At 39.4% G+C, this 1,105,463-nt stretch overlaps 4 protein-coding genes across 23 annotated transcripts; all 4 read right to left on the reverse strand.

Annotated features, from left to right (window-relative positions):
* Positions 1-896: 896 nt before the first annotated feature.
* DYNLT5 (dynein light chain Tctex-type family member 5) lies at positions 897-27,201 on the reverse strand. The gene is made up of 4 exons (XM_026497461.3): positions 27,083-27,201; positions 10,465-10,556; positions 3,934-4,058; positions 897-3,078 (listed from the first exon to the last, which is right to left on the reverse strand). Exons 1-4 carry the CDS (start codon positions 27,199-27,201, stop codon positions 2,875-2,877), a joined length of 540 nt encoding a protein of 179 aa, XP_026353246.1. The 3' UTR covers positions 897-2,874.
* A 3,249-nt stretch (positions 27,202-30,450) lies between these two features.
* On the reverse strand, positions 30,451-233,795 carry SGIP1 (SH3GL interacting endocytic adaptor 1). Of its 5 annotated transcripts, none has more exons than XM_057310591.1 (23): positions 233,458-233,795; positions 151,639-151,702; positions 146,674-146,698; positions 139,957-140,013; positions 136,385-136,439; positions 135,490-135,665; positions 109,556-109,580; positions 108,569-108,620; positions 106,956-107,041; positions 103,837-103,929; positions 101,159-101,233; positions 98,514-99,005; positions 91,901-92,028; positions 90,832-90,958; positions 85,606-85,671; positions 84,623-84,682; positions 57,541-57,652; positions 49,119-49,274; positions 44,139-44,271; positions 41,297-41,499; positions 40,099-40,163; positions 39,366-39,530; positions 30,451-38,375 (listed from the first exon to the last, which is right to left on the reverse strand). In XM_057310591.1, the coding sequence occupies exons 1-23, from the start codon at positions 233,465-233,467 to the stop codon at positions 38,353-38,355; spliced, it is 2,448 nt and encodes an 815-aa protein (XP_057166574.1). In that variant the 5' UTR covers positions 233,468-233,795; the 3' UTR covers positions 30,451-38,352. The 5 variants fall into 5 exon arrangements, with proteins under 5 accessions (XP_057166574.1, XP_057166571.1, XP_057166572.1 ...); XM_057310588.1 differs by lacking the exon at positions 85,606-85,671 and adding an exon at positions 143,633-143,701; XM_057310589.1 differs by lacking the exons at positions 84,623-84,682; positions 85,606-85,671 and adding an exon at positions 143,633-143,704.
* Positions 233,796-358,922: 125,127 nt separating this feature from the next.
* Positions 358,923-880,437, reverse strand: PDE4B (phosphodiesterase 4B). Of its 4 annotated transcripts, none has more exons than XM_044383764.3 (17): positions 880,304-880,437; positions 782,019-782,126; positions 774,715-774,953; positions 479,137-479,331; positions 470,515-470,551; positions 470,320-470,390; positions 460,804-460,856; positions 398,658-398,770; positions 377,476-377,569; positions 371,199-371,377; positions 369,852-369,950; positions 369,542-369,706; positions 367,380-367,479; positions 365,326-365,480; positions 365,096-365,218; positions 364,202-364,384; positions 358,923-361,222 (listed from the first exon to the last, which is right to left on the reverse strand). In XM_044383764.3, the coding sequence occupies exons 2-17, from the start codon at positions 782,058-782,060 to the stop codon at positions 360,857-360,859; spliced, it is 2,214 nt and encodes a 737-aa protein (XP_044239699.1). In that variant the 5' UTR covers positions 782,061-782,126; positions 880,304-880,437; the 3' UTR covers positions 358,923-360,856. The 4 variants fall into 4 exon arrangements, with proteins under 4 accessions (XP_044239699.1, XP_057166575.1, XP_026353670.2 ...); XM_057310592.1 differs by lacking the exon at positions 880,304-880,437 and adding an exon at positions 879,715-879,829; XM_026497885.4 differs by lacking the exons at positions 460,804-460,856; positions 470,320-470,390; positions 470,515-470,551; ... (2 more) ...; positions 782,019-782,126; positions 880,304-880,437 and adding an exon at positions 400,411-400,710.
* Positions 880,438-962,490: 82,053 nt separating this feature from the next.
* Positions 962,491-1,044,796, reverse strand: LEPR (leptin receptor). 13 transcript variants are annotated; one of them, XM_026497892.4, is made up of 21 exons: positions 1,044,621-1,044,709; positions 1,044,220-1,044,279; positions 1,037,678-1,044,100; positions 1,026,765-1,026,824; positions 1,021,841-1,022,170; positions 1,019,582-1,019,705; positions 1,004,764-1,004,972; positions 1,000,713-1,000,858; positions 998,705-998,849; positions 992,915-993,205; positions 992,639-992,756; positions 990,195-990,394; positions 987,920-988,068; positions 986,714-986,873; positions 986,514-986,596; positions 984,749-984,965; positions 982,905-983,087; positions 981,387-981,482; positions 979,505-979,610; positions 978,333-978,408; positions 962,491-964,521 (listed from the first exon to the last, which is right to left on the reverse strand). In XM_026497892.4, the coding sequence occupies exons 4-21, from the start codon at positions 1,026,802-1,026,804 to the stop codon at positions 963,694-963,696; spliced, it is 3,501 nt and encodes a 1,166-aa protein (XP_026353677.2). In that variant the 5' UTR covers positions 1,026,805-1,026,824; positions 1,037,678-1,044,100; positions 1,044,220-1,044,279; positions 1,044,621-1,044,709; the 3' UTR covers positions 962,491-963,693. The 13 variants fall into 13 exon arrangements, with proteins under 13 accessions (XP_026353677.2, XP_026353673.2, XP_057166577.1 ...); XM_057310596.1 differs by lacking the exon at positions 962,491-964,521 and adding an exon at positions 965,513-967,753 and having other exon boundaries at positions 1,044,035-1,044,100; XM_048220245.2 differs by lacking the exon at positions 962,491-964,521 and adding an exon at positions 965,513-967,753 and having other exon boundaries at positions 1,043,992-1,044,100.
* Between the last annotated feature and the right edge of the window lie 60,667 nt (positions 1,044,797-1,105,463).

Here is a 1,105,463-nt window from a genome sequence, read left to right on the forward strand (position 1 = left end):
CATTCAGGTTACTATCCATGGATCCTTCCAGTCTTAGTTCTAACCACTTATCTTCATGAACACCGTGTTTTATCCAGTCTAGACTTCTTCCTGTACTCTGAACTCCTCTGTCTGTTGAAATTCCACTTAGCAACTTCATAGTCTAGGTATGTGCTACTTCCTTCATTCAGCCTTCCCTGATTCCTTTAAGCCAATAAAGATATTCTGGACTTTTCTTATGAAAACATATTCTAGCCTGTACTGTGGTCACTTGTGTACTTATCATCTCTACAGGATCCCAGTTCCTCTAGAGTTAAACTGTGTGTTACTATTATCTTTGCTGTTAGTAGTTAGGTAACAGTGCAACCAGTGCCTGTGATCTTGCTTAAAAAGTTAAAATGTGTTCAATTTTATTGTTAGGTGCTGTCAGGATATGTGGTCCATGTACTCAAGATGTTTTCAGTCTAGTAAGGAAAACAAAACTATTATTCACAAAGTACCTAGAGAACAATCAGGAGCCCGACTCTGAGAGTTGAAAGCAGAGAGAGAACAGAAGGGAAGGAATGGATGAAGGATTTAGAGAAAAGGCAAAACCAGAGTTTAATGCTGAAAAGTGAAGAAAGTTGCTTTAAGTGGAAGGGGATGTTCTGAGTAGGGAAAAGCATGAGTGAAGGCTCCACGGTGGGTGTGGGCACGGCAGGTCTGGGAAGAAGGATGTCACTTTAAGAAGACCTTATTGGGAAGGCAAAATGCTAGGAAAGTTCAGGGTGTCTCAAAGTAAAACAATTCCCTCAAATTTACAGTGTCATTTCTTTTTTTAAAAAAAAAAGTTTTATTTTTAAAACTGAGATAAAATTGACAACATGGTGTAAGTTTAAGGTAAGCAACATGTTGACCTGATACATTTGTATTTTACAATACGATTACCTCCGTGGCGTTAGCTAAAGCATCCATCAAAGCTTCCTGTCAGAAGGCTTTCTGTGATGACCAGCATTCCGAGTTAGTCGCCGTTACTGGGTTTTTACTGTATATTCTTATGCTGCTCTATCATGGCTAGAATTCATCATTGACAGTCTGAATTACAGTACATGGCAATCTGCTGTTTAACTGCTTCCTTTTTTGCTTTTTAACTATCATGTTTTAAGGTTCTGATTCCTAACACAGCCTAGAACAGATGGTAAGAAATTATCTCATAGATGAGACTTTAGGACTCTAAAAAAATAAAGCCGTTTTTGTAATGGACTTTGCATGTACTAAGGAATTTTCTTCATTCTGATTTACTCATGCAAAATTGCAATATGACTGCCCCTGCTGTTGTGCCGAGAGGGGACATGTTCGCAAATGTGTAATGAAAATACGCAGCTCATTTACTGACTGCACTTAAGACCTAATCCAGAAACAAAACTGGCCTACGGAGATAGACAAATATTGGTCGTGATGACTTATTACACAGACATATTCCCACTAAGGCACTCCAGAAAAAAAATGAAAATTGACTAATTCATTTTGAAAAGTTACCTTAAAAGCCAGAACAAGCAGAAGGAAAGGAATTTTAAAAGTATACATTTTTTTTTTTTAAGCACAGGCTCTTGTGGGGGAAAAATAAGACATCAGTACATTTTAAAACTATAAAGCATTGACTGTTTTCCCATTTGCTAAATTCTTTTTGATATGAATGACACATCATTTTTTTCCCCCTTAAGACTATAGCATTGCTAATTTTCTCCACATGTGTACAATTTGTCTTTGACCTTTAACAAATGTCCTCCGGGCAGTTCACTTAGCATCCAGGAACAACGCCTCAGCATCATTTCATATGCACACAAAGGGCTGAAAGCCCCGTGAAAATAAATGACCCATGGTACAAGCTACATTAACCAGCAGAATAATAAAGACATTTCAGCCCTGTAAATTTTAGTGCCATCCATTCAAAACCGCACTGGGTCACTTTAGCACTAAATTCATAGGAACAAAATAGTAAATACACATGTTTTATTTGTTAAGCTGTCAGCTATATATTTTGTGTAAAAAGTTTGTTAGCCAAGGAAAACCTACTTACAAGCACATCAGGCAGAGTGTATATTTAAAAGCAGTGTCTCTTTGCAATACGTGATTTTAAGTGTTACAGATACATTTACTATTAAACATCATGTATATTTAATGCGACCGTGTCTACTGCAGTGCCCTAAAAGGCTTTGTTCACTTTATAGTTTCCATTACTGGAGAGCCAACATCCAGTTCTCCCACAATTTTGTAAAATGCAGCCAACCCACAAGAGCTTCTAGTTTTCGCTATAGCAGCCCCGTGGGACTACAATAATTGTTATGAAATCATTAATTCTACCTCAGCAGTTTCAACTGTCAGGTACATGTAACAATAATTGCAGTTAATGAATGCTGCTCAATTTATTAAGTACGAAATGAAACTCAGCATTCTTTTACATGCAGTACTGAGACACATTCACGTTTCTCATTGGTGTGTACCAGGTTGAATATGCTTCTGCCCTTTATTGGTCAGAGTAGATAGTCATGTTTGTTTGTTTGTTTGTTTAACTTCTCTTCATTAAAGAAAACAATACAGGAAATTTTAACTCTCTCTATAAAGAGCAATTAAAATAATTAGTACCAAAAGTAATATTAAATAAGAATCCATGTCTGTGAAAAACAATCCAGCAGAACCAAGACTTCGTTCTTCCTTTGGATAAACAAGAGCTTTTCTTGTGCCTCTCTTCCCCCCCCCAGTTCTTCAAAGAGTATGAAAAAGTCCAAAAATTCCAGTTGTTTGAAATATGAGTGTTGTTTCGTTCTCAAACTTTTGGGCAGTAAAGCTTTCGTGTACATAGATACGGCCTATTTCTTGACTTAAAAAAGTAAGCACTAGATTTCTAACTTTCAGTCACTCGAAGTAAACTGCATAGACGCTTGCAAGAGCGGAGAGAGAAGAATTTCTGAAAACGTAAGACGAAAAGGTATCACTTTTAGGATCCCAGAGGCATCTACTTCCAATAAGAATGCTCTGACTCTTCAGTTGTCCAATGTGAACAACCACAATTAGCTTGTACCGTGGGATCATCAGGTCCTTGACCTGGGTTTTAATAACCTAGAAATGAAAAGAACAACAACAACAGAAAGATCCTCACTTAGCCACACTGAAACTTAGGGGTCTTTATCTTTGTTATAAATATGGTGGATTTAAGAAAATCACATGATGCGTTGTAGATATTTTCAGTAACTGTTGTAGAAACTTAACTATGTTTTCCTTTAAGCCCTGTTCTCCTGAGATAGAACATTTGGAGACAAAATTATAGCACCAGCAGTAAATCTACATTTTCTAAGACACATGGAAAAACTGTAATCCAGAGAACAGGATTTAAAGGATTTATTACGTTCTTTGAAAATCTGTGTTAAGATGGCTTCCCTTCAAAGAACGTTGGCGTGAGAGTTAGACCACCTTGTTTATGCCTAATTAAGGGAGCACACGTCTGGAGTCTCCTGTAATACGACTAACCATGAATGTTTATAAAGAGTTTGTTATAAGGAGTAAAGAAAACCTAATGGAGTGCCAGCACTTTAGTTGATAAAAATAGAAATGTATTTAAAGACCGCAATATCTGTATTTGATGGCACTCAAGGAAACTAACTTGAACAAGAGAAAATGATCATTAAAATATATCTTTGGCAATACATTTTTAAATAAATGGGGGCAGTTGTAAACATTTTTTAAACAAAATACATGCAAAATGATACACGTAATGGTTGTTCTAGGCAAAGGCTTTTTACACACACACACACACACACACACACACACACACACGGAATATGACCTAATAAATATTTCCATAAAATAGAAATAAGCATTTTTACTGCTACTACAAATTAATTGCCTTCATCAAAATGTAGGGGGGTTGTCCTTTCAGCAATATTCTAGTTAACACTTTGTAAATCACATATATACCTCAGAAATCGTTTTGGCCATCTGTCTACAGAGCTCTGGTTCATACTGTTCTTCTTGTAGATAGTTAGTTAACACATCTTTCAGGATCTGATTGACAATGACCACAGGAAAATGTTTGGTAGGACCTGAAAATACAGATGAAATTTCTAAGTAATTTCAAATGCTATCCACCCGCCCATAGTCTAATCAAAAGAGTACTGAATCATGGAGAGACATTTCATCTTCTGGGCGGCCTCTATTTAAGGAGAAAATGGCCCTAATTAGGTTTCCAGACAGGTTCTCTGGCAGAGGACCAGAAGACAACACACTCGTCCATTTACTAGGCTACCTAAAGAGTGCATTCAATACCATTGAGGTTTGATACTGAAAGTATCCTCCTTTCCAGTTCCCACCATTAATGACTTACTTTAAAGTCTCAACATCTTTCTAACTAACCTCCAGCTCTTTTATCTGCAGCTTTTTATTTCCAACCTCTGGATACCACACTACGCCTGGATGGGTGGCTCTAAAACCCAGATCTGGCTGTGATATTTCCCTTAGCAAAGTCTAAGGCCCAGCACGTCCAGCCCCTCACCCCCCACCTCAGCTCTCTATGTGGGTGCTGCTCCAGCCCACGGACCTCGTCTGCCTTGTAAGGGATGCTTGTGGACATTTGTTTTGCTCCTGCTTTGAAGTGGAACCGCCTTCCCTATCTTGTTCATCAGAGAAATGTCCACTCACGGTTCAAGGCCAGCTCAAATGTCTGCTTCTCCAGGCAGTCTTCCTCCTCTCCTCAGGTAAAAAATCATCCTTTCTTTTCAGTACTCACAATACTCTGGGTCTCCACGGCTCCGAATCCCCCTGACAACAGCTAAAGCATTTCTGCCTTTCTCCCCAGTGAAATGGTAAGCTCGGTCAGATTTTATCCTCCTCAGAGTCGAATACAATGCTAAACGCAGAGGAAATATTTAATGTGTGGTTTCTGAATTTAAATAGCAGTAATCATTTTATAGGTAATAATCATAGTACAGATAAAAACTGCTTTTATTGAGCATTTTCTACATGTCATACACTGTGATAAGTATTTAGTACCTTACATAATCTTCCAATAAATCACTGGGGTGAGTTTTACTGTTACCTCCACTTCACACATGGGAAAGCGGAGGTTTGAATACATTCAGTAACTTGCTCAGAATCACAGGGTGGCAGAGCTGGGAGGTACTTCTTGTTTTATCTGACTCGAGAGCTTATGTTCTTGACCACATTTAGTCCATGTTCAGAGCAGAGGCTTCGGGTGGGTCTTCTTTATCCTGCATCCCAGGCATCTTCCCTGTCCCTCCTGGGAGTATTAACCTCAACTGTCTGTCATTGAACGGCGAGGGCATGTGCCTGGAGCCTGGCGTACAGGCTCCATCATTCTTTGCTGAATTGATGTGGATAAGGGAACGAGATCAAGAATTATATTCAATTCTATTTCACTAGTCATCAGTATCATTTAAGTGTTTATTTTTAATGACTGTACCAGGGTCTAAAGACATGTATGGCATGTGAAAAGTACGACAATTCCTGGAGCATTTAATAGACTCCTTTGGACGTTCTGAGCAGGATGCAGGACCAAAGGATAGTGCAGTATCCCCTGGCTAGTGAAATTGAGGGTGTTACCCCATCCCACCCCAGGCTTGAGGGCTCTGACAAGGGGACCCTTACTAGCTCCCGGAGAGGCACTCGGAGAGGGCTCCCTTGAGGGCAGCTATGCCCTTCCATCGGTGGAGGCAAACAGCATGAGGTGAACCCAGAGTCAGGGTGTGGGGGGAGATAGACACCCCAGCTCACACTCCTCCCCCACTCTGACTTCCCACTGAAGTTTTCCATCGGCCAGACTCAACTGGAAGGCTGCAGCCTGTGCCTGTAGTTGAGTTAGGTCAGCCTCCTGGGGCTCCATACACAGTATTTGCATTTTGATGATTATATAGGAATTGTTCAATTAAATCATCCTGGGGAATGAGTCTGGATAGGTAAAAGGGACAGACACCTGACGCAGTGAGTATGATGATTAACCACAATATTTAGTTAGCAGGAATCTATGTTAGAGGACAGACAAGCTGTTATAACACTGTAGGCTGGTAGGTTTATAACTCCAGGTTGCTCCTGACTGCTCCCGTCTCATGGGGTAGAGATAGGGCACCAGCCCGCGTGGGCAAGTTCCTAGGTACCTACAAGCCCCTGGGTCATCCTCCAGTGGATCTTGTACATTTCCATGTGCACTCTCGAGTGAAATGAGGTTAAATTTGAGGGTGGTTTCCCCTCTAGTCAAGAAATTTAAAGATGATACTACTGGCTTGGACTAAATTAAATAGATTATGTATGTTCTAATTATACTTTCTGTTGTTCACTCCCTCCTACCAGGCATGCATATTGCATGTACCTTGACCTACATCACTCTCATGGAACTTAATTTGGCCGCTTATTATAGTAACTTGTATGCATCGTTCCCTTCAGCAAGTAGTAAATTCCCTCAATGCACACATTTGTCTGTCTAGGACCCGTCCCTGTCATCTGGGGACAGCCTCTCACCTCCTAGGAAGATGAGCGTTTTCCAACTCTAACCAGATGGTTCTTTAGGATCTCCCATCACCTCCTTGAGCCCAAGTCCAGGTTATGGTAGATGGGCCCAGGAGTGGCACTTGCCCCAAGCCAGGCCAATTAGAATCCTTTCTCAGAATTTTGATTTTAAACTGAAACTAGGGGAAAAAATAAATCAGCTTCTTTCTGGTGATAAAAGTTATGACATGTGATCCTGAGGACCTGCGGAAGGCCACGACTGTCACCAAGGAGAGGAAGGCAGACCACAGTGAGAGAAGGAGGCCCACACCCAGTTTAGTGCTGAAAAGACTGGTTACACCTGAGTCCCTGTTTCCAGCAGTGCCTATTGTCCAGCTGTACCTATGTCCTTTCTGCACTTGGCTTTGTGTTTTTTTAAAACAAATCTCATTAACTAAATCCTATTTTGAAGATATTTTGAAATGTCATCATGGACTTTTTTTTCTCACTTGTTTGTGATCTTCCCCATGCACCCAGAACCATCCCTTGCCTTGCTCAGTCTGGGATGCTGAGATGCAAAGTCAGAGAAAGAGTGAATGTTCGCTTTTCGACTTTCCAAATGAGCTCCCCAGTCTACTTTCAGAGTCAACTAATGGGAATGGCAAAACTTTTTTCTTTTCTTTCTTTCTTTCTTTCTTTCTTTCTTTCTTTCTTTTTCTTCTTTCTTTCTTTCTTTCTTTCTTTCTTTTTGAGTGGATTTTTTTTAAGAGGGAAAATATTTTTAGAAATCAAAAAGCAAAGATCTGAAGAAAGGTTGGGATGAAAAAAGAAAGGAAAGGAAAAGAAAAGAAAGGAAAAGAAAGAAAAAGAAGAAAGAGTTGTCACAAAAATAGATTTAAGGTAGAGCAGCTAAAAATTTAGTTATTTAATATGTCTGTGTGTCAGCTTCCCCAAATTGGGGTAATAATAAGAATTATCACATATTGTTTTTTATTAGGATTAAACGAGGTAAAATATTTAAAACCTTTAGAATAGTGCTGCCATGCACGGACACCCCCCCCATTAGGTATTTATTATTATGAGTGTTGTTGTTATGATTGCTACCCATTTTGAGGGAGGAGAAAGGGATTGTTTTTGCTGAGAAGGCAGCAAAATCGGGCAAGGGTGTAAGTAGAGAGGCAGTGAGACCTCCACTGTCAGGAAGGACCCTAGGGGGGTCAGTGAAGTCAGAGTGGAGAGCCTGACAGTTTCTGTTCGTGAGAGCATCTGATGACAGGGCCTATCATGCCATGGAAGCTGAGCTCAAACGATGTCTCTCTCTCCATCTTCACGCTCTCCTTTTTGTTATGTTGTCTACATTCTCAGGCAGTTTGTCTCTTTGTGGCAACAAAAGTAGCCACCACTATAGGTCTTGTCTGACCTCCTGCTTACAGGCAGTGTTTTTAAAGAATCGGATACTTCTTTAACCATTGCTCCGGAAAAACTCCTGTGGAGAACTCATTCTGTAATTAATAGGAAATTATATTGGATGTCAGAGAAGGCCTGTCGTCTTAGTGATTTAAGGTGAAGTCCTAGAGTCAGTCACTTTGAGAAACAATAACATAATGAATGAAGAAGTAATTTACATGCATTCCTTCATTTAATTCTCACAACATCCTATGATGTGTGGACTATTATCCCTTTTTTACAGATAAACTGAGAGTCAAGGATGCTGATACCTTGCTCAACCATTATTGATTTAGGAATCGGCAAGACTAGTATTCAAATTCAGACGTATTGAGTACTACATCTTGTATGTTTTTCGATGCTCATGTTTTAGTAATTAATTAATGAGAAAATGTAAATGGTGTTTTATTACAATGAGTATACTTTGATTTTTCCATTCCCTTTTTTCTTTCATTAATTATACTTATGTTTTACCTCATTCTGGCTGTAATTACTCAGATAAAGGGAGGACAAACATACTAAACATTTAAAATGTGGTTAGGTAATGAAAATATTATTGGATAGAATGTGAAAAATTAAACACAATAATGCTGATGATTGACAGGTCCCCTCCCCCCAACATAAACACACTCTTTTGGGAAGTATTGCGTTGTGTAGATATGAGAGAAAATCTTTACCAAAGGTCCACAGAGTACCTTTCAGATGCAAAATAAACTCAGAAACAAGTAGAAGTGGAAATATATTTTTGTTTGAGTATTAACAAGATGGCTAGTTGAATGCTTAAGAAATGGATTGTTAAGCACAAAAGACTTAAATCATAAAGGAATAATTCACATGACTTTTGTAAGAAAATATGGGAAATACTTTATACTAAGCTATTTCTAACATTACTTTTCTAACTTGGTTCAACACTCAGTACTTCTAAAATTGATCAGATCATTTAGTTTTTTATTTAAGGAAATAAATTATGAAAATATATCCTTATGAAGAAGAAACACAGGACTTCACAGTTCAACTCCTTTATCTTGTCAAAATCTGATTCAGACCCTTTCAGCATACAGAGTCCAATGTCATAGACATCAAATGGTTAAGATCTTTCAGTTATAAGTGGAGGAAAACCTGACCCAAACCTAGCTTGCCTAATGAAAAGTCTAAGAGCAGATAGCTGAATTTAGGATTTGAATAATCAATTTGGTTCTCTCTCTGTCTCAGGCTTCGTATGTTGGGGCGAGATGGCAAAACCTCACGCAGCCTTACTTCTTTCAGGTTTCAGAGCCTAATGGGCTTCTCCAACAGACCAAACAACATTGTCTAAGTTGAATCTCAACACAAAGGGTCATATGCTATCCCAGAATTAGTCACTGTTCTATCTCTGGAGCTAATGTCAGCTTCAGCAGAATGTTACGGACCAAAAGTGATAATGTTGGCAGTGGTGGGCTTCCCCAAAGGAAATTGGGTAAGATTACCAGAAGGAATAGAAAATTATACTGGCTGGCAGCAATATTAGTTGTCTACCCCAGGCACTGTGAAAATACCAGTAGACTGGCTAATTATGGAATGTTGTAATTCATGTAGTCTTGGGGATTATTGTAGAAAACTGGCTACAAGGCCTAATGGGATGCTCTGATGGTCTGTAATTTTCTTGAAGTTAACTGGCTACAGATGGAACCACTCTGGCCCATAGAGCCCTCCCTTTGGTCATTGGTAAGTCTCTTTGGAATTTCTATGTAGCAGTAATTATATACCGTGGGCAGATAATAGTGGGCAGGTACACACTTAGAGAAAACAGGTTGGTCTATGAGAAAACATGAATGGGAAAAAGTATTCACAGTGGACTCCATCTGGGAGTATTGAGGCAGGTGCAAAGATCTTTGTTTTCAAAGACCCAAAGCCTCAGTGGAAAGGGAATAAACACCTCTGTCAACAAGGGACTAGAAATCATTTGCTTTTGCTTTGAAGGCTTTTTTTTCTCCACCTATCAACAACATTGGTTGGCTTTGCTGGATAAAACTTCAATGCATATCTCTTTCCTTTAATTTGAGCATATACAAAATAATTATACAGGATAACCCAGAAATACCCAGAAATGAACTTCTTAGTCCCATAATACACAAGACACATCAGTGCTTCCCAGTGAATTGCGTGGTATTTAGAAAACATTGATAAAGAAAACTAAGCAATGGGTATTGGTCCCATCTTGCAGAGGAAGAAATTAAAACAGCATCAAATCACTTAATTAAGACCCCTTATAATGTGCTAGTATTGAAGATAATGCCATGTTATCAGATATTATTTTAAGTAAATAATGAGATTAGAAGTTTAAAATAAGGGGGTGCCTGGGTGACTCAGCCGGTTGAGTGGCCACCTGTGGATTTTGTTCAGGTCATGATCTTGGGGTCATGGGACTGAGCCCCGCGATGAGCTCCGTGTGCTCAGGGCAGTCTGCTTGAGATTCTCTCTCCCTTTTCTTCTGCCCTTCCCCCACACCTGCTCTCAATAAATAAATAAATAAAATCTTTTTTAAAAAAGAAGTTTAAAATAGGAATGAGTGATGAAATAACAGACCCAGCTGATAGGTGTTTTCCATCTGAACTGTAAGGCGAGAGGCATCGTCACGCTGGCTAGGTTCATCCATATAAGACACGGTACTCCTGGAGCTAAAAGCAAGAGAGAAAACAAATTTCAATAGTTACAACAGCAATAATAACAACAAGATACTTTGTTGGTTTTAGCAAAAATGTTACAAAGGTAAAGTTTCTCTAAGAATATTTCAAACAGATCTCCATATCAAATTTGCAGATGTCTAAAGTCTACAACATTTTAGAGAGGGAACCATGAAGACCTAGAGAAGTTACTTGGAGCGGGTCTCCGTACAGTGGTGGAAGCCCCGTGCAGCCCAGTAAAGCCCAAGGCATCTGACTATTCAGCAAGTGTTCATGGGTCGGTCTGTCTGTCCGTGTGGTACGTTTCAAAGCCATTGCCAATGGCATCTCTACCACGGTGCAGTCTCTCCCCTCAAAGTGGACAAAACGAACAAAAGGACTGGGGAATATAGGAGGAAGCTTAAAATGTTGGGAAACAACTCTATGTATGTACATGGGATATTGTACTTTATAAAAGTTCACTCTCATACATACCACACAAAATTGCTTTAGCAGAAAAAAGAAAAGCAAGAAACTCACCTACATGGTGAGAGAAACCACAATTCATCCAAACTATTGTAAATCTTAAGCATTTTCAACATTTCAACATAAAGAAAGGGTTTTGTCTTGTTTAGCAAGGCAATTTAAGCTTATCCAGGTGCCGAACAGGAGACCCAAGCAAAGAGGAGCCCCTAATGTCCCTCCAGCACCACTCAATTCTGCTTAGTTCAGAGGAAATTCAACTGTCACTAATGGCAGTCTCAGCTCTACCCTCAATTCTCCCCACCTGTGAAAACGGAAGTTAAGACAGATGTCATTTCAAAGGAGACACTACAATAGTGTGTGTGCATGTGTGTGTGTGTGGTTACGTGTGTGTGTTCAGAGTGACCACTTTTCTAAGCAGGCTGTATTTTTGCCTTAATTAAATGACAGATATTTGTTCTTAATCTTTTGGGATTTTTTTTTTTCTCTGCAAGGAGATTAAAATACTTAGTTTTCAGCTGTTTGGAATGAGTAAACTTTTTGCAAATGAAATTTTAAGAAAATCACAGATAATCTGTTTTAAAAGTCCTTAATACAATTTGTGTAATAAATTAAGGTTTACCCACCCATTCCAAGAAATTGATGCAAGTAATTATGGGTGCATTTTCACGATAGACTTCTGGATTAGTGATTTAGTCCTCATTCTTGTAACACCTGCTTTCCCCAGTTTTCCGCTGCCCTTTGAAGGAGCAACCAACCTGTCTGGCCACATTGGCTGCAGGTGTTGTGGGCAGTACCCACAGAAGAGGATCGCTTCTGCTCAGAAAACCCCAGGTGCAAAAGCTCCTTGATTCGAAGATAAACCAGCCTGCCCTGATATTATATGTGCTACTTTTCACCTTGCAAAACATTTTCCATCAAATATCTCATTTTACCTTCGCAAGACTCTCTTAAGTTAGTAAACGAGTTATTATTCTACCCATTTCAGAGATAAAAGAAATGAAGCAAAGGGCTTAATGCCATACATGTAGGAAAGGCAGACCTGGATTTCAAACATCCTATTTACATCCCAGTAACAAGGTCTCACACGTGATCATTTTCTGACAGAATGAAAATAGGGACGACGACCACCTGAAATCATTAATGACTGCATTTGAAACTTGCTTGCACAAATATACAGGTATTAATAAAAACCCAATTTCTTTTCTACTGAGCACCACCTTAAAAACTCATAGAAAGAGAAGTAGTGTTGGTACCAAACTCTAAGTAGCATAAGTTGGAAGTCTCAGGCAAAAAAGCAAATAAGGATTTTTACAAACAGTCCTCACTATTGCTTTGTTCTATGTTACTGAAAAGTTAATAGTCAGTGCAGTAATGTGTATCAGTATGAAACTGGAAAGTGTCATAAGGGCAGTTTGAAAAACCCACCGGTTGAAGATAGGTGTGGAAACGGAAGGTGTTGCACACTGACTTTTTAAAACTTAACCAAAGGTGATTTCATTCAGAGCCTTTTTGTTTCCACAGTAATCGTGTAAATGGTGCGTGCTCATTGTAAAAAGTTCAAAACATAGAAAAGTATAAAGATTAAAGTAAAATTACACAAAAAATTACTAACCCCAGTGGTTACCTAGACACTGTTAACATTACAGAAATCTTTTTAGACATGACTTTGCATATGGGAACATACGATAGATGCTTGGCTTTTTTTTTTTTCCTTCACTGGAAAATGTATCATGGATAACTTTCTATGTTGATAGATAGTGATCTTCATCAATATTTTAAATATCAAGACAGTATTAACATACGAACATACCATGCTTGATTTACTCATTTGTTCTGGCCATCTAGGCTGTTTCCAAAACACCATTCTTGTGAAGAAAGCTGTGATAAACATCATGGCGGGGACTGCCTGCCCTTTGCTCTCCAGTGTTCCTTCCTTCTTCCTTGGTAACAGAACTCTAAATCTGTGGGGGCGTTTCTCTCTACACTAAAGACAAATTTTTGGATTTCTTTGGTGCTATTGTAGCCATGTGGCTTGTAAGCTGATGAGACATTAGTGGAAATTTTGGTTGAAATCCTGAGAGAGTTTCCTCAAACGAATGAATTCAATCAAGAGGAGTCTGTTTATATCCTTGATGACTGGACTATGGATATGATGGCAAGAAGTCAGCAGCTATCTTGGGTTTTTGAGATGACCTTATACATTACACATCAGAAAGAGAGAAGAAGGCTAGGTCCCTGAATTGCTTCCCTCCAGATTTTTTACGTAAGAGAAAAATACATTTCTATTTTGTTTAAGTCACTAATTAAAAAAAATAATTAGTATAAGAAACGTTGTGTAATATTGATACAAATTCTAACTGATACAGAATTTGCTACTTGGAAATGCGATGTTGCAAGTACTCTAGGACAAAACCTGGAGTTAGTTTTGGGGAGGAGACAGGGCTTCGGGGAGTGAAGTTTCAGATAGTTTGCTGTAACCTGGCATCCTTTCTCAGGCAGAAAGAAAATATTTGGTTCGTCTATTTCTTTCTGTACCATGTATCCACTAAAATGATAACTTCATGGAAAACTACAGAAAATTTTTACTTGTTACCTTAAAAAGACTAGAGATCTGCTTAAAATGAGATGGGTTGGAAAAAGGAAGAGAGAAAACAATGAGCTGAACAGAAAAAATAAAATATTTATTCCTTGAAAAAGAGACAGAAGGAAGAGATAAAGTATTAAAAGTGCTTGCAATCTGGGTAGCTAACATTAGACCAGAATATGGTTTTGGTAAATTTTTAGAAATAAAAGAGATTCCGTATTTGAAAATGGGGAATGACCAACAGCAGTTTAGAACACTGATTTGGAAAATAAGCAGCACGTATTTTCTCTTTGACAAACAGCTTTACTCAAGCCCTTTGAAATTTTAACAGATAAAAATGTGAGATGCTCAAAAAGGAATTTTATAATTTTAATTACCAGTGCTGTACACACAGCAGAAAACATTTATCGGGTATATGTCACAACATTACAAGTGGCTAAGTTTCAGTTGTCTATGACCAGACTTTCCATAGTTTATGATAATAATCCTTCTAGATAGATACATGATCTCATCACAAAAGGAATGTTGATCTTATTTTTTAAATGTGAAAAATGCTCTTGCTGTCTATGTGTTTCATCAGCTTATTGGCATTTAGGGAGCAACAAGATTCAATTGGCAAAACGTGTCCTAGAGAGTTGTCAAGTTTTAGGAAGGAAGGTAGATGAAAAGTAAACACAGGGAAACTGAAAGTCTGGCAGAAACTACTGGTGAAAATAAGGAACAAATCAACCAATGTTATTCTAGGGAGAAGAGTAACAATTTGTAACCCAATGCAAGTTTCAGTAACACTTGGAATCGTATGCACTGCTGTTGACGACAGATGTGGCTTGAACCTGGATGCAGAATTAGCTGCATGAAATTGGTCCACAATAACAAAAGGAACCCTTCTGTATCGTACCTGATACACACTGGAAACATCCACGCCAACCCAACAGCCCATGTTCTGATTATGCGGGAAAGAGGCAAAAAGAAAATTAGCCAAGGAGTTGGAATACGTTTACTCTTTCATGAAATTCAGTTCTGAAAACATCTTACAAAAGTACTTGCTGATCATTCCTTGAATCACACTGAATAAATACCAGGCTTGTCTTATTGTTATGACTGTTAGAGACAGAAATAGTTTCAATTAAATCTCACCAGCCTCAATACTATCTAGTCATTATTGAGAATTCATGTCCATTTTCACTGCCGTTATTACTGAGATGTTTTGAAGCTGCAGTAAGAAATAATATTTGAATGCATAACTGGCCTTGGAACCATTAATTTAGTAGATTAAGAAAGTCAGAATGTCATCTCTTTCTTCCATTTGTAACCACAAAACGCCTGGAACGACCATATTTTGAATGGTATCACTTAAGCAGTTCCCCCCTAAATCTGTTACTAAAGTTACGTGCTGCCTCCCAGTGGAGATATTTTAGAGCACGCAAAGTAAAAAGAAGGCTTCAAGATGTACAGATTTGGGCTTTTGTTCTTTTTCCCCTCATCCTTTCAACAAATATTTATTGCTCACAATGGGCAGGCTGGTAATACAAAGAAAAATTAGATTCCCCATGCTCAAGAAACAAGATATTGAAAATAACATGAAATATGCATAAAGGCTCACTTAGTTGAACTTTCTGCCTCAAAAAGACCAAAGGATGTTTTTATGAATGTTGTGTTTAAGAGCAAAAACATACCAACTCTTCCCCAGTCACTAGAAGGTGGAAGCTGTCGAATAAGGTGATTTAGTTTTGTGGCCATTTAGTTTATAGCAAGTTTGCTGGGTTTTTATGTAGCTTTGAGATATTTAATTCACATTATTGGCCCAGTCATGCCAGTAAGAGAAAAGTTATAGTAGAAAGAAAGGTCAAGATACATTTTCCTAAATAAGAGAGAGAACAGAAAATGATATAGCATGTGTTCTTGTAGGATACATTTCTCCAGAGTAGGAATGCTTCTGAAGGACTAAAGAATAAGCCACACAACCTGTAAAAAATCTAGTTCTGATGTGACTGAGGATAATCCAGGACAGGTGACTGATAAAATAGAATAATTTAGAGTGTGTGGATAGAAAATCAGAGCATCTGAAGCCCACTGAACTAATATTCACTCATGACAAGGTGAGGTTAAAGCCAAAGGCAGCTAATGAAAATTCTGTTGCAGGTCCTGGATGAATGGATAGATTCAAAGTTGCATTACCCTTGGCAATCATCACTCAGGTGAGGCTGAGTACGGGTGCCACGGTTACAGCCACAACACTATGGAGATCATGAAGGAATAAATGGTGCTGGGAAAATTGGACAGCTATATGCAAAAGAATGAAACCTGACCACTCTCTCACACCATACACAAAGATAAACTCCAAATGGATGAAAGACCTCGATGTGAAACAGGAATCCATCAAAATCCTAGAGGAGAACATAGGCAGCAACCTCTACGACATCGGCCACAGCAACCTTTTTCATGACACATCTCCAAAGGCAAGAGAAACAAAAGATAAAATGAACTTGTGGGACTTCATCAAGATAAAAAGCTTCTGCACAGCCAAGGAAACAGTCAAAAAAACTAAGAGGCAGCCCACGGAATGGGAGAAGATATTTGCAAATGACACTGCAGATGAAAGACTGGTATCCAATATCTACAAAGAACTTCTCAAACTCAATACATGAGAAACAAATAATCAAATCAAAAAATGGGCAGAAGATATAAGCAGACACTTTTCCAATGAAGACATACAAATGGCTAACAGACACATGAAAAAATGTTCAAAATCATTAGCCATCAGGGAAATTCAAATCAAAACCACATTGAGATACCACCTTACGCCAGTCAGAATGGCAAAAATTGACAAGGCAAGAAACAACAATTGCTGGAGAGGATGTGGAGAAAGGGGATCCCTCTTACACTGTTGGTGGAAATGCAAGTTGGTACAGCCACTTTGGAAAACAGTGTGGAGGTCCCTCAAAAAGTTAAAAATAGAGCTATCCTATGACCCAGCAATTGCACTACTGGGTATTTACCCCAAAGATGTAGACGTAGTGAAGAGAATGGCCATATGCACCCCAATGTTCATAGCAGCATTGTCCACAATAGCTAAACTGTGGAAGGAGCAGAGATGCCCTTCAACAGACAAATGGATAAAGAAGATGTGGTCCATATATACAATGGAATATTACTCAGCCATCAGAAAGAACGATTACCCAACATTTGCAGCAATATGGACGGGACTGGAGGAGATTATGCTAAGTGAAATAAGTCAAGCAGAGAAAGACAATAATCATATGGTTTCACTCATTTATGGAACATAAGAAATAGGAAGATCGGTAGAAGGAAGGGAAGAATGAAGGGGGGGGTAAACAGAAGGGGGAATGAACCATGAAAGACTGTGGACTCTGGGAAACAAACTGAGGGCTTCAGAGGGGAGGGGGGTGGGGGATTGGGATAGGCTGGTGATGGGTAGTAAGGAGGGCATGTATTGCATGGAGCACTGGGTGTTATATGCAAGTAATGAAACATGGAACATTGCATCAAAAACTGGGGATGTACTGTATGGTGACTAACATAATATAATAAAAAATTATTATAAAAAAAATGAAGGAGGAGCGTGGTCTCAACAGATTTTCAACACAAATGAAACTTGCTCTCTTTTCTTTCTTTCTTTCTTTTTTCTTTCTTTCTTTCTTTCTTTCTTTCTTTCTTTCTTTCTTTCTTTCTTTCTTTCTAGATTTTATTTATTTGACAGAAAGAGAGAGAGAGAACAAGCAGGGGGAGCAGCAGGCAGAGGGAGAGGTAGAAGCAGGCCCCCTATGTGGGACTCGGTTCCAAGATCCTGAGATCATGACCCGGGCCGAAGGCAGACACTCAACTGACTGAGGCACCCCGGCGCCCCTCTTTTTTTAAGTAGATGCACAATGGAATGCTTCAGCAAGGAGGTGAAAGTATACCTTGTTTCAAAAATTCGAAAGTTTAACAATTTCTATTGCTGTAAATGCATCTTATGTTTTCAAGATGAAAGTCCTTAGTCACCTGGACTTAACACCTACATGGACCTGCAAACCTAACCTGTTTGTGAGCAACAGAACTTGTTTGTTCAGGAATTAATATACTGCAATAATTAGTCATTCAAAAAATATTTACTGAGTTGCTGTTATGTTCCAGGCTCTTCTAGGTTCTTAGGATACAAAAAGGAAACAAACAAACAAAGACCTTTGCCCTCATGGAACTTAGTGAGAAGGGACAGATCATAGACAATAAAATACTAAAGTAGTAAATTATACATTATGTTAGAAAGTGATAAATGCTGCAGGGGAAAGAACTGCTTCGTTAAGGGGCCTTGAAAGTAGATGGAGGAGAGGGTTCTCTTTGCAGTTTGAAATAGACTGGTCAAGATAGGCTTCCATGAACAAAGATTTGAAGGAGGTAAGGAAAGGAGCCAAGTGGATAGCTGAGGGACGAGGGTGTCAGGGAGAGAGAAAGCATATGCACAGGGTTTGAGCCAGGAGGCCGCCTGGTATTTCTGAGGAAGTGCATGAAGGCCAGACACACTAGCTGGAGTGGAGGGAGCCAGCAGGAGGCTGAAAGAAGGCGAGGTTACAAAGGTGTGAGCAGCTGGATCGCTGGGGCTTTGGGCAGCACTGTAAAACCGTGGCTTTGGCTCTGATCAAGAGGGAGCTATAGAGAGTTTTGAGCAGAGGAACAGCAAGATCCACTGCATCATTGACAAGGATCACTCTAGCTGCTATTTCGAGAATAGACTCTAGGCTGGCAGGTGTAAAAACAGGGAGAGCAGTCAGGAAGTTTTTATAGTAATCCAGGTGAGAGAGGACACTAACTGCTATGGGCTAAATTTTGTCTCCCCCAAATTTATACATGGAAGACTTACTGCCCTACCACGTGACTATATTGGAGCTACTGCCTTTAAGGAGGTAATTAAGGCTAAGTTAGGTCATAAGGGTGAAGCCCTGAACCAAAACTACTGGAGTCCTTCTATAAGAGGAAGAGACACCAGAATTATCTTTCCACCATGTAAAGACGCAGTGAGGAGGTTCCCCTCTACGAGCCGGGAAGAGGGCGGTCCCAAGAACCTGACCATGCTGCCATCCTGATTCCAGACTTCCGGGCTCCAGGACTGTGAGAAAAATGGATTCCTATTATTAAGCTGCCCGATCTACGGAATTTTGTTATGGCAGCTTGAGCCGGCTAACACAGCGACTGAGACTGAGATGGGAGCGGCGGGGGTAGCGGTCAGGAGTTGGGTTCTGGATATATTTTCAAAGTTGATTCAACAGAATTTCCTGAGGCATGGGAAGGGGGGCAGTTAGATAGAGTTAAGTTGTGAGCATGCTGAGTTTGAGATGGTTACTAGATACTGAAGTGAAAGGTCAATAGGCAGTTAGATCCATGAGCCTGGGTTTTGGGAGAGATGTGGAGGCCGGAGATATAAATTTGGGGGCATAATACCATGTCTCAGTTACTAGACTGGAGGAGATTCCCGAGGGGATAAGTGCAGGACAAGAGGCGAATAGGACAAAGGACTGCTCTCTGAGGTACTCTAATATTAAGAAATTGGGGAGAAGAGAAGGGAGCAGGAAGAAGACGGATAAGGGGGAACCCATCAGGCAGAAGGAAAACAGGAGAGCATGTGTCCTGAAGTCTGGTGAAGAAATTGTTTCCAGGGAAAGGAGTGGTCAGTGGACAGTGCCAAATGTTGAGAGGCCAAATACGATGAGGACTGACCATTGGATCAGGAACGTGAGAGTCACAGTCTTGATGAGAGCAGTACCACAAGTTCAGGGACAGTCCACTTTGTTCACCATGGTATCTCTAGCACTTAGCACAACGCTGTGACCCAGGCAACAAGAAAGTGTTTAATGAATAAAAGGAATGTTATGATTCTCATTTTATAGATGACGTATTAAGACTCAAAGAATATTTAATAGTAGCTGGTTAAGCAGATCTGGGATTCGAACACAGGTCTAATTTGGCTCCAAAGTTCTATGTGATAATAATACTGAATACTTGCTCTGCTTTTAGATGTGCCAAGAACCCTTCTAGGTGTTTCCATATATTCTTTTAATAAATTCTCACCACACCCCGGAGCAACAATGACCATTTTTAGCCCATTTTTTAGAAGCAGCAGCTGGGGAAAAGAGGGCTCAATAACTTAGGCAATTTCAACAGCTTAAGTGCTCAAGCTGGAACTTGACTCCAGCCAGTGTATGCAGAACAGATCTCCGAGCCACTCCATTCGGCTCCATGGCTATGCTGCTGCTATTCCATTTCCTCCTTTAGAAATACTGCACTAGTTAGTCAGGGTTGCCATGACAGAGTACCATAGATTAGGTGGCTTGAACCCCAGAAATGTATTATCTCAGGCCTGGAGGCTGGATGTTTGAGAACAAGGCGTTGGCTCACTTGGTTCCTTCTGAAGGCCGTGGAAGAAAGTGTCTGCTCCAGGCTTGTAGGTGGCGGTCTCCCCTCTGTGTCTTCACATCCTTTCCCTCTCTGTGTATCTGTGTCCAAATTTCCTTTTCTTAGAATAATACCAGTCATGTTGGATGAGAACCTACCCTAATGAGGTCATTTAAACTTGAGTAGCTCTTTAAAGACCCTGTTACCAGGTACGGTCACGTTCTGAAGTATGAGGACTTCAACATATGAATTTGGCAAAGCATGGCGCAGTTTGGCATTGGGGTGTGGGGTGCGCACCATTCAGCCCAAATGACAAATACAAACACCTTCACGATGTCTCTAAACTCTAGGGTCAGAGAGCTACAGATTATTCGCTCTGTCACCTGGGAATCGTGACCATCTTGGAAGTCACTCCTCCACACCAAGTGTCAGCTTCCTCAGCGTACGGGGAGAATAGGGCATGCGCATACTTATTTTTCTAAATACTGTTGGATTTATTTGCTGAATGGATATTTGTTCTTATTCTCACTTGTCTAGCAAATACCAACATTTGGTACTATTCTCCCTTCTTATATTTTACCATTCAGTGGATGTTTTAATTTGCATTTTTCTCCTTTTCCAAGTGAGTTCGAGGATCCCTCTATATTCCTCTTTTTGAGCGTCTCTTCATATTCTGCTTAGCCATTGGGCTTTGCCTCTGCAAACTGCTATTTATCTCCTTTGACTATTTTTCAAATGGTCAATGTGCATGATTTTAAAAAATATGTATCTTCTGCTGGCCTATTAACTGTGTCTGTTGTATTTTTTATTGAACAGAAATACTAACTTTTATTGTAGTTATATTTATCACGTTTTTTTATGGTTTTGTTTTTTCATTTTGGGATCTTATTTAAGAAATCTTTCCCTAGCCATAGAACACAAAGATATTCTGCTATACTTTCTTCTATTAGCTTTATAGCTTTCCACATTTCAGTCTTCCATGTGGAATCTACTATGAAAATGATATAAGGTAAAAATCGTGCTTCATTTTCCTTCGCCTAGTGAGCCATTTTTCTCCCAACACAATCTACCAAAAAATCCATACTTTTCCCAATGCTCACACATGATGTTTCCATAAAATCGTGGGTCTATTTCTGAGGTTTCTATGCATTCCAATGGTCTGTTTCTCTATTCATGCTCTTGTCTATTCCTAAATTTATCATTTTTACTTACTACAATTTTGTGGTATATCTTAATACTTGATCGCATTCCCAGGGCAGTTTTTACAAAGATGCCAATGAGGTATTATGTACGAAGATGTTCCACATGGCATGTGAAAGCCAGTCTGGATGTTCATCCCTAGGGGAATGGATACAAACATACGTGATGGGTGGATATTAAGAACCACTACGCCGCAGTAAGAAGCAAAGAGCCAGGATCCATAGTTACATGAGTAAATAAAAAAACATTAAGATGTTGGGGCACCTGGGTGGCACAGCGGTTAAGCGTCTGCCTTCGGCTCAGGGCGTGATCCCGGCGTTCTGGGATCAAGCCCCACATCAGGCTCCTCTGCTATGAGCCTGCTTCTTTCTCTCCCACTCCCCTGCTGTGTTCCCTCTCTCGCTGGCTGTCTCTATCTCTGTCGAATAAATAAATAAAAAATCTTTAAAAAAAAAATTAAGATGTTGAATGAGATATATGAAAGTGAGAAAACAAACTGAGATTTATAGCACAACACCACTTACGTAAGTGAAAATCTCTGGTAAGTACTTGCTCTGTATTCTTTTGTAAGATGGTCAGTCAGGTGTGGCACAGAAGGAGAGGGCGGAGGAGCTCAGGAGAACACAGCGCACTATACTCACAGGTCCCAGAGATAAGAGGCATGCCACGCCATGCAGGGTTACATGGAAAAGCACCAGAGTGTCAAGATGCAGAGGACAGGAGCAAGGGAGAGTCAGGGCCAGAGCCTTTATTGGGGGTATCTGAGGGAAAAGCAAAACTGGGTGCAGGAAACGGTTCAAGACTGGCTAGTCTGAATAACTTCGGTGGGCTCTAAGCTAGAGGAGGGTCCTTAGTTGCCTGGTGCTTGACTCTGGGCAATTAAGGCAGAGGATTATTGCATGCTGGGTGTTGGGGGGCATGTAGAGGGGGGCTGGCTCTGGGTTGGATAGTTTGCATATTGATGGTATAGTCCCTGCTGAGACCTTGGCTAGCTTCAGGAATTGGCTAGACCTGGGAGGGGCAGCCGCTCCCCAGCCAGTAAGGTTTTTTTAATATAATATATATTATATAATTTAATATAATATATATTATATAATTTAATATAATACACAGAAAATTAAAAATATATATTATAAGTATATATATATTATATACACACTATACTATACTATACAATACATACACACACACACACACACACACTTAAATATGTGTGTTCCTGTAGCATGTAGAGTGCTGTGTGTATTACAGTGGGTGCCTTTTGAGAGTGAAGAGTGAAGTGTGAAAGGGGAAGAAGAAGGACAATCAGAAAGACACTAGGGGTCTTGCCCATATTGATAATGGCAACGTGCTATGAAATGAAGAATATTTTCGACTCTGCTCCTGAGAGAAATAAGATAATAAATGAGATAACTGGAGATCATAAAAGTATCTTCTCTACTTACCCACAGGATTTTTACGAGAATCATATGGGTATTGTACGTGAAACAGTTTCATAATCTATCACAACTACAACATAATATTAGTATTTACTGGGCTTTAATTTGGGATCATGGCCATTTCCGTTTTCTCAAGCTTCTCTCTCTTTGAAGGGGGAAAGCTGTAGCTCATCCAGGTCTTTCGGGGGCTTTACTTTTATTTAGACGGCAAGAGAACTTACCAAATCCAGGAAAGAGGTCGGACAGCATCATTTTTTAACTGCCCGTGAGCAGCTCAGTAGTCTAGGTTGAAATCATAGGATAAATTCATCAGGTTTAAAATTACTTGCTCACCATCTATCCCATCAGATTACAAACTCCCCAGGAGCAGGGATTATTTCTTTGTGGTTCCCCACCCAGCACAATGGAATGTACTCATTGGTTAATAAATAATTATCTCAAATGAAGTAATGAACGCAGTATTTTCCATTTTTGCAGAAAAAAAATACCAGGCGGCTTTCAGTTTACTTGAAAAATGACCTTCTCCACAGTAGAACTTTATAATTAGTTACTTTAACCCCAACGTGTGGCACAATAATTGGCACAGAGGGGCAGCTCAGGAAACCCTGAATAAATAAATAAGTGAAAGAACATTGTGTGGCCTAACTAGGGTGTTAGATGCCCCCCATGGGCTTCAATAGAGAGCGGTGGGATCCATACTCAAAGTTCTTGTAACATGACATCACTGTAATTTTGGTTTGAGACAAAAGAGAGACTTTTTAGTCCCCAACCTTGGGCCTGACCTACTGGTTGAACTACCGGCCTCAGAGAAAATAAACCTGGCTATCACGTCACATTATCCTGGGAGAGTCACTTAACCTCAGGCTTCTGTTTGCATTTTAAGAACATGTGAGCAGCACATCTGTTCAAATACTGTTTGAAGGCTGCCAAAGGCTGGGCTTCCAACAAGAAAGATGTATTGTCAATACCTGCTCTTACTCATGGGTGGGAAACAGAAGGTTCAGGTGAATGAATAAAAGAGTTTCATTAATGTAAGTTACACATCAATAGCCAATTTTCAGAGAATGAGAATACTTGCCCATACACAGAAGCCCACTTTGCCACTTGCTAGTTCTATAGCCTTGGAACCTCAACCTTTCTAGGCTTCTGCTTATTCCTTTGTAAAATGAGGATGATAATAGCATCTATCTTAGAGAGCAGGGTCAACAAGCATTTCTGTAAAATGCCATCTAGCCAATATTTTGGCTTTGTGGGTCCTACAGTTTTTACTGCAACCACTCTACTCTATAGTGTGAAAGCAGCCAGAGATGATACATACATGAATAGGCATGCCTACATTCCAATAAAGGTTTATTGATGGATACTGAAATTTGCATTTTTATTAATACTCATAGGACAAAAATATTATTAAATTTTTTTTCAACCACATAAAAACCATACTTAGCTAGGGGACCATACAAAAACAGGAAGTGGGTTGGACCTGGCCCTTGGGCCATAATTTGTTACCCGCTGCCACAAAGCTTCTGTGAGACTTAAATAAGGTCATAGTGAGGGCTCAATAAATGTTAGCTATTTTTAGCCTTATTACTATCTATTATTTAACTGAAAAAGCAAACAAAATTCAAAATTACAGATGCAGTATGATGACAACTAGAAAGGTGTAGAAAGAAATATGCCAAATGCTCACAGTTATGATTCTGGGAGATAAGATCCAGCTTTAGATGTTTTAGGAGTAAAACATAAAAATTACATTAAAATGAAAACATATTTTAAATTAAAAAAATCCAGCCCTAAAAACAGTTAACAGTAATTACACTGAATATAAATTCAATCTTCCTTTCATAATTCGGAAGGCACTTGGGATATCCATTATGCCCAGGGATCAATGTTGAGAGCTAGTTACTATTGTAAAACAATGTGGACATAGAAACCAAGACTAGAGGACTGAATCTATGCCAATCTTACACCCAAGAAGTGGCTTTCCAAGTAGGTTTACCTCCTACACTTCTTTGCCTTCCTTATCAGTGTGTTTACTGCTATAGAGGAAAATAAGTCCACAATCTAACAAGAGAGACAGACAAGAAAACAGCCAAATACAGTAGCATGTAGAAGAGAAAAGCAGCAGGAGCAGGAAGGAAGAACATCCAACCCAGCCCAGCAGTGGAAATTGTTGTAGTCGAGTAGTTTAGAGAATGCCTCTCGAAAGGTGAAGCTGGAGCCAAATCCAGGAGGAGGAGGAGAAGGAAGCCAGAGTGTAAGAATATTCCAGACAAGGGTACCCCATGGGAAAGCTACGTGGGGCAGTGGCTGGAGGCAAGACAGAGCATGGAAGGATTATAAATGTGGAAGTTGAGTATGGCCAGAGAATAGAATGCAAGTAGGATAGCGGAGAACACAGCACTAGAGATGTAGGCTAAGATCTCTGACCCTATAGGACTTACTAATAATTTAGGACCCTATTGTTGTCACTAAATCGTCCCTTGACCTGTACACCTGTTATTTCATGGTAAAATGGTGAGAATGAAGTCTACCTAGTAGGATTAATGCTGGGGCTATTAAATAAGATGATGTATTTGGTCTTCTGTATATTTCAGGATAGGTTTTATACTATTGAAATTGATCTGGTCAAAAAATTGTTTTAAATAACTTTAAAAGAAAGGTACATGTTTTTCCATAAAACTCTGCAATTTCAACACTATGCCTCCGTTTGATAGCCACTGAACTTTCAGAATTTTTCTGCTAGTCAAAGACTCATTTCGTGAAGGAGTGTCACTTGAAAAGTCTGGTCCCCGACAGTGCTGAAGACCTTGAAAGTCAGTCGGAGTTAGAGGTGAGGAGGCGGCCTCCCGAATGGCCTCTGTACTGCCAGGGTACTTGGAAGCTGGTCATTTGCTTTCTAAGTAAAAAAATATTCAAGTAGAGGATCCATTCTGAATGTTCTGAGAGTCTGAATTTCTAACTCTGAAATACATCAGTGAAATGGTCACTTAAATGTATTTGTTAGTAAAAAATCTATCTCATGTGCTGGTAACACGATTTCTGTATCTTTGTAACTTTTAATTTGTATTTATATTTCATCAATTAAAAAAGAGCGCTCTCTAATTATTCACATTTGGCCATGTTCTGATTCTATGCGACTTTCTAATTTGCTTTGAAAGGGAAGATGTAAATGAAAATGATGCAAATAGGAATGACCGTTTAGTCTTCAGATGAGAGCCGTTTTTTTTTTTAAATCACAGAAACATGATTTATGTCAGACTATTATTATGAATATTTTCCTGGAAAAAGTTGAATTTAAGCTAACAATTATTTTAAAATAATTGATAAAAGAACCTTTACCCTTAAATATTGGGAAATTGAGGCCAAAATGGCTTAGGATCAGAAGCAAAAGTTGCAGAGGTTAATTTTTCTCCTAGCTTTCATTCTGACATTGGCTGGGATTGCAACTCCTTTACATTTTCTATCTGTAAAAGAGAGAGCTTGTATTTGTAATCCACAAACATCAGGTTTGGAAAGTCAAATTTTAAGTAAGCACATTAATACGCTCTGAGAGTAGAAAGTAGAAAGATTTGGTTTCAAGATTATAATATAAATCTATTCCAGTTTTTCTGGTCTCTGCTCCGTAGGACTCACCAGCTCCTGCTGCCCATCCTTCCACACCCTTCAATGCTGTGGAAACTACTAGAAGGAAAGCCTATAATATAAGTTTATTAACCTCTGCATCGGATAATTTGTTTTGTTTTCTTCCCAATGGCAGTCAAAAAGAAATGCCATGCAAGTATTAAAAATTAATTAATCTTTTTAAGAGAGCAAATGCAGTATGTAGCAAAAGCCAAAAAATGTACTTACTACCTTTTGACCCACTAATTGTATTTCTGGGAAGAAAACAAGCAGAAACTTATTATATAGTGAAAAAGAAAAAAAACTGGGGCGTGATTAACTAACCCAGAATTATAAACTGATAAAATATTATGCAGCCATTTAAAAGGATATGGGGAAAACTATTGAAAATACATTACAAAATTTGTATAAAACAATGCTAAATGCAATATATATATATATATATATATATTCTCAATATAGAGAGAGATAATAAAATGCAGAATCTATGCATTTATGTGACACTGAGTAGAAGACTTCAGGAGACATGTAAGAAGTTAACTGGTCTATACTGCATATGGCATTTCTTTTGGGGAGATGATTTTGGGGGGGTGCTCTTTGAAATAGTACAAAATGCTGCTGGATTCAACATACCACTTAGATTTCGTCACTCTCTTTTTCTTTCTTTTTAAAAATATAGCCCCAAAAGATAACTCAAAATGTTTTACTTGCCCATTTTCTCCCTTGCATGTCCCAAGAACTATTTTTTTTTCTTTTGATAAGCACTACGCACTGGTTTATTCAATAACTGAATTTAGGTTATTAGACATTCAGTCACTCACTTTTTGGTGTACCCGTGAAGTTCCTTCTGCCGGAACTCATGACCACTTAGAGAAGACACACTACTCCTTTCCTTTACTGAAGGAGCCGTTCTGTCTTTAGCAATGCCTGCCATCATCATAACCTATGGAAAACAACTTCTGTAAAATAGCAGACGAAAGATCCGAAAGCATTTTAGTTAATATAACACAGAGACTCATTCCAGATTAAAAAACACAGATAATTCTACCATTTTTTTTTGAAAGGGGAAGTGCGGTTTCCTTAACAGTGATTTTTAGTAGATGTTGCTATTCTGGTCAGTGTAACTGGAAACATGGTAACTCTGCTGACTTTTATCTATGCAATAGTCAAATCCACAGAAGCAGATATTAAGCTGCAGCAAAATGCTTAATAGCACAGGAGGTCACATCACTGAGAAAAGATAGCCTTGTGTACAAGAAAGACGTGTATTCCACCCCTGAAAGCAATATTTTTTATTGCCCTCCCCCCATTTAATCTCGATAAAAGTTTGCTAATTAATATTTGTTGTTGTTGCTTTACCTTAAAAATTAAAATTGTCTTCCCCCAGGGGTATTTTTTTCAAGCAGCAGTGACTTACTTTGTAAAGAGCACACAGAACTTAACCTGTAACAAAGTATTTTATTAGAAAACCTACTTCCTTCTCCCGAATCAGTCAAAAAGCTGGTAGTAGGAATGCACTTCTAAGAATTTTGACCATAAGTCCACTGCCCTGTTGTCTACATACAAGTTTAGATACTCATTTAAATTACTTTATAATCTGTGAATCTGAGAGCACAGGGAAAAACACATTGCTAGACACTAAGACAGAGTCTCTGCCTTCAAAGAGCCGGCGCGGAGTGGGTAGGACAGGCGAGGACGTAACGTAAAACCCCCGTGTGAGCAGTGTCAGGTACCCAGAAGCAAAGGCTTCCGGGCAGAGGTACTGTGTGTTGGAAGGGAGGCAGGGAGGTGTGTGTGTGATTGTGGGCCTATGTGAGTGTGTGCACATCCCTGTGTGTGCCTGTGTGTGTGTCTGCGGGTGAGTGCCTGTGTGGGTTACGAGTGCGTGAGGCTGTGTGCAGGAGTTTCTGTGTACATGGATGTAAGGGTGTGCCTCTGTGCCCGTGTGTGCACCTGTGTGTAGGCATGACTGATTATCTGTGCCCCCAAATGGATGTATGCCTGTGCGTGTGTGCCTGTGTGTGAGCCTTTGTGTGTGATGTGTCTGTGTCCTGAATGTATGTGTGTGTCTTGGCGTGTGTGCTTTGAGAATATTAGGGTCTATGAATGTGAGTGTGTGCTTGTGTGTGTGTCTGAGTGTGTGAGTGTGTGTGCGAGTGTCTCTGTGTGTGTCTATGTATGAGTGTGAGTGTCTACGTGAGTGTGTCTATGTGTGTGGTAGGACACACTGAGCCTGATTAAGTGGCCCATTCAGGTTCTGATTCTGATAGACCTTGGCTCTGCAGGCCAGAGCTGGAACCTGGAGGTCCCAGGGGTGCGGTCGCCCAGTGTTGTCTGACCTCAGAAGACCGCTCAGGGCTCACGCAGCTGCTCCAGGAGCAGACCAAGCTGGCCAGCTCTGCCCTGGGCACCATCCTAAAGCTCAGACGTGCAGGAAGTCGGTGGTGGTGGGACTGGTGCTGGGGTGGTGAGAGCGGGTCGCGACCAAAGGCCAGGACTCACTTGCTGTTCTCAGATTTGGGGCGACTGTTTCTTATTTGCCGGGGGGAGGACAGGTGTGGGTCAGAGAGCTCATGACCCAGGCAGACGGGACATTTCTTACCACAGGGGCCTCCCTCCTCAGCCCCCTGCAATCCTGGATCTTGAGGCGTCTTTCTCGTCTGGGGTCCCACCCCGCGGCGCTGCGGAGAGGGCGCACTTACCTACGGCAGCGCTGGAACTGCCCTGGGGCTCCGCCGGGGGCCTCCTGGACCTCCCGCTCGATCACTGCGGGAACCGGCCGCGCAGGGCGAGGCTCCCTCCTCCCGGGTCTCCCTCTGCCTGCGGCCGCCCGCGCACTCCCTGCTCTGCGCCTGGTCTCCAGGGTGACCTCCTCAAACAGTCCGCCGCCCCTCCCCCGGGCGTACAAAATAGCTGCGTGGTCCTCTGAGCCACCCTAACGATGTGAGGATCTTACCGTCACTGCCCAGAGGGCGCCGCCCTGAGCCCGATTGTGCCCTGGAGTGGCCCGGAGTTGGGGGGAACCGGTTCATCCTGCGGCGAGGAGGCCATCTGGGACTCAAGGTGCAGCCCCGTGAGCCCTCATCCAGTTCCCTTTCCCCAAATGTCAAGTGTGGGAGTGGGAAGTACTGCGGTTTCCCGGGACAGGAAATCCGAGGCACAAAGAGAAAGTCGGGCCCCCCTTCCCTTTCCCAGACCCCAGACCCTGCGGGTGAGTGCCTGTGTGGGTTAGGAGTGTGTCCCACCACGCTGCTCCAAGGTACGGAAGCTTGATCATAGGGGCAGTTATTGAGAGCTTATATGCACCAGATACTGGCAAACGGTTTTCGTTTTATTTCGTTGTCCCAGCAACTCTGTCAGGGAAGGGTTCTCCCTTTACGGACGGAGAAAATCGAGATTCTGAGATGCTAAATAATACGCCCAGGGCCCGGTGCAGGGCACAGGCTTATCTCCTGAGCATTACAAACAGGGCTCCTCCACCTTCCTTAAGAGCTCTCTTCCCAGCCTCTTCAAGTTTAAGAGGCTTCGAAATGGAGGCTGTTTGGCCTTGAGGACCTTCCTGACATATCTAATAGGCCCTTGCTCCTTCATAATTAACCCCAGGGCCCCTTTCCCAACTCAAAGCAAACAAATCCAAACCTTTGAGAGGACCCTTATGTGGGGGGCAATCCCTGGAGTTAGAAGTAAAACAGTGCCTCTAAGTGCCTAGCTTGGCACATGTGCCTTGATGGGCGCTCAGTGCAGTTAGCGGTAGCTGAGAAGAGCGATACACTGAGATAACAGTAGAGCCACTAAGGGTTAGGACAGAGTTGGAGAAAGAGCTTAAAAGTGTTCTGGCCCCATCCCAATCCCTAGTCACAGAAAAATAAGAACAGGAAAGCACCGTTCATTGAAAATCTATTAGTAGTAGGTAGGAACGATCAGGTGACTGGTAAAGATGATCTCATTTAATCTGTTCATTGACCCTATGATAAGGGGATAGTAACTCCATTTTCTTATAAAGATGAAGAATCATAAAGTAACATGCTCAAGTCTATAGTTAAATCACGGAGCTGGGATCTGTCTGACTCTAAAATCCTTGCACTGTGCCAAACTTTTTGTGTGCTTTGCTCACCCTAAACGTGCTAAATTTTTCAGAAATATGGGTAAAATTTCAAGAGACTGGTGATAAAAGAGGTTCACAACTCAGTTTATTTTTACATTTTTCATTTATTTTCCAGAAAAAAAATCACATTTAAATAACAACTTACTTTAGATATTTTGTCTTGATCTCATGTATAATTAAAATTTGTTCTGAAACGGGAACCCTATTTGCAGTAATGTGTCATGATAAATAATTGCATATTCAGGATTTTGTGAAATGGGTTATTGGGAAAATTATGAAGAAAAAAATTTGTAAAAATCATTATTTACAAAAAAATGATATCCACACCTTTTCTAACTCATAAGGCAAGAAAATCTTCTCATGATTCTCTTTAATAAATCAATGCTACACATTCATGTCACCATTGCTCAACAGCAAGCTTTGCTGCAGTGAACCCTTGCTTCTTTGCTGTTTTTTTTTCTTGAGAACAGCACAGAAGCAGTAAAGCTTTCATCATAGACAAAGCAGTAACGGCTATGAGAATAAAAGTACTCTCTGTTGAATTACACATGTAGGAAAAAGAGCCAGGCATCAACATTTTAACTAGATTTAAAAAATATACTTGAGTATTTTAACCCACAATTTCTTTTACAGATAGGTTATGCTCAAGGAATTCCGTGAAATTATATAGTCCGTACAAGGTCGTGAAGAAATTCAGTTAACTGTTGCTATAAAGATCCTGGGGAGTTCTAAAGAAAGACTACCACCAACTCAAATTAAAGTATACACCAACGGCGTTTCTCTTCAGAAAGACAATTGACAGAATTTTTATTACCTCTACAAACACAGCAGAATTTCTCTGAGATTCTTTTCCTAGTTTCTCTGATTGTTAACGTAAGAAAAAAAAAATGAACGCCCCGCAGTAGGCATGAAAATTAAAATTTGATCATTTCATTCATAGTTTTTTTTTTCTACATGAAGCGAAAAATTTAAAAAAAGTATTTGTAGATTGAAAGATTTATAGATTGAATAATATTCAAACAGTTAAAAAAGGTCAGCTCTCTAAAGGACTGCTTGGCCTGTAGTGAAGATTTGCTCAGAGATAAGATTAACATATCATCATACATATACCAACACTTGGCTTTTTCAAGAAAAAATATTCAGGAGCAATTTTCCAACTCTCTTACACTGACAGAGAAACAGGGAGATCAGACAGAAGCCAGTCTCTTTCATGCATATCCATTTAACAAAGCAAGAGTTCAATACTGAACTGCAGAGTCAACACAGCTATAAGAATTATCGTCCTAGCATCTCTCACAAGGAAAAGAAAAAAATCTGGCTTTGGACCTTAGGACAGTGATCCCAGCGGTAGTCATTTGGCGTATTATTTAAGATAGTTTTAAGTAACGATGCATGTACGAATAACACTAAGCATGTTTTGTCAAAAAAAGAAAAGGAGAGAAAATGTCCATGAAGTAATACACCACTGAGCAAATGAGATGGAGTTAACATTTGCATGATATACTCATTCAATGCACTATTTAAAAATGATAAATGGCTTATCATTTCTCAAGCCGATTCGCGAACTCTGAATGAATTAAAACTTGAGCTATGTTTAGAGAAATCTAAAGTGATTCAGCTTTATTCTGAATCGGTTTGTCCAGGAATTTTTTTAAAGGAACTTTGCTGATGTTGTGTAAAAACAATTGATGTGCAAAATAAGGCACAGCAAAAAAGAACTACGAAATGTTCATTAATAGAGTGTAGGGTTCTGCAAAATCTTTGCTAACTAATATATCCCTCTCGTTAAAGAAATGTTTTTCATATAGTTTCTAACAAGATTATGTAAATATGGTCAGAATTATCTATCATGATTCAATTTCTTAAAGCCGTTTAATAAAATATTACTGAAGATTGTTCGCTAGCATTAATTTCATTCTGTAAAGAATTTGGATTGTTTTCAACAGATGGTGGCCTGATGTGCTGGCCATAGATACAGACCTTAAAAAAAAATGCCTAAAAAATTAAAATATTAAAAAAAATTGTTGTTTTATTTTGAATATTTTGGTGATAAAGTTAAATTCACTAAGATAAACTAATGAAAGTTAAAATGATACTAATTCATTTGAAATGGCAGGAATTTTTCTTAAACGAAAACCCAGAAGCATCCTTTCAAAACATTCCTGGTTGCATTATTTATGGTTCTTGAAGGATATGTAAGCTGGTGTTACAAGAAAACTTTTCTAAAATTTCTTCAAGGTGTGTTTAGAAAAAAAAAGTGTTTTTGTGATTTAATAACTTTCTTAAGCTTCATTAAAACACTAACTTTTATTATCAAATGTCCGAGGAGTGGGGACTATATATTCTCAGGCCAGAGTGAACATTTGTCAGAAACAGTAGCCCTGGACACGATTTGGAAAATACTGGAATACAGGTGAATGCAGAAGTATCCTTTACTTATTTTCTTTTAGGGATTAAGGGACACATAAAAATATATTTGCTTCTCATTGAAACATCTTTTCTTATAAGGTTAAAGGTGTATTTAGAATAAGCAACCTACTACCCTAGGGATAGAAGGAGGCAATCAAAAATACTGTAAGTCAAAGGAAAAATAACTTTAGAAGTTAGACCTAGAGAATAAATTATTATACTTATGGTGAATATCAATAAGGAGGTGCCTTTCTCTCACAAGAATACCATTTAGGATAGAGATCAGATATTAAACATGAGGGGAAATCAAGAGATCTGACCACGGTCAACTCAATAGACCCTAAAATGTGACTTTCCGTGAAGAAGAATATTTCAATTTGAATTAGATATTAAAATTGCAATTCTAGCCTACAGGAGATGACAGAACAGCAAGGCAATGACACAGAGAAAAGCTAGTGGGTGTTCTTTTGTTGTTGTTTGTTTTTAATGTTCGGAGATTTAAATATTGGATTTCTATCTCATTTTCCCTCCGTACATCCCATGCACAAAAAGTAATGTAATGGCAGACATGTTTAATTCATGAGCAAGGGAATCGCATTTAGATGTTTGCCAAATAGGAAAAAAAAAAAAAAACAACAACACAAAAGAAGCAGGAAAATCCAATAAAGCCTCGTAACAGAAGTGCACACGGTAGAAGGCGGTGGGGTGGATCATCAGAGCACTTTCTTCAATCAGTGTAACATAGATTGATTTGTTCATTCATATCAGCAACCTGATTTGACTTATTTCAAGGAAACATCATCTTTACTTATATTAAGTTTGAAAGCCATATGTAGAGATCCTCCTTTTAATATCATAATAAATTCTGCTTCCCTTAAAAAAAAATTGCTGGTCAGAAAGCCACGTAGCAAAATGAGTACCTTTAGACTGAATGGGATTTTGCCGAATGCATAATCTGTAAGGAGAGAGAAAGCTTAAAAAAAAAAAAAAAGCAAAACTCCACAAACTCATCCTTAGTAGATATCTACATATTTTCCTGTGTCATTCAAATTTGATTGACAGTTGTGATTATTTTGAAAAAAAATAAAGGAAAAATAAAAATGATTGGTCAACTCTTTTAGAATGACACTGGTCCATGCTAATAAACCATCCAATTCAAAGGCCTACAAGATAAATAGGGTCAGCTCAAAGCTCCATGTCCACCTGAATGTCTCTTGCAAGGAGGGAGACATTTCTTAGGACTTTTATTTGCAGTGAGTGACAGCTTGCAATCTGCTTACTGCTTCTTTGGTCTTTTAAGACATTGATGAAAAGGACAGAAATACGAAAATGAGAAAATGCATTTCAGGCCACTTTGAGACTGGACAGCATGACCGGAGAACTCTAAGGAAAAGACAGGGATTTTTCTAGAAAAAGCCCTGAACCTTATTTATTTATTTATTTATTTATTTATTTATTTATTAAGATTGGAGAAAGTTAAATGGACTGAGTGAAAAAATAAACTCACTAGAAAAATGATAGTCAACTTACAATTTAAAGTTTAAAATTTGATATAATGCCCTAACTAAGAAGGACCTCGGAGATCTATTAGAGCAGTGATTTTCAGATTTTGGATGCTTGTCAAAATACCTATTCCTAAACTCCATCCCTAGAGATTTAGTCATTCTATATAAACTTGTTGATGCCTGCTATCTTCTAGGCTCTGGGATAGTGGTGACCGAGCCAAAATCACTGCCCTTTTAAATGAATGTTAATACAAGTGGTCCACAAGTCATATTCTGAGAAACATACCCTTTTCCAACAATTTTGTTATTGGAATGATCCTTACTTTGATACTAATTTTTCATAGCACCTTTAATCTTGGGATTCAAATGATAAATGCATACTAAAATAAAACAGAAGAGTTTATTTCCCAGAATGAACAAGCAAAACTGGTCAGGGGCCCCCTCTGCAGTCAAGATAACTGGGTTACTTCCTGCTGCTGTGTCACTTTGGGCAAATCAATTCATCTAAGACTCAAAATCATCGTTTGTAAAATAGGAATTACGAAGAGTACTTACACCTTTTGGGTTGCGATAAGGATTAAATGAGCTAATATCTGTAGAGACTGGTATATGGTAAGCACTCAAGTAAATGTACAATTTTAGTATCTATCAGTCAATTACTGTGATTGTACAAGTTTTCTTATCAAGCCGCCACAGTGGGTCTATCTGATCTAGTAGAATCATGGAACTTCAGAGGTGGAAGAAATTTTACAGATCGTTGGTGTGTTATTACGATGTTTAAATAGCTCTGGGGTGGGTGTGGGGGGCCCAGATCTAAACTGCTGAAGGAACTCCATCATTGCTTTGAGCTGTTTGCCTAACACGATTCCACATGCAATTTTAGTAGAAAAAAGTCCTGCTGTTAAGAAAAACGTGAGAACCACTGGCAATCCCAATCCCTCATTCTAAGATGAGAACCTGAGAAAGGCAGTGATTTGTCCAACGTCACACAGAGACAGTTAGCCATGGAGTTAATGTAGTCACCAGGCTTCTTTGAAAAGAATTAGAAATGAAAACATGTGTCATGATTGCCTCAAACACTTTGCAGATTGAGTAAAAATACATAAAAACAAAAATAAAACATCTCTATTCACTCAAAACCATTTGAAATATGGACATTCTTTCTTTATAGTGAAACAGAGTCCCAAATACCATACAGTGAATTTTCATTTTGTCTGTAGGTGTAGAGAAGAACGGAGCTTTAAAAATACTTAAAAAATTTAATTCTTAGGAATTATAAATTCCAACTATGGTAAAATTCAGACTAATTCTTAACAAGAATTTATTTTTTAAAATATCAAGAAAATATGGAATTTATTTAAAAAGAAAAACATACTTTCCATGTTGCCAAAATAAAACAATATCATTCATACTTTCTATCTTGTTAGAACAGAAACTTTTAAAATCATAAATCTCAGGAAATGGTGTTCTGGTTAATGAGAACTCTTTCTTTTTATTTTAACCCCTGGTATTGAAAACATTAATATGTACTTCCCCATTTTGTTCTGTTTTAGGAATTGATAATGAACCTGACTTAATGTTGTTGCTGTTGTTTGATAGTAGAGATTCTTGCATTGTCTGGGATCTTTTTTCCTAACATGGATTCTTATTGTACAGTACTATGGATACAGGCATAAGAGGAGATTGTAAACTACGAGATTAAAAAAAAATACCAAAATCTAAAGCCCTGATATGAATTTATTGTGTAATTATTTGACCTATTTTTCTGAAAGGAGAAGGGATATCTTCTCTATTGAGGTTCTGGTTATTGAAAGTTTAATAATTATGAAGACAATGACCTCCATTCTGTTGCACAAAGACCAATCAAGGGATCATAAGAGATCTTCATAGTTTCAAATTTAGTTCCTGGAAACGTTTGAATAACGTTAGAGATTATTGTAATCTACGTTTTAAATTATTTTTACAATATCAACAAAATTATTCTTTGAAAAAAACCCTTGTGTTTAATTACTAATTCACTCTAGCACTATATAAAATAAAATAAAATATAAAGAGGGAGACATAAGAACCAGTAATATGTACACATTTTTAATATGCTTTGTTTTAATATTCAATATGTTTTCCTTATGAATTGATTACTTAAAAATGTATTTGTATATTCGTAAGCTGGATAATTCTCAATTTTCTGCTGCTTACTCTCCATTGGTTTCAGTATTTGATGTTTCCCCCATGTTTTGTGGGATTTAAAAAGTTTGCATTTTCTATTTTGGTTTCAAAATCAAATTGAATATCTTTACTTAAAATGAGTATATTAATCACTTGTCCAAAAAACTTCCACACCAGACTGTCTGGGGAGCCAACTGAGAGGGTTTGAACAGTAGGAATTCTTCTGAGGTAAAACAGATCATTTTGAACATTCTCTTGGTAGCAAGCACTGATTGAGAAGTACAAATGCTAATTTAAAAAGTTCCACTATAAACAATTGCCAGTCACAATCTCATTTTAAAAGTAAGACTTACAAAATTTAATTTGATTCTAAAATTGAAAGGGTCTAATGATTGTTTGTCAAATACAAGTGAACGTAAAATAAAATTTAGCAACTAATGATGAATACAACAGCTTAATAATTCCAGTTATTTAATAGTATAACTTAGAATAAGAATTGGTTCATGTTTAAAATAAGGTCTATGACTTAGAGGAAGTTTCATGTTTTCAGATAGTAGAGGAGGAAGGTTTTACAATGAGACGCGCCCCTGAAGAAGGGCTTCTCCGTTTGGAATCCTCACAACGTGAGGCCACACTGAGTAATTAGAGTTTTAATCATACCTCGTGACAATGAAATTGTGACATAAATTTTTGATAACTCTCTTTCTGATTCCCCGAGAATGGCAAAGATTTATAGTTACATATGATGAATCTTATCCAAAAGAAAATTTATTGCACAATAATGTGGATAGAATTTCATTTATAAAGTTTTTTTTTTTCCCTTCTCAAATGATATAAATGATGATGATTAAAATTTTCTTTCTGGACTTAAACGGGGTGACTAAATTTTTTTTTCTAAGTTTTAGTCTTAATATTTTGATTTCTGCAGGTAAAGAGAAAGATACGTGGTACTATTCTCCATACAAGATGGGAGAGACTCTGTTTAGAGTAATTGTGCAAAAGTTGTTCACCAGTTTAACTATGGAAAGTCTTGAAATTTTAAAATCACAATTTCGGCTTTAGTCTGATATTAGTCAGCAATCTCCACATTTGTTAAACTGTAGAGAGAGGGGGAAGTAGTTAAGACTTCAACATCTTCTTTACTCTTGATTATAATTTCATATACTTAAACTTTAAATATGAATTGCTTTCCCTTTTTACACAAGTTATAAAAATAAGAGGCCCTGTTTACACAGTTTGCATTTTTATGAAATTTGCAGTTTGAAAAAAAAGCTTTTTAAAAAGTGGTAATTAATGCTCTTCTTGAATATGCTGTAACTTTAGCATTTTTTTTTCTGAAATAGTTTCTGAATTTAACCCACTAAATATTTGAAGATAGAATTTTTATTTAGCACTAGAGTAAAACATACTAAGGATTGAAGAAAAGGAAGTTTTTTTTTCTGGTTCCACTTAATTTTCTTCGTATGTGGCACCCCCTTTATGACAGCTATCCATATTATATTTAAATTTTATATATTGACAAAATGCAATCTACCTCTGTAAGCATTGTGCCATTCAACAGTACTACTATTAAATTTACATACCACAGTTTAAATTACATCCATTTCAGGAATGGTAAAATGCTAAAACTCAAGTGTCTAACTGCCTTACTGGAATGAGTACAATTTACAAATACAATAATTACATTTTAAAACCATTAACAATATTACACCTAGAAGTAAATACTGTAAGACTGGTCATCATGGTATTGTCTGAGGGAAATCATTGCTGAAAGTCATCGACATTTCCAGCAGATATATCCCAAGTGCAGATTTTGGTTTGTTTCCCTCAAACCAAAATTAAAACCTGTTTCTCATACAATAGTTCTCCATTATATGAATCTTCCAAATCCTTGCATAAGATTTTATTAGTTATCTGCCAAGTATTTTCCTGCAAAACAAAACAACATATCAAGAGGTTAGCTGCTAGTTCCATAATGATACGGGCAACATGGGCAACATCTTTACTCTTCCTGCCCCACCCCTAGAAGCCGAATACTGCATCTTGAGGGGTGCAATGCTAGTATAAAATACATACAATTTCTTAAGTTTTCAACTTCCCAGACAAGCTAGTGGCCTTTTCAGATTTCCATGTACGAACACTTTGCAGAGGTTTGGGTTTTAGGATAGGTTGGGAGATTTGTTTCTGGATGTGGGAATCCAACTTGTTATGAGAAGAGTAATCATATAACCCGGATCATTTTTGAGAGTGGAAGGGTTATAATTAATAATTACATGAGTACAGCAGGCATTAGAACCAGGAGTTATCCTGACAAGTCACTGACACCCTAGTATCGGGGACTCCTTCGCCAACAAGGAGGAGTGCCATCTGGCATGTGTGCCAAAATTATCATGTGAGCCAAAAACCTCCCATATTCAGCTCCTGGGCAACCATTTCTGATACCTGGCCTAGATTCTTTAAGGTTGCTCATATTAAAGTGAAGGATGGATCTTCTCAGATTTCAGCTATGCCTGACAAATCTAAAATCTATGAAGTCTTGTTGGAGAAGAAAAGTCTTCAGATAAGAGGTAAATTCTGAGGCACATAGTATGTATTTTGTTTGTCAATATAAAAACAGTAGGATTTACTCCATTGACCTCAGTGTATATAATGTATATAATTGGAAAGACTGGTCATTCCCACATAAGAAACAGAGCCGGATAAGTAGCCAGGGCCTTCTTAATTCTGATTTCCAGTTTATTATCCCATTTTTACTTCATTCTACAATTGGTTTGTTTTCTAACTAGGAATGGAAATGGGGATTGGGAGTGGGGAAGAGGAAAAGAAAAAAGATGAGCAAATCAGACCCTGTTCCTACTTGAGAGAGTAGCTAAGACAACACTATTTTTGCAAATGAAAACTCAGTGGATGCCCACCTACCTGCAGCAAACCTTTTCTTGATGAGTGAAAACCGATACCCTGCTCCAACAAGTTCAATGTCACAACCAGAAAGGGTGCTTCCTTCACTTGTGAACTGCACGACCAATGGGGAGGGTTTGCTTGGGCCTTCAGATAACTGAAATCTTGCCAGTAAAGAACCCACCCCTATAAAAAGAGTATCATTACAAGAAAACAGTCATCACCACATGCTGGATAATAGTTTTGGGAAATTGTATTCAAAAGTTAACATAGAAAATCTAATTTACTAGAAAATAGTATATGTTTCAGTGACAAAACGGCGATGAATAAAATTTATCATGAAATATCCTGAGGAACTTTTTTTGCACACTGATTGAAAGTGTAATTCAACCAAATCGTACTTCAAAATTTGGGAGCATATTACTTGGAAGGCAACGTATTTTCCCAGTCAGAGGAAAGTGAGAAATACCTCAACTACCAGGGAGTGGAGATCCGACACAAAATGAAAACATGCCTCATTAAAAGCTCTTCTCTGTTTGAAGTATGGCCTGTTTGATGTGGGGTTGGGCAGAAAAGGGGAAGCAGAGGATTCACTGAGGAATTATTTGCTTGGTATATACTTGAAATAAGTATATACCAAAGTAAAGTGAAATACTTTGCTTGCTTCTAACGCTGTGTATTTTAACAGTTTTCTAATACCTGAAAGTTATTTCAGCTTTATATATTAAATAAAGTAAGCTTGTGATTGCATTACCTCCATTTTCTGACTTCTGAGAAATATCAGGAATCTTCCACAATATTCTTTGTTGTTCAGCATTCCTAAAAATAAAATAGGTAAAAGGCTTTTGCATATGCAAAGGTTTTTGTTTAATGGATGCCATATATTTTCTAGATAGTGTTAGTTTAAAAAAATGGATCTTGACAATGTTAACTACAATTTAAGCATTATCCATCTATTCATCCATCCACCCATCCATCCATCCACACATAAATTCTCTCTTTTTTCTGTTTCTTATTGTAACCAGCCACAACACTGTCAGGTAGGAAAACATATAGAGGACAATGCAGTTACATTTTTTGACACATCTACTTATCATAGAAGATAAGTCTTAATCAATTAATTCAGGTAACTTAAGTTGGAGCGGTCATATGGCTGACTTTTTTTTAATGTACTAGTTTTTGCTTCTGACAATCACATGGGAAAACTAGAATACTTTTCACAAGAGAACAAGTTCTTTATAACAGCTACCATCAGTCCTCAGTGTCTCTTCAGTGGCTGTTCTCGTACCTTCTCTAGTGGTGCCTTCTTATAGTCCAGAGGCTACAAAACAAAACCCTACATTTCTCAGACGTCCCTGCAGTTGGGGTCCTAGTGACAGATTAGGGTCCACCGATTACATGCACTCCTTGAGATTTGGAGGATAGAAGGGAGGCAGAGGTCATTCGTCTGCCATGTTTTCGGTTCTTTCTTTCCTGCTGGCCAGCAGCCTGAGACGTGGGGATCATCTTCCAATGTGCTGCGTGCAGTCCAGCCTCCTGTTGTGAGTGTTGAGAAGCAGTTAAGGCAGTGCCCATAGGAACTTTCTTATCCTTGGATCAATGTGGCAGTGGTGAGTTCTTGAATTCAGTGGCTCCATGGGCAGCTTTCTGATTTCTCTACGTCTTGGTTGTGACAGAAGGAGCAGTTCTGCGGTGTTCTGGGAAACGTTCTTGGAGATCCAGCCTAAAACGTATTCCTCTCGCACTTCCACTGTTCTGTGAGCATCTAAATCCCTGCGTTAAATCCTTCTCTGCTTAAAATAACAGAATGGATTCTGTTTCCTGCCCTGAACCCTGACACACAGGTCTGCTGTGATGTCCTCCTGTAGGAAACACAAACGCTAAGAAGTCTGTGAGCCCTTTCCCCAGAAAGAGCTGTGGGGGAAGGAGGAAGGGGACTGGTGGCTCCTTACCAGACTGCGGGTGGGAGCACGGCCTGCAGCTTGGTTACTCCTCCATCGATGGGGACCAGGAACTGCACATTGTTGAGGGCTACGGCAGTCGTCATGGCGTCCGTGTTGTATTTGTAATCTATGCGTAGGTCAGTGCTGGCCGGCTCACACCGCCAGTTCACTGCCAGGTTCAGAGGTGTGGACTGGATGCCCTGGGCAGACACCTTGCCAAATGACAGGAAAGAGAATACTTAAGGTTCGACCGTTAATCTGAAACAAAGCCAGAAGTTATGATTATCTCCCATAGGAACATTCTTTGCCGTCAAACGTCATCCCGTGGTTGGTGCTGCTCACAGACGGCCCCTCGGTAAGCAGCACCGTGAAGGGGGCCCTGGGAGAGAGAGGTGCGTGCTGCACGGAAGTTGTTACAGATTAAAAACACAATCACTTGCTAAACTCTCTACGGCACTTTCGAGTTTACAAATCACTTGTGTCAGGTAGGGACGTGGTAGCACACGGGTTAGGAGCCGAGGCCAAGGAGAAAGACAGTCTTGGAGGTGAGTTCTGACGGTCACTTACAAGCTCAGTGATCTTGGGCCAGTCACCAAACCTCTCTGAGTCTCAGTAACTTCTTCAGCTGCCTAATGGGAATTGTAACAATAATATCTACCCGTAGGCTTGTCTGGAAGATCGAAGCTATTTTATGTGAAAGTCAGCATAGTGCCTAGCACTTAGTAAACCATTAACGTTTTCATACATATTACCTATTAATACTCTTATCATACTATCGCTTCACAACGCACCAGTGAGTTAGATGAAGCGGGTTATCATTACTCCTTTGGGATTTGCCAAGTGAGCACTTGAACCCATATCCTCTAACTGGAAGGGGTACATTCTACTGTCTCCTGTCAATTCTAGTTGCAATCCACTGTGCGTTTGACCAAGGAAAAGCCATGTTTGCAGAACCAACAGTATTGTCTTACTAAAGACAATAATACCAACTTATTTCTGGATCCACAGTGCAAACGCCATCATGTTATTATTTCTCGACTGTTCACGGTGACGATGAATAGCTCCAGGACACTCTTCTGTTACCAGCACACGTACACGGCAGGGGCCGCGTGGGTGATGTCTACACCCTTGTGGTTTTATTCACGGAGTACGAGTTTGCTGATTTTAAAGACTATAAACAGCTGCCTCTAGGCCTAGCGATGCCTGCAATATGGACACCACGGGGAAGGGGCCTGAGGGCAGGCCGAGCTCATAAGGCAGCAGCGGTTGCTGCAGAAACAAGCCCAGATATGAGTTCTTTGACAAAGTGATAGACATGGCTTTTGATGACAATTTTAGGGAGATAACCATTATACGTTTTAAAACTTTCGATATTTTTTTGCAGCACAATCCTCTGCAAATGAGCTTTGCTTGGAAATACGTTATTTAAGGTGACTCGAAAGCAGAGCAGACTGACCCCTCCCTGCCCGATTCTGTGCTCTGTCTCAGTGGTGATTCTTGACTTCACAGAGGCTCCTGTACCCAGTGACGGGGCTTTTGGGATCCGTGCGGGTGTGTTTGTGATTGTCCCAGGCCCTGGAGGATGCTCCTGGTGGCCAGAAACGAACCATGCTGAGATTGGAGGGCAATCCCACAAAATGCTTGTTGTGCCTCCCACCCCACTCCTTGCATCATTGGACCACACCGCCACCACAACTAAATAACAGCCAAAGGGGTTCCTCCGAGCTCACTTCAAAACAGAACGGCAGGCCTAGGGCTACTCACATTTTATAAATACTCTGAAATATATTAGGCTATTAGCTTCTCACAGCAACCTATAAAATATCTAGGAAGGAATCGTTATTATCCTTATTTGCAGATGAGGAAACAGAGGTTCAGGAAGATTAAGTGCCTAAAGTCAGTGGCCAGTAGGAAGCTGACTTAATTCCAGAATTCAGTTTCTTGCCTACAATTTAATACTTTACACCAGCCTCATTTTGCAATAGGTGAATTCTGTCTACTCCCTAGATTTACTTAATGACAAATGTGGAGACTAAAAAAAAAAAATCCCAGAGCATTTAAGAGTTTAAAAAATGTTTTTAATCTGAAGTGACAATGTAGATGTGGTGTTTGTAATGAACGTTTATGAAAGAAAACAAGCAGTTTTACTTTTACCCTTTGAGCATAAAGAACCATGCATGTGCCTCTAAATTTAATTTCTCATTCAGGGAAACATTTTATTGGAGTTTGCTTTTCTTGCTCCTTTCCATTTCTCTCAGAAGCTTAAAGCAGTCACTAAATGTGTTTAAATGTTTTGGGGAAAAAAGGTTAAATAAAAATGTACTTTTTATTATATTTTAACTTTATGGGTGATGAATTACTGTGGTGTCATGTTTGTCCAGTATTATTGATAATGTCCAAATATACTGTAGGGTATATTACCACCACAGTGAATACTCGACCAATATTTATAATCTCAACTATTGAAAGTTTCTGCAACTTCATTTTTGTTGTGTCCAAGTAGGCTTTTAGGTTTCTTTTCTTAAAAATTATAGCTTTTAGGGGTGCCTGGGTGGCACAGCGGTTAGGCGTCTGCCTTCGGCTCAGGGCGTGATCCCGGCGTTATGGGATCGAGCCCCACATCAGGCTCCTCCGCTATGAGCCTGCTTCTTCTTCTCCCACTCCCCCTGCTTGTGTTCCCTCTCTCGCTGGCTGTCTCTATCTCTGTCAAATAAATAAATAAAAAATCTTTAAAAAAAATTATAGCCTTTAAGTTATATTAAAAGAAATGCTATTTTATTTGCTTTTATTTAATGTTAGAATATACATTTACAATGTGAAAGAGACACCTCGACTATATGAATAGGCTTACCTGATATTTGAGCATGTCCACATTATAATATGTAGCCTGGGGTTTTTGTTCCGACACTTTCTTTAGGTGAGTCATCAAATTTGGCATATTTACCCAGAATTCCTTGGTATTGGCATCATTTTGAGTATTATCGCTATTCAGTTGGGAAGAAAAAGTTATTGAGTAGCATCTTGTGAAAAATATCCACCCAAACAAAGAAGCATCTTAGCAAATTGTCACCTGATTTCTCTATCCACCTTCGACAGTCTGTAGAGATCATATTATTAGAAGTAGCGTAGTTTTAGTACAATTGCAGTTCTGAATGGCATTATGTTAATAGATTAATACCCATAGGGAGGCATGATTGTATTGCTATGAATCTCAGTGAGTACCTAGTAATATCAACCAATCCTGATAATAACTGGTTGCTTTAAAGAGTGAATTATTTATTAACCCAAACTTAATAGCCCTTTCTACATCACCAGTTTCCTCTGAATTAGTCAGTTAATGCAATCAAGGAGCTGAGGACATTGATTTTTTTTCTTTTCTTTTTTTTTTTTTTTTGTATTGACTTGAACAGTGGTTTCTCAGAAATTACTGAGTTAAATATTTGGCCGAATGCAAGCACAGTCTTTATCTCCAACGGAGGGGAACAGGACCATACTAAAACTACCAAGGTATTTCATCGAAGAGCATCTAAATCATAAAACAGTCACCGTGCTTACAAGATGATCCTGGAATGTGGATGATAATAATCATGGTAGTTATAATCGAGCAGTGCAGTCTTGATGAATTCAGGAGTTTGGTATTCCTATGAATTTTTAGTTTTGCTCAGATGTCTGTCCACACGTCATTCACCCAACGTATCTTGAAAGTGCTTGTCTCAAGGACAAAAGGAATCAGGCAAGAGTGTGAGAAGCCTCCGCTCACTTTCCACATAATGAGGAAACTGAGGGCCCAACGAATTCAGTAACCTGACCTATGACTTACTTACTGAATGAAAATTAGAGGTTAAGAAGACAGAAGGGTGATAATAATAACGTGATGATGGCAGGGGTGCCTGAGTGGCTCAGTCGGTTAAGCTACCGACTCCTGATTTTGGCTCCGGTCATGATCTCAGGGTTGTGAGACTGAGTCCCACACTGAGCTCCATGCTGAGTGTGGAGCATGCTTACGATTCTCTGTCTCAGGGCACCTGGGTGGCTCAGTTGGTTAAGCCTCCAACTCTTGATTTTGGCTCGGGTCATGATCCCAGGGTCATGAGAGCCAGCCCTGTCTGCTCCAGGCTCAGTGAGGAGTGTGCTTGAGATTCTCTCCCTCTGCCCCTCCCCTGCTCATGCTCTCTCTTTAATATAAATAAATCTTTTTTTTTTTAAAGGATTCTCTCTCTCCCTCTTCCCCTATCCATCTCCTCCCCCACATAAGTAAATAAAATGATGAAGACAGGTCAAAAGTAAGTTGCTATGATTCAACCTCCAAAGTCAAACAAATCAAGAAAGTGAGTCAAAAAACATCAGGGCTTTCTTTAAAACTGCTACTGATCTGTTAGGAGGGACTGGTTTTGTGGCCCCGGTCTCAGCGTGACCCATGTGGTTCTGCTGTGCGCTGGTATAGGTTGTTGAGGACAAAGCAAAGCTCTCTAACTCTGGGCGTGTAGGAAGTAGATGGAAAAGACTCCTGGCTCCTGAGATTTTGCTCCTGGTCAAGCTGAGCTAAGGATGCTGATGAGGGCTATCTAAACTTTTATTACCTAAATGCATCCAGGTTACCCAGAGGCAGGAGATAAGAGTAATAGAAAGTCAGTGAAATTAAGTAATTTGCTTAAGGTGAACAGCAAATAAGTAACAGAGTCAGGATTCCAGCCCACGTCAGCAGACTACAGGTCATATTTCCCACTGTACCAAAAAGAGGTGTAGAATTAATATCCAGCAACCAGTCATTAATTTGTACTAAGTAGGTCTGAATAGCTGGGAAAATGTCAATGACACTATTTTTTAAGGAAATGTATTTTCTAAGCTTAATAACAAATTAAACTTAGTCATATACCTACAGTAATTCCTCAGAGAACTTGCTTTAATAAATATTCAAGAAAGCTTTGCCAGTATCAAACAGAGATCCCAATCAGATGGAGATACAATTCTTGAATGCTCAAGAAGTCTTGAAAATTCTTTAGTCTCATGATTGGTTTAGCAATTGTTCCTGCGTTCTTTACCAAGCAAACCCTTTTTGTTAGGGAAAAGTAAGAAGTAAACTTCAATTTGGTCCCTCACAAGGGACTGCAAACCCAAATGTCTTTAGGAGCAAGCTGTTAACCTAAGAGAAGTCTTTCCGAACACAAAAATGAGAGAATTGGCTGGGCCAAAGGCGACAGAGGTTAAAAGCTGTGCTGCAATGGAGAATCATACTTGATAATGTTGCCTTTTAAAAACTAGGGAGAGTAGCAGGGATGGTGGAACCGTCCTGCTTAACAAACCCACATAGGCTCTATGACTATGGTTACCAGTCACAGCCCTGACACAATAATCAAATATTTAGGGTTCATAAGGTCCAAATTAATGAGGAGTCTTTGTTTTTTTGTCTTACAATAATGTAAGAGTCTATATAATATTTTGTCAGACAAAAACATACTCAGAGTGTGACTTAATTCAATACATAGGACTAATATATTAATATAAATATAAAACTCTCGCAAATATGCCTAAAATCTTGGCCACATAACTACCTAAAAATGCAACAGCAACCGTGACATTAGTCTTACTAACAAACAAACCAGTGAGATGGTGGCACAGAATCCCTAATTTCAGACGGAGGAACCTTGAAAAATAAAACTGGCTCAACTGGGTGTTGTATGTTAAGTGATGAATCACCGAATTCTACACCTGAAGTTAATATTACACTCCATGGTAACTCACTGGAATTTAAATAAATTGAAAAAAATTAACTGGCTCAATGTGCACATCAAAAGCAGGGAGGGAAAAGTGAAATAAGAAGCTGCTGATTTCTAATCTTGATTGTTTTACGTTTATTTTTCATTTAATGGGTAACCATTTCTTTCCATACTTTTAAACCTGGAATCAAGTTTTCTAGTTAAACGATGGCAATGACCAAAGAGGGGGCGGTGATCTTGGTAATCACCTGAAAGACCTGTGACGGTTTTGTCACCACTGGAATGAAGAAGTCTCACTCAGTGAAGAAAGTGACTATGTTGGTCCTTCAGTTCTAAATGCCAAAAGCCTTTAGTCATTTCTTTTTTCTTTTCTTTCTTTCTTTTTTTTTGAGAGAGAGAGAGAAAGAGAGAGCATGCATGCATGCATGTGCACGCTCGGGGGCGGGGTGCAGCTCGGGGGGTGGGGGAAGAGGCAGAGGGAGAGAGAGAATCTTAAGCTCCACACAGGGAGCCTGCCCCATCTCACAACCCTGACATCATGACCTGACTAGAAATCAAGAGTCAGTGGCTTAACCACTGAGCCACCCAGCCCCCCACCCCCTGCCTTTAGTTATTTCTACATAAATATCCAGCTTGACTAAATTCTTTAAATCATTGAGTTGTTCCTTCACTCAACAAATGTTAGTTAAGTCTTTACTGGATGCCAGGCACAGTGGAAGATATCGAGGATGTGATGGTCAACTAAGAGATGTGTCCATTCCCTCATGGATTTTACAGACTAGTGGGGGAGACGGATGAATGTATATATGTCTTAATTCTAGTAAGGGACAAAAGGGGAAGAATAGGGTATCTTGAGAGAGAACAACAAGAGGACATATTTAGTTTGGGGATGGGGGTTGGGGGTGAAGAGGGGAGTGGAATGGTCAGGGGAGGCCAAGCAGAGCTGAGGTCTGAAGGCTGAGTCACGGTCAGGTGCAGAGGGGCAGGAATAGTACTGGAGGCAGAGGAAGCAAGCACACAAATTCCTGACGTGGGAAAGGACTCCGCCTGTTCTAAGACTGGCAGGTCTGGCTGGAGCTACAAGGTTCTGAGGCAGGATGGCGGGAGCTGATAACAGAGAAGCAGGCGAGGGTAGATGACTCAGGGCTTCAAAGGCAATGGTAACAAGTTCACATTCTGGTACAGACGCAATGTGAAGCCACCTGGGGATTATGCATGGCGATGACCTGATTCACCTCAGGAAAAGTCATTCAGCTGTTGTGTAAATATGTAGGCATGGGGCAAGAGTGGGCGCAGGAGAGGAAGGACGAAAGCAATTTCAGTGGTCCGGGAAAATGACAGTGGTCACTTGGACAGGGGAGGTCACAGTAAAGAGAAAAACATGGCCACTTTAGAGAAAGACTTTTAAGTAAAATATCAGGACTTAATGATGGAGAGGAAGCTGTCAGGCATGACAGCTTCTGTCTCGTTCGTTGGCAATAATTAACTTGTATAGCTGATCGTTTTTAATCGCTTCATACATGTGTATGTTTGGGTGAATCTGCACGTATGTAAGTATGATAAAGACATCATGTTCAGATTTAATAGTTAGATGTGAAAAAGTGTATTTATACAAATTCGCATAAGCTTCTTTGAATACATGTAAAGTTCCATAAAAAAATTTACCATTACCAGGAAATTATATATTTCACAAAAAAGACTTTCAAGCTCATGTGAAGAATAGCTCAGAGTTCAAATATCATAAAAGATGCTAATACAACAAATGGATTTTATTCCTTTTATTGGGCTGATTTCCCACCATCCTTATCCACTGTTTACTGATGGTCAGTAAAACAGACCACGAACAAACAGTCACTAATACAGATTTGATTACTCTAAACGTCTCTTTAGCCACTTGAGATAGTCGGCCAGGAGAATACATATAAGCACACACACACGAGCGCCTGCTAAAGACTTTGACAGGTGGCAACCATGGTCTGGGTGGAATCTTCAAACATATCTGAGTAGAGGTAATTTCTCTACCGTGCAACATTCCTGTTAAGGTATCTCCCTCATGTAAGTACCCAGCGCTAAGCCACACACATCTCTAAAAAATTTGTGCAAAATATATTTACCAGCAGAGAAGTTGGGGATTTGGCAGGACGTGTTCTAACCTGCTGAAATTTATCACCCGAAAAGTCAGAGCAGCTGGCGATGGGTTGTTGGCAAAGTGTCTGGTGATGCCGGCAGGAAAGGACAGCACCATTTCTCCAGTAATCTTCACGATACATCTGGCATATCAAAACACACGAGAGGAAAGAGAGAGGAAACTCCAGTCAATACACTGTGAATCAAAACAGTTGTGAAAAAGAAATGATTTATGTAACAATATTACACAACAGAAGAGACCAAAGTTAAGCTCTTACGATTCCACTGTCAACTACTAAATCATTTCTAAGACCCGAGGATGCAAGGTTTGTGTTAACACTTAACCAAAAAAGTGCCCATTTGTTGAATGTGTTTTTGAACTCTCAGAAGAAAAATACGGCTTCTGTGTTTCTGTAGGTAAGTCTATATGTTCACCTCACAAATCGAATCATCTATGCTGCTGGTTGTCTGTCTCTGATTTCTGAATCTTTGGCAGCGTATGTGAAGATATTAAATCAATCACACAGTGTCATCACACCACTCACTGGGACTTATTTTAGTGCTCAGTAACATGATCGATGCCTTGAGCGTGTTCCCTTCTGTACTCGAGAGGTAAGCTTCTTGCTTCCATTGAGCTATATCTTTATTCCTTGTCTGTTTGGTTGAAACTGTCAAAATCGGTCATATAAGTTAGCAGGATAGGATGATAATTTGGAAGGAAGAAGAATCCTTTTTTTTTTTTAAAAGAAAAGGGCTTTATTGAGGCATAATTGACATACAACAAATGGCACTCATTTATAGTGTAAAATTCCATAATTTTCGGTATCTTACACACCTGTGAAGTCATCATGCAATCAAGTTACTGAACATACTCAGCATCCCTAAAAGTTGCCGCAAGCATTTCTGTGATCTCTCTCTGCTGCTGTTCTCCACCCTTCCACTCCCTACCCCTAAGCGATTGCTAATATGCCTTCTGACACTACATATTAATTTGCACGTTCTAGAATTTCATGTAAACAGAATCATAAAGTATGTGATTCTTTTGATCTGGCTTCTTCTACTCCGTAATTATTCTGAGCTCATCTGTGTAGGGTGAGTACCAAGAGTTCATGACTTTATTGTTGTGTAGCATGTGGTCATGCCACTGTCTTTTTTTCTTTTTGATCCATTCATTGGTTGAAGAACATTTGGATTTTTTCCAGTTTTTGAGTATTACAAATAAAGCTGTGATGAATATGTTTCTACAAGTCTTTGTATGGACATCTGCTCTCACTTCTTTTGGTAAATTATATAGGAGTGGAATCCCTGGATCACACAGAAATCAAGTAGTATTAATCCACCAACTTTGTTCTTTTTCAAAATTGTTTTGGCTATTGTAGGTCCTTTGAGTTTACATATCAAATTTATAATCATTGTGTCAGTTTCTACATAAAAGCAATGTAGTTCCAATTCACCCTTTATTGCCTGCACTAAGCAAATTATTATTGGGCCCTTTATGGATACTTTTTCTTTGCCAACAGGCACTGTGTTAGATTTTGTCAGTAGAGGGCGCTGAAAAGACATTGCAGGAGAAGAGATTGTTCCTGCTTCCAGGGTGTTTGCCAGGCAGGCTCCTGCTGTTCTTTGGGTGTATCTAGCGTCAGGCTCTTGCAGGCTCTTGTGACCTCCGTGGTGCAAGCGGCATCCCTAGAGTGTGGACAGCAGCCCGCATGGCTTGGATAGTGCCCCATGGCACAGCCTCCTGGAGCACAGGTGTCTGGGCTGCCCCAGTGCCCGGAGCCTGCAGTGCGAGCGGGTTCTCCAACTCCAGCCTCCTGTTGTGTGTACAACAGCCAGAAACAAAACTCCTACAACTTTAAGTTCAGGAGTGTACGTTCTAGGGAAATTGGGGTTCATAGATGGAAACTCTGCTCACATCTGAGTACAGGGAACTCTATTTGCCGTACGGTCACCTCGTCTGGCTGTTTAACTGTGATTAATGAGACACATGGGGCTCAAGGGAGATGGCCCTTGGAACACGTTTAAAACGGTTTATGTGAAGAATTGCTACAGCCTTGTGTGTGCCAGGCTGGGTTTGAGGTAGAGGTGGGGTGCAGGTGAGCTTCCCGAAGTTGCTATGTCCCCCTTTCCCTCGTCCGCACACCCTTCTTTCGGATATTATCATCCGTAACTCTGCACTGCTCTGGACGAAATTCTGGTTTCCGGAAGTTCGCGCTTCCCTCTCTTCCGGAGAACACTGCTGATTTCCCAGCTGGGGAGCCAACTCTGCTGTCTTCCTTCTCTTTTAGAAACAGAAGCCTTGCTTTATTCACTGGAGCTGAGCCCGGACTCCCCCTTAAGTCTACTCTCGATGTTTTTTCAGCATGTGGACGTGCAGAGTGATTTCCCAACTCTAGAAGACGACAGTAATTAGAGCGCTTGCTACACCCGACTTCAGTGTCTAATCTCAGTATGTTGCTGTGGGCAGCGGCGGCTCCAGCGTTTTTAACGGGTGAAGAATCCGCTCAGTTGCTTTTCCAGGTTGCTCAAAAGGAGATCTAAGTGGTGTCTTGGTGGGGGACGAGGTTTCTTTTTTGAAAACTAGTCAGTGGGGGAGGGAGTGGCATTTATTAAGTCAGTAAATGTTTATTGACTCCTAATTGTGTAATTTTTGCTTGTTTGTTTTGAGTGGGGAGGCCCTTTAAAAATGAGCATAACAGCCCCTTTCTTCAAAGGGCTGGTAGCGTTGGGCAGCTGCTGAAAGAAGTCCTCAATATCAACCACTCTAAGAAGCACTCAGCTTCTTCATTTAGCTTACATTTCTGGACTGCGTCTCAGCGGTCACAGGCAGAACGTTACTGATTTAGTAAATCACCCAGTATCTATTCCCAGAGCTGAAATTTTCTATACAAACATGAATATTTTCAACCCATACTCACTAAAGGAAAATACGTGTTTAATGATTGTTCCTAGCAGTATGCAACGTGGCTACCTTTCATGTGAGTTTGAGTTACAGAAATCTAAAAAACAGCAATGTGGAGATCTTAGCAAACTCATGGTACGAATAAAATTTGAAATCATGTGAATCCCAACAAATGAAACACTTGTCAAGAATGGCAAAATTTCCCAGAGTCTATAGTCTCTCATGGTTCATTCCCCCTTCTGTTTAGCCCCCCCCCCTTATATGCAAGTAATGAATCATGGAACTTTACATCAAAAACTAGGGATGTACTGTATGGTGGCTAACATAATATAATTTAAAAAATATTATAAAAAAAAGAATGGCAAAATTTCAAAGTCCCTTGGCTAACTGACTTATAAACTGGGTTCTCCCCATGGCCGCAGGCAGCACCACTTCAGCCAATCAGCACAAATGCTGGTCAATTTTGGTCAGGAAAGGTGTGAATTCGATATACGTGAGGTCAGCAGAAGTGCATCCCTGACATAAATGTGACCTCTATGCACTGCTGGGATCGCTAAGCCCACGGTCTTCTTTCCAAGGGTACAGCCCTTTGTGCAGAGCCAGCCTCCCTCCCTTTACTAAATCCCCTTTCATGGGCTCGGGGCCTAGGCAAACTCCTTGCCAGGTTTCAAGACTCAGTTCAAGAAAGGCAGGGCTTTCTGAAACCTTCCTTAATATTCTCCTTATTCAGCTTTCCTTCCTTTTTCCTTTCTCTAGGTTCCTTGGACAGAGGTACAGACTTTTTTTTAAAAACGGTTTCATCACTTCTTCTTTATTCTTTTTTTTAAGATTTTATTTATTTGACAGAGAGAGAGAGTGAGTGAGAGAGAGAGCACTAGTAGGGGAATTGGCAGGCAGAAAGAGAGGGAGAAGCAGGCTCCCTGGGATCATGACCTGAGCCGAAGGCAGCAGCTTAACTATTTGGGGCACCGAGACGCCCCGTTTCATTGCTTCTTACACATCTCACCCACTATTGTGAAGGCAGGTGCTGCGTCTTGGGTCCTAGAAAGGCAAATGTGCATGACACAGAACCTAGCGCAGAGTAGGAACTCAATAAAATGTTAAAAGAAATTGGCACATTGAACAACTCTATATAGGGTGACTATACAGTGTACCAGGTATTATGTAATGCCCTGGACTGGGCAAGGAGAAACAGGACAATTGTGGTCTTTGCCCAAACTTCCAGTTTAATTGTGGACACAGACACTTGAATAAATAATTGAAATGTGACGATAAGGGAAAGATAGAATATAGCTGAGAGACATAATTTTTCCGGGGGAATAAAGAATTAATCCCCAGCACCAGGGCTGTTCAAATAGGAGCAAATAACAGGAGATGTATTCGCCAGTCAACAGCAAAAGTCAAGGAGTTCTCTGCCAATGAGCAACCGAGAAAGACTCGGGTGTCGAAATGCCTACTACGGGTGTTGTCAATACTCAGAGAAAGAGTGTAACTATACTTGAATGGATTATATATCATAGTTTGTAATAATTAAAGTAGTAGATTTCTGTTTCCAATGTATGGTCTGAAAGCAAATGGGGAAGGCTTTGAGTGAAGGATGAGAAGGAACCATGGGCAAAAGCAAATCCTTATGGTTTTCTGTATCATTTCTCTATGTGCTGCTGTGTTTGACTTTATCCTCCCCCTCCCCCGCTCACACTATGATAGAATTTTTGAACTTGAGATGTTTCCTTGAAAGTGAACAACAAAGGAACAGCAATTAAAATGATTCACTGCCTGGAGCTGAAATTAAATTTAGAAGACCGTCACCTCACGATTTGTTCATAAATTTCAGATCTCATAATTTCAATGAAATTTACTGAATCTCCCATCTACCAATATGCAATATATACTGCAACTACTTAGGGCAATATAATTGAAAACAGACACAGTCTATGCAGTCACCTCAAGTCAAAGACTCAGTTCATTTGGAAGGGCATAAGAAAACACCAATATTAGTTTGGCTCAAGCGCCACATCACTGGAATGCCAAGGTCACGGATACCAGGCTCACAGGTGCACACCGGCCCACACACCTGCTATAATGTGCTGGGGAGACTCAAACAGGATGAAGAACCCAGCTGGTATAGGCAGAAACCCACAAAGTTACTGGTAGGCTGCTATACCACTCCTTGGGATTTAAAGAAGATTATTATTAAAAACTTCTTAACTCAGGGGCGCCTGGGTGGCTCAGTCATTAAGCATCTGCCTTGGGCTCAGGGCCTGATCCCACGGTCCTGGGATCGAGCCCCGCATCGGGCTCCCTGCTCCGCTGGGAGCCTGCTTCTTCCTCTCCCACTCCCCCTGCTTGTGTTCCCTCTCTCACTGGCTGTCTCTCTGTCTGTCAAATAAATAAAATCTTAAAAAAAAAAAAAAACAACTTCTTAACTCCCCTTGCATCATAACTATGCTTCTCTTACAGTGGACTTGGTATTATATTTATGCACAGGTCCTATTTTCACCGATATAACCCCATCTAGCACAATGGCAGGCACATAGCCGTCATTCTGTAAATGTTAGAAGGGTAATTCAACTCAACTCTTTCAGCAATTTTGCCAGGTCCTGCTTTAGATGCTGAGGATGTAGGAATGAAGAAAATGCTCAAAGTCCCAGTTCTCATGGAGTTTACATTCTAGTGGGGGAAGAGACAGACAGTGGACACTGAAAACATGCAACGTGTTAATTAGAGAGGAGGGCGATGGGGCAAGGAGAAAGTGCTGACAGTGGGTGGGGAGCAGTGTTGCTATTTGCACAGCTTGGACAGGGAAGGTCTCTGATACATCTCCTGAAGAATCCAGAAAGAGGTGAGGGGGCAAGTAAGTCAGCTGGAGCAGATTTCACCCAGGCTGAAAGGGCAACAAATGCTAAGACCCTGAGATGCAGATAAGGTTGGCCTAATGGCACAGGAACAGCCATGAAGCCAGTGTGACGAGAGTGGAGTCAGTAAGGACACTGGTGATGGAGACCAGATCAGAGAGGTGGGAGCTGAAAGGGGAGAAGTGTCTTAAGGACAGATAATGGAGAGCCTCATAGACCACGGTAAAGCATTAGGGTTTTACTCTGAACAAGAGAGGACGATATTGAGCAGAAGAGTGATACACTGAGAATAGATTTTAGGGGTCGACCAAACCAGACCTACTACCAATTAGGTCTCTCTGAATAAATGAATGAATGAAAGCCAGTTAGTAAGCAGACAAAAAAGAACTCATTCTTGTGTGATTCCCAGTGTTTTGCATGCTGGTATAGACAACTTTCCACACTCCTGAGTATTCTTATTCTTTTTTTTGAGAGAGAGAGTTTGTGGGAGAGGGGCAGAGAGAGAGGGAGAGAGAGAATCTTAAGCAGCCTCCATCCTCAGTGCAGAGCCCAACAGGGGGTTCAATCTCATGACCCTGAGATGACCTGAGCTGAAATCAAGAGTCGGATGCTTAACCAACTGAGCCACCCAGGTGTCCCCTGACTACTCTTTAAAGGTGTGTTTCTACCTGCCTTTCTCAATTCCAGTCAGCCTGAGCTTTCTAAGGTATAGGTAGGTCAGTCAATAATAAGCAATCCTAGAACTGCTATTATAGAAAGTTATGCAAATTCTTTGTTCGAAGAAGAGCCTACAGAACAAACGTGTGTATGTATGTGAAGTATATATGCAGCTTATGCACGTGGCACTTACTTGCTCTAACAGTTCAAATGCACACTCTGTGCGAGGCAACTTTTAATTCCTGTCGGTATGTGGACGTGGCAAATGACCTTCCTGCTTTGAAGATGAGAGAGAAAAGACATGGGAGAAACCGGAGTGCTACAGACCGAATGTCTGCGTCCTTTCAAGATGTATATGCTGCAATCTAGTTTCCTCTATGATGGTGTTTGGAGGTGGGCTGTTGGGAGGTGATTTGGTCGCAAGGGTAATAAATGAGATCAGTGCCTTTATAAAAGCGACCCTGAAGACCTCCCTACTACCCTCCCCCTCCTGCCCACACACCCCCTCCCATTTAAGGTTACTGTGAACCAGGAGCCTGCCTCTGGTCAGATACTGAATCTGCCAGAGCCTTGATCTTGGACTTCCAGCCTCAAGAACTACGAGAAATAAATTTCTGTGGCTTAGAAGCGACTCAGGCTACAGCATTCTGTTATAGCATCTCAAGTGGACTAGAACACCAGAGTCCATAGTGTTGGCTTGTCCACAATAGTCTGGGCTTAGAATAAAATCTAAATGCTGTAAAAAAGGACATGACATTTAGGGAGGTTGATAGATCCCACTGTCTCAATAGGGCGCTCAAAGGTGGAGTTACTAAGCATATTTCCCAGCATAATATTGCTAGATTTAGGCTTACAGAAACTAGTGTTGCTGAAGTGTAAAGAAGATTCACAATTAGTCACATAAATTCTCACTTAAATATATGTGGAATCCAAGTTCTAATTATACTTAATTATCAAAGTTTTTTCATAAAATAGTCTAGTGTTCTATGTGAACATTTTCTTTTTCTAATTCTTATTTCCATGGATACTAAGGTCTTCTAAGCCCTCATCCTCGTAAGTAAAAAATAAAAAGCAATTCTTTCCTCACTTAGGTTTGTCTTCTGTTTATCCATCACTTCAGGTCTGGAATTGTATTAATGACACACTTGAAAGCCAGTTTGAATTTGGTGTTTTGTTTTCAATGTAGACTAATAGTCAGTCTTAATTTTTTTTTTTTGATCATAAACCTCTTTGTGAAATTGATGGATACTATAGACCCTCTCTCTGTACATACGCACACACACATAAGCTATTCAGTATAATTTCAGGGAATCCATAAACTTCCTGAACTCTATCCAGAGAAATCCTTATAGAACGTCAAAATATTTAGTCATATTACATATGCATTCAGGTCAAGTTCACTCTCAATATGTACTGAAATAAGTGCAATCTGACTCATGTAAATAGGGAGTGGTGCATTTTTATCTAGAGTTTTTACTTTTCTGTGATTGTAATTTTTTTGGTCAGTTTTTCCTTAGTAAGGGTAACATATAGCTTGTCTTCTCACTAATCTCTGTGTTATGCAATGTGTCTTTTTCCAGGTTCTCATTCCCATGCACCATTTCTCAGTTCATATGGGAGTGATCCCCATCCAGCAAAGACTAAGACAATAAAGACATGAGCTAGACATTTACTTTTGTGAGATAATAAATTTTTTCATTGTTGATGGGGTTCGCTAGGATTTTCTGTAAACTCGCAACCACAACAGAACCAGAGATTTCTGGGGAGTAAGATGTTAGATTATTGGTCCTTTGGGCACACTTTTAAAAAAGCAGTAAACTAGTATTTCTAATTTAAATTTTCTCCTCCATTCTATGTATGCCACCTATTAATGTTAACTGAGTTTTGTTTGTTTGGTTGGTTTTAGGACAAGGCATGAAATAGTTATGTCTAGGGTGTTCCCCCACTGAATAGGATAGAGTTTGGAGAATACAGTGGACCAAGCCCCAGGCTTACTTGCTTGGATCTGCTCCTTTAAAGTAGGCATTGACCGTTTCTGTAAATGCTGCCGCAACAGGGAGGGTGTCTTGGGCTCCCATGGTTAGGGGGCTGGGTCCCCTGGAAGAACCTGCACAAAATGAAAAATTTTCACTTATTATGGATGTAAGAGACATATTAGTATCTGTGGAACTAAAAGCCCAGTAAAAAGGGATTAAAGGATGAAATCTATTACAGAAAAAGTAATGCACTAAGAACCATATGTATATATTCAACATGGAGCTCAAGTATTTAAAAGGAAATATTTGGCTGGTTTACGAACACACACACTTGAAATTAAATCAATTGCATATTTTTCTACAGAAAAAAATCCAAGCAGAAGAATAAAGTCATCGGGGGTTTTCAATGTTTTACATAAAGCATAAGGCAGTATTTGAATGACAGTTTGTACAGCAGGTAGTTAATAAGGAAAATTATTCGTTTCCTATTTGAGCATTCACCCTACACTCAAAACTTTCTTTGTTTTAAAGAGACAAATGGCCATGGGGTACCATGTTACACATTGTCCTTTTCTGGGTTATTTCTGTTTCAAAAAGCCCAATTCTCTTCAGATCAAGTAGGCTCAAGTTTACATGTCCAAAAACATACACAACATAACGTACACCATGACTTGGCAAAGACACAAGTACATCAGTTCATACTCTAAACAGTGACAGCAGCACTCAGGTTTATTGAACACCTGCTACATGCCAGGCTCTGTGCTAGATGCCTTCCAAGAATTATCTCACTCAAACCCCACATCAGCCCTTTAGGATAACCATAACGATTTCTATTCTACAGAAGAGAAAACTAAAGTTCAAAGAGATAAGGGGTAAGTGGCAAAGCTAAAATTCAAAGCTAGAGTTTCTGCCCTGAAAAGCTCTTGTTTCCCCCATGATGCCATACAGTTTGTCTAAATGAAACATTTTCTTTTATCGTTTTGATATAACTTGAGGTTCCTGAAAGGAGCAAAATTTAGGATTGTTGTCTTTGCCATTCATTTCTAGGCATGGTACTAGACAGTAAAGTTTTAGTAATGACAAAATATTTAATTATGTCGTCGCTCACTGCTTCCCCTTCCTATCAAACAAATCACATTTACTCTTCCCCACCCTGGAGCAGACTACGTGTTATGCTTTTTTTTTCTTTTACCTTTGGTAACTTCTGTACTCTTCTCTGACCATTAAAAAAATCTACCCTTTGTGTATCTCCCTCTTCAATAAAGTTTTCTTTGGTAATTCTCATTCCTGGTAGTTCCTTCTTTTACTGTCTTCCCTTGGCTTTCAATATTTTAAACTTGGTAATTGATTATTAACAAACATGTGCTTACTATCTACTATGTATAAGGCACTGTGGTAGTTTCCAAGTTAGGTTAAACATAATCAAAAAGTTTGAAGTTGAACATAACCCCTGTCCTCAAGGAGTTACAGTTCAGTGTGCTAATATTATAGTCAATATTCACCAGCATCACCTCCATCACTGTTATTCATTGCATACTTAGTATGTGTTTTACATATATCATCTATGTAACGTATGAAGGAAGTGGAGAGGTCAGAGAAGTGATGTTGGAACTGAGGTCTGAGAATGAATAGGATCTCACAAGGGGGAGAAGGAAGAAAGCCCAGCATGTACATATGTGTGGAACTGAGCAAACATATAGCATTTTGAGGAACCACAGGAAGTATGGCACTATTTGCATGTGAGTGTGTACAAATGTGGTGGGTATTGAAAGGTGAGACATGGAAGGAGACGAGGTTGGTTAGAAATAAGGTTATGAGAAGTTTTGTGTAAATACTTAGGAAAATTTGAGGTCCTAAACCTGAGGTTAAGAACACCATCTGTAGAAGATGGGAAGCCTCTGGAGTATTTGAAATAGGGGAGTTACGATGGGGTTTGAGTTTAGATTGCTGTAGCAATAGTGTGACAGATAATTTAGGGACAAGGACAATCATGTAGGTGAAAAGGAAAATGATGACATTGGCAAGAAATGCGATGTTAACAGATAAAGGGAATGCCATAGACATAATATTTTTCAGTTTTTCAAGGCATTTAATGGCTTTCCATGCTTTTCCTGTGAATAAAATTGTGAAAGTCGGGTGGATAATAGTCTCGCCAAGTGAACTGACTAATATCCAATGAGCATGAATCAGTGGTTTTACGTCTATTGCGAAGGAAGCCTCTAGGGGAATACCCTAGAGTTCTAGCCTTAGTCTGGGCTCTCTGGTGCCTTGGATAAAACTGGGAAAGACACTCAGAAATGACACACTGTAGTGACTAAGAGCATGGGATTTGTCATTAGACACACTTGGGATTGAGTCTTCTTTCTGACACTTGTTATTTACATGACCTTTGGCAGGGATGGTATAATAACACCCCTCTGTAGGCCCATTCTGAGCATTAAATGAGGTAGAATATTCAACACAGTGCTTGGTCCATAGTAAGCACTCATTAGTGATTAGCTGTTTTTATGACTCGTATCACAATTTAAGATAATACAGGTTATCTTAAATAATGACAGACTCAATGACGGTGCTAAATAATGATCTTTTGGAATACTGGGCTGGAACTAAGAAGAAAAATACCAGCAAAAATAAATGTGGAATTCTTATACATCAAGATTAAAAATTAATCAAACAATTGTTTTGGGAAAAACTGGCTTGGTGAAAGAACATGTGAAAAATATTTGGGGGATGGAGTTGATCATCAGCTGTCATTGCTGGGCTTCACACATGTCACTAGTTGGGCTACATCAGATGAGTAACAGATGGTTCCCCAGAAATGATGGCTTTACTGCTTTTTGTTTGCGTGCTGTGTTTTCAAGCTCCTCAGATGGTAATCAGGCCACTTATCCACAAGCCAGAGATGAAACTCTTCAGTGTAATGATGGGCAAGACCATCTGCAGTGCTGTGGTCTGAACGTTTGTGTCCTCCCAAGTACATATGTTGCAGATCTGAGGCCCTAGGTGATGGTATTAGGAGGTGGGGCCTTCGGCAGGGGATACAGTCATGAGGGTGGAGCACTGAAGACTGGGATTAGTGCCCTTTTAAAAGAGGCCCCAGGGAGCCAGCTTGTCCCTTCTACCACATGAAGACAGCAAGACCAGCAATCTGCAACCTGGAGGAGGGGTTTCTCCAGGACCCAGCCACTGGCACCCTGATCTTGAACTTACAAACTTCCAGAACTATGAGAAATAAATTTATCTTGTTTATAAGCCACCTGGTCTGTGATAATTTGTGACAGCAGCCAGGATGGACTAAGACATGCAGTCTGACCCATGGCTATTCTTTGTGACCCACCTACCCCCATTCCCTCCAGAAACCCTATATTCAAGCTATGTTTACCTATGGGCACTATTGTCCTTATTCAGAGCTAATCTATAATGCCAGGAGAGGAGAAAACATCACAACTTTACAAAGAACCCTCTTACCTTAAAGGATACACAGTTTACAATTTTAAATTCTTCACATCCTGATACACTGCAATTATATGCCATTTTTTTTTTACTTTACTTTTTTCATTTGTTGCATAATTTTCTTTACTGCTATCTGGTCTCCATACCATTTTTGATAAGTATGTATTATTCTACAATCTCCACATTTTGGGCTATTTCTAGGGAGCAGTTATTCTAAATCCATCTTTGTGTAAATGGGTCTTCTTTTCCTTTCCAATTATTTCCTTAAGATATAGTTTTATTACTACAAGCTGGGATGATCGAAACACAAGGCAGATAAATTTTTTATTCCTAAGAATGCCAGATTATTGCACATAAAGTATAATTATACTCCATGAAAATGCTATTAGGAATGAACAAAAGCTTTCGTTCCCCTGCAGTACCTGTGGAAGTACCTGTTAATAGGATTATTGGAAAACTGGACTAATACCAGGGGAGTCTAAGATGGTGAGAAATTTAAGCCTCATGGCCTAAGAAGGCTAAGAGGGGCCTAGAAACTATTTCCGAACATCTGAAAGAACATTACCGGACAGTGACCCGAGGGACCACGGTTCATGGCCATGGATCTGGAAGTTAATAGCTTTGTGACCTTGGGCAAGTCAATTTACTTTTGGTTTTCTCTATCATAAAATGAAGGCAATAGACATAAAATCTCTGTTTTAGGATTCTATGATTTTAAGTTGTTTATAGGCATTTAAATTTTTTTGAACTGTAGAAACAATTTCTAACACCGAAGTAAGCTGCTTTGAAAACAGTATCCCTTCACTGAAGATTTGAGTGGACTTATCAAACATTTACTGAGCCTCTACTACGTGCAAGATAGTGGTGGAGACACCAATATGTAAACTTCCAGAAAATTAGACATAAACATATTGGAAAATCTAATAGCAGTAACATACGCAAGCAAGAACTTAATGGTTCAAGAGACAGCACGATGAGATTATTTCACTGGAAAATTAATTGCCAAGTGAGCAGCATAGGGGAGGCTATGCCACGATTTAACAAAAGGAAATTCCAGCTCTGGAGTCATGTAGACCTGGGTGTGAATCCTGACTGCTCCACTTACAATCTGCACGACTAAGGGCAAGCTATTTAATCGTCTGTGACTCAGTTTTGAAGTCGAATAGGTATTTAGGTAGAAAACAAAGGGAGATGACACACAGGCGGTATTCTTCACTGAGCATGGAGCTACACCAGCAGTGCTAGGGTCCTTCCATCACTAACATTCTGTTTTCAGAAGAACAATCAATTCTGTGCATGCATGCTTAGCTTTTTGCAGATCACATAGGTGGCCATTGTATCTGTTAAGTTGCTTGATAAAATGCTTGCAGCAGTAGGACATAAAAGTTGGTTGAAGGTATGTTTTCTTTTGATTCATTCAAATATGAGTTCCTGTAATAATTAAGCATTGTGCTAAGTGCTGACAGATATGCCCCTCTCTTCAGGGAGCTTACGGTATGGAATGGGACTACAATATTAAGCAGAAATGAAAGATAAAGCACTATATGAAGTTAGAGAACAGCTTAATATTATAATTATTAGATTCCTGTTAATGATTATTTTTAAAGAATTCAAAGTAGAAACGGTATCTATTATGTGTATCCTTCAACATAATAAAGTATCAAACATTAAGATGGCTTTATGTTCTTCAAACACTGAAGGGATGAACGGGTTCAGTGTAATTATCTCTATTTCAGTCGCCCAAGGTCACTCTGCTAGAAAGCAGTACAGCAAAAATTCAATTCCAGGTCCTGACTCTAACAAAAACAGCAGTAGGAACAATGAAAACATCGGTACTTCTTCCTGCATGCCAAGAACTATTCAAGGAGCTCTACTGATACTAACTCTTAATCCTGATACGATCCCTATAAAGCTACCACCATTATTGTCCTTGTTTCACAGATGAGAAAGCTGAGGTCCTGAGTCATTCAGCAGCCTTGCCCACAGCCACGCAGTTATAAGCGGTATGAACAGCACTGGGGTGCAGACCTAGGATTGCCTGACCCTGGATCCCACACTCTTACCTACTCTGCTCTAAGAGCACGGAAGTCAGAGCAAATTAGGTTAGGCATCTGCTGGCACATTTGCGGTATCCCCAGGACATGCTTCTGCCCCTAGCGTGTGGCATTCTGACAACATCGCAGTTCCAGGGGCCTGGCAAGCAACTGACATGCGTACTTAAGGAGTTCTGAGAAATGGAAAAGGCACGCAAGTTACCAGCATGTGTTGATATTTTCTCAAAGGCAGTTTTCTAGGACTCTCATTACCAAGCAACATCACACACACCCCCCCTAAGGCTAAAAAGGAATTAAATCCTCATAACAATATGGCATCTTGAAAAGATAAGGTCATTAACTTGGGGAAGCATTCCCTGAACAGTTCATCGGAATGTGCGTATGAGTGTGGAATATAAACTGTGGATGTAAACATGGGAAGGGAGAAAGGGGGAGGGAAGGGAGAGAGAGAGATTTTAAAAGAGAAAGATACAAAGCAAAAAAAGGAGATGAAGGGGAAGCAAAACACTCAGGTCCAGAAATTGAGGGAGAGTACAAGAAGGCTAACGTCACGGTAAGTTCAGGTCTGCGCGCCGGGTTCGCAGAGCCGCCCGGTCTCACACCACCGCCGGTCGGTCACTGGCGTGGAGATGTGCCCGAAGCAAACCTGGGTGGTTTGCTCACCTCTCCTCACCTCCCCTCTGTACCCTCTTCTGCATTTTATGTATCACGTTTTCCACTTGGCCGTCCTGAAAGTCAGAACTGTTTTCACCTGAAGACCAGCTCACGGAGAGGACTTATTGTCAGTTGTTTTAAATTTAATATGAATTTATGTCAAAGTAGAGCCTCCCCGAGGGGTGTTGGTAGCATTTGTGTCTATATGCTCAATAAATGGTAATAACTCTTGCTTACTGTGCCCTCACTTTGTGCCAAACTCTTGTGATGCCTCACGTGTACCATCTCCTTGGAGACACAACCGTCTCACCAAGTGGGTGCTCTTTTCAACATCTCTTTCTTACAAATGAGGAAGAGCTGAGAGCTTAAGAAACTAGCTCATAGTCAGAGAGCAAGCGACCTATATACTTAGTTACTATTTTTTTAAAGATTTTATTTATTTATCTGAGAGAGTGTGCATGCATGGGAGAGAGCACCAACAGAGGGGAGGGGGGAGAAGCAGACTCCCTGCTGAGCAGGGACCCACACCCGGGGCTCATCCCAGGACCCAAGGATCAGGATCTGAGCCGAAGGCAGACACTTAACTGACTGAGCCACCCAGGCGCCCCATCTTTTAGTTATGATGCTTTGCTCTCTCAATAAAGAGTCCAGGGCTGTGTCACAGGGTGTGGACTTCAGTCTTGACTGTGCTGCTTAGTTCACATCTGGCCTTGGGCAGGTCAGTTACTCCAGCTGCATGCCCATTCAACTGGGACGCTGGTATCAAGGCCAGCAACTCGTCCGACCGTAGAGAGGTTTGCCCTTGTAAAAGCCCAGGCTCCATGAGAGCAGCAAGTTTTACCTTCTGTTCACCTGGGGTTGGAAGCAGTCACTCTGAAAGCACAACTGGAGGCATGAACAGCAGGAGGGGGTGGTCTTGTTTGTTGGAAGACCGTTCCCACCCTCGCTGTTTACCAATCCAAAGAACTGTCCACTCCACCAGGCCTGCTGTAGGAGGGAGGCGAATGACCCTTATGTCCAGGAGTAAGAATGCTGGAGATGGAACCAACACATGGAAGCAACAGAAAGCCTCAGACTGCATAAATGAAGAAAGAAGAAATTCCAAGAGTAGTATGAAGTAGAGGACAGTGGGAGTTGGGTTAGCTTTTTCTAAAAAAGAGTGGATTGTATTAGTTAAAATGAATAAAAAGATAATCGTATTTAATCCTATGATAATTTATAGATGATATTTGGTATAATGCAGTGAGAGAGACACATAATGTTGGAATCAGATTGAATTGCATTTGAATCCTGACTTTATCACTTACTGTGTGACCTTGAGCAGGTTACTTGACCCGAGGTGAAGCTTCATCATTTTATGAAATGGAGATGATACCCCCCCACAGATGTTATGAGAATTAGATATGATGACCGAGCATGTCCTTATCTGAGGATAGTCAGTATCAGAAAAAAAATCACTTAAAAATGAATGTCTTTAAGCAGTTCCTAAAATTTCATAGTATGTAGTGGCAAAAGGCTTGATTGGGACTTGAAACTGTCATAGACTGAATTTGTGAGAAAATCTTTTAACACACTACAATTAAATAATTAGTGAGTTCTTAGAGTGAGCAAAAATGACTTGTTTTGGTATTTTGAGAAAGGGCTCAGTTTTCTGATAAAATTGTATTAGAGCTTTACACACCAATCTAGGTTCAGATTTGGCTTTGATTCGTAATCATAAAGTGAGCCATTACTGCAGAGCTAATTGAGAGTTTTACAAATTTCTTAAGGGCCCCTCAATTTCCTGATTTTCTTTTGAAGTGTGTATGATGTAAGCTTCCTTTTCTTCTTTAGTTAATAATAATTTTATTTTTGCTAAACTGTCAGCTGAGAATGACTTTAAGTGTAATATAAAGATCTTTACACCATGGCTTTCACTGACTTCACACAATATTGTTTCCATTCTATGATTGGCAATTTCACTTTTCAACAAATGCGCACTGTATTTGCATTGTAAGTGCATTGTTTGAAAGATCACACATTTATGGAGAAACTGACTGACTGCATTTATGTAATGACTAGGGACACATGCTACAGACGCTAGTGTTAACTTGTGAAAAGTAATATTCGAATGGGGACTAATGTTACAAGTAAATACCTTCATGTCATATTGGTCTTTACTTTCCTACAAAATCCAGTAACTGCAAAGATGCCAGTAATGACACTTGGGTGAAGAGTTTCACTGGGTGCCCTCCTGCACATAGTAAACGCTCAATAAATGACAGCCATCACCATGAACAACAAAGAAAAATCTGCCTAGCAGTCACAAACGTAACATATTGCTTCAGGCTCCCCTCAAGGCTATAGGCACTTAGCACACCAGAGAAGATAAAGAGAAGATTAGAACTTCTTACATCAGTAGAAAGAATTGTATCCAAAGAGCTTCCTTGAGAAGGTGAGTTGTGCTTTTGAGATCTTGTGAATCTTAGCTGAAGTGATGATTAATACAGCAATGTGACTTCTTAAAAATCACAGCAGCTTCATTTTCAAAACATATTTAGGACAGGTTTGTAAGAAAAGGAGTCAAAAGAAAGTTACTACATAAAAATTTTCTAGTTTTTTCTTTTTCTCTACATCTTTGAATGTTACAATTTTACATAAACTAGTTGGTTTAAATGATATGAAATATATGTGTATATGTTACATATACGTGTTCGCGTGTATGCTGCATATAAAATACTGCATAAACTGTTTTGTGTCTTTTGGTATATTTGTATATTTTTGTCTATTTGAGAATTTTCTGTAGCCTAATAGATGTTATAGTCTAATCTAATAAATAATAATGCTGTGATGAGAGCTAAATTGACCATATTACTTTTTGTACTCTAGGGGCTTTGCTAAATGTTTCACATGTATTACCTTACTGAATCCTCATAATTTTAAGAAAAAATATATTACCATCACTGTTTTATAGATGACAAAACCAGAGACTTATAAAAGTTTAGAAGTATCCCCAATTGCTACTTTGGCTTCTCACATCACCAGATAAGGAGCATCAACTAACTTGCTGGGTGCCAGTAAAAAAAAATTCTCTTCCTAAATCCCTGCTTACCTATCTGGAGATATACATACATACATACAAATACAGTATATATTTGATGAGCATATATTTCTTTCTTGCTTTGTTTTTTAATTTTTAAGACCTTTTCAATTTTCTCAACAAAATTTTGAGGTATGTATTACCATTATCTTTTCCTTTTACAGAAGAGAAACTGAGGCTTATGATGATTAAGTAGCTTGGCTAATGTCATATAACTAGAAGGTGATAAATAAAAGAGGAATAAAATGAGACTTCAGGGAAAGGGCAAATGCCTAAAATCTTTCATTCTTCCCATAAATGTTTTCTAGAAAATATTTAAGAAGTGGGATATGGGTTGAGCTTTCCAAAATGGTAGCAAGAGAAACTGCTTTTTTTCCCCATAAAGTCTAAAGAGAAGAAGGATTTGTAAGCTGAATATCAAAACCACTTTTTATTTTTTGGTAATTGTTTGTTATTTCAGAGGAAAGGAAAGTCTGTGTTGACATACAGAGAGAGGACTCTTAATTTGGGGAAAACACTTCTGTTTTCCTGATTGATCAATTTGAAGTAAATTTTCATATACACACATATGAAATTCCATATGTGTATATATGGTGCATAGGGTTACACAAACACCACACTGGGCAAATAATGCGAAGATATTTAATGATGGTTTTGTAGTTATGGTAACGGGCTTAAATTTAACTATACTGTAACAATATTCGTGTGAGCTTATTACCAATCATGTTGTCCTAGTACTGTTTTTTTAAAAATTTTTAATTATGTTATGTTAGTCACCATACAGTACATCATAAGTTTTTGATGTAGTGTTCCATGATTCATTGTTTGTGTATAACACCCAGTGCTGCCTGCAATATGTGCCCTCCTTAATACACGGGAAACAAATAATCCAATAAAAAAATGGGCAGAAGATATGAGCAGACACTTTTCCAATGAAGACATACAAATGGCTAACAGACACATGAAAAAATGTTCAAAATCATTAGCCATCAGCGAAATTCAAATCAAAACCACATTGAGATACCACCTTACACCAGTTAGAATGGCAAAAATTGACAAGGCAAGAAACAACAATTGCTGGAGAGGATGTGGAGAAAGGGGATCCCTCTTACACTGTTGGTGGGAATGCAAGTTGGTACAGCCACTTTGGAAAACAGTGTGGAGGTCCCTCAAAAAGTTAAAAATAGAGCTACCCTATGACCCAGCAATTGCACTACTGGGTATTTACCCCAAAGATACAGACATAGTGAAAAGAAGGGCCATATGCACCCCAATGTTCATAGCAGCATTGTCCACAATAGCTAAACTGTGGAAGGAGCCGAGATGCCCTTCAACAGACAAATGGATAAAGAAGATGTGGTCCATATATACAATGGAATATTACTCAGCCATCAGAAAGAACGATTACCCAACATTTGCAGCAACATGGAAGGGACTGGAGGAGAATATGCTAAGTGAAATAAGTCAAGCAGAGAAAGACAATTATCATATGGTTTCATTCATTTATGGAACATAAGGAATAGCAGGGATGGGGCGCCTGGGTGGCACAGCAGTTAAGCGTCTGCCTTCGGCTCAGGGCATGATCCCAGCGTTATGGGATCGAGCCCCACATCAAGCTCCTCTGCTATGAGCCTGCTTCTTCCTCTCCTACTCCCCCTGCTTGTGTTCCCTCTCTCCCTGGCTGTCTCTATCTCTGTCGAATAAATAAATAAAATCTTAAAAAAAAAAAAAAAGGAATAGCAGGGAGATTGGTAGGAGAAGGAAGGGAAGAATGAAGGGGGGGGGTAAAGAGAAAGGGGAATGAACCACGAGAGACTATGGACTCTGGAAAACAAACTGAGGGTTTCAGAGGGGAGCAGGTGGGGGATTGGGATCGGCCGGTGATGGGTATTAAGGAGGGCACATATTGCATGATGAGCATATATTTCTTGCTTTTCAGATTTCACTCAGTCCAGAAACATGACCAGTTGACATTTTTTTGTCATGTTTTATAGAGAATTTTCTTCTGAACTGGGTCTTTGCTTACAGTTCCCAAACCATCACCCAATATTAATGCCAGATTTAATTAACTGCCTTAAATAATAGATTTTACTCAGAAAATAAACTATACTTGCTTTCGTCATCAAAATCACATCAAATATTCAACACAAGGACTATTGTTAAAAATGGACACAAGGTGAGAGACAAAGCCACAATGAAAATGTTTTTGGTATGAGGACTTGCATGACCAAATGGTAGACAATTTTGTATAGATAGTACTTGTTTGTTCCGGCATCTAAGGCTGAGCCAGGAAGAGCATGGTATACAAAGAATACGAATAATGATATCAAGGGCTAATTTACTTAGAGCACTTGTGTGTGATGGCCACTGTGCTGAATACTTTATGTGCATTTTGTCTTCTACTCTCACAACCTCTCTTTGAGGTACATATCATTATTATGTATGTTTTACCATTGAAGGAATTGAATCTTAGTAAAATTACATGGTTTGCCCAAGGTAACTCGCACTTCAGTAAGCAGAGGTGCTGGGACTGAAAACCAGGTCTAAACTCAATGGCATTCTTTTTTTTTTTAAATTTTTTTTATTATATTATATTAGTCACCATACAGTACATCCCTGGTTTTTGATGTAAAGTTCGATGATTCATTAGTTGCGTATAACACCCAGTGCACCATGCAATACGTGCCCTCCCCACCACCCATCACCAGCTTATGGGGGAATGGGATAAACTCAATGGCATTCTTAAGCCCTACCCTGTGCTATCAATGTTTGCCCATTCATGTTAGTGAGCTTTGCTCCAAGATTCAGCTGGGTGCACAGTGTGCATCCTTCGTGGGGGAGTATCACCCCAAAGGGGGTGAAAATTGGTTCTTGGGGGAAAGCGAAAGGAATCTTAACTTTTTATGTATAAAGCACACGGATGGACATACAGTACACAACCAGATGTATAGTACATTTGTGATATTAAAATTCTACTGGGGCATGATTAGGGGAAAACAAAGGTCTAAAAAGACTCCCTGGGTAAGAGGAGGGGATAATGAAGAAAGGTTGGGTTGCCCTGGTGTCTAGGTCTAAAAGAGTCATGGACGTGAACGTCCTTGTACATCTCAGCAACTCTCTTGGGGAAAACTGCAAACACTGGTTTTGCTGGAGGATAATAGTCTCTTTCTTCAAACTTACGCTAAGTGACTAATATCTGCGGTGTCATAGTTATGGGTGAGCTAATCAAGAGACTCGGGAAAATATCTGGTAAGGACCATACGAAGAAACAGAGTACAGGAAAGAAAGGCTGGAGGGCTTGGTCAAGCCAGGAGAGGTGTTCTCCCGTGAGAACCATGAGCAATCCCTGAGCTGGGGCGGGGAGGAAGTGAATAGAGTCGGGGTTTTGATGTCCTCAGGGACGCTAGAGAGATCCTGGGTCCGGTTTCAAACCAGACAGGAGCAGGGCCAGAATACAATGGTAGGGATAGTGACACAGATCCAAGAGCACCAAGAGAACAAGCAACGAGTCTGTTAAGGAATCGGGAGAATTAGAGGTTCCAAAAAAGACACCCAAGCATGTTTGGGTGGGGGAAATCTATTTTCCTGTGGAAAGTCTGGTACGTATTTTTAGAGAAGCGGTGGCTGCTTGAAGGCATGGCCTAGGAGTTGACAACACTAATGCATTAGCTTGTTAGAGTCTTCCTCAAGTACGAGCGAGCAACATGAAGGCTTTTAAAAAGGAACAAGGTATTCACTGAAAAATCATAAATGCCTTAAAAAGTATGAAAAGTTCAGCCTCACTAGTTACTAAAGAAATGCAACAGGATGAGAGAAATTTTTACCCTTTAAGATTAGAAAAGATCTAAGAAATCAGTACTTCATGAAATAGGTACTGTAAGATAATGTTAGTGGAACTAAAAATTGGTATAACCTTTCTAGAAAATTGCTTGGCAAAGTGTACCATGAACTTCTAAAAGCCGCATGCTTTTAGCCCATAATTCCAATTTTAAGTATCTATTCTAAGAAAATACCTTCAGGCCAAAGAATTCTATGCAAAGATGTTCACTGCATGTGGGAAAACTTGAAGCAATTTAAATGCCTAATAATTGAAGTGAAATAAATCATGATTCATGACAATGAAATGCTAGGTAGATGTTAAAAAGTTTTCAGTAATTAAAAATGGAGCTAAAAACAATCACATATCACATTTTCCCAATTAGATTGGAAAAAGTGAAGAATATTGGTATAATTATGTTAATAAGGGTGTGGAAAAATTGTTAATCATAATGGTGGTGTGAACTTTTTGGAGAGATATTTGGCAATAATGTAGTAATGTTTAAAATGTGCATACCCTTTAACATAGCAATTGCATTTTTAGTAATTTTCTTTAGGACAAATTAAGACAAGTACATAAGGGTATAGGTTTAATTATAATTATTTTTTGCATAATTAATTATTATGCACCATTTTACATAATAGCAATAAAAAGGGTAAAAACCTAAACATCCCCTAATAGAAGAAAGGTACATGCATATAATACTATGGAACCATTAATATGGTTATACAGATGTATGTGTATATATGCATATACATGTACACACACACACACACACACACACACACACACACACACACTGCATGTGGTAAGTTGCAATGGCTCTATTGGGGCACCTGGGTGGCTCAGTCTGTTGAGCGTCTGACTCTTGGTTTTGGCTCCGGTTGTGATCTTAGAATTGTGATATTGAGCCGGCTTCAGGCTCTGAGCTCAGCGCAGAGTCTGCTGGAGATTCTCTCTCCTTCTCCCTCTGCCCCTCCTCCCACTGGCATGCGTGTTCTCTCTCTCTCTCAAAAAAAAAAAAATCTTAAAAAAAAGAGAGAAATGATTACTATTGACTGAAGATTACAGGGCAGATTATATATTCTATTTGCATAAAATTCTGGGTAACATATTTCTTTGATCTTAAGAAACATACTTTTGAAAACATTTTGACAGTTCTCATGTTGAGATACATCTCGTGAACAACGTTAAAACAAAACTGGCCGCTGCTGACAGAGCAAGTGCCGCCACTGTCTTTGTCTGTACTTGTGGGAATGTCACCACGAGTAGAAGGTACTGGCTCCCCTCACAGTCTCCTCAGTTGAGCTGAGTTACTTGGATCGGTAGCCTCTCATGACTACATTTTAACTTACAGTTGGACCCTCTTTCCCCTTAAAATGCTTTTTAAAAAAGATTCCATCTGATGCAGTAATCAAGTGAAAAGTTATTTGTACACGAAAGATAAACTGTCACATACCAGGCCACGCAACTGCAGGCAGGAGAAACCGCCACAGCTTTTGTAAAGAGTTCTGGAAGACGGGGCAAGTAGGTTCTGACTGAATTATGCATCATGAAAGAATATAGAACCCAGGTGCTAAAACTGTATCTGTCAAAAACTTCTGGATGACTTTCGAAAAAGCTGTTTACCTTTGGCAATGTATGAATGAGCTCAGGAATATTAAAGCAGATAAAAGCCTGGAATTTTTGATGCGCCCCAACTGAAACTATCAACGTCAAAGAGAAGAAAGGTCAAGGTTATGAACACGCGGCATAAAAACCTAACTGCGGACGGTCAGAATTGATTCAGATCCATCTTCTCTTCTGAATATGAAATAGCTTTAGACTCACTTTCCAGTTGTTACACTGTAGATGGTGGCTTGCATTTGGTCTATTGCTGTTGGTTAGAAAAAATGCTTTTCTACATTTAATGAAGTTTAGTTTGCACCCCAAAAATTGTTATTAAACCAGTGGAACATATCCCAAAAGATAGCCTTTTGGAATCAAGTGAATGTGACACACACGTGTGTGTATACATATATATAGAGAGAGGCCTTTCTTTAAGATTTTTCATCAAATGTTTAAAATGTCATATCTACTAATCTCTCAAAAGTGCGATCAGGGAGGTAGTTACATTTTTCTTTCTTTCTTTCTTTCTTTCTTTCTTTCTTTCTTTCTTTCTTTCTTTCTTTCTTTTTTTTTTTTTGGAAGTTGTAGGATCTTTTTCCCCCTTCAGCTTTATTGAAGTATAATTGAGAAACAAAATTGTAAGAAATTTAAAGTGCACATCATGATTTGATATGCATAAATATTGTGAAAGGATTCCTCCCATCTAGTTAATTGACACATTCATCACCTTACGTATATACACAGACATATATATGTCTGTCTGTCTATCTATCTGGTGAGAACATTTACGTTCTACTCTTAGCAAACTCCAACTGTACAGTCCAGCACTGTCAACCATCCTCACCATCTTAGGCAGTAGATCCTCAGACCTTATTCATTGTATAGTTGAAAGTTTGTGCCCTTTAATCAACTTCTCCCTGTTTCCCCCACCTACCAGCCCCTGACAACCACTTTTCTATTCTCTGTCTCTAGAAGTTTGACTTGCTTTTGTTTTTGTTTTAGATTCCACATGTAAGTGATATCATGCAGTGTTTGTCTTTCTCTGTCTGGATTATTTCACCTAGCAAATGCCCTCAAGATCCATCCGTGTGGCTGCAAACAGCAGGATTTCCTTCTTTCTCTTATTATTTACTTCTTTATATATACTTTCCACATTGTGTGAATTTTAAAAAATAATGTGCTCAAATCAATTTCATGATCAGAATAAAGCAAACTATGAGCTATTAAAGCAAACTATGAACTATTTTAAAATACATTTGAATGGCACGGTGGAAATTATCATATGTTAAAAGGATGCATAATTACAAAAATATACACTACACATGCTTACACATGCACAGCCACGTCACATGAAAAATGTTAGAAATGAAATACGCCAAAGTGAAAACAGTGGTTTTCTATGGTTATCAGACTATACGTTATTTCGTTTTCTTTATATTTTTCTGTTTTTCTAAATTTTCTGTAATGAGCACACATTACTTTGATATTGTGGCAAAAAATATAAATAGAAATTGGGATTTAGATCTTAAATACCACTGAGGTTTCTACATTTCTCCTCTGTTTTTTTGAATGGTTCTTTGTTCTTACAGTTAAAAAATGGATGCTGGTGATTTTGAACACTACTAAAAGTTACTCCCTTGGGGGCCGATATTTATGAATGGAAAGGCATGAAGAATGCTATTGTAGTCTGACCTGTCTGAAAGCCTGTGATCTGAGCTGCCGGTTTCATGGGGAATGGGCCGCAAGCAGAGTCCAAAAAGAGGCAAAATCTAAGGAAAGGAGTAATCACCATTAAATAACTCATGCTTCCTCTTCCCGGCCTCAAGCTTAACAATGACGACTGCAACTCTCAAAAGTCACCAAAACATCCTCGAAAAATTAACATCACCCTTGCTCCTTTGGGACATTTCTCCAGAATAACCTTTTGTGCTTTCTCAGAGGCATATTTCAAGCCTCTAAATCAGATCTTAGGGGAAGGCAGCCTGTAATTATTCTGAATATAAGATCAAGAAACACAATGGTAAATAGCACACGCTGTCTGTGTGAAGGTGTGCCAGCAGGAAGAGAAATCCCAAGGCCATATTTACTCACATCCTGGTGACTTAGTCCATGAGGACTCCTGTCTGCTGAAAGTCCGTGCTCTGGTAGAAATTATTGCCAGGTGCATGTTGCAAAATAGCTGAAGAACAAAATCTTAAGGGCAACCGCTCCTCCTGGTGCTCTGTCTTAAATTATCTTGATGGGCCCAAATCAATCTTGGACTTAATAAATGAAGCAATGAAGGCAAAATTCTTAGCGTGTTTTAAATATTCATTAATGCCAACTATTGTTTTAGGAAACGATTATATGCATATAGTACTTTATAGTTTACAAAGGCCTTTCACAAAGGACTGACTAAAATCTCTTCAGGGTATTTATGGTGTTGATTAAATACATTCATTCCACATCCATGAAGTGGCTTAGAAATGGGAGATTCTCTTGAGTCTTGACACCACCTCTTTGAATCACTTCTTCATTCATTATGTCAGCTTTCCTCTCTGAAGGGGGTGGCCAGGGGTTCTCTCTGTCTGGGGTGGCCGGAGTCCAGAGTACAATGGATGGGCAGCCTTAATTTATGGATAGCTCTTCTTAGACGACACATAATAATAATAATGAAAAAAAAAAAAACTATCGCATGATGAAGGCTCGCAACTACGCAAAGGTAAAGCGGCTCCCCCCTGGTGATTCTCAGCTTCTCCATTCTTTTTCTCGGGAAGTTTGAAATTACTTGTCAAATCTGCTGAAATGCCATGATTTACAAACCCTTTAATAAAAGAGACGGTAACAGATTTTCTTCCAGCATCTCCCATCACCATGAACACAGCACCCCGAGGAGTGTATCCCCAGCCAGATCATTAGTCTCCACGAGTCAGCTCTAATGACAGGCTCTGGTGGAGGCGGGGGGTGTACAGCAGGGAGGATGCATTCTGCTTCCAAATCATTCTCTTACTCCACAAGCAGTGGGGAGACGATTGCTCCTTGTCCCTGTTGACAAGGAGGGAGGCCACATGGCAGCTCACAGCAGATCAAGTTGCCACATGTGTGGAAGAAGGCTTGAGCGCTACACCCAAACCTTCTCCAAAGCGGGCAAAACCCATACAAAACACAGCCATGTTTACAAGCAAGGGAAGTGTGAAGTTGGAGAACAGTGCTAATAGCGAATGCTTACTGAGCTCCTCGCATGCACTGACCTCAGTACTTGACCACGTGATTGTGACTTCAACAATACGCACTAGGTGCCACGGCTATTCCAATTTCCAGAGAAGGAAACTGAGACTTAGAAAAGTTAGATAACTTACCTAAAGTCGAAAAGGTCCTGAGGCTATAATTCAGACCCGGAGGGTTAATTCCAGAGCCAATGCGTGCACACGCGCATGCGCACACAAATGATTTTCCTCTCCATATATACATGTATATACATTCTCTTTCATTCTCTATGAATGAAACATATGCTTTTCTCTATTTATATGTGTGTGTGTGTGTGTGTGTGTGTGTGTGTGTGTGTGCTGAGAATAAACTGATATAAATTAATTGGGGACTTTATTTTTAATATCTAGGATAATACCCAATATACCTGTAGGTTAACATTTTTACATTACATAAGTTTTTATATGAGAACTCTAACTCAGCGACATTTTGTATTTCTTCAAAGCAGACTCTATGTAGACTTAAATATCACTCTCATCTTTTCCTTTGGAAGCTCTCCCTAACTTCTAGGCCAGGGTAGACCTCCCTGCTGGGTACTTCCAAAATTCCTATCTCCTGAATATAACGATCTCTGCACGTTATTGTAACTACTTGTTTCATGTCTGACTTCTATGCTCCACGAAGGGAGAAACATGACTTTCTTGTTCACTACTGTAAACCTAAGACCTTTCATAGTACCGTGCACATAGTAAGGACTCAATAAACACTTGCGGACTGAATGAATACATCCATAGCAGTATCTGTCCCTATAGCCTATTATCAAGGCCTTATTCCACAGATTTGTTCATTGTTTTCCCGATCAGATACCTACCTATTGCAGAATTAGTAAACACAGAAAACCATAGCATTTTGCTATGTACCCATCATAGTCAATTTCGCGTGTGTGTGTGTGTGTGTGTGTGTGTGTGTGTACATATATACAAACATAAGAAGACAGTCCTGACTCTGGCTAAAGCACAGCGACTATGAGCACGTCGAGGCATATACATACTGGAGCTGCCATGAGGAGCATTCAAGTCAAACTCTATAATAGCTTAAAAGACAACAAATACCTTCTTTTGAACATGACGGATATGGCTATAAGTTTATTATGGGGAGAGGTAGGGAACATTACAATATTTTGCAAGAACTCCTGCTTCATGGAAAAAAAATGAAGTATCCTATAAAAAACAACTTTCTCTCTATTCATAAGCAAGGAAATACAAAATTTATTATTCAATTACTTTTAAGATTTATACAAGTCATTACATTTTTATTTGATGTACACAAGAAATACTAAAAATATCCTTAGTCTCGTATTATGTTCAGATTTCAGTGTTCATAACTGGGTGTCAGAAGGAAGAAAAAGGAGGTAGAGATTAAAGATGGTAAGACACTCAAGAAGGACACACAGCCTAAGAGGACAGACGCTTTGATGGGAAGCAGTTAGGGAAAGGAGGCAGTGCGTCATCACTATGTTGACTTGTATTTGCCATAACAGCCAACTAAAAGCTGGTATTTTCCTTCTAGGCTTGATGTCTGCAATTTTCCTATCTGGTACTTAGGTCAACAGTCATAACGAGTGCAACTGGGTCACCCAATTAGGCAATCCCTAGAGCAAAAACAACTGAGAGACGAAAGATCAGCAAAAGATCTAGGCATGTAATACATTCCACAAAAGCACAGCCACTCAATATCATGCATTAAAAATTAATCACTAATATTGTGTAGCTATTTAAAGAAAGGATAGAATAGAGAAAATGTCAAGTCACAATGTGTTCTTTTTCCAATCCGGTTCTTGAATGTAGGCATGTCCCAAAGTTAAACCCTTACCTCCATGGATTCAGTCCTTATCTCTAAGCAAATGACTCCCAAATTTGCACAATCTGTTTACTCCTAGACTCATCTACATGGAAGGTGCAGGACCTTAAAGTTGAGAGGTCCCAAAAGTAACTCAATTTTTTCTAACCAGATCTAGTTCTCTCAAAGACCCCTTTCCCCTGGTTTACAACAGCACCTTTCTCCCTGTGTTACCGGATGGAAGCTTTCACTCCCTTCCACGTCCTAGTAGATTTCAAATGTTGCTACCACGATGGTGTTTTTTATATCTCAAGATGAAGACAGTACTGTCAGTCCCTTACTGCTTCTCTCTAACTGCTTCAGTAAATCCCCAAATTTCGTCAGTCAACGCAAGTGCCTGTGCCTCCAGAAGTTATCCCAGATTCTTCCGGGTTAACGTCTATCCACTATTCATGCATTTCCAGCACTTTTTTACATTCTTTTATAACTGTTGCTATAGTATGCCTTTAGTAGGAAGAGCCCGTCTCCTCCATTTCTTGGGAATTCCTAGAAGGCAGAAACATCATTTTCCCTCCATCACTCCTGCACAGGGGCTTAGAGCTCTGAGGACGTCATGGAAGTAACCACTGAATGAAGGAACCCATGCGTGGGTATTCTTTACGTTTTCTCTTCTATTCATCATTGACCATAGTTCCCTTTTCCTGCTCCGGGAAACAATTTAACCTATGCTTCAGGTTTTAAAATTGTCTACACATAGCAACTCCTCTTTCTGGGGGTTTGTGCTGATCTCATCAGTTCTCTATTTGGTAACTCCAGTCAGATGGGAAATGCTATTATATAATCTACTTCTGTACCCAGGCATGTGTAATTCAAACTCAGGGTTCATCTCCTGGGCTGGGGAGTAAAAGTCTTCAATCCTGAACAGAGCAAGGCCATCTAACATTATATATAAATTTTAAAGAGAGAGAGAAAGGGGTGGGGGAAGCTCAGAGGGAAAGGGAGAGAATCTTAAGCAGGTTCCATACCCCACACGGTACCCGACGTGAAGCTTGATCTCACAACCCTGAGATTGTGACCTGAGCCAAAATCAACAGTTAGTTGCTTAACTGAATGAGCCAGCCAGGTGCCCCTAACATTTATATATTTTAAAGGTATTGAATGACTCATTTTCTTTTGAGTGAGGGACACATTCAGAAACAACTGTGCATTTAGGACTGTTACAGTCCTAGGTGAGTCTGATGGGGATACAAGAGAAAACTCCCAGGCTTAGTCACTACCAGAGATCCGAGAGATTACTTTGGAGACCAGGAAAATAGCAGACATAATAAACAAATGCATCTTGGGTACAGAACCCAAGCTGGGCTTCTGGAGATCTTCCAGTTCAGTGAACACATCAAGGCACTAGAAGGGCAGCATACTTAGGGTGTGGAAACTCCGTGTCCCTTCTCCCAAACCTTGCCCTAGGTATGTCTTTCATTTGGCTGTTCCTGAGGCGTAACCTTTATAATAAACAGGTAATAGAATGTAAAGTTCAGTTCTGTGAGCTGTTTGCAAATTACTAAACCCAAGACGGGGGTTTGTAAGAACCCTCAATTTATAACTGGTTAATCAGAAGGACAGGTGACAGCCTGGGATGTGTAATTGGCATCTGAAGTGGGGAGGGGGCAGTCTTGTAGGACTGAGGCCTTAGCCTGTGGGGTCTGCACTAACTCCAGGTTGTTAGTGTCAGCACTGTTGGGGTAAGGGGGAAACCGCATACACGTGGTGTAAGAAGTGCTGTGAGTAGTGGAGAGAAAGAGGTTTCTCCTTCACTGACTTCCTGGCTCATTTCCAGCACACCAGCCATACAGTAAACATGAGTGAGACAGGGCAACTGCCTTAAAGAGCAAGAACCCAAGTGAAATATCAGCAGATTGGTCAATCTAGAGATTTTCAGAACCGGGTAACTCGTGTCTTAGGAAGCAGCAACGTGAATTCTGAAACCCTTGGTAGATGTGCTTGGCAGAACACTTTGCTGGTTCAGTCTCACTTGGATCTTAACAAGCTTAGGCTATTCATAAAAACTCTGTGGCCTTAGTTATTACTAGAAAGGATTTTACATTTTATATTTACCATACAGTTTACATATAAATATTCAGAATGCCTAGGGAGTGTGATTTTCATATTTTTAATGAAGATGGACTGCTTTTTATGTTTCTATAGATTTTTTTCTTAACCTGGTCGTATGTAACACTGTGATTTGCAGTGGTAGGGACTCAATAACTTTATTAAATTGTTGACTGAAAAGGGTCTCCTTATGGTGGGGTGGGGACAATTAGTAGAAACTTCCCATTGGAAGAATATTGTGAATCTAGCAAAATAGTTGCTCCCCAGAAAACAGGTCACGCCTTCCAATTTTCCTCTTCCCAGTGACTCTCAGATGAAGAAATTAATATCCTCCAGTCATATGTGAAAAATTCGACCTGTTGGCTTCTTACAGGATGTGATTACTATGTCAGGGTAAGGAAAGTTGAGTGGTCCATGCCTATGATTATGTCTTACCGATGATCAAGTAGGGATATTTAAAACCCTGCTGAAGGAGGTCAGAAGTTTAAAATGTCCAAGAGTGAATTCTTTTCACATAGACAACATAATTCCAAGGAGGAAATGTAGCTGCTGTTGTAGAGACAATTAAAGTCATTATAGAAACATGTTTTTCCTCCAGGGGGTCTAGAAAAGAACTTGAATGTCAGCTAGTGCCAGTGCACTGAGCATGGGGTGGGCAGAAGACCAGAGGTCTCAGTGAGGTCAAAGACAAGGTACAGTCAGGGGAATGGAGAGCTGGAAGGTCAGGAGATTCAGGGAAACCCACCAGAACCCCCGACCTCAAAGGGCTGTTGCGAAGACTGAATGAGGTCATGTGTGCAGAGCAGAGCATCATCCTAGGTCTCCAGCTAGGCCACCAGGATTCAAATTCCCACTGTGCCCCTTCCTGGCTGAGGGATCCTGCAAAGGTTACTTATTTTCTCTGAGTCTTAATTTCTTCATCAGTGAGTGGTGCAGATGAAATGACATAATAGTGGAGTGTACTTTGCACATATTAAAGCACTCAGATAATTTTTATTATGACCCATTACTTTTATACCCTCAGGTTCCCCTATTTAAAATTGCAATCTCCATTATACTCCACTGGGAGTATATCTCCCTATTTTATTTTTCTCTGGAGAACTTACTAACATCTCCATGTGATATATTTTACTTATTTATCTTCTTATTTTTGACTTTCCACATTAGAATGTAAGCTCCATGGCGACAGGAATATCTTTCGGTTTTGCTTCCTACTGGGGAGTGCTTACAGAGTACTAGCACACAGTACTCCTCAATACATATTTGTTAAATGAAAAAAAAAATCATTGCCTAATCTAGTCCTTGGTGTACAGAAAGGATGAAAAATTGTTGGTTATGAAATAGCCAAAATGACCCTTGCCAGTGGGGACCACTTCCAAGATGTGGCCAGAGGTGTGGATTACCGAGTAGCATGGAGAGAAAGTGTGTTGGAGCTGAAGAAGTCAAAGAGGCCCCAGAACCAGGGTGTTGGATGGGCCATCCGCATCAATCTATGTCACAGGATAAGTCGAGGAAGCAAGGTGAAGAAGAGGGTGAAAGGGGGCTTCCCGCATGTCTAAGCCTGTAGTTACACGCAGAGGAATGCTCTGCAGGTCAGCGGTGGCCAGCAAGAAGGAGCGGTAGGAGGTGGAATGATCAGGTGGGCGGCACAGCAGGAGGGGGTCTGGAAGTGGCAACAGGGAATTGGGAGAACTCAAACAGTGCCTAGTAGTCCCATGACATATGGCCCACAGAAGACTGGAGAACTTTCCAGGGAGAGTGCTACAGAAGTGATGGTCTCTGAAGAGAGCTGGGATTCAGTTAAGGAAACAGATGGGCGAGGTTGGCAGAGAGCCTGCGAATGTAGAGGAGGGTGTTGCTAAGGATGTGACATTCCTGAAGGCGTGAGAGGGTAAGAGCAATAGCAGGAGCGCAGAACAGTCTAGAGATGAGTGTGCCAGAGCCTGTAGGCACATAGGATGGAGATGATATTCAGACACAAGGACACTTAAGAATGGTTGCAGGGGTTTTTGTTTGTTTGTTTTTCGTTACCAGGTACAAGATGATTTTGTTGTGAAATAAGCTAATCAAGGACAGGGACAGCATGTTTCTGGAAATATCTTCATGTTAAAATGCTCTAGGGAACTGTTCAAATGTCTAATAATCACATCTTCTACTTGTCATGGAAATATCTATCCCTTCCTTCCATTTCAGAAGAATACTTGATAGCTCCAATAGGATATACTCTTGGATGAATTAATTGAAGTTATTACCTCTTGCAACTTTAGTATTTTTAAAACCCAACTTAAATAGGTTAAGATATTACTGAAATTGTTTATCACAGTGAAATACTAAGAAAAGCTTTAAAACTCTTGTGGGTTAGAACTGTTGTTTAACACTTTTCTATCTTTCAAATTTGGAAGTATGAAGCATATCACATTTATCTCCAAATAAATTCATAAGCCAATGTTCATTAGTTAGTTGGTTGGTTAGTGGCTCAAACACTTACTGAGTAACTATAATGCCTAGAGCACTATAAGAACGAAGCAATGAGTGAGACCAGCTAAGGTGTTGAACACTATAAAAACACTATTTAGATGACAATAAATAATGATTTAAAAGCTGTTTAGAACAGGTGAATAATTTGACCTGGGAATCTTCTGTATTCCCTGAATGAAGAATTGAAGAAAATGATAGTATGAATAATAACAGATGTGGGTAAAACCAGACTGCCCTAGAAGAATATGCTAGAAGTGCTATTCAATAGAACATGTTGAATGACAGCCCTTTGGAGTTCCAAATTTGGGTAGGGCACTATTCTCAAGGCAATTTCGATGTCACTTATCGTCACAGCAGAAAAAAAAAAAAATCCTTCCAGCTTGCACTAGCTAAAAATACCTGAGGCTAATGTACACAAATGGTGAAAATAAACCTTCTCCATTCTTTTTTTTTTTAAAGGTTTTATTTATTTATTTATTTATTTATGGTGTGCAGAGTAAAGGGGGAGAGGCAGAGCGGGAGGGAGAAGGACAAGCAGACTCTGCACCGAGCACAGAGCCAATGTGGGGCTCAATCTCATGAGCCTGAGATCATGACCTAAGCTGAAAGGAAGACGCTTAACCGACTGAGCCATCCAGGCACCCCACCCTTCTCCATTCTTAAAACAGAGCCATTCTTGCTCAGGTGGCAATGTTTAGTTTCTCCTAAGTCCTGAAGTTCATTTTAATGTACTTTTATCTGCATAAGCATTTCTTAATGAGATAAGTAGGGGCATATATTTGTGATATGGCTGCTCCCATAGCCCCTCGGGAAGCCCTTTCTATACTCCCCTGACTTGCACAAAGTGAAGGTAACACGGTACTAGAGATTCTGATTTATTTCTATTAAAACACCTCCTCGCATGACTTTCTTGGGTTAAATCAAGATGCTTATGAAATTCAGATCTTACTAATTAGAATGGCTATGTCACCAACTTTAGACACCTAATATTACATTTTATATTTTATATTTTCCTAAAATGAAAAATTGTAGTTCACAGTGTTATTCCACACAGTTATTAATACTTATATTTGATTGATAATATATATTTAAAAAAGAACCCAACAACCTAACATTGTCTTTAGATAGGTATCTTCAAAAAAAGTCTCTCTCTCTCTATTTAAAGAAACCCAAACTCCAACACAAGCAAATGAGGGAATAGATACTCTAAGACCGAAACAAACAGAAACGACAAAAACCATCGAAGTTGTTTTTTTGTGGAGTCCCAATTACTTGAGGCAGGGTTGGCAGTAGAGTGCTGTTCACTTTCCTGGATAACACAGGGTAAACTAGTCTGCTGTGGCCAGCCTGAACCAGAGAGAGGGCCTTTACAGATGCAGGTGTTTGCTGTACTTTGGGATTACCAACCTATTCAACTGTAGCTTCTCCTTTTGAGATGTGATCAGTAAAAAAACACCTGGGCAGTTTTTAATTCCATCTGATTCAAAGAGAAAGTTTAGAAGGTCATAAGTTGTGGATTTTGCATCTCGGTTTTTACAAAAGTAATGACCCGAGGTGATGAAGGCTTCTGACATCATGTGGGAAACATGCATCCTTCCCTGAAGATTACCTCTCCACCTGTCCTCCACCTGAGCCAGGACAGGACATCAGGTATTTGGAAAGCTTTAAATCAGATCATTCTTTTCTGCTGCTACCCAAGCTATTCCAAGCTAAGGACTTCCACCTCTAGGACCATCTTGCCAGGAAAATTCACCCCTGAGAGAAAAAAGCCACACCTCACAAGCTACTTAAATATCACTATCAGTCATTCCGATTTTTAAAATTGCGATAAAACACACACTCAAGTTAGGAAAGTGCTTTTCGTTGTCATGAAACACAAGACAAGTTCAATGTTTAGATTCAACTCTAGAGTAGAATATATTTTGGCCAACTTCTGATCCTAGGAGAAATTTAGCTATTTAAAATGGTAGAAAGTAGAGGCTTACATGATCAATATTTATGGGTGAGGCGGCCCACAATTATATTAAATTACTTAAATTTTCCCCACAATTAGCTTAAATAGGACTTTTTATCAAATGCCTGACCTGTTAAAATGATTTAGAATTTAAATATAAAACAGAAGAATGCTAATCCTTAATTCAGAATATAACAAATTATCCAACATTGAGGTTAAATATCTGACATTATATTTATGTAAATTCACCTTAATCTTCTAAAATGGCAAGTCCAGCGATAGTTGTCCATTTTTCTACAGCCATGTCAGTTGCAATTTCAGTAGATGCAAATAGAATTTACTACAATACTCCTTTTTGCTCTTTTCCTCATTTTTCTGATCTCCTATGCAGCATTCCTTGTCATAAGAATATGTAAATATATTTATGTTTTACAGTAATGGATGTCGTATCTGAAATATTAGTTATCCAAAACAAAATTAAATGCCGATTCCAACCAAAAAGTCCTTACATTTGTCGTATTGCATTTGCAAAAGAGTCAGGAAAGAGCCCTGGTTGACAGAGTTAAGTTCCTTGGTCAAAAAAGGTGTTTGTTTGCTTTTTTTTTTTTTTTTCAATTTAACACAGTTAGTTAAGTAACCAATATTGACTGCAAATTGGCTTGATTTTTTTTTAAATATGAAAAATTGAAGATCCCATACAAACCAAATTCATGTCATATTTTCTTTAGTATTTCATATTTTCTAAGTAGCCATAGCATTTGTATATAGAAGGTGAGACCAGGTCTTTTGAAGAGAACTGGGATTTGGAAATGCAGATGGGAAAAAAAGCATGAGGGGTATCAATTAGTATCTGGTATGCTATGTACTACTTACCTTCAAAAGTCAAATAAAACTTTCCTCTGTCAAACCAAACGAGGGAAGGCTGTTCATTCTCTGTATGGCCAGGAGTTGAAGCGGGATGGGAAAGGTTAAGGAGAGGGAGAGAGAAGGACACAGTATGAGTTACAGGTCATTAATCTCACTATGGGGGAGGGAGGAGGCACTGCATGCCATTAGCGTGCAGGAAAAAGGGAAGGCTGGCAATCTATGTTTTGGTTTTTGTTTTTAGTTCGGGAAACAGAAAGCAAAAGCAAAGCTATGGAGGCCTAAAGGGATGGGCACGTGTTGTTGGTAGCTTGATACTCGGTGCTTGCGCGCATGGAGCGGAAGTCTTCCTGGCCATGCAGGGGCGTCAGCATATTTTAACTGCACTAGTTAGGGCAAACGGTCATTCAGCAATTGCTGTATCCATATCATCTTCAATGTCATCCCCTTCTATATTTTCAAAAAGATAAACTCGGAGTTATGGGTTACATCAAACTTAGCTTAGGTTTTAAATGACAACAGCATTGCATATCAATTTAAAGTTCATGGAAGATTCACACATCTTCCGTCCCCTCCCCTGGAATCACCTTAGGCATCCAGACACAAACACCCTTTACCTATGTACCAAAGAGAAAACAAGATTACTGACGGTGTTCTATTATATTTTAAATCAAAAAGCAGTCACCGGACATGTAATTCTGAGCAGTTAAATTATTCCTTCCTTTGGAAATTCACAAAGCAATGGCATCTCACCTTTTTCAAACCTTTTGAGAAACTGTCATGCAACCTGCTGCTTTTTAATATGTTCACTTCAAAAGAAAAATTGGTGGCATGAGTTCCATGATGAACAATAAATAGACAGGGTGCTTCTGAGAGGCACCAGACACTCATGAGGTGACTAGCATGTCCATGAGGTTTATAGCGTTCAGACGGCATAATGGCTTGGATTTTTAACGGCTAGATATCTAGAGATCACTCGGCTAGCACCATACCTGCCAGCGTTTCACAGCGCCTTTCAAACGAGGGCAGTTTGTCATAAAAAACATCATCTTCTGACACTACGAACCAAAGAAATATAAAGGAATGGAGAACAAAAGCACAAATACAAATCCCAAATGAAATCAAGTACACTTCGCTGATTGAAACACAGGAATGATATTAATGGAAAAAGGAAACAAAACGTAAGACACTGGGATAACGATGATAGGGTACAAAAAAAGTGATGTGCTCATTTTATGATGGTTCTATGAGAAAAAATTTAAAATTTTAAAATGCCAGGTTTTAACATCTGTGAATTTGGCTGAAGTCAGCTCCATGGAAGAAATCACGCCACAACTCCTGTTCAGGGAGTTGTTAAAGGCACTATCATTAGTAATTGACTTGTGTGAGTGCATTTCACTCAGACACAGTTCTCGAGTGTCCAGACATATGCCCATCAATAGAACCTCTTGGGACACAGGATCACTCAGAATATACCTTCTCCCTGCCCCAGTGGGCAGGAGTAAGCTTTCAACAAGACCGTAAAAAAGCAACAGTGTAAATCTGAGGTCGCTGAATGAAGTATCCCATTTCAAACTCATCAGTACCCAAATTCAATTTGCCTTGCACCCGTCTTTAGTAGTTATGGTCTGTTAATTTTGGGCAACATTACTGTAATTCCATCTTTGGCTACGGTATCCAGCTATGGCCAAACGTCTTTGTAAATTGATCACAACAGTTGCTCTGGACCCCAACAGTTTCAGATCTTTTGCACATGATCTTCCTCCTCACCAACTAACAAATACAGGTAATTGGAGTTCTATTCTATGTGATCAAAAAAAAAAAAAAATGCTCGATTCCACAGGTCATAAGAGTGTTATTACAACTTAAATAAAAAACTGAATAAAATCTGTACAAAGACCCATAAGGGAGAATCCTCCCTACAATGTAGAGAAGATAAGGAAGTTGATGAGGGTAGTAAAATTATTCTGTAAATAATGTTTCTTGGAAAAAACATTCTACTGGCTTGCTTCCTAGACTTAGGAAGTAAAGCAGGAAAAGTACATCTTTGTCAATTTTTAAGGTTCTAGGATAACACCTGTCAATCAGTTTTTGTTATATAAGTGGCTTCCTTGGTGGCTAGAACAAGTTATGCAATGCCTAAAATATCTATAGGAGAGGAACAGGACATGGCACTAAGAAGGACACTCCATAATCTGTCCAGAAAATAGGAAGCAAAACAGTTACATTGGCAGTAACTGAATGTTACAATACCCTTTCATACCTGTTAGTGGGAAATGATGGAGGATATTTCTTTCCTTTGAAGAACTAACTTCGTATTTACAATTTCCTTAAAATGAGGAGCCTCCATCATGATGAGCACTGAGTAATGTATAGAATTGTTGATCACTATAGTGTACACCTGAAACTAATATAACACTGTATGTTAACTATAGTGGGGTTAAAAGTTAAAAAAAAAAAAAACTTAAAAAAAAAAAAGAATAGAAGGCAAGTATTCACATACAAAAAAAAAAAAAAAAAAACCAAACACAAAAAAACCCCATGAGCTTCCAATACTGCCAATTTGTTTTTTGAACTGAAGTTACAAAAGAATAATTCATAGGCTGAATAACACGCTCATAATTTTTTTATGGTGGTTGTGGACATTGAGGGCTTTGAAGAAAACATCCTAACTAAATTGGGGAACTTAAAGATGAATTATTGGATAGCTCTGCGCTTGCTTTAAATAAGGACAACACTCAAATTAAGTACAGAAGAAAAAATTTCCTTAGGAACTAACCATGGAAATTGCCTCAAATTGATCTGGGATGGGGAAGCCAGAACTAGAGACAGGTCTTTCCAAAAAAAAAAAAAAAAAAAAAAAAAAAAAAATAGTAGAAAGAAAAAAAAAAGACTAAAATTAAATTTGGGAATTTTTAGTTGAGATCAGGAATATCCATCTCCAAAGGTTTTTCTGTGCAGAGTAATTGGCAGCAATAAAAGTATTTTTAAAAGAATGTTTATCCAATTTGGAATTGCCACCCAGCCTGAAGAGACAAAGACTTGGATAAAATGTTGTAAGATTTAGATGCGACAGCTAATATTCCAGTACTGAATATAAATCACTTTTGCTTGGAGTTCTACACCAAAGGAAACATCAAAATCCACCTAGTGCTCCCTTTGGTGCCTACAAATGGTTACTTTTCATTCATTCAGATTTCTGAGAGGATGTTAAAGATGCAGTTGATATTGCATAATTAACAGTGAAGGAATATAAATAACAATATATTTAATAATATATATTTTTTCATTTAACAATGAAAAATTGTCTTTATGGTATTCTTACTGCATTGAGGTACCAAAGAAAGATTTTGCAAACATCTAAAAAAAAACCCTTGACTCTTACCCATAGAGATAAGAAAAAAGTAAGAAAAATGGATATTTAAATTAGAGGTATCTCTGTTTATCTCTAAATGTCTAAGAGTTTGTTTCTTAGAATAATTTTAAACATTTTCTCTATTCCCATAATATTAATAGGCTTTTCCCCCCAAAATCAAATAGTGAAGGTCTTACTAGTGCAAAAGGAGCGTGCTGTATTTCATTGATTCTGATATGTGCACTTTTTCACATTTTAACATCTCTAGATTTGGAATGGGTCTTAAAATTAATGTGATAAGAAAGCACTGCATCTCAGCTTACTTGGCAGTTTTCCCCTCCCTTTCTTAGTCATATATAAAATAATACTGTATCTTCTGACGGAAGGCGTCCTAAATTCCGTGACATACAGTTGCAGAGGGGTTCTTCATTATTTGAGCGTGGTGATGCACACGGAATGTACTATTTTCAGGTGTGGCATCAGATTTGTGATTTTATAATCATAGCGTTCATGCAAGATTTTATGTCCACTAAGTGTTTTGGGGGCATATTCTTACAGGAATTGTTGCATAGGAAGATTAGACTTGCTCTTAAAAGTTTAGTCCTTGAATCACGTTAAACTTTGCAGTAAGCAAGTACAAATAAAAATATGTACAAAGTTTCCACCGCACTTGCCCCAGTTTGGGCTCGGATGTCATAGGAAATGTCAAAAAATATTGTGTGGGAGGAGGGAAATGTTGAGCCACCGATCTCAAAAATTTGCTGCTGAAATTCTCTATCCCCCGCAAGCCATTTGACGGCATAAAGTTGACATTCCAAGTCAGGCATGAATAGTCAGCCCCTTGGCGCTGAACAGCCAAAGCGCATCCTCTCCAAAAAGAGATAAACAGCAACACACAGGAGCTGCTGGGCAGCCATCTGACAAGGCGTCTACTTCAGAGAGAAGTGGCTGTCAAGTGACTCCCAGCAGCGGGAAGTAAAGAACAAGAGAGTGAGGAAGAGGAAAACCAAAAAAACAAACAAAAAACAAAAAACAAAAAAAACCAGAACCAAACAAATTAAATCAGAATGCTCCTCAGCAATGAAGCAATGTGAGTATCCCCTCAGGTGGCTGTATTTTTTTTTTTAACCCCCTCTGGCATTCCTCTTGAAAGAATGCATACTGGTTGTGCTAAGAATCAAAGTCACTGGGCAGGATTTGAGATTTCAGTGGTAAGGAGTATAAAAACGCATTGTATAAAACATGGACACGGTTCCAAATCTCTGTGTGTGTCATTTTCTCTATGAATCTCAATGAGTTTAAAGACTATGTGAGACAGTCATCTGAGGTCACTTGAGCTCCGCTCTGTGAGTGAGAGTTTATACTTCTTACTTTCGTCTCTGACCAATCAGGAAAATCACATGGAGTAGGTGGAACAAATAATCTTGAGAAAAAACCAAACCAAAAACAAACACCCCCCAAATAAAACAAAACAATGTTTTTGTTTTGTTTTTGTTTAAAATAAAAAAGGGAGCAAGAGTGGGGGAAATGGCTGTAGCAATCAGGAGTATTAAAGAGTGTCCAAAAAAAAGGTTGGGACATTACAGAAAAAAACTCCAGAGAGAACTGACATAATAGGCATCTTAAAATAGGAAGCCCCAAATTACCTCAATGGATGATGCAGAGAAAGGACAGACTTGGCTATATAAGTAATGTTAAATTTCTGTCTGTTAATGAATCCTACAAAATTGGCTATATTTTCACCAAATTTGAAGGATTGCTTGGGCTGGTCCGATTAAAAAAAAAAGAACATGTGATATAGTTGAAATTTTCTTTGGGGCCCCTATGAGGCACACGTTCATTTATATCCCTGGGAAAATAGGGAGTTCTCCAGAAGAGCTTCAGGCTTTGATCAAAGTACTTCTCACATGGGCAACCCTGTAGCGTGCTCTTCTTTGGTAAATAACAGCAGGGATTTATTTAGCTTTGAGTTAATGATTCTCCCAAGCAATGCAGGATGGGCCAGCTAGTTTACAATATGGAAGACTTGGAGGGGAGTTCGGACAATAAAGGAAGACAATGGGAAAAAATGGAAGGGCTGAGCCTCAGGTCCCAGATACCATGCAAATATGAGAGAGGCAGCAGCTTATGGAAGACGGGTAAAGAGGTGTAGAGAGAGATCAGCCTTGGGAAGAGGAAAGATGCTCCAGGCAAAATGAGGCATTTAAACCTGGGAAAACCATCCGGCTGAGCAGCCATTCTCAACTCTTGACTTTCCTCACACCATAAGGAAAGAGGCACAAAGGCATTTACTGCAAATGCCAGCAATGACTTATTTCTCAGGGAAAACTGACCACACATCACCGAAAAGCACTAGAAAAGAATGTCAAAAAGTTTGCTCAAGTCCCACAATGCCAACAATTATACCATCTGTCAACATAAGGACAACCAAAAGTGATGAAGAAATGAAAGCTGTAAGAAAATAAAAGATCTGAATTTTGTGATTTCTGATGTGGTACACACCTGGAACTTACATAAACATTCCTCCTCAAAGGAGACTATTTTTATTACAGAAATAATATGTAAATTACAGGACCTTATTTGGTGATTTCTTCTTTACTTTTATGAGTAGCTCTGTATGGAATAGCGTAAGAGAATTCCTGCAAAATACAGGTGTTAATGTTCTTTTATTTGTTTATTTGCTTAGTTGAAGCATTCTGCCTCCTTTGCTGAGAAGGTGCTTTTAAAAGAAGAGTCAGCTGATAGAAGCAGAACACAGAGCAAAACAATTTCAACCAGAAGTAGAGGGCCTCGAGGTTTTCAGATCATAAAAAATAGCCAGTCACAACAACAAACAGATTAAAAGACAGGAGATAATTTTTACCAACTGTGGGAGTGGTGGCTGCGCTCAAGGAATTGGTGGACGATATTGAAGAAGTACTTTCAGCTCGGGCAAGGGGTGCTATCGGAGGAGGGCTGGAAGAATGTATAGGAGGGCTAAAAGGTCTGGGCTGCAGGAAGAAGAAAAGAGAAGAAAATTAGACACGCAGGTTGGAGTACTCTTGTTCCATGTTTTTAACATCTTCCAGCCCCGGATAGGACAACTCAGGTTCTTAGAAGAGTATAGGTGACACCATTTTTATCTTGAAATCGATTCAATCTCTAACAGGAGCTTGTGGATGGAAACATGAACCGTGTTGTGCTACACTCGGCAGTTACATCAGGCTTAGAGAAGCTGAGATCTGTGATGTTCTAGGACTGTGAACCTACGTGCCCTCAGGGACTAAGCAGGTAACCTCCTGTGAGAGCTTATACCCATTGAAACATATTTAAATACAGCATACAAAACTGCGCTAGTTAAACCAATTATTATGGACATCACCAGTTTGTGACTCTTGTGTGTGGATAGCAAAGAAACGGTCCGCTTCCAGAAGTCTCTTAATTGTTCACACAGAATGTTTGCCACCTCTTCAGCCTTTAAACACGATACAAGAAACTTCTGGAACAAATTTATCAGGCTACCACCCTCCTCTGTATTCACACGGTGTGCTTAACACCAGTAAGTTCTCTTCATCAGGGGATGGAAACCAGGACTTCCCCTCTCTTGGAGCCTTCCTCAACCAGATAGAGTGAAAGGAAACACCCCTCTTTCTAAAGGACTTAGTGCAATTGAGCATTATTATCTTAATTTGCCTCAAACCCACGGTGGCAGAACTGAGCACCCCAGCCTCCTATTCCTATCATTTTAGACCTCAACTTGAAAGATGGTGGCGATTGAGGGAGGGTTGAAATGTACCCTCCTGCTGCAGGGACTGCCTTTCAGACGCCACCTGTCAGGGCCATTTGCACAAGTGATCTGAGGCCACCGAGGCAGCCTATGTTGCGGCATTTTGGCTTCTGTTTGTCATTCTCACCAGGAGTCTCTGAGCAAGCCGTAGCAGAAGGGAACATACCACATCTCCGACTCCAGGTTTTCCTGGAGGTAGCTTTGGCCGAGATGGAGGCCGGGGAGGAGGCGGTGGAGGGGTGGTGCTGCTGCAGGGAACCAAGGGAGTGGCGGGTCGCGCAGGGGATGACGCACCTGAAAAACAAGCTGATATTAACAATGGCCGACACCACACGTGGCCAAGAGCCGTCATCACGGAATCTGCCTACCCCATCCCCCCAGTACAGTGCTGGGCCCGGATGCTTTTCTCCACCCCAGCAATTAGTACACTCAACACTCTAGCATCTAGTGTGTATGTGTGTTTTTTTTTTTTAATAAAGAAAAAAAATCACTCAGTTGAACTAGAGTTGATGGCAGAAGCTGAAGCTTGTTGCCTTTTGTTGTCATGTGACACCCAGTGAAAGGTAAATCCTTTTATTATTCTCTGTGGTGGAAGACGTTTTTAGTCTGGTGGTAAGGACCTTTCATTTTGACCACATACACACCAAACTTATAATAAATGCTCTTGTTTTTGCATATTCAGAATTTATGTCCGAGATGAAAATAGAGGTTAGACCTTGAAGGAAGGTGCATGATCTTTCCACATGATATATATACATATACATATATATATATTTTAAAACATGTGTAAGAGAATTATCCTTTTTCCTGTGCTTCACAATATGAGCGCTAACTTTAATAAAGGTAAGCAAACACTCGATGGTAAGCAAAGGACAGAATATAAGAAAGTGAACTGGACGTTGCACAGGCGATTTGCATTTAGAATCTTAATAATTAGAATCACGCTGAATTTAGAGGATTGTGTGTTTTGAAGGAGGCTGCTCCGGAATCTGTTTTATGTAGAGTTGGCCCATGATGGCTTTTGTGGTGATTTTGAAAAGAGCCTCTTGGATTTACTTTTCCGGCTGTCAATGACAAACATGGGAAACACAGAAGACACACAGAGGCCGGCATGCACACTAATCAGCACACCAGTAGGGTCTCCAGACTCAGGGGTCGGTCTAGCCTTAGCCAGATGTCTGGGGTGCATGAATAAACTCCTTGACTCCGAACCTGAAGAAATTCAGACTGACGTTCCAAACAGCGCTTGCTCAGAAAAGCTCCAGCTACTCCACAGGTTTCGTCACTTTAGTTAGAAGCACAGCTATCAGATCATTCCAAGAGAATTCTAAGAAATCCCACCTCAGGAAAATAACTGCCCACTCCTCTCCTCCCAACTGACATGCCACAAAACTGTGCTCTCTGGAGAAACCTAGGTCAGCAAGATGCTGGGCTCCATCTCCAGATCTTCAGATTCCCAAAGAGCTTTGAAGTTGAACAGCAGAACCCTGCCTCTTGGAATCTGCTCTCCTCTGATGACAGTCCCTGGGGGTAAACCTTGCTCCCCTTATTTAAATACGACCCGAAATACTGAGGGTGTTGTGTTTCTCTGTGCTGTTTATTCTAAGTGTAATTTCGTTAGTGTGAAACCCTATTAAAATTACTACCACCTCCATCCCTATCTCTACTGTCTCTCCACCTCTACCACTTTTCTTTTTTTACTTGTATTTTTACTTTTTATTTCATTGGGCCAAGATCGATGCCAGGCACTTGACATGCATTATTTTAGTCTATCCCCACACTAGGTTTTGTAGGAATTCACAGAGATATTGAGTAACTTGCTCAAGGTCCCATAGCTCAGATGGTTGATTTAACTGCAAAGTCCAAGCTCTTACATGCAGCGTCTTGTAGCATTAAGTGGACTGTGAAGTCCCACATTTTACCTAAAGTCTGCTCTTACTTTTGTTAACAGCAGCTCCTGCACATCTCTCTCAACATAAATATTTTTAGTCTCTGGCTAATCTTTTCTTGAATAAAAAGAGAAGATATGTTTTGACAGGTCCCACTGCAAAGTTCCCTTTTCACTTAATAGATTGACACCCAGGATGTTTTCAGGAAACAGAAGTGACAGCAGAGAGATGGAAAATAAACCTTGAAACCACAAAGTCTTTGTCAGGAAGTTTCATGGGACTTTGTCTAGGTTCTGATTCACTGGAAAACCACGCCACAGGAATGGTTCAAAATACCTATCCGTGCGTCTACTTCCAAGAGATCATCTTCTGAACCAAGCTCAGGAAAAAGTCAGCTGCTTACCTGTTTTTTACATGTTCGAAGAGGGAAAGTTTTGAAAACCACTGTCAGTAATGCTTGGGAAAGTTAATATGTGGCTTGTCATCAAGGCAGTGTGGAACGATGAAAAAAGCTGAATGAAAAAGCAGATGATCTGACTTCTGGCCCTGCCTGCCTCTTATCAGCTGTGGGATCTTAACGTCTTTGAACCTCAGCTTTTTATTTTAAAAAATGAGAGATTTCTACCTTACAAGGTAGTTGTGACAATCGAAATGGAAAATGCTTATCAAGTGTTTAGTAGACTATAAAATGCTACACAAATAAAAGGAATAGATGTTGATGATGATGGTAAAGACTGTGTCTTTTTCATACAGACACAACTAAAAGCAAAGAAAAAAGTGGCAAGTTAACTGTTTCCCTTTTCCTTTCACTTTTTCCTAACTGGATGGATTTGATTTGTTGTGCAGTTAGAAAGGCACTGAGGCAGTGTTTAAGAAGCAAAAGCCTCTTGACAGAACCCTGAGGTTTTGCAGAGGGTAGTCAGGGCCTGAGGGGTATTTTTTAACTGAACTGAGGCTTCCCCTGATTTTGTGAGATTGCACAATTGTTTCGTGTTCTAAGAGTGTAGAAGACTATTTGTACGTCTCTGTCCTCATTCTTTGATCTGGAATTACACTTTCATTTCTTCTACAAGCAATTTATTCCCAAGAGCAGGGCTGGAAAAAAACTGGACATCACTGTTTCAGGTTTAACTTTAAAAATCACCTGTATGTTATTTTAGTTTTGTGAGTTCAATAAAGTTGACAACCATTGACATGCTTTCAATCCATTTGCTGCTTCAACTTGAAGTTCTAGCCTAGTCTTTTTGGTAGCCCCTTGAAAGCTACACAGCAACTGCTTCAGCTTTCATCTCTCTTTGTTGGCTGGTGGCTTCCCTATTTGGACTCTGCCACTCTAAAAGACTTGTAGTTAGGAAATATATTTGTTTAGGTCAATCCCAGTTAGCTCACACTTATTTGTTTATAAATGTGTGTGCGTGTAACATCTTCTAATATTGCCTTAGTTTCTCAAGTTGGAAAGTGTTGCACTGAACATTCTATCTTTATTGACATCTCTCTTTCCCTGGTCTCTGCAGGCCAATAAAACTCTTTCTCCCTCCCATTCCCTGGCTCAGCACCCACAAGAAAGAAGAAATGGCCTTTGCCAAGAGAATTATCATCTGCATTCCAATAAAGCGAAGTTCTGGCCAAACTAGGTATTTATAACTTTGCCAGAAGTAAATCAAAGTTCTTGGAGCAAATTCTTAACTTCTAACTGTTTTTCAACATCGGGTAACTCAACTGATTCACAAGGCTGTGTGTACTGTCTACACTTGGTCAGTGACCAAATGAATGAAATTTTAAAATTGAGCATAATGGTACCCAGTTAAATATAGTTTGAGATGTTCAGGAAAAGCTAGTCTCATCAGGCAAAGTGTTATAAAAAGGAGGTCTTGAGAAGCATTGTTAATCTTTAAAACATGAGGCCATCTCTCATTGTTTTAATCGTAAATTTACATTTCTGCTAGTCGGTTTATATTCCATCAATAAAACATTAAATGACAAACTGGGACTTAATTAAGGAGATAATTGTGCAAAGTTTTATTTATTCATAAGCTTCATTGACCCACTTCAATCTTCCACTTAGAAATTCAATCTTTTACCAGCAGAGTATCATTTTTTTCCAGCTTAATTATTAAGTATCAATAGTCTTTACTGGTAACACCTAAAAAAAAAATCTCAAATAATTTATGAAGCTGAACAGAGAGATGACAACAAAATTCTCAAAGATCTCAGAAAGAAAGCCAAGGCTCCCTTCTTCACTCATTAGATCAGTGGTCAATTCAACGAAACGCCTTCCCGAGTCTCATGGAAGGTGATGGAAGAAACAGATAAGTGACATATCTGCCCTGTCTTCCCTTTCCCCAATTAAGAATGTTCATTTTGAGGAAAGCACAGAAGGCTGCCACTGGAACAAGGGAGTTATTTCTCTAGAAGTCTTATCAGAAGATGAGAACCTCAGCCTGGGAAGAGAACACCATGCAAGACCCTGGAAACAGTCCCCTCTTTGATAATAGAGAGCCAACTTCTTTGGGTTTGAAATCTGAACTGAAGGCTTTAAGTGGGGTCCTTTTATTACCTTTACAGATAAGTAAGGAGGCTTATATTCCAAAAATGATCTAAAAATGCAACAGAGAATGAAGACAGGTGCTCTAACCCTCTAGAATTATCAAGAGCAGCACAGAGAAGTGGGTTTTGAGAGAAAACTGTTGGTGATCTTGTTGATGACACAGGGCATGATAGGTGGGTGTCAGTGGTCAATTAAGTTTGTGATATTTTGTAACTAAACCTTAAAAGAGTGCCTGAAGAGCACAGGGGTTAAGAACACGGGCTCAAAATCAGATAGACCTGAGTATGACTGAGTATCCCAAGTCCATCACCTGTAGCTGTGTAAACTTGGGGAAATTACTTGACATCTCTGAGCCACAGTTTCCCCAAGTTTATGCAGCTGTAAAATAGGAGAAATAAGAGAGCATTTATTACATGGGGTTGTTGTAAGAAGGAAATGATGTGCACAACGGATTAAGATGATACCCCGGAAAAGAAACTTATAGCTATTATTATTGGCAAATTAAAGTCTCTCAGAGGTCCTATGGTAAAGAAACCTGCTGATTTTGTCTTAACATAACGTTCCCCAAACTTATTTCTATATTGAGTAGTTTTCCTTTTTTGGTGGACGAAGCACCTGGGACACATGCAGTGATATAAAACATCGATTTTGTGTGGGGTACAGGTGAATCTCCAGCCCTCTCCTTTTTTTTTTTTTTTAATATTTTATTTATTTATTTGAGAGAGAGAGAGAAAGCACAAGCGGGGAGGAGAGGGAGAAGCGGGCTCCCAATAAACAGGGAGCCCAATAGGGAGCCCAACATGGGGCTCGACCCCAGGACCCCAGGATCATGACCCGAGCTGAAGGCAGACAGTTAACAGACTGAGCCACCCAGGCGCCCCTCCAGTCCTCTCCTTGATCAGATTGGATGCTTAAAGCACAGGAATTTTCAAACACAGAGCAAGCACTGAAATATTCCATTGAAAGAGGCAGCAATGATAAATATTAGAATGGAGACAAATGCCTTTCCTTCCTGTCTCTCACTAGATCTAAATAGCATAAACTTGGTCACCTCTTCCAAAGCAAATTAAAAACAAAAACACATGGCACTTAGAAGGTGCCTAACCTGGACCCACAGGCACAAGAGGGAAGGCAATGCGGGGTCTTGCCAGATAAATGTGAGCACCAGTAGAAGAAAAAGTATGGAAGAGGATACATTAGGAAATCTTGATCTTTCTTCGGTGTGCATGGCAGGGGTTGCCATCCTTTTATAGGATGGGAACATAAGATGAAGCTTCAAAGAAGGCAAACCAAAATATCAGATTCAATATCAACATTTGCACAGAGAGTCTCAAATGTCCATTTCTGATAGACTTCTCCATCACCTGTCATCATGCTAAGAGCTGACATCGTAGGCTGGTGAGCTTATCAAAATAAAATCAGAGAATAATTTGTGTTCAGTGGCAGCTTGATACGTTGCGGGTGCGGTAAGGTACACTGTTTTTGCTGTCCCCTAAAAATCTCCTTTCCAAACCCTACTTCTTTTTTCCTAAAGTAATTAGAGGGGTTAACATGGTTCTCCCCCTACAAAAAAAAAGAAAGGAAAAAGAAAAAGAGTAGAAGAAGAAAGAACACATTGACCTACCTACCAAAATTAGGACTCTTGGGGAAAAAACTATATAAACGTTCAGTTATAAGATGAATACAGTCTGAGGATCTAATGCATAACATGGCGACTATAACACTATATTGTATAATTACCATATTGTATAATTGCAATTTGTTGAGAGAGTAGAGCTTAAATGTTCTCACCCTTCCTCCTACCTAACCGCCCCCCAAAGGTAAATACGTGATGTGTTCATTAACTCGATGGGAGGAATCCTTTCACTATAAATGTATATCTCAAATCACCACATTGTGCACTTTAAATATCTTATAATTTTGCCAATAATATCTCAACAGAGCTGAAAACAAAACAAACTAAAAAACGTTCTTGTACAGGCATCTGACAGGGAAATTAGACACTTAACATGAAACTCACTGGCTATGAAATCTGCCTTTCTAGACCTTTCCTGAATTGCAAACAGCTTCCTTTAAAAAATATGCACTTCCTAAGTGCGGGGTGGAAGGCAGGGCACTCCAAGAAGCGCTAGGAGTGCAGGGCAGAACACATCACAGACTCGCACTATGACGGTTAGCATTCGATGCACTAGGACATGCCATGGGCCACGGAACACCCAGACCGAAGGAGGGACGGCGGAAGCTCTAAAGCCAACTGCCAGGCAGGGGGAGGGCGTTGCTCACACTGCAGCAGCCACGGCCATTCCCAGCCACAGGAAGCACACTCAAACAGTAAGACATACCGCTGGTGGTCCCCGTACCACTGCCTGAGCCAGGTCCGGGGGATGAAACCACAGTCCTGTAGGTGGGTGGTGGTGGGGGAGGTGGGGTCGCTCTCTGTCCCAACCCAAAATCTTTGGGAGATGAGATTGTTTCTAAGTAATCATCTTTAATGAAGGTCTGCTCAGCGATTTTCTTCTGGACTTCTTCTAAATCGAGCGGCGACGGTACATTGCGAGGAGGACCAGAGGGTCCTGGGGGGCCTGGAGGGCCCGGGGGGCACGGAGCTGGGGAGTCAGATGGGTTGTCTGATGCAGCTGGTGGGGACACCACCTTTTCCCTTGGAGTCAACTCTGGAGTAACATGTTCCGGGGACGTATCAGAAAAATGGACCCACTTTTCTTCAGCGTTAACAGCAACAGACTTGGGGGATAACACTGGGCCAAAAATGCTGTCCAAGTCATTGATTGATGGTAGTTTTTCAATTTTGACCTCTGTGGCTGACTGGCCATTTCCTGTGGTTAAAGTAGTTGATTTTTAACTTTAATTGACTCGGTGAATATTATTTGTATGGGGTGGGGGGCGGGAGGGGTGAGGCAAAGAATAGTACACAGATTGCCCTGTGAGGTGTAAAAATAACTGGGTCCGAGCTCAAGGGGAAGGGAGCGTTCCCTGCCGCCGTAAGGTGAGCATCGTCTTTTTATGCTGTTACTTTACCCTTTCTGCTGGGTGACCCCAGGTAGCTATTTTTACCACCATTGAAAGTGCCGAGCATGCTACTGCTCTCAAAGGCGGCTCACAAGAGTGCAAAGGGTGATCACTTTGAAAAGGCTGCACTTTGAAAAGGTTCACAGAGTTCAGGCTCTGGAATTGCAATTCCAAAAGGGAGGTCCCTTCTGCAAGTCTAGCCCACACACAGCACAGTAGAAAAATAACTGCTAGCTGAAAATCACCCGCATATTCGATAAAGACTGCTCTAGCATATTAAAATGTTTGGTGAAACTAATAATATCTGTTCGTTTAAAAAAATTATTGTATCATAATTAAGCCGTACATCCTTCACCTTAAATACACCAGAAACACAGTACAAAGGTTATTTAAAGGAATACCCCACACGTGTGTTTACACACACACACACACACACACATATACATCCACGTACAACACACACAGGTTATTGAGGAGACCTCTACTACTTGTCAGAACTGGTACACATGTACTCGTTTAACGGGGAGGAAACTGTCAGAACATCTTTATAATGTCTTTTCCCATCCCGTCTAACCTGTTAACATCGTAGGTATCGCTGTGATACACGTCTATCTAGAGTCACGAAACAGAAAGTTCTCGGTTTTGCTTCAACATGAACATCAGCTCTTCTCTTTAATTCTTATCAGTCATGAGAAAAAAATTTAAAACTATCTTCTACGGCTTGGCAGGAAATGCTTGAAAACAACTGTAATGTGAGCAAGTGCACTTTTTAAACACTGAGGTTTTCGAAATTAGAAGCTATTGGGATTAGACCCATTCCCTGAATGATGGCAAGGCATGAGAAGAAGCAACTTTACCTTGAAATAACTCATCGGCTCTAAGAACTGGCCCAGTCCTTCCGTATTTCACATTAGAAAAGAATTAACCTTCAAGGCTCTAAGGCTACAAATAAATGGGGTAGCAGTTTGCATGTCCTACACTATTTGTAATTATGTCACTGGTAGATTTATTTATATCTAATATATTTATGAGAATACAAGGAGCCAAAATGATCTGAACTTGCAAACACCTCCACGTATGACGCTCTGGATGACTCTTCATTGGGTTTTAATCAATATAAATTTCAAAAATGACTATGCCTTGCACTTGGTCTTGTTGATAAATACCTACTCTGTAGCTATCAAACTCCAGGCTGCAAAAATAGCAAAGGACAAAGCAGCAATGGAGTTCCAAAGGGGATAAAGAACCATATCCTAAGGGCCCAGACACATAATATAGCAATTACTGCTTTTGACTTGCTAGCACAGTAGGACAAGTAGATTACAAACTGCATGAATATGTAATATTGATTTTAATACAGGGTAAAGATGTGCCTTAGAAAAGATCAATCTAAAGGCATGTGGCAATTCCTTGCCATATTTCATTATCCTTACACAGCTTTTTGCCACGGGATGAAAATGATTCCTGGGAAAAAAAAATCCACCCCCTCCCCCCCAAGCTTACCCAGAGGTTGCACATCCTGAGAACCATTCTATGTCTTTGTAAACTAGGCAGTTTTAATTCTAGAAAAAAGATGATCGGTTCTTGGGAAAATACAAATTGTGTCTTGAGATTTTTAATTCGTAAATCATTAACATGAGATCCAATGAAGTGAAATGCCAATTAGACAAAGACTTTTGATATTGAGATTTTTTTTTCTTTCATCTCACAAATAAATGTGGCCCTCATTCAACAAAATGATACAGAGGAAAAATGAGCTGAGAAAGAGAACCTTTTTGTGAAACCTGAGAGTGATACTGGAAAATAAGTCTGCATAGTAAATTGTCATGGAAGGAAAACTGAATGCAAACATTTTCATGCTTGAGTCTCTACAGCTCCTGACATGTCCAGGGCAGGTTGAGGTCCAGGGCCACTGCTGACTGCTGTTATCATCCCAGCACCAAAAAAACCTGAAGCTTACCTGGTGCAACTGTGAGCGGGGAGCCTGTTCGGGGTGGGGTGGCTGGTACGTTTTTGGGAGGCAGTGGTGGAGGTGCTGCAAAGACAAGAGAAACCAAGCATCATGGATCGCTTTCTCCCTAAGTTACACAATATTCTGTAGATAAGCAGGACTTTGGGCTTTCATTCATATTGCTGTTATTGGAAATGTTATAACCATGAATGGTCTAAATTTTTCTCAGTTCAGGGCTAAGGAATGGAAGCAGGACCCATTCAGATTCTTCCATTTTAGGATAATAAGAATCTGTCAAAAGGATGTCAGATAACAATAATAATGTCATCATTTTATTCATTCATCCCTTTATTTGACAAACTTCAAGCACTGGCAAAGTTCCACATCGTACTAGGAACTGGGGGCATGGGGCTGAGTAAAAGGAGCCTCTGTCCTCAAGGAACTTATGATCAAATGAATGAATATCATGCTAACAGAGGATCACAATCCAAAGTGTGGTGAAGGGAATGGGAATGTCTTGGTGGAGGCTCGGGTGACGAGTTTTTAATATAGTCAGGATAACATTGTCTGGATTGAGTCTGGAAAGATGTCTCAAAGTTATACATCTTAACTTTTAGTATATTTTTGAAAGCCTGAAGCAATATGATTGGGGGCAAGAAAGAATACACAGATTCCCTTGGTAAAAATTATGGTGAACCAAATCCCCTGAGATAGAAAAAGTATTGTATCACGGCCCCACCAGAGATTCAGCCTTCTGAACTGGACTTGTCATTTTGTGGGCAAAGTTAGGGATTACTGTTTCAACAGGTACATTTTTTTACGTATTCTTTCTTTAAATATATGTTTTTCTGTCACTGGTTACACTTGGTAGATTCAAAGAGTTCACACTAATCTCATAAACCAGACTAAGTTCATTTGTGAATCTTGAATGTTGTCCAATTTTTCATGACCTAAAAGCAGAGTGGGTCAGCTGGGCACTGGCTGGAGAGAGCTTGGCAGTACCCTCTGCTTGCCTGCACTACAAAGAGCCCCTTTCTGTCACTCCACCCCCACCTGACTTCATTTAATTTTAGAGATCATCCTGTCTTTCTACACAACAGGCATGACTAACAGCTATCATCCTAAAGCCCAGAAATACGTGTCTCCTAATCTTAGTTATGAGCTTCTGAAAACGACACCTCAAATGGATCATGTTTTTCCATAGAACTTAAGAGTTAATCAAGGGCTCTGTTTTTGACTGAGGTTCTCTGCAAAAATTGAAGTCATAATCAACAAAAACAGAAAATATCATAAGAGCCTAATAATTTAAAATAGCAAACTTGTGCTGCAATCATGAAATGAGCAAAATTATACAATACACATCGATTGTACAACGGTCTCTGCTGTGCTAAGTGTAACCACACCACATAAAACTCAGAAAACTCGAAAATGTCGATAATTGGTCTTAAAATCAATACATCATCTACATAAACATTTCATTTATGTACTTTCTTGGCATCTAGGAAAGGTTTTCTAGGAATAATCTGGATGGCTCAGGTTTCTAAAGAAAGCTTTTCAAGGAAGTTAGAGCTTTTTCACTGGCTTTGTTTCCCAGTAGCAGAGAGAAACATTCAAAATCACACCACTGGGGTTCAAATTCTTTCAAAGCACATCCTTGAAAGTTTAGATGTTTAAAATAGTTATTGGTGATGCGGTTTTTCCTATCCTGTTTTATGAGGGAAATATCTTTGAAAAGACTGGATCCCATGGTTTTATAGCAATATCTCCAGCAAACAACCTCGTGGGCCTTTGATCAGGAATCCGTTGGTTAATTCCAATGATTATTTTTAGGCCTCATAAAGCAGGACCCTGGGAATTCTGAACTGGAAAAGTATTAATTGGTGTGTATGTGAGCTTCACAAAATGAAAATACCCCATGCATTCCACCACACCCCCAAACTCCTTTATCTGAGACCCGGTCTTCCTCCCACAGGCATTTTAAGGACCGATTTCTGTAAGCACATATGCTTTGGGAAGTCCACTGAAATGAGAACTCAAGAAATCTATCAAACAGGTGGCTTGACAAAAGGAGCAATCCATTCAGGCCAAATAACCCAACCTGCTACAGGTGCAGGGCTATCAACATCTTCAGGAGGAAGTGCGGGTATGCTGGAATAGCACTGCTCACAGCCCCTGGTTTTAGACAGGTTTTCCCTGAGTTCCTGTCTCAGCTTCCCACCAAATAGCATCATTTCTCTTGCTGTCCAATTATCCCTCTTTTGTCTCAATGTGTCCTTTCTGTCCCATGCATCCTCCTTGTCCCATAGGACTCGCAGAGACTATCTGATTTGTTCACTTCTTTGTTGTGTGATAGCCCGGTACCTGGAGCATGGTAGGTTTCTTTACCTTCTTTGCTTCTCCCTCTTTTATAGCCATATTGAATGAACGAATGATTGAATGAGCCTATAGGATATCAGAAGAGACGCTATGATTCAAAGTTAATAATTCTACTTTATTATATTATTCTTGCCTTGACAAACTGCCCTAGGCCCCTTTAACTCTAAAGCCTATTAGAATCACATCTTTTCTTGATATTATATAGTCCAAATGTTGCTTACGTACTTTCTACAAGTTGCCTAATTTCACTATGCAGACAGACAGTAAAATGAGTCACTTATTTTTCCAGACAGAGCAGACACATAACTTACTTCCAGTGGGAAAAGGCCTTGTTAACTTTGGCGACTCGATGCTTGGATTAATTGGTTGGCCTGAACCCCATATCTCAGGCTGATCTAAAAGAACTGGAAACATAAGAAGAAAATTTCCCAGGGTGAGTTCAAAAAAGAAACATTTCTGGATTATAGAACTTACAATTTTAATTTAAAGTTGAGCTTTGCAAAATTATCTCCCTCTTGCCTCAGTCCTAACAAAGTAATTTACAAGTGTGTTGCTTTTCATGCTCTTCAAGCAAAGAATGCAAATGGAAGTGGGATGTGTGCGTGTGTGTGCGTGTGCGTGTGCGTGTGGTGATGGTGGGCGTTTGTGTGTGCACACATAGCTAAATAGACACACTCGAACTACAGCATCTGTATTGTCTTCCTGGTTGGTCACTTAAGGACATTCTGAATGTCAGGACCTGTATTAGCTCTATTTCTGGCGCCCATTTGAAGATCCAGGCATTAATCCCATGGACAGTCATTTCAAGCTGGTTTATGGAAAGTTTGCTGTGACTATGCCTCAAAAATGAAAATTCCTAGGTTCTGTAGAGTGGTTCATATCCTTTAAAGGATCATATAGGGTCTTTAAATAATCCTTTTACAGTATAATGAAGAGAGATGAAATTATGCTAAAAATGTTTGGTAAATAACTTAAGAGAACCAGGAAAATAAATAAGAGGTTTGACACCTAAAGTAAATCAGAGAAATTAGGTATTGGGCCTAATGACACTGAACCTAATTTGTTTCTATTTCTTCTGTCTCCTTGTTTTGATTTTTTTTATTGCTGTGGTAACCATGTAAACAACTAGGTCTTCTCTGTGCATACCATGTGCCAGGATCTATGTAAGTACTGCTTGTAATTCATTATGTTGTAAAATACAGGCTGGGAAGTTAGCAGGATGTGAATTGGAATCCAGTCTCTACAGTTAAACTGTAGGACCTTGGGCCAGTAATTTCATCTCTGAGCTTCCCTTCCTGCAGTGTAGCGATAATAAGAGCAATCTGCGAGTTACTGAAAGGATCACAGGAGATAATACACATACATACAATGTATACAAACTGTATGTAATACACTTATCACAAGGCCAGTAGCTACTATTAGATATTCTAATCCTCGCAACGCCGCCCAGTGGTTGATATTAGTGCCATTTTCAGCAGAGGAAGCAAAGATTGAAGTGATGAACATGTCCGAGAGCTCCCTGGTGAAGTACAGGAGCCAAGATCTGATGCTGGGCATACACACCTGACTCCAAAATGCATATTTCCCCCCCAGGCCTTTTAAATTAACAAAAAGAAGTAAGAGTGAGTAGGTCTGAAAGGCAAGTGTGGATATTGGAATAGCTGGTATGCCTGGTGCAAATCTGGAACTTTATAGAACTTTGGGGGATGAAACCACCTCAAGACAAAGCAAGCCAGGCTCATAGACAAGTTCAGGTGTGTGTCTGCTCCCCCATCACAAACCCAAAGATGATCTTAGTTCTGTTTTGTTTTAACATGAAAGCAAACATTCTCCAAAGACGTGAAGCAGCATTTTTTCCCCCATGGATTTGATGTGGGACACCACCTTGATTTTTTAAGAACTGTTTTCTATTTTGTGAATCAGGTTTCCATACAGTCAACGAATTCTTTTAATAGGTAGATTCAGATGCAATAAATCAAATCCCACCTGTAATCACTGCATAATTGTCATTAGCAGCAAAATTGATCATAGTTGGGTTAATAAGACAACTGAGAGCCTCGTTGCAAGGCCATCTTTCCTTAGGGATTTTAAGCTGTAGACGTTTAAATCCCTGAAGGAGTAATTTAGGGATGTTCATTATACATTTTCCGAACAAAATCATTAAAAAATATTTTGATGTTGACTGCTTGCTCTCTTCCAGTGTCCATTCTCCATTTTGCCACAGTTAAAAAGTCCTAGCTGGCCATATGGCACTAAATTCTCTCTGATTGGCTCTGGCTAAAGTGATGTACATTTCTTCCAGATTTTGCTCTCACAGGACTTGACAGTGAGTATACTGGTCCTCCCTTTCCCCCCACCCCCTCCCCACTTTGTTCTGACTGGAAGATGATGAGAGCTGGACTAGCTCCTTTGGACCCAGAGACAAAGGCCACATGTTAAGAAGAGCCGATCCACCCTACCCGTCCTATGTTGTTTACTTGGAGATTGTTGACATAAAGCAGAAATAAAATTCTATATTGTTTAAGTCCCTGTACTTTGGAGTCTCTTTGCTATTGTAGCTTAGTCTACTCATTATGCTTTCCAGTCCTGTTGTCCTTACCAGTTAAATTTGATTCCTGGGCCCAACAGTACAAAAAAATACCATTTTATTATACATATACCATAGAGTTTTTAGATCAAATGGTTTTCCAGAAGAACGTTCCATATTACCAAGCACAACTACCGGACATACATGCACGGGACATCAGTACATTTCAGGAATAGATTCGATCCCTTTTATAAAGAGCTTCATTTATGGCAGCAAGGTACACATTATTAATAGCCGTCCAAAAAAGAGGGATCATTTAAAAAAGTTAAATATTTAATTCCAGGAGTAAATATTTAGTAGGTAAACCCAATCATAATGGCTGAATTGATATTTTTCCACAACATTTTGTTTGTAAGTTGCTCAATGATTCAAGGTCATTCCTGGGTCGTGAGCCTGCAAACAAGTCTGTTGTGAGCAATCTAATTGCACCTCCACTGACGAGATAGAGAAGAGAGTAAATGTGGTCAGAGAGGCTAGATCACGGTGACAGTGACTCTGCCAGGAAGTGCAAAGGTCTGGCTCCACCATGATGACCGTTTGGCTCATAGAGCATTTATCCCCTCCCTGACTTATTCCCTGTGATTTGTGTCCATTTGCAATAAATCTTACTGACTGCTTTTGAGGAGTGAACTTGTTAGCTGCCTGATCTTTCCAGAAGTAAAATTTCAAATCCTAAAATACTGGAGGTTTGCAAATGAAACTCTAGTTCCAACAGCACACTAGATCAGAACTTTTCTTTCCCATGAGGATCTGATGGTACATGGCTCAAAACAGATACCTTTACTCTAGGCAAGTTATCCTTTAATGAAAAGAAAAAATCTAAGGGGTACATGTTTTTCCTACCTTCTGTCTTCTGTTCATCAAAAGCTGATTCTAATGGTGGACCAAAGAGGGGGGCAAGGGCCATCGTGTCATCTGCAGGCTTTTTGCTAAATCACCCAGATTAAAACAAAACAGAGGGAAAGGGAATATTAATGCTAAAAAGATACACAAGCTTTCGCATACTTTTCATGGGAAGGCAGATGGATGTGTGTACTTGTGTACATACACGGACATGTCCGCAAGCTCCCATGGGGCTAGAAAGTACACCTAAGAATGTCAATGTATTATGGACCAAGAGAATCAGCAGGAGATAAGAAACCTGGTTCTCAATGGGAGACCAAGGTGATGGTACAATAGAAATGAGTCGAAAAAGAGAAACTCTTTCAAATCATCATGATTCTCTGTACCTAGAAGAGATAATACTAGAGATAACAATTTATTGCAAAGCACCCTAGTCTCCTGAGATCTTAAAAACCATTTATATTGGGGCACCTGGGTGGCTCAGTCGGTTAAGCATCTGCCTTTGGCTCAGGTCATGATCCCAGGGTCCTGGGATCGCGCCCCGCATTGGGCTCCTGCTCAGCAAGAGCCTGCTTCTCCCTCTGCCTCTGCTTGTCACTCTCCCTGCTTGTCCTCTCTCTGTGTGTCAAATAAATAAATAAAATCTTAAAAAAACACAACCATTTATATTTGTCTTCACCACAACTCTGTATTATAGTTAATGCAGTTGGTGATTAGTGAAAGTCAGGTATAGGGAGGTTAAATGACAAGCCACCCAGGAAGTCTGTGTTCGAATCAGACACTAGGTCTACTAGTTTCTAATTTCCATCCTATCTCCCCAACCAATACATACAATAGTCTAGCTAATACCTTAAACACAGCATATCTCAGAAAAAAAAACCATTGAGAAATTAAGGGGAAAGGAGGGAATAAGTTAAAATTTTACCCTTTCTCATAATTATTAAACTGATTATTAACAAAAGGCTGCATAATCTTCATTTCTTCCCAGACCTGTTCCCCCTCATCGATCCTGATGAGTTCTGTGTGTGTGTGTGTGTGTGTGTGTGTGTAGTGGGAGTAAGAGGTGAAGGGGGGAATGGGGCTGGAGAGGGAGGGAAAAATGATAGGATCCAGCTTTTAAACAGAAAGAGTAGTCTTTTTGGAAAACAATGTCCATTTGTACAATACTTAACGCCAAGAATGTAACCCCAACAGTGTAAAATACAATGTTTTGCCAAAAACAAAAAAACAAAATAGAAGATTCTTTTGGTGTATGACAGGTACAATGTATCACGAAATTGAATCCAACTGAACAGGTTATTCTTCATAGGGGAATATAATCATGCATCAGATCGGCATTGCAAACACCAAAAGACCTCTTCATACAGACTTCAACCCTCCCATTACTGAGGGGCCTGCACATTCTGATAGACAGTCACTTTAGATGTCTATACAGTCCTTCCCCCTAAGGATCTCCCTCAGGCTGCACTTGTGAGAAACGATAACATCCTTGAACCACACTATGGACTTCCGTATGAGCAGAGCCTTGGAAGTTCAGCCTACAGGAGATTTGCTGAATTACGAACAATGCATGATGCCTTACATAAAAAATAACTAATGCCTTCCACGCTCACCTTATAAGTTCTGGAGTTGGCGTGGAACGCCTGGGTCTTGCCACTTCTTCACCTGACGTACAGGACAAAGAAAACGTTTAGGCATACTTCTACTATTCCTTTCTTATATGTCTTATGAGCTATGTTTGGAAACACTTAGAGATTTAAGTCCCATCAATAAGCAACTCAATATGAAAATTTGCAAAACAAACCCTCTACCCGGGCAATGTAAGAGCCACATATCAGACATATGTAGTAGCATTTTATCTGGCATTTGTAAAGCCTAATTAGCCAAGGAATTACCATGATAAGCTGTCAAACAGAAGAGTTGTATATTGCTGAGCTTAGCCGAGTAGCCTACCATTCTTTGAATGTCTGCCGCCTCGAGCAGTTCTGCTTTGCAATTACCATAAGAGAATACTAAGCCAGGCCATATGTACATAGTACAGGAATCCAGCATTCTTTGCCTGTTCTTTTCTTGAAATGCCAAGAAAATGTTATATGAATTTAGAATTTGCTAGAATGTGCCATATGCAGCAGAGGAAAATCATGCCCTACATTAATTATAACCTGTATCATATCACTTCGGTGGACTAAAATGTTTATATCAGATAGCATTATGAGAGGGTTAGTTGCATCTATCTTCAGTTCCTTCTGCCCTTCTCCTGTCCCCACCCCCTCAACAAACACACACTTGATTAAATTCATTAAATTCATTTCTAAACTCAAATGATACAGCAAGAGTTGACAAATATAGGAAGAAGATAGCAATGTTTTTCCAAAAACATATTCATTTTCAGAATTTAAATATTAATCATTCAGAATCCCCGAGACCCCTTTATTGTTACAAGATTTCTTTGCTGTAAAAGTAAAACATTCATGAGCCTTAAAAATCAAGCCCAAGAGTGTATAATGCAAATATATATATATATATATATACTCCAAGATCCAAGGAACTATTTCTTCTTTTAGATTTTACTCTATTTCTGGTAGCTAGGATATACTTACTGGATAAGTTCCTTTTAATTGCACCCTAGAATTAGAAATAGACACTATAAGGCTCGAGACCACATATACGTTATGTACAATATGTATATTTCTGTCATTGCAATTCAACTGAACTCAGAAATGCAGATGGGGAAAAATGAAATTTTTCTCAGAATTGCATTTAAGTTGGAAACTGTAGACACACACATATAAATCAGTTTTTCATTTTACTCAAGGATTACAGAGAGAAAGGGAGGGTAAATCATAAGTCTCCTAAACCAGAAAAACCCCTTACCTGGGTAGATTTGGTAAATTAAGCATATACTGAATAGTCTATTAAAAAAAAACCAACCTTGAAGTCTATCAGAGAAATAAATCCAAGCTTAACATATGTTTGATGTGTGAAAATTAGAACGTAATAGGAGTATCGTCTGTTTTTATTAGGGTAGGGGCGGTCCATGAATTGTTAGTAAAGACAACCATTATTTTACTAATGTAATTTGTAAAGATCTAAGGGGCAAATGTTAAAGGGAAGGAAAACTTGGAGGCATTGCCCCTGGATGGGCTGTTATAATCAGTGGGCCAGGGAATTCCGTTCTCCCCAGCTGCCCTCTCCACCCCAATTTCTTCCACTTGCCTGCCACAGGGCCCACCTCTCTGCCAACTGCAAGTCATTCATTTAGCTCAAGGCATTGTGATACCCTAGGAATGCCAACAACCCTGACAGGAATTATTTGAGAAGGCCATGCCTCGCTTTATAATACCTTAGCAGAAATTTATTTCTATCACAGAAAGATTGATTAGATAAAAATTCTGATTCGAAACTGCTCTGAAAGGTTCTTAGCATGGGGCACTAACAGAAAAAGAGAGCACTGGGCGGGTGGCGTCATGGGGTGGGACATGACTGGGGAGGGCGCGCCTTAGGAGAATGGGGGGGGGGTGGCGCTGAGGGTAGGGAAGGGCAAGTATAGGAAAGTATTCCAGAGGGTGTGACCATGAGCTTGGTGGTGGGTCACAGGTACGTTCTCTCACATGATAACATTAACAACTCAGGACAAGATGTAGTGCCTCTGTAACAGATCCAGAAGAAACTTCTTACCTTCTTTCCCAGGACCTATCAGAATTTTCTGTCTCATTTTGAACTCATTTAACAATAGAGGGGCAGTTTCATTCTGAGCAGGAATTCACTAGGTGTTTTCTAGTGAATGGCTCTATCTTTCAAACTGTATTTTCTGGCATGTCTTGCCTAATAACACAATCTGTGTGTCTGTGCCATTATAGAGAATCATTCCATTATTAGTGAAGATTTTTTAAATAGATATTTATTTTATTTACTTTAATGAATAAACATTTTAAATTCATATGTTTAAGCTAACTTGTTTATTTAAATTAATAAGCATTTAAATTAAATATGGTCATTTAATCAGCTACAGTCCTTAGTATGGGAGTTTGGATACAGGTTGGCCCTTGGAAAATAAGGCTCTGTAGACAAATAAGGCTCTGTAGACAAAAATAGGAGAACAAATCATCTAAATGGAATTAAAATGTTTTTCTAGGGTTTGGAGCCTCAGATGGTCAGATTTTTATGGATGTGTAATAAAGATACCGGGGCCTCTGCTCCCAAGTAGTTAATCACAAGGTTGGCAATGAGGGAATGGGATCCATTTAGAATTATGAGACCCGAAACCCAAGAGATAGGGGACCCCAGAAGCTGCATTGAAGATCTTTGGCTCTCTATCTCACTCCTTTTATTAAAAATGTAATGCTTAAGAAACCAAAGAAGGTACAAGGCCTCTTTTGTATTCACCGGTTCTGGGTGTGTCCATGCATTCAACAGGTGTTCATTGCAGGGAGGCACTCAGCAAGAAGGCCCAGTAGCAGTCTTATTAAATAGTCCCCACAAATGAACAATCACTGGTTAAGTGCAAGCAAGGTATGGCAAGAAAACTCTGTGGTTGAGAAATTAGGAAGAATAAAATAATATCAATTTAGAAAGGAACAGACAATGCGAATGATCAGCAGCAAGTCAGTAGCAACAGACAAGAAAATCGCCACTGTCAGCGGGATCCGGCTCACAGCTCTCTGATGGCCTGGAGTTGCAGCATGGCCATTCTAGAACAAGGTTAAGGTTACGTCGACCACACAAACCACAGGAAAAAACCCATTGAATGAAAAAGTCGTCTCCTTTCCAAAGGACCACATTTTCCTCTTTTCAATGATTGTCCTTACATGTATGTTGTGAATAAATCACCTTCATTTTGAATTAATTTCCTCTTTTTCCTTTAAAAAAAAAAAAAGGAGTAACTTGTCATACTCTGAAATGCCGCCCAACTGCTGGGTAGGAACCATCCGCACCTGAAGAGCAGCCCCTGGAGGTGTTATCTTTGATCACTGGCTATGTGGTGTAAACAGAGAACCCCCAGCTTGTCAGCTGGGGCAGAGCAGTGGCCTCAGATAATGATTAATCAAATTGGCATATGCCCATGCAGGACATTTCAGAGGGCATTGTTTTCAGTTCCATTTCCTCTCTCAAGGCAGAGGGGAGTCATTTCAAACGTAGCAAAGACCCTTCTTTTTGTTGCTTCAAATTCATCGGACTCTTCACCCTGAGAAAAATGACTGAGATTTCACTTTGAGCAATGCAAACTAACACTGAATCGTCTTCGGTGGTGAAATAATAGATTTATGGGACAGCGTAGGAGTATTGACCTGAAAACATGTCTCTTCCTCCCAAGATGGAAATTATGATTATATAATATTATGTAATATCAGTAAATAAGTATACTGACCAATGTTAATTATGGTCCAGGAACTTATTTTAAATTCAGGCTTAAAAACAATGCAGCTTAAAAATTGTTTCCTTATAGTTTTCTTAGTCTTTATTATCATTTTTCTATAAACTTCTGTGTGCTTTCTGGCCAATCTCCAGGCCTTGCATACACACACATACACACCCACACACACACATTTTTCAAATTTAGCACTAGGGTTGGGATATCTATGTATTAATTTAGTTTGTTATGGAAAAGTGTTCTGATAATTCTAAAATATGCTCTTGATGCTTATAGGACCAGAGGCTTCCAACCAATAAACCTAATTCATCTGCTTCATTCACACTGAGTTATCATAAATTTAATGGGAAGCCAAACCTGGCTACCTTGCCTTGGCAACAATTTTCTCTATACATGTTTAAGGTAAAAATGTTGAGAGTTCTTACCGGGCTGCGCCTCTGTGATCAGCAAAAAGGAAGAGAGAACAGATACCTAGTCAGAGAATGATGGATCAGTCAACAGGCTTGGGTAATAGAGGACTTCATAAACAGCCAACCAAACATACACTCCAAGTAACCAGGACAAAGGAAGACAGGCAGCCATCGTGCCTCTGGCTTACTTAAACCATAAGGAGGTTTGGAGAACCTTAACAAGAAGCTATCTGTGGTATAATACAGCTTTGCTGTTAGGGTGTACTATTTCAGTGATACGAGCACACAAGGACAAGAAAGAAACGTCCGAGACAACCTCACTGACAGCTTTTAATGTTTTATCATAAGGAGTTTCTCTCCAGATCATTTGGCAAGGAGGTTTTAGACACTAGGTACAACAGAGAAAAGTATTTCCACACACAACGGGGTTAGCAAATGTCATGGACATAATTCATTTCCCACATAATTTGGACTAAATTGGAGCCTCCCCAAATCAGAGAGCAGGAGAGGAAGACCTCTTCTTTGGCTGGCTCTTCTCTTTGGGGTACTATGGCATGAATGCTGATGAGGACTCTTTTTTGTATCTGTTCTTGGCCTGGTGACTTGGGCAGCCTCTACCAATGGGTCGGGATGTGATGGGGAAGACTAGGAGAATCTGACAAGGACAGATGGCAATAACGCAAACTGTCCAGCACCAGTAGAACAATGGTGGACCACAGGATGTCTGAAATAACACAAGGAGCAGACATTTGACTTCTCTCTTTCACTTCTCACACCCGGATTATGGCTGCTCTCAATTTCCCCCAACAATCTCTGATTACTCTCCCTCTTCAGGATTTTTCTGCAGTAACAAGTGTGACTACCATGTGAGTGGGGAAGAGATTTTGCTTAGAGTCTTGCTTTCAAAATTTGGGCTACCTCATGAAGTTACTAAAGGCTACCTGGGACCCAGTATTGCCCAAATCCCCAAATCTAGGCCAGGAGCACAAACACGTAAGTATCTAGAAGGTTGCTCAAATGAAAAGAACTGTTCTACTCTAGAACATAGACAGGAAACAAGCCTCTAGTATTTTATAGCTGGGAGGCCTCCATGCATATCTGGTCCAATGGCCTATATGATAAAGAGGCAGAAGTGAGTCTCTGAGACCCACAGTTAATGAATGGGTAGATCCAGAGACAGAATTTAGATCTCCGGTCTCATTCTTACATTATATTGTTGGAGGACCCCTAAAGCAGAGAACCATGAAAGGTTACTTCCTGTTTTGAATGTTTTATAACAGAACTCATTATTTTAGACATATTTACTCTAGTCAATTTTATTTCTAATATTTTAGACTTTCTAATTTGCCTGATTTTCCAGGTTCTACTCTATATTGTTCCTACCTTTCTTATACATTTGTCTGTATCTGTGGATGTAATTTATATAAAATCAGAGGAAAAAACCATTTATGAATATGTATTTCTGGGCTTAACTTCTTTTACTAATTCATACTGTGTTTTGGGAGGAATTTAGTATTTTATATGAAAATTTAGACTTTATAATTCTTTTAATGCCCAGACTAAAATTCTTCTCTAAGAAGAAAATGTGCGTTTTGATTTTAGCCTCAATCTCATGGCAAACAATTCACTTTTAAAAGTGGCATAAACTACAGCAAAGAGGGGATTAAAAGTGACACAAATTTCCCTGAGATGAAATTATGAAAAGTAATGCAAAATAAAATGCAGATCGTACCTGCAGAGGCAGAACCTTACATTCAAAGAAACTTTATTAATTTAAGGTTATAGAGAACACTTTTCAAAAGAACTGAAGTCATATTAATCTACCCAAATTAAGCCATATTTTAATCTCCAATGAGTTAAAAACCTATATTTTTAATCAACAGTTCCTGTTTGTATTTTTTTTTTCCCTAGAGAAAGACAGCATCGTGATAGCATTTGGCCTGCTCGAGGGAGGTGGGGGGGGGGGGGGCTAAATAGGTGATGGGCATTAAGAAGGGCATTTATTGGGATGAAACTGGGTGTTACATGTAAGTGTTGAATCACTAAATTCTACTCCTGAAACCAATACTACAGTGTATGTTAGCTAACTTGAATTAAAAAAAAAGAAAAAAAGATAGCATTTTGGAAACTCTACTTGCAAAATGCCTTTATCTGGGAAAAGCTATTCAAATTCATGCAGTCACAAGCATGAATCCAGAAAGCCCAGCTAGAAGCTGTGGAGAGGTCAGACCCAGAAAGCCTCAAAGTCCATAATGAAGAGCTATTCGAAACCTTCAAAAGAAGAAGAATTCTCCACGTCAGATTGAAGGGCTCCATATATGTTATTTATCCCCATTAAGGTGCAAAAAGCAGCTACAGGTTCTGCTGAGAACAATTTTGACGGCAAAATCTGTATGAGCCAGGAGAGGAGGGCCTTTGCCTATTTTTTATTTTACTCCTTCTCCTCTCATTTTCCAAGAGCTCTGAAGTCGTTAGCGTTTTATCTTTGTTCTGCCAATATATAGAATTTGCTTCAAAGGTGGAAGGAAAGTCATTTGTATCCGGTCTTGGTATATTCTAGTTTAGATTCTTTTTTGAGAGAGAGAGAGAGAGAGAAAGAGCGTGAGAGAGCATGAGGTTGGGGAGGGGGGCAGGAGGGGCAGAGGGAGAGGGAGAAAGAAAATCTCAAGCAGGCTCTACACCCAGCATGGAGCCCAAGGCGGGGCTCGATCTCACAACCCTGACATCAGGACCTGAGCCCAAATCAAGAGTCAGACACTTTAATGACTGAGCCACCCAAGGCGGGCGCCCCCCCCCCCCTTGATATATTCTGTAAGCTGAACACTAGGCGTTGAGTGGCAAACTCAGACGAGTCCAGGGCAAGAAGAGGGGTGCTGTCGGTAAGGGCATGTGTCTTTCACAAAGCTCTGGGGAGCTCGCTACTACTCAGGTGCACCCATGCCTGCCCTGCAAAAATTTGGGCCTAGGGTTGCCAGATCCTCAAAGTTGTCGAGAGAAGCACATCCTGATTTTTTTTTTTTTTAATTTCAAACATTCTGGTTTTTAATGGGGCTAAAGTTGTTTTTAACTGCACAAGCAAACAAAACACTTATTCCGTTGTTCTGAATCTGCAGGTGGCCAATTTGTCTCTGATTGCAGGCACCTGTATCACATGTAATAAGCTCCCAGTAAATTTTATCTACTGTTCTTATGACTTCACCTGATTACTCAAACAGGGACTTTGGAATTGGTCTTTTCCTTTTCTGAACAAATCTTCTGTGTTCCTATTTAAATATTAATCGCTAATTCCTAGATTTCTCTTGATCTTCTGATATATTCTGGAAAAGGTTTTGGAAAGATTTATTATTCCCTCTACTTCTATTTTGGTGTTTGAATAAGAGATAACTCTTACTTTGTATCTTGAGGCTGTTTTCAAACCGGGTGTACAGAAATCGTTTATAATTTGGTCACTAGAATGAAGATCTTTGGTTAGAACATGTTGTATTTCTAGAATGTATATAATTTGCAATATGAATATGCCTCCCTAAAATAATATTTCAGCCTATGTTCTCATGGTTTCCGCAGTGTCCTTATTCCACACCAGCTTTGCTTTGTTATTTTTTGCATAAAAAGGATTAATTTTAAGTCAGCCTCCTAGGATACTTTAGTCTTAGCCAATGCGGGTAAGTGTTTTAAGATATTTATAAAAAGAAGTAACCAAACACAATCTGTCTTGCTCATCAAAATCACTAAGTCAGCCTCAGGTTTTGAAGCTTTAAGACATGCTAAATTCAGTGCGATGGGGAACCAGAGGAAAACGCGTGAAAAGCTACCAAGCACCAAACAAATATTTTTATATAGGCTAGTCATAGCAAATTCGGTGATTCATGTTAGAGAATTTTCTAGGAAAGCATTAGAATATGAGATCACTGGGGCGCCTGGGTGGTGCAGTCGTTAAGCGTCTGCCTTCGGCTCCGGGCATGATCCCAGCGTTCTGGGGTCGAGCCCCACATCAGGATCCTCCACTAGGAGCCTGCTTCTTCCTCTCCCACTCCCCCTGCTTGTGTTCCCTCTCTCGCTGGCTGTCTCTATCAAATAAATAAATAAAAAATCTTAAAAAAAAAGTATGCGATCATTATGCATATTATTTTGATTCCAGCCCATTTTCTCACTTGCTTTTAAATGCTGATGGGGAAGGCCAGCTATCTGGCAAGCCCTTCTCCCTTACCCCCATCCCTTGTAGGTGTTTGTCTATATTTAAATTTGCTCCTGTATCCATTACAAGTCAGATTACAGTGAATACCTATCATGTCCAATAGGACTTGGTTGAGATGATCTTCTGAAACTCCATTTGGGAAGAGAAACAAAGAGCCCGCTACTAACCAAGACATCATTAAGACTCAACCAGATTGAGCAATCAATAAGATGGACATTTCCAAAGGAAAAATGAGGCCAGGGAGTAGGAGGACTCACCCTTAAAAACACACAGCTCAAAATGACAAGGATTACTTGTCGTTAAAATTGGGGGAAGGACAACAGCGGAAAACCAATGAGGAACAGAGCCTTTTTGAGGCGCTGCAGGTAAACTTCAGACCACCCAATTGAGTCAATTTTTGAAGTGGTCAAATTTGGATAATTCAGAGAAAGATTCAGAATCAAGAATAAGCGCAATTGGCAACATATAAAGAGAGGCTATTAAAGCACCCCGACAGAATTGTATGCCCCGTGGCACGTGATCTGCACCTGACTCAGTTACTCGCAAGCGGCCGTTCAGTTTAGTAGTAGCCGTAGTGACGATAATAATAATGTGTTTGTTTTTAGAAACCAAAAGACTTTGCGTTTCTATTTTGATGTATTTTAGTATTTTTGTTCTTCTATGTCTCCCACTTCTCCTCCCTTCTATCACAGGGACTTGCCACAGCTGGGGTATCCTGCCGGTGGTACGGAGACCGCCAGGCTGGGGCCCATGGATGGGATGACGCGTTTTAGCCCTTGCTGCAGTATCCACTTAGGTGAGTTCAATACAACAAGCATTTCTTGGTGCTCATTCACGTGGAAACACAGTATTTCCATACTTTTTGGTGGAGAGGTTGCCTGCGTCAGCCGAGCATCGGCATCCTGGGAACATTTTCCCAATATACCAAGCACCTGAGAAGAGAACATTGAATTTCTCTCTCTCTCTCTTTTTTTTAGTAGATCTATTTCATTGTTGTCCTAAAGTAAAAAAAGATGTAGGTACATCATACCAGATTTGTGCTGCCACTAAAAATCACCCACTGGTACTAAAAAGGAGTGTGGACGAGTTGCTTTGCACTTTATAAAATCCCCTTTTTCTTCTGTTTCTTTGACAGCTCCAGAAGGGAATATTTTTCTGATTAGCTGAAAAATAAAAGAAGAAAGACACCTTCCCTCTTCTAGGCCAGCTTCACAAGCCTTCATTCATGAATGCTATCACGTTGAGCATTAAACAAGAAATTAACTTAAAAGAACGTTTGCCTAGCTCATGGTAGGTATATGCAGCTGGACTAATCCAAGTGGAAGCTGTGTTAAATAAAACTCCATACTTTTAATATTTAATCATATGCCTGTGATTGAGGAAGAGGTGAATCTTCACAAAATTACACTGTGACCCTTCATAACAGACTTGTGAAGTCACTTAGCAACCAACTTCCTTTTCTCCCCATGGGGCATAATTAGACCTTGTCCTGGTTCACAAAGGTTTGTTTTTAAAATTCAAAATCTCGTTTAGGTGTTAAACACAGTCAGTCATTATGGAGATGATGAAAATGAACAGAAGTCATGTTTGGCCAAAATGTAGAAAGGACTTATTTCTTACCGGACTTTTCCTCTAAAAAGTGTAGGCATGAGGAAGAAGAAGAGAGAAAATGAGAGAGGTGAAATGTATTTTCAGAGAAACAGATAAGGCTCAGAATAACCTTCTTTAAAGCAGCTCTCAAGGCATTGCTCTTCCAATGGCTCTTTCTGGGCATCTGACATAGTCATTCCCCGGCCACCGGCTTTAGCTTGAAGGGTGGCAGAACACCCCCCCCAAAATCTGCTACTTGCTATATTGATGATTTTTGAACTGCAAGCATTTGGAAAACGGTAAATGCAAGAAGACACTTTCTCTGAACAACCCTAATCCGTCTGAAGATAAATCTTGCATAAGAATTGTCATAAATCCCCTTCGCAAGAGTGTTGTTGATCAGGGAGGACTGACTCTTAGTGCCAGAGAGGAAGTCGATACGGCACTCTGACGAACCTGATCACACAAAATTCATCCCACCTATTTTTCCTAAAGATCAGATGCTCTCCCTTCAGAGGCCTACGTCCCCTCCCCTTCCCCTACTCAGTGGTATTTAATTCAGGATTCTAAAGCCACCTCTTTGAGTTACTTTATTTTTCCTGGGTGTCTCCCGTGTATACATGAAATGTACATGCTACTATACGTCTGTTTTTCTCCTTAACATGTCCTTTCGTTAGAGCCCCAGTTGAACACCCAAATGGGAAGAGATCAAGTTTTGCTTCTCCTATAAGTTCAAGCTATAGAGGGCATTGGCGTGGCCTCCTCTGGGCACATTCTAAGCTGTCTTTTAAATGGTTTGCTTCCAGCAAATAGATTTGTGCCTTGAAAATAGGAAACTATGCTCTGTAAGATGGCGAGGATTTTGGAAGATGCCACTATTGCAGTGCAGCCGAGCATGGTCATAAACCTGAAACACGAGATTTTCCAGTAGCTCCAACTTCGTCAGGGAACCCTGCACCTGCCATCTCCTCACAAGACACCCTGGCTGCACTCACCAATTCTTTCATCCCATCTTTCGTTTCTCCCCACTCCCCATGAACAATAGCAAATTATTGTCCATGGTGAGTGGTCTCTGGCTCCCTCGGAAAGCTTTTTTATTTCCTGGGCAACCGTCACCGTGAGGGCCTCATTCCTGCCTGACAGCAGCGCTCCACGAGCCTTCTGCACGCACTTCCTAGCTGATGGTCCTATTTCTAGGTTCACCCCCTAAATTCATCCTCTGCATTACCTCCAGAATTATTTTTCAAACCAGCGAAGTGAATATGTTACTCTGCCCTTCAAGAACCTCCCAATTATTCAGATAATAGAACACACGCTCCATTCTACGTCAGTTATGTCTTCACGATGGGCTCCAACTTCCCCTCACCCTTCACCTTCCACCGCTGCCTGTAGGAAGCCACGCTTAACAGCAGAGGCTCCTGGCCGTCGGAATGTTCAGTCACCTCAGCGGCTTCCCTGCCTCGGTAGCCCTCGATTACAATTTTACTTATTCTTCAAGGCCAGGAACGTTTCTTCCATGAGGCCTTCCCCAAGCTTCCCCATCAGAATAAGTGGTTCCCTTTTCTTGTTTGATCACAGCACATTCCTTTGGTTCAAAATAACCACCTCATATTGAAGGTCTTTCTCATATTGAAGGATGTTTATTAGCTTCGGGGAAAACAAAGGTCCACTTTGCCAGCACATTCTTTGCAGTTCCTATTTTGTCCTGTGTTATTAAGGTGTCTCCACTCGATTATTAGCTCACAGTAATGGTCATGCATGGACCCTCTCAGATCCAAAACAGTGCTAGGCACACACCAGGCATTCAAAGCAGGTTTAGGAATTCCCTTTCGGAGGGGCCATTAAAACACCATAAAATGTTTGAAGCATAATGTCTTTTAAAATACAGAAAGATGAATTGCACTCTGAAATAAAGCTGAATTGTATATGCCCCAAGGGATGTGGCCCCAGTTGTAATGTTCCTTCACCAGCTCGTATAAATGTTTCACTTAACTCCCACTTAACTGCTGCTCTCTCTGCCTTTAGTGACCCCAGGGGCGAATATATGTTACAAGGGCTCCCAGGGACTAGCACAGCTTTGTACAAACAGTAGTATAGAGCTATGTGATCAGATCTCCAGGGTAGAATATTCTCTTATAGCAAAAAACAAATGCTTCAGAATAACTGAGGGTCAAGATAGGGGCTGACTTTCAGCCCCAGATCCTTGGTAAGTAACACAAAGAAATGGAAATTATTAAGATCCATGTTTTCAACCTACAGACAAAAAGAAATTCTTAGGTTCAAATCAAATAGCTTCAAAGGAATTGTCCTGAAGAAGGAGCAGGAACTTTTCTATATTTGAATTAGCTTAACCCCTTATTTTCTGGATGCCTTTGAGCAAGTTGTCCTGTGCCTAGATCTGATGATTTCTAAGGCAGGGATGTAGATTTGTTGTGGAATTGGAGAACTGTTGTAGGAATGTTGTGAGGATTAAAGGATGTGGATGATACTGACAGCTAACGTTTACTGAGAACTATTACTGATTGACCCTATGCAGTTGGTGTCCTTGTTATTTCTCATTTACCAGCGAGGAAAAGGAGGCACTGATGAATTCCAAGGTCACACAGTTACAAAGGACCAGAGCTGGGACTGGTTCCCAGCTTATCTACCTCCCCAGAGCCTGGTTGGGGTGGGCCCATGGAACAGACCAAGTCCCCTAAACTGATTAACCCAATTTCAGGGCCTTATCAGCATTGGGATCTAGAAACAACACAGCTGAAAGCTCACAGATCACAGAACCTGGAAAATAACCTTGGATCTTTCCAAAGGAAAGAGTTAAATAGATCATGTCTAGCTATCATAGCAGCTCTCAAGGGATGAACTTTTTAGAATGTGAGCTTGTGTTTCTAAGCATGGTTTCAACCTTGGAATTAAACTCTGATTAGAAGGTAAATTTCTCAGCCTTCTCCTAGAATTAAATGCATTATATTGAATTAGAATCAGAAGAATAAACATGAACATACAAATGATAAGGGCCTTTTCTCCTCCCCACACCTTCCCATTCCAGGCTTCATGGTGGTTACAACTTTTTTTTTTTTTAAGATTTTATTTATTTATTTGAGAGAGAGAGAGAGAGAGAGAGCAGGAGCAGAGGGAAGAGACAGAGGGAGAGGGAGAAGCAGGCTCCTCGATGAGCAGGGAGCCCAATGTGGGGCCAGATCCCAGGACCTGGGATCATGACCGGAGCCAAAGGCCCAACAGACTGAGCCACCCAGGAGCCCCAGGCTTCATGGTGATTAAACCATTTTTATTCAATATATTGTTTGCTTTAATTGTTAGCAGCTGCTGACACCTAGGCTATGGCTTCTTGGCTTAAGGATTTCTTCGGAATGTTAAACAAATAAATAACGAAAAGAAAAACCCTATAAGACAATTCTCCTTTGGCGAAAACAAAGATATTTCTTGATTTAAAATGAGCTCATAGCATCGGAGTTGATTTTTAATTGTGGAAAAGATACTAAGAAAATTGGAAAAGAGATGTATACCCCCAGGTCCACTTGTCCGTAGAAACAGAATGAGTGAATTTGTGGACTAGACAAAACATACACTTAAAATATAATCAATGAATCATGTCTAGTGCAGGGCTTTTCCTGCGCTATAGCCTGAGAAATTATAGTTCTTTAATTTGCAAGCCTTGTTGAGAGGCAGCTCATATTTATCCCAAATCATTTTCTAGTGCCAGGAGTCATGCAAGTTAGGTCTTGTTGCCACCTACACTTTTGCATAAGGGGCTTGAAAGCAGCAACACTTATGGTAGAATTTAGCTTAAGACCCAGAGCCAAAGCCAACAGAGGTGAATGAAGAAAAGCACACACCAGAGTTTAGTGATCCTTACACAGAGGTTTTGTGTTCCAAATACATCCCTGCACTCTTAACAAAGAATCAGCTACCGTGGAAATTTTTGGCAACAAGCTTCATAAGAGTGGAACCAAGACTCAAAAAACCAAGTCTAATCCATAAGCTTCTTAAGTATCTGCTGCAACTGTTTAACCTTAAAAATAAGATGGCCATATTTTGGATCTTGATATTTAATGAATGAGATTTTATTATAAATATAACCACTTCTTATCAGTTGTCAGACAAAAGAAGCAAAAGGATAATTTATTCATTTATTAAACCATTAACAGCTATTTACTGGGTGCCTAATAAAACCTAGACACTACTCTAGACATATTGGTGAACAAAACAACAGGAACAATAGACAAAGAAAGCTCCAATGAGCTTATTTTGGGGACCAGAGGAAGGAGATAGATAAAAAAAATAATAAACATAAGAAACAAAGCAAAGTAATTGGTATTTTAGAAGATGATAAACGCAATTTTTAAAAGCAGAGCAGATAAAGAGGCTTGAGAATGCCAGGGTAGAGAGCTCCGTGATTTTCAGTAAGGTAGTCAGTGCAAGCCACTGAGAACGTGATTTGCCCAAGCAGCTGAGGTGGGGAGGGATGTCACACTGTAGCTCTTTGGTGGAGAGGAGGCACAGCCAGGGAGCCAGGGGAGAGTGGAATGAGAAGGGAGAGTGGCAGGTGTTAGCCTGCAGGCTGGGGGTGTCCCCACCGTGAAGGTCTTGAAGGCTAATGTGAAGACTCTGGCTTTGCTCTGTTCCAATGCAGCTTACAACCCTCACTTCTCAGGAGTTCTCCAGGGTGGGGTTTAGTCAGGGTTGGTTGCTGAAAGAAGGCATAGATGACACAGAAGAAACAATCTCAGAGAATGCCTGCTTGTGACATATGCCGCCATTTTTCATTACTCTTGGGAAGCTGACTTTGATTCCCCAAATATCAAGTTAAAACAGAAGACAGAGATGGGCTTCAAAAATAGGTTAGGAAGTGGAAAGGGAGTTTGTACTGGGCAAAACAGAGTGAGGCCAGTCCATCTTGCCTTCCCTGTCTGTTGGCCACTTTAGGACAAGGGATTTGGACAGGCTCATCGGCCCTGTACCCCCGCTGTGCTGGTAGCCGATTCAAAAGATGGCTCCTTAGGTCCATGACAGTTAGTGGCTGTGTTTTAGACAGAAAGAAATCTCGCTTCATTCTGTTCATTCTGAAATTTCCCCTAGTCTCCAAAGAGACATTTTCTGACATAATGAATGTGAATGACTCACACTCAAAGAGTTTGGGTTTATTTTTTCTAAAATAATTAAAAAGTACATCCATTGCTGTAGATTATTTCTGGCCCTAAAAAAAAAAATATTCTCCATCATAGGACAAAGGGATAGATACTTTTTTCTTATACTGTTATACTTATTTTTAAACTATTATTCATACACTTATAGAAACTTCTTAGTACAAAAATAAATATATTATAAAAAAAGAGAATACAGTGTGTACCACTAAGTGACTGAAACCTGAGGCCTTACAAAGGAGAACAGGCATCTCACTGGAGATGTGGGATCAGGGGAAGAGTGCTAGCACTCCCAGAAAAGAAGGGCACATTAATAAACTTTAAAAAAAGAACTTGCCAACTGTACGAAAGTTATTGTTCATATTATTCATCCATCTAATAATGCAGAAAAACAGGTGAATCGGAAGGGGAAAGATCAAAGAAATGGAGAGCCAGAAATCTCCTCTCTTTCTAAAGTAACGTGAGGGATGTAAGTCGCACTTTGCCGCATGAAACACCAAGTTCCATATAATTTCCCACAGTGAAGAGCATCCATCCATCCGACCAATCGACAAGTATTTTCTAAGTTCCTGCTCTGAGTCATTCAACGTTGTAGGTTCTTGAGGGAAGGCCCCCTTCATGGGGTAACAACCTACAGCGTCTGGGTGCAGGATCACTTGTCATAAATCCAACACTGACTGAATCATTCACAAATTATGCTTCTGTTACAAACTTATTTTCCAAATTGATTGCTTCATTATAGAGCCCATTCAACCCTGATTATGGCCATTAGCTAATAAAAATAGTTTTAAATTCTAAACTCTACACAAGTAGGACTAACACAACCAAGGCAGAAGAACTTGATGATATAAAAATTAGTTTTTTTTAATTATGATTAGCATTGTAATTAAAAGCATGTAATTTTTTTTAAAAAAGCATGTAATTCAAGATTTCCTGCCTCTGGTCGAGGACAGCTTCACGTTTTTATGTGTCAAAATTTTGGTTATATTGTTTCAATTAGATTTTAAGCTGGTAACAGAAATTGAGCATTTCTTCTGACCAGCACAGGATGGGCATGGAAAGTATGGAAAAATGGTATTTTTATTTTATTTAATTATTTATTTATTTAAAGATTTTATTTTTATTATTTATTTGACAGAGATAGAGACAGCCAGTGAGAGAGGGAACAGAAGCAGGGGGAGTGGGAGAGGAAGAAGCAGGCTCCCAGTGGAGGAGCCTGATGTGGGGCTCGATCCCAGAACGCCCGGGATCACGCCAAGCTGAAGGCAGATGCTTAACGACTGAGCCACCCAGGCGCCCTGGTATTTTTATTTTAAAAGTCAGGAAATGGAAGCAACAGAGAATTCCCTAGGAAAAAAATAATTGGTAAAGAAGGAAAGAACAAACACTTCTCAGATATGAAGCTAATTCTTCTGCAGACAGTCCATAGCTTATCAGAATGTAGAAAAGGTAACAATATATTTTTAAAAAGGAAGGTCCTACCCATTCCTCCATCTATCCTTCTCTGAAAGGCCTGGAACAAAAAAGAGTTACATCTTATGTACCAACTGGATGATTTCGGTCAGGCTTCCTACAGCTCTGTCTGGCGGGGGCGTCTCAGACTACATCAGGGATATGGGATCTGGTCATTGTGTTGGCTGAGTATTTGGGAGGTGGAAGTGGAAGCTCATGTGCCCCTGTCTTTGATATCCCTGGTCTAAACCCAACCCAAACCATGTTCACCCTATGAAGCTCTCCTTGAAGAGTAGAACCCAAGCTGAGCCTCTTGCCTCCAACTTGCTGTGCTTGAGGTCTGCACCGAGCACTTCGCATCGGAAGGCATACAATCATTAGCCTGCCTTTGCACCACGCAGCAATCCTACCAGGAGCGAATGCCAGTGTGTAGGAGCCCGCAGCTCTCCTCCCCCACAGATGACTCTTTGTTTTTACTGAACTCAATGGGGTGCTGAACCTTCTGCCAAAGTGAGGACAGGAAAGGGGGTGGTGTTACCAAGCAGCAGCAAATTCATGGATTTTACTCATTGGCAGGCTAATTTGGGGGTGGCAGGGTGGGTGGGCCACCTGGAATAGGCAAACAGCATCAGACTGTCTCCAGTTCAAAGCTATCTCCCTCTCCCCATATTTTTTGATTAAATAACTCTGTTATGGATTGCAAATCACCAGAACGAACTTAAACTAATAGCTCCTTCAGAAGGTCATGCCATAGGGGAGGGGGAGGAGGCCCCAGCATACATGCCACTTATTCCCACATCGCTTCTTCTTTTCTTTCTTTCTTTCTTCCTTCCTTCCTTCCTTCCTTCCTTCCTTCCTTCCTTCCTTCCTTCCTTTCTTTCTTTCTTTCTTTCTTTCTTTCTTTCTTTCTTTCTTTCTTTCTTTTTCTTTCTTTCAAGTAGGCTCCATGCCCACCGTGGAGCCCAGTGCGGCCTCAAACTTACAACCATGAGATCAAGACATGAGCCGAGATCAAGAGTTGGACACCTAACCAACTGAGCCACCCAGGTGCCCCTCCCACATCTTTTCTATCAGCCCTCTTCTCCTTAACTTTACTCAAGTCCTCCCTCGCTATTTTTATTTTCTTTCTCACTCCCACAAGTCTCTTTACTTAAAGAGAAGCGGACATGGAAAGGGAGGCCAAGGAGATACACACCTAATGAGTAGGCATTCATTTTGCAACATAATCTCATGTCCTCTTTACATCAGTCCTGGCAGGATGGAGATTCCTGTTCCCATTTTACAGACTTGGGATATGAGGCTCCATATTAAGGAACTTGCCCATGGACACAGATCGTAAGATACAGACGCAAAAGCCTGTGTTCCCCCTACTTCACCAATATGCTTCAAGAAAATGTTCTCTTTCTTGGGCTCCTTATTATATCCCCAACGTGCCCCTAAAACAGAGCTTCTGCCCACAGAGGCTCTAAAGTCGGAATACACAGCAGAGTACTCACACTGCGAGGGACTTAAAGACAACAGAATCACTAGACCCTTACTCTGTAGATGAAAAAACCTATTGTGTTTTTAACTTGGCAGAAAGGAGGTAGATGCTGGAGTTCAAGTCCTGGTCCTCAAAATGTCAGCAGCCTCTCGATCTTTCTGAGTTGATTCCTTCTGTAAAATGGGGTGACCGCCACCTCTCTTCCTGCCTAGTAGTCTGGCTGCTCACTCCATCTTTCTGACCATGACAGTGCATATAAAATGGAAACCATAATTATAATGAAGCTTCAACATAAAAAATACTTGTTTGCTAGATTAGGGGAACTGAAATATGACTCATATAAAATGAGGTCTCATTCCTTAACATTTAAAACAAAGGTGTATGAGGTCTTAATATAAAATGAGAGACTTTTAATAAAGTAGAAATCACACAGGACATGGCAGCAATTAAGGCTGACTGCCCTGTCAGCTCAGCCTCGCTCTCCTGTCACACAGAATGGCACAGGAGGGACCACAGAAGGTTATGTCTGTGGATTGAGGGGGAAGAAAGCCTGGGAGGTGGGCTTCTGAGCTGGGATCAAGAGCCCTTTAGGGACCATCAAAGGGATAGCCTTAAAAGGGTTTGTGAGAACTCAGAAGTTGTATGCAAAATGTTTTAGAGGAGCTAATGAACATTTAATTTTTCCCCTGGAAAGAGAGCCAATGGCTTTTATCAAAAGTAGGATAATGTTGTGGGTAGGTGTTCTGAATTAGAAATTAGAACTTCTGGGTTCAAATCCCAGGAACTTTGCTTCTTAATTGTGACATCTTGGGTAAGTTTAATCCTTCCTTGCCTCAAATTTCTCACCTGTAAAACGGGGGTAATAATAGCACCCATCTCCTATGGTTGCTATGAGGATCAACGAGTTAATACGTGTAAAGCATCCAACACACAGTCACACTCAGATTTTCACAGCTGCCACCACCGACACTATCACCATCACCATCGTGAGCTCTCAAAGGGTTCATGACCTTAAAGGATGTTGACAAGTATTCACCATGAATACTCTGTGTTCTGCTTTGTAATAGCTGGCATTTACGAAACATCTCCATTGGGCCTTCTATATATAAAGGTACTTAAGAAAAACTAAGCACTTTACACTTCCTTAATCCTTACACGGACCTCTATATATAAAGGTACTTAAGAAAAACTAAGCACTTTACACTTCCTTAATCCTTACACGGACCCTAGGAGGTGAGCAGTAGTGTTAACCTCATTTTACACTGAAGCTTAAAGGTCTAAATAACTTGCCCAGGGTCACGTGAGTAATGAGCACAGAGCCAGGACGCACACGTCGTTCTGCCTTCCTCCAGAGCAAAAATTCGCAGTCAGTACAGGACTAAACATTTCCGGTTCAAGACGACCTCTCAAGGTCAGCCCGCAGTGATTCGTGGCTTACCAAAACACAAAAGTAAAGGCATCAAGGGCAGCACACGAGAAAAGGAAAAGATGCTGGTGCAGCAAGAATGAAACTACAGCGTTTGTCTTCTCAGGTCCGTGAAAGCTGCGGGAGCCACAAGCTTCAGAAGGATGTGGTGAGCGAAAGGCGGGGTGAAGCTCTGTGAGAGCGAGCGCCGCTTGGGGTTCTGGGAGCAGCGGACATGGCCACAGCTGAGACCCGGGGAGCGGTGAGGAAGCCAGGAGGCTCTGCAGTGGAGGCCAGAGGGAAGCTGGCTGCAGAAGACCCTAACTTCAGTCAGGAAACTGAAGTGAACAGAGGCAGGGGTTTGGCCCAACAAGGGGAAGTTCAGCTTCTGTGCGCTGCTGTCGACGTTGGTTAGACATTGCTTTCTGATAGACTGGTAGGCGGACTGTGAGCTAGAAGGTTGGATAAAGTTTGCCCGTTATTTGTGATTATTAGACCTCCGTGCCTGATACAAGGAAGGTGTTTACCAAATATCTGGTGAATTGATTCGAAGGGGAAGTTGGGAATGATGTCAATTATCTGTGAAATAATTTAGTGGGGAATACACAGTACAGGATCCCATTGTGAACTGAGCCTTCGACACAGTCTTCTGAAGAAGCACCATACTTGTTCAGGGGATTTTGATGGTACTCAAAACAATTTAGGAATGCTTCAGGAATTTCCTCCAAAACCAGTTCATAGGCATCACACAAAAAACAGTTATTTTATTTACTTGCCAAGTGTTATGCACCAGGTTATTACTAGTCTTGGCTCTAAATGACTTTGGGCTATTTCGGTTTCCTGATTTATCACTATTAATGATATTGTTTCAGCTGTGCCCCAGGCTTTGCAGATCATTCTGACAACGAGGGAATAATCTCTAAATGTAGTATGTGTAATGATACTTTTCACATGTATTAACTCATTCAACCTTCACAGTAGCCTTAAGAAGTTGGTACGGGAATTTTCTTCATTTATGGATGAAGAAATGAAGGCATAGGTTTTATAACTTGCCCAAGGCAACCCATTTAAGAGGTAGAGACCAGTCGTCTGAGTCATTGTAACATTACTGAAGTAAGTGACCATTTCCATCTCCCTCAGATGATCTAAAATGGAATTGTATTCAGTTGTATGTTGAATTCTCATTTTGTTGCTTTTGTAAAGGCATATTTTCTTAGAGTTCAATCTCCTACCCATTATTTTCTTCAGCCACTTTCAGAAGATAATTTTACTTTTTAGGAACAAAGCCATTCAGTTGTATGTTGAATTCTCATTTTGTTGCTTTTGTAAAGGCATATTTTCTTAGAGCTCAATCTTCTACCCATTATTTTCTTTAGCCACTTTCAGAAGATAATTTTACTTTTTAGGAACAAAGTCATTTTTGAAAGATGTCATGAAGGTGTGCGCCTACCCTGAACGGAGGGAGTGGGGTACAGAGGGACACAAACAGCAGACCCACTCATCTCATGTCCCTGCTTCTATCTCCTCCATTGGGAGGACTGATCTGTATGTTGTACTCACAGAAAGGGACGGACATCCCCAAAACCACCTTGTAAGGTAGGTGTATGTTATTCCCATCGTAGACATGAAGCAACTGAGAACCTGCCTCAGCAGTGTTGTCAGCGAGGGGTCGGGTCTTGCAGATTCCAGCGTCTTTCCCATGATACACCAGTTCCTTCAGGACATATAGGTACAAAGTTTCTATTCGTGTTTAATGAAATATCAATCACAAATGTCCAGTATGAAAATAAAACCTGTCTTAAAAGTACTTCCTTTAAAAGGTGGATCAGGTTTGATTTGGAATTAAAGTCTAAGATATGCAAGAAATTCCTGAACCCCTTTAACTGAATTCAAGCCTTGAGATGTAGATATATTATAATCCAAAACATGAAAACACTGAAAATGGGAAAGCAAAGCCATGACTCTCAATTAAGGGAGAAAAAGATTTTAAAAAATTCATGTATGTACATGGAGACTAGTGTGCTGATTAATTCTGTGTGTCAACTTGCCTGGCCATGGGGTCCCCAGTATAAATATTATTTCTGGGTATGTCTGTAAGGCTGTTTCTGGATGAAATTAGCATTTGAATTGGTGGATTCAGGAAAGTAAACCCCTTCTCCTATGTGGGTGGGCATTATGCAAATCTATTGAGGCCTGATTAGAACAAAAGGCAGAGGAAGGAGGAATTCACCCCCTTTTTTCTGCCTCACTGTTTGAGCTGGAACATGTCATCTCCTTCTGCCCTGAAATCGGGAATTACACTGTCAGCTCCCCTGTTCTCAGGCCCTTGGAACTGGAGTGAATTACACCATCAGCTTTCCAGGGTCTCCACTTGGCGGATGACATCTAGTGAGAATTCTTAGCGTCCATAATCACGCGAACCACTTTCTCATAACAAATGTCTTTACACACACACACACACACACACACACACACAGCCTGTTGGTTCTGTTTCTCTAGAGAACCCCGACTAACACAACTAGTGTTGAAGAACCAAGAATTGCCAAGTACTAATTGTGCATCAGGTACTGTGACCAGGCTCTTCTGAATGCTTTGCTTTGTTCATTTAGTCATTTATTAAATAACTCTGAGTGCCTAATGTGTGCCATGCACTATGCTAAGCACGGGGTACAAAAAGCCAAAGATCTGACTTACTAGAGACCAGCAGTAATCCGCACAAAATGTCTGTGAGGACTATTACTAACCTCACTTTACAGAAAAGGAAATAGAGGCTCAGAACAATGATGGGGCTTTTCTAAGGTCACACAGGTAGAACACTGTAGACCCCACAGCTGCCTCCTATTAACCTAAAATTCTGTAAACAGACACAAAGCACTTGGAAATAAAGTGATAACTCTGGGCGCCAGCACAAAGAAATAGTTATGACAAATTAAACCCGTCATCATCTCGGATAGGTTTTCTGGTCAAAGCTGTAGACATCCCATGTCTCTCGAATTCAGCATTATGTTTAATGCGTTTCCATCACTGGTTTGAACGAAATGGAAATACGTGACCAGGATGAGAGCACAGCGAGGTAAACTATTGTAAGGGGACCAGGGAGACCGCAGTGTGTTCTCAATGGATAAAAAATCAGAGGGTGGGGACAGGCCACAGTGTTCTGTCCTCGGCCTGGTCCAGCTCACACATTTGTTTACTCACTCACACACACAAGTATTCATTGAATGGCAAAGTTACATAAAAGGCCCTATGTCAGGTAGAGAAAATTTAGGGTGGACACCAAAGGTATCATACAGGTTTCTCTTCAAAAGAGCTTCTTGTACCGGCCGCTAGGAGCGCTGTCGGCACGACGCTGTAGGGTCCGCCCCAGCTGCAGCACGCTGCCTCGCCCAAGGTCACACCCCTTCTTAGCTTGCCCATATCAGAGTGGCTGTATAAAGGTTCTTCATCTCAGTCAAGCTCAGGACAGCTCTGAAGGGTCCTTCTAGCTCTAGAGTTCCATGTATGGTCAGCTCTGGCTGTTGCTGGACATGCAACACCACTTAACTTCTCCTTCTGCCCACCCTACCCTGCAGGAGTTGAGCCCAAGGTCACTCCTTAATAAATACCCTGTACAGTAAACTTGGAGATGGAAAAGGAGGTGTTTTGTCCTTTGTTAATCTTCTAAACAGCACAGCTACAAGCAAGGACAAAAATTACACAGAGATAGCATTTGGGTTTAATAATTTCTTCCAACAATGAAACAGCCTGACTCAAAAAGCAGTGCACTTTGCAAGATAGAGGAAGTGCCAGAACGACTGGAAGGGTCATTATCAACGAAACAAGTTCCTATTTTAATGAAATTTGTTTCTGTTCATCCGCTGCTGGCTAGCATGCAGCACTGCATCACTCATATTTAGAATTAAGTGATTAGAAATTTTTAAAAGGAAACATCCTGGGTTCAATAGGCTCTACGAATAAATTGCAGGTAAATGGGGGAAAAGTCCATTTCCTAAAGAACTTCCAGAAGTAATCTGAAATTACTTCAGACACAGTGGCAGAAACTGTCAATGCCCACCACTATTCATTCACTCCTTTGTCTTTTTATAACCGAACCCTGGATTTTAGCTGGTTACATGTCTATCCAGGCAAAGACTATGTTTCCCGGACTCCCTTTCAGCTAATGTAGCCATGTGATTAAATTATGGCTTTGGTAGTGATGTTTGCAAACTCCCAGTAAAACCTTTAAAGGAAACCACTTGCCTTTTATTTTCTCTTTCTTCCATCCCAAGGCTGGAACGTGGAGGTGACTGATGGTGGTAAGGCAGGCGCAGCCTCAGAAAGGCGGAGCAATCATACAGAAAGTTTCTGGGTTCTTGAATAATGCCTTAAGTAGGACTCTACCACCCAGCTGAAGTGCCTACCAGTTTTGACTTTTACATGGGAGAAAAGGAAACCACTTATTTTATATAAGCCATTTCTATTTTGGTCTCTGTTAAAGCGGCTTTACCAATATTCTAATTTGTACAGATACCAACTGAACAACTCAAACCTGAGTGCTATTCATTCTTTGCCCAATCAGCACAGTATCTTAGCAGGAGATCACAACATGCAAGGGATAGAAATTAACATCCTCTCCTGTGAGTTAACCCTTGCATTATCCCCTCTTCTTTTTTAGTGCTCTGCCTTGTCCCAGCCCACATTATACTTTATTTCTGTATAAAAGTCAAGGGCCAAGGCAAGATCTGGACTGAAATTACATTTATTTGTCTATACAATGGGATTTTTGCCAACAGTTAAAACCCTGACTTTCTATACTGCTGATGCTTTGTTTTGGGAAGGGGTAATTTTCAGATAGATTTATATTATATATACACATAGCTATATGTTTCATCCATCCATCCATCCATCCATTCATCCATCCATTCATGTATTGAGTAATTTGACCATATAGTGTGTACAGGGAACTATTCAAAAAAAAATAAGAACCAATTCATGATAAGAGATATCAAATGGGTTACAATTCATTGATACATATTCACAGATGGATGAACAGAACAAGTGAAACACAACTTAATCTTAAAATTCCTTGAAAGAAATAGAAATTAGAAATCCAACATAAGCCATTGTTATGAATGGCTTACCATTTGGAACTTCCTCCATTTCTATTAGTGTAACGATTGATGCTTTCGTAGCACAAGAACAATAGCCTATGCGAAATATATTGATATATTATTAACTAGCATAGCCTCTATTTCTCTTTTTGCACCTGAATTCAGTGTAGACATATAAACATCTGATTATCTGGCTGGAAACATTTAAAGTTGCACAAAGGATTTGCCATTTTTATCATGGCACTAACTGGATTTCAGAAGGTTTTCTTCTACTTATCTCGTTCTGGAGATAACATACTGCATATGCCGTTTGTGAACTACAGGTACACGCGGGTTATCTAGAAGAATATGTTCTCAGTTACATTCTCTCTTTTTACTTACATACATCCAGAAACACGCATACCTTTCCCTAAAGTAGCAATAACAGTTCACTCCCCTATACTAAATATCAAAAATCACAAATGTTTGGGAATCATACTCAGAGCAGAGCCAGGTTCTCACATTAGAGGGAGCAAGCTCGGAGCGCAGCGGTGGTGGTGATGGTAAGAGGATCCGAAAATCCTTTGGTTTGTGGTGTTGCTGGTGTGCAAAAACAGCCTAACGCTGTCATTATTTTCCCTGGGGTCCCCATCTACTCTTCATGCTGCTTTCCCAAAAATCTTTTCATCAGAGTCTTAACCACATCATGTCAAGACATTACCTCGAAAATAGGTGTTCAGAAAAGCTCAGAGTAAACCACCACTCTTCCTACCGCACCGCCAGCAACATATGTGTTTGGGGGAATATCTGCCAGATGACTTAGGCACACGTATTCTTTTCGCTAGAGGGGACTTCTTTCTTAGATGCAACTAGCTTTCAGCAACTACATACTGCATGTCTGCAACTGTTCTAGTAAGTTTTCTTTCACGTACATTTGTTCATTTAATCCCGTGATCTTATCTCCTGACGCTTACCCTCAGATAGCTTCCAAATGCCCACTAACTGTATGAGACCCTATAGAAAAGTGGACATAAACTGGTTTCAGGCATTTAGATAAATTTTTACAATTAATTTAAAAAAACAATTCAGTAAGTGAAAAATGATTTGAAAAATGTCAACTGAAAAGCGAAAGTGCATGCATTTAAAATGCCCCTCTTACTAGAAATCACTGGTATTACAGACCAACATATGAGTTTAAAATCTGTACTTTCCATTGCAGAACAGAAAGAAAACTAATATATTTCATGCCTCTTTGTTCAGAGAGACATCTTGAAATGCCAAGTGAGTATATGATTAAAAATTACCTGAAATATCATTTCTGGTGGTTGATTACTAATAGCAATTATTGTATTCATCATTAACAGTAGTGATAAAGGCCATTATAAGCCCTAAATTCTAAAGAAGGCATCATTATAGATTTTATTCATCCCAGGCAGGTGAATAGTTATTCTCAAAGGATAGATGATTACAACTTCTCTAGAAAGTTTAGCTGAGATATTTTTAAAAGCATCTCAGAAATGGTTCAGCATTTATTAACTACCTCTTTCAGGGAGGATGCTGTAGGAAGATCGCATCTTTCTGAAGAAGATGCCAAGAACATATTAGCTGCTAGTTTGAGAACCTTCATCTACTCTTCACAGCTACTTTTAGAAAACAGTTGTAGCATTTATCAAACACCACCAAGAAAATAGCGTACATGTTGGAACTCAGAATTCAGCAGCTACAGAAATCTAGCAGATGGGAACTGGGGGAATGAAGAACAAATTGTAGAAATACACCAATTTGAATGATGTAAGTAAGGCCTACCTATATTTTAGGTGCCTAAAAGATGAGAATATTTAAAATAATTTGATTACAAAATATAATGAAGATTATGAGTCTTAATATCTTTTTAGACTATGATCTGTGATATTAGATTAATACTTCTTTTGGGGAGCATAGCAATGAAAAAGCTGTTTTTTTGTCTTTCTTTTTTTTAAGAAAAACAATTTCCTTGGCTTTCCTCCCATGAGTTTCTAGGTGTTATATCATAAAAAAGGACACTAAGATATGTTTTTAAAAATCACTGTTAGTAAATATGTGAACTTCATGTTGTTTTTAATGGCCTCAGAAGTAACTCCGGATAATCTTTTTGTTATCTTTTTCCTTCTTTTTCAAATGCTTGCAGGAGGGTAAGTCAAAAAGAAATGTGGTCCCATACATGTGTACCATTTTGAAAAGCACAAGTACTGCAATATAAAATCAGCATAACTTTCTAAAACAGAATGAGGTTTACAAAGTTCATAAAAGGATGACCATATGCAGCCTCCAGCTTAGAGTTTCTGATCTACTTAACACGTATGGGCGGAAGACAGCTGTCTGTCCAGACTCATCAAAGCTTGACATAAAACCACTCACCACCGGTGATGGAGAAAGTGCAATGTTGCCTATGGACGCCTTCAGCTCATCTACGGTTGCGGTATTCTTAAGAATGTCTTTAGATTGCAGTGGCTTAATCTTGATATTAAATTTCTTGTGGGATTCTTCTTCTTCTTCCGATTCGCTCGAAGAATAAAAGTGCTTTCCTTTGGTAGGTAGAACACAGTTAAAGATACATAACTCTTCTTCCTACTGGGAAGCAGTGATGAGTGTTAAGACGGGAGTGCTCGCACATACAGGCAGCAAAGGTATCTTGAGATGGCAGAAAATCAAAGCAAAACACACAGACAAAATAAAGAGCAAATCGGGAAAGGATTCGAATTTATTCGCCTTTCCTTGGAACATGATGAGGGATGGTGAATTTCCAGGAGCAATAGTTTAATGTCCTACCTTTTTGCTGCGGGTGGCCATTTGTGATGTCCCACTCAGCACAAACACTGACAGCTCATGTGAGCTTCCCTGTCTACTGAGAAAGGAAAGCCACTCTCGGGACGATTCGTGAGGAATTTCAGCGCTTCGGAGATGCTCTGCCCAGAGCTGTTTTGTGGGGAGGGCACAGGTGAGAGTGATTTTCTAGTCACGGTAAGTGACAGGGTCGGATCAGTTTTTAGCAGACACCCCAGTACCCGCGGTTTACACAATTGTTTCTCAGCACATTTTTCTCTTTCTCCTCTCTCTTTTCTATGAATAGATCAAGGCAAAATGCCTACTTGTTAGCAATCAGGCTGTTCTGTGCTGTTTATTCATTTCTAATATTAGGGACGACAGGACTTGGGAAGCTTGGGTTATTTCAGCACCTTTTCAAAATCTGAACTTATCATACAGTTTTCTTAGGGAAAATAAAGATTAAAATAAAAAAATAAAGAAAGGATATAGCCGGGTTCCTCGGGTCTGATGCTGTAGCCTTCTTCATCCAGCTCAGGGGAGTTCTACAAAATACAAGCACAGATTAAGCATTTATTATTCTGACAATAATCAAGGAACTGTTCATTTTCTTTCTAGAGACTTCTATTTGAAGATACAGCTATGTCTCTTATTTTAGAAGGTGAGGATTTTAACCTTTGGAAGTGAATGCTGAGCAGCATACGTGTAGATATTTACTGAAGGATACTTGGAGAGTCTTCCTATCAGACAAACAGACTAGGAATCCACTGTCAATGAACAAAAACATTCAAAGAGAATTTATCATGCATTTCTTATAAGCCGAGGACTGTGCTAAGCAACACGGGAGAATACAAAAGGCAAATTATTTTTCCTCCGGAAAATGGAAAGGTATTTTGTTAGGCAAAACATTTCGAAAGGTGAAATATAAAACACAAATCATCAGTGATAGGAATTTGGAGGAAGAGGAAGTTAATGAAGCTTAAAGGAATCCGAGGGGTCTGCCTGTGCCTCTCAGGACAGACGGAGAGAGCAGAGGGGAGTTGGTGGTAAGGAAGAGGCTGCGCTGAGACACTGAAGCAGGAATGGACAGCACGGTCCAGGTGGGGGAAGGAAGAGGCAACAATGACGATGACTGGCTGGAAAGGAAGCTGCAAAGTGGGAGAACATAGGAAGTTAAGACCACGGATGGCCAACGTGCTGGAGGAAGAATTCAAACTAGATGTAGCTGCTGCAGCTTCCCAGTCAGGGTAGAAAGCAGCTTCCGAGGGTATTTTGGAAGTACGCTTCAGAATGGACTGTGGGGCAGAAGAAACCGGAGAAAGGAACTCTCGTTAAAAAACTTGTATCAATTCAGGCAAGGTGTGCTGCGAATACGGACCATGGTGGTGGTGGTGGTGGGAAGTGATGAATCAAGGACTTTCATAAGGATAAGCTTAGTTCTTTGTAACATCTGTCATGGGAGAAAAAGGAGAAGGAAGCTCAAGAAGACCCCAAGATTTCTACTTTTAACTTGTGGGACACTGCTGGTATACCCGACTGAACTAATTATAACAGCAGACAACTGAAGTTTTTAAAGGGAGGAAAGATTAAAGAGAGTTTGCATGATCGGAATTAGTATCATCATCTTTGAGTTCCTATTCTATGGTAAGTACTGTGACCCCCACTTTACTTCATAACAATCCCACATGGAAAGAACTATTCCATTCACCAAGGAGGAAAGTAAGAGATGCCATTTCTCAAGGACACACACCCAACAAATGGCAGACCTGTGTGCCCTGACTCCAGGTATTTGAGACTACACCCCATGCCCTAGAAAGGATGAAGGTGAAGTCATTCAAGGGTGGTCCTTTTAAAGGTGAGGTTATAGGCCTGGAAGTGAGAAAGGACAGAGCCAGAGAGAGAGATTTTGGAGTCATCAAAGTGATAAAAGTGCCATGACCACGGAGAGAAAGAAGGACTGAATGCTATGGAAAAGCCACCATTTCCCAAGCATTTAATGTCTCCTTCTTGTCGTTCTTTAGTACTCAAGGTTACTTTTTAAAAAATGCAAGTGTTTTGAGGTTACTTCCCTGCTAAAAACGTGTCCCTAGCTTCTCAGTGCAGTTAGAATAAATGCCCAGTGCCTCCGTGCGGCCCACCGCCCTGTATGACCTGGCTCAGGTCTGATAGTCCCGTCCCTGATGGCCCTCAGCTGCAGTCTTCCTTCCACTGTTAACTTTTATGGTCTGAGTACGCAAGCTCTTTCCCACTTCAGGGTCCTCATAAATGCCATTTTCTCTGCCTGGAATTCTCTTCCCTCGAATGTTCAGCCAGTGAACCCCTCCTATACTTAAGAGCTCTGCTTAAAGGTCACATCCTCCCTCTCTCGCCTCTCTCTGCCGAAAGCAAGATGACACCATCTCTTAAGAAGAAAACCTTTCTTACGACTTAGAGAAAGTGGTGTCTCATATAGAATTACCGCAATAATTCCTACGTGACCAAATTAGTTTTTAGGACTGAACAAATACGAAGGAAGTTATGCTTCATTTAAGGATTCACATGTTGACCTGGGATAGCACTAGAGTGTAAGGTTTAGATGGGGTAATATGTGATTTGATGAGATAATTTGGTATTTTTATTGTCATACTTCTTGCTTGCTTAGGGTATCCTATTTTTGTATATTAAAGAACCTACAAAATACAACAGAAGTCTTTCTAAGTAAAGAAGGATTAACTCTGGGAAAATAAATCACATTTTCTTAATATCTAGTAGTTTCCCTTGAAACAAGAATTTAACCTCTCTGAGCTGCAGCTCTCTTTTCTATGAAATGCAAATAATGTATTTGATTTTTAAGGTGGTAAGGCTTCCATAGCATTTAATATTATGACTAATAGTGAATATTCAATAAGTGGTGGTATTATTTATTGTAGAAATAAAATTATTACTAAGAAATATGCAAAAGCTTGAACATCAAGATTAACTTTTATGATAGAGGAGGTTGGGTCAAGACACTCATCTAATGGATACATGTGCAAAAGCATTTTGTAGGGATTGTGAATTTGGGCACATGAATATGACCTACATATTTTATATGATTAAAAATCCAAGAACGATTGTGGCTGTCCTGTTGTGGTTGGTGAAGTGGGTCCTGATGATGTAAATCAGTTTCCGGGGGAATCAGGTAGAGAGTTTAGGTCTCAGCTGAGGGTCACCCTCACTCCCTGGAAGCAACAAGTGACTGTCACTTGACCTGGGAAAAATTTGTACCAGGAGGCTCTAGTACTTGTGCTATGGTCTGCATGTTTGTGTTCCCCCCAAATTCATATGTTGAAGTTTCAACCTCAAAGTGATGGTGTTAAGAAGTGGGGCCTTAGGGAGGTGATAAGGGCATTAGGGAGGAGCCATCATAGCTGGGGTTAGTGCCCTTACAAAAGAGATCCCGGTGACGTCACAGCTAGGAGGTGCCATCCTTGAACCAGAAAGTGGGCCCTCAACCAGACACACCAGACACCAAATCTGCTGGCACCATGACCACGGACTTCTCAGGCTACACAACTGTCAGAAATAAATTTTTGTTGTTTATAAGCCAGTAAGTTATGGTATTTTTGTTATAGCAGCCTGAATGGACTAAGACACTATGGAACCAAATCCCGGAGGTTAACTGACTTGACTTGATTCTCAAAGCTGCTTAGAAAAAGAACCAGGATGGCAAAATCTGGAGTTAATATTTTACAAAGCATTTAAAAAAAACACATATCACAGGCTAGGCAGGTACTGAAATAATCTGCAAATAATTAGCTCATTGAATCCTTTCAACAATATTATAAAGTAACTACTGCCTTCATTGCTGTTGGTCAGCAAACAACTATCCCAAAGCCATACACAGCTGATACATGGAAGGGCTAGGTTTCGAACCCAGTGTAACAGACTCTAGTGCTCTTAACCTCTATACCACCTTAAATGTTCCAGGTACTGCCTAATGAGATGGAGAATGTTCACTTATTTCTATGTTCTATTATGCGAATGCCTCAACTCATTTTCAAATTGTGAAATAATGAAGAAAAACAATCTTCTGATACTCACGTATCTTTCCCAATCAATTTCCGCATAAAATCCATTTGGTGCCCCATTGCTTTTCTTCTGCAATGAAATTTGAAAATAAATTTAGAAGAGAAACATTTGAATTAAAAAAAAAAAGGAACAAAGAACACTTAACTCTTATCTGTATTTAGCAAGAGCTATCAAAATCCAGCACTGGAAAGACAAATTAGAGCAGCCTATTAAGCAACCACATTGGTGTAACTGAATGGTAAATTGAGCTGCCGTGACACTGCATAAAAGAGCTTACGTACTTATTTCACAAAAGACTGTAGGATTCCTAAGCGTAGGGATGGTAACAGCTAGATGTTCAAATTTTATTCAGTTACTGGAAAATTAGTAGTACCTACATTATAATTTAATCTTCTATACCTTCAGGGCATATAATCAGATATATATATCTCTAACATTTTGACTTCCATGTTGCTCTCACATACAATTAGTTACAACATGTCTAAAGAGTATTCAAGTCATTAACTAATCTTTCTTTAGCTTTTCTAACACTGACTCAACTTTTCCCTAACCACCCCCTTGGTAGAATGTAAAGGAAATCAACTCCAAATTAATTCAGCTCCTAGGTATTAAAAATAGTGTTGATCTTCTTTTCAAGTGGCTTTTCTTATCAAGTTATTAAAATAGGATTCAAGGATTGATTATGGATTTCTGTCATCTATGTGTTCTACGCCTCCATGAGGATACATCATTGAAAGATGACTAGATATCAGCATTACTCTCTCTGGATTCTATTCAAGTTCTATTTTAGCATCTAGAACAATCATGATAAAGGCCACAAGCACTTGAGCAAGGATGTGGCATCATACAAATAGAAATTGCTAGGATTCCCTACTTGTTGTGAGCAAAGGACAAAAACACAAATCAGGGTGGTAACGGAGAGTCCATTCAACAACATTCCTGTACTTAGCACATGGAGCAACGGTATGTCCCCAAGCACTAGCAGATCTCAGAACAGCACATATCAAATGGTGAAGCATGAGGTGTGAGGACAGGACTTCTAATTCTACAATCACAGATAAAGTCCACTGGAACTACAAAGGGAATAGCTAACACCTAATTTGACAAATAGGTAGGAGAAGTAAGCCTTTCATGTATGCGCAGCACTAGAAAAGCCAATTAGAGGCAACCTAGTAACCATTGTCATTAGTTAGTACTTACTGGATGTTGGACTGGGCATTCTAAGAACCAGCAGTTTCGTCAGGGTGAAGAGTCGTTAAGGCATAGATATTGTGTCCATGCCCCTCTCTTCCTGTACACTAGCGGGTACAAATACAAGAACTCTGCCATGCCACCAGCACCCAGGAACATAGGTTCTATGACCCTCTTCTCTGCTTTGCTCTTGACAAAGATTATATACTTTGTCAGACTACATCATTTTAGCCTTCTCACAGAATTGCCTTTATTGAATTAGGTTTTGGTGATATTCTCCCTACTTTGAACAAAGAGCATTTTTAAAACCTGCCACATCAACCTTGTACCTCTATGAGCTATGGAGTTAAGGGTATGGTCCATTACATAATGTGCTGTCTAATAATAAAAAATCTCTCCCATGGAGAATGGGCATGGTTCCTATTTTCTTTTTGTCATATTTGCTTTCTTTTTTGATTCCTACTTAACCAATCTGTTTCCATATGACTTCTTTGCAAAATTCTTTAAATCTTTCTTAACAAGTTTTTAATAAATTCAGTTACAAATTTAATTTATAATAATGGGAAATCAAATGAACTAAGTTGATTCCAAAGAACTAATCTCATGAATTTTGTGATCACTATAGCACTACTATTAATATACCTTTTGGTTCTTAAACAATTCTTCAATACAAAGGATTGTTATCTAAAAACCAAACAGATTGGGTAAATTACTGAGTTCAAAATTCCAGTTTGCTCTCATAATAGTCTTATCTCCATAACCAAAGCCCTTTACAACCCAGATAGTTTATATGTTTAGCTAAATAAATAAACGTGTGTGTGTGTGTGTGTGTGTGTGTGTGTATCTTTCCTGAGAACATATATTCAACATTATGAATAAAAGTTCCTGAATTTTCTAGATCTGGGCTGAGTGAAAATTCCCGTTTCCATGGAAACTGATACAGAAGATTGAGATGAAGAGAAAGTAAAACCTATATAAAAAATTTTTCTTTTAAACTAGGAACATTTTTAACACAAATACCAAACACAAACAGCAAATCATAAACAATACAGTTTTGGGCAGACAGTCAGCACTCAAGCACGCGCACACGTGGCTCTATCAGAGGAACTGACAATTTGGCCTCATTCATGCTAGCAGATTATTACAGATATATTTGGTTTCACAAGTGGAAATCATCAAGTTAAAGCTTGGCTAGAGCCTGGCTGAAATTCTTCTGGTCAAACCCCAAGAAAAAAAGCAATTCTCCTGGTTAAACCACTGAAGCAAGGAACCGCTCATAGTAGTAATAGGGAAGGTGATGGCTCCTTTGACTTTCAGTTGGAAAACACTGAGGAAGCAAGAAAGAATATAAATAGGAAAATATCATTTAAAAACTAGGCTTCATAGTAAAAGCAATATTAGCTATTCACTAACACACAACAGGTGATTTTTCTCTTGGAGTTGAAGTTGTGTATTCTTTTACTTCTTTCTTTTCTGTATTTTCTAAAATTCTACATTAGCATAAGTAACTTTTCTAAGTTGAATATATGGCTGTTATTTAAAGATAATTGAGGCTCATATCAATGTTAGTCATGCCTTAATAGGTATTTTACTTTAGCCAGGCTTATTATCTGCTCTCGGATAATATCATGGGCTAAATCAATAACTGTAGTAACAATTGTGTTCAATTATACATTCATCAAAGTTCTCAATTTCCACTGTGAACGCTCCTCTTCTCCAAGGTCAGCTCACGGCCACATAGTGTTCCTTGGACATGAAGTATTAAAGATATGTGATAGATTACCTAAATATTATCTTTTTGCCACTGAGGCAAGACTTGACTCACTTTGTATATAACCCTATAGAACAGCACAGTTCAATAGAACTGTCTGTGAAGATGAAAATATTCTAGATGTGTGCTTTCCAATATGGTAGCCACCAGTCATGAGTAGCCATAGAGCACTTGAAATGTGGCAGGTGCAACTGAGGAACTGAATTTTGAACAGGCGTATGTGGCTACCATATTGGACAACACAGCAATGGCTGCTATATAATCTGGGCCTGGATCAGCATCCCTGACTCACCATCCTTTGGTCAAGTGCATAGGTTCCCACAAGCCAAGGTCCTGCCAAATTCCTGGTGTTACTGAGATGGTGCTTATCCTCACAAATGACTACTCATTTTGTATGGTGATGTTTCTATTATAGCCAAAGCTTTCTTACAGATAGCATATTATTTTAAAAATTTGAATCCCTGTCCTTTGTCTAAGACAAAGGAAACACATGTCTTTTTATACCCGATCACTCTTTAAAAGTGTTTTCAGACGTCAATACATAAGGTCTATATGGCTGATTTAAAAATTGGTCCTGGATATTCAAGAGTAATTTGGAAATACCTAAGAGAGTCTTCTTAAATCGATTAAATAAATGCTACTGCTCTCTTTCAAATTTCAAATTGGGATTTTACTCACTGTTTCTATAACCCCTTGGAAATTTTAAACTAAAATCTGTTTCCTTACCGAAACTTTTTTTCCTCCTTCACGCGCACACTCTGCTTTGTTATTGTAGGGTGGTTCATGTGGGCTGGGCTGCTGGAATTGATTGTTTTCATGTAGAAAAAAGTTGTTAAAGGATCTGTTTGTTCTTCAAGACACATATAAAGAATCACATGGAGTCAGCAAACATACCATAGAAGAAACAATTTCTAGGCCAAATCGTAGGGTCTACCAATCTTGGCAGGGTTCCGTAAGCAAAGAGTGGACTTTGGGGCCCATAATGAGGCTCTATTCAGCAGGCCAGTGTGGCTAGACCAGGAGAAGAAGGGAGAAGAAGGAAGATGCGTTCCAGGCACTAGGTTTTCCGTGGATCTAGTCCTCATTCGGCCAGCACTTAATTTACGGGTAAAGAACAGACACGAGGACACACCGAAGAGACCCAATAAAAATGCTTATATTTCCAATAGAAAGAAGTCTGACAAGTCTAGCTCTACCATATCTTCCTCTTTATCAAAGCCTTGCTGAGGGTTGGCAATACGCACAGCATGAACAGCTGACCGCTCCAAATCTGGGCCCTTTCCTGCACACGTGTTCGGATGAGCAGAGATCTCCTCCCAGCCATGGCTGTGCCTCCCTGTGCCCCCCAGTCTGTGTGGATGGAAATCTGAACTGCTTAGGAAAAAGTCTGAGTGCATCCTGCACAAATCAGAGTTTGTCTCTGGGTTAGAACACATTGTCACACGCAGCTGCCTGCGGTCTCAGACATCGTGACGGGCAGCTCTGCTGGGGATCATTCACCAGTGGTGAGCAAGGCGAGCCCACCTCATACATGCAGCCCTGCCACGAAGCCTCTGTAGACTAACCCTCAAAAGCACTGTCACCAGCGATGGGCTTCGTTAAGTTTTGAGAAGCAAATTCAGTAAGCGTCAGTACATTGAACTTCCTGCGGAGCCATTTCTAAGCCTTAAGCGTCACCTGTAGTTTGCAGAACCACATTAGTGAAACCACACCTTTCAACTTCAGATACTTTTCAAAAGACAGCAATTTGGAAGCTACATCAGCCGGGTAAAAGGTAAAAGAAAGCGTGTCTGGGTTCACAGACACAAGGTACTAAAGACATCAGTGTGAGTTTGAAAGAAAGTCAGCTTGAGATCTCCAAGGACTGAATGCAAACGGAAACTTGGCCTCCTGTAACACTGATATGATAAGCAGGTCTCAAAATTTGGTGACGCCAGTAAACGAGGAATATTTGGGGAGTATTTCCAAATGGTAAAACTAGCAGCTGGCTAATGGTTTCCAGTTACCGAGGAAGCTGTACACCCTGCTTCTGAGAACATTGCATTTATTTCGAATGGAGCCTTTTTTTTCAAACAGGTATGCTCTATTTCCTGAGAAACCCAAATTAAGCAATTCCTCTTTCCTAAAATCATGACCAGTGATATTTATGGCATTTCCAATTAGGGAACAAGGCGGGCACAACGGTTGATAAACAGCTTTATATGACTTGGAATGGTGGGGGAGAAAGAGAACTCAGGGAACTCGGGTATGAAGCCCTGATGTTGTCCCTGCGTCTGCAGAATCACGGCTGGGCTCTTTGGTGCAGCGCATTCTCATAATTGCCAGCTGCATGCCGGGGCTGTACCTACATGCCAGGGCTGCGTGTTCTACCAGAGAATGAAACTGGTGGTCCCTAGAAGAGCAAAGAACACTGAGGAAGCAATGGGGCCTCAGAGACAATGAAAGGCTAGGGGATGAGGAGGTGAGGGAGGGCAGGAGGGGATGGGCTTCAGAGAGAAAAGGATAAGCCTGAGGGTGGCAGAGCGAGAGAAGCAGGAGACAGCAGTCCAGCCTGGGAGCAGCAGGGACAGAACGCAGAGAATAGCTAACGGAGGCTTGCTGAGGTCAGGATGATGGGGACGAGAGAACCTGGGGAGGGGACCAAGACAGAAGCCGAGAGAAGACACAGAAGCAGAGAGTACCTGAGACAGAGTTAACGAGAGGGCTCTGAGCCAGAAGCAAGAGGTGAGGAGAAGCTGAGTCTTCTGGGTCTTTTTTTTCCCCTGCTGAATAGAGCCTTGATTATAGTGTTACCCAATGTCTGATCAATTTCAGTCTATTTTCTTAACATTTCATGGCGAGAACTACATGAATGCAAAAGGGACCCCAAAGCTCAGAACCTTAAGTCAAGTGTGGAAGAAAATCTTCTGCGATAGCTGCAATTAACACCTCAATTTGGGTATAATAATATAAGGGGCGATTTTTCAAAAAATATATATTTTTAACCACCAGATTTATTTTAGTTCCCACTCCAGCCCAATGAGCCTAATGTGAGTCCATTTTTTTTTTCAGTAACAGCTGTTCTTTTGAACCTTCTGAATAGGCATCTGATTTAGATTCAAAGGAAGTCATTTTAGAAGTTGGTACAGACTCCCATAAGCTCGACTCAGATCAATCCAAGCCCATGTGCCACAGACTTCTTAAAAAAGCAAGAAATCTGGTGGCCAGCAAGGAGTCAGAGTTCCTGTTAAACCTACACCCAGTGGAGACATTTTCCTCCTTCAGGCTGTAAATTCAGGCATAAGCGGTTTCGAGACCATTCCCTACTTAGGAATTTAATACAGAAAATGTATCTACAACTCAACTAAAGGGGAAAAGCTTCTTCCAATTTTATTGGATCTCAGCTCCATTATGACTTTGTGGCCTCTGTTGCAGAAAAACATTCTCACATAATGAGCTTTTATATCATTAAATTGGAAATGAAATAACAGTTAATGGTAGCAGCCCCTGCAGGAACTGTCTGGCTTTTGACCCACGATATTGATCAAGTTAGCTCGCCTACTCTGGGATAGGGTTTTAGGTGAATGCGATAAATAAGTTTAACTTGACCAAGACTGCATTTATATGTCCCATGCAATTACTACAGAAAATTACAACAGGGAGAGGTCTGAAAAGTCATTTAGGCTATTTTTTCCCTACAGAAAAAAAAGGGGGGGGGGCTTTAAGAAATTTCAACATAGTATATATTGAAGCACAAACCTACTGAAAATGGTCATTTAAATACTTACAATTCCATCTCTATCTGGTGAACCTCTGTAACAAAAAGAAATTGGTAGCTATTAGGAAAAGGAATCATTCTTGCTACATAGACTAACGTACAATGGTAAGAGTCACAAACCACCTCTCTCCCCCTTCCCTGCATTCCCACCCTAGTGAACCCGGCTGATGAAAACTAAATCAAAACAAATTGGTTGAATGATATTTGAGCTGGGATGTGTGTCTGTGTGCATGGCGGGGGGGCAGATTCTCATTAAAAGTTGGTGTCCAAAAGGCACAATTTGCTGGTGTGGTGTCTTGGTCCACTTTTGAGAGGGGAATTTATTAAGAATCTGTCCCACTCAGCTGGCTCCATTTAAATTACCACAAGGAATGTAAACTGACTTGTCCTCTCTGGTCTTCTCCCCTGGGGCGGGGGGAGGGGTGTCTTGAATTTCCCCCTATAGAAAGGAACGCCTATGGTGCCTTTCTAGTCACTTTGTGAATCTGTATTTTTTCCCTATTTCGACACTTTCTGTTCCTTTGATTACAGGAGCACAGGAAATGGAGGACAATGTTTGCTAAACAGCTCGCTCTGGAGACCGAAGTCCAGGATAGTCACTTCATGGTGACACTGGGTAGCTTCTAGGAGTAAGGGTTCTAGAGTAGGATGGATCTGCGTGTCCAGACTCCATCACTTACTAGTTCTGTGACCTTGAATACATTTCCTCATCTCTCTAAGCCTGTTTAAATAAGATAGATTATATAAGGAACTTATAATTAGTTCCTGACACATACTATTTACAAACGTTCATTTGTTATCATTTTCTTCCTCTTTCACGATGTCTCCTCGCTGAGAACACAAACTGACCACTTGCAGTCACATTAGACTTCCTAGCAAGGAATATGACTGTTACTCTGGGAAACTGAGCTGGAGGAGTGGGAGGGAGGGAGAAGGAGAGGGTAGTCACTGCAATTTTATAACTTCCTATTTTAGTTCACTGTGTAAGGAGCTAGCAAATGTCGTTGTATTAACATGGAGATCAGAGTTATGCTTGGATGAGGACTTGCATTGTTTGGAAGAAAAACTGAATGAGTGTTTGCGGTGGACTCTGAACTTTTGTGGAGTCTGGTGTGGTTGAAACTGTTCTGTAGGAGGTAGGACCAGGTAACAACATTCCTTATTGATTCACAGGGTGGGGTGGAGGAGAGAGAAGAGGGAGGACAAGGGAGAGAGAGAGAGAGAGATGCAGAGAGTCAGTGGCACATCTTCCAGGCTCCAAGATGCGATTCCCCTTTCCCACTCACACCCCCTTCAAATTTAGCACGGTATTCCATTTGGATAACAAAACACTTGGTGGGGGTACATCACTTTTCATAACCAGTTCTGTGTCCATGTGGATGCAGAAGTGAATCAGTGATACACGGGCTAGAAGCAGAGAGGACCTAGATATTAAAAGACCCATGGGAGTTGATGGAAATCTTAGGGTCTTTGAACCTGGCTATGGGAATTAGTTGGTTCAAAGAAATTTCACCTAAAATAGAAGGGTAGAAAGATAAAAGTTGATAAAAGTTATAATTCACTGAACAAATATTGAGTGCTTATAATGGGCCAGGCACTAGACTAGAATCAGGTGATAGAAATAATGAAGACATGCTCATCATAAAACGAATGAGACAGGGGAGTAAATCCAGTGGGTTACCATGGCCACAATAAGCCAGTGCTTGGATAGAAAGCACAGAGAAAAGGTACTGACCCACACTCATCAAAACCAGCTTTCCCTTTTCAGATCTATACACTGAAAAAAAAAAAAGAGCACTTCTTACTACGATAGTAAACCTGTGCTAAAGGAATTGGGAGAGAGGTGATTGTATCAGCTTTGAGGTAGGATATATCCAAAGGCACTGATCCTTGTGGGGATGTCTTTGTGGGCAGTAAGTTATAGATGTGGAGAAGACAAGGCTCTGGAGAAAGGCCTGGCTGCGGGATTGCCCACTATTGGTCCAGGTACAAGGGTGTACCAATAGGGGATCTAAATGAGAGGCCACTTGACCTCATGCATGTTGCAGCTATAAGGATGGCATTTCAAAAATTTTAATCAGAAACACTATAATTGTACATTGGGTCCTGTTCTGCCTTTGTCTTAATCATTGAAGGAATGGGGCTGCTGCTTGCTAGCCTGGAGGCGGTGAGCGTGGCAGTGAAGATCACTGGCCAGACTGCCTGGATTCCATCAACCTAGCTGCCTAACTGCATCACCTCGGGCAAGTCATTTTATCCCTTTGTGTCTCAGTTTCCTCATCTACTAAATAGCCATGAAATTGACATATACCCCATGAGCCCATTAGAGAATTCAATGAGTTAATAGGAGTGAAGAGCTTGGAAGAGTGCCTAGAATATAGTAAATACTCATGAAATGTTATCTAGAATAAAATTATTATACGATCTGACCTAGGATGGGGAGTAGAGTGATGTTGGCAGTCTCAGACTCTTGAACGTGCTTTTAATTCATTTCCTAACCCCCTCTTATGAAGTTTTAGATACATATTTAAATTTTTTTTTCTTTTTTAACAGCAGACCCCTCCTATTTACTGATTTATCTTTTAAAACTAATCATCTACCATGGGCCTTTTGTCTCTATTTTAAGAAGTGTCAGTTACCCCTTGCAACCACTGCCCCTTCTCTTTACTCTGGTACTGGTCTCATTATAATTTTGCCCATCTAGTCTTTTTCTTCTGGGTGATAAAGAACGGGCACTTGATTCTGGACTAGAATAGGGGCTCTGAGTCTTATTTTCCAGATAGTCTTCAGAGAGTTACTTAATCCCTTTTGGCACTGATTTCTCATCTCTAAAATTGAGATATTACTTCTGACCTTATTGAATCACTATGAGGATTAAAAAGGATATCAGTGCATAGAAAATACCCTGCACAGGGCCTGCCACTTAGCACTGGCTCTCTCCTTTCCTCTATCGGCCACTGTAACGCTGATCAAATCAGGAAGCTCTGGTCCTAAGCCCACTGTCTGTCTAAGGAGGTTCAATCAACTATAGCTGGAGCTGGCCACTAACTGTAGCACGTTGCTCGGCAACCCTCACGGAGTTGCGACAGTCTTGAAAACAGTTTGCATCAACAAGCGTTCGATGATTGCAGGCGAACAGAAGCATTGCCTAAAGCTGAAGGGACAGCAAATTGCCAGATGTATGAAGAATGATGTATGACCCAATTAGAGAGCAGGGGTTGGTGAAAAGCAAAGGTTTACACCAAACGGCCTGTCCTTTGGCCATGATTGCTGGTAGAACTAGCTGATGGCTAATTTGCTATCATGTAAGTAATCGGGGGCGCTCAAATGATAAGAAGTTAAGAAGAGATGGTTAGGATTCTACAGCACACATCTCGATAGAGTGCTTCAGAGAGATATGGGCTGTCTATCCAAAGCCATGAGGAATAAGTTCCTTATTGTCACACCTTTAGAAACGATGATGAAGAGGAATGCTTCAGCCCCTTGCAAATTAGCTCAGCCTGCCCCGGGAAGGGTGTTTGACTCCTTTTCCCTTCTGAGGTAGGTTCTTTTTTTTCCCCTTTTGAACTTTCTCCACACAGCAGAGACTATGTGTAGTCCGTTACAGACACGGTCTTCAAAGAAAAATGGTTTGGTGTTTGCTAATGACGTTCTCTTGAGCTGTGTCCAGTAGTGGCCCACATAAGACGTGGCACCTGGTAGGTGATGACAGATGTCACTGACAGATGAACTGGTACAGTGTAGGGCCCTTTAGGGGACTCAGATTCCATCTAGTGTAAATTGAGGCCCAGGGAAGGAAAATCAATCCCTAAGGCCGAGGAGCTATGGGCCGCCCTGGAACTAGAGTCCCACGCCTCTGCTTCTGGTGAAAGTACCATCACCGATTCTGGCTGGTTAATTTTCAGACAATGGCAATTTCTTAAGAACTACCGGAGATTATAAAATTCTCAGGACTACATTCCTAATTCAATCATTTGAAACATTTGCAAGACTAGGGCAAATGTAATTTCCATGAAATAATTATTTGTCAAAAGAAAAGCATAAAGTAAAGGCAAGATCAGGAGATTTTAACATGTGAGATCAGACAAAAAATATAGCTTCCTCCCCTTACAAAATTCTTTACACTGTCTGGTTTCAAAGCCTTCAAGGCTTCCAGGTTGCCCACTGCCTAAGGAAGGAAGCCCAGACACCTCAGCCTGGCCCTTAAAGCCCTTTCTACCTGGCCCTGATGTCCTTTCTAGCCTTGCCTCCCATTGCCACCCTTCCCCTAGCCATCAGGTAGACAAACTGTCCTAGAGATCTGGTCCTGAATACCTACTTGACGTTGCCACCTCTCTGCTTTGGCTGTTGCTCCCTTTGCGTGAGATGCCATGTCTTCATCTTCTCAAGTCCAAGCTCAAGGCTCCTCCCGCTCTGAGAGTTCACTGATCATCTGTCCAAACATGAGTTTACCCACCCTCAAATTTCCATGAAATTTCATTTTTAGTTGCTCATAAGGAACTGACCACATATTAATTCGTGTTAGTAAGAATCAGACCAGCATCCACTGCCATTTACTAAGCATTTCTAAGTACTAGGTACCAAACGAGGCATGTCAACTATGTGATCTCATTTTGTTATATGAAAGATATTTCTTTGGTAGGGTAGATGCTTTATCCCATGATTTATGAGTTCTTGGAGGACAAGGACACAGAGCTGTGTTAGAATCTTGTGCTAAAATTTATGCATGATAAAAATGTACAGAATGAAAAGCTAAAGGTGAGAAGTAAAGGTAGCCCTCTTCAGTTTCACCTGAGTCCACAGAACTGTTGATTTCCCCATTTTCTAACTTTCTTTCAGGGATTCTAGGCAAATAAGGGGTTTAATGGGCTCTTTATTCTGATGTGCTGCTGACCACACCAGATCTGCATTTCCACATGGCCTCATGCGGTCCCTCAGCTGCAGCTGAGCAGTTGGGCTCTCCCAAAGTACATACGTCGAATCAGTGTCCTTTTCTTTCTTCCGTATTCCAAAGGCCTTCCTTGTACGTTTTTTCAATCCTGTGGGAAAACAACACAGGGTCAAGGAAATCTATTTTCTATTTGAACGTTCCTAGCAACATTCAAGGGAACGATATTTTTAAAGTTGCAACACACCAGTTAAATTTGAACATTCAAAAAGCTACGAAAATTTCTTCATTTGTATGCATGTGTCTGTGTGGGTGCACGTGCATATGACTCATTATTATTTTCGACAGATGTTTATCGAAGACTCGGCACTGTAAGTTCTTAGCACTCTGAGCAACCTAAGGATATAAAGAATGGAAAGGAGATCGGGGCCAGATATAGAAAAGTTTCCCTCACAGGCTGTGAGCTTTTCTAGGACAAAGGCCAGGATCCCTTCTATATGTTCCCTACACCTATTACAGGTACCAGATAATATTTGTGGATTTAAAATGCCTCCCAGGAAGCATCATTCAAGCAGTATTGGGGTAACAAGGCTCCTTTCTTCCATCTTGGACAAACCAAACCCATTCTTGGTTCTTCCATTCCTATCCTACCGAGGCTCTATCTGGGATTCCTATCTCCTGCATGTTCCATAGGTACATATATGGCTCATGTTTCTTAGTATTATTCAGATATACTAAATGCCTATATATTTTAAAACCTTAGACTTATTGGGGCATGTGGGTGGCTCAGTTGGTTAAGTGTCTAACTCCTGATTTCAGCTCAGGTTATGATCTCAGGGCTGTGAGACGAGCCCTCCATCGAGCCCCACACTGAGTCCTGCACTGGGCTCCACGCTCAGCAGAGAGTCTGCTTGAGATTCTCTCTGTCCCTCTGTCCCTCCCCCTGCTTGTGCAAGAGCACTCTCTCTCTTAAATAAATAAATTAATTAATTTTTTTAAAAAACCCTTAGACTTGTTACTGGTGGTTTAGAAAGTCTTTTTTAGCACATTGGAGCTGGAAAAGTCCCTGAATTTCAGGATTTGTTTGGCACTAACAGGTGGAACAAAGGGAAAAACATTGACACAATCAGAGACTTGATGACACCTTCTTCCAAACATGTGAGTCAGCCCCAAACCGCTCAGATTATCTGAGTCATTCATTATCTCGCTCTTAGGATTCTACTCATATATAATCCCCAAAATGCCTCTGTTCAGTCTAATTTTGCATTTTAATAGTCATTCCGTTTAAGATGCCTAGGTCTTTAAAATGTCAATATTTGTTTAAAAAAATCTCTTCCCACATTAAGCTAAGCTCTTCTTCATTATTCTTCACACGACTTTATAGGAAAAGTTATTGACATTTAAAACTACCCACCCATAATATCTAAAAACACCTTCCTCTCATTCATTTTCAATTTGAATTGTTAAAAACTTTCTTCCTTCTTACCTCTAATTGTCTTATCCCTTTATAGAAACAAAATATCTTAGTGACAATTATCATTTTCTTCTCATAATTTGCTTTGGGTTCAGGTTTCTTAATTGACTTCTCCATGCTTCTAATTCAGGTTTGGGGTTACAAGGAATGCTATATTTCACCAATCACTGATTTTTATGGGACTATAAAACAAATGCTCTTATTATCTTATGTTTTCAAGTCATTTAATTTTCTGTAATTTGACCATGAGATAAGAGACAGCATGCTCTACCAAACAGATCAGAAAATACACATAAATTCCAGTAATTCTTATATTAAATTAGTAGCAGAACAGGCAACAGTAGTTTTCCATAAGCTCTGTCCTGTTTTTGACCACCAAATTTGGACAACAGCCAATATTAACTAGGTCATGAACATCAATGAACTGTCCATTTTCCAGTGAAAAGTGCACTGGATCAGGATTCAGGAGACTGAGTCCACTTCCAGCATCATTTTTAAAAAAGATGTTATTTATTTATTTTAGAGACGGGGTGGGAGAAGGGCAGAGGGGAGGGGACAAGCAGACTCCACACTGAATGTGGAGCCCAACATGGGGTTTGACCTCACAACCCTGAGATCATAACCTGAGCTGAAACCAAGAGTCAGAAGCTTACCCGACTGAGCCACCCAGGTACCCCCAGCATCATTTTTAAGTGCACAGCTTAATACAAGTTTTATCTCTTTCTGTTTCAATCTCTCAATCTATAACAAAAGAGTCAATAATAAGGGATGAAAGACTTTGCACACATTCACAAAATGCTATGCCAATCTGTAATTTTAGTTTCACAGGAAGTTCTATTTTCTGTACCTAGAATACATTCCTATATATGGAAGATACATAGGAATAAACAAAAGACGTGACTTTCCAGAAAAACAGAACTAATCAAGTGTCAAAAGAAAATGTTGGAAACACTTTTCCCCCTCGAGAAGTGGAGAGATTTGAGAAACTTAGAAAATTACGAAGATAACTCTGAAGGACTAAAGCAAACAAAGTGATGAGATGTAGAAGTTATTCATATCTTAACATCTCCCTAAGAAGATCCAGGAAGAAACAATCATACCAACTGCGTTAAAAGTGAATGTACAGGTGTGGTCATGACTTTTGAGGGTTCATTAAAAAATATTCGAAGACATTTTTTGAAAGAGAGTAATAATAGTTAAAGATCTTGTAAGAATAACAAGTTTAAGACATTATGTCTGGTAATCTAATAAGCTTCAAAAATACTATAGCCAATGATTTTCCACTTCTGATTCCAGAACTTCATAAAAATTTTAAAGTCAATTCCTACAGTAGAACTGTTTTCAGGCTGGGTCCTGAATATTTGTCAACTATTCTTTACCAAAAATAGGAGGGAAAAATCACTTGGTTTTGAGAAATGAAGTAACTATTCCCTTGTCAATATCAAAGCACAGAGATAGTAAGAGAAAGAATCTTGTCGTCTTGATGACCTTGGGCTAGAACGGTGCTCTTCCACGTTGTAGAAATGAGAACACCCTCCTGTGTGCATCCAGAGCTGCAGTCCTGGGTCAGCCACAGATGAAGTCTGGCCTGGGCCTCCAGCTCCTCTCCACCTAATTGAGATTTCTTTTAGTTTCCTTTGGTATTATGAGAGGGGCTAGTCATGTCTGGGAACAACAACAAAATTAAAGAGACTGATTTTTTTAAGAGGGTGGGGAGCTCATTTCGAAATAGGCAGTCCTGGATAGGATGTTACCACATAATAGAATGAAGCAACGGGCACAGAAATTGACACCAGGGGTAGAACAGACACAAAATGCAGACTAAGGAGAGTTTCATCACCGCCATATTATTAGCGCCCATGACTGAGGTCCTAGCTATGGGCCAAGCACCAGTTGCTTCGCACCTGTTGTCTCATTTTTGTGAAAAAGTAGGAGGTGTTTTCTTCTCAAATGATGATGAGCCTGAGGGTTGCGTAGGTTAGGTGTTCTTATCGCCATCTCCAGGGAGGAAATTGGAGGCTCCTTTACCTCTACTGATCCCCAAATTTTGAAATTCCATAGGACTTTGTCCTAGGTTCCTCTACACCCTCTCCCTGGGCTAATTTCATGCACTCACATGGTTGCACTTGCCATCTGTATATAAATGAACCCTGAACCTATAGGTCAGGCCCAGGACTATCTCATGAGTTTCTGAATATATAGTATTTCTGCACATACTCAGGCTTCTGTAAATAGATGTCAGATTTCTTCGAAAGCCTTTAGGCTCCACTTATATATATGCAATTAAACCTGTAATGGAATGCCTGATCATTTAGTTTACAATCATTTTCTGAATAAGATTCCCCTTAAGATGAGATGGTTCTCATGGTGACAGATGGTAACTGCACTTACTGTGGTAAACACTGCATAATATATGGAATTGTCAAATCACTATGTTGACATACATAACATAGTATGTCAACTGCACTTGAATTAAAAAAAATTTTTTTAATGAAATCATTCTCCAGCAACAGATAAATGGACAGATAAAATGTGGTTTACCCATATGTAAAATATATTTCTTATGACAGGTCCAGAAAGTTTGAAAGTCTTTTTTTTTAACTTAAAAAAAATCCTTTAAATTTAAAACACAAATTGTGTTTACTAGCGCTTTTCTCTGAAACTTCCCTGAGATAACTTAAAAAAAAAAAATCAAGATACCTTCGAACTTCCTGGTTTTATGAGTATACAACTCTGCAGATAAAAAAGAAATAGTACAGAAGAAAAAAATTATCTTTATCCATTTTCTTTTCTCCTGAGTACAACTGTTCTATAGGAATTCATTAAACAAGTACTCAATTCTGAATTTGAGCCTTAAATGCTACAAAAACAAAACGACTCTATATTAATTTTATACTTTAATTTTAGGTCAAACATCAAAATCTGATACTCAAAAGAACCTACAGGGTTTTGACTTGGTTGATTTTATGTCTTCTGTTTTTTTTTTTTTTTTAAATTCCACTTGAAATATTTTTCTCCCTAAAAATGAAGACTGGTCCTATAGATGGACACGTTGAGGTAACAGTCCAGGAACTGAGTCCAGAAAAGGAGACATCAAGGTGTGAAAGTCCTCTAGGCAGGAGCTGAGGACCAGCCACACGGAACACACTGCTGGCCTTAACCAGAGATGCTGTCCTGGCACATGGGAGTGTAAGTGGAGGGTCCTGCCACTGACCCCCTCCTTTCTGTCCTTGTGCAGAACTCCTGCCATTCCACTGCCAGCTGGTAGGACAACACCGAGGAGAGGCCGAACGTAGAATGGTCACTGTCCTATCATCAGCACACTGACAGCTACTGGTTTATCACTGAGCTAACGTAAATGCGCTGAGATGGGCAGACATCTGGGGTGGGTGCAGTAGGGAGGAGAGGAGCCAAGGACAAAGCCGGGTTCTAATGCTGGGGGAGAGTGGGCCTGCTGGGGTGAGGGGTGCAAAGTCTGTGTATTTGATTGTTGGGAGAGAGCGCTCCTTTGAAGGCATTACTTTCCTGATTACCTTCTTTACTCATCTCACATCCTTGCTTACCCTGCTTTCACTGATAAATCTTCATTGCATTAAAACACTCATATAAACATATTGTCTATGAAATTATTGAAAAGGTGCTATTTTTGGAGATCATCTTCCTGGGGTGTACTTGGTTCCTCCACTTCCTGCCTCTCCCAAGACAGTGCTTCGGAGCAGAGCTTGGACAAGGCAAGGCCGGGGCGCAAAACTGGCTCTAGAGTGACCTATCGATCCGGAAGAAGAAGGAGCATGAAGAGGAGTGGTGGCAATGACAGCTATTTCGGGCCAGTATGTAAAACACAGCTCAGAATCATTCCCTCAAGTATCTCCCCAGGAGCCTGAAGATGCCGCCTCCCAGACACACCAGGAGGAGACACAGTGGAAAGGATCAGAATGCATGGAATCTGGAATCCAAAGATATGGGATCAAATCCCACTTTCACTTATTGGTGGCTGACATTTGCAGCAAAACTTACAGAGAATCTAATACACACTGTGTTACTTTTAGTGCAAGACTTACGTCGTCACAGGGCAGGAGGCTTGGAGGGATACTCCCAGTTTCCCCCTCTGTAATCACTAACAGTGAGGGGAAGCTAGCCCTTGTTCATGGCGTACCTCGTGTGTGCTTAGCACTTTACACAGACTAACCCTTTCAACAAGCCCTGAAGTTATTACCAACCCCCTATTTTATGGATGAAGAAACAGACTCGATGCGATTAAGTTCCTCTTCCAGCATCACTAAACAAACAAGTGATAAGACCAAGATTTGAGCCAGGCGTGTGTGACTCCAAAGCCAAGCGACTTCTCACAGGGTGGTCATGATGATTCTTTTTTTTTTTTTTTTTTTAAGACTTTATTTATTTATTTGACAGAGAGAGAGACAGCCAGCGAGAGAGGGAACACAAGCAGGGGGAGTGGGAGAGGAAGAAGCAGGCTCATAGCGGAGGAGCCTGATGTGGGGCTCGATCCCAGAACGCCGGGATCACGCCCTGAGCCGAAGGCAGACGCTTAACCACTGTGCCACCCAGGCGCCCCCGGTCATGATGATTCTTGTAGTCAGTACCCACAGCAATGCCTGGGACGTGCTGAACACACCTCCAGTACGCGTTCAACAATTTGAAAAGCCACTCAAAGTTTGTATAATAATGAAAACAAAAACTAAGGACTTTTCCTGAGGTTTGCAATACACATTCCACTGATGTTCAGTTTTCTGACATTCACTTGTGTATACAGAAGTATTAGGGAAGGAGAAGGAGCTCCAGACGACACAGGATGGACCTATCTGAATAGAGACTCGGGGTGAGGGGTATGCTGCGATCTCACCCCATTTTTAGGTGAAGAATGTGTATAATGGCACATCAAGAGGCTCAATTTAGCTCAAAATGAGTATCATAAATAAAAATGAATAGATGTAATTTATTAAGTACTTAATGGTTTAGGAAATATGTCCGGAAGTTCTTTATCTGAGCGCAATACAACCTTATGAGGTGGGAGCTATTATTGTATTGATTCTCTACCCGGGGGCAGGAGGAGTACCTGGTATTACTGACAGACCACATTTCAGAGTTCCTTCTGCCTGACTCCAGAATCCACGCTCTTCCTGTCTTGGGAATATCTTTTGTGCCATTTGTCACAATTCATTTTGTTCTCTTATTAAAAAACCAACAAAAAAAAAGCAACTCGATTTTTTAAAATTGAGAGACATTTTTAGGAAATTGGGATGTACATTTCTTAAACATAAAGACTGTATTTTACATGTTTAAATCTTTGTATGTTGCCCAGTGAACATAAGGAGACCCAATAGAAGTTTGCTAAATGGATTATTTCTGAAATAAATGTGAATTTTCAGCTCGAGCCTTCATCAGCTTGGAGGGTTACTCAAAGGTGACTCATATGTAATGGAATTATTTATTTTCTGCAGAAACCCAGGCCAAGCATTTGGTCTCAGTAATAAAAAACAGGCAAATTTAATTGCCCTGGGCATAATGCCCCATACTGACAGCAACTCTAGACTGGCAATATCTATTCATTACGATGCCACTGTATTGCTGTCAGGAAAGATTAAGATGCTTTGCACATCAGCTCTTCCTCTAAGTTTTAAATATAGGTACTAAAATCCAATTCAGATTCTTTGTCATAGGGTCTTACAGAGCAATGTTAAGACCAGTTAAGATGGAGGTCAGCCCTTCCCGTGTTTATGATTTTCAGTACCTAGACTACTGCCTAAGATATGGGAACTCCTTAACAAAAGTGAGTACCAGGAAATATGAAAAGTCAAGTTCAGTGTCTAACAGTACCTGGTACGTGGTAGTCACTCAGCAAATGTTTGCTGGTTGCTCTACGTATTTGCAGTTCTAACCAAAATTGTCCCAAATTGATGGGCATGTGCCTTTTGGTCTGAATGCTCTACCTTCGTTCTAGTGAGACCCAGGTGTTCTTTGTACTTAAAAAGCACAAAGATGGTACCCCACCCTTGTGAGCTGAGCCTACTGGCAGAAATGTGCATCCTGATAATACACTCCGTTAGTACTGGATTGCAAAAGGTCTGAGATGGACGGCGCCTTGAAATTCAGGTTGGATAAGTGAGAGTTCAGGTCAATGGCACTAAAATGGAGATTGCTAGAAGGCAATTAAGAATTTCAAAGGAGCTAAAAACAGTGATGACTTTTTTTTTTTAAAGAAACATTTGACCTTTTGGTGACATGGAAGAAAATGTTAAAGAGCAGATGGTCATGGAAAAGATTTGCCACAAAAGGACGTAGTGTTTGCTATGCTATTATTAATGGAATGAAGGAGCTGACCAGAATTAGAAAGAATTTCATGCAGGTGAACAGCCTCCATTAAGATTTAAGTAGCAAGATCCATGGGAAGCAGATGTAGTTACAGTGAAAAGTAGGAGGTTTGAGCTCTGAAAGACTTGGGTTCAAACATCTTCTCTACCTCCTGGGGCAAGTAACTTCACCTCTCTGAGTTTCACTTTTCTCATCTATGTATCATAAAAGCTTTTTATAAAGTTTAAATGGGAGTAAAAGTTTTGTATAACACCTAAAATATATTGTGCACCACTTCATACAGATTTCTCTTGCCTTTCTTAGTTTTGATTGTTACAAACAACTAGAAATCAGCCATTTTAACTGATTACATAAGAGCAACTAAATGCCTGCTTTGTAGATCTATTCCTTTAGAAATAAAAATACATAAAAAATAATCAAATTTTCAAAATCTTGAGCTTGCTTTGGTTACGGTTTTTTATTTTTTTAGATTTGTTTATTTATTTTTAGAGAGAGACAGAGCCCGCGGGCACGTGTGGGTGCCAGCAGGGGGTGGGGCAGAGGAAGAGGGAGAGAACCCTTGAGCAGACTCCCCAATAAGCTCCCAGAGCCCCGACTTCACAGGGCTCAATCCTAGGACCCTGAAATCATGACCTGAACCAAAATTGAGTCAGACGCCCTTAACTGACTGAGCCACCCAGGAGCCCTTGGTTACAGTTTTAATAACAAAACCAAACTTGGGCTCAAGAAATGTAATTTACTAACATCTGTCACAAAAAATGAGTGGGGATGAAAAGATTCACAGTCTTTTAAAGAAACACAACTATCTCCTGTAGCAGAAAAATACAGTATTGGTGAAGCCTCTACTAAATGGAAGTCTATTACAAACTTAATCAGCTGGTCTCGGTGTGATTTGCAAATAAGCCAATGTTACTTCTACTCGGATTAGTAGTATATCGAATTTGGAGTTTCCTGCTCTCACGCTGAGGAGGAGAAACACACGCTCTGCTTGGAAAATAACACTGCAAACACTAGTGAAATTAATTTGACCTGTTCCTTGAGAACCTGGTTCTGTAAAATGGTTTCCCTCTTACTCACTGTTTCTCTCTCTCACTCTCTCTCCCCACATTCACCGATTCTCTTCTCTATCCTCCATCTCCAGTTCCTCCCCTGCCTGACATCGACATGTAGACTAAATTGAAACTAATGATCCGCTCAGATGGACTCTGTTTTTCAGGCATAAGCAGAAAAATTCAATTGAATCATAATTCACCAAATTTCATTTCCAAAACATTCCATTTTCAACAAGAAAATAATCCCAAAGAAAGCAAACTGGACAATGACAGAAATCCTTTTCATATGCCCTGCCTTGTTATATTTCATCCAGAGACTAAGGAGCAAGTACTTTGGTAAAACCTTTAAGTTGTTACTACATGTATCATTTAGTGTTCTGAACGAAATTCTTCAAAGGTGAATTAAGAAAGGAAGCTGGAACACAGCCTACATAGAATTCTTGTGCTTTAATTCTAACCTGCTGGGTGGAGGCACAGAGACGGGCCAAGGGGAAAGGAGATTTACATGGCGCTGCCAATTCAACACTTCATAGGGTATTAGCCAACTTCATGTTGTAAGAATCCACAAAGCCTACTTCCAAAATGGAATAGAAATGGTTTAAAAAGTTAAAAACATATAAACATGGAGCTATTTTTAAAAATGATCAGTTATCTGATAAACAAGCACACACACAAAAAAAAGGTTCAAAAGGGAACTAAATACAGAATTTTGCCCTAAGTTCTTTTGAGAGGTGTTAGAGGCCGCTGGGATGCATGTGGATTGACCCCATTTACAAGATTTATAATGATAATGATTATCCATGTATTTATTCACCTGTCCTCCACCCCTCCATTCATCCATCCTCCCACCTATCCATTCTTTGGCTATAAATCCCAATAGATAACGAAGTTCATTGTCATGAAATTATTCCTGTGGGATAACATTTATCTATCAAGTTGCAATGAAAACCTGGTGCCATTTTTTCTATTCTCATTGGAGGCAGAAAATATCAATCAAGTTAACCTTCTTGGGAAATTAACCCCTGGTAGGCTTACAGATTTATCAAGCAATCCCCTCAGCATGGCTAAATGGTCATATGATTACTCCCTTTCTTTCTTTATAAACCTTACATTCCAACATTTATACTGATGTTTGTTACTCTACTAATGATTCTCTGGTTCTAGGTGCTCATACTTACCTAGCAAGCTCCAAATGGCAATTTCTCCATATTGGTCAGTATTCTCCTCAACAATATCCCAGTATTGGCCAGGGATCTAACGCTAGCCTTTTCTTCAGTGCCTAGCGTCAGGCAAGCTCTAGTGTATTTGTGACCACTGTCAGAGCTCCTCATCTTCTCAGTCAGGGGTTGATAGACTAGGAACCTGTCAAACATCTGTCATGTGGCAGGGACTCTTCCGGGCTAGGGATACAGTATCTAATATTACCCTTGAATTATATGAGATCACAGATCAGATACTAAAACTCTGTAACACCCACCCTCAATGAAGTAGCTGCTGCCCACGTTAGCTCTTTCTTATCTGTCCATCAGTGTGACATAAATGCGTAACTGTGCAGTGTTTGAGGTGAAGAGTGACATGAGGAAGTCAGGGGCCAGGTCATGCAAGTTCTTGAAGGTCAAGTTAAGGACTTTAGATTGTAAGAGGAATGGGCAGTCATTGAAAGCCTTTGAGCAGAAAAGTAACATCATCTACCTAGTTCCAGAAAGCTCCAAAGGTATTTAATTTGTTTAATGTCATTATGATATGCTAAACCAATGAATGTTTTCTAGATCTTCAAAAGACAAAATTACATCGAGCATTCTTTGGTGTTAAAAGTACTACGCTAGACTAGTTACTTGAAAACTAACATTTGAGTGTACTTTTGGTAAGGAAACTCAAACAAAAGGACTTAATTTGCCAGAACAGCTGAATTCTTTTTTTTTTTTTAAGATTTTATTTATTTATTTGAGAGAGAGCGCGCACACAAGAACGGGGGCAGGGGGCAGAGGTAGAGGGAGAAGCAGACTCGCGGCTGAGCAGGGAGCCCGATGTGGAGCTCGATCCCAGGATCCTGAGATCACGACCTGAGCCGAAGGCAGACACTTAACTGACTGAGCCACCCAGGCACCCCCAAAACAGCTGAATTCTTGAACATTTTTTACTTCTTAAGAGTTTACCATTTGTGACAGTGTGTAAATATATCACTTTTGATAATCCTAATTCAGATTCAAAGTAATTAAGAGGCTTCTGTTTAAATCTCCATAACTCCCGAACTCAAACCTCCCACAGAATTTTGTTACATTTGCAATCAGTCTCAAAATCAGATTCTAGCTTTACCACTAACTGGCTGTGTGATGCTGGAAAAAAAAAAATCAGTTAATCTCTCCAGACTTTGGCTTCCTGAACTATAAAATACCTGCTTCCCACGGCTATTGTATTAGATGAGAAAATGGAGTCAGATATGTACATTAAATGTTACCCAAGCAGAAAGTAGTATCATTATTTATTCGTGTGATTATTTTTATCATTTTAATTGAAGGTTGAAAAATAGTAAACTTGTGGTAGTATATACCATCTAAAAGTCAAGTACCCAATCCAGTGAAAAGAGTAAGGTCCATCTCTTTCCTTGTTAACACGAAAAGGGAAGGAAGATCCATTTCTCCTCACAAACGATCTAGTATTTTCCAGTTTCTTCTGTTGGATATATTCACCTAGATGTAAGGGATATTGCCAGAGTCCCTGCCTGCGAAGCCACTCCCCAGCAACAGCTTTGCACTGCGGCAAGGGAACCCGGCTCCTTGGAAGTCAGCTGGCTTCTCTTTCGATCCCTGCATGGATGAAAGATACTATCACTTCTCCGCAGCCATGAGCTCTGGTCCCATATAATTAACTGGTTCTGCCACTTGCTACTTGTATTACTTTGAATAAATTTATACCTCTCTCAGCCTCAGTATTCTCATCCATGAAATGGATCATATGTCATAGGATTGCTATGAAACTAAATAAATCATGCCTATAATGTGCTTAGCAAAATCAATGGCTTGTCACCATCATTATTGTCTAAAAGTTGAGTCGGAATATAAAACTGATCCTAGGATAAATTCTTAAAATTTTTGGATTAATAAAAATCTATGCTATGGTTTATTGAATTACCTTCCCCCCCCCAAAAGGTAATGGTGGAAGAAGGCTTTGAGGTTTTTAACCATCCCCCCAAATCATAATTTAAGCCAAAGGTTTTTTGTTCTTGGAAGAGGGTTTTAATCGGCTTCCGTTAAAGGACAAAGAGGAAATAACAAAGCACAACGGACAGGTAATTAAGTCACAGAATAGCAGGGTGGAGATCAACATCTGGTTCCATACTAGATCAGCAAAATGGAAGCCTTGAGAGGTTAAAGCTGTAGGCCCCCAGCCACACAGAGAATTACAGAGGGTGCTGGACTAAACCCTTCATGCTTCACTTCGGTCCAATATACTTTACCTGTTGATCTGTTCAATATGGGCGGGCATATGTGTATGTGTGGATGGTCAATACGTAGCAATACAAAATATAAACATGTGTATGTGTGTGTGTAGACACAGAGAGAGAGCACAAACTATCTATTTTCTCTAGCACTCTAAAATACCATGTCGTTTTAGGTTTGAGCATACTTTTTGTTTCTACTTCGATGCTAAATATATCTCATTACTTTCTAAATGTCTAGACTAGTGTCACGAACCCCTATTTGGCTGAATAGCATTGCCCTGGCAATTTGAATCACATTTCCAGTGGCACTCATACCTTTTTAGCTGAAATTCGGCTTAGCATTTTGATTAATTTTTCTGTTAAGTACTCTAAAAAGACTTTTCAGTTTATGAGACTATAACCTCAAAGGTAGAAGGAAAGTAAAAGGTGACTTAAATAATAGAAAACAAAACAAAACAGAAAAAAGTCATCAGAGATGGTATCTGTAGAAATGCCAAGATCCAAATGCTGAATCTGAATTAAGCTAATTAGGTGGTACTTTTCACAAGTGGATTTTGTTCTTTCTGGAATAGTCACATTTATAAGAGAAATTCAAGCTTAATTCAAAAATGTGCCAACATGCTAGTCAGGCTGCCCCCAGATATTTCTCCTTTGAAACTCCCTTGAAAACTGAGGCTAGCTCTAGTTTTGTTTTTTTGATTTTGTTTTTTTTATGACCACCTAAACACAAGCACATGCCGTGCTCATCTCTGCCACGTGGTTTAACTACAGCCTACCTCAGTGATTTCAGTGGAATTCATTCTGCTCTGAAGTTACCAGAAGGTAGAACTCCTTACCTAGCGTGGCATTTAGGACCCGGTCTATCATATTTCTCCAGTTTTATCTGTCATCATTATTCTTTGAACACTCCGCTCTGCAACCAAAGGTAAATTCTCCTCATTCCTCAAACAAGCACATTCATGACCCGTGTGTTAGCTTCTATTTGGAGGACTATCTCTTTGGACAACCTTCTCTTCAAACTAGAAACCCACCCATCCTCACGCTAGCTCAGAAATGCCTGACTATGCCTGCGGGAAGTTTTCCTTCAGAACTGAATTTTTTTTCTCATTGGGTTCTTCCAAACTTCACTTAAGATTTCTTTATAGAACTTATCAAATTTTTGCCTCATATTACAGTTTACATTATCTTTGTTCTTTTAGATTTTTAGTTGCTTGAGAATAGGGCCCACTTGTCATTCATCTTGTGCCCCATCAGTGAACCTAATTCAGTGCCACGTCCACAGCAGAGAGTCGGTGAACATTCATTGATTGAGAAAAAGGTTTCAAGCCAGGCAAAGAATCAGTGTCAAAAATCACCTTCTCCATCATTATTTGGTAGAAGCTACCAAATGAGAAGTTCTCAAGTTAAGACTTTTTCCATCACTGAGAAAAAAACTTCCAAAAAATACTTTCAAATCTTTACTTCTCTAAGAGCGTGTATCATAAATACAGCCAAAATCCTAAAACAAAACAAAACAAAACAAAACAAAACAAAACAAAACATAAAACCAGCAAAGTAAATGACGTAGAAAGAAAGGTGAAAGAAGGTGTCACACTTGGCTATGTAATGAGGTTAGTACAAATGAGGTTTACTAACACTTGTATACATAACATGGAAGGGACCCTCAGACTCTCCCGCGGTGCCTGTTCCCTCTTGTTTTAAGGACGGAGCTAATAACCTTAGTGATCTCCTTTTCTGGACCAGAAGGGTAGCAGCCAAACAGAAGGAGTCAAAGAGGCAACAGAGGTCATTATGGCAGCTGCCAGAGAGGAAAGGACCCATCACACTCTTCAGATGACCAAAGGGCTTTTATCTTGGGGCTCCTAGCTCAATGCATAACAACAGTGCCTGATAGCTTTGTTGAATTAGATCATAGGGCGTTAAGTGGAATTCTAAACACGGATACATATAAAAAGCGCTTTTAAAGTTGTCTCAAGTAGTTAGGAAAACGTTCCTTTCACCCTCAAAAAATAGATTAAATTATGTTTGATGGTCTTTGCGTAAGAAACATAAGCAATATAAGACTATTGATATTTAAGAATGTACATTACAGATATATTAAAGACATATTAAATATATATTAATATATATCCATAATATATATTAACATAATTCATTAAAACCTAATTTTTGATATTTCTAAAATGTAATATCTAAAATGTAATATATATTGCATTTTACATATACTATATGTAAAAATATTATGTTCTTCCTTTAGAAAATTAAATTCTGTGGAATAAGACTAGCTAGCATTTATTAAACGCAATCATGTAATTGTGCATTATCTCATTAAAACAGCCGCACACTGTGACGTAGGCATAGTCATCCCCGCTTTGCAGATGACGAGCACCTCTCAGAGAAGGGCCACGAGTTTCCAACACAGCATGGTTAGTAAACGATGGGTCAGGGGCCCCATGCAGGCTTGCGTGTTCTCGATGCATATATGCATGTCTGCTGGGTGGCCGAGCAGACGGGGCGGGGTGCACACAGCGCCCTGACCATGCGCTCCCTCAACTAGCGCCTGAGATCCAGGGTCTCCTCATGCTTCCCTAGTCTCCTCTCGCAGCACTCCTGGGAGGATCTGCTCTATCTGGTCTGCTCCATCCTGTGGCTATCATTATGCTGGAGAAATGTTTGTAGTCAGGACAGTGGAAAACAATAGCAAGAATTAAGTCAGCGGTTTGCAGGTGGGAACGAAATACTTTCTTTTCCACCAGGTCTTAACCTTTTGAATTGGTCTGACCTCTGAAGCAACTGAAGAGGCATGTCCACAGGGCGTCCCCTGGGGGGGGCGGGTAGGGAGATGAGAGAGGGGGAGCTTCACTCTAAGCCCTTCAGGACTCCCCTATGATAGAAAAGAGTCAGTCACACAATCAGAAGGCAAGGGGGAAAGAATGTACCGTTTCTCTCTCTGAATTACTGGTTTTTATTTTAGGGCCAGAGACAGTGACTTCAGCTTCTTTGCTTCACATACTCTCAGCCCTCAATCAGCAGCGAACTCCTCCCCTCCCCACCCCCACTGTCACTCAGCTATGCCCAAAGGCCGGCCAGGCCTGAAACAGCTTGACGCTTCACGTCCGCGGAAGGCTGCTCTCCAGTATGGAGCAGGTTTTACTTCTAAGTCATGCATTGAGGTTGCTGGGCTACCTGGCCACTGTGTGTAATAAAACTCCAAGCCTTGCTTTTTTATCCTCAAGGAACTCCTTGTTTGGGGTAACCAGTCGATATTTTGTTTTTTGAAATATGAGAGAATGATGAGGACAGTTTGTGGTTAGAAGAAGAGTGTTATAAACTCAAGCACGTTTCAATAGAAATTAAAATGGACCTTGGAATGTGCTTGAATTCTGTTGAGAAACCAATGTAGCAAAACCCCATTACAAGATAGTATAGTTCATAGAAACAATGCATGACTCCAAACTTGTTTTGGGGAATGTTTTAGGATTCCAGGAAAAACATACTCATGAAAATGCCTCTCTATAACAAATAATGTCTGTAAGTACGTAACAGTAGCTCTTAACTTCTGTTTCATCACAGACTTCATTGAGAATCTAATAAAAGCTATGGGTCCCCTCCCCATAAAATATTGGCATGCACATATATCTACCAACCTGTATATACTATTTCTGGGAATTTATAGCCTGCCTAAATGTATCACAGACCTAAGTTAAGTCCCTTTCTCTGTAGGAATTCAATTATCTTTTTGCATTAATGGTTAACAATAGTGTATAATAAATGGTCTTGGCGGAGACAACCCAGCTATGCCAGGCATTATGGTGAAGCTTCGTCAGATATTAAATGAGTTATTTAACACTTTAGAAAGAATCAGTCTGAGTCAGTCTTAGAATTCACAGTATTTGTCCTTGGACCCATGATGATGGATGTCCTAAATTATAGTCAATCAGCCGAACCCTCTGTTATGTCTCCCTGATGGAGCCTCCCTATTTTTCTTATGGCTGGTCTAGTCATCCATCTGTTTCTGTTACAAACAGCCCAGTGCTTTTGCTAGACCCACAGCTTTTAAAACTGAGTAGAGGAGGGGGGGAAAAAGCACATATATTTCAGAAGCAGAAATAGAAACTGAAGAGCTCAGTCATTAGCAATGATAATAAAAGAAAAAACAGAGTTCCTATTAGGTGCTAACTACAATGGTAGGCCCTCTCACACATCTTATCTCACAGAATCCATAAATCCGTCCCACTGGGGAGGTGTCATCCATCCACTATTTTACGTGTGGGTAGCCAGAGGCTCTCAGAGATTATGTGACTTGTGTAAGACACCCTGGTTAATAAATTGCACCAATATTTAAATATATTTGTGTCTGACTCCAAGTCTAGTATTTTTTCCTACTATATAATGTGTTTTAAAAGTACTTATTTTAGGGGCGCCTGGGTAGCGCAGTTGTTAAGCGTCTGCCTTCGGCTCAGGGCGTGATCCCGGCATTCCGGGATCGAGTCCCACATCGGGCTCCTCGACTGGGAGCCTGCTTCTTCCTCTCCCACTCCCCTGCTGTGTTCCCTCTCTCGCTGGCTGTCTCTCTATCACATAAATAAATAAAATCTTTAAAAAAAAAAAGTACTTATTTTAAAAATGAGCTCTAACTCCATGCTTCCAGTATCTTAAAATTCCCTATGTCTTCCTAGACTGCAAAGCTTCCCCAGATGAAAAGATACGCATGGAGGAGAAAAGGTGACCTACACCTCCCAGAATACTCAGGTGGATTCCAACACTAAGGTCATGTGGTCTTGGCTGAGCCACGAAGCAATTGCAACCTTACCTGGGGTACTGGGCTTCCATCCAGGAGCATTCAAACTCATGCTGCCTTTTCTTTCAAGATGTGGCTAATTGAACCACAGAGACAATCAGTGGTATCAGGCAGTAATGAGGAAACTTCATATCCTGTTTCCATTCACCCTCCGACACCAAATTAGCTTTCACCTTTATTTCCTTCTAGATCGAAAGTAAAAGCCCTTATGAACTGCCATGGCAAGAATATCAGCTTCTGTTGGCCTCTAAAGGGTCATGAGTAATTGTTTGGTCATTGTTTGGCTGTATTTGTTAAGAGCTCTGGGACTCACCAGGTAACACAGTAGTTTTGTGGTATCTAGACTGATCGCCTCCCCCCACATCCCCTTAAGACACAGTCTATTATGATGACCATGGTACCAGTCTCCTTAAATTAATTTCAAGTGTCCAGGTGGAAAACAAAGCCTCATTACAATTCTTTAGGAAAGTGTTTTAGAAGTATCATATCTCTTCAGCCTTCTTTGACTTCCCATTTCCCTTCTTTGACTTTCCAGCTTCCCGTTTCCAGCTTCTTTCATTTCTCTACCTCTTGGGCATGGTAACTAAGATGAGATAAGCAGCCAGTCTAAGGACTTGGTATCCAGAGCACCCCAACCAGGGATCTCCACTAAGAAAGCCTTTAATGCCTGCCCACATGATGTCTTCCCAAGTCATGCTCAGAACTGACCCTGGCTTCTCCCTCGGTAACTGCCTCCAGCAACACACCTAAAAACTTTTGGCAAATGCTTATTGATCACGTGTTATATGCTGGAAATTATTCTATGTATTGGGATACAGAATTAATACCATAGAGCTTCTGCCTTTGAGGAGCTCTGTAAATTGGTAAGAAAGATTCATGAAAATATGATTTCATGATATCAGGGTACACTTAAGTGCAGTAGTTAGAGTCCATGAGAGCAGAGAGCAAAGAGCAAAGGCACCCACCCCAACCTGGGGACTCAGAGAAGAGTCCCATCTGACATGCATTATCTGAATCTGAAAGGTGAGTAAGAGTTTGGTGGAGACAAAAAAGTGAGAGGAACATTCCAGACAAGGAAGCCACACAAACACGGTCACAGAAGGATGAAATGGATGATATGTATGGAGAAATAAAAGCAATTTGCTATTCGTTAGGAACACTAAGTAAGGAGACAGTGACAGGAGGTGGGGCTAAAAAGGTAGGTAATGATCAGGTCACAGGGCGCCCTGCATGCCACACTAGGTGACTTGGACTTCATTCTGTAGGTTATTAGGAAGCAAATGTAGGCTTTTAGCAAACCATTTACATGGGTAGATTTGTACACAGTGGGGAAGATGGATTAAGTGGTGAAGACTAGAAGCAGACCAGTTTGGAGACCATCATAACAATCTAGGCAAGAGATGTAATGGGGGCCTAAAAGTGATAATGGAGACAGAAAAAGTGGATGAAAAAATCAGTTAGACAGAGTAGGGAAAACTTAGTGAATGATGGATGTTGGATTGAGGAGCGGGAAGAACCCAAGATGACTCATAGTTAGAATGTAGTTTTTATATTCTCCCCTCAAGAAGCTGGAACAGCAACAGAGGGACAGGCCTAATCCACGCACGAGGAAGCAGTTGAGCAAGATTAGAGCAGAAATCAATGAATTAGAAACCAGAAGTACAGTAGAGCAGATCAACAGAACTAGAAGCTGGTTCTTTGAGAGAAACAATAAAATTGACAAACTGCTGGCAAGACTTCTCCAAAAAAATAGAGAAAGGACCCAAATTAATAAAATTATGAATGAAAAAGGAGAGGTCACGACCAACACCAATGAAATTGGAAGGATTATTAGAAACTTTTATCAACAGCTATATGCCAATAAATTAAGCAATCTGGAAGAGATGGAGGCCTTCCTGGAAATCTATAAACTACCAAGACTGAAACAGGAAGAAATTGATTTTTTAAACAGGCCAATCAATTATGAAGAGATTGAATCAGTGATAAACAACCTTCCAAATAACAAAACTCCAGGCCTGGATGGTTTTCCTGGGGAATTCTACCAAACATTCAAAGAAGAAATAATACCTATTCTCCTAAAGCTATTTCAAAAAAAAAAAGAAACAGAAGGAAAGCTACCAAACTCATTCTATGAGGCCAATATTACCTTGATCCCCAAACCAGGCAAAGACCCCGTCAAAAAGGAGAATCACAGACCGATTTCCCTAATGAATATGGATGCCAAAATCCTCAACAAGATCCTGGCTAATAGAATCCAACAGTACATTAAAAGGATTATCCATCATGACCAAGTGGGATTCATACCTGGGATGCAAGCGTGGTTCAACATTCACAAATCGATCGGCGTGATACATCATATCAACAAGAAAAGACTCAGGAACCATATGATCCTCTCAATTGATGCAGAAAAAGCATCTGACAAAATACAGCATCCTTTCCTGATTAAAACCCTTCAGAGTGTAGGAATAGAGGGTACATTTCTCAATCTCATAAAAGCCATCTATGAAAAGCTACATCAAATATTATTCTCAATGGGGAAAAGCTGGAAGCCTTTCCCTTAAGATCAGGAACATGACAAGGATGCCCACTCTCACCACTATTATTCAACATAGTACTAGAAGTCCTTCCAACAGCAATCAGACAACAAAAAGGGATAAAAGGTATCCAAATTGGCAAAGAAGAAGTCAAAATGTCTCTCTTCGCAGATGACATGATACTCTATATGGAAAACCCAAAATAATCCACTCCCAAACTATTAGAAGTTATAGAGCAATTCAGTAATATGGCGGGATACAAAATCAATGCTCAGAAATCAGTTGCATTTCTATACACGAATAATGAGACTGAAGAAAGAGAAATTAGGGAATCCATCCCATTTACAATAGCACCAAAAATCATACGTTACCTTGGAATTAACTTAACCAGAGATGTAAAGGACCTATATTCTAGAAACTATAAATCACTCTTGAAAGACATTGAGGAAGACACAAAAAGATGGAAAAATATTCCATGCTCATGGATCGGAAGAATTAACATAGTTAAAATGTCCATGCTACCCAGAGCAATCTACACTTTCAATGCTATCCCAATCAAAATACCGAAAACGTTTTTCAAAGAACTGGAACAAATAGTCCTTAAATTTGTGTGGAACCAGAAAAGGCCCCGAATCTCCAAGGAACTGTTGAAAAGGAAAAACAAAGCTGGGGGCATCACAATGCCGGATTTCGAGCTGTACTACAAAGCTGTGATCACAAAGACAGCATGGTACTGGCACAAAAACAGACACATAGACCAATGGAACAGAATAGAGAGCCCAGAAATGGACCCTCACCTCTTTGGGCAACTAATTTTTGATAAAGCAGGAAAAAACATCCGGTGGAAAAAAGACAGACTCTTCAATAAATGGTGCTGGGAAAATTGGATAGCTACATGCAAAAGAATGAAACTTGACCACTCTCTCACACCATACACAAAAATAAACTCCAAATGGATAAAAGACCTTGATGTGAGACAGGAATCCATCAAAATTCTAGAGGAGAACATAGGCTGCAACCTCAATGACATCAGCCAAAGCAACCTTTTTCATGACACATCTCCAAAGGCAAGAGAAACAAAAGATAAAATGAACCTGTGGGACTTCATCAAGATAAAAAGCTTCTGCACAGCCAAGGAAACGGTCAAAAAACCTAAGAGGCAGCCCATGGAATGGGAGAAGATATTTGCAAATGATACTATAATAAGACTGGTATCCAGGATCTACAAAGAACTTCTCAAACTCAATACATGAGAAACAAATAAACAAATCATAAAATGGGCAGAAGACATGAACAGACACTTTTCCAATGATGCCATACAAATGGCTAACAGACACATGAAAAAAATGTTCAAAATCATTAGCCATCAGGGAAATTCAAATCAAAACCACACTAAGATACCACCTTATGCCAGTTAGAATGGCAAAAATTGACAAGGCAAGAAACAACAATTGCTGGAGAGGATGTGGAGAAAGGGGATCCCTCCTACATTGTTGGTGGGAATGCAAGTTGGTACAGCCACTCTGGAAAACAGTGTGGAGGTCCCTTAAAAAGTTAAAAATTGAGCTACTCTATGACCCAGCAACTGCACTACTGGGTATTTACCCCAAAGATACAGACGTAGTGAAGAGAAGGGCCATATGTACCCCAATGTTCATAGCAGCATTGTCCACAATAGCCAAATCGTGGAAGGAACCGAGATGCCCTTCAACAGATGACTGGATTAAGAAGTTGTGGTCCATATATACAATGGAATATTACTCAGCTATCAGAAAGAACGAGTTCTCAACATTTGCTGCAACATGGACGGCACTGGAGGAGATAATGCTAAGTGAAATAAGTCAAGCAGAGAAAGACAAATATCATATGATTTCTCTCATCTATGGAACATAAGAACTAGGAAGATCGGTAGGGGAAGAAAGGGATAAAGAAAGGGGGGGTAATCAGAAGGGGGAATGAAACATGAGAGACTATGGACTATGAGAAACAAACTGAGGGCCTCAGAGGGGAGGGGGGTGGGGGAATGGGATAGACTGGTGATGGGTAATAAGGAGGGCACGTATTGCATGGTGCACTGGGTGTTATACGCAACTAATGAATCATCGAATTTTACATCGGAAACCGGGGATGTACTGTATGGTGACTAACATAATATAATAAGAAAACATTAAAATTAAAAAAAAAAAAGAAGAAGTCAGGGGCTACAGTTTGAGCAGGGAAGACTTGACTGTCTCAGATTACGCAAACCAGTTAACCCTTTGCTAATCCAGTGCAATAACTCACATTTATAGCTGCATAGTAGCGATAGTTTCATGAATTAGATATTCATCACTATACTCATTTTGCCAACTGTCCTATGAGGAAAATATTTTGTCACAGTTGAGGAGATGGGTTCAAGGAAAGTTAAATGGACTTGGTCAAGGTCGCATAAAAAAGCAGTGGTAGAGCAAGGCCTCAGACTCAGGTTTACACCAAAAATCTAGAAAATGATCTTTCTTTTTAAATTATACTGTATAACAATGGAATACCATCCCAAAAAAATGAAATCTTGCCATTTGCAATGACATGGATGAAACTAGAGGGTATTATGCTAAGTGAAATAAGCCAGACAGAGAAAGACAATTATCATATGATCTCACTGATAGGTAATTTAAGAAATAAAACAGAGGACCATAGGGGAAGAGAGGAAAAAAATAAAACAAGATGAAATCAGAGAGGGAGACAAACCATAAGAGACTCTTAATCATAGGAAACAAACTGAGGGTTGTTGGAGGGGAGAGTGGTGAGGGGATGGGGTGATGGACATTAAGGAGGGCATGTGATGTAATGAGCACTGGGTGTTATATAAGCCTGATGAATCACTGACCTCTACCTCTGAAACCAATAATACATTATGTTAATTAATTGCATTTAAATTAAAAAATTAAAATAAGTTATACTGTATAAGATAGTCCATATTTCACAATTGTGACTATTTTGGAAATTTCACATGGTTCTGCAGTGGAGGAATCTCATTGTGTGAGACCCCCGTGACAGAAATGCAGGCTGCTTCTTCATTCATCATGTCAGAATCTTTCTGTTTCTGTATCCTAGTGGTTTTCTTTCAAAGACCGTTCTGCCATATTATGGGATAAAATCTAGATCCCAGTAATAAATTCAAGGAGTAAGTTTTACATTCTTGGTAACTTTGATGTGTGGAAAAGTGGCTTCCTTTTTTCTAGAAATTTTTCTTCTCAGATGTTTCATTGTACTTAGCTAACCTTGGAGATGTTTTTCCAGGAACAGAAGCTAGCCCTCTCTCTAGGTTCCTATGAAGGTCCAATAAGATAATGCATGCAAAGAGGACTCAAACTATAAAGTGCTGTCCGACACCTATCACTGTGTTGTTATTTTCTGGTCAGTAATGTAGTAAAAGGGAGGAGGATGAAAAACTGTAGTCAATTTCCTTTCAGACTCCTTTCTGATTCTTGGTATATTCCCCACGTCAGCACATTCCAATGTTCATCTGCAGTTCAAGCAGCTAGGTGTTGATCTAGCTACAGAAATTAAAAAAATATATACTCCAGAACCACTTATCTTACTAGGTATCGGGGCACAGTTGAGAAGCAATTGTTCAGATATAGGTCTATCAGAGACAATCTAAGCCATCCTTAGTATTGTTCTTTCTATTTCATTTTCCCTTCTTTCCTAGATCTTAACCTTAAATATTTTGCCTAAAAATAGGTTTTCTTACCCTGAAAATTTATATCAAGCTTTTTTTTTTTTTCATTTGACAGAGAGAGCACAAGCAGGGAGAAGCGCAATGGGAGAGGGAGAAGCAGGCTCCCTGCTGAGCAAGGAGCCCAATGCGGGACCCGATCCCAGGACCCTGAGATCATGACCTGAGCTGAAGGCAGACGCTTAACCAACTGAGCCACCCAGCCGCCCCATATATCAAGCTTTTAATAAGGGGTCTCTTGATGTATTTTACAGCTCCAGTCCTGTGGTCCGTGTGATTGGTTCTTCTTATTCTTTTCCAAGCATAGCTTTACACTTCAGATGCTCTGTCAGAAGCCCTACAAGCGAATATTCTAATTCCAGTCCTTTAGTTTTAGTTCTAAAATTTTCATTATTATATCTTAAACCACTGAGAAACCATTTATTACTCATTTTTAAAGTGGAAATATAACTCTTCTGGGCTTCTAACCAAGACAGCCTCTGAATTCACTCACCCATAAAGTATAGATTTGATATATGTAAATCCTACACAGAATGTGATTTTATGTGTAAATACTATTATATATCCTAAATGAGTAAATAAAAGTCTACTTGAGAAATGCCATGAAAGAACTGAAATAAAGTGGGCTTTTTTCATAAATAGACTAAAAAACCTTTAATACCTTCTTCTCAAAGACTGAACACTTCTAGTCCCTTCGATTTTCTCAAGACTAACCATTGCCAAATAGCATTAGCCTGACATTTATCATGTATTTTAGGACTGACTCATTTAAGCTTCACCTACTGGTAAAATATAAGGTGAACTTTCTCCTGTCTTTCTTCTGACACACATTTGTAAAAGCGGAGAAAACAAGTACACACACAAACAAATCCTACCATTTTCCACATGTAATTACTATAGCTCATCACGTCATTTTACTTCAGAAAGGCCGGTTTTAGAGGACTTCAGTTTGTAACATTCAAATTTATGTGGAACTTTTTTTTGTAAGTTCTAGGAAATTTCTGGTGTTCGCCCAAGCAAAATCAACTTATTTAAAAAAAAACAAAAACAAACCCACAACTCTCTTTTCACATCCTCAGTTGTAATGAATAATTTTCAAGGTCAGCAAAGGCAGTGCATGCACATTGGGGATAATCTTAACCTACTTTCTGTTCTACGCTTGGCAATTTGGGTGTATCCGTTGTTCTCAGCCTAAACATTGCAACTGACTGGAATTTCTAAATTCAGAAAAACATTGTTAATTTGTCCAGATTAGTTGAAGAGCTTCATATTGGTGCCTTGCACCTGTAAGGCTTCAACTGTTTTGAGGGCTTTTACACACACTATTTCATTTGTTCCCCATAACAGCCATTGCAGAAAGGCAGACCACGTGACTGTTCTCTGGATGAAGAACCCAGCGTTCACAAAGCCCAAATTAGAGGTTTCCTGTCATGGTCACATATGTGAATCATGCAGGGAGCTTTCAAAATGTTCACATTCCCAGGCCTCACTCACTGCACTGCTCATAACTCTGGGGTTGAGGTCCAGGAACTTGTACATAAAAACATTTCTCAGGTGATTCTGACGCAGCCAGTCTATGACTCGGTCACTGAGAAGCTCGGCTCACATGAACAAATCTAGGGGTGCTCAAATCCTATGGCAAGTTTCTTTCTACTACCCCAATTTTAAACCCTTCTGATCTATTTGGACTCTTATTACTATGATCGCCTTATGAATAAAGCCTTATCATTACACCGCTTCATGAGTATGACTTTGCATTTTCAGGACTCCATTGACAGGAGCAGGGCTCTGTGCTTTTTCCCCCTTTGCATCTCCAGTTTCTAGCAGAATGACTGGCAAACAATATATGTGCAAGAACTATCTGAACAAATGAAAGCTATTCAAATCAAAGGAAGATTAAATCTTAGATACAAATTTTTGTTTAGATGTGAGTCATAATTTTTTGACGAGGACTCTTTTTTAAAAAATTAAATTTCTATAGGTTTATTGAAATGAACCCAAAGGTACAAAGACTGTTTAACATGCTGTTCATAAGGCTGCATGGTAAATGCCACTGAACAAAAGCAAAGCCAAAGCTCACCAAAGCTCAGGAAGCTGTGTTTTAAAATACCCATTACAATAGTGGCCAACGTGTGAAATCTCGTCAAGGTTCTATCACCATTCATTGGACCTTGGGTTTTAGTTTTGGCTGCCCCTCTGCGCTCACAAGATGGTATCAGGGATTGTTTCTGTGAAGGCTGATGGGAAAATTCAGACTCTCTTCAGTGTTAAATTGGAGTTCCCCAGGTTGAAAATAGATCCCGAGTGTCCAATTCCCTGAAACACAGGATCAGCCATTTAGCTACAGGAAACCCGAGGAGACGACCATGTCCTCCAAAAGGCCTCAAGGTCTCCTTGATTACAGGAATGGAAAGTTGTTTTACTATTTACTCAAACGGAACAAAAATCCTCACGCCATAATATCTTCTACATATTCCTCACATACTCAAAAATCAAGAGGGGTAGCAATTAAATCAGCACAAAAGTTCTTGTGGTTAAAGAAGATACGGAGAATGGGAGCCCACCTCTTTCTATTGTAAATTCAAACTCAGAAGGAAGAAGATAAATGAGGATTTGGAGAGAAAGCACGGCTTTGTAAAAAGCGTCCTGGGAGGAGAATCAGGACACCAGGATTTTGTTTCACTTTTGCCTCTGATTTGCTCTGAATTTTCAGGCAGGTCACTAAGACCCCGCAGCCTCAGTCACTTACCGTTTAGACTGGGACAGGTCACCAAAACTGTATGTCTCTATTTCTTCCGGCATAAAATTGGACCGATCATACCCACCTGATGGGATTTCATGAGGAATATATGAGGAGTAATAATGATGAAACATGGTCCTCAGTGCCCTAAAGCAGAGGTTCCCAAATGCACTTGGTGTCTAAGTAATATTTGCACAGAATACAAATACCTAACCGCCATTTATTAAGTAGTTAGGTACAAATAGCTTAATGAGTATTTCTGTCTCCTTAACAATTTAGCAATTGTATGAAAAAAACACACATAAATTGAAAGAAAAACAAGAACAATTTCATTGTATTTGTGAATACCTACAATTACTCACTAATGAGATGTGTATGCTTGTCGGGTCCTGCACCGCACATTGCCTCCTTCTTTTCCTGTTCCACATTGATCATCATGCTATACTTGCTTTTTATCATGGTTGCCACCTAGCATCCAGGTTTGCAAACATAGAGAGTCATCTGAAGGAACATAGCATGGTCTAAGGTTGAAAGTATGAGGTACGTTAAGCTCGTTCAGAGTCTGACATATATTACTGCCTTTCCCTTAAAAATTTAAAGGATCTCTGCTTTACTGGGGCATCCTGGCACACTGCTGGGAAACTATGGCCCTAGCACATAGTAGGAATTCAAGAAGCATGTGAATTAGATAGCTTATCTCTTTCAGATAAATAGTTCTACACTTTGTTAGATTTTGTTGCTTTTCTTTTATTAGTCTGGACATAGTTTAGCTAAAGAAAAGAAATTTAAGTCACTTATTTTCCCCTTCTGGATAAAAAGGCACCTTTATTATCAAAAGTCACTGGGTCCGCATCTAGATACTGATAATCTTTGACACTGAAGGTTGCCAGTATGTATTAATTACTGCAAAAAAGGGGTAAATATCTTTAAAAATACGCACATACCCAAGAGAACTTACTTTGCCCTTCACTGGCCAGTTGTTATTTTTTTTTTTTCTGCTTGAACTATAAAGGAATTAAAATCTGTTCACAATTTACCAGCTGCATATGGCACTACTTTTTAAGGAATGTTGTATTTAAATACAAAAACACTCAATTTAGGGAATTTTTACTTATAAAAGATAAAAGGCATTTCAGCAAGTATCTGAAACATATTTAGAGGAGGGGAAGCTGGAGGAGGAAACAAAATGTCAATGGGTAAATATTATTTACTTATATGTTTGTTTGTTTATTTTTGGCATGGACAGGAATACAGTACGCTAGAAAAATCCCATATTCTGGGAAGGAGAATTTGGACATAAATGCTGACTCTGGGGCTCCATCTTGTGTCGATGGCAACTTACTGTTAATGGTTCTCTGAAGTGTTATGTTAAGAAGGATTCTGAGGAAAAATTCAACCCCTTCAAAAAAGGAGGTGCCGCGATCCACTCATGACGTCTGTTGTAGACTTAGGAGCAGAGACTGCCTGTGTACATGGTGCATATTTCCACTTCTGGCTAAAATACATACAACTCCAGAACACTCTCCCTCTCCCATTTTTAAGGGAAAAACCCAGATCACATTTTTGCTTGTTTTACTGTTTTATACTAAAAATAGAAAATAAAATAAACAAATATAAACTAATACCCTCTCAAGTTTTAAATAAAGTTCCCAGGCTGATCGACAGCTTTCTGCTCGAGTATCAGTGACTCAGGTCAAATAAGGGAGGAAATACATCTTTGAGAACAGGCCCCAAACCAGCAATATTAGGAAATAGTATGAACTCAGCCACTTAGGTGGCTGAAACACCTGGGCACCATTCTTTCCTACTATTGGAAAGAAACAGTTCTCTACATTTGATACTTAATTCCTACAAGGTGCAGCTGCAATTCCCAAAATCTCACTGCAGGTTTCTACAAAAAAAACCTTTTGGGATAAGTTAAGATTCACATGCAGTTGCAAGAAATAATAAAGAAAGAACCAAGTACCCTTCCTCCCATTTCCCATTCCAATGGCAAATCTTGTATGACTCTAGTACAATATCACAACCAGGAAATCGGCATCGATTCAGTTCACCCAACTACTCAGATTCCACCAGGCTTACTGGCATTTGTGTGTGCGCGTGTGTGTGTATGTGTATGTGTGTGTGTTGTGTGTCTGCATTTTCAAATACAGTTTCATAACATGTGTACCTTCTTGTGACTGCCACACCAATTAAACTACAGAACAGTTCTGTTACAAGGACTGCTTGTACTATTTTTTTTTTCGGCTTAAACAACAGAAAATTATTTTCTCACAGTTCTGGAAGCTAGACATCCAAGACTAAGGGATAGGCAGGTTTGGTTTCTTCCGAAACCTCTCTCCTTGTACTACTCTAGCAGACACAGCCACCTCCCTCTCTTTCTTATCCCTAACTTCTGGTAACCACTGATGTCTTTTCTATCGCTATAAATTTGTCATTTCAAGCATGTTATAGAAATGCAATCGTACAGTATGTAACCTTTTGAGACTGGCTTTTTCAAGACAACATAATTCCCCCGAGGCCCATCCAGTTTGCTGTGTGTATCACGAGTTCATTCTTTTTGTCCCGGAGTCGTATTCTGTAATACAGATTCCATGGGGTGGTTTAACCATTCGCCCTTATCGTAAATTTCATGAATAGGTTAAGAAATCCAGTGACTGGAAATGCCAAAGTACAAAGTCTCACATGCATAATACCTGACAGTGGAACTCAGGAGGTCACCCATATGACTTTTATCTTTATCCTGTCATTTTTTGTGAGGTTATGGAAGGTAATGGGGGGGGTGTCCTAGGTTGCCTGCGCAAGGTGAAAATCTGTTTAACGGAAACAGCACATGGTGATGAGAGAGAAGGTGTTTTAAGCTAAAAGTTGGGACAGGTGACTTCACTGTGGCCTATTGCCAGGATGGCACATACATTTCACTTCCAGTAAAAATGACGAGCTGTTGGAAGGGGCTGCCTGGAGGGCCGTGATGAGAATTCGGAGGGTGAGTCCGGACTCAGCAGGAGTAGAATCCAGCTGGTTCCTGAGGTCTGCCCCAGGCATTGGTGGCGATATTGTCACAAATGTGCCCGTTGCTTGTCAACAGTGGTGTTAGAGCTTAAAGAAAGCTGCCATCAACTGAAAGGTCGACAACCCACACAAGTATACAAACACGAGGTTTAGAAAATCAAACCTGGTAAGTATGTCTCTGGCATTGTTCAGGGAAGGCGCTCCCAGAGGGCATCACTGGAAACAGGATCTCTGTAGTAGGAAAGGATGGCTCCAGCCAGGAATGCCTTTATTACAATCTCCCGACTCTTTTTTATTCCAACTCTACCCACATCAAGAAAATAGTTCATTCTGAGAGAGAAAGCGGTGGCCAAAGGAGCTGAAAAATTTTCCCTTCCCCTGTTATTTGAGTGTTTAGTAAGTAACAAGCAGGGTGCCAATACATTCTATATACATTATCTCATTAATTCTCACAGAATCTTGTGGAGTTGGGTCCTATTATTATCCCCATTCACAGATAAGAACTGAGGCTTAAAGTTTGGTAACTCACTCAGGCTGGGAAAAAGAAGCCCTTGGTCTGTCTCCACCGCCTTTCATTTCTCATTATAAGTTCATAGACTGCAGTTATGCTTAATATACACATTTCTGGTGACTCTGGGCTGCATGATCATTCCCACAGTCCTGGAGCCTGCTCACTTGTGGGCAGTGGCAAAATCAAGTGCCGAATCCCCAAAGGTTAAAAGGGAAATGGAGACTCAACTGAGTTTTTTGAAGCCACTTTGCTTAGTCTTGAGCCAGCCTAACTATGCCACACCCTTCCTTATCACATTAACAAACCACAACACGGATCTCATCATAAATGATAGAAGTATTGAAAAAAAATTGCTGTGATTATATTTTAGCACCTACAGGGTGAGAAATTATGCTAATAAGAACAGGTCTAATAGACTGGGACAGATTTCCCAAAGAGACCTCCAAGGAAGTAGAAAGAAATAATTTTGAGGACTAAGTAAGTATTAGGAATTTACATTTAAACAAACAAAAAAAAGTTTCTATTTTTTTCTTCCACATATGTTGTTTATTCCCATTAGATCATCCCCCGAATACTCTTCATTCTCACTTCTACATTTAGTAGATATAGCAGTATTTTTAAATTTCTAAATTTATACTCACATTGCACTTCATAACATTGTGAAGAAGAAAAACACATTCTTGTTATTAGGTAATAGTGGATAAAATTCTTTTATTTCACCTCTCATGATATTATTATTAGAAACTCGTAGAGCTTATCAGAACATTTGTTCTATTCTCTAATTTAAGGATATTATTAGTTAAATATTCTTTCAAATATGTGGGTATTGGGGCACCTGGGTGGCACAGTCAGTTAGGCATCCAACTCGGATTTGGCTCAGGTCACGATCTCAGGGTCCTGGGATGGAGCCCCACACTGGACTCCACGGTCCATGCAGAGTCTGCCTGAGATTCTCTCTCCCTTTCTTTCTGCCCCTCCCTCTCTTGCTCTCTCTCTCTCTCAAATAAATAAATACATAGATCTTTAAAAATCAATCAAATATGTGGGATTCACTTTTTAAAAGAAAAGGAAACAAAAGCATATAAGAGATTTAAAAAATAATTGGCAAGTTGTATGGCAAATGAGGAAGAGAACTACGTCTCAGCTGGGTCTGTTCTTGATCTCAAGTGAATTCATTGTGCCTTACGGCTCACACTAGTATTCTATTTCCTAAATGACTAGAAGACACTCTTATAAAGGAACCATGGGCCTAATCAGTCACACGTAGTAGTTAGTGTTATGAGCCAAGTGACCCCTCCAATCCATGTGAAAAGTGAACAGAACTGTGGAACAAGAGCAACTCTCATTCACGGCTGGTGGGAATGCAAAATAGTACAGCCAGTTCAGCAGTTTCCTACAAACATACTTGTACCTAGCAGTTGAGCTCCTTGGTATTTGCCCAAAGGAGCTGGAAACCTATGTCCCCACAAAAATGTGTACATAGATGTTTGTAGAAGCTTTATTCATAATTGCTAAATTCATAAAATCTGGAAGCAACCGAGATGTTTCAGTAGGTGAATGGATGAATGAACTGGGGCATGTCCAGATGACAGAATATTATTCACTGCTAAAAAGAAATGAGCAATTCAGTTATGAAGACAGGCAGGAAACATAAATGCATATTACTGAGTGAAAGAAGTCCAAAGTCCGTATACTGTATGATTCTAAATATATGACATTCTGGAAAGAGCAGGACTATGGAGACAGTAAAAAGATTAGTGGTTGCCCGGGTTTAGTGGGGAGGGAGGGATGAAAAGGTGGAACACAAAAGATTTTTAGGGCAGTGGAACTATTCTGTATGATTCCACAATGGTGGAGACATGTCATTGTCCAATTGTCCGAATCCACAGAATGTACAACACAAAGAGTGAACCATAGTGTAAACTATGGAATTCAGCTGATAATGATGTGTCAATGTAGGCTCATCAATTGTAACAGATATTCCATGATAATGGGAGATGTTCTTGGTGGGGGAGACTATCTGTGTGTGGGGGCAGGGAGGATATGAAATTGTCTGTGCTTTCCACTCAATTTGGGGGCAAACCTAAAACTTCTCTAAAATATGGTCTATTAAAAGAAAATAAAAAGTGAACAGCACTGGCAAAAGGAGGGCCTTTATCAAAATGGAGGTCAAGGACAATGTGTCCATTACCTAGACATGATCATTCTCACAGGCTTATGTTGAGCCTAAGAATCATATTGTTGGTCTAAATGAGGTACAATTCTGAGAAAACTGTATTGTTTAGCAATTGGATGAAGATTCCTGGTAAGGAGGAATCTGGCATTATTTGGAAATGGCTTGATAAGATGCATCAGGACTTTGGTACCAAATCGAGAATGTAGAGAGAGACTGTAGGATAGATGGCAGTGTCAGAGACCTCTTTCCCCTAGCCCTTAAGTGCTCAACTTTGGAGAAAAATCAATGAACGCAGAAGATTTCAAGTTTATTGTGAGTGCATGATATTAAAATATCTCCATCACCCCTAAAAAATGTTTAGCAAATTTCACATCACTCACTAATGCAGAAGCATTGATGAGAGTGGAGCTTTCGTTAGGGCAGACCAAAAGGGGGGACAAATGGGCCACTAACAGAAATAGAATGTCTTTCTTATTTTAAAAAAATCAGATATACAGAAAACACACTTAAAACTAATAATTCAGATGAAAATTATTTTCTAATGCATCTTCTGATTTTACAGAGATTTATTATAGGACTCTGTTAATCAAACTAACAGGTATTGACAGAATCCAATTACTCCTGGGGACACACAAGGAGGAAAATATTTGTTTTTATCTTCAGACAGATCAGTATTACCCATAAGGCCATCTATGTATTTGCTTAGGAGACCAAAATGAGGGAAAAAACCTTAAAGAATGACATTTCCCAAAACAAGTACAGAAAATTTTGAAATTTGCTAGACTTTCTTATCCTTATTTGACTGAATAATGTCATTTTTATTTTGAATTAGATATGGTGGTGGAGGGGATGACAAAATCTTTTAGTACCTAGGGTCTCTTGAAGTCTTAGTCTAATTTCTGTTCTCAAGGAATTAAATAACTTGATGGAGAGGTAAAAACACAGATAATAAAAGAGAATACATAGCATTCTATCATCATGTGGCAAACTGTGTGTTTCTGTCTATAAACAGAACACAAATTTTATGAGACAGTAGATAATAATTTTATAGAAGAGATAAGACTTCAGTGAGGCCATAGTACTGGGTAGGACCTCGCTATTCAGAAGGAGGTGTGGAGTTATAAAGCCATGGAAAGTTTAAACAGCCACCCATTCCCATGATTTCTGAAGATAATTCCTTTAAAAAGTCTTTACTTTAAGATAATGTTTTAGGAATATGTTGTCAAACACCTCACTGGTTGAGTCTTCAGGGCTTAGGGTCATTAGAAACAAAGGAATGGAGCACAGGAGAGTATGTTTGGGTTTTCACCACAGGTACTCGTTGGAAGCTAGATGGTGGGGAGGCGTAAGTTCCCATTACAAGCTCTGAGGTCCTGGGAAATCTCGTCCTTGTGGAATTCATGGACTAGAAAAGCTGACAGTTTGAATTTGCTTTAAGGACTCTTGACCTTCTAGTCCAGTGTTTAGGGAATTTGTTTTGTTTTGTTTGAAAAAAAAGAAGAGAAATCGGCGTTGATGACAGAGGAAATTTTTGTGCCCAGAGGATTTAAAGAAACAAAGTCTAAAATAGGCAGGTCTTAGCCCCTTCAGCAAACATTAAATTAAGTTGTTCTATTTCCTTCCAGTCATGAGAAACCCCTGAGCCCTTCACCTTCTCTTTACCCTCACTCCCATCAAAAAAAAAAAGAAGTTAGCATGTACATATTAGGAATCTACGTGAAGAAAATTAACGATGACGTATTTAGATGCTAAACAGAACATACATGTGATTCCATACTGATTAAAGCAGGCCTATGTTTAATTGTTGGGGAAAAAATTAAGAAGGTAAGGGTTCTGCTGCTGTTTCTTGTGTTAGATAGAAGGATTTTTCTTTTCTTATCACATTTCTACCAAATTTTATTCTTTTAAGTGCCAGAACCAAGGAGGTAATATATTCCTCTTATTTTAAAAATTTAAAGGACATTTAATAATAATGGTGTTTTGGTTACTTCTAAGAAGATGTTCAACAGAGAATCTATTGCTAATGGTCTGCAAAGACTAAAGCACAAATTAAATGTGAAATCAAAAGGGAGGTAAGAATGAAGAATGAGAATGGGACATTGTGAATGTTAACTGCACCGTTAACTGCCCGCAGAGCTTTCTAGATCGCAGACTTCAAATGAAATGCAAAATGCAGGAAGGAAGATCCATTAGAAACCGTGAAAAATTAACTCTCCTCAATGAATTATTTCTTTTCTTTTACGGTAAAAACCAAATTACCACATATTATTAGACTGACTGTATCTCTGCCTTGCATCACTTGGCCTCAGATATCGAGAACGCCTGCATATTAATAAATCTGTCCTTCACAGTACATTGAAACACCATTGCCCCACTTCCTCTTCAACAGTTCAGTGACGTAGGAGAGGTTCTAATATTTTCACACTTTGCAGTTGAAGACATTGAGGGAGAGAGAGGGCAAGTACCTTCCAAGAGACTGACAATGAGTCAGGGCAACTTGGAGCATAAGGGACAGTCCTTGCCTATTATTTTAATATTGCAGTCCAATGCTTCAAGGGGACAAATATAGGCACAGTGATTCCATTTTCTTTAGTTAGTGATAACTAACTAACTAATAAAAGATGACCTTCTAGCAATAATTTTCCTTCTTTCATGGGGGTTCAGAGTGGGACAGACAGAAGCTAGCCATGCAAACAAATGTCATACCGTGTGACAAAGGAAGATGCAGAAGAAAGACACCGCTGACCTCTGCTTGGTGGGAAACAGGAGGCCTTAGCCAAGGGTGTAAACAAAACACAGCTGAGACAGCAGAAGACTGCACCAGATGAATGGGTATTTGGCCTCAGAGAATGATGCTTATATGTATTTAATCACAAATTCAGGAACTTGGATTTTTATTTATGAAAATAAAAGTTAGCATCATCAATTTTGTTGAAGATTTTTTATTTATTCATTTGAGAGAGAAAACGAGAGCTTGAGTGGGAGCAGGAGCAGGGGGGAGGGCAGAAGGAGGAGAGGGAGAAGCAGACTCCCCACTGAGCAGGGAGCCAGAAGCTGGTGATCCCAGGACCTAAGGACCATGACCTGAGCTGAAGGCAGATACTTGACCAACTGAGCCACACAGGAGTCCCTAGCATCATCAGTTTTTGCAAAGGTGAAACCCAACCTCTAGGTGAATAGTCAGTCCTAATGACTGATAAGCTTTAAGATGCATAAGAACAAACTAGAAACTCATTCAATGCAGTTACTGGGGCCCACTCCCTGCCATGCGGTAGAATGGGGTTACTCAGAATTTATAATATTCACTTCAGGGGATTCCAGTGCAAGTAATTCAAGGACCGCACTTTGATAATACTCCCAACTCTCCTGCTGCTTTCTGGAGCTGATGGCTCATGCCCTGCGCAAATCCAGCTACAGCGAAAGGCTTAGAATTTTCTGGCATACCAGTATAGCTGAGTGTCATATTTGAGAAATCATATACAATTTGAGATGCCTATAGGCATATCTGTATCACCTCCTTGATACATAATTTTTAGGCAAGGTGTAAAAAGCCATGTGCAATTCCGGTAGTTACGAACCAATTGATGTGAAACATCCTACAAGAGACTTGATATATTAAAGAATTTTATAAATATTTATCAGATAAAATCATTCCCTAATCTAATTTTTTTCACAAATCTGAACTTAAATGTCATTTGTTTTAAAGTAACACGTACCTGTAGGGCAATACTCTTCCCTTCTAGCATAGTACCACCGTTGTCGCTCTGTTAAACCAAGTCTTGAGGATTTAAGAGTGAAATGTGGGGTTAGCCTATTTTAACATAATCTTAGATTACTCGAGGTGGGTCATCTTTTTAGCTTATTTTATGCACTGAAAACTCTACTGCTCCTAGGTCTTTGGCTGGAAAGAGTGAACTCGTTTTCCACTGACATAAATTGGCAAAGCCCTTTACAAGAAAGAAAAAATTATGTTCAGTCTGTGAAGTGTGTTTTCCCCTCATTTAATCAAAAACAGAGGTAAATGCCTTTCCCCAGATCTCCCAGAGAACAATGACTCTCCATTCATATTTGTAGTCATGGGACCTGACCCGTTTTCACACAGAGTATCCCTGGAAGGGATGCTGAACAGTAAAGTCCTTCTATCTTCACTTGCCAGTTCATTTGGCCACTTCCCCTGAGAAAAAAATACCTCCGAGCAAAGCCATTCATTGTCAAAGGCAACATTACACAATAGTGATGTTTTATATTATCCGTCCTGTTATGATTCTAGTCCATTTATTCTCATTCAGAATTTATGAGCCCTTTTAAAATCAAGATGACTTTTCCCCAGATTTCTAGATGACCCACAACCTCCTTTAACGGCCCCAAGAGCAAGGAGTGGAAGGAGCACTGAGCAGACTTGGGGAGACACAGAATCCAATCCTGTCACCACTCCTAACAAGGCAGGCCCTCTCCTTTCTGGGAGGTGAGAGTCAGAAGTCATCATTTTTCTCCTCTCTGAGCTATCGTTCAATGTTTCTCCTTTTGTGTGTGTGTAATTCTGATGCTAAAATAATTGGTGACCCAGCCTTGAAATTAGTGGAAATGCTATGGCTTTCCAAGGTACACACTGGTCGCCTGGTCCCATGTCATCTGTTACAAGCACGCCACATACAGGATGGGAGGTCATCTCTCATGAGTGCATGTGGACCCTCAGGTGGTGTGTGGGGAGCTGATACTTCATGAGGAAAATTAGATTACAATACAGAAGGATTAGCTGAATTATAATCTACTTGCTTATCTCTAATTAATGTCCTGTCTTTCTCTTCATTTGTTGAAGTAAGATTTGATAAAAGTCTCCAGTCTTCTTTTTTTAATAGTAAAGTTTAATTATGTCAGGACCAAACTTACATTTGATGACATGTATTATTTTTTTTTAAAGATTTTATTTATTTATTTGACAGAGATAGAGACAGCCAGCGAGAGAGGGAACACAAGCAGGGGGAGTGGGAGAGGAAGAAGCAGGCTCATTGCAGAGGAGCCTGATGTGGGGTTCGATCCCAGAACACTGGGATCACGCCCTGAGCCGAAGGCAGACGCTTAACCGCTGTGCCACCCAGGTGCCCCTGATGACATGTATTATTAAGGCAATAATTTTTATTTTCAGCAGGGAGCACAAAACTCCACTAATCTGGAGCTTCCTAATGAAGAATGTATAATGACTTGGCTTCAGCTGAGCTGAGGTTATGCCAGGCAAAGCATTTTAAACTGAAAAGAATGCATGGACAGTAATACATGAATTATTTTTACAGAAACGGATGGTAATCGTAGTTTTAGCTGTTCTTTGCGTTAAGAATGGCAGGGTCTACTAGAAAATACCTTGTTGAAAGTTATTACGTGCAAAAAAAGTATTAAAAGCTATATTTTATAATAATAATAACAATAGCTAAGATTAAGCTTTTACTCTTTATAAGGCACTATTTTAAGTATTTCATGGATATATATAATTAAACCCTCTCGTTGACAGGAGGAGGTAATATATCATCGTCTTCATTTATATCCAAGAAACAGAGATGTTAAGAACTTTTCCAAGGACACACAACTAGTAACTATTCAAGCTAGAACTGGAAAATACACAGCCTGACTCTGGAGCCTTGACCACTATACCACACTGCCTTTAATGAATGAATTGGTGATTTAAACAGAATGGGCTTTATTAGTCTAAAGTAATGAGGTTTCATCATTTGCTCTCATATCTCAGAGTATTTCAGTACGGCGTGAGAAGATGTCAAGTTTTGCCACTGATAAAACAAGTAACTATTGCAAGAAAGAATGTACAGAAAAAAATCCCTCCGTTTTTTCATACGTATTTTAAACTTTTGGTATTTATGATAGTTTTTCTACAGGCCAGAGCTGGCAGATCACAAAAAATGTACCAAGCACTATACTGAACATTGAAGACACAGTAATAAAATTCTTGCTGTACATGGAGAGATCGATAATGAAAAAATAAATGACGTATCTTGTGTCTAGTGGAGAGAAGTACTATGGATAGGAAAACACAGATTCAGGTGCTAGGTATTGGAGGTAGTGTTTGCTATTTCATGTGGTATACTCAAGACAGGCCTCTCTGGTTAGGTGATTTCTGAGCAGATACCTGAAGGAAGTAAGGGAATGTACCGTGGGGTTATTAGGAAAGAGGGTTCCAGATAGGAGGAAGAGCAAGTGCAAAGATCCAGGGGCAGCAAAAGGCTTGAGGGTATAGGAAACAGTAAGGATTCTAATGTGGTAGAGAAGGGCAGGAGAGGACTCACAGAGACAGTGGGGCTCTAGGTTACATAGGGGCTCCTGAGCAGTTGTTCAAGTTTGGCTGTTTTGTTGAGTGAGATGGAAAGCCATTCAAGTATACTGAAGAACTATGACATGATCTGCTTTACATTTTAAAGGATTACCCTCACTGTCTACATGTAGAGAATAGATAGAAGTGGGGCTTAGATGAAAACAGAGAAGATAATTAGGAGGTTATTAAAACAAGCCATCTGAGAGTAGACTGGGGCTTACACCAGGGTGAAAGCTTTGGAGATTCTGAGAAGGGATTGTATTGGGAAGATAGAAACAATAGAATAGTTGGTTGGCTGGTTGTAATGGGTAAGAAACAGAGAAGAATCAGGATGACTCAAAAATTTTGATCAGAGCAACTGCAAAAACAAGGTTGGCATTTATTTACTAAGATGGGGAAGGGGAGACAATGGTGGGTTGTATTTTGGTGGGGCTGCTGCCCCCCAAAAAAGGCTTTGAAGAAAATCATAACATTTGAACAGAGTCTTGAGTAGATATCAAGTTAGGGAAGGTCCTCCAGGGAGCATGAACAAGGAGGACTCTTATTTTCATCAGAATGGATACCATGAGCCAAGGCAAGGACAGATAAGAGAGTAAGAATGTTTTGAGAACTACAAATGGTCTGTTCAGACTGAAACAGAGAGCATAAGATTGGGGAGGCCAGCAGGGCCCAAATAATGAATAGCCTTCCACGTGTGCACTTTGTTCTAAAGGTACTTTGCCACACGTGCAGAACTGAGAACCACGGTCTAAAAGCATATCTTGAAGGTTCTTCTCATATGAAGTCAGCCTTCCTCCATAATCCCATATAGAACTCGCTTTCTAATCCTATATAGCTGGCCTTAATCCCATATAGACCTCTTTCTCTATGCTATGAAATGTCTCTCTCTGTCTGTCCCTATCATTTTGTAAAACCTTACAAAAACTCCTGATATTGGGCACCCCCACGTCCACCATCTCTTGCCTGTTATCTTAGAGCACCCTGGGTGTCCTCGGAGACACTGACACAAAGGGCCGGGCTAGTGAAAAGTGGGTAAAGCCGAGCACATATAGCCTTGGGAAAGAACACGCTGGGTACTGTATGGTGGGAAGATGGGGTAGAAATGGCTTCTCCTCACTTGAGCTTCTTGAAAGAGAATAAAAACAAATGACAACAATGATACTTGTTAATCCTGATGGTAAACATGTACGCGGCTTAAGAACCCCCAAGATGGACAAAAGTGAAGCCATGCTCTGGCACACTTAAAGACAAAGAGGAAAAAAATTTCTGCTCTTTTTCTTTCATCAGATTTTCCTCCAGATAACCTGGAAAACACATGGTTACCGATGTGTCTTTGGATCAACAGTGTCAGTTTACTTGTAGATGACCTTCAAGTTCTCTCTGCTTGCTGTTCTAGATATTTGTTTCACCATGATCAAATTCCTTGGACCACTGCATACCTTTGTTGAGTAAAGGGCATGGAGTATTTGCATCTGGGCCTGGTCAGGATTTCAGGTTTCTAGGCAATTCGGTTAATGTCTTTGTCTCAATACCCATTAAAAAATAGATTAAAAGTAACTGCTTTACTTACTTTATAGAAAGAATGGGGTCTATGAGAGCATTATAAAATGCTTCATCAGTGGTAAAGTACTTTACACATGTAAATTATATATTTCATAACATAATTAAAATTTGTGAGTTATTTTTTCCTGAGCAGCTTATAAACTCATAAGGTCAGGACCCAAGCTTTTCACCCCAGTGTTTCCCATGTCAGTTGCTCCTTAGCCCCCTTTGGGAAGCTTTTTAAAGATATACATTCCCAGCACCTGACCCATCCCAGATATCCCGACTCAGAATCGCCAGAGATGGGCTCAGACATAAGAGCTCCCATGTGACTCAGGCAAGGCGCCAGATTGGGAAACTCTTCTTACATGGAACTGGATATTCTCCACCCCCAGTAATGCCCAGTATCTGGACATGGTAGGAACTTATATTTGGTAATGGAGAAAGATTAAAATACAGTGTCTCTGCAAGAGGTAAGGTTTTGAAAAAGTCACACTAATTTATAAATGACCATGTGATATTTTGATTAAACAGGTGTTAATAGAAGAATGATTCCAAGAAACCAATCTTGAAGCTAAAATTAATAATCTGGTCTTGAATCCTGATTTCGCATGAGAAGGAAAAGTGCAAAAGAATAATGAATATCAAAATGTAACCTAGGGAGCCTGCTGCCATGGTGTTCTTCCTATTCCTCTTTTTCTCTCTGGGTATACACCACACACACGTGCACACACACACACACACACACAGAGGACTGGATTAGTATCACTTTTCTAAATTGCTAAGTAAATTAGCTCATCAGACACAAATGATGAATCATTTGAGTACTTGCTATGCTCAAAGCCTCATTTTATATAGATAAACAAGTCTCTGGGATCTTGCTTAGCGGACAGAAATAAGACAAGTACACCTGTCACTGTGATACAAATAAATGAACGTAACAACACCAGTTAGGGTAGCCCCATGACCTCTCTCTGTGTACTTCACTTGTGACCATCCTCCCGTGTGGTGGGAATCAGAAGCCACGTGGGATAAAGCTAATTAGTTAATTTAAGCATCAGAGTTAGAATGGATTAAAAGTAGAGAATGGTTATCAAACCAAAATACGAGTGCATTAAAAGCAATCGTGCAGGATCAGTCTATGAATGACAAATGTCCTTCAAGGGGTTCCTTTGCATGAAGAGGCCCTTCAATACTTCACCCGATTAATCAAGAAGACTTAGAGGTGTGAGTCTCTGCTGTGAACACAGGCTATGAGCTGAGAGGAGAAGGAAGTCCAGAAGACAGACCAAGAAAGGCCTTCATGGAGGAATTCATATTCGGAATGGATTTCGAAAAATGGGGAAAACATTTACTAAGCCGAGACGGGAGGACGGCGGTGCCAGCGGCAGCTTGCGCTTTACGTGGGAGGAGAGCTGCCCTGTCGCGGTGCGGCAGTTCCGCAGTGACCCAAGACCCCAGTGTGACCCACCCAACGGGCAGTTGCCCTTCTCAAGAACTGAAATGGAGCTTTCTCAGCTCGACCGCAGCTGCACTCCGAGCGCCAGGCGCAAGCCCAATGAGGCGGCAGGCCGAGCCGGCAGGAGCTCCCCAAGGGAGGAGGTGGGAGAGAAAATAAGACAATCACTCTTTTTGTCTAGTTTGTAGTCTCTGAAGAATAATTCCCAGATCCCGAACTTCAGATGACACATGGCTAATGTGAAGGCACATTCTTCCAAGAACACTTTGGCATACGGCCACTCTCCATCCCTACCTACTCTGAGAAGATGGGCGAGAAAAAAGGAAAGGACAGGAAGAGAAGAGAATCACAGATAGTTTCAAAAAATTTAAACGGATGGATTTTTCGAGCAAAACTGGTGGAGATCGAAGAGGCTGGTCTTAGGGTGTGTATGAAATGTTGGTGGAGTGATAGAAATAGCGGTCATTTCCTTGAGTGCTGACCATGGGCACTGGGGTCACTGTCTCCTTAAATCCTTACCATGACCTATACTCTCATCTCCGGCTTGTAGGTGAGGACACAGACTTGCCACAGTAAATAACTTGCACAGATTCATAAAGCTTTTAAGTGGCTGAACCTATAAAAGGACGGCACCTGGGTTACTAACACCAGACATCCAGGCTCCTACCCCACATTGGTTTTGTTCGTTTGTTTTAACATTTAAAAAAAAAAAAGATTTTTTTTATTCATTTGAGAAAGAGACAGAGCACAAGCAGGGGGAGTGGCAGAAGCAGACTCCCCTCTGAGCTGGGAGCCCGACGTGGGACTTGATGCCAGGACCTGGAGATCATGACCTGAGCTGGGCCATCTGGTCCACCCAGGCGCCTCTCCCAGCCTTGCACTGTAATGGGATTAACCGCCTAGGTTCAGCAATGGGAAGCTACTTGGTTACAATTATTTCAACTGGCTTACCATAGACAGGTTTTCTCATTCTTCCTCATCACTGGTGATTCCAAAGTGAATTAGCACCTCTGATTCAAGAGAAAAAATTCTAACGCTAATCCAGTATCTCTTTCCTTTTAACCACAACTTAAAAACATATTTATCTTGATGACTCCAGAAGGACGCAGTCCCAAGTCCTATCTCCATCTCGTGACTACCAAGTCTCCTATTGTTTATTTATTTAATTCCAGTATAAGTAATGTACAGTGTTATATTAGTTTCAAGTGTACTGCCATTTCTCATTTTTTTTGACCTCTTGCTGCAATACATAAATAAATATTGGTCCACTTTGGATCTCTGCACCTTCATTTCTGGCTCCAGTGCCCGCATGTTCCTAAGAAGAAAAGTCCTGCAAACAAAATAAGTTGCACATTGCTCCTGGTGTGATGCTAAAACTGTCACTGGCAAGGGAAGCCTGGATCTGTTGGGAGCATGAGTAACTGGTAACAAAGGCAAACTCTGTCTCTAGTTGTCTTTCCAAGATGCCCAGATGATGGATGGTTTCTATTTAAGCTTTAAATATACAATACGTATTTTATTCACTTTGAAGTTTATCCGAATCTAACCATGGATAGAAAATAAAGCCCTTGATGTGATTTTACCATGAATAATTTTTACAGTGTTAGAGATGAAGAGACGCTGGCCTGCTCTTCTCTTTTTAATGGTTGAAAACTGAGGCCCAAAGAGCTGGCATGACGTGAATAATGAGCCACACTGAGCCATGTGCAGGATATCAACATACGTGGGTTTGAGAGAATAGACATTTACTAAATTTGTGCTCTGGCTACTTGGGTTCAGCTCTGAGGCTTTTGACTATTACTTTAAAGTGGCTCTATTCTAAAGCAACAGCAAGTAGAGGAAAATTTGGGGTGTGTCTACAAATAAAAGTAAGGCCAACTTGATCATAAGAATGCGAAAGTTGGCCAAATGAAATAGGATGTTTTATTTTTTTATTGTTTTTAAAATAGAATGTATGTTCTTTATTTTATTTATTTTTTTAAGTACACTTTACTCCCAACGTGGGGCTTAAACTCATGACCCTGAGATCAAGAGCCATTTTCTACTGACTGAGCCAGCCAGACACCTGAAATAGGATGTTTTAAACGCACATTTTGAACTCAAAGGGGTTCAGAACATGCCACGCCAAAATATTTTGCTTTGGCATATTGATTATTTTGAGCTGAAAGCACTTGAGAAAGAGCAGATGCCTGAAGGAGTCTCTGAACTCTTCCTTTCTACCTAAAAGCAAGTCATAAAATTTCCCATGAGAAAGGCACCCTCCCCGTACTAGGAAAAGAAGAATGTTCTTATCACCAGAGAATGAGAGTCAATGCCAAAATGGACCTGTGCAAAGAAACCTACTCACATAACTGTGATCTTCCATCAGTTTCCCCCATATGTTTCCTAGTCACTGTCCCACAATTTACTGCCCCAGCTCAAGCTGCTTTGTCTTGTCCCATACCCACAACTTATTCAACTTTTTATGTAAAAAGATATAAGCTTTTGGGCCTAACAGCTTCTTCAGGTCTTCATTTTCCTTCTGAAGACTCCTGTGTACTTGTAAAATATTAAATAAATTTGCTTGCTGTTTTCTTATTAATCTGTCTGATGCCAGTTTAGTTCTCAGGCCTGCCACAGAACCTAGGGGGTGGAGAGAAGTTTTTTCTCCTCCCCAGACTATAGTTAGGACCGTAGAGTATTGTAACGTGATCAATCTTATGGCAAATTCACACATGACCTAGTAGAAGCCCTCTCATCCTCTTCACAAGATGCCCTAAATTCCTGGAAGGTCCTTCACTCTTATCCCCATGAGCCCCATACAGACACAAGCCTTCTAAGCAGGTCAAAAATCACACATCATGTGATCAGGACTACGACGTACCTTCCAAGTATTCTGTAAGTGGCAATTCTATACATGTTTCTCTCAAAATCATCTTTTTGGAAATGTCTATGGCTTCATGGAAGAAAATAATTTTTTAATACCCCAAAGATCAGAAGGACATAATATCCAGCTAAAGTTACTGAACAAGGGTAGTTGGCAACCTTAAATAAAACACACACACAACACTGTCTTAATTTTGATCACTTCATTATGGACCAGGAGCAGTCTACAGACTGGAATTAGAAAACGAGAGCTATATGCAATGGGGAGCCACTGAATGTTCTAGGAAAGGAAGTAACAAGAATAGATTTGTTAAAGAAAAATATGTCTGATGACAAAGACTATGGATTAGGGAGCAAATGGACAGACTGATAACTCCCCATGTGCTGCATAGAAAGAAAACCATACTCTCCTTCCCTTTAAAGGATTAAAAACAATCCAATTATTTTCATGGATTTATATTACTTGTGCCTAGTTAAGGATTGGGAATGTATATGGTACCAAATTATATCAGGTGATGAGTAAAACGTGGCAAACAAGTGGGGACGAGCACAAATAAGTTAGGGAGGAAGGGGAAAGGAGAGAGGATGGATTGGACAGGAAAGTGCTGGGAGATGGCAGCAGAGACTGGATAGCCATTTGCCCAACCAGTTTCCTCTTCTTCCTGGACACATAACTAGGGCACATTTCCAAGAGTCCCTTGCAATTAGGTGTGCCATTCAACACAATGAAACTTGAGCGGAAGTTATACTGGGCACTCACAAGCAGAGAGAGCAAAAAAATGGATGTGCCTCTTTCCATTCACTTTCCCCATTGCCCAGCAATGGGCAGAGACAGAAGGTGGAAAGAACCTGCGTCTCTTAGCGAATGCATGGGAGGCTCCTCCTCTACCAGGAATACCTGCCCTGGACTGTTATGTAAATGAGGAGACAGACAAACTTGCCGGTGTGAAACCACCACAACTCTTGAGTTTGTTTATTACATCAGCCAACATTACCCTAAAAACATGGCGTCCAATTCTCATGCCTAAACTTTGAAGAAAAATAATAGCTTTATTGAGATACAATTTATATACCCTACATTTGCAATTCAGTGGTTGTCAGTATGTTCACTGAGTTGCAGCCATCACTGGCATTGAATTCTGGAACATTTTGATCACTCCGCAAAGAAACTCATTAGCAATCTCTCCCCATTTCTCCCAACTCCCCCAGCCATAGACCACCACTAATCCCTTTTTTGGTCTTTATATATTTGCCTATTCTGGATCTTTCCTATAAACAGAATAATACAATATATGGTCTTCTGTGACTAGCTGCTTTCACTTGGCACAACACTTTCAAGGTTCATTCCCGTAGTATGTACTTCATTCCTTTCTATTGACAATAGCATTCCATTGTATGGATATGACATATTGTACTGTGGATGACTCCTGCCCACTCTTCTCTTATCTCCGCTGTAGACTCTTTAAAATACTCTATCACCATAATAAGGAGGAGATTCATTTAGCTACAAAATACACAAACACTTTGAAATTCTTGTAGGTAGGTTAACAACTACCAACATTTTACAAAAACAATGGTTATTTGGTTTAAAATCACTCAGAAAATTTGAAACTCCCTTCAGAGTAATAATATACAAAGTCCCCAAGAGTGGGGGAAAAAAAAACCCACAAGAGGAAAGCATGGTTTCATACCTTTTAAATTAAGAATTTTAAGGAAAAAACTAATGCATTGTAACCAAACAGTCTGGCAGCAGCCTCCATAAGGATGTATCTTGAGGAGGAACCCAAGGAACTAAATCTAATGTCAACACAAAGCAATTAAGTAGAAATTAGGTATTGCTGGGTCAGGGAAAAAAGTTCATTAAAGGAATCAAGTCTCAGTGTTTTTCTAAAGATAAATCCCAGCTAGTCTAAAAATCATTAAATCTTAATGACAGAGTCAATTTGTTGGTGGTGTTTACAAATGAAATATTAACATATTTCTGTAGCCTGGAAATTTAGAACCCTGATTACCTTGACATATTAGAGAAGTTAAATTTCTGAGGAGATTTACAAGACAAGAGTAAAACACTGCAAGAAAGGAGAGGGCTCTTTCTGTATTTGCTCTCGTTGGGTCACCAGGAGGACAATCACAAAGAAAGAACAGACTGCACGCATCGCATTGGATTTGTTTGATAGACACTCAAGCACCCTTTGTTTCCCGGGCAGTGGTGGAGCCAAGAATATAAAGATATAGAGCCATTGGTTTGGTAATTATAACAGAATATAGTAAGACCTATAAGAAAGTCATGAGTAAAAGGGAAGCTTGGAAAGAATGGCTAATTCTAACTGAGCTCCTTGTCTCGATGGGAAATGTATCGTGTCAAGTCCTTAAGGATGAGCACATTTGCTATGTGAGAAGGAAAGCACGCGAATTCTGGACAGTGGTAATGGGATGCACAGAGATTTGGAGTCATGCAAGGGCGTGGCAGGTTTAGGAACAAGGGAGACATGCAAGAAAGAAATACAGAGAATGGAAAAGTAGGTTGAAAAGTAGTTTGGGATCAGTCTATAAAGGGACATGTATGGCTAGCTTATGTGTTTAGATTTTGTTCTTTAGCCAGCAGAGAATTAGCAGATTTTTTTCAAGGAGAAAGAGATACAAGGTTGGACTATTTAAAAAATTTTACTGTAAAAACAAATACAAATGAATAGTATAAAATTACCATACCTATATCAACCACTCAACAATTATCGAGATTTTACCACTTTTCCTCATTTTATTTAAATGAAGGATTTTAAAGCAAACCTCTCACCTGATCTCCTTCCACCCTGAAACTCTACATATGGATATGTTTTTATCTAGGCATGATACATTTTCACATCTAACTAAATTAATATTGTATTGACATCATTTAACCATTTGTGGACTGAAATGTCCTCAATTATCTCATAAATACCTTTTTTATAGTAGGTTTGCTCAAATGAGGATCCTAATTAATTTCCCATGTTGCATTAAGTTGTAATGATTCTTTGTTATTATTATTATTATTATACATTAACATATAATGTATTATTTGTTTAGGGATACAGGTCTGTGATTCATCAGTCTTACACAATACACAGCGCTCCGCACAACACATACCCTCCCCAATGTCCATCACCCAGCTACCCCATCCCACCCACCCCTCTCCACTGCAGCAACCCTCAGTTTGTTTCCTGAGATTAAGAGTCTCTTATGTTTGTCTCCCTCTCTAGTTTCGTCTTTTTTCATTTTTTCCTCTTTTCCCCAAGATCCTCTGCTTTGTTTCTCAAATTACACATATCAGTTGTAATGATTCTTAAAAATCTTAACTTAGAGCTCTTCCTATTCATCTCTCCCCCTTTTAATCCCACACTATTGATTTACTAAAGAAACTTGGTATCATGTCCTGGCGTCTGTCCCACATATTGCATTTATTATTTGCTTCTTTGTTGATATAATTTAACTTTTCTTATATTTTTCCTGTTTCCTACAATGGGTAGTTTACTCTAAAAGGCCTAAAGATTCAGCTTCAATTTTTTAAAGACAAGAATACTTCATAGGTTGTATTCTATACTTTAGATTGTATCCCTTTGAAAGGCACTTGATATCTGGTTGCTGCACTCACAGGGATGCTAAGATCGATGATCAGATTTGCTTCCAAGAAGACCTTACCAGTACTGTGTGAAGCATGGACTATGGTGAGACCACTTCGGTAGCAGGCAAATCAGACATTATAGCACTACAGTAGCAAGAAGTGGATGTGACCTCAGTCAAGAACAACAGGTAAACAAAGGGAATGTTATATTCAAGAAATAATTCTGGAGTAGAATGATTGGAAGATTGGAAATATATTCCAATCTATATAAATGGGGGATAAGAGTAGGAGCAAGTGAGCAAGTGGTGAGAACATAAGAATATAAGCTCCATGACAGCAGACAACTGTATGTATGTTGCCCAATACTGAACCCCTAATGCTTAGCACAGTGCTTGGCATGCAGTAGGTAATAGATAAATATTTGTTAAATGCATGTATGAATGGATGGGTGGATAGACAGGTGGAGAGATGGTGCATAAGCTTCGAAAATAGAAGACTAATTAGATGTACACACCATTACGAACAGCTGGGGAGAGAATTTGAAACACCCATCAAATTTGACTTTCCTTCAGGATATTTCTCTGTTGATCACTAGTACCTCAGGAAAATGCTTGATGTTGTAAAGTATATTTCAAATTATATAACCCAGGGATGTAAAGAAATACCTAAATAAATCTAAATGTATTCCTTGGAATATATATCTGGATTACAGGAATGTAGGGATGAACTTTTGATTTTTTTTTTTAGCCTCAAATCAAACAGAAGTTTCAGAAAGTTCCTAGGATGGTAATAATGTGAGAACCCGGGCATGTCCACTGGGTGGCATTTCACATGGTAAAGTCAGGAGCATTAAAACTAATTACAAATTTTCAAAGCCAAATCTTTTTTTGAAAAGATTAGTAAAATCAATAGGCCTTTAGCCAAGTTAACTAAGAAAAACAGAGAGATGATACAAAATTACAAATATAAAAAATGAAAGAGGGGCCATTATCACAGATCCCATTGACATTAAAAGGGTAATAAAGGAATATTGGGCCCATAAATTGATAATCTATATGAAACTTACCAATTCTTTGAAAGGCATAATCTATCAAAACTTGCACAAAAATAAATAGAAAATCTGAAAAGGCCTGTATCTGTTAAAGAACTTGAATACATGATTAGCAGCCTTTCAAAGCAGTGTCGAGCTCATATATGTTCACTGGTGAATTCTCCTAAACCTTTAAGGAAGAAATTATACTAATCCTGTACAATTTCTTCCAGCAGAAAGAAGCAGGGGGGGATAATGCCTAACTCAGTCTACAAGGCCAGCATTAACGTACTGCCCAAACTAGACAAAGACATAACATGAAAAGGAAACTAAAGACCAATCTCTCTCATGAACACAGATGCAACAATCCTTAACAACATATTAACACGTTGGATCCCACAATATATATACAAAGAATTAAACACCACAACTAAGTCTGATTTATCCCAGGCATGCAAGGTTGGTTCAACATTAAAAAAATCAATTAATGTAATCACATCGACAGGTAAAAAGGAGATATCACATGATCATATAAGTAGATGAAGACAGATCTTGGACAAAAGCCAACAGCCATTGATGATAAAACTCTCAGCAAACTAAGATCAGAGTGGAGATTCAGCTTGATGAAGAACATCCACACAAAACCCCCAGAGCTGACATCAGACTTACTGATGAGAAACTCAAAGCTTTCCCACTAAGATCAGGAGCAAGACAAGTGTGTCCTCTGTCATTACTGTTTTTGCATTCTGATTCAACCAGTTTGGATAATTTGTCTATCCTTCACCCAATCACTATAGTTGCCTTATTTTCTGATTGGCTAGGTCTGTGCCGTATGCACTCTGCCATATAGAGGAATGGCTAGATCCCAAAGGAAATTTTGGATACTGCTACTATAAAAAGGGCAAATGCATTCTAGGAAGGGAAAAACAATAAAGCATGCTCTGGTTTGTACTATGCTTTCGCAGTTATCCTATTGTTGTTACCATCTCCGCTTCATAGATAAAACCTAAAGCCTGCTGAGTGGTGTGGTTAGTACTAAAACTCTGTTCCTCTGTTCTCCTCTTTCTCAGCCTGGCGTTCTTCCCCTGGCCTAGATTGTTCTGCATACTAGGAAATCTGTTATTCCAAAAATGAGTAAAAGGACTCTTCCCCCAGGGGCACCTGGGTGGTGCAGTCGTTAAGCGTCTGCCTCCGGCTCGGGGTGTGATCCCGGCGTTCTGGGATCAAGCCCCACATCAGGCTCCTCTGCTAGGAGCCTGCTTCTTCCTCTCCCACTCCCCCTGCTTGTATTCCCTCTCTCTCTGGCTGTCTCTGTCAAATTAAATAATAAAATCTTAAAAAAAAAAAAAAAAACTCTTCCCCCAGAAAAAGTGTACTTTTTTTTTCTGGCTAAAATAAAAGATCTTGGAGTAAAATATAAAAGTTCCTCTTTCCAAATAATCACTTGATATTCCAAATGTTTCTAAATCAAAATGATGAACAGAGTAAGAATCAGCTCCTAGGAAAGTTGATGGCCCTTAGGGACAGCACTTGCTCATTATTCACATCGACCTTAAAAAGATTCCATGATTCAAATAGCAAAGTAGCCAGCAGGGGTGTGTTGCTTACCATCAGAGAAATCACCCGAGTGCCCTTCTAATAATAAGATTTACATAGTTACTGGTTTAAATTTCAATATATTCTAGCTGAATGGTTAATTTCCCCCAATAAAAGGAAGACATTAAATGAATGCATCTTTCACTCAGTGTAATGAGTGGTCTGTGTTGAACCTAACTGAAACCATAACAACCTAGAATAGTTTACTTGAATAAAATCTGCTTTTTAATAAAATGAGCTGGCAAATGGGAAGGAGACGAATATTTAAAATTCAGACTAGACTATTCTATTTTGGCACCTCTTGCTCTTTGCTTCCTCCTAGAAACACAACATGGTAGAACTAATAAAGTTTTTCTTGACAAACTAGATTTTAAATTTCACAGGAGCAAAGACCATTCCTACTGTACTCACTGGCTGGCATCCACACAGAGACTAGCATGGGGAGGTAAATAAAGAGTGTTGAATAAATGAGTAAGCAAATGATTAATGTAACTTTCTTAGAGGGATGAGAGCCTTCCAGCTTTTGCATTCCACTCTGACACACTTTCTTTTCTAGAACTCTAAGCCCAAATTTCAGAAAGTCCTTCCTAGTATAACCCCAATTTTAGAAATCTCTCCCTCTCTTCAGAACTGTCTTGTGTTTTCTGCTCATACCCCCCACTTAGAATTTGTTTACTGCTTGTCATTTAATTTTTTATTTTATTTTATATTTATTTTATATTTTATTTTCCTCAATTAAATTGCAAGTTTCTTGATGTCAGAAACCTAGGTTTATCCTCTCTATACTCCCCACAACCTCATTCAGCCCTCAAATTCATGTTTGAATACCCACTTGTTTCTGATAACCTAGACAGTTTTTGGAAAGACACTCCAAGGAAATATGCTACGATGTTTAAACATAAAATAAATAAAATCCAGGCCACAGAAAATAAGAGTCCATGTAAATAGAAGGATAAATTCTTTTATAGTTAATGAGATAATTACACTTGGGCCAGAAATTTTGTTCTGAGAAAAAGGGAGACACCCTAATTACATGTCAAGAGCTATGCAATGGCAGAAACCTTTCCCCCCTGAAATTAAACCCATAGAGAAATTTATCAGGGGCTGTTGTGGAAGAAAACAAATGTGCACTGGAGTCAGGTGGTCCTGGTTTCCTATCTCATTTTCTGCCCTTTCTTAATTGTGTGACTTGGGGGCAAGGCATTTAACCTCTTCAGATCTCAGTTTCTTCATTTTGGAAAATGAGGACTTTGGTAACTATAAACCCCATAGAATTGTTATAAGGAGTACTGCTGTTAAGCCAGTTTCTTTTCCTCCTCCTCCCCCACCTCCTCTTCTTCCTCCTCTTCTTCCTCTCCTTCTCTCCCTCCCTTCCTCCTCTCCTTCTTCTCTTTCTTCTTCTCCTCCTTCCTCTTCTCCTTCTCTCTTTCTTCTTCTCCTCCTTCTCCTCCTCCTTCCTCTTCTCCTTCTTCTTCATCATAATTATGGTAGTAGTAGTAGTAGTACTAGTAGTAGTACTAGTAGTAATCAATACTATTGCATGCTTGGCCCTATGCCAAGGGCCCTATGCCCTATGCCAAGGGCTCCACGTGTCATGTCTCATTTCCCTCTCATACTCTCCTTGTGAGGGAGGTGACTAAAGTAGCAGGGGACAAGGTAACTGGCTTAAGGTCCCACAGCTAGCAGACTGTGTGATTCTCCACGGGCACTCAATCAAAGTTAATTCCCTTCTCCTTGCATGTCCTGGTGAGTATCTCCCACCACATTTTGATAAAAGAATAACCGGTGGCCTGATTTCCTACATGTGTCATTTCCTCAGGACTATAGGGCATCTTTGACCATATTTGGACCAATGTAAAGAGGAAATGGCATATGACACAGAACTCTTAAGTCTCTCAAGATTTCCACAAAATAATCTTCTGTATGCCTTCTTTCCATGTCTGTATGCTTTAGTTCAGATCGATCAGGTCAAACCACAGCTTCCTTTGACTCCGCCTCACTGAATTTTCCCGGGTTGCTGGACACAGAGACATATTGCCCATCCAGCCTCATCCCTTCTCCGACAGAAGTCAAGAGTAAGTGAGATACAGGGAGTCGAAGAACTGAGATTGAAGAGGCCCGAGTTCAAGTTCAGACATGCCACTCATTAGCCACAGGACCTTGGGAGAGTCACTCTGAAACTTGACTGTCACTACTGATAGAGTGAATAAACTGGACAAGCTTAGTAGTTGTCTAATTGCTTCTTTAGGGACCTGTCTCAGGGACTGAGATTCCAGGGGAAGAAGGAGATTAAGATGTTCTACGTCCCTAACTTAAATCTGGGTGACTCCAGTTTTACTGACTTTTATTTACTGGGTGTTGGCTTTAATTTGGGTTAAAAAAGAGCTTCTGACTCACTGAAGTAGATGATTTTTTTTTTTTTTGAAGTAGATGATTGTTAATGGTCCTGGTTTAACAACGTCTGAATGCACAGCCATCCCAGGCTGTACTGACTGCCCCTCGTGGGAGCTTGATGTTACAAATTGCTACTAGCCATAGGCTAGTTAAGAGAAGTTAGGGGAGAGACTTTCTTCCTTCTCTTGGCTAACTTTTGAAAAGAAGTAAAATATTTCGAATGATAGTCCTTCTCTGAAACTAGCAAATAGATGGCCACGGGAAGACATTGGTTGCAAGTGAGACCAGATGAACTGGGAAATTACTTACTGTTTCCAGCAAATTAGCTGGAGGAAAAAAAGAATCCTTTCTCCCCTTTCGCACTGTGGGGAGGAAGTAAACAAAACATTCCATCTGATGTGATTCAGAATTTCCCAGATGCTAAGCCAGTCGGCCCACTGGAGAGCTCTAAATCACTAGGATTTTCCCAAAGCATCCTCAAAGCACAGAATCGTCTCGTGTGAAAGAGACAGGGACAGAGTGAACTGCCCTCCGGGCTTGCAGTCAGAGGATCTGGTTGTGGTCTTTTCTATGCCTCTCCTTGTTTGGAATTGAGCAAGTCACTTTCCTCGCTGGTCTTGGTTTCCAAATCTGTTAAAGGAAGATTCTGGACTAGACATGTGTGTCTTAAAGCCCCTTCTTGATACAACATCTGTGTTCCTCCAAATAACCTCGGAGTCAGCCAAACGCACAGCCCTGATTCTTCGGGCCTGTGGAACACCTCTCAGGATCGACGAGAAATGCCTCAAACCCCAACCCTGTAGACCATAATACACCCACTGACCCTCCCCTTGGTACCTCCAAAGACTACTGGGAAGGTTACATTCTTCTTAGGCATATCTTATTCAGATGGTCTATTTACACTGAATTCTTGATGCTGTGTTTTTCCGTTCATTGCTGATTTTTATATCTCTCTGTACTTAACGGTGATGTTTCAGGACAATGCCCCCCCTTTTTTCAATTGCCCCTAAATATCACATATTAAAGAGGACTGGGTAATAGACTTTAACCACAACAACGAACAGGGAATAACAAAGAAAGGGTTACATTACAGTAAAGTAGGTCACTTAAAACTAAATTTCAAGTGTTTCTATTCTTAAAAGTCACATGTCACGACAGTCACAGAGAACCTTCCACCTGCCAAATCTCTTTATCTCCGCAGCCCCTCACTCCTTGCTCACTCCCCTCCTTTCCACGCCCCCTCCAGGGAAATTCCTAGACACTTCAGATCTGTTCAAGGTCATTTCGTAGAGCAATTCAGCTCTCTCTCTTTTATACTGGTGGGTTTTGCCATGCCCGCAGCTAGGTGGTCCACATCTAAAAAGGGCCAACATATTCCTTTCTAATTGATCTCTGTTCTTCCATCTCCTCATCTGGAAAATGAGAAATATCATAGTTCTGTGGGTTACTGTGAGGCTTCAATGAGATGATGCCTACTTGATACCCCATATAGTGCCTGGTACATGGTAGGTCCTCAATTAAGGTTAGCTATTATTAGCTATTGGTATTTGCAATACTACATAACCTTGTTTTGAGGGTTAGAGACGAAGTGTGTAATACAGGGCCTGTCTCATGGAAGGCATATAAAAACATGTAAACGTGTTAATACTTACAGAAGGCCTACTCCATGCCAAGCACTCTTCTATTTATGCACATTTAATATTCACGACAACCGAAAGAGGGCTGCTTTTCTTATCCTCATTTCCCAGATGAGGACCTGAAGCATAAAAAGACTAAGTAACTTGCCTCAGGTCACACAGCTACTTAGTGACATAACTAAAGGCTTAAGCTCAAGCAACTGGGTTCAGAGGCTGTGTTTTTACCCACTATGTTGCTCTGCCTTTTTTTTTTTTTAGTAGTAGCATTCATTAATAAATGAGGACAGAAGGTTCACTCAATGCATTTTCTGACTATAGCAATTTATAAGAAGAAGCAAATTCTCCTAACATACTTCTAAAAATTTTTTAATTTAAATTCGCGGTAGTTAACATACAGTTCAAGACTGGTTCTCAGGAGTAGCTCAGGGATTCATCACTTACCTACAACACCCAGTGCTCATCACAAGGGCTCTTCTTAATGCCCATCCCCCATCTAGCCCATCCCTCACCCCCCACCGGCCTCCATCAACCCTCAGTTTGTTCTCCATTGTTAGGGGTCTCTTCCAGCTCGTCTCCTTCTCTCCTTTTTTCCTCTCTCCCCTTCCCTTATGTTCATGTTTTCTGTCTTAATTCCACATATGAGTGAGATCACATAGTATTTGTCGTTCTCTGACTGACTTATTTCATTTAGGGTAATACACTCTAGCCCCATCCACGTCACTGCAAATGGCAAGATTTCATTGTTTTTGATGGCTGAGTAATATTCCATGGTATATATATACCACCTCTTTATCATTCATCCATCAGTGGACACTTGGGCTCTCTCATAGTTTGGCTATTGTTGGTAATGCTGCGATAAACAGCAGGGTGCACGTGCCCCTTCGAATCTGTATTTTTGTATTCTTTGGAGAAACACCTAGTAGTGTCATTGCTGAATCACAGAGTAGTTCTATCTTTAACTTTCGAGGAACCGCCAAACTGTCCTCCAGCATGGCTGCTCTGGCTTGCAGTCACACCAACAGTGCACGAGGGTTCCCCTTGCTCTGCATCCTCGCCAACTCCTGCTGCTTCTTTTGTTGTTAATTTTATCCATTCTGACATTCTGACCGTCCTAGCATACTTGTAAAAGTAGTTTTTGGTAGTTCACTAGGTCTTCCGGGAATGTTTTCAAGAAGTGTGGTTGCTTTTCAATTGCTTTCTGTAACATTCCTCTCAAGTCTAAACTATGAGAGAAGAAGCTATGCCGGACAGTGCTGCTAACACCGTGAGATCGCAACACCTGGATCAAGAAAGTATTGGACTTCGGGGTCCCTCTATTTGTTTAGCTGTATGAGACACAGAGATGACCTTATTAATGGAACTAATGGAACTAACGAACTCATGAATATGAGGGTGGGCCCGAAAAACGTTTAGTATTTCAACCAAGTAAAGCCAACAACAAAACCAATCTGGTACTTCTTTCATAGTCACGCAGTTGTTCCTGTCCTGCTTTATCATTAAGTACTGGGGATCAGCTACCCACTAAAATGCAGCAGTCAAAATTATTTTTCTAAAATCAAACCAAACTTTTTCTGTGGCAGCTTTGGGGACAAGTACTCCAGTGAAGGAAAAGAAGGGGTCTGGGGACTCCAGATGGGGGTTGCAGATCTGTGGGGAGATTGTCTATTGCCCTCCTTGAAATGAAGGCCTTTTATCGGGGCGTGTATATGAGTAGATGCTAGATTGGTTGCAAACCCAGTACCCATTCCTTCTCTCCCCCATTATAATGCCTTTCCGCTTTCTAACATATCCTGGGCTTTTTGCAGCTACCCACTGCTCCATATATCTATGTGTTTCAAAGGGCACTAACCCCCTCCTCCCTGGCTCCAGCGAGTGGACCCTGATCATCCTGATTAAGTTAAGCCGATCATTGTCACCTCAATCCCTTGGCTAAATCACTGAACCCAATATAGACCCATATAGGTATAGACCTTTGACCCCAAATGGGAGACACTTGCTTGGGGCTTCTGGGAAATCCAGGTTCTAAGAAGAAACACCCCAGAGACAGCCCCTTTCTGTCTCTGGACATTATTTTATCTCAAGGCAATGCCTGTAACAGAGAAAGGCATTTTGTGTGCTAAGGACCGCACAACAGAGAGAGGAAAGTCTGCATCTCTGATGCTGCTCTAGAGGCAGGGACTCTGCTGCTCGTAGTGCCTGATTCGGGTTCCGGCAGCTCTTTCAGTTGTGTGAGATAATAAGTCTCTTCATTGTTGAAGGCAGTTGGAGTTAGGCTTTGCTCTTGTTTGACGCTCTCTGCGGTCTCCGTCATAAGGTGCGCGTGCCCTTGTGCGGCCAGTGTCAGCACATACATGGGGGGTGTAAGGTAAGCCCGACTGCTTTTAGCGGAAGGTGGTAGCTCCCCTAAGCTAAGATAAAACAGAAGTTCGGGTCTTCCCAACACCTGCAAAATGGCAAACCTGTCAGCTTGCTACCCAGTGTGGTTCAGGGACCAGCAGCACGGCCCTACCTCCGAGGTCCCTTGGAATGCAGAATCTCAAGCCCCGACCCTGACTGCTTCATCAGGACATGCTTTTCAACAAGATCCGTAGGTGTTTCCTGTACACATTCAGTTGGAGAAGCATTATCTGAGGATGCTTGAGTCCTGGAAGAGAAGCAGGAGAAAAGGGCCCAGAAACAGGGTACCCCAGGTATTTCTTGAGGAGCTTTCAAGGCTTCAAGGCTCAGCTTCTTGCTCCTTTCCCTTGTTTCTAGCTGGAGGGAAGGGTCCGAAAGTCATTCACATGTTCTAGCCCTTCTCCTGGTCCCCTTCTCTAAAGATTTTTCTCTTTGACTCTGGAATCAAAATCACAACACCTGCATGGAGGATTCTAGGACTATTCCTCTGATGCCCAGGTGACAAGGGATGATTCTCCCTGGTACTGATGCCTGCTGTAGACGGCTTCCTATTAAACAGCTGGAGCCACACTTCACAAACACAGCCATTACTTGTGAATTCAACGTGGGGCAAGAAAAGCTGAGTTGGAAGGACAGCCAACCCACAGCGGCCAGAATAGCACACTGTGTATATCAGGCACTCAGGCAGAACCTGGTACATAATTTGTAGGGCGCGGTGCAAAATGAAAATGCAGGGCCCCTAATTCAAGAATTATTACGAATTTTAAGAAGGTAATAGTCAAGCACTACACTAAGGGCAGGACCCTTCTAAGCTTTATGCAACTGTACCCATGAAGCCAGCCCTGCTCTCAGGATAAAAATGAGCAGAAGAGAAATGGACGCAGCTGTCTCTACTTCCAGAAAACTTTGTACAACGATGAGAAATTGTCATTGGAACAGGTCCAAGATTGGTTCATGTGGGATAAGATTGTGAAAAATCATTTGTACTAAATATCATGTATTCATTTCTTAATTCAAACCCACCATATGCAAAGTACACTGTTAAGAGTCTTGGATACAAATTTAAAAAAGAGGAGACATCCCGCTTCCTAATGGGGCTCACACTTCAGTGGGCAGACTAACATGACAATAGACCTATGATTCGAGGCCGCAGATCATTATAATAGAATAATACAAAAAATATTAAGTCTTTGAAACCGAATCACAAACCCATAAAATCTAAGTGTCTTCTATAGGTTAGTGAAGTTCCCCTCCTAACAAAAATTATTGGTGTGTGTGGCAAGCTTTTTAAATGAGCCAAGAAGCAGGTTGTTTTAGGGTACCACAAGTTGAGTTTCTGGTTGAGGGACAAAGCACATCATTTTGTCTACATGGAAATTTTGTCAGTTGTGTACCCGCCTAGTTTCCTCATGCATGAAATCTGGCCCCTATTCCTTTTTTTCTTCGCTACATGCTCCCAAAACACTTATCCCAATTCCATTGCCAAAGGTGGGCAGATCAAATGAAGTGAGCCATTTTCCTGATGTGTTTGGAGAACGTTTGGCAATGTCTAAGAGAACCAAACTTGTGCACATAAGAGAATGGAGAAATCTGTATTTCAAGTCAGGCTCAAATTAAAAAGAGGTAAAAAAGGGGCAGCTCATTTTAGACTTTCAAATCCCAAGAAGTGAGCAATTTTCACATCTTTGAATACCAAATCCAATTAACCTTTTGTAGAGGATTTTGAAGCAAGCTGCATTTGGCCAGGGCAGTTGATTGATTAACAATGTTGGCCATGAGTTTGGAGTGGGAAAATTCCAAAAGCCTTATGTCGCAACCATTTTTACAAAAATCTAAAGCTATCCCACTGATTCAGATGTCAAGTCTACCCTTGACACTTGGAAGAGAATCCCCAAATTACAATCCCTATCCAAGAGAATAAAAAGCACATTAGATGTGGATGTTGGACCCACAACTGGGTCTACTCTCTAACTGCCCCCACCTGAGCCCCTGCATCCTGAAGTGGGTGATTCGTAGTCATACCTTAGGAAACCTATTCCTTATTGTCAACCTAAGATGCTTTATATGAATAACAGAAACCTGACTGTTAAACTTGTAAATATCAAGATACTACTATAATATTTCGTCAAGCATGGACTCAGAAAACATAATTTAACCAGGCTGACATTCTCTTAAATAACTGGAATTCACATGATCAAGATTAGTCTCTTCTGAGAAAAGGCTTTCAAGTACCACACCAATATTAAGCTTGGAAAACCAATGGGGAACAGTTTGAGACATCTTGTGTTACATATCATTTTATCCATCATGGATGCCCTCACCCTTTAAAAACACTTTCTGATCTGCACGTTTATTTGAACTGGGTCCAGTTGGCATCAGAAGTAGGGCATCTTGTACAAATCATCCCATGACTTCTGGGTGGGTGCGGGGGAGTCCTGGAGCCTTGGTTTTAAAGGGTACCAGTGACACATATCCAAAGCCATGCTTTGCAAGGAAGCCGGGCACACAGCCTGCCTCCCTCCATCTCCACTGCAAGCCTGGAAGCAAGCCTGTCTGTGCTTTTGTGAATCTGAACCTACATCAGGTTGAGCCAACTCAATCAGTGGGGAAATACAAATGCCCCCTTCATTTTCATTCAGCTGATTAGAGGCTTGCGGTGCAGTTCCCTGGGACAGCGTGCCAGAGAAGCTCCAGGAAGTAGAGTTTCCTTACAGAAGGCACATCCTGTCGTTAGCCATGGGGCATTTCAGAGGACCAGAGAAGACCCTTTAAAGGAAAAAGAGAAGCTCCAGCTAGGGCAACTTTGTTATCACTGAAGGCCAAAACACAAGAGTATATCTATTTATAAACAGCGAAGAGAATCTTACTGGGGCTTATAAATAAATGAGATCGAAATCTAAAGGGCTACCCATTCCTAGTAAGATAATATTGTGTTCCATTGACTGTAAAGTCTGACTGAAGAGGTTCTGTTCTGTTTTGTTTTTCATTATTGGAGTTACTCTAATAATATATTCAATATTTTCTTATGACATGCAGTGGTATGAGAGGTAGCATAGAAGAGTGCTGACAACTGTATACTCTGTAGCCAGAATCCCTGAATTTGAATTCTGATTTAACCATGTTCTAGCTTTATCTTGCTTGAGTAAGTTACTTAACCTCTCTGGACCTCAGTTTTCACATCAGTAAAATGGAGATAGGGTACCACCTACCTTACAATGTCGTTGGAACCGTTCAATAAGTAAAGCATTGATAGAACACTCAGAACAGGGCCTGACACATAGGAAGAACTTTCTTCTCCTCCAGTCTATAAGAGAAATGGCTAGGGCCAGGATTTGGCCAATTCAAAAATCTTCTTTGACTTCATTCATTTTATTTTTCCTTTAGTATGAAAACAAAGTAACTCTTTGACACCGGAAGACTACAGAGATGCTAAATTGGTATCACTGCATTTTAAAAAATCCTGCCATAAATGTAGGATGAAGCAATCAAGGATACCTTTATGAGAGGGAGTCATATATTAATTCAACAAATATTTGCTAATTGCTCACTATGTGCCTGGCTTATGCTCAGATTTAAGACTTATTTACGTGTTTTAGAGAGAAAGAGAGAGAGAGAGAGAGCTCACACGAGCGGGAAGAGGGGCAGAGGGAGAGGGAGAGAGAGAATCTCAAGCAGACTCCCTGCTGAGCAGGGAGCCCAATGCAGGCTCGATCCCAGGACCCTGAGATCATGACCTGAGCCAAAATCAACAGTCAGATGCCCAACCGACTGAGCCACCCAGGCGCTCCTCAGAATTCTTGATGAACAAGAGGAATAAGGCTCTTTTTTTGTACTCAGGCTGGACCTTGAAGGACTTGGAAGAATTCAATGAAGAGAGTTTCAGAAAACATCGTTGGCAAAGGTTCAGAGATAAGATAAGATGGTGGACATGGAAAAAGAGAAAGTTTATTTTGAGCAGATTGTGCCAATGGGAGCCTGGAGAACTTGATACTGCAAGCAATAGAGGAGGAACAATTGAGGTTTTAGACAAGAGCAAGAAGCGAGCAAGTGAATAGACATAAGGAGGACATACATGAAGGACTGGGAGGGAAATTAGGTAGAACCTGGGAGTATGGACAACGTGAAATCTATTTCAGGATTCCAGCAGTGAAATAAGGTCCAGATTTACTATAGTGGGTGACAGAGAAAAGAAGAACACAGAGAGTCATTTTAAAATCAGAACTGATAGTGCTTGGTGACTGAACCCAGGAGATAAAGCACAAAAAAGAATAAAAGGTGATTCTATGTCCTCCCAAGCAGTTAAGATGATTAAAGCATTAACATGGCTCAAGATATAGAGTCCCACAGATTACTCAGTTTAAAGATAATCAATTTTATAGACTGATTTGATCAATGAAGAGCATCTTAATCAAAACAGCACATTAAAAATTAGTAGCAAACCTGGAATGAAATGTCTAGTCTCGTGCTTGTTTCTACTGTACACAAGGGAAAGGTCACAACGTCCTGTAAAAACATAGGCGGCCTCAGATTTGAATGCTTTGCACAAGCTATAGGGTCTTATTCTGTCTGAGCCTTGGAGAAAGTATCAAATCTCACAAGACTGTAACAAAGCAAAGCAAAACACATTCAACTCAGCGGAGCTCATGGCTGTTGGGCTCCCTCTCTTCTACACTCAACTGCAACCTGTTTCCATTCTACACAGCACCTGTTCTCCTGAAATTGTATAAACTTGTGAATCAAGGAAATGCACGTTCAACAACTACTGGAAGAGAATTCTTGAAGCTCTCTTGGATTCTGTAAAGGATTTGCTCAGGAGTAACGGAACAAAGTGCGTTTGGTCAGCACAGGAGACACGGTAATGGGAGCTGGAATGTGATTAAGAGACAGTCACAGACAGTTGCAGCCTAAACCAACCAGCAGTGAGCAAACGAGGCCAGTTCATACACGTCTGGACAGACGCTAAGAGTGACGACGGGCAACAACGCTTGTAGGCTCAGAGGGTGACCCCGAGCGCCAGAATGTCAGAGCGGGAAGGGCACTCCAAATCCTTGTGCCGAGTCCTATCATTTTATAGATGAGGACACTGAGGTCAGGAGGCAGTGAGGGAAGGAAGCTGTACAGCAAAGCGAAGGGAGCAGGACGGTGGGTAGTGACGAGCTCCTGTGTTGGAATCAGGTAGAACTCAGTGAAATTACTCAACTTCTCTTAGCCTCTATGTTGATGACCTTCTTTTTAAAATGGGACAAAAAGAATACCATCTGTAAGAGGAGCTTGTGATTATCAAATGAAATGCTCTATGAAAACTACTGGGCACAGCTGGCTCTGAGGGTCATTTTGAATTCATCTTTATATGCACTCCTCCCTGTCCACACAGGGTGTTGCCACACGGGCTCTGGTGCATGTCTGCTGTGGGACAAGTGATCAGAAAGCTATTCTTCCCCCAGCTTTCTGTCCAGCCCCCAAGACCACTAGGCCCAGGTCAACTGCCACCCAAATGTGGAGCTATTGCCAACACACCCCTGCATTGTAGATGCGGGTAGTAGGGAGCTGGAAAGACAGGAGTTGCAAGAGTTAAGAGTAAAACAAAACTTGGCTGATGTTTTGGTCTCTGAGGCCCCAGTGGCAGGCTGCCAACTTGTGTTGTGGCCAAAGGGAACTTGACAACGAAGGAATGGGAAGCATCTTAAAGGGAGAACTCATTTTGTTTTCTTCCTGGGGGAAGGGTTTTCCTTGTGTGGTTGAAGTCATTTCTCTCTCCAACAAATGATGGGGTTTCCTGACATAAATTACCTGCCATCATGCAAATGTAAAAAGCAAACCGAGCCGGGGTGGGGGGGTGGTTAGATGAGCAATTACTATGCACCAGGCACTAGACTAAGCACTCTATACGTGTCAGCTCATTCACTCCTCATCGTAACTCTCTGAAATAGGTATTAGTATTGTAATACTGATTTTTTTTAAACTGATACACACAGAGAAGTAAATGAGCCAAGACTGCGGAGCTAATAAGTGAGAGGGGTCCGGGGGTGACCCAAGTGGCCCAGCTCCAAGGTTCCCCGATGTCTACGGCTACCCATCTGATCGAGTGAGCGTGAAGAGCAGGCAGCACAGAAAGGAAACACAGAAAGCAGTGGCCCGGTGCAAACCGCACTAGGAGCAGGAGGAAAGGAGAGAGAAGAGGGAGCAGTGGAACGGAGCAAAATTGCACACTGCAGAAACGGCACCCAGCAGAGGAACCCAGACCAGCACGGCCTTGGAAGCTGTGCTGCAAAATGAGTTCGCCGACATCAGTAAAGTCTCTTAGCAATGCATAGCCCGTACAAAAGGCACACTCGAGAGCTCAGACGGGGCGATGAGGGGTGAGAGAGGGCCCATGTGAAGTCTTCGGCCACTCTTGACCATGGACAAGAGCCTCACCAACCCAGCTGCCCCAGACTGGTCCAGGCTGATGGGCAGCAGTCATTAGACACGGTGGCTCAGAGATGATGGGATCGGGGTCTCGGGGGTTCCATCCTACCCTGCCACTTCCTCGTTGCGCACGTAACCTTGGGCCTCATTTTCCTTATTTATCAAATAAGAGTAAGAATAACCTTCGTAGGGTTACGGTGAGAGACAGGTGACGCGCTGTTTGCACAGCCCTCACTCGGAGCCCGGCACACTCATACGTTACACACGGTAGCGATAATGACTGGCATCACTACCCCCTCAGATGACCAGCCCACTTCTTTGTGGACCAGTTTTGCCCGCAGAGAATCTACAGAGTCTTCGACTTTTGCACACTTTGGGTGCGTGTGCCTCATATATGGAATTCACCTCTCCTACTGCTTTTCCTGTTTCGACTGAAGCACTTGTGAGGAGAAGAAGAAACACAGAGCACAGGAAAATGGTGATACCAAGGGCTGTGCTTGTACTTACTGCAAAGTAAACAGCATAAATGCTCCATTTCGAGTTCATAAATAAACTTGGAGAAGATCTGCATATTTTCACACATTCTTAAAATATGCATTTTGTTATGGTTATTGAGGACTGAGCATCTGTTAGAAATATTACAATAAAAGGCAGTGTTAAATCTTAGCTACAATGGAGCTATTAATACGGAATTGGGAACTATCACCTTTTCCCAACCATGTAGCCAAAATGACTTTATTTCTCATGTTAAACAAAGGTCAACTGATGATTGAATTGCCTCTGAAATGCTATAAAATAAAAAATCTATGATAAATGAAACTGGGAGATGTGCTCAATAGATTGTTAAGCAAGAAGAGGAAATAGATTTCTCACCCTAGTACAGGAGAAGTGCATTAAATACTGAAGAAAGCGTTGCAAATTTCTCTGAAATATTCAGTGTAGTTTATTACAGTTTGCTTTAACATGCAGTGCCACAGAAACCTATAAAGTAAAATGTGAGAAACTGTAAGCCAACTGGATTAAAAATAATCAGAACAAAGATATTCTGGATAATAGTCTTGTTACTTCTGTATTCATCTACTCGTCAAGTACATCAACTACTTTTTTTCATTAGCCAGAAATGTATATGTGAAGTATTACAGATGCTTAATAGCAGTATAGGAACTGGACAGGAATATCCTCAAATTTAATTTTCGTATGGTGAGAAGAAAGAGGCAAGCACTCTGTACCAATACTACTTATCATAGACTTTCAACTATTGTGGTGTATGATGTCACTGCTTTGCCCTTACCTGGGAATATATTAAATATAACTTCTCAAAGGTAAAGTTTGAAAGACAATATTATTCAGTGGTTCACAACATAAGTTGGGGAGTCAGAGAGATCAGTGCACAAACTCTAAATATTTGGGCAAGTCCTAAACTCCTGGATTCTCAGTTTCCTCATTTATACAACGGAGGTAATTATTATAGAAGTAACCCCACAGAATTGTTGTGAAGATTAAAGGAGACAAATGCCTATAGAAAATTTAAGAACAGTTTCGGGCACATAGCAGGACCTCAAGAAATGGTCGATTTTTATTAATACTATTTTTACATTAATATTTTCATATAAATAAATCTGAGCTCTACTTGAACATTTCCTCCTCCCAGGGAGGGCAGTGGTTATAGCTATACCTACTTGCTAAGAGAAATTGTGGAGCATTTCAGGGATAATGTTATTCTTAGTATTTTTATTATGCAATATCCAGAAATCAAGGGGTGTCCTGGGGCAGCCATCTTTTGGTAAGTTACAGGCTAGCTACCTATTAGGTCCAACTCGAGAATAGAAAGAAAAGGAAGAACTAAAATCCATGATGAGCAAGTCCAGTAGAACAAGTGATTCAGAGATAATGGCCATAAAGAGCGACTCCTCTCACCACCCAGCTAGAAGAATCAAGAGCTGACCATGCACAGACGTAGGTATCATAAATGAACTGACAACATCAAAATTAAAAAAGAAACATATTTTCATAGGCTTTGGTACGGAGGAACGGAAAAGTCTGCAGGCTATTATGGCCTCGCCTCTAGGTCAGTGGTGAATAAATAACACAAGACTGTCTGGAAAACTAACAGGAAGAAACACCCTTCAGGCTCATAACTCAGCCCCCAAAGGTGCTTAGAGTACAGAGTAGCAACGGGCTCTTTAAAGGGCTTCAAGAGAGAGGGAGGCACTTTCTTTTCTTTCAGGAAATTTTCTGAAAGTTTCCCTCGTTCAGGAGCCTACCCAGCACAGCAACACAGCAGTTGTCACGTTGGGATTTGGTTGGCATTCATTTAGGAGATAGAGCAGTAAGATCGGGAGCTTTCTAAGGAATCTGGGAGAGCCAAGGCATGGATGGTACCCAAGCTATGAGTGGCTAGCCCCAGAAACTACTCAGCCACCAGGGCAGAAACGAAGTAAGCTGGCAGGAGTTAGGGAGCACAGATGCAGAGCCGTTCCAGGCAAGTCACCAAGAGCTCAGTCGATCGACATTTTTGGAGCACCATGTAACAAGTTCTGGGAAAGCTCGCTGAATCCCATATACACAGGCACAGGGTGTGTGCAGTATTAGCAGTGACAACAGTCATGCTAATAATAATGATAACCATAGCTATGATCTATTGAATGCAAAGGTCATACAGGAGCCGCCCTTCTCCATGGAGGATACCTTCCAAGACGCCCAGCGGATGCCTGAAACTATGACTAGTACCAAACCCTGTAGATACTGTTGTTTCATATACATGCATGCCTATGATAAACTCTGATTTATAAAGTAGGCACAGTAAGAGATTAGCAACAATAATACAAGAGAACAATTATAAGAATATATTGTAATCAAAGTTATGTGAATGCAGTCTCTCTCTCCCACAACATCTTACTGTATAACACTCTTCTTGTGAGGATGTGAGTTGATAAAATGCCTACGTGATGAGATGAAGGGAGATGAATGACACAGGCAGTGCGACGTAGTGTTAGGCTACTATTGACCTTCTGAAAGTCAGAAGGAGGATCCTCTGTTGACTGGTTGACCATGGGTAACTGAAACCCCCAAAAGCGAACCCATAGATAAGGTGGAACTACTGTTATGGCAAAAGCAAAAAGTCATGGGATGCTTGCAACAACTCTGACTCACCCTCATCTGACCAGGTTCGGTCCCATGTTTAAAAGCTCTTTGAGAATTCAGTGCTTCCTTTATAGCACTTTGCTCACTTATAATCACTTAGATATCTTTATTAATTTAATGTCTTTGTCCCTACACCATAAGCTCCAAAGGCCTGTGTTCATGCTATTTACCATATGCACCTAGCACCTAGCATACTGTTTGGAGCTGCAATAAATACTTCCTGAAAATCTTGTAAATTGTGATAGATTAAAAAGCTAAGAAAGAAAGAAAGGAGAGAGGGAGGGAGGGAAGAAGGGAGGGAAGAAGGAAGGAAGGCTGGAAGGAGGGAGGGAAGGAAGGAAAGAAGAAAGAAAAAGAGAGAAAGAAAGAAAGAAAGAAAGAAAGAAAGAAAGAAAGAAAGAGAAAGAAAGAAAGAGAGAGAAAAAGAAAGAAAGGGGAAGGGAAGGGAAGGGAAGGGAAGGGAAGGGAAGGGAAGGGAAGGGAAGGAAAGGAAAGGAAAGGAAAGGAAAGGAAAGGAAAGGAAAGGAAAGGAAAGGAAAGGGAAGGGAAGGGAAGGAAAGAAGGAGGAAGGGAGAGAGCAAGGGAGAGAAGGAAGAAAGGAAGGCAGGAAGGAAGGGAGCGAGGGAAGAAAGAAGGAAGGAAAGAGGGAAGGAAGGCACTTGGCCAGTAAAGCGTGGGATACAAGGGGGCAAAACACATAGAGTCCTTGCTCTGCTGGACCTTATCCCACGCAAAGGCAGGATTTGAACCAAGGTCTGTTTTGATTTCTAAGCCTGTATACTTACCTGCTATATTGTATAATTTATTAGAAAAGAAAAACTGAGCCCTTAGTATAAAGAAGACTGGAACAGGAACAAGTCCCAGCTATAGAAAGCTTCATATATTTTCCTCTGGGTTACAAATACATTTCAGAGCGAAGACCGTTTCAGCCCCCTGAAGGTAGGAGGAGAGGAGCAAGAGAGTCGGAGGCGTGCACAGGTGAGTCTTGTTACGGGAGACAGTAGGCATCTCCATCATTGACATTTGGCGAGGACTCAAGAGGTTTTAATGGAAACATTGGTGGAGAAAAATGGAACACGGAGAGGTCAACCTCTGTCAACAGTAAGATCTCTTAAGCACGTCTATCTTTCCAATCTGGCTTAGAGGGAAAGAGCTTCAGTGATGAAAGCCAGCCTAATAAACTAACCGACTCAGTATCAAAATGTCTATCAAATAATTGAAGTGCTTCAAAGCCATTTAAAAACAAGTACACGGAAAAAAAAGCACATGATACACTCTAAGATCTTCGTCTTTTTTCGTGTCAACATGACTCTGAAAAAATCTAATATCAGAACCATTTGGGTTAGAGAAAGAGTTTATTCAATAGCTGAATTAAATCATCACCTGAGCCCTCAGGCCTCAGCAGGGACAGTGCTGAATGGTTTTGGGGAAGGGCACCATAATCCCTTCCAATCTCTCTTAGCTTTCCTGAAAATAAACATAATAGTTAAATAAAGTCAGAGTATTTATTACTCAAACACAGATTCAAGACAATCTCCTCTCAAAACAATAACAACAGAAAAAAAAAAAAAACACACACAAAAACCAGAAGGCCATCTATAGTTACTCCAGTCCATTCAACATCCAAAGTAATTGTTTAAAGATGCAGATGGAAATGTGACCTCCTTAAACCCCTCCAGTGGCTTTCTACTACGTTCCAATCAATTCCAGATCCATCTCCATTGCTCACATAGCCCTGGCTGATCTGAACTTGCCTTCCTTCTCTGCTGTTTCCATCCCCGCCCTTCACTGGTCTCCAGCGACACTGGCTTTTCTTTTGTTCCTTGAGCTTCCCAAGTCCCTGCAGTGCTCACTCCTGAAATACTCTGCTCCCAGATCTTGACACGTCACATTGTGAAGAAGTCTCAGCTGCAATGCCTTTCCTGACCACTTAAAGCAGCTTTGATGCCCCACTCCCCACTCTTTTCCAAGGGATTCTTTGTTTTTCATTGACTTTACCACCATCTGAAGTTATCTTGTTTATTGATTTAGTTTGTGAGTCTTGTCTCCTCATAGTCGGACGCAAGGTCCAGCAGAGCAAGGACTCTGTGTGTTTTGCCCCCTTGTATCCCACGGTTAGAACCATGGCTAGCTCCCAGGATCCCACGGCCACTAGAAAACGTCCTCGGTATCTTAGTCAAAATTCATCGAGAGAGCAACAAACTCTGTTCTTCAATCTGTCCATGCGAGGTGGGTTGCCACAAAGATAAAAGATAGTGAAAAGCTGAAGAGAAGAAATCCAGGTTAAATAATCTGATCTGGCGATTACGTTGCTTGGATTAGACCTTGCTGAGATCACACACAGAACAATATTTGTGTTTGTAACTGGGCCAAGATAGATCTCATTCGAACACACTTTAAAACGCATTTTAAATTGTCCCACTATATATTCATTATTAGAAACAATATTTTACCCAGTTTCACAAAACTATATGTAGCATTTCCTGTTCAAATAAATATTTCATCAAATGAGGGAAGGTGTTCTTCGCCCAGTATCCAGGAATGAAGAAAATCACTTGTATGCGTGAAGGGTGGAAGGTATGGGGAGAGAAGTTAACTGTAGTAGGGTTACATCCTGAAACCCTTGTAGGAGAGCACAGAATTTCGTTTTATATTTTTTAAGATTTTAGTTATTTATTTGAGTGAGAGAGAGAGAGCACCAGCCGGGGTATGGGCAGAGGGAGAGGCAGAAGCAGGCTCCCTTCTGAGCAGGGAGCCTGACATGGGGACTCAATCCCAGGACCCCAGGCACCTGAGGTGAAGGCAGATGCTTAGCCAACTGCACCACCAGGCACCCAGAGCACAGAATTTTAAAATGAGTTAGCACCTTCAAAGTTACTTAACCTAACCTTTCCTTGAAAACAGTTTCCAAGATACTAAATGTAACAACAGCCCTAATGCTACATTATGTTTATATACAAATTTACTGCTTTTAAAGATATTTGCACATATATTTTGTGCTTTGATATTTACCACCACGGGAGAAAGGCAGGAAAGCTCATTTGCCATTCCACAGATGGGAAAACAGAAGAGATGGTGACTTGCCCAAAATACACAGCCAGGACCTTCAAAGAGGACATAAAAAGTCAATTCCCACCCACCTGGCAAATTCTTGGCCTCATCCTCATAGCTAATAAAGAATGGTGCCAGGAGATGTGAGAATTTTTTGAATTAAAATCAATTTCTCTTTCTACTACTTTGCTTTCTCTTCCCAATGTTAAATAGCTTGTCCAAACTCACTCGGCTGGCTGGAGCGGTGGCAGGACTAGAACCCAAAGCAGAACTCACCCAGCTATCTTATTCAATGAAAACGAAGACTTCATGACACACCATGTGACTCACCAACATGAGCCTTTCTAGATCAATATACAAACCAAGCTCCAGCTAATGGTCCCAATGTCTGACCACAGGGGGATAATGACATAATGCAATCATGGAATATTCTACAACCAGTAAAAATAGGAGGATGGTAATGATAGCTAAAGTTTCTTGATTGAGCATTTACTCTGTGCCAAATACTGTTGTTTATGTATATTATATGTCACATATATAATTATAATATATATTATAAAAATAATACTAACTCCATATAATATGTTGAACTCATTGAATCCTTATAATAACCTTTTCCGACAGGGATTACCCCATACAGAAGAAAAAAACAAAAGTACAAAGGGGTTAAATAATTTGCCTAGACTTACACAGCTGGCAAGTGTAGAGGGGTCAAGGATTGCATCTGGGAAGTGTGTCTCTAGATCTATACTCTTAACAAATATACACACTGCCTAGGACAGTGGTTCCAACCTCATGTCAAGTGAAAAAGCCATGAGGGTCTGTGTGTGGATATGCACACATGCGTGCATACATACGTACAGATCAGACTGGGTTCTTGCACATAAACATTAGTTTGCCTGTAAAGCTATTAAGAGCTAGCATTCACTGAGCGCTTACCTACTATGCCGGGTAAGTGCCAACTGAAGTCCGTACATTATCTTATTTAATTTCCCCACAATGTGGAGGCTGTTATTTCACCCTCTTTACTGCTAATAGCGCTGAGGCTTGAAGGGCTTCAGATCGTCCCCAAAGTCCATGTTCTGCACTCAACAAATTGTAGCAGCGGTTAGTTATTTCATAATAATGAGATAATTGGTGATTTCAATTTGTCCTTTGTATCTTCCTATTTTCTGAGTTTTCTACACTGAAACCCAGTCTCTCTTAAAATGAGAGCAAAACAATCGAAGCAGTCAGGCAGACTGTGGGAGATACTAGATTAGCTGCGTGCTCCTGAACCGGCGCGTGGCTCTCAGCCAGGGGGAGCCTACGCAGCACGTGGGTGCTCTGGGGCGAGGAGAGGGCGCACCATGCTGGGTACTGCCTGGCATCCAGGAACCATACTGGAGCCCTCAGTGTTCCCAGCAGAGTAACCTTTAAGACACCTTTGCTAGGAACCAAATACTCTTAATGTTTGGCATATGTTAACTCATACAATTCTCATGATAACCACACACCAAAAGGCTTGCATATTTCCCCAAAAGTTGTGTTCCCTCAACAGTATTCATTCATTCACTGGCTTTTTATTGAGTACTTACACATGCCACACATAGGGAATACAAAATTGAGTCAGACACGGTCCCTGCTCTGGCGGAGTCCTTGGTTCTTGGCGGAGGAGCAAACAAAGTAGGTATATAAATGAAAAATGGCAGCTAAGATGTATTGCGAGCTTAACACTTTACCTCAAGACTGCATCATCAGCCCCTACCTGCCGGCCTGCCCTATGGATTCTAGACTTGCCTGCAGTCTCCACCATCAAGTGAACCAGTTCCCTAAAAATATCTCTTCTTCTCCCTCTCTCTCTCTTTCCCTCTCCCTTACCCTCTTCGTACCCCTTTCCATCTCCCTGGCCCTCACCCTCTACCTCTCTTCTCTCTATCTCTTTCTCTCCGTCTCCTTCTTAACCTACTGGTTCTGCGTCTCTGGAGAATGCACTGCTCCAAGTGCCCTTTCTGATTTAATCCTTGCAACCTCACATGATTAAATTACCCATGAGAAAGTTACTGCTATTATCACTTTCATCTCCTAGATGAGGAAGCAGGTGCACTAACTTCCCAAGGTCACATACACGAGATTTAACCTAGATCAGTCTGATTCCAAAGCCAGTGCTCTTAACCCTTCCAATATGTGGCCTTAGGAGGGCGAGGACTGAGAGCTAAGTGAGCTCGGGGAGCACCTCACTTTCAACGTGGAGAATGTGGGGAGGCTTCACTGAAGAGGGGCACTTCTGTTTGACCTTGAATGATGATCAGAACAGACTGTGACCACACCGATAAGGGAAGGAATAGCATATACAAAGGAAAGAGAAGGGCAAGGAGCTCCTGTCTGGCTGGCACAGTGGGATCTGAGCAGATAAGACAGCCTGTGTGTGAAAGTGTTACACCGCACACTGAGGCATTTGCACTCCATCTTTATATATATATATTCCATATATATATATATGGAACAATCAAAGGCGTGTGTGTGAAAGTGTTGTCTTTGATGGCTGTGAGGAGCATGGATGGGAAGCAGCAAAGTCTAATCAGGTGTGGTAGCAGAGGATGAAAGGGAGAGAACAGAGCCAAGATCTTTTTTTTCCGGAAGGATAACCCATAGCTCTAAAGGACCGAGAAATGAGGGATGAATCCAAGCACAGCCTGGGGCTTGGCTACCTGGAAGACACAGTTCTTTGAACTGGAGGCACAACGAGGCTAAGAAAAACTTGGTGGTTGAAGTCTATAGCACAGGAGAAGAGTCCTACCTGTTACACGGCTTACAGACCATTTTCTACCACCGCTACCAACCCTAGTGCTGTGAGCCATTTTCACATGCCATTTTTCCATGATACACTAAGGGCATTTGTAAAGGTTGGATGCACAGCGAGACCACCTACCTCCCAGGTTTACTCATTGTTTTTCAACTTTGGGAAGCTGTGCATGGTAGGGAGAGCAACGTGATATCATCCCATGTGCCAATTCCAAACAACTAGCAGAGGTGGCCTGGAATATGATGTTGAGGGAGACGCCGAGGCCAGAGAGAATGATGGTTGAGATTGATTAGTGATGCCTTCCGAGGTCAGGAAAGGGGTAGTTGTAGCCCTTGAGAATCCAGGATGATAGAATATGCTAGTACTTGACAGTATGGTGAAGGTAGGAGAGAAATCTGTAGGCCTTGCTGCAGAAGAGTTGCAGCAATTATCTTCTTGCCAAGTCAATAGCGAGCAGTAATGCCTAGCCGCCGGATGCCGAGAAAGCACATGTCCCGAGAGACAGCGATCTGACAAAATCACTGGCATGTGCGCCTCACTTCTTCAGATGGTTCCATATTTATTATCTCATTCGATCTTCACAACTCTGTGGGGTAGACAGCCAGCATCATTCCTACCTTAGAAATGGGGATGCTGAGGCCAAAGCCGTTCCAGAACTCACTCAAGGTCATAGAGCTAGTCAGGAGATCCAGCCCCTTCAAGTCCTAGTCATTGCCTCCACACAGCGCTGACTCACTGAGAGCAGACGCATGAGCCATGGAAGCACAGGCGAGAGCTATAAATGGCCACATTGTGTGTGCACTGAGTGGAACGGTGGACCCTGGGGACCCATTCATTTGTGTGTCTTTGGGCAGTCACCCAACCAGTCTCAGCACCTTTGAACGTGAAAGACACCACGGGTTCCAAGTCTTTGTCTAGTCACATTTTTGGAATCATTACTAAAATAAACTTTGACTTGTCCCCATACAGGCAGAATAAAAATCCTTGGGTAAGTTATTTCATTTGGCTTTGGTTTGCTCAACTGCAAAATGAGGTCGGACCAGATTGGTTAATCTTCAATGGTAGCACACACCATCATGTTTTCCTGACAATGACCAAGGCTTTCATAGAATGTCAGTGAACACCGAGCTGTCCTTCTTAGGGAGAAAGGGCTTTTGTTCATAGTGGGAGCCAGGCTTTTTGATAAAACATTGTGTAGAGGGTAAGCTGTGAAAGTTTAGAGTCCACTGGGTGATTGATATCACATGCCCCTCTGCATCATAAAATTCTGGGAAACCAGTGAGTGCCACTGAAAGGAGGCTAGTTCTGTGTTAGGTGGCCTTCCTCGAGCTGATGGTTGATCTGAAGGATCAGAATCTGTTAATAAAATCACTTTGCTTAGTACTGAACAAAGCTTTTGAAATACCATGTCCAGTCTAGTCAATCTGTTGTTTGCTTGTCAACCAGAGACCCAGGCCAAACAATTTCAGAAATGAGCAGGACTGTCTGGTTACACCATTATACAAATAAAGAGCACCTGACTGGGAGTCAAATGTGGTAAATAAATGCTAGTTCTGCCACTTGGTAAGATGGTCACCTTAAGTGAGTCACTTCACCTCACTGGGCCCTACTTTTTCTCCTGTTTGAAAGAAAGATAGTAATACTTATTCTTTCCACCCCACAGAGATGATGTGAGAATAAAATGCATATGCATATAGTGTGTGATAACATGTGCTAGACTCTAAGCTTCTGAGGACAGAGACCACAGCTGCCTTTTTTCCCCTGTTATATTCACAGTGCCTAGAATACCTGAGACTGAGGAAAAACCTCTGACGTACCTGTTGAATAAATGAAGCATTTTGGAAAGTTTGAAGTGTGTGCAAATGTCACACAATCTTAGGACAATGTCCTAAGTAAGCACACTATTTTACTCATTATGCTGCCTGTTAAGGACAGGTAACATGAGTCACTCTGCATGGTCTTTTTAAAAAAATCTAAAATACCAGTCCTGATACACAAGAGAAGAAGTTGATATGAACAAAAAATAAAAATGAAGGTAGTCAAAACATTCGTGAATTGCTGTGTAATTCTGATTCCGGAGTCATCCTTATCACGGCGCCGTTTCTCTTGTGTGGAAATGTTCAAGCCTCAAGTTGTAGCTGAACACTCAGCTCTAACTCTGGGCTCGGACCACAAGCTAAGGCAAGAGCATGCTATTCATCCGGTTACTTAAATATGTGGAAAGAATGAGTCCAAGAGGCACCACAGAACCAGCTTCAGAGCGCCAGCCTTCCGAATGCCCACCTGTCACTAGACACGTGGATAACACAGGATTGCGCTGACAAATGCAAAAGGAAGCTGGCTTTCCTACCATTGAGGAGTCACAGGTGTCTGCTTCCGTTACCTCAGACTCCCTCTCTTGAACATCCCCCTAACCTTTTGTCCAGAAGCACTGACATCTTTGCTGCTCTGCCCATGTTCCGAGCCTCTGCACATGCTCTTTCTCCCACCTTTTTGGACTCTTCCTCCAAATAATTACGTGGCCGCTCACTCCCTCCCCTCCTTCAAGTCTTTGCTCACACGTCTTCCCAGTGAGGCCATCCATTACCGCCTTCTTTACAATGAAATCCCATCTACCCCACTTCTTCTTCTCTTCCACAATTTCCTCTATCCCTTTTCTCAACTGGATTCTTCTCCAAAGTTCTTATCCCCATTGAATGTACTCTGTGTTCTGTTTTATTTTCCCATCTCTCCTGCACCAAACAGGAAGCTCCCCATGGGCAGGAGATTGTATCTGTTGTTCACTATTGAACCTATAGCATGTAGAACATCCTAGAACACCTAGTATGCATTCATACAATTCACGCAATTTCTGATGAAGACATGGACAGTTCTATGCGATAGGGACAATGGATGAGGGTGGCGTAATGGCACTTCTGTCTTCCAATACTGAAAAGGAGCAAAACTAACAGAGCATCCTTGCAAAAGAACAGCAGAGAAGGAGCAGGCAATGAAAGGCAAAGAGTAACACATATGAATTATTTTGTGTTAGGGACAAGTACATTTTGAGATGGGAGGAAAAGGACTCAATCATTCAATTTAAACCTTGGAGGGAGTAAGTCTGGGGAATCCAAACCATTCAGTGAATGCCAGAGACTCTTAAAGCTAGAAGCTCTGGAGGTAGGCAGATCAATTCTCTCATTTTGTTTGCAAGGAAACAGAACCCCAGGAAGGTAAAGTAACCTTCTCAAGGCACACAGCCAAGCAGTCACAACACGTAGACTCAAACCTAAGTCTGACTTCTGGGTCCATGCTCTTCCTCCAAAAAAATCCAAACTACACAAATTCAGCAAATATACTGAGCTTCTAAGACTGCTGAGTTCTCCTGTCAGGAATAATTTGGCATTAGAAAAACCATCATCGACCAGCACATTACACAAATACGTTGTACAACATTACTGTCATCTGTATTCATTTATTTATTTAAACATACTTTGCCAGATTCCAAGTCAAACTCTACCTCTAGAAGCCAGTGTTTCCAGATCTGGTCATAGTCCAGAGAAAAGGACAGAGAGCCCCGGGAGAGAAACATGGGGTGGAAGAGTGAGGGAAGTAGAGACAGGAAAGGCAGAAATAAAGGAAAGCAGAAGGGAGAGAGAAAAGGAAAAATATGTCCAGAGTATTGACAGCACTGCTCCTGGGATATTCTGGGAATTTCTTTGAAAGGCTGTGCTATCACTCGTCTCCTCCCATTATAAAATCATTTCTTTGGAGCTAATCACCAAAATGTTTCAAGCCCAAGCACATATTTTCAAATGGACCATTTCTTTTCTTATGCTTCTCAAAATGTATTATCTATATCTCACAATATCCCACGCCACAATACATCGTTTTTTCTTAACTATTTCATGTTTATTCTCCAGCGAGAACACAAATTTGAGCATTTCTTTTTCCTACGACTATAATGCCCCCAAATAATACCTTACAATGTACCACATGAAGTCATTTATATCTGGTTTTCCTCACTTCTCCAGCGAATAAACACACTAAGCATCCACTGTGTGTCAAGAACTAAGGATGAGGAGGTGAATAAGATAGACCAGATTCTTGTCCTTGTGGCGCTGAGCTCTGAGTGAGAAATTCAGCCCAGGCACCATTAAACGACCATGAATCATAAATACATGTCTGAGGAGAGAGGGTGGACTGGGACATTCTTGGGGCCCAGGGTGTGTGTATTTGGGAACTTGGGATGAGAAGAGGCTGGGGAAGTCCTCCTGAGGAGATGGCGGTTTTGCTGGGACTGCAAGAAAATCAGTCACTGCGTGAATTGGCAAAATCATGTTGTAGGCAGAGCAAAAAGCCTAAGGCTGTTAAGTATTTGTTCTAAACACTCCGAGACTGGCAGAAAGGTGTTCGATACGCGTGGAGAGGCACGGCAGGCCGGAGTGTGCAGCCTCCTGTGTGCGATGGATTTTGACAGAAAGGAGAAGATACAGAAGCTTTTTAAACAAGGAAGTGATATGACATGAGGTATTTCAATAGAGATTCTAAATCTCTCCCTGACATTCTGTGGATACAGTTAAATGGCGTACACGTTCCAAGAACGGAGACTGACCCCTCTCCCATGGAGTCCAACCTCCATCCCCAATAGCTCTCTCCCTGGTAAGCAAACCAGCCTGTGCCCACAAAAATATTTGGTAGCCAACACAGAAACCGGTTAGACCCAACACCTCTGCCACGCACCCCACTTTCTCCTCAAGGACATCCTGCCCTTCTCATGCCCCTCAGTAACCTTCTATCTCTGATCCCCTTACTCAGTTCATTACTCCTCAGGGACTTTTTCAGACACGTAAGCTCAAATCCATTATAATCCCTTAAACATTTTCTCCCTTCCAACTCCTGTACCATCATCTCAGTAAATTCTCTCTTCCTTTATTAATTCCATTTGTGAGTTTACATAATGAAAGGAATCACAGTTTACAGTAGGACATATGATAAAATTGAATTGAGAAAGGGTACACCATGAGTATGGAAGTAAAAGTGAACATAATTGAAAATCCAGTGTCTTAAGTCTCTAAAACTTCTGGAAATATACCTAAAAACTCTCTTCAAATTGTCTCTCCATATCCTCGTGGTCCTTTAATTAAACCTTCCTTTTCACAAATAGCAACATTTAAAATTGAAAACACATTTAATTCCATTGTTCTCTTCTGGCTACTTACTGTTGTAACTGTACTGTTCTTCACACATTTCATTGCAAATATTTAGTATTTCAACTATATAATGGGTGAAAAGCCTTTGAATGACTAGTGTGAGACTCTAATCATCATATATATCATTATTCCTATGGGAAAACTTATTTCAAGTGAGCAATTCATAAACTAACTTTCAGGAACATAAAAACTGTGATTTGGTGACTTCCTGCAATTTGTTTAATTGAAACAGGGATAATGCATGTGCCAAATCCAACAGAAAGAATTATCCAGAGTCTTCTAGAATGGTTTATCTAAGACAATTTTTTTTGAGACTGCATATTCTTTTTAGAGATTTAAAATGTTGACCCATGGAACTGTATGGGAACTTACATATATAAGAAGGCTCTTTCTGACACAGAGCCTTGAGGAAGGATAAAAATTACATAAATGATGACCCATGTATTAGAATTTCATATGCATGCTTAAGATTTTCCAAAATAACTTCACTCTTTCTGGGAAGTTAGAAGGATTCCCTTTAAAACTTCTTAGCTAACTAGAAAATGAACAGTTCCAGCTTCAAAACATTTTGTTCTTTTTTGATCGGATCAGAGAATTTTCCAAATAAATAAAACTCTATTTCTAGATAGGAAAAAAAAAACTTTACTATAATAAGATTCATTGCAACAACAAAAGCTCAGTTAAGCTAGAATTGTTTGAAATTGTCTAAATAATAATTTTGGAGATAAAAGGCATTAACAAGGAATTAAAAGGTATGGTTCCATGGGTATTCATATTTGAAAGAGAGAGAGAATATGCCACCCAAGAAACCAAGTCCTAGTTTTCAATTAGGTTAAGATGCCCATCTTGATACAAATTTTAAAAAGTTCCTATTATAAAATGTTATGAGGGGTCAAAAATACAAGTTTGTTGTTAAATGAACTTGAGTCCAGAAAATTCTCATCTTCATTCATCAGAATTCAGGAAAAACATGTAATTATGTCTTCTGAGGTAAATATGCTAGTGCAAAACACCCAGGTGACTATGCTGGTTTGCTGCTTTTCCTCTAAAATTGAAGGAAGCAATAGATACGCGACATAATAAAGGTCTCCAATTCAGTTTATACTATTTGTAAGAACTTGAATTGACTACAAAACAAAACAAAAAAAAACCATGAACTTGGTTTCAAATTCCTTTCTGCTATTTTTTCTGCCCCAAAACATTATTTTTTATTTTTGCAATTTCAAAAACATACTGCAAAAGGACTGCATGCAGAATACACTTAGTTATAGGTCATCATGAATATTAAATATGATAAAATTTATTCAATCACCCTGTACATTGCAATTATATCCAGCAAACCCTTAACAATGTGCTCGTTGAGTTTAAACATTGTTTATATAGGATGAAACCATTGGGATCCAAAGATTTTTCCTTCCAAGACAGTACCTAAGAGCCTGACTATGGAACTGAAAGCACAGTTGCGTGCAGTATAGTTCTGGGAGACAAGGGAAAACTTTCCAGGCTGCCCTACAAATACACAGATGTCCTAAGAAACCCTGACTTTGCTTCACTTATCTTGGAAGGCGTAGCTAAAACGGCATTTTCAAACTCTAATAATAATGTGTGAAAACAGCAGAACCCTTGAAGAGTTGCCCTCATCACATAGACTGCAACGTAAGCTTAACCAGTACATGGGCCTTTTAGCAAATAACTCCCTTTGCTCACCTTTCGCTTCACATTCATACCCCAGAAGGCTCCATATCATGTGACATTCCTTAGGAAAGACACAACTCTATACCAACCACTGCTAAAAAATAAAGACGGCAGGAATTGGTGAATCCAATATCAAATTAAAATATGTGTTTTTAAATAAAAAATATTCGAAAAGGATCATGGAGCCACAAACTGCTGGTAACATGTTTGAGGGCGCTGCAGAATTATTGCACTACCTTATGATGTTAGCCTCACTGGGCAAGTGGTAACATTCCTCATCTATGACCAGAATTTCTAATAGGTATTGAATGAATGGAGCCCATATCTCATTCCATCAAAACAGGATCACAAAACTAAACTGTGAGCCATTCTGAAGAATATTTGTTTACTCGTGTTTTACACTGAGTAGAGAAGTAGCTTTGAAAAGTTACCATGGCCGTGCTATTCCTGAGCAGCAGACTAAAACACTTGGTGAATATCGAAATATATACAATGTATATGTAGGCTCTCTCCCTTCTGTAATAATGTGTATGTGTTGACGACTGTGTATAACTGTGTGTATGTGTGTGGGCGGGTGTATGAAATGTACTAGCTGAGGAGAGACATCATTTAACTATCTTAATGGGAGACACATTCTCAGAGCCTGCTGATATTTCAGCAGAGGGCTTCCATGACAGAATTTTAGGGTGACTTTTAGGGGGTTCCTTATCTTTCCAAGGTTATTGTGATAGATGGAATAGTCTAGCTTCCTCTAGGGGTGAGTTAAGTGGAAATAATAACTGCCCTGCCACATATTCAGAATTCGAGCAATTCAGAGGTGAAATTCTGGGAGGCGATATCAGAAACATACATACATTGCTGAAAAGACTGGCAACTAAGTTACAAGGCTATTGATAGGCAAATTGATTTCTAGTTAAGTTTCCTACCTGCCTTTCTAAGGTCACTGAACCATTAAGATAATAAGTCTTGAAAAGCATTTAAGTAGGAACTGTGGGTAGATAAAAATGATTAGTTTCATTTAAATTTTGAAGCCAATGGGAACACCTGTCCATTTTTTTTTGCAGGGATCTGATGGAAGGCAACTGCATCCATAGTGTCACCTCTAATTCAAAACTGCTAAAATAACATCCTTCATTAGATGAATTTGGCAGACCCAGAGCAATAGTGCTAATTCAGCTCCAACCCACGTCTTTGTTACAGTTCTCATTTCAGTTTAGGCAGCTCAGAGAAGCTTATCATAGGGCTTTGAACCGACTGACATTCTGGGAGGGCACAATAGATGATATTACCAAGAGAGTCGTTAATGAGCGTCAATAAATATTACTTCAAAAAAGACACTTTAACTCCGTAGTTTGCAAGGCATGAAGTAAAAATGAAAGATCTTTCACTTCCCTGTGTAAGATTCCGACCTAATCAGAATGTATGCAGATTTCTTTTTAGGAAATGCTACAAATGAAATTTAGCTGGAGAAATACAGTACCTCTATAGACAAGACTGTTTGTTTTGTTTTTTCTGAAGAGGGTAATCCACATGAGTTTAAATTGAAAAGTGTATCAGTGATACTTTTTTTGTTTGTCTTGCCTTGTTATTCAAAGATTAAATTCATTTTGAATTAATGAAAATGATTTACTCTCAGGGTGTTAGTAAGCTCAGTTTATTTAGACCTGGATTTTAAAGAACTAGCTTGAGAGCCCTTTGCAAACAAGATCAGGCTCCACAACAAGATGATACCCAATGTCTCTTTTAAGGCTATTTTCTAAAATCCGTGGGCCATGACTGTAGAATTCTTCACTCCCCCAAATTACATTAACAATGTGGGACATGATGACAGAGAGAGAAAAATAATTCATTTCTGCCAAATAAGTGCAGGCTACACCACTGCTTTTTGAAACCATCCTCCTCTTATTCCATTTTGGTAAATTTCTAAGGAATGTTTAAAATCTATAGGGCAGACCTTGGCTTAAGAGGTGGCCTCTCTGCCATTTTCATGGCTGATTTGAGACCCATTATGCACTCGATTCTGCATTGTGAAATCCAGGCTGGGGACAAATTTCTGCCTGTCATCTTAGGAAAGGCCAGGAGTTTTGCACCATCCTGTAGTGTGAAAACAAAATCAAAGCCAGGGTAGGGCGGCCTGCTTCTTTCTTAATCAGCTTGCTGCTTTTTGGGGGCAATCTTGGCTGTCACTACCTCAGGCTTGGAAGGATAATTTAGTAGAATAAAATATAGTTTAAACAACATCTCCCCAGGGAAAGTTCCTTCTTACACTTAATATCAAATGCAAAAAGGTAATCAGTAAGTAATCATTAGTGCTTGGCTAAGAATCATTGCACGGGAATGCATTAGAAAGCACAAAATCCTTTTTTTAACCTGATAAGACCCTGAATCCGTGGCTAAGAGGCCCAGATATTTTCCTCATATTGCTCATTCTGTTGCAATGACATCCCCATATAACTATAGCTTATGGACCAAATTTGCAGCACCTCTCACCTCAACAATAAGATGTAAATTGCAGAGACAAAAATATCTTACAAGAATTAAAAAAAAAAAAATTTAAACAGTTCCCTGAAAATGACAGCATGGATAACTCTGTCAATGACCTCTCCTATCTAATGTCAATTTCAGAAAACAAGTTTCCATTGTAAATGTTTAATCAGTGTAGTCCCAGGAACCCAGAGCAGAAAACCTTATCTTCTCTCCCAACTTATTTGCTCTGCAAGCTCTTTCTTAGCTCTATCTCAGCTCCCTGGAAGCACTTTAGGTCCCCCCCCCCCCCCCAAAGAGCTGGGAGCTCTGTAGGTTCTGAGCTAAACAGAAGCCTTGTGGTTTGATTCCATTAGTCTGAGCCCTGGTCCGCTGCAAGCAAACTGCAGCATTTCTGCTTGCAAATCCTGGCAACCAGGTTCTAGACCAGCCACAAACACAGGCTGCACACATTCTTCAACGCTGTTCTGCCCAAACCTTGCCTGAAGCCAGTCAACCACAGCAGAAAGCATCCTACCTTCCATCATGGTGGCAGAATTGCATTCCTTAATTTCCAAGGAGTCTGAAAAAATACAGGAGGATAGGATTCCAGGTCCCAGCTAAGTCCTCACAACGCCGCTGCCGAGAGGTCTGCTCTGTCCACTGCTGAAGCCAAATGAGACAAGAGTTAACCCCAAAGATAGCCCATGGATGCTGCTGGTGCCGCTTCACCTACGGGCTCCCAGGAAGATGCTGCGAGAGAAAGGGAGAGGAACAGCAAGCCGGCCGAGCTGCACCGCCTGCGCTGCCTCGGCCAATCCCTTCAGCTCTGGACCGCGTCACATGGTAGCCAGCCTGCATCTCCTGACACAATACCCCGGGAGAGCACACAGAACCTATTTTCCGTCCCTCTTCCTCTCCACCCCCACCCCTCCCGCTTGTCACCGAACGCACAGCCCCTTCCCCACCTGGTGACGCACTTCCCCGCCCCTCCTCTTCGTCTTCTCAAGCCTATTGCAGCGGCTGGGTACCCGAGATTAATTATCGGACGCTGCCACCTTAACGGGGGACTCGGGCATGAAAGGAGCACCTAAGTGGCTCGCTGCGGAGGGGACTGTGGTTTTTTTTTTTTTTTCTTTTTTTAAAGAAAAACGTGGTAATAATTCCGTGCAGTCTGATGTCAGCCGCACACTTTTAAGCTCCCATTCCCGTCTCCTTTTGCCCTCAAGGAATTCCAAACGTTAATGTCTTTGGCCTCCGCACACGTCCGTGAGTCTCTCTCTCTCCCTCTCTCTTTCAAGAGAGAAAAATCAATCCGGCTGACGTCACATCATAAGCAATTATCCCCAAAAGGATGATGCAGAAGAAATTTCATCCCAGCTGCCTTCAACAGAGCCAGGGAATTAATCGCGCATGACATGCTCAAGGGCTGGGAACTGTCATTAAAACAAAGAAACAAAAGAACCCACCCGAGTGGGGCTCTGGAATCAAACTGGCGACGCTTGAGATAATTTCTGGGGCGGGAGGCGGGAGAGAGGGCAGCCGGCAGGGCGGCCAGGCCTTCGCCCGACGGAGGACAGCTGTGCACGCCGCCTGCTCCCGCTGCAACCTGGACGCGCCGCCGGCCCAGACCCGACCCCGCGGCACCGTGGCGCTCGGCGTTCCAGTCCCCGCTCCCGGCCCGCCACGCGCCTCCCCGCGGCCGCGCACGCGGAACCGCCTCCTTCCCCAGGTGGAGCGAGGCTGTGCCGCCAACTGCAGGCCCTGGAGGAAACCAACTTTCTTCTAGAGGATACCACGGTTTTGCGGCAGGCGCCTCAGGCATCTATAACCGCCTTCCAGCCCATTCGTTCGCCCCAGTGGAAATCCGGAGGGAGGCGATTGTGCCGGTTCTGGCCGGAGGGGTGGGTGGAGCCCAGGGTTTTTTGTTTTTTTGGTTTTTGGGGTTTTTTTGCAGCTTCCAGGGATGGGATCTGGGTGCCGGGCTGCTGCTTAAGTGGAAAGGGTTATGGCACCCCCGCTGCTGGGGCTGAGAATCTGTCACCGGATGGTCCCCAGGGACCCCGGGAGCCTTTCGAAGGGCCTCAGGCGCGGGGGTCCGGCGATCTTCTGTTCCTTTCAAGCAGGCTCTGACAGCTAAGGAAGAAGCAGGCAGCGGCACATGGGAGGGAGAAGAGGGAGGGGAGATCAGAAGAAAGGGAGAGTCCTCCTTAGAACTCGGGGACAACAGCAGAAGTGGGCATTGCTCCCTCTACAATCTAGGAAGAGGATTGGGAGAAAAGAGCAACTGTGAGCATCAAATGAAATAACTTTAAGAAGTTAAGATGCATTACATGATCGGTGTTGAGTCTCTAATGCTATTATTAATCTTTTATGTTATAAATATATCCACAAACTTTTAATATTGCTTAGCCTTTGACATTGCTAGCCTAGTCTAGTTCTTTCTACCAGAGCAAATATGAAGTATTGCTTGCTGGCTAAGAACTAGGAAAGAAAATATAATTCAAAAGGCTGACTGAAGAGCATACTAACAGTTAAACGAACAAACAAACAAACAAAACACCCAAAACTCAGTTCCTTAGCAACTTAGAAGTTTTTAAAAACTCCTTATTCTCCCTGAGGACACATATTTCAGTAGCTTCGAAATTTCACAATGGCACTCTCCAGGAGGTACAAATACTTCTGCCTTTTTCCTTATATCTATGAGGCAGTTGAATTTTAAATGAGAAAAGAGTTTCAAAGTAAAACATGAGTACAACTTAGACTGTTCTGAAAACTGCAGAAACAAGATTCATTAGTGTGTGTGTGTGTGTGTGTGTGTGTGTGTATTTAGCCCAATTTTCTGTAGTGGTTAGGAACATGGATAACTATTGGCATCAACCAGACTGGGTTAAATTCTGTCCCCACCGCTTAATGAGCTCTGTGATCCTGTACAAGTTATGTAATTCTCCGTGCCTCACAATTTCCTTATCTGTAAAGTGGAGATAAAAATAGTACCAAGTTTGTAGGGCTATAAATACTAGCAATAACAAAGCTTTATTAATGACTTACTATGTGCCAAGCAGTATTCTAAATACTCGGCCAGTAAATTACTTAGCATTGTGTCTGGAGTGTCATAAACCCCCCCTGTTAGCGTTTTAATATCAGTGTTATTACCACCAAAGGGCAGCCAGAGGCGTGAGAGGAGTTTGTAGCTAACTGAGAGTTATCCTACAGGTGCAGAGAACCACTTAATGGAAGACCAAGGGGTGCATTCAGAGGTAGAACAAGTGGGAGCCTTCTGAGGCTCCAGGGGACAGAGGAGTAGAAGAAAGATTTGAAACGAAGAAGGTGAAGGAAGGTCCGCTTTCAGAGATGGAATTTTAGAGTTCAGGAAAAACTGGAATGGACTTGGAGTGGCCATTGTATATCAAATAGGGAGTTCGAAACAAGAAAAATGGCTCAGATAAAATCTGGAGGTAAGTGCAAGCACTGAGATGTGGTGGTAAGAATTATTGTCAGAGATGTAAGGGGGCAAGAGTACCAGAGAAATCCAGGCTGCCTGCCTTTCCTCACCCAGTGTACATTTTACAGCGTATTAGGGCAAACTTCTCAGAGAGATTTAGTAACAAACATCAGTTTTGTTTTAGACATGCAGCAAGACAGCTAGTTAGAGGGGTGATTATAGGAAAAAGAAGTGTCTGGATATGATTGTCAGAGAAGGACCAAGAAAGGATGTGTCGTTAAAGGTGGTAAGGCTAGTCCAAGGACTGGTTAAACTTTGTGCGACTTTATTACCAACTGTAATTACCAATTGCTAATTACCAACTATAAGAACACCTGAGGAGCAAAGTTGTGCTTCAAATAAAAAATTGCTCAAGTATGTTATCAGAACAGCTTAAGCATCTTAATTTTGTCTTCTCATAGGTTTTCTCAAGAACAATGACAACACATCATACTGTGGCTCAAATTTCATTATTTCCTAGTACAGTTTTTGTTTACCAACGAGTACAAAGGGGAATTTCTAGCCGCTGAAATAATGGACTATTTTTTGCAAATTTTAAGTGGAAGTCAAAGGAAAAGATTATTTAAATTACTAACTTGCATCAAAGTGCAAGGACTGCCTAGGGATCTAGTCCTGGATGGTGTGCGTGCACCCAGATCATAACAGGCTCTCGGGGCCTGCAACTAGTCCAAGACCAAAACTTAATTGCTGAAGTCACTAGACGTTGAATTATTTTTTCTGAAATAACACTTGTATGGTGGTGACGCCCGTTACACATGTTTTTTGGAATCAAATCCTATTATATTCTTACTATAAAAGTTGAACTTCTTCACGATTTCCCAATTTTAGTGTTTGAGGAAAAATCTGTTCATAGTTCACAAAGAGAAAGAAAATCATGAGAACTGAGTCACAAAGGAAGGAGGAAAGAAAATTAACATAGAAACAATGTTTAATAAAGGGATATATATGGATGTAAATAGACATATAGATATACGGATATAGATGTATTTCCAAGATAGTGATCTTAGCATGGCATTTGATTCTGTCCCTCTTGCTGTCCCCACTGAGGCAATTCAATGAATGTAGAAGAGAAAATATTGTCCAAGCCCTGGAAATCAGCAAGGTCCCACTGGAAGAGTTAGATTTCTACAGGATGAAATAGGCAAAATTATATATATATATATTGGCCAAGTCATTAGCATGAAGAATGCCAGTTGGAACCAACATGGCCAAAGGGGGCTTTATTTGGGGAGCTCACAGAGTTATATGAAGGACTACATAGAAAGCAAGAACTGGGATACTCCAGGAAACTTTGTTACCAAAACCAAGTACTTACAACTCTGTTTCTCTCAGCATGTCTGGTGATTTTCCCTTACTAATTATCCCCCCTGTGATCGGAGAGCTGGCCATTTTAATCTTTTATGCCTACATCTTCAGAGCCTGACTTTTCAAGATCTACTTCAAAAAACTTCTGGAGAAGGGCTCTGATTGAACCGACTTGGCTCATTGTTCACCCTTTGGACCAATCAATGGGACCAGGTTGATGAGGTATCATATTGTAATTATTTAACCCAAAACTCACATTGAACTTAGTCACATGCCTACCACTGTGACTAAATATGGGAAGGAGATACAGAAGTTTCTGGGACAAACAACCCTTAATAGTATAAATCCCCTATATAACTGGAGAAGTAGAAAAGGCATTGTCAAAGAAAGAAGGAGCATATTACCAGAATCAGTGTGGGGAGAGAAACTATGAAACAAAGGCTGTTTGCCTTGGACATTATTCAGTTCACCTAAGATGAAACTTATAAAAGGATTCATGATGCAAAGGGACTGAAAATGCTACTCTAATCCATCCAGCATACTTGAGAGGTTATTCATATATTCTCACTCACTACAGCCTGAGAAAAACTGCAGACCCCAGAGTCATCCTCCCCCTCACTGAGGGAGGGGGAAGCAGACTATACTTCTTCTTGGCTCACTTGTCCCCAATACAAGACATGCCCTGGTCTGCTCACCACCCATTGTTCTATCCCTGCCCAGAACCAGCTTGAGTACTGGAGGAAAGTGTATCAGCTAGGACTACTGCTTAGTCTAGATGTACATGGCTAAAGCTAAGCAACAAAGACTGACTACATGAGAAGAGTCAGCAGCCTCAAAAGAGGACGAAAATAAACAATTACAGCTCACGAAAGCAGAGGAAATACTCTCATTGAAAGCAGAGGAAATGTAGAAAACTGGAAAGGCATTTAAAAATCTATTTTTTTACTTTCGATATAATTTTAGGGATACAGCCACAATAAAGAAGATCAGAGTGCTATGACAGAAGAGTAGGGGGCAGCTGTGTGGCTCAGACAGTTAAGTGTCTGACTCTTAATTCAGGCTCAGGTCATGAACTCAGGGTTGTGAGATCGAGCCCCATTTGGGGCTCTGTGCTGAGCATGGAGTCTGCTTAAGATTCTCTCCTTCTCTCTCTGCATCTCCCCACCTCCGCCCCTCCCCTCCCCCAGCAAACTCTCTCTCGCTCTCTCTCTGTCTCTAAAACAAATAATAATAAAAAAAAATAAAGAGCAGACTGAGGGCCAGAAAGAGTGCATGAAAGTGGTAAAAAGATTCTCATTAAAAAAGTTTAAATATAGGGGCACCTGGGTGGCTAAGTCAGTTAAGCATCAGATTCTTGATTTTGGCTCAGGTTATGATCTCATGGGTAGTGGGACTAAGTCCTGCTTTGGGCTCTGAGCTCAGTAGAGAGTCTGCTTGAAAGATTCTCTCCTCTGCCTCTCCCCCCACTTTCTCTCTCTCTCTCTCTCTCAAATAAATAAATCTTAAAAACCTGTTTACATGATTATATATATAATCAATGATACAGTGAATACTGCCAAGCAGAAAAACTGATAGGCCCAGAGCAAGATGCTGGAAGCACAGACCCACAGCACCAATGACAGGTCCAAGCACAGTGGAATTCTTTTTCTCTTGGAGGAATCAGTTAACACAGATGCAACTTTAATAGTTCAAGAAACTAGAGAAAGAGAAAAAGCTCCCCAATTCCCTTTGCAAATTATAAAACCTGGTACAAATAATTTTGAAAAAAAAGAGACTATGGTTAAATCTTATTCCTTAATATCATGCAAAAATTTTAAATAAAATAACAGCAAACAAAATCCAGCTTTTCAAAAATATTATACATATACATGTATATGCATATCGTAAGTTAGACTATTCTAGGAGTAAGAAAAAATAGTTCAACATTTAAAAAAATCTATAAATATAATTCACAATGTTAAGCTACTAAAAAGAAAATTATATCATCTCCACAGTTGCCGAAAAGATATCTGATAAATTTCAACTTATATCACTCATTAAATAAAACCCTTATAACAAAAAAAAGAATAAAAACCTCCTTAGGATGATAAAATACACATGTCTCTTCCCCAAATCTATCCTTTTGTTAAATGGAGACACAATGAAAAAAAAAACTTAATTAAAATTAGGAGTAAGACTTAAGTGTTTTTTATCATCATTGTTACATAGCATTTAATTCTGTTCTTTGGATGCTGGCCAAAAAATTAGGAAGAAAAAAGATATAAAATTGTGTCAGAAATATTGATATGTGTTTCTCACACCATTTTCTCTGTATGGATACACAGGAAGACTGTATTTGTTGGCCTTTCTTGCATCTTGGTGAAGTTATATGACTAAATTAAGGCAATGGAATTTTCCAACCCTGGCCTTTGCAAACATCCTACACATGCCCTTTACCTCTTTATCCCTCCCAAATGGCAGACAGCTACCTGAGCTATGTTAGACTTGGAATGTGCAAGAACTAAACCTTCATTGTATTAATCTCTATACAATTTATATATAGTGTGTATATACTGTGTAATATTTACATATGTTTACATCCTATATGTATACATAGTCTTTTATGGATGATATAATACAAAATACAAATTTTTTAGAAGAGTTAGAGGAAGAGTATTCTAAACAGATGGCCCTTTGTAGAGGCCATCAAAACAGAAAGAAGAGGTATGTTCTAGAACCTAGAACTGCACTATCCAGTTACTAGCTACAAGTGGTAATTTAGCACTTAAAATATGCCTAGTCTGATTTGAGATGTGATGTAAGCATTGAAATGCACACCAGCCTTTGACAAGAGTACAAAACAAAGAGAATCTAAAATATCTCATTAATAATTTTTATATTGATCAATTGTTGAAATGATAATATTTTATATATTTGATTAAAATGTGTACTTGACAAGTTTAAATTATATATGTGGTTCACATTTGTGGCTCACATATTCTATTGGACAGTGCTGTTCTAGAGACTGACAGAAAACCAACCCAATGAACATGGTGAACAAGGGGGATGGATTGTTTCGGGATTATATGCCAATGGTGTATATCACTACCATATTTACATCCATTCATTTCTTCATCCAATAAAGATATGTGAAGAATTATCTATGCCCGGAAACTTTCAGGCTTTGGGACACCAAGATGAAAAAGTCATAAACCTTTCAAGAAGCTTATGTACAGTGGGGGAAGCAGATGAGCAAACCAAGAATTAAACACAGATTTATAAATGTTCTGAGCTAAGGTAACACGGAGGACGAACAGCTGGGGTAGAGAGGAGGCCAAGGAAGCTTGGGTATTTACACTGAACTGGAGGCCATCTCCCTTTCCCATGTCCCACCCTCATCCCCAACTCACTAGATGAAGAGTGGAGATTGGATTTTCATAGTTCTCCATTTCAGCCTCTGCGTCAATCATTTGCTGCCATCACCAAAATATCTTCTAGGATCCATCTTGCTTACTTTCTCCCATTTTAGTTGTTTCTCTTTTTACCAACCCCAGACCAACTCCAGGTTACACTGTTCTCTATGACTTCAGCAACTGGATCATAGTCCTCTTTATCTCACCACCTGTCCTCATTATTCAGGACTTCAGCATCCCTTCCATGATCCGACATACCTATTTCACAGTTGCTTGACTTCCTCAATTCTAGTGACCTTCAATTCCATTGAGTCTTAGGCACTAAAGGTATAGCCACATTTTGGACCTCATCTTTGTTTATCTCCAATATTTCACACTGTAGATTTCCTTATACCCCCAACTATTTATCTGCCCTTCACCACCCTCCACAGACCATACATATGCCTTAACACAGCCTGAATCTACATTTGCTTCTTACTGTGATTCCTAGGGCTGATGATCTTCCTTATTCACTTCTCAGAGCCTTGGGAGTAAAATCTGTGTTTATGTGTGGGAAGTGGGAGGGTGGAGTCCTTGAGAGGAATCTCTCCTTCAAAACAAACTAATACTTGCTCCATTCTGCTCTAGCCATTGTCTCCTTGCACTCACCTAACCTGAAATGCCTACTTTTTTCTCTATAAATGCCGTGTTTTTTTCAAGGTCAAACTCAAATCCTCTCAAGGAAATGAGCACATGGAGCTTTCATTATCTTAACTCCTACTGCATGTGCCACATCTGCTTCTCATTATATGGCTTGTCATCTCCTAATTATTTTGTGTCTATTAGATATTACCCCAACAGAAGTCTAGAAGAAAGGGACCATACCTTCTATTTCTTTGACATTTCCTACAAAGATAACACAATGCTGGATGCATATTTGGTGCTCAAAAATTATTTGATAAACAAACACATCATTTTTTATGAGAGATATCTAAGAAGATCCCAGTAGGAATATAAGCCCAAAAAATTACCTCTCGGATTGGAACCAAAAGCCAAACCTGGTTAGTGAGGTTGTTATTAGAGCAACCAAAAACAAAAACCACAGGGAACTGTGATACTAGCTGAGTTTAATAGGCACTTCATAGCATTCTATATTTTATTATGCTTTCTATAGGTAGTCTGCTAAGTAACTCATGACCATTATTTCTAGTAATTCCCCCAAACCTATGATTTAGGTATTCTAGTACAGATGAGAAAATAGAGGCTCAGAAGTAGTAAATAACCTGTCCAAGAAAACAGAAAGTATCAGAGCTGGGATTTGAACTCACATCTGTCTGACTCTAAAGCCCATGACTTAACCTTGCAATTACATGATTATAAATTTGTCTTTAAACATTAATTGTTATTTTGGGGGTTCAGTATTCCTCCTTTGCTCTGGCAACACCATTCCCCTTTTGGGGAATAAATTCCCTTCTTCTTCACACTACACTCCATCATGAAGAAAAATGGTTTCTGTCATCGCCCAACATGGCTACACCTCCTTATCTACAATGTTGGGTCAAGGGAGAGCTACTGGCCCAAGATGAACCAATAATACCTTATTTCCCTGTTGTAACTCAAGCTAGCCCTATTAGAATTCTTCCCTGAGGTTCAAGAAACTAAACCTATGAGTGAGGAACCTTTTCCTATTAGGTACTCAAGCTGTAAGAACGTAAACTTGAAGCCATGGCAACATGTCAGCCATGTCCTTCCCCTGGGCCAAACCTGTGTGTGGGGAATACACCTGACAAGGAGAGAGAGAGAGAGAGAGAGAGAGTGAGTGTCAGCCCTATTGGCTTGTGAGCACCTCCATCTTTTTTTCTCTTATTGCTTCTGATCTTCCTGCAGTTAGAAGAAGGAATAACTTGCCCATTTTGCTCAAGCAAATTCAGATTGGTTATTTGTCACTTGCAAAGGAGTTCTAAATGAAGCTCTTTTCTTTTTAAAGGTCATTAGTCAAAATAAGAATCAGTAGGTCAACTTAGTTCAAAGACATGGATGGAGTAAGACCAATAAATTTCTTAAGAATCAAGCCCAAATGAAGCCATCTCCATCTTAAAATAGTGTTTTTTACTGGTGTTCACCACCTCCGTTTTAATGACCACTGCAAACTAAATGAAATCATGCGCTAGACCAAAGGAAGCAATCAAAGGGAATAAAGACATTTGAAATAATGTTATATTAACCAAGAAACTAAAGTGATAGAGAATTTATTCACAGAAAAAAAAAAAGAGCTTTGGCTCTTGGTAGAGTTAATTTCACCAGGACGACGTGTTGACGTTTAGGTTAGGCGGGAATCAATCTTTGGCGGTAAATCAGAGAGGCACACTCACCACTAATTATTTGACTATAAAAAAGAAGCTTTCTCACTCTGTATTTTCCTTTTGAAAATATAATTGCATGAGCTTGATTTCCTAACTGGGTTTCACTGGGAATCCGTGTCAAGCAGAGAGCTCTAAAATGTAAATAATTCATTGGTTCACCTTGCGATTTCCATAGCTACCAAGGACTTTAGCACCCTGACCTCTGGGAGAGAGAGGTGAAGGCTTGAACTGAAGCTTTATTTAGCAAATCCTTTTCACTCAAAACCCATAAGCTCCTTGTCCCTGTCAGCAAGTGTCCAGAAGGTGCCTTGTCAACAGACGCCATCCGAGGGGAGCATGGCTGGGAACTGACGGAAGTGGGAGGAGCCTTGGGAGCTTCTGCTGCAATTAGGCCTGTCACTTGCTGTAAATTGAAAACTGCTCTGATTTTCCAGCTGGAAGTAAATAACACGTGTATGACTCGCTCTCTGTTTTGTGGTGTGCACTTACGGGTGTGTGGTGTGTGTGGTGTATACGTGTGCGTATACACATGCAAGTGTGTTTTTCTTTTTTTTTTTTAAGAAATTTATTTTTTTTTTTAAGATTTTTATTTATTTGACAGAGACAGCCAGCGAGAGAGGGAACACAAGCAGGGGGAGTGGGAGAGGAAGAAACAGGCTCATAGCGGAGGAGCCTGATGTGGGGCTCGATCCCAGAACGCCGGGATCATGCCCTGAGCCGAAGGCAGACGCTTTACCGCTGTGCCACCCAGGCGCCCCGCAAGTGTGTTTTTCAATTGAAATCGGGCAGTGTTTCCACACAGTCCATAGTCCAAGAAAAATGTTGCATCTCCAGTTGCTTCTTGTGGGTTCCGTGATTACGGTCCAACCCAGCTCATTGCAGAATCTACCATCAGTACAGGTAAGGAGTATGACCAAAAATGTTTGAAGGCTGCTCTTTTACATGGATCAATGAGTGCCCAAGCTGTAATATTAATCATTCGTTTTTCCCTGAAGGCTTTAAAGTTTGGGAGTAGTTTAGGATTTACACACAAAAAATCAGAGTTGCTTATGCAATTGCTTTTTTTTTTTTTTTTTCATTTGAGAAAACAGTTTTTCCCCTCTTTAGTCACTTCACTGGAAATAGGCCATGGTGTAATGTTTCTACCATAAAAAGAACAAATTAACTAAGTTCTCTAAATCTTATCACTTTTACAGGTGAAAATTTAACCAAATTATTATACCCATGAAAGGGAATTAGAAAAGGGTCTTGCCAAATAAATCATTTCAGTTTTGGGGTTGCTTGATAAATAGTAATAGGAATATAAATTCTATTAAATGAGAAGTGCTGCACTTTAATTTAGATACATGGGTGGACCTGAGAAATGGATTTGAGATGAGAGATGAGAAATATATTTGCTTTGTGAAAAACAAGTAATGTAGTGGTTATTCATTTCATTAAGGTATTAGCTGGTAATAATTCAGTATGTTAATTAATATTGTGGATGATAAGCTTTGCCTAGTTTTAGTTCTGATCTATAATAAGCCTGGGTGTATTTGTATCCCCATTTTCAGACCATGCCTTTTTCAGTCCTGTTGAAACAGCATCTTTGATATCTTTCAGCTGTGGCTTCAACTGCACTTCTTGTGAATCGTCCCTGACAAAGGCTAGAAAGAATGTTAGTAATTGCACTCATTCCTACCAGCAGGTGAAGCTTACAATTATTTATGTTTTCAGTGTGGTATCAGTGTGCTTTGGCTGAACTCTGAATGCCTGAATGCGCTCTACCATTTTATCCTGTCCATATACGTGATCTTCCCTTAGGTTTCCTGCTTGTTTTCCTTAGGACCTGCTTGTTGGGGATTCTGGCACTTTTTCTAGTCTTATCAAACAGAACTGGTATCCATTTTCCACTTGCAGTCTTACATCACTGAACATCACTGTCGCAGAGGCCACAGCTGAGTATAAAACAGCAACAGATGATCACTCCCTGCCTCAGTATGAGTTTGTTCAAGATAGTTGAGATTCTGCAAGGATTAATGGGTATAATTGGGTTTGATAATGAAGACAGGGCTTATGACACAAATGTGGAAAGAGCTGGGGGAGTATCAGTCTTGATGACCAAGGCTGGACAATCAAGAAACAATAACAGGTGTCTGACCGAAGCAAAGGAGTAGGGAAGGGAAGTTTTCAACCCTCTGTCATCGCTAGCTGAGGGAGATGCCTGGAAGCCCGCCACGTGGGATTGCAGTGACTTTCCAAAAATTCATTTGCTTCACGTCTACCTTCTAAATCTCAAGAAAGATGTTCTCATTGGAAAATTCTAATCCAGAACCATACAGGGAAGGCAATTTGGGGAAACATATTTTCCAGGTTCAAAAGGCAAGACTGTCAAGATGCCACTACATTGACAACAATCTAGCAGCGTTGACTCTTTTGCAATTTGACATCTCTGCCCATTTCTTTTTACCACGTTTAACCCCCCAATATGGAATAAAACAACATCATCCTTTTAATTAGCACAATGCAACCATCTTTTAACAACCAAAGACCAACAAGCAATCTTCCCGAAGAGAAGACTTAAGTCCCATATGTCATGTTGAGTATCCCTAGATTATATCTAACCTTCTTAAGCTGAGTTACATTTACCTCTTTGAAATCCTATAATTTAATATTGAAATAGGTAACCATTATTAAAATAACTAATATTAGATAATATGACAATGAAGAAAGGAAAAAGAAACAAATAATTCATTAGTTTATATAAATATAAATAAATCAAGGCAATAAAGAAAATGAGTATATTTACTACAATTATTGTTTCTACAAGTAATAATTTGGCCATAATTGGTATTTATATGTTTCTTATCATACTGAACTTCCCTCAGTCTCTTTGTCTTCAGGAAGTAGCTCAGTTGGTTGTGGTTCTCTGTGTACTAGAGTTACCAAAATCATCTTGGAAGGTGTCTGCCATTAACAGTCCTGTCTGTATTGGGTTCTTATAGATTCCATTATCTTTTGCCACAGAACACAGGAGTACTAAGAAACCCTCTGTAGAATATTCTGGGTTCTAGTCACACTCAATTTACTCCCATTTTGTACTGGCAACCTACTTGCCCCTTTATAACTGGAATGAATTACCCCAACCATTATAGGAACAGCTTAATTCGTTGTTGGTTCAGTCACATGAAGTGCTCATAATAGCCAGATGGTGGTTACGGTTTCTAGTTCATAATAATTATTGTGTGTCCCCTGATTCTAGGAATTCAGATCTTAAAAGCAGCAAGCCCAAGTGGTAATAATGGAAATGGAAAATTTTGCTAGTGGATCATTAGAGGTAATAATGAGGAAAGCCAGTTCCTCTGTGTGGTTCCTAAATCCCTGCATTCTGGCTATGGATGAAATAACATTATACACTGGTTGCTGATTCAGAGCATATAAGTATCCTGAGGACTTTGCCCGAGCCTTGTAAAGTTTGTCAAGCACTTACAGACCTACATCTTAAAACGGCAATGCCACTGTTATATTAGGCCGGCTGCTTCAGGATGATGGGGGACATGACAAGGCAGTGAATTCTGAATTCTGAGGGCATGAACCTGTAGCTATTGCATTCACTGTAAAATCACTTCCTTGGCTAAGAGCAATGCCTGCATAGAAGAACCCCAATAGTGAATAAGGCATTCCAGAAGTCTACAGGTAGTGAGTTTAGTAGAAGCAATGCAGGCAGGGAAGGCAAATCTATATCCAGAATAAATGGTGTTTCAGTAAGAACAAATCACTGCCACTAGGCAGCTGGCTGGCCCTCCCAGGCAATGGCCCCATACGGAGGGCATCAGGATTGATCTTCGCTTTGGCGGCTTGGCCACTCAGTAGAGGCTACAGCCAACAGCCTTGATGAGTGTGCAGTCTTCATCCCATTTTGGTCATAAGCACATAGGGCAACAAAAGATGTGGCTGGAGAGAGACCAACTGACATCCACACGTGGGATGATATCGTCCCTCTGGCTATTGAAAGTCCCCTCTACTGTGGTAGCCCTCTGGTGAGCATTTATATGGGACCCATGTATCCTTATGTACCATGCCAATTTGGAGAATTCCATCCACTTACCTCTTCTCCAGACCTCCTTGTAAACAAGTTTGCAATTTCGTGTCTTTCGATTCTATGACATCTAACTAAACTCTTAGCCACTGCCCATAAAACAGTAAAGATGCATATCTCTGCCCATAGTTCTGTCCAAGAAAAAGGAATAATAAAGTACATTGCTCGACATTCTTTGTACTGGGAAGATTTCCGTTCACCAGCATTCTTCAGGGTCACTCCCGAGTGACGCCGCAGTGTTGCAGATGCCCGCTTATAGCCACTAGAGTCTAATGCAGATCACCTGTGAACAGGCTTTGGTTTTTGTCAATGAACTGCTAAGAGGGGACTCACCATGCAGCTAGAGGTGCTGCCTGAGGAGAAGTGGTGCGGCAATAGGAGGAAGAACTGTAGGAGGCTCAGTAATGACCTAGGCAGATGGCTTGTGCTTTCGAGACCTGCTTCAGCCTTATCTTGTATATACTGCTTCCACTTGATGCTGAAGCGATGTTGAACGTACCCAAATTTATAACTTGGTGAGCCAGACAGCACACATTTTGTGAGAAAAGCTTCTCCCTTTATGAGAAGGTGTATTTTGTTTGCGGCACATCTCTCCCTCCATCTCCAGTAACTGGATGAAATGTACAAATATCTGAATAAAGCAACAGGATGTATCTTATTAAGAAAGGACCTGCAATTGTCCAATATGCAGATGCTGTTGATCATTGCCTTGTGTGAGTTCCCCACCTGGCCTGCACAGGTCCGCCTGGAGGAGGCAGGTGTGAGTGCCGGATACACCTCCCTCACTCAGCACTATCCCCAGGGCCCGGTCCTACCATCAGACTTTTCAGACAGCCGCTTCTGGAAGGTGGGGCTCTATAGGACTGGGAATCTGCGGACCCCGAATCTAGAGCCGGTGGGTCCGATCTAGTTTCCTAGGTGGGGTGGGGGGAGTCTCTTGCAGGACCTAGGAGTGAGCCAAAAGCTGTTTCTCAAAAGGAAAATAGTGATCTTCAGAAGACAACATAAATGTACTGCAAAATTCAAAAGGTCTGCCCTGTTCTTTATCTTCAAGGACCTGCCAAGGACTCTGTATAGCGTTCGTATCTGTTCCAGACACTTCGCCACCATTGAATATGCAGGGTTATACGGCTTAAGCCACAGAGACTCTTGAACAGGAAGCACCGTGGACCTGTCCCATAGCTTTTCCTTGCTCTGTTTCCTACTGAAGGCTGTCGGTATTAAGAGGTTATTACTCAGTAAATGGATGGATCAAAGCAGAATTCCTAAGTGACGTATAGATTGCCTCAAAATCCGAAGAGGCATGCTAGGTGTTATACCTTTTTCTTAGTGCTTGGAGCCTCTTGTTCTTTGCTTGGTAGAGACAATCTCAATATATCCCAGACAACAGAATTCCTAGGAATTGCACTGAGTCTGCAATCTCTGGTTTTTGTGGACTACCTCCTGGCATGTATATGTTTTATGAAGGTATTCAAGCATATTAGCTACTTCCTGCTTTCAGTTCCCGTGAGCCTGATATCATCAAGGCAATAGACCAGAATAGTGTTCTGTGGAGTAGCTAGACAATCGAGGTCCTTGGGGACTGACGTATTACAGAGGTGTGAGGTAAGGTAACTTAGTAAAGGTGGATTGCTACTCCCTCTACATGAAAGAAAACTTTGTCTGGTTGTGTTTACTAACAAGTGTAGAAAAAAAAAAAATCCATTAGAGCAATAGCTGTATACCAGATTAGCAAGAGCTGTGTTGATTCGTTCCTGTAAAAATCCACACGTGGTCAATAGCTTCAACTAAAATTGCCATCTGATTAAGTTTATGGTAATCCACTGTCATTTCCAAGATTTCTCTTTTTCTCTGCACTGGTCAAGTAGATAGGTCGAACGGATAAAGTGGTAGGAACCAATGTCCCTCCATATTTCAAGTTTTTGATGGAGCATGATTTTTGGTTTACTATTTTAGAAGAGAATACCACCATCTGTCACTCCACAGATCAAGGAATTAATAATGAGAAGTCTGAATAGGCCTATTTGAGCTATGCACTAGGTAAGCAGTGAGAGGCCTGGAGACCTAATGGCCTTATAGACAGTCATGAACTGAAACTTCATTAACCAACCACCTGACCTGAAATCCGTACTTGGACTATTGGACCACAGTGGCATATGGGTCTAGAGGAATGACCATTAGTTCAAAGTTAGTTTATATTAATCCCTGGAAAGTATGACTATTTCCATTTCTTCAGTATGCAGTCATCCTGGTAAACGGACACAAGTCCCTTTGGGAAAGGTTGGGAGGCAAACTTACAATTTTAGAAGTATAGCGGATCCTTTACTTAAAGTGACCTAGTGCATATTCGTTTCCTATGGCTGCTATAGAAAGTTACCACAAATATAGCGGCTTAAAACAATACAAACATAAATTTATTAACTTGCAGTTTTGGAGGTTAGAAGTCCAAAAGTGGGTCTCACTGGCCTAAAATTAAGTTTTTCTGGAGGGCTATATTCCTTTCTAGAGGCTCTAGGGGACAATCTACTTTCTAGCCTTTTCCTGCATTAGTTCACTACCCCCTTGTGTCTTCAAAACCAGCAGTGATCAGTAGACTTTCTCCCAATGCTGTCTCTTCAGTTCTGACTCTTCTGCTTCCATCTGCCATCTTTGAAGGACCTTGTGATTACACTGGGTTCAGTCAGATAATCCAGGATAATCTCTTTATTTTAAGGTCAGCTGATTAGAAACCTTAAGTCTGTCTGCAACCTTGGTTTCTCTTTTGCTGTGTAATATGACATATCCACAGGTTCTGGATATTAGGATGTGGAGATCTTTGGGGAAACTTTACTCTCCTTACCATATCTAATCTCTCCCTTTAAAAGGGGCTCTCGGTCTGTGATTTGGCTCAAGTTTAGGAACTTGTTGAAGAAACATGTCCAGCTATTGTGCTGATTCATGTCAGGTCTCTGTCATCTAATGAAGTTTTGTTTTTGTTTCTTTTGCTTGTATGAATGAAGTAGGTGGTTCATTGTGGTCCTAGGGTTCCCATGATAAATTAGCCACTACCAAGGATTTCTATAGGCCGAATCATTCTGATTACTTCTTGGATCCTATAACTCAGGGACTTTATCACCCATTGAATTCAGAGCCTATGTCCATGGCAGCATCTCTTACTTTATTTGCAGACAACTGCCACTACAGTGTCTTTCGAGGATACCGGTACTGCCTTAACCAATTTATTTCTCAAAGCCTAGATGACCCTCCCAGATGACATAACTAGCAGGTTGTTAAGCAGGTCATTCATAATAAATATACTCCAGCATTCATATCTCCATAAGCCTTTGGATACTTTCCTCTGTAACAATGGTTCTCAACTGGAGCCGATTTTGCTCCGTCAGGGTACATTTGACAATATCTAGAGACATTTTTCATTGACTTAAACTGGAGGAGATGCTACTGGCATCTAGTTGGTAATGGCTAGAGATACTGCTAAGCATTCTACAATCTGCCCCCAAACCCCAACAAAGAATTATTTAACTCCAAATGTCAATATTGCCCAAATTGAAAAACCCTGCTCTATAGTATACCGAGGAAGGTTTGATATCTTAACTTCATTACTTATGGACCATTACTGGGCCTCGATTTAGGTCAACCCTTCTAGAAACTCTTAGAATCATTCTCACCTGGCTGAGCTTACATTGAATTCAAAATCTCTAGTTGATGCATCCATTTTAATAAATTCAGTCTGATTCAATATTATATTTCTTCCACCACGGTCTAATGCCTTTAAAATCCCTTCTTTAAAAAATAATTATTTGTATCCTATTACCAACTTCTATTTCTCCCACATCCTAGTCCCTAGAAACCACTCTCTATTCTGTGTTTCTATGGGTTTGACATTTTAAAAAAAGATGCCACATATAAGTGATACAATTTGGGTATCTGTCTTTCTCTGTCTGGCTTATTTCACTTAGCATAATGCCCTCAAGATCCATCTATGGTGTAGTGAGTAGCAGGATTTTTTATTTCCTCGTGGCTTACTAATATGCCATTGTATATATACACCATACTTTCTTTATCCATTCACCTGTTGGTGGATACTTAAGTTGTACCCATATCTTGGCTATTGTGAATAATGTTGCAATGACATGGGTGTACAGATAACTTTTGGTATCTTATTTTCATTTCCTTTGAATATATACCCAGAAGTCAGAATCCTGGATCATATGGTAGTTCTATTTTTAATTTTTTGAGGAAACTCCATACTATTTTCCATAGCTGCTGCACCAATTTACATTCCCACCAACAGTGCACACGGGTTTTCTTTCTTCCACATCCTCAACAGCACTTGCTATTTCTCGTCTTTTTGAATAACAGCTATTCTAACAGGTGTGAGGTGATAGCTCATTGTGACTTTGCATTTCCCTGGAGATTAGTGATACTGAACACCTTTTCACGTACCTATTGGCCATCATTTGTATGTCTTTTATGAAAAAGTGTCTATTGATCTCCTTTGTTTATTTTTATTTTTATTTATTTATTTTTTTAAAGATTTTATTTATTTATGTGACAGAGAGACAGCCAGCGAGAGAGGGAACACAGCAGGGGGAGTAGGAGAGGAAGAAGCAGGCTCACAGCGGAGGAGCCCGATGTGGGACTCGATCCCGGCACACCGGGATCACGCCCTGGGCCGAAGGCAGACGCTTTAACGACTGTGCTACCCAGGCGCCCCTCCTTTGTTTATTTTTAAATTGGATTTACATTTGGTTTTGTTTTTTTGTCCTTGTGTTATAAAGGACAATATATAAAATATATAAAAAAGAGTTTATATTTCTGGATATTAACCCTTTATCATATATATGATTTGAAAATACTTTCTCCCATTCCATAGGTTACATTTTCATTTTGTTGATAATTTCCTTTGCTGTGTAGAAAATTTGTTTAGTCTGATGTGGTCCCACTTGTTTATTTTTGCTTTTGTTGCCTTTCTTAAGATCTCTTCTCCTCTCTATATTTCTCAAGTTTCTGCTGATACAGTTGGTAAGACCTTAGGCTCGGTGTCTGTTCATCTGGATTATACTGGTGCTGAGTTATATTACAGGTCTAGAACCGATAGAGGTGCTGAAGGTTGGTCTTAAGGATCAGCATTTACCTAAAAGGAAACTGTCTCTGGAGTGGTCATTACTGGTTCTACGGGCAAGAAGAGCCTAACCCTTTTACACAGGGCAGGAAAGGCTGTTTCTACTGGCAAGACAGGCTCAGGGGAACTTGGAACTTCCAAGTTCTTAGCTTAATTAAAATCTGCCAGATAATCTCAGCCCAATTTTTAGGGTCCTGCTCTTTCTCAATCAGTGCCCTAAATTTAACATGAGGGAAAAAAACTTTGGATTTGGTTGTCAGAAACTTCAATTCTGAGACTATAGAAGATAGGGTTTCTTTCAGGGTAATCATAGAAGTTTTCTGATTATCTAGTGTTAAGCAGGAATTTTAGAGCCCTAAGTATAGCTCCCCCTTCCTAAATTCTCCATTACGTTTGGAAGCAACTAACCTATTCAACAGTTACTATGCGCTTATTTCCATTATAATGTTCTATTGCAGAAGCTTCCAGCCTTGATTTCTATAGGTACTTGACTCCAGGTAACTACAGTTATAATTTAAATAACTTCTTTTCCTACCGCCTGCCATAAACTACCATTGACTCATCACCACTAAAAATGAAAGTTATTAATTCTTTTAAGTCTAATCAGGTCAGAGAACCAATGCAACACTCCTATCCACAAGTTTCTGTCCCCCTGAGACTACTTTTAGCCCAAAAGTTGCATTAGTTTTGTTTTGGTCAGAAAAACAGTTATATGACAGATATAATGAAAATAATTACTTTAATATAGAAATTAGAGCTTACAAATTAGAAGGATCTGGGGGATCTGGGATATCTGCTATTTTGAGGCTGGATGATAGGAGAAAGTTTCACTGTGGCATCAACAAAAGCCATAGAACAGAGGACAAAAACTGCCACTTTTGGAGAAATCTGTAACTATTGCAACTTAAAAGTAGGAACTTCGGAAGAAGTTTGGAAGCCTGCCACATTATGACTGCCACGATATTGCAAGCATAATAGCTTCTGATCCATTTCTGCTTTTCAAATCTCATGCAAGTTCTTCCATTGGCAAATTTGAACCCAGAAACTTATAGATGAGGAATTCTGGGTAATGGAGTTCTTAGCCTCAAAAGGGACTGGTGGTAATACTATCAAGTCCAACACAAATGCAGCATTCTTGCCAATTTTACAACTACTCATGAATTTCCATTGTCCAACTTTGCCACCTCTAATAACCCTGGCGTTTCAGTTCTTGTTTGTTTGACCTCAATCTGCCTTTGAATACCCTCCCTAGCATTAATGAATCAGCTTCCAAAAGTAACTGCTCAGTGTTTGATTTTAACTTTGCTTTTCAGAACATTACACTGGCTTGGGGGAACCATGTTTCTGGACTGAACCGGATGGTTTATATGTTTGAACTTGATACTGGCTTTGTTAATCCTTCGGGCTTTTGGAAACCAAGTCTCTGTAGCAGCTGTAGGTAGAAGCCCTTCTGAGTTTCTTAAGGTCTATGACCCATCACCCTAATTTTAGTTCAAACACCACATCCTTAGAGAAACTTAGCCTGACTTCCCATATCTAACCTACCCCGTCAGTTCAGATTGGCTACATTCTCATAGCAGCACTTTGTACTTTTTTATAGCACTTATCACAGAGTGTACTTACACATTTGTGCAATTATTTAATAAATAATTCTAACTGCCCTACACTCTAAGTCCCAGGAGGACAGAGACTATGACCGTTTCCTTTACCACTACATCCTTTTGTTTAACATAATATCACAGTGCCTGATACGTAATAGGTCCTCAGTAAATATTTGATGAATGTATCATTTGATAGCACCATGCCATCCCTTGCAAAGGTGACAACATGATATAAAGAAAGGAGTGCTAATAGACCATCAAGAGAGCTCTGTTCTAGTTTTTCCTCACTTGGTACCTTGTCAGATGACCTTGGGCAGGTGACTTAAACTTCCTGAATTTCAGTTTATTCCTCTGAACAGTGAAGCAGTTGAACTGGAGGGGAGGTCCGCTTCACTTCGGAGTCTATGACTTATTTGTATGACTGAACCTTGTACATAGACTTTTCTTAAAATAGGATGTACTGTTAAACAGCTACATTGAATATGGGGGGTGTGGAAGATGGGGGATACTGACATGACTCCCAAATTTTTAGTTTGGGTGATCGGTGTTATTTACATAAACAATGGGAATCAAAGTCCATAACATGGGACAGGAAACTTTCTTTGCATTCAGGATTAGCAATATCTTCCTTATTTTTACTCATTTTCATTAATTTTGGTCATTCTTATTGGACTGCACTCACACTACTATTTTTTTTTTAAGATTCTATTTATTTATTTGACAGAGAGAGAGAGACAGCCAGGGAGAGAGGGAACACAAGCAGGGGGAGTGGGAGAGGGAGAAGCAGGCTCCCAGCAGAGCAGGGAGCCCGATGTGGGGCTCGATCCCAGGACTCCAGGATCACGCCCTGAGCCGAAGGCAGGTGCTTAACGACTGAGCCACCCAGGCGCCCCTCACACTACCATTTTTACTGGAAGGTAGCAGTATGTTTTAGTGGCAAATGGATGGGCTTGGGAAACATATAGACCTAGTTTTTAATCCTCATTCGCTTGCTAGTCATCTGATTTTGATGAAATAACTTCATCTCCGTGAGCCCGATTTCTCTTTTATAAGATGAATATAAGAACTACCGTATAGAATTCTTATGAGGATGAAATCAGACAATCTCTGTGAATATCCAAGCCCGGTAACTGGAATCTAGGAGGCACTCAAAAATTGAACTGAACTTACAAATGAGGAAATGAAGGCAACAGGGAAATTTTGTGTGCATGTTTTGTTGCTAAGCTCATGCGACTGGATCACTGTTTCTCAAATACGCCTGGACCGCGGATATGTCACAATCCTGTGAAAAAGTAAGATAACAAAGGATGAAAGAGGTTAATTCAGAAAGGAAGCCACGTGAGTAAACAGAGTAGGCACATGTTTGGCATAAACAGTTCTCAGTGTCTAAGAGGACATTGAGCACTTTGGTTTTTATTCCTTTAATCCTTATTGTAATTTTGGAACTGCGCTGAGCACGATGAACAGCATGTTTCCGCCATCAGACTTCCAAACGTTAATTCAAAATACAATACAATTTTTTAATTAACTAAAATGCTAAGAGACGAGCAGAATTTTAGTTAACTGTGAAAGAATGCAAAAACACAATTTTTTCCACCCTTGTACTTGCACACCTTTCAAGGACAAGGTTTTATAAGTTTCTAGCCATAGTCTACAAAATATGTACATTCTTGGGAATTTTTCGTTGTGTCAGAATCTAATGCTACCTGTGCAATCATTGATTATCAATGATTCATTTAACTGACATACATTTTTTTAAGTGTTCGCTTTAATAGATGCTAGGAATACAAGGACCAAAAGAGATCATTTCTTTCCCCAAAATTCTTAGTCTAATGTTATGAGAAGACTTGTAAGAAATGACAAAACATAACTCAAAGGTGAATGTTTTTGTCATCATTGAAGTTATTAAATTATAAAATATTTCCTTTTAAAAATATAAAGCAGGTTAGATTTCAAAGGCTATTTCTGAATCCATTTGTTTATAACTTTAAAGTGTTGGAAGGGCTTTTTGTGTTATTTCCTTGATGCCGTTCTAACCAAATTGAAGTGTGATTTGTTCCTTCACAGATTTAAAGCCAAGTTCGAATTTTCCCAGGTTTGAATTGGTAAATGTTGTCTTAGAAAACTTTTTCCAAAAAAGATCAGTTTCATTAACATAAAAAATTAGCACAGGCATTTGAGCACCAGCCCCCCCCACCCCCACCCCCACCCCCCCCCCCCCGCACACGCAAGCCTGGACACACACACACACACACACACACACACACACACACACATTGATGCTCTCCAGGGCTGCCACAGAACATCCCAGCACCTCTATGTCTTCTCATCACTGCTTTGATGTTCACAGAATCCAATAAGCATTGAACCACGGCATGTTCAAGAGCTGCGCTAGAACTTTCAACAGCATTTTCGCCTTGCTTAGTCTTTAGTCATTTAACAAATCTTGAAACTCTCCCTGAATGAATATTAGACAAGTGCGCTCCCAGCATGGATGCTAATTCCCCAGCCATGCACTTAGAAGGTTATCCATTTTGCCCGTAACCTTTCTTCATATCTTTCTACACATTGCCCGCGACAAGTAGAGAAAGATAGGACAATGGTCTGGCAGCATTAAGGACCTACTTGAGGTCCTTGGTCAGCAATTTCAGGTGACTTCTGTCAGCAGGATTGAATGTTTTCCCCTAGGCACCTCCAGCTAAGATGCAGATGTGAAATAGTGGAGAAATGCTGGATTGCCAGCATTGTGGTTTTGCCTGCAGGTAAGATGAAGTGAGTGCTGGGCAAGGGATTTGATATGTTCAACAAGTCTATAAATACTGACCTTGTAGAAAGCAAAAGATGAAGAATTGTGAAATATGAAGAATTGTGAAAAGGTGGAATGATCAATTGATTAGCAGTGCCTTGAAGACTCAAAAGATCATTGGAGCAAACGGACAGGTAGAGAGAATAAGGTGGAAAGATGAAAGGTGATGATCAGAGTGGATTATGGCTTGGTTGCAGATAACAATCTTGATGAGGTCTACAGTTTGACTTGGGAAGTGAGGAGGCTGAGGCAGAGTGGACGCAAGATCACTGGGAGAGAGACATTAAGCAGATGAGCAGCCAGGCTGTGAAAGCATCGTATATGCATATATGGAAATCACCGAGTCAAGATTTAAGTGCGTACAGAGCATGCGAGCCAGGAGCTGACATCACCAAAAAATGTAAAGGTGGGGTCATAACCTGGGAGCCAGTAGATAATGGCCACAATTTTCCTAACACAAAATTACTATTACTAAAAACCTCAAAACTGAGCATAAAAACCAATAAACACAATTTAGCCCGGAAGTCAGGCAGCAAAGCACTAGAACCATGAATTAAATCAAGCCCTTTGATATTTTTTACCTGATACACAATAAACTTAAAAAAAAAAAAAGATTTGGGTTAGTTGCCAACAAATAAAAACCAGAATTTATCTCATAAAATCCCAGGTTTCCATTTTCTTCTAATAAATGGAAAGTTTTGTCAATATTGGGCTCACTGGCACACAGGAACAATAAACTGTAGGGGACTGGTGATGCCCAGTTAGACACGACACTCTCTCTTCTTTCCCACAGTTCCCACTGCTCCCTTGTGTCACATCTAACATCTTTTGTACGATTTTTTGTATGTCTCACCTACAGGCATTTGAGTTTTCAATTCTGTGTTAAATTAATAGGCAATATTTTGACTAAATGACTGCACAAATTGCTTAAACGATTTTTAAAAGTGAAGATCAGAGAAGGAAAAATATCTATGTATCTCAGAGATCTTTCCAGTTGGACATTAAGATTTTTTTATCACATTGCCCCAACAGTTCACAATCAATTATGCTAACTGAATCAACATTCCCAAATTATAATTCATTTCAAATTATAGTCTGCATATATTCTCTGCTTCACAGAAGCAAAAATTATTAGCCCCAAAATTACCTTAAAGATTACACATTCAACCTTCTTAATTCATAAGAAGAGAATGGAAGCACAGGGAGTTAAAGTAACACGTTCAAGGTTATGCAACCATACTGCATGACATAACTGGAATTTAAATTATTGTCTTAATTGCCCAGAATTAAATTTAAAGATTATAATTCCTTTGTTTGGGTTCTTTGAAAATACTTTTTTTTTTTTTTAAGATTTTATTTATTTATTTGACAGAGATAGAGACAGCCAGCGAGAGAGGGAACACAAGCAGGGGGAGTGGGAGAGGAAGAAGCAGGCTCATAGTAGAGGAGCCTGATGTGGGGCTCAATCCCATAACGCCGGGATCACGCCCTGAGCCGAAGGCAGACGTTTAACCGCTGTGCCACCCAGGCGCCCCGGGTTCTTTGGAAATACTTTTATTGTAAAATGTGGCAAACAGAGAAGCTCACAGAGTTTAATATATTAGTATATGTGTACTTATTCCCTGGCTTTATTGAAATTTAAGTGTCTTTATATTTGGCAATGAAATATAAAGTTGAAGCTCTTCTCCACATTGTCTGAAATTCTCATCACTTCCCTTCTTCCTCAGAGATAACCATTATGGCACACTTGGTATTTTTCATTTAGGACCTCCTTCAAATGTAATTACATTTATGGAGAGTTTTTATTCCTATTAAGATGTGTGAACCTACAATGCTAAAAGGAGAATGCAAATAGAGTTGATTTATACACCAAAATCACCCTATGAAAGGAAACAGAGCTGTCCCAAGTACGCCTCCCAGGGAAGTCCCAAATTGAAACTCAAGGTCATACATAAGAAATTCCTTGGTTTCAGTAATAAGAAACAAATCCTGTTTCTCCAAGAGTAAAAACACAGAGATGCTTCTGGGCAGGGCCATCTTCCTGGACAGAAAACTTATGCCATCACACAGAGCCGCATAGCTCAAAGAGTCCCAGTCTTGGTTTAATGCTCTACTTTGAAATTCTGGTTAATTTTAAACAATGGGCCCCATCTTTCCATTCTTCACTAAGCCCTGATGATTAAGTAGCTGGTTCTAGTCCCAAGGCAAGTGGCCCCTGAACTGAATCTTCCATCCCCAGCGCTGTCTCAGAATGAATGCCTTGTCTTCAAGGGACTGGAGCTGACCAGGACTACCAAATTCACTTTGACCTCAGGGGGGCGCTGTTCCACCTTTAATACTCAGTCCTAGTGTTAGCTGTCAACTTCTTGCCTCCGTTGCCCATTGCACAGCTAAATGTAAAACCAGGAATGTTCAAGTAGGGTTTTAAATGAGTTACTTCAAAAGGGGTATGGACATGGAAATACAAAGATAAGAATTACAGCCATTTGTTGGGCTTAACTTGTGCCAAAGGCTATGCTAAGCACAGGAAATGCAGTATTTCTTTTATCTCTACACTATGATGTAGATGGTATTAGCTCCACTTCACAGGTAACAAAATTGAAGACCAGAGAGTTTAAACGCTTTCCCAAGGGCAAATAGCTAGGAAGAAGAAGAATTAGAATCCGAACCTCATTCTGTCTGCCTCCAGAGACCATGAATGGAAGGCTTTTGTTCACTTTAGGAGTAAAAATTCCAGGAAAAAACCACTAGTAACACCGTTGTTTTTCAGGGATTTTTTAAAGGGCCGTCTACGCTCTTAGATCATGCCACTCTAATAACCCAAGAAGGATTTGCCATAAAGCGTCATGTACTCTCTGAGCTTATCCCACTAATCAGAAGCAAAGCTCCGCATTACTGTCCAGTTCCAAAAATTCCGCGTTTCAAATTTTACAGAATGCTGTCATGATCGGAACATTTGTGCCTCCCCCGATTCATATGTTAAAATATAAGCCCCAAATTGATGGTATTAGGAGGTGGGATCTTTGGGAGACTCTACCCTCGTGAATGAGGTCAGTGAGTGCCTTTATCAAGCGGTGCTGGAAAGCTGTCTTGCCTCTTCCGTTCGGGGAGGACGCTGGGAGAAGATGGCTTCAATGAGGAAGCAGGCTCTCACCAGACGTGGGGTCAACCAGTGCTTTGATCATGCGCGTCCCAGCCTTCAGAACTGTGAGAAATAAGTCTGCTGTCTATAAGGCATCCAGTTTCAGGTGTTTTAGAACAGCCTGAAAAGCCTAAGACACAGAAGAGCCTGGATTTCAAATATGCTGTCCCATTTTCTTCTGAAGTTTTCTTCTGTTTCCCAGGCAAGGAGTTTTGATTTGGGGCTCTGAAAACATAGTCATGAAATTGACACATAACTTAAACTGGTACTTTTTAACCAAAGCCATTACCCACTCACTTTATAAACAGGACTTTGGGGTAGTCAAGCCATCTACTCCTCTAGGCTACCTATAAATACCTGACTGCAGGGTGAGAAAGTTAACTATTTATGGTAATTTAAAGATGTAGCTGAATAAACCCAACACCTGTACAGAAGACCCGTACGCATTTCCTAGTAGGGGTTTGTATTTTTACAGTATAAGCTGGCCCTTACTATAAAATGAAGCAATTATAGGTGCCACATTAAAATGATATTTTCCCATAAAGTTTAAAGACATAATGTATATGAGATGGAAGAAATTTCCTTTTGTTTCCTAGTTTACAAAGCATTATTATGAATGGGTGTTGAATTTTATTGAATGTACTTCCCATGTCTATTGAGATTTTCATACCTTTTTTCCCTCTTTTATAAAGAGTATAATATGTCCAATTATATTAATTGGTTTTCTAACATTTTAAACTCTGAATAGCTGGGATAAATTCAACATAGATATTACATATTCATTTGGTTAGTTTTTCTTGGATGTAGTTTGTTGAATCTCTCTATTGTATCCCTGTTGTTTGTTTAATCCATTTCTGCTCTTATTGTATAAGCTCTTTCATTCTACTTTCCCTGGGCTTATTCTCTTCAACTAATTCCAATTTCTCAGGTTCAATGCTTGGTTGGCATATTTTAAGGCTTCCTTCTTTTTCTTTTCTTTTTCTTTTTCTTTTTTTTTTTTGAGAGAAAGAGAGAGAGTGCACGAGTGCGACCAGGGAGGGTGGTTGGGGTTGCAGAAGAAGAGGGAGAGAGAGAAAGAATCCTAAGCAGGTTCCATGCCCAGTGCCTGAGCCCAATGCGGGGCTTTATCTCATGACCATGAGAGCATGACCTGAGCTGAAATCAAGAGTCCAATGCTTAACTGACTGAGCCACCCAGGTGCCCCTTTATTTTCTAAGATTACCATTAATGGTATAAAACTCCTCCAAATACTGCTTTAGTTGAATGTTGCATGTTTCAATGTGTTTTACTTTTTACATTCAGCTTTAAATATTTCCCATTTTCCATAAGTTTTCCTTTGATCCATGAGTTATTTATGAGTGAATGTTCAAAATCAATAACAAAAAGATGACTAAAAATGAAATAATCTTCTATAATGCAATCTATGAAATTTCATTAGCTTCTAAATCCCCAACTATCTTTAGCTCTGTCTTAATCTTCTTTTTGGCCTATCCATTGAATTCTCTTTCAATTATTATATTTTTCACCTCTAGAAGTTTTGTTTTCTTGGGGCTCCTGGGTGGCTCAGTTGGTTCAAAGTCTGCCTTCAGCTCAGGTCATGATCCCAGTGTCCTGGGATGGAGCCCTGCATCAGGTTCCCTGCTCAGTGGGGTGTCTGCTTCTCCCTCCCCCTGCTCTTGTGCTCTCCCTCTCTCTCTCTCTCTCCCTCGCAAATAAATTTTTAAAAAAATCTTTGGAAAAAAAGAAGAAACCTCAATTTAATAACTGGTGAAGGAAAAAAAGAGCATTGGTCAGTGAAATGAGAATACATTGTCCAGGACAGTCCCTCTTTATACTTCATGTTTTAGGTTTATTATTTCTCCATTTATTTTAATTTAATATTTCTCCATGTCACTGTCAAAAGTGTCCCCATTTGGATGATGAATTGTGGTCATCCTTACTAAGGAAAAGTTTCTTTGGTCTCTCATGTGAGAGATTTATCTGTTGCATTTTCTTGTCATTCAGTGTAAAGAGATAAGGACACTCTTTAGGTCCAATTTTTCTACAACGCAGTCAACCTTTCCCCATTTGAAACGTAAGCATTTATATTTTTATGGAAGTCATCCTTCTGAGACAGAATAAGAGTAATTATAGGGAATGATAAATTATAGCTAGAGAAGATAATTATTGTTAATATAGTTATCAATAATTTGTAACAGAACTTACAACGAAATCACTGTTTTTATTTAATGTGTTATAAGGTATTTAAGGTATATAGGAAGTATAAATTTAAGATATATAGAAGGTATAAATCTAGCACAATAAGCTTAATTTATTTCTTTATTATTTATTATTGCCCAAAGTGAAGGTACTTCTGTGTTCTCTCTCCTCCAAGCCATACCACTACCCACTCAGAAATACTGTTCCAAATTTCATCTTGATAATTCTGATTTCTTTTTTAAAAATATATTTTTACTTCACGTGTATGTTCCCATTACCAATAGTTTTCATTTTAATTTGATATTAGTGGCATCTCATTATATATATATTTTTTGCAACCTAATTTTTTAACCCAATTATTATGGTGTGAGAAGTATCATTTTTACTTGTGTTGCTCTTAAACATTTATTTTCATTGGTAAATAGAATCCATTGTGGTTATCTAATCATTTTTCTGGAGGTGGATATTTAGGCTTTATTCAATTATCAATTATTACAAGAAGTGTTTCTCAGAGCATTCTTCTGCATGTGTCTGTGTGCCCATTAAAATGTGTTCAAGGATCCCGCAGCTGCCAGAATGGCTTGGGACACCTGGGTGGCTCAGTCAGTTAAGTGTCTGCCTTCAGCTCAGGTCATGATCCCAGGGTTCTGGGATGGACCCCGCCACATGGAGCCCCCTACATGGATCCCCTCTGCATTGAGCTCCCCACCCCCACTGCATCCAGCCCCACATCCAGACCCACATCCAGCCCTGCGATGGGCTCCCTGCTGAGCAGGGAGGTGAGCCTGCTTCTCCCTCTGCCCCACCCCCTGTTCCAGCTTTCTCTCTCTCTCAAATAAACAAAATCTTTTTCAAAAAAATGTGTTCAAGGTATACATGTCAAAGAATTAGAATACTGGATTATAGGGTATGCTTATTTTCAATTTTACCCTAATAACCTCAATTTTAACTTAATTACTCCTTTAAAAGCCCTGCATCCAAACACGGTCACAATCTGAGGTACTCAGGTTTAGGACTTCGATATACGAAATTTGGAGCAATATGAGCCCCTATCATCAAATTACATGGAAAACCTTTTAGGATTTTATACTTTATTTCTTCAAATTTATAGAACAATTCAGGGGAGTATTGGACTCCTATAAGTTTTCCAACTCATGAGCATTTATTTTGGTCTTTAGAGTCTTCTAGTAAAATTTTATAATTCTCCCCATGAAAATCTTACACATATTTGTTAGATTTGCTTCTGGCATTCTCATATTTTTAGTGGCTATTACTAAAATATACTTTCAAAACATATATTTCCTGTGTTTTCTGGTCTTAAAATTTTGTGTGTGTGCGTGTGTTTTTAAATTCTTTGCTCACCTAGATCTAAACTCCCTTCTTCTGTGAAATTGTAAAAACCTCACCGTGATTTTTGGTATTTGGGAAAGCAGCTCAGCTGGTTATCTCCCCTCTGCTGTGGTTTTTTGTTTTTTTGTTTTTTTGTTTTTAAAGATTTTATTTATTTATTTATTTGACAGAGAGAAGGACAGCCAGCGAGAGAGGGAACACAAGCAGGGGGAGTGGGAGAGGAAGAAGCAGGCTCCCAGCGGAGGAGTCTGATGTGGGGCTCGATCCCAGAACGCCGGATCACGCTCTGAGCAAAAGGCAGTCACTGAACGACTGAGCCACCCAGGTGCGCCTCTGCTGTGGTTTAATGTGCAGTACCTCTGCCTGTTGGTGAACCCAAAGCATGACCTTCTGGACTCACTGTGCGGGGCAGCCTTTTCAGTGCACAAGCTATCTAACCAAAGATCCCTGAAGAAAACACTTCCTGTCCGTACTTCAAAAGTATTTGAAGTAAAAACAGCATCAGATTATGAGGCACATGATGTGGGGTCGGGTAGCCTCAACTCCATCAACGGCTTTCTGTGCTTCGCAAATCATTCCTCAGGCCTTCATTCCAAGGAATGTTCCAGGATAATTCCTCAGTTCGCCATGAAGAGGCCTTGAGGCTGCTCGCAAATGATCTAAATCATGAATAATCTGTGAGTGCTAAGACACTATTTTGATAGTAAATGCTGACATTCGATGAGTGTTTAACATACTCTAGATAATGTTTTATGTATTTGAACACATCATTTTTTTAAAAATCTGTTTATTTTAGGGAGAAAGAGAGAGAGAGAGCATGAGTAGGAAGAGCTGAGGGGGAGGGAGAGAATCCCAAGTAGACTCTGTGCTGAATGCGGAGCTGACACAGGGCTCGATCTCATGACCCTGAGATCACGATCTGAGCCGAAACCAAAAGTCAGAGGCTGAACCAACTTCACCACCCAAGCGCCCATGCACACATTCTTTCTAATCCCCACAAACAGTCCTATGCAGAGATATGATTATCCCCATTTTGCAGATGAAGAAATTGAGGCCTATAAAGATTTTTATGTAGGTATCTCAGGAAAAAGAGTGAAGGTTGCATTAATAAACTAATTTGCCCTGACATGCCTAATATTTCCTCTGCTCTCACTATACCCCATATATAATGGGTGTGGTTTTATAAGAAGGAACTGAAATTTGAAGATTGTATTATTGTGTTCTGTGAATAGGATGAACTATAAGACCTGGTTAAAAGAATATTCTTCTTAAATAGGCTCGGGCTGCTGCATTGCCAGTCTCTTGTTTGTTCTTCGGTGATCAGTCAGATTAGTCTTCTGCTTATTTTAAGTCAATCTCGGATCTTAGCATGTTATAAACCCTGAAAGAGGAAGGGGCTTATGAATGCTGATGACAGACCACGCAGAGAGCAATGTGTGTTTGCTCCTGGTAGAGCTCATAGGCACAAACCTGAATTCAGGCTCTCTTTTCAGGTTTCATCCTTGCTCAGCTCCAGGCCTGCTTCCTTTTGGCAGGACACACTTTCCTCTGCAAACTTCATTGCTCATGGGAATACCCTGATTATCCTCAACATTTACATGGCTCAGAGTACACACCGTTACCAGCCAAACAGGGATAAGATCTCCATCAATAAGAGAAAGTTTTTCAAACTATTCAAAAGGCCACAATTTGAACCCTCCTGGACCTGACACTTTCTAAGAAGGTTAACCCAGGGGATAATTATTCCATTTGTGTGGAACTCTATTCTTATATAGAACAAACTTAAACTCTATTCTTATTCTTTTGTGGTTCTATTCAGAATTTTATCTGAATAACTTTTACTCATGGAAACATTTCACTGATCACTTCATAGTTCCCTAAAGAAAAATATTTTAACACTTAAAAATTTCCTGGAATCACAAATCTTTGTTACATTTTTTTCCTGATTGAGTTATCATTATCAGTATAATTATATTATATAACTATAATAATTAATTATAATTATATCTTAATCCCTTACACCAAATCCTGAAATTCAAAAATTAATTTGAAACTTTACAAAATGAAAGCATTTTTCTAAATTAGCAGCAAATATATTTGGCTAGTAAAACTGTCCAAAATTGAGTTAGTACATGTATAGTCAGTCTGTCAAATATCAAAAATGTATTATATATTTTGATAAATATTAAGAAAACATTAGGACTCCATTGGCAATGAATTTCTTAGTAAAAAGGATAGTGCTGTTTTAAAAAGTTACTTTAAAAATCCATGAATAAATAATAATTTTTGCTAGAATGAGTCAAGGGAAGCATCAACTCTATTGATTTTGTTGTTGTTTTTAAACATTTAGGTTCTGAGAAGTCTTTCATATAAATAAGTAGATGGAAGTAGAAGAAGTTTTGTTATAGAAATGTTACTAAGTTCTTGGAATTTTTATGTGCCTAAATATTATACAATGATTTATTATGAAACTATGTTTAATTGTCAGCTTACAATTTAAGGTCTCTTTCAATTTCTTCTTTTACCTTTGCAAACAGGGAATATGGAACCCACCAAACTTACCATAGAGTTTTTCTACCCACTCATGAGAGAGAGTCACATTCTCCATAGCTACACTAATATTTCACATTGTTCCCTTTTGTGGTACCTTGAAGTTATTTACAGCCTAAGGAATTTCCTGTAGCAATTTAGAGTAAGTGTGAATTTCGGCTGTTTTTTTGGAAAGTAAAGGGATTCTCTAGCCACAGGTGCCTTTTCAGGCACGTCAACTTTAGGAAATGCTATGAATGGAAGTTAGGTATCTGGAAATCAATTCTTTAAGAACTATGCTTGGCTTGTTGTGATTATCCACAAGAATACATAAACCCTGCAGAACATTGCTACAAGCACTGAGGAACCACTGATTACAATAATCAAGGTAGTGTTATGTTCAGATTTGAGTTTTAGAAAGATCACTCTGGCTTTGGAGAAGAGAGATCAATAGGCAGAGGGTGACATGCCGAGATTGGCACCAGCGGCCAAAGGGGTAAAACTGAGGCCACTCAGACCATGCAGACCACAGAGGGAAACGGGACTTAAGGAAGGGACTCTAAAATTCTGCAAGTAGTGGCTCAGAACTACTGACTGGTACTATTGACTCATGATTTCCTTGATGTGTTATATTTACCCACACCCTGGGAACTATGTAGGAAGAACCCCAGGGAACAATGGAACAAATTTCATGTATATATGAAATTACCTTGAGAGTTTGGTCTTTTTAGAGTAGAGTTCTCAGTAACCTCAATTCAAAAATGAAATACCAAGAAATGATGAATCATTTCCTGGAGTTGTGTATGTTTTAGAAACTAATAAAGTAAATCAACTTCTACTGTCATAAAGAAATTATTTTGGGTGAATGGACCTGGGCACTATGCGGCGAACTCATTATACCTGAATACTATGCATCCTTTAAAGATTATCTCATATCTGATCAGATTTCTGAAAACTTCTCAAATGGAACCAAGGACTGGCAAAAGTCAAAGATGGCTTTGGCACCGTTTTGTACTAAATTGTTTACAATTATTTTCCATTATCCTGTATTTGTCCATTATTTTCCATATTGTCTTAAGACTTCTCTTCGGGGGTTGTAATAGATTGCCATTGATTACAGACACTTGGTATTCAGTTTTACTGAGTATGTATTTTGTACAACCCATGAGTTTTTAAGTCAGAAGTATCATGAGCTTCTGGAGATGGGACCTGAGTCTAAAGCTTTTCTGAGGCTTGCAGAGTGCCAGCATAGTGTCACACAGAGCAGATTCAATAAAGATTTGTCAACGGATGAAATCACACCTCTTAGTTGGCATCCTTGTCTTTGTGAATATTTAGAGAGGCTTTCCTCTTTCTCCAAGTTTCAAAAAAAATCATTAGTTTCCATGTTTCAATAAAATAGTTGAGTGATCAAATAAACAAGAAGAGAAATGAAGTGACAGCCAGGTCTTCTTTACAATAAGGTTCATTTTTTTAGGCACTTTCCTTCCATGCCATTAAAAACAGAGTTTCTGTACCACCCCAAACTTTACTCTTTGGTTGCAAGACTGATCTGGAACTTAAATGTCCAGGAATGAAAAGAGATACAGGAAGAGAACATGTACTGAACTCCTACAATGCAAGAGATGAATTATATGTGCTGTCCTGTCACATCACTAATCTCTTGGGGAAGGTCGGAGTGACGATATGCTAAGAATTAAGTATCTGCTCTCAGCAATCCTTGAAGGTTCCTCCTAATCCTCAGAAACTTTCAAATTCCAGATATCATCAAGAAACCCAGGCCATGGACATCATCTAGGCTTTCATATGGAGGTGTTTTATAAAAATGTCCAGAATCAGATCAAGGTCATGAACAACTTGCCCCACTTCCCCATAGATCACTCAAACTACGAAATTCTTTCCAGCAGTAGAGAGAAAGAAACAAGAACAGGAGTTCTGAAAACATCCAGCTGAAGTCTTCAGTGTAGTTGAGATTTCAGGCCTGCTTCACAGAACAAAACTACAGTAGCTTCCCAGTCTCCGGGCCCGGGAAAATGGCTTCCCAACTGGGTAGACTCCGATAACGAATTGCAAAGTGTGGGCCTGTATCTAGAGAAAGGTTGTACAAGGTTGAGGCAACCTAGCTTTGGGAACTGATGATCTCTGTGTGTCAACTTGAGTCTTGGCTTCTTGAAACCTGGCTGAAGGTACTCTTAGACCAAGATCTATACTGATAGGGAAGCATGGAGAACACGCGGAGCGAGTAAGAATACTACTAAACATTTTTAGAAAGGTCGAATTCGAATTTTGATTTTGTGACATTGACTTTGAGTTAGGCACTTAAGCCCTCTGAACCTAAACATCCTTTTCTGCAAAAAAAGGAATAATGATACCCACCCTGACTACACCACAGAACCATCAAGAGGATCAAATTTATTCCATCAATTTTAACCAAATATTTACTAAATAATTCCCATGCATCAGGCACTCGGCTACATGCTGGGGATAAACTGGTGAGCACAGATGTGTTTCTTGGCCTTATGTAGCTTTAATCTAACACAAGGTTCGTCAGCCTCAATGCTATCGAGCTTTTGTATTGACTAATGCTTTGCTGTGGGAGACTATCCTGCGCATATCCTGCGGCAGCATCTTTAAACCCACTAGATGCTGGTAATGTCTCTGCTTCCTGTCATGACAACCAAAAATGTCTCCACACGTTCCCAAATTTCCCTGGGGAGGCATAATTATCCTCAGTTGAGAACCACTGGTCTGAAGGAAAACAGGTGACTTCCGAGAAAGGGAAAGCAGTTTGTTTTTTGTGTTTTGTGTTTTTCTTTCTCCTACTGGATATTAATTGGGAAGCATCTCCTGACGGCAGCCATCTTATGACCACAAAGATGCTACAGGTGGCAGAATGGAAAGATGGAAATAACTTGGCATCCTGGTAACATAGTGAGACTTAATCCCTGGAGTTGGCCCTATCTCTGGCCCTCTGGATTTGCTGTTAAGTGAGACAGTGCGATTCCAGATCATTTAAGCAAGAGTTTCTGTTGCTTGCAGCTGAAAGAATCGCAGCTCCAATGTCCTAACTTCATCTCTTTTTGTTTATCATCTAGAAAAGGAGTATCATAATCCATTCTTTGTTTTGCAGTAAGGATAAAATGTTTGTAGAACATCTTGCTTACTGTTGGGCATATTAAGTGTATTGAGTGTAATCAAGTAACCGGTATTACAATAATGCTTATTACTGGCCTTTGAAGACACTCACCATCTTTTGTGTATGTTTCTGTTTCACGCTCATCCTAACTATGTGCTTTAAATACTTATTTTTTACCAGAGATTTCCTTGGAGAATGTTCCTTTAAACAGACTTTGCAACTTGCCACTCACTACTATTTATTAACCTAGTAACCATATGTCATATATTTAAACCTATAGCATTCTTGGTGACCTCAGTGTTCTCACCTCTCTCCACGTCTCACCTCCTCTTCAAATTGCTTATCTTCCTTATAGTGGAAGCGTGTATTATTTCACTCCTCTCCCTTTGATGCAAAGACTTACTTCCTAAGAGAGGCATGAGATTAATGCTGGCTCTCCAGTGAGGAAGGACCATGAGTGTTATGACCCTCTCAGTGAGGCAACATTAAGCGTCCTTATCTACACGCAGTAGCCAGACTGGAGGTTTGTGGTATCTACACAAGCTAACTGATGCTCTCCTCATGCAGCTTTCCTTTCCTTCCTGAGCACAAAGGAACGTGGCCTGGGCCCTTACAGTCAGATGGAGCCATGTGCCCAATTCTGGACAGTAGTCTGAGCAAAAGTGAGGCAGGTTATTCCTGAACAGCAATATTTGAGAGTGGACGTGAGCCCTGCACTTCCTCTCTTTTATAACGTTGGAAGCCATTTTTTCCACATGATGTAGCCACAAAATGGAAGGAGTCTGGATCCCTGTTTGGAAGGGAACAGCCTTGGAGAGCTGTCTGGCCTAAGGAGACTCTGTGAGTGAGAAATAAACTGGTATTGTAAGACCACAAATGTTTCTGGGCTTGTTACCAAAACATGGCCAATCGTATTTGAATAAGGGGTATTCCTAACTGTCTGTTTCATGTCACATATCCTGTGTCTATACTAAGTCATTTAGGAAGGAGGTGTTTCACATTAGTGAATTTTCCAAATACTCAAGTGGAACCAGCTTGTTGAACAAATACTACTTGTGATCATCTTTCTCCCATGCCCGAATGAAAACTGGGCAGGTCTCATAAATTTTCTGTTCAATCTTAGAAAATGCACAGTCTTACAGTTATTTTAAGTTGTAAGCAGTTTTCAATTCAGTATTTGGAATGCTTTATGTAAGATTTTAATTAAAACTCTGAACCCACATTTTGTTTCCTCCTCAAGTTGGGTCTGCTTTAGACTAGAGGCCACAGCAGGAAGGGGACATTTGGATTTCTCCTTCTCCTGTCCCTGCTCATCTGGTCTTCACATGCTACCTTTGCATATGGCAAAGTGTGGGGAGGCGAGATAAGCGGATGGGAAAGTTTTTACTTGGCTGTGTAGCTTTATGTCCTATAGCCCTGGACGATGATTAAATTGGCAGCTCTAGACAGGCCTGATGGATAATTCCGGCTGACCTCCTCTTGAAGCGCTTTTGTGAGCTCTAGGAAGGTGCTAATGCTAATTCTACTTGCTTCCATTTCTTTTGCCCTAGGCAGATGCATCTCTATTCTCAATGGCAAGACCTATGATTACTTTCTCAGCTCCCAGGTATCTTCTTGCTCCTCTGGGTCACTCTATTGAATAAGACCCAAGAAGACTCCATACTGATATGGTCTGTGTGGCCCACACACAGTCCACAGGAAACATGTCTGTATTGTTTGTCTTATCAGACTCTGGAATAAAGGCTGAGCTCTCTGTGACAGCAACCCTTGTTCTGGGGCCCCACAGGAATCAGTCCACCTCTTCCTCACTCTATGTCGCTCAGAGTCTACTTCTGTTTTCTTAGACACCAGTCTTCTCCAACTGCAGAGGACACATGGGAATCGCTCCCAGTGGTCTTTTTGAAGATCACTTCACTAGGACTGGAGTTGAGAAGACTGTAACGCCACATCTCAAAGTGGCCAAGGCCAAGTAGAGACTTACAGCAAGGTACATGTACTCCTCAAAGACATCTCCTTTCCCCCTTTTTAAAAAAACAGTTCCCACTTTTATTTTTGATCTGACTGAAGAGTTTAAGAGACCTGGATTATTTTCTCAGGATCATTTTCTTTATAAATCTGCATTTGGGAGAATATGGGCAAGGGGACGAATTGTGTCTCAGGCTCATTTTGGTATCCTGATATATGTAGTATGAGTATCTTAATTGGTACTAAGATAGGGCAAACAAGTCCCATCATAGCATCTTGGTACATGAAACCTAACTTTTTAAAACAGCAAGTTCCTTTTTATTTTAATAATTTTTCAGTGACATATATTTTAACTGTGTTACATGCTTTGCCTGTAAGCTTAAATTATTTCTAGATAATTGAAGAGTTTTATTATGCATATTAGTTATTATTTTCATGCCTAAAAAATTAATGCCTTTGGGGAATACCGATATATGTAAATGAGCTTATTTCTATATCAAATGGCCCCAGATGACTATGCTTTAATAGTAATGTCACATGAAGAAATTAAAGAAATTGGGGTTATTTAGATTGAAGAAAAAAGACATATGAGACACATAAAATCATTCTTTAAACATTTGAAGGGTTATCTTGTGGAAGAAGGATTAGAATTATTTTACATTTTCTTGGGGGCAGAATTAGAACCAAACTATGTGGAATTTTGGCTCAACATGAGAATGAACTTTCTGATGAATAAAACTGTGGCATCGAGTGGCTAGTCATTTATAAGAACCTGTTTTGCCTTGTCCTGGGCACAAAATTAGACACATTTCCCAGCCTTGTTTGCAGTTAGGTATGTCCGTGTGATCGAGTTCTGACCAATGGAATGTGACATTTGCTGCTTTCAGGCCTGCTCCAGAACTAACTCCTTTACACAATCCTCCATGCTCTTTCTCCTTCCACTGGCCTCAAGTGGATGATACTGGAAGCCTTGGAAGCTACATGCCAGAGATGAAAGGAGACCGTGCCCTGAATCAGTGCCTGGAGGGGAGACTGCTACCCATTAGGTAAGCTATTTTGGACTTGACTAGATTTATTTGACTAGATTATCTGTTACAGATAGGAGCCTTGCCCTAACTAGCATAAAAACCATTCTGGAAATGGAAAGGGCTCCATTGAGAAGTACTACATTCTTTGTCACTAAGGTATTCGTTCCACAAAGATGCCTTAGAAGGAGTTAAACATTTGCACAATGGTTGAATTGCATGTTCTCCGAGTTCCTCTCTAATCCTGAGCTTTTTATTATTTTATTCACTCAACGACTTTTCTAACTTACTACACTCTCAGATGTTCATTTGTGAGTTGAGGGCATATTTTCCTTTAACAGTCCCTAAATCTCTCTTCTAATTTGCTGCTTCTAAAATGCTATGAATATTTTAGACAACCAAACTTGTTAGCTCTGGGCTTAAAATAACAATCAGTATGAAAAAGGCAGGGTATAAATTATATAGAGAGAATGATTTTCATTTTTCAACCTATTTATATTCATATGCAAAGAAAAACAAGATTAGAATGAAATATACGAAATAGCAAAAGTGGTTATTTTTGTGCACTAGCATTACTGTGGGTGTTTAATTTTTTTCTTTAAACTTTTCTGTATTCTTTTTTAAGCCAAAAAAATGGAGAAAAGAAAAAGAAAGGGAAAAAATGATTTTCCCTTGAATAACCTAAAAAAAAAAAAAACCACAACCCAAATAACTAGTAAGTTTACTTTAAAAATTAAAAATAGGGGCGCCTGGGTGGCACAGCGGTTAAGCATCTGCCTTCGGCTCAGGGCATGATCCCGGTGCTGTGGGATTGAGCCCCACATCAGGCTCTTTCGCTATGAGCCTGCTTCTTCCTCTCCCACTCCCCCTGTTTGTGTTCCCTCTCTCGCTGGCTGTCTCTATCTCTGTCGAATAAATAAATAAAATCTTAAAAAAATAAAATAAAAATAAATACATCGTAAGCTAGGACATGTAAGGTTGATGTATGACATAGGAATGTGACTTTGATTTGTAGATTTTATCATATTCATTGTCTTCAGACACTCCGACTCTACCATCGGCAGCTCAGGTGACCGACCACATGCTCTTCAGCTAAGTGATACTACTTTACTGTGCACACATTTCAATTTTATTTATACCCATCACCCAGCCTCCACTTCTCGTTGCTCTATGCAAAGGAAAAGCAAGAGAGAAGTTAATATTAGAGGTGCTTATCTCATTCTTTATGGCTCATTCCATTAACCGATTATTTATATAGTTTATATACCACCATTGTGACTCCATGGAAATCTTTGATTGAAATAATTCTTCAAAACTGCAGGCCTTAAATGAATGCCTTTTGTGATAGAGAACTTGATGGGTATTATTTCATATTCCCCAGAGAATTATGATTGGATAACTCTCATTATAGCCGTCCTTTATTTTATTACTCCTCGAGTTCCAGTTTACCTTTCAATTACTTGTGGATTTGTTTTCCCCCTAAAATCTGAGCTATCATTTCTCATAGTTGGTAAGAGAAGCAGCTTTCCCCGATGTATTTTATTTCTGTCTTTAAAATGACTCCCAAACTACTTGTTTTCTTATAACTGGAATTGACCGCTGTGAGATAATAGAAAATATATTTATTGGTCTCTGCCCCCAGTTCCTGCACAGGGCTCCTGAAACCCTTATAAATTCATAAGTGATAAGAGCACTGGAAGCATCTTTCGTTCTAATGAGGCAGTTCTGGTTGGGCTCCTGGATGGGCCCTGGGTGGGCACTGATCACCAGAAAGACCAAGCCTGGGTTAGAAGCTTAGAATTTTCAGCCTCATATCACATCTTCCAGAGAGGGGAGAGGGGCTGCAAGTGGAATTTATAATTGATCATGCCTTTGAAATGAAGCCTCCATAAAATCCCCATAGTATGGGGTTCGGAGATCTTCTAGGCTGGCAAACATATCCACACTGGGAGGGTGATGCCCCCCAATTCCATGGGGACAGAAGCTCCTGTGCTCAAGACCCTCCCAGGCCTCATGCTATGTATGTCTTCATCTGGCTGTTCATGGGTGTCCTTTATCATGTCCTTTAATCAATTGGTTAAAGGTAAGTAAGTGGTTCCCTGAGTTCTGTGAGCCACTCTAGCAAATTAATCAAAATCGAGGAGGGGATTCATAGCCAATGGGTGATAATGTGGGCTTGGGACTGGCATCCGACGTATATGTGGGGAGAGGGGCAATCTTAGCCTCATGGGACTGAACGCTTAACCTGTGTGATCTGACATTTTCTCCAAAAGATAGTGTCAGAATTAAGTTAAATTGTAGGACACCCAGTTGGTGTCACAGAGAGTTGCTTGGTGTGGGAAAAAGCCTCTCTCTATGAATTTCATGTCAGAAGGGAAGTGTTCTGGGTGAAAAGTAAAGGAGATGTAGGGGTACAGACCCATACAAGGGAAGAACTGGGTGTTTTCCCTGTACGGAAGGAGGAGAACTGAGGGTTTTTTTCCCTTTAAACCTCTATTTGATCTAACTGGAGATTATAAGTGACTTGATTGTATGACTCAGATCTCCAAGCTGCTTTGAGAAATAGTTTTGAAAAATGGATCTTATGTGAGAGGAGAGGCAGAGTGGTACAGTCAGAATCTGGAGGGGTAGGCTAGAAGGGGATGGAGTCAAACTGAGAAACTGGTTTTGAAGGGTTCATGTTAAGAATAAAGGGATAGAGAAGCATGGTAGAAGGAAAGGGTTTAAAAATGCATTCTGCTCTTGAAATATGAACTTGCATTTTGTGTCTTTTACTAGAAATTATTTTATTACCATTTGGGTTTCAATGTCAATATTCAAACAGTAATGCCAATTTTACATTTTGTCATAGGATTGATTAATGTTTGGAAAAATCTTCAAACTTTCATTTCAGACATTATTAATATTAGCCACTTCTCTTTACCTCTTATCAGAGGCCACTTATGAAATGCTCTCATTCTCTTTGCCTCCTTTAACTTGTTTATTGTTTTCTGTCTGTCTTCCTACTCTACCCTCTGAGTAAATAACCTTAAAAAAACATAGTTATTTCCACTTTAAAATATTTAATTTTTACGTAATTTTTAATTTCTCTTATTTATATTTTAAAAAATCATAAATATTTTCTTATTTGGTCCTCATAGTTTCTACCAAATGTAATCATTATTACTATCCTCATCACAAAATGTAAGGACTGAGGCTCAGAGAAGTTGAGTAGCTTGATCATGGTCACAAAGCTAACAGGTGGCAGACTAGGGCTATGACAAGGTCTGCGGGACCCCAGAACCTGCTTTCCATTCTACCGCTGCTCTCGTTGAAAGGGGGATCCCAGAAGAGAGAAGGTTCAGGAAAAATTATTCATGTAAGAAAGATATTTTTTCTCCTTCTTTCTAAAAATTTTATAAAGGCCAAACTTGGAGTGGAGAGAGACAGGGAGGTGGAATATAATCATGAATCAGCCCTAGCTTCTGCCTTCAAGGCCCTGCCCCTAGTCCAGTTGCAAGCCCATCTCTTTTAATGGTTGTGTTTCGTGAGAAGGGAGAAAGTAAGAATCTTCTCCAAGGAAGTGATGTCTGGTCTCTGTCATGAAAAATGAGTAGAAGTTGTAAAGGGGCAGCTGGGGAGAGGGACCCACCAGCCCCAGAGGCGCAGAGTCCTGGGAAGTCTGGATCCAGCAGAGGAAGCAGCATCCATGGAGAGAAACCGGGCTTGTGAAGGCAGTGAATCCGAGCCAGTTTATGAAGGGTCCTGGGTAGAAGGGGCAGGGAGTTTGGGTTTTACCCTGCAGACAATTAGAAGTCCTTGGAAGTTCTAAAGCTGCTGCCTTTGAGTGACTAGCCGAGCTTGTGCGGATCTAGGAAAGACACAGCCCGACCGTACTGACACACTTCGGTAAGAAACAGTTACAATTGTGGGGTCTCTACTCACACATTTTTTTTGGATTATTCTCTTCTGGGGTTAGTCATCTCGTTCGTATAGTTACCAGTCCTGGCAGGGGCTTTCATGTTGACGCATCCATCTTAGAGCTGCAGTTGCCCCCAGAGTAGCTCTAACTTTTCTGAGTTCTGGGTCCTTCTCAGATTTTGGCCACTTAGAAATTTGGGCATTTTTATCTCTTACCTTGAGCCCTTCTGCGTCTGCTAGCTTCTAAACATGGCAGGGGAATTGGAGACAGAGGCTGGGCAGCAAGGTCCGCAAACGTCACCTGAACCAAAGTAGGCCAGTGAGTGAATCCTGGCCTCAGCTCCCTTCATGTGGTCATCTGGGTGACCGTGTGGGGAAATCAGAAAGGACTTGGAAAGTGATTTTTTTTTTTTTAATTGCAAACATTACTTCATTTAGTCTTCATATTGATGTAGTTTTTTGGAATGTTGGTTAGGTCCGGAGCCAACTGCCAAGAAAGAATTCTTCTGACGTCTTTGGTGCAAGATGATTTTATTAAAGCACAGCAACAGGACCCATGGGCAGAAAGTGCGGGCACTGGGATTGTGAGGAGTGGCAGATTATATACTTGGGAGCTGAGGATGGGAGGTTAAGGGAAAAGGGAGGTGTCCAAAAGGACTTTGATATGCTAAAGAAGACTCTCAGGATACCGCAGGCTGTGGCTATTGTCAAGCTAAGGTTGTTTTTCCCTCTAGTAAAGCATTAACCTTAAGAGAGTTGGGAGTTTGCTGGAGGGATGTTCACTCTTCCTATTACAAATCCTTGTCAATAGGCTGCAGGTCATAAAGAAATTTAATTTTGTTTACATTCTCTTCTGCCTCTGTTTCCCACATCACTCATGGAGGGGAGGGTGATATTAGGGCTCCAGGAAATTGAGTTATGGGCCTCTGGAAGTTAGGCTATTGATAAGAATGCTTTTTCCTTGTAAATCACTAAGACATTGGTAAACTGGCGGAGACTCCTGTCCTGCAGGACTGTGATCTCTATCCGTTCACCATTTGTTTTTCCCTCCCCTTAGTTTTAGGGCAGCCAGGAGTCCCTGAGGAATGTCACACGGATCTCATGGGGGTTGGGGGGGAAGGGTTGGGGGGTGTCAGCTTGTGCTTTGTCCTCACCTTGCCTTCTGCTCCCTCATCAATATTATCTGTGAAAAAAATTGTTATTATTCTCACAACAAAAATGAAAAAAACCGAGATGCAGAGAAAGCACCTGGTCACCAGCTCACACACGGCAAAGTAGGCTGTGTTAGCTTGTTTTCTTGTTGTGCTTACTCCAAATTCCTGAGAATCCCAAAGAACAAACAATCTGAATTACGTTTCACTGATTTGGTCTATCTCTTCCTCTTCTCATTATGGTGCAGTAGTTAATGGGATTCAGGCCAAAAGGAAGTGGAAGGGAAGGAAGGCGTCACAATGGGATCCATGCCTAGGCGGTAACTACAGTATTCTGAGCGCAGGAGAGAGGCTACGTTGAAAACCTTAGACTACAAGTCTGATTCTTGTAGGAATTTTGATGTCTCCAAAAATATTACTGATCCATCATTGAAATATTACAAAAGAGAACAGAAATACCCCTTGTGACTACCAAGTTTGAGATGCACTCTTCTCTACTTGCCCAAGGTCAAGTATCTCATAAGCCTAATCTTAGTCAAACAGCACAATTTTATTCACTCCACTTCGAAGAGGAAAAAAAAATTGGAAACTCAAAAAGGCTGCAGATTTGGGTCAAGTTCATATTAGAGCAAGACTAAGGTGGAGGCAGACATTTTAGTTAAGTTTCAGTTCACCTGGGCAAACGCCTAAGGATCTAGCCTTCCTGTTCTACTTCTTCCTCCCACCCATTCTTCCTAACTCCCTGTAGCATAAAACACTGTAAACCTCTATGTCTAAGAATAAATAACATTCTGTTTAGCCAGGCATTCCTTTTTGCCCCTAATTTAACTTTTCAACTCTTACTAAAGACTCACTTTTATTCTCCTCTGTTCCAGTCAAATTGATTACTTTCTGAGCCCTGTACATCATGTGTGTTTTTAGGTCTCCACATCTTTCCAAATGATGTTTCTTCCCCCTTGAAGCCCTTGCCAGGCCCCTCCAGTTTTCATAGCCCTTTGCTTCACAACTCACCTCAATGGCCAGCCATTTGAGAAGTTTCCCCAATGTCTGCTTTTCCCACCCCATAGTTGTTTTTTTGTTTTGTTTTGTGTTTCTTGCTGTTTTAGGTCCTTTGCTACCATGGTGGGGGCTATCTTTTGTTTTGTCTCTCCAGGATCCCTATCCTGAGGCTTGGCTGTACCCACTTCTTGGTTCCTTCTCCAGCACCTACTCTATCTTTTTCAGAGGCAATTCCTCTGTTCCTGGTCTTAGTTGGCTGGTCTAGATAGAACTTCTATTTCCAACTGGAAGTTTAATTAGAGTCTTCTTAAGATTTTTAAAACTAGGCTTGAGAAAAAGGAGAACTAAGCTCTCTCCCTAAGTGGCCAAAGTTATAAGGTGTCAATGTTGGTGGCCCAGGGCTTATGTTCCTGAGGAACAGGACTGCCTAGTCAATGAGCAGTGACAAGCACAAGGTAGAGAAGAGAGAGGAAGTCCAGGCAACACCCAGGTCCTGTTTCCTCTGCTTTCTGAGTCGAACTTTCCTTGCATTCCACGGCAAATTTGCCAGTTATTTACCTGTTGTCTCTCAGCTCCCTCCTGCCTTTCTATATTCTGCAAACCGCATTTCCCAGAAATGGGAAGAGCTGGCTTCTTGTTGGCTTATAGGAGGCACTGGAGGGAGAGAAGGAGGCCCAGAGAGAAGAGCAGGGACTTCCTATCTGTTTTTTGGCTGTTGTCATCAGTGTTTTCCCAGCAGTGGCAGCTGGCTTTCAGTTGCTATCTCATCACAGCCCCTCAGAGGAACCAACAGTAGCTGGGGTAGACACTGCCCTTTCCTCAAAAGTCTGAGCATTAGGTCCACAGAGCCACTTCTCTGAGATCCATGGTTCTGGAAGCTTCCCTTCTGTTTTGTGCCCCAGCTGGTGGAGGGAGCTTCTTTCTGCAGCTACAGTCTCTGTGTTAGCTCAGGGTTCCCTTTTTGTCCTCTTAGCCTCCAACATCCGTGGAACTATTTCCTATATGTGATCCTCTCTGATTTTTTTATTTCTGTTTTTTCTGATACATAAAAAACTTCCCTTTTGTTTAGGGTAGTTTATTTTTTTAAGATATTTTATTTACTTATTTGAGAGAGAGAGAATGAGCACAAGCAGGGGGAGCAGGAGAGGGAGAAACAGGTTCCCCTCTGAGCAGGGACCTCGACGCAGGGCTCATTCCCAGGACCCTGGGATCATGACCCGAGCTGAAAGCAGATGCTTAAATGACTGAGCCACCCAGGTGCCCCTTGTTTAAGGTAGTTGAAAGTGGGGTTCTGTTTCTTGTGATCAGATGACTCCTGACCAGTGCAGGCATGCTTCGTGGTTATCAATTAGAAGAGAGTCACCATGTACTGAATGTTTACTATATGCAAGGCACTGTGTTGCTACTTTATATGCATACTTTTATTTAATATGCTCATCATTATAAAATAAGCATATTGACAAAAGAGACCCATTTCAGCATTCATCTCTTACCCCTGGCTACTCCCTGCCCACAGGCACACATGCTCACGCACTGTGTCCCCACAGGCCTCCACAGTCCTGAAAGCCTTTTCCCTTCCTCTCTCAGCACCAGGTGGGCAGACTTCATGCTGGTTATCAAGGAACTAGTTTATTCCTGATATCAAAGGGAAAAGGGCCTCTACATGCCACCAGAATGAAATGCATCTGATACGTGAGTCATGTTGCCCCAAATGCAGGACCAACCATGCAAGTACTCTCTGTGGTCCCTCCGCCAGCCTGGAACTGTGGGAGGCAGACTTGGCACAAGGGGCATTGGGCTTTGGATAGATCGAGATTTTTGCTTTCCAGAAACTTATTTTTAAAACCAAGCCTTGCAATGGAACTGAAGTCAGGGACAGCAGCCTTGATCTCATCTAACATGTGAAAGGCCCAACTCTTCCATCTGGATAACTTCTTAAGACAGAAAGTAACTGGAGTCCAGGAATGACAACAGAATAGGTCCAGTATGGGGTCATCATCTGGGCACCAGAATACTCTGTCTTGGTTCCTCATTCTCATAAAGGGAACTCACTGTTATTTCCTTATTGTTCAATCCAGTGAAGCTTAGTTGGAGGAGGAGTGTGGTTTAACCATAATGTTTGGAGATGATCTCCTGGCAGGGACCAATGTACGAAGGACCAAATCAATAGGTTTCATTGCACATGTGAAGAAACTGAAGCATAGTAAGGTTGGTAGCTTAAGACCACACAGCTAAGAACTGAGCTTTGAGATTATTTGGCTCAAACCTCATACTTTTAACCATTATATCTCACCATCTTATCTCCTTCAGAATATAATCAATACATCATTTCTTTTTATCTCTTTTCTACTCTTCACTCTTGCCCTCAATTTATTAAAATTATTAAAAATAAATTTATTAAAAATTTATTATCAACTTAAAGAATGAATTTGAATATCCTTAAAAAGACACAAACAAACAAAAAACCCCTACCATCTGTGAACTTCATCTTCTTTCTACTTGTTCCAAGGAGACTTTGCCCCTAGGGCTTTGAGGAAGGCTTAAGAATTTGTGGGGAGTCCCACCTTTGAGACCTCCAGCTCACCTCATTCAAAACAGTTCTTCTGTTTTATACTACATAATCTATTTTACATAAGAGCTTGTCTGAGAAAAGGATTTCTGCTATCAAACGACTTTGAAAAATTCCTGATACAGAAGACTTTTCAAGCTACCTACACTAGTTCTTGCATATGTTTTTACTTCCTTTTACCCAGATTCATAAGAAACAGACACTTAACTATCTAAGGTATTTAAAAAGCTGAGCTGCTAAGTCCATAGGGACAGGCCATTAGTATTGAAATAGTGTTGGCAGTAGAAAGTGATGACAATTAGTGGTGACAAAGGTGGTAGAGTACATGGCAGATAGGAGTTGTGTTCTTGCTGCGTCTTTGGAGGAAACAGGGGACATGTCCCCAAGTCTCAAAGTGGCATTGCTGTCAAGGAGGAAGCTTCTGTGACTGGGGGGACAAGGGTTGATGGGATGTCACAGAGGACCCTGCCAGGCCTGGCTTTTGCTAATTCACTTCCTCATTTCATTCTGGTCTCTGTTCACCTGTCTCCTCCGTAGAGAGCCCACCCCTGGTCTGCTGTCTATAAAAACATCTTCTGCCATTCATCTCCCAGCCCTTATTCTGCCACATTTTTTCCCTAATTCCTTTTATCTCTACCTGAATTATAGTATATGTGTGTGTTCATTTATGTATTTATTATCTGTCTCCCTGCCCTAGAATGTAAGCTCCATGAGAGCAGGCACTTTATCTTCTGTACTCACTTCAGTCTCCCCCGTGCTGTAGACACACAATTCAATGTTTTTGGTTGAAGAGATGGATAAATAAATTCCATTCTTGGATTTCTCTTGGGCAGAGGTAAAGGTCTACAACTGTATGCATTTCAGAAAGGGTTTGGAACAGACCCCTGGCCTCTGGGTTTTTTTCTTTCCTTAATTAAGCTAAAAATGACTTTTCTTATCAGGATTATTACATTTACACTGTACTTCCATGTTCACAACTGATGGGGAGATAGGAATCCTTAGTAACTATAAAGTTAACTTTGACTTATATTTGTAAATCTCTTCAGGAAACCCCCTGATATTCTCGGACACAGAAAAGTCTCATTTATTCAGATCCCACAGATTTGTGATGGTATGGGCAGAAATTGGACTGAACTGTATTTTTTCCATTACCTGGAGTAAGGTTTTGCCATGCCAGCTGATAGTCTGAACAGGATTATAGGGGAACTGCTTAACTACTTAACAAAACAAATTCTTATCCAAGTCTTTTTTAGAGTATTCTGCAGCACGAATATACTCGTATGTTCCAATGGTTTAAATGGCTCATCTATATGGAGGAAGGCATATCCAGTAGAGCCTTGATTTGAAATGTTAATTTTGGGCTTTGTTTGATTCTTAAAACAATAAACCTTTGCAGAGACTAGGACATGAAATTTCTGTACTCTTATTTTTGGCAACAAACTTTAGGAATTAACTAAATAGATTCCCATCAAAGGTGGCCCCCTTGATGGTTGAGACCCAGCTTGCAACTCTAAGTTCCTCAGTTTCCTTGGCTTGCTCATCTAGAGCTCACCTGGTTCCTGTCAGTCCTGGCTAGGGCCACAGGCGTATTAGCAACTTTTGCTCTCATCAGTAAAAAATAATTAAAATAATAATATCGACCATTTGCTGAACACTGACATGAACATACTGAACTATGAACTAAAATAGTATTTCCTTTAATCTTCTTGATAAGGCCCATGAGTTAGGCATTATCTCATTATATAAATGGGGGAAGTGAGGTTCAAATAGTTTACTTAATTTATGCCCCAAGGCCCCATAGCTGATAAACTGCAAAGCCAGGATTTAGAATCAATGCTTTTAATCTCCAAATCACTGTTCTTATCTAGAGCACCAAAGGTAGATGGCCTTTGGTGCCACAGACTCAGCCTTGGTACACAGAATAAACCCTGCATGTTCTGGTATGTCCCAAGTATTTCCCTTCAACACTCCTGTGGCTGTCCCAGTCCATAAAATTTCAAGGTGCTCTGCCTTGGTTCTCTGTCTAGCAACAACCTACTGGCTAGGTCCAATATGTAACTCAGATTTGGGGTCTTCCCCTTGCCTATGATAACTTCCAGGGACATACTCTACCCCACTGATAAGCACTCTTTGATTCTCATGCTTGTCAAAATCAGATCCAAACTTGCTCAGTCCTTTAACATTGCGTATTATAGCCTTCTCCAGGCTCTGTAGATGACTTAGTTTTCCTTTGTCCTGTCCTAATGATCATGCCTTCCCCCTTTTCTGTGAAGGTTTCATCATATGGTGTGGTCTAATCCCCTTGAGAAATGATAACATCTTCCCATAGTTTGGCCCAAAGGCTGCTTTGGCAGAAGTTTTCTGCACACATCATTATTTTCACTTCTCTCTTCTACTGTTATGATTGAGCTTGCTAATTAGCAATCACTCATCCAAGAACTTAGCAAAGCAATCATTGCTGATTGCAGGAGACCTGGAGATAGAGACTGATGGTGCAATTTCCAATTCCACGTGGACAATCTAATAGAGGTCAACTGGCTACCTGAAAGAATTGGAAAGCTTCTAGGCAGACGTTCTAGGTAAATTAACTACCTCACTTTCTTTATCTCCATCTCTTCTGCCCATTCTCCTTGCTCCTCCCAGGCAAATTTACTCAACATTCCCTTTGTGTCATCATCTTAATCCATCCCTGAATACCTCTTCCATCACACCATTGGCCCAGAAATTTTAGTCCATTCATTTCTTATATAATCATCTCCTGAATGTGATTGTCTCCTGAATTATCCACAAAACTCCATCTGACAAATTGAAAGAGAAGTTGCAATGATCTCTGAACTCTATCTTTTTCTAAACAAGCAGCCCTTTCTCCTCCTGTCTTACTACCTTACAAACAATTTGTCAGTTAACAGCAGCTATCAAGATTTCTTTAATGCACTGGGTTGTATCTCCAGTTACAAAATAATAGGAAGTTAAAAAGGTAAAGTATATTTTAACAAAAATACCACAAGTGGAATTAATTTGCTTTTTAATCTATTTTAGATTTCAGTGATTAGGGCCCATGGAGACCTTAAGAGTCTGGCAGTTGGTAATTAACATTAAGTTGGGTGACCAAAGAACTGGACTGGATATCAAGAGGACTGAATTTCAGAACTGAAATTCAGTCCTCTCTTCCTCTAGTCCTGCATTATGGTGGACAATTCTTTTCATATTTTTGGATTCCCTGAAAATACAGAAAACTGGACCTCATGGTATTCTAGGTTCTGGAAATTTCACGGTTATAGCATTTACAAGCCCAATTTAATATTTTATTAAGAAACAGATATTAACTTCTTTAGGTTTCTTTTATCTCATTGTTATCTACCAGATAATTTATTTCTACACTACTCAAAATTAAAAAAAAAAAAGCTCTAAACTGGACTTTTGAAACTTCTGGAACTCTGAGTTTATTTCCCCTTTATTATGCATGAGTCCGTAATTAAATTTTATTTGGATTTTCTGGTTCTGCCTCATCTGGAATAAGAGATATTAGAGAGAGGTCCAGTGTCCCTGCTTGGACAAGAGTGTGAAGAGGGCGTAGGCCAGTGTGGAGATGTCAGGGACAATGAGTGATAGACCCTGAAGTGAAAGATGAGTCACTGGGACAGACATAGGCTGATTCACCAGCCACCCTTTACCCCCGAAAGATTCTCCTCCTGGTTCCAACCTGGAAGACTATGGGTTTTATTTTTACTGAGAAGGGAAGCTTTTCATTTATGTGTTTAACCTTCATTCATTTAAATAGAGAAATTACTACATGCTAGTTATCAGGCTAGGAACCAGAGATGCAAGAGGGAGCAGTGCAGAGGAGGTCAGTGTGTAGAAACAGGCAGTAGCCAAATAGTCAAATATTAAATACAATTACACAATGTAAGTGCTATCATAGCTCTGGCAGAACGGGTTCCCTCACCCGCCCTGCTTTCTCCCCTGTGATGCTCCTTACTCTACTATGTGGTAGAGGATGTGCGTGTGTGCGTGTGCGTGTGCGTGTGTGTGTGCGTGTGTGTGTGTGTGTGTGCGATCTACACTTGAGAACAAGGTCCCAGTTCTTTATCTTAGCTAAGATCTTTGCCTGGACACGAAAGGATTTTCTCAGCCCACGTTTTGATATCTTACAAATGGAAAGGTACAAGGTCTCATTCTGTGAGTGAGGAAGACCGTGCATTCTCTGCTTTCAAATTACTCTCCATATCAACAAGATCTGACTAGACCACAAATTACCAAAGAGCAAGCACTCTTCGCCAAAATAAGTATTATTTTCTCCTAAGATAATGTATATCTCTTATGAGTTATGAAGATAATACATTTGTCCTATTACTATAACTTTTTACCTTACTCCTTACAAAATAATAATCCTGTCAGGATACTGTTAAAAACATCTGACCTCTTCCTAAACCTATTCATAGAAAGTTTATTTTATTAGCCTGGAAAGTCTGTTTGGACCAGATGGAAAATATTCTTTTTGATCATATCATCTCTCCCAAGATAGAATAAAACCATATGTGTGGAGAAGCTCAGTTCATTCATTCATCCAACTAAATTATAAAGAACATAAAACTGAGGAATCTGACTTTGTCTAGGGGCACTGGCTATGGGCATTACTAATAAGCAATGACATCAAAAATCTAAAGGTCATCTCACTGAAAGAGGATCTAAAGACCCCACCAAGGAAACACTCAAATCTAATGATTTAATCTAACGTCAACCATTTGTAGGTTTGATTCTACTGGTTCATTCAGTTATTCATGCAAATGTACACAGCACTAGCTGCCACGTATGCAGCGTGATGCTGAAGACAGAAATGCTTTAATGCTGTTTACAATCTAGCTGAGCCTTTTATCTGTTGCAAGCATACAGCCAGTATTGATTAGCTGTGACATCCGAAGATGTAATTTTCTTCTTACAACACATTGCTTCTGCACTAACAGTGTTTAAAGATGTGTACTATACAGTGTTGATTGAAAATTTCTTCGACTACCCCTTTTCTTTCTTGATTATTGAGGGCAGAGAAAAATGATATTCTAGGTTGTTGCTGAATCTCTCTTGTGTTGGAGAGAAGGGTCCAACAGGTGACCTGGGAACCCATTAAAGTAAAAAGCATTCTTGAAATGTGCAGTCAGAAGAATAAACGAAATTTCTTAGCATATGGTGACCCAGTCTGGAATTTGTGGTTCTATTATTCTTATGGTCTGGTTTCAATAACTGGGGTGTTCATAGAAATGGCATCAGATGAAGGCCAGTGCACTTCTCAACACAGATGTTGGCAAAAGTTCTACCAAGTATAACTCAGCTCTATGACTAATTGAACAAAAGTAACATAGAGCTAAGTAGCTTGTAATTTCCTGTACAAGTCTTTAATGTTGGGACTTGAGATCCAATTCAGCTGCATTTGACTGCAAGTTAATAGTGTTTCCTTTTAATGGGATGAATCTTAAGTGTTGTTGGCTTAGTTTTTGAGAGTTTCTTGAGTGTTCTCCAGCCTTGTAGAGGGTGCTCAGAAAATCTGTCCTTAGTGTGCTGGGATCCTGATGAAAAGCTAATAAACTTCAACTGCATTCATTGAAACTTAATACCCCTGTAACAAGTTGAAAACAGCCCTCGAGTGGGGTATTGTGTCCTGTTCTGGGTGCTGTGCTTCAACAGTGACACTGACAATTATAAAATATAAGGTGCAAGAAGCGCCACCTAGGAAGTAGCCCAGAAGGAAATTTTGACAAAGACTAGTTAAGAGAATACTGGATGTTTTCTCCGAAGAAATGAGGGCTTGGAGTGGGGGGAAATAACAGGAGTTGGGGAAAAGTGGAGTTAAAAGAATTATCTTGTTTAGGTTTGCTCCAAAAAGTGCATAAAGACTCAGTGGAAGTTTCTGGTAGGCAAATTTGGGGGTCAAAAATTAGGAAGAAAATTCAGAGCTAGTCAAATGGAGAAAGAGTTGCCTCTCAAAACAGAATTGACTCCAGACTATGTTGTTCCAGATGAAGATGGGGACCCGACTCCCTGTAATCTGTGAAAGAGAATCCTATAATTGGAGGAAGTAAACCTGATTTAGGTACAAAAGTTTAAGGTCTTGGAGCTGGGCACACCTGTGTTTGTAGATTAGCTCTATAACTTGGCTTTAAATTTGAGTAAAGAATTTACCTTATCTGGGGCGCCTGGGTGGCTCAGTCGTTAAGTATCCGCCTTCGGCTCAGGTGGTGATCACAGGGTCCTGGGATCGAGCCCCGCATGGGGCTCCCTGCTCAGCAGGAAGCCTTCTTCTCCCTCTCCCACTCCTCTTCTGGTGTTCCCTCTCTCGAGGTGTCTCTCTCTGTCCAATAAATAAATAAAATCTTTAAAAAAAAAAGAATTTACCTTATCTGAACCCAAATTGTGCCATCTTAAAAACAGGTTAACACCTTCCTCAGCATTATTTGTTTTGTAATAAATAAATAAGACTTTGTATGTCAATGGTTTATTGAAATGCTTGACACATGGAAGGCACTTCTCTGAGTGACGTGTAGGGTCCCGTCCAGTTTTAAGAATCCCACATTCTAAGAATCGTGCAGGGAGTATATAACATTTTTGGCTAGTTACCTTGTCCTGTGCTAACCCTATCTTTTCTGACACATGTTGTGATCCTGCCTAAACATGTCATTTATTGGCTGGGAGTACGCTGTGCTCAAACCTGTGACTAGAGGTTCTGAAAACAATGCGAGATTACTCAGCTGATGCTTAGTAATTTTGTCATGGAATCATGAGTGAGTTCAATTTAAGATGGTATGTTTGACTTTGCCTTTAGTCCTGCAGGGGAAAAAAACCCCACCACACCTTACTGTCTATTGGGATATTAGGGTTTGTGTTTTGGCTTTACTATAAAGTAGCTCTATAAATTTGGAGAAGTAATTTCACCTCTGATGACCTCAGATTCCTAATCATTGACACAAGGATGTTGATTAGATAATCTTTAAAGAAACTTCCTATCTATAAAAGTAACAGGATTTCACTATATAGGCAGCTCTGTCAATATTTTTCTAGAGCGGAAAGTGTGGATAACACCTTGGAGAATGCGATTTGAATTCCAAATAACTTTATTATGGCAGAGAAGTAGGAAGAAAGCAGTGGGAAAATGTTCATTGCAAATGAATACAGAGGAAAGTATATGGTACAAATTCAAGGTAAGAAAAATACCAAATTTAGATTACATAAAAGGCCTCAAGTACATGCGTCAGAAAGTAAATAAAGATTAATGAAGAAAGATACACAAGGTATCCTGGAAGACCCAGATCTTGTAAGAGACAGTCAAGAAAGACTTCAAGATCTCTTCTTAGTAGTAGAGAAGGAGTTTGCCAGACAACCCAGGAAGGAAGGCATTAGGGCTCAGGCCCCAGTGAGTGTAAGAGAGCACAGAGTATGTCAGGAGAAGCAAGTGGGTCCAGTATACCAAGAGTTCCAGGTGAGACTTAAAGCGAAAGAAGTAGGAAGGGGGTCAGAGCCTGAAAATGAGTGTTTCCGAGCTATAATGTTGTGAAGAAGAGTAATAGGAGCTTGGGTATGTCACCTTTATCATCTTCCTTTTCCTCAAAAAATGTGTATGGGTATGTAATTATACAGGGGGCATAGCACTGCGCAAAGAGCCCAACTCACTTCTTCCTTTCCTACCTTCCTTCCATGAACATTTACTGTTTCATCTGCATCAGGGCAGCCCTTGTGCGACATGCAGCAGGTCAAGTCATCATTCTAGACAGCAGGACGTCTCTTGTTTACACAACGCCATGATTTGGGAAACCCGGTCTTAATTCCACTTACTCATTCCCCCAGGCCCCCCAAAAGGTACTCCGTCTCGCTTGGGCTCCCTGATCCAGCAGGCAGCCTAGGTTAAGCCCAAAAGCCTTTCTTGGTGCCATGCACAGGGGTCTCAGGGATCTGCCGGGCAGGCTGCTTCACTCGGGCCCCTTTCTCAGCCCCGCTATGCTCTAGTTCTCTATTCCTCTGTTCATGGTGATAAAGGGACAGATTAATAAACCGCCAGCCATGCAGGTTTCTACTTGGGAATCAATTCAGATCTCCCCTCATTGCAGGCACCCCCAATCTTTATGAACTAGTCTACCAGAGGCCCCTGAGCTATGAAGCCACTGGCCAGCCCTCCTCCACAGGTGATAGTGAGGAAGGAAACAGCCACTTTTTGCAAACTGCGCACTTTCCAAAACGTTCGCTCACTACCTTTTCCTTTTCTTGGTTCTTCTTGTAACAACTAGAGTTTGGGCAGTTTTGGTGCCTTCAGGTAAACTTCTGATGCCTCATTGTTCTTAAAATGTGTCATACTTTGTAGTGTCTCTTGCCCTAAACTTTGGGCCTTAACTGCACGCTTGACTTCTTATATTGTTTTAAAAACGACATGGTGCCCAGAACTGTGGTTTATCTTTTAGACATGGAAGTTTAGAAAATTAGCACAATTTAGAGGACTCCTTTCCAAACCCTTAATTGTTCAATGGAAGAACTAATTCCCAAAGACATGAATGGGTGTATCCAAGATGACATATCTGTTACTATATACTGAAACTGTGTGAATTAAGATGCACCTGGTTGGGGCGCCTGGGTGACTCAGTCCATTAAGCCCTTATCTGACTCTTGATTTAGGCTCAGGTCATGATTTTAGAGTTGTGAGATCGAGCCCTGCATCAGGCTTACATGCTGGGCCTGGAAGCTGCTTAAGATTCTTTCTCCCCCTGCCCCTCCACTTCCTCTCCCTCTCAAAAAATAAAAAAAATGCTCCTGGTTATAAGAAACTCTGACTCTAGATTCTAAACTGTGTTAAACAATAATAAGATGCATTATATTATATAATAAAAAGGCCAGCAGTGGGACAGTCTGCAAGCAAGGCACGGTCAAGGGCTCTGACTCTATTACTGTGCTCCTCTCTCTGCTCTGCCCTTTTCCCAGGTGTCAGTTTTAGGTTGCATCCCACATGCTCTCAACCTGTTTGTTCACCGTAATTATGGCAAAAAGAATTCTTGGTTCTTGTCTAACCAGTGAGAGAGATTCTTTCCTCCAAACCTCGAATGGAAATTTTTCTGTATAATCTGAGCCGACTTGATCATATGCTCAATCCTGTACCAGTACAGTCACAGGGAAATGCCTGTGCACTGATTTGCTTAAACCCGGGTCCCTGCATAAATCACTCGCTGTGGGGTAGAATTACTATATTTGGCTTAGTTATTAGAATCCATTTCTGGAGCGCGGATAAGTTAAGCTATTCTAAAGTCACAATCATGACTTCCAGGGAGAGGCAAGCAGTGGCTACCTAAACAAAATTAGGAAGGAGGAAGGAAGGAATGGGTGCTACGTAGGCAACAAACAGGATCAACTGCAGAAACCCAGGGAGCCCCTATATTCCAGTCCTGCTTTGATTGACTGACATGAAGGAGGAAAGGTGAAGGACTCTAGAACAATCTAATACTTAAAAGAATACCACATTCAAAACAGACATTGTGTGATCCTTCCTATGAATAATGATGCTGAGACAGTCCAGAAAAAATAGCTAAGGAGAGAGCAACCATTTCATTCTGCTGCCGAGACAAGGCCGTCTGCATGACATCACAGGTAGACCCAGCAGCGCACTTTGTCTTGTGAAGTTGCCAAGGCAACATGGTCTGACTGTGACAGTAGGTTAAGGTGGCAGCACAGAAACTGACATTTTTAAGATTTATTTTTTATTGTGAAAAACAAGTTAGATGAGAACACAACTTATTGTGAGAGAATATTTTAAATTCACAGAGGTAGGTTATCCAGAGAAAAGGTAATTAATTACTGTAGATCAATATTTTTTGGAAATTCTTTGATGACTTAAAATGATCAATAAATCTCTATAGTTGGAGTCTTAGAAGGTTCATAGATGATGGGTCTCAGTTGCTTTGTTTAACTTCTTTGTCTAATTCTTTTTGAATTTTTAAATTTTTTATCAATAAGGCACATGTCTGTGCAGATCTGGCTTTTTTTTTTTCCTCTTGATTTATTTCTCTATCAACTTCTGTCCAATTCTGTTGTAGCTATTTAATGAAACTCTTTCTAATACTTTTTTGCACCTGCACTCCACAGTGCCTAGCATAAAGCTAAACAAATAGAAGGTATTTAATTATACTTTTTGGTGAATTACTCTTCCCTCATGCTTTCTTTAAAATTTTTATTCCACCACTTATTTTCTTTTCTTCTTTTTTTTTTTAAAGATTTTTTATTTATTTATGTGACAGAGAGACAGCCAGCGAGAGAGGGAACAGAGCAGGGGAGTGGGAGAGGAAGAAGCAGGCTCCTAGCAGAGGAGCCCGATGTGGGACTCGATCCCAGAACGCCGGGATCACGCCCTGAGCCGAAGGCAGACGCTTTAACGACTGCACTACCCAGGCGCCCCTCCACCACTTATTTTCTAAGTTAATTTCCCTTATTTGCTTCTTTTTGGTTGGAATTTGTCCAAAACAAATAATGGGTTGAAAATGAAGTTTACAAAACAGCATGAATCTCAATTAAAGAAACACAACTACACTATCTGTTTACCAGCCTGAGATATAATTTGTCATTTTAATTTTACCTCTTCAATTAATGACTGAAACTCTCATATACTCTTATAAACAGCAGAAAGTCCAGTGTCTCCTTGAAGTTTCAAAATTGGTTGTGCAAGAAACACAGGACTTTCTCGGTCATTAATTTATTCATAGAAGAAATTGTGGAGTGACCATTATGTGCCAGGCACTGTTCCAGATGCTAGAGATACAACAGGGGAAGAGTTCTACTTTCAGATACATTTAAATAGAGAACTAGGAAATTTATGTCCATGAGCACTGATGCTTTGATCATTTCCAAATGGCTCACTACTGAACGCTCATTCCATAATATTAGATTGAATCGTGTCCATCGTGAGGTGGTATGTTTTCATGTCCAGATTCTTACCCAATGTTGCATTAGCACCTTACCCTGAGGTCCAGAGTTACTATACCTTAGTTCAAATTTATAGCCATTTTCTCCAAAGCTTATAATTGAGCCAGGAAAAATAAATCTTGAAGGAGTTGTATTTGTGTGAAATTATTTCTAATTAACTTAATTTTTTAAGGTGGCTGAAACATTTAATAGTGATCATGTGTTAAATTTGTAAGCAAAGAAACAAAAGAACAGTAAAAAATTATATATCTGGAGACTTATTAGTTTCCATCTGGGATGTAGATAAGCTGAAAAGAATGTTGCTTTTTTTTTTTTTTTTTTAAAGATTTAAGAATGTTGCTCTTAACTTACAACAGAAGATTCCAAAAAATCCAACAAAATCCTAACTTTTCTTGAGAGCCTGGACAGGGGAGAAGCCACTGCTATGGACAAAGCACAGAATCCTATCCAGACCCTTGTCTTCTAAGGAACAAATATGTAAACTGTCAATGGAAGGGCAGCAAACCCTCTTGCCCACAGGGTGCAGGTGAAGATCCATTTCAGCTGGGGGAAGGGAAAAAGAAAAAATTCCATGACTAGAGGAGGGTTAGAAAACTGTAGACTATTTGAGGTTACCTACTTTGGGGGAAGGGCAAGATCACCAAGAAAGCTCCAACTCTGAGACCCTTGAATGTAGGGCCTGACTAAGAGTGAGGCAGAAACAGGGCAACAAAGAGTGTCCCCCATACCCCACTACCACTACCACGCCAGCAGCCAACAAGTAACAAGCAATAGCAGTTTATTGCTGAGCGAAAGGCAAGAGTATTAGAGAGGCGACTTCTCTGGTATGTAGGTACACAAGGAAGGCCTAAAGCTGAGGGTAGAACAACAACATTGATAAAACCACCTGGCAAACCAGCCTCCACCTTAAGCACAGGTAATACTAGAAGAATTAAACTGGTGAGGCCCAGAAGCAAGAATAAAATTGAAATGAGCTGAATTTCTGACCATATTGCTCAAACACCAGCAGAAGATGAGGTATTCCTATTTGCAGGCATAAATAATATTGGCCTCACTCTCTACTGTTCTCCATACCACATCCTGCGTGCAAAAAGTTACAACACCCACTGCCAAGAGAGAAGGCGATTGATAGAACCAGACCCAGAGATTCCCCAGGTATTGAAATCATCAGGCATCAGTCTGAATTAACAATGATTAATATAGTAAAGACTCTAGGAGAAAAGATGGACAACACACATGAACAGATGGGGAATGTCATCAACCCAGAGAATTGAAACTGAAAGAGGACGCCAAATAGAAGTGCTTGAAAAAAAATGGGTAACAGAGATGAAAAACAATTTTAATGGACCCGTCGAGAGAATCAATACAGCTGAGGAAAGAATTAGTAAACAAAAGCCAAGAGAATTCTTTTTAGCAGACTTGTACTATAAGAAACGCTAAAGACAACTCTTCAGGCAAAAGGAAGATGCTATCAGAGAGAAACTTTGATGTACACAAGAGTGAAGATTTCTGGGAATGGTGAAAATAAAAATAAATTAAAAAGTTTTCTTTTTATTTCTAATCACTCTAAAAAATAATTGGCTGTCCAAAGTAAAATTAACAGAGACACATCATGGCACGTGTAGAAGAAAAATGTATGACAGCAACAGGATCAAATATGGGATGGAGGAATTGGGAGCAAGTACTATGAGGTTCTTAAATAATCCTTGAAGTAGTAGAATTTTATTTTAGGGAAACATGCTTTTTAAATGAAAAATATTGTAAACCTTGGGACAAGCATTAAAAATAAAATTGTTTAAAAAGTTTTGTGAATAATAAACCAAAAGTGGAGGTAATATTGAAAGTGAAAATATACTCAATCCAAAACAGGTGGGAAAAACAAGAGCAAAGAATGCGTGGAACAAGTAGAAAACAACAATGGTAGGTTTTACTAAAACATATGTCAACTGTTATGTTAGACATAAGTAGTCTAAACATATCAACTAAAAGAGTTGATCAGATTGGATAAGTGAGCAACTCAACTTTATGCTATCTATAAAAAAAAACTAATTTTAAACACAGGTTAAAAATTATAAAATGGAAGATAGGTAACACTAATCCAAAGAAAGCTGGAGAAGATAAATATCAAACAAAGTAGACTTGAGAACAAGAAATATTACCAGGGATAATGACAGACATTATTACATAATGATAAAATGGTCAATTCATCAAGAAGACATAACAATTCTAAACATATATGACCCTAACAATGGGACTTTTGAAATACCTGAAGCAAAAATTGATAAAATAAAGAAGAAATTGATGAATCCACAATTACAATTGGTAACTTCAATACTTCTTTCTCAGTAATTGATAAAACAAATAGATTTTAAAGACCACTAAGGATAAAGAAGATACAAACAGCACAACACTATCAACAAACCTGACCTGATGGATATTAACAGAACACTCCTTCCAAGAAGAGTAGAATACACATTATTTTCAAGTGCAGGAGGAAGTACACAATAAACCATTTTCTACATAAAATTATGTATGCATAACACATATTTGAATTTTATTTTATTTTTTTAAAGATTTTATTTAAGAGAGAAAAAGCACGAGCAGGGGGAGGGGCAGAGGGAGAGGGAAAAACAGACTCCCCACTGAGCATGAAGCCTGACACGGGCTTGGCACTCCATCCATTGAGTCCAGAATCATGACCAGAGTTGAAGGCAGAGTCTTAACCGATTGAGCCACCCAGGCACCCCACCCACTTGAATTTTAATGAATTTAAAAATAATTAAAATCACACAAAACATGTTATCATTCAGAAATTGAACTAGTAATGAGCAGAAAAATACCTAGAAGAGCTTGAAAAATTTGGAAATTAAACAACACAGTTCTAAGTAACTCATGCCTCAAAGGGCAAGACTCAGTGGAAAATAGAAAATATTTTTAAATGAATGAAAATAAAACACAATGTATAAAATGGGTGGAACATAGCTAAAGCTGTGCTTGATATTGCTAGAAATAAATGTTTAGTAGACAAGAAGAATCTCTAATCAACAAGCTGAGCTTCCATCTTAAGAAATCAGAAAAAGAACATATTAAACCAACAAGGGAAGAAGGAAATAATCAAGATCTGTACAAAAATCAATGAAATATAAAATAGAATAACAGAAGAGAAAATCAATAAAATAAAAAATTCTTAGATTGTCAGGAATCAGTAAAATTGATGCATTGCCAGTACATCTGATCAGAAAGGGAAGTCACAAGTTACCGGTATTGGGAATGGGAACAGTGACATCACTACACATTCTACAGACATTAAGAGATATTAAGGGAATATATGCATAACGTTAGGTCAGTAAACTAGTCACCATGGGCTGAGTGTTTTAGGGGAGAGTATGGCTGAGTGTTTTAAGGACCTGACTCTGAAGTGGCAGAATAAAGAGATTCTTGTGGCTGCTGGAGCTGTTCTATACCTTGGTTGCTATGGTTGCACAAGTGGATATGTTTCTCAAAACTCGCAGGACTGTGCATGATAAGAGTTGAATTTTATTCAGTGTAAAGTCATTAGTGTTTTCAGTTGAAGATACTTCATCACTTTTTCTCAATCATTCTCAACATATGTAATAGCTATATCTAACTTTGGGGCATTTTATCCTCTTGTTTTTAATTTATATAGATTAGAAAACTTATACTAAAAATTTCGGGGGCACCTGGGTGGCTCAGCTGGTTAAGTGTTTGCCTTCAGCTCAAGTCATGATCCCGGGGTCCTGGGATGGAGCCCCATGTCAGGCTCTCTGCTCTGTGGGGAGTCTGCTTCTCCCTCTCCCTTTGCCTCTCCCCCTGCCCGTGCTCTCTCTCTTTCTCTCTCACTCTTTCTCTCTCATTCTCTCTTTCTCAAATAAATAAACAAAATCTTTAGAAAATTTTTCAGTTATTAAAAATTCTTGTCACGGAGATTGGAGAGGACCCTGTGGACATGACTACATGCAACGTGTGATCTTGAGTTGCATCTGGGACAGAAAAGGGCGTGAGTGGGAAAACTGCTGAAAACTACAAAATGGAAAAATAGTCTGAAACATAGGATTTTTAATTTACATATATTTCTTAAACTAACAAATGTGTGTAATCCAAATGAGAACAAGATTAAAAATTAAAAAAAAAATAGAAGACTTCTTTGTGTTGGTGCAGCTGAAGGAAGTCCCAGCAACACCCACCATTGGCCATCTCCCAAGTGGACTTGTTTACTGAAGCAAAGGACCTAAGACAGGAACGACGTGCTGCTCATGAATGCTTGCAGCTGCCCTTGTCTCTCCCGGCTCTTGATTCTGGGATATGTGGAATTTACGGTTCAATAAGAGGGGAAGCTCAGAACTACTCCCGGCAATGAGAGAAGGTGAGAGGCGCACGCCTCATCTAAGCCTTGTCACAGACTTCTCCATGAAGCCCTGTGTGTGCCAATCACAAAGAATCGGAAATTAAGAAATGCACAATTTATAACATTTTTCTTTTAAGTTTTGCTTATGAAACTCCTTATTGTGAATGAAACGTTTTTTCATGACATAACCATCCGTGACTTCCTGGGCAGGTCCAGACTTGCTCACGAATTTCAAGGATTAACTCCCACACTCCATTTGCAATCCTCTTGCGTTCATCACACAATTTGGCATTCACCTCCTTTTTTACATACAACATTTGAGCCTTTTCTTTCTGCACATTATCCCACAACACTTTCTCAAATCTATTGCTGTGTCCTTGGTGACCCTCAATCTTCTGCTGGAATTTCTGTATAGTTGGGAGGAGTTCATACTTTTTTTTAAAGGGAAACAAGCTTTCCCTGAGTATTTCTTTAGTATGTCAATAAATCCATGGTAGAAAAAAGTGGCTGGTATCCCCAAGCCTCCCAATGAACACAATAAAAAGTATGTGCATCACTAAATTCAAAAGTTTAGTGTAGAATTCTTCTTTTGGAGATAAGGGAAACATTCAAAAGAGCCCAATATTATTCTTTTGTGATTTTGATAAACCCTTTTTCTATATTCCTCTAAGAAAGTAACTACAAAATAAGGGAAATTCCTTGGTAGTTGAACAAATTTTTCTTCACATTATGGATTTAGAAGACACTATTTCCCACTCATAATTCCTCCAAATTAATGGCTTTTCTAAGAATATATGCATATGCAGGTAAGTATTCTCAAGCCATATTCTTGGAACTACCCTTCTTCCTCTCAGAACTAACCATGGTTTCTTCCTTAAGCCCCTACTCCATCAAGAACAAGACACAGTGTTGCCAGTTCAGAGTTAACTTTGACACCTTCGGTTCTTTTAGGGGAACTTATCCCTTTAGAGTTTTTCATCAACCTTTTTCCTTCTGACATGGCATCTAGGTTTCTGGGGGTCCTCAGAGCCTACTGAGCATATATAATGGGGGTTATCCTCGTCCGCAGGCATCCCCAGCTCCTCTGTCTTTCCGTGTCACATCCACAATCCCCTTGGCTATCCCGGAAATGTTCTGCTAATTTCAGCGCTCCGCTGGTGAGTGAAGGAGCTGAGTTCACCTCTGGTCCATCAGCCCGTGTACCTCACACAGCATCTCCATTCTACTCCCATGAGTGTGACGGTGTAAGAACTCCACAGGTGCTCCCTATCTCCCAGGGCTGATGAGAAGCAGAGCATAGGCCTCCCCCCGTCCAAACCCTTCCAGTTTCTCTGAGTGCACTATCATCCCCTATATCCACCATCTTGCAGTTGAAGGAAGGAGGGGTATTGGTGCCACTTTTCAAATCTCCGCACCAGTTTCTGTCTTGAATTCCTTAGAACACTCTCTTCTCAACTTGGAGGGATTTTCCTATCTCCTTAGGGCCCGTGCTTACTTGTTTATTTTGTGTGTGTCATGGGAGATGGATAACACAATAGGGCAGAGAAAAACGACTGGACAAATATTCTTAGAAATCTGTAGTTTTTTCCAGATTTTTAAAAAATAAATTTTATTTTTTATTTTTTTAAATTTTTTTATTTGCCAAATTGTTTATTTCCCAAACTCTTTTTTTATAATAATTTTTGATTATGTTATGTTAGTCACCATACAGTACATCCTTAGTTTTTGATGTAGTGTTCCATGATTCATTGTTTGCGTATAACACCCGGTGCACCATGCAATACGTGCCCTCCTTAATGCCCATCGCCGGCCTATCCCATTCCCCCACCCCCTCCCCTCTGAAGCCCTCAGTTTTTTAGAAAAGTTTTAGGTTTGCAGCAAAAGGTACACAGATTACTCATATACAACATGGGGTATGCCTCCCCCATTATCAATATCCCCCACCAGAGGGTACATTTATTATGACTGATAAACCTACATTGACTATAACTATTTAAATAAATTGAATCAAAGTCCATACCTTACGTTAGGGTTCATTTTGGGGTACCTTTTGTGGGTTCGTATCCAACCCTGTAGTACCGTGCAGAGTAGTCTCACTGCCCTAAAGTCCTCTGTGCTTCACCCATTCATCCCTTTTTCCCAACCCCTGGCAACCACTGATCTTTTCACTGTCTCCATTGCCTCGCCTCTTCCAGAATGCCGTGTAGTTGGAATCATACAGTATATAGCCTTTTATGACTGGTTTCTTTTACTTAGTAATAGGCACTATTCTAAAAGATTCACCTACATTTCGCTGATGCTAAGATGCTTTGCTTATAAAACACAGTATTATTTTATGAGCCACTATGAACAAATATGCTAATTAAACATGAACAATGCATTCTTGCACTTTGAATTTTCATTTTGTGCCTATCAAAGATGGCACTTATTTTAACACATTTAAAAAAAAAAAAAAGCAGAGATCACAAATGTTCACACATAAAAAGGAAAGTATAGGGATGCCTGGGTGACTCAGTTGGTTAAGCATCTGCCTTCAGCTCAGGTCATGATCCCAGGGTCTTGGGATCGAGTGCCCGCTGAGCAGGGAGCCTGCTTCTCCCTGTGCCTCTGCGTCTCCCCACCCCCCGGCGCCCGTCTGTCATGAATAAATAAATAAAATATTTTTTTAAATAAAAATATTAATGAAATAAGTTCTTTAATGCATTTCTAAAACATATTTACTTTTAGAGACGATCTATTCTCAGTAAGTTTTGATTCCTGTTCCAAGCCACTGACACCTATTCTCCAGTTTTGATACTAGAGTTTTTTGGAATCTTGCTATAAGGTGTCATAGAATGTTTTCCAACAATCAGGATTCAGGTTGCATCCTAAAAATGTCTTTAATGGCTTGTGGCCTGAAACATGGAGCAATTGTGAGTATCTTGTTGCACCACCGGGAACAGCAACAGTCTTAACCGATGACCAGTCAATGACCTTAGCAGGACTGCTGCATGGACATCAGCAGGGGAAAGCCCCATTCGTTGTAAGAACATCTTCATTCTGAGATGTTAAAACAGAAAGACAAACAAGGTCTTAGAATCAATGACGTACAGGTAAACCGTTTTGTCCTCACCAACACTGTGAGGCAATTACTGTTAGTATCTCTGTTTCACAGATAAAGGAACCTGTCTCAGTCAGTTCAGAATGCTACGATGAATTATCAAAGACTACCCAGTCTTTGATTTCTCACAGTTCTGGAGGCTGGAAATCTGAGACTGGGGGCCACCATGGTCTGGTGCTGGTGAGAGCCTTCCTCCACGTTGCAGGCTGCCAACATCTTGTGTCGTCACATGGTGGATAGAGAGCTAGAAACCTGCCTGTGGTCTCCTTTATATGAACACTAATCCCGTGTACGAGGCCTTCACCCTTATGACCTAATTACCTCTCACAGGTCTCACCTCCTAATACCACCACATTGGGAGTAAGGATTCCAACATGTGAATTTTGGATGGACACAAACATTCAGTCCATAAGAAAACCCAAAATACAGAAAATTCCAGAAACTCTCCCAAGGTCACATAGAACCAAGCAGTCTGGCTCTGGAGCTTCTCACCACATAGTTCCTTCCCTCACTTCTTTATGTCTGTGCTCAAGGGTGTGCTTCCCAGAGAGTTCTTTCCTAACCAGCTGAACTGAAATATCCTTCCTCATCACCTTGTGTCCTCTCACTCTGCTTTCTCCACAGCACATATTATGAGTAGATATTATAGTAGGTGGTCACCAGTTTGTTTACTCTCGACCTTCCTCTCTAGATTGTAAACTTCATCCAAGCAGGAAACCTCCTTGGTGTATCCCAACTATCTATAACAGTGCCTGGCACATAGTAGACATAAAGTAATTATGTGTTGAATAAATTGAAAAAAAATTATTTTTAAATTTAAAAGAGATCTCAACCGTACATCTTTCTTTTCTACAAGATACAGTGGGTTTTTAAATATTGGAATACATGTCATGGTAAACAGGAATGTGTTTGGTGTTCAGGGGTGTCCCCTGGGATCACTGATCACAGAGAGGTGGTATGACGTAGTGGTGAAAACCAGGGATTCGAACAGTCTGCCAGGACTTGAATCCTGGCTCTAGTACAAACTAGCTGTGTGATCCTGGGCAAGTTACTGATGAATGTCTCTACACTTCAATTTTATAGCCTTTAAATTGTCAATAATAATAGTATTTAACTCACAGGGTTATATAAAGATTAAATGAGTTAACAGATTTAAAATGCTTTTAACAAAAAATTTGTTAAATTAAAAAATAAAATGCTTTCAACATTATCTAGCACATTTAAATGTGCTAGCGATGTCACCTGTTATTAGTCTCACCACTGTCTTGGGCGTGCTGTGCTCTTACAAGAGAAAACGAGACTAGGTTTGTGAAGTTCTTTTAAAATATCTTAGTGTTGGTAATTATTTATTAACATATTTATTTTGTGAGTGACGTGATCCCTAAGGGCTAGAGTACTCCTTTGTCTATTTCTACAGATCTTGGAGGAAGGGCAGGACTGGTAACAGGGCCCAACACATCTGTGGACTCAGGTGACACGACACAGGGATTTACCGTAATTTGTTGTGATCGTTATGCTAATGATTCAGTTTGCAAAACAAAAAGAAAAACAATAACAAAGCCATTCTAGGGAATCAGGCCATTCAAAATGCCCTTAATCATACAATGAATTTGGGAAGGATTTCTTGGATGTGACCCCAAAAGCACAGGCAAAGAAAGAAAAAAAATAGATAAATTGCACTTCATCAAAATGAAAAATTATCGTGCCTCAAAAGATACTACTAATAGTGAGAGCAACATACAGAATGCGAGAAAACACTTTTAAGTCAAATATTTGATAAAAGGTTAACGTTCAGAGTGTATAAGGAACTCCTCATACTCAACAACAAAAACAGCCCAATTCAAAAACAGGCAGAAGACTTGAATAGACATTTCTCCAAAGAAGATATGCAAAAAGTCAATAGACACATAAAAAGATGCCAGCATCATTAATCACTGGGGAAAGGCAAATTATAACTGAGATGAGCTATCACTTCATGCCCATTAGGACGGCTATTATGAAAACAAAACAAACAAAAATGGAAAATAACCAAGGTTGCAAAGAACATGGAGAAATTGAATTGGAACCTTCGTGCGTTGCTGGTGGGAATGTAAAATGGTACAGCTGCTGACGAAGACAGTATGGTGGTTCGTTCCTCAAAAAGTTAAACCTCGAATCATGGTGTGATCCAGCAATTCCACTTCTAGGTATATGTTCAAAAGGACTGAAAGCAGAGACCCAAGTAAACAGTGGCACACCAATGTTTACAGCAGCATTATCCACAATAGCCAAAAAGTAGAAAAAACCTTTAGAAGAAAACTCTATTTTTCTTTACCTTCAAAACTTCTGACACCAGAGGGTGGTTGGTGGTGGTGCTGGGGGGGCTGCAGATTTTCTACATCAAGGACTTCTTCAGATACTCAGAAGACACTGACTGGGGGTCCCACAAATGTAACTTAGTTCCGATGCTATCTACCTGAGGACAGCATCAGATCCCACAGTTTAAGGACTCAGTCCCGTAAGACTCCCCTTACTTCAGACATTAATCACAAGCCTAGGTTGTCACCTGTATGTCTGACTTACCAGCTCTAAATTGGGCTTCCCACAACCCCCTCCTTGGGTTCAATAATTTGGTAGAATGACTCACAGAACTTAGGGAAACATTTATTTATGTTTACTGACTCTTTATAAAGGTATACAGCTAAGGAACAGCCAGTTGGAAGAGATGCACACAGGACAAGTACAGAGGGAGGGGTGCAGAGCTTCTGTGCCCTCTCTGAGCTCACCCCCCCACACACACCCAGCACCTTGATGTGTTCACTAACCTAGCAGCTCTTCAAATCTCAGTGTTCAAGAGTTTTTATAGAGTATTAGCCTCCCTGCCACTTTACCAGTGATGGGTGGGTAGGGCTGATAGTTTCAAACTTCTCATCATCTGTTTTTCTGGTCACTAGGCCCATCTTGATGCTATTTAGTGTCCCCACCCGAAATCATCTTATTAGCATAAACTTGGGTGCGCTCAAAAGGGGCTCTTTATGAATAACAAAAGACAGCCCTAGCACTCAGGAAATCCCAAGGGATTTAGGAACCCTGTGCCAGGAATACCACAAACCCAAATGCCCATCAATGGATGAATGGATAAGTAAAATTTGATACACACATACAATAGAATATTTTTTTAAAAAGATTTTACTTTTATTTATTAGACAGTGATAGAGACAGCCAGCGAGAGAGGGAACACAAGCAGGGGGAGTGGGAGAGGAAGAAGCAGGCTCATAGCGGAGGAGCCTGACGTGGGGCTCGATCCCATAACGCCGGGATCACGCCCTGAGCCAAAGGCAGACGCTTAACCGCTGTGCCACCCAGGCGCCCCCATACAATAGAATATTACTCAGCCTTATAAAGGAATGAAATTCTGATACATGCTACAAAATGGATGAACCTTAAACATTTATGTTAGCTAAGCCAGGCACAAAAGAACAAATATGATATGATTCCACTTACTTGAGGTAGCCAGAATTTGACCAAATTTATAAAGACAAATAGTAGAACAGTGGTTATCAGAGGGTGGAAGAGGGGAGGGAGGAATGGAGAAGTATTGTTTAATGAATATAAAGTTTCAGCTGGGGCTGATGAAAAATTTCTGGAGATGGATGGTGGTGATGGCGTACAACAATGTTAATGTACTCAATGCCACTGAACTGGACATTTAGAAATGATCAAAATGGTAAATTGTATGTTATATATATTTTATCCCAATTAAAAAAAAAAAAAAGCAGGGGCGCCTGGGTGGCGCAGTCTTTAAGCATCTGCCTTCGGCTCAGGACGTGATCCTGGTGTTATGGGATCGAGCCCCACATCAGGCTCCTCCGCTGGGAGCCTGCTTCCTCCTCTCCCACTCCCCCTGCTTGTGTTCCCTCTCTCGCTGGCTGTCTCTGTCAAATAAATAAATAAAATCTTGAAAAAAAAAAAAAAAGAGCAAACAAAGAACGCACATGTACACCCCCCCCCCCCAGCAATGCACGCACACCTACTTCTCCGTAGTGGCTGATCCTCTCCTTAAATCTAAGAACCTGTCATTCTTTTTTGAGTGGCCTGTGTGTCCATTCTCCTGATGAGAACAACGTACGTGTTTCATAAGCTTCGTCTTGTGGCAGACCCAGCAGTCCGGCCCAGCTAAGTTAGTCATTTCAGAGCACAGTACAATCTACAGCGGGCTGAATGTAGCCAACCAAAATGCATATATTGAAGTCCTAACTTCTGGCATCTGAATGTGCCTGTATTTGGAGATAGGGCGCTTAAAGAGTTAATGAAGGTAAAATGAGATCCTCAGGGTGGGTCCTAATCCAGTATGACTGGTGTCACTATAAGAGGAGGTTGAGACACTTGCTACGCAGAGGGAATGGCCGTGTGCGGACAGAGAAGACAGCCGTCTACAGATATCTGAGGCCATGGAGAGAGGTCTCAGAGGAAACCAACCCCACTGACACCTTGTTCCTGTACTTTTAGCTTTCAGAATTATGGGAAAATACATTTCTGTTGTTTACGCCACTCTGTGGTATTTGTTACAACAGCCCTAAAAACTCACTACCCAACATTTGAGGGAAGCCTCTATTTGCTAACAGATTGAAGCAAAACAACGTCTTGGATAAAAACTGTTATTTGACTAAACATTTCTCCCTGAAGACTAAGTGAGCTCTTACCCATATAATTTGTCTTTTAGATAAAAACATAACACATCGTATGCTATACTTTTTTCGTTTTATTTTGATGAAAGTAAAAGACACTGTGAGCTCCTACTCATGGAGATATATTTTGTCTCTAAGGCTATTCTGTTCTTTATAACAGATGCTGCCATTTTTTTTCCCACACTACTATAATGCTATAACTTCCATTGCTGGACATCAGTTTGTTATTTGTAAATTTTTATATTTTATTTGTTATAGATTCAGCAGAAAATGATTAGCTTGATCTTGGTCATGAGTTCAAAAGGGAGCCCTCCAGGAGTTGTAACTAACTGTTCCAAAGGAAGACTTATAACGAGGATCTGAAGAACAAATAGAGTTACCACATCTTCATGTCTTTAGCTGAAAAAAATTGTGTCATTGGGCAGGATTTTTTAAAACATTTTGTGTTGTACAGGTAATAATTAATTCGAAGCTTACAACACCATAGAGGCTTTTCTTATCCCTACTTAACAGTCATGACGAACTTACCTGACTTGCCCCCTATCACGAAGCTACGAAAGGGGAGAACTGGATTGTGGGTTCAGGCAGTGAGGTCCAGGGCCCACCTTCTTAATCAGTACCCTTCAAGGCCTCCTCCCACTCATGCACCAATTTTTACTTCTGTACTCCAGTTAGTCGTGTTAGAATTTGTTTTCCCTGATCTATGTCTCTTGATCTTCCATTCATGTTATCATCTCTTTCTCTCTCTGGACCTCATTATAAGTAATTCCTTCAAATTACATTTCCTGACTCATTGTCTCTTCAGGTCCGTTCCACTCAGTCACTGGGATCTGTGTGTGTACTTGAAATCTACAAGTTTTATTTAATTCTTTCTAAAACCTGCCTTATCATTTTTTTAATATCCTAGTTTTCCTTTCCTGTTTTTATTTCTCCTTTTTTTCCTTTAACCTTTTACAGGGATTATCACACATTTCCATCAGCCCATGCCAGTATCTGAGGTCTTTGGGGAGGAGATCTAAGTCTTTTACTTATTGTTTCTGCTATGTCTCACTTATTCCTTGTGCCTTTTGTGGGCTTTTTAAAAAATTGTGGCCTATATTTCATTGAATGAAATCTGGGAGACTCCCAAGAGCCTAAGACGGATGTGTTGACTGCAACAATGTGAATATTTACTTCCAGGCAACCCCATCCTCTAGCTCCTTCCTCTGCTCACTTCCTTCCTACTCCCTGCTCAGGCTTTAGTTCATTGTTACTGTTACTGTTGGATTAATTCTTAGGCCCTCAGAAAATTTCCCTTCACTCTAGTAAGTGCAGCAAAATTGTATTTACTGTGTTTGCTTGATCCACCAACAAATTATATTTAATATGAAAGGCGCTTTAGGGTAACTAGTTGGCCAAGCTGGCAGAAATTAAAATCCAAGCCTTTTTTGGTAAGTTTAATTTTCAGGTCAGGCTAAGAGTTTGGGTTGTCTGTAGCTCAAAAATGTTTTTCATACATTTGTCAGGAAGATAACACACTTTCCGATTATCCATGTCCGATTATTCCAGACTTTATTTTTCTAACAAAGGAAATGAAGGTCAGAGGGAGCAAATGACTTGTCCAAGTTACTTCTGCAACTGAAAAACAACCCTCCTCCCCCCCGCAAAAAAAAGGATGAATACTGATCACTGGGAACCAAAAAACATTTCAGGTTTATCTAACAGTCTGTGGATTAGACCCAGAAAAAAATGAAAAGAAAATGGCAAAGTAAGAGGTCAGCTAGCAACAGACTGCTTGGCTTTACAAGTCATCCTGGATGCCCAGCAAAGAAAGACACCTCCGCTCATTGGGCATACAAACCATAGTTCTTTCCAACTTGAGTCCGATCAGCACTTATAGGTGGAGTCATGAGAACCAGGAAGGAAGAAAAATTGCCGATTGATCGGACACTTTCTGAGTCCTGGACACATTATAGATTGCCTCTTTTCAAGATTCCATGAGAATGACCCAAATCTAAATGCCTTTCTCTCTAAAACTCAAAAAAGTGTATACGTCTGCATTCCCAGACAAACAACTGGGTGTAGTGTTCTAGGAGAGATTTGGAAAAGTCTTGCTTCCCCAGAAATGCCCACATCAGGAGCTTGGAGTTTAAAAGGTCTGTATTTTCTAGGCTCTGAGCAGACTGACGTCAGCTTGGACCATAGATTAAAGAGTGAGGAAGATCTATCTGTCTTAGAAACCTGTCTTAGAGGCCTGGCTCCCGTTTTTAGTAGTGAAGATAGCAAATTAGCGATGCCTAAGAGAGCAATATGTACAGGTATTTCTGAAATCAGTGTTTGGATTCTTGTAAATAACGCTTGCTATATTCCCAGTGTCTAGTGCAAAGCTTGACATATCACGGGCTTTCCAATTAAAACTTGTGGATTGATTTAAAAAATAAACAATAAAAAGACCGTGAACCCTGTTTTTGAGCTTTCGTGCCTGTATTGCTTTGTGCCACTGGATGGTGCTATTAAACCACTCTCACATGCACACACGCAAAACATTTTGATGCTTTCCAGCCTTCCAAGCAGAAGGTATCGCTCTCACTTCCCAGCTTTCCAAACCCTCTCAATCTGGACATCATGCAGCCTTTTCTCTTTTTCCCTGAAAAAAGCTAGAAACATTTCTGATTCATTCTTTTTTTTTTTAAGACTTTATTTTTTTAGAGCAGTTTAGCTTTACAGCAAAATTAAGAGGAAGATACAGATTTCCCATATACTCTTTGCTCCCACACATGCATACGCCCCCACCCCCTGATCAATATCACCCACCAGAGTGGGACATTTGTTATAACGGATGGATCTGCATGTGATTATTACCCAAAGTCCATAGTTTACACGAGGATTAATTCTTGGTGGTGTACATTCCACAGAGTTGGTTAAATGTACAGTGATATATCATACCGAGTATTTTCACTGCCCGAAAGATCCTCTGTGTTCTGCCTGTTCATCTCTCCCTCGGATTCATTCTTGAGAACAGTGATTGTTCCAGTAACGCTTCTACTAAAATGGGGTCCTTTGGCTCAGACGTGCAGAAGACAGACACATCTGTGGAATATTTTGTGGTTTGTGTCGGGAGTGGCAGTGCCAATTAGTTAACAGAAAGAAAGGAAACGAGGAATTTGAGCACCCAGGGTGCTCTTGCTCCTCAATGACCTAAAGATTCTTCGGAGATGCTTCCAGTTGCCAAGGGTATGTGTGTGTGTGTGTGTGTGGACACATTTGGTTGTTGCAGTGTGTGCAAAAGAGGAATGAGGGCAGGACCGTCTCTTCCAACCTTATTAACCAAAATAGCTCCTTGTTGGGGATGGGGGTAGGAAATATGTGCTTTTGTTTCATTTTTTGTTGGTTTTGTTTTTAAGAATATTACACTCTATTGAAAGAAAATTTGAACAAATTACAAGGCTCAATGGTCTCAATGGCCCTTCTAATCCTAACATGCTATGTTCTAAGTTCTTTAGTTTTATTGGTTGAATATTTCACGTTGGTCCACCTGCATGAAGACCAAGAGGGTATGGGGCTCTGGATTAGCCTGAAACAGTGCCTTGCAGGTCTGAACTCACCCCCAGAGCTCTCCTGTCACTGCTATCTCCTTACTGTCTCCCTGAGCTCTGGCTGCCTGGCCCAAGGCAGACTGTACAAGACGGGGGAACAACACAGGGATGGGCAGGTGAGAAGACAACGTAAACCAGTTCATCAAGTGTCCTTCTACACTGGGCCAGGCTCTAAGGATACAGAGATGAATGGAAGGAGATGTTGGGAGATTGGAGGCAGATACATAAATATAGAGCTATCAGGCCATATTTAAGTGCTTTGAAAGTGGCTGGAACAGGGTGCTAGGGCAATTCAGAGAAAGGCACCAAACCAAGAGGAGGTGATGCCCAAACTGATTCTCCATTGCCCAGGGCACGATTGTTAAAATTATTCTTAATTAAAAGGTTTTTGTTGGAAGGTTTTTTTTAATCATTCTTCTGTATATCTTTGATGGTTGCCTTCATACAATTATATAGTATTAATAGCTACTCTTCATTAAGTTCAAAGCATAGTGCTAAACACTTTACATATAATTCCACATTTAATCCTCACAACAATCCTGTGACATAGGCAGGCGTTAAGACCCTTATGTTGAAAATTTTTGTGGAAAATTTCAAGCCCATAGAACAGTTTCGTTTTAGTTTTAAGTACAGTTAGCTCCATTGCACCCATCATCCAGTATGAACAGTTATCAACTTTTAGCCAGCGGTGTTTCATCTATACCCCACACATTTTCTGACGTCAGGAGTACAATGAAGCAAATTTCAGATATCATGTCATTTCTGAACATAGCTCAGTATGTTAATCTAAAAGATAAGGACACTTCAGAAAACTGTAACCACAAGTTTGCTTCTAGCTAAGATGAAGTAACAGAGACTAGATTTACCCTCTTGCCTGACTTAACAGAAAGAGGAAGAAGAAGAAAGAAAGAAAGAAAGAAAGAAAGAAAGAAAGAAAGAAAGAAAGAAAAGGAAAGAAAGAAAGAAAATGGAAAGGAAGGGAAGAGGGAGGGAGGAAGGAAGGCAGGAAGGAAGGAAGGGAGGAAGAAAAAACAAAATGTGTGAAACGATGTTTTTCAAGACACTGAACATCAGGCCATGAAAGACAATGACACCTGAGATGGAAAAATCAGATAAGTTGTGCCCTCCCCGCACCCTAGCTTATTTCCTTGAGAGGGTTCAGGTGCAGCACAGGAACACAGAGAAGCCAGATGGACAGCTTGAGCAGGCTTTATGTAGAAGTGGTCATTTGATTGTGAAGTTCAAATGGAAATGCAAATGATTTAGAACAGCCAAAACAACTTTGAAAAAGAAGAACTAGGATGAAGGAGTAGTACCATGTGATTTTAATACTTATGAAAAAGTTACAGTAATGCAAACTGTATCGTTGGCATCAAGATAGGCAAATAGATCATTAGATCAGAATAGAGGGTCCAGAAAGAGACTATATATACATATATATGACAACTGATTTTTGACAAAGGTACAAATGAAATCAGTAGAGAGAGGACAATCTTTCCAACAAATAGCACCGGGACAATTAAATGTCTGTATGAAAAAAAATGAAGTTTGATACATATCTTGAACAATATATAAAAAATAACTCACAAATGGATCATAGATCTGAATTTAAAATCTAAAACTACACTATCTAAACCTCTAAAATATAGGGAACTTTTAAAGACTTTGAATTAAGCAAAATTTTCTAGATATGACATGAAAAGCAAAGTCCACAAAATTAAAAATTGACTATTTGGATTTCATCAAATTTTGAAATCAGTACTCTTTTAAAAATTCTGTCAAGAGAGTGAAAAGCCAAGCTACAGCCTAACAGAAGATGCCTGCAGATCATATGTCTGATAAAGGATGTGATTTTATTTATATATAATGACTGATAGATTTTATATGAGTATACATATCAACTCAAGACACTAGATTTTATATATAGAAAATAAGAACCATTAGGGAAATGCAAATTAAAACCGCAGTGTGATACTCTTCCAATCTATCATACTGGCTAAAAACAGAAGGGCTGGACAACACCAAGTGTTGGTGAGGCTATAGAACTCTAACTGGTATGGAGCCTGGAGGCAGTTCTCTAAACACATTTCTAATTGCCTTGCTTCGCCAACAGTACCTGAGCATTTTGGCTACATATCCACATACCTAATTAGGGAAACAAAGTCTGGGGTAAATGCAGTAAAATGAGGCCCGAGGATGTGGTCATCCGCCTCCCATGTTGGGAACATTGAACACTTAGGGACCCTAAAAGATTTGAGAGCCTTGGAAGTTGTCAAGCACGCTGAGGTCCAAAGGACTCCAAACCTGGACCAGGAAGTAGGGGTTTACTAACGCAACCAGCCCGAGGCCTCGTTGTGAAAGAAGGTAGAAAGGGAGGCCTGTACACTGGAACGTGCATGAGCAGGACACATCTTCTTCCCCGGGCTGTCAGTCTCCTCAGCTCAAATAGCCATCATGAACTGAAGATTGATGTTGCAACTCAGCTATCTGCTAAGAATCAGAAGGAAATTAAAGCAGGGGTGGTGGTTATCGCATTGTGGCAACATACGTCGTCCATCTGGTGAGCGCGACCTAGCAGTGTGAGGAAAAAAACTCTAGTAGGTTTTCTAAACAAGCGGGACAGTAAGCGAAGTCTGACCAAAGAAACACATCACCTTATGCTCTTGCTTCTGATCGACAACGTGACACGGCGTCTGAAGGCCGTGGACAGCGAGTGTTCAGCTGCAGCGGGTGCGCTGTAGGTCAGAGGAGCAAATCTTCAGCATTCAAATTAGGGAACTGAGAAGGGGGACTTTTTAAGCATTTTGGACGTAGCCCCTCGCGCCCTGCTGCCCTTCCCCTTCCTCCTTGCTCAAAACTGCGGGGGTTGCCTTGAACGATCTCTTTAGCCACCGGGTCCTTAATTTTCTCATCTGCAAAATAAAGATAAATATTATTGTATTCAAAGAAAGAGCATGATAGGGGCCGAATATATGTCCCTTAAGAGAATGAAAGGATTGGTTTCTCCAACTTAAGCGCTATCACTGCTAACATCAGTGACCATAATCTTCCAGGGATGCTAACCTTTACAGAGGATGTAAACTATTTCCTGACTCCAACCGTAAAAACCAACTTCCTCATTTCAGTAGAAATGACACCATGAGCAGTGAGTCAGTACCATAGAGTGTCTGTGTCCTAATACTGATGTATTTGTCAAAATGTCAGTGCTTTTTCTTTTGTTTGAAGTTGGATGGAATCTGAGCACCCTTCCAGCTGCTGGGGCTCTTTTACGCAGAAGCCCCCAGGCACCAATGGCTGGCTTGCGTTTACCTGCAGAGACCCCGGGCCTATTGATCTTTCCTCCACCCAAGAGCAAGTATTGATAGAATTGCCCAGCTTTGGTTAAATCCCAAGATAAATAAAAGAACCTAACGCTCCATTAAACCTGCTGTTGGTACTAGGTGGCAGATGTGAATGGGTTGTAAAAATCGACTGAAGGCTGTCCTGATAGGTTTAATCCTTCATCACTTGAATCATCCTAAAGTAGTGAGAACTGCACAGGGAGGGTGCATCAAGGAGGGAAGATGTGGAAGGTTTGTTTAGTCCTGGAGGTAGGGCATTCACGCCCAAACACAGCAGGCCTTCAACTTCCAAAGAAATTGCAGGGAGGAGCAGAAGGGATTGGGGTGGCTTGAAAAACTGTTCAGTGCAAAGCTCTGCCTATCAGAGACCCGTCTGAGCCACGTTAGTCCCCGTGAGGCCTGCAGTACAGAGAGGGGAGCGGCTGACAAATAAGATAGGTCATGGCCCAATGGAATAAAAAGGCTAATTCCAGAATATGGAACTTGAAAACAAGTGAAGGGGGAGGAAGGGACGATGCTCACCTAGGGGTGCTGAGGTTGTGTCCACAGAAGTCACACACCTGCCGCTTGGAAATGTACACCATCTCAAGCAAATACCCACAGTCTGATTTGCAGCAAGCATACAGGAAGCTTGCTTTACCTGCCTACTGGGCCCTACTATTCTAAATGGACTTAGGAGGTTAAACCTGGCTATTCCCAGCCACACCCATTATTACCAGTCGGACTATCCAATGAACAACAAGAACAATCATAATTCAGAATCATAGAACTTCAGGGTGAGAGGGACCCTAGAACGGGCTTCTATCCTTGGCACTGTTGACACTTTGGGTCCGGTGACTCTGCTCATGGGGGACCGTCCTGTGCTCTGTAGGACCTTTAGAAGCATCACTGGCATTTCGCTAGATGCCAATAAGCAGCTCCACAGCCGTGACAACCAAAAATGTCCCCAGGCATTGTCAGATGTCCCCCGGGTGCAAAAATCACCCTCAGCTGAAAACTCCTCCTCTAGACAACTGTCCCCAACTTTCTCACCTCGAACACCCATAGAAAATGAAAATATTTGGGGCGCCTGGGTGGCACAGCTATTAAGCGTCTGCCTTCGGCTCAGGGCATGATCCCAGCATTATGGGATCAAGCCCCACATCAGGCTCTCCGCTATGAGCCTGCTTCTTCCTCTCCCACTCCCCCTGCTTGTGTTCCCTCTCTCGCTGGCTGTCTCTATCTCTGTCAAATAAATAAATAAAATAAAATCTTAAAAGAAAATGAAAATATTTGAATAGGAAAGGAGTAAATGAGACCGGATCTGGAAATAGCTGTATAAAGCTTGGTGACAAAATGTATTGAGCTCTATATATTTATAGAAAAAATAAAATACAAAGTCTTTAGGAAAATATTACACATTAAACTTATATAAATTCTAAATAAAATTATTTCAAAAATTTAAATGAGAAATTTGAACTTACTTTCACTGACCTATCTTTTTACCAACAGATTATGTTCAAAAGGCTACATGCAACTCTGACCAGAACTTTTTAACCATGATCACTTCAAGTGCTTAGCGATCGCTATCAGTAAGAAACTTCATTTGTACGAGTAGATGATAAACATTTTAAAACCATCGTCTATAGTCACTTGAAGATTTGTAACGTTTGAAATTTAAAAAAACTTACTAATTTATTCTTTTTTTTATACTGACAAATCAATGTTTAAATTTCTTATGATAAAGCAAAAATATTTCAAATTCTAACTTCTACATATCTTGTATTTTAAAATAATAACGAAAGGCTGATTAAATACATCGCATATGCATTATAAAAACAGTTGTCCTGCAGCGAGCGTGGAAATTCCCAAATGGGTTTCTTGTCCATCAGCTGCATGTGGGCAGGAGAATCTGATTCATGTAAACACAAGAGATCCCGGGCTACCATTTATTGCTCGGCAGACCAGAAAGCCCCACCATATCTCCCCACTGATTGATCCCCAAGTGTCTGCATCTTGGGCTGGGCTCCAATCCCTGGGCACCTGGCAACAAACTCCCTACTGGTCCTCAGACTTTGTCTAGGACGGTTAGTGGTGTACTTTGAAGCTGGCGGCTGAGACGCCCAGGTTATCACGCACCTTCTTGGCAGCACTCAGGGCATCAGAGTAGAACGATGCATGGTAAACACGGCTCATTGTGTCTTCTCTGGGAACTATGAGGGTGGCCCTTGGACTCCTGCACTGCTCAGATCACTCCCCAAGGAATCTGTGATGAGACTTCTCTTGGTTAGAGGCACCCAGCCCCAGAACCTCGGCCATTCCCCATCACACAGGGTGCTCTGAGTGTTGAGAGAGTCACTGATTCAGAGCGTGCTTGGAATCCATTTGTGGCACACTGCTGTGATACGGCACATAGGTTGGGAAGCTCTGCCTTGGAGAATTCCGCCTGGTCCTGGTTGAGTACCCTATGGCTCAGAGAAGAGGTGTGACTCATCCTAGGTCCCCCACTAAGTTAATGACAGAGTGGGGACCGGAACTTTACTCCACTGGCTCCTGGCACCACAACCATGAAGATCCTTCATTTCTTGCCCTTATTTTTTCTCCCCTTCTCTTCCTTCCTCCCGCTGACTCATTCACCACAAATTCCTCATGTGCCTGGCCTACTAGTCATAAACACTGGCTTGTACCAGAGGGAGGGCAGTGTTTCTTAAGCTTTGGTGTGCATAAGAATAAAACTTTACGAATGGTGTACTTTACTGCTGTATCTCTGTGAAGAAAGTTGAGGCAAGAAGAGAGAAGGGTAAAGATTCCCAGTAGGAAGCCTGAGGAAGTATTTTCATTATATTCCGTCTAAGTTCTTTGGTTGAATCATAGGCTAAACACTAGATCTCGGTGACCTCTAAGGAGAGATAGTGACCCAAAGGCTACAAATAGGTAAGAGTTAAAAATAACAGATTGGTTTATTTGATGAAAGGCCAAATACCTGCTCAGGCTTCCCTTGTTTTGGACAACCTGATTAGACACACTTGTGCTAGACCCCTACTCTCGGTCCCCAGAAAAGGTGAGGTGGGTCGACATAATGTGCTGCTGGCTGCCCTTCCGAACGTAGGGCGTGGAGGGCTTGGAACACCTCTCACCCGTTACAGCAGAAGTGTTGCCCCAGGAAACCACATGATGGAGTTTATACTGTCAGCCCAGAAACGGGCTCATAAACACATTTTTACCTTCAGTTAACGCTTTATCCTTTTCTTCTCAAAACTCTTACAGAAGTCTTAGGTGTGTATGCGTGTGTCATATTCTATTGTTATACATGTGTTACGTGTGTGTGTGTGTGTGTGTGAATGTTTGCTACCATTTTACCAATGTAGAAAGAAAAGATTAAGAGTGACTGGCATTCAAATCAAACACCGTGATGTATTTATATATATTTTTTCTTATTTGACCGTCATAAAAGCTTAATGAGGAAGGTAGAGTTGATATTATTTTTTAAAACATTTGTGTACTTTTATTTGAGTATAGTTGAGACACATTACATTAGTTTTAGGTGTGCAACTTGGTGATTTAACAAGTGCATACATTTTGCTATTTTCATCACAAGTGTAGCTACCAACTATCTTGATACATCACTATTACAATATCATTGACTGCATTCCCTATGCTGTGACTTTTATTCCCATGACTTATTCATTCCCTAACTGGAAGCCTGCATCTCCCACTGCCTTTCACCCATTTTGCTCATCCCCACCCCCCACCTCCAGTCTGGAAACTATTAATTTGTTCTCTGCATTTACATATACTTCTGCTTTTTTTTTATTTATTCAATTTTTTTTAGATTCCACTTATGAATGGAATCATATGGTATTTGTCTTTCTCAGTATTACTTATTTCACTTAGCATAATATCCTTAGGTCCATCCATGTTGTTTCAAACGGCAGGAGTTCATCCTTTTTATGACTGCATAATATTCCGTTGTGTGTGTGTGTGTGTGTGTGTGTGTGCGCGTACGCACGCACACATATACCACATCTTCCTTATCCATTCATCTATTGAAAGAAATTTTAAGGAAATGCAGATTTAGAGAGTGAATATATTGTGTAACTTTGAATAAATTATTTTTCTCTTCTGAGCCTCTGGGTTTTTTTTTTTTTTTTTAACCTATAAAATAGGGGGATTGGCATGGTCAATCTCATGGTAACAATATATCATAATTGGCCCAAATTACACAGCTAGGAAAGGACTTAAACCGAGATCTTCTTTCTCTAAATTCAGTATAAGTCTTCTAAATAACATGGCTTATCAAAGAGGATGACACTCAGACCAGGTAACCAAAGTCCTACAAATCTTGCTCTGTCTGGGGTAATAAGTCAAGGAATACTCCTACACTGCTGTCCCTCTGAGAGCAAGATTGGCTGTGTGGACCAATCTCCCGCATACGATCATGTGTTAGGGCCACTCTGAGGAGGTCATCTGGGTATTCCCTTGAACCCACATGCTCAGAGTTTGAGAGTCAAGCCACGGTGAGAGCTTCCCTGGGGGATGGTCCTCTGGGCCATAGCAGGTCAACATGAGCTTTCTGGAATTTCAAACCAGCCACATCTGCATCCGCTAGGTTTTAGTTCCAGTTTTTCTGCCTCACTACTTTGAAAGTGAGCAAACAGTGCCTTCCTTGCAACACCCAATTGTCAGATATCAGTCTTGCAGGGCATGGCAGAACAAGTCAAGCCTCTGAGTTAGAAGCCCTCATCCTAGTTCCAGATAGCTTGCGACCTTGGGAAAGTTATGTGACCTCTTTGAACCCTGGTTTCCCATCTTGAAAACAAATATAGTTGGTCAAATAATCTCTAAGGCAGGTATCCTCAAACTTGTAACAAGCATTAAGAATCCCTTGGGGGATCTTATGAAAATGCATGCTTGTCGGGCTCCTGGTCCCCATGATTCTTATTTCGTAGGTTGAAATAGGACACAGGAATCTGACTTTTTAACAAGCACCCTAAGTGATTCTGCTAGAGTTGGTCTGTCGACAACATTTTCAGAAATAACTGCAGGGCTCAGGGTCCCTCTAGCTCGTGCTGTGTAGATTATCCATCTCCCGTCGTAGCTAGCTAATCACTAAGTGCTGGTGATTATTCAGGCAAAATATCTGCTTCATTCGCCCCTCCCTTTCAATCCCTAGGCAATGCCAATCTTAGGTGAGGATTCTGGCAATGACTTCTGATTTGAATTCTTGCTTCATGCTCTCCCATTACAGTCTGCTTATATTCCTAAAATCTTCTCATCAAAACCATGCAGCGGCTGCTGTCTGTAGGATGAAATCCAAACTCCTTGATCTAGCAATTGTCTCCAAATTCTGATCTTCTTTGCATCCCTTGTAAGAACTCGCTGGACACAGTTTGGCTGTCTGAGGTCTCCAGAATGAGCCTGTGTCTTTACCCCTGTGCCCTTTGTTGATAGCTTGTCTGCTTTCTGATCCTCTTCCCTTGACCCTTCTAGACACCCACTGTCTAAATTCTATTCATTTTTTGAAGCCCAGCTTTAAAGTTTACCTCCTTCATGATGTCTTCTCAGACCAGTCCTCTGGACTGTGAGCTCTTCTTTATTCCTGTAACTCTAGCCCCACACCACAGAATGGCCACTCTGGCTCTTCTGGCTACACTGCGTGTTTGTTTATCCCAGTAGCTTCACCGCGAGCACCGTGGGGTCTGTTAGTGGTTACGCGTTTCTGTGTTTCCTGAAAGCCTTTGCACAGAGTAGGTATCCAATCAGATTTACGGCACAGTCTCCTCTCACAGAAAGCCTTGACTAGTTGAGCAACAGAACGAATACATGCTTGAATGAGTTCATTAACTTCTGACAATTTTCTCTGTTTGCAAAAATAGAAGAAACAAAACAGGATACTCCTCATCCCAGGATGTTATAAGAAACCATTCTTAAAAATGAAAAATTGTTGACTAAGAAACAGAATGAATAGGTGCACCTGCCTGCTCAGATTGAGAACGCTTCCTTTCAGTAAGAAGCCTTGTTCCCTCCGTGAAGGATTTCCTGACATCCTCAGACATGCTTGCTATTGTTTGTAATAGTGGCATGTATTGAACGTTTCAAAGAATCAGACAGGCTTTAGTACTTCATATATGGGATTTTATGTAATTTTCGCAACCACCCTATTAGTAATGATTAATGTTTTTTTTTATGGGTGAGGAAATTGAAGCATAATAGATGAAATAATTTAGCAAAAATCACCAGCTCATGTCAGAACTGGAAATTGCACCTGGGTCAGTCTGCTCCCAAAGCTTCGGCATGCAGTCATTACATTATCCTGCAAACCTAACATCCTGCTGACCCAACATCACAGAGCCTCTCGGTTGTCGCTTGCAGGCTAGTCATCTGCGGAGACAGTAAATTCTTTGGAAGTGAGCTGTGTCTTTAATGTCTGACGCATAACAGGCGCTCGGTGAAAGCTGAATGAATGCAGACTGGAAGGGAAGATAAGAATGAGACATAGCCCTCCACACGTCCCAGGCCAGGTGATCACGCAAGTGTTAATAAACAGCGTCAACCGAGTGGGAGGCGGAGGAGGGAGGGAGCCCCTCCAGCTGCCATCAGGTAAGGCTGTGTGGAGAGGTGGCCTTTGAGATAGTAATGATCCCTTACCTAGGGTCCCTCCCTTGGTACCTTTGACCTGAACAAGCCCTTGATCAATAATCAATATGGTGTGCACAGCACAGGGTCCTCAACCACTTAATTCAGATGATCTGTATGTCACTTGGGTTCTTAGTTGCAAACACAGAGCTCACCCTAACTAATCTAAGCAGAAAGGAATTTATTAAGGATCTTAGGGAACTCGCAGAATCTCCAAGGAGAGCCAGAGAATCAGGGTTAGGGGATTTAACTCGAAACAACACCCCAGACCCTTTGTGGATAAGGGAGTCACACCACTGTCACTAATGGAAACAAATACCTTGGCTCCCATTGATGATGCCAGACTGAGAATGTCTGAATCTCAGCCAATACTGTACCTCAAAGCTGGACACTCCAGCCACCTTTTCATTAAAAGATGGTGTCGATGGGGTGCCTGTGCCAACACCTTGCTCTCTCCCTAATCAAAGAGCATGAAGTTGCTGGGGGAAGCATAGCTTTAAGTACTGACATCTGGGCTTCACAGAAGGCTAGGAAAGAGACTTTGGGCTTCTAACTCGGCACAGCAGATTTCAAAATGTAAACCATTCTCCCAAATGTAGGAAGGTAGTTCAAAAGATGTTGAGGGGTTTCATGAACTAAAAAGAATGTTAATATATTATAACAGCAATAGTAGCTGAAACTTACTGAGTATTTACTATGTGCCAGGCATTTAACATACATCCTTTCTTCCTTGCAAAAACCACGCAACTGATAATACTAAAACTGAGAATACCTTTGCACACAGGCAGATTCTAGTTCCTGGAGAGATTAGCTTTTAAGGCCATACATCGAAGGTGTTAAATTCATACCAAATTATATTAGAGGTCTCTGCTACTTCCCTGAACTTTCTCTATCATAACATTCTTCTTATTTTATTCTTAAATATTTTCATGACTACCTTTTCGGCTAAGCGCCATGAGCATACAGACCTGCCTGTCTTGTTCACTGTTGTCTCCCCAGCACCTGTTATATTTATTCATTCAATTACAGATACTCAGGGTCCACTACGTGTCTGGCACATTTAAGCATTCAGTGAACAACAATGCTTTGAATTTGTCTAACATGCCGACTGCCATCACTTGGCACTGTGGGAACAAGGCAGGCAAGACTGCCTCAGGGAATTCACATTCTGCCTGAGGGAGACAGACCATCAACAAATAAACAAGGGTATGCAACAACCAACACAGTAAGTGCCACGAGGGGGAAAAGCAAAGGAGGGGATAGAGAGCAATGGGGTAGGGTGATGAGGAAGGCCTCTTTGAAGGGATGGCACTTGACACACCAGAATGAAGGAGAGGATAGCCCTCATGAAGATCTGGGGAACCATGCTCAGGTGCTGGGAATAGTGTGTGCAAAGTCCCTAGGTGGGAATGAACTTGGCCTGTCTGGGAACAATAAGGCCAGTAAGTCTAGAGCACAATGAATAAAGGGGAAAGTGCTTAATGATGAGTTCAGTGAGTCAGGGCCAGGTCACGTATAACCTTGAAGCCACTCCCTGATAGGGAATTTAGGTTTTATTCAAGACAAGGGCAGCATTGGAGGGTTTTGAGCAAAAAAGTGCCACGACCTGATTTAGTTTTAACTAGATTACTGCAGAGGCTGTGTGGAGATCAGCCTGGGAAGGGAGCTAGATTCAAAACAGGGAGATTGTGCAGGTTATTTTAGCAGTAGAACAGGAGAGCGAGAACTTAAACGAGGCTGGTGGTATAGGGGATGGAAAGAAGTGTCTGGGTTTGGGGGTCTGTTTCAAAGCTAGAGCAGAAAGCTTTCCTAATATCTTTAATTGGGGCAGGAAAAGAAAACTGACTTGAGTAGGTGGGTAAATGGAGATCCATTTCCTGTGATGTAGTAGGTTGGGTCAGACGAAGCTTTGGAAGAAAAACCTACATTTTATGGTACTTTGGACATGGACACTTTGAGAGGCTTCTCAGACATTTAAGTGGGGATGGCTGTTCGGAAGCACTGGATATACAAGTTGGGATGCCAGGGGAGAGGTCATGACCAGATGTGTGAACCTGGGAGATGTGAGTATACAGGTGATGTTTCAAGTCTTGAGACTGCATGGGATCACCGAAGTCAGAGCTCAAGAAACTCTTGCTAAGTATTGAATGGATATTTAGGGATAGAGATCAGGCTGAAACATAGATCTGATTCAAAGACCTTGGACAATGCTTTTTCTGAGCTTTAGGACAGGAAGAGGAAACAACTTTACTGAAGGAGAGAGAGAGTTAAGGGATCGAGCCACTGAAAAAAAAGGAGTAGAAAGAGGAGTGCCAGATAGAGCAAAACACAGAAAAGGGAGAGGCCAGCAGGGGAGGGGGGAAAGAGGGCAAGAGCCTACAGCTCTGGCTGGGACTCCTCTCACCCTCCATTTCTGTACTTAGAATCACCCTCTGTCCATTGAAGGCTTTCTTTGGTTTTGTGGACTGCATTTTCTAAAATTATTCATGGAGCTCACTTTATACATCCTCTTGGGAGCAATTTATTTTTATTTGGTATCAAAAATAGCTAACTTTTCTTGAGAAATTTAAAACAAATCCTGAGAAATCTAGGAATCCCATAACTGATCAGGCTTCTTTTTATGCGTCGGTACTGGGAAGCTTAGAGCCTCGTGAGTAGTATTTTTGTATGACCCTCATTCCAATGCTATTTTATGCCCCAGTCATGTTTGTCTTTTTTATTTATATGTGCTTCTTGTTTAAGTTTCTTTGTTGTCTTTAAATATCCCCGACAGCTATATTACCTGCTATATGGAGCAAGGCAGAAACAATGAACAAATTCAGCATCTTAAAGAAACTTCATTTCAAATCATCTGTTCCATTACCCTTATAAACTCACTTGTCAGACATGTGTCTCAACTTCTGGTAGAAGAAATTATGTCACTCAGATCCATCAAGGGACTGTGCCCCAAGTTTCTGCTTTTTCTTTCTTTTCCCAGAAGAGGGAGAAAATGAGCTCAGTTCTCCTCCCTCCAGGCACCCAATGAATGAACGGTAGGATTAGCTTAACTATTTATACCAGAAATAAAAGAAAACCAAATGTTGCCAACACACTTATCATCACCAGATCGGCAAATTCCACTCTATCTGGAAAAAAGACCAATGCAGTTGCTTGCTTTAGTGGGGATCCCAGCTTGATTGTTTAAGTTATACTTGTCCTAGGATACAGTTCCGAACACATATGGAAAGCAGATGGTTTGGCTTCAAAATGGCATGTCCACAGGAAGGAATACCACCTGAGCCAAAGTCAGCTCACATCTGGAATGGAGAGGTCACCACGCTCCAGAAGCAAAATCATGTCATGGAGTCTTTGGCATTGGCCATGACAGAAGACATCACTGCTACAAGGCTTAATGAGAAAAGAGGACAATGGTAGCCAAGAGTGCTACCAAAGATGGCCACATCCTGGGGATTCCCAGAATGAGCAAGGGAGGAGTTGGAGGTGACCAGAATTATAGTGGTAGCAGGTGGGAGAGGAGCCCAAGAAATGCTATTTTGATACTGAGTTGTTGAGACCCAAGTTGATTTAGCCTGGAGAAATTCTAGTTAAAAGCTATTTTTAGAAAGCGTTGAACTATTAATGGCTTAGAGAATATTTATCTAAATCTATTTCTGTTAGCTTCAGTGAATACTAGGATAAATTTCCTTATAATGCAAAAAAAGCTCTTATGAACTCACTGTTGGGAATGATTAAGTGTAAATGGGAGAAGGGAGATGCTATTTCCAGTCATTGATCAGTCATTTGTGAACATTTATTAAGAACTGATTACAAGCTTCCACTGCGCTTGGGGCAGATCTACTCACAGAGAAAAAGTCCGTTGTCATGGAAACTGCAGATAGCTACAGTCCCCTTTGGACCTGAATGAAGAGTTAAAGCCCTCTGACCAAATTTTTGTCTCTAGCCAAAAAGCCTAGAGACTTCAAGACTATTCTAATACTAGACTTCTGGTTTTGTGCATAACACTCCCACTCTAGTTCTGAAATGTGCTGTGAAATCAGGCCCTTCTGATAAAGAGGAAGATAATGACTCAAACAGGTGACACAGGCTTCAAGGTCTATGCTGCCCTTTTGGAGCATGCAAATCCACTCTTGTCTTTGCATTTGCCTTAGCCCAGCATCTACAATAGAGCGAGCAAGGATATAAGGGGAGAGGGCATCTGATACAGCAGATGGACTAAGGTGAGTTGATCGTCTAATCCCTCTCTGTTTGGTTTGCCCTAGTCATTTAACCAGGTCCAGAATCTCAAAGACGGATGGCACAGACTAAGGAAAATGGGCTTGCCTTTCCCCTAAAGTTCCTGCCATCTCAAATTCCAGCACCACTACTTAGAGATTCTTTGACATTATGCAAATCCCTCAAGCCTTCAGAGCCTCAGATGCCTCCTATGCTAAATGGGGATATCAGTTATTATATCACAGAGTTATTTGAAGAACAAATGAGAAACTGCATGTGAAAGGTTTTTGTTTTTTTTCTTTCGAATATTAGGAATTAATGGTACCTTTACTTAGTTTCATGGAAAGAGGTAAGTATCCAGTTCGGGGCTATGTTGCATTTTTAGAGTTTCGTGTGCTCAGATTCTGGCATAGCGCCTGGTTTACTGTAGGGATTTAGTAAATGTTTGTTGTTGAAGAAATGAGAAAAGGTTGCAATTGCTTTGCTTGGAATCTCTTTGATATTTGATTCCAAGAATTGGAAGGGAAGGTTTAAGGTCATCTGGTCCGTGCCTCTGCCTCTGGCCATACAGGAGAGGCAGTCTGGTACAGAATGAAAGCTGTTCCAAGGATATGGGTGTCTGTGGACCTTACCCCTGATGAACAGGGCTTGGGGTAGGTGCTCCAGTAGGAAACAAACTAGAGCAGAGTCGGTCCACCTGTCAATCAAGCAGGCTGTTTGAAACTGCATAGACACCGTAATGTCCATCTCCTCTCAAGTAATTCCACTACCTTTATCTTACTGTTGGTTTATGGGGCAATGTCTCCAGAAGACTTCTACTGACAATAGAAATATGTTTTCAAAGAATGGTAGCTTACAAAGTCATTGATAAATTCTGAAATGGGCAGGCAGTAAGGACTACTGAACAGTGGGCTTTCAGGGGTGGGAGGGAGAGGCATTGAGGGTGGAGTAGATTTGGGGTTATTTCTCTAGGGGCATGAATAAGCTGGTGAGCCCCAGACAAATTGGAGACAACACAAAAGCACTGGGGAGAGGAGCACTCAGAAAGTGTGGGATGGAGCATGAGCAAAAATAGATAAAGGGGATTAAGAGATCCACATTTCCGGTTATAAAATGAATAAGTCATGGAGATGAAAACTAGAGCCTAAGAAATATAGTCAACGATATTATAATATCATTGTATGGTGACAGATGTTGACTACACTTATCATGGTGAACACTGAATAATGTATAGAATTGTTGAATCAGTACGTTGTAAACCTGAAATTAATAGCATATGGTATGTTGATGATACTTCAGTTTAAAAAAGAGAACAAACGAATGGGTGCAATAGGCATCTAGGGCACATATGGCAAATATCTTTAAGGTCATTAAAAATTTTAAAGCACGGTTACCTGAATTTTCTCATGTGCCTCTCACGGCAACTGAGGTTGTCAAAGAGGATCGTGGTCATCACGTCACAGTTTCAAGCGAAGAAAGTGAGGCCCAGAGCAGTCAGCTGGTCTCTTGACCAGCACTTCGATCTCATGTACCAAGAGTGGGGTTAGAGATTATTTCCTTTGACTCCTAACTGGGTACTCTATTTATTGGACTCTGCTGCCTCTCAGACTTGGACACCCTGCCAAACAACACAGTGAGAATGAAATAGAGATCATGCCGGCCGTCTGCTTGTGTGATACTCGCCCCACGCAGTAAGAGCATCGTCACTAAATAACACTGTGGCATTGTGCTAAATAACACATAAATAAATGTCCCTTGTTATCACTTGTATTCTACAGATGTGGGGAAGGGGTGGTGGAGGTGGAGGAGGTAAATAATGTGCCCACACTCCTGCAGAGATGGAATATGGACTCCAGTCCCGATCTGTCTGCTGTCCGTCTGGCCGTGCTCGGAATTCTTGCGCTAAAGACTCTCTGGGTTGGAAGGATCTTAAAAGTAGTTTGGCATAACTATCCATTTAATCCTTCTCCCATGTGCCCCTAAATGGCTCTCTATGTGTTTGGTTTACAAAAAGAAATCAATCACCCTATTTCCATGGGCAGCCTGCTCCATTTTAGGGTAGTTCTCATGGTTATATCATCAAGGGAGAGATTTGTATTCTTTCAGCAGCAGATACAAGAACATTTGCACAGGAAAACGCATTGATAGCCTCACCTGAGGCCAATCTAAGCCTCTCAAGTTCTGGGAGTTGGCTGGTGCCGCTTTAGTGAAAAGGACCAGGGGATTGAATAAGAGGGGATGAGTTGTTACTCTCTGCCAGGAGAATGAGAGTATCAAAAGGGGAGAAAGGAGGAAGGAAGGGTGAGTAAAATGGTGGCATGCTGTGTGTTTCTTCGTATTATCTCCTCTTTATCTGCTTTATACACACCCCCCCCCCCCAACCAAAATTCTGCAAAGTCTATAAACCCTAAAACATGTGTTTGGATTTTTATGGAAACCTTTGAAAAGGTTGGCCTGGGGTTCTCCCAAAGGAATAGAGATAGTTTTCGTACTCAGGGGAGCTGCCCATATGAGTGTAATGCCCACAGAACTGGCAAATGACTCTGGGAGTCAGGGTCTCCTCGATGGTCGAATGGGAAGTTGTGCAAGCTCTAGTTAGATCTCAGAATCCAGGGAGGCCTCAACTGATGCTTGTGTCACGGTTAGAAGACTTTTCCAGACCATTGCATTCATGATTTTTCTTTCGGCTGGATTGTTCCAAGTAGAGAAGAGGCAAATTAGTTCAGTAGACTCCTGACTTGCAAAGGAGATACTTTTTGAGACGTTCTCAAGTCCTCATCTTCATGAATATTACCATAGCTCATGATCTCTTATATAATGATCTGTGAAGTGAGCTCTTCGTGAGGATTATGTGAAATCACGTATTAAAACTCCATAGAGAATCTGATAACTTGCTTTTCATAGTTATCCAGATTTGTGCCTCGGCGAAATTTAAAAATGGTGGCATAACATGGTCTTTGGAGAGTAGCTTGAAAATAACTGAAGCGTCGCATATGAACATTTCTAGTGCCAAGATTCACCTGTGTCAAGCAACTTATTCCAAGTATCTTCCATATTCCCTGGGTTTTAAACCCTCAGGTCTTGGCGCGTCAGCCATCAGTTTCACACTTAAAAAGATGAATGAGCCAGAATAATGGTGCCGTTTTCTTCCTGCCAGCTTTTTCTTCCAGCTAATAATGACCTCATCTCAGGAGCCAAATCCCCCCACCTACTAATTACTATTCAGGAGCAGGTGGTAACCATGATTCCGTCCCCACTCCTTGCGTTTGTTGTCATCTGCAGAGCTAAAAAGGGATGTCTAAATGTAGTTGTAATCGTGTTGAGGACCAAAGGAAGAGCTGGGATAAGATATCAAAGCTTGGCTGGATGCCAGGTTTGTGAAAAAAGATCATCTTGTTTTTGTCTCCAGGGGAATTTGTGAGAGGTAAGAACTTCTCTTGTTTGATCAGAGAACATGAAATCTTTTTTTTTTTTAAAGATTTTATTTATCTATTCGACAGAGATAGAGACAGCCAGCGAGAGAGGGAACACAAGCAGGGGGAGTGGGAGAGCCTGATGTGGGGCTCGATCCCAGAACGCCGGGATCATGCCCTGAGCCGAAGGCAGACGCTTAACCGCCACCCAGGCGCCCCAGAGAACATGAAATCTTAACAGTAGAGAGAATGAGTGAGATTGGGATCACAAATAATTTGGGGGAATGGCAGTATGGTCACAATCACATTGTAAGCATCCATGGGTGAGCCGGAGCTTTGAATCTGCCGGTTTGTACCATCTAAGTGAGCCCCGACCTCCCAGCATGGAATGATTGGCTCTCCTTGGAAAGTGACCAGCTCAGGTCCCCTAGCCCTCTGAAGATAAGACAGGGGAAGTGATGACAAGAGGGGAGAGGCTGAGAAATTGTATTCCCAGGATGATCAGAGAGGATTAGCTGAATGGCTTGGGAATGTTATTTCTTGCAGGAAAGACGTGGCATTATCTCAGAACCATCTGGTGGCAGCAGGAACGAGAAGGGGGAAGAAGGCTCTGAGCAATCGTCACGTAGCCATGTCTTACTGCTTACAGACGCCCACAATCAAGCTATTTCCTGACAGAAGTGGGTCAGCTAATAGCCTTGGCTCAGGAAAGAATGGAGCTTCAAGGAATAAGAGAGCAGCTCTGCAGAGACTGTAGGATTCCTCTAGCAAGAAAACTTAGAGACAGTACTCAAAGCTTCCTGTAGCATGGGCCAGGTCTCCAGACCTGGGGAGAGTGTAGGGTGCCCTTGACCTTGCAGTGTGAGACTGATCTGGACTCAGTCAGGCTGATTGGGAACCTCAGTGTAAGATGGCATTTGTGGTAAGCCAGGTTTCAATCTGGCCTGCATATGCCTTTTGTTTGACCCACGGTAATGATTACAGAATGGATGGATTAGTTCCCAGCTCTCAAATATCAAGGTATTTTATATAAGATGCAGATTGCTGGCTGCTCTTGGGGAATGGGAAATCTGGCAGCCCTGGGCCCATATTTTCACATAGCAATATTTCACATAGCAATATAGTTGTGTAGCCCCCAGCCACAGAAGCCAGGGAGTCACCCTCCAGTCCCACATAGTCTCCACATATTCACTTCCCTCCAAGCCCCTGCAGACATTGGTATTTGTGACTTCTGCTCTAGAATGCAACATCAGCCAAGGTAAGGAATGGGAGCATTTGTCCCTATTAGAGCTCTGTCCCCAGCACATGCCTGCAGAATGCTGGGCGATGCACACGAATTTGATACATATTTATTTACTAACCGTGAATGAATAAAACCCTGTGGAAGCAAAGCAGATCTGCGTTGAAATCCAGGCTGTGTGGTCTTGGGTGAGTGATTGAACTTTCTGAGCATCTATTTTCCTCATTTATAAATTAAGGATAAAAACACTGACCCCATTGGGCAGTCCGAGAGAAAATGTGAAATGCTTAGCCTGATGCCAGCACATGGTAAACACCCACTAAATACTTGCTTAATGGCTGAAGCAATGTTTAGTCACAAGGTTTGACCCATGGGCCTCCTTTGTTGGATAAAGTAGAAATTCATTTCATTAAGCATGCATGGGAATTGCAATGGGCAAGAATCTCAAACAATAACCAAAATAGCAGTTTCCATGGGGTGAGGGGTTGTTGTGCAGGAAAGATAACGTGTTCCTCATTTCATTGTTGATGATCAGATCAGCAGGGTCATTGGCAGCCATAGAGAGGAAGCTGCTAGGTGAATTGTAGGGATGGAGGTGGGGCTTGTCAGTATAGGCTTTGGAGACCAACAGGTGTGTCATACGTGCCAGGTGCTTGGCTAGGCTACTGCATATGTTTGAGACCTCAGTTTCCTCCATTAGAAAATGAAGGTAATAATACCCCCTGTTCGATCTGATTAGTTATTGTTAAGACTCCATAAAACATGAGTAACAATTGGCTGGCACACAGGAGATGCTCAGCAAGTGATATATTTATCAGTAGGAGAGGGAGAACACTTTGGTGCTTACAGTCCTGGGTACTGTATTTATTCCATCGCCTTACTGTGTGACCCAGTGCCGTCTACCTCCCCTCTCTAGGACCCTGTTTCCTGCAGCGTGAGAGAGTTAGCCTGTGTAGTGAAATGCCCTGGAGTACCCCCCAAAGCCCCCTCCGGAAGAAAGGCTCTCAGTACCCCCAATGGCTGGGAGTGTTGGCCACATGTGGACAGCTCACAACTGACTTCCTCTGGGAGAATTACTCTCAGCCAGGGGTAACTGCCTCCTCCACACTTACATCCGCCCTCCTGGGGGGCAGGGCTGAGCAGAGGTACGAAGTACAGAGAAGCTAAGTTAGGACCTCTCAGAGACCAGCCCAGTTTCAGAGCTCTCACGTGGGATCAACTGGATCCTCTGTTTCACTATAATTCTGCCTCTGCCTCTGCTGAGTTCCATTTCCCTTAGCCCCTTATAGATGTTGTTCCATGAGCACTCTCCAAGAAACATCTGGGTACAAATCTGCCTCATAGAGGCTGCTGCCAGGCGACCTGACCAAAGGCAGTTTGGGCAATCTCAGTCAGTGTCTCTGAGCTGAACATTTTTGGGCTTGCCGTATATGGGTTAGATGACAAGAAACTGGGATATCTTACAGACAACCATCAGGATTACCTTCCTAGGAAATCTTCAATATAGACTTTAGAGAATTCTCTATGAAGACCTTAAAAATAATGTGGGAGTAAGGCAAATATTTTCTAGAAGGACGCGGGGATTCAAGTAAGTGGCAGACCTTATCTTGTGCAGCTGATGTGGGATTTTGAAACTTGAGGCGCACAGAGTACAGATATGTCTCTATCAGATATGCCTCTCAAAAGTCTACATAGAAAAAGGAAGAAAGTTCCTGCTTTGAGCCTAGAGGATGGATCAAGGTTTCTTCCCCAAAATGCTATGTGTAGATTCTGCGAAGACTGTGCCATCTTCCCAGCAGGAGGGACACGCTTTGCAGCTGTCTCCATTCCAGAGAGAGGAGAAGATGAGAATCATCTGGAATGGGAGAGCCAGTCCAGCCACATTACCACTTGCTCTCAGTTTTCTCCCTAATGTCAGGCATTTCTACACCAGGAACGGTGGGGGGAGCCTGGTTTTTTCTGCAGAGGATCAGGCATCTTGACCCATACAGGATGACCCGCAGATGTCATTTTAGTACCCAAAAGGGGAAAGCGTGCTCAGCCCCTCCAAGAACAGTGTGTGCGAAAGGAGCCACAGCTGCGTCTGGTATCTACACATACTGTCCCTAGGGACCCAGTGCTCAGAGTCACGAGTCCTCTGTGGGGAGCCGAAGCCAAGGTGTTGAGCCAGGAAGCTAAATCCGTCCTTCACAAAGACTCCCAGGAGAGGGAAAACACCCCGACTCAAGCGCTGGGAGGCCAGGGGCTGGGGATGGTTTTAGAGTCAGAGCAAACGAGCAGAGCAGGAGGCCCTTCCTGCAGGACTGGACGGAGTATCGGCAGAGATTCCTGAGGTGCCCAAGCAGTGAAGGGCACGTCTTGGAATCAGAAAACCGACTCTTCCCTGGGCATGTTCTTTAACTCCTTTGACTGTTTCTTTCCCTTTCTGTAAAATTGGGACGATAGTAAGAGTTTTGGCTTCACAGGTTGCTGTGCGGCCTAAGCGAGGTCACATATCTAGAGGATTTGGCTCAGGCCCTGACCCTCAGCCTGCACCCTCTGACTGCAGCCGCAGTCTTCATCCCCATTCTCCCAGCTGGCTGGAACTGAGAGGCGCGGGTGGCGGAGTCTGGGCTCTCGGGACTTCGGGTCAAATGTCCACCAGGAGTCCGCTGCGGAGCCCCTGTAGCATGCAGCGACTCACGCCTGGGGTTGCTGTGGCCCCCCGACTGGGCCATCCTCCTACATTTAAAGTCCGAATTAGCATCGTTGACAGAATATTCCCAACTAGCTTCTACTGGTCCCTCTTGATTCCTGTGGGCATTTAGGTTAAGTCGGCCGAAGGGACCGGCAGAGCTGCTTTTCTCCAATGTTGATGCTATTTTTTACAACAAACTTTTATTTGTTGAGTGCTTGCTATGTATCATCTCATGGTTTTGAGTCTTCTTTTTAAGTAAGCTCTGTGCTCAAGGTAGGGCTTGAACTCAGGACCCTGAGAGCAAGAGTCACACGTTCTACCAACTGAGCCAGCCAGGCGCCCCCATCTCATTTTTTAAGTACAATCTTGATGTATTCCTAAAATGTTATAGCAGATACTTATTTGTCACAATGCACTCATTTTATGGGTAAGAAGTGAAGGAGAAAAAAGAAGCAGCAATACCAGCTCTTCGGCCATTACTGTGTGTCGGTGTTACACCGTCTCAGTTAATCCCCGTGCTCACTTCCTCACATGGACTGAAATCCCGGGGGATGGGCATTTGGGAGCAGAAGAAAACTGGGGTAGAAGCAATGTGGTGGCAAATAAAACTTGTTCATGAGTACATGCGGGGTCCCGACCTGGGGGCTCCCAAACACTGGAGCACGCTCTCCGGGACCTAGAGGTCCTTCGTGAGCAAGTGGAGGCAAGGGCTCGCCATGATAGACATTAGAGATCCTTCTGAACTATCTCCTTGTCAAAAGTTTTGTGCTTTGTTCTAAAACACCCTCGATTCCTTCTCCATTTCTCTGGGCCAGGATTTTCCCATGCCAATGAAAACAAACTTCAACGCCTGCCGCTTGACATTCTCTTGATGTGGGAGCTCACTTCTTTAATTAAACCGCTCGGTCCAGGTACAAGGCTGTGAAGAGAAGGAAATCCGCCCCTTAGAGTGGTCTCACGATGAGAGTGAAAAATCCAGCACTGACCCGTGAGAATCCAGAAGGACCTCTTTGTGAGCATTTCTCAGGCAATCCCTGGAGGGTTTCCAGAGCCCGAACTCCCTACGAATGCATTCCAGTTCTGTGGGATAAGCCAGGACCTTCTCAGATTTCTCTCCCTCTGGAGAGGGCCCTAAATATAGGAATTACCTGCCTGTCTGTCTTCCTTCATTCATTTCCTTCTTTCTTTTTCCCCTCCCCCTTCCTCCTTCTTCTAACACACTTACCTCCAAGTCCTGGCTCTACCACTTTCTATGCGCCCGTGGGCAGGTTAAATTCTCTGAACCTCAGTTTTCCTTTCTCAAACGTGTGGAGTGATTTCTAGCACCCCTTGACGCCCTAAAATCAAATTGAACACTAGCAAGAGCTTGAGCACTGGAGTTAGAATACCTCTTGCCTCTGACTTCATGACCTTGGGCTGGAAAGGTGCACTTTCTTTGGGCCTCAGTTTTTCCAACGTGGAGATCGTATTGACTTCATAGGGTGAGAGGATTGGGTGTGAAAGCTGCCCTGAGCACAGGGACCATGTGCCTGATTCTGCTATAAGCTCTTTACAGGTGTTAACTCATTGAATTCACACAGTATCTCTGTAACAAGGCATTGCATTTTCTTCGTGTCTTTGCTCATTTTTTTTTTTTAACTTACGGAAGGTCTTTATTTGCTTATTTCAAGCTTAAGTCTGTCATTTCCTATTTTTGACTTATTGACAGCTGCAACACAGGTGGCTTCTTCATCGTCATTCAATATATTCCTTAAAGATATTTTGTAAAGGCTATGGTCAAAAATAGAACACTAATAGTGCTAAGTCTTTGTACATTAGAACATGAGGGAGTCTTTGAAATATACATATGACTGATGTCCACTCCAGACAAATGAAATCGGAATATCTGAGGGTAGGGCCGCATACTGATGTGTTTTAAAAGTTCCCCTGTTTATTCTTTTTTTTTTTTTAAGATTTTATTTATTTATTCGACAGAGAGAGAGACAGCCAGCGGGAGAGGGAACACAAGCAGGGGGAGTGGGAGAGGAAGAAGCAGGCTCATAGCGGAGGAGCCTGATGTGGGGCTCGATCCCATAACGCCAGGATCACGCCCTGAGCCAAAGGCAGACGCTTAACCGCTGTGCCACCCAGGCGCCCCTCCCCTGTTTATTCTAACAGTTGGCCAGGACTGAGAACCACAGCCCTACGTCATAAGTCTAGGGATACTTGTCTAGACTAATAAGCCCAGAATGACAGTGAGTAAGGTGGTTATCAGCTATGACCCTGTCTTATCATTGTTGACCCACCCTCCTTCAATTAACCTAGATGTTAAATCTCCCTCTAAATTCAGTAAACATTACTTCTAGCATGTTCCTGATCAAGCTACTCCAATAACCCTCTCAGACAACTTCTGGTTGCTAGTGAGGACTGTTTTCATGCCAAAATGTTTAGAAATATGCTCTAGGGCTTTGCCCATATTGATAGCACAGTTTTATCATTTCTGAAATTCAGCTTTTGGAAAATGAGAAATGTTGCCTCTTTTTAAGTTTTCTAGAACATCCCTACTTGTTAGAGATTACTTAAAAAAAAAAAAAAAGCGACTCCTTCATCATACCTGTGAGCTTTCTCAACCCCGTGGGTTACAATTAATGTGTATTTGGGGGCTCAAGGTTCATGAAAGAATCTTTATGCTCCTTTCCTATTCCGCATCTATTCCAGGTTATTTCATGCCTCATAAGTTATCTGTTCCCTAAATGCTTGTTGAATATCAATTCTGGGCCTGGCACTGTGCCAGAAGTGCCATAATGTACACTAACCTCGGGGGAGCTCTCTCTGAAGAAATCCTCTTCGCAAATCCTCTCTTCCTCTTCAACATCCCAACTCTCTTACCCTCTCCGTGTATTTGAGTCATCCTATCGGTTCCTGATTTCTGCCTTTTCACAGGCCTCCTGGGTGGACCCTGCAGGGTCTAACGTCCGTCCGGTCCGGTCGCTCTTGCCTCAGTTTACGTCCTCTTACACTACTGAGGTGAACAGGCCGCTAGCCCATTTATCAAACATGGTCAATGAATGCGGAGCACGAACCAGCCCACTTGGTCATTTCCATAAAAGGCGCAGCATTCATTCCTGAGGCCAAGTTGTCTTCTCCAAAGCGTTGCTCTGTGCCCTGGAAGCGTGACTCAACAGAGCCTACGTGTGGGCTGTCAGCTCCCCGTGCTTCATCTGAGCCGCACAGAGGACGCAGACCACAAATCTGTTGTGAAGAGGTGAGGTAAATTGGCCTTCCTAGCGTTTCCTTTCCATGCACTTTAAGGTTATTTCAATGTTTGTCATTCCACAATTATGCTTCCAAATCTCCTTTACAGACTAAGGAAGTTCATTATCATGGAGGCCCTCATGTGCTGGATTGTTTACCATCTCCATTCCTAGAATCCTCGCAAACCCCTCGAAGGAAAGATACTGTTGCGTCTATTTTACAGTTTGGGAAGCTGAGATTCTGAGTTATTAAATAAACTGCCTCAGTTCTGACAGAGAGCAGCTTGTGATCCAAACCCGGGTGAGTCTGTGCTTTCTGCGGCCTCTGTCGAACAGCTAGCTGCAGCCCACCCTCGGCCTACGTCATTAGTGGATAATGATACTTATTCCCACTGGATCTAGATACACCCACAAAGCCCTCAGCACCTTATTCCCATGGCCACTAATTACCCTTCAGAGTTGGCAGGCAAGTTGAAGACCATGTGTCATCCCTTCATGATACGATGGATACTGTTGTAGTAACCATATCCTAAACAGACTTTTTACAACATCTACCAAAACTCTTAATTTTTAAAACTAAATCCCTTTCCATTCTCTTAGAACAAAAAATGTATGTGCTCTTCAGTGTTTTATATACTCTGGTTCCTTCCTTTCTTCACAACTTCAATGTGAATCTCTTTCTCCCCCTTTTTCTGTCCTCTGGACACGTGGGAACCTTTTAGTTCCTTAAATAGTTGATTCTCCCTTCTTCCTCAGGGCCTTTGCACGTGCCGTTCCTTCTCTCAGTAATATTTATCCCCTCCTTCCTTACCTGGTTAACTTCTCTTCTTCCTTTAGACCTCTGCATGCTGTCTCTTGAGCCCCAATTAGATCAGGCCAAACCCTCATCTATCCCTTTTGGCGTTATAGAGCTTTCTTTCATGGAGCTTATCATGGTTTGGGAATGTGCATTCATTGTGTCAATATGTAATCGATTCTATCATGTCTCCATTTACTTCCATAGCCCCAGCATGTGGCACAGCGTGGGCAGACAGATAAACAACCAAATAAATACAGACCAATGTCTTGAAGTTTCAAATCAGTACAGGAGTCCCCTGAAAGCTTCCTTTGTGGTTTGTGTGTTTATAAAATTTAAAATATTAATAATAATAAATTTGTGCAGAGGGCCTGTCAGGAAATAATGCATTTGTGAAATGAGGCAACACGAGTCAGATGGCAACTCCCCCTTCCCTGACTTGCCCCATGTCTCATGCGTGCACACACATGCTCTCTTGCGGGGCTGCTCCATTTCCACCCGAAGGCGGTAGGCAGAGCGGTAAAAGAGAAGGTAGAAGTGCTGGAGTCAGGCTGGGGTTTGAATCCCAGCTCCAATACTCTGTCACTGTGCAACGTTTGTCATGTGGCTTAACTTCTCTGTTCCTCAATGTCCTCATCTGTCAAATCCCTCGCTCGTAGGATTGCTGTGGAGATACAGGAGGATAAACGAATCTGAAGCGCCTGTCTAGCATGGATGCTGACTTGTACAGGAATTCTTCCTTCTCCCAGAGTACAATACACACTTGGTAAAGCAACAGTGCGTTTCTTCAAGCAAGTTGTATAATTAAAATAGCTGACATTATGTCATGGCACATGATTCTAAACATTCCTCCCATCTGAACCCATTTAAACTTGCAAGAGCCCTATCAAGCAAGTTCTAGGACTGTCAGCCTCATTTTACAGATGAGGAAATGGAGTTTCAGAGAGATAAGTAACTTCCCCAGAGTCACACAGCTCATCTTTCCCGGGCCAGGAGTTAAACCCAAATAGTTTCTTTAAGCTCTTAGACCATACATGATACCATCTCTTGGCCAGAGAATTAGCAAGAAATCATAGGCAGTGAGAAGATCTTGGGCTTTGAGAAGGAAAAAGTCTCCCAGTTTCACTATTTGTTGGGTGACCTTGGCCAACTCAATTCTTTCTTGTCTGAACCGGGGATAACCCTCCCTGCCTCCGGGGTGAGAGCCAAGACAGATAACGCATGTAAAAACCCCTGCACACACTGAGCATAAGACCAGTGTTGGCTCTTTCCTCTCATGACAATCAGGCTGGGCAATTTCCCTTTCTTTTATAAAAGTGAAACCTTTTGAGTTTTCTCGCCAGTCACCTGGACACAGTAAAGAGAACTTTGGCGCTTGAGCTCTCAGTTTCTCGGACAAAACTTGTTGACATTGAACCCACACAAAGCTGGAAAATCCCAGAGGGATAAGTGCACAGGCTCTGACCTGGCACAGATTTCCCCTGAATTCTACAGAGTTTCAACACAGCTGAGGCTCTTCGAGAGCGAAGCTCAAGGTTCCGGAAATGCAGAGCCCAGCCCAGGGGAGGGGAGCTCTGTTCCTCTGAATGGGAGGGAGTCCTGGTGATTGAGTTGAGCGAATAGACTTCAGCCATGCTGCCCCTGCCCTTCCGAACCATCATGAATGTGTCTCTAGGAACCTCCTCAAACAGCATCATCCCCAGTGACGGCTTTCAAAGGAAAAAAAAATTCTGACATTGGCCCTTTGAGTGTCAGAGTCACCTTGCTCCGTGAAGCAGAAGCATCTGCCCCGGGGGGCCTCAGGGCAGAGACTGAGCCCTCGGAGCCCTAACAGAAGGGCTTCGAGTCTGCAGACGGCCTCGGTCTCACCCACGAGAGAAGGGAAAGAACGGCTCCCATCTCCTGCGGTGTTCTGAGCACGCGGTGGGACAGTGACTGTTGGGAGCTCAGGACAGGGCCGGTCCTTCGTCGGCACCGGGTGTGAGCTCAGCTGTGTCCCTCCAGCCGCGAAGCCATTCGCCCTAGATCCCTGGCAACCTAAGTACATCAACCGGAATTGGAACTAACATCGCAGAGCGTCGCAAACCCAGCTCTTTGGTCACATCTGGCATGTGTGAGCCTCGGTTTCCCACTCTGTCGAGGAAAAGGGCTGAGCCATGTCAGAGTGATGCGTCGCATGAAGAAGCCTCCCCCGGTTCCACCCCACCACTCACTCCACCCCATGTGATCTGACCCTATTAAAGTCATTCCCAGCCCCTCATCCTTCTGGGTTCTTTGTACCCTGACAGGCTTCCTCCAGCCCCGGAAAATCCCTACGGACTTACCCACAGATTTCTCTGGTCAGTGTTTTCCCCTGCGTTGCCATGTTTTGCCGGGCAGTGGGCTCCGGGCGTGGCATCTGGCAAAAGGGTGCCCATGACCCACAGCAGTGCTGAGCCCAGGGATGGTGCGTCTGGCTGTGCCCTGGCCTGGGTCACCACGGCCAGGAAAACATGGGCCACGTTCCAGGGCTGCACTGATGGAGGGGTGAGGAGCCCTCTTCCCATGGCGGCACGTGTGCAGGGGTGGGAGGCACTAAGCTTGGGGAGATCGGGGCTGGGGAGGCAGCTCAGGCTGGTGGGACAGCCAGGAATTTTGGAGGCCAGCAGAATTCTTTTTTTTTTTCCTGCCTTGAATTAGTTTAGCATCTTACATAAGTGACTTAACTTCCCTGAGTTGCAACTTCTCTGCTAGTGAGAGATCGGAATGCCGTCCTGGGGGACCTGGGAAGACTAAGAGGGTCATTAGCGTAAAGCATGAAGCAGAGATTCACTAAGTAGCTATTTACTTACCCTTGTCCTCACTCTTTTAATATCAATGCAAATAATGCATTGGGGTCCCAGGTAGATGAATAGAGAAGGAAGAGTTAATAATAATTCAGTGGTATTTGCGCTCTAGGCCATACCTCCTTTTATCTTCTCCATAACCCTGTGAGGTAGGCATGGCTCATCCCATTTTACATGTGAGAAAGCGGAGTCTTGGCGAGGGTAAGGAACTTGTCCGTGACTGCTAGGAGGTGGTGGGGCGGGACGTGAGCGCAGGCCTGGTCTCCTAAGCTCTCCTCCACCCAGGCAGGTCCATCATCCGTGAACTGAGCTGGCAGCCCTCAGCCCAGCAGCTGTGGACCGGGCCTCCCTTCAGCATTTCTGGAGGACTTTTCTCACAGCTGAAGTCTCATCTCAGCGAAGTTCGGCCACTTCCTCTCTAGGGTTAGCTTCAGCTCGGCCTCAGCCTTACCCTTTTCGTTTGAAACCACAGATCTCCTGTTGGCTGTCCGCTCCCAGGCACATGAGAGCAAGTATACAGCCAGGGCAGGAATGTGGTCCTGGCAATCCAGATGCTCCCACTGAGGACGTCCAGGCTGGCCTGGGCCTGGGCCTGGGGGCACCGGAGGACCGTGGCTGTGGTCCCCTCCAGGGCGTGCTTCTGATTCTCTGCTCGGCCAGTTTGCCCCACTCTTGGTCATTGCTCATCCTCTGTCAGGGGCTAGGCCCTGCTTTGCTCAGTTCCTTCCTTCCCATTGCCCACTCCGCTCTTACCGTCGCACAGCCGTCCTCTGCACAGTCTGCAGGGCATTCTGCAGGCCAGCCATGCTGGGTGCCATCGCCTCCCGCCCCCAGGCATCCCATGCTGCTGGACGTCTCATCGCGCACGTCAGAACTCGGTGCCTCCCCACACGCACTTCTCTGTCAAGCCTTCCCATTTCTGCCCGCTCTAAATGGCACACTCCACGTCCATCAAGACCACAGCCACCACATGGCACGACGCTGCCAACCCTATAGTAGTCTACGGAAATGACACCACCACCTCCACCCACTGCACATACTTTCGGTATCAGGGCAGGAGTGGAGAGCCATGGTATATTTGGACGTGAGGTGGGTAGGATTCCCAGGTTCCCTCAGTTCCTTCAATTCTCCAATATGTAGGAAGCCTTCCAGGTTCTGGGCAGGGAACTCAGACTCTGCTTCAGGATCTGGGCAGGTGAGGGTTGCCGTCTTAGGCAGCATAGCCTCCGCTCTCTAGTCTTAAGCTGAAATGGCCAGAGCTTAAGATGAGTGGGAGAATTGCCACTGGCCTTCCAAGTCCCCAGGAGCACCACAGGCAGGTGGGTCCTCCTTTTCATGACTGCACAGGGGTCCTCTGAGCTAGTCTGGGGTTTGGAGACACCTCTACTAGGCTTCCAGATAACACTCGGCCTTTCCAATCGGCTAGCTTTCTGGGGTTTCGTTTTCTTTATCTGAAAAACAAAGGAACTGGGTTAGGTTCTCCCTACTGCTCTTTCAAGTGTTGACGTCCTGTGAGCTGGGGATGAAGTCTCTTAAGCATAGTTTTTATTCTTTTTTCTTTTCTGATTATAAAATGATGTATTCTCATGGTGGAGTATGTGGGAAACTGCAAAACAGAAGCCAGTCAAAAACTTGGGCCTCAGAGAAACCTAACAATAATATATTGGTGTTAAGTACTCTTTTTCTTGTAGTATGCATTTATGTGTTTATGCGCTAGCTTGTTTTACATGTTTATTGCGTAGTTTTTAATAAATATAAACCAAAATATACTAGCATATATAATTAAATATTATAAAAATATTTTAATGGCATCATAAAATCCCATCATTTTTCTTTATGCTGTTGGACATTGAGACTGTTTTAAGCTTTTGGCAATATAGATAATACTATATGAATATCTTATCCATAAACCTATGTGTATACTTAAATCATTTCCTTCTTCAATTTCACTTAAAAATAGAATTACTAAATTAAAGAACTAGAATTATTTTTAGGCTTTTGCTGTATAGTACCCAAATTCCTTTCAGAAGACTTGTATTAGTTGATACTTCTTCCAGAAATGAGTATGTGTGGGGCACCTGGGTGGCTCAGTCGTTAAGCGTCTGCCTTCCTCGGCTCAGGTCAGGATCCCAGGATCCTGGGATCGAGCCCTGCATTGGGGTCCCTGCTCAGTGGGAAGCCTCCTTCTCCCTCTCCCACTCCCCCTGCTTGTGTTCCCTCTCTCACTGCCTCTCTCTCTGTCAAATAAATAAATAAAATATTTTTTAAAAATTAAATAAATAAATAAAAAGAAATGAGTATGTGTGAATGTGAATTTCACTGGAGTATTAGGTTTGATCTTTTAAAATAATTTTGTCCACTTGAGAAATGGTTTCTCACTTACTTTACCTTGCATTTCTTTTCTTAGGCTAATATTTGTCACATAATAATAATTGGCCATGTAATTTCTTTTTAAATGAACTATGTATTTATGAGCTTCATGCATTTTTTTTGAATACCCATCTCTTCTTTCTCTTACTGATTTTTGAGAGCCCTTATTGATTTTTGGGAAGCCTGTCATACAAGGTATTCTAGTCCTCACTTTTCATATATGTGGCCTATATTTTCTACCTTTATTGCTTCCTTTACTTGGTTTATGGTGAGTTTTAACACACATATTTTAATATTTATGGAGAAAAACTGATCAGTCTTTTCTTCGAAGTTTCCTTCTTTGTATTTATGCTTAGAAAACCTATCTCCACCTAGAGATAAGGTAGTCTCCCATAATTCCTTATAATTCATTTCTACCTTTCACTCTATAGCCAATTTAAATTTAATTTGTATATAATATAAAATGGGAATCTATTTTTCTCTTATAATAAATACCTCTAGGTTTAAACAATATTAATCAAGCCTTCTTTTTAAAAGTGATTTGATATGATATTTTGACACCACATATTAAAGACCTGTATATAGAAAGTTCAGTTTCTAGGTTTTCTATTACCTCTGTCCATCTTCTTATCCCATAACACTGTCCTGTGCCTTACTTATTATAGTTTTATAATCAATTTTAATTACCTGGAAGTTCACATTATTCATAATTTGTTCTTTCAAAAGATCTTCAGCTGTTCTCACTTTGATAATTTTATTTATTTATTTATTTATTTATTTATTTATTATTTATTTATCTTTTAAAGATGCAGTTTATTTATTTCAGAGAGAGAGAGCCAGGGTGAGGAGCAGAGGGAGAGGAACGAGCAGACTCTGACCTAACTGTAGAGTCTGATGCAGGGCTCAGTCCCAGGACCTGAACTGAAACCGAGAGTCAGACACTCAACTGACTGAGCCACCCAGGTGTCCCTGCTTTGATCTTTTAGATGAATTTTAATATCAGTTTGTTAAATTTCCTCCCCCAAACTACCATTGATTTTTTTTTGAAATTACATGAAGTTCATATGCCAAGGTGAGGTTAATTTATATCATTTGGGTATTGAGTCTTTCCACCCAGGAGTGTAGTGTGTGCTGCCACTGCGGAAAGTCTGTCTTTATGCCCTTAAGTCTCTGTTTTTCTTATAGTTCCCGCCTGTTTTCTCTTGTCTGTTTCTATGTTTAAAAAAAATTTTTTTTGCTATGTATTTTAAAATATTTTGCAATGTGATCATATTTTTTATTACACTTTCTCACTGGTTATTATTTCATACTAATTACTTAGCATTAAATAATCAATCAATAGTATTGATTTAGCGTTTGGCGTTGGCAGACCAATCAAGTATATCTAGTGTTTCTTTCTGAGTGGTGCTGGGAAGCAGGAAATACACTTTTATTCTTGCTCCTCAACCGCATCCACTCAGCATGCAACACTATTCATTCCTACACGCACTGAGTACACCCGTTCGCTCCGTGCTGTGCTTGGCAGCGGGGCTCAGAAACTTTCACCTCGCACTTACCTTTCAGAGTTTGTCCTTCACAGTCCTCTGCCCCCCTTCTGCCACAGTGAGAGGTTGGGTGTGTGTATTAATAACACTTTCTGGCAGTCTCATGATGCTTATTTGGAGGCTTCCCAGAATTGGCAGCATGGGTTTCCATTTTAATTAGCTTCTCAGGAGGTGTTTGCACAATTCCTAAGACAAACAAGCCTGCTTTGGAAGCGGGAAGCCCAATGCCTAGCGAGCCTCGTCTCCTGAGTAAAGCTCCCCGGAGCAATGTTTCTGGGAAGGGTGATTGAAATTGTGACCGGGGAAATGGTGGATTTGGCTCAGCTCCTCCTTACGATGGATCAGAGGTGTGGGCTCTTCTGGAACAGAGTGACGTGCTAAGCCATACTGGAGACCTACAAGGAAAAAAAATCCATAATACTGATCCCATTTGTATTTGAAATTTCATATTTTTAAAGCGTTCACTTTCTACATTAATTTTGACTTTTCGAAATATTTGGTTACAGTATTTACTTTTAATATTTATTTCGTATTATTAATTTGTTATTTTTTTATATTACTGGGGATTTTTTGGCACTCCCTTAAACTTTGCACCGGAGTTGAATGCCTCACTTCCTCACCCTAGTCCTGACCCTGCTGGAGATGCCTCTGTCGTGAATCGAATTGCGGTCCCGGAAAGATATGCCCACCTTCTCGCACTCAGAATCGGTGGGTGTGCCCTTACTTGGAAGAAGAGTCTTTATAGACATCATTAAGGAGCTTGGAGAGAGGGTCTATCTGGGTGGGCCCTAAATCCACTGACAGATATCCTTAGACAGAAGAGGAGGTGGCATGGATGCACAGAGGAGACAGGCTCGTGAGGACAGCAGTAGAGATGAAGTCAGGCAACCACAGGCCAAGTAATGACCAGAAGCTGGAAGAAGCAGGCAAGATCCTTCCTTAGAGCCTTTGGAGGGAGCACAGCCCTGCCAACCACTTGATTTGAGCATTCTGGCATCCAGACTGTGAAAGAATAAGTTTCTGTTGTTATAAGCCACCAAGTCCATGATACCTTGTTCTGGCAGCCCTTGGAATCCCTACAGCTCCAGAGGCACATGTGTTGGTGGCAGGTTTGTAAGCCAGACTGAGGGGAAACCTCCAGCCTCGGGTCCCAGCTGGAGAAGCTGCAGGTGTTCCGAAGTGTGGAGAGAGAAATACAGGCACAAAATAAAAAGTTAAAGACAGTTTCTGGTGGGTTAAATATATGTGTGTGTGTGTGTGTGTGTGTGTGTGTGTGTGTGTGTGTGTAAATTGTTGTTGATTTATCGAATATTTGAGTACTCTCTATTTGCCAGCCCCTTGTGTTAGGCAGTGTGGGGCTCGCACACACATGGGCCCATGCTTGCCAAGCACAGACGTGATGATTTAAATCAAATATTAAGAGACAGAACTAAATTGTGAAGCAACTGCAGAATTCTAATCAGCTTTTCCCAGCATTCTTGCCATATTTCTCCCATCTCTCAAAGAAACCTAGCAAAAGCTCTCTGTGATTTCATAATACCCTCTGTTTTCTGCCAGCATGGCACTTTCTCCACTGGGTGGTAATGACACATTCTTCTTCTTCTTTTTAAAGATTTATTTATTTATTTATTTATTTATTTATTTATTTATTTATTTATTTATTTTAGAGAGGGAGAGCATGGGGCGGGGTAATGGGAGAGAGGGGCAGAGGGAAAGGGAGAGGAAGTCTGAAGCAGACTCTGGGCTGGGTGCAGAGCCTGACACGGGGCTCAGTCTCACGACCCTCAGATCACGACCTGAGCTGAAACCAAGAATGGAATGCTTAACCGACTGTGCCACCAAGTGCCCTGGTCATTACATTCTTACCTGCCTCCTCCCCCCATTAACTGTGGGCTCCGTAAAGTCAAAGATGGTCTTTACAGATCTCTATTTCTCCAGGACTTTCTCTCTTACTCTCTCTCGGTCTCTCTCTCTCTCCCTCTCCTCTCCCTCCCTCCCCCTTCTTCCCTCTCTATATAGATATATAATCTATATAATATATATATATAGCTGTTTTTTAGATTTTTTGAGGAAAATAATCAAGGTACCCATTCTTGGATATGCCCAGTGAGGCCACAAAAATTTTAACTTGGAAGATTTTAACAAGCAGAAATTCTCAGAAAACAACAATGAAACCAAGTAAACAAATGGGAGGGCAGTGTGTACAGTGGCTAAGCTTTCAGACTCTCAATGTTCTATTGTTAAAAGGACTGAGCTCCTGGGTTTGTGTCCTGTCTGTATTCCGTATTAACTTGTCCCTTTGCTCTTTCTTCTATACAATCAGTCTCATAGAAGACCTGCCTCAATGGGCTATGGCAAGGCTTAGATGGGTTATTAGGTGGGTTATTATATATAAAGCTTCAATACATTTTAGTTATTATTATTATTCATTGAATATAAAACTTTGAGAAATGTAGTATCCTCATGTTTTCTCCAAAATGCATTGGTAACAAAGTGTACTTCTGGAAAAAGGCATTGAAATGATATAAAAAGTTGTTAGCTTTAAGCTAGACAAATGTTAAAGGTTTGCTACCCAAAATGATGACATTGATTTTATATGAATTGATCTGAAGATTTTTTTATACATACATATAACAAAAAGCCGTATAACAGACTTCCGTTTCTTCACTTTCAATATTTATACTATAGTTGTCATTCATTTTACTTTTACATATCTTATAAGCTCCATGCTACAATATTTTCAGTTTGCTTAAAGAGTATGTTATCTTTTAAAACGATTTTTTTCATAAGAAAGAATTATGTATTTAACGTTATAGTTTCCATTTCCCGTGTTCCTCATTTCTTGCTATAGACCCAAGTTTCCATCTGGTTTCCTTTCTCTTTTGCTGGAGGGCCTCCTTTAACATTTCTTGTACTGGGAGTCTATTGGACTGTCACGTTTTGTATGTCTGAAAAAGCTTTGGTTTCTCCTTCATTTTTGAAAAGTATTTTCACTTGCTACAGAAATCTTGGTTAAGTTTTTTCTTTTAGTACTTTAATGATGCTGTTCCATTGTCCTTCTTGCTTCCATTATTTCTGACAATAAATCTGTTGCCATGTTTAATCTTGGTTCTTCTGTGCATAACATGATCCCTTGTCCTGCCCGTCACTCCCTTGGTTGCGTTTAAGATTTTTTTTTTTTTTTAATCACTGTCTTTAAGCCACTTGATTGTGATGTGCTGTGATACAGTTTTCCTCAAGTTTCTTGTTCTTGGGCTTCACTGAGTTTCTTAAATTTTAGAAGGTTTTTTTTGTGGGTTTATAGTTTTCATCAAATTTGGAAATTTTCCAGCATTTATTTTTTTTAAAAGATTTTAATAAACCCCTCCCCTCCCTCGGGGACTCTCATTACACATTATTATCTCCCTTGAGTTTGTCTCAAAAGACAATGATGACTGGTTCATTTCTTCTTCTTTTTTATTCTTCTCTCTTTGTGTTTCATTTTGAATACTTCCCATCGCTATACCTTTAAGTTCACTAATCTTTTATTTTACAATAGCTAATCTGTTATTAATCCTACTCGTATTTTTATATCTTTCTTATTTTTCCTTCCAGTTCTAACATTTGGAATATAACTCCAAAAGTATTCCTACCACCTAATTCTAACATTTCTGTCAGGTCAGAGTCAATTTTACTTGACTGATTTTTCTCCTAATTATGGGTGATGTTCTCTTACTTATTTCCACACCTGATAAGTTAGATGCCATACATTTTGAATTTTACCTTGTTTGGTGCCGAATAATTTGTGTTCCTAGAAACATACCCAAGCTTTATTCTGTGCTGCAGTTAAGTTACTTGGAAACAGTTTGACCCTTTTGGTCTTGCTTTTCAGATTTATTAGATGAGACACAGCAGTGCTCAGTCTGGGCTAATTATTCCCTAGCTGAGGCATTGCTTCCTGAGTACTCTAGTACCGCATGAATCGTAAGGTTTTCTAGTCTGGATGGTAGCTACAGGCACTCTTTCTAGCTCTCTGTGAGCACAAGACAACTGTCATCTCATCTGTTCTAGTACTTACTACCTTTGCCTTGGGTCATTTTCTCATAGATATGTGCTGATCAATACTCTGCCATACTTGAGGGGGGCTTTCTGCAGACCTCTGGAGTTTTCTCTTTGTGCTGCTCCCTCCTTTCTGGGGCTCCTCCCTGAGAACTCTAGTTACCTTGTTCTCCTCTGACTCTCAGCTCTTTCTCTTCAACTCAGGGAGTCAGCTGGGCTTTGCTTGGGTTGCTGCTCTCTATGCCATAGCTTGGAAATTCTCTCAGGGAAGTTTGTTGGGCTCACCTCACTTGTTTCCTGTTTCTCAGAGATCACTTTCCTTTGTTGACTCATGTCTAGTATCTTAAAAACCATTGTATCCTATTTAGTCAGGTTTTATTATTTTTTTTTCTTTTGGTTGTTTTAGGCAGAATGGTAAACCCAGTTCCTATTTTTTCATATTAACTGGAAGTCTGAGGCTGCGTTTTCAATTTTCATATGCCCCAGCCCCTGCTAAAATCTGATTCAGAATCTGTATTTTGGAAAAGCAAGATGTTCTGATGAACACTCCTAGTTATAAACCAGAGGACTAGATCTTTGTTATTCAAAGCGTAGTCCAGGTATTAGCAGCACCTACACGATCTGGGACCTTGCTAAGATCGCAGAGTCAGATCTCATTCAAGACCGACTAATTCAGAAGCTACATTTAATAAGATCCCCAGTTGATTTGTATGTACATTAAAGTTTGAGAAGTGCCAGACTGACTAATTTCAAAGTTGCCTTCTCACTCTAAAGTTCTAAGAGAACAAGGTACGTTGTGGAAAAGTTGTAGTATGTTAAAGGTATAAGTTTATAGGGTAGGTTTGTCATATTAACTGCAAGAAATCTAACAAAGGGAAAAATGAAAGTCTTAACAAAGGGCAAAAAAGAACAAACAAATACTCGACTTACATTTATTTTTGCAATTACTTGATTAATTTCTCTCTATATGGTTTATATATTTCTCTTTCACTAATCTATACTAAGAGCCTAGACAGTGCTTGGCATATGTCCTGCAATTCTTAGTTTTTGATTGACTGACTGACCAATAGACCGAAAGGTTAGATGCACAGTCCAAGTGGGTATTTATATGCCTCTGAAGACAATTTAGACACAGAGAGCTCAAAAGGGGAAGAACAATTTGACTCAGATGAGATGGCTCAGACTACCTAAGAAACATTAGAATTCATGAGAATTTAGAAAAGCAGGGTCTCAGAAAATTCAGTCAATAATTCATAAAAATTCTTTATAATTGAGGAAGTGACTAAAGGAACAGCAATTCCACATAATTACAACCAAAGAGGAAGAGCATGTTGAGGAAATAACAGGTGATTTTGGAGAAAGTGATTATGCCAACTCCAAATTTACAATAGCTGAGGAAACAAGTCCTGGGGAAGTCCTGGAACAAGTCCCAGCTTTACATATAAAAAGAGCCTGGCTGTTCGGATTGCACAGATCTCAGTTTGAGTCTCTGCTTTTAGACTGTGCAGTGGAATGACTTGAGGCACTTTCCTAGTCTTCTTTGGACCTCTATCTTTAAAACAAAGGTGGAGATGATTAGGATGGTGGTTATGGGCAGTAGTGCTGCTGTTGGAGCCGGTGGCACAGAATTTGCATCTCGAGGAGTCTTTGTGATAATCAAATGCAACGATGACCAGAAAGGATGCCACAACATTTATAAAGTATTATACAAATGACCATGACTCCTGGATCCTAGATCCTAGTTACCCATGTAACTGCACAAGGATGTGCTCTGAAAAGCTCAGGTAGTAAAATAATAGGTATAAAAATGGTAGGAAGAGGAACAACTTCCCAGAGTGAATACAAAAGATTGGGATCATTAAAAAAAAGAGGCAGGAAGGCCACTTGATGAATGTGAGTATGCGTTTAGTAAGCAAACAATAAAAATACGCTAGGTGAAAAACTGCTGAGGACAATAGAGGGAGTATTCAAAGCTCTGACGGAAATCAAGTCAAACAACACACACACACGCACACGCACACGCACATGCACACACATGAGAAAAACAAACAAACCAACCCATCAGGGAAGGACAGGAAAGTCTTATAGCCAATAGTGTAGAACCAATAGTGTAGAAGCAACAGCCCACAGGAAACCCTACCCGTCATTCTCACTTCTTATCATCTCTTCTTTCCTATCTTCCCATCTTTCTCTCTTTTCAGGGAGAATAAAGTTCAAGATGAAGAGAAGGAGAACAAATGGCCTTCAAGCTATAAAGGGGAGAGAAACAGTCAAATAGAACTCCCAACATAGAGCCTCCGATCTCATCTTGAATTTCCCCCTTGACATGAGCCCAACAAGTAAAAGTTTTAAACAAACTCTAGTATCTAAGGATTCACCACATCTTTAATCAGATCAGTTCATCTTTGCACAACAAGAACAGTTAGAAAATCTAGTTTGTGTAAATGCTGAGTCCAAACAAATCTTCCCATACCTTCCATTGTCCTGGGTCTCACCCTTAGTGTAATTAAGAGTAAACTAATTTTCTTTTTATGTAAAACTGACTTTATTACATACTCAGAGATTGCTACCATTTCCGCTCTCCAAGGAGAGCTGTCACTTCTTCAGGCTTAGCACTCTTATTTTCCTATAACAGTTGGATAGTTGAATTTCTTTAGAATCCTCTGGAAGTGTTTTCACTTGATTTTAACCAAATGTTCTTCCTGGTTAAAAGAAACAGTGAGTGAGAAAGGACCAATGTTCTTTTGCTAAAAAGAAAATAAGATATCAGAAGGAATTCTTTGAGCTTCCCTCCACCAAATCCACTTAAACCCGTTCCCCTCTTTTTCTGGTATACTAGAGAAAGTAACCTTTCTTCTAAGAAGAATTCTCAGGGCGCCTGGGTGGCACAGTGGTTAAGCGTCTGCCTTCAGCTCAGGGCGTGATCCCGGCGGGGTTATGGGATCTAGCCCCACATCAGGCTCCTCCTCTATGAGCCTGCTTCTTCCTCTCCCACTCCCCCTGCTTGTGTTCCCTCTCTCGCTGGCTGTCTCTATCTCTGTCGAATAAATAAATAAAATCTTTAAAAAAAAAAGATATATTTAAAAAAAAAAAGAAGAATTCTCTACCAGTCCTTTCCACCACACCATTTCCACCTTCCCAGGCAGACATTATCAGTAATCCCTCAGTCTTTCTTCCCTCAGTCTCTCACACCTTTCCCTTCATAACTGAGCTTCTTGTCTGTTCTTACTGCCTCCATTTTTCACCTCCCCTTACTCTTTATTCACTGAAAACTGGCTATTGGGCCATCATTTTACTGGAAATGATCTGAGTTCACCAGTAATATCCATATTTCTAACTAAAGTATTTTTCCTTTTTTATTTTACTTCAACTCTCAGCAGGATTCAATTTTATGGAACACTTCTTTCTTAAAATATTTTCTTCCTTTAGTCTTCTTAGACACCAGATTCTCTTGGTACACTCCTAGTTCCTTTATTTGTCTTTCTTAATCTCCTTTATAGGCCTAATCTTTTTATATTCTCCCATTAAATAACAGATATCCTCAAGGGTTAGTCCTACCCCCAACCCTCTTTTCTTACTATATAGTTAGACATCCCATGGCGTTAAGTACCACGTGTATGATCTGTGGATACCTCCCAGCCCAGGCTTCTTTGCATTCCAGACTATCATATTCAGTTGTCTCTTTCACATCTGCTTGGAAGTCACAAAGATGTCTAAAAATCAACGTACCCCAAACTGGAATCATGTTCCCTCCCCCTTCCCCAAGTAGTGTTCCCTGGTATTCCCTTTTTTCAGAAACTGACTTCATCACTTTCCACTTGTGTGAGCCAAAAACTTGGAATTTATTCTTTTGTCTTTTTTCCTTTTTTCTTCTCTAAATCATCCATCACCAAGATCTGTAAATGTAACACCTAACTAATTTCACACCCGTGCATTTCTCTCCATCTCCACAGCCCCACCTTAGTTCCTATCATTTTGGCTGGACTATTGCAATCACCTGCTAACTTGTCTTCCACAATTTTTATCATCCTCTCAGGATCTGCCCTCCACACCATAATTAGAATGATCTCTCTGATATTCAAGTCTGATCTTAACTTCCCTGCTTAAAATGTTTGGGGGATTCTCATTGTGTAAGTAAGAGCAAGATTCTTAAAATTTCTTGTGAGATATAGCCTGTGCCTGCTTCACCAGGCTCATGTCCTATTATTCCACAACCTGCAGTCAAGCCGGCCCTCTCTCAGCCCCTCCGAGGCACTCTGCTCCTTCCTGCTACAGCACTGTGGCAAACATCGTTTTTATAGTCGTAAAATGCTTCCTTCTCTCTTTCCTTATAAATCGTCTAAGGTGATTTCTGCTAATTATTCTCATATAACTGTATTTCCAAACTTTGTAGAAGTTCTATCAGTCCTGAATAACACATTCACTTTTTAAAAGTTTAGTTAATATCTGTCTCTAACCAACTTTATTCAATGATAGTAGAGCTTTCCTCTGTTTGCATATTTCTGTAGCCCCATCTCGTAGAGTACCTGGCCCACAGTATGCACTCAATAAATACTTGTGGAAAACATGAATGTATGGGTGGGCCTCAACGATACCCTTTCATAGGCCTATGTATTCTTTTCATGTGTTCTTCCTTCCTCCTGGAATATAGCCCTTCCTCCCCTTCTTCTCCTGATCCTTTTGGTCTGTTGACTGCTCTTACATCCCTGAAGACTCAACCTTGAATACTTAACCTAGTCTTTCTAAGAGAAGTGAGTCTCTTATTCCCTTCCAAAAAAAGAGTGAGGTGCTCTGGCCTTTGCGTTCTCTACACGTATCTCTACTTTAACACTTCTGACAGTGCTTGAATACTTTATGTGCATATCTGTTTTCCTATATCCTCCAGTACATAAGGAGCAAGAACTTTGTCTTAAACTGTCTGCAAAATATTAGGACTCAATATATGTTTATTGAATTAAACAATGGTAGGTGCTAAAGAACCATTACTCGAAATAGTAGATAGGATCCCCTTTCCTCCTTCACTGCTCTATTGACATCCTTTCTGAAATCGTATATTTGGTGGAAAAGGGCAGTTTTCTTCAGCTAGAAGGACATAAGCCCTTAGCCAAGAGTACACAAGTACCATGCTCTTCTGCTAGACTTGCCAAATAAAGCAAAGAGGTGTCAGGAGAGCATCTCTGTTCTTTAACTGGTTTCATGTTTCTAGGCACATTATTTGCCAGTCTATTGAAAGGACTTGTCAATGTGTTTTTGACTCATAATTGCTGATCTTTGAGAAATCAGAGAGAACACAAAATATGTCATAAATCTGAGTGTGTGTGATAGACAAATATTATCCCATTCATTAGAAAGAAAGAATCTAGTACAGATTGTCAGGCATGACATCAATTGTCTGAGAAATTCTAAAACAGATTATTAAGATATGGTTTGTAGGTCATTTGGCAGAGGAATTCCCTAAGATCAAGTCATGCTATAAAGGATTCTCCTCCCAGTTAGGGTTAGTAGATTGTACCAAGGAGGCAAGTGCTTTAGACATGGTATGTCTCAATTTCACAAAACCTTTTGATCACGTTTTTCCTGATATGCTGGTGCACATAGGTGACTTTATAGTTGGTGCACACAAGTGAATTTATAGTAGACTCACTGTCATTGCGCATGGAACACTGCCTAATGGACGAATGCTGATCTGGAAGGCTGCTGGTAACTTAATACATTTCCATTCCTTGTCTTGTCTTGGTTAACATTTTATTAACAATGTAAATGAAAATATAGAATACATGATAACCAAAGATTTAGCTAACAGATCCTGGGGGGTGGGTCAAAGCTAATGGATTATTGGAATCATAATTTTAAATTATTTTTAGGCTAAAAACAATGTATGTTTTAGAATTAAAATGAAAAATATAAAGATTTTTCCCATACATATATTATCTCAATTATTATATATAGTAGGGCATTGATATTACTAGTCTTTTATTGCAGGCAGGAAGGTGCTAGACTCTTTGCATAAATTATGTCACTTCGTCTTTCTAAATAATCTTTTGATATGGGTATCATTCGTCCATTTTACAGAAAAGAAAACTAAAAATCAAACAAGTTAAGTGCTTTCTCTAAAGGTCTCAAAACTAGTGCTGTAGCTGGTATTTACACACAGGTCCGTCTGACACCCCGACTGAAAATGCTTTTCCCTATACTCCACTGGTTTTTCAGATGAAATGTATCAGTAAAGTGTAAATGCTACACTTGGTTGAAGAAACCCAACACTGTGAGCACAGAAAGGAGGAGATGTGGTTTCACTGTGGTTCATGTGAAAAGGTGTGAAGGGTTTGTTTGCCTGTAAGCACCTTATGAATCATCAGGGTGAGTCACTAGTCGACTTCTCCCCAAATGAATACAATCTTGGGCTATGGAACAGTGCTCAGAACAAAGAAGGGCAAGAGTCATCCTGTGCTCTACCATGACTGAAATATGGTGCTTGCTTCTGGGACACTCATCCTAAGAAAGTACTGTTAATGTGAGCAAGTCCAGGATAATTTGACCAGAATGATAAATCTAAGTCAGATGAAATATGGTTGAAGGAAATACACCGTAGCAAGCATGCTACTTCTAGCTATATATAGTTAACATCGGCTAATGTATCCTGTGGTCCAGACACTAATCTAAAAGTTTTCGGCCATAATTCATTTAATCCTCACAATAATTATTTTTGACATAGCTTTTGTTATGATCACTTCTGTTTTACAGATAAAGAAACTGAGACTCAGAGTGGTTATAGCACGCTTCCCAGGGTCACAGAGTCACAAACTCTGAAAGTTTGGCTCCTGTCTTCAATTGGAAGAAGAAATTAGAAGAGGAATTATATACATTACTTGGCTACAGAAGAAAAAAAAAATAAACCAGAGAGAATGTTCTAGAAGAGCACAACTGAATTCCATCTCAAAAACAATATTGCTTTACAATATCTCAAAGGAATTTTGCTGAGTTTTCTATTAGTAGAAGCTTTCAGTCAGGCGTATTTTTGAGGGATTTGCTGCATTGGAGCAGCGTAAGCTAATATGATCTACGTGTTTCTTTGTGTTTCCTTGAGCTCATCAGTGTCAGCATGGCCCCATATTGGTGGAGTGGAATGTGAGCATTTATCCCCCTGGAACCTTGAGGTATGTTTAGAAAAATCTAGATTAACTGGAGCTTAGTTATAGAACCCTAAGTCGATCGAAAGATATTGCTGCATTATGCTTTTCAAAGACAGAGGTGATTTTTTAAAAAGGATTTTAATATTCATTTATCCTTCCGTCCATAAGAACATACATCCAGACAGTTGAGTACCTCCTGTATGTAATGTTATATCTGATCCCAACTTTAGTTGTCTATTGCTCATTCCAATTAATTATGAGAAAATTTAGGCTCAGAAAATTTAAGTGATGCCCAAATTCCCACAACTAGGAAGGGGCAGAACAAGGCCCATAACATGGATTGAGCATAACTTGCTTTCCCCAGCGCACTCTATTCCTTCCCCAAGAAAATCAAGTAGATGAGGGGTGCCTGGGTGGCACAGCGGTTAAGCGTCTGCCTTCGGCTCAGGGTGTGATCCCGGCGTTACGGGATCGAGCCCCACATCAGGCTCCTCCGCTACGAGCCTGCTTCTTCCTCTCCCACTCCCCCTGCTTGTGTTCCCTCTCCCGCTGGCTGTCTCTATCTCTGTCGAATAAATAAATAAAATCTTTAAAAAAAAAAAGAAAAGAAAATCAAGTAGATGGATACAGTTCACAAATAATTTCAATAGCAAGGTTATCTTTCTGGTTTCTTCAGTCATTCTCTCAACAAACCTCATTGGACACTCCTTTCACTTGAGGCCAGCATAGTGTCGTTGGTGATGAGGAACACAAAGATTAAAAAAGAAACAAAATGAAAAACATCGTCTTAGCTTGGAGGGGCTCAGTGTTGAGTAGGGAGATGGATCTGGAAATAGATCATTGCAATCCAGTGAGAGAAGCTAAGAGTCAACTTGCCTGGAATGGACATTCTTCTCCTGTTCCTATTAACTTCCTATAAACTGGGCTCTTTCTGTAATCAACATCCAGGTTTATTCAATAAATGTTTGAGCATCAATTCTGTGCCAGGTATGGTGCTAGGCATTCTGGAAACAGAGAACAAAGCACCAGACCTGGTCTCTGCCCTCCCAGAGGTTACAGTTGCTTGGTTTCAGGCACTCCTGCTGGGCTCTTCTTGAGATTTCCATGTAGGACGCTAGAGAGCGTGGAGACACATCTTACTTGAAAGCTAGGTTAGAAGTCTATGAAAAAGACAAAAATAGAATGCAAACAAAATTAGTATTGAACATAGATATACTGGACATGACATACTGTATCTCAAAGCATCCAGAACGGCCACTTTTGTTCTTTCCCCCTGTATTGTAACACACCACTTTTTTTTTTAAAAGATTTTATTTATTCATTTGACATAGAGAGACAGCCAGCAAGAGAGGGAACACAAGCAGGGGGAGTGGGAGAGGAAGAAGCAGGCTCCCAGTGGAAGAGCCTGATGTGGGGCTCGATCCCAGAACTCCAGGATCACGCCCTGAGCCGAAGGCAGACGCTCAACGACTGAGCCACCCAGGCGCCCCATAACAAACCACTTTTTATTTGTTTTTACTTGTGCATCTCCACTCAACACTCACACTAGAGCCTGCCCTCAGGACACTGAGCTACAGAGAGATGTGAGAGCTGCTTAGGGTAAAGCAGGAGATGCAAAGAGCATTCTCAAGCAACAAAAGGGCCTGCTAGAATTGTTCTATCAAAGACATGGAGAGCAGTTCATGCCCTTGAAGTGATGGCGTGAAATTCGAGGGGAAGGCAAAAAGAACAGGAGATAAGATCATAACCTGAGAGCCCAAGTCCTCACCACTGAGCAGAGCTGGAGGGCAATGCTCAAGGCATCAGTGCAGATCTGACAAAGGGCACGGGCAGGGTTGGACCATGAGGTAGGGAAGGCTTGAGAGCCGTAAGGAAACCCTTGAGCTCTGCCTTCTCCTCACCTACCTCAGAAAGTTTGTGAGAGAGACCTCCCATTTTTATTGGGGGAAGAGAGAATAAGATGGAGAAAGGTTCTTATATCTGAATTTCTCTTGGGAGAGCAACGATTATAATTGCACAAAGAACATATCAAGAAGCTCTGTAGTTTTGAAGGCAGATTTCCCCAAATCATACCCCATGAACAATAGATGAATGCTAAATATGGTGCAAAAGCCACGAAAAATAATTGGTTTTGCTCCTGAGAGGGCGGTCCAGTGGGTTCAAGGACAGAGTGAAGCGAGAAGAGGGAATGAGGCAGCTGTGCAGTCCAGAGAGCAGCATGTTGTGGAAAGCGACCTCCCCAGCCCCAACGGCTGCTTCTATAAATTTCTATAAAATCACAAAAGGCTTGGTGTGCAGAGATTTCTTGAGGAACCTCCTGAAGAGGCCACATTTTGGGTCAGGGATGATTTGGGGTAAAACAGATTTAGTCCACATGGACAAGTAGATGGGGAACCTACTCACTGATAAGTTTAGGACTTTCATGCCCTCTGCCCTGAGCTTCAGCCTCGTACCTTATTGCCTCCGCAATATGTCCACTTGGATGACCAAAACGCACCTCTGACCCACCAAAATCTGTTCCCCTCCAAATGCTACCCATCAGGGGAAACATTCCTACCATTCAACGGGCTGCCCAGGCCACACTCTTGGGATCTTTCTCATTCCTTTTCCTGTGCTTCCATTTTCAAATCCAACAGCAAGTCCTGTTGGCCCCACCTTGAAAATATATCCCAAATCTTCCAACTCTCAACCGCCTCTACCACTGCTAATCTTGTCAAGTTCCTGTCACTTCGGAGGATGACAGCAGCAGCCTCCTAACTGTTTTCACCAATTCTGTGTTTGCCTCAGTATAGTTTATTCTCCTCACAGAGTAATCTTAAAGAAATGCAGGTCTGCTCATGTCAATCCTGCGCTCAAAACCATCCAATGACTTTGCGAAGTCCTTACAAAAGCCTAACAATTCTCTGTGACCTGGCTGCCAACTTCATTTCCTGCTCCTCTCCCTTAGCTGGCGTTCCTGCTGTTCTTTGAAGTTGACAGACACACTTTGTGTTTGCTGTACCCCGGTCTGCACCATTAGCAAAGGGTAAGGCTGGGATTCCATGGGCTGTGGAGCTCCAGAGCCATTGCTCTTAGACTACTGTCACTTGCCAACCGCATAGCACATATCACACTACCAGATAATGTAGTATTTATCTTCTTGTTTCCTCGGGGTCTTTCTCCCTCACCAAAAAATATAAATTTCATAAGGGCAGGGACTTTGTGTGTTTTGCTCATCACACAGTGCCTGGCACATCATTGGCATTCTAGAAATATTTGTGGAAGGAATGAAGCCTTAGTTGCTATCCATACATAATGGCTGACAGTGAGGCACTTTTTAGGCATTGTTCACTAGTCTTTACAGCAACCTCATCAAAGGGTTGCTATTATGTTCCTCATTTTAGTGAGGAGGGAACCGTGTCTTGAGGAGGTTAACTGTTTGCCCCATGTGACACAACCAGGACGTGGAAGAGCAGGGATTTGTCCTGGGATCTGTTCGCCTTCAGAGCCTAAGCTCTTAACCCCTGGGCTATGTTTTTCCTACTACTCTAAGGTTCTTCTTTCTCTTCTCCATGTGGCACCTAGCTACACCAAGGAAATAATTAATAATTAAATAATTAATAAGTTTGAAGAACTCAGAAAGACCTTAAGAAAACAAAAATGCTTCGGTATAAAGCATTAAACTTTTTATAACTGGGTAGTACCTGTTCAGACATATAGTCTCTTCCTCTATTTTAGAGAGAAGTTTGAGGTGCAGAGAAGCTGAACAGGTGTCTAAGGCCCCCAAAATCCATGATGTGAACAAAAGACACCTGAGTAAGGAATTGGGAACTCTTCTGGTAACTGTGTATTACGGGTTGAATTATAACCTCCCTCCGATTTGTATGTTGAAGTCCTAACCACCAGTACCTCAGAATGTGACTTTATTTGGAAACAGATGTAATTAGTTAATTAGATGTAATTTGTTAAAATGAAGTCATACAGGAGTAGGGTGGGCCCTTAACCCAATATGACTGGTGTCCTTACAAAACGGGGAAATTTGGATGCAGGCATGCAAACACAGAGAACACCACATAAGCATGAAGGCAGAGATTAGGGTGTTGCATCTATACGCCAAGAATGTCAAAGATTGCCCCAAATGATCAGAAGTTAGGGGAGAGGCATGGACAGATTCTCATAGCTCTCGGAAGGAACTGTCCCTGACACCACCATAACCTTGTACTTCTAGCCTCCAGAACTGTGAGGCAGTAAATTTCCACTGTTTAACCCCCCACAACCCACTCACCAACCCCCACTGTGGTTTACAATGCTTGTTTATGGTGGCTCTGTGGCACTAATACACTGTGTGACCTCAGGCAGGTCCCTGGCCATCTCTGAGCCTCAGTTCCTTTATTTATAAAAGTAAAGGGGTAGACCAGATGATCTCTGAGGACCCTTTGGTTCTAAAATTACATGGTTCCCCATTTCAGGACTCAGAGACCAACACCTTTTTATGTATGTATGTATGTATGTATGTATTTATTTATTTATTTATTTGAGAGAGAGAGGGAATCTCAAATAGACTCCCAGCTGGGCACAGAGCCTGATGCAAGGCTCAATCTCATGATCCTGAGATCATGACCTGAGCTGAAATCAAGAGTCAGACACTTAACTGACTGAGCCACCCAGGTGCCCCTTCCAACACCTTCTTTTGGTTTGAAAAGTTTTAGGCACGGGGTTGCGTTTTATTTTAGCATAAAACCACTTGATCCAGTTCAGTTTGACGAATGTGTATTTGTTCCAGATATTGGATTGGACATGGAAGTTCAACAGGGAATAAGATCCAGCTTCAGACTTCAATGAGTTAGTCTTTTAGAAAAGACAGAAACCCTACTTCAACATACAGCAGTAGGTGTTAATAATTAGAATATTTTTCAGAATTTTATGTATATCAACTCATGCAATTCTTGCATAATTTGCTATAATCTAGGTATTATTATAATTCTTTGTTCTACAGATGATAAAGCTGAGGCACAGGAGAGTTAAGTGACTTGCCCAAGGTCACGTAGCTAATTACACAGGTAAAGCACAGGATGTCCTAGGAGCTCAAGTAAGAGTCCTTATCCCAACTTAGGGATCAGGGAAGCTTCCTGTAGGAGGACACCTGATCTGAATCTTGAGGAATGTGGGTGAGAACCAGCTTGCAGAATTCTTCACAAGTGCTACAGGATGCATGAAGTGTGGGTTTATAAAGGGAATTTGTCAGCTTTCCTGCCTCACCTGGGTTTCACAGGTTTTAAAGCTCATGATCATTGATTTGATCAATCACTAAGACGAAGGCTCTGAGAAGTAGCAATGGAAGGGTTGGAAAATGCCTAGAATTATTACCTCCACCTAACAAATTAATAATCCCCATTTTGCTAAAGCCCAGAGAGTAGGTGACTTGTCTAAAGTCATATGGTTAGTAAATGGAGGAGATAGGATGTAAACTCAGGCCACTTAACTCCAGAACCCATGCAAAAAAACCACCCTCCTTCACTTGAACTCCATTAGGCTTTGTTCAGTGGACGGAGAACTTCCATGACTTCCAACTCATGTCAAAATAAGCCTGTGGGAAAAGGTCGAGGGAAGGCCATCCTGTGGAACTCCGACAGCTCCTGACTCTAGGTCAGCCTGAGGCTCCTACACATTTTGTTAAGTACTAAGCTATCACCCTCAGCCTTGGCAAAGATGCCGTCGTAATTTCTGCTTCTGCAGTAGCTCCCTGCCATTAGGAACGCTGATATGCCGTCATAGATAAGAGAACGGTTACTCTTATGGCCTATGTTCTAGAACCGGATGATTAACTTTCTTTTAGATTTATCTTCATTGTGGTTTTCCTGAGAATATAATTATGATTTTGTGGTCTGCAGGGCTGATGGTGAGCAACGCAGCAGACTGCAAGCTCCTGGACTGTAGAGCTCTGTCTTACCCAGCTCCGGTGCCTGGTCTCATCTCTGTACCTGCACCAGCACCTGGCCATGGTGGGTGCACAGTATCTGAAGACAGTCGTAGTGAAAGGAAGTTGCTGTGGCCTGAATGTTTGTGTCCCCTCCCAAATCCAGCTGTTGAAATTCCAACTCCCAAAGATGATGGTATTAGGAAGTGAGGCCTTGGGGGAAGTACTTAAGGCATGACGGTGGGGCCTTCATGAATGGCGTTAGTGCCTTACCATGACAGGGTCCTGAGAGATCTCCAGCCCTTTCCACCAAGTGGGGAGCCTATTTCCACCAGCTATGATCCAGAAAGTGGGCCCTCACCAGAACGTGACTATGCTGGCACTTAGTCTTGGGCTTCCGAGCCTCTGGAATTGTGAGGAATAAACTCCTGTTGTTTGTAAGCTGCCCCGTCTGTGGTACTTTATCACAGCAGCGGAAATGGACTGACAAAACCCTTAGCTCCAGGGACGCCTGGGCGGCTCAGTCTGCTAGGCCTCTTGCCTTTGGCTCAGGTCATGACCCCGGCGCCCTAGGATCGAACCGCATTGGGATCCTTACTCAGCAGGGAGCCTGCTTCTCCCTCAGCCTGCTGCGCCTCCTGCTTGTGCTCTCTTTGTCTCTGTCTCTCTCTGACAAATAAATAAGATTGTAAAAAAAAAAAAAAGCCATAGCTCCAAGCATGGCTCTCTCTTCAGGAGCAGTAGCTCTCCACTCCGACTGCACGTAGAATTACCTGGGGGAGAATTTTAAAAAATCTGGTTCCCAAAGCTCTTGGTGCCCAAGACCAATTCAAACAGAATCTAGGAGGGTGGGTGGGACTCAGCCATTAATAATTTTAAAAAAATATTCTCCAGGTGACTCTCATTTGTAGCAAGGATTAAAAACCCTTTCTCTATAGAAAACATACCTGCACATATTTGTAAATATTTATAGCTGTAGACATTATAAAAGTCACACCTGTGACTATGCTAACCAATTCATTTTGTTACTTAGTCTGTAAGAGCTCAGGGATGGTGGGGGTGGAGTCAGAAATCAGGGATGGTAGCTAAGTGCCGCAAACATTAGCTCTGCATCCGGCAGACAGACTGGTTCTGCAATGTTGGCTCAACTTGTCTTTGTAAAGAAATTCAGTAACTTTAGTTTCTTGAGGGGAATTCTTCTAGAGCAGACCCACTTACTAGTTCACTGTTCCCTATGGTTAAAATATTCTGATTCTTGTTTGTGGCCCTCCTCACCACACACACACACACACACACACACACACACACACACTTCTTAGGATAACATTTTTTAAAGCTGATTTTAAAATTTCAACAAAGCATTGAAGTATTCTGCCTATGATATTTCTACAGCTCTTTCCAAAAAGAAAAGCATAAGCATATGATCAATAGGAGACCCCAGGAATCACCGAAAAGACCATGAGAGTCAACCACGGCTCTGTCAATGGCGCTTGAAGATGACTCTTCGGACCTCAGATTCTTCATGTGTCGAATGAATCAGTGGGACCATCTGACTACATAAGCTCGTGTTCTGTGATTCTGTGATTCAGTTTTCTGGAGGACCCAGCCAAGCTGGAGATTCCCTTGGTTTATCTAGTGGATTAAACGTTTCAGATTCTTAAAGCGGTTTGTTTGCTTTTCTTTAGCCGCCTCCCGCACCACTGAGCTGTGCGGGTATTTGCTAAGAGCATGTGAAACATTCCAAGCTAGGGGACTTTTTGGACACAGATTCTGAAACTTCAGTTGAGAGGTTGGCCAGGCAAAGTGGTTGGTTTTCTTTGTGGGGTAGGGTAGGAGAGAAGAGAAAGAAAGATCTGCTTTTAATAGGTCAGAACTAACCGCAAAATAATTGGGCCTACAGTCTAATCTAATCATGCTTTTGTTTATTCACTTCATATAAAAGTCTCTTACGAATGCGTCTGAGCACAATATATAATAATAATAATACTATAACATACATTGTGAGCAACGTTTGAAAACAAGAAAGTGTCCACCTGAAATAATGCAGTGTTCATAGACATACACACCCATTGGTCATGCACATTTGTGCCATTTCTTTAACTAGTGAGTTACAATGCTGAACTGAAAGCGTGGAATATATTTTACAAATGGAGACTGAAGCCAATAAGAGGGCTAACAAGTGTTATCAGAAGCTTCACATTTGCATAATTTACTACATCAGTTCACATTTTATTATAAAATTCACATTGTTTTATTGTGTTTGTTTTTGTAATTAATTGGAACATAACATTCCTGCTTAATGGCAGGCAGGAGGCTTTCGCTTCAAAGTCAGTAGTTTGGGAACACTCCGAAGAACCATCTGTGAGCAAGTGTAGTGTTGCTGTTTAAACCAAAGCCACGATGACAGCAGGACCCAGTTACAACCCAGCTCATGCGTACACAGATTTGGATCGAACATGGGTGAAAACCACATCCCCTTGCCCCCTCCCCCTATCAAACTATACAAAAGTAAAAGCTCAGTATAAACCATTTAGTATCGAATGTGAGAATCCTATTTCCAAAACTGGTTCACAAAGGGGTTGTGCGGTATGAGCAACTCAGGGAAGAGGGCAGACCATCTCAATAAAAGCCCACAAATGTCCTCACCAGGGAGGGGGTCGTATGTCTCTCTTAAGCGATGTCCAGGTTATATAATACACAATACAAAACGTTACAAGAAAAGTCGCAACTCTTAGGCAGAGTTTTCTACACAAATATAACACCACCATTGGCAGGCAATGTTAGATATATAAATTAATAACTTACAAAACATTACATTATATACATGAAGTAATAAATATACTGTTATAAACAGAAATGGAGGTGTTAGCGCAGAAGGCAGTGCAAGAGAAAGACGGCAGCATCAAATTGAAAACGGTGTGTCACTGGGTAGAGAGCGATGTGGGGGAGGGGACATGATGGCGGGGGGCGTGCAGCGCCCAGTGGCTCAGGGCTTCGGGACACAACATGGCGCACTGCCTCACAGAGCTGAATTTTACACAGATACTGGGAACGACATGACTATCCCTTCCTACCTCTTCATTTGTTCACTTTTATTCTGTTTGCAGCACAATAAGTGAAGTTCTAAGAGGAGAAAAAAATACTGCTATAAGCGGGCAGACAGAGATAAGTTATACAGGCACTGTGAAGCTGGATGGGATGGGAGCGGAAGGAAGTAGAATGTGGTTATCCTATTTGCAAAAGTAACTGTAGTAAAGTGAAAGATATTGCCCAAGAAAGAAGGAAGACCATTTTCTTTCCTTTTTTTTTCCCCAGAAAGACTCAAAAAAGATTATGTCACCTTTGAACGCTTATCTGTGTAGAAGTTGATACTAAACTCTAGGTATTCAACAGGCCTTTTAAAGACGTGAAAATGTTTTACAAAAAAGGCACACAGGTTGGCAGACAAGGGGACAGGTGAACAGATTTATAAATGAAGTTATTAATCAGTCAGTTCAGTCACTAGAGGGGACAGATTCCCAAAACTTAGTGCAGAAAAATCTCTCAGTTTTGTGTCTTCCATTTTCAAGCCATTTACTCAGGATCTGATCTTGGCCTCCAGTACCAGATAAAGCTTCAGCTCTCCACTAAGCTTGCAAACAAGGCAAGTCAACCGTGGGATTTTCTGAACTGCTGTTTGCTTCACGGTCTCGCATTCTGGCTCCAAACTCAAGTAACTGGAAAGGCCACATGGCCCTTGTCCCGTGCAGGCCTACGCCCCCGTGACGGGCTGGCCCTACCATCCAGCTGGCATGCTTGTCAAAGGTGGAATGTTCATCTCCACACGGAGAAGGCGATTATGTGTCGATCGGGGACTTGTCTTCTGCCCCAGTGTCTCCATCAGTCTCTCCTAGCGAATCCCGATGGTCGGGGTCGATCACACAAAGTGTCTTTGTGCTGCTGAAATAATTGTGACCCTCTCCCTCTTTGTCAGGGCCTTCGGAATCCTCCTCTTCAAGGGTGAGTTCAAACTGAAACTTCTCCATCAGACCCTGACAGTCTCTGTTCTGCTCGTCCAGTGGGGGTGAGGGACTCTGGGGTATCATGCTTTGATACCAGTTCCTGTTATCTTCTAATGTGTCCAGAATGTCCTGGGCGTCAGGCTGCACCAGATCTGCCCAGGTCTCCCACAGTGGATGCACGATGTAGTCAATGAAACCAACCTGGAAAAAAAGAAGGTTACACATCGATTATTATGATGAGCTCTTGAAAACCAAACAAGCTGTCCTGCTTTCTAGACAAAGAAAGAGCCACAAGAAGCCAAGAGAGATCAATAATGATGGATTCCCCAATTTGAGCATACACTACACAGTACACCCTGCACTGGATGTAATACATACATTATTGCTCTTATGTCCGCGAAGTATTATTACCTGTACTTTACAAAGGAGGAAACTAAGACTCACTGAGATGAAATATCTTGTCAGAGATCACAGAGCCAGTAAGTGGTAGAGCTGGGACTTCAACCCAGTGTTGAAGCCTGGGTTTGTCTCACTATAACTGACTACTTTTCCTCTTCTGTGTGCCAGATAAGAAGTCTGGATGCAACCCTGGCTGGGAATGACTTTGTCACTACTTGGATTCTGTGAGTCATTCTCCGAAGAAGGAAGCTCCAGGTCTAATGAGTTCTGACTCAAGATTCTTTCCCTGATAAATTTAAAATATGCCGCTGTTCCAAAATGAAGAGGAGACAGCCCCTGACGACTCTGAAATCTCTCAAGTTCCGTGGAATGCTTTTGTTTGTAGATGACTTTGGTAAAACATCTGAAGATACTTCCAGTGCCTAAACAAACAAACAACCTCTCTGTGGACATGTCTGCAATTGTCCTAGATCCACAGGGTACAGTCACTTCCATCAGGAGAAAGGAGGGAAAATAAAAACAATCAAGCAGTTCCTTTGCTAGTGTTCCTGTGAATAAATACGAGGCTTATGGCTCTGTTATGGTTTACACAGGGGCTATGCATCCTGCATGAGCTGGCTCCGTGGCCTTATGCTGACCTCCCCATTGTCGGACAAACAGGAAACACTGGGGGTGGGAGCAGGTTGTGAAAAAGAATAGGCAGTAGTTGAATGAGGGAATGGAATTCCCCTGTCCTGGTCTGGGGGACTGGAGAGATGCTGGGTCCGGATCTGGAGGTAAATGAGCAAGAGCAACGTATATGCATCCATGGGACATGGTTCAGCTGTTCTTTCCACACTACTGGAAACCTTTCCTGTAACAACATTCTGGTTTTCGGCAAATCATTCAATATATCAAAGTTCATATGTGACTCTTTTTTATCTATATCTACCTATAGCTATATATTTCTTTCCATCATCTATCTATCTATCTATCTATCTATCTATCTATCTATCATCTATCTATCTATCTCATTGCCTATCACCTATCTGTTGACCTATGTATCATTTATCTTCTCCTCCCTGGTGCTTCCCTAGTCTTAACATAACTCACACCAAAGTCAGGGACATCTCTGATCTGCATTGGTTACGTGAACTTGACTGCAGATGATTCAGATATTTCTCTTGCTTCCACCCAATCCCTTTTCCTCCCTTTTCCTTCTTTATGTGTATTTAATCGATTTTAGAGACTACTTTCAAGGTGTTTTCCAGGGACCTGAAAAAACAAGCCCAAGGCAATGGAGAAAATGGAATCAACTGAACACCGTGCAGTCGTTTCCTTTCTTTATTTGTTTTGCTTCTGCTAAATGCTCAGCACTTTTTTGAAAGGTAGCCTCTAGTTGCTTATTTGCTGGGCTCCGGGAGGAGAGAGCTCTACAAATCCTAAGAGCACCTTGTCAAGGGCTATATTGCCAGGCGACTCAGACAATGCTTGCCAGAGCCCATCTGCGGGAAACACCAGAGTGGACAATGATGTCATGGCAACAGGGAGACCTGCCTACGGTGATGGAGAGTGAAGAGCTCTGGGCGGAGGGCAGCTGGGTCACTCAGGAACTGGTGAAATGAGCCAAGGGGACAGCGTCTCCACCTGATGCACTGGGAAAGTAGCCACTGTGTCTATTTCACAAAGCTGTGTGGGGGTTCAAATAGGACAAGGTCTGGGAAAGTGTGTGGAAAACCACACAGAATGCCATATAAATATAAAACATCACTGTTGATAATAAATGGGCATTACTCTAATTGACTAATTAACTAATAACTAATTGTTCGAATTAAGGTTTTAGGGAATTTGAATTGGCCCTGACAACTGAATGTTAGGATACATTTTTATAGCTTATTAGAATTTTAGAGCACTTTCACAGATTTCAAACTCATTTGACTGGGTTTCTTTAAAAAACAACAAAAAAAAACAACTGCAAGGGAACTCTGCATCAATATTACAAGTATACGTAAGTTTGGGGGTAGCAGGTAATGGGGAAATAGGATAAACACTAACAAAAAGCATCCTTCATGGTTTTGTGATAAAGACCTGGCATAGCCTATAGACCCATTCTTACTCAGGACTACTTGGCTCAGGCCATTTGGTGCCCTGAAAAAAAAAATAACATTTCAGCATGCCCTGAAGCCTCTGTAAGGACACTGATACTTTCTAGTATCAGCTAGAGGTAGCTGAGGCATTTCTGCGTCCCCCGGCCGTCAGCATATCGTCCCCAGTCCTCCGCGCACAGGGGATTTGTAGCTTTGGACACAACCCAAAGATGTCAGCGTGTTCTCAGAGGTAGAGAAGCAACCTTGGAAGGGGACACAGGACAGGGCGTCGGCTGTGAGGTAGGAGAGGTATGCGGAATGAGATTACCCTTGGCAGTGCACTTGATTACGGAGAGACAACAGACGGGGGGAGGAAGCAAGGATGAAGAGTTGAGCTCCTGGATAAGGACAGGGATAAGAGAAATCTGGAGGGATGGGGGGAGGCAGCAGCTCTGAGTTCAGTCAGCTGGATTTGCTAAGGTCATAGACAACTCTCTAAACCGCTTGAGAATACACAGACCAAACTTCGATGAGTTTCTGAGGACGGCTTTGCCTCCGCCCTGTGAAATTGAGTGTAATGGAGAAGACAAATGAGTCACAAACAGAATGGAACTAAATGGGTTGCTGCTTCCTTATAACTTCAGAATTAGATAGACCCCTCCAGTTCTACAATCAGCAGAGCTCACAGAAACTTTGAAAATTTCATATTAGATACCTGGGATTTTTCCACAGAAGCCGTGTGCTTGTCGCACATTGGGCTAATCTCCATTCCCCTCTCCCGCTCTTTGTCTCCCTGCTGGAAAAATTCCTCCATGATGCGGTCCGTCCATTGCCGATACAATTCCAAGGACTTGGTGGGGTTGCTCAGGTCTGCACAGTGTACCATGTTGCGAAGGACCTGGAATCATCAAGTTTTGAAAATCCCATAAAATACAGCGTAAATACCACCAGAACATCTCCTGCCTCTTGTACTAGTACATTTGGTACCAACCCCAAGAACATTTTAGTTGCATTATAATTGTGGTGTGTTGACCAAAAAATAGTATTACAGTGACGCTGGCCAGACTTGGTTATTTACCATTATAGAAGTCCTGAAAGGGAAAATGTGTGTCTTCTCGGACTGACAGTCACTGAATGTAAAAATTGAAAGGGACATTAGAGGTCAAATCCTGCCATCGTTTCCCTTCCCCAATTTGGAAAAAATGCAAAGAATTACTCAAAGTAGATGTCTTCATATTTTCCACTTGTGGAAAGAGACCAGCTGATGGCAGTTTGTATAATCAAAACAGACCTAACAATCTTCAAGTTGATGGGATTTATATCCAAACTCGAGCTTTTGGGACCAGCAGTCACGTATCCCCTATTACAAATGAATTTTGCCATTTATTTTTAGAACTCAGCAATTCAATAAATAGGGTTATGTTTTTCTTCATAAATTCGAGGATAAACTTGAATGTCCATTTTCCTTAGCTTGTTCTTAAAATAAGCCCAAGTCGTAATAATAACCAGATATGCGACTAACTGAACCGATGTTTGTTTTCATTTCTTAACTGTTGTTTGGTTTAGTTTGGTTTGGCTCTGTGTTAAATCAAAGGCTTTCGTCAAATACCTGTATGCGATCTGTGTAGTTGTCCAGGAGAAGAACACCTGAACTTGTAACTTTCTTTGTTTCTACCATGGTCTTCAGGTCTGCCAGCAGGCTCATGTGTTTGGACATATCAGTTGCTAACACCTAGGGTAAAAGGAACATGAGTCTCAGGAAACTCAGTTTATCAGAGAGAATGGCGTTTCTCCTTCTGGGAAGGGAAAGTGAGTGAAGGGTTCAAAAGGAAGTCTTACCATATCGATAACCATTTTCCTGAGCGTCTGGCGCTGCCTCTTGGTAAGATTCTGGAAGATGTCACAGTGTTCTTCCTGCAGCAGTTTGAAGCCCACGGCAAGGTGATGGTTTTCCAACACAGATTCGTCATTATACATCAAAGCGAGTTCTGAATCTAGTAAACAAGGGGAAATGATGACTTAGTAAGAAAGGGACAGAATTCCAACGTTGGATGACCTCAGTGTGAAATCAGAACCAGTTCTCTCCAAATGATGTCAGGAACCAAGATCCACATGTCATTTCTCATCAGAGAAACCGTTTCCCTCTTTAAGGGAAGTAGTCCGTTTCCAAGCAAAACACGCTTGTCATAGATGTGGGTGCCTAAGCTTTCTCTCTGACTAAAATTCACGGTATTTTAAAATCCTTTTTCTCCTTCTTCATTTCAGATGAAGAATTTAACATTAGGTCAGTGCATTTCCAAGCAACTAAACCCTATTTTTATCTCAGTTTGTAATTTCCTTTATGTCTTCACACATTTTGTGCTTTGGAAAGGAAGAAACTGAAAATGCCACTAAACTTTATCCTATGTATTAGGATTTTCAAACTGTTTCACTTTTTTATAGATGCCCCAGTCTTGTCCACTGTGACTTTTTGATTTTTCAAAGATGATAATAGTGTGAGTATGAAATTTTCTTTTATCCACATAATTTAGCTCTTTGGAGCTTTCTACAAATATGGCAACAAAACATTAATAGTTTTTCAGAACAATCTTGATGTCAGAGTTTCTGTCCTCTGGCCCTATATGTCAGAAATAGCAACATCTGGATACCTAAATGATAGCTTCCAGCCTGCCGTTCACACAGAAGAATCAGACATCTTTTGTTAGGCAGAGCCCTGGTCTGCACTGGAGAATACGGCCAACAAATTCTGGAAGGAACATTTTCTCTTAATAAAGAATAATAGCCTTTGGTGATGGTGATGATGGTGGTGTGGTGACAGGTTACTCATTGCACATGTTGTCACTCATATACCACTGCTGTAACTGTGTTCTTTGTGTTACATCCTCCGAATACGTGGCCCTGTTCACCCTGTGATCAATCCCAGCTCGGCAAACTGGCTGTATATGTTCTAGTGCTTTCTGTGGCTGTAGCAGAAAAGCCATTTGTTCTGTGTGAAGCTAACTGGCCAGTATATAGATTGATTTGTGACACACACTCTGCCAGCTGATACAACCCAATAGCCAAGTAGTTGCCCAAAGTTAATATTCTTTCAGTAGAAGAACGAGGTTAGAAATGAATCTACCCCACATCCTGATCATGCAGATGTTCTGGTGATGAAGTAGGACAGGGACTCTTATAGCCAAGTAGCTCAAACATTTCTATAAAACCATCAGGACTTGATGTTAATCATGACCACAACTGGATAGCTAATATTCTCAGAAGAAAAAGTACTGAGATTTTTAGCATTTAGAAATAGTGCACTAGCAGAAATTCGTGGATTTTCATTGGCATGGATACTGAACATTTTCAGCAAGACAAAATCACTGAGTATAGCTTGCGATCGATCATAAGGCTGGACCAGCACTAAATGTCACCGGGGTCATCTTCCCTACTATAGACCAAGCATTCCAGTGCTTTCTTTGGAGTCTTATTTCTTTTTGGAGGTTCCCATGCTCATTTTGGGCCTCCTCAGTAGAGAGGGACACTAGTGAGTCGCATCATTCTATGTGAGAGCCCTGCATAACACTGAAAATCATTATCACGTTATCCCCAAGCCTTTCCTTGTCCTTACTGGATAATTCCACATCTGTTACTCTTTCCTCATGTATTGTATTTTCCAAATGTTGAGTACTTTTTATGGCTCTCCTCTGACCCTTCCCAAGTTCTCTATGCAGCTCAAAAATTATGTTGCCAGACTGGACACAGTATCCAGGAAAGGTCTGACCAGCCTGAGTGGAATGGAAGGATTACCTCATTATTACCCTTATTATCATCCATAATGAAAACATTAGGGGGGGAAATGAAGCAATGAATCATACAATTATCTCAAATGACTGCTCTAGTAGTGAACTCACTTGTGTTGATGAGAAACTGGTTGGAGACTCCAGGGTGATCAACGTCATGGATAGCAGCTGCGAAAATGGCGGCCAGAATTTCCAAATCGGTGAAGACGGCCTGCAGAGCAAAACGAAAACATTTAACTCCATGTCCCACTGGCCTATCCTGCTTATTCAGTTTCATATTAAAGTATCCTGTTTCATTCTTTTGAGAGAAGGATTGTTTGCTGATGTACATATTGTCTCAATGCACAATTAAACATAGATTATATCCATCATCATAAGGTCTAGTGTGAGAGGGATGATGGCGGAAGCCCACGCCCACATGGAGCTTACAGGAAGGCAGTAGCACCATGCTCATGGTGAGTGATCAGGTGGGGCCTGATGTTTGTTTGTTGGGTAAGCGGTACAGCAGAATGGTGCTTACATAACACAAGCACATACAAGTCAAAAAAAGCAAGTCAGACTGGCTCTGCTCTGAGATACAACAACATTCATGTTTTCAGGCTAAGTAACTTAAAGAAGAAAGGCTAAATTCTAAACTCATAAGACTGGCAATAAATTATTTCCCAAAGCTAAATTTGTAGTGTGGTCAGAAGCTTTCATATATTCATTCATTCATTCATTCAATCATTCATCCATTCCTTCAATTCCTATCCACTAAATGTTTACTATGGTCAAGATCTGAGAACATTCCTAAGAAGGGAAACCTAATGCCCCACTGCTCTACTCCTTCATGCCATGTTGTGAAGCCTCTTCTGCCCCACTTGTACACGATAACTTAAACCTAGTATTTGTATAGGTATATATTTCTTCTGACTAAAAGGTCTTTCTTTGGCTGTAATGTCTTTCTTCATCCTCTGTGATTCCTTAAATGCCAGCTCAGTGTCCACCTCTCCTGTGAAGGCTAACTGCTTAAGGACACGTTGAGCTTTCCCTTCTCTAAACACGTGTGGCCCCCAGTGGTCAATTTCTGGCTACACAATAGGTATCCTATCAATAACAGCAGGTAGTTGACAAACAGTGTTGACCCACTCTATAATCCTTATACAGAACATACAAATAATACTGTCTCCTTCAGGGCATAAAACAGCCTCAGCTCCAACTCACTTTCCTATCTTCTTGGATTTCTTTTCTCAGGAAATATGGAATCCAAACAATAGAGCTGGGGCCAGTTGAATCTTTCTTCACCTTCCAAACTGAACCTGTGAATCTGGTGGGGCTGGATAGGGGTTGACAAGTCCCCTTCTGTAGTGAGCCTACACATTTTGGAAGGACCTGACTACCATTGCTGTATGTCAAAGAAGAATATGGCCTGCTGGGCACATTGCTGCTAATACTGGTGCGTGGAAATGCATTAATCTACTAAGGAAGGAGTCACAGCCACCTTCAGCAAGATGTCTAGCAAAATGGAACACTGTTCCCCTTTGCTTCAGCATTATTAATTCTAGATATTCAGTTCTAGATATTCACTTACTTTTTCTTCAACCCATAGAATCAGTTTTATGAATTCTCAGGAGAATAAGCCTATAGGATGCTTACTCCCAACAGGAACTATATAAGACATTTTAGAGTATATTTCTGTGCTATCCCTCACAGTGTTTGGGATGATGTGGGCCTTTCAGATCAGGATATGCATATTAAGCATAAACTACATACTAGATGCTGAACTGGCCACTTACTGGATACTGGAGATGAATGAAAAATACAGCACCCTGGGGGCACCTGGGTGGCTTATTCTGTTAAGCGTCTGACTCTAGATTTCCACTCAGGTCATGATCTCAGGATCATGAGATTGAGCCCCACGTCAGGCTCTGCATTCAGTGGGGAGTCTGCTTGAGATTCTCTCTTTCCCTCTCCCCTGACCCTCCCCCCACTTATGTGCACTCTCTCTCTCTCAAATAAATAAATAAATCTTAAAAAAATAAAGTGCCCTGTTAATTGCTTGATAATTAAACAATTTCAATCGTAAGAGACATAAGAGAGAGTTACTCTGATATTCGAAAGCAGCGTAAGTAGAAGTGCCATTTGTTTTTACTAGCGACCCAATTGATGGATGCTACACATTAATAAGGAACCAGCTCGAACACGTGCAATTATTTCCGTAAATATGTTACATGTTGTGTAGCACCTTTTAAAAGAGGATGGGCAGGTATGCAAACCAGATCATAACTACTCACATCTAATGCTGGCGTAGAAAGAAGAACATGGGTTGACTGGGCTACGTCAGCAGCGTGTAGGCTGTTATGATATGCCACGTCAGAATGGTAATGGTCTTCTAAAGTCATCATGTAGGTTACAAATGTATCAGATGAGATTTTGAATGTCTTTAGGAGGTCTCTTTCCTATGTAGTAAAATGGATTAGAAAATAAATAAGTGGATGTCCAAAAATGAGGAAAAAGTCAAATCAGGAAAGTAAACTGGGATGGAAAAAAAAATCATAAAGAGCCATCGAATTCAATAAGCAATACTCTCTCCTTTTTACTCACCTGGAAGATGGCATACATGATGCAGGTGAGGGGCCTATTGTGTGAATAGCCAGCCACATTGAAGATGTTAAGGCCCCATTTGTTCAGGTCTTCCAGCTCCTGTAATCAAAATTAGAGGAATTTAGGAATAAGGCCAGTTTTGTTAGCATGCTTCATTATTTTTATTTAGTTTTTGGACAATGGCTGGCTAAGTCTTTAGAGTGTCTATTTCGAGTGTTCTAGTTGCAGGAAAATTTGAAAATGGAATGGCCTAGGAGGTTGGGTATCCTCTTTATTTTAGTTACAAATTTCTGTATATTTTTTTCAGAAAAGGGAGAGTGTGTGCCTAATATACAGATTTAGTTGCTGACCTGTATTTGCCACACATCAGTCCTCAACCAAGTTGCATTCAGAGGTAGCTGCAAGTGCCTAGGGTCCCTCTAGCTCCATTTCCCTGTCTCTCCTCTTCACTGAGCACTGCCCCATTAGTAACAGCTAGAAAACCATTTTAGGGGAACTCCTTTACCCTTTGGTTATTATCACAAAGGGCCAGGTTGGGGAAACTCAGTTGCTAGAATGTGCAGAAGTCAACCCTAACTTAATGTAAAAGGTCATGAAGAATGCCAACCATGGATTATTCTATCTTAGAGCTCTTGGGCCACAGATTGACCTGGGAGAAACATTATTTGGTCCTGTGTTGTGGGATTATTCCAAGATTATCTGATTAAAGGCGTAATTTATTCCATTCTGAATTCTTGCCCAGAACAAGGGATCTAGGCTCTCTCCAGAGGCCTGCCCCTTGCTCTAATGGCATCTCTCAGAAAGCCTCCCTGAATGTCTGTTTGCTCACAAGGAGCTCATTTCCTACTGTCACAAGGCTTCAAGGACCTCAGTGGTCACCTTAGACGACCCCCTAGGGGACGTGTGAATTCTGTGCCTTCCTCCACTGGTGGGGTTTGGGCTCTGAGTCAGTGCTGTCGACCTCTCTCATTTCTTCTTTAGCTCTGCCAATCAGTGCAGATTTTCCAAATAGTCCTTGGCATATAGTCCCAGATCTGTCCTCTGGGACAATTCAGTCCTGTCTCCTGGCCACCCTGTGGATTCTCCCAGTATGCCTTCTGTAGGATTCTCATTCATGAGGAACTTCCATTTACAAATCCAACTCTGAATTAAAAAAATTGGTCCTTTGTTGTCGGAAAAGGGTCTCAAATTCGGTGCCCAGCAATGGACAAAGAGGCCACACCAGCCGCCTTCTATAATTTAATCATAAAGCAACAATGATCCCTGCTATTTTCTAGTAGGTCGTTTTGGGCAGCTGCCTGCCGTAGAGCAGAGAGCTGCATGTGCGCGCCCCCAGCTCAGACACACCTTGGCCAGATGATCTTCGTTTTCTGTGTTGACGCCAAAGCGTGAGATGCTTGTATTGTTCAAGCTTGAACTATGCATCAGTTTTTTCACACCACTTATCTGTGTCATGAGCTGTTGCTTTTTCTTCTTCTCTCGGTCTTTCTGGGTGGGAGACGGAATCTCCACATCATTCTGCTTGTCTGCAACAAGGGAAACATTTTTCAGCCCCTGCGTGCCAGTGAGAACCCACTGCAACATCCAAAACAACTTCTAATGTCCTGTAATGGATTTTACATCTTATAAAGGACGGTCCTACCTTATCCCACTTGATCTCCAGGACAATCCTGGGAGCCCGATGGGAGAAATAGGAAACTTTTTTTGTTTCATTTTATTGCGAAATAAACCGAGGCCCAAAGGAGTGAAATAAGTTGTCCAAGCAGGACAGGTAGGACTCAATCCTCCACCTTCTATCTGTAGCATAATTTAGAATTACGCTTCTATATTTTCAAGGTAGGGCATCAATATGTACATGTAAATTTTTTTAATTAAATAACTTATATGGCTGTATAATAGAAAAGGTTCATGTAGCCAGGTCCAGGTTAATAAAAACAGGCTTTATGTTCTGCTCTTTTTGTCATGTTTGTATTCATTTTTTTAATTTAAAAAATCCAAACAACTTTAACTGGATAAAACTTATCATTTCGGTTTAGACGAGCAGTCTGTAAGTTAGAGAAATAAATGGTTTATAATCTACAAATAATGACTTGAAACCTTGGCTTATTACCATCATTTGAAGTTCAGAGGAAAAGTACATCAGTTTTACTTCACGCTTTATTTTTATTCATTCTGCTAATTAATAATAAACGATGCCTCTCGTTTGTCACAGGCATTAAATTTATTAAACTATTTATGCTTATTAAATATGTATGCTGATCTCATTTACTCGTTTAAAAAATTCTGCTACAAGGTAATAGCAGAGCTACGATTAGGGACGAAAGTATCTACCTTCTCACAGAGGTTCTTCCCTTTATATCATGCTATTAAAAGTATCAGCAACCAAATATCCCATTTCACTTCACAGGGGGCTTTATCCTGAGTGCTTCTGAAAAAATGCATTAACTCTTTCAGGCCGCAGGGATGCCCGTGGGTGCCCGGAGGCAATCATTCATTAAACTGCTTTAACAGCTACTTCACTGAACTGAATGACACCCTGTGGCTGAAAGAGTTAATGCAGCTCTCAGAAGTTCTTACGTGTATCTCTGCTTGTTACAGTAAAAATTAGGACAAAGACGACTTCTCCATTAGAAAATGACGTATTTCCAGATGGCATGCTGGGACCTAGACTATTGGTTTCCAACTCTTGCAAGATGATGGCATAGGTCACATGTTTCCCCCAGAGACCTCTGCCTGCTCCCAGGGCCCTGTGGACAATGTAGCAAAGCCGAGCCAGCACAGGGACACAGAAGCAGGGCCCTGGACATGTCAGCACCTCGAGCAAGGCTAGTCTCTCTCCCTAGCATCCCCCGTGTTCTCTTTAGGGGCCCGCAAGCACCGAGCCTCGTCAGTCCATGGCTTTTGCCTGGAGAGGAATTTTACTGGTCATTTCAATTTGTTTAGGGGTTTCCAATCTGCATCAGCATCAGAAGCACCCAGGGAACTTTAGAAAATCACAGATTCATGAGCCCTACCCGGGCCTACTGAACCAGTATGTTTCAAAAAGCTTCCTAAATGACGCTGACGATCAGAGCCAGGTTTGGGAACCAAAAATAATCCCACACTCTCACTTTTCGGATGAAGTCAGCAATTTGTCCAAACTCAAAGGGCAATTTATTCAACAGATATTTATTTTGCAATTACTCAGTTCCAGACACAGTGACTTCATAGCAGAGAACCCAGGCCTTGAAGTTCCTGTTAAACATTTCTTTCTGGTCTCACAATCTCTGGCAAAACACACTACCTATTATGTTATTTCTGACATTACTTTTCTCTCTGTCACTTCACTCCTAATAATCATAACTTTTTGCTAAAATGAAAGGTCACAGTAGCCCCTGTCTTTCCCGACCCCGTTCCTCACCATTCCTCACGTCTGGTTATCTAAGAGACTGTCCAATTCCCCTAGGCCACAGCAGATAGAGAAACCTCTAGTGGGCCTAGCAGCTTTCCCCCGTGTTAACTAAAGATTCCTTGCAACAGCCAGTAATCGAGCGGAACCGCTACCGCATCCGGAACATCGCAGTAAAGAAGAGAGCCATTATTCACAGACAGCGCCAGTTCGACATTAATGGGTGTCTCCCTATACAGGCAGGCACTGGAAGAACTGATGGGTTTCCCTATTCTGAATTTCCTCTCTTAAAAGCTTAGCCGGGGCATTGTGGAAATAACCTGAAACACAGACTCAAAGGATCACCATAAACACTTAGTGGATTTATATTCACAGAATGGTTAGAATACAGTGGGGAAATCGTGGGCCAGCATAAAACAAAGAAACAAACAAACAAACAAAACGAATGTAAAATATGGTCATGTCAAAACACTGTTAAGGGCATAATTTTTTTAAATAATTTTTATTTTGTTATATTAGTCACCATATAGTACATCCCCAGTTTTTGATGCAATGTTCCAGGATTCATTATTTGCATATAACACCCAGTGCACCATGCAATATGTGCCCTCCTTAATACCCATCACCGGCCTATCCCATTCCCCCACCCCCCTCCCCTCTGAAGCCCTCAGTTTGTTTCCCAGAGTCCATAGTCTCTCATGGTTCATTTCCCCTTGTTAAGGGCATAATTTGAAGTGCTTTTCTTACTAGAGCACGGCATTTGATCATGCAAATTTTCTAAGTTCTTTTCCTTGCATCTTTGAAATTCTATGTTTTTGCTTTTGAGACGTAGTCGGGGATTTACAAGAATGAGCTTTCTCTGCCGGTAAAAATACATACTAAATTATAATATCATATCTAAATATCTTGCTTTGCCTATGCTCCCTTCCTGCAGATCCTGCCTTACTTCCTCAGGCTGGCAACCTGGAGCTCATTGTCATGTAAAAGTATCAGTAAGTGCCTGCTTTCGCAAAGGGACTCTTGCCTGCCTTTCAACTTGTCCAGCTAGACACCATCCTCTTCGATGGAAACAGCACAAGTTTCACAGATCCTTGGAGTAGGGATTCCCTCCTTCCCGGATGACACATTTTAACATTCAATGGCTCTTATTGCAAAAATGCTCTTTAATTTTAACTTAAAGCTCGAAGGTCTTCCCATTTTTTGCTCACTGAGATGGCTGCCGTGCTCTGACAAGATTCTTTTATATTGCTGGGAAAGGTTAAAAACATATTTTATGTTCAGGTCCAACAATCATGATTCCTAAAGACTTTTCTCCAAAAGAATATAGCTATCACTTAAACGCCCTTTGATGTGATTTTCTTCTATATGGTCTCAATTCCTAACAATTCCTTCTTTCCTAGTTAAAGTGACAGGGTATTTAGGTCTGGGAGTCGAGATAGCAAAGCCTTAGTTCTGGCTCAGGGATATGGTAGCCAAGTAATCTTGATTAGGTCACTTCGCCTTTCGGGGCCTGTTTTCTCTCCCATAAAATGAGGAAATTAGACTACAAGGCCAATAAGATCCCTTGTGGATCTGACAGTTTATAAAGAAGGCTTCATTCATGCTTCTCCAGGAATATTCCTCCAGGAATATTCACCCCACAAGATAGGATTAAGAGTTCCATGTCCCTGGGGCGCCTGGGTGGCACAGCGGTTAAGCGTCTGCCTTTGGCTCAGGGCGTGATCCCGGCATTATGGGATCGAGCCCCACATCAGGCCCCTCCGCTATGAGCCTGCTTCTTCCTCTCCCACTCCCCCTGCTTGTGTTCCCTCTCTCGCTGGCTGTCTCTATTTCTGTCAAATAAATAAATAAAAATCTTAAAAAAAAAAAAAAAAAAGAGTTCCATGTCCCACATTTGCAGTTTGGAAGCAAGGTTGGTTGTTTGGTTTGTTTGCTTTTTAGGACTATCCAATTGCAAGCCTACAGTCCATTATAGAGAATTCAGACTGCCAGGTATGTCTTAGCAAAACTGATCAACTCAGTCCATATCAGAGTCATAGAATGTTAGAGCTGGAAGGGATCTGAAATGTCGCCTATTCCAGTGCTCCCATTGTACAGATGAGGCAACTGATGTATCTTTTGTTGATACAAGGGATTTTTTTTCTCCCTATATTTTCCCAAGAATATTTAAAATTTTAATCTGTCTAGTCTGTTTGATCAGGACCACCTTGTGCGTGCACGCGTTCACACTCACACACACACACACACACACACACACACACATACACGCCCTCCTAAGGCTGAGTCTCTAAGAATTGAGATTCTAACACCTTCCCCCACAACCTGTTCTTGATAATTTAATTTTTGGAATAAGAAGAAGCCAAAAAATTGGTATTCCTCGAGAGATGTGCCAAATTGCGAATGAAATATTCAAGAAAGCGTTGACAACTGCCTGTTCTTGAGACACACAGTGTTGACCCTGAGAGCTCAACTTTATTATCTTATCAGCTTTCTCACTTAATAGCTTATGATGATAAAAAAGAGATCAGCGTGCTAAACTGCCCTTGCCATCCTCGGCAAGGCGCTGGTGAAAGCTACCGCAGGTGCACAGAGCTGCCTCCGTGCTGTCTTGGACGACAAAGTGCCCCTGCAGCTTTACTCCAGTCTTGAGAGTCTCTCCCGAGACGACAGACAAGCCCCGGCATTTTAAAACGCAATGTTTGTGAGAACAAAAATGAGTTCTTGCAATACTCGACTTTGTTCTTCTCTCCCACAGTCATTAACCTGGAAAATGTAAGACTTCCAGTGTATGAAAACTGACTGGGTGTTGCACAGAACAGAGTACGTCTGACAGGGACAGTGGAAGATGTCTGTCTTCAAAGGAGTGAAGGGGGTATGATGAAGAAAAAGGGATCCGTGTGTAACACTTGCTGTTCAATTAGATTCTAGCTGCCTCTCGGAGCTAGGCTATATGAAAATTCTTCTCCTTTGTTCCCTGACAAAGGTGTTGTAACTGCGCTGCAGAAAACCAGGTGTGGAAGCCCCCCCCCCCCCCCGCCCCAAGGAAACAGTGGGGAAGGCACTTCATCGTGCCCCTGCCCGCCTGCTGCCTGGTAATGCCATGCGCTCTGCACTGGGCTGATCAAAGACTGATCGGCTGACAGCAGAAACCGCTTTGGAATTCGAGAAATAGGACTGATTTTTAAAAATAAAACCAGAAGAGAGAGGTGTGTGTTTCCATAAGGCCCCAAGGCAAACGGTCATGGATTTAATGAATGTGTCTCGATGCCAAAAAGAAGGGAGGTGTGAAGTCCAGCTGTAAGAACGGGTTGGTTCCCTGCATAGTGGAGTTCTAGAAAGGGGCATAATTCAGCAGTATTTGAAAGTCAACAGAATCAGAATTTAAAGGCTACCTTTAGATTAAAGTACAGATTTGCATATTTTGCAGGTCTTATTAAAGAAAAATATAATCCAAATAGGTTCACAATACAGTAGAATGACTTTAAACCTGAGATCAGAAATCCCGAGTAATCCAACAGGATGCCTGACAGTAGCTGAGGCTCTTTGATGCAAACCTTTTCTGACAGTGTCAGGTGTTACATACCAGCAATGTGACAACAGAGCACAACAGATAAAAAGCATCAGATCGGGAAGATAATGATACAGCTTGCAGAAAGCCAAATCTTTCAGAGATGGGAAGATTCTTTTCTTCCCATTGATCTTTAAGCAATAACTTAGCAAAGCAATAGTCAAATTACTTCCAAAGCTTATTCCCATGGGTCAAATCACCACACCGTTATTTTCCAACCATATCTTTTACAAACCACCTAAGAGGAAATCTTTTGCTCCAAGTCCAGTTATTGGAAGAATGTAAAGAATACTATGTCAGAAGAGCCATCAGACTGGTCCCTCAGGTTTGGATGACTGGCCGGGCCCCACCCCCACCCCTTTCAGAGGTCTTGGCCAAGATGGAAGTGGGTGGGTGGATAAGGGGTGACCTGAGGTACATAGAAATATAATCAGCCTATAATAACCTTCTGTCTTTGATGTCATTCTTTTCTCTCTCTTTTTTTTTAACGTCTTCCTGCCTTTTTTTTTTTTTTTACTTTAAATGTTATCTCCTTAGTTCTTACTTGAAATGGCTTTTTCTGTGACTTGACCCCATTCCAAACTCACATAGGGATGTCGCTGATGGGTTGCAGAGATTAATACTGAAAAATCTCAATTATGGGCCAGGTTTCCCAGTTAATATCTTACCTAAGAAAGTATTTGAAATGTATTCAGAAACCTGGTTCCCTGATCGGCTCATCTCTGAGAGGTGTGTCAGCTCCCGGTTCAGCATTCTTTTGAACTGTATATAAAGAAGAAAAATGTATTAATCACCTAAAAATTAGCAAACGATCACTTAAGATGTTTTCAACTTCACTAAGAACCAAGAGATCAGAGGAGCAGATACCATTAAATAAATGATACTGCTTCTACAAAACACCCCCTTAACGCGAAATCATTCCAGCGTCACCTTAGGGAAAAAAGAGGTTTTCTTAAGATTTCTTAGAATTAACATCTGATTTCTTCTGAAGATGCAAACATAGGGAAAGGAATTTTAATAGAGTCAAGGTCATTCCACTTGAAAATGTGACAACTCTTAAAACACATTTATTGGAAATTAACTCAAAAATACTCCTTGAGAGGAGATCATATGTGAAAAGTTGAAGAGAACACTAAGGGGAAAAAGAAGCATCCTTTAAAAATCGAGCTGCATAAAAAGAATAGGATTAAAATACAGCACAGTCTACTCAAATACGATGTAAAATAACATGCCCTTATTATACGGTAAGCGGCCTCCGTGGGCTAAGGGATAACACAAATTAAATCATTACAGATGTTTTTCTACTCCGCAGAAAGCATACAGAGGTACGTGTTTCACATTCTATCAAAGACACATAACAGAATCAAATTAACCCACCTTGATGTAACCCCAAGATACAGATAACAAATAGTTTGCCTCAGGCATTTTGGAATGCTCTCCTTGCCACAATCCACAAATCCCTTCGAAAGAATTCACTGTTCTGAGAGAGCACCCCCGAAAGGACCGGGAAAGCCGAGAAGGAGCAGATTCAGTGGTAAAATAATCAAAACTTAGAAAAGACAAAGTCTCCAAAATTTAGGGCATTTCCTAATCCAAACAAAGCCCATCTTCGCACTCCATTCTTACAAGAAGCCTATGCTCCCTGCTTCTTTCCTGGCAGAGAGAGCAATGCAATCAGGAATTGCACGAAGAAACAAGAGCCTGTCTAAATGTACTCAGCTGCCTGGCTTGCAGCACTTATGAATTATGAATAGTCCTGGTGGCCGAAGGGGCTTCCACTCTAGATTAGTCCTGCTCAGCTCAACTCTGCAAGGAAGGAGCGATTCTTCTTTCCTGAGGGGTTGCCAGACTGGGAAACACAGCCATCTTTTAAAAAGGAGAAGATTAAAATGGAGGAAGCCCCATGAATATTTAAGTAAATCTGAAGTCAGTACCCTCCCCCATTTCAGCTAGGTGCTCTTAACCCTCTCTCCACTGCACAGACCGTCCTAATGGTTTCAGAGTGTTGGTGCATTTGAGTCCTTTACTTTCTCAACATTTTTAGAAAATTGAGAACAGGTTAGAACTGCGCCTGTCGTCAGACTAGGCTTTCAGAATACAAAGATTTTTTTTTTTTAAAGCTAGCTTTTGGGAGGATTTTTTGCACACTGATGGTGTGTGACAGTACGTTCAGACTTCACAATGAAACAAGTGGGAATAGAATTAACTTACTTCTTTTAAAACAGTACTTCATTTGCAGAACGCAGTTTTCTCCACTCCATCAGCTCATTAATATGCATATTAGATTGCATCCGACAAATGAATTTAACACGTTCAATCTGGGATCTACAATGTGTTAGGAAATATAAGCTATCATTTGCTGCATATTTGGGTTATGAAGGACTACAGTGTTTTGGTATTTTAGTGTTAAACATCTTCTAATTCATGTTAGAAATATTTAGGAGTTAAACTAAATTTTATTTCATTTTAGCAATCTAGGGCATGTTGAGAAAGTCATTCCCTTCCTCCAGACTCCATCTCCCCCTCTCTCCTGCCCTCCCGCCCCCACCCGCCCCCTTTCCTTGTCAGCCTCAGCACAGGCAAGAGGAAAGGCGGAGAGGAGAGTCCTACCGCAGTGAGCTTCCCAGGCCCATCCCACTCCCCTCCATCTCCCTCCTCTCTGTTACCCCACCCTTGGACTCCCAGAAGTTCAAGTACAGCATGTTAAAGCAAGAGCAAAGCACCATGGCAACAGCCCCCACACGCAATTGGCTCTCTTTCCTGTGAGGCTTTCTCCTTTCAAATGAGCATCCTGCACCAACAATGGCTCCCCTTCAAGCATCCGAGCCCCCGTCAGGCCACTGCCTGTGCCCAGGAGACCTGGACTTTCTAGCTGCGAGCAAGGAGCAACGCAACTTAGCATTGTTGCCTGCTGGCTCACTGCACCATGCATTGTCCTCAGAGAGGTTCTGGGGGAACCCTGCTTGCGTCTGTGTGTTTTCCCATGATACAATATGTGAGTAACAGTGACCAGGGATGTCGGGATCGATTGTCTCAGCTAGTGTGTTGTACTGATTGAACCTCTATGCAGTTTTGAACTCCGAGTCAATCGCGTAAGTTCCAAATTCTTTATTTTTGAAGACAAACCTGCTTGGTCATAGTGGCCTCTCATTTTTACTTCTCAAAAGTCAGGCACTTTCGCTAAAGACTTAGAAGCTGGAAAAGACAGGTTTGTATGCTCCGACTGATCAGCTCATTTTGGGCAAAGAGGGAACCTGTACTTGGAGCACTGCAAACATATCTTGAAAAAAAAGCAGAGACAGATGATTTCTTTAATTATGTCTCTGCATAAGACTTAGCCAAATGTAACATTCAAACGCTCCATTCTCATTTTGGTTCCTTTGGTCGGTAAAGTATTCAGGAAGATTTTGGAGTCAGTCAGGTGTGTACTAGTTCAAATACAACCATTTTATCACGTATTTGATAAATATTTTTTGAGCATCTAAAATATGCCAGGCAAAGCATTAAAGACAGAGAAGTAAAACAAAAACAAAGAGCAAAACGAAACAAAAAACCACTGTTTTAATCCGTTTTCATCCTAGTAGGACTAGTCAGATACATTAGGGCACGTTAGTTGACCATAACAGATATTAGTCTGGAAAGAGGGGGCCAGTTGTTTACTAGTCATATTGGCTCTTCTGCTTAGAATATAGGAGCGGGTAGAAATTCAATAATTAAAGGCTAGGGAGGGGAAGACTTGTCTCTTTCCTTTCCTTCTATGACTTCCCATGGCCACAAAAATCCTGTTGGGGAACACTGTCATTCAGTCCCAACGTGGGAGCAGGGGAAGTGGCTCTCAGCTACAGCGCTGAGAAGGAGCCAAATTCCTCACCTTTCCTGCATTGATTACAGGAGGAGAAAGCTATGTAAGTAGTGACAGATGAATACCACCTCCCTCCTTCTCACGCTTAAAATTGCTCTATGGGTCTTTCGCTACGGGCACGGCAATGCCACCAAAAAGCCAGGTCATCCTAAGGTAACCATAAAGCATTTAACATGATGAGGTAGGCATAGGGAGGTCACTCAGGGTCAGAAACTGACCCAATCCTAAAATGCTGCTTAGCAACAATGTTGGTTTTCTTCCTCCATAAGGGAGGGCCCAACCACACTGACTAAGGCCATCACTGCTCTCATCAAAAGGCATTTATGAAGGGCCCACTTATGTTGGGCTCAGTATAAACCAAGAAAGGCAGCAGACAGGAGCATCGTTTGCATTCTAGTAAATGTAGAAGACCATCAGTATGATTAGTGCTGGCCTGTGTGATGAGACACATCAAGGGATGGAGCAGACAGGAACTGTGCTTGAGGTTAAGGCAAAGGGGACAGCTGGGAAACTTGGTTTAGTTGGGTTTTCAGGGTCAGACCCCATATGAGAACTGTTCCTGTTGAGCCAGAGTTAGCCACAATGTAGTTGACAAATCCTGACTGTCACTGTCAGCTCTCACCAACAGCCCCGTGAAGTCACTTCACCTCTCATACATAACATGAAAATGATGCATGGTTTTCAGCTCTCAACCTTTCAGTCTGAACCTGTCATGATTCTATGACAAGTTCCGCGGCTGTCTCCTGTAGACTGGACACAGTACACCAGCAACTGATATTTCCCAGAAAACAAAACTCTCTCAATACTACTGAGAAAAACAACCCAAATTGGAAACGCTTCAGCCTGTAAGAATAAGTCACCAACAATGGAAAAGAAGCATTTATTAATGCCTCCAGAGTGTGATATTCCAAGACTCTTGCAATCTCCCTGTCTACTTATCAGGTTGGGTGTTCAGTCTAAATAGGAAAGTAAAATAGCTCCTAAGTGAAACCGTGACACCGTGTCCCAAGCAGTTACAGGACTGAAAGGGAATGGACATTTTTTATTTTGTCAAATGCAGTAGAGAAATCCACAAAGAGAAGCACACTATTTCAAAGATAAATGTTGTCTTTACTACCTAACGTACACAGATCCTATTTTTCTGTTAAGAATCTGCCTTCACAAGAAGATCCTGTTAGAGCCTACCTAGAAATAATGTCCCCAGAGGAAATGGCCAAAGCCCTTTTTGAGTACAGACGAGCAAAGTTTGTGAATGGACCCTTAGTAACACAAATTCCTCCACTGCTTCCTTAAGCTTATGCCTGCCACTAGACTTGCGAACACTGTTAGAAATTGCAGCTCCTTTTTGAAAATGGAAAAAGATATCATTCTCTATAAATGTTGTAATCTTGCTTGCCTCGAACACATCTTTCTATAAAATCACACGTGAATGTCTCTGGATAGGCTACCTTTAATAGTGGGAAGTTATTTAAAATATATAGTAGCAAACCTGAAATTCAATTACACTTGATACGAACATGTGGTTTTATGGCTTCGATTTTTCTTTACCTTCAGTGCTACATACAGAGATTATTTTCTTCGGAGCCAGTTTTTTTGGTTTGTTTTTTGTTTTTGTGACAGGACGGAACACTTCATCATTTTTCTAGCTTTCTCATGAGAGGACTGGTTTGAGCTTTGTGCAAAGATTCACAAGGCACTTAGGAGCTCTCTTGGTAAAAAGGTCTTAGCTACACTAACCGCACAGGAGGCAGAGTAGAAGGATCTCAGAGATTCATCCCAGTTCTAAAACTTGGGGGTTTTATGTTTCTAAGAATAAAACAATAAAATAAAAGAGTAATCATATGAGGGGCTAGTATCAAGCACGTAGAAGAGCTACTTTTAAGACTCATCTGGGCTTGGGAGGGGGTGACCTGCATGTCACCGAGGAGTGAATCTTTAGTGACCAATGTATCTTTAGCTGATCAAAGCTAGATAAACAGACACCTTCTTCTCATTGATAACCTCATGCTGAAGTCAGTAGGTGAAAACCGTGTGGAGAAAAAAAAAAAAAAGAAAGAAAGGAAAAAAAAAAAAAAAGGAGCCAAAGAGAGGAAGAGCGCTCCAGCAGTTACCCTTGTGGGTGGCCGTCTACGCAGGAGCCCATCTGTGAGACAGGCGCCTTATTGTGTGGGACCTTCCTGTTTTCGCAGTATGAAACAACTGCCCAAGTCATTAAAGTCACAATGACTTTATTAGGGACTGCATTTTGACTCATATTTTACACTTTGTTAGTCACAACTTAATCAGAATTCCTGGGCATCAGGAAAGCAAAGGGACTGAAAATTCTTCCTCAGAATGCTAGTGGTGGTAGAGGGAGTTACAAGGGCTCAGGGCAACGTGCACGTCAGGAAGGCTCGTCTCTGTCTCAGTTTTGGCACGAACTCCATGTATGATCTTGGGTAAGATAAACTGACTTTGGGGGGCTCAGGTTGTTTTTAGTGATGGGCACAGTTTCTTTAGCTATAAAATGGCTAATTTCGAAGGTTCTTTCTGATTCCAAAACATTGCTTCTTTCATACCCTTATTTTCACATGGAAAGAAGACCCGCAGACGTGAAGACCTCTAATTGCTAAGCACCTTTGCAGAACCTGATGTAAACAAAAACACCAGGGATATACTGTGCTTTCTCTAGAACCCTTTATCAAACTCATGATTTCCACAACTCTTAGCATTTCAGATCATCTGACAGTGAGCGTCCCATCTCTTGTCTCCTTTTGATCTTTCCTTATCTACCATCTGTTTGAAACTTGATGTCACAGTTGCGTTAATGACCTTTTTCTCTTATTTGAGAGGAAGATGAAATTGAACTGAGTGAGTTGGTAACAGGATTCAGGATAGAAGAACTCGTTATCCATTAACATCTACTCCACTAGAAACCAGAGTTCCATGGTGCGCCATCCCAGAAAAGAAGGTCTGCTTTGTGCCTATCGGGAGCATACCGTTGATACACCAGGGAATAAAGTTAGCTCATTCTAACTGTCCATGTGCCACATCAGAACAAAATTCATCTAAGCACACCAGAATGGAATGATTCTCTTCTTAACTGCCCAGTGATGCAGAAATGCACAACAAACAGAGAATGAAAACAAGCACGAACGTCTCTGGCATATTCTGCAACAAAACATTGGTATTTATGATGAAGCTAAAATTGAATAAACTCCCCTTGCTGCTTAAAGGACAAGTATCTGCTCCGGTGACATTTTAAAAGTCAAAAGAGGGACAGACCATTACGGCTTTCATACACAGAACTGAAAAACAAAACAAAACAAAACAACCTCAAAAGAATCGAAACACAACACTCTACAACTTGATAGTAGGTCTCCAACAGCCCTCAAAATTATTAGCTGTTTCTTCCTACCGATCTGCGGTCCATTTTTCTTGGAATTTCTGAAACTTTTCAAGAGGAGATATGGCACACATTACGGGGACACTAAAAAATTGACCTCTCCTACACCCTAACGAATTCCCTTAAGAATGTTTAGAGACACTTCTCATGACTTAACATTCCCTTAATTCCGAAAGTTGCTGCAGTGACACAATTAAATAGACAAAAGGCAGTAGTATATTTATACCCAAAGACATATTTAAATTTTAGACAAACAACAGTTTTTTTTTTTAGTATAAATGTGTTCTAGATATTTCACGTCCCAAATACTCCCTAAAGAGACTGGATTTCAAAATGCTATACTCATATCGTGTCAGGTTTAGAAGTATTATATATTTTTAGATAATTGAAAATGTTCAAACTTGTACTTTTTCACAGAGGTCTTCCCTTCTGGTGAGAAACACAGCAACACTGCATCTGTTACCAGAGCTTCACAATATCATTTTACGTATTTGAGCCTTTTCTTTTAATCTGGCTGTTAATAGAAATGGACCAAAAAAAAAAAAAAAAAAAGAGGTATGTTGGCAAATCTGGGGTGCTGGCCTGACAAAGCCAGCAAGGCCTTTCTTCAGCAGATGACATAAATCGTTGCAGCAACTGAGAAAAAGCAAGGGATCGAGGCACACTATTTAGTTACCCTATTGTTTTTGCATTTAAGCGATCTATAATTTTTTTCTGTGCATAACGGCTAATATTTAATCTTAAGCTTCTAAAGCCAGTTCTAGGGCCATGGGGTGTTAATGTGATTCCAAACCAGATGACAAAGGTTTCTGTTGAACCACTTCACGGCCAGAAGGTCTACAACTTATTATAATTTTAAAATTAGAAATCTTACCATGCATCAGACCCATAGACCATCCAGTCTAGTACCCTCTATTAACTAGCAGAAAACAAGACCTTTGCCTCAAGACCTTCATATCTGACTTGAAAGCCACTGACGCAGAACAGAAAAATCACCCCCCAAACATGTGCTTTCTTTTCATAACCCCATAAGCTTTGGTCATGATTCTCTTTAAAACCGATTTTCAGTTTTATTCTGTAACATCTCCTGGGTTGTTTACAATTCTGCACTCAGTATTACCTTATTAGAATTCTCAATATTTTTGCAGCCACAGAAATCTACCATAGCTTGTTTTTGAGATTACTACTCTACCCCTTTAAATACAGCATGTGACATGTATTGTGTTTAATATTAATTATATTGATTTCTACTAACTATGTTCACATTCCCTTTGAGATAAAAGATAACGTGGTGCTTCAAAGCCTGCTGTGGAAATCACTATTTCTGGATTAACAGTTTCCCAGGGCTGGAAATTTATAAGATCAACCCCAGGAACCATCTAATAAATAAAGGAAACCCACGGGCTACATAGACATATCATTTGATTCCCTGAAAAATTACGTGTTCTCTCTTTTGGCATTCTGATAATCCCTACACTAGACTATGCACTTGCAAACTGAGAAGAATCTGCCACATGGTGGAGGCTAGAATATATTTTTAAACTATAAAGGATGAAAATAGTGGTCTTATCTAATTTTATTCTATTAAAAAATTGCATTGTGTATCTCATTTTCTTATTGTTAGCTACCACAATTTAAACTAGATGGATGAGTGCTCTGTACAACAGTGCACCTCGAGACGTATAGTTTGTCGGTTCATGGAAGGCTTATAAGAGTAGTTTCAGAGTTGGAGGTAGAGGTCATACATGAAGCAGAGGGGGTTCTGGTTATAGTTGGCCTGCCCGGGGAGATCTAACAGCATAAAGAGGACTCTAACAGCAAACTCACCATCATACGAACATGCCATCAGATCAGGTGAGCATCCAGTTCAGTCTGGAAATAAACTACTAGTCTGAGAAACTTGGCAAGTCATTGAGCCTCTCAGAGACTGTTTTTCCAACTTTAAAATGGGAAGGTTAGAAATAATATATGTAAAGGAACTGGCAAAGTGTCTGTAGCACCTGTCCTTCATGCCACAGGATTTATACTTGAAGCTGATGTTTTATTTCTCAGTTTTGTCTCTGAATTTAATTTAATTTAGTGGGGGGGAGCAGAGAGAGAGACAGAATCTCAAGCAGGTTTTCACTCCCAGTGAGGAGCCGTTGCAGGGCTCGATCTCATGACCCTGAGATCATGACCTGAGCAGAAATCAAGGGTCAGATGCTCAACTGACTGAGCCACCCAGGGGTCCCAGTTTTGTCTCTGATTTTTAAAAGGTACAGTTTTCAGGTGGGTTTGCATTTGGGTGGAGCTTTCAGCTGGCTCTCTGGCATCTAAACTCTTCTTGTAGTTGACAGTAGCTGGTATAATTAACTACAGAATTCCCACAATAAGCTACTGCAGGTGTGACGCAGTCCTATGTCATTCTGATTACATGACACATGAGTTACTCACAGAAGTTCTGGCTCTCTGGTTGACATTTAAATTATTCACTAGTCTAAGGAGTGTAAACCAGAATTGCCAGGAAGATAGATGAAGCCCGTCAAATGAAGCCATAACTCAAAACGGCCTGGTGTTAAAACTGTATCATTAAAAAAAAAAAAAAAAAAAAAGCCTATTCTGACATGTCTTGCTGTTGCTAACTCTATCCACTCATGATTCCATGACTTAGCCAATTTCCTCAAATTAAGAAACTAAAAGACTTTGGAACTGTTCATGTACTAACCAAAGCCATGAGTGGCCATGAGTTGCCTGACGTAAGGATAACTGCACCAAGTATTCATTTTGCTCAGATTGCCACAGCTGAGGTCAGTCCAGTAACACATCTGAATTAATTGAATGGGAGAACAGTGAGAGGAGTATCAGCAATATGTCAGGAACAAAAAATATAACCAGACAATGACAGAAGGACTCAACGGCTACACTCCAGACACAACAGACATGTAGAGTGGCTGAGTTTCAGACACAGCACGTGTTCATACGCATGCTCCCAGCTGAGCGTGCATGGCCAGTCTCCGAAGGGCTTAGATCCTTGGCCACAGGATGCAGACTCTCCAAGAGAAAGGTAAATCAAATGCCCCAATGCTGGACCAAACAACACCCACAATGTGCTTCACATTTCTGTTCACAAGGAAAGAGCATTTGACCCTGATGACTTTTTTCTTCATTATCTGACTTTGAATTTGGGAGAAGGCTCAGGAGCAAGCATTTGCAGCTTCTGAGGGTACTTGAAGATTCACTGTAAACCAGACGAGAGTTTCTCATTCAGCTGGACAATTAGAAAAATGAACTGGGCATGGCACACACCTGCACGTGGCACGGTGTAGTGCAACAGGGAACAGGATTCCTGGGTTCTAATGAGTTTGCGGCTAACAACATCATTGGTTCTGGACGAATTAGATTATATTTCGGAGCCTTACGCAAGGGATATTTATTTGAATGACTACCATGTGTCTAGAGCTCTTTTAAACGCTGGGGACTACTATAACGAACAAGGTAGACACAATTCATGTCTCCAGTAACTTTACAGTCTAAGGGAGGAGATGAGTAAAAACCAAGTTCCACAACAGAAAATCAAAATCATAAATTGTGATAGCCGATTGTAAAACCGGCAAGGTACTGGGTTAGGATAATTAGAGAAGTTCTCTCCGAAGAGATAACATCTAAACTGAGGCCTGAAAAAGAGAAGGGACTTTGATTGAGCTCCAGCTTTCAAAGTCTGTGATTATATGATTTGTTACCAAATCATATAAGAATATACTAAATAACCTTGTGGATTTCCCTTTAATTTTGATTCTTAAATCATTTGACTTTGGAGCAAAAAGAGCAAGGTCTGATTCTAGGGCATCAGCAGTGAGTAGCGGACGGGCTTGGCCAAATCAGTGCTATCCCTTGCCTCCTGCTTCACACTGAAAAGGGGGATATAGTAATACTTTCCTCCTGGTGAGCATCAGAATGAGATCACGCAGGGAGAGCTCTGTGTAAGCAGGAAAGCCCTCTTCAGGTATGTTTCCTTACCTTGCTACCTTGGATCTGGCAACACAAAACTAACAAACAGCTATACACTTAAAGAAAGTGGTCCTTTATTTAATGCTCTATCCCAGGACCATAGGGAACTTTGAGAGCAAATAAGCTTTACAGTGAAGAAAAGGACCTTAAAAAACTAATGTTCCCTCAGGCAGAATCAGAGTTCTCTGGGCAATGCAGTCCTGGATCACAGGGCTAGATCTGAAAAGCAGTGATCAAAACAGAAAAATCTTTCCTGAGTTCTTCCTCACTGATGTCTCCTCGTCTTTTATTACCTTTATGAAAAAGGGATCGTATTTTACTCATTTTAACCCAATACATTCTCTCGCTTTAAAGAAAAAGAACCCATTCCTGTCCAGGGGTTGATGTTTTTATTTATTTTTGGTAAAGCTCTCTTATTTTAGGATTTACTAAGGGCTCTGAAGCGTGTTTCTTGAAAAGCAACGTATGGCCTTTCTTAGTTTGAAAATTGTTCTATGCCCCATCTACAATGTAGCATTGGACAATGACCTTATCTTCATACAGAAGGAGAGTATTAACAAAATAGTATTTTTAATTATTGTAATCAAAATTAGATAAATTCTTTGAAATTAAATTATACTGATTTAAAAATATTTTAAAAATCATACTGGTAAACCCTATGAGATATTATCAGGGAATCTTCCATGCAATGGGTAAGAAAGATGCAAATGAATTTTGTGCAACTAGATCCTGAATGTGTTAAAATACAGCAGGGAAAAATTCAGTGACAGCTCACGCTGTCATAAACATAAATGATGTACTGGACTTGGCCAGGTAAATGTAGATATATTTAAATCATTCTGACTCAGTTACAGAGTGGAGCTGGCAATAGCAATCAAACGGACAGGGGCTCAGGCAGGGAGGGCACTGTGGCCTCTCAGCTGGGTAGCTGGGTAGCCTCTGGCTGGCTAACCTGACCTGTCTGGGCTATGAGTGGACCATCTAGAGCAGAGGTTGGAGACTATTCATTAGTGATCTATCAGAGTCCCTAGGTTCTCACAATCAAATGGGTGTGCAAGAGTATACCAGAAATTCATATTACCACTGGATAGTCTAAGCATGTGCCATGAATTTAAATTTTTTGAAAACACTAAAAAATATTTCCATCTTTAATATCATGCTGTGCCCAGTAGTGAGGTCATTACCTGTCCTAGTATCCATCAAAATTCCTCATGTCAACACATTTCTTAAACGACCAACTCAAGAAGAATTTCAGAGACCTTTTTAGAATAGATAAACCCCAAATCAACTACCAGCAACAGACAAAAACCTTCATTTGTTTTTGCTATTCTCCTGACCATTAGACAGAAATAGAGCTATGACTCTGACACTTTTTAGTCCTACTACTATGAACATACATGGAGTCTCAAAAAATCCAAGACACGACTGCAGGCCTCAAGAGCTTTCCATCTGGAGTAGACATAAATAAAACCTCAGAGAACTAAAATATTAGCTATGATATTAACCAATAAGCTAGGTAAGAAAATGAATTATGAAAATCTGATCAAAGTCAGAGTACCTAAGTCAAGGTTTCAAAAAAAGAAAGCCAAGAAGTGTGGCATACCGGGAGTAGGTTCATAGTATAGGCCTGATGATGTTTTGAGCCGAGGGAAGTCTTAAGGCAATGGTATGGCAAGAGAGGGTAAAGGTCTGTATTTCTTCATTCTCAAGTTATCATAAAACTCTTACTTATATTCCTAAGCCAGGTTTTCAATAGGTCTTCTGACATCAAGGGAAGAGAGGAAGTTGGAAGTCCACCATTTGGCCAATAGGACCTACTACACCTTGAGTATCATTTCAAATACTCAAGGATAAAAATGTTAATCCTGGCTACTTTTGTAAAATGAGATTTTCTTTCCTGATAGTATACATATATATAGTTTGATGATATATACACATATTTTAATTTAGAAATAAAACAGTAAAAAGTGGGAAAAAAAAGAAAAACCCAGCAATGCCAAAGGCATTTAAAGTAATCCATTCCAATGATTTCCTTCTGGATTTTGAGCACACAAGTTTCCTAAATTAGTTCTCTTTACTTGAAGTGGCTAAGACATGTATAGCTTTTACTCAAGAAAAGTAATAAGAAGGACAATGAGAAAGAAGGTTAAAAATCAATGCAACTGACAGAGGGACCGTCCTATGTCTTTCTTAAGTGTAATCAGGCTTTTGCTGAAGATGAACAGCAAACTAGATTTGTAATCGTACCTGTATTTTACTACCTTCATCTTCCACTGATTAACCTTGCAACTCTGCAGAAGTCATGTCATAATGAAATTATATTTCATTTAGATGGTGTTTTATATTTTACAGAGATCTTTGGAATACATGAGATATTTAATCCTCAGCTTTTATCATCCTCATCTATAAAACAAGGTCTTCAAATCAAGGATATCTACGGTTCCCTATTGGGTTTAAAGTTCTAGGATTTTGTTTAATGCAGCCATGTGAGACTATAACTGGAAAGAATATATTTCAATCTTTTTCTGGCTTGATTTATCAATTTTCGCCATCCTTACTGACCAAAGACATTACATAGTCTCCAAATTACCACTGCACTCTGCCCTGTCTGATGAGCTTTATAGATGGCTGAGTTGGAAAGGTATTTTTATTTAACGATAACTTCTTACTGTTTTCTTTTCCAAAATAAGTTACTAAAATTTACCTTTTCAGATAGCAAGTGACAAAAACTCTTGTCCTGAATCTACATTTTTTAATCACTTAATCACTTTTATGACCGGTATCTGTACTCAAATTTCATTTTCACAGTTGCTGAAGGTTATAACATCGTGCACTGTGCTGCTAACAAAGGCTGAAAGGAACTTTAAAGTTTTTAAGGAACATTTTCAAGACTGCCATATTTTGAACAGCTACAAAATATAAAGAAGTGAAACTGAGCCACGAAGATGAAATTTATTTTCAATAAATTCACTAAACTTCCATTTCCGAAGGCTTTAGGTTTCAAAGGTGGTACATTTTTAAACTGCACGTAATTAGCAGAAGGAACCACAGGACTGATGAGCAGGAACGCCTGATTTGCAGCCTTTAAACGCGGCTTCATAAAGAGAAAAAGACTATCAGGTACTTCTTAAAGAGAAGAAGATTATCAGGCACTTCCCAAAACAGAAACAAAAGAAACAGAAGTTTTACTGTCTTCTTCATTTCTAAATAACTTAACAGTCCTTTCTTTGTGGAAACACTTGGCTACTTTAAAGTAAATCAAACAAAGGAAGTTACAGTAAAATATCCAGGAGACTAAACAGTTTGGCACCAGTTGAGGGAAACATCACGTACAAATGGGCAAGACAGAGAGGGCTGGCAGGTCCCTGAAAAATGCTAAAGTGGAGGGATGTGCTGAGACGCACATCCACTGTTGGCACGCTGCCTTCTGGAGTGTGAAATCTATTGACTGTGGCACAAGTCTGCCCTCGGAGCTTTGGTTTGGTCAGTCCTGGCTTCCAGAAAGCTGATGTATCTACCCTTGCTGAGCACACTGTCACTCAGGAGTCAAATTTTGGGAAGAAGAGCACAAGGCTAAGCTCCGCCCTTGGGTTTTCTTTCATAGATAGGAATGGCATCGATTTTGGAAGCTTTTAGATTAGGACACATTCAAAAAGAAAAATAAAAGACAAGAAAGAAGTATAAAAAAATGTGAAACAGACGTTTACTCCATGAAAATACTGTAACTCTATTTTTTACAACTAGTGTTCCGGATTTCTATTTGATACTCCAAACTTAGTTGTCTGATTTTTTTTTTTCCATATGGAGAGAAAGGCTCCCCTTAAAATGATTTATTTATCAGATTTTGATAATATGATCTTGTCTTCCCAGCTAGTCAGGGGTGCAATGATCAAAGGTAACGTGCCCTGACTTCACTCCTATTGATCACTCGGGGACTTCCAAGTGAACTGGCAGAAAGACTGGGGTGAATGGATTAGAACTCAATGAAGGAAATGGTTCTGAAAATACCAATGAAGAAATATTTAACTTAAGCAAAATAGATTAAAAATCAAACTTATTACAAAGCACTAAACTTTCAAAATCTTTGATTTGTTAAGTTTTCAAAGAGCAGAACTTAGAACATGCAATTACACTCTCAATAATACAACTTATTTTATCATAGAAAGAGTAACTGAAATAATGCCAGATAAACAAACAGCTTAATCCTCTCTTTCTTCTTTGTTGGAAGACAAAGTCTAATGCAGACAGTCAGTATCTTACCTCTAGGAAATTTCCCTGTATTAATTATTGCTACTGAAGCATCGCTCCTCTGTTTCATGGTCTTGGGGCATGTATTAGAAAGGATGTAATATATGACGAAATTACTCCAACTTTTTGGATGATAATTTTCAGAAAAAGAATAGCCTCTCTCCATTTTCTTTTTATGTTGGGGAGGGAGGTAAAAAGGGAATTGGGGGGGTTGGTTGTCTTTTAAACAAAACTTCACTGTCTTCTCTTAGGCCATGTTAGAGAATTTAGGGGAACAAATAGATCTTGAATTTAGCAAAGGGGTCCACTAGAAGCAGCAGATTAGTTTAATAGTTATTTACATTTTGATGAGTGCTTTACAACCATCTTCTATAGCTATGGTTATTCTCCTCCCTCTTATCTGTTAACGGACACTGCTTCCCAGCTGGGACAACTGAGTTTAAGGTTATTAATGGCTGGCCTAGAGGTCCAGAATATGGTAACTGCAGATTACGATTCTGAACCAGACCTAAACAAGCAATGACGGCCAGAGTTAGAAGAATAAGACCTCCCAGAAATGAAAAATTCCCTTGTAAGAGTTATTAAATACCTCTCTGGATTTATCGGTCCCACTGGGATCACTGATGGTGAGTCAGATGGCCCTGGGTGTGAATCCTGTTCTCTTCTTTACCTTAGGCAATGTAATTCAACACTTTAAACCTCATTTTACTGTAAAATGGAGATAATAACAGTATGTATTTCCAAGGGTTGCTGGGAGTAATAATGACACAATGTAGGTCAGGGGCTTAGCACCCTGTCTGCACAGATACTAGACACCTGTAAAAGTAGTTTGGCTGCCGACTCTTACTGTCCCAACAATAAATGCAAGAGCTGCAGGAGACCATGGACACAGTCTTCTCCAACTATTTTGTTTTGTGGATAAAGAAAGGCAAAGATTCCAAATGAATTAACTGCTTAAGATAATATTTCTAAATGGAAGCAGAGCTAGACTTCAAACTCATGTCTTCTACCTAGGCTCTTTTCCCTTTGCTGCCTCCAGTTCTATATAAATCTGAGGGTGAAGAGAGAAAAGTTGGATTGAAAATGTTCAAGTGCCCCACCAGGCTGTCAGAACTGATTTTCTTCCTATTCTTCCCTTGAATCCAGCTCACCTCTAACACATGTGGGGCCACATACATACGTCTGAATAAAGATCTGAATCGAGCTACCTCCAATACTCCTGCCTCAACAGACGTCCCTGCCTAGCAGCTGGAAGGCCAGCATGAAATACGAATTCTTGAATTCCTTGATTATGGCAGTGCATGGGGACCTAGCTGGGACCGTGCCCTGTCCCATTTCTTCCTCAAGGAACTCATGGGCAGGCCTTCGTACATCCTCTGCCACCAGCTGCCTGTCCAAGCTCCTCTCACACACTTCTTCCAAGCCCAACTTCTGCCTCTTGGCTGCTTTGGGGGCCTAAGGGTGTAAATTCCTGCAGCACATCCAGGAAAGCGGCCTGTACAGGCCCTGGAACAGGGTTCAGAACCACTGGGCAGAGAATGTAGGGGGTCCAGTGGATGCAGTCTTGTCTGGAGCAGGCACCAGAGCTGCTCCTCGGCCCCACCGGCTCCCCACCTCCTGGAGCAAAGAGCAGCTGGAGGAAGACCAGGCTAGGCCTCTCTTAAAGCAAAGCGTCCTGGAAAAGGACCGTCTTGCCCTCAGGGTGGGAATGCTCTAGTCGTATCATATAATTTGGGGCAAAAGTAGAAGTGATCCCCTCCAGTGATTGGTCACCTGCCTATCATCTTCCCGGCATAGCTCTGAGATGAATGTGTTGGCCAAGAAGATCTATTTCTTTTTTGGTTCTGCTGAATCTGACATTTCCCATACTTATTGATTATTCAGTTAGGTAGAAAATGACTCGCCCAAGTGCAGGGCAAACAGCCTGTCACGGTCACATTCCAGTATCAAGCAGCTTGAGTCCCAAGTGGCTCCAGGCTGGTAGAATTACATGAGTTTATTCCTTCCCACCCACGAGCACAGGCAATTATTTGACTTTACTTTCAATACACCGGTACAGACACACCAGAAGAACCGGAAAAATAAACCTGTGTAGCCAGAAGGACTCACTTCCCCTGTGATGGTATCTGCAGCTGACTCCATGGTACCTTCAAAGCAAAAGGACCTTCTATCTCCCGTTCTTATCTTACAGATTTCCTTCGCAAACATGGACTGAAGTGCTAGGTCCTGAGGCTTCATTCTAAAGAGACTACTGATATTATGCAGGACTGCTCTTTTCAACAATGAAACATCCATTTTCACAGACAGAGCCCCAAACCTTTGTCCTCCACATAAAACAGCCCCAGGGCAAAGCCAGTCAAGAAAGAACAGGAGAATGGAGAGTGTTGGTGGGGAAGTCAGGATAGTGACAAGTTGCGTGAAGATAGCTCCTTGCTGCATACCACAGGCTGTTCTTCTTTTGAAAACCTTCCACATGCTGGGCACAAATGACCCCTTTGACACTTTCTCCTGAAAAGTTGAGGCGAGAGACTCTGTTTCTCAGTAAAAGCTCCCTGTCCTTGTCAGTCACAACTACGCCTCACTAGGATTGTTTTGTAGCCTGTGCTGGTCCTTCCTCAGTCACTGTTGTTGCAACTCTGTACTTTTCTGACTGAGTCTGTCAGGAAGGAGACAGGAAATTCTAGTCACCCGCACAGCAGCTGCGCCATTCCTCCTATCCTCCTCCAATGACGTCGGTTGGCTTTGGTGACACGAGGTCAGGAACTGAGCCACAGTGAAGGTCAGGAAGATAGGTCAGTGTTTATGCCGTTGTTGGGCTGGGGACCCTGCTGAGGCTATTCGCTTTCTTCCTTGCTATACTGTTTCTCTTTCCGTTCCTCTTTTTATAACGCAGAGCCAAAGCATCCTGTTTTGAAAACATCTGACTGTTTTGCCACCGAGGAACTCATGCTCTGATGCACTTCGCTGAAGTGTAAGACAATTCTTCTAATTCAGGAGGCGATAAAAGTCGAAACAAAAATTAATGAACAAGTCTAAGAAGCCAATCTGTCGTTACAGAAAACAGTTCTAACACGTCTAACTGAACTTGGACTGCTGGCAGAAGGTTCACTCGACATCCTTTTCATCTTGCAAAACAGTGTCATTGCCTCGTAAAACTGCTTATTTCGTCTTGTAATTCTTGGGGAAAAATAACCTACTATATTCACCCACCCGGCTACGTCTTTCTCTATAATCCTGGAATTCCACCTGGCCTGTGGCCAGCATTCAGAGATGAGGGAAATTGGGGCCAAGGAGGAGACTACGTTTCTATAGGTCACAGAAACAGTTCCTTATCTCTCAGGCTCTGAAACATACTTGGGAAAACCAGTCATAATCTTTGAGTCATAATTTTCTTCAAAATATAAAAGGACTGAGAAAAACAACAAACACACAACCCTACCCAAGTGAGGTAAATATGAAAGACTGCTTGCTTGTCCTCCACTGGGCACAGTCAACTCTCTACCACTCACAAGTTCCTAAACACCCCCCACATAAAGCACTGGCTTTCCCATCACCACTGCTGAGTAGGTAAAAACTCAGTAAATCACTTAGCTGATCAAACCTAAGGGCATATATTTTTGCAAAGATGTAGCGGATGCTATTACAAAGCCATCATTTATTGAATCTTTACTACCCAGCAGGTGCCTTGTGGAGTGTTTCAGATGCATTATCTCATTTAATCTTCACGGTGACCCAGTAAGGTAGGTACCATTTTTATCCCTGTATTCCAGATAAGTAAATTAAGTCTTAGAACAGTCATGTAAGTTAGCCGAGGTCAAATAGCTAGTAAATGCTAGAGATAGGATTTGAAGCATGATCTTTTGACTCCAGAGCCCATGCTTTTCACATACTTCCTGTATAGAACGTCTTCAGACTCACTTCCGAGTCTGTAACTCAGAGATTTGCCATGGCTGTTTTGTTCAGTGAGGGGAAGCAAAAGCTTAGATACAACTAAATACACAGTGATGATGATGACGATGATGACGATGATGACGATGATGATGACATTTTTGAACAGTGACTTGGATGGAATGTTCAAATAATTTCAACAACATTTGAAATTAAATGTGGGACTTTATTTTTACCACACATCAAATGTAGCTGATATAGATCCATTTCTTTTTGGTGGCCACCAGAATATTCTTATTATGTCATATGTGCCACAGATTAAGCGTTACCTGAGACAATTATCTGCATAATCAAGGTGGGGGGGACATGGTTGCTAAGTAAAAAAAGAAAAAGATCTTTTTACAAATGAAATTGACTTTCGCTGTTAGTTGAGCACTGGATAATTGCTTCGCCCTACAACCTTTCCACTGTAGATGTAGAAAATAGGTGCATGCCTTCTACTAAAGCTAACTGTGTCAGCATTAAGTTTACCCTTTCTTTAGGGTTAGCTCTATTCAACTTTCATTGCTTCCTGCACAGGACACCATAAAGGAGGAGCGGAAGCCTGAAGTGATTGGAATTCTCACCAGGACCTACACAGTCCTCGGTCTCAGAGCCTGATTGACCATTACACTGAACACGAGAAGTTTTTAAAGTAAATTTGCAAAACAGACGATGTATAATTTCAGTACTCCAGCCACAGACCTGGTTAGAATCTGTAGGGCATCAACACTCAAAATGAAAAATCATGACAATTTGCAGTTTCTCGGTGAGTATTCTTTTTCTCCCTTGGAGTTAGTTGGCTCCTTTATTTTAGCAACTCAAGAAGGAAGTTCAGCATGTCTTTTATGGCGAAACCTGATGAAAAACTACCCTTAAATATTGGATCCACATCTCATATGGGTATCAGTGCTCACAACACGCAGGAAATAGAGGATCTGTGAATGCTCCTCTGTAGGCTAAAGCATGTGTGAAAATCTTTCTACTCGGAACCCAGTGTGGTTTGGAGAAGTTACGCACTTAAGCCCTCCTCATGGGGAAGCAGTTGGTTGAGATTTACAACAGCCTGGAAAATCCCAGAATTTGGCTTTCAATTAAGAACTTCAGAAAAAAATCAGCAAAGAGTTAAATCTCAAAACTCTTCTTCTTTTTTCCAACTTGAATCTAAGCTAAAATGTGAGAAAGAGACTTAAATCATTTTTTGCCCTTTCATTAACCAATAAGTAGAGTAAGAAGAGTCTATCCCCCCACCTCTAGCCCCCTTCAAGACCTAAGGACACAATGCTCCCTCTGCTCGGATCCTTTCAGCAAGAGCCAGTAAGCCTTGATAGGAAGGTGATACTTTTAACCCCAGGAAAGAGGGAGGAGGGACACACATTCCCTAGTGAACCTCGTGCTGGAAAGGGCATGTTGGCAGGTGTGGAGCAAAATCTTTTCCTGGCCTCAGAACCATAAGACAGTAAGACAATACCTCAGGCTAGGATGACTGAGGATTCTTAAAATGTGTACTTAAAAAGGTACAGTGGTAAGGTTTTCCATTAAAAACAAAGCAGTACGTATATACATATATGCACGCACATCCTATATATATTTATAAAGTTAACATTCTCCAAGGGGGGGAAAAACAAACGAAAAGCAACAACTCTCACTACATAAATTAGCACTCTAAATCCAGGCGTTAATTAAACAAATGATATAATGATAGACAATTAAAACTGTTCCACACTAAGTTTTGTCTGGGGATTGTAAACAAAACTATTTCTTTGCAGTACGGGTGGAACTTAATTTCAAATTATTCTACTTTGAAAAGCAGTGAACTTTTAGAAAATAACTTTCTTTTTTGGAGATAAAGTATATTCTTTCTTTCTTTCTTTCTTTCTTTCTTTCTTTCTTTCTTTCATTTTAGGTCATGCCAGCATCACAAAAGAAATGTTAGAAAATCCCAGAATGTCCCTCTGCAAAGAATTTCAGAATTCATAAAACTTCAGAGCAGCCCATTCTCTCCACTGATATGTGGAGATCACTGTTATTTTCTTGTTCAAAAAAACATGTCTAACACCTGAATGCAGTGCAACGGGGGTTATCCATTTTACCCTATGAATTCATTCAGATTTTATCTTCCTGATAATTGTTTTTTAAAAAAGGATTTTCATTTGTACATGAATAAGATTTATAAGCACCTCTCCCCTTAAACATATTCCCAAACTACATCAATAACAACGAAGTTTGGTTTCTGAGAATTAAACCGTACTGAGGGTTATTTAACTTTTGCTGTAGCATCCAGATACAAGCAAAGTGTGGCACTTGGGGACAGAATCTTCTGAGGCAGGTCAGCAAACTCATTCCGACCGCCGGCGTCCTCGGGTGCCCCTCCGCCGCAGCCAGAGCCCAGGGGAGCCCAGGGGAGCGGGGGAGCTTTAATGAACACGGTCATCTCTTACCTTGTTCGAAGCCATCTCACTGACAGAGCGGTAGGTCTGGATGGTCTCTAGCTGGTCTAAGCACCAGTCCAATTCCTCCAGCGTCTCCATTGCTAATTTTTGATAAGATTCTTCTGCAAACAAACACACAGGCATGTAGTTAGGCTGGAGCGGCTGCAGGCTGTCCATAGCCGAGCCCCCGCTGCCGCCGCTGATTCCGGAGCTACTGAAGGTGGCCCCGTGCTCCTTCATTATTTGCGCGCCGACTCCTTCCTTCCAGCTCTCTCCACCAGGAGAACAAATCACCGCGGTGCTCTGCCTGGGACGGTTGGTGCCAAGTTTTCACCACCACCCCTCCTACCCACCCCCCCGCGGCGATGAGGTGTCCGCGATCTACCAAGAAACTTCCTCTGAGCAAGGAGGCGGGGAACCATCTCTTAGAAGCTCATCTGCATACATGTGTCCTAAAACTAAAGGCAGAAGCAGTGAGTTTTCTCAGGCTCTCTCTGCCTTAGTCATCCCGGGGCTCTTTAGGGTGCGTGATGTCATTTCTGAGTGTTTGCAGTCTGGAGGAGAAATGAGGAAAGCATTTTCTCATTTTGCTTTTCTTCTAAATGAAACACACAGTCAAAAGCTTGGAGGGGCGGCGGGGGGAGGGACGGTTACGTTGGAAGGCTAGGCAGTCATTCATTCCGGGGAACGTGTACATGTTGGAGTAACTTTTAACTCAGCAAACACTGACCCACACAAGCAAGAGGAGTAGATTACTCCTCCCCTCTTCTGAATCCCTCCTTTAAGTAAAGGCAAAATGAGGTTTCCCTGATAAGACGTAGGTCTAAGAGAAACTGGAGTTTTATAGGAACACATTTATTGGCCCCCAGTCGCAGCTCTTGTTATACTAAACAAAGCTAAAACTTCTCTTCTGCAACTGCCAGGATCACAGGGAAATGCTGAACCGGACTTTCAGGTGGAGCCAGATGTGAACACCACAGATTTTCACTTCGATTAAAGCCAGGGGCTCTCAAGACTTTCTGGAAATATTTCTTAGTGGTCCATTCAAAAAACACTGTTTTTAAGATCATGTTTTTTGCTGGTTAATAAAGCTCTTTCTGAATGGTCACAGCATGTCATTCCGTACCCAAACGTTTGTGAGTCGAATACTCAAGAGTATTGACTTAAGAACTCTATGCTAATAAACACTGAATTAGCTTTATAAATGCTGGATGAATGAATGATTCTATAGACAGTGATAAAAGCCAGTCAGACTCTCCTGCATCCGTGCCTGATTTTGAGGGGAACAACGTTCATTAATTCTCTCAAGCTTTCTGGAATACAACTCACAATAGGCACTAATACAACCAAAAGTCTTGCATGGAATTCTATTATAGAGAAGGCCACATACATTCCTGTCAAATTTAGAATACATTTTTCCTATGTTCATACAGAAATCCGAGGGAGACCACATACCCTTTTATTATTATTTGACATTTTGTGTGACACTCACACTTGAAGCAGAAAAGTAGAGACCCCCAAGAGACGGGGATCGCTTGTCCACAGATGCACATTTCAAAGAATAGATGTTTTATTTACCCCTCAAATATGCATACACCTCAGGATAATGTGGGGTTAAAACTCAATATCCTGTATGTCATACTTAAAAAGCCACAAAACCACTGGAGGTGACTTCCTCCATTTTTTCACACTCCTCAAAAATATGCAGACAAGAATTGAGGTGTTTTCAGTAAAACTCATTTCAAGCCAGACTTACACATACCTTCTCTCCTTTCCTCCTCAGTCTTGCTGGGCTGCTTCAACATGCAGGATCTCGGCACTTACTCTCTAGTGTGTCCAAAGCACCCCTTTGTCTCCTCTAGTTCCTTCCAGAGGAGCACTTCTGCCAAGGAAGCAGCTTTTCCTGAAGTGCCAGAACTCCCCGTCCCATTCCCAGCCTCTCATCAAAGGAAAAGTCCAGCCACTTCCCAATGACTTGGGCTTTACGACCTTGGTTTCTTCTGCATCGCAACCTATGGTTCTCGGTACCTAGGATGCTCTGAGCCTTTTGAATGGGACAATATGCAAAAGGACTGTAAGATGATCTATCCCATTTCTCCTTCATGGAGAGGGGAAAAAAGGGATCCAATTTCCACTCAGGGTTGACAATGGAAATATAATAATTATAGCAGCAGAAGTACTAGGAAGAAGGAGGACTTTTCAAAGATCCACCGATGAAGGGTTACCTGCATAGCTCATTCACGGTCTATGACCCAGAATAAGCCCAGGTGAACTCCTAGAATTGGAATAGTAGTGACATACCAGTGGCCGGCCAGTGGATGTGACAGACCCTTATGCTACTGCCCTTTCTCATTGTGGTCAGCTACATTTTTTAAGTGAAAGTTTTTTGAACTTAGCGTTGAAGTTATTGAGGATTTGCTCCTTTTCAGATTTTTAATTATAGTCAACACTTCGTGTCCCATTTTAGATCCTTCTTATCCCAGTAACTAAGGCTGGAGGCACAATGTCAGTGGGCTGAGTGTATGGAAATCATACCCCTGCTACTTCTGGGTACAGTCAAAGGACCGGTGCTGCTCAGGACTGGCCTCCACACTCTACCTTCCTGGCTCCAGCACCAGAGCCACATTGGGTGCCTACCGGCTGCTCAGTAAATACGCAGAGGAATGGTGACCAAAGGGCCTGCCCAAGCAGCCTGCAAATACTTGGCTATCTAGAGGCTGAATGGCCATCTGTCTTACTACGGAGAGAGCACGAGCTTTGGAGTGAGACTCACGCATTTTGAGTTTCTCTTCTACTGTTTACTGTGTGATCCCGGATCTCAATTTCCTACATCTTAAAATAAGGGTAAGAATACTTACCTCATAAAGTTATAAAGGGATTAGAGATAAAGTATACAAAGCTTCTGGTATGGTAGCCAGTTCTCAGTAGATGATCAATACATAGGAGCATAACTATTGGTGGTAATCAAAGTACCCCAGGGGCCTGGCCTGTGGGAGTAGGGAGGATAGAGGACTTGTGTTCTTCATGAAGGGCTTTACAGGCACAATCAGCTACATAATTTGCAGGGTTCAGTGCAAAATGAAAAGGGGGGGGCCCTTATTCGAACAGCAGGAAAAGTGCTGTGGAAGGTAGTAAAATATGAAGCTTTTTTTCTTTCTTCTGGAGTCTCTCTCAACCTGTCATAGTGGTGTTTTTTTGTTTTTTGTTTAAATTTTTTATTTTAGAGTAACTCCAGATTTACAGAAAAGCTGCAAAGCTAATATAGAGAGTTCGCAGATAACCCACATTTAGGTTTCCCTATTGTTGACATCTTACATGATCATGGCACGTTTAGCACAGTTAATGAATGGCATGGTGTGTTTTATTTACTCTCTGGTATTGTGCTCCCTCAGGCATAAGGATACCATGAGGAGAGGGAAGACCCTCAGAGGACCCCAAGCCCTGTATCTGGTGACTTAGGATAATACACAGTTCACAAGCTACTGGGGTACCCCTATCCACCAGCTGCCAGACTGATGTGCTGTGCCCCAGCCAGGGGCAGGCTCTGGGGAAGTCGGACATATCCCTTCCCCACAGTACTGATGCCTCACTCCACAGCAGATAGCTGGCTCCTAAGGAGGCCACAAGCTCTGCATTGGGACATACTAGATACCTAGGTCAGGGCTGGACAAGAGGCTCACTCCCACCAAGACATAGCCTCGTCTACCATGGTACAGCCAGGCCAGCCCAGGCCAGGGATGGCTGCTACCATGCCCCACCTGAGACTTTGCAAGGCACACATGCCCAACTCAGGCCCTCTCTGCACCTGCACCCAGGGCCCCTCTGGGAACGGATGGCAAGGATAAGGGACACTGGATGAGTTTTGGGGTGCCAGGGATCAGGGAAATGGGTGCCCGAGAACATGTCCGGGGGGCAGGCAAGTAGCCAAAAAAAGGTGGGACAGCATATGAGCCAAGGCTCCAAGCCACTGGAGCATACTCTATTTTCCCCTCAGACTTCACTTCCAAACACAAGATCAAAGATAAAATTATTACATGTTTCAAGACAGCAGCGATGGGGCCTTGCTGGATGTGGGGCTCTATGCATCCTGTGCGGGTCACATGCCCACGAAGCTGGTCATGTCCTGTCTTGCCAAAATGGCTCTGAGAAGGAACAATGCTTAATACCACCAGGAGCAAGCCTCAAGGGGATAAGAGCAGATGAAGGGACCATGTATGGTCATGGGGTTGACCCTATTTGTCACAAATTTCCAGAGGGAAAAGGAGAACCAACCTCCTATCTGTCCTTCCCTCTAATAAGAGTGGCAAAGGGAGATTTACTTCCTCTTGTAGGACTGGCAGGTATTGTATTTGACCCTGAGAAACAGGAAGAGAGAATGGATAAATAATTATAGTTAATATTCATCTGGTAATAATATGTGACATTCATCAAGCCCTCTTCTCAAAGGAGCTCCAAGCATGCTACGCATTTATCCTTGCAACATCTCTGTGATAGCCACTGAAGAGGTATGATTATCTCCAATTCACCTTAAGGCACAAGCCAAGAAGTCAGAGGTTAAATTACTAGAGCAAGATTCCCGGCAAGACCATATCTTGGTCCATGAACTAAAGGATTCAGCTTCACACTAAAAATGCACGAATCCCTGAAAATGCTGATTTAAAGTGGCGTCTTACCCTTGGGTATTTTCTACTTAAAATTGTGTAACTGCTTTCTTAAATGTTGTCACCTTCTTGAGTCTCTTCCCTTTTCTCCTGTATCTAACGCAGTCAGTAGCGCAGGGAAGCTGTGCAGTATTTACTCAGAAGACCTGGTGTGGTTCTGACCCTTCATCTTGCTTCAGTGGCTGACCTAAGGCAAGTTACCTAAGTGTGCTGAGACTAAATTTCTTTATCTGGAGAATGAGGGTTAAGAAGAAGACGTACCATGTTCTCACAGGGAAGGTAAAATAAGAGAATGCACACAAAACCAGACTGTCAACTTTCAAGTACTGTGCACATTTTGTAAATATCACATGCATTAGTACAGATGGGATATAGGTACATTAGAGAACATTACAGAGAAGCAAAAATTTGAAATAGCAAAAATGTCACCTTTCTACTAAGGTCACCATTATTAACGTGCATATCTGTTCGTGAATGTGCATATCTGGTCCTGTATGTGCGTGGAGATCATACTACCATAAACTATTGAGTTACACTCTTTCTTTTCAGTCAATGATGTCCCCTTTTCTGTTTTAATAATTTTCCAATTCAGCTAATAGTTAGCCCACATTCCAATTTCCCCAGGTTTTTTTCCACACAAATCAGGTAGAAGTGTATGTGTGTGTATGTGTGTGTATGTGTGTGTGTGTGTGTGTATGTGGAGAGAGAGAGAGGTGTGGGAAAGGACAGACCCAGAGATGGGAAAGGAAAGTGTAATAAGAAATCTCAGCCCACCACAAAGAGCTAACTTCTCATGGCTGGAAAACATGGAAATAGATTTTAGCAGGAATGAAGTTAGTGGCCCAGGTAGCGACAGACCTCAGGTACGCTAAGAGTTGGTCCCACACTCAGTGCAGGGAAGTGTTATTATCCCCCTGATCTCTGGGAAAAGTGGAGACAGAGGCCATTTACACACCGATATCATTTAAACTTTGAAACCTTAAGTATCATAACTCTTAATACAGATGAGAATTTAGCAAGTGAGAGCATCACATTATAGCCCCAATATAAATTTTCTACAAATGATATCTCAATGCAATTTTTTACTGAGGCATGATTGACATACAAAAGAGCTGTGCATATTTAATGTGTACATCTTGATGAGTTTGAAGATAAGCATACACCTGTGAGGCCATCACTATAAACAATGTCATAAACTTAACCATCACCTCTAAAAGCTTTCTCCCTCCCTCTGTGTGTGTGTATGTGGGTGTGCATGTGTGTATTATGAGAATATTTAACATAGGATCTACCCTCTTAACCAATTTTTAAGTATATGATACATGATTGCTAACTATATGCACCATGCTATAATCTTTAGGACTTACTCACTTTCATATCTGAAACTATGTACCTTTTGACCAACACCTTCCCCATCCCCTTTCCCCCAAGACTTGCTAAGTACCATTCCACTCTCAGTTTTTATCTGTTTTACTATTCTAGATTCCTGATAGAAGGGATCGGATCATTCTAACTGCAATTTTAAGATAGCTCCATATGTATCAGAAACATAGCCATCAAGTCATTCCACTTTCTACCCAAAGATAGCACACAGAAAAGAAATGTAAAGAACCTCTTACTTAGCTGCCTCACATAATCAAACTCTTCCCAGTAGCAAAGGTGGTAGTAATTTGCAAGGTTATGTAGTCGTTAAATCAATCAGAACAAGTGCCACGTGCAACAACAGGGCTGAATCTAATAAATGTAAATGCCCAGCAAAAGAAACCAGATATTGCAAAGGACACAAAAATGGGATTCATTTAAATAAAGTTCAAAAGAGGGAAAAAACGGATCTATGAAATCAGAAGTCAAGATGCTAGTTACTGTGGAGGGCTAGTGACTGGAAGGGACTTAAGGGGGGGCTTCTACAGGGCTGGTAAGGGTCCATTCTTTGCTCTGACTACTGGTTACATGAGTGTGTTCATTCTATGAAAATTCACTGACTCCTAACTCTTGTGATTTGTGCACTGTTCTCCATCTTTCTGATTTTCCATGCATGCTTTCAACAGATAGTCCCATCTAGGGAAGCCCACTTTAAAAAACAAAGAACAGGATTTCTAAAAAAACACACATTTCCTTTCCTTTTGTTGAACTACAGCAATGGGTATGAACAGAATTTGAATAAACCTAACACAGCTGAAAAACAGCTCCCCCAAATATGTTAAGTTTATATCACACAGACCAGGGTGCTTCTACTAACTCAAAATTCAGTGGCACACATGGGAGTCTGACCCAGACGTTTATAAATCCTGATGGTGCCCTTTCATTTACTAGCCGTGTAACCTCAGACGAGGTGAGTCTCCTGACTATACCTCTGTTTCTCTACCTGTAAAACAGGAAGATGGCATAAACAGCTGTGAGAATGAAGGGAAGCAACCTATGCCAAGGGTTTGGTCCAGCGCTGGCACATGTCAGGAAATTTTGTTGCCCCCCCTCCCCCAATCCCCACCCCTCTCCTCATTCCTGGTCACTCTCCTGAAGGGAGATTGCCACATATTTGGGTGGAGTTTTGGTCTGGTCCTAGGGAGAGGAGTATGTGTAAGTGGCCATGAAATCCCAAAGTGTCCCTCCCACTGTCTGACCTCAGACAGACCCGCCTCTTGGTTAGGTTAGAGTTTGTTGGTGTTCACTTCTAAAATACAGACCTGGCCTGAGAGATCATTCTGCTTTCACCAAATCCTGACTGATACACCAGATCAGTGGACCTTCAGATGTAGAAAACTATTCAAGACAGCTGTTTGTTCATTTATTCATTCCACAAAAATACATTGAGTATTTGGTATATGCCACGCCTCATGCTAGGGGCTGGGTGTTACAGCAACGAACAAGGCATGGTCCATTGCACTGAATGATTAAATAAGAAACGCCTTTCCCATTCTCCAAAATGGTCTGTCTGTGAAACTGGGGGCCTTAGCAGCTTCCTCCACACCACTGCCCCCTGTCCCAAATGTATACATTGCCTTGGTGAAAATTAAAAAAATGTGCCCTCTCTTGGCAGACATAGCCCTTGGGCAGAAAGCTTGGGAAGTGATGCATGGGCTGAATTTCAGCTCTCCCCATCACCTGGCTGAGTACCTTTGATCAGTATCCAAACTACACCATGACCTTACGCAATGGCCCCGTGGCACATGGATACGGGGGCAAACCAGCATGGAGCTTTCCCCCACATGACCGGGAGTGCTCTGTGAGAGCAGAGCACAGAACACAGAGTCACAGCAAAATCCACACTTTTAACCTCAAAATAAAGCAAACCCTTGACATTGAAAGGAAAGTATCCCAAGACCTTCCCTAGCTCCTAATTTGTGAATATCATAATAACCGAAATAGCATTAAATAGGCCTCTATAAAACAGCTTAAAAATTTAATTTGATAGACTAATTATTCCCCTTAAATACAGTTTTTGTTTTTGTAGACAAAACTTCTAAAGCAAGGGCTCCACAGGAGGAAGAAAAATATTAAAGAAGTCCTTCATCAGGAAAACTAAGAAACCACTCTTCTGATCCTTGGAAGTGAGAAGTGTGTATTAATTGGATTCTCTGTATTCAGCTTATGACTCTAGCTTTAGCCACAAGCTTCTCACCCTGTAGATGTCCTCTCTAGGTTCTTTGTGCCTTGAAGTTAGCAGGCTTATTTCATTCCTCTGTTGCTCCTCACAGTGCAATAAGTATTTGTTAAAATGCAAAACAGTTTCATACATATGGAAATCAGCCTCTCTTTATTTCAAGGTGTTAAGTTGCAGCTATTGGCCTATTTATTTAGTGGTCTTGGTTATGATTTTTCCCCTTACATTAGCAGTTTTCTTTTCATTGTAAGTTCTTATGTCCAAAGGTACTTCTTTTCTTCTGATGAATATTTGGTAAATGAAATGTACCTGTGTTAGAGTGCAACATTTCAAGAGGGCGCCTTGTTTAACCTTGAGTAAAACATTCTTAGAACAAATCACAGAAACTGGAGGACATTTACACATTCCGTAACACAGTTCTTCCAAAGGCAGTCTGTAAGCCCTATGTGGTCTTTCTCTAGGCAGGACTTTGCCAATGTGTCTTTACAAATATGGAACTCTGCAATTGCATATGACAGGGATTTCACTGTGGGGGGATTCACGGAAGAAGAGGTTCACTGCCCTCAAGAGAAATAACAGTGAAAAGTAGGTCGTTTTGATGCAGATTTCTTTAGCAAACTCCTCTAAGACTGCAAGTTAAAAAAACCTCCAATCAGAACTAGCTTTTGTACCTACAACTTGACAGTTTACCAAGTACCTTCACTTGCAAATCTTAGTTTTTTTCCCTGAAAAAAAATCTCATGAAAAAGAAACTATTACTATGCATTATTATTAAACATTTTCCACTATGCATGTGAGAAATTGGGGCTTGTTGGTGTTTAATAATTTGCTCAAAGTCATCCAATGAGAGAGAGAGAGAGAGAGAGAGAGAGAGAGAGAGAGAGATGATTGAGAGGAAGGAGGGAGGGAGAGGGAAAGGGGACAGCCAGCACGGAGGGAGAGAACCTAACTTCTCTGATTCTAAATTCCATGGAAATTTTTACTAAACAATGGGGCCTGTTATAAACACATGGTCCAACTTTTTCTTTCACCCAGGTGGGCTTAGACAGGGTAAAACTATGGTTTTGATGTGCCAGCTTCAAGCTCTATTCCCTTCTGTCCCACCTACCCCTCTTCCAATGTCCTTCCCCTTACAGAAACCAGCTCTTCAGAAGGTCTTTACTTACTGAGGGGCATCTGTACTCATCTAAGCATTAACTCAAGGAACTTCATTGTCCACCTGCGTTAGCGTTAAAGCGCAGCGACCCAAGAAGGGGATCAGAGATGGAAGTAAGCTGCTATCCAAATATTTTTCTAATACGTTAACTCTATGCAAGAAATATTTATGAAGAATACGCAATAGTGGTTAAAAGCTTAGTCTCTAGAACCAGACTCCTGGGCTCACATTCCAATACCACCACTTACAGTTAACTAACACTAAAGAAGTTAACTTAACTTCTCTATGTCTCCGTTTCCTCACCCATGTAATGAGAAAAAAACAGTAACTATATAATAGATTGGAGTATTTAATTAGTAAATACATGTAAAATGCTTAGGGCAGTACCTGGTGTATTATAAATACCAGAGAAATACTGATTATTTGTTGTTTGTTGAATATGACCCAATAAATAATGAGCCGATTTTTAAAAAATGTTTTGAGTATATTTGACACACAATTAGTTTCAGGTGCACAACATAGTGGTTCAACTTCCCAAAAGTTATGCTATGCTCACGACACGTGCAGCTATCAGCTGTCAGCACACAACACGGTTACCATGTCATCAACCACATTCCCTATGCTGTGTCTTTTATTCCTGTGACTTATTCATTCCGTAACTGGAGGCCTGTGTCTCCCACTCCCCTTCACTCATTTTGCCCCTCCTCCTTGCCACCTCCTGCAACCATCATTTTATTCCCTAAATTTACAGGTGTGATTCTGGGTTTTTTTTGTTTGCTTATTCATTTGTTCTTTTAGATCCCACATATGAGTGAAATCATATGGTATTTGCTTTTCTCAGTCTGACTTATTTCACTTAACATAATCCCCTCTAGGTCCATTGATGCCACAGCAAACGGCATTTCATCCTTTTTTATGACTGTGTAATAGACATATATGTATATGTAATATATATACACACACATATACACTATATATACACTATTATATATGTATACCTATATATATACATACATATACACACACACCAACATATATACACACCATATTAATTAATATATTTTTTGAGCCTATTATGTCTTAGGCTCAGCAGGAAACTCTAAGGATACAGTGGTAAATTTTATAGACATTGTTTTTGCTTATTTGAAGGCTATATTCTAGCAGAAATAAACGCTTAAACAAGAACTTATTTAATTAAAATTGGGAAAGGAGCCAGTAACAAGTGCAGTTGTCTTAGGAATTTGCCACAGGGATAACAAGGGACCCAAAACTTTGAGGAGCAGGGATGTGACAGAGAGAGTTCAGGAGAGGTTATGAGATTCAAAGGAATAAGAATTGGGGTTGAATGTCCGACTCTTGGTTTTGGCTCAGGTTGTGATCTCAGGGTCGTGGGACTGAGCCCTGCGTAGGCAAGGAGTCTGCTTGAGAGTCCCTTCCTCTGCCCATTTCCCTAGCTCGGTCTCTCTCTCTCACGAGTGTGCTCTCCCACTCTCTCTCTCATAAATAAATAATAAATAAATAAATAAATAAATAAATCTTAAAAAAACAAAACAAAACAAATCCACAAGACTTGGGTGCAAAGAGAAAAGGCAGCATTCTAGGCAGGGATAATAGCAGGGTATGCTCATGGAACAGAGAGCAGTACCTGTGGCAGGAACACAGACAGAAAAGACTAGTACGAGAAGTTTAGATCAGGTCATACAGAGCCAAGGAAGGCCATGGAGAGGACTTTGGACCTTGTTCTGAAAGTAATGGGAAACCTTCTATGGAGCTTTATTCAATGAGTGGCCTAGTCAAATTTGCATTTTAAAAAGATCACTCTACCTGCAATTTGGAGAATAAATCTGAAGGTAGGAAGGAGGCCAGCTAAATTGCATTTAAAAGCCTAGGGTCTGGCGGAAGACAAATAGGAGTTTGATTTCTGGCTCTACCATTTGTTTTATTAGCAGTGTGAACCTGGACAAGTTACTTCATTTCTTTTAAGTCTTAATTTCCTCATCTTTCCCACAGCATTGTATATCTTTCCCACCAGGTTGTATGCAGAGTAAAAGAAGTATCCACATCAAAACACGTAGCATAGTACCCAGCACCTACTAAAGTCTGCATGCCAGTTGCTAGTAGCATTATTATGTATTTTATTGCAGTAACCTGTGCAGGAGCTGGTGTGGCTAGAATTACAGAGCAATGGAGATGGAGACAGGTAAATGGGCTTGAGATGCTCAGGAGTCGAAATCAAATGGCCCCTAGGAGGGTGGTATTTGGCTGGTGACCAAAACTCCCAGTCACTTTGGCTTTTCAGGTCCAGAATGTGATTTTTGTCAGTGTGATTTGACTTCATTCTGTTTATATTAGTCCAATTCACAAGAACACACTGAGAAGAGACCAAACAATCAATTTACAGACAGTAATAATTTATGGGGAGTTTTTCATGTCATCTAGTCATTCCACATTCCTTGACATGGGAGACCAATTTCTATTCATAAGATTGCTGGGCAAGCATGAAATCAGAGCGGAGGGGTTAGTGGGATGATTACGCCGCTTTCCTCAAGCCTGATATACTCAACTCCACTGCTGAAGCAGATTGTAGTTTTTTCTGCTCTATCTGAAGTACCCTTCCCAGCTTTATTCACCTGGCTAATTTTTACATCTCTTTTAGGATTCAGTCTAGAGTTGTCTCTTTACAAAGTTTTCTAAGTATTTTAAGGTTGGATTAAGCTCCCTTCCCTTTACGTCCGACTGACCACATTTCATTTAAATTCTTTCTCTTGGTTTATCACACCCATTAGATAACCCTCTTGAGAGAAGGGAACATAACTTTTTGCCTGATCATTTATGCAGCACAGCATCTATTGTCTAGTAGAAGCTGAAAAAATATTGTTTGCCCTGCTGACTTGCCCAACATATCAATAGATGGAATCTCAATTAACCAAGAGGAATGGGGCCGCTGCTACTGAACAGTATTGGAGAAACAATGTCAGGAATTCTCGTTCTTGGTACTCTTTTTTATTAGTTATCAAATAAACTACCTTCTTTTTTGCTGATTTATTCAAAGTTACCATAATTAGTGGGCTCTACGTTTCTTTTGCATTCATATCTTGATTACATTTCTAGGTTGGTTAAGTTGTTTTTTTTTTTTTTAAGTAGGCTCCAAGCCCAACATGGTGCTTGAACTCATGACCCCGAGACCAAGAGTCACATGCTCTACAAACTGAATCAGCTAGGTGCCGCTAGGCTGGCTAATTTTAATATGAGGGACATTTAAGGAGACTTCGGCAAAATCACACGTAGAACTTGTTATTTGACTCTCACTGAAGAGCTATATTCAGGCCCCTTACTGAAGGTCTCTGTACATCAAGCAATACTAGAATCCCAAATATTTTGACAACTGTCATAAGAAAGATACAAGAAAGTTCAGAAGCAGCAGAGATATATCTTAAAGACATAGGGGAAAGGGAGATCAAGAGAGATTTGGAGGCCAGGTAAAGAAGAATGGATGGAATTTTGAGAGATGAAAAAAATGAGGTGAGGCAATGAACAGCATGAATAAAGGTATAAAAGTAGAAACATGCCACACCATTTTGTTCTGTTTGGGGCGATCGAACACAACAGTTCTATTTGGTTAGAACACTGGGTCTTAGTAAGGGAGTAGAGTGGAATAAATTTGCAAAAGTAGGGTGATCAGGGCAATTTTGAAGAACTTTTTATGCTAGACTAAGGTAACTGACTTGACTTATCAGGCAATGAAGAGTTATTGAAAATTGTTCAACAGAAGAATGGCACACAGAAGTGGTTTATAAATACTTTACACTGTTTTACAGTTGTGCAATGCTTTGCAGTTATAGATTTCTTTCATATGTATACTCTCTTTCAATCTTCACCATACTTTATGAGAGATGTATTATTGTCTCTATTTTATGGAGGAAGAGACCGATGTCCAGGGAGTTTTAGTGTCTCATTCCAAATCCCATAAGTGGTAAAAGTAGAACCTAGAGATTGAATCAAGGCTTTCTGACTCCAAGTTCAATGTTCTTGCTATTACAATGATGCTTATATGAAAATGAATTATTGATCTGATAGCAGTAAATTGTAAGGATTATAGGATGGAGTAAAGAATAAGCACTAGATAAATTATTAATATCAGGGATTATTACTTGCAGGAAAAGTTAGGACTTAAGAAGAAATGGGGTCCCAAACTAGGGTGTTATCAGAGGGAGTGGAAGGGTCATTTATACCTTAACTTTATTTTTGCCTGTAGAATGAAAGTTGTCAAAGGAATTTCAAGAATAGAGAGTAGAAGAGTAGAAGCAAAGGTTTTTGCCATTAGGAATAAACATGGTAGGTGGGGAATAAAAGAGGGCCAGAAATTTTCCTGCCTCTCAAGATATTATTAGCCAAATCTCTTTCAACTACCTGTAGAAAAGCTCCACTCACCTGGTGCTCTCCTGGGTGACGTCTCAGATCACAGGACTTTGGGAACTTCACCATGTGAGAACGGTATTGCATTTGACAGTCAAGAGTTGCAGAGAGCAGAAAGCCTACTCCATATAGCCTTTTCTAGTTGACAAAGCACTTTCAAGTTTGCTCATTTTCTTCTGCAAACAAAGCCATGAAAGTCATCTCCATGTTTACAAATGAAATCACTGAGGCTCATCAAGGCAAAGGGACTTGCTTTAGAATCTGGAATTTCTGCCTTGTCCAACATGGAAGTTACCAGTCATGTGTGGCTACCGAGCACTAAGACTTGGCTAGTCTGATGTGATATGATGTGGCTAGTCAGTGTGCATGGGTAATATACACACTGGAGTTCATGGACTTTGGGTGGAAAAAAATGATGCAAAATAGCTCAATAAATTTTCATATTTGGTTAATGTTGAAATTACAATATTTTAGATATTAAGTAAAGTACATTATTAAATCTAATTGCATCTGTTTCTTTTTATATGTTTAGTATAAAATTTAGAACTATCTATGGGGCTTGCATTTTATTTTTGTTGGACAGCACTGTTTTAGGTCATAGCCTGTAGCCAGGACTTGAACACCCCAACATTCATAACCCCACAGATGCTTGTCTTAAAAGGCATAGTAATAACGATAATGATCATAGTTAATATTCATTGAGTACCAGTCACACTTTCTAGGCACTTTACATTCATGAACTAATTTTATCTTCATCAGAATTTTGTGACCTGAGTATTATTTTATATATAATAGATCATTTTATTTTACAGACGAGAAACATAGAAATTCAGTAACTTTCCCAGGGTCAGAGATTTAGTAGAGCCAGAATTCAAAGTTAGGCAGTCTACTTCCAGTGCCATTAGGAATGCCTCCGTGGCTGCCTCTGTTTACTAAATCCCAAGGAGACATTCGGATGGGCTTCATTTTATTTTAATCCGAGAGACTTTATATATTATCTCATTTAATTTTTGCAACAACCCCGTTAAGTAGTTATTATTCCTATTTTATAGGTGAGCAAACTGAGGTCTGCCCAAAGTTATACTACATACATGCTGGAACTCAGTTTTTAACCAAGTCTGAATCTAAAGTTGATACTCGATCATTATGTTGGTCTCTTGGGGGTGATTCCCAGGCTAAACCTTTTAGAACTGACACAGTCTCTCTCGAGGGTGGCCTCTGGAAGTTTGTCCTATTTAGAATTCTTTGAACAGTACATCAAAAACTAATGATGTACTATACGGTGGCTAACTGAACATAAGAAAAAAAAAATTGGTCCAGATGACCCCCATCCTCAGCCAGGTGTGATGAGTATTTCATTTTCAGTAATTTTTTTTTCCTACAAGTTCTGCCACCTCAAACTCTCCTGGGATTTGATGAAAAACATTTTTTAGAAAAGGGAGGAAGGAGGGGAGGTAGGGAGGAAGGGAGGAAAGGAGGAAGAAAGAAAGAAAGAAAGAAAGAAAGAAAGAAAGAAAGAAAGAAAGAAAGAGAAAGATAAGACAGAAAAGAAAGACAAGAAAGAAAAGAAAAGGAAGAAAAGAAAGAGAAGAGAGACCGAACAAAATCAAACAAAACCAAAGGAATCACATAAAAACAGTATTCCCCTCAGGCAGTCTCCAGTAGAGCTGACCATTCATTTCAGCAGGGTCCCTGCTTCTTTCAAATCTGATCATCATCTACCCCCAAATGCGGGCTGCAATGACTTAATTAAACAGAGATAATCATAGATTTCAGAGATAGAACAGCTGGTCCTCCTGAAGACATTCTTAGAAACACCTGAGCAGCCCTGGGCTGTGTCCAAAATGAGATGGGTGGGAATGTAGGGAGTGCAGGTGTGGTGGGGGTGGAAGGAAGGAACATAGACCAAGACTTAGAGGCTCTCCAGGCGATTTATGGAGTTCTGGATGTGAATGTAGACACAGAATGAATAAAGTCAAGCAACTCCCTTGGGGTGGGGTTTGTGCATGTGTGTGTGTGGTAAGAAAGGTTAATAGTATGATTTTTGCAGCCTTGTTTGCAGGTAGACAAGCGGTCGTTTTCTGTGACAGATTCAGAACTTCTAACTAGAAAGCATCGAAATATAAAATCAGGTCCCAAGTTTCATGGCAACCCAACTTGACACAGCAGCGAACAAAAATTGAGGATATAGAAGAAGTCAAGCCCGTATGGCACAGACAGCTTGGCTTCCTTTGGCCAATCTCTCCTGATTTAGCAGTACTTCCGCTCTTGCCCTCATTTCCCCTGGTTTGTAAACTACGTCACTTAACTGAACTCAACTCCAGACAGTAGAAAAACAGAATTTTGTATTTCAGCAATGGTTTTCTTGGCATCTCGAGCTCTGAAGAATTTCAGTTAATTCTAACTTTCCCTTTCTGTCTTTGAAAGATGGTAGCTATAAGCTGTGCTCACTCTTTCTCTGCTTCTCCCTTTCGCATGCAGTGTCTAACGCAGTATAATGCAGTGTCTGTTTAACCGTGATTCAAGATTTCAGTGTTTGGTTTAAACCAATATTTACCAGGGAAATCCCGCCAACAAAAATGTGCAGGCGAGGTAAAAAATATTGGCCTAAATCAATCTCCCCCTGAACACACACATACAGAGAAGGGCTGTAAATGTTTTATGTGTCACTTCTGACGTTCTGGCCTCTTTGCTTCAGCTTCGCACATCTATCAATTTAACACAGACTCAGAGCAGCCTTAAAACTGGCGTAATCTAGATAATAGGTTCCCATAGTGATTTTTCAAAAAGTTGTTTCTCTAGCCAAGGTGTGTTGTTATTTAATTTGTTTTGTTTTGTTTTTGTATGGCGGCGGTTCTAGCACTCACCACACACTGCCATGTCATCTAGTTTAAAAAGTGTCCTTGAATTATGAGACTTTGTATTATTTGAAATAGGAGTAAACAAGGGAATCGTGATCTTTTAAAACACAGCTTATACTACAAAGCTCACTGTGGAACCATACAATGTAGGCATTTTGAGATTAAGTCAGTCCAGGTGAGCGATTGCTTTAATTTAGCGAACGCTTACTGAATTGAATTTATTCACTGACTGAATTTACTGAATGAATGAATTACTGCTACACTTTGAATGAATTTCAAATGGTTGTAGTTTGGATTAGAAATTATTTTTCTGAAACTGAATAACCCAGGCAGCCAGCAGACAGAAGGCCCCAGCTGGCACCTGGCGGCCTCAGGAGAACTGGAGAGGGTGGAGAGCGAGTGAGTTTTACATGGCCAAGGCTCCGGACCAAGCCCTCAGTGAAAACTTTGAATTGCAGTTCCCATACCGCACTTCCTCTTAGGGAGGGAGGGCTGGGTCTGAGATGAGGAAGCCAAAATGACTCATCTACAAAAAAGGCCACTGAAATTTGCTAATGGCAAGCCCTGAACAGTACCCGGCAAACAGCAGGCACTTAATAAATGCTTGCCTTATATACAGGCAAAATAAAATGCAATAACCTCCATCATCGATGGGGTCGAGTGTGGAATGTCCCAATCAGGATGTGGAGGCAAAAGCAATTCTATGTCTAGTAGTGATAAAATCTCTTTTGTTACTTTCTCTAACTCCAAATGCTCAAGAGCCTGCACACCAAAACCCGGAGAACTACGGGAAGGATGGATAAGACAGAGCTTGTTAATCACAGCAATAATTAACTGAGAGTCGGCGTGAAAAAAATATCTCTAATCTGCAAAAGAACCTTGTGAGGTGGACTGCATTATCATTAATGTATAGAAGACAGAACAGGTGGGAAGGGAGATGGGAAATGAGGCTGGAAAGGTGGCCTGGGCATCTGGACTTAATGGCGGGCCCCGGTGGGGAGTACACAGAAGTACAAGACACAATCATTGCCATCCTCAAGGAATGTGTAGTCTGGGAGGGGGGCAGGGATGCACGGACACAGAATGAAAATGGCAAGGGTGCCCTGGACTGAGCATCAGACCACTGGAAAAGAACTGGGAGCTGCAAAGGTGTGCTGTGCTATGAACAGAACAGGTGCTTAATAAATGTTTGTGGAAGAGCACTGAACTTAATTAAGAGCCAGGTAAAGGTAACCAAAGAAGGAAAGACATGGAATCCATACTGAAATGCAAAGCAGTGGGGAGACAAGTCTTACTGAGCAGAGGGTGTTGAAGAAAAATGGTTAGAGAGTCAGAATGGGTCTAATTATGAAGCGAAGCAGAAGAATCTGGACTACTGAAGACTCTTAAACAGAGGATACACATGAGGGAAGTTGCAATTGAGGACAAGTAGGCCAGCAGGACTATGTCAGATGGTTCTCAATGGGAAGTAGCTAGAGTTAGGGACCCCAGGAAGACCCTAGGGCAGGGACTTAAGTTAAAAACAATGCAGGCTAGAATAGAGGGTGACAATAGGATAGAAGAAAAGAGTTAAATACTAAGTAATGCCTGGAAGAAAAAAAAGATGTCTCTTCGTAAGAGATGGTATATAGAGGACTAGGGAGAGGAAGGTGTCCAAAACTGTCACCAAGGTTTCTAGTCCTATAGTGGGACATAAGAAGAGAACCACGGACAGATGTGAGGGATTTGGAGGAGAGGGAGGGAGAAACATGGACCACATTGAGTTTGGTGTGATTCCCATACGGTTACAAGGATTTGGGGTGGGTCTCTAGTGAGTGGTCAGAGCTCCGGGCATGGATTGCCACAAGGATCATAGGCTAGGGATTGTGAGCACATACTACTTGGACATGGCTCTTGAAGGCATGTGTCTATCTTCTAATTGGTTCCAGGAGAAAGGTCAATAACAAATTCATAATTCCCCCAGATTAGCTCACCAACTCCTTATTTTCCTCCACTGCCTCCTCCCCCATTTCCTCAGTTCCCAGTTGCCACACAGTCAAAGCAATGCCATGAGTGATATATACCTTGGGTGATTTCCAGCTCTGCAGGGCACAAACCTAATGCAGGAGATTTCTCTATCCTCAGCATCAGCAAGGAACCAGGCCAAATTTTCCATAATGGAGAGAACCATTAGAGCTGGAGGGGTCTCAGAGACCCGACTCCTTGGTTCATAGGCATTGAGACCAAGGCCAGGAGAAGAGAATTGACATCTGCAAGATCATACAGCCTCCATGTAACAGCAGACACCAATTCTGAATTTTTATAGAACTTGTTGTTATTGCCACTATATTGTGCCTCATCTCTGACCGGCAATATTTAAAGTACTATTCAATTAGACTAATATTTATTGAATACATAATACATCAGCCCCTATGCTAGGATACCAAGAAGGGTAAATACAGCCGTCATTGCCACCAAGGTACTTATAGTCTGAGAGACTGTTTTGAGAATAGGAGTAATTACTTCTCCTTGGGTAGGGGTGCTGGGGAAGGCTTCTTGGAGGAAATTATGCCTTGGGAGGATTTTAAAGGATGAGTAGGAGCTTGCCTGGCAGGAGACAGAGAAAGAAGGTAAATGCACTCTAAGCAAAGGGACCAGCATGTATCAAAGTAAAGAGAGAATACAGTACAGTGCTTGGAGTTACTATGAAGATTCAGTAGTTTTCTGGCATTGAGGGGAAGAGCAGGAGAGGCAGGCAAAGCACTGCTAGAACTTTACAAAGTACAAGTGTTGGGGGTGGGGTAGGGAGTGGAACATGAAGAAGCTATCCAGAAGTTCCCCGAGCGATGTTCTGTGGAGGTATGCTCACAATCAGAGATAGATGCGGTGCTACAGAGAATAGTCAGTGAACTTTTTAAAAAGGCCAGACAGAAATCCTTTCAAGTTTGTGGCCCATATGGTCTCTGTGTGAATATTTGGCTCTGTCATTTAAGCATGAAAGCAGCCACAGACAATACATAAACAAATGCACATGGCTGGGTTCCAATAAAACTTTATTTGCAAAAACAAGTGGCTGGCCACGGACCCTGTTTGCCAAACACTGCTACAGAGACATCCAGAGATCTTGACGTCACTCTCAATACTTGTGGTACACAGAGCAATGGTCTCTCAAAGAGAAGTCTGCGCTAATCCTTGCAACCTGTGAATATATTATCTCACATGGCAAAGGAGAATTAAGGTAGCAGATGAGAATAAGGTTGCTTATGAGCTAACCTTAAAATAAGGAGATTGCTTTGGATTATCACCGAAGACCCAGTGTATAAAAGTCTTTGTGGAAGAGGGAAGCAGATGTGTCAGTGTCAGAGTGATGGAATGTGAGAAAGATTCAACCAGCCATTGCTGGCTTTGAATATGGACTAGGGCCAAGAGCCAAGGAATGCAGGCAGCCTCTAGAAGCTGGAAAAGGCAAGAAAATGGATTTTCCTTTAGAATCTCCAGAAAGGAACGGCCTTGCCAAGACCCTGATTTGTGTTGCTTCAAGCCACAAAGTTTGTGCAATTTGTTACAAGAGCAATAGAAAACTAATACAATACCCACGTGAGCTAAACCTTCTAAACACTCTGGAGAAAGCAGAGCCTCCAGAGTTAAGAAGGCAGGTTTCCTATCCACTTAAATGCTTCATTTAGATGAAAGGAGTAGGTGAAAAAAAAAAAATCTGCATTTGGATTTGGGGAAATGAGGCAATGCTTTCAGGGAGTGTCTATAATAAGGAGCTACTTTTACACTGAAAAGGCTTTATGGCTCCCTGATGGAGTATAAGAGGCACTGAAACAAAATTTCTCTTTATTTGTGTTTCTCCAGGGGCTCTCAGACCTACACACTTGGGGATTTATACCTAAGGAAAGAGATGGTCTGGGCGTGGGAGTGAAGACGGAAGTCCCAGAGCGTCCCGTATGCGGTGCTCAGAGTGGGGAAGTGGCTGCCGGGAATCAGCCCCTGACTTTCTGTTCCGTTGGCATCATGCCCCCCTCTGCCCTGCTGCTGTGCCACTGTACCATTTACGTCATGGGGAATACAGCTTGCTGCTTTAAAATGTGTGTTATGAGGGAAATGAGAACATGACGCTGGTGACATTTCACAAAGGAGGCAGCATTCCAAAGACGAGCTTGGGCAAGCCTGGCATGTGTGTGCTGTTAGGGGTCACTTCGGAAGTCACAGCCGCTGGCCACTCACGGAGGCAGGTCGAAGCCACGGGTCCTAACCTCCCTTCCATGCTGTAAACATCTTGAAGGCAGAGACCTTGTCACAGCGGCTGACACAGTGCCTTCTACTCCACAGACAGGCATCGCTGCACAGTGGCTAACTAATTATTAAGTAAATTCAAGAAGACAGAGAAGGTGGATCTTGTCATAACGATGATGATTCTCGTAACAAATTCAGCAAGTCCATTTTAATTTACAAAACATTCTCACGTACATTGCCTCAAATTATCCTCCTAAGGATGCGGTGAAGATGCTAGGAAACCCACTTTGCTGATAAAGCGGATGAGTTTCACACACGTTGAGTGACTAGTTGAACACTCCACAGCTAGCAACTGGGAAGTGGGGCCTGAAGCCAGGTTTTTGGTTCCTTCGGTTGGAGCTCAGCCGCATCCCACAAGGGTTCCTCCCTCCCTTCTTCCTTCCTTTCTCTTTCTTCCTCCCTTCTGGAAACACTGAGTATCTACCATGTACCAGACAACACCATCCAAGGCCCCACAGAAACAAAACTAACCAAGACAAGTTTCTGCACCTGAAAAAGATCGGGGTTTAGCGGGGGCAAGCAGACACACCAAGGCGCAAATGCAGATACAATCTAAGGCACTGACTCAGTGCTCCATGCGCCAGGCCCCGTACTAAGGACTTTGCACACTGTTAATGTTGAACACCTTAGGACGTACGTATCATCTTCCCCGTTTTACAGACAAGGAAACGTAGGGTTAGAGTCACTGAGTATCTTGTAAGTTGCAGCCAGGATCTTCATTCTCTGCTGATTCCAGATCTCACTCTTAGTCACTATCCTGTGTTATGTCAACAAAAGCACTGGCACAGAGCTCTGCACTGGGATAGCGAGAGAGCCGGGGACAGACGGATCGGCTGTCCGGCAGAATTCGAGAAGGAAGCTTGCCGCCGGAAGGGTGCATTTGAATGTACTGAAGCATAGAGAAACGAACCAGGTCATTTAAAGACGATCTCCAAGTTGATCTCCAGTTCTAAAAACTGAATATGAGAAATTAAGTATTCCAGAAATTTGATTCCATTTAAAAATATTTTTCAGGGTAATTATTAGGTGCAAAGCATTGTCCAGGGAATTCCGTGCAGATTCAAGCCCAACTCTCAAGGAGATAATCCTGCACTCGCACTGAGACAATGAGGGTGAAACCACCTCCCAAGGGCAAGTTCTGAACTGAGAGTAAAAGATTTGGGTTCTCATTCCAGGTTTATCATCACTTCACCCTAGACAAGCTCCTCAGCTTCTCTGAGCTCCATGTCTTCAGCTGTGAAAAGCAAGTGTTGGAAGAGATGATGTCCTGGGGTCTCTTTTAGCTCTGATGTTCTATTATTCTAAGACTCATCAAGAAGTACAGGGAAAGGGCTTAGCTGGGAGAGTGGGGTGGGAAGGGAGAGAATAGTTCACCTCCTCAGAAGCCCTCCTACCTGAGATGCCTTTGGCACGGAGTCTTATAAGTGCCCAGTGGCCGCCTGACTCGAGCTGCCAGGGTCCCAGGCCTGCTCTCTGTTCTCAGCCTGGCAAGGGTTCCCCTAAACAATGAAACCATAAAACAGGTACCCAAGAGGTCCATGTTTGTCAGATAGCTTGCACATCAGCAGCACTAAGTGGCTGCTGGAGGCTTTGATACTATTACAATTGCTATTGTCGTTACAGAATTCCAGTAACAAACACCATTCATGGGGAGTCTTCTACGCACAAGGTGCCACGAGGAGCGCTTTCTTACAACTATCTATTTCTCTTGGTAAATGTACGGAGTGTTCTTATCTCTACTCTACGGATGAATCTGTGTCTCAAGAGGGTTAAATACCTTGCCTGAAACCATAGCCCTAGTATGTTCTACCCTCACGGTCCGACTTCAAAGGCACAGCTCTTCATCCTCCTGCTACACTTTGTACACTTCTGAGGCTTCCAATCTGGGTAGTCTTCCTTCACTTTCACCTGCAATGAGCGACTGAAAAGGACATACACCCACTAAGCATCATATCATACTTACCTTACGATTTGCAAAGTGCTCTTTCATATGTCCCGTCATCTGATTCTCATAGATGCTGGAGAGTTAGAAGGAGCATTATCTCTATTTTATAGAAGAAGAAACTGAGTCTCAAGGGAGGTTGAGTAATTTGGAGGTTTCTTAAACCCACTTGACATACCAATCACATACTTGTCTACATTTCTGACCATTCTGGTACATCATTTTTCAGAACATTATGTCTTACGTCTTAAAGTGTACCCAGTTATTTATATTTGGATTGCACAGTGGTTAGCAGAGGGCCTTCCCGGAGAGATATGACCAAATGGCAGTTAGTATTCCCTTACATCTTTTTCCAGGACTAAGTGTGTATCATTTCCAAATAACTAAGAATAGTTCAGTGAATGCTAAAGTTTCAAACCCTCATAATGTTACAATTTTCTTCTTTCAAAATACCAGTATGTTCATTGAACCTCACCCTCTTGACTGAGTTGACAGGGTATACGAAAACTACGTAGAACATGTTGCAACCTCTTTTCTACACACAGGGTGTATGTAGTGCTATAGAGTAGATCATGAAGACCTTGTTAGCAAATCTTCTACAAACTGTGTCTAAATGCAATTTTAACAGAGTTTTGTATATATCAGAAACATACCCATCAAGCCCCCCATTTTCTACCCAAGGAAAGCATATAGAAAAGAAATGTAAATAACCCTTTGTTTAACCACCTCCCATAATCAGACTCTCTTTCCACTAGAGAAGGGGGTAGCTATGTATTTGCAAGGTTGTGTGGTGGTCAAATCAATCATTCAATCGCCACGGACAAGAGGGATGAATCTCATAAATGTAAACGTGACTTTTGCCCTTAATTCCTCCCCATATCGCCTGGTCTGCTTGACTCTATCCAACACAAATCCCATCAACAGTGATACATAAAACAGCGACACTCACCACCACCTGGGAACTCCTAGGAAACCCCACTGCCCATATTTTCTCTTCTGCTGCCATAGTTGAAAGCACCAAGGCGAAGTTCATTACATCCACCCCACATGCCTGACTCTAACCCCAGCAGGGCCCTAAGTGCAGTTTTATCATCTCGATACAGATTCCCCACAGGTGAACATTCCCACTTCTGTCTTCTCACTTTTACCCTAGATACAATTTCCTACCTCACTGACAAGATAAAGGCCAAGTTGAACTCCATCACCTGTACCCCTTCATGCAAAGGGATTGGGCATAATCATGACTTTTTGTAGCTATGAAATTCCATAATGCTGTGTTTAAAAAGATAAAGCCATTATCTTCTTCTGACCTACCATCCACCCTTTACCCAGACCTCCATATTTTTATGAATGGTGCCACCATTCTCTTACTCATCTAAACTTCAAATCCCAGCTTTCTCTTCATGCCTCCATCTTTTCTCAATTTCTATAATCCACCAGTTAGCAGGCTCAGTGGGTTCTACTGCAGAAATATCCATTGCATCCAGTTCCTCTTTTTTCTCATTGTCCATTAGAGTCCGGCCCTCACTTAACTAGCCAGGGCATTTACAGTCACTTTCTCATGGTTCTCCATGTTTTGCACCACTGAACGACTGAGTTTCTTCATCTGTACCTCTTCTTACATTGAGTGCCAACTCAAAAACTTCTTTAAGTTTTTGGTCATGACTCCCATGACCTATCAAATGCATCTGAATACCGTCATTCGGTATTCACAGTTCTACATAACCCAGGTCCAACGTCACACACTCTTCTCCTCTTCTTCTGTGCTGCGACCACAGAGATGGACTCGCTCCCCAGACAAGTCCTATTATTTTCACCACCCAATCCTAGCATGTGCTGTTTTCTGTGCCTGGATGATGCCCTATCCCCTTCGCTGAAATCCTTACCACAATCAAAACCCAAGTCAGATGTTAACTTCCACTTGAAGGCTTCCTTGATTCCCACACTGGAGGCCATCTCTCCCTGCTAGAAATACCAGTGCCATCGCATTCTGCTGCAGGGACCCATTGTCATGTTCTAAGCTGACTTAAAATGACTTAGGGATTCACATTTTCCCTATTATCTGGATGACAGAGGCCATGTCCCTTTTGTACCCAGAATAGTACTTCTATTGCAGTCCTGCAATTGTAGGGGGACACAAGAATGAATTAAATATTAATGTACTTAGTGTATGACAAAAAATAAATAAATAAATAAATAAATAAATAAATAAATAAATATTCACGGAGAACATGCCTTTGAGGAGTTGTCAAGGAGACAAATTACTACCCAGTGAAACAATTAGAAAGCAATATAAAATTTTCTAAAATATCAACACGAAATTGAATTGCTTCTGCTTTAGATTCAGATTTTATTCTAGCTCAGCTCCAAGAAGTTGGATGATGTTAGACACAAATCGCCCTGGGTCACTTTTTCCTATGAGTAAAATGTAGAGTTGTCAGATTTGGCAAGAAACAAACAAAGAATCCAGTTAAATTTAAATTTCGGATAAATAACATATATATTTTTAGTTCTTATACTATAATTAGCCCTAAAAGTAGAAATAGTTGTTATTTATCTGAAATTCACATTTGAAAAGAGCATCCATATTTTATCTGGCAATCCTAAATGAGAGAACTGTTCTTAATCATCTCCTAGGCTTTCTACTACAGCATGCTATGTTCAATGACATTTTCAGAGAAAAGAAAGGTAAATGTGTTATCCCCTTGGCTTATAATTATCTTCCCCTGGGTCTCTGCACTCAGATTTTAGCTCAGTGATAGATTCCCTAAGCCCTTCCTGACTCTCCTAAATAAAGTAGCACCTTTGTATCCTTCCATCTACCCTCTCCAGTCACTCCTTATCCCATTAGCTTGTTTTGTTTTCATTATCTGAAATGATCTTCTTCACTCTCATGGGCACGTGTTTATTTTCTGTCTCTCTTGTCACTAGAATGTAATCTGCAGAGGGAAGGCCCTTTACTGTCCTGTTCATTACTGTATCCCCAGAACCTAGAGCAATGCCGGGGCACGTGAAACACTTAAATAGCCAAAAAATATCATAAGTGCTAAAAATGAATTTTTTGACCAATGAGGGGCTAAGGGAGTCCAAAGAAAGAGAGTGGGGTATGGGAAGGCTTCTTGGAGGAAGTGGGATTTTAGTAGTGCTATAAAGCAGTGGTTTGAGGGGAGAGTGGGAATTGTGAATTGTCTGAATAAGCTTAGCAACATTTTCAAGCTATACCTGTCCCTACCCCCACCTCCCCACCACCCATTATCAGAATTTAGGGTGGGAGATGAGCACTGTTAATGTCAAAGGCTTCCCAGATGACTCTGATATGTCCCCTCTATCCCCATTTGGGAATATCTACTATGAAGAATGGGTAGAATTTGGTTAAGTAGAAAGCATTAGGAGTGGTGTCACTGGTACAGAACAATGTGAGTTGAGCACAAAGAAGAAAAAGTATCAGGGGGGGTTGAAAGCACCACCCAGATCAGGAGTTTGTGCTTCAGTCTGTAGGCAACAGAGAACAAAGGAGAGATTTTTCAGAAGGAAATGAAATCGTAAAAATGAGACTGAGTAGCTATTAATTTACACCTGGGTCAGGAAACTATGGTGTACCAAACACAATCGGCTGCCTATTTTTGCAAATAATGTTTTACTAGAATGCTGCCCATCTGTTTACTACTGCCTATGACTGCTTTTGCTAAAAGTTCAGTCCAGTGCCTGTAATGCTCCTCCCTTGTCAAGCTCTGCATGTTCTTTAAGATTCTGCCACTGCAGAAATGGCCTCACTGCCAAGGTTGGACTAATTGATTTTTTATGATGATTACATTCATATATTCGTTAATTCCTGAATACTTCAACGGATTTTGTATATTTAGGTACTAGGTTAAGTGCTGGGTTTCATGGACGACTTGTGAGTCCTAAGCCTTGCTCTTCATCTACCATATTTATCATATTCTATGTATATGTGGTTCTGATAATATACATCAGTGGTATAGTAGGGTATTTTAACCTGGCACAAACTAGTAAGATACAGTTATAAATAACCCCATAGCAAGTTCAAGTCTCTTTCTGGAAACTGGTATCTGATAGAGGAATGGCGTGAAGCTTGGTTCCCAGCAATAGCACCAGACACATGAGCAGTCCGGGTGTCATGGCTAAGTTTTCCAGTAACTCCAAAAATATCTGCTCTTACCTCTTTCCCCATATAGCTACACGAACACTAACCTCCATCCTTATCACACTTCTTGTCCTCTTTCAACTCTACCTCTTCTGGGAATGACCTAACATTTTAGGCAAATGGCTGGAGTTTCATTTCCTAAGAGCCTTCTTCTGGAAACAGTACTGTCCTAGATGGTTTTAAAAGAGCTTTCAATCTCCTCTGACTAGTGCTGACGGTAATGTGGAAGCAAAATGCCCTCTTGGCTACAGCAGATCATGCAGCATTTATTCAAGAAATATTTATCTAGACAGTTTATCGTGCTAGGGGTTGGGGTTATAATGGTGAAGAAATAACCACTACTGAATGATTTATGAATAACTAATCTTAGTGTCTAGGTAGAGTTATATTTCGATACAGGCAATTAAATCACAGTGGTAAGGAGAGAATGGTGATCGTTGGGAGTCAAGAGAACCTATAGGATGGTCACCTAACACAGTCTTGGGGACTTCTTGAAGAATGTGGCATCTGACTGATAAAATGAAGGAATTACTGGGTGAAGAGGAGGCTGGGGAGGGGAGGTGAAGGCAAAGAAGTTCTAAAGGCCCAGAAGGAAAATGATGTCGGAGTCCTGTGTTAACAGTATGCTACAATCAGTTGCCGATTATCTGAGTATAGCTAAAATGCCTTATGGTAGATTCTAATCACTCTCTGGTGTGTTGCAAAAGGAAGCAAGGGCTTGGCTTTTATTCTACTTTTTATATTACCACTAGCATTTTTTTGTGAATTCTGGCCATTACTTCACCTTTTAGCATATCAATTTTCTGATTTGTCAAATGGGGCTAAAAATACCACCTGCCCTCTCAGGACTTTGCAGGGATCCAATGGCACAATGTGTGGGAAAGTGCTCTGCAATCTCTAAAATGCAAGGGATTATTATTCTAATTCCTGCCGCCACCCAGGCCACTCCCTGTTTCCACCTTCCACTGCCCATCCAGATTTGCTCAGCAAATGCAAGCTCATTTGAATGTCATCTGCTGACAATAAATCAAATAAGGTGATCAGCAGCCAAAAACCAGTTTTTAGATTCTCCCACACCACACAACATGAGGGCCCACGCTGTGGTCACAGATAACAGGAGGATGACCATCAGGGAAACTTAGCAAACTGAGCAAGCTGTAATTCTTTTTGTTTTTCTTGCTCATTTGACAAATGTGGAAACTGGTGCAGGGGAAGGTCTCATGAATGTCACCCAACTAGGGAGTGGTGCTACACAGGGTCTGTTTTGTTTCTATCACCTCCTTTCTCCAAAGCCCCTGGGTCCCTTCTTTTCTGGTCCTTCTTAAATCCTCTAGCAACCAGTATAGAAACAGCGCAGTAGGATCTGCAAGCAGTGTAGTTTTCCCCATTTTCACTGGGTGAAGCTGTGTTCTAATCCCTCTCTGCTTCTAGGCTTACTGTAACTGACTAGTGCAAGCCTCTGTGGTTCAGGAGGCTAATGGCCACCTTCCAGCAAAGTTGATCAGCTGCGTGAACAGCAAGCTCCAAGCTTCAGCAGGAGCTTTCTCCACAGTTGTAAAAGTCTAGTGAACATGTTTCTTGTATTTCTCCCATCACAAAGTCATTCCTTAGGAGAAGTTCAGCAGCAATTCCTGCAAGGAAAAGGTCCTTGTAACAACTCACATGCATGGAAAAACCAAACCTGTCATTTGGGAAAGGAACTTGGTTATGCCCAGGGGAAGAAAGAATTACAGAAGAGATTTGTGACCAAGTTTCAGGTAGTATTTAAAATGAAGTTTACCATTTTTATTTCATACTTGTATCATGAGGTCACACAAGTTTGCAAGAATTTCTCTAATCTCTGCTTTGGTTTTTGCTTTTTTTAAAAAGGGCGGGCAAACTGGTATAGATGAAAACAACACAAAACAAAACAAAACAGGACAAAAACCAAAAAGAGCACTGTCCTAGTGGCAAGAAGAATGGGGATCCAGTCCCAGTTTTATTAGTCACTAGTGTTGAGGGTCTTGGCACGTCACTAAACCTCTCTGGGATTCAGCTTCCTTCTCTGTGACACAGAGATAACATTATGAGTTCTACCTCAGGATCAGCTGGATAAAGAATGACAGCCCCAAGAAGAATGTGAAAGTGGCTTGAGGATCAGGACCTCTGACTCAGTCTCCCATAGCCCAAAGGGCTTACGGGGCTGGGAACGCAGCAAGCCCTCAGGAAATACTGGCCAGTCAAATGGAGAAGTTCTACGATAGGTTCTTAAAATAAAGGGAAGAGAGTGTTCTTAAATTCTTAAAAATTACCAATTGACAAAAATTCTGCTTATTCAATCAATAGTGGTAGACTGATGAGTGTTGCAGCTGTGTAAGGGCAAGAATATATTCGTAGTTTCTACTGTGGTCCATTCATGAGCAAACAAACACTCTTCTTCTGTTTCAGAGAACCATACCCCATGCACATATATGCACACATATGCACACATATACACTCAAGCATATGTGTCTGTACTGACTCTCTTTTACTAGGGAGAAGATGGAGTCTACTGGTAGTATTACTAGCTTGATCTTCAGAGTTCACCCATTTAAATACTGTTTATCAATAATGCCATGTTTGGTTGAGGCACCCCTGTCAGAAAGTTAGAAGACCAAAGAATAGGCCATTTATGAAGAATATATTTGGATACTAGAAATGGAGTTGTACATGACCAAATGTGATTGTCCAATCCATCCAAGGTAGAGAGATTGCCCTGGCAATGAGTCACTTTCTGAGTAGAACTCAGACCCTCTGGGAAATAAAAAACACCAAGCAGGGTAAAAGGCCTTGAATGCAGGGTCCAAGTCATAATTCACCTTTGAACTCACAGCTACTCACACGCTGTAGGCATCCAATAAATGTTTGATGAATGTATTAATAAGTGAGTGGCTGGGGAATGGAAGGAGTTCTGGACTCAAACCAGGGGATGTGATTTGAGCCCATACTCTATCATCAGCACTGTGAGCATAAGGAAGTCATTCCAAATCTGCCCCTCACCTATGAAATGAGAGGGTAGAATAAATAAGGAGCTCACAATCAATAAAATGCAGTGACTTAGCTGATCTCTTAGCTGGGAGATGTTGCTACAGTCTCCTCTCCACCATACTAAAGTTTTCAGGCAGCTGGGCGGGAAGGAAAAGTGAGTCCAGCCAGAAGCGATGTCCCAGGCTGCAGCCAGTAATGCAATCTGAGTGCTGACCAGGCTCCCAGAACTAAACTGATAATATTCCCTTCTAGAGTCGGTATCTCAGGAAGTCTCATCATGAGGGGAACTAAAATCACCAGAAAATAAATTTACTCAAGAAAAATATTGGCTTCAACCAGCCACTCTGCTAACTGCAGGATAAACCTTTCAACTCTGAGAATGAAACAGGACCCTTGAAAGTCTTCTCACATGGAGATAGAAGCAAGAACCCTGTAGAGAAACATCCCTCTGGATGCCTGTGTTTGTGCAATAGAGCAAATGGCCCCAAGATGCATTCAGTTGGATTTTAATATTCACGCCTTTATGAGTTTATATCATAGTATGCTATTTTCCTTGTAATATTTTCATTCTGCAATCAAATTTATTATTATTTAGAAGTACTATAGGAATGGCTACCATGAACACAGTGCTTTCTGCTTCACTGTATGTTTTCAGATCCATATAAAAGACATTTCAGGCTATAGCGATGGCCTCAGGGTACAAGATGGAGAAAATGATATCTCAATTCCACTGCGTGGAACCTCTCCTCAGTTTGTCTGGGAATGCTTTTAAGGTGGAAATCTAGATGATGTCAAGTGCAACATGCACCTGAATGGCTGCATAGAGGTTGGAATATCCTGGGACTGTGTAGTCAATTGAGAGAGCACGAGTTTTTAAAGACATGGGTTCATGTCTGAACTCTGCCTCCTAGAGCTGAGTGACTTTGGACAGGTGACTAAAAAAATTTTGTTTCTATGGGCAGTAGTTTACTTATCTTTCAAACATATGCAATAAGCTTCCCCATAGTTTCAGTGTGGATGTAAAAGACTGGGAAGCACTTAGCACATAGTAGGTGCCCCGTAAATGTTAACCATCTTTGTTTCTCCTGAAAGCTCTGCCCTTCTGTGGTCTCCTCTGTCCCTCGTCGCTGAACCCACTAAGTGAGACCTATTGCCTAGTCAGGCAAGCTTCTCTTTCTTTCTTTTTTTTTTAAGATTTTATTTATTCGACAGAGATAGAGACAGCCAGCGAGAGAGGGAACACAAGCAGGGGGAGTGGGAGAGGAAGAAGCAGGCTCATAGCGGAGGAGCACGATGTGGGGCTCGATGTGGGGCTCGATCCCATAACGCCGGGATCACGCCCTGAGCCGAAGGCAGATGCTTAACCGTTGTGCCACCCAGGCGCCCCAGCTTCTCCTTCTTTTAATTCCACTTACCAAAATGTATTCTCTTTCCCCCAAAATATAGTTGTCCTCCTATTTCCAAAATTTTAATGAAGAGCCTCACCAGCCTGATATGACTATAGTGATAGGCGTAATCATAAGTTTGAGAACAAAAATCAATGTGAGAACAAAAATGTTTTAATGTATCATTCTGTTGATGAATTTAGTAAGATATTAAATTAGCATAATATCACAGGATGTACCATTCTTTTTAATACATGGTTTCTTAGTATATATCTGAGGAATTTATGATAAGGAATACACTTTGAAACGATACCTAAATTCATTCACAAATGAGTAAAACAGCTTTTGGAAGACCTTTATATAGAGTAGGGAATAATAGGACAACCCTGTTCTTACCATGTGAAATATAAGGCAAGCAAACACAATGGCTATAATCTGGATCATTTAACACAACTACTTAAAAGATTCTGTGGCAAATATTATAATCAAGTGGATTTTGAATAAATGCATGAAGAAGTGAAGGCTAGGTGAGTATGTGCTTATGAGAATTCTTTTCATTCTTTTCATTTGGATGGATTATAAAAATAAGCAATGCCATCACTTTATTTGTCCTGGTTTGTGGAAGAGTTTGAGAATTGCTTTTTAAAATTTGTTTCTTTGTTTTTCTTCCTGGTAGAAATGAGAGATGTCTGTAAGCTGATGACATTCGGAAAAACTTAAAACAATACCTTTATTATGTGGCACAAGAAGTGACTTATAAAAGTACTGAAAATGGGAAAGGCCTAAGATGAGACCTTGGAATACAAACATCCATTCATGATATGGGAAACAGTGAAGGACATTAGGTAATAATGGATTTTCCATCTTTATGGATCTCACACAAAATCTCTGTAGAGGAAGGGAGGGAAACAAGTCTAGGAACACTGAGAAATGCAGTCATTTTCCTCAAGACCCTGAATCAGAATCTGCATGAGTCTACTGAACACGTAGTGAATGATGATATGGCTCATGGAACTAGAAGAGAGAGATAAGGAACAAAGCAAGAATCAAACAGCCATATACGTGGCAACTCAAAAAGAGAACTAAAGAACCTCCATGAAATCAACTTTGAAAAGGCTAAAAATTCTATCCTAACAGCATGAAATACAACCTTCTTTAGGAAGACCAATGTTTCTATGTGCATCTTGAGTCACTGAATGTCAGGGTCTTGGAAGTATCACCTCATGGGTAGGAGCCTAACTTCTGATTAAAGCATTTATAAGAAATTATTATGCACATCATGTGTATTCTAAGGAATCCTGTACAAAACTTGATGAGAAATTCACATGAATTAGAGCTGCTATAAAGTATTGAGGACCTATTATCAACAAACTATTCATTGATACAAGTATGTGCCAGGCACTCATAAATTCATGACAATGAACCAAAGTGACAACTATTCCTACCGTCATGGAGCTTACATTCCATTATTTAACATCTACACAATCCTAACAATGGCCATAGATGTTATTATTCCTATTTTGCAGATGAGGAAACTGAGATTTTAAAGAATTGAGTAACTTCCCTACAGTTACAGAGCTAGTAACTCATGTGCCAGAATTCAAATTCAGCTCTGTGCAGCTTCAAAGCCCAAACTTTTACCTACTTTGCTATACTATCTTCCGTAAGCAAGAGAAATTGGGTTCTAGGGGTGCCTGGGTGGCTCAGTCAGTTAAACGTCTGCCTTCGGCTCAGGTCATGATCCCAGGGTCCTGGGATCGAGTCCCACGTCAGGCTCCCTGCTCAACGGGGAGCCTGCTTCTCCCTCTCCCTTTGCCTGCTGCTCCCCCTGCTTGTTCTCTCTCTCTCTGTCAAATAAATAAATAAAATCTTAAAAAAAAAAAAAGAAATTGGGTTCTAATGAGCATCAACACATCTACTGCAACTAAGGTGAGTATTTTCAATAAAAAACAATAGTTTCTTATTTGCAGTAAACAGACTATAACTTACAAGGATGTGGCTACTCAGTACGAACTGCCTAACAATAGGCAGGCTCTCATTCAACCAAAATGTATTCATCGGATATGGTGTCAAACCTTAGACCACTTCTTAGGGATATAAATAAGGCAAGTCTAGTGGGGAAGAAGAACATATAACTGGATCACCATAACACAGCATGATAAGGCTGAGATAAAGATAAGCCCAGGATGCTCAGGAGAATACAGAAAACAGGTCAGTATAGCCTGAAGGGAAGGAATGTTGACCTCTGCATTGAGTCTTAGCAGGAGTGAGCTTGATGAAGAAAGGGGAGGTGGAGTGAGAAAATGGTAAAGTGCTTTGAGTAGAGAAGGAGAATGACATGTGCAAGGATGTGAGAGACAGCATGGTGTTCAAGAAAATGCGAGCATTTCAGCATGAGGGTGGAGTGTGAGGGAGAGGCTCCTAAAAACTGGCTATAGTGTATTTTAGCGATGTGTGTGTTTAGGGAAGGTTGCAGACAGGATAGAAATTGGGGAGCACACCTAGAAATCTAATAGTGAGTTACAGAATCTATTTAATGGATCTTGGCCAGTATTTACTTAACCACGAAAGAATAGAATAGAATAGAAAATATCAAGTATAACATATGTAGTAAGGTATTGTTTCATAAAACATATACGTGTGTTGGGACTGAGTCTTGATGTTTAATGTATGTCTTACTATGAGTCATGATCCAAAAAGTCTGAAAAGCACTGATCTAGTCTGTACCTTCCAACGGGCAGATTGTCCCCTTCGGACTTAACAGGGCTCCCTTGGGGGACCTACTATCTATCTATTCCTGTCAGGAGAAAAGAGAGGTCACTTGGAACAAACCTGTCCCAGTTTCTTAAAGACTTTCCATATTCCAAAGTCCATGATCTAATTCTAAATCTCAAGTGGCTATACAGATAAACTCCAATGACCAGGGCTATTTCTGAAAAGCGATTAGTATTTCCATTTTGCAGAAGTGAGACAAAATATGCACACAAAATGAAGCTTCAAATGACTAAAAAAGTTTGGGGCCAGTGAAAAATTCTCTTTCCCAGCTATGTTTTCCACCAAATGAATCATCCAGGTACAGAGCCAATGCATATGAGTCATGAAACACACCCTATGTAGTATCTCTCTCTTCTTTTCCTTTACACAGGGATTTTCCCTAAAAATTCTTTTTGGATTTTATTCCTCACTTTTTTTCCCCCTAAGTCCAGTCAATGTCTCCCAATTTCTTGCCAGTTTCTCTGCTCTTTGATGTTTTCCTTTATGGTGTTTAATCTTATTTCTCTTCTCTTTTGTCTGATCATTCTGAATTCATAGACAAAGCTCATATATAAAGAAAATCCATATAAAACATGGCTTTAAAAGGAAAGAACTTAAGATATTGCTGTTTCCTTTAAATTTATTACTTAACTGATTGCAAAGCACAAGAGTCAAAGTTTAACAGAAATAGTTTAATAAATATCTCTTAACTAAGTTATCTGGTTAATTTAGGCCATTAAGATAGTGGAGTTGATAAAAACAAGGCAAAAATTGACTTTGGGCCTAAATTAATTAGACTATTGGTCAATATCAGTAGAATTAATCACATATTTGTCTACAAACCAACAATCAGAAGTCAACGTTGGAAATGACAGATCACCTCTTAACACCTAATTATTTACACTTCTCTAAGACTACATCTCTCTTCTCTGAGCTATAAAAGCACCAATTCTTAGTGGGACAAACTCTTGTAGAATCATAGACTTCTTGAACTTGAAAACAACCTTAGAGATTATCTGGTCCAGAGTTTCTCAATCAATTTTATGAGGTTGAGAACATAAAAAATATCACATGCCTGGTCCTCATGCAGATTCAAATGGCCCTTTGGTTGGGAGTCTATGCTTCTTATATCTCTACTGGCTAAGAAATGTTTGTCAATCTCTATTTTCTGTGGTTCCTGAAAGTATTTTTCTTATATATTTTTTAAATGAAATGTAACATTGAATTTGCTTTATTAAGCTATGTATAAAACTTGGGACTTACTAATGCAGTCCAACTCTTCATTTTACAGACCAGGAGAAGGAATCCCAAAGATGGTAAATAATTTTACCCCGGGCTCTGTTCTCCATAGACCTGGTACCATATGTACAAAGCACATAGCAGGTCCTGATAAATAGTCTATTCAACCATTTTTAAAATGGCCATACAGGAAAAGAGTGAGCAAGGAAGTGAAGGACAAGAAATAATTCGCTGTGCTACAATCTCGTGGCTAACATTTCCTGGGGAGTGTGATTTTCCAGGGGACTGCAGAATTTGTCCTTAATTTTGGTCACATTTTAGTCACTCTGCCAAGAGCCCCATAGCAAATAGCTGCTGCACGTGAGGGGACACTTGTCTAAGCAAGTGGTGTGAAAACAAATATTGCTTTGTTTAGAGCAACTCAGTGTCTTCCCTCCCTCCCTGCTGAACCTCAAGGACCTTGGAAAAGGTCATTTTATGAAGTTCTGGTGTGTATATGAGTAAACTTGAATCATCATATGTCATAATCAGAACCACGAAGCCAAATGCCATGAACCAGATTACCATGTCATCCCCAAATAGGTTATTATGGCAGGGCTGCTGGGTCACCAGGATACTCTGGCTGGCCTTGTTTTTCATCTTACCCCCGGGGGAGTTCTGGACCATTGCTAACATGTATAGCTAAAGCCATTGGAAAAATATCTTGAATTCATTAGAAAGGACAAAAGGACAAAAGAAATACTTATTTCACTTTTTAAATTACGTAGCATTAAAGTATCTGAGAGAGTCTCAGGCACAGATCACCTCTAAGAAAGCAGCAGGAAGGGGGATGTAGAGTTGATTAGCTGAGTAATTTAGTCACTTAATAAGGAGAGAAGAGTGTATTTTATATAGGGCAGATGTTTGAATTATAAATGTTCACTGATTACAGGGATCAAAATTATGGGATACTTGTTAAATTTCCAATTCATTCTATTTACTAACCATAGCTATTATTTACTGAGTGTCTGAATCCTGGCAGGCATGCACTTGGTGCTTTATGTGCATTTTTCTGTCATTCCTGCAATAACCATGCAAGACCATTCACTTCATTTTTCAAACTGGTAAGTGGTAAAGCTATGATTCGTATCCATGGTTATCTACCTCCAGATGATGACTTGGTTTTCAAGGACTCTAGTATCCCTCTAAATCCTCATTTTGCCTTTTAGTAGCTATGTGACTTTGGGCTAGTTGCTTAATCTCTTTCCATCTCATTTTCTTTATCTTCAAAATAGGGTTAATGATAGTGTCTGCCTAAGAATTCGTTATATGTGAAATAGGCCCATGAAGCACTTAGTTGGCATAGATTAAGCATTTAACCAGCTTCTGGCTTTTGTCATTATTGTAATGATAGCTTATTATCAGTAGATCCACAAATAACCTGGACAGTTGAGATGCCCAGATACTGAGACTAAACTTTTCTTACTGACCTCAATTATCTGGGAATTTGTGGTAAAGATCAAATCTCAATTCATAATTACATGGTGGGAAAAGATCAGGTCATCGCCAGGGCTTAGGGTCCAAGGAGCTCAGCTTATGCTGTGTCACATGTGTCAACACGTTTGACTTCAGGGAAAATTGTCTTAACGTAGGTCAACAGACTTGCAAAAACCAACAACCGCAAGCTCATCTCTTTAACAGGCTTGTTGCTCTGAAAAGAGGAAATCTGAATAAAATCCATAAGTTCTGTAGTCACTTCCAGTGAATTAGTCCTTTGAGAATATGGGGGAGTAGAAACCAGTCTCAATCTAGTTGAGAACAAAGCTTGTGTGTTTTCTGAGTAAAATTTATAGGACGGTAGCAACATACAATATAACTTACTGATATGGGCAATAGTTTGATCAGGCATGGATGCTTACTGATTTGGTATTGTAATGTGCTTGTTTTTTTTTTTTTTTAAGATTTTTAAATTTATTTATGTGCGAGACAGCCAGCAAGAGAGGGAACACAGCAGGGGAGTGGGAGAGGAAGAAGCAGGCTCCCAGTGGAGAAGCCCGATGTGGGACTCGATCCTGGAACGCCGGGATCACGCTGTGAGCCGAAGGCAGACACCTAACGACTGCGCTACCCAGGCGCCCCTGTAATGTGCTTGTTAAAAGAGCCTGGATTCTGGAGTTAGACTTCTGGAATCAACTCTTGGCTTCTCCACTTGTTAACTTCCCAATCTTAGAAAAATTATTTAATCTTCTTAAAGTTCAGTTTTCTTATGTGTAATATAAACCTTATAAGAGTATCTACCTCACTGTGTTGTTTTAAGGATTAAGGGAGATATTGAATAAATAAGGCACTTAGCCCAGAGCCTGGTCAAAGAATAAGAGCTTAATAAAATGTTAGCTATTGCTGCTTGTTGTCAATCTAAAGCTTTCCGTGTCAAGTAAATGTTTTGAACCCCTCGTCCATTCATGAGATCTCGGCAATGGGAAAAGCTAATGGTGATTTCTTGGACAGAGGAGATGCCTTTGACAGAAACCTGGCAAGCTGTGAGATATATCAGGACAGAGAATTGAGCCTGGACCTCTGATACATATAAAGCTCAAACTTGGCCAGTCAATTTCTGTCATCATTCTGATGGGCGATGGTAGTTCATTCTATATATCATTCTTTTGTGGAGGCCATGATTTCTCCCTCTGAGCTGGGGGTTAGGGGGTAGCAGGGTAGGAGGAAGACTCCTTGTGGCCACGCCTCCAAAGAAACTTCAGAAACATTTATCAAGGGCTAGGATGCTAGGAGGGGATACTAGTATATTTTATTACCCTTGGCATTGGAAATTACTCCTGCTTCCAAATTAAGTATCAAGGCAGGCTACTAGAGTATGATTGCTGAATGCTGTAGAAGACCCATTTGGATTTTGTGTTAGATTCCCTTTTTATTCATGATTTCAAATCTCAAAGAAAGTCTCAATACTGCCTGGAAGTCCCACTGAGAACTTTCTGTGACACTCTGTTTTATCTTCTCCATTGTCAAATATCCCTCCCCGTCCACAATTTAAATCATCAGATGAGAAAGAACTCTCTCAGTTTTGATTGATTATGTGTACAAACCTATCTTATAAGATTGTTATAAGGATTAAATGAGTTAATAAATGAAAATTACTTAGAGCATTACTTGGCACATAGTAAGCTCTCAGTAAATACTACCTATGATAATGATTATTATAACCTGTGCCTAAATCCATTTCCTTCTTCTTCCCTCTTTCACCTAAAAAGGTGTCCCTGCTCCTGACAAACGCCAAGCCCTCAATCTGCTTTCTGGATCCTAGTGTCCTTTACTTCCTCTAGAATTATTCCTTTGATTATTTCCCCTCTCTCTTTATCAGTAACTTCTCCTTCTTTCTGGATTTTTTTCATCAACATAGAAGTATGCTTTACTATCCTCAAGTGTTCAACCTACTCTGAATCTGGCTTCTATCCTTGTAAGTCCTATAAATCTGCTCTTCTCAAGATCATTAGTGAATTCTGTTGTCAAAACTGGTAGTCACTTTGAATCCTCAACTTACTCCAACACAGCTGATGGCCATTCTTCTCAACCCAGTGCCCTCTCTCAGGTTCCACACTCCAGGGTTTCCTCTTAACTCTCTAGCTATTCCATTTCAATCTTTTCCCCAATCCTGTCCTTCTCTATTGAATATTTAAATGCTGTCACTTTGGACATGGGCCTAGGCTTGTATTCTCCCTCTACATTACCATTCATGCCTATAGGTTTACTCAAAATGTATGTGCTCAAAACTCCAAGTTCAGATCTCTAGCCTAACCTGTTTTATGCCTACATCATACCTCCTCTAGGATTCAAAATAGCACTCAAAATTAATAGCTCAGACCAAACCCTTGATTTCTTTCCCCCCCCCCACCTGCCAAAATTTCCTCTTCTAATCTTATCCATCTTAGTCAGTGGCACCCGGAACCATGCAGTGGCTCAAGCCAGAAGCCTGGATTTCATTCTTAACTCTTCTTTCTCTGAATGTTTCTACCTTCACCCCTTCCCATTTAATCCATTAGCAAGTTTTGTCTATTCCATATCCAACATATATATCTGATGTCCACTTCTCTCCATCCCTGCTTCTCTACCATCATAAACTAAACAAGCATCATTTCTTACCTGGTCTGCTTCAATGTTCCCTTCATTTCCATTTTTTCAATCCAATTTATTATCCACATTGATGTCTGAGTGAGCCTTAAAAAGTATGTAACATTTCCGCCTCCATTTTTCCCATTTTTGGGGGGGTTCCTAATTTGCTTTAATATCACCTTAACTCTTTCCTAGAGCCTACAAGGCCCTACAGGATCTGGCCCCTGCCCCTCTCCGACCCCATTTGGTACTGTTCTCCCCCCGCAGTTCATCTCACTTTAGCCACACTGGCCTTCCTCAAATACACCAAGTTCAATACATTCTGTTTTAAACATTCTGCTTCTCTGCCTGGAATAACCCCCTTTTTCCTTCTCAGCTTTCTGGCTTCAGGTGAAATGTCACCTCCCTGGAGAGACATTTTCTCATTTTCCCATCTCAACAACTTCCTTTCCCTCCCATTATTTTCTACCGCTGCACCCTCTAAATATTCTTCAAAGCCTTATCCAAACTTGCTTATCTTCATGTTTATAGTTGGTATCTCCCTCCTGACCCAAAAGAAAAAAGGTCCATTTCTATTTTACTCACCATGACCTAACAAAATGCCTGATACATAGTGGAATCTACATAATACTTGCTCAATAAATGAGTGAATAAATAAGCAGTCATTCAAATATTAATCTAAGCAGTTGAAACCATAGAACTGAAACAGAGCTTCGGCCAACTCACTCAAAGAGCTGGACCATGACAAATTATTCCCCCAGAGAGTGGTGCCAAGTCCTGTTGATAATGGAGCATCTTGTGACTGTGACTGGATCTTTCCTTCCTCCGGCTTATGCAAATTATATGCCTCCTCTGTGAACTCCTTACCCTTATTTAATTCTTAACCAAGATCCAACTTTAACTCTCTGTCCTTGATGAACCCCCTCCCCATATTTCTAGCCCACAGGTCTTCATGATCCTCTGGAAAACCTACAGTACTCACTTTATATTCCATTTTGTGCATTTTTTATGAACCAAGCACTGGCTCAGGAAATGAGGATCAAACATAAAGTTCTATGACATTAACATTTATTTGGCATCTTTGGTAAGTTAAGTATTTTATATTATTTAGGACTCATTGTATTATAATTATAATATCATTAGCACTCACTTGTTCTCACTACAAACCCATTTTCTATTTATTTTTATTTAGCAAATGTTTTCATAACACATACTATGTACCAGGCCCTAGTTTTAGAACTATACAAATATTCATTCATTTAATCCTCATAACAAACCTAATGGATAGATAATATTATGATACTTTGGGAAACTGAGGCAAAGACAAGTTATTTACCTGAAACCATAGAACTAATAAATGGCAGGCCAGAATTTGGGCCCAGGCATGAAGCTCCAGAGTCTCCATTCTCAATCATCATTCTAGGCTACCTCTCAACTCTGTATCAGGTAGGTACAACTACTCCTTTCCACGAAGAACTCGGGACTCAGGTTAACCTTGCTAGGGCACACAGTTAATTCAGGTATTTGACACCAAATACTTACAGTGTGCTTTCTACATGACAGGCACTATGCAAAGTTCTGAGATACACAATCACGATGTCTGAACAGACTTGTCCTCAGCAAGTTTACAATTCAGCTGATATGTGGACAGCGTGGGATTTAGATTTAACGGTTTCTTAACCCTTAAATCCAAGACTTGTGACATTTCCATGCTCCTATTCTCATAGAATTCAATCAAATTCTTGGGTCCCAAGATGACTCCTCAAAGAACAGGTGGTAGAGTTGGGGCAGCTCTGAAAGGCTTCCCTGAGGAGGAGGGCACCACTCATCACTTAGTGTTATTTAACTGCTTAAATGTTTCACATATAAGTATCATCTCCATCCTCGCTCACTGCAATCTCTTTGAGGACTTAATATTAACTTAATACTGCTCACAGTGTTTGCCATGGTGCTATACACATAGCATCCAATAAAGGCATCTTGAGTGAGTTGTGACTGGTTGAGTTCTTACAGTACAGGAACAAAGCTGGAAGTCCTAAGTTTTTCTATGTGTAAGATTTCTTCAAGCTTCTTCAAACTTGAACACTTAATTACCATGTCAGACATACACTAGCTTTTCCTGGCTCTCTGGGGACTGTGACTCAAAGAGTGAATGCCATAAAACCAGGAGGTGTTCTGAATTTTCTCCTCACCACATGGCCTAGGTCTTCTGCACTTCCAGATTCAATATTGTCCTCCCTAGGGAACCTCACAGCCCCATCCGCTGCCACCAAGCCCTCTGGAACGGGGAGTCCTACCTTGTGACCACAAATTGTCTTGTGTTTATGTTGCCAAAATAGGCAAACTGAATTCCCACATTTTTTTCACTAGTGCAATGGGAAGCACCAGGGCCTTGGTCCTAGGAAATGATGAAAACCCAACCCAGATGTATACAGAGCAAACACTGCTGTTTGCCACGCTGTCTTGTTTGTTTTGGAGGAGAGTGGATTTATTAATAATAAAGTTTCGCCATGTGGCAGGCACATCTGGGTTACAAAGTATCAGTCATAGAGAGTAACTCAGGAAAAACCCCATTAAGTCACCTAGTCCTGCATTTGCCAAGGCTGTAGGCTCTGTTTCTGCCTTTTGAGCTTTCCCAGCATTTCAGAAAAGATGAGATGTTAAGAGCGATGTCTCACCTGTGATTCCAAATTACCATCAACGATGGTGCTTATGATGGGAAAATGGAAAATAAAACACACAAAAAATCTCAACTCCTCAAAGTTTGATTCATAACCCTGAGTAGGCTGTTGCCCCAAATTGACACAGAGAGAAAACTGAGGAGCAGACTTCAATTCACAGAAGCACGTGGCATCTTCCATGGAGACTCATGGGCAGAGGAGAAAAAACCCCTACACTTATTTATTTAACACTTATTTATTTAACCTTCTGGCTGGGTTGGGTTGTTGGATTTGGTTTTACATCCTGAATTACAAAATTTATGATGGGAACGTGTGTCAGCTGTTTGCTGAAGGAAAGAAAGACTTCTGTTCTTTGTCTTCTCTCATAATAGAGCCAAGCGTCCCACATGGGTTGTTTGGAGAAGTTAAAATATGTCAAGAGTAAGAGCATAACCCTAGCTGGGCTTCCTTTTCTACATCTTCTGTTCTTTCCTCCTGATGATCCTGGTGCCTCCTGCCTGGATTGCTGTATAGCTTTTACTCCAACTCAAACCATCTGGCCAACAGCTGCCAAAATCAGCATCAGCTAAGATTTACTGAGAGTCAGTCACACGCCTGCTCTGTGCATACTGTGATCAAATATGTATCCTTTGCTTATTTGTCACAACCACTTTGTAACATAAGGAAGGGGACAGTATGGACAGTAGCCAAGGGCATGGGCTCAAAATCAGGCAGAAAGAGTTTTCAGTCCTAGCTCTACTATCTTCCCCCACCCAGCTTTATTGAGCTATAATTGACATATAACATTGTGTAAGTTTAATGTATACAACGTGATGATTTGATACATGGATATATTGTGAAATGATTACCACAGTAAGGTTAGTTAACACATCTATCACTCCACTTTTTTTTTTTGAGAGAGAGAAAGAGGAAGGGAGGAAGAGAGAGCACGCATGCTGGGGGGAGGGGTAGAGGGAGAGCGAGAGAGAGAATCCCAAGCAGGCTCCATGCCTAACACAGAGCCTGACATGTGGCTCAATCTCACAACCCTAAGATCATGATCTGAGCTGAAGTCAAGAGTCAGACGCTTAACTGACCGAACCACCCAGGCGCCCCTCCACCACTTTTTAATGGAGGCTTTGGGAAAGTCAGTATCTTTGTAAAGTGTGAATAAGAACAGACCCTACTTCATAGAGTTGTTTTTGTTTTTAAAATAACTTTATTGAGGCTTATTTTACATAAATACACTTTACCTTTTCAAGTGTAGAATTCAGTAATTTTTAGTAGATTTACTAAGTTGTGCAACCATTACCATAGATCAGCTTAAAAATGTTTTTATCAGCCCTCATGCATCTTTACAATTAATCCTGTCTCCTGCTCCTTCCCCACTTTTTGTCTTTACCTCTTTGTTTTTCCTGGATATTTCATGTAAATAAAATGCAACTGATGGTATCATACCATGTCTGGTATCTCATGTCTGACTTCTTTCACTGAGAAGAATAGTTTGAGGTTTGTCCGTATCATATGTAGCATGTCATCTCAGTTTGTTCCTTTTCACTGCTGAATAGTATTTCGTTGTATGGATAGAGTTTCTTTTGTCTATCCATTCTCCAGGTGATGGACCTAATTAGGTTGTTTCACTTCTTGGTTATTATAAATAATGTTGCTAAGGAGACCTGCATTCAAGACTTTGTGTTGGATATATGCCTTTAGTTTTCTTGTACAGACATCAAAGAGTGGAAGTGGTGGGCCATATGGTACACTTACGTTTAACGTCTTAACTCACAGAACTGTCCGAGGCTTAGACATCACATAGAAATGGACTCGCCCAATGCCACCAGGAATAATGATCAGTGAAAATCGTTGTTGTAGTTGTTGCTGCTATTCTTTTGGGGGAAGTTTCTCCTTGTTTACTGTGTAGATGACGAGGTTAAAATAAAGCTCAGACAGGGTTCCCAACTCACTCAAGACCACACAGCTAATCGACAGACGAACTGGAATTCTCTCTCATGTTTTCTGACTCCAAGCCTGGCATCGTCTCCTGCCACCATAGCCAATACCGCACTAAGCATCCTGAGGAGCACGGCTCTGCTAATTCAGTCCCCTGCAGAACAAATACCACTGGCGCCTCACTGCACAAGAAATAAAATATCGATTTGTGTGCTAGGTACACAAAGCCTCTTATTATTTTCCCACTGATCTTTCCTGCCTAATTTCCCACTGCACACCTCCACCCTATCCTCCCTTCACGAATCCCCCAGGATAACTTTCATTCCAAAAACTCAGCCAACACTCTTTGGGCCACTATCCCTTTGTTGGAGCATGATCTGAATTCTTGAATAGTATTTCTCACTTTTGCCTTATGAACTCTTACCCATCCTTCAAGGCAGAGTTCAAGTCATACTTCCTATACCTTCTTACTTCCTCATCCTCGTGATTCTGGTTAAGATTAACCTGCATTGAAGGGGGAATGAAACATGAGAGACTATGGACTATGAGAAACAAACTGAGGACTTCAGAGGGGAGGGGGGTGGGAGAATGGGATAGACCGGTGATGGGTAGTAAGGAGGGCACGTATTGCATGGTGCACTGGGTGTTATACACAACTAATGAATCATCGAGCCTTACATCGGAAACCAGGGATGTACTGTATGGTGACTAACATAATACAATAAAAAATCATTTAAAAAAAATAAGGCACAAGATATTGTCACAAACCCAAATATATTAAATCTTTAAAAAAGAGAAAAAAAAAAGATTAACCTGCATTTTCCTAATGGACTTAGTTATAATAGGTACTCACGAACACACTGACTTGAGCTGAAATGACTGAAAAAAAAGAAAAAAAACTCAGCTGTGTAATGAATGAGCTAGCTATGAGAAGTACTAATTTTTAAGAATTCAAAAAAAAATGACTTGTAAAATTCCCAGGTATAGCAACACAGTGTTACTTGTTACAGAGTACCTGGGGTAGAATCCTGTTCCTCACTACCCACCCTCCTCTGTGTATCTAGAACACTTTATCTGTGCTTTAGGCAACTTCTTATCACACTGTATTGTATATATTTACGTTTGTCTGCCCCACGAGACTGAGCTCCTCCAGAGAAGAAGCTGTGTCTTATTCATTTCTGTATACCCGCTGCCCGGCACAACGCCCAGTTCACGTAATGGTGAGTGCTCACTCGATGCTGAATGAATGAATGAGAGGGTTAGTGAATGACAGAATGAGCTGCTCTCTCTGTCTGACACAGATAACCCATTAAAAGTAGGTAATACTCTCTTGCCTAACATCAGAGTTCTAAAAGAGCTTTCTTCTTTAAAAAAGATTCTAATCTTCCCATTGGCCTACTGTTAATTCCACTTCCTCCAAATGGCTATCTGAATAAGTCAGTAAGTATTTATGTAGAATATTTTCTTCCCAGTTCCTTCTTTTAACTCTCCCTAAATAAGGGCCACCAAAAAAAAAAATTAAAAAATAAATAAATAAAAAGAGGAATAGTTAAAGAGAAAAATTTTGCAAATTATATAAACTCTAAAACACGGTGACTTTTCCTAAGTAGGTTGTCAGATTCTAACAAGGATCCAGTAGAGGCTTTGCACATAGTACAGGCATTGTAAATAGTTGTTAAATAACTGGATCCAGCAAACATTTATTAATGCCAATGAACAAGACCCTGTTGCCACGTCCTAAGGCTCCTGGCATAAGGGAGCTAACAAACATATAGTGGTAACAATAACAACTATGTATTCATTCAGTCATGGCTCCATGACTGGCACTATTTCAAGTGTTTTATATGAAATAACTCATCTAATGTTCATAATAACTCTAAGAGGAAAGTATTAAAGATGAGAAGATGAAGATGAAGAACCTGAGGTTTACAGAAGGTTTCAGAAGTAATTAGTGTAATAAGTAGCAGAACTGGGACCCAGGCAGTCTGGCTCCAGAAACTTCCCATGAGAATGCTGCGAAGCTGAGGTGAGGGGCCATGCCCCCTCCATTTCTGTTTCCCCGGCACTCATAACCACTCAATGACCATTTGCTATTAAACTGTGCCAACCACAAGGCTGACAGGGATTAGGAAAAGAATACAGATACACTGTGTTATGCAACAATAATATGGCCTAATGTTAGGGTACGAAGGGGTGGAAGTAGCCCAGGTTTGGAAGCCAGACCAGAGACCTGGGCTTGAACTCCAGATTCACCAGTAACTAGCTTCAGGGCTATTTCTTCTCTGACAAAAAATCATCCACCCCAACACCCACACACTACCATTTCTGGGCCAAGAGCCACTTTGGAAATTTGAAGGCTCTGTAAGATTGGCCTCTACACTCAAAGACTCAAAACTAATTCAAAATAAAGATGACTAAGTCTGAGGTTAAAAGATTTACCTCAGGTCACACACCTGGTTAGTACTGGTACTGAAATTTAGTTTCCTGAGTTCCAGCTCAGTGCTCTTTCATTTAAGTCACAGAGTTTCGCTTGAGGTAAAGAAGTTGAACAAAACACCATCAGAAGCAAATTATTCAAAACGGGGCTTTCCAGAGCCAGCCTGGAATTGGACAGCTGCCTCCTTGTGTTCAAGAGAGGCACACCCCAGTTTCACTACAGATCTGAAATCTAAGTCTCTCTCCTTGTGATGTCAGAGGCTGGGGACATCTTTTAAGCAGTGAGTAATGCTCTGGAGAGAAGTCTCCCACTGCTTTCGTGTGTCCTAAAAATTCTCCCTTGCCTTCTTTCTGTGTTGGGATAGCCTACTTAACACCAAAAATACCTTTCAGTGAAGGGGATTTATTCCCAGAAGAGAGAAAGTCACTATCACCTCCCTGTTGGCTCAGTTCTTTCCCTGAAGGGCTTGAAGCACATTTTCTTTTAAATTCTCTATAGCTCTAGAATCTGGAGAAAAGAGAAGATTAAACGTAGCAGAGGAAAAGGAGGGCATTGTCCAGAGAACGCTGAGTATGATTGGCACAGCAGGTGTGAACATCATCTCAAGGGTGTGGATATACCTTGAAGACAGGTACCTGTGTGGGCATCACCTACAGCACTTTATGTACCTGACAGCACAGAGGACTAGTGCCAAGTATCTTTGGAGCCAAATAAGCCAGGGTTCAAATCTTAGCTCTTTCACTTACTAGCTGAGTGTCTTTATATTAGTAGCTGTATTCACCAGGGCACGGTTTCATTGGTTAAAAAAAGAGAGACAATAATGACTTCATAAAGGGTTGTTGATGAGGAAAATGTCTCACTGTAGTTCCTAATAGCAAATCTTATACTTAGCAGGAGTTTAATAGTATGTTAACACTTCTCCCCGTGTTTTATAGTTGAAACAAATGTTTTAGAGTGAATTCTTTGGAAACAAAGAAAACACTTTGGGGCTAGTATAGCATTGAAACTGAATTGTCCAACCACTGTCCTATCATACAGGCTCATAATGCAGGGGAAAATCTCAGAATTGGCTAAGTCTGCCCTTCTTCTGAATAAGAGAATCTCATGTTACACTTTCTACATCTATCTAGACGTTCTCTTCCAGCAGGGCACACAGAATGAACCACTTGCCAGGGAAACATATTCCATTTTCTGCCAAATCTCTAGTGGGCTAAATGGTTCACTGAGGCAAATGTTGTCTCTGCTACAAATTCTACCCAGTGTAACCTGCCTTTGCTCTTTGCCCTGGCAACACAGAATGGTGAAAAGGGAATGTTTCCCTAACACTGTGCCCTGCTGAAAATCAGAGTGACTCCCCTCCGCAGAAACTGGAGGAGTAGGGGGTAATAAGTAATCCCACCAACAAAATCAGAAAATGAAATAGAAGGAGCACATTCCATTGCTGCAGAAAAAGAGGAGGTAAAGATAAGTGTTTCTACATTTTGAGTAAAACCAGTGACTCAAGACCAGGAGAAAAGGCAAGATTTTGGGGAAAAGAACCAGCTGAGATGTCAATTCTTTGAATGCCAGAAAGCATCCATATTTGGTTCAGTTTAGTAATTTGCTGAAAGCAATTCTTTATCAAAAGGTAAGTGAGGTGAGGAGGAAATTGCACCTTGAAGGGAAGATCATAGTCTGAGATGTTCCAGACAGAGGTGGTTACAAGAGCCACCTGGCTCACGGTTAAGGTACCCGCGGATCCCCCGGAGATGCAGGACTGCAGAGGTGAGAGCAGAAGCTGGGAGCTGTGGCGAACACGAGGCTATGTGCTTGGCAAAGGGGCTGGAGGCATCCTCTCTGATGTGTGCAGTTCTCAGTGGCAAGAACACAAGATGCAGACAAAGCAGAAGCATGAGAAGGTTTCAGAGTCCATGTCTGAGAAAGAAAGTGTCTCACGGATGACCTAGAGAATGGGGCTGACATTATATTTCCTCAAGAGGATATGAATGTTCCAGACCCCATTCTGTGGAAACAAGTACTGTACATCAAGAGGATGCTCACCTCACTCCAAGGTATTTCCAGCCAAATTAACCTCTTCCTGAGATATTTGTCCCAATTAAGTTTGCAGTCATAGGTTGTGGTCTCCAGACACAGGGCACAGAATGACTGGCGTGCTTGCAGAGCTGAAGCCCGAGATTTCCTTTTCTCATACAGCTGCTCAGCAGAGAGAATGGTGAGAATGTGGGGCCTCTGTGGTGTCACCAACATTTACTAGGTGCGTCACCACTGCTGGGGAATGTTGGGGTGTTCAAAATACACATTGCCCTTGTGGTCTTTTCAAACCATCACATGGTTTTCAAGACAATCCAGTGAGCTGGGAGGAATGGCTATTTTACCATGTTTTGAAGTAAAGTCTCAATTAGTCAGAAGGAATATAAAGATTTTTATTCTCCTGGATCTTTTATTTTTTTATTTGTGTAGAGCTGGGCATAATTCTGGTCTGACACCTAAGGACAGGCTTATTTATTTGTTGGTTGGTCCTTTTGATGATTTGTTTTATGTGTTGACTTGGCTAGGCAACAGTACCTGGCTATTTAATCAATATTGATCTAGGTGTTGTGAAGATATTTTGTAGATGTGGTTAACATTTATAATCAGTGGATCTTAAATAAAAGAGATTACCTTCAATATTGTTGGTGGGCCTCATCCCATCAGTTGCAGGTCTAAGAGCAAAGACAGGTTTCTTAGAAAAGAACAGATTCTGCCTCAAGACTGAAGCGTTAACTCCTGCCTGAGTTTCCAGAAATTCAAACTTGCCAGTCCCCACAACCACATGAGCCACATCCTTTAAATAAATCATAAATATATGTATATATATTCTCACATTGGGTCTGTTTCTTTGGAGAATCCTGACTGATAGGGTCTACATCTTCAGGAAGCTTTTATTCTACGCTTTTATTTCCAGGTGGTGCAAACTGAAGATCAGATTCTGAGTCTTATTCAAGTTTGCACTTCCCTTCCCCCCTACGTGGTAGCAGGCCATAATACAAATGTTTAGCTTATGGAACACACACAAAGCCAAACAAATGGATGAACATATGCCAATGGCATAAAGAATAGTTATGTCTTTAAAAATCAATGCAGGACATGTATACCCAATACCATATATAAAGAGTGGGCCATTATTACAATAAGCAAGACTAATTGTAGGAGGCTTTCATAGGTAAGTTTTTGAGTCAAATTAAGAGGCCTAAAGGAAAGGCGGTTTAGAAGTGTGAGGGGCATGGAGGAAACAGCAAATCAGAGGGAAGCCTAGAAATGATCTGCAGGTGAAGAGAGACAGACTGGTTAAATTTCTAATGAGAGAGGAAGAAATAATAGGAAACCAGGTCAGTGAGGACAGAGGCCCATTGTGTTGACTGAAAAAGCATTCGAAGAACCCTTATTTTTCCCTGGGATTTAAAAAAAAAAAAAAGGTAACCAGTCAGCATGCGTGCACACGCACATACACGGCACAGTGCTGGCGCAGGAGAGATCTGAGGGACTCGCTGTTCGTCAGGACAGGTCCTCTGCATGGCGATGGAGAGCAGCTGTTGGCCCTGAGTGCCTAAGACTCCCCAGCTACGCAAAGCCATGGAAAGCCTCTCCCAATGCTCATGCATCACACTGAAGGTGTAGGTTTGCTTCACAGAACTGAGCCTCTGTTAGCAGTGTAGGGGCGAAAAGGAAGTCACAGTGTTATGTCCTTAGTCCATGGGACTGTCCTCCAAAGCCAGCAAACGGAGAACTCTGGCGGCTTCACCTTCGCCTTCCAGACAGACAGTCCCGTAGCCTGAGAGAGTGCAGCAGCTCTTGCAGGAGCCCAATTTTCTTTTTGTGCAGATGGCAATCCAGATTGGCAGCACAGATCTTGAGACATATTTTTGTCTCATGGACATTGTTTCAAGTTCCCCAAAGCTGGAGCAGCGGGGCAGCTGCAAAGTCATTCAGTTTCTCTGTCCCCATAAGCAAATTTCTCCTCATCAGAATCTACCGCAGACTCAAGGAAGTCCATTTTTCCATGAGGAGGTCAGCAATCTTTCTCTTCTTTTACTTACAATTCATTGCATTACCTCTCCTTCACTGTTCATTATTTTCAATGATGTTTTTCTTTTTCTTTTTTTTTTAAAGATTTTATTTATTTATTTGAGAGAAACAGAGAGAACACAAGTGGGGGGAGGGACAGAGGGAAAGAGAGAAGCAGACTTCCCGTTGAGCAAGGAGCCCGATGCAGGGCTTGATCCCAGGACTCTGAGATGATGACCTGAGCCGAAGGCAGGTGCTTAACTGACTGAGCCACCCAGGTGCCCCCTCAACAATGTTTTTCAATAAATATGTTTTGAGCACCGGCCCTGTACCAGGCATTGAGCAAACAGTCTAGAGGTGTAAGTAATAAAGAAAACAGGCAGGTATAACACATTAAAAATATTAACATTTATTTAGTGCTTTCTGTGTGCGGCATTGTGCTAAACCCTTTACGTACATTAAACTAGCTCTCACGACGATTCTCTGCTGAAGGTCCTATTGTTATCCTCATTGTACGTATGAGGAAATGAAGGCCCAGAGATGTGGAATTATTTGTCTATAGTCCTACAGAAAGAAAGGACTAGAACCAGGACTAAACTCAGCCAATCTGGATCCAGAGCTTGCCTGCTTAGCCACCAAGGTGAACGGAAGGGGCAGGTGCCGAGTATTGGGCCAGAGAAAGCACACGTCCCCGGGAGCCCACAGGAGGGGCCAGCAGCCCAGACTTGTGGCTCAGGGACAAGTGCTGTATTTGAAATGCAAATCTGATCATGTCAATCTTCTTCTCAAAATTCCTTAATGGCTTCCCACATTACTAAGAATAAAATTTACACATTTCGCCCACGGCCTACAAATGCTCTGCTCAACCTGGCCTTTCTCAGCGTCTTTGGCCCTGCACTTCACTGCCGCCCTATTGATCCAGATTTTAGGCTGGAGCACCTGGAAGGGGTTACTTACCGTCTCTACCCACCCAGCTCCCACTCAGTGTTTAGGTCATAAATTCAAGGTCATTTACAAAGGCCTCCCCTGTCCCCTAATCTACATTAACCCCAATAATAATTAATGATAATGATAATTAGAGCGAATGCTAAATAATACCAGATGGTAGGCAGTGTTCTCAACGCTTTAGGTATAAAGGCTAACTTTAATATTACAACAATCCTAATGGCTTTTTTTTTTTTTTTTTACAGGTGAGGCACTATTATAGTATTCTGTACTTTTCTTCATTATAATGATCAAATATGTAATTGGGTATTTATTTTCTTAACATTTCCTAGGCTGTAAGGTCCACGAGGTCAGGCTCTAAATTTTTCCTCTTCACTATTACATCTCCAGTATCTAACACAGTGTCTCATACACAGTCAGCATCTAATAAACATATATGGAATAAATTAATAAATGAATAATGGACATGTATGAGACATTTCTTTTAAGATTTACACATTTTTTATTACTTACAATAAAATGGATAGATAACAAAGGAATTAAAGGGCATTATTATATGGTAATTATTAAGGCTGTGGGTAATTCAGCATGTTTGTTTGCTCCCCTGTTGTGAAATGCTCACCATCCCCCTTTCCGTCAGTTATAACTTCCGAGGTTTACAATGGGGGTGGGACAGCGTGGTCTAGACTAGAGGAAAGAGCATGTGTTTTCAAGAAATACAGATCTAGGTTTCAGTTCTGACTTTATCACTGACTAACTATGTGGTCTTGAGTAGACCCCATGTATTCCCTGAGCCTTCTTTTCTAAATCTGTGAAATCAGGAAAACAATCTGCAGAATGGTTCAGTGTTGAGAATTAGGTGAGAAAATGTATGCAGAGTGCCTAGCCCAGTGCCTGGCACATAACATGAGTTGAATAACGGCTAGCCCCTTTCCTCTCCTGCAATCAGAGGCAGACAGGTAGGCTTTAGAAATTCTATACTTTGCTAGGCAAGCAGAACTAGCCAGATAGACCCTAGAAATGTGGATTCAAAGCACAAGTGAGGGGGTAGGGGCAAAGACTGCATTACTGACTGGGCTGCCTCCATGGATCAAATGGACTGGATAAGTGCCCATGGCCCCACCTCATGCCACGGACACAGCCAAAGGGGAGGTAGGAAAGTATACAAAACTCTGAGGCGTGACGTTTGGTACTTGTCAACAGCTCTGGCTGGGAGTAAGTCAAGACAATAAACTAAGAAAAAGATCCAGTGAGTTCTGTTGCCTGTTCTCTATTTCAAGGGGACAGTCCCTGCTTTGTTTCTCTTCTCTTGGGTGAAAGACTGTTCCCTGAAATGCTCCTGGCTTCCGAGAACAGCTCTGAAGACAACTCCATAAAGTGCTGGTCTGGGGTTGATCAGAAGCAAGCAGGCAGAATTCACCCCGCCCCCAGGATCCCCCCCAGGGGGATGCAGGAGGGAGAAAACAGGGAACTTAGAAGGTTCTCTTCCTTCTTCCTTCATTTCCTAACACCCATGTTCATTCTTCTCTAGGCCAACCCTGCCCCCCTTCTTTTCTCCCTCCCTCCCAATAAAGGGACAAGAAAGAGGCAGATGGGTAAGAGGGGGCCTTCCCGTTCTCAGAAGTGATTGAGAGAGGGCAGTCTTTTCAAAAAAAGTCAAAGCCCTCCCCTAGGCTGGACTCAGCTAGTAGGTTTTGTCTTCTCTCCACACGGAAGCTCTGTACCAGTTTCCATTGCTCATCTCTGCTGAGCTCCCCGAGCTGAAAAACCTGTGTATGTGCAGGTATGTACCAAGCCCTGAACATTGTATTTAAATACAACTGTAATGAGTTGTAGAGATGCAATTATTCTAGCCTATAAAGTGAAGTCCTCTCACGTTTGTGCAAGAGAAAGCTCTCAGTTAACTACGATCCAGTTCTCAGAGTCCTGACTGAGCATTTTCTGCAATCTGTCTTTAAGAGAAAGAGCCATCCTTGTCTGGTGTCCTACCTTCAGCTCCAAATGTATTTCTATATAATCAGATTTTTATGGTTTCAGGGAAAACGAATCTTAAACTTCAAAGACAGCTTGCCTTCTAGATTGTATTCCTATAGAAGGGAAGTAGGTCAGAACCTTTTAGACAGATCTGAACAGGACTTTCTGTTTTGGTTCCCTACTTACGCCAGCAGGCCTAGGCTCTTAGCTTTCACCTGACCACCTGCTATGTGCTGGGGGCTATTGGGAAACATGTTGTATAACATGATTAATAAAATGATACTAATATTGACACTTTTCTAAGTGTTAGGAGCTATTCTAAGTGCGTTTTGTATGTTTACACATTTAATCCCTACAACCAACATATGAGATATGTAAAGTTTCCATCCTAATTTTGGAGATGAGGAGATTGGGACATGGAGAGGTTAAGTAATTTGTCCCAAAGCCACATACTAATGGAGTTGGGATTTGAAAGGGGCAGTCTGGCTCTAGAGTCTTTACTTTTAACCACTACATGCATAACTTTTCTCATTTAACCCTCACAGCAATCTTACATGACAGAGTATTAAAGTGCCCACTTTCTAGACAAAAAACTGAGTCTCAGAGTAGTAACTTGCTAAGGTATTGGCCCAGGGATTCCCAGCCCAATTCAATTCAATATACTAATTGAGTACCTACCTTGTGCCAGGCACTGTACTAGGCACTAAGAGATAATATAGAGTAATAAGCTAGTCACATCCAGTCATTTTTTATTGTATTTATTTTAACACTCCCACTTCTATTGTATTTATTTTAACACTGCCTGAAAGTAATAGATGATAAAGAGCTACTTCAAGTGAAAAAAAGTTACATGTAGTCAAGATTGGCCAGGAACGTCAGCATTGTATACATGCCAGAGAGCTAGAAGATATTTAGACAAGCCTAATATGAGCTCTCTAATCCTTTCTGATTCAGGCATGGACATATACTCATTTATATTTGTTCAGTCCATAAACATTTACTGAGCATCTACTATATTCCAGGTCATGTTCTATAAATTGGGGATATAAAAAAAAAGCCATTAGTACTTGAACTTGAGACAGTCTTAGTCTAAAAGGGAATAAAGTTAAATAAATAAATGCAGCATAATATGGCAAGTGCAATAATTGGGATTTTGAGATCATAATTAAGATAATAATTGAGAGTAATTTTGGATGAGTTGCAGGGAGCACACACAGAAGATGGCATATATGCTGAGTCTTAAAAGTTAAGGAATGTACTTTTAAGATGGGAATGAGTAAAGGAATTAGTATTTACTATTACAGATCAGGCTCTGGACTGAGACTACGTATTTAGTTGAATCCTGACTCCAGAATGCAAGAATCAATGAGTGGAAAGAACTTGTTCACTTGACAATGTAAGAATATCCCTGAGCTGAGTATGTGAGTGATATTTTTGGGAAAAGGCAGCCCAGACAGAGGGAACCACATGAACAAAGGCAGAAAGGCAAGAAGAGCATGGCATATTCGAGGGACAGTATGTTCAGGATGTTCAGGGCACCTCAACCATCAACTGTGCATGGGGGTTAAAGTGAAAGATGAGAACAAAGAAGGAGTTAGGAGCAAAATTCCGAAGGAATTGGTAAGAAGTGGCGATCCTGTATTGAAGGCAAGGGATACTCAACTAAGGAAATAACTTAACTATGACTGGATTTTAGAAGAATAATTCTAGTACCAGAATGGAGGGTGGATTGCAATGGGGGAAGGACTGAAGACAATAGACCAAGTGGAAGGACCACCGTAATGGTTTAGGAATGGGAGGATGAAGCACCCAACTAAGGAAGAGGGGGTGGGGAAGAAAAGGAGGGGGATGATTAGAGAAAAGGCTACAAGAATTGGCTGTTGAAGGTGAAGACAGAGATAAAGGATGGACTATGAAGCCACTACTCAAAGCCAAGAATATAGGAGAAGAAGCAATGGTGGAGGGGGGATGGTCCAGACCTCCAGATGAACCAAAAGGGGTTACCAACGGTGGTCAGATTTCTGGCATTTATATGCAAACTAACTAAAAAAAGAAAAATAAACATATACATATGTGTGTGTGTATGTTTTTTTTTTCTTTTATATACACACACACACACACACATACACACACACACACACACACTAACTGATAAGCAAGTGGGGGGTGCAGGAGTAGGGGAGCACAGGTTGGAAAGGGAGATGAGAGCTGAAACCAACATAGCGGATTCCGATGACCAGATCTGAAGAAAGCTGTCTGCTCAAGATGGCTCCCTAATTCTGAGCCTGGGAGGGAGAGGAGCCCAGGTGTGAGGTGAATCTTTGGCTCTGACTCCTGGGGCTGTCCAGGTAAATAGAGCTGTCAGAAATACCCAGCAGGAGACAGATGTTTCCCGAAGGGCTCTCTCCCACATGCCTGGGAGCTGCATGACCAGGCTTGAGGTAGGCAGCAGCTGGGGTTTAGGAGGACACAGGCACGTGGGCAGCCTCCTGCCTCCCGTGGCAGCTCTGCAGATGAGGCAGCTGAGAGAAGTGAATCTTTCTTCCCAGCCTCCTCCTCCACCCTTCGCCTCAGAGCCCTGGTGCCGCAGCACCGTGCGGGCTGCATAAAGGCTGATTCATAGATGAAGGGCTGTGGCTACGAGCGTACAGAAGTGGCAGAAAGGACAAGGGTGTGCGTTTGCGTGTTCAGAAGAAACTGTTTATTCAGGGAACTATATGTCAAAAACAGCCTTACTGGCAGACAATAGTGATTCGCCCAGACAATTTATGCCACCAAATAAACATCAAGATGGGCTGTGTAGACCTAAAGGTGAGACACGTTTTCAGAAGTGGGGTGCCACCCCTCATGGTCTCAATGACAGGAGATGCTTTTGCACACAAAACACTGAAGCAACAATATCTGGGCATCGCCTGAGCCTACTGTAACCAAAGAGAAAGAAAGGCCGGAACTAAAATGCAAAAGAAAAAAATAAACTGTGTTTGGAGATAGGTCTGCTACAGTATAAACTTTTCCCTTTCTCTGGCTTACTGCTATAGCAAAACCTGATGGTTGTCTTTGTAAAAAACGTGTCTGTATCTAGGTCCCTGGCAGTGATTTGCCTCTGGGAGGGCCAGCAATCTATTTAATGACTCCATTGACGTCAATAGCATAACTGAAATACTTACTAACATGCATGATTCCAACTTTCGGGGGGGTGGGTGGATGGTGTTTCTCAGCAGCGCAAAAACATGAAGTGGAGTCAACCCGGAACGGACTCAAGTCTTTAGGCAGCAAGTGAGAGATTAGACGCTGCAGGTTTCATTGGTTCCATTGAATAGGAAGAAGCATTCACACCAAATTTAGAAATTAATTTTGAACTGGTGAAATAGCCATTAATGAGCAGGGCTTTATTTTTGGTAATGTTTGCTCAAGGGTAACATTTTAACTGTTCACACTTTAGTTGACTTGTCAATGTTTTTGCAACTACCCACACTTAAATTTAGACATATATGAAATAATTGCAGATCAATATAAATAGCTTGATGTTGATGGTCTGGGGTAAATGTTCAGAAGAGGGCTATTTTAGACAAAAGCAGTGCTTATAAAACAACTGTTCGGGGAATTATTCCCAGAATTACTGGGGCTTTTCTAGTGCATTTGCCCTATCGTTTTGTATGTGGGCTGCTTAAACACTCGAGGTTAGTCATTAAGGCAATTATCCCAATAATTTGGGCCACAGGACAATCAGAACACTAACGAAAAACTTCTCTGATATTTCTAGTTTTTTTTCTCTTGTTCCTTTCCTTTCTTTCTTCTTTCTCTCCTTCTTCTTCCCCCCTTCTCTTCTTTTGGTTACTCCCCCGCCCCCAGTCTCTCCTTTGTCATGTGTGGCCACCGCCTTTGGTAACAGGATTGATTTTATTCGTATTTGTTCATAAGTGTTGTAATCCTGCCTCAGAGTTCTTGCTTAATGTAGAAACCAAGCAAACGTACTTATGCCAGGCTTCATTTCCAGTCATCTGACACAGGCCACTGCTGTGGTTCTCAGAGAGCCCTTTACTCCTGCACACACAGTCCATGTCTCATCCTAGGCCCTGGCCGCTCTGGCAAAGAATGAGAACTCAGTCAATGTCATAACTTTCTGAAATTCTCAGAATCCAAGATAACTCTCTGAGCCCCTTGTCCACTCCTCGAACAGACGCTCTATCTGGCACAGCCCCATGAACTTTCAGGGTGATATTCATAATCAAGTGAAGATATGGGAGGAACTCATACTGAGAAATAGACTTCTTCGCAGAAAGCCCCTTCTTCTGTTTTATCAACCAGTAAAGCATCATTTCCTCCCCCTAGAATGGCCTGGACACATAATAGAAGAAAGGGATTCCCATGAGCACAGAAAGAAATTAATTAAGTCTGTTTCTCCCTTAGGCCAACCTATTTCAGACATACTGGAAAGTCCTCTGTTATCACATCTTATTTCTCCACATACAGGCTTCTCTTGAAAAACATCTAATTGACTGGTGTTGAAAACCACCATAAACCAAGGCCTTGGAGACCCAGGCTGGGAGAGACTCTGGGTCTGCAGCAGTCTGGCCTGAAGTCCTCAGGCAATTTTCTATTCATCTTCATGGCATGGTTTGCTGTCATTTCCAATGACCCATGGACTTGGGGGGTTGTTCGTCATGTTATCCTACATGTTATATCAGTGACACTCTTGCTCAATATGTTTATTGCTAAATTTTAGAAGGAGGAGATTAACATAGAATCTCCCAGCTTACACATCAATTCGCCTGCTAAAATGTATATACAATATATATTATCAATCAAGTCACATTTATATGAATCGGAGGTGCTGGCCATTAAAAGGATTACTTCTCTAATCCTTTTGTAAAGCAGAGTCAATTTGTAAAGGCAGTGAATACTGGATGATTTATCCTTTCAGGAAATTCTTAACTTCTCATGACATATCTGCACTCACTTGAAATGCATGCAAAGGCAAGGGATAGAATGGGTGGGAAAAGTGAGACAATTATCCCACACACACCTACACACATACGGTCACCCGCCCACTCCTGCACATGCACACACACACACACACACACACACACACACATTGATTTTCCTCAATAATCTGTTTTTTTCTGTTGAAAATAGTTTGAGGCCTAAAATCCTAAAAATGACTTCCTGTTTCCATGTTGAATGTGTACAGATGATAGAAGCCTGCCTTGTTTTGGAGTGCTCTTTCTTCTATTTTTTTCCCCTTTCTGTTCTAATCCTGACGCAGCATGTAGGAAAGGCCTGGAATTCCTGCTTGTGAAAAGGCACAATGTGATAAAACTCGAGATGTTCACTACACTCCACGGCATTAGCCTTTTCAACACTCCCAGGAGAACTTAGTGCATCTTTCTCCTTAAAGCAGGAGCATATCATTTCCACGCTGCTATACTTTCTGCATTTTAAATTCTCAATTCCTTTACTCTGGCTTTGTTATTCAAAGTGCAAAAATGCCAACTTTTTTATTTCACTCTTTCTGTCAAAAACCCACATGACCCCATAAATACATATTTTTGCTGTTATAGAGTGTGTTTCAAACCTCTTTTCATTTCAATGCAATAACTGATATTTTTTTCAGAGTAAAAAAGCTACAGTTGAGGGGCGCCTGGGTGGCACAGCGGTTCAGCGTCTGCCTTCGGCTCAGGGCGTGATCCCGGCGTTATGGGATCGAGCCCCACATCAGGCTCCTCCGCTATGAGCCTGCTTCTTCCTCTCCCACTCCCTCTGCTTGTGTTCCCTCTCTCGCTGGCTGTCTCTATCTCTGTCAAATAAATAAATAAAATCTTTAAAAAAAAAAAAGCCACAGTTGAATATTTTTCATACCCATAGAGATAAAAATATTGACTCATTATTAAAATTTAACTTATGAACATTTTTCTTCAGATAAACTCCACAAACCTTATGCAGTTCTGGTCAAATCAAGATTTATGGTCTTCCTACTATGTGAAAATAGCGATGCTAAGGAATTTTGAAAGATAAAGAGATGAATAAGGTACAGCTCCTACCATCAAGGTGCTCAAATGCAGGGGACAAGTAAGCCATGAATCACAATATAAGCTAGAATGGGATTGTTGCCATAGCACAGAAAAAGGAGCAATTACACTGATTAAAAAAAATATATATTGGGATGTCTCTGCAGAGGAGGGAAATTCGTGTTGTACTGCAAGAGCTGAAAAGAGTAACCTTGGTTAAACAGTGAGAATAAAGGTAGTGAAGACTAAGCGATTTGCTTTTATTTTCCCCATGAATTATTTCAGTTAGTGATCAATTTGTAAGAGCAAATGTACCAATTTAACCGTGGATTCTGACAAGTAGCTTTTAAAATGAATTGCATTCCCTTCATTTCGATGCATGAAAAAAAAAGTCTTTTAAAAAATAGTTGGCTTTTCTCTTTCTCTCTCTGTCTCTGTCTCTTACACTTGCTTTTTTATCCAAGAACAGTTACCTAAGTCAGTCTGGCTTTCCTAACAAACTGGATTGTTGCTAAATGTGTTTAAATGATCATGGGTTTCTTGTATCTTTTATCTTAGATTTCAACTGAAATGCATAAGTTCAACTTTAGTGATAATAAATGAAAACCTGATCTTATTATCATGAAAAATCATCTTTTAAAACAGCACTCCAGCTTTCCATTCTGTTTGCTCTGAGCTACTTATTTTTCATTCCCTTTTAAAGTTTCTATTTAAACGCACCTCTTTGTCACATGCTGATAAATATTAAAATACCAGGAAAAATCTGCCTGACTTATTTAAGCTGATAATAAGAACAAAACACAGGATGTGTGTGTCCTCCTTCCTTTTCTGGCTGTGGTTAAGTGGTAAGGAGATTTTGAAACCTATAATTACGTAATAATTGGTATCGCTACATTCTCTTCCCGATGAAAAGCCAGAATTTTTGTAGTTTGCCACAAAGACAGACAAAAACAAATTGCCTAAGTGGTATTGTCATTTCTTTGCTCCATTGTTTTAAAAGAATTTACCAAAAGAATCCCTAGTTGCCAAGCCCTAGTTACTGTGCCAATAATCACAAAAGGATCTTTCCAACAACATCTCTGGCTAATGAGCTAATTTATAGAGCCATAAATATCACATATTCTCCTAATGTTTGTCAGTATTTATTACAAGAATAAGAAAGCAATTTAAATATTCAAATGGATGTCAAAACTTCTTAGCGCTTTTGGCTAACAGAAATGAAGAGCAGTGGCGTCTCACTGGCAAAAGCTAATATGATGAAATGATAGGAGTTTCAAAACCACCTCCTTTGATCTCCAGCTATGTAACACCAGTTATATGTTAAAACACTCTATTTAGTTTCCTTTTATCAAACTTCTAAAGGAAATAGTACATCAGCACACCAGGTTTTTGAAGCCCCCAGACGGAGTACTATTTTCTTCTCTCTGTTTCACATCATGGGGCTCTAGAGGCAAACTTACTTTTACTTATATCTTCCTCTCACCTTGATTCTTGTTCTCAATCTTTTTTCTAATAAAAATATTTTTAAAAGGGTGTACCATAAATACTTCCGAAGCCAATGAGCCAATGCAATCTATGTTTTTGTTCCTTTGTTTTTAGAAGTTGGGCTTTTATATTATTATTTCCGTTATCCTCCTGGCTGTGATACCAGCAAGAGAACACAACATGCAAGGAAGGAAGATGGTTAAGGATAAAGCAGTGGGAATAACATAGCTGGAAAGAGAGAAGTGTTCGAGGCAGTGCTGTTTGGTGTTAGAAAATCTCAACAGAGCTCATCTGGCTTGTTTTCTCCTGCGGTTTTACTCAGGTCCACTGCCACACTAGTGGGGACAGATTCAAGGGGGAAAACTCCATTTTGGACCTGTACCTTGCATCTTACGTCAAGTAGAATTACTGTTTGATCTATCACCATGGTGTTCCTTCAGCATAGCCCTGCCCCTCCATAGCTCTCAACTCCGCATGGAAAGCACACGTATGGCACAGAAAGATGAGATGTTGGGTTTCTTACACACACACACACACACACACACACACACACACACACACATTTGAGGACCAAAGTTGGATGACCTCCAAGGGAAATGATTTGTGACCTGGAAAAGCCTTTGGTTTCACACCTGGAAAGGATGTAGATTTAAACGGGGCCTATAGTTGACGCTCGGGGGGAAAACCACTAACATACCCTGTGGGATGCTCGAGCCAACCTGGGGGCCCCTCAGGGCCTCTGAAGTCAGCTGTCCTGGAGTTTACTGGGGCCAGCAAACCGAGGTGAAGTTGCAGTATCAATACAGCTCTGCCTCCTGCCTGCCTTCGGGAAAGCCCCATTACCACACATCCATCACGCCCTGAAAGCCCGGGCGTGCACATGATGGGAAAACTAGTCACACTGCTTTTCATTTGGTTTTACATGGAATGAAGGAAAGCTCCACTCTGCCTTTGAAAAAAGTCACCAAGAGACTTTATAGGGCCATATGCAAACGAGTGCTATGATCCTAAAAAAGTTTCTGCACAAAGGACACCTTGATTTTGAAACCTGGAGATAGACAGGCCTCACCATGCCGCTTACCTTGCAGGTTGACTCTGGAGACAGGTGGCTGACTAGCAGCAGCTGGGGACCTCCTGTGGAGACAGAGAGGAAAGAAGGCCTGAGTCTTTGTATGAATATCACCTCCATGTCTCCCTCCCCTCCACCCCCGTGATCACCGAGGAGTTTTCCAGGTCATAATGAGCTATCAAATGACATAATGTTATCTCCGGAAGGCTGTCTCCCGTAACCCTGGTAGATGACTGCAATCCTCTCACATCCAGATGGCCTGGAATTTCCCTGTGCACAGCCTCCTGGAGGCTCCAGCTCTCCAGGAAGGAAGTCGTTTACTCCAGGTCCCTAACCAGCCCCTCCGTTTCAGGTTTCACTGTTCCAGGGGGCCCTCAGACAATACGCTTGCTCAGGAATAACACCAAATGTCAGAGTGGATCCCGAATCCTTTGGCAGCGCTGCAGAAAGTCATGCCAGAGGACCCCTTAGAGACCAATCAGTCCAGGCCTCCCCTGTGCACCTCAGGAAACTGAGACCCAGAGGGATGAAGTCAGTTGCCAAAAGTCACGCAGGAACAGGAATCCAGCTTCCTTAACCTCTGGACTGGTCTTTTCGCAGAGGAACTGGGCATTATTCTACATTGTAATACGCCTGCTGATGTCAAGAGTCCAATGAAACAAGCAAACAAACGTAGGCTCCACAAATACTGGGCTCCACCTTTTGTTTTTTGTTTTCCTTTTTTTCTTCTTTATCTCCCAATCCCGCCCCCCTGCCCAATTTTGCTGGTCTCACCAACTTTTTCATGCTTTGTAGAACTTCTGCCCAGCACATGACAGGAGAGCCTCCCTCAAATAGTCTTAGAGCAGTGGCCCTCAAACTGTAGGCTCATCAGAATCATCTAGAAGGTTTACTAAGACCTCCTGCTAGGCCCAATCCCCAGGGTGTTTGATAGAACAGGCCTGGGGTGAACTTGACAGTGTGCATTTCTAAAAGCGCCCAGCGGTACGGATACTGCTGGTCCAGGAAGCCCATTTTCAGAACCACTGGAATAGAGGGCTGTCTGCCCCACTACAGAGCAATAGGATATCAGCAACAAGCAAGAGAATGAGGTGCTAGGCCAGTCTGGTTCTCAAGCATGGATGAGTATCCTACTCACTTGGGGAGCTATTAAAAATATGATTCCCTTCCCCATCCCTGGAGAGACTATTTCAGTATATCTGGGATAAGGCCTGGGAATCTGTATTTTTCACATAAATCTGTGAATTCTGACACACAACCAAGTTTGGGAAGGAAGCCATGTTCTAAATGACAGAGAATGACCTGCAAGGATATGGTGAAGAAAGGGTCTCCATACTGGTATGGCCACAAGGTCTCTTCCTAGATTTGTAAGTGCGCCAAATCCATCTATGCTCCATTAGGGGCAATCTAGCTTCTAGGTAGCACACCCGATAGCGGCAGGGTCTGACGCACAGGGTGCACACTGACCGAACATTTACTAGCGAGGTCATCCTAGGCAGGCTACTTTTAAACCCTCTGTGATGTGACATTTTCTTGTGTGGCGAGGGAAGAAAAACTGCCATCCAAGGATTACTTTTTTTTTTTTCCTGCTAAACATCGTGCTAGGTACTTCTTAGCTTCCACTGGGAATATAATCATCTCGTTTTAAGGAGAAGGAAACTGAAGCAGAGGTGAAGAGGTTAAGAAACACGCTGAAGTGCACATGGTTGCTAATTGGCATGGTTGAGAGTCAAAGCTAAGTCTTTCTGAATCCGAAGTGCATTCTCTTCCCACTATTCCATCTGCTGATAACACCTGCAGTCATACTGAGGGCTGTTTTTCAGGAAAAGTTAAGAGATTAAATTCCAAACTTCTTAGCTTAGCATTCAAAGTCCTCTGCTCTTTGTCCTCAACATAACTTTTCCCAGCTTATCGGCTGGAATTCCTGACATTTCATCTCAAACCATTGACTGGCTGTTTGATCTCATGGATCTTGTGCTTCTCCTTAATAGCAGTTTAAAACTGTAATTAAAATAGACACTAAGTACTGTTCATTATAGAACTCCTTGGTTTAAACATAAAACTTATGCAGGCAGGGAACAACTTGTTTACTACTGGATCCCTGGAACCCAGGATGGTCCTTCACATGCCAAGCACTCAGTGAATGCTTAATGAATGGAAGAAGGAAGGAAAGAAGGAAGGAAGGAAGGAAGGAAGGAAGGAAGGAAGGAAGGAAGGAAGAAAGGAAGGAAGGGAGGAAGGAAGGAAAGAATGAACTAACTCGTACTTTGCCAAGGCCAAACTTGATCGCTAATTTTTCCTTGAACACGCGCTATCCCTTTCCCGACAGTGTGCAAGCTATTCCTCTGAAAGGGAGCTCTCCCTGCACAAATCCACACATGTAAATATCACCTACCCTTCTGTGATACTGTGATTTATAATAAGAAATATATATTTGATCTTTGTCTTCATTCCTACCACAGAGCTCCTAAAATTCATGGAATTTTAAGAGAGTTGTAAAAAGTGTCCTTTGTTATGTTAATGAGATTTATGGAAAGCCTCGAGGTAACCTAAGGATGGGGGCTGATTGCCAGGGGACCAACCACCGGATTAGAGGGTTAGCACTTTCAGCCCCACCTCAGACCTCTGGGGAGACAAGAGGAGCTGGAGATTGAGTTCAGTCACCAGTGGCCAATGATTTAATCAATCACGACCACGTAACAAAGCCTCCATAAAAACCAAAAGGACTGGGTTTGGAGTGTCTCCAGGATGGAGAATACGAGGAGACTGTATCTCTTCCATTTGGCTGTTACTGAATTATATCCTTTTATAATAAACTAGTATTCTGGTAAGTAAAATATTTCTCTGAGTTCTGTGAGCCCCTCTAGCAAATTAATTAAAACCCAGGAAGGGGCGTCAGAAGCACTGGTAACAAACTGGACTTGGAACTGGTGTCTGAAGTGGGGAGAGTCTTGCAGAATGGAGCCCTTAACCTGTGGGATCTGATGCTATCTCCAGGTGGACAGTGTTAGAACTGAGTTAAATTGCAGGGCACTCAGCTGGTATTAAGGGAAAATTGCTTGGATATGTAGGGAAAAAAATCCACACATTAGAACTGGTGCCAGAATCATACCTTCAAAGGTGAAATGCCATCTTCCTGCAAAGGATGTCATCATATTAGCTAAAAGGGACCTCTCTTCTAATATCCCATGGTGCTTTGTACCTTTAGCGTTATTTCCTCCTGTTACAACTCATAAGTGTGCATATTATCCCCATCACTATCTGTGACCCGTTGATGGGGGGACCCAGTGCCGACTCCTTTCTGTATATCCCCTGTGGTCCCCACCAACCCTCCTCACAAACAGTGGGCACTCCATAAATGTCGGTGAACTGTTGATTGAATGAACCCTTGATGTCACAATCATTTGAGGAGTCAAATACCACATGAATGTTTTATCTGGTTTCCTTTTCCTCTACAGTCTCGGTTCTATATACCACTCACTATTCCCACGAACCCAGCACGCGCTCACATTACTGGGCCTTTGCATGTGTTTTGCTCCACTCATTCCTTTCCTCCTTTGTAAGTGGCAGACTCCTTCCCCTGTACAAGGGATCCCCTCAGCCATCACTTCCTCAACTGCGCCTTCCGCCCTGTGAGTAGTCACCCTCTGTGCTCCTCGTGGCTTGCTGCCTTTGCCCCACCCTAGCGCTGCTCAGAGGGTCCTGCAGTTCCTACAGTTTCTATTTTCTTGTCTGTCTCAATTCACCTGTGAGAAATGAGTAAAGACTGGATCTCCTTCATCTTTGTAACCTCGGAATTGACAAAATATTCGCTATGATAGAGGTATTCAATATGTATTCACTGGATTAATAACATGTCGTTAATAATTTTATTTTACCTGTCTTCCTGAGTTCCAAAGAAGGCTTTTGTGCAAGGAGACATTGAACTAGGGGACCCTAAATGTTTGGGAATCTCTGCTTTCTTAACAGTTTGGCTAGTTGCAGCACCCAATTCTCCCAATGACTTCTTGAAAATGACACAAATTACGTAAATTCCTTTGTCCCAGGAGTTAATTTTGAAAACATAGTTCTTATTTAGAGTTGTTAATTCAGATTAGCATCTGTGTGTGTAAGCTTTGCAAAGGCAAGAGCCATATTTATTTGGTTTACCACTTATTCCCAAGACCTGGTGCAAAGAAGAGGTTCAACACATACTAAATGAATGAATGACTTCTGGAAGCTGCATTATTGCTTACAGGGCATGAAAGCGCCAGTTAGAACCTGTCATGAGTGCCAGAAGAAAATGTCATTGGTTGCCCAGTTTCCAGTGGTCCCTAACTATAGAAGAATCGTAAGAAGTTATATGCCTGGATTAAAGATGGTGATACTGAAAGGGAGGATAATTTGGCCACAGCAGTTAATATTTTACAGCCCTGAATAACACAGGGGAGAAAGAACTGGACTATGAATAAGAAGACAGGAATCCTAATCCTGGCTCTGGCCCCTTCCAACTGTATAGCCCTCGGCAACTCACTGAACCTCTTGGTTTCTTCCTCACTTGGGGAAAGCAGGCGGCAACTCACATTTACTGCTAATTTACAATGTGCCAGCTCCTGTGTGAGCACTTTTACATATATTTCCTCACTTACTCTGAGGAAATTTGGCTGGGTTCTTTCCCCTCTGAATGCTCGAGATTTTATTATTCTCAGCTAATTTAAATTCCATGCCAAAGGACATAAAGCAATGAAAGATATACATTGAAAACAAAATTAAGTGGTTATTAATTCTTTCTCAAAGATTACATGCATGTTGATTAAATTATGTCTCAGAAGAACATTGAAACAGAGATGTTACATGATTTCCTGATAGCCACTGGTAATTTCTGCGATGTTAGAGGAACAGCTGAATGATGGGGGACACCTCTTTACTCCCAGCTGCTCTATGTCCTGGTTATCAGACTGAAGAATGGTGGGCATTGTCACTCGTAAGTGATTTCTCCATCAGCTGAAGCCAGCAAATGCTTTAGTGATGCTTATCTGAATTAACAGCTCTAAATGAAAGCCATATTTTCAAAATTAACTCCTGGGACTCAAGAAATAATAAGCTTTAATTTGAAGCCAAGAAATACAGGCCCAATCAAGCATCTCTCAATGGAACATTTCATGGAAGTGCAAGGAAATCACCTCAACAGAAACTGAGGTTTTTACCCTTTGGGTGGTAAAGCTCAGGCAGACAATGAGCTATTTTTGTGCAGAGCAAAGAGCCAAAAGATAAAGGAAATCTTGACTTATGAGAAGTATAGTTCTATGTGGGAGTTCCTTTTCATATAATAAACCACACTATCCAGATGTCTTAAGAAAACCATTCCAAGGACAGAATTATTGCTTAAATGTTACATTTAAGGAAAGGAGTGGCACCCTGGAACCCAAGTCAAATATCCCAGAAAGCAACTTGTGAGCTCCATAAATCTTACGGTTTCAGTTATTAAGACAAACGAATATGTGGGGGAAATGCTCTCAGTATGGTGGATCCATTTTTCTTGTCCTCAGTTTTCTTTGTTTGTTTGAGGGCATTGATGAGGAATAGGATGGAATGCATTGAATGAACACTCCGTTTTCCCATCTGCCCCTGCTAGGCTGCTTCACTAGTAGCTAAAGCCTATCACTCAGTTTTCAGCCTGAGCTAGACAGGCAATCTCAACTCCTGGTGAAGTTTTAGTGGTACCTGTGCCCCGCCTTGAACTTTGGTGAGGTGGTGTTGGTTTCAAGAAAATACTTGGAATCGATAAGAGGATCAACTCTGTACAAATATGGGGACGGATTTGAGGAAGATCATCAGATACAACTATCCTACTGCTGGAGATCTATTCTGTTTGGTGAGTGTGGTTTGGTGTGGACCAAAGGCAATGCAAAGGGTCATGATTTGGAGAGTGGTCCTCAGCCACAGTGTGAGAGTGCACTCTGGGTCAGCTCTGTATGTGACAATTGTGGTCTTAGGGAATTCTAGTTCCTGAAGGTTTATGTGTCTCAAAACCCTCAAAACTGTGGAAAGACCTGATTCTCAAGAAAGTAGCTTGAGCTGACATAGCCTATTATTCAATATGGTTAGGTGGAATGCCTCCACAGTTACAGAAAAAGAGTATTCGAGTTGCTTGCTAACACACAGTAACTGAAACCATCCCCCACCTCTTTGCCCTAGAGCTATGCAGTACAGTGACCTTGAGTCCTCTGAAATGTATCCTTATTAATCTTTCCTCCCCAGTTCCCACCTCCATCATTTCTTGGTCCAGGGCTTCGCTCCAAATATTTTAACATTTTTAAAAAAATTACTTATTTATTTATTTTGAGAGAGTTGGGGGAGGGGCAGAGGCAGAGAGAAAGAGTCTTAAGCAGGCTCCACACTCAATGAGGCGCCAGATGTAGGGCTCTATCTCAGGACCTTGAGATCATGACCTGAGCCCAAATCAAGAGTCAGATGCTTAACTAACTGTTCCCCAGGTGCCCCATTCACTCCTAATATTTTAATTCTGAAAACACTCTCCTAGCTCATGTCTCTGCCTTTGGGTTCTCTGACCTTCACCTATTCCATAAGTTCTTCCTAAGTGACTCTCTGTTAAAAAAAAAAACCTTTAGAGATTTCTTCCCATAACCAAAAAGACTTAATGGGTGTAGTGAACGCAAAGATGTGAGGTAATAGAAATAGAATATATTGGTCTCTGCCCCCAATTCCTGGCACAGAGCTCCTAAAACTCTTGTAGCTTCCTAAGTGATAAGAGCACTAGAAGCATCTTTTGTTCTAATGAGGCAACTCTGGGCGGGCTCCTGGGAGGGGCTGGTCACCCAAGCCATGATTAAGGGCTTGGAATTTTCAGCCCCACCTCCCATCCCTCAGAGAGGGGAGAGGGGCTAAAAACAGAGTTAATAATTGATCATATCTATGTGATGAAGCCTCCGTAAAATCCCAACAGCATCGGGTCAGAGAGCTTCCAGGCTGGTGAACATACCCACCCTGGGAGGGCAATGCCCCCCAAGTCCATGGGGACAGAAGCTCCTGTGTTCAGGACCCTCCCAGACCTCGCCCTGGGTAGGTCTTCATCTGGCTGTGCATGTGCGCCTTTATCATGTCCTTTACTCAACTGGTAAAGGTAAGTTAAGTGTTTCTCTGAGTTCCATGAGCTACTCTGGCAAATTAATTGAACCTGATGAGGGGCGACTGGAAGCTGCAATCTGTATGCCATAGGTGAGCACAGATGATAACCTGAGCGGTGACTGACGTCTGAGTGGGAGGCAGCCCTGTGGGATGGAGCTTTTAATCTAGGATCTGATGGCATCTCCAGGTAGGCAGTGTCAGAACCAAGTTAAATTGTAGGACACCCAGCTGGTGTCCGAGACTTGCTTGTTGTTGCGAGAGTGGGGGACCTCCACACATTTCGTGACCAGAGTGTCAAAAATGAAGTGTTTTCTGTTTGTCAAGGAGACTCACAGGGAAGAAAAACACAGGAAGAACCGGATTTTCTCCTACATAGGAAGAAAATGACTGTTTTTCCTTACAAAGTACACAGCAGTGACAGTCAGGATATCAGGCTTCAGGTCTGACTCTGCTCTTCACCAGAAGTGGTGTGTTCTTGAGAAAGTCATTTAATCTCCCTCGGCTTTGTCTCCTTGTCCACAGAGTGGGGGCAACAACACCTGTCACGCATAGCATTTATGGTGATTCTAACTGAGATAATGGACGTGAAAACTCCAAAGTGTTACACTGTCTAGATTCAGCAAGACAAATGTAACTATCAGTTACAATAGCTCACATGTATGGAGCACCTGTGGTGTGCTAGACGCTGTTATAAATGCTCTACGAATAGCACTCGTTTCATCCTCAGAGCAGCCCTATTTTATAGATTGGGAAACTGACATGTAGAGAAGTTGTGCACAAGTCACACAGCTGTCAAGTGGTAGGACTGAGTTATGGAATCAGTAGGTATGGCCCCAGAGGCCCTAGTCTGTAAAGAAAAAAAGGTGGGTAAAGGGAAGGAATCTCTTCTGAAAAAATAACTTTCCAAAAAATTGGTGGTCTTTCTCCAACAATTATTTACTCAAAAATTGATATGTGTGATGAATATTTATGGAGCATACACTATGTGTCAGGCATTTTGCTACATCTTGGAAATTCAAGGAAAAGTAAATGTAATTCTAAAGGGGCCTCAAAGGACACACAGTCTAGCGGTGGACAGAGACCCATAAATGGTGTGATAAGGCTGGGAGAGTACTCTGGGGCCACGGAGGGGCAGTCAGCCAGGCTTGGTGGGGTCAGGGGAAGCCTACTGGTAAAGGTAATACTAGAGATGAGCTATAAAAGACAAGGAGGATTTAGCCAGGCGATCACTGGCAGGTGGAGAGAGACATTTTAGGAAGACAGAACAGTAAGTCCATAATTAGGATGGAAAATAGAACATGCAGGGAACAATCAGACCACAGTTGTTAGAATGTGATCCCATGTGGCCAGAGACCTGGTCTGATTATTCACCACCATATGTTCTGGCACTTCCTGTTTGAATGCAAGCTTTGAAAGGGCAGAAAACTTGTCTGTTCTGTTTACTATTATATTACCAGTTTCCAGTAAAAGGTGGTGCCCAATAAATATTTGTCAAAAACATACATGTATGCATGGATGAATAGTATATACTAAACAAGTCCTTCTTGGGTGAATCATTTAATAAATGAACAAACAAGGAGTATCACTACACAAGAGGCTGGGCACGTCTCTAGCCTCACGTATAAACCCAATCAACTATCAATCAAACTAACTTGAGTTGGATCATGCGGTGCCTTGGGTGCCATTCCACGATCATTGATTCTAGGACCTTCGGAACCCTGTGGTGATCTTTTAAAATGCTGGATAGTGAACTGCACAACACTTAGACTCACAGATTTAAATAATTTTGGAGGAGAAAGTTATGCGGGAATATCGAGTTCAAACCTTTCATTATAAAGATGAGGAGACCAAGGTTCAGCAATGTTCATTGAAATGACCAAGGTTATAGTTATTTGGGGGCAGAGGAGGAGATAACTCCACTCTTATTCATCAAATTACATGAACCTGTTTATATAATATCAAAGAAAGGCGACTTGGACTTGAACTTTTTGCTACCTTTAATCTTGCATTTGAATCTCTGAGTTCATTAATAGCTATTCCAAAAGAATTTTAGTAGAATTTATGGCTGTTACTGGTAAGTATTCATACTGCCCAAAGTAGTAAATATAAATGTTAACAAAAATCCTCATCTCACTCTTCCACTAGTTGAACTCGCACTGTCTACAAAGTGTTAAGGGCACAAAGATTCACAAGATCCAGACTCATTTCTAACATCTTACCAGTTCTAAAATACTACGGTGCTCCATCCTATTTTCAAATTTCATCATGTGTCCTAACTTAGTTTGTAGGGCAAATTTCCATGCAATAGTGTTTTTTTCTTCTTCTTCTTCTTTTTAATGTGGCTTACTGTTTTTGCCTTTATGGAAGGGATTCGTAACTCCACAAAAAGTCCATGCTTACTTGTTGGACGCTCCATGAAGGTTTGTCAGGACAGTAAAGTTGTTTCTCACACTTCGCAAGCTGGCGAGGACCTGGAAGGACAATGATCAGGATGGTTAGGAACAAAGGGAGATGAACGGGTAGGTTCAGAGGCTATATTTGGAAACTGCACCCAGGGGCAGAGGGAGAGCGAGCCAGGGCCAGCATGACACATACCTGGGCAAAAGGCGTTACAATCAAGTCATCGCCATGTCTGGTAAAAAGAGAGGAAAGAAACAGGTAAGAATGAATTTGAATTATAACTAGGACATATAAGGTGTAATATTAAGCCATATCAGTGTTAGCAACACAAACGTTACACAAGTTCTTCTACCCGGATATAAGGCGGGACTGATCTAGGCATAAACGGGAACCTTGGGAATTTGAAAGAACAAAATACCAGGTTCGTGGCTCCTGGGCTTACAGTGACACAGAAGAGCACTTGCAAGTGAGCACATATCCTCAGGGTACATTCCCATCAAAGAGCAGACCCAGAGTACTGTAATTCAAAGCAGCTTGGTTGCCAGAGCCAGGAAATTCAAAGGGAAGGCTGCTCACAAGCACACACAGAGTTGGAAAAAATGGCATAACAGTCTGGATAAAGGTTAACTTTGGATTTCCTGGCTTTTGTTGATTTGAACCACAGCCTCAATGCCATTTAAACACAGATTTCTGTCTGGGAATCCCATTACTTTTTGTTTTTAATATAACTTTTTTTTTCTTAAAGTACCCAAGGAAAAGCTTTTAATGGGAGTGTACGGACTGAGCCTACTATTACCATATCACTCTTGCTCATTTTGTCCCAAAGATCTGATTAAGCCGTACCTAGTGTTATGTAAATCTGTACTTAGGAACAGTCGAAAGCATGTTTTCAGAAATGCACTCTCTCTTTGGCACATACTTCCATAAATCTTCCTAAGCCCACATTCAGCAAGCTCTCCATAAAGTCATCAGAAGACACATTATTATTAGCTGCGGACACAAAATCGGGCCAATTTATTATTTGTGAATTGAGACAGCTGCACAGCAGTTGGTTGACAACGAGCTTCCTTCACTGTCTGATCTTCTCTGTCCTCATGACTGCCATAACAAATATGGCACCTTATTGGTTAATAACGTGAGCGCAGCCAATGATTATTAAGCACCTGCCCCGTATCAGGCATTATATGGGACACAGAGATGCAGAGCTGAACAACACATAAATCCATGTGGGCCTCTTCTCTAACACGGGCTTTTACTTTGGGGTCTTATCTAATATAATACTTTGCTTTCTATCTGTCTTTAGCTAGAAGTCCCCCTTCAAGTCACTCTAGTCAAGTTCTTGTGCATCTACTTTGTACAATGACTACAAAAAGAATACTGACGAGAGCATCCTTTGCGTGATTCCCTATGTCAGGCCCCGCACTGACCACTTTATGTGCATTGTCTCATTTAATTCTTGTAACAAGGCTTAAGGCAAGTACCCTTAATATTCCCATTTTAAAGATGATATCAAGGCTTGGAGAAGTTAAGCTACTGCTTAACGAGCACATAGTAAGTGGAAGAGCTAAGATTGTTGATTCCAAAAATCTGTGCTTTAAACCATTATATTACAACTATTTTATGATGACCCTGCATAGTTGGCAGATTGAATTACACAAAATCCATGACCCACCCCCAACCCCCAGTTACAACACTGTAGGGGAGACAGAAAGAATATTCAAAACACCGCGACAGATACAGAATGAGAACTGCAAACACTTCATGGGGAAACTTAATGGGGTGTAAAGGAGAGGTAATAATTACAAATTAGAGGAAGTAGGACAGGCTTGATTGAATGAGCGGTTTTGAGATGAACTTTGAGGGGCAGGTTCTAAAAAGCGTGGATGGTAGACGCCACCAATGAGAGAAATGGCCAGAACAAAGGCATACATGGGAAGTACTGAACGTGCTCACTGAGATGCCTGGTGGCTGTTTGGGCAGAGCTGAACAAATTAACTAGAGATGTTTTTAGAGGTTAAGATTAAAAGGTCCCCCACACTCATCTTATGGGTGGTATGGACCACGGTTGTGGAGGTGGTGCTTAACTCACAAGGAAGAAAGGAGCTCGTGAAGGTTTTGAGTGAGAGAGGCAAACAGAAAAGTGCTTTAGAAAGTAAAATCCTATGGACACCAAGAGACAGACTGGAGACAGGAAAGAGCCAGGAAGAATGGTTAGGGGGACAATGCAGTCATTCAGATGAGAAGAAATTGGTGAGGCAGAGGAAGAAATGGGAAAAGACAAGTTGAAGAGACCCTAAGTCTCTTCCAAGGACTCAGCATTTAATTGGCTAAGGGGTCATAAAGAAATACTATGTCAGTTTAAAAAATGGGTGTGTGGGAAAATAGTGAAGTCATGAGCAAAAATAAGAAAGTAAGGAGAAGCCTGGGGGAGGAGATGTGTCGCTTTCCCACAAGCTGAATTTTAAGATCCTCAGTGATATCCCAGTGGAGACATCAAACAGGAAGCCTGAAATATGGGAACTGGAGCTATACATTTCAGAGTTACCTACAACAGTGGGGAAAGTTAGAGCAACAGCAGGGAGTGGCTTCTGGAGGTGCGGGAATATAGAGAAAGGGAGCCCAAGTAAAAGCCTCAGGGTTGCTGGAGAAAAGCCAAAGGAGAGCCAGAAGAAGGTGCGGAGAGGAGCAGTTGTGATAAATGTAGGGTGGTGAACTGTACCAAGAGCAGCCCCTTCCCAAGCTATTATCTTGAGATGAACTTTCCATAGGTGAAATACTTGCTGTTTGTTCATATTTCTGCTATGAAGTTCACATTGTTTGTAAGGCATTGGGCTGAGTTGGGGATATAAGGTAGTAGAGTTAAGAGTTAATAGGTCATCTAAGGCTCCTGGATTTCAGGAGTCTAAATACTCAGTAAAAGCTAAACAGACAAATAAAATCTCATACATATGTAGACCTAACGCTGATGAGTTGTTGAATCAATGGGGAGTTACTAAAATGGTGCGAAGTATTGACTGAAGGGAGGTAAACACTAAGGGCGCACCCCGTCAGCATGACTTTACCATCATGGAACTTCTGGAGTTTGGGAAAGCAGAAAATTCAGAAGCAAGAGATGGACTTGCAGGTCCCCAGCGTTGGTTCCCTTAAGGGATCTGAATGGCAAAAGCTCACGCTATGTATTAGGTAGTAGCTGCTAGAGGAGAGGATCAGACAATTTATAGGTAATTTATAGCAAGTGTAGGAAAGAAACAAAACCAAATTCCTATCTGAATACAGCCAGATTATTTATGAAACTGATCTAAAATTTTTAATCACAATTTAATATTATTAATGATTAGAATAAGATGACATGGAAATAACACAATTAATTATGACTAATTATGAAAACTGATATACTTCTTAGTTTCCCAAACTGCTAAGAGGGCAGCGCCAGATGTTCAGAATCATGGCATGAGCAACATCTAGTGACAAAACCAGCACATTACAATTTTGTAGAATAATATGTAATGAGAACCCCGTAGATCTTCATGAGTGTAGTTCTGCACTAAACAGTGAAATGGTTTTCCAGAAAGCAAAAATGTTACTGCCTTCCGCTATACCCTCTGGATTGCACTGGTTTTGTCCTTTTCTGTGTCATTACAAATAGAATTTCACTTGTAACGCTGATTTTAGTCTTACAGATTAGTCAAGAGCACAGATTTTGGGAGCCAGACAGCACTGGTCTGTTTCTGAGTTGCACAACTACTGGCTCTAAGACATTACCCAACCTCTCTAGGCCTCAATTTCTTTATTTGTAAAGTAGGGTGTTGTAAGAATTAAATGAGTTATTATACATGTACAACTCTTACAATAATGCTTGGCACATAAAAGCATTTACTCATTAGTTACAGTTATTCTTATTAGTAGTAGGTATCATTATAATTAAAGAATTGCATGTCTATCTTCCCCACTGGTGAGAAGTTTTTCAGAAGAGTCATATCTGCCCCTATTGCAGTCAAGAGAACGAATATTGTACTTTACAGTTTACAAAGCATTTTCACATACAACATTTCATGTGATAAGAGAATGTTCTTGACCCCCCAAAATGGCGCAACCAGCTATCTTGTTGGTCAAGCCTGAAACGTTCCCCCATAGTCAGCCACCAGACCCTGCTTATGCTAACTTGCAAATACTTATTAATTGCCCATTGGATCTGCTCTAAGGTAGATCCCTACCCTTCTATTATGGAGATCACCAAAGCAGTCTTCCATTTGGCTCCTGGACGCTAGTCTTTAGGCTTGTCCACCCTACAAACCACTCTTCACTGTTATCAGAACTATCCTTCAAAAACATTTCTCTGCTTATGTATTTTCCTCCTTCAAACCTTTAGTAGCTCCCCACTGATTTCCTTCAGCATAAAGACCAACTCCTTTGGATAGGCACTTCATGATAAGGCTCCTGCTTACTCCTCCTGCCTTGCCTCTCACCACTTCCCCCTCCACTCACATTCTCTGCCTCAACTGCACTGACCTGTGCTTCTCTACAATGCTCCAGACAACTAAAGAGTAGACAGCACGTGGCCCTTCTTCCTGCATACCCCTCCCCCTGGCTAACTCCTCTAGCTTAGCTCTAACTGCTCAACGTGGGCTAGTCCCCTGCCTGGCCAGACCTTTCAAAGTCCTCTGCAAACCCTTCTGTGATTGCCCTTACTCAAAGATATCAAAATTGCCTATGGACTCACTAATCTTTTAGCTCCCTTGAAGACACAGAAAATGTTTTATTTGTTAGCAAGTGCCTAAATTTAAATTTAAAAGTTTTTGTTAAAAGAAAGAATGAATATGATCCTCATAACAGCGGGGAAAGCAGGCAGAGCAGAGATTAATATCATTATTTCTATTTTTCATCTTCATTTTGAGTCTGTATTTTTACTAAATATCCATATGATTTAATCATCCACACTCCTTGGATTTAAGCCTTGAATACCCATTTACTGTGCATGTTACTTAACTTCTGTAAGCATCAATGTCTTTGTCTTTAAGACAAGAAAATTATAGTACTAATTAAAGTAAGATTATGGGGGGCGCCTGGGTGGCACGGCGGTTGAGCGTCTGCCTTCGGTTCAGGGCGTGATCCCAGTGTTACGGGATCGAGCCCCAAATCAGGCTCCTCCGCTGTGAGCCTGCTTCTTCCTCTCCCACTCCCCTTCTGTGTTCCCTCTCTCGCTGGCTGTCTCTATCTGTATTAAATAAATAAATAAATAAATCTTTAAAAAAAAATAAAGTAAGATTATGGGAATTAAATGAGTTAACACATGTAAAGTACTTTAAATGGTACCTAGCACATGGGAAATGCACTTTTATTTTACGTGCACTTTTATTTACAGATAATTTAGACACTGTAAAGGAGATTCAATGCCAAAGTCAGGAGGCCAGTAAGTGTGATGGCTGTAGCTTAACTCAAGTCCTCAACACCGCATTGCACCTCTTTGGCAGCCCATTAATAAACCGGTCTTAAATTTAAGTGAGCAGTTATTAATGCTTTTCCTCTTCATTCTTAGGTCTTATTTCCCTTGAGTGCTCTCTCTAGAGACCATTTAGCTCACACAAATGGAGGCTTTAAAAAAAAGCTCTTTGCCTATATAAGGCTTTGCAAATGGGGTGACCGAACGAAGGAAATACGGATCTTCCTTCCCTGTGGATTTGCAGGTGGATTGTCACAACTCCATCCTGTTCAGGGTGGTTCCTGCCACAGTTTTGAACAACGTAACTGGTCTCACCAGTTTCCAGTACTTTATGTGCCCATTGGGAAATCCGTACCTCGGTGTACAAAGGCATTACGTTAGAGATGACTTCAACACGGGAACAAAAGAGAAATCAGCAGAGTATTGCCACATCTAGGAAAGCATCCGAAATTTCCTCAGGGGACCCAATGATGATCTTGTTTTCCTTACTAGAAAGCCTTATTTCAATCTCTCTTTTGTTGCTAAAAGTTAAAGCCAATTTTCCATTCACACTTTTACTCCTAATATCTTCTCGCTCACATCTTCTCACTCACCTAATATCTCTCCCTGTCTATGTTTCCTCTTACTCTTCTGAAAGTGTTCAGATGAGAAATGTGGAAAAGCTCATGTTGTCTCTACCACTGGGGTTTAATAAAGACAGGAATTATGCAAGTTTTCCTACATAAATCCATGATGGCACTGTACTGAAAATGAGGAGCTCCTGAGCAGGGGGCATCACATAGCCCCCACCCAATGACCTTCATATCAAGACTCTAGACCTATCATTGTCCTTCTTTTTCTTGGCTCCATAGGTAGAAGGCAGGAAAAGCAGTGAGAGGCTTGGGGGTTGCTGTTCCTCTATTCATTTCAATTCACTCTGAAGAGTAATAATCAGGTGAAATACTTTTGAGAGCATTACTTCAGTTTAGTTCAAGCTAGTTGTGTGAAACTGGACTTTCCAGCATGGTTCTGATAAAATAAAATACCAGAAAAATCTGGATATTATTCAAGCTCCTCTTTTTGTTGTACTGAGGAATCTAAATTCCTAAACTGACAAATATATAAAAGTTTTACTGTAATGTTGAAACATTAGCAAAATAAAAAATTGTGCCATTTTTATTCACTCAAAGATTTTAAGATTCTATTATCAGTATCTTTGATAGTCAGCTCTTATGTTGCCCACTGTTTTCTTGAGAAGAGCTATTCTTTTTTATGAAAGTGTGTCCTTTCTATATTTTTTCCTTTTAATTTTAAGAAGTCTCTTTCTTAAACAAACAAACAAATAAGAAAAACAGTGAGAATGATACTGGATAACTTACACCTAAAATTCTTACTTGCCTAAATTCAAAGTTGGCAATACTATGTAGGTTCTAAGTTAGGGGGAAACTTTTGCTGGTTGGTAAACTGAAAAGAGGATAAATGGTGAATATTAGGGACCCTACATGCAGAGTCATTCCGAATTAGATCTCTCTTTTTAGAGCTGTAGACTGAGTTGGACTGTAATCTCTAAGTTCTCTTCAGGTTCAAAATTTTCATAACTTTTTGTTCTTAAAAAAAATCTTCAGAGTTTAATCTGAAATTCAGCTAGAACCTTCTGGGAAGCCTTGGAATGACCCTGAGACTCATGCTGTTTGGCAAGAGTTTGGGGAACTGTGAGCTGCCTCCAGAAGCTAGTCTTTCACCTGTCAAACGCTATGTGAATGAAGCTCTAATTCCTTTCAGCTGACGCCGATTCCTATGCTCTCCACCGACAACGTCTAGAGAGGTGTTTCTCTTGGTAAAAGAGGAAATTCCAGGTAGACTCAGCCAAGCCCCCAGGCCAACCTTGATCAGAAACATCCTTGGTTCTACATCATCGGCCGCAAAGTGGTTACCTCTCCTTCAGCTTCCGGCATCCTGACTCTGCACCCCTCTGTTTTCTACCGCGTGGTAGAGATTCTACTTTGCAGTTTGAAGAACACAGGCAACCAGAATCGAAAAGGTTCAATTATGGTCAGTCTTAGCTACATCATGGGATGCAGCATAGCATATAGTCGTGGGATGGGGGCAGTTCTCTCAGTCTCTCAGAGGCTCGCTTTCATTATCGGTACTGTGGAGATAATAGTGGGACTTACCTGACAGGACTGCTGGGAAGATTAAAGAAATAACACATATGTCAGGGCCGCTGGCCCCGTGGTAAGCGCGTGTTAAATGTTTCCTTCCACTCCGTAGTGGAGTTATGTGGGTGTTCCTCTTATCTTTCTTATTAACTGTAACCTCCCTGAGAGGATGCAACCTTTCTGAGAATATCTGTTTTTAACTCCTCTATGATTTTTCCACTGTTTTGTTAATCTTTTATCCCCAGAGCCTAGCATGCTACATGGTACATAGGAGAGATTCAGGAAGTATTTGCCAAAGAAATGAATTTTGGCCCACCCAATGATCGAGACATTTTTAGGCCAGGGGTGCTTCTGGAAGAATCTGTTGGCAGAAATGCCCTGGGGAATCCTTTCTTACTGGTAGCTTTAAAATGTCCCCTGCCCTTTTCACAAGAGGCTGACCCTTTATAGCTTCATTTCCAACAGCACAAGAGAGCCCAGTGGAAATTTCCAGGCCAGAGACTTTAGGGAGCTACCAATATTTTTATAACATACAATGTTAAAAACAATTGTACGTGTGCCCAGAAACCTTTTAAGGCATGAATTCCAGCATCCAACTTTATTTGGTTTCAGAAATTTAATAAACGAATAATACAACCCCACCATTGTTCTTTAAAAATTAGAGATCTACGATTAATAGCAGCAAAACAAGAACATCAGCTGTGTTTAATAGGGTGGCAGAGTGTGCTGTGTCTCACCAAGGAGCCAGGCAACAAGTGGGCATTGAGTTAAGGTTCCAGAGAAGGGACACAGACATGCGGCTGGATGACAGCTTATTAAATGTCACCAAGCAAAGACCACTGAGAAAGGAGGCATGTCCCCAACTACTGTTTTTCTTTTTCACCATAGCCTCATGCAAACTGCACATGCTGTGGAAAATTCAAGTATGATTTGCAAAAACTGTTAAGGTTCTCAACCCATAAATGATTCAACAGTTCAGGAAATGAAGCTGAATGACAATTTTTAAAAAATGTATCAATAACAGATGAAAACTGCACACTGTGCCTGAGACCCCAGCTACATATTCTCATGCTGGAGGGCACTAATGTCTTTAAGGATCATCACTGTCACCTCTGCTCACGCTCATTTTTCTCCTCCCTCCTTCCCACGGGTTAAAGGGGGAACAGTTGTTGTTGCTGCTGTGACAGGTTAAAGATGAGGTAAGTGTGAGATGGCAGGCCACCCAGGGCTCGTACTTACTGCTCGCTTGGAAGTGAAGAGTTTCTTGACATCGCCTTTGGTGACAAGTCATAGTCGCTGTCTGATCTGTAGAGAAAGGACTCTCTGCGCTGGCTGTGCCCGGGAAAGGTGGCATGGAGCACCAACCCAGAGGAAGAGCTGGCCTGGGGGTCCAGAGGGCTCCGACCTGGGGAAGGGCCATTTTCCACATCAAAGCTTAAGAGAAAGCAAAAAACGCTGGTCACATAAGCATGGAGGAGGACATGTGACACACATACATGGAGAACCAATGTGTGCCAGGCATCTTACACAAAACTTCACACCTGATGCACCATTTTAATCTTCCAAACAGCTCTGAATTGTAGTCATTATTATTCTCATTTTGTATGAAGGAAATAGTCCCACAGAAGTCCAGTCATTAGTGAATAGTGGAGGCAGGATTTGAACCCTGGAGCAAAGCCCCATGGCCTTTCAGGGGCAAGAGTAACTTTGACAAATTCATAATAAGAGCCAACTGTAAAATCATTTGGTGATAACAAGCCACTTCAAAGACAGCATCCAACACAGCTCTACGTGTCAGACGCTAAACTATCACTTAAATGAGTCTTCGTAGCTGGGAGGCTTCTTCCTGCCATAAATAAACATCACGATCTCATTAAAAATACAATATGCATATTTCTCCATGTTTCAGGAACAAAGTGCTATCCTGAAAACATTCACTGGCTGATTAGATGGGAGGCCCAGTCTGAGACTTAATATTCACACGCAAGTTTAACCACAGAAAATGATTTAATTAATCTGATAATATCAAATTACCCTCAAGGGCTGCAGAGCTTTGTCTCTGGAGGAGGGTAAAGCCACTGGCTCTAGCATAGGAGAACCAGTAGGATTTCTAGTCAGTCTGCTCACCCTAGGAAGGTACCCTCCAGCCCAGATTAGTCGAACGAGCTCTGACCAATGAACACACTGATGGGAGCAGTGGAGATATTATCTCTTGTCTTCTCTCCCTATCCTGGTATCACATGAGGCTCTGTGTCCTTCCCATGCTCTCCATCATCCCCGATGCATTTTCCTTGGGTACACCACCTCCCTTTGCTTTAAACTGCCAGGAACCCTCTTGCCTACCATTTCTCTAGACCACTCCAGCAGGTCTGCTTCAGCTCTGCAGAGAGGTACTGAGGAAGGTATGAAGCTGGGAATGTTCTCTCTCCCAAGCTAGATCACAAGAGTGGGCTTCCTTCATACTCATCAAGCTGCCATTATTTATTTCTATACTCAAGGTCTTTCCTTTCACTCGTTCTTACAACCCTCTCTCTTGGGGTGAATTCTGCTTATATTTCTTTAGTTTACAAATCGCTTTCTGATCGATGATTCCACTTACTCCTCATAACAACCCTGTAAAGTATACAGTATGCCCTCACTCGACATTTGAGGAAAATGAGGCTTAAAGAGATTTTTAAATACTTGCTCAAGTTTACATGCTCGTACCTTATAGGGTGAGTACTGGAAGACCCAAGTCTTCCAACTCATTTCTCTACAACCCTAGACTTCTCTAATCACAGCGTATCAGAATGGCTTGCTGGCTAGCTGAGTGCAATTTTTCCTCTGAATTCAAACAAAATTTGTGTTTGGTATGTAGAGAGTAAGATTATGAGCAGCCTTAACTGTTATCTTGAATGAGGACAAGAGAAGCAGCAAATTACCCTGAAGCTGTAGGCTTCTTTGAAACGGGAAAGAAATAACAGAATGCAGGGTTATAATGCTTCCCCGGAGACCATTCTGAGAAGCTGCTTTTAGCCAACCTACAAACACCAGGTGTCTGATAAGAAGCAGCGGGTGAGAATCTCTGGTTAAAAAGACAAGAAAGAGCCATAACAATCCAATATGTATTTGGACTTTCAAGGCACCAGTGCATGGATTTTCACAGCAGGCTAATGGTCTGGGATGGAGCTGCCTTTCAGAGACTGCAGGCAAGCAGGCAGGTGGGCAATCACTCACACACACCAGCTTGTTTCTCTGCCTGCTTCGAGGTAGAGCTATGTTGTAAGCCAACTACATTGCAGCAAGTGAAAATATAATGAAAGCTGACTTGCAAACTTTCCTTGGGGGGAGATCTATACTAGTTGTTGAGCAAAATAAAGAGCTTCTTTGTGGATAAGGGCTCCTTTGTGCCACCCAGATCCTGAAGAACTGGTAGGTCCTGACGCTGGCTCTGAACTCTTCTTAAGGACAAAGAGGGAAGTTCTTAAAAGGTGACCGTGGCCCTTAAGAATGGGCATGAGCTTCGAAGTTTCATGTGCACTCATGTTATTCATTTTGGATGTATCTGTTCAGCCTTGATGGATATTAAAACACTGAAATACTTTTGTAACAGTTGGCAGCCAGCTGTTGCCCCAGGCCCTCCAGAATTTGCTGGTCTCCCCGGTGATGCAGTAACTAAGGGATTGGTGTCTGGAACAGCAGGGGTCTCTAGCTTTAGCACTATGGCCTGCATCCATTTAATTGGTCAGTGCCCATGCAGCAGCAGTCATTAAACATTATGAATGCGTGTTCCTGTGCTAAAATATTAGACAGGCACCAAGTGGGTATGCCTACCGAAGTCTTAGAACTTTTACCACTGAGAGTTTCCACCAGGCCTCACTCTGCCCCATGTTCTGCTAGAGGCATTCCTAGTGGGCAGAAAGTTTAAATCCACAAGGCATTACCCTTAAAGTGGATGTCACAAGGCATTCTGTCCCCAGGGTTTGTATATCAGAAACTTGGTCCTACCAGGTAAGCAGGGACTAGACCCAGACACCAAAACTCTCTCCAGGCTGTTCTCTTTTGCTTTTGTTTTTGTTTTGTTTTGTTTTGTTTTATTCTTTATCGTGCCTAAACTCTAAACTCCTAGAAGAGCTTGCTGGAATTCAGAAAAAGCCAGGGAAGAATTCTGGTGCAAAGAAGCAGTCTCAGTGAGACAAACGGCCTTTCATATTCCCTGGGGCACTGTTTCAAAGCAACCAACACAGATGTACAACTTAGGAACAAACATGAATCACCAACCAGACACCAGCCCCAGTCACAGCAAAATTAGCGGGCAGACATCACAATACATCCCGCAGACCCAGGGTGGGAGGAGGGGTATGAGCAAGGGGAAGATTGAGGACAGACTTAACAAGCAAAATGAATAGACCACACAAATTGAAACACAATTAGGGAGAAAATGGAATCTGAAATATCAGAAACAAACACATAAATGGGGATAATTCATTTAGGATGAATTATGTAGGCTAAATTTTTTGCACCTGCCTTAATCAGGACACACATTTCACCTTTAGACTTCTTAGTATTAAAGAAATTATTATAACAGCTATAAGAGTTTTATATATTATATAAAACATAGACAATAGAGAAAAAAATGCCACTTTTATTAGTTTAGTATGTTTCCTCCTGAATATTTTTCCTGTAGGCTTGGAGCATGATTTTTTTGTACAAGTATTTTCATGTTCTGCGGTTTTTGAAATTAGCATTTTTCATGGCCTGGCACCTAATGGTTCACGAGAAGCTGTACCATACTTTCTTAAGCATTTTCCTTACTGTTGGCATTGCACCTATGACCTTAAATAGCATTGTAGTTGATATCTTTCAGCCTATAGCTACTGTAATATTTAGATGAGGTCACTCAGAAGTTTCAGATAGATTAAGCGAGGATGTCACTAGTGAGTTTCTGAATATTTCACTGTACTTCTCTGGAAGGGATTGTCCATATCCAGCATGTGGACAGAAACAGTATTGCCTCTCTTCTAGGTTCAGAGAAAGTCCCATAATGACTCTCTCCTGTCCAGGATTCTGCATGTTGCCCTCCCTCATGATTCTGCCTGCTTCTCCCTGCCTTGGCCAATCACCCTGGGCTGAGTCAATTGCTCCTCGTCTAAGACTGAATATTTCAACAACTTTCTCCTGCTTTGTATCTAGAGTCTCTGCCTCCCAAGGCAGTGGTGGTAGCAGGTGACACTGGGGGTAGGAAGTGGTGCTCCCGGAGATGGGAATGGCCTTCCCGCCAGTCTCTGATAAGTCACTATCTTCAAACTTCAGCTCAGGGCACCCCCTCCAGGAAGTGTTCTCTGACCATGCAGCCTGAGTTTGATGTAAACACACGTTCCTCTCTGCGTTCCCCTCCGCTCCTTTACTGCAATCCTTGATCACAGCATGTGCACCTCTCTGCTTAATTCTCTATTTAGCTGATTCCCACTAGGTTCTTAGGTTCCAGAGAGAGGGGACCCTAAATTACTCACTTTTGTATGCCAGGAATGTGGGTCAGAGCCTTGTAATTAACAGATCCTCAAAAAAACGTCAGCCGCACCGATTGAAGAACACTGCGATTTACTGTGAAATGTTTCTCCTCTCCCTTCCCTCTTCCTACCTGCTTACTCACATCTCGGTTCCCACCGACATGGGGTGCTGCTGTTTCTTTCAAATGAGTCTACAGAGATGGGGCAGTGACTTATTTGATCAGACTTATAAGGTGATGATCTAAGAATTCAAGTAAAATGAAAGGGGAAAAAAACAAAACAAAAGAAAATAAACTTGGACACACGGCTGTGTTCTCCCTGAACGAAACAATCTTGCATCGAAAAATCACTGCCTTGGAGATTTGAGATGGCGACATCTTTACACAACCCCATCCTGGGAAAAGCCCTCCTATGCCACTTTGTTTGCCATCTTCAAATCTCCTTCTTTTTTAATAAAAGTGAGAACCTTCTCTGCCCCACACTTTCTCTGCTGGAGGTTTCCATTCCCTAAGAATCCATGCAGAGCCAGCTCCGGACTGGTGCAAACAGCGAGCCAGCAGATGGCAGAAGACAGCTACAGCTTCCTCCAGGAGGCACCTCCCAGCCTCCAGTCGGAGCAGCTGGGGCTGCGTGCCAGTTTCGGAGGGAGAAATGTGACTGAGGCCTTATTCATAAGCCTAGGAGGAAAAATCAGGGATAAAGAACAGAACCACAAGGTATACATGAAACCTTTTATTAAACTAAGAGAAGCTCTACTTCCAAGAATTCAAGCTGAGCCAGGTGATTGCAGAATTGCCTGCAATTGTTCTCAGGGCGGCTGTTTCTTGACCCCCAATTACCTGCGCATACCCCAATTTCTGTAACAAAAACTCATGAAACAACCTCCCAGGAATAATTCATTTCCGAATCAGAGGAGACTTTTCTTTTTCAACTCAGCCCTTCTAGAGGTGAGTCTCGGGCTTATTCTGATAAATAGCTCCACTGTCAAGATCGTGAGCTCTCCGAGAGGTTTAAACTCACAGGGCAGCGTAGTGGCTCACCACCATCTGGAGAGGGCCCTGCTGTTCTCAATTTTGCTTTTCTTTCTTAAAAATGTATTCATTGAGTATCGCATACAGCCCTCAAGTTTTACAACTCAGGAAGGCTAATTCTCTTCCTCCCATTTCAAAGAGGAGAAAATGGAGCCTCCAAAAATGTGAAACTTCATTTGAAAAATTCCAAAATGTGATCTCCTTGAAGGACACTGGGTCTGTGTCTAGGGCCTCTCCTCCATGTCCCCATGCCCCTTCTTGATCCCAGAACCGGCCACGCTGGATTGTATTCCTCTGTGTACCCATCTCTTTCACTCCACTAGACTGTGACCTTGAAGCAGAGACTAAGCCTAATCCGTTTTGTATTCCTGGGGCCTAGAACGGAGCCTCACGCCAGAAGGCGTATAACCAGTATTTGTTAAACGAATGAGAGGATCTCATCCTTTATATTTCTCATCTGACAAAAATCTTCTTCTATTTGGAATAAAACCTCTGGCAGGTGAAGACTTCTGAGAAGCCCCTCGGGGGAGCTGATAGGTTCCTCCTTCCCCATTCTTTCCCACCTTCCTGCAGCATCCCAGGAGCTGTGTCCCGGGAGTTTTGGCTTTTGAGAACTTTTGTGTCTATGTTTGCGTATAGAATGTGTGTGTGTGGATGGCCGTGGTCCGTCTGTGAGAAAAATGCCATGTTTCTTTAAAGTTCTGTGGGAAAATATTTCCCTCAATTGGACTCAGAAACTAACATCTTCAAATGCTTGCTTATAGTTTTGATAAAAATACTCACGATGGCCATCAGCTCAGTGTGCTATCTGGTCCCTGCAGATAGGGAAGCTGCCCAGGGGCGTGCATTCTTACCCACAATGGCAGTGACCCACCTTGATACAATGAATGGCGGCAGGCTGCTGCCAGTCCTAATTTTTAATGAAGGACTTAACTGTGCAAAATCACAGCCAGTGTGATGTAGAGCCCATGTCCTCGCTGCAGGAAAGCAGATCTCCTCTGGCTATAGTTACAGCCGAATATTGTGGTTCTGCCCTGAGATTTCAGTTCCAAAGGCTGTGCCTTCACAAGGAAGAAGAACGATGACGCTGGGCTCATCTGAATTCTAGAAGCGGCTTCCCACTGCTTTCTTTTTTTCCTAGGGGCTTTGAAAATTACATTCATGGCAATAATCCAAAAGTGCTTTCCCCACGGAGAGGTTTAACCAGAGGTAGCAGAGTAATGCTGAAGAGCTCTAGGATTCTGAAGATCTGGCTTCCAGTTCCTGCTCTGTGAGGAAATAACTGGAATGAAACAGAGACTCCCCATACCCTGACTCCCACGCCGTAGTCTTTCCCCCCTGAAATGAATGAAGAAAAGAATGAGTGGAAGATCTCTGAGGCCCCTCTGAGATTAGACATCTTACAGACATTTCGGAGATGGAGGAAGGATTGGTTCTCAAGTGCGGCCTGATGTGATTTTATATTGTTAATGATCATTCATTCAACTCATTCATTAAGTGCCCACTATAAAATAAGGCACTGTTCCAGGTCTGAGAATACCACCATGTGCCGTTCAGACAAGGTCCTTATGGGGGAGGGATGGACAATAAATCAATCAAATAAGGTAGTATCAGATAGTTGCTCTGAGGAAAATAAAACCTAACAGTGTGGGAGAGACACGTATGGAAAAGAGTGTTTCTTTAGTGTGGGTGGTCAGAAGATCCACTCGATAAACCCCAAAGGTGGTCTCCAGCTCTACATCAGGGTACACCCCTACCCCCACCCCACAATCTTTCCCAGATGGTACACTTGGGTTGAGATCTGATAGAGGTAGTGGGAAGTCTATCCCTGGATTCTTTCTGATTTCCATTTCTGCTCCCCTTGTAACCAAAGAATTTGGTCAGATGATACTTGTGCTCGAATTTGGCGCCATTTATTAAGCTAGCGATTTAATTTTCCTCATCCCTGCTCCCTTTCTGAGCTGAGCTGGTTGCTCCGCTGTCTCATATAGCTGTATATGTATATACATGTATTGATATCTTTGTAACCCTACCATAGCACTTGTCCAGCATAATCGTTAGTGCTCTAATCTGCCCCCAAACTGCTTTGGTCCTCAAGAACACAGAACATCTTTTTCATATTGTTTTTACCTCCTTGCTAAAGGCCATGTCTATCAGATTATGGGTACTTAATAAATGTCTGATGGATATACCAATGAAGGAATGAATGATTTGGGACCAAGGAACTTTTACCAGTTCCCCTTGATACCCATCATAGCACAGATGTACTTCTCCAGCAAGGGATGGGAGTGCTGTGGGGACACCAAGCTATCTTCTGCTCTCTTCTCTACCTGACCTCTAAAAGCTAGCTCCATAAAGAAGAATCTGAGGTTTGATATCAAATATCACCTGCAGAGAGGACTGGAATACCTTTCATAGGGTACTGAGCCCAAGGAGAAAGCAAATGGTCCTCCCTGGCAGCAGTCATTCTCTTCCCTTGGTGTTGACGGTATCAGAGATAGACGTGCCAAGAATATTCCTCCTAATGTTCCTTTGGTAGAAAGCTTTAATTTTGCTAAGGAATTTATGCTGCAACTTCTTTCTTTTACTTGTTGTTTCATATCCTTTCTTGGGTTGTAAACATTTCATGAAAGAAATGCATAAACAAAAATGTAATACCAATACTTCATGTTTCTAATGAGATTATATGAGTGTCATTTTTAAAAGCTTTTCTTTTCAAATGCTAAGAACATAATTTTCATGTGATTCTTTAATAACTTCACATTGTGCTGTTCCTGTGTTGTATGATTTGATGCACAAAGAAAACAGGACCAAATGTAAACAATCTTACCTCACAATTATAAGAACATTATTTCTAACAAGTAAACAAAGGGTTTTGTCAATCTATTTCCAGGTAAAAAATGATTTTCAGACATATAAGTGTTATAAGGTAAGTATGTTTCTTTATGCGTTCTAATTATCAAACCTACTCTCAGACTTTCATCCACTTAAACCTTCTAAGGGTTAGGATGACTCTTAGCAGTAATGGTCACTTTCTGTAGGACAGTGATTCTCAGGAAAGGTAGGTGTCCCCCCGGATGATAATAATTTTGGGTGGGAATGTGTTTTGCATGTAGACTTTATAAAGCATGGGGGAGGGAGGGGAACCAAGATTGAGAACTTAGTACTCTGTGGTCCTGCTGCTCTAAGTTGCACTTTGGGTATACAAATTTCCTACTAGCTCAATATTTTCCAGCCTACATTTTCCATCTTTTCTAAAAGATTGTCATAGAAGATGTTCAAATGGTCTCTTAACAGGATATAAGTATTCCCATTTATATGTTTGTAGCCCTGCCAAAAAGAAAACCTATTAATTAAATAATATATTTATTTAAAAATATTGTGTCAGCTTCCAGTAGCTCGAAGGCAAGTGAAATTCCCTTCAAGAGAAACGATCCTGATCTGGGAAAACCAGTTCTTACTCAACCAGTGATGGCTTCCAGGAATTGTTGCTTTCTTTTATAAGTTCTCAGATACCATCTGGAAATCAGCTCTAGAATTCTGCTTGATACATAGTTAAAATATTATTGATAAATGGTCACTTAGCTTGTTGGTATATGCTCCAGTGATGGGGGACATGTTAATCCCATGAGATAATGAATTTCACTTTTGGATTGATTTCATTGCTTATGACTTAGGCCAGCAAACTTGAATTACTTTCAGTCTTTAGTCCAAACCTCCTCCACCCTCATCCACTTACTCAACCAGTCTCCCTCACTGTGGTAAATAGACCTGCCATCTACTCAGTTGAATCATCCATGATTGACCTCCTTCCTCAAATTCCCTTCCTCTTCTTCAGTTGGCCAAGAAGTTCTATTCATCCTACATCAAAACGATACACTTCATTTTTGCTGCCACCATGATTTCAGTGCATTAAAATCTCACTTGAACTAGAATAGCCCCTATGAATCTCCCTGCTTCCACTTGCCCCCATCCTCCAAACTCTTCTCCACATAACAGCAAGAGCAATCTCTTAACATAAAAATCCAATTATGTCATTGCATTTCAAATAAAATCCAACCTCCTCACCATGGATTACAAGTCCCCATATAATCCAGTCCCTGCCACCACCCCTCCAACCTCATTTTATACCACACTCCCCTCTGCTCAGTGTGATTCAGCCTCAGGGGCTTCCGTTCTGTTTCAGGAACATGCCAAATCCTTTCCAACCTTAGCAGTTTTGCATGTGTGTGTTTTGTTCACTAGTATATTTTATTTGCTTTGAATACTTCCTGGCTCACAGAAGGTACTGAATAAATATTTGTTAAATTAATAAATAAATGCTGGTCTCTGCTTGTTCTCTCCTTTACTCTTTGCATGGCTGCCTTCTTCTCATTCTTTAAGCCTTGGATTAAGTTAGCTACTAAAAAAAAAAAAAAATTCCTTTCCCAACCCATTATTTATGGAGGGCCCCTTATCTTCATAGCACCTATTTCTACTTTTTGCTATATATATTTGTAAGCTCATTGTTTTTTAATTGTCTTCCTCTCTCAAAGCTCCATGAAGGTCATCTGTTGTATTTACCAATGCATTAACTAGTGCCTAGCACTGGGCCTGGGACATACTGTTAGTTCTGAACTGATGTCTGTTCAATAAATTAATGAATAAATGAGTGTGTAAATGTATTAAACACTAACAATCACCTCACTGATTCATAGCAGATCCATCTAACTGCTATTTGAAAAAATATATTTCTTTACTAGGAGAAGAACTCATTTACTGACTTCCTGTCGTTGGGACAGCTCCCACACTAATCCCAAGGAACCTCAAATATAAAATATCAGTTGTTTTAAAAACTTGCTATAGGATTTTTTTGTGATTATTACTGGGGCTTATTTCAGAAAATGAGACTATTTTTTAGATCAAGTTTCATAAGCCATTGACCTTTCAGAGAGGGCTGCAAGGAGGTATTGAGGTTTACGTGGAGGTTGCATCCCCAGTTCTAGGTGTGTGAAATGCCATTACTTAATATTTTAAGAACTTCATATTTTTAAAAATAATTTATATTCTCTTGAGAATGAATAGGCTACACGTCTTTTTGGTGGAGGTAGGGGTCTGGGAGGAGTGGCAGACTGATTTGCTATAAATCCAAATAATAATCATAAAATTGGAAATCATTGCCTCAGCCTCCGGTCTACTGAGCATTTAATAGTGTTTACATCAGTTAACATCTGGCCTCCAAATGTTATCAGTCTTAAACACTGCACCTGCAGACAGCCTGGCATTTGAGTTTTAAATGTGTTCTTTTGGAAAGGAAGGAGGGGTGAAAGAAGAGGGGATAAGAGAAAGTACAGGTGGAAAAATGAGATCCCAGAGTCTCCTTGACTCAGGCAGTAAAGCTAAGAAAAGTTACACATTTTTTCCTCGCAGGTATAGAAGACTTACAATGTGCCAGGCCACGTATTCAGTGTTTGATATATATTAACTTGTTTCATTGCTATAGTCACTCTGTGGGGCAGTTGTTCATTTGGTTCTATGGATATGAAAACCCAGGTTCAAAGGGTTTAAATAATTTGCTGAAGATCACTCAGCTATTCAATGGTGGATCTTCGATTCAAACCTGGAAACCTGATTTGATTGTATCCATTAATAGATCAATCAACTCACCCACATCAGTAAACATTTGCTCAGTCTTTCCTCTTGTGACTGTAGATAAATTCTCATGATTGTATCTGAAGCCAAGTCTTCTGTTCTGAATCCTGCCCTTTCTCCCCTACTCCTAGACTGTGCTACTGCATCATCATTTTCCATTTTGCACATCAGTAAACAATCTAACTGTAAAAATTTATATCTAAAACAAACCAACCCACAAACAAAAAATAGTCACCGAAAAGACTTCCACCAGACATATGAAAGTTGAAAGAATTCATCATCAGCAGACCTGAAGTCTCTGAAATGTTAAAGGAAATCCTTCAGGGAGAAGGAAAATGATACCAGACAGAAATCAGTATCTACACAAAGGAATGAAGTTTTTGGCTTCTTTTAAAAATCTCTTCAAAATACAATTGACGGGCAAGAGAAATAAGAAGTAATAACCATGTATTGTGAGGTTTGTAATGTACACAGAAGTAAATCATACGACCGACAATAAGAGCACAATGGCAAAGAAGACAGAAATGGAAGTATATCGTGGGAAGGTCATTACACTATATTTGAAGTGGTATAATATTGCTTGAAGGTAGACTGGGATAAGATAAAGAGTTACATGAGAAACACTAAAGTAACATTAAAATTTTTAAAAAATGAAGAGCTTTACGTAAGGAAATAAAAAAGGAAGCATAAAACACCTAATTACCCAAAACAGCAGAAAAAGAGGAAAAAGCATATAATGGACAGATAGGGCAAATAGAAAACAAATAGCAACATGGCAAATATAAACCTGACCATGTTAATAATCCCTTTAAATGTAAACAGCCTTAACACCACAATTAAAAGGCAATTTTCAAGATGGATAAAAGAGTATGACTCAACATTATGCTGCCTGTAACAAGCCACTTTAAATATAAAAACACAAGCTAAAGGAAAAGGAGTGGAAATATATATACCATAATAACACTAATCAAAAGAAATTCTGAATGACTATATTAATATAAGAACAAGAAGATTTTAAAACAAAGAATATTATCGGGAAGAGAAGGTCATTTCATAATGATACAGGAGACAATCTGTAAAGAGTATGTAACAATTCTGACCATTTATGCACCAATATATGAAACAGAGTTTCAAGATACATGAAAAAAGAAACAGAAAAGCAAAAAAAGAACAAATAGAAAAATCAAGAAGTATAGTCTCAATAATTGATAGAACTAATAGAAACCCAATAAGGACATAGAAAACTTGAACAATGCTATCGATTTAACCTAACTGACACTGATAGAACACTACACCTAACAGCAGCTGACGACACATTCTTTTCAAGTGTACACGGAACACTCACCAAAACAGACAATATTCTAGGCCATAAAATAAGTCTCAGTAAGTTTTAAAAAAATCCAAGCCATACAAAGTATGTTCTCTGATCAGAGTGGGGTTAAATTAGGACTCAATAACAAAAATATCTCTAGTAAAGCTCCAAGTATTTGAAACTAAACATTCTAAATAACTCATGGATCAAAGACGAAATCAAAAGAGAAATTAGAAGGCATTTTGACTGACTGAAAATGAAAACATTACATATCAAAATCCGTGGGATGCAGCTAAAGCAGTACTTATAGGCAAATCTATGGCACTAAATGCCTTTATTAGAAAAGAATAAAATAAACAACCTCAGTTTCTAGCTTAAATTAGAGAAATAATAGCAAATATGCTTACCAAAGTAAGCATGAGGGGAAAAAAGATAAGAGTAGAAATAAAATAGAGGGGGAGAGAGAGAGAGAATCAATGAAGACAAAACAGGTTCTTCATGTAAACACCAAAACTGACAAACTGCTAGTCAGATTTACAAGGAAAAAGAGATGGAAATTAAGAATATCAGGAATGAAGGAGTAGACATCATTACAGATTCTAAAGATATAATAAAGACAATAAGGAACCATTATGGGCAACTTTATGCCAATAAATTCTACAACTTAGATGAAATGGCTAAATTCCTTGAAAAACACAAACTGCCCAAGCTCACTGAAGAAGAAAGAGGTAACATGAATGGCCTACAGAAGAGATAACATGAATAGATCTATATACCTATTATAGAAATTGAATTTTTTTAAAGTTTAAATCATGCTCACAAAGAAAACTGCCGGCCCAGATGGTTTTCCTGGTGAATACGGCCAAAAATTTAAAGAAGAAATAATACTAATTCTACACACACCTTCAGAAAGTTGAAAAGGAGGGAATACTTCCCAACTAATTGTTTAAAGTCAGCATTTCTCAGAAAAGAAAACCTACAGATCATTTCCCCATGATCACACATGAAAAAATTCTTAAAATTATAGTAAATAATATAATATACAATACAAATAATATACAAAATATAATAATATACAATAATATACAAAAAGGTTGAAACATTATGATCAAGTGGGGTTTATCCAAGGATATAAGGTTGTATAACACTCAAAAAACAATCAGGGTAATTCACCATATTAATACTAAAAAAAAACCCCCGATGATCATCTTAGTAGATGCAGTAAAAAACATTTGACAAAATTCAATATCCATTTCTGATAAAAACTTCTAGAAAACTGGAAATAGAAAGGAGATTTCTCAGCCAGGTAAAGAGCATCTATGCAAAAGCTACATCAAACATCAGTGAAATACTGTTATTGCCCCTTGAAATTAAGAAGAGTAAGAATGTCTGTTCTCTCTCCTAAACATTTTACTAGAAGTTGTAATCAGTGTAGTAAGGGGGGGAGGGATATAAAAGCATCTACACTAGAAAGGAAAAAGTAAACATTTTTTTTTAAGATTTTATTTTTTTGACAGAGAGAGACAGCCAGTGAGAGAGGGAACACAAGCAGGGGGAGTGGGAGAGGGAGAAGGAGGCTTCCCACTGAGCAGGGAGCCCAATGCGGGGCTTGATCCCAGGACTCCAGGATCATGCCCTGAGCCGAAGGCAGACGCTTAATGACTGAGCCACCCAGGCGCCCCAGAAAAAAGTAAAATTGTCTCTATTCATAGATAATATGCTTGTATATGTAGAATATTCATTGCTGTTTTGTTATACTAAAAAACAAAATAACCCAAATGTTAACAGGTGAATAGATAAGAAAAAAGCCTGTAATGCATTCATACAATGGAACACCACTTAGCAATAAAAGGGAACAGACTATCAATAACTGCAATAATATGGACTAACCTCAACCTAATTATTCTTGGGTAAAAGAAGGTAGATCAAAAGAGTACATATTGCATGTTTTCATTTATTTAAAATACTAGAAAATAAAACTATAGCAACAGCACATTAGTGATTTTTGGGGGGTACAGGGGCGGTAACAAGGAGGGTTGGGAGGAATTGCAAAGGTACACTTTTGGGTTTGATGGATATGAATTATCTTAGATATAGCTATGGTCTTATGAGTGTCTATGTGTCCAAATTGTACATTTTGAAAAGTAAACTTTTTGCATTTCCTTTGTACCTAAATATTAAAAAAAAAAACACTTGTGATTACTCCATGCTATCCTTCAACTATTGCTTTCTTTCTTTCTTTCTTTCTTTCTTTCTTTCTTTCTTTCTTTCTTTCTTTCTTTCTTTCTTTCTCCTTCCTTCCTTCCTTCCTTCCTTCCTTCCTTCCTTCCTTCCTTCCTTCTTTTTCTCTTTCTTTTCTTTTTTCTTTTCTTTTCTTTTCTTTTCTTTCCTTTTCTTTTTTCTTTTCTTTTCTTTTCTTTTCTTTTCTTTTCTTTTCTTCCTTTGTCACTCTTTTAAAAGCAAAGTTCTTCAAGAAGTTGTCTTTATTTGTGGTCTTCACTCCCCAACATCTCTGTTCTTCTCAGCACACTATGCTCAGGAATTGGTCCACAGCACTTCATAGGAAATCTGTCTTGTCTAGATCATCAGAGTTCTACATCTCGCCCAAATGAACAGTCAGTTCTCAGGCATCATCTTTCTCAAAGTGTCAGGAACATTTGACACATTTATCCTTCTCTTATTTTGATTTTCAAGATATTACCTTCTCCTGGCTTTCTCCCTATTTCATTGGCTTTCTTAGGGTTTTCATCTCTGCCCAGATTCTACATGTTGGAGAATCTCGGGACTCAGCTCTCACCCCTGTTTTCCTTATCTATACTCATTTCCTAGGTGATCTTATCATTGCATTTATCATGGTATAAAATACTGTTTGTTCACCAATGACTCCCTAATGTGTTTAAAACGATGACAACACAGGAAGAAGATAATGAATGGTCAACAGGCTCATAATCTGACTAGACAGAGCTGGAAATCTCAAGAACAGCCAAGGCCATTTAAAGGCTAAAGGCCTGAAAATGTGGGATGGATGCCAGGTGCTGTCACAGAGGCTCCCAGACTGTGCTTTCCAGTGCATTCAAAACACTGTCTGCACTGCCTCTGTGCATCACTGCCCTCGGCTCTGGTGGTAATTTTATGTAAAATGCATCCAATTTCTATAAAACTACTTAGCATTGATTTTGCATCTGAAGAGTTTCGAAACGTCAACATTCCAAAAATAAATGGTATCGTGATTCTATTAGAGCTCAAGCAAAGTCTCCAGGCTTCACTGTTCTTTGCCATGATTTTTAGAGATTAAATCTTCCTGTAATCCAAGTCGAACACCTCTGAGCAGGTCACAGCTTGCCCTTCATCAGGGTAGGCGGCCCTCCTTTTCATTCCCTCAAGGTGGAACCAGCCAATCTTGGGGGTGACCTCACCATTACAGTACCTTTGGGGAACTCTGAGGATCCTTTATGTCACATTTAGCCTTCATGGAGAATGAAATCCCGAAATCACTAGGACAGGCTTCAGCTTTTCTTTCCACAGCAGCCTTTTCAGAGAGGTATATAGCATCAGTGTTTTGAAGTGAACAGAGAAGTCCTTTGTAACCAACGTGAATTCATTTTCTTCAGATATCAATTCCTATTCATGACTTGTTATTTTGGAAAGAGCATTGTTCCTTTACAAATCCATCTTTTCAATAACAGAAACAATGATTGCCTCCAAATACGAGTAGTTGAGGAAACCCATTTGCAAAGTATCCTCTTCCTTTCAATTGCTTTTCCTACAATCCTGTCTTTGGACTGACTCACTCACAGTTAAACCCGTCACTTGAAGGGCTGATTTATTTGCTAGAGATATCCCCTGAATATTTTGTCTCAGCTCTGTCAATAATCCCATTTCCTCATTTTATCTTTTCACAACCAATTCTCTCAATATGGATTTCCTCTTTAATACTCAATTATGTTAACTTACTGGTAAATTACCCCGTCTAACCAAAACATCAGTTTCAGTAATAAAAAGGACAGAGGGGCTCTTCAACAAGGTGTTTCTGACTCACGTATTTCTGACTCATGGACGGATGTACTATGTTCTGTGCCACCTCAATAATGTGGCATTACTTGGACAAATAAAAAACACCACTTTATGCAGCCTAGCTGTTTCTTGCATGTTTTCTTTGCAATTTTATAAATGAGTCACTTCTTCAATATTCTTCAAATGATTTTTTTTTTAATTCTACTCGTAAGTGTGGCCATTCGACTCTAAACAACGAAGCCATAAAACTCATTCCATTTTCCATGCAGGTTGTACAATTTTATAATTTTTCAAATTTACAATTTCCATGCAGGTTTAACTATTTTGACATAGAATTAAGAGATGCTTAAGGTCATCCCTGATTGAATATAAGTAGCAGCAACTTTTATTCTATTGGGAAAATTCAGTTTGGGAATAGTTGATTTTTTTCTTTTGTCTATTTACAGGTGAACATTTCTGATGTATCAACTTATAAATCTCATTGCTATTTTGAAAAAAAAATATGACTGAAAAGGATGCGCAACTCTCGAATCTCCCTTAACAATTCCTGCAGTAGGATTATCCTGTCTGCTTGGTACTCAAGGCACTTCTCAAACTTCTCTCTCTCTCTCTTTTTAATTTTCAGCACAAAACACAAAGTGTAATCTAACTCTCCTGTGGCAAAACCTCCAATGCATCATGACTACAGACAGAAAAAAAGCTCATATTCCTCTGATAGTCAAGGTCCTAATGGTGTGATTTGAACTTGACCTTCTAAGCATATGTGCTAGGATCTCTGATATATACTCTAACCCAGCTAAAATATACACGTTCCCAGAGTTTTGTTTATGCTCATCCTATTTCCTCTAGAATATCCTTTCCGACATTTCCACAAATCCAAATCCATCTGTGAGCAAGGGACAAGGTGGGGGATGGAAAGCACTAGAATTAGGGAGAACTCAGGAGCTCTAATGGGGGAGCAACTGCCTAGACACTGTTAAGCTGCCCTGTGGGGTCAGCCCCATTAGGAAATACATAGAATGATTCAAAGGCTCCTATATAGAGAGGGAAATGATTGTCCTGGGAAAGATCTGTTTAGAAGCAGTTTAATGTAATTCATCAGGTCAGGCAGAGGCTTTGGAATGAGGCAGACCTGGGTCTGAATAGAAGCTCTGCCATCTGCCAACTAAAGGGCCTTGGATTTAACTCCCCTAAGCCTTCATTTCTGCATGTGTAAAACAGTGATAGAAGAGAAAGCTAAAGGCTTGCTATGAGGATGAAACTAAATAATATGTGTAAAGATTTCGATGTTCGGCTCTACAATTCACTAGTCCTGCCAGTGCAGGACAAACACAATAGAACAGAAATGGCAGTATGGTTTGTTTAGACAGAGCGCCAGAGATTTTTACCTGCCCCCATTCCTGAAATGGAATTCCCCAAGATCTGTAGATATCACAGAGCAGACCCCAAAGTTCTTGTGTGGCCTGGGAAGCTGCTGGAGCTTGGAGGAGGAATTCCCCTAGGTCTGTGTGGGAGTGCTGGCCCCCCTGTAACAGATGTTCTGGGGAGGACGGCCCAAAGCCAAGAGACTGAATTGAGTCTTGGAAGATAAGCAACCCAGGAAGAGCCAAATCGTGTACGGCAGGCACGGAACTGGCTGCCCCAGAGGCTCACACAATCTTTGTCTCCTACTCTGTTTTGAAGATAAGAGTGTCCAACTAACACAGTTTTGGCCAATGCTATGTAGGTGGAAGTCTCTGGGGAAGGTGTTCCTTCCCAAATCTTAGGTCAGACACACGAAATTTACATTTTTGTAGGTTAAAAGTAGTTGGAAGTCAGATATTTCAACCCAGAGAAGACAAGCCTTACTCCCTAAGAGAACTCTATCCTTTGCTCCTTTACCTTTCCTCTTTATTTTTCTGTTTGGAGCGGGGATCTCAATACACAATGAATATCAAGCTAATGGCTTTGAGGATAAGTACCGTGGTGGCAGAAAAAGAAGATAAAAGAATCCTGAATCTCAGGACAGCAGTGAGTGACATGAGGCCCTGGGCTACCGACCCCTGAAATTCTTGTTGTACAAGACAAACAGCCCTAACTGCTTGGCCACTGTGTTAGGCTATCTCATTTGCAGGTGGAAACAATACTAATTGATGCCATGCTGCTGAGTTAGCAAGAAGAGGATGTCTGGACCTTTCTTGAGTGGAAGAATGGACTCCAGAGAAACTGGCTTCAGGCACTATAGCTTCTCTGGGGATGACCAGCCCCTCTGGAATAGAAACAAACCTTACGTTGCCTTGGAGGCAACATAGTACGAAGCCTTTCCTGGAAAAAACAAGAAGGGAAAAGAAAGGAAGGGGAAGATAGGGAAGGGAGAGAAGTTACAGGGGAGAAGGAACATAGTACTAGGGAAGCTGAAATTTTAAATAGATGGTCAGGTTAGCAGGGTAAGATATCTGAGGGAATTTCTGGGATATTTGAGTGTCAAGCTAAGGAAACAGGAAGTGAAAAGGTCCTAAGGCAAGAACATGCTTGTGTATTTGAATATTAGCAAATAGGCTAGTGTGGCTGGAGCAAAGTGAGTGAGGGAGAGAGAAGGGGATGAGGTCAGGGGGCCATTTCTTAGAAGGCTTCCATAAAGCATGTGTGAGAAAGACAGGGACCAATGAGGACTGCAAGGTTTTATACTTGAGCAATCAGGATGCCTCAGACATGATCATCTGAGATGAGGAAGTCAATAGCGAGATCAGATTCTGGGCCTGGGGGTGAAGATTAAATCATGTTGAGTCTGAGATGACAGACATCAAAGAAGAGATGTCACATAGCAGCTGGATATAAGAATCTGGATATAAGAATCTGGAGAGAGACACATTTCAGGTTCATATGAATGTTTCCTAGATTGATAAGTCAGGGGTAGACTGTGCAGATGTGCACATTTTTCAAAAAGTAAAAAATAAATTTGTGTTTTCATCCTTCTGTTCTCAGTCTCCTTCCTGTATATTGTTATTTAGTCAGTATGGTTGATGTGAAGTGTTTGGGGGAAGATTAGGTGAAATAATGTATACAAAGGGCATATCTCAAGTATAGATATTCAATCTGTATATTCAATCAATAATACCTAATATGTATTGTGTACTTATATTTTTCCAGAGATTTTGTTGAGCATTATGCATAAATCAACTTATTTAATCTTTACAATCAATTGATAAAGTACATAATATTTTAAATTCATTTTGTAAATGAGATACCATGGTTCAGACAACTTTAAGAATCTTGCTCAAGGTTACAGAGCTGGTAAGCAGAAAAACCTGGATTCATACAAAGATCTTTTTACTCTTGAACCAATGTTCTTAACTGACATACACTATAGCAGAGTTACAAACTCAGAAGCCCTCAGGGGTAATGTAAATTTATGCAGTGACTCCTATATCCAATGCCTAGTCATAATTTACACATGAGTGTCTAATAGGCATCTTAGACTCCACGTGGCCAAAACAGAATCCTTTATTTTTCCAACTAAATGTATTCCTCCTTCAGTCCTTCAGTTTCCCATATCAATTAATGACATTCATCTGCCTAGTTACTTAAGCCAAAAACCCGGGAACTGGCCTTGATCTCTCTCTTTCCCTCATCTGATGCATCCAACTCATCAACAAGGTCTGATGCTCTATTCCCAATATTTATCCCATATTTGTATAGTCTGTTCACATTCACAGTTCCAAACTACCATTATCTGTAATCTGGATTTTTTTTTCAGTAGTCACTGGCTTTCTTATTTCCAGTCTTGGCTCCTAGAACCTCTTTTACCCACAGTAACTGGAATAAACTTCAAAAAAAATAAACCAGACCATGCTTTAAAATCTTCTATGGCTGTTCATCACATTTAGATAAAATCCAACATCCTTACCACAGTCTATAAGATTCTCCCTAATCTGCTCTCTGCTACCTCATTTTAAACTTGTCTCCCTCTTACTCATTATATTTTTTAAAAACTTTATTTATTTATTTATTTATTTATTTATTTATTTATTTATTTGAGAGAGGGAGAGAGAGAGCAGGGGGAGGGGTAGAGGGAGAGAATCTCAAGCAGATTCCACACTGAGTGTGGAGCCCGAAGTGGGGCTCAATCTCACGACCCTGAGATTATGACCCTAAGATCATGACCTGAGCAGAAATCAAGAATTGGACACTTAACTGACTGAGCCACCCCGGCACCCCTCCTTATATTTTGGCTGCACTGACATTCCTTTTCCTTGAACAAAGCAAACTCTTCCTGCCACAGGGGCTTGCACTTGCCATCGACCCTGCTTACCATCCTCTGTCCCTGGTTCTTCATATCATTGAGGCCTCAGAGCAAATGTAAGCCCAGGAAGGCCTTCCTGGTCTACTCAATCTACATTATTACCTCCTCCCACAAATACTACACACCACATCATCTTATTCTATTTGCTTCCTTATTTACTTGTCATTATCTGAAATTTATTAATTTGTTTGCCCATTTTTTTAAGAAAAACTTTTTTTTTTTTACTTTAAATTCAATTAGCCAACATATAGTACACCATTAGTTTCAGACATAGTGTTCAATGATTCATCAGTTGCACCCAGTGCTCATCAGTCTCTCTCCCCTAGAATGCAGGCTTCATGAGATCTGAGATCTTGCCATCTCTTCTTCCCTGCTATATCTCCAGGACCCAGTCGAGTGCCTGACACACAGAAGACCACCAATAAAGATTTGTTAAATAAAACTGGTTGAATATAAGATAATGGGGAGTAATTGCTGAGGTCTTAATGAACTGGATTCATCCTCAGCTTAAAGAAATTTAAATCTAAACTTCTTTAAAATACTTTGTTGGCCAAATCAAAAGGTCTGTTAGAATTTATAATCCCCGCATGCCAACACTTTACACCCTGATCCACCCTCACTGATTCCATAAGGTTGAAGACCTGAAAAATCACAAACAGAATGACACTGAATTCCAGTATGCAAAGGAGCAACTTCTTCCCCGCAAAATATTTTTCCCCTAGATCTGTAGTTATTTCCCCAACAGAAGAAATCATTCAGCCACCCAATTTTTCTTTAAACATGACACATACATTGAATGAATTACTTCCCCTTGTGGGAAATTTATTGAGGGGAAATGTAACAAATCTATGAAAAATAATTTTTTTCAAATGAAAATAAGAGACTAAAACCTCCAATCACCGGGAAAATGAAGTAAAATTGGAGACTCAAAAACAGCATGAATTTATATAAGTTAAACAGAGGGTGATTTTTAAGAGATTTCATAGCTAGGTTAAGCATCAAATAGACCTTTTCTGGTTGCCAGGCCCAAATACTCAGGTTATAGTTTTTAAAACCCAAGTCTAGATGAATCCTGGCTGGAGCTGTACATGTCTTGCTTCAAAGCCCATCAGAAGCGATGCCATGGGAGCTGGTGTGTCTGTACCCAAGGAGGGACAGACCTTCTTCACTTAATTCAGTTCAAATCCACTTGATCAATGTAAAGGGACTCATTTCACTCAGGGTCTCCCATTATAAAATGTGAGGGTGGAAAAATATTTAAGCTAACATTAACAATGCAGCAGTTCTTCGAAATATTATGTACTGAGTAGACTAAGATGAGGATTAATAATGCACTATAGGTTTGGAAAAAGGAGAGTACAGATGATGCGGTTTCTATCTGAGGGTAGTTTGCTAAAGCCTGACTGAAGTGGGTTGAGGTGAGAATGGGAGGTGAGAAAATAAAGACAAACTTTTTAAAAGAGTTTTGCTATGAAGGGGAGGGCGGATGTGAAACAGTCATTGGTGGGAGCCGATGGAGTCCATTTGGCTTCTTTATTGTCATGCTCGAGTGCTTGAGAGATGGAGGAAATGATGATCAAGGTGAGGGAAGAGAAATACAGGTGCAAAGCCCTGGAGGAGGCAAAACAGGATGAGCTCCACGGTGCAGGGGAGAGGCTAGAGTTTGGGAAGTTACATGAATTAGCTCTCCTGTGATTCCTTCTATTGTCTCAGTGAGAGTGAGATAGATGACCTTGGTTTGGTAGATTTTAGGAGAGATGACCTGGTGTGAAATAGTTGTTTTAAGAGAATAGGAGAGTGAACTGACCTGAAACACACAGTAAAATTGCTAAGTAATACCAACAACTCATCTGAGATTTGCAGTCATTAATTAAGAATGAGCTCAAGGAGCATGGTTGAGTATTTTTCTCCAATCATGTCCAGCTGCTCTTGTGTTGAGGCTGGGTAGGTTAAGATTTGGTCTAATCAGTTCTAAAATGTTGCTGGTGAGTAGGGCAGGCACCTAAGGGTATTTATAAGGGAGGAATTTCAATGTAAGCCCTGAAATCTAAGCTGGGTAAGGGAAGAGATGGGGGATATGTGGGAGAAGAGTTGAGGGGAGTAAGGGACAGTGAAAAGGTGGTAGGGTCAGTGAATTGGAAGACATCACGGGATATAAATATATGCAGTGAGAAACAAAGAAGAGCTGGAAGGATGGGTAGTAAGAATCTGACAGTAGGATACTTAACATCAAGATTTCAGAGATGGTTTAGTCATTGCTAACTAAAAGGTCTAGGATAAGCATGGGAGAGAAGATGCTTAGTTGGAGTGGAACAAAAGATTCTTCAAAGTGATAGCAAATAATCATAAGACAAGAGTACCGGATGGATTGTCTACATGGATGTGGAAATGATCCCAAATGATGACACAGTTTCCTAGTGGAGAAAAAGAGTGAGTAAGATGCTGTAGGGTTCAATGAATTAGAGAAAGTGCCCCAGGGGTGGATAGATGACTACACCCAGGAGGGATAGTGGGTGGTATAGTCTGATGGCATGTACTTCAAAGGAGCCAGGCTTTTGCAAAAGAAGGGCAATAAAATGATCCTGAAGAAGCACTGAAAAGTAAGGATAACACCTACTCTACCTTAGGTCCTACAGTGCATAGAATATGGGAGAAAAAAAAAAGTAGCTATCTCTTGAGAACAACGCAAGGGTAACTCAGTGGCCAAGGGAGAGCCAAGTGTCAGTTACAGTAAAGAAAGGGAACAAGCAGCTGATCGATGGAGAATGCAGGAAATCTTGATGATTCCTAGACCAGGAGTTCCAGCAGGATCATGGAAAGGTTAGAGGAGATTAGCTTATAGTAGGGAATGTGTCTGGCCATTTGGAGCTAAATGTCAGGGTGATTACCAGAGTTTGGACTACTAATTGTAACTGAGGGAAACAGGAATTTAAGAAAGGAGAGAAATGGTGACAGAGGGAGGGAGGGTCATAGGGAAGAAAGGAGACAAGATTTTGGACCTTTAGTTCCTCAAGATCTTATCTGTTTGACTATCAAATCACAGAATAGGAGAGATAAGGAGGAAAGAACATAACATAAATAATCGGGAGGCTTAGTACTACATATGACTCTGTCACTTAATTGCTACATGACTTGAGAGAATTTATATAATACATTTAATCCTAAATTACTTAATCTATAAAATAGCTATCATACTGCATATATCAGGGTGTTGAGGCAAAGACTAATTGGATAATATGTTTTACATTTTTATAAAAAAATAAAATACAATGGATTTATTTATGTTTGCCAACTATGCATTTTTAACAATATCCCAGTTTGCTGTTAAGCAATTTTGTCTTCCCCGTTAGAAAAAGTCAACTGACAAGCAATCAGAGACCCTACCTAAACCAATCAAGGATCCAGAGTATAATCCTGGCTGAGCTAAACAAGATGCCCATCCTTAGAATCTAAATTCCCCCTACAGGGACAAAGAAGTTAAAAATGGCCAGAGTCCCTTTCCTTCCTAGTGGGGTGGTCTTTATCAGATGGTTCTGGATGGGAAGACTTTCTGGAGGATCCTGTTCCTTTTCTCCAGAGCTGCCTTAATTTTTGCCTATTTCTGGGGCTGGCTCTCCAGGCTTCCAACTGGATTAGGAGCTCCTGATATCTTTTCAGCGAATTCCCATTTGTTTAAGTCAGCCAAAATCAGTATCCTTTGTAAGAAACCAAAGACCCCCAACTGATATATTAATGCATATTATAGAAATATTGTCATTGCTACTGCTAATACTTACAGCAGTGAAACAATATACCTGTTTACCACTTTAGACAGAAATAGCCAAGGCTTAACTGGAAAAATAAATGAAGATAACAACTTCATGTCATTCCCTGGAGCCCTGGCAACATTTTCAACCTATTCTCCTTCAAGGGACTATCAATTCCAATCGATGTTATTACCCATCTCCAGAAAGCTCATGGCAACAATTTTAAGACACCTTTCTAAAGCTCTAAATTTGCCAAACCAGTCACAGTAAATCTGAGTCTATGCCATTAAATAATTGTAGCACAGGGAAAGGCAGTTTAAGGATGTGAGTGGGAAAGGATAAATCACAGATAAAAAGATAAATTATCTACATGAAAGAGCAATGACTCAAGAAAAGAGCATGCATTCAAATTTATAATGCAAAAGGCTCCGCTGTCATCATCCATCTTAGCCTGCAAGCAGCATACAAGGCTACTTTGCAATTTCAATAATCAGTTTTGATAACTAATATTCACATTAAAAGCCCCTCAACTTCATACTGCATTAAGAGGATGCTAATGTGTCAGGCTCCTGAATGTCTTCCACTTTATCCTCTGGAACTCATGAAGAGACAATTTGGAAACTTTCAATGTTTTTTTCTCCCTAATGGAAGGGAGATGAGGCTAACAGAAAGTACCTGAGCAAAGAAGTACTGAATATTAATCTAGGGCTATAATGCTTTGAAGTAGAAGGGGATCAAAGAACATTCTTGTTATCAGCTACTCTGCTCTTTTCTTCCTAAGGTAAGTAAAACATCCAATCTTGTGAGCTTTTTAGCTGCTTAGCCTCAGATCACCTCCAAAGCTCCAGACATTTCCTGATCACCGACTTCCTTCCTTTTACTTAGTTTGTCCGGTGGTCATAAGTAACTTTTGCCATCCCTTGGAACCTTTCCTCTCAAATCTGGCTTAGAGTACATAGCTTCCTCAGCCCCAGCTCCTCAGGCCTGTGTTGCTTTGGAAGATAAGTAGGCAGGCCTTTCTAATTTTAAGAGTTTTGATGCTAATCACTATAGAAAAATTTTCAAAGAAACACAAAAATAATAAACCAGAGAAATGATAAAAGTTTCCAAAATTGTACAAAGTCTGTAGTCTCTGATCTTTCATTTCTAATTCTCTTGCAGATGTGGTGACTGGAAGTCCTACTGTGTTCCTGCTCTTCGATTTTGTTATTAAGGATGAGGCTCATGTCCACCCCCATCCCTCCCCTGATCCTGTCTCTCTGCAAGGTTATGTAGAGTCCTTCTGCAACAATAGTCTTCTTGTCAGTGCTTGACCTACAGGTGTCAACCGCAATTTTTGAGAGTGTAATTTTTAGCTAATGGAAATGAGATCACTGAGGTTTTGATTTGGATAATTTGATCTCTATATTGCAATGCCAGATGAAGTAACACCTCTTCAAATGACATTGCCCAGTCCAGAAATCATTAAAACACCTTTCGGCATAAAAATGGGGTATAGAATCTAAAGGTAAACCAGGGACAAAGGAAGATTTAATACTGTGCTTGTGAGTTTCTCTGGATTTCAATTTTCCCCATGACTTGGTCTTCACCATCACAGGAGGAATAGAAACAGCACACTTTGTGCCCACAACTGAAACCACAATTTAGGAAAATACTATTACATGTGAAATGATTGTGTCAATTATGAAATCTCTATGACGGTTTACTTATCAGTTTTGACCTCTATGAAACTTCTTTGGCACCAGGTCAAAGCAAAGGATTCTTAGTAGCAGCCAAGAGAGCTGGGTGAGAAACATGTCACTTACCTTATGATACATTCCGTGTCCACTGGTCCAGCTACCAACAGCTGCCACTATGCTGCCATTGCCCCTGGGCCATATTCCAAGGGAAACAATATTAGAGTAAGACTCTTCTAGTGACTTATCTTTCCTGAGCCTATATTTAAGAGAGGTCAGATGTGACTAACTTCTGCGCTTGTGAGAATGGGAGTCCTACATTTGGCATCTCCTGACTGAGAAGTAATTTTACTTTATTTAGTCAATCTGAGGAGATAGAAATACTGATGCTATTAAATGCTGTTGGCAGAAATGAGGAGCAGTAGTAAATGCAATGAGAGCGTGACTTTTCTATAAGAAAAACATCATTGAACCCCATATTAAAACCCCTCCCAAAACAGATTTTTTTAAAAGACGTCTATGGATAGTCTTACAATTCCACGTAACCAATCAACCAAAATTTGTCAAATTCTATCAAATGTCGGGACTTACGCTAGGTGTTCAGAATGCTGACATGAATAAGTAGCAGCCTCGTTTGCAAGAACGCTGTAATCTAGAGGTGGAATAACATATACACAAGGATCCGACAGAAGATTTGCTCCAAGATCACAACATTCCTGGAGAATAGGGAAGAAGTCCCACAGCAGTCATGGAAATATTAAAATCTGGTGCGCTGGAGGTAGGGTGGTAAATGCTGACACTGAAAAGGACTGATTGTCTAGGAGGATCATAACTTTTTGGCAAAAGGAAATATGACCGTTAAGGAGCAGAAACAGCAGTAATCACTCAGCACGAAGGGTGGCTAATGAGTTTCTCTCTGTGCCTCCCTCCTTTGCACTTTCCAGACAGTAAAGAAACAGACAGGGAGAGACTTTTGGGCTTGTTCCACAATGGAAGCCCAGGACCACTCCCAAATCCCACTCACAGACGCCAGTAATTCCTCTCTTGATGCCTATGTCGTTGGACTTTGTGAGGATACTTTCTCTCTCGTTGCATTTGAGATCTCAGTTGACCTGACTGGGAATATCCTGGTTTCCTTCTTGTCCTCCATCTAGTGGTTAGGAGCTACTAGTTAGGATGCACAGAGTGTTTGGCAGGTTGTTATCAAACTATTGCGATTCCCTCAGTGTTCTCCCTACCCTTGATTCCTCCCCCATCAATCCATTTGATAAAATGTTGTCAGTTTAATCTTTCTATAATCCATTTCTAACTAAGTCACTCCCTTCCTCAACACCCTTTATTGTCTTCCCATTGCCTATCAAAATGCTCACCAGTCAATAAAAGTTCTCTATGATCTAGCCTCAAACTGTACTTCCCAGCTGTACTTTTTTCGTGTTTTTCTTCTTGAACCTCAACCAGCAATGACACAGAACTTCTCCAATCCCATGTGTACGATTCAGTTTCCTGCCTCTGGATGTTGCCTGTGATTCCATTGTTTGGAAAGAACTTTTTCTCTCTCACTCTTCAATCCCAGCCATTATTCAAGGCTTTTTTTCAAATGAGAAAGTTTTCTCAGACCTCACATATATTCTATGATTTATATGCATAGTAGCCTCTGAATTAGTTTAAAGATATTCAATAAACAACTACTAATGTACACCGTACTATTCATAACACTTAGGATTTAGACAGTTACCATTAAGAAATCCCCTGTATAATTGGAAGAGGGAATATAAAGAATTAACGATCTAATTTTACTCAGCAAATATGATTGCTGTTCCTACTTGATTTCAGGCACACACAAAGCTGTATTTTTCAGAAGTTCAAATGCAATTTCCCCCTTAATTTTTTTTTCTTATCTGGGTCACAGGAGAAGCAATATAATCCATTTTCTGTCTGGAGCTGGAAACACAGTTTCAATTTTATAGCCTCATCATTGGTTACACTTTGGGAAAAAATGTACCACTGAAGTTTGAGGATGAGGGTATAATTTGGAAATAGAAGAGAAATAAAATAGAATCACACAGGATAGACTCTCATAAATTTAGGTTTGAGGAAGTCCAGTGATTTCACAAATTAGCTGATAACCTGGTAACCTGAGAAGCTACACACATCATCTTCTTCCTTGTCTTCTAGAGATTATACCCAGTGTGTTGCCATTAATTGCTACTGAAAACATGGCCAGAACCTCTCACTTGTTCTTGTGTTTACATCATGTAGGGAGAGCAATTACAGACCACACAATTTTAGAGAATTGGACTGGATCTTAGAAATCAGGAGTGACCCAGTGGTTGTACTCCTTGGGGACCTCTGAGGGTGAACCTAGGTGGGGTTGGGATCTAGGAATATACTTAACAGGACTCCAAGGGTCTTCTCTTCAGGCTTCATCCAGAGAATTGCAATTCCACTAATTTTGTTTAAGTTTCTAAGTAGAATCTTATTTTTTAAAGGTTACTATGGTTAAAACAACAAGTTTGAAACCACTAAACTAGCCCATTTCTTTTATTGTCCAATGAAAGAACTGAAGCTTGATATTTATTGGGTCTTGCTCAAGGTCACACAAAGGGTGAGTCAGAAAAGTACTCAACAACTTAATGTCTATCCCCTCATTTAAAAATATACCCCAAAGAAGTCTACAGAAACAATTAATGGATGGATAGGTGGTTGGATGCACCGATATAAGGATGGGTGGATAAATGACTGAATGAATGGCATGTTATGACCATTTAATCCAGATGCAGCCATGCTGAAGTACATCTACAGTGCATGGCAAGGAAATAGATTGGTCATCAGAGGTCTTAGGTGCAAATCTCAGCTCTGGCATTTATTAGTTACAAGAACTTGGGAAAATTTACAAAATGGAGTTAAAATATATTTCCATTATGGTTTTAGTAAGGAGTCAATGATATATTGTTCAGAAGATACCAGGTGCTGTTTCAGTAACAAAAATGTTAGTAGATAATAAATAATAATTGCATCAAAAAACTCAGGCCTTGACAGAGAAACAAAATTTTTAACTAAGTAGGATTTTAATAAGAAATGCAAAACTAAAAACACAAAAACAAAAACAAACAAAAAAAAACCCAACAACAATAAATCAAACCAGCTAAACACCCCAAATAGCAAATAGATTATTCTCCATTTCCTTCCTCCAGTCCATTCTCCACCCTACTCTGTGATCTATGGGGCTGACCCCTAGGTTCCTTTGCCTTCTAACTTTGGTTGAATTCAGCCAATAGGGGACACCAAAACGGGACAGACAGGCAGGAAAACAACCATGTCAGTGCATTTCTTTTCTTGCTCTTTCGTGCTTGGTACCACAGTTCTGGTGGTGGCTGTATATTATACTTACCCAACCCTGCTTCCCTCTTGCCCCTTCAGGGGTCTTAGGTTACGACCACTAGCAACCACTTCCCACTGTCGCCAGTTCTTGGGCACCTCAGCATCTCTTATGTTGGTTCCCTTAACTCTGCCTATACTTCTATAAATAAATCTGTATCAAATTTCATTCAAAGTCCCAACTGGATAGGCCTTATATTCCCTGCCAAGACCATGACTGCTACACTGTTGGGGTAAACATTTAATGATGAAATTAAATAGCCTCACAAGGCCTTCAAAAATGAATAAGGTTGAACTGATCCAGTGGATTAAATGTAGGTACCAATGACACACATGGGCAAGAGCGTGGAGAGGGTAAACTGAGACCTTTGCAAACCACTGCATTCCTTCTCCTCTACTTAATGACCTGACTCATTTTTCATATTCAAAGAATAAACTTGAAGAAAAAGAAGCAGGTGAGATGGTATTAAAAAAGTAATTTGAGTTCAAAGCTTTATTCAATCTCAAACGCAAAGGAATTTGTAGCTGGGGCTGGATCTGGGGTCATGACTTGTCCTCAATTCATCTTGCTGTGCAGAGGTAATGAGGCTGAGGTTAAGAACATGTTGTCCAGACAGTCATAGTCAAATCCAGAAAGAACCAGGCAAATTAATTGACTGTGCTACCTCCAAGACTAACTTCTCCACACAGCCTCTTCTCTCCTGTGGCTGAAATGAGTTGTTTCAGTAACCCTTTTCCTTTCTTCTCATGAACATCATAAACTAACTAGTTGGGAAATCAACATGTCACATTCTGTCCCTAGTTAATAGTTGACTATGCTCTGAGACATTTTCACGGGTGCCTTAAGAAAGCAGGCTCATTATCAAATTGCATTGCCTTCTTTAATAATCTAGCACGTGCTCTTGTTAAAAGTAACATATTGCAATCAAAGACTAATTTGCTAGATGCACTAGAACAAAATCCATGAAATACTGCTCGAGACTCGGCCATTTAGTTGAATATTCGCAGATGAATACTGTGCTACCATTTATAGCACTAGGGTAACCAGTTTATTGCAGAAATGTCAACTCTATTAAGGATAAACTAAGAATTTTTTTTCTAATTAGTTTCTTCAAATATACTTTTTTGAATTTCCCTTTGCTGTGATACTTTAATAACATTCTAGATAAACCCAACAGCTTTGCAATTTTAGAAGTACCATCCATGCCAGTTTAAAACTCTACTCCCATATTAAATGTCATATTTTCTACTCGCTCATCACCGGCTTAGGCATTTAGCCTCTACTCTTTCACCCCTCCTCCCAGCCTGCACCCAATGAGCTGGGGTACAGAACCTGGTTCTATGTCAATTCTAGACCTCTCTTTTCAAGACCTAGTTCCTCTGGGGTCAGGGGTGATGCTAGAAAGAATGGGACAGGCAGAGAGAGTCTTAGATAACTGGTGACTTATTGGTTCAGGGGAGCTCTCCCTGGTCTCTTCTTAGCTCATGCTGCTGAGATGATCTACGTGTGGATGTGCTCTAAGTTTTTCCTGGGATACGTTCAGCTTCAATTCAAAGACTCCTGCAGAGAAAAGCCATTATATTGCTAGCTGGCCCCAAAAGGAACCTATGCCGTCACGAGGCTCTAGGTAGAATATTCTGTCATTTGACCAACGACAACCTGGCCAGCTTACTGCTCCTACCACTCTTTTAGCTCTTCCTTCATATGGCGTCAGAGAGCTCCCGGGGTGCTTGTTCTTCTTCCTCTTTCTAGTAGAGCTGGGTTAGAAACTAGGAGTTCTAACACTCAGCCCAGGGTTCTTTGCAGTGTGTCATTGCCAGCTCTCTCATCTCCTTGGCATCTTCCAGCCCCAGGATTTTGTCCTACGTACCATCCTAGAAAAATCATGTTCTTCAATGACTGTCAAAACTATTGCCTCTAGAGCGAACATACTTGCTGGTATTTGCTCAAACTATACCCTTTCCATGGACACGGTTCCTATGACCTGAAATCTGTTGAGAGAGATCTCTGAGGCCTTTTGTTTGCATCTTTATATACAGTCTGTGCTGAGCTTTTAACCTCCTGGGCTCTGTCTACTTGTCAAAACACCCCATCTTCTCTTACTAAACTTCTGTCACCTGCCACAGCAGGTTTCTGTTGCCTGTCACTAGAGTCTAGACTTTCTGCTTTCATCCTTATCTGCTGCTGCTCTTACTTTTTAACCTCTGCCCCATGCCAGTACCTGTTCTAATCTAGGAGGTGTGCCTATTTCCTCCTCCTGACCTTCCCATTTACTCCTTCAAGTCTGGTCATATTATGAGAGAGGATCACTTTCAATTTCATTTAGTTTGCACTGAATTGCCCTAGCCAGTTGACTAGGATCCTGAATTTGTCATAACGTATCATAGGTATTTATCATATTTAAAGTAATATCTTCTAATTAATAATGAGTTTTGGAACTATTCCAGACCTTAGCCAGAATCCTGGTTCTACTTGTGACTTGGAGTGAGTAACCTCTCTAATTATAGATTCTGGATCTTCAAAACTTAATGAAGATGATGCTCAGATTAAGCAAGGCATATTTCATTGGATCTACGACACTGTTGATTTTAAGGCATATTTTTGGAATATTAAAATTTAGTAACATATGTTCAATGCCTCAGCCCAATACCTGCACAGGAATAAGTGCCCAGTAGATAGGTGTTCACGTCCCCTCCCTTGTCTTTGTGATCTCCCTTCACTCTACTCTTCCTTCTTCAAAAATCAATAAAAGTTACAAAACAACACCAAAAAGGAAAGTAGGGGATGAATAAAAAGATTTATTTTTGCCTAAAGAGAGGCTTTTTGCCACTTAAAGTCTAAACATAGTAGTGATCCCAGAAATAACAGTTTTCTGGAGAAAATGGTTGTTCTGCTTTTAGAGCTAGGGAACATTTCATGGACCAAGAATAAAAAGAAAGTTTTTCACTTAAGAAAAAAGGGATGTTGCTTAACTTTCATCATATTATGCCCAAGATCATAGTCTGTCTCTTGCCACAGGTATGTTTAGGGTGACATTTCATTTTTTTTAATACAGAAATAATATTTGTGCATAGTAGGCATCTGTATGGCTGGCCAAAGGTCTGTAAAGATAATCAGGACTAGATTACAGGGAAACTTTTGATCATGATAATCAGTTCAAACTTTTCTCTTGAAAGGTATGGGGGGGCATGGAACAATTTTATGTCAGATGAATGAGATAATGAAGTAATCATTCTTGCATTTCCAAAGAAATCATTCAGGGCAATGTGATGAAGAACTGAATGAATGAAAACAGAAGTACTCTAAATCCACACTGGAGCTCAAACCACAAAGGGTCTTGGATTTCCAAGTCGTAGTAAGTGCATGGTGGAGAAGCAATGGAGGAAAAGCAAACTAACACTGGGAAGTCCAGCACACATGCATTCCCATCAAGCAGGAAGAAGAAAAAAATCTGACTTTGTTATATACAGTTGTTTATTGCTTAAAAATTCAGGTTTCAAAGAAAAGACCATAAAAGGACAAAAAGCACTAACTATGTTAGGTGAGATTGAGATAGTCAATGAAATGTATAATTTTGCAATAATAATGTTTATAGTGCTTAAAGTTCTTATAAAAAAAGAAACTCCACAGGTACCTGTAGCAAGGATCTAGGGATTAAGACAACCCATGGAATACCTGGATATCAGGCCCAGGTATCAAGAGTCTTATTTGTAGACTTAAGAGGCATCTTAGGGGAAATATCAAAAGTGGTTTTAGGACTAATGATTTCCAGCTGGAAGAAAAGACCTGCAAAGGTATTCCCTGGGAGGGAATTCTCTGAATCACTCCAAATAAGAAGAAAGTCAGGGTATCTTGGCCCTCTCCTGGTTTACTTATTTATGTTTGGTGGACGAGATTATGCCCCTGAATGTCATCTAGTTCAGTCTCAAGGAGCTTTCTACAGCTTCCTCAGAAAGATTTTTCTTTAGAGAGTTAGTGATGTACACTGAAAGAGTGTCCATGGAATAGAGGTTAATTAATTATAGAATCTCTAGGGCTAAATAAATAGAACAAATGAAGAACGTTTCTGATTTAATTTAAAAAAATTCATGTCTGGAAATCAAAGCTTGATTGATATATCTTCAGAGCCCTCCATTGACTTGGAAGCAATATAAACCATATTATTTTGTTTGGTCTAGACGCATTGACCAATGACTTGAAAGCTTACAGCTTTAAGTAGGGTCCAGAGTAAGAGAAAGCCTGTCTGCTGTGCTGTGCCTCAGTACATACAGCTCAGCCAGTTGCTCCTTATTGAGCTTATTCAGTGATGCCCTAAGTGTTGGTTATAGGCTAGGAAGCTATACAGAATCTTACAGCCTGTCTTGGAAAGCATATCATGATGGAGGTCTCCAGGATTTGGGTCAATTCAACAAATACTGGGAATGTAATATGGACCAGGAACTGTTCTAAGTGCTTGCAATATGTCAATGAATATAAAAGAAATGACATCAAAACATCAAAAACATCAAATAGTTTATATTCCAGTGGGGAGAGAAGATAATAAAAAAATAAAAACAATAAATAAGTAAATTTTATAGTATGTTAGAAAGTGGTAAGTGCTATAGAAAAGAGTAAATAAAGTAGAGCAAGGTGATGAGGATTAGGAGGTGGGGTGGGGGAGCCGAGAATGTGAGACTGAAGCAAAGGCTCGAGGGAGGGGAGGCAGTTAGCCATGTGGATATGGAGATGGGGAGATTTCAGACAAAGGCAGCAACTAGAAGAGATTTTGAGGCAGGAGTGTACATATATGGTGTTTGAAGAACAGCATGAAAACCTATTTGGCTGAGAGAAAAGAGTGAGAAGGAAAGTAGAAATTAGAGAAGCAGAGTTCAGAGAAGTAATAGAGGGCCAGATCAAATAGGACTTTTACCTGGATTATGACAGAAAGGATTCTGTGGTGGCTCCCTACAAAGGTTTAGGAACCACTTCAAGCAGATCCTGTGACATAAATATTGAGGGAATCCAAGGAATTTTCTGGAGTACTTTCTGATGCCCATGTCCGGTGGTAGATGGCAAGAAAAGTTTCTGTCCTATTCAGGACCTCAAGGATTAGGTCCATCAAGAATAAAGGTTTGAGTTCCCCAGCTGGGTAAAAATACCAGCTATCTGAGATACAGGCTTATCAGGTAATTTGGTACAACCTGTTGAATAACAGCACTATCTTCTGTCATGCACTAAGGAACATAACGAAATTGTGATGATGTCTTATGAAGCTGTCTTAAAGTTAAGCAAACCTGGTCTGCTGCTATGTGCTAGTGGTGGAAACTTGGACAAGTTACTTAGCTCCCCTAAGCTGTGGTTTCTTTCTTTATAAATCAGGGCTAATTAAAGTACCTACTTGAAAAGGTTGCTGAGAGTATTAAATCTGATAGTGCACAGCATTAAGACTTAGTGGAGTCTTATTTTATTATTAATAAATCCATATCATTTACTCCAAGGGATGACATTACTATTTCATTGGCCTCAGATAGAAGCATGGATAATTCATCTATAGGCAGGAAGGTAGAGTAATTGAGCGCAGATGCTAGGAACAGGGAGTCTGTGGAAGGCTTTTCCTATTGCTTCAATTCACTCAGTAAACTGAAAGGATCATCAGCTGAGAGTGGGGATGGGTGAGGCTGAGAGTAGGGAGGGTTTGAGGAGAGGTGAAGTGTGAAATATTTATCCACAATTTTAGGAGAGTGAATGGACTTAGAATATACAGTGTGATTGCCTGGAAAAAAGTCATGCCTTTTATGCAAGTAAAAATTGTATCTGACTAGTGTCTGAATCTGAGAGGAAACTAAATCTATAGAGCATGTAATATCACATTTACACTACATGGGATTCAGGTGACTATATGGCCTGGGATGTCTATCGTGAATGGTGTATCTAATCTCCCTAATCTTAACATCAGGCATGCTCTGCCCTGCTGTGCTCTGTTATGAGGAGAAAGCGCTCAAGCAAGTCTTGATGTCTCAATTAGAAGGAAGGGCTTTGGGTTCACACCTCTAGGGTGCCTCCTCCTGCTTTCTACTCCTCCTCCATAACCCATATCAAGGGTCTCATTGAAAGTTTCTTGGGAGAAGCCTTCTGAAATCAACCAGGAAATGGAATAACTAATTATGGTTTTTATATCAGGAGTGGAAATGGAGAGTCTAGGGTCAGCAGCAATGATGGCGGTGTCACCAACAGACTGGTTTTGTATGTGACCTTGGTTGTGGTCCTGGCAACTGCCCAGCTTTCCTTGGCCTGCTTGTTTGCTAAACCTTGCTCTGTAGATTCCTGGTGATTGCATGAACAACCTCATATCTTTTCCATAAATTCATCTGTGTTTTATGGGAGCTTGGAACTAAGAAGCCTGATTAATAGATACAGTGACGAATACTACTTGCACAAAGTGGAAAGGTCAGTGACCTTAAAAGCAACATAATCAATCAGAAAGACATACTGCAACGCAAATGGGAGTTAGTGTAAATGCATCATCAAATACCTCAGAGAAAAATGCTTACACTAAGCATGGGTTTCGGAAATTGGCTGGAGTACATGCTATGTTCCATGAGATCAGGCTTGTATGAAGAACAATTAGAGCATCCTTCAAGACAAATGCGGAGTTCAAGAAATGGTTTGGGATAATGATGCCCATGAGCCAATAAAACCGGGATGTGAGTGTTCTTAGCAGCTTGATTCAGAGTAGCCTCAAACTAGAAACAACCATATATCCATCAGCAGACAAATGGAAAAACAAACACGGTGTAACAATATAATAGAATACTATTCAGTAATATAAAAGAATGAACTACTGATAATGGCAACCACATGTATGAATCACAGAAAACATTATATCAACTGAAAAAAGCAGACTCAAAAAAGTATATACTGTATAATTCCTTTTATATGAAGTTCTAGAATTAGCAAAACTAATTGGTACTGATAGCAACCACATCCATGGTAATTTGAGGCAAAAGTGGTGGGGGAAGACTGCAAAAGAGCACAAGACAATTTACGAGATGGAAATATTGTATAGTTGAGACTACTGGTGGTCACTTCAAGTATCACCAAAAACATTATACTTAAGGGGCACCTGGTTGCTCAGTGGATTAAGTGTCTAACTCTTGATTTCAGCTCAGGTCATGATCTCAGGGTTGTGAGATTGAACCCCATGTTGGGCTCTGCACTGGGCATGGAATCTGCTTGAGATTCTCTCTCTCCCTCTCCTGCTGCCCTCCTCCCGCCCCCGCATGCTCTCTCTCTCTAAAAAAAAAAAAAAAAGAAAAAGAAAAAATATCACACTTAAAAATGTGTATTTCATCGTATGTAAATTATACCTCAGCAAAGTTGGTTTTAAAGAATTACACGTGGCTAGCTACAAATGTATGGTAACACGAGCTCTGATGTAATAATCAGCATAATTTGGTGTACAATTTGAAATCAAACAGCTGAGTCTGAATCCAAGACATTCCATTCATCTATTACCTGGATAACCTTGAATAAATTACTACAGATTTTAAAAAATTGCTATCCTCATGTATTTTTACAGTGAGGATTATAGGAGAAACTGTCTAACATATAGTAGAAACTCAAGAAATAATGGTCTCAATAAGTAAATGAATTGGATTCACGGTGCTTTGAGTAACCCTACACATAAACTTCTGAGCAGAACAGATGTTAGCAACTCCTTTCATGTAGATTGCTCTGGGACAAGAAATCATCATTAGACTGAATTTCCACTATCTATAAAACACACATGAAAAGAAGTCTAAAGCTTATGAGATGGTCTGATATGAGACTAAGGATTCATATCTGACATACCTATTAAGCATAACATAAATCTGATGGAAGATTCCAACACTGTGCATAGTTGGAGCATTTCCTTTGGAATCAAGACAGTCCTGGTCTGCTGCTATTTATTAGTTAAGAACTTCGGGCATGCAAGTTCCTTTCCTAAGCTTCAGATTTTCATCTGTAAATGGGAGTATATAAAACACCTCAAAGGGTTGCTATGAGAATTAAATGAGATAATACAAAGCATTTACACAGTATTATCTTGTAATTACTAGATCAGTATCTTTTCTACATTTATTTAACTGACTTATCCATCATGGTACACTAATGATTTGTAATAGCTTTCCTCTAAACAACATATACAGTAAGTCTTGCTTTCTAATATTTTAATGACTTTGGAGGAGCAAGAAAGTATGTTGCAGGAAATGAATAGTTTTATTTTACGGCTCCAGTAATAACAATAAGCTTACTTTGTTAAAGCATATTTTAGGCTCACCATACCAACAACTACAAAGAAATGGGAATCTTCTGAAGAGGAAGCTTCTCTTGACAATTATCTTAGGAATCATCCCAGAAGAATCTTCAAGCAGTTAAGCACTTATTAACAACTTGCATGTCTACCTCTATCTCTCTGGAACTGGCAGGTGCTGGCTAGAACAGCTTGCCAGAAGTAGGTGCTACTTAGACCATACATTCTTTCAGGTTTAATTCATCTTTCTATCCCCAGTGCCTGACACATGGTATATACTCAACTGTTGTTAGTTGGGTGGGATGGGGTGGTTAGAGTAAAAGCAAATAGTACCAACAAGAGAACTTGTGCTTGTCCTCAAGGCCCGTTTCAGAGAAAATTATGAGAGTGATTAGTAACCATTTACGAAATGGTTAGGAACCAAAATGACAGGAAATATTGAAAAGAACACACCTAGAGAGCATGAACATTAGTAACATAGGCTGCTTAATTTATACAGGAAGCAGTTATAATTAGTGGGAAAAAATACTGTGTGATTGTGAAAATAAGAGTCTTCTCCTAGGATTTATTTAAAATTAGTCTAGGTAATTGAACCATGCGAAAGGTAAAGAAGTCACATTTTAACACCCAAGAAGCTATGCTATTAATTGGTAAAATCGAATATGAAGAGGATAAATAAGCTGAGACCAAACCTTATCGTTCTTTATGCAATTCTGAAGACTTAATTTCAGGATACAAAAGTACTCAAGGAGTATTTTGTAATTACAAACCAATAAGAAAATCCATCCAGGAGGAATAATTATATAATTTCTGCATGGCTTCATTGTGCGAGGCCTAGAGAACGGGAATAAATAGATTCCTCTATCATTATGACTGCTGTAGGCAGTGACTCACCATTACAAGTGGGACCACATCCTAGAATAGTTTTTTGTCCCTTTGTGTATCATATAAGAAATTAAGCAGCCTATATTTCCCAGTTACTTAAAAAATTTTTAGAAACCCCCAAACCTAATTCAGTTTTAGAGATTTTTGCCAGTAACAAGATCAGCAACAGAGTGAAGCTACTATTAAAAGTACAAGAATTTTGTTTTGAAATGTTTTTTGTCTGCCTGAAATTGTTGGTCTTCACTGGTGGGAAATTAATTTATATCTTCAGTGACCTGTAGTTTCATAAATATTTATAGTAGCAAAATGCCATCTGTGTAAATAATTGGGGTTTAGTTTCCAAATTCTTGAGACTAACACTATAAATTCCATTAAGAAACATTTCACTTGCTCTAATCCTGCTGAGTTTTAATCAATGAATATTATAACAACCTCATTATAATCTGCATAATATTAATAAATGATGGCACTGAGAAATTATAAATTTAAGAGATAACAAAGAAGCAACATGATTATAAACAAGTTACTCTAAAAACAAAAATAAAAACCCTTAATCTTTTAACCCTCTATCTATCACCATATGAATTGAGAATTTGTAAATTTTTGCATGATAAGTTTTGTTTATTTACTCAGTTCCATTACTATTTCCAGTAAAGCCCGGAGCTGGAGGGAAAAAAAATGTAGGGTTTCCTTTCAGTACAAGCCTTGGTAATCTTTCACCAAAGAGCAGCCTCAGCCTTCAATGTTTTGCCTGAGGAAGACAAATAAGAAAACAGTAAAGGGCAGCAAAGGGGTGAGTGGTGATATAATCAGTCCATCTTATTAAGCCACGCCGCAATGCCAAATCTTGCTCATGTTTACCCTACGACCCCCCTTCAGTTTCACCTACATGTTCTAAATTCACATGCTAGGAATTCAAAGACAAATGGAAGCAGGTCCTGGGTTGGAGGACCACGTAGTCTCTGAAATTCCACATATGATTATATGAGGCCCGGACTCTGCCATACGGGACAAGGGTGACCCTGGTAGACTCTAGCTATACTTGGACTGCCTGGCCAGATTCCAGTTCTGCTCTTTGCCTGTGACAGATTCCTAACAAGCATATTCCTGAACCAAGCCAGCTCCTGACAACATGAATGAAGATTATAATAGGTGATTCACATCTCATAGTATCATTTATTATCCCACCTAAAGGATTTTTGTTAATAGGAAAGAATTATAGTATGCTCGGTATACCTAGACTGCCCATCTTGTACTTCTTGCTGCTTCCTCCATCTTCCTTTTCAGGGTTAGCAGAACGCCTCCATTCTTTGTTACTGGGATACACCTGGGATGAGAGGCTGGGGGGTGGTGGAGCTGGGCTGCATCGTCCCCTAGAGGTTCTGCTTGTGCTCCAGGCCAAGCCGCCTCCTAATGTTGACCATTCAGGGCCACAGAAAAAGAAGTCCTCTGAGAGATCAGTGGAACCCAACCCATACTTGGATTTCACTCCAATAATGTATACTACAAGTTTCCCTGGAGGAAACTGGGTGGGAAGGAGAAACAAAAAGAGGCTCCTGACAGAAAATACCCAGTGTGAGGATGCCCGGCAGTGCCAGCCATGGTGAGGAGCAGCAGGGGTTCCGGGGCGGGGGGGAAACGACTGCGCCTAACCATTTGGCAGCCATACGACTGCCCCCCAACCTCACCAGTGTCCTGGACAAGTTTAGAAACTCCTGACTCCTGGCATGTTGCTTCAACTCTCTTCCTCACCTTTTCCCTTTACCCCTATAATCACTGCAGGTGCCTAGAGGGGCCCCAGCAGGAGGCCAGATACTATTGTGTAAAGGGCTGCCTTGAAGAGCACCTGAACAGAATCAGTCTATCTGAATGCAGAGAAATACCAGGCAGTAGGGCATGGACTCGGAATACGATTTGAGATCTGACCAGAAAGGACCATTTACTATTTGTATGACTTTTCTGTTCCCTTTTTAAATATGTAAAATAGGAAAATTAATAATACCATGTTTCCCAACAGCTGTGATGATCAAATGGAATATCTGTGAAAGTATATTATAATCAGTGGCACATTGTAAACATGTTAATAAATATTACTCCACAGTGAGAGTAAGATTGTATAAAGATCTTAACAATTTTACAGCAGTAGATACACACTACCTACTGTGGTTGTTATTTTGTGGTTGTTATTGATAAAAACAAGCCAGGAATGAGTGCTAATGATTAAATATTAATTGGAAAAACCAAGATTAAAAATCTAAATAGCTTAACAACATTAAAACAGTACATAAGCTTAAGGGGAAGCCAGAAGAAAATCTATCAAAATGTTATCAGTAATTATCTCTAGGTGGAGGAATTATAGGTTTAAAAGGGAGATTTACTGGAATGTTTGCTCAGTATCCCTTTTTTGAGGAAATCTGCCCCCACCTCCTGGTCCATTTAGGTGCAGTCCATTTAGGCAACTACGTTCTGTCCTCATACTACGTCATCCCAGCCTGGGCTGTAAATGACTGGGCCAAGGATTGGCTATGTAAGTCTGGCCCATGAGTCTCTTTCTAAACAGTCTAGGTACGGAATGGAGAGGGAGTGTGGTAAGTGAGCTCTCTATATAACTGAAGCATAAATTCTAAAACTTGGGAGCTTTGTGCCCATGCTTTCTGCCATGTGGGCTGGAGAAAGACTGGATTACCAAAGACTGCTAAGAACACAGCAGTGGTGCAGAAGGAACAGAGAGAGGCCACATTAAGTCCTAACGGTCTTTGAAACTTTGAAAAAAACCTGCATTCCTGTCACAGTCACTCCAAGCTGCCTCATTATCTGTACAATACATGTCCCTTTTGACTTTACCTAGCTTGACTATGGTTTTTGAGTGTTTTCCCAAACACAAAGAGATTTTTTAAAACATTTTTTGTTATTTTCATAAATTTCCATATTGGGCATAAACTCCTTTTATAGCCAGAAGAACCATTATTTAAAAAATAGCTGTGTACATGATAAGTGCATGTAAAGATAAGATGTAGAACTTTAACGCCCGCTATTTTGCCACCACTCAGGAGAGTGGATTTTTAAAATCAGGCTTAATAAATGACCTCCACATCCAGAACTCAACAGGAAGGGGACCTGGGGCTCACTGGAGAGTGTCAGTCACTTGGTTTGCTCCTAAGTCTCCAGATCCAAATTAACATTAGTAACATTAATAGTGTATTAATACAAAGCCTCAGCCTACTTGATCTCCACTTACATTCTTCTTGCAACTGAGGACTTACTTGTAGCAGTCATGAACTTCATCCAAAAAAGCTCTTTGCGAAGAAAGTACTAAAAGCAGTGGGATTTCTTTGGCCTGCTCTCTATATTTCATTCAAGCACACTAACTTGCCAACTCAACAGAAATCTGTTCCTTCCTATTGCAGTGAAACAGCAGTAAATTTTGAAAAGAAATATACAGCTCTGGGTCTTCCTTTTCGTTCTCAAATTATATACTAATTCACTTTAAATGCTCTCAGAATAATTCGCAAGTTGTTAGGGACTCTAAATTTTATCATATATTTCTTTTTTGCCTTTGCCTTACATTTTAAATTAGTTTATTTTTTTACTTTGATCTTTTGAGAGAGAAAATGAATTCATACAAACTATGGATTCCAAGTCCCAGATACGGGATTTTGAAGAAACCAATGCTCTTTGGGTTTTGAATTCTCCCCCATCAGCACATAGGAAAACAGTAAAGGAGGCTCTTTATTGTTGCTTCAGTGGTCTATCTATAGACTATCTCAATTCAGTTTTAACTCTGAGAAATGCCATTCTTGAATATTCTACTTAACAAAGCAATACATATGATGTATGTCTCTGGGTGATTTTTTTTTTTTACTCTAATAATAGGAAAGACTGCTGCTAGCTATGAGATATTAACATCTATAAGTTATTTTGCTTCTTCAGTTGGGAGAAATGAGTTGATTTATCATCTGTTATGGCCAAGATTATGGCTCTAGGACAAGCATACAATTAGACACAGTCCCTTTCTAAGTGCAGAAAACATGGAGAAAAAAATAAAAAATATAAGTTCTTCAATATTTTTTATTCCAAATAAAGAGATCTAATTTAGGCCATAAGTGGGAGAATCACAAATATCTAAACTTTACAGCTGCATGATGATTAGATTACTAAGAGTGATATTCCTATTTGGTAAATTCAACAGACACTGCAGTGCCATAAGCAGATCTGGATGTCAATCTCTAAAATCTGATTTAGCAAAGTAAATTATTTGTATGATTTCAGATTTCTATGGTTTTTATTCCCTTTTTGTTGTTTTCTTGAACTCCTGCTTAGTGTTTTTTTGTTGTCGGTGTTCTTTCTACTTTTCCATTTAGTGACAAATGTTCTCACCAATCAGGACAGCATGATCTTAATCTAAAAAAGGAATGTGAGGGGGCAAAGTGCCTCTAGAATCTTCTTGTGCTCATAATGAGGCAGTTGGTCTTTTCCTGACAGAGATATGCTGGCCTAAGTTTCATATCACCATTCAGAAGTCCTTCATGTCTGAAGTTTCGATGGCAAAACAAAAAAGGGCCTCAACTCTTCAGGATTCCAGGTAGCATCTCTTTGAAGGAGTAGCAATGTCTGAACCTCAGCGCTGGAGACTGTGGATGCAGGAAGGCTTTGGATGTCCTTCTCTCATTTTAAAGATGAAGCAGTTACAGTGCAGAAAAGAAAAGTAACCAGCCTGAGGTGGTCTAATTTGTAAAAGGGCTGGCTCCAAACCTAGGACTCCTGACTCCTAGTCCAGATTTTTTTCCCCATGCTATTTGGCCTTGGCAGACAGTTGTCAATTTTCAACTTTTAAAGATATAATTCTTTTAACTTAGTTCCTCAAAAAGAAACACATTCTCAGAGGTTTATAGCTTTGTGTCATTATCAAGTGATCAATATCACTCTTGGCAAGAAATTCAGCAAAATGCTTTATCAAAGAGTTTCAGCCACTTCTTGCAGGGGTCCCTTAAGTCCCTTGCACATACTAGTTTTGTCAATCGTATTAATAGTCATTTCTTACTAATGAGATAGGCAAAGGAGGAGAACTGAAGGTGGAGAAGGTAACAAAAATACTAAGAACCTAATAGTGTCAGGAGTCTGAGGAGCTAGGTAACGTATTTCCCATTTTACAGAAAAGAAAATTTAAGGTTAGAGGGGCTGAATAACTTTCCCAAAGGATCTACTTGTATGACAGACCTAAGATCTCTGAATCACTTTGATTCCAAAACTCATGTTCCTTGAGTCAAATATTTGTAAATCAAGTACAGACAGGGAAGGGTGCTCTTTAGAAAGATCAACATATTACTTACAGACTCTCCCTTTTTATATCCCTAACATAAAAATTTTCCCTATATTACTCCTCTGGCCCTTTGGCAATGCTCGCCACGGAAGAAGGTCAAGTACTTAAAAAGACTCCCTTTAGTCATGTTGTTAATAAATAAAGCAATGTTATTTAAACCTTTGTGTGCTTTTGTCAGTCAAAGATATCACTGATTTTCTCTCCCACATAGGGAAATGTACACAAGGTCATGGAAGTCTTGGAAAAATATAAATTTTTCAGAGTAGCTCTGCTTTCCTGGTGCCAGGGTGACTTTGGATGGGCGTTGGGAGGTCATCTTAGTCACATTTGTCATTCTCAGATTGCTCTTCAGAAAAGACTGGGCATTAAGCTCTAAGCAGTTAAGCTTTGTACCATTGATTAGTCATTTTAGGAACCTAAAACTTTCAGAAAAAATTTTTTACAAGATATGCAACAAATGGATAACAGAAATGTTCCTGGGAAGATGAGTGCAAATCAAAATTTGGTTTAATTTTTTTTAAATCCAGTATTAATACTGACTTTAAAACTTAATAGTAGTGACTCACAGTTACACAGAATTCAATAGTTGACCAAATATTTTCAGATATATACTCTCATTCAATTCTTACAAGCAACCCTTCAGTAAAATTCAAACATGAAGTGACTGTTAATCTATGTTATGAATTAGGCTAGGCTCTGGAGGTACCAAAATAAATAAGAATGGTTCTTTCTTATCCTCAAGGAATTTGTCATTTTTATTATTATCATCTTATGTAACATAGTGGGTAAGTAAAGCTCATTAAGAAGATAGCTGTCCACTGAGCCCAGTTATAACCATCCAGGACTGAAATGGAAATTGTTTTGATACCAAAACTTATTCTTGTCTTCTATATCAAGCTTCTGCTCCGCATGAGAATAGAAATTTAGAGGAAAGTGACCGCAGTTTTTTTTAATCATCTCCCTTAATTTATTAGTTTTTAGTTTATGACTCTTGTAAATTCATGATTTTTAAGGCATTGCGCACTCTTATAATCATTCATGCTGTTGATACAATGCTTCCTATTTATATTATTAAAAAGAAAATTTTTCACCCCATGTTTGCTTGAAGAGAAAGAGTCCAAGTTGTCATGTTCATGTAAGATCTTCAACTATGCAATTCATCAGGCATAATAGCTAACTATGTATGCTATATTTATTATCCTGGGATACACAAAGGAGCAGATGAAGACTTGAGGAGAGTTCAGATGTTCAAAAGGAAAGTGATTAAAGAGTTGGGCAAAAAGAAATTATGAAAAAAATTCAAAGTATTTGGCTTTAGGATGTGAGCTGAATAACATCCTGATAACAATCTTCATGTACACAAGGAGTTCTTATACCAGCTGTTTTTTACCTCTGAGGACAGAAAAAAATGAATTCAAACTGCAGCCCTAGGGATTTAGGGTAGCTATGAAAAATGATTTGCTCACAGGTGAGATTGTCAGTTACTGGAATAAGATACCAGGGGAAGTTGTGGAATCTTCCTTAAAAAACAAAAAATATTTTTAATCTCTATAGTTCAAATGTGACATGGCTCCAGGTAGAAAGGTGGACTAGATAACCTCCCAAGGTTCCTTTCAGTTCAATGACTCCATCACTCTGATGATCTCAGCCACCAAAATTATCTTGCCATGGTGAAAGCCAGCTTGATGCTAAAATTCATAGTACCTAGAGTCTCCTTTTTACTTTGCTAATAGTTCCATATAATCATTTAGAAATAATAACCTCAATTTCCCTCCAAATGTCAGCTAGAATCAATTTAAAGGTGACTTGATCAATGTTCCTAAAGGTTAAAAGGCCAAATGTAGGACACTGCTAATATTTCAAAAACTGTTGCCCTTCTCACTTATTAACATTCATTTTAATCCCAAACCATGTAGAACCCAGTAAAGATTATCACTATAAAGCTCTGACATGATAATGTCCCCTTATAAGTATCCCAAAAGGCTTTCTCTCACCAAATTAAGTTGATTTAGGACTTCAGAGTTTGCTCAGAAACAAATCAAACACAGCAGAGGGATAGGAAGTATGGTGAACCCAGGATATTCCATCTAGCTCATTTACTAGACAACTAAGAAATGTTTACGATATTTAAGAAATTACGCAGGATCTTACAGATTAGTAAAATGCAAAGTTAAGTATAAAATTCAAGTCTTTTGGCTCCCTATACAGTAGTGACAGTTTCATAAAACACATTTTTCATGTCAAAAAACCAAATTAAAGGCAAGTTTTAAAAAATCACGTTTCAAAATATATCCAGATGCTTAAAAGACTGGACAAAGAAACTGAAATTCCTTTTTTGTGGAAACATCTGACTCTTCTCTCCACACTATAATGAAATCAAATATCTTCCTCCATTGACGGACATGTATAAGAGTCATCCCATTAATATGTGGCTACCATATTCTAGTACCTTACACAAATAAAATACATATCTTCTTTAATGGGTTTGTTATATACTAATTGCCAATTTCCCATAACTGTAAAAAGTAGGCTTTGGAGGCAGAAAAATGAGTTAACTTGATTTTACCAGTAAAGACAGTATAGTGAGAGGACGAAGGAGAATGGGGAGGGGTGGTGGATGGAATTTAGAAATGCTTGTCAGAAAATTCGATCGGGTAAATGGAAGAGGGTTCAAGACGGCATTATAGGAAGACTATGAGCTCACCTTCTTCCAAGAACACAACAATTTACAGCTACAAATGGAAAAATTTTCCTCTAAAATGGAGCTAAGAACTACATGAATAGTACAACAAAAGACAAAAGAGATGAGTTGAGAAGGAACAGGAGAGGCAGAGATGTAGCCTTTCCCTGAGCCCCACCTCAGATGCAGTGACTCCACAATTGGGAGAAATCCCCCAAATATGGAACTCTCCCTCAAGGAGTTATGGCATTGTGCCCCACATCAGGCAACCCTACCGTGGGGGCTGGCACTGGAAAGATGAACCAACCAAATGTCTTGTTTTGAAAATCAGTGGGGATTAAGAGAACAATAATTGAACTACAAGGAAAGAAGAACATACTTTAAAAAAAATCTCATGTGCAAACCCACTCACCATGAGATCCAATACAGAAGGAAGAGATTGAAAGCATCTAGACCTTAAGTGAGGGAGACACACTAATTTTTAAGCAGCTACCAGAGAGACAGGAACCTGCAGGGACTTTATCTGAAAACAGAAGTGCTGGTAGACATCATCTTTGCAATCTCATTCCAACTTACTGGTGATGAAAATGATGAATGTTATTTTTTGTGTCCTCCCTCTATCCTGCTAACCCCAAAGGATGCTCTGCTTACTCTCCCTACTGACCAACACCCCGCCCTACACTTGCCCACCCCACACAATACCCAAGCTACAACAGGCCCAGATGAGTGCTCTGAGCTTTGCCCAACCTCTGCAAATATTGAACTGCAATGGGCCAAACAAGTGCCTTGAACCCAACCCACACCACTCAAAGACAAAGCTGCAACTGGGAGGGACAAGCAGCTTAACCCTGCTCTGCCTGTGCAGTGGCAAAGCTGTAATTGGCCAGGAGAGTGCCCTAAGCTCCACCTCTCCAGCAGCAGGCTCAGCCCTATCATGCCCTTCAGGCACAAGCAACCCACACAAGGGATGCCCACAGAATGCGTGACTCTGGTAGCTAGGGGAGATTGTGCTTCTGGGCCACACAAAACAGTTCCTACACGACTACTCTTTCAAGACTGAGGGAGGTAGCTGTTTTGCCTATTACAACAGGCACACACAGAGAGTCAGGCAAATGAGAAGATAGAGGAATATATTCTAAACCAAGGCAAATCCCCAGAAAAAACCTTAATGAAATGGAGCTAAGCAACCTACCTGATAAAGAGTTACAAGTAATGGTCATAAAGATGCTCATCAATCTTGGGAAAAGAATGGATGAACACGGCAAGGACTTCAACAAAGAGACAGAAAATATAAGAAAGTTATCAAATAGAAGTTATAACTGAAGTGAAAAATACACTAGAGGAGTTCAACAATAGCATGGATGACACAGAAATACAAATAAGTGAGCTGGAAGACAAAGCAATGGAAAACACCCAGACATAACAGCAAAACAAAAAAAGAATTAAAAGAAGTGAGGACACCTTAAGTGACCTCTGAAACAACATCAAATGGAATAATCTTTTCATTAAGGGGGTTCCAGAAAGAGGAGAGAGAGAGAAAAAGGGCCAGAAAAATTATTTGAAGAAATAATGGTTGACAGCTTCCTGGAAAAGGAAACAGGTATCCAGGCCCGGGAAGCACAGGGAGTTCCAATAAGATGAACCCAAAGAGAAACACACCTAGACACATTAGAATTAAAAGGGTAAATGTTAAGGATACAGAAATAACCCTAAAAGTAGAATGAGAAGAGCAGCATATTGTGTATAAGGGAAAGCCCATGAGGCTATCAGATTTTCTAGCAGACAGACCAGAAGGGAGTGGCATGACATATACAATATGCTGAAGGGGAAAAACTGCCAACCAAGAATTCTCTACCCAGCAAGGTTATCATTCAGAATCGAAGGAGAGATTAAGAATTTCCAGATAAACAAATCTAAAGGAATTTGTCATCACTAAACCAGCATTAAAAGAAATATTAAAGGAACATCTCTAAGCTAAAAAGAAAAGGCATTAATTAATAATAAGAAAACATACACATGTAAAAGTCTCACCAGAAAAGGTAAAAAGAAATAATAACGGTAGTAGATCAACCACTTACACAGTAAGCATAAAGAGTAAAAGTCAAAAGGAGTAAAATTAATTTAAAATACTATAATTAGTTAATGGAAACATAAAATAAAAAGATGTAAAATGTACAAAATATGTGTGGGGGATTAAATATACAGCTTTGGGATGTGTTCGAAATTAAGTTGCTATCAAGTGAAGGAAGGTATTATATACATAAGATGTTATATGTGAACCTCACAGTAATCACGAAGTAAAAACTTAGAGTAAATAGAAAAACAAAAAGAGAAAGCAATCTAAATACAACAATGAAAAAAACAGGGGCGCCTGGGTGGCTCAGTCGTTAAGCGTCTTTCGGCTCAGGCATGCTCCTGGCGCTCTGGGATCGAGCCCCACATCAGGCTCCTCTGCTATGAGCCTGCTTCTTCCTCTCCCACTCCCCCTGCTTGTGTTCCCTCTCTCGCTGGCTGTTTCTGTCTCTGTCAAATAAATAAATAAAATCTTTAAAAAAAAAACAATGAAGAAAACAATCAAACCACAAGGGAAGAGCAAAAGAAAAGAAGAAAGGAGCAGAGAGGAACTATGAAAACAGCTAGAAAAGAATGAACAAGATGGTAATAAGTAATAAGTACATTCCTATCAAAAATTACTTTAAATGTAAACAGAATAAATGCTCCAATCAAAGGACATAGGGTGGCTGAATAGATTAAAAAAAATAACAAGACCCTTCTATATGCTGCCTACAAGAGACTCGCTTCAAACCTAAATACACTCACAGACTGCAAGTGAAAGGATGGAAAAAAATATACCATACAAGTGGAAATGAAAAGAAAGCTGGGGTGGCAATACTTAAATCAGACAATAGAGACTTTAAAACAAAGATTATAACAAATAGGTGAAGGGAATAAAGAAGTACAAACTTCCAGTTATAAAATAAATAAGTCACAGGGATGTAACGTTCAGCATAGGGAATATAGTCAATAATACTGAAATAACTCTGTATGAAGACAGATAGTAACTTAGACCTATTGTGGTGATCATGTTTTACAATGTTTAAAAATATCAATCACTATGTTATATACCTGAAACATATATTATAATACTGTATGTCAATTATAATTCAATAAAAATAATAAAAAATTAAAAACATAAAATACTTATAAACTAAATTAACAAAAAGAAAGAAACTTTGATTAGTTCAGCTGAGTCTAAATTCTAAGCAACTAGATGATGGAGATTCATGATCGGTAAACAGTGTTTTTTTTAAACTGAAAGTTCTCCATAAAGAGGTCACTGATCAAAATAGTCACTTATCTATCTCACCCTCATTCATTTGTGCAGAAAGGACCACAAAATAAAAGAGTCTTCAATAGAGAGAAAGAGAGAACCATTTTAGCGACCACCCAGGGCACATGCACGTACAGATTAGTAACTATTTGCTGAATAAGACTTTTTAAGTAAATCTGCATTTTATTGGGGGTAATTACCAATGTGAGAAGGTAATTTTATTATCATTTTATTTTCATCAACATGCTCCTCAAAGATAATTATCCAGGTGATGTTCTCAGTTCTCGACTGCAGCTTTCCCATGGATTCTCATTCTTAACTTGACAAAAGGCAGACACGTTAAAGGGGTCATTATCAATATTCTCAGGGTTTCTACTGACTTGGTAATAATCTAATTATGTGGCTAACATTTGTTTGGATGTGTCATAAGATTCTTAATGTCTGCTAATTTTTAAATATACATGGTAACTTATTTATAATGCTGATTAGGGGATACATAGGAAATGCTGAGACTTGTGAATACATAGGAAAACCCACTCATACTCTACGTAACAAATCACATACAAATAACCTCAGGGTAGATGATTAGATGTTTAAACTGTTAAATGCTTAGGATGACATAGCTCCCCAAATATATCAGTACACAAGCCCAAAGTGAACCCTTCCCCATGAAGAACAGGCACCCTAGACATTAGTTTTAGTAGCTCCCTACACAATACCTAATATCATTTTTCATACTGTATCCTACATTAGAATATAAGCAGAAATCACAGAAACAACAAGATAAAAAGATTACGTGGCAAGGTAAATTCCAAACAAGATACCTTTGAAATAACTTTCCTGAGATTATTTGAAAACGCATAATGAATATAAGCATATTTGACTCTGCTTTCAAATGATAAGTAAAATGGGAAACAATTCACCAGATTAATCGCTCTGAAATATTCATACTTTGTTAGAATAAAAATACACGAAAAACGCCACTCACCACCACAAATGATACTATCTACGTAGCACTTGATGATTTGCTAAGCATGTTTCCATACCTCATCATATCTGAGCTAGATGGTATCCATGTGAAGTGTTATCATAGTGCCAGAAGAAGGCTAACTTTGTAGAGAAGTGTACTTTTAGCTAACAGGCTTTGGGGCATGTCTGTCAAGCAGAGAAATTTCCAAGTCAGCACCAGCTCTTCTTCCATTCAGCACGACCTGTTACTAAATGCTGTTAGTTCTAGCCCCATAGTACTTGGTGAATTTGTCCCCCCTTTTCCATTTCCTCCTTTAGAGAATGAAAGAACAATGAGGTGGGGAGTTTATCAGTCTGCTACCGGCATATTCTCATACCCAGAATAGTTCCTGACAAGCAGAAGTGCTCAAGAAATATTTTTAAACAAATGAACAAATTCCCATAGCCCCACATTATCCTATTTTCTCACCCCCCCCCCTAGATTTCTATGGAACCTCCTAATTGGTATTAGGAACAAGATTTTCTATTCTCTCATGTACCTTACACATGGCCGCTTAACTGAATACACTAAAGCACAGATTTAATGGTTTTACACCTTAGATTAAAGCATTTATGTTTCTTTTTATTATTACAAACACCTCATCCTGGCATTTAAAGTCTTCCATGATGGCCCTAACTGACCTTTCACCAGATGCCAGCCTTCAGTTTCAAAATAAGACCTTTGTGTCATTCCTGTCACCCCTCAGACTATCTTGCCTATTTGGCTCTGTTCATGCAGGTCCTTTGGCCCACGAGGGCTGTAGCCACCATATTTACCTATTGAAATACCACCAGGCCTTCAGTAGTTATGTGAAATGCTACTTCCTTCAAGATGTACTAATCAGATGCCATCGCTTTGTCTCACGCGACTCTCTTATTCGGTCTTGTAATAGTTACATGTAATAGTTACATGTAGATCCATGTCTTGTTTTCAGTATTCTAAGCTCCTGAAGGTCAACTATGTCTTACGTAGCTTTGACTCTAAAGTACCTACCACATGTAGTAAAGGGTCAATACAAATCTGCTAAGTTGAAGTGATTCTAAAAGGTAGATTATAGGATCAAAAAACATCCACCTCCTTGAACATATGGTGAAGCAAGCAGAGGATGGATGTAGAGTTCCAAAATTTGGGGTTTGAATCTGAGCTCTGCCTTTTACAAGATTTTTATTTGTTTCCCTTTAGCCTGCCTGAAGCTCAGCTTCCTCATCTATAAAACGACAATACTTGTATTATCTACTATACGAGGTTGTCGGTAAGACTGAAAGGGAAAAAATGGAAGTGATGATGCTTTGTAAACTTTAAAGTGTTATAAAGATTCAGTTTTTTGTTTTTTGGTTTTTTTCCCAAATCGTACGCCATAGTGCTTATTGGCTGAATAAGAAACGAAAGCTATTTGGTAACTATGAGTCTTTTCCTGCCACACAGGGTAGAGAGTGAGGAAGGGGTAGGGCTAAGATGAATGGAGAAGGAGAGCATTCTTCTCCTTCTGCCAGTAGTCCCATCACCCAGCATGAGGAAACTTAGCTTTTGAACATCTTTTAACATTAATACTCAGCCAAGTCACTAAATAGCTATGTGGCAACATTTAGGAAAAAAAATTCCCTATGATAAATTATTTTGAGGTTTACAGTTTATCATACATTTAGTGTAGCAAGCTGACAAAATGGTTTTAAAAACATGAAGGTTTTGTTTTCTTCCTCTGCTTCCTCCTGTGTATTTTCTCTTTGCTAAATTCATTTTAAAAAAATGAGGAAATACTCCCTTGGAAAATACTGTAATTCTACTCTGTGAACATATCCTTGTCTACGGATGCCCCTCATTGAAACTCAACACAACAGGCTGTGCGTGAAGAAAGAAGAGGAGGATATGGTGCCAGGAACTGGCCTGGGTGGTTACAGTAGTCCTGCCCCGGGGGAGAGCTGTTCCCCAGGCCACTTTCTGCTTCAGACAGAGACAAGCTGGATGCAGGTTATGCTATCTGAGAACCCTGGACAAATGTGGTTCATTGTGATGTAATCTGATTTTAGAAGGGCTTACGCAATTCACATTCCTTGTCAGAGGCTTTCCCACATTTCTGGATAGCTGATTCCATTTTAATAATTTTTTTAAGAGCAGGGAAGGAGAAAACATCATCCCATTATCTGAGAAAATATAACAGCTACCTCTTTGGAGTGAGGGCTGGGTTATGAATCAGTGTTTTTCTGTTTCTTCATTTCATTTATGTGCAGGTTTACTAGACACTCTGGACTGGTTTGAAACATCCCAATGACGTCAATGGGGCAGAGAAATTGGAGCAGCGGAGACAGCTGCAATGCACCAAGTCTACTGAGGTTTTATTCTTTTCTCCCAGGGTGACATCTGAGACAGATATTATCAATCAAGCGCTCCTGGCTCAGCATCAAATCAAAGGCACTTTATCATTCAAAGCAGTAAAAGCTGCAATTAGATGATCTGCTTAGCTTTTTCCCTAGGAATATCTTGTTCATGACGATTAATAATGCAATTAAAACTTAAATAAAAGAACGCTTACTAAAATACTTATTTTAAATATCGACACTACTTCCTTTACTGTTTAATTGTCAAATTATTAAAGATCACTCTCCACATACATTTTGTATAAAAATTCAAAACAATCAAATTACTGCTTCTTTTGAAACACTAACAAAAAGCAAATGATAACTTCAACCAGTTTCCAAGAAATGTTCATATATCTAGGGAAAAAATACATAGCAAAGCTTTCCTGTCATTTAGAAAACAATGAACAACAACAACAACAAAAATCCCGTGACAACTGACAGGCAGGGAACCAGAGCTCCATGAATTAACATTTCTTCCTAACAACACTCAAAGCCAAAAAGAAGAAAGCAGAGCCTACTCCTTTTTTGTTTGTTAAGCAAAACGTATTATTTACTGACTTTTCAAGCATCTCTTCTCAGGAATAGTCTTACTTGTCTGAGTATATAATAGCATATTGAAATTCGAAAAAAAAAATACAGCACTTAATCTAATTATACAGTTTTAAAGAAAGGTCTCTGCTCTGTCTCTTCTCTTCCCTTCTCTCCTCTTTCTCCCTCTTTCTTTTTTTAAAGGGAGAGATTTTAAACTTCTAAAAATCCCCACAACTAATCATAACAAATCTAACTAATAAACACCCTTAAAATGGGTCTTTGTTTTCAAAGTTATCTAGAAGACCTGGGCATAGAACACGAACACCAGAGTAAAGAATACGAAGAATACTTTCTTGCCTCTCCCTGCCTTCCTGGTGTTTGTTGGCCAACTATGCTGGTGATAAATAAACATTAAGTGGAGGAGAGAGAAATCTGGGGGTAAAAATAAAGGAGAAAATACCAACATCAATCTGAAGGCTATGTGGCCAAACTGAACAGGATCTAAAGCCATTTCGTCTAGAAAATCAAACTGGCCAAGAACAAGAAATAAAGAAAACAATACTCTTCAGCAATTGTCTAGTATCCACAAAGCATCATCATCCACTCTATGTTATTACATGAGGTAATATTATATATGATGTATGTTCTTGTAACTTAATAACAGATTCCAAAAACAGGAAAAGATACGATGCAGGAGACTTACTTTTTCAATGAGGAATAAACGAGAGAACTAAAAGTTTAGGTTAACTAGAGTAACAAACGTTTTGACAATCAGCCATGTTTACCCCAAGGTAGGGTACTGAACATGGTCTTTATTATTTGAATTTAAACAGTAAGTTTCTTTTTTCTGCACTCTTTCATTCATTTAGTTATGAAACTAACAATAAATCATAGCTAAAGCTACCAAATATCTTGTACATTATTTACAAAGCTGAACTTCCTAACTGATCCAACCCTCATCCAACCCTAAAGTTTCTCCAACCACCAGATTCATCTTTCCTTTATCCATTTCCTCTGTTCCATATAACGGTAATAATGTGTTGTATCCCGTCTCTCAGAAAAAACAGGTACATGTCTCTGCATGACTCTGAATCTGCAAAATGATAATGAAATGACACCTGAACACACACTTTGTAGGTGTCCTAAATGTGATAGATATTATCTTAGATGTTTGCTTAAAAATTTATATCATTGTGTTTTGGTGCTAAGTACTATGCTACATAGTGGGAACACACACACACACACACACACACACACACACACACACACACACACACACACAAACTGAGCCAAGATCATACTTTTAAATGATAGATCTGGCCATGCCATTCTCTACTTAAAAGCCTTCAGGACTTCTCAAAGCTTTTATGAAAACTATCTCTTCCTCAGCATGTCACAACTGATCCTGTATGACAGGTGGCTTGACTACCTTTCTAACCCTATCTTCTTGATGTGTCCCTAAGTACTCATGTTGCTCAGTGTCCCAAACTCACTCTACTGTTCCCCACTTTCATATATTTTCTGCCCTTTGGCTCCACCTTTACCTCACAATTCCCACTAACACATGCTTTTCTCATGATAGACACCTGATGGAGCACATGTATCACACATAGATCTGCTTCCTCCCTACCTGAGTGTGAGCTCCGCAAGAGTAATGACTACATATGGTTGACTTCTGCCTCCCTCCGCCAGGCCCAGAATGGCATTCTGTTTTTGAAATATGACAAAGGAATCAATGAACACTGGCATCTATGATTTCAGTTGATCTACCTTACAAAAGAGATTTTAGAATCCTTTCTGTGGGACAGGGATGATCTTCAGAGGGCCTCTTGGGCAGTTAGGCCCCGTTTCCTTTCCCCCCTCCCCTAGACTTGTTTCAGTTGGGAATTAGCCCTGCATCCTGGAGCCACGAGAGAGGATACTAGAAGTTCCAGAATCAGGGTTGGAGAGAGGCACTTAAAATCCATACATAATGAGGGTTCCCAGTTCTTCTAAGGAGTGCACAGCTGACCATTTTAATCTAAAAATTGTACTGAAGCCAGAGATAAGAGCCTACATCAACCCATGCAGGAAGTCAATTAATCATTTATTGACAACTACACTTGTCCAAATGACCTGAGCATCCTGGATTGTTTACTCATTCATTCAACAAATACTGATTGACAACTGTGTCATCCTAGACATTGCAAATTTAATGGTGAGCAAACAGGTTAGCTTGTACTTGGCTTTTTTTTTTTTCTATTCTATTGCATTTTTGGTATGTGAGCAGCCCATGAAGAAGGGCCCCTTTTATCAAAAGGTAGAATCCTATTCTCCATGCCATACTACTGGGTCTTCTCCATGTAATTCCTGTCTCTGTGTGCAGTCTCTGTCATCAATTGTATTCTGTGTTCCAATCTGCCTCGTGCAGTCCCACTATCCATTGCAAGACAGAGGGGGAAAGAATCACTGCTCTCTAAGCATGCACAGGCACCTAGATAGTCTAGCATTGGCTACCCACAATTTGATGGTGCTTTGATGTTAACAAAGAAATATCTGAGTGAGGTGCCCTGGTAAGGCTGGCAAACATTAATGAATCAGTGGCTCTGAATTAATCAAAGCAGTGGAACATGAAGGTGGATTTTTTTCCTGACAGATGACTGACATGCAGAGACTAGATATTAAGCATATATGCTTCATTATCCAAATTTAATTTTAAAATTAAAATTGGGGGTCTTTGCCTTCTTTACATCAGTTTCAGCACACACTATAACTTATATAGTGCCTTCTTGCCCATGGTATGGGTGCCATAAAAAATTTGTGGATTGTTGCTTTCATAAGCAATCAAAATATTTTTTTGTCAAGAGCACCAGATATTTCTAAGTAAGCTAGAAAATAAATACAATTTTTCTGTTTATAAGGCCACAAAAATTTAAATGTCACTAAATAAAATTTAAATATTTAAAAACTTTATAAATAATAACAAACATTTAGAACCCTGTCATTAGCAGTCGAGAAATCAGCACTTATACAATTGGCTTTATCATGCGGTATGAAGAGCAAGACTTTTAGAATCATATAGACCCAAGTTTGTATTCAGAATCTGTTCAATATCCGTTCCATAAAAATGAGTAAAATGATAACACCTAAGCCTCAGTTTATAATCCATAATATAGGGATTACAGTACTTATCTATAGGTTGTTATGAAGAATGAGTGTGTATAAAGTACCTTAAACTGGCATAGAGTAGATATTTAATATTTTTAAGTGATATATTTTCATCTATTTTGAGGTTTTTTGGAGGGAAGAGGAAAATTTTACACAGTAATTACAGAATATGTCACCAATCATGAGCTTTTTCAAGTAATACGTAAGGGAATAAAAGGTACATATATAATCTCATCCTTATACTGTCTTTCTTTTTTAAAGCAATGGTAGGCACTGTGATGAGACTTTACGGTATTTTTAAGTGTGAACTATAATTCCGATTCCAGGACTTGTCCTCTGTATCTTTCTTAGAAAGTGATTTTTGACTGTGTGACTGAAATTTTTGTGTTTCACAGCAACATAATGTGATAAATCTACCAAAACTTTGTTTCCTGAGCCACCATGGCACTCTACCTTTAAGAACGCCCATTCTTGTCGCTTACTTGAAATCAGCTCTGAGGGTCTATACTAAATATCTCTGAATTGAGTTCCCTAAAATGTCACAGCCTAAGTATTTACTATCTGGTTTCAACATGCAATGGACACAAGTCTAACTTTGACTTATCTCCTGCCTGCAGTTTATGACACTTATGCCAATTCTTGATGGCAAAAGATCTTTCAAGGTTTTCAAACTTTGCTGTCAGAATAAAAGCTACATAGTGATCCTTAGTTTTAAAATAAAATTCTCCTTTAGGTCAGGTATTCTCAAGGGGATAAGAGGACCAGAGACCAAAGCTTGTCCAATATCATTTCTCCAAAATCACTTGCATTTGTGGAGACACCTAAGAGACAAGTCATACAACACAAGCACACAGGCAAGCACACACACACGATGCATTCTTTTAACAAGTATTTATTGGGCTTACTATGTGCCAGACACACTTCTAAGCATTTAGAATATAGCCATTAATGAAACAGACAAAATTTCCTGCCCTCATGGAGTTCACATTCCAGCTTGGGGCAGGGAGTGATGAGGGAGGAGTAGGTTCTGAAAATAAACAATACACATAAGCCATAGTATAGAATTTATCTTTCCCTGGACCAGCCATGGCCACTTCTGTCTCCATTCCTTTGCATTTCTTTCATCCCTATCTGGAATGCCTCCTTATTATCTTGATAGACCAAGGCAAATGTCACCTTCCTCTGTGAAGCCTGTGCTAGCTCTTCTTGGGGAGTTAAGGGGCTTCTTGCATAGCTCCTTTATGCCATTTCTCGAATGGTCTTCCAATCGACATGTGTCTGTCTCTCTCACCGGAGGACAAGTTCCTCCTGGGCAGGAACATAGCAAGGACTAACACTTAGGCGTAAGTATTGTATCACCAGGGCCATCCAATACAGAGCATACTAGAGTAGAACCCTCAATGAATATTCAGTTAAAAATGAATACAGTTTTTGCCTTTCTTGGTCTGACTTATTTCACTTGGCCTCTACGTCTGTCCATGTAGTCTCAAATAGCACAATCTCATCATTTTTATGTCTGTATTACTATTCTATTGTATACATATGCCACATCCATTCATCCACTGAAAGATACTTAAGCTGCTTTTATATCTCGGCTATTGTAAATAATGCTGCATTAAACATGGGAGCGTATGTATCTTCTCATATTAGTGTTTTTCTTTTCTTTGGGTAAATACCCAATAGTGGAATTATTGGATCATATGGTATTTCAACATGTAAGTTTTTAAGGAACCCCTATCCTGTGTTCCACAGTGGCTGCACCAATTTATATTCCCACCAACAGTGCATGAAGGTTTCTTTTTCTCCATATTCCCACCAACATTTGTAATTTCTTGTCCTTTTGATTTTAGGCATTTCAACAGGTGTAAGGTGATACCTCATTGTGATTTTTTTTAAAAAGATTTATTTATTTATTTTAGAGAGAGAGGGGTGGGGGAGGGCCAAAGGGAGATGGAGAAAATCTCTAGCAGACTCCCTGCTAAGTGTGGAGCTTGACACAAGGCTCAATCTCATGACTCTGAGATCACGACCTGAGCCGAAATCAAGAGTCGGACGCTTAACTGACTGAGCCACCCAGGTCGCCCTCTTGTTGTGGTTTTGATTTGCATTTCCTTGATGATGAGTGATGTTGAGCATCTTTTCAAGTGTCTGTTGGCCACCTGTATGTCTTCTTCAGAAAAATGTCTATTGGCATGTCAACTATACTCAAAAAAAAAAAAAAAATAGAGAATGAACGCAGTTGGATTTTATTACAAAGACAAACAGATTAATTGTGAGGTTAGCTATGATTAGGATGTTTGTTTGCATACCATCTACAGCCAGGTTTGGATGATATATAAATTCAAGAAAAATTTTGCTAGAAATAGAACTATTTTATGTGAAATACAATAGCACTGTTTTACTAAAATCTGATTCAGTAGGCCTGGTAACTCAAAAGCTAGCTTTTAATTAGTTGATGTAAATAGTCTTGATAGAAATATTAATTTTATGACTTGATTATCTTTTAAAATGCTTAATTTCGTCTGTGCTAGAACCATTTGGATAATTTGAGGAGTATAGTTATTTATTTTTTTCAATCTTCCAATTAACAGAAGAAAATTAAATGACTGTGTTGCTGTAAGAAGGAAGTCTTAGCCATCAGACTAACTGTGATTGGCACAACAGAGCTTACTACAGGGAGCTGCGGTTTAAAGGAGGTAATATTCCAGGAATGGAAGTTCCTGCAGCTTTTAGACAGTGCCTACACCCCACTGCAGGATGACACCTGTGGTTCTGGGTGTGGGGCCCTGTCAGGTCACTATCCATCGGATTAGCTCTCTGCTTCTTTGTCAGTGACCTCCAATCTTCAAATTTTTCTTCTGTCTTCAGATTGGGAAACCTTGCCTTTGTTTCAATTCAACAATGCAATGAAAAAAGAAGCTGCCTTTTTACAGAGAGGAAAGTTGTAGGCGCAAGCTAACATCCCTTCCTGCATCAACCCGCAGGGTAATTTTAAGTCTTCTACTGATCTGATAGCTTGTACCACCGGTGTTTAACAAGCTTATATTACTAAGTACTACGTAGCTTCTAATATCGAATAAGAATATGTGTTCCTTCTTGGTCTTTTATTTCCTGGAGACAAACTAACTAACTAACTAACAAACTTTGCCTGACTTTTCAAGGAAATAATTTCATGAGAAGAGTTTTATTCTTCTCTAAATCTGGGGCAAGTGCATTCACACTTCTGCATACCTCTGACACCCGGCTCCATGCTGAGCACAGCAAATACGTGATGACTGGTGGATTACTCTGCCTTAGAAGTGTGTGCTGTGCTTGAGCGTGCTGTATGCAGTTCCTTCAAATAACATAGGAAGGAAGAAGTAATGCAATTCTTCAAATATTATATACAAGTTTCTCCATCAAGGTAGGCTCATGGGCATTCACTCATACTGCTTGTTCTACAGCTAAAGTCTCAAGGGAAGAATAATGCCTACAGCACAGAAAAAGCACGAATGCACTTTGGAAGTCTGAGAGTTTATATTCCAGCTAAATAAAAGTCGTTGATTGAAATGAGTTTTTTGTTTGTTTGTTTTGCTGTCTGTACCTATCAGTGACAATCAGTAAAAGAAATGTATTTGAATTTTTGTGATAGTCAAATTTTACTCGCTTCTCTCTTCATCACAGGGACCTGATCTCAGGCACATTTTTTTCTCATGTTGGCTTTGGTAATTTTAGCATGCACTCGGCCGAAGCAAGCCATGTTGGCTTTGGTAATTAACGCAAAGGGCCTTCTTTGAGCTTAAAAAAAAATTATCCTTTACAACAGAATTACAGATAGGATTGGAACTTAATGGTTGTCAAAACTACCTCTTCGACAGTTCAAACATTAGCTTCTATGAAGTGTTTAACAATGACAAACACCCTGTATCAGGCTCTATACATTTTTTAACTATTATTTCAAAAAAACAAACAAGCATTTGCTATTTCTGGAAATGTTTACAAGTCTATAATGTAGCTTCTAATGATTGCCATGGAAGCCAGCATGGTTTTAGGTTAAGCCCATAATCCTACCTACTAAACATACTAAATGTAGGTATGCCCCGCTTTAGGGAATCATGTAGCATACATATATATAAAAAACAAATAAATTGTGAAGTAATTTTACTGTAAGAATAATAGTTCTCATGGCTAAGAAGATTTCCCCCAGGGTTCCTTAAAAGTTTAGTTTCTCTAGTGCATTTACGTGATTGTTTACATACAATTAATTGACGTCAGTGTAATTAAAAATGTAGAATGCAATTTTATTTTCTCACCTGAATTTACTGTTATCTGTAGTTCAATAAGAAAAATAGGTATAGATAAAGTAACTTAAAAAAATATGTAAGTCAAATGAGGTTAATTGGAAAAAAGATAAGATTGCACTTAACTCTTAAGGAGTTATTTAAAAAGAGCTAAATCTTTATCACATGTAGGGTTTACAAGGATACTCAGGCAGGTTTCCAAGCTTTTAGCTGTTGAACCTTGAAAACATTTTACCACTTAGAATTCAGGTCTAATTGCGAAGTTCCATTTTAATCATTGCAAACATCCATCTAAGAGTTGACTGAGCCATTGGGTTACCTCAAAGATTACAGATAAACACAAACAGACTCTTCCAGGCTTAGTAGCACTTGCCTGAAATTTTTTCCTCCAAAAATAGAACATAACTCTACCTCTGTGGAAGTCCCCAGTCTCTGCCTCCAGGCTGGCCCTGCACAATGGCTTCTATCTTTCTGGCTTTGAGACTTTTAATGGTTGGTTTCTCACAGCTTTCAGGATGAAGTTATAGCTACTATGAGGGCTTATGCAGCCGGCCCTATTTGTCTTCGGTGTTGGTCTCAAGCAATCATTTCCCTTCTTAAGATTTGAAACACCCACAGTTTTTCCCAAAATGAGTCATGCTAAGCTATGTTATGCCTGGAAGGTCTTTCTTCTTATTCTCTGTCTAGTTATGGCTTACTAATCCACGCGAATTGTAGTTATGGGTCTCCTTCTTTATGCCCCAATCTGATATAGATGTATCCAAAGCAGGCTGTGCACACATATATTATTGTTTTAACACACTGATTTATAATCCTTGATTTATTTGTGGATTTACTCTAATGGTTACACAACTTTGGATCCCAGAAGCCTAGCAAAGCACCTAGCATTATAGTAAGTGCGGAATAAATGTATGTTCAATTTCAATAGAAAAGTAGAATTTTTCAAAAAGTTGATTTGAACAGCATTTCATTACTAAAAAAACTCTGGATTTTTAATGAAATGCTAACCAATTTATAAATAACCTTTAGGTGATGAGATGAGGCGTTAAAGAGGCTAATTTTGTTGAGCTAATTCTTTGGACCAGATATTGTGCAAAGTACTTTTAGATCTCATTTAACTATCACCATCAGACACATAACATCTATATTACTTTTCGTATTTCATGTTTAAAATGAACTAAGTATTTACTGACTTATTCATATGTGACAGTAACTTTGTTGGGTGATTCACATCACATCACTTAATTTTCACAACATTTCAAGAGAAGCATTATAATTTCATTTACAAACAAGAAAATTAGCACTCAGACCTGACAAGGTCAGAGAGTTGGTAAACAATGAAGCTGGGATTTTCACTCACACTGATCTAGTTCTCTAGGCAGTGTTTTCCTCATGGAAGCATCCCATCACCCAAACTGTTTTCCAGAGGTCCATGAAGATATTAATAGGTATTTCACTCCCTCAAAGGTTTTATGGTTAGATAAGTTTAAATTACTTTTTCCTATTTAAAACATATCCTCTTTTTAGAAATGCACAATGACATTAGTTCTACATCACAGCTCCGAAACCATCAGGAAACCTGCTTAACTGTCAAGTGTTTTCCAGTTTTAAGAAACCATCTCCTTTTTATTCTTTTACAAACCACTAAAGTTCTACCCCAGGACTGCCTTCGATGAAAGTTATATCAAAATGTGAAAAAAGGGGTTCTTTTTTGACCCAATTCCCTCCTGAATTCCATTTTTTAATTAATTAATTTATTTGACAGAGGGAGAGAGAGCACAAGAGGGGGAGCAGCAGGAAGAGGGAGAGGGAGAGGGCGAGGGAGACTCCCAGATGAGCAGGGAGCCCAATGTGGGGCTCGATCCCAGGACCCTGGGATCATGACCTGAGCTGAAGGCAGACGCTTAACTGACTGAGCCACTGAGGCGTCCCTTAAATTCCATTTTTGATGGGAAGAATAAAAATTCTAAGTTCCTTTTCCTTTCATATCCCCCACATTTTCAACTGATCCTAGAAAAAAATGTAATCAGGAAAAATTGTGGTCTGATTCTTGAGAACTAATTAAACTCAAAATTAAGAGTAAGAGTACTTTGCTTTTCTGATTTATTCATCAACACCCAAAGTATTTGTTGAATGAACTGTCAGAAGCCTGTGCTATGCACTGTGCAAAAAAAAATTATGCCAGCTATAATTTCTGCCCTTTCAAAGCACCGGCATTCAGAGCAATTATAAAGTTAAATAATTCTCAGACAAGCAACGCCTATGTTTAAAATGGATGCTCACATTCCTGTTTTGATGCATATGTAAATCTAGGACTATGAGGTGACACAAGGGTAAACCGGTATAAAATCATATAAATCGTTGTTTGGTTCTAGTTTATGTCACCCGTTGTCTCCCACCCACCCATAATTCCATGCTCCTCACTGTCTTAACTCTCAAAATGAAGACACAGTTCAGAGAAAATAGAAATATTTAAACAATGCTAAGTATTTACATCTCTCACATAGCTCTAAAAACCAAGATTAAAAAAAATATTCAACTATCGACCAAGCACATAAAATAGATATTCAAGAGTGGTTAAAAAATCTTCACAATTTATAGTAACTGCTCATTAGCTTATATTTCTTTTTTGTAAGAGTCTAATATAGAAAAGCTTTTTAAAAGCAGTCTTATGCAAGTTGAGGAAAAATTCAAGTCAAGAAAAATAAATATTATTCACAAATTTCACCCTGGCCTGAGGAATCAATTTATTCTTAAAGAAAAACTCCACTCAATTCATGATCTACTTCTATAATTAAAAAAAAGATAATCTAAAGAACTTTTACTATATGAATATATTCAAGTACTTTTCATAAAATCATAATTTTATAAAGCATACCATAGTCTTTTTACATAGCTTTAATTTCTTATGATTCAGTGCTTTAAACTATGAAACCACGTCCCAGCCCTGTCCCCGAACTGTCAGGTAAAGTTTGTTTTTCATAGCATTAACAACACCTACCATATCCACGAATGTCGCCGGGGAAGAAGCAAATCACTAACATGCAACATCCTGAAGAGCTGGCGCTCTATCAATACCCCACCACTCGGGAACTTAGTTTATTTTCATTAATTTCCCTGTGTTCTTGCTGCCACATAGTTATTGCTTAGCTCTTTGTCCTTTTATTTTTCTTTCCGAAGGCATGCCACTTCCCACTGCAGAGTAGATATCATTTTCAGTACGAATACAAATGACTTAGCAATCAACATGTAAGCATTCAACTGGAACATCATCAGTAGTTTCCTTTAGATATCAAATGAGAAAATCGATTTGCAGTCAAATCTGAATGATAGCTCTCATGGTGTGTGCAGCATTTCTTCCAATTTACCTCGGAAAAGGAAAGAATTTGAGTTTCCAAAATTGTTGAAAAATCTCCCCTTACAAGTATTCTCTGTTTTCTCTTTCATTTTGCATTTTCGCCTCCATGTCTGGTGATAGGACAACATGTTTTCGGGTTTTCTTTTAACTGAAATAGTGATCAGATTAATCAAACAAAATTCTCTCTCCTTCTACCTTTTGCATCATGTTTGGAGCTATCAAACCTCTTGTCTGACTCGTTCTGCATTGTTTAGTCCATTTGGAGCACGATGAAAGAACACCTAACACACGGGGTCAGATTTCCTGAATGACATATGTTAGACCACAACAAAGGAGAAAACCCTGGAGAGATTATAAGTCCTTTTCATCACAGGAGATTACAGAGTACAGAAAATGTCTATGTTACACAAAGAAATAACAGTGTGACTGGAATAATGAATTCAACTTTGCCCAGGTTTGGGACGAAGACCCCTGACTGCTCTGAGCATGCTGGTATGTATTTAAACTTCCACTTCTGGCCCAGGAAGGCTAGCCTCTAAGCAGATACAATAGCCCCTGAAGGCCACTGGGATCATCATTAACACAGCACAGCAGTAACAGGTTCAAAGATCCTCAGATCCCTGAAGAACTAAAGGCATCTCCCAGCATGACAAATTATACCCCAAAGACATTCAACAAGAGAGGACAAGGGTCTCCGCCTTCGGAATCCTGAGTAGAATGTGATCACTGCTCTGGCTCCCACTGACTAACACCGGGTTGCATCAAACGAGAACACATGTCTGAATGGCTTCCCCTTTGTCTCTTGTTTTAGGACATAGTCTTATTTATCACCCTTCTGGATCCTGATCGTCATGTATTTTAATTGGATCTGTGCTCCTAGAAGGGATACCTGGTTTCTCTATTTCAGATCTGCCTTCACATTTCAACCTTCAAAACCTCACAATGTCTCAGAGAAGCCGACTCATTTTATGCAATGGTAGCGACAGGTATAAAAAACAAACAAACAAACATATAGGTACACAGACCATCAAAACTTAGATACGAAGACTAGTTTTTTAATTGGACTTCCTCTGTGTCCTTGACCCTCTACAGTCTATTTTCAAAACAGCAGCCAGGGTAATTCTTTAAAAACCTAACTCAGGTCACATCATTCATCGGCTGAACACCTAATTGGTCCCCAGCGCATTCACCTCAGTCCAAAGTGTTTACAATAGTCTATGAGGCCCTAGATATAATCTCCATCATCTCCATGACCCACTGCTCATTAGGTGCCCCTTCCTCACTCTGTTAAAACTGCAGCAGCCCTTTGCTGTTTCTAGAACTTGCCAGGCATGCTTCCGCCTCTGAAATTTTTCAGTGGATATTCTCTCAACTTAAAATGCTCTTCCTCAGTTTGCTCTATGGCTTTTTCCCACACTTAACTCACTGCTCAAATGTCACCTTGTTACTGAGGGCTGCCCTGACCACCCCTACTCTACCCCAGCACTCTCAAAAGAGTGCTTTGTCATTCTTTGTTCCTGGCTTTGTCATTTTTGTGCACAGCATTTATCACCTTTTAAAATCTATCATTTATGTATTGTGTGTATGAACTATATCCTTCCAATAGCATATAACTCCATGAGAAAAAAGATTCCTGTGTTTTTTCCACTGCTTTACTGTCAGTGCCTACTTTCATGCCGAGCATAAAGTAGGTACTCAATAAATATTTATTGAAAAATTAATTCATTAATTAATAAAAACAAATACCAGTCCACACGCTTACAGCTAATAAGAAAGAAGACAGTTGGCCTAGTTTATAATTCAGTACGAGTACTTTTCATGAGAATATTTTGGGTCAGGAAGAATGTGTAAGTACCTCTCCATAGGAAAAGGCTTTATTTTCCCTTGTGGTTTAGAGAGCAATATAATCTTTGAGAAGCACTAAACAGAAAAGAGGGGGGCATTAGTGAATGTGGTTCATTTAATCCAAGCAGGCAATGTGATGTCTTTTGGGAAAGCTAATATAGGACTGTTTTTAGATTATGAAGGAAATATAAAATTAGCAAAGGCTATCTGGGAAGACTTGATAAGAAGAATTTTTAAAGATGGCATGAGGCTAACTTACCACCACAACCACAGCAAGAAACTATGTTTTTACTCTTAGAAACAGAAAAGGAGACACATTATTTTATTTTTCAATTCCATAGGATTATCAAAAAGTTTAAGTTTCTTCTTTTTTAAATAACAGCTTTATTGAGCTATAATTCATATGCTGTAAAATTCAACTTTATAAGGTAACCAATTTAATACTTTTTACTATACTCGCACTTGTGCAACCACCACTGCTACCCAATTTTTACACATTTTTATCACCCTCAAAAGAAACCCCATCTTCATTTACCCCTCCCCTAGCCCATGGAAACCACTAATCTACCTTCTGTTTCTATGGATTTGCCCGTTCTGATCATTTCATAGACGTGGAACCATACGATACGTGGCTTCATTCACCTGACATCAAGTTTTCACGATTCATCCATGTTGCAGCATGGATCGGTATTTCATTCTTTTCTATCACCAAATAACATTCCATTTTATGGATCTATCACATTTTGTTTATGTTGTCATTTGAGTGGTTTCCACTTTTTGGCTATTATATGAACAATGTTCTTATAAGAGTTTTTGTGTGGATGTGTTTTCATTTTTCCTGGATATATACCTAGGAGTGAAATTGCTGGGTTATATGGTAGCCCCATGTTTTACATTTTGAGGAATTGCCAAACTGTTTCCAATGTGGCTGCACCATTTTACAATGTCATCAACAATGTGTGAGGGTTCCAATTTCTCTGCATCTTATCCAACATTTGTTACTGTCTGCCTTTTACAATATAGTCATCTTAGTGGGTATGAAGTGGTGTCTCATTGTGGTTTTAATTTGCATTTCCCAAATGGCTAATGATGTTGAGCATATTTTCATGCGGTTATTGGCCATTTGCATGTTTTCTTTGGAGAAATGTCTACTCAAATTCTTTGCCCATTTTTAATTGGATTATTTGACTTTTTATTGTTGAGTTGTAAGAGTTCTTTATATATTTTGAAAATAAAGTCCCTTACAAATATTTTCTCTCATTCTAATGGTTGTTTTTTCACTTCTTACTGGTGTCCATGGAAGTGCAAAAGTTTTTTATCTTAATGAACACAGTCAATAAGATATAGTGGTAGTGCATGGATTCAAATATAAGTGAAAGAAACTAAGCCCGAGAGACACAGCTTGCTCAAGGTCACTCATCTAAAAATCCCAGAATCAGAGCCCAAACCTAAGTTCTCTAACTCTATTATTTCATGTGTAGTGTGTCCTGCTGCCCATAATAGATATTGGTCTTTTCATAAGAGCTGAACTACTATTAGTAGAAATTCCTCCAGATGGGGAAAAAAGATTATACATATGGCATACATTACTCTAGGATAATGTCTACAAAATGGTTCTCTTTTGGATTTCTATTAAAGCATGTATGGCTGATGGAGTGAATCCTGGGTTTCCACTGAGAAGGCTGGGCAACATCAAGAAATAAACGGAAGGAAATCAATGGCAGAGACTTACATACTTATAGACAAACACATCTCAGGATTTGTGCCTAAAGCTCAAGAAGTGGAAAAGCAACAGGGAATAATTGTTATTTGAGAGCACAAAGACACATAGGCTGTCTATCAACAGCTAACAGCATGAAAGACACCAAACAACTTCGCCTGAGCAGTCTGTTTCATTTAGTAATAAGTCACGCACCAGTGCTGAGACTTTCCACAGGCTGGCGCTGATTATCTGAAGTGTGATGGGCAGCTAGATAGCCTTTAAGTACTTAAACAGGCAGCTCTTATTTTATTTCACTAATTTTTAACCTCACTAGTTTTAAGTGACATTTAAGAAGTTATTTTGCTCAAAACACTAACTCAAAAAGACACATGCAACCGTACGTTAACTGCAGCATACTTACAACTGCCAAATTATGGAAGCAGCCCAAGTGCCCATGGACAGATGAATGGATAAAGAAGATATCTACATAGACATATATGTATATGAATAATGGAATATTATTCAGCCATAAAAAAGAATGAAATCTTGCCATTTGCAACAACATGGATGGAGCTAGAGCTCCATGCTAAGCAAAGTAAGTCCAATACTACATGATTTCACTCATATGTGGAATTTAAGAAATGAAACAAATGAGCAAAGGAAAAAAAAAAAAAGAGACAAACCAAGAAACAGACTCTTAACTATAGAGAACAAACTGATTACCAGAGAAAAGGGGGATGTGGGGATGGGTGAAATAAGTAATGGGGATTAAAGAGTGCACTTATCATGATGAACACTGAGTAATATCTAGAATTGTTGAAACACTATATTGTACACTTGAAACTAATACAACACTGTATGTTAACTATACTGGAATTAAAAAACAGTACAAGCAAAAGAAAGTAAAAAATACTTTGCTCAGGAACAATTTTGCATGCTAAAATGTGAACTAAGTGGTTAAAGTACTCTGTAATAAATGTGTCTCTGAATAAAATCTTATGGGATGAAGAATTCAAAAAGTTATTTCCAAGCAATCTCCTTACATAGGTATTTCTTAGATATAAAAGATCAGAATCTATACTTTCTGACTTAGAAATAATAAAAGCAGTAATAATTATTAACCGTAGTAAAAAGGCATTACTCTTACTTATTACTATTACTACTACTAATAGTAATAATAGTAGTAGTATTAAAATAACAGTGATAGGAGATTAATAATAGTACTAATAATTACTTTCGTACAGTACTTTGGAATTTCCAAGGTACTTTCACATATATCGTTGCATTTAATCCCCATTACAATCTTCTGGGAAAAGCATCCTTATCTCCATTTTACAGATAAAGGAGTCAAAGTCCAGATTCAGTCTCAACAATCATCAGTGTATCAGATACTATGCCAGATATTGCTACCCATGCAGTATTATCTACCATTCACAACACTTTTTGAGGAAGGCATTGTTAATTCCATGCTGCAGATGAGTCTCTGGGTGAATTATAAATTGCCTAATCCTGTAGCTTGCAGGAGGCGGTAAAGGAATTTGAGCAAAATTCTTTGCAGTCTAAGATAGTGCTCTTCTAGTAAGAAACCATAGTTCCTGAGATAATGTTTATAAGTGAAACTGTTTGACAAAAAGTTTTCATAGTGGTTATATGGATGGGAAGTTGTATTTTCTTCTGAGCCTCAAATAAGAAAAACAGTGACAATAGAAATATTTCACAGTCATTGAATACATACTATATCTCAAACATTGAGTTAAATAAAAACTTTGAACTTACTGTCATTTAATCCTTATGGACAATCTATATTATTAGCTCAACTTAGGATATTGAAAACTAAAACAAAGAAAAGTTCAGTAAACTATCCATGACCATACTATGGCTGATTGAGTTCAAATCACATTGAATTGGGTCTTCTGTTTTTTATACAGAGAAAAATAGATAACCCATCAATCTATTATCTTAATGACTCCTAGTCCTTAACTTATTTTTCAGTTTATCTAAGGTCTGACACCACCTCATCCATGCACTGTAACCAGAAACCAGCATAGATTGGGCAGCAAGCTGAGTCTGTAGTCATGCAAAAGAGAGAAGCTAGCTGGTTTACCCAAGATCTCATGCATACTTTAACAAAATTTACCAGCTCTTTTAGATACTAGCCCCAGGTAACATGTCAGCAGACTATGAAACAGACTCCCTCCCTTTCCTGGAAGCCATAGACTATTAGATTCTATGTGTGTTTGGGGGGGTGGGGATTAAAGGATCACGAGAATGGCAGAGCAAAGTAGGCAATCCCATGAACCTTGTGAAGAACTAAAGAACCACCAAAGAACCTTGTGATGGCATAGCTTGTCCTGTGTATTAGTTTTCAGTTAGGGATAAAGTGAGACGGCAGAAAATCCTTGGAGGCTCAAGGCACCTCAGTACTGACCACTTTGTACTACAAAAGTTTGGAACTTCTAAAGAGTCCCTCATACATAAACACTGAACAGGGCTTTTTTTTTTTTTTTCAATAGTCAAAACCTTTTGGTTTAAAACTAGAGCTATTTCTGCACCACAGCCATGCCATAGCCAGCAAGGTGAGCATCCACAAGCCCCCCATCGAGTGCTGTAGCAGCAGTCCTGCCACAGCTGACAGGCACATGCAGCCCACAAACGGGACACCCCTTAAATGCCTGGATCTGATGGTCAGGGGGAATTGCACTTTTGGGCCCCAAGGGTCATCTCCTACACAAGTCCCCTCCTTCAAGACTGAAAGAGGTAGTAGTTTCACCTATTTTATATATATATACATACATATATATATTAGAGAATCAGGAAAAATGAGGAGAGGAGGAATATGTTCTAAACAAAAGAACAAGATGCAACCTCAGAAAAACCCTTAATGAAATAGTCTATTTGATAAAGAGTTCAAAGTAATGGTCATAGACATGCTTACCAAACTCAGGAGAAGAATGGATAAACACAATGAAAACCTGAACAAAGAGACAGAAATTATAAGAAAGTACCAAACAGAAGTCAGAGAGCTAAAGAATACAATAAGTAAACCAAAAAATACACTGGAGGGCTTCAACAGTGGAATGGATGAAGCAGAAGAATGGATCAGTAAGCTGGAAGACAAAGCAATAGAACTCAACTAGATAAAGCAACAAAACGAAAAAAGTATTTTACAAAGTAAATATACCTTAAGGGACATATAGGACAACATCAAGTGGAATAACATCTGCATTATAGAAGTCCCAGAAGGAGAAGAGAGAGATAAGTTTATCTGAAGAAATAATGGCTAACAATTTCTCCAACCTGGTAAAGAAAATGAACATCCAGGTCCAGGAAACCCAGAAAGTCCTAAAATAGATGAATCCAAAAAGATCCACACCAAGAAACATTATAGTTAAAATGTCAAAAGTTAAAGATAAAGAGAGAATCTTAAAGCAGCAAGAGAAAAGCAATGTGCTGTATACAAGGGAAATGCCATAAGCCCATCAGATTTTAAAGCAGAAACTTTGGAGGCCAGAGGAAAGTGGCATCACGTACTCAAAGTCGTGCTGAAAGGCAAAAATTTCTAGTGAAGAATGCTCAACCTGGCCATACGATCATTCAGATTGGAAGGAGAGAGAAAGAGGTTTTCCAGACAAGCAAAAGCTAAAGGAGTTCATCACTACTAAACCAGTCTTACAACAAATATTAAAGGGAATTCTTTAAGCTGGAAAGAAATGACAGTAGCTAAAAAAAAAAAAAAATACTGGAAAAGATAATATACAGTAAAAGTAGTGGATCAATCACTTTATGAAACTAACAAAAAGACAAAAGTAGTAAACTTAATTAAAATATAACAATTATTTAAATGATACATAAAAATAAAAAAATGTAAAATGTGGTATCAAAACTTAAAAGATAAGAGGGAGATCAAAATTTAGAGTTCCGGAATGGGTTCAAACTAAAGTTGTTACCAACTTAAAATAGACTGCTATACACATAGGGCAATATATATGAACATCACAGTAATCACAAAGAAGAAGCTTATAGCAAATACACAGAAGAAAATGAGAAAGAAATCTAAACATAACACTAAAGAAAGTTATTAACCCAGAAGGAAAGAGGGAAAACAAAGAAGGAAGAAACAGAATAACCACAAACCAGCCAGAAAACAATTAGAAAAATGGCAATACGTACATACCTATCAATAAATACTTTAAATGTAAATGGACTAAATCTCCAATCAAAACACATAGAATGGCTGAAAGGATTTAAAAACAATGACAACAACAAGACTCATTTATATGCTGCCTACAAGAGACTCACTTCAGAAGTAAGGACGCAATGACTGAAAATGAAGGGCTAGAAAAAATATTCCATGCAAATGGAAACAAAAAGAAAGCTGGTGTAGCTATACTCATATCAGACAAAATGGACCTTAAAACATTGACTGTAATAAAAGACAAAGAAGGGCATTATACAATGATAAAATGATCAAAGCAGCAAAAAGATAGAACATTTATAAATATATATGCACCTAACATAGAAGTACGAAAGTATATAAAGCAAATATTAAGAGACTGAAAGGGAGAAATTGATAGCAATACAACAATAGTAGGAGACTTTAATACCCCCACTTACTTCAATGGACAGATTATCCAGACAGAAAATCAATAAGGGAAACTTGGCCTTAAATGACACATTACATCTGATGGATTTATAGATACATACAAAATCTTCCATCCAAAAGCAGCACAATATACACTTTTCTTAAGTGCACATAGAATGTTTTCCAGGATAAATTACACACTAGGGCATAAAATAAGTCTCAATAAATTCAAGAAGACTGAAATAATATTAAGTATCTTTTCCAACCACAATGGAAATCAAATTATAAGAACTAGAAATCAATTATAAGAAAACTGGAAAAACTTCAAAAACGCGGAGATTAAACAACATGCTACTGAACAACCAATGGCCATCAAATAAGTTAAATGAGAAATCAAAACATATCTAGAGACAAATGAAAAAGAAACACAACATACCAAAATCTATGGGATGCAGCAAAAGCAGTTTTAAGAGTGAAGTTTATAGCTTACCCCAAGAAACAAGAAAAATCTCAAATAAATAACCTAACATTATACCTAGAAGAACTAGAAAAAAAATAAAAGCTCCAATATAGGCTTACCCCAAGAAACAAGAAAAATCTCAAATAAACAACCTAACATTATACGTAGAGGAACTAGAAAAAAGAACGAACACAAGCCAAAGTTAGTAGAAGGAAGAAAATTTTTAAAAAGATCAGAGCAGAAATAAATGAAATAGAGACTAAAAAAAACAATAAAAAAGATCAATGAAACTAAAAGCTCATTCTTTAAAAAGATAAGCAAAAATTACAAACCTTTAGGCTTATCAAGAAAAAGAGAGGGCTCAAGTAAATAAAATCAGAAACAAAAGAGAAGCTACAACTGCTAATACAGAAATACAAAGGATCATAAGAGACTGCTATGAACAATATACATGAAAAAATTAGACAACCTAAAGAAAATGGAAAAATTCCAAGAAACATACAATCTTCGAAGACAGAATTATTAAGAAATAGAAAACCTGAACAGATCAATTACTACTAAGAAGATTAAGTCAGTAATCAAATACCTTCCAATAAACAAAATTCCAGGACCAGACAGATTCACTGGTGAATTCTATCAAACATTAAAGATTTAATACATCCTTTTCAAACTCTTCCAAAAAATTAAGAGGAGGGAATACTTTCAAACTCATTTTACAAGGCCAGCATTACCATGATACCAAAACCAGACAAGGACACCACACACACAAAAAGAGAAAATTAAAACTAGAGCCATTTGATGAATACCTCCTTGACACTGATAAGCACCCACACTGGAAGTGATGATGTCAAGGGCTTTATACAGCTTCCTATTTAATACTCCCAAGAAGCTTGTAATTTTGAAACCCTTAACTCCATTGTAAAGATAATGGAACTAAAGATCTAAGAGATTAAGTTACCTGCTCAAGGTCACAAAACTAGTGGGTGAACTTGGATTCCAGCCCAGATATGCTAGGCTCTGAAGCTCTTGTTCTTCGCACTATCCAAAGCTCGAATAGAGTATCAGTCTCATAACTAATTAGTTGTGTGTCCCAGGAGAAATCATTTATACCACCAAACCTCAGTATCTTCATCTTTAAATGCAAACTGTAATAGAGCTTCAATAATGATAAAAGATAAATAGGTAAAATATAAACAATAATATTACTGACCTCATAGGTTGGTGGGTAGATAACTTTAATAGGTCATTTGCATAAAAACACCTGGCAAACAATAAAATACTACTTAAATGAATTTAAAACTAATTGAAACTTCTGTAGAAAGGAGATTCTAAAAAGATGAATTGAAAAAATAAAATAAAAAGATAAATTGATTATCTTATTCAAAGAATTGAGTGTTAAAACAGAAATGCATTCAGAGTAAGATTATCCTGGTCCTTTCAACTTGGGCAAGTGTCAAAAGGCTTCCACAAGGAGCAATTTCCCTGCACCCAGTCTAAGAACACATTCCAAAGAAAACAAAGGCTAGTCTGTGTCTATGTATGTTTCTGTTCAGGTTTGCATGTCTGTGCCTGTTTGTGCGTGTCGGTGCTGAAATGAGCTTCGCTGTCCCGATTTTATCTCTCAATGTGATCATCTATAGAGCTCCAGATGTTTTGTAGGAGTTGTTGAGCACCTAATTTGAATGCCAAAAGAAAGGTGCTTATAGCATATTTCCAAAATAATGTGTTTCCGAGATTTGGGAGTGTATACTATAATTTTCAAGGAAAAAAAATAAGAACTGTCTTTTCATCTTTCAGAAGATGGTTGTTTCTGGGTATTTTTTAATTCCTTCCTGAGAGTGCACACATGTCCTTCAGGACAGAACTCTGATCTGTAAATAATAACATATTGATGTTCTGACAGTGCCACTCTGGAGTTATTGTTGCAGGGCTGGAAGCCAACTTGGCTCCTGATCATGAAATCTGACAGAGGTGCCTCCTCTTGATGGTTCTTTGTTTTTGTATTTGAATAAATCTTAGAGGCACAGTCATATAATTAGATCTTCAGAGGCACTAAGAATCAATTTGATTTTAGAAAACTTACCATAAAAAAAAAAAAAGCATCTTGGAGGTCATTGAGTCCAACTTGGTCATTTTACAAATAAGAAACTTAAGCAGATGCTTCTGTGGGGTTACTTGGCTAGCTAGAATTTTTTTCTATAACTACATTAGATACTTGTCTCCATTAAAACACAAACAAATACAAGAACAACAAAAAGCCTAAGCAGATTGTGTCATGTTTAACTGCTTGCTGACTGCTAACTCTTTTAGAGGGGTGGGAAGAAATGACAGAACAGTGGTTGTAGTTAGAAGCCCACAGACCTGAAAATTCAAGTTTCATTGCCACTTAACAGGTAACAAGTAATTTAACTTCTCTGTACCTCGGAGTTTATATCTATAAAATGGAGATAATATACTGTACTATTTAAGGCTCCTGTAATTGCAAGTCCCAAATATCCAATTAAAAGAGACGTAAGTAAAAGAAGGGTAAAGTATTGGCTCATATAATGAAGCCATTGGAACAACTGAAAGAGTAGAAATAGTGCCAACTTCAGGGAAGACTAAATAGAAAGACAAATGCCTCTGTCTCTGGTGTGACTCTATTCTTTATATGTCAAGTAAATTCTCTAAGTCTAGCTCCTCCTAGTGGGACATGGTCATAGACCACGACATATACAGCCTTATGATTAGAAGGAAAAACTCTTTTCCTCTTTAGCACTCACTGTAAAACTCCTGTGTAAGAACTTTAATTGGGTCTTCTTTGGCCGCATGATAACACCTCTGGCCAGCAGATAAGGAGGCGTATGCAAAGATCTTATTAAAACATCCAGTGTTTGATGAGAAGAGGTATTTTCCAGAAGAAAGAGGCTATTCAGGACAGACAGAATTATAAATGTCTGCTAAAAATGCCTACCTCAGGAATGTAAAGATCATATAAGATAACAGACTTAAAATGTTGGACACACAGTGAGTGCGCAACAAACGGCAGTTGCCTTATCCTACTATAAATCTTCTTGAACTAGTTTTTTGTGTCTTCCATGCAAGGGTGGGGGAAACAATGAACTCTTGGGTAGCAAAGACAGGAAAAGTGAACGTTTTAAAGTAATTCTACAGAAGAAAAGAGAATACAACCCTAGTGTGCCAGGCCCTGGGACAACCAGGCAGAACCTTCAAGATTACTTAAGTCTGTGTCCAAGATCCTATTACCCATGACACTTTATATGGACATTTTCTGAAGTGGTTTTAACAAACTTGTTTTTCTTCTGCTCTTTTAGTTTCACTCGGTCAAAATTTAAAAATCTATTAGTTCCTTTTTTTTTTAGGGTGGTGTTCCTTTGCTACTCTTGGCTCTGTACCTAAATCTACACAATGGAGCATTCGTGTGAGTGGACTCTGAGCCAATGGAATGGTGTCCATGTCCCTATCATAAGACCACACTGCAATTACCCAACCCAGACTGCAATTACCTAATTGCTCTAATATGACACATATCCATTTATCTAGAAGAATCTGAAATTGAGATTCTCAAAATGCCTTTTCAGAATATTCTGGAGATATCTGGAGATACGGAAAAATGATCACTTTTTACTTTGCCTTTGGATCATGGAAAAGACCATTCAACCTCTAGTCAAAAAATTTATATTCACAACTCACTCATTGAACAAATATTTGTTGGGCAATAAAACTTACATTCTAGTGAGGAAAAGAGGGATCATAAAGAATGAAGCAAATATATAATATACTGACAGGTAAGTAAATAAAGAAAAATAAAGTGGGTTAAGGTACAAGAAGATACAGGATGGTGGGAGAGGTTTTCCCTTTGAGTATAATCAGAGGGAATTGAGGGAGTGAATCATGGGAAAATGTAGTAGAATTATTGGAGATAGGGCCAGTAAATGCAAATACCCTAAAGTAGAAATACATTTGGACAGAAAGGTGAGATCTAGATCATGGAGACCTTATAGTTTCTAAAAGAGACTTTAAGTTTTAATTAGAATAAGCAAAAAATCCCACTAGATGGTTTTACATTTAAAAGAACTACTTTGGTTGCTCCAAGAAAGACAACTACAAAGGGGGAAAGAAAGGAAGCAGAGCCCAGACAGAAAGGTACTCCAGAAGTTAAGACTGGTGATAATGGTGGCTTTGCCTACATTGGTAGAAGTAAAGACAGTAATAAGTAGTAAGATTCCAGGCATATTTGGAAGGTAGAGTCAACAGGACTTACTGATTGATGAAATGCTCAGCATGAAGAAAGAGAGGCATTAAGGATGACATCTAGGTTTTTGATGAGGGTACCTCGTTGAGTCTAGCACAATTTCCCAGAAAGGACTAGAGCAGGATTTTCCAGAGTTCTGCTTTAGGAATGGAAGCCTGACATGCCTATCTAGAGAGAGTTAAGAAGACTCTTGGATATACAAGTTTGGAGCTTTAGGGAGATAACTGGGTTGAAGATACAAATGTGAGAATCATCAATTTGCAGAAAATATTGAAAACCAGGGTCTGGCACCTTGGAAGTGAGTAGACAAAGACAATGAGAAACAAGAACTGAGCACTGGGACACTTAGAAGTCTGGAGGAGGAGAAGCCAGACTGAAATAAGGTGGTTGAAAAATCAGTGGAATATATCATGTCTGAAGCCAAATGAAGAAAAACGGTTGAAGGAGGAGGTTCCTAATTACCTTGATAAAAGTAATTTCAGTGGAGTTGTGGGGATGAAAACCAGATCTGAGTTAAGTGAGGAAAGAATGTCAGATGAAAAAGTAGAGATAGTGAACACAGCTTTTGGGCTTTGCTGTAAAAGAGGACACATAGGGTTTGTTCCTGATGGGGAACTGATGTCAGCAGAGGGAATCTTAAGGATGGAGAATTATAGAATGTTTGCACATTGAAGATAATGGTCCAGTGGAGATTGAGAATTAATGTTTAAATAGGATAATGAGTGTGAATTTGTTTTATAAATTAGAAAATGCTATACAAGTTTCAGGTGTTTAATAATTTGATCTAAATGAACATTCACAATCTAACCTTTCATAACCCACATCTCACTGAACATTGTACCATGTCCCTTTCATAAATATTTATGATGACATCATAAACACTCTCCTATTTCTTGTTTGTGTTCAACTCATAAGAGATGCTTTTTAGTCACAATAATAGCTATTGAGTTTGAAAAAGGATGAAATTGTTCATTTACCAATGAACTCACCCTTTTAGTCTCCTTTCACTCACTCATTCCTTCTGGATGTGAAACCAGATAAAAACATAAATGTAATGCTTTAATCCACTCCAACAAGAACATATTGAATGCTTACTACATAGAGGTAATCATAGGTTTTGTGAGGTTTACACATCAGATTTATATCATTTAGATATTAAATCTTATCAACCTGTCTCTTAAATGCCCCTTCACTTCATCTCATACTTTGCATTTCTACTGATTCTGCCGTGTGAAAACGCAAGGACATGGAATAGCATAATGTATTTCATGAATGACATTGGCTTTGTAAAAGCATGAAGTACAAGAAATCGAGCAGGGGTAGGAAATAAAGCTAAAGTAGGCTATAAATATCCTCATACTAACCTGGAGAATAAATGCTATTAATAATTTTAAGCAGGAAATATCATGGTTCGATTTGTGTTTCAGAAAAATTATTTTTTTGAAGGTGGATTAGAAGAGGATGAGTAAGAAGTAGGTATCAGGAGCTTTATTTAGCCATTCATTCCATATTTTGAGCACCTATAGGATGCTAGGAATTGAGCTAGATTCTGGGGATACCATCTAGGGAAGACATAAATAACTCTGCTTTAGTGGTAATAACTATATTACATATACATTATAAGTGTATAAATAGAATATGTTATGATATAAATGTGTATTATAATATAAATAAACAAATAACCTACTGTTAATAACTGATAGATACCTATATGACCAACTCTTGGTTGTATTAGGAAAAATTAACTAATCTGTGGATCAATCCTGCTAAAAATTAATTTGAAAAATATATTTGTGGAAAAATTAAAATTAGTATGAACCAGAGGGTATATATTTAGAGGCATATATTTTTGAATCTGAACAGTTATGAGGTAGTGGGGGTCTGGGGTAGTCATGATAGGTCATGTGAAATTGTGAGAGAGTAGAAACTATATGGTAAGCAGAAGACGAGAAAAGAGACCTATAGCACAGGAGATGCAAGAGGAAAATGGAGCAACTCTACAGAAAGAGGAGACATCATCAGAAAGAGAGAGCTAATGAGAAAGAAAACAGGTAATAGCAGACTCAGAGGGCATCTTGGTTTAAGAGTTAATTTCAGCTCCATCTAGATGTATCTTGAAAACTCTAGCCCTATTACTTAAGAAAACTTGTCTAGGTCTGTATTCCTCTAGCCACAAGGACTTGGGAAAAACACTTTGTTGGCAGTCTCTACTAGCTTATTCTTTGAGCAAAGGCAAAGGATAGTGGTTGAGAGAGACATGAGAGAGGTTTGTGTTCTCAGTTCTTGCAGAAATAAAAGATAGTGTGAAAGCATTTCTGCTTTTATAAATGAAGCATGTGTAGGCACCTTTATTCCACAAATGCTTCCAGAAAAACTCCTGCCAGATGACAGTGCTTTAGGTTATGTATTGTAGAACAAAAAAAAAAAAGAGCTTTTAATTCACAAGGTATTTTATCCATGAGTGAAACCAGAAAGAGGAAAAGAGCAAAGAGCAGGATCAAGGATGGCTCCAGGGACAAATTGGTTTCACTAAGGCCCCTTTTCTGCCACTTCCCCACCCTCTACCCTTCAATTCCCTTTTGTTAAGTCTGCCCCCTAGATGTGTGCAGGGCTTATTTATTCTATCAAAGGACCACCTAGTCATTCCAGAAACCCTTAGAGGGTATCCTACTATGACCTTGGTATTGTGCGAGATGTTAGGGTCACAGAGATGAAACAAAAACAAAAACAAAAACCACTTCATTCCCTTAAAAGCTCAGTCTAGTAAGAACTCAGGTAAATAAAATAGACAAGTAAACAATAGAGAACAAAAAAATTTTGTTGTAACACAAAGAGAGCGCAGTGGAGACCCAAAGGAAACAACCCTGACATCTCTGTGTGGTGGGAGTCTTACAAGGAGGGCAATTTAGCTGTCTTGAGGAGGAGATGGTACAGAAGTAAAGAAAAAAAGGGAAAGTAATTTGAAAAAGATATCAGCGTATGTTTTTAGTAATTCCTCCCAGGTACATTTGCAGATAGGATAATTCTGAACCCAAATGAGTGGATTCCCAATAGTGGCATATCAAACATTATGGCATCTTAGTAACACAGATATTGTTGGATCAGCTGGACTCTCTGATGCCCTTCAGAACACACCACAAACACTCCTCTGTTACAGGTTTTATGAAGACAGAGCCTTCCAGCCCACTACAAGCTGGATGTCCAATGTTTATATGTAGAAGTATTAAGGTGAGGAGGTACAGAGGGGAAAGTTCTACTTCTAAGGCAGAAATTAATTCAGTTTAACAAAAACTTATGGGCATCAAAATTTTACTTATTTGCCTCTCTCACTAGACCATGAATCTCAGAGCACTGAAACTTGTCTAATTAATCTTTATATTCCTCAGCCCCTAGCATGGGACCTGGCACGGAGTAAATATAAAGATTGGTGCATGAATGAAAGCTCCACACTCTGTAGGGAACATAGAAATTAAAACCAAAACAAAACAAAACCCAAAAAAGCATGACTTTCTTAACTCCCTCAAGCCACAGAGAAGGGGAGATGGTCACCAATAATACATTTTAGAATAATGCAAAGCACAGCAATGTGACTATGCTACCGGGAAATCTGTTGGGGGTTCAAGAGAAGGAGAGATGATATCTAAACAGGAAAGCAGTCAAGATTTGGGAAGGCAAATGGTATTTGCATAGGGCCTAAGGGAGAAGACAAGGAATCTGAAGGCTGGGAGAAGGAAGGAGAGAGACTCCAGAGCGGGAATAGGGGAACTAGCAAAGGCACCAAATGGCAGGGACGTACAGAGCTCTTCCAGAGCGTGATTCGCAGTCTGGCCTGGGGCATGAGTCGGTAGGCAAGCTGAGAAGCTGTAGAGAGGGGCAGGCACTATGTGACAAAGGACCTTGTAACTATTAGTTTTATTTATCAAGTTGATTAGGCTACAGTATTTGATATTTAATCAAATGCTAATCTATGTGTCTCTGGGAAGTGTTCTATAGACTGAAGTCAATGATCAGTTGATTTTAAGTAAAGATTACCTCAATAATGTGGGTGGGGCCTCATCCATTCAGTTGAAGGCCTTAAGAAACAAGTTTCCCAAAGATGAAATTCTGCCTCAAGACTAACACCTGCTTGAGTTTTCAGCCTGCTGTTTTAGACTCAAGGCTGCAACATCAATTCCAGCCTGAGTTTCTAGCCTGTCAGCCTGCCCTACAACTTGTAGACTTGCTGGCCCCTATAATCATGTGAGCAATTCCTTAAAATAAATCTCGTGTGTGTGTGTGTGTGTGTGTGTGTGTGTGTGTGTGTGTGTGTGTACGCACTGTTTCTCTGGAGAACCCTGACTGATAGAGACCTTGAACGTCAACATTAAAAACCACAGACCTTGGTTGAGTGGTGATGTACTGCTGTTACAGACATGCTGTCACTCCACCTGTTCACCTTTGTCATGTGACAGAAGGACAATATAAAAAACACGAAATGTGCTCCTCCCTTGGAGGACCCCACATTGCTACTGACTTTCCCATATTCCAAGGCATTTAAGTAAACGGCTCTGGGGATTGCAACCAGAAACAGAAAACAAAGCTTGTCATTGAAAATCTTCTAAAAAGGATTTCCCCTCCCTCGTATCAAGCAGTGTTGTTATGATCACCAGAATCCCCAAACAGCTCTGTTACACCAGAAATCTTCAAGTGTAATTATGTTTCAAAACACAACAGAATTGTTTTGTATCTTCAAAAAGAAATGTCACCCAAATAGATTTTTATCATTTCTATTTTTTACAGCTACTTTGAGGCTTTTATGGTGCCTTTTTACTAAAGGGTTCAAAATGTGCTGCTGATATTATAATATTAATTTGTCATTCAGCTGAGTTAACTTCAATAAACATTTATCAATGTCACACCAGGTGCTGTGAGAAGCACAGAGAAGTATAATAACATCTCAGCAATACAAAATTCTGGGGGAAACTCATTCAGGATAGCTGGGCTTCTCTATTAATTCAACAAATATTTATTGAGTGTCTACTATGTGACAGGCACTTTGCTATATTTGGCATAAAGAAATCAAAAATGGTTTCTGCCATCAAGGGATTTATAGTACACAAAAAAAGCAAATTAAGAAAAAATGCCCATATTTGTTAGATGTTCTTCACTGATATTTTATTTCAGGACATAAAAAAGTCTTTATTGTGACGACACTAAAAGTGAGTTTTTAACAATGAGCAGATGTTTGTCAGTTACATAAAACTGAGGCAGTGAGGGAGCAGCGATGAATAAAGGCATAGTTTATTCTGGGGAGTGGGAGCTTCATGAACAGTGTTATAAAGTGAGAAGGGTTTTATATTTGGGAAATTGAACATAGTGGTTAACTGAGATTATGGCATACACTTAACATTATAGATGATGCTTATAGTGAGACAGAAGTTATGGCAAGAGATGAATGAAGCTGGAGAGTTCCAAGTTCCATACTAGCAGGAATCATGAACTGAACTAAACTAAACTAAGATAGATTTACTGATTTATTAATTTATATTCAAACATAGTTGACACATAATGTTACATTAGTTTCAGGTGTACAACATAGTGATTAGACAAGTTTATACATTGTGCCATCTATGCTCACCACAAGTGTAGCTACCATCTGTCCCCATACATCGCCATTACAATTTCATTGATTATATTCCCCATGCTACCTTTATTTCATTGACTTATTCTAGTCATTCCATAACTGGAAGCCCAAATCTCCCACTCCCATTCACCCATTTTTGTCCATTCCCCTACCCACCTTCCCTCTGGCAACCATCAGTTTGTACTCTGTATTTTTAGATCTGATTCTATTCTTTATTTTTGTTTTTTGTTTTTTTGTTTTTTTTTTTAGATTCCACATATGGTCTCTGTCTGACTTATTTCACTTAGCAGAATGCCCTCTAGGTCCATCCATGTTATTTCAAACGGTACAATCTCATCCTTTTTATGGCGATGCAATAGTCCATTATGCATGCACACGCACGTGTATACCATATCTTTCTTAACCATTCATCTATTGATGGATACTTAGGTTGCTTCCATATCCTGGCTATTGTAAATAATGCTGCAATAAACATAAGGGTGCATATATCTTTTCGAATTAGTGTTATTGTTTTCTCTGGGTAAATGCCCACTAGTGGAATTACTGGATCATATGATATTTCTACTTTTAATTTGTTTGAGGAAACTACATATTGTTTTCCATAGTGGCTGTACCAATTACTTTCCTACCAACAGTGTTATTAGAGTTTCTTTTTCTCCACATCCTCACTAACATTTGTTATTTCTTATTGTTTTGATTTTAGCCATTCTTTTTTTTTTTTTTTAGATTTTATTTATTTATTTGACAGAGAGAGACAGCCAGTGAGAGAGGGAACACAAGCAGGGGGAGTGGAAGAGGAAGAAGCAGGCTTCCAGCGGAGGAGCCTGATATGGGGCCCGATCCCAGAATGCCGGGATCACGCCTGAGCCGAAGGCAGACGCTTAACGACTGAGCCACCCAGGTGCCCCTGATTTTAGCCATTCTAACAGGTGTAAGGTGATATCTCATCGTAGTTTTGATTTGTGTCTGTTGGTTATCCGTATGTCTTCTTTGGAAAAATGTCTGTTTGGGTCCTCTGCCATTTTTAAATTGGATTATTTGTGGGGGGTTTTTTGGTGTTAAGTCCTTCATATATTTTGGATATTAACCCTTTATCAGGTGTATCATTTGTGAATATCTTCTTCCATTCAGTTGGTTGTCTTTTCTTGGTCAATGTTTTCATTTGCTTTGCAAAAGCTTTTTATTTTGATGTAGTCCCAAAATTTTATTTTTTGCTTTTGTTTCCGTTGCCTTAGAAGATGTATGTAGAAAAATGTTGCTATGGCCAATGTCAGAGAAATTACTGCCTGTGTTCTCTTCTAGGACTTTTATGGTTTCAGGTTTTTCACTTAAGTCTTTATTCCATTTTGAATTTATTTTTATGTGTGGTGTTAAAAAGTGGTCCAGTTTTGTTCTTATACATGTAGGCATACAGTTTTTCTAGCTATTTATTTGAGATTAAATTTTAACATGCAGACAATGGGGAGTCACTTCAGCTCCAGCTAGCTTGGCTTTCTGTTTTTTAAAAACCAGTCAAATCCCATTACATCTTACAGTTTTCTCTGCCTATAAATCCCTTGACCCACAAAACATTCAACAAAGAAAAGTCCAGGACCTGTTGGCTTCATTACTAAATTCTACCAGACATTTAAAAAATTAACACAAATCATTATCATACCCTTCCAGAGGAAGAAGCAGAAAGAGGAGGAGGAAGAAAATGAAGAAAGAACAGTTTCCAACTCATTCTGTGAAGCCAGTACTACCCTGATTCTAAAACCAACCAAACATATCACAAGAAAAGAAAAATAAAGGCTAATATTCCTTATGGATATAGATGCAAAAATCCTCAACAAAATACTAGAAAATTGAATCTGGCAACATACAAAAAGCACTAGACGCCATGACCAAGTGGAATTTAACCCAGGAATCCAAGGTAGGTTTAACATACAAAAATCAACTAATACAATATATGATACTCATAAAATGAAGGCTAAAACCCAAGTGATCACCTCAACAGAGGCAGTAAAAGCACATGACAAATTCCAACACTTTCATGATACAAATACTCAAAAAACTTGGAATAGAAGGAAACTTCCTCAATCTTTGAAAAACACACAGTTACCATCATATTTAACAGTGAAAGACCAAATGCTTTCCCCTTTATGATCAAGAAAAGACAAGGACGTCTGCTCTTACCAATTCTGTTCAACATTATACTGGAGGTTCTGGCCAGTACACTTATGAAAGAAAAAGAAATAAAAGGCATTATGATTGGAAAGGAAGAACTATTACTATCTAGTGATTACATGATCTTGTAAATAGAAGATCTTAAGGAATCCACTAGAAAATTATAAATGCTAAAAAATGAGTTCAGCAAGGTTGCATGATGTAAGACTAATATATAAAAGTCAATTGTATTTCTATGACCTATCAATGAACAACCTAAAAATGAAATAAAAAAAAACCAATTTCATTTACAATGGCATCAAAAAGAAAAAAATATTTAGTAATAAATTTGACCAAGGGCTGTGGTCTGAATATTTGTGTCCTCCCAAAATTCCTATGTTGAAATTCTAACCCTCAAAGGTAATGCCTTTTAGTAAATAAGCCTTTTGGGAGATGCTTAAGTCATGACAGTAGAGCCCTCATGAATGAAATTAGTGCCTCATGAAAGAAGCTGCAGAGAGAACTCTAGCTTTTGCACCATGTTGAGGACACAGTGAGAAGGTACATGCTATGAACCAGAAAGTGGGCCTTTACCAGGAGGTGACCATGCTGGTGCCTTGAATTTGGACTTCCAAGACAACAGAACTGTGAGCAACGAATTCCTGATGTTTATAAACTACCCAGTTGGTGGGATTATTATAGCAGCCCAAATGGACTACATCACCAAGGAAGTATAAGACTTCTACACTAAAAACTATAAAACATTGCTGAAATGAAAAATAAAGAATTAAATAAATGGAAAGACATCCCACGTTTATTGATTGGAAGAGTTAATATTATTAAGATGATGATACTCCTTTTAAAGTGCTCTACAGATTCAATGCAATCTCTATCAAAACCCCAATTACCTTCCTCCCCCTGCTTTGAACAGAATAAGAAAAGCTGATCCTAAAATTCATACAGGATTACAAGGGATTCCATGGGGAAGGTGGTGCAAATTCTTACACGCGTGTGAATGTATTCATTTAATGATACAGATATGATAGCTATCCCCAAAAGATGGGAAAACATGTTTATTCTCATTTTTATTGTCTTTCTGCAAAACTTGGTAGGGTTATTTTGGTATAATGCAAATAATTATCACCTCAAATGATAGAGTAATACCAAATCATTAGACACCTGTTAGGACAGAGCTCCTACTACAAGTCAGGCTTTCTCATTCTAGTTTCTCTTCCTGAGTGATGTAAAGCATTTCCACATAGAACTCCAAGAAACAGAATACAGTAGGTAGGAAATTACCTCCTGGAAGCACTCTGTTACTGCCATCTATAATTTGCTCATTCATCCTAAAGTCTGAGTGAATCCAAGCTGACAGGAAGTTTACCAGATTTAGAAAATAGCTTTTACTCTGACCAAGGCATTTGAACCAGAAAAGGCAATGTGATATGTGTGGACTGTTTTGCCTCTTCCTTGAAACTGTTTGGTTATTGAGAGGAAAGTGTCAATGTGGGTATGTGGAAGAAGCTATCTTACGTCATGGATGGTGCTTAAGTTCCCTCTCTAAATCCTGTCATAAGCTAACAATGCTATCTTAGGCAACTCAACCTCAGTACCACCCTCGGCAAAATGGCAGCATTTCCCAACTTACAGGGCTGTTGGGAAGGCCAAATATGATAGATATGGTTGATTAACAAGAAATATTTATTGAGGATCTACTTTGGGCTATGACAATGAGAACATGAAGAATTTAAAGATGGTCTTTGACTCAAAGAGGCTCACAGTCTAATCTGAGCGCACTTTCTAAGATATGATATATTGACCAAATATAGATATTATTTTTATTTCCCTTCTACATGAATTGTTCCTTCCCACACACATTGGCTCACTTGTGCTTCTTAGGCTGTCCACCTATTTTGTGGCCATTGGCCAGCTCATTAGCGTAGCCATACACAGACCAGAAAAGTATGGACTCACAAGTCAAAGCGGTTGAATTTCCATGTCCTGAAGTTACACACAGCTCCTCACCAGAGAAGTCACCTTTTGTGTTTACCCATCTACTTTAGTGTACAGTAGGTGCAAGAAAGTACAGGATTTTAAACATGGTGAATTTTTCAGGAGTATCAATTTTCTGCTATTGCAAAGAATTTATTTATTTTATTTTTTTGGTATAAAATCATTTTAAAACTGCTGATCCAATAAATAAGCTGAATCGACCTGGTTGTTGTAAGCAATTTAAAACATGATTTCCATCCTAAACTTATGTTAGAACAGAGGCAAAATGTACATGAAATTTTAATATATAACCTTGAGTCTCTCGGCAGAACAAGCAGACTCCCAAAGTTTATAATGGTAAGATGGGCACATTTCAAGTATCTTAGCTCAGAGCTGTGACATTTGTGTGGGTCATGTGTGTTTGTGTGTGTGTGTGTGTGGGTGTGGGTGTGGGTGTGGTGTGGGTATGTGTTGTTTATTGCACTATGTCAGGGCCACCATTCATACAGACTTTGAATCGAACAATGTCCTGGGAGTTGTACACAGTGGTAATTCTGTTTAGCTGCTCATCCAGGGTAAAAGTCTTGGTATACTAAGTCCCTAAAAATCATGCTGCCCAGGATATGGCCCTCTCCTAAGTCTTTTTCAGGACAAGTAGTTTGGGGTTTGTTTTGTTATTGTTTTTGTTTTCATTTTGTGTGGCCTAACATCTGATCTATCCTAAAGACTGTCCTAGATGTCCTTGGGAATAATGTGTATTCTGCTGGCTTTGGATGGAATGTTCTATATATATCTCTTAGGTCCATCTGGTCTAATACGTCATTCAAAGGTACTGTTGATTTTCTGTCTGGATGATCTTTCCGTTAATTTAAGTGGAGTCTTAACTTCCCCTACTACTATTGTATTACTGTCAATTACTCCCTTTATGTCTGCTAATATTTGCTTTGTGTATTTAAGTGTGTCTGTGTTAGGTTCATAGATATTTACAACTGTTATAATCTCATGTTGGACCGACACTTTTATCATGGTCTCTGTCTTAACATCTATTTTGTCTAATATAATTACTGTTGCTCTAGTTTTTCTTTTTCTTCCATTTGCATGGAGTATCTTTTTCCATTATTTCACTTTCAGTCTGCACGTGTCCTGAGATCTGAAGTGAGTCTCTATAGGCAGTATGTAGATGGGTCTATAGATAGTTGTTTTTTCTGCATCAATAGATTATACGGGTCTTATCCTTTCTTTTATTAATGTGGTGTATCACACTGATTGATTCGTGAATACTGAACCACCCCTGCAGCCTAGGAATAAATCTTACTTGATTATGGTGAATAATTCTTTTAATGTACTGTTGGATTTGATTTGCCAGTATCTTGTTGAGAATTTTTGCATCCATATTCATCAGAGATATTTACCTGTAATTCTCCTTTTTAGTGGCATCTTCATCTGGTTTTGGAATCAAGGTAATGCTGGCCTCATAGAAGGAGTTTGGACGTTTCCCTTCCATTTATATTTTTTTGGAACAGTTTCAGAAGGATACATATTAATCCTTTTTTAAGTGTCTGGTAGAATTCCCCTGGGAAGTCATCTGGCCCTGGACTTTTGTTTGTTGGGATATTTTTGATTACTGATTCAATTTCTTTGCTTGTTATGGGTCTGTTCATATTTTCTATTTCTTCCTGTTTCACTTTGGTAGTTTTTATGTTTCTAGGAATTTGTCCACTTCTTCCAGATTGCCCAGTTTGTTGGCATATAATTTTTCATAATATTCTGTTATGATTATTTGTAATTCTGTGGTGTTGGTTGTGATCTTTCCTCCTGATTTATTTGGGACCTTTCTCTTTTCTTTTCGATAAGTTTGGTTATGGGTTTTTCTTTCTATATCACTTATTTCTGCTCTAATCTTTATTATTTCCCTCCTTCTGCTAGGTATAGGCTTTATTTGCTGTTCATTTTCTAGCTCCTTTAGGGTAGGTCTGTATTGCAATATACTTCCCCCTTAGGACTGCTTTTGCTGCATCGCAAAGTTTTTGGACTATCATGTTTTCATTTTCATTTGTTTCCACATATTTTTATTTCTTCTTTAATTTCCTGGTTAACCCATTCATTCATTAGTAGGATGTTCTTTAACCTCCATGTATTTGTGGTTTTTTCAAATTTTTTCTTCTGGTGGACTTCAGGTTTCATAGCACTGTGGTCTGGAGATATGCATGGTATGATATCGATCATTTTGTACTTGTTGGGGCTTATTTTTGTGACCCACTATGTAATCTATTCTGGAAAATGTTCCACATGCACTTGAAAAGAGTGTGTATTCTGCTGCTTTAGAACATTCTGCTGAAATGTTCTGAATATATCAGTTAAGTCCATCTGGTCCAGTGTGTCACTCAAAGTCCTTATTTCCTTGTCGATTTTCTTTGATGATCTTTCCATTGGGTAAGTGGGTTGTTAAAGTCCCCTATTATTATTGTATTATTATCTATGAGTTTCTTCATGTTTATTATTAATTGATTTTTATATTTGGGTGCTCCAAAGTTGGGGGCATAAATATTTACAATTGTTAGATCTTCTTGATGGATAGAACCCTTAATTATAATATAATTCCCTTCTTTATCTCTTGTTACAGACTTTGTTTTAAAATCTAGTTTGTCTAAGTATGGCTACTCTGGCTTTCTTTTGACATCCACTAGCATGATAGATGGTTCTCCATCCCCTCACTTTCAATCTGCAGGGGTCTTTAGGTCTAAAATGAGTCTTTTATAGGTAGCATATAGATGGGTCTTGTTTTTTATCCATTTTGATACCCTATGTCTTTTGATTGGAGCATTTAGTCCATTTACACTTAGAGTGATTACTGAAAAATATGAATTTAGTGCCATTATGTTACCTGTAGAGTTGGTGTTTCTGGTGATCTACTCTGTTTCCTTCTAGTCTTTGTTGCTTTTGGGTTTTTTCTCCCACTCAAAGAGTTCCCGTTAATATTTCTTGCAAGGCTGGTTTAGTGGTCATGAACTCATTTACTTTTTATCTGGGGAACAAAAGGAGACCTATTTCTCCTTGTATTCTAAATGACAGCCTTGCTGGATAAAGTCTGTTGGCTACATATTTTTCCCATGCAGCACGTTGAATATATCCTGCCACGTTTTCTGTGGACAGATTTGCTGCTAACCTGATCTGTCTTCCCTTGTAGGTTAAGAACTTCTTTTCCCTCACTACTTTCAGGATATTTTACTTGTCTGTGGATTTTTGAATTTGACTATGATATTCTTGGTGATGGCCAGCTTTTGCTGAATTTAATGGGAGTTCTCTGTGCTTCTTAGATTTTGATGTCTGTGTCCTTCCCAAGATTAGGGAAGTTTTCAGCTATAATTTGCAAAAATAAACATTCTTCCCCTTCTTCTCTCTCTTCATCTTCCTATGATACAAATGCTATTACATTTTAATAAGTCGCTGAGTTCACAAAGCCTACCTTTGTGATTTATTACCTTTCCCTCTTCTTTTCAGCTTCATTACTTTTCATAATTTTATCTTCTATATCACTGATTCGTTCTTCTGCTTCAGCCATCCTTGTTGTTATGGCATCCATTTAGGTTTGTGTCACAGTTATAGCATTTTTAATTTTGGCCTGACTAGATTTTAGTTCTTTTATCTCTAGTAAGGGATTCTCAAATGTCTTCTATGCTTTTCTCAAGCCCAGTTAGTATCCTTATAATTGTTGTTTTAAATTTTAGTTCAAATATCTTACTTATATCTGTATTGATTAAAGCCCTAGCCATTACTTCTCCTTCCTGTTCTTTCTTTTGGGGTGAATTCCTCTGTCTTGTCATTTGTCCAGGAAAAAAAACCAAACAAACAAAACACAAAACTAAGTCCTGGCTGTGTTTTGGTGTGCTTGTTAAAAGAAGCTCTATCCAAAAATTTTAAAAATAAAATAAAATAAAATTATATATACGTAAGTAAAACTTCCTAAAAATAATTAAAAAATTAAAAAGGAATTTTTAAAATTAAAAATTAAAATAAAAAGGAAGCTACGTCCTATTTCCCCTAGAGCTGAAGCTTTGCAGCACTCTACAGTCAGTCAGTAGACTTGGTACATGCGAGGTGTTTGTACTGGTCTTCTGAGGGATGGGCCTGCTGTGCTGGTTCTCAAGTGGACTTGCCCTCATGGAGATGCACCTGCAGGGTGCAAGGGGGCGGGACTTGGTGTAAGCAGCTCTGGCCTCCACTAGGTGGCGCTGTTTTTGCTCCCTGAAGACTTTAACGTTGATGGATAGGGTGAAAATGGTGCCACCCTGTTCTCTTGCCTGAGAGCCAAGAGTTAGTGCCTGCCGCTCTTCAGGAAGTCCTCTCAGAAGAGCAAATAATCATTCCTCTGTGTCCCGGCTTCCCTCAGATACCTGCCTTCACCCTGCCGGTGTCTGAGCTGTTTTATCTCAGGCATGTGACTGGGTTTCAAAACTTCAAATTTTAGGGACTCCCATGGTGCAGACCCACACTGATCCTCTAGGGGAGGGTCTTGCTGCACTTTTTCTTTTTGCTGGCCAGTTCCAGGAAATCATTGGCATGACCGTGCAGCAGTTCAGTTTATGGCAAGGCAGAGCAGAGAGCTGGCACCCAGGCTTGCTGCCCTCAGCCGGAGTCCCCATTTCTATGCCTTGAAACAGTGCAAGCACATTGGTGCCACCCATTCTGCTTATGACCCAGAGGATCCTCAGACCACACTGTCCACTCCCAGGTCTCTGCCCCCTTCCCCACCTGAGCACCTTTCAGCCAGGCACAACCCTGGTGGTGGTGGACTTCTAAAACTGCTGATCTTGTGCTCTGCTGCTTATAATACCTTGCAGTAGTCTCCATTAGCAGGGCTCTCCCCTCTGCAGCACCCATAGTTCTTACCTTCCCCAAATCTCCCCTCCACACCTCCTACCATAAGGTGGTCACTTTTCTACTTGTAGACTTTCAGTTTTGTTCTCTCAGTCCTCAGATTGGTTTCTTGGGTGCTCAGAATTTGATAATTATCTAGCTGTGTTTGAGGGACAAGGCAAACTTGGGGTTTCCCTACTCTCCCACCATCTTAATTCCTCCCCCTTCAAGCCTCATTGACTACATTCCTTATGCTGTACCTTTTACTCCCATGATGTATTCATTCTATAAGTATAAGCCTGTATCTCTCACTCCCCTTCACCTGTTTTGTCCATCCCCCCACCTTCCCTCTGGCAATCATCAATTTATTCTCTGTATTTATAGGTCTGATTCTTTTTGTTTTTTTTGTTTGTTTGTTTCTGTTTTTTGTTTTTTAGATTCCATATATGAACAAAACCATATGGTACTTGTCTTTCTCTGTCTGACTTATTTCACTTAGCATAATATCCTCTAGGTCCACCCATGTTGTCGAAAATGGCACCATCTCATTCAGAATGAGTCGTTTTAATATATTCATGTTATTTTGCTGTGAGCAAAAAAGAAGGATAAGAATATCTGACAGCAGGTGTTAGAAGTTACTTCCAGAAATGGGGGGTCGACAGGTTGACCCGTCAAATGTTTTTCTATCCTTGGTGGCTTTTGTGAAACAAAACAAATATTGCAGTCATCCAGCAGTCACACGATTTTCAAAACACACACACACACACACACACACAAAATCTTAATAATAGCAGGGATCATTACTCAACGTCGCAGAACTGATACTATCACTCTGTGGAAATAATTAGGAGAAAAACAATTTTCTGTATCTGTCTAGAAAAGCACAACAATCTACTGTGGGAAGCAAAGTAGCAATGCAATGGCTGGAAAGGCACTGTCTACATCTTATCTCATCCCACATTTCCTAAAGGGCAAGCAATAATAAGGCATAAAAGCTTTTGTGGGAGATCAATTGCCATCATCTGAAGACCACAGGACTACTACTTAAATAAAAGACTTGGAAACAACTTCTAAAGATCCCTGATACTAAAGACCTCAAAAGAAACTGCATTCATCATACAAAGATGATGATGAGGTGCCTTTCTTCCCATGAAAGGCCCTAATTTTGTCGCATATGAGAGCTAATGACACCTCAGGGTATGGTTATACACCTGGGCTCTCTTATCTTATTTGTAGTAAGGTCCAAATACCAGGGCAGAGAAATAATAGGCTTGCTCATTGTAATGTTTGAGTTATATTATCTACAAGATTCTCTAGGACTCTGATACCATTAAAACTGCTTGGCTTCTTACTAATTAACCTTTCAGGCACTTTCTGCAGCTCTTGCATGTATTTGCTCTGGAAACTGCTAACTGCCTGTTTCCTGTATGCACAGGCTCCCAGGAGCTTGAGGGCAAGCAACATGCTACTCTACTTTGTTTTCTCATCACCTATGATGTCTGGCACACAGTAGGTGATCAAAACTGCTGAATATCTGGAAAGGAATGCATCAATGCTCAAATTAGTTTATTTTAGGGTGTAGCAGTCAAGTTTCTGGATTGCTTTTTGTGGTCACCAGAACATTATCAGGGTAGAAAAGAGGTTATATTTCAGGTACCAGTCCATTCTACTACCTTAAAAGTTAGATATTTGTTGGGGTGCAGTGGTTTTGAAAAGTAGAGATGGGAGCCTCTGAAATTCACCAAAGCAGACTAGCCATCCATAACTATCCTGGCATAACTTGTGGCATTTATATGTCTCCCAAGATGGTCTATCTTTAGCTACCTAATTGATTTTCCTTTAGAAAGACACTGACTGTGCGTTACCTTAACTCAAAATCACCAGTGACAAAGTACCATGGCCCCTTTTCTTCTGTGTCACTAATAGATAGGTAGCCAATTCAAACTCCAAATTGTTAGTGCAGCTGATAAACAATAATTTATTCTATATTTGAATTTCAGAAATTTTTTAAAATCACATTTTTCAAATTCAGCCTATTTATGATGAACTTTGACACCCTTGTTTTCATTATATCATGTGCCTCCTAAGAGGATACATCATATACACTTTTGTATCCCTGGAAACAACACAATGCCTGACAGCAGATGCACAACAAATACTTATTTGATTGCTATATGGATGGATGTTCTAAGAAAGCACAATGGTTCAATAGAAAAAAGAGAGAGAGAGAGAGAGAGAGAGAGATTGGGAGGGAGAGGGAGAAAGAACCAGAACCCTTTGCAAAGTACTGACTCAAAAAGGCCAAGGAAGTTTCCTTTTCTCCATCATCGCAATTCTTAGGACTTAAAACTCCTAGTCAGAATCCCTCTTGCTTATTTGGTCAACTATTTTTGCTTTTACCTACAGCCATCTTTACCAGTTAGGATTGAATTTAACTGCATTAGTAGAAGCATGGCCATAGTGGCTTAAGCAAATAAGTTAATTTTTTCTCTTAAAACAAAGAGCCTGGCGTGGGCAGCCCAGAACTATTGCTTGAGAACCAGGGCTCTAACACCTTCAGTGTAAGACTTTTCTCATCCTGGTGATGAGGTGGTTTTGCATCAATGTGAGTTGAGTAGAAAGAAGGGCACGCTGCAATATGAAAAAGACAAATTTCAGTTGTGTCTCTCCCCCTTTAAGAGCCTTCTACAATACCATCTGAGCTGCTTCTGCTTATATGTCAAAGGCCCCAGCTAAGTTACATTGCTATTCCTGGCTACAAACAAGTTCTGAGAAGGCTGTGATTTTATGTAGGTATTTTGCCTTCCAAATTAGAATTAGGGCCCTGTTCATAGGGAGAAAAGGAAACATGGATACCAGTTGGACACCTAGCAGTGTCTGCTACTCTACCACCCATCCTAGAAACACTCTGGCTAGCACTCTTCTGATTGCACCGTCCCACTCCACTCTACCAGTGCTGTTAGTCTCACCTCCCTCCTTCACTCCTCAATGCTTTGATCATAGTCAAATTGTTGCTCTGGATTCCAGTCGAACACTTGATGTTGACCTACTATTCCCATCTCCCCCTTCTCTGCCTATTGATATCCTCCCTATTTGTCAAGGCTCCATTCAAAAGTTATCTACTTGGTGAAACCTCCCTAATTCTCTTGATCAAAATCAATTAGCATTTTGTTGTACTAATGGCTTACGATATATTAGGATATAGTTAATTATGGGTGGATCTGTTGCCCTCATTAGAAGGCAAACTCTTGAGGACAAGGCCTATGTCTCTTATTCTATCTCAGTTTCTGGCAAAAAAGATAGGTCCTCAATGGTATCTTTTATACAGGTAACATGCTCTTCTTGATTCGTTAAGCATTTTTTGTGCTTCTTATTCTAATCTACTGTCTGGTTCTTGTAGTGATATTCTCACACTGCAGGTATTGCCTTTTATCAGTGCCTATTATAACACTGACTCAAACACGGATGTGAGCGGAACTGTTCTCTCTGCCAAAGCTTATTCTCCATCTAATCCCCCTGGGAGGAGAGTTGTCTTTATAGAGATCTTTCCTGGCGGCCAGTGTGAGTACTGAAGGCAACCTTCAAATGTTCTTTCCTTCAAGCCCCTCTCTGGACTGAAGCCTATATACACACAAAAGTTACCAGATGTGGACAGATGTCAACAAAAGAGTGAAACACAGACATTACAATATCATTAAATCAGAATATGACCCCAACACTTCAAATGGAATAGAAAGGCTAGCCCACAATGCAAATGCTGTGTGTATAAAGCTGACAGTATATTTCTTATTTGTTTGTGGAGTTTTCCACACACACACAAAAATTAGTCCAGAAATTGTTTCCTTCTAAAAGTAGGGTTATTTTTAAAGCAGGTGTTCTTATAAATGAACTCTATTGTGCTTGCTTTCTAATGCTGTTTCCTGTTTTTTAAAAAAAATCTGTATACACACACACACACAGTCAGTGTGTTGGCATACTGCAACAAAATTCAAGTTCCTCCTATGGTTTTCTTTATTAGAAAATATTTGCATACTGAACTCCTGGCAAAGGATTGTAGCTTTTCTAATTTTGGAGAGAGACCAGTGAAGCAACATGTAAACTGGCAGAGGGACCAACCTTTACTGACTTTCTTAGAGGTTACTTAGAATTTTTTTCCACTCCCCTGCTGCTTTCAAGATGCCTCAGGTACATAATGCATTGTGCTGCTTTCCTAGTTCAAGCAACAACAGACCTGGGAGGGAAGTCCACTGACCACATGTAGCACCACCCAAGATGGGCTGGGGAGATGTCCTAAACACAACTGCTCAAGAGCACTTCAAGCCCTGCCTCTCACAGGCAGAAAGGATTATACAGCCTACGGTGACTTCCCCCAGACACAGGGAGATGATCCCGACTCCCTGTCCCAGGGCTGGAAAACAGAAACCAGGAATGAAACTTATATCCCAGGGCGAATCGCAGACACATCCTGAGACACCTCCTCAATCTCTCTTCTTTCATTTTCTAACCCACTCGCCTTTCCTTTACATCCCATCCTCCACCAAATTGGGGAATTCCTCCAATCTGAAAAGATACCAAAAATACCAGAAACCTGAATAAACAAATTACTTCTAAAGACTTGTTCACTAAAATCAAGTCCTCTCCAGGAATCCTTGCTCAATTCTTTCTGCCCTAGTTTAGATTATGTTTCTTTCCTATGTATTCCCAGAGCACTTCACATGCACTGCTGGCTGTTAGCACAGCACTTACCACAACATACTGTTCCAAGTTTCTCTCAACCAGAATCCTGAAAGCTCTTGAGACCAGATCCTGTGTCTTAATAACCTTAGCATTCTCAGTGTTCAGGTCACTACAGGAAACACAGTAGGAGCTCAATAAACATTTAATAAATAAGTGAAGGTACAGTTCCTAAACTCTACATATAAGAGCATATGTGTATACATACTTACATACGCACATACATACATATACATTTAGCTCTGATTAGACTGATACATTAGACAACCAAACACTAGTAAAATTCTGCATCTACCAAAGCACAGCATATGTGAAACCACTGTATCCAGACAGAGACCTAAAACGTTAATATGATGTTTTTAAATATATCTCACAAGCTTCAAAACAGAGCTCTGAAATGTAAGTGGGTGGTAGAAGTGGGGAAACCAACTGCCACGAAGCTAATTTTCAAGAGAGCAAAATGTATGTGAAATTATATTTGAAGTAGTAGAGCAAAGAGCAATCTGCAATACACCTACTCCTCCCAATGAAAATGCATCTTTCGTACATATAAGACTTAACTACGACTTTAACAAGCACACACATCCCATTTAAGCACTATCATAAGTTAAATACCCCTTGTACTCAAATATATCCACAGTCCCTGGAAGTCATGAGAACTTTTAAAGATGGGTATTTTTAAAGCTGGACAAAATAAACATAAGGATTCCTATAAACACTACAAAAACATGACTGATTTCTGCATCTCTGCATTATAAGACAATGCTATTTTACTTTTTTTTTGCATGGTACAAATTGAGACGGGAAAAAAAATTGCAATTTTTTTCTTACATGATTAAAGAATCTTCAACTCTTTTGACATTTAAATTATATTTTATGCTGCTTATGTAATGATGTGTCATTCTTTGCATTTAATTTGTAGTTGTAAAAGTTGCATTGAGTCCTTTGTTGCTTGGTTCTCTATTTTTAAATCTGAGAATCTTTGCTGACCTTTATCCCAGTCTGGGGCCCTCTCTGAGGCAATATCATCAAGTGGCTGGCCTTTCTGGGTTTGCAAGACTGGCATTGCATAGAGAGTGCGCCAGTTGGAGCAAATTGCACATTAACAAACTGCTTTTCACCTTTCACATCATTTTTATCTGATTGAGGACAGTTTAAAATGAGCATTTCAAAGAACAGAAGAAGTACCTCTTTTCAAGGTGTTTACCGTTCCAGCTGTTCAATATATTTATCTATATAAATATTTTTCCTTGGCAGAGGCTATGTTTTATTTGCTTTGAATCTGCTTCAGTTACTAACATGGCGTCTTATGTGAAATGCAGTATGACCACTGTTATGATCACTGTCACAACAGCTTTACTTTACTAATAAGCACCTCACACAGGCCAAGACTGGTCCTACGCCTAGTGTATATACAATGGGTCGCCCAATGAAAATTTTTTGCCATAGATCATGTCCACCTCTTCTCTAACTGGAACTGGAGAGACAGCAGGTAGGTATGTGGCCCTGGAGCAGATGTGTATTCTTATAAAAAGAGTCATTTCAGCGGCCCTAGCCCCATTGTCCCGGGAGGGAGAAAGTAATAAGCATAAGGACCTCCTCCCAAGATGTCCACATCCTAATCCTCCAAAATCTGTGTATGTGTTACATTAAATGGCAAAAGGGACTTTGTAGATATAATTAAGATTTTAGGCCTTAAGAGAAGAAGATGATCTTGGATTATCCTGGTGGGTCCAATCTCATCTTGAGTCCTTAAAAGCAGAGAACAATTTCCTCTCTTGGAGGCAGAAGAGAGATGAAGCATAAGGGGAAGTTAGGAAGACCTGCAGTGTGCGAAAGATGAGCCTTTATTGGTTTAAGGATGAGGGGACAACATGACAAGCATTTGGGCAGCCTTAAGGGGCAGAGAAGGGCTCCTGCTTAGCTTTCAGCAAACAATAACAACAAAAACAAAAAACACAAAAAAACTAGGAAAATGGTCCCACAGCCACAAGAAACGGAGTTCTATCAAGAATTTGAATGAACTTGGAAGGAATTACATCCCCAGAGCCTTCAGGAAGGGACAGCCATGCTGACACACTGACTTTGACTTATGAAACTCAGAGCAGTAGACCCACTTGAACCATGCTGCCCTCAGACTTCTGATTTATCAAACTCTGAAGTAATAAATAGGGGCTGTTCTAAGCCACTTAATTTGTAGTAATTTGTTATGCCAGCAATAAAGGACGAATACAGAGGCTGTACCCAGACCTGTGCGTTCCAGTACTCCTGTCCCTCCCAAAACACCTTTGATATGTGGACAAATTAGGGATAAAGCCAGTAAATCTTTAATGGGTGCTAAAGAGTTTCCTTAGGAGTAAAAAGAGTCGAGGGGGCGCCTCGGTGGCACAGCGGTTAAGCGTCTGCCTTCGGCTCAGGGCGTGATCCCGGCGTTATGGGATCGAGCCCCACATCAGGCTCCTCCGTTATGAGCCTGCTTCTTCCTCTCCCACTCCCCCTGCTTGTGTTCCCTCTCTCGCTGGCTGTCTCTATCCTGTCGAATAAATAAATAAAATCTTAAAAAAAAAAAAGAAGTAAAAAGAGTCGAGGCTCTTACCCACTTACTTTTTTGCAGTTCAATGTTACTATAATTTATCACAATGTGTTGAGAAGATTCTAACTTAGATTTGTTAGCAATAAAGACCCCAAGAGGGAATTCACCTGAAAGAAGGGAATCTAGCCTGGTAATTTGGGTTATATATGCACATTAAAAAAAGGTCTACTTGGACTAAATGACTATCCTCTTTGATCAATTAAATTAAGCAAACACCTGTTAGTCCTAAATATTAGTAAGATGCGTGCCAATGTAGATATAGAGGTGAGTAAGGTATGGTCTGTAATCCAAGAATTCTAACATCTCCAGCACGGAATATACTGAGTGAAGATGCAATGCATATTTGCTGGACGGATGGATAGGTGGATATGGATGTGAACCCTCTGCTTTGTCTAAAACCTACCTTTTGCTTTCTTCATTTTTTTTTAATGAACTATAGTATGGATATAATTTTGATGGAACCTCAGAGTGTTGCTGCCTATTCTCAAGCTCTGTCTATTCTTACCTCTCTCAGATTTGTGAGTCAAACCATTCTAATCCTACCTGCCAGGCAACTAGTCCATGCTGAGCTCTTAGATTTCTAATTGCCTGGACCAGGCATTTTGCAATTCATCATGCCCTATATTATTGCTTTTCTTGTATTGTTACATCTTCCTGCCATTGATCACTTTATTTGTTAAGGCCAACCTTGTTTTCCTTTTGCTCCCCCCCCCCAAAATAAGCCCCTCAAGAGCAGGAATTATGTATATTGTAATGGATAAAACTGCATGCTGGCGCTAGACTAGTCTGGCTTTGTCATTTAATATCGGTGTGATCCAATGTAAGTTAGTTAACCCCAGCAGACTTTGGTTTCATCGGCCATAATGTGGAAACAGTAATAGTTCTTCGCTTTCACAGGGTTGTTGTGAGGACTATAGTTATTTATATGTGTAAAGTACATAGAATAGTTACTGGAACATAGTAAGTACTGTTAAATATTAGCTGCGTATTTAGTTTCCCAGCATAGCACCTATCACAAGATATGATAGAGGATTGAAGATACTCAGTAAATAATTGTTAAAGCTTAGCTATGAAAAGGAGAGAGGAAAGGTGATAAGAGATTTTTTTTTAATTTTCTACTTTTATGCTTTATACTTTGGTAAACATAAAACATACAAATCTCTTAAGACTCTCAAGTTTCAATAGCCTAACAATCTGGAGACTCCTGCTACAGTCCAGATTCTGACATTAGCCACCTGGGTGACCTCAAGACAAGTCACTGAAGTATTCTGAATCACTGTTTCCACTTCTCTATGTTGGGCATAATAATACCCTCCACTCGGCTGAATTTTTCTAACTTCTAAATGAGTAGATTAGAAAGAGTGACTCAGATCCGGATTCATCACATTCAGCAAAATAGCCTTACCCCCTACCATCAGTGAGAAAACGAAAGTTATCGCATGTGAGCCCCTTCAACTTTCTGCCACCATGAACAAACAACACCCAAATGCTGCTGATGTAACTCCATTCCTTTTTCGGAGAATGAGATAGCATCCCTCTTTTCATGAGCCCTAACCTCTTAGCTGTGCTCTTGAGCTCCTTCTTTCCTATACCCCATGAAGTCATAAAATTGCCTACAGGAGGAATAATCAGCTTTAAACGTCTGCCATCAGTCATCCTCTCTCTTTCCTGTATGTTCAAATCATCCCTCACTAATGCCTGCTTTCTCTCAGCCTGTGAGCATGTGTATGTTTTTCCCATTCCAAAATCTCTACCTTCACCCTGCATCTAACATCTGTACTCTCCTCTTTCATCCAGACTTCTCAAAAGCCTTCATTGTTTCCCTTTCTTTAACTGGATTTGCTTGAGGTAATGACTGATCTCCTAATTGCTAAATCTGATATCTTCTTATGCTAGTCCTTATCTAATTACATGTATTTAATATGGTGGTTATGCCCTCCTTTTTATAACTTCCTACTCTGTAATTTCTGTGACTCCTTACTCTTGTCGTTCCCCTTCAACTTCTATTCCATTGCTTCTGTTTCTCTCCTTCTCTGCCTCTCCTCACTTTCTGAATGATGTTTTCCCCCAGCAATCTGTCCCTATTCAACTTATCTTCCCTTGTGAGCATTCTTGCTTGTGGCGAAGGGTCTCATCATTTCCATTAAAACTTCTAATGAAATGATTCATACATCTTTGAAATAGGACATAAAAATAGGGTTCATTCTACCTTGGTTTTGGTTGAGGCTCCAAGGTAACCGATGTCAAGTAGTCCATGCTCCAGAATAAAGTGCTAGCACCTGAGCAGAACTGGAAGTGCGGAGCATAGGTTAGATTAGAGGTACACTAATGCATTTTCACAAAGAGGTACTGTAGAGGCGAGGGTGGGGAGAGGCTAGAAGCAATCAGCCACACTACTGGCACGGAGGGATCTGTAGTCAGTATAGCTCAGTACATAGTTCTTCAATGAGCCCACAAAAGTGCCCATGGGAGAAAAAAATGACCTTGAAACATCTGAAACAACCAGAACAACTCAAAACCGTATTATATTGGTACCAGTCAAGAAAGACCTTTCCTGATCCTTGTATGCCCAAAGGGTGGGAGGGCAAGAGCTTTAACTTAAAATGGCAATTTGAAATTTCAGCTACTACATGAGATCGAATATTTCAATCAAAAAAATGAGACTATTTGGGGAACTAAAAGTGACCAAAAGGCTCTATGATCACTGTCTCTCAAGTTGCATTTATGAGTATAATGAATACATGTGTATTACTGGGATAGACTCTTCCCTGAGCGTCACGTTCGTGATCCTAACATGCAACCATACATCTTCATCTGGATGCCTTAAATTATATCTGTTCCAGACAAAACTCATCCTTGCCTAAGCGTGTTTCTACCTCTATATTTTTTCTTAATCATTGGCATCAGCCATCACTGATTCCCTTATTTAAGTCAGTATCCCCAACAGCCAAATCAATCTCCAAGTATTGCTCTTTTCTTTACACTCCACTCTTCATGCCATTGTGCTGATTCAGGTCTTTGTCTTTGTCATTGTTCCCCCTGGACGGGTTTAATCTGTCACTCTGACTGAGGACTTTATATTTCAAATCTGCTACTGACCCAGTGAAAACCCTTCACTGGGGTTATTTAAAATTAAAATCTGATGGTAAGAGATCCTTCAGTGATGTCTCACCACCCAAAGAATTAAGTCTGAACTCCTTATCAGAGTAATCTAGCCTTTAACTACCTCCTCATTTTCATCTCTAGCTATACGTTGTTTTAAGTTGTATTAATAAGGGGCACCTGGGTGGCTCAGTTGGTTAAGCATCTGCCTTCCACTCAGGTCATTATCCCATGGTCCTGAGATTGAGCCCAGCCTCAGGCTCCCTGCTCAGCAGGGAGTCTGCTTCTCCCTCTCCCCCTGCCCCTCCCCCTGCTTGTGCTCTCTCTTTCTCTCTCTCAAATACATAAGTAAGTAAATAAATAAAGTCTTCAAAAGTAAAGAAATAAATTATATTAATAACTGTAATTGCATTAATACTGCTCCAGCATATTAATATGTATGGCTCCTCTGTTTCCACCAACACACACCATCGCCTGGGTGTTTGCTACTTCCCTGTCTTTTATAACTCTATTATTGATACCTTGAAATGCCTTTCTCACCTATCCTCCTCATACCACCAAACTCCTCCTCATCCTTTTGACTCAATTTAGGTATCAACTCCTTCAGGAAGCTAATTCTAGCACTACCCTCCTATATACAGACTACATGGTTACCTCTCTTACACGTGATATGACATAGTTCTATCTCTACAGATAGTGCTTTACATTGTGCTTTTCTATTTATCTACCTTCTTGCCTAGACTATACTGCTGGAGGGAAGTGGTTCTATTTTATTTATCTATGTAGCTCCAAAGCCAAGTTTTTGGCACATGTCAAACATCTAATAAACATTTTTGGAAAAAAGGATGGGATTGTATAAAAGCTAGTATTTTACAGATCTCCCTCCATCATAGTATCTCATTTGAACCCCAGAAGAAAATTATGAAGTAGCTATTTTTATTTCTATTTTACAAATAGAGAAACTGAGCCTTAGAGAGCATAAGCAACATGCTAAAAACCACCAAGTAAATTGAGTGCAGCAAGGGATATGCATCTATGTCCTCTAGGGCCAGGATCCATGTTTAGCCCACTAAAGCACACTGGTAACTTCAAAAGCTGACCCTAAATGTATGTGTGAAATAAGGTATGAGGTGTCCGATAACATTAACAGGAGCTTCCTCTAGCCCTGAAACACCAAAAAGAGAAGACCCAAGCTACAGTAAAAATAAGACAAAGGGCCAGAGCTATCTGAGTGTGGAGAGAAGAGGTAAAGGGCCGTGTACCTTTGAGAGCTATGATGCTTTATATACCACTTGCATCTTAGTGCGTTCTATTACTAAATGGAGAACTTTTCTAAAATACTGCATAATTGCATTGCTTACCCAAACTAACTCCACAGTGCCAACTCTGTAACTCTCTGCCTAAGACACAATGTTTCTCATGCTGAATCAGATTATATTTTCTCGGGAAGCCAGCAGAGTTCTGGCATGACGTGAAAACTGTTCTTTTGGTTTCGATATATTCATTTGGATCTCTGTCTCAATTTTGAAAAGATTTCCACTCTTTAGTGGCAGATTTAGAGGAGTCTTTCCCCCCTCCCCAAGTTTTGTCTATATGATACTTGAGATAACCTACACTTTTCTCTTCCTGCCTTTTCCCTATTCCCTTATCTCCCATTAAAGTTAAGCGGTAGGTTTTGAGCTCATTGCCCCAGTGGAGGAATGGGGAAAAGCAGAAACCCTTTAGTATGGTAGATAATGGGAACAGAGAGAGGCCTCAACATCATCTACCAACACTCCTCAATGCTCCCTCCCCCAAGTCAGGTTCCTGAGAATAGAGAAGTCCTGGGCTCTGCTCACCAATAATACCATCAGGAGGAAGGTGGCAAGGACCCCCAGAAGGGAGAAGGCTTCTTAGGGCTTCTAGGCAGATAGGATCAGAGGAAGCCTTGATTAAGATTCCTGAGCCCCAAGCATGGTAAGGAAGCAACAGAAGGCTGCCAGCCCTAAGTAAGCTATAAGAATAGGGACAGCAGACTTCTTCTCATGGTCAGGTTAGCCTGTAGGTCCAATGACCAGAGACAAGGCTGTCCTAGAGTCATACTTGGCAGTAAGATCAGGAGTTGTGAGTCACCATTGAGGGTGAGAACCCCAGGAAGACCTGAACTTGAGTCTTCAACCAGTAAATAGAGTAGATCTCAGAGACAGAAATTAAGATGAAGGAAGTAGTATTTATCGCATTTCCAAGCTTATGAAATGAGATTCATAAATAAGCAATAATAATAATAATAATACACACTGGATTTCTCCAGATACCTGATAGTGATATCCAAAGCTGCCTCTACTGTGTAGGCAGTTGGTAGCATCACCTGGGCCTTATAATGTGGGGCATTATATTGCAAAGAAAATGTGAATAGCACCACAGGAGAACAGAGGGAACCTCCCCCCTTCTGTATCTGAGTGAGTCCTTATCACCAAGTCTCCTCCTGCTTCTACCAAGTTCTTCCTATTCACTTTAAACAAAATCACAAGACTGCAATATCAGAAGAGATTGCTGGAACCCCTTGCCATTAATGTCTATGCTCTAAGCGAGTAACTTAGACGCTAGTTGAATCAACTCTTGTATCCAGCTGCTGCTCCAAAGGAATAGATTTTCCAAGCATAATGTTTTCTACCATATGCTACTGTTGCCTCTGAGCTGTATCTGAATCTCTCTAGTCCTAAAAAGCCTGTTAAATGAGTTGGATGACCTTAGTCTTCTGTGCTTTATTCTTGAATCACTGCTAACGCAGAGAAGAGCATAAAATACAAATGCACACACTTCGTAAGTGTACTGTATCATCCCAGACTGCTATCTAAGGTTGCCCTATGTGATTTGGAGACAACACAGTGTGCCTGGGGTATGGGATTTCAAGGCAATGAGAAAAATAGGGGGAGAAATAAGAAAGAAAACAATTATTTTTTCTCTTTAAGAAAAGTCAGAGTTTATTTCTAGGACTTTCTAGCACCAAGAAAAGTAGGTACAGAAAAGACAACATATTCGCATCACTATTCACTCAGTCCTATACTCTACATTTGTTTCTATCACAAATACAGAGCACCCACCCCGTGTCAGGCAGTAAAGACTGTGCTGCAAACTAACTCTTATTATTCCCTTTTACAAATAGGGTGACTGGGACCCAGAGGATAACCTCTGGATAGAAAGAAACAGCTGGAATTTGAGATCTGTCTGAAACATGGTCCCTTTAGCACCTGACACTAACTAATGTTTGAGTGGCTATTGAATATACCCACAATTTTCAGGGCCACTCCGAGTCAGAATAATCTTAAAAAAAATACAAATAAGGTCATCTCATTCCATCTTTTAAGACACGCTAATGAATTCTCATCATACTCAGAATAAAATGGAAATTCTCATTCATGACCTACAATGATCTGGCCCTCGGCTAACTTTAAAGCCACTTCTACACTCCCCCCATCACTTCCTCCACTCCAGCCATCCTGTCCTTTTTCCTTGTTTTTCAAATTTCCCTTCCTTCTCCCATAGGGTTCTGTGTTGGTCTGTTGCCTGGAGGTTCTTTCTACAGATTCTGAATTGGCTGATGCCTCATTGTTCAGCTGTCAGCTCACAGAATGGTGTTGTTTATATATTTATTTATCTACTTGTTGACTGCATAACCCCAGTATAAGATAAGGGAATGTGAGAGGGACCACATCTCTCATTCATTGTTCTAGCCCCACTGCTTAGAACAATGTCTAGTATACACAGTAGCTGCTCAGTAGATATTTATTAACAGATTCAAATTTTTTATTACTAGAAAAAATAGCAATGTTAAATCACCATCCTTTCACTGGTTATTAATATATATTAAGCATTCATAAAATATTGACGGTTAACATTGGCATGAAGTCTGATTTTGTCATTTTCATAGGCAACATAAAAATAGTGTTTAATATGAATCTAACTTTCTCTCATATCCCCAGGTCTTCTAGACTAATAATCTGTTTTCTGTTACTAATAGGTGTTTTTGTTTTGACATGATTTCCCATAAATATTTTAGGTTGTTTATAGTCATTTATTTTGATAGTCCAATTTTTTGTTATATATTGAAAACAGTAAGGTTAAATAAGTATCTGCTAAGTGGAATTGACTTCTTAACAAGAGCCCAATAAAACAAATGATGTACATGTATGTTTCCTCTTGGTAACACTTTGAGTTTCATCTGTTCACTAGCTCCTACTCTTGTTAATGGTGACATTTTGACATATCTATCCTGCCCTTAGAATTAGCTCTGCACATTGGGGCGCCTGGGTAGCGCAGTCGTTAAAGCATCTGCCTTCGGCTCAGAGCGTGATCCCGGCGTACCGGGATCGAGTCCCACATCGGGCTCCTCTGCTAGGAGCCTGCTTCTTCCTCTCCCACTCCCCCTGCTGTGTTCCCTCTCTCGCTGGCTGTCTCTCTGTCACATAAATAAATAAAATATTAAAAAAAAAAAGAATTAGCTCTGCACAACCCTTTTGACCAATTAATTCTGAGAGCATCAGACCACCAGTCTGGGATGAGAAATTAAAATGACCTGGCAGAGGCTTATTTCCAACCTTAAACCCCATTTCTAATTGCTGGCTTTTACAATATCATGACATTTGGACACGGCATCCTGACTCCACCACATACTGGTTATGTTGGCTTGTGTGACCCCCCAAAAAACAAAAAACAAAACAAAACAACAACAAAAAACAACTTCCCTTAACCTCAGATTCCTCATTCATAAAACGGATCTTCAGGAAATAGATTCTGAGTCCTCAAGATCTGTGTGCAGGAGGTTTGTCAGCCAGGGCTTTTGCAAACATCGCATCTCTGAGAGGTGAAGGAAACAGGATTGGACAGAGCAGATGAACTGCGATGCTGCTCCAACAGAGGCCTCAGCCAAACCTACTGATGCTCTGGAGCTATTGTGGCCCTTCAGTGATGTCCCCCATGGAGATGAGCTGCTGAGCCTTTATAACCCATATCTATCAATCACTGGATGCAAGAAGTTGTAGGACCCTGGGCAAGGCGGCTGTCTTTGGTCGAGAACAATTCTTGATAGGGAATCATGCAAGAGCCTTCCACTGATCCCATTTGGGGGCAGCTGAGAGTGAGTGCTTAGTCGTTAAGAGGGGTCTGGGTAGTACCCCTCAGCATCCATTACATGGAGTTAATCATATTTCTTTGCCAAATGTCACATGTTATCAGATGAGATCATGTGTGTTGAAAGCATCTAGCCTAGTCCCTGGCATTTAGGTGGCACTCCATAAAGATTTTCATCACATGAATGAATGAAAGAAAAATGAGTAAATGTTTTACTGATGCCACATCTTGTTGTCAGTATCTGCTATCTCCTATGTGCCACTATCTATCATGTGAGTCTCTCTTTCACAAAGTATGTGACTGCAAAACCTTTTAGAGAGACTCTACTGGGTCCACTGGGTCTCCATTTCACACACAGATCCATTTTCCCATCTTCTTTAGTTGGCTGACTATACTTTTGAGTTATGGAAAAGACCAGACTAAGTGGGTTGCCTTAGAAGCCACATTTTGGACTTTTGAAGACAAAATTTGGGGGGTTTGTATTATCAGAGTTAGGCTGATCTTTCACAGAATTGAAAAAAATCACTTCTATTTTTTAGACTCTAGGGCTACCCTAGCAAGGTGATATTTTCTAATTATTTCACATTAGCTGACTCATACAGGAGATTTGCAGTAGAAACAAGGCAAATGTAATACATCTTCTAAATCAAGAGAAAGACATATCATGTGGTTACTGCTTTTACAAAGGAACAATTCATACTTCTGTTCATGGAATAGTTCCATATTTTAAAGAAATTCTTTCAATAAATATATTTTTACACATAATAATTAACAATGTTATGAGATAAAGACATCTTTACCCATTTAAAGAGAGGTTAAGTGACCTGTTGAGTTGCAGAATTTGTAAGTGATAGAGCCATGGCTTCTAATTTTGACTGTTACACCATCTCTCCTCCCCCACCCCCATAATACCACAACGATTTTGTTTTCCACTTCAAAAATTTGTCTTCTTACTCTGTAATTATTTCATTCCACTATCAAAGATTTTGTACTTATTATATCCCAGGTCCAGGCCGCAAAATGAATAACACAGTGTCCCTAAATGCAAGCACACACGGGTAAGACCAACTATTAGGAGATATATCACAAGATATATATCAGAACAAACAGAGCCTCAGACTTTTGTGAGCTGAATCTACTTCCTGCAGTTTCCTTATTTGTTATTCAGTTTCAATCACTAGAATATGGAAAGCCAGGCTATTTATATGGTTTTCAAATTTCTTAAAAAGAAGCAGTCACTTCCAACTTCAAATAAATGCCAATAAAGAGTGAAGTTCTTTCTCAGCCCTCAGGGTGACAAATATCATCGTTAGAACAAGCTGTTTCTTCTCAAGTGAACATCCTGAATACATGCTATTTAGACTCCAATATAAACATATCTTTATGGTCAGAGGAAAATCCCGTTCTCCTGGAATTGTACATTTTATGACCCTAATAAGGTGATGACAATGGTTCTGTTGTTAATTTTTTTGAAATCCAATACAATTACACTAATGCAGGATGATTTCAGAGGGAACAAAAATAAAATAAAGTGTTCCTTTGGAAAAATCTCCAATGAGAGCTATCTTATGACACGGTATCTCCCTGGAGACTGGTTATGGAATTTTCTTGCAGAAAACATTTTATGTGATGAAAATGGAGTGCATTTGTTTCCTTGGAAACAAACCCTTTCACCTTTGTTGCACAGCATTTTGAGCAAAGAAAATTTAGTAATTAGAACTAGAATCTACCTATTTTAAACTAGTGGAATTTTCAAACACGTGATATTATTAGAAATAATGTGCAATAAAACCCACTTAGCTCAGTTTTGGTCAAACAAATAAACCTTTACATGACTTAGAAATATAGACATCTAGCAATCTAAACACAGAAAACAGAATTACCTATGAACTCTTACACTTGAATACCTTAGAAAATCCCTCAATTAAAATCATCAGCTCACTAAAATAATTTGTCACAAAGAAAAGCCTAAGTCGAGTAATAAAAATATTAGTTATTAGAAAGTTTCATAATGTGAAAGTCAATCATGTGACTATTGGCCAGTAGTTTCAAGCCAATAACATCTTCTGGGATAGAAAATATTTTCTATAGGGAAACAGATTCTGTTCTCTTTGCTACAGAGGTGTCTTGCAGCCCTATGGTTTTTTACATCCCAGAATCAACCTCTTGGATATACTTGAGAAGTCACATACTTTCTTCTTTGGTATTATGCACGGTAGGGCCCCTCCCTGCTTTCTCTTTCCACACCACAGCTTCAGTTACCCAAGGTCAACTGTCCTCCAGAAGTGACGTCAGAAGGTCAACAGTAGCCTTGAATAGCTATGTCACCATGAGTACATCATCACCTCATCTCATCACGTGGGCATCTTACCATCTCACATCATCACCAGAAGAAGGGTCAGTACAGTACAAGGTATTTTGAGAGGAGAGACTGTGAATACATAGCTTTTATTACAGTATAATTGTTATAATTGTCTTATTTTATTATTACTTATACTTGTTAATCTCTTACTGTGCCTAATTTGTAAATTAAACTTTATCATAGATGTGTATGAAAAAACAATACATATAGAGTTTGGTATTGTCTGTGGTTTCAGGTATCCACTGGCTTGGCACTATCTCCTGTGGATAAGATGGGAGCTACTATACTCTGCAGCATAAAGATCAAAACATTGGTGGGGCAGGTTTAGACAGGTTAAAACTAATTCTGACATTTTATAGGTTCAAAGTTACTTTGGTGAAAGCAATCATATACTTCAATTAAATTCCATGCTTTAACTTCTATACTTCATTTAAACACTAGAGTAAAAGTGTTACGGAAATGCAGCCAATTTTTTCTGTATCAAAATTTTCTTTAATGAATAATTTGGATAAGCTTTGAACATTTTACCCTGTCTTTGATGTTCAGATCACTTCTTAAGTGTCCCTAATGTGTCAAGAGAATTATCTTAATTTTTTTTACTTCAAAATAATTTTAAACTTACAGGAAAGTGGCAAAAATAGTAGAGTATTGCTGTGTACCATGCACTCTTCACTCAGTTTCCCTAAAGTTAATGTATTCTATAGCCATAGTGCACTTGCAAAACTAAGACTTTAACAAGGTGTTATTAACTATTAACTAGACTGTAGTTTTGATTCATATTTTACTGGTTTTCCCATTTCTGCTCACTTTTCTATTCCATGATCCAATCCAGTATCTCATATTAAATTTAGTTATAAAATTTCTCTAAGCGTCTTCAACCTATGATAGTACCTCCCTCTTTCTTTATCTTCCATGACCTTGATATATTGAAAGAGTACCAATCAGTTATGCTGTAAAATATCCCTCAGAAGTGATGCATTCTTTGAGTGCATCCTATAAGAGGGTTCATGATTTTGATATACATTATTACCAATCATAGTAAATTTGACCATTGGTTGATGTTGAATTTGCTGGGTTTCTCCACTATAAAATTACTATCTTTGTCTCTGTAATAAGGATCTTGGGTGTAGATACTTTGAGACTATAGAAATACATGTTCTTTCTCAAACCCAGTAGTTTTAGTGTCCATTGGTGGATCTTGCCTGCAATTCTTACTGCTATGTTCTAAAGGTGACTTTCTATTTCTCTCATTCCTTCTACATTTATTTTTTTTAAGATTTATTTATTTATTTGTGAGAGAGAGTGTGTTTGTGAACAGTGGGAGGGGCAGAGAGAGAGAATCTCAAGCAGGCTCCCTGCCGACCACAGAGCCAGAGGTGGGGCTCCATCTTATGACCCTGAGATCATGACCTGAGCCAAAATCAAGAGTCAGATGCTTAACTGACTGAGCCACCTAGGTGCCTCTCCTTCTACATTTATTAACTGGAATTCTTCTGTAAGGAGGAGTTCTAAGGACAGTTTTTTTTGTTTTTGTTTCTTCAGTTTGAAAATAATGATCATTTTACTGCTTTGTCCTATGTCTTCTAAAACATTTGTAAGTTTTAGAAGATCAAAGCTGTTGTATTAATTAGGTAGGGAAGGGATAAAGGAATGTCCTCATGTGCCAAGAAAGTCAAAGTTTAGAAAGAGGAAAGAAAGGAAAGGAAAGGAAAGGAAAGGAAAGGAAAGGAAAGGAAGGAAGGAAGGAAGGAAGGAAGGAAGGAAGGAAGGAAGAAAAGAAAGAAAGAAAGAAAGAAAGAAAGAGAGAGAGAGAGAGAGAGAAAGAAAGAAAGAAAGAAAGAAAGAAAGAAAGAAAGAAAGGGAGAAAGAAAGTTGGTTCCATAAAGCAAATACTGTAGGGAAAACTTCTACCACTGAAACAATTTGTTTGTATTTGATATTAGTAACAACAAGGTCATATTAGAAAGTTACCAAGTCTTGATTATTCACTCATGTGTTCAATGAACTGTTGACGTTTTGCTAGGTGAGGAAGTGACCTTTATTCATGATCCAACTCAAACATCTCTTGTCAAAACACTTTTCTGACTTCTCTGCAGAGTAATTATTCGCCCCTTTTCATTGTCTGTTAGTGGGTACCTCTGATATTTGCTCCATTTTTTTACTTAAATTACAGACATCTTCTCTTTCTCCTCTTCCCCTCCCCTCTAACACTGCAAGCTCCTTGAGAGCAATCATCTCATCCCATTCACCCTTGTATCTCCATTACTTAACACACTGTTACACATATGAGTCTTTAAATTAAGGTTTAATAAATTCTTGACAGATGGATGGATAGACGGATGGATGGGTAAGTCAAAGTACCTGCCGTTAGGGAGCACAATCTAGTGAGAATTTGAATGATTAAAGTCAAAATATGGGGGGCAATATATAGAAAGAGTGTGCCTCAGCTATTAAAAAGTCATGTGGCCATAGCAAAATCATTTTGCCTTTATGGGTTTCAGTTTCCCCATCAAATTAACAGATTAGATGATTCCTGAAGTCACTTTCAACAATAATATATTCCATCATTCTAACATCTACTTGGATATTGCTGAAATATGAGCACCCCTTTCAAAGTGTCCAGTTGAATAAAATTTGTAAGTACATGTATTCTAACACCAGAACTTTTATGTTTTATCTAAGTTGCATCAGTGTAAAATTAGATCCTTTTTCATATTACTGTCAATCTGCTAGCTCTTCAGAACTAACCAAAGAGAATGATCATTTTCCATTTCAAGCTATGGCAAAGCAAGCACATTTTTGGTGCCTTCCCAGCTCCCCTAGAACTACATTTATGCATTATGCTAGTCCTGCTTCACACATGCTGATGTTGTTAAGTACATCACCTCTCATGGGACGAATCCATAATTTGAAAAATAAAATTAAATGCTTAATGACACCAAAAAGACTTTGTTTCTTGTAGAACAGTTTTCTTTAAACTTGTTATTGAAAAGAGTACCTTGTATTTGCTTTGCATTTTATATTTCAAAGTGCTTTCACATACCTCACCTCACATAAGGAAACATTTTTTAAATTTTCACGCACTGAACAGAAGTTGTATGTTATTATCATTACTGTGATATCATTATTTGTATGCATTAATGCATGAATATGCTCAACAACCCCATCAGATGAGGTAGACAGGAAGGGCAAGAATTGTTATCCAAGTGTACAAGTTAAGTAAGAAAGCCACAAACAGGACAAAGTATCTCGCATGATCACAAGCACTGTGATTTCTGGGTACTTTAAAAGGGTATTTTGCTTTTGGCCTAAAGGCATTCAGAATCTAACAGACTGTATATAAAGACAACTAATTTGTTTTTATTTGATAAATTTACAGTGAGAGGAGGACACAAGTGTCTGTGATGATTATTTAATTGCAACATTCATCAGTTTAAAAGAATCAAGATGACATTAAAGCCTTTGGAAAAAAGCAAAAGAAGGAACAAGGAAGGGAAGGAAGGAGTAGGAGGGAAGGAAAGAGGAAGGGAGGGAGGGTCCCCTCCCATTCATATCCCACCTCTTCACTTGAAAACTCAAGTTGAGAAATTGTAATTCAAATATCTGAAAATGCTGATGAACATAAATGTTTTAGGAAGCAAGTTACACAGATATACAAAGGTACTATGGAGGAAGAGCCTTCAAAGTGGTGTTGAGAATGTTACATTTGTACACTTTCTTGTCAAACCTATTAGGATCTCAGTTATCATACCTGTTGGAATCATGGTTATCAGAACAGATTTAAATTCTGCTATTTTCTCTTATTAAAGTCACTATCCTAACGAAAAAGTACCAGGAATTCTTTGTTCGACCTATTTCAAGGAGAATATGCTTACTTGTATGTGAAAACATACTGACCTTTTCAAATGTCAAGGTATGGTACACCGGATGTTCCCAATAAAGGAAACAATAAAAGAAAAATAGGTAAATGGTCAAAACATTGATTTTTTAAAAAATCCTTAAAAAACCAAGACCCCTCAGCTCTTCTGTATAAAATATGTCATATCCCAGACATGTTTCTCCATTTCAATAAGAGAATATAAGAAGGTGTCTTTAATATGGCTAGATTTTCTAGAAGTGATTTAAGGGTTGTATTTGTAAAATTAACCCACTTACCAGTCAGCCTGCAATAATTCAGTGTCTTCATTATATGGAGCTATGTTGTAAGTTCTACATGTTATTTCATAATAACATGTTTTCAATATCAAAATCAATCTCTTAGTTCTAAAATGAAGCATGAAACAGTATGATTTATTTCTCTCCATATTTTTTAAAAAGCCCATCTTCAATGAGGACAATAATAGTAACAATAAGCTAATATTTACTGAGTACTTAACATGGGCCAGGCACTGTTCTAAGTGTTCTGCATGTATTAATGCATGAATATTCTAAAGAACCCTATCAAGTGAGTATTAATATTATCCCATTTTGTAGATGAGAACACTGAGGATCAAAGAAACTAGATAGCTATCTCAAGGTTTCACAACCAGTCAGTAGTAGCACCGAGATTGTAATGCAGGTCATTTGACTCCAAAGCCATTGCTCTTTACCTCTACATTACCTAACACAGGTAGGGTGGGAGCAAGGAGGAAGAGAGGATGGAACAAGGAAGGGTGGGAAAAAGGGGGGCTGGGAGCAGGAAAAGGAGATAGAAAAGAATGTGAAAGGAAGTAATTATTTAACTCACGTTGCAAAATGGCAGATTACCTCTCTCAATGGCCAGTTCTGACACTCAGCTCACATGACTTGAGAATACTATTGTGAAAGTAAAGAATGCTATCTCGCTCACGTTAGACAGTTGGAAGAAGGGAAGCTGTAGCAGAAATAAGAATGCTGTACTACTTCTTTAGAACTGCCTACGAAGAACTGGCTTGAGCCACTTTCCCTGAAAACTGCTATTAATTAGGGAACATAAATGGGAATTTTCCACCATGAAACTTAACTAGATGCAAACATTAAGTGGCCATTTTTTTCCCTTTTGAGCAACAGAGGTTAAGGCATAGCTTTCTTGTCCAATTCTTAGTTATAGCCAGAGAATAAAGGTAGCTCCTTTAATAGACTCATAACTCCCTGCTGCCTATCTCTCTAGGTCTGATGTTCATGTTCGTGTTACATTAGATGGTTCCAAATTACCCTCTCTAGCTTATTCCCCACAACCTCCCTTAGTTCCATCAAACTGAACTACTTGTTATTTTTCAAATGACCAGATGTTTGCCCACCCAAATGACCAGTTTTCTTCGTGTTTGACCAAATCCTATGTTTTTCTAAGTCCGCACTAAAATGCCTCCCCCCAGTACAAAATTCTCCCCTGGTGGTCCCAGCCAGAAGTGCTCTTTCCTTTCTCTGAATTCTTGTCTAACTTTGCATTTGTCTTAACACTTTTTATTTTATTCTTGAATCTCTTACATGCATGATTCAGTATCTTACTTTCTCAGGATAGATAGTAACTCCCTTGAGGCAGCACCACTATCTGGTCTATCTTTATTGACCTCATGGCACTTAAAAGATTGATTTTTAGGGGCGCCTGGGTGGCATAGCGGTTAAGCGTCTGCCTTCGGCTCAGGGCGTGATCCCGGCGTTACGGGATCGAGCCCCACATCAGGCTCCTCCGCTATGAGCCTGCTTCTTCCTCTCCCACTCCCCCTGCTTGTGTTCCCTCTCTCGCTGGCTGTCTCTATCTCTGTCAAATAAATGAATAAAATCTTTAAAAAAAAAAAAAAGATTGATTTTTAGATAATGGACAAAGATTTTTTTAAAAAGATTTTATTTATTTATTTATTTATTTAAGAGAAAGAGAAAGCACGAGTGGGGGGGGGAGGAGCAGAGGAAGAGGGAGGGGGAAAGAATCTCAAACAGACTGCACTGAGCATGGAACTCAACTCAGGGGTGGATCTCACAACCCCAAGACCATGACCAAGAGTTGTATGCTCCACCGACCGAGCCACCCAGGTTCCCCTGGCCAAAGAGATTTTTAAATGAGTATTTGTTTAATTTCTGCAATATACATAGCACTATTGGAGGATATACTAAAACGTTATAGGACATATACACATGTAAATATATAACATGTAACATATGAGGCATCTACAATGACTTAAACTAAATTCCATACTTCAGAAAAAATAGCAAGAAAATAAAAAAGTTCTCGTAATAATATCCAAGGAGGCCCCAAACTCAAATGCCTGTAGGGATTATGGAGGTAGAATTCATGAAAGCCAGAATGGGGCCTCGTTTAAGAATAATAGGGAGGATGGAGAAAGTAGCAAATGGAAAATGCATACCTTTTCCCTTTCATTGGAAGTGAGATGGAAATAGCTCATTACTGTATGGGAATGCCAACCTACTATGCCAGAAATTCAGATTTTGATGTGAAATCTTAAAATTTTTATATCCTTGTAACAAATCCTTATGATTATTTTGTGGTTTTTAAAAAAAGATTTTATTTATTTATTTACTTTGGAGAGAGAGGGAGAGAGAGGGAGTGTGAGGGCGGGGAAGGGCTGAGGGAAAAGGAGAGGGAGAATCTCAAGCAGACTATGTGCTGAGCACAGAGTCTGATGCTGGACTTGATCTCACAACCCTGAGATCATGACCTGAGGAGAAATCAAGAGTCGGATGCTTAACTGACTGAGCCATCCAAGTGCCCCCTTGTGTTTTTAATTTTAATAAAACATTGTGCAGGCAATAAAGCATATTTGTGTGCTGAATCCAGGCTGTGATCACCAGCTAGGATGTTGGACCTGAAATTTTCAGGCAGGTGTGATGGAAAGAATGAAGGCCAGAGATCTATGACTTTTATATAAGACATACTTTTCTCTAATTCTTGCCATCACTGCTAGGGTTAGGGGAAGAAGTATTTCAGGTTAATTTCCCCAGGAGAGTGAAGAAGGGTGAGATGCCCCCAGCCATGGCATTCTGGGTGGTTTAAACACAGAAATTCATTGTCTCTGTTCTGGAGACTAGAAATCCAAAATCAAGGTGTTAGCTTCTAAGGGCTGTGTAGGAGAATCTGTTCTATATCTCTCTCCTAGCTTCTGGTAGCCTCAGATGTTCCTTGGCTTATAGATAGCATTCTCACTAGGTGTTCATGTTGCTCTCCTGTGCATCTGTCTCTGTGACCAAATGTCCCCTTTTTGTAGGGATATAGTTATCTGGGATTAGGAACCACTGTAATGACCTCATCTTAACTTAATCATGTGCAAAGATCCTATTCCCAAATTCAAAAGGTACTGGGGATTAAAACTTCAACATCTTCTGGCAGAACACAGTTCAACACATAACTGGGCTGTCCACAACCCAGTGCTTCTTGCAGAGCTCTCTCTGATCCTTGGAATTCCAGCAGAAAATTATGTCAGGAAGAGAGAAACAGGAATTATGGCAGTAATATCAGTTAAAGGGTGACAACCTGCAACACAGAACTGCTTTTCTACTCTGGTCAATGGAGAATGCCAGAGGCAGTATTATTTCTCCTGATAAATAAGTAAATATATTTCCTTCCTCCCCATAATCTAAGGATACAGTTAGCTAACTTTACATGTTGCTAAATGCACAAGCAGCTGTTCTGTGTGTCCCACTCTAGATTAATGGCCTTAAAGAGTCAGGTCCTACTTGATTTTATAAGACTAAATGTACCAATTTCCTCTGCATAGAGTGACACACTAGCCAAAGTCACAGTGGAAAACATACTACTGAGTTTCTGCAAATACATGAACTACATGGTAAAGGTCTTTTAAAAGCATCTCCTACAATGAATTCCTGATTACTCACCTATTTTCTTCTCCAACACCTTTGGAATTCAACCACACTAGTAATTATTCAGAACTCAGCTAGGCTACCCAGCTGAACACATGGAGAAGACGTGCGTCTTGAGTGAGACTCCTCTGTTTCTCTGAGGCCCTTAACGATATGAAACCCTGAAAACCCCAATTCATTTCTCTGGATGAACGGTGCTACTTATAAAAAGAAGTTGAAGAAGGTGACATATATAAAGATGAAGAAGGTAATGTGTATCACATATAGGAAATAACATTCACTGTTACCATGAGAATTCAGGAAGGCTTTACAAAAGGTGACATTTGAACAGGTTTGGAAAAAATTGGTGAGGAATTCACCAAGAAACAGAGGGAACGGACATCCCAGGGAAAGAAAAAAGCATGTGCAAAAGTAAAGAGGAAAGAAAAAGTACAGCACACTAGAAATAAGTGAGGAATGTATCTACTCAACTCTTAGATGCCACCAACTCTAAGACAATTTGCCAATGTAATAGATGTAACAATAGTTTTGTTGTATTTTTGTTAGAAAGAGCACTAACACATTATCTGTACATATCAATTTTCATACACATACTCTTTTCAGCAATGATTGTAAATGGAGAAGAAAAATGTCCCAGAATCAAGGAAAAACTATATGATCTGAAAATTCCTTCTAGCTCTTGTATTTTATAAGCTGGACTGCCAGAGTCCCAGAAACTAACTCAGTTTATCGGTTCAAAATTAAGCACATACTCCCAATGGATAAAGCTCTATGCAGAGTGCCAGGGGGAAACACAGAAATAATTTAGAAATAGTTGCTGCCTTGGAAAACTTACACAAAACAAACTTAGTAAATTCCACATGTGTTGCTATCACATCTCTTCCAATATGTATACTTAATCTGCTATTTTTTTCTGCATTGAAGTACAATCTTTTATCTACCAGTGTTAAATGTTACCTGGCCAGATATTTCATAATTACAGCTTGAGGAGATTTTTTGCACTCCTGAGTTTTCTACTGAAATTGTTTTAAATCAGAGTAATTATTCATAAATAGGTGTAAAGAGGGTCAGAAGGAATTTCTCATTAACACTCAAGTATCTGGATCTATGAATCTGATTTAAGACGTTAGGGAAATCTTTTTTTTTTAATATTTTATTTATTTATTTCAGACAGAGAGAGAGTGAGAGAGACAGAGCACAAGCAGGGTGGAAGGTGAGGGAGTCTCACATGGGGCTTGATCCAGGATCCCTGGATCGGCTGAAGGCAGAGGGTTAACCACTGAGTCACCCCAGTGCCCCACGAAATCTTTATACTATCATCAGTTTTTTGTTTGTTTTTAATTAGTAAGAGCTTTCTTGAGCAGACAGATGGAATTCAGCTGTGTGTATAATCGACATCTACTTATCTATGCTGCACCCCACATTCAACAATTTTTCTCAATGTCTACTTTACTTTATCCATAACTGTCTTCTTTTCCTCTTATATATATTTAAAATAATAATGGAATTTTAGAAATTCTGATTAAGTACACAAAGATGAAGAGAAAGGGGCAGGGGTATGTCACTGGCACTTCAGAAGACCAAAGCTGGATTGAAGAGGGGTAAATGAGGAGGCACGGCAGAGACAGACAGACGCAGACTAGTAACATCCTGGAGGCTTCAGCTGAAAAGGAAATCAGAATGAGCCCTCAGCCGGAAAACTGGAAAAACAGTCTAAAGTCTTTATATAGACTTCTAGATATTTATGCCCCATCCCAGTCCTCAGACAAAAAATTGGAAGAGCTCCTAAAGAATTTACTAAACTTCCAAGATGTGATCGTGGTGGGGTGGCGGGGCTCAGAAGGAGTCCAGCACAAAATGCCCAGTTCAGTGTCCTGTCCCCTTACTATGCCTGAGTACCCTAAAGCTGGACCTACCCTTGCAAACAGAGTTCCAAAACAACTTTTTCATTGATTCATCCCTGAATCTGAATGGACAATCAGGAATCATCAGACACTTGAAGAAAGCCTACAATATGAAAAATAGACCCAAATAAAGAAACAGAAAATAGAGACAATTTGGCAAAGTTTTCAAAATCTGGGTACGCCCATGCAAGTGAGCATCAACCTTAATGAATGTCTCAGTGGAAAAGTAGGTAAAAAGCAACTGCTCTTCTAATGTTTGCTCTGTCTCCAAATTTCCTATCTTCTACACATTGATGAGTATTCTACAGGCTATGTTTCAAGGGCCCTGAAACCCTTAACTAACGCAATCAAGGAAATATAACAGAAACAGAATATTGCCAATGCTAAAAATTATAAGATAAAGTATTATATCTGAAGAAAGGAGAGTTGAGCATAAAATCATAGAAGTACAGGAGTCAGAGAAATAGATTTGGCCAACTTAATTTAGGATATCCACTTTTAATTTTCAAAAAGTTACTATAATACAGCCCTGAATTTGTAAGACACCACAATTTAAACAAAAGAGTGTTGTCATTAGTTGTCAAGGCTGGGACATTCTATCAAGATTCCTTACACCTTAAGTAAAATATGCCAACACTCTGCTCAGATCATCCTTCCAGAGCAATGATTTGATAACTATGTCTGCCCAGTTAATCAAAAAGGAGGAAGAGATTTTCAGATAGTGGATGTGCCCAATGGAGAATATCCATAGTTCCAGCATTCTACATTCTATACCAGAAAATTTAATGTTTCACTAACAGGTTATCAATTTCCTGGGGTCTGATTAATTCCTGATTAGAATCATATTTTGGACCTTGATGAATTCATCAACTACTGCTGAATTCATAAAAACAATGCCATCAACTCTTGATGAATTCATAAAAACAATGTCATTCTGGATTATTCTGGCTGCGTAGCTAGGTTGCTCCTTGCCTGGTGATAAGCCTCTGTTCATATGCATTTTCTCTAAACCAACGCTTTTCTTCTTTTTTATTTTTTCATTTTTTAAATTTAAATTCAATTAGCCAACATATAGTACATCATTAGTTTCAGATATAGTGTTCAATAATTCATCAGTTTCGTATAACACCCAATGCTCATAACATCACATGCCCTCCTTAATGCCCATCACCCAATTACCCCATCCCTCCACCCACCTCCCCTCCAGAAACCCTCAGTTTATTTCCTAGAGTTAAGAGTCTTGCATGGTTTTTCTCCCTCTCTGATGACTTTTCATTCAGTTTTCCCTCCCTTCCCCTATGATCCTCTGCACTGTTTCTTCTATTCCACATATGAGTGAAATCATATAATTGTCTTTCTCTCATTGACTTATTTGGCTCAGCATGATACCTTCCAGTTCCATCCACATCAATGTAAATGGTAAGTATTCACCTTTTCTGATGGCTGAGTAATATTCCATTGTGTGTGTGTGTGTGTGTGTGTGTGTGTGTGTATGTGTGTGTGTGTGTCTACATACACACACTGCATCTTCTTTATCCATTCATCTGTTGTGGACATCTCAGCTCTTTCCACAATTTGGCTATTATGGACATTGCTGCTATGAACATTGGGGTGCAGGTGCCCCTTCGGATCACATTTGTATCTTTGGGGTAAATACCTAGTAGTGCAATTGCTAGGTAATGGGGTAGCTCTATTTTTAACTTCTTGAAGAAGCTCCACACTGTTTTCCAGAATGGCTGTACCAGCTTGCATTCTCACCAATAGTGTAAGAGGGTTCCCCTTTCTCTGCATCCTTGCCAACATCTGTTGTTTCCTGTGTTGTTAATTTTAGCCATTCTGACAGGTGTGAGGTGGTATCTCATCATGGTTTTGATTTGTATTTCCCTGATGAGTGATGTTGAGCATCTTTTCATGTGCCTGTTAGTCATCTGCATGTCTTCTTTGGAAAAATGTCTATTCATGTCTTCTGCCCATTTCTTAACTGATTTTTTTTTTTTTTGGTGTTGAATTTGATAAGTTCTTTACAGATTTTGGATACTAACCCTTTATCAGATATGTCATTTGCAAATATCTTCTCCCATTCTGTAGGGTGCCTTTTAGTTTTGTTGATTGTTTCCTTTGCTGTGCAGAAGCTTTTTATCTTGATGAAGTCCCAGTAGTTCATTTTTGCTTTTGTTTCCCTGGCCTTTGGAGACGTGTCTAGCAAGAAGTTGCCATGGCCGAGGTTGAAGAGGTTGCTGCCAGTGTTCTCCTCTAGGATAGATTCCTATCTCACATTTAGTTCTTTCGACCATTTTGAGTTTATCTCTGTGTATGGTGTAAAAAAATGGTCTAGTTTCATTCTTCTACATGTGGCTGTCCAATTTTCCCAGCACATTTATTGAAGATACACTCCTATTTCCATTGGATATTCTTTCCTGCTTTGTCAAAGATTAGTTGACCATAAAGTTGATGGTCCACTTCTGGGTTCTCTATTCTGTTCCCTCCATCTATGTGTCTGTTTTTGTGCCAGTACCATACTGTCTTGATAATTACAGCTTCGTAACATGGCTTGAAATCTGGCATTGTGATGCCACCAGCTTTGGTTTTCTTTTTCAACATTCCTCTGGCTATTCAGGGCCTTTTCTGGTTCCATACAAATTTTAGGGTTATTTGTTTCAACTCTGTGAAAAATGTCAATAATATTATGATAGGGATTGCACTGAATGTGTAGATTGCTCTGGGTAGCATAGACATGTTAACAACATCTCTTCTTCCAATCCATGAGCATGCAGTGTTTTTCCATTTCTTTGTGTCTTCCTCAATTTCTTTCATAAGTCTATAGTCTTTAGAGTACAGATCCTTTCTCTTTGGTTAGGTTTATTCCTAGGTGTCTTATGTAAAGCAGTGCTTTTCAATTTTGACTTCACATTAGGATTATCTGGGGAGCTGTTAAAAAAATTGTGATGTCTGGCCCAACTCCAAATGTTCAGATTCATTTTATCTGTGGTGGGACCTGGGGATTCATATGTTTTAAGCATTTCCCACGTGATCCAAAGTAGGCAAGAGAAGAGAACCATTGCTCTGAGGTAAATCATTGTAGGTCAGAAGTTCAAAATAATACTGGGCGTGAACAACTCAGTATAAATTGCATCATCCATTTTGAGAATCAATCCTATCTTATTGTTTACTATGTCCATTTTTGCTCCATGATCAGACAATTTCAACAGGGGGAAATTATAGGAAAAAGATTTTTACTTAACAGATAAAATACTTTCTTGATGCCTAAAACTTCTCAAGAATAAATTAAACCACATACTCCCTAACCTTAAAAGGCTTTGAAATTAAACAAGATTCAATATTTTCTGTGGGCTCTTGTATGTAAGGACATTTAAAAAATGAGTTAGACATAGTCTCTGTTTGCAGGGAGATTTTAATCAAAGGTTCTTTCTCATTCTAAGCTTGTACAATTTTACATATTAATTATTTTATTTTTATCAGACTAATAATAAAACTCAAAACCAGGTATTAGTAGTTCTGCCTTTTCCTGGTTTTCACTCTTTTATCTAAAAATCTATCTTATTATTTTATGCTGTATCTACATTTTACTGGCTTAAAAACCTTAGGCATGGGGCACCTGGGTGGCACAGTGGTTAACCGTCTTCCTTCGGCTCAGGGCGTGATCCCGGCGTTCCGGGATCGAGCCCCACATCAGGCTCCTCCACTATAAGCCTGCTTCTTCCTCTTCCATTCCCCCTGCTTGTGTTCCCTCTCTCACTGGCTGTCTCTATCTCTGTCAAATAAATAAATAAAATCTTTAAAAAATAATAAAATAAAATAAAATAAAATAAAATAAAAACCTTAGGCAACGTAAATACTATAAACCTTAGTTTCCTCATCTCTGAGAAAGAGCTCCTATAAATGGAAGTGATTATCCTCAAAAGATTCTTGCAAGCATTAGATACATTTGGCATATAATGTACTTAGCACAGTGCCTAACACAAAGTGCTTAATAAATGTTTATTATTATCTGTCAACTCTCAAAACAATATATTCAATGCATAATTTACTCTTTTCTTCCCGCTATTATTAGAGTTTAAAGAAACTGAGATATTTTTAAGAATTCCTCTAATGCACTGACAAGAATTCTATTGATAGTGCATGTACTGAATACATTTTTTTGTATTTTTTAAAGAGATCTGAAGGGGAAGAAACACTTAACAAATGGGATTAAGCTCACTGTTAATTTAGTTACAAGTGCTGCCTAGACAGACATCCAATGTACATTTTATAATCAGCTGTTTCATTTGCTTCTTCACGTTTGAGCTCTTCATTCTCTTAGAGCAGCTCTGTAAATCAATGATTAGAATTATCTTATTATGGACTAGCACAGTGAATGTAACATATATGAAAATAACAGGATCTTGTATTAGGAAATGATTACAACACAGAGCAGCAGTGGCAATTTTGTACTCCCTCGTCCTGATGAAACCCATTTTTGTTTTATAAATCATTAGATATTTTCCAACTCTGCAAAACAATGTAAATTGATGTTTTCCCCCACAAAATGCTAGCTAAAGTAAAATTTTGATGGCAATTATAATTGTAAATTGATCACAAGCTTTGAAATATCAAATGCAAATAAAGCATCTCAATGCATAGGACATCTGGAGCAACACAGCAAGGCAACTCCAAGGTTTTTGTTGTTTTTTTTTTTTTTTTTCCAGTGCAAAATGTTCTAGTTGGGTAAACAGATTAACCTTTTTGCATGCTATTCGCACATCTGATTCAAATCCATGGGGAAAGCACCTTTCAGCGCTTGAGAACTCTAAATGAGAATCCCAATTTTGTTTCCAAAACTTAACACCAAGGGAGAAGAGGAACAAAAAAGAAACTCGGCCACTTCAGATGCTGTCACCAATCACTTGACAAACCACAATACAGTCTCATTGCTTAGGTCAGGACTAGATTTGGAAGACCCAGTTTGCAGTTCTGTTCTGCTATGTACTTGCTGTATTATGTTGGGAAGGTCACCACATTTCTCTGAGTCTCTGTTTCCTAATCCTTTGTCAAGTGGGGAGGACACCGCCCGAGGTACTATGGGGATTTGCTGATTCATGGGCCTGAAGCTCTTGGTAAACTAAAAAAACATTTCAAAATGATTAAATATGATAAAGTATGGATGCACTGATGATAGAGGTATGAGAGGAAAACACACACAACAGCAGAGACTAGGGGAAACTGAATCTGTGTAATAATTAGGCAGCATACAAGGCAGAGGCATGGCACACTTAGGTGTTGTCCTCTCCTCCTTGTTAATGATCGTCATCTTGGCTATGATGATTATGAGACATGCATGGGATCGAATGTAAACCACCCGGTTCACTGTAGACATCCAGTAAGTCTTGGCTTATCCACTTGAAAGTACTAACCCATTACTTATTTTTGCAATCTGTTTATGTGATTATTAGTTCAATATACATTCACTAATGTCCCATTTTGGGGGAAAAGGTATAATTCTGCCCTCATTAAGGTTTGGAGTAAGACAGAGAGAGACTCAATAAATAATTTCTTCAGCTAGATCATTATTAATTGTAATAAATACTCTGAATAAAAAGTACTAAAAGGAGCAACGCAAGAACATCCAACTTGGAAGAGTTTGGGACGATTTCTAACTCTTTATTACTCCTTTGATTTTTCTAGTATGTCTCCCTTTTCTCTCAAATAAACTTAAGCTCCTAAGTATGTGTATATGTATATATATATATGAGTCATATATATATATACATATATATATATATATATGAATGAGTATACACATACCAAGTATGGCTCTTAATGAACACATGACTTGTTGATCCACTGCTGGTGAGAAAGCTGAAATCAAGTAGGGAACAGTGCCCTTCATCCCCAAGCCTCATTCTACATGCAATCATACCTGCAAACATTTCTGTGACATAAACAAGGCCCCAGACTATAATGAGTGTGACTAATCAACATCTGTCAGACAGTGACAATTATACTCACTTGCGACTGAAAAGGCAAAGAAATATGATTTAAGATCATGTTTTGAAACACCTTAGTGGCAACAGAAAAAAAAGAGCTATAATTAAAAAAAAAAAAAAAAAAGCAACTCACTATGATAGATGTTTTAGCAGCTGCTTCTTATGTTTGCCAGTTCCAGTGAGCTGGATAGCTTCTACTTGCTCCCTCTTCATGTACTCCCCACCTTTTCCTGCTCTCCTTTCATGCTACAAAAGGCTGCTCTTATGAAGGAAGTCACTTGGCCCTCTTGCCCCCACTTCTGTTTGTGTTCAGCCAATGGAGAGTAGAAGCAGGTTGGGAGAGGAATTGATTCTCCAGGCCTCCATCCTGAGAGGTCATCATGGACCAATTAGCAGCCTCATCTCCTTAGATGCCTCACATGTAACAGGCTCCCTCCCCTCTCTCTTGAGGCTTTTGGGACAGTAAAAGCACCACTGTTTCTTACCTGGGGAACTGAACTATCTTTGGTGGCTTCCTTGATATACCTTTGTAAATGAATCTTTTTATAAAGCTCTCAAATTAAGAGAGCCATTTCTTTCCTATACTCCTGTATGCCTATGAATAAATATACATCCATGGAATTTAAGATTAGAGAATAATTCACACATATTAGTATACCACTTCAGTTTTTAAGTGAAGAGGGAAAGTTGCTTGCTCAGAGCGAAAAAACTAGTGGCAGAACCAGTACCTGAGGGCTTTTATCAACTAAGACAATGCTATAAGGCAGTGGCTCTCAGTGTGTGCTCCCGTGCCAGGTGCTACAGCAGGCAATGTATTAGAAAGGCAAACTCTCAGGCCCTACTCTACGCCTACCGAATCAGAAACTCTGGGGTAAAACCCAGCAATTTGTATTTCATAATCTCTCTAGATAGGTGATGCTGATGTATATTAAAGTTTGATAATTACTGTTTTAAGGTACCATTCTAATATCCAACATACAAGATAAGGGAAAGCTCACTAATTCAGACTATTATGGGAGAAAGTTCATTTTAATGCGAAGCCTAAGCTTTAAGACAATAGTCTTTAAAAAGAAACGGAGACACGAGTGTACATAATAGCAGCATTATTTAAAATATCCAAAAGGTAGAAACAACTCGAATGTCCATCAACAGATGGATGGATAAACCATATGTGATGATATATACATACAACAAAATAGTATTATGCCTTTAAAAAGAATAAAATTCTGACACATACCACCATGTAGATGAAACTTGAAGACATGATGCTAAGTGAATTAAACCAGACACAGTAGGATAAATATTGCATGGTTCCATTTGTAAGACATACCTAGAATAGTCAAATTCATGGAGACAGAAAGTAGAATGGGGGTTGCTGGGAGACAGAGGGAGAGAGGAATGGGTGCAGAGTTTCAGTTTGTGAAGATGAAAAAGTTCTAGAAAATGATGGTGGTGTTTGAACAACAGTGTAAATGTCCTGAACACCACTGAAATGTTCACTTAAAAATGGTTAAAATGGGGGGCGCCTGGGTGGCACAGCGGTTAAGCGTCTGCCTTCGGCTCAGGGCGTGATCCCGGCGTTATGGGATCGAGCCCCATCAGGCTCCTCCACTATGAGCCTGCTTCTTCCTCTCCCACTCCCCCTGCTTGTGTTCCCTCTCTCGCTGGCTGTCTCTATCTCTGTCAAATAAATAAATAAAATCTTTAAAAAAATGGTTAAAATGGTAGCTTTTATGTTATGTATATTTTGCCACAATAAAAAAAGAAGCAGGTGTCAATTCTTTTAAAACACAAAATAACCGCTGGAAAACTTCAAAGTTTATAGCATATAAGGCTTTTCTTAGTGAATTTTGGTGCTCAGGTCTTTTCATGTTGGTAAGAATTTGGCATGCCTTAAATTCCGAGCAAGAGAGTATTATTTCATCATATGTTTATAAATAATTTACTAAAGTATAGCACTGAAAGTGCTGTATCAGATAGGTTAATCCCCTTGATAACTTGTTTGTAACCCTTGCTCCACAGGTGTTACAAATGAAGCTCCCGCCCCGCCCCAAGTGGTCATACGACTAGCTAGTGACTTATCTAACTCCGCCTGTCCCAAACCTCTAAATTCCCCAGCTAATTCCTAATGAGGTAGTCAGGATATCCGCAGTTTTGGTGATGGCGGTGGTAGTGGTAATTATCATCACAATTGCAGTTGTAGTAAAAGCAGCTGGTATTTAAACTGAGCGCTTCCTACACACTAGAACATTGTTTTGATTGCTTTGTATGTATTGACATTTATTTTTCGGACAACTATATGAGGCAGATACTATTATTACGTTGTAAGCCTCCAAGAGGTTAAATAATGTTCTCAAGTTTACCCAGCTGGTTATCGTGGAAGCAAGATGAAAATACAGATGGTTTGACTTCAGAGTCTATGCTTTTTGCCGTTAAGCATTACTACCCCCCTCCTTAGTGCCATCTACCATGTATTTGGCACTCACTATGTGCCAGGAAGCATGCTGTGTGCTTAATCACACTTTATCTCAGAAAATCATGCTGAAGAGTTGGAGACACAATTTGCGGAATGTGTTCATGCACTGCCCTCGCTCACTTTCTCTCAGGATGGATGCTGAAGCCAGGTGTACACACTGGCACTCTCCTAGTCTAGTTAAAGCTTCTTACGTTAAAGATAGAGAGGCACCCCAAGGTCCTCCAAACACCTTCATTCACACTTCCATACTCAAAAATGTGACAGAAGTGTGTCCATTGGTTACTATTATCTCAAATTCACATCCATTACTGTTCTTTATTGAAAATCAAGGTGTAAGTAATGAATTGAAAATCAGGATCCTCTTCAATAGCACTGCTCTGCATTTATGAACACTTTCAAACTTTTTTCTAGAACAGCCAGGTTTTTAATATGACCTAGACACAGCAGTAGTGCTGGAAATTTACAATAAGGCTAACTTTTCAACTGAAAAGTGTTGACAATGAATGATCAGGCAAATCAGACAAATCAGAAAATCTCTTATTTGGAGTACTCCATAGACATTAACTGAATCACCTGTGCATCCTTCTGGAGAGTCCCACAGATTTGATCCTTGATATACTAATAAAAATACCTATTGCAAAAATCTTAGCGATATTAATATGGCCATTTAACCTCACCTACAGAACTATTGTTAGGCCTGAAGAATTATATCATCATCACCAATTACCTGTGTAGTCTCACAACTAACTGGCAAAGAAACTATGAAACAAAAAGAATTTCAAGAAGTTTCCCAAGACATCTCTTAGTCTATTTTAGATCTATGTTCACCAGGATCATCTAAAACAGAGTTTCACTAACTCTATGTCCTAATTACAATGCATTAATTACCTTACCCCTTAATGATCAGGTGAATGACTAGCAAGAGATACTAAAATAACTTGATTATTTTAGTCAATACAGATTTCATTTCTCCATCCACCATCTGCACCACAGACAAAACACTGGGCAGGAAAATAGCTGATGAGAAGATTAATGGATGGAATCAACAGTGTGGGATTAGAGACTTTCTTTATGACCAATGGTTTGACTCAAATTCTGTAAAATTCAGACAAGCTACATTCATTGGAAGATGATATGAAATCATTTGTTTGACTTGTCAGTTGAACCAAATAATTTAAAACAACTCTGTGAGTAGAATTGAATATTTTGGATACTATGCTCAATAAATACAAATATATATTAATATCACAGTATCATTAATAAAAGACATTAAAATGAATGTGTAGCTTTTTCCAAAAAAATTCAAATGAAATGTCTGAACTCTAGTTTCACCATAAGTGTCGAGATTTGTTGCTGCTGTTGTTGTTTTATTGACATTTATCTCATAGCAACAAGAGCTGCAAATAGCTTTTATTGTCTTGGGCTGATGCTTTTACAACTGAGATTGATCATATTCACCTGGAAGCTTAGAATGGTTTCTGTATTCTACAGTATACAATTTGTCTTCAGAAAGACTTGCTTTACCTATCTCATTAAATGGTTAGAATCATAAAAGCTCCTAAAGGGAAAAACACTAGCAAATAACTTGGTGTTCTGCCTGGAAATGAATACATCTGCATGATGGTATACCATCTTCTGAGAAAAAACTCTAACAAAAAGTCTTTCTGGTGTCATGCTGGACCTACCATGAAAAGCCTAATGGGAAGGCAGGGTTGTTTTTTTGTTTTTGTTTTACTGTTTTTAAATAATCCAAAGAACTGAAAACTTTTTTTAAGTGCAAAAACAAAAATAGGTTTTTTAGATCACTATAAAGCATAATCTCAAAAAAATAAAAGGAAATGGGCGTTAATAACCCAAGTTCATTACTGTGATGTTCTCATTTCAACTGTACATTGAAAATAATGAATGATGGCTATTGATCTTAATTTAATTTGTATGCAGTATGTTCGTATGTATTTATACATTCACAGTGATTGAATATGACTTTCCATTTCCTGGAAAGTAATAGAGCATATGCTTTAGTATAAGTATATTTTGTAATGAAAAGTGAATTTCACTCAGAGACCACATGGAAGCCTAAAATGTTCTCACAGATTGCACAGGGGAAAAATATCTATATAGCTGATTCACTGTGTTTAATGGCTATCATACCAACTTAATATTATGGAATTATATTGTATTTTTTATTTATGTGCATTTACAGGCTTGTTTTTCTCTGTGGTTTTAATACCATACTGAAAACTACAAGTATAGAGTAAAGTCTTAACTAGAGTTTACCATGATCTTCACCAGAAAAGCCAAGGCTCCTTCTAGAGCTTCCTTGGCCTAAATTGATGTCTATACTCTATCACTATCAACATATACAGAAAAATACTTCACCAAAAGAGGAAGTCTAAGGACATTTTCCAACAGAGACATGCTGGCCTCATTTGAGAAGTTTAAGACACAAAATAGGAAGCAGGGCAAGACCAGGAAATACGATGAAAGAAAAAAAAATTTTTTTAAGTTCTAGTCTTTTGGAGAAACACACTCAGCATCAGCTCGGTCTAAGGTCCTTGAGCTTCCTGAAGGTCTCAAGAAGGAGGAAGTGACACCAAGGCACTTATACAGGCAGGATTTCTCTTACTCCATGATGCTCAGTGGTATCAACAACTCACTTCAACTTTTCCATGAAGAGTCATGGTAATTCTTCAGCAGCAGATGCCAATTTTTAACAAAATCAACAATTTACAAATGTTTACAATGTACTCCTACAACTAAACTAAATAATCTGAGGAAGGCAAAGTGATTTTACTCCATTGCTAATAACAAACCTCCATGTATTGGTTTTAGAAAATATTATTTTCATAAAAAGCCATTAAGAGCCTTCCTTTTATATCATTACTCTCCCGTAAAGGTAGACTGTGGTTTATTCTCTGGCAAATATACCTCTATGAACAAAATTTTACTATTGAAACAATATTTAAGGCATGATGTCTAAAGAATTTGCAGCCAAAGAAGTTTGGTGTGTTAGTAAACTGGACAGGAGGTTTCTGATTTGCAGTCCGGGCTATCACTAACGCCCTGGCTATCACTAACGCTGTGTCTTGTAGAAAGTCATGTTCTGACTCAGGAGAGTGAACTGAAGAAGTGGATCTAAATATACTTACAGATCCCTTCTGTTTTTGTTTTGGTTTCTGATTATAAAACACATTTATTTGCTTTATTTTATTGAACCATATTAAACAAATATGTAAGATAAATCAAAACATAGAAAAGAGATCTACTTTGCAGGAATTTTAGCAGAAGTTGTCTATAAGGATATGACAATAAACCCAGATATTTATCTCATAAGTTGAAAATGTATGATTAAAAGTCCATACCAGTAAGCTCCTAAAACATCAAAGACTCTTAATATAATAATACTGCTCACTTCACCAGCAATACTCACAGCAAAATTAATCCCACAATTTCTCATGTGCTGCTAGAATGATAATTTCTAATATACAGAATTTAGTTTCTCTGGGACAAGTCACATTTTCATAAAAATTCAAAATAAGTAACACACCATTTATTCTTCCTGAAAGTATGATGCAATTCCATATTCAAAACAGAGTAATAGCACAATGCAGAAAACTTTCTCAAAAATAAACCGAAAATCTTTAAAGATCTTAGTATGTAACACTACTGGGGTCTATTTGAATTAACTTTTAAAATCAAAGTATTAAAATCTCAAAAGCAGGGCACCTGGATGGCTCAGTTGATTAAGTGTCTGCCTTCAGCTCATTTTCTGCTCTCCAGGTCCTGGGATCCAGTCCCTGTGATGGGCTCCCTGCTCAGCAGGAAGTCTGCTTCTCCCTCCCTCTCTGCCCCTCCCCCCTCAGCTCTTGCACTCTTGAGTGCTCTCTCTCTCTCAAATAAAATCTTTAAAAATAAATAAATAAATAAATAAATAAATAAATAAATAAATAAAATCTCAAAAGCTTAGATTTTAGCCACAGATAGGTGATAGCAAAGGTTTTTGGCATCTTGTTTCAGCAATAATGCCTTTGGGGATGTACAATTAAACTCTGTATCTACAATACCCTTTATACAAACAACAGAAAGTTTAGAAACTGTATTCTCAATCAGTTCTAATACAGCTGACCAGAAGTGGGAGATTCTGGCTACAAGTATTTCAGGCTAAATTTAAAATAGTTATAATCAGATTAATAAAGAATTCATTTTTTATTCATTTATTGGTTGATTAAGCAAATATTTATTAAACATTTACATGTACTAGACACATTTTAGGACCTATGAATACTGTGATAAACACACCAAAGTTCTTTCTCTCATACAACTTACTTTGAAGCGAGGAAGAGAGGGAAATAAACGTATAAATACATAACACTGGGTGGTAACGAGAGCGACGAAGAATCACAAAGCAGAGTAAGAAAGTAAAGTGTAAAGAGGGAGCTCCGTTTTACAAACTATGACCAGCAAAGTTAACTTTGATGAAGTGACATTTAAGTAAAGACTTAAATGAAGCAAAGACCAAGACAGGAGATTATCTGGGTGAGATGTGTTGCAAGGAGAAGCAACATTGCAAGCAGAGAAAGCGCTCTGTTCTGATAACATCAATAAAGAACAGAATTCTGGAGTGATTCTTCCATAAAAATAGAGACCACATCCCTCAATTTATTTCCCAGCATCCACCACATTTTGTGCACTGTAGGTGCCAATATGTACTTGGCACTGAGATAAACTGACTTTAATAAATCCCTGCCTGCTCATTTACCTATTCAAGAAAGGAAGAAAAAATATGTTAACTATCTTTAGTTTACCAGCAAATGGACTTCTGTTTTATCAGGGCTAACTGAATGCTGTGTCCAGCACTATAAAGATAGAAAAATATTTTATTTTTTCGTTATTTAAAAATGTATATTCTGCTATTAAAAATCATAACAACATAAAGGAACAACAAAGTTGAAATGAGTTAAAACTACAAGTTATATTAAATGATATCTATTAATTTATTCTTTCATATTTTCCAAGATTTTCACCAAGCCAAAAACAAAAGATCTGAAAATTAGATTTAATTCAGAGCTTTTTGGCAACCAAGGGGGTAGAAAAGTAATGGACGGTGTAGTACAGTAATTTAAATTTCAGTGTGTGTGTGTGTGTGTGTGTGTGTGTGTGTGTGTGTTTCAACTGAAGGTACAATATGCTTTTATAACACCTTGATGAAAGCTATAAGCACAACATCAAAATATAGCTGAGTGAAGCCATTTATGGGAGAGTTCAAGGAAAGTATTCCAGTTAGAATGTATTTTAATGCTCTAACTTGATGTAAAAATGGAGACTTAAAATTTGGAAACAAGCATGTTTATTATAATCTGTAGACTGCCTTTTCTTGAATGTTAATACATTAATATTCTTAACTGTGTATTCTTAACCTAGAGAGCAAAAATTGAACTAGCCTCTTGAAGAATCACCAGGAGGGCTGACATTTTGAACTGGTGATGGGAGGAAGAACTCAGGCTGCATATGCAACATGTGCAGGTTTAACAGATATTTGATTTCAAGCCTACAGTATTTGGACTTCTGGTTCTAGCCATGACAGAATAATGAATGAACACTTCTACCTCAAACAACTAGAAAACTGGACAAAATATGAACCAATGAACTGTGATTCCTTAGAGAAGGTAAAATAAATGGAGTAAATCCAATGAATGTGCAGGGTAAAGCCTGAGGGTCGCTGTCAGGCTGCAGTGCAGAGGGGAATCCAGAAGGAGACCAGGATTTCTAATGAGTCGAGAAGAAAGAGGGCAGAGTTTAGGGAGGGCAAGGGGGGTAGAAACTGCAAGACAGAGTACCAGAGATGAGCGAGCTCCACAGAGATAGTGTTCCCAAGCTGTGCTAAGGGGTCCCCTTGACTCTGGCTGAATACCAATATGCAATTGTATGAGAAGAAACTACCCAAGCCTGGAAAAAAACCCAAAAAGACAAACACTTCAATCTGAACAATTCTCAGAGCTCATGAAGAGCTAACTACACACAGTGCATGTTTCCACCAGCCAGTGTGATTACATGGAATGTCAATAAGAAGGATCATACAGTTATCACCACAGCAGTGAAGGACGAACCCACTTTAACAAAATTTAAAAGTGAGCTTCAAAAGAATCAAGCTGATTCCACGTAGCCTGTGCCAGAACAAAGTGTATCACTATTTAAGTGTATATAAAAACCCAGCAATAAACAATATAAAATCCAAAATGTCCTGCATCAATAAAAAAACAAGAAAATAAAATCAATAATTGGGAAAATAATCAATCAATAAAAACAGACCCAAAAATAATAGGGGTAATGGCATTCATAGAGAAGAATCTTTTTTAAAAAAATACTATGAAAATGCTCCATTTGTTCGAGAATATAAGGGAAACATGAATAGAAGGAAGAAAATACGCAAGTTATAACAAAGATAACAAAGAGCTGATTAGAAATATAAAGATGAAAACTACAGTATCTGAAATGAAAGAAATATAATGCATTATACTGTCAGCAGATGAAACACTGCAAAAGAAAAATATAACTGAAATTGAAGACATAAAAATAGGCACTATCATATCCAATATATTTAAAGGACTCTTTACCCTTTCAACCCAACTAGAAGACAAAAAACTTTCAAAAACTGGGCAAAACACTCAAATGATACATTTCATCAAAGAAGAAATATGAATGGTAATAAGCACTTGAGAAAAGATCCTCAACGTCATTAGTCCTAAGGAAAATATACATTAAAACCATAATGAGATATCATAGACATTCCCTTAAATGGCTAAAATTTCAAGAGTGACAATATCAAGCTGATGAAAATATGAACATCTGGAACTATCACACTGCTAGCAGGAATGTCAAGTGTTACAACCACTTTGGAAAACAGCTTAGCTGTTTCTTCTAGAGTCCAATGTATACTTATCATACACTATGCAGTAATCCCATCCTAATATTTTTACCCAATAGAAATAAAACACATGTATATGTAAAGTCTGGTCCTCATATATTCATAGAAGCTTTATTACAGTAGTAAAAACATGGAAAACAACCCAAATGTCATTCAGATGAGACGTAGATAAAAAACTGTGAAATAGCAATTCATAAGTACCACTCAACAATTAAGGAACAAACCATTGATTCATAACAACATGGATAAATCTCAAAAGCATTACGTTAAATGAAAGAAACCAGATATAAAAGACTATATACTGTGTGATTTCACTTATTTGATGTTCTAGAAAAGGCAAAACTACAATGACAGAAAGAGTATCAGTGATTGCCAAGGGCTGAGATGGGGAAGAAGATTAACTGCAAAGTGGCAAGAGGGAAGATTTTAGGGATGATGGCAATGTTCTATATAAGCATTATCCAAAAGAAGTATAGTGCCAGGTACATGTGCAATTTAAATATTTTACTAGCCAAATTCAAAAAAGTAAAAGGAAATGGGTAAAGTTAATTTTAATAATATATTCTATTTAATATGATAGATCTAAATATTTCTCAATGTATAATTAATATAAATTATTCATGAGATACTCAACTTTTTTCATACTAAACCTTTGAAATCCAGTGTGTATTTTACACGTTAAGTCCCCATGTAGTTAGGACTAGTCACATTTCAAGTGATCAGTCACCACAGGTGGCTAGTGGCTACCATTTTGGACACAGCAGTTCCATATCATGATTGTGGTGGTGACTACACGACTCTATACACTTGTCAGAACTCATTGAATCATAGGGTTAAAGTTGGTACAATTTATTGTATGTAGAATAGACCTCAGCAAAGCTGATTTTTTTTAAAAAAGTGAAAGTAGTTAATTTTGGGGTTTGCTCACATCAAAGACCTTTCTTTCACACTGGAAGGTGAAGTTCAAAAATTGAGAAATACAAAAACAGATCCCTCTGTGAGAATTTTATAATCTAATTGGGAGAGGAAGAGTAATACATATTATACTACACAGAATTCTTCAACATTATATGTAATGTAGAAGTAGCATGGTTCAAACTTCAAGTTCAGTAAATTAGCTTGAGGAAGTAAAACCACAGATTCTTATCTGGAATAACAGGACACATACAGGTAAATTGGCAGGTTACTTTTTATGAATCTTGTCACTACTATGTCCTTTGTGTAGTTCGGTGCTGGAAATACAGTCATCAAGAAACCTAATTTGTACCCTGGATATTCCACTACGAGCTTTGTGATGTAATTTCTCTGACCTTAGTTGCCTCTTCGGAATAATAATAATTGCTCCATTTTTAATTACTTCATATATATTTGGTACTGTGTCAGGCACTTTATATCATTCCCTCCTCTGTACAACATAATTTAGCAAGTATGATTATCCACACTTTATAGACAAGCAAACTAAGACTTAGAGAAGTTAATTAACTTGCTCAAGATCTCAAGCTAGCAAGTACAAAACTGGACTTAAATAAAGTTTCTTCTAGCTAAATGCCCATGTGCATTCTCCTACATAGAGTTCTCTCCCAGTGTGGAGTTTAAATGGAGATAGTCATGAGATATTCTTCAAGGATGGATGATGCTCTGTAGCGGAATAATGATTAAGACTCATATTCTAGGGTCATACATGACATATATGATAAGGCTGAAATTCTACCTGTGCGGGTGTGATCTTGGAAAACTCACTAAACCATCAGTCTCTGTTTCTTCATACTGTCTGCAGATTCTGGAGTCAGACTACCCAGGTTGAATGCTTATTAGATGTATAATCTTGGTGAAATTCCTGAACCCCTGTCCTCCTTCATTTCCCCCATCTTAAAACAGAGATGATAACAATAACTTTGGAAAAGGTTGTGAGGACAAAATATGTTCACATGATTTAAGCATTCACAAGTGTGACTGGCTCTATCAATATTATTAGCTATTATCATTGTGCTTCCATATGACTTTGGAGATCACTTTCAATCCTAAAATTCTAGAGTTTTCACAATGTGCATCAATAGAGGGCTGTTTTCCTTCTGAGTCCATTTGTGTCTTTGCCTTAATTCTAAAATGATTCTCAAAGTTTGTAAGCTGAGAGTGATTTTTAGTTTTTAGGAGATTAAATCCTAATGATGAAAAGAAATTGCTTTCAATACAATTCTCAAAACTAAAAGAAGCCAGATATGGATTTAGATGGTTTCTGGGCAGAGACTCAGTAGTCATTAGGTAAGTGATAGATCTTTGAAAGTCTCTTCTGGAGGACTATATACACAAGGACTATAAACTTAGTTTATTAGCTTAAATAGTCATTAACAATCATTAACCATTAAGTTTTTCTAAAATCTTAAGTGCAGCCCTTCTTCCAACCTGCCAAGAACGCTATTTCTTTCAGTGTCTTTGTGCTTTTGGTTCCCTTTGCCTTGAATCCTCTTCTTCCATATGGCACTCCTTAGCTTCCCTTGGGTTTCTTTTTTTTTTTTTTTAATTTAAATTCAATTAGCCAACATATAGTACATCATTAGTTTCAGATGTAGTGTTCAATAATTCATCAGTTGCATGTAACACCATGTGTTCATCACACCATGTGCCCTTCTTAATGCCCGTCACCCAGTAACCCCATCCCTTCACCCACCTCCCCTCCAGCAACCCTCAGTTTGTTTCCTATAGTTAAGAGTCTCTTATGGTTTGTTTCCCTCTCTGATGACTTCCCATTCAGTTTTCCCTCCCTTCCCTTATGATCCTCTGCACTGTTTCTTATATTCCACATATGAGTGAAAGAACATAATTATCTTTCTCTGATTGACTTATTTTGCTCAGCATAATACCCTCTAGTTCCACCCACATCAATGTAAATGGTAAGTATTCATCCTTTCTGATGGCTGAGTGATATCCCATTGTGTGTGTGTGTGTGTGTGTGTGTGTGTGTGTGTGTGTGTGTATATATATATATATATACCACATCTTCTCTATCCATTCATCTGTCAATGGACATCTCGGCTATTTCCACAGTTTGGCTATGGTGGACATTGCTGCTATGAATACTGAGGTGATCACTACATTTGCATCTTTGGGGTAAATACCCAATAGTGCAATTGCTGGGCTATAGGGTAGCTCTACTTTCAACTTCTTGAGGAAGCTCCATACTGTTTTCTAGAGTTGCTGTACCAGCTTGCATTCCCACAAACAGTGTAAGAGGGTTCCCCTTTCTCCACATCCTCGCTAACATTTGTTTCCTGATCTGTTAATTTTAGCCATTCTGATTGGTGTGAGGTGGTATCTCATTGTGGTTTTGATTTGTATTTCCCTGATACCAGGTGATGTTGAGCATTTTTTCATGTGCCTGTTAGTCATCCGCATGTCTTCTTTGGAAAAAAATCTTATCAGAGGTCACTTCCTTCAGATAGTTCTTCCTTGACCACCTTTTATTGCTTCCATCCATTTGCTTTACTTCATATCATTTCCTACTCCCTGACTATGAATTATAATTCCTTAGATTATGTGTTTCCTATGATGTCAAGGACTTTGTTCAATGGAGTATTGACAATACCTAGAAAACTGTACCTAGCATATAGCAGAAATTCAATTTAAAAAATCACTGAATGTATAAATGAACTTGAGGGACTCCAAAGACCTCTTTGTCCCCTCTAGTTCTAAATGTTTGACTCTATGATATGAGGGCCATAATGGTAAACTGCTTTGTTACTCTTCCTCTGAATATCAAACTAAATACAACAAATTACGAATACATCAATTTCAAAATAATTGCTAAGCACGCAGTTTTAAGGATAAATCACTAAAGTTGCTTGAAAAATAAATATAAAAATAAAAGGTTATATTAAAAAATAGTAAAGAAGAAAATTAGTTCTGCTAAATTGGGCTTAGTGTTACCTATTTTCTAGAAGCCTCAGTTAAGCAAGATTAGGATATGTCCTTGCCTCCTTCATTGCTGTCAGACACTATACATAAAGGGCATCTTGATATCAAGACTCTATGACCCAAACTACAGCATAGAAGAGTGGAAAAATGAATTTTTATATTGGAAAAAAGCACAGCTTTTAGAACCCAAAAAAGTTCTAGATTCTAATCCCAGCCTCACTGCTATCATGTTATCCAGGGTATATTATTTGCAGTCCTTATTCCTTGATTTCTTAAAAATATAAAAAAGAGGGAAAATAATCACTTCGCTATGCAGTTGTTAGAACTAAATGAAATGATGTATATAGAGCATCTACCATAAAAATCATCTTCAATAAATTCTATTTTCTACCCCCGCCTGTATTGCTATGTTGTTTGAATGGTTCTGAGCCTACGGCCTCTAGCCTTTCTCCCTGGATTATTAAAGCTGCTGTCTGGCTTTCACTTTTTTCTAAATTAGACCTCTCATCCACTAGTACAATCTGTCCCAATGCCACCTTCATACCACCAGCCATATCCTGTAGCTACACAATTCTTCATAACCTCAAAATTCAGTTTTCACCTTCAAATCAAGGTCTTAAGTAATTTTTAAGATACATTTATTACTGTAAATGGTAAAGTGCAACTATGTGCAATGTTTCCAAACTTCTAGATTGTTGTTCCTAAATGCTGAATGTGACCTATAAGGCCAGTCGAGGGATGCTTCTGAACCCTCTGAAACCTCCTCTCATTCTGTGCTCACTTCCACTTTCTGAAATTCAGTTTCACTGGATTCCCTTTGGCTTCTCTTAAGTGTCACAGGTCCTTTTGCACATGCTCTTCTGCCTGTGCTATTCCCCACCCACACCTATCTTTTCTTTTGTCACACCTATCCCATCCTTCATCTCTCAGCTTAAATGCTGCTTCCTCTGAGAGATTGTTCCTGGCCCCCCACCCCCAAACAGAACAGCTTTCCTTGTTAAACTCATGGCATTATGCAGCTTGTCTTTACAGTATTTATTAAAGTCGTAACTTTACTTTTGTTTGGACTATTTTTTTTTATTTTAATGTTTTTTTATTATATGTTAGTCACCATACAGTACATCCCTGGTTTCTGATGTAAAGTTCGATGATTCATTAGTTGCGTATAACACACAGTGCACCATGCAATACGTGCCCTCCCTACTACCCATCACCAGTCTATCCCATTCCCCCACCCCCCTCCCCTCTGAAGCCCTCAGTTTGTTTCTCAGAGTCCATAGTCTCTCCTGCTTCATTCCCCCTTCTGATTATTACTTAATTTATAATTTCCAATAATCTTATTTTCCTAGTTCTTTGAGGCAGGAATCATTTTAATTTTTTTTAATTTTATTTATTTATTTGAGAGGAAAGAGAGTGAGAGAGCAGGAGAGGGGGGAGGGAGGAGAGGCAGAAAGAGAGGAAGAAGCAGACTCCCTGCTAAGAAGGGAGCCCAGTACCAGGCCTCAAGATTGTGACCTGAGCCAAAGGTAGAGGCTTAACCGACTGAACCACCCAGGCGCCTCAGGAATCATTTTAATTTTATCCACCATTTTACTCTGAGCATTTAGCACACAGCCTGAGATATAGTAGGTCCACAATAAATATCTGAAGGTATAAATGAATAGCATGAAAAGAAATATATTCTGACTCACAATTTAAAATTCTTATGCACAGAATTCATTATATTTCTCTCCTTCTCCCAAGTTCATTATTTTAGCCTGTTGATCCACACACAAAATCTTGATTTCTACTAGAAAAACTAAAGGAGTTGTTGACCCTGGTCATTCATTAATTCAGGCTTTCATGTTTACCACAAGCTGTATTCTAGGATAGGCATTGAAGATGAAAAGAGGAATAGTCTATGTGGCACAAATTCTACTTCTCATCATGTACGCTTCTATTTCCTTCTTCTGTTGACATATCGTGGATTTTAGATACATCACCAGAGAATACAGCTACTCAATATAGTTCTTCTATGGAAATGAATATAAAAGGAAAAAACAATTCAGTAGGTAGAAGTCATTAACGTTAGTCATACTGCACTGGAAATTTACTTATCAGTGTAAGTTTACAGTTACTTAATGAATTACCACCAGCCATCCATCTAAGCCTCTAATATACACTTAATCAGTAAAAACAAGATAGTATTATTGGGACCTACTGTTGAGCAACCACAGCTCTGCTGTCTTCATAAACGACCCTTCATGCAATTATAAAAAGGTGACTAAATTTCATCAGGTAGGTATGTCTATGGACAATAGTCAATCAAAAGAAACAGGAAAAGTATCCCAATTTCAGGGAAAAAATTAGGAGCAGACATATTACAAAAACAATGAAAAAGAATGCATAACCTAACATGTGATTTTACTTTGCGATCTCCACATAATTATTTATTAGAGTTATTAATGCCCCTGGAGAGAGAGTTCTTCGTTATAAACAGACACACTCAGCAAGCAGTAACCTGAATTTTTTGGAACCTCATTCTTTAGGAGGGTTTTCTTCTGCGCTTTTGAAGTTGCCCACAAGAGTTATGTCGTTGCTTATAACCAAGGAAACCACAGGAAACTTGGTTGCTAGGAAACCACTGAATTGTCTCCATGAAGATCACCACAGTAGGCTTGGCTTGAATAGAACAGATGCTAGGAAAATAAAATTAGGAAGTTACAGTTACTTTTTTTTAAGCCTAGGATGCCTCTTTAATTGCCAGTTAAATCTTTCCACCTAAGAGAAACTATTTGTCATTTCTGAAAGGCCATTACACAGGTAGAACGGGGGGCCACGACAGGGTGCTGCCTGGGGCGGCAGGAAAGGGGCACTGCAGAGTCTGTAAGTCTGAGCTCCAATGCACACATTCTTCTTTTTCCCAATTAACTTGGCTACCTAGGGAAGGAGTATGATGACAGCTACTGAGGGACAGATTATTTTTAAAAACACACACTTGTAATTAAGTATTTTCAGGTCTGTGACTTCCAACATTCTCTAGTATGCTTTATGCAGAGTAGAAGTCTGTGCCTTCTTCCTGAATTTTAAATTTTAAAAAAAATTATTAATTTCTTACTTCCAGTGTGTGTATATACACACAAATATATATGAAAATGATTTTGTCCTCAAAGGCATTGGTGAACTTGTGGCAATTTGTTCCTTTGAGTAATTGAACTGTGATAATACCTTACATAAGAACAAAGAAATGGCAAAACTTGATCTGGCTTCTGAATCATCCACCGTAAGTTCCCTCTTATAAAATAGGGTGATCCAAAGTTCCCTTCAAATACCATACTTATTTTCTGATGACCCGTCCTGCCCTCTATGGTACATTAGGTATTTACAAATCTATCTAAACCTGTTTAGACTCTAAGTATATTTCCAGCCTATACCATTCTTGGAAGAAAGAGGATTCATCGTCTGACCACACTATCACAGGAAGTGATATTTCCTTTTCTAGGTCTCAAACCTAATTCTCAAGGCAATTCTTCATTCTATTATTCTAGAACTACATTTACCTTATTTAGTTCTTGTCTTTCTCTAGTTCTGCTACATCCGTATGTCAAGGGCACTTTGTCCCAAAGTTCCCATCTCTTCCACAATACCTATTTTTATTTTTCAAAATGAAGTTATAAAATGTAATTCCTATCATCCTTTCTTCTAACAGCTAAATTTGTTGACCACATAAATTAAGGTTGTATTATATGCTTCCCCACACACCGATTTCGTTTTTTCAATTGATACTCAAATGCATAAAATCTTCCATAAACTTTATCACGTGAGCAATAGTCTTGTGGGACCAATGGAGAGTTTTAAATAAAGGGTATGGCATAAGCCGATAATCGGATTATGATAGATTGCTCTATGATGGCAGAACGACATAAGTTTTGGTATAGAATTACACTGAAAGTAAATAAAATAGTTAAGAAACTATTTGTGTGTTTCAGAACACACACAACAATAGGCTTGTCCTGGGGGGGGTGGAATCCAGAATATTACTAAATAAATAGTCTACAAATATTCAAGAAACCCAAGTGATTATCTCAGATGTAGTCTTATCGAGATGACTGGCTTAGTGCAACCCCTTTTATATGGCACTTCTGAGAAGAGCTCTGTATCTTCATGGGCAAGATGAAAAATTTGGGGCTATTCCAAGGAGAATTGTTGGTATAACACTATCTAAAGAGAGTCCATGAATAAATGGCATATCTATGAGAAGATCTATGTTGGCATGACCACCCAGCTATGTCCTTGGCCATATCCTGTTTCCTTTAGTAGCAGCTGCTCAGATAAACATATACATAACATGTTCAAGAAACCTGAGTACAACACAAATCTGAAAGGGTATTACAAAATCAATATGCTAAAAATGAGTAACTGTCCATACATATAATAATAGCTGCAAATTCGTGAATGGCTATTACTATTATAAGGTACTCTGTACTCTTCATCTCTAATCCTCACAGAGCACTAGCAAACTCAGTATCATTATTCCTGTTCCAAAAATGAAGAAACTGGTGTTCAGAGAAGTTGTGCAACTTGCTCAGAATTAGTTAATTCGTGACAGAGCCGGAGCTTGAGCCCACGTCTGGTGAGCTCTTTGCCAGTCAGACTGGCTGGTTTATGCTCTGAGAATAACAAGCTCAGTGGTTTACTGCAGGAAATTTTATTACTCACTCACACTCCCTAAGTGGGTCATATGGGGGACTCTGCTTATTACAGTCACTCAGGAACCTTGGCTGATGAGGGCTCCTGTCTCCTGTCTGCAGAGGCAGAGAAGGGGGGTGTGGTGATTCACAAAATCGCTCTTAAAGCTTCTGCATAGGAATGATATGGTCTGTCTATTCACATTTTAAGAGCTAAAAACTAGTGACATAGCTAAATCTCCAGGGGCCCAAGGGACACAATCTTCCTGCTCCAGGCAGAAGAGGGGATCTGGAGCATCTGTGAAAAGCCTCAAGTGATTACCAGGCCCCCTCAGTCCAATTTCTCCCCACTTCACTTTGTTGAATATTCAGTAGGATGACACTGAAGAAAGAGAAACGGATCGGCCTCTACTCCATTTGGGGTGAAAGAATACCAGAAGTACAGCATAGAGTAGATCTCACACAGCAACAGAAGACATAAAAATACTCAGTGAGAGTAACCTCTAAGGGAGCCATCTATGTAATGAAGCTGCGTGCACAGGTTTATTAATAGCATTGAAAGTCATGATTCAGGCGCACCAATAATGAGTCCCCACACTTTCAGATCGATGTCTCCTGTCAGAACTTCCTTCCTGGGCTCCAGGCCTCTTCATCTAACTAAATACTAGACATCTCCACTTGGATATCCAGAGGTACTCAGAACCTCTCATTCCAAAATTGAACTTCTTGTCCTTAAAATATAGCTAAAGAACTTCTCCTCACGCATCTGCATCAATTGACACAGCACCAGCCAACACCTAGAAACCTTAGATTTGTGTTCTTTTCTCTTCTCTGCCTCAAACAGCTGTCTACCAAGTTCACTGGATCTTTGCTCAGCAAAGTCTCTCCATCCCAAGGGCCCCAGCCCAAGTGGGAGTTCCCTTCAGGTATATTCGGAACTGTCGCCACAGACTCTTAACTGATCTCCCTGCTTCCAGTCTAGCCCACTCCAAACCCTTCTGCCTCCTTTGGTCAGGGTAATCTTTCTAAGATGCTGCTTTAGATAACACTCTCCCTGCTGAAAAGCCATTGACTGCCCTTCCAGTACTCGTAGGGTAAAGCTCAAGCCCAACTGTGTGGAATTTAAGACCATTTGCACTTTGGATTCTACATGTCTGGCTTTATCTTTTGCCCTCCAACTCCCACTTCATGGGCACGGAATGACCAGCTACTCTCTGAACATACCAAACATTCTGCTCTTCCATGATTCTGTGGCCTTGGGTGTGCACATCTCTCTCCCTGGCATGAGCACCTTTCTCTTCACAGTCTGGTGAATTTCCATTCAATTTTTATGATCCAACTTAAACATCACTTTTCTCAATTACACCTCTCTCTTCAAACACCTCTATTATTATCCTGATCACACTGCGTTGACTTTATTTTTTTTTTTACAAGTCTATCTCCTCTATAGACTACATATTGTGGTAGGAATTAATTGTCCTAGAACTTATCATGGGCCCTAAAGTTTTAGAAGAATTAGGATGGAGATAAGCTGGAGAATAAAATGCTAATTGGATGGAACTAATGGTAAAGTTTGTAAAAAGCGAACTTGGGTTAAAATGTTCAGAAACTAAGTAAACTGGGAAAATTTTCAGATAAAATAAAAACTTAAGACACAAAAAACAAAGCGTAATTAGTAGCGGTATTAATAAGTAAAATATTATTGGCCTGCTCACTCACTAGAATTCCCTCATGATTAATGACATAAGAAAATAAACTTGAGAGTGTGGGATGCCAGGAAGGACAGAATGGTTCGGAAAGCAGATCATAGTGAACTGCTGGCCTTGGTTAGGTGACTCGAAAATTCTGTGGATGGCTTTACTATGCTGCACCTACAAACTCCTTTATGAAAAGCTCAGGTAGCAGAGAGACAAAATATTAACATCACACCTGACTGCATGTTCTTTGAAGAATTTTAAATTAGCACAAAGGCAAGTGTTTCCCCTGAGAGCTATTTTGGCATTTTTTACCTACTCATTGCAACTGGTATATGAGGCCAAAGCAACATGCTTTTAATAAAACACTCCATAAATGCGGGAGGGGTGTGTTTCATTACCCTGGTGATAATTCTGTTCCCCCTCACTCCCCCATCAGAGAAGAGAGGCACTGAACCCCACTGAGTTGATAAAATAGGCTCAATGAATCCCTATAGCGAGAACAGCATTAGCTGTGGGATTGCATAGACTTCCTATCGCCAAAGCCTGGGTAGCATTTCATTATTGAAGTTGCCTGACGGCTTTGGTTCAAGGCTTTTCCCCAATTCTTTTGTTTCTCTATTTAAAATCACTACAACAAACAAATGAAACAATAACACAACAAGCAGCAGTGTGGGTTGAGCTCCTCATTACCAACGACAGCTGCACAAACTTGTAGTCGAAACACCTATTTTTTGTGCTCACACAAACAAAGCTTGTCATGATTCCCCATAACCTGTCAAGACCGAAGGGAAAGTGCACTGCCTGCCCCGGATCTTTGTGTTCATGCCATCCAGAATCCAGCAGAAGTTTCTGGAATCAGAGTGCCCAGCCATTCTGCTAATTATGGCAACCTATCGTTCTGTTTTCATCTGCTGCCAAGTTATTATTTCCCTAGCTGCATGTAGAGCCACTCTAGATTTCCCTTCTCCCAAAATAAAACTTCTTAGATGCTCTTAGAGCTGCTTCATATGAAGGTAAATGGCAGAATGTGCTGCTAGCTCATATTAATATTTCCCCATTTATTAAATTTGTACCTTCTCCCATTATTAAGAAGGCTTCTAAATTTCCCTGTCTGTACTTCTCTCATAAAAGTCCCTTTTTAAATTCAGTGACTTGCTCCAAACCACTTAATCATTCTAAGTTTCATAAAAAATTTAATGATACTAATCCTCTAAGTCCTACTAAAATTGTTCTGTCTAATGTCAGCTCCAAATCAGCCTAAGAGCAGATACTTACACCTGAAACTTACAGGTTCTGCCCCACTTTGTCCCTAATTCAGTGGCCCCCAAATTCTAGTCTACATGACGATCACTTGGGAGTTTATAAACCATCTGCCCAAGACCTGTGCCAAAGAAATGACTCAGTAGGTCTTGGATGGATCCGGATGGTTCACAGGAATGTGAATACTGACAAGCACCTCCAGGTGATCCTGTTCCACACACACAGAACCACTGATGAGGCCATGAGAACAAAGCCCTGGCATAGGTATACTGTCATCCTCACATCTGGTGTGTCCTCCCTAAACAAACCAGCACCTCTAAATCTATCAAGATAACCCTACATCCTCCACCATTCCTGCCCTAACTCTACGCACATGGTGGTGTTAGCATTGGTTTCTTGATTTGTACATCTGTTTCCAGCCAAAACAAAAACTGTCCCTAGAATCTCGGGCTAATTTGCTGGTTCCCTGACACTCTAACTAGTTCCCACCAGGGAGAATCCCCTCCACTCAAGTCCCAATCACAGCCTGAATTTCAAAACCTAGACAGAGCCCCCAGAAGAACAAAGAGACCTATCTAAAAAAGAAGACCAAAAAACCAGATGAAATCTACCATCTCTGACCCCCTGGATGCATGTTATCCCCCACTTCTATATCTGAGCTTCCAGACATCTGTAGTACTCATCTGGACCAGTACTTCTCTGAGGGGTCAAGGCCGTCAGCCCTTCTACTAGATGAGTCTGTGAGGTCAAAACCACAACTGCTCTGCTCCCCACCTAAGAAATTACTCTTACTGTATCTCACTTTGTTGCTATGACATCCTTGGCTAGACTCAAGGTCATTAGAAGAAAGATTCCTATGAAACTCTACTGTAAAGTCTCATAATGTCAGCAAGGATGTTGTTCACTAATTTACCCAATTTCCTTTTAATAAGAACCCTTCGGGAGAAATTCCTGTCTGGTCTTGATACCAAAAATAGATTTACTGCTCATGAGCAATTGATTTGTTTCTTAACTCATGAACCCTGAATTTAACAAGAGAGAAGACTTCTGTTCTTGCTTTTGACTGCTAGTAAGCAGAGCCAACATCTAGTGTTACATGTTTTAAGTCACATTCCCAGCAACAACGTCCCCAGTGTTTATTTTTCTATTTTCTTTCATCCCCAATACTCTCTTGTTATATTTCTCATATCATTCATACACTAATCTAATTTTTCAAAGAACTGAATTAAGGCTTGTTCTTGACTGCACCATGTCTTGCTCATCTGCACCTAAGATAACACGGTGACTCAAAGGCTAAGGATGGTCAGTGATCCTATCGACAAGCATGTATTACACACCCACTGATGCTCAGAACAACTGCAGCTCATCTGAGGGCTTATGAAGTACTTACAACGTACTTGCTCTTGAGGTACCTATAATGTAGCTGGGGAAAGAAGACTGGCGCATAGAGAAAATAAAACACACGACAAGGGTGAAGGTTAAAGACAAGGTGGTAGAGATGGTTAATACTGCAGGAGTTCAAAGATGAAGGAAATCAATGAAGGCAAGAAGTCAGATGTTTTCCAAAAGAAACAGGACTTGAGCTAGCATGGAGATCATGGAGAAAATTTAAAGTTTTAGACTGACAGATGAGAAGAAAGATACCCTGGCCCAAATCACATACAGAGTATGGTGTACGGTGTAGTACAAAGTACAGCATGGCGTAGAGGCGCAATGAAAAGAGAAGAAAGTTGAGTTGAGACAGGCAGGAATTCAAATCCTGCCTTGGCATAGACAGATTTTTTAAGGGGATTCCTTAACCTCTAGGAATCCTTTCCCTCCTTTGTAAATCAGAATAATGATGTCTATGGAGTCTCACTTGTATAAACATTAGAGATAAACTGTGTAAAAGAGCTATGCAACACCAAGCACATCTTCAGCACTCAAAAGTCAGCCATCCCGATGACAAAGGGGACAAGTCTAGAGGCAAGGTTTGGTGTCCCCAGCATGCAGATTCCATCGTCCCGCAGCAGTTGCTATACCCTGAGAAGTGGAGACATGATTACAGAGTTGAGGACAAAGGGTGGGTGGTCCTGTAAGTTAGCAGATAACTTTGGACTTGATAGAGGAGGAACAGATGAGCTATTTAGAGTTACTGAACAGGGCAGTGACATGATGAAAGCAGTGTTTAAGGAAGATTAATGTGGTCACGAAGGAAGGGAATGAACGAGAAAATCCTATAGGCGTGGACACTAACTAGAAGGCTGTTGTGGTGATGGGCACAAAGTGACAAAGTATAGGATGCTGAGGAATGCAAAAGGGAGGTTTGGAGACACTTTAAAGAAAATGTTTCGTTCCTTTCTTTGGAGAGGATTTTGTGATTGACTATACAGGGGAGATGAGCGAGTCAAAGGTCAAGTCTAATCACAGTAATTCTCCTACTAATTGCCTGTTGCTTATCTCTATCTCCCACTAGATTTTGAACTCCAGAAGGGAAAACGACATTTCTATCTCACTCACCAGTGCCTAGCATATTCGTAGAATATGAATTCGTAGAAGATATTCATAATATTTTAAAATGTTTTTCATTAATGAAAAATGAATTCGTGAGTGAATTTTATTCATGGAAAATAAATGGAATGAATAAATAAATAACACTAATGACTGCCGCCACTAAAAACAGAGTGAAGATTCACTGAGCACTGTCTACTGAACATTTTGTAAGGCTTTACGTGAATTATCTGATTTCCATCCTAACAAAATCCCTATAACAGTACATACTGCTATTACCTTCATTTAAAATGAGGCACAAGTTTAGGCAATTTACCCCAGGTTACTCAACAAGAAAATGACAGAGCCAGGATTCAAACTGATACCTTCTGATGCCAAAGCCTGTGCCCTTCCTCAAGAAAGTAGGAATGGGCCTTGGAAAAAGATAGAGTCCTGTCAAAAGAAAAACAGAAGTCATGGGAGCCAGTTAACCTTTATATACCTTGCACTTCATGATCTACTCTTCGTATCAATCCCATGGGTAGGTATTCCCTAGGTTTAAACTGACCACCTACTGTGAATAAGCAAGGTCCCTAAAGAGAAAAAAGGAGACTCTTGGTTCTCAAGGACAGGAATATTGTGCAGGGGAGAGCAGATGTGACAAGTAAAATAAGCCAAAAGATAACGGTAAAAGAAACACTGCAAAGCTGCCCTAACATGTGCAAGGGGGATGCAGATGAACAAACGCTAGGACTTGGGGAGCAGGGGTGAATGCTACCATGTTCCTTTGTTCCCATGCTTCTCTAATTTTATTTTCTCACTTCTTTCCACATATACACTTCCACTCCTCCTTCTCTGTTATAAGGCTGCACAAAATACATTAACCCATTTCAAGAGTTGTTTTTTGTTTTTTGGGTATTTTTTACAGAAATCCCCCTTTCCAGGCATCTGATGACACTTTTGAATAAGTGACTTAGGAATTGAGCACACGGCATTTTAGCAGGCAAATCCAGAGTATTTGCAGCAACACACACACTGCGTGTTGCGCTCCCATGTACACTGATTCTGTAGTAAACAGTTTCAACTGAATTAAGAATTTCTCAGTTACGACATTAGAACTAGTTCTAGGAAGTATTTTAGGTATCTCTACACTATAAGAAGAGCCATCATAGACCAAATGTACACAGAGGAAACATTTATAGACATGAATCTAAGGCAATGAACATTATCCAGTTTCTCAGAAAGCTAAAAATCCCCCAAATAAAGAAATTTACAATGGGAATACTTAAAAATATGTGCTATATGGTCTTCTGTGACCTAATGAGAGTATGCTAAATATGTAATTTATCTTTAGATTACAGATTTAGTTGCACCTTAGAATCAACTGGAGAGCTTTTAAAAGTACCAATTCCGGGAGCCCCACCCCACATGAATTAAATTAGAATCTCTGAGGGTTGGGCCAGAACATCAGACTCTTTGTTAAATGACTCAGATGATTATAATGTAAAACCAGGATTGAGAACCACTACTTTAGATTATGACTCAGAAACATCTTTATGAATATCAGTTATTTCTGCATTCACTTCCCATAGCTGTAGGAACTGATGGAGAAGAAGAGTTGGTGGCATTCTAGGCTGATGATTTAGCTTGCCCAAACTCTTGTTCTCTGAGAGGGCACAGGTCTTCATCCTGGTATTACTGACTCCTGACTACACATTTTCCCAGTGTGTACTTCTCCATACTTGGTTTCTGCTGGAAGAAACCAATCACCAAGCACCCAGGGCAAACTTTTGCAACACCAACTGACCAGTGGCAGTATATGCAACCCTCATGTCTTCCGTTCACCATCTTTGTGTTCATTCTGGTTACCCAGGAGCTGGCTTCTCACCATTAAAGAATGGAAGATTATGGCTTACACTGTTTACGGGCTTGAGCCAATCTTGAAATAGGAAACCTCCTGAAGCTGCTCTCTAGATAATGCCAGAGACCATCATTTCTTAAATATTTGCTAACTGCCAGGTACTAGAGTAAGTGCTCTTCACAACATTATCTATCTCATTGGATACTCATAGGAATCCTGGGAGTGAATATTTTGCTTAGGGTCCTGTCATTAAAACCAAAACCAGGCTAGATATTTCAAACCAAGGAGGTTTACTTACAGGGAATTTGTTACACAGATATCAGATGATTAAAAGAGAAATAAGGATGCTGAGGTAATCCAGGTCTTAGTAACTGCAAGAAGTAGCTAACAGTCCTCAGGAAGAAAAGGAAAGATGTGAGGGCTCACAGAACTTATAAATTCAGAGGAAGAGCCCTCACACGGTGTTCAGAGAGCTGAAAGGGCATGACTGGTACAAGGAGTATAAAAGAAGCAGAAATCTGGAGACTCCCCTGGGATGTGCTGTTGAAAAGATGCTGACAACATCCGAAAATAGGAAGGTGGTCTTTTCTTCCCACCTCCCACCTTTCCGTCTCCCACCAGTGTCTTGCATTGGCAGAGCTAAATGGGAGCCAGCTAATAAATGAATTTGAGAAATGTGGTCCACAGAGTTCCCTCTCAGCATCTCAGTTGCAGAATGGTATAAAAAGGGAAGGATTTAGAGATGTGAAATAGTACATAAATAACCGACACTGGCAGGTATTACCATTTTCCCTGATATATAGACATATGGGAAAAAAAGTAACTTTCCCAAGGTTATACAGGTAACAAGTCAAGGAGATCAGACTCCAATCTGTTATCACATTTACAGTTCAAACTTCTGGGCAACTTCCATATGGTACAGCCTTATGATTTTCAAACCATAAAATAATCACATTCCTTCATGAAAGTTAATATTCATTGAAAATTTACCATGTGTCCAGCTTTGGACTAAACCCTTTAGAGAGATTACTTTATTTAATTCTCACAGTAGTACTATAAAGTGGGTACTACGCTATTATTATTATTATCATTGGTGGCAGTATAACATGGTGATCGATATCACAGGTCATGGGCTCTGGACTTTCAAGCACCTGGATTCAAATCCCATCATTACCACTTATTAGCCTAATCAATTAAGCAACTGACCTTTGATTTTAGCTCAGGTCATCATCTCAGGATTGTAAGATCAAGCCACATGTTGGGCTCCACATTCAGTGAAGAGTCTGCTTAAGATTCTCTCTCCCTTTCCATCTGTCCCTCCCCATCGCACACACACTCTCTCTCAAATAAATAAATAAATCTTTAAAAATTTTTTGAAAAAACACATGACTTTAATGAGATGTAGTCTAATGTTTTCCAAAACGAACTTTGCTGAAATTTTATGAGGAAAGTGTAGCCCACAGGATATAGTTGGGATATAGAATATTAGCTTTGTATGATTCTCAGACGGAGGCTGGTGGGCTTTCACGTCCAAGTGAAGGACATCTAGTACTTCAGTTTGTTTGTTCGTTTAAAGATTTTTATTTATTTATTTATTTATCTATTTATCTATTTATTTATTTATTTATCTATTTGAGAGAGAGAGATTAGGAAGAGGAGCAGAGGGACAGATTCCACGCTGCGAACAGCACAGGGCTGGATTTCATGACCCTGAGATCACGACCCCAGACGAAATGAAGAGTTGGATACCCAACCAACTGCGCCACCCAGGTGCCCCTAGTACTGAAGTTTTGGAATGAAATGGAGAATGTTGATAATAAAAAAGACACATACTGAATACAAACAAATCTCAATCTATGCCAGTATTAGAAGTTTTACCTCTGAAAGACTAAATAGCAATTGTCATGAAGAAAAACAAAGAAACAATAGATTAAAATTGAATTTGCTCTCATGAAAGGGAAAGACCATGAAGAAAGCGCTGCAGGACATTCGAAACCAATCAGTCAGGAAGACCATGATGAAAAACGGAAGGAAGATTCAGGAGGTCTGCACTAAGAACCAAAGGGAATATGGGAGACCACTTATGAAGCGTCTACAACATTCTGATGAGGAGTAAGAAAGCCAAAGAGAACGTGCTTGTAATACACAGTGACTGCCTCGATGCTACCTGTAATATAGGGCTTCTCTGTGAGCACCTGGGGCACCTCCCCCCACAACACACACTTTGTTTTACCTATCTCCCATCATAAGTTAGATTTCCTATCATTTTTATTACAAATTCAGACTATCTCCACAATGACATCCATACACCAAAATCTCTGTCCATGTTTTCAATGATGATTCGAGCCCCCCCACTATCTGAAACTAGAGCATTCCTATGAAACCTTGCGTAAGCCTAAATGGCATGAAGTGAAGAAGCCATTACCATTGATTTATGTGGAAAGTTGTTTTTAGCATTCCCAGACCCATAAAATAAGGTCTCTTAGGCTTTTCCGATACCTTAGGACCCATCTTACTAACGGACACACAAAATTAAATTGAGATAAAGCACAGATGCAAAGCTGTCGTGTTTTGAGGCTGAGATGTGGAGGGAGGGTAGTTCCCGGAGAAGGAGCTTGGCAGGGCCCCTCTGACTGCCCTGGGTGTGCATGGTCTCCATAACAGCTTGTTGCAAAACATACACTGCATTTCAGAAGCAAAACAGAAGAACATAGAGGAAAGGAGAAAAGAGAGAGAGAGGGAAGCAAACCATAACAGACTCCTACCTGTAGAGAACAAACTGAGGGTTGCTGGAGGGAGGTGGGTGGGGGGATGGGTTAGATGGGTGATGGGCATTAAGGAAGACACTTGCTGTGATGAGCACTGGGTGCTGTATTTAGTGATATAATCACTAAATTCTACTCCTGAAACCAATTTTACCATAGATGTTAACTCTCTAGGATTTAAATAAAAAATTGAAATAATAAAACAAAATCAATTTTAAAAAGCTAAATGTAAAAAACAAAACAACACACATACACACACTGAATGACAACACACACACACACACACACACACACACACTGAATGCTGTGGTTTGGGGGGCTTGGTTAGTAACACTTTGACATGATTTTCCTGTGTGAGCTGGAATAACTTTCTTACTTGGGAAAGGAAAACACAGCGCACAGAAACATGCAAATGTCACAGGCTAAGCAACAGCTCCCATTCCTCTCAGAGGTGCCAATGAAGAAATTCTAAAGAGCAATTTGCTTAATACTGCCACCCTGGGCCTCTCTTTACAGTTATAGACAGGATTTTGCAGTACTACATGTTGTAGGAACATCTGGGGACAAAATGGGCCCTTGCTGGAATAAAAAGGATCCCTCAAATTAGAAATTAATAAACATAAAGAAATAGCAGATCATTTAAACTGTTCAGCAGGTATTAAAATTGTTTTCTTTAAAAACTTATTTGTCCATTTCTATGCTTATTCTTCTTTCTTTAAAAAAAGGGCTCTACCTTGGAAAGACTACTTCATAATAGAACAAATTTTATTTTTAATAGCATTTCACACATACTTCATGTAATATTCTCATTCTCCATTCTGTCTCACTGCTCTTAACAGCTCTTCATTAGATTATACAAAATATTGTTTCCTCCTCACCATTTAGCATCTTCAAATAATATCAAAGAACCATTAACTCTCCCTTTAGTTTCTGCTCAGTCAAGCTGTGTATAATTAGCTCCTTTAATCTTTTCTCTAAATAACTCTCTACACTCTCTTAAACAGTTTGTGGTGCATTCTCTGAAGTTTCTTGAACTTGCTGCATTTGATGAGCTGCACGACGTCTGGCTTTACAGGCATAACACAAAAATGTGCAATACACCTGATTGCCTACCCTGCAGAATATCGACGGGGAGGTGGGGCACCACAGGTCTCCAAGACATATGTCACATGTAACCTGCAGGCCACCAGGTTGATATAAAGCAACAGAGATAAAAGGTCAGAATCCCCAAGCTCCCTCAAATCACAAGCAAGGGCCCCTGTGCAACTGTGACTCCATCAGCAGGAGTCTTTAACCAAGAACAGTTACATTTTAACCACGCCCCGGAGTCCACTAAGAAAGCTTTGAATGGGATTAAGGGAGACCTAAGGAAAAGGAAGGAGACAGAGGCAGGGAGATACAGACAACTCTGAGACAATAGGAGAGAATGCTCCAAGAGCACACTAATTTTTAATTCTCTTTCAAGCAAATCAACATGTACTACCTGAGAAAGATGTGTAGGCTATCTCACTGCAAAAGTCATCATATTTTTTTATCACCAGATCCACCTGATCTGTATGTATCTGAGGTCAAGCTCCGAGGAGACAGGAAAGTAAGTACCTCATAGAGGCTCTAAAACCAAAACATTTGTGGAAAGAAATAGGTGAATTCATGGTTAGGCTGATTCTTTTTCCTTCCCTTACTGCCCATCCCCCTCCCCAAAGCAATAATGGACCCACGCTTTGAGAGAACAGAAATGGTTTTTTAACAAAGTTATAAAATGGTTCAATACCTGAGAGATTCCCCCCCACTCTGGCATGCATAATGTGGTTTTCCTAAGAGCTCCTGTGCTAGGCCGTGGTGCAGAAAATAAGCGCTAAAATCTATGACAAAATCTAGAGTACACTTTAACATAATGATGGGGGGGAAATGTCACAATTTTGTACAAAATAAATTGCCCAATAAACAACAAAATAGGTTCGAGAAGGAAGAAAGAACTGATTTTGACTGTATTCTACGGACTAAGTAGATGTTGCCTCAGTGGAAAGAGGGGGAAGGGCAAGGGGAAGGAACATACAGGGGGATGGGCAGTACAGCATGGTGGTTAAGAAAAGAAGTTTTAGGCCAAACAGGCAGTAGTCTGGATCCCAATTCTGCAGTTTGCTAGTCATGTAACCGTGGACAATTCATTAATCTACTACTCAACTTCATCTTTCTGAAAACGGGCATGAGAATAATAGTCAACTGTGCTGGATGCCCACTGTGTGCCAAGCAGAATATCAATGCTTTACATGAATTAACTCATTTAATACTCACAAAATCCAGGAGCTAGGTATCACTACGAGAGATAATCCGTATAACTTGCTTGAAACAGTACAGAGCACACGGTGAACATTAGAACAGGTCAGTCATGACTAACATTACATCACTACCACCATTTTGAAGATAATTAAAATTAGGGACATGGAGGTATGTTATTTGACCACCATCACAGAAATTGTAACTGGCAAAGGCAGGATTTGAATCAGAAAATCTATTTCTAGAGAGCAAGCGACTAACTTCTTCATAATGTGAAGAAGTGTGACCTTTATTAATAAAATAATACCTATGGCACGTGTCTGACACTGTCCCAAGCACACGGAAAGCCTTAAGTGTTAGTGATTATTCTTACAGTTGCACAGTGGACAAGAATTACACTCTGAGAGAGATACAATTCATTCATTCACTTAACCGAAATGTAGAGTATATCTACATACACCTGGCACTGGACTCAGTCCAGGGATCATAAATATAAACAAAACATGGGGCCTGCCCACAAGTTGCTTATAATATATAAAGGAAGTCAACTTCATAAATAAGCAACTGAAATACTCTGAGAAGTGCTCTAAGGGAATGAGGATAAGGAAATGGTACCTAACTGTCAGGAGAATTAAGCTGACATATGTCAAATGCTTCAACTAGTATCTGGAACACAGAACTTAGTATAAGCGCACTAGCTGCTGTTGGCTTTACTGTTATCAGTGTTCTGAGTGATGGTACGCACATAAAGAACAAAAAGAGCAGAAGTAGTAAATTGATAGCCTGTGAGCCAAATCCAGCTCCCAGTCTTGTCTTGCTTGGCCCACACAGTGTGTATGTTTGTTGTTGTTTTGTTGCTTTTTCTTTAATGGGAACGAATTGGCAACATTTACAAATTAGAAAGTCATATAAAAATCCAGATTTCCAGCGTCTCTTGAAAAATCAAAATCTGGAAGCATGTTTCTGCCTAGTAAACATTAGCAAAAGCCAGGGTTTAACCAGCTCAAAAGGCCTGGATGTCCTCATCCCACTCTATGGTGTAGAGACCAACATGGAAGCAGGAGGCCCAAGGTCCCAGTAGCACAATATCTTATGAAAATGGAATAATATGGGGCTGCTGGCCTGAGAATATGCAGAAATTCCCCTCTAGATCTATCCCTTTCCTAATTATTTGTTTACAGGATTTTGGCCACTATTATGAATGTTTTTTTTTCCCCTCATTTTTATATCTAAGTGGATATTGCTAAATTTCTAAAGAGATGGGAATAAAGGCACTGACAACTTTCCTAATTTCATTAACTCTAGGCAAACCAGAGAATATAAAATCTGAAGTCTCACTTAAAAAGAAACAGAGGATTCCCAAATAAATTAAAAACTATCATATGGCCCAGAAATTCCACTCCTAGATATATACAAACAATTGAAAACAGTTAAAAAAATTTTTTTTTACAAAACTGTTCATAGCATAACCATTCACAATAACCAAAGGGTGGACACAACCCAAATGCCCATCAACTGATGGACAGACAAAAATGTGGTATATCCGTATAATGCAATATTCAGCTATAAAAAGAAAGTACTGATACATGCTACAACATAGATGAGCCTTCAAAAAATTACGCTGAGTGAAAGAAGCCAGACATAAAAGGCCACTTATTGTGATTCCATTTATATGAAAAATCCTGAATAGGCAAATTCATACAGACAGAAACAGAAAGCAGGTTAGTGGTAGCCCCAGGGGCTGGGGGAGGGGGACAAGAGGAGTGACTATTTTAATGGATACAGAGTCTCCTTCTAGGGTGATGAAAAGGTTCTGGAACTGGATAATCTGATAGTTGGGAAACAGTGTAAATATACTAAATGCCACTGCATTTTACACTTTAAAGCGATTAAAATGGTAAATATTACATGTGTTTTACCACAATTTTTAAAAAGGCACTGTTCCCAGGTCTTAGGTTCTCAAAGTGCAGGGGTTATGTTCTCTTTTGTCAACGTATCTTTGTTCAGTAAGCTTCTCTTAAATAAGTGATTGGCTTAATTAACACTACATGAATAAAGATCAAATAATTATGAGGTGAAAGAAACCATGCCCTAATTGGTCCTCACTAAAGGCAGGTGTCATTGATACTAAAAATATTTTCTGACCAAGAAAACGTTTGGATATGTTTGCCATTACAAATGTACAAATTAATTCTTTAAACCGAAGGACTTCCAACTCCTCTCCAAAGAACATAAAAATGAACAATCACACCTCCAGTACCTTTTCGGACACAGGCAGTGAATCCAAAATGGGCAGTTATGTCTGCCTAAAAAGCAGGTACTATTGGTCTATGCTCTACTTACAGGGCCCACCAAATAAAAGCAATGTCTGAGGGACTCTGTTCCCAGCCTTGACTCTTCAAAGACCACTCCACTCATAAAGCCCTCCCTATATCTAAAGGTAGCTCTCCTATACCCTATTTCTAATTTTTCCCGTACTAAATATCTCTATGCCTTTCAATTTTTTCATTCTATACTATGGTTTCCATACTATTAAGCAACCTACCTACACTCTCTTCCTGGAATGCTCTCTAGTTCATTAAGGTCCTTAAGGACAGCAACAAAAACAAGGCTCAATGTTCTAAATGTGGTCCACAAGTGCCAGAGAAGGATTTCCAGAGTTCTAGAACCTATACGTCTATTGGCGCAGTTTAAATTAATATTTAGGAGTGCTTGGGTGGCTCAGTCAGTTAGGCATCTGCCTTTGGCTCAGGTCGTGATCCGGGGGTCCTGGGATTGAGCCTTGCAACTGGCTCCCTGCTCAGTGGGGAGTCTGCCACCCTCTTTCTCTGCCCCTCCCCCCCGCTCATGTGCTCTCATGCTCTCTCTCTCTCAAATAAATAAAATCTTTAAAATTAATGAATTAATTAGTTAATATTTAATTTGGGAAGATACATGTTATTTGGTCTCCTATTGGGTTTGTTGCCAACTAAAACTTGGAGGTAGCTATAGTTTTTTTTTTTTTCCGAACGGTATAAGAGGTTAACACAGTCACATCATTATATATCAAAGAAAGGACAGGAGGTAAGAATTGGGAGAGTGGGTCTGGAGAGGCCGGAAAAGGAGAGTGTTGTGAGCTGGTTACATGGAGCAGTGTTCCTAAGACTCCTACCATTGGGTTTTCCATCTCTTCAATAGTCATGCATGTCATCATAAAGCACTGGATATAGTATTGAGACTTTACTGTCCAGGCACATTTCTAAAACCTTAGCCAATGCTGCCTCATGGCATTCTCACCATAATGCCATGAAATAGGTTTGGAGAAATAAAGTCATTGCTCAAGATGGTGCAGACAGTTTGCGGCAAAGTCTTGGTTCACACATAGGTCTTCCTGACCCCACAGGTTTTGCTCTAACTATTAGGTGATGTTGTAAAGAAAGATACACAGAGATGTCATAGATGAGTTCAATGCGCTGGGCACAAAATCTTCCTGCCAGAATTGGTCCTGACATACCTGACAGAGCAGGATACAGTAGTGTCCCAGAGAGTCACAAGATCTGGAGGATCCACACATCACCAGAGCAGGGCTATCCTCAAATCATTATATAGTAGCAAATATATATATATTTTTAAAGATTTTATTTATTTGACAGAGATAGAGACAGCCAGCAAGAGAGGGAACACAAGCAGGGGGAGTGGGAGAGGAAGAAGCAGGCTCATAGCGGAGGAGCCTGATGTGGGGCTCGATCCCAGAATGCCGGGATCACTCCCTGAGCCGAAGGCAGATGCCTAACCGCTGTGCCACCCAGGCGCCCCAGTAGCAAATATTTTCTTGTACGGAAACGGCAATGTTCTCTGAGAAGGACTAAGCAGTAGGAGTAATTTATGTCAGAGAAGTAGGATTTTGTTTATTTGTTTGACAATTCATTTTATTTCACCTTCACCTCCATCACTCCTACCCTGATTCTACAAATACACATTAGATGTCCTTACTCTGTGCTCCCACTTCTATTATATCAATTTATTATAGTCCATTTGTTTATCTTTCTCCCCCACTAAATTGCAGAACTTCAAGTGCAGTGACCATACGTGATTTGTCTTGGTTTTCCGAGAACCTATCAGGGTACTTAAAATAGAACAGGTATTCTAGGAGATACATATTCTGTGTAGCACATCAACCGAACTTCAGCCTGTTCTTTTCTTTCAGAGTGATGAACAAAACATTCTAGTGAGGTGGCCATTTGGGAGCCATTTTTGCAAGGCGACATTATATAGGCATAACCTCCTCAAAACTACCATGTTCACTCTCTAAGAGGGAAATCTTCACTATCTAACCACTTAATAGACTGGGGAGCTACCTGGCTGTTCTCTCCAAAGAAATGTTAAATCTGCAAACTAAAATTAGTAAAGCCATTTTAGTAGTCATTTTTTTCTTAAAGAACCCCCCCCCCCCAAAATGTCCATGCAATGAGGTTAAAAAGTGTTAGCACCATTGTTGGAGAGGATGTGGAGAAAGGGGATCCCTCCTACATTGTTGGTGGGAATGCAAGTTGGTACAGCCACTCTGGAAAACAGTGTGGAGGTCCCTTAAAAAGTTAAAAATTGAGCTCCCCTATGATCCAGCCATTGCACTACTGGGTGTTTACCACAAAGATACAGACGTAGTGAAGAGAAGGGCCATATGCACCCCAATGTTCATAGCAGCAATGTCCACAATAGCTAAATCGTGGAAGGAGCCGAGATGCCCTTCAACAGATGACTGGATTAAGAAGTTGTGGTCCATATATACAATGGAATATTACTCAGCTATCAGAAAGAACGAGTTCTCAACATTTGCTACAACATGGACGGCACTGGAGGAGATAATGCTAAGTGAAATAAGTCAAGCAGAGAAAGACAACTATCATATGATTTCTCTCATCTATGGAACATAAGAACTAGGATGATCGGTAGGGGAAGAAAGGGATAAAGAAAGGGGGGGTAATCAGAAGGGGGAATGAAACATGAGAGACTATGGACTATGAGAAACAAACTGAGGACCTCAGAGGGGAGGGGGGTGGGGGAATGGGATAGACCGGTGATGGGTAGTAAGGAGGGCACGTATTGCATGGTGCACTGGGTGTTATACGCAACTAATGAATCACCGAGCCTTACATCAGAAACCGGGGATGTACTGTATGGTGACTAACATAATATAACAAAAAATCATTAAAAAAATAAAAAATAAAATAAATTTAAAAAAGTAAAAATAAAAAAAATAAAAAGTGTTAGCACCAAGAAGAGATCAAAAAAGTCTTAATAAAGTAATTATAGAAGAAGCCAGTTGTGTCTCCTTCTCTTGGTAGTGGTTTAGATATATAACTTTTTGGAGGAAGGTCAATCCTATTTAAACATACATACACCACTCTTATACTTCACTGCTTTCTCATTATTTCTGAAGCATTCCCCACAATATTCATCAGCCTCCAGAACTTTATATTATAGGAGAAGCACCCAGTGAAGGATTTGTCATGAAGCTTCATTTACATGAGCAGTCTATTTGTGATGGCTCTGGGGTAGGTCTACAGAGATGAGGGTGTAGGCTGAGGTATACCTCAGAGATGTACTGGTGCTGTGGAGGGAACGAACACTGGCTGACAAAAAGGAGACATAGCCTTAAATACATCACCTTATTTCTTCATCCCTCAGTGTTTTCCCCTTTAAAAAGTTCACCTGTAGGTCTCTCCTACCTCTAAAGTTGTGTGATCTTAAGAAAAGGAGAGGGCTTTTTAGCTGCCCACAGTGTCTGAAAAATCAACATGCTATCTTCTCCTAAAGTTATAGATAACACATAGTCTTATAGCCTCTAAGGATGCTTTTCTTATATTTTTTTGAGCCACAAAAGATCAATAATAATAAGGGGCCATCCGTAAGAGGACTACCTGTTCTCCTTTTGGAATACTAAACTCTGAATGCCAAAGAAGATGACAAGAGGTGGCAGTCAGAAAACAGCAATTCTCAAAAAGCCAATTCAATCGAAGTGTGACATTTAAGGTATATCAGTATCTGTTAGGAAATCATGTATTCTCTGTTAGTTCTTTACATTTCAGTTTTACAGGGCTGAAAAAAAGCAAGGAATCACTTCAGAATATATTATCTAAAGTAGTCAGCAAAGGGAACCTTAAAATTGAATCCTACAACTGTATAGGTAACAGTAAAGTTTAATATCCTGTTTTATCAATCCAAATCTCTGTATGTTACACTTCTATAAACATGCACATTTCTCAATCATCTTATTTCTCTATATTCTTCCACCACAAATATATTGTCCATAATAGAAACTTCCACGTTTCTACAGTAAGTTGACAGTCAAAATAACCAAACTAAACTTCTAAACCTAAAAAGGATCTCAAAATTCAAGCTGTAAAAACTTGTTTAGAGAAAAAGTAAGCCTGTTTTAATTGTATCTCAATACTTGAAGTAGTCTTCTCTTAATATTTGCAGAGTATTTTATGCTACTATTCAATGCAAATTAAAAGCAATAATTTAAATTTCCTTAAGTAAACTGTCCTTATTAATATTACTTTATATTCTAAAGAAAATAGTAAATTAGAAAGATTCATGTTCATAAAATGCTTCTATAGCTTAAATAGTATATATGTCATATTTTTAAAAGGATTTCATAATCATTAAAGAAACTGTCTTATAGAATTGAAATGAAAGAATATTCCCTAAATTTCTGTAAATATAACTTCCTAAGATAGAAAAACATGTTCTTCAATCTTCAGAAATATTAAAAAATAAATTACAAACCAAGATGTAGCAATTTTAGACTAATCAGATACTTAGCTAAAAGAAATAAGGAATCTCTTCAACTGCATTTCTCTGAATGGCCATGTTTCCATGGCAACTATCTCTTTCCTTCCCTGCTTCCTAATATGCTCATCAATCAATATTTTCTGATAATTGTTTCCATGGAAATTTGAATTTGTCTAGTTTTTCCCTGGCCTAAATCACCACCTTCCCAAAAGGTGAGCCAAAAATGTGTAATGTTTCAGTAAAGATCAATTTAGAATAGCCAGCACTTTGGGGACAAATTATATTGAAATGGTTTATTGTCATTTTGTATTTCTCCTTACCACCTTTCACTGCCCCCGGCTTCCCACTCCATCTACTTCTCTCTCTGCCACCTTCCCATATACTGACACGTTCTTTTTTTCCAGCTTGCAAATCTGTCCTTTCCACCCTCAACGCCTTTCCTCCCTGAAGTTACAGACTATTTATAGTAACAAGAACACTCACATATTCCAACTACAAACTGCAACAAACCTCTTCCTCTTAAAAAAAAGTGTATATAGACACATTAATCAATCTAGTTTAACACATTTATTGAGTGCTTGCCCTGTTGTGTTATAGGCATTGAACAGTTCAACGCACTTATCCGAAAAGAGTTCACAATCTTGTAAAGTGTACGGACATGAAATAAATACCTTCAGAGTAGCAAGTGCACAAACACGTTGTAACCCTAATCAAGATTTCACAGGCTAGACATACAAATACATCACTCACACACACACACACACACACACACACACACACACACACACAAATACAAGCATAAAGAGGGATGGAAGAAATATTATAACAAAGATTTGAATAAAGAATTAAAAGGAAAGTAAATATAATTTTAATAACTATAAACATACAAACAGAATTCTATCCAAAATGGCTTAAATGAGAGAATATAATGAAGAGGCTATTTACAAAGTAATAGTTAGCTTCCTCCTGGAAGTTTTTTCTGGTCTAGACCTGTACTGTCCCCTAAAATGAATATTAACTTAGGTGTCGTTCTTTATAACCCACGACACTCTGTTATATATCCATGATGGTATTTATCACAGTCAATGTTTGAGGGTTTTCTTCTGTGTCCGTACTGGGCTTGTGATCTGGGAGAGCAGGGAGTATGGCCATTTCACCTGCATACCGCTAGTATCCAAAGGTAGTATGTGTTCAACAGATGTGTGTCCTCTACTGAAGAGACAGAATCATAAATTATTAGGGATATAACATCTAGGTATTAGTATAATGCAAAGCTAATTGTAGAAAATGCTAAAAGCAGAAATACAAAAATGTGCTATGGGAGGGCTGAGAGTAGGAATTAATCATACGATAATCAAGAAAATTGTCTTAGTGGATGATAAAAATTTGAAGTTTGGTTAGGATTTCATCATACAGAGATAAGCAAGGAAGGTATTTCAGGATAGAGGAAACATAATGAATGGCAGCATGGAAGCAGGAAAGAACAGAGCATGCTCAGAAAAAGATCTACTTTGATTAGATGCCAAATACCCAATAATAGGAATAAAGTTGGAAAAGTCAATCAGCACTATGGGTCAGAGCTTGACTGTGGATGAACTTCAGTGCCCAAACTGAAACAGACAAAAGGCAACCATGTAAGCATAGAGCAGGGAGTTAACATGGACACCAAACAGAAAGAGCCCTTATCCAGAAGTCATTCTTAGAAGGCCTCCTATATCTCCACCCACTCTTTTTCAAACAATTACTTCATTTGTCAGTTAGGTATCCATCTGGTCCTGGCACCTATCCATTCAACTAAAAGTTTTACTCACTACCTTGTCTCATAAAAGAATGGAATTCTTTTAATTCAGGACTTTATGAAGATAACATAAAATTTAATTCAAAGGGATTTAGTCACACTGTGAGATGAAATCTATCTACAGTGAACCAAACAGTGCATTGGACATATACCTGCCTACTACAAACCAAATAACATACTTGTAATCCTGGTATTAAAAAATTGGTCAGGGGCACCTAGGTGGCTCAGTTGATTAAGCATCCAACTCTTGATTACGGCTCAGGTCATGATCTCAGGGTCACGAGATCTCAGGGTCATGAGATCAGAAGCCCCTCATCAAGCTCTGTGCTGAGCATGGAGCCTGCTTAGCATTCTCTCTTCCTTTCCTCTGCCCCTCCCCCATTCTGTCTCTATAAAAAAGGAAAAAAAAGATCAAACAATGGGAAATATCTATGTCCCGATGCCATTGCTGTGATTCTGTACTGGTCTTCTTGAGAGTTTGTCTCCTTATATTCCACATCCCATTTCAGTCTATATGTAATCATTTTATACAAAACTATGGGTTGTATTGGGGATTATGTTTAAATAAGAAGAATTTTTCCATATTTCCCTCTGCAATTTTTCAGTATAGTAATTAAACAGCAAAGCACATATTATCTTATTACTTCAATCCAGAGATGTGAGCTATTATAAGACACAGAATTAATTTTATAGCCTCCCATACCCAGAGCTGGGGGGAGGAGGGGGACTGGAGGTGGGGAGGGGGAATAAGGACATCAACCTCAATTGTAAGATCAATTCCAAATTCAGAAATGTTAAAATATAAATTTTGAAAGGGTGAGTTGAGTGCGCTTTGAATTTTAAAAATAGGATAAGTCATTACCTTCAAAATCTTATCTTCTCCTACTCTGCTTTTATAGTTCTAGCTCTTAGTTAATTCTAATAGCTGCTACACAATTCTTCAAAGAGGTCTCTTCTCTTTAAATGCTTGCTCTGCAAAATGCTTGCTGACTCTTACCCTGTTTCCCTGGGAATAGCTTCCCTGGTTTTGAGTTGTATTTCTGCTCTATGCTATTCTTTTGTGAGAGTTCTCTAAGCTGTGTTGTACTCCTGGCTTTTTAGAGGGACAAGAACAATTATAGCTCCCTCAAGGCACTAACTTTTGGTTGTTGAATCTTATATGTTCCCTAGCTTTAGCAATTTTTTGTATAAATATTAGGAAATAAAAACAGCAGCTAAATTGTATCAAACATTATACACGGAACCAAAAAATATATATATTCATTTTCTTGCTAAATTTTTACAATAATCTTGTAAAGTTCTATCATATTCTGTAAGAGAACTGAGTCTTAGATCAAGTAGCATGCCTAAAATCATACAACTAGTTAACAGTCTGAGCCAAAATTCATCTTTAAGCCTTTGGAACTCCAAAACCAACATTTTTAAATAATGGGCTTCAAATGCTGTGCCTTCAGAAGATTGGCTGGCTAGGGGAAGCAAATGAGAGATGTAAGATATAAGGCAGTGAAAAGCAGACATGGACACGATGTTATAACTTTGAGTCAGAATGAAGAAAGCCAAATGGTATTTATGTATATAACTATATTCAGCAGTTTTTAAGGAATATATATATGTATCCACCTGGAGCTTCCAAATTTTTATATATTTTTCTGAATGTTGACACACCACATCTACATTGACATTTCAACAAAGTTAGTGCCAAAGTATGGTAGTTAAATTCAAAAGCAAAATCAGCTTTGTTTACTCAACAGAAATACTACCTACCAACCATTTCCTACTTAATCTGGAAATAATTTATTTTTGAACACTTAGGAACTTTGTATAAAAAACACCACTCACCAATCTGCAAGGCTTCAAGGCAAACTTTTTCTTTTCATGTAATCAATGATACAAAAGTAAATGTAAATGATATATACTTTAAAACAATAGATTAAAAGCATGTTACAGCAGAACAGTTCTTATGACAAAATAAAAGTTAATTCAATGAGTTCAGTACATATGTCTTTCTAATTTCCACTGTATCTACATGATTCCAAAATGGATAGATAACTTAGGAAATTAGGGAGGGGTAACCTCATTACTAAGTACAACAAAATTAATTAAGAATATGGGAATAACCATCACAGAAATTGAAAATTAAGTGTTTGATAAGGATTAAATGAATAAATAAGCAATCAAATTACTTACACATTTTTTATGCATACAAGTTACTTATACATGTTTCTTTCTTTCCTTCTCATTTTTGTTGCTAAGAGAAGAACAAGGGCACCCAAAAGAAGACAGGATGAGCCATTCAGTATCACAATAACGAGATGAAATTTTCCTAAGGTAAAAGCTATTATTAACATACACACACACACACCTTGCGAGGACACAAAGTTATCACCAAACCTTTCTGTACTAAGGCTAAATGACAGTAAAACTGTAACACCAAGTAGAGTATTAATATTGGGGTTAGTTCTCAGTAACCTGCAAAACTAATTAATTATGAACCTGATAAATACATATTAGGCACATGTGTTATCATTCACTGAGTATGGACCCCTTAAAAACTACATTGTATAATAACAGACAAAACCCTGGACCAGGAATTTGAGAAGTGGGTTTTAGTTTCCACTCTGCTACTGACTGGCTGAGTGACCAGGGAAAGTTCACAGTTCTGATACAGGAAGAGGTTGGACTAGATTGCTCTTCTGTACAGGAAGAGGTTGGACTAGATTGCTCAATAACCTCTAAAGTCTCCTCCATCACTAACATTCAGTGTTATATTGTGTAATCACACCAGAGAAAAGGTCAAAGACATATAACACAGCCTACATTCAAAGCACAAAATAGACTTACTGAAAAAAGAAGAGCCACATACAAAAATGACACCCAGTATCCAGATAATGGGGGGTTTTTTGTTCTGTTTTATTTTGCTTTCCTTTAATTACAAATCCTAGATCATAAGCTATTTCCCAACCCAAGTTATTCTAAATTAAAATACACTCATCATGTAGATTATTCATCAATTCTAAAGCACACATTTTTTCACACTTTAATACTTCCAAAATCAGACATTACTTAAAACTGATGACAGCTTATATTCAATGACATATGATAACAGACACTCAATAAATATTTTGCTCCATGAATGAACGAATGAATGAATGAAATAGTAAAAGATTCGTGTAAACTAGGAACAAGTTGATTTCAGTCTTTAATTTCAAGAAATCATTAAGACATAAGGCGAATATAGATTTCCGTACAGGTAGCAGGAAAGAAATAGACTTCAGAGTCCAAAAAAAACAACAGACCATGAGAACAGGAATCAATGAGATCACTATTGGTAAGTGGTCTAGGGAAGAGGCTCCACTTGACTTCCATTTGGTTTTAACCAATGGTAAACACCCACAGGAAACTGGAGGTCAAAAGAGAGACAGGACATCAATATTTCTTCTGGGCAGCCTTCTATCTCTAGTCTGATCTCTTTTCTCTTCCTCTTCTTTTTTTTTTCTTTTGTCTTTCATTTTCTCTCTCTCTCTCTCTCTCTTTTTCATGACCTTCCATTCCCACAGCTCCACTAAGTGGCCATTCCCTTCAGCTTCAGCTCATGACCCTATTAACATTATTTTATTTCTCGTCCTTCAGATCTAGGCTTCCCACTACTGTTAATCTCTTGGTGTCTCATCACCCCTTGCTTTGTCCCCTACCTTGATCACAACTCTGTAAGTAGCTTCTTCACTAACATCTCATTACAACAACTGCGACAAAGCCTGTTTTAGCTGGGTCCCTGACTGACAAAGGCCGAAAGAAATCTAAGCAAAATCTGAAATACGAAAAACCCCAAGGAGTATGAAAATCTAAGCCTGTTTAATTATACCTCAGTGTTTTTCACAAGTTACCTCATCACTCTCAGGAAAAAAGCACTGACAACTTTGGGTAACTCTATGGTAACTACTGTTAATCCTGACCTTTCCCAAACCTCACTATAATGGTTGGTTGGTATTCAGGGTTCTAACTAAATAGGGAAGCACCTGCACATTACAGAGGACCTAGAGTAGTAAACATACAGAATATTCTTTATGGATTACTTTCTGCAAGAACATCTATAAAACTGCTTCTGATTCTGGCTTTGATACTTCATTTATTTTAAAGCATTCAGAGATTTTCTACTTTGAAATTTAAGAAATAAATATATCCAAAGGGAGGAAAAGCACTCTACTCAGGATTATTATTATTTTTTAATAATTGCGCTATTTTGGATGTCAGCCAGCTTTTATAAGATTTGGAAGACTACCAATTAAATACCAATTAACTCATTTATCCATTATAGTATGTTAGAGAGGTACAGCTGTACCTGAGAGCTTCTGAAACCTCAAGGGCAGTCTATCTGACAGATTGGTGATACTGAGGGGAAAGGAGGTTGGAGCAGAAAAGCAAAGAAATGATAGATGTCACATGAGAACTACCTGAGAAGTGACCAGACATACTAATGAGCACCTGGATGATGATCCCTCATCCTCCTTATGTGGTAGGCTTAGCAGTTGATTGGCTCTATTACCAAGGCAGTGGGATTTTCTCAGGACTGAAGGTTTACAGAGCTGGGAAAGCAACCACAAGAATAAGGAGCATGAAGACAGCCTGGTTCCTCAGGGAGTACAAGATCATAGCCAATGATAGGAAACAGGCTCCAGATACTCCTAGACTCATACACTAGGAAACCAGCCAGATGGTTGTAAGTCAGATCTCCTGGCTCCCAGATCTTTATAACTCAACATACATCACCGGGATGCCTCGCAAAATAAGGTCTTTTTGTCCCAGTCATTAAAACACCATCCTCTGCAAAACTGCTAGAAAACAGGCTGGCATCGTCAGTTCCTGGAGGTCCACCACTTTGCTTTCTTGTGGTCGTCGTTACCAGGGCCCAAGATATTAGACACTCGTATTCCACATCAAAGCAAGATTCTTGGGACATTCTTTGCATACTTTACATTTACAGTTCGAAGGCAGAAACCCATGGTCTTAACATGTGTTTAATTTGTTGCAACTTCTGTGTGAGAACAAGAGTCTTTTCATCTTCATTCACACTTACTCATTCAGGCAATACAAAAAAAATTGTTTCTTTTATTTTAATAATAATTTCTCAAGTACATAATACATGCCAAAACTATACCAGGAGACACACCAGTAAATTAGGCCCAAGTCAGGTGCCTAGCTTTAAGGACTTCAGGATTTTATGTCGAGGTACATACATTGTACAACTGAGAATATGTCCTATACGTCCCATAGGAGAGAGAAGAACTGGGCATGCAGATAATGGGAGTAGCTAATACCAACTAGAAGATATTATGGAAGACTTCAGGAAGTTCAGTTAGATTTAAAACATGAATAGGCCCTTCTTTGGTGTAAAGTGGAGAAGAACATGTCAGTCCGTTGGCACAGCAGGTGCAAAAGCTTGAAGGCAGAAAAGAACATCTTTTTCTTGTATCTTCAGTCTCTAACTCCTTATTTCAAGACAACACTCATCATGTCTGAGAACCATGTTCATTCAGAGAGATGGGTGGTAGCATTCTCTAGCGAAGAAGGTCTCCCTTTCTCTACTAAAAAGACACAACTAAAGATTTCTCTATACAAAAGAATACCAGCTCAATGGCCCTACTGTTAGAATAAAGAATCTCTCCTCATTATTTCTAAGATGGATTGAATTTAATTTTACAAAATAAAACAAAATAGTTCATTAATTTCTAAAACAGAGGGTTGAAATGGATATAAATCAGAGGGTTGAAATGGATAAGTGGTGAGCTAGGGTCAGCCATGAGATGAATCATAGAGAGGAGGGTACAGAAGGTCGAGACATAGGTTCCTGCTTTAATTCAAGATTCGAGGATACCTCTATAATACTCTTCTCACTTATATGCATTCTTAAATTCTTTCATGACTGGAAGAAACAGAAGTGAACATAAAACTATTGGCTCGAGAACACGTACCCAGGGAACTATGGCCTCCATTATGTGGTCTCAGTAGAAAAGCCTTACACTGCTGATTCATCTATTATTCTCTGCCCTTCCTTAAAATTATTGGAGAACTTCCACATATTGTCTAAGGACATTTTAGCAGGTCTATATTCTTATAAATAATCCTAAGCACATTGGGAGAAAATTATTTCTTCTATTTGAGAAATTAGAAAGGAATAATAGACCATGCAAGGGACTTGTCTAGGGAAAATAAAATGTATATTTTTAAAACCATCATAAGCACCATACTTTGTAACTCAATAGAAGGTCAGGCTGGCTTTTTTTTTTTTAACTGTCTCTATCAAAAATGCTAGAAGCCATTTATATAAATGCAGCTATCAATGAATTTTACATCACCCCTGATTCCAAGACTATTTATAAAAACACCATCCTTAACCATTTGTGCAGCTTCAAGGGTTTAACAATATCAATAATTCACTGACCTAATCATTGCCAAGTTTTACAAGGGGTTACTTCCACTCATTATATCTGTTAGATTACACATTCAAATCCTTTGCACACAAACTTTTTGTAGGTATTCCGCTGAATTTTGATCCATATATAAAATTACATTTTGTTAGAACTGTGTAGCAATTTTTTTTAAAGATTTTATGTATTTGACACAGAGAGAGAGAGAGAGAGCACAAGCAGGAGGAGCAGCAGAGGGAGAGGGAGAAGCAGGCTTCTCACCAAGCAGGGAGCCCACCTTAGGACCCTGGGATCATGACCTGAGCCAAAGGCAGACGCTTAACTGACTGAGCCACCCAGGCACTCCACAACTGCATAGCAAATTTTTTAGTAAAATGTTTAATAACTTCCATCAGGAATGATCTTCCCTTTCACTCTTTGCTGGGTTAAATTTTGCTCATCCTCCTCATGACCAAAGAAGCCTTGCCCAGACTTCTCTGATTCGGTCAGCTTCCCAGTTTACCTGTTCTCATGGAGCTGTACATCTTCATGGTATTTGTCATTGACACAATGTTACATTAGTTGAAATTATTGTTTGATTCATGTCTGTAAGTTCCAGGAAGACAAAGACTGTTTTTGCTCACCGCATCTTCAATGATGAATGAGTATGTGAAATGTCTACTGGCTGAAACATTGAGCAGGGCTGGTCATGGACTTGGGCCTCAAGGAGGAGGCTGATTTTTGTCACTAGCAGTTAGTAAGAAGGTGGCAATGAAGAAAAATCACAAATTTGGAGAACCAACCAGAATTCTGACTGTGCATATGTAAGAGAGCATGGTCAGGATAGTAGAGGGTTGTTTACAAAGTTGATCAGGACACCATAACTGGGGATGGTTTTGTGGGAGCCATCATCCTACAGTGACACTTGGTGCTTGAGAGTGGTTTCCAATCTTCTGGTATCCCAACTGTGTTGCCCTAACTTACAACTTTTAAGAATAAGCTACACACATTTTTAAAAAGACCTGAGAACTATTTCTCTAAGTCCTAATATCCCCACTAAGAAAAATGAAGAAGTTGGAAAAGACTAGTGCTTCCCAATCTTGGCTACCCATTGGAATTACCTAGGAAATTGTCAAAAAATAACCAGAGCCCAGGAACCATTTTAGTCTAATTTTAAAAATCCCTGAATATTTTTAAAAACCCAGATCCTGATTCTTTTCAAATCTCCAGCAATTCCAAAGGATCACCAGGGTTAAGAAAGGCTGAAATATATAATTTTCACCTTCTCCTACGGCTCTAACATTTTGTCATTCCAACTTAATACGAAATTAGACAGAAGACACATTCCTATCTTCACAGTCTTGTGAGGGTTTTAAATTTGATGTCTTTCAGATCCTCACTGTGCAAAACTACCAGGGCGCAAAATGAATGCTATCTACAATGAGGCAGCTGTGTGCAAATACGCTCCAGGAGGTCTTAGCTGATCAATGTTTTAATAAGGTCAGAGTATAGACTAGCTGTGCATACAAAACTACTATCCACCAGGCTACGCTATATGTGGGATGGCTGCAGAAACACTTATGCTCTTCTGTCACCTCTTAGCAAAAGGGCTCTTGCCTGGAATACGAAAATCCATACTAATAAACATATTCTTCATCGCACAGAAGTGGGTAATACAAATAGTCAACAGCTTTAAGTACATAAATGAATTTCATTTGGCTTTGTGATGGCTAATGCAGTCCAGGTACTGAACGCTTTCTTTTTAGAAATCTGTTAACACAAGCCAATAAATGCTTTTCATAGAATCTTAACATTGAAAGGTCTTTGAAGGTTAGCTTGTCTAATATCCTACCTGATTTCTAGCTAAGGTTGAAATCCCATTCTAGCATACCTCAAAGACAGTTTTCTATCCTCTGCTTAAATGCGTCCTCATGGGTGAACCTGACCTCCAAGTGCCACCAATTTGACTGTCATCTCTATTTGTCAGACAGGAGGTTCCTTGCTAAACTTAAAAGAAATCTCCCTCATCTTTAACATCATCTGTTCTTCCTAAATCACCTGAAGTAACACAGAACAAGTCTAATTCCCTATAGTGTCTGAAAACATTTTAAATTCTTGGAAGAGAGCTATACAGAATGTCTAAGTTGTCTCCCCCAGTGTGTCTCTCAAAGCCGCCTTCTGTAAACTCCCCAGGATACTGGTACATGGAATGCCATCATTATTTAGGTGCTATAGTTACAAGAGTTCCCATGATTAGCACCAAGCAGTTTATCCGTAGAGAAGAAAACTGCATTTTGTAAAGAAGCCCAGAGCATCTCCTGCTTTTTATTTTTACCAAGATATTATAGTGTTTGGGTTTGCTTGCTTGGACAAAATTATCACCTTTGCATGGCTCAGAAAATAGAACGTTAGCAATTTTTAAATGCTAAAATGGCTAAAGTAGTCCACATTTTGCAAACTACATGAATAAGCAAACCCTCCCCCACCACCATCACCACCACCTCTCTCCTAAAAAAAAGCAAAGACCCATTTGGAGAACCAAGCGCGATCACTTTTAAATTGCTTCTGTATAAACATCACTATTATGTCCCTTTCCCTAGAGATAATTAAGAACTTCTAAAACAGATGTTCATAAGCCAGAAGAGGATATTGAAAAGCTCTCCCCCTTTTGCTAACACAGAACTCATGGTTTCCTCTGGTGTAATAGCTTAAATAGAATAATAAGATTCAGCATATTACATGGTGATAATGTTATCTTTTATCGATTCCACACAATGAGTATAGTTCACAGCAACAAAGCCCTGGGGTGGGGGGAAGAAAAATCTTAGAGTTGGATAAAGGCTTAGAGACTTTATGATTCAACCTCCTCTCCCTGCACCCATTTTATAGATGATTCTGCTATCTCCATCTTCTTCTTTGTGAAACTAAAAAGTCTTTACACTTCGTGGGAGGATAGCCTGAACTCATGTCCAGGAGACATCAGGTATTTGGTTTCTTCTTTAGAAAGCCTGAGCCCTTGGATAACCACTTTCTAAAGCTCTAATAACAGAACTGCAATAAATTGATGAATGCTATATTGCAAACGAATTTCAGTCACTATCATGTCTAAAGAGAATATGAAATCAGAGTATTTACTCCAGCCCACACAGTTCTTCCCTCTCCACTCAAATAAGGTGAAAATCTGTCACTCTCACATTGTCCTGTGGTATAAACCCCATCTAATTTTTGGTATAAACCCCACCTAATCTTTATCTGGCGAATAAGCTTGTTTCTTCTCATTTTCAAGGTATGGGTTTCACAGTTTCCTTAAAAAAGAAAAAAAAATCTAGTACAGCTTTTAGGATATGCTGCCCACTTCTCTCTCTCTCATTTTGTTCACCATTTCGATGGCATATCAGTGATGTTCTAGTCTTTCTCTGATGTCTAATATATCTATTAATCTCTCCCTTCATAAGCTCAAGAAAGAGGGGAAGGATCGAGCAGGAGCAGTTTCACCACGCAAAAGACATTGACCTCACACTTAATATTTAAGAATCCAAATGTGGCTTCCTATATTTTCTTTCAACTGGAATAATGGATTTAATAATCTAAAGCAGCATCGTCTAATACAATATAGTGTGAGGCACAAAACCAAAGTATATATGAACTTGTAAGTTTTCTAGTAGCCACATATAACAAGTTTAAAAAAAAGATAAAATTAACTTTAATAATATATTTTACTCGGTCAAATATATCCAAAATATTTTTCATTAATTTCAACATAATATAAAATTTATTATGAGATTTTTTTACATTCTTTTTTCTTTTATACTAAGTCTTCAAATTCCAGTGTGTATTTTACACTTGTATCACATCTCAGTTTAGATGAACTATATTCTAATTACTCAGTAGTCACATATGTGGCTAATGACTACTATATTGGAAAGTACAGAGAGAGGGCTGCGTCTCTTTCAATGTTCTTTCAGGGAAAAAAATAAGTTACTATATTACATATTTTAAATATAAGGAGACTTTGTATAGCATGTGAAAATTTTTAGAATTTTTCTTGGTTCTATGGATTTCTCTTCTAAATTTTGCATAACACCTAAAAAGTTAGAAGTAATAGTCAAGAACATTGGAGAAAGTCTTATGCCCAGTAGCCCTAGAGACTGTAGTCCTAAAGCTTCAGAACACAGTGATAAATGAAGCCATATTGAGAACCACAAGATATAATTTATTGGCTGTAGTTTCTCCTGAATCAAATAAGGATTGGTGGCATTCATGACATGGTACGCCATAGTAGTTAAAGAATTAATTTGGGCAGATCTGTCACTCATAATTCAGTTTTCACAGAACAACTTACTTAAAAACTATTTCTGAAGTCAGAGTTGGATTCCAAATGTGTGTCTAGACTTGGAATTCTACTTGGGCTCCTTCTTGTTCATTGCTAGTTTGGCAAAAAATTGTTTCAGATTCTCAGGGGTTCCACCGTAAAATGTATCTTAAAAACAATGCGATAAAGCCAAAGCAAATGAGCTCTCTCCTAATTCCCCATTATATGGAGCAACCTTCAAATACGTTAAGTATATACGTACTAGCTTCCAAAAAGCTTCTGTCCTTTAAAAACTGTTTAAGTCATCATAGTGGCAGAACAATGCTAATTGGAAACAAAGGAGAAAAGAGTCCTTATCCTCAAGAAATGTCCAATCTAAAAGGGGGAACTATCTGACAGAACCTCTCATGACTAATGTTGTGATAACGCTGTGTATAAGGAACAAGGCTCTCGTTCTTTACAGCATCTCCAGCTCTTAGCAAAGTTCCTGGCATATACCAAGTACTCTGTAAATATTTGTTGAACGGGAGAAATAGCCCTTCTATGTGTGTTCATGGTGCAGCAAACTGAAGGCAACTATGATCAAATTTGCCTTGGGTAGGGAGTAGCAATTTAAGCATGTATACTCAAAGATCATGGTAGAGGTGAATATACATAAATTCAAAACCATAAAAATACATGTATTGCCCTTAATGTAATATGAAATGCATACATGGTTGTATTCATTTTTTTATTGCTGCCATAACGAATTGACACAAATTTATGGGGCACCTGGGTGACTCAGTCAGTTAAGTGTCTGCCTTTGGCTCAGGTCATGATCCCATCCCACATCGAGCTCCCTGCTCAGCGAGGCATCTGCTTCTCCCTCTGCCTCCACTGCTCCCCCCTCCCCTGTGTGGCTTCTTCTCTCTCTCACTCGCTCTGTCTCTCTCAAATAAATAAAAAAAACTTTTAAAAAACCCCACAAATTTACTGGCTTGAAACAACTCAAATTTATTATCTTAGAATTCCGGAGGTCAGAAGTCTGACACAGGTCTCACTGCGTTAAAATGGTTAAAATCAAAGGTGTTGGCAAGGCCGTGTTCCTTTCCGGAGGCTCTAGGGTAGAAAACCTGTTAATCTTTTCCATCTTCTAGATGCTGCCCGCATTCCTTGACTCATGATCGCTTTCCTCCACCATCAAAGCTAACAAGATTGCTCCATTCTGACTATTCATTTGTAGTCACACCTCTGACCACAACCAGAAAAGGCAGGAAAGGGTCTCTGATTTTTGGTTCATGTGATTAGGTGGGGCCCACTTGGATACTACAGGATAAGATCTCCATCTCAAGATCCATATCCTTAATCACATCTACAAAGTCCCTCTTACCAATATATGAAGTAACATATTCAGATTAGGGCGTCGACGTCTATGGACATCTTTGTGGAGGTCATTATTCTGCCTACCACAATGATAAAGATGAACTGTAAAACTATACAATCAATTCCCTTGCTTTTCCTGTATCTGGACGCTTCATGCCTTCTTGGGCTTGTGGCTGCCTTCCTCCATCTTCAAAGCCATCAATGTGGTATCTCTCCAACCTCTGATCTACTGTCACATGCCTTTCTGACCACAGCCTGTAAAAGTTATAGTTATACTTTTCCCTCATTCATTCTCTCTCTAATAGACCAAGGGTCTAAATTAAAAAAAAAAAAAAGTAATTGCACCCAAATATCAATTTAAATTAAAATGGAAAATTTTACTTAATTCCCCCTTGCTATATGTTTCTTACATCCTTCAAAAGTTCCATCAGCCTGAAACACACTATATTACAGGAGATCCAGAGAAAAACCTCAATAGCAGCTCAATAGCAGAGATAAAGTATCATCTACACATCTGATTATAAGCCATATACAAATAATAAACTTGCATCCATCCTGGGCAAAATATAGTTAAAACCACATTTGCCCTCATTACTGTATCCTAGAGGAAGTACAGCCAGAAAAAGATACATATATTTATTTACAGAAAGCAGTAGCTAGCTCTGTCGCAATATAAATGAAATTATGTTGAACAATGAAACATTTCTGATATTTACCTTTTTGTGAACAAAATATTCAACCACAAACTCCCTCTGGACCTCACTGTCAATAATCTAACATATTTAAATGGAATCTTTTTAAGAGTTTACTGTAACAATTGCATTATAACTAAAAATTTCATTGGCTATCCAAGTCCAGATTTCTAACACATCATTTTATGTAAAAAAACATATACTTTAAAAAGTAAAAATATCTGGTTTTCTTACACATTTACTACTGAGGCATGGGGGAGAGCACTACGTAAATCCCAATCCGACAAAAAAGGCATATCAACAGAGGGAAAGAATGTGACATGTTTTAAAATAGCTTCTTATTAGTGACCTAACCACAGCCATCCATCTACTTGTTTTCTCATCAGAGTATTAGAAGAAGCACGAAATCAGTTGTTTTTAATGTGCTTTTATCCATAAACAGAATGAAAATTTTTTAACTTAAACTAATAACAGCTGCTATGTGCCAGGTACCAAACTGGCTGTATTATTAATAAATATGTCATCTGTTTTTATCCTCACAACAGCTCTATGTGACAGATATTGCTAGCCCAAAGACAACTGAGGCCCAGAGAAGGGAAGCACCAGCCCAAAGTTACTCTTTGGTAAGCGTTCACACGTGTGCTCTTCACACTGCTACATCAACCTGCAATATATTAATCACTGTGAGCCCCCAGGCATTTATGAAACACTACCTCCAAACACAGAGACTATAAAAATTGGTTAATTCAGATAGTCGGTGGTTAAGTTACTTATGGTTAAGGTCATGCAATTGAAAAAAAATAATTTAATATTCCTTAGTTTCTAGGCAGTAACCCCCCCTCAAAATCAAAATCATTCTAATTAAAGTCAAAAATCACATCCATCATGGGGTGCCTTGGTGGCACAGCGGTTAAGCACCTGCCTTCGGCTCAGGGTGTGATCCCGGCGTTCTGGGATCGAGCCCCACATCAGGCTCCTCCGCTATGAGCCTGCTTCTTCCTCTCCCACTCCCCCTGCTTGTGTTCCCTCTCTCACTGGCTGTCTCTATCTCTGTCGAATAAATAAATAAAATCTTTAAAAAAAAAGAAAAGAAAAAAAAATCACGTCCATCTAAATTGCCTACAGTCCTCAAAACTCAGCTCAATTAATATCTTTTCTACAAAGGTGTCCATGACAACACTAGTTTAAATCGATTTCTCTCTTCTCTCAAATCCCAAGGCGGTTTTATTGGTACTATGTTATAGAGAGATGCCATGAAACTGACTGAGGAGGTAGAAGTGTGGAAGAGGGGGAATGCAGAAATAATAACACTGAGGGAAGGAGGAACCTAAGGGGGAAGCATGACAGAAGAGAAAGCTGAGAGGCACCTGTGGATGTTGAATGAATACATTACATATTCCAGAACCATGTGGGAAAGTAGAGTCGAAGTAGGGTACCTATGAGAAAGGTGCCATTTAGGAGTGACCCATGAGGGGCAAATAAGGCATAACTTTATATTATGAGTCCTAGTGACTTATGGGAAATAAGGAATAGGCTTGGGAGAAACCAAAGTATAAGAGAAGTAAATGGTGGGGCGCCTGGGTGGCTCAGTTGGTTAAGTGTCTGCCTTCAGCTCAGGTCATGGTCCCAGGGTCCTGGGATCGAGTCCCACATCAGGCTCCCTGCTCAGTGGGGAGCCTGCTTCTCCCGCTCCCCCTGCTTGTGCTCTGGCTCTGTCTCTCTCTGTTGAATAAATAAATAAATTCTTAGAAAAGAAAAGAGAAAAGAAAAGTAAATGGCCCACTGGCAAATGACATGAAGCCAATTAAGAATCAAAACATAAGATCTACCCTCTTAACAACTTTTTAAGTTGTATAATACAGTATTGTTAACTACAGATATTATATGGTACAACAGATCTCTAGGACTTATTAAAAAATGACGACATAAGGAAACTTTTGGAGGTGATGGTTTCACAAGTATATGCATATGTCCAAATCATCAAAATATAGACATTAAATATGTGCTGGTTTTTTTGTATATCAATTACACCTCGATAAAGCTGTTTAAATAAAAGAATACAAGTACGAGACCTTGGCATATGATTACTTATCCAAACACATTACAACTTAGCAAAATATGATCACTTTTGTGATATATTTTGTACCAAAACACAAACCATGGCCATACGACTTCAATACCCCTAATGGTATTTTGTTGAATCTAATTCCTAAGAAATACTGAATGCAATTCTCATGTTCATGGGAGCAAGGTACAGATGTGTAATCCTGAACGGAAAATGAAGAAGCTGTCCCTCAGCATGCCTCTTGCATTCTCAGGAAGAAGGACTGGCTAACACTCATTTCATCTTGGAGAACTGCTTAGTGCTATGGGGTTCAGAAAGCACCCACTAATTTGATCAATTTTAAGCACATTCACAAGTTGACAGAATTACAAGAGCTATATGTGCCCTTTGTATACCCTCCCTACACACACCACACTCCTAATCATTTCTCCAAAAGGATTTTACTGTTCTGGAAAATAGCTGCAGCTTAGGGATATGAAGAGAGAAACTGGGTTGAAGGAACAGAAGAAAAAAGAAAGATGAAAAAAATCGTCTCTGAACACAAGAAGCTAAGGAATTAGTAAACCTATCTTGGTTTCTTACCTCTAGTATGAAAACATGACCTTAAGTAAGTCCTTTTACTCCTACGCTCCAGCTTCTCATCTGTATGAGTGGATTTAATGGGATCTGCAGGTCTCCTTAAACCCCATAAATATACTTAGGCATTTCCTTAAAATGCTTAGATTCTGCATATAAAATGAGAGCAAACTGAAATTTTGCAAGCATTTCTTCTTTGTAAATCTTAAAGGACATAAACTAGATAATTTGATGTCATATATACATTTTTAATTTTATGCACATAAACTTATCCATGTGAGAATTTGCATGCAAGAGAAAGAAGTTCACGATGCCGGTTTGGTTCTCCAGAAATCAGACTCTGAAATGTAGTTCAGCATGTATGATGTTTAATTAAGGAGTGCTCTGGGCTCAACACCTGTGGAGGGAGGGGAATGAGAGAGGATTGGCAGAAGGAGAATGCAAGCTACAGTGCAGAGCATTCCTACTGCTTTGGTCAACCGCACAGGACGTCAGAGTTACTCCACATTGGGCCCAAACAGCTGGACCTTTATACCTCCAGCTTCCATCAGCCATGAAAGTGGGCTGCTCTGGGCATGGCATGCTCTTGGAGGAGGAGGCAGAAGCTGAGACAAGTGTTGCTTTGGAAGGGGTATCTGGTTGTCGTACCACCATGTCTACCACAGTCCATGAATGATATTAATCTAAAGGTAAACATTGCTAGAAAACATATCAAATTGTATAAAAATATCAACTTTGTATTCTATTCATGGCATGAAGAGATGATTAAAATAAAATTGTACTTTGACAATCTATCCAAATTAGCAAATGAATGAAACTATTAAACCTAATAAGATCTTTTTGAAGGTCAAAAGTAACATTTTAATAGCAGTTTATTCATTTTCTTTGCAAATTATCATCCAGTTATATATTTTCCATGTGTATAATAAAAGTTTCTTACCTCCATCCACAGGCTTCAAACATGAACAAGTCATTGTCTTTTGTAAAGAGAGGCAGGAAGGACACAAAGGATCTTTTTCTCTTCATTATCAAATGTTCAAATGAATGATTTATATCCCAAGTTGAATTTCCTAATCTTTTCCCTAATTCGGGATGTTCCATCCATGGACTGGGGTTTGAATTTGGTTCTTTCATGTGAAAGTCACCCCAGTGACTGTGAAGTTGGTATTATTTTATACCCTGTTCGAAGGTAAGATCAAGTGACTTGCCCCAAATTCTTATACTTCTCAGTAAAGTACTCCACGCATTTTCTTCCATTCTCATTGGATGGCACACCTTCTTCCCACTGCTTTCTACTCCTCAATGTTTAGTTTGTCCTTTGTGTGCCCATGACGGGAGGAGCATTTGTTTCTATAGGAACAGTGATGCTCCCCTCGCTCCCCTCACAGATCTCCTGACACCACGGACTAACATAGCCTTGTAGGATGTCCTCTCTTTTATTACTTCTAGTTACAGAGCTCCAGAAAGGGAAACCTGAAGGGATCATTTCTAACAAAGGTATGCCTCAGAACAGAACCAATGTTGTATGTTTTCTTGGCCCTGTCAAATCCATATGCTGTATCATTTAAGGGTATGGATTTTCAAGTAGTAAGGCTTTGCAATACATGAACGATACTATTCTCAGGGTCTATAGAATGTTGTGAATCTCGGGCATTAGTAGCAAAATTTAAACAAAATATTTTATTATGTGTATATGCATGCACCTACATAAAATTGCTACATATATGTAGAGAAGTCAACATTAGCCATTACATTGTCTTAGTTTTCATTAGGTTCTCACAGAGTCAAGCAAAGAGGCCACTGCTTTGTTTCCTTAACGTTCCAAATTCTATTTTCACCAAATGATGTCACTAATGTCATGGTTACAACAATATTGCACAGAGCCTCGTTCCTGCCACTGGCCACTGATACAATAGGTTATTTGAGCAGCTGAGTCATTAGTAACAAACAATAAATTTTCTGCTGATCTTGAAGTAAACGTATATTTCCAATTAAGCATACAATTTATGGAAACAAATTTTAAAGTTGCTCAGTATTCTATTAAGTGAATATCCTCTGTTCTTTAATTTGTTGAGGACAAATCTATCCGCAAGGCTGTATGACGCAATAAAGGAAAAAAAAATAAGTAAACATCTTTTGTTGTCTAGTCTTCAAAACTACTTCCTTTTTAAATTCTACTTCTAGGAGTATTTTACAATATATTGTTATTTATTTATATGTATTTTTCACTTTACTTTTCTTTAATTCTCAGCATCAGAATGGGAACCTATTAAATATGTTTTTCCATCCCCAAGGCAGAAAATAAATCAGGGTTCAATTTGTATTTCTGCAAAAGAAAAGTGAAAGGAATTTTGAAGAGATACACCATGGTGAAATACGAAGGGTCAAGAAATGCTAAAATCAAGTTCTTTGGCGTCACTGGTATCCAGACCCACCCCCAATGCCTTCCTTGTTTACACCTGCAGGAAGACCCATACCACATCGCAAACGAGCATGAGTAAAGTCCTATGACTCGAATTTCCTGCTCTATTCTCTTGGAGGATTATTTAGAAAATCCATGCTTATGTGATCCAGTTTTAAAATACATGCTAACACACTAATGTTAATATAAATCAGCTACATTTTAATTATATGCATTTTTTAAAATATGAAATGGAGGCCTCCTTGGAAAAACCTCCAAAAATATCTTCGTGTTCTTACTCAGAAATTCTCTTCAGCATCTTCTCATTACTTCATGAGAAACCCCGAGATGGTCTTTTTGCTACTCAAACATACTACAACTATTTTAAAGCCTGTCAGCTGACAATACAAACACAGATGCCAAACTCCCACCCTTATCCCTCTTCCAATAACCAGGCACTGGATGTGTATGAAACGCATAAGGGTAACTAACCTGACAGTTGTAAATTCAGGGACTTCAAGCTTTTCCCATTCATTCTAACTGAAAAGGATCTCAGATGTCCTTTAGAGCAATGCCCCAATTTTACATGTAAGGAAACTGAGGCAAAGAGTGGCTAAGTGACTTGCTCATGATCAGACTTCAGGTTCACAGCAACTTGGAATAGAACCTAATCTCTTTATCCTAAGTTTATGCTCTTTCCTCTCTTGAAATAACAAGTAACTGGTTTTTAAGAAATTAATTCAAACAGGAGATAAAGAATCTATCAAAACTTCCACAGTTCAGGAGGCAAATCAATTACTGTGGCAACTGTGGTAGACAGATTCAAGACAGACCTAGAGCTAATTAGTTGGGACTCCCCCCAAACACAGTAACTTAAAAATGAAGGGAGTCTACACTCATTCTATCACTGACTTACTGATATGTGAAAAGTGGACTTCCTGTGTGTCTTCTCACATATTAAATGAAAAGGAGCTACCTCAAGGAGGCTTCCAGCCAAAAATGTTTAGACATTTTCAAATACGTTATCAGGTATGAAATGTTTGAGAATGAAGAGCACTGGGCTGTGAATCAGAAAGCTACCTCAATGTCACTGCAGCTCCTTGACTGCTTGTGCCCTGAGCAAGTTAACTCTACTTGGCTTCATCTTCCACAACTATAGGAAAAGGAGCCAGACCAGGCAATCAAATTGTTCCTTTGATCACTAAACATCCATGGATTCCACGAGTTATTTCTCCTTGACTATATTCTTTGTAGCACAAGTCATATTGAACACGATGTTACACCTTCCAGATAATGATTGAAAAAACATATTGGATACCATATTCAGTTAGTTCTACTCTCCCAAATTGGGTAATATCTGGTCAAGATTCTTCCCCACCATCCCCAAGTCATTAAGAGGGTACACTCACGGGAGCCTGTATTATTTACTGCAGAAAAGATTGTTCATTGTGGGAGGATGGCAGAGTTGATTGCTCCTAAGCTGTCAGGAAACAGCTCATCTAGAAAGAAGCCTTGGAGTATGGGGGTGGCTCAAAAGGAAAAGTTTACTCATAAATACAAGTGATGCCTGGATAAGGAATTTTAGTGATCAAAAGCCAAAGAAAGTGATAATGGTAGTCACCTAAACTTCCTGTCCAGAAAACAGTGCAAGAGGAACCTCAATGAGGGAACCATGAGTCTCCTGCCTGGATTAAGGAACAAGTTGCTGGGATGAAATGAGTAAAAGAAGAAATTGGAAGCAAGTCTGAAAATGGCAATGGTCTCCCAAGGACATCTCCAGTCACAATCCAAAGAACAGAATTGATGTGCAGACCTTTCAGAAATGACTCACCTGTTGCTTAGTCCCTTAGCCCTGTTCATACCCACAGACGGCCATCACCAGTATTAACAAGATCACAAATGCTAAATAAACAAGCAACACTTCCCTTGGCAGGGCAGAACAACAGATGTTGGGAGTGGAATTTATTTAATTGGCATTTACAATCTACTCTTCAAAGGACCTGAACTTATACCACCCAAAGTAGGTGAGGCCAAAGTCTTAGCATAAGAGATTACTGTTCTAGTCAATGAAAGCCCACAGTAACAACAGCATTTCCCTGATCTCAAACAGAAAAGTTATTGTTCAGGGCGTCTGGGTGGCTCAGTCAGTTAAGTGCTTGCCTTTGTCTCAGGTCATGATCCCAAGGTCTGGCTCAGCAGGTAGTCTGCTTCTCCCTCTCCCCCCACTCATACTCTCACTTGTTCTCTCTGTCTCTCTCTCTCTCAAATAAATAAAATCTTTAAAAAAAATTTTTTTTAAAGAAAAGTTATTGTTCAATCACCTTCAGAATCCATCCCTTGACCATCTGGAATTATGAGTTTAGGGCATGAAAAGCTACTTGAAAAGCTACTCTGCCACCTCTAAAATATTTCATTTAATTCAGCTCAACATTTATTGGGCACCACAAATTATCTCAAAACACCCACATGGAACAGTTTGGGAGAATGCTGGGCTGGATTTCAGCTTACCTGGCACAGTGGCTAGAAATAAAGTTTGGAAATCAAACTACTCAGTTGTACAGGGACTTCTGGGCCATTCTAAAGAAAATCATGGTTCCTCCTCTTTGGAAAACAAAAATAAAAAATACCTATATAATGCCTCTTTATTATGAGCCAGGCATTGCTTCTAAGATCTTTCCATCTATTAACATATAATCCACTCAACAATAAGGTAGATATTGTTATCCCCTTTCAACAGATGATGAAACCAAGACACAAGGAGGTTGAGTACAGCCAGTAAGCAGTGAAGCTGGGAGTCCAACTCATTCAGTCCAGCTCCAGGGTCCTTATATTTAACTCCAATGCTGTACTGTCTCTCAAAGTAGAGACAGAAAGCTTCACAAATTCCGTAATGCACCAAATCTTGTCACATTTCTCACTGGAATGACCCACTGTCTCACAAGTATAAACAAAACCACACGAGTTAAAAAGCTGCCATTCTCCAAATAAAGCAAATGATGAAATCCTCTTTATTCTTACTTTTGCTATCTTGTTTCTGCTTAGAGATCTCAAATTGGCTAAAAAAATCTAAAGTTCAGATACATTTATCTGCATTGACTCATTATAGGTTTCCAGCTTTTTGGTTCTTAAAGTCCGCACCAGAGTCCACTATATGTGAATACTGTAGGTCACTTTATTCAGCAAGATACAAAAAAAATAAATAAATACTGGATAGGGTTTGTATTCCTTTGTGAAGCAATGTTACAAAATATTTTCTTAATATATATCCTTCCCTCACTCACTATTAACAATTATAATCATTATTATATTGGGGTTTTTTTAAAGATTTTATTTGTTTTTTTTGTTTGTTTATTGAGAGAGAGAGAGGGGGTGCAAGCAGGGTGAGGGACGGAGGGAGAGGGAGAGAATCTTAAGCAGACTCCAGGCTGCGCGGGAAGCTCAACGGGGTGGGGGCTTGATCTCACGACCCTGAGATCATGACCTGACAGAAATCAAGAGCTGAACACTTAACCAACTGAGCCACCCCAATCATTATTATATTCTTAAGGCCCAAAACATATAATTCCAAAATATAGAATTCAGAATTCTGATTTAAAAACTGAAAATATTTTGTGCAGATTAAAAAAAAAGTGGTTTGTATCTATGCTGTTAATCACCAGTCATGACGGCTCAGTTTGCCACCAAGAACAAAAGGTTCTGTGATGGATCCTACCTCTACTGATTCTCTTAACACTCTGATTTCATCTGTCTTATTTCTTTGTGTGGGGAGATATTTAAAATGGGTACAGACAGTTTTGGGATATGGCTAAAGGGAAGATGAGGTGGTGATACATTTCGTTTGTACTAAATGAGATATATTTCTCTGTGAATTTGGTGAGGTTTACAGTTTTTGTCATTTTTCTTAAAATGCCTATGTGCTTTCTTTTCTAATTTTAAGTAAATATTTACTTTCATACCTCATTTTGCACTCATAATTTTGCACATGAATTTTCAAAAATTGTGTAAGTTTCAGGCTCCACAAAACCCAGATTTGTTCTTGCTGCCCCATGTAAACATTGAGAACTCTTCAGACTTGATCAAATATTTCTCTACATTGTCTCCTTCCCCTCTGCTATCACCATAAACAGTCCAAGTCATCATCATACCTAGCTTTGATTATTTGTTGTCACTTCCTAATCAGTTTCCCTACCTCCAGTTTTGCCCATTTTCTTTGATTGAATCTTGTGTCTCCTTACAAGAATCCACACATGTTATATCTCTATGCCTCTGTCCTTATCTTAACATGAGGATCTTGGGTATCGAGCATGTGTCTTAGCCTCCTTTGTGTCTGCAGTACCTAAGAGGTAGCTCCCATATCATAGGACCTTCATCAATGCTTAATGAACTTCTGGCCCCACACTTGAATATAATCAGGAGGCACACATTAGGAAAATATTTTTCTAGGAGAAATTTATGATAGGAATCATTTCAGTAAGACAGGCTAGGAGAAGTTATTTGAGGGATCTTAGGGATTTGATCACATCTCTAACTTTGAGTTAAGAATGCCTTCTTTTTGGGAATCAGCATTATCTCTGGAAAGCTAGAAAAGTTAGATTAGGCTTCAAAACAGAAGAAACAAAAATTTGGCAACCAAATGCTATTCTGAATTTCTTAATTGAAGGGAATGAGTTAAGGAAGATTAAAGATTGGTCTGGAAAGAGTCTTAAGTCCTTAATTAAAAGTCTATCTCCACATCGAGCCTTACATCGGAAACCGGGGATGTACTGTATGGTGACTAACATAATAAAATAAAAAATCATTATAAAAAAAAAAAAGTCTATCTCCAGACATACATCATACACTGAACAGAAGCTTCACCCATACCATGTGGCTGGAAATTAGAATGCGGGTGGGTCAAATGCACACATTTGTTGGTTATTTCTGTTGTAGGGGACTTAAAAACACATCGTTATTACCTTGAAATGGGTAACTCAGGGTTTTTTTTTTTAAGGTGAAGACTAGGCGTTAACCAAACTTATGTTTCATAAAAGTTATATATCAGCAGCAGTTAACAGAATAATTCAATAGTTGATGTATATAATGATGACTAGGGTTCAAGGAAAGGTAAAATTTTACTCAGAACACAATAAGGCAGAGTAATCTGGAATTTTTTTATAGAGATTTTTATTCAAAAGTCTCAAAGTAGGGGCACCTGATTGGCTCAGTTGGTTAAGCATCTGCCTTGGGCTCAGGTCATGATCCCAGGATCCTGGGGTCAAGCTCCATGTGGGGGGGGGGGGGTCCCTGGTCAGTGGGGAGTCTGCTTCTACCTCTCCCTCGGCCCCTCCCCCCACTCCTGTTCTCTCTCTCTCTCTCTCTCTCTCACTATCTCCCTCAAATAAGTAAAATCTTTTTAAAAAAAATCTAAAAAGAGTATCTTTTCCTCATAGAGTCAAAATTCAATTTCAGTTATATGGGATATTTGATTTATATATCACAAAGCATAAAAGAAATGTAATGCAGTTTTGCTGAACATGAGTTTTGACTTCACGTAATACTATAAATTATAAAATATAGTGAAATATAATTGGTATAATATACCAATTTTTTTTTCAGATTCCTTCACTCACTGTGAGTCCAGATATTTTTATCTAATTAAACATATAGCCAATCTTTCAAACATTTACTAAGAAAACATTGAACATATAATCTCTCTGCTTAGGCAATCCAAACAAGCTGTAGGATTCCTAAACCAGAAGATAGAAACACTGCTGAGTCATCACATAGGTCATTATTTTTTTCTTTTAAAATAAGTCTTAAAAAAAAAAAAACAAGTCTTTTCATTTCACAACAGATATTCATCTACGTAGAAACTTGCTCAAGGGAGTAATCACAACTTTTAGTCATGCAAAGGCTTTTAAAATAATTTTTTAAAAATTTATTGTGAATATTTTCAGGAAGGATCAACCTACTTTAACCATTTTTAAATCCATACAAATAAGACATAAATTATAAATTTCTCAAAAAGTAGTATGGTGTGTTGGAAAGAGTTGAAACACACCTGAGAATCAACCCTGGATCCCTCCCTTCTCAGCTGTGTAACCTTTCAGAAGACACTACATCTCTCAGTCAGTTTCTTCAGAAGCTAAAACGAGGTTAAAACAATTCCTACCTTCACAGTGTTGGTGACAAAATTAGATGAGAAAACACATGTAAGAAGCTTAGCATAATGCTTAGCTGACCCTCAACGATTCTCAATGCCTTCCTAGAACCAAGTGAAAGATTTTTTTTTTCAATTTCAAGACTACATCCTTAGTTCTTGCCAATCATAATCCCTAACTGCCTGTAATTTACAATGCTCAAGCAAATTTTTTCATTTGCCTGTTACAAAAGAAAACCAAAATTATTGCATGATCCATTTATAACTACAGAACACAATTTTGTTGCCTGTTTGGTTTTGGTTCTGTTTGGCCCCTTTGCTGATTTTTTGGTGAACCAGTTCCAAGTGCTCCTGAACTTTCAAAGAAGATTAAACTGGATTCCTCCTTTAACTGCCATTAGAAATCAGTTTTCTTAAGTTTGTGCCTTTTGGTCTTTAGGAAAGAAATCCAGTTACTCGGGGGGAGAATAATTTTCAGGGTCCTCGGCCACTTGGAAAGCGATTCCTGAAGTAGGAGCTGCACTCAGGTGGTACAAGAAGACAGTTTAGTTTCTATCTTTCCCTTAAATTTCCATATGGAACTTATATAAGTTGAAACCACTAAACCAGTTCAATGAAACCCAAACTGCTGAGTTTTGCACTGCTTTAAAAGAGGCCTTCTGTTTCCTAACCAGCATGAGCTTGGGAAATTTTCCATTTACTTGGAGGGCTGTCATGTAAGCCGTTCAACCAGTTTTGCTCAAAGATCAACAAAGACTGACTGAAATAGTGGAACAGAGCCAATTAGTTGACTTCTCCATTTCTCTTTATTTTATAACGGCTTTCTATGGTCAAAATTCAAAGGAATTTTCTTTAGTTTCCTTCCTTACTCTGAAAGTTCTAAAGAGCTATTGTTAAAGGCCATGGGCTCAGAATTATTTTTATTCTAAAAGCACTAACACATATAGATACTCAGTAGGCACTGAAACACACAGTAGGCACACTGATCCATCTGCCCCCTTCTTCCCTTATGAGGCCTCTTAAAGCTCAATGCGTAGCCCTAAACTCAAAAGTACATCAGACTTTTTATAGTCCCGTGTTCATGAAAAGAACACATGAATTTCACACAGTTAAGGAAATAGTTGAAATAAAGGATTACACTGTTAAGAACCACACCATTGGTAGAGTAGAGTTTCAATTTGATCCACTATTTACTGGACTCATACTACTGATGCTATTTGGAAATTTCATAGGCACTGGATAGTCAAATATTTTTAAATAATATATCCAATTATTTTTTTCCAGTTTTATTGCGATATAAATGACATACAACATTGTGTAAGCTTAAGGTGTGCAATATGTTGATTTGATACACTTATGTATCACAGAATGATTGTCACCATGCTGCTAGTTAACACCTCCATCACCCCACATAATTACCATTTTTTGTGTGCTGGAAACATTTAAGATCTATTCTCTCAGCAACTTCCAAGTATATAAGACACTATGATTTTTTTATTTTAATTCCAGTGTAGTTAACCTAGAACATTAGATTCAAGTGTACAATACAGTGATTCAATAGTTCCATATATTACTCAGTTCTCACCAAGATAAGTGTACTCTTAATCCCCATCACCTATTTCACCCATCCCCCTACCCACCTCCCCTCTGGTAACCATCTGTTTGTTCTCTATAGTTAAGAGTCTGTTTTTTGGTTTATTTCTTTTTTTTTTTCTTTGTTCATTTGTTTGGTTTCTTAAATTCCACATATGAGTGAAATCATATGGTATTTGTCTTTCTCTGACTGGCTTATTTCACTCAGCATTATACTCTCTAGATCTATCCATGTTGTTGCAAATGGCAAGATTTCATTCTTCTTTATAGCTGAATAATATTTCATTATATATATATATATATATATATATATATCTTCTTTATCTATTCAGCTATCCATGGATACTTAGACTGCATCCACAGTTGGATGTAAATAATGCTGCAATAAACATAGGAGTGCATATATCCCATCAAATTAGTGTTTTTGTATTCTCTGGGTAAATGCCCAGTAGTACTGGATCATAGGGTAGTTCTATTTTTAATCTTTTGCAGAGCCTCCATACTGTCTTCCACAATGGCTGCACCAGTTTGCACTCCCACCAACAGTGCACCAGAGTTCCTTTTTCTCCAATTCCTTGCCAACACTTATTTTTTGAGTTTTGGGTTTCAGCCATTCTGACAGGTGTGAGGTGATATCTCATTGTGGTTTTCATTTGCATTTCCCTGATGATGAGTGATGTTGAGCATCTTTTCATGTATCTGTTGGCCATCTGGATGTCTTCTTTGGAGAAACGTCTGCACATATCTTCTGCCCATTTTTTAATTGGATTATTTGTTTGTAAGACACTATTATTGACTATAATCACCATCCAATCTATTTTTATATTAACAATTATATCTATTTTTGATAATACAAAATAATGACCCTTTTCAATAAATTTATTTTCCTTTAACAGATCAGAAACTTTTCAATGCCAGTGAATTATCTTATTAAATACACACTGACCCAAAAACCACTGCAACGTACTGCCTGAACAATACTGAGGAATGGTACTTTACACTTATACTTGCTATGTGTTGGGAACCAGGCTGATTGCTTTCCTTACATTACCTCTTTCAAATCTAATAGCAACAATTTGGCCTATGTAATATTACCAACCTGTTCCAAATGAGGAAAAGGGGGCTCAGGAAGATTAAGTAACTTATCAAGCTTTTAGAGCTATTAAGTGAAGGACTTAGAATTTGAATTCAGTTTGTTGTATTGTATAATTTTGTTTTATTCAGCTCTGGTCATGCCTTGTACTTCATTCTAACTTATTCTCAAATTCAGTAAGTAAATCTCTCATTCAAAAATGTATTTCAGACACATAAGAATCGTCATTATGTATGTAGTAATGAACCAGCATATTAAGATATACTCAACATATACTTTCTTCAGATGAACAAACATAATTTTTTATCTATTAATGTTAAAATATATTAAAAATTAAGTGGCAGTAGTCTTCCTTTCTTTGGGAACATGAAGAAAACTCACCTTATGGAAAATGTTAACATTAAAACACCTTTCTTTTTAGCTATTTCAATATATAGTTATATGAATCACTTCAGTATCTATACAAATAATTTTAATATTTACTTGAATTGAAGATGTTCAGGGGAAAAATCACCAGAAGTTGGTGGAAAAGAAATTAGTACATGATTAGTGATCTCCATGTATGACAATGGCTAATCAAACCCTGTACATCTTTCTAAACATTTGTACTAAAAATAAAATTGATGAGTTTGTTTTCTTCAAGGAAAATAACTCCTTTAAAAACATTTATTTAACATTTACATATCACATATCCATTATATAAAGCACTTGAAATTCATATATTCATTTATTCTTTCAACCTACTGGTTACCTACTGAGTCAGACACTATGTTGAATCATATGTTAGGTGCTATATATATGCAAAAACATGATCTCTCTCCTCAAGTTACTCATGACCCAGCAAGAGGGGGGCAGGAAAAAGACATGTTCTATGTTGTGATAAATGCTATTATAAAGTACAGAAATCCAGGTGAAGCACATAAGAGAAACAGCTAATTGACATCACCTTTCAAACAGCCATGCTTCCTATAGGATACTGAGCCCTGTCTTGTGGATTTAGTAGGATGAGGCAAGTGGAAAAGTAAGAAAATATTCAAAACACTGTGTACAGCATTGGCAAAGACAACATATTGTAGAAGCTGCAAATAGTTGTATATAGCTGGGTTTTAATTTTGGAGAAAAAGAAAGGAAAGAAAAAGAGGTTGGTAAGGTCTAAAGACAAAAAATGCACCCCTATGTTTATTGCAGCATTATTTACAATAGCCAAGACAAAGAAGCAATCTACGGGTCCATCAACAGATGAATGGATAAGGAAAATGTATATATACACGATGGAATATTACACAGCCATAAAAAAGTATGAGATCAAGCCATTCAAAGCAACATGGATGGACCTAGAGGGTATTATGCTGAGTGAAATAAGTCAGATTGAGAAAGTAAATACCATATGACTACACTCATAAATAGAAACTAAAAAAAAAAAAAATGAATACACAAACAAAAAGCAGAATCAGAACTATCAATACAGAGAACAAACTGATGGTTGCCAGAGGGAGAGGAGTGGAAGTTGGGCAAAATGAGTGACAGAAGAGAAAGATACAGGCCTCCAGTTATGGAATGAGTAAGCCATGGGAATAAAAAGCAGAGCATTAGGAACATAGTCAATGATACTGTAATAGGGATGTAATAGGACAGATGGAGCTATACTTGTAGTAAACATAGCATAATGGATAAACTTGTCAAATCACCAAGTTGTACACCTGAAACTAATATAACATTGCATGTCAACTACACTCAAATAAAAAGAAAAAAAGAAAAAGACAAAAAGCTTCAGGGGCTACACTAACAATTACTGGTTTTGCAAGGGGCCACTCAGTGCAAAGATAGTGCCCATTTGGTAACTAAGGACATGCTGGAACATTTTTGGACATCTGTAAGTACTGGGTGGTACAAAATTTGAGAAGCTGACTACTAAAACTGAGTCATTTTCAACAATATTCACTAAACCACCAGATTATCTTTGGGACATCATACTCTTTATTTTGCTTAGCATGTTTGCCCAAGAAATAAGTAGCTACCACCACCCCCAGTCCTTATGTTTAAAACACAATGTTAATATGGGTCAGTTTTAAAGAAGGAATTATTCTATTCAACAAGAAATCATTTAAGGATACTCTCAGTTCTCACCCATTCCAGTCTTGCCAATTCCAGAAAAGATGGGCTGAACGGTTTCAAAGAAGATGGAGCTATTACATCACGAAGATCTTAAACAAAATTACCCAGTAAATGAGGATGGTTTTGTCTTTCCTCCTTCCTTCCGGTCTTCTCCTGTTTCTTTCCCAATGCTCTCATGAGGGTTGACTCCTAAATGGCTCCTACATGATAACACCTGAGATCCTCCCTAAAAATGGGCCCAAATTGCCTATCCCTTCTTTCCTTTCATTCTGTCTCATCAAAAATTTTATCTCCTGAATAAAAGTACCTCTTTAAAACTGCATCCAAACAAGTCTCAGACATTACCGCATGACATTTTTGTGCTCTACCAGAAAACACACCTGCTCTTATTCACAGCTATCCATCAGACCCCTTGCACATTCTTTACCTCCCCACACTCTGTACCTGAGCATATTCTTATTAAAAAGACAACCCCAAACAAAAAACTTTCTCCCTCTAGGTGCCAAGCTCATCAAGAGAAGTGTCACCTGTCATTTTAATCTCCTAATGCAGCAAAGAATTGTAACACCCAGCCTACTCTCTCTACATAGCCTTTCTCTTTGGGAGTGGGAAGAAACATGCCTTTGTGCCTCCAGCCCCCTTCATCCTGCTGGCTAAGGGAAGGGAGAGAATTAGGCATCACTGTAAGAGACTCTGAAGTTTCTCTACAGAGAACAGGCTTCTTGTTTCTCCAGTCAATGACAGTGAGGGCCTGGGTGTTTTGAGTGATCTCTGCTAAAAGGTTTATGTGTTAGGGGGGCGCCTGGGTGGCGCAGTCGTTAAGCATCTGCCTTTGGCTCAGGGCGTGATCCCGGCGTTCTGGGATCGAGCCCCACATCAGGCTCCTCCGCTATGAGCCTGCTTCTTCCTCTCCCACTCCCCCTGCTGTGTTCCCTCTCTCGCTGGCTGTCTCTGTCAAATAAATAAATAAAATCTTAAAAAAAAAAAAGGTTTATGTGTTAGGAGTTGGGCATAGACAAAATCAACGCCAGGAAGCACTCTTCCTGCCAATACAAAAGTCATCTTCATTAAAAAGGCTGAAAGACGGACATAGAGTCCTAGGAACAGCATTCAGATGGTGCAACTATCTTCACTAACAGGAGGACCCATCCCATTCTACATGCCAAAGGCTCCTTTGGATACTGACAGAGGGAGGGACATACAGAATCCTAGCTTCATCTTTCCAAACCCCATTCTTAAAGAGACAGCATCCAAAATCAGTCTTTCAAATGCTCACCTGAATTGACTAGAAAATTGTATGAATTAAGTCACTTAGAGAAAGCAATAGCTGTTCATGCCCATTTAAAACTGCAGAACAAATATACCATTAAAGTGTATAAAAAAATAACCACAATGTATCATGTGCCAATTATGAAATGCTTCATAGATATTAGTTCTAGTTCTGCCATAAACTGTACAAGACATGAGAAATTATTCACCATTTTCAGATTCAGAGACTGAGGCTCAGTAACACAGTAAATGCCATTTTGAGGTTACAGCCAAGTAAAGCCAATAAGATTAAAACCCATGTTTATATGCAACTGATGAATCACTAAATTCTACCCCTGAAACTAATAATACACCATATGTTAACCAGATTTAATATAAGTATTAAGGTATTTTTTTAAATATAAGTTTTTTTTTAAAGATTTTATTTATTTATTTGACAGAGATAGAGACAGCCAGCGAGAGAGGAAACACAAGCAGGGGGAGTGGGAGAGGAAGAAGCAGGCTCATAGCTGAGGAGCCTGATGTGGGGCTCGATCCCATAACGCCAGGATCACGTCCTGAGCCGAAGGCAGATGCTTAACCGCTGTGCCACCCAGGCACCCCAAAATATAAGTATTTTTTTAAAACTTGTTTATCTGTTTCTAGAGTACACTTTGTGATATAGATGGGGGGGGGGAGTTGGAGAGGAAGAGAGAGAGACAGAGAGACAAAGAGAGATGAAGACAGAAAAAAGGGAGCAATGTCTCTGGGGACCTCTGAGACCAGCCCCTAAAAATGGAAAAACATGTTTTGATATATGTCACACTAAAAACTAAATAAATATGGTGTTAGATAAATCAATTACTATTCAACCTCTGTGAGTTGAAATCTTTCTGCTTTGGACATGAAACTGATTTCAACAAGGAAAGTACTGGTTCTTTCCAAATTACAAAGTCTTTTACTTAAAGACACACTAAGAAGCTAGGCAATAAGACAGGCTACATGTGGAAAATATAGAAAATGCACCTGTTGACTTTATTCATTTAGTCACTCAGTCAATAACAATATCCACTGTACGTCCACTGTGTTCCAGACTCTGCTCATGTAAAATAAGTAACAACTCCCCAGCCACGGGAAGTTAACAGTTTTATTCAGGGAACAAGAACATAAATAATTAATTGTTTCATAGAGTGTATGCTAACAGAGGTAGAAATAGAATTCTGTGGGATTCTGGGGGAGTAGCTATAACTCTTCCTGAGGGAAGGGGGAGAGATTTCACTCAACATATGATTTTGGAGATACACACACTCAACTTCATTTAAAAAAAAATAGGAGCAATAAATAAATAAACAAAATATTAAAAATACAGGAGTGAAAAAATGTCACAAAACTGAAAACACATACAGGATACTTTTCACATGGACATTAAGTTATCTTGACTCATGACCTTATTACTCCATGCCTTCTTATACAAGCTGTCTTCCATCTGACCTTATTTACAGTCTTTTCCTACTCCTATCATTCAACAATCCATCACCACCAGATTGTTAAAGCAATGCCTTCACCAGTTTACCTCCTGCTCAAAAGTTGCTAACAGTCTCAACTATTTTCTATCTTAAAAACACCACCAAAATATGAGACCCCACCTGAAATTCTGTAACTTCCTTTCCTGTTTTCAATTCTTATGACCACCTCAGATGTCGTGTAGACATCTTCCTTTCTTTCATATTTTCAACCACTCTCTGTGTACTGAGTCGCCAATCTTAAAGCAGAACAAAAAGAATTTTCTTTTCACCTCTGCTAGTTAGATTCTAGGGTCAATGTCACTTCATCATGGAAATCTCTGATCCCATACTCTACATATCCAGACCCCCAGCTATCCTTTTATGACTTCACGTTCTTTTCCTATAAACACAGTTGACATGGCTTATGACTAAATTCTTGTGTAATTGTTCAGTTAATACCTATAAAAGGGTATGCTCTATGTTGTATGTTTTTATTTCCCACAGAAACTCTGAAGCTATAACTGGCACAGCTGAGAGCAACTAGATAAGTTTTTGAGTATGCTAATGACTGACTAAGTGAATCCTGCCCACCGTACACATCTTGCTCTAGCTGTGTACCACACCAGTGTGTACCAGTGTTGTGCCACCACCTAATGTCCCCTCACTGCTGCAGTTCTGAGCTCCTGGAAGACTCTCCCCAATTTTTCTTTCGCCAAATTGTGTAAATCCTTCAAAGTTCTGGAAAGTTGTATAAAGCCTCTTATTTCATTAATCTCTTCTTTCTGATCTGCCATACAACTTTCACTGAAGTTGAATAACAATAAAAGAGGAGCTTCTGCATGTTTTATTTTCTTTTCAGTAACACTTTTCTGATTCATAATCTTTTACCTAGTGATGATAATTGCCTCCATAAACAATTTTTACTGCACACAAAATTGAAAAATATTTTTATTGTTGAACAATCCTTTAAGATTTCATTTATTTATTTGAGAGAGAGAGAGAGCATAAGCAGGGGGAGGGGCAGAGGGAGAAGCAGGCTCCCCACTGAGCAGAGAGCCCGATGCAGGGCTCAATCCCTGGACCCCGAGATCATGACCTGAACCGAAGGTAAATGTTTAACCAACTGAGCCACTGAGCAATCTTTAATTAAACTGAAAGTTCAATTTTGATTTAGCGCATTTTTGCAATTGATACCAGGAAATGATCCAAACTACATATAATAAGAGTATAAGGCAAGGAAGTACTAAAAGACTAAGAGGGCCCTAAGGGACTCTGACAGGCTGATAAGCTCCTCTCTTAGCAAAGATAAGATACCAGAGAGGAAGAGGGCAACAGAACCGTGACCTGAAAGCTTTCTACAAAAGGTTTAAGTAATCTCCCCTCCTCAATTCTATCAAGTAGAGGGAGAAAGGATGCTGTAGCAGTAGGAAATGACAATGCTGGTCCAGTTGAGGGGCTTCCTGGGAGACATCAAAACTTTAGGACCAGAGAGGAAAAGCTAGAGTAGATGATACTGAACAGAGGTAGAAATGAAAAGGAAATACGGTCACGTCCAAGAATCAGAACTTGCAGCATGAATTGCTAGAAAGGCTAAGGGTCTAGACAAAAAAGCAAGGGTCTGCCAAAGCATAGAAGGAGAAAAAACAAAAGTTGTGAGTTCAATGCATTTACAGGCTGAGGTTTGTACAGAACTGTTCAGTTATCCAACTGTCCAGACACAGAATCGTGTGTTTGCTACCCTTTCTGTGTTTGGTATATGTTTCAGAGAATAGTTTCTGTAGTTAAGGCAATTCATAAAATTTTGTGGCATAAATCTAGAGGAATAGGCAACCCAGCAATAACCCATGACACCATGTATAAGTTAAATTATTGCCTAGTAACATTAAAATAACAGCTTAAATTAGAAGTGATGATTCTTTTTCTACTGAAAAATTTTGACCTAGCATCCAAAGGGGGAGTTGATTACATAGCCAAAAAAAACCCTCTTTCTCTCTCATTTGACACATGAAATTTAAAGTTTTCAACTCACTTGCTATTTAAGAGAAAACTAGAGGTTGTAAATCTTTATGAAGTAATGACAGTTAATATTTTAAACATACAATTCAACATCCACGGCATGTACAGATCAGAATTAAAGGTATGCAAAATACTTTGAGGGGAAAAAAAGGAGAAGAGAGAAAAAGTTAACTCATAAAGGGAGAGAAAGAAATACAGAAACACAGAAAGAGTTAGAGGGAAAGATTAGGAAAACAGAGGATTCAGTGGAACAGGCAAAAGAAAGTCATAAAATGGGATGACAGAGAAGCACGGAAAGATCAAGATTAGGGGAGAGAATTCTGAGAAGTTGAGGGCAGGGTGGGGTGGCGCTGGGACCTGTGTCACTGGGTTAGTCAAGCTGACACTCATCAGAGTGGGTGATTCACAGAATCATCACCCATTGTCTCTATTTCTTTGAAATGTTAAAGAGCCAAAAGTCTAATACGAATAGCTAGTCCAAAAAGCACAGGATGATCTGAATGGATAACTTGAGGCAAAATTACACAAAAAAGAATTACGCTCAGCCTCCTTTCTTGTTCCTCTTACTTTTTCAGCTTTGGCACTTTTGTCTTCTCGTTTGGCACATTGACCTGCTCTCTGGCATCTTTCCTGAGACAGTGTTGCTTTCAACTGGCTACTAACATATTCCAGCTAAGGTTCTAACTAAAAATCAAAGTGTACTCTCAAATATACTACTTTCCAGAGGTATGTATATTAAGAGACCTCTAATACATCCAGTAAATTGAAGAGTAGGATGCAATAGGCCTGGGACTTAGTGGTGAATAGGCACTACCCTTCTGAAGCTCAGGGCAGCTCTCAAGAAGCCAGTGAGTAGCGTGGCAGGATGAACAAGGAGAGCGTGGGTCAGGCACCAAGTGTGAGGGACCATGGGAAGCAAGATGTTTTGGTGAGTGCAGACACAGCGGGAGTAAGGTGTTCTCTGCTCCACACTGTGCATATCGCCTTACAGGCCGCCTTCTCCTGGACAGTTCTCACCTGACGCCTCTGCTGGAAAGTTTAGCTGCGTAAGTAGTGAGATTAAAGCGACACCTGGGGATAGAAGGTATATTTCCTTGAGGACAACCACCAACTCTTGGGCTGTGGCACCGGTTTAATTTTTTATTTCATAGTGAAAACAGTATTTGGCACAGAGCAGAAGCAAGGGAAGGGGAGAAAGAAGGGAGGGAAGGAAGGCAGGAAAATGGATTGCTTATTCGGAGTGGAAGAAATGATATCATGGCATATAAACCTCTACCTAATAGGATAGTCTGTTTGCACATGGAAAGATTAAATATGCCATCTTGACCTCATGAAATTATATTAACTTTGTATATACCATCAAAGAAAATTAGGCAGTATCCTAAGAATCTTCACCAGTTCAGGGGCGCCTGGGTGGCACAGCGGTTAAGCGTCTGCCTTCGGCTCAGGGCGTGATCCCGGCGTTGTGGGATCGAGCCCCACATCAGGCTCCTCCCCTGGGAGCCTGCTTCTTCCTCTCCCACTCCCCCTGCTTGTGTTCCCTCTCTCACTGGCTGTCTCTATCTCTGTCAAATAAATAAATAAAATCTTAAAAAAAAAAAAAAAAGAATCTTCACCAGTTCAATATCTTAAAGGGTACTTACAATTTATTATTCCAGGTGGGATATACATCTTAACACAAATCTTCGAGTTGAAAAAAAAAAAAAAGAAAGCATAAACTATAGTGTCTCAGGATTATAATTTGAAGCATTCAGGCCTCTCATCAAGAAAGCCGTAATTACTGCGAGTAGCATTTTCTCTACCACTTCATTATACTCCCAACACAGTATCACTGTCTTAGAAGAGATTATTAAATATTGATATCAGTAACACGTGCCTAACACTTTGTAGGTATTGCTTCAATTCTCAGAACAGTTTTATGAGGTAGGCACCATTTTATCTCCATTGTTACTGAGGAGGAGACGTCATTTAGAGAAACTGTACTACTTGCTCAAGGCTAACAAGGCTAGTTGGTGATATGGTCATGGTTTAAACCCAGATCTGGTTTGTCTCAGCTCTGGGCCAGAGCCACATTCTAACTGAGCATTTTATCATCTACGTCAATATATTTCAAATTCTGTTCAATGAAAACCCCAGGCTTTTAAGGAGCTACCTCTAGGGTCAACACACAGGAATAAAAATTGAAGGGGACTGTGGCATAATAGTCCTTCTTAAATGCAAACCAAGAAGCTCTGATTAAATGTGTTTTAAAGGGGCGCCTGGGTGGCACAGCGGTTAAGCGTCTGCCTTCGGCTCAGGGCGTGATCCCGGCGTTATGGGATCGAGCCCCACGTCAGGCTCCTCTGCTGGGAGCCTGCTTCTTCCTCTCCCACTCCCCCTGCTTGTGTTCCCTCTCTCGCTGGCTGTCTCTATCTCTGTCTAATAAATAAATAAAATCTTTTAAAAAAATGTGTTTTAAAAGTTTAAGTCCAGATTATAATGTAACTTGAAGAAATAGTTCTACTGCTAATAGGAAGGAGACAAAAACAACTTTGAGAACCACTGATCTAGATTTTCAAAACTTGACTTTTTTCCACGATACGCTTGAATTATTGAAGAGCTGTGAGCACCAGAACCATATGGGGTTCATCAAGAACTAAAGAGGAAGGAAAAACACCATTCCACCTCCGCATTAATAGAAAATGAACCTTACAGGCAGCTGATCAATAATTAAAAATGAAAACAAGCACTCTCTGACTTACTTGTAGGCTACAGCCCAATCCTGAAATAATACACACACACACACACACACACACACACACTCACACACACACACACACACAAATAAACACATGGGTCACTGAAATATTTCGCTTTTATTCTACATTATCAACTCCAAAAATTTGTGAATTTAAAAAACATGAATTTGGTTTTATATTTTGGATGAATTCCACCAAATTTACACCAATGGAAAATAGCTTTCCTACTGGCTAAACCATGTTTATTGACTATGAATTGATTTCCATCCTTGACCACGTCTCCTTGCCCCTTCTGCTTTCATTGCCCTTTTCTGTAAAGAACGCCAGAGAAGAGTAAAGAAGGAGGGATATTGATTCCTACTTCTTTAATCCCTGGTGAAAATGTGTTATACCCTCACCTACAAATCTCTAATCAACTATGTTAGTCTATTCATTCTAAATACCTGCAAATTCAGTATTTGACATCAGGAGCCCAGATTTAAATACCAATTTTGTTACTACACTTGATTATGTCATTTAACCCCTCTGAGTTCTCTGAAATTAGGGTTAATAAATTTCTATTGAGCAACAAAAGGGATATCGGTTGAAAATACTTTCGTGTTTCAAGCAAATATCATTTACCATTGTGATCACACCCAAGAAATTAGAAACTAGTCATCTCACAGAGTTACAAAATCATAATATCCTAAGTTTGACACTTAAGATATTTCATGATTTTATGTCCAGGTGTAAGGGAATTGATCTCATTATGTCATGATGATTACAAGTAAGAAACTTTGTCTATAGTGATGATTATAGTAACATGACTTGTAATTAATATTATAAAAAGTAAAAGTGTCATTCATAAATATTATATATGGGTCAATACTGCGGTTGTCTTAGCTTAAGAACAAAGAGTCAATAGATTCATCTTTTATCTTCTACTCTAAAACATTTTTAACAGTGGTAAATTAGAAAAACGTTTGCTCTATGATATTTGTAATATAAATAATATTTATCTCAAAATGTTTCAATTCAAACTTTCTTATATTAAGTTACATTCTACAAGCCTAGAGCAATCTTCCTATCTAATCATATATTTCTTTTTTTTAGTGATTTTTTATTATGTTAGTCACCATACAGTACATCCCCGGTTTCCGATGTAAAGTTCGATGATTCATTAGTTGTGTATAACACCCAGTGCACCATGCAATATGTGCCCTCCTTACTACCCATATATTTCTGAATTTTACTGGACTATAATACTAAATAAGAAAGTACATAAAGCTAACAGGTAAAATAAGGGCCACAAATTTGAATAAAAATTTTCACAGCACTACAGGGGCATAGAACTGATCGTATAACTCAAAGCAAATCTTGGTTTGAATCTGTGAAAAGGAAAAAGCAAGTTTACTCAGCCATATATTGAATAATAGTCCTTTACAGGCATATGTTATGATATTGCAAGGTGAAGGGTGCACCCGTCCACAGGAGGTCATTTGCCCAGCCCACTTTGTGGTTTTCTTTGTTGAAGTGAAGAACATGGATTTGTGTTAAGAGGATATAGTTTCATCTGTTTTCTTCAAGGCCAAAGTCTGAAATACTGCTAATGGAAATTGGAATGGAGTTTCTGGCAATAAGAATAACAGCTAATACTTTAGTGAGTACATACTATATGCCAGGCACTATGCTGAATGCTTTACATATGGATATCAATAATAGCAAACAAATAATAGTTCATAAGGGCTGGTCAGAGCCCTAAGCACTTTTTATATGTTAACTCGTGAAATTCTCACAACAACCTTTTGGATTAAGCGCTATTATTAACCCCATTTTATAAATCAAAAAACAAAACCTTTTCCCTGGTATCATAGCTAGTGGAACCAGGATGTGTACTTAAACTGCCTGACTCCAAAGCCTGAGAACTTAATTTCAAAGGCCAGGCTACCATCCTATGGACCCCTCCTAGGTAGGGCTACATGGGGTAACAGAGAACATGAGACACAATGTTAGCTAAACCTAGATAGGAACCATCAACGGTATCAAGTCCAAGCTCTGTTCTGAGTGAGACTGGTATTTACCCAAGGTCCAAAGCCAGACTGGGTGAAGGCAGAAGATATAGCCATGAGTCCTAATCATATCCATGGCTCCTTCTACTGTATATGTCAAACTCTTGAGAAAAAAATTATCATTGATATTTCAAGCGCATTTCCTAGGTTTATTAAAAAACCAAACTTGTAACTACACTTTCATCTCTAAAGTAATATTGACTGATGTCACTGATATTTAAAATTCTTTTTCAGAGTTGTAACCCTGATTAAGGATGGTGAAAACAAAACATTTCGTTGGGGCCCCTAGGTGGCTCAGTCGTTAAGTGTCTGCGTGATCCTGGTGTTCTGGGATCGAGCCCCACATCAGGCTCCTCTGCTGGAAGCCTGCTGTTTCCTCTCCCACTCCCCATGCTTGTGTTCCCTCTCTCGCTGGCTGTCTCTCTCTCTGTCAAATAAATAAATAAAATCTTTAAAAAAAAAAACCAAAACATTTCGTTGACCACAAAAAATGTGTATCATTAAATGCTTATATTTTGAAACCTATATATTCAACAAGTTTCTTCAAAATTGAAGCTAAAAATGATATTACTAAAATCCATTTACCATCCTAAGCTTGACAATTAATACTATAAAATTTTCCAGAGCTCACAGTGAAACTAAAAGCACAAAACCTCTATGGTTGGTGGAAGACCGAAGTGTTTACTGTACCGAAGCAGATAGCACAATTTGCTTGGAAGATATTGCAAAACAGAATCAAAAGAGTGTGGTAGCCAATTAGTTGTGAACGGGGACGATGGGTCAAGTTTAAAGTTTCCATCCTGGGAGACTTAGAGGATACAGATACAATGAACAGAATTAGGAATCTCCTGGAAGTGTTGACCTGGGGAGAAACAAGTACAGTTTCAAGCCTGTTAAATTTGTAGCGTGGTCATCTAAATTGGCATAGCAGATAGTAGGAAAAAAGAGTAGAAAGGTATTCTTTTCTTTTTTTCTTCATTCTACTTCTTAAATCTGTCTCTGTACTACTGTGTTCTTTGAAAATATCTATCTTTGATAACATCCCAGATTTCTACTATTTGTGGTACTCCAAATGGGTTAGTAGCCCTCTAAAGAGATCCACATTTTGGCTTATTCGGCAGTGTCAAACATCTATTCCTTTTTATGCACTGCTATAGTGTTTTATTCCCCTGGGGTATTTTTATATGAAAAGTACAGCTTTCTAATAGGTTATTTGTTTTTCAGACATTACTTCTATCATAATCCTCCTTAAAGTCCCCTCTCTTAATATTATCTCAAAGCCTATTTTTTTAACTTAGTGAGTTCTAATATGTTCTTGAGCCAAATCCTAAATGTTACCATATTGCAATCGCTTGAGTCTAATTAGAAAGAATAAGGATATAATAGACAATCAAAATGCTGGTTTTCTCAAGAGACTATATATATTTGAATAGGCAAAAACCTATAAGTCTTTACCTTCTATCATGTAATCATCAAAGTAGGGTGTATAAGGCACTTTTTTGAGATACAAGGATAAACCATGTGTGTTCACATAAAATATTTTAAAATATGCCTATTTAACATACATACATAATATTTTAGTTCAGTATTTCATATTGATAATTGTAATATGTATTTAAAATAAATACATGTTATTTTTATACATACATGTTAGATTTGCCTGAATGTTTTATACTGGTAAATATGCAATAAAAAAATTACATTACCATTCTAGAGGATATTAGGATATCAATATGCTCCATCTGACATTCTTCTCTTATAAAAGAATATACCAAATTTACTTACATAGTTAATACTTGAACAGGTTTGAACTGTGCAGGTCCACTTATACAGTACAGTACTGTAGATGTTTCTTCTTTTCCTACGGATTTCTTAATTAATATTTTCTTTTTTCTATATAACTCTATTGTAAGAATATACTATATAATGCATATAACATGCAAAATATGTGTTAATCTGCTGTCTATGTTATTGGTAAGGCTTCCGTTCAACAGTAGGCTATTAGTAATTGAGTTTTGGGGGAGTCAAAAGTTATACATGGATTTTCAACTGCATGAAGAGTTGGCACCCCTAAGCCCCACACTGTTCCAGGATCAATGATATATCAAGAGTTTATCCATTATTTAATAGTGAAAGAAAGAAAACATGAGAATTTATTCATCTATCCTTCCATCTACTGAGACAGTTGCTCAGTTGATTAAGTGTCCGACTCTTGATTTCAGCTCAGGTCATGATCTCAGGTTCATGAGATCAAGCCCCATATCGGGCTCCATGATCAGCAGGGAGTCTGCTTGAGATTCTTTCTCCCTCTTCCTCTGCCCCCACTTGCTCTCTGCCCCCCACACACTCTCTCTCCCTCTCTAAATAAATAAATAAAATCTAAAAAAAAAAATCTGTCTTCTTACTAAGGGAAAACATAATATCCTTATTCATAACTTTATCACTTGTGTGCATCACATATTATGTGCCCAGTTAATTTTGTTGAATAAATATATGACTTGACCTCATTGGTATAGCTTCCTTAGAAAGAAATTGGAACAACAGATTTAAAGGCATGTACTCAGATGCTAGCTTAATGCAAGACCTTTTTAAGTGTTAAAGTTAGTCAACAGTGGAATGAAAAACCACCTTGGGTAGGGAGCTTCGATCTTTGAAACCTGTCACATAAAGCCTGATGACCAGCTGTCAGAGAGGTGATGCAGGGGGAGTGGCTTCCTGGTTGGGTAAGGAGTAAATGAGACAGCCTCTGAAGTATTTCCAACTCCAAGATATTGTGATGCTAGATTTATGTTACATTCTGAAAATGCCCTAGTGAAAGACCTGATTTACTACTATTAATAATGACACTATTCTCTGTACACATTATTGATTATTTTTCGATCATCTTAAACTCTGCAAATATAAGCAACTCTATTCCACATTAGTGGAGAATACTTGTATGGAGAGTCTCTCAGAGTAGAGAATCCAAAAGTCAAGAGGCTGGCAGAAGTATGAGCAGTGGTGAGTAGGCAGCACAAAAGCAAAAATAAAAAAATAAAAAATAAATAAACTCAGGCTGAAATAACCTACAGAAGTAATGATCAAAATATGCATAACTGATATCTTCCTGCATACAGAGTTTTTTCCTTTCCTTTACAGGTATTTCTTCCTGAGGTCCATTCTCCAGGTAAGCAAACACAAAATACACTTAGGAAGCACTAACATAAGAAACAGAAGATAGTATCAGATCAGGAGACAAATCTCTACAATATTGCCCTAATTAGCCTTACCAACACTGATGTTCATTCCTAAGACTTTATCTCCAAAGCATCATTATTAAGTTTATACTTTACCTCTTTGTTCTTCTACTATATAACTGGTAATTATTCTAATGTTGGTTCATGCTTGCAATGTTTCTTTTCTCCCTCAGGTGGATTATAGGCTATTTAAAAAGAAAGACTTTGTCTTGTAATTAACTTCCCCCAAAATCAATGGAATGTTGAAAATGACTAACATTTTCTCCACCTGAAATTCCCTCTCCCTTCTCCCAAATTGTCTGAACCCTTTCATTATACAGGGCCAGCTATTGTGCGGAGTCTTTCATAGGTTCTATAGCCCTTATTAACAACTTCTTCTCTGAACTCTTATAGTGTTTATTGTCTCTACCACTAATTGGAGTTAAACACATGCCACCTTGTTCTTGGCAACACCTCTCCTGTCTGAGCCAAAAAGATGATCCTTCTACTGGAGAGAAAGCAGGAGAACACTGTGAACCCCTGATAAGCTTATTTGTCTTCCTCAGTAGGTGAGTAGGCACCAAAAAGTGTTGTCCATGATCTAGTGTGAGGGACAAAAGGTTTCAGTAGGATGAAGATGACATCCTGACACTACCACTCAGTCTAATCATATCAAATTAGAGTAAGCCTGCATTAGCTATCTTTTTAGTTCTACCACAGTGATAGAACCAATAAGGTAGGCCTTAGGCTAGGAAGACAAAAAACCTCAGTAAAATCTTATACAAAATGAAAGGTAGAGGTTACTGAGAGCTCTCCAAGGTACCAAAGGGTTATAACCATCTGGTCTACCCACCCAATGGCAAGACTCTAGTTTCTCAGTGTTCTTCAAGAGCCACAATTTATTTACTTGTTTATTTATGACTTCCACAATTATGATGTCAGAAATCTGCTTTAGTCTGAATCCCACTGTACCTAGTAAATTGCTACAGTGCACCTATTTTCCTGACCTAATTATGACATGTTGTTGCAACTAGCCTAGCTAGCTACATTGTGAACCAGCAACAAAATTTCCAGGCCAAAATTCAAATAGGTATTTTTTTAAAAAGTTGAATCTCCCCAACATTAATGAAAACTCTTGAAAGAGAAATTGTACCACTGAGTATCAATAAATGCTTATTGATTGTGACTGATTAATTTTTCTTTTACTTCTATGTACACAAGTCTAGTGCAGGCCTTGTCATGAGTGACCACTCAGTGAAATCTTATTGGCTGACTGACCTAAACAGAAGAATACAAACCTGAGCCTTGAATGAGGCCTGCAAATGAACCAAAAAAAAGCACATCTAGCGCCTGTATCTCTCTGAGTATATTGTCTATTTAACTAGCCTTCCAAACCAGATCTGGACAGACTTCCAGCTTAGATTTAGGTTAGTGCTATACAGAAGAATAAAATAAAAAAAGAGTATGGTTACATATGAAAATACCTAATTGACTGTGTTTCCATATGCAAAAGAACTCCCATGGAAAACTGGTTTGCAAGGGACTGCACAAAGGATGTGACATATTGAAAACAGTTTTCTAAAAAGTATTTGCTGGACCATCCCTAAATTTGCAAGAGACACTTAAATAACTCTATGCTATAACTGTAAACTTACTCTAAAAATTTATTTTTAAATAAATTAGGTACCAGTTCCTTAATTAATGATTTCTAGGCTAGGAAAAGCACTAATACATTTAGTTGTCATTGCAATAATATCAAAATAAAATATGTAGCAGACTACTAGCCCCAGGAAACGCCACTGAAAGTTTTCACCAGTATTAACCAGGTCATCAAAACTATATGTCATCATATCAGGAAGCATATGAATGTGAAAATAGTAAGTACTCCTACCATTAATTTAAGAATGTAATTTACTAAAAAGCAACAAAAAACTTAAAAACGGTGTTTTCAATCTTACAGATATTTTCATTATAAAATATAAAATTATCTAATTGTGATATCCTATAGCATTTTATTTTTTATAATTTATTTTTCTATTTATAGATCACAGTCTACATCACAAAACCTTTTAATTATTAGTATACACATTTGTATCTTCCTTAGCACACAGTGGGCCCTCAAATGATACTGGGGAGAGAGAGAGAGAGGTAGCATTCTCCACTAATTTAAAATTATGTTCCATTGACACATTTATAATACAGTATCATTTGAATCTGATAATGCTACTTATTTCCAAAGCATATCCTTAAGTTGAATTATTTGGAAGACCATCTAGGATGTTGATTGTCACTGTAAAACAGTTTCTAGGTGCTCAAATGTTTTTGACAAGGGATATTAGAATATGAACCTCATACTGGGAGTGTCTTGTGAGATTTCTGTCTGTGTCTGCACGAGCAAAAAGCACAAAACTGAAATACTGAAATACTGAATCGTAAAACCTATTTGGTCAGAATCTACTGTATTATAAAAGTTAAAACCACATACTCTTTAGGCAAAAGTCTTCACTAAAATAGCTAAATAGGTCACATTACAAGAATAACAGTAAAATAAGAAGCAACTTTCACCTCGAAGAGTCTATGATCTATGGAGAGCTAGATAAAAAATAGCCAGCTCCCCACACGCCAATGTGTAAGTAGTTTGAAAATACAACTGGAATAAATCAGTTAACTCTGATTTCCACATGCAAGTTTTTATATAATTGGTGAAATGTAAATATCTCTTAGAAAGCACTCTGGTGATGGGTATTAAGGAGGGCATGTATTGCAATGAGCACTTGGGTGTTACACACAAACAATGAATCACAAAACACTACATCAAAAACTAATGAAATACTGTATGGTGACTAACATAACATAATAACATAATAAAAAAAAAGAAGAAGAAGAAGAAGAAGGAGAAGGAGAAGGAGAAGGAGAAGGAGAAGGAGAAGAAGAAAGCACTCTTGGATAGATAGAAATTTTCTTAAATCTTACTAATAGTTATCTCCATTAGGCATTTCTACACTTCACAAGTAGTAAGAGGGAATAATCAATAGTTGCTCTCATCTGAGCTTCTAAACCCCAAAAATGGATTGTATAGAGATTTTTACTAGGAAAGAATGACTTATTTTATTTTGTAATTTCCTAAAGAATTCTCTGGTTCTGTCATAAAGTTTGAAAAACAAGAAAATCTACAGAAGCACTGGAGACATTTTGCTATTTCCACATTAGTGACTATGCTAGAACAGAATAAGTTAGCAAGACAATATGATTCCATATGCAATTTTTGGCCACAGAAAATCAGTTGTTTACTACCAACACTGAATATATGTAGAATAAATTCAGACACTATTAGTTTATAGAAATGGCAAATTACTATCCTTATTATGGTAACTGCATATTACATGTTGACCTTTTATTAGGTAGTTTTTTATTTTTAGATACTTCAATATTGAACAAACTGTAGGCTAAGTCTAGTGGATATGATCCCTTTTTCCAGTCTCATTTTCATACTTTATTAATTGATACAGTAATTGACAAATTAATTCAGTATATATATAAAAAGGCTTTTATATGCCCAATACAGTGAAAGATTTTGGTTATCCAAGGACAATAAATTTCCTGCTCTCAAATCTTTGCTCTCATATTCAACAGTCTGACAGAAGATGCCAAGTCTGTAAACCCCAAAACAGCAAAGAAGTGTTTGTATGGGCAAAATCTAAATTCTTGAGAACCATCCTACAGCCTTCTTGCTTGAAGCCAATGCTCCCTACGCTAGCTAGTCCTGCTCCCCATCCCACCCCCACTCCATTTGCATTTTTTCTCTGCAAGAACACCCAACAGAGCCTACACTCCTCTCCTTCAATAGCTGTCCAATGTATTCTGCCTCTTGGAATATCTCAACACCTCCTTCCACTCATGTCTGACTTGGGGTTGAAAGCAAGCTGCACTGTTGTGCTCCTTATCCATTTATTTCTGACCCAAAATCCATCAGTGACGTCCTTGTGGTTGTGTTTTACCACTAGAAAACTGGAAATATAGGAAACAGGGAATCTACAAAGTTATTGATTATTTCATTACTTCTTGTGTTATCTTGTATTATTTCTCTTGTATGGTATTTCTTGGCTAAGACATTTCATCCTGTTTCTTTTTAGATGCTCTTTGCCTTTTTCCTCTCACTGACTGGATGGCCCTTGATATTGTCATTCACAGTTGTGCCTAAAAAATTATCTGTGCAATTTATATCCCTAATATCTGTACTCTTCCCTCCACGAGAGGCAGTTACATTGGAGAGGCATTACAATGTGAATGTATTTAACACTATGGAACTGTATACTTAGAAATACATAAGATGGTAAATTTTATGTTATAGGTATTTTACCACAATTAAATTTAAAAAAAAAAACTGTGTCAGTAAAGAGCAATGAGTGAAATGAAGACAACTCTCTTAGATTTGAAAATTCAAAATCCAAAGCATCATCTTAGGAATAGCAGGGCCTTATGTATGGGTTATCCTTAAATTCTAGGACCCACTGGCGTTTCTGAATGAAGAGCAGCCTCTCCACAGGCCACCATTGTGATCTGCCTTTGGTTTTACCTCTTTCAAGTACATCAGACTCAGTCATTATTACATAAACACTCAGGTAAACAAACATCCATTGAGTGTCAACTGTAAGTCAAGCACAATGCTGGGGAAGTTACGCGGAGTGTGCAGTTCAATTTTAGGAAAGTAATAACAGATTTTTGGAAACTGGCAGCTGAACACACTAGTTTAGTAGTTAAGAACATAGACTTGGGCCTGACCACCAAAGTTTGAATTCTGGTTCTGCCGCTTGCTAGCTGTGATCTTTTTGCCTTTTTGCCTCGCTTTCCTCATCCTTAAAATGGGGATACTAACAGTACTTTATGCATAAAGTTGCTGTGAGGATTAAATGATTTAATATTTATGAAGCTGTTAGAGGATTACCTGGCATATAGTAAGGGTTACGTAAGTGTCCACTAAAGAAATTCACAAACATGTACTGAGCATTTACTAAATGGAAAAAACCCTGCTAGAAGTTACGATGAACATTTGTTTGAACTGTGCCCTAGAACCTACTATTTAACATGGTTTGTTTGGCTATTTCAAGAAAATATTCAAGTCCTTGAAAATATCCCCTCCATCTGTGATGACTGAGAACAGATTGTTTAATGAAGAGGAAGAATGATGACTGCTAAGTATCCTTGTACTGGACTCACAGTGTGGTCACTTCTACCCTACAGCTTCAAAGTGTGCAGAAGGGAGTGAGGAGCGAGCCTGCTGTCAGGAGATAGACGCTGCAACTGTTTGCAGAGAGAAATGCACCATTAACATCCAGTGTTATTCTCAGGTTTAAAAGAAGAAAACAAAAGCAAACAACAAAATCCAAAGTTAAAAAAGTATCTGCTCTATCAAACTGGAGTCATGGATGGAATTATAATGATGCTCTCTGAGCAGGAACCTGAGCTGCATTACAAATGTGAAATCTTTTATGAGGACCAGATGGAAACATTAAATGTCTAAAGAATTTGAGAACATGTTAAAAATGAAAAATCCCAATCCAAACACAATAACTGTGTCTGATGTGTGCTACTGCAAAACCAGAAAATATTTAGGACATAAACTCCTTAAAAGATTGTCTTTCATTGAAAGCTAAACAACGCTTAAGAGATCCCAACTGGTGAAAACTTGGATAAAAAAAATCTTGCATGGAAGTTCAAAAAACAGCACTTGGACCAGAGGAAAAAGTAATGATATAACTGCTGATATTTGTCATTATCACAATATGAAAAAGAAAACAATTATAAAACCGAGATCTCAACGAACAATGAGTTTCTTAACTGAATCCCTAGAAGGAAGAGATTGCAATTATTATAACCTAGAAAACCAGATGTAAGTTCTGTTTATATCAAAAACCAAAAATGTGGATTGTCTTTCATTTTGCTAATTTCTATTGCACATCTGTTCACATTTTAGAAATATCCTAATTGTTTTGACAAATAGTATGTGAGCAGGTTTGCTCATTCACTGTAATGCAATGTAATTGCACTATTGTATCACTCTCTGTCTGTAAGCCAATGGTAAACAGGGACAAAAATAAGTTTGTCTCATGTGCAATAAAAATACAGACACCTTAGGGAAAAAAATTTAAGAAATTCAGTTCAACAGCACTTACCAGTTACCCTACAATGGGAGTAAGATCAAAATTACTGCGGTGATCATTCGCAGGAAACACATGTATCAAATCATTATGTTGTATACCTTAAACTTGTACAATATTACATGTCAATTATATAACAAAACTGGAAATAAAATAAAACAAAACAATTTGCAAAAAAAGAAAAGAAATAGCACCTGGCATCAAAGAGATTAGTCTAATATGATGACTCCAAATACTTTTTCTTCCACATAATGCCCTACTAGCAACATTTACAATTGTGATACTCTCTCCTGAAAATACTCATGTTACTGTTGCTTAATGGCCTGGTTATAGCAAAGGGGGGTGGGACACAGTCATGGTTTATAGAGTCATGTGCAATTCCCAGTCCCCTTACTCTGTGAACATCATTTCCATGCCCATTCATGCATGAGAGACATAATAAGAACCACTGTTTGAGTGTGAGTCAAAGAAACTTAAAAAAATATTCACTTATTACCACCCTAGAATGCTGAAGACTAATCCACCTTTCTGCCTTAGAAATATAGCTAAAGCACTAGTCTTTGAAGGAATGATAAGGCTAATTATAGCATTATAGGGTGCCAAAAAGTCTTGTAGGAAGAAAATGGAAGAAAGTCAATGAAGTGAAATTTAGAAAATCATTGAGAAATGATGGAGGGTTAAGACACATTATAGAGGACTGACCTGGGAGTATAAAGTGAAGTACTGAATATTAAAGGAAAGAAAAATAATATCTACTTAATGCCTACTAAGTAGCGTATTATCCGACTTAACCTTCATAAAAATAAAATAAACTTGATGGCATACTGGGTATAATGGGAGGAACAGAATGGATTATTAGTTCTTTTCCTAAGATCATACAACTAGTTAATAATGCAGTCAGAATGTGAATTAAAGTTTTTTATATTAATCTATTGTTAAATTTTAATAATATTTTTTAAATTTATTTTTGTATATAAAATTGTTTCTTTGGTGAGAGATATTTACTTTTACTATTTTATCTATCGCATTGTATTTTAAATTATCTGTTCACATTTCTCTTTCCCATTCAACTTGGAGTCTCAGTGCTTAAAACTGGGATACTTAAACAGTCTGCTCAATTCATTCATTTGTTCAACAAATATGCATTAACTGCTTACCATGTGCTCATTTGTTTTATAGGTTTTGGAGATTTAGCAAGATAGATAGATAGCAATGATACGGGCATGAATATACATGTGAATATAGACGTAGATGTATACATCAGGTGTGTATAAAAACTATACAGAAATCCAAGCAGAGTTAAGAATAGTAGGAAGGTGCACTGGGTGTTATACGCAACTAATGAATCATCGAACTTTACATCGGAAACCAGGGATGTACTGTATGGTAACTAACATAATATAATAAAAAATCATTTAAAAAAAATAAACATCAAATCTACCCAGATTTAAAAAAAAAAAAAAAAGACTAGTAGGAAGGCCAAACAGGGAGTGTTATCTTATATAAAGGGTCAGTGAAGTCCTCTTCAATTAGATGAATTCAAGCGATGACCTGAAAGAAGAAAGTGGGCCATGCAGATATCTGGGAGAAATTCTTTTTTGACAACAAAAAAAGGCACAGATCTTGATGGGGTTGCTGCCTATACTGTTTGTTTGAGACCAAGCAAAGAGACAGCATGGCTGGAATGGTGTGAGGTGAAGGAACAGAGTTTGAGAAGCAATAGGCCGAAAACACTAGGGCCTTACAGGTATGGTACAAACAAGTTAACCCATACTCTGGGTAACAAAGTCACGCATCTCTGACAGATTCTGAATAGACAACTGGCACAACTGCCCATGTGTTATAAAGAATCACCATGGCAACTGTGTGGGGACTACTTTGCAAGGATGAAATGGTGAAGATCAGGTAAGAGGTTAATTTAATAACCCAAGTGTGAGATAATCAGAATGGAGGCAGAGGTGGTAAAGAGAAGGGGTCAGATTCTGGATACATTGTGAAAGCAGAGCTGATGGGATTTGCTGAAGCAGTGGAATGTGACATGACTGAGAAAAGCAGGAGTCATGGAAGACTTCAAGGTTTCTGGCCTGAGCAATTAGAAAAATGAAATTGCATTTTAGCGAGATAGGGAACAGATGGCAACAAAGCGGCAAGAGGGTTGAAAATCATGATGTCAGTTGTAGGTGTCCAAGATTTAGCTGTCAAGATGGCTGTTGGATAGGGATATACGTCTGGACTTCAGAGAAGTCTGGCTAGAGATATAAATTTGAAAATCATCAGCATACGGATACTAGGAATAGAGTTATGGCTTGTTTGCAGACTGATAGATATAATCTAATGGGATGGAAAATTGACAGTGCAGGACAGAGCAGAGGGCGTTCAAGAGCAAAGCCTTTGAGGGTGAGGGAGATAAAATGCAGGGCACGGTGTAAGGGTTGGCTTCAACCTGGTACACACGAAATGGATCCACAGAAATAGGAAGGAAGGCAGGAAACATGGGCATGACCTGGTAGGCAGTAAATGTGGTAAATGAATGAAAGGTTTGCAAATACAACTTCATGCCTGGGGCATTCAGCCCATCATCTGGGTCTCATGCCTTGAGGGGACTGAAAATGCCGTTTCATCCCCCAAAATACTTCCCTTTACCTCTGCTCCCCAATGTGCAAAATTCTACAGGCAGAAATTAATTATGGCTTAATGTTTATTTCCATAAAATGGAATAACACCTGAAACCCCGGGAGTCAATTATGCTTAAGTGCAAATGAATTTGTCCGGTTGTCCCTGTGAGAAAGCTTTTAATAAGGAGACGTGAGAGTCTGAGAACCCTGGGTGCTTTCCCATAGGTGTTTGGAGTCGGAAGCTGAGAAGGAGGTGGAGCGGAGGAGTGCCACTGACTCTATGGAACGTGTCCATATAAACATTGTATAACCCTAAATCAGAATGCTTGCACTACTTCTTGGCTTACTCCTTTGTAGCTGGGTTAGCTAGCATCAGTTAGTGGATCTTTCTGAATCTCAGTTTCCTCATTGGTAAATGGAGATAAGGGGATTGGATGATATAATGTGTATGTAGTGTAACTGTTTGTGTAAAAAAATTTTCAATACTGCTATCTTGTGCCTTTCTCTCTTGGAGTATCCTTCCTGCTTGTTCACACCAGCAGACTACGTGCTGGTACACCAGTTCCCAGTTCCTCACTAGTGATTAATTGCTCAAAAAATAAGTCATCATAACGGGGCAGATTCAAGGCTCACAGACATTTGGAAAGAGGAACAGCACCACTGCTCTGTAAACCTTTAGTTTCATAATCAGATTGGGACCACTTGGTAGCAGTGAGAGAGCTCTATATTTTATACTTCTATCCTTTTAACACATACCTATCAAAAAAAGTTACTGCACATGCCAAATGATTATATATTCTCCTTGGCTAGATTAAAGCTCCTTAATGGCAAAGTGTTATCATGTTTGCCTTATCCAACAATAAACACTTTGTTGATTGGAATCAATACAAAAATGAAAATGCAAGGCACACATCAGAATTAATTCAGTAAGTGATGTCTATCAGGTTTTTAGCGATGGAGAAAGTAGAGACATACACAAATACAACAGTGCTTTAAGAAACTCTAAACATAAACATTTAAACTATCAGAGTACCAAGTACTTGGCAAATGCATTTTTAGGGTTCACATAGAATGTAAAATTCACTAATCCATCTTAAAGCTAAGTCACATTTTAAAAAATCTTTCATGCCTAGAACTTCTTAGAAGATTTTTTTTTCTTCTGAATGTCCCTGCCAAGTTACTTTGCAGAAAACCAAAGCACTCAATAGCCACTTGCATTCAATATGCATACCATAATGCATGAGGAATGGATGGTAGAGCAGGTAATTATTAATTCCACTTGACAAAAAAGCTACCAGCACCAAATATACAATGTATGTGCTCACAGGTCATTTGGGATGCAGCTGGCATTAAAACTCAAATCCTCTGAATCCCAAGCAAGTCCCATGTTTATAAAAGATAGCTCTTTCATATTAGACTCTGCAAATCTTTATTCAGATGAAGCAGTTGCTTAATTTAATCTACAACTGCCAGATAGGGTCCTAAAAATCTTATTTTATTAATTTAGACAGAACCAGAAATGTGGTATGATCCCCATGAAGCCCCAAATCATTTTACTTTATTTTGCATTGTTGCAAAGCTTTGAGTTTATTCGGATAGCAGATTTTTCAATGATGTACAAATTCACTTGAATAGAAACACCTGTCTTAAAGATATAACTTTTTACTGCCATTCAATTGCTAGGAGACAGATCAACGTGATCAATGATAATGTGAGAAGGAAGTCTGTGTCAAAAGAAAAACAATAACCTTTATTTCTGTTTTCAACCCTAAATCTTCTTGGAAATGACCAAGAGATAAAGAGCAATTGGATTTAAATGCTGTAAAGTCTTCTAGATAAATATTAAACATAACTTTCACTGCACTGCATATTGGTTATGTGAGTTTTCTATTATCTTTCCGCAGGGAGCATGAAAGTGATGTCAAGACCCATGGGGGCAGAGAAGATCCAAAGTTACCTTTTAGTCTAGCCCCCGTCTCCGTTACAGTCTCTTACATAAGTGGTCCCACTGAGCAGAAACTCCTCTCTCTTGTATGAAATAAAATGTTCATAGAACAATGTGTGTGGTATTTAATAATGTTTACTAACAAGATGCTCTTTACATACAACCCAAATACACCTGCAGCATTTAAGCCACTTTGTTTTGTAATCCTTAGCAATAGTTCATCATTACTTTCTGTCCTCCAATCTTATCTTTGTTCTTCTTCCAGCAAAGAGGTTCCAATTCTTTGTTTTTCAACAATTCTACTTAATTTTATAAGTGTCATATACGAGTAGGGAAAAGACTTTTATTTCTACTTTACTGATGAGGACCTTGAGGTTCTTAAAGGTCAAAGGACTACCTCTGCCCCACTCAGAAACAAAACAAAACAAAACAAAACAAAAAAACAGTTTGTAAGTGGTGGCGCCAGGATGCATGTCTAGATTCTCTGACTCTAGACCCTAAACTCTTTTCCCATTGCATCTCATGAATAAACTCTCTTATATAAACAAAGAACGAAGAGGTTAGATTCTACTGACAAGGGAAAACAACTTCACTGACATTCTGATCCTTGGAAAATAACTTTTTTAAAAATTTAGTAGAAAGATATTTAAATTAACTTAAAGAAATAGTGTTTCACTGGCATCCAGTTTCACTAATGGAGACAAGTATCCAATTCAAGAAGGTTACTGAAATCTTAAAGAATACAGATCATTTTACAGACAAAGTTGTTGTAGCTGTCTTTGCAAAGAATGAAAGTCATTAAGCCCCATTACACATGGTGATTTCTCTTTCATTTTAAATTTTATCTTACTGCGGAAAGAATGGTTAATATGGGCTTTAAGATAAAGTATGATCCTACAAAACTAAGTAGGCTATGAAACTAAATGGTCTAAAAAGAATGATTATGCACAATAGTTGCTTAATAAAAACTTATTTAATTAAACCAAGTCATATGAAATAATTAATTTATATTATGATATATATGTTATAAATTTTTATATGGAATCCTAAGCTATGGATACATTAGTGAATTAATGTCTGCTGGTTACCTGTCATTGGCCACAGATTGTGCTAAACACTGTACACACATTCATTTAATCTCCATAGTGGCTTAATGAGATACAAGTAGTATTTTTTAAATTTAATTTCATTTGAATTCAATTAATTAACATACAGTGTATTATTAGTTTCAGAGGTAGAGTTCAGTGATTCATCAGTTGCATACCACACCCAGTGCTCATTACATCTCGTGCCCTTCTTAATGCCCACCACCAAGTTACCCCATGCCTCCACCCACCTCCCCTCCAACCACCCTCAGTTTCTTTCCCATAGTTAAGAGTCTCATGATTTTTCTCCCTTTCTGATTTCATCTTTATTTTTCCCTCCCTTCCCCTACAATCCTCTTTTTTTTCTTAAATTTCACATGAGTGAAATCATGTATTTGTCTTTCTCTGATTGACTTACTTTGCTTAGCATAAGACGTTCTAGCTGCATCCATGTCATTACAAATGGTAAGATTTCATTTTTTTGATGGCTAAGTAATATTCCATTATATTTATACACACATACACACACACACCCCACATCTTTATCAATTCATCTGTCAATGGACATCTGGGCTTTTTCCATAGTTTGGTTATTGTGGACATTGCTGCTATGAACATTGGGGTGCAGGTGCCCCTTCAGGTCACTATGTTTGTATCCTTTGGATAAATACCTAGTAGTGCAATTGCTGGGTTGTGGGGTAGCTCTATTTTTATCTTTTGAGGAACCTCCATATTGTTTTCCAGAATCTCTGTATCAGTTTGCATTCCCACCAGCAGTGTAAGAGGGTTCCCCATTCATATCCTCACCAACATTTGTTGTTTCCTGACTCGTTAATTTTAGCCATTCTGACTGGCATGAGGTAGTATCTCATTGTGGTTTTGATCTGTATTTCCCTGATGATGAGTGATATTGGGCATTTTTTCATGTGTCTGTTGACCATTTGAGATACAAGTAGAATTTTTCTAATTTTGCAGAAAGAGGAACCAAGCTAAGTTAAATGGTTTGTCTAAAACCTAGTGTTTGGTAAAAGTAGAGTTGGGATTCAAATGCTATGTTCTGCACCAGACCACCCAGCTTCCTACAGTCCCTGTATTGTTTTGGTAAACATGAGCATGTTAGAGACACAAATCTGGTCCCTGACTGAGCACAGACCTGGCAGAGAAAGCAGACAGGTGAAGAGAAAGAGCATAGTTATCCCCAAGAAGTTAAACTTTGCATCTGGATTTCAGTGGTAAAATCTCAGGAGGAAGGCGCAGGCAGCGAAGGTACCAGCAAGAGAGAGTTGGATCTCTGAGTCCGCTGACCTTCCATTAGGAGACAAATAGCCCTGATGGTGAGAGAGAGGTTTCCTGTATAAACTGCTGAGGTAATTGTGGCCCAAATAAGCCACAGAAGCACTCTCAGACCTTCCGCACTGCAACAGACAGTCTGGGCTTATTAATTTGTGGAGGAATAGAAAGGGTAGCGAGGAGGCATTTTGAGATAAGTGAGTTTTTGATGACACTGGAGTTTTTGCAAAGCATTTGTTCACTTAATCCTATATTGGCTTTTTATATGTGGGATCTTGAAATAAACAAGGCATCTTCTTACACTTTTTTTTTTTTTTTTGCCTTTGCTTTCAAGCTGATTGGTGCAAGTGGGAATTACTTCAGTGTGATTCTCTTCCTATCTCTTTCACACAGTGGACAACAACAAATGAGTTTTCAAAATATCTTGGTGATAGCGGCCAAACAAGGCCATAAAGTTTCTTGGAGGACGTAAGCTATTCACACTGGGTCTTCTGATATGCATATCAGTATAATTATGCACGGTTCATTAGAATGTGATTATCACATGATAAATAAATAAATGATATTTTGTTTCTTCAGTATATGGAATGGTCACACTGTGGATATTATAAAATTATTTCTTCACAAATTCATAGGCATTTTCACTCTCAAACTGGCACAGTCCATACCCAGTGATGCTTTTCAAATAATGAAAAATAATTTCTGCTTTACCAACCAAGACTGACAATAATGTGAACGTTTGTGTATGTTTAGAGATTTCCATTTGCTGAATGTGTGGCCTTGGGCACACCATTGACTTCTCTAAGTCTGTGTTCTCATTGGTAGAACAAGGACAACAGCCAAATGACCCTATGCAGTTATTAAAAGGATTAACCAGGGGCGCATGGGTGGCACAGAGGTTAAGCGTCTGCCTTTGGCTCAGGGCGTGATCCCGGCGTTATGGGATCGAGCCCCACATCAGGCTCCTCTGCTATGAGCCTGCTTCTTCCTCTCCCACTCCCCCTGCTTGTGTTCCTTCTCTCGCTGGCTGTATCTATCTGTCCAATAAATAAATAAAATCTTTAAAAATAAAAAAAAATTAAAAAAAAAATAAAGTTATTTAATTAAACAATAGCATCTATTATGTGATTTATAATGCATGAAGTACTGTGTTAAGTACTTTAATACACTACCTCAGAAGACAGATAGCTAGTAGACCAGATAAATAGCTATGTTTTTTAAATTAAATTAACATTTGAAAATATTTAAACATAAGGCTATTTTCTCCATTTTGCAAATGAAGGAACTGAGGTCCAATACAATTAACTGATCTAAAATTTCAATAGCAAGTCAAGAGAAAATACTGAAACCAGCTAGGTTTCTTGACTCCAGACAATGTAACATAAAATGAAGATTAATAGTAAAAAATAAAATTCAAGATAACATAAACCTCATGTGTAGTAGACATTATATAACATTATATAACATTCCATTCTAATGATACAAGGTTTATAGTTTTTAAAAAAGAAATAACATCTCCTTTTAGGGAAAGAAAATTTAAATGCTGCAGACATCCATCCAAGCACCTAAAATCAACAATTGATCACTAGGAAAAGTCATGAACTATTATATACGCCTCTAACCCTCCACTGTAACTATTCCACTAGTTGACTTTAAAAATGGGGACACGACTTATTTGTAACTTGTCAGTGTGCTAGTATACTATTAAGAATTAAACTTAAATCATGATATGAGAACATGTTGATGGAATGCAAATATAATTCCATACTTTAAAAATAAATAGGAGTCTCTTCTTGATCCGAAAACTACTGCTCTCCATCCAAATGTGCTCTCTTCAAACTAAAGAAAACACCCACATTGTTTTAGATATGGAGAGAGAAAGAGAGAGTAAATGTAGGAAAACATTACTAATTAGTAAATCTAGGTAAAGGGTGTTCATTGTGCTACTCTTTCAACTTCTTGAAATTTTAAATCTTCACTCCCAGGGACACCTGGGTGGCTCAGTCAGTTAAGAGTCTGGCTCTTGATTTCAGTTCAGGTCATGATCTCGGGTTCCTGGGATCAAGCCCTGGGATCAAGCCCCATGTCAGGCTCCGTGCTCAGTGGGGAGTCTGCTTGGGATTCTTTCCCTCTTCCTCTCCCTCCCCCTCTACCCCTCCCCTGTTCGCTCTCTCGAGCTCTCTCTCTCAAATAAATAAATAAAATCTTAAAAAAAAAAAAAAAACTCCTAGTGATCTCTCCTTGACCCAGACACTTTCAACTTCATCATTTGCCTTGCTGCCATTCCTGGACATTTTCGATGCATATAACTTTAACGTTATAAATGTCTGCAAATTTCTGTGACTTTACCAAGCATAGACACACAGAAATTTTTTCTCTCTCCATTCATTAATCTCTTAAACTGGTGGCTTTCAAGTACTTGGATATTATGGAATCTATGTGAGATTACTCCAAAGTTCTCCAAGGCTCCAGTCATCCATGTTGTTTTATTTACCTGGGACCAGGAAAAAGATCGTCAGCACCTTATTTTTCAAGGAATACGCAAAATGGTTCCCACACACTGATATTCCAGAAAATGCAGTTTGAAAGCCATTTTCTTGAAGCCATACTACCCCTCCCCCTTTATTTCCAATCTGTGTAATTCACAGTAAAACCTGAGTGGTGAGGGGTAGAGGTAGAAGGAGGATAAGTGAGTCTGTCAGGGGAGCATGCCATGTGACAGGTGTTCTTGTCCACCAAAGGTTTACAGAAGCAGTCATTCTTATTCTCTCTCAAAGAGAAAATGCCTCAGTTCTGACAAGAAGTAATCTGAGATGGTCAACAAATTACCTTTTTTTTTTTAACCTAAAGTACACAATGAGATTGAAACATATCTGTGTCAGACAAATTACTGGGAGCGACAGAGGTCTCACCCTCAAAGTACAGAAAAAATGAGACAGTGCCAAGTGAAAATTTTCACTCCTGCTGATGCCTTTTCTAAAGAACAAGCGTTCTTAATTCACAATTTCCTCACTCTGCAAGTCATGGACTCTTGCTTCCAAATTCCCTGTGGGGAAATCCTACAAAAAAACTCAAATGGCCATAACTCTAGCTAATGTTAAAATTTAGGTGTTGCATCAGTGGGAAAACACAGATAATTAAACAGTTCAATATATAATATGCAAATGTTTTGAAGGCCAAATAGCAAATAGATTCTGTACAACACTTCCACCCAGACAGTTAATAAGAGAGATGTACAGCTTTCCCGGGCTGAAGCACCAACTGTGCTATTTGATGCATGAAGAATAACCAAATAAATAATTGTACAGTGCTCCGGACAAATATTTACTTTACAGCACTACAGGCTAGGTTGTATGATTTGTACAAAGTGGTTTAATTAAATAGGCTACCATGTAAAACACTTAGCCTCTAAGTGAGATATTGTAATTAAACCTGTATCTGCAATATCATACAGCACAAAATAGTTAGCAAGCTGGAGTAGCCCTACTGGCAGAAAGGGAACACAACCATTAAGAGATGGATGGAGCGCTTGTAGAATGAGTATTAACTAAGCTTCCTTTTTCCTTCCGTCATATCAGGCCAAAGGAAAGACCCTCTAAGAATAAAGAACAAGGAACAGGAATCAGAGCCATTCCTTATTTTATCTTTTCAACAAATATTTATGAAGTGCCAGCCTTGCTTGTAGGTGCCTAGGATGTAGTAAAGAAGACAAAATCCCTGCCCTCATGTAATTTAGAAGGGTTGACAGATAACAGAAGAAAAAAAAAAAAACCCAATACAACAAATGAGCATGTCTTTTCAGGTGAGTATTTTCAGGTAATGGTAAGTGCCAAGAAGAAAAATAAAGCAGAGTAAGGAACTAGGAACTAAAGGGTGCTTTTTTTTTTTTTTTTTAGATGGAGGGGTCAGGGAACCCTTCTTCAGCAAGTGATATTTTAAGAGAAGCCTGAATAGAAGTAAGAGAGTGGGCCATGTCAGCATCTAAGGGACTAGCCTCCAGGGAGAAAGAACACCAAGTGCAAAGGCCCAGGAGTGGAAACATGCTAGGTTTGCTGAAGGACAGAAAGGAGGCTACCATAGCAGGAGAGTAGCAGATGAGGTCACAGGTGGCCTGGAGCCGGATAATGTTGGGCCTGGTAAACCCTGGTAAGCATTTGGGATTCTTTCCTGACAGTCATTTAAATGCCTCAAGCCTAATGTTGCTGATATTAGAGAAGAAAGCATCTATAAACATTCAAGGAGAAAAACTGGGAGACCACAAAAGAGGAAAGAACGAGAAAGGAAAGCAAATGGGATTTCATGAAGGGGGGATAAACTTTAGCAGTTGGACAGTGGCCATGTGTGCCAGACCACCTTCCAGCATGTGTCTTGGGAGTTGTCATCATTACTTTACAAAGACCTTTTTACATTAAGTATTTTAAAAATTCAATATACTGAAGACTTGTGGGCACTAAGAGACCAGGAAAAACACCATTTATAGACTTGCATTACTGAGAAAATGCTTGCTCTAATTAAAGCAACAGACTCAGGCTATGAGGCATAGATTTCTACTGGCATTCAGTTCAGTCCGTAGACGAAGATAATTTCTATAAAAAACAAAACAAAACAAAAAAAACCCTCCAGGATATACACAAAACACAACACAAGCACCTCTAGTAAATGAAGACTGAGCACTAGGGTTTTCCAGATGCATCATCCTCCCAAGCACCTCTACTCTGATTGTTTGATGCATTTGGGAACAGTGTGCATCAGCTAGTACTACGCATGGCATCATGATGTAGATGATAAATGTAAGGGGATACCAAATATACATACTTCCCCTCGGTTTCCATAAACAGTAATTTGTTAAGTCATAAAGAATGTCATCAGCACAGTTTTCAATATTATGGGATATACACAATAATTAGAAGTCATTACTCTCAAACGCACATTCTCCTTTTTCCCTTGGCTTCTAATCTCCTCATCCACCAATCCATTCTCCACAATGCCTACCAAGTCTCTTACCAAAGTAAAAGCAATCCTTCTCACCATCCTGCAGTGGCTCCCCACTGATGATGGAATAAATCCCAAGTCTTGTTCATGATAGTGGAATCTCTAAAGTATGGCTCCAATCTACAGGAGCCATAACTCATAACTCATAACTCATAACTCATGGGCTTTTCATGGGCCTAAATAAGTAAATATATTTAGAATCATGTCACATACATTGCAAGTGCTAAATAAATGTGAGCTCTTATTATTGTTATGGATTAATGGAATTTCCTTATTATTATTATTTCTCTGAACAAAAAATGGCCTTCCTGCCCACTCTACTCCCAGAAAACTCCTACTCATTTTTCAAGACCTCACACAAATGTCACCTATTCTCTAAATCTTTCCTAACACACTGACTCATTTTCTAGTGGTCTTTAATTCGCCTGTGCTCTCATGACAAACTGGGGTATCATTCTTCAATAGCATTATTTACACAACGTTGATGAATTATTAATACATAAGTTTGCTTGCCAGGCAGTATATGAGTTCTTTGAAGGCAAGGGCTCTTTCTCATTTTGTATCTCCTAAACCCAGAGTAGGGCCTGGAGTGCAGTAGTCTCTCAACAAATGTTTTGTTCAATCAACTGTTCAATTGGTAGATATGTAAAGACATAGATATTTCTCAAAAATTTTCCAATGTTGCTAGGAAATATTTCAAGTAAGTTGAAGAAGAATACAAGGCACAGATTTAGTAGGTTTAACTCAGAAACTACGCCTAAACTGCATACGTTTATGCCTCCATTGTGCCTAAAATTTAGAGAAAAGTCAGGCATAAACTATATTCATTGGTCTATTTTCACTCTTCCCCTAGTCATTCCAGTTTTGTCTTGTCAGGTATAAGCTCCCGTAGAGTATGAACTATGTCTTTTAATACATTTGCATTCAATTATTAGGTACAAGAGTACACATTTCATGAACCTTTGTTAAAATGAGGGAAGACTCCCAAGATATAGTTAGAACGAAATGGGGGAAAGGGAGAAAAACACAAGTCTTTCTTTCTCTAATACTAACTCCAATTGAAGGAATATTGCTCCTTGGGCAGGCGCATTCCCATGAGCAAGCATGGGTAGACGGACAGAATGTGGTGCTCACCAAGACATCTGCTCTTCAAGAGGAGAGTAGAGAGAGAGGTGTGTGGTGAGCCCAGGACGTCGTGAAGGCCATCACAACTTTCTCCACAGAGCATCATTCTGCTGATGGTGGTGGAGACCCACTGACTGCAGTTAGAACATCAGCTAAGGAAAGATGGTGGAAGAAGCTGGACACTGTGGCAGGTGCTAGTCAGGAGAAAGCAGACCACAGGGGCCACGTAGAATAAGATTATGCCTCAGAAATTGTCACCCTTTGGGGTTAGGGATAAATAATATGTTGACCTAAGGACTCTGGCATTAATTTTCCAACTCCCTGAACATTTCACTGAGACCTTGCTATCTTATGTTTTTTATCTATATTTTCTCATATCATCTAACAATGAGTGTGGCATCTACTACTGGGTTTCAGAATTCCAAGGAGATTTTGGAAATTCGGGATGGTGATTCAGAGTCAAATTAATGGTTAACAAAGTAGAAATGCATGGAAGAAGCAAAAGCAATTCAGTACATTTTTTTTTATATCTACAACATGTAATCTCACAAAGAACGTGAATTCAGAGTACTCTTATACTACAAATGAAACTTAAATGAGATAATATATACGAGCATCCTAGTAAAGAATTTAAAATATAGTAGGTGTTGGAATCCACATAGGTTGAATCAGAATTTCTTCTTGCTCATAGCAATGCTCAAGTCTATATGTTGAGGGTAAAAAAAAAAACAGTTTTTATGGGACCAGTTAATAACGATCTTTGGATTTATGCAGGTTCTTTTTTTTTTTAAGGTTTTATTTATTTATTTGACACAGAGAGAGAGCACAAGCAGGGGGAGTGGCAGGCAGAGGGAGAAGGAGAAGCAGGCTTCCTGCTGAGCAGAGAGCCCAGATTTAGGGCTCAATCCTAAGACACTGGGCTCGATCCCAGGACACTGGGATCATGACCTGAGCAGAAGGCAGGCACTTAACCAACTGAGCCATGCAGGCACCCCCTCATGCAGGTTCTTACAGGCCTTTTCTTAGTATTCATTGAGGACCAAAAATCAGATTATAAATATTAAATGTTATATACAGATTGATCATCCAGAAGAATTTTCCAATACCTGGACTATGAAGTAGTGAGACTGTGTACCAAATGAGGTGATAGAACTATTTTCTCCAGAGTCATAAAAAATAGGGCAGATTTCCATATGTCAAAGATGGAGTAATTGTGGTCTGCCCAAGGGTAAAAGGAAGCAATGAGATAATCACCCAAATTCCTTCCAGATTTAGGATTGTTTAAATATTCTGATTAGTGACAACCCACTGAATATCTACTTTTGTTTTCAGGTATTTTAAAAATAATCCCAAAGTCAATATTTCACAGGTGCTTCTTAAATCTTCGCCATTAGCCCACACTTCATAACTTGGGTTTTCAAAACCAGAACTACACATTCATCTGACCAAAATATGAAATCTACAAATAACTAAAGATAAAAAAAATTGTTTAGTGGGTTTGGACATAAACTGCATCTTCTGCATTGTTTAGTTTCATCATGAAAATTACTTTAATTTCAATGCTGGAATCAAAACAATCCAGTCTTCTTAAAAGAAGCCTACTGTCTACTGTAAAGTAATAACATGTTTTTAGAGACTTCTAAGTGCATATCTTGGAATTTCTAACTTAAATGCATGGTTTGGAAAATACCAATCGTTGATCGTGAAAGGATGGTTACATTTCATCATGACAAAGAGGCAAAAATAACGTACTTACGCTCTTATTTACTCATGTAACTATTACATATGATGCTAAAAAAAACAATTTTTCAGATAAGCAAAAAAGTCATTTAAATACATAAGATATGTATTTATTCTCTAAAAAGAAATTTTCATGAAATGTTTCTTGAAAATAAATTTGAAAAATACTAAACATACGCCAAAATAAAACAATAGAAATAGACGTAAATATGGACTTAATCAGGACTTGGAAACAAACTGAAATAGCTTTACTAAGAATGATGAGAAGGGGAGTATGTGAGTTGAGAGGGAGAAAAAAATGAAAATGAGTCATGGTCATAACTAATTTTATAAGTTTGGTGACTAATGGATTCTTTAAACCTATATTATGGTACATTATAACCAAGTCATGTGTTTTGTGGGGGGGTTTTCTTGACAATTTGTAGAAATTTTTGTTTTAACTCAGCTAGAAGATCACTCCAATAGCGTAAGTTACCTTAGATAGCATTTAATTGTTCTTTTTGTAACTTGCTGCAAGAAGATTTGTATAATGCATGAGTGAAACTGGCTCTTTAATCACTTTAAAATTTGGGTTCTTTTGAAAAGAAAAAAAATCCAGTATTCATAGCCCATGTTCCCAGCACATCAAAAATCTATTCTCAGTAAAAGAAAGGTCACATTATTATATTCAGAAAATCTACAATAAGGAAATTATTACCAAAGTTTTAGGAAGATTTACCATTATCTAAAAATTAGCTTACTAAAATTAAATGTCCTTCTGGTCAAAATAATGGTTTGATATTAGCACAAGTAGTAAAACATGTAAGTCTATTAGTTAATTGTACATTTTCCATCTTTGTTCTTTTTATGAGAATTAATTATACCCACATCCCTTCTCCTGTTCAGTTATACTACTTAGCAAACTATATGAAAATACTCACATTAGGGGTGGAGTAAACCACGAGAGAAAGGAGTTCTTCAGTACAAACTTATATATAAATCTCTATATGCATGTGCTGCCATGGGTAGGTTTTTAAAAACTAAGCACGTGCATTCTACGTATGAGACTATAATTAAGATTTAATTCATCAAAAAGACGACCAAAAAAATTCTCCAATAAAGCAATTGTATGAACAACAGTCCATTTTCAGAAAACAAAAATAACCATATCGTTTTTAGCTAGGTAAATTATGTTTTAAGCTAAACATGTGGTACCCATCAAAGGCAAGCTACATATTTCTAGGGGTAAGTTGAATTTACCAATGCACTGTGCAGTGGGTGAGACAAACATTTCAGATGAGTGGAAAGCAGAATTTAAGTAAATATTAATCTGCAAACCCAGATATCCTCAGTTTATCATGTTGGTTGGTAACCTAACATGCAGTCACAAAAATCATTGTGTTAGAATTGTCTATAAGAAGTACTGCTCCCTTTATTGCTATGGTCCTTATTAAATAAAAACTATACAGATACCCAGTTTTGAAGGGTATCTTAATCTGAAAGAAAGTATATCCTGCAGAGAAATCTGAAATGCCCTAGCATTGATGATGAACGTTTATTTACTTTCTACTGTGCTTTTTCTTACATTTATTATCATACTGATTTAAGGAAGCTACCCCCTTGTGTGTAACATACATGTTAAAGGTGGCAGACTCAGGGCAATTTTTATACAAAGTTCTTGAATTTATTTACTTGCCATTCCTAATTTATTAGAGGATTTATTTATTACTGCCAATAAATTTGAAGTTACTTTTTTTTTTTTTACAAGAGGCTCTTAAAAATAAGAGCAATATGAATCCAAATAAGACTAATTAACCATGCCATTTCAGAAGTGGGAACTTCGTTCTCCCTTTCCCTAAGCAAAGTCAGTAGATCAAAAACCCCCCAGTTTCTGCACTGCAAACATGGCAATGCAATAATGAAGTCTGACTTTATACATTAACTTAAGAAATGAATTAGAACTAAGATTAAAACATTAATACTCGTACCAAAAATAGAGTACTGAAAAATATCAACAGCAGCCACAAAACACTCCCCCAAAAAAGTCAGCTCTAACCTCAACAGAGATTAAACAAAAAAACCGAATGTTCACAACTCCTTGGGTATTTAATTTACCTAGAATCGGCTAGGTATTTTTTATAAGCAGTAATTTTCAAGACTCCCCGCAGTTAAAGGCTTATTTTATCTGGAAACAGCTTGGCAGCACAATGATAATTTAATACACAGTGCACTATGCCTTCTTCAGCGGACCCGCTCTCCATTCATTTCACACTCATGGTATGCATTACGAACAAAATTCAAATGTTCTGTTTTCTGCATTTCTGAACCGCGGCCGCTAATGAGAAGCGCGGCAGACACCTCCAAGTCCCGTCTTACCATGTATGAGCCACGGTGAAGCGCCGACGCTGCCGGATGCTTTTATTCACCAGCAACTTTCTGAAAAAGCATGGTGAGTTCCTTGGTGAACTGCGTGGAGAAATTTTCGGAGATGTAGGTCTGTTTCCTGGTAGTCTTGGAAGCTCGAGTTCTAAGTGCATTTGCTCCTTGAAAGTCTTGATGCAAACCTCAGATTCAGAAGCAGTAAGTTCTTTTGAAGACTCTTTTGCTGTCATGTCTTAGATGGAGCGCTGGCTTTCACCACCCAAAACAAAAACCTCAAACATACCAGAGACACAGCTGTAGGTTAGGAGGCTGATGAGTCTGCAAACTGTTTTCCAGTTTAATTTCAGAAGCGGCGGCTCCCGTGTATGAGCTGCTTAGAGCAAGAGCAGCATACTCGAAGAATGGCAAGTCAGGCTGTCACAAGGAGCTTTATCAGCCTGGCTTTGCCTCTGAAAATGCGCCAAAGTGCTTTCTATGTCAGTAGCCTCCTTGTGGATGAGGTTTGTCTGCAAGCTACACACTGACACTCACTGAATTCATTCAGCTGAATATATCAACTCATGAAATATTCATAAGGGCTTCTGATAAATCCTTTACATGTATTTTTAAAAATCTTATCAAACAAGCTGCATTCACTAATGGATAGTCAGCAAAACCTAGTCACCTAGGCACTTGCTTTGTTTGCACAAAAAGCAGAACTAGAGCCCGTCCGGCTTGTGTGATGTTTAAAGCCTTCATTCAGAATTATCTTGCCCTGTAATGCACACAACAGTAACTCCACCTACCAAATGCTAATTGGCCTAGGATTATTTAAATAATTGCACTCTGTTTCCCCCTCAACAACACCCTCCGTTGATCAGATTTTTGCAAGATTTGTGAAGCTACTGTTCTCATCACAGTGAAAACATCAAATCAGAGACTAACAAAAAGCCTGGCTAAAATAGCCCCCCAACTTCCATTCTCTGAATGAAAAAGCTGATTTGCTGAAGTTTTTTTTCCCCCTCCCTTCTCCAGAAGATCCAAACAGCATCAATATAAAAAAAAAAAAAAAAAAAGTCAGCTAACAGGAAAACATTGGATTTGGTTCATTCCCCTGAGGAATTTAAAGGCTAATCTTTATTCCAATAAACATTACCCTCATTCTTCTGTTTAAGCTCATTGTTCAAGGGTTGCCCACAGCAGCCACTCTGTTAGTTAGATGCAAAGTCACTTCTGAAAGCCAAAGCTCCAAAGAACAGAAATGGAGGTAACAACTGGAAAAAATGCTGCCCGGTAAAGTGCAGAGTCCAAAGTCAAGCGCTGTGCGCACACACACGCACACGCACGCGCGTGCACACAGGCAGGTGTACAAGACAGTGTATGTCTGTGAGTGTGTGTGTGTGTGTGTGTGTGTGTACTTTCTTCACAAAGACATACAAATGAGATGGATAGGCAGGGGAATCCAAAAAATGTTTCAAGTTCCAAAGCAGATCATTGTAACCTGAAATTTCACTTAGAAATACACTGGAATACAGCTCCTACACTATCAAAGGCCCGTGGAAATGAAAAGAATATGTACAGATGAGGTGAAAAGTCTGCACCAGCAATGATGGCCACCAAGGCCAACCTGATCTCACAAAAATTTGACAAAGCAGAACTCGGGCTAGTCAGCAAGAGAGGCAATTAAGAAATGATTCACAGGAAGACTTCAGTGAATAAGGGAGACGTTAATTTCCTCTAAGGTGTGAGGACTTCCACCTTTATAAAGTCATTCACATATGTCATATACTCTGGCTGAATATCTGAAGGACCGAATACAAGCAGACAATGACCTAGGGAAAGAGAAACCCCGCACCAGCCTTTGGGGGAAAGGATTTAAACTCCTAGGTACAGGTAACGATCTTGGAAAGATATCGATGGTGCAATAACACACTAAAAATATTTCATGAACAAAAGGAAAGTTACGGAATTTCAGAGTTGGAATAAATCCCAGTAATCACCTTGTTCAGCTCCTCATTTCAAAGACAAAGAAACAGTCCTAGAGAACTTTAGTAACGTGTCCTACGTCATATTTGTAGTTGACATTAGAGCTAAAGATAAAGTCCAGGCTTTCTGATTCCCAAGAGAGCACTCTTTCATTATATGAAACTGAGAAGTCAAAACAGTCAGTTTGTCCAGCTAGGCCCTAGCACATCTTGTTTATATATTTGAATATATTTTAACTGCCCTATTTGCGAATGGATTGTTGGTAATATCATGGGAGAAAATATTGCTGGTATCTATTATTTACTGCATGCTGAAAACAAAGCTAGGACTTTCCTCCAACAAGATGTGATTTAAAGCTGAGACATGAGAATATATGATCCTACCAATATTCAGAGTGACTCATTTGCAAAAAAAAAAAAAAAGCAATTTGAAGTTACCAAGGTCTTTCTCAGATTCACTTTTTAAGGCTGCCAAAATACAGTAAGCATTTCAGGGATTGTTTTCCTCCCAAATGATGGCAAGTTTCATAACCTAGATTCAGCTGTATGTAAACTCGGGCTCAGATAAGGAAATGTTGTCAGACACTTACCTGAAGCAGCATAATGATGCAACTATAATTACTTCTCGATTCTTATTGGCAATTTATGTAACATTATGTGACATTTCACATTAGTCTTTTCACTTTGCCCACTATGACAAGCCAATGTCCCAGTTAAAGAAATTTTGAGAGTCATCCAAAGAAATAAAATTCTCAAAAATAAAGTCTGTTAACTCGACCTAGTCTTAATAACACTAAGGAATACCAAAGACAGTTCATTGAGATGCAAAACTTAAAAGATAATCAGACTATTTTAAAGTCTGAATTAGTTACCTCTAAAGAAAGGAAATGCAGGTCCACAGGTAAATGCATGAAAGTTTGTTTCTAGAGTCAATATGCCAAAGAGAAACTCGACATCGTGCTAAATATTGAAGTCAAAAAGGAATCTATGGAAAGTAGGAAACAGGAGATGGTATCTAAGAAAAAGTACACAAAAGCATATCGTAAAGGCAGATACTACCCTGTTACATTTCAGCAAAGAATATACCGTTCTGAGAGAGACAGCCAGGAGAACTGGAGAAAAAGTCTAGAAGAAAGCAAACAGAGTTTATGTGCCCTCCTGAGAGCCTAGGAAGGAGCCAAAGTAAAGCGTTCCTATCTACATGCCATGCTTAGCCCTTGGCACCTCAAAAGGAGAGATGAGTAATTCTGAGTCAATTTACTAGTGTGCAGATAGTTGCCCTTGGGAATTACTTGAGAATTCCAAGTATAGCTACATCTCAATTTTAAATAATGAAATTCCTGGTATCCACATCCTGTAAAAGCAATAAGAATCAAGAATTTATCATAACAAGATATCATTAAAGGACCTGAATAGAGTCATACGGTCAAAAACAATCAATAATATCTTATTTATAAATATGACAACCAACTTAAAAACATTTTGACTTTTCATTAAATTGAAACGGAAAGCAAATTAATTACAACCAAACAAAATGATAAACTTGGAGTGCAAGTATTATAACATTGTCTAAATGTATTTTAAAGGTTATGGCTTTGTAATCAAATTATTTTAAATGAAAACATTTATCTTCTTTCCATATTCATTATCTTCCAGACTTTCCAAGTTTACCTGGAATAAATTTTCTCTGAACTGAGTAACCAATTTTTAACTAGCTGGTATTATAAAACTAAAGTATCTTAAAGGCACAAGACCACAGATTCTATGCAATAATCTTATGCATAACAATGTTGAACACAAAATAACATGGCTCACGTTTACTATAAATATAAAACTGGATATCTGAGAAGACAGAATTTACTCAGAAGCTTCTTTTTGAAGAGGAACAGATTTAAGACTATCAATATGAACAGACTTAAATCATTGTGGATTCTATCTTTACGTCACTATCCAGTGCTCTTCTAAAACAGCATAGCATCTGAGCACAGCCATTAGGCTCTATTCAACTGAATACAGACAAGCTCTTCTTTCAGTCAGACAAGGTAAGAAGGGAATACAGAACACCAAGAAACACTGGTAGCTTCTTTTAACAGAAAGCCCCACTCACCACAGATGGCGACTTCTCCCAATTTCTCTATTTCAGAAATTTCTCTATTTGAAGAAATAGAGCTAGAGTTATTCTAACATGACTTCGGGAAAGATAACATTCAGCTGAATGGAAATAGTTGTCTAGCCATCTTGGAGCAGAACAATGAGCTGACCACTCTTTTTAGAATTAAGGGATTACAGAAAAAGGAGCTTACATTGACTGCGTACCTACTGGGTACCAGACTTAGTTGTAAGCATTTCAACAAGTTATTTCGGTTCTTTCTCATTATAAACTATCTGACAAGTGCTACTGAAATCTTTGTTGGACGTCCCGATAGTATTAACCTCTGAGGTCCTTGAAGGCTGGGCTGAGTCTTGTTCATTTCTAAAATATGGAACAGAGTCTGGCACAGAGTCGATTCTCAATAAATATCTGTAGACCGAATGCACATTATTTTGTTCATTTTCAGATGAGATCATCAAGACACAAAATTTCATACTTTTTAAGGAGTTGACCCTACGCCATACTTTTTATAACAGAGGAACCTACTGGGACAGAAGAGGGAATGCATGTTCCCGGGGTGGTCTGGTCATGTCACTAAAAGTGTATTTTCACAAGTGCTAAATGTCCTTGAGTCTGAAGTCATCTAGCATGTTATCTTTATAAGATGATACGATTGCTTCGCTTTGACCCATATGACACTATTGAATTACTCACCATTACAAAACTAATGCTCCAGAAGGATTAGTTTTAACCTGTACCACCCCAATGTCCCCTGAATCCCAGGGAGAGAAGCTACATGGCTTATACTCCCCCTAGAATTTATGTTTCATGAGAGCAAGAACTTTGTTTTGTTCACTGGTATAATCCCAATACCCAGAACAGTACTGAACAGACAGCAGGTATTCAAATAAATATTTGTTGGATGAATAAATGAATGATCTCTTCAGTGCAGAACAAAATGGGGGCTGGGGGTAGTCAGCCAAAATGGGATAAATGACCTTTCTCAAAGGAGAGCAAGAGCTATAGTGGCATCAAGCCATAACCCTTCCACAATTCTGCATATTATTTTATGCAGTTTTCACTGCCTAAACGTGTTACTTCTCCACTTTCTTTGCCAAGAATACCGTCTCATCCATTAAGGCTGAACTCAAATGAAAACTCTTCCCTGCAATCTCTCTCAGCTTCTGTAGGCAGAGTGAGCCGTTTCACCCCAGCCATGTGCCACCAGCAACCGATTCATCTGCCGAATGTTTCAGAGGATATTGTACTACATATTTTTGTTTGTCTCCCGGAGTAACCTACGAGCTCTCCAAGGACATAAACTATTCTACTCATCTCTTTATCTCCACAGCCTGACATGGTTCTGATTAATATCTGTCGATTGAAAATACGAATAGAAAATGAATATAGTGCCCAAATCATGCCTTCCTGTTAGCCACAGACTGCTCTCACTGTCTTGACAACTAGTTCAGCCAATATCCTAACTTCCCATACTTGAGTTTACAAATGTTTCCAAAATGAGCTTCTTAAACCCTAGCAGTTTGGCTATGTTTGCCATTTTAACTAGCATTTTCTTCATTCTTAAAAAAAAAAAAAAAGAAAGAAAGAAAGAAATACTATTATTACTATTATTATCATTCACATTCTTACTGCAGGGCAAAAGCAGAATGCCCATGTGTCACAATCTCTGTTCATTAGGTGGTGTACAGATAGGACAGACTTGCTAGGCCCTCTCCTCATGGTGCTTTCTGGTTTTGCCAGAGTAATTAGGTGCTTCTCTCACAAAGCACATCCTGTGAAGGCAGACTGCATAGACAAAAATACTAAGGAAGCTCCTCTCTTTGTTTCCTAGGTCATTGTTAACATCGAGATATATTAGCAAAGATGAGTCAGATACCTAAATGCAAGGAGAGAAACTGTTCCCATGGTAGGTGTTTTAAAATCTGCATTAAAAGAAGGTATTTCAGTTCCCAAAGATAATACTAACCTGTCAGCAAATTACTTAAAAGGGTGATTTCAAACGAATAGGATATTAGGAATATATATGTTAAAAACAAAGGCACATTGGGAAAACCTCTCTCTCTAAATGAGCTTGTATCTCTTTATTATTTCTACTCTGTCAGCAGTCTTCTGTGAAATATGTAAAAAAAAAATGGCATGGTGTTAATCTACAGTTAAAATTTTAAAATGTAAATAATTATCTGTGTAAGACCAATTAACCATGATACTACGGAGATCACAGAAAGAGTATAGCACACATGAAAACTAAGTCAAATTCACTCCTCTGCTCTTAAAAAGAGACTAATATTCAGGGACCCATCGTGTTTGAGTATATATTTGCAAGTATTTTACAGAAACAATATTTTCCTAAATTAGTGGTGTAAAAGTATGAGTCTACAAAGGATACAGAACACATACGAATATGGAAAATGCTTCCAAAATGGTGGATTAGAGTATGACTGGCTCACTTAATTTCAAGATTTGTTTATTTACAACATCTTCTGTTAAAGTCTGTTCACATTAAAAAATTTTTAAAATTCAGTAACATTAATGATGATGGCTTTTTGATTTATAATGAAGAAAGCAGAATTTTTTTTTTTTAGAATCTTTTTTTTTTTTTTTTAAGATTTTATTTATTTATTCGACAGAGAGAGAGACAGCCAGCGAGAGAGGGAACACAAGCAGGGGGAGTGGGAGAGAAAGAAGCAGGCTCATAGCAGAAGAGCCTGATGTGGGGATCGATCCCAGAACGCCGGGATCACACCCTGAGCCGAAGGCAGACGCTTAACCGCTGTGCCACCCAGGTGCCCCAAAAGCAGAATTTTACCTATTAAGACTGTATATGAAATTCTAGTATTAAGAACGCAAATTTAATTTCATATAAATATTTCATACCATTGAAACAGTGCAATACTAGCATATGTAAAATCCAAGAGTGGGGACATTTTATATGTAAGCATGCTAAACTTTGTAGCAAAGACTCTTAAATAGAATGTATATTTTTATAAAGCTCCCTTGGTCACTTTTCATCTCTCTTGTTTTCTTTTTAAATTTATCATACAATAAGACTGACCTTTTTTGGTGCAGTGGTGTTTTTTGTTGTTGTTGTTTTTCATTTTTAAAAAGATTTTATATATTTATTTGAGAGAGAGAGAGCACGAGATGGGGGAGGGTCAGAGGGAGAAGCAGACTCCCTGCCAAGCAGGGAACCCGATGCCAATACCAGACTCAATCCTGAGACTCCAGGATCTTGACCTGAGCCAAAGGCAGTCGCCCAGCCAACTGAGCCACCCAAGCACCCTGGTACACTGTTCTACAAAACTTAACACATGTCTGGATTCATGTAACCTCGACCATAATCAGGTTATAGAACAGTTCTGTTAACCCCAAAACTCTCCTGAGCTGTACCTCTATAGTCCTACCTTTCTTCCACTCCTGATTCCTGGGAATCCCTAATCTATTCTCCATCACTATAATTTTATGTTTTCTGTAATGTCGTATATATGGTACCGCACAGTACTTAACCTTTTAAGGCCAGCTTCTTTCACTCAGTGCAATGTCTTTGACATTAAGACAATGTTACATTTGTTAATAGCTCATTCCCTTTGACTGCCACATAGTTTTCTGTTGTATGGATGTACCACAGTTTCGTTTGTTCGTTTTTATCCATTCACTACCGAAGGGACATCTGGGCCATTTCTAGTATGGGGCAATTCTGAATAGAGCTGAGATAAACATCATGCACGTGTTTTTGTGTAAATGTAAGTTGTCATTCCCCTAAGGTAAATACCAAGGAGTGGGACTGCTGGGTCATATGCTAAGTGTATATTCATCTTTATAACAACAGGTCAAATTGTTTTCCAGAATGGTTGAATCATTTTGCATTTCCATCAGCACTACATGAGAGTTCCCAGTGGCTCCACAGCCTTGCCAGCACTTTGTCTTTTCAGTATTTTAGCCATTCTAATAAATGGGTAGCGTGTTATTTCATACTAATTGTAGTTTACAGTTCCCTAGTGGCTAATGTTGACCATGTTTCCACATGCTTATATCCCATTAGTATAGCCTCCCTGGTAAAGTGTCTGTTCAAGATTCTTGCCCATTTTCAATTTATACTGTTTCTTTTCTAACAATGGAGACCTCTTCCCCAATCTTCCTACTGTTTACTTTTCAGAGTTCTCAAGTAGCTGATCCATGCATTCTGTCCAGAACCTAACGCTGTATTTAGGGGTAGAAACAGAATGCAGCATGATTACTCCCATCTTACCTGGAAACAGAACCATTAATCGGATAATATCAGCCTCAAAATCTGAAAGTTTCAAATTGGTTTTATAGTTTATAACATTCAACATTCTTCCCGAAGACTTTAATGTTTACATTCTTGACTTGGCCATTCTTTTACATCCGTGGGGCTTGCATTTGGACTCTCAGAGTGACCTCTAACACTCACTTTTGCTGTAATTAGTCCTCAGTGCCGCTACTGAGGCCTGGGGTGCTATCACTGAGACCAGCAGAAAGTCTGATGTATTTTGTGGCTAGTTACAAAAAGGCCCTTCTAGAAATGGGATTCTAGGTAACTCCCAACCTCTCTTATCCTGACCACTTTCCTAAGCAACAATTTCCTTTTTCTACTGTGGCATCATGAATACTTCTGAAAGACACCTGAACTTTTCATTTCTTCTCCTTACTTCTTTCTATGTTTCTCCTAATTCACACATGCTTCAAAGATATACTTACTGGGTAGGTACTATGTGCCAAGAATATGATTTCCTAATATTTTTGGTAAGCCTGCATTACTGAAGTTTTCATATTTGTTACTCAACATAAAATCATAATTCTAAAAAGCTTTGTTTCTATTTTAGCGAATCTTTATTCTCTACATACCTAATAAGTCTTCATTGGCATGATGGTGTACTATCTGAGAAAGCATCAGCATCAGTCTTTTAACTGCTTCCTTATATGTATGTGCTTTACAAAAAACCTCTATGCTCTTAGAGATTAAAAACCATAATATATTCTCTTTTTTTTCGAGTAGTTAACACTTTTATTTCAAGAATCAGGATATTATATATAACACTTTCTGAAAAATAATTAAGACACTGTAATTAAATGAACTCTATGGGTTTTTTAAAAAACATTAAAGCATATTCAACACTAAATTTTGTGTGAAGTAACAACTATAACACTCATCAATATTCAAATTCTTTATGTGTTAACCTCTCTATTCAAAATCCTTGCACACATACACAAAATGCTTTGTGCATAATAAATGAATGTTTAAAAACCCAGATATAAGAATCAATAGTATGTAGTTAATCACTGGTAGTAGTTAAATGTTAGCTATGAGTCAGACACTGAGCTAGTCCAAGGAAAACTGTAGTGACTAAGCTAGACCCATGTCCAACCTCACGGTACTTACAGTCTAATGGCACAATACCACAGCTCAATTCTAATCATAATTCTAAACTTATCTGCCTTGTTATTCACTGCTCTTCTTTTAAAGATTCTCTTCTGTTTTCCTCAATACTTGGGTTCCTCTCTCACAATAGACTACCTTCATTCAGACTGTCCTACAAGATAAATAGGGAAGCATTCTTCATCCAGAGTTTCCAGAGGTTTTTTTCCCCCTTATTATACCCTGCCAGTCCCTATTCCTTGCTCCTAGCTCAGCTTATGATTTTTTTTTTAAATATTGAAGGAATGTTCATGTCCACCCACTGACACACACCAATCAATGCAAACAAACAAACAAATAGAACCTCTTGTTTCATCTCTCTCTGAATTCTAACTGGGACATAGGAGATTTCTGCCCAGTTTTTAAAGTAAATGGCAAGTAGTTTTTCTTCCTATTACCTAAAGTCTGACTCCCAGTGATGTCCTCCCATTGGTTCTAGTTCGATGACTTGGAATTACAATTAGTTAAGTCACACGATAGACTTTCAAAGATCTATCCCCTAATACTTTACTTTATACCCTAAATAACTACAGCTCTTTCAACTATTCCTTATCAAACACAGATTAGGTAGTTTTTTGTAACTTAGGCTGAACCTTTGACGTACATAATAGTAATGGGAGAGGGTATGTTGGTTTGCTGGGTCTGCCACTACACATATCACAGATCATGTGGATTAAACAACAGATATTTATTATCTCACAGTACTGGAGGTCAGAAGTCCAAAAGCAAGCTGACAGCAGGACTGGCTCCTTCTGAGATTTGTCTTCCCTCTATGCATGACTCTGTGTCCACATTTCCCATTTTATAAGAACACCAGTCCTATTGGATTAGGGTCCACTTTAATGACCTAATTTTAACTTGATTACTTCTCTAAAGATCCTAACTCCGAATAAGGTCACATTCTAAGGTAATGGGGGTTAGGACTTCAACATATTAATATGGGAGGGACACAAGTCAACCCATAACTTTCTTCCTTCAGACTCCTCAAAATTCATGTCTTTCTCACATGCAAAATATATTGATCCCATTTTAATGTTCCCAAAATTCTTATTATTCTAGCATCAACTCTGAGTCCAAAAGTTCATTTAAATCATCCAAATCAGTTATGGGTAAAATTTGGGGCAAGATTCATCGTGGGACAAAATTCCTCTCCACCTGTGAACCTATGATACCAGACAGACAACAACAGAGCTAAGAGAGGCACAGGAGAGATATTTCCATTCCAAAAGGAATACACTAAAAGGAAGAAAGGGTCATGGGTCCCAAGCAAGTCTAAAACCTATTTGAACAAATTCCATTAGAATTTGAAACTTGAAAATAATCTTTTTTGGCTCAGGGTTTGGTCCTCTGGGCCATCAGCCCTGAGCAGTAGGGACCCTGCCCTCCAGACCCAAGGAAGTGGTTCACCCTCTGAAACTGAGGAAGAGGCTCCCTTCTGGAATCAAGGAGGAAATGCCCCCACCTTTCTGGGCTTATGCCTTCTAGGCTTGTAGTGTCAGTAGTAGCCTCCGGCCTCTGATTCACCTTCAAAGTTTTCCTTCACTTTTCTTGAAGGATTACCCATGTTTGTAACTGGATGGATCTGCCTGTTCCCACCCATGGAATCGCAGAAGTCTGATAGCCTTCCTTCCTTGCATTCCAGCTCTGTCTCCCTTTGATCCAAACTGGCAGTGTTTCTCTTGATAAAATTTTTTTCAAAAACCTGGGGTTCTCCCATGCAATTCACAGGGGTCCAAGCCATTAGACAAGAGAGTCTACCACGGCTCTTTCCTGGATAATCACATCTCTATTCCTCACTTCTGCTGAGATGACTGGATCCATGAGTTGCAGGTTGTCCAGCTACACCCTTGATGTTCTCTCTAGAACACATTTTCTCTTTTTTTTTTTTTTTTGCAATATGAAAAGGCCAAGAATTTTCCAAGTCTTCAAGCCCTGGTTTCTTTTTACTTAACAATTTCCTCTTTAACTTATCTCTCTCCTCTTGTACTTTACTATAAGAGAAAGGAGAAACCAAGTCATGCCCTCAACACTATGCCTAGAAATCTTCTTGGCTGACAATCCAAGTTTGTTACTTACAATTTTTACTTTCCATCCACAAAAAACTAGAACATAATTCAGCCAAATTCTTTACCACTTTATAACAAAGATCACCTTTTCTCCAGTGTTCAATAATGTTTTCTTCACTTCCACCTGAGACCTCAACAGAAGCACCTTTAACATTCATGTTTCTACCAAGTCCCCTCAGGCAATCTCGTTCCTACCCACAACTCAATTCCAAAGCCACGTCCACATTCTTAAGTATTTGTTACAGCAGTACCCCCTCACTTCCTGGTACCAAAATCCCAAAATCTGTATTAATTTGATAGGGCTGCTGTAAGGGAGTGTCACGGACTAGGTGGTTAAACAATCTACATTGACTACCTCACAGTTCTGGAGCTAGAAGTACAAAAATCAAGGTGTTGGCAGACTTGGTTCCTTCTGAGGGTTGTGAGGGAAGGATATTTTCCAGGCTTCTCTTGAGGGAGTGAAAGGCAGAAGGAGAAAAAGAGAGCAAGTTGGGGGATAAGATATAGTAACTACTATTTATTAAGAGCTTACTATGTACCAGGTGCTTTTGGATACATTATCATCACATACCTAATAGCCCTTTGAAGTATAATCTACCCTTTACAGATGAACAAACTGAATTAGAGGAAAGTAAGATGAATTACCCAACATCAACCAGTTAACAAGGATTTGAACCCAAAGTCACTGAACTTCAAAACTCATGCTCTTATCTGTTATACTGCATCGCAAAAGAAAAACAAGAAGGAAACATATGGATATGTCCTAAATATAAAGAAAATTCCACTGTATAAAAACCTATTAACTTTAATTATGTTATATCCTGAAACTAGAATTGCTTCTGTATAAATGCCATTATTTCAGGACAATAGAAAATAATTTAAAGATGCAATAAAAATTATTAGTTTCACGTAGGCAACAACTAACTTCACTAATGAGTTATTTTTTAAATAATTTTGTCTGGGGGAGCCTGGGTGGCTCAATGGGGAGTCTGTTTCTCCCTCAGCCCCTCACCCCACTCGTGCTCGCTCTCTCTCTCTCTTTTACTCTCTCTCTCAATAAATAAAATCTTTAAATAATAATAATTTTGTCTGAATGTGCTTATTAGTTTTAAGTCATTTTGGAAGGGAAAACATTGGCTCAATGGGTCTTAGCGCGTTCATCCATTTGCAACTCAACGTTAGAATTTATTTGACCTTCACATGTTGTTAAAAACTAGGAATTTTTCTTATAAATCTTTTGTTTCTGATCTTATATATTAAAGATAGAAATATCCTCCTACGATTCTATTTCTAGCCTGTTTCAGCTTCTAAACAGAGACTCCTGAAACTTAACATTTTGGGGCTCCCAGATTGAAACCTTCATTTTCTTGCTTATCGTTACTATGAACAGTGTTTTCCTATGAAATTCATACTGACTCTCAAGTTCTGAGCTCAGATTTTAAACTGCTTCATTTGTGCTACCTTAGCTATAACCAATATTTCTATTTTATTTTTGGTAATTTACAAATCTTAGAAGTGAGAGACCAAATTTTTAATGACACCACTTTTGTGTCATCTCTAAATTTTTCTCTTCTTTGGAATGCATGTCCACATTTAGCAGACCCTCTAAGGTGCCACTTGACACCAAAGGAACGTGTAGGGACCCTTCAATTCCACTTCCCAATCTGTGCTAGCACCAATTCTTGGTTCAGTTTTCTGGATTTCCAGACACATTTTGGGATTCAATGTGGGTTACAGTACCCACTAAAATTCATGCGCACCACTTGCGATCCACAGAAGCCAAAGAAAATTTCGTCTTCAGAAAAATATACATGCAAAGTAAAGCATATTGAGAACATAAACGAGACTCAAATAAAAAAGAAAAGGAACACCCTTCCCCCTGTGTAGCAGGTGACTTATACTCTAAAATCACAGCCTATGATTATGCTTGTAGATTCCATCAGATTATTTTTTACCGCTAAAGAAATGTGCCTCTTAAGGCAGAGATCCAAATTTCTGAATCGTGACAGCAACAGCTGAAGACTAAAGATAGACAGTCAAAATAGCATTTTCTGTACATTTTCAGTTGTTAAGAAAGCAGTTACAGTACATTATGTATGAAGTATATTGTTTTAATCCTGTGATGGCTCCACTGAAAGACTCATGGCAGAAAATATTATTTCCTGCTTTCATCGTATACACATCTTTAAAATGGTGATGGCTCCTTTTCTTAATAGAATATTTTCAAATGCATTTTATGTAGATGTGCATAAGCTTTATGAACAAAATGTTCCTGTTTTAAATAAACATGGAATTTACACGTGGCCCATCACACGGCCAAGCACACTCACCTCAGGGGCTATTTGCTTTTAGCTCTGCCTGGAAAGCTCCTTCTCTAAGTCTTTCTATGGCTTCCTCCTTATTTTCTCAGATATGTGTTCTAAGCTTCTCCTCAGAGAGGGAATACGGTGCCCCCAGCCTCCCTCTCACCTTACTCAGCTTTGTTCTGACAGTATCTATCACTCTCTGACATTGGTTTTGTTTGTCACTCCCACCAGAACAAAAGTCCCACGAGGACAGAGACTTCAGTTTTCTTTACCATGCTGACTTCAACACCTACAACAGTGTCTAGTATTTAGTAGGTGTTTAATAAATGTCTGTTTAACGCATAAAGGTCACTTAGTTAAACTGTAAGAGCATTTATCAGTGCTCTTGTTAAGTACCATCTGTCCCCTTGTCAGTCACCTCAACCAAGTCCTTAAGCAAATTCATTCTTACAGCCCTGAAAACAGATGCTGAAAGACACGTGCGAAGGCAAGGATAAGACTTGTCTTGAATTCTCCACTCCTAATGGCCTTTTAGCCACCACTGCTGGGGTTGAAAGTCTAACCTTCCATAAGCTGAGAAATATCCCAATTATCTGTTGCCTAGCTGGAACATTTCTTGCTAGACAGAAGGCAAAGCAGACATGAACTTGTGACCTTCCCAACGGAGTTACTGCACCACCACCGAGCACGATTCGCTCTTTCGGAGAGCACAATGGTGACACTGTGTACAGAGGCATGATTCACAGGAGACACAGGAGCTCCGCCAAAGGCAGGGAGGCAATCTGTACAGAATACTATATGCTGAGAGGGCTTTCTTTTCCTTTCAAAATGAGAAGCAAGCAATTCGGGGGATGGTAACTGTCCAAGTAGCATTGGTGTCCCTTAGGTGGGAAGACCCAGGATGTGTGAATCATCTCTCCTTTTCTGGAGTATGGTTCTAATAAGGAGTTTCATTTCAGTGAAGTAATCAAGATGTTTTTTGAACTTGATATTCTAAGTTTTTCACAGCTTAATAAATATTGGAGGAAGGTAATGATGATGATGATGATGATGATGATGATAAAAATTAGCAAAATGGCTCAAATACAACTGAGTTAGATGTCCAAAAATATTTATTAAAGTGCTAATAGTTAATGGGATTTTGAAGAATACCTCTTAAGAATCCAGATATATATATATAAAGGAATGAGATGCCAAGATGAGAGACCCTTAAATCTGTATAAAATTCTAAATGATTTCAGTATTCAAAACATTGAGCTTTTTTCAAGGAGATCTGTGGCAAGCATAGTAATTCTCCTTTCAATTCTAAGCTATCATTTATATTGTCCAGAAATGCTGCATTATAATTAAGAACTATTTTGCCATAGATAACATTACATTTCCTAAATAGTACTCTTGGTGTTTTTTATTAAGATTACTAAGCACAAAAATACAGCAATCTATAAAAATCTGTATGTGAAAATACTTATGTGGAAACAAATTAAACTGCTGGTAAATTGAAGAGCAATCAAGTAGGAGAATGACCTAAGAGAATGAATTATTTATCAGGAGTCTGTGCCTTGAGATCTAACGTAAGCCAGCTTCTTCATCATCATAAGGTAATTCGTTCAAGCTTTCTGTTTCTCGGTCCCTTGCCTGTAAGATGCAAATGTTCATACCTAGCATTTTGCAGGGTAATTCATGTAAATTAACAAACTCCAATTAAAAATTTAAAAAGCATTGCATTTGCAATGCAATCTGGTAGGTACACACATTCGTATAGTATACTCCCTTTAGGGTCTAAAAAGTGTTATAGACATTATCACATTCATTTTTAAGAATTCCTGTAAGGATGGAAATTCCAGCCTCAGTGTGGCTCCTCAGCTTTTGTGCACAATTCCTTGCTACATTACCTTTTGTCCATTTTCCCAAATTTAAATAAAGTAAGACTTTCTCCTCAAGACCTAAGGCAAGATTTTCAAAACAAAGAGCATATATAGTAAGAAGACCATGGAGTTAGTTTCTGATGATTTAGTACATGTTAACATTTCTTGGAAGAAAGAGCAAGAACAATACATCACTGTCTTCATTCCCCTGTAGTAACCAGAGTAATGCTAGACCTGGTTGGCTGGTTGTTTTTTTCCATTACAAAGTGCAAAAAAATTCAAAAGGGAATAAACATTTGTTGAGGGATTATTTGCACTAAATGCTTGAAGTATTATCTCATATAATGCTTAAAATAATTCCATGATGCAGGTTTTCTTACAAAGAAATTTTCGTAGAGGAAAAATTTCAGTCCCAGATAGTTTAAGAAATTTACTCAAAGTCAAAGCACTAATAATGATGCGCCATAGGCTTTTATGTCTATTATTCTTTGTTCTTTTCATTATACCAGTGCTTTTCCAAGTGTTGGTTCCATCACTGGCACCACAAGCATCGCATTAGGTTATAGTTCCCAAAGCGTATTCTGGACCTGTTTTTAAAGACTGCTACCAACTGAAACCCTAAGTGTGGGACCCAACAAGGCGTTTACACATTTTCAGTTGATTGTGATGCACCCCAAAGTTTGTAAACTATGGCATTCCACCATGTTTTCAGAGTTGATACCATGTTTTCAGAGTTGATACCATGTCTAGCATACAATGTAACCAAAAGAAAAAAAAGCAGAATTATACAGTTCCCTAAAGATAGGTTTCCTGGGTTAGTAAAATCCGCCTTCAGCTAAGATAGAGAGCATGGAATTCTTAAATTCAGAAATGCTTAGGTCAGAATGACAAACAGGTGTTTTCGCAGGTGTCAAGTCTAATCAATTTGATTGTGACTGCTTGAAACACCAAGATGAAATAAGAAGGTTTGTGAGGCTGCATTCAGTGGGAAAGAATGTCATGATCAATTAGTAATATCTGCCACGGGTCAGGGAAAAGGGAGTGGCAGCACTCAGGCAGCATAGACCGAACAACTGTGAGGACCTCTAATTATGCTGATGACTGAATATAATACTTCCTGTAGAGGGAGCCAACTTAAAGATACAATTTTAGAGATTGAGGGCCTCCTGGAAATAATAGTGAGAATTTAATATAGAACTGAATTGAAACAACTCATGATAATTACAAGCAGTCTTATTTACTATAGTTGGAAACATCAGTCATCAATAATGGTTCTCAAGAACATCTTTGAGCCGATTGAAAGTATTCTATTGGAACCTTAAATGATTATTACTGAATGAAAGAAGCCAACCTGAAAAGGCTACATACTATATGATTCTAACTATATAATATTCTAAAAAAGGCAAAACTATGGAGAAAATAAAAAGATCAGTGGGGCGAGAGATGAATAGGCAGAGGATAGAAGATATTTAGGGCAGGGAAAATACTCCAATATAATGATGGATAGATGTTTGTCCAAACCCACAGAATGCACCGAAAGTGAACCTTGAGGTAAACGGTAGACTTCTGCAGGGTAATTATGATACGTCAACGCAGGTTCATCCTTGGTAAAAATGTACTCCTCTGCTAAGTGATGTTGATGATGGGGAAGGCTATGCACATGTGGGGGCAGGGATATATGGGAAATCTCTCTGCTTTCCTCTCAATTTTGTTGTAAACCTAAAATTACTCTTAAAAAATTAAACCTTTAAACGACAAGGAAGTATTCTCTTACACCTAGATCTCTAAGTAGAGATTGGGAGGGAGGGCAATGACAATATAGAATTTCCACCTTCGGGACATAAAAATTAATCCAGCACTACATTTCTGCCCCATTCAGGTTTTGCATTGTTTTGTGTTTTATGGACTGTCTCAGATTTGTCTGATGTGTGAATGTGTCTATCTCCCCATCTCAACTATGGCAAGCTACTTCAGACAGAGATCTTATTTTGTTTCTTTGTGTCCCTCCTACAGTATCTTCCTGCAATCTTTTGCTCATAATAGAACTTCAATATTCACTACAAAATAAGCCAAAAAAAAAAAAAAAAAAGAAAATAGCTGCTAATTCCTAAGTGTCTACTGTGTTCTAGTAGCTTTGCAGATATTACAGTACTTTTACAATATATATTTTTATCTCCCATTGCACAGAAAAAGAAAACTCATGTTCTGAGAGGTAAAGTACTCAAAGCTAAAAACTTGTCATCCCTGAAGGCTTTATTCAAACCCAGCTCTGTCTCTCTTCAAAGTTCTTTCTCCCACTAGAATGTCTTCACTAAAATTTAATTACTTTATAAAACAGAGCATATGTTTATTATTTTATACATAAAAATACATATATAAATATAAAAATAGTCACTGCATTTGAATACCTACTTTAGGGAACATATATTCATTCATAATTATCTATGAATTGAAGAATTTCTCTGGCACCCATCCACTTACACTTTAGTTCTGTGGAAATGGGCTACAGTAAAGAATAATTCTGTGTGGCTTTCCAATTAATGAGAAAAGGGGCTTTGTTCTGGAGATGACATTTTTTCCCCCAAAGTTGTCATTAGCTAATGCTCAAAGCTAGCCAGCCTGAGTTTTCCTGACAGAAACAGGAGGGACAGATTTTTCAGCCAAGGGAACACTTTGCTCCTAGAACTTTACCTAAAGGCAATCAAAAGAATGTACAAGACAAAATATTTGCTGGACTAGAAATTCTCTAAGGCAACAATTTGTCACATTCAACTTTATACATGATGCAACGTGGGCATCCAATAAATGTTTGGTCCTAAAGAAGTTAAAAACAATGGAGTGTATTATTTTCTCCTCTCTTTAGTGAAAAGGTAAGACTAGTAAGTTATAGTACAATTCATATAAATAAGGGAAAAATTGAAAATACTGTCCAGAAAGAGCCATGTATAAACAGTCAGTAAATCAGAGTGTATTAGACAGGGTGTGATCCCTATACCTTTTCCTTCACTTCCACTACTTTTGGTAAATAAAAGACCTTCAGGGGCGCCTGGGTGGCACAGCGGTTAAGCGTCTGCCTTCGGCTCAGGGCGTGATCCCGGCGTTATGGGATCAAGCCCCACATCAGGCTCCTCTGCTATGAGCCTGCTTCTTCCTCTCCCACTCCCCCTGCTTGTGTTCCCTCTCTCGCTGGCTGTCTCTATCTCTGTCAAATGAATAAATAAAATCTTAAAAAAAAAAAAAAAAGACCTTCAAGTGACTGCCTCATCCAATTCCACAGACACCAGTTGAAGAGTATCATCATTCTCTGGCCTATGCTAGTTTTGATCTAAGACAGACTCATCAAGAAAATGACAAATTGTCCCTTCTTCAGGGAAATATGTAGGTTTACCACACCTCTTCTCAAATAATTCTAAATTGATCAACATTGCAGAAAAAAAAAAATAACCCTAAGGCTCAAAAGGTAAAGATACATGGATTTCCTGAGAACTCAAGATCTGTAATAAATGCATAATCGCAAAGACAAAAACAAAAAACAAAAAAAAAAACCCTGTGCATTTTCTGTAGAGAATCCACAGAAAATCCAACAAATGTATACTAATAACAGTTTCACAAGGTTTCTTTTTGTTTTTTGTTTTGTCTTATTTTGTTTTTTGTACCACAGTCTCTACCTAGCCCGGTTAGAAAGAATAGTGTGATTTCATAAAAGAGAGAAAGAACAATGGTGGATATTTCTTGGTACCACGGATAATGGCTTTTATATTCACGAGATACAAGACAAGGCATTTAAAAGTCCAAAGGAAGAAGGATTTGTTTCGTTATTGATCGTGATACTCACTTCCAAAATCTCTCAGATTACGTATTGTTATAGCTACAGGAATTTAGCAAAACACCTGCTCAGACATCTCTGGAGATAATTATTTAGAGTTAGCCAATTTTGGCACTCATCATTCCCCCTCATTTTTCTCTTGGTTTGTCAAAAACAGCTGCTAACAGCATCCTCTCTGAACACTGCCAGGGCCTATCACACTCTACTTTTAAAATAATCGGAATAAATGTCATTGTCAGCACTTTCATATCACTTCACCTACATACTCTTCCAACTCTGCCGGTGGCTACATGTGTGCCATCAACCCTTGCCTTTATTCACTGACGGGTTCTTGCATGTAAGTCACAAAAGGCTCTGCATGAAATGATTCCCTTAGAAATCTCCCCAGGATACCTACTGTTATCTATTAATAGAAATGCCTAAATAAGTACCCAGTACCCCATAGATTTTCATAGCTGAGGAAGGCAATGGTGCTATTAACATGTCTGCTGCTTTCTAACAAATGCATTGGTGCTTGAAAGAAAATGTAATGGAGATGTTTTATGTAGAAAAAGCAATCAAATTATTAAAGGACCAGCTGCCATTTCCTATGCACACAGTCATAATATTATAAATTAAAGTACAAGGATTAGTCACCTATCTCAATTGCCAAGAATCTAGTCACCCGAGAATAAAGCAGATGAAGGCAAGTTTTAAGTTCGGTATGCCTCCAGGTCTCGCTACGTCCAGTTTCTCCCCCTCCATCTCCCACTAGGATACCTTATCTTCCTGAATATGTCAACCTGGCCATGTCACTCTCTTGCTTTATCAATTTCAAGATCCCAGGCACACGTGAGATAAATTCCAATCCCTTTAGCTAATGCCTCTCCCTTTCTGATCCTAAAAAAGTAATATATTCTTCTGTGGCAAACCCAAGCCAAGACCCAGTTCTGCCTGGCCCCGGGCTTTCTTTCAGCCTCATCTCCTGCCAACGCTCCCCAAACACTCCTCGTACCCATGTACTCAGCCCTCCAGCTGCACGTTTTCACACTTCCATGCATTTAATCACTCATGCTGCTTGTTATGCTTGCAATGTTCTTCTCCCTTCTCTCTCACAAGAAAATTCCACTCAGAACCCCAGTAAATGTCACTTGATTACCCGACTCTTGGAGGATTTCACAGACACTTCCAGGTTGATTTTCCACAACCTCTTGGTATTTCTATTGTCCTCGGTAGACAACTTTACCATAAAATTTATTACCTTATATACTTGTTAATTATACATTAACATATCAATTTTTCCCAGTTGGCTGTGAATTCAATGAGAATATGGTTTGTGTCTTAATGATCTTTATATTCTAAATTTCTACCAAAGTAAGGCCCACATTCAACAGATAGTCACTTTTGGCTGGTTAAGTGAATAAAGTATGGACCCCAGAATATTTAACAGCAACATATCATACCATTACTGCTAGATAATAATCCTCCAAATGTATATATCACTCTTCTGCAAAGCCTCATGGAAAAAAACGCAGTCTAGCCCTGCCGCTGGACATATTCCAAAGTGAATGTTCTATTGTTAGGTTTGTATTGCCAGCTTCATATGAAAGAAGGGTCACTTATGACCCTTATAGCATGGCTAACTTCCTTAGAGTGTCATTTTTAGTAAGATCCATTCAGTCAGATCAATGTGAATGCTTGTTACAGTTAAGAGTACAACAAAGATTTGTTGAATAAGCAAATGAATAAATGAATAAAATTATTAATGCATATAAAAATGATGCTTTAGAGGCACCTGGGTGGCTCAGTCAGTTAAACGTCTGACTCTTGGTTTTGGCTCAGGTCACGATCTCAGGTTTCTGAGATCAAGCCTGGGGTCAAGGCTCCCCACTCAGCGGGGAGTCGGCTTCTCTTCTTCTCCCCCTGACCCTCTCCCCACTCGTGTGTGTGTGTGTGTGTGTGTGTGTGTGTGTGTGTGTGTGTGCACGCTCTCTAAAATAAATGAATAAATCTTTAAAAATAAATTAAAAATAAAAATAAAAATGATGCTTCAGTTTGAAAATGTAAAGTAAAAGGCAATCATACATTGTTTACTACTTTACCTAAGAAAGTTGAATAATGAAATGAAACTTGGAAATTGATATTTAAAAGTCTTGTGAGTCTAAAACGGTTTTCTGATAAAGTCCTATCTGCTCTGGCTCAGAAGTGCATTAGAATGAAAAATTAGTATGCATACGAGTAGAGTACTGTCATAGAACAATACTGAAATAGCAATTCAAAGCAAAACTATGAAAGGGTCTAATGAAAACAAAGGGGAAAAGAAGAATTAAAGAAAAAAACCCTCTACTATAAACGAAACTTATTTGTTTTTTTAAATGCTTTTGAGAATCGCAGTAATAAAGTGATTAAAATCCATGGGCAAGAGTGTAGAAATATACATCACTGCTAAGGTTGTCATAAATCTAAATTTTGAAGATATTGATAAAATTTCAGCAATAAATAACATAATGCTGTAGATCTTTTCAAGAAAGATGGTGCTTTGATGTTTTTTAAAAATGGTTCCCCAACTAAACAAGTGGCTAGGATAACTAACAATTAATTGATTCCCTAGCAAATTAAGAGAGCTAATGCCTGAAAACAAGCCTTTCGTGCTGTGTATAGCAGCAATTAGTGTTACTCAGCAAGCATCCCACGTGTCCTCCTCTTAGGCAGATGGTAGGACAGCAGTTCCTGGCCCACTTGTGAGACTATGTAGCATGTGCCTAATTCTGACCAGTGGACTGGTAACAATGTAACTAAACAATTCATTGCCAGAGTGAGACCTTCCTGCGCTCTCTGTCTTCCTGCATGTCTCATGAAGATGCTGGAGATGTCAGGGGCTGTCAGCCTGAGTCCCAGAAGGATTATAATCTAATTATGTCTAGCTCATGGATACCCAAGATGAATGCGTAGTATCAGAGAAAAAAAAATCTATAGTGTTTTAGCCTCTGTGAGTTTGGAGTTTTTGTTATAACAGCATAACCAGCCTATCCTGACTTACCCTGAGAAAGCGAGGTGTTTCCTAGGTAAAACTAGATGGAATATTTTAGAACACCCACAATTAGGTCAAAGTAATAAAAAGATCCCTGCCGTGCCAAAATGTGACTATGATTATTTTAGTCTAATTGCTCCCATTTTATTCAAGTACAGAGATGATCTGCATTAAGAAAAATTTTATAGTAAAAGAAAAATGTAGGTTGGGTCATAATTACATGACAATATGCCTTCACTGAAAGTCACTGAACCATTCCTTCTCATCATTCATTTACTCTGGTACACTGAAAATATGACTTTTTATGAAATATAATTTACAGCCTGCATTTTGAACATATATCTACATTGCAATGTGAAGCATACCCACTATGTCACTAATAAGCTAGAAACACTAAATCTGTCATTGTTCTGGTCTGTTTGCACAATTAACAAGAAAATACAAATTGTGAGTTTAATCTTTCTGGACTCATTTGTCTCATGAAAGAGAGCCCTCTGATGACAAACAATTCCCCAATAAGAATAGCTTCCTGTGACTACAAGATCAGATTGTAAACAATGAGCACAATTTTTTTAAATGTAGTCAGTCAAGTAGGAAGGCACACAACTCCCTCATTGGAGGAAGGGACCCCAAGGCCAGGGACTGTGTGTGCCTTGTTGGCAGGCTACTCTGTACGACACAGCACAATGCCTGACACACAGAGAAGACATTCAATGAGCATCTGTGGAAAACATTAATAAATACATGAGCTTCGGCAACGGGGAGAGGAAGGAAAAAAAAAAAACCCTGAGGGATCCTGTTGAATAGTAGGTACTTAAATATGAAAGAAACTCCCATTCAAGTTAATCTAGTCCAATCCCCTTTTTAACAAACAGGTAAACGGAACCACAAAGAGAAGTCACATTGACATAATAAAAGAGCTGGGATTAGAACCCAAGACACTAGTCTCTGACCTTTCTTTTCACTTGCTTTCACCCCATTCTATTCAACAGCAAGCACAGATTGGAAACCTAGATTGGAAACCTCAGGTAAACGCATTTTCAAGCTCTATCGAGCATGCATACTTTTGGTGAGCGCCTATTATGTGTCAGGCAGTATGCCAAGAACTCGAATAAGATATGACGTTCACTTAATACAAATTTATGCACGGTTACCTTGATCCATTAATTGGGAACCATCATGATTGACAGTGTTTATATTCCAGTTCAGTTTTTGCCCCCGTCAGATAAACTGTTCAAAAAATGTTGTCTTAGATTATGGGAAATAAAGACATTCATTTTTAAGTAAAAAAAAGCCGACAAGATTCCTGGAATGATCATCACTGTTTAACATGTAAACCTATAAAAGTGTCTAATGTGGTTTGCTCCATTTAAAATATATTTAATTTTTATTTCAAGGATGCCATCTTTCCGTACTGGATTTACTTTGACAACAATATGTGCTTTGTAACCCTTTGAGAATAGGATCCTGCACCAATTTCACTGAAGTTTGTAACCACAGACTATGCAAAGCTGAATTCTAATTAATAGTACAGTAAAAGCTTTGTTCTCCGTGCTCCGGGGGGGAATGAGATGCCTTAACTCTTTCAGCAGGCGTCAATTCCTGTTACCCAAGGTGTTCTCATTCTTCTAGGTTACTTTAGTCCACCTTTCTAAAACCCATCCCCAAATAAAAGGGCAGGAATTTAATGAACTATTCAGATGTCCCTGCTCCATAAATTTAGCACGTATGTATGCCTCATTTTATAGTTAATTGTCTATGACTATCCCCATCAAAATCCAAAAACCTCACTGAGAGTAACTTTTCCTTTAACTAAAATAGTCAAGTATGTTCAAGGCAGTAAACTAGAACACAATGAACAATGTAAATATGAAATGAAACGATATGACTTGAATCATTCAACCCAAAGATAATCACTGCCAGTGTATCATGTTGGTATATATATTTTTCTAGTCACACACACACACACACACACACACACAACACACACACATATGTAAAAAATGTTATGAAGTTTTTACTTAGCAATATATTCTGAATATCCTTCCGTGGCGGCAAATATTTTCAACAATGTGGTTTTAAGGGATCTGATAGCAATCCATTATCTGTCTGGAATTAAATCAAGCTCATTCATTAGATATGTAGAATTTTTACTCTTTTTCAGAATTTTAAGCAATGCTTTCACAAACATCTTTATATATACTATTCTATGAACATCTATTTAGACTCACGTCATTTTACATTAGCAAGGACATTAATGGACACACTGTAAGAATTTTGTGGTCAATTGTCACGTTACGGTTTATAAAAGTTAATTTCTCTTGTCACAACCCAAAGTACCAAGAGTGGTAAATTTAGATTTTGACTCTAATGCACGTCTACTGAAAGCTGACACTTAGTGTCTTTAGTTGCAAGTACGATTTTGTACCATTATTTTTACAGTACTTTGGAATCATTTCCCTTAGAAAAATTTTTGTTATTTAACCATTTTATTGGTCAGCACATAAACTGGGAAGACTTTTGTAAATAAACAACTATTTAAGCAGTTCGCTTAAAAAGGACAGCGGTTGTACAAGGTAGTACAAGGCATTTTGTTTGATTTCATTTCACTGGGAACCGCTCAGAAAGACTCTTGAGTATGTGCGTGTGTGTTCACGAGCACACATGTGTCTGACTCGAAATAAATTCTGTCCCAGTAAAGGTGCAATATCACTTAACAGTAATACATCTAGCATTTCCAGAAGAAATATTTTCCAGTCGTATCTCTTCTCAAAAACAAGGAAACCTGCTTTTAGAAAACTGTTAGAAACTGAATTCTCCTGATATTTCACCCATCTCCAGGAATGTATAAATCTCTTTCCATACAAGCAAAAATAGGACTATAAAGGGGGAGAAAAGAAAAGAAGAATCTAGATAGCAGGCAAGAATGCATTTTGCACCATCTAGGCTTAACTAATAAGTTCAGGTGATCAGTTTATGTCTACCACAGGTTAGAAGATTCCGGTTTTGGGAAGGTCAAGATGGCCTTATTTGAAGAATGAAGAACCAGTTTGGCAACACTTGCCCCAGGGCATTGTGAGCAAGCCAAGGAGAAGCCTCGATCGGACCCACGTGGCTACAGGGTAAGACCATCCCATAACTGCATTAACAAACTTCATTTTCTGCTTGTGGTAGGCTATGGTTTGACAGGGGTTAGTGTGCTCACAACAATCGGATCTCTGTGAGAATGTCAGAGCCCCAGGCTCAAGATCCCCTGAGAAGCTGTGTTTGCTGTCACAAAGGTGCTTTCCCACTGCTGGCAGGCGAACTGTAAACCACAGCTGGGGAACCTTCCTGCTGGGGAGCCAATGAGTGACACCTGCAGCACTAACGCGGGGGTTGTTTATTGACAACTGTGGATTCCTCACTGTGCTGAGCACACGGGAAAGGGAAAAGGAAGCTTCTGACCAGGAGCTGGAATGGAGAGTTGTAAGCAGACTTCCCACCGCCTACAGCTGCAAGTCCAAATGCACTCGTGTTCTCATCAGCGCTTTCAGAGTTGCAAGGATCAAATACACTCAAAACCTGAAGTACACATACAACGGAGGGGACCTGGGGGAGAGAGTGTTTTAGGTAGGGCAGTAGGCACCCAGGCTGTGCTGGAGCTGGCTTGCATGGCTTGAGAAAGTTGACTGCTGAATTTTCAAGATTTTTTCAAACCAGTTGATACCGCATTGGGAGTTTAGAATCAACCATGGTAGGCGTATTTACACCACGGAGACTAGAAAGCCTTACAAATCAAATTTTGGTCTACTGTCGCTGTTGCTGTCATTGTTATTTCCCAGAGAGCAGGTTGTTAAACACGTCCCAACTCAACTGCATACATCTTAGCTTATGCCTGCAATTATTTATAGCACCCACTTTTACTCCCGAAAGTGCCATTTTGGATCATAAATTATATGATCCCCCAAATTTTAGGATACAGAGATCTCTGGCACCCAGGACAGGAAACAGACCTGCCTCAGGAGGCGCAAAGAGCTGGGAACAGCAGATGTGGCAGAGACGGAGGGGCCGTGGTCTCCAGTTCTCCTCAGAGACCTCAGGATACTCCATCTTCGCTCATCTCTGCACTTGCAGAAATGTTCTCCTTCGAAAGGCGGCTTCCTGAGCAATTCTGACACAGTTTCAAATCACTTCCTGAGTGCCCCAATTTGGAGAACCTCCTTATTCCAGGCCCATCTATGGAGTAGCAATAGTCTTGGCATCCTTGCTTGAAAAGTCTTGAAAGAGAGAATCAGATTCAGCCAACTCATCCATTTGGGCCAAGCCACACAACTCATACGTCCCTAGTAAGACAGATTCTGCTGCATTTGAGTTGGGGTTCCATCTCTCCCCAACCAGCCATGGCTGGGAGGTGTCCCATGTCACAGGAGGAGACCCTCCTTGGCACTTGTGGGCACAAGAACATATCTATTACACTTAGTGTTACAGATTCTTCAGCCACATATAACTGTTTGTTATTTCCTGCAGAAACCATGCTCTTCCAAGACTCCATGCCTTTCTTTCTGCCAGGAGATTCTCCACTCCCACCTCCACCTCCTGCTCTCTTAAGGAACTCATCCTCAGCCCCCCCTGGTAGCTTTCCATAATCCGGTCACATCATTACGTGTGTTTCACTCATTCGTCTTCCCATTAGTCACCCTGCCGCCTGCATTTTCAAACAAGACCAAGTGCTGTCTCACCAACTTCCTAGATGTGTTACCGTAGGAAGGCTATCCAGACTCTCTGAATAACAGGAGATAATTATATTTCTTTGGTAGGGTTGTAAGGACTAACCTAGCACACAGCAAATAGTAAGAATTAATTATTACCATTATTTCTTACTATGGACACCTTTAAGAGAGGAGCTGTAAAGTCATAATGTTATAATAGACATTACCTCCTAGAGAGACAAGAAATTATTTAGGAAACCCATCGGTTTTGCATGGTTTGCCCGGTCTTCCAGCTTGTTTCTTAAACATAATAAGCACACTTCCACCTTTCAAGGCCTTTCGCTTTCTGTTCCTTCTGTTGAGAACTTACTTTCCCAGATGGATATGTGGCTCAGTCCTTTATTTAATTCAGGTTTTTGCTCAGTTTTCACCCTTTCAAAGAAGTCTTCAAGCCAATTCCATCTAAAATAGAAGCCACCATCATTCTGTAAATTTTACCAAGCTTTCTTTTTCTTCTTCTCTTCTTTACTGTTACTAGCAAACATTTCACATGTGTGTGTCTTTACCATCAAACCTTACAAATACAAACTCCGGGGGGGCAAAGGATTAGTTCACTTTGTTCACTGCTGAATACCCAGTGCCTAGAACAGTGCACATTTCAAAATGAATGAATGTTTCCCTAGTATGTATTTGGTGCTCAAGAAAGGTTTACTGATTTGAACTAATTAGCCAAGTACAAAAGTAAGGGCATGTATCAAGTGGACGCCGAGTTCAGAGAAGGGAGCCATTGAGATAGTATATTTTTAAAAGGCTTCATGGTTTAGAAATGGTGTGTTCTTTGTTAAACTTCAAGCTTTAGAGACACCCAGTGGCCTCAATGGGCACTGCTTAGAATTGCAGAAGGTTCCAAGGCAGAGGCTGGTCCCCTTGCCACAAAGTAGTGTAAATTGTAAAAACGTGGCCATTATTTGTTGAATGGGTGTGTGTGTACAAAAGGAGGAGGAGGAGGAGAAGGGGAAGAGGAGGAAGGAGAAAGAAATATAGACTTCCAATTGTGTAATCTCAGTCTGAGCCCAAAGGCCTGATTACCAGGGGGTTGCTAATGAAACTCCCAGTCCAGGTCCAAAGGCCCAAAAACCAGGAGAGGGGATATGAGGGCAGGGGGAGATGTCACAGCTCAGGGAGGCAATTTACCCTTCTTCAATCTTTTGTTCTCTTCAGGCCTTCAAAAGATTGAATAATGCCCACCTCCACTGGAGTGAGTGAGCTTCTTGACTCAGTCTACTGATTCAAATGCTAATCTCTCCAGAAACACCCTTACAGACTCACCAAAATAAACGTTTTACCAGCTATCTGACCATCCCTTAGCCCAGACAAACTGACACATAAAATCAACCATCACAGTAGACTAGACTAAATCCTACATATGAACTGGATGAGATAGGGAATGAGGAAGTCTTCATATCAAATCAAATTTTTTTTTGGTTAAATCACTGAATTCGATCTCTTTCACTGTTGATGGAGAGGCAACATGAAGTAGTGGGAAAGGCAGTCAGTGCCGCCACTTATGAGCTTTGTGAATGGAGGGGTGAAGCACTTACAACAGTAAAGCTTCTACTTCCTTGTTAAAAAAAAGATGAGAGTAGGGACACCTGGGTGGCACAGCGGTTAAGTGTTTGCCTTTGGCTCAGGGCGTGATCCCAGGATCAAGCCCCAAATCAGGCTCCTCTGCTGGGAGCCTGCTTCTTCCTCTCACACTCCCCCTGCTTGTGTTCCCTCGCTCGTTGGCTGTCTCTATCTCTGTCAGATAAATAAATAAAATCTTTAAAAAAAAAAAAAAAAGAGGAGAGTAAAAATACCTACTCTACAAGGTATTAAGAAAGTTAAAGTTAAGCAATTAAAGGATCTAAGATACAGCAAGCAACCAAAACAGTTATTATTATTACTGCTACTACTACCACGACTACTATTATTGCCTTCCTAGTCCCCATCCCCAGGGGCACTCATGTGTACGGACTTGCCAGAAACCTTGGCACCAATCCTCCTCTCTTGCAGACATGTTGTGTCATATCTGACAGGAAGTTTACCCTCTCTGTGGGTCAAACAGGCCTAATGCCTGGTACTCTATTTTCCAGAAATATGATTGAAAATTCCATTTAAGTGGATTCGGATTTCTAGAGAATTACCACATGTCAATGCTAGAAAACACAATACCACCCTAGTCTTCTTTTCAGAAATGAGTGTTACTGAATCGGAAACAATGAAGCACATACAAAAAGTATAAAATTTGTGTGAATGCTCATCAAAGGGTACTGGTTTCACAACTAGCATTAAAATGAAATTCATGTGCAATGCTCAAATGATTCTGTATTTTGAAAGAGGTGCCCTGTGTGTTTAAAGCTACGGACGTACAGCCCAGTGAGGCCTAGGGGAAATGAACAGTGCAGCAATGCTGCCCCCTTGTGTTGGAAAATAAAACAAACGAATATTTCTGCTCCTCTGGGAGGGACAGATTGGACACAAATTTTAAATGATTATTCAAATATACTCCATAATCCTTTTCTCATACATAGTCATAAAATCAAATATTTCAATAAAGAATTTTTAGAAGAGCATGTTTGCAAGTGAGGGTGAGAGTCCATAAATCAAAAGCATCTGGAATATAAATTGCCACTTAGGTCTAGTGTCCCTTCTAGTTTATACATTTCCCTCTACACCTGAGACAACTGTACTGTGGCCTTTGATCAGTCACACACTTGGTGAGAAACAGGCTGAAATCACCTCCCATATACCATCAAATATGCATGTACATTTTGTTGGTTGTGGTCGGCTGGGTTTACTTAAGGGAAAGGATGTGTGGGGCCTGAGGGACCATGTGGCATCATGACATGGATTCCCTCCCCACTGCACCTCTCTCCTCCAGGTGATCTTTTATTTCACAAAACCAAATGTCTAGGACTTCATAGTCCCCAGGCCTGTGTATCTTACTCATTTGCTTTGATGGCAATTCTACTGATAATGATCGCAGAGCAGAGGCTAAACACAGGAATAAAAAGCTGCTCGAAGGAGAGAAGGCAAGTGTCCTGGTTTCCTAGGGCTGCCACAGTGAAGCAGCACAGTCCAGGTAACTTAAAGCAGGAATGTATTCCCCACAGTTCTGGAAGCTAGCAGTCTGAAATTAAGATGTCATCAGGGCCCTGCTCCCTCTGAGATTTTGGGTGAAATACTTTTTTGCCTCTTTCTAGCTTCTGATGGTGGCCACAGGTCTTTGGCCTTCCTTGGCTTGCAGCGGTGTCATTCCAATATCTGCCTGTCGTCACAAGGCACTCCTCCACTTGTCCGTGTCTTCACGTGGCATTTCCCTCTTCTTTTGTAAGGACACAAGTCACATTGGATGAGGTCCCCCCCACCTTCTCCAGGAAGGCAGCATCTTGATTGCATCTGCAAAGACCCTATTTCCAAATAGGGTCATATTGATGGATACAGGGAGTTAGGATTTCAACATTATCTTTTGGGACACACAATTCAACCCACAACAGCAAGGGAAATACTCTCTTGATACTCTTATGGAAGAGGATCCATCCAATTTTTTCCTGAATCTTTCTAGTAAGTAATCAGTTAGTGCTCAGAGAGCATCCATGCACATGAGGACGGGGAAACAAAAACACACGAAGGAAGAAAATTGTCAAAGGGATCATCTTCCTGAGCTCGGGCTGCTGTAACCAAACACCACAGACTGTGTAGCTTAAACACAATTCTTTTGTCTCACAGTACTGGAGGCCGGAAGCCCGAGGTGAAAGTGCCAGCAGCGCTGGGTTCTGATGAGGGCTCTTTCCGTAGCTCACACGAAGTCATCTTGCTGTGTCCCTGAATGGCCTTACCTCAGTGTGGGTATGTACAGAGAAAAGTCTCTCTCTTCCTCTTCTTATAAGGCCACTAACCCCATCATGAGAGCCCCATCCTCATGATCTAATCTAACCCTAATTACCTCCCAAAGGCCCTCTCTCCAAATACCACCACAGTGGGGATTAGGGCTTCAACACATGGATTTTAGGGGACTACAGCTCAGTCCACAGCAGGGATACAGTAATCTAGAGGAAGGACAAGTCTGCTTTAAAACAAAACAAAATAAGAGGGTCTTATTTTCCTTCAGTTTGGTTATTCACAGCACTATACCTTGGGACCACCCTGAAAATTCTTTTAAGAATTTGGACTTCCCTCTCAGAACTTATCCTGGCCCCTTACTCACTTGGGATGACTAATGAGGTACATTATAACTGAGGGAATCTTGTTCCTCTAATGAGGTACCGAGAATATAAAACCGAAGACAACGAGCCTACACACATTATGGGAAAGCTGTGCTCACAGGTTTTCTATTACAAAGGTAAAACTATGTAACAGTCCACCAGAATTAACTATGCAGAACATACTGACAAGAGATCATCCCTCCTCCTCAAGGACACAGTGACCTGCCCAGAGGTGAATGCTAAGCAGAATTTACATCGAGGAGGCCACACATTTCAGTCTGTGGTTTACCAGCTTTCATGTCCTTCGCTGCGATGTTATTCACATGTGTTCCCAACCTTTTCTCTACAGAAGATCCTTTTCATTGTCTTCTTCCACAGCACCAGTGTTTTAAAAGAGTTTGGGTATCTTTCTTAAAAACAGTAACAGTTAACATTTGAATGAATACAATATACCAAGTATCATGCTGAGAAGTTACAATTCACTCCTTTGACATTGACAGCACTCCTGTAGATTTTCAGATGGGACACAAAGAATGTTTAAGGAATGTATCTAAGGCATCACCATTGGTAAATTACAGAGCTCAGATACGAACCCTGCAAATCTGATTTCAGATTTCCCCTAATTCTACTTTTCCACATGGTAGCTACTGTAGTGATATTTATTAATTAATTTTTAAAGCAAATTTCCAATATACATAAGCCCTGTCATCAATATATTCTCAATAAGGAAAGAAGTCCAGAGGGTTTAAGAATCCTGTCTAAGGCCGTATGACATAGGGAACAAAGGCTGGATTCCATCCCACACCTTACAGATTTCTATCGGCCACGGGCCTCTTTCTATACCAAACAGTGCACCCAGGACCAGCTACATTATTTGTGAGGCCAGTTGAAAATGAAAATGTGGGGCTCCTTGTTCAAAAGTGGTTATGAATTTCAAGGCACGAACAAAAGCATTAAAGCAAGAGCTGGGTCCTTCCAAATGTGGAACCAATCACAGCTCAGGAAGCTGGCCCTGCATTTACCTCCACGTCCACAAGTTTAAGGGTGCAACTGAAAACAAACAAGCAGAATATATTAAATTTCTTTGTTATAATGCCTTTGGCTATTTTCTCTACACTCTTCATTTTATGGTCACAGTTCCCAACTACCTGAAGAAACTTCTGGACGTATTCAAAGAAAGAACAACAAATACAGCAAAGAGGCAAAGAGGGAACAAAGCACGAAAGGCTGGTAAGTACCTTGGTCTCAAGGGTCAGGAACCATAGATTACTTGAGTAATAGAACTTACAGAAGCCTTAAAGATCAAAGTTGAATTTCCTTCAGCTGGAGGTGAGAAGAGACTACAAAGTGAGTGGGTGACCTCTGGTGAGTTATTTCAACTCAAGGATCTCGATTTTTCATTGTAGTATGATGTCAAGTTAGATCATTTCTACATGACTCCCAGGACAAACTCACGACGTGAGTAGATATTTTAAAGACATACTCTTTGGAGGGGAAAGGAGCCACGCTAATTCTAAAAATTTTTGTGAAGGAGACTGTTTTGGATCAAGATCCCTGCCCCCCAAGAAAGCATGTAACAAATGATGCTGATACAACTGAACATCTATTTCAAAAAAATGAACATTAGACTTTACACCCTTCATGAAAATTAACTCAAAATGGAGTAAAGACCTAGACGTAAAATGCAAACCTATAAAACTCCTAGAAGTTACCATAGGAGAGAATGTTTGACTGTGGTGATGGCTTGTTAGATAGAACACCAAAGACAAAATCCATCCATCCAAAAAAAAAAAAAAATTTGATGAGCTGGACTTCATTAAAATTAAAATTTCCTACTCTGCAAAAGACAGTGTCAAGAGAACTAGATGAAAAGCCACAGACTGGCAGAAAATATTTGCAACAGATACCTGATAAAGGACTATTATCCAAAATATACAAGGAACCCTTAATACTCAGTAAGAAAATAACCCAATCTAAAAATGGGCCAAAGGGGCACGTGGTTGGCTCAGTCAGTTAGGTGTCTGACTCTTGATTTCTGCTCAGGTCATGATCGCAGGTTCCTGGGATCAAACCCCACCTCAGGCTCTGCTCTCAGTGCAAAGTTGGCTTCAGTTTCTTTCTCCCTTTCCCTCTGCCCCTCTTCGCTCATGCTTGCACACATGCACACACTCTCTCTCTCTCAAATAAAATCTTTAAAAAAATAAAAATGGGCCAAAGACCTTAAAAGCCACCTCACCAAAGAAGATATGCAGATGAAAAATAAGCATATGAAAAGATCATTAGTAAAATGCAAATTAGAACAACATTAAAGACCATTACAATGGCCAAAATCCAGAACAGTGAAACCATCAAATGCTAGTAAGGATGTGGAGTAACAGGAACTCTCATTCATTGATGCTGTGAATGCAGAATGGTACAGTCACTTTGGAAGACATTTTGGCAGTCTCTTAAAAACTAAACGTTCTTATCATATGATCCAGCAATCATGTTCCTTGATATCTACCCAAAGGATATGCAAACTTACGTTCACTCAAAAACATGCACACAATATTTACAGCAGTTTTATTATAATAGTCAAAACTTGGAAGCAACCAAGAGCAACCTTAAGCAGATAAATGAATAAATAAACTAGGGATGTCCAGACAATGGAATATTAATCAATGCTAAAAAGAAATGAGCTATCAAACCATGAAAAAAAAAAAAACATGAAGGAACTTTAAGTGCATATAAATAAGTGAAAGAAGATAACCTGAAAAGGCTATATACTACATGATTCCAACTATATGACCTTCTGGAAAATGCAAAACTATGGCAATAAAGAAATCAATGGCTTTGGCTGCAGGGTTAGGGGATGGATAAATAGGCACAGTACAGAGAATTTTTAGGGCAAATACTCTCTATGATATCATGATGATGGATGTCACTATACATTTGTCTAAACCCACAGATGTATGACACCAAAAGTAAACCCTAAGGGAAACTATGGACTTTGAATAATTATGATGTGTCAACGTAGGTTCATCCTTGGTTTAAAAAAAAAGGTTCCATTCTGATGAGTGGTGTTAATAATGGGGCAGACTCTGCATGTCGGGGGGGGGGGGGGCAGAGGAAATATGAGAAATCTCTGCACCTTTATCTCAATTCTGTTGTAAACCTAATATTGCTCTAAAAATAGTCTTAAATGGCAATTTCAAAAATTTTGAAAAACTACTCAACTTCATTAGTAATTACGTAAACACAAATTAAACTTACAATCTGATGCCATTACATACCAACTAGATTGACAAAGATCAAGAAGTCTGACACTATCAAGGGTCAGATAGTATATCAATAAATAGGAGTTTTTATACACTGCTGGTAGGAGCTTTTATGCCCATTGAAAAATCATTTGGTGCTTCCTAGTAAAGTCTGATGTATGCATACCCTCAAAGCCAGCACCATCACCGATGCGTATCTCTCAGAGAAAACCTTGCACAAGTATACCAGGGAGACATGTATCATAACATTCACAACAGAAAGAAAAGTAGCAAGTTTATGTCAAGCTCCACCTCATTTTATCTCATTGATTATTCAGATATTTCATAAACATTTACTGGGAAGTCTCTATGTCACTGGACAGTCACCAAAGAATCACAAGGGAGAAAAATCTTCAGAAACTCAAGACACTACAATCTGTATCTCTTTCTACATCCGTATCTAAAATAGCACTTCTGGGGCACGTAGGTGGCTCAGCTGGCTAAGAGTCTGCCTTCGGCTCAGGTCATTATCCCAGTGTCCTGGGATCCAGCCCCACATCAGGCTCCCTGCTTGGGGGGGAATCCTGCTCCCCCTCTCCCTCTGCCTGCCACTCTGTCTGCTTGTGTTCTCTCTGTCTCTCTCTCTGTCTCTCTCTCAAATAAGGAAAATCTTTTTTTAAAAATTAAATTAAAAATTAAAAATTAAAAAAAATTTAGAATAAAATAAAATAGCATTTCTATGTGATATGATACTCTGTGTGTATATGTGTGTGCCTGCGGACATACATGTGTGTGTTTTCAATGAAATGGCTTTGAGAACATGGAGGAAGGAAGGGATGAAAGATTCTGCTTGCAAAGGAGAATGGTTGGTGGAAAATCTTTACAGAGGAAACAGTAAGGTGCTATCACTGCTGGTTAAACCTACACCTTTTGTTTCCTGAATTAAAACAGGACCATTTGCTCAAGAAACTAAAAATACTGCTCTTTAAAATGTGCTGAGTTTAATATTCTCAATCCTTAAAATATACCCCAGGAGTCAGAATGAAACTTCGGCAATTATGGCCACGCTCTCAGAGCTGCTGCACGTCGTTCAGAAGTACTGCTTCAGGTGAAATATCAGGAAGAAATTGCTGACAGTATCGAACAGCCCATATCTGAATAAACTACTGAAGAGAATCGTGCAACTGTCTCAGGATTCCTCTTAAAATACCCCAGCATCTAATCAGTCTGGCACCTGAAGACATTTGAGTGCCTTCTGAATGTCATCCCCAGAACTTAGATTCTACATTTGCTGAATTCCCGTGGTGGTCGATTTCTTTTTTTAAAATCAACAGCTTTCTTATTGTCCTATTAAACTTAGTTAAAAATTATTTGTTCAGCTCCTAATAGATTCCAGGCACTCTGTTAGGTCTCAGAAATGCAGAAATGAAAAAAAAAAAAAAAAAAAAAAAAACCTTCCTTGTCCTCAAACATCAGTAGGATAACTAGCATATAATCCAAAGGATGACTAAATCGTGTGCTCTTTGTAACATCAGAATTATGTTCAAAGGGGATCGAGAGGCCTTGGCCAAAGAAGCAAAGCATGAACTGGTTTTGAGTGACAAAAGGTATGGTTAAGATGCTAGATGATTAAATGAGAGAAAGAAGTATAAATACTCCTCTTAAGGAAAGAGGCTGGAGTACTAGAACAAGCTTCATGTTAAGCCCACCTGGGCTTGAATCCTGAGTCTCACTGTTACTAGTACAAGCTCGAGCAACTTACTTAAATTCTTCTTCACCGTGCGTGTGTGTGTGTGTGTGTGTGTGTGTGTGTGTGTGTTAGACTGCATAGAAGTGCCACGTGGCTCGTTATGTTGTTCTGGAGTAATGAATTCTGCCTTTGTTGCCACCATCAATTTCTGCAGACAATAGGGGGAAGACAAATTCCTGTGAGTAGAGAATAGAGTATCTCCTAAAAGGGTGGATGTTGCCCCACTGAGTACCATGCTCAACTCCAGAGGGTAGTTCATAAACTCCATGCCCCAGAGAAGCACTTCTCTCTAGTTCTTGTCCTAGCGCTCAAAATACAAGCTCATTATGTCTTAGTACTTAAAGGTTTACAGTCTGTGACGGACATAGAGACAGACATAGCTTCAGAGTACGGGGAAGGATTTAAGTAAAAGAAAAGATAAATTACTTAAACAGATCCTCTCATACAGAATGAATCCCTAGAGGCTCTTATACTGTATCATTTTCCAGCCATGCCAAGCACCCATTTTCTCACTTCTCTCCATTCCTGCTCATGGTGCCCAAGGTACTCACAAACTGGGGCAGTATTTTCAACAGCTGCACATAGAAACTATGGAATATTCTATGATATTAAACAATCTTTATTAACAATAAATTGGCATATATGGAAACCTAGATGTAAAATACATGAAGTGTGATACAGATTTTTTTACACTGGCAACCAGATAGACATGGAACCCTAGAATTTTTAAGTTTTATTTTCATAAAGTATTTAATAAAATGAATACAATTCTTGAAAATATCAAATATATTTCCAATTTATTTAAATAATTTGAAATATTATTGAGGATAGGTCTATGCTATTGGTTCTAAATAGTTGGCAAGAGAAAAGTTTTTTCAAGACAGAATTTTGGCCAAAATTCCAGAAGCACTCTTTGTGCCTGGTACAGTGAGTGCATGGTTTGACTCTCTTACTAGAAGATACAGTCACAACTGGGCTGTTAATGATGACTGTCCATGAGCAATTCAAATATACAATATTGTACAGGTCTATCCAAAATAAAACATCTTAATAAGATACTTATCAAATTTTTCCTTAAAACCACAGTTGGAACATGATGGGAATGCAAAATGAAATGCTATTTAACATTTTATTTAAACATGATAAAGGATGCCTAAAAAGAAGCAAAACGACAGAATATCCTCAAGTAGGAACAAATTGGGATGTTGGTAGAAATGTAATTAATTTTAAATTTGGAATAATTCATCATTATTTAATATGAATTATTGCTTACTCGCTATCAATGATTTAGCAAAAGCTTTACAAGAACACAAACACAGATATGGGTTTGGCTACTTCACTTTTAAAAGAATAAAAAGCATTTTTAAATTTCTTGAAAAAATTTTTCCAAATTAAAATCAACTGCATGTGAGATATGCAACAAAGTGACATGCCAATAAATCCTAAAAAAAAAAAAATAGAAAAAGAAGATAAAAATATTTGTGTAACAATGAAGAAGATTTGTGTACAAATAAACCTGAGACTATATTCTGGCCACCCCGGGTCATCCTATAACTTCAGCTGAAGTGAAAGTTTTGAACAAATCAAGCATCATACTTCTATTTTTTATATTTTCTTTTAATATCCCAGGATTGAAAAAATTAGAAAAAAAAAGAATTTAAGTAGAACTCTATGCATCTAGAAATTACTTTATAAATGTCAGAAAACACATCTATATTAGATGGTAATCTATTTGCTTAAATTAAATATTTGGGGTTTTTTTTCCTGAAACCATAATAGTTTATCACATGTTATCCCCTTAAAATATGTAAACAAGATGTATAAATTAAGAGTTTATTTCTAAATCTAAGTATTCTTTGAAAGTTCTAATGACAATTCTGTTGCTACTGCCCTAGTAAAGCCAAATTTCTCCAAATTGTAAGGTAACTTACAATAATTCAAGAAAGGTGATCTGATTTAGCAATCCTGTCTATTAAAAACAAGTTCTCTGAACAATATAATGCATAATTACACTGAAATAAAGGCAAGAAAAATAAATGAATTGAAATAAAAATAATAAAGGAATTCATTTTATTATTCATTTAAATATCACTGGGTCATTCACAGACCATTCACTACACAAAATAATCCCTAAAGTCAATCATCATTGCTATTCTGCTACTATGCAATCTTATAAAAGCATACGTCCACATTTTTTTTTATTTCATTGTTATGAAAGCAGGAGTGTTATGGACTCCTTCACGCTGCTGTAAAAAATTATCACAAACTTAGTGGCTTAAAACAACACAGATGTATTACCCGAACAAATCTGAAGCTCAGAAGTCCAAAATGGGTCAGCAGGGCTGCATTCTACCTGAAGGTTCCAGGAAAGAATCTATTTCCTTGCTTCCTCTGTCATCTACTGGCTGCCTGCATTCCTCGCTCAAGGCACGGAAGCACTCCAACTTTTGCTTATTGTCACATTTCCTTAGAGTCTACTGCCTCTGTCTTACACAGACCCTAGGACCCTGGTGATTACACTTGACCAGATTATCCAGGATAATCTCCCTATCTCAAGGTCTTTAACTTAATCACATCTGAAAAGTCCCTTTACCATGTAAGGTAACGGTCGCAGGTTCCAGGGACTGTGGGGGCTGTTATCCTGCCTCTATAGAGGATAAAACATTTTTTAGCTTGCTCTGTAAATTATGACTATAAATATATGTTGTGTGGGCCTTTAATTTGTACTCTTGCTCCAAGCCCTGTAAATGGTGGGGATGGGCCTGATGTTTCCCAAAAACAATAGCCTAGTTAATAGGAGGGTGCTGAGACCATGAACTGGAATTTGGACTATGGGATTCAGATACAGGAGAGAGAATCCCGGCATTTCTTTTGGCCTAGTCTCCAAGGACCCCAGACATGCTTAGGGATGCTCTGAATTCCAAGGATGAAAACGTTCCATGCCCTGTGGAGGTGGCCTGAGACTCATCCCTGAGATCCACTGCAAACAGGGGCTATGTACTGATGATGACTAAGCAAGATACAGTTTGTTACCATTCACTGAACACCGTGCATCATGATTCAGGAGCTCTGCTAATTGCTTTACCTTCTTCACCTCACTTAACTTTTACTACAGCTCTAAAAGGCAGGTTTTACTATTATCATCATGTAACAGATGCAGAGCCTGAATACCAACATGATTAAGGAACAAGCTGGATTCAAAGTTTATAGTTTGTCTGACTATAAAACTGGTGCTTTAAACCACTGTAACACATTTCTATATTTTATGAATCACTGTGTCTAATTATATTTTACTCTAGAAATTCATTTCCCTTTTATTACGGACAAACCATTAGGAAAGTTAGTTTAAATGTTCCAACTGTCCCCTGGCAACTAAGGGTTGATTTGGCTTGCACGCTAAATGAGGGAGCACTCCTGGAGACCAGAAAAATGGTATCAAAGGTGATCAGTAAGAGAGTCCCTCAGAGAGTGATTCTCCAACTTTAGCAAGGTCTCAGAATTACCAGGAATGTTTATCAAAACACGGACGGTGGGCCTCATACCCAGCGTCTCTAGTTTAATAGGACTGAATTGGAGCCAATAACTTTCCTTTTAACAAGTTCGTGAGTGATGCTAATACTCTGGCTTGGCAACCACACTTGGAGGACACCATCCTAAGGAAAGGAGTTGCCCTCAGGCAGGAGAATCTCAGTAGACAAGAGTGAGGCCCACAGGTTTCTGGCATGTTTTCCCCGCAGCGAGATGCACACTCTGTTGTCAAATCATGGAGTATCAGAACTTGTTTCCCACAGCGGGGATTCAAACCAGAACTATGGGTGAAATTCTGACCCCTCAGGAAGAGAAAATAAAAAGGGGATTGCAGCAAACGGGAGTAAGAATCTCAGGCTGCAACAAGGGATTTACATCAGGGGTGAAAAGGGATGTAACGTGAATACAACTTTAGTACAGACTTTGGAGAGGCTAATTTAAAGCGGCCAGAATGCCTCATTTTTATGTGAGTTTTCAGTTTTCAAAACACTTCAGTATGCACCACCATTTTTCTGGTGTTTACGGGGCACAGGCTACTTATTCCACAGTGTTCTCCGAGCTTTGGTTGGTTCTAATACAGAACAGGATGGTTCTAATCATATACTGCTTTTTGCCAACTGGGGAGACAATGATTTATTTACAAACCTTTCAGGAACACTGAAGCCCTGAGCTGAAGTTATACATTTTTTTTCTGGCAAAAAAAAAAAAAAACCACATATTCCCAAACTCACACTGAAAAAATAGGAAATAAAAACCTCATTCTCAACCATTGGTACCTTCATTTTGGATCATCCTTTTCATCTTTACTTTTTTACATATTGTCCCCTTTTCAGAAACAACGTATACTAGTATAGAGACATTTTCACTTGCACATGGAAAGTAAAAAGGCCATTCCAAATGGGACAATGTATCTGAAAGAACTTGTTCTTGTAATCTCTCACTCCAAACGCTATATAGTAAAAATAAAGGTAAAAGGGGAAGGGAAAACTGATGAAATAAACCAAGGCCACAGTGGGAAATAGCATTCCCACAATTTGGGGACTCTAAGTGTTGACGGAAGACCAGGAGGGGAGATCTCATTGGCGTGAGAGTCCTTTGTCAAAGACGGTGAATTAGATATCTGGATTTTATAATCAGTGGGATTGAGTGTAATCCCACTAAAAAGAAAGAATGATAAATACAACCTTCCTACTGAAGCCTAGTAGATTTCTAAACAGTTTAAAGAAATACATTTTTTTACCTTAGATACAGAATAACTCAAAAAATTTGCTGATGATTGCAGTTCATAATAGCTCTACATTGTTGCGGTGGATGCTGTCGGTTTCTGCCCACATCCCCTCCGCTGGCTGGTACACTCTTCTCTATTTGCTGTGATTGTTGGAGATAAATACAGAGGACTGCCCTGGACCGAAAGGGAGCTCCTTGCTCGAGAAGCTACACTTCTTCCCACCCCAACCAGAGTTGACTCAGCCAATGACCTGCTAGCACTAGAATACAAAAATTCAGCCCACTTGCCCCAATGTGAGACTGGCTTTGTCATGTCATTTATGCACTGGAGTATCTTGTGGGATCAGACTGAAGCTAATCTCTATTGAGACCACATTCGCGCTTGCTTGTTTTCTTGCCCTGTTCTGTTCCCCCCGCCCCCCGCTGCTTTTAATGAAAGCATATTCCCAATGAGCACTTAAACAAGAACTCTTATCTCAGGTTTGTTCTAAGGGATCCAATCTAAGACAGTTGATCCCAGAAGTGTTCCCAGGAAGCAGACTCTAAATATGGGAACCTTAGAATTAGACCATTTTCTGGCTAGATGTCAGTGAGAATCCCATCACAGCAAATAAGCAAAATGTGGGTAGTTCCTGGAATGTTACAGCGTTCTTCTGGCTTCCATCTGACAACCTGTGATGGGATACAGGTGGAAAGGTCCACAATAGCTGGAAAAACATCCTGGGTGTTTTAGAGGAATGAAAAAATAATAACTATAAGAACTGTGTAATTGGTTATTTGTTGCTAGGTACCACTGATTGAAGAGAGAAAATGGTAGGCTAAGGTCTATTAATGAACAATTTAAATCAAAGTGTGACAGTAAGAGGGACTCCACGGCAGCACTTAAAGTGCATTTCTGCTCCTGCAGCTGGACAGCAGCTACAGCAGAACAGGGACAGGACTGAATTGTTAGCAGAGCCTCAGGAAAGGCTGAATCCCAGCTTAGGCAACCCTCTTACACAAACTCAGGGCCCTAAAACCAAAGAGGTGGGAACCTGACACTTAGAAGGGGTTGTCTGTGTAGATGCAGTTAGAAATCTCAAATCCTGGGGCGCCTGGGTGGCTCAATTGGTTAAGCACCCACTCTTGATTTTGGCTCAGGTCATGATCTCACAGTTGTGAGATCGAGCCCAGCATCAGACTCCATGCTGGGGTGTGGAGGCTGCTTGAGAGTCTCTCTCTCTCTCTCTCTCTCTCTCTCTCCCTCTGCTCCTCCCTGCTCTCGCTCTTTCAAAAAAAAAAAAAAAATCTCAAATCCAGAGCCCTCAAATTCTGAAACCTATGGGCCTAAAGAAATGACAGGTTCCCCCTTATCAGAAGATAGAACAAGACACACATACACACATGCTTGAAATTTTACAAAGGCCTTAAATGAGGCAAGTGCCTTAGAAAATATTTCTTGCACTTTTCATGATTTGCCTCACCTCCTCTCTTGGCTCATAACTAAAGTCAAATCTCAGTATAAACTGATTCAGGAGGTGCTGAGCCAGCTAAAACAAAAGAGAAAGTATATTCCTAAAAAAGATCCCAACCTGGATATGCTACCATCAGGAAATAGGAATGGTTCCTGGTGGGGCTAGGTCACGAGGAAACAGGAAACAAAGCTGAATTAGGGAAAGTTGTCATTATGGTGGTAATTTCCAGTGATAGAGGATTTAATACCCCAGAAAAGGTCCTGATGCCCCTGAACACTTGCAAAAGGCAAAGGCCCATATTAAACAACAGAGATGCCACAATTGCTGTATCAAAGTACGGAGGAAGGGTTTAAAAGCTCAGAGACTCATGCATAAGGTTCACTCTATCAGGCGAAAACCCTGTGGCTGACCCTGTTCCTTAGGAAGCCACAGGAGACACTCCCTCTATCAAGGCAGAGTGGTTAGAAAGACATCACATCATTCAAAAGGCTAGGAATAACGACAGGAGATATTACTTAGTACTTCATTCCCTAATAGCAGTGGGGATGATAGATTCCAAGAATAGCAGACATTAGTGGCAGGCATATACCCCTTAGACCCTTAGAAGGAATGTAGACAGAATTACTAGAAACTGCGGCAAGTCCAGAATGAGTCAGCAAGGCCTGACCCACAGAAATTTATGGAAATGGCTTATAAAACATTTCATCCTTAGGAGCAAGATAGATATTCAGCCAAAGAAGGTACATATGTATGTGTCTATGTACACGTATACACACATACATGCAATGAGGATCAAGAACACACGAGCAAGAGTTTGAGGTCAGCCACCCCCAGTGAAGAGCTATGTTCACATACCCAGTCCTCTGACCCAGAACACATCAACTAAAGAAAAGGAAGGATCCTGCAATATCACAGCTGGCTCTGTGGATTACTCAGATCTTCCAAAACTACCAAATACAGATTGAACTGACAGCCAAAGATCCCAAACACCATCACAACCTTTCATTAAGAGTAGAGGTATATGGAAATCAGCTAAGAAACTGAGTTTCAGCTACGTTTATCTTCTAGTGAGTATTGATGGTCATGGTCATTTCCCTGGTTTCCAAACATATAATTGGAAAGAATATACTCAGCAATTGGCAGAACTCTCACGTTGTTCTCTGAATATAAAGTCAGAGCCGTTGTTGTAGGAAAGCCATAAGGAGGATCCTGAAAGTACTCTTACCATCCCTCCAGGAGGACAATAATTTTTTAAAAAATATTTATATCACATCTGTATGAGTTTTCTAGGTCTGCTATAGCCAAGTATCACAAACTGGGTGGCTTTAAAAAAGAGAAATGTATTCTCTTACACTTCTAAAGGCTAGAAGTTTGAAATCAAGATGTCAGCAGGACCATGCTTTTCCAAAGCCTCTAAGGGAGGATCCCTCTTTGCCTCTTCCAGTTCTGGCAGCGCCCAGGCATGCCTCAGCTTGTGGCAGCGTAACTCCAGTCTCTGCCTCAGTTTGTCTCCCCTGTATCTATCTTCCCTGAATATTTGTATCTGTGTTTAAATTTCCATCTTCTTATAAGGACCTCTGTCCTATTAAATTCAGGGCCCACCCTCCTCCAGCATGACTTCATTTTAACTAATTACATCTGCAATGACCCTCTTTCAAAATAAAGTCACATTCACAGGTACAAGGGGTTAGGACTTCAAAACATCTTTTGGGGGATACAGTTCACCCCACAATAGCATCTCAAAAGGATAACAAAAATCAGTGCCACTCTCAAAATCTTAAAGGATATAGGAGAGGTGGTCCCAAGTAGAACCCTATTAATATACTAGCCTTGTCCCTGTGGAAACTAAATAATCTACAGAAGTTGATTATAATCGACTACCACAAGTTAACCAAGCATTCACCTCAGTTACAGCTGCTTTACCAGATGTGGTATACTTACCAGAGCAGATTAATAGTCTTGACTACTTGGTATGTCACCATTGAACGGACAAACATTTTCTTTTTCATTCTTACTTAAGGAAGAAGAATCAGAAGCTCACATTCACATGGAGAGAAAACAGTGCACACTCAGTCTTGCCCCAGAGCTACGTCCATTCTCTTGCTCTCTGTCATAATATTGTCAGAAGAGCTTTCGGTCCAGATGGACATTCTACAGATAATCACATCGGCCCACTATATGGATGATGTCATGTTCGTTGTACCCGATGAGCCGGAAGTAGCAAGTGTTCTGGACACTTTAGAAAGACATGCATGTTCTAGAAGGAGACGAAACCCAGAAAGATTTAGGAGCCTGATACATAGGCAAAGTTTCTAGGGGTCCAGTGGTCTGGACATCTTGGGATATTCAGAAGTAAAGGAGAAGTTATTGCTTTGCAACTCCTAGCACTAAAAAAGAACCAGAATGCTTCTAAGGCTTCTTTAGGTCTAAGAGGCAGCTTGAAAATGAATGTTGAAAATACTGATATGACTGATTTGTCAGATGATGGAGAAAGCTATTAGTCTTGAGTGGAGCCCAAGGCAAGGAAAAGTTCTGCATAAGGTCTAGGATTGTTGCTTGGTCCACATCGCTCATAGTACTAGAATTATTTGTGGTAGCAAAATATATTACGTACAGTACACATTCCAAGGGTTCTAGAGCAAAGCTATGACATCTGTGGCAGAAAAGTATAAGCTATTAACAAACCACTCCTACCATGACATCGGGCCCTAGGAAAAACTGAACATCAAACCATGGGACCCCAAGTGACATCAAGTGGCCAAAACTTCTATCACCAGCTGGATATAGTGATGTGCTAGAGAGAGTTTATACCAGCACATCTCCCTGTGACCTTATTTTGGCAGCTTGAAATCAGCCATGGTGGGAATATTTATACCACAAAACTCAGCAAATGCTACAGACTAGGGTGGTATTTTTCAGAGATGATTATGAAACATTTACCAGCACACCAGTGATACTAACAGACCCAACAAGTCATAAGGTCAGGTGACCCCAGCAGCAATCCACCATAATAGGGATACAACACATCTGGGATCAAATCTGGGCAGGTCCAGAGAGTATAAGAGAATTGCACAAATATGTCCCTAATCCCCATGTCATCTGTCACTGCTGCAGCCATGCTTCTCCCCTATTTCACACCTATGCACACACAGAGGCTTTTCTGTCACCTGCTGATAAAGAAGGGAAAAGTTCAAGATTGGTACATGAATGGGGTACTGGAGTATGTGGGTGTAAGCTGAAAATAAATTGCTGTTACACTCAGAGTAGTCCTGAAAAATAACAATTAAGGAAAGAAAAAGAGAAGTGACCTGGCATTGGACTATATGGTCTAATGACTGGGCTGACTGATCAGGGCCCTCCAACAAGCAAGATTTGAAGACTAGGTATAAGAAGGTCTGGGTAAGAGGCAAGTGGATGGGCCTATGGGAGTAGGTGCCAAGTGTGGAAATTGTCCTATGACATGTTCATGTCAACCAGAGAGAACCCACTGCAGAAGAAACCTTAAAAACAAGGACAACCTGGCCAGTAAATGTCAGCCAGTCTCTGTACTTGGGCACCTTGTAGACTCATCATTGGTCTTATGAACAGAGTGGCCAGAGTGGTAGAGATGGAGAATATGAGTGGCTCTAACAGCATAATGGACTCCTCCCTTTGAAAGCTTCTCTGGTAACTACTGCTGCTCACTATTGGGCCTATCAACAACAGAGAGCAATGCAGAGATCATCCCTCAAGGAGACTAACATGCCACTTGGTAGCAAATTGATTACAAAGGACACTTTTCACCCAGGAAAAAGCTGTGTTTAATCTAGTCAGGACAAACATACATTCTTGGTCTGGGTTTGCCATTCTCACCCACAATATCTCAGCCAGCCCACTCTCCAAGGATTAAAGTATATGATGACCAGATTGGAATCCTACAGAATATCATCTTGGACCAAGGGATCATTTCACAGCAGAGGAGAAAAGGTAGAAAGCAAATAACTGGGGGGCACATGGATCCTACTACCACTACACCATCTAGAAGTTCCATTAGAAAGGAAAATAATGGACTCAAAGTGGCAACTGAGGTGCCAGTGTCGAGACGACCCCATCGTAGGATGGGGCATTATCCTCTAGGATGAGGTATACACTCTAAACCAATCACCATTACATGGTTATATAGCCTCAGGTAGGAGAATATATGTGTGTCAGGGAAGCAAGGTATAGAACTAGAAGTGGCCTTGCTCACCATTCATTACTCTGTGACCTGTTTGGGGTGTTTGTGCTTCCTATCTCCATTAGTTAGCACTAGCTTTATATTCTCTTGATGAGTAGAGTCCATTAACCCTGTCAATATGGCAACTTCTTTTTTGCTTACTGGTCTACCGACAAAAGGAAACCAAAGTGACCAGATAGCAGCTATCACTTTAAGTTTAGCAGTACTACATAACGTAGGAGTGTCCCCCATCTGAGAACCTTGACCATTAGATTCATAGAGCTCAAAGTGGATTAACGGGAAGTCATTACAACTTCATCTAATTGCCAAACTCAATTCACATTCCCTGCCCTTATTTTACTTGACTTATCTGCAGCACAAAAACCTTACCAGCTCCATCTTTCCTAACTCAGGTCTCCTTATTCCTGTACTGTCAGGGTTGTTCATGCTCCATTGTCTTCACTCGTCTTTTCTTCCCACTCCTTTCAAATGTCCTTTTCTCATTCTAGAAACTCCTCTGGGGATTCCATTTCCCTATCTATAAAAAATTCAACTACCATTTTATCTCTCAAGACTTACAAATCAGCATCTCAACACCTAATCTTGCTCCTGAGTTAAGACTAATATTTCCCATTGCTTGACAATGCCCCAAGGCCATCATTTTTTTTTTTCACATAAATATGTTCCTCCTATACTCACAATCTTGGAAAATAACATGGCAATAAATACTTGAGGAATGAGTGATCGATCCACTGAGTAACAGGCATAATATCAATATAAGCAGTAAAGGAATTATCTGAGAAGTAATTCTTAACATTTCAAAAATCTAATAATGTATTGGACCTCCACCTAAAAATGCACATACTCAAACAAAATATATTTGGTGATTACTAGTACCTACATGGGGTATGCAACATTGTTGCTTCCAAAACACATATTCAACCTGTAGTTAAGCAATACACATTCTATGATAATAACACGTTTGTTCAAGGAGCTAGCACTGGCCAAAATGCTCTAAATGAATACTGGGAAAGCTGGCACAGATCTAAGTTATAAGACAAGTCAAATTTGACCACAATACAAAGAGTCATCCTAAGGAAAAAGATATATTGGCCTTTAGTTGCTGCTTAAAAGGAATGCTGTTTCAGGAATAAGGAAAAGAACAGCAAGTGACCTGGACAGATAACACAGCTTTATAAAAATGGATAAAAACTTAACAGATAGTTAACCTACGAGGGTACAAATATGGGAAGCAGCACGCATGCTAACCAAAGAGGGACTGTTAAGTATGTTCCTTCAGATGGAAGCAGAAGTATCTAAAGGACTCATCCAGGGTGTTGGTAGCAAAAGTACAAGGAATAAATTCTTAAATGGTGAACATAGTTTGTTTAGGTGCTCACTAACTGCCGAGTCCCTATGCATAACAAAAAATCAAATAGTGCAGTTGGTTGGACTTGGAAATGTAGAACAATTAACTAGAATTTTACAGATTAGGGGAAAATAGGTATCACTTAAAACAAAAGGCAATCAGTGCAATCTTATAGTATGAAATGGGGCACATGTGGTTATGTCAGTAAAAGCCTTGAAATCAGAACTTACTGAGATCTGGCCCTTAAATTTATACTCCTATTCATGACAATCTGTTACGTAAGCAAGGGCCACTCTTGCCGGGAAGTTAATTCTAACTGACATTCTGTAATGATCTTAGCCTAATTCATAATGTAACTACTATTTGGTACAACAATGAAGTAATTAGTAAAAATAATTTGATTTTTAAAAAAAAAAAACTATCATAACACTGATATCAATGATCAAGTGTATTGGGAAATTAAATTAAAACCCCCACATGTTGTTCTTTCAATGGAAGCTGATCGGCCAGAGGAGGAACTAGGTTTACTTGACAATCAATTAATCTTTATATTACTCAATCTGTTGATACCTTAGATGAAATTCACATTTTGGTGATGAACAGAAGTAAAAGGCTTGATGAATATGTGCATGATTACAAACATCTGTGCTAGCTATTTGGAAAACTTAAATATTTCCTTAAAGCAATACCTATACTCTATTGGATGAAACAAATAATTCATATCTTAGTATTTGTATTTTTGCTTTGTTGTTGTTCCATAAATGGCGCAAAAGATTCAGGAAAAAGAATGATAATGAGCAATGTATAATTGAGAAGCCTTGACCAAGAGTCAGTTGGGTGGAATGTATAAGAGAGAGTTACATTACAGCTGAACTAAAGAGTTCCTTGCTCATCCTCAGGGACAGCTGGAAGTCAGGTAATACTGATTCTTGGTCAAGGTAACAAAGAGTAGACTAATGATGTGCTGTTAGAGTTTAACACTCCCCTGATTGCACCCAGGGCCAGCCTCTTCGATGGCTCACAACTGCTATAACCAATTTAAGAGCCTGACTTGGCTATGGAACCAATGGAGCATAAGAGATCCCTTGGAAACTTTTGCCCAAGTTCTCCGGAAATAAAATAGGTTTTTTGGTTTACGCCCCCCCCATCCCCCGCCCCCAGCCAAATTTTTCTCCAGTTGTTTCCAATTTCAACAAATGGCACCACTATTTACCCAGCTGCTCAAGCCAAAAGCATAGCATTGGGTTTCGATTTCTCCCTATCCCAGACCTCTACATGTATTCTGCAGCAAGTCCTATCATTCTCCTTCTAAACAACACAAATTCTTTCACTTCTCTACATCCATTCTGGTGTCATCCTGTTTCAAATCACCGTCCTGCAATAGTCTCTGCTTCCACTCTACCCCTACAATTCACAGTACCCATATCCAAAACACTACTTTTTAAAAGTCAGATTACCCTGTTTGCTTCCTTCCCCACAACTGTTTCAGCCTATAGGTTTCTGTTAATTATTATAATCACTACTGTAATTAGCTTGCACTTCAATAAACAGACTCATGCCTTTATCTATTAATTAACCAATTTACTTGAGATAGGATTCATAAGCAGAACAGATAATAAGATGACATAATGAAGTACATCAAATGAGAAGAAGACATAATGAAGAGATACTCAGCTCCCAGTCTCCCTTTCATCACACTGGCTGGCACACCCAAGTGTAAATTCCTTGCACAAGTAGGTCTCTCTTGTCTGAGGGGCAAGTGACTGGCTAGCTTGGGCATTTAGTAAACCTCTTCCTTGCATGCAAAGTACAGCTAGGACTTATTTTGGGTAATATGTTAAGCTTAACAGATTCAGCTGTATACAACACACTTGTATATAATTTACCCATACTTTTAGATGACTGCTTTGTGGGAGTCATAATCTGGGCACCCTCTTTATGTAAACCTCCACTATAATCATCTCCCAGTATTACTTATATTGTATCAGCTGCTGTAGCAGACAGAAGCCCAAAACAATAGAATTGTATTTAATTCACATTCAAACCCACTCTAGTGTGGCCACTTCCATGACCTTGTCACATGCTCAGGGCCCTTTGGTTTTGCCACGTCATCAGCCCTGTGGTCTCACCTGGGCCACAAGGTGCAAGAAATCCCACCACTGCACGGCCATTCCAGCTACCAGAAAAGGGGAGAGTGGAAGGAGAAGAATGGCTCTTAATTTCAAGGCATGTTCTGGCCAGAACCTAGGTTCCACCTGCAAGAAAGGCTGAAAAGTGGTCTATTTCCTGGGTGGCCATGTGCTCAGTTACAACTCCAGAGTTTTCTTACTGCTGGAAAGAAGAATGGATATTAGGGCATTCTCTCTCCTATATCCATTAGAATGCAAACTTCATAAACACAGAATTTCTGTCCTTTTTTCCATTATACCCCACCTCCTAGAACAGTACCTGGTACATTCGTCTTCCTCTGACCATTTGCCTTGCCTTTGTCCTGACTCAGGCATTATCACTGATGTAGTTTTTGAATGTAGGTGAGGTTTGGTGGGGTGAAGTCAGGAGACATCAACCAAGAAAGAATTTTTGAGAAGTCTTTGGTGCAGGATGGTGGTTTTATTAAAGCAGGAGGACAGGACCCTTGACAGAAAGAGCTGCTGTCCCGGGGTTGTGAGGAGTGACTGATTATATACTTTGGGGCTGGGTAAGGTAAAGAAAAGAGAAGTTCCAAAAGGATTTTCATATGCTAACGAAGACTCACGGGATATCTGAGGCCTTGCAATAACAATCAAACTAAAGCTGTTTTTCCCTCTAGCAAAGCATTAACATTAAGACAGTTCAGAGCTTCCGGGAGGAACTTTATACTCTGCCTGCCTCAAGTATCTGTCAATGGGCTGCAGGTTATAAGGACATCTTTATCTACATTTCTTTCTGGAAGTTAGGCTATTGATAAGAATGCTTTTTTTCTTGTAAATCACTAAGACATTTGACTATGGACTCTGAGAAACAAACTGAGGGCTTCGGAGGGGAGGGGGGTGGGGGAATGGGATAGGCTGGTGATGGGTAGCAAGGAGGGCACGTATTGCACGGTGCACTGGGTGTTATACGCAACTAATGAATCATCGAACTTTACATCAAAAACCAGGGATGTACCGTATGGTGACTAACATAATATAATAAAAAATATTTTTAAAAAAATCACTAAGACATGTACAAACGGAAGGGGTCTCCTGCCCCGCAGGACTGCGATCTCCATATGATAACCATTTGTTTTTCTTTCCCTTAGCTTTTCGGCTGCCAGGAGTGCCTGAGGAATTTCACAAAAATCCCACCTGGGGGGGTGGTCAGTTTGTGCTTTGTCCTCAGCTTGCCTTTTGCTCCCTCATCCATCACCACTCGTTGGACATAAGCTGTGTCCTTCTAAATTACTATTCTGTCTCCACGCAAATCTATCTTCCACACTGCCATCAAAGCTAACCGTTTAAAATAGGAACAGTCTCTTTTATTTCTTTTCTTAAAGCGCTTCAATAGCTCACCGATACCCTCAGGATAATTTACCAGCAGAGCCTTCAAGGGCCTTGGCCAACAGCATCTCACCTCCCTCACCCCTTTCTCCTGCCAAATAAAGCTGAATATAGTTCTTTCAACATTCCATTCTCTTTCATGCTTTTATGTCGCTACATATATACTGCCCAAACCAGGAAGAAGAGCCATTCACTCTTCTGCATTCCCGCAGTCTTGTACATACCACCAATGACATTATTTTGTGATTTTTTTAACGTAACATCTTTCTCTTCTGTGGGCTATTCCTACTGAAGGGAAGAACAGAGACCATGTCTTGTTCATCTTTCAGTTCTTAGCCATGAGTTAAACACTATACTTTATTGTTGCTGTCTGCAAGGACCACGTGTTTGAAGGAATAAAGCACCATTACCTTATCCAACACTAAGAAACCTGTTTTATCTGGGCACCTAGCATCCCCTGCTGGATGTTGGGCTGCTCCTGCCCGGGAATTTATGGATGTCAGGGTGAATGACACGTAGGAATAACAACTATGAAATAAAGTTTACTATTCACAGAGCAAAGAGCAAAAGGATTCCCCAAGGAGAAGAGCTCAGGTTCTACCTACCATGAAACAAAGTTGAGAAGGAGGTAGAAAGTGGCTTAGGGATTTATTATGGTTAAGGGGGTGGGTGTATATTTTTTTTATCTTTCCTAGATGTGAGACAAAGGAGAGAGGTGGGGAATTGAAAGCTGTCAGCCATCAAACATCAAAAATAAATTCTTTCTGAGTATGAAACCCTTTTTTCCAATGATTATACTTTATTTGAAGTCATTTTTTGTTTTTGTTTTACCTTCAGAAATAATGCCCACCTCACAGGGTTGTTGTGGAATGAAATCTAAATAAAATAGGAGTTGGAAAGGACATTATATACTCTAATGTATGATAGTGAGAATATTGTCTATACTATAAAGTATTACACCAATTATATAATCATACAGGCTAGATCCTAAGTACTTTCTACATAAAACCCACACTTTCCATCTTCCAATAGAATTTTGATCTGATAACAGAATATATAAGCAATGATGAGTGGCAAGGATGACTTTTGATTTTAAATACCGTCATCCATTATCTCACATACCTGAGATGGGGACCCTGGGGCAGGGGGTGCTTTGTGAATTGTTGACTTGTGCATAGTCACAAATACCGTTTCTGGAGCCAAAAAACGTCAGTGGGTGGTAAAGCCTAGTAGGAGCTAAACAGATGTGTGTCATCAATTCCCCATCCTCGCACCAGCTTTTGTTGAATCTCTGGCATTTGCACACAGCATCTGTGGGTATTCTGATCTCTAAAACAGGGCTTTAGGATCTGTAGTTGAGAGCAGCTCAAAAGTGTAAAATATTTTTATTGAAAACCTCATCAGACTGCAAACTTGTGACACATTGTAGGAACAATAAAGCACATTCCATGTTTCTGAGTCACCACCGCAGCTGACTGACCACTTTCCCCCTCTGTGATAATGAGAACATTTGAAATTGCTTCTAGCCCTCACCCAGCACAGAGAAAATGGCACCGCTCTCCCCAGTGGAGGTAAAAGCTGGGACAGTGAACATGGAGGACACCACACCTCATTTAAAGATGTCCAAATAGAATGATCCTGTTCACAACTGAAACATTTACAGAAGCAAAGCACAGCCTTCAGGCAAACAGAGATGGGAGACAAGCAAACTGATATTTATAATCTTCTTTGAGGGAATAACACTGGAGAAGCCAGGCTGTTTCTTAAGAAAAAGTGTATCATGAGGAAAACTCGAAAACAAGATTCCCTCCTTTTTTTTTTTTTTTTAAATCTCTGACCCTTCCTCCGATCCAACTAAAAGTGCACCTGACAATATTTTCATGGCATCATTAAGACGTAAGCATTCTTAAAGCAATACTGTTACCTAATACCTAATTCCACCACAGGTCAGTTGGCTTGGCATAGAAAAAAGAAATGTCCCCAGATAAAAAACTCACGCTTGGTGATCTGGAACAATGTATGCCTTTGGTTGAAAGGAAAGTGGAAGGTCCACTTCCTCTTACTCTTAGCAGACGAACTAACCTCCTACCTCATTGAGAAAAACTGGGCCAGAATTCTCAAAATTGTGGTACCCAGCTTGGTTCCATAAACTTCCTCTGGGAACAGGTTAGAACCACATATTCTCAGCCCTATCCCAGACCTCTCAGTTCTAAGGCGGGGCCCAGCAATCTGGTTCTCAACAAGCCTTCCAGAGGATGAGGTTGTGGAATACAGGTGAGGTTCAGTGGGGTGGAGTCCGGAGCCGACAACCAAGAAAGAATTCTTGAGACGTCTTTGGTGCAAAATTGGTGGTTTATTAAAGCACGAGGACAGGACCCATGGGCAGAAAGAGCTGCTGCTCCGGGCTGTGAGAGGTAGCTGATTATATACCATGGGGTTGGAGGAGGTGAGGAAAAAGGGAGGTTGAGAAAGTACTTTCATATGTTAAAGAAGACTCACAGGATATTGGAGGCCTTGCTATTGTCAGGCCAAGGCTGTCCCTCCCTCTAATGAAGCACTAACACGAAGACAGTTGGGAGTCTGCCGGAGGAATAATCACAAATCCTTGTAATGGGCTTCAGGTTTAAAAGAAATTCCATTTTATTTACATTTCCTTCTGCCTCAGCCTCCTCAATTTTATGGAGGGGATGGTAATGTTAGGGCTCCAGGAAACTGAATTATGGTTCTCTGGAAGTTAGGCTATTGATAAGAAAGCTTCTTCCTTGTAAATCACTAGGACATGTGTAAACTGAGGGAGACTCAGGTCTTGCAGGACTGTGATCTCTGTTAGTTAACCATTGTTTTTCTTTTCCTTAGCTTTTGGGCAGCCAGGGGTGCCTGAGGAATGTCACGTACATCCCATGGCAGGGGCGGGGAGGGGGCGGGTTGCAGGGCGTCAGTTTCTGCTTTGTCCTCAGCTTGCCTTCTGTTCCCTCATCACAGGGAATTCTGATGCACTCTAATATTTGACAACCAATGACGGTGGCAACTTTGGAAATGAGTTTTCTCCTACTTCTCTTCTTCTCACTTCCAAAATATTCATTCTTTTCTGCCTTGGATTTACACATCTCAAAAGAAGAGATTTCTAATCTTGTCTAAAGTTCATCCCCACCCCCCACCCCCACCCCCGTGCTCCCCCTAGCATATTCTATATCAACCATTGCCTATCTCTCTTATCTTTGATGTCTCCATCTACTGGTTCCTTCCATTTAGCATAGGTAAGTCTCCACATTGCAGCACTTCTCTTTCATCAAGTCTACCCCAATCAGCTTTCATTCTCACTCTTTCCTTTCACTAATGAAAATCTCAAGAGTCATATTTTATTGCTATCCTTTCTTCCTCAGCTCTAACTTGTGCTTTCTTAAAGCTGTAATTTGTCCCCTAATATCACTTTTAATATAACATCCTTTGTTATACAAAGGAACCTATGTACCCACCCAGTTGAACCACAACATTACCAGTGCATTGCTGTATATTCCTCTCTGCCCCCTGCCTCCCAGTTCATCCTTAAATACAGTGTATTCTGACTTGAACTCTACTAACACTGCTCTCACTACCGTTACTGGTGTCTACTAAATTGAACTAACAGATGGCCTTTGCTCAGTACTCATCTTACTCATACTCTGTGCAACTTCTGTCTTTGATAATCAAACCTTCCCAATGGCCTAAGTTCTCTGTCTTCTGTAATAATTCTCTATTCTAGTTCTCTTACTATTTCTCTGATTGTTCATTTTCTGCCTGCTCCCTGGATCCTCCTTTGCTCTTATTTCATCCCATTGTTAATATTATGCCTTGGGGCTATATCCCTAGTTCAAGGTGGAATTGGTGTTGATTAATCTCTGCATACTTGGTGTGGGCAATCGCACTCATTCCATCCCTTCACTATCACTTGTACATTTATGATCTCCAAACTATAGTACAGACACACATTTTGAACTGTTCCCAGACAACGTCCACTTAGTATGTGTCTGGAGTACTCTAAACTCACCCCATTCAAAACTAAACCCACATCCTTCACTTCTTAGCTTATCCTCCCCATCCCTACTTTTTTGTCCTTGTTCATGGCACTACCATTCATCCAGGTGAACAAGCTAGAAACCACTATGTGTTCATAGCCTCTTCTCCTTGCTCCTAATCCACATTTAACTCATCACCAATTCCCACCATTCAACCCCAAAGTTGCATACCTGGAATCAATCCCAGTTGGCCTTGGTATATAATTCTTTTTATATGTTGCTGAATTTTATTTGCTAATTTTTCTTGAGGATTTCTGTATCTACAGTGCTGACCCCCTTGCCATCTCCTCTCTTTCACAGCAAAGTCTGGAGTAATCTTTCATCCCTTGGTACAGGGATTGCTGGTTATTCCTGACACTGCTCTAGAAATTTTTATTTCCAGCATTGCCTTTTTATTTTGTCTTAGAGTTTCCATTTCTCTGCTTTATACTATTTACCTCTTGATTGTTGTTTACTTTTTCCATTAGAGCCCTTATTATATCCAACAGTCACTTTATATATTTATTTATTTGAGAGAAAGAGAGAGAGAGAGAGAGAGAGAGAAGGGGGGGGGCAGAGGGAGAGGGAGAGACTCTTAAGCAGGTTCCATGCCCAGGTCAGAGCCTGACACAGGGCTCAATCTCATGACCCTGAAATCATGACCTGAGCCAAAATCAAGAGCTGGATGCTCAACTGACTGAGCCACCCAGGTGCCCCTCCAACAGTCACTTTAAATCCCCTTTCTGATAATTCCAATATATTTGTCATAGCTGGGTCTCATTCTGATTCTTGCACTGTCCCTTCAAACTATTTTTTCAAGCTTTTAACATATCTTGTAATTTTGTTGTTGTCATTAAAAGCCCAACGTGATGTATCGGTGAATAGAAACTGAAGCAAGCAGGCCTTTAATGTAAAGTTTGGTCTTAATCTGAGTAGGGTTTGAGCTGTGTTCAGTGTTTGCTGAAGACACAAATGCTAGAGACTTCCAATTCCTCTAGTGTCTTTCTTTTCATCTCCCTTACTTTCTATGAGCTTCCCTAAGAACTCCTCCTTACGTAAAGTCTGTTACTTGCAGCTTTTTAAGCTATAATCCATTCTTTTGATCTTGAAGGAATGTTGGTGTGGTGGTAAGGGGTTGGGGAGAGGAAGCACTCCATAATTGTTTGATTAAACATCACTCTTTCAGTGGACTTATGTCATAAGAATTTCTTAGCTTTTCTCCCATACATAAGATAGGCAGGCTAAAGGACCTGGGGTTGGAGAAATGTCCTCCCCATACGTGGGATGTGGCTCCAATAAAGTAATTTCCCTTGAAGAGTAGGACGTTCTGGAGAACACTCTAGGCATATTTCACAATGGTTACTTTTCCTCTCCCTGTGCCAGAGCCAAAGGATGGCCTTTCTTAGCTCTTTACCATGAGAAATTGTTGGGGTTACAGGAGGTAAAGCCCCCTAACAGTGCAACCTCCATGAGTTTCACATTCTCTTGCCAGTCCACACTTAGCTTTCAGCATGCCCTTGTAACTACTATTTAAGCTTCCCCACCAATGTGACTCCAGTGGCTTCTGCTCCAAGGAGGCAGATCTCAGCTGTGACTCTCTGGATTCATCTATATCTCTCTAGATTTTGAAGTGGTGGTTGGTTTTGTGACCTCAGTTCTCTGTTGGGTCTAACAAAAATTGTTGATTCTCAGTTTGTTCAGAGTTTTTCTTGTTATAAAGATGTGAATGATGACTTCCAAGCTTTTTATACAGCAGTGCTTAAACTAGAAGATGCCTTATTCTTTTGTATATTCTCATCGCAAACAGAATTCAGGACATAGCAACTAGACAGACCTGAAGAAAGTTGTGTTGTGCTGTTTTCTTTTGTTTTGTTTTGTCGTAAGAGTTAGGGCTGTAATTGCTAAGTCTTAAGAAACTGAAGTCCAAGTAAAAGGCATGAAGACTGTGAAGGCCTTGGCCAGATGCTGGCCATGAAAACCTAGGAATTTGCCTGCAGCAAAAATGTGAACTTTTGTAGAGGCTGGTTCTACTTCATCCTGACTCTAAGTGTTTTGTAAACAGGTATAAACTGGGGCAAAGGTTTGGCCAAAGGGGGAAAAAGTGTTTGCATACCATTTGCTAGCATTCAATATTTTCGTAATATTTGCAATGCAGGAGAGTTCTTCATGTTTACATAGCACTTGTAAGGTTCTACTGCTGATACCAAGCCTATGTAGGCAGCATTAGATTGAATTTCCTGAATTCATTCTATATTAAGGGCTAAGAAGAAAACTGTGTAGAGAGAAATCTTGAATTCATGGAGATTCACCAAAGACTATAAATTTGAAAAATACTAAAATAATTACTAGGTGGGTTTTCAGGCGATACAATTAATTGCAGATGGACCTTCAGATTTTGCTTGTGCCGTAAGAGATAATAACACCCATTCAAAAAAAAAAGTTATGGAACTAAGACTTGAAAGAAAAGCAGAGCAAAGATGAGGCATATTATAAAAGAGCCAATTTGTTTACTAATATATTCCAGACGTGGATGGGGAAAAAATCTCATGCGTAGAATCAAGCAGTCTGGAAAGATGCAGGTAGATTAAAAATTTGCTTCTACAATGGATGCTTTTATCAAATCCAGAATTCAATGATTTAGGGGTATATTAAATACAAATAACAAAGAGATCAACTAATAAAGAGAAAATTAAAAAAGTAATCCCAGTATATACGCACTAAAGAAGATACTAAAATAAGAATCAGATTAGACTATTACAAACTCAGATGGTCTTTTATGAAAGGGACATGAAACAGTAGCAGCATTAATGTCTCTTACAGAACATAAGAAACATTATTACTCAAAGTCAAGAATATTCAGATACTAAGCTGTAATGGTTAATTGTATCTGCCCACTTGACTGGACTAAGGGATGCTCAGAAAGCTGGTAAAACATATTTCTGGGTGTGTCTGTGAGAGTGTTTCTGGAAATGATTACCATTTGAATTGGTAGACCGGGTAAGGAAGGTCACTCTCACCAATGCAAGTGGGCACTGTCCATTCATTTGAGGGACTGAATAGAACAAAAAGGTGAATGAAGGGCAAATTTGTTCTTTGCTTGGGACATCCATTTCCTCCTGTCCTTGGACATCAGTACTCTTGGTTCTTAGGCCTTTAGACTGGAACTAGGACTTACACCATCACACCCCTTCCCCCATTCTTGAGCTTTTAGACTTGTACTAGAACTTACAACATCAGCTCTCCTTTCCTCAGATCTTTGGACTTGGACTGAATTACACTACTGGCTTTCCTAGGTCTCCAGCTTGCAGATGACACATCACGGGACTTTTTGGTCTCCATGAGTGCATGAGCCAATTCCTATAATAAATTTCTTCCATATAGATATAGATATAGATATAGATATGGATATAGATATATCTTTGGATATCTTATTGTTTGTGTTTCTCTGGAGAATCTCAATATCTGAGATTCAGGAGCCTAAATCAAAGAAATGGGGCCTTATTAGCCCCCTTGGAGCACAACCTTCAGAAATATGAAAAAAGCTTGCATTCAAGAATGCACGGAAGGAAATCTCACAGATGAAACAAATGTGGGATGAAGGAGTCTAAGAAATCCATAGCATGTAGCTATGAAAGGTTTCTGATAATAGTGAACTAGATTATTTCAACTAACCCTTTGCTTTAAAAAGAAGGATAAGTATCTCTTTACCTCCTTCATATCATCAAAGTGACCAGATAGTAAGGAAATAGCAAGCCCAAATCTAAAAGAAAGCATCTCACCAGAGTTACCAGATAAACACCAATGCTGCCTTTGCCCTAAGGACATTTGCCACAGAGAGCAAATGTGACTCTTGAGGGTCAAGAGGAACTGCAATTGAAGCTCAGACATGCCCATGGTGGCGACTCTAAAAGGAGAGTCTTCCCCAATTAAATTTGGGGACTTCATAGGATCGGGACTTCAGAGGAGTATTTGCTCAGTCAATGTAAAATAGAAAAAACAAAACAAAAAACAAAAAAGTAAAGCAGAGGGGGAATGTTCTTAATAGGTTATGAGCATCAGTCTGGATGGTTGAAAGGAAAACAAAACAAAACAAAACTCAAATCACTCTAGAAATGTCCCAGTGACTCTATAGACCTGGTAGACTCAAACACAAATTCTGCATAGTTAAGCGCATCTTCTTCTTCTGCTTTAAACTTGCATACAAATAATGTTTCAGTGACAATGAGCAGCACACGATAAAGAAAAAATTAAGCACATTTTGTAAACCTAACACTGAGGGAAAGAAGTCAGACCCATGTGTGCTCTGTCATTTATAAAAAGAACAAAACATTACTAATAAGTGTTGTTAGAAGTAAGGAGAAATTAGTGACTAGAAAGAAGCCGGCTTCTGCGGTGCTAATACAGTTCAGTTTCTTGATTTGGGTGCTAATTATGTGGTTATGCTGAGTTTTACCAAGGTGCACTCTTATATGTATCATTTCTGTATGAACATTATACTTTAATAAAAAGGTTTTTTTTTTTTAAGTATGAAAAAGAACCATCAGAAAACACTGATAATAGAAAACAAACCTATAAAAACTTCAGATATCTAAATGACCAAAAGGGCAAAATAATTATTCTTATTATATTTAAAGAAATTTTTAAAAGTTTGAAAATATCTGCAATGTGGTTGGCAGCCTTTAAATTGATCCCCAATGATGCCCACTTCCTTGTGTTCATGCCCTTGTACAATCCCTTCCCTTGTGCATGGGCTAGACCTAATGAATATAATACATAAAAGTGACGGGATGTAACTTAAGAGATTAAGTTGTAAAATGATTTTGACTTCTATCTTGCTCACCCTCTATTGGTCTGTCACTCTCTCTAAAAGTCCTTGCTCTGGAAAAGCAAATTGTTATAAGCAACCCTATGGAGAGGTGCACATGGCAAGAAACTGATAATTCCAGTCAATAGGCAATAAGGACCTGAACCTATCAATAACCAAGTGAGCATGGAAGCAGACCCCACCCAGTCAAGCCTTGAAATGACTGCAGCATTGGCCAATAACTCAATTCCAGCCTTGGGAGAGGCTGAGTCAGAAGCACCCAGCTAAGCCACAAATGGTTTCCTGCTCCACTGAAAATGTGAGATAATAAATGTTACTTTAACCTACTAAGTATGGGACGTTATTGATTAAGCAGCAATAGGTAATTAATACATACAGAATAGAAAACTACATAAAATTATCTAACATATTTTAAAAGTGAATAAATACAAATTCTAAAATAAAAAATATAATAACCAAAATTGAAAAAAATATAACAGGTTTAACAGAAAACTAGACATAGTTGAAGAGAGAATTAGCAAACTGGAAGGCAAATCAAAGAATTATAAAAATATAGCCCAAAAAGACAAAATGATTTTTTTTTAATGGAAGAGATTGTCAAAAGCGGAAAATAAAGAAGTAGGTCTGAAGTAGATTTAATCAGCAGTCCAAAAGCAGAGGAGAGAGAGGTTGGCACAGGAAATATTTGAAGAGAAAATGAAAAAGTATATTCCAGATATCATGAGAAAAACACCAATTTACATATTCAAGAAGTCCAGTAAATTCCATATAGGATAAATAAAAGAAAACCCACCCACAGACACATCAAAGTTGGACTTCAGAAATTCAAAAACAAACAAACAAAAAAGGGCAGATTACTTACAGTGAAAAGCAATTAGATTTACAGCCAATTTCCCAACAATAGCAATGGAAGCCAAAAGACAAGGGAAAATAGTTACAAAGTGTTGAAATAAAGTAACTGCTACATAATGAAAAAAAAAATGCTTTCAAGAATGGAAGCAAAATAAAAACATTTTCAGCCAAAGAAAAAAATTAACATAAATTCCAGAGGACTTCCTCAAGCAAATAAGCAAATGATCCCAGGGGGTCTGAGATACAAAAAGGAACTAAAAACAAAGCTATTGGTAAACATCTAAATCTAAGTCAAAGACTAAATGCAAAAATAATGCTAGTGTACTATGGGGTAAAAAAAAAAAAAAAACAGAGATAATTAAAATAGAAAAAAACAAACTGTCAACAGGGAGGTGCTGGCTTGAAGGAAGTCAAGTATTCTAAGATCCCCATGGAGGAAGATTAAAATTATAAAGTTAACTGTCGACTTCCAAGGCTGAGTATTGGCTTATTTCCTAAATCTGGCTGTAGTGACACCACTTTGATAAATGTGGTCATCAATAAACTCCTTTAGCTATTTAAAATGTGAAGACACTAGAGATGTGGTACTGGACTAATTCATCTTATATGGGAACCAAAGAAAACTACAGCCTTTACAGTGGAAGATGACTTAGGCTGATGCTGGTTAGGAAGCTCTTACCCTACAAAAGGCTGCAAGAACCCTCTAATAAAATTAGAAAATTAAGAAGATGAGGTGAATAAATTTGAGGCCTTAACTTTCTTGACCTTTAATTTACATGGGCAAGAAACTTTGGTTTCAGATTTATTATCTTTACATACTCAAGCGGTGACTGATAATGGAGAAACAAGCTCACAAAGATGGCAGTCACGCTGTCCTGATGATATACTCCTGCTCTGTCCTGCTAAAGAACAGCCACATCCCTGGTGGGACCCCAGACTTAAGAGGAAGAGGAAAACAACTGGGGGAATGGTAGAGAAGAACATGTTTTTCCCATTCTTTGATGTGCCTCCCAAGTGTCAGGAATGCCACCAGTTTAAGAGTCCCAGCCTCCTTCTAGCTCCTTACTCAGTCTTCCTCAAGGAGAAGGTATAATTTAATCTGTGTTGGTGTATCCAGAAGGAGAAGGTGGGCATGCCCAACTCAGTCCTTCCCCCCTACTTCCTCAGATGAGCAGGATTTCTACAACTCCTCCCTGCTACACATTTTACAGGGCTAGGTTCTCCCTCTGAAGGGGAGCCTGCCCAGGTCCAGCATCTCCTGTTACGGGGTGGTAAGTCTGTGTAATTCTGGTGTTCGGTGTAAGAAGCCCACTTGCCCACAGACACAGATATATATTCCAATATCAACTTTATCAGTAATAGACATAACATCTTATTTTCATATCTGACTTCTTTTTTATCATATTTCCAAGTTGGTTCCAATAGCTCAGGTGGTGAAGCTCCCCCAGAATCCCCAACAATAGAAAATGCATAATTCTGGCTACTCAGTCTATATATAACTATAACATCAACAATAATGATGGCAACAACATCAAAACAACACTAAGTGCTGGTTACTATGTTCTATGCATCATACACATCTTCTTTAATTTTCATCACAACTTGAAAAGTAGGTACTATCTCTCCACTGTTTATCCATTTGGGTTTCTGTGGGATGATGACTTCTCCAAAAGGTAAAAGGAAGGATGTCTACCCAGATAGACATAACTCTTTTCTAATTCATTCTTTCTCTGTGGTAAATTAAACCACCCTTCTTATATTCCAGGCCTTTTGCCTGCCATGATGGCCAGCTCCTATCATCAATGTGCTCTCCCCAAACAAGGGCCAAATTTATATTAGTGGTTTTCTATTTAACCTCATATATACTGGGCACCACCTTTCATTTGCACTCACTCAAAGTCCTTCACTAGCTTTAAAAATCTGATCTCTAGCACACAGCCCTATACATATGGCACACTTACCATACCAACCAGGAACTCAAGATCAGTTTCACCCAGTGGTAACTGTCAAAGCAATCATCAGAGCAGGAGTCATGTCCTAGAGATCTTTTTCAGTCTAGATGAGGAGTCGCCAAACTGACTAGTAGGTGAAATCCAGCCTACTACATATATGTGTAAATAAAGTGTTACTGGGACACAGCTACATTTATTTATTATGCATTATCTTTTTTTTTTAAGATTTTATTTATTTATTTGACAGAGATAGAGACAGCCAGCAAGAGAGGGAACACAAGCAGGGGGAGTGGGAGAGGAAGAAGCAGGCTCATAGTGGAGGAGCCTGATGTGGGGCTCAATCCCGTAACGCCGGGATCACGCCCTGAGGTGAAGGTAGACGCTTAACCGCTGTGCCACCCAGGCGCCCCTTATTATGCATTATCTACAGTGACTTTCACATTACCACAGAAGGGTTGAATAGTCAGGACAGAGACTGCAAAGCCCACAAAGCCAAACATATTTACTCTCCGGCCTTTTGCAGAAAGTTTGCTCACCCCCAGTTTAGACATGGAGGTTGATTCCACATTCTCAGTACTCTAAGTGGTCAGTATAATTCTTTCTCACATATGGTCATAGGCTGTATCCCTTATATCTGTGAACTTGCATCAAGTTAATGGCAATAATGATAGCTGGAGCTCTACTTCCTCACTTCTAATCAAATGTCTTTCAATCAGATTCTCCAGCCAATGATTCTATCAGTCTGCAACTATCAGTACTCCAGTGACAGCATTTTTAAGGAATATATAGAAATGCTTTTAGTTACCTATTTTTAAAAATAAATTTAGAGTCAATGACTGATATTCTTTCATATACTAAAAAGTATCCAGGTAATTGAAATGAAAGACATGTTATTAATGAATTACTAATATGTAGTATTACCAATTGTACAACATAAATTCTCTGGATAATGGCTAAATCCTCCATTTCAATCTGAACTATGGACACCCAGCATGAAGCCATTGATACTTAAAACATGGTTTCTAGCTTTCAAAAGGCTTTACCGGATAACGTATAGGAGGAGAGAAACTAACGTTGTTGATAACCTAACATGTGCTTTTTACTAAGATAGGTATCTTACAGAGATTACCATATTTAACCCTCACAATAGCGTATGAGGTGAGTATTATTACTGTCTCTTTATAGATTAATACCCTCAACTGAGAGAGACAGACAAGCATGTCCCAAATGTCAGTCGGGATTTGATACTTCTATGGGAAGGACAATTCCACAACTTTCAAGGTGTCCTTGAGTTAAACTCAAAATTTGCAAGGTACATTTTATCCAGATTATTATTCTAAAAAGTATGTCATCAACACCTGCCAAAACCAGACCCCCGCTGTGCCAGTCATCACCGCTTTAGCTGCTGGATTGTGAGCAATTTACTTCTGGAAAAAAGTCTGGGATGGTACAAGGGGCAATCAGAGAACTCAGGAAAGCATACATTCACCAACTGGTATGAAAGCATTTCAATATTGTAACAACTGGTACAACTATACCAGTGCCAACTTGCTGAAAAATCAATCTGTGGAATTCTTTACAACTCCAAATCTGCAATTCTGCAGAAGCATAACCAAGACTAATTACAGACGCTATGCAATTGAGTAAGCGATCTGGGAGTGATATGCCCATTTTAGTTCTCCCTGATTGGCTATGACTATTCTGATGTTAATTCAGCTCAACAGAAGATGGTAAGTCAGTGCTTCTCAAGTTTTTAACCCATTCTCTCTACAATGTGTTACCACGCTTCTCTATCATATCCAGACTGTCTGATGAACCATTTCATGCCAATAACTAGAATAGCTGGAGTCTCAGTGATCTAATTCCGAATGTATTTGATAACCACAAACTAAAAAATGCCCTGCATTATTCAATGGGTATCTGTTGGGCTACTCATCAGCACTGCAGAGCTCAGCATGGAGCAAGGGTATATGGCACACCATAAAAATCAGATTTTAATGACTGAACACTTTTAGTCCTTCTCCTTAACACATGATTTAAACAAAAAGTGCACCATATTTTTACAATTTAAAATTATATAAAATATAGAGAAAATATTTTTTCATTTGAATGATAAAACTCCATGTTATGTAAGCAGGCCATTCATGGAAAATATTTGAAAATTACGTAGAGAAAAAAAGAAAAAAGAAAATGCTGATTATTAAATATACGATAAAACACGTTTGAAGAAGCATCACGGCACGATTTTAACCACAGTCATAAGATTATATGTACTTGATTAACTTCTCAACCCTAGATTAAAATAGCCTCTTTTTACAAGTATAGACTCTGCAAAACAGTCCAAACATCTCTCCCAGTATAATTTTCATTCCTCTTTTGATTTATAATGAAGTGTTTATTTTATTTCATACATAATCACAAACTGAGATTAGTAAAGTGGTATTGTAATAAGAAGAAGCTAGGAATAATTATATGTAGAGCAGAGCAATAAGAAGACCTCCTATCATATATACATATATAATTCCTTTAGGTACTCTCATAGGATTGTGCTTTTCTAAATGGAAGCATATTCATGCACACTGAATAGTTATTTTTAAAAAATCAGATTATTGGCAGTGATTTTGTTTTCCCTTGACATTAATAAAAATGTATCTCATTCCTCCCTCAATAGGCTCCTTCCAATCAACAGGCTGAAAATATCTCCACTGTGTAAAAAGCCTCCTCTTGCTACCCAAAGGAAAACAAATTCTCAAAATGTCAATAGCCTTAGTTATGCCACAAATAACAAACATTTTAGTAACAGGAAATTATGTTGGAATAATCAGAAAGTAAAACTTAGACTTGACATTTAATTGTAAAACTACTCACCACTCCTGGCTTACAGTTGTAATAGCGATGCTGGGAAGTGTTGTCAAAGGCAGTGTGGTTGGTCTGGAAATGCCATCTCCCTCGGGAGTCCTTGCTCTCTCACTCTGTCTTTGGGACAGTGGTGGTAACTGTAAGTTTCCGGAGCAACACCTTCTCCCTCTCCAGAGGTCAATCCCAAGTGTGTTACTAGAGGAACTGTAGGATTTACTCAAACTACATTCCAAATAATCTTTAACATTCTGGAGGAACCACAGGGAAAGAAAAAAGAAGAAACAGAGAATGAGATTCAAATGTTTAAAATGATGTAGAGTGAAAGAAGAATCCAAATGATCAAGTCACCCACTCATACAGTCCTGATTCATGATCTCAGAGCCAGAATCTGATACTGATGTCAAAACCTTGAGAGAAAACAAGAAGTGGGCGGAGTGGTTAATTCCCAACTCTTGGAAGTCTTGGTGATTTTTAGGGTCCCCATTATAGGTTACCAGCATGTGGATTAGACGGCTTTCTATCTTCTTTCTATTCCTTAATTTTTTTTTCTTTTTTTCCTTTCTTTCTGTTTTTTATTTAACTTGCTAAAATGAAAGCTTATAATTGAACATATATTTTAGAAATCAATGTTATCATTCTGCAACATGTGGGGAAACTATATTAACTAAGGCATATACTTTCTTGTTTAGTGTTTTAAAGTAAAAATATTTTCTATCTTAGGACAGAAAGATGTTGATAATTATGGATAACTGACTATCCCTGTTCCCATAAAAGATCTTCTCAGAGTTGAAGTTTCTTTTTTTCTTTTTTTTTTTTTTTTTTTTTTTGGTAAAATGTAAGAGCTCAGAAAAAGAAGAGCAGACTTTATCCAGCCCTGAACCGAACTGCATGCGTTCAGTACGTCCCCTAATGCTGACATGAATGAAATACTTGTGAGAAGATAAAGACATTGTACTATAACACTGATAAGGGTTATTCATTTTTCCTAGATCTCTTAGTGACTGTGGATCCTGGTACCGCTGGGAGTGAGAGCCCCAAATGAGCCACTGCCTATGTGCCATTCATACAGGCTCAAAGACAGAAAATGTCATAGCACAGCAAATACCCATGGAGAGCAACGTGGAGTTCAAAAGATGTAACTGTCACTCTCTGCTCTTAACACGAATGGAAGTCTTATCACTGGGCCAAGGTGTCTCACCTGAAATTCATTCTGTGACCCTAAAAAGACATGTCCTTCCTGCTAGTCTTTCAGAAAAGACTTAGGAGAATCTGGGAATAGACCTCCAAAGGTTTAAACAAACAAAAGTTCTCTATCTCCCACTCCACCCATCCCTATCCTAGTTCATACGAGAACAATTAACTCAAGTTTCAGAGTCTAGCTGGATAGACTAGTTAGATAGTTTTATATATTCTTACATATTATATATAGCTTTATAATTCTTTGAATTAAAAGAACTTGTTTTAAAAGACCTTATTATAGTTTCTCACTGTGCTACTTAAGAAGGATGCAACAGTAAAGGGAAGCACAGTGTCTGTGCTCACAGAAACCTATATTCTAGTGATTTATGTTTACCTGTCCACACAAGACCACATTTTGATGAAGGAAATTTGGGCATGAACACACCTGACAATTTTCAGGGGACCCACTTTTTCTACCTGAAATGGGATATCATCACATTTTCTTGTGCTTGTTGGCAAGAATACCATCTATTTGAAATTTAGTAGGACCACAATTCAATAACAAGAAGACAAAACAATCTGTAATTTTCCAGAGTTTAAAATATTCTGTAATATGTCCAGCATTTCACTATTTACTAACTGGTTATTATTTTAATAAGAAGCTGAGGAGAAAGCTTGGTGTATTTAAAGTTTTTTCTCAAAAGACATAAAGACAAGTTAATGAAACAGAATACACAAAGTCTTCCTGAAGAGATTCAAAAACAAACTCAAAGCCAGAACTTACGACTGTGAGTCAGACTAGTTCCAAATACTCATGTAAAGAAAGTACCGACAATGTGGAAAGCAAGTCATGAGTATACATTTCACCTGCTATGCAAGAGACTTTGTACCAGAGAACAGAAATAAGGATATCATTTAGTTAAACTGCCAACCACTATAGTTTCCTTAATAAAGTTTCTGGATATTTTTCTCTTTTAGAAAAAGGAAGTATTATCAACTAGGCTTAGTTGTAGTAAACGAAGTAAATGGGTGCTTATTTGGTATTTGCTGTTTGAAAAGTAACAAAGTCACACCTACCACAAAATATCTCCCACACTGACTTGCCAAGAGGCTTGAATTTACAAATTTGAAGTCATTCTTTGAATTAAAAGAACTTGTTTTAAAAGACCCTGTGAAAATGCACTGCCACAAAAGAACATTATGGAGTGGTTTTTTACAAATTAAGTTTAACACTGGGAACATTAATATTGTTTTATAAACACTCATTAACCCTTGTAGAGTTTTCATAATTACCTCAAACTCTCCCATTCATACTCATAATCTATATAGTGCTCCCCCAAAATCGCTAACATCCTCAAGGGAATAAACTAATTCAGTCACTTCTCAATTACTGAATTAGAGATCTTAGACTTATATTCCTATTTTAACTAGCATGATTCTGGCTGACTATACCACTCACCAGATCAAAGATTTGGGGAAAAGGAACATTAATTTGAATGTTACTTCTGGAAATCACAAATTTTAAAATGTATCATCCTGCCCCAAGTTCACCCTATATTTCTATAACCCCAAGAGATGTAACCCAGTTTGGGATTATCCTCATGCTCCAGGATAACTGTTTGTTTAAAAATTGATATTTTTGCCAATATAATTCCAAAAGGTTATCACAAAGGAGAAGCTAGTGTGAAACCCTGCATCTAACTGGGAAAAGTCTGAAGGGAAAAAGGGAAGGAGACACCAAAGGGACTCAGTCCTAGCCCCATGTCAAAACTGACCCAGTTAGGACCACCGAAATGCACAGCTGAGGCATACCAGTGCCTAAGTAGTTAGGACTTTGTTGCTGCTGCTGTTGCTTTATTTTGCCTTTGTTAAGTCTATCCCAGCCATTTTTGGAGATTGCTCCAACTTCTGAATACTGATTAAACTCCTGGTGAGGAAATGGGATTGGGTATTTCCAAGGACTTCTAGTGTGCTTGGGAATAATTCAATCTGGACCACAGGCCAGAGCTTTTCAAACCTTATGAAACTGGAAATGGAAATTATGGGAAGCATCAAGTGACACTTAGGGACGCTATGAAGACTAAATATCAGGATGCTCCATGAGACAATAACAAAAGTGACGTTGTCTTTGAAAAACGTAGTTTTATCATAGGCAATCACCGTCAATTATGAGTAGGTGCCCAGAGGTAAATAATACATTTTATATATAAAATCAGCCCCTCTCTCTTTCTGTGTGTATATGTCTGTGTGTGTCTGTATCACCCACACACATATTTCCTGGTTTTTCTTTCCTACTCTCTCTAGCCATTTTCCCCTTTTCAAGTCCTCCCCAAACCAGCAAGTCCCATCTCTTTAAGTTATTCTGTAATCCCTATGGTCATAATTAACTGCTTGTGTTCAATACCTGAACAGCACTGAATTTGCCCCTCACTTCTGGGACTTACTTGCCAAATGCAAAGTACTTAATGCATACTGTTCCTAAGTCATTCACCATATTTTGTCTTCTATTAAAGGTATTTGTGTACTGCAAATAACTGTATGCAAACATAGTAGTCACAGTCATCCATTTGCTTATTGCGACAGAGCTAAACATAGTGTCTTACATGTGGTAAAAGCCTTTGCATATGTCGTTCCCTTTACCAGAAATGTTCTTTTCTGAAAGAAAGAAAGAAAGAAAGAAAGAAAGAAAGAAAGAAAGAAAGAAAGAAAGAAAGAAAAGGCAAGGCAAAAGAAAAGAAATGCTCTTCCCTCTTCAGAGGGCTCCCTCCCTCACTGCCCATATGTCCTCTAGGTCTGTATGACATCTCCTCACAGTATCCCTCCATAAACATTCTATTCTCACCAGCCGAGCGTTCTTTACCCGCTGACCAACTTCATTTTTCTGTACAGCCTTTATCATACCTGGGATTACTTTATAATCTATTGATTTTTTCCCCTCCTCTCTGGAATATAAGCTTCAAAGGGATAGGAACACTATCTATTGAATCTCTAGAACCTAACTAGTACTTGGAAGATAACAGGTGCTATATTAATATTCGGTGAATATTTAAATCACTAAATGTTTGCTGAATTCAAATAAATGGAAATATGATAAAATCTCCCTGACTTAAGGGTGAAGACTTACTTCAAGAATGCAGTACACAAAACATGAAATCTGCTCAGTTGCTCTTGTGGTGAGGGAGGAGGTACTGTGTGTAACCATAACTACGAGCTTCCGCGCTGTACTCAGAGTCAAGGCGCACTAGGAACAGCTCCAGGTCATCAGTCCCCACTAGAAATAAAGTGCACGCCACAAGTGGGAGCCAAGTGTCCTAACTGAAACTTTAAATTTTCTAGTAGCCACATTAAAAAAGTAAAATAGAAACAGGTGAATTTTTTTTAAAAAATGTGAGTATAGTTGACATGTTACATTATTTTAAGGTACAGGTAAAATTACTTTTAATAGTATATTTTACTTAAACTAGCATATCCAAAATATTGTCATTACAAAATGCAATCTCTATCAAAAATTATTAATGATATACTTTACATTCTTTTCTATTTGTACTGTTATATATTCCCAATCCAAGACCTATTTTTACACTTAGAGCACATCTCCATTCAGATGGGTGCTTAAGAGTCAGGTGAGGCTAGTGGCTACCAGGCTGGACAGTGCAAATCTAGGTAACAATTATCCACTCTGGGGGCGCCTGGGTGGCTCAGTGGGGCGCCTGGGTGGCTCAGTTGTTAAGCTTCTGCCTTCCACTCAGGGCGTGATCCCGGCGTTGTGGGATCGAGCCCCGCAACAGGCTCCTCCGCTGGGAGCCTGCTTCTCCCTCTCCGACTCCCCCTGCTTGTGTTCCCTCTCTCGCTGGCTGTCTCTATCTCTGTCAAATGAATAAATAAAATCTTAAAAAAAAAATTATCCACTCTGGTAGGTTTAATATTCTCTGAATGTGCTTTTCTTTTTTGCACATTCTTTCTTGAACGCAACAATCCCTATCTTTTGTCCCTTGACTGGCAACCAACTGCCTCAAGGGAGGATAGGGATTATTATGGTAAGGATGCAGTGAAAAAGAAAGAATGGCTGTCCATCTTCTATAGCTAGAAGGCATTGCTTATTCTTCCAAAAAAATAGAATCTTGTAGCATACACTATACAGATAGTATTTAAGAGACAATCTCAAGCTTTTTTTTTTTTAAGAAAAATAATTTCTAAATTCCAGAAGTTTCCCTTTAGATGTCCAGAGCAGAGCATGAAAATATGAACATCACTTTTTACCATGAGTACTGAGAACTCAGAATATGAGTTAAGGGAAGTTTCCTTGTGGTCAGGGAGCAGAGAAGGGGGAAATAAAGAAAGGAATTTTGTCACAGGTGATCAGACTAGAACACTAATCAAGAGTAGAAATGGCAAAGGCAAAGAGATTTGTTTTGGAGGGCAAGAGCCTCATAACATAGCTAAGTCTCCCTCTGGACTTGTGGCTCCAAGAAGTTCCCACGAGCACCTATAGGGACACAGAAAGAAGCTGAGAATTAGCCTCAGCTTGCCTGCTAAGAGATTTGCTTCAGCATGAGGCAAAGGGACCAGAAATCCATGCAGTGAGCAGACCAAAGGTAAGGGCTAGACAGAAAGCAAAGCTTTTAAGCAAACAGAGTCCCCCACTGAGAGGTTAGGTGAAGAGTCCAGGAAGTGGGGGAGAAGGTCAAAATCACAGCACACGAAGAAGGTGCACTGCTCTCAGTGACAGCAATCATCACCTGGTACTGTGACATGCCTAAGCAGCACTGGACCAAGGACAGAGACTTGACAACCGAAGACCTGGGGAAATGAGCTGTTCCTCCACTGAACAACAGTAGATGCTAGTGGAAAGAGGACAATACAAGATAAGGACAATATCACACATCTATTACTATAATGTTAATTAATGTTAAGTCCCTTTGCCCAATGCCATGTGACTAAAGGGAAGGAGTAAGAACTGGGAGAAATCCTTAGACAGAGTATTTACCCAAAAGACAGAATTTTACATTAATTGGCAAGTTCAGGTTCCTCCCAGCTCCTCCCCATCTGTTGAACCAGGAGCTTAACAACAAGATGAGTTATTACAGAAAGCAAGGAAAATTACTTCTCTTTCCTCCCCCCCTTCCTTCTGCACATCAGATTGGTGGCCTATGATTTTTAGCTCAATTACAAACAAAAACTGAGTAAAAACTGGACAATTAAAGACACACTAATAGGGGACTGGTCAATTGAAAACAAAGGAGATAATTAATCTCAGCTGCAACGGATGCAAAGTCATGAGATGGTGAGTTTACAGACTTCTTCAGATGACCTGGCGCAAGGTTTCTTTTTTTTTTTTAAGATTTTATTTATTTATTCGACAGAGATAGAGACAGCCAGCGAGAGAGGGAACACAAGCAGGCAGAGTGGGAGAGGAAGAAGCAGGCTCATAGCGGAAGAGCCTGATGTGGGGCTCGATCCCAGAACGCCGGGATCACGCCCTGAGCCGAAGGCAGACGCTTAACCGCTGTGCCACCCAGGCGCCCCTGGGGCAAAGTTTCTAAAAGAACGCATATATCTAGCCACCCTGGGATCTTGTTAAAATACGGTCTGATTTGTTGGTTTGAGATGTAGCTTAAGATTCTGCATTTCTAATAAACAGCTAGGCAACGTTAATGCTGCTGCCTTGAGGATCACACTTGAGTAGCCAAGACCTACAGGACACGTACATCACAAGCTTCTTACAAGCAGTTGTCAAACACCCTGCCATAGGAGGTGACCCTCAAGGATTAGCTGTACCTGGGTAACGACAGGGAAGAAAGTCATCAGGGAACTGATAAGGCAGGCAGCATAGGAAGCGGAGTTTCTAAGAGCTAGACGGTGGGCATCCTTCAGAGACTGGGGGTTTTGTGCATGAGACCATAAACCTCAACCTGCACCCATCTCCAAGCTGCAGAAAGGGCAGGGTTCCTGCTGTCTACCTTGCAGAAATATGGGTCCAGGTGCCGGCGACGCCTGGGTCACAGAAACAACTAGTGACCAAGTGGTGGTGTTCAACAACCTTGCCCGCCGTTTGGATAAAATCAGGGAGCAGCTTCTTCTTTGAGCAGACAAAAAGTGGGTAGGATCGAGCAACTCTGACTTTTGGAACTTACGTCATCAGCCGCCACTGCCATAACACTTCTGCTTTTCTTCATTATAGAGGTGAAAAATATCCCCTCTTAGGATGTCTGTTGTTCAGCACAGTTTTGCTGACAAAAGACCTACAGGGGGGAAAAAAAGAGACACATACACAAAAAAGAGCTCAGTATCCTTAGCTGAATACAAATACATGGCTTCTTTGTATTCTCCAAACTAACATTTGAATGTATGCAATGTACATGTACAAGTAAATATCACAATTTCCCAAGACAATTCAATCTGATATGTGAGAAAAGAGGGTCACAAAACACAAAAATCCAAGAAATCAGTGCAAAGCTACTCAGGAGAGAAAAGAATAGAGGGTAACACTTAGGCTCCCAAATAATCCATGATCATTAAGAATATAGAAATAATACATATTTGTGAAGGGCTTTATACTTTCTCGTACAATATTTCATTTAATCCCCATAATAGTCTGTGAGACTATTTTCATTTATTTTTCCTAATGAGGGAACAAATGACCAGAAAAATAATTGGACCAAGGTAACACGGTTAAAAGATGGCAGATTTAGAATTTAAGGAACACAAGGCTTTGATATTATGGTCAAAAAAAAAAAAGAAAGAAAGAAAGAAAAACAAACCAGTACAGAAAATATACATCACCAAAAAAAACCCTTAATTTCAATTTTACCATCAGTTTAAATCTCTTATATGTATAAGCACATAGGCAAATATTTATCACAGAGAAATTTTAATTAGATAAAGCTAGAATTCCTTGGTCTAGATCACGCAAACCTGGCCATTCTGAAGAAGAAATGCTGCAATTCATGACATTTGTTTTGTGCAGATCATTGAAAGCCACTTCAGAAATAAAGAACCTCAATGACGTTACCAAAATTTAAGGGCGCACCCTGGTTGTACAACTCCAGAGAAAAACTAATCTCTTGTTTTGAAAACCCACGCTTTTAAAAAAGGTCCAAATTTAAAGTTTAGGCATCCAGTAGTCTGCAAGAGAATATAAAGAATTACGTTTGCAGAACTGAACTGGAAAAGAGATCCTACAGAATCCATCGAATCCAAGACGCGTCAGTCCATACGGTGGTTTCTCAAAATCTTGGTAAAAAAATGTCCTGCATCATGGCTGAGCTCAAGAAGCTCCTATGTTTTCTCACTCTGTGCATTTAAACTCTTAATACATGCCTGATTTGAAAAGTCTGCTTCTCGAACATGAAGATATATATAGATTAAGAGCATGATGGAATTGTAGCTATGTGACTAGGAATACTAAGCAGTGGCATTGTACCATCACCCAGGAAACCAGGGTTGAATTTCTAACACATAATTTGACTATATTATGCAGGAGTTGGCAGCAGAACAGACAGAGTGGATAAGAGAGTGGGGGAGGGAGAAACTTTGCCTTTGTCTGTAAGTGTTCTAGGGAGAGAATCCCATAGGTTTTTCAGGAGTTTGATTCAATATGGCAAGGAAAACAATTTCCTCAGCATACACCAAGGAATGACTGAACTTTTCTAATGCTGACCAAACAGGAGTAGCCAGAACTTTAGAGCTTTTATTCAAAGGTTCCTTGACACCTAACAAAAGTAGACAATATTTTATCACATAGGGATCTTCAATCTTGAGTGAAGGTAAAATCTGGGGAAAAAAAAGTTTATACTCTTAAGTTTTTTAAAAAGGCAAGATTCAAAATTTAAGTTTTACATTCAGGATACAGAATTAGATATACCCAACGATTATAATTCTGTAAAAATAAAACCATAGAAAAATACTTAAAAAGCTGTGTAAATGGTAACAGTGGACATCATGTTAAGAGTTCTATAAGACGTTTTTCTTTCTTTTCCAGTATTTTCCAAATTTTTTGTCATGTATCATTTTATAAGCCAAAACACATTTCATGTATATTTTATTATATATTATTATATATTATGTCATTATATTATATACAATATATTAATATATGTATTTTTTATATATGCATAGAATAAAGACACACAAAATACATAAGAATATTAACTTATTTTTTAAGTTATTTTATTTCTACAAAACTTAATGTGTCATATATTTGGTGGGCCATCTTTTTGTAAGGTAAATTATATCTACTTATCTTGGGTGAAGAAACTAAGGAACAGTGACAGGCTAGGACTTAAGTCTTACGCCATAGATAGATGGTAAATTTTGTGGTCTTTTAAATATCTATTAGGAGAGTGCTGAATAAACTTGCACAGTTAATAAAATGCATGCAGCATTATGTCACATCACGGTGCAAACACATGTAACTGGTAAATTTAGCATCAGTACTATCAAGATGCAGGGCACCTGGGTGGCTCAGTCAGTTAAGTGTCCAACTGTTTATTTTGTCTCAGGTTATGGTCTCAGGGTCATGAGATCAAGCCACACATCAGGCTCCATGCTGAGCATGGAGCCTGCTTGAGATTCTCTCTCCCACTCTCCCTCTGCCACCACTCATACTCTTGCTCTCTCTGTGTATCTCTTTCAAAAAGGGAGGAAGGAAGGAAGGAAGGAAGGAAGGAAGGAAGGAAGGAAGGAAGGAAGGAAGGAAGGAAGGAAGGAAAGAAGGAAGGAAGGAAGGAAAGAGGGAGGGAAGGGGGAGGGAGGGAGGAAGGAAGGAAGGAAAGAGGGAGGGAAGGGGGAGGGAGGGAGGAAGGAAGGGACTATCACAGTGCAAATGTTATTTGCAGTTGATTTCAAAAAATCATAATAGAGTGTGGGTCTGGAAAAAAATAAGAACACCAAAGTGATCTCTAATAAATGGCTTCATATACTAAACTAGTAGGAAAAGTCTATAAGGCAAAGTTTACTTTTTACCTTACATCGATTTTGCTTGGTAGGAATTGCACTTACAAATAGGATAAAACACTGCAACTAGAATAGAAATCTCTAAGCTATCTTCAGCAGGGAGAGACAATGATCAAGTTCCCCCAGTAGAAATAAAGACTTTAACTACACCTCCTCAGACTTACATACAGTATGATGGGATCCAAATGAAGAATACTTAGTTTGCTTTCATATCTTGGCTCCTGTAAATAACGCTGCAATGAAAACTGAGTCCACCCACAGACAAACGGATAAGGAAGATGTGGTAAACACAGACAACGGAATATTATGCAGCCATAAAAAAGAATGTGACTCTTCCCATTTGTAACAACAAATGGAGGGTATGAGGCTCAGTGAAATAAGTCAGACTGAGAAAGACAAATGCCATATGATGTCACTCATATGTGGAATCTAAAAAACAAGACAAATGAAGGGGCACCGGGGTGGCTCAGATGGTTAAGCATCTGCCTTCGGCTCAAGTCATGACCCCAGGGTCCTGGGATCGAGCCGTGCATCGGGCTCCCTGCTCGGTGAGGAGACTGCTTCTCCCTCTGCCTCTGCCATTCCCTCTGCTTGTACTCTCTGGCTCTATCTCTCTGTCAAATAAATAAATAAAATCTTAAAAAAAAAAGACGAATAAACAAACAAACAAAAAGCAGAATCAGATCTATAAACACAAAGAACAAACTAATGGTTGTCAGAGGGAAGGAGGGTGCAGCAGTGGGCAAAATGGGTGAAGGGGAGTGGGAGATACAGGATTTCAGTTCTGGAATGAATAAGTTATGGGAATAAAAGGCACAGCATTGAGAATATAGTCAATGACATTATAATAGCATTATATAGTGACAGATGGTAGCTATACTTGCAATGAGAGAGCATAACATATACAGAAGTTGAATCACCATGTTATACACCTGAAAATAATATCACATTGTGTATCAACTAAACTCAAATACAAAAAAAAAATTATTTTAAAAAATGAAGCTCAAAGCAAATCTAGTCCTTGAGAATTTTAGGTCTAATGTGGAAGGAAAAACGTACACATATTAACTATGTACTTGGTATACAGTAGCTGCTCAAAAATATTTGTAAAATGAGCAAATCAAAGAATTTAATTAAATGCTAAAATCCTATGTGTAGATAAAACTCTTCTTTGAAATAAAGAAGTAGTTGGACTGGGTTTCAGGGAAGGCTTTGAGAAGGAAATGGGAGTTTCTTTTTAGCCTTAAATAGTAAGTAGGATTTGTTTAGTGGAGATAATGATGAGAAATGTGGTGTGCAAAAATATGGGACGGAACTTAATATACTAAGGGTGAGATACCTGCAGACAGATGCTATGCTAAGGAAATTTATGACAGGCAGAAAGACAAAATGTTCCAGGGTAACATCAGTAGATCTTCTGGCAAACAAGAGTACTTTTAAGAGGTCTATGCCATGGAAATAAACTTCTATTTTATGACACTTTGAGTGTGAGAGCTTACTGGATAAATTTATGTGTCTTTAACTGAGAGCATGTCCTGGCTAGGAAAAAGCGGGATCTCAAGTTACAAGGCAGCTTTCCAAATGTTATATATTAAAAATATTTTTACTTTATATTCAGAAATAAAACACAACATCTGTTATATAAAACAAGAAAAAAAAGAGAAGAGAGATATTTTCTGGATATTCCTCATTTTCCAATTGAGATCCACCCCTACACCTTTTCCATCCTGGACATAGTCCACGGGGTCTCTAGCCCTCTGGCTCCTGGCTGTGTTCGGCCAATGGGAAACAGAGGCAGGAGACTGGAGGGCAAGGAAAGAAAGGTCCCTCTCTTTTGACCATGGTGTAGCAATGGCTAAAGTCTTCTACTCTAGGTCACAGCTCTGCAGGCACCTGTCTTCGAAGGTCCCTAGGTTCCATTTACTAGTGTCTCCACCTCACCCTTCCGACATAGGACTGTGGCTAGCCTTGTGGTACTTCATCATGCCTTTCTGCTTATCCTCAACCCTGCCCACACCTTTTGTAAATAGCACCTCCATTAACTAGTCCATCTCTTTCACCCCTTTGCACGTTCAACCTATTTCCTGCTGGGACCCTGACCGACAACAGATTTGCTCCAAAATCTTTACAAAGCCAACGGCAATTTCAAAGTATCCCCCCTTCGGTGCCTAGTACCGTGTACAGTGACAGACGTAAAGCAAGCTCTCAATAAGTAATTGCTCGAGGAATGAATGAGTAAATGCGAGTTATAAAATGGTTTTACGGCTTTTAGAAAAGAGGGTCAGCAGTCATTATCTCAAGTTGCTTTTATAAGGCGGAAATAGTTTTATGTCATCACTCTTTGATGGCAATAGTGCTTCTATTTGGGAATTCTGAGGAAGATTATAATATGTTAATCTTATATTAATTTACAGTATTATTATATCATACTATATAATTTAACACATTACATATTATAATATATTATGATATATATAATGTCATGTCATATATGTTGGAGAATAGGGATTGTATAAACCATTTTATTGCTGATTGTTAGTGTCAGTTCCCTTTCCTGTAGGTTAACATAGATGAAGAAGTTATGCCAGTTTAAGCATGTTACATACATGATTTTAAATATGTCTCATAAGGGCAACCAACCAAAGGAGGTGGGTACAATAACAATGACAGGTGAGGAAATCAAGTCTTAGAACAGTAACAAAATATGCCCAAAGTCACCCTCTCTGCTGGTTCAGACCAGAACATTCTGGTTCTAAAGCCAAGGCTCTTAACCTATCACTGTGTAGCTGATTGGGTCTTATTCACATCTTTTCAAGGTAGTAGTGAATGGAGTGATTTTTACTTCATTTTCTGATGTTGGAAATACAAGTTAAGTTGATCAGTTTTCTGGAACCATGCTCCCAAATCAGATGAGGACAAAAAGAAATACTTTTTAAAAGATACTGAAGTTTTTAAATGCCTCAAACTTAAGGCGAATGGAGACAAGAGATCAAGTTCTCTTAATTTGAGATTATCCTTCCATTAGCAAAATTTGTTTTTCAATACACAGAACACCATATGTCTCATTAAAAAAATATTTCTAAGAATTTCTAAGGTGATGAGTAAGTAGAATGACTATACATTCCGTTTCTGGCATGTTTTAATAGTTTTCCTACGGTTTTATATTTTACCACCTAAAAGATGTTTTTAAGCTTATGTTACTCTTTTGTAACATTATCTTATGTTCAAAGACTACGGTATTCTTCATTAAGTTCGTCTTTCCTTCTTTCTCCTTTCTCCATTGAGATTTAAAAGCTAAAATGAGGGAAAGGACTCTTGCTGCTGGAGCACTCTTGTGAATTTCTCTTTTGACAGGTTATAGCTGTCAATACTAGTAATCCCTGGCTGATAAAAATTTCAATGACTAATAATAAACATTCTAAAATCCAGCATCATGGATACATGCTAGATCAAACCATGAAGAAATGAGAAAAATAAGGGCAATATTTTTGAGTTTTTAAGAAAGCTTTTTTCCCCCCAATTTAAAGATGGCCCTTTATTCTGAAATGATGGCCCAAAAGTTTGACTTTGATTTCTGTGTAACTGATTTACTGAACAATCTGAACTCCATAGGGCACAGATATGTAATAGTTTTAATTTTTCTCCAGTAACTGCTTTCCATATGCAATGTCAAATCCATTTTCTCTTCCTTAACAACAGTGCAGGCTGAGTCCTTTACAGCAGCCTGTAACTGCTTTAAATCACATCTCCTTCTCTTTTCCTAGCTCAATGGCCAGGCTCTGTGGGCCCACTAAGTGGCCAGTGTTTAGGACATGGAGTGGAAAGAGGCAAAGGTCTACCCTTTCTCTTCAGGTTCTATTTCTTTCCATATTGCAGCAGAGAGGAAGAAGTAATGAAAAGAAGCCAAAGTCTTTTTACTCAACTGGGCATTTAATTGCGGTTCTATTGAGTGCCACTGCTTTTTCAACAAAAAGGCACTATATATTGATGCCCTCTCTAAGGGGTGTCCAAGTGCTCGTTGTCTCCTTAGGGGTAAGTAGGAGTTTTCCCATTGGGAAAATAAACATCTAGTCTCCTCAGCTCCCATCCCCATTGATTTCCATTGAACTCCTTGTGCAATAGTCCACCCTCTTGACTGAAGTACTGGTAAGATGGCTCAGGCCACAATGCACTTGATCCAGAATAAGCTCCAGCATCCTTGTCACACCAAGTGGTGAGAGTATAGGGTGCTGTGCTACTCTCTCTTCCCTCTGCCCTGCTATCTCCCTCCATTTCTCTTTCTCCTTCGCTCAAGAAGTCACAAAGAGCAGATCAGAAAGTATTCTGCATAAGTGATCAATGGAGAAAGGAGATACTATGTCAGTTACTTGTTAGTATTTTTCAGCCCCAAGCCAATCATTCTAAACCCTGTTCTGTGATGCTGGGGCAGAGACTTTGCAAACGACATTTACAGATTCTCTTCCTAGCTAGCTTCCTTTAGGTGCTGACAATGGGAATAGGAAGCTGGACAAGAGTTGGAGAAAAGGGACTCTCTTCCTCCGTCCAAGAGTAGAGACAACTTTGGCACTCCCTTCTGGCAGATTCAGACCACCCACACAATACCCCCTGCAAATGTCTGCTCACTAGCTTCAGAGCGACCCCTTGGTGGTTCCATCTCCTATGGTAGTAAACCCTCTTGTGCATGCCTAGATCTCATAACACCATCTCCCCCACTTCCCTAGGAATGGAAGCCACTTCACTATTCTTTGGGTTACCTGGCTAACCCCTTTTCACTCTCATCATTCAAAATTCACATAATCAGTTTCTTGTATTAAATCCCTTTTGCTAGAATCTAAGGGATATAGAAGCTAACCTTCCTTTTGTGAAAGATACCCCTGATCTCTACATGTAGTTTTTCATCTCCAGTAGGCCAATAACTCACTTCTCCACAACCTCTCCACATCCGTCCTCTCCCCACCCAGAGTGATTATATGGGCATTGGGAGGTTGCTGGAGTAATGGTAGGTATCAGAACCCATCTGCTACTCTCACAAGGAGGTGCCTGACCACTTTTGTATACAGCTCTCCGTAGAGAATGTCAGATATTTTGATGGCTTTATCCTCTGCTCTGGATTATAGTTGCCATTTGTACTTAACAGGAAAATAGCTACTCATCATTCTTTCGGATGTTAAAATTTCCTTCCATGAAATGAAGTTAACGTAATGGGGCCTGAGCATTTCTTTCTTTGGTTTCTCAGTGGCCTCAACTGAGAAAATTAAACATTGGCAACTCTGTCAGTCCTCTGATTCTTTGAAAATTTTACTGACTCCTAAAGTACAAATATCTAAGATCCTTTGCACCAGACCAGTTAATGTCTTACGTTTTTAAAATAACTAGCATAAAGTCTAGTTCAAGAAAAGGACAGTTTTCTGCTTTGGACTAGCATCTAATGTAGTATGCATTTGAGGAAGAAATGCTGGACAAAGAGGAGTCTGAATTGCTATCTCTTTTCAGAGGCCCAAAACCACTGCAGTATAGTTATCCACTATGAAAATTAATAAAGGGAAACCTCACTACAACGGAGTTGGGAGGCCAGAAAAGGGAGCACAGAAAGGGGAAACATATCACTCAAATGTCAAATAAGAAGATTGTCAATTGCGGACTCCAGTAGAAGAATTATCACCAGGAAAGAATCATTAATTATAGGTACCAATAGGGAAAGATGTGTATGGCACCTCCTAATAGAAATTGACTACCCCTGCAACTCAGTCAATGAGAAACTGTCATCAGCCTGATGAAAAGCCTTGCTTTCTCCAATGGACTTCCATTCAAAACAACCCCTTCCAACTTCCTCCTTCTTCTCCATAAAATAACATTCCTTTCCCTTGTTTGTTTGACTTGTCTATGGTTTTGCTATAGCTCACACGTCCGGAATTGCAATTCTCTGCTACTCCCAAATTTTTGCTGATAAAATAACTTTCAATTTTAAGGTTAACACCACCTAGCTCTGGGTGTTTGACATCCTTAACTGTCAAGGGGTTTGTTCAGGGGTTGCATTATAATTATCCATAAACTTTATGAATCTAATGAAATTCTAGTAAACTAGTGGAAGAAAACAAAAACTATAAAAATCAACTCTCTGGAGTCAACAAATAGATTAAAATGTCCAGAATTCAATACATAAAATACAAAACTCCTAAGTTTATATCTACTGGTCTCATCGCACTTTCAGAAACTTAGGACTACTGCTCTCAATTACAACTGATTTTGACTATAGGGAAGCTAAACAGAGGAGACAAATGTGCTTCCTCCTAAAAACTGTTGTGGTGGGATGCAAATAATGGAAAGCAAACAAATTTGAGAAAAAAAAATGTGTATGTAGTAAGACATTTTCTGCGTAAAACTTAAGACTATAAGCACCCAACACTTAGATATAAGCATTTCTGGGAGAGAAAATCAGTTTGCTTAATTAGACAATAAGCATCAAGGACTTCTGAGATAAAAATTGAGAAGTATTAAGAATTAATATGAACTTAAACCATTAGCTTAGCCTGAGAGAATACTAAGTAACAAAGAGATAATGGAATTCTTTTAATAGTCATCAGACTGCAAAGTAGCTAAGCTAAATGCTGCTCTGAGTAAAATGTGTCTCCTGAACAACCATTCAAAACCAATTTCTACTATAAAATGTGTTCTCTGTAAATTACTAATAGGATACAAATTTGAAATCAGTACACATGTTGACAGAAAAGAAAAAATTCTTAGTATACAATTTGTCTGGATGAATGTTAATTTCTAACAACAGAACTGACAGAAAGTGACAAACTAGGGGCACCTGGGTGGCACAGCGGTTAAGCGTCTGCCTTCGGCTCAGGGCGTGATCCCGGCGTTATGGGATCGAGCCCCACATCAGGCTCCTCCACTATGAGCCTGCTTCTTCCTCTCCCACTCCCCCTGCTTGTGTTCCCTCTCTCGCTGGCTGTCTCTATCTATGTCGAATAAATAGATAAAATCTTTAAAAAAAAAAAAGTGACAAACTATTCCCATGTTTCTACTTATATAAATAATGCCTTAATGGTCTTCCACAAGATGGCGGCATAGAATGATCCTGAACTCCTCCTTCCACAGACACATCAAATCAACAGCTACATATGGATTATTTCCTTCTGAAAAATATCTAAAAACTAGATGAACTGCTTCTCCAACAAAGGATTGAAAGACCATCCCCACTGCCTAAAGGCCTACCTTCTAATCAGCCTGAAACTAGGTGCTAAATGACTTCCTTGACTTTTTTTTTAATTTATTTTATTTTATTTAAATTCAATTAATTAACATATACTGTATTATTAGTTTCAGAGGTAGAGGTCAGTGATTGATCAGTTGTATATAACACCCAGTGTCATTATATCATGTGCCCTCCTTAATGTCCATCACCCAGTTACTTAATTCCCCAACCCCCCTCCTCTCTAGCAACCCTCAGTTTGTTTCCTAGAATTAAGAGTCTCTTATGGTTTGTCTCCTTGACTTTAAAGCACCCAGTCTTGTCTTCAGAGGAATGAATAAATGATTATTCATTCTACAATACCTAATGTGTCCTTGGCATGTGCCAGGATCACAGCACAGTGTCGTAAGTGCTATGACAGGAATAGACAAGGGGTTCATTAGGTGAACAAATGAGTGAAGGTCATCTCTATAGGAAAAATTATAAGGAAAGCTTCATAGAGGAGGTTACAGTTCTTTTACAGGTACTGTAGCTAAGGAACAAAGAAAGGAGCCCTTCTACCCTCTATCTGTTCTCCAAAGTGATCTTTTAAAAATGCAGATTTCCTTACATTACTTCCCTGCATTACATTCTTCACGGCTTCCTGCTACATTTAGGATAATCCAAAACCCTAATATGCCATACAAGTCTCTACAGATCTGGTCCTCTCTTTGCCTCTGCAGCCTCATCTTCTTACGTTGGCTTCCACCTGCTTCCCCACCTAATCCCACATCACTGTTCCCTTTATCTCATTTATCTTTAGCCAAATTGCATTTGGAGTTTATCCAACATGCCTTCCTTGCCTCAGGACTTTTCCTGCACTGTAATACTTCCTCAATTTTGCCTGGCTCACTCATTCCTCAGCCTTCAGCTTGAATATCTTTCCTTCAGAAAAATCTTTTTTGAATTACCCTGCTTGTCACAAGGTCTTACCACATCATTACTTTTTTCTTATTCACAGTATTTATCATAATTATATATTTATTTGTAAGAATGCATAGTTTTATACCTCTCCAAAGCTCATAGTGAATCTTGCTAGTCACTATATGCCCTGTGCCAAGCAATACATATTTACTAATAGGATACAAATTTGAAATCAGTACACATGTTGACAGAAAAGAAAAAATTCTTAGTATACAATTTGTTTGGGTGAGTGTTAATTTCTAACAGTAACAGAAGAGACAGAAAGTGACAAACTATTCCCATGTTTCTACTTATATAAATAATGCCTTAATGGTCTTCCACAAGATGGTGGCGTAGGAAGATCCTGAACTCCTCCTCCCACAGACACCTCAAATCAACAGCTACATATGGATCATTTTCTTCTGAAAAATATCTAAAAACTAGATGAACTGTTTCTCCACAACAAAGGATAAAAATGTTTGAATGAATAAAATATATATGCTCTATGCCTCTCCCTGAAACACTAAAAGTGTGACAATGCAAAAGCATCAGAGAGGAGGGGGCAGGAGATTGAACCAGAATGCCTGATAAACTACAAATATCACCTCACAAATAACCAATATTGACAGAATATATGTTCTTACGCCTGTGATAGGAATACTAAAGCTTTGTGGTAAGCACTATTTTACAGTCCCTAAATATATTATCTCATATAATTCTCAGAATGACTGTCGTCTCCATTGCACAGGTAAGAATTCTGAAGCATTAAAAGGGTAAATGATTTGTCCAAGGTAACTCACCTAGCAAAGGACAGAGACAGGATTCACACCCAGCCGCTGTGCCTCCAGAGTTCATGCAATTAACCGTTATCCTCCACTGCCTCTTGGAAGAGGCAAACAAGCGTTATGATCAGAGAAGAAGAGCAAATGAAGATGGGTTAGGGCCATGATACAGAGGATAATTGGGAACAAAAGTAGAATTTCAGGACAAGACAGGACCCAGATAATTTTTAAAATAACGAAACAAAAAAAGAGATTCTATTGTTTTCAGAACATATGGAGCCTATGAAAAGCTACTCTTGTATGTAATCTCATACAGATTTACATTAAGTTGGAAAACTTAGACCATGTGTATAAAACATAACTAAAAAGGCATACTAATTTGCCTCTGTTTTCTCTTATACTTGAGCAAGAATTCACAAGTATTTTCTTTTTCTGTCTTTGCTTCAATTATCTAAACTTATTTTAAGTTAATACAGAAGACTCTTGATACTCATTCACAAGTGGTACATCCCCAGGCTTTTAAAAATTGTCCACTAGTATAATGCTTTTCAAACACGTTTCATGCAACATGTGCGAGATAGATAGGATTTTGATCAAAGTCTTCCTTTTAGTCTCAAAGACCCCAGGCACTAATCATAAATTTAATTTTTTTTCTTTTCTTGAGAAGAGTGAAATCACAAAGTGTAGCAGTTCATGATTGTTTTGAGCAAGTAAGCATACAAAACTCCTGTGTGCTCCTTTCTCGGAAATATAAATAATACATCATTACAGACTTCCTGTAAGGAAAATCCAAAAAATATGAGGAATCTTCCCAGGACTTCAAATGAATTAATGGTATGATACTTGCTGATTTAATTGAATTAATTGGATATTAACTCTGCCAATGATTATTGCCCATTTAGAAGCAGACACCCAATTTAGGGTTAGTCTGTCCCAAGGCTCCTAAAAGGTCAGGGATCCAGATCTAGGTGGTTATATGAAAGAAAAAAAACCTCACAAGCAGAAGGCTAAAACTAATTCAGGGACACCAAAATGCTGTGTAATATTGTTTTGATATGGCATAAAAGAACATAAGGAAACATCTGCTATTGGTCTTTAAGTATCTTTATATTCAGAAATTATAATTCTTTTACTTATTTTTAAGGATGCAAAACTAGGCCTCCCCCTGAGAATGGACTCACTCATGAATTTAGCAAACAGTTGATACAACTGATATATAAGACGTGAGAGAACAGTAGGAGCAGATATTAGAGAAAAACGAGGCCCGGCAGCCACAAAATCTCAATTTTTATATATTTCACATTCTGAGTCTCTCTGTAAGATTTTATTTGACAAGAGGTTCTACTCCTTAAAAAGAAAAGCTTGAAAACCACTGCAGTGCTCCCTAGAATACCCCCATAAAATGCCTTAGAACACTGTTTTTCTTTTTTTGTTTTTTTTTTAAAGATTTTATTTATTTATTCGACAGAGAGAGAGAGACAGCCAGCGAGAGAGGGAACACAAGCAGGGGGAGTGGGAGAGGAAGAAGCAGGCTCATAGCGGAGGAGCCTGATGTGGGGATTGATCCCACAACGCCGGGATCACGCCCTGAGCTGAAGGCAGACGCTTAACCGCTGTGCCACCCAGGCGCCCCAGAACAGTGTTTTTCAAACCTTATTCAAGTACCATCTTTGTAACTTTTGTCATCTACAATTCCTTCATCTTACAGGTGAAATACAGAGCCCTTACGAGCTGACTTGGCATTCACCTAGTGAGTGGCAATAGCTTGGACTAAAATTCCAGTAATCTGGGTTTGGTCCACAGTTTGCTCCATGACAGTGTTGCCTCTAAATTAAAGGCTTTTGTTTTGTTTTGTATTTGTATTGTTTTTGGCAAAGCCTTATTTATGCATTAGAGAGGATGTCAATACACACACACACACACACACACACACACACACGGCTTTATCACCAAGCAATTTACTTATGAATTCATATATTCATGTACTTAGGCATTCATGTATGCATTCATTTATACAACAACCCTTCACTGAGCACTACTGCGAGCCATGTACTTTCTAGGCACTGAGAATACACAGATGAAAAGGCATGACTGTCATCAAGGACTGCAGAGCCTGAGTAGAGTAGAGTGGGAACGGACACTTCATACAACTAATTATATTACAGAGATACTTATGAGGTGCAGCAGCAGCATACGGGAAGGTTACAGAAGTCTGCCTAGGAAGATCAGAAAAGACTTCACAGGGAAGGTAAATCTAAACCATACTCTAGTAAGACAAGTAAGATTTTATGAGAAAGGTGAAAGAAAGTATAATTCCAAACAGAACAAGACGTTCTCTCACTGAACTTTAGCCTCCAATAAGAGCCCAATTCGTGACTATGGGATCTTTAATAAGTCATTTGATCCTCCTAATCTTATGCTTTATTGGTGAAAAATGATTATTTGCTGTATCTATTCCTGATATGGCTGCAATCATATATCAATATTTTAAAATGTTAAAATGTTGCATGCTTCTGAATGATGGAAACAGTCTATTTCTGGTATTAGTGATAGGCACCTGCAGATTCTCCACTGTAAACCATATCCAGAACAACCCAGCTGTTGTATAAAGAAAGCTCTCCGAAAGTGAATTCAAGAAACTCTAGGTTGAGATTCCAACTCTGTGGTACATTTAGCAATTTACTTGACCTCTCTGAGACTGTGTTCTTATTTATAAAAACAGGCACAATGCCTCCCCTTTCACAGGGCTATTGTGAGTACTAATTGAAATAGTGAGTGGTGCCTGGAAGGGTCTTGTATATAGTGCGTCCTCATTAAATGATTTGCTGAATCACAACCTCATCAAAATATCTCCATTAAGTCTTATCTTTTCACCTTACCACAAAGATGCCCACTTTTAACCTCCTTCCTTTTAGAAAACATAACTGAAATAACAAGACCTTATATAACTCTGCTTTAGAGCTATTTATGTCTGAATTTTCTTATTACCAAGAGAACATAACAACTGCTTCACTAGGGAAAGAGTCTCCAGGGGTCTGAGCATGGGGTCAAGATGAATCTGAGAAGATAAACATTACACTCATCACAAAAGGACAATCGTCAGATGAGAAAATGATATAATGTCTGAAATGACATTAATCCCAAATCCTCTATAGTCCATTTATGTATGATTATAAGAAATAACAAATACCAGTAAGTTATTATCTAACCATGAATATAATACAGAACACTTCTCCTCAGTAATTAATAAAAAACAAGTAATATCTATTTCTCTCTTGCATCATAAAGCTAAGTAACAATATCTGGGTCACAAAAAGTCTTTTGGCCTTATCTATACCTCACAGATTATCACTATAAAGGGGTCATTGTCAATGACAGCCAATCCAGATTAAAAAGTTTAATAGTTGTTCTACTGGCTGTGTTGTAGAAATTATACATATGTAAAATACAGACACACACATAATGAGAATGTAGATCAAATTTTTGTAAAAATGTGAACAGACTCCAAACACAGAATGCAAAGTTTACACAGGTCTTCCTATTCACTTCTTAGGGAAATATTATTGATGATTTGAGGTAGTGTTATTTTTTATCTTTGCCTGGATGACAATAAAGCAACCACCATTATCATTTGTTACGCACATATTAAATCTAAAACTATACTAGGTAAGACTGACTAGAGAGAAAACTACCTCTTGATCCATAACTTGCATCTGGGAGTTCTCCTGTTCATAATCATCTGATCATGTTTTTAAGTGCCTGACAGGAAATGAGGTGATGGTCTCAAGCCTAAATCTTAGGAGAAATCATTCATTTATTTAGAAAAATAAAAGAACAATTGTTAAAGAAAAGAGAGGTATAGATCTAGCATTTGACAGGCACTGCTAACAGAAGACACCAGTTTGGCTGCCAAAGAGGTCATGTTCTAGGACACTGCAATGTTGAATGGGCAATAATGACCATTATGCATTATGTACAGAAGAAATGACTGGAAGGGATTGATTAGCATGAATAAGAGGGTCTTAGATTTGTACCAGAGCATGGTTTGGAAGAATGAATAGATTTTACCAAAGAAAAGTAATTGGAAAGTTAATCCAGCCAGAAGAAACATCACAGAGACATTTGGCATTATGGTATGTTTGGTGAATTACATCTAGTCTGTACGACTTCAAAGAATAGGATCTGTAGGATGGAGAGCAGTGGAAAACACAACTGGGAAGATGTGTAAGACACAGAACATGTTGACATTTCAATATAACGCTAAATGGTATGGACTTGAATCCATATAGAATAGAAGTAGAAAATGTTTTTGAAGAATTGTAAGCAGGGGATCAAACTGTTCAACTCTGCACTCTAGAAAATGTATTCTTGTGGCAATAAGAAAGTAATTTCAGGGGCGCCTGGGTGGCGCAGTCATTAAGCGCCTGCCTTCGGCTCAGGGTGTGATCCCAGTGTTCTGGGATCGAGCCCCACATCAGGCTCCTCTGCTGGGAGCCTGCTTCTTCCTCTCCCACTCCCCCTGCTTGTGTTCCCTCTCTCGCTGGCTGTCTCTCTCTCTGTCAAATAAATAAATACATCTTAAAAAAAAAAAAAAAAGAAAGAAAGTAATTTCAAGGAAGGGAGCAGGATCTTGAAAGAAGGACAGTAACAAGACCAAAACGATTTCTCAAAAATATTAGGAAGAAAATAAGGAGATAATAGGGACAGAAGCCAAGGGTATAAGAAGCTTTAAACATGAGGCACAACAGACATGGTCTTATGACACAGAAAGATCAGGTAAGATAAGGACTGAGCAGTCATGACTGAACAGAGAAATTAAGTGGTCATTAGCCACCTTTGAAAAGAAGAGTCTCCAAAAAGTTATAGACTACAAGCTTGTTTGGGGAGGCTGCAGGATGAAATTAATATCTGTAGAGTCCCTAAGTACTGAAAAGATTAGAGCATATTCCCATGTACAGTTCAAAATAAAAACAGCACTGCAGAATCAATCTAGGTTGGCTGCGAAGAAATAAAATCTAAAATAAATCATTCATATACCCAACCCTATAACAAAAGGAGAATTTCTTTTATTCCTAAAACAAAGTCCTGACTCCACCCTCATACAAACCTCCAATAAATAACTGACCAAGAACTCACTTCCCTCGAAGATGAATGTGAATCAAAAAAGAAAGAACCCAAGATCTATGCAAATGAGAAAGGAAGGGAGGGAGGGAAGAAAGGGGGGGAAGGAAGTTAGTTCAAAGAACACCACCAGAAAAATACTATCCTAAAATTTTAATCAAGCACATCGCTATTAAATTGTGTGTGTGTGTGTGTGTGTGTGTGTGTGTGTGTGTGTGTAGAGAGAGAAAGTGAAAGAGAAAGAGGACTTCAGAAAATAAGATCACACAGAAGGGACATAGTTGAGAGAACAGTCCTTAATACATGGTAGTAGAGACTCAATAAATACCTGTCAAAGGAATGACGACTGTAAAACAACAAAAGAAGATAAAGCATGACTGTGTGAATTGGCAGAGCTTAGTAAAGAAATGGAAGCCATGGTAAAATCAACATAGAAATAAAGGCCAAATTGCAAGCAGCAAAAGGGCGAATTGATGATGCTAGAAACATATTAGGGTACATACTTACATATAAGCAAGCATTTGGAAATGAACAGAGTTTAAAGGATTAGAAAAATAATAATAAATAAGAAAAACACACAACACATAAGTAGTACCTTTGAAAAAGGAATGAAAAATGGAAAAGCAATAATATAAGAGGCAAATATCTAAAGGTATAATTTAAGATAATTTTCCAGAAATAAAAGAATATTGAAGAAGAGTGAAAAGACATACTATGGTCCAGGAAAAAGTGAACTATAATGATCATATCTTAGTGAAGTCAACAGATTCAAAAATGAAAAAAGAATCTATTCAGATTCCAATAAAGAAATTAAGCCACTAATAAAATTTTTAAAGAGTTTCTACCACAATGGGGTACCTGGGTGGCTCAGATGGTTAAGTGTCTGCCTTTGGCTCAGGTCATGATCCCAGGATTCTGGGATCGAGCGCCACATTGGGCTCCCTGCTCAGTGGGAGTCTGCTTCTCCCTCTCCCTCTGCACCCCTGCCACTCATACTTTCTTGCTCACTCTTTCTCAAATAAATAAATAAAATCTTTTTTTTTAAAGGAATTTTTACCATATGTAGTTATGAACTTCATATACGTGCAATTATATAACATGTTCTCTTGTGTCTAGTTTATTTTGTTCAGCCTAATGTCACTGAGTTCCATCTGTTTTGTCACCTTATCAGCAGTTTACTTTTTCTTTTTATTGCAGAGAAGTTTTCCATTTAAAAATAAATAAAAAATTGTTTACCCTTTCTTCTACTGATAGACAACTGAGTTGTTAACATTTGGGGCATTATAAATATCATTGCTAGAAGTATCTTGTACAAGTTTTTGTGTTTTCATATATGTTTATTTCTCTTAGAAATTACTTCAGAGCAAAATTTCTGAATATAATCACAGAGCATATTTAAATTTAAAAGAAACTGCCAAGCAGTTTTCCAGTGATTTTACTATGTTATATGCCAACCAGCAATATATGAGAATTCCAGTAGTTGCAAATTCTCACCAGCATTTGGTATTGTCAGGTTTTTTTCTTTTAAATTTTGACATTTTACAAGGTTTGAAATGGTATCAAATTGTGGTTTCAATTTACATTTTCTTGATAATAGCACTGTTGAGAATTTCATGTGTTATTTTGCCTTTGGCATATCATCTTTTACAAAGTGTCTGATCAAATATATTAGACATTTTAAATCAAGTTGTTTGTATTTTCATTCTTAATTTTTGTTGGCATTCCTGAATATTGATACAAGTTCTCTATTAGATATAGTTCCTCCAGAGTGTGACTTCCCTATTCAGTTTATTAAAAGTGTTTTTTGTGAGAAGTTTTTAATATTGGTGAAGTCAAATTATCAATTTTTTCATTTACATTTACTCTATATTCTGAGATCTTTGCCAACCTAAAAAGCACAAAGAGCTTCTCCCATTCTATTGTCCTATTTTCCTGTTCTTCCAAAAGTTTTGTAATCTTATCCTTTATGTCAAATACCATGTCTCTATGAAATGAATGCTTATGTTCAAGTGCCATTGTAAAAATCAGCATACCTGAAGTTAAAACAGTATATTAAAAGTCACAAACTTTAACTTGACTAGTGTACTTTTCTATAACATCACCACCATCAAGACACAGAATCTTTCCATCACTGCTAAGAGTTCTCTCTTGTCCATTTGCAATAAATCTGTTCTCTCACAACTAGTTCCTGGCCACCACTGATGTGCTTCTTGTCACTATAATTTTGCCTTTTCTAAAACATAATATGAATAAAAGAATGTAGCATGCAGACTTTCACATAGGGAGTCTTTCATTCAGCATAATGCTTTTGAGATCAACCCACGTTACCGTATGTACGAACAGTTTTATTGTTATTTCTGAGTGGTGTTCCGTGGAATGAATATACCACAATTTATCCATTTACCAGTTGGTAAACATTGGATTGCTCAAGGGTTTAGTGACTGTGATCAAAACTAAAGTGAACATTCAAGTATAATACAGTATCTGTAAGAACACATGTTTTCCAATCCATATGACTGGGATAGCTGAGTCATTTGGTTAAGTATATAACTCCATAAGAAATTACGAAGTTGTTTACCAAAATGGCTAAACTATTTTGCATTCTCCATAGCAGTGTACAGTTCCAGATGCTCCATGTCCTTGCCAAAACTTGCTATTGCCAGGATTTTGTGTTTTGTTTTCTTATTTTAGCCATTCTAGTAAGACTCTAGCGGTATCTTATTATGGTGTTGATTTACATTTCTCTAATAACTAATAATGTTGAGCATCTTTTCATGTGTTTATTTTCCATTCATATAACTTCTTTTGTGATTCATCCAAATCTTTTATCTGTCCCTTTATCTAGTTGTTTTTCTCCTTACTGATTTGTAGGAGTTATTTATGTATTCTAAACACAAATTCTATACAAGATTATGCTTTGCACATATTTCCTCCAAAGCTGAGGCATGTAGTTTTATTTTCTGAATAGTGTCTTTTAAACACAAAGCTAAAAAGTTTGATGATTTCAAATTTGTTTATTTATTTTATGTTGTAGGGTTTGTGTTCTAAGAAATCTTTGCTTAGCCCATGGTCACACAGATTATTCTCTTATGTTTTCCCCTAATTGTATATATTTTACCATATATTTTAACTAACTAGAATTTAAATAAAAAACTGAATTCAATGCTACCCAGAGCAATCTACACTTTCAATGCTATCCCGATCAAAATACCGAGGACATTTTTCAAAGAACTGGAACAAATAGTCCTTAAATTTGTATGGAAACAGAAAAGGCCCCGAATCTCCAAGGAACTGTTGAAAAGGAAAAACAAAGCTGGGGGCATCACAATGCCGGATTTCGAGCTGTACTACAAAGCTGTGATCACAAAGACAGCATGGTACTGGCACAAAAACAGACACATAGACCAATGGAACAGAATAGAGAGCCCAGAAATGGACCCTCGGCTCTTTGGGCAACTAATATTTGATAAAGCAGGAAAAAACATCCGGTGGGAAAAAGACAGTCTCTTCAATAAATGGTGCTGGGAAAATTGGACAGCTACATGCAAAAGAATGAAACTTGACCACTCTCTCACACCATACACAAAAATAAACTCCAAATGGATGAGAGACCTCGATGTGAGACAGGAATCCATCAAAATCCTAGAGGAGAACATAGGCAGCAACCTCTACGACATCGGCCAAAGCAACCTTTTTCATGACACATCCCCAAAGGCAAGAGAAACAAAAGATAAAACGAATTTATGGGACTTCATCAAGATTAAAAGTTTCTGCACAGCCAAGGAAACAGTCAGAAAAACTAAGAGGCAGCCCACGGAATGGGAGAATATATTTGCAAATGACACTACAGATAAAGGACTGGTATCCAAGATCTACAAAGAACTTCTCAAACTCAATACACGAGAAACAAATAAACAAATCAAAAAATGGGCAGAAGATATGAACAGACACTTTTCCAATGAAGACATACAAATGGCTAACAGACACATGAAAAAATGTTCAAAATCATTAGCCATCAAGGAAATTCAAGTCAAAACCACACTGAGATACCACCTTACGCCAGTTAGAATGGCAAAAATAGACAAGGCAAGAGACAACAATTGTTGGAGAGGATGTGGAGAAAGGGGATCCCTCCTACATTGTTGGTGGGAATGCAAGTTGGTACAGCCACTCTGGAAAACAGTGTGGAGGTCCCTTAAAAAGTTAAAAATTGAGCTCCCCTATGATCCAGCCATTGCACTACTGGGTGTTTACCACAAAGATACAGACGTAGTGAAGAGAAGGGCCATATGCACCCCAATGTTCATAGCAGCAATGTCCACAATAGCTAAATCGTGGAAGGAGCCGAGATGCCCTTCAACAGATGACTGGATTAAGAAGTTGTGGTCCATATATACAATGGAATATTACTCAGCTATCAGAAAGAATGAGTTCTCAACATTTGCTACAACATGGACGGCACTGGAGGAGATAATGCTAAGTGAAATAAGTCAAGCAGAGAAAGACAACTATCATATGATTTCTCTCATCTATGGAACATAAGAACTAGGATGATCGGTAGGGGAAGAAAGGGATAAAGAAAGGGGGGGTAATCAGAAGGGGGAATGAAACATGAGAGACTATGGACTATGAGAAACAAACTGAGGGCCTCAGAGGGTAGGGGGTGGGGGAATGGGATAGGCTGGTGATGGGTAGTAAGGAGGGCACGTATTGCATGGTGCACTGGGTGTTATACACAGCTAATGAATCATCGAGCCTTACATCGGAAACCGGGGATGTACTGTATGGTGACTAACATAATATAATAAAAAATAAAAAATAAAAAAAATAAAAAATAAAAAAAAACTGAATTCAAAAACAAAAAAAAATTGTATATACTTAAATTTTACAGGTATATCTAAGTTCCAATTCAAGGTTTTGTTTTGTTTTTAAATATATGGCATGACTTATGGTCCAAATCATTTTTTCTCACATGTATGTTAAAATATCCAGCATAATAGTTAAAAATACTGTATTTTCCCTCACTGAGTTAATATAGCACTGTAGTTTAAAAATTACTTGATCATATATTGCATGGACTATTTCTGGCCTATTACATTCCATTGGTCTTTAGTGTTTATCCCTACACCACACTGTCTTGAAATCAGTTAGTATAAGTTCTCTAACTATTTTTCTCTATCAAAATTGTTTAGCCATTCAATATATTCAATATATTGTTGATATAAATTTCAATATAAATCAGGACATATCTAAAAGGTACTATAGCTTTATTTTTAAAAGTTCAGTTTGGGTGAAAGATAGCCATGAATTCCAAAAAGGCCCAAAGATTGATGGGAAAAAAAAAAATGGTACAGAGAGAATACTCCTTCCAAAGAATGATTCCCATACACCCTCCTTCCACAACCATTGTCCACCATTAATTCATCTCTTTGTCCTTGAGGAAGTACAATAAACCTTCATTACATTGCATTCTAAGTACAAACTATTTTTATCATGTTTTTATTACTTATAAGCTTGTTTTCAATGGATACTTTCTTAATTTATGAAAATTGTTGAGTATCATGGGACAGGATGACACCAATCATATCTTCTCCATGAAGATATTTTTTCATTAAGCCCTTTTCACTAACCAGCAGGATTTTAAAGAACAAATTAATTAAGCAAGGAACTGGTATCCTTACCTGTACCTTATCATAATGATATTAAGTAGCTTATTTACAAGATCGCTCCCCTGTAAGAGTCAATTTTATATACGATATTTAATTATGTGTGATACTTAACTCCTAATCTATGTTACTAATTTTATATATTTATTAGGGGAATTGTTTTTATTCATTGTTATTTAGTACAAGAAAGAGTTAACTTTTCAACACTATATTACTTATTCCACTAACGACAGTTTCACTCCTTACCCTTGACTGAGGGGTGCATCTGAACTACTGAAATGGAGGTAGCATCTGTAAGCAATGTCTTCATGAAATTTAGTTTTATAAAAAAAGAGCCAAGAGAATAATATCTACAGAAAAAAAACAACAGATGACAAATAAAGGATTTCTATTTTTGTTTCAGGTTAAGTCTGTTGGTGAAGAGGGAAGAGCTGATACAAGGGGAGAGGCTGAAGGCAAAAGGATAAGGAAGTAGAAGGGGACTGAGATCGACAGCACGCAGACAATTAGCCACAGACAGAAGCATGGGCAGGATTAGGACGCGTGCAGATGCGGACGCTTTCCTAACTGGTAACACAGGTTAAGTGAAGAGGGTTTATATCTACTATTGACCATTTTCTTTTAAAAATTACTGTCTGATCTTAGGAAGCTTGAGGCATCATGATTTGCCAGAATTCATAGTTGAGTGAAAGGCATAAAGAGGACTTGAGGCATGTTTTGTTTGGTGATTCCCTTTCATAGTAAAACAAGACCCTGACCTATTTAAATAAGGTCACTCAACCTAAAATAATTACCCATTTGTGGTGGCCCCTGTCAAGATGTTTAAGTCATGTGCTCTTAAATTACATACATATTATCAATATTATGAGCATCTCTGATTTGTAGAAGGTTGATACAGAAGACCTGAGTTCCAGTCTGTTTTAATTACTATGGACTTAAGCAAGTAAGATATTTTCACAGGCCTCGGTTTCCTCAAAACAAAATAAAGGGATTATGGAAGACAACTGCTACGCTTCCAGCTCTAGAATTCTATGATTCTACGGCTTTGCAGATTTTAAAAGGGAATTACTGTTATAAGAGTTTCCCTTACATGAAAGCACAACTAGGTGAATGGATATTAAACTTAAGACACCTGCAGACGAGATTTAACAATGTGCCTTTACTTTTGAAAAGGACAGTTATAAAGAAGATAATCAGATCACGGGTGACATCATGGGCCCTCTGAGGCTGTATCCAATCTGTTAATGACTCCTAGAACGACTGTTTGACCTCTAAAATACACTTACTTCATTTTCTACAGTGAGAAGTAAAAATAATATGTTCTTCTTAATATTTATCATGCAATCCCTCAAAACAATTTGCCCAGATGCCAACTACTGGTACATTCGACCTGGAAATTCTGCCATGACCTTCACTAAATGAAGCAGCATTTCAGTCTTAAATCCATTAAAACACTGAAATATTAAACAAATGAAATAACTAAGATTAATTGCAGGGATGTAATCTATCCGACATTTCTTATGTAATTCAGCCTTTTGTTACTGAAACAAGAAAGGTGTGTTTTGTAACAATGAGCTCAGCCAGATAGGACTGGCCAGTTCCTTTACTGGGACACACAGAAGATGATACAGCAAAGAAGTCTAATTATACTATATCCTTGTAAGAGCTGTAGTAAAAATAACTACCCAGGAAGGAGAAGTGACTAATTCTTACAAAAATATATATTTCCATCAGCTGATAATTATATACTTAAATAAATAAATAGATACATAAATAAATAAACAAAATAGGTTCTAGTCTCAGGGAACCTTTAGCAATACATCAACAGTAACAAGCTTATGAACATCTTCCATAAAAAGCATTTACTAAGGTCTCGTTACATGCTAGATACTATTATAAGTACTTGATATCCTTCAATTTACTTGCAAAACAGATGCAAATATTCCATGCTATGTCCCCTGAAGATGTTTGCATACACTTTTCTTTAACTTGTTCATTCTCCTCCATATACGCAAATTCTTTAAAATTGCTTAAACTCTATCTCTTTCATGGGACTCTATGCCTCTCTCAACTCTGATTATAGCAGATTTCAATTATCCTTTAATTGATCATATTACTTTGTCTCCACAACTAGAGTGAAAGTACACTGAGACTGAAAATATTGTATTTCAACCTGTCACAATATCTAGTTTGTTAACTGATTAAGTTGGCCTGGATGTTCAAGTGACCACAGGAAGAAAAGCAATACTGAAATTAAGTATATTTGCATCTGGTATGGTGTTTAATTTACCAACTGATTTAATTTCAGAATTCTCAAGTTTCCAGGGTAAGAAAAGTTTAGGTCTTAACTGTATTAAAATAAAAATGCAACTTGACGTATTCAAACACATTTATTCACACATGTAGTCATATATGAGCAGACACAGAAATGGTCTTTACAAGCATATGCAAAGCAACATAAGGCAAATGAATTATCTTTAAATTTTTTAGTTTGATTTAAGTATGGAAATTGAACCTAAACTTGAAAAATAAGCAAAAGTGATTATTGGATTTTGCCAGTCAGGGGGAAAACAAATTCATGAAGATTTAAATCACAGAATCCCCAAAGTCATTATAAGATTTACAGTTCCAGCAATTCTAAATTCCACATAATCGTCATGGTACAAATAGGATTGTTTTTAAATTTATGGATTAGCTGCTTCAAGTTGGAGAAAGCTGAACTTTCAAACTCTTGAGTTTGCCAAATTAATAACTATTCAACCTTGGCATGATTCAGTTTGGGGACAGGTTTGAACGGTAGGATTATCAATCCAGTGGAGGCCCTGCAAGAGGAAGGAGTATGCGCTACCGTTATCATTCACAGCAATAGTTACCTACTCGGCAGCACAGAACTGTAACTTTTTCATGAAGATGTCTACTAAACACAATGACTCCAGAAGAAATGGAACTTCTGGGTAAAGGCACATTGTAGCCCATATGCTAATGCAATGTGTCTGTTCTCAAGTGCCACCACTAAATCAGCAGCCACCCAATAGGAGGCCGCTGGAGTGTTCTAGGAAGACTGTCCCTGTCTCTCCCTTAGCCAATTCTCAGTCAGATGCTGAGTTATCTGGCATATCATTAAAAGGACAAACATTTTCCAGCAGCAGCATGTGCCTTCCTTGGCTTCAATTCTAAACATACTTGGTATTATGGAGCATTTTATTTTTCAAAAACCTTTATGATTTTATTTTATTTCATATTTTTAGCACTTGGCTTTGAATTACCCAGGGTGTAGATACTTAAGTGTGAAAAGCAGGGAGTTAATAATAGAGTTTGCATAACATTTTACAGTTTACAAAAAGCATTTTCACATAGGAGTCTCAGCTAATTCTCTTAACCCTATAAAGTAGATAATTTCTAGTCCCATTTTACAGATGAGCAAATGAGGCTCAGAAAGGGCACATGGTTTGTCCAAGGTCAGAAAACTAACAATGTGATACAAATTAAGGACTCTAATTAAGACCTTACTATCTAGTTCAATGTTCTTTCCACTCTTACGGTCTAAATTAATTCATTTGTATCTTAGAGGCATTTTGATCTTCAATGTTCTCTTTTAAAATTCAAACACTCCTATAATCCGTTGCATTATTAGATCACACCTCTTGTACAACCTTTTTGAAAAACATTGCATGTATATGTGTATATACCATACGAGCCTATATAAACATTAAAAAAAGTCATTGTTCATCCATGAGCCGATCCTTTCACATATACATCATTTTTTTTTCCAAGTAGTTACCAATCAACAAGAAAATACAATTTAAAATCCCTTGTTTAACCTAACGCTTATGTTATAAACCCTTTACTATATGGCTATTCGATATTAATAGCAGTTATTAATAGCATAACATTTCATTATATCTTCAGTATTAGACATTGAGATTATATCCAGATTTCTATTGGAGACTATGCTATTGAGAATAAAAGATTCCTACACTTCTAGGGAAAGACTGATTATTCAGTAGCCATGGTAATAAGTAGTTACCCAGCCAAGTTTATACTTATTTAATTGGTCAATGACAGCTCCCTTCAATAACCAAGTTTCTGAAAGTCAGCCAGTTAAAGACACCTCAGGATGCTGAAAGTCAGCCAGATGAAAGCAGCTTCACTGCAGTGATCACACTTTTGAAAGTCAGCCCATCAGCTGACTGACTAGCAACCACGCTTCTACAACCAACGGTCAACCAATCATTAAACAGTTCCTTGTTGTTTTAGGCACCCAAATGCTTAAGCTCCATGCTGCCCCACATCTTACAAAATCAGATTCATGCTTTGCTCAGAAAGGCCTGTGCCAAAAAGCAAGTCTCTCCCTTGCTTAAAAAAAGTAAGAAATTCAGTATTTTGTTTCAGATATTGAGCGATAGTCTCTTCTGTCAACAAAAGATGATAATTGGAGCATATAGCTTTGTTCTTCCTTTTAATTGTGTAAGAATACATTCTCAGGAAAATGACTGTTAGGCCAAGTAGCATAATGCTGTATAATGTCATCCTAGTTTTCTCAAGGGTTATTTTTATTAACAATGCTGTCAGCAGAGTATAAATATATCTGTGCCACAACAACTTCAACAATGCTGGATGATATTATATTTTTAAATGTTTGCTGACTTGACTTAGGTAGGCATAAGTTGGTAGTTTGGGTGCCTTTAATTAGTATTTTTAGTTCATTTTTCTTCAAGAGTCACACTGACCTCAAAGTATGAGAAGACCATAATGGATCCCAAGAAAATGAACTGGGAATGTACAAAAACAAAGCTATGTACATCATGGGTCTTGTTGATAACCACAGGCAAGAGAAGTCAACTAATCTTTAACAAGAATTGGCAGCACACATGCTTTTTAAGAATGAGTGTTGTAAACTGGGCTCTCTGTAGAAGTGGGTGCTGAGGCTGAGATCAGCATTCCAGATAATTATTAGGGAATACTCTCGGCATCCATATTCATGCAAGTAAGGACAAAGAAACAGGTTTGGCAGAGGGAGAAGCTGAGCTTCAGCGCAGTCCCAAAAGAGGTCTCAAACAATCCTATGACAGTCCCCTGCTGGGTGCAAAGGACCAAACCCTTCATTTCCCACACATCAGTCAGTCACTGGATGTAGGCTGCTCCAGGAAGGAGACAGGACCTTCGTGAGGGCCACGGACTAAGGGCAATTCCTAAGAAAGCAGAAAGCCACTCATCAGTCCTGAAGGAGGGGCTGCAGCATATAGCCCAGGATCCAGAACACAAACGGAGAACACGCTCACAGGGTTTAATTTAAGAGCATTTAATGAAGGGACATTTTACAGAGCTACAGAGAGGGTTAAGAAACTGGTAAGGAATGGTGAAGCACCCAAGGACTAGCAACGGTGGCTGCTGGTATACCTGTAGGCCCAGTAAGGCACAGGAAGGGTACAGTGCTACTGAAACCTGAAAAGAGCTGGAGTCGAGATTGAGTCAAAGGAACACAACCTCTACCAAAACTACGGTCTGAAAGGAAGGAAGAGGGGTAACAAATACTGCAACCCCAACCACTTTCTTCACCTTCCCTTTTCACTTCTACCCTCCCACACACCAAAATCAATGGGAATCCAAAGAGCAAGGGAGCACCAATAATGGAGTCTTCGAGGTCAGCCTCTGAGAGCACAGAGATGAGCAGAGACTAGATCTGGAGGAGCAGAGAAGAACCAGACTAGGTAGAGAAATATTTTGCTACTCAAAAGATTCATGTTGTATTGATGGTCATCTAGTCAGCCTGGCCTGATTCACTTTCGTCTAAATTCTGCGTCCTCACTAGTCAGAAGTCAGCAGAGGTATTCACAGTAGCTGACATCACTGGAGACTCCTATCCAGGAGTTAAAGGGAAGCTGAAGCTGCACAGCTTGAGCGATTGTCCAAATCATTTCTTTCCTGGCCAGACCTAAAACCTAGCTAGCGAAGGTAGGAAGAGTAAAGAGCCAGACACATCTGCATCACCTTCTCTTGTCTTGTAGGGGTCATGACGCATATGAATATCTGGGGAAACAGCAAATACTAATGCTTTGGGAAAGCAAGCCAACTGCATTTTTTGCCTTCTATAATCTCATTTCAAAGTCCTTATATCAGGCAAGGGAGACACTCAGAGCAGGAATAGCATTAACTGTATGCTAGTGTATGCAAGCAATGAGAAGGGGAAGAAGATGGATACAACTCATATTCAATAACCTAAGGAGTAAAGAATCCTTGATTCTGGTTAGGAATCGATACTCTTCAAATGCATAAGTGACCTTGGGCTAAAGGGCAATTGACCATTCTCTTTACATTTTCTTTCATATCCCTTGTACTCCAGCTAAAAGGGTTGAGTCACTGTACCTGATAAACAACTCCCTTTAAATCTTTCAGTGTATTCATGCTTTCCCTGTGCCTGAATGCCTAACTAACTGGGTTCCAGACAATTTCCTTCTTTCAAAACCCAGCTTGAATCACATTCTTCATAGCTTTTCATACTTCTGCTTCCTCTGGTCCCAATTAAATCTTTTCTCATCTGTTCTCCTATAACACTCTTTATACATACTTACTTTATATTATTTATGCTTTGCATATGTTATTTATTTATGAATTTTTCTCCTCCTCTACTAAGCTGTTGATTTTATATATCTTTGACTCGCATTCATCTAGCAGGTTGTTAAACAAATGAAAGACCAAGTAAATCTCAATGATACTTTGGAAATATGAGGGGGTTAAAGGCAGCATACACCTGTGCCTGCTACCCAGTAGGCACGTGTTAGTTCTGGGCCTCTTTGCCCTGGGATCTACTCCTTGCCCTTCCCCTGGTTTCAGGGGTATTGAACTGCATTTCCCAGGAACGCCTGACTGATGCTTCTGGCTTGGGTCAGCTGATGGAAACACTGATGGGAGACTGTGGGCAAGGGGAAGGAGGAAACCATAGTCTCACTTTTGTGAGTCTCTGTTTCTTCATTTCTAAAATGAGAATTATAATACTTATCTCACAGAGTATACATGAAGATAAGCATATGAAGAGTTCAGATAATACCTGGCACATTATAACCCCTCATTAATTAGTTATTCTCATTATTTAAGTATTTTCTAAATTTTTTTATATTGACTTTATAATTTTTTAAAACTCTGCTAGTTGCATTAACTTGAAAATGTCACACAGAAACATACTTATAGACTACCATTCCCAACCATGAAAATATTTCAAATTGTATGAATATAGATAGCAGTGATTAATAACTATATATGTACCTTGTGTTATAAAAATCTATTAATGAACAGCTTTAAGATCATATATTTTGGGAATGCTGATCACCAATAATTGAAATTATTTACTGCGGAGAACCCTGAAGAATTTGGCCTATGCACTGACACTAATCGAAAAAGATTTAAATAAAATAATATATCCATTTTATTTTTCTAATTTAATAAATCTCAACCTAACAATAAAATTGTGTGTGTATATATATGTGTGTATATATATATGTAATATATATGTAATTGTTAATATTTGTTTTAATCATTTGACAAAATACTAAGTATTTTTCCATTGTGTGTTGTGATAGTCCTAAGAAACTATAATCCTAAGCAACAGAAACTAACAACTTCTTAGAGACTATATTTTAGTTAACTAAATTTTTGTAAGGATTGATTGCATTAATTATATAAAGAAAAGTTTATGGTTAAAAAAAACTTGTACTGTGTATATACTGATTAATGGTGGAGAAATCTAGAAAAAAACAATAATGAAGTAATAATTAAGTGATTTAAGTTAAAGGTGGAGGTTTAGGGTATATAACAAAACTTTTTATCTACACTGTTCTTTAAATCCTAAGACATTCTTCCTGCCTGTCCACTTTATATCAATTTTTGAACTACTTTGTATATAAAAATAAACTGCAACAGGATGAAGATCAAAAATATAAAGAAAAATTAATTTACAGATAATATCCTTGAATAAAATATGGAGAAGAAAAATAATCAGAATTTGACAAAAATTTTTAGCTTGATTTCTGAAGTATCACGTCAAGCCCCAGCACATATTTATAGAACTCAATACTTCTATAAAATACAGGTCTTGAACATTAATCTGAAAAAAAAAATCCTGGCAACAGAAGAGAATTATTTATTTTCATATATTCAATTAAAAGAGTTCTTTTAAATTAAATTCCTAATTAATTCCCAAAATATTTTTGATCTTTTATATCTCTGCAAAGAACAATTTGGGAAACTTTCATGATGACCTTTCTACTAATGGCTTCATATAACATAGTTAATTTTAGAAGAGAAATGTTTGATCATTAAGAAACTGGTTTCTCATCTCTCATCTCACACCTTATAATACACACATCACACTCTACCATATTAATCTTCATTTTTTTTTTTTTGAGACCACCCTAATGCTTAAAAACCTTCAGTGATCCATTATCTCATTAAGCTCAAAATTTGTGCCTGGCTTTCTGGGACATAATTCCCAAACTTTCTCTCCAGGCATCTTTGCAGCTTCCAGCCAGCTGATCTGCCTATCTTATAGTCCTGGGTTCTATCTTAATGCCCCTTCCCTTTAAAGGGGAGCACCCTGCACTCCCCTGCCCCTCCCAACACACACACTAATTCAAAACCCAACAGAAACCCCCGTCTTCCCCGCCAGCACCAGCGTGAAAAGGACTTCCCTCTCTTAATTTTCAGTGCATTTTCACTTGCATCTGCACCATCTATCCAGAGCCCAGTATTTTCTTTTCTTTTTTTTTTTTCCCAAAGATTTTATTTATTTATTTGACAGACAGACAGAGCCAGAGAACACAAGGGCGGGGGGAGAGGAGGTAGGAATGGCAGATGGAGAGGGAGAAGCAGACTCCCCGCTAAACAGGGAGCCCAATGCGGGGCTTGATCCCAGGACCTTGGGATCATGACCTGAGCTGAAGACAGATGCTTAACTGACTGAGCCACCCAGGTGCCCTGAGCCCAGTATTTTCTACTTGGAATTGTTATTTTCCCATCTCCCCTTCTGAAATGTGAGCTCCAGGAAAGCAAGGGCTTTTTATCATAGCACCAACACTTAGCACATATAGACCTTCAATACATATTTTTGAATGAATGCATATTTGTATATGAAGATGTGAATCCAGATGCCAGGCCTGCAGACGATTGAGCAAATCATTTAATTTCAAAAAGACCTCAAGATGTCTTATCTTCAAGTGGAAAAAATAGCAACATCTGTATGCCTTCCTCACAGGGATGGTGTCAAGATCCCATGAGATGCTACATGAGAAAGATTTTCTTTGCTTGAAATGTGATACAAATGCTTATATGCTACTTTCTTATATCCCTCCACAATGCTTAATATACAGTACTTTGCCCCCCGTGCTTTGCATACAGTAAGTACTCGATGAAGCATGCTGATTGACTGAAGGTGGAGAAAAATTCCACATCCATTAACACTGCCATTCTGTCCTCCTTTGAAAACTATGATGACTAAATAGCTGCTTTTTTCTCTTCTCTAGACACTAAGCGAACAGAGATTTACTTTGGCAATCTATTGAGTGCAGAGGATTACAAAGCTGCTGTGGTTCAGAACTGTTAATAACTCTTTCATCTAAGTACTAAGTAAGGTAGGGTTAAACCACCACTGTTGTTTCCTTCCCATTCTTGCAGCGAACCCAGCATCAGCTGAAATGCCAAACTTACAGAGAGGTATCTGCTCACGACTGCATTTTAAGAACCGTACATTATTTGAGGCCAGAATCTCTTTATTGTGTTTCATTATTTGTCATTAATTATTAACAATTATTCAATAAATTGCACATGCAATTTCATTACTCATAAATGTAACCATTCATTATTTCATTATTCAGAAACATAACCATTTTTCTGAAAGTAATTTCAGACAAAGTCCTAAATAATTTGGTGTGTAGGCAGCAAATTTTTTTAATTTCCATTTTCTGACATGTGGCTAAATTTGGCACTTATAAATTTGAAAAAAAAATGAGTTTGATAATCAATAAGGAAGGAACTGGATAAAAATTTACAAATGACATATGTAGGTTTTTCCCATAAAATTAATCATGAAACCAAAACAGTAACCATTAAGAGAACAAATTTTAACTTGATCTATTCTTTTTTTTAAAGCATATTTGCATCTTATTTTTACTATGATTCTCAGGTTTGCACCAAAGAATTATATCTACAGGGGTGCCTGGGTGGCCCAGTCCATTAAGCAACCGACTCTTGATTTCAACTCAGGTCATGATCTCAGGGCTGAGATAGTCTGGGGTCTGGCTCCGTGCTGAGCGTGGAGCCTGCTTAAGATCCACTCTCTCCCTCGCCCTCTGCCCCCCCTCAACTCAGGCATGTGCACCAACTCACGCGCTCTCTCTCTCTCAAAAAAGAAAAAGAATTATATCCACACACACACACATACACACACACACACACAAAAAAAAAACCTCTCCATATTAAATTGTATTCAAGAATGGAATGTCATATTCAGAGCTTAGGCAAAATTGATTAATATATTAAACAGATCTCTAGAGACAGGCTTTCAGATGTTCTATTTCTTGGTAAGCATTATCACAGAGTTTTTATTGATACTTCTTACAGAACTGTCACACAGGCACAATGAGAGAGGCAAAGGGTCGCCTACAGAGCGTCTGGTCAGATGACAGAAGATTGTTTGTCATCTGGTGCCTGAGTATCAGCCCTTCAGCCAAACTTAAAGTCCTCATTTTATACCTGATAACTAGTTAGAATTAAAAATAAAGTACAAATTCTAATGAGCTATGTGCCAGGAGTTATGCCTACTACTTTACATCAATCCTAATGAGGCTGTGAAATAATTTTCTTATCGTCATTGTATAGGTTAAATAACCTGACCTGGATCAGCTAGTAAAGGGATTTGATTCTAGAATTGTTATGTTTAACCACTATGCTGTACATTAGTCAGCAGTTAAACTAACAGACCAGTTCATATGAGAGCAAAGAGGAACTGTGTTTCACGAGGGGATGAATCATCAATGAGAAAGCTTTATATCTTAACTCTCACCTGCAGGCTGTAGTCCAGCCCCCCCTCTGCCACCCCCACCCCAACCCCCCCCCACACCCGTCCCGAGACCATGTCTGACCTCAATCAATGGGGAGATTTAAAGCACACTCAAAAGAGATCAAATTAGCCCGCCACATGAAGGGTACTGACTCTAGGTCTACCCTAATTGCCAAGCTTCTATTTTTCCCTCACAGTAAATCTTGACCTTGAGTCCTAATTCTGGTAGCTAGGTTCCCTGCTATTGCCCCCTATTCCTGGGTCTAAATATTCTGTCTAGGATCTCAATGTTGAGCACATTCCAGGGCTGCAATGCTGCCTTTGCACATAGGGCTCATAGCATGGTCCTTCCTCTAATTTGAGATCTCCTGACCCACATATTCTCTTTCTTACCTACCTAGCTTTTAGACCATTAAAATTGCCTACACCTGGACCCACCCAGGTCACAACATATTGCTACCTATCACTATGCTCTCTGATAATCTTTCATGGCTCTAAATTAAGCAAGGATAGGCTTAGCCATGCTCCTACAGTGACAATAAGACACTCATCTTACTGCTGATAATTTGCTTAAATAGTCTGATTTACATGGGAAAAATGAAAATGTAGTCTGTCTCCTCACTAAAGACAAACCAACAAATTAGTTATTGATGATTTGATAGATGAATTAGTGTATTGTAACTTCTTTACTGATTTTCTTTTTCAGTCTCAAAGATTTTTACAGAGGGATGCCATCAATGCACCCAGATGGAAATTTATTGATTTTTTTTTCCAAATTAAATCCAAATAGTCTCTGGATGAGTTTGCTGTGTTCTAAGCAGAAAGTAATTTTTTTACCCATCTATTCTTTAAATTTTTACTTTTTTTTTTTTGACTAATGGTAAGGGAGGTAAAGAGCTTAGTAGAGGATTACTGAGAAGTGATATCCTTTGATAAAATAATTTTGTGCTCAATAAACAGTAGAATGTGCTATTATGAGCATTCCAGGACATGATTTGAGAACAAAATAACATCTAAGAACATGAATATTTCGGTTCTGAAGACATGGCTAGGATATGTAAACCATATCTCTGGGCCTACCTCTGAAATTTATTCAGCTGAGAGAAGAATATTAATGCATAATGAATCAATCCTCTTGGGAAATAATTCTCTCTATCTCTGTGGTCAAATAGTTCTTGGATATTTTAAATCTTAGCATAATACTATATAAATGGAGAAAGTGAGCACTGAATGAAAAAAAAATCTAGTCTAAAATTAATCTTATGACATATGTGAGCTGTCTTAGTTCTCAAATCCTTCCCACAACCATACTCACATTTTTACCATCTCTAATGAAAGCAGTCAAAGTTACAGAGATAAGGCCTAAAGGCTCTAATTGCCTTTATGGGGACATTTCCCTGAGATTATGAAAAAAGTCATTAGGTGTAAGCAAGATAAAGTAAACTGGAACTCCACCTTTTATACTAAGAGACACCGAAATCCACATTTTTAAAAATGCAATAAAGGCAGGTAATTGGTGAGGCTCTATTCTAGCACTTTAGTGACTAAAATGTAAAACAAATAGATTAACACAAATATCATCTCAGAAATTATCAGGAGTAAATTTCAGTCAGCTATTGACAAATGTGCAGAAACCATGCAGCCTCCCTCTCAGAAAAAAAGGGTGGAGTTTCACCATTCTTGGATGTACTTCCTGTTGTTGGAAACTGACAAATGAGTCTTCATGATAACGATCTGTTACTATCAGTGGTTCATAAACTAATTCTATGACATTCTGTAAGCTCCTGAACTCTTTGTATTTACAACACACGCACGCACACACATACACACACATGCACACACACACACAAGCACACACACACACACACACCTTGCTGTTTCATCCTTTCAGAAATGCTGCAACTAACATTAGTTCAAAACTCCCAAACTTTGAACAGTTACATTTACTCAGCACCCTCCCTGTGACAAAAGTCCTTGAGTTACATAAGTTGTATTTAATATTCCCAAGAATCTGTAGGGTGGCTACCTTTATCTTCATTTTACAAATATGAAAACAAAGGCACAGAAAGGATAGCTTTGCACAAATAATACATTTGGGATGCAAACCCATGTAAATGGCGCATAATGTACCTGAAATGTAAAGTGATTTAACTGGGGCGCCTGGGTGGCACAGCGGTTAAGCGTCTGCCTTCGGCTCAGGGCGTGATCCCGGCGTTATGGGATCGAGCCCCACATCAGGCTCCTCTGCTATGAGTCTGCTTCTTCCTCTCCCACTCCCCCTGCTGTGTTCGCTCTCTCGCTGGCTGTCTCTATCTCTGTCGAATAAATAAATAAAATCTTTAAAAAAAAATAAAGTGATTTAACTGCATTAACTAACTATACTTCCAAAGCTATCTAATTATAACCCAGAATCAGACTGGGCTTCCCATTCCCCCATTTGGACTTGATCTGTGAGTGTCTGAGCCTATTCCACTCCCCATCCCTGACCCAGATCATCTGTATTCACCATGTTGTCTCTGTTGGAATTGTGCCTGTTCACCTGCTAATCCCTGTCACAGAGTATGTGCTTAATAAATATTTGTTCAATGCATGAATGAATAAATGAGTGTTCTATTGCTAACCCCAACCACCTGCAGAAGGGAGGGTCAGTGGAAGGAAAATGTTAACCCAACCCTGTATGTCATCCTTCGAAACTCAGTCTAATTTTCACATTCTGTGAAGCCCTCTCGTGCAGTGTTGTCCCAAACTCCCTCTGTTCCTTGTGCATTCTTGTACTAACACAGTGTTTAACAGTCTCCCGCTGGATAGCAAGATTCCCAGAACCTGGAACATAGTAGGATGGTCAACTACTGGTAAATTAATGGGAGATGATAATGTTCAAAATGCCTGTATTTCCTCACAGGCAGCAGTAATTGGTGAATTATATGAGAGATGGAATAACCTGGGCCCCGAGGGAGTCCTAGGAGCCATCTGGAAACTTAATAGTTATGAAGTTTCCATACAGCAGAGGTCACAGATGTCAAATTTAGCACTGAGGACAAACAGACTGAGTACTAAGAAAAGAACAGGGGAGTAAGAACCATGTTTCACAGATTCGCCTCTGTACCTCCAGGACCCAGCCCTGAGTCAGACATTTGTTAGCCACTCATTAAATGACCACTGAGCGAGTTCACTGGTGACTTCTGTAATATCAGTGTCAGTGGAATTTCAACAGAAAAGTCAGTGGAGAAATAAAGGGATTTTTATAAAGAACAGATGGTGAGGCAAAGTACATATTCTCCTACCCCCGCCCCCATGCCTAGGAAATCAATAAGTATGTGTTGGTTGACAGATTGGCATCTGCTCCTTTCTGAAGTGTGTACCCCTGTTTGAAAAAAAAGACACTGACCACTCTGAACCGTTCCTAAGTAGAGAGAATAAGTCAGATTTACAGTTTAGTTTAGCGCTTTCCAAGAATCTTCAGGGTATGACACATGTAATCTGTATAATATATTAAGGCAAAAAAACAAGGCTGCTTACAACTAAAGGTGAAAGTCCTAGGGGCACCTGGGTGGCTCAGTCGGTTAAGCATCTGCCTTCGGCTCAGATCATGATCCCAGGGTCCTGGGATGGAGCCCCTCGTGGAGCTCCCTGCTCAATGGGGAACCTGCTTCTCTCTCTCCTTCTCCCTCTGCCTCCCTCTGCTTCCCTCTCCCTCTGTCTGTCTCTCTGCCTGCTTGCACTCTCCCTGTCAAACAAACAAACAAACAAATAAATAAATAAATAATAAAAATAAAGCTGAAAGTCCTAGTCCAGGAGATTAGATGGCCCAGCCACTCCAAAAGTTAAAGCAAACCTGTAATCCATTCTCATCTCCCATGCTGGGAAGGCCCAGTTTGGTAAAATGTTAAGAGAGTTGCCAATCTGTCGACAGACTTTTTTAGTACAAGACACAAATACATTACAAAGTTAAAAAGAAAGGACTCTGAAATTACCTGCTATTGTAAATTGCTAGGGAGCCATAATATTTGAACAGAACTAGAATGATTTTTACTAGATATCTAAGATTCTAAAATCTGTTTTGGCCATCCTTCACTTTCTCTAGAATTTATAGCCCATCCTCTGGTCCTTATAATCTCATTTCAACATCTTTTTGTTCTCTCCGTAGATTTTTAAAAAACGTTCATTAAAGGAAATTTCAGTATTCCACAGTAGAAAGAGAATATTATAATGAATCTCAATCATCCACCTTCAAAAATTATTAACTCATGACTAATCTCATTCCATCCATACCTCATTTTATTTCCTCACCCCAGACATCATATTATCTGCAAATATTCCATTATGCAACTCCAAAAGTTAGGGATTCTTTTTAAAAATGACCACAATAGACTTATCACATCTAAAAATTTGTAATTAATAATTCCCTAATATAACCAGTTATGTTCATATTTTCTAAATTTTATTTTTTTATACTTTGTTCGAATGAAGATCCCTATATAATCTATATATTATAATCAGCTAAAATGTTAGTATGTCTCTGATGTCTCTTTATTCTTTTTTATTCTGTTACTTGTTAAAGGTATCATTTCTTTGGTAGAATTTCCTTCCACAGTCCAGAATATGCTGACTGCATTCCCGTAGTGGGGTTTAACATGTCCCTGTGCCATACTGACAGGAAATGGATAGTCACATCTACAGGTTGTTGTTATGATGCGGATCTTACTGCTATTGACCGTATTTGGGGATTCATACCTTGTCAGCTACTTTTTTGTTACAGATAATGTCTCTAAGCTTGAGGCCTGCTATGCTGGTTGCTTTTTTAATGGTGAATTCAGGAAAATTTTTAAATTATCTATCATCACTATCATATTCTAAAAATACTTCTCAAATTGACTTTACTTTTTAGTTAAAATTTCAAGAGAAATTGTGCTAGTCCCTTTTTTTTTTTTTTGAGTTGGAGTACGCTAGATTCTCTTTTCTCAGATTTCCTGTAACTTATGTTATATATGAATGCATAATATAGGAAGAGAATGCTCGGGGATTCTTGGTGTTGGCTTAACTTATTTTCATTGTAATTTTGCTTATATTTGTGTAACATTAAAAGGAATGAAATCCTTTGTATATTGCTCCCATATAACCATAAAAATAAAGCAAATTTATCAAATGAATGATTAAAAAAAAACTTTGGGGGTTTGGCAGGCTCAATAATGATTAATTCTTATCCCTCTGAAGATGGGAACTAATCAAGAAAAAAGACAGATGGAGATCAAAATATCATCTTTCATACAGAAAAGACTATTAAAGAACTTGGCTTAGTATTAGGATAAGCATTCCCTGCGCTAACCCTTCAAGTTCAATGCTTGTCCAGCCTTTCCAACTGATTCACAGAAAATCTGGTTCTTCAGAACAGCCACAATCTACAACTAATCAATGGCTACCATCCTCCAACCATGTTATTCGCTGCTCCCCCATGGACCAGATTAAGGGGTGTAGCAAGATGTCAGGAGCATTTCTCTAATGGGTATCTATCTACACAGAAATAAGAAGAGTGGAGAAATTTCCTCTAACCAAGATTACAAAACAATGACCAATCAACTATATTAATTTAATGTGATATCTAATGTTTTTCCAAAACTGAGTTGTCAACATTGAGTAAACTAGTGAAAAGCTGTATTTATCTAGAGTATTTATATGTCTTATGTCAGTTACTACTGGTTTGATTATTACTGTTTTGAGCATATTTTGACCACTGATTAATTTTTATTATTTTCCCTTTTTAATAGCAAAGTCTTCTTTGACAACCAATTGGTTATTTTATGTGACAAACATATCAGTACACCAAAATGCAATGCCAGTGTTGTTAAAATATTGCTTATGAACATAACTTCATTGAAATGCAAAACAAACAGAAATAAATACTGCAATTTGTACAAAGATAGAATCTACCCAATCACCCAGTACATTCATATACAAGATAAACATAAGTATGGTACATATTCTTTGTATTTGAGATCCCTATACCAGCAACTTCTGATGATTAAATCCTCCCAACTCTTTTCTCAATTCAAACTAAGGCAAACCTTTTTCATTAATTATTGTGATGTCAATTGACTCACTTTGTTCCAATGTAAATGTAAACTCAACAGAAAATGGGCATCAGGGTGCCTAGGTGGCTCCGGTTAAGTCTCAGACCCTTGGTTTAGGATCAGGTCATGATCTCAGGGTCCTGGGATCAAGTCTCACATTGGGCTCTGCATTCAGTGCCATGTCTCCCTGTCCCTCTCCCATCCCCCTCTGCTCCTCCTCCTGCTCCTGTGTGTGTGCACACGGAAGGAAGGAAGGAAGGAAGGAAGGAAGAAGGATGGATGGAAGGAAGGAAGGAAGGAAGGAAGGAAGGAAGGAAGGAAGGAAGTTAGGAAGATGAAAGGAAGGAAGGAAATGGGCATCCAGATAATCTAGAACTTTTTATGTCAATTACCTTATCTCATTGAATGGAAAATCTAAACATTCTCCTTGTACTCGTGGATAGCCAAAAAGAAGTTCTCAAAGATTTGGGTATCTATAGATGCCAGTTTGAGAAACACTGGACAGAGAAGGGCAATACACAAATATCCGAGGTAGAACGGATGGATGTCAAAATGTGGCAGGATAGTAAATAATAAAATTCAAACAGCATCAGAGAAAACTACAAACTCACACACTACCAAAGGCAAATATCTCTAAAATAGGAGCAAAAGCCTCTGTCTTCTCTCTCTCTCAGTAAATGGTCGATTACAGAAGACGGATTGTTAAGTTATGGGAGGGAGGCTGAAGAGAACAAAGACAGAGGCAAGTACAAAATCCTTTGTAAAGTTACTGAATCCCCCCAGGGGCTTCATATAGTCTAATCACATATTGTTCATGGCCACAGTGAGATCCAGAAGTCTGTGCACTTTTCTAGAGAATGAACTGGTCTCTTTTTCCTAGAGGTCACTCTGTGACTCTAAAGGACCACAGTGACAGCATCGTGATAATCAGAACGTAGATTATCTTTGCAAATGTTCCAGACCAGAATTCAGAGCTTAACTGCCTCTCCTGTCTTTCATTTACTGTTAAAAGGTTGCTTGGCAAACAAATCAGGGCCACAAAAATAGCCCTCTGCCATTCTGTAATAAATTCTCTGTCCTTCCGGTTAACAGAACTGCTAAGCTTTTAAATGTTAAAATGGCCAATCCTGGTATCTGATTTGCCAACCGGGTGATACAGGCACAAAGAGGAGAATGCTGTATACAGGCTGGGGGAAGAAAAGGAAGGATGAAAAAACTATGAAATGAAGCCTAAATGTCATAACTTAATGCTTTTAAACTTGTAATTTCTCTATATAACATTCATTCAACATTTATTGTCACATTTTATCCAATATAACGAAATGTCTCTAAGTAAACGTAATCCCCAGCATGTCATCAAGCTATATTTCAAAAATGTTTGCAAATCAATTACTTGGAACTTGCGGCCGGATAGCCTCACAGCTGCTTTGAACTTGGATACACTTTCTCATACAAAAAAAGATTATAAATCATGTAGGTACAATGATATTATTAGCATTATGTTCAGCTTCATGTGAATAAAAGAGGCTTTTGTGGGTTGGCCTGTACACCTAACCAACATTTATTACAAGAAGGTGGCAAGGAATAAACACTGATTATATGAATTCAAACGCTCACAGCTGAACTGAACTCATTCTTAACACTTTCAAAGAGGTTATCCGTGACTACAATGAGTTGCCCTGGAACTTAAATTAATGTTGCCAGCTGAGAATGAAACCTTCAGAAAGAAATCACAAACAACAAAATTAGTTCTCAATAAAAGCAACCCAGTGCAAAACATATACAGCTGAATTTATCTGGGGACCTCGAAGTCCAAGCAAAATAACTGGTGTGCAAAACCAGGAAAATATGTCTGAATACAAAAGAAAGCTCTATGCTAGTCATAGGTTATTATGTAACCTGCCTACAAAAAGAGAATGTGGCAACAGGGTGGTCTGTGTGAAGTCTAAAAAAAGGGGTGGGGGGGTCATAGATCAAGAACCTGAAAATTTTTGTAGAGCACTGTTAAGGGCAAAAAAAAAAAAAAAAAAACCTGAGTCTGGAAGGCACAAGTATCTGGTCACCAAGATAACTGACGTCAAATATTCATTTATTTCACCAATATTTCTTGAGTGTGTACAATGTTCTCAATGACATTTAGGCAACAGAGATATTCTAATGATTAAAACAGACAGAAACTACATTCTAGGTGGGACAGGAAGAAAATAAAATAAATTGATAACATATTTAACTATGTTGTATGATAGCCAATTATCCTGAAACAATAAAATAAAAACAGATGCAGGAGGAGGGAACAGGGTGTAATTTTAAATAGATTGATCGGAGAAGACCTCACAGAGAAGGTAGCTGCTGGTGGTGAGAGAAGCAATGTAAATAGTTGATGCAAAAAAACAAAAACCAAAGAGAACAGAAATGCTAAGGCCCTGAGGTGGAGACATGCCTGGTGTGTCTGAGAATCAGCAAGGGCGCTGCTACATCTGGCATGCTTTGCCGGATGGGAAAAGATAAGCAAGTGAAGCTAGTCCATGTAGGGCCTTGCAGACTATTCTAAGGAAATAGGCTTTTACTGAGATGGGAAATCATTCCTTTAGGTATTATGTCAACATTAAACTGGGGGGAGGGGTGTGTGCAGGTTCTAATGGACAAGGCAAAGCAAACAAGTAGGGAGCTACAATATTCCAGGCACGAAATAATGGTGACAAGCATCCTTTGGTGACAAGCATGCCAGCAGTGAAAATGGTGCCAACGTGTTGGACTATTTTGACGGTAGGACTAAAAGAATTTCCTGAAGGACTGGATGGTGTGTAAGAAAAGATGAGATGTCCAGAAGGACCCCAAGAGGTATGTCATGACTCAAGGCAAGGCAGGGTTGCATTTAACTGAGGTAGGGCAATGTAGGAGGGGTATATCTGTGATACTAATGGTGTTTCCAAGACTTTTCTGTGACTGAGACAAACAAACCCTTAAGAAATCTCCAGGCTCACCAGGACAGCTCTCAATCATTAATGCAATCTAGCAATGGTTTTAGGGAAAGAGTAGCCAGGAGAACAAATAGGAGTGTTTTCATCATAAGAAGGTTCATCTTCTATCTCTTTAAAGTCTTGTTTTCTCTGGCTGCTCTTAAGTATTTATCCTCATCACTAGCCTTTGGCAATTTAATTATGATATGTGTGATTATTCCTGTGTTTATCCTTGTGTATACCCTTTGACTAAACTGAATTCATTATTAAAATCTTAACAACAAAAATTCCAAACCCAGATGGCTTCATTGAGGAATTCTATCAAGTATTTAAATAAAATACCATACCAATGCTACATAAGCTCCTTTAGACATTTGGAAATGAAGGAACTCTTCCCAGTACATTTTATGAGGTCAGCATAACTCTCATACCTTAGCCAGACAAAGTATAAACAAGAAAGCTACAGATCAGTAACCTTCATGACTATAGATACAGGGGAAAAAAAAATACCCTCAAAAATTTTTGGAAGTAGAATACAGCATTATACAAAAAGGGGTACTAATAATCAAGATTTATCTCAGGAATGTAAGGATGGTTTCACATTCAAAAATCCAGCGATGTAATTCACCACGTTAACATAATAAAATACATATTATCTTCTCAATAGATGCCAAAAAAGATTTCCTAATTTGAAAAGTTCTAAAACTCTCAGAAAACTTGCAATAGAAGACATATCTATAAAAAATTCCTTCTAACATCATAATGATGAAAGAATGAATGTTTTCCTCCTAATATTGGGTAAGAAAGGTGAGAATTCCAATCTCATCAGTTTATAGTCAACACTATAGTGGCCACAGCAGCAAGGCAAGAAAAGGAAATTAAAGGCAAACAGACAAGAAAGAAAGAACTAAATTCCTAAGTAATTTAGAAAAACAGCTTCTAGAACAAATAAATTATTTTAGCAAGGTTTTGAGATTTTAATACAAAAAAATCAAGTTTATTTTTATATACGACCAAAAAATAGTTTCTGGAAAATAAAATTTTAAATACCACTTAAGTTTAAAATCAAAGATAAAGTATTTTTCCAATCTACATAGAATACGTTAAACAAGATTGGAATTACTATATCCAACTTTGTGGTCTGGTTCTTTTCAATTAACACTGTCCTACATCATTAAGAATGCTTTTAGACCCCAATTTCTGTTGTTTATACTTCACTGCCTTTAAAAAAAGCTTGTGAACATCTTTCTGTCTGTTCACTTAGTGCAAATCTTCTGTTTATTAAATTTTTGACTGCTTATCAATTACTAGGAAGTTGTGTTAAAATCTTCTATTATAATTAAGAATTTATTCTTTTAGTTGTATCCATTTTTGGCTCATATAAATCAAAGCTATATTACTAGTTGTATACAAATTTTAAATTGTTCTATCTTCCTGTTAAATAAATATCTGTCATTATAATGTGACCCTCTTTGTCTCTGGTAATGTTTGATGCCTTAAAGTCCATTTGATCTGATCCTAATATAGCTAATATTTGCATATTTTCCCCATCAATTTATTGTTTACCTTTCTGTATCCTTATGTTTTAGATGTAGCTTTTATAAATAAGCTAAACAGTAAAACATAAATAAATAAATTGCACTTAAAGTAACATCTAAAACCATGAATTATGTATGAATAAACTTAACAATTTATGTGTAGACTTGTATAATGAAAACTACAAAGCATTGTGGGTATAAATTAAAGACTTAAATATATGGGGAAAAATACTATTTAATAGGTCAGAAGACCAAAATTGTTCAGATATAAGTTCTTCCCAAATTGGTCTATAGATTCAACCCAATCCCAATTTAAATTTCAGCAAATCCCTTGTAGACTCTGACAATATAATTCTAAAACATGTATGGGGATGCAAAAATAAAGGGGGGAAAAAAGCTAGAATAGCAAAAACAATTTTGGAAAAAAAATACATGTGGAGGGCTTATACTGTTGGATAACAATTTTTAACATAAAGCTACTGTAATCAAGACCCAAAGAAAAAACACATAATAATGGAACAGATCAGACAATCTAGAAAAAATAGAGCAGGCATATGTGATCTATTGATTTCTGACAAAGTGCCCAAGATAATTCAATAGAAGAAAGTCTTTTAAACTGCTGGTGTTAGAACAACTGAGTGTTCATACAGATTCACATTCATATCCATATAAACCTCCATCCTTATCCCATACAGAAAAATTAATACGAAATGGATCATAGAATTTAATGTAAAAACTAACACTCTAAATGGTACACCCACTCTGGAAAACAGGAGTTTCTTACATAGTTAAACATACAATAGTAACACATGATTCACTAATTTCACACATATTACCAAGTGTGCCAGTTACCAGGTTATCTAGTTCCGTATCTACCTCTCATTGCCTGCTGTGTGATAATGCAGATGAATGCTATAAATATTTCTCCTCTGCCAGATGGCATAATGGTAAACTTTTAGTAGAGGGTTCTGGAAACAATGAAGAAAGAAAGGGTTTTTTCTTTCTGGTTCTTCTGTACTTCTCATATCAGGCTCTTCCAGTGCACACAGTTTCTTTGGTTTTGTTTTGTTTGCATTGCCCAGTGGTCAAAGCATATGTACAGCACCTTCCCATGGGTGGCTTCACCCGGCATTCCACCTGCAGGTTTTGTAATAGTAAGCCACTGTCAGGGCACCTCACTGTGAATAGCTTCCCCCCGGACCCAGAGAGCAACGTCCCCACCAGAGCCACCTGCTAAGCACCTTCTCTTGAACAGCTTTCTCTGGCATCCACAGGGAAATATCACTGGCAAAGCAACTCCGCTGGACTGGCTTCTCTCAGCATCCCCTTAAGATGCTTCCCTATTGAGTGCCACTGTGTGCCCCCTCTGGGTAAACAATTTCACCCCGTGGTACACCGGAGAGTAACTTCCCAGCGCATGTGGCCAGCAAGGCACTGGCCCTTGGACAACTTCCTGGCCCCACTTCAGGTATCTTTGCAGTGAGTTCCAGAATATAGCACCTCCCTGTGGACACTTCTCTCCGTCTCCAGCACTCCTGAAGGCAGATATCGAGGGCTGCTGGTTAGGCACCTCATTAAAATTCTCCACCATCCATTGAGCCATAGCCATACCCTTTCAACTGAGCTCTGAGCCTCAGCTCTGGAAAGGGAGCAGCCTCTTCCTTGGGTATTCTATCTCAGTTCTACGGGCAGTGGCTGTGCCATATTCTGCCAATCCTGTATTCTTTAGAATTCTCTCTACCTCTTAATAGCTTATTCCCCATTACTCCATTAATCCTCTAATAATAATCTCTTGTTAACAATTACCTGCTTTTTAATTATTTTATTAAATTTTTTCAATTAAACTTACTCTGTTCAAATTACGGTGTGTGGTTCCTTTCTCTTGATTGAGCCCTAACATACCAAGAGAATGAAAATTTACATCCACAAAAAGACTTGTACATAAATACTCAGAGTAACTCCATTCATAATAGCTAAAAGCTGGAAACAACTCAAATATTCATCAAGAGGTAAGTGGTTGAACGATTTGTAGCATATCAATAAAACAAAATCTTGTCAGCAATAAAAATGAACAAACTACTGATACGTGAAACAACATAAATGAATCTCGGATACATTTTGTTGAACAAGAGAAGGCACCTACAAAAGAGTATATATTATGATTCCATTTATATGAAGCTTTGAAAGAAAATGTAATCTAGAGTAAGAGAAAGCATACCAGTGGTTGCCTGAGGCTAACAGTATGGCGTAGGAAGTGACTACAACTTGGCACAAGGGACTTCTAGGGAGAATGCAAAGCTCTACATGTTAATTGTGGCTGATGTTCGACAGTTATATACATTTTTCAAAATCCATCACACTGTACATTTTAAATGAGTCCATTTTACTGTTTAAAAGCTAGATCTCATAGTTGATTTAAAAATTAATGAATTCACAAAATTAATACATTAGTCCCTGTTCATTAAATTCTGGTGAAGTTGTCCCCCTGAACTTATTCAACTTTCATTATACTGACAAAACTGAGCTTCCAGGTGTTCAAAGCCAAAGACTTGATACTGAATGATGATATCATACAGAAGAGGTTCCACCTTTTAGACTTTGCCTTGATATTACCTTTTTCTCAGTGTGCTAGAATCACGTGAAGACGGGAATGACAACAAAGAAGGGACAATGAATGCAGCTGTGTCACTCACACACAGGCTACTGAGAACTGCAGAAAACATGGCAACTCACCACATCCCACACTTTCAAGACGCCCATTCTGCTACAGTCAGACAGTGACAGAGAGACATTCAGGAAGGAGGGAGCTAAGAGAAGAACCCATGGTTGCCCAAATAGAAGTTCTTAAACAAAATCATAAATTGATTCCTCTCCTGGTTAAAAACATTCAATGACGTCATAACCCTTCCTAAAATAATTAACTTCAACCTAGCATTCAAGGCCCTCCACAAATGTCCCAATTTTTTCTCCTTTCTGCAGCTTGGCCATTACCTCCCCATGCCACAACCAAACTGGACTATTTCTTTGGGTCAATTATGTCCTTTTCACCTCTGTGTTCATTTCAGCACTCTAAAATCCCACAATCTTCCCCTCTATCTGTCCGTTGAAATATAATCTGCCAAACGTTTAAGAGTTCAACCAAGTCTACTAAAGCCTGCTGCCTGTTCCTACAAGCTCTGGGGAGTACAGATTTCATGGAAAGGATCCAGTCCCTCCTCTCCCTGTGCTTTTCTCTTGCTAGAACTACATGAGAGAGGCTCCAAGAGACACATTCATAGAGATTGGGAAGTCCTGACATCTACCCTGGCTGGATGCTTCCCAAGGAGAAAGAACATGCAAGCCTGCTAGTGCTGTCGTGGAGTAGAGCAAGGTGAGGGAGAATATAACCCCTAAAGTTACAGACATATGTGACCAGAGAGCCTGAGGTCCTTTCCTGGAAAAGAGATTCCTAAAGATGGAAAGCCTGCCAAAGTGGCCAGACCAGCAAGGTTTAAAGATACTATGGTACAGTACACTTTGAAGAACAGGATGGGAACCCTCTTCCTTATTCTCTACTCCCCTGGGAAGGGACTGAACAGGACAAGTCTTTGTGGGCCCTGCGATGGGGCACCCATCTAAAGAAGGGAAATATAGACCTCAAGAAAGATTTGACTTCCCCAATCTGACAGGGTCCTTGGGGATAAAGGGAGCAAAAGTAAAACTGACCACCACCACTCCTCCCCCGAAAAACAAGCACAGCACTGATGTGGATATCCCTTCACAGTGACTCACAGAGGCCACCAAGATCAGCCAGAGCCAGGATGGGCTACACTAACAGCAGTGCTTTCCAGCACCACCAATATGAAACCAGTTACACTGCAAGATCTCTGTTTCCTTATTCTTTCAGTCTGTCCACCTTTCCCCAAACCCAAAGAGCTTAGCCTCCAAGAATAAAGAGGAAATGCTGTCTCTGAGGCAGCCCATGCCTCACCCCTATAATAAAGTCAGGGCTATAGCTCTAGCCCATACTATAGGGGGAGGAAGCTTTGAGCCACACATGAGAGTGAAATTTTAAATTAGACTAAACCTAGTTTTAATAACTGAAAATGACTAAGAAGCTATAGAATCTATCCAAGGTGTTGCTAAGGGATACCAACAGGGGATTCACATGGCAGGGTTAAAAATTTGGACTTGAAACGATAAAAAGGACTTCATATTTATATTGCAATGAATGCATATTCCTCAATAAATCACTCCAGCAAACTGTCTTTACAATGTGGAAATAAGTATGTCATATTAGTTCACTTCCGAAAACTGCCAAAGATGTTTTGTGGATGTTATGTTGGATGCTGGTATATTACCCAAAGAAGGAGAAATTGTCTGAAATACCAATTAAAAACAATTTGTCGTGTCACAGAAACCCAGAGCACAGAAGTGCTAGGTAGAGAGGCGCCTTAGACAGATGGCGGTGGGCAGACACTCTACTGCAACTCTTCACGCAACAGCTGGGGACTGTCTAGGTCTATGGTTATCACTTCATGTGTCAAACTCCAGCCCCCCAAAGTGGTACAACCTTCAACAAAATCACTCCTAAACAGAGCTGCTTTACAAATCAATTTCACCTCAGAATTCCTTAATAATTCGGTAATAAAAACAACTGGTTCATTCATCTGCTTATGATTTCTGGAAAGCTGCCCCACTGGTCACAACATCTTACCCTTGAGCCAAAGAGCGTGACAGAATTCCTGTCCTCCCCTTGCTTCTTTATACCTCCCTCTTCTAATTACAGTTCTTTCAACTAATGTGGTTGGAGGGGGAAATAAACTACGCATTAAAGAAAGCAGCCTTTTGATTTTGGTCACTCAAACAGTCTTGGGACAAGACTCTTGGCATAAAAGAGATTGCAAGAGACCCAGATTAATTTTTGTCTTGTTTTGTTTCAGTTTTTGTTTTGAATTTCAAATCCAACACAAAATAAGCTCATAAACCATTTTAGGCCACCAAGTTAATAGTAATGAGTAAACTAGTTTAACTGGGAGCCTTCCATTTGTCTAAGAGGACACCATGGTCTCTAAGATTCCAGCTCTGAGAAGACATATTTCTTCTGTAATGTTAGACCTATCATCAAGGCAATGCCAAATACTCCCATGTGTACTACCTTTATTCCTCTTCAGAAAGGTATTTATATTTGGCCCACTTGGCTAAACTGTAGGCTACCTGAAAACAGAAAAAATATTTTCTTCCTCAACTTTGTTATCTCCCACAGCACCCCTACAGCCCCAGCACCATCATTAGTATGCAATAAATGGTATGAACCATTGACTGCTTTTGCTGTTTTGCCCACAGGCCTAAGACCACACATACAAAGCAATTTATGTATGCCAGATGTCAGGCACTGCAGATGAACCAAGTATTACGATTATATATTGAAGACATGTGAATAAGAATAAATGCAGTTGGATGGTACTTTGAGATAAATGCAGTTGGATGGTATTTTGTTTCCCTAAAGAGAAAACAGAAAATATAAAGCAGGAAAAAAACAAACTCAACTACCTGAAACTTGAAAAGAGAATCTAAGCCATCCACCCATTTAAGCCTTATATGGCAACTTTGTTACCAGAATTATCTATAATTGTCCTGTTCCCACTTATGTCACATCCTAGAAACAAGCAAGTCATATTCAATTTCACCAAGCAAGCATATGTAGAGATATGCCATTTTTAGAACAATTATATTTAGCTGAAAGAAAATTTTAAGTTACATCTTCAAAAATATGTATCTTTATCCTTAAAAAATTGCAAGAATGATATGTTTGGGTACAGAAGTTCTTATTTGCAAATGTAAGAAAAAAAGCAGACTTTGAAAAAATAGATCCTGTCTTTCAACATCTATGGATTTAAAAATAATCCAACAAAGTGAGTAAATGCATGGATTTTTCTTATGAAATTTTTACTTTTATTTTCAGATGAAGAAACTCAGGTTTAGACATACTAATGAACATGCCCCAAGTCAGACAGTTAGGAAGGGGAAAAGCTGAAAGTCCAAAATATATCTCGTGTTTCTTAAGGGTTAACATGGGGTACCTCTCATGGCCACAAGTGGCTTTAGTAGTGGAAAATTTTCTCAGGCTCTTAATAGCTGTGCCTTAGGGAAGGAAAGGGCAAAGTTTCCCATATGGGAATTAGAGTAGCTAGCTGGTGACTCTGCCTAAAATCTAACTCTGATGTCACCTCTTCTCATAATCCCTCAGGGTATCCTAGGGACTCCAGAATAAATTCACAGTCCCATAACATGATGACAACGCCCTTTAAAAAATGGCCTCCACCTAAAACTCCAGTCTCATCTTCCCTTCACCCTTATCCACATACATCCTAGGGATCTAATATTTTCTCCAACAATCATGCACATTCAAATATCCATGCCTATGCACATATAATACCCTGTCTGGAGCCCCTCCTCCATTTCTTTATGTCTAGCACAAGCTGCCATGAATATATATACCTTTTGACTGTGAACTCTTTGGGGGCACATATTTATTCTTCTCTGCTTCTATTCTCAGTATTTTTCACAACGCTTAGCATGGAGCGGGTATTCATTTATTTATTCAGCAAATATTTATTGAGCACGTGCCAAGTGCTAGGGACCATACTAAATTTAGAATGACAAGTCAAATAAACTTGACCCCTGACTTTAAGGAATTTATAATCCAGTAAAACTCAAATATTTGCTGAATTAAATCATATTTTTCATTATGGTTTGCTTAAATAGTCCTACTTAAAAGCCTCCGTGCATGGTGGTCCTTGTGCCTGAATATCCAACCCCTTGCTCCACATTTACCCAAATTGAGTCTGTCCTTCAAAACCCAGCTCATATTCCACACCATGACTGGTCCCATCCACACTGATCTCAACAAGAATTAAACTCACTGTACCATCTTTCCTTCCTCAACAATTCATCCTTCTGAGTTTCTTAAATCTGCCAAGAGCAACAGCCTCCTCCCAATGACCCAGGTGCAAAAACGCTGACTCATTTCTGCCTTCACTCATTCCCATACCTCATCAGCTGTCAAATCCTGCCTCTTCTGCCTCATCAATCCCACGGAAATCTGTTCCCTCCCTTCGATTCCCAATGCACTTACCCCCACCTAGCCTCCCATTACTTCTCACCAGGTTATTGCTACAGCAGGTGTCTTTCTTTGGCCCTCTCCACATTTCAATTCCTTCCCGGTTAACCTTCAGAGACTATAGTTCTATATATTTTCCCCTTGTTCATCAATCCATAATACTTCCTTACTCCCTCGAGGCTAAGGTTCAGACTCCTCCCTTGACCCTGGTTTACATTTCCAACCTTTGTTCCTCCTGCTGCTTTATATATACGCTGTGCTCCCAGATAACTCAAAGATGTGCTGTGTTACAAATATGCCCGTAGCCAACGTCTTTGCTCCTGCCACTACCTCTCTGCTCATCTCCTCTATATTAACCCCACCACAATCAGGTTTCCACAAAGCCTTTTTTCTATTGTTCCCTCTTATAGACAACAGAGAATTGTCCTTCCTCAGAAGCTTCCTTCACAGCAAATTATGATGCAATATACTTCATCCTATGTTTCAGCTATTTGTATATTTATTGTACAACTCAATTAGACTTGAAACCACTGACAGTGACTGTATGGGTGAGCTTAGCATGATTCTTCTGTTTTCCCATGCACCTTTTTCATATCTTAATTAAAATACTGGATCCCAACACTACAACTGTTTCTGTGTCTATTTCCTACACTGCAACAATCCTTAATGTTGAAAGACCATATATTATTTATTACTGTATTTTTTTGCTGGTATATAGTCAGTGCTCGGTACATGTCTCTTGCATAAATGGGTTAACACAACACCTTGAAATATCTCCTTAATATATCAGTGACAATTAATAATCTATTTCACTTATAGCCAGGGTAGTCTTAAACACAGCTTCCCTCTAATTTTCCATGGTGTAAGATTCATCTCCATGACTACATTGAAATCAAAGATTATGTTGATTTAGTCTTCCTAATTAGATAATGGGTTCTTTGAAGAAAGATATTGGTATACCCTTCACTATTCCCCTTTGTTACAACAGTTTACAATACATAATGGTTATCTATAAATGTTCATTAGCTGCTTGATGGGTTAATGATTTGGTGAGGGTAGGAAACAGAGAACAACCCCAAATGGGATAACTTTTGTATAATAACAAGCTGAAAGGTTTATTTCCTAACTTCAATCTACTGAATAAAATTTTTACATGTTATACTAGGCACTATCTTTTTAAAAGTAAAGCAAACTCTAGAGATAATTTAGACCAGAAATTAAACTCAGGGGGTAAGGAGAAAATAGATTTCTGAGACTCCGCTGAGGTTTGGATCCTCTCAAAGTAAATATACATATTCTCAAACATCTACATATAGTTTTGCATACCATTCATAGTCATTCAAGGCTTCCCTTAAGGTCATTTGTGACTTCAGCTTAAAAACAATTCTTTGGGAACGCCTGGGTGGCTCAGTTGGTTAAGCATCTGCCTTCAGCTCAGGTCATGATCCTAGGGTCCTGGGACTGAGTCCTGCATAAGGCTCCTTGCTCAGTGGGGAGCTTGCTTCTCCCTCTGCCTGCCACTCCCTCTGCTTGTGCCCTCTCTCTCTCTGACAAATAAATCAATAAAACCTAAAAAAAAACCCACCTTTCTTTGGTCTTCATGTTAAAAATGAAAAATCTCAGGTTCAAAGATGGTAGGCTACTTGCCCAAGATCACACAGCTACCCTACCTGCAGACTTCTGTTCTTTGCACTATACTAAGTATTAAAATAAATACAAGTGTTTAACACCATAAACTCAAAGTGCAATGTTATTATTTGAATACTGTTAAATGATTTATATCTTAGAAATTTCAAGAGATCCTACGTCTATATTTTCTTCCATTAAGAAGCACAAGCATAAGTCAACTTAGTGATTCCAAAATATTTAGTTTGTCACTCTTGCCACAAATATTTAATTCAATGCAACAAGCAGATATTGACTGCTTTTTATGTGTGGAGCTCTGTGCTAGGCACTAAAAGTGCACAGATGAATAATACACATACAAGGAACAAAGCTAGCCACTTCATCTGTCCTTGGAGACAGAAGTTTACCTAATTCATCCAGTGCCCAGCGCTGGAATTGGTAACTAATGAGTACTCCTAAGGTATCTGTATAAAACAATATAAGAGGTAGTGCATACCCTTAAATGGCTCATACTTTCTGGAAATGATTTTTTACTATTTCTATTTTCCCAGACTGAATCATCAATCTGTTGCTTTGTTTAGTTTTTTTTTAACATTGTTAATGTTTATCGTAATATTGAAATATGCTAAACACAAAACAACTAAACTTTTAAGAGGTTATAATAAAAGTGTAACTATTCATTAAAAATCAGGATAATGTTTTAATGTCCTAAGAAAATCATTCTTTTTAAATCCAGTTAATTGTGATTTTTTTGCATAAAGTTTAAAAAGCATAACTACATGCTTTTCCTTTAAAACTTTCATTCTTTAAATCAAGTATTTTAAAGAGTGCTTGCTACACTGAATATAGCTTCTTGGTCTAATCTACATTTATTTTAAGGAATTTACATTTATTTACTTGTACTACAACCTTTCCATCCTTCCCATAGTTATATATATATTAAACCAGAATCCTTACCATATTTGTTGAGGAACAATATAACCAACAGAATTCTTTTTTACTGTAAGTGGGGTTGTTTTCTTTTCTAGATAATTCATAGTTAGTATATAGAAACTCTACTATTAATTTCATATCCTGAAACTTCACTGAATTTATTGACTAGATCTAATCAGTTTTTTGATGGAGTCTATAGGACTTTCTATATGTGAAATCATGTCACCTGCAAATACAGACAATTTTACTTTTGTCTTTTCAATTCTCATGCTTTTTATTTCTTTTTCTTTCCTGATTCTTAGGCTACTTATTAACTGGATTTTAAGGACATGGGTAGACTGCACAGCTTAGCTTTCTATTAACTTCAATAATCATCCCTCATGGATTATAAGGTACACTACCTTCATTTTGCTTATTTATTTTTTATATGTAAAATCACAGAAAAATGCACCTGACAAAGGAACTCAGACCTAATCTTGGAACAGTGAAGGTAAAAAGTATCGGGATTTTAATGTAGGGATTAACTACAGCTGTTATAGATATTTCCAAATCCTAGAGGACAAAGTAAAATTCCTATCTTACATATGCCTCCTGCACAAGCCACTAGTTACAACTAATTTTCAGAAATAAATCATTGTCCCTAGCACAACCTTTTTAAGTTCTTTGTCCAACACAATGAAATTATACAAAGCATTTATTAGCTTCAAGGTCTTTTTGGGTTCCACAAAAACCTTTGCTTGTACTTGTCGTTTGTAAGCAACAGAAAACCGAGAGCTTATAAATCAGTAAGAATGATTAACATTAGAGGAGCTTTTCCAAACATGTAAGAAGAATAGGAATTCTTTTTCTGCCTTTCTTACTAAAGGAAAAGGAAGGAAAAGAAAAACAATTAGAGTAACCTCGTTGTATTGTCAAGTATTTTCAAGTCATCTCCCAGGGCTAGATCAATCACTAGCACGCTCTGTTCCTGCAACAAAGAAATAGAAAAGAAAAAAATCTGCCATCATCTAGAGGAAGAAAAAAGAATCAGTGGGACCAAAATGTAAATTGTACAAGCAAAATTATTTCTAAATTAGACACCTTATTAAATCTTGGAAGTGTGTGTTTCTGCTATAGCTTTTATCTCCACATAATCTCTAATATAATCCTCCACAACCAGGAGGCAATACAATTTGTCATTATGCACATTTTTTATGGTCTAGAACACAAAATGCAAAAAATATCAGTGAAATACCTTACCTGTTTCGAAAAAACAATGTCAGTTCTTAGGCACTTTAAATACAAATTACATACAGAGGCTTCACTGGCTGATATATTTCTATTTTGAACAGAAAAATCAAGAGCAGAAAAACTCCACTAACTAGGCATATCTCATGTGCCTATGAAAAAAAGGTATTTTATTTTTATGATAATATTTTACATCCAAAGGTGTGAGAAAGGCACAAAAATACACTGCATTAGATGTGCTTAAAACATAATCATATCCCAGCGAGACTGCCCATCAGGTTTTACCTTACACTCTGGTCCTCAGGCTACTGCAGCAGCCGGCACATCAGAGCCTGACAGCGGCTCGGTCCTTATGAACCACATTTGAGAACTACTGTTTCAGAAGCTGCCCATTTGGATGTGATAAGCACTTTGTCCTTTATGTAAATAAGTATTTCATGTGGTCTACAAAGAAAGATGCTAATTGCTTTGTTCTTTCTATATGTATGTCTAGGATACCTATCACCGCAGCGGCTTAAGGACAAAGATCTGGTACCCGCTGACACATTCATCTTAGAGAAAAGCACACAGGGAACACTTTGAGCAGTTGACTTCTTGAATACTCTGATCAAATTTTACCAAGAAAATATGGTGGAAAAAGAAAAGGAAGTATTTTCCCTGAGTTCCAGTATCCTCTTTTATTTTTTTAAAGAATTTATTTATTTATTTGTCAGGGAGAGAGAGAGAGTACAAGCAGGGGGAGTGGCAGAGGTCAGAGGGAGAAGCAGACTCCCTACTCCGGGATCATGACCTGAGCTGAAGGCAAATGCTTAACCGACGGAGCCACCCAGGCATCCTCAGAATCCTCTTTTAGAATCAGCACTTTATTGCTTCAAGCCCCACGAAGATTCTAAACCAAGTAAACCGCTCTCTCTTCTTACAAGAAAAGAGAACAGAGAAGGGATGGGCAAGCACGCTCTTTTCCTTCCACCAAGGCCTACAGTCTTTCTGTCTACCGCAGATAACCCTTTAGGCATCATGGTCTAAAACACACAGTAAGAGAACAATAATCTTTGGGGTAATAACAGAGATGGAGAAAAAGACATAGAGCAATAGAGGTAGAAATATAAAAGAGATGGAAACAAAAACCAGAAGAGATTAGTGGAAGAGTATTCAGATTATTCAGTGGAAGCACAGAATGCTAGAGCAAGAAGAGCCACTTCTCTTACACCTAAGGAAAATGAGACCCCAGAAGGTTAACCGTCTAGGGGAAGGATTACTGGCTACTAAACAACAGAATCTAGCCCCTCTTAGCTACCCAGCTGCCAAATATTACCAATATTATATGAGGAAAATGACCACTCAGCAGTATCAAAGGACTACAAGAATGAGGCAAATAACCCAACAGAGTAGGGCTAAGCGAGTACAAGACATCAAGACACGCTGGGGATGAGAGTGAGCTAGAGAGTGTATGACCCCCCTGAAGAGGTTTAGGACTACTTAACTCAAGGGGATTTTTGCCTTATGGTCATACAGGTCTGGTGCTACTGGAAATACTGAATTTTCAAAAGAAGTCAGAAATCCAGATTTTTAGTGGAAATCCCTTGATATTGTTGGAACCTACTTCAAGTTTTTAACTCCCACACAGACCTAACATATCTGTAGCCCAGACACTGCCTACAACTGTTAGCTCATGAACCCTAGCCTACAGCAGTCCAAATGTCCTCAAAAAAACATTTTTTTAATGTGGTCAAACTGGTCAAAAAGTGGTGCCTTTAGTGACTTCAGCTAGATAACCAATAGATTTCAGCCTACAGAACTTTTCACTGACACCTTTTTAAGATGGCGGGTGTGATCGGCCTTCATTTTCTCTTGCTCAGCCTTCCCTGAGGGCTACCTAATTGCTAGGCTTCTCTGGACTGACAGACAATCCACTTCACAGTCTTATCTTCTTTGGGTTTGCTGAGATTGAGTTTTGGGGATTAAGGTTTTTCTGAGTTACGATTTTATCTCTTTGTCGGGTAACTCGGCACTCTTGCCTGCAAATGCACTTGCGTTAAACATACCAAGGAAAGAAAGGGGTCAAATTTTCTTCAGGAACTTGTGAATGGTGCAGGGATTACTTCAGGAAGCTCTCTTTGGAGAAGAGAGAGAAATAATTCCTGTTGCAAACTGAATGCTGTTAAAGGCTATCTCCTATGTACTGCCAGTATAAAAGAGCCAAGGCAGGTACAGGAAAACACACACACACACACACACACACAGAAAGCTATTTCAGCCTCATTTAAATCTTCTCACTCATAGTCCCCGGTTTCTCTGATGTTGCTTCCTTTAAAATTCCTGCTGGGCCTGATATTAGTCAGTCATTAATTAATTCAATAAGTAAATATTAATTGAGCACTGCCTGACAACAGTAAGCATAACAATGTATGTATCCTCAAGGAGCTTAAATTCTAGAGGCAGAGAGAGATATAGGTGCACACAGTGGTGTGCTGGTAATAGTTTAACAAGGGGTTCTCCAGAAAAAAGAGTCTGATTACAGTGTTTAATGATTTCTGTGGTATAAATACTCCCAGCATGGATAATTTCAAGCTTCCAACACGACACCACTGAACATAAAGCTAAGAGAGACAGTCATTAGCACATCATTGTGTTTCCACCATATACATATGATAGATAGAAATAACCTCAAGAGCATAAATAATAGAAAAATGTAGCAAAGTAATTAGGAAAAGGTAAATTGTTAATATTATTTCCTTGTCTTTTAATATAATTTATTTCATTGTAAGTTTACATAATTTAATTTTTTTTTTTTAGATTTTATTTATTTATTTGACAGAGAGAGAGACAGCCAGCGAGAGAGGGAACACAAGCAGGGGGAGTGGGAGAGGAAGAAGCAGGCTGTCAGCGGAGGAGCCTGACACGGGGCTAGATCCCAGAGCGCCGGGATCACGCCCTGAGCCAAAGGCAGACAGACGCTTAACGACTGCACCACCCAAGCGCCCCTACATAATTTAATTTTTAATAATGTCTGTTTAACAACTTTTTCCAAAAATTCCTGAAAATGTAAAATTTGATTCTTTTCACCTAGTACAAGCTGATTCCAGCACACTACTGGCTATAGATGGATCAATAGATATATTTTTCATATAGTGTAAACAAGTGATAAACTAAAGAAAAATAAGGAAGAGAAAGAGATAAACAAAGGAGGTTATCCACTGGAAAAGTCTAACAATTGAAAACCCAGAGGTTAGAAACGGCCAGCCAGGGACAGAATGCCTTCTACCACGCGCCTGCCTGGTATTCAATCAATGCTTTAACACTTCCTATGAAGGGAGCTCTCCACTTTAGCACCCATTCCACCCTTAGATATGTTTGACTAAGAGAAAGTACTTCCTTTTATGGAGCTAAAATCTATCCTCCTGTAGGTGTTTTTAAATTGAGTTTTATTAAGATTTAGGAGTTCTACAAATGGGCCCCCAGGATCTGAAAAGCCTCACAGTCTGATGAAAGGCTGGAGGGGAAACTGGTCATTGGGGGCCATCCCAGCTTCTGATTCTAACAAGGTAGTTATGCAATTAATCTCTTTGTGTATTGGGAATCTCCGTAGGTTCATATTTGAGAAAATATTTTTTATAGTTAAAACCTGGTTGAAACCCACTTCTATATGTCTAGATACTTACTACCTATATATTACTTATTACATACTTCCACCAATTTAAGAATTTTCACAATAATATATATCTTGGTATCAGTAAGGACAGGCTAGATCATGCAACAGTAACAACTAATCCCCAGAGTCTCAGTGGTTTGATATGACAAAAGTTTATTTCTCACTTACGCAAATATACTCCAAGTCTAGGTGACATTGCTTATTTTTGCTCATTTTTATTCATCATGGAAAGTCACAAGGTTACATGTAGCATCAAGGAAGAATCAGAAAAGAGTATACCTCCTACATTCAGGAGGAGCAGAACTGAAAACATTATTGAGTAGCACTAACGTCTACTACAATTTTCTACTCGTTTGGCTATGTACTATTTATACCCACCTAATAACTTCAACCAAGAATTCACATAACTAGATCTTTAAAAGTGCCACATGAAATTCTGATGTTTATCACTACCTTCACTTTTTTTTATTTTAAGATTTTATTTATTTGACAGAGAGATAGACAGCCAGCGAGAGAGGGAACACAAGCAGGGGGAGTGGGAGAGGAAGAAGCAGGCTCCCAGCGGAGCATGGAGCCCGATGTGGGGCTCGATCCCAGCACCCCGGGATCACACCCTGAGCCGAAGGCAGACACTTAACGACTGAGCCACCCACACGCCCCTCTTCACTTTTTATTCCTTACTGAAAACCACTAATTGAAGAAGATATACCTTTCCACCACTTCCAATTTTGACTTTTAACACTTCCAAAGAGGTTATCAAGAACTACAATGAGTAGAAGTTAATGTCGCCATCTGAGAATGAAACTTTCAGAAAGAAAACCACAAATGGCAAAATTAGTTCTCAGTGGAAATAACCCACTCCAAAATATATATACCTGAGTCTATTTGGGGACTTGCAAGTCCAAGCAAAATAACTTGTGTGCAAAGCCAGGAAAATACGTCTGAATACAAAAGAAAGAAAAAAGCATTAACGGGTGGCTTTTCAGCTTTATTCTTGTTGTAAAGGTGAGAGTGCTGCTCTTTCCAGGTCTCTACATTTCCAAGCTGAAAGCAAAAGTTACCCTCATACTACATACAGGCAAGTGCTAGAATATTTGCTTCTCTCTCTCTCTCTTCCCCTTGACATTTATGTTAAGTACTCTCAGCTGTTGACCTCTATTTTTGGGGTGGTGGAGGCTTCCTAACCTTATGTTTCAGAATAACCCTCTATAACAAAGGCTGGTAAACTACAGCCCATGGACAGAATCCAACCTACGGTTTGTTTTTATATGACCCATGAGCTAAGAATGGCTTTTACACTTTAAAGGGGTTATAAAAACAAAAACAAAGAAAAATATGCAACAGTGACCATGTGTGGCCTGCCTGTGAAACCTAAATTATTTACTATCTGGACCTTTACAAAAAAAGCCTACCCTCGCCTGCTCTAGAATTGAAAGCCCCATATTCATTGGATGTCTATGGTTCAAGGTCAATGATTCGATCAAAGTTAGGAAGCATGAACAAAAGAAACAACTTATACTACTCATGTTATTTTGCAAGGAAGCATCACAACAATTTATGGGTAAACCTAGCTCCATCAAGGCAATTTTTCCAAAGTTAAGAATTCTCATGAATTTCTAGGATATGTGGACTTTGGGAAGAAAAATCGTCCGGAAAGTGAAGAATTTGTTAAAACCCCTTTAAAGGGGCAAAATTAGCAATTCCTCTGTAAATCAGGCATTCCTCTACATAGATGAGAACAGAATATTTTCTGGCAGTCCAGATGTAAAATATGATAAAATTTTAGTATGAGTCAGATTTCCATGAAGATAATAATATCATCACCATAAAAGTGTTCACAATCAGTGCCAGAAAGATGTAATATATAAAGAGAATGAGTAAGAAGTTGTTATCTCAGGAAAAGGAAACTAAGGGAGAGTCTCTTGAAGCTCATTTCAGGACAGACACCAGAAAACTCACCAATAGGTTGCTGAAATTATAGACAGAGAGAGAGAGAGAAATGGAGAGGAGATGCTTTCAAGAACATTACAGAAAAAATTACACATGGACGACTCTTTCAACATGTGACTCTATCAGTTAGGATATATTCAGCTTCAAATTGTGGAAAATCCAATAAATAAATCCAGTAAATTGCTTACTTATACCTATGTGTGGAGGTGGCATTTCCAGAGTTCATTCCATTTATCGACAGGATCATGAACCAGCAGCCTCTTTCCATCTTTATGCTCCCCTATCATCTCAACAATGTCCCAAGAAAGAAGGAAAGGGAAGGAACAATACCAGTGACCTCTCTTTATATGCACATCCTTTTCATGGGGAAGAAAATTATTTTTCTCAGAAGGTCCTCAACAGTCTTTCTCTTAAGTCTCTTTGGCCAGAACAGGGTCACATCCAAGTATCTGACTTTTCAACTTCCAACATAAGCAGACAAGAGACAAAGGAGAAAGGGGTAAGAAATCCTTTGCAATAACCAGCTCATCAGGTCTGCTACTGATTTAAATAATTTGAGGGGATTTCATGAAAGAAAATAGCCACATTCTTCTACTGTCACTATGAGAGACAGGCTGGGTTTAATGGACCCTTGGTCTCAAAGTAACTATTCTAATGATATGGGCTATAACTAAGGAGTCAGATTCAACTGGGCTTCTAAAAGCTGATCCTCCTAATGGCCTGCATGCCAGCCCAACCCAGAGACCTGAGGAAGTAGCAACAAAGTCAACATTCAGGATCAACAGCATGAAAATCTACCACGAATGGTTTACTGTAAGATTAGACTGTAAAATGACAAAAATTGGGGGCGCCTGGATACCTCAGTTGTTGGAGCACGTGACTCTTAATTTCGGGGTTGTAAGTTTAAGCCCCATGGTAGGTATAGAGATTACTTTTAAAAAAATTGAAAGGGGCACCTGGGTGGCTCATTTAGTTAAGCATCTGCCTTCAGCTCAGGTCATGATCCCAGGGTCCTGGGATCAAGTCCCTCATAAGGCTCCCTGCTCAGCAGGGAGTCTACTTCTCCCTCTAACCTTTCCCCCTGTTCATGATCTCTCCCTCTCTCTCTCAAATAAATAAATAAAATCTTCAAAAAGAAAATTTTTTAATTAAAAAAGTCTTTTTAAATGACAGGAATGGCTTTAAACAAGAGAATTTATTGGTGTGTGAAATGAATATATATGCAATATTCTTGTTGGAGATATATATATTTCAGCGATGATGTCATCTCTAAAAATATTTTTGGAACATTCATGTGGAAATGACTTTAGGAACAATTTATAAGTCATATAAGAAATTCAGTCTTTCACATAAGACATTCAGTCTTTCACATAAGAAATTCAGTCTTTCACATCAGTCTTATTTCTTTATATTTCTACATAATTAACCCTTTAATAATTTTTGCATACAGAGCCCTATCAATATCTTTTATAAGTAATACAGCCCAGTTACTTAAAAAGTTTAATCACCAGATTTAATTTCTAATAAATTTTAACTGCTTTCTTTAAGTAAACTCACGTTAAAGCATTTACTATTTCTCATCACTAAGAATTTTTTTCAAAGTATCTTTGGTCTTATAGGTACAGTTTATTGTGTGACTTTAAATATGTCTACTTAGACAATTATCAACAATTAAGCCCATGGTCTTTTTTATCATCGTGCCAAGCATGTGAAAGATACTCTAGTTAGGAAGAGTTGCACACGTGAATCAGAAGACAGTTCATGGCCATGAGGAGTTGACTGGTTTAACAGAAAGAGAAAAGAAGTCTAAATTCTGAGACTTGGGTCCTATTTCCACTCCATGGTTTCATTCATTCGGAAAATATTACTGTCACCTCATATAAAAAAGACACCAAGATGGAGGTAGAAAAATGAAGGATTGTACCTTCATATTCTGCCTGGCAAAAACAACTATAACATCAGGGAGAAAGGGGTAAGTAGAATAAGGGAAATATAAACAGTTATCAGAGGTTACAACAGTGGAGCGCATGGATCATTGGGCATGGGAAGGAAGAAACTGTGGTGCTCATATTGAGATTAACAAGATATTAGGGTAGACAGAAGTAAAAGGTATGTGATAAAACTAGAGGGACTCAACATTAGAGATGTAGGAAGGTACTAATCAAAATGGTACAAGAAGTTCGGACTTTATTCGCAGTCAATGGGAAGTCAGCCACATTTTTTCCAAGGGAGTTAGATTATCAGTCAGAACTGGGTTCCAGGAACAGAACCTGGTCAAATGAATGGACCAGGGGTGGGGGTGGGGGTGGGGAGTGGGGAGCCTGGAGGTAAGATGTGCCGAAGTGATGGGAGCCTGACCAAGTACAGACACAGTAGGAACAATAAGGAAGAGTCAGAAGGGTGAGACATAAAGGCAGTTACTCTCACCCCTGGCTACTTCCAGAATTACCTGTGGAATTTAAAAATTCCAGCGAAAGAGAGGAACGAATTCTGCAGAAGAGAAAGCAAGAGTGGTAAATACACATGAGAAAACATGCTCAGCCTCATTAGTTATCAGGAAAATGCAAATTAAAATCACAGTGAGATACCATTTTACATCCCCCAGTATAAAAACAAAACACAAAAACAAAAACCTGGACATTAATAAGTGAAGACAGAGATATGGAAGAACACAAATTCTCAAGCACAACTAGGAGTAAATAGATACAACCATACAACCACTATAGGAAAAAATATGGCATTGTTTTAAAAAGTTGGAAATGTAAATGTGAATATATAACCCAGCAATTGCACTCCAGGTAAATGCCCTAAAGATGTTTAATGTGGACACCTGGAAGAAGAAAGAAGAAGAAAGAAGAAAGAAGAGGAAAAGGAAGAGGAAGAGGAAGAAGAAGAAGAAAGAAGAAGATGGATGGATGGATGGAAGGAAGGAAGGAAGGAAGGAAGGAAGGAAGGAAGGAAGGAAGGAAGGAAGGAAGGACAGGAAGGGAAAAAAAAGAAAAGGCAAGGAAAGGAAAGATAAACAATGTAAATACCCACCCACCAGAGAGTGGATGACTAAACTGGGCCACGCTCCTAAGTGGAGACCACACTAGGTAAATGAGCCACAGCAGGAGGCCAGTAAGCACCAGCAGGGATGCATCTCACAACCATTGTGGAGAAGAAAAAGGCAAGTCACAGAGTATATACAGTATAACAATATTTACATAAAGTTCAAACAAAATTTGACCAATTATTGTTTAGAAAGGCAAATATCTGTAAAAAACTATAATGAAATCTAAGGGAAAGATAAATATAATATTCAAAATAGAACTACCCTTGAAGGGAGGGAGAAGGAAATGAAAGACCAGGAGTACACAAGCAACCTCAGCTCCATGGGTAATGCTCTTTCTAAAACTGGGTGGTAGCTAACAAATGTTATTTTATTATACCTACATTTTGTTTTGATATTTTATATTGTATTTATTCTTCAAAATCTATGAAACTTTCACAGTACAGAATATGGATACTGATAGCCCAACATACCCAAGAACAGTTTTCAGGAGTGGTACTTTTAAAAGGTCCACAGGTAACTCTTATGCATGCCAGAAATGAGAACCACTGTATCTGGATGGCAAAATTGGCAGGAGATCAACAATTTCAGGTTGTGAGGTGCGACTATAAAATGACATTCAATGTTGAGCTTCTGTTCCTAGAAAGAGAAACAGGTACCATTACCTAAAACAGAGAATTCAGGAGAGCGGGATTAGGGAGAAGAAATGTGGACAAGATAAATTTAAGGTGCAAGTAGGACCAAGACCTTTCGTGGAAGGTAACTGGATAAATTTTTCAGTTAATTTTCATTAAATGGAGAACTTTTTTCTGTTTGAAGAGCAGGACTGGAGAAAGTAGATTTCTTGAAGAGGTAGCTTCCAGCCCCAAGAACTATTATACAGAATCTATGCTACTTTCCAGGAAAATGTGGCAAAAGAACTTGCTGAACTGCTTTAAAATTAAAGAATTTGTTAATAAATTATAAGAGGATTCAGACCTCCCACACCTCCAATCTTTCTACCGAGGGGTATCCTTGTGCTTATCTGCATTGGAAGAGATAGCTGTTGCTATGGCAATTACTCTCCTGCTTCCTTAAGAATAAAAAAGCTGCTGTTGATAAATGACACAGCACTTTACCCTTTTCAGGGGCAGAATGAGCCATGTTCCCTGTGCCTGACCAACCCGCGGTCAAGTTAGAGTCATCGTTAGAGACAGACAGCCCTGTCTCCTGCTCTCATCTCCCCTCGGCAGATTCACACAAGATGTAGGATTTGCCAGTTATGGTCAGGGTATCTGAAATTCTCTATTCAGCTTCCAAGTAAATGGATTGTGAGGCTGTGGGGCAAGAACTTTCTCCGACTAGAGACCTCCATGCATTCCTGTTAACCCTGACTTATCTTACAGGGATATCAGGAAATTTCCAAAAGTAAATCAGTACTGATCAAATTGTCTTTCTAACCTCACTTATCTTGCTCTTTCCTAAGAGCTAAAAGTGGGTAACTGAGTAATTATCACTGTAATTATTTCAATTAGTACACCATTGGAGTTACCATTGATTGCCAATATTGTACGTGTATTATTATTTATTAAAATAAAATGTCAAGGTAAATATTTTTATCCCCACTTTATAGATGAAGGAAGTAGAAATCCAAACAACTAATTTTCCCATGGTCTCACTGCTATCAAGTAGAGATTGAATTAAAATATAAATCCAAGGAGTTAAAGAAGCTTTTTAAACAACCTAGATTTATCTAACTTTAAACCTATGCTCTTCCTCTGCATCAAGATCTCCTCTCGAGGGAACTCTCATTGCCCACACTGAATGTCTCGTACTAATCCACATTTCTGGGACCACACAAAATCTAATCTCGTAAGTAAGAAAGCAATGATTCGATGAACTTTTATGATTTCATATTTTACTGCAACCATAAAATAATATTCCTAAAATTCCAAAAAGCCCCTATCTAACTTACAACACTTGAAGTGCCACTTTTTTGTACTGGATTACTGAGGTTGGTTTTAATCATTCAAGGAGATCAACATGGTTGTTCAGGACTAGATTCCATTCTTCATTCTTAAAGATACGTGTATCCGACAAATGGAGAACCAGACCACCTGAACATACTGCAGAGAGAAAAACTCTCTGTACCTCAAGTACGAGATCTTGACAGTACTCCACCCCTGATCTCAGTCTCAGAATGCCCAGAAAGATAAATAGTGTCACTGTCACTTCTGCCTTTGAAAGTCTAACCAAATCTGAAAATATTCATTTATTTGCTCCTTTGGCTTCACTGAAGTATCTGACAGCAAAAACCTTTTCTAACCAAATCTTCGTCTTTTTTCCTAATCAGTCCCTTGCTGTGTTTGATGCTGCCCTTAGTCTTTTCCTTCTGAGTTTTTTTTTTCTTGACCTGATTTCTCAGCAACTATCCATTCCTGGTCTCATTCTTTGTCTGGGGTCATTCTCTCTCTAACTTCTTTCTGTCACTGCAAATATGCTATTTACAAAATCATGAGAAACAAAGCCAATGCAAGACAGACTGAGCAGAGATATTAGAGAAAGGGATATTAGTAAGCACCTGAGACTAAGTAATATAAACAGGGAAGTCATTCAGAGTAGGCTCTGAAGTTAGACTAATCAGATTACAGCTCTGGCGTACCTACTAGCTTTGTGACTTTCATTCAGTCCCCACATACTGAGCTCTATAATGTACCAGGCACAGTAATGGGCGCTGAGCAGGCAGTGGTAAACGAAACATCTAGGTTCCCTGTGGTAGATTTTGTTAATATCTGCCAAATATTTCATTTTTCCTCTCTGAGGAGCCGTCCTCATAGCAGGATTATGTATACCCATCCTGTTGTACTTAGGAGGGGTCATGTGACTTGCTTTCACCAATGAAACATGGGCAAAGTTCAAAGCCATCACCTGTTTCCCTGTCCCTGTTCCTCCAGGTGTGACAATTGGCAATGTTCCAGATAAAGGCTGTTCTGTCAGCAAAGAACGGTACAATAAATATTCCTCTCTAGGCTTCAATTTCTTTACCTGAGTAATAACATCCAACTCATACGTGTGCTACAGGGAGTTTAAAAAACAATGTATGTAAAATTCCTAGCTTTAAACATTAAACATGTATTATATAACAAGCCCTTAGCTAGCTGAGGAAAACATTGTCCTGGCCTTTGAGTATTTCCCAATATTTATAGGGAAGACACTCAAATAGCCAAAAAATTACAGTTCTGTACATCTGGTGCTGGGAACACAGAGAAAACAGATTCCCCTGCCAGGTAAAACAGAGCTCTTTAAAGGAAAAATAAACGTCCTCTCCAAAGAAAGGGACACTTGCAAGAATGAAGGAGGGAAGAGGGAAAAAACATGAGAAACAAAGCAAAAGCATGAAAAAATGATCACAGCACCCCAGGAAAATTACAAGTAATTTAATAAAGCTAAAGGATAGGACACAAATAAGAAAGAAGCAAGACCCCAGGCAGGGAAGGCATTTAGGCAGAGTCCTGAGGGGGAAGGGCCTAGTGTGCCAGGCCTGGAGCTCGGTTTTTATGACACAGGAAGCTCCTGAAGAATTTTAAACAGGGAAATAATTACAGCCAAATCTGCATTCCAGAAACATCTCTCAGAAGCAGTGTTGACGGTGGAAGAGGCTAGAACAGAGAATAGTTAGAAGGCTGCTGAAGGATTCTAAATGAGATATCATGAGAGCAAAATCAATGGCAGTGACAGTTAAACAATGAATTTAGCTTTGACTTCTGGTAAATAAAGCAGAAGAGGCCCTATATTTTTATTTGACAAAAGAAATCTTACAAGTTTATCTGGAGGAACATTTTCCTAAGGTGTTAATCTTTAAGAACAACAGTGGTGTGTGAATCTTTATAAAATGTAACTCAAGTAACACAATGAACGTCGTTTTCAATTATGGTTTTGCAAAAGCCATAGTTTTATAATCTATATTATACGAGATTATAAAATTATACTTGTGGAAAATACAGGGAAGACTAAATATGTCACTACCACACATCGATAATCCCACTACCAAAAAATAACTATCATCAATTTTTAGTGTATATTCTTCTAGCCCTTTTTGCGCATTCATATAGGTACCAAAAAAAACCCACCACGATTCTATTTTTTTTTTTAAAGCAAAAGTTTGTATAGAATCTGGCTATCATGTCAGAGTCTCAGTAATGCAGTGGTGGGGGGCTGGAGTTTAACACAGCACAACTGGAAAACAATAAAACCAATTCATGTGTACGCTTCAGTGAGTTAATAAATCTCAGTAAACCAAACACCCACTGATACACACACATAAACTTTCAATTATTAGAACAGTCTCACTTTGATTTCTAAGGCTCCGTCCTTTCATTTTCAAATTTCGACCTTAAACTGAATTCAATGCTCTTCTATTCCTCGGCCACCAGCGAAATCTAGACTTCTGCTATTGACTCTTGAAAACTGTGATAATAAGGTGAGGCATTCTGACTACCAAGCCCTTCTTCTCAAGGCTAACTCCTCTAAAGGAGGGGAAGAGAACAGGGGTAAACCTCTCCTAATTTAACAAGGAGAGATTGGCATCCCCCCCCCACACACACACACTCCTGGTTATTGTGTCTCTGATAAATAATGACACAGGACTATAGATGCCTTCCACGTGGCAGGAATCTCCACAACACCCCTTTCATTGCACCTCTCTTCCCAAACACCGCACTCCCCCAAAAGACAACCGTCTCTGTAGGGTATGTAGTAACTTTTGTTGTCAGCCTTGGACCTCAGCTGCAAGTCCAGAAAACAAGAATGATCTCAGTTAATACCCTATTTAATGGATATGTTTGTAAATATGTTTGTCTTCGTTTTGTTACAAAATTATTTTTCAGATTATAATTTTAAAAGACCTTATACAAAAATTTATTACATAAAGAAAGGCTGCTTACAACACCAGGATCATACACCTAGTATTGTATCTTGCTTTACTCTAATTTACACTACACGATATGCATTTTTCAATTCACTACTCTTCAAAAGATGCTTTTTATAGCTTTACGCATAAGTAGTAAAATATTCTCATATTAGACAATTACATTGCTTCTCATTTTTGCCCCTTAGAAATAATGCTGTGATTAACATTCCTGCTTATAAATCATTGTGAAAATCTTTACTACTACTTTGATTTTATCCTAACTATGAAATTGAGTATGGACCTTAATGGCTATTGACACAACTTGAAGATTTTGGAAAATTGTACCAATTTATATTGCTGCCCACAGATTAAAAGATTCTTATGCTACAAATTTTTCAATACTAGCTATCTTTCCTTCTGCAGCCTTTTCTGAATTATCAATTCAGTAACAGAAAAAATGGTACCCTCTTATTTTAAGTTGCATTGGTTTGATTACCATGGAGAATTAGTATATTTCCAAGTGTTTATTAACTGTCAAGATTTTGGGTAACTAATCACATTCCCCCACATAAGCACACACTCACACACCACACACACCCTCTTTGTGTCTCTCTTTCATACGTACACACACACTGAGTATACTAATAAGATATTAATATAATTAATTACATTAACTATAATTATATGTTCATTATAATTAACATAATTATATATTCACTAAAAATTGAAGTAAAAATCATACTAACCAAAAAATAACTTTCTTAATGTTTAGGCTGATAAGAATACTTAATTTTTGCTAACAACTGGGCGTCCCAAAATTCTTCTAAAATTGGAACATAAGCAGCAGAGTTACATCTGTAGAAAAGAGAAGGCAGAGAAAAAGCCAAGCCAATGCATGTGTGGTATTTTTCTCCCAAATTCTTAAAATCAGATAAGTCAATCCTCCCTCACTTAGGACAGAGTGAGAAATGGAGAAATTAGCCAAGCTGGTTCTCTAGCTGAAGTCCCCCTAGGTGGAAACATGAGGCAGGAGAATAGAGTCTGTTCCTTCCAGAAGCCAGATGTACAAATTATTTTATTGATTGCCTTTATGTTCTTGACTCATTTCTCTTTCAGGGGACTCATATTTTTGCTACTGACTTATAAATACATTTTATTTAATAAGGATATGTCTTTGTCATATACACATCAAATGTTTTTCTCACTTTAATGTAATTTTTAGCTTATAATGCTATTAACAGAAACTCATATATATATATATATATATATATATATATATATTATATTTGGTACCTCAATGAACCTTTTAAAAACATAAAACTTTTTCTCTTCACATAGGTTTAGATTCATGGAAAATCTGCAAAGATTATATGGAGTTCCCATATACACTCCATTCATTTTCCCACTAATGTCCTTTTACTACTGTTTCAGGCTCCAATCCAGGATACCATATTGCATTTAATCTCAGTTTGACTTTTAATTTTGGTTGTACTTCTTTTTTATTCAATTTATGGAGCCAAGACTGTTCAATTTCTGCTCCCGAATTGACCAATCATTTGATAAATAATCACTGTGTTTTCTAGTGACTTGAAACACCAACTTGATCTTATAAATGACTTCCAAATTGATACATCTTAAATTAAATTCCTACAAAAGCAGAGATGCAATATTTAATTTTGGCTTTCCAAGCATAAAATGTGTTTGCTCAAGAATGTGTGTTGAATGAAGAATGAATGAATACATATATTCTGGGAAATGTGACAATTTTAGCATAGCCATACACTTTCTGATAATGTACAAGAGCCAACCTATTCCATAATTAGGTATTTACCCATGACAAATGAAAACATATGTTCACACAAAGACTTCTTTAAAAATGTTTGTAGCTGGTGTATTTGTAATAGCCCATCCCTAGGAACAACCTAAATGCCAACCTACAGATAAGTGGATAAATTGTGGTATGTCCATACAGCAGTAAAAAGAAAAGGCATTAAGTTGAGTGGGTGTAAAAAAAAATAATAATAATGAGACAAAAGAGTAAATATTGTATGATTCCATTTACATAAAATTCTAAACCTACAAACTAAGCTAGAGTGAAAGAAAGGAGATGGGTGGTTGCCACGGGCTGGGAAGGAGGGAGGAATGACCTGCAAAGAAGCATGAGGAAATTTTTGAGGATAATCAAAATATCTTGATTGTTGTGGTACTTTCACAAGTGAATACATTTGTCAAAATCACCAAGTTGCAGACTTTAAATGAATGTCACTTATTGTACATGAGTAACATCTCAATAAAGTTGTTTTAAAAATGCAAAAGGTGTATAAAATAATCCACCAGTTACAGGGATATATATTACAACTCATCTTTTATCAATTTATTGCAGCTCTATAAATTTCTGTTTCCATGCATTCTCTGCATCATACACACGCATACGTATATATTTACACACACACACACACAAACATACATACATAAGATATAATAGTGTGCTTTAAATAAATTTAGCTGTAGGGATAAGGGAGATTTAAAGAGTACCAATCTAGCAAACTAGGGAAAACGAGTGATTTGTCTCTTGAGCTGTTTCTGTCAACCAGCAGCTGTCTCAAGCAAGCCCTTGGCAAGCAATGTGCTTTAGCCAATTCACAACTGAATTCTGTTAAGTGCCCAGAGTGCCCTAGTCCTTCTGTTCACCTGGCTCTCTACTCTGGGTATCGCCCAGAGCTCAAAACTTGGCCTTCTGCATCATTCTGTCTTTAAATCTTTGCTTAGAGCTCAAATACTCCCAGGCTTTTAATATCACTGGGATGCTGAAGATCAACAAACCTATACTCTGATTTCTCATCTGTTTCCCTTTGCCACAACCCCTGCCACCTGTTGGACACATTATTTTGCAAAGTTTTATCCCAACTCAAATTCAGTATTTCTAACCACAGATTTTCCCAAACTGATTCCCATTCATGGCCTTGTACTGCCAAGTTAAAAAAAAATACTGTACAGTTATCTTTAATTCATTTTCCTCTTTTACTTTAAGATAACCATTTCCGCCAATTTGCCTTTCAAGTCTAAATTTACTATCTGTGGCAGTGATTCCTTGTAACTATGGAGTATCCTCTCCACAAAAAGACCACACTGGCACACGACATTCTTCATACAGCTTTGCATATGATTTCCAGGGACCACCCCCACCCCCGCCAACCAAAAATGTATGGATCTCTACAGTGTTCACTTCTAAAATCTGGTTTCTCTGATGAGGCTCTTTCTTAAGAGTTCCAGAACCACTTTCCAAGTACCTTCCAGATAGCTGTTATTTCATGTTGTACAAATATCTCAAAGTCTGGATGTTCAAAACCCAATGTGCCATCTCCCCATCCCAAATGGCAACTTTTTCTTGCTCCTTTTATTAATGACTGGTAACACCATATCCCCCAATTAATTAAAACAGTAATTCAAATATTATTGATTCATTTCTCCCCAAACCCCACACATCTACATGGTAATTATGGTGGCCTGACATAATTGGTTAAGAGTTTTATTTTTTTTATATAAGTTAACTTCTCTTTTTTTTTTTAAGATTTTATTTATTTATTTTATACAGAGACAGCCAGTGAGAGAGGGAACACAGGCAGAGGGAGCGGGAGAGGAAGAAGCAGGCTCCCAGCCGAGGAGCCTGATGTGGGGCTCGATCCCAGGACTCTGGGATCACACCCTGAGCCGAAGGCAGATGCTTAACGACTGAGTCACCCAGGTGCCCCACGGGTTTTAAACATAGCTTCATTTGTCAAGGTGGTAAATGTATTTCTAACAGCTGGCCCACCGAATACACTCAAGTCATTTCTGTATGAATATAAAACAAGTGGCTTATTCCTTTTCAGTTTGGTAGCCAAGGCTCCAAATTATCAATACCTCATTATTGGTTGCCCTCAGTCATCTCAAATCTCTCGCCTTGTTCCCGGTCCCTTTCCAGTTCTAACATCTCCCACCATGTCTTAAAATGGATTAACTCTTCCCTCACCAGCCCCCTATAGAAACTCTACTGGCCTTATCCCCCTTCTTAGGTCTTTCTACTCCTCGGGCAGCTTTTCCAAGGTCAGCTGGGCCTTTAGAAAGCATGTGATAGCCAAACAGAAAATGAAAAGGCTGAAGAATACTGTTAAAGATTTTACACTCTCCCACCCCACCCCCAGTGCTGTTATTATTCCTTCCCAACCTGTATGCCACTATGACTAATTTTGTAAGGAGGCTGAGTAACTCATCCCCTCTGTCTCCCCACCATAGACATGCAGGTCCTGGAACCAAGCACAGCATTATCTATGTACCTCAGTGCTCTCTATAAATGTTAACACTCCCAAAGTATGCCAAAAGATGAAGAAAACATTTGAAAGGCACTGCAAACACAAAAAGGCCCTCAAGAGTCTAAAAACAATGAATTTGCATCATGACATTTTACTGTCTGGGGAATTCAATGCCACCAACCTATAGTTAAAACCTAAATAATTATGGCCAATTCCTTTTGGAAGGGAAAGCTGGCTTAGGGCCAGAGGGAGCAGCAGAAAGTGAGAAATGCTACCTCTGAGCAGTCGAAGGGCACGGAGTATCGTCACCTCAGGAAGGAGTCAATGGGGGAAAAAAATCAAGTCAGTAACGACGCGGAAAGAAGATCCCGGGCACCCAGGAAAGGAAACCTCCTAGCAGAAGCTGAAAGCCAGGAGCAGAACCCAAAAATGAGTCAGAGGAAATGCGGCAAAAGGTCAGACCTTAGGGAAGGAAGCAGAAGATGCCAAACCAGCAGAAGGCTGAGGGCTGAGATCAGGGATGAGTCAATTCAGCTGTTCTTGAGGCCAAAAGAAGGTTCTCCTTTGAGAAACCAAGAGGGTTAATAATTCTTTACTGAAATGAAATGGGCTAAACTTAATTCTTCACTGAAACCTAAATAGTTCAGCACATTATTTTAGTCTGTGCAAGAGTCCTGGGGTTTTTTTTGTTTGTTTGCTTAGCCTTACATCTCCCCCCTACTTCCCTCATTTCTCTTCTGAATGTTTTTTTTAATTTTATGTAATTTTTTTATGTAATGTTAACGCAACAGCAGCTTTTGAGGTGTTCCAGGTAGACAAAACATTTTTTTCCAACTTAACTGAGAGGTAATTACACATAATGATCTCATATTATAAAGGGAAAATCAAAACCACTTTATTATCATAAATATTATGATTCTTTGTATTTACCAATTTTTTTTAACATTATGTCCTCTGGTGGGGGACAGTTATTCCTCACAACGTCCACAGGAGGAATTATTAGTTCCAAACAATGAGGAAACCAAAGCTAAAAGAGGTCAAAAATTTTTCCAGGATCCTAGAACTAATAAATGGCAAGGATGAGATCTAAACCTGCGATGTATCTGATTCCAAACTCTGTGCTCTTAATTACTGCACTAAGCTAAATTTTATTTAAGAGATTCTTATTTACGGGGCACCTGGGTGGCTCAGTCGTTAAGCGTCTGCCTTTGGCTCAGGTCATGATCCCAGGGGCCTGGGATCGAGCCCGGCATCCAGATCCCTGCTCAGCGGGAAGTCTGCTTCTCCCTCTCCCACTCCCCCTGCTTATGTTCCCTCTCTTGCTGTTTCTCTCTCTCCCTCTGTCAAATAAATAAATAAAATCTTAAAAAAAAAAAGAGAGAGAGATTCTTATTTAAATAAGACTCACATAAAATGGGTCATTTGTTTAATGAACATCTGTCAAAACACTATGATAGTAAGTATTCCTTTAGGTGCCCCTGGGGCAAAAGAAAAAGAACGATATGACAGAGCCCAAGCCTTCAAGAAATCTGAAGTTAGGGCTGAGGACACAGTCCATGAACTAAAACTAAAATTAGTCCAAAGATGTAGGTAGGCCTTGCGTTTGAGTCCTGGAGATACCACTGCCCAGCAACAGGATTCTGAGCAAGTTACTTCTCCTGCGTGAAACGGAGGTCATGAGGGTGTGAGCCTGACACCGGGCTCTGAAGATAAGATAACACAGACCACGTTTCTCAACCTTAGGTGATTTCCTCCCTTTCCCCACCCCAAAGGATATCTGGCAACGTCTAGAGGCATTTTGGGTTGCCTCAACTGGGGAGTGGGGAAAAGAGTTCCATTGGAAGAGGCCAGAATGCTGCTAAACATCCTATAATGAACAGGACAAGCCCCCTCCCCAACAACAAGGAATTGTCTGGTCCAAAATGTCAATAGTATCAAGGATGACAAATCCTAATGTAGTAACGACATGTAATAGGCCCTCAATATTAGCTCTTATTCCATTTACAGGTGATACTATATGTACTTAAGTTGCAAAAAAAATAATAATAATAAAAATATTGTAAAAAAAAGAAGAATTTGGAAACATAACCCTTAAAGACAAAGACTTACGAGGCCACAAACTAGGTACGAGAATAGGCTTTTGGAGTCAGGTGGACCTAGTTTGAATCCCAGCCTTGTGTGATGTTGAGCAAATTACTCAGACTATATGAATCTCCCAGTTTCCTCATCTTTAATATAAAATGTACCTACTTCTCTTTTTTTTAATTTTTGATGACGATTAAATGAGATCATTTATGCACCTGGAATATAATAAAACTCTCAGTAAGTATTTTTTAAAATTTTAGCATATCGAGTCTTATGCAGGGCCTAGAAAAACAGACTTTGGACGGGTAAAAAGAAAACAAAAATCACCTTTTGTTATACAAACTTAAGTAAATTACTTAATCTGGCTGAGACTTACTGTTTTCATCTTCAAAATGAGTATAAAATGCCTCTATCACAAGGGTATAGTAAGAATTAAATGAAAGAGCATTTTAAACCATTGAGTAAGGTGCTTGACAGAGGGGAAGTAGCTAATAAGTATTAGTTACCTTCTCTCACAAAGACAAAAAACAATGTTTTGGGGCATCTGCCTTTGGCTCAGGTCATGATCCCAGGGTCCTGGGATCCAGCCCTCTGTGTCAAGCTCCCTGCTCAGCAGGGAACCTGCTTGTCCCTCTCCCTCTGCCCCTCTCCACCCCCCCCCCCCACTCGGCTCTCTCTCTCTCTCTCTCTCTCTCTCAAATAAATAAATAAATAAATAAATAAAATCTTTAAAAAAAAAAGACAAAACAAGGTTTTTATAAAGGCACTGAGGTTGAAATAAATAGTAAAAATTGCCTTTGCTAGAGCAGAAAATCTAGACTGAAGAGGATGGGAATACTCCGTCATTTATAAACACTCCACCTTGGAGGAGCCCTCTAACTGTACCTGAAAGGAAAGTTATACAGGCATCTCTCTCACCACCCACCTGCTTTCCACAAGCATCCTTCTTTGGGACTAGGAATGTCACTATGACTTATTGAGGCTGAAAGAGAGTACAGCTCTTGGCTGCAGTTACTGGAAGAATGAAAATTGAATTCTTCAACTACAAATTTAACGGCATTTTATGAGCACCAAAAAGATCCACAGCAGTAACTATTCATAAATGAGCTAAGGGCAAGGCATGATGTATTAGAAGATATTTACTATTCTGCCTCTAAAAAATGATCATTGATGAGGTTTATGACTGTTTCTGAAAATCACTGTCAGTCAGTAATACCTAAGATGAAATTACTTATTCAGTTATTGACCACCAAGCCGAGGCAGAGTATCTAAAAGTATAATAAACGCTATTTCAGAAAATACAGTTTAAATTTCAATGAAAATAAGAAAATATCGTAAACCCTCCAACTCCAACGTATTAATATTAAGGCCCTTTTAAAATATCCTGTACTATGTGCTTAAGATAATTTCACAACCAAATGAAGGTGGTGTTTAGGTATCATTTACTCTAGTATTTCAAGTATGAATGATGTGTCCATATATAAATGAAACAAATATAACACATATAAATCTGCTAGTCTAAATGGCTCAATGAATACCTTTTCCATTTCATCTGACACATTTGCTGCCATTTGGCAAAGTTGATTAGCTTATGGCAAGTCTATAGGGCGTCTTTAATGCAGTCTCTGAATTCATTTTCCATTTTTCTATGCCAAATATCACCCACAAACCACACGACATGTTCAAAAACAATTTTACTTTCTGTTAAAACCCATACATAGTCTAAAGTCCTGCCCTATCAAAAAATGAGCTACTTCCTCCTTCCCTTTCTGGGAAAGAGAGAATAACAACAGAATACTGGAAGCATTCACTTGGTTCGGTATCCCTCTAAACATAAATCAGGCACAACTAAAAAGGTTCTAGCTTGTATCAACTACAACCAGAAATGCAACTTTTGGTATTTTGCCTGTGTACATTTCCAGTGTCATTCCATGCTATTCAATTTCCTAAAATGTGACATTTGTCAGGTCTCAGCCAGTACTTCAAAAATGTCAGAGGTCTTCCACTGCCCTTAAGATAAAGGACATGCTCCTCAAACTCCCATTCAAGACACCCTCAAAGTACACAGTGTGTCCTCCATCCACCTTGCAAACACATCCTCCCCTCTCTCTCTATTATGCGGACAATTGTCTCAATCATTGCCTCACTCTACCTTATGCTGTTTGTGTTCTTCAAGCTTTTGTGTTCTTCCACCAGCTCGATGAACCCTCCCTTTGCTCTCCACTGACTTAAAGCCCCCACTTACACCTCCCCTATTTATTGCCCCAAGGCCACCCAGTCTATAGGACTAGATAAGGACCATACGGTCTGGAGGGTTGTATTCCCACAGACACCATGATCAAAGTACACGAACTGTGTGCTACCTGGAAAGCATCCAGCCACTTAGGGAAGGCAATGAATAGGATCTCTGTGAAGGTGAAAGGGTTTAGGACACAGTTCCCTAGACCTTCCAAGACTCCAGAGCAGTAACTACGCATTCCCTGCCAGATACCTTCTACTACCCTCCATCAAAAAGCTGCTCCAGCTGCCTTGCTCACACCCACCCTACTTGGGCAGCTTCTTTCTCCATCACAGGAAACCACAACACATTAAAAAGTTCTTCAGGCTCCCCAGTAATCAAAGAGAACAAATCGAAAACAACAAAGAAATCACTTTCCTCCTCACATTCACAAAAGACCAACAAAACCCAGAATCAGAGGGATGTGAGGAAATGCTCACTCTGATACATAGCTGGTAGAACTGTAAATTGGGTATAACCTTTCTGAAAGGCAATTAGGTGGCAGAAAGCCTTTAAATGTGTATATTCCCTAACTCAACAAATTAGACATTTATATGAATATGTTTATTAAAGCATTGTTTAAACCCAAAAACTAAAATGGAACCAATTTAATGTTCATCATTGGAGAAAGGATTTATTAATAGAATACTATACAACCATTCGTAAAAATACTAGAAATCTATATTTTTCATGTAATTTTGGCCAAATATATCCAGTTACAGAATAGCATTTACACTCTGAATGTGAATCTACACAGAGGGACAGATGGAAAAATATTTTCCACTGCTTTTAGGCATGGCTCCCTGATGCACCTGCAAAAGAGTGCCTGAACATAAACGTGGTACTTCTTGTATGTTTTCATCACCTCCAAGTTCAGGTGAGTCCTCTGGCACATGTGCTACTGTTAGAGGTAAAGGGTCCCCAGGGATTCTTACCATTTCATCTTGAGAAAATTCAAGTTCTTCCATACTCTACAAATAGGCACACCGTAGAAAAGTAAGAGACTGTATCTCTCTATCTGTACTAATAGAAATTGTATCACAATATGTAAGATGTGAAAACTGGATTTAGAAGGATGAGAAATTTTTATAGGATTCATGCAGATGGTTCAACATATAAACATCATGCACATTTTCCACAGTATTATAGCTGAAATCAGATACATCTTACAATTGATAGTATCTTACCATTGTTCTCAGTGAGGCAGTGGTTGTCATGAGCTGCACATTCATGAAAACTTGCAGAATCAGTATTAGTTTGATTGGAAGAAGACCCAAGAAATGACAGTGGAACATTCTTAACATCTAGAGATCCTATGCTTGTGAAGAAGGGATAGGAGCAGTGGAGAATCAAGCATTTTTAACATTCCTGTAGCAGGAATCACAAAGCAGCCTCCCTTGACATGATCACTAAGCATCTTTTCAGGCCAGCACTATTGCTGGCACACGAAGTAATGATGCATGCATGGATAAATACAGACAGTAATGAGTTCAAAAGGGATTCAGAAGATGGGGCGCCTGGTGGCTCAGTCGGTTAAGCATCTGGTGGCTCTTGGTTTTGGCTCAGGTCAAGATCTCATGGGTCATGAGATCGAGGCCCATGTCCAGCTCCGCAATCAGTGGGGAGTCTACTTGAAGATTCTCTCCCTCTGCCCCTTCCCCGACTCATGCACACTCTCTCTCTCCCTCCCTCTCTCTCTAAAATATATCTTTTTTAAAAGGGATTCAGAAGAGATAAATTCTGATTATGAATAAGTTTTCAGAATAACTTATCCAATTTATTTTAGTAGGTATTCTTTTTTGTGCATTCATAGAAATATATAGTTTAATTAAATCTGAACATATTCTTTCCATAAAATAAAATTAATATTCTAAGTCATAATAAAATATTTTTCATAGTTTTATTGTAAGTATATTTTTCTCAGTGATGCATAAAATAATGGTATATCTTACAATGCAAAGCATATTAAATTAGACGAACTATGGTAACTGAAGTTCCAGAAAGAGAAAACCAAGAAAACCAAGTGAAAGGATTTACAATATTTCATCTACAACTCTTTGATCCTGGCACTATTTTTCCACTCATATAAGGAAGTGTCAACAGAATGTTTGTTACATAACCATGTCATGACTGTCACCTAGCCAATGACTATTATAAGATAATACCAATTTAATATGCATCCTGATTTCCTGCTTTGAAATTTTAAATTATATGGGAAACTGACTTTTAAAAAAAAATTTTATTCAAGTACAATCAACATAGAGTGTTACATTAGTTTCAGATGTACAATATAATGACTCAACAATTCTATACATTACTCAGTGCTCAAGGTAAGTGTACTCTTAATCCCCTTCACTTATATTACCCATCCCCCACCCACCTCTTCTCTGATAACCATCAGTTTGTTCTCTGTAGTTAAGAGTCTGGTTTTTGGTTTGTCTTTTTTTCTTTGCTCATTTGTTTTGTTTCTTAAATTCCCCATATGAGTGAAATCATATGGAATTCATCTTTCTCTGGCTGACTTATTTCACTTAGCAGTATACCCTCTAGATCCATCCATGTTGTTGCAAATGGCAAGACCTCATTCATTTTTATGACTGAATAATATTCCGTTGTAGAAGATGTATACCACATCCTCTTTATCATTCATCTATGGATGGACACTTGGGTTGCTTCCATATCTTGGCTATTATAAATAATGCTGCAGTAAACATAGGGGTGCATATATATTTCTTACTTAGTGTTTTCTCATATTCTTTGGGTAAATACCCAGAATTACTGGATCATATGGTAAGTCTGTTTTTAATTTTTTGAGGCACCTCCATACTGTTTTCCACAGTGGCTGTGCCAATTTGCATTCCCACCAATAGTGTACATGAGTTCATTTTTCTCCACATCCTCACCAACACTTGTTATTTCTTGTGGTTTTGATTTTAGCCATTCTGACAAGTATAAAGTGATCCCTCATTGTGATTTTAATTTGTATTTCCCTGATGATTAGTGCTGTTCAGCATCTTTTCATGTACCTGTTGGCCATCTGTGTGTCTTCTTTGGAAAAAATGTCTATTCAGGTCCTCTGCCCATTTTTAATTGGGTTATTTGGGGTTCTTTTGACGTTGAGTTGTATAAGTTCTTTATATATTTTGGACAGTAACCCCTTATCAGATATTTCATTTGCAAATATCTTCTCCCATTCAGTAGGTTGCCTTTTTGTTTTCTTCATAGTTTTCTTTGCTGTGCAAAAGCTTTTTATTTTGGCACAGTTCCAATAGTTTAATTGGAAATTGACTGTACAACTGATAAAAATTAATAATACAAGAATAATTCCTAGAACTGAAGGACAAGTGTCCAGAAAGAAAAGACCCATTGAGTTCCCACACACAATTAGTTAGAAATAACCTACACGACAGCACATCATCTTGAAATTTCAAAATTCCAAGTGTAATAAGATGATGCTAAAAGCTTCAAATTAGAAAAAAAAAAAGTTCACATTTGAAGAATCAAGATCAGAATAGCAGCAGACTTCTCAATAGCTAAAACTATAGCAAGACAATGAACTATGCCATTAAAATGCTGAGGGCTAATGATTTCCAACAAGAATTCTACCTCCAGAAAAACTGTCCACCAGGGATAAAACAGAATAAAAACATTCTCAGATATAAAACATCTCAAAATTTGTACCTTCAACACACTCTTTCTTAGGAAGATTTTGGAGGACATGCTCCACCCATCAAAACAAGAGACTAAATCAAGAAAGAGCAAAAGCTACAGAAATCAGAGAACAAGGGGTCCAACATAGGAAAGAGGTTAAAAAAAAATCTGCAGAATGATTGCACTGCAGATACAATTATCTGCCCGCCAAAGCCTGTTTCTCTTCTCTGGACACACAGCAAAGACATGATCTCAGTCTCTCCTGCAACTAAGTTTGGCCACAAGACTGTGTTCGCAACAAAGATACGTAACTGGGAGGGATGTCAGCCATGCCCAGCACTACCTCCATGCTCTGACTGAAAGCAGTGGACCATGACAACTTCGGAACTCATGTACTGAAAACAGCACTGCCTCTAACCAGGGTCCAGGAATGATTCAGGAAGCAGAACAACACCCCACCCCAGTCACCTGGAATAGCAGGTCACCCCTCCCAGCTCACCTGAAAGAGTTCAGTAGTGTGACATGAAGGAGAAAGATATTTCTGTTGTGTTTGAAAGATTACAGATTTGAGGGCTACTTGTTACCTCAGACCACAGTGACCCTAATTTACATGGGAAAGGAAGATTCCAAAATTATAACACTGAGCAAACGTATGCGCAGCTTGACGATGCATGTGGCTAGTAAAAGGATGAAATGCATAGACTGTCTGATTAAACTAAATATATTAAGAAAATATTTACAATTTAGATGCAGCATTTGTGGATGAAATAGTGAGAGGCACTTTAAAAACTCCGAAAAATAAAATAATTAAAACAGCTATGAAACAGGAAGGAAATAAAAACATTTATAAGGAAATGTAATCATAGCATGCCAAAGGTTTCAGCTGTAAGTGATAGTTACAGTCTCAGCAATTTTGAAAATTAAATTAAGGGAGCAAAGTAGGTGAGTGAGTGTATGTGTATGTGCACATGTGTGTATCAGAATCCATAGCAGGAAACAAACATGTAAAGAATAAAACTAAAAAGCATAAGCATCTTGTTTGCACAAAATGGAGGCAAACATGAAGAAACAGTAAACTCCTTGAAAGCAATGCCTCTAGAAAGTAGGAATCACAGATGACGGAGGATACAACAGAGGACTGCTGCTCTTAGATGACATATCAAACTGTAAATTTGCAGTCTGATAAACTTGCAAACATTTATTGCTTTCTTGAATGAACATGAATATCAAATTTATTCACTTTTGGCTGAATTGTAACTTCTCAGAACGGTAACACTAGCTATCTCACATTTGGTTGGAAGCTCTAATTGGCTGCCTTATATGCTTCTGGTTACTCTAAAAAGACATAATTACAGAAATAGTTTGGTGGACAAAAATCTTTCAAAATAAAGGAAACAGAAGGAAGAAAATAAAAGTGGCTATGAAACTATGACTTGGCCCCATCACTTCATTTTCCAGACGAGGAAACTGCAAGTCTCTGGGAACCTGCCACCTACTTCAACCAAAGTAAACACCGAGGTTTTAACGTGTGCAATAGAGGAAGAGTCTCCATTTCGAAAATGGCAGCTGGACCTCAGTATTTGGCAGCCATGGCTCCTCAATCCCCACCGTAATCTCCATAATGTCTCTCAGGAATTTCCTACTCTCCAGTGATTGCTCCCACTGCTACTACCACACTGGTTTGGGCTAGAGGGAGGGAAGTCTTCCCCCTACAGCTCTTACTGAAATTTGAACTTCCTCTTTGTTTCCAAAGGGCAGCTAAAACAATTAAACAAGACTTTCCAAAGACGTGAGGAGAGAGAGAGAAATCTGGATAATCAGATTTACAAAGGATGACACGCTGTCCTTAACTGGCCAACTTGGTTCCATTTTAGCTACCATCTCCTTAGCATAACCCACCGATGAACTCACACCTAAGCACTATCTTCAACAAATCACCCAAGAGAATAAGGTACAGAGAGAAGCAAAGCTCCCCTCCTTGTGCTCACTTCCAGCGTTCATGGGCCAATTTCATGACTGATTACCCATCACCATAAGACTGACTTGAAGGAGAAGCAGTACTCTTCCCACAGAGACGTGACTTTCCCCTATAACCTCAACTGATCGACTTAAGCACCTAAAGTCTAGAATGCATGAAGAGGAGAACAAGATGGCTTCAAGGATGTTACTTTGCACAAGGCAACTGAATAACCTTCTCAGTTACGCAGATAAATTAGTGGCAAATCTGAGACATGAACCTTGCCTCCTGGCTCAAAGTCAAAGGTTCTTATCACCATATAATGTGCTTCACTTTTCCTGGTGACTAGCATATAGACAGCATGGCAGTGACATTAGAAATAAGGAACAGCTTCCTGTCCCAAATTATCTTTCAAGGAATATCCTCCTGTGACCAAGAGGATAACAAAAACCTTTACTGAAGATATCACAAAAATCTCTTTTGAAGATTTTTGAGTCGAGCAGAACCTCATTATTTTCAAGATATAGCCACTGGAAGTTCAATTCTAAGTTTTAATCAGAGTTCACACTTTAATCAGAGCTTTCCCATTTCCCCAATCACTTAAGAGACCCAAAGTACTTTTTATACTTCATAAAATCTATTACTATATTGCAGTACTCAATATATCACCTCCCTTTGAAACTCTTTCTATATATTCTCTTCCCTTCACATTGAGGTTTACCTTTGATACTTTGATGCAAGTATGTAAGAATGTGTTTTTAAAAAAAAAAAAAAAAAAAGGGAGGGCGCCTGGGTGGCACAGTCATTAAGCGTCTGCCTTCGGCTCAGGGCGTGATCCCAGGGTCCTGAGATCGAGCCCCACGTCAGGCTCCTTCGTTGGGAGCCTGCTTCTTCCTCTCCCACTCCCCCTGCCTGTGTTCCCTCTCTCGCTGCCTGTCTCTCTCTCTGTCAAATAAATAAATAAAATCTTTAAAAAAAAAAAAAAAGAATGTAAGAATGTGTTGCTATATTCCTTTCCTTTGGAAAAAATTGACACTGAGGATCATACTAAAAATGTCTAGTTAGGATACTCACTTTTGGAAATGCTCACCCATCATCCTATTTACACATTAATAATACTATTTATAGAATTTATATAACACTCCTTTCAGAGCAAAAAAAATGCACTTCACATCCATTATTTCATTTATCTTTGTACTATCCCTCTGAAGTGTGGTGAGAACAGTTGCCTCACCCTATTTTAATGGAAAAAATTTAACAGAGAAGATCCATTATCCTTCTTGATGTGGATAAACAGCTTCTAAGTAGAGTACCTACATCAATTGGAGAATAAACCTTCAATTACAGGATATTTCTGTCAATACCCTGAATGAGAACAGCAAAGCAGAAATGCTGGAATTCGGCCAATTTTATTCTTTTTAAAATAAATACCTACTCTTGGTGTTATTCATATATGTCATTAAAATTTTTAAGACAAAATTAGCCCAAAATACATAAATGCAAATTAAAACAAAAAATAAACCATAGTATTTCATGAATGAATGCACTAGTATGTAATATTGTCACTGTCTGATTTCTTAGAATTTCGCACTTACATATGTCATTATTCGTTATAGAAAAAAAATTATGACTTTTTGCCCACAATTAGCTTAATACCCATGACCATCAAGATATACTTTGAGTTTTAAAAGTCAGTCAGCTATCTCGACACAAAGTGGCAACTGATACAAAATTTTAAATGACTGTAACTTAACAGGTATTTAAGGCAATAATAAATAATAACTGTTTTTAAGCTGTTAAAATTTAAGAGATCTCCAGAGTATGCATTTATGATATAACACTACAAATAGGATTTTTAAAGCTGGGAAATATTCTTCATATAATGACAGTGATGTTTGGCTACCAATATCTATTCTCCCCTTCTTTCTTAATATAATGGAATCCTGACGTTTGGAGAAGTACCAATTTTCCCTTTTTTTTTTAACAAGATTAAATGTACATTTATTCTTAACATGTGGAATATATAAAGATTTTATACTGAATAAATGATATTCATTTAGCCAGAGGGAAAGGAGGAATTTACATCTTTTCTTTCTTTCATTTAAAACTACATTATCTTGAAATATAAATGTGGATTTTCAACACTGAAAAATCTTTGAACTTGTGTTTCTTCCTTTTGGTTGTATTTTTTTTCTTTTTTGTCTGTACTGGTAACTATTTTCTAAATCAATCCATATACGACCATTTCCACACTTTGATTCATGAAGCAAATTGTGACCTCCCAAAATAGAGCATGACTTTAAACATAAAGAAACATGTACATCATCCTCTTTTTTTAGCTTGTTTTTTGTTTTTATTTTTTTTCTTTTTTTTTTGGAAAAAAAACAAAAAACAAAAAACCTCTATTTCTTAGACTTCCCCGTAGTTAGGGAGGGCCATTGACATAGTTCTGGTCAATAAGACAGTAGAATATCTTAGTCACCAGATGCATCTTCCTGGGAGCTATCACTTTCCTTATAAAAAAGAACCGATGGCTGGTGTACGCCTTGCTTTTTATCCAGCCCCTTCTTCCTGCCTGTGGTCCAGAAGCCATTCCTGGATGTTCACTAAGATCTTTCCACCAAGAAAATGAAAGCCATGCACCAATGACAGTAGAGCCAAAAGCAAGAAGGAGCCTAAATCCTTGATAACCCCCTTTGCAGTGGCCCCAGCCTTAGACTGCCTCCTTCCAGAAATCTTATTGCATATAAAACACACACACACACACACACACACACACACACACACACACACAAAACCCTCCTTACTTGCAGTATTGCATGTAAAATTTTCAGTTACTCTCAAATGAATGCAATTCTAACGGAAAAAAAACAAAAGAAATATATCCTGATTAAATTCTTCTTTTTCTCTCATTATATGACTTACATGCAAAAATTAATTCCTTGCACTTAAACCAAATGGAGAGTGTGCAAATGTTATGTCACACAAAAAAATTATCTCCCATCTCCTATATCCACGTACTGCTAATGACCACCCTTCTTTAATCTTTGAAGTCCTTCTTGTAAAGTATTTCAGTCATATGAAAGTGTGAGGTCAGAAGGGACCCGCTGGAAACAAACTTAGACTGAACAGTAAAGCAGGCAACCCACTCCACTATACATTTTTGTCTATAAACCAAATGAGGAAAACAGTTTTTCAAGGCTCATTGGTATTCTTCAGCTGTGTCCCCATCTTACCAAAGATTACAGCAAAGTAGGAGGTGTGACTCACAGAAATAGTTTTCCTCATATAAATTTCACCCATTGAATAAAATTTGAAATATTCTTTAAGCAATATAAAACAGAGACATCTTATGCTATTCTTCATGCTATGAACAACAAAATAAAAATTTTACAAATTATCCAAAATTTCACATCCAAGCTTCCTCAGAATGAGAATATTTGTACAAACTAGCCCCAATTTTGCAGCCCAACACCAGTAATTACAAAGGTCTATAAACACTAATTTTATCCCTCAAAAATGCAAAATGCAAACTCATAATAATTACTTTACATATTCAGTTGGGAATGTGTTTGGCTCAGAGTAACAGAAAACCTAATAAATACTGGAAGAAACAGAGGTTTTATTTTTTCTCATGGAATTATAAGGCTAGAGGTAGGCAGTGCAGAGCTGACAGATCTACTCGACGATATCATCAAGGATCCAAGCTACGTCTATTTTTCTGGTTCACCATCCTAAGCATCTGGTTTTATTCCTCACGCTTGCAAGATGGTGCTCACCTCAAAGGAGGGCATCCATGCTCCTACCGAGAAAGAAGAGGATAGGGGTCAAGGGCAAGAACCTTCCCCCTAAGAAGCCTTCCCTTTTGTTAAATAAGGAAAGCATTCCCCAGACATCTCCATCTAATCTTTGTAATCATATGGGCCACTCTTAGCTACAAGCGAGGCTGAAAAGTTGAATGATTTGCCTTCCAACTTGTATAGCACAGGAAGATAAAAGAGGAAAGGGGAAAATGATGCTGAATGAGCAACCTACAGTTTCACTGCACCTCCAAACCAATTAAATTTGGTGCCATCCACACTGGTGTCATCACTGCTGCCATGGTCGCCATCAGCATTAAAATGTTGATTCCCCAAATTGCGCTGCAATTGTACCCATAGTTACGTAGTCTTAACCCAACCATGACCTCCCTGACTAATGCAAATTTCTGACCATATCAAGGTTTTATAATAATTTTCACACTTAAAAATTACTTCCCTGGAGAGCTTTCTTATGATGACTAATACTTAAGTACAGGGGCCTATCAAAAAATTCCCCTAATGTGTCAAATGACAACTACTAAAATTTCACTAAATCATAATGCTGGAAAGACTCTTAGAGATTACCATAATTCAATGTCTTAATTCATACCTCAAGGCTTAACAGGGGGTGTCACTTACCCACCTAGTGGCGCAACAGAAATGGCACCTAGGACTTGTGATTCCCAGCGCTCAATTATTCAATTACTAAAGAGTAACCCTGAAAACAAAAGTCTTTTCAATATTTTAAAATACATAAAAGCACTAAAAAATAAAAACTGTCATTGTATTATTTCTTTGAGTTTCTGCACTGAAGTTTTTCACTCTAGTCTACAGCATGGCACTTCAAATCATTCCAGCGTCTGATTTCTCATCCAGGGCCCTGCACTAGTCACAGAGAAGTACACAGGAGCTTCCTCTAAGTATATACATAAACAGGTTTCTTAAAAGTAATTTAAGCTTAACAATTTCACAAATGCTGGCCTCACTCACTCACTGAATGCAGAGACATTTATCATTCTATGCTCTTAAATTATTTTCATCCATTCTGTAAGAAAAACATGGACGTGGTTTTCTTCTCACCCTCGAACCGTACCCAGTAAATACATCAAATAGCACGAAACGCTTTCTTCTTTTAATCCCTAACGTTTCATGTAGGTGAAATTTGGTTTAAATGACCACCAGCACAGCCTTACTAGAGCAAAGGAGAATTATCTCCAAAGGGCAATGTTTTTCCATACAGTAAGAGGGTGACAGCAGATGGGAGCAGATGAAGGATCTTTCCAAGGAATCTTGAGGTGTGTGTTGTGTGTGTAGGAGGAGAAAGCAAGTATTGTGGGCTGCGTTGCCTGTTTGTATTTCTCACAATCTGTTTTAACACCTGCTGGTCCTGTTATATCCTTCTCACCTACGGGCTCTCTAGAACCTGCAGGAAAACAAGTTCCTCAGCACATCAATGCACTGTGCCCAGGACAACTGCCAGGATCCACAAGCTCTGAAGGGTAAGTCTGGCTACAAAATGAGGCATTATCCCTATGTCTTTTCCCCAGCAAAGACCATCCATAGATATCACACGGTACAAGACAAAAAAACACAGTATCTAGTGGTCTTCCCTAAGAGTTCACAAACCCTCAATACTGCATGCAAATTTTTGAGTTTGTGTTCATTTTTCTGGATAGTCAATCCACATGTTTATCAGAATTTCAAACATGCCTATTTTTTTAAAGAGTACCATCATGCCATCCCAACTTACTTAGTGTTTTTTCTCTTCATTATAAAAGGAAATGAGAAACCACGCTTCAATATATAATTTTACTTTTCTTTTAAAGACTTCTAAGTCTTCTAAAAAGAAAGTGGAGGGGCGCCTGGGTAGCGCAGTCATTAAGCGTCTGCCTTCGGCTCAGGGCGTGATCCCGGCGTTCCGGGATCGAGTCCCACATCGGGCTCCTCCGCTGGGAGCCTGCTTCTTCCTCTCCCACTCCCCTGCTGTGTTCCCTCTCTCGCTGGCTGTCTCTCTGTCATATAAATAAATAAAAATCTTTAAAAAAATAAAAATAAAAAGAAAGTGATTCTGATTTCTTAAAGAAAACAAAATTAGGAAATACTAAGAATTCAAAATAAATAAGCCCTACCATTTTGGAACTGAGGAACTTAGGTTCCCTTATTTTCAAGGTATCGGTTTCCTTAAATATAAAACAATACAGCTGAAATAGGTTATCTCTAAGATCACTTTCAGTTCTGAAAATGCTAGTATTCTATGAGTCAGCACTATGATATAAACCGGGACAGCCAAAGACAGAATCCTGGTATTTTTTCCTTAATCCACTCTAAATATCACCAAGTTGCTTGTGCAAATAATGTCATTTGTTTTCTCTATGGTTTAAAGTATCCATCTGATAAAGGATTTTTTTAAGTATTTCCCAGAGATGGCAAAAGAAAAAAGGTACCAATATTTCTCAAATACAATAAAACAACTTGGAGAAAAATGTTCAATAGAGAAAATACCACAAACACAAATTTTTGTCTTAGATCCCACTGACAGCATTGACTTAATGTTTAATTATCCAATTACAGTAATATTAATTAACCTACTTTGAATTTAATTTAAGTAAATTTAAGGGGAGGCTTAGTCTATGTCTCTCTCACAAACACATATTACAGGAAAACACAGTCAACTTAGTATTTTCAACTGTATTAGTGGATAACATGGCTGATAAGTCAACCTGGTATTTTTTTTTAAAGATTTTATTTATTTATTTGACAGAGATAGACACAGCCAGCGAGAGAGGGAACACAAGCAGGGGGAGTGGGAGATGAAGAAGCAGGCTCCCAGCAGAAGAGCCTGACGTGGGGCTCGATCCCAGAACGCCAGGATCACGCCCTGAGCCAAAGGCAGACGCTTAACGACTGAGCCACCCAGGCGCCCCTCAACCTGGTATTTTTAAAAGGCATATACTTCTGGTCCACACAAGATGGCAGACACTCACCTCTCCTGGCCTCTCCCCACTTAGCGCAACTATAAACAGTGGAAATAACACAAGAGGCAATCAAACGAGGACTCCAAACACCAAAAAGAGGAGGTGGGCTGGTTAGTCACCCCTGACCAGAGGGACAACAGAGCAGGAAGATGCCCTATGACTCCTGATCCCACTGCAGGTTACCTGGACCCAGAGTCTCCCAACCCCAACCTGGCAGTAGATGATATAGGTGGGCTCATTCCTCCCCTGCATCTAACTGGGCCCAGCCAACAATACCAGATGGCCGCACAGCACTGGCAGGGGGAATCCCGCCACAAGGAGCTCCAGGCTGGTGAGTGCTTTTTATCCCTGCAGGCCAAAAAATCCCTTCCCTTACCTAGAGGCACCAGCAGACCTGGCCTAGGGAGGCTCCTTCCACCCTCTCCTCCAGTGGTATCAGCAAGGTTCAGTGGGAGCCCAGAAGCACCTGACAATCCAAACAGACCAAAACAGCCAGCAAAGCCTCTGGAAATCAAATTGTCATTGAAACCACAGCCCATAAAGGTAAAATCTAGGACCTGTGTGCTAACCCCAAACAGTGTGACTATCTGCTAAAATGTAAGATGTAAACAAGACCTGAGCCTAACATGCTAGCCAGCATGTTCAGGATATAGCACAACATGAATGAGAAGAGTCAATCAACTGACACCAACGCTAGTGAATCAGATATTATAGGTATCTGGTAAGAATTTTAAACCATCCATTATAAAAACACTTCAACAAGCAAATTCAGATTCTCTGGAAATAAATGAAAAAAAAAAAACAGAAAATCTCAACAAAGATGTGTAAGTTCTTAAAAAAACAAAATGGCAATGGCAATTATAGAGCAAAAAATAAAACAACCAAAATAAAACACTCAATGGCTCTATAGTGGAAATGACAGAGGAAAGAAGCCGTGAACTTGAGAACAGCACAAGAGAATTTATCACATCTGAAGAACAGAAAATAACTAAAAAAAAAAAAAAAAAAAAAAAAGATGAACAGAACTTCGGAGTCCTGTGGGACAATAAGAAAAGATCCAACATTTGTATCATTACAGAACCAGAAGGAAATGAGAAAGACAGTAGAGCTGTAAGAGTATTTGGGAAAAAAATGCCAGAAAACTTCCCAAATTTAGTGAAAGACAAAAACATATCGATTTAAGAAGCTAATCAAACCGCAAAGAGAACAAACCCAAAGAAATCCATGCCAAGACACATCATTACTAAACTTCTAAAAACTAAAGATAAAGAAAAAATCACAAAACCAGCCAGAGAGAAAGAGCTCATTGCCTTTAGTGGGGCATCAATTCAAATGACAATGATTTTCTCATCAGAAACCATAGGAGCCTGAAGGAGGGGCACATTTTTCAAGTGCTGAAAGAAAAGAATGGTCAACCACAAATTCCTTCCCAGTATCAGTTGCCTAAATCATTTCATATTCAATTATTGAAACAAAAAAATATAACAGTGTCTTATATTCAAAACAACAGCATTTAAAATGAAGCAACTGTAAAGAGACATAAATATTGTAAGAGCCAGCATGACCACTGAGAAAACTCTACAAAGGGATACACTAGAAAACACTATAAACAAGTCAAAATAGAATCATAAAAAGTTCAAGTAACTCACAGGAAGGCAAGAAAAGAGAAATAAAGGAAGAAGAAACAAACAGAAAATATAGTAAAATGGCAGACAAACTCTAACATAATGCAGAAAACTGAATCACTCATACATTGCTAGTAGGAATGTAAAATGGTACACCCACTCTGGAAAATAATTTGGCAATTTCTTATCCAACTACACATGCAATTATCATAGGACTCAACAATCACACCCTTGGGCATTTATCCCAGAGAAATGAAAACTTACATTCACACGAAACCCATACACAAATGTGCATAGCAGCCTTAGTCATAACAGCCCCAAACTGGAAACTGCAAATGTCCTTCCATGGATGAATGGAATATTGCACCACAATAAAAGGGAACAATGATTGACAGCACACAACTTGGATGAATCCGTGGGGATCACAGTGGGTGAGAAAAGAAACAGTCTTTAAGGCCATATTATCTATGATTCTATGTATTTTTTTTATTATTTTTGAAATGACAAAATAATAAAGATGGAGAACAGATCAGTGGTTGTTGGGGTTAGAAATGAGGCCAGGGAGTGAGAGGGAGGCAGGGAAGTTCTAAAAGGGGCAGCATAAGGGATCTTTGTGGTAATGGGAGAGTTCTGTGTCTTAACTGTGGTGGTACAGGAACCTACACATGTGATAAAAATGCACAGAACTAAACACACTCAAACGAGTATAAAACTGGTGAAATCTGAGTAAGATCTACAGATTCTATTAATGTCAATTTCCTAGTTGTGTGATTGCATCATGGTTTTTCAAAATGTTACTCTTGGGAAAAACAGAGTGACGGGTACACAGGATCTCTCTGTATATTTCCTACAACTGCATATCAATCTATAATTATCTCAAAATTTTAAAATTAATTTTAAAAAATGGGGTGAAAGTTGTGGGGAAGCAGGTTTTTCACATAGTCTCAAAGTTAGAAAAAACAGGAGAAAGTTGGTAGGTATCACCTTTCAAGTAGTCTCACTTAGTAATGGGACAGACATTCCCACTGTGATACCATAGGAAGTACACATCACCTAGGTAGGAGTGTTCTTGCCAAAAATGGTTAACTTGAACCTAACCAAGTAAGTAAACCACTAGATGAATCTAGACTATGAGACACTCTGTAAGACATCTTTCTTGGATTCAACATAAATGTTAATGTTACAGGAAAGAAAGAGAGAAAGAGAGAGAGGAAGAGAGGAAGGAAAGGGGGGAGAGGGAAAAAAAGGCTAGTATAATTAAGTTATTAAAAATAATGTGTAAAAAATGAATAAAAAATAAAAATAGTGTGAAAAGAATGTGGGGGTAAAAAAAAAAAAAAAGAAAATGATTGAAAAGAGTCAATTCTCCAAGTGGATACAGTCACAGATGGATGTCTTAATCCACTACCATGGCCGACTGAGTGAATGTGGACCAAACTCCCTTCTGCTACAAATACATAGATACTTAGATTTTTAAAAGACCAGGACAATTGAATAGGTTAAATAGGTAAACTTAAAGAGAAAAGAAAAAAAAAAGAAGAAAGAAAGGTATCTGCAGATAGCAGAACAGAAAGGAAACAAATATCAGAATAACAGGCATGTACATTGGCACTGTAGCAATCCTAAGTGATACAGAGCTTAGACACAGGCATTAATGCCGAGAGGCTGGAGATTTCATGTGTGTCTAGGGACAAGCAACTTGGTTTGGGGCCCATGAAATGAAGATAACTAGAGCCGAGACGTTTGCATAAAGGAGAACTCTGAAGAAGTTGACCCCTTAGTTTAAGGACTAGAAGCCTGGCCAAGGAAGTAACAAGAATATGTTTCTTCTGGGGCTCTGGATAAAAGGAAAAAGTATTCTTTGGATTAAATCCCTAAACACACACACACATACATACACACACACACACACACACACACACACACACACACACACAGCTTGAACCTAGATCACCAGCATGGTGAAGGAATGTCAAGCCAGGAATTAATGTAAAAGCTTATCCTCTGGATGTTCACTATACTTAATGTGGTGAGCATTTTGCAATATATACAAGTATTGAATCATTATGATGTACCCCTGAAAATACAATGTTATATGTCAATTATACTTCAATAAATTTTTCTTAAAAGCTGACCCTGGACCAGCAAAACCCCTGAGCTATTCTACGAAGATAAAAACAATATCAATCTACAGGGAAACTTTCAAAAAGCGGGAAAAATAAAACTACTACAGAAAAAAAAAAGTAAAAACCTGGCTGAAGATGAGCTCATAATCCCAGTAACAAACCACATGAGGAAAAGATCCGTTTATAGTGGATATGTAGTTTTGGAAGAACCAGCAGAAGAATTTCAAGTAAGAGAACAATCTGAGACTATAACACGGTACAGGTGTGACTACAAAATTCATAATAAAATGATACAAAACCTAGGGGGAAAACAGGTAGATAAGAAAAGGTATTAATTAGCACTTCTAGAAAAGAAACAAATCATAGCTCAATGGATCTACAACTTAAATAAAAGATAAGGCATAAATGAAGAAGAACCGGCTAGCTAGAAAACAGTCCTGAAGAACTACCCCAATGACTCTTAAAAATACTTTCTAACTAAAAAACGATGCATATACAGAGGTAATAGACACGAGGAATAAAACAAGAAGGTTCAACATATATCTAATAAGAATTACAGAGGAGGGGCGCCTGGGTGGTACAGCGGTTGGGTGTCTGCCTTCGGCTCAGGGCGTGATCCTGGCATTATGGGATCGAACCCCACATCAGGCTCCTCCGCTATGAGCCTGCTTCTTCCTCTCCCACTCCCCCTGCTTGTGTTCCCTCTCTCGCTGGCTGTCTCTATCTCTGTTGAATAAATAAATAAAAAAATCTTAAAAAAAAAAAAAAAAAGAATTACAGAGGAAAGAATAGAGAGAACAGAGGCCAGATAATATATGATGAGACATGCCACAGATTTGTAATAATTCAAGAAATATAAGCATCACTTCATTAGGTCATAAGAAGACGCGAGGAGAAAAAGGAAAAACAAACCCACATCTGGGCATACCATGATAAAACTGCAGAACACCAAAGACAAAGAGGAATCTTAAAAGCAACCAAGAAACAATCTCTGATTAACAACAGAGGCTGGAAGACAGTACCTTCAAAGTGGTAAGTAAAATAATTGTCGACTTAGAATTCTGTTCCCAGATAATCTATTATTCAAGTGTTAGGATAAAATGCAGTTTCAAACAAACAAACAAAATAGATGAAGAGATATTTATCATTTGCATATGCTTGCCAAAGAACTACCTCCATAAGAAGGAACTTTGAATCCAGAAGGAAGGAAAGGGATGCAAGAAATTCCAGTGAGCACAGAAAATGTGGATATGTTTAAATAAACATTGACTATGAAAACAATCCAACAACAACAACAACAAAACTAATTACATAAAATGACACAGTGCATGTGAAAAATGTGGTGGAACTATTATGCTACAAACTATTATGAAACACAGAGTATGATCAGAATTATAACTTAATAAGGTCCTTATATCATGCAAAAAGAATAGATATTTTGATTCATTTCATCTGTTAAGACAAAACCTGCATGTTAAAAACAAAACATGCCTACGAAAGGAACAGGAATGGGATATATAATGTTGAAATCATTAAACGGAAAAGAGACTAAAGACACTGCAAATACAATAAAAGAGAAAATGAGAAACAGAAGGGCAGCAGAGACACAGAAATGTCTTCCAATGAGAAGTGGCACTACATTTTAAAAGATAAAAGATTAAAACTGGCAAAATGAATGTGTATGGAGATGTTACAGGCTGGCTTCCCCAAGGAAGCTCACTCGGATACGAAGTTGGGCATGCAATTTTATTAAGGACCGCCTTGCTATCAACATCTGAGAATGGGGAAGGAAGCAGAAATGGGAAATGTTAAGCTGCAGTGTAAGTCCTGTAGGGAGTTCCAGAGCTAGAATGGTCCTTCAGAGTTGTCTGGAGTCGGGCTGGGATGACCAGGCCTTTATACTCCCACATGAACCAGCCACTGGGTATGAGCTGCCCGGGAAAAAGACACAACCTTGGACAAAGATGCTTTCTACAACTCAAGCAAACCCCTTCAAGGACCCTTGAAGGCTATTTGTTGACAGAACCCTCAGAAGCTGGGGAAACAAGCCCTTCCTTGAAAGGGGATTTGGCACCTCAGTGTCTGCCGTATTACCATAAGGTGACGCCAACAGCCAGCACTCAAAGAAACCCACATGTCATGTAACCAACAACATCCTCACACCTTCTATAAACTCTGCTCCTCAGATTTTTCTGGGAGAGCAATGAATTTTTATGCCATAATAATGAAAGGTAAATCCAAATTACTAACCCCTAAATCTTTCTAACTCAAGACTACATCATGTAGCCCTTGCTCCCTAACCAAAGTCAGCCAAATAAGATATTAAGAGCAACATGGGACTCTTTATTCCTTCATAATTTTAAATCTTCAGTTTATAAACCAAAATGAAAATGTCATTTCTGTGTCTAATATTTTAATGAAACAGGAATCCTTACTTGTGCATACCATCATTATTAAATACCTATCTCCAGACAGGCAAAGGACACCAAGATCAGAAAACTGTGTATGATTGACTTATTCCTCAAACCAAAACCAATTCTATTCAAAAGAAATTAGCAGGCCCAAGTACCCTCTAGAGAAATTTAAGATAATTCATCTTTGCAAAATATGTCAAATCAGAAATTAAAGCAGACTGGCTGAGGAAAAAAAGAGAAAAACTACGTAAGTAAACAAAATGCAAAATTGTTTGCTCACAATCGTAATAAGGAATATAGAGTGATGATACATATATAGATAGCCTCAATGTGTCAGTCATCTCAACAATTCCAGTTCATTTAACAATTTTACTTATTTTTTGTAATTGGCATGCTGATGTTTAAAAAGAAAAAGAACAGAAACACCCAGCAAATATGTTACTAGCCAAGTCCTGCAAGTATTGATCTGAAGAGTTGATCAAACCACTGTGCTGCCGAAGCCACAGGCTGACAGTAAGGGGGTTTCTCTGTTGGGATATCAGAAGGTAAATGAGGTCCCCACAGAAGGAAGTGCAGCTGAATTTTCTTTTACCTGAAGTGAAATCATTTCCCTTATCTACCTGCTTGTCAACTCACGTACAGATATATTCCAGACCCCTGCCTACACCTCAGGCCTAGATAGAAACACTTTGAAGTCCCCAAATTGTTTTTGTTTTTATGAAGATTATTGACATCACAACCAGCTTTTGGTAAAAGGAAAGAGGGGTACGTGGATGATCCACTAAAAAAACCCAGCATCAGTACTTTTTCTTTTAATTTAATGTGACTTTTATTCTTACAGTATAGACCGAGGCTTTCAAGTAGCTAGAAATCTCGGAATTTAAAAAATGGATGTGATTCAAAGAACAGTTATAGCTCATACAGATCTAATACACAGAATGCATAGATTTACCATTTCTGTTTAATAGCACCATGTACATGTGATGTAAACATAATGTAAATGTAATATGATTTTAGGTGAGAGTCTCAAAGTATTTCTTAAAAATTACCCCAGGCCTGTGTGTATATCATATATGTATATTATACTATATATAATACACTATATGTTATTTATACACAAGTATTTTCATCTTTAAAATGAACCTCAACATAATTAAGAGCTATGCCTCTGTGCTCTCCTCTTTATACTTGCTTTAAATCTATTGACTACAGTGGGTTTGTATTTTGTTTGAAGTAGGGCACATGGAAGGGGGGGTGGTCAGTGAAAAAGAGCAGGAAGGAAGCGACAGAGGGACATGGAAGAGGAGGGATAGCAGGAAGGAAAGGGAGGAGAACCCTACACACACACACACACACACACTTGTAGCTCAGAAAGGGCCAGGCCTTGAATACATACATCCCAGCACCCCTCTCCAAAGATGAGACAGGGCTTCTCAAAAGTTCCTGGCAGAGCCTTCCTTCTGCTGTGACTTGTGCCCCAACTGGTACCCCAGACACTGGGACGCACGGGACCATCCTGGGAACACAGCCCCAGCAAACTCTTGGTACTTCAGGCTCCCTCCCTCGCCCAAGGCCCGCAATCACTGGGCACCGTGCGCCAATCCACCCACTCCTAGGCGAATCCTTCTGCCTTTCTCCTTCCTCCCTTTGCTCTCTCTCCTGCCCAGGGGTTTGCCAAGAGGCTCAAGGGCGGAGGCAGAGGCAGAGAAGGGGGAAGCGAAGAGGAAGGGCCGGTTGGCGGATTTCCTACAAGGGGCACCAACGACGCCGTCAAGGCGACCACCCTGGGCGGCCCCATACCCTCTTCGCCCCCCCATCGACTCACAGCACCCCACACTTTCCATTTCGGCTCCGCTGTTAGATGAAGTAAGGGAAGGAGGAAAACAAACCCGCAGCCTCCTGGGCAGCCCTTACCTCAGGCTGCCCTCGCGGAAGCCGCCCTCCTCCTGCCCGAGGCGCCGCTGGTGCACACCGCGGCTCCGCCTGGCTCTGCTCGTCGGTGCAGTGCGCTCCCCGGGGCACGAGAGCCGGCGGGGGACGTTCGCGCGCCGCTCGCGTGCAGCCGGCCGGCCGGCAACCAGCAGCCCGCAGCCGCCGAGGCGGGGCCGGGAGCCCCGGAAAGGGGCGCACGAGCCGGGGGCGGCTGCGGAGCGCGCGCGGACCTGCCAGCAGCCCGGCGTGGAAGACCCCGGCCGGGGCGGTGCAGACGGCCGCGAAGTGCCCAAGCTCCCGTCTCCTCCGCTGGCCCCCCCAAACCCCCTCTCTGTACCCCCACTACCCCCACCCCAGGAGACAGCTCGCCGGTGGCACTTGTTCTGCCGCGCTGCGCTCTTCCGCCCGGTGCGGGGAATAACAATGTGATCGTATTGCACGGACTAGATGCTAGTAGTAGGTTGTAACTGCTGAGGCCACCACCTGTCAATTCTAGGAGCAAGGCGCACCGACCCCAGCAGGCTGGCCTTTCCCCGATTCCCTACCCGCTTCTTTTCCTCCCCCCACCTACCTCGCCGACCTCCCGCAGTACTCTGCTGCACGATACTAAGGGAGTTTTGTAAAATAACCCTCACTCCCAGCCGGGAGCTCACGGCATCTCCGTTCGCACCAGAGCTGAAGGATTACGCACAGCCCTGCGTGCCTATCCAAAGCCGGATGCCGAAGATCCCGGTTTGAACCCCACACTCGCCGGGCCCCCCCCCGCCCCCATTCATAATCCCAGCGGCCGTCTGCCACTACACACCCTCCCCCTGCCGCCCGCGCTCTCTGCGATTCGCCGTTCCTGGAACGTGTCAGTCACTCTTTCTTCATCTGCCATGAATACAGTACTAGAAGCTCCGCAGCCACGGGTTGCACAAAAGGGGATGGGGAGGGGAGCACTCAGAGCTTGCGGGGGGCGGGGGGAGGACGAGGTAGGGAGGAGGCAAGGGAGAAAGCGGGGCAAATTACGTGGAAGGAGCCGGTGTGAGGGTGAGAACCCGCTGCTCTCCTGCTGCACAAAGGGGCCCCGGAGCGGATAAGCACAGTGCTACTGAACCAGTGGGTCAGCTCACATCCAAGGAGGCGCTCCGCCAAGGCACCCTAGGAGTGGGTCCCACCAACTTGGGCATTTGTAATGACCTAGCAACAGGCACCCGGGAGCTTGACTACCCCAGCTAGACAGAGCACAGCGGGGTGGAGGCTTGCAACTTGAGGGGAGGGGCAGAGGGGAGGGGGAGCCAGATGTGGGAAAACACAGGTTTCCTTTTCCCCAGTTGTCCAGCTCTTTCAGTCAGAGAAAAAGGGAAGAAAGCTGGCAAAGAAAAGAGACGGAGATGCAGTCACTTTGCGTATGGAACTATTACAACTAGCTAGAAACCAGAAAGACTTCAATGGATAAAATTGGCCTATTTCTCAATTTATTCCAATAAATATTACGGCAAACCCATTTTGCACTGGGCACAATACACGTGCCAGATGCTAGCATACAGGCATGATTAGGGCCACAGTCCCTGCACCCAGGAAGCTCACCGCCTAGCAGGAGAAGCTACTATGAAAGCCCAAAACGGACAATACAAGTATTACACACAGCAGTACATACCAATTACACTAGGGGAAGCAATTTTCTCTAGTTGGAATGGAAATGGGTCAGGGAATTTGATCCCTTCTGAAGTGTAAAATAAAAGGCGAGTAGGAGCTTGCCAAAGAAGTGACAGTGACCTTCTGTCATTCACCCATTAACCCAACCAGCTTCACATACCCACACAATGAAAGTCATACCTGAAAGCTTATCAGCGTGGGGACTTAATGAACCCCTGGCCTGCACTGTTTCCCCTTGGTGGTTTTGGAGGAAACATTTTCAAATACTAGCACTTGGAGTGGAGAACACCCAGCTCTCCAAAGCTGAAATGTTGCCTTCTTGGACCTGGTGCTTTACGTTCTATTCCATCTACTTATCTATAAGCTTGAAATTGAGTCCAAAGCCAAAATTAATAACGGTGAGGCAATGAGCATCTGGAGGGAAGCCCATAAATCCTACAATGCAGTCATAGTTCTGTCACAGCCTTTGTCTAAAAAATGATGACAATATAATCTCTTTTTCCAGAATTACAGTGAGGATTAATTAGTCAGACTTATTAAATAGAAAGAGACCATTGCCCGAATAGAGGGTGGGATGGGAACCTAAACTGTGATTCAACCAAGGAAAAAAAGAATCAGTCTGAGTGGCATGTTCCCCCTGTGAATATGAGAACTTTGAAAAGTATTAGTGACTACTAAAGCACCCAAGGTTACTACAGCGTCTTCAGAAAAACATGTCCAAAGGGTTCTGGTTGCAAATAAGAATTAAATGGACTCCTGTATGAAGATGATGTCATCTATTGAAACATCCTTCCCACGTCTCCCTAGAAAATAAATAAACTAACAAAGAGAACGGAAAAAATGTTAAATGCCATTTTCAGCAAACTTATACAGATTTTACTGACAAACTCGAAACTTATAAAGGTTGCTAAAAGTAGCAGCATTTGGGTAGAAGTCATATGGAAAAGGTCTAGGAAGAGTCAAAGAGAACCAGCAGTAAGGACTTCAGAAAGTACCAGCAAAAATGTTACCTGAAAGTAAAGGGCTTCCCTTAAACTGCAAAAGCAGCTATTCTCTCAAAGAAATGAAGCAAGAGCAGAACAGGGAAGGCAGAAGAGGCACAGAGATGGGGAGAAGAGGCACAGAGAGTTTCCACGGAACCCACTAGCATCAGATCAAAGGGGCAGCAAAACTAGGATTCTTGAGGACAAGGTGATCACTATGAGATGTAGAAGACCTATTCCTTGTCTTTAAGAACTGGGGAGCACAGGGCTGTTGGCAGACAATCTCCTGAACCAAATTTACTTCAGAGATCAGAGACATAGAGGGAGTGAGTCTACAGAAAAGCCATAATTACTGGAAGCAGACTGTTTTTGAGGCAGCAATAAAAGTGAGTCTGTAATCTATCGCCACATGACAAACAACCCAAAACAATGGCTTAAGAGCTACGAATTATTTGCCTACAACTGAATGAAGTGACAAATTGGGATGGGCTCAACTGGGTTGGCTTATTTCTGCTTCATGTGGTGTCTCACTCAGCAGGTCTCACTCATGCATTTGGGCCTCAGAAGGGAGGCCTGGGGCATCTTTCCAGACAGCTAGCTCAGGCTTTTTCATGTGGAGTTGGACTAGTTTCCTGCAGCAAGAAAGAGGGAAGACTCCCAATACTCATGCTCCTTTGAAGCTTCTGCCAGTATCATGTTTGCTAATGTCCCATTGGCTAGAGTAAGTCATATATCTAAGTCTGGAGTCAATATACAGGGAGGGGGGACTACATAAGGGCATGGGTATGGGGAAGTGTCAAATATTGGGGGTCATTAATATAACAATCTGCCACAGAAAGTAAGCTTTTTGACTGAGAGAAAAGGAAAGCTACCTTGAGTCCTCCACTTCGGGAGCTTTCTACAAAGACCAGCCAGAAATATAATTCATTCAGGAGCGAGTAGTGATAAAGAAGAAACTGGCACAGAAAAAATACAAAGATACTACAAGAAAGATTCCGAAAAGGAGCATCAAAATTACCAAAAGATGTGGGGAAAAAAAGTTGCCACAGAGCCAGTGAAAATTGTGACTATACATAGTATTTCTCCAGCATCTGTGCTCTTATTCATTAAGCTATACTGATTCCCTAAATGAAATATATTTCCTATTATGATGAAGCAATATAATCTATTATGCAATTTGATGAAGCACAAATGAAGAAACTCAGGAAAGAGATGAGGATGAAGTGAGCTGATATAAATCAGATACGAAGAAGAAAAAAGGACCAAACCATCACAGAAATGAAGACAATATTGGAAGGAACACTGAAGGGAATAAGCGCTGTGGATAAGAAAGAGAAAGCAAAGACATATATAAGAAGAATGGTGAAAATAAAGAGAAATAGATTTTTAAGCATCGTGTGAAAATGGTAACAATAGATGAAATATGATGCTGAGCCAACATACCTATAATTGGAGTCTCTGCAGAAGAAAACCTTAGCAGTGGGACAGAGCAAATACTTTCAAGCAAAATTATAAAAGCACTTTCCTGAAATTAAAACAAAATCTTGAATCTCCATATTGAAAGTAAACACCATGTACTAAAGAAAGTTGATTCAGAGTGGTTAAACAAAGACATATGCTAACAAATTATTGAAATTTATTTAATTTTATTTTAATTTAAATTCAATTAATTAACATATAACATATTATTAGTTTCAGCAGTAAAGGTCAGTGATTCATCAGTCTTATATAACACTCAGTACTCATTACATCATCTGCCCTCCTTAATGTCCATCACCCAGTTACACCATCCCCCCACCAACCTCCCCTCCACCAACCCTCAGTTTGTTTTCTACGATTAAGAGTCTCTTATGGTTTGTCTCCCTCTCTGATTTCATCTTGTTTTATTTTTCCTCTCTAAAGAAAGAATCTTTGAAGCAGAAAAGCAAAAAGATCAAGTCTTGTATAAGGAAAAATAAGTCAGCCTCGCTTCGGTCTTCTCTGAAGTAAAGTCAATGGAAAAAAACATGAGATTCTCAAGGCAAGGAAGTATGATCTAAGTATTTTATATCTAGCCAAGCTGTTCATCAAGTATAAAGACCATATGTTTAAAACATTAAAAATCAAAGACGATTCTTTCTTTCTGAGGAATCTTAAATGTGAGGAAGCTTTCTTAAAAAGACTCACAGTGAACAATGAATATACCTGTATTCTAAAATTTAGACTCTTAAAAATGTATGTTATCGACTTTGAAAGTGTAGGGATGACACAAGTCACAAGTATTCAGAAGAAAAGGGAAAAAGATGGTGGTAATTGGAGCAAGGTCACTGATTGACTTATCTATAACTGCTGAGGTTGAAACCGTCATTTAAAGCTGACATGCAAGCAGAACACTAAATGTGTGTAACAGTGCAAGATAAACACTAGGAAATTTAATGTTTTAAACAAAATACGATAGAGCAGAGTCAGGAAAAGAAAAAGATGCATACCAATTTATCATTGCTCATGACTAAAAATATCTAAAATAATAGAGGACTCTGAACATAATATGAAGGCTTAACATAAAGGTAGCCACTAGAAAGCCTTATACCTTAGTGCACACCTTCATAAATAGAGGAACCATAAACACACACTCACGTGCACACACACACACACACACACACACACACAAATGTACCTAAGAACTGGCACAAATACTTCTAAGTCAATACATATTTCAAGTTATTCTTTAAAAGACTCTTCAAATTGCATTAAAAACAAACTTCACACTGTAGACAGATATGTTAGAAAGATTCAGAACAGTTGATAAGAACAAGGAAATCAAAGTTTTACCTCAACAATGCCCCATCCACACAAAAGTCTGACCCTAACTTCAGACAAGTTGGATTCAGGACAAATAAGTATTGTATAAGACAAGAAAGACACTTTTAACATAAGAAGTAAAATTCACAACAAAGATGTGAAAGTTATGAATATCTATGATATAAATGCATCATAGCAACAACTTATATGACTATTTTACAACATTACAGGAGACGCATAGAAAGGAGATCAAAAATAGAAGAATTTTACTCATCCCCCCTGATCTGAGAGGTATCAGGGACTCTGCCTCAAAAGTAGAAATTGTATGCTTTTTAAAGATTACTATAATATTCATGAAATGTGACCATATATTGAGCCATGAAGAAAACTTTAATAAAATCTTAAAATAAGGAGTTACGGACAGCATTCTATAATCACCATGTAATAAAACTAGAAATTAAGAGGAAAGTCAGAAAAACAAAAATTTTCATACCTGGAAATAAACAAAAAATTCTCTTAAGTACTCTTATGAACAAGAATTGTAGAGTTTCTAGAAAATAATGATAATGAAAACACTACTCATCGGAATTCTGTGACAAAGCTTTAGCTAAATTAATTAAATAAGCACCAACTGAAAAAGATAGAAAAATACTATCAAAACAACAGAAGGAAAACAGTAGAAAAAACTAAGTAGTTTAGAACAAATAAACAAGCGTATAAAAGAAAGGAAAGTGATTAGAATTAGTACATAACTCCAAAAGCTGTTTCTTGAAATTATGAAAATAAGATATTTGAGAGGATCATTAATCAAGAAAAAAATAAATAAATATATAAAGCAAGAAAGGACAGGGGCGCCTGGGTGGCACAGCGGTTAAGCGTCTGCCTTCGGCTCAGGGCGTGATCCAGGCGTTATGGGATCGAGCCCCACATCAGGCTCTTCCGCTATGAGCCTGCTTCTTCCTCTCCCACTCCCCCTGCTTGTGTTCCCTCTCTCGCTGGCTGTCTCTATCTCTGTCAGATAAATAAATAAAAATCTTTAAAAAAAAAAAAAAAAGAAAGGATAAAGGGTTAAAACACAGAAACAGAAAATGTTAAAATAATTCTAAAATATTTTAACATACTATATATGTTACCAACATTTTTTCATTTTTGCTCCCCCTAAGAGAAAAATTAAGTTTCTTCCCTGTTAGAGAAATTAAATTTTAAGGAATAAGATTTGTTGAGAGAGTAGAGATTTAAAGGGCTACAAACCACTGTAATATGAAAAATATATTGCTCCATTATAAATGCATGCTGTATGTAGAAAAATGAATACTTTTCATGGAAAATATAATTAACCAAAACTGTCCCTAGAGGACACAGAAATCCAAAGAGAAGAAATTGTCAATACCCCATCCTCCACCAACGAATCACCAAGCCAATATGATCTTCACAGGGGAATTTTTACCAAATTTTTAAAAGAGCAGATAACCACAATGAGGTATCACCACATACCAGTCAGAATGGCTAGTATCAAAAACGACAAGAAATAACAAGCGTTGGCAAGGATGTGGCAAAAAGCAAACCCTCCTGCACTGTTGGTTGAAATGTAAATTGGTGTCACCATTATGGAAAACAGTATACTAGTTTCTCAGAAAATTAAAAATAGAAATACCATAAAACCCAGTACTTCCACTTCCGGGTATTTCCCCAAAGAAAACAAAAACACTAATTTGAAAAGATGTATGTACCCCTCTATTTATGGCCACAGTATTTACAATAGCCAAGATATGGAAGTAACCTAAGTGTCTATTGATAGATGACTGGATAAATAAGATGTAATATACATATCACATGTGATACACACAATAAAATATTACTCAACTATAAGAAGAATAAAATCTTGCCATTTACAACAACATGGACAGACCTAGAGGATATTATGCTAAGTGAAATAAATCAGACAGAAAAAGGCAAACACCGTATGATTTCATTTTTATGTAGAATCTAAAAAACAAATCAACAACAACAACAACAAAAAACCAGAAATGGGCTCATAAATACAGAGAACAAACTGGGGGTTGCCAGAGAGAAGGTGGGTTGGGGAATGGACGAAACAGGGAAGGAGACTGAGAGCTACAAACCTCCACTTATAAAATAAATAAGTCACAGAAATAAAAAGTACAGCATAAGGGATACAGTCAATTTAAAAAGCAGATAATTGTTATGATGTCTAAGTTATTAAAAAGCATAAAAGGAATGAATATTTTCAATGAAATGTTATAAAGTAAGTGACATTGAAATTAAAATCTAACAAAGTTTGAACATAAAGGAAACTTATAGATAAATCTTACTATAAATTCAGAATCTAAGAATGTAAGAATAATTCAACATTAGTAAATTCATGCAGATAAATAATCATATGGAATGATCTAAAGAGCAAAAAGCATAGAGTTATTTCTAGAGACACTGAAAAGGTATTTGAAAAATTCAACAGCCATTCTTGATTTTTTTTTTAACTCTCAATTATCTAGGAATATATGAATACTTTCTTTTTTTTTTTTTTGAAAGATTTTATTTATTTATGTGACAGAGAGACAGTCAGCGAGAGAGGGAACACAAGCAGGGGGAGTGGGAGAGGAAGAAGCAGGCTCCCAACGAAGGAGCCTGATGTGGGGCTCGATCCCAGGACCCTGGGATCATGCCCTGAGCCGAAGGCAGATGCTTAAAGACTGCGCCACCCAGGCACCCTATATGAATACTTTCTTAATAAGACAATATATCTGTCTCAGCCTGAAAGCCATGTTTAAAAACTAGATATTAAAGGAATTTCTACTAAAATAAGGGAAAAGATGATGCATTACAACTATTTTTAATTATTATTCTGGGCTTGTAAGTCAGTGCAATGGGGAAGAAATTAAAGATACAAACATCAGAATTTAAATAAAAACTTTAAGAAAAGATTTAAAAAGATAAAAAAAAAGAACCTTGGGATACAGCAAAAAAATAGAGATAAAAACATTAGAATTAAGGCTGTAAAACTGTCACTACTTGTAGAAAATCTGAGAGTATATCTGGAAAGACTATACAGATTTATTTGTTGCAACATTGTCTGGAATAATGAGAGATTGGAAACAACTCAAATGTTTTTTAACAGAGATACAGTCTTACAATGGGATACTACTATGCAGATATAAAAAGAAAGTATTCTACTATGAAAATTTTCCAAGACATGTTACTAAGTTAAAAAAAAAAACAAAAGTAGGTTATGTTTAAGCAACAAAGGGATAAAAGTAGGAATATATATTTGTCTTAATTGAATATGCATTTTAAAAATCTCTGAAAGGATCCCCAACAAACAAAAGTGGTTACCTTTGGGATTGGGATGGGATCTGGGACACAGGTAGCCAGGTTTTCAGTGAATTTTTGTACTATTTGATTTGAAAATCATGATAATTATTAGCTATCTAAGTATTAAATAATATAAATTTAAAAGTCATGAGGCGTAATGTGAATTTGTGTTTTTATCTGCCATCCTCTCTGTAACACTGGGGACAAAAATGTGCCATGCCACAGAGCAATAATAGTACTACACGTACTTTCTTTTTATGAAAAGGTCAAACTAATTTCTACATGCAGGGCATAATCATGCTAGCAGGCATGACTCATGCAGTTATTTCAGGTACATAATCTTCCTATTTTATTAATTAATCATATATTCAAGTGTCAAAAGGAATGACAACTTCTAAGGAAATGTATTTACCTATAACCCTGTTTAAATGCCCTTTTATATTAGACTAAGCCAAGATGGGCTGACTTCAAAATCATGAAGTTAAGCCTCGCTGCTTCATGAACTGGCAACATCTACAAGTTCAATGCTGCTGTTCTCAAACCTTAAGTGGAACCAAGAGTCATCCACTGATCATGTCAGCCTCAGGAAGACATCCAACTCATCTCACAGAGAGCCACCTGGCAAAAATTTAAAGGCAGGGTCATAGTCAATACTGGAAGAACAGGGTCACGCGTGGTCTGGGAAATTACAGACTTGCTCTGGTTTCACCTCTGTGACCCGTTCTTTGGGAGAGTGAGTGTAAACAGACAGTGACCTATTTTGAAGTGAAAACACAGGTTGAAGGCAATTCAAATCTTTTAGGTTTTCCTCCACAACCTACCTCATAAATAAACTTCAATTCTTCCTGGTATTTGAAGCACTAATATAATTGTGACGTGTAAAGTTGGAAAGTCCACTAATTTCATCTACAAGACCCAGAACAGTAGTTGGTGTCACTAAAGTTGACAGTCTTCACTATATTGGGATATACAGTAGTCTCCTGGCAGTAGAAGTTGCCAGGATTTTATATAGTCTTGAATATGTGGTTATTCATAATATGTACAATGACATGTACTCCAGAGAACTGTTGGAAGATTGAGTGAGAAAATATGCACAAAGCGCCTGGCATAAATTTGAGTCATTCACTTATTTCCAGACTAGTGAACAGAATCAATTTGCTTGGCCGTAATGAAAACAAGCAATCCTCCTATCTTTTACATAGTAATTAAGCCATTATTTAAGAATTTGGAGAATTCTTAACATGATTCTAAACCACAGTCCTCCATGGACTTAAAACTTGTATTTTCTTACCATTTCCATGAGAATTTATAGTAATGAATGTTTACCAAATGATTTTGGGTAGAAACTTCCAGTCTGGACACAAGCACTATTAATCCTACAAAAACGAACAGTAGTGTGACAAATGTCAATTTGAATGTGGCACATGTAGCTCCAACGAGCTCACTTATACATCATCATGTGAACGCTGAAGGCAGGGAAGGGCAGAAAACATCCTCCTTTCTAATGGTAGCATTGTAAAGCAAGCCTTAAAAAACAAGAAAAAAGAAAAGCGTATTTAATGATCAATATTATAAAAGAAAACTTTGTCCAATGTTCACTCATTCAATCAACACTCATCAACCATAAAACACATACTGAACAGTCCCATGTTCCGTGAACGATGCTGAGTACCCAGAACACAGCGTCGGACGGGATGAGCACCAAGACTGCCGACGAGCATCACACTCAGCTACTGACTAGTCCAAACCAGAATCTGCAAGGGACTTGCAGCTAAGCATGTGGGTTTTGCTGACTTTTCTATAGAAAGCACAGCTATAATTCGGCTGTAGTGGCTTAGAGTTAAGATGCAGATGTTCAAGTTCTACTGTGAATTAAGACAGGGTGAAAACTAGTCCACCACTCTGGTTATTGGGCCCTGGTTTTCTGGGCCTACATAGTGACTGTCTTGGTTTGCTCCAGCTGCCGTAACAAAATAGTATAGACTGAGTGACCGAAATAACAGGTGTTTATTTCTCACAGTTCTGGAGAGTTGAAAGTCCAAGATCAAGGTGCCAGCTGGTTTGGTGTCTAGTGAGAGCTCTCTCCTTGGGTTGCAGGTGGCCACCTTCTGTGTGTGTCCTCACATGACCTTTCTTCAGTGCATGACAGGACTGGAGAAGGCGGGGAAGAAGCAAGCTCTCAAGCCTCTTCTTATCAGGGCATTAATCCCATCATGAGGGCCCCACCCTCATGACTCCATCTAAACTTAACACGTCACCCACATCTCAAATACCATCCCCGTCTCAAATACCATTACACTAGGGGACTATGGCTTCAACACATGAATTTGGGGCAGAGGATGTCACAATTTAGTCCATAACAGTGACCCAGGATAAGAAGCAGTGGAGTAGCTTTCACCAAGCAGAAAGATTACGCCCATGACGCTCCAAAAAATATTCACCCATATGCTCAATACACTGGATGCTGCTTTATAAATTTGTAACTCATCAATTTACAGCTGGTATATAAAGCCATACTTCTATGGCTATTCTACGAAGTGAATTTAGATAGCAAAGAGAAGAGGTTTAAGACCTATGCCCTACTCGGGTCACGATCCCAGAGTCCCAGGATCAAGTCCCACATCAGGCTCCCTGCTCAGCGGGGAGTCAGCTTCTCTTTCTGACCCTCCCCCTTCTAATGCTCCCTCTCTCTCTCAAATAAATAAAATCTTAAAAAAAAAAAAAAAAACTATGCCCTAGAGTACACCAATACTTAAAATTCATGGAGATAACCAGCAATAGAGACTGAAAATCAGTGCCCAGAGAGCTAAGAAGAGAACCAAGAGAGGAAGTGACAGTCCTAGAGCATGTGAGAAAAGTATTTAAAGAAGGTGAGAACTACCAGTCAGGTCAAATGCTAGTTTTGTTCAAATAATATAAGGTCTGAAAACCGAACAGTTTTTGTCCACGTGAGATCACTGATGGCTTTGACAACAGTCAGAGTTGGGGAGAGAAACTTGAATAGGGTGGATTCAAAATAGGATGGAAGGGAGCAGATAAGAGGTGGATACAATGATTTTAGGCACGTCTTCTGAGGACATTCCTGTACACAGGAATGAGACAGTAGCTGGAGAGGCAATTTTATTAGAACATTTTAGTGTGCTCTCTGGTTATAATCCAGTGGCCTGGAAAAACTGATGAAGCAATAGGTAGACACCTGCAGGAACAATATCATGGAGGAGAAAAGAAGGAAGGAGATACTTTGTATCAGTGGAGAGAGCCTTAGCTGGGAGCAAGGACAATTATCCGCATTCAACTAGGAGTGAAGTTGTGGTCTATGCGTAGAATTACACGTAGCTAAGAAGATGCAGTGGTGGCATTATGTGCAAGTATTATAAATATCAGCACAGAGTGCAGAGAAGGAGATCTGGGGCAAGAGAAGGAAAGAAACAGTTATCTAAAAGACTGGAGAGTGAATTAACTAGGAATAAAAATATAATGGATTTGTCTCCACAAGGACTGCCTTGACATTAACGGTCATAAACGTAACGTGAGAATAGTCAGCAACATTGTATGTTTTCCTTCAGGCACATTCAGCTGCCCAGAGGCAGGCACAGAGGAGATGATGTTGGATTAAATCAAAATTCAGTCTTACCAAGTCAATAGAAAAAGTCGATAGTGTAAATTAGGGAGTAAGTCTAACAATTAACAATGGTATCCAAGCTGGCAAAGAGAGAATGAATGACATAAAGAATAAAAAGGATAGCAAATGGGTGTGAAATTTAAAAAAAAAAATGTACTGGATATGAAACATTTCAGAAAAGGACAAATAACCCTAGAAAGGAAACATAACTTGCCAAAATCAACCTGAAATAAAAATTAGGCACAATATATAGTTGACCCTTGAACAACATGGGTTTGAACTGTGCCAGTCCACTGATAAGTGGATTTTTTCAAAAAGTATTGCCAACATTTTTGCACATTTAAAAAATTTTTCCTTTTAGTTGGGTGAGCACCTTGAAGATAAAACTGTGTTTCCTGGAGGCTGATTAGTATAGGAGAAGACCACTGAAGAGGAAAATACTAGCTTTAAAGTCAGACAGATTTGAGATTAAAACCGTTTTGCCACTTACTAACTGTGTGAATTTGGAGATTCAATTTCCTTATCTGTAAAAGAAGGAAAATACTTCCCACGTAGACTGCGGTGAGAATAATAGGTAATATAAGCAAAGTCTTAGACTATTAAATAGCACACAATCATTATTCTCTTAACAATTGTCACTATTATTGCTATTCTTGATAGTTGTATCCTTAAAATAATTAGCCAAGTGCAGTATGACCTATTGCTATACCAAATTATCTATCCATAACTTCTATTATCATTACTGGTATTAAAGTGTAGTTTTCAAAAGGTCAGAAAAGCTTATATTCTTATATAAGTATAAAGTACGCATGTGTCAAATATTTTATTTAATTCCATTAATAAGGGAACTAGTCAAAAATCTAGAAATTAATCTCTGTTCCTACCAAATTGTAAAATAGTCTGGTCAAGAGAAAGTCAAGCCCAACACTATACTGAAAGTACGCCAAGTAATCTCTCTTGCCTATTTCCAAATTTGGGGTAATTTTTCTAATAGTCTCCCCTTTGGGGATTATAAATGATCTCCAAATAACACTCATGATCACAAAATAGCTGGGCTCATTATAACTTTGGTCTGATTATTTATATAGGTGCAAAAAGAACATCAATAGCCACATGGCCTCCTTGAGTCTACCCTGCCAATCTACAGCTGCACAGCACTGAACAACTGCTAAGACAAGATAATTGACTTCTGTCTGGGGATTTTCCTAAAAGTCTCTATTGTTTGCCCTTCTACCCTGAGACTAGAAGTCAAGATCCAGATAGTCTCTCTCTCTCCAGATTTTATCTACGGTACCCATAAATTTGGGACAATACATCTTTTTTGGAGGTCTTCAAAATTTGCTAAGGAGTGGCCTGCCACAGAGTACCCTTTTTCTTTTTTTTTTTAAATCACCTTTGAAACTGGAATCCTCTGGTCCAGGTACCAACCCAGTTTTCTTAGGAGGCCTATGAACACATTAGATTCTCATGTAAGATCAATCTTTGTTCCTTATTAGTGAGCTAATCATACCTGATAAAATGAGATTTGTCAAGTACAGCACTGCAGACATGGCCTTGGTTGTGTAATTGATTTGTTCAATCATATGCTGATAGAAAAGAACGAAGATTATTGTTGGATATATAAACAACACATATTGCCATTGAAAAGTTAGAAGACAGGGGTGCCTGGGTGGCTCAGTCAGTTAAGCATCCAATGCTTGGTTTCAGCTCAGGTCATGAGCTCAGGGTCTTGAGATCAAGCCCAGCATGTGAGCCTGCTTAAGATTCTCTTTCCCTCTGTCCCTCTGCCCCCGTAATACATACATACATACATACATAATACATAATACATAATTTTTTTAAAAAGAGGGAAAAAAAGAAAAGTAAGAAGACTCAATAAAAGATTTGTTTCTGAATTCTGAGGGATTACTTTCAAATACTATTTTTAAAAAATTTCATTTCAGTTTGTAAAAGCATAGTCTCCCAAATGGGTTAGAAATAGCTTACAAGGAGAGAAAAAGGACTTCCCCATATATATATATATTCAAAAGAGAATATTAAAGGTACTATCCACAATAATCCAAACAAACACCAATTCAATCTCCCTCCTCAGGCCTATGGTGTTGATCTGGATAATGTGTCAGCAGCCAGCTTTTAGATGTACATCGACTTCCGGACTGGAAAAAGTCCTAAAGATGTTGACTCAGTCGGAAAATTATCTAATTGAAACAAGCTTGGAGACCCGTGCCCAACAGTTTATGTTTTTACACACCAGTTATTCAGAGTAACTGCTACAGTCCTTTCTGCAAGGCTCTGAGTCTGTCCATATATGTAGAAGACACATATCGTAGCCTGAAGGTTGGACAGTAGGATCTTGAAGAAAGTATCAAAGGAAAGCAAAAACCTATTTGAGAATGAGACTGAGTGACTGTGGTTATTTTAATCCAATGACCAATAATATCGGAAAGGAGGAGAGTAAAAGTTTCTATTATGTGCCGTGCATTACTATCTCCTAAGAGGCTGATTAATGTTTCCTTTAGGGTTAAGAACATATTATGAATCACAAAAGCATTGAAAACTCTCTAGGCCCTTCCCATAAAAGTACACAATGTGTGAAATATCTCTATGGATATCGTGTTTCCTGTACAAACTTAACCTAAGAAAGACAGCATATTTTCTGATCTGATAATTCTTCCCAGGCAACTCTTACAATAGCATTCAAACTAGTTAAGCTAAAATTTCAAAACTTCATATATTGATTTTCTGATCAAATAAGTTAACATTATTGTTTGATACTGTGTATAAATTTTGTTCAGCTGAATTGAATCATAATTCCAACAAACGTTTTTGTAACAATAGTCATGTTTTATAGTGTGTCTGCTTACTCAGAGTTTCCAAGATCTTTAGGTAACTTAAATACTTGTATTAACATCAAATTGAATTATTTTTGAATAATCTTTGAGTATCTGGATAATTTATAATTAAGGCAGAATTCTGAAACATTGATTACTAAGCACAATTTTAAGTTTATAAATTTTGCTTATTTTTATATACTCCACAGAGTGGATATATCTTTGAGTTGTATTAATGAACAATTAAGAAATAGGGAGCGTATCAAACAAGCCTAATTATTTTGAGCACTCTTATTTCTAAAAGGCACAATAAGAAACTTTTGAAAATTTCCAGGGGCTTTATGAGAAAGCCCAAAACCAATTTTAGATGTAAAAAAATCTCCAAAATTTTCTTCTGTTTTTTTCTTAATTTAGAACCCAGTCTTGAAAAGGAAAAAGCAAAACAAAAACAAAACAAAAAACTGTAAAAAGCGGTAGTTGATTAAGATTGAATCACGGGTGGCCGAAATGAGTGAAGATGGCCCAAAGATACAAACTTCCAGTTATAAAATAAATAACTCCCTCGGGTTTTGTCCGTTAGTATGCTTTTTCATGTTCTAAAACAGGAAGACCTTTTACTTTAGGACAAAAATACTCTCATTATTCCTTAAAAAACAAAATCATGTACCCAGCTGTATTTCTCTTAAGATAGCCTCAACCACCCATATTAAGTATAACTTTTAATTAAAGTGGCAACTTCTGTTTTATGGAGAAAACCAAAAGGTAGGAATTGGTAACAGTCTATCCTTCACAGGTCACTTTGCTGACAAGCAAATCTCATAATAAATTACAGATACACACATTTCCTTCTTGATCCCTTTCATGTCTTCTTAAAGAAGCTAAAATGACCATGTTCATTAATACAACTCAAAGATATATCCACTCTGTGGAGTATATAAAAATAAGCAAAATTTATAAACTTAAAATTGTGCTTAGTAATCAATGTTTCAGAATTCTGCCTTAATTATAAATTATCCAGATACTCAAAGATTATTCAAAAATAATTCAATTTGATGTTAATACAAGTATTTAAGTTACCTAAAGATCTTGGAAACTCTGAGTAAGCAGACACACTATAAAACATGACTATTGTTACAAAAACGTTTGTTGGAATTATGATTCAATTCAGCTGAACAAAATTTATACACAGTATCAAACAATAATGTTAACTTATTTGATCAGAAAATCAATATATGAAGTTTTGAAATTTTAGCTTAACTAGTTTTTTCATGAGAAAACCAACCCAAACCTTTTTTTTTTAAACTATGCTTACTTCATACTCCACAATGATTCATTCAAGGAAAAGAAAAAAATTATTTTTGCTTTTTTAAATGAAAATCACTAACCAGTCTAATTTGTCCAAATATTCATCATAATTATGTAAACTAAGGTTCTTATCCAAAAATTATTCTAAGCTAGCCTCTTATGTAAGAAGGATTTTTTCCCCTAAGGATCTAGCGTATTTACAGTAATTATAAGTCTGGATTCTTCATATTTGTGAATTTGGTAACTGTTCTGTTTTATAAGCACTTACTTATCTCATCAAATGAATCAGAACAAAGTTCCTGTGATTGAAGAGACAATATTCTATTAATACTCCCCATAGCTGGGAAAGTACTTTCCTGTTCACAGGCACACAGAAACATGGAGTTTTTAGCTTATTTTACAACTCAGTCACAGGTCAGATGTAAACGTAAAAAAATACAAAAATTCACTCATCTAGCTCTCACACAACTAATTTTCTCCCTAGTGGCCATGAAATTCTTACTCGATTTGAGCTCACAAAAAGGCACAAGCAGAAACGATGAACAAAGTGGATTGTGGTTTCTCTTACCCAGCAGAGAACAGATCTGCATTAGCCTCTTGCCACAATCACCAAAATCAAACACATAAAAATCCTATCATAGAGCCAAACACACCGTTTTAAGATCATAAAGCCAAACGTGCAGTTTTAAGCGATACCCGCAGGGAGTAATTTACCAGCCAGGACAGAACTGGGGTGGGGGGTGGAGGGGGATGGGAAATGAAACTAGAGAAAAAAACTAGAGAATAAGAAAATTTAAAGTTGTCTTATCACTTGGAATTCACTCAGGGAGCCAAGGGAAAATGTATCCAGGCACCTCTGGCCACACAATTTACTTCTTTCTGTCGGGTGAGTTTTCTTGGACACCTTGGTCGATGAACTGCCCAGTTGTTAAAGTCTAATTCTCAAAAGATTAAAAATCATGACATCATCCAAATACAAAACAAACATGTCAGGGGCGCCTGGGTAGCACAGTCGTTAGGCGGCTGCCTTCGGCTCAGGGCGTGATCCCGGCGTTGCGGGATCGAGCCCCACATTAGGCTCTTCTGCTATGAGCCTGCTTCTTCCTCTCCCACTCCCCCTGCTTGTGTTCCCTCTCTCGCTGGCTGTTTCTCTCTGTCAAATAAATAAATAAAATCTTTAAAAAAAAAAAAACATGTCAAAGATTTTATTTAATTCATTAAATAATGAGAAGGATACTGAAGATATTAAAATAGGCCCAAGAACATTTTAGGAGCAAGATGTATAGAAGGAATTTAATCAAAGAATGTCAGGAGAAGAGAGTTGGCTTACACACAAAGTGTTTAATGTCTTGCTGGGCAACAATTTGTAAGCTTTGTGGTATCTGTTTTACCAGACAAAAAACTGTAACTTAGCTTCTGCCCCCACTGAGGTATACAGTACCCTAGTCAATACAAAAACCTAACCAATACTATCCTCATGGAGCACAGTCATTTCTTCTGCCTATTTCCAAGTTTAAGATAATTTATAATCCATTTCCCATTATGATAGCTACCCCTTTTCCTCTGCATAAAATTAATAAGTGTACAAGTCTTCTCCTGATCTAGACTCAGCCTTTGAGTTTTACGATTTTCCACCTTGGCTCTCTCTCCAGGAACTGGGTTTCCATTCCCAAATCCCTGGCCCATCCCTTCAGTTGAGGTCAGAGGTTTGGGCCAGGCTATGGATGAGATCTTTTAGTTCCCTTTTTTTTTCCTCCTGGTCTTAGCTCTAGCTGGGGAACAGCAAGAGCAGTGAGTAGAAACTTAAGTAAGGACCTAGAAGTGGGGCAGGTCTAGTGCCTAATATGTACACTAGTAATACATCAAGAAGAGAATCAACTACATGTGGGAGGAAGACCTCAGAGAGGGCAGGCCTTTCAACCATTTACAACTTCAGGACTTAGGAAACCCTATGAGAAGAGTCAGGGGTATCTAACAGAAGCACAAGGTCTTCCTGCCTCCTCACTATTCTCGTATATCTAGAAACTGTCTCCTGAACTTTTCCTCTGGCCCACACACCAACAAACAGTCTTTCTTCAGGGAAACATCTAAGCTGTCTCTAATGTACTTATGCTTCTTTGTTTTCTTACCCAGTTAATTTTTACGTATGGTGATTGACTAAGCTCAATTCTCCGGGTGTAGGTATTCAGAGCTTAATGATGAACACCCTAGAATATGCCAGGTAGGCATTTGCCTATCTTCTAGTTATTCTGCAAAGTAATGATGTCTTGGAGGAATGAACTGGAACAACGCTGTAAGATTAAAATCTTATTATAATAAGCCATTGGGAGCATGAATGTACAGAGGTAATACATTTTCAAATTCCTTGTAACTTTTGTCAGAAACAGTTTAGACATTATTAACACGGAAAGAATATTAAAAATATAATTTGTTTCTCCTATTTTATTGCCCCAGTTTATATTCTGTGTTTTGCTAAGCTTGGGTGATTTGTGACGTTTGTCTTCAGTTGGTAAATCCTTTGCTCTCTTGGCGATTCCAGTGTCAAAAAAAGCTTAGCTTGCCCATGTTTCCATAAATTTGTTCCAAGGACCTTTATAAGGAGTGATTCAGAAGTGGTCTTTAAGGGTAGGGTCAGAACATGATAGGGAAAAGAAAAAGAAAAGAGAGGTGTGTTTTGAAATATTTCCTAGGTGATTCCAATATTCTTATATAGTTTCCTGTTGAGAACGGCCACTGGTAAGTGTTTGAAATGATGGCTTCAGAACAGATAAATTAGGTGTGGGATTTAAGGAGCAGATCTACACAAGCCAATTTAAAAGAAGCAACTCTGCAAGCACAGATAGCCAACGGGCCAAAAGAAGAGAGTGCAAATGATGATTGGTGAGTTCAGAAATCAAGGCTCGTAGCCTTGCCTCTGCTCTCAAGAGAAGATATTGCTAAGGTGTTCTGTTTTGTTTTGTTTTTTCCCTTTATGGTGCATCCGTTTTTTTCAGTGGGAAAAGCAAGATAATTATATGGTGCCCTTCAGAATTTATTTGTAAGAATTCCCATTTTAAAAAGAAGTCAAAGTTTCTGACTTCTTGTACTAGGGTCTTACAAAGAAGTACACTGCTTACTAATGCTTTTATAACAGACCAATTCACACAGTAAGATCCCAGTCTTCAGATAATATACCACTACTAAGACACCTTTTAATTTTTCATCAGCTGTTTATTGAACATTCTTGGTTATTTGAAAGCAATTAATTCCTGATGAATGCCTAGAAGATTTATATGTATGCTACCCAACCTTTTTCAGAGTTTCTAAATGGTAATATATTAATGTCTCAATTTTTTAAAAAGGGGCTAGCTTTCACAGCAGGAAGGCAAGATAATTTTGAGCTTGCAGTACTGAATGTTATTGTCTGAAATGAAAAAGAAAAAAATGGCTGAGTGCAAAATGAATGAGACAGAAAGCTACACAGAATGTGGCTCCTACCACGTATAGCACACCAGCAGGTCACGGCCTCTGAGTATAAATAATGAGCAAATCAAAAGGGGAAACACTTCTCTAATCCATACAGCTTTCTTCGTATTTTTTGAGGTTGTATAGCATACACTTTCCTCTATAATAATAAATCCTTTTCTGTAGGATGACTTGATTCTGGCATTCAGAGCTGGTTTCCCATGTAGGGGAAAAAAGGAAACCAGGCTGAGGCTCAGGTGGTGGTATTTGACAGGCTGTGTGGTGTAGTGGAGAGACTTCGGGGTAGAAATGGCAAGACATAGGGGGCGCCTGGGTGGCTCAGTCGTTAGGCGTCTGCCTTCAGCTCAGGGTGTGGTCCTGGGGTCCTGGGATCGAGCCCCACATCAGGCTCCCAGCTCTGCTGGGAGCCTGCTTCTTCCTCTCCCACTCCCCCTGCTTGTGTTCCCTCTCTCGCTGGCTGTCTCTCTCTCTCTGTCAAATAAATAAAATCTAAAAAAGAAAGAAGAAAGAAAGAAAGAAAGAAAGAAAGAAAGAAAGAAAGAGAGAGAGAGAGAGAGAGAAAGAAAGAAAGAAAGAAAGAAAGAAAGAAAGAAAGAAAGAAAGAAAGAAAGAAAGAAAGAAAAAGAAAAGCCAAGACACAGGTACTGTTTCCACTGAGTCTCTTTGGCCCCAATGTGTAACTTCTCTGCAGCTTAGTTTCCTTTTCTATCTGAGGAATAAAATACTTTGTCTACTTCACATCATTTTCAAGGCTCAAAAGAGAAAACCCATGTGATAACACAAGTAAACTGTAAAGCACCACATTTTAATTTGCATTATAAATACAAGGGATAGAAGAAATTGCAAGTATGAAGGGATCAAAAGATTCCCTGATCAAAACACATCTCTCAAAGAGCCCAATTATAACTTTTCAGTGTTATTTTCTTTCCTGAATTGCTCTGAAACTTTGGAACATAAACCTATTAGCTTCCCGGAGTATCAGTTCTTTCAGTGCCTTGTTAAGCGCATCTGTTGGTTGCCTCTTTGGAGACCATGCTCAACTAAAGATCTGTGCTGTTTCCTTTGTGGCAGCCTCTGCTTTAAGGGGCTGGATCACATCAGGGTCAAGTGTCTCTCTGGCCAGCCTACATGGACGGATCCAGCTGCTGAAGGGCAGCAAGGTCATGCTCTGGGTATATGACACTTCTTGCAGTGTTCCCAATTGGACAGTGAAACAAGATAGTCATTTTCTTGCCAAGATTTAACTGCTCCTTTTAAAATGGCCACAGTGGAAATAATAAAATAAATAAAATAAAATAAAATAAAATAAAATAAAATAAAATAAAATAGCTACAGTGATTCACTCATGTCTTATTATGCATAGGCTTTACCATCCGTCCTATGTTCAAGTCCCAGCCTCATCAACTGTTTCACCATGTTTACCTTTATCTACAAAATGGGGGTAATAGTCAGTTCACCTTAAAAAGACCCGACTGAAGAAAAACAGCAGGTAGGATCAATGTGTTTTACAGGCAGGGCTCAGGAGTAACACATATCACTTCTACCAAGACTTTGGCCACTGCCTTCTGCAACAAGTCACCATCATTTTCCACTTGAACTATAACAATAGCCTCCTACATGATCTCCCTGCTTTCAGCCTCCTTCTCTGTATTCTTTTCTTCATACAAGTATCTGGATGAACAGTAAAAGATGTCAGATAATTACCTGTAGCAGGTAATGGCTTGCTACCAAGTATTCATTGAAGAACCCAGTCACTGAAGACTTTGTAATCTTACTGGTTGTCCCAGGCAGCTCAAACACTCCAGTGGCTTCCTCCCTCCTTCAGAATTAACTCCAGTCCCTTACCTTAGTTCTCAAGGCTCTACCTTACCCCTCCTGGTCATCCCATTCCTCCAAGGAAAACCACCACCTAACTTCTAGCCTCAGAAATTCAACACTGTTTGTTTGGTTGTTGGTTTTTTTTTTTTAATTGAGTTGCTGATATTTATAAATCAGGAAATATATATTTCTCTATTCTTTGAGAAATCAGATTCAGCAACCCTGGGTGAGTGTGTGCTCAAGGCAGTGACCTGCTGACAGTGACAGCTGTCCCTTAAGGAGAACCTCCCCAGGCTCACGTGGCTCACCTTGTTTGGTCACCTGCCTGGTCCACCGGTATAAGAGTTTGCAACACGAGCCTTTTCCATCTCTTGATCTCAACTTCAATGTCTGTGTACTTTTGACCACCCCAAGCCTTTTGCATAACAAGGTGGTATTAGATAAACAAATAAACAAATAAAGAAGGAAAAAAAAGTATAAAAAGTAGTATAAAAATGATAGTACATACATGCTTGGATAGCAAGTAATTCAATGCATGCGTGTAACAATGTTAACTATAACAAGAACCATCTGAAAATTAATAGTAACAATTTTTTGAGGATTTTAAGCAAATATGACTTTCAGTATAACTGTACCTAATCTAAAGTATTTAAACACAGCTCATCAGAGCCACTATTTGTCATAAACTTTTGAGTTTATTGTTGGGACTACAAAAATAAATAAAGCCAGGATAACCTGTTAGAGATCACTTCAACGGGCTGCTGTTGTAGTTCAACAACAGGGCTAAAGAAAAATGTCACTAATTCTTTTAAAACAGAAATAAAATGAAATTACCAACTGGGAGGCCACTGCAGGCGTTTGTCTATCTACACAGAAAGGAATTTACTACAATTGAAAATCATATCTGCTTATTACGTCTGAGTCTTCGATATAAACACAAAATACCCCGAAAGCTTGTATAAGAAAAGTAACCATAATCTGTATGTAGCAAGATAAATAGTGCTTGCTTATGTATTTCCCAAACATTTTCATGTATTATCTTGCAAGGAGTAAATAAATTGCAATGATCAATCTGTTTCTACCTTAGTTGATTGGAAGATCTAGACCCTATTAAAGACCAAGAATTAACAAGTCAAGTGTGAATACTTGAATTCAGATTAATGAGTGGGATGGGAAGAATTCCCATTTCCATTCCTCAGGCTCTCACTGTCCTTTTAGGCCAGCCTTTGTATAAGTAGGGTTTGGTCAAAAGACAAAAGCTACACAGTAATTTAAAAGGGGAAATCTTAACATGAAGAATTACTATGCTATGACATGAGTGTAATTATAAAGGTAGAACTAGAACTCTAAAGATATTAGATCTGAGGGAGAATACTCAAGGAAGGATAATCTTAAAGTGTGGTTGAAGAAAATGATGGATGATGGAGAAGTTCACTGGGTTGCACGGTTGGGTCTCCAGGAAACCAACCTAGGATGGGAGGTAGGCAAGCTGAGGTTGGTGGCAGATACACAGGGCGAATGAGATCACAGAGGGGAACAGGTGCATACTGTGCATGTGAGCCCTGAAGCACATGACGTCTGCAACAGAAAGCTGTGGAGAGCAAACCTCCAGGAGTACAGTCAATCCAAGGCTGACAGGCATGCAGAGAAGGAAGGTGCCATTTGGATGCTTCTGGAATGGGGAACTGGAAAGGCCTACTTCTTCAGGGGCCTAGTGTACTTCTGGGCCTGGTTTGGGCTGCGGCAGCTCTAGGCTGCTGCTCAGGACCAAAGTCAAGGATGGCCTTGAGCTCGATGGGGCCCTCAGTATCTGTGCACATGAGGCTGAGGAGAAGGTGCAAGGAGCAGTGATCTGGGCCATATGGGGCTCTTGGCCTTGCCATCGCTGCCCATTCAATGCCATGAGAACAGAAACAACTCACTTAACTTTGCTGAGACTCTATTTCCTCATTCATCAAATCAGCACAATGGTGGCCACCTCAACGGATTATAGTGAGGATTAAATTAAATGATTTATCACATGTTAAAGGCTTAGTATGTTAATAACACATAATCAGTGATCATTGTACATTTCCCATCTCCACCCTCGACGTACCGTGAGTTTGATATTGAGAAGTGACTCATTCTGTAATACTACCGCTGACTGTATTTTCTGAGTACTGTCCTTGGTGTGGAGTCCTTCCCCTAGAGACTTCCTCCTTCAAACCTGGTTAGCATCCATAAAAGTGATGTGGCAATAAAATAATAATTTCAATTTGAAAGGGTTGTTCTGACAATTTAGATGAATTGATGGATGTGAAATATCTTTATTCCTGGGTTACTGATGAAGCCATACCACATACCAGGAAAACATGTTTTCTTCAGCTTTAGAACATGAGACTGTGAAGCCTTTACTTTAATCCCCATTTTCAACAAAAGAGGTTTAAAAGTTGGCAGGGAAAACATTCTAATATGGAATTCTATGCCCTTTAAACTTTTCTGACCTTGATTCTATTTGGATAGAATGATTGCATAGTCTTTTACTATAAAGGATATGTATCACTTTATTACAGAGAAAATGGTTTTTACATCATTATCTAGTGTGGCTTTCACATCAACTACTCCTGTTATCTGATGGCAGGAGAGTTTATAGCTACTAACTCAATTCTCAACCTGGGAATTAACTTATGTTTTACTTTTTGGTCTCCGTTTTCTAAAGTTCTATTGGACAGACTCCCCTACTCATTTAACACGTATACACATTTTATAAAGGTTTGTCCTGAAGGATATAAAGAGGTAGGATTATGCAGACTCCAAAATACTGGGATTTAAAAGAAAAAAAGTGGAATAGAACTCATTATTTCTAAAATTCTGACATATATAAAGAAACAAAAGTAAAAGAAGACCATCATCCCATACCAAACTGTTGTATTCATCTCATTTCATTCATTAAATTAATGTCTCCTGAGTGCTTACTATGTGTCACGCATCATGTGAGACTCTGAATTTTTCCCAGCTCTCATGGAGGTTACAACCTCACCAGAGAAAAACTTTAAACAAATAATTAATTAATTGCCTTTATGTTAACTGTGAGAAAAGAGAAGTGCCAGTACTGCACATGGGTCTAATGGGGAGATCCTAACCAATCTTGGGAGTCAAGTAAATACTTAAGGTATTAGCTGAGTCTTGAAGATCAGTGGAAGTTGGCTAAACATTTTTAAAATATTTGGGGTAGTTTATTTCTTCATGTCTAGATTGTCCAATCATTTTTTTGCACACTTTTAATAGAAATTGCATCTGCTTTTAAACAGGTATGTATTAGTTTTATTTTTTTAAGATTTTTATTTACTTATTTGAGAGAACGAGAGAGAACACAGTGGGGGAAGGGGCAGAGGGAGAGGGAGAAGCAGGCTCCCCACTGAGCAGGGAGCCCAAGGACTCAGGGCTCCATCCCAGGACTCTGGGATCATGACCTAAGCCGCAGGCAGACGCTTAACCAACTGAGCCACCCAGGCGCCCATAAACAGTTATGTATTAATTTTAGTGTCTTCGAACACTAGTGAGGTGCTGTCTTTGCAATGGTTATTTTTACATAGCATTGTACCCTTTTCCTCTACTCCCCACCTCATATTCTGGTCACAGACCCTCCCTTCCTGGCCCCAGGGGTGGGCATATGATTATGAGTGGGCTAATATTGTACCCAGTCACAAGTAGGATCCTTGCAAGTAACTGGAGCTGGTTGGGAAAAGTTGGCTTTCCACTCCAGAAACAGATCCGTAAAGATATTTGGCTAAAGATCCCTGTGGCTGTAGTTATATGCTTGTGGGAAGAGGTGGTTTGGGAGCACAGAGTAATGTGCAGGGTGAAATAGAAGAGATATTAAGATGGAAATGGAGAAAGGGGTCCAAGAGTGAGAGCAAGGGAGAGACAAGGGAGACAGCAGTCAAGCCCTGCATGCAGTTACCCCTGAGGCCAGGCCAAAGGTCCACACAGCCCGCCCTTTTGTTGCTTAGGTGAGCCAAGGAGGTCCTGACAAATCAATCTTAGGCGGAAGTGAACGCCCATTAGCAACAGGCAGAGTGCTTTGTTGAATATATTAATAACATTTTCTTACTTTAGTACCTGACACATAGTAGGAACTTAAAAACTATTTGTTGAATGAATGATTCAGGGAACAAAACTGTTAAAATAGTACAATGAACACACAGAGTTCTGTTGTTGATGTTGGGTTTCGGCTTGGTTTGGATTTTGCAACACTGACGAATCCTTAAACTGGTGTCTGGAGAGCTTCAGGAAAGCTAGACAAGAACTGGTTCAGAACTGGCAAGTGCATCAAAGCTGTGTTTTAATTTGATTTTCAGAGATGAGATATGTTTGAACTTACATTTATTTAATAAATGTCTTATCATAATGTTTCTTCTGGAAGCCCTCTTCCTGGTGCTGCCTTTTTTTTTTTTTTCCATTCCATGTATCAATGTATTAGTAAATTCCATTTCCCTTCTTCCTGTTGGATGAGCCAGCTACTCAGGGGTTCCATGAGGTGAAAAAGAGAAACACGAAGAGCCAACATTTCCCCCAGTCCTGGGAGTATATTTTTGCTTCTCTCTGAGATCAGTGATCATTATAAATGAAGTATAGCCATATACACATAAAACAGGAGGAAGACAAATAAAAGTGCGTCCTCTACTCCGTGGTTAAAAATAGCTGTATAAGGAGTAAGTGGAGCCAGAAATGAGCAAGCAGAAATTAAATTTTCTTTACCACTTTTAAATAAGGAAAGAGTCATGTTACATCTGTATTTCTTATTAGAGTTCAGCCTCCCAAATTCTACTAGGACAGAAAACATATAGGAAAATATACATTTTTACATTGCAATAGGAACTTGTACTTGGCTTTACTTTAATATTAAAAATAGTAATAATAAACCAGAGGAAAAAAAATGTGAAGTTACTTCTAAGTCCCACGGTCTCTAATGCCACCACAAAACTGACAGGGCCTAAGCAGATTCCTGTGAAAAACACTTTCCTACCTACTCACTGACTTTATCTCAACAAGTAGAGTGTCGGGAAGGCCATAATGCCTTGAATCAAGAAAGTGAACTGCGCATTTGGGCAAGTCACCCAACTTCAAGCGTGTTTCTTCTATAAAATGAGGGGAGTAACGCCTGCCCACTGGCCATGTTAAGAAAATGAAGGACAATGGGATTAAGTGACGTGCCCAAAGTAATACCAAATGACTGGCAGAAGTGGAAGCTGGGACTCAGTTCTTTTGTCTTTTTTAGGATCCCTTGAAGGATATTGTAAAACACTGCTACTGTCTAGGGAACCTGGGTGGCTCAGTGGCTCAGGTCATAATCTCAGGGTCCTGATATCCAGCCCCATGATGGGGCTCCCTATTCAGTGGGGAGTCTGCGTCTCCCTCTCCCTCTACCCCTCCCCCCTGCTCATGCTCTCCCTCTCAAATAAATAGATAAAATCTTTTTTTTTTAAATTGCTACTGTTATATATAGGTATAAAAACAATTTTGGGAAATTATATATTCTGCAGAATTTTTTTAAGAATAATGAATTAATTTTGTAATGCATGATATGAGCTCATTATAAATAATACAGGCAATTTTTTAAAAAGATTTTATTTATTTATTTACGTTCTTACTTGAGAGAGAGAATGTAGCAGAGGGGGTGGCCAGAGGGGGAGGACGGACTCTCAAGCAGATTCTGTGCTCAGCATGGAGCTAGACACGGGGCTCCATCTCCCAACCCTGAGATCATGACCCGAGCCCAAACTAAGAGTCGGTCACTTGACCGACTGAGCCACCCAGGCACCTCAATACGGGCAATTTTTTAAAGTGCATAATAAAATATCCAGGCCACACCGACTTCCCATTGAGATGAACATAATATCCAGCATCTCTGGTGCATATGCGGAGGAACAGATTTAAGATTAGAATTTTTGTTTCTGTCTGTGAGCATTTCCACCAAAGGCCCAAAGCTGAAAACAATGGACAGTGAGTGCTCCTATATTCTGTAGAAGCAGGAAAATCCTGCCAGATGCTCCTTCTGAGAATTTGTAGCTTCAACAATCCTTGAGGGATCTTTTAAAACAGTCAGTGTCATTCATTCTAGATTGATTTCCCTCATGGATCAATCTTCAGATGTAGTTCTTCTACTTCAGAATTCTTTCCTGCTTCTTGGAATTTCTACTTCAAAAACACCAAGTAGAGTTCTGCTTTTCATCTTGTTTTTTAACCTATAATTATCTCTAAAATTGCTTTATACTCATCATCATTTTTCTCTTCATTTGGTGTGATCATTTCAACCCTTTCCTCCACGTCCGTGATTTGAATATGAGTCATGGATATTCTGTTCTTGGTGTTTCCCATTTATTCATTACAGGATGATGTTATTTTGGTGGCACATTTTTATCTTATCCCTGCATTTTCCTGTGTCATCTTATTCTATTGACTTATCAGAACTCTCATTTTACCAAATGTGTGCTTGTGTTAATCCTTCTATAGCAAGAAAGGATCACCAGCATTTGCCTTCTGACCCTTAAGTGGTATTTTTTGCATTGTCTATTTCCCTTTTCCACAGGATGTTTCACTTTCACACTTTTATAGATTGTTTGCATAGTTGTCTGCAGTTTTTTCATATATATCCAAAGTTAATGTTGCCTGCTCTGAATATGTTTTATTTCCTCTGATATTCTGTTGAGAAATTCCCTAAAATTCCCTTCCCACCTTATCCAGGCTGTGGTTTGAGAATGGGGAATGGGTTTGGAGAGATACCAACTTGGGTTTAGTGTGGTTTTTATAAAAAAGCCTTAGCTATGTTTTCTCTTTTGACATTTTGTTAACTCTCTCTTATTATTTACTTGACCTGGAAGGGGTATATTCTATTCAGTGGGCATATCTTCAGGCCTTTCATTGTTACCACCATTTAACATGGGGCACCTATCAGACATAGCATGGACTTAACTTTGTCCATTTACTCCTCTCCTCAAAGCTGCTTCTATTCTATAAAAAATAAAATAAAATAAAATAAAATAAATAAAATAAAATAAAATAAAATAAAATAAAATAAAATAAAATAAAATAAAATAAAATAAGTAAATAAAAAGACCAGCATTGGATTGACCCATTTTTTCCCCTAGAACTGATGTTGTGGAGTTAGGCTCAGATTAGGAGCCAACAAAACAAGGCTCACCTCTTCCTTCTTTCCATGACTACATATAGTTCAAAATTTTGTCAAAAAACATTGCCCCCTTTTCCCTGTTAGATTTCTTATGATTATTTTTTGCTTGTTTTTGTTTCACTACTTTTTTTCCCTCATTCAGTTGGGTACTAGTGAGGGAAATTATATGATTCATCCTCACTCCATCATTTTTACCCAGATGCTATTAGTGAAAAATAAAACTACCCTACACTCATCATGTTTTTATATTTCATTCACTCAGTATGCAGTATCTATTTATGCAAAAGCTACTTTGTGCTGAGCATTGCAGCTATCCTCCCACAAGCCAGAGAGAGAAAGGTTTCCATGTGCAAAAGTTGCTTGATCTCTTTCTCCAACCTCTCCAAGCTGTTTTAGCTGGTACTTTCAATTTTATCACTTTGGCAACTCATGAAATTTTGAAGCTCCCTAGTTAATTATACCTACCCCCAACCTTGCCTACGCCACCAGCCATGAATGCTACTCTCTCTCTCTCATGTCCTCCAAACGCTCTGACAAAAGAAGATCTCTGTACCAGAAAGCAAGACTGTTGTTACTCAAAGAATTATATGACTGAGACCATAAATAACAATAAAAGGCCTCAGAGACACAGGCTGATATCAATGTGTGAGTTCTTTTTTTTTTTTTTAAGATTTTATTTATTTATTTGACAGAGAGACAGCAAGTGAGAGAGGGAACACAAGCAGGGGGAGTGGGAGAGGAAGAAGCAGGCTCATAGTGGAGGAGCCTGATGTGGGACTCGATCCCAGGACCCTGGGATCACGCCCTGAGCTGAAGGCAGACGCTTAACAACTGAGCCACCCAGGCGCCCCTCAATGTATGAGTTCTAAGAAAATAAGAGAAACAAAGAAATTCTACTTTATTAACTTAGCAGGTGTAGGGGAGCAAAATTTGCCACTCCAAAATGTGTCTTTTTGTCATGTGGATTATTTTAGGCTGATTATTTTTAAGAAACAGAAGGCTCAGGAAGAACTTTTGACCTTCTCCCTAACTGCCTAAAAGAACTTAGACAGAGGACCTGCTCTGGAAAGGGAGCTACCACCAAAGACAGCTGCCGTATAATATGCACTAGGTATGGCAGACAGGGAGGAACTTAGTATGGTCTGTTTTTTAAAATTCCTCTCTATGTCCTATTGTTTCCTTACACGCAGCAAACATTTGTTTACCAAACATGTACTTTATTTTCGTCTTCCTGTGAATTGCCTTCCTTCCCTTTGAAGTCCCAGACCCCTACCTCCTTCTTATTAATTCTGGAGGGCATATAAGCTTCAATTGCCTGTCTGCCTGTGAGCCTCATATTCTTATTCAGTGCCAGGACACACATAAATTGTATTTTCTTTTGTTATTCTGTCTCATGTCACTTTAATTCTTACACCAGCCGAAAGAATCTTGAAGAGTAGAGGAAAATCTTTTCTCCCTAACACAGATATCTGAATTGTATTTATTCCCAGGATCTTCAGCTTTCAGTGCAGTCCCTTCAGCCTCTGCAAACATCCAGGGATAGAAACCAGGAGTGGCTGAGATCATGAACCTTGTTATGCCCTAAAGGCTAGTCTACCCTGAGTATTTAGTGGGAGAGGGATAATAAGACCATTAGTTTTGTTTCCTGCTTCTGCAAAGGGGATTGTCAAGACTGAGTGTGACTGGCAATTTCTTCAATTATTACTGAGCAGATCTGGGGATGTTATCAGAAATACACATTTCTGCACAATCATACCCCACTATTAGTAAAGTCTTCCCTTGCAGTAAGTTTAGCCTGTTATAGTCTGATACCTAAATCACATGTTGATATGAGCCACACACCCCACTTCAAAAGGTTGCTTTATAGGTTAAACTTTAGATTGCTTTATATGTGTGTGTTACAGTTTAAATATATGGTGAACTTCTTGCTTTGAGACTTTTGACTGTGTCTTACATTTTATGGGTTATTCCAACTAAGCAAGTGTGGAAATTGATGTATCTACATATTTTATAATGAGCTACAGCAGAGACTCTCCTAGATGCTGTAATCTAAGAATAAGTTAATATTAGTATATCTCAAAGAACGTGACATGGTTTTTTATTTTTTAAATGTATGTCAGTCAATATAATACCTTTCTTAGATACATAATTAAAATAACCAAGAGGAAAGGTGAGGTTTCCAAGATATATAAAGGATCTAGGGTTTCTCAGACTCTATAATCTGAAATTCAGTTCAAGATTCAAAAACTTAATTACAGATTGAAAATATAAATACTTTGGGCTGATGACACATTAAATTACAAAAACTTCTATGTATATGATTATGGTAATTATCTATTGTTGCCCAGCATCTATGCTTTCTTCTCCAGGTAATAAATCTTGATTTTCCAAAGGAAAAAAAAAATCTCTCTCCCCTGTTTTCTGCCCAAGCTCATGGGTGAAACGTGTGGCTGATTCCTAAATTAAATACGTCCTAAATAAATCCGCATAACATGTCTGCTGGACACATTCAGTGCTTGGTTCTTGAAAGGCAAAGAGATATTCCCAACTGGGACATTTATACCAGCTATCTGATCCTTCTTCTACAAGGAACACTGCAGTGGTTTATGGTTTAGTAACATAGACATTCTGGGAAAAGTTTGGGAGAAACTAAAATGCTGTTATTTGTAATGTTGAGCCCCTGTCCCTTGTGCAGAGCACACTCAAATACTACAGCTTCAAACTCGGCCAGCACCAAAACAGAAGAATGGGCAACTTCTCTCACCAACACCAAGGCAACAGCCTCAGAATCACAGCTCTGCTGAATTCCCATGTTATTAAATTATATTTTTAGGACCAGAGGCACAAAGGATGTCAGCCACTTAAGAGCCACTCCTTCTCTTCAGAACCCAGCTGCCAGGGACTATAATTGCCAGCAGCACCTGAACAGGTATCCCAGCAACAGCCCCTCCCCCTGCCTAATTACAGGCCAGTAGGGCTTCTTATCCCTTTATTTCCTTCCTTCTTCTCATCTGTCACTTTATTTCTTCTCTCTCTTTAGATACTCCTCCAAATGGGCCCTCATTATCTCTCTAATCCTTGAATTTTCTGTGTCTTGATTCTTCTTCAGATGGCCTTTTCCCATCCTTTTATATCAGGGTTCACACCTCCTTGTACTTGTGTTGCGCCAATTGTTGTACAATGAGCTCCATTCTTTTTTGTTGTTTTTTTTTTCAGTTTTATTGAGAAATAATTGGCATATATCACTGTATAAATTTTTAAAGGACAGCATAGTGGTTTGATTATATATTGAAATGATTACCACAATAAGTTCAGCTAACATCCATCTTCTCTTATAGATACAACAAAAAGAAAGCGAAGATAAAAGAAAAAGTAAAAGAAAAAAAAAAACTCCTTGTGATGAGAACTCTTACGATTTACTCTCTTAACAACATTCCTATATATCATACAATAGTATTAGCTATAGTCATCATCATTAGCTATATTACATCCCTAGTGCTTAATTATAACTGGAATTTGTACCTTTTGATCACCTTCCTTCAATTTCCCCTACCCCCACCCTCTACCTTTGGTACCCACAAGTCTGATCTCTTTCTATGAGTTTAGTGGGGGGGTTAGGTTTTTGTTTTTTTTGGTTTTTTTTAGATCCCATATATAATTGAGGTCATATGGTATTTGTCTAACTTATTTCTTAGCAAAATGCCTTCAAATTCCATCCTTGTTTTCTAATAGCTTAATAACGTTCCATGGTGTGTATGTATGTATGTGTATATATATATATATATATATATATATATATATATATATATATATATATATCACAACGTTTTCATCCATTCATCCATCAACACTTAGATTGTTTCCATGTCTTGGCTACTTTAAGTAATGCTGCTATGAACATGGGGGTACAGGTATGTATCAAGTTAGTTTTTTAATTTTCTTTGGATATACTCCCAGAAGTGGAATTGCTGGATCATATGGTAGTTCTATTTTTAATTTTTTGAGGATCCTCCACACTGTTTTCCACAGTAGCTGTACCAATTTACAATCCAACCAATAGTGCACAAGGGCTTTCTTTTCTCCACAATCACACCAGCATTTGCCATCTCGTTTTTTTAATGATGGCCATTCTAATAAGCATGAGGGGATATCTCATTTTGTTTTTAATTTATATTTCTCTGACTAGTAATGTTGAGCATCTTTTCATGTACCTGTTGATGTTTCATATATTTTCTTTGGAGAAAAGGTCCTTTATTCTTTACTCAGGTCCTTGCCCATTTTTTAATTGGGGTGTTTGGGTTTTTTATGTATATTTTGGATATTAACCTGTGATCAGATGTATGGTTTGCAAATATTTTTCTCTGTTCCATTGGTTATCTTTTTACTTTGTTGATGGTTTCTTTTGCTGTTCAAAAGCTTTTTTAGTTTGATGTGATCCCACTTATTTTTTATTTTGTTGCTTGCACATTAAATGTCATACCCAAAAAATCATTATCACGATCCATGTCAAGGAGCCTTATTCCTATGTTTTCTTCTAGGATTTTCATAGTTTAGGCCTTACATTTAAGTGTTTAATCCACTTCGAGTTAGTTTTTGTGAATGGTATAAGATATGGGTCCCGTTTCATTCTTTTATATTTGAATATCCAGTTATTCCAGCACCATTTTTTGGAGAGACTGTCTTTTCTCCATTGAATATTCTTTGCTCCCTTGTCAAATATTAGTTGACCAAATATGCTTGGGTTTATTTCTGGGCTCTTCATTCTGGTCCATTGGTCTATTTGTCTGTTTTTATGCCAGTACTATACTGTTCAGATGACTATAGGTTTATAATGTAGCTTGAAATCAGGAGGTGTGATGCATGTTCCTACTTCCTTTTTCTTTCTCAAGATTCCTTTGGCTATGCAGTCTTCTGTGGTTCCATTTAAATTTTAGGAGTGCTTTTTCTACTTCTGTAAAACATGCTATTGGAATCTTGATAGGGATTGCACTGAATCCGTGGCTTTTGGTAGTAGTGAAATTTTAAAATATTAATTTTTCCAAGCCCTGAACACAAGATATCTTTATATTTGAGTCTTCTTCAATTTCCTTCATCAAAGTCAGTCATTTGAAGAGCTGTGAGGAAAACACTATAAGCAAAGAATAGGAAGTGCAAAGACCACAAGGCAGGAATGTTGTGTTCTTGAAGAAAAAGAAAGGAGGTCAGTGTATCTGGGGCTCAATGATCAAATGGGAGAGTGGGAGATGAGATCACATCAGAAGGCCAGCTGGGAAGTCTCAGGGTGAGATAAGAAATCAAAAGGATCTTGCTTTCATATTCTTTGCCATCTTCAGATCCTATGTGGTTTCCAGACTTTGGAACACCATGCTATTAAATCACATGTAGAGTCAGGGTGTGGTAGAAGAAGGCCCACATAAGAACACCAACATTTTGTTTTCCTCAGGTCAAATAACCACTTTCAGAAAAAAGAACTAGCACCATTCACTACCATTACCATCTTTTTTTTTTTTTTTTTAGGGAATTTTGGGGTGCCTGGGTGGCTCAGTCGGTTAAGCATCTGACTCTTGGTTTCAGCTCCGGTCAGGATCTTAGGGTCCACCTCAAGCTCTGCACTCAAGTGTAATCTGCTGGAGATTATCTCCCTCTCCCTCCTCCTCTGTTTCTCCCCCTGCTAACAGGGCACTCACGCTTGCACTCTCTCTCTCTAAAATAAATAAAATCTTTTTTTAAAACAAGAGCATTTTAATACTAATGAAGTAAAAAGTAGGAAAAACATGTCAGAATTTCTTATCAGATTTTTTTTAAAAAAGATTTTATTTACTTATTTGACAGAGAGATAGAGAGCACAAGTAGGCAGAGCAGCAGGCAGAGGGAGAGGGAGAAGCAGGCTCTCTGCTGAGCAGGGAGCCTGATGCGGGGCTTGATCCCAGGACCCTGAGATTATGACCTGAGCCAAAGGCAGAGGCTTAACCAACTAAGCCACCCAGGTGCCCCTCTTATCAGATTTTTTAAATGAGTCTGACTCAAAAACTCACTGTATTGTCCTTTTTCTTATTTCCTAGACCAATAAATGACACATCCTTGGGCCAGAGTTTTGGAAATACGTCTGTTTATGTTTATATTTCATTTTCCCCTATAATTGTTTTTCCATTTTAAACTCTGAAATATCTTCACTTTTTTTTCTTTTAAATCCATTTTTTCAATGTACTCATCCAAGAATTGTCTCCCACTTAAAGTCCAAGGTTAGGAAACAATCCTTAAAGTGAAAGAGTTTCATGCCTTCTGGATTACTGAACGAATGTTTCTAATTTAGACAACCATGTCTTAGGGAAGGGATTCTGGTTTCTTACACATTATATCTTCTCATAATGTTTTATTAGCATTCTCCCAAGGAACAGAACCAACAAAATATTAAGACTTATTATAAGGCGTTTGCATGATTATATGGAAGCCGATGAGTTTCACGATCTGCCATCTGCAAGCTTGAAACAGGAAAACTGGTGTTATGGTTTGAAGGTCTGAGAGCCAGAGAGCCAATGGAGTAGATTCTGGTGTGAGGCCTGAGAACCAGGAGCACCAAGGGCGGAAAAGCATCAATGTGCCAGCTCAACAGGCAGAGAGGGAATTTAACCTTCTTCCCCCTTTTTCTTCTATTGAGGCCTTCAGTGGATAGGAGGATGCTTACCCACAGTGGGGAAGGCAATCTGCTTTACTCATTCCACCAATTTAAATGCTAACTTCTTTCAGAAAATTTCTCACAGATAAACCAGGAAATAATGTTTAAACAGCTACTTGGGCATCCCAAGGTCAAGTTGACACCCAAAATTAACCGTCACAAATGTATACGCAATGGTATGGTAAATGTCCCCTATTTTGCCTCCCATGACCCTACCACTGGCTTTCCTGGAAACAAGCTTTAATCCCTTTGTCAGTTAGCTGTGATGGGATGCTATCAGTTATGCATGCCTTCAAAAGGGGCCTCCTACTGGATGTAGGATGTACCTTGGGCCTCTCTCAGGTAGAAGATACACACATCCGTAAGTCATTAAAAACCAGAAAACATTTCTTAAAACTTTTATTTTATAAAATCCAAGTGTGTTGGGCAAAATGCTTAGATTTTTAATATACACATTTTTAGTCTCAAAATTTTCTGATTATCTCCTCCAAAAACAATAATTTAAATCCCTAACTAGCAATTGACAAATAATCTCATTATTTTTGAGGAAAAAAAATCCATAAAATAAAAATATCTTAAGAAAGAATATTTTGGGGGTGCCTGGGTGGCTCAGTCAGTTAGGCGTCTGCCTTCAGCTCAGGTCATGATCCCAGGGTCCTGGGATCCGGTCCCGCATCAGGCTCCCTCCCTGCTGGAGCCTGCTTCTCCCTCTCCCTGCCTCCCAACGTCCCCCACCCCAGCTCATACTCTCACTACCTCTCTCAAATGTATAAATAAATTCTATGAAAAAATAAAAAATAGAACATTTTGAAAAATAATAGGTCAGCTTTAATTCCTAATTGAAAGTACTAATGCTCAGTTAAGTGTCATCAACTTCATATTTCTTCATTAATGCTTCAGATACCAAACTAAAATACTGAATATTTAATGTGAAAAGAAAAACTCACGGCTATTGAAATTGTTGTGGTGTCATTCTTGATTGCAAGTCATTATGTGTACTGTGTCATGCTCTATAAACATTGGTTTAAAAACCAAATAGCAATAGAATTTCTAGCTTGATGATTCAAAAAAAAAAAATGGGCAGTAAGAAAAAAAATCTATATATTCCATATCCTCCTTTACTAAAATACTTGAGAACACTATTTTAAGAAAGTTTTAACAAAATTAATCTTTGAAGAAAGAATGTAGTCACTTAAAATGGTTTCAGACATAATATAATACAGGTAATAATTATTACCTAGTACACATCTTGCACATCCAGAAGACTAGATTTATGTCCTGGTTCTGCCACTTCATTTTGTGTGAACTTAGACAAGTTATTTAAATTCTCAAATCCTCTTTTTAAAGAAATGACACTATCCAAAGTTCTTTATAGTGTTGTTGGAAGGACCCAATGAGATAACTTATAATACCTTTGGTAAACTTAACCAAATATTTGTTTTAATTATTTATGAATAAATTATCTTATCTCTTTTATATATCCACAATACAGATTTTCTTTCTTCTTTTTTGTTCCTCCACATGAGATTTAATGTTGAGCAAAGCCATTCCGTTCTCCTAGATGGGTCTTCAAACTGGGATGGGCATTTCTCTGAGAGCACAGGAACACCTCAAAGTTGCACGGTTATTGATAGTTGCAAAGTGATCAATTTCCAGGTCCTCTGTTTTTTTGGTTTTTTTTTTTAAGATTTTGTTTATTTATTTGACAGAGATAGAGACAGCCAGCAAGAGAGGGAACACAGGCAGGGGGAGTGGGAGAGGAAGAAACAGGCCCCTAGCAGAGGAGCCTGATGTGGGGCTCGATCCCATAACGCTGGAATCACGCTCTGAGCCGAAGGCAGACGCTTAACGCTATGCCACCCAGGAGCCCCCAGGTCCTCTGTTTCTATACATACCCTATCCTAGCAATATATAGGTTTCTTATATCCTATACTTCCCTTTCCACAATAGCCTTTCTCTTATTTCACACACACACAATTAAGTCAATGTCCCTCATCTATCCAGATGTCATGATCAACTGTCAGAATGTAAAAACTTGAGGGAATTAAATAAAGGAATATTCAAAAGTATCACTTTAGGGGAAGATTTCTTTAATGCTTAATCAAGGCACCAGAGGTTTATAAGATGAGATGACATATGTAAATTGTCTCGCACTAGATTTGGCTCATTCAATGTTAATTCTTTTCTCTTAGTTCATGTTTCAAAATCCTCCTCACTTAATGGAAACATTGAATAAATGCTTTAGAAAAGTGGGGATTCGGTAAATGACCACATTTAACCATTTGCAAAGAAATACTTTATATATTACTTATAATAAAGTTACCTTTTTTTGAGAGCATATTTTGCTTCAGGCTCACTAATTTTTATAAATGATCTTTCATCCCCACAGTTCTGCAAGTTATGTATTATAATCACTTGAATTTTGGAAGATATGAGTTCATACAAATAACAAAACCAGAATATTAAACCAGTTCTTTCTGGCCCATGGTACATTCATTAATTTTAATTAGTTGGGGTTTTTTGTTTTATTTTGTTTTTTTGTTTTGGTTTTTTAGAACAGCGAAGAGAGTCAGGAGATGGGCAGAGGGAGAGGGAGAGGGAGAGAGAGAATCCCAAGCAGGTTCCACACCCAGCCTGGAGCTGATCTCAAGCTGAAAACAAGAGTCAGTCGCTTAACACCCCTTTAATTAGAATTTTTTCCTTCTTACATTTATTTTTTTTGAAGATTTTATTTATTTATTTGACAGACTGAGAGAGAGAGAGCACAAGCCTGGGGAGCAGCAGAGGGAGAGGGAGAAACAGGTTCTCTGCTGAGCAGGGAGCCCAATGTGGGGCTCAATCCGAGGATCCTGGGATCATGACCTGAGCCAAAGGCAGACACTTAACCTACTGAGCCATCCAGGCGCCCCTTTTCTTTCTTACATTTAAAAACTCTTTTAAACATGAACATAATTATTAACTAACTAGTATTCTATGAAAAGGAAAGGTTTTTATAAATTTGAGTTATTAATTTGCTACATCTACTAATTATTTTAATAATATTTTTCTAATTATCTTAATAATACAATACAGAAAACTTGGAAAACCAGAAGCAAAAAAGGAACAATAGCTCTTATAACCCAAAAGTAACTACTGTCAATATTCTGATACTGTTCTACCAATTTTTTTTTTTACTCAAGTTTTTAAGATTCATAAATGCATTACGGAGTTGATTTCATATTGCATATACTATTCTGTAGCACATTTCTCATGCTAATACTCTTCCACATGATTTTTAATATCTTTGTATCATATAGAAATATATTTTTCTTAATTATCCTACATAGACATTTGTTTTTTCCAATTTTTGCCATCATAAATAGTACCATGCTAAACATTTATATACACATATTTTGTCTATTCCTCTGATTGCTTTCTTAGCATGAGTGCCAAGAGAAGTGTGCCAGCAAAGGACAAAGCCTTTGTAGCACATTGTGAAAGTGCTCTCCAGAAAGATGATTATATTCATACTGTCCCAAGTAGTATAGGTGAGTTCTCCTCTCCCTTTATCCTTGCGCCTGGGATTTTTGAGAGATACAAGATTCAGACAAATGAAGAGGAAAACATCGGTTTTGTTACTGATAAAAAATGAATTTGAAGACAATGCTTTAGATTTGCAGTCAAACTGGCTGGTTAATATCTGACTTCCAAGCCAGTCAGATTCATGGACTCCATCCCTGGCCCAGGAGGACTCCACAGGCTGCCCCCTCAGGTCTTTCCCGGCAGACTGATCACATGGAAAATTACACGAAAGCAGATTATGGCAAACAGGACTTCTCAGAATTAGAATCGAGAAAGAATTTGAATAAGCATGTTTAGTTTCTTCTCCAAAGCTCACTAGGTCACTCTGTCTCCTATAAGAAGCAATGGAGGGTGAGAGAGAGGGCTGAGAAGAGAGAAGCCAGAGGTATTAATCTAGCTGCAATCCCTCCATGTATAAACATGAGTCAAGACAAATGGAAATTCTGCCCAAATGTTTGCCAATACTCTGCATTGAATTGTTCAGCCTTAAAAAATAATTTCCTACTTTGACAGGGAAAAATAAGAGTCTCATTTTAGTGCATAACTTTGATGACTAGAAGGCTGAATTTGTTTATTCTTTTGTGAATTTCCTCTTCACGACGTTTGACTATGTCTATATTGGAGATTCATCTTCCGATGTTGATTTACAATACGTGATATGGAAGGATAATAATTTGCTCTATCCATTACCAAAAAATTTAATTTGTCATTTGCCTCTTATTTTTTTATTAAAGAATAATTTTATTAAATTAAAATTTTAAAATAAATTTTATTAAATTAAAATTTATTAAAATAAAAATTATATTATTCATATACATACCATTTTTCACTTAGAAAATAACTAAAAGTATAAGAAAAAAAAAGGAAATCTCTAGTAATTTCCCAACTTGGAAATAACAACTGGTAAAATTTTATTCTATATCCTTCCAGCCTGGATAGATGGATAGATAGATGGCTGGATAGAAATGTGTATATAGAAACAAGCACACACATCTCATTTCATAAAAATTGGATCACATTTGCCATTTTGTAGCCTGTAACATATGCATTACTATTCTTCCAAATTCATCTTTATGCACTTGTCCAATTTTTTCCTTAGGACATGTTTATAGAATGTTTATCTTTTTGATGTAAAGAAGTGAACTTTTATTTATTGCAATTGAACAAGGTGTACTGTTAATTACATGCGTAACTTCAATAAGGTGAAGTTGAGAGAGATTTTCTACAGATGTTAAATTTATACAAGTATAAGCAGCAATAACTGTGGTGCACTTATTCCGTCTGGTGGATGACAGGGTTTTTTGATATCTATCTTGGTATTCACGTTAATTTCAGAACATTAAAAAATGTGAGAAAATATGTATTTTTGGAAACAAGGAACTTTGGGTATTAAAGCTCTTTACTATGGATTAAAATGTGGAAATGCATGTGCTTTCTCATTTTTCATTCCAATGCATTCTTAACTGTTCTTGCCTTTTTGTCCTTTTAGATCAATGACTGTCAATCATCTTCTGTACATAGTGAATACTTTAGGATTTACAGGCCTAATGGCTTCTGTCACATTACTCAACTCTGCCATTATACAGTGAAAGGCACTATAGACCATAAACAAATGAACTGTGTTCCAATAAAACTTTATTTACAAAAACATCATCAGGCTATTTGGCCCATGGGCCTCAGCTTGCAGACCCCTGTTCCAGATGAACATTGGTACTGTTTTGCTTGGGGAAATTTGATCAGAATTCCATCAAATGTTAAATTAATCTAGGGTTAACATTTTAACAATAATTTCACTTCCCATCTTGAAGCAAAATATGTCACTAAATTGATTTAAATTTCTTTTATGTTCCTTAGCAAATTTTTTATATATTTTTAAAACTGTGCAAATTGTTTCTCAAATACTTGATTACAGTGCACATATCAGGGATCATGTTCTCCATTCTTTAATCTCAAAATACACCCACAGTTTATTTATCCATTCACCTACTGAAGGACATCTTGGTTGCTTCCAAGTTTTAGCAATTATGAATAAAGCAGATATAAATATCCTTGTGCAGATTTTTGTATGGACATAAGCTTTTAGCCCTTTGGGTCAATACCAAGGAGGATGACTGCTGGATTTAATGGTATGAGTATGTTTAGTTTCGTAAGAAAATGCCAAACTCTCTTCCAAAGTGGCTGTACCATTTTGCATTCCCACCAGCAATGAATGAGAGTTCCTGTTGCTTCACATCTTCCCCAGCATTTGGAGTTATCAGTGTTCCAGATTTTGACCAGTCTAATAGGTATGTAGTGGAATCTCACTGTTTTAATTTGCATTTTCCTGATGACATATGATATGGAGCACCTTTTCAGACATTTATATGCCATCTGTGCACCCTCCTTGGTGAGTTGTCTATTAAAGTCTTTGGCCCATTTCTTCAACTAGTTGTTTTCTCATTGTTGAGTTTTAGTTCTTTGTACACTTTGGATAACAGTTCTTTATCAGATATGTTGCTTGCCAATATTTTCTCCCAGTCTGTGCCCTGAGACATCCTCATTCTCTTGACACCATTTTTTTTCAGAACGGAATTTTTTTATTTTAATGAAGTCCATCTCATCAGTGATTTCCTTCATGGATCATGTCTTTGGTAATGTACATAAAAAGGCCTCACCATATGCAAGGTCATCCAGGTTTTCTCCTATGTCATCTTTTAGGAGTTACAAAACTGTAACACAAAATTATAAAGTTTTGTGTTTTACATTTAGGTCTGTGATCCACTTTGAGTTAATTTTTGTGAAAGATGTAAGTCTGGGTCTAGATTCATTTTTTTGCATGTGGATGTCCAGTTTTTCCAGCACCGTTTGTTGCAGAGACTATCTTTGCTCCATTGTATTTTCTTCACTCTTTTGTCAAAGATCACGTGACTATTTTTTATGGGGATCTATTTCTGGGCTCTCTGTTCCATTGATCTATCTGTCTCTTCTTTTGTCAAACTGCATGGTTTTGATTACTCTAGCTTTATAGTTAGGTTTGAAGTAGGGTACTGCCAATTTTCCAACTTTGTTCTTCTGCTTCAATATTATGTTGACTATTCTGGGTTAGTTCAAATATTTTACACACAGAATTTAGTTACTAATAACTTCTCTCTCTACAGGCTGAGGGTTCAGACCAACTGGATAAAAAAAGCAAAGAGAGTGAGAGAATTGAGGGAGGAGGGTGACAGATTTGATAAACATTCTGAGAAGCCAGTTTGGCCTTACTGCATTAGCTTTCTCCTTGCTCTCTTAACAGATACTTGCTAATGATTTCCATTTATTCCCACAAACACTTTCTCCCTTTCATGGTTTATAGCTAAGAGATAATGTGAGCACATTTCTCTCTTTGGCATGCAGAACACAGTTAGGGCATCCCTTTTTATTACTGGTCTCCATCCTGAACAACGATGACCAACACATTTCAATGAGCCTGAGAGAATCACATTAGTTATTGACGTTGTGTCATTTTCTCTTTTACATATAAGATGGTATGCCTGGAGCTTTTCCATTTCCATAAAGTTTCCCTGGAAACATGAGCCTTACAGAAACTAGACATTTTCATTGCAGATAAAAGAGTTTGGTAGAGAGTCATTCTGGAGGGTTTGGCTGAACTCAAACAAAATGAAACTAACATGCACCCCATGTTAATTCCACATAACCAGTATTTTCTATTGTGGGAGGGAAATACGCAAAAATAAAAGACCTACTTTCCATAGCTCAATTAAAAGAAAGTAAGATAGAATTCAAAATCTATTGACATTAGTAGATGAATTATTGGGGACAGACATTTATTCACAATCCAGGAAATTTAATTGAACTGTTTCACTCAAAATATATACTCTACTATGTCCTTTGACTTAACCCTCTTGCTTTAGGTATTTTAGGGATTCTCTGCTGCATGCACAGAACCATACAATTAACAGGTGATCAATATTCATTGAAAAGCAGATCCCAGTTTTCTTTTTCCATTAGCACCAAGCTATATTTTTCTCTTATACCCATCTGTATTCAATATTGGATGGATGTATTTCCTTCTTCTTTTGATATATTTCTTGTTTCTGAATCATATAAAACCTCTTCTAATGACTGTCTTCTTTTTAAATGTCCATTGTTATAGAAAAAAATTAGAAAATACATGTATGAAGAAGGGATGAATCATTCAAAATTCCCCTACTCAGGGATAACCACTGTGAAAATAGTGGTTCTTTCTGACCTATATATCTTATACATAAATACATAAAACGTTAAGACAAGCATGGGATTTGATTCTACCTATTGCTCTCTATTACTTTTCTCTGAATATTTTCTGTATTGATAAATACAGAAATCCTACTTTTAAAGGATTCCACAAAATTCCATCATCTATATACATGATAATTTAGTAAAAGCTTTATTGTTAAACATTAAGATTGCTTCACTTATAAAAATGTCTTTGAAAAAATACTGCATGTTTTTTCTTTCTCTAGGAGAGAGTCTAGAAAAAAATTACTGGATTTAAGAGTATGTCATTTTTAAGGCTGTTAATGCGTTTTGTTAAATTTTTCTTCAAAATGTTGTAACAATTACATTTCCACCTGAACTATGTTAAAGCACCTACTTTACCACACCTCATCAATACCACATACTTTTGTTAATTTCCTTTTAAAGGGCATCTCTTTATTTTTGAGTGGTTGATATGGGTTAGACAAAAAAGCTAAGGAAAGATCAATATCACTTTTGAGAATCCTGAAAGGATTACTGGTTATTCCCCATTTACTAAACCATCATGGAGCCCCACCTCAAATCTATATCTCTTATTAATATAAATCCACGTTCCTGATTATTCTTGTAGTTAAATATATTACAAATTGCTTGTTTTCAGCAAAGCCACTATTAAATCACAGAATGTTATTCATTTCAAATTTTGCAGCTATCAATCGAAAAAGCTTTTAAACAAGTCCCTAAGGCTGAATATTGGCGTCCTTTCACAGTGGCTTAATAAAATACGCAACAGAGAAAATAGGCTTAAATTGAGCTGCCAGTTCAAGATTTAGGACTTCTGCCATCTTCTGACTGAGATTTGACCCAGCTATTTTTTTTTTTTTACTTCTAATTGCTTCTATATACCGAGGTGATTCTTCAAAATGAAAAGACTGCCAGACATTTTTCTTCAGCTCCTTGATATGATAAAAGAAAGAGAGGAATAAAATTCTCTGGGCTTTTGAAAGTTGCCGGTTGTGATTAAAAATAATAATAACAGGATGTTAAAATGAGATCCTTTTTATCTATTTTGACTAATGTAGTCTATAGCAGATACCGAACTGCAGGTACAGCCTATAACAGGGTTGAGAGAGGGGATATAGAGATGGAACGATTTGTAAAGAAATTTCTTTGGAAATGGCTTTGTTGTGATACCGCAACCTATTTTCCCAAAAGGAGAGGATTTACCTCAGTAACCTTTAGCTTATGGAGGGGGCATCCACTGGCTTCTCTGAGAGCTTTAAATTGTTCTCTAAAGCTGGACAACATGAAGGAATATTGCCTTGACCCTCATGAGAGAAAGATAAAGTGGCCTGCCGATAAAGGTTGAACGGTGGTGCATTGCAACGTGCCAGCATTTCCAGATTGTCAGAGCAAGGGATGAGTACCTGTTCCTGTGGTCTCGATATGAGCCAATCAGGAAAGAAGGCCAGCCTGGAGCCAATGATAAGTCCTGTCTAAAGGAACATCTAGGAGGGTGAAGAACTCCAATAAGGAGAATCTGTGGAATACCAAGCTCTTGAGACCATCTGGTCAAGGTCAGAAATAGCAGTTAGCTCACTGGGGAGGAAATGAACGGAAAGTAGCTTCCCTGGGGGCTGGGGGCTCACCAACGAGGGGAAATCCAAGATTTCAAAGCATCTACAAGGGGAAATTGACATTTTGGACTAGACATTTTAAAATTACGAATCCAGAATGATTTGAGACAAAGAGACCGAATTGTCTATTGTGGCCTGACAAAGACAGTTTTATCCAGCATAAGAACAATATTTCCTTCCTGAAAAAAATATTTACAGGAACAGCAGCAGACAATGAGAGCTAGCTAACAGATACATAGGGCCTCCCACAACGCCAGTCACTTTTCTAAACACTTTACCACTACTCACTCTTGTGATCCCCACCGTGATCCCAGGAATCAGCCATTATCTTCTTCCTTATTTTACATCTGAGGAGTCTAAAGGGCCAAGAGTTCAGTTTGACAAAAGTCACACAGCTAGTAAGTAGCAAAGCCAGGATTAGATATTTAACAATCTGGTTCCAGAGTCTATCAAGCTCCAAAGTTGGATGTATCCATCAGAAATTATAGAGCACAAATATCTGAAACTCTTCATGGATGATGTGGTAGGGAAAAAGACCTCTGCGGGGCTTGAGGAATAATAACCAATCTATCCTCCTATCCTCCTCTCTAGCACATTGCATAACAATATTGCCAATTGCCTGGGGGCTCTTACCTTCTAGTGATAATTTGGGTAGCAAAGATCATCTTTCCCAAACAAAATTGAAGTTTTTTTAAGGGTAGAGAATATATAGTGATTTTTTTTTTTGCATAAATGTTACATATGTTGGACCATAATAAGCATCTGTGAATAATGACACATGAATTAAAGCAAATTTAAGGGAAAAAGACAATCCTTATTTAAATTATTCTGGATATATACCAGGAGTGGATTTGCTGGATCACATTTAATTAATTTATTGAGGAATCTCCATACTGTTTTGCACAGCCACGGCACTATTTTACATACCCACCAACAGTGTACAAAGGTTTTAATTCTTCACATCCTTGCCAACACTTACGTTTAAAAAAAAAAAAGATAGCCATCCTAACAGGTGTGAGATGATACTTCTTTGTGGCTTTGATTTGCATTTCTGATGATTAGTGATGGTGAGTACCTTTTCATATGCTTATTGGCCATCTGCAAGTCTTCTTTGATATCTGTGCTCCCACATTCACTGCATTATTCACAATAGTCAAGATATGGAAAAAACTAAAAGTCCATCAACGGATGAATGAATAAAGAAAATATTGTATAGATATATGGATATCTTATCCATATATCCAAATATGGATAAAGATAAATATATATATATATTTAGATATATATTATTCAGCTTAAAAAAAAAAAGGAAATTCCACCACATGCAATATCCTGTTCATATGGATGAACGAAGGCCATTATGCTAAGTAAACTAAGCCAGTCACAGAAGGGCAAATACTGCATGATTCCACTTATATGGGGTATCTCTAATAGTTAAACTCATGGAAGCAGAGAGAACAGTGGTTGTCAAGGGCCAGGAGCATGGAGAAATGGGGAGTTGTTGTTCAATGGGCATAAAGTTTTAGTTACACAAGATGAGTAAGTTCTAGAGATCTGCTATACAACACAGTGCCTAAAGTTAAAAATACCATATTGTGCATTTAAAACTTTTATTAAGAGGGTAGATTTTACATGTTAAGTGTACTTACCACAAAAAAAAGAGGCGGGAAGAGGACTGCAAGAGGAATGTTTTGGAAGAGATAGGTATGTTTATTACCTTGACACTGGTGATGGTTTCACAGGTATATGCCTATGTCCAAATTATCCGGTTGTATACATTAAATATGCGCAGGTTTTTGGTATACAAATTATACCTCAAGAAAGCTTTTTAAAATGATTAAAATAATAATTAAAAATTAAGAAAAACAAAATAAAAAAGGCTGTCCTTTTTCTGCCACTGATTCAAGCTTGTTTCAAGATAGGTTTCCAATGAAGTATGAACATAGACTAGATCTAATGCTACTGAAATGTGCCTTGCTTTCTCCCATATTTTCTATTGCTACCTGGGAGTTAATATAGGCTGGGGTAATGAGAGGGAGTCAACAATTACTGAGTATCTACTATATACCAGATGCTCTCTTTGTAGGTTATCTTATGGAATTCTCATGAGAAAGAGAACTAAGAGAGAGAAGTAAGGGAACATTACCTCCATTGGTAGCTTTTAAGAGTAACTAGCATTTGCAGAGCACCTCGCCTATGCTAGGCACTATTTTAATTTTTAAATTAATTCAGTGATTCGTGCAATAATTTTATGAATTATTATTGATCCCATTTTACAGATGGGAAAAAAACGGAACACTAAGAAGTTTAAAAAAAACTTCCCCCCAAATTTTGCCACTACGACATGGCAGAGTGAATATTTGAACTCAGGCAGTCTACAGCAAACCCTGTTCAAGTGTTTATCCACTATACCTCCTCAGAGTGAAGTGAATGGGAGCTTAGGTCATGAGATTGAAGCCCTCATGAACGGGATTAGTGCTGTTATAAGACACCCCACAGAGCTCCTCAGCCCCTTGCTCTGAGGACACCGCAAAAACACAGCCATCTAGGAAGCGGGTTCCCAGCAGACACCAAACCTGCCGGCACCTTGATCTTGGACTTCTTAGCCTCCAGAACTGCAAGAAATTTCTGTTCTTTTTAAGTTACCCAATTTATGGTATTTTGTTCTAGCAGCCCTAACAGACTAAGACAATGGGTGTTAAAGTGACATATCTAAAAATCCCAATAAAGGACAAAGAATAAATTCGAAAGCTAGGCTCTTGGATTTGCATGCTTTCCTGCACACTCTCCCGTCCTAATCTAAAGGAGTCACACCACTCTCCCCTCCCCCAAAAGAACATATGGCTTTACCCCTAGGTGTCCTGTTAGCGACTTCTATTTCAGTATCTTGGGTACTGCAAGAATTCATCTGGTTATCTTTTCCCTGTACATATATGAGTCACAGATACTAGAACTTAATAAAAAATCTCTACTGTTCTTAGTTTTAAATACAAGAGAGAGCTTGGTAGTGTTCTGGCAAAGGATATGAAGGAGCAAAATTTCACGTCTAGTTTTAATCGGTATCTGCTTAGCGGACTGTTAGAGCTTGAACTTTGACCCCTTCTGCTGATTAGCAGTTGTTTCTGCTCATTGCCATTTTGGAGCGACCTGGTTGTTAGACACATAGTGTTTCCAGTCTCTTTTCATTGTATTATTGGCCCAACTTTTCCTTCAAGGCTCAGTTCAAGTCCTGCCTCCTTTGTGAGCAGTCTCAGTGATTTCTCCTTCTCTGAACTTCTATACGGCTCTGTCTGTACCTCTTAGCTGGTATGTAAGCTACCTAGAATCAGATCTATTGTTTTATACTTGAGGCTTGCCTTAACAGTATCCTCTTCATATCTCCTGTAGCCATGTCCTAGTTGTGGGACTAGTCCAGAAGGAATGGAATCTAGCACTGGGTAGAGTGGCATCATGGAACTCAGCTACATAGCAGTTCCAAGAGATGGCCAAGAATCTCCCTCACAATGCCTGAAGACCAGAGCTGATATTCAAAACTTCCCAGTCGGAAGAGACTCCCAACCAAGCAGAATGGTAACCAGCGGCTAAAGCTTATCGGTGTATAATGACTGAAGAATCTCCTTGCCTACAGGGATACTAGTTACGGCACAGTATTTAGGGAGATGAGCTCCAAAATTAGATGAAGTGAATTGAATCATGCTGCTGTTTAATTTTAGGAAAATTTTCTTTGTCTATTTGTGCTCCATCTCCCTATCTTTAAAAAAGAGTTTAATAGTACTTTCATCATAGGGTTGTCATGAAGATTAGATACCCTAGAATAGGCAATATATTTGGAATTATGCCAAGCACATAAAAGCTCAGTACGTATTGATTAGTATTGCTGATTTCTCTGACGTACAGGGTCCATGTAGTCTATGTAGAAGGCACCAGGCAGAGGTGAAACTCTCAGTCAGACTGTCTGTCCGTCACTATTCATTGGATGACCATTGTTAAAGCAAAACCCCTACTGGCCAGTAAAAGAGGGGCATACTCCCAGGAACAAAGATGAGGCTGGGAGGTTTAAGCATAAAAGCATCTCATTTGGAGGTTTCATCTGAATACAACAGATGCTAGGGTTACAGCAACAAGATTTATTCCAGAATCCACCCACTGGTGAGGATGTGACACATGGCAAAGCCTTCTAACACAAGCTCAGGGACGGGTAGGGCGCTGATCTACAGACCGCTGGTCACTGGTATCAATAGTTAAGCCGAGCTGAAGAAACAAGAGCCTTCCTGAATTCCCTCCAAAACTGGGGTGCTCAAGAGGGTAGTGTTCATAATAATGACGTTGAAAAAATCATTTAGTTACTCGTCGCATTGAAACATTTTTTGAGGATTTACTAACACTGAGGCACTGTGCTTTACAATGGGAATTCAATAGCAAAGAAGACAGACATGGTCTAGCAGATGAATTCTCAGATGAATTCTCTGCTGTATTCCAAATTTATCAACCTTAACAACTTGCACTGACAACCTAGAAAGGTAAATGTTCTTTACTTTGATAGGGAGTGTCTAGCTTCCACAGATTTGTTTGGCTGGTATCCTAAAAATCAGGGCGAGAAACAGTTCAATTATAAACTTCACAGTCTGACCCCAAAGCTCTCAACCCAAGGCAGTACCTAATATTCTAACACTTCTAAATTCAATTCATAAGAGAAGCTTTAAAAAATAAAAATAAAAATGGAAAAAAAAAAAAAAACTCTTGCTCCTTGAGAATGCTAGTAATGTAGGGCAGATGTGATGTGCAAAGTTTGAATAGAAATACCCATCTTGGCACATTTCATTTTTTCTCTTAGATAGATAACTGCATACTGAGTCCTTTCTTTTCTCTGGGGCGAATGCTTAGAAAATCAACATGCTATGCCCCTGGAGAGAAAAGCTTTGTCCTTTTCTTTGGCTTTTCTCCGTCCTTTTTGGTGAGAAATCATGCTTTTTAATAATGTGGTCGAGGAGGAAGCCTCTCTAGATTCTGGTTTTACAAAAGGAGCCAGAGGGCTCAGAGACAAAGCGGATGAAGGACCTCAGAGCATCAGGCCAGCAGTAATTTCAAGAGCCAGCACGGCACCCACCATTTCAATTTCATGAAATTGAATTTGCCCACAGTGATAGATGCTTTGGAAATAGAGAACCCCAGATCCAAACTGCTCAACACACACACACACACACACACACACACACACACACGCATGCGCTTTTGCTCTTAACCCCTTGACTGGTCAGTGGCTGAAAGACTCACACTTGATTGAAAAAATTTTTCCTCCTCTGGATTCCTAACGAGTTGATCATCTTTCTCATTCGAAGGAGTAAATGTCATCATTTTCATAGTATTGGGTAGAAAACGGCTTCCCAGCAGGTGTATGGTAGCTCAGCTCAAAACACAGCTGGTATTACAATCAAGAAGATGAAACTGAGAAAAAGAGTTTCATCTCCAGCTTTAATCACGGGCTCTCAGCAGCACCCAGGTCAGCAGGCAGTCTGTGTTCTGAACTTGCCTTCTCTCCCACTTGAAGGAAAATGAAGGGTGGTAATGAGAAGAGAAGGAGGGCAGCCTGCAGGTGGTCAGTGACCCAGTCATTCTGGGACCTACTTTTCCCTTTATTACCTGCCCAGCACACATGTGCTTTGCTTTTTCTAATCCTAACTCTGTGAGCTTCCCTAGAGTTGAGCCCTAGCAACAGACGTGCTGAAAGCTTAAAAATCCATTCTCAACAGCCAAATGCCCTGAGCAAAATAGTTGCTCCAGAAATGTTAGATGAGGAACGTAGGATAGAGAATGAAAACATGAGAAACCCCAAGCTCACAATATCCCAGCTGCATTTATATTTGAATATTAAATATCTATTGAGTGATTACTATAGGACAGACACTGAAGGTCTTCACAAAAGTGAGTGAAAATGGTCAGAGCCTCTGCCCCATGGAGCTTACATTTGAATTGGAGAGACAGAAAATAAATCAAAGAAATGTAATCTTGCAGCAGTGATCAGTGCTAATAAGGAGAAGCTCAAGGTGCCATCAGAGGGAACTTTGGAAGAATCTGATCTAGACGGAGGGGTTGGGGGATGGTTTCTAAGTAAGGACAACTGACCTGAGATCTAAGGGATAAAGAGGAATTACTGGGGGTAGAGGATGGAGGGAAGAAGAAAGTGCATTTCCAACAGAGGAAACAGCATGAACAGATCCCTGTGAAGGGAACCAGTGCAGCCAGAGTGGTTGGACTGCTGGGGGATACGGGGGCCACAGCGGGAGACGAGGCTTGTATTCTATGCTAAGGGTTTGGGCTTCCATCCTAGAAGCAATAGAAAAAGACTGAAGATTGTTTATGAGGATGAAGGGTGAAACGTTTTCCATTTCAGAGTGCTGTCTCTGGTTGCTGCTGTGAAAGATTAGAAGGGGCCAAGTTTTTGAAGGAGGCCAGGCAAAATGGATGGAGGCTTGAGCAAGTGCTGGCAGCAGAGATGGAGAAAACTAAATAGCGCTCGCATCTATTTAAGAAGTAATCAGTGTATTATTTTGGTCATTCACAACTCAAATCACATCGTCATTTTTTACTCATTAACTCATTAAACAAACATGTCTTAAATGCCTGCTATGTGCTAGGCTGTGGAAGTACAATGAATAAAGATACAGTTCTAATTGGAAAACATGGCAAGGGTTGATTTAGCAGAGCAGTCAAGAGGGTGGGCCTTGGGGTCAGATGGACCAATCTGAATTCTCAACCATGCTTCTAACCAGCTGAGTCACTTTGGGCAAGTCAGAGACTCTGAGCCATTTTTTTTCTGAGCCACTTTTATAAATGGACACAAATGGCACTTACCGCATAGGGTCATCTTGAGAATAAAACAAGATGATGCATGTCTAATAAGATGATTGCATTTAGAAAATTTTTAATAAATGGCAGCTATTTTCCTGGTTCGTCAACCAACTGAAATATCAAAGATACATCAAAGTTGGTTTATTTGCAAATGCAAGACTTATTTAAAGGATACATGGTTATCCGGTGGGTACATGAAGAGTCCTTTCCACCTAGTGACATGAATTCACCAGAAGGTAGTGGTCAGTTATGTTCTGCTTCACACATTCTGTCCTGGATGTGGAAACTGGTATTGGAGACATTTGCAACATAACCTACATTACATACATATCTCCTTCCAGTCCTCTATATACACCATCCTCAAGACCCATCCATGTCTGTTACGACTGAAAATAATATTATGACTTGTTCACTCAAAGATAGCTATAGGCTAATACACGGGCTAAAGTCAGTATATTGATTTGACCTGAAAAACCTTGCTATTATAATCTTCCTTATCATAAGTAAAACCTCATAGTCATGATCAGCATTTTTATGTATGATTACTAATGACTTTGAGCAACCCTATCGTGGATCCTGATGCAGCAATAAATAGATTAACATTAATGACCAGCCAGCTGAAGTCAGATTCGCTCTGTTTCGAGGAAGGAATCATTGAAGAAGATAAAGCTACCTTGGAAAATTACCCACCACCAACTTTTCTTCCACTCAAAGGTTTTCAGAAGCATTCATGAATATTAAATTATTAAATTTCAGGATAAATAATACTAATTTTGAAAGCACTTTGAAAATCCTTGGAGCAGTGTAACTGTCTACATTTGCTATAAGAATATTTATCAGGCAAAGAAAGCCTTTGAAGTCTAAAGTTAAACTCTTTAGCCAGAAACAAAAGCAAAAATAAACTATTGGGACTATACCAAAATAAAAAAGCTTTTGTACAGAGAAGAAAACCACCAACAAAATAAGAAAGGCAACCAACTGATGGGAAAAAATATGTGCAAATGATATATATGATAAGGGATTAATATCCAAAATATATAAAGAATTTCTACAACTCAACACCAAGAATAATCATAATAATATATAATAATAATTGAATTTAAAATGGGCAGAGGCCCTGAATAGACATTTTTCCAAAGAAGACATATAGATGGCCAAAAGACACATGAAAAAATGCTCATCATCACTCATCATCAGGGAAATGCAAATCAAAACCACAATGAGATATCACCTTACACATGTCAGAATGGCTAAAATCAAACCACATAAGAAATAACAAACGGCGAAAATATGGAGAAAAATTAACACTTGTGCACTATTGATGGGAATGCAAATTGGTACAGCCACTGTAGAAAGCAATATGGAGTTCCTCAAAAAGGAAAAAATAGAATTACCATATGATCCAGTAATTCCACTACTGGGTATCTACCCAAAGAAAACAAAAACACTAATTTGAAAAGATACATGCACCCTTATGTTTACTGCAGCATTATTTACAATAGCCAAGATATGGAAGCAACCAGTGTCCATTCATAGGTGAGTAGTAAAGAAGATATGGTATATCTACAATGGAATATTACCCATAAAAAGGAACGAGATCTTGCCATTTGCAACAACATGGATGGATCTAGAAGGTATACTGCTAAGTGACATAAGTCAGAGAAAGACAGATACCATATGATTTCATTCATACATGGAATTTAAGAAACAAACAAGAAAAAAAGGAGACAAACCAAAAAACAGACTCCTAAATACAGAGAGAACAAATTGGTGGTTGCCAGAGGGAGGTGGGTAGGGGAAAAGGTGAAATTGATAAGGGGAATTAAGAGTACACTTACACCACTGAGTCATGTATAAAATCACTGTATCATTATTTGAAACAAAACAAAACAAAAACCTCTTCAGCCAATAAAACCCACGTAGAAAAAAAGTCTTCCAAAGGGAACAATTATTATGTAAATTCCATATTATGTAATGGTTTCATTTTCTTTTCCCTTATTGTAATGACTGATTATGGAGTTAGTATGGTATGAAATGGTAACTCAGAAACAGATTGCAAATGTTAACATTGATCCTATAGGAGATAAAGGCTCTACTCACAAAGGCACACTTGTGACCACCATCCAGAAAGATATTAAGTCAGTGGCTTTCAAACTGTCCTAACGTTTCTTCAGGGGTGTCTCAGGGCTGCAGCCGGGCTGCAGGAGGCCAGAAATTCCCTGGATAAATGCAGCAAGCTCTGCTTCCATGCCCAGCTGCATCTTTTTTATACATTAGCCTTTAGTACAAAATTTCACTTGTTTAAAAAAAAAAAAATTTGAAAATCCCTGAACTAGGATTTGCCAAACAGAGGAGAGTGGGTTGTCATTTGCATGGCCCCAAAGCCTAGACATGTTTTTGTTTTCCCCTCTCTATAACCATTCCTTGTTCTTCCTATTATCATTCCTTTTTGGTTCTGCCCCTTCTTTTTCCTCTCTCCCTTCCCTCCCCTTCCTTCCACTTTTTCTCTATCATAATAAAACATTTGGTTCAGTTCTTAATAGCACTGGTAAGCCTCATTGGTGACTTTATATATTCAATAAATATTTTACCTCTGAAGATGTTTGGTGCTGGGGATGTAGTGGCTGGGGTCCTCGAGAAGCTCATGGTGCGGGAGAGCTTGGAGAACGGGAAGCAAACCAGGAATGCAATCATTGTGGTAAGTGACAGACGCAAGCAGAGGGCGCAGGTTAGCGAGAAGTTTACAGAGTGGGTTCTAGAGTCGGACTGCTTGGGTTCATCACATTCTTACTCAACTATTTGCTAGCTGTCTGATCTTGGCAAATTGCTTGATCTCTGAGCTTCAGGTAGGTGAAAGAAAGAAAAGAGAGAGAGAGGAAAAAGAGAAAGAAAGAGAGAGAGAGATTGAGAGAGAACAGGCCTCAAGTGGGGCTACTTGTCCTAAGCCCACATCACCAAACTGAGACTTGATACCTACCTTAGTTACACTTTCAACCTGTCCCAGGGGTGGGATCTTACACCAATCAATCTTGAATTACCTGGTCTGCATGAGGGAGGGCATCTGCCTGGGAGACCCCTGCTGTGCTCCAAGGGAAGGTGACCTGCCTGAAACACTTTGCTGGCAACTTCTTTGACCCACCCTCTTGTGCCTATAAAGATCTTTCATTTCGAACAGCTCTTCAGAGCTCCTTTATACTTGCTACATGGGATTGTTGAATAAAGCCAATAAGATCTTTAAAATTTACTCAGCTGAATTTTGTTTTGTCACAGTTACATTATCCAAAACTTCGAGATGTTATCCTCTACTTCATTTGGCTGTGGTAAAAAATCAAATGCGTCAATACACACAAAAAGCTTAAAATAGCGCTTATTAGCCTGTGTTAAGTGCTAAATGAGTGTGTTTTAGGTCCAAGATATTTTAAATGCAGAGGGGCCTGGGCAGAGTAAAGAATTTGGGAATGACTGATATTTAGCCTGAGTTTTAAGTAATTACAAAATACTTCAAAATGGAGCAAGCAAGCCTAGCTGAGAGAGTCTCTTTTAAAATAGAGCTGGGAAGCCATCAAGGCAGGAGCAATTTATGAACTTTGTGCCAACTGCAAGCCCTCAGCCTTGTCACGATGACAGCTGAATCACACATTCTTCACTTTATTTTTTATTTTTATTTTTTTAAAGATTTTATTTATTTATTCGACAGAGATAGAGACAGCCAGCGAGAGGGGGAACACAAGCAGGGAGAGTGGGAGAGGAAGAAGCAGGCTCATAGCAGAGGAGCCTGATGTGGGGCTCGATCCCATAACGCCGGGATCACGCCCTGAGCTGAAGGCAGACGCTTAACCGCTGTGCCACCCAGGCGCCCCACATTCTTCACTTTAAAAGGAGCCTAAATGCAGATGGTAGCTGCACTCACAGTGAGTAGCACATAGTGTAGGCTTCCTAATCACTACGTTGTACACCTGAAACTAATGTAACATTGTGTGTCAAGTACAGTTTCTTTTTTAAATGGAGCCAACTCTATTTGACAAGTTTCAGTCCCTCATTTGCTTCTTAACCCAGCAAATCCCAGTTAACTTAGTCTCAATCCCTGTTTTGCATGGATTTAAGTGAGAACGGCTCTCATGACCTTTCACCTTCATAACTCTGCTCCCTCTGTGTCTTCCTTGGAAGACAATTCAGGTTCCTACCTGAATCTCTGTCTCCCAAATTTGCCATTCTAATTGCCCAAATACTTGAATTTTCAGTGAATTCCTCCTTATGATAGAAAATTGTCTTCAACAGACAAGAGAAGGAAAGTGATATTCTGAGAAGTAGGAACAGCATTACGAGTCCCTAAACAGAAAGAAAGCGTCATTCCCTTTGTGCTGGTAGTAACAATAGCTCGTCTTAAAACTTATAAAACACAGACAAGTACATGGAAATAAAATGAAAATTTTTCTTTAATTCCATCGTCCAGAAATAATCACTACATAAGTTTCCTGTTTCCTTCTAGACTCTATAAAGCCCAGTTCATAAAAAGCAAAATGCCTTACCAGTTTTCCTGATTAGAAATTCATTATGAACATTCCTCCATGTCATTATTCTTCTACAACACATTTTTAATAGCTACATAACATTCCATTTCAAATTATAAATAGCATGCTTGTGCATCCATTTTTAGCACATTTTCATTATTCCCTTTGAATAATTTCCCAGAATTGGAATTGCCAAGTTAGGGAAAATGCCCATTTTAAGGTCTTTGATATGTATGTATGGTGAAGATACCCCTTGGAAAGATTAAGTTATAAATAGGGAACTTGCCGAGTGTCCTTTTTGATTATGATAATGCTGGCACTTGCTGGAGGATATGCATCTGTCCAAGAGTAAGGAAAATTTATGGATGAGGTCTGAATGCATACCTAGCCGGGGACACAGCAAAGAAGCCCATGTCCAGAGGAAAAGATAAGGCAAAAACCAGGAGACAAAGAAAATGACACAAACGTGGCATTTCTGCTCATAGATATTTTTTTAAGGAAAGATATTCCTTCTCTTTAGTAAATTAATCCCCCCCAGCCCATTCCCATTCATAAGTGCAATACTGTCTGCTTATTCCTCTCCATTTCTCACTCCCACTGGGACTGTACGTGTGAGAATGCGTTCCCACCTTTGCTGTCAGGTGGGTCTTGGAACTACATCAGTTTAGCTTTTTTGATGAAGAGCACTTTGCCAGCACAAGGTGAGTAAGAATCTACTCTGGGCCTGAATTTGCCTACCCACATCAGTTAATTCCCCAGCTACTATCTAGATTGTTATCATTACAATTATCACTACTTAAAAAAAAGATTAAGTGACTTACCTGATCCTGCTGCAAATAAGTGAGAAGCAGAGTTCCACCCACACTGGGCTGGATTCCAAGGCCCATCCTGCCCTCGTCTTGGAGGCGTGCAGATACCCCAAACGTGACTTACACACAAGCTTCTTCTAGCACATTCTTCAGGGAAATTCAGTCTTTCTCCATTGTTCCTTGGGATAACTAGGCAGCCTGAATTGATGTGTTAAATGTTTGGGTTAAAAAACAAAGTGCTGAGGGAGGGGAGGTTTGGTGCCTTGGGAACTCCAGGGGATAACAGCCACGAGGAGCCTGGCACAGACTGGGTGGTCGGTGGCTATCTATTTGTTAAATCAGACAGTAAAGGGTAAGGCTGGGGGCGCCTGGGTGACTCAGGCTGTCAAGCAATCCCACTCTTGATCTCTGCTCAGGTCACGATCTCAGCATGGCGAGCTGAGCCTCTGGTCTGGCTGCCTGCTCAGTGGGCCGTCTGCTTGAGATTCCCTCTCTCTCCCTCTGCCCCGCCCCCCCCACTTTGCGCGTGCGTATGCGTGCACGCACGCGCACACTCTCTCTCAAATAAATCTTTAAAAAAAAAAAGCCGCCGGCTGTTTCAGATGCTGCTCTACTCTTTTCTTTCTTGAGGCTACCCGTAGGTAGGCACTCACTGGGATGACAGACGGTATCACTCTGGGACGGAATTCAGGTTCTCCTTTCAAGGCTCCGGGCTAGAGCCTCTGCAGAACTTCCGATCCGTCTGAGCCGACACAGCTTACTAGGTTAGAAGCCAGAGCTGAATGGACTTCCGTGGGGGCGAGGTGCGGAGTGGGGCGAACGTCCAAAGGAGGAGGTGTGAGGAGCTGCGCTTCCTAGCGGACTTCTGGGAGGGGGCGGAGCCTCGCGCTCCAGCCGGCCTCCTGCGGCCTTGGAGCTGCCCGGAACTACCGGTCCCCACGGGGGCGCGCTGTGAGGGCGCACGCGCACGTTGTGTCTCTTCACACTGTCAGCTTTATTCAGTCAGAAAGCAGGTTCTTCAGGGTTCCGAGATCGATTGCGTTATGCATTTCACTTGGTTTCATGCACGTCATGCAGAGAAAGCACAAGACAAAGTCACACGACCTACAAGATACAACGAGGGGTTAACAAATCAAAGTCAGCTACTCCATTATGTTCAGGGATCCATCAGGCAAAGCCTTCGGCAGGGTAGCCGTTGGCTTTTTGATGCCGTCATTCGTGAGAGGGTCAGCATCTGCAGAGTCTGACGGTTTGCTGCAAAAATCCTCCCTTTTTAAGGAGTTTAATCAAGATGGGGCCTTTGCAGGCCTCCCCTGTGGTTCTGCTGGTTATCAGTTTGGGTGTCGTCAACCTGTGCTGGTTTCAGCAATATCCGGTCTTAGCCTGGATGCCCTTGGCTGCTTACATCACTGCTTGACATGAGTGACTCCATCTTGCTCTCTATGGTTCTTCAGGCCTTGGGCATTTTCCTAAGCACTGGGCAAGCCGGTCCTAGAGCTTCTGACTTAGGGCTATCCTAAAACATTTGATGTCTTTTTATAAATTGGATGAAGGCACGCCCTCCCCTTTAGACAAATAAATTTCAAAAATTTTCACCCTTCCTGTGTTAAGTTCAGGGCCTTTGTACTTCCAGCCAGGATTAAGCAGGTGGTAGGAGGCAGGTGGAGACACTTCAGAGCTAAGGAGCTGCTTCCCTAAGGCCAAGAAAAGCTGGGGTTGTGTTTGAGGCCCTGAGTGGGCTGAGGTTTAGGGTCAAGGTGGGGACCTCTGGGTTTCTCCTCAGGAGGATCTGTCCCTCCCATCCAGCAGGCAGTCCCTCAGAAGGATATGCAGGGGGCTAAACTCCTCAACCCGACCCCCACTTCTTAATTAGTAATCTTGATTCATTGTCTTTTCCAGCTTTCAAAAAGGCCAAGGGTAGAATTTCTAAGGCTAAATTTCCCACAGTCTATGTACTTGAAAAATCCACAGGCCTGGAATCAAAGGCAAGTCACTTATAGTCTTCGTCATATGTATCAGAAGCTTAGGAGCCAATAAAATTCACTAAAAAGATGGGAGAGGGGAGCTAAAGATGAAGATTCTCCCTCACCTAAAAATGATGTATTTTAAAAAGAGACAGAACTTGAGAGTGCCTGCAAGCTAGGCAGCGATACCGAGGCAGTTCCTAGGTATCAAAGGTAGCGTCCCAGGCAGTTCTAAGCTCAGATGTTATCAGGGATCAGGCCCGTCAAATTAATGCTGGGAGTGACCATTGGATGTGTGGTGTGTGTGACACATGGAGTCTACGTGTTGAATGTTTAAATGGAAAAAAGAAAATGAATTAACATTTTTTTCCCTAAATTTTTCACTGAGAGAATCAGGGAAAGCAAAGGGTGTTGTCTCTTATGTACTCTTGTACATATTCAGCAAACGTATTTTAGCTTTGTAAAAAGATTAAAGAATGCCTGGTGGAAAATACAACTTGGTAGAATAAATTATTTACCCAAAAGTTTAGATCAGAAACATAACTACGACAGGGAAGCTGAGAAAGTTGTGTACTTATAGAACTGAGCCTCCAACATGTTTTTTCATCTGGTGGGTACCCAAATAATAAATGAGTTGGCATGGCAATACCGTGACTTTTTTCATTCAATTAAAATTATTTTTGCTATTGTTTAAAGTCGTTATTATGGAATTTTTCAAACATTCACAAAAGCAGAGAGAACAGTATAAAGAAACCTCATGTACCTAACAGTTTCAACTAATGTCAACATACTATTGTTAGTGTCTTATCGGTACCCACCCCCACAAAATACACACACACACACAATATTTTTTTTCTTTTGCTCATGAAAGCAAATCCCAAGATGTCGCATCATTTCATGTTAAAGAGTTCATTATATATAGCTGACAGATGAGGAACTTTTCTTTACTCCAACCACAAGGCCATTATCACACCCAATACATTTTTTTCAAATCCTAACATATGTAACTCCCAACCTAGTTTTGGTTTTCCCAGATGATCTAAAATAAATTTTTTTTAAATTTATTTATTTATTTGAGAGAGACAGTGAGCAGGGAGAGGGGCAGAGGGAGAGGAAGAATCGTAAGCAGACTCTGCACTGAGTGCGGAGCCCAATGTGGGGCGCAATCCCACAACCCCAAGATCATGACCTGAGCCAAAACCAAGAGCTGGGTGCTCAACCTACTGAGCCACCCAGGCGCCCCATGAATTTTATTAATATGTTTCTTAAGTCTCTTTTAACATATAGCCATTCTTCCTCTTTCTTTGTTTTCATGTCCATTTATCTATTGAACAAAACAAGTCATTTTTTTAATAGAATTGCCGACATTCTGGATTGGGCTGATTGCATCTTCATAGTATCATCTGACATCTTCCTCTACGCTCTGTAATTCTTGGTTACTTGAGGTTAGATCTAGAGCAGAAGTCAGCAAAATGTAGCCTTTGGGCCAGCTGCCTGTTTTTGTAAATAACCCTTTTTTTTTTTTTTGGCATACAGCCATGCTCATTCATTTATGTATTATCTATGATTGCTACAACAGCAGAGTTGAGTAGTTATGACAAAGACCATATTGCCTGTAAAGCTGAAAATCTTTACTATCTGGCCCTTTAAGAAAAAATTTATCAACTCCTGATCTAGAGGCTTGAACAAATTCAATGAATTACTCTGAGTGCCAAACATACTCCTTCATGCTGCCCATTGTGTAACCACGAAGCACCTCACAGGAATCAGGGTCCAATATACCGAACAATAAAGTAACTCCTTTATTTGCTGGATAGGTTATGTGCACGAGGAGCCCCAAGTGGCCAGGTGGCAGCTTCCAATTCAGAAGACTATGCAGACGCATGCCCTGAAAGAGGCATCCCCACTTCAATGTGAATCGGGACCCCTAACATAGCAGAACTCCAGGTCATAAGGACAGTAAGTATAAACACCCCACCTAAGTCACTGGAAGTGATGAGGTCAAACCTACTTCTGTTGGTTGCTTTCTGGATCCACCTATTCTAGCTACTGAGGACACAGCACCATATGAGCCATTGATTTGTTTTGCACATCCTGAGTAACAGTGCACCACTGGTGAATGGTGCCATCCCGAGTCTGGTGCTGTTGTTGTTAAGGCTTCAAAAGCCCATTCTAGTACTATCGGGACACCTGCTTCTTAGTGCTAGAGCAATAGTATGAATCATGTGGTCATGCACCCATTGTTGTATTTTCTTTTCAGTAATTTGGTCCCTTAATCAGAAGCAATACTGTATCAAATATTATATCAGATATCATATCAATAGTTTGTAAGCCCTAAGATGGTGGTGTGGATGGAGATACCACAGGTGACATGGTCAAATCCATACTTGGAGCAGGTATCAATTCTTGTAAGGACCAATTGCTCTGCACTCCATGTTAGAAGGTGTCCAATGTAAACTCTTTACCAGGGAGACTCCTGGTAAAGGCCAGTGCAGCCACACAGAGCCCCATGCTTGGAAGAACCCACACTTGGTTTGATATTCTGCTGTCTTGAAATTCTTAATAATTTCTGAACAGGGGTCCCATGTTTCCATTTTGCACTGGGCCTCACAAATTATGTAGCCAGTTGTCTGGCCAGTCTTGGAGAGAAGAAGTCCATGCCATTGGCTTCAAGAGTATCATCTGTTCCTGCAAAAATGGCCCAAATGTTCATGGTTCCATTGCATAAACACTGCTGTGGCTGAGGATGGAAGCTGGCCTGACAACCACAGGATGAGTCATTCCATCCTTCTGCTGGTCCCAGTCCTCCTCTGGTAGGTATTAATACCGGATAGGAACCAGTTATGCTTCCATAGAAAGCCCTCCAGCACTCAAACTCACTTTTTTCCCATGGTGATCTTTGCTGCCAGGTGATATCAGCTGAGACTATATCAGTTCATCAAAGAGTTTCTAATAAATTTGAAATTCAACAGGGAAGAGGTCAAGTTCTTTCTCTTTGTGTCCAGGAAACTCAGTGACCCTATTGACCCCCTCTCTGGAGACCAGTCATGTGCCTTCTGAGAGGCAGCCATTGCCAAGTTTCGAAACTCCTATTATACCTTCCCTCAAGGTAATGGGCACAAGCTTACCTTATATTTACAGTAGAGAGACTACCTAATACCCCGCTGACTCTTCCCAAAGCAGTACTTGCTCCTCATGATGCCCTCCATTTCACCCCCAGACATATTAGAACTGAAGCCTGCCAATGGCAACTTTTCTTGCTTTAAACAAACAAACAAATAAAAACAAAAACAAGAAAGAGCCCTCACCTGGAGGCATTCCGCTTTACCATTTTTACAAGATCCTAAAGGGGATGATTAAGCCATGTTAGGCTGTTTGTACTTCATTCTAAAGGTAGAATTGGAACTTGAGAATTTCAGTTAGAAGAAAGACTCTGCTTGCATTTTTATTGGGGGGAAAATGACTCTAACTGCTGTGTGGAAATTTGGTATTTAAAATAGCATAATTGGAAGCTGAGATATCTGTAAGAAGGTTGTTGAAAGTTATGGTAGGTAGGACCCATGAGGGCAGAGAGACCAAGATAATAGAAATAAGTGAACTGAGTGAAGAGATTTAATCTACAGGACTTATTTGTCTATGGGACATGAAGGAGAAGCAGGGACCAGAATAGAAAGAGACTCCCAGGTTTTTTACTTGGATAACTGGACAAACTCAAGTTAGCCACTCACATGGGGGGAGTGCTGGTAGGTGAAACAGATAATGATCAATTCAGTTGGGACGCTTGGGTTGGGGTGAAGCAGGAGGGCTTTCTAGCCATGCTCTGGAGTGAAACCAGGACGCCACCATCATAATACAGGCTGTCTACCTCTAACTGAAGAAACACCCAAGTAGACATTCCAAAGGGCAATTGAATAAACGAGTCTGGAACCAAATACTAATGCGCGTGCTGAGAACATGAATCTGTACGTTATCAGAAGACAGACACTAATTGAAGCTTCGGGAAATGGATGAGCTATTGCAAGGAAAATGCGTAGATTGAAGAAATAAAATGGCCACTATCAGGACCCTAAAACACACCAGGATAAAGGAAAAAGAGTCTTCATTAAAAACTGAGAAAGAATGGCTAGAAAGTTAGAAAGTATCAATGAGAGCATAACATTACAGAAGACAAGATGGTATAACTTTAAAGTAAGGAGAAGTTGTGAACAGAGTCAAATGTCACCAAACAATGAAAGTCAGATCTGCATCCAGGAGTCCGTTTCCTGCCCAACGGCCTTCTAAGAGTCACTTTTCCCAACAGAGAAATATTCATAAGCATGATAGAGTAGTCGCTAACTGCTCAGGGAAACAGAGGACACATTAAGTGTTTTGAAGAGAGGGCATTTCATGCTAGGGTTTGATCATGTAAGTGCTAGAAGGCTGCAGGGGCAAAGAGGGAACACCACAACCTCTAGAGAGTAAGATCTGCGGAGAGCAAACCTCCCTCCTAGGAATGAGGAACCTAAAGGAAAAAGATGGTGCTTCCAGAACTAAATAGCTGGGGATTCAGACTTCTTGGAGGAAGGGCTGAAAAACTGGCACTCAGGCCACTGTGGGACAAGAATCCAGCAGTGCTGTGGATTATCAAGGGATTTTCGGGCCCATCTGGTGAAGGATCAGGGGACAGCTGGGTCCCCGGTTGCCAATGGACTTTCTACCCAGGGTCTGCTGGCAACCCAGGGACACGCACACGTGGGGCCAATTCGAGAAACACAGACGCGCAGAACGAAGAGGGAGGAAATTGCCTGCTCCTGCTCTCAACTCTCCAGCCTCTTTCTAGCACCTCCCAGTGGCAAAAGTTCACAGAAAAGCTGCTGGCCAAGGAGTCCAGGAAATGCAATTTGCAAAGTCCCCGGCCCAGCTCCAGCAGATCATGGATAAAAGGCTAGACTCTTTGCTGAGAGATTAACAGGTTTTTTTAAAACTCGCCCTCATGGCGAGTAAGATCCCATGTAATCCGCATCCGCAAGCTGACGCAGCTTGAGCTGGAAAAGACAGCTTTACAATTGACCAGCCCTGCAAACCAGGAGCGAGTTACAGGCATCTAAGCTCCTCTTTCCTCTTCTATAAAATGGGAATTTGATCGTTCGTGTCTCCAATTGCACTCCATATATGATCCTGAAAAATCTCCTGTTCTGCAAAAATCACACACTAAAAATAAAAGGACTGAGGGGAGACATAAAATTGGGCAGGTCTCTCCAAAGCTGTGAAGCATCGCAACCAGAGCAGGAGAGAAAACAATAGTTGGAATCTCAGGAGGGAAGTTCGAGGCACGAGGCAGGTCATTCAGTACATGCGAAGGCTGCTTCAGGGGATATTTTTAAAACATGAAATTATAGAGCAGAGATGCTATCCTGTAGCAGCGAAGCAGATGGAGACAGAAGCAGAGCTCTGCGGGGGGGGGGGGGGGGGCAGAGGTGAGGGCAGACAGAGAAGGACCCGCACCTGCCAGGAGCCAGTGTAAGCTGGACGCTCTGGAGAGGGGGCCCCGGGGCAGGCTCTCATTTTTAATTTTTTAAAACAGAGCAGTACGGGCCCCAGCTGAAGCCATAGTTGAGCTGAAGGCTTTCTCATTTTCTGCCGAAAGTTCTAATTTTGCTCTTCCAATTCCCCTTTCCGAGGGGGGGGAAATTGCATTTCAACCAACCCAACTTCATTACACTGAAATCATTCCCCTATTTTTCCAACCATGTGTGAGTTAGGTGTTATCGTAACACATATTATGGCAAAACAGACTCTTCCCATATCCGGGGTTTTGTGAAAAGTGAAGAGGAAAAAGCCTGTGAAAAGTGCTGAGCGGCATGCAGTTAACATTGGTGCTGTTGTCCTTATGCACCCAGCATCTTCTTCACCTGCTGTCTCTCAGGCAACCTCAGCTCCAGCGGACCTAGACCACTCACAGGAGCACCTGCCCCGGACTCTAGCAGTTCCATACATCTGCATGGCTGTCGCCTCTATTTAAACTGTCCACCAGTCCACCATCCCCATCCCCCATTCCCAGCCCAAGCAGGCTGGCTAACTCCCATTCCCCGTCCCCTCCCCCCCAGGCTCTCCAGCCTAGGCTCCTAGAGACCTCTGGGCATTGCTCTCTTGAGCACTTACTACACTGCTGGCTGCCTCTCCAACCGGATTTGGAGCGGCTGGAGAGCAAGCACTGTGTCTCAAAAGCTTCTATAGCCCCAGGGACACAAGAGGCAAATTTGGCTGCTGACTAGGTTGGGGGGGTGCGTAGGAGACCAGAAGCCTGGGATGAGACTGTGGAGGGTTTCATACGCCCACCTCTGGAATTGAAATTTTATTTGGTAATGCTGGATGACTTGTGAATGTTTTTGGCAGGAACGGTCAAAACCCGCCCTCAGATGGATGAAAGAAGCATCTCTGGGTCAGATGGACGGGGTGACAGAAGCCTGGGGGTTCAAAACAGTTTAGGAGGCTGCGGGGTGAGCAGAGGCAGCAGGATGGGGCAGGGAAGCCACAAGGGGAAAGAGAGAAGATAGAATGTCTCAGAGACAAAATTGTCAGGATTGGACACTTGTTTAGATGGGAGAAGAGTCCAAAGTAACGCCCAGAATTTATGCTTAGGTTTCTAGAAGGATAATGGCCCTGTTTTCCCACAAGGGATTCAGAGAAGAGTTCACTGGGAGCGGAGAGAAGCTGAGTTTGATTTCACTCAGGTGGTGTTTCATTTGCTAATGGGGAGAGCCTAGATTTTAGCTCCTCTCAGCTCGAGTTAAACTGTACAGGTTAATAAGTCTTAAATGTTGACATCCACAAGCCTCTCCAGTAGCAAAAAAGAAAAAAGAAAAAAAAAGTCCTTGGGGCCCCTTCCCTCTCTCCCTTGACTTTATACTGAATGGACACAGGTTTTCCCCACTATCCGAAAGTAGAGAGTTCCTATGAAAACCTTTCTAAATGCAAACAGCATAAAGCAAAGCAGCAACCACCATGAATTTTTATGAAAGCATTTTTGAGCTTTCCCAGACTCCCAAAAAACCTCTATTAGGCTTTTCTGATCCATAAGGACACATCTTGCCAACAGATGCCCAGAATAAATGGAGATAGAGTACAGATGCTCACACAGTTCAAAGCTCTGGCGGCTGGATGTTGAGATTCCTGAATGTAGTTCATAAGGGAAGGCGCTTGGTGGCGCCACTCTCCCTGATCAGGGTATTCACCGCCTCTGGCGGGCTGCAAAATACACCCTGAACGTGATTTTCACTTTTTGTCTTTTTTTTTTTTTTTAAGCGAAAATCCTGTTCGGATTTCCTTCGGTTTTCAAAAACAGACTAATACTGGTCTTTCATAAAAGTGAGGCGGCATAACGCAGAGTTTTGAGAAGTTCGGGCCGGGTGGGTGGGGGATGTACCTGTGATGACTGTTTCTAGCCACTTGCTTGTGATCACTTCTCATGGCAATGGAAAAAGAGGTTGGGGTGAGGATGGGACCATTATGCTGAGCGAGAAGGGCTGGGGACAGGAGTTGTGGCAGGAGATGACGGGAGAGGCAGGAAGGAGAACAGGTAGGGAGGGACATGAGGACAGCGCCAGGTCGCTAAACTCCAGACCCAGCAGCCTGCCATTCCAGCCCAGCTAGCGATGGCATCAGAGAGGCAAAGAGCTCCGCCACGGTCCTCAGACTGCCCATGGGAGTGAGCTGCAGTACCGAACCAGAGCTGCTCCTCTCTGCCTTCCCCTCTCCTGCCTGGGAGGCCCACCTCCATCCTACCCACAGCAAAAGTCCCAGGAACGTAGGTCTCTGCTTAAGAAGCATTTTTTTTAAGGTAAAAAAATATCACACCAGTAATAAGCGTTCGCTATAGAAAGATATTCTCATCACCCCCAGATAAATGCTGCTTGATATTTGGTCTTTTGTCAGAAATGTTATATTCTTGGGGTGCCTGGGTGGCTCAGTCGTGAAGCATCTGCCTTCGGCTCAGGGCGTGATCCCTGAGTACTGGGATTGGGATCGAGCCCTGCATTGGGCTCCCTGCTCCACTGGGAGCCTGCTTCTTCCTCTCCCACTCCCCTGGCTTGTGTTCCCTGTCTCGCTGGCTGTCTCTCTGTCAAATAAATAAATAAAATCTTTTAAAAAATGTTATATTCTTTGTATATGTGTGAATATATGTATTCCCCAGATTTCGGGTGGAAAAATAATGGGCAGTCTTCTGAAATCGTAATGAATGGTTTCTGTTCCCCATTTCCATAACTGTTCTGTGAACAATTTGGAGTCTGAGTCTGAGAAGCCTGCTGACTTTGACAACCCACCGAGCTGAGGCCCTGGCGTAACCAGGTCAGCGGCTTGCAGATTCTCCAGTGCTGCACATACCCCAAATGAGGGAGCTATCTCTTGAGTAAGTCCATGGGCAGGGTTTTAGCCAGGGGTGTCCGAGATGCCAGCAAGAAGGCCCCAAGTCCTTGGGACACTTTCAGTCTCTCAGTGTGCTCCAAATGGGTGGACTGGAGGGGCATGCATTTCGCAGGGGGCTGGGGGAGGAGGGGAGGGGACTGGGGAGGTTTGGTGAGGGAGAAGGAGGAAAAAAAGGAAAAAAACCTCTCATTTGAAAACGCCCACTGGGCGCCAGTGAGGCACTGCTGGGCCCTCCATAGGAACCACCCATCTCCTTTCTTTATATCAGAGGTTCAGAGGACTCAGGGGGGAGGCCTCTGCCTGCATCCTGTTGGTAGGCTGGAACTGGAGACTCTGAGGCAGATGTCTGTCCTTCACTCAGAACTTGTCAGAGACAGCTGAAGAAATAGGGAGGAGCCAAGGGTCCAAAACAAACTCCTCCGAAGAACTGCAGGTGGCGCTGTAGTCACTGCAGGCCTGAGCCGGCAGAGTGGGCAGAGCACGGACTGGGTGTGAAGCTTCTTTCTGCCTTCCCATAGACGACCAGCAGGTGGCAGCAGAGCACAACGCAAATCGGGACAGCTGGGGACTGGTTCTTCACTCCTTGGGGATTTGGAGTCCAGGGATCTTCTGTCCTCACCCGCTGCCCTTCCAGATCTCGCACCTCCGTTAGGAGAGCTTTCCCATGAGAAGCACATTATTTGATAAGCTCCTTTCCATATCTATATGCCTTTAGACCAGACTCCATTCCATACTCAGCCACTTACTAGTTCTGACTTGCTGGAAAGTGTACTAAGCCCCCATTTTCTTGCTGGGGTTATTAACCATTATGAGGATTAAAATAAGAAGATGAAGTTAAATCACCAGCACACTGGCCACATGGAAAGTTCTCGGTAAATGCCAGCGATCCTGCACCATCCAAGACAACACAAGGTGAGGTGAATAAAGAGATCGTCCATTATAGGGAGGGGTGTTATTTTAAAAGTTTAAAAGAGATAGAGAAAATGATTCTCAAACCAGAATTTTCTTATTTATTTTTAACTTTCCTGGGCAATGCAAGCATTGTCAATGCTTCTTTGTCCTAACATTTCCCTCAAAAATTGATTTTGTTCAATGTCACAGATAAAAATTTACCAAAGACCTACTAGGCCCCAGGCACTATCATAGATACCAGGGCTACAAATATAAGTAAGACATTTGATTTGTTAATATTTTCTTGAAGATTTTGTACCTATATTTATGTCTGTGGTTTTCTTTCTTGTAATATCTTTGTCTGGTTTTTGTATTGGGGCATTTTTAGCCGCTTAAGATGAATTAGGGAATATTTTCTCCTCTTTTTCTCAGTCTTGAAGAGATGATGCAGAACTGGTATTATTTCTTCCTTTAAAGTTTTCTAGAACTCACCAATGAAAACATCTGGGCCTAAGTTTTGTGTATGTGTGGGGAAGATTTTTAAGAACAAATTCAATTTCTTTAATAGATATAGAACTAGTCAGGGTAATTCTTTCTTTCTTACTAAGCTTTACTGGTTTGTGTCTTTCAAGGAATTGGTCAAACTGATGCACGTCTCCAAATTTTGAATGAGTTGTGCCGCTCTGAGCTCTCAAATGCAGAGCACAAAGGGCAGAAAAATAACACCTAGAAAAAGGCTGCCTTTGAAAAGCACCTGGCTTAAGAGGTGGCAAGGAGCCCTATGATTCTGAGATTGGGCTTCAGGGAATTCAATATGTGTTTGGGGAAAAAATGATGGGTTTACTTTGTTTCAAGCACCGTCCTGGGCATTAAGGATATAGAATTGAAAAAACAATGCCATGCCATCCTGAAACATATAAGCTAATATGGAAGTGAAATATACAAACAAAAAAGTAAGCAAAATAAATATTCATATAATTCTATTTAGAGAATAGTTTTAAAAAAAGAAGAAAAAGAAAAAGTTACAACCTGAGGTAGTTTGGTCTTGGATGGGTAAGGAAATCAATTCTGGAGGAGACGTGCCTGAGGTGAGTCAGTGAGGCGTGCAAACACGGGGGAGAACAGCCTTTGCAGTTAGCAGGTACGAATGAGAACCAGACTCATGTGCTGGTAGTCTGACTCGACGATGTTCGATCCAGGTGAATGTATTTGACCTTAGGACAAGGATTTTGGTGTGTCTTTCTTTGTATGGGGGCTTCTCTAGGAGAAGCAAGAAACTCCTAGAGCCGTTCATTCTTACATCTACACATTTCTGCCATGTTGGAAGAAATGTAGCTTTTTTATTTCTACAAAACCACCAAACTGACTTAGGAATCTCCACTTCTTTTCTGCTGAAAGGAAACAATATGCTCTCCGCCTTTCCCTGTCTGCTCTTTCTCTCTTTCTCACACTTCTTTTTGCCTCAGAAAGCTAACCTGCACAGACTGTATTTGAGTAGCCGACCCTCCGGAAGGAAACCGGACGGAGGTGAGGAGAGCGATGTGGACATAGTTATTCCTTTGGCTCTCTCCCTGTCTAGCGCCAAAAGTGTGTCCCTCAACTGAAGCCCGCTGCTCCTCTGAGAGTGGTTCTTTCTTTTACTATGTTCTTTGGTGAGAGCTCAGTCCATTCATCTTCTTGGGCCCAGGGGTCGTAAGAGTTTGGCTGTTACTTTCTTGACATCCTTATGAAAAAAAGAGTCCGAAGTCTTAGAGCAATAAGTAAGTTGGAAAGGATCTATTATGTGCGACCAGCTCAACCATCTTTGTCATAGCCTCCTCAGAGCACCAGAGGATTGTCCCTTCACCAGTTCAAAAATGTCCTCATGAAGGGGCACCTGCATCCTTGAAGACCTCTGTGGTGACTGTCCTCTGAGGTTGAGGCTGGAAATGACCGTGCAGTATGGTGCCATGGAACCGGGTTCCTGGCTTTGGTGGGAAAACGGACACTGGCATGGTAGAGGCCAGGTGTGGGCACTTAAGAATCAGTGATAAAGTGGCACAAATACGGAAGGAAGGAAGGAAGGAAGGAAGGAAGGAAGGAAGGAAGGAAGGAAGGACAGGAAGTTAATCAGAGTGCTTAAAAGTAGCCGTAAACTAGAAAAGAAAGCAGATATCCAGGAAAAGAAACAAATAACAAAAGAATGAAGATGAAAGCATGACTATCTGTGTCCTTTTTCATTGAATTTGGGGGGAAAGCTGTCTACATTTCATGCGGCCATCCACTTGGTTGCAAGGTCTTGGGTGGGAGCTGTCACCTTCTGGGAGACGATCAGTTTCTAGAAGATAAGAACCCTCAACTTGAGGTCTGGTAGGAGCACCCATGGCAGCTCCCAGATCTTTAATGGTGGCATTTATCTCTGCATTTGTCCCTAGGGTTGGAGCAGTTCCAAGCGCTTCCACTTGGCCTTTCTCACAATAATGGCTCCCACTCCTGGGTCAGAAAACAAACGTGGTGATTCTGACAGTTACAAAGAAAGTCTATTCCCACTATATATCTGGGACTGGGAAAAGAAGCACAAGACAAATCTGAGGCTTGGGCCAAGACTCCATCTCACTGATCTCCATAAACCCAAACCTGTGGAACACAGGGGTGTTTCCGATCTCTGGAAATCAGTATAAGTTCAGAGCCATAATAATCCCTGGAAGGACTGAGTATTTCCCTGTCTCCAGGGCACCATTAATTTGGTAAATGGCTGCAGTTGCTCTCAGCTCAGGGTCTTTGGTTCTGCAAACCAACTTAGTTCTAGGAACTCAGTAAGAAGCTATGAATCTCTACAATAGGTCCTCATGTCTTCTGAGCAAACCTCAATTTTTCTTTCTATATATGTCAGGCCACACCTTACGAGGCTCTCCGTCTATTTCTAGAGACCCTGTGACCAGTTACCCACCACTACGGAACCCTGTGGTTAGAACAACCCGGCAGTTCCGTATCCCCTATCAAGTTAGCAGGTAGGATAGCACAGAGGAGGAAAGAATCTTTTTGGTTAAAGATCTGAGGGTGAGCCCAGTGTTAGACTGGAACATGAGAAATCCCTGAGGATTATTAGAGGTCCCCACCATTTGGGTTTGTTGATTTCGAGGAAGAGGTGGTGAATTTGTGGTAAGGAGTAAGGTTTACATGGTAGTGTCTATGTCAATAAAAAATGTGCAAGGTTATCCCTGAACAGAGAAATTTCTCCTTGTGAGTCAAGTCAACATCTTTGTTATTGTTTGATACAGTTTACCCACATCCTTACTGATTTATTTGCTGAAGAATACAAATTGTATCTCACTCTGTCCTGGGTTCCATTTCTTCCTCATCAGTGTCATATGGTGGTTCCTCTAGTGTAGGTCTATGCATGGCAAATTCTAGGCACGCGGTTATTTTCCCTCATGGCATTAATTCACAATCCGGGCCTGTGACTCCTGGATCTTAAACTTCATGTTTTTCAATCCCCAGCGTGATGCATGAGCACCTGCCTTAACCAGCTCCCAGGGAAGCCACACTGCAGTCCAGGTGAGCTCGTCTAGACAGCTCATGCACAACCTAGCTCTCATCAAGCAGGCAACACAAACCTACAAACACACCCTCTTGGCCTGACTCAAGTCATCCAAAGCTAAATTCCAGCTTCTGCTAACATCTTGCATTACTACAAAGCCAATGGTGACATTTTTCGATGTGTACCTTCCTCGGCATATGCCTCCCAAAAGCTGCTACTCCTTAAGTGCATAGCATTTCAAAAGTAATGATCATAATTTATTAGCTATCTTAAGTAGGATTAACATTACATGTCTGCAAGAGATCTTTATTTTAGAAACCTAATTGTCCCATGTGTAATGTTTTAGAATCCTGTTTTTCTGGTTTTAGGTGTGTAGATTTCTGATGAAGTTAAGGGTAATATAGCTGACCCGCATCTCCTACACCCCCTGGTACTCTCTGGCATGAATCTCTTCCTTCTGGGCCTGATTTTTCTCTTTTCTACGATGCTACACTCCCCACAGCCATTGCACCTCTATTAATCTCCTTATTCCCCAGCGCTCTTGGCCTACATATCTGGCTGAGCTATTGAATCTAGCCAGAAATCTCTCCTGGGAGCAGTTTCTATGCCCAGTCCTTACGACCAGAGCCTGCGGCACAGACAGGCTTGTACCAGGCAATGCTGGCTATGTATTACTGAAGTTGCTGCAAGGAAAATCTAGGGAATTGGAAGCAGTCAATTTGCTACAAGGACTCTAATGGGCCAGTTGCCCTGGAGAAAATAATTAACATTTCTCACTTCAAGTGCCCTCAGCTGCAGAGCAAACACATCCCAGCTCAGAAGGAATAGCCACCTACTGGGTACCTCTCATCCACTTCACCAAGATCGCCTTTCCTTTCAGCCATTTTTCTACCTAAATGGCCTCACTTATTAGATATGAATCATCCCTTCCTCCAATGTTTGGGCAACACTGTGAAATTTACAAGATGTACCAGTGCGGTACATCGGTGGTATAGGGGGCTTTAGAGCACAAGGCTCTCAAGATGACCTTCCCCCTTAAGTTCCCACCACCACCAAGAGGCAATAGGTAATTCTTTCCATTGCAAGAGAAAGGGACAAGGGCAACAGGCATCCAAGCTCCAAGGACTGCATATTAGTTGTGCTGAGAATCACTGAAGCTAATTAAACTATCTTCTTCTGTTATCTAGACTGGGGAATACAGAGCAGACCTCGAATCTACATGCATTCAGAACTAAAGATGCCACAAGAGCCAGGCTGAGTGGGGGCTGGGACAGAGATCATGAACTTAGCATCCCCTAGAACTGCATCAGGCTCTGACAGATAGGATTCCAGCTCCAGTCTAGACCGGAAGTAGTTGGCCAGATCATCGCTGGAAAACGAAGATGCTCAGACTTGGAGCACAAGCCCCCCGTCCTAGGGCAAATAAGAAGGTAATTTTTGAAAGTAAATCTAAAGTATTCTCACTCATTCTGTGAAATAATGTCAGTTCTGCAAAGATGAAAAATTTCACACTCAGTTGGAACCAACTAAAAGTAGTAAGTAGGGAAGACTTTAGCATACAAAAGTTTCTTAAGTTTGGGAGATGTGTATTAATTTTGAAACAGTAAGGTTGGTAAAGTGACTGTTTTATAACTTCATTATTCCCAGATTATAGGGAAACACACCACCGAAGATCTAGCTGGCTAAGGTTATTTTCTGGAAATAAATACTTCTTTCCTTAAATTGACATAAACATTCTCTGAAATCAAAAGAGTTTATCTCACTCAGAAATATGCAGCATCTTAAGGTACAGGATGGCGTCTAAGACCAAATAAAGTACAACCGAAAGATACCTACATACCTAAAACAGGAAGTGGCTACACTAGATATTCTCAGACAGACACACCACTGCAAAACATCTACCACTCAATAAACAGTTAATGAAATCTTCAAGGTCAAAAATCTTGAACAGGATGTGGAATCAGAAAGGTATGAAAACCAAAATTCAGATAATAAATTCAGAAGATGAAACTATAGAACACCCAGTTAAATTTGAGTTTCAAGTGAAAAAATATATATTGCATGGGACATACTTGAACTGAAAACATTATTCATTGCTAATCTGAAAGTCGAATATAACTATGTGGTCTGTATTTTATCTGACAACCCTATCCCTGAGCCAAATGGTTAATGCTTATACAGTACTGGGAAATGAGGCTTTGTCATTGCAAAGAGTGGGAGCTAAACCTGAGAGCTTCAAGCAAAGCTAGGACCCTCTTTCTGTCCAAGGAAACCAACATAAAAATTTGTCTATATCTCCTACATCTCTGGATAGAGAGAAAAAATATGTAGCTCTAATAACTCTTCCCATGAGAACATGGAACTTGGATTTGAATTCATATTTACAATACGGTGGATGAGGGGCACTTGGGTGGCTCAGTCGTTAAGTGTCTGCCTTCGACTCAGGGCGTGACCCCGGCGTTCTGGGATCGAGCCCCACATCAGGCTCCTCCACTAGGAGCCTGCTTCTTCCTCTCCCACTCCCCCTGCTTATGTTCCCTCTCTCTCTGGCTGTCTCTCTCTCTGTCAAATAAATAAATAAAATCTTAAAAAAAAAAATATGGTGGATGTAACTACAAGCTGAGAAAATAAAGTTCTAGAAGATTGGTTGGACTCCGGATGCCAGAAGGAAGAATATGCAAAGTCACTCTAAGGAAAGCATCCTAAGATCTTTTAAAGTTTCCAAAAATGAAGTTCAGCCAACTGATTCCATAATTAAAAACCCATAATTTAAAAAAATATACAAGAGTAAACAAGTCACTGTGAGTTAGATCTAGCAGAAGTAATCAATTTAGAAGAACTAGGACTTCAAATATTGGCATTATCTGCTACAGAATATAAGACGATTACTAAAAAGTTACATTAGAAATAGATGTTGAGGGGCACCTGGGTGGCTCAGTCGGTTAAGCATCTGCCTTCAGTTCAGGTCATGATCTTGGGGTCCTGGGATCGAGCCCCACGTTGGGCTCCCGGCTCAGCTGGAGACTGCTTCTTCCTCTGCCCTTCCCCCTCCCTCTGCTTGTGTTCGTTCTCGCTCTCTCTCTCAGAGTCCAGAGTGCTAACCATTACACCATGGTCTCTCTCAAATAAATAAATAAAATCTTAAAAAAAAAAAAAGAAATACGTGTTGAAATTTCAAAAAAATAAACATTGAACAAGATACAGTGAAAATGACCAGATTTGAAAAAGAATTCTTCAAATTAAAAAAGGTGATTGAAATTTAAAATTCAATAACTATTTGGTAAGGCTAGGCTGCTCTAACAAAAACAGCCAACGATAACTCGGCGTCTTAAAGGAGACAAGTTTATTTTCTTCTCATAAAATACTCTAGGGGAAAGTTCAAGGGACATATTGAACTCTACTTTATTTGACCATTCAGAGATATAATGTGCTGCTCTGTTATCCACTAGGTCCTTATTTTCTTCTCCATTTTGGGGAGTGGGTTGTCATGGGTTCTAGCTACTCAAAAGGGAGAAGAAAGAACAGACGAGGTATGGCTGGGCCTTCCGTTTCCCTCCTGGAAGTGGTGTACATCTTCTCCGGTTATATGGGTAAGAACTTAGACTGAAGTGTGCCCCTTGGCAATCCCTCCTCTTACCCCTCCTGACCCCAGGCAAACCATGACCTACTTTCCATAACCATAGGTTACTTTGAATTTCCTAGAATTTTAAATTAAAAAAATAATTTGGTATATACTCTTTTCCCTTTTTTGGCCTGGCTTGTTTCACTCAGTACAATTATGCTGAGATTTACCCACGTTATTGTGTATATTACAGACTAAGTACCTTAACTGCATTTCACAGATTTTGATATGCCACTCAATACTGTCTTTAAGGACCAAACTTTTCCATTTTCCTCCTCCACCTTCCTCAGCCTATTGGCGTGGTTTTCCAATCTCTGCGGTTCTGACATTGTCATCTGCCGTTCCTGCTGACTCTCACTGATGGGATCTGTGTCCTTGTGTAAGTGACTTTGTCAATGACCATATGTTCCTTGGAACTTTGAGGTCTTTGGGGCCTAGGCTGAAGGTGGATTTACCCAGAGACCATTTGTATTTGCTTCTGCGATGGACCTTAAAGGCTCAACCAATCTGGGGCTCCTGAAAGTGAATATTCTGTTTGTGTTTTTCTGGACCACACAAGTGGTATAAATTGGGGCCCAAAATCCATATGAATTAAAATCTGAGGATAGAAAACCTGAGGGTAGGTAGCTTTTGGGGGGTTTTCTCCTTTTATTTTTTTTCAACTCGGTCCAGAGCAGCGGCTGAGATAGGAAATAAGCCCCACCATCTTCTTCTCCTGGGCATGACTTTATCTTGTTCACTTCTGAGGTCTTCTATTTATGAAAGGTCTACCCACTCTTTCTCTTCTGACATGTTTCCCTCTCAAAACTAGGCTATAGGTCATGGAGATCAGTTGATTCCAAAGTGAGACTCCTCTGGAATTTCCTTGTTTTTCCTTCAATGTAGCCATACATTAAAATGATCTTTTTAACCTACCAATTTTTTTAGATATGCTACACTGAGAGAGATTTCTCAGAACATCTAGTGTACCATGTTGCTGGATAAAGAAAGCTTTTATGTTACTTTTGAGAAACAGTCACATATGTACAAATAATAGCTATTTGCTACTAGATAGTTGTTCTCAGGTGTTACAGTGGGAGAATTAAAGTAGGATCTTCAAGTTCTTTAAAGTGTACCATGATTTCCAAATGCCCTATACTTGAACAAATTTGATAACCACTGGTACGTTAAAGAGATAAAAGCAACAATTATTGTCAGAGGGCTAGTCCTTTAAATGATAACCATGTATTTTGCTTGTCAAAACTGGACATTTATAAGGACGCCTGGGTGGCTCAGTCGTTATGATCCCAGGGTCCTGGGATCGAGCCCCGCATCGGGCTCCCTGCTCAGTGGGAAGCCTGCTTCTCCCTCTCCCACTCCCCCTGTTTGTGTTCCCTCTCTTGCTGTCTCTCTCTCTCTCTGTGAAAGAAAGAAAAGAAAAGAAGAAAAGAAAAGAAAAGAAAAGAAAAGAAAAGAAGAACGAAAGAAAGAAAGAAAAAAGAAAGAAAGAAAATCTTAAAAAAACAAAACTGGGACCCTTATAAGATGGAAAGGGATCATTATATATACCTAAAGAAAGACTTGGACAGGCACAGGGGAGTGGATAATCATCCTACTTATAACCCACCATCTAAAGCATGAAGTTTAGAGCACCTACCCATTTCTATTCCCTAGTATCAAAGGTGGATTCTGGGAGGAATTTAACATTGCAGATATGATATGAATTATTTGTCTCATTATTTAGGAAGATAGAAGTAACAGTTCCCTCCCCAAATTTTTAAATATATAGGCCACGTTGGGCAACTAAATACTGTTGTGATAACATTTTTCAGTACTTTCGTCTTAGCTACAATACTTTTATCTTACTACAATTGAAATACAGGATTACTTTTTACAAAAACTTAATGATGTTAAAATTGCTCTGGAAAGAATAGCAATGAAGCATAATGAGCAGGGCTGAGGGATCCAGCCTTCCAGATATTAAAACATATTGAGTAGCTGGTGGTAATTAATAAACTTAGTACCAGATGAAAACAGACTGAACAATCAACACAAAAGAATACAGAGCCCAGAAATAAACACGGATATACTTGAGAATTAATAAATGATAAATGTGACATTTTCTGTGAGTGGGAAAAAAGATTGTTCTCTCAGAATTAAATTGTGCTGTGACAATGGATTAGACCCTTGGAAAAAATAAAAGCTAGGTCATTATTCCACTCCTTATAACAAAATTAATTCCAAATAAATTAAAAATATTAACCCCCAAATAACAGCACAAAATACCAGAAAAAAATAGTCATTAAGGAAGTCACAGCTGATCCACAGGACAAGAAAGTTCTTTAGGATGCAGGGAAATTATCCCAGATGGAAGCACACACAGATGCAAGAAGGAACAGACTACACTACAAAGGGCAAATTTTAAAGACTATTTACTGCTTAAAGCAACAATATAACATGTTAGATGTTTATGAAATACACAGAAATAAGATCTATGACAAAACAGCAAAAATGGCAGGAGAGGGATTAATTAAATGTTACTCAAAATCATTACATGTTACGGAAGTGCGAACCGAAACCACAAGAGACCATGACACGAACAGCAGAATGGCTAAGATTCAGAAGGCTGACAATATCAACGTTGAAGGCGCAGAACTCTTCTGCCTTGCTGATGGCAGTGTAAATTAGTTCAACGTTATTTGGCAGTATCTATTAAAACTAAATTAGAACCTATCCTGCGTTCAGCAATTTCACTCCTGGGTAAATACTCAAGGGGAAATGTGTAAAAATTCATTAAGCTATGCACTGAAGGCTTGTGTATTTTACAGCACATAAGATATATCTCAATTAAGAAAAACCAAGATCACATATGTTAAAAAAAAGAATTATAAGAAATTAATAAAATTATAACAATCCAAGAGAATTAGGCAAAGAATATGAAAGTGGAGAAAAACAAACGGCTTATAAACATGAAAATAGGCTCAACTTCATTCATCAAGATGAAATGAAAATATCAAAAAGATATTTCAGACAATTTGAGTTGATTTCTTACACTTGTAACCAAGATTCCTGACAAGTAGATTTGCAAAAGTATGCCAAGACAATTATGTACAAGAATGCTCACTTCAGTATTGCCCAGAATAGTAAAAGATTGGAGACAACTTAAATGTTCACCAATTGTAAACTGTTAACATAAATCATTGTACTCTGATACAATGGAACACTATGAAACTATTACAAAAAAATGAAATAAGTATATATGGGTATAAATGGAAATATCACCAAGACATCTTAAGGGAAAAGGGTAATTTTATGACAGCAGGTGGACTACAATCCCAACAATATAAATTTTCAAAAGATGTGTGATATCATAATAACAGGTGGTTCTGGGGAACAGGAACTGAGGGCTGGGAAGGGAGAGACACTTAGACTTTTTATCTTATATTTCTCTGTACTCTGAAATTTTTCCTGTGTGTATTTGTTCTATTTACATTTTAAAATTAGAAAGCAAGAGAGAGAATGTGTCTGAATACCAGCCCAAAGAGTGCTTAAAAACTCAAATTGCCAGAAACTTAAATGACAAAACAAATGTTCACAGTTCACTAAATCCAGATTTCTTAAGGAAGTAAAGAATCAAACTAAAGAGCTCCTGATGTTTCAAATGAGTAATTCTTCATCACAAGTGGCTATAATGCCAAAAAAAATTTGGTGTGAGGGGATGCATTGAGTAGTTACCCTAGACAGTAACGATAACGGGAGACACTTGCATCTAAAATGTTTTCAAACCCCTTTTAAAGGCAAGGCAGTATTTAAGTATTTTGAAGATATAAAGGCCAATAATGCATAAAAGTTTTATATTAACTATATAAACTACAAAGATTACTTCTTCGTATTTTCACATCTTTGCTGAAAGAAAAATAATTCTAAAATAACTTCAATTCCTAACTCTGCACATTCAAGTTCTCAAAATTCTGACATTGCTCATGATTTATAATGATAAAAAAATGAAAATATTCACAGTCATGATTTACTTTCCTTCTTTATGACTTTAGGGACATAAAGGAGAATTAGAATAATTACGTTTTATAAAACAATTGATGATTATATCTCAGCACTTGTGTTTATAACATTTATTAATGTACCAATTGTGACTAAAGAGAAAGTGTTCACTGCATGCCCAATACTTAATGACAAGTTTTAAAAGTATAGTATCTGCAATCTAGGTATTTCATTACAAAATTAGATAATTTTCCTAATTCTTTCTCAGGTCTAGGGTTTTTGAGTGAACATTATTTAAAATATCCTGTCAAAGATCCTCACAAAATTGAATTTAATGCCAAACATCCTAAGTATAATTTTGAAAAATAGACATCAGCAGCTTTCCAAAATAAATACTGAGTGATAAACTTTGTATAAAAATAATTTGTTCAATATAAGAACCCCTGAAAACCATTTCCTGATCCTCATACGAACACGTGGAATAATACCTCAGTTCTAATCCAGATCTTTGTATTCTCAGCTGCTCCACCAACATTGTGATTCAGTGCTGGAGTACGTTACCATTTTAAATCAGTTGTTCAAGAAAAAATAAAACTAGTGACTTCTCTAGTTTCCTTTTGTAAATGTCTCTTCACTCTTTTTGGTAACTGTGTTTACATTTTTTTCCCTCAAATGCACACTGTGTTCATCATAGTGGAGTGGACCATTTTAATTTGGTGTTTTAAATTCGAGAATGTGTTTTCTCAATAATAAATAGTTTGGAAAAGTCCATAACAATCAAGATGACCCTTAAAAGTGGAACAAATGTCTTTTAAAAACTACAGGAAAGAATTTGGAAAGAGGTCTCTTTCCATCCACGTCTAGGTGACATGTGGCTGTTCACGTCCTGATCCATTCAGCACGCTGTCCAACTCCACGGGAGCCCCGTAGGCACAAGTCTTATGGCCCCGCCTGGATCCCATGCCAAAGCAGCTTTGGAATCTGGTATCAATTTGTGGAGGAAGTTTATCTTCTCTCAGCTTTTGAGTTATCCAGATGAGTATTCTTAAGGGAATGGGACCATATGTTTGATATTTGGAAAGAGGGAGTTGGCTCTATTGGAAAGGATGAGAGAAGGTAGCAGCTCATAGCTCGGCGTCATCAAACCTTATTCTAGGTCCAGGATCACCCTCTGTTTGCGAATTTAATCTAAGTCTTCTTACTACTTGAGACTAGGTTTAAAAACAGAAGAATATCTGCTCCCATTCCTCTTGTCCATATGTAACTCATCTCCAAACGGGAACACAGGGCTCCAACAGGAGGGCCCTGCTGATACTGATAAGCACACCTTGATTTGTTTTCGTCGTCTTTGTTCTTGGGGGTTTAACCTAGGAAACCTATCGTCTCATTAACCCTGACAAATGATTTACCTTCAGACAATCTGTTGAAACTTGAGGCCCTACCTCAAATTAGTAACTTCTGAGTTTCTTTTCATTAAGTTCAGATTTAGAGAGACTGACTAGTAACTTGTTCTTCAATTCAAGGCCTTCAATGCAATACTCAAAATTCCAGATTTATCCTAAGTTAAAAGTCCAAACCCATATTTCAGCTCTTCTCTCCCTTAACAGTTTTTTAAAGAATCTTTGGGAAGAACTGGGACAATGTGTGACCGTCCTGAAGGATAAAAATTCTGAATTTTACCTAAATTTTTATGAAAATCCACTATTTAATGACAGGTAATTTTCATAAAGACCCAATAAAATATAGTAATACATATAGTGAAACAAACTTTCAAAAGTAAAAATCAGAACCCTAACACACTGACCATAGAAAAGAACTAAATCTCTATATACCAATAGGCCAAACTGTACCACTTTAGCTCTGTCTGTGAAAGAAACTCCCTGGGCATATCAATATCTGAGATGTTTTCCCTTGTTTTTAGGAACTAAAGCTGCACCAGGATGATATTCATGATCTCAAGTTAATGTGCTGTTACTAAATTCCTTTAACACAGACCTACAGCACAACGGTGGTCCCGGGACTTCTGAATTCACTACAGCGTATGCATAGCATGGTGAAACCTTGGGCTGACTGGAACATCTATCAGTTTCTCTTCCCTGCAGTTATGGGCCCCAGACCACAGGAAAATGTTGTGTCTCAGTGGACATGTTCAGTGTTTTATCTCCAACTATGTGCAGAGTGGAGAAAATGTCATTTTTCTGTCTCTCCTATACTGTACCCTCAATTAAATGTCTATATTCTATGAGCAGCATTAAAAATAATGGTCCATTTTACTAGACCTTCCATACGTGCAATAATTTCCTTCTGTTTCTGAATCTGTAAACCACTTAACCCATCAGTGAAGAAAAGTATTCTCTCGATTTATCTTTGTATAGAACTAAGACTTTCATACCACACTAGTTATTCAGTGAGTTGAAATGAGCCCTCTACCTTTCTCTGGTGTGAGTCATCAGTTGAGCACGTGAGATCTTGAGCTAGCTCGATGATGCTATGATAGGAAACAGCTTTATTGGCTTCTAACTGGCAAATGATCATGGAGTGTGAAAAAATACCTGTTGGCTGGGGTCTGAGATCTTTATCATTGTCTCGATCTGCTGACTTCATAGGGCCACAACTAGCATAGAGGTGGAGTGCAGGATTTTATTTAGGGTAACAGTAAAATCAGCAGGACCCTCTCTCAGTCTAAGTATGAAACTCGTGATGTGTAGCAACCCAACAGGCATATTTTCGAGGACAGAATTATTTGTTTTGATCATACTGATCAACTTGAAATTCTTAACTATTGCCATTCAACAGCTATCTCTGCAGGTTTCTTTAAGTTTTTTTTTTAAAGATTTTATTTATTTATTCGACAGAGACAGAGACAGCCAGCGAGAGAGGGAACACAGCAGGGGGAGTGGGAGAGGAAGAAGCAGGCTCATAGCGGAGGAGCCCGATGTGGGGCTCGATCCCAGAACACTGGGATCACGCCCTGAGCCGAAGGCAGACGCTTAACCGCCGTGCCACCCAGGCGCCCCTCTGCAGGTTTCTTAATTTAGTTTGTTGCTCAATATGCTGTCTTTGAGTTTTGTTGCCATACCAGAAACTGAAGGCAACAATAAATATTAAAGTCTTTAAGGGCAAAAACAACATCTGTGTAATTCTCACTTAATTTTCATCCAGCATTATATTTCCACTTAATAAATTTTATTTGATTACAAGTCATTTTTTTTAAATGAATGGCAATGTAAGGTATAGGTTTCAAACATAATCACTAGCATTCAAAGATCTGGGTTTAAATCTGATTTCTGGTTCCATGATCCACAACTCTGTGACCTTGGAAAAATTACTTAATCGTCGAATCTTTAAAAGGGGTATTATAGGAGTACATGTGTCATATATAATTATTTTAATAATTAATTGAGTTAAAGTATGGACAGATTTAATACAGTGGCTAGTTATATGAGAGAGAATGCTCAGTAAGTGAGGAAAAAAAATAACATACAAGCAAATGGGAATCAGGGAAGACAGTGATTCCAGAGTGAGATACAGTAACATGTGGCAATCTAATCATATCAGAAAGTGACCATTGCGACATCTTTTATAGAGAAGAGTTAAGACAGACATTATGTCTTCAAAAGTGCTTTTGTTGTCATCAACATACTGGTTGTGGGTATTGCCATTCTAATAGTCTCATTCAATGGCACACATCTTAGATTTGATATATAAAGACTGGCTTACTTGTCAGTCTTCAGAAGTCTATCCCCTAGGCCAGAGCTAAATCATCTACTTATCTGCAACATTTAGTGGGGTGCCTACCACAAAGTACGTGCTCAAGACAAGTTTGTTAAAATTGCAAAATCTTAGAATCACACAGTCAAGTAGCACAAAATACATCACATACTTTTAAAATGTACGAGGATGCCTCTTAGGTATAAACGGGTGTGTGTGCAAATCAGGGGAAAACAAAGACAACTGAAGGTAAAATAACCACACCCTTTGAAGCAAGTTACATCTCGCATGTATTAGTTTGAAGTCTTCTTTGAAACTTAGGTGTAACTGAGAAGGTTAGCTCTTTCTACACAGGTCTAATGTTCCCAAAAGATGATATTTGTTGGGCTTATTTCTAGCTAGAAACAAGCCATTGGAGAACTTCCCAGTTTAGCGTGTTAATGGTATCATTAGAAGAGTCCGTCCATATTGCCAGGCTTTTGAAGGCTTTCTCCCATTTTTTGTCTATCTTACTGAGTGAGGACAGATACCATTGATCTGGGGGTAATCATTTCCAATTTTTACAATTTTCTTTCCTCTCCCATATCCACAACCATAGTGAAATATATTACACTTCATATGATTCATTTGAACATAAATCTGAGATGCTTCTTGAATGAAATTAGACAGTTAGGTCACACATTTTGTTTTCCATTATCTTCTGGGTCTGAGTGGAACAAATCTGAAATTGAGGCATGTAAGATACAAAAGTCTTCTGACCAGAGGTTCCTAAATTGAAGTTATTCTCTACAAGGTGTGAGCAACTGTCCTGGAGGATTCTGATGTCAGTGAACAAACAATGGGCTGGGAACGGACACAACACTTGGGACTCATCAGTCAAAAACACACCACTCTCTCTTTTTTTGATTGAGGTGACCCCTAAATAATAGACAGACCTCTCACCATTATTTTCTTCAGGGAAATTTCCCTCAAGTTTCAAGAGTTCATCCAACCCTTCTGAGAATGGAAGGTGTGGTGAAATTATATTGGGATGCTGATCAGATAATATAAAAAATGCCTGGGTTTCTATCTCCCATGAGCTGTTGGAGAAAGAACCCTTTGGTAGAGAATGTTTGCTAGAGAAGCATTTGCTGACTGAGCTGTTTATAAGCCCTTGCTCCTCATCAATTTCACTTGATTTAGAGCTGCCGAGGAGGGTGGCATATCTAACAGAGGGCTGCCTCCTGCTTTCATCCTCACGGGCTATCACGGTGCTCTCCAGCTCAGAGAAGTTAGCACTGGTGTTCTGGTCACGGATACAAAGAGAACCCTTTTCAAGATCCGGAGTTGTCAAGAGCAGAGAGACCATAGTTGTTGGCACCATCTCATCTTTATTCTTCCATGATGTGTCAACACTGATATCTTCTGAAATGGTTTCAGGCTCCAAAAGAAGAGGACCAAATATCACTGATTCTGTATGCTTGATAAAAAGATGCTCAAATGTTTCTGGCTAAAAGAAAAGACACATTTTAATGCTCAATTGTATTAATTTTTTTTTTTTTTTTTTGCTTCACTATGACATCATTGCAGAAATGAAAGTGTGAAAGGTTACTGCTAAAGGACATAAGTCAACCACAAATTAACTAGGGGTTTTTCTGCACGGAAAACGGATATGTCAAAAATCATAAGGGAGAGGCAGTAGAAGATGGTGTTTAAAAGTGGGATGAGGGGCGGCGCCTGGGTGGCTAAGTCATTAAGCGTCTGCCTTTAGCTCAGGGCGTGATCCCAGCATTCGGGGATCGAGCCCCACATCAGGCTCCTCTGCTGGAGGCCTGCTTCTTCCTCTCACACTCCACCTGCTTGTGTTCCCTCTCTCACTGGCTGTCTCTATCTCTGTCAAATAAATAAATTTTTTAAAAAATCTTTAAAAATAAATAAATAAATAAATAAAAGTGGGATGAGACAGACTTGGTTCAAGCCCTTCTATGACCATGGACAAGTACATTAACGTCTTTGCCTTTTAGTCTCTTCGTCTGTAAAAATGTGTTCAATATTTACTTCCTGGCATTGTGGTGAGGAATAAATTAAAGAGTGTCTGAAAGTGCTTAGCTCTCAATAAAGATTGGTTGTTGTAATTAAAAAGGGCTGTACTCTGAAGAATTCCTAATATTTTATAGCAAATTAGATTTCCACAAACTGAAATTTTAAACCTCAAATAAAAAAAGGAACTGAAATAAAATCAAATGAGCAAACCAACTAGTCCAAAGACGGTTAAAATAACTACTCCATGACATAAGATATGGTATGAGGGTAAGCTATCTGCCTTTTTTCATACTGAAAATCTGTTTAGGACTACCAGAAAATAAGAATACTAATTTGTTGAAAACAATGATGGTGAAAGACATGATCACAGACTCTTAAATTACTATTTCTTTTAAATGATTTCATATAAAAACACATACTATGGAACATGCGGAATGAAGACAAAGACGCAAAACAAATGCACATCGTATCTTTTATAAGAATGTTGGTTACATCACAACAAAAAATCCTGCCACGCAGCTACAAATCAAGACTCTGTGTGTAAAAAGCTCAATTCATACAACATAAACATATTGAAAAAATAAATGCAAAATAAAGAATACCATGGACACATCACGCTGAAAAATGGACGCAGCTAAATGAAGTGCTACTGAAATGTGTTCAATTCATAAGACATACATATGGTTGAACGTTTGAATTTTACAATTTTTAAACCACTAGAATGAATTCAAATTTATTGCCTGAAATAACAATTTACCCAACTCTCCTTCATACTGGCAAATGTATTCCATATAAAAACATAATTCATTAGCATAGTTTTAAACTCTTAAATGAAACATATTGGTGGTTATAACTATAAAAGAATAAATATACCAAACACTAAATATAATAAAAATGGAATAGGCTTATATAGATATTAAAATACTGCATAATGACAAATACCATGTTAACACAACCTTTTCTGTTAGTCTATGAACATAATATATGAAAGCTTCCATGCTTTTTCTCTTTCTGACAGAAATCTATCATTAGATTTATGATTTCCTTCAAATATTTACTTGCTCATTTTGTTTTTTCTTAAACTTACTACTACATATGTCTTGAATTTCTTAAAATTTAAATGAACCTAGAAATTAAGGTTACCAAATAAAGGCATTACATGCTATCAATATGAAAACAAAAAATACAAAGAGTCAATAGCACACAGTCAAAGACACAAATGCTCTTCAGATGATGTTTTTGGCATATCGCATGCTCTCTAAATCGGTAACCAATTATTGATACTGAGTAATGCACATGTCTTCAAATGCATTCAGATGTAAGATTTCACTAATAGTTAATAAGAAATTACGTACCCGCATATTATTGAAGTATATTTTATCAATGGGTTATAAACCTTTATTAAAAGTATATTCATTAAAAAATTGTTTCAATCATTATATGCATCTAATTTTTCAAGATTTTAGAACAGTCTGGGAGCATATTAAATATGTATTCAGCTGGTAGGAATTAGAGAATATCCTTTCATAACCTCACACTTGGATTTTACATTCCAATGATATCTATTAAAAGTCAGTGAAGGGGAAAAAACTCATTTTTAGTGTTGTTTTTATAGCCAAGTGAAACTATGAATGAAATCTAAATGTAAGACATCTAGAAATAGCCTAAATTTTAATATTATTTAGGTTCATCAAACAGAGGCTTTGGTTTATTTTGAATGTGAGCAACATAACACACTTACTATGCTGATATCATAGAAATAGCAAGGGTTTTTTTCAGGAAGAAACGTCTTGTCTTTGCCATGAACTATCTTACAAGTAAAAGCTCCCTTTTTGCATCGCTGTGTACATCTCTGCCTGCCAGAAGCTTTGGGTGGTTCGGTGTAAATAAATTAAATTTAGGCAAGAATTTCACAAAGAGGCTAAATTGGAGGCTGATGTGTTTTCTGATCTGGTCAATCTGACCTGGATCTGTCAGGTCATCCTGTTACAAACTGCAACTTCCACTGGCCTGTGACCAGCACACACCCTAACTTCTGGCCTTCCCTGAACTGAAATCGAAGTTAGTGCGTAAGCCATTTGCAAGACTACTGAAGATGGGAATTCCCAGATTGACCAAAGTTGGACAGACAAAAAAACTACAAGACAGTCAAAAGAACACCCACATGGGTCTGGTTATAAACTCAGGTGTCTGTAAAAGAATACAAAATGGAAAATTTTGGACATAAAAATATAAACTAGTTACACTGTATCTTGTAATTAGATTCATTGTGTTTGCAAAGTTATGTGTCAGAAGCTGCAGTTTTCACCTAGTTACGGCATTGTCTGCTACTTCCCTGATGATATTGGATAGAACAGTCATAGTTTTTAATGTTTTATGACCACACAAATGATAAATCAAAAACCAGATACCATGATATTACTTTTTAAACTTAAGGTGACCTGAAGAGTAATCATATATTCAAACTGAATTGGACTCACACCTATCTCTCGACCCCAAATTTATGCTTCTATTTTAAGTTCTAAATCAACATCATCCACCATATTTTAGTTCTCAAGAGTTCAACCACATATTTTTTAGATTTGTTTCCCCTTCTTCAAAATGTAAAAATCTTCTAATACTCTCTACAGAATGTTGGGAAGGTGGTACATGGGTTCATCTGTAGTGATCATGATTAGACTTCAAAGAATGTCCGTTCTCTGTTTAGATAAAATAAAACAAAATAAGAAAGCAAAATAAAAAATCACTCAAAAAGCAAAAGATGAAAGATTTCAAAAACATTTTCCAGAAGCCTATGAATTCTTCTGTTATACCAGAGCAATACATCTTTTTAGGAAAGAGTAAAATTTTGAACTGAGGTTGCCTCTTCTATTTCCGTAAAGTATACCTTAACATCACACTCTAGGAACAGTCTTGGTGACCCCAGACAAGGAAAAACTACAGAAGAATACAGATTAAGGAGAAAAAAGCAAAGAGCTGGAAAAATAAAAAGGAGGAAATGGGGAGCAACAGAAGTATTGGAGACCTTGGAACAAGAAAGAGTAAAAGGGAAGAAGCAATAACAACAAAAATTTAAAAATTAATAGAAAGAAGAGCTGAAGTAGTGAAGAATACAATGACAGATCATTATCATGATTTTTCATCTGGTCTATGTGCCTCCCTTTTTTAAAACAAAGCAATTGGGGCTTAAGGTCATAGTGCTAATTAGAGCAGAGTGAGGACTCTGACTTAGTTTAATTTTTTCTAGTCCAACAATCTTTCTATAAAACAATGGAAGGATGAAATGATATCCTAAAAGCAAACTGGCAGGAAAACATGTTCTCTCTTTTGCTTTTTCTCCTTGCTGTGATAGATTTCAGCTGACTAATACATACTGTCTTCCAGTTCTATATAAGCCATGGACATATAAATATTAAGGACAGGAAAATAAACAAAACTGAAGTCACATTTTGGGAGAGTGAGATGTACACTTCTAAGCCCACTAATGCGCGCTTCTAAATAGAACTTTCCACTCAAAACTGCACTGGTTTTACCCACTTCTGCAAGACCGTTCAAGCAATTTCAAGGTGCTCTGCCTCCCGTCTGTGAGACTGGTGTGCTGGGAACCTGCAGTTTGTTAAGCTCCTTTGGAGGCATAGAGCAGACTGAGGAATCTTGGACAGTCTTTGAATCACAAGGCAAAAAAATCCATTTGGTTTCAGCTTTCACACTCCTAAGGTAGGTTATTAACTGAAGTACGCTCTTGCGAAAACAGACATGGACGTAGACAACAAAGAAACGGGTTTAGATCCCCCATCATCCAAAAAAGTACAGATGATTTAGATTTAGAGGAGGAAAATAATAGATTAAGCAAAAACACTAAAGAAGAAAGTAAAAAACCAAATTCATGACACTGTTTTAAACACTGTGAAATCTGAATTAGAAGAAAAGCAAGTCTATTGCGTCACTATATTTTCCTTCAACAAGAATTCAGACTTTAAGATTCTGACTTCTATATTTACTTTTATTTTATTTTTTATTTTTTTAAGATTCTGATTTATAAAGTATCAAGAGAAATAGGGCAGAGGGGTATTCTGGTTCAAGATGGCAGGCTGAACACACTGCTCTCTCATCTTTGTAGAGACTCTATTAGAATGAAAGTACAGAAATAACGAATATGTACCCACAACACAGAAGATAATCTGAGAGGGCATGAGGGAATAAGATTTTGAATTCATTTCTATGAGAGGGAAAACAACTGGAAGAGTGTAGACCAAAGAGGATTAACAAAGGAAGCTACAGACCGAAGTACCTCCAGAGTGGGCTGTGGCTGAAGAGAAAGCCTGTTTGCCCGGCTGAATACAGTAGACATGGTGAGTGAAGAAATGGCGGCTAAGCACACAGGAAGAAATGCGACCTGAGGCTGAAAACCAGAGCAAGTGGAATGGGGCTCTTCCAGTTCTCTGCTGTACCCAGAAGATCCTTCGTATTAGAACTACCTTCCACGCCCAAATTGAGGTTTTGTGTTTTCTTTTTTTTTTTAATTTAATTTATTTATTTATTTGACAGAGAGACAGACAGCCAGCGAGAGAGGGAACACAAGCAGGGGGAGTGAGAGAAGAAGAAGCAGGCTCATAGCGGAGGAGCCTGATGCAGGGCTCAATCCCGGAACGCCGGAATCACGCCCTGAGCCGAAGGCACACGCTTAATGACTGAGCCACCCAGGCGCCCCTGAGGTTCTGTTTTCAAAATCAACTAAGGACCTATTACTAAGGTATGGGAATTACTAAGCAGGCATGGAGCACTTTTTTTTTCCTTGTCCTGGGATGGAGCCCTGTTTGGGCTCTCTGCTCAGCAGGCAGTCTGCTTCTCCCTCTCTCTCTACCCCTCCTCCAGCTTGTGTGCACGCTCTTTCTCTCTCTCTTTCTCAAATGGATAAATAAAACCTTTGGGGAAAAAATGGGAGAACAGTACACTTCCTCAGTGGTCATGGCAGCCATTCTCTTAAGTCAGAGAAAGCTGAGAAGGAGCAAAAAGGAGCCACTGAATGCCACTGTGTTGCACCCCCACACCCCTTCCTAGGCACCCCTGCAGTCTTCACATCCAGAGGCTGTGAGTACATTTTGCCTCATCTAGCCAGAGCCCTATCTACCCAATCAAGCAATAATTCCTGCCTACATGCACTGGGCACCCAGTTACCTCATCCACTGTTTCATTCTAAAACATTAAAGGAAAACAAGGAATTAGTAGATATTTGGGGAAATTCAGAGATAAAAAAATAAAAGCCAAGATAAACAAAAAGAAAACGTGATCCTAGCAGAAAAAGCATTCAGAGAATAGGGGAAAAAAAGAATTTTTTAAACAAACAAACAATGATCCTTTAATTGGTATTTCTAGAAGATTTAAGGAGATATTGTATGCATAAAACCAGAACAAAATACTCTGAAGAAAAAAACTTGCAAATTGACAAATATAATAGTAAATAAAAGTTCAATAGAAGCAGTGAAAGAATAGGATATGGCAAGGTCTCAAATGTAAAACAAAAGACAAAAAAGAACATAGAGATAAGACATATAGACGATCCATGCTGAGGGTTCAACATCCAGCAAATACAGATTCTAGAAAGAGAGAACAAAAGAGACAGGAGGAGAGGAAATCAGCAAAGAAATAACATAACTTCTTAGATATGACCAGAGTCATGGAGTTGAAAGTGTCTTCAAATGCGACCAAGTTAAATGGGAAAGAATGTCCCTAGACCCATCACGGAAATTTTAGAACATCAAAAATGGGGAGAATATTTTATCGCTGCCTGGGAGCCTCAGCTGGTTAAGTGTGCCTTTGACTCAGGTCATGATCCTGGGAGGAGTCTGGCATTGGGCTCCCTGCTCAGCGGGCAGTCTGCTTCTCCTTCTCCCTCTGCCCCTCTCCTCTGCTCGTGCGTGTGCTCTTTCAAAGAAATAAACAAAAAAATAAAAACTTTTTTAAAAATGGAGAGAATATTTTAAACGCAAGAAAATTGCAAGTAACCAGTGAGGAGTAAAAATCAGAACGGCATCTGACTTCTTGGAAGCAATACTGGGGGCTAGATGACGAGGCAGGAATCGTTTCAAAGTTCAGTTGGAAAGACTTGTCCAACCTAGAAACTAACACCCCACCAAAGGATCAATCAATGACGGCACGATAAAAAGAATTTCAGGCATGCGGACTCTGACCTGACACATAACATTTCTTCCGAGGTTACTTAAGGATGTAGCCCATCAAGAAAGAAGAAGAAAAGGAATTTAGGAAGCAGGAGTCACTAGAAACTGGTTATGGAAAAATCCTGAGTGATGGCATGTAGACATTTTGGGAAAGGCCCCATCCAGGCTGAAGTAGGAGGACAGAGTGTTTCCTGGGCAGAGCACACTGGGAAAGGTATCCAGTGAAGGAGCTTATATAACAGACCACACGGAAACGTAAAAAACTTTAAAGGAGCAATTAGAAACTGGAGAAAAGGCCACAACAACCCACAAGAACTAAAAATGAAGCCAACTAAACTTTGGCACAATTTTGACCAACAGGTGAAATATTTCTAGTATCTTTAAAAAATAGATTCTCCTGTGACATTAGAACGCCCAAGAGTGTCATCTGCAAACAACAGTATTTACAAACTCATAGCAGTGTAAATGCAGCTTATTGGCTTTCTATTTTTTATTTTTATTTTTATTTTATTTTTTATTTTTAAACGATGATAGCACAAAACATGCTATCAATCCTGACTTAACCCATAGAGTTATATTTACAGATTGGGAAGTGGAGGGAGAAATGGAGGGAAAGGTAAGAGTGCTAATGTCTTTATTTTATTTTTTAAAATGGGGAGAGAAGAGAGCTCCAAGAAGTGGTCTCTATTTGATGGAAATAAATGGAATTTAAGAAGATTTTTCTGAGGTTGCAAAGTAATTACTGAAAAAATTGGTAAAAGTGACACAACAATATGTGGTAGAAGTGAGGGGAAAGGAGAAGGGCAGGAAAAGTATGTGTATGAGTAAATCTTCATTATCGCCAGAAATCAGTACATAATGACTACATTTCGTAGTGGTATAAGCACGTTATTTTTAGAAATAAAAAGGTGACCTGCCAGGGAAATTAAAAGCAAACCAGTTTAAACTAATAGCATTTGAAGTGCAAGACTAAGTAAGGGTAGCTAGGGGTAAAGGAGGACACTATATTTTGCACTAAATGTTCTTCCATACTATGTCACCAGTAAACCGTGCACACTGGTCCTATGGTAATGCAAAACTTACTTTTTAAAATAATGGGGCAGATACAGCCGCAGAGAACACAGAGACATGTACAATGTTGCTTTCTGCAGCATTGTTTGTAATAAATAGAAAAAAGCTTTTAAACAGCCTAAATGGGACACCTGGGTGACTCAGTCCTTAAGCACCTGCCTTTGGCTCAGGTCACAATCTCAGGGTCCTAGGATGAGCCCTGCATCAGGCTCCCCACTCTGTGGGAAGCCTGCTTCTCCCTCTCCCTCTGCCTGCCACTCCCCCCGCTTATGCTCTTTCTCTCTGTCAAATAAATAAATAAAAATCTTTAAAAAAATAAATTAAAAAAATAAACAGCTTAAATATCCATCAGTGGGGGAACAGACATTTTAACTGTGATATATTTATAGGACGGAATAGCATGGGCCAGTCCACATGGGTGAACTATGTTAACTGTAGCCACATGGAGAGATCTCAAAAAACAATGCTGGGAACAAAAATAACTTTTGAACGATATAGAAGTCAGGTTCACATTCATGATAACCCAAAGCGTTTTTGTTCATTGGTCATAGTTCACATCTGCAGGTGTAGGGAAGTATAAAAGCATAAATTAGACAGATACATACTATATTCTTGAAAGTGGGTGCCCCTCAGAAGGAAAGGAGGCATCGAAACTACTGAGGGGAACAAGCAGGATGAATTTGATCTGCAATTTTTATTTAAAAAAATATGAGGTAAATATGCATTTAGATTCATTATAAACCAAAGGGAATGAGAATGACAGTTTAAAAAGTGGAAGAGATTAACTTTAGGGACCATTTTAGAAATCAGGTTAGATGTCAAAAGGTTTATAAGTATAGGTTATTTTCACAAAACCAATGTTCAAAAATAACCTGAACTTGGAGAACAAATTAAGGGAAATGTTTTATGTAAAAAATAATTATCTCTTTTAAAAACACTGTAAATGTCTTTAACAATGGCTGTCACAGCCCATTTGCTTTGCAATACACTGTGGGGTTTTTTGTTTGTTGTTTCCTTTTGTTCTAGAATTGGATAGATCACCCTTTGCTTATCCATTCATTATTTCATGGATATTTGGCTTGTTTCCACATGTTGGCTATTATGAACAATGCTGCTATGAACACACATGTATAAATCTCTGCATACATATATGCTTTCATTTCTACTGGATATATACCTAGTAGGGGAATTGTTGGGTCATATGGTAATTCTATGTTTAACTACTGAAGAACCATAAACACCATTTTCCCAAAGGGCTGCATCATTTTACATTCCCACTGGCAGTGTATGAGTTCTAATTTCTCCACATTCTCACCAACACTTATTAGCAGTCTTTTTGATTATAGCCATCCTTGCCAGCGTAAAGTGGTATCTTGTGTTTTGGGGCTTGTATTTCCCTAACAGCTGATGATGTTGAGCATATATTCATTAGTGCTTATTGGCTATTTATACAGCTTCCTTGCAGAAATGCCTATTCAGATTTTTTTACTCATTTGTTGAACTTTGTTAAAATATACATAACATAACATTTAGCCTTTCAACTGTTTTTAAGAGTACAATTTCGTGGCATTAGTTACATTAAGCAGTACATTGTTAATATGGGACTGATGGCAAGGGTGGCAGTTTGAGTCCGATGGACCTGGGTTTAACCAAGGTTTTTACAAGGACAGGAGAGATGATCACGACAAGCCACCGAACCACTCTGAGACTCAGTCTGGTCATCAGAAAATAGAAGACTATTAGACATATGAGAAGAAAATAAATGACTACGAAAGCAAAGAGCCAACAGTAAATTTGCCTTACCCTCTTTAGAAATACAGCATGAATTACACTACTTTGTTTTTCCCTAAAAGAGTATATTTTTGGTTATTTAGGAGATTAAAGTAGAAGATGAGATTTCTTTTTAAGTTATCGTATTTTAGAAGATTTGATTTTTATCATTAGTAAAAATCTTTCAAATTATATTCTTCACTTTTCAAATACTCCTATTATATCCCAAAAACTGATTTATTCCTAGACTATGTTATCTGTGTAGCTGTTAAGCCCTAGAAATAAATGAAGCATCTTGAGTTATGCTGAAATAATTATCTTGTAATATTATGAAGTCAAATTATTTGCAGAGGGAAAAAAAATCAGTCTTACAAATAAGGATATCCACACCCACTGTAAGTATCTTAAAAATTCTTCACACTTCTTCAGTTTACCAGAACATGGAAAAATTGAGTGAGATTTCAGTCTCCTGTGTATAACGTCTGTCAGATGATCTGCTACGACACTGTGCTCATCTCAGAGCGCGTGTGAGACAGCAGGGGAGCACGGAGTCTACAAACTAAGGCTCACCGGCTCAGCCTCTAACCACCGAGTGGCTCCTTTGTGCCGCCATCTTTGGAAGGGGGGAAGATCATTGGGCGCAGGTTCAAACTCCATTTGCTGAGGTGGGCCTGATGGTCTCCCTGCCCTGGTAAACATGCAGAAACCACTTTCACGGTAGTGCAGAGGGGAGATTTCAGAGCTTCACGTGTTGAAGAGAGAGCTTCTCTTAAAGTGACAGCAAGATGGCTATTCCCTGCATTCATATATACTTGTATAGTGAAGCTTTAAAATTTTTATTTACATAGATATTTAGTTTTGGGGACCCCAAAAAATGCTCATATTAAAAGAAAGAGCTCCTCATATTTAAGAAAAATAATCTCTTTCTTACACTGTCTTTTAATCTTCCTATTTTCAGTTTGCGAATGTGCTGTGGTCCTTCCGACCTCAGGGCGTTATACTTGCCGGTGGCTTTGCCTGGGCTCTACACCTCCACCACAAAACCCAGTTAATGACCACTCATCTTCCAGAGCTTAGCTCAGCTGTCGCTTTCCTAGCTTCACCGCTCATCCCCATCCATCCCCCACACTAAGCTCAGCACGCTGGATCCTTTTCTTTCACAACATGTAGCTTATAATTATTAGAAGATGATATATGTCATATGTATACTGTTATTTCCATTATCATTAATTAATGCGTATTTCCCCACTTAACTGTTCACTCCAGGAGTTCCCTTTTTTCTGATCAATACAACCTGAAGGTGTAGCATAGTGACTAGCACAGGATAGGGATTCAATAAATAGCCCGTATGAATGAGTGAAACAAATTAATGAATTTTAAAATGAATAAACTTCTCTGGAGATGGTAAAGAAGACAAGTTCTTTCTCTTCTGCTTTCCACTCAAGTCACTCCTCTCTAACCTTACTGTCTTATTTCCCAGATAGTAAGGAAAATCTCTTAAAAATTTGTTTCCCAAGATCCTAGCAACATCCTAGACTTACACGTAAATACTCACTATGTGTTTAGTGAATGAATAAATGAATGAATGAACGAATGACAAATAAATATATATGGCTGAAATATCACTATAGCTACAATAAATGTTACTGTGTGAATTCATAGTGGAAGAGAGAGAGGAAGAATAAATATTTTACTAATTGAAAAAAATCATGAGCTCTGTTTAATGAAAGGAAACTCCATGGGTTATAGTGCCTAAAGGCATAGCTGAGAGGCATGTGGTGCGGGGCCGGATGGACGCAAAACAAAGTGAAGTTTCTATAAAGAGAATGATCATCTTGTGCTGCCTGGTCTGAAGATAAGACCATGTCATTGCTGCTGAAAGATTACAATTTAATCACTTGCACTGTTACATCTACAATATCATATGTTTGCTCATTTGTTCACTGATAAACTGGAGTGCAGTGTTTTTCTCACTGCAAGTCATAGGCCACTAGTAAGTGAAATCAATGTAGTGGGTTGCAGTCACTATTTTTTAAAAGAAAATCGAATTTTGAAAATAGCACTGCATATAATGAAATCCTTTCAGTTTTTCATATCTATATCTATGCATGTACTAGGCAACAAGGTAAAGTGTATTTCTTACTGTGGGTCATGGTCAAATAAAAAAAAATGAAAGCCACTGCTATGGAGAAGTGTGACCAATGGAGCAGGCTCCACAGTCAGACAAACTGGCAAGCCAAGCTTGGTTCTAAAACAAGATACTTAACCACTTGGGGCGCCTGGGTGGCACAGCTGTTAAGCGTCTGCCTTCGGCTCAGGGCGTGATCCCAGCGTTATGGGATAGGGCCCCACATCAGGCTCCTCCGCTATGAGCCTGCTTCTTCCTCTCTCACTCCCCCTGCTTGTGTTCCCTCTCTCGTTGGCTGTCTCTATCTCTGTCGAATAAATAAATAAAATCTTTAAAAAAAAAAAAAAGATACCTAACCACTATGAGCCTCAGTGTTTTCTTCTATAAAACAGAAATGATACTTATCTCACAGTGTCATTGAAAGACTAGTAATTTAAAACACCTAAATAGGGGCGCCTGGGTGGCGCAGCGGTTAAGCGCCTGCCTTCGGCTCAGGGTGTGATCCCGGTGTTATGGGATCGAGCCCCACATCAGGCTCCTCTGCTGGGAGCCTGCTCTTCCTCTCCCACTCCCCCTGCTTGTGTTCCCTCTCTCACTGGCTGCCTCTATCTCTGTCAAATAAATAAATAAAATCTTAAAAAAAAAAAAAAACTAAATATGATGATAATTAATAGTTATTGAGACTTTACTACACTACAAGTCCCATCTTCTTCAATCCCCAAACAAACCTTACGAGGTAAGTTCCATTAACTTACCATCATTTCACAGGAAAGGAAGTTGAGATACTGAGGACTGAAGAAAAAATCTGAATGCGTATAAGAGTATGTGTCTCAGTGATCTGCACATATATGAATGGACATGATTATGAATTACCAGCATTGCTTTAATGAAACCCTACTTTCATACTTCCCATGTAGCGGGAGTTCAACAAATATTTGTGAGGGGTAAAACATACCCCGGGGAACTCAGAGCACTCTTCACAATAAATTAAACAGTAAAACGCTCTGGGAACTTAGAGGGGGAGAAATTCTTCTGAAAAACTTGTGTTAAAGGAAGGTTTGAGGAAAAGGGCCTAGCATGGGTTCTTCACCGACGTGGTGGGGTCTATAGAGGTAAAGGCAACAGCGAAAGCATGACCGAGGCCCAGGGACGGAGGAAATAGGGTGTGTAGATTGGTAACAGATTGTAGAGAGAACTCATTGAGCACTTGCTTAAAGGGACTGTACTTTATCTCATAGCCAAAAGGAAACCACTGAAGACTTTTAACCGTGATGAATGATCAAGATGCAATCGGTGAGACCGCTGAATAACCTCCATATGATTACTGTTTAAAGCATCGTGTAGATATTCTGACATGAAAACTGAATTCTATTTTCTCCATTTTATGGGTGGAAACCCAGCCTGGCTTCAGGGGAAATTATAAGAATTAATAAAACATTAGTTAAACTCTAGAGTTTTCTGAGAAATTCTATTATAAGATGTATGTACAAATTATTTTATTATAGCTGACTAATTTACCAAGTACTTTAGCTTGAAAAAAACTATGTGCTTAGATGTGAGCTCTGTTAGGACAACTGCATTTTTTCAGATTGCAGTGTTTGAGGGCAGGATTATTTATACAGTTTTTAATTGATTTAAATAATCATGGAAATAATTACAGGGATTAAAAATATTGATTCTAGCCTTTACCTCAAGACAATCAATTTACGCCAAAAAAGTATATCCAAATATCTGTTCTCCACCAGATTTAACCCTTAATATTCTAATATGTATTTTATTATATACTGTGACACAGAAGATATATATAAATACATCCATATATATTTCATTTTAATATAAATATATACATATATACTTAATTTTAATATAAATATATATGTATTTAATTTTCATATGATGAACTACCTATGGAATTTTGTTTCATCCTGATTTCAAATCCCTGCATCCTGCTATTCTTGAAAATATGTAATAGATTAAACAGAACTCATATTTAAATGAATTGAATAAAATAAGATTTAAACCTTATCCTTAAAATATTTTAACCCTTAAAAATGTATGACGCTATATAAGGCATACAGCATCTAAAGTGCAATCTTACATATTTTGGGTTAAAAAAATTGAAAAAGGGACCTTCTGAAAATTAAGTCCTTGTGCCCAGGAACAGTTCTTGGGGTTTGGAACATCTTCCCAAAACAGCTTTTTCATTCTACAAAGGAGAAACAAAAAACGTTCATCTTGAAAACGTTCACAGTTAATGAATGGACTAACTAGAAATTAATCTACCAGATCAGTTATTTCCTGGTAGAATCTGATTCATTTTCACATGCTATCCCATGAAGATGTCCACCAACGTTCTATCTAGACTAAGTTAATAATCACTTATTATGAAATAATAATGAAATAAGCAACACTTACTGAAAGCTGTGTGCCAGGCACTGTGCTCAACACTTGGAGTGGATTTTTCTTGGAGAAACAATATATTAAAAGTGGCCATCGGGGCGCCTGGGTGGCTCAGTTAGTTAAGCATCCAACTCCTGAGTTCAGCTCAGGTCAGGATCTCAGGGTCATGAAACTGAGGGCATGGAACCTACTTAAGATTCTCTCCCTCTGCCTCTGCCCCTCTTACCCTCTCAAAATGGAAAAAAAGTGGCCATCAACTGCATTTTAGAAACAATTCCACTTGATATGGCCCCATCGGCTCACTTGACTTAAAGATATATTCAGATTCGAAACTCTCCAGTCCCTCTTTTTTGCTATAAGACAAAAGTTTCTGTAGAGATTTGACAAGTGTGAAATCAGTTCATAGATCTGGGCCTTTCAGCACACGGCGATATGGTACCATAGAACCACTGGAAATTCAAGGCCATTTGCCAAACCAGACAGACCGGGGCCACACAGTGCTGATTTTTAAACACTGGAGTGTTAACTAATCATAAATGAACTGGCCACTCCAGGTAAATCTTCACCACTAAAAAGTCCTCAACCCAAATTGTACAGCTCTAAAAGCCGTTTTTGCCATCTCTGAGAACATACTGCCTAGGATTTCCTGTCAGAAGCTTGTTATTTCCTGAATGTATTTACATTTGAAACATGAATTTCGTCCATGATGTTTGTGTTGTACTAGCAAAACAGAATGTGGTTTCCTGAAAACAGGCCTTTTCTTTTCAGGCCGTCTTAATTGTGTACTGGATACACATAAACACATTTAGGAGACTTTAATGTTTCTGATTGGGGTTTTAAATCAAAGTTTAAATATGCTCAAGAGCTCTGGCCATAAGGATTCGTAACGCCAGGTACAATACCTTTGGTGTGATATTAACAACGTTCCAAGCAGTAAGATTGAAGAGGAAATAATTATTGGCACAATTACATATAGACCTGCATCATGCTGGTGTTTTTCAATATCATCTGAAAAAGAAATACAATGCACATGATTCAGAAGCTTGAGGAAATAATAACATCTTTCTGTACCAAAAATTACAGCAGCCTTTTTTCTGAATCCATCACCAATCTGTATTACCTTTAAAGATATAAAAATAAAAAAGTATTTATGATACATTAATAAAATACTATTTTGTACAGAATCATGCTTACTGTAAGTTAGCAAAACATTTTTTCAAAATTATTTTTTGCCAATTCCATGTGATCATTTCAGGTTATATGAATCAAAGTGCCCATGAAAGTTGTTCTGATGACTCTCTGTCTCAGTATCTGCTTCTAGAGAAGCCAAACTTCAGCACCTCCAATCTCTACCTTGTTCACCCCACACACACTGACCTTGCTTTTCTTGAGCATGCTCACTCTTCCGAACCTTTGCACTTGCTATCCCTCTGTCTAAAATGCTCTTCTCGTTTGTACTTGCATGGCTCTACTTAAATGTCACCTGCACAGAGAAAAAGACCAATTCTGGCCATCCTAACTAAAGCACCGCATTTTAACTCTATCCTTTCATCTTACATTGATTTTGACTCATGGCACTTATTTTTTATTATTATTAAATTAGTCTTTTTATTAATTATTACCAATTGCCACTCTTATTTTTTTATTGACTTGGGGTTTTTTGAGTGCAAGTAATTTTTTTAAGTTTTTATTTAAATTCTAGTTAGTAAACATATAGTGTAATATTGGTTTCAGGAGTAAAAGAATTTAGTGATTCATCACTTACATAAAACACCCAGTGCTCATCACAACAAGCATAGCACTTATTTCTATCTTCCATTATATTATACGTGATTTGTTTACTCTCACTTCCATTAGAGCATGGGGGTTAAGCTCCATAAGGACAGAGACTGATGTTTACTGTTCAATCCCCAGTTCTTGTGCCCAGCGTGTATGTGTAATAATAAATGAATGAATTTTTATAATTCTTTTAATTCTAAAACCAGGCAAAATATTTCTCCCTTGAAACTTCATTATTAGGTTGCTTGGACTTGAAGACAATTTGAGCCAGAACAGCAAAATCAAAATGTTGATACTCCACGTACGGTAAGATGAATTAGAAATTTAAGAGGCACAATGAATTTACTTCTCCAGTTTTAAATTTACAGGAAAAATATTTCCTTTAAAAGACTGATTAAAATTTAAAGGCTTGGGCGCCTGGGTGGCTCAGTCGGTTAACGGTCTGCCTTTGGCTCAGGTCATGATCCCAGGGTCCTGGGATAGAGTCCCATATCGGGCTCTCTGCTCAGTGGGGAGCCTGCTTCTCCCTCTGCCTGCTGCTCTGCCTACTTGTGCTCTGTCTCCCTCGCTCTCCGTCAAATAAATAAAATAAAAATCTTTTTAAAAACTTAAAGGCTCATAAGTATGTACCCCCAAATAATTTGTTTGGGGTAGATGCATTTATATGAATTGTACAGAACATTAGTATTTTTCTAATTAGTTTTTCTTATGATGTATTTTATTGCATTGCTGCATATTTTCCTTTATTTCTTTTCCATTAACTTTGTATCCAATTTGTGACTAAAAATGTTAATTTCCTATACAAGAATACCATGTTTGATTACTCTCCTTCTTACTACCACCAAGGGACCATGTACATTTCCTGCAATCACTCCCTGACACATCTGTGTAAGACTCTGGACTCTTCCATGACTCCATTAGAAAGAAAATAATCAGAAGGCAACATAACTGATGAGCAGGAAACCACACATCTGTATAAAAAGAAACCAGAAGGAAAATTCTTACCTTGGGTGAAACTATTAATTATCTTTGGTTTCCCCACTCCTTCCATAAATACTGGGTAAAGACTGAATTGATACTTCTCAATGGGGATAAAATGATCTGAGGAGAAAAATATATTAAAGGGTCGTTTTTACTGAATTAATATTAACAAGTGAAACCTATATAAAGAAAATTAGGTTACTCTCCTATTTTTCCAAACATGGAAATAAGTTGTTACTTATGGATCAAAACTGATGATTAAGGGAGTTTCAAAAAGCACCTAAGCATTCCAAATTCTCCTAGTAATGATAATAATTTTTAAATAATTTTTGAAAATGTTACCCAGAGACATAAGATTGCAATTTTCAAGGGCAAGTTCCAATGATAGCCAATTTGTTCAAGCTCACAGTGTATGAACTTCCACTTTCCCTTTCCAGGACAATATGGTCTACCTCTTCTCCCATATCCCCAAAGCCAGCAATATTCCCCTTTCACAGGCATTTAGCTTACTTATTTTCGCCATTCGAGGCAGCTGTGAGACTAAAGTCTTATGAAATGCAAAGAAGTGGGGGTGGGGAGCAGGAGTCCTCTTGCTTATCTAGGGATCCCCCTAGTCCCCCTGTTAGGGGGGACTGTATAGCAAAGTTTAAAACAAATCTATCGGTGATCCATCATTTTTACAAATGTTAATAATATATAAATACTCTACAAGGGATAAATCTCGTTGAAGCCTAAATTATGTATTTCCATGGTTTAAAGAAAAGCACAGAGCATAACCATCTGGACAATAGTGGTAATGAACTGAATTTAGTTCTCTATCAATCATTTCTATTTGCCCTGATGCTAAATTTTGGGTCTTTGGAATGAAATAGAAGTAGAAGTCTCTCGTAGTAGAAGGAGTGATATTGTATAATAATAGGGTCCGTACTAAAACCTTACTCAGACCTGGAGATACCGTATTGTGCACGATTACTTTGCACTTTAATCATCTCCTGGGGCAACTGTTCTACTTTGCAGAGTTTATGCTGCCTATGTCACTTAGTCCTACATTTGCAGACCTACAGCTTGGCATTCCCACTCACTGCTAGTAGCATTATAAGTTGGTACACAGATCTGGGGAAAAAATTTGGTGGTAGATATCAAAGGCCATTAAAAAATAGTCTAGGGGAAAAAAAGGTAAAGCAGGAAGCAACAAAAATGTTCTCAAATAAATAAATGGTTTAAGTAGACTCTGGAATAAAATGCTACGTGATCATTAAAAATAATGGTTAAAAAGATTGGGGAGAAAACAGAAACATGCTTGTGATATATCAAAGGAACAAATCAGAAGAAAAATGATAGATGATATGATTACAACTATGTAAAATATTTAGAAAGGATCAAATGAAACAATTGAATGTTTATGAGAAAGTGATAGAATTACATGTGGTAAGATGGTAACATCATCTATATATTTGAAGTTTTCATTAACTATCTTATTTAAATTAATAATCACTCTCATGCTAATCCGTAAGAGAAACAATTAAAGTGCAGCAAACTTACCATGGATATAATACTTCTTAACAGATGGAGGGATCCTAAGCCATTTAATTTCACTGTCTTCATTAAGAATTTTCCACTCAGTAACAAAATACATCAGATAGTAGTCACTGGGTGATAGCGTCCAGGAGAGAAGCACACAACTGCTGTTTAAAGGATAAGCACTGAGCGACTGCACGGTATTTACTGAGGGGAAAAGAAGGAAATTTGTTTTTAAATTCAAAATTAATAAAAAAAAAAATCTCCTAATACCTTTGAGGCGCATACAACCTACTGGAGAAAGGGAGAAGTAAGAGAAGGATGACATTTATATAGATAAATATAATATAATTATTTTTGTACCACAGAGTCATACATGCAGAAAGATGTGGGAACAGAAGCCATTGAGGAGAAACCAAAATGGGGTCTGGGGATGAGTCAAAAAAGTTGCTCTCCACTGGAATACTGCACAAGCCTATTCATCATCCTCTCTACTTCCCTCCAAACTCTTCTCTTCTGCTGATGGCATTGCATTTTCAAAGGACAAATCTGATTATCTAACACCCTCTGCACAGAGTCCCATTTAAAAGCCTCCACTGGATTTCCACTTGTGAGGATGAACTGCAAGCCCAGGGCCAAGGCTCAGCCCACCTCCCAGCCTTTCAGGATTTTGTGAACCAGAGCCACCCGGGTCTTCTCCCCTCATGTCCTCTCCTGTGCCCTGAGGACTTTCAGTCAGACTATTCCTCCCTCAGGAGCCCATGCTCTTCCCCTCACCTTTTGGGGAAATTTGATTCCTATACTAGTTCTTAAGAAAGCTTCTCTAACCCTCAATGCCAAGTCAGGTTCTATTTTCCTTTCCTTTATAAAATTACATTCCTTTCCTGGGAACACTGATCTCAGTTTGTAAATAGGCACTAACTTGTATGATTATTTGATCAAGGTCCATGTCATCTATTGGACTCTTGTGAATGCTGATACCATTCTCATGGTCTGAATGCTGGTTTCTGAATGCTGAGACCATTATAGTTTTTTCTCACATTGGAATTCCCACCACCTAACATGGCGCAGCATTCAATAAATACCTCTAGATCATACTGGTTGAAAATATTTTTAGCGTAAAACACTGTGCAGATGCTATGGAACTTACAAGAAGCTTACACCATACGTACAAAAGTAATCATAATGTAAGGCAAGATATAAAATTCCTGAAGAAAGGTAGAAAGCACCCTGATTTAGGACATATCTAATTAAAGCAATAAGCAAAGACTTCATGGAGGAGATTAGTACAGGTGGAGTAGATTTGAATTTTCCATTAAAAAGTTGTACTTCGAATATGTAATCCAGATTAAGAGCTCCTATTAAAGGTAGTTCTCCATTCTCTAATTAATCAAAGATATCAAAATTAATGAAAGAAGGTTCAACACCCATATGAAATGAAGGACAGGTTAATTTTCAAGTCTGAGCAATTACCTGCATCCATATAGTATGTAATACTATTACATATATGTAATAACACACACATATGCATGTACTTATTTATATACACACACACACACACACACAGAGACAAGGAGAGAGATTGATTTATGTACAACTTCCATTGATCCAAAAGGTTTAAGTATTAGATTTACTAGAATATTCTCATTTATCAACATGATTCTGTTATATGAAAAGCCAAGGACCATATTACATAATAATAGGGTGCAATCTGTTTTGCTACTTTTCAGAAGAGAAGAGATAAAAGAAGAGATTCCTTCAGAGTCAGAGAATTGCAGGCTTCTTGGAAGATCATTTTGAATGGGAGGAGTATGTAAAGATTAAACGCTAGAAGGGGCACAGGTTTACTACCCTGCACCCTTTCTTACCTTTGCTCACAGGCCATGAGAAGGTTAAATTAAAATTCACAAAAGAGGCACCAATTGAATTGACAGCCAGAACTGTAACAGAATGTCCTTGTTCTGTCCACAGGAAAGTGAATTTAGTGTGATTTCCCACATCTTCTGACCATGTTCCATTGCGGGAAGTATGATGTTTTACCACATATTTTCTCACACTGCACAATGAGTCATTTTTCATCAGAGGCTGTAGTAAACATAAAAATTGATTAGTTTAAGGGCTCCAGTGTTTTTTATACCAACTAAGCCCATGAACTCTTCTTATACGTTCTCCACTGGGAGGCAGGGTCAGACCAGGGCAAGCCCAGTCTAGTTCAAGGCTGAGGTATGAGGAGGTGAGGGGGGATAGAGCCCGTCTCTGACCACAGATGCAATGAAGGCATCTGGGTGGGTATGGGGTGTAGGAAATTTATTTTCTTCCTTTGGGTTTTTTTTTTTTTTCTTAAGACTCAGAGAATGAATCATTTAAAGATAATTAAATATGGATACAATTAAGACACTTTTCTACCAAGAAGTTGCACACTAATTTTAGAGAAAAGAGAGACAAGCAGGGAGTCAAGAGTTTCCTCATCGAAAAAGCAAACAAGAAATAACCCTCTAATTCTGTAAAGCAACAGCAAGAAAGCTGAAAAGATGTTAATCGTCATTTATGTTAATACCAGTAAGATTTATTATTTGTTTTCTCTTCTTCTGATCTGTTGCTAATCCAAGTAGCAGAGGCTATCAGAACCGTGTATATGGCACCCCAGGATCTCTGCCCCATACTTAAAAAAAAATCATACCAGATCACTGATGATTCCAATATAAAATATATGTCTAGTCCAATTCTGCTCTTTTATTTTATAGAGTCTAAATCGTATACCCCACCTGCCCCATTACCACCACCTGTTTCAAATAAGATAAGCTAGGGGCACCTGGGTGGCTCAGTCGGTTAAGTGTCTGCCCTTCATTCAGGTCATGCTCTCAGGGACCTGGGATCGAGCCTCACGTTGGGAGCCCTGCTCAGCAGGGAGTCTGCTTCTCCTCTGACCCTCTCTCTGTCTCTGAACTAAATAAATAAATAATCTTCAAATAAGATAAGCCAATCCCTTATAAACCCATAGAAAACAACTCTCTACAATAGATGAACAGTGCTTCTCAATATATTTTTTTGTCATCGAGATTCCTCTAAGTCAGAAATAACAAAAAAAGTAAATATAAATGCATATACGTGTGTCCCTGCAGGGTGTGGAACAATCTGGGCAGGTGGGGAGTAAGGTCCGAGCAGGCACCATCCAGTGCAGCCCTACCTTTATACAGATCAGGAAACTGATGCTGAAGAGTCTAAGTGACGTCATCAAAACAATGCTGACTGAGCTCTAATATGTTCAGCTGAGAACAGAATGAGTTCCCTCACTCCGTGCCAGGGCCCCTCTGCATAGCTCTCTGCAATCCCATCTCAGAACGGAAACAACGAAGTCAATCTTTCGTGAGCATAAAAATAAAATTTAAGTGGGGCGTCTAGGTGGCTCAGTCAGTTAAGCATCTGCCTTTGTCACAGGTCATGATCCCAGCGTCCTTGGATGCAGCCCCGCATCAGCTCCTGCTCGGCGGGAAGCCTGCTTTTCCCTCTCCCACTCCCCCTGCTTGTGTTCCCTCTCTCGCTGTCTCTCTCTGTCAAATAAATAAATAAAATCTTTTAAAAAAATAAAAATGAAAAAATAAAATTTAAGAATAACATGAAAAGCAAGAATACCTTCCAAAGTAAAGTAACATTTCTCTCTTTTTTAGTCGTGTCTTCATTAATTATTCTCCAAAACTCAGGTCCTCTGGTAGGAACTGCAGAATGACAAGGAGCCCAAGTTGTACATGTGTTCTCAGAAGGAATATGTATGAGTGACATTTGAAACACACCCGTATGCATTTTTAAGACACATTTACAAAATCTCTACAGACCTTTTATATCCATGACAACAGTGTAGGCTGGACTACTCCAATTACTCCAGTACCCCAGCCCATCCAGCCTCTGGCAGCGCACCTGGACAGCATAGACGGCACACAGGTCTGGCACCAGGACACTGGCCGATTTTGATTTTGCATCATACACCTCATATATCTGTAAAATAAGGTCAAGCGTTAGACTAATCATTACTAACACCTGCGTAGCTTGGTGGACCCCCGAACTGCATTCTATTGAAAACCTTAATACTAGTCCAAAACTAAAAGAGAACTGACTTTGTGTTTTCTGGCTTGAGAAATACCTGCATTAGACTTGGATCATGAGCTCCTTCAAGTTAAAGACTGTCTTAGTCATCTTGCTGTTTCCTCCTCGGGACACGATTTGGACTGGCCTTACTTGCAACCTCGCTTCCCAGTCAATCTTCACTCTGTTACTAATCTCTGTCCACTAACCCTTTAACCACAAAAACTCTCAATAATTTTAACCTGGTGGTTACATAGTGAAAGCTCTGTTATTCAGTCTCCTCAGGAAGCAGAAAAACTGTCACGTTCCTTTCAGCTAAAATCATTATGACCTAATGACATATTTAGGGTTCCTGACGTTTCTGGGTCTTTGCAAGCTGCGGTCTGAAACCTGGCACTACAAGTCATCATACTCACACTCGCCACTACGGGTGTGATTTTGGTTGTTTGATAAAAGCAGCTTCTTTCAAAATATGTCCCGAAGAACATATACATATTAAGAATATTACTAGATGTTAAAGGAAAAAGGGTTCCTCGGTAAAACAAGCTTGAGAAACACAGGATTGAACTAAAAGTCACAAATAAATAAAGTCACAAATGTTTCTTTAATGCAGGACTTCTCCGAACCTTTAACATGTAACAGAGTGTGATTCTGTACTAGGAATACACACAGTGATGCAGGATTTCCTAAGTTGATTCAGCCATGCAATCTTTTTTTCAAGGAATATTTTATGGGATCTATGTTCTGTCACACTCATTTTGGGAAATGATGGCTTGCAGGAAATGTCGTTCCTTAAAAGGGTTAGACCTAGAGCAATCTATTTCACAAAAATAGCTACAGAATACAGGAAAAGGTACTTTTATGCCAATAAAATAAATCCTAATCAATGCAGTTACTAAAACGGTTGTAAGAGATAACATTTAGTGAGGCAAGCTGGAGACGTTTCTAGGTAAAGGTACCTTCCACTGTACTTCTTTTCCATTTAAGCCATAGCGAATCTGGAACTTAAGATTATTCTCTGGAAAGACTGGTTTTTCCCAAGATATTTTCAATAATCCAATTTTTACAGTAATTTCTGCTTTCACACTGGATGGAGGCAGTGGTTTCACTAGAAATTTTAAAAATAGTATACTATAACAGCAACTTAAACAGTGATAATATTTTTAAAACATTATTATGACGTTACGACTTTTATACTCAGTATTTATAAAGCTGTATCTCCTTGATCCCCTACAATTTTATGTGACATGTAAGAAAGGGATTATCTTTATTTTGCAAATAGGTTGATTGAAAAAAAAAATCACTACATTGACCATGTCATCTGCAAATAATAGTAAGATCTGATTAGAAACTGAGCCATTAGTTCTGCATGCCAAAGATTCCACACTAAACACATGAGTGTCGATAGCATACCCTGGTCTATGTAGAGCTTTAATAAAAGGAAAAATATAACACGCACTGCATTCATTTCCACATGTGTGAGTTTCAAACTGTTCTACTATTACTAAGTATTTCTAGGTTAAGATCAGAGACAGTCTTACAGAGTAACGCCCCAGTTCTCTATCATCTGCAGAAAACATGCTTTTGAAAGGCAGAAATAGAAGCAAAGATGATCAGAATGGCAAGGGCTTAAAAAAAAAAAAAAGTAAAAGACAATATGCAAACTCATCATATTTGAGAACTAAATGTCCCAAAGCCCCAGCACACTGGTGTGAACTCTGAAGTTCCGGACTTCATCAACAATTAGACTGTTGATGACCAAGACCCCTAAGCTTTTTCATAACTACACTGTTTCTCATACTTATTCAATTCTTCATATATGAAGAAGACATTCTTTACCAACCAGTAAGACGACATGCATTTCATCTCCTGAAAAGGAAGTATGCACATTTGAGAGACACTAGGACTGTACTTGACTGAATCACATGGATGTCATATGCATCTATTCCATGCATATCTAGTTTACAGGAGGGATGCTTTAAAGTACGAGAGTTTGCATCATCCCCACAACATGCACCCTGGGGAGGCTGAAGAGGAGCTTTCCCATTTTGTGGGTGATATAACAGTCACACAGCACTTACATGTCTAGCCCATGTTTACAAAGCTAGGAACTGGTGGAGCGGCATTGGGATCCTAGAGTTGAATCTCCATATTGTTTTCTAGTACTAAGTAGTAATAGAAGCCCAACTTAAACTCCTTATTTTAGTACTGAAAAGAATAACATTGAAGGTTGTTCGGATAGCATGTAGAACTGAATCCTTGTTGCATTTGTCATAGATTACATGTGAGGCTATACCTGTGCATGTTTGTGGGGTAGAGAGTGGTAGTAGGGTTCTATGCTGTCTCAAGATATTCAGTACCAGAGAAGTACTGCTTACAGTAAAATCACTTTAAATGGAACCAAACTAAATAGCATGGAGGGTGAGGGGGCACGAGGGGAATCAATTAATTGGGACTCTACAGTGATTAAAAAAATAAAAATTATGACTTTATGCTATATTTAACAAAATATAGGTTTTAATTCAGCTGTGTACTAATTATTGAAAATATAATGAATCAACTATTGATTTTTGGCATAATTTCCCAACAAAACAGCATATAGCACCAAAGATATTCTTTTACCTCTGCTGTGTAACCATAAGTGGATTTCACAGCAATATGGGAGGGACATATTATATATTTCAAGAGCTCTTTTAACTTCAAAATCAATATATCTTTTTTAAAGAGTATTTAAAATTAATGATGGGTATCATCATCCTTGATCTATTTTCTCTTCTTCACTTCAGTTATTTTGAATCCTGTGCATCCCACGCAGCCTCACAAATTAAACCCTTGGGTTATGACTACTAGATTACAAAATCCATCACGATACCCAAATTAAATTTTTAAATTAAAACACCAAATGTTTTCATAAGTATACTGGGAGAAAAACAAAGCAGTGCATTATTTAGAATATTACTGCTAAATTTTATTCCCAATGACCAATATAACTTATCGGATTATATGCTGAAAATACTCCTATTGCAAAAATACTGTGCTATAAGTAACTTAAAATAAAATAAAAACAGCAACACTCTCTAAGATTGATTGTCTTCCCAATCCCACTGTAAACATGAAAAAAAATTGTTTAAATATAGTGCGATCAGGAAATGGTAAAACCCAACACTTTCCATAAATCAACCTGAATCCAAATCTGCTAATAAAAATGAAGACACGCAACACGGTTTGACATACCCACGGAATCAGGAACAACACACGTTGGTGGAGAGTCAAGTGAACCCAAAGAGTGATTGATTTTAATCCACATTGTATACCCGGATAATAGAAAGATTGGCTGAAATATGCATTCATAAAAACCATCTCTCTGCAAATGGCAATCTTTGGGTTCAGATATGGGATGAATAGATGGAACATCAGAACAGTAAAGGCTGCTCCTTAAAAGATATGAGAACAGTCAGTTAATACACAACATTGATGAAAGCAATAAGATATTTGAGAATACCATAGTTTCTGGTCCATCTAAAATAAATGCTCTTAGTGGAAAGGCATTTTTGAATTCCCAGCTATATCACAATTTTATATCTTTCCATAAAAACAGACAATAAACCTTATTAAATATTTTATGAGGTACTAAGTGGAAAAGCAAGTAAAGTGAGCAGCAATGCTCTAAGAAGGAGATAAGGATCCAATTAGACGTTGAACCTACACCACCTTGACAGTTACGCTAATGTTATACATAAGGGACACCATTTTAGAAATGGTGTAGATAGATCACAAGTGGTATTGGGACATTCCTGAGATGGGAAGGACGATAAATCCCTCATGCTTTACATAGGGATTAAATTACACCACAAATTGAAGACACAACTGATAGTAAATTATAGCTTAATCGACAATGTCCTAATATTTTCTAGTTCAAAGCAATATAATGAAAATAATACCAATGCTTGATTCATATCTGAATCATATGGTTAAATATATAACATATATAACACATTTTCTCAGAGAAGAAAATTAAGAAAGTAATTTTTATAACTATATCCCGATCTGCACTCTACCTCAGAACATACAGAGCACTTCTCCTTTTCTCTGAAATAGCCCTCCTGCCACTGTTTGCTCTAGTATGGCATTTAAGTGGTTAAAGTAGCAGTTACCGTTTCCATAAAAACAGAGTTAGGAGGTTACAAGAAAATGAAAAATCTATATTCTTGTTTTCTATTTTGGGGGACACTTTTCTGTTTCTCGTTTTCTATTTTTTATGACACTTTTCCTGCTTACCCCCTCAAAATTACAATCATTGGGGTGTGTGTATGAATGAGTGCTGGGGGGTGGGGGGAGGGCCAGAGATGAGAACAAGGCATGAAGCGTCGGCCTCTGTGGGTAAGAGGAACCGTGACCACGTGACCACGAACCAAAGCACAGTAATACCCCACTTGGAATGCGGAGGTTAGTGTCTTGTTATCATGACAGTAATAGCCATTTATTGAATATTTACCAGGAGTAATTCTATCGCTTAATTATAATTAAATGGAATATATCATTAATTCTAACAGAAACCTTGTAAGTCCTACTATTCTCTCTAATTTACAGACAAGGAAATCGAGTCTTAGGTTAAAAAAACCCGCGGAGTGCAGGGACTTTCAGTTCTGCTGTAAATGTTAGCAAGATAATGAGGCACAGAGCTTATGTGATGGTCATCCACAAACACCTTTTTTAATGTGAAAAATGCCATGGAAAGAAAGTAAAGACAGATTATAAAAGTAAAATGGCATCCATGAATATTCTATTATTTTCAAACTACGAAGTCAGCTATTATTCCCGTGTAAGAAATGTAGAAATTGCCCCATTTTTTTCTAATACTACATAAGACTGGTCACTTTAGGAATACAATTCAGATCGCAGTATTTGAGGACGGGGATTTGTTTTTCAAGTAGAAAATTTAGATTTTAAGAATAAATGAGGACAAGTGAAACAAACTGGAAGACCCCAGTACAAACACAAATTGAGACAGGGTGTCTGAGAGCAGTACACATAACTGAAAACTACTATAAGAGATTATAAAAATTAAAATGTATCTACCATCTCCTAATCAAGAGTGCTATTATTTCAGATGATACTATAGAAAGATGAAGCCTTGAATTCTTTTCAAAACAGGGAAGGGTAAAAATAAGCAAGCACAAATTACTCTTTATTACAACACTTCACTCTTTATCAAGTGTTTCTTTCTTAATCTTTCCTACTTCTAAAAGTATTCCTATTATATCTTACAATCTTTGTGCTACTACCTCTGACTTTTTTCCGAAATATTAATCTTTAGCAAATGATATTAGACTTCTATAATCACTGATGTTCTCCTCTGGTCAATTCCCTAAGTCAAATTAAAATGTACAGAAACCAGTTTTTCTTGGATTTCATTCAGTAGTTAAAATGCAATCATGGAAAATTAATCGGTTACCAGAAAAAAATTTGAAGTGAAAACAAATCCTATTTTTTACCTCAATGTGAGTTTTTTCAAAAACCACCAGTTTATTTGATTCCTCAAAAATTTCCTAATCAGGTAGATTCTACTTCCTCTTTCAGGAAGAACGTCTACTAGAGGACTGTCATGATGATATTTCTACAGGAAGTCTTATCTCACCATATCCCCAGAGCAATAAAACAGCAAAAACAGTACGTACCTATGATACCTCAACTGCAAAGTACTTCCCATGAGTGATTGGATTGCATTGGTTGACCATCTGCAAGTCATTTTAGTTAAGTACCCATCAGTTTCACATGATATATTGATATTGACATCTATTTAAAACACATTAAAATATTAATACAAAGCAAAAACACCAAAACAATTTTTAATGAAAATAACGTGACCTTACATTATCAATGGGACTCTAATATAGGGTCCATAATAAAAATCGGCCTGTGGAAGAAAAGGGAGACAAGTGCAGCACTCTTACCAATCACGTATAATTCCGCATAGCGATGGTGGCACTCCTGCTGGTTGCAGCAGTACACTGCGTCGTAGGTGAACTTCCCGCGAGGCCTGGTCGCATTCAGATTTGGAAAAGTGACTTTGCTAACACGGTCACCCAGAACCGTATACTGGCTCGCAGGGATTTTCTCAGCTAAATTCAGCCACCAAACAATCTTTTTTGAGGAAACAATCTCGTTTTCATTTTTATAAATGCAGTGAATAGAAACATTAGACCCGACACTTGTCAGAATTTTAGGCGGAAAGTATATGACATCTGCAATAAGAGAAGAAGGGGAGGACATCGGATAAAGACCAAAAACATCCTGTGAGGAACTTACGCGACATACAAAGGCTTCACGATGCATTCAGGATCACACTGCCAAAAATAAAATGAGTGTACTAAGAAACCGTGTAACTGTGATTGCCTGTTTAGGGACGGTTACGTCGTATCCCAGGCACTCCCATTCCCAAAGGACTTGAACTTCCAAAAATGTCCAGTATTTCCTAAACATAGAGACGTGTTACAAAATAGTTTCAGTGCGTAATTGTCACTTGCTAGCTGATAGGCAGAAAAGTAATTCAAATGAAATATAATCTAATTCCCCAATGACACGTTTTCCATCAGACTCCTCTTTAAGAACCAGTGAAATATAGGGCGAGTTCTTGAATCAAATCACTCTAAGGCAAAATCCTGAAGAACAAATGGTGGTTGCTATTGTTTCACTTGGTTATATAAAAATTTCAAATTAGCAGGTAAAGTAGAAAAATGAGCTTTAAGTAAGAGACTAGTTAGGATATGTAAAATTAATGATGCACCAAAACAGGAAAAACTGTAAATACTATCTGTAATATTTTCAGTTATTTAAAGCCAGTATGCTGTGGTTTAGGACAAGGCAAACCAATATTTTTTCTAAAATATTATTTTTAAGGCCTCTATACTACTCCATACTATGTTTTCGGTCCCCTATTGCTGGAAACATGGTTTGCCTATATTCTCGATTAAAAACAGCATAAAAGTAAATGATTGTTTACATAGAAAGAAATTATTTCTGCCACAATGCATTACAAAAACAGGATATTTTAGTCCTACAATTTAAGGTAGGCCATTTTCTGCTGAAAGAATATGAGTATCTGTTTTCATACATATCATCTGGATTACTCCCAAAACAAAAACAAAAAACTTCATTGATTTTTATTATTTTTTTTCTTTTTTGTACTAGCAAGCTAAAGTGTACTGTCCTTATATTTACAATCCATACAAAACATTTGTACTTTGTATGTCTACAGTCAAGCATAAACAGGAAAAATTTTTAGTAGCATGAAATCACTGGACAGAAGCCAGTCCATTAGATTTATAATCCTACCCTTGGGTGCACTCAAGCTTCATTGGCACATTACTTTCTACACACAAGTACCCAGCACAGACCTGAAAGATCATTAACCTACCTTCAATACGCTCCACATCTCATTACTGAACCACTTCGGAAGTCTGAGAGTAATTTACTTGTTAAAGAGTACACATAAGATTTCCAAAAGTTAAGCTGAATCTTTTAAAGATAATAAAAACCTCAAAGCACTTCACTTCAAAATTGAATGCCTAAGTAAGGCTTAATTGAGAAATACAATTGAATTCATAGTATCTTGGCATGATTAAATACTAAAATATTAGCTTAAAAAGAAGAAAAACAAGTTATTAAAAACCTGATGATTTTGTAAAATTTACATTGAATATGCAGATATTGATATGAAGTAAATGTTAAATATTTAATTTTCAAAATAACACAAATACATATTTTATTCTCATGTGAGATACTACACCATATTGAATTTGTAAAATAAGAAAATAATTTTCTTCTCATGACTAAGTACCAATACTTTGGCACAATCTACACTAATGAATTTCATTGGAAGAAATTCTATTGATAAATATTAGTGAATTATGTAAATAAACATAAATCATAAAGCAAAACATCCTAGTTAAAGTTATTTTAAAATGTGTTTATTATAGCACCAGAAGATAGATTTTTAAATTTTCAAAGCAGATTTCCTATTTTTCTTTAAGGGGAAAATATTTTCTCTAATACATTACAAGCACTGTCGAGTATGAAATGTAGAAATTATGTTTCTCCTCTCCTCTGGCAGCAAAAGAGTACAATTAAGAAAGGTATTATAAGAAGTCAGCACTTCTAAACTTATTTTCAGTATGTAGCATAACTTAATTGCAATATTCCTGGACTTCTTAAGTTTTGGCAAGGTCCTGGGTTTTCTTCTAAGAGTCGAAGATCTTCCAACAGCTAAAGAAAGAACTAGCCAATTCATTTTTTAAAAATCCGTAAGAATTCTTTGATTAAAAATGGTCAATGCTTCATTAACTGTGCACTTGGTAGGCACAGCTTTAATAAATCAATGAGCAAAAAGTAGTAGCTATAAAGGGACTGATAATTAGCATCTGTTTGCTCTGGTACCAATACATCAGACAGCCTCTGTTCAAAAAAAAAAAAAAATCAATAAAATCCAAAGTGTTTAGAAATGATGAAGTATGTGTGCTAATCCATTCTAAATAAGTTAATGCCTCAGTCTTACAGAATGTTTCTGTTTGATCAATGCCATCATAGCACCCATCAGTGAACAGCAGAGGATAATCTAATAATATTAAATACCTAGGTTTAAGGGAGAAGGATCCTAATCCTTTTACACAAGAAGAGGAAGCTCCCAAGTTTGAAGAAACATACTTCACCAATGCACACCATTCAAGAACAAGCCTCCAGTGCGGTAAGCGTTGGAGGATGTGGGAACTACTATAATCTGAGACCTGAAAAACCCAAGCAACGCTGAAACCTCATTTATCAGGAATCACGAAGGAAATGAGGTGTCCCACTAAAGTGCTCTATGTAATTAAGCTTACTGTTTATTCTCAGGATCAATTTTTAGTGACATTGGAAATCTTGCATAAACATACATTAGGCACTTAATCACTGTATTAGTGTGTACAAACATGAACGCTGGAATTAGACCGCCAGCTCTAGACTGTGCCAACTTTTACAATTTACTTAACTTCTCTAAATCTCAATTTCTTTGTCTACAAAAGGGGAATATCAGTACCTATCTCACAGGGGATCAAAAGGATAAAATGATAATAGATGTAAAGCACTTAGAACAGTGCTTGAAACATAGGAAGCACTCCATAACTGTCACCATCATCATCATTATTTTTCAGTAGGGACGTATGAAGCTAGTTATACCTCTGATTTGTGATTCAGTACCCATCATCACGTCGACTGTAGACAATCCTATAACAGAGAAACGTGCTTGGGAGCTACTGAAGTGTGGAGGCTTTTCTCCCCGAGCTTGGCGTCCCTAGTCTACTTTCTATTTGGCAAGTTTCTGTCTTTCCCTTAATAATCACCTGGTACAAGTCAGTGACATCTAAGCCATCCAAGCCTGTTAAATTAGTAAGCTTACCTTTACACTCACTGCTAAATCAACAAATTCTGCCCTTTGGGGAGCTATTTATTTACTCACTGTCTGGATTTATTTTTCACTTACTATCAGATATTTCTGTTTGGGATGTCTAAAGTCACTAGAGGGACACACCTGTGGCGAATAAGTAAAAGGCCAGGTGTTAACTGCAATATTGTTAGACACCGTACAAGCAAGTAAATTGGCAAAGTTTCTTTTCAACGAAACATCTTTCTTACTGTCATGTACACAAAACACTAAATATTTGTATAGGGTAGAGTATATATACGTATGTATGTACGTGCTTTAGAATATATATTAATAAGTCTGATTTATATTCTGTATAAAAGCATATAAACATGGTCCAACATATTGAGAAACCAAGCAAATTTAATCCTACAGATATTGACGTGAACTAAGAAAGTAACAGTAGTCTAAAGGGGTTTTGTACAAATAAAACAGAACTAAAACTATGTCCATCCAAAGGTCTAAAATTCTAAGTTGAACATCAAAAACAAAATCTTACATGAAATGTAACACAAGTAACTATTATAATTCTACTGGATCAAAATGTTCCTCTTAACCCCACCGAATACAGAATTGCTAAGAATCATTATTCTAGAAAGGTATAATGTATAACTTGAATATTAGCAACCTTTAAAAATAACAATGATTCTTTTAGAATTTCCCTCTATTCAGGAGTAGGTTTTCAGATCTAATTAAGAAGTAAAATCACAAAGGAAGAAAGCCATCTTCTTGTGAAAGAGAACTATTTCACCAGCTGGCAAGGAATGGCGGCAAGTCACAGGCCACTCAGGGTGGGAGTCAGGGTTACTTGCCTCCTCTGTCACCCACGTCACTCCATCCCACTACCTTAAAAGCCTCCACGGGACAGTCTTTAAAAAGTTGATGTTGTAATTTATTCCCCTCTACATAATTCACTGCTGGTCATTAAGACATATTAATCAACGATAAATAATTGAAGGTCGAAAAGATGACCTTCCTCAGAAAAATTCTAAGAGCTGAGTCGTCAGCACACACATTGTGATGCTCAGTAATTATCTGAGGAATCGTGATGAGAAATTCATGTCTTCTAAATCTGTTCACAGAAGGTTCCTGGCTTTCCTGGCGAGAACCAATCCTTCCTGTTGCCTAGTACTTTGTAACCGCTTCTGACAACCTTGCTCATGCAATTAGCTGTGTATCATGTCAACCTTTCACCTTCATTAGACCCTGAGATTCTGAATATTGAGATTGTGGATTTGTAAACTATGATTGCATCTACTGTCTACTGAGTGCTTACTAAGGGTCAGGCACTGCAGGGGGCACAGTAGGTGCACTGTTTCATTCTATCCAGAACAAAAATGTCCCTATTTTGCAGATGGGGCAATTGAGGCATAGAAAGGTGAAGAAACATTCCAAATAAGTAGTAAGGCCACTACTTCTATAAAATTCTGTCAGACTCCAAAGTCAGTGCTCTTAAACCACTAATGTTACTGGCTTTTTGACTAATCGATGCTTTTTAAATAGGAAGTAATCAATAAATGAACTTATTTCATTAGATGTGTTGACTATCTGCTTAATGATTTACAGGGGACTTGCTGTCTCTATATATCCATAACCACCCTGCATGAGTTTCAGTAGGAATAATTTTGCTCTTTTGACAAATCAGACACCTAGGCAAAGGGACCCTAAGTGTCTTCCTAGGGCCACAAGTTAGCATATGACAGGGTTGGACCATTCTAAGGCTCCTGGGCCTCTTTGTAAGCCACCATTTCAACTTCATGAGGAAGTTTTGAATAAATCACAGTTTTTCTGATGTTAAAGATCAAAAATATGAAAACTCAAAGTGAAAACTCTCAAAAGCCAGCATCTACAGTGAAAAGAATTACTTCATTATGTTATTATTTATTATATTATATAAAATACAATATTAAAAGAAATTTGAATATTTGGAATTTATGTCAAATAAATATATCTGGTTTTAAAAGTAAATTAAGGAAACACTGATACCAGCAATGTTCTGAATTTGTGAATCTGGAACCTTTCTATTAAGTCTATCTTTTGAAAAGGTAAGAGTAATTCAGCAAGACATTACTATGGACATACATAAACTTGGGAGCTCTTATACAAGTTTGGTTTTTTTTTACAAGTTTTCATTCACACATTAACCTACCAATGCTTGAATAAAACATTAATATTGTGCCCCTCCTTTTGGCTTACTGCCACAAAATTTAAGACGCTTATAATAGGCCAAAGGAAAAATCAGGAAGCATATTCTCCTCTTGATAGGAGCTACTATTACAAAACCTACCTTGTGTGGTAAAGATAAGAGGGGTGCTCCAGTCACCCCAGATTCCTGGGCCATCCAGTCTCTTGCCCCTCACTTGAACCTCGTATGAAGACCCAGGAAGCACACTGTCTATCAGCAGAGACGTAGCTGAGACAATTTCATCAGCCTGTTAAATATTGTTTGAAAACATCAGAGCATCAAGTAGACATGGAACCTTTATCAAAATAGAGAACAAGCAGTCCCCAAAAATTTCAAAGAATGAAAATCTTATGGAATAGTTAGCCGGCCTTGGTGGAATTAAACAGAAATCAGTAACAAAATAAAAATGTTTGCACCTTTGTCAATAAAATTTTAAACAGCCCACGAGTCCAAGAAGAAAATCACAATGATAATCAGCAGATATTTTTTTAAATGAATGATAACGAATATTGACCTTGTGAAATTTGAGAGGTACAGCTAAAGTCAGTGGGGAGTTTCAAGCCACTGCTGACATCTATAATACACACATGGCAGAACACAATGAGCAGGAGCGGACTCAGAATTATAAACATTCCTAGAGGAAAGTGTCACAGAGGAGGGTATGAAGAATCTTAAGAACCTGAGCCCTGAACCTGATAAGCTATAATAAATCAAAATACAGTTTACAAACTAGAGAGCAAATATCTAAGAGACCTAATTCTGCATAAAACAATCACTATTAAGAATTGCTTAACAAATACATTCTGTTGTCCAATGATGTACTCCAAAGCTATTGAACTCCCTGGCCCCTTAAACTGTGAGCTACCAGAGACCAAAGGGTGAAAAGTGCTACGAATGTATTACACAATAGCAGATCACCTAGATTGCCTCCATTTTACAGATGAGAAAGCTGAACCCCAGAGAAGCCTTAACTGCTTTTTCCACACAGAACACCAACACTTCCTTTTCTGCTCTTTGTGAAAATAAAGTCTTTGAAAAATTGGCCCAGAGCTACAAAGACAGGTTTTTACTTCTAAATTATGTAACAATTTGTTTCACAAAGGAAAATGCCAAAGTCCATGCACGGCCCATGCTCTTCATGACCTCCTTCTCCTCTTCCCCTGCACCTCTTTGATTCATCCACTGCGACTCTTGCCCTCACTGCCTCCCCCGGCCTCCAGCTTCTCACCTGGCTTAGGGCCTCTGAATTACTGTTTCGTCCATTTGCAAACTAATTTCCCCAAATATCTACATCACTAACCTTCTTCAGATCCTTGCTCAAATGTCACCTTCTCCACGAGGTCTTCCCCCCCCCCTTAATATTACAACCTGCCAGCTCTACCAGCACCCGTTAGCTCTACTGCTCAGTGCATCCTGATGGCAAGCAGAACAGTTCCTAGCACCTAGTAGGTCCTCAATAAATACTAAAGAATGCAAAAAGAATTTGACAGACTTTATACTACAAATGTGTGCTCTGCAAGTAAACAAATATGTTGGGCAATAAAACAACTGTTGGAATTGTAAAATCAGAAATCAGAGGTCTGTAAGTAAGAAAATTATAATTATGAATTCAAGTTTCTGTAACTGGACTTCCTGTAGCCATTTAGCCGTGTGTGTGCACGCATGCACGTGTGTGTGTGTGTATTTGTGTATGTGTGTGTGTGAGGCAGAAGGAGAGGGAGGGAGAGGCAGAGAGAGTGAGGAAGTTGTTAATCTTTTTTTTTTGGAAGAGGAACTTGGAACTTTCTCTGGCACTAAAATCTGGGAGGAATTTGTCACACTCCTCAATGTATAACATGGATCCATATATAAGAGATATTGTGCATCATCAAACAATTTCTCTAAAAGTGTTTAGCGAAGATGTGGACATGCTGTTCATATGGTTATTTCCTATGCTGATCTTAAATGTAAGCCAGTCCAGTGATATAATATTAAATTAGAGCTGATTCTGTTCTAGAAGGACTGTGCACGTTTGGCATGCAAAGGGCATTTTCTACCAGACTTGGAAAGCATCTCATCTTTACCTTAGTTGCTTCTCAACTTTTCACTTTACTTATTAAATTATACTTACTTTTCTCATATTTGTTGAAGAATTCTCTGAATATTTCACTTGATATTGAAGTTGAAATGGTACCAGTGTTGGGCTGGACCAAGAAATCTTTAAATTGCCAGCATCTGTGATTTCCATATGTAAACCTAATGGGGGATCAGGCTTCACTTAAGGAAAAAAAGAGAACATTTTTAAGTCAAGCAATTTTCATGATAATCACAAAATAAAGTCAAAAATGAATTTTTAGCATATCCTCTTCTTTCAACTATTTAAAAGGTGATCTTATTCAAAGGCTAATTACAGACCAAAATATTAGGTCTACTCCTTGTACCTTTCCATAGCAATCCACATATATTTATTTCCTCTCCCTACATGGCAAAAACTATAAAAAAAAAACAAAAATATGCATGCAAAATTCAGCAAATCTATTAACTTTGAAATATAATAATCTAAGCACACCTACTTAAATAACCCATGGCATACATATTTTACATGCAATAAACATAGCATTCACAGGCCCTGGCTTGTCACCAAAAATGGGGATAGAGTTTCTTAGCCTAACAATGTGTTTAACTTGGTAAATGATTTGAGTTCATTTGTATATGCATATGTTCATGTATGCATATGCATTTGTGTATAGGTTGTGTGTGTGTGTGTGTGTGTGTGTGTGTGTAGTTTTAAACATACATAACCTTTAAATTATTCATAGAAACAATATAAACATCTTACAATACAGGATTAAATAAATAGTGGTTCATCTCTATAAGGGAAATCTATACAGACATATCAGAGAAGAATATTGAAAATGTTTAATATTGCTAGTTTTAAAAGTTTATTAAACATCATCTATACTTGAGTTCCTGATTTGTTGAAATTAACAAATAAAAGAATATTTATAAATATGTATTAAAATAGAAAAAAATACCAAAATGATAGAAAATAGATGGTGCATTTTTCTTCTTGGTGCATCTCTGTGTTTTCAAGATCTTAACTAGCAGGAGTTACGTACACAGAAATAATCATTACATTGAAATGTTTACTGATTTGAATTTTATCTTCAAGAACTAAAATGGCACATTACTATAATTAACATACTATATTTTCAAGACTTTAGATATAGTTTTTCTCTTTTCCTTGAGTTAAAATTAATAAAGTTTTTACTTTATGTGACATATTACAAATTTTCATTTAAAACAGAGACAGGTAAACACTAAAGTCCAGAAGCAATAGGTGAAATTCACTGAGTTCTCATGACCAAACAGAAAACAAAACAGAAACATCAAACCGAAATCATGAAATTATAAACTATGGTACATACCCTGCCTGCATACATGTATGCCTTGATATTAGAAATCTAAAAATAAATCTTTCCCTGAACCACCCCCATCTATCTGCTTCTTTCAGAGCAATATTCCTTGGAAGAGTTGGCACTACTCACTCTCCTCACTTTGTGTTTATTTTCCTAACCAGCCTACTCTGATCAGGTAGGTCTTCCTCCTCACCAGTCCACCGAAACCGCTCTATTAAGGTCATCATCCTTTGCCAAATCCAATGTCAGTTGTCTAATGCATTTTCCTCCACCTCTCAGTGGCAGCCCACATAGCTGGTCACTAGGTCTCCACTTGGCCACCACGCTCTTTTACTCCTCTTTTCTCTCTAATTGCCTCAGGCTTCCTCTCACTGAACTCTAAGTGGGTGATCTCAGGCAATCCCATAAACATCTACACACCAGATACTCCCATATATCTCTCCCCTGAACTCTAGGATCCTATGTCCAACCGCCTGCTCAGCATCTCTTGGGTATCTACAAGCATCTCAAAAACAACGTGTCATACACCTGATCCTCCCCAAATTTCCTCATCTTAGTATCTGGTACCACTATTCACTGGCATGCTCAGGGCCAAGTCTGAATGTTACCCTTGGTTCTTCTCTGTCCATACACCACACCCAATCCACTAGAAATTTCAGTTAGCACCATCTCCCAAATGAATCCCAACTATGATCATTTCTTTACTTCTCCATGACTACATCCCTAAACCAACTAGATCATTCCAATAGCCTCCTATCTGAGCCTTCTGATTCTACTCTTGTAACTATCCTTCCTCTTTTTCCCATCAATTTCCTTCTCCACATGCAGAGTAAATTTTAAACATGCACACAGACACACAGACAACACATACACACCTGACCGTATCACTCTCCTGGTTCAAAAGCTTCCACTGTAATTAGAATAAAATCCAAACTCTATAACCCTGGCCTACCATATGACTTGAATCCAATACTTCTGACCACATTTCCAAATATTCCCCTACCTCATTCACTCCAAGCACAAAGGACTTCTCTTGGGTTCCTCCAACTTCCAAGCTCATTCCAACTCAGAGTTTTTATGGGTGCTATTTTTCCTGCTTGGAGCACCTTTTGCTCTGGATTTTTGCATGGCTATCTCTTTTTCATTCAGGTCAAATGTGATCTCCTAAAACAGGTCTTCTTTGACCTCCAAACCTGAAATAATAGTCCTTACACCTACCTAAACCTCTCCACCTAATCCTCTTCATTTCTTTCGTGGCACTTAAAATTTTAGGACATTATCATATATACCCAAGTATAAGGAAAGATTTTTTTTTTCTCAAAAAATTATCCCTGAAAAAAAGACAAAATTATTTTCGGGTTTCTTATAAAGTCTATCATAGCACCTTCTCTTAACTACTTTATTTTTTTTACTATTTAATTTAATTCTGGTTCTAAATGCTTATAAAAATCATGTGACAGAATTAGTTTTTAAAAGAGAATATAATGGTATTTTATAAATTTTATATGTATTTTTTCCTGTGCTATAACTTCATGACAGAATTGCTTGGATGTCATTGTAATTATGTTGTAGAGACCACAAATGTCTCCCTAGAGGACAAATTATTTGAAAGTCCTAACGTTAAAGTATGATGTCATATGCAGATTCAAAAAGTGGCATATCCCCAGTAACTTAGAGAGAAGTGAAGGTGAAGTTGTGTGGAAAATTGTGTGTGAGATACCTGGAAAAGTGGTTCTAGTGATGTAAAAAACAATGGTGCCAGGATGCATGTAAAGAGCTGGTATATAATGGTTTCAAGAAATCTAAGTGGAAAATAGTAACATTGTTAAATTATATATTATATATATAATACATACATAGACAAAACTGAGTTAATAAATACTTTAAGTGAACACTGCCTATATTACTCACATATTCACATTTGTAATCATATGTTCAAGTTGATCAAAAGAAACTGGGAATCTTTGCCTAAAAATATGGGGTACTACCTATTATTTAAGTTTTTCTTATACAATCAGATTTATATAGCAAATTATTTAGGTGTTTCCTTTTTTATTGTTTCTCTCTGCTCACTATTGATTGCCTTTGGCTTATGAGGCAGGAACTTTGTCTCATTCACCATTGTTTCTCCAGCTCCAAGATCAGTGACTGACACACATGAGCTTCTAAGAAATATTTATTGAAGGAATAAGTAAAGGTATAAAATAAATAAATAAAGGTAAAAAAACAAGCTCCTAATTATTTGCAGAAACTGTGATCTGAGAAGTGAAAAAGTAACAACCAAACGATACATATCCGTTAGACAGACCCCAGGATTGAAAGAAAAACTTTTTAAGAAAGAATTTAAGGGGCATTTGGGTGACTCAGTCAGTTAAGTGTCTGACTCTTGGTTTCAGCTCAGGTCACGATCTCAGGGGTCCTGGGATCAAGCCCCTCATCAGTGTCTCCGTGCTCAGTGGGGAGTCTGCTTGAAGAGTCTCTCTCTGCCCCTCCCCCTACCCATGCTTGCTCTCACTCTCTCTCTCTGAAATAAACGAGTAAATCTTTAAAAAAGAAAAGAAGAATTTAAGTTACAACTGCAGAGATCATCTATACTACTGTTAAAACATTCTAGAAGCTGCTTTTAATACTCCCCAGTTCTACATTTGCTGTCCTTATCGCATGGGTCAAAGCAAGATAAGCTATGGAAAAGTTTTATAAACAATGTTTAACCTGTTTGTGTGGCTGATGTTTAGATATAATACTTTTTTGTGCACAACTTACCAACGTTTATGGGCTGAACTGACATTAGAGGAGACTGAAAATTTATTCCACCAGATGTGATTTTCAAATAGAGAAGGAGAGTGTGGTTGAGTTTGGCTGTCGGCACAGGCACCTGGCATTCACAGCTGTCGTGAACACTGCAGTTGCACTGAACAATCTGAAAGCTGCCTTTCTGGGGGACCGGAGGTGACTCGTCTAACACTTCAGGCCTACACGCAAAAGGAAGAGCTAAATATTACCATAGATGTGACAGGACTGGATTTATTTAAAATACATGACAAAAATCCAAACTGAGGTGAACTGTTCTGGACATCCAGCTTAAATGGCATCTAGAAAAAATAGAATACGTTATATCAGAAACGCAAAGATAAGGGTTAAGGAAGGTTGGCCATTAGAAATAATAGCAGCAAGAAGAGAGTGAAGCAACAGTCAAGTACTGAAAGGAAAGAAACATTGGGATCCTACAACTCTATACCCAGAGAAAATACCTTTCAAAATAAACATGAAATAAAGGCTTTTCTCAGGCATGCCAAAGCTGAAAGAATTTGTCACCATCAGATCTGCATTATAAAAAGTGCCAAAGAAAGTCCATCAGACAAAAAGGAAATGACAGTAGATGGAAGTCTGATTCCACACAAAGAAATGAAAATAACGTTAAAAGGGTAAATATTTACCGACTGCTTAAAGCAAAACTAATAGCATGTAGTGTAGGGTTTATAACACAGGTAGAAGTAAAATGCTGACACCGGCTCCAAGCTCGGGGAAGAGAGACATAATGTAAGTACGCAGTTTCAGTGTTCTCGTACTGTACATGAAGTGGTACGATATTACTTAGAGGTACACCGCTAGATTGTAATAAGTTAAAAATCTATATTATAAATCCTAAAGCAACCACTAAAATAATGAAACGAAGAGTTATAGCTAAGGAACCATAATAATTGGGACGCCTGGGTGGCTCAGTCAGTTAAGCGTCTGCCTTCTGCTCAGGTCATGATCCTGGGGTCCTGGGATTGAGCCCTGCATCAGGCTCCTAGCTCAGCGGGGAGCTGCCTCTCCCTCTGCCTGCCACTCCCCCTGCTTGTGAGCTCTCTGTCTGACAAATAAATAAATAAAATCTTTTTTTTTAAGGAACCACAATAATCAAGCAAACAGAGTATTAATATAAAGACAAAAAAATAGATTAATGGAACAGAATAGAGACCAACACCTATATGGACAACCAACTTTCTACAGAGGTACAAAAGCAGTGCTGTGGAGAAAGGGTAATCTTTTCATTAAGTCGAGCAGAACAATGCGCTATCTATGTCCAAAACAAAACTAAACAAAAAGATTTCAACCCATACTCACACCAGATTCAAAAACTAATTCAAAATGGATCATCGATTCAAATGTAAAACCTAAAGCAATAAAACTTCTAGAAGAGAACATGGGGACAAAAATTTGTGACCTTGAGTAAGGTAACATTTCCTTAGATGCAACACCAAAAGCGTGATCCATAAAAGAACAAACTCATAAACTGGATTCTTATCAAGATTGAAAACTCTATTTTTTGAAAGGAAGACACTAGGGAACAACAAGAAGACAAGCCATAGACTGAGAAAATATATTTCCCAATTATCTATCTGATAAAGGACTTGTCTCCAGAAGATATAAAGAATTCTCAAAACTTAAAAATAATAAAACAAACAATACAATTAAAAAACAGGCAAAGATTTCACCATGCACTTAGCTGGAGAAGATAAATGAATGAAAATAAGTATGTAAAAAGAAGCCCAAGGTCCTTTATTATTCAGGAAATGCAAATTAAAACCACAATGATACCACTATCCACATATCAGAATGGCTAAAATTTTAAAAGTTAATTATAAGGATGTGAAGAAATTGGAACTCTAATACACTGCTGGTGGGAATGTAAAATGATACTTTGGAAAACAGTTTAGTAATTTTTAAGTTGTTAAAATTACACCTATCATACGATTTGCATATTCTATCCCAGGTAGGCATCCAAAGAGAAATGAAAGCGTATGTCCTTTCAGAGACTCATACACAGACACAGAGACTTGCAGCGGCTTTATTTGTAATCACCAAATCCTGTAAATAACTCACCTGTCCGTTAACAGGTGACCGGATAAACAAATTGTGGTATATCCACATAACGGAATGCTGCTTCACAACGGAAAGGTGAACTACTAGTGGATGCACACGACATTAATGGATCTCAAAATAATCACGCTGATGAAAGCGTGACAAAAGTACTTTATGATCGCATTTATAGAAAATTCTAGAAAATACAAAGTAACCTGTGGTCACAGAAAGCAGGTCATTCATTGTCTGGGGACAGTGGAAGGTGATGAGGGTGGTAGGGACCACAGGTAGGGGGCGCGCGTGGGGTTACAAAGGGGAAGGAAGCAATTTTGTGATTGGCAATATATTCATTTTTGTTATTACACTGCTGATTTTATGAGTGATTTCATATAGCAAAGCTTATCAAACAATACTTCAAATATATAATAAATTGTGTAAATATGTACAGTTTATTGTCTATTTATTTTATGTCAGTAAGGCTGCTTACCCAAAAAAAGAAAATTTTGGAAAAACATTTTAAGCAATACTTTGCCTATCATTGTAAACCTACAAATGAATGAACTAACCTTAAAAAGTAATTGCAGAGGCACCTGGGTGGCTCAATCGGTTAAGCATCTGCCTTCAACTCACAGGGTCCTGGGATGGAGCCCTGCATCGGGCTCCCAGCTCAGCGGGGAGCCTGTTTCTCCCTCACTGCTCACCACCCCCCACCCCCTTGTGTTCTCTCTTGCTATCTCTCTCTCCCTCTCTCAAATAAATAAAATCTTAAAAAAAAAATGATTGTACAGTTTTTCCTTGACTTATGATGGGTTACCTCCTGATAAACTCATTGTAAATTAGAGATACCTTACGTTGAAATGCACTTAATACAACTAACGTACCAAATTTTATAGCTTAGCCTAGCCTACCTTAAACATGCTCAGAACATTTACACTAGCCTACAAGTGGGCAAAATCATCTAACACAAAGCCTATTTTATAATAAAATGTTGAACATCTCATGTAATATACTGAATACCATACTGAGAGTTAAAGAAAGAGAGAGAGAGAGAGGATGGTTGGAAGTGTATCAGTTGTTTACCCTCATGGTCACGTAGGTGACCAGGAATTGCACTGCCCAGCATCACGAGGAGTATCTCCTACCATGTATCACCAGCCTGGGAAACAATCGAAATTTCAAAACTCTGTTGAATGAGTATTGCTTTCACACCATTAAATGGTTAAGTCAAACCATTGTAAGTGGGAGACTGCCTGTAGCTAGCTGGGTTCAGTTACCTAACTCGAGACACAAAGAATAATAGCATGCAACCAAGACACAGAGTTGTTATTTCTGATTTATTAGTGGTGGTGGTGTTTTTTTTTAATCTGCCTGGTTGTCTGTAGAGTCTAAGCCCAGCTGCAAATAAGAAGACTTATTTGGGGGTGGGGGGGGGAGTCCTGGGGGGATAGGGGTAACTAATATTTCCCTGTCTTGCTTGAGCCACCCCATTCTGTCCATAAACACCTGCTGCCATCTATCTAAACCATTCTATCTTTTTTAAAGAACTTGGGGCTGGAAGAGAGTATTAATATTTAGACATGATCATTCCCTTCAGAATGCTTGCAGTCCTTTCGGAGGGAAAAAAACTGTAAGTGCTAAATATACTAATTAAAAATTAGTGTGGAGAAAGCACTGCTTTAGAAACTCTGCTAACTAGCACATACCTGAGAATTCAATAGAAACACAACATGAATTAAATGGACCCAAATCTTTCATACATACACCACCAGTATTAAATGTGAATTCTGATAGATTTTCAAGTTTCCTGAGATAGACTTCAGTATTACTTTAGTCCTAAAAGAAATCAATCAAGAAACAATATTTACAGGCCTTTTAACGTGCAAAGCAGTCTACTGGGCACTGTGTTGGGGGTAATATTATAGCAGGAAGCACACTAAATTAACACCAAGACCTAAAATCAAGTCCTTCCATTTGCTTTTGAGCTGTAAGACCACGGGCAGGTAGGCCCTTCTCTGTGAGCCTTGGTTTCCAGAATCAGTAAAACAGAGAAAAATGCCCGCACCATCTCCCTTTACAAGGCTGTCATAAATAGCAAATACGATTACATAAAAGTATTTTTGAAAACGTAAAGTGCTATACACCCATAAAAATACCATTTTGAATTCGAGTTGGAATGACTTAGCACTTTCAATTTTATCTAAATCTTTAAACAAAGCCAATGAAATGTCATTTTTTAAAAAACATCACACTATGCGTTTTAGATGTTTTTCAAATATTAAAATAAAGGCTTTTATGAAAAGGGCATGGAACAAATTGAATAAATTGTGGTATTTTATGTCAGAAATAACGCTTGTATGGTATTATGCTTTGATTGAAGAACTCCCAAATTTTAGAGCAAAAATAGAACTAAACAAAACAAGGCATACATTCTTCACTAACACTTTTTAAAGGACAGAAAATTCTAGTGATATTTTTCTTTTTTAAAACAAAAAGGAAAGTTAGAATTACACTTTGTTACTATAGATGGTCTTGCCAATGCCATTTTTTCTAAATAGAGTGGATATTTGTACAATCAGGCTGATTACCAATTAGATTAACTATCTGGTTTCTCTATCACTTCACTGTTGTGTGTTCTATTTAATCAATCTCATTGTTAATTTCTTTATCATTTCAACATATATATATAAAGAAAATTTAATATATACTATATATTTATAAAAATGACTACATGTAATATATATGTTTATTTTAGTACTTCATTAATTGTGATTTTTTTTAAAGGCATCTCCATTCAGAAATTTCCCAAACCACCCCAACAGATAATCCCATTATGAAATGCTAAGAATCAATCTAAAACTAATTTTCAAATGTTCTACATAGGGGTGAGAAAACTACAGCCCACAGGCCAGATACACCTGGTTTTGGTACAGCCTGTGAGCTAAGAATGGTTTCTTACATTTTCAAATGGTTTAAAAAAAAAAAAAAAGAGGGAGAATGTCCCATGATACACGGAAACTGCATAAAATTCAAATTTCCGTGTCCATGAACATAGTCATGCTTATTCGCTTACATATTAACTATGACTACAAGGTTGGAAAAAAGACCATATGGCCTGCAAAGTCTGAAATATTTGCTATCTGGCCCTTAAAGAAAAAATGTTCAATCCTAGCTATTGGCCAGAAACATTTTGTATTTTGTACTCCCTACTGGTGGGAATCTGATGGACATAGGACACAAAAATAGAGAATCCACATTAAATATATCATCACATTTCCTTGTATAGTATATTTACAATTTACACAAACACCTTGTGATTCGCTAATTTAATTTTCAAACTACCTTATGAGGGAACTAATATCACCTACTTTATAAGTAAGAAAGTGAGGCTCAGAGACAATGGGGACCTGAAACTCGTCTGAAGTCTTCTGCTTCCATGTTCCTTGCTCACTTCATTACACCCAAGATGTCTTATTATCACAAGATTAATTTCCCTGTTACTGTTGCCACTTTATTATTTTATTTAGGGGATTAATACATTAGTGGCCAGAACTAAAAAAATAATTATAATCTTAATCATCTTAACATTTCCATACATCGGAACTCTAAAGAATTAGGGAATCATTTCAAATTACCTTTCCTTTGAAGAAAACATGACATATTTCTCACATTTATGAGAGCATAAACTTTGCAAAGTGATGTTAAACTGGAATACACAGGCCTTGTTCCTTGTCAAATCAGCATCAGATCTTCTTTTACCTTCCAAAAGAAGTCTGAAGTATTTGTGAACATCAAACAGCACTCTAAGTTTTGATAATTTTAAAGCATAAGGATTAAAATGATAATCAAACGTTTAAAATAAGAAAGGAGATACCATGGCTTAAAATAAGCAAAACGTAAGAATTTCTGAAATCCTTGAAAAATTTTTATGCAGCAAAGTACCTTATGCCTTGCCAACACACACACACACACACACACACACACACACACACACACAAATTCAGTGCCACTGTTTATTTAATCTCTCTATATGTGAGCAAACTTTACTTAAAAGTGAAAATAGTAAAATAAAGCAAAACAAAAAAAAACCATTTCTTGAATTTTAAATTTGGCTTCTTTGTGAATTTTACCATTTGGGCAATTTTTCTACTCAGAAGTTAGATGTATAAATATTTAGTACCGAAATTTCATTTTTGATAGCCACAGTGGTTTATAGGGAGAACACATTCTATCCACTGACCTTTGGTCAAACTGTTTACAGAATTATTTTTCTATGAATATATTAAAACTTCTCTAAGCAAAGATCTATGCTAAGTTATTACAGGAATAACATCAAATGGGTACCACCCCAGTTCCTAACTATGACATAAACTGAGAGCAAACCATGGTGGACAAATGAATATACAGGAATTGTTTAAAACGGTATTAGCTTTGTATATCATTTGATCAAGTCACTTATTTTAAATCTCAGTCTGGTAATCTATACAAATATTGCCCAAAAAACTACTTGGCCAATCCCCCAAATTTCAAAGGCCAAATTAGTGTCCCAGACTAGTCCCATCATCAGAATCACCTGGCGCCTAGTTAAAGATAGATTCCTAGACCCTCCACTGCTGCAGAATTCAGTAGGTCTGGGGCTAAGGAATCTGTTTTCAGTAAGAGCCACAGATTGGTTCTCAAAGACTTATCCCCAAACCAGTAGCATTAGCATCCTGGGGGACTTGATAAAAATGCAAATTACTGGCTCCACCTCACATCTTGTGAATCAGGCTCAAATGAGAAGTAATGGCCTAGATAAATCTCACCAAGGAGACAAGTTTAAGAAGCATTTTGTAAAACACAGTACTCTTCAGATTAAGATACTACCGAACAAATGGAAAATCAACAAGGATGAAAGGGAGAAATAAAAAAAAAAAGAGAGAGAGAGAAGAATGCAAACAAAAACAAATGAACCTTAATGTATATCAAGCTAACAGTATTAACCACATGGTGGGGGGAATCCTAATTACCTTTGGAACATAGTATTTTGACCAGGCAACCTTTAGCCTTAGCAAAGGCAAAATGAGTGTAAACAAATATTGTACTCTAGTTAGTACGCTTGTTTTTCACAGTGGTATAGGTTAGCGATTCCAAAACTACTTTACATGTGTTCTAGGACTAAGCAAATGGGTTAGATATTGTGGGAAAGGGAAGCCAGGTTTCTTATTGCTGGAAAAAAAGAGAAAAAAGAAAGAGGGAAAGGGGATAAGGAGGGAAAGGAGAGGGGAGGGAAGGAAAGGGGAGGGAGGAAAAGGAGAGGAGAGGGGAGGGGAGGGAAGGAAGAAAGAAAAAAGGAAGGCTGGAATGGATCCTGAGGTTTTGGACTATATTATGGGTGCCTTGGTGGCTCGGCTGGTCGCGTGTCAGACACTTGGTTTTGACTCAGGTCATGATCTCAGGGTCTCAGGGTCAAGAGATCAGGCCCTGGCTTAGGCTCCACGTTCAGTGGGGAGTCTGCTTAAGATTCTCTCTCTCCCTCTCCCTCTCCCCCCCCCAACTCTCTTACTCTCTCTCTCTAAAATAAATAAATAAATCTTAAAAAATGGGAGATATTAGTATGAATACATGCTTTTAATTTATGTATATACAGAGACAAAGAAATACAGATTTGTGCATATTATATATACACATCATGTTTGTATTGTGTATACACATACATATAAACTAGCTCTGTAGCTGAGAGGGCCCAGAAACAATGCCACCCAAGTAACATGAGCATCTAACTCCCAGATACAGGTTTGTAAATACCATTCTCCAATAAAAAGGAATCAGGGCTCCTTGGAGAGATGGCTAATTCCAGTGTTATAGCAAGAGAAGTATAAAATCAACCCGAAATGTCTTGTAGTACTAGAGTAAGGAAGTTGTCAAAAAAAAAAAAAAATGGGACACATCAAAAGGACACAGAGGCCAACTTGAATAAATTCCCAATGGCCAAATATGGGACAACTTGAACAAAAAGAAATAAAAAATGATAGTAACTGATTATAGCCCATAAAATAAAATAAGAATCCATGAGTCCTAGGAAGGAAGAAGAAGAAGGAGGAGGAGGGGAAGAAGGAAGAAAATAAAGCAAGGATGGAGAATGGTAAGTGGACTTCTCACAGAGCCCAGCACTGTAGTCTGTACACACCAAATGCTTCTTGACTGAATAACACTAGCCCTAAAATGTCCCTGTTCATATCGAGCACTTTTATTTACTTTATAAATAATACATCCGTCTTCTCTAAAAATTGTAATTGGATCTTTTCTATAGTGCCAATTTCTCTTCTCATTATATTCATGTTTTCCTTTATATCCTTGAGCATGTGGAACATTGTAATAGTCATCCTTGTCTGCTACTTTTATTATCCCTGTCATTTCTGGATCTGTTTCTACTGCCTGATTTTTCTTTTCCTCCTGCTGAGGGGTTACATTTTCCTGTTCCTTCATATGTGTAGTATTTTTTATCAGATGCCAGACACTGTGAATATTACATTTTTGAGTGTTGAATTGTACTGTTTTGCTTTAAAGAATGTTGGATTTTGTTCTTGGCAATCAGTTCAGTTACTTGGGTACCTTTTTCTTTCAAGTTCTTTTGGGGAAAGAATAGCCTTGACTCTAGGGCTAATTTGGCCCCACTTTTAGAATGTGGCTATTATGGGGTTTCTACTGACTGTCATTGAAACTTTAATTATTCCTGGTCCTATGTAACTTTTGAGAATTGTTTAGCTTCTAGTTCCTGGTGACTGCTCTCTTCCTAGTGTTTCTTACCCAGCTCAGTGTTTCTTACCCAACATCATGGGCAGACTGGTAACCAGTCAAGGGGACCCCAGTACTAATTCCGTGTACTCCCTGCTTCAAGTAGTCTGCCCCATAAATTCAAGCCTCCTTAAACTCTCTGAACTCCTACCTCTGTCTCCTTGATTCAGCAATATCACTGGGGAACGCTTGAGTTTCCCAGCCCTGTGCCAGGTTCTGGAAATTCCCTCTACTCCAGAAAGCTTGAGTAATTCAGGATTCACTTTGTTTTTTTTCCCTGGGAATCACAGGGGTGCCTGGGTGGCTCAGTTGGTTAAGTGTCTGCCTTCAGCTCAGGTTATGATCTCAGGGTCTTGGGAATGAGCCCCGCATCGGGCTCTCTGCTCTCTCACTCTCCCTCTGTGCTTGCTCTCTCTCTCTCTCTCTCTCAAATAAATAAATAAATAAATAAATAAAATCTTAATTAAAAAAAAGGAATCACAGTTCTGTTCTGCTTCTGTCTCATATCTGGAAGTAGATGTTTCTTACCTTTTATCAAGTTCTCTATTTGTTTATGGTAGAAGAGTAATCCCAGACTGTATTATTCCCTCCTGGCCAGAAGCCACTTTTGTTGACTTTATATATTAACTTCTGAAAATATAATATATTAAAATAGTTCAAAACTTGATTTTCTTTAAAGGAAGCAGTGAAATCGGGTGGTGACTTGATGGAATGTGTGATCTATATCTCAAATGCGAGTTATTACAGCATGTTGTCAGCTAAGAAAACTTGATAATGCAGAGAAGAGAGGGGATAATTGCAAGAGCAAAGTCCTTGTGTAAGCTACAAGGGATGGGACTGAAAACACATGAGAAAGGGTTCACTTTAGGCTGGAACACAGAAAACTCATCCATGATTAAAGAAGAGAAGGATACTGCGTGGGCACTGGTATGAACAGGCTGGTAGGTTTTGGTGAGAAAAGCAGTTATAAGAGAACCTCCCCCCTGCTCCTGTTTTCCTGCTGAAAATCAAAAGCAAGGTCATCAGGGAGTGTCTCTGGCTTTCTCTCAGGAAAACCAGCTGCCATGCTGTAACGTATCCTACAGAGAAATCCACAACAAGGAACTGAAGGAGACCTTCAGTCCCAGCCTGGGAGGGACTGTCTTCTGTCCATTGGCCCATGAGGAACGTGGAAGCCCAGGAAGATCCTCCTGAACTTAAGCTGCAGTTCTAGCTGACATATTCACTGCAACCTTGGGAAAGACCTTGAGGCACGTGTCCCCAGCTAAGCTGCACCTGGATTCCCGACCCACAGGGCCTGTGAGATGATAAATGATTATTGTTTTAAGCCACTAAACTTGGGATAGCTTATGATACAGCATGTACCTGGAAATGGGATGCTGCCATCCAAACACACATAAAAATGTGGGAATGGCTTTAGAACCAGGTGACAGACAGAGGCTGGAACAATTTGGAGAAGCATGATAAAGAAAGCCTAAATTGCCTTGAATAGACTGTGAGTCAAAATGTGGAGTTTGAGGACACTGCCAGTGAGGGCACAAGAGGAAGTGAGGAACATGGATTGGAAACTGGAGGAAGGAGAATCTTATGTAGGGGCAGAAAGCTAAGTTGCACACAGTGTGTGCCCCCTGAACTGGGCGATCTGCTGCAGGAAACTGCCAAGCAGGTGTGTGAAGGTGCCTCTTGGTTTCTTCTTGCCACAGAGGAGAGATACAAACTGACCAAAGGGCTGTTAAACAAAAGAAACCAAGAGTCGAGAGCTGCAAGATGCCTAGGCTCTCCAGATGGTGAAGATGTCACTGCTAGGAAATAGGCTTCCAGGCAAAGATCAAAAAGAAGGCAGAGGAGGGCATCTCTCTAAGAGATCTGTGGGCTTTTATCTAATGGGGTGAACCCCAGTGAGATTCACAGGAGGCTGTAAGAGAACACAGTAGCAGAAACACTACTAGCTCAGACTGAAAGGGTGCAAAATGAAACGAAGCCGTTGGATTCCCAAAATTGTGCTGACAGGAAGCATGCTGAGAAAACTCCCCCCCACCCATTGCAGAGATGTACAGCCTTTCATGAAAAAGAAACTCAGAAGGCAGAGCCAATAAACACGAAGAATTATTCCTGATGTTGAGGTAATAGAGGGAATAAGCCTAAGGTGAGGAAGAGGGGGAGTCGGTCAAAGACTGGGATCCTTGAAACTAAAATTACAGACAGAGCATGCTTACCAGTAATGGCAAGGTCTGGAGTAGGTCCACGAGAATGGGTGGACTAGATGGGGTGAAGAAACAAGAATAGAGAAAGTAAAGCCTTCAAGAAATTGAAGATCATCCATATGGACATGGAAATCATGGGGGAATAGAAAGGAGACAAAGTAAACTAGGTGTTAGCAGTTACAGAAGTCCAAACTCCTTGGATGACCCTTACCTATTCATCCACCTCCACTTCTCACCATTCCCCAACTTTATAACCCAACCAGACTGACCTTTCCACGTCCTCAAATGTCCAGATGTGACTGTGGGACCTTGCAAATGCCCCTCACTCTACCTGGTTCATCCTGTGTCCCCTCTTAATCCAGGCAGATATTTCTGGTGCCTGTCTGTATAAGTTTTCACAAGTCCCTGTGTTTATTCCATCGCAGGCTTTTCAAAATTCATTATGTTCCCTGTCTTCACTGTGAGCTCCAGGAGGGCAAGGGCTGTGTCTAAGTGGCTCGACATGGTTGCCCACGCTCAGCTCAGTGGCTGATGCACACAGTAGACATCTCGTAATGGAAGAAAAGGATTTCTCTTCCAGGTCAAAGATAAAGCAGTTCTAAAGAAGCACATTTCTATGGTATCTGTCCTTTGGATTCTCTACAAACATTAATATCTGAGCTCAAACAATGCTTTCCCTTAAGGGACATATTTATAGGGCTTTAAATCCCTTATAAACATTAGGTTTTAGTTCCTTTATAAAACACACTTATTTACACATGGAAGCATCTGAAAGATTTCTCTCAAGAATTCTCTAATGTCTGGAGAAGGGGATATTGATTTAAAAACTCTTCTTACAGGAACCACCTTTATGGATTTTCCCTCCCGTGGAGGTCTTGTTCATTATACTGACCATCTCTTCCTCCTAATCTGAAAAGTCTTATTTAAATTATTTGGAGATCTAGTGCCCAAAGATGCACACAACAGAATTCAAGACAGAAACAGCACATAACAATGGGTAAAATGGACATATTAACCAAATTATATAAAGGAGAGGACAATTAATGTGGGGAAAAAAAGAAAAAAACCTCCAAAATTGCACGCAATTATGGTAAGTTTTCCTATACTGATATTTTTAGAAACCTGAGTTCAAAATAAAAGCAGGTCAGGGTGCCTGAGTGGCTCAGTCAGTTAAGCACCCAACTCCTGATTTCAGCTCAGGTCATGACCTCAGGGTCATGAGATGGTGCCCTGAGTTGGGCTCCGTGCTGGGCGTGGAGCCTACTTAAGATTCTCTCTCCCTCTCCCACTGTCCCTCCCCCACCTTTTCTCTCTCCCTCTCTAAAAATAAAAATAAAATAAAATAAATAATAAAAGCAGTTCAAAAGAATCTGCTAAATTCATCATATGAACAAGTTGAAAAATCTAGTTAATTTATCATAATTTTCTCATTTTTCTGGGTCTGACAATTTAGATGACTAGACCAATGGCTACTTGGCTGAGTGAACTGAAGTGAAAATTCTCAGATGTAGCTAAGTTACTATGCAATTTTGTAATGTTCTGATATATTCATGTTTATCTTTTTCTGAAAATGCGGACCTCAAGACATAACTATAACCTATACATAAGAAAATTTAAATCCTTACACATAGTCACAGAGCATTAACACTAAGCACACTGCCCTAGCTCACTGATAATGTCTGCAATTCTCCTGAATAGGCACCCAGAGAATTTCTGATCACCATCCAAAATATTTAGGTCACCGTAGGAATGTGCTACATTGCAAATGAATTTTTTTCTCTGAGCTAAAAATCTATTTTGCTCAATAAAGCAGGAAATTTTCTGCTCCAAACTTCAAATATATCTCCATCCAAAAGAGTGCTTCCTTTCTTTCTCATTACTCAAAGCTGAAGTGAGCCTCCTTCATTTTAAGACCAACCTTCCATCTGTGCTCTTTTCCTGGAACTTATTTAAATATTCACTCCCTGTCACAGATCCTCAACGGGTCCCCTTCTACCATATCTTCAACCTTTCTCTCCCTGCTGGGTCATTATCTACAGACCAGAAACAAGCTCATTCTTCCTTGCCCTTTAAATGTCCCCTCCTGGCTATGCATTACCAATTATTACTCCAACCTTTCCCACTTTACAACCTCAGTTACTTTGTGGGCCTCTAGAGATCTATGGCTCAGTCATTTCTGTTGTGAACATGTATCTAGGTTTCCTCGCTGCCCAGCATTTGTCTGGAAAATCTAACATTTCGTACAGCTCAAACATTGGCAGCTAGGAGCACATTCTCACCAATCAGACAGTCCCATTCAGGACCTTGGCCCTAATGAGAATTGCACAAAGAAGAGGGGCTAGCAGGGGCTTCCAGAGTCATCTAGAATTCAGCTGCACTTGACATCCCCCCTAAGGCTTCCACAACAATCTTGTGCTGCCATGGTTTCATGTACCTACCCAACATACAAAAGTAACCACTAAAACTGAAGCCATGTGCATCTCCGCCCCAACCATGAGCCTGCAATGCCTCCAAGACAGAGATCATAACTCTTCTTTTTTTTTTTTTACATTTTTAAGTTTCTTTTTTTTAAATTATTTTCATTTATAAGGATGTACTATATGTTGGCTAATTGAATTTAAATTTTAAAAAATAAATTGTTTTCATTTAAAATACGATTATTTTAAATATATAATTAATATAATTATTTTATTTAAAATATACATGACATAAAATTTACCATTTTGGTGTACAGTTCAGTGACAGTAGTATATTCACATTGTTGGGTAATCATCACCACCATCCAGCTTCAGAACTCTTCTCACCTTCCCAATCTGAAACTCTGTACATATTTAAACAATAACTCCCCATGACTTCCAACCCTAGTCCCTGGTAACCACCATTCTACTTTCTATCTTTTTTTTTTTTTTTAAGATTTTATTTATTTATTTGACAGAGATAGAGACAGCCAGTGAGAAAGGGAACACAAGCAGGGGGAGTAGGAGAGGAAGAAGCAGGCTCCCAGCGGAGGAGCCTGATGTGGGGCTCGATCCCATAACGCCGGGATCACGCCCTGAGCCCAAGGCAGACGCTTAACCGCTGTGCCACCCAGGCGCCCCTCTTCTTTCTATCTTGAGTCATGCTTATATAGACAGTTCCTAGCACATCACCCCTCAATGGTATGATCTCAAAAACCACAGAACTGAAGGAAATCAGTCTCTTTCTCCTTAAGCATCACAGAAAAGAACAAATCAGAAAAAAATTTTAAAGAGCTAAAAATTCACATAGAAATGATATGTATTACCACTGGAGTTATTAGAAAATTTGAATGATGTCTTAGCTGAGATTATAAGTGCACAGCTATTTAAAACCACCATTTTAGCTCTCAAATAAATATTGAGCACTTATATTTTTAAGCTAATAGAATGATCAATTAGGAGAAAAAAATTTACATGAAAGAGAAATGTATAACAAGTTTTTCCCCTCCACTCAAGTTATCTAAGACCCTTGAACTGAGTTCGTCCTTCTTTCAGGATATATGCCATCCACAACCGCAGCGTCTTGCTACCTTCATCAACGGGAGGAGCAAGGAGGAACCCTAATAAAGATGACTATTGCATGAAAAATCTATAAAACTGCCCTCAGAAACGTACATACATACAAAAGGAAATGTAGGGAGAGGAAAGTCTTCATAATCCACTCCTGTATATGGAAACTCTTGCATTAAAAAAACATTGTGTTGTAGAAATTTCCAAATTAATTTATTTGGTACTTACAGAACATATAAAAGATGGACCTTAAGGTCATAAGTCTTGAAAGGATTCTTAAATAATGACTCCATATAACAGATGAATAATTTCAAGTCCTCTTTCATCCAGCACTGTATGTTCCAGTTTGCACCTGAATTAAAAATAAACTGCATTACATCTGAAAAACATTCTGAACAACTCAGTGAAAGAGAAGAACTAAATTAAATTTACCAGTGTTCTGATACAACTTCCATTACCTATTCTGAGAGAAAGAGAACTAGCTCTAACCAGCGGTATGTATCTGCCCAAGTCCCCTAGCCCCTGAGGCCCCCAGTTTCCTTTTAGGTAAAGTAAGAGAGTTAAATTCTCAAACTCTTTTTTTTTTTTAATCTTGAACTATTTAAGTAGGACAAAAGATCTCAAAAGTCACCTAGCTCAGTTCATACTCGCTTTCCCAGAGAAAAGAAAATATTCAATATCAGGGCACGAGCAAATGCAGAGCAGTATTTATGTGTCTGCTTCAGCAATAAAAGCACAGTGATTCACATGTGAACTATGATTCATGTCTTAAATTCTTGTTGTTGTAATATTATAGGCCCCAAATACAACTGATGCAAGTATACTTCACCGTGCACTGAAAAACTCACCTGGTAATAAATTATTGGTGATTTGTAATTTGAAAGCAAGAATAGCAAACTACAAATAATGGCTAACCTAAGACAATGCTAACCTATTTCCCCAAACCTGATGGATTTCTAGCTGGTACGGGTTTTACAACACTGTTGAGCCCTTATGATGTAAACAGCATGCCTGGTAGAATAATCAGTTGAAATCCTCAGTAACTACCACTTAACCTAACAATTTTAGTTAAACTCACTAAGAAGTGACTAGTTGTGCAAGTTTTATTTATGTGTAATATTTAAATCTACAGCATCATAATCATTCTTCTTGAAAACCGAAGAAAGTACTAACATTTTTTGATCATTTCAAAGCTCATCACAAAGACCCTGCCTTATTAAGTTCATTCTTGGTATATTTAATAATTGCCAAATGGCTCACTTAAGTTCCCCTACAAATTAAAAAAAGAATGCCTCATTTAAAATTAAATGAATTTTATTAATTAATGGCCATATACTCATTTGGAAACACTAGAGCGTTATTACTACTAACTTGTTTTAAAACTCTGATTTTATTGTATATTTATGCTTTATTCTTATTCCTAAGCTGATTTCAATAAACTGGAATGTTTCTTCCATTTAATTAGTGATGCTCAACCAGGGGCAATTTGGCCCTCAGGGGCATCTGGCAATGTTTGGAGATATGTTTTGGGGAAGGAGCTACTTGCACCTAGTAGGCAGAAGCCAGGGACGTTGCTAGACATCCTACAAGGCACAGAACAGCCCCCCATAACCAAGAATTGTCTGGCCCAAAATGTTAATAATGTTGAGAATGAGAAATTCTGATTAACCCCTTATGGGAGTGCTATACTTATGTGTGCCTCTATTTTCATACTGTAGGTCTCTTTGTATTACTGAATCAATTGACGCTGCTCTGTTGGCTTCTCCAGAAGCCTTGGAAATAATTTTGTGGTTTTTGATTTCCAGATGCAGAATTACTAACTACCCTAGCCACACTCAGTATGCATTATACTTAAACAACAAAACACCCCTTGATTTAAAATATATAATTGGCTACAGAGAGATTCCTTGCTTGAACAAATATTATTCATAAGTGTTTTAAAATTTAACTAATTCAACAGCGGACTATTTTCTAAAGATTTTATTTATTTATTAGAGACAGAGAGACAGACAGAGAACATGAGCCGGGGGTGGGGGAAAGGCAGAGGGAGAGGGAGAAGCAGACTCCCCACTGAGCAGGGAGCCTGACCGGGCTCAATCCCAGTACCCTGAGATCATGACTTGAGCGGAAGGCAGACACTTAACCGACTGAGCCACCCAAGCACCCCCAACAGTTAAATATTTTGAGTATTTTACCTATTCAACAAAATAAGGTGTGCTTTTTCTATTTTAAAATAAATTTAGAAGATTACAAGAAATGGATTTATAGGTAAAAAGTGTTCCCTCATTCCATTTTTATAAGATATAAAATAATGGGGAGCTCATTAGTTTGGTCACATGACAAATCATAATCTTATTACTAATATAAAATGATGATACATGTTAAGAATCCCATCCATATTACATCTATTTCATACACGTTTCAGAGAATGAAAACATTTTGTTTAAAACAGTTAATAGGTAATGCTTAGAACATTAATATACTTACCTATTTGTTGAAAAACTAAAGAATTCACTGTTGAAATAAATGCCTTCCCTTCAGTGTTGTCTGCATGTACAGAACAGTTTTTCTCTTCCTTGCTCCAAAAGCAACAGTGGAAAGTTGTTTTGGAAGATAAGTTAGAGAAGTAGGTACTACTCGAATTCAATTTATCTTCGACAACCGCCTCATTATGTTCATTCAAATTGGAAGTGTTCTTTGAGATTCCAGTTGGCAAGAGGAAGTCATAGGTTGTGTTTGGTGTCATGCAAGACAGCTTAAATCTCCAGGGAGTAATCGGATATGCCAAGTTAAAGGCAGTTGTCAAATAAATAAATTCTGTTAGGATATTAAAAAGACACACAGAAAAACAATCATTTTGACTAAGACATAAATAGGAAGTCTCTAAGGTTAAACCATGTAGTGGTCAGTTATTTAACTTTCTACGTGCTCAATCCGTGCCTAATGCAGAGCTCTGTGCTTCCATTATACAATGTGTGATACTTGGAAGGGTACATTAATTTAGTGAGACAACTTCACCTTTTAGCTCCTCTTTTTGGAAATTCATGCTTCATTTTCCTCATTAAGCAGCCTTCTATATTTTATTTTAATGAAACAAATTATAGCTAAAGATTTCAATTACTTTTTCTAAAAAAATTATTTTAATGAACTTCCAGTATAAGTTAGAAATATCTGCATGTGCAGTTATATAAACAAATATTAAAATGCTGTTTTAATATTTCTTAAAGAAAATAATACCAAAATGTTAGCACTACAAGTGTTTTTAGAAAGGGTTTGTCTTCAGCATCAGGACAGCTGGATGATCTCTTGAATCTACCCATGATCCTCAGATAGATGACATTGTCGAAGACATGTCTTCAATGTACTCTCCAAGGATCAATGTATAATGACAGGAAAATTCCATTGCTGATTAAAGACAATTCTCACTTTTTAGACATATAAAAATTAAGAGTAATTACATAATCTCATACCGCCAAAATTCTCAAAAGTGGTACTTGTTTTTTAATAAGTAATTGCTTGAAAATAAAATAATAATTAATTCTCAATAATTCTTTCTTTTGCAAGCTATTCATATAATTCGATAGCTGTGTTATCTCACATACAAACCAACGCAGAATGAGAATTTTGAGAATTCTGCATGGATTTGCATGGAATGGGAATTTTGAAGAATTAGGGTAAATGTAAAAATGTAAGAAAATAGCAATTTTTTAAAAATCCATTCCCCCAAAAATGTTGTTTTAAATTATAAAAGTAATATATGTAAAAATATCTAAACAATATATAGGTAATGACTGTTAAAGTTTGATTTCTAAACTTTTCCATAAAAATGAACTAACATAAAAATGTATCAGATGCAAAAATTAAAGCAAACATGACTAACACGACTAATATTATTTTGCCCATACTGATAACAATGAGGTATCATAACATCACCAAAAGTGACTCCTCATTACAATTGTGTTCTTTTGGACTTCATCTTTCTAACATATGTTTCTGAAATAAGCACATGTCAATAAAAATATGTTATATTTTTGGTTTTACAAAACTATGAATATTTGTTGGTGTTAATTAAAAGCACATTTTCTAGCTGCACATGGAATATTTGGTTGGCTGAACTGAAATGAGCCTAAAATCCTCAAAGAAGTATTTGAAATTTAAAATGTAAAAATGAGTATCATAGACATAGCAACTATTGAATCAGTTTAATTAAAATATGGTTCTATTTTGCATGTTTCTTTTGCAAATAGTATTTCTTTCCCTCCAGATGAACCCTAAACAGCCAGGAGTCCAGAATTTGCATGTGAAGGCATATGTTATCATGGTAACAACATCCCAAGAATGCTTCTGATTCACAAAACTTCATCAAACAACAAACCTTTTGGAAAGCCAAGGTGAAACACATTGAGTGGAGCCTAATAAAAATTAGAAAATATAAGAGAGAATGAGTATGTTGTTACTTTTTGATAGTCCCTTGTGGCATAGGTTTTTTGAAATCTGTTAACAGTGGAGTTATCATGGGTATTTTCTGTAAATATATAGATGGCTACAAGGAGAACAAACAGTATGCACAAGGAAGGCTTGTGGAGACACTCGTAAGAGCACCTTCAGATTGGATTAGCCAAGGAGATGCTCAGAACACACAGGGGACAGCTGGATGATCTCCCAATATGGCTGCCAGACAAAATGGGTTTTGTTAAAAATAGCCTGACTTTAATTTTTTTTTTTTATTTTTTAAGATTTTATTTACTTGTCAGAGAAAGCACAAGCAGAAGGATCGACAGGCAGAGGGAGAGGGAAGAAGCAGTCTCCTTGGAGCGCCTGGGCGGCTCAGTCGTTAAGCGTCTGCCTTTGGCTCAGGTCATGATCCCAGGGTCCTGGGATTGAGCCCCACATCGGGCTCCCTGCTCAGCAGGACACCTGCTTCTCCCACTCCCATGCCCCCTGCTTGTGTTCCCTCTCTCTCGCTGTCTCTGTCAAATAAATAAATAAAATCTTTAAAAAAAAAAAGAAAGAAAAAAGGAGCAGCGTCCTTGCTCAGCAAGAAGTCTGATGCAAGGCTCGACCCTTGACTCTGGGATCATAACCTGAGCTGAAGGTAGACGCTTAACCAACTGAGCCACCCAGGCACCCCACCCTGACTTTAATTTTTAAAAACTTGGAACACAGCCTAAATTAGATGATTTGTGTGGTTTTTTTAATCAAAATATCTCTAGAATGCAGTGAGAAACAAGTGAGGGAATAGTATGCTCCAGTCATTGATGGGGCGCCTGGGTGGCTCAGTTGCTTAAGTGTCTGCTTTCTGCTCAAGTCATGATCTCCAGGTCCTGGGATGGAGTCAGGCCTCCGGCTCTCTGCTCAGTGGAGAGTCTGCTTCTCCCTCTCCCTCGGGCCCTCCTCTCTCTCCCACTCATGCTCTTTCTCTCTCTCTCTCAAATCAATCAATAAAATCTTGTAAAAAAGTCATTGGCAATGTGTGACTAACTTCAAACAGAAGCATGCTATGGTTCACAGTAGTTAAAATATCGACATTAAAAAAATCATCTGTAAGTTTTCTCTTGAGGATATTCCTGCAATGGGGAGGGGGAAGACTAGTATACACTTAATTCTTCTTCTGGTGGTATTCAAGATGGAAATTTTCAACGTAAACACCATCCCTTGATAATATCCCCTTATAACATTACACTTGTCATTGTCTACTGGAGTTATAACGTGGGATAGCATTTAAAATGACAGCTCCCTTCCATTTGAGAATAAATCCATTATTTTGTGTCATAGCAATATATTTTACATATTATCGCCAAGTAAACTGCTCCTTGATACAGAGCATTGAAGTTTTGACTACCACCTGATATATATACACATTTATATTAATAATGCAACATTTACTAAATTAAAATTAAAACATTCAAGTGTCACCATATCTTGTTTCTACACATGTATAAGGGTGTTGGTGTGCATAAATAAATTTTCTGTACTATAAAAGAAAACAAAGTTAAATAGCAAACAATGGGCAGGAAGATAAAATTTGCAAAACATAATAAATTGTTAAGGGTTTGTGATGATTAAGGTTATGGATCAACTTGTCTAGGTTCATGGGGTGCTCAGTCATTTGGTCAAACAGTAGTTTGGGCATGTCTGTGAAGATGTTCTGGATAAATTTAACATTTGAATCAGTAAAATGAGAAAAGCAGATTGCCCTCCCTAATGTGGACGGGCCTTATGGATCAATTGGAGACCTGAATAGAACAAAAAGCGTGACTTAGAGGGAACTCCTACTCCCTGACTGACATCAGTCTTTTCCTTCCTTTGGACTCAAACTGAAACATCAGCTCTTCTTGGGTCTCAAGCCTGCAGTAGCCAGACTGGAACTTCCCCCATCAGCTCTCCTGGCTCTCCAGCCTACCAACTGCAGATCATGGGACTTCCCAACCTCCACCATCTTGTGAGCCAAGTCTTTATAATAAATCTCTTTCTCTCTCTCTATAAATCCTCCTGGTTCTTTTTCTGGAGAACCCTGACTAATATAGTACTAAATATCAGTGACATTTTAAAATTTCAAAAACTCATGAAGATAAAATCCAGCAACAAAATGGTCAAAGTACATGATTTAGAAAATTGCATAAGAAATATAAATGGTCAATAAACAGGGCTCAACCTCACAAAGAGTCAAGTAAATACAACTGAAATGAGATGTCATGTTTTCCTTATCTGACAGAGCAAAAAGGTAGAAGGATAATATACATCTTTGACAGAAATGCAATGGGCTAGCATTCCTATATTTGTGTTGGTACCGCAAATGCTACAAAGCTTTGGGGAGAAGATTTCACAGTACCTACCAAATTTTTAAATGCACATACTATTTAGCATAGAAATTCCTCTTTAATAATTAATCAACAGGAATATTCTCCCAAGTATACAAAGATATACATATACGGATTTCAATGCAGCATTATTTGTTACAGATAAAAAAATGTCTATCAATGGGGAATTGGGCAAATCAGTTAATAATTTAAGGTATACTCATAAGTTCGTTGTTATGCAACCATTCAATGAATAAGCATATCAGTAAGTACTCAGTAAAAAAAAAAGTTGTCATGATAAATTGAAAAACTATTAAGCAGAAAAAGAAAAACACAGAACAATAGGTATATCCAATTCTATTTTTGCAGCCATAGATATGAATTGTGTGTGTTTGTGTTATAGTTCCGGAAAGCTACACATCAGGTTTTTCCCAGGAGACTGGAAAGGGTTTTCATTTTCACACTTACACTTCGGTTTGGTTTATATTTTTAATCACGAGTATGAGAATTCCTAACTCCAGACAGGGGAAATTCTGCTAGCCAACAAAAGAAACAGCATCTCTAAGGACAAAATCTCTTACATATGGACATTTAAAAAGCAAATTACTTACCCCAATGTAACAAAGCCACAGAGAATTTTTGACAAGTCATCTTACTTCAGAGAAGTAGACCTGAAAAACAGTACATCTAAAACAAACACACACGTACAGTACACAAAAACACCTGACATCTATACAAGCTGTCTGGGAAATATAAAAGGAAAAGAATTATGAATAAGTCTTTAAATTTTAATCCTCTATAATACTCTGCATCAATATCAGAGAAGTATCTCACATTAAAGTATAGCTAGACATTATAAATTCATTCCCGTGCACATGCCATTTTACACAGTTAAAATATAAGCCACATATTCAATATGGCATGTTCAAAAATTTTTAATGTTCCTTTATGCCATGAAAAACCGGGACAGCCATTATAGGCTAAGACCAAATTTTTAATTAAACAAGTGTTCATAAGGTTGATTCAATATGCATAAACTAACATTAAATTTTTTCATACTCAGTTCTTAAATTTCTCTTATTTTCTAAAGCCTTTATATTTACTGTGATACTACAAAGCCAAACAGTTATAGCACAGGAAATGACTGTATATTTATTTCCAGTAAAGAGGAGGAAATTTCCCTGTATGCTTTTGGAACCACCCCCATGTTTACTTGCGGATGCAGTAATACTCACATTGGAGAGTTACCAGAGTAATCTAAGGAAAGGTTGATGGCTTAATATAGCCAAATGATAGGATGACTTCAAGAGAGAACCTTTCCCATGAAGTCTACTCAATTTGAAATACATCATGAGTAAGATTACTTGTACTAGGACATCATGAATTAGAATGGCAGCGTAATTTTAATATATTGGGCTTCGATTTGTTATGAAAGCCTAAAGGCTTTTGTTGTTCCAGTGTTTTTTGTTATCTCAAAAATTGGGGATTCAGTTCACTAAACAAAGTTAATCTGACGTGAAAAGCTCTGAATTAGGTGTCAGGAGTCTTGAATGCCAATCTAGACTCTTCGACGAATCAGCAGTAGGACTTGGGACTTCAACACTCTAGACCTCAGGTTCCCTGCATACAAATTCCCCGGGATGGATGAGCTCTACAATCCCTTCCAGAGCTTCCCATGATACTGAGAGATTTTAAAATAAAAATAGAAATCACAGCTTTACCACAAAGAATATTATAAAATATGAAGTGAGAAACATGTCTCAGAAGTCACATCTGAGAATTGGTACCGTGTGATAAGTAAACAGGAAAACATGTTTGTTCAGTTCATGACTTAATAACTCTCGGGAAGAAAAGGGAAGAGCGTAAACATTTTGCAGTCTGCTAAATTTGTTTTTCAGCCTCTTGGTTTTTCATCAGAAGCTTGGTTCTTTATACACTGATATCACAACGTGTCTTTAGGGTTGCCAAACAAATGGTTCAAACAAATGGTTCAGTCTTTGGACTCCTTATTATCTAATTATATGAATTTTTTGATACTTGTTTCTGATACAAAATTTTCTCCTAAGGGGAGGTTGCTGGGGGGGACAGGTGAAGTAAGTGATGGGGATTAAGATGTGCACTTGTGATGAGTGCCAGGTGTTGTGTGGAAGTGTTGAATCACTAAATTCTATACCTGAAACAAGTATTACACTGTATGTTAGATAACTGGAACTTAAATAAAAACTTTTACAAAATATCTCTTAAAATAAACCCAAGTGCAAGTTTCATAATCAGGATGTGTCATAGATATAACACATCAATAGACTAAGTGTTTTGAAAGAACCAATTGGTGGCAAATAATCAGTCCAACAACTGATTTGACTCACTTTTAACTCAACTGATCTGCTGAGTCAAATGACCAAACAGATCAGTTGTTTTTGCTTATATAAGACAAGTGTTCTTTTATTTAATGTTCCATGCAAAACACCAACTATTCTTACGGTTTGAATTCTTGCAGGCAGGTTTCACTCTTACATAACAGCGAAACAATCACAAAAATGAAAAGGGCATAGACGCAACCTTGAAGAGAGTGTGAAATGTGGTCCCTTATATAGACTCAATGAGACAAACACTTATACAACCCTACATTGTACCAGAAAGGAATATATAAAGAGGTTTACAAAAACACAAGTAATACCCAAAAAAGGGCAGAAATTTTTCAACTGTGAGGAAAAAAAAATCAAGCAAAGTGAAAACTAATGGTAAGATGACCAAAACGAGTGTAATATACAAAATGCCAGTAAGTTATATTCACTTTTTAAAGATGAACTATTAATTTCCTTTATGCTTTCTTATGATCACATTGTTCAATTATAAATTCAGAGTACTTTTAAAATAAAACGAGACCAACAGCTTAAAGGAAATGTTCAAATAATCCCAACACTAAGAACAGAAAGAAATTTTGCCTGAGTAACTCCAAAACAGGTAACATCCTCATGAACATCCTAACAGTACCAGAGCTTCACGGGAACTTCACAGTTCAACAGCCTCTCAGCCCCTCCACTGCTAATACCCTATTCTAAGCCACCATTATCTCTTCCCTGGATAGTCAGAAGAGCCTCCTAACTGGTCTCCCTGCTGCTGCCCTTACTCCCAGTTCAGTCTATTCTCAGTGCAGCAGCCAGAGTGGTCTAGATCATGTCTGTCTTGCCCCAAACACTAGTACTCTCCTTTTCACTCTGAGTACAAGTCTGAGCCCTGCACAGAACTACAAGGTCCTGGATCTTGACTGCCCCTCTGACCTCATCAACTACAGCTCTTCCTTTGTTCGAGTCCCCTTCTCAGAGCCTTTCCTGACTAGCCCATCTAAAATTTCAACACCTTCTCCACCCCAACGTGGCATAGCTGCTGTTCTGCTGAATTTCCTCTTTATTATTTCACATTATCTAATGTGAATATGACTTCTCGTTTTTCTTGCTCATTGCCTAACTTTCGCCACTAGAATGTGAACTCCACTAGACCAAGAGATTTTTTTTACTATTTCCTTTTCAGCATTACATCCTTCACACATTATATCCTTTGCCTGCCTCTCACCTTCTAGGTGCTTTCTATATATTAACTGAATGAATGAGTGAATGAATGAATGAATGAATGAATGGCATTATACGAATCTTTCTGGAAATATTCTTCAAAATAGGCTGGCAGCATCATACCAAGAAAATAACAACAATCTTCAAAAGATGCATTCTATGGATAACAAAGATGTGATACACACACACACACACACACACACGCACGCACACATGCACACGTGCACACACACACACAGGAATACTCTGCAGCCATAAAAAAGGATGAGATCTTGCCATATGTGACAACATGGATGGACAACATAGCTGCTAAGTGTAATAAGTCAGACTGAGAGAGACAAATACCATGTGATTTCATTTGTATGTGGAACCTAAAAAAACAAATGAATAAACAAACAGAAAGCAGAATCAGACTTATAAATACACAGAACAAACTGATTGCTACCAGGCACCACCTGAACCATTTTTAAAATGGATCTTGTTGGGGTGCCTGGGTGGCTCAGTCAGTTAGGCATCAGACTCTTGATTTCGGCTCAGGTCATGATCTCAGGGTTGTGAGATCAAGCCCCACGTCGAGCTCCACAGCAGAGTCTGCTTGGGATTCTCTCTTCCTCTTCCTCTGCCCCTCCCTCCCCTCATTCTCTCTCTAAAACAAAGAAATAAAATCCTTTAAAAAATAAATAAATATGGATATTGTTGAGAATTTGGTAAGAGCAAGGTACCACCTGCCAGGAGGAGACACGTACACCCAAAATTAGGGCTATAATTTCAGGAGGTTAACAAACTCTCTGAAATTTATCAAAGCTCCCAGATTAAGGGTTCCTGATGTAGATAAATAAATGGAGTCCACATTCCTCAGGCAATCCTCCGTAAGTATAGCTCCTATAAACTGAGCCACTGATAGACATCAAGCTATGAGGAGCTTGAGATAATGTTGCCTAACATTCCCCATGGAATATAGTCATTCTATGTTGACAGTTAAGATAAATAATGTGTTTTATTTGAAATCATAAAATAGTCTACGGCCATACCACCCTGAATGCGCCCGATCTCGTCTGAAATCTTCATAAAATATACAAAAATTCATTCATAGACTGATCTAAACGATCCATCCATAACACCTAGATGTGCAGTCAGTAATTCAATTTTCACAATCCACCAGAATAAGCATGTTAAACACATCACTGGCTCTTGAGTTATTATTATAAACTCCAAACAAAAGGAAAAATAAAAATCTATATTCTCCTGAATTATCATATTATGGGTTTTCAGAAGAAAATCAGACTTTAACTTCTATCATAGAAAATTCTTTGTGTATCTTTATGTATCAAATTCTACTTTAATATAAAGCAGAATAGTCTCAATTCGTGTTTGAGTGGAAAAAAGGAAATTATTTACAACTTGCTCCAATGATCTCACAAAGTCTCTAGGTTTGTAGAAAAGTTGATGAGTAAGAAAAGCAATTCTGACAATTCTGTTGTCTTGATGAGTAAACCCAATGAGTGCCATCTGCCACTAATTCTTGCTTTTACTTTATGCTAGAGAGGAGTCCATTTTTCACTTAAACAACACCATTTAAGTATTTTATTTAAATATAAATGAAAAACACTATTACTTCAAGTGTCAAAATAAACATAGCCTGGTCTATCTCTACTAACCTAGTCATTGTAAGTATGTTTACTTCTATTTCTTCACGTAGGATAGAAATTGGTCATGCTATTCCTTCCCATCAAGTAACTGTTACAGACTTAAATTATTTTAAATTTTAAGAAAAAAAAAACCTTCCATCATCTTGGTATAAGCATTTGTCACTTTGAAAACTTAATTTCAAGTGTTTTAATTCCTGATATGACTCTAATTACATGATCTTGTTGTAAATTAATTCCTTGAAAATACAGAGGGATAAGCTACGATTCAGAGACTTAGGTACCATAGAGTCAACAAAGTTGGGTCAGAATAAGCATCTTACCTACAAAGTAATTTAAAAATCTGTATATAAATTAACTTATTTAATTATTAACTATATAAGTTACCACACAAGGGACTAGAAATATAAAAATTAATAAAAAATCATCATTTATTTTAACAAGTAACATCATTTTATGACTTTTTTATATATCAAAGTTCTATAATATCAATATGAGTAAAGTACCATGGGACTTCACATTCAAGATGACAAAGTAAACAGATAAACTGATCTTCTCTTACTCCTGAGATGTCTTTAGAATTATAGTAAAGTAAATCATTATCAACCAATAGAACAGAGAATGAGAGGGGACCAGCAGCAAAAGAGAGATTTTTAACAAATTTTTGGAAGATGAAGCAAAGACTAATGAAGTAAAATGAAGGAAGTGACCACGTAGGATATTTGGGGAAGGAGCTATCATCAATGAAGAAACAAATTTATTTAGCAAAGCCCTGGAGATGCTCTGAATGGTAAAGGGCAGGGTGACATGGGGCCAAAAGAAGAGATGGCTTGGGTCTGTACATGTAGTATCTGACTTTCTTTAATCCTCTTATGAACAATCCATAGCAGCCCAATCTAACTCCCTGTAATTGTCAGAGGAGTGGTTTACAAATAAGAGAAACAACTCTGGCTAGCTTAAATAGAAAAAAAATCACTAAAATTATTGGGTACCTCACAGAACCTCAGTGAGAGCCAGAGAACCTGATAATGAAGCACACAGCCAAGAACCTCACCCAAAATCCCATGTCAAATTGCTCTAGAAAAGATAACTCTGCTACCATGCTAAGACATTGTATGTTATAACTGAAACCTCAATGCCTACTACCTCTGAGCTCCTCTGAGCTCATCTGTTCTTCCATATCCCACACTTCTGATCTAAGATTTGGCATGAATGCCTCTCACTGCTAGAGCCTAGTTCACAGTCTACATATAGGCAAACAGGAAACTTGGGAAAGTAGGGATTTATAAGGTGGGGAAATCCCCAAACACAGACAAAAAATATCCAAAGATGTCAAATAGCCAAAGAGAATAAAAAATTGTTCCATATACTCCTATATATAAAGGACTTAAAAAGTACAAGTTATATGAGGAGAACCTGGGCTTTTAGTATAGACGTGATACAAACATGGTAAAGAACTTACATGTTCTGATATCTACGGGGACAGACCTTCTGCATAAAAGGCCACTCCCTGCTCAAGTGCCTAGAATAAAGCCTAGCAGTTGACAAACACTGCCCATATGCACAGAATTCACATTTCCCTATTTTTTCCCTTAACAGCCACGTTGAATGGAGCTATGAACTAAGACATGAAGACTTCAGCATAATGAAAAAATTTTGTAAAAAGAAGGAAAAAGAAAAGAAAACCTACCACAGGGGATGTAGATAAACCAGAGTAGAAAATAATAGCTTTAGCAAATGTTCATGAGGATCTTCAAGGACATTTCAAAAGATGTTGCATCCATAAATTCAAAGATTGCTCTGACAAAGGAATCATCATCAGAAGAGTGAGCTTTGGAAAATTATATGGATAGCTGCAAAAACATTTTTCAATAGAAATGTTAGAAAATACATTTGTATAATTAATTCCTCCCCAAAAGAAAAAAAGAGAAAAAAATGCTTTAAAAAAGTCAAATGATCCATAACCAATGACTAGTATTTCCAGAAAAAGAGAATAAAGAGAAAATGGTCAATGAAATTATATGAAAAACTTTTCCAGAGGTGATAAGAGACACAAGTTTTCAAACTGAAAAAAAGAAAAAGTGTACCAAGTCCAAGGAGTAAGAATGGAAAAAATATCCATTGCTAATCCATTGCTAATATCACTAAGAAATTACAAAAGAGCAAAGAAGAGAAGACAGGAAAGGTTTTCAGAGAAGAAAGAAAATCTCTAAAGGAATGAGAAGCAGAATGGAATCAAATGTTTTATACCAAACAATGAATACAATGAAACAATGAATACTGTAAAACAAATGTTTTATACCAAAACACTAGAAGAAAATCTAGTGATGCCTGATGGAAAATTATCTACAGTAGAAAATTCTATTAGCCAGTCAAGCAAGTATCAGAGCTAAGCAAATATATTTTCAATAGCACAATGACTTAGAAAATTTATATCCTATGAATATCTTTCTCAGAAGGAATTTTACAAGGTATTTCAGCAAAATGAGAAGTAAACCAAGAACGAGGGATTCCGGGATTCAGGATCAGGAGAGCATGAATACAACCCAGTTGATGGCTCCACAGACTTGAGGAGAATGACCAGTCCAGACAGCAGACGACCCCTGAAAGGAAACGGCCAGTAGGAAGGCAGGAACTCAATGTGTAATATGTGTAATATGATTCTGAAGCTGCAAAAATTTGACAAAAACAAAGAACGAAAACAGACCCCACAGAATAGCACAAGGGAAAAAAGGAAGTCATATTCCAAAATTGAGGCCACTAGCCCAAATAAGAATATGAGTTCATGGTCGTCAAAAGGAAGAATGAAATGGATTCCAAAAAAATAAAGAGAATGAATAAAATCCTAAAACATTAAAGATATAACGAAGAAGGCCCACCTACCTTCTCCAAACAAGAAAAAAGGAAGGTAATTAGAAAACCCTTTACAGAAAGTCCTGCTCTAAATATGGACCAAAATAAAACATGGCATATTCTTTTTTTACGTAAGCGCTATACCTAACGTGGGGCTTGAAGTCACGACTCCAAGATCAAAGGTCACATGCTCTATGGACTGAGCCAGCCAGGTGTTCCATATATGCCATAATTCTGACCAAGTGCCAGAATTAAAGAATCCATTTGAAAGAAGGAAGAATCCCCTAAACCTTGATTCTAGGAATATTCTCCTTTGGGTGGCTAAGGAGTCATATTAAATGAAATATAATCCTGGGACACTTCTTGATTCTGCAGTGAATGGTATTTAGGAAGTCATAATAACATTAATGCTATTTATTGTTTTTCAACTTTTTGGTTCAACCAATAGACAAAAATGAAAGATTAAATTAATTACAATACTGAATGTGAAATATTAATAATATTCTCACTATACAGTTCTCAAAACTTGGGTGGTATGATTATATAAGGAGAGATAGTGGGAAGGCAAAGAGTGAACTATCCCAACCTGATAATGTAGGAAGTCAAGAGGAACGTCTGTAGTGAATGGAACAGAAATAGTGGAGGGAATTACAAACGTAACCACTTAAAAAGCTCAGAAAATTAATATAATTATATGCAGGAACAGAGAAAGAAAGAACGCAAAACTAGTAAACTAAATTCTGTTCTACTACAGTATCTGTTTATGGCTGATAAATGAAAAGAAAAGAAGTCAGTATAGGCATATTATCCAGCCTTTCAGAGGAAGCCACGGACCTAAAAACCAAAACCAGAAATGGTTCAAGTTAGTTGTTCCCAAGGTCAGCACTGGCACGGTGAGGGTAGTGGGGCAGGGAACAAGAGTTTTTTGATAGCAGTAGGTTAACCATGTGTGTGGATTATTTTCATGTAAAATGATTACTGAGTCCTTTTAACGAAATAGAGGGTTATGAGATTTCAGAGAAAATAGCTACTAACAGAGTCCTAGGGGCCAAGGAAAGGTTCCCAGATGTCAATTTTTAGTTGAACTCTGAGGAATACGAAAGAAGAGAGTAGTGTTGTATTTCTTCTGTTTTAAGGTTCACAATATGTTAACACCTCTGACATCAAGATCTTTGTTAAAATCGATGTCATCTCACAATTACCGATAGCCTAGTAGCAGCTGTGATCGAGTTGTCATTGATCGCATACAGACGAACTGGGGCGCTTCCCTCATGACAGACTGGACAATTTTAACCCATCAATACTTCGGTCAACAAACTATTTAAAGACCATTTGAGGAAGGAAAAGGAGTCCTGAGTGTTGTCTGAAAACCTTATGTTGACATCTTCTGGGAAGATCATATAAAGTACCAGCAAAATGGACCACACCGGTAGAAAATCTTAGAAACAACAGTGAAGCATTCTTTTATGAAGTGCGGTATCACAAGTATTCTTGATAACCCAGAACATGCTAGTGTTTGGAAAAATATTGACATCAACAGCACTGAGCTGAAAAGCAATTAAAAAAAAACTGATTCTGAATATGAAAAAGAATTCCTTAACCAATTTCTTTGATTTATATTTTCCTTATGAGAGCAATAAGATTTAAACAAAAATCTTTATTTAATTAAGTCTAAAAGAGCTCTTCCAGTAGATATAAGAATACAAAAATTCTAAAGGATGAGAAAGCATTGTAAATCAGTTAAATACGCAGAGCCTTTTCTTTCTTGGAGGTATAAAAATGGCAGCACATCTTAAAAATCCACGATGTCTAGATTTAAAGAATTACAACTACCTAGAAAGACGGTAATTAGGAGAAATCAGAGAGATATGTTGAGTTTGGGGAAATCATAACAGATACCATAAAAGAGTAACAAGTTAACTGCCCCCTTGAAGAATGGGAAGGCAGAGAAAGCATATTTTCAGTATTATACAAGAGATTCCCACAGAACCTATGGTCAGTAAAAACAAAGACTGGCCAAAGAATATCAATAAAAGACAATAAGAACTCCTGTGTGAGAACTGACTTGCAAATTTGGAATCAAAAGACCAAGAAGCCACTTGCCCAGAAGATTGCTTTTTATAGAAAGAATATTTTTTACATCCTGTTCGTTCTATGCAAAAACCTTCTCTCCCTCAAATCAAACCTGTGACTAGCAGTGTTACCACAAGGCACCCAGGTCACTAGAGAAATAGCCAGCTACCTCCTGGGTAGGTCTAATATGATAAGTATGTCATAATTCTAAGAGATAACATCTTAATAACATGACAGCAACTACAATTATTGGGTGCTTATTACGTATGTGTCAGTATGTTTTCTCTCTGTTGATAGAGTGTGTGTGCTTATCTATGTCTGTTTATAATTTATTTTCTCTTTTAGCTCCTAAACACTGACCAGCTTGGTTCATAAATTTTGTTGATGCATACAGAAATCTAATTGTTCAACTGTCTCATGTTCACGGTTTCTCAATTTTCATAGGGTTAGACACCCGAATAACAGCTGCTGGACAAAGTAAAATGAGAAAATCTGATTCTCAGAAAAACTAAGTTGTCCTATGCCTTCACAAAACAAATATTTGGTAGCAGCTGTTCTTAAACATGAGTTCACACTTTTAAAGCCCATTATAATACCATTATAGAAGCTCCTGAGAATCTCTGTTTGTTTCAGATCTTTAGCTATTCTCTAGTACAAACAGATAAAACATGTATATGTTCCCATACACCTTACAGAGACTATTGGCCTAGGAGTAAAGCCTCTCTCCCTGCCCCCAACTTCTTCTCTTTCTCTTTCTCATTCACTATTTTACCCATATGTATACACATTTGCACATCTGTATTGTTTTTGAATTTTTTCCCCACTAATTGGCAAAGACTTTTAAAATTAATATCACAATGCCCCTTAAGAGAATCTCTAGTTAGGTCATTTTCTTTTGCTAGTTCACAGTACTCTCATGTGATTCCAATACACAACTCTCTTCGAGATCATCCACCTGTCCCGCAGGCAGTGGCTCCCCACAGCTCTGTGCTCTCCTCAGCAAGTCTTCATGCTGCACTTGGCAGGGCCACAGCTCTCGCCCATCTGAGCAGATCACTGAAAGACTACACTGGCCAGGCACACGCTCTCTGCACTAACTTAATGTGGAGTGTATTCACTTTTGGGGAGAATTTATTTGGTACCATAAAATTGTGTAAGTGGGAAAAACGTACCCTACTAATTTTATAGAATACGTGATTTGCTGACTTTGATTCAGTGAGAATCAATATCCACAAAAGTTTCTCATAGTTTCCCTTAAACATATTAAGTGTTCACAATTCTGAAAAAGATTTTAAACTCCCAAGTACGTGGCACTTAAATTTGACAGTAATTTTCACTACATATCCAGCACTGCTGTGTCTAATATTTCTTATGAATACTTACTAAAATTTACTTGAAAATGATGTACTGGCATTAATCACATCTTTTTAAGCTTGGCGTGTTGGCAATGTAGATTTAAGGGTCACACTGCTGGGGGAATGTAAAGCGATGAAAGCTGCTTTGGAATGCAGTTTGGCAGATCTTTAAATGTTAAACACAGTGTTACCATGTGTCTCAGCAATTCTGCTCATAGGTATATACCCAAAAAAGATAAAAACATACATTCACATAAAAACATCATACACAAATGTTAGTAGCAGCATTATTCATAATAGCCAAAAAGTGGAAACTTACCCAAATGTCCATCAACTGATGAATGAATAAACAAAAAGTAGTATACACATATAATGGAATATTATTTGGCTATAAAAAAAGAATGAAGCACTGATCCATGCTATAGCATAGATGAACCTTGAAAACATGGTAAGTGGAAGGATTTGGCCACTAAAGGCCCCATGGTTTTATGTACATGAAATATCCAGAATAGGCAAATCCATAAACACAGAAAGTAAATCAGTGGTTTTGAGGCACGGGAGGAGGAGGATTGGGAAATGAATGCTAATGGGCACAGAGTTTCTTTGAAGAGTGATAAAAATGTTCTCAAATTAGATAGTGTTGATGTATAAATTTGCATAAATCTGTTAATGTACTAAAAACCAGTGAGTTACATACCATAAAAAGATGAATGTTATGTGAATTACTATCCAATGAAGCTATTATTTTGAAAATATGTTTAAATACCAAGTGTATTTCTATATGGTATCAACAAACAGAAAAATGAATTTTTCTAAAGATATTGTTTAAAATAAATTTTAAAATATGTAATTCCTGTGATAAAATGTGCAATTCCTATGATATCCTTGGATAACTTCTAACAACAATTTATCCAAAAACTCCTAAGGAAAATTTTAAACAACATTTACATTTCTTATATCAGAGAAGACCTAATACATTGGGAAACAATCATGGATTCTAGGACCGAATATTTAAAAGATACCAATTTCCTTTTAATTATTTATAGACTCAAAACAATCTCAACACAACCTCCATTAAATTCCTAACAAATTTCACTGAACTTGACACACTGATTCAAAAACATGTATATGGAAAGGCAAAGGGCCAAGGAACGCTATTGCACTCTTGAGAAAATTGCACAAAGTGAGGGGATTAGCTACCACACTTACCAGATGCAAAATTTAATTTAAATCTTCAGTAATTACAACAATGTGATATGGGCAAAAATATAGAGACCAAAATGAGAAATACAGGGCCCAGAAACACACCTATGAATATATTAACTCTTGATATTTGAAATAATGAATATTTGTTGTTTTAAGCCATTAAATTGTGGGGTAATTTGTTATATAGCAATAGGTAACCAATAAATTGCTGCTCACCAGTATTCCCAGATTTATTTTCCTTTTAGCACCAAAGAAGATTAACCTTCCCCACCTCCTTGAAGTTAAGCGTACCACATTGCTCCTAAAATGTGAGTGGCAACAATTCATGTCACTTCCAGGTAAAGGTAATTAAAGTTAGCTCATGATTATCCACGCTCTTCTTCCCATACCACCTGGGAAAGGCCTGTGTTGTAGATTGTACAACTACAGAATGATGGACATTCCCTGAATGTAGACCTCTGGGTTACTAAGGACAGTTGCCCTGAAAGGTGCTTTAATCCATACGAAACTTTGCATGAATGAGAAATAAAGCTTTATTGCATCAAGTCAATGAGATTTGAAGACCATTTGTTACTACAGTGTAACCTACAGATACCAGGCTCAACCTCACTAGTATTTTAAGAAACAAACAATAGTGAGATAACAACACATACCCACCAGATGGACAAAAATTAAATGTTTTGATAATACTAAGTTTTGACGAAAATGTAGAGCATGAAAGCAGGGACATAAATTTGTAGACACATAGTGAAAAAATGTGGCATTATCTAACAAAGCTACTATCTGCAAACCCTGTTATCTAGTAATTTGACTAGTAGTTTTATACTCTTAAGAAACTCCTGCATGTGTGAACTATGACACTTGTAGAAGAAGAATCATAGTTGGTTTATTTATGGTACAGAAAGAAAAAAAGGAAAGGAAAGGAAAAGAAAGGAAGGGAAGAGAAGGAAAGAGAAAGAAGGGAAGGTAGAAGGAAGGAAGGAAGTTAGGGGAAAAAAGAAAGAAAGTGAGAGAGGAAGAGAGGGAGGGGATGGAAGTAGGTAGGAAGGAAGGAAGAAGAGAAGGAGGAAGGTAGGGAGGAATGGAAATGACCTGATTATTGAGAATCAGAATCAGTAAACAATAAGATATTACATATGACTATAGTGAAATATATACACCAATGAAAATAAACAACAGCCACTGTCAGCAACAACCTTCAATCAACAAAAAATTACTGAGCAGCTCTTACGTGCTAGGCCCTATTTCAGGTACTGGGGATACAGTAGTGAGCAAAATAGAAAAAAAAAATCATTCTCATAGAGTTTATATTCTAATAGAAATAAGAGAGGAAAAAATAATATATGAGAAGTCATATAGTACTTTAAAAGGTGATAAGTACTATGCAGAAAAGCGAAGGAAAGGGAAAAAAGTGTACTGCAAGGTAAGAGGATGTGTAATTTTAAATGTGACAATCAGAGTAGGCTTCATGGAAAAGGAAGTATTTGAACATTCCAATTGTATTCCAGGCAGAGGAAACTGAAACACAAAGGTGGTCTCTGATATAGTCAAGGAATAGTAAGACCAGTGAGAAGAACAGTAGGCAATGAGATCAGATAGGTAGAGAGGAGAAAAAGACCAGTAGGGTCTTGCAAGTGGTCCTAAGAACTTTGGGTTTTAGTCCATATGAACTAGAATGACATTGGAGCCTTTGAAGGAGAAAGATGACATGACTTGACACATGCAGTAAAAGGAGAGCTCTGACTGCAGTTTTGAGAATAGATTACAGAGGGCAAAGGATAAAGGCAGGGAGACCAGTTAGGAGGTCCTTGCAATAATTCATGTGGGATATAATGGCAGCTCAGACCAGGGTGGCAGTCATGGAGGCGATCAGAAGTAATTATATTCTCAATTGACTCTGAAGAGAGAGCAAAGAGGATTTCCTGACATACTACAGCTCAGGTATGAGGGAATGGGAGAAACTAAGATGACTCCAAGGTTTGGGGCCAGAGAAACTGAAAGGCTGGCTGGTAGTAAAGAAGACGGCAGATAGAGTAGACTTGGGCAAGAAGAAGATTCTGTTTGGAGTATGTAGAACTGGAGATGTCTACTGGACATCCAAATGGAAATGTTGAGTAGGCAGCTGATAGAGAGGTCTGAGGGCAGAGAGAGAAGTCAAGGCTTGAGCTATATCATTTTGGACTCGTCAGTACACAATTGTAAAGATCAAAGAGAAAAAAGTAGAGAGATTGCATGAAATCATCAGAGTGTAGGGAGAAAAGAGCTCCCAAGGACTAAACCTTAAGGCATTCAAAGGGTAAAACCTCTCAGAGAAGCTCCTGACCAGCAAAGGAGACAGGAACAGCCAGTGAAGAAGGAGGGAAACCAAGCATGCTTGGTATCCTGGAAGTCAGCAAGGAAGGATTACACTGAGCAGACAGTGATGACCATGACAATGCTACCAATAGGTAAAGTAAAACCAACACTGACAACGAACTACCGGATTTAAGAAAGGTGATGTCATTGGTGACCAGAACAGGGGTAGTTTTGGCAGAGTACTGAAAACAAAAGATTAACAGGAATGGGTTTAAGAGATAATGCAGGGGCGCCTGGGTGGCTCAGTGGGTTAAGTGTCTGCCTTCCGCTCAGGTCCTGATCTCAGGGTCATGTGATCGAGCCCCACATTGGGCTCCCTGCTCAGTATGGAGCCTGCTTCTCTATCTGCCCCTCTTCCCCACCCCACTCCTGCTCTCTCTCTCTCTCAAATAAATAAAATCTTAAAAACAAACAAACAAAGACATAATGTGAAGAGATGCACTGCAGAAGGGAACACAAACAACTCTTAAAGTTTTCAAGGGGAGCGAAGAAAGTCATCTCACAAACACATAATGCAAGAGAATCTATGAAAGAATGCCTCTTAAGTTCATATAACATTTTTTTAAGGTAAAACTAAGCTTGTGATCAAGAAGGAACAAGCAAGAGGTTTCTAGGTATTGTCATGTCTTCTTATTGGTGTGGTGAACAATAGGGTATTTACCTTATACTTGTGTTATAATCATTTGCTATTATTATTTGTCAACCAACACATTTGTTATATATACCTCTTCTCTCTCCATATGTCATACATATATGCTCAAAGGGTTAAAAAAAATTAAAGATTAGTAAGATCATGTGCGTGGAAAAAACTTTTGCATCACAAAAAGTTTTAATAAAAAGTATGTGAGAAGGAATATTCCAAATTATAAGCAGACCAAATTTGAATTGAAACTCCAAAAGGTTACATGTATGAGGTCTGGCCAGTAGGTGAACATTTGTGCCTTTCTGTTTTAATTAAAAGCGGAATTTGTAAATCACATAAAATCTTAAGAATTAGAGGAGACTATAAGCCCTTTTCTTCATTTTTAACTCCACAGGATGTTTTTTTAGTATGTGTGCTTGGTTCTCAGTATGAAAAATGAAGTACAGTGTCGGCCAAGACAATTCTTTTTTTTTTCCTGGATATTTTAAATTTTATTTCCAAGGCCCCCAAAGAGATTGCACTTCACAAACAAAAACTATTTGATTATATAATAGTGATCTAAGTGTGAAAACATGACTGTTTTTTCTTGGTACATTCATTACGAAAGAGGAACAGAGCTTCAGCTAACCGTGGTGACTCTCCCAAGCCATGAATGAATCGAACAGTCAGATTCATCTATTGTTTTCCAATAAGCACCTAGAAGGTAGGGTATTTGAGTTCTCCTATTCTCTGTGCATTCACCAACCAATTTACTTAACTCCTTGAGCATCTGTTTCAAAGGAGATGATCACCTACTTCACCAGAGAATGTGAGGCAAGATAAATGCCTGAATGAGTAAGGACACTTCTAGCCCAAAGCGGGAAAGGCCGTGGAAATGAGGGAGTGTGATCAGAAACAAGTTCTGTACTTGGAATCCACTCCACTCTCCCAAACTACACACACAGCACATGCTGGGTGGGAACGCACTATTTTACTTTATATCAAAGCCACCAAGGAGAGCCAGAAACACTTCTAAAACCTATCCTAACTACTGATGACTATGTCTCAAATAATTTTAAATTATAAGTAACAACAAAAGCCACTCTAACATCCTCTGTCTGCCAACAAGCCAACAGTTGTTTGTTGTTTGTTTTTTATCAAAAATAAATAAAAGGTTCACGGACCCTTTGGGGCACACCCTTCTTGTACTACTTTTTGTGGGGGTCAATTCCTAATTTCTGTTTTATCTGTTTAGTTAACCTCTGATGTTTTCTGGGCTTCATTCCAAGACAAGTAAAATGCATTCCTAAAATTGGCATCTCTGCTTTTGAGCTTAATTTCAGAGAGGCTTTGACATGGTCTGAAACCATTTTTTTTTAATATTCTGCACACAACTATGCTAAAAAGTAACATGTGTTGGTCAAGATTAGTAACTGATAGGAGGGTACAATTTTCATTTTCCTCCAAAACAATTTTTATTCCCTCCAAATATACAATGCTGAGAAAAAGTGCTGTGCTGAAGCTGTGTGTTTTCGTTGCAGTGTTGCGAATAATGGCTGAAAGTTGAACATCATTCCTTAAGGCAGAGTGAGACATGATCTAAATATTCACATATAAATTATACATTTCTGAACTCGTTTGTAAGTGTTTTTCTCTTTAATTTTTGGTTGGAAAACCCTAAAGACACAAGTCATAAAGGCATACAAGCAAAATGCCAAGATCAAAATAAATTTTTAAAGTTTCATGAAATTATGAACCTAGCAATGTTTGCAACATGTTAAAGAGTTACAGAATCACACATTTTTAAGCTGGGAAACATCCTAAATATTATTAAAAGGTCCCCAGAATCCAACCCTCTAATTCGACAGATGAGGAAAATGAGGCGCAGAGAGGTTAAGCTCACCACAGCTGTCACGGATAATAAATGGTCAATCATGCCGAAATCCAGATATTCTGACTCCAAATCCAGAGCTCTGAAAGCGCATTTCTTTCAATATACTTTAATACTTATGGAAATACATGTTAACAGAGGACACTCCAGGCAGGCCCTCAATAGAAGGAACGCTTACAGACTTATCGGAGCCAGCTCACCTGTTTGCAAACCCAAGTCCTAGAAATTGCGCTGACAACAACTAGTTTCTTAGGCGGCTTCACCATACCTGGGGTTTCCAGTGGTTCCTCAGTTAGGTCTATTTTTCTCACCTCTACGAATCCCTTTAAATAAGTGCTTTGGTTGCGATTGGGTTCGTTATTTTGTTTTTCACATTTCTTTGGGGAGAAGGGGAGAGGGGGAAAAAGAGAAGCTCGGATTTAAACCACCCCTGCAGCTCAAGTTTGTTCTCTTGTCAGCCAAACCAACAAATCCTTCCCCGAGCCCCAGGGCTTACTGGTTTACGTCGCAGTCCCTTCAGCTCCAAAGTAGGAAGGAGACCTGAAAAAGAAGTTGGCTGGGGGGCGGGGGGGGGGGGGGAACACGTCGCGTCGGTGGCACCCGGCAGGTGCGCGCCCGGGTGCAGCCGGCTGCCCTCAGACGCGCGCCCCTACCCTCCTCGCCCCGGGAGCCTCCTGATCCCCGGCCCGTGGGACCCAGAGTCCCCGCCGCCCCTCCCGCCACCCCCGAGCGAGCGCTGGCCCCTCCGGTGGCGCCGCCAGGTCGTCCCCGGACTCCCCGTCCGCCGTGGCCCGCGAGCTCCGCGCCGGCCGCACGCGCCCCAGCGCCCCGCTCCTCCAGCTGCCGAGAGCGGGAAAGGTGGCAGTAGGGGGTGGAGGAGAGAGAAGCGGGTCCCACCTCGTTGCCGGGGTCCAACCCACGCGGAAGGCAGAGATGGCGGCGGAGGCGGCGCGGGGTCTCGGACACCTGCGTTGCTCGTGCTCGGCGGGCCGTGGGCTCTGCGGCCGGGCGGCTCCGAACTCCTCGCCCAAGGTGCCGGGCAACTCTCCGGAGAGCCGAGGGCAGCGGAGTGTGGGGAGGAGGGGCCGGGGGAGCGCGTGGGGTGGGGAGGAGGGAGGGAAGAGACCGCCGCCGCCCGCGCGTGCCCTGCGCCCTCGGCGACCGCTCCGGGGCGGCAGCAGAGGACCCCAGCGCCCAGGGCGGCGGCGCAGGTGACCGGAGTAGCCGCGGGGAACGCCGCTGCGCGTGGCCGCGGCCCCGTGGGAGAAGCGAAGAGCTGACGAAGGAGGACGGACCCCTTGCTTGCGGGGAGGCCGAGAGCCCCGGCGATCCCAGCAGGAAGGCGGCGCCGCTGCTTCATGCAGCTGTCAGCTACAGCGCGCCCACCCACCCACCAGTGGTTCTCAGACTCTGGGCTAGGCACTGGGGTTCCCTCTGTCCCTCCCACTCCCCGACTGCCGGGCCTCTGCAGCATCAAGGGAGCAAAATGATACTATAAAGATTGCAATAACTGAGAAGAGTGGAAAAGGAAAGCAAAGTGGCAAAGACTACAGGTAGTGAGTTTCCTGTCACCAAGTCACTAAGGATGTTTCAGCCAAGCATGTTGGTCATGTTTGTCAGGAAGGCTGAAGAGGGCACTCATGCATCTGTACGGGGTTGGACTAAGTGACCACTTACTTCTTTCAGTCCTGAAATTCAATGGCGTTTGACATAACAAACAAACAAACAAAATCTGTCCTTGAACAGATTCCAACCCCTAATAGACATTTTCTTACTTTCCACTCAAAATGTTCACTCACTAATCTGTTTATTAATACACTATTATTGAGGACCTACTGTGTGTCAGACAACATGCTAGGTACAATTATTATGTTCCTTGAACTTGGAGTTAGGACAGACAAGCAAGTGTTCCTAAAATTACCAATTACGATTGGTGATATAGAGGAAACCAACGGGGAAAAGAGAGGGGAGCAGACATACCCTTGACTGGGTGGATGGTTACTTTTCAAAGGTCTCTCTCTAGAATGAACTTGCCTAAACCCTCACAGGAAGATGCATCAGAGGCAAAGGGAGAAAGTAGCCCAAAGATGGGTAGGGCCAGAAGCAATGTGTCCTGGCTCCCTGGCCCAGCCACTTTGTCAACTTCGGAGCTTTGTTAATGGAACTTTTCACCCACAGGAATATCCTCTCGGAACCAATGATACTTTCATGAAGAGCATTTAGATCTCCAGATCACTTTTTGAGGCCACTTCATTCAGAAATTTCATATTTGTGGATTGAATGGACTTTCTGGAGTGTCTGTGGCTAGAAGCACTAAACTTTGGGTCTCATCAAACCTCAAAAAAAAGACAAATGTCTCCATTGGATAGAGACAAGACTTGGAGTAGAGATACGGACTTTCCCAAAGTGTTATAAAACAGCACAACAGAATCCTTAATTAAACAATCTGTATGAACTAGCTTATTAGTTTCCTAGGACTGCCTTAACAAATGACCAGACTTCAGACTTAAAACAAAAGAAATTTATCCTGTTCCCTGTTCTGAAGGCCAGAAGTCCAAAATCAAGTGCCATCAGGCCCGCACTCCTTCCCAAAGATCTGTGGGGGACCCTCCCTTGCCTGGTCCAGCTTCTGGTGGCTCCAGGAATTTGTTGGCTTGTGGCTGCATCACTCCAGTCTCTGCCCGCATCTTCCTATGGCCTTTTCCACGTGTCTTCTCTTCTGTCTCCTACAAGGACACACTGTCATCAGATTTAGGGACCATCCAAATAATCCAGGATGATCTCAGCTCGAGATCCTTACTTAGTTACATCTGCAAAGACCCTTTTTCCAAATAAGGTCACACTCACAGGTTCTGGGATTTTAAGAATGGACATATTTTTAGGGGGAAGCCACCATTCAACCCACTAAAGCTAGTAAACCAAGAGGGACCAAAATCATGGTCTACTGTGGTATCAGGGTATCATTTCAGCACCATTTTACAAAATCATATTGGTACTAAGTATAAGTTATCATTTCATTGTGAGCTACTAAAAATAGATACCATTTAACCTGAGCATTATGAGGAATAACTGCCGTAAGAAAAAAGAAGGGCAGAGCCCCAAGCCTAAAGTTCATGTTTGAGTCACAGGGGACACTTGAAGGCCAGCCGTGGCTCCTCAGCAGCTACCATCGTTCAGTTAATACAGAAGTACAGCCCGCATCCATAGGTATGGATTTCTGATAATGTGATCCAACACTGAATGTCCGCTAGGCACCAGGCTCTGAGTCAGGGACTCCTATGGAGCTTTCATTCTAGGTTAGGAAACAACTTTGAATCTCACTCTCTCTGCACAATGCCTGCTGCATATCTGAAGCCTGATAAAGAGCTGTTAAATGAATAGATGGGTATAAATAAATCACTACCAATCAGCTAGGCAATTATTACCACATTGAAAAACATCTCTATAAGAGACAGGATTTACCAGAGCACAACAGATTAACACGCTGACTCATTCACATTTTCTTGAGTGAAGGAAAAGTCCCTAAAAGGAAAACTTTGATTTGAAAAAGAAAATAATGAGATACCTACCTTTTTCCTTTTCCTTTTTAAAAATCAATAATATGCCTATTTACACAGATACAGATCCTGCTGGGAGCAATCAATCGTGACCGAAGTTATAGTTACTTGAAGTGAAAAAAATATTTTGTCCAAGCATTTGATTGATACTTTCAAAAACATAAACATCATTCAACTGGTAATTTCATGATACTGATGCGTCACTTCTTGAAACTCTTGCAATGATTTCAACGACTCCACTTTTTTCTGCTTCGCCTCTTCCCTCTTTGACTTTCCTTCTTACTTTTCCACTCTTAGGATTTTAGACAATCAACCAATATATTGATAACTACCAAACTGATTCTCATTCTTGGGCTTACTTGAGTCACAGGACCATCCCTGAACCAGTCATGGTGGCCAATGAATTGGTGTATGATGACCGTCCCAGTATGAGTCACCAGTGTACTCCTGGAAAACAGGGATTGGGAGGAGAGTTAATCTCACCCTAACCAAATAACTTAGAGTGGGGGAAAATGGTATCCCAAAATAAACTAGGGCGCTCTTACTGAAGAGAAAGTGGGCAAAAAACCACAGATATTCACCACAATAGACACTCAGAAAGGTTTGTTGTTAACTGAATGTAGTTTTAATTAAAACATCACTTTACCATTTCTATGGCGTTCTAAATGTTTTCCATAAGGTTTTTTAAATGGATTGATTACATGTTTAATTACCACACAAATCTTTAAATTTTACTTTTATAAAAGACTGAAAAGTGTTTTTATATGCATCTAAGCCATATAGCAAGCACGTGGACTCTGGAATCTGATTGCCTTAGTTGGGTTTTTTTTATGCACATTAATTATAAGAACAGGTTCTCCACGGTCTTTCTGTCTCAGTTTCCTTTTTTGCAAAATGGAGTTGATAATAATTACCTCTCTGAAATACCATGAAATGTAATGAGATAATGACTGTGCCTTCATAAGAGGACTTGTTACCTAGAATTCTATTATGTTTGTTTATTATCCATCTCTGCGTTCACAGCATCCCTGGAAACTACTTTGGGGAGTTGTACTCTGATCATATATTTTTCTCTTAATAAATAATCAGTACTATGATGTATCAAGTACAATTAACAAGATAAACAGCATGGGTCCTTTATATCCTGGAGGAGTCAAGTGAGGATTCCCATAGTTCAACCAGGTCGGTGTAGGGTATCCATGCAGGGGAACAGGAAGGAAAGGCACAGAGGAGAGAAGGCATAGTAGCTTCGGGGACTGCCTGTAGTGGAGCCCTGCGTATGTTCAGACAAGTGTACCTGCAAAAGTACATAGCGGTCTAATAGGAAGAACTTTGAAGGTCATTTGGACTTTCACCTCTGTGTGTGAAGAAATGTTGAAAACTTTGAGACTCAAGAATTGTTTTCAAATTTGTAAAAAGGAAAGCACATCCTGGGTGTATGAAGAGATAAATACAGAGCCAGGGATAACAGTTAAGAAAGGAGGCAAACTATAATGTGCAACTGAATCAGATGAGGGTTATTTAAAACATAAATTCTGATTCCTGAATGCTGGGGTGAGTCCTGGAGTCTGCATGTCTAATAAGCTCCCAGGTGATGTCAATGCTGCTGGTCCCCAGCAAGGCAACAGACGATCTAAATACTGCCAGTGCTGTTTCCAACAAAAAGACATTTATATCTAGTGTACCTCAAGCTTGAAAGTCCCCATGGAGAAATAATTGGCAGCTCATAAAGCTGTCATGACTAATTGAAGAACTCTTGTGTACAACAAGCCAAATATGATAGAAATAGTTGATCTTGATTCTTCAGATATCTCTGAGAATAAGCCCCTTAAAAAAGCCTGAACATCCAAATGAAAATTACTAGGTTATGTGTGAGGAGGCTATGAGTTGTGGTGAGTAGAGGAAGTATAACACAGGATACCATGATGGTCTTTCTTTTTTTTTTTTTTTTAATATATTTTTTTAAGATTTTATTTATTTATTCGACAGAGATAGAAACAGCCAGCGAGAGAGGGAACACAAGCAGGGGGAGTGGGAGAGGAAGAAGCAGGCTCATAGCGGAGGAGCCTGATGTGGGGCTCGATCCCACAACGCCGGGATCACGCCCTGAGCCGAAGGCAGACGCTTAACCGCTGTGCCACCCAGGCGCCCCCATGATGGTCTTTCTGATGTTGTCAAACTGACTCAGCTATCGTCCCCAGTTACATGAGCGAACACTAATCTAAGCATTGCTATGAAGATATTCTGTACATGTGATTAAAGTCCATAATCAATATACTTTGAGTAACAGAGATTATCCTAAATAACCAGGGAGGGCCTGGTTCAGTCTGTTGAAAGGCTGTAAAAGCAGAGCTGAGTCTTCCCCGAAAAAGGAAAAATCCCACCTGTGGACAGAAGCCTCAGCCCACAGCCAAGTGCTCCAGTTTCCCTCTCCTGACAGTCTGCTTTATGGATTTTAGACATGCCTAGCCAGTCCCTAAATCACATAGGCCTTGCAATAAATATCTCCTACTCGTTCTGCTTCTCTGGTTGGACCCAAAAAGATTTTGGCAACTAAAGCCAGGGTGCCGCTGTAACAAAGATCCAAAAATGTGGTAATGATATTGGACTTGGGCAACGGGCAGAAACTGGAAGAATTTTGAGAAGCATAATGGAAAAAGCCTACCCTGTCTTAAATAGACTAGTAGTAGAAATATGGTGGTTAAGAACTCTGCTAGTGAGGACGCAGAAGGAAGTGAGGAGCATGTTTTTGGGAATTTGAGGAAGGGAGCCTTGTTATGTAGTGGCAGAAAGCTTAGAAGAATTGTGTCCAGCAGTTATGTAGAAAGCATAACTTGTATACAATTAAATTGGACATATAGCTGAGGAGATTTCCAAGCAAAGTGTTGAAGATGTATTCTGGCTACTTCCTGCTGCCTACAATAAAATGTAAGAAGAAAAAATAAATTGAAGAAAGAATTCTCTAACAAAAAAGAACCAGGACTTGATGATTAGGAAATTCTTGGCTTATCCAGTTTCTGAAGGGTACAAAAATTGACAACTTTACTGCCCAGAAAGCATGGTGTACAGAAAAAGCCAAGAATATGGCTCATCAACCTTTCAGAAACTTCAGAAAGATTTTAAAATCAGAGTACTCAGTCACACAAAGGCTCTTTGAAAAGATTAAGTATGTGACTCATAAATTTCCTCAGACCTCCTAAACAGAAATGGGATTATTTAGGGAAGATCTATGGATAAGCCTCTTTTCTTTTTTTTTTTTTTTTAAGATTTTATTTATTTATTAGAGAGAGAGAGACAGCCAGCGAGAGGGGGAACACAGGCAGGGGGAGTGGGAGAGGAAGAAGCAGGCTCCCAGCAGAGCAGGGAGCCTGATACGGGGCTCGATCCCAGGACTCTGGGATCACGCCCTGAGCCGAAGGCAGATGCTTAACGTCTGAGCCACCCAGGCACCCCAAGCCTCTTTACTTCTGAAGTGAATTCCTTTTTAACATACACAGGACACCGACCGGGTTCTCAAAAATTTTGTATCAGTGGAAATACTGCCATGCTGGAATTAAAGGGATAGAGTATGGAACAAAGAAAGCTGTTGGACGCCCAAATTCTACATACAGAAAACAGGCTGATAAAATGACACAGCTTGTACTACAAAACAGACAAAAATCCTGGGGCCCATCATTGACCTAATGAATAAATGCCTTCATTTATTCATTAGGTGGGGAAAGGTGGGGAAAACAAACTCTGCGTTTTAATAGGCATGCCAAGTGAAATGGGAGTTCATTAGCTTTTGGAGAAAGGCAAGAGTGATAGTTTACTTCCAACACTGGGAAGACGATCATGAAGAAGGTGTGGTAGATTTTTCTGTATAGCCCCTGTAAACCAAACTAACACCAGGGAATGGAAAGCACAGGTAGCCAGATTTAAGCCAAATCAAAGGAATCCCTTTTAGCTGCCATAGTCATTAGAAGTGGAATGGGCTACCAGGTGAGACAATGAGCTCTTCATCAGTAGATATTTTTAAATAGACACTAAAGGACTGGCCAACAGGAATACGCAGGACAACACTGGGTGGGAAAGAGGTTAGATCAGAAGGATGGTAATTAGGGCTGAGCAATATCAAACAATCTATAGTTTGGAGCTGCAACTTCAGAGTATTTCCAGGAAGAGGGTTTGGGCTATAAATGACAAGTTATGTAGTAAAACCATTACCTACCATCCACAGAGAGTTGACTGACCATTAGCAGAGCATGAATGATCTTTTCCCTCCAAAATCGAGGATTGCTTTACTTACTTTGCCTGCATCTGTTTTCTATTGCAATAAATAAATAAGTACATAGAATATGTGTGTCTGTGGGTCTTATTTTCAACACAGTTGGGGCAAAACAGTAAGTCTGAAACAGGAAAATTAATTGAGGCGGATTGTTATTCGTAGCTTTGATTGTAATTAGTTCAGTTAAGCAGCCAAATAACTACTAAGTAATTTGACAGCTTGGACCGTAAAGGCTCTGCTGTGACTTTCAGATTAATTGCATATGAATCCTTTAAGTCTGGGGTCCCAGTCCTCTGCAGGAACCATTACTGTCTATGGGTACAGGCGTACTTAGCAAAGTTGTGTTGATGTTGACCAGCTTTATATTCCACACCCCATTAGTAACGCCAAAGAGGTAGGGAATACGCTGCGAGGTGAAAAGACATTATTATGATCATCTAAGAACTATGGGAGATAACCCAAACGTTAAAATTTCATGAGAGTAATTTGAGATGATTTGATTATCATGGTCCTAAAAAGCACCACTTTGGTTGGCTTTTATTTTATGATTTCCGTGTTGCTACAATTGCTCTGATTTTCATGCCTTCGGAAGGGAAAAGAGTAATGAAGTCACAAAAATGGAATCAGAATATGCGATGAGGCTTTGTGAAATGGATACAAAGGCATTTGGATCTAACAATAAAAGAGCTGCATTTGCAAACTTAAAAGATGCTATAGTAAAAAATCATTCATCAATACAATTATCAATATTTGATTGTAATAAATTGCATTAGTTATATAAGCAATATAACTGCTTAACTAAAAAATGGTTTCTGAGACCGAAGTAAACTTTAGAAGAAAAGACCTTTTTACATAAGGGTGCTTAAATTTGGGGGTCACTTGACATGCCATTTGCAGATAATCAGTAGGCCAACTTATTTGGGTAGATGGTAGCCAGTACCTCTCCCTACACCAGAAATACATTAAACAGTGGAAACTTTAGAGCAGATAATGTAAAAGCTGATTTAATGAAAGCCTAAATTGAATTTTCAACATTAAACACAAACAGTATCCCTAAAATACATTTTTCAAAAGGTTTTAGCAATTCAAAGTTAAATGAAATAGCAAAAAGCAATGAAAGAAAAACACTTTAAAAATGTAGAAAGGAGGGGTGCCTGGGTGATCCAGTCAGTTAAGCATCTAACTCTTGATTTTGGCTCAGGTCGTGATCTCAGGGTGGTGAGATCGAGCCCTGTGTCCACATCATACTCAAGGAGGAGTCTGCTTGAGATCCTCTCCCTCTGCTCTTTCCCCCCCACCTTGCTCATGCACTCTTGCTCTCACTCTTGCTCTACCTATCTTTAAAAAAAATGTAGGAACAATACTGAAGAACAAATAAAGAAAACCTGAGGTTCCAAATATTTAATAAACAGGATAATTAGTATCAACTAATCAAGGTTGGCTATCATAAATGCTAGCAATTTTATCCTTAAGTGTATGATATTCAAAATTGCTCTTACTCAAATGCTATCTCCAGGCCCAGAATTTAATCCAAATTTTCCAGAAGACATAGTTTCTATAATACTCATTATATAATACAGTATTCTCATAAAGTTGCTCCATAAATGCTTTTTGAGTGAATAAAGCATCTTATGTAAGACAAAGGGAAGAAATATATACAGAACAAATAAACATTACGTTGTCAAGTTATAAATGACAAAAAAAAAAACCCAAATACTACTAATAAGGAAGTTAAGACATTAAAATACTTCAGGAAATTCTTATGCTCTTCCAAGAAGTTCTAAAAAGGTATTCTTGGGGTGCAGAGAGAAAAACAAAAACATATCTACAATTTACATGTTTTTAAAAAGGATACTTCGAAAACAACTACATGGACACCTACCCACACACAAATGGCCATATAGCATTCCTTGTAGGAATTGTAGGTCTTGCATAATATTCTTAAGATACAGATTTGGTCATTTTCTGTGCTGCTCAGAAATATCTGTGGTTCTCCACTGCCTACGGATTAAAGTTTAAACTCACTCTGGCTTTCAAATTCATTCTCACTGTACTGTCTGAGATTTAATTGACCTATGTTTTCTCCTACCATGAAGGACAACTGGTTACCTAAACATACCTTCGCTTCCCCCCCCCCCCAATTCTTGCTCTTGTACATGCTGTTCCAGCCTGAATATTCTTCTTCCACTCTACAACACCTCTCCCTCAACCATCACCCATCACCATCCTCTATCTGCTGGTCGAATCTTAGCCAATATGCCTAGATCCAACTAAACTGACTCTTCTTTGTAAGCTCCCCAACTGGAGCTAAGCTATCTAGGGACTATGATCATTTAGAAACTTACTTTTTGTCCATTTTATCATGACATAGTTAGTTGTGCATATATCTACATAAATGCCCTGAGAGCAAATGTTGTGTTATTAATGTTTGCTTTTCTATCCCCTAAAAGTATATCACCGTATCTTGGATTGCTCAACGAATATGCATTGGACTAAAATAGAAAAGGCAAATCGTATAGTTTTCCATCTGTACTATTAAAAAGAACAAAAGCAAAAACTGTTTTATTTTATGAATAATTACTTTACAATGATTATTTACCTACAGTACTGTCTGAAATTTGCATACAAGAAAGATATTTTTATTCTAAATTTCTGCAGAATTTTTTTCATAGGAATTACATATGTAATATAATTTCAATGAATTTTTAGATATATGGGCACTGGGAAAAATGAGGGGAAATATAACGAAATGTTCACAGTAGGGATCTTTGGATTGAGGAATAGATGAGTTTGTTCAGGCATTAATTTTTACCTTTCCAAATTATCTAGAATAATCATACGTTACTTTATAGTCACGGGGGGAAGCTATCTGAAAATATCTGTGTAAGATCCTGTGTTCTTTGGAAATAGCTCCTGGAACTAGAGCCATGAAAATACACCTTAAGGCCTGGGGCAGCCCAGTTACTGTTGGCTGTCGTTCACTGGCCAGCTGCCCCAATTTGTAACGCATTTAGGCTCCTAATCTGTCGGAACACTTTTCCTTGCCCTTGGGATGCTACTGGTGTGCGTGTGGATGAAATGTCTTATCCTGCCTGCCTCAAAAGCTACATAACAGCAATGACATTCATAGTAGCTAAGTCAGCTGTGATGAAAAAAGTCTTTAGAGTTGAAAGGCAAGTTAACTGGACTGTTTGCTTACAATTTAGTACCAAGGATAAATATGATTTAACTCCAAGGTTAAAATTAGTACCAGAACTTGGACTAAAATGGGATTTTTTCTTCAAGGACTTTCTTTTCTACATTTTGTCAGTACGTCTTGCTCTATTCTTGTATTTATTTACCTCTTTATCAGAAATGCATACAGGGGTATAAAAGAGATCACAAAATGCTCCAGATTTTCTACTTAAGACAAAGTAATTATTATTTCCTTGCATTTGAAAGAATATAATAAGAAGGAAAGTTAAGAAAATAATGTAGAGAAATTACTCCTAGCCTCTTGCCTGAGAAGGCTGCTATGAATAAACAGTGGGCTAGAATCTCTTCAGAATTATGCGGCCAAATGAAGTTTTCATAGAAAGGCATTTCAGCTTTAAGTCTCTACGGACCTTAAAGGAGAGTGGCCAGGATTTCTGATAATCCTGATGATGGGTACACACATACCATAAACTAATTTTCACATAGCACAAAGCACTTTGTTCTCTGCAGGCACATAATGAGATTTGAGAGCAAAAAGCACCAGGCCTATTCATGGCCTATTAGCCAAATCTCATAGTTGAGCTGCTGCAGAGTTTACACATTTACAATGAAAAGGCTAAGTGTTTTTGTTGTCATTGGTGTTTTGTTTTGTTTCAGAGCCCGGTTTCTAGTTCTGAACTGATGGGTCATAAAAGACACAGTCAGTATCTTGTTAATTATTTTTTTTACCTTCATCATACCAACGTGACATTAGGAAACCTTTCTTAGTATGGTCCTACTAGACAGCTCCCCGAGACAAACAGACCGGGGAGGACACTTACTATTTTACCAGCCAGCTCCCCCTCTCCTCTTCTTCTGGTCAGAGTATTTCCTCTGGTGGAGGAGCTACCGTTCCTCCGACTCCAAGCACATGACGTGTTCCAGCCTCCCGGCTTCAGGGGTCACCTCGCATGTGGCCCAAGCTGGGTTGATCAGAGCATCTCACAGTTCTGGCTCTGTGATTGGTCAGTGGGGTGGGAACTTGACTAGAAGGAGAGTGAAGATGCATCTCGGAGGCTTTTCCAACAGAAGCTGGGATGGGCGTCAAGGGGTCACGAGCTTTTTCCCCTCAATGGCGAATACATGTAATTGTGAACTGTAGCTACCAGCAGCCAGGTTCTCTGCCACAGGGAAGAACAGAGCCTGCAGGAGAAGACAGAATTTGAATTCCAGGCCACACAAGCAGGTGTTCAGAAAGTATGGCCATTTTTTTTTTTTTACACTACTCAACTTAATTTCTTCAGTGATATCCTGTTTTACCAACAGATAGAAACTAAATCTCAATGAATTCAGGTTCCTCTTTCTTTTCCTTAACTTTTCTTCTAACTTCTAAGCAGTAGACAGTGGGAGAGAAAGGTAGGCTGGGCTCAGTATAAGCACAAGTTCTGATCCTTTGTCATCTATTGAATTTCACAGCTGACTCCTCATCCTGTCTGTGTTTCAGATGTTGATCTACATGGACCCATGCCAGAGGTCACTTCAGGATCAATGACTCTCCCTGCTTGCCCCTGGTGCCTTTCTGAAGTGAACCACATATTCTCCAAACACTGCCCTGGGCTGTGGCCACGTTGACGAGGCTTTCCAACCCACAACCACGCCTATGCTATTCTCAGGAATTATGCCGCTGCTCTTACGCCTCAGTGAGTCAAGCTGGAACTCTGCAAAGCTACTTGAGATTTGACTACATGCTGCCGCCTGCTATCCCAAGTTGCCGAGCCCCGAGGGTCTTCTTGACATCCCTAGCTCTGTCTAGAATAGGGGCGACTGCTCTTTCTACTCTGTGATTCCCTATGCTCTTAGATTGCCCCCCAAACTCATTGGGAGTTTGCTGCTCCCCCATCGATATAAACTTCATAAGTTCCTTCTAAACACTTTTTCAACTATAGGTAGCCTGTAATTGATATTATAAAACACTTTCAGTTTAAAACACCAGTAAACACAGACACCCACAGTGTGTTGCTTGGTGATGGAATCATCTACAGGGGACGTGGCCTCTTTCTCAACGGTGCACCAACTTAGCTCTTTGTTTCCCTCTTGGCTTTCTTCTTTTCCCCTAACTTAGAATACCTCTGCTAGTCTTCAGAGCCCGAACTGAGCTTGAATCTGAAGCTCAAAACACAGTCTGTTATCACATCTCCTGTGGCAATGGACATAAAAATGCCCACGAACAGAAGAGTTGTTATAGTATAAATTAATGAAAAGTACTGGGGGAAAACGCAGCAAGTAAATATATCAAAATATTCCTCCACAGAGGGCATGATGCCCAGGCACGAAAGGGGCAAAGGAACATGAGGGAACTGAGTCCTGATGGCACCCACCTCCTAGCCCATGGTTCCAAGTCCCTCCTAGAGAGCCTACTCCTGCCTTCGGGAAGCTTAGTTAGTCAGCTTGGTACTGTCAGCTGCCTCAGGATCTTTCCCTAATTCCTCCCATTTACTTAAGCTAATTCAAGCTATGTATGGCTGACCCGATATAATAGCCTGCCCAAAAATGGGAATTTTTATTTCATGGAATCAGGAAGATTTGAGCAACTAAATAACAGGAAGAGCAGACATATGGCTGGTCTTCAGGAACCCTAAAACCACCATTAACCTTCTTCATCTCTTATCTCTGCTTCTCCGTATGAGTGGGTCTCATTCCATCTAACCACATGGTGGGAAACATGGCAACTGACCTTTCCCAGGTTTCTTATCCCTGGGTTCAACTATCCAATAAAGGAAGAAACAAGTCAGGGTTTAACGTTTCTATTGACGTGTTTCAGTAGTAAAAATATAAAGAGAAAGAAAATTATTGAGTTCAGTGGTTCCTTTTCCATGTGATATGGATAGTAGCTTCTGTTTGGATTATAACTGTGTAAAAAAATATTCCTTCCTATGACTAAGCTATTTGACCCTTCTAGATTCCTTTTTTTTAAGTGTATAAAGGAAAGAATGAATTTTAAAAGAGTGCTATGTGTCTTTTCTCAAGCTAAACACAGAAAAAGAAAATGAGAATATAAACAAGAATATATTTTTAAATAGATGAAAGCTAAAAAACATTCATGTGTTAATGTCTCTGCAGTCAAAATTAAATGTGATATGACACAACAAAGGAGAATACTACATTCCTCACATAGAGGAATTTTAAAGTCAAGGATACTGAACTATGATAAAAAGCACCCTGTGTTCTACCCTGCCCAAGCACAGGGTACTTCAAAAATTTTGTTTAATTATAAATTGACTGTACTTGACATTATGAAACACATCAAATTTAAAACACCAACAAACACAAATGTCCAATGCGTGTTGCTTAGTGATGGAGCTCATCTATAAATGAACTTCTGCAATTATTTATAATAAAAAGGACTTGGATTAGTGCAAATACAAACGTTCCTGGATCTGAGAACATGAGAATTCTTAGTCACTCTCACTCAAACTTCATGGAAGAGTCCCGTAAACTTTTTGCTTATTAAACTTCCAGACGCATTCTTAACCCCTTCCTCTCTCTCTTCTCCCAGAATATCTGCAGGGAAATGCAATAGTGAACAATGCAGAAAATAACCATTTTCATTTTTATAGTTTCTTCTATTTTCCCCTGATACTATTTCCCTCTTTACCAGGAGTGAGACCCGTTATGTAAACAACGAAGCCCAGTAACTGGAGTGCCTGCCGTGACAGCATCCACACTGGCCGCTTTCCCCAGATTTGTAAGATTCTTGTGGTAAGAAGAATTATAGCCGAATTCCCTTAATGTTTCAAAGTCAAATAGTCATTGAGATCAATGGTTCCCAGACTCTGGATTTCAAAAATGAAATTTCAAAAATGTGTGGTGAACCAGCATAGGTCTGCCAACTTTTTCTTTTGCCAAGAAAGGATTTAGGGAAAATAATGCTCTCTACTATCAGCATCATTTTACAAAACAAAGGAGGTTTTTAAGGCCAAGGAAGTAAGCAGTACAATATGTCAAGTTAAAAAAAAAAAAAAGCAGGGGTGGGGGGGTCATCATTCCCAGGAAGAAAGGGTAGACAACTATACACTGATTGTATCAGTCAGAATTCTGACAAGAAGGAGACAGCATCCTCAAAGAGGTTAAATTAAAAATATTTCAGTGAAGTAACTATTTACATAGGTGTGGGCAAAATTTTTAATACTCCCAACAGGGGATATGAGTTACCCAAAAATAGCCACAGCAGGAAGCCATTATTTCTCTGGGGCCTGAAGGGTGAGGAAAGGGAACAGTGTTTCCAGAGCCAAGCGAGAACAGGAGACAACAGGAGCTGGAGCTGGGACAAAGGCAGCCACGCCCTGCCATGATGAAGAATGGGGGGGAGTGGAGCTAAAGGACCACACCTGTCTCCTCCATCCTGCCTGAACTCAACTGGAAATCAGGGGGCAAGGGAGTCTGGGTGTTGCAGTCCACAGACAGCCTCCAGGGGCACAGAACAGGGTCAAAAAGGGTAAAAGACGGATCGGGCTGTGGGTCCACGAGAGCATATCGACATACTCTGGTGAGGGGGTCAGGGACCAGGCAGAGGAAAGGGTGTACATGTGAATGTCATTTTTCATTTCAATTGCAGGAAAATTACAAGAGAAATTTTATTTTAAGATATGATATTGCTTGTAATTATATACTTGATACACTGGTCATTTAGTGGCTCAGTATCTAATAGTGTAACATCAAGTGGTGTTCAAATGGGCAACTCGGTCCAGTACTTTATTTTTATCACACTTATTATTAAAAATTCAACTTCACATAGGTATAAAATGGAAGCAACACTCAACATTTTTATTTAGTTCAGAACATTTTGAGTGAACTAATGCCAAAATATAACAGCCTCCAGCCTCAGAGACTTCTCCTACCTCAGAGGTTCCCAGACTTTTGCTACATATTGATATCATCTGGGATCTCTAGAAAAAAAACAATGATGCCTGGCTTATACCCCAGAAATACTGGTTTCATTGGTAGAGGTGGAACTTGGCAAAGGAATTTTTAAATAACTTCTTATTTTAGGAGTTTCAGATTTAAAGAAAAGCCATAAAGACAGTAGAGTTCCCATATATCTTCTCCTTGGTCTCCCCTATTATAACCATCTTACTTTAGTATGGTGCATTGGTCACTCTCAATGAACCAATCTTGAAATATTGATACATAATTTTAAACTAAAGTCTATACTTTATTCAGATTTCATTAGTCTTTACCTTATGTTCCTTTTCTGTTCCTGGATCCCGTCCAGGATACCACATTACATTTTAGTCAGCATGTCTCCTTGGGCTCCTCTTGGCTGTAATAATTTCTCAGAATTTTCTGGTTTTGGATGGCCTTGATGGTACTGAGAGGTACTGGTCGGGTATCTTATACAGCATCTTTTAATTTGGATCTGTCTAATGTTTTTCTAATGATGAGACTCTTGCTCTACGTTCCGTGGGGAGGAAGACCACAGAGGGAAAGTGCTACTCTCATCACAACATGTCAAGAATATATACTATCAATATGATTTATCACTGTTAATGTTGACTTTGATCACCAGGGAGACAGTGTTTACCAGGTTTCTTCACTATAAAGTTGCCTTTTTTTTTAAGATTTTATTTATTTATTTGACAGAGAGAGAGACAGCCAGTGAGATAGGGAACACAGGCGGCGGGGGGGGGGGGGGGGAGAGGAAGAAGCAGGCTCCCAGCAGAGCAGGGAGCCCGATGCAGGGCTCGATCCCAGGACCCTGGGATCACACCCTGAGCTGAAGGCAGACGCTTACCAACTGAGCCACCCAGGGGCCCCTATAAAGTTGCTTTTTTTTTTCCTTTCCTCCCTGTACTCGGGGAGGAAGTCACATATGCAGCCCACACTTAAGAAGTAGGGAGTCGCACTCCTCCTCCGTGAGGACAGGGGATCTACATAAATTATTTGGAGTTCTGCTTGGGAAATTTGTCTATTTCTCTCACAATTATTTATTGATTCAATCATTTATTTATATCAATATAGATTCGTGGAGATTTATTTTATATTCTGGGCTATAATCCAATGCTACTTTATTTTGTGGCTCACATTGTTCCACCTTTGGTCTTTAGGAATTTTTTCCATTGGCTCTTGTCTCCCTTTGATATGCTCCATCATTGTAAGGTGTTATTTGTTTATTTTTGGCACTTCCATTATTTCTGGCACTGTAAGATATTTCAGGCTCCTCTTGTGTATTTCCTGTATAGTCAGCCATTTCTCCAAGGATTCCTGATACCTTTTATCGGCCAATAGTAATAGAAAGAAATATATGGGTATGTGTGTGTATCCTTGTTTCTAGGCCCTTTCAGCTGACAGAGCAAAAAAAAAAATATATATGTGCATATAGCTAATCCCCATATAGACACATACCTATAAATATTTCTATATGTAAACATCTATGTCATAGAGTTCATGCTAATGTCTCTCTTATCCATAACCACAGGGATCATTCCTGCCTCTGCACTTGCTTACCTGTAGGCTCCTAATATCCATTTACTTAATTGTTTAATTCTGGTATACATGTATATTGATTTCAGAACTGTTAACCCATGCCCCCATGGGAAACTTTATCAACTAGAATAGAGTGCTTATGTACACTCCCCTTTCTCTTTTGGTCTTCTAGTCACCACTTACTTCCAAAGTTATTTAGGTCAGCCAACTTTTCCCCTAGTCCTGGCAGTGAGGTTTTTTCATACATTTGTAACATAGTTAGATTGTTTTGTCATATTCTGTATTCCATTCTGGGAACCCTTGACCTCCTAAATGATTTCTTTTAATCTGCATACATTAAGGCTCACTCTTTGTGCTGTGGAGTTCTATGGGTTTTGGCAAATGCATAGTGTCAGGTACCCAACATTACAGCATCATACAGAGAGTTTTCACCACCATTATGCTCATGGGTACTTCATCTATTCAACTTTCTCCCCTCCCAAACCATCAATAATGACTAATTTATTTATTGTCTTTATGGTTTTGCCTTTCAAGAATATCCTAGAAAGTCATACAGGAGACAGCCTTCTCAGACTGGCTACTTCCACCTAGAAATATCCATCATCATTCATCTGTATCTTGTGTGACTTGATAGCTTATTCTTTTTTATTGTTAAATAGTATTTCATTTATATGTATGCACCTTGATTTGTTTATCCATTCACCTTTTGGAGGACATATGGTTGTTTCCAGATTTTGTTGATATGGGTAAAGCTGCTATAAATTTTCAATGGAGGTTTTTGGGTGGACATAAGTTTTCAAATCAACTAGGAGGGATCATAATAAATTATACTTAGCTTTATAAGAAACTGCCAAACTGTCTTGTAAAGTGGATGTATGACTTAGGGATTTTTAAGAGCTTCCCAGACAATTCCAATGTGCAATAAAGTTTAGGAGCTGATGCTCTGCTCTGAATGGTTTGAGGAAAAAGTCAATTAGGGATAAGATGAATGTCTATCTCTAGGGCTACAAAAAGAGAGCTTCAGTGCATTCTCCTCCTCAAGACTACTCATAATTCAAGACACTGATCATATAAACAGCAGTCAGGAATCTTTACGGATAAATAAATCACAGATAAATCTGGTGACAAATCTTGGAACTTTACTATACCACCTACTTACCTTTGTGAGAGGTCAGATAAATGTCCATACTGCTAAAGATGTCCTCTGAAATGCCACCTGAAAGGATATATAAAGAAAAAAACCAAAGTGGGTAAGAAGGATGGGTTAGTCAGATGCTTTGCAACCAAGTTAACAGAACCCCAAATCAGCTTAAGGAGAAAAAGGGCAGGAGCAGGGGGGGTGGTATTTATTGGCTTATGTAGTTGAAATGTGCACGGGTAGCTGAGTCTCAGCATGGCACAAATGACACCAACAAAATGGTCTTTCCTCCCTCTCCTCCTCCATCTTCTTTTCCTCCTCTCCCTTTCTCTCCCTCTCCTCCTTATCCGACCCCATCTCCATCTCTCCAGTCTTTTCTGTGTTAACTTCATGCTGGGTAGTATCTCTGTATGTGTACAGATTTCTTCTTATAAGGACACCAGTTAGATTAGATTAGGGTCCACCCTAATGGTCTCATTTTAACTTAATCACCTCTTTGAAGGTGATATCTCCAAACATAATCACATTCTGCGGTAGTGGGAGTTAGGTCTTCAGCCCACAAATGTTGGAGGGGACAAAATTCAGTTGACAACAATTATGCTTCCAGTGGGCAATCATTTCTTGTTTTGTATATGAAGGAGAAAAAGATGAGGACTACTGCACATCTATCTCATATAACTTTCATATTTTCAATGTTGCCTTATTAAAATCTCTTCTTCTCTTTTTTAAAAAATACATTCCTTGAATTTTTTTAAAGGAAAAGCTAAGGGAAATAAGTCTATTCTAGGAAAATATATCAGAAGACCACATCTTGAGCATCCTACTTGGATTCTTGTGTTTTGTGAGTCACCATATTTGGTACAATCAACTTTAATTTAGGTCATGATTTAAATGACTGCTGAGAGAAGCAAGCCTGGGAAATCACTCTGAAGAGCCCTAATATTTAAAAAAGAGGAAAAAGGTGGGAGCTCCATTGTTATGAGTTCAATTATTTTCCCCAAAAAGCTGTTTCTTAACACCTGATACCTGTGACCTTATTTGAAAATAGGGTGTTTGCAGATAAAATCAAATTAATATGTGGTCATTCTCAATTAGGATGGGGCTTAATCCAATGTGATTGCAGTCCTTATAAGAAGAGAAAGCAGAGACACCAGGAAGAGAGTATCACAGACAGAGAAGATGGCCATGTGAAGACTAAGGCCAAGATTATAGTTATGTTGCCACAAGCCAAGGAATGCCTGGGGCTACCAGAAGCTGGAAAATCAGGAAAGGATCCTCCCCTAGAAGCTTCAGATGGAGCATGGACCTGTCAACATCTTGATTTTGACTTCTAGCTTCCAGAACTGGGAAATAATAAATTTAAGTTGTTTTCAGCCATCCAGTAAGGTAAGAAATTTACCTTTTAGGGTCACCTGGGTGGCTCAGTCGTTAAGCATCTGCCTTCGGCTCAGGTCATGATCCCAGGGTCCTGGGATCGAGCCCGGCATCAGGCTCCCTGCTTGGCGGGAAGCCTGCTTCTCCCTCTCCCTCTGCCCCTGCTTGTGTTCCCTCTCTTGCTGTCTCTCTCTCTCTGTCAAATAAATAAACAAAATCTTAAAAAAAAAAAAAAAAGGAAAGAAATTTGCCTTTTAGACATCAAAGGAAGGCAATGGATGGAGATTGTTTGTATTGTCAACTACTCTAGACAGGTTAGACAATATCCAAACTATAAGTATCCATTGAGTTTAGCATTACACAAGTGCATAGGTATTTATTGCTAATATTATAAGGAATTGTTGATCAGTTTCAGTAGAGAGATCACTTCTGTCTAAAGGATTAAGGAAAATTTCATGGAGAGCATGGCATTGAAGCTGGAATTTAAAGCCAAATAGGGAGATATTGAAGTGAGATGGGGAGAAGTGAGTGAAATTACGGAGAGAAAAAGATTCAGGATGCGTAGAGGACATGGCCAAGAGAACACAAGGTCTTTATAAAGGAGATGTTGTCTGGAGTCCCATCATGGATGTCCTTAAATGCTATGATAAGAAGTTCGAACTTTTCTCTAGAAAGTGGGATAAGTATAAGTTAAGAAGGTTGTGTGGACAATGTTATGTAAATACTAGTAAGTAAGCAAAATGGGCAAACAGGAAGACTATAGACAAGGAAAACTAGAAGCTACCAGAATGCCCAGAGGAGACTTTCTGAGGACCTGGACTAAGGTGACAATGAGAATAGAAATACAGTTCCTATTTTTGAAGCCCTATTATGCACCAGGTCCTCTGCTGGCTGCATTATATATGTTAATTGCACTAACTCTGACAATTCCTCTCTCTGATTGAACTTACTCTCCTAATTGTGTACCTGTGGAAACTATGACTCAGAGATGTTAGGTATCTCACCCAAACTCACACAAAGCTAATAAATGGTGGGGCTGATATTTGTATCCAGAAATCTGGTATATCTTTAGGCTCTTGTCTCATCAACTTACCTATCCTACAGCTCATGTTGCAAATTCCAGACATTATTTGGAAAATGTATCAAATGAGACCACACACTTTGCAATTTTACACAACCTCCTCCAAAAAGGGAAGAATATTGTGAAAACACAGCAATTCTCTTTGGGAAATCCACTGTGTGGATTGCAGTTCGTTTGCCATCTATTTTTCCGTCTTTCCTATCCCCTAAAGCACACTGCTTCACTATCATAAGCATTTAATAGCTCTTCTTTTCCCCCTGGTACCTGAGGACATCAGGTGCATTTTGACATAGGAAAGAAAAGTACCTTTTTGAACTATCTCGGAAGTGCCGTTACTCAGTGCACATTGATTTTCCTTTTAAACTAGAATCACTTAGTGTTTCTCTGTCAGACATTCACTGACAACCACTTATCCTTGAGACACACATGAATGAATCAGACAATTTTCTAATGATACTGAATTGGAAAGAAAACGGTACCTTGATTCCTGTTTGTAAGTTTATTGTATCAAAATACAGATACAAACTTCTAAAGAGGGCATTCTTCTAGGCTTGATGAAATAGAACACAAGCTATACTTTGATGAGCTTTTAAAGAACTCTTTGATCTATTTATTTTTAATAATAAAATATTGGGAAGTCAAGTGTATTCCCGCACATCTCAGGCATTTAAGGAAATGATCAACATCAACGCAAGATAACTGGCTGCCATCTTTTGAGAATCTAAACTATAAACAGGAGAACTGGAGGATTAGGAAAGAAAAGCACAGGGACCGAATAATTGCCTTTCCTCCTTCTGTTTATATAACAAATGCACTCATTGTTGCCATGGCAAAGGAGCCAGTCTGTTTTTCTCATTCCTCTGTTTCTACCCATTATTATTACATCCAACACCAGAAAATGTCGTATTTCACTATCATCTTTCTTGGATCATTATGATTATCCATCTACTCTGCATTTACTACTCTAGCCATAGTCTTTTTCATAGTGACACTCAGACAAAAAGTGATTTTAGGCAGGGAAGTGGCTTCAGATGCAGGTAGAGGCATCAGGAAGCAAAGAATGATGGAAAGGGGGAGGGGAGAGGAAAGACCTCAGCTCCCTAGTCAGGAGGGCCTCCCTAACCTTGGAAAGCCCCTCAGATCCAAAAGGAAAAAACTCTAAAAATGTCATTTAAAGCAAATTCCGCCTTGTTGATAAACTGAATTGACTTTGTGGCTTTCTATTTTCTATTATCTATTTTGGCTTTCTAAACTCCCAAACAACCATCATGATGGGGGTCATGTGTCTCTTTTGTCATGATCAGGCTGAGCTCATCTAAGCATAAAGTCTAAATTGGGAGAATTAATACTACCACCGCTCTAAAATAGTCATACAGCATGTAGAGTACTCTGCCCAATCCCTGACGCCACATTTTGTCAGAGCCAGTGACACACGAATGTTTCTTCAAAAGATGATAACCAAAGTCCGGCAACCACGTCCCCCATTAATGCATGTATGTATTCAAAAATTACTGATTAAAAACATATTATGTACTAAGCACTGACCTAACCTGAAATTAAAAACAAAATACACGAGTAAGACTTCATCCCCTTCTCTCAAAAAGTTTACATTCCAATCTAGCCATGCAAGAGGTAGTTGAATGAACAGGGTATTTTTAGTTTAGGAAAGAGAAGACCAAGTTTGAAGAACTATCCCTGAGAAGATAGCAAATTTAGGAAAATGCCACAATCTGTAGGAAACAATCAATAAGGGTGAGGTAAGTGGTTGCATCCTGTTTATATGCCCTAAGGCTTGAGTGTATAAACAATCAGCTCAAATGTTCTTTCGTGTTCATTTCCATTCTGCAGGCAAAAAGATGAGGCAGACTGCCTTTCCTTTCATAAATCCCTCAGTTGCAGACTCTGATATTCTTGTTAAAACAATCACATGGAGAGACACCTGGGTGGCACAGTAGGTTAAGGGCCCAACTCTTGGTTTGGGCTCAGGGTCTCAATCTCAGGGTCGTGAGATTGAGCCCCATGTCTGGCTCCACACTAAGCATGGAATTGGCTTCAGATTCTCTCTCCCTCTCCCTGTGCCCCCTGCTCGTGCTCTCTCCCTCTCTCTCAAATAAATATATCAATCTTAAAAAAAACAAAAAAACAAAAAAACAATCCTACAGAACAAAGGGACCATGGGAAAGCTCAGGACAGGAAAGTTTCCAGCCTTGAAAAATTTAGAAAGAGTCCAGCCAACAAACAGCCTGGATTCTGCCTTCAAAGATTTGAACAGTTCTCATGTGCAATAAGTAAGATTCTAGACTTATATAAAACTGCAAGAAACTAAATTGAGACTAATGAGTGGATACTATAAAAGTAAGCTTTCAGATCAATACTATTAAAAAAAAAAAAAAGCTCTAGAGCCAAACTTCTCAAATTGTAATACACATGTGAAATACTGGGAAAGCCTGTTAAATGTAGATTCTGATTCAGGTCTGGCATCGGGCCTGGGATTTTTCATTTCTAACAAGAGCCCAGTTCGGGCTGATGCCACCGGTCCTCGGGTTGAATCTCACGTACCACTGCTCTCGAGTCCTCTGACAACAGGGCTCACTAGGACGCACTGGGTTGCCAGTGCTAGAGCTATTTACCCAGAAGCTGAATAACTATTTGTCAGGCATGCCACAGAAAGGATATCTATCCTGCGTGAGCGAGTGGGCTAGATGTTTCCTCCCAAATCTACAGTGTTTTAGTCAGGGCTTTATTTAAAAGGAATTAATTTTACATGTGATGGCTTCCTTTAAGTAGCAAAACACCTGCACACAGATAATGAAGAAAGTAAAGTGAGACTTTTCTCACCACTTTAATAGATGTGGAAACAAAAGATCTTAGACATTTGCGCCAATGCCAAACTATTTTGACTACTACGGCTTTGGAGTAATACAAAGTATTACTTTGTAGTGATACCTCCTTTTTTTTTTTTTCTTTTTTAAGATTGCTTTGGCTATTTGGGGTCTTCTGTGGTTCCATATAAATTTTAGGATTATTTGTTCTAGTTTTGTGAAAAATTCTACTTCCTACTCTTAATCCCTTTACTCAGCTAGCATCTCTGCTCATCTGGGTAGTTTAACTGGTGGGTGACCCAGATTCACATTCTCGAAATGTATAAGCCCCTGATTACCATGCTGTTCTCCTCAGGCCATGGCTGACTTCACTTGTGTATTCACTAGTGCTACGTAGTGATCAAGGTCAACATCAACACTGATAAGCCATAGTAATAAAAATCACAGTTTACCTCTGTGGTCTTTCTCCAAAAACCACATAACCTTAATGATGAGAAAAACATCAGACAAATCTCAACGGAGGGACATTCTACAAAACACTTAACCAGTACTTCTTAAAACTGTCAAGGTCATCAAAAACAAAGAAAGTCTTAGAAACGGTCACAGCTATGAAGAGTCTAAGGAGACATGACGATTAAATGTAATGTGGTATTCTGAATGGCATCCTGGCATTAAAAAAAAGACATCAGGAAAATAGTAAGGAAATCTGAATAAAATATAGACTTGAGTTACTAATCATGTATCAATACTGGTTCATAGATCGTGACAAATGAACTACTGATGTAAGATGTTAATGATAAGGAAAACTGGGTGCAAGGGACATGGAAACTCTCTGTACTGTTTTTGCAATTTTTCTTTAGATCTGAAACTGTTCTAAAATTAAAGTTCTTTTTAAAAAAACTAAATCACTTTTAAGGAGATAATTATCTTTTCAGTAAAAACAAACAAAAAAATGTTTGTCATTATAATTACAGAACATTATAATTATGGAATATCCATTATAATTGTGGATAGTCCCAGGGCACAATAGAAATTTGAACAAGACAGCGGACTAAATGTGGGCAAATTGTGATATTCAAGAACTGACTAGCAGAAGGAGATTGGGGTCCCAGAGCCGAGCAATAAAGGAAATGAGACAAAATCAGTGATCTAGCAGGAGACCACCAACGCCGAAGAATGAAGTCAGTCCCCAAAATATTTCCAGGGGTAGGCATGGCCAATGAAGTTTAAGAACAGTGTTCCTCATATCTCATTTACATTTTTTTTGCACCATTCTGTAAGTAAGCTCCACCTTCGTGCTACATCCTCTCTTTCCACGTAAGTATTTCTTCTGGACAATGCACGTGGTAGTTTTGAGAAATCAAGAGAAACGGGATGCTTCGGGGCACATGTGGGCTAGAGGAGAGAGAACAGCCACAAGAAACAAAACGCAGGCAACAAAGAAGAATTCCAGAAGCAGAAAACCAGAAGGAAAGGTGACTCTAAGAGACGTAAGCCTTCTGAGAGTCTTTGGAGGCATAAAGGGAGCAGGGAGACACTGGGTCTCCCCTCAGTCTGGAGACCTGAGGAACATGTACAGGATAATTCTGTGAGGCAATTACGTAATGGAACACATTCCTAAAGAGTGCATTTTATAGGCCTTTTTTAACAAGAGGAACCATGAAAGTATTTGCCACTTGGCAATTTCATGAGTGTAAAATGTTCAACTCAGTTCACGTCCACCACTTCAAACAAAAGGAAGTCCCAATTTATTTGTTACCATCTTAGTTAGAATAATAATATGCCAGCACAGAAACTTCCTTTCAATTATGTGTTCCTGGCTTTCTGCCTTCTTAAAATAAATAAAACCGCTGTATCCTACCTCTCAGAACAAAAACAACAGCACCATGTAGCAGTTAAAGCAAAACCTCCAAAGCAGCCCAGCCCCTTAGGCCAACTGCTGACTGTGGACGCTCGCCTCCCTTGCTTCTGTAAGTGGAAGGGTTTTCAAAATGGTCTTTGTTTCATTGATAGGAGGACCCAGGTCTGTGAGCAGAGTGCGGTTCCTGCAGAAAGCAGGTTAGATGAGCACAAAGGGGAATCCATTCAATTTCATGAAGTAATTATGAATTGATTATACCAGGCAGTTTGATAAGGGATACAAAGATCAGGAACACGGCCTTGTCCTCAAGAAACTTTCAGTCTAAAAGGCAAGGTAAATAAAGCAAGTGAATAAATGACTGTTTAAAAATATAAAGATTTCAAGATGAAAAGAGCTCTGGAGATGGGTTACGTAACAATGTTAATATACTTAGCACTACTTAACTATATACTTAAAAATGGTTAAGATGGTCAATTTTATGTTATGTGTATGTCTTCCCACAACTGAAATTTGTTTTAATTTTAAAAAGGAAAAAAAGTGTAAATAAAGATAATTGATTGACCACTTCCTCCTCGTTTGGCACTGGGCAAGAATGGATTCTGCCCAAGAAAATCCGCATTAGAAAAAAAAAAAAAAAAAGCACACAATTCAGTTTAAAATCCATGATGGAGAATCAATCATCAAACACTAAGAGAACAAGAAATACCACGGAGCCAGAATTGGTACGGAGATGCACAGAAGAGAGGACAGAGATGGGCAAAGAACTAGCAGGGTCCTTAGGACACCTGGGTGGCTCAGTCGGTTAAGCATCTGTCTTTGACTCAGGTCATGATCCCAGGGTCCTAGAATGGAGCCCTGCATCTGGCTCCCTGCTCAGTGGGTGCCTGCTTCTCCCTCTGCCTGCCACTCCCTGGGCTTGTGTGCTCTCTCTCTTTCTGACAAATAAATAAATAAATAAAAATCTTAGAAAGAGAAAGAAAGAAAGAAAGAAAGAAAGAAAGAAAGAAAGAAAGAAAGAAAGAAAGAAAGAAAGAGAAAGAAAGGAAGAAAGAAAGAAAGAAAGAAAGAAAGAAAGAAAGAAAGAAAGAAAGAAAGAATTCCCAGGGTCCAAGAACTGGCAGAGTACCAGAGTGCACCAGAAATAAAGAAAAGCCTGGCACAATTGCTGATGGCTGCTATGGGCATCGCTGGCTCCATTTCTAAGTTGTTAGGCAAGCAATTCGGAATGTGTAGGGCAGAGCCCAGATAGCTAGATAGTAAAGGCTAATGAATGCTGGAGAACAAAACAAGTTCCAAGGATCTGCCAAAGAGGGAGGAGGAGGGAGATCAGGAAAAGCTTCCTGGAGAAACTGACCATTAGAGTGAGGTTTAGAAGATGGATTGATTCTGACATATGGGATGGTGAGGAAAAAAGCATTTCTACACGAAAAGCACAACAAAACCACTGAAACTGGGAAAGGCCAGGGATTGTGGTCACATATCTAGTAGATAAATGTATCTAAAATGTTGAGAATTAAGAAATGATTCTGACATATGGGATGGTGAGGAAAAAAGCATTTCTACACGAAAAGCACAACAAAACCACTGAAACTGGGAAAGGCCAGGGATTGTGGTCACATATCTAGTAGATAAATGTATCTAAAATGTTGAGAATTAAGAAAATTAAGAGAGGGGGTGGGCACCTGGCTGCCTATCAGTAGAGCATACGACTCTGGATCTTGAAGTTGTGAGTTTGAGCCCCACATTGGAGGTAGAGCTGATGAGAGAAAGAAGAAAGAAAGAAAGAAAGAAAGAAAGAAAGAAAGAAAGAAAGAAAGAAAGAAAGAAAGAAAGAAAGAAAGAGAGAGAGGGAGGGAAGGGGGAGGGAAGGAGGGCGGGAGGGAAGGAGGGCGGGAGGGAGGCAGGCAGGCAGAAAACTAAGAGAATAATGTGAGATAACCGTGGAACAAAGGCCACACATTAGCGTCCTGCAAACCAGAATGAAGCAGTACACAAAGTTAAACTGGCAATAGTGTTTTTAACATAATGCAGGGAGAGAGAATATATAAAAGACCTACTTAAGGCTTTGGCAGTGACTCAGGTAAGAAGACTATATCCAACATGAGGGTTCATTTTGATTATGGCTGGTATTCCCAGCAAGGAATCCCCCAGTAGGTGGGATAGTAAACATTTGCCAATAAATACATTATGCATAATAAAGAAGCACTCAAGTGGGGCACCTGGGTGGCTAAAGCAGTTAAGTGTCTGACTCTTGCTTTGGGCTCAGGTCAGGATCTCAGGGTCCTGGGATCCAGGCCCGAGACGGGACTCCACACTCAGCACGGAGTCTGCTTGGGATTCTCTCCTCCTCCCTCACCCTCTTCCTCTGCTCTTCCCGAAGCTCCCGCACTCATGCCTATGCTCACTCTCTCTCTCCCTTTAAAATAAATAAATAAATAAATAAATAAATAAATAAATAAATAAAATCTTACCAAAAAAAAAAAGAAAGAAAGAAATATTTAAGGGATGAAATCAGAGGGCCTGAGCTAAGATAACGACAATGGTAATGGAAAATGGGGAAAAAATAGAAAAAATATTAAGATAAAATCAATACGATTTAATATTAGATTAGAAGTGGGGAAAGAATATATGATCTTGAAGTCTGGAGTTTGGGTGCTTTGGGAGTGGAGGAAAAACATAATGAGTCTTCTGCCCCCACCTATGCATAGAAAAGATATTTTAATGCAAATCTTTCTCATTAGAAGTATGAACCATGGTTGACCTTGGTAAACACAGTACAGAAAGGAGCACAATAAGTAGATTACAATTGACATGAAATTGAGTTTACAAATTATCTAGCTATACTTTTTGAAACAGCCATAAACAGTACTCTTAGCTAAGCTAAAAAGGATTCTAAGCAAACTATATGCTTCAATGAATGAATAGCTTAGGTCCTACTCCATATTTCTCAACAGAAAATACAAAAAGAAAAAAATCTAATTAAATGACATGCTGCCCTATAGCTCATCTCACAATTTTAGAAGCAATCCATTTACCTTAACTAGTCCTAAGAGATATCATCTAAAAGGCAAGGATACAGGTTAAACGAAACTCAATGTTCCCAGCTCACAATGTTTCCATCTCTGCCCGGATGGATGGTAAAATAAGCAAGATGATCTACATACTTCCTACCATAATATCCAGCTATTTGCTGAAAAGGATGTTTGCTTTTTACACCAGAGATACGCTGAGGTTCCCCTGGGCAGTCGGTCACAAGAGAAAGTGGTTCTCTCCTAGCAGAGACAATGTCAGAGAGTGAATCACATTGATAAAGCTGACCACGTTTCTTTTTGAAATCTTAAACTAAAGTGCAGGTATAGATGTTTGGTTACTTAATTGTCAGTTACTTAGTGGGACATTCACTAAGAAATTTCATTTCTTGCTTCAGAGTAAACTGGGTTTTTGAGATTTTTCTGAAGTTTTACAATCAAAGAACAATTAGACACAAATCTGTGAGCTGGAAATGGAGCCTCTTCTTAAGACTTCTTCAACCCACTTGACATAGTCTGAATATATAAGAAAATAATTGCCTGTACTGTTTACCGTAAGAGGTTTTAAGTATATCACAAACATCAACCAGTTCACATCTGACTAGCAGCAGCAAATTTCCAAGGCCAGGCTGCTCTCTGCCAGCAACAAGCACTTAGGTAAGGACGTGGAAGCACATTATGCAACAATATGTATAACTGCATGTTGCTCAGCCAACTGTTTTCATCTTAGCCTCGTAACTTGTGATCACTTGGCTTATCTCACCCAACCGCCTGCTTTCCAAATAGTGTTCTACCTATTACTAAAAATTGACGGGCATCTGACTCCTTCGGCTCCCCTGCAAACTTGGCCCAGCGTTCCAAGAATTTGTTGGATTATTTACACTTTTGGAATCAACTCTCCGCTCACAGTCCTTTCTATTTCTTTAGTTTAAGTCTGAGGAAACTCACTCAGGAAGGAGGTTGGAAGATACTTCCACAAGGCATCCAAGAGGGTGGAGATCAAAATACAAGCACTTCGGCCAGTAAAGAAAGGCATGGCAGTTGGCTAGTAAGAACTTTTGCTTAGAGTCAAGCATTAAACATACACAGGATAGGTCATTTTCCACAAAATGTCTAAGAAGGGATGCAAAATTATTCTGGGGTCTTAAAACACAGTGTTCACTGGGAAGAACTGCCATTTCTCATGTCTCCTTCTTCGAAATACCATTCTTGCCGCAGCCCAGATTGAAATTCCTAGGATTCAAAGGGGGAAAGTTGAGAAAACCCATGGTGCATTAGGGAAAACAGAAATTCTTGACCAAAAAAACAGAAATTTAAGAAGCACAGGGGAGTTTGTTCTCACAGAAAAAGAAATCTGGGATAGTACTCACAGAAACATTCGTATTATCCCCAGGACAGCCTGTAAATAAGTTGTGTTACCACTGACAAATTTTTAAGATTTTTCAAACTAACATCTGAATTCCCAGAAAATGTATTATGCTCTTAGGAAATGCTTCTCTCAGTCCTCTGCCTTGCACGTTGTTTTCTCTATCTCTCTCTGGGGTCACAGACAGCAGAGTCCCACAGTCATACAAACAACAATAAAAGCTACCCACTATCGAATACTTAGCCACGTGCCAGGCACTACGCTAAGTATTTTATAGACATTTGAGCGCTTTAACCCTCAAAGCAATTCCTACAAGTTGGTAGTATTAACCTCATTTAGATATAAACAAACCAAAGTATGAAACAATTACAAGAACTCCAGGAAAGTTGTACGGCTGAGAGGTAACAGAGGCAGGATTCAAATCCCTTACTTTGGTGCCGTACCTTTTTTATTGCTAATCTTATTGCTAAAAATGGGGAACGGGCACCCCCAAGGGTGGCTCAGTCCGTTAAGCATCTGCCTTCGGCTCAGGTCATGATCTCGGAGTCCTGGGATCAAGCCCTGCCTTGGGTTCCCTGCTTGTCTGGGAGTCTGCTTCTCCCTCTCCCTCTCCCTCTGTCCCTTCCCGCCCCCTTGTGTTCTCTCATTCTCAAATACATAAATAAATGAATAAAATCTTTAAAAATTAAAAGAAAGAAAAGAAAGAAAAGAAAGAAAGAAAGAAAGAAAGAAAGAAAGAAAAAGAGAAAGAAAGAAAGAAAGAAAGAAAGAAAGAAAGAAAGAAAGAAAGAAAAGGAGGATGGACAAAGTATAAATTTGGCTACTGTATGGGCATTTGGACTACAAGGAAAAAAAAAAGTGTCATCTTCCTCATGTCCCTTCCCACCCCTAAAACTGAACCCACAAGTGATGGGGGCTGGTGTAAGGCATACATATGGGAACTGCAGAAAAGCAGCTTAGAAATGGGTGTTTAAAGGTTGGTTAATTTGATTGAAGGAAGAGTGGAATGGAAGAGATGAATTAAGAGTGCACTGAATGGCCAAGTTTAATCTCTGGTTTTACTCAAGATGCATAATTGGAGAGAAAAAGTCCTGAGTACATCTGCTGCTCTATAAATGTAACCAGTTTCATTTATTTACATGTCATCGAATCTTCTTCACTGTTGGATTCTGGTAGAAACCTTCTTCAGTTTTTCCCCGGCTATGTATATATATCTGGACAGAAACTTATGTGAAATATGAATGAATATATGTATGTACACACAGAACACCCCAGTTACCCAATATTTATTTACTACACCTTCGGCAACACAGAATCTAAGAGGAAAACAGAAAGTAGGCAAAATGTTCTCTCTGCAGGCAGCATAGATACAGTAAACGTCATGTGCTTTCATCCCTGCACGTGCCCACGGTAAGAGCGTAAGAACTTTCATTTTGCTGTTACTGCTCACAGCTCAATACGTGGTAACCTGTTTGTTTTTCATTCCACTGCTGATAAGAGGTAAATAGAAAGGGAGGATTATTAGAGGCAGCAGTCCTTGGCGGCAGCAAAAAGTGACAACTGACAGGCAAATAAGTAAATGAAGGGAAGCATATTCACATAGAGTAGTTGCTTAATGTGCTGCTGTAGAATGGATGGGTGAATGAACGAACCTTCCCCAAAACCTAAATTACACAATCAGTTTGAGAGCAGTTCATGGGAAAAGACCTGGGCACTCTAGTAATCCAAGTACAGAATATGAATGAAGAATTAGCATTCTACTAGGCTGAATGAACTGTTCCATGCAATGTGTGTGTGCATTTGTGTGTGTCTGTCTGTCTCTCAGGGTGGGACAGGGACTATCCTAAGGATTCAGAGATCTCACAAAATGAAGGCAGCTGACCCTATTGGAAACTGGAGCCAGGCGCTGGCAAGCCATGTTGTTCACTGGCAGTCACGGGCTGTGTCTCTCCTCTGCGTTTCCCTCTGTGGACCTGCACTATTTCTCTTGCTTCTATTCCATAAGGCTGTGACTAGTCTCTACTTTCAGCCTTAATGCTGGGCCTTTCAGCTCCTCTCCCTAAGGACAGGGCTTCCACATTTCCAGGAGGTATCTAATTGGCCTAATTAAAATCCGATATTTGTCTTTATTCCAACCAGTTGTGGCCACGCGCGGCAGGGTCAAATGTAACACGATAACCACCTAGAGCAGCCGTCAAGCATTTATTCATTCAACCACTCATTTATCTCTTTACATGTGATATGTAGTCCCCGACCACATGGAGCTTACGTTTGAGAAGTTAATGGTCACATTTCATGCTTCACATTCAAAGAAATAGAATATTTTGTTACAGTCATTTTATGAAAGATAATAAGGAACTAGACCATGTTCATAGATGGATCACTAAGTCTATGAGAAATCTGGAAGCCCTGTCTCATGAGGAATTGTTCAAGACTCTGAAGTGGCTAGTGTAGAAAAGAGAAAACTCATTCAGTCATTCATCGAGACATTTCATGAGCACCTATTTTATTTCCCACACTGTTCTAGGTGCTGTGGTTGTAACGGAGCACAAAATGAGACCCAGTTTTCTCACAGAGGAAAACTGCCTCACAAAGGAAACCTAATTGCTACATCAAATTTGTATAATTCGTCATGTATAAAATATACATTTATTCTATGCCGCTCTAAAAGGCAGAACTCATCACAGAATGGAAAGTTACAGAACTGAAGATAGAAGAATGTGCTATCTAACCATTGGTGGGGTCTAGAAATAACTCCCAGGGAATTACAACTCCCTGCCAGAACTATGGCAAGGGGATACCTATCAGGAATATTGTCAGTGACTCTGGCAGAGGAGGAAAGGTGGGACTAAGGTATTTGCTGAAGCCCCTTATAAGTCTAGCACCCAAAATGGAGCTTCAAAGAACAGAGTTCAGAAACATGACACCGCATCTGAACCTCCAGTTTAGCTCAGAGAGAGGGCTTCCCAATAGGCTTCATTATATTATTCCCTCATTCTTCTCAGGTGCACTCTCTGTACAAATGGCATTGCAGAAATGTTCGGAGACCTACAGCGGCTCCAAAAGAACATTTTTATAAGTGATGTTGTAGGCCCACTGTACAAATTGCTAATAGGAGCACTATAAGATCTATTGTTACCAATCTGTTTTTAGAACAATACTGAAAAATAACACAACTTCCAGCCAGAAAGGGAAATAAATAGGCTAGCCTCCGTGCGTGTCTGCACGTGATGGCAATAAAGGATTTAAGGAAGGGACCTTGAAGATTATCTGTATCTACCTAAGATACGCTTTCTACGGTAACAGTGGGAGACAATGAAGCTGAATTTTACATGCAGACTTCAGAGCCCACCAGATGTGGGTTTTAGCCCCGACTGCCTCGTCTCTACTTACGCCTGCTTCCTCATTTGTAAAACACATATAATCACAATGCATACGATTGAAAGAGATCATTGTACAAACGATGCACTTAGGGGCGCCTGGGTGGCTCAGTTGTTAAGCATCTGCCTTCGGCTCAGGTCGTGATCCCAGGGTCCTGGGATCAAGCCCCACATCCGGCTCCCTGCTCAGCGGGAAGCCTGCTTCTCCCTCTCCCACTCCCCCTGCTTGTGTTCCCTCTGTTGCTGCCTCTCTCTCTGTCAAATAAATAAATAAAATCTTAAAAAACAAAAACCAAACGATGCACTTAGCCCAGTGCAGTGCCTGGCCTGCAGTAAGTGCTCAACATACACAAGCTGTAATATTTACAGAACAATGAACATGTGGCGAGTATCCTTTTCTGTGCCAGGCAATGAGCTGACAGCTTTACATGTGTTTTCTCATTACTCTCCGTGTTGAATTGATAAGAAATTGAAGACTTAGAGGAGTTAAGCAAATCATTCTTAGTCAAACAGCGACAGGGCTGGAAATTCAGCCCAAGTAGTTTTAAATCAAGAGTTCAAACCCAAGTAGTTTCTAACTATTGACTATATCTCTACTTCCAGTATGTTCTCTCTGCCAGCATCTTTAATATCAGGCTTCTAACTGAAATGGTGTCTCATTGTGTTTCTAATTTGCATTTCCAAGATTGTTAATGAGTCTGAGTGTATTTTCATGGTTTTGTCTCTCCCTTACTGATCTGAACAAATACTGTATATTCTGAATACTAATTATGTAATTATTTGCCAGATACACACACACACAGAATTTACATATATATATATATAGCCTTCTCCAAGTCTTTTCCTTTCTGCTGTCTCTATGGTGTCTCCTCATGAACGAAAGTTCTTAATTAATGCAATTACATTCATCAATCTTTGTGGCTTGTGCTCTTCAGATCTTGTTCAAATAATATTTTCCTACTCCAAGTCCCAGATATTTTCTTATACTTTCTTCTAAAGTTTTATTTAGGGGCACCTGGGTGGCTCAGTCAGTTAAGCATCTGCCTTTGGTGCAGGTCATGATCCCAGAGTCCTGGGATCGAGCCCCAAATCGGGCTCCCTGCTTGGTGGGGAGTCCGCTTCTCTCTCTGCCCTTCACCCCACTTGTGCTCTCTCTCTCACTCTCTCTGTCTCTCTCTCAAATAAATACATTAAATGTTTTAAAATTTAAAAAAATAGAAGTTTTATTTAGCTTTACCTTCTACGTTTACATTTTTACCAGACATGGAATCGATATTTATGTTGACTGTGAAGTACAGATCCAATTCCATTTTTTCCAATAATTTCAACCCATTTGTTGACCATCCCATTTTTTCACAAGTTTCTGGTATATATCAAATTTGTTATGTTCCATTGGTCTCTGGGTCCCTTAGTTCTTGCACCAATCCCCCACTTCTTATTTAATGTAACATTATAATAAGATTTCCTGCTTCTTTTTCAGGACTATTTTGGCCATTCTTGGGCCCTCAATGATCCGTATAAATTTTAAAACCAGCTTTCAAGCTTTGTTGTGTCAGGCTTTCAAGGACAGCATAAATCATTTTTAGATTTTTATTTTAATACCACTGAATATATTGTTCCATTTGAGTAGACATTCAAGATAGTCTACTTACTATCTGCTACTAATTATGGTATTTTTAATACCTATTAATAAGTTTTTTAATCTCCATAAAGATTTTCTCCATAAAGATTTTTTTTAGATTATATGTATAAAATTTCTACTGTAAATAGAATTGTATCTTTTTATTTCAACTATTTTCTTTTTTTTAAAGATTTATTTATTTATTTATTTATTTATTTGAAAGCAAGAAAGCAGGAGCAGGGATAGGGGATGGAGAGGGACAAGCGGACTCCACACTGAGCCCATGGCAGGGCTCGATCTCTGGACCCTGAGATCACGACCCCTGAAGAAACCAAGAATCAATTACTAAACTGACTGAGCCACCCAGGCACCCCTATTTCAACTATTTTCTAAGTTTTTGTTCCTGTTGCATAGAAATAAAATAGATTTTTGTATATTAAATTTTATAAACAACATATCTAAACTATCAATTTTAGTAATTGTATAGATTTTCTACATAAATAACCATATAATTTCCTCATAACTGTAAGTTCCCCTCTGTAATTTTTACACCACCCTTTTTCTTGTTGGTTTTGTTTTGTTTGTAGCATTAACAAATACCTGAAAGATCACGTGTTAAAGTTGTACCATTAAGTATGGTTTGCTGTAAGGTTTGGGGAGACACCTTTTATCAGGTTATGGATATTCCCTTTATTCCTAGTTTTATATAAGGTTTTTTTCCTCAGTCATGAACAGACATTGAGGGGGTGTCTGGCTGGCTCAGTCTGGGGAGCATGTGACTCTTTTTTTTTTAAAGATTTTATTTATTTATTCAATGGAGATTGAGACAGCCAGCGAGAGAGGGAACACAAGCAGGGGGAGGGGGAGAGGAAGAAGCAGGCTCCCAGTGGAGGAACCTGATGTGGGGCTTGATCGCACAACGCCAGGATCACGCCCTGAGCCGAAGGCAGACACTTAACTGCTGTGCCACCCAGGCGCCCCGGAGCATGTGACTCTTGATCTCGGGATCATGAGTTTGAGCCCCACATTGAGCACAGAGATTACTTTAAAAAATAAAAAATAAAAATAGCATATGAATAGATACTGAATTTTATCAAATGTTTTTCGTACATACATTGAGATGATAAAATCTTTTCTAATCTATTGCTGTGAATTTTATTCACGGACTTTTCTAAAGTTAAAGCATGTTTATATTCTGAAATAGATTGAACTTGATCAAGATGTATTAATGTCCTATTTACATTGCTGGATTTTTTTTTTTTAAGTACACTGTTTGGGTTTTTTGTACCTATGTTTTAAACATGAAGCCTATCATTTTTTTACACTGATTCTATCTACTTTCTGAATGAAAGAAGTTGGTCAACTGTTTCTTATCTTTTTCTTTCTGGAAAAACTACGTAATACAGGGATTTTTCTGTTTCTGGGAAAATGTGATTCACTTGCAAAATTAACAGGGTTTCAATTCATTGATGAGTTGGGGAGTAAAAGAGGAAGGTTGATAACCATACTGTTATTGATGTATTTAATTTTCTATTTTACCTTAGGCCGGTAGTTCCCCACCACCACCCTGCCCTGCGCCACCAAAATCCACTTTTCTAGGCTATTATGGGCTGAATTGTGTTCCCAGAAAATTCATACGTTGATTCTCTAACACCCAGTACCTCAGAATGTGACTCTATTGGGAGAAAGGGCCTTCCAAGAGGTGATTAAGTTAAAACGAGGCCTTAGGGTGGGTCCTAATCCAATCTGACTGGTGTCTTTATATAAAGAAGTTTGGCCCCACAGAGAAATTTGACAGCAAGCATGCTCTCACACAGAGAAGACACGATGTGAGGACATAGTGAGAAGGCGGCCATCTGAAGCCAAGGGCAGAGGCCAGGAGAAACCAAACTGGCGAAGACCTTGATTTTAGATTTCCACTGTCCACAGTTGTGAGGAAATTAATTTCTGTCCCTTAAGTCCCCCAGTCTGCGGCATTTTGTTATAGCTGCCCTAGCGGACGAATACAAAGATTTACACATTTATTGAAATATAAGCTAGTTGCTCAAAAAAATTTTTTTTCTCTTTCCCTTTTTATTGTGTATTTTGCCTACTCATCTCTTCCCTTTTCTTCGTACCAGCCTTGCCGGATCTTTTTTGCCCTTCTTCTGTCTTCTGAAGGGCAAACCAGTCCCCCTGGTTCAGATCCTGGCTCTGCCATTAACTAGCTGTATAACCTTTGACAAGTGACTTAACTTCTCGTAGTTTCATTTTCCTCTTTCGTAAAATGGAGATAATTATAATAACCTCATTGTAGGGCTATTACAGGGATCAGATGAGCTAACATAAATAAATCACTTGAAACAGTGTCAGTTAGTGCTAAATATTAACTCCTTTTGTTAATACTGTTATGGTTATTATTCAAAGTATTGTATTTGGTTATTATTAATTTTCTCTATTGTTTTTCTGTTTTGTATTATCTTTATATTCTTTCTTGTTTTTTGTTGGTTGGTGACTTTTTTTCTTCTTTTAGCTCACTCTTTTTTTCCCAGGTGAAGTTAAAATCTTTGCTAATTTATTTTTCAGTATTGCTATTTTCTGTTCAGAAAATTTACTCAAACTTGTAAATTCCCTCTGCTTTGGCTACTATCAGCAAATTTTGATACGAAATGCTTTCTTTATCATTCACCTGTAGGTATTTTGTCGTTTCCCTTTAAACTACCATTTATTATAAGGCTAACTTGGCACACCCAATATTATTTTTTAGTTTGTTTCCAGAAATTTGGAGTCTTTTATCCAACTTCCATTATATTTTCCCTGTATTGCAGTCCCTCCTTAACACCTCTGTCTCCACCCAGCTCACCGGACTGAGGGCCTTTTGCTTCTCACGCACAGACGCTGTATCTTCTCTCACTTTTCTGAAGATGACAAACTATTTCTTAAATATGCTTCTGGATCCCAGAGTTCCTTGTTTTGAGATGTGTACTCTTCCCCCAGGTCTTCTCAATACTGTTTCTTTTCTTGCTGCACAGTATTTTTTCCACCCAAGGGACCACTTCAATTTATATTTTTCTTCTCTACTTCTTCTTGAACAAGGCAAGACCCATTCCAGCTCCAGGTTCTAGTAGGTAGGGCGTGTGGATTTCCGCTCAGTCCTGCCTGTTGTCCGTTGGTATGGATGTTGACTACTATTCTCACATTTGCAACTGACGGGCGGATTCACTGACACTGCTCTCATTCCAAAATCTAGCTCCTAATTGACTTCTCTCTGTCTAGCCTGCCTCCACTCTACATGGCTAACGTAGTCCACTCACACAATTCCACACACCTGAGTTGTTTTTTCATCATCTGAACTGATTAAGTACCCTTTAAGACCAAGTTTCTTCCTTTTAATTGAAACCTTCAGGACTGCATTGCTGGGAATTACCTGTTTGCAATGCAATGAATGCTGCTAATTTCTTTCACTTTCTGCCCCGTTATTTTGGGCGATTTGTAGTTTAGTACCTATCTGGCAGGAAGAAGATGATGGTTGCATTGGGTGATGGATACAGGGAAGATCTGGAAACGTGTCCTTTAAAACCATTTTCTGTTTGTCCGAGTGAATGAAGAACTATGCAGTATTGCCCCACTTTTGTCAGCTGACTGTTTCTGGGACAAGACCAGGTGTATGCCACACGTTGCTTTGAAAACTACTTTATGATGTGTCCTGTCTCTGTTACTTCCTTGGAGGTAATCCTGGAGGCAAGTTCATTAGCTCTGCTGTGTTCCAGTCTCCTCCCACGTAAAGAGGATACCTGCCTCATTGGGTTATTATGACACATAAAAGAAACAATCCACATAAAGTACTTAGAACTACCCCTGGCTATAATAAAAGCTTCACCAATGGTAGGCATTATCATTATCACTATCATTATTTAATAATAGAGTTGTTGTGAAGTGTGTCCTGTTCTGAGAGCTATGAGAGGTAGGTCCATTTCCATCACTTCCGGCTGAAGAATTTTAAGCTTTCCTTTCCTCTCTGTGCCTTAATTTTCTCATTTGTCAAATTGCAGTGTTGGGATACATGACCTTCCAAATCCTGCCTGCTCTGACAGACTGAGATTCTGTGGCACCGGGAGCAACGCTGCTTCCTGCATCCCCTGGGAACAGAAGTCCTTTATCAGAAGTCTGTACTAAACAAACATAGGTCTTTAAATCCCACAAAGCAGAACTGGGCCTGGGACAAGGACCTTAATACAAAGTTCTGTCTGTCCTCAGGTGGCTCTGACCAAATCTGTTTTTGCAGTGCATCCTTCTTTTCTCCTCTTTCTTGCTTCCTCTCTGGGGTTCTTTCCCTCTGACTTAGCTCAGGGTGCTAAAGCGAAATAGCACAGCCTGGGTGGCTTACGAACAACAGGTATTTATTTCTCACAGTTCTGGAGGCTGGAGGTATAAGATCGGGTGCCAGCACGGATTCTGATGAGGGCTCTCGTCTGGGCTACAAACAGGCCACTTGTGTCCTCACGTGGCCGAGAGCAGAGAAAGCAGGCTCTCTTTGACTCTTGTAAAGAAACAATCCCATTCATGAGAGGCCCACCCTGGTGACCCCATCTAATCCTCATTACTTCTGAAAGGCCCCACCTCCCAATACCATCACATTGAGGGCACAGATTTTCAACATATAAATTTGGAGAGCGGCACATAAACATTCAGTCCCTAACACCCTCCTTTCAAATCTCTAGTTATTTTTCCTTACCAACATGCTCTTCTCCTTCTCCAAATAGAGCTGGACCCTGAATCAATTGACTCATTGACTCATTATATTTCACTGAATAATACAATGCTTCATTATTAAATAAAATTTTCTCATTCACTATATAATGTAGAGCTTTTGTTCCCCTGGTACCGGAATTCTAGGCATCATTAAATAGGTGTGAAAGATATTTGGGAATGAAAAGAGGTGAAAATAATCTTACAAATCACACATCTATAATTTCTTCTACCAGAATGAGGCTTTATCTTCTACATTACTTAAGTCAGGACCACAATGGCAGAGTATTTTTTTTACCAAGTTTGCATAGAACCTAATCATGAGAACTGTCAGCCAAACTCTACCAAACACTTAAAATAGTTCCAGAACCAAGAGTCAAGGGAAGGTCTATGTGATCCAGAGGTGGTACACTTGATAATTGTTCAACTGCATACTTGAAAACAGCATTTATCAAAGCGTATTTAGTAAAAATCCAGTTCCATGAAATATAAATGGTTTGTGAAGTATAGGTAAAAATTACCATGGTCACATAAATTTGATGAGCAAAACCAAACAATTTTATTTAGAACAGGAGTTCTCACAACCTTTAATATGTCATCATATATTGGGAATGTCTAAGAAACTTCTAAGCTCTCTAAAGCGTGTTCCTATATTTTTTTAAAGACATCTGTGGAAGTTTGGATTAATGTTTAGCAAATAGTCACTCCCTCTGCCCCCACCGTAGGTGCAGTATCCTACCCAACACCATTGACATTGGGATTGGACACGTGACTTGCTCTGGTCAATGGAACATTAGACGCCTTAGATGTTCTGGCACAGATCAGTTTCTCCCTTACACTTCTACAAGAACCTGTCTTGGTTAGCCACCTATATTAGACTGATGATAGACACATAGAGAAAATCTGAACCCAACCAGTAGCTTAAAATCAAGCCATGGTGACTACAGCCCTGATGCCAAGTATGCAGTGGAGCCCAGCCTAGACCAGCTGAACTAGGGTAGAACTGCAGACAGTGAGCATGAAAATAAATGTGTATGGGGGACGAGCCACTGAGATAGTGAGGTTAGCCGTCACCAAAAGCAGACTAAACACATCAATGAAGTAGGTTCCACGCAAAACGATTTGGGAAAACAGGCTTGAGTCTTTCAAAATCTCTCTTTCTACCAACCTACCATCATTCTCCAGTGTTTAAGAAACTTAGTGCAGCCTTTTCAATTGAATAAACATTACAGTTTTCATTGTGATTCACATATCTACAGTTCCACATAACAAAGCCTGGGAGTTAAGACGAGCAGTTCCATTTCCCAACTAAGTAGGGGACTAGCGGGGCTAAAGATGGGCAGAGAAGCCCATGGAACCTGGATCTCCAGAGTCTTGGCCCTGGCACTTTCCTCCTACACTTTGTTGCCCCTCTTACTTTCTATTAAAAGCCCTTTGTGCTCTGGGCGCCTGGGTGGCTCAGTTGGTTAAGCATCTGACCTCGGTTCAGGTCATGACCTCAGGGTCCTGGGATCGAGCCCTGCAATGGGCTCCCCACTCAGTGGGGAGTTTGCTTGTCCCTCTCCCTCTGCTCCTCCCTCTGCTCCTGCCCCAACTCATGCTGTCTCTCTGTCTCTCTCTCAAATAAATAAACAAAATCTTTAAAAAAAAAAAACTCCATGCTCGTGTATTTAGTTCCAAATTTCTATTTTCAGACATACTTTCTGATTTAGAAATTCTGTAATTAAAAAATGACTTCAAAACAATCTCCAGTTGAATAATATGTGTGGGTTGCATATTTTGAACATTAATAATACCAAGAAGCTTTCCATTTATTTAGTTGCACAAAAATCGTTTTCCAATGTCCTCTACCCAAAATGGCCCAAGTAACTTTAAAAGCTACTCTAAAGGATAGAGAGCTATGGGAAATGACTAAATCGCACTGAAAGCAGTACTCTGCTCATAAAAAGTTCAAAAATTAGGCAATCTGGGTGGTAGAAAGATATAAACCAAAGGAACCGGGACATAGTCCTGAACAAGTCCCAAAATTTGTAACATGGACAAGTTATGTGCTCAGGTCCTGAAACCAATAGCTGCACATGTTTTTAAAATTATTCCTATTGAACGTGTTTGAGGGCAGTTGGTATCTTCAGCATGGCCTCTCCCTTGTATATGACATCTGCTATTGACCTACTAGTCCCAGGCACCGTGCTTTGTTTTAGTGTCACAAGGCTTTTTTTTTTTCTTTTTAAGATTTTATTTATTTATTTGAGAGAGAGAGAGAGCATGAGCAGCAGGGGAGGGGAAGAGGGAGAGGAAAAAGCAGCCTCCCCACTGAGCAGAGAGCCCATTGTGGAGCTGGATCCCAGGACCCTGGGATCATGACCTGAGCTGAAGGCAGACCCTTAACCAACTGAGCCACCCAGGCACATGCAAGGCTCTTGACTCCCAACGCCCTCCACAGAGATCCTAGGAAGCATTCAACTAGTGCCTCAAAGTCCTACCCATCAAAAATATTTCTCTGACACAGACAATACCTTACTTCTGTAGGAGTGGAAACAGTACAGCATTTCTCAAGGGCACTTTGCCAGTTTCATTCATTCATTTTCCACATCCTGTCTGTGCCAGGCACTCTTCTAGGGCTGTAGATACTGTAGTGAAAAAGCAGAGAAAATTTTCTGCCCTTTTGCAGCTGACATTCTAGGGGGTGGGAGGTGGGGGAAGATAGGTTACTGTAGGGGAGAAAAAGAAATGAATTAAAATGTCATTAACAAGCAGAAGGTCAGAAATTCTCCACAGAAAACTTAAGCGTAATAGGGAAGGGAATGGATGTAGGTTATAGTCTTAAATAAGGTGGTCCGGGAAGATCTCAATGATAAGGCCATGTTTAACTCCATATAATGTTTTAAGTTTTAGAGCTACAAAATAGAGAGACCAAATGCAAACACACAAAGTGCTATTTGTCATTATCTTAAGAAGGCAGGATTTGGAGTCATTATGCTGTGTTCTATATGTGTGTGCTTGTGTGTTTCTAATTAGCTGGAATTTTTGAGAATGATGTACTTAGGCATCTCTATTTTTAAAAGACTCCCCCAGGCAATTCTGATGCACAACAGATATAAAATTGTTTCCTTCCCACCCTACATTTTAGATTCTATGGTCAAAAGATCTCGAGAATCTGAGCATACTAAATTCAATATTTCAAGTTTTATATACATAAATCTTCCTGAAATCCAATCAATTAGATTACTAAGGAGTCATACATAAATACTTTGCAGTGCACTGTGAGAAATACATAATGTAGTCCAAGTAAAGAGGTTAGCACAATAAACGTTAAGCTACTATCACTGTTATTATTGGAAGAGTCTTAACGGGGAGCAAGGTATTTGATCTGGACCTTGAAAAAGGAATGGGATATACGGGAAAAGACGGGTAAAGGATGTGGAGAAAGGTCAGATATTAGATTTTCTAGGCAGGAGAAATACATGGCCAGAGTCATGGGCAATGAGCTTATCTCAAGCAAAGGCCACTTCTCCTTTCATCCGGTACATGTTCCCTGGGCGATTTGACCATTAGCTCCATGAGCACTGGGTCTGCATTCACCTTGCTCACCGCTTTATCCCAGAACATAGCTGTAGATATTGTTGAATGTTCAAAGCATTTGGACCACAACTGAAAGTTTCCCATTTTAAATGGAACCTCAGGCCATTTTTATGACATCAGTCATCACTTTAACAAGGAGCTAACCAGAGCCATGCTGAGACAGAGTTAAGCAAGACACACTCAAGCGTAAAACTACAATGCAATCATTCTTAGATTTGTACACACCCACAACTCATTTATGTGGTATGGTTAGGAAACTAGAAAAGTCTTTAGAATGAAAATGGCCATTTAATGCTAAAGTTTTTAAAATGTATTTTAACAACGTTGGATGGAAATATTTTAAATGTTTATTACGAATACCTGTGCCTTTTAAACACTGCATATGGAACAAAATTGAGCCTTTTCTTTAATGAATCTATGTTGGTTCCAGATCACAAACTGTGGGCAGTCTAAAAATACCTTTGATCATGGAACATGGCATCAAAAACGGGGATGTACTGTATGGTGACGAATATAACAAAATAAAAATTGTAAAAAAAATAAAATAAAAAATAAATAAAAGTACCTTTGGCTAACTTAAGCTAAGTGTTTGGGTGTTGTTGTTGTTTGTTTATTTGTTTTGAGAAAGAGTGAGTTCATGAGTGTGCACTGGCGTGAGCGGAGTTAGGGAGGGGCAGAGGGAGAGGGAGAAAGGGAATCTAAAGCAGGCCCCACACTCAGTGTGGAGCTTGACACACTGGGGCAGGAGCAGGGTGGCATGGGGGGGAGGTCGGTGGATCTCACAACCCTGAGATCATGACCTGAGCCAAAATCAAGAGTCAGATGTTTAACTGACTGAGTCACCCAGATGCCCTAAGCTAAGTATTTTATTGGAATGTTTCAGGGCAGTCCCCACATTAAAGGAAAATCAGATAACCAATCTTGAAAAGGTTAGGGACCATGCAGTTCCAAGGCTATGTGTGGAAGGGAAGAATAAAGTATCCAAATTCCTGCCCAGAAGCAACTGATCTGCTCAGACCAGATGCTCAGCCTTGCCCAGGAGAGGAGAGTGCACCGTAAGCAACGGCCCCTCTGGAACACAGTACAACCTGCGGAAGGTAGTTTTCTAAAGGATAATCAACAGTGCTGCTTTCAAAAGAGAGCAGAGAGAAGGCTGGACGCATGAAAACACACAGGCCCCACACAGAAACTAATGATCATTTTGAACATCACTGACAGTACTAGATTATAATCCAGTGATCTTCTTGGAACCTACTCAGCTGTTCAAGACTGCTTTTCCCCTGTACTTAATGGTCTCAGATCTTGTACTTTTCAGGTTTCTATTTTGCACAGTTCTTTTGTCTCTCTTTTTCTTGTATTTTTTAAAAGATTTTATTTATTTATTTGAGAGAGGGAGAGACACAGAAAGAGAAAGAGAGAGCACGCACAAGGGGGAGGAGGGGCAGAGGGAGAGAAAGAAGCAGACTCCCTGCTGAGCAAGGAGCCCTGTTCGGGGCTCCATCCCAGGACCCTGGGATCATGACCTGAGCTGAAGGCAGACGCTTAGCGGACAGAGCCACCCAAGCGCACCTCTCTTTTTCTTTTAAAATGATTACCTGTTTCTTGCTACCTTCAATTGCCTGCTTTGGTACTTTCAATTTACCCACCTAGCTATTTTCAATTTACCTACTTCTACTTGCCTATGGACGAGGAATTGGAACTGAGGGAGCCAAGCCTGTCAGGTGTACGTGTGTAAGGAAGCTTTAAGTGAGTCTGGGTCTCGGAGTAAAATGCGGATGACAGACAGGCTTGGCGTCATCTACGGTACTTGCTGCTCAGGGACTTCTCTTGCTAACACTTAGTTGTTTAGCTATTTTGATGTGACTGAATGAGAAAGTTATCTGTAAATGGTATGCTGCCATTTTTTGAAGAATGCAATGTTCTTTATAATTATTTATTTCATCTTCACCATGGCACTGAAAGGAAGGAAAAGGCAAATATTTGCTCAGGTTTACAAGTATAAAAACGGAGCCACAGAGAGCTTAAAGTGCATGGATGGAAAGGCTAGTATGAACCCCAGGTGTCTGATTTCCACTCTAGAAGTTAGATAATAGATTCAGCTATGTCAATATCAGGAGATCTACAGAACCATAGGTCAGAGGCAGCTTAAAACTCAAGGGATCACTAGGGGATATAACAAATGTATGATACAAAAGCACGGGGGAAATTCTACATGTCACTATGGAACATGCACTAAACCCTGAGAACAGTGGAAGTAAATGGGAGCAAACAGAACAGTATACATTCACTAAATAGAACCATAAACTTCACTGTGCAATCACTTCTAGCAACAACTTGCATGAAATGCTGAAAATATGTTTACCAATTTTCAGGCAACACAAAACTGGAACGCATTACTAATTTATCAAATGCCAAAAACAAGATTCGAGCTAGAACTATTGGGCCAGAATTTAACCATGACGAAATTCAATATAGATTCTTTAAATTTTCATATTTATATCTAAGTTTTGAATTTACAAACATGATACAGGAGAACAGTCACAGGGATGCTGGTTTACTGCAAATCAAGAAATAATGATATTTAGTGTTTATTGAACACAGTGCTGAACATCATGCTAAGATTTTTACATGTATTTGTCAATTCTCATAACAATTCTAAAAAGTAGGCATCATCATCATCATCATCATCCCCTTGTTACAGATGAAAAAACTAACCTGAGAAGTAAAATGCCCAGAGTCTAACAGCTTGTCAGTTTTAAAACAGGGGTTAAACCTACCTAAATCCATGTCTTAGTTAATACGCTACTGTTACTGCTTAAAAATAAATGCCATTAGTAAAAGACTCAAGGAACTCTCTGCAATACTCACATCTCAACTGGAGAACTCCGTGCAGTTTTCTGGGGATGCATAACTTTTCTATTCATCTCTATGTGCCTTTCACAAAGACACAGTCACAGTGTATCCTGAGAGCAATGGAAAGCAGAATAGGAGAAATGAATGAGGGAACTGAGAAGAATCTAAGAGATGCCTTCAAACACACAAACTTGAAACAGGAATTATGCATGGTGTTGAGGAAGAGGCCTAGGCGCTGGGGTTAGCCAGACTGGATCCAGCTCTCTGACCCATGTGACCTTGCACCAGTTTCCCTGTCTGTAAAATGCCCTGGATGATCCTTCCCACCACTGGTGCTGGGAGCACTGGAAACAAGGCATGGGAAGCCCCTTGGCACGGCACTGGTATGGAGATGTGCCCAAGAGATAGTATTATTACTGCTCCTTGTGGAAATTAAGGAAAATGGACTTCACCTTGACATTAGGAAGAAACTTTAAAAATGGCCGCTGTCAGAAAGAGAATTAGCTACCTTGGGAAATAGTGAACTGAAGGCACATTGTCAATTTATACGTGCACTTTAAGGAAATACTGTACTACAGTAGATGAGCTTTTAGATTAAATGTTCTCTGAGGTCTCTTTAAAAGTTGAGATTCTGAATAAGAACATATGTGCTTTCTTTCATCTACAAAATGTGCTGACCAACCCGCCGTGGGACCCTTGACCTTCGGCAGTGTGTGAGAGTATATGGAGACACTTTAGCACCTTCCCCATTCCCGGGTGGGCGGACAGACCCTTTCTAAAAGTCCATCAAAGTAAAGGACTATTGGTAATCCCAGATTGGCAGGCACTCTTCATATTGTTAAAGATATATATATATATGTTATAAAACACACACACACACACACACACACACACACACACATATGCTTTATTAATAGCCATAGCTAAATGATCCTGAAGAATAGAGTTAGTTGAGCAGGAGACAACAGAAAAGGAAAGAATGCATGTTAACCTCTTTGGCCACTGCACCCTTCACCCCTTCTCCCAAATGGCAGCCCTGTTAATGAATTACAGCGTTGGGTCTGAGTGCTTCCTTTCACTACCTCACACTACCATGCCATTGGTGAATTGATTTTATTCTTTTTTTTTTTTTAATGAAGGTTTGGTAGTACCTCAAATTTACATGATGTTTTGAAGACCTGAGCTGCCCTGTGTGTTACCTTTTGAACCAGATTTCACTGTAGCATATTTATTTACAAAGGCAGGGCAAAAAGCTTTACTATGTTACTAAAATCTGGGATGATGTAATAGAGTAATTATAAGCTGACCTCAAGCATGGGGAAAGTGTTTTGAGACATTTTGTTTACAAGCCAGAAAAATGAAATCCACCTCTTTGAAGTTTTCCTCCTGACACATTTCTGGCCAGTCTAGAGTAGAGTGATGAGATTTTCCAATACCACGGGATACTGAATTTCTATTTTGAACTTTGGAAAATTTTTACAATATGAAATTTATTAAAGTCACAATGTACTCTGTTCGACGCAGCTCCTCCTGCTTGGAAATCTCTTCCCCTCACTCCTGACTAGATAATTTTCTACTCATCCAAGTTCTCTACTTAAAGGTATCTTCTCCTCAGAGAGCCTTCCCTGTCTACTCTGCATTAGGTCTCTGTGTTCTCTTCCATTTCTCTTCCGTATCTCCTCAAAATTTGTAGTTGTGTATTAAACTGTTAAGATACCAATTCTATCTTGTCTATTCTGTCTCAATATTTATGACAGTGTTTGGTATGTGGTAGGTGCTCAATAAATAGTTGTTGAATGAATGAGTATATTCTAATTTTTTACAACATCAAATCAAAGAAAAACAACTCAATGTTAAATTCTTACTATGGTAAGTCTCTAAAAGTTAAAAGTTTACCTCAGTCCCTCACTACTGCTTTTTTTTTTCAACTTTGGTCCACATTTCTTACTTAAAAATTATCTCACTATAGAATTTTGTTTGTAGGTAGATCCTTTTTGAAAACATGATTTTCTGTTTGTTCATCAAAGATTTGGTCAAAGGTCTTCTGGAAAAACAGGTCAACCAAATCGTGTTTTGACTGGCCACGTGGGCAAAAACATTCATGCACAAAGGTCACAAGCAATGTAAACATTATAAAGGCACAAGACCTACCACAGTTTCATTACTGCATTCCCTAATACTTCCTAGGACTATAATGTGGTCAGGATAATGTTTTGGAGGAAAAGTAAAAAATTTAACTCAAAGTGTGGGTGCATTTAACCAATAGCAGTGGTTTCCAATTGGTTTGCCTCAAAGATTTGCTTTTTGTTTTTCCATTCCCTGATCTTAAACCCCATTCTCACCATGGATCCATGAGAGCAGGGACCAAATCCAGTGTTGTTCATCTCACTTTTAGTGTCTGGCATAAAAAACGGTGCTCAATTAGCAGTCATTGAGCAAATGAATGGATCCTACCTTTAGTATGATTTTCTTTGCACAGAGGCAAAATAATAAATAAAACCTTTTATATAAGCAAAGGAAGTTTGATTATAAAATAAGCAACTCTTTAATTCAGCATTATTTGATTACCAGTCATCGTGAGTGTTGTCTTTCTTTATTGCCACTTACAAGAACGCCTTTGGAGTTCCCCTGCATGAATTGACTTCCCAAGTTGTTTTTGCACGTCATTAGTGAAGGCTGTCCCTACTATTAATTGTGCCCTGTTTACCACCCCCCAAAGGATTATCAGGTGTCTCAAACATTCACTTTATTCACTGTGCTTGACTTCAAATAGTCCTTGATAAATGTTGAAAATTACCTATTACAAAAAAATTTCTGACAAATTTGAAATAAGGGTAAGACTTTCCCCACGCTATTGCTTGGATAGAAAAAAAACAGCCGTTTGTATATCAAGAATGTTCATTATTTAAGTTTTCACATAGAGTTTCATTCTTATCATATACATATAAAAAAAAGTTTTCATTATAAATTTTAATGGCAAAGTCATAAGCAACTTTCCCTCTGTTTGAGGGAAGAGAAATTTCCCTCTGTTTGTTTTGCTGGGAAGGGAGCTGGGATTGGACAGGATCCCACTAGCGACTTAACACTATTTAACAACTTTTTCAAGATTGCTCATCGTTTTCTGTTATTAATAAAAGTTCTTTCATACAATGGAAATGAGATTAGAGCTGTTCTGATTTACCGCACTGGACAGAACTAGAACCAACAGATAGAAGTAACAAAAACACCAGCTTTAATTCGCTGTTAGAAAGGACCAGCCAAATGTTAGCAATATCCTACTTAAAATATGTAACTGCCAGTTTCTTGGCCTCTGGTTTCCTGGTCCTACTTTCACTACAAGGGGCTTATAATAAATCCTAGAAATGATATTTGATCTCCTTGGTGATGGTGGTGAGGTGGGGGTAGTTATTTCAGCCTCTTGTGGGCTATTAAAATGCCAGGATTAGAACACTAAGAGTTTGAAATATAATGCTATTGTTGAGGGTGGGATGTGCTCATCCAGTGACCTAGTGGAATTTGAAGAGTTTCAAACAGAAATTATGGACTAGATTTTTTTGGGGGAAAGGATGCCCAAAAGAGGGTGAGAAAAGAGGGTGAGAAAGGACAGCCAGGCAGAGAAGGAAACCCCCACCCCCAGATAAACCTTTTTCATTTTGGTGGCTGTGTGCTATACCTAAGAAGGCTTCCGAGCTGACTCTGAACTAATCTCACATCAAATATCACGGCTGTGTGCTGTGTGCACAGGTCAGGCATGGGTTTCTTTCTCCATTTCAACAGCTCTGGATCAGTGTAATCATCCCTGGGGGGGTCAAGAGACACTAAGAGAGGAAAGACAATGAGGATGAATCTAATCTTCCTTATTGGTATAAAGCTGGGGTGCCTGTGGGGGCTGTTCTGATGGGCACAGACGGGCCAGCCCAGCCTCGTTACAGAGGCTATATAAATATGTATCACATAATCACATAAGGGCATATGCATGAACACTCTTTGGCTGGTTGTTATTAATGGTCTCTTTCACCTGAATCCAATTTTTCTAACTACGCTCAGTACATTTATTTACTCTGCCTTGCTCTTTCTGGCTGGGAAATCCAGGTGTTAATGTCCAATTTCTCATTATAGCTCCTGATTTCTGCCTTGTGCACTTTCCAGAGAAGCTGGAGATCAGTCATGTGTCGCCAACAACATAAAGTCCAAATGCCCAGGACCGCCATAATCTAGGTCCAACCCAATCTTCTAGCCCAGTAACTTCCCCTCTTCATGAGTCTTTACTCCAATCATGTAGTCCCCTAAACACACCCTGTGGTGTTCTAACTCTGGCTTTTGCTCATGCCACTTGCGAGAGATGCCATACAGCCATTCTCTACATCTTCCAAAACTTTTAAGGAGGGGATCAGACACTTACTCCCCTAGATTGACCTTGGGAGTCACAGACTTTACACAGACAAAGCTCTGGTTCCCCTAGATCGGTCCACCTGGCTCATCAGAGCTCAGGTTTATAGAGACTGGCTGCAAACTGCCAGTGTGACGACCATGTCCACGGAAGTATTCCCTTCAGCACAGTTGGGTATGCATGATATTTAACAAAAACTTTCTAAAATAGTCACCAATGTTTGAAAAAGTGGACTATTCAGAAAAAAAGTAGACTATTCCACATATTTTTTTTAAATCTGGATTTCCAGCTTTTTTTTCTAATAATAATATTTTTTATTATATTATGTTAGTCACCATACAGTACATCCCTAGCTTTTGATATAAAGTTCCATGGTTCATTACTTGCATATAACACCCAGTGCACCATGCAATACATGCCCTCCTCACTACCCATCACCAGTCTATCCCATTCCCCCACCCCCTGCCCCTCTGAAGCCCTCAGTTTGTTTCCCAGAGTCCGTAGTCTCTCATGGTTCATTCCCCCTTCTGTTAATCAGCTTCTTTTGAAATATCAGAAAAGAAGGCATCTGAGCTTAACTTCCTGCAGAGCAAAAATCTGCCAGCACTGAGTAGCAGCTGCTCTCTCGGGTAAGGCTTGTCTCTCCTATTTGCTACAGTTCCCAGCCCTCCCACAGTTCTTATACTCAACTTCCTTTAGTCATTTGGACCACCTAACTGGATGCGATGGGCATCTGAGTTTGCACACCACCACCCCTCGCACCAAGGAATTCTCAGATCTCACCCTCTAGTACACATGGCTCTGCGGAGCGATTGCTCTTTCCAGGAGCAGCCATGAGACAGCAGAGCAGAAACAAGGACACCCCAATTTGGCTCAGCCTTTTTCCCAACCAAATGTCATCTCCTTCCTCCCATACCAGAGAGGAATGTAAGTCCTAGTCCTCTGTAAATTTGCTCCAACTCTCTTTTTTCCTAGGTTGCAAGACAAAACTACAACTCCTCCTATGCCATCCACTATTTTGGTAAGCTTTTTATTTTAAAACAGTTTTAGATTCACAGAAAGGTTGCTGAGATAATACAGATTGTTCCCATACACCCCAGACCAAATTTTCTGTTATTAACGTCTTACATTAGTACAGCTCGTTTGTGATAACTGTAAGCCAATATTAATTATGATCATTAACCAAAATCCATGCTTTATTCATATTTTTTAATTTTTTACATAAGGCCCTTTTCCTGTTCTCAAGACTGTATCCAGAATACCATGTTAAATTTAATTATCATGTCTTCTTAACCTCTTCTTGGCTATGAGATCAAAGATCCAGGGAGCTCAGAGAATACCAAGCATGATAAATACCAAAAAATCTACACATATCATATTCAAACTGCAGAAAATCGAAGACAAAGAGAAAATCTTAGAAAAAGGTAGAAGGGGGAAAACACTTTACCTTCAGAAGAACAAGGATAAGAATTACATTGAATTCTCTCCAAAAAACAAATAAACAAGATGAGAGTGGAGTGACATATTTAAAGTATTGAACGAAACAAATCATGAACCTAGAATTCTGTGTCAAGCAAAACACACACTTTTATCCTTCAAAAGTGAAGGAGACATAAAGACTTTATCTGATCAACATAAACTGAGGGATTTGGTCGGCAGAAGATCTGCTTTGAAAGAAATGTTACATTCTTCAGAGAGAAGTAGAAAAATAGTATAGACCAGAAACTTATTCCTTCAAGGAGGAATAAATGAAGGTACAGTTGACCCTTGAACAACATGGTTTTTGAACTGCATAGGTCCACTTACACACGGATTATTTTTGATACGGTACAGTACTGGAAATGTATTTTCTCTTCCTTGTGATTTTCTTAATAACATTTTCCTTTCTCTAGATTACTGCTAAAAAGCAAACCACAGGCCCAAATTGATGATACTTACGTTAAGACTTCAAGTCAGTAAACCAAGACTAACCTGGTCCCTACCCTCACTGCAGTTTCAACCCTTCAGAAATGTAACCTTTAACCAGTCAACATGGAAATTTCCTGATTAGCACTAGGAAATTTACTGATTTTCCAATCCAAAAACAGTGGATTCTTGCTAATAATTTCCCTTTTTCCACTCTTCTACCTTTAAAAACTTCTTCTTTTCTATAGCCCTTTGGAGACCCCCTCTACTTGCTACATGGGATGATGCCCAATTCATGAATTGATTAATAAAGCCAATTAGATCTTTAAAATTTACTCAGTTGAATTTTTGTTACTTAGCATTAACTTCTTGTGAGAACACAGTATATATCATATAGAACATAAAAAATATGTGTTCATTGACTCTTTTTGTTATTGGTAAGGTTTCTGGTCAACAGTAAGCTACTTAACTACTTAATTAATAGTTAAGTTTTTGAGGCGTCAAAAGTTATAAGCCTATCTCCAACCGCGTCGTGGTCGATGCGTCTAACCCCTGCATTGTTTAAGGGTCAATTCTACTACTGTGGTGACTCCAGGAGTCGAGAGAGCTAAAGCAGCTCCAGGAGCTCACACAGAAAGACTTTCCCTCCACTATCACCCCAGTTTATCTCTCAGTGTGAAGTAAGTTCTTAAATTTTTTCATCTAAGTTTAAGATTTGGGGTTTATGTGTAGTTGTCGAAGACTGTCCTCAGCACTGTGCTTGCTTAGATGAAACAGTGTTATTCATATCACAGTTCTGATCTCATGGATCACAGAGACCACCACGGGGACATTTGTTTGCAATTATACCTGGCCCTCTGCAGGTAAGCAGTATCACGCTGTTGTCACATTTCAGTTTGTTTGCCATTCAAGTTTTATAAGCCCAAACTCTACAGGCATTCATATATTATAGGCTAAGCCAATGCTGCATCAATTCTAATGGTGATGCTCAAGGCTAGGAATGCCTGAGGCACTCACCTGGGCCTGTCCTACCCCTAGAGAGCCCCACAGACATTTCCCCCACTGGGGCCAATGCTGTGGCTGTACCAACCCTTGTGGTTCTTATGATCGCAAGACACACATCAGCAAAAACCTTCAGGGAGCTTTGAGGAACAAGATTTAGTATCCACGAGTCCTGGAGGGCAGACAGCACACCTGAAGACCAAACAGGAAGATGATGGGTAAAGAAAGAGAGCACGGATCTGAGACTCTGCCTTTAGAGTCTGAGGATAGAATATCTAGTGTGTCATGGGTTCGTTGGCTAATTTAAAGCATAAGGGCGGGAATTAGGATGCTGGACAGGAGACTCACACAGTCTGTTTTTTTTTTTTTTTTTTAAGATTTTATTTATTTATTCGACAGAGATAGAGACAGCCAGCGAGAGAGAGGGAACACAAGCAGGGGGAGTGGGAGAGGAAGAAGCAGGCTCATAGCAGAAGAGCCTGATGTGGGGCTCGATCCCAGATCGCCGGGATCACGCCCTGAGCCGAAGGCAGACGCTTAACTGCTGTGCCACCCAGGCGCCCCTCACACAGTCTGTTATCTAGGTTAGCCAGGGCAGTCTGGAAGAGGGAACTTCACGGGTGTGGGGGTGCCTACTTCGTCTGGTTGTTTTGCTGGTAGCTATCTCATCCAGCTGACAATATGTTTATCCAAGATGGGTGTCTTCCGCCATGGATGTCTCCGCAAACAAAAGCTTAATGTCAGGCACTTACACTACACCCAGGCGCACAGAAGGTAAAAGAGGCTACTAGCTTTTGAGATTTCAAAACTAAAGCTGTTTAGAGTCACTCAGATTGGGTACGAATGTACCATCAACTTCAGTTTTGACACTACACAGTTCTTTATCTATAGATTTGGATCTGTTCTGCTATTCAATACTGAAAAGAAAAACTGATACCTCAAATAGACAAAGATAAACTTACATGGGAGCAGAAGGAAACTCCTCTTAAATAGTTTTATGGCAAAAAAAAAAAAAAGATAAACCTTAAACATGCTGACCAAGAAGAAAGGGGGAAAAAAGAGACAGAGAGAGAGAGAGAGAGAGTGTGTGTGTGTGTGTGTGTGTGTGTGTGACTATATACCCTACAGGCACTAAACAAATACTAAGGAAATCCAACAAAAAATTCTGGGCCCATAAATTTATTTATTTTTTATTTATTTATTTTTAAAGATTTTATTTATTTATTTGACAGAGATAGAGACAGCAGCGAGAGAGGGAACACAAGCAGGGGGAGTGGGAGAGGAAGAAGCAGGCTCCCAGCGGAGGAGCCTGATGTGGGGCTCGATCCCAGAACTCCAGGATCACGCACTGAGCTGAAGGCAGACGTTTAAGGACTGAGCCACCCAGGCGCCCCTGGGCCCATAAATTTATAATTTAAACGAAATGAAAAATTCCTTGAAGGATACAAACTGACAAAGCTCATTCAAGATGAAAAAGATTACTTGAAGATTACTTGAAGAGATTACTCTACCTATTGAAGAAATTAAATTTAATTTTAAAAGTACAGAAAACAAAAGAAAACAGATAACTTGGTCTTCACCAAAATTAAAAACTTTTGTGCTGTCAAGGGCATCACCAAGAAAGTAAAAAGACAACACCAGCACACAGAACGGGAGAAAATATTTGCAAATCATTTATGAGAGGGCACTTGTATCTAGAATGTATAAAAAAATTCTTACAACTCCATGATAAAAAAAATAACCCAATTAAAAATGAACAAAGGATCTAAATAGATATTTCTCCAAAGAAAATATGCAAACGTCCAATAAGCACAATAAGATGCTCAACCTCACTAGCTAGTCAAGGGTTACCTTTGCCCAAAGAAAGCTTCGGCTGTTGGCATCTGTACCCTGCAATAGAACCTCTAAATTTTCGGAATGTTCTGTCTGATAAAAGTGTCTGACTACCTGGGGCTTCGGGTCAAGCCAGATAATCTAGGCTAACCCTATGACCCAGGGTGAGGGCCTTCTGCCACACCATGCGGTCTGGGCTACCAATGTGATTTATGATGAGGGTCTTGAGCCACATGCCATCACGCCCGCCTTTGGAAGGGTTGGAGACTGACCTTAGCCCCACAGGTGGTAAGATGGGTCTACCTGGCCAATCCTCAGTAAAAACCTCGAAGCCTTCCAGGGCTGGGTGAGCTTTCCTGACTGGCAATCCTCTGCATACTGTAACATACTATGGCTGGAAAAAATAAACGCTGTCCACACAACTCCACTGGGAGAGGACAACTTGACGCTCTGCATGTCATCTCTCCTGATCCCCACCCTATGAACCTTTTCCACTGCTAAATTTCATCTATATCTTTTTGCTGTAATAAACCATAACTGTGACAACATTGCTGAATTCTGCAAGTCCTTCTAGTGAATTATTAATTCTGAGTGTGGTCTTGGAGACATCCCAAACTCATAAAGTCAGATTTTTTAAAAATCCTATTTCTATATACGAGCAATGAACAATTGGAAACTGAAATTTTTAAAAATTAAAAGCACACACAAAAGGAACCCACAAAATATTTGGGGATAAGTATAATACATACTTGTTTTATATGCTGAAAACAAAATACTGGTGAAAGGGATCAAAGAGGACCTAAGTAAATGGAGAGAAAAACCATGTTCATAGATCAGAAGGCTCAATGTTGTTAAGATGTCAATTCTACCCAAACTGATCTACAGGTTCAGTGCAATTCCAGTCAAAATACCAGCATGATTTTTTTTAAGTGAAACCTAACATATATCTGATTTTCAGGCTTATTATACATAGAGTTACATTAGTCAAGACAGTGTGGTATTAGAGAAATGGTAGTCATCAATAATCAATGGAACAGATTGTAGAGTCCAGAAAAAGATTCACACATATGTTTATTTATTTTTTTATAAGCATGCAAAGGCAATTCAAGGAGAAAGATAGCCTTTTCAACAGATGGTGCTAGAACAATTGGATATCCATATGCCAAAAAAAAAAAAAAAAAAGAATCTTGATTCATAACTCATTCCCTACACAAAAAACTAATTCACATGGACCATAGACCCAAATCCAAAACTTAAAAGTATAAACCTTCTAGAAGAAAACATAGGAGAAAAAATCTCATAGCTTTAGGTTAGACAAAGACTTCTAAGATGATACCAAAAGCATGATCCATCAAAAAAAAATTGATTAAAATTCATCAAAATTTAAAATTTCTGTTCTTCCTTTTTTTAAAAAAAAAGATTTTTATTTATTTATTTGTCAGAAAGAGACAGAGAGGGAGCACAAGCAGGGCGAGTGGCAGGCAGAGGGACAAGCAGGTTCCCTGCTGAGCAAGGAGCCTGAAGCAGGACTTGATCCCAGGACCATGGGATCATGACTTGAGCCAAAGGCAGACACTTAATTGAGTGAGCCACCCAGGCATCCCAAAATTTCTGTTTTCCCAAAGATGCTCTTCAGAAAATGAAAAGACAAGCCCAGGACAAAATAATTTTCAAAATTCAATATTAGTAAGTCAAACAATCCAACAAAGAAATGAATCAAAGATTTGTATGGACACTTACCTAAAGACACAGATATGATAAGCACACAAAAATATTCTCAACATCATTATTCATTAGAGTAAATGCATATTAAAGCCACAATGAGATCTCACTACACACCTATTAGAAAGGCTAAATTTAAAAACTAACAATTTCTTATACTACTGAGTATGCTGAACTGGGACTGTCGTATATTGCTGGTAGGAATACAAAGTGGTATAGTCACTTTGGAAAACAATATGGCAGTTTATTAGAAAGTTCAATGCACATTTATCATTTAACCCAGAAAATCTGCTTCTGTTATTTAACCAAGTAAAAAGAGTCATTGGTGCCCCAGACAAGAATACTATCAGCACCTCTACTATTGTCTCTGGTCATTATGTCATCTTATTTGACTAAACAGTGTCTCCCCAAGTGACTTGAGATGACATAATTTTTTTTCTTAGTTGGAAAACAACTTTATCTTCAGAAAGATTTAAAATTAAGTATAGAAATGTTGAAGAGAATCAACCACATAATGTTAACGTTTCTGTATTAAATCTGCATATTTGATGCTTTATGTACTTAGAGTGTTAAGAAAGTTTTCACCTGTTCGAGAGCTAGCAGGTTAATTTAAAACATGTAATTGAGAAATTGACTTAGCCTTCTATTTTAAGTTGAAATTTTCTTGTTTATTTGCAGAAATGGAACATATTTTAAAAAAAACAACAACAACAACTAAGATCAACATCTTTACAAGTCAGTGACCTCTAACTTAAAATTGCTAATAGTGTATATTGAAAGATTTTCAGTTAAAGAAAACCCTCTATTCAGTTAATGTAATCACCAAGAGCTTCACAGGAAAACAAGTATTGACTGTTCCTAGTAATGAGTTTACTCACAGATCCACTCATTATGTTCACATTATAAAAGACTTCAAGAAGGAAGATAAAATTACAGTCTGCTCCCAATGTTCCCTTACACACACTGTGTTGGACCCATGAACACGAAATGCCATTTGGGGTTAGAAGGACAAAAGGAAGAATGACACTTCACTTTGCCCCACATGCAGGTAGCATATCAACCTCTCCAAGCAGGTGACCTTCCTCTTACAAAAAGCAAACTTCAGTTCTTAGTTGCTCTTTATTAAGTTATTGGTTATCGACTTTGATCAAAAACTCATGAAGCACAGCCAGGGGCAGCGTGTACAATCTCCATAGCTTGGTAAAGGTCTTTTGACACGTGCTGCCCATGAGAAGATTAACTTCTACTCAGTTTTCATCCATAGTTAGGGTGCCTGTATCTCAGATGTGCCTGGCCCAGCCCAGTTTACACCTGTTGCTCCAGCATAATGAATGGTACCTACTTCCACTCTCAAAAACGTCCCTTAGGATGACAATCCATAACCCACACATCTAGCCCATTGCCCACTGACATTGGCATTGTAGAGTACTGCGTCACGCCCTTTGAAGTCAGAAAACTTGGGTCCAAGTAACAGTCAGGTTATTTCTGACCTAAAGCTTGGAGAACACCCAGATTTCCCCAGTGATGATGCTGTATTTTTCACAGTGCTATGTGGGTTCCATGTAAGCATGAAATGAACGAGCTTTTTAAACTAGAGATGATTATACAAACACACATTATCACAATGAAGCAAGTGGATGTTAGCAAAGGACAGATTGTAATAGACAAAAAATTCAGAATGTTTGATAATTTTTTTGACCCCATGCCAGCCCTCCCACTTAAAGTTATTCATCCTTTCCTCCTCTCCCCTCCTTCCTCTGTTTTCTTCCTTTCAATATTTGAGTCCCTACTATGTACCAGGTACTATTCTGGTGCTATGTGAAGAAAAGATACCAAAACAAAGGACTAAGATACGGTCCTTTCCAGCATTATGTAACTCAATCACGTTTATCAATATTTATTAAGTGCTTACTATTTAATCCCTTCATAGTTAAACATAGTATATCTTTTTATTCATTTAATGCTTATATGTCCTGCAATAAAATTTCAAAATTTTTCCCTAAGGAGGCATTGTACATTTCTTAGTAAGATTTATTATCCTAGGTACTATACATTAGAAAAGTGTATTTCTGGGGTGCCTGGGTGGCTCAGTCAGTCTTGATTTCGGCTCAGGTCATGATCTGAGGATCATAAGATGGGGCCACATCGGGCTCCGTGCTCAGCAGGGAGTCTGCTGGAGATTCTCTCTCTCTTTCTCTCTCCCTCTCCCTGTGCCCCTCCCCTGCTCACACACCCGTGTGCGTCTGCGTGCACGTGGGCATGTGCTCTTTCTCTCTTTAAAATGAATAAATAAATCTTTTAAAAAAGAACTGTATTTCTAATTAGTTGTTACTGACATATAGGAAAGCAACTGCTTTTTATATTGATCTGTATCTATTAAGCTTGACAAATATTTTTTCTAATAATCTATAGATTCTCTTAGATTTTCTAAGTCAATAATAATACAGCCTACAAATAATAACTTCTTTTTTCTTTTTCAGTGTTTCTAGAGCTTATATCTGTAGTAAAATGTTGAACAAGGGATAGAAGTTAGCATAATGAGACGTGTTGCCAGAATCAGTCGGTTGCCATCACTGTTAGCATGTCTATCCCTGTCTCACAGTCTGAGGGCCTCAGCGTTAGGGCTGGTGCTTCCTCCCTGTGAGTCAGTGATTCAGAGAGTCCTTGTACATCCATGTATCACGGTCTCCACTACATGGTCTCCCGTGCATGATAATCCCTCAATAATGTGCGTTGAATTGAGTGGAATGTCCCTTCCATGAAGTTTTTCTCAGCTTCTCCTGGCACCTGGACTTGATCTCTGCATTCCTAAGGTGTTTGTTTATTTGTTTTGCTTTTTATTGAGGTATAACATTCTGTGAGATAAAAGGAAAAAATACCTGTATTGGTCTCTGTCCCTGGTTCCTGGCACAGATCTCCTAAAACCCTTGTAATTTCCTAAGTGGTAAGAACACTAGGAGCATTTTTTGTTCTAGTATTTGGTCTTTGACCTGCTTCCTGACAGGAGCTCCTAAATCCCTCAGAACTTTTGTTCTAATGAGGTGACTTTTGGTGGGCTCCTGGATGGTTCCTAGGTGGGGGCTGGCCATCAGAAAGACCAAGGTATGAGTAGAAGCTTGGCATTTTCAGTCTCACCCCCCCACACACACCATTCTCCAGAGAGGGGAGGAGCTAGAAGTGGAGTTTGTGATCCACCACGCCTGTGTGATGAAGCCTCCATAAAAATTCCGGAAGTATGGGGTTTACAGAGTTTCCAGGTTGGTGAGCATACAGAGGTGCTGGGAGAGTGGCCCTCAGAGAGGCCACGGAAGCTCCATGCCCCTTTCCACACACCTTGCCCTATGCATCTCTTCCATCTGGACGTTCATCTGTATCCTTTATCATATCCTTTTATAATAAGCTTATAGTAAATTGTTTCCCGAGTTCTGTGACCTGCTCTAGCAAATTAATTGAACCCAAAGAAGGGGTCATGGGAACATCTGATTTTTAGGCAATCTGTCAGAAGCATAGATAACAGCCTGGACTTGAGATTGACAGCCGAGGGGGGGCGGGGCAGCCTCGCAGGACTGAGCCCTGAACCTGTGGGATCTGATGTTATCTCTGGTAGACAGTGTCTGAATTGACTTAAATTGGAGGACACCCAGCTGGTGTCACAGAACTGGTTGGTGTGGGAAGTGGTGAGAGTGGGATAATCCTGTGAGAGTAAAGGAGAAACACGGGAGAAACAAAGTTTCCTTTACACATACACATAGAACAGTGTACACATTGTAAGTGTACAACTTAGTAAACTTTCACAATCTTAAAACTGCTCTGTATCCACCACTAGATCAGGAAACAGAACATTCCAGCATTCCCAGAGCCCCTGCCCCCTAGTCTCCTGCTATTACGATAGCCCCCGGGGTAAACAGCCAGCGTTAGTTTGCCTGTTTTTGTGCTATCTAGAAATGAAATCATTCAATATGTACCCATCTGGATCTGGCTTCTTTCACTCCACCTTCTGTTTGTGAGATTCATCCAGAGCGTCCCATGTGGCTATGGGTCATTCAGTCTTACTGCTGTGTAGCATTCCATCTCATGAACAGTCCACAATTTATTTATCTACAGTTGATGATCATTTGCATTGTTTCCAGGTGTGAGCTCCTATAAACCAAACTGCTAAGAATTTCAAATTCCATTGCATTTTTAAGCTATATTTTTCATATAACAATTTCTCTCAAGTCAGAGTCCCAAATCCTCGCAGGTAGCAAAGTACTGGCTAATAATACACCCATATAACCAAAAGATCACCACCTCAGTGCCCAAGGTCAACCAACATTTGGGGAATTATCTCTCCATGTTATAATTTTAAAAGCAAAACAAGACCAAACTGGTTTGATTCTCAACCCACACATAGGAGGGTCTTTCCCCAACAAACATTTCTGAGGGATCTGGGGTGGCTTACATTTCTCCCACTCACCTCTGTCATTTTATTCTGAATTCTTCATCTTTACCCTGTGACTCACATGGCCTCCAGCTGTCCTACTCTCTTAGCTCACATTAGCCACAATAAGCAATCATTCCCCTGTTCTCAAA

The sequence above is a fragment of the Ursus arctos genome, unplaced genomic scaffold, assembly GCF_023065955.2.
Source record: "Ursus arctos isolate Adak ecotype North America unplaced genomic scaffold, UrsArc2.0 scaffold_12, whole genome shotgun sequence".
Taxonomy (NCBI): Eukaryota; Metazoa; Chordata; class Mammalia; order Carnivora; family Ursidae; genus Ursus; species Ursus arctos.

Bases quoted from the DNA above. Each gene is read 5' to 3' on its own strand.
- DYNLT5 (XM_026497461.3), bottom strand. From the start codon at position 27,201: ATGATGATGGCAGGCATTGCTAAAGACAGAACGGCTCCTTCAGTAAAG. The intron at 10,557-27,082 runs GTGAGTGACTGA...TCTTGCTTTTAG, and splicing joins CTTCACGGGTACACCAAAAA to CTCCAGGAGTACCGTGTCTT. The intron at 4,059-10,464 runs GTCTGTTATTTC...CTGTATTTTCAG, and splicing joins GGAAAACACCTATCAGCTGG to GTCCTACCAAACATTTTCCT.
- SGIP1 (XM_057310588.1), bottom strand. The intron at 136,440-139,956 runs GTGAGTATCAGA...TGTATTTTGTAG, and splicing joins AAATTGATTGGGAAAGATAC to AACTCCCCTGAGCTGGATGA. The intron at 103,930-106,955 runs GTAGGAAAAACA...TTATGTTTCCAG, and splicing joins TGATGAACAGAAGACAGAAG to TTCTTTTAGATCAGCCTGAG.
- PDE4B (XM_044383764.3), bottom strand. From the start codon at position 782,060: ATGAAGAAAAGCAGAAGTGTTATGGCAGTGGCGGCTGATGAC. The intron at 460,857-470,319 runs GTAAGCATGGAC...CTGTCTCCACAG, and splicing joins CTTCATGGAGCGTCCAACAA to GAGGTCCCCAGCTGCTGCTA. The intron at 365,481-367,379 runs GTGAGTTCACTA...CTTGTTTACTAG, and splicing joins CCAGTTTCTCATCAACACAA to ATTCAGAACTCGCTTTGATG.
- LEPR (XM_044383768.3), bottom strand. From the start codon at position 1,026,804: ATGACTTGTCAAAAATTCTCTGTGGCTTTGTTACATTGGG. The intron at 993,206-998,704 runs GTAGGTTTTGTA...CTCTTATTGCAG, and splicing joins TCTTATCTTTACCACACAAG to ATGTCATATACTTTCCGCCT. The intron at 981,483-982,904 runs GTAAGTTTGCTG...TTTTCTCCTCAG, and splicing joins TAAGAAGTATTATATCCATG to ATCATTTTATCCCCATTGAG.